Source organism: Eurosta solidaginis, chromosome 4 (assembly GCF_040869045.1).
Source record: "Eurosta solidaginis isolate ZX-2024a chromosome 4, ASM4086904v1, whole genome shotgun sequence".
Lineage (NCBI taxonomy): Eukaryota > Metazoa > Arthropoda > Insecta > Diptera > Tephritidae > Eurosta > Eurosta solidaginis.
Window position 1 is genome coordinate 247,285,535 of NC_090322.1, and position 1,123,888 is coordinate 248,409,422.

General features: G+C 37.9%; 18 protein-coding genes, 3 long non-coding RNA genes and 1 pseudogene across 41 annotated transcripts; 11 read left to right on the forward strand and 11 right to left on the reverse strand.

The window, feature by feature from the left end:
* Nucleotides 1-28,596: 28,596 nt before the first annotated feature.
* On the forward strand, nt 28,597-115,750 carry LOC137248818 (uncharacterized). The gene is made up of 9 exons (XM_067779716.1): nt 28,597-35,706; nt 81,605-82,001; nt 96,024-96,194; nt 104,636-104,934; nt 107,323-107,705; nt 107,788-108,139; nt 108,206-108,808; nt 110,280-110,984; nt 113,874-115,750. The coding sequence occupies exons 1-9, from the start codon at nt 28,597-28,599 to the stop codon at nt 114,471-114,473; spliced, it is 10,620 nt and encodes a 3,539-aa protein (XP_067635817.1). The 3' UTR covers nt 114,474-115,750.
* A 21,548-nt stretch (nt 115,751-137,298) lies between these two features.
* v (Tryptophan 2,3-dioxygenase vermilion) lies at nt 137,299-147,773 on the reverse strand. The gene is made up of 7 exons (XM_067785483.1): nt 147,648-147,773; nt 141,835-141,998; nt 139,757-139,890; nt 138,698-139,057; nt 138,187-138,436; nt 138,016-138,109; nt 137,299-137,951 (listed from the first exon to the last, which is right to left on the reverse strand). The coding sequence occupies exons 1-7, from the start codon at nt 147,671-147,673 to the stop codon at nt 137,843-137,845; spliced, it is 1,137 nt and encodes a 378-aa protein (XP_067641584.1). The 5' UTR covers nt 147,674-147,773; the 3' UTR covers nt 137,299-137,842.
* Nucleotides 147,774-218,455: 70,682 nt separating this feature from the next.
* On the forward strand, nt 218,456-219,406 carry LOC137248819 (collagenase-like). The gene is made up of 2 exons (XM_067779717.1): nt 218,456-218,724; nt 218,857-219,406. The coding sequence occupies exons 1-2, from the start codon at nt 218,456-218,458 to the stop codon at nt 219,404-219,406; spliced, it is 819 nt and encodes a 272-aa protein (XP_067635818.1).
* A 10,526-nt stretch (nt 219,407-229,932) lies between these two features.
* Nucleotides 229,933-231,337, forward strand: LOC137249329 (collagenase-like). The gene is made up of 2 exons (XM_067780691.1): nt 229,933-230,206; nt 230,339-231,337. The coding sequence occupies exons 1-2, from the start codon at nt 229,938-229,940 to the stop codon at nt 230,886-230,888; spliced, it is 819 nt and encodes a 272-aa protein (XP_067636792.1). The 5' UTR covers nt 229,933-229,937; the 3' UTR covers nt 230,889-231,337.
* An 11,923-nt stretch (nt 231,338-243,260) lies between these two features.
* On the forward strand, nt 243,261-244,568 carry LOC137249330 (collagenase-like). Its single transcript, XM_067780692.1, has 2 exons — nt 243,261-243,539; nt 243,672-244,568. The coding sequence occupies exons 1-2, from the start codon at nt 243,271-243,273 to the stop codon at nt 244,252-244,254; spliced, it is 852 nt and encodes a 283-aa protein (XP_067636793.1). The 5' UTR covers nt 243,261-243,270; the 3' UTR covers nt 244,255-244,568.
* A 14,877-nt stretch (nt 244,569-259,445) lies between these two features.
* On the forward strand, nt 259,446-314,057 carry LOC137251239 (integral membrane protein DGCR2/IDD-like). 9 transcript variants are annotated; one of them, XM_067785505.1, is made up of 6 exons: nt 259,446-260,121; nt 260,275-260,399; nt 265,571-267,039; nt 300,334-300,482; nt 300,552-300,632; nt 300,713-314,057. In XM_067785505.1, exons 3-6 carry the CDS (start codon nt 266,979-266,981, stop codon nt 300,836-300,838), a joined length of 417 nt encoding a protein of 138 aa, XP_067641606.1. In that variant the 5' UTR covers nt 259,446-260,121; nt 260,275-260,399; nt 265,571-266,978; the 3' UTR covers nt 300,839-314,057. The 9 variants fall into 9 exon arrangements, with proteins under 9 accessions (XP_067641606.1, XP_067641608.1, XP_067641610.1 ...); XM_067785507.1 differs by lacking the exon at nt 260,275-260,399 and having other exon boundaries at nt 265,571-265,822; nt 266,510-267,039; XM_067785509.1 differs by lacking the exon at nt 260,275-260,399 and having other exon boundaries at nt 265,677-267,039.
* Nucleotides 314,058-317,816: 3,759 nt separating this feature from the next.
* LOC137251240 (polyhomeotic-proximal chromatin protein-like) lies at nt 317,817-373,811 on the reverse strand. 3 transcript variants are annotated; one of them, XM_067785517.1, is made up of 7 exons: nt 373,245-373,811; nt 372,791-372,854; nt 331,474-332,617; nt 328,347-328,992; nt 324,518-326,854; nt 319,001-319,345; nt 317,817-318,932 (listed from the first exon to the last, which is right to left on the reverse strand). In XM_067785517.1, the coding sequence occupies exons 2-7, from the start codon at nt 372,823-372,825 to the stop codon at nt 318,091-318,093; spliced, it is 5,349 nt and encodes a 1,782-aa protein (XP_067641618.1). In that variant the 5' UTR covers nt 372,826-372,854; nt 373,245-373,811; the 3' UTR covers nt 317,817-318,090. The 3 variants fall into 3 exon arrangements, with proteins under 3 accessions (XP_067641618.1, XP_067641617.1, XP_067641616.1); XM_067785516.1 differs by having other exon boundaries at nt 372,791-372,980; XM_067785515.1 differs by having other exon boundaries at nt 372,791-373,811.
* On the forward strand, nt 372,508-458,918 carry LOC137251241 (D-2-hydroxyglutarate dehydrogenase, mitochondrial-like). Of its 4 annotated transcripts, none has more exons than XM_067785522.1 (8): nt 372,508-372,668; nt 451,049-451,144; nt 452,408-452,549; nt 455,642-456,033; nt 456,179-456,347; nt 456,469-456,598; nt 458,131-458,453; nt 458,538-458,918. In XM_067785522.1, exons 2-8 carry the CDS (start codon nt 451,052-451,054, stop codon nt 458,786-458,788), a joined length of 1,500 nt encoding a protein of 499 aa, XP_067641623.1. In that variant the 5' UTR covers nt 372,508-372,668; nt 451,049-451,051; the 3' UTR covers nt 458,789-458,918. The 4 variants fall into 4 exon arrangements, with proteins under 4 accessions (XP_067641623.1, XP_067641619.1, XP_067641620.1 ...); XM_067785518.1 differs by lacking the exon at nt 372,508-372,668 and adding an exon at nt 372,687-373,089; XM_067785519.1 differs by lacking the exon at nt 372,508-372,668 and adding an exon at nt 423,992-424,061.
* LOC137251244 (uncharacterized) lies at nt 424,903-444,306 on the reverse strand. Its single transcript, XR_010953192.1, has 4 exons — nt 444,262-444,306; nt 430,833-431,037; nt 425,625-425,974; nt 424,903-425,558 (listed from the first exon to the last, which is right to left on the reverse strand). It is a non-coding gene; the product is annotated as an uncharacterized lncRNA (long non-coding RNA).
* On the reverse strand, nt 455,923-487,419 carry LOC137251243 (uncharacterized). The gene is made up of 4 exons (XR_010953191.1): nt 486,980-487,419; nt 458,108-458,201; nt 456,475-456,670; nt 455,923-456,416 (listed from the first exon to the last, which is right to left on the reverse strand). It is a non-coding gene; the product is annotated as an uncharacterized lncRNA (long non-coding RNA).
* D2hgdh (D-2-hydroxyglutaric acid dehydrogenase) lies at nt 483,497-502,687 on the forward strand. Of its 3 annotated transcripts, none has more exons than XM_067785524.1 (8): nt 483,497-483,665; nt 489,473-489,568; nt 494,109-494,250; nt 494,321-494,712; nt 494,780-494,948; nt 497,558-497,687; nt 497,754-498,076; nt 498,157-502,687. In XM_067785524.1, exons 2-8 carry the CDS (start codon nt 489,476-489,478, stop codon nt 498,405-498,407), a joined length of 1,500 nt encoding a protein of 499 aa, XP_067641625.1. In that variant the 5' UTR covers nt 483,497-483,665; nt 489,473-489,475; the 3' UTR covers nt 498,408-502,687. The 3 variants fall into 3 exon arrangements, with proteins under 3 accessions (XP_067641625.1, XP_067641624.1, XP_067641626.1); XM_067785523.1 differs by having other exon boundaries at nt 483,497-483,639; XM_067785525.1 differs by lacking the exon at nt 489,473-489,568 and having other exon boundaries at nt 483,497-483,639.
* Nucleotides 502,688-506,425: 3,738 nt separating this feature from the next.
* Nucleotides 506,426-514,507, forward strand: Pgd (phosphogluconate dehydrogenase). Its single transcript, XM_067785526.1, has 5 exons — nt 506,426-506,674; nt 509,976-510,084; nt 510,178-510,292; nt 513,091-513,961; nt 514,030-514,507. Exons 1-5 carry the CDS (start codon nt 506,667-506,669, stop codon nt 514,370-514,372), a joined length of 1,446 nt encoding a protein of 481 aa, XP_067641627.1. The 5' UTR covers nt 506,426-506,666; the 3' UTR covers nt 514,373-514,507.
* bcn92 (LYR motif-containing protein bcn92) lies at nt 514,432-517,938 on the reverse strand. The gene is made up of 3 exons (XM_067785528.1): nt 517,749-517,938; nt 517,558-517,678; nt 514,432-514,786 (listed from the first exon to the last, which is right to left on the reverse strand). The coding sequence occupies exons 1-3, from the start codon at nt 517,826-517,828 to the stop codon at nt 514,709-514,711; spliced, it is 279 nt and encodes a 92-aa protein (XP_067641629.1). The 5' UTR covers nt 517,829-517,938; the 3' UTR covers nt 514,432-514,708.
* Nucleotides 517,939-519,627: 1,689 nt separating this feature from the next.
* LOC137251247 (RUN domain-containing protein 1) lies at nt 519,628-544,275 on the forward strand. The gene is made up of 4 exons (XM_067785529.1): nt 519,628-520,902; nt 535,459-536,219; nt 536,989-537,882; nt 541,490-544,275. The coding sequence occupies exons 1-4, from the start codon at nt 519,988-519,990 to the stop codon at nt 541,677-541,679; spliced, it is 2,760 nt and encodes a 919-aa protein (XP_067641630.1). The 5' UTR covers nt 519,628-519,987; the 3' UTR covers nt 541,680-544,275.
* Nucleotides 544,276-560,405: 16,130 nt separating this feature from the next.
* Nucleotides 560,406-561,348, reverse strand: LOC137251249 (uncharacterized oxidoreductase TM_0325-like). The gene has a single exon (XM_067785533.1). The coding sequence runs from the start codon at nt 561,301-561,303 to the stop codon at nt 560,536-560,538; it is 768 nt and encodes a 255-aa protein (XP_067641634.1). The 5' UTR covers nt 561,304-561,348; the 3' UTR covers nt 560,406-560,535.
* A 9,504-nt stretch (nt 561,349-570,852) lies between these two features.
* Nucleotides 570,853-584,556, reverse strand: LOC137251248 (putative inorganic phosphate cotransporter). Of its 3 annotated transcripts, XM_067785532.1 has the most exons (5): nt 584,482-584,533; nt 584,178-584,324; nt 583,956-584,120; nt 572,789-573,880; nt 570,853-572,712 (listed from the first exon to the last, which is right to left on the reverse strand). In XM_067785532.1, exons 4-5 carry the CDS (start codon nt 573,761-573,763, stop codon nt 572,479-572,481), a joined length of 1,209 nt encoding a protein of 402 aa, XP_067641633.1. In that variant the 5' UTR covers nt 573,764-573,880; nt 583,956-584,120; nt 584,178-584,324; nt 584,482-584,533; the 3' UTR covers nt 570,853-572,478. The 3 variants fall into 3 exon arrangements, with proteins under 3 accessions (XP_067641633.1, XP_067641632.1, XP_067641631.1); XM_067785531.1 differs by having other exon boundaries at nt 584,178-584,556; XM_067785530.1 differs by lacking the exons at nt 583,956-584,120; nt 584,178-584,324; nt 584,482-584,533 and adding an exon at nt 574,155-574,543 and having other exon boundaries at nt 570,857-572,712.
* Nucleotides 584,557-589,817: 5,261 nt separating this feature from the next.
* On the reverse strand, nt 589,818-758,239 carry Cyp4g15 (Cytochrome P450 4g15). The gene is made up of 6 exons (XM_067785534.1): nt 758,200-758,239; nt 682,633-683,244; nt 659,618-659,815; nt 618,999-619,181; nt 590,237-591,169; nt 589,818-590,159 (listed from the first exon to the last, which is right to left on the reverse strand). The coding sequence occupies exons 2-6, from the start codon at nt 682,832-682,834 to the stop codon at nt 589,966-589,968; spliced, it is 1,710 nt and encodes a 569-aa protein (XP_067641635.1). The 5' UTR covers nt 682,835-683,244; nt 758,200-758,239; the 3' UTR covers nt 589,818-589,965.
* On the forward strand, nt 598,854-686,052 carry LOC137251252 (uncharacterized). The gene is made up of 3 exons (XR_010953193.1): nt 598,854-598,993; nt 600,259-600,378; nt 685,934-686,052. It is a non-coding gene; the product is annotated as an uncharacterized lncRNA (long non-coding RNA).
* On the reverse strand, nt 699,890-895,026 carry LOC137251251 (cytochrome P450 4g15-like; annotated as a pseudogene).
* Nucleotides 768,888-770,674, forward strand: LOC137249343 (uncharacterized). Of its 2 annotated transcripts, none has more exons than XR_010952351.1 (4): nt 768,888-769,038; nt 769,103-769,289; nt 769,600-769,940; nt 770,023-770,674. XR_010952351.1 is itself a non-coding variant. In XM_067780722.1 (4 exons), the coding sequence occupies exons 1-4, from the start codon at nt 769,025-769,027 to the stop codon at nt 770,093-770,095; spliced, it is 432 nt and encodes a 143-aa protein (XP_067636823.1). In that variant the 5' UTR covers nt 768,888-769,024; the 3' UTR covers nt 770,096-770,674. The 2 variants fall into 2 exon arrangements, 1 of the variants encoding a protein (XP_067636823.1); XM_067780722.1 differs by having other exon boundaries at nt 769,600-769,757.
* Nucleotides 895,027-910,286: 15,260 nt separating the features above from the next.
* Nucleotides 910,287-945,062, reverse strand: LOC137249345 (cytochrome P450 4g15-like). 3 transcript variants are annotated; one of them, XM_067780725.1, is made up of 3 exons: nt 945,012-945,062; nt 928,530-928,712; nt 910,287-910,406 (listed from the first exon to the last, which is right to left on the reverse strand). In XM_067780725.1, exons 1-3 carry the CDS (start codon nt 945,040-945,042, stop codon nt 910,387-910,389), a joined length of 234 nt encoding a protein of 77 aa, XP_067636826.1. In that variant the 5' UTR covers nt 945,043-945,062; the 3' UTR covers nt 910,287-910,386. The 3 variants fall into 3 exon arrangements, with proteins under 3 accessions (XP_067636826.1, XP_067636824.1, XP_067636825.1); XM_067780723.1 differs by lacking the exon at nt 910,287-910,406 and adding an exon at nt 914,098-915,081; XM_067780724.1 differs by lacking the exon at nt 910,287-910,406 and adding an exon at nt 927,365-927,482.
* Nucleotides 945,063-1,004,400: 59,338 nt separating this feature from the next.
* Nucleotides 1,004,401-1,045,609, reverse strand: LOC137249346 (uncharacterized). Its single transcript, XM_067780726.1, has 5 exons — nt 1,045,497-1,045,609; nt 1,024,522-1,024,704; nt 1,021,701-1,021,816; nt 1,021,417-1,021,509; nt 1,004,401-1,005,418 (listed from the first exon to the last, which is right to left on the reverse strand). The coding sequence occupies exons 1-5, from the start codon at nt 1,045,525-1,045,527 to the stop codon at nt 1,005,260-1,005,262; spliced, it is 582 nt and encodes a 193-aa protein (XP_067636827.1). The 5' UTR covers nt 1,045,528-1,045,609; the 3' UTR covers nt 1,004,401-1,005,259.
* Between the last annotated feature and the right edge of the window lie 78,279 nt (nt 1,045,610-1,123,888).

Genomic DNA, 1,123,888 nt, shown 5'->3' on the forward strand with positions numbered 1-1,123,888 from the left:
GAACTGCGCACACAGAAATCTGAGTCGTCTTGTTTGCAGTATTCCTGGACATCGGCAGAGACGTCATGAGCCCACTTCTCTTCCTTCTCATCCTGACAGCTTCTACAGAAGGAGATTGTTGGCATGCACCACCGTCGAAGCTTCGTTGCAATGGCGCAATGAGCTGTGATGACACCTGTAAGTACTCCAACTGTAGATTACTTTAGCTTGAGAAGGAACCTACTTTCTATCCTATCTAAACATGACCATAGGGGTCTTGATACCTTGCAATCATTCCGGTTGGTCTACAGCAAGTCTGTCCGCCTCGCTTATGTTCATTTCGAAAACTGTCCTGGCCATCTAAACTGCAAATTCATTCCATTCAATATCGCTGTGGCCATGGACCGTGCAAAGGAGATTTTGTGATCCCTTATTTGCGACAGCGAGGCTATTTGTTTCAAGGCGGCTATCGACAAAGATGCATTGGTGTCTGAGACTGTACTGCCCTGGATCAATCTGGTTGCTCTCTATGTGGCATAGACAGCCGTCCTTCAGGCTGCATGAGTCAGCAAGTCGATATGACGGATAAACAAAGTTCGTCTTGCTATTCTTAGTTTTCGTTGTTGTTGTTATCGTTGCTGTTATAATAATGCTTCGCCCCATTTCGAAAGGGTTGGACCGTAAATTAGCCTTCTGTGGTGGATGTGGAACTACACTTCTTTGGAAGCAGAAAAAGGTGAAATTAGTCTTGATCTCACTTCATGCACCCAAGTGAGCTGGGAAATTGGTGCATAGGCCGTTAAGCTGATGATGTTAATATTTTCCGTTGATTAGACTTGTGCTCTCTGACAGCAGGTGCGCGAGTCGAGATACAAAATTATTGCTACGCTGCTGCGAAAGCAGCATGTCGATATCTGAGAACCCATTGGGCTTCATACTATGAACTACTATTTCATTTCTGGATCGTAACTATACACGAATGGTTCGTTACGCGTACTTTTCAATTTATATCTGAAATATAACCGGGATCTGGCAGAATATTGGCAACAGGATGGTGAAGGAATTGCTTGAAAGGGTGTCTGCAGGATACACGACATAGACCCAGGTTTAGAAAACAATCGCAAACGATCCTATTTCTAAAGAAAATTGTTTAAGAGCCTAAATTAAGAGAACTTTAGTGAGCACCCCCCGGATGCAACGCAATGCTTGTGAAAATTTGTTGCGTATTTGTTTATAAGTAAAAATAGCGCGCATTGCTGTTTTTATTTAATCTTTCTTTTTTTGTAGTTTTTGCAAGTTGTGTTTAGGTAAGACCGGCATTACTATAATTCTAAATTCGTGGTAGCAAAAAGACTCACTCAGCGCTGATTAACAATTGGCGAGCACCTAAGAGAGAACTGCAAGCTTTCTCATAGCCTCGTATAAAGTTAATAAGCTCCAATTAGTTTGCCTATTCTCAAGCGTTGGTTTAACAGAGTTGCATTTTAAGCGCATTTGAAGAAACGTGACACAAATACATCATTTGCACTATTTGCTTTGAGTGAGTGAAATTGAATTAAGCATTTGACGCGTAACTAGGACTAAAACAAAATTTTGTTAGTTATTACTTCATCCTACTGAGTTTGATTTTATAAGGGCGCTACTTATTAGAAGTTTTTATACTCAGCTGAGCAGAGCTCACAGAGTATATTAATTTTGTTCGCATAACGGTACCCCGTAAGGGCATAAACTAATCGAGATAGATATAGACTTCTATATATCAAAATGATCTGGGTGAAAAAAGAAATCCATTTAGCCATGTCCGTCCGTCCGTCTGTCTGTCCCTGAACACGATAACTTGAGTAAATTGTGAGGTATCTCAGATCGCTATTTAAAATTAACGAAATCGGACTATAATCACGCCCACTTTTTCGGTATCTAAAATTTCGAAATACCGAAAAAGTCCGATAATTCATTACCAAAGACGGATAAAGCGATGAAACTTGGTAGGTGGGTTGATCTTATGACGTAGAATAGAAAACTAGTAAAATTTTGGACAGTGGGCGTGGAACCGCCCACTTTTAAGAAACGGTAATTTAAAAGTTTTGCAAGCTGCAATTTGGCAGTCGTTGAACTATATGTGTGCTAAATAAAAATTAGCAAAATCGGATGACGAACACGCCCACTTTTTAAAAAAATAATTTTAAAAGTAAAATTTTAACACAAAATTGAATATCTTTACAGTATATAAGTAAATTATGTCAAAATTCAACTGCAGTAATGATATGGTGCAACAAAATACAAAAATAAAAGAAAATTTCAAAATGGGCGTGGCTTCGCCCTTTTTCATTTAATTTGTCTACAATACTTTTAATGCCATAAGTCGAACAAAAATTTAGCAATCTATGTGAAATTTGGTAAGGGTATTGCTTCTGCTTGTAACTCTTTTCTGTGAAAATGGCGAAATCGGTTGAAGCCACGCCCAGTTTTTATACACAGCCGGCCGTCTTTCCTTCCCCTCGACCGTTAAAACGATAACTTGAGCAAAAACCGATATATCTTTACTAAACTCAGTTCACGTACTTATCTGTACTCACTTTATCTTGGAATTAAAAGTGGGCTAAATCCGACTCTGACCACGCCCACTTTTTCGATATCGAAAATTTCGAAAAATGAAAAAAATTCCATAATTCTATATCAAATATGAAAAAAGGGATGACACATGGTAATCGGGTTGGTTTATTGACGCAAAATTTAACATTAGAAAAAACTTTGTAAAATGGGTGTGACACCTACCATATTAACTAGACGAAAATGAAAAAGTTCTGCAGGGCGAAATCAAAAGCCCTTGGAATCATGGCAGGAATACTGTTCGTGGTATTGCATATATATATTAGCGGTACCCGAAAGATGATGTTCTGGGTCACACTGGTCCACATTTTGGTCGATATCTCTAAAACACCTTCACATATACGACTAGGGGCCACTCCCTTTTAAAACCCCCATTAACACCTTGAATTTTATGCCCATATCGTACAAACACATTCTAGAGTCACCCCTGGCCCACCTTTATGGCGATATCTTGAAAATTATTTTGTCTCAAAAGATCTCAGCTGAGTATGTAATGTTCAGTTACACCCAAACTTAGCCTTCCTTACTTGTTTAATTATTAGTTTGAACAAGATAGCCACATATGTGTATCAAACGAAAGATACTTTATATATTTTCGTTATATTTAATTAAAAAAAAAAAACAAAGTGGAGTTGCCACTTAGGGCTACCACTCAATTCTATTATCTATATTTATTTTTATATATCAATTACTCTTCGGAAGCAGGTCTTTCAATTTCATTGAAATTTAGCATTTACTAAGTGTTGCGCATTACAAAATTTTCAATGTGGATATACCACGTAGGGCCATCACGTAATCATATAATCTATATCCATTTTTTATATATCAACTACTCTTCCCGATTTCCATTAAATTTGGCAGTTAGTGTAACTCAGTTTAAGACTTTTTATCTAGGTATTGTCACTGGAAATATATCTACAGGGTTGCCACCTATTTAAATTAAAAGACAATTTACTTAGATAAATAAATATAGGTATCAAACGATGGGAATATAACGCCGTATTTAAATCGAAACTTTTTAAAAAAAATTTAATAGGGCTGCCACCTAATTGTATTATGCAAACTTTTTTTTTGTTGCAAATTTACTACTATTTCCGACTGTACTGTTACTGTATCTTATGCTAAGTTTTTTTACTATAGGTTGCCACCTATTTGAAATAAAAAAAAAGTTATTAAGGAAAATGTTGGTATCAAACGATATTTATTTTACCCCGCACATGTAAAAAAAAAGATTTTTAAGGTGTTGCTTCCTAGAATATTAGCTGGAATGAAAAAATTAATAAAATTAAATTAGTTAAGCGAGTATGCTAATCAAAATCGATATTGTTCAATAAAAATATTTTTGAGTAGGGCTGCCACCATACCTTATTTGTTTGAATAATTATGTATTATGAAGTTATATAACACTGAATTAAATCTAGCCTAGATAAGCTCTGTCGCCGAAGTTATGAGGCGGCACATGGGTTTCCGAGAAAACAGAGCTTTTGGAAAGATTATATTGAGCTTGATCAGTGCCAAAAAGTTTTTCAATCCTCCACTGATTGCGCTACCAAAAATCCACAAGCCGGACACGCAAATGAGGCCCATCATTAATTTTAAATCGGCACCATGTTACAAACTGTCCAAATATTTAAAAACGATATTGAAAGATACTCTGGAGCTAAGGAACGAATATGCAATAGCTAACACAACAGAACTAATAGAGAAACTTAAGACCGTAGAGCTAACAAAGACCAGCAAATAGGTATCTTTTGACATAAAAGATTTATATCCATCAATACCACTATCGGAGACTTTGGACAAAGTTAGCTCAACAATAGTACATAATACAAAAAACAAAGTGAAAAGTATGCAAATCACAAATACGCTAAGAACCACTTTACGTCAAAACTATTTTTAATTCAACAATAAAATATATAGACAAACAAACGGATTTGGAATGGGAAGCCCCACATCGGCAATTCTTATGGAAGTGTTCATGCAAAATCTGGAAGAAAAGTACATACAGGAGATGAAGTCCAATTAGGCGTGTCATTATATGCTAGATACGTGGATATATTATGCGTTTTAACTACTAATAACGAAGAGCTTGTACTGGAGTACCTCAACAAGCAGCACGGAAATATAAAAATTGCAATGGAAACCGAAAAAGACGGAGGAATCAACTATCTAGACCTCACGATAAATATTGATAAAGAGGCTATTTGATTAGCTATTGTCGCTAATATACAGAAGATAATTTTAAGATTGTCAACGGCATTAGCTGTAATTCAATTATTCTTCCATTTGAACTAATAATAAAATAATAAAGAAAAAATTGGCTCATATTTGGAACACATAATACCTACATGAATAGAAAACGGCCTGTGAAAAAATCGCCAGTAGGTGGCTCAAGGATCGAGATATTCAAAAAAATCGTATTTGTGGTCTGATTTGGTTCATAATTGGAACACATAATACATACATGAATAGAAACCGACCTATTATGTCCGATTTGGCTCATATTTGGAACAAATATTACATACAGGCCGGTAGAAGTGACACCAAAATATTTTGGAGTTGGAGGAGGGACAAGCATACGTGGCGCAGAGCTGAGTAAAATCTTTGGATGGGTTATGTATTGAGGGCTTAGATTGTAAAAAATTGTCAGAAAAAAGTCCTTGTAATAATGAGTCAATAAATGAAACAAATAGAATAAGAAATAATAGGCAATTAAATAAAGACTTGTAAAAAAAAAACAATTAAAAAAAATTCAAGTTAAACGGTTTTATTGAAAACAATACTTACATGAAGTAATAATAATACTAAAAGATAGAAAATAATTAGGTAGGTCATAGATACTAGTCATCACATTCCTCATCAATCTAGGGCGTTGATCAGACAATTGAATAAAAGCATTGGGCGCCTGAAATTTCTAAAAAAGTGAAGCGTAGCATAACCTCATTAAGGTCCAGTTGGTCTTACTTATGACTATCAACAGAAATTTTACGCGTCCAACGCTTTTATTTAATTGTCTGATCAACGCCCTAGATTGACGAGGAGTGTGATGACTAGTACCTAAGACCTACCTAATTATTTTCTAGCTTTTAGTATTATTATTACTTCATGATGTATATTGGAAAAACTTGAGACCGGTGAGCTAACAAAGAACAGCAAATTGGTATCGTTTGGCGTAAACGATTTATACCCATCAATACCACTATCGGAGACTTTGGACATAGTTAGCTCAACAATATTACATAATACAAAAAGCAAAGTGAAAAGTATGCAAATCACAAATACGCTAAGAACCACTTTACGTCAAAACTATTTTCAATTCAACAATAAAATATATAGACAAACAAACGGATTTGGAATGGGAAGCCCCACATCGGCAATTCTTATGGAAGTGTTCATGCAAAATCTGGAAGAAAAGTACATACAGGAGCTGAAGTCCAAATTAGGCGTGTCATTTTATACTAGATACGTGGATGACATAATATGCGTTTTAACTACCACTAACGAAGAGCTTGTACTGGAGTACCTCAACAAGCAACACGGAAATATGAAATTTGCAATGGAAACCGAAAAAGGCGGAGGAATCAACTATATAGATCTCACGATAAATATTGGTAAAGAAGCCAAAAGATTTAACTATTACATATATAGAAAGCCAACGGCTACCGACACAATAATACATAATACCTCAAATCTCCTTCAACAGCATAAAAATGCAGCATTAAGGCACTTGGTACATAGACTTGAAAGAACACCTCTTACACAAGAGGCATATAAGAGAGAACTTGAGGTTATATATAACATCTCTGCTAACAACGGATATAAAAAAGCACTGGTAGATAAGCTCAGAAGGACAAATGGAGAGCCAAAAAGAAATAATGAAAAGGAAAATAATAGCGTCCAGCTATGACATATACTGGAAAAGCAACATAAAAATTGGCAAACTTCTTTAAAAAATACAGCATTGACACAGCATTCAAAACATCGAACAATCTAGGGCGAAAACTAAGAACTAACACTAACTCAGAGGATCCGTTTAGCAGCCACGGCGTATACAAGCTTACCTGCGGATGCCAACATAGTTACATAGGACAAATAGGACGGCAAATAAGAACGAGGTTCGGAGAACATATTAGAGATTACAACAAAAAATACGGAATCAAGACATTATACCCGAGTCTAACTTCGCGAACCACATGGTCGAGAATGAATGTTCACCAGCAAACATCAATAAAACAGTTAGGGTTCTTCACATACAAGCAAAAGGCCGACGTCTCAACGTACTCGAAAATATGGAAATCTACAAACAGAAAACATTCGACGGTAGAATAGTAAACGAACAGATAAATACAATTTCTGACACAATATTCGAGCCTTTAAAGCTTGTTTACAAGAAACAAAGTAATCACAGACAAACACACAACAACAAATTAACACAAAACAATTAACGCACCAAAACAAAACCCCACAAAAAAGGTCAAACGAATATAATTACGGATTTTTACCAGTCCCAGTCCGACATACAAATCGATCAGTAAAAACCACCCTCGGTACACAAAACTAAATATACACAAGCATCAATTTTGACAATACCTGCTCATGTACCTACGAACTATAAATACAGGACAAACGACAACAACAGATCACAACGAAAATCGACACTAATGATGGCACAACGACGAAACCGGTTTGTCTCAAAACCAAATTTCACAAGGGATGACGGAAAATCGTTCCAATATACATCATTTTTCAATAGGGTTTTTTTCTTGAAATTGATCAAAGTCATTTAAATCGTCAAGCGTAAATTAAGATGACGCATCCTGAATTACCCACTGCATGTTTGGTCACTAGAACACATAAAAAGAGAAAAGAGGTGAAGCTGCAGATCTGTTGTAATACAGGATTCTCAAGAACTGAGAGACGGGTTCTTTGACGATAAAGAGTAACATCGACTATTCAACCCTTCAGATCTGAAATAGTTAACAAGCGCTTTTCGTAGTGCAATAAACTTTTGGCGGGCGCCGTGTTATGGGGAAAGTGTTAGTACCATACCGAAAGTCCAAGGTTTATATCACTGCATAAACTTGAAAATGTTTCAAAAGTAAGTTTTTCAAAATTGGGTTACAATGGGTTAAGGGTGGTTTGCAATTATTATAAAGATTAGTTTCAATAGACTTTGAGAAGTCTTTCAATGCGAACAAGTAGGCTGCGTCCATTTTTCCTTCGATACTTTTCAATAGGCATGGAATACCAACGATATTCTCATAATCGATGCTTCTCGATATTTTAGAAAACTCCATCGCTATTATCGATTGACCTGTCGAATTCAAATAATGAACGAACCCAATAACAATCTAGAAGTAGAAAATATCGAAACTCGCACTATCGACAATTTTCGATATTTTGGACTAATCGATCACTACTCTCGATGGCGCTATCACATTACAAAAATAAACGAATACATCTACAATCTAGCTGTAGAAAGCATCGATATTCACACTATTGATAGTTTTCGATATTTAAGTAAAATCGATCGTTAAGAAATACTAAAGCACTATCGAGTTCCGATAATAAAAGAACACATCTACAATATAGAGATGGGAATACCGATATTCACACTATCGATAGTTACATCTTTTTTAGTTCTACTTTTCAGGCATCGATACGTTTCTTCCGCATATAAGTAAGTTCAGGTTAGAGCAAAAGGTGGTTTGGAGCAACACTGCTTGTCTTAGAATTTGAACAAAAAAGATGACTCTTCAGATTCGGTTGAATTATGACCTATCATAACATAAACCAAAAAGAAAGTTCGCTGAAATGAGCTAGGGTGGAACACTTGCTGGGATTGAGCATATTCGAACAAGCAGCCTAGACTAGGCAACGTTCACATCACACCAATACTGTTGGATACATATCTAGCTTAGCAAAGGTCTATTTCATATTTCCGCACGATATTGAGCAGCAGCGCTCTGGGTGTGACGTCACATTATTAAAACCCTCCCAGTCTCTACTCCCTCACATGCCTGTGATACTACAAAGCTTTGTGGATAAGGCAAGGATAAGTGTAATGTCCCAAGCACAGACGTAAAAATAACAAACACGCTCACCTGATTTTTAGATGTACTATTGTAGTCTCTTCATATCATTGAATGAAGAAAGCCAGCCGGATCCTCCACTATATTTGGAACCATTTTCAAAACACTGACACGCAAAAAACCCTCATCTTGAACATTCTGTCAAGCAATTGGACGGATAAGATATGACACTTGTTCTGTACAAAATTAGAATTGGCTATCCCGCTCTCTGGATATAAAATACTCTGATTAGTTTTACTCCAGACAAATTGTTTAACGTATTCAATTGTTGAATGCTATAACAAAAATTTGTTTATTCATTTATATCTCTTTGTGAATACCCCTACTAAATTCACACATGACTAATATAGTGTGCTTGACCTTTCCCGTAAAATGTACTAGTAAACGAAATAAATCTTTTTGCATTATTTAAACATAATAAACGCCTTTTTTGCGTAAAATTAAAACTAGTTCATCATGCGATCAAAATCTTAACCCATCATTGCGTTGAATTTGTAGTGAGATTTTATGATGCAGATCGGGCAAATTACTTTGACACGCACTTCTGCTAAAGTGGCTGATGACATAATATATTACATATGCATTAGTATATATGTACAAGTATATGAATGAAATTAAAAATTAAATAAAAAAAAATATAAAACAACACCAAAGGTTTTTGCTCAGTTAAAGACAAACGCGTTAAAGTACACGAAACAAAAGCTTTTGCTTGTCACGCCATCAAATGGATGGGTTCAGTTTTCTTCTGCACGCCACCAAAGTTGTATGGAATTGAGTTGTTTTGAAGAGTTTCTTTTGGCATGTCTCAGGTTGAGTTTGCTGTTGTTTTCTGTTCCTTTCCTTATAAAAGTAAGGTGGTTGATGCTGCAAATTGTTTTAATGGGTCTATTGTATGCTAAACCGACACGGGGCGCTACTTTCTCACGATACACGAAATTTTCCCATAATGTAATAGTCTATACTTACATACTAATTTACTTATGTCTCAATATACATACATACATTCGCATATACTTATTAACTTGCAAGCGTATTTGTGGATACAAGTGATGTGCGGAACCGAGAGCCGGAGAACCTGGTTATTAACTTGACATTACAGCTATTTCTACGTACAGGAAAGGACTCGGGTATTACACGACCAAAGGCTGTTATTTCAGCATAACAATTTTACATCCTTGCAAGTGATATTGATTCCGAAATTGTTCAACTTTTTAATCAATTTGTTGTTGATTATGAAAATTATCAATTTTCTGACAAAAATATTTTAACGAACGACTCATGCAACTAAAACTGATCGCACAAATTAGTGACAGTTTCAATAAAATTTTTGCTTGATTTGATGATTCTGAAAATGGTAAACTGGAAAAGAAGCGGTAAAAATGGGTTTGATGGTGAATGAGGACAAAACGAAGTACCTTCTGTCATCGAGCAAAGAGTCAGCGCATACGCGCCTTGGCAACCACGCTGCTGTTGGCAGCCATAATTTCGAAATAGTAAAAGACTTCGTTTATTTGGGAACCAGCATCAACACTAGCAACAACATCAGCACTGAAATCCAGCGAAGAATCAATCTTGCCAATAAATGCTACTTTGGACTAGGTAGGCAATTGAAAAGTAAAGTCCTCTCTCGGCGAACGAAAATCATACTCTACAAGTAAACTAGCGTACCCGTCCTGCTATATGGGGCAGAAGCATGGACCATGACAACAGCAGATGAAGCGGCTTTGGCAGTGTTCGAGAGAAAAGTTCTTCCAAAAATTTATGGACCTCTACGCGTTGGCGATGGCGAGTACCGAAGAAGATTTAATGATGAGCTGTACGAGCTATACGCAGACATCCACATAGTTCAGCGAATTAAAACGCAGCGGCTGCGCTGGCTAGGTCATGTTATGCGGTTGAAAGATGATGCTCCGGCCAAGAAAGTGTTTCTATCGGAACCCGCCTATGGAAGCAGAGGTAGAGGGCGGCCCCCACTCCGTTAGAAGGACCAGGTGGAAAACGATTTAAACTCCCTTGGTGTGACTAATTGGCTTCGGTTGGCGGAGCGACTGACGCGCCTTGTTGGTCATAACCGTTTAGATGGTTAAGCGCCAATTAAAAAAAAAAGGTAAACTTTTTGAAACAAGTTTTTAAACCAACTTCCAATGCAACTGAAATTTATTTCAAAATTAGTCAAATTTTTTTTATTTTCTGAGTTTCTGAAACAAAGTTTTAAAAAACTTTCCATCAACTTAAATTGATTCAAAAAGTGATCAACTTTTCATTCAATTTGTTATTAATTTTAAATTTGTAAACTTTCTGAACCAAAGTTTTATGCCACTGAAATTAATACCAAAATTGTTCAAATCTTTAATCAATTTAGATATTCTGAAAATTGTCTCATGCAGCTGAAACTGACGGCCGCCGTGGTGTGATGGTAGCGTGCTCCGCCTACAACACCGAAGATCCTGGGTTCACGCCCCGGGCAAAGCAACATCAAAATTTTAGAAATAAGGTTTTTCAATTTGAAGAAAATTTTTCTAAAGTGGGCTCGCCCCTCGGCAGTGTTTGGCAAGCACTCCGAGTGTATTTCTGCGATTAACAGCTCTCAGTGAAAACTCATCTGCCTTGCAGATGCCGTTCGGAGTCGGCATAAAACAAGTAGGTCCCGTCCCGCCAATTTGTGGGAAAAATTAAAAGGAGCAAGACGCAAATTGGAAGAGAAGCGCGGCCTAAGATCTCTTCGGAGGTTATCGCGACTTACATTTTTATTTTTTTATTTTTTAACTGAAACTATTGCCAAAATCAAACATACATTTTTAACCTCAGTTTTAGTTGATTCTAAAAATCGCCACTTTCTGAAAACCATTCTGAAACATCTTTTCATGCAACTGTAATATATTCGAAACTCGATTTGTAATCAATTTGTTTTTGAAACCGAAATTTATTGACTTTTAGAAATAAATTATTAAACCAATTTTAAATGCACCTAAAATTGATTACAAAATTGATCAACATTCTTCCGCTTCTTCCACACTCTTAATAATTGGGTCTGCTATCCTAATTGAATGTGGTTTAATGCCACGCAACCAGAATCGCGTCCCAAAAATACTGGAAACCTCACGTCACTAATATATGTAAGTGCAAACATGAGCACCAGATTTCAAGAGAAATCTTTTGCTGGCAAAATGTGTAGGAAAAAACCAATCGAAAATACTGACGTTTATCGTTATCTGATACTGTAATCTTAAACTTAAGTAACTACGTGCCAGAAGAATCATCTTTAAAATATTGCCAATTGCCGTTCTTCAGAGTTTCTAGTAGTCTAAGCCTTCTTACAGGGAAATTCAAAATTGGGGCACATGCGGCAAGGATTACAATGGAAACCAATTTCTTAGATCAACTGCTATGCCACCGGGCCCGAAGATATGGGGCAGTTTATTGGAAAATAATTTTTCGAAAGCCTCTCGCAGCTCTTTCCACCGATTTTTAAATACGATACATCAGAGCGCCAATAAGAGTCAGTAGAAACTAAAATTCACAGACCCAGAAATTCGAGTTGTGAAAACATCGCGGGAGTCGGGCTAGTACCAGAAGGTGCAAGAATCAGAACGGATCCAATTCATATCCGGGAAGTGACTGCTCGTATCATCATCACTCATTAACCTTGGGTAAATGTTTTCCCGGTTAAAACAATAATAAGTGGTGACCCGCGTTATCAACCAAATAAGTTACTCATGGAATCTCCTCAGTACACGTCCCAAGTCCAGATAGGCGCAGCGCTTTTCTGGCAAGTGAAACGTCAGATACCATCACCATTATAAAATTTGGTATGAGAACGAACCTTTAATGTGCCTTATTGAGCGTCTCTTTATCAGTGGCCATTACCACCTTAGCTAATATAGTTTCTTTGAAGTCGTTGGCTATAAAGGAAGAAGAGGGATACGGCTTATAAGTCTCAGCAAGTTAAGTGGCTTAGCATAATTTCGCGGGAAAGCATGTCTTTGGTAAGAGGCGCCAAAAATTTGCATACCCAAAAGTTCGAGGTGTCAAAAAATCATCGCAAGTCGACCTTGTACGAGAAGGCTGCCAACATTCGTAACACTCCTATAAACCTTCGGGGAGTTGCGCGATTTCAACAACAACAACAGGGATTCGACTTAAGGCTCTACGAAAATAACAACTACCTCTATGTGGGGAGGTGCACCTATAATCGGTCGACGTACTGTGCTGGATGATGCCAATTCGTAAATCGATCTAATACGCGACTGCAAGAAGTCGACTGCTTTGGAGAAGCAATACCTATTGTGCTTGTTTTACCTTCCCTTTGTACAAGAAACAAAAAACAATTTATTTCTAACCATTTTTGCGTGTAAAAATCTCCCTTAAAATACTGTTTTGCCCTTTTCGTTTGTTTACAAAGTGTGCCCTCAATGATCCCTTAAATGTTGTTTTTGTTACTGATTAACCCTTTTTCAACGAAAAGGTAATAGTTAGGCCTTCTTTTGTTGGTTAAACAGCAAAACGAACAAACTAGTTATAATATGATCTAAAAGAGTTATCACATTTACATAATTTTTGGACGTAGCTTAAGCGCTAAATTGTTGATGTGAGCGATAAATGCGATGAGATTTTAGTAAAGTAATATTTACATATGTATGAATGTGAGCTCCCATACATAAGAATTACATAATATCAGAAGAGGTAAGTATCATACTTAAATCTACATCCCATACAAGTAAGTCGACATCTTTTATTGTAATGAACCCATTCACATTTGTAATTTGAAAATGAAAACAAAAGCGTTTTGCTTCGAGCTTCTTAAAATGAATTGTTCCACAGTGGTCGGTCATAGCTACCTAGGAGTATCATTACACAGACTACGTAGTAGGAAAGTGGCGTAAATGAATACTCTTATTCGTATTAGGGATGTTACGAATGTATGTTTTATCGAAACTTAAATCGGATTTTACACAATTGGCTTACATCTTAAAAAAAGAGGCGGAATTTAAACCAAAGTCGAGAGTTCGTAAGTACCAAGCCCGATCAAACTTCAAAGAGTATGGAATTGTATCGTAAATTCTTGTAACATTTCGTGTCTTTTTCGGGATGACTTCAGGAAAACTTCAGGATTGTTTTACGGATCATTTCGTGTCTCTTTGGTTACCTTTAAGAACAGTTTCCAGAATCACCACGGGATTATTTTAGGTAACATTTCGATAATATTTTGAAACCAATTTAGAACTCTTATAGGATTATTTCGGGACTATTTTCGGAATCATTTTGGGAAAACTTTAGAATAAATTCGAGACTGTTTCGGGATAATTTTGGGACAGTGCATATATCTTTCTTTAGACCGTAATTCTGATATTGAACCGATTTGAGTTTCGGTTTTGGCTCTAGCTTCAGTTTCGGTGGCATTCTTCGTTTGGGAACGGTTTCGCTCTAGTTAGATTCCGTTTCGGCTTTGGCTCCGGCTTCGGGTACAGCATCAATCTAGATGTAAGATTTAGTTTTAGTTTTGTTTCCATATTCGGCGCTTTCTATAATTTGGTTTCGGTTTTTTTCGGGACAATTTTAGGACAGTCGATGTGGCCATCTTAAGACTTTGATTATGATTTTGGTTCAGATTTAAGTTTCGGATTCGGCGCCAGCATCAGTTTTAAGTCCGGTTTCAGTTCAGTTTTGGTACCGGTCTTAGTTTCAGTTTCAGTTTCAGTTTTGGCTCTGGTTTCGGACCTCCAGCATTAACTTTATTGTTCGAATCAGTTTCTGTTTCTGTTTCGTTTTCGTAATCCGTCTCGGTTTTGGTTGCAATTTGGTGTTGGCTCCAGTTTCGGGTGCAATTTCACTTTTGATATTAGACTTAGTCTCAGTTTCGATACAGGCTTCGGTCCTCTCTCGGTTCCAGTTCCGGTTCCTGTTTCGCTTTTAGTTCGTGTTGCGGTGCGATTATGGTCTGATCGGCTGAATCGGCTTTGATTCCGGTTTTAGTCCGGTTTTGCTTCCGAGTTTTTATTCATTTCCGATTTTAGTTCAGGTTTCGTTCAGAGTTTGGTTGCGGTATCAGTTCAGGTTCCTGCTTTGTTCGTGTTTCCCCCTCGGCTGCGGTTGCTGTTTCGGTTTAATTTTCTGTTCGTATCCGGTTTTTGTTCGGTGGTCCCAGTTTCAGTTTCTTTCCCGGTTTTGGTTTTTAGTCCAGCTTTAAGTCCTGCTTCAACTAAGTTTCCAATTTCGGTTCCTGTTTCGGTTTGGGTTCTAATTTCGGTTTCTTCTTCAGTTTGGTTCGGCTTTTGTGTGATTCTCCTGAGTTAGTTTCAGTGTTGTTCTGTTTAGTTTCTCTTTCGGGTCCATCTTGAGCTTTGATTAAGCACTTAGTTTTGGTATCCGTGTTTTTTCCGGTTTTGGTTTCGGGTCCATCTGTAGCTTTAATTGAAGACTTAATATCGGTTTATTTCTCAGTTTAGCTCCTGGTTTGTTTCCAGTTTCGGTTTTGGGCGGAGTTACTGGCCTAGTTTCGGATTCGGTTTCAGTTCTTGTTTCGATTGCGGTTAGCGATTTCAATTTGAGTTCAATTTACTTCCAGAGCCGGTTCCATTTCGGTTCGGTTTCGATCCGGTTCCGGCTTAAGTTCCGGTTACAGTTTCAGCTCGGCGCCAGGAATAGTTCCGGTTTGACTTCTGGTTTCGGCTTGAGTTAAATTTTCGTTCCGGGATCACTATGTATTCCGCTTCCGATTTCGCTTTGGTTCAGCTTCCATTCCTTCTTCCCTCTGGTTTCGGAATTGCTTCAGGTTCTGGTTGCAATTTATGTTCAGTTTCAAGGCTCGTTTCGGATATGTTCTGGGATGGTGTTTCCGTTTTGGTTTCTGACCCGACTTCAATCCAGTTTCGGCTTCGGTTTATGCCCAGTTTCGTGTCACGTTTCAGGTGAGGGTATCAGTTTTTGAATGGTTTTGGCTCTCGCTGAGGGACCGTTGTGAGCTACGTTTCGGTCACATTTCGAAAGCTACTTCGTTTCCGCTTTCAATTTTCAACTTCTTTCCGGATCGGAACTCCGTAGCATCCCTTACATACATAATTAGGGTTTGTATTCCAAATAAAATGTTTACCTTCTATTTGTATGTAAGTATTTTTATACAATTGAACAAACCGCTGCGGGTATCACATTCACTATTATGCTTAACAATGACAATTTTTATTGTCGCACAAGCACAAGGGCCTAAGCATAACGCAACAGTGGCGCATGCGCGACAATGACAAGGGAAAAAAATATAAACCTTAGCTAAACTTAAAATATATTTATACTAAATACATGAGAATGTGGGTATTAACTATGTAGTATGTCTAAGTTTTGAAGCCATCCAGATTTCCAACTAACTGCGATTACATATCAAATGATGTTGTGGATTTGTTGTATTTTTTATTGTTTCGCTGTTGTTGGGGTTTTTTGTTAATTTGTTTTGTTATTGTTTTGACCAACATTGATGCTTACTTTTATTAAGATATTAAATGAAAAGATTTGAGGTGATGAACCACCCTTGTCGTTCCTTAATGTAATTCATGCCACAATGTATGTATGTGTGAGGTGTGATCCGAAACAAATCAACGGGTTGTGACTGAATTTGGTAAGCGCTTATAATTTGGACCAATTTAGGTTACTGGATGTATCCCATCTCAATGATCAACTTTGTGTGGTGCTACGACCCTAAAGGAATCCATTACCTTAAATCGTTATGAATCTGAGTCCATTTCATTTAGATACAAATTTTTCTTGTGTATGAACGTCTCGTAGAGTAACTAGTTGGTAATACTTGAAATGAGATAGTGTCCCGCCTATTTCTAGTAACAGAAATATCCTTATTTAATTTCAGCTGATATGCAATAGTTTTGTGAGCCCATATATGATTGAGAAGAGAGAAAATGTTTTAAAACATAAGGCTTGATACTGGTCAGGATTTCATATATATCTTTTGGGAAAATAGGCGCTACAACGCCTCTTTCAGAAAAGTACTGAGGGAAATGGAGTGAATATGTTGCAGCTAGATAGAGAGAGAGAAGAAAATGAAGATTAGGAGAAAAATCGAGCGAAAGATATACAAGAAACAGAGCAAAAGAAAAGCCAGGGCGAAAGGAAAAACCAGAGAGAAAGTAGAAGGTAAAGGGGAAGGAAAGGGGAGATACAGGAAAAGGAAGGTAGGTAGAGAAAGGAAGACAGAGGCCTTGGAAAAAGAAAGAATAATGGTAAAGAAACTGGAAGGGGAGTGAAAACAGGCTAAGCATAAAAGTAGTAGAAGGCTAAATAAAAAATAAACTCTTGGCGTGATTTACCTCCTATTTACCGAGATTTAAGCCGATCTTCTCTTCCAATTTGCCTCATGCCTCTTTTTAATTCTCCCTATAAACTGGCGGGACGGGACCTATATATTTTAGGCCGACTCCGAACGGCATCTCATGGGAAAAATACACTCAGAGTGTTTGCCAAATAAATCACTGCCGAGAGGCGAACCCGCATAGAAAACTTTATTCTAATTGAAAAAATTTTTTCTAAATTTTTGATGTTACTTTGCTCGGGAGTGGAGCCCAATACCTTGGGTGTAGAAGGCGGAGCACACTACCATCAAACCACTGCTAACAGAACTGTAAAAGAGAAGGGGAAGATGGAACGGTATAAGAGGAAGACGGAGAACAAGAGGAAGTGAAAAGGAAAGGTGTGGAAAAGGAAAGGTTATTGAAAAGAAGAAATTACGAGGAAGCAAATAGGAACAGAGAAAGGTAAAGGGAAAGAGGAGAGGACTGGAAGGCGAGGAAGAGAAACCGAGGGAGCAAAAACGGATATTAGAAAGCCAGAATTAGTGGTAAGGAAATATGAAGAAAACAGCGCACGGCATACAAGAGGTTTCAAGGAGTAGTCAGCGCAATTAATATCTTATCCAAACCAAATATCAATTTCACCAATCCGTTGCGTATTCTGTTTATTCAGCGGGCGGGTATATGGAGAACCCAAGTTTCTCACGGAAGGAGGGGTTGGATGACCGAATAGGTCTAACGTGGTCACATGAAATCGCTCGCGCTATGGTCGGCCTAGTACTTTAATGGTGCCATTTTCCGAACCGTAGAGGATCAATATTCAGCAAACGACCACCAACGTCAATCAAACTCCACAACGCCTTAGTGGAGTCCGCTTACCTCTACAAGAAGAAGGAGGATGTGAAAGTGGAAAGAAAAGTAAAAGAAAAGTAAAAGAAGCAGCGTAGTGAAAGAACTGTGTAGTAGATGACTGGCCTTGTCAAAGCGATCGGAGGAATCAGTGGCTTCTACCCAAAAACGTTCATATATAAGTGAATGGTGAAGCGGTTTCCAGATACACAAAACGGCCCGTGAAATTGGTTTACGACGAATCGACGGTGAACACTTCACAGCAACAAATAAGCTACGATAACATCGGCACTAGATATCGCCGCAAACTATTACAAAACCGTATATGTAAACGTTCTTCAATCGCTGAACCAATGATAAGTGCTGCGTTCCACTGCTAGATGTTGCACTTAGCTTATTCAAAGCTTCAGACATCTGGCAAGTATTGCGGTACCTTGAAATATTAATCTTGTGCTAAACATGTCCTCCCAACTGTCTGAGTGAAATGCATTTTTTATATCCAGGCTGATCAGTAATACTATCAGTCCTGCTTGGTAGCGCGCTGTAATCGCATTCTTCACTGCTTCTATCATTTCTACTCAGACACTAATTGTGGAGTGCCGTCTCCGAGAACCATGCCGTCAGAGAGGCAATCTATTTCCATCCACTGTTGCTGCTGCGAGGCATTGCTTTAGAAGGTTCTTCATCATTCTTCCAGCAATGTCAGCGCGTACCATTGGGGGAAAGGCGTCTGTTAGTTGAGGTATACGTTGCCCTTCGGAAAGAGATCTTAACGTACTGTCTCACATTTAGCGGTGAACACTTTTGTTTCCAAAAAAAGCTCTGGGAAAATATTGACAACTAGCCTAATCGCCGCCGTTGGCATTACGTTAAACTCTGGTGCTTTTTTAAGTCCTATGCTGCGCAGGCCTATTTTGAGCTCTTCTTCTTGGAATGTGTCCACGGTACGGCCTCCTTGGATAATAGCGCCCGCCTTCGATGAGATCTATGAGTCTTGCCCGCGATATTACAATCATTCCAAGCAAAACTGAACGTCAAAAAGATTTGGCGGTTTAATGTTCACCAAAGACAATTACAAACGGGTTTTCTCTTAGAAATTGGCATTTAAAAACTAAATTAGTACCTGGTAAATTCTCAAAAACTGTTAAACGAAAGATATTGTTCAATGGCACCTCCTCATTGAGTTAAAGCAGTATTGTGTCTTTGTTAAATACTAACAAAACTCGGTCACACACTAAAGTGTATCATTAACTTTCTATTTACTTAGGGAAAAGTACATATATCCCGCTATATAACTTATTAAATTTACTGTGAAGATCACTTCTTAAAGAGTCGGGCGAGCAAAATCAACTAACTCAGAAAATGTTTTACAAACCAGATTCCCAAAGATGAGAATGCCGGGTTAAACAATGGTTATTAGTTGGTGTTGGTGTTGACGATGTGGATATGTGGATGAGCTACTGTATGTCTGCTTGATGAGTTTTTTCCCATGCACACAATTAAAGTTGGAGTTGGGCCTTGTAGGAAAATTAATTAAAAATGGATGAAGTGACAAAAAAGCAGGACGGTCAAGTCAACATCCACGCCTGGAGTGGAGTTTTCAAATTCTTTATAAATAGAAATGAAAGCTGAACTTAAGATTTTAGGTTGGGAGTTTGTGATTTAGTATTTAGCAATAAGCAATGAAGACCAAGGGCCAAGGGCTGTGGAAGGACGATTTTGAATCAGCGGATTGAGGGCTGTTAACTGCCGCTTGGAGATTGAGACTTCCGGGCTGTAAGATGGTTAAATATTTCTGACAATTAAAAATTTAGACCAAATTTGAGGACCGAAAACGGTGGATTAAGCTTGAAATTTTAGAACTGATATTTGAGAAGTAAATAGCAGAGCAGACTGAAGTTTTCAGACCCTTCTCTGGCCACAGCCAGACTACTTGGATTCCTTTAACGCCAACATATCAAATGAAAGGCAAAGTAATTCACCGCTGCCCGGCTAGGTGAGGAAGTCAACGCTGCTTTTATGACAAGATAGTGCTCTCCCCCAGCTTTGGCTCTAGACGTGGACAGATGCGTTAACAGCAGAGGCTATCATGGTGCTTTTATTGCGGACTTCATATCAGCCCACGGATCGGTCTTAGGGGTCCCGGTGAGTACAACCTCGTCTTCCAATCGAATTTTCGATATAGTGTGGAGGATGTAGAGGGTAGCGTTATCCAGCCACTGTGCCAGCAGAGTTAACCACCCCGCGGAAGCAAGCACCTACCGTCGAAAATCCTCTGAGGATCAAGTAGCACGACCACTAATAAAATCAGCCTCCACCTCGCTATCATCCGCCAGCTATCCTTCTGCCGATCAGTGTTGCCCAGTTTTGTATTACCAATATTACCACGACTCCTTACCCCCTCGATTTGTTCGGCTACACTGTTGGCGACCACCGATCATCCTACAGTAGAAGCAATCATCGACACCGTCCGCCATCAACTATTTCCTCAGTTGCATGCTCGCAAGGCCAGACCACCTCCGTCTTCCGTCCCCCAACTCTCTTTTGGTACGAAAAGCTGTGGTTTCAATCTTAGCACATTAATACTGTGTTTTTATTCCGTGGCGGGTTTTCCGCGTCCTCTACTTGACCCTGAATTGACTGAGTGCTACCTCAGCCATCGATAAAACATCTATTCTGTTTGTTCTGCTGTCACCGACTGGTATCGATAGCGGTTATGAAAACACATTGATAAGACTCAATCAGCTCACATGGCCTTCAGTCTTTCGTAAAATACTAGTTGGGTATTTTATTAATTATTAATTTATTTGCTATAAGCTTTCAGATAGGCTATTTCTTAAAGGGTATTAATACCCCCAGCCTTGTCAGCAGCTAAATAAGTATGTCCACACACAGTTGACGGTTCGCACACCCATACCTTCACACAGAAAACTCCCACAGTAGTTAAAGCTGGGAGTGGGCTTACGTTTACTAACACACCAGCTCGAACACGGTTAAGTCGACTTGAATTCGTCTGCTTTTTGTCTTTAACGCATGCGTGTCTCATGACAACATTTTTGTGTATGCGTAGCTATGCAAATACTACTTGCCGTCAAACTATACCCAAATTCATAGATATAACCTATGTTATGTTATTTATCTGCAAATTTATAAGAAAACTAAAAATAATACTTATACTTTGTTATTGGATAACTCAATGGGCTAGATGAGGTAAGTATTTAAAAAAAGAACAATTTTTTTTTAACAAAAAAAAAATTTTTTTTAAAAAAATTTAAGAAAAAAGCTAAAAATTTAATGCGACTCTTAAACGGCCTGGCCTGATACTTGCACTTTGTGAGCCTAAAATTCAACAACTGAAAAAAAGATTAAATTTTATTTTCTTTTTAAAAATTAGAAAACATTTTGACTTTTTCAAATTTTATTTCAATATAATTAAAGTTTATTAAAATAAGTGTTTATTCAAAAAAAAAAATCTAGGTAATTTTATTTAAGAATTTTCAAAATTTGCTTAAAAAAATAATGTATTATTGAAAGAAAAACTTATTTTTAAAATCGTTTAAAGTAAGTAATTATCTTGAATATTTTTTAATTTTTATCTAAATTACACCTAATTTTGTGATACAAACTTCAAAACAAATGTCTTATGTTTTAAGGAAAAAAAAAACTTTTTTTATAGAATAACAGAACGTTTTAGGTCAGTATATGAAGTCCCGTAATTATAAACAAAAATTTTTAAAAACAATAATACATTAAGCGGCGGAAAAACAGCATACAGAAAAATTTATCACAGCAGTGTAGTGTTGTTGTTGAGAGAGCTCAAGAGTGGCTTTTGTGCTTTAGTATTAGGTTGCGGTAGGCGTAGGCACAGTGTTCGGTGTCTGCCTTAAAATTTATACGTTTATTATTAGGTGTGTCCACTCTATGTAGCATTTCTAACGTGAAGCGTTTATTATAATTTTTCTCCTCTTCTAAAATGGTGACGTTCTCAAAATCCGGGTAGTGGCCTGTGTCTTTACAATGTGCTGTTAATGCCGTTTTATTATCAGGAAAATTATTCCTTAATTTTATGTTTGATTTATGAGCGGATATCCTTGTCTTGAGTTTAGATTTTGTAGTTTGTTTACAATTACGGGACTTCATTTATTTATGCACACTCTTTGTTTGAATCGTCGCTTTTTCTTAATTTTTTTTGTTTTTGCATTTTAGTCTTTAAAGCATTGACTAAAACGTAAGTTGTGCTGATGATTTATGTTATGTTATATGTTGTTTAAATGTGAAAATGACTTATGTCAAAAATGTTAATATTTGAAAAATTTATTAGGGTTTTTGTATTGTTTCTTGCAGTCCTGATGATGACCTTAGACTAAGGTCGAAACATCGATTAAATTAAATAATTAAACACTAAAATCAAGTGTTTCATTTATAAAAATAGGCCTCAAGCTCAAAGAAAATTAAAACTGATATAAAAAAAATAAAAGTAAAAAACGTTTCAACACGGTTTTTAAACGGCCTGCATTTTGGATTTTGTGAGACAAATATTCAGGAAGCTATAGAACTAAAAAAAATATTTATTGAAAAAAAAAAAAATTAATATTGTAATTTTTTAAAACATAAAAGAAAAATTCATCACGATTTATAGGCGACCTAATACCTAAACTGGCTAAAGACACTCGGTACTTTTTTTTAAGAAAAAATTATCTTATTGAAAAAAAAGTTTTGTATATTTTGAAAAAAAAAAAAATGTTTTTATAAAAAAAATGTAAGCAATTCAATTGGTCAAAAAAGCTCTGTGTATTTTGAAAAAGTAAAAAAAATTGTATTTTTTAAAACCAATTGTAGAAAAATTAATTCATTGAAAAAAAAATGTATTTTTCAAGATATTCTGTATTTGTTTTTTAAGAAAAAAATTATTTTATTAAAAAAAACAAAAATAAATCTTAATTGAGGACTGTAACATTTTTACAAACAAAAATTATATTTATATTTAATTAGCGAGACATGCACATATTGCTTTATACAATTGTTTTTGTTATTAATATTAGAGTAAAATTACAAAATTTACAAACAGCTAGATTTTCGGGAGCTGAGTATTGCAGATGCCTAACCATCGCCATTTGTAAACTTTTTAATTTAACGCTAGGTTTGGTTAGGTTGAGCTGGCCGGTCCATGAGGCCCTCACATAGACTGATTGAGTCCGTAGTGTTACCAGAAGTTTGTTTTAACGACCAAACTGAAAAACCCTATCAAAAACCAGGACCTATGTTATAAAATAACTCCGTCCTCTTGGCAAATACTAGAAGCTTCCTAGGACTTAAGCCACTTGCTGCTTCTAGATATGACAGCTGTATCACTCCTAATAGCTGGAGTCTTAGCCTGGCAAGTACAGGGCACGAGCACAGAACGTGCTCGATCGTTTCCTCCTCCAACTCGCACTTCTACATCTGCTATCACTGACCAAGCCTAATTTAAAGGCATGTGACGCCAGAAGGCAGTGTCCAGTCAGAAAACCCGTCATGAGTCTACAGTCCTCTCTTTTTAATGATAGAAGCAACTTTGTTAGTCTAAGGTTGTAAGACCTACACATAATCTTCGACACTTTACAGCCCCGCGCTTGAACCCACGCCTTTCCCGCTTGGTCGATCCCGTGCACCTCTCGCCTTCGCTTAATCTCGCCCAGTCTAATTGGGACATCTACGGAGCAAGCTTCAAGGGATGCGCCCTTTTTAGCTAGTTCGTCCGCTTTTTCATTCCCATATGCCCTGGGACCCAATATAGATGTATGTTTCTCCCTGTCCCGATTCTATCCAGAGACTGCTTTACTCTAACATGCATTTAGATGCTGTGATATGTGAGATTATTGCCTTAATTGCGCTTGACTGTCAATATAAACGTTAACACGGTTGCAGCTTAAGCTATTCTCTTCCAGGGTTTCTACTGCTTTGCTTACGGCTAATATTTCCACTTGGAAAACGCTACAGTAATCCGGCAGCCTGTAGGATCTGCTTATTTCCGGATCAGCACAGTATACCGCAGACCCTAATCCTTCCACTACTTTGGAACCATCTGTGTACACATGTATCGCCTTGTCCGCCATTTGCGCACTCTTGCGCCAACCGTCCACCTCTATTGTGGCCTTAATTTAACGCTAATATTAATAACAAAATTATATTTAATAAAACAAATTATTTTTATCGAGACACTACATATAAAATAAAAATTTTACTTAATAAATATTTGTTTTTAAAATTGTTGCAAAAATTGTTTAAAAAACTCAAAATTTTGTGTGACTTGAATTTAATATAAAGCTTAACATTTTTTTGAGGAAAAAAACGGTCTTTATAAAAAATAAAAAAAAAATATAATTGAAATCTTTAAAATTTTTTTAATAAAACTATTTTTTGATTTGTTAAAATTTAACGTAGCTTTATGTGGCATAATACCTACTTTTTGTGATACTAAATTTCAAATAAGAAAAAAAAAAACTATTTACTAAGAAAAATGTATTTTTCTTTTGAATTGTTGTAAAAAAAATTCCAAAAAGTCAAATCGGCGCTGAAGCGGGCACTTTGAGAGATTTTTAGTCTTTTTCGAAATATTTTTTTTGTATGTAGTTTTATAGAGAACAAAATTTAAGCGATTTTTCGAAAAAACTTTTTAAATTAAAGAAATTACATAAACGTTTCAAACATCTAAATTTTGATTGGGCTATATATATGAATTTGGGTTTATTAAGTTGCTGAAGATCGTGCAAGGGAAAGGCAAACGTGTTTAAGTGTGGGTACTCTTGTTTGCCATTATATACGACAATGGAAATTAAGTTTTACGTCTTTTTGTGTCTAGTTAAAATACATACAGACATATGTCCCTCTTTAACTTATTATTACACATTACATTTCTCAGCTCAAACAACCAACTTCGTAGTCGTATTGGCTTGGCCGGGTTCGAGTTTAGCGCAAGCAATTTAGTTTACTTCCGAAAACATTTGAGAACGGACGCGTTTTTCTTATTTATTTAGACTCGATAAATAATTTGTGAATTAAATTAAATTCTTGCGTACACGTTCTGGCACAGCAACGGAACGTTGACGAACTCAACCCAAAAAAAAAAAAAAGAACTAAGAAGAAAAAAAAACTACCACCATCATTACCTACGATCGTTTTTTAACCACCAACCGCGTGTGTAACTTTTTTTTTAATTTTTTACATTTTCGAATTCAGTATTTTATTGTGTCATTAATGTTTTGTTTTTGTGCCTTTTTGTTGTGTTCGCTTCTTCTGTGTAAGCGTCCCCTCGTTCTTACACACAGTCAGTCGCATATGCAAGGCACAAGATCGCCCCTGAACCGTGACATGAAATTTACTCGTACTACCTGCGCATGTATTGATATTCGTTAAGCACTGTGTGCGTGCGTGTGTGTGTTGGAATTTCGTCTGGTGGCTCAATATATTTATGTGGGAAAAGTGTGTATTGTTGTTGATATGCAGTGTGAGTGTCCTTCTGTAAGGATATTTTACATATGAGGTGGTTGGCGCGGGAAGGTGCATGCGCACCTGTCACTTGTAAACGAATAAATAAACTGCGATCATAATTCAAAATTTTTGTTTGAGCGCGAAATATTGAATAACGAAAACATTGACTGCAATAAATTGAATGAATAAACGAAGGTAACGAATTCATATCGAGATAAGAAAATTTTATATGAAAACTACTTAATTCGGTTTAAGCTCAGTGTTGGTTCCCACGCTGTTGAAGTTGATAAAAATAATTAATTCAAAATAGTAGGCACTTTCGTATTTGGAGTGAGTTCAGTGACTTGAGTGTTCGTGGAATTTTTAGATTTTTAAAGTTTTTCATTTGTTTTGCTCTCTCCAAAAACACAACCACTTACAAGTTGTTAAAGAAGGCTTTGACCGCACTTTATGCAGGTAAAAGAATGCTGTGGTGTACGTGGATTTTATCGCCTTCTCACTTTCAGTGGCTATTTACAGCGATGGTAAAGCCTATCCAATACTATGGAGTCCTTGTTTGGAGGAAAACCAAAAAAAATTGGAGGGGGTATGCAGGTCATTAATGCTTAACATTACAGGAGCCCTGAAAACAGCTCCGACAGCAGCTCTGTATGCGACTTTGCACAATCCACCTGTAGACCTGGTGGCAAAGAGCATAGCGTTAACAACTGCAACTATTGTCAGTGCCTCGAGGCAACTTGAGCGCATCAATTAATGGACGAACAGACTAGCTGATTCCGTATCTGCGGTTCGAAAATACGTGAATGGTTGGCACAAGGGTGCCCAAATGGCGGACGAGGCGTTACACGTGTACACCGATGGTTCGAAAGTAGTGCAAGCTGTAGGATCTGCGGTATACTGTGCTGATCCGGAAATAAACAGATTCTACAAGCTGCCAAATCACAGTGTTTTTCAGGCTAAAGTAGGAGACGTAACGAAAGCAGTAGAAACACTGGAAGAAAATAGCCTAAACTGTAGCCGCGCCAACTTTTATACTGACAGCCAAGCAACAATTCAGCCAATAATGTCATATAGCAAAACATCTAAATGTATGTAACAGTGTAAACAATCCCTGAAAAGCATCGGAAAAGGGAGTAGTATACATCAATATTGGGTCCCAGTGCATACGGAAATAGATGCGAATGAAAAAGCGGATGAACTAGCTAAAAAGGGCGTATCGCTCGAAGCCCGCTCTGTAGTTGTTCCAATTTGATTAGGCGAGATTGAGGGAAGGCTAGACTTTCACATGATCGACCAAGCGGGAAAGACGTGGACCCAAGCGCGGGGCTGCAAAGTGTCAAAGATCATGTGTAGGTCTTATAACCTTAGACTAACAAAGTTATTCCTATCATAAAAATGATATAACTATAGGCTCATGATGGGTATTCTGACTAAACACTGCTTTCTGGCGTCACATTCCTTCAAATTATGCTTGATCAGTCATAGCAGATGTAGGATGTGCGAGTTGGAGGAGGAGACGATCGAGCACGTTTTGAGTTGTGTCCTGCGCTTGTCAGGCTAAGACTCCAGCTATTAGGAGTGATAAAGCTGTCAGATCTAGGAGCAGCAAGTGGCATAGGCCATAGAAAGCTTTTTTAGGGGGTTTCTAGTTTGATCGTTAAACAAACTCTGGTAACACTACGAACTTATTCAGTCTACGTGAGGTCCTCTTGGACCGGCCAGTTAGAGCCTAACACTGGGACCCTTTACGGTTATGCCGAAAATTGGTACTGCAGATGCTCTTACTTTAGATATATTTCACTGTAAAGGCTAAATTTTGCGAACTTCCTCATCCTGGCGTGAACGTCACTAAGCAAGCTTTTAATATCATGGGGGTTTGGCAGCTCTGGTTCCTATGCCCTTTTTAAACCCACATTAAAGAAGAAGTACTTATTCACTCCTTAGGGAGTGTTTTTGTTTGGACCATCGATTTAATGATAAACGCTCAGTAGATCCCAGATTAAAAATGCGACTCAAGCAAGGTGTAATGTAGGATATTTGTATTTAAATAGCAATACTAGCAGGGAGGTTTATAGTGAAACTCGAGGCTAACATTATACGGGTTTGTACTTTAGAACTTTTTGGGCTTCACTCATTGGCTAGCATAGAGGTTCCAACATAAAGGTCATTTAAGACGAATATACATTGAATACGGTGTCCATCCCTTGCTCTAAACAAATGAGTCCAATGTATGCTTATGGTATGGTCATGCCAAACATATTTTGTGTAGCCTATTTTCCATTCCGACTATGGAGCGTGTGCGTTTCACAAGGTCATGGATTTGGCTTCGGTACTCTTTACTCCATCGGCCGTCTTTACCAGCTGAAGCGTAGTTCTAGCAAGACTTGCCAACAGACGGCAGATCGATCTGTATAAAAACGAATCGAATTGGAGGAGCATATTAAGAACTCCAAAAGCTCCGCTAGTGCTACTAAGTTGTAGTAAACCCTAAAGTCCCTGTCAAATCCAGCGAAATTCAACGATAAAGTATGCACTCGGTGATTAAGTTCTGTCGGATTCAAAGAAATTCGCGACCGCTTACTACCAGTAATATATAAAGTAACCTTCCTAAGCCGTCGAAAAGATCAAACCTGAAAAATCTGCAGGTCTAAACGGAATAGCCATGCCGATCCTAAAACACATTGGTACTTAGAGATTATCTTCAAAAATGCCACTAAAGTCTGGATTTTCGTACGAGCACAATGACATTCTGAACGGACAGTTTCCGCTTGATTCAACCCCGCCGTCTTAAAACATGAAAACATGGTCATTTAATTTGGAAATTAATGAAGACACCCTCAACCCCATGCGCATACAGCCCGTAAAGTCTTTGGACGTGTCACGCTCTTTATCAGAGTCAATAAAGAACTTATGCGGGGAGGTTTTTCAGGGAGTAACGCGTTACTCTGTATCAACTTCGATCTATTCTCTGGACAAAAACTATCTTCTCAATTTTTGGGCCGAGCAGCAACATCCCTATGACCCAACTCTGTTAAATCGACCAATGTACGCAAACTCGCGTTAGAGGTTTTCGATGAAATTCCATGAGTGGTTGTGCTTTTTTGATAGGCCAAAATACTGTTCATATCACAACGATTTTGGGGATGGTATTTTTTCTGCCTGCGCATTTCTACACTGGGCCACTTTAGCAGGGGATCTCTTTTTAAATTTAAATTTTTATATTCTCTCATTTCAGCTCTCATAAATGAGTGGAAATCGGAGTAAACAGACAATCAACTTCACAGATATAAAATGTACCAACAACAAACATGATGTTTCTCGACTTACTGATCTTCTCCACAAGTAATACACAACGATCAGTAAACGACGACGGCGACGACGAGAACGAAACACCAGCAGAGGAGGGTGTGGAAGTAGCAGAGGTGGTGGAGGTGGCTACAGCTAAACCAACAACAACAACCGCAACAAAAACCTCCATTAAAAAGATGACAACTGAGAGTAAACAAAGCGTTCAAACCGCAAATGAATTACAACAAAAGCAACAGCTAATTGTTGGCAACAAAGAACAACAACAACAACAACAACACCAGCCAGTAAGTAATCACAAAAGTGCAAACCAAACAAACTTGAGCGTCCCAGCGTCGATAAAAAAAGCTGAAAAGGGCAATGCAACTAAACGCTTTGTTGTTGTTGAGAATGATGATGACAATAAAAGTCAAAGCGACAACGATACTACTACCAACAAAAACAACAATGTGAGCAAAAGCGGAAATGATTGTGGTGCAAGCAAAAGCAAAATAACGGACGTGGCTGATAATAGCAGCTGTTGGACGAACAGTAGAGACAATGGAGATGGGGAAGCCGAGGTTGATTGTAGCAACAACACAGAAATGCTCGAATGCGCAGTAGCGGCAGCAAAAGTAGTGGTAACAGAAGCAGCCGTGATAAGAGCATTTAAACCAATTGAATGCAAAGGTGACGATGGAGAGAAGGGAGAAGGGGAAAACTGCAAAGCTGAAATTGCACTGCGGGCTATGGAGGCGCACTCACTAAGCGACAATAAAGCGGGAATAATAGAAACAAAAGATTTGAATATTGAGGCAGTAACAATGAATGTGACAAAAACCACAACAACAACAACTAATCACATAACGAACCCCCTTGATTTGGTATGCGCGCTCAACGCAGCGGAAACACTAGCAGCGAGCACATCGCCAGAAGTTTCAACATTTGGGTGGTTGAATGGGTCGTCGTCGCCATCTCCACTATCGTCATCTGCGCTACTGCTACCACTGTTGCACGGTGCTGATATGGAGAGTAAACAAAACACACCAGACACAGGTGGACAAGTACGAGCATGCGCTTTGCATGAAGAGACAAGTCAGGCAGCGAATATATGGTTGATGGATACCAAAACAAACGTTGATAGAGAGTTAGCGGCAGCAGACGCAGCGACTGTGACGACAACAACAACAGCAACATTACCAACATTACGCTGCTATGTCACTGACCAGCACGGAGACAATAGCGTGCACTCTATTGGCAATGTCACTTGTCAGAGCATACAGCCAGTAGTGAGTAACACAAATACGGCGGCATGGTATGCGACAAATTTAGCTCCGCCAACGCCATCGATTGATAGATGTCGTCATTCACCACAACGAGTAACGAATACGCGCACGAAGGACTCGGACACTGAGAGTAAGACGCCAACAACGAGCGCCATTATTTGCGAGCACGATGAGATTTGGTTGCAAAAGCAGCCTAGGGGGGATGTGAGTGTGGTCTTACAACAACAAACGTATGAGACCAGCGGGAGTCAGCAGAGTCAATGTGAAAGCAGCGACCACGGCGACACTGTGGTGAATGTGAAAGTTCTTGATGGAGCAACGAGCAGCCAGCGCTACTTGGTGAATGATACGTATTACGACGAGGATAACGACATACGAGTACGACGTGTGGCTGGAGCAGCAGCAGCTGAAAAAGCTGAAGCAGCTGAGAAGAAAATTTTTTTAAATTTAAACAAAAATTGCAAAAGTTTTTTGTATGAAAATTGTAGTAAAACAATTGAAAAGAAAACTAGCAAGCAGCTGGAATACAATGTACTAAATAACGGTAAATCGAGTGTTTGTGTAAGTGCCAAGTGTGAAAAAGAAATTTGTAGAAGAATAAGCAGCGAAGCTAATGAAAATTTATATAATTTCAATTATACGAATGAGGAGTGGTGTATCTGTGAAATAAATTCGTTGGGAGACCATAGCAATAGCGCGCGGGGTGGTGAGCAAGTTAATGCTGCAAACAGTTACAATAAGCTAAGCGCTTATGAAGCTAGCACCCAAGTGATAGATGAAAAGTTTCAAGAATTTGAAAATATAAATTGTAGAAAACAAAAAACTGTTCCCAGCGTGTACGGGAACTTTGACGTACAGCGCTTTCAGGCGTGCGATGAAAACGTAGACCAGCGTTTATTGAATTTTATTGAAAACGATAAAGCAAATAGTGAAGGTCTTGCCAGCTTTATTGAACAAATAGCAAAGACAGCTGAGGTGACAAGTAGGCACGACAACGCAAGTGACGACAAGGACGTTACAAAAGGAGACGGTACTGAATTGAGCTGCCCAACAGACAAACGAAACGAGCAAAAAAAGTTGAAAGTATACGAAACAAAAATTTCATGTAAATTATCTACACAAAAGAAAGTCAAAAAACAGCAACAAATAGCGAAAGTTGAATTAAAAGCGAATAAAAAAAACGACGAACAGACGAGCGATACGAAACAAACAAAAGATGAGCAAAGCGAACAAATCAAAGAAAATGTTAACTTTGACAAGGAATTGAGACAAACGTCAAACAAATCAGTGCAGCGCAACGCGACAAACACAACAAAAGGGGCTTTACACATAAACACCTACTCATTAAACACATCCCCATCAACGGTAGACACAGAACCTACGGTGCCCTATGAAGTAGACACTTATTTCCAATCAACGAATACGCAACGAGCGCAACGAATACATAATTCGCCACAAAAATATAATAACTTTATTACTACGAACGCTCATGTCCCGCACGACGCGAAGCAGCTGAAGCCTGAATACAAAGCGGCGGCGCCCAATGTTGCGCTCGTGCTACAGCAGCAAGAAAATGACAAAGAAATTGCAATTGAATATAAAAACTTTAAAGAAATTATAAATAACACACACGATTGGCGTATAATAAGAGACGACGAAACCTTAGCGAGGCCACAGTTCAAAGAAGGAGGTGGAAAAGCCGAGCAGGAGGAGAAGCGCACACAAGAAAAGGGGGCGCATATAAGACGACAACAACAAAATTGCAACCATGACTGTGAAGTTTTGAATGAAAAGCGTCAACTAGATTACAACAGCAACCCTGTCGAAAGTGTGGTGGTTTGGGAAGAGCACCCACAAGCGGCTAAGACCAAGGCACTGAGTGAATTGAAACAGCAGAAAGCTAAAGAAAAGGAGTGCAAAGTAAATTTAGAAGACGATAAATGCAAGGGTGGTAAACGAAACGAAAAAAACAGAGGCGCATTAAATGAGGAGCATGGTGAAGAAATTAGAGGCGAAGAAGTAAGCGACAAAGAAGTAAAAGTAGAAATACACGCACAGGCACCGGAAAGTGCAAGTAATGAACGAGATAAGTGGCCAAAAGGTGGCACTAATAATAGCAGCACTAATCACACTAACGACACCGCACAACAAGCGGTCTTAGTACAAGTGGAAAATGTCGTCATAGAGGATGCAATAGACGTCGTTAACGAGCACAATAGAACGACTAGCAGCGAAACGACACACGCACACAACTTAACTAAACGACGGTTATTAAGTGAAAGTGTTGTTGACGCTACAAACACAAACACAACAACGCGACACCAAGAGTGTAGGGGCAATTTAGTTCAAGATGGGCTAACAGCAAAGCAAACTATTGAAGAAGTAGAAAAAACTAACAGATTAGCCTATGAGAGCACTCGAGAAAGCAGTGGGAACAAAGCGATAAAAGGAGCCACTACTGAGTTGTTAGTAAGACGGGATAATGTGCTAGAGAAGCAAACTGAAGTTGAAAAATATTGGGAACATTTACAACAAAAGCATACAAAAGACAATATAAAGTTTAGTGAGGTAGATAAACTACTTGAAGAGCTTAGACAAAACATACACGAAAAGGGGATAGAAAACATACAGACTCGAAAAGGGGACGCAAGCGAGAAACCAAAGTTAGGACCGGTGCTAGCACAACAGTACGTGCAGGAGCAGAGTGGTGATGAATTTGCTGCTAGTCAAAGATTGCAACGTTTACAACAACATTTTCGTAGTTTGATATGCGTGACACGTAATCAAGCGAAAGACGAGAAGGGCGACTGCGACGAAGTGTTCATTGCTAACGAAGTGAAAGCCACGGGATTAGCAAAAGAACAATTGCAAAAAAGAAAAGAAGAGGTCGCAAATGACAAGGGCAACAACGACGTGGTGAAGGACGAAAATGATTTGATTTGTGTATGCCATAAATTTTTCAAAAGCACGAAACAGCAAATAGACGACGCGGAGAAAGACGACAAAGTAAGGGAGAGCATTGAAGAGCAAAACGAAAAAGAAGAAAAGAACGAATTCCAAGTGGAAGCCTTGAAACTTACTGAAAATAGCCAACAATTTGAAGGTGGTAAACACAAAACCTTGTTTGTTGCTGACAACACTGCCAGACAGGCGACAAAGGCGACGACGCAGGAAATTCCATTAAGCAAAAATAACAACTGCAGCAACAACAACGAAAAACAAACAACACACACATATGAAGAAGCCATTGCCAAAGCAGCAGTAGACAAGCATATAGCAAATCAAATATTAACTACAACAACAGCACTTGCGGTTGGACACATTGCAGCAGGTACAAGGCAACGTGGACTACAACAAAATAATTGTGACAACATAAGGTCGACGCCGTCACTATCGCCCATTATAGTTGCAAGCGTCAAAAAGCCAAGTGCAATCCAATTAACAATAACTGCTGAGCTATCAGACAACAACAATAACAGTGAAGCAAATCTAAAAAGTAATTTGCAACAACAATATAATAAAACACAAAACAATTTTCCGTCAGAGAGTAGCGGATGCGTAGTAAGGGTAACGCAACTAACGAGTAGCGAGTGCTTTAAGAGCCGCGAGTACGAAAAGCAAGAGAGAAAGTGCGCGCCAACGAGAGAGTGCGCAAAGAGTAGAGAGTGCTTAGCAGAAGGAGATTGTGAAAAGAGCAGCGAGTACAAAAATAGCAGCGCGCTTAGAAGAAGTAACGAGTTGCAAACGCCATCAGGCACAGAGCACATAGAAGATACAGTGCATTCGTCAGCTTTATGTGCTAATGCGGGTAAGCAACGAATAGACGCGCATAACTCGCTGCTAGTAGATAGTGGAAAACTAACGGTACACAATACAAACTCAGCTGAGTTAAGAAAAGTAGTAGTTGGCCAACAAGAAGGGTTGGCGAAGGTTTACGTGAAAGATTGTCAGAAAAAGTCGAAAAACGAGGTGGAGGAGGAAAAAGAGGAGTTAGTGAAACAAAAGAAAATAGCAACAGTCACCCCAGCTAGCACAAATAGCAGCAGTTTAATTACAACAACGCGCAGCACGCAGCACAAAAATAACAATAATCGCGTGGAAATATTCGAACAGTCTGCACGCAATAAGCAAAGTGATGTTGTGAACACACACGAAATTGCAGCACTGACCAACGCAACACAAAAAAATAAAACAACCACATCAACATTAGACAGCGTATCCCCTTTGAACACTTTGAAAACCACTAAAGGCGCATTTACTACTGAATATTGGGAACAACTTTTATTGACCAGACCACAAACGGAAGTTAAAGCGGCTGATAAGCGTCGCACGCCATCACCGGAAGCTTTAGCGATAGATAAGCGTCGAACGCCATCGCCGGAAGCTAAAGCGCCATATAAACCCCGAACGCCATCACCTACACCACCACCACGTCCACCACCGCCTAAATCCGCACTACAATTTGAGCGTTTCAGCGCTTTTGTTGCCACAAAACCAACATCAAATAAGCAGCGGCAGGAGCAGGAAACGATTTTCCAAAGCGCGCCCGCAGCGTTATGCTACTGCAACAGGAACAACTACGAAAACTTTAGTAACTTAAGTGCGCGCCATTTACTGCCTACAGCGCGTGCTATCTATCAGCTGCCACCCATATACGCCACCGCGAGCGCTTTTTATCCCTTTGTAGGCCACGACGGCGAAACGACGTCAGCTTATGAATTTGATGCTCGTCGTTTGAGTGATATCATCGCTGACGGATACGCAACAGTAATACCAACAACAAAAACATTAAAAAATACAATAGCAACAAATAAAGAGTCAACAAACACCCAGGCATCATTGTCCATTGGTAGTGTGGTGGACACAAATCAAAATAGTGTGCGCGACGACAACACAAAGAAGTGTGAACTCAATCGCGTCGCAGGCGTTCAAGCTGGTGATATTAGCCATTGTGTGCCATTTTTTGGTGCTTGCATACATAATATATTAGCGGCTCATAATAACGTTTACGAGTGTTACGACGAATTATTTGACGAGGTGTCATCAATCGGCATTGTCGACAAGGACGCGTGCGCGAGCGTTAAAGTGGACGCGAACGTGTTGAATGTGAATACCGCCGTTGAATTAGCGGACGGTGATACAAATTCGTCGTGTGACTGTGATTGTGTAAATTGTGTAAATGAGCAAAATGGTAATGATTTACTAATTAACAACACCACCAACAACGACGACGACGTTGAAAGTTTGAAAAACGCAATAAAAAATAGTGAAAACCGCCATTACGTGCAGCTAAATCAAAGTGAATCGTGCGCCTCTGACGCGCTACCAAAATGTACAGAGTCTAGTGTCGCCAAAGCCTATTTAAGCGTAATAACAAAATCTAATCAAAATCAAAACCAAATTCAAAACCACAACCAAAGCAAGTACCAACAAAGTTTAAACGTTGTCAGCGACAACAATAAACGCGCCACTGCTTACATTGCCGCTCCCTTTGTCGTAAACGCCACCGCCGCGACCGCCGCCATCAAAATGCGTGAAGTCAGTCAAAATAGTCAGTTGCGCGGTTTGTTGAAAAAACCAAATCGTCCGCCGCCGGCGCGTAAAAATCGTGTCGTTTTCGATGAGACACGCAATGAGTTTTTCGAAGCCGATTATATTATTTTGATACGTGAAGATTGCGCTTACGATGAAGAGGATGAGGAGCCATGTACATGCGGTGAGCACGAATTGGTGCGTTTGTGCTGTGAGGAGGGGTGTCAGTGTAATTATTCGGCTGTGGCTGCAAGCGTTGGCGTTGGAGGTGGGGGAGGTGTTGCTGGGTCAGGCGATGATACGCGCACGCCACAGGTAAGTCAAATTAACAGTTATATCATTACTTTATAACAACAAAACATAGTCGTGTACTTAGTTAAAAAATGGATGTATGTATGTATGTGTGTTTACGGACTGTATTTTAGGACGACGGTTGACATATTACACTGAGGAAAAAAAGTTGGTCTAAACATTAATCAAGCTGGCTCTATTTGCAATTATGAATATCCTTGTCCAATTTGGTTTAGATACATCTTGGTTCCGGATTTTACCATCTTCGTTTCATTGAAGATGGCCGAAAGCCGATTCCGGTTTGTCTCCAAGCTAATTTTGAACAAGAGATGACGGGTAATCGTTCCAATATGAATACATTAGAAGCACCTGATTCGGTTAAGCTAGGTTAAAAGGACTGGGCTTAGAAAATGCATCCCAGACCGACACTTAGGCCACCAATGGGTCCATTGTGATGCTGGCTCTATTTGCAATTATGAATATCCTTGCCCAATTCGGTTTAGATACATCTTGGTTCCGGATTTTACCATCTTCGTTTCATTGAAGATGGCCGAAAGCAAATTCCGGTTTGTCTCCAAGCTTATTTTGAACAAAAGATGACGGGTAATCGTTCCAATATGAATAAATTAGAAGCACCTGATTCGGTTAAGCTAGCTTAAAAGGACTGGGCTTAGGAAATGCATCCCAGACCGACACCTAGGCCACCAATGGGCCCATTGTGATGCTCTAAACAGTTTTTGACCATAATTGTCCCAACCACTGCGGATCGATCCACCTCATGTGGTCAATACATTACCTCTCGCCATTACCCGAGCCTTGAAACCGGTTGACTGAGCGCAGCCAACCTTCTACTTAGTGCCGGATTGTGGCAAAGAACAGGCCACCTCAACACATCTACAGCTTCGGTATTAATCGAAAGATTCAATATACATCCAAGCCGCGTGAGGGCTTTTAAAATAACAACCAGTGAGAACTCTTACCCGGCACGAAGGTTCTGAGTTATTCAGGACCATTTATTGTTGGTGTGTCCTATAGGAAGGCCAAACTAACCTTGATGATTCTCATATACGAAGCATATTTAAAACCGGCGGTCGCACTCGTTCCGGCCAGTTTATCAGCTATGCCCTGTATCCAGGTATCCATATAAGACTAATACTGATGTGCTGGGTCATCTTTTTGAGAGATCTGCGGCATTCAGTGATCGACTTTATGTGGTCCACACTTGAGTTCAAAGCCATTAGGGTGACCCGGATGTCCTAGACAATCACTGTTTTCTCGTCTTAAGGCAAAGTTTCATTTACATCACCGAGTTTTGCAAACATTTCCCTTAGATACACGCTACAATGGTCGAGCAGGCGGAAGGTGATCAGTTGTACCAACAAGTCCGTTGAAAAGATATCACCCCTCAACTTCCTGTCAGGTTTACGGCCATCAGTAAATATGTCGATGGCACCCTGAACAGCATGTTGCCCATTTGCCGTTTGGGAATACACTCTGTGTAGTTCTTAGAGAAAATGTTGCTGGGAGTGCCGTAATCAGTGAGTCTGGTATTAAAACGGGCTTTGGTGCTAAAGATAGGGCCGCGATAACGGCGAGTAGTCGGTAATAAGCACGGTTTGCTTGCGGATTGAGCACAGTACTCTTAAATTCAAATCAGTAGGTTTGTAATCATCCGACTCCCATAGGAATTGGAACACGCTCTTTACCATCTCTTCGCCTCCGTGTTTGAGGAGCCGAGTAGGTACTTAGTCTGTCGTTAACCGGCGCCTTGTAATTCCTTAGTCGGGATATTGTCATTCGCTCTTCGTCAAGGTCGGGTGGCGCATATTATAATTGTCAGGGAAATCGTAAATCGTCGTCAGTGGTATCGCGTTCGTCTTCTCCCTCGATATCTGGTAATGAGGATAAGTATTTCCTTTACGGTCTAAACGCACTCTGCTCATCGATTACGAGGTCATTTTTTTCTTACCAGCAGCCAGCAGGAACCAGCCAACATCTGAAGCTTCTCTCTTTCACGTCGTTCTGCCTAACGTTTCTTTCTTCCAAGCAGCCGTCGCTCTTATTTCTTCGTGTCACAACAGCGCACCCATGCACTACTTCGTTCTCGTGAACGAAGATACTTGACGGCGATGTCCCCTTTCTTTAACATGGTGCTTCGAGTCGCATTTCCCTTACCTTCCCCGCCCGTAGAGCTTCTTGAATGGCGGTGATGTTGGACTTAGGAGGACATCAATCACCCGGGGTTCAAACTTTTCCAAGGGTTCAGATATTCCAGGCCGTGAGTTGTAGTCCTTAAAACGTTTGCCGTCGTCGTTATTAGTAAAAAGAGATCTCTTCAGAGCCCTGCTATATGATTGTTTTCTGTCAATGGGGCGGGTGCCAAAACAGAGGTAGCTTTACCAGAAACGAAAAATTTGGGATTAGAGTTTCATCTGCTTCTTATCGGTAACAACTAGTGTTGTTCATATGCGAGTAACTATGAGTACATACTCGACTACTTTGCTCAAGTACCGAGCATTTTTCGTGGTCGATTATTCTCTTAAATTGCGAGCACCTAAACACAGTATTGAGATATCGAGTACTTTCCTCGATTATTTTTAATGAGTACAAGTATCGAGTACTTTCCTCGATTACTTGAAATGAGTACAAGTGTCGAGTTCAAGGTGGCATCGGAACAACACTATTAACAACCAATACCGACAACTTAATGTTTTATTATCGGATTATATTTTAGAAAGTGAATCATTGTCGTTGAGCTATCTGCTTACAGATGTATCATCAATTTTATGTTGAAATTTTTTCGGTAGCTGTTTTATAATAAACCGTTGAGTTGATAGCAGCACGATAAATTTTTGATGAGAAATAATTTTTGATAATTTTTTTGAAAAGAAATCGATGACTTCTCGATAAATTTTCAGCAACAAATCGATAACACGCCAACAACAAATTGGAAACACCGCGTTAACCAATCGAAAAATGTTGCTAACGTATCGATAACTTTTCGATAAAATGACCACTTTTCGAGAATAATGCATAACTTTTCGATTAAAAACCGACAAGTCATCGATAGCATGTTTATAACACGTCGGTAACAAAGTTGTCCATACCTCGTCGATAACACATGGATGACAAACCGATAACTCGTCGATAAGAAAAAAAGGGTAACATATTTCATTATTTCGCACGAGCGTCCTTTAAACAATATCTGAAATTCCAACAATTAATTCAGAAAATGATCGTGAACTTGTACGGTGTAACTTTTATAAACAACAAAAATGCATATCTCATTTTTTCCCTAAAATAAAATAAAATTAAGAGTATGTATTAAAATAGCTATCGCAAAACTCAGTAGGTACTGAACTGCGACCAATTAAGCTCCATACGTCCATTGTATGTAAATGAATAATTATTTCCGGTTTACTGTTATAACGCTGGCTATATTTGTGCGAATGACAGATTTTGCGCATTTGTTAAGCTATTGAAATTTAAGACTTGATTTTATATTTCAGACTTATACCCCAGCGGGTTAGGGGGTTAGAATATACCCGCGGTAGGTATGCCTGTCGTAAGAGGCGACTAAAATTCAAGGGGTTGTTGTAGCGCAACCCTTTCAGGTTGCCAGCGCAATATATAGCTCCTCCAAACCCAATTGTCAACATCGCCTATCCGTGGCGAATCCTGCTTCATTAACAGCCGAGGCTCCGGCGACCCCGAACTCCTCATAGTTCTAGGGGGCGGGATGGCGGTATGACCTAAAAGGTCGCATGTGGTCATAACAAATCGTTTCCGAGATGGTCGGGCTTGGTACCGGAACGTACCGGATCTGCATTCGGCAAAGGACCATCAACTCGATAACACTCCCCAAGGCCTTCGCGGGGTGTCCTTATAGCTACAACAACAACAATAACAACCTGATTTTATATGACGCCGTGACACTTTGGGTCGCAATCACTGTTATAACATTCACTAAAAGCACCCACGTTAACTGTAGCTCACCGAATTGAGTGAGTAAAAGTGACTCATTGCGTCGCTTGGCTGGATATTTGCGCTTTTTTCTGACTCTGAAGTCAGCGGCAATTGCCGGCATCAACACAATCTGTTAAGGCCATTGAGCAATGGATGCTCAAAACGAAACAATTTTCAGGCATGAATGAGCTGAACTATTTGCCAATTGAGGTTTTGCAAAAGATGATGGAAATGCTGGTAATGCAGCATTGGAACAATACAAACTCCTTTCTTTGCATCTTTAGCTAAGTGTTATGAAGCACACGTTTACTATCACACGTTTGCATCATTGAGTTAAAGTATAGCCAATTGATATTTGTCAAAGAAGAGCTTTTACTACTCCAGTGTTACTGGCGATAATGGCCTTTGCTTCACGGCATTACGAAACAGTGCATTAGCGCTCGCATCAGCAACTCATTATCGCGCAGAGTTACTCAGCTTTATCCCCGGTCTAGAGCAAACAAATGCTATCCACGGTTGTTGTTGTTGTTGTAGCAGTGCTTCGCCCCATCAAATAGGTGCGACCGATCCTAAATTGTCATCAATATCCTCTAACGGTAGTCCAAGGAAACGTGCTGTTTTAACAGGTGTGGAGTATAATGAGATGGGTGTTAGAGGCGTTGGTTCCATAATACAGTTGAAGAGATGGTTGGTGTCATGTGGGGACACGTTACAAGCAGGACATATGTTGATTCTGGATAGGTAAGGGTTTAACCTGTTACAGTATCCAGATCGAAGTTGAACTAGAGTGACTCGTGAGCCTAAGGAGTGTGCGTTCCTCTTCTGCAAGTTTTGGGTATTTTTCTTTGAGTACAGGATTCACCGGGCAATTCCTGGCATAGAGGCCCGACGCCTGTTTGTGGAGTTCAGTGAGGACTTGCTTGTGTTTTTTGGCTTCATACGGCTGTGTTCTCAGGTGTCATATTTCTTTATAATGCTTACGGAGATGACTTCTTCCAGTAAGTAGTCTTTAGGCTTGGCGACCATATCGGGGACACGTAACATGCAATCGGCTGGCCAATTGCTTTGTAAGTGGTAATGAGCGTTCCTTTATCTTTACCTCAAGTACTGCCAGCAAGAGAATTGAGGATTTTATTGCGGCTCTGGATCTTGCAGTAGCGTGTAATGGTTGACCGTACCAAAAGCTTTTGATAGGTCTACCGCAACGAGTACTGTTCTATGGTGGGTGTTTCGATTTAAACCGCAATTTATATGGGTGCTAACTAATGGCATTTAGCGCGGTGGTTGTGCGATGATGCCAGGCTAGTTGCAAATTTGCTTTGAAATAGTGGAGCAAAATGGCTTCAAGCGTCTTGGCTACTGGCGATAGGAGAGATATCGAGCGATATGAATCTCCTACGTTAGCTGGTTTCCCAGGCTTTAGTAGAGGGACCACCTTGGCCATTTTGTATTTTTCGGGAATGTCAAAGGTGGAAAGGGACAGGTTGAAGACATTTGCTAAATATTTGAAACCCTCTTTACCTAGCCTTTTAAGCATCGGTTTGGTTCTGCCGTCTGGGCCCACTGCTTTAGATGGTTTAGAATGACCGATGGCATCCTCAACCTGTTTGGCGGTGATGGTTATTGGGGACGCTCTGAATTTATGTTTATGTGCGCGTCTGTTGGCCCGCCATCTAACTTTGTCAACCGTAGAATGCATCATATATTGTCGGCAAAAAGCGCTCGCGCATTTTTTCGCATCCGGCAGCACTTTATCGCCAAAGGCGATAGACATTTTGTCATTGTGCTTAGACGGGTTCGATAGAGACTTTACGGTGTACCAAAGTTTACCCATACCGGCAGAGAAGTTACAACCGCTTAGGTGCTCCTCCCATTTCGCCCTCTTGTGTTCATCCACAAGCAATCTGATGCGTTGGTTTATATCTCTTATTTGGGGGTCGCCGGGATCGAGCTGTCTTATAAGGCCCCGTTCTCTCGCTAAATTTGCGGCCTCCGCCCGAAAATGAGGGCGAATTTCTGGAAAGCGAGCCGAGGCGGATTCAATGACCTTGCGGAAAGCACGTTCCACTTGGCGAGCATCAGTCGGGAAAGGGGGGGGGGGGGGCAGCAAAGCGGCGGTCGGGTGCCAATGTTACCATCGGCTGCCAGTTGACACAGTTTACGAGTCCTGTGCTCACGATTGATATATCTGGCGAACTGTGACAGCTTCCTACCATACGAGTGGGGGCGTCCCCGTTTATTGTCCAGAACTTCGTTTCTTCTATTTGATCCACCAACATCTTACCCCTGCGTTTTGCCTGCAGGTTTGAATGCCATAGATCGTGATGTGCATTGAAATCGCCTAAAATAATGCGATTATCGCCAGTGAGTAAGGCTCTGATTGTAGAGCGGTACCCACTGGGGTAACAGGTGGCAGAAGGGATGTAGATGTTGATGATTTCTAGATTTATCTACATTACCTGCCCGGAGAGATAAACCGTGACGCTCTAAGACACTGTCCCTGCGGCCGATGTGGGGATCAAATATATGATATTGCACTGAGTGATGTATGACAAACGCGAGACCGCCTCCATTTCCGCTCTCACGATCTTTTCTGCAGAGCAGACGTTGCTGTAAGTTTAGTGTCTTGAATCGCAGAGATGCGGATGTTGTACCGCTTCATGAAATCGACTATATCTTCCCAGTTAATCCATTACAGTTTAACTACAGAATTCTGAAGGGCAGCGGGGGAGACATCCTCACTCTAGGAGTAAGTGACGGGTTACTACGCCTGACTTGTGGGTGGTCAGGATGCAATTGCTGCGCACGTCCGTGGGTAAGCATTGGGGTACCCGGTGTGTTTGGGATTGCGGCCTGGCAACATGGCATGGGGGAAGAAGACGGGGCGGGCTGATGCTCGGCATTGCTATGTGCGCGGAGATTGTAGTTAAAAGTGGGAGCGGCCGTATGAGCTGGTGGCGACGTAGGGCGTGAGCAGCAGCGGGGACTTGTTGTGGCTTGCTGGGCAGCACCGCTGCTGGAAGGTAAGGGGGGAGGGGGATGAGGCGTAGACTATGGGACGCCCTTTGACGTGAACAGCAAGGAGCCACAAAAGATTTATAAAAGTTACGAGGACGTCGGGTTGTGGGATCTAGCCCAGAACAACATGTCCGATGCAACCATCCCTTGCACGTGACACACTGACAAGAGTATGACCGTCCTAAAAAGATTAATTTCTGGAAAACGCAGCAAAACCATTTCTCAGGACCGGGGTCAGGAGAAGGACCTGGATTGGGTTCGATACCTTCCCGGAGCTGGGGAGTATGGCGTAGTCTTGCTGCAAGGAGCTGTTGGGAGCATGACAATTTTGTGGAAGGGACGCAACAAATTAAATGGGGTTACACTGAAATACCAGCCCTTGGTCGGGAAAAATCCCGAGTAGCTCCAGTACATAGAACTGGCTGCCTTGGGAAGCACAGTCGCCGGTAGTAGGAAAGTAAAAATCGACTGCACAAGGACATCTAACTAGAAATAACTGTTCTTCTTTGTTGGTGTCGGCAAATATTACCCGCGTAGACCAATCAAAACTCACAAAAGATGACAGAAAATGGTTTCAAAATTTGGAGAAAAATTGATCTTGTTGCTCAAATGGATTGAAAAAATATAGTACACTTCAAAGTTGTATTTTTTTCAGTGCTTTGTTGTGACTTTGTTCCTTGTTGTAAATGCGGCTATTTTTTTACACAGCAGCGTGTTCGGGCGGCCACCGTGGTGTGATGGTAGCGTGCTCCGCCTACCACACCCTATGCCCTGGGTTCACACCCCGGGCCAAGCAACATCATAATTTTAGAAATAAGGTTTTTCAATTAGAAGAAAATTTTTCTAAGCGGCGTCGCCCCTCGGCAGTGTTTGGCAAGCGCTCCGGGTGTATTTCTGCCATGAAAAGCTCTCAGTGAAAACTCATCTGCCTTGCAGATGCCGTTCGGAGTCGGCATAAAACATGTAGGTCCCGTCCGGCCAATTTGTAGGGAAAAATCAAGAGGAGCACGACGCAAATTGGAAGAGAAGCTCGGCCTTAGATCTCTTCGGAGGTTATCGCGCCTTACATTTTTTTTTTTTTATACGTATACACTGCGCGTCACTTGTATAGCGTAGATTGTTTCTCGTGTGAATAAAAATTCGTATGATATGAGAGCATTAACTAATTTCAGTAAGTAACAGTAAACGTGAGTGCCTTTTTGAAATTTCGTGGTATGTGAGTGAATGCGGCGCAAAGTGGCACGGTGTTCTACAAAATCTGGTCCTTATCATTTAGCACGGAAATGCCACATAAACTCGAGGTCATGGCGTAACTTGAACCTATTTATACTAGATGAAGGAAGGCATTAAATTGGTTCTATTTAGTACGTAATTTTTTTAAGCATACAACTTGAGAGTTATACAGGGGAAAGCTATACGGGGAAATAAACTGGGTGAGATTAAGAGAAAGCAAGAGTTGCACGTGATCGATCAAGGGGGCCCAAGCGCGGGATTGTAATGTAGACTAACAAATCTACTCCTATCATTAAAAATAGAGGACTGTAGACACATGCCTCTAAATAAGGCGTGGTCAGTGATAGCAGATGTAGAAAGTGTGGGTTGGAAGAAGGAACGATCGAGCACGTTTTGCGTTCATGCCTTGCGCTTGCCAGGCTAAGACTCTAGCTATTAGGAGTGATACAGCTGTAAGATCTAGAAGCAGCAAGTGGCATAGGTTCTAGGAAGTTTATAGTGTTTGCCAAAGGGACGGAGTTATTTTATAACATATCTTTACTTCAATAGTGTCATAACTCAAAAAACACAATTTTCCAGGAGAGCCATTCAAAGATTTTAACTGCCTTATGTTGCCCATATAAAGGCATATTTTCATTTTTATAGCACGTGGTAAATTTTTAACTGATCACAAAGATTTTTTATACAACATAGATCAAGATATTGGGTATATTTATATGTTATTAACTCAAAAGTCATGTTTTTTGAGTTATGACACTATTGAAGTAAATGTAGGTTCTAGTTTTTGAAAGGGGTTTTTCAGTTTGGTCGTTAAACAAACATTCTGGTAACACTACGAACTCATTCAGTATATGTGAAGTCCTCACGGACCAGCCAGTTCAACCCAATATAACGGGGGAATAAAGAACGGAAGCACAAATGTAGTCACTACACCATAGCGTAATGTGGGAACAAAATCAATTTTATATGAGCGAAACTAGACAGCAGATCAGTTAACGGATACTAGCGAAGGCAGAAAAGCAAATCGATGATATATAAACGAAAAATCGGACAACGTGTTATCAATTTGCTAACGAAGTGTTAACGGTTTGCTATAGACGAAATATGGGCGTGTTATCGGTTTGTTATCGACGAAGTATAGATACGTTATCTAATTGTTATGGTGCTTTTATAAACATGCTAAAGATAAGAAAGGTTATCAATAAACTATAGCCTTTTTATCGAATATTTTTGCTGCTTGCCGATTACTTATGGAAAAGCTATCGACATGTTACAAATAAGTTATCGATTGGTTATCCAAAAAATTAAGGGTATTTTATCAAAACAGTAACACGTTGATAAAAAGATGGTGACTCGGCGATAATAAGCCGATAACAAACCTTAACATAATTATTTGAAAACGATTTGAAGTCTCAAAAGAACATTAGATGAGAATATAGACTTTCTCAAGACCAAATAAGGATGTGAAATTTTTTAGGAATTCTCATCGAAAGCAGAACAAAGTTTGAGCCTGGAAACTTTCTTAATGGCGTTTTCACAATCTTCAGTTTGTCACTTACCTATAAGTTTACGAAATTCTCGTTTTCTAAATGCTAACTTAAGCTTCGCGTCTCAGTTAAGTCCAAGAAAAACGTGTAAGTAAAAGACAACTGTTTGGCTAGTTTTCTGGTATTAAAAATACATTTTTTATGTATATTGGATTCAAACAAAGCGGTTTCGGCGCTCATTTCGTTCTGATCTGTTGTTGTCGTTTGTCCTGTGTTTATAGTTCGTAGGTACGTGAGCAGGTATTGTCAAAATTGATGCTTGTGTATATTTAGACATGTGTATGTGCTGTGTGCTCATTTACAACCGAGGGTAGGTTTACTGATCGATTTGTGTGGCTGACTGAGGCAGGTAAAAGTTCGTAATTTTAGTCGTTTGACCTTCAATGTGGGTTTGTTGTTTTGGTACGTTAATTATTTTGTGTTTATTTGTTGTTGTGTGTTTATCTGTTGTACCTGTGTGATTACTTTGTTTCTTGTAAACAAGTTTTTGCTTGTATGTGAAGAACCCTAACTGTTTCATTGATGTCTGATATAATGTTTGGTTTCCGTGTTTTTTTTTGTTGTAATCTCTAATGTGCTCTCTGAACTTCGTTCTTATTTGCGTTTTGTTATTTGATTTTGGATTTATTCTACAAAATATTTACAATTTTCAATTTAACCGGGGGTTGGTCACCCTGTGTTGTTGAAAACGAAAACATCAAATGTGAAATCTAACATAACTGGAGATTGTGAAAACGGTTAGGTACTTAACCATCACAGACAACCAGCGAGGCTCCAAGGTGGAAGGGGGGGGGGGGGAGGGACACTGTGGGAGAGTGCCCTTAAATTAAGAGGAGGGAGTCAGAGTTATCAAAATTGATAGAGTGCTTATTGAAATCCTGCCACATTCAGCGTAAAGGCTCGTGCATTTGCCAATTTGATCTACATGCTTTTAAAAAAAGTGTCTAGGATGGTTTAGACTGCCTGAAAGTGACGTTGGACATAATCTAGCTCAGCAAATCTGGGTTATTCAACAAGCCGCTGCTTAATTTTACAACGAAAAGAGTACACCCAACATTTCCCCTGGACATTGTAGAAAGGCTCGTTGTTTAAAAATTAAAAAGTGTACTTATTTATATGAGGCATAGTGTATGTAGATGTATGTTTATGTACATACTTGTAAGTTTAGTTAATTGGCTCAAGATATATACCATACAAAGAATTATTTGCAATGAATTGGTAATCGAATGATGGTAAATGAATCAATAATAAAGATAAGCCAAATCAAGCTAATCCTTAAAATCTTAAGAGAAATACATACCGGTTACAGGCCGGATAATCGAATATCTTCAACCACATGTGCTGCGAAATGAGTCCGTGAACATTAATGCACTCGAGAAATTTGTTTCTTACAGATTTTCAGGAGAGATATAATGCATATGTGTTGTAACTCATATTAAAGATTGATTTTTTTGTTGTTGCTGCTCTAGGACAAAAAATAAGAAGATGCATGTTTTAATAGAAAATAAATACTACCCTACCAGCTCTTTGATAAGAAATTCGGAGGATGTTTTTATGGATGGTATTTAAGTGATTCTCATGCATAACTTAACGCCATTTTTCTCACTCGACACCCATCACTGATTTTGGCAAAGAGTAGGCTAGCGAGTCATCGGCAATCTTCTGATGATTGACTGCAGAAAAACAAAAACCAAAAAAAGGCTTTTGTAATTGAAATCCAATAGTTTGTTTCAACTTAAAAGAAGATAGAACAAGTAAGAAAGTCTAAATTCAGGTGAAACAGAATATTACATACCCAGCTGCGCACTTGAAACACTGATGTTGTTTGCTTTGTGTGGTTAATAGTGTTATAAGGGCCGGGTCACGCCCTTTTCAAAATTTGTTTAAGTATTGTTCTTAGCTCAACCATACCACTACTGAGGTAGAATATCAGCCAAATAAAAATAAATACCATAGAGTTATTGCAAACTTTGTTAAGGTTAGACCTTTAGGAAAAGTGGGCGTGGTCTTTAACCGATTTTGATTATCTTTTCTCAGTCTACATAATTTGGCAAGGATAGCGTCTCTGCTAAATTTCAATGTAATATCTTTAACGGCTTGTTTAACTTCCAAATTTTCTTCTTCTAAATGTGGGTGGTGCCACGCCCATATTCCAAAATTTTTGCAATTTATCTTTTGCGTCATAAAACCAATCCACCTACAAAATTTCATTAGCTTAGCGGTATTCGTTTTTGAATTATCTAATTTTTTTCAATTTTAAAAATTTTCGATATCGAAAAAGTAGGCGTGATTATGTCCGATTTTGTTAATTTTCAATACCAATCTATTCTGGGTTCAGATAAGCCCACATATGCAATTTTTTGAAGATATCTCAATATTTGCTTTAGCTATCGTGTTAACGGACGGACAGACGGACGGACATGGCGTAATCAAATTTTTTTTCGATACTAATCATTTTGATATATGGAAGTTTATATCTATCTCGATTCCCTTATACCTGTACCATCAACCGTTATGCAATCAAGGTTATATTACCTTGTGTACAAGTACAGCTGGGTATAAAAATGAAACCTTGACAGAGTGCATAATATTAAAATGCTTGAAGTGTACACGGTAACATAGTGTGACGAATATTAGCAACACTAAGGGATACTATCATCTCTGAGCCGATACTAAGCAGTCAGTTGTATCTACATAAACAAATCTGAAATGCCCACAAAGTATGCAATCATCGGTGGAGGTGTCACTCACATATACACGCGCATATGAGAAGCTATAAACGTGCATCTGTAGTTTATAGCTAGTGAGTTTATAGCTGGTAAACAAGTAGTAAATTCTAGAAGAAGATACGCTTAGAAGTATGCGAACGAGGAAACCGAAGAGTATAAAAGCAGCACCAGCTGAGGCATAATCCATCAGTTTGATTTAAGCAAGCTATTGGTTGTAAAGTATCAGTGTTATTGTGAAGTACTTTAATAAAGGCCATTTTGGATTATTGAATATTGGATTTATTTATTCAACAGTTTAGCGATACGAACGTTAGTAGAAGGTTGTAAATAAGCGGAGTTCCCTGAAATTCGTTACAATAGCATGGGCTAGCGACTCAATGGGGAACGACGTTGCGTATACGTCATACTTCCTTCTTAAGGCTGATTTACATAAACACTTTGGTTGCTTTGCTTCACTTTGATGCTTTGACTATGCGTCTTTACGTTTTAGCTGCTGTAAAGCGACCGAAGCGTTGATGAATGTTCGCTTAGAGGCGAGTTAACTTTGATTGGATTACGGTTGGTTGTACAGGTATAAAGAATCGAGATAGATATAGACTTCCATACATGAAAATCATCAGTGTCGAAAAAAAATTTGATTGAACCATGTCCGTCCGTCTGTCCGTCTGTCCGTTAACACGATAACTTGAGTAAATATTGAGATATCTTCACCAAATTTGGTGCACGAGCTTATCTGGACTCAGAATAGATTGGTATTGAAAATGGATCCAGAATAAATAAATGAATAGATTGGTATTGAAAATGGGTGAAACCGGATGATAACCACGCCCACTTTTTATATATATAACATTTTGGAAAACACAAAAAACCTGATTATTTAGTAAATAATACACCTAGAATGTTGAAATTGGACGGTGTGGACTGATATTGAGACTCTTGATAAAAATTTGAAAAAATTTTTTAAAATAGGCGTGGCACCGCCCACTTGTGATAAAATCAATTTAACAAATATTATTAACCATAAATCAAAAATCGTTAAACTTATCGTAACAAAATTCGGCAGAGAGGTTGCCTTTACTATAGGGAATGCTTTGAAGAAACCCTAACGAAATCGGCTAAGGACCACGCCCACTTTTATACAGACGATTTTAAAAAGGGTCATGAACGAATAAAATAAGCTATATCTTTTCAAAAAAGAGCTTTATATCATTGGTATTTCATTTCCAGAGCGGATTTATAACAATTAAATTTGAAAAAATGGGCGTGGCACCGCCCCTTTTATGACTAAGGAATTTTCTATGTTTCGGGAGCCATAACTCGAAGAAAAATTAACGGATCGCTATAAAATTGGGTACACAAATTTTCCCTATAGTAGAAAATATTTCTAGTAAAAATGGACGACATCGGTTAAAGACCACGCCCACTTTTATATAAACGATTTTTAAAAGGGTCGTAGACTAGAATAATACGCTATAACTTAGAAAAAATTTATTTTTGAATCAATGATATTTCACTTATCAAGTTTTATTGTAAGAGGAAATGGGGAGAAATTTTTTTTAAGCGGGCGGTGCCACGTGTTATGTAGAAAAGAAATTTATCTGTAATGACATGTGCAATTGAAGCTCACGCTGAGTATATAATGTTCGGTTACACCCGAACTTAGACGCCTTTACTTGTTATTTATTCTCTTGTGTACATATTTCAATATCTGACATATATGTATAAATAACAGTATACCTGTGTATGTATGTATGTATATGTGTGTATTTTTAAATTTTTTAGCACTAAGTCATCAATCATTATGGAGATTTAAAATCAATTATGCTAATAATAAAAGGTAGCCAAATGAAGGTGAAATTCCGACGGGCTTCAATTTGATGATTGAATTTATTTGGTCTCAAAAAAGATTTGCAGAATCGTCGATAATTTGAATTAGTTTAAGGCAGGACTAATCCACAGTTTTTGCGGGATAAATCGCATGCATATTTGAAATTTTCGTTCTTAACTAAAGACAAATCATACCTTTTTTTGATGCGTTAACATTGTTTGGTACATGTCCAAACAAAAACAGGAGCAAGTTTTTGAAATATTTGTGGATATCCTATGGGCGTCCAATGTATTTAATCGATCTTCACAAAATTTCCATCATGAAGCTCACGTCGTTACCCGGTATTTGTTTGTTATAAAAAATATTGAATAAAAGAGCAATTTCATGCCCTCTATTAGGAAACATTTAAATTCGCTATACCTCCGCAGGTGGGCGCCGGGGTGTGTGCTCAGTTCCCGAGCAAAGCTTCTCAGTGAAACAGTGAAAATTCATCTGCCTTGCAGATGCCGTTTGGAGTCGGCGTAAAACATGTAGGACCCGTCCCGCCAGATTATAGGGAAATTTAAAAGGAGCAGGACGCAAAATGGAAGAGAAGCTCGTCTTAAAATCTCTTCGAAGGTTATCGCACTTTGCATTTATTCATTTATTTTGTATACCTCCGTATTATTTGAAGCAGGTATCCAATAATTGGTGTATAGATTTTATATATGAGGTAATTTAGGTGGTAGAGGTAGATGCAGTGGAAGTGAGAGTAGGAATGGGAGTGAGAGTGCAGTGCGAAAGGGTGTGGAAGTGGGAAGGGCTTTGGGAGTTGCATGGATAATTGGAATGGGAAAAGAATGCACATAAGGAGAATAGGAGAAGAGGGATGGGCGCTCCACTTTTCAAATCTAGGCTAACCAATTTTTGGGTAGGACAACGTCTGCCGGGTACGCTAGTTGTCTGTTTATTATAAATGTGCTAACGACGGGGTATAGACGCGTTATTTATTTGTTATCGAAGTGTTATAAAATTTGATATCGAAAATAAAGGTTATCAATGAGTTTGCAATTTTTTGTAGACAAGTTATCAGTTTGTAATCGAAAAGTTATTACTTATTCATCGAAAATGGTACAATAGTTATTATTTGCTATCGAAATGTTATCGATATGAAGCCACCTCTTTAACATAGAAAAGTTATCGATTTCTTATCGGAGTTCTACCCATTTATTATCGGCGTGATTTGCTATCGAAATATTATCGATATGAAGCCACCTATTTAATATCGAAAAGTTATCGATTTCTTATCGGCGTACTATCGATTTGTTATCGACGACTTATCGGTTTGCTATAAAAGATATACCGATAAATATTCAATATAAAATCTAATATACATTTGTAATCCGTCGATAACAATCCGATAAGAAGCCGATGATGACTCAGCGATTATAAGCCGACAACAAACCGATTATACGACGATAAAAAACCGCTGTCGGTATTAGCCGATAACAAAACCCAAATTGTCGGTATTGTTAGCGATAAGAAACCTACGACGCTTGTTCGTCTTAAATCGCCCGTAATTTTGGGTCTGGTAAAAATATCTCTGTTGTGGTTTATTTCAACACCCCGGTGGGCTCTAGTTAACTTACGAACATTAGTTTTCTAGAGTACACATCTTTGTTTACGCATCGCATGCCACCAGTGCTTGGTACTCACACCTTTTTATACTCAGTTGAGCAGAGCTCACAGAGTATATTAAGTTTGATTGGATAACGGTTGGTTGTACAGGTATAAAGGAATCGAGATAGATATAGACTTCCATATATCAAAATCATCAGGATCGAAAAAAAATTTGATTGAGCCATGTCTGTCCGTCCGTCCGTCCGCCCGTTAACACGATAACTTGAGTAAATTTTGAGGTATCTTGATGGTGATGATGGATTTGGTATGTAGGTTTCCGAGCACTCATCTCAGATCGCTATTTAAAATGAACGATATCGGTCTATAACCACGCCCACTTTTTCGATATCGAAAATTTCGAAAAACCGAAAAAGTGCAATAATTCATTACCAAAAACAGATAAAGCGATGGAACTTGGTAGGTGAGTTGAACTTATGACGCAGTCGTTGAAGATATCATGATGAAATTTGGCAAGAACGTTACTCCTATTACTATATGTACGCTTAATAAAAATTAGCAAAATCGGAGAAGGGCCACGGCCACTTTTAAAAAAAATTTTTTTTTAAAGTAAAATTTTAACAAAAAATTGAATATCTTTACAGTATATAAGTAAATTATGTCAACATTCAACCCTAGTAAAGATCTGGTGCAACAAAATACAAAAATAAAAGAAAATTTCAAAATGGACGTGGCTCCGCCCTTTTTCATTTAATTTGTCTAGGATACTTTTAATGCCATAAGTCGAATAAAAATTTACCAATCCTTTTGAAATTTGGTAGGGGCATAGATTTTATGACGTTAACTGTTTTCTGTGAAAATGGGCGAAATCGGTTGAAGCCACGCCCGGTTTTTATACACAGTCGTCCGTCTGTCCTTCCGCATGGCCGTTAACACGAAAACTTGAGCAAAATCGACATATCTTTACTAAACTTAGTTCACGTACTTATCTGAACTCACTTTATCTTGGCATAAAAAATGAACGAAATCCGACTATGACCACGCCCACTTTTTCGATATCGAAAATTACGAAAAATGAAAAAAATGCCATAATTCTATACCAAATACGAAAAAAGGGATGAAACATGGTAATTGGATTGGTTTATTGACGCGAAATATAACTTTAGAAAAAACTTTGTAAAATGGTTGTGACACCTACCATATTAAGTAGAAGAAAATGAAAAAGTTCTGCAGGGCGAAATAAAAAACCCTTGAAATCTTGGCAGGTATTGAAAAACGCCTTCACATATACAACTACCACCACTCCCTTTTAAAACTCTCATTAATACCTTTAATTTGATACCAATATCGTACAAACACATTCTAGAGTCACCCCTGGTCCACCTTTATGGCGATATCTCGAAAAGGCGTCCACCTAGAGATCTAAGCCCCACGCCCTTTTAAAATACTCATTAACACCTTTCATTTGATACACATTTCATACAAACACATTCCAGGGTTTCCCTCGGTTCATTTTCCTACATGGTTATTTTCCCTTGTGTTGTCACCATAGCTCTCAACTGAGTATGTCATGTTCGGTTACACCCAAACTTAACCTTCCTTACTTGTTTATTTTGTAATTTTTTAAATTTTAATTTTATATTAAGGGCACAACACGTCAAGCGTTCCTACTCGAAAAACGTGATATCTGCAATATCCACGAAAGTTGGTGAACATTTTTTTATTGCATGGTACATTAACTGTGAAAAAGGGAGACCGAAATATGAACCGGTTGAGGCATATATATATTTTGATTATTTTTCTTGTTGCCTTTTTTCAATACATTTTTTTTTTTCAAATTCCAACGTACAAGAAAAGCATACATGAGTTTTTAGCATTTTTTACGTACTTTTCCAAAAAAAATATTAAGGAAAACTTTTATAAATTTTTATATATGTTTTTGCAACTTTTTCAAATTTGCAATTTTTTTGCAGCGAACTTTTTTTCTCTACATATGGGTCACTTGGTGGGACAATGTCAATTTTTATTAGTTTTTTCGCTTTGAAGCTTTCAGTGACCAATACGGGTTTTGTAGGGGAATAAATAGGCTTTGTTTTTGAGCAACAAAAAAAAATATTGGATTTGTCTGTATGTCGCAATAGTCCAGCCGAAATTGGTTGATTTTTTGATGGAACTTTTCATCATAATTTTTTTGTTTAACAAGTTGTTCTGCTAAAGTAAATGGCACTAATATGTAACTCCTTTTTCTTTGATCTGATCCATGGCTCTTTGTAGATATCGTTCCTTAATCGCAGCAGTTTCAACTTTTTTATTAAAAAAAAAAAAAGTAGTTATTACAACCTCTAAGTGTAACCCTCACCCCTATCTATTAATACATATGCATATATGTATATTACTTAATTTAATTTTTGGCATATCCCCTTCAACATTGATGTTTACATGTGAGTTTCTCCCATACAGGGCAAATAATTTGAAAAGCCTCGCCCTCACAAAAGTTTAAACCACAAGGATTCTCATTTTAACTAAGCAACAAATTTTGTTGAATGCGTAGGTGTCAAAGTAGCAAAAATACAAACTGCATACATATGAATACCCACATGTATGTATGGATCTACTTATATATGTAAGTCGGAAACAAATAACTTTATTTAAACTTGTCTACCTAAAAATCTGTGGAGGAAAGTTGAAAGCGGCACGAGAAGTACATAAATCATCTGAAAACTTCCTTCCCGCTCTAAAAAAAAGTTTCACACACACACTGCTTTCATATGTATTAGTATCAACACCCAGGGTTTGATCAAACTAGGCAAAAAACAAGTAAGGAAGCCTAAATTCAGGTGAAACCGAACATTACATACCCAGCTGTACACTTGAAATACTGTCGTTTGTTTTGTGTGCTTAATAGTGTTAAAGCAGGGATGCACCTTAACGTTAAGCTAATCGTTTATCAAAAAATTTCCACCGTTTCCGTTGAAACACTTCGAAATATTATCGATAAAGAAATTATCAAGATAAATTGTATCTCGTTTTTAACCGAAACGAAAAGCTTTCGTTAACGTTAAAAACGTTAACAAAACCGTGATACTTTATGTTTGAATTATGCTGGCAATGCTATACCCATGGTGAAGCCGTAAGTTGGTAACAGCGAGCGGACATACACACACAAACTCCATGTAATTTGTTTGTGTAATTCGTTGGTGGTAATGTCAAAAATACTCTGAGAAATGTTCGTACTGTCAAAATTCATGAGAAAAGTTGCAATCAGCTTGGCTAATGCTTTCACCTTTAATGACTCCGCCATCAATCAGCTTTGCCAGCATAGTTTGAAATTAATAATCAACATAAACGATTTGATTTCGTTTTGATATGGCAGAAAACGAAAAAAAATCATTTCGTTAATTTGACGTTCTTAACGTTAATAAACGATACGAAATGACTTTGTTTCGTTTATTAACGTTAATTATCGTAACGAAGTGATATCGGTTCGTTGGTTAAGCATGCCTGGTTACAAGGCTGCGCAATAATACATATACATATGGTTCTATTCGGAACTAAGTTTTCTTCGAGTTATGGCTCCCGAAACATAGAAAATTGCTTAGTCATAAAAGGAGCGGTGCCACGCCCATTTTTTAAAATTTGAAGTTTTTCCCATTTAGTGTTATAAATCCACTTGCGAAATGAAATACCTTCTTTGCAAAGATATAGCTTATTTATTCGTCCACGACCCTTTTAAAATTTTTAATATAAAAGTGGGCGTGGTCCTTAACCGATTTCGTTAATTTTTCTTCAGAGCATTCCTTATAGTAAAAGCAACCTCTTTGCCGAATTTTGTTACGATAGGTTTAACGATTTTTGATTTATGATTAATAATATTTGTGAAATTGATTTTATCAAGAGTGAGCGGTGCCACGCCCATTCAAAATTTTTTTTATCAAGAGTCTCAATACCAGTCCACGCGTCAAATTTCAACAGTCTAGGTGTATTATTTACTAAATAATCAGGTTTTTTGTGTTTTCCAAAATGTTATACATATATATAAAGAGGGCGTCCACTGTAAAGCAAAAATCGTAAATTTACTACCAAAATGGTAGGCAACACTTTAACCACTAAAAATGTGTAATATTACACATCTTTATTTTTACACATCCCTTTTTGAATTTTACGCAAAAAACGTGTAATACTTTAGACTCTATATACTTAAAATTGTACGCACCAGTTGCTTAAATTTACACTAAAAGAGCGCGATTTTAAACACTAAATGTTTTTAAAATACATATGTGAATATGCTTGTAGCGTAAAAGTAGGAAGAAGCCATCGAACAATTGAATTTATGGTACACAGGGGCGTAGCCAGAAAATTGCCTTGGGGGGTTAAAAAAATTTTTTTTTTCAGTTAAATAAATTTAAAAAATGTTGTCCTTGGCTTTAACATTAAAGTACGTGTATTTAGAATATGATATGAAAAAGGTTACATTAAAAACTCAAGCGCATGCGTCGGCTTTTCTTTGCCATTTCATCTAAAACTTCATCAACGGTAACAATTTGATCACGGTGGATGCTTAGTGATGCACAGCCATTCAATCGATTTTCACTCATCGTGTTTCTCAAATAGTTTTTAATCAGCCTAAGAGTTGAAAAAGATCTCTCGTTCGTTGCCATTGTTAATGGAAGCGTACACAAGATTTTCAACAACATGTAAACATTAGGAAAAGCCACAGAATCGCATTCCTGTAATATTAATCATAGATAAATTGATAAAAAAAAAACCGAAGTACCTCCTTCAGGAATAAGTAGAATTCATGCTTTTTGAGCCTATGCATGAGATCTAACGTATACGTATATAAAATTCAAAAGAAAAAACTGAGCGAATAGAAAAAAATTTTATTTAAAAAAGTTATATCTACAAGGAAAAACACTAATGTGTTTTTTACATTTTAAAATGTGAAAAACACATTATTTTTACATTTATCAAATTATTTGAATTTATATTTATACCTTTCATGAAAATGAAATGGTATATTAATTTCGTCACGAAACTGAAAATTGTAAGTCCTTAAAGGAAAATAGATAGACCCACCATTAAGTATACCGAAATAATCAGGTTGAAGAGCTGAGTTGATTTAGCAATGTCCGTCTGTCCGTCTGTCTGTTTGTATGCAAACTAGTACCTCAATTTTTGAGATATCTTGATAAAATTTGGTGAGCGGGTGTATTTGGGTGTCCGATTAGACATTTGTCGGAACCGACCGGATCGGACCACTATAGCATATATCCTACATACAACCGATTTTTCAGAAAAAGAGGATTTTTGTAATATCTTACCCAATTTAACAGATTGAAGCTTCAAACTTCACCATATACTTTCGTATATTGCACATATTGTTGCCTGAAAAAATTTATGAGATCGGTCGTATATATAGTATATATCCCCCACAACCGATTGTTCAGATAAGGAACTTTTCGTAATTACTGCCCTATTTTAAGAGCTAGGGGCTTCAAATTTCAACGAATGCTTACGTATATAGCATATATTGTTGTCTGAAAAAATCATAAAGATCGGTGGTATATTTAGTATATATATGGTGGTATATATAGTATATATATATATATTTTCGCAAATTTTAGCCCCATTTTAACAGCTAGAAGCTTAAACTTTCACCGAATATTTACATATATAGCATATATTGTTGTCTGAAAAAATCATAGAGATCGGTTGTATATATAGTATATATCTCATACAACCGATTGTTCAGATAAGAAACTTTTCGCAATTTCTACCCCATTTTAACAGTTATAAGCTTCAAATTTCACCGATTGCTTACGTATATAGTATGTATTGTTGTGTCAAAAAATCATAGAGATCGGTGATATATATAATATATATATGATGGTATATATAGTATATATATATTTTTTTACGATTTCGGCCCCATTTTAACAGCTATAACCTTCAAATTTCACAAAATGCTTACGTATATAGCATATATTGTTGCCTGAAAAAATCATAGAGATCGGTGGTATATATATTATATACTTCATATAAACTTTCATTTTGACCCCTTTTTTACGGCTAGAAGCTTCAAAATTCATAAAATTTCATCAAATAGTTACGTTTACGTCATATATTTTTGAAATACGTGATTCTTAGTCATAGTTTTTACATGCAGACCACAAAAAACGTGAAGCTTTGCATCCTCACACAGATTACCTACCTATTTTTATACCTTTCATGAAAATGAAATGGTATATTAATTTCGTCACGAAACCGAAAATTGTAAGTCCTTAAAGGAAAATAGATAGACCCACCATTAAGTATACCGAAATAATCAGGTTGAAGAGCTGAGTTGATTTAGCCATGTCCGTCTGTCCGTCTGTCCGTCTGTCCGTCTGTCTGTTTATATGCAAACTAGTCCCTCAATTTTTGAGATATCTTGATAAAATTTGGTGAGCGGGTGTATTTGGGTGTCCGATTAGACATTTGTCGGAACCGACCGGATCGGACCACTATAGCATATATCCTCCATACAACCGATTTTTCAGAAAAAGAGGATTTTTGTAATATCTTACCCAATTTAACAGATTGAAGCTTCAAACTTCACCATATACTTTCGTATATTGCACATATTGTTGCCTGAAAAAATTTATGAGATCGGTCGTATATATAGTATATATCCCCCACAACCGATTGTTCAGATAAGGAACTTTTCGTAATTACTGCCCTATTTTAAGAGCTAGGGGCTTCAAATTTCAACGAATGCTTACGTATATAGCATATATTGTTGTCTGAAAAAATCATAAAGATCGGTGGTATATATAGTATATATACGGTGGTATATATAGTATATATATATATATATTTTCGCAAATTTTAGCCCCATTTTAACAGCTAGATGCTTCAAATTTCACCGAATATTTACATATATAGCATATATTGTTGTCTGAAAAAATCATAGAGATCGGTTGTATATATAGTATATATCTCATACAACCGATTCTTCAGATAAGAAACTTTTCGCAATTTCTACCCCATTTTAACAGCTATAAGCTTCAAATTTCACTGATTGCTTACGTATATAGCATATATTTTTGTCTGAAAAAATCATAGAGATCGGTTGTATATATAGTATATATCTCATACAATCGATTGTTCAGATAAGAAACTTTTCGCAATTTCTACCCCGTTTTAACAGCTAGAAGCTTCAAATTTCACAAAATGCTTACGTATATAGCATATATTGTTGTCTGAAAAAATCATAGAGATCGGTGGTATATATATTATATACTTCATATAAACTTTCATTTTGACCCCTTTTTACGGCTAGAAGCTTCAAAATTCATCAAATTTCATCAAATAGTTACGTTTACGTCATATATTTTTGAAATACGTGATTCTTAGTCATAGTTTTTACATGCAGACCACAAAAAACGTGAAGCTTTGCATCCTCACACAGATTACCTACCTATTTTTTATTTTATATTTATCGTAAAAATCGTTTAGATATGTTCAAATTTCACCATATGCTTACGTATATAGCATATATTGTTGTCCGAAAAAATCATAGAGATCGGTGGTATATATATTATATACCCCATATAAACTCTAATTTTTGCCCCCTTATTACGGCTAGAAGCTTCAAAATTCATCAAATTTCATCAAATAGTTACGTTTACGTCATATATTGTTGAAATACGTGATTCGTAGTCATAGTTTTTACACGCAGACCACAAAAAACCTGAAACTTCGCATCCTCACACAAAGTACCTACCTGTTTTTATACCTTTCATGAAAATGAAATGGTATATTAATTTCGTCACGAAACCGAAAATTGTAAGTCCTTAAAGGAAAATAGATAGACCCACCATTAAATATACCGAAATAATCAGGTTGAAGAGCTGAGTTGATTTAGCCATGTCCGTCTGTCCGTCTGTCTGTTTGTATGCAAACTAGTCCCTCAATTTTTGAGATATATTGATAAAATTTGGTGAGCGGGTGTATTTGGCTGTCCGATTAGACATTTGTCGGAACCGACCGGATCGGACCACTATAGCATATATCCTCCATACAACCGATTTTTCAGAAAAAGAGGATTTTTGTAATATCTTACCCAATTTAACAGATTGAAGCTTCAAACTTCACCATATACTTTCGTATATTGCACATATTGTTGCCTGAAAAAATTTATGAGATCGGTCGTATATATAGTATATATCCCCCACAACCGATTGTTCAGATAAGGAACTTTTCGCAATTTCTACCCCATTTTAACAGCTATAAGCTTCAAATTTCACCGATTGCTTACGTATATAGCATATATTGTTGTCTGAAAAAATCATAGAGATCGGTTGTATATATAGTATATATCTCATACAACCGCTTGTTCAGATAAGAAACTTTTCGCAATTTCTACCCCATTTTAACAGCTATAAGCTTCAAATTTCACTGATTGCTTACGTATATAGCATATATTGTTGTCTGAAAAAATCATAGAGATCGGTTGTATATATAGTATATATCTCATACAACCGATTGTTCAGATAAGAAACTTTTCGCAATTTCTACCCCATTTTAACAGTTATAAGCTTCAAATTTCACCGAGTGCTTACGCATATAGTATGTATTGTTGTGTCAAAAAATCATAGAGATCGGTGATATATATAATATATATATGATGGTATATATAGTATATATATAGTATATATATATTTTTTTTACGATTTCGGCCCCATTTTAACAGCTAGAAGCTTCAAATTTCACCAAATGCTTACGTGTATAGCATATATTGATGTCTGAAAAAATCATTGAGATCGGTGGTATACATAGTATATATCTCATACAACCGATTGTTCAGATAAGAAACTTTGCGCAATTTCTGCCCCGTTTTAACAGCTAGAAGCTTCAAATTTCACAAAATGCTTACGTATATAGCATATATTGTTGTCTGAAAAAATCATAGAGATCGGTGGTATATATATTACATACTTCATATAAACTTTCATTTTGACCCCTCTTTACGGCTAGAAGCTTCAAAATTCATCAAATTTCATCAAATAGTTACGTTTACGTCATATATTGTTGGAATACGTGATTCGTAGTCATAGTTTTTTACACGCAGACCACAAAAAACCTAAAACTTCGATTCCTCACACAAAGTACCTACCTGTTTTTTATTTTATATTTATCTTAAAAATCGTTAAGGTATGTAGATCTGTTCACTATATATTTCTTATCTTATACATCCGATTATTCAGAGATTACGAACGGGATAAGATTATTGTTCAGCCCCATTCATGAAAGGTATGAAGTCTTCGGCACAGCCGAAGACAGTCCCGTTCTTACTTGTTTTGAAATGCGTTTTTGCATGAAAAAAAATGTAGATATTACATTATAATAATGCAAATATTCAGACGCATGGAGTTTTCATATTTGCCTTTTCATTCCGATGAATGTAATCGCGGTTGAGGCAAACGAGCAAACGCCTGAATTAATTATATTCACGCATGCAATAAGTTGGTTGATTTTAAATCAATGTCGATTATGTTTGTTTAAGCAAGTTGGATCATTGAACACGATCATGTTGCCGACTGTAATGCAGAATTATTATGAAACAGAATATGATTAAAATATAAGTGTTCACTTCGTACATACATATGCTTGCATATTAAAAATATAATATCACCAACAAAGTAAATACGTAGCAGAATTATATAGAAATTTATTAACATAGACATAAAAACATCAAATATTTGGATTGTAACGACCTAAAAAATCAAATGATCCTGAGGCAAGGGGGGGGGGGGGGTTAAGTCCCAAACCCCACCCCCTCGCTACGCACCTGGTGGTACACAGTGGTGACACCTTCAACAATGGCGTCTTTAGCAGAATGTTTTTGTGAAAAATGGACTGCATAGACATTGTAGCTTGAAAGCTTTTTATTGCATTTTGGAAACAAACATTCAAACAAATTGGAACTCAGTTCCCTATGCGCATATAAATGCAAATGATAACTCCTTAACTTGCAGAACTGCTTTGCACACACTTATTTGTAAAGCTTATCACTTATTTATATTTACATATATATTATAGCTTATTCACCTATTTAAATAAATAAATAAATGAATGTAAGGCGCGATAACCTCCGAAGAGATCTAAGGCCGAGCTTCTCTTCCAATTTGCGTCGTGCTCCTCTTGATTTTCCCTACAAATTGGCCGGACGGGATCTACATGTTTTATGCCGACTCCGAACGGCATCTGCAAGACAGATGAGTTTCCACTGAGAGCTTTTCACGGCAGAAATACACCCGGAGCGCTTGCCAAACACTGCCGAGGGGCTACCCCGCTTAGACAAATTTTCTTCGAATTGAAAAACCTTATTTCTAAAATTTTGATGTTGCTTTGCCCGGGGTGTGAACCCAGGGCATACGGTGGGGTAGGCGGGGCACGCTGCCATCACACCACGGTGGCCGCCTATTTATAATTATATTTTAAAGCTTATTCACTTTTTTCCACCATGAAGCAACAAACGCGACGATTTCATAGAAAATGAAAATTTACAGCTACCTGAAGCAAAATACGATAATAAGTGACCGAAATTTACACATTGTTGTGTGAAATTACAAAACATGTATACTTTTGCACACTTATTGCGTAAAACTACTTACTTTTCGGGTGTAAATCAAAATATTACACGTTTTTTTATAGTAATAACATCCATCTTTTTATTTTCAACATGAATACGTAAAAAAAATGGGCATTTTACACCAAAAAATTATTTCAACAGGAATTTACCCCCATTTTAATCTTAATTTCATACAAACGTTTTAGAGTGTGGTTATCATCCGATTTCGCTGATTTTCAACACCAATCTATTCTGGGTCCAGATAAGCTCGTGTACCAAATTTGGTGAAGATATGTCAATATATACTCAAGTTATCGTGTTATGATGATTTTGATATATGGAAGTCTATATCTATCTCGATTCCTTTATACCTGTACAATCAACCGTTATTCAATCAAGGTTATACAAGTACAGCTGGGTATAACAATAGAGTTTTTCAATTATAATGTTCTCGTCGAAGTCGAACAATTTCGCGAAAGGTAAAGTTGTACAAATGCCAATAACTAGGATCAGAACAACATATGAGGGAACAACAAACCGCCAGCGGGTTAGGTGACTTAGAATAAACTCGCGGAAGGTAAGGCTGTAGTAAGAGGTGACTAAAATACCGAAATGATTCAAGGGTTTATGCAGCGCAACCCTTTCAAGGGGATGCCAGCTTCTTCAATCCAATTGTCAACCGCTCCTACCCGTGGCAAATCCTATTTATTTAGTAGCTGAGTCTCTGGTGGCCACTTGGAACTAGGGAATGAAGAGCGGGACGGCCTGAAAGGTTCAACGTGTTCATATTAAATCGTTCCTCAGATGTTGCGTTTGTAAATATAAAGGAACTTCAGACTTAGCAATCGAAACTTATTTGCCTTGTCTATTCACATACACAATTTCGAAGAACTGTTATAAACATTCTCGCTATACAAGAAAAATACTTGCTATCATATTTGTCTCCTATTCTTTTGTTGAAATGCAGTTTTTAACAGTGTAAAACTTTGAAAACGTACCAAAGTGTCGAAATCTTCTTACGATTTGCGTTCAGCAAAAGTTGAAGATTGCCAACTTTTGTATGTCAGATGGCGCTAGTGTTGCTCGATCTGCCGTTCTCCATAAAAATACTTGCAATCTATTTTCATGCATAAGACTGCTTTAAACGCACCTATACGGAAAATGCGATTGTGACAAGACCATTAGTGTCAAAAAACCAAAACTAAATGAACTATGCGATCAGCTTTGACAGATTGACGACGCTGTCGTCATTTTGACGATTTTCAACTAGAATGACGCTTGGACGATCTTGTAATGAAAAATAACGATTTAAGCCTGCCTTCTATGTAAGATTTATTTTAAATATTCAAACACGAAGAAATTACATACATATATTTAAAATTGAGATACAAGCTTTATTGAACATTGTATACCTTATACTAAAAATATGCTAGATTTTGCTGCAGATGGAGCCAGTAACATGACCGGCTCGAAGCATTCGGTCGCCCGAATTTTTAAAAAAGAAATTCCTAACTTAATTACTTTTAAATGTATATGTCATTATATGGCGCTTTGCTCTTCGTATGCCTGCTTAAAGCTACCCAGCAGTGTAGAAACATTGGTGCGCAATGTATATAATCACGTTTCCAATAGTTCTCAGAGAATTACCTACTCAATTGAGAAATATAATTGCGCTATTGGAATTGCAGCTAAAAAAGGTGCTACATCAATTTCAAACTCGCTGGCTATCCTTAGAGGTAGCAGTATACAGAGTTCTAGAACTTTATGAGGCATTAAAAATATTTTTTAACTTCGCTGTTAATAGCCGTGTTTTTCTTTACACGTGCATACGTTTCGTTTGCGCGTGAAAAAAAACGCTTATCCTCTCTTAGATAATGCTTGGGAGACCCATCTAGCGGCAGTGGTTAAACAACTAGCTGCAGCTACAGGGTGTACCGAAAACCGGAGACACAACCCTCTATTGTATTTCTGTGTATAACATATAGCTGAATCAGTTATGATAGATAGTGGACGCGCATAGAATACATGGAATTAGTGCAGACACATATTTCAGTTACATCTGAGTATAATGCGTATTGAAATTTAGTAGTACTTCTATACGTAGCAATTTCAGAGGTATATTTAAAGTTAGTCGCTTAGCAGTCCATATAAAGGTTAATCGTAAACATATATAGACGTGAAAAAAACACAGCTAATGTTGAAAAAAAAAAAGACAGTGCAAAAATGTTGTGAACAGAGCCTTAGATATCATATGTATTGATAGCGAGTATAGGGAATTATAGTTTTTATAACTTAAGACACATTTTGAAGACATTTCTAAGGTTCCTCCAGAAGTTTTTTGGAAAACTGTTTCTACTATCAAAAGAGCTGACTCTACATAGGCTTTTTCTAATTTATGTGCATTCTTTGCAGATCTAATGTGCTTGCCACACTCTTCAGCGAATGTAGAACGAATTTTTTCTAAAATAAATTTAAACAAAACTATCTGGAAACTGATACATTAAAAGGAATATTGCTAACCAAAGATAATTTAAAATTGAATAACTTTTCCTGTCATAATATTGAACCGCAAATAAATATGCAAAAAAAAAATGAACGCGAAAATATATAACTAAGAAACTAAAATGATATAGGAGTTTATGCGAGGTTCAATTTGAGCTCAAAGAAAACAAAAGCAAAATAATTGTTAAAATGACTGAAAACAAGTACCTTTTGTATGTAATACAAAATTTATCTTTTAAGACGTTTTTGTTATTTATAAAATAAAACGAAATTAATTAAAAACAAGTAAGGACGGGACTGTCTTCGGCTGTGCCGTAGACTTCATACCTTTCATGAATGGGGCTGAACAATAATCTTATCCCGTTTGTAATCTCCAAATAATCGGATGTATAAGATAAGAAATATGTAGTGAAAAGATCTACATACCTAAACGATTTTAAAGATAAATATAAAAAAAAAATGGCAAAAAACCCCCTTATCTGAACGATCGGTATGGGATATATATTATATATAGCTCCGATCAAAGTGATTTTTTAAGAAAATCTTCTATGATATATTAAAATATACATCACCAAGTTTCACGTTTATACTTTCTAAATTAAGGGAGAAATGGCCAAAAATCTTTCTATCTGAAAGATCGGTTGTATGGGATATATATTATATATAACTCCGATCGAAACAATTTTTTCATGAAATCTTCTATGATATATTAGAATAAATATCACCAAGTTTAACGTTTTTATATTGGAAATTAAGGGAGAAATTTCCAAAAATCTTTCTATCTGAACGATCGGTTGTATGGGATATATACTATATATAGCTCCGATCAAAGTGATTTTTTCAGCATATCTTCTAAGATGTATTAGAATATATATCACCGAGTTTCACGTTTATACTTTCTAAATTGCGGCAGGAATGACCAAAATCGTCTTATCGGAACGATCGGTTGTATGGGAGATATATGTTATAGTGGTCCGATCCTACCGGATCCGACAAATGTCTAATATAATACAAAAATACATCCTTGTGCCAAATTTCATTGAGATATCTCAAAATTTGAGGGACTAGTTTGCGTTCAAACAGACAGACGGACATGGCTATATCAACTCAGTTCGTCGCCCTGATCAATTCGGTATACTTAATGGTGAGTCTATCTTCTATATTTCTCAACGTTACAAACATCGGACCAAAGTTAATATACCATTTCATGTTCATGAAAGGTATAATGAATTTATATGTTGTATGTGGCAACAAAAAATAACAATCAAAGACAATTTTCAGAAAAGCGCTTTTAAAGTTAATATTGTTGAATGATATCCGGCGATCTCATTTTGATTTCCGGCGAATACAATCGTGCGCCCCCTGTTAATAACCCAACTTCGTCCCAATTCAACTTTGGTTGTTATTTGTTGTTGCCATAGATATGACGATTTTTGACGATTTTTTGGGCGGCGTATCACGACTTGGAAAAAAAATGTATGGCAACGCTGTATGCGATTGAAGCTCGGTTCCACCTTAATTTAGCCTTGCTTACTTTTCTTACTTACCATCCTTGAAATTTGTTTTGTCCATTTTGAGACAGTATAAGACTGGTATAGAAAACTATGAGGTGGTTTAAAGCTATTTAGTTGGTTTGACTGCAATATAACTACAACATTCACATATATATATACAGCTCTAGCATATGTATATGTAGAATATTCTTAAAATTCCTGCCAACTTTGCTTACCAACGAGCGCCACATCACTTAGAACTGACAAACAAAAAAAAAAACCCAATTATTTGTAGGTACTTAGCAAAAATTGTTGTTACTTTTCTTTTACACTTTATTGGCAACTATTATTGTTGCTGTTTTTGATGCTGTTGCTACAGTTTTGTTTTATTGTTCTATTTTGTTAGTTTGCACTATAAACAGTTTACTACTTCTGAAGGAATTTTTGTTTAGTTCATAACACAGTTAAGTTCTTTTCACTTGAACTGAGCTTTATGTTAAGTTTTTAACTGAACTCATATATCCTCTGCATATATATATATTGAAACATATTAACATACACAATTTAAGTTGAAGAATAAGTTAAAAGTATATTCACACATACATACGCGTACAAGTAAATACATTAAAATATGTGAGTTACTGCATAAACTCCAGAGGTTGGTCTACTTAATTATGCATGTGTGATATTTGCAGAGGAATGCAGAGCAGAGGGTTTACCAATTGTTTGGCTGAACAACTTCGGCACGTTTTGATATATACTTTAGGGTGGGTCGATTTGTACGGACGAAAGTTAACCGATATCGCGCCATTGATTTTTCGATAGAATTTGGGCTCAGGAAAAATGTTCCTCTACGCATACCCACTTTGATATTTAAGGTTTTTTTTCATGACCTACTAAAAAACTTTTCATATGTATACCCTCTCCGACCCAAAAAACTGTTATCGCCAACGTTTTTAGCGGATATTTTTGGGTCGCACAGGGTATACATGAAAACTTTACAATCAAATGAAAATTTTTTTAGTAGGTCCTGAAAAAAAACCTTAAAAATCAAAGTCGAAAAAAACTGAAAAAAATTTAATTTCGCAGGCAGGAAAATTATTTTTTTGGGTATGCGTAGTGGAACTTTTTTTCCTGAGCCCAAATCCCATCGAAAAATCGATGGCGCGATATCGGTCAATAAATCGACCCAGCCGAATATACATATTGTGTTAACAACTTTTGCATGCGAATAAATATTTACGTGATTTTTATGCCAAAGGCTTAACATGGAAACCTTTGTGTTATCAAATTGATATCGAAGTGTTATCGGTTTGTTATCGACGGGTTGTGAGAGTTTTATCCATCGACGAGTTATAGCTTTGTGATAGGTGTGTTTTCGCCAAGAAATATATTGGTTTGTTATTTGTTATCGAAAATATATTGGTAATTTAGCGTTATGTTATCAAGAATTAGCAAGTGTTAAAATTTGTTATCGATTATTTATTGAACCGATAGGATATTTAAAAGTAATCGAATTGTTATCGATTTGTTGTCGAAAATATATCGATTAATTATCGCTTTTTTATCGAACATGTATACATTTTTTATCGAAAGGTTGTCAATTTGTTATGAAAAAGTTATCGATTTGATATCGAAAAGTTATTTATGCACTGCCATCTTTATAAAGATTTATTGTGCTTGAGCTTTCAGCATATTAATGTATTAGGGAGCTTTTATAGTATTTAAGTACTTCTTCAAGCTTTTTACTGCATATCACGAGTGGATTACGAGTCCCGCCACCTATATGTGAGAGTGTCTGCCTTGCCAGAACGGCACAATCGCAAGGGAGGTGAACATCCGTTTTATTCTCACAAAAGCGACAGTTTTGTGTCTCCAATAGGTATTACTTACTTAAATGATATCGTAGACTATAGTGTCCTTTAAAGTACCCAGTAAGGGTTCATAGGTTCTCTTTACTTCATAGGTTCTCTCTAATTAGATTAATGAGTTATTAATGGATTCCTTAGTGTGTGCATTTGTGAGTCCAAGGAAGAAGGGGTCTGGGTCATAGCATGCTACTGCAGCACTCCGCTAGTTTAGGTAGTGTGCCTGTTCACAAACTTCATGTTCCTTATACCTGGGAAGCCATCCTAACAAAACCTTGTTATTGGATCCCAGATAATTTAGGACTCCCAAGCAGGGACGGAAAAAATAATACTTTTTTTTTCGGGGTCGAAAAAGTCCTGGTCAAAAAATTGTCCTAGGAGAAAATGTTTGAGTTCCCAGGTATGCCTATAGCAATATCATGTCGAATCATGCATCCTTTTTATTTTTCGAACTTTTTCCATAAAAAAAATTAATGAAAAAATTTTTTCGAACTTTTTCCATAAAAAAAATTTATTAAAAAATTTTTTTTTTTCGGATAAGCCGTTTCTTTATTATCAAGCTGGACTTTTATTTTGGCCTTAAAAAATTAAGGTCCGGATTTAACTTTTATTCCTGGACTTTTATTTTTAAAAGTCCGAGTTTAACTAGTTTTATCGGCCTCATATAATAAAAATTCGAAAATAATTTTTATCTTCGATCCAAATATATTAAAGTTCCAAAATTAATAGTTTTGCAAGGAATTATATTATAAAAGGATTAACACTTTCCGCCCCTGCTCCTAAGCATTCATCCACTACCTTAGAAGTAAATGTGGAAGACTGCAAGTCACGCAAGGCTGCCTGATATTATGAGGATACTCCTCAAGAATAAGCCTTTACTAGATGCGATTTGTTTTGTTGGCTTTCTGACAGGGTGGATAGTTGGAGTTTTGGTTTGAAGACGTTGCCCCATCATCAGTGTCATTTATCGCTCAAGATTGCGAAACCGGGGTTGTCTCCTAACCAATACGCAGGGCTGCCTGGCTACCTGATATAATGAGGATACTCCTCAAGAATAAGATTTTCCTAGATGCGATTTGTTTTGTTGGAATTTTGGTTTGAAGACGTTGCCCCATCCATCATCAGTGTCATTTATCGCTCGAGATGGCGAAATCGGTTTGTCTCCAAACCAAATATGACAAAGGAAATTGTTACAATAAATACAGTTAATTTCTATTGCATAGATTTCGGACAGAAACATTGTGGGGCAGCATCCCATTGCTATTAATTTCTTGAACCTCGGCCCATATATCCCAACTTCCGTTTTGCCGTCATCAAGTTTTGATCTATCCGTGAACAAGACTCCTGAGTCAGGGTCAGTATATGGATTTCCTGTTTTCCAAGCCAATGGCAAACCAATAACTCGGCGAAGAAATTCCAACATGAAAAATATCTAATTTTTTTTTTAATTTATGGTGGAGATTATTTTGGGTCGTTATACATACGTGAAATAGTTGCAAAGGCCGCCTTTAACTTTGAAGCTTATTTTAAGAGGGTATCCGAATTTTTATTATTATTTTGGCCTTGATAAGCTCTCTAAATCCATATGAAGTTCTTTTGAGATCCGCATCTTGGCTGCTAGGTATTTTTCTTTACTAAAAAGTTTTATTTCTTGTGCATTAAGGGAATAAAAGCTTGGAATTTCGTCCTAGTGTTAGGGGACCATTTTACTTCGTACATTCATTTTGTTTGAATTGGGTATGTGATTTGTTTCCTTTATTGGTGGCCAACCTCTGTGACATTTTTTAATTAGACCAGAACATAGTTTAAGGTGTGTGGTTGATTTCTATACAAATCAGCTTACAAAAGTCATGCTAAAGTTTTCTTGCGAAAACATAACCATATTTAGATAATACGTACATACGTGTGTAAGTGTGCATGTTTGTCATTACCAAATAAACAATTTTTTTCAATCTCAATTTGAAAAGTATTTCCGCATCAACCTTATGTTTTCTCAACAAAAATTTACATTTCCTTATTACTGGGTTGAAAATGTGTAGCTCTTAAATCTATCCTCATTCATATCCTTAAATCCCTATCAAACATGACTGCAATGTAATTGATTTGAAATGCTTTAAAAATAATTTATTATCTAATTACAAACAATTTTCCAATTTAAATTTAGAATTCTCATATTATCTTAACTTTGTAAAATTTTTTATGTTGCTTATTGGGTATTTATGTAAATCGTTTTGCTTAGTTCTCAGTATTCCATTTTGTGGGTTTTTTTGTTTATGTTCTTAATGAGATTAAAATGAGTTTTCGTTTGCTCCTGTTGGCTGAGATTTATTATGCTGAATTTTGAAATATTTTCCAAATAAATACTGAATTAAGAGTAAGTACCAGTTTTAACTGGGTGTCTCTATGTTGTTACGTAATGGCGCCTTAACTTCAAAGTCAGATGTTAACTCAACGTAAGCGTCAAAACGACGCAAAAGTCGAATGTATTTGGGCCTTTAGAAACGTATCTGCGTCTACGAGACGAGAAGAATAGAATTATAAACATTTACCTAAATATTTTTGTTGGATATGGCAGCATGCTATCTCTATGCCATGGGTGCTGGCTTTGATCATACAGCTGGTGAATTCAGTCTTCACGAAGTATCGTACTCCAACTGGAGGATAATGTTCAGCTGAGAGCGAGGTGAAGAAAGCCTTTATATCCCTTGGGCTCCAAATGACCAAATCCACTAGTTAGGCCGTTAAACGCGAATTAAAGAATTAATTAATGAATGAGTTCCTCCCGCGAAGAACAGGTCCAGAATATAAACCCGCAGATACCTTCAACCAAGATCATTACTATCAGCAGTAGCGAGTACTTTTTGAGCGTTAAAAACGTAGCAATCAAGTCATGACAGATTGAATCAAAAAGACCAACAAGGGCGGTCTCTAATCCCAATATTCGCTTCTCCATTAGAATAGGTTAAAAAGTAAGGTATTTTCCAAACATCCCGCGCCTCCACATTGAATTCGTAAAGTCACTTGTCTGCAGAAAAAGCTTCTCATCAAACATCTATTTTTACATAGGACCCTTACAGAAAGTGTTGCGACATCCACTATAGTGGAAACTCATTGCCATATACACAAATTCCGATTTTAAAACAATTCGACACAATTTTTAACTAATATCGTATTATTTAAGTGAAAAATTACAAACCAACAAATATTTTTAATGTTTTCTTTAGGTTGGCATTTCTACTAAGTTTTGGGGGAGTGATTTTAAAATTCTTTTTAAATCAAAAAGACCATTATGGCAGCCGAGAAGAGAGATTGTGTTTAGCTTCTAATACTTTTGTCATGCTATTCTCTAAGTGTACTACACTTATAGCGTTTTCCTTTCTGCAATAAATTGTGGCCAAAGTAAATGGTGAAGCCTTAATAGAGTTATTCCTACCCCAGAAAATGTTCAACATTTATAGTGCATGCAAAGAACATAAATGGCTACCCCGTGTATTAGCTGATTTTCACAAACGCGCTGTCAATTATAATAAAAATTCATTAGCAATTATTTCCTTCATTTCAATTTTCTTCGCTAAAAATTTGCGAAGTTACGAAAATAAATTATCACGATCAGCTGGCTTAGCAGAGTTGCACTGCCACACTGCCATTTTATGCAGGGTAATAGTGTAACGCTTTTGCGTTGCGAGCAGGCAACAATTTTCACAAAAGAACGAAATATCACGTAAAAGCGTTACCTGCTTTATAGAATAGAACAAAATATATTTACAACCCTTCAGCGATGGTTAATTTAGCTCAACACAAAAAATTTCGTACAAATTGTAGTGAGTATTTGAAAAGTTTCCAATTGACAAATCTTGCTTACACGACATAACCTAGACAAATTATAAACAACAATTAGTTCAGAATGCCAAAATTGTGTTAACCTGGTAAATACATAACTTGTGCAAAGAAATACGTGTTCAATTCCAAAGTTCTACCGACATTGCACTTGTAGGCGAATCAATACCCGTTTAGCTTTTTTATGTCACCAAAGAAAAACAAGTAAAATTGGGATTGTTATCACCAAAGCTCATATAACTATGTATACATCTAAGTAATTCTTAAATACCTACATACATGTTAATGTATACATACATATTCACACATGCATATACAAATATAGTCCTGATTTGCGAAGCAAATTTTACAAATTTTTACAGTGCTCGCTACGCTCGCCAACCCCCACCCCATCTTCCGATAGCTTCGCTATCTCCAGTGGGGCCCTTTTCATCCCTTTCCCTTCCTTTCCTTTCCTTTCCTTTCCTTTCCTTTCCTTTCCTTTCCTTTCCTTTCCTTTCCTTTCCTTTCCTTTCCTTTCCTTTCCCTTCCCTTCCCTTCCTTTCCTTTCCTTTCCTTTCTTTCCTTTCCTTTCTTTTCCTTTCCTTGCCATTCCTTTCCTTTCCATTCTTTTCCTTCCTTTCCTTTCCTTTCCTTTCTTTTCCTTTCCTTTCCTTTCCTTCCCTTTCCTTTCCTTTCTTTACCTTTCTTTTCCTTTCCTTTCCTTTCTTTTCTTTTCCTTTCCTTTCCTTACCTTTCTTTTCCTTTCTTTTCTTTTCCTTTGCTTTCCTTTCCTTTCCTTTCTTTTCTTTTCCTTTCCTTTACCCACTTCTTTCTATAAATTAAAAAAAAACAGTACATACTACAGAAAGATCATACCACTGAAATAAAATATTCCCGGAAGAAAAAAACTTTTTTATATAATAGGAGGATAAAATATCATTACCAGTGACATTGTGTGCATACATGCACACACACCACAATACTTATAATGTTGGTATGCAATTTATATTGTGATATCCCAGATAATATTTTGAATTTTGCTCGTCGGCTTTCGCAATTTTCATTCTCATGGAATGAAATCGAAATGGAGGATGGAGCTTTGTGTAGAAGGCCACGCATGTGTGGAAAGATTCTTATTGCCATTTTCCGGCCGATTGGTTAGCATGTGACTCCAGCTGCGGACTACTTTTGGACTTTTTTGTCCTTGTATCTTGTGGGTGGCCACTGAATATCACTTTGGTAGCGAGCTTATGTCATAAGGTGGCGACCTTGAAATAGCACTCCGAAACAATCAGTTTAAAGCCTAGTTCGGTTATTCTATCGGCACCATCTTATTGTCATAAGGTGCCGCTGCAAGCGGGCGTCAGTTTTAGACTAAACGGCTTGCTATAGATTAATGCAACGTTGCGCTAATGAAAATCAACACAAGGCCCGAAAAATGGGATATATTTTTTTATCACGACCATTATAAACCATTAAAGGTGTACTATTTGACGATTTGAACCTGCAATGTCCGATCCTAATATGTGGTGGTACCTCTGCTTTACAGAATGATGGTCTCCTGAAGGCAAAAAATGATGCGATGAACAAGACATGGTATTAAGACCGTAAAGACTTGTGATATTTGTTGCGGCGTAACTTCGTTGGCGGATTCATTATGCTATCGTTCACGAACATTGAGGAACGTCACCCCACTATCCGTTAAAAGACGATTTCTACGAGCTCCTGGAATACTGATAAGTGTGATGCCCCTTCAACGATATAAAATTTACGCTTTGCGACTTCAAAGACTGTGTTAGCAAAGAATGCATATGGACTCACAGGCCGAAATTTCAGCCTGTGTGATGAAACCCCAGCTAGTGGAATAATGTTGCATCGCCCGAAACATGTTCGTCCCCAATCCCAGGCTTAGTTGTGAAAAGATCTACTGAGCTATATGACCACCCTCCAATGGAAAAACAAAATAACTCATATTGCGATATGCGGTTGGCATGCCACCAGTATGGTAGCCATAATCCGAGCCGTCGTCCTTGCTGCTAAAACTGTGCAACAGAAACACACAAAGAAAAATAGACGTCAAAAGACTCTACGAAACTGCCAATGTATAAGTCTAGATAGGACCGAGAAGTTGATACATATTCTGTCAAGAACTCATGATCAGCCATAAATCCTTTTTAATTATAATTAATGGCGCGATAGCTTCCAAAGGGATTTTAGGCCGAGCTTCTCTTCCAATTTGCGTTGTTGTCCTTTTAATTTTTTCTACAACTTGGCGGCACGGGACCTACTTGATTTATGCTGACTCCCAACAGCATCTGCATAGCAGATGAGTTTTCACTGAGAGCTTTTCATGCCAGAAATACACTCGGAGTTGTTTTTAAAATTTGTATATCGCTTTGCCCGGGGTGTGATCCCACAAAGTAGGCTGTCAATAAAAACACAGACGTTCAGGACCCTGATTCTTTCTTATGTTCAAGAAAATGTGGGTTGTTGAACAACATACCCCTTTTTAAAGCCTTATACTTCATCTTAGCTGGTGCACAGAAAATGCTTAGCTCTTTCATTCCCTTAAAGGCAGGAGTAACCGCAAAGAGCCTGAACTTACTACCAGTTGAGTATTTGATAGCTCCGTACGAGATGACTGGGGGTTTAGCCGAATTTGTTAGAAGCAGTGTGCTGCTCTAACTAATGAAGGTTCCTGGGTCAAAGCGCGGACAAAAAAATGTACAACAAATATTAAAGTACTTTAGAAAATTTTTATAAAACGGATTCGGCAATTGGGAGTCCATTTTGGCATAAAAATTTTACTATAAACTGGCGGGACCTAGTTGTATTATGCCGACGTATGTACTAAAATAGTTGAATTTTGCTGAGAAATTTTGATTGTAGAAATACTTTCGAAGGCCTTCTTAAGCTGCTGCCTTTTTAGAAAAATGTTCCAGGGTATTTCGACGTAAGTTGTTCCCCCACACTTTAGTGCGAGTTAGTTAAGCCGTCTCACTTTCTCTACACTATGCCTATTATTTTACAAAATAATATATGTACATAATCACAAGCTTCAAAATGCTCACTGGGATATACTTTATTAAAATCTGTTGGGTACTATGTACATATGTGTATAAGCATGTAAGCTTTACCTCGGCACCGAAGTTCATTCGATTTGTGTAATAAATGAGCAAATCTGCCTTATCACATTTTGGCATGCAAAACATCTATCGACTTTTGACAAACCATCCTAACGATTAGTGTCAGTTTTTTTTTTTAATTTTTTCATATTGACGTAATTGGCAGGTTAACAAAGTATATTTGCATAGATAAGGATGTATGTACATATGTATGGAGCTGTGTATTAGCAATTGAGCTTGCATATTTGTCAAGGTTGCCATTGTGTCTTATAGGAAGAGAGATACAGCTATCGAACCTCGAATATCAATATAATACCCTCAAGTTACTTTTACATAAGTAAGACAAGAAGAGTTTGATGAAATGAACAGATGCCTACTTATTTGATTTTAAGATTGCTGCAATCACATGAAATACCATATCAAAGTTGGTCACCAATAGATTGGACTTACTGCAGACAGGCAGGGTGATCTGCTATGCGCAATAGCTCAACTAGGACCATATCCCTCACAAAGACGAGTTTATTCGCACTTAATGGGTGCCAATGATTTTGATGTACTCAAGGTGGACATCGCACTCTTATTGACATGTAAAATACCCAACAGAGGATATCTTGAAGGCCGCTCTGTAGATGGAAGTGTAAATACCTTACGGCCGCCGTGCTGTCATGGTAACGTGCTCCGGCATGCACACCGAAGATCCTGGGTTCATGCCCCGCAAAGCAACATCAAAATTTTAGTTTTTTCAATTTGAAGAAAATTTTTCTAAGCGGGGTGCCTCGGCAGTGTTTGACAAGCACTCCTAGTGTATTTCTGCATGGAAAGGTCTCAGTGAAAACTCATCTGCCTCGCAGATGTAGTTTGGAGTCGGCATAAAACAAGTTGGTCCCATCCCGCCAATTTGTAGGAAAAATCAAGAGGAGCACGACGCAAATTGGAAGAGGAGCTCGGCCTAAAATCTCTTCGGAGGTTATTGGGCCTTACATTTATTTTAATTTTTTGAAATACCTGGTAACATACGAGTAAAGGCTTCAAAGTACAAATGCTTTCGCTTGGGCTTTTGGGAAACTACTGCCGAGGGAAGACCTCATCTTGCGCAAGTTTGTCTGAGAAATCTCCGTTAAAGTAGGTGAGCATTAACAATTGTTTTTGTTTTATCGGCCTACTGATAAAGTATTCAAGGTTCGAAATGAGCTCAAGGCCAGAACAATAATTTTTTTTGTAATGATTAAACCACCGCTATATAGTTAAATGGTTAGTGCAGCGCGCCTAAAGCGTACTGATGATGAAGGTTGTCTGAAAAATTTTCTACTTACTATTCCAAAAACAAAATGAAAATTTTCAGTTATAGAAAAAAAAAACAATAAGCCAAAAACCGCCAGAGTACTATGCAGATCATGCCTTTTTGATTATGTGCAGCAAAGGGGTATATTCAGCTGTTTTTCAACGAAAACTCACCGATACCTGCAGCAGACAGGACCAAATCGTGGAGTCGTGTGTCAGGCCAGACGCTTCGGCAAGACATGTATATCTAAAGCTGTAGGACAGAGGGATTTCAATATCGAAGAAGCAACTTTCTGCTACTTTCTCGGGGACGCTAAGTGGGTAACGCAGTGATTACGGCTCTCGCCGAGAGCATGAATGAAATAGCGAAGCAGCTCCTGACTGACGTTAATTTATCGTAGAAAATTTTGTGGCAAGTGTCTACAAAAAGGAGACGATTTATAGAAATTGAGCTTTATGAGTACGATGTTATGGATGAGCTTGTGTGAGCCGGTTCTATCATTTAATTTAGCAGGGTGGTACTATGTAGTTATGATGCCCAGAGCCACGTTATGATGCCCAGAGGTAGGGGTTCCAGACCCCTTAAGGCAAAAACAAAGATATGACGCGAGGTGGTGGACAGAGGTGATGGTGGTAAAGTTGGAGGATACGCTGCTCTTCTGCGTGGCGACAATCTTTAATATACCAACATACGATTGCATATGACTTCGCCTACGTAGGAGGGTCAACACCACAAGCTCCAGTGTCCAGCGTCTCAGGAAGACCGATCCTCAATGCAATAATCAAGTACTCGAGGTGCAAAAGAACTCGAGAAACTTAAATAGGTAAAACAGAAAACGTAAATGTAACGACGAAGGTGTTAACTGGGACAAATAATTCAAAGATGCTGCAAATTATCCTTCAACACAGTAAATTAATATAGAGCGTACTCTTCCTAGTTCTTGTGAGTTTTCTGACATTTGGATTGACTTAGTGCGCTCATATTCGTTGTTTATTAGGTGCATTTGGGGGGGGGGGGGGGGGGGGGGGGGGGGTGGGGGTGGTGGTTGATTGCTTCAGTCGTAGTAAGGAAAACACCTGCATCCATTAATGTTGTCTCTTTTCAGCTCTGAGGGCCTAGCGGCTGTAGTCCTTGAACAGGAAAACGATAAGGCTCTTCTTTTGGCATCCTGCTCTATGACTCATAATTTGGGTAACCCATCAAATGAGGCTGGGGAATGTGCAACGTTGGGTTGCGCAGCACGAGCTCTATGTTCAAAGAGCAGAAAAGAACATAGCGTTTATATTGACTTAGATGATAGGAGAGGAGGAAAAGGTAGTTACTACATCAACCAGCGAGGTGGTTGTTGTAAGCCAGAAATGTTGACACCAAGTTCTCATTCTTTGATTTGATCCCCATTAGGATATTATGGAAGCAAGCAACGGACGTCTTGGCATTAAGTAATTATTTAATTAACCGAATAAAAACATAACGCACTCCTTTAACCCCATGAAGCTTGTAAACATAAATCCTACTAAATACAGTTATTATGTACATAGTGTGAATTTGAGTGATGGTTGTTAGGTTGATGTGACCGGAAAATTATGATTTTCTGTCAACCAATTATAGTCATATGAATTTTTGATGTTCTGCATTGTTAGTTGCTGTGCGGATGGTGAGAACGAGGGAGGTGAGCTGAAACATGCTGATGATGGATTGCAGCGACTTCCCGGCTTTAGCTGTTACATTGACGACGGAACGACGATAACGACAATGAAAGCAACAACTACATCAATGTCCGATCCGACTGAATCGTAGTGTAATTCAAAACGTGCTATGAAGTCATTGTACGACATTTCGTACAGCGAACGTGCGACAACACAAATGCTCCTGTGCATGAATATATCGAGAGTTGGAGGAGTAGCTGACGGACAGAGCTTAGAAAAAAGTCATGTACAAAACTATTATAGCAGGACACACATAAATCAGTGACAATCATACAAATCTTAGTCGTGTAGTCGTACAATAGCTTAAATGTGTTTGTACAAACTTTTTTTGTGTTCGCTGCTGCGCTTGCATTGTCGTCCAAATGTGGGAACATAAAAAAGTGCGAGGCTGGAATTAAAGATGACTTTAATGGCGTTTGCTTTTTTTTTTGAATTTTAGAGTATTTCGTATGAAAGCTCTGCATACATTTTTGTTATTAAGCATTAGTTGCAGGACTAAAAAGGATGGATGGTGATGGGGCTGTGTAATCCTAATATATTGCCTTACACGTCTCGAATAACTTTAACGAAGAGCTTACTTAAACTTGTGAGTAAATATTGCCTTAATTTCAATACCGCGCCCAATGTCAGGTAAGGTTGGGATGAACAGTCCGGTCCGTAAGGATGTCACATAAACTGGATATGTCCAAAGCGTTACCTGAATTTTCTCCATCCGAACTGAAAAACTCTATAAAGAACCAAGCCATATGTTATAATAATACGTTTCTTGCTGTTGTGGCAGTGCTTTGCCCCATCCAAAAGGCGCAACTACTCCTAAATTGTCATCAATATCCTCTAACGGGATTCAAAGGAAACTTGCAGTTTCAACAGGGGTGGACCCGAGAGAAAGGGGTGTTACAATATTATCCAGATCGAAGTTGAGCTAGAGTGACGCGCGTCTCCGAGGGAAGTTGCTTTCCTCAACTGCGAGTTCAGGGTATTTGACTTTAAGAACGGGGTTCGCCGGTTAATTCCTGGCATAGAGATGCGACGTGTTTTGGTAGATTTCTCTGAGGAATTTTTTGTGCTCTTTTTTCTCATAAGGCTGAGTTCTCAGATCCCATATTTTCTCATAATACTTGCGGAGTTGACATATTAAGTCTCTAGGAGACGCGGGCTCTTCAATCAGAGGCCTTTTCGGATGCCCAGGTTTCTGGGTATTCAGCAGAAACTGTTCAGCATTTCATTTCTCTCCCTTATGGGGAGTATTTTCGCCTCACTGTGTAAGCAGTGTGCTGGGACCATAAGAAGACAACCCGCAGCAGTTCTGAGAGCGGTGTTTTAAGGCCTGTAGTTTTCCCAGTGAGTAACCCTTAGCCTCTGCGACTATATCGGCGACGCGAAGAACGCAAGCGGCCGTCCAATTGCTTTGTAAATGGTAGTGAGCATCTCTTTATCTTTACCTCAACTGCTGCCGGCAGTCGGTGACAATATCAGGTTTCGTGGGGAGAAACAACTGGAGAAATCAGGGAGATAATCGTTTATTTTATAACAAAGCTCAACAACGGGTGGGCCAGCGGAGATAGAACACCACGCTGTGACACCCTTTGTTAAATTCTTCTGGGCTTAGATGTTACGTTCCTGAATTGCACCGATGCCTGCCCACCAGACAGATCATTTGCGGTACACCTTTTGAAACGAGTAGGAAGGGGGTCCCCCCAGCGGGTCAGGGGCTTAGAATATACCCGCGGAAGGTATGCCTGTCGTAAGAGACGGCTAAAATACCAAATTGATTCAAGGGGTTGCTAGCGCAAAATATAGATTCTCCAAACCAATTGTCAACCTCACATACCCGTGGCGATGTTCTAGTGCCTCCATGCTCCTCTCGGATCTAGGGGTTGGGAGGGCGTTATGGCCTTGAAGGTTTCATGTGTTCATACTCAATCGTTCACGAGATGGTCGGGCTGGTGTATTCATGGTGCTTGTTACCGGAACGTACCGGATCTGCATCCGATAAAGGACCATCAACATCGATAACACTCCCCAAGGCTTTCGGGGCGTTTAACGCGCTGGTAGTGCTATGTAGTTTTCGAATGCCAAGTCGCAGGTTTGCGGTGAAGTAGCGGGGCAGAATGGCTTCAAGTGACTTGGCTACTGGCGGTGAGAGAGATATCAGACGATATGATTCTCCTACGTTAGTTGGTTTCCCAGGCTTTGGTATAGGTACCACCCTTTCCAATTTTCGGGGACTATCCGTTTCTTCTTCCGAAATACTACACATTCTTGCAGACACACCCTACAAGATGCTTCTAGATTTGAAAATTGTGCGGGTCAACCCCCTCCATATCTTAAAATTTGCAAGCTGTTGCTGTGGCTGCTTTGACAAGGTTGTTAAATGTTTGTAGTTTAACATTTTTTATATATGGATATCAAACGAAAACACTTCACATAGTTTTTCAATAAACATATTTTCAAATAGGGTTGCTATCCAATTTTAATTATATACATATACTAGAAGACCGGGCAGACGTTGTTCTGCCCTAAATTTGGCCTATCTGCATACATTTTAATAAGCTTTTTCCGTCTGACTCTGCCCTACCCCCTCTTCACTTTTTCCTAATCCTTTATTCACTCCTCCCCCCGTCTTTTTCGCTTCATCTATCTCCGTCTTCGTCTCATTCTATCTCTTTCTCAATCTCCTTCTCCTTCTCTCTTTTCTCTTCTCTCATTTTCTTCTCATTCTTCTGCATCCCTTATTGCCTGTCCCAGAGAGTGGTATGTATTTTATTCCAGTCCCAGTCCCAGTCCCAGTCCCACTCCGAGTCTCAGTCCCAGTCCTAATCCCAGTCCCGGTCCGTCTCTGGATAATATATTACTCTGTACTAAAGCACTCATCAACAGCTTTCATTTGATATCCATATTCTATAAACACATTCTAGGCGTACCCGGGTCCACGTTTTGGACCCTAGTCACCCAGGGGTATAAAAATTACCCTCTGCTAAAGCACTCATCAACAGCTTTTCATTTGATATCTACATTCTATAAACACATTCTAGGGATACCCGGGCCCACGTTTTGACCTATATCTCGAGACCCTAGTCACTCAGCGGTATGAAAATTACCCTCTACTAAAGCACTTATCAACAGATTTCATTTGATATGCATATTCTATAAATACATTCTACGGGTGCCCGGGTTCACGTTTTGGCCTATATTTCGAGACCCTAGTCACCCAGTCACCTATCCTGTATTTCAAGCTATTGCAAACTACACACGGGGTGCAAAAGAAATTCAAAATCGGTTCAGTAGCTTAGGAGTCCATTGGTCTCAAACATAGTAACACGTGTTTTTTATTTATTAAGATGAAGATGATTAATGGTAAAGCTTAAAACTGTAAAATATCTGAGGCAAATTTAACCCCGCTGCGTTTGGTGCGGTTACCCAGGTACTGATGCCATTATACGACTAACTAAATACCTGACACACCACGTATAAAACATACAAACACACATACATAAACGAAAATAGTATAAGGAAATACAATATTCCGTAAATAAGTTTTTAACTTCTTTCTTTTCTCTTCTCTTCCACACAGAGTCCCAAATTCGCGCCACCCATTGAGTTCGTTGATGAGGCTGCTCTAAGTCCTCCCGACGGCTACAAGGACAATGGTTTGAAGAACTCCTTAGGCGGTGCCTTGAGTGGTCACATTTTCGGCGCACAACACATCCAACAATTGCAGGTTATACAAAGGTTACAACAACAACGTGCTGCTATGCTGGCTGCACGTAATAATAATCAAATTCCGCCACCACCGCCACCAGTTGGTAGTGCAGCTCAGCAGCAGCAACAACAACAACAGCAACAAACAGGACAACAAGCACCTGTACAGCAGCAACAACAGCAGCATTCACCAGATGATGATTCGCTTGGCGTTTGCACTGAGTGCGCCGAATGTGCTGAGTGTGCAGCTAAACAACTCCAGGATGCAGGTATGTATGAAAGCACACACATACACTCACATACATATTACACTTTTATCCAAAATAATTTATGCTTATCGTATTTCGTGCTATTTTTTTTGTATTGTTTTTGTTATTGTTGTTGCACAAACACCTGTAAACTCAGCAAACGTGTCTAAATTTGTGTCGTTTGAAAATTACCGGATATTGTGCTGGCAAATGTCTGTATGTGGAATGGGGGATAAAGTAGTGGGAAATGCAAAAGCAAAGGGAGCGCGAGGCGAGGAGTGACCGGCACCTTGCGGAACCAGCTTTGCCATAGGTGACGAATTTAATTCAGAAAAGGAAATTTAAAAAATTTCCAAACATTGCACTGAAGTTTTCGAATTGAGGAATTAAAGTTTTTACCGATCCTTCCCCGCTTCTAAGCATAATAATTTCCCTCTGCCCATTTATATCTATCGGCCTCTTCCTTTTTCGTAACTTTATTTCTTCTTCTGGCTTTGCCTAGTTCTTCTCCGGTAACTTCTTTCTTCCTTTCCCAGTCCTTTTCCCGTTACTCTCCATCTCCCATCTTCCTTCTTATTCTTCGCGTTCTAATCTTCCATTCCTTTTACTATCGCACTTTCTTCCTAGCACTCTTTTCCCCAGTTTCGTTCCTCTCCCCTTTTTCTTCCTCTTAATCATCCGTTTCCTCTTCCTAGTCCTCTTATTTTTCCTTTTGCTCTTTTCCTTCCTTTTCCTCTCCCTTTTCCTCCCGGTTTCGGTCTCCCTTTCCCGATTTCTCCCTTTCCTCATCACTCCTTCCCAATTTTCCATCCCTACCCAATATTCTGCCTGTTCTTTGTCCTTTCCTCTCCCTCCGCTAATTCTTATGCCTCTGACTTTTCCTCTATCTTCGTGAGACTACGCAGATCCATTTCCAAACCTTTCCTGAGCATCATATAGCAAATTCATTTCCTCAATAATGCTGTGCCCAGCTACCCAAAAAGGGGGCCTTAAGAGGCCATTATGCCTTTAAGGAAACCTGGCTATCAACAAAGATCCTACATTCGCCTCCGTACTGTCTTGGAGCAGTTTAGTTTAGACCTGCGTCTGTAAGGTACTGCAAGAGTTAGTCGGTCGGTACGAATGATTAGCTTGCGTATGTTTGCATTTTTGTGCCGTTTTCAATAGTATTGTAAATACCGGCAACAGCTTCTCCCGAAGGCCCTTTTTATCTCCCGCCAACATGCGTTTTTAAACTTAATTATAAGCCGAGAATTATGCCGAAATATTAAACTTCACAAGGGACATTTAAAGTTGTGCTGTTCAGTTTCGGCAACTTGAAGGTGTGACAATTTATTTTTCTAGTAAAAAGGACAGACTCCGCTTTTGTGGGATTCGCCAGGCTCATCGCGAAATGTCGCAGAATGCTGCTTTTATGATAGGATCCCTATTTAAGGGATTCATTTGCTTTCTTCTTTCTTTCTTTCTACTCCTGAGCATAGAGCCAATCCATGCAACTATACACACCTGCGCTCCATGCCCTTTCACATTCAATTTTCAAGAAACTCTGTAGTTCAGAGACCAACGATCTCGCGAAGGGCGCTTTCGATCTATTTGCCTGTCCGGTATGTTCTGAGTCCATTGTACGGTAATCCTATATTTGTAGATCAATAGGTCCCTCTAGACTGTTAAGGATAAAGGTGGAGATTCTTCTTGACCTTTGCATTCTGAGTAGCTAAGTTTTGCAGGTTGGCATCTGTCACATTTGCGTAACAGGGTAAGTGGTCTCCCGCAAGGCCTTCATTGTTCCGAGACAGGAGACGACCTATGAGTCATCAGACTTTATTATGCTACTTGGAGTCAGATTAAGCCCAAACAGTATTTGGCGAAGTTTTGTTGTCCCGTTCGTTTGATATTCAAATCTTCAACTAGAAAAAGGGAGGTTTAGCCCACTCATCTGGCAACACTGCTCATAAAAGTAGTGGCAGTACCATGTGCTTAATTTAGAATACTGCGGTGACAATGCAATTAGTTTGGTCTAGCTTCTCGTCGACTCTTTTGGCAACTTATGATGTGACACTGGCAGGTTGAGCTTTGTAGTTCTGGGCGCGACGTTAACACAGTTAACACGGATTCACACACACCAGCCTAGTATCTATGATGATTAGTATACATGTTGGCTGGCTGGCAGGCAATGTCTACTGATTCACCCACACCTGCCTGTCATTATTGCGCTTAGATGAGCTCCTACTGCTGTTACTACACTTAATCCAACTGTGGCGCCGCTACTCGAGTAGCTCAGTAGCTCGTGTCGCCTAGCAGAGGTGAATGTACACAACAAAGTGAGTTGGTCGGTTGGTATTTCAATTAATCACGAATTATGTGGTTGGTTTTTCGAGAGCAAAAAAACAAAAAAAAAAAAGAGGAAAATTGGCTCAGCGGTGCCATTAAATTTACACACATTTTAGTTTGGGAGTAGAGCAGGGACACTTTTTTCGATAGGGGAATAATTTATTTAAAGTCAGTTATGTTTTCGTTTTTGTATGATGTGAGTAGGCACCATGAATTTTAAATATTTTTTAGTTCGAATATTTTAATTAAACTCAGATAAAATACCTGCAAGTTATCATTGGCTGTAATAACATTACGGTCTAAGGCTTTGATTGATTTAAAATTTGGATTGCGCATTTCTCTTCTCCATCTCTCTTCTCCCTTTTATTGTAGCGATAAAGAGCCTGCCGAAGTTTTGGGGAGTTTTATCCGTGCTCCCGACTACGGTTGAGTTTCTGTCTTCTCTTTCCTTTCTCTCTTCTCCTCCTCTTCGAATCCCTTTTCACTTTCCCCATTCGGTTTCCACACCCCTTCCGCTTTTCTCCCATTTCTTTCCACTTTCCTTTTGAACTGTTCTTCTTACTGATCTCCGTTCTCCCCTCACTGTCGTCCTACCTCCTCCCTTTCAGTCTAGCTTGTTCCTTGCTCTCAGTCTTCTCTTCTCTAACTCTCTGCCTCTCTTTTTACGATCTCTTCTTCTCTCCGTTTGAATTACTTTTCTCCGCTTTTTCGTTTCTTCCCTTTTGCATTTTCTTTTCGCTTCGCCTCTCCATATCATACCCTCTGTTCATCTGCTTCTACTCCTCTCACTACATCTCTCTTACATGGGTATCAAATAGAAGGTATTAAAGAGTATTTTAAAAGGGAGTGGGCCATAGTTATATAGGTGGACACCATTTCGGGATATCGCCTTAAAGGTGCACCAGGGGTGACTCTAGAATGTGCTTGTACGATGTGGGTATCAAATTAATGGTATTAATGAGGGGTTTAAAAGGGAGTGGACCTTAGTTGTATTTGTGAAGGTGTTTTCGAGATATCGACCAAAATGTGGGCCAGGGTGACCCAGATCATCATCTGTCGGGTACCGCTAATTTATTTATATATGTAATACCACGAACAGTATTCCTGCCAAGATTCCAAGGGCTTTTGATTTCGCCCTGCATAACTTTTTCATTTTATTCTACTTAATATGGTAGGTGTCACAACCATTTTACAAAGTTTTTTCTAAAGTAATATTTTGCGTCAAAAAACCAATCCAATTACAATGTTTCATCCCTTTTTTCATATTTGGTATAGAATTATGGCATTTTTTCATTTATCGTAATTTTCGATATAGAAAAAGTGGGCGTGGTCATAGTCGGATTTCGGCCATTTTCTATACCAAGATAAAGCGAGTTCAGATAAGTACGTGAACTAAGTTTAGCAAAGAAGAATCTTTGCTCAAGTTATCGTGTTAATGGCCGAGCGGAAGGACAGACGTTCGGTCGACTGTGTATAAAAACTGGGCGTGGCTTCAACCGATTTCTCCCATTTTCACAGAAAACAGTTATCGTCGCAGAATCTATGCCCCTACCAAATTTCACAAGAATAGGTAAATTTTTGTTCGACTTATGGCATTTAAAGTATTCTAGACAAATCAAATTAAAAAGGGCGGAGCCATGCTCATTTCGAAATTTTCTTTTATATTTGTATTTTGTTGTACCATATCATTACTGGAGTTGAATGTTGACACAATTTACTTATATACTGTAAAGATATTAAATTTTTTGTTAAAATTTGACTTTTAAAAAATTTTTTTTTAAAAAAGTGGGCCTGTTCGTCATCCGATTTTGCTAATTTTTATTTAGCTCACATATAGCAATAGGAGTAACGCTCTTGCCAAATTTCATCGTGATATCTTCAACGGCTACCAATTACAGGTGCCACGCCCATTGTCCAAAATTTTACTAATTTTCTATTCTACGTCATAAGGTCAACCATTACCAAGTTTCATCGCTTTATCCGTCTTTGGTAATGAATTATCGAATTTTTTCGGTTTTTCGAAATTTTCGATATCGAAAAAGTGGGCGTGGTTGTAGTCCGATATCATTCATTTTAAATAGCGATCTGAGATGAGTGTCCAGAAACCTACATGCCAAATTTCATCAAGATATCTCAAAATTTACTCAAGTTATCGTGTTTACGGACGGGCGGACGGAGGGACATAGCTAAATAAATTTCTTTTTTCACCCAGATCATTTTGATATATAGAAGTCATTTATCTATCTCGATTAGTTTATGCCGTTACGGATTACCGTTATGCGAACGAAGTTAATATACTCTGTGAGCTCTGCTCAGCTGAGTATAAAAACAACAAACAGACCCACACATACTTTTTTATACAGTTGTTTTTGTTACATTGTTTTGTTGTTACATTTCCGTTATTGTTATTTTACTTTGTTTTAGTTGTATGGCTTGTGCAACGTTGTTGTTGTTTCGCTTCGATTATTAAAGAAACAAATCGACATTCGTTAATTGATTGATTTATGTTTTGCGCATAGCGGCAAAGGCTTGTAACAATGACGGAAAAAACAACAACGACAAAAAAGCTGGCATGTACAGCAACAGGAACGTCAGCTGGCCAATTTTTTGTATTTTGGTTGTCAAAACATTATAAAAAAATTGTTTATTTGAAAAAATTTAATTCCGAGTGATATATCAGTGGACTTTTGTTCTGCAGCGTCGCCATCATAAATTATCTACATAAATACTGTTTCTGTACGTTTTTTTTTTATACTCAGCTGAGCAGAGCTCACAGAGCATATTAATTTTGTTCGCATAACGGTACCCCGTAATGGCATACACTAATCGAGATAGATATAAGACTTCTATATTTCAACATGATCTGGGCGAAAAAAGAAATACATTTAGCCATGTCCCTCCGTCCGTCTGTCTGTTAACACGATAACTTTTGAGTAAATTTTTAGGTACCTTAATGAAATTTGGTATGTAAGTTCCTAGGCACTCATCTCAGATCGCTAATTAAAATGAACGAAATCGGAAGATAACCACGCCCACTTTTTCGATATCGAAAATTTCGAAAAACTGAAAAAGTGCGATAATTCATTACCAAAGACGAATAAAGCGATGAAACTTGGTAGGTCGGTTGACCTTATCACACAGAATAGAAAATTACGCCCGAACTTAGCCTTTCTTACTTGTTTAATTTTAATTTTGTAGAAATTTGCTGATTCCTTTCAAATAAAAAGTTGTTTTCTAAAATGAATATCATATACAGTCGATCTTTTTAAAAAGATGTATAAAATCAAAATAAATGTTTCATCAACATCTTTAATTGTCCTTATAGTATGTCCGAGTACATATTCTGGGCAAAATATCTTATCTTTCCATATTCTGCAGTTCCCGATATCAGCAAGTTACTAAGAAAAGTTGGTAAAAAGCAATTTTATCACTAAGGCACTTCTATTCTCATTAGATCTTACCAGGCGAGTTGCTGTCGCAGGAAAGCCATTTTCAGAATTTTTTTCTTTTTAAACCGGTTTCATTAAAACTACTATTACAAAATACTCCTATGAACGTTTGGGGCAGACATATTGTCGTTTTAAAGTTTGTAGTAGGAAAATCTGCCCAGTAGATCGGCTCTTTTGTTTGCCGCTTAAATTTTTATATTGACAGCCAACGACCGCACGCTGTCAAAGCTCTGCTTTTTTATAATTTAGACAACTCCAGTTGTATGGGATAACCTGATCACGAGCACCCTTCGAGCACATCCGAGACAATTCGTTTGTTGCAAATACGGACATCTGATTTCTACTGAGTCTGGGGTTTCTGCTAACGAGTCATGGTCCTCTCAATACAATTTCCATTAGAGCATCTGAGCGAAACAGAGGGATGTGTGTGTGTGGTGTTGCGTGAGGAGTGGTTGCATGCTTTGTGTGTATGTCCAGGTTACTTGGACATTAGGGATTGAAATAGTTGTAAAATAATTGTCGGGGATAGTGAGTTTAATGTAAGTTGGGCTCTATCCACTAGACGGACGGTTGAATTATTAGAAATGAATGTTTCAGATGCATTTAGTTAGAAGAGGCGGAGGATGGCCAATGGTGATCAGAGTCGTTAGTGTGTTATGTGTTTGGGGTTTTAATTTTTATTTTTCATTTTAAATATTCTAGGTATGTATCAGGTGGATACTCAATCGAAAGAAGCTTCGGCTCCAAAAGTCTGACCAAAGACTTTAAAGTTAGTATCACGGGAGCAGATAAGCCCTCGGAGCTTACTTCTTTTCTGCTCATTTTGACATAGGTCTTGCGGGAGCATCGTGAGGTTAGGGCGACGTCGCAATTATTTTCATGATACCGACATCTAGGTACCCTGCAAAAAGTCCACCAGTGTATTAAGAAATTTCCTCTTGACAAAGCTTGCCGGATCATCGACAAAAGCCATAACTTTGCCGCCGTTACCCTCGACGTCCTGAATAAGTACGTTCACAAACTCTACTTAAAACAGGAAAGACAAAACACCTGCCTTTTCACCTTTTCTGAGCCATCACTCCCCTACTCAGCAATCTGCTGATGAATTCTCCAGAGTAAACACGATTGCCAGTGCTAGCAGCGCTCTGTCCAGAAATGCAGTCAGCACAATTATTTATCTGTCGAGGGAACACTCAATTAGCTTGAAAGCGGAATGAAGCGCCGTTCCTATATATAATATAGAATACAATAATTACAAAAATGGCATTGAGAAGCAGAAAACATACAAGAGTTTGCGCGTTTTTAAAAAGAGAGAGGACAAGCTGGTTGGCCTAAGATCTTTGGGTGAGACCAGTGAGATTTTCCCCGCATTTGGGATTATGACGATTTAGTGATTCTTCTGTAAGTATCTGAGCTGTTCCAAGTGAGATGGTAGGAATTAACATCGGTTTCCACGATAGTTTGCATCCTCCTCAGCATCTTACTTCAATGGTAACTTTGCATACAATTGCTGGCGGTGTAACCCACGTAGGTCATAACCAGCCACAACTTCTTTTCGTCATTACTGAAATTGCGCAGAGGATAAATTTGATCTCTCTTTTTATAAGTACACAGGATCTCGGCCTACCCCCTATCTGTGTGTCATAATATTGCAATTTTCCGTCATTTGTTCAACGGTCCAATTTAGCTTCCTAGATTTTGGCCTAGGAATATCTATGAGAAAACTGATTCATCACTAGAGTTTCTGAATCCCTAAAGCTGCCGTCACACGGCATAAAGGTGAAAGTGGAATATTTTTTTGAAGCTCCACGAAGCTCTTGGGGACAGCTCTGCTTGATATACACACCTATAAGCCTTTCAAAGGTTTGGAGCGAGATGATGTTAAGCTAATACTTTTGCCAGTCTTCGGGATACTTACGGCTGATCTTTTCTGCCTTTGATGAAATGCCATCCCGACCAGCTCTCCAAAAGTGCGGCACATGATTCAGGCTTTCGCACCCATCGCCTATACGGGACAAACTTCATTTTGTAAAGCAATTACTTGTATAACTCACCAATTTGAAATATGTTTATTTAAGCTTTATTGGGTTTTTTCGCTCGCTCATGCCACGCGCATAAATTTTCACACTTTACAGATTTGAGGATTAATTATTGTCTAAATTTTTTTAAAGCTGAAAAGGGTTAAAGAGTTGCTCTGCTGCTGCTTTTGTGATAAATGCAGGATGGGAAAATATATTCTAAGCTCGCCACAGGGGTATTAGAAAGAGGCAGCTGTCCTTAATGTAGATACCTTCTTCCTGCTTTATTAAAATAAAATAAAAAGAAGACAACATTTTTAAATACTTCCTTTATATAAATGGACCAGAAGAAACGAAAAGTGTATCTTTAGACAAAGACAGATTCTTGTTGAGCTTTGGTATCCTAATTTTAACATAAACACTGTAAACAATTTTGTGAGGAACAAAATTATATAAATGGAGCGCAGATTGCCGGACTTAGGTAAAGGTTATATCGAAAGTATATTTCTTGCACTCCACCTTCATATTTTTGTTCGCCATAAAAAATTTTACAGAGTTTATATTAAAATTCGAATATTAGAGACATGTTTCGTTTCTTTTGGTCCATTTATATAAAGGAAGTATTTAAAAATTGTTTGTCTTCTTTTTATGTCTTGTATGCAACAAAGCATGTCAAGGTGACCTGAACTATGTGTAACGTTTCATGTTTCTAGCTCAGTAGCGGTGGCAGGATTCCACATGTTGTGAATGGACTTTCTAATTATCTCGATCCCTGTCCAATCTAGAAAAATCTTCTCCTTTATATATTAAAACCTAATGAATTCCGAAGTTTCATTCAAAGTTTCATGACTCTGGGTTATCGGGAAGTTCCTTAAAACTCGAAAGCAAAATTTACAAGTTCGGACGGATTTTTTAATTTTAACGATCCCTGTACCACCTAGCGAAAACTGTTTTCCCTGATACTGTATTGTCATAGGGTTCTGAAGTATGTTCTTTATTTCAAGAATCTAGCTCTGCGACAAGTGACTCGAATAGCGGTCGCAAGATTCCACATGTTGTAAAAGGACTTTCAAAATATCTCGATCCCTGTCCCATCTAGAAAAATCTTATATCCTAAATATTATAACCTAATTAATTAAGTTTTTAAGTTCGAAGGGATTTTTAATTTTCAGGATCCCTGGAGCACCTAGCGAAAACTTTTTTCCCTGATGTTGCATTGTCATGGCGTTCTGAAGTATGTTTTTAGTTTCAAGAATCTAGTTCTACGAAAAAAAAAACTTATTGCAGTCGCAGGATTACACACTTTGTAAAAAGACTTTCTGAATATCTTTGAATATCGCGACCCCTGTCCCAGCTAGAAAACTCTTTTCCCCAAATATTACAACCTAATAGAGTTTAAATCTTCATTCAAAGTTGCAGATCTCTTGAGTTACCGTGAATTTCCTTAAAACTTGAAAACAAAATTCTCAAGTTCGGAAGTTTTCTTAAAATTTGTCCGATCCCTGGGCCACTTAAATAAGTTTTGTTACACTCGTGGTAAATTGTCATCGCATTACGATATCTGTTCCAAATTTCAAGACTCTACCGCTGCGGGAAGTTTTTCAAAACCGGATTGCAAGAATTCCAATTTTCTATGGAAATTGGCGGAAAAACATTAAAACAAACTAATATAAAGGAAGTAAAAAATGCATAACTGTACTTTAAACTAACCCTATTTTGTGTTTACAAAACTAAAAATTCTTTTACTTAATAATTCAAAACACCGTAGATGTTCTACTCTCTCAACATTTCAAAAGCGTTTCATAAAAAAATTTTACACAAATTTCAGCCACTTTTTATCCGATTTTGGATACGTCAAATTTGTTAAAATACACAAAAATTGAAAAAAAAGAGCAGAACGTTTCATGAATACTGATTAGGTTTGAGTGCAGCTTGCACACGCACACATTCACCGCGAATTCATGAAGTGCAGTTTACTTTTAACCCAACGCGCGCTAACAATACATACATACATACTTATGTATGTAGCTACATTTAAATACATATTCACATATATAATTTCAAAAGATATTTTTTTTAGAAGATTAAAAATGAGTTGTTGCTTCACTGAACAAAAGCCAACTCTCTGGCTCGAGCTATTGTGGCCAATCCCAGAAAATCAGATGTCGATGTTACATTAATGGCGAGTCAACCCACCCCAGCCTGCCACGCCTAATTGCCTGACATCATAGCCAACCCTTCCAAGCAGACATCCGCTCTACAATGCATTATACAAATATTTTTGTATATTTTTTGTTTTGGTATGATTTATTAAAATCTGTTATTAGGTAGGGGGAAGAGTAGCCAAGAGCAACAATGCGTATTCACTAAATCGCTCATTCATTCAAGCGTTTATTTTCATTTATTACTGGGGTGATTACCTGGCGCACGTGTGCATAAGAAATATTTGTATGTATGTGTGTATGTATGCATATGTATGCTTATATGCAGGAAAAGGTTAATATTGTAACGCATAATGTTGCGCTATGTTATGCTATGTAAAGGCGTTCAGTCATATAATATGCACCTGCATAGATATTTTGGGTTTCTAAAAACTAATGCCCAAGATATTCATCTATCGGTTTGCATTTGCATATCTCGCATTTCGGGTTTGTTTTCATTATCGATGTTACTGTTTTTGTTGCTAAAAGGAAATAAGTAACAACAACAAAGCTAATTCGTTGTTAGCCTAATTTTCCACTTCGAACTAATTTTAGATTACACATTTACCATGATTATAACACATTTGCTTTTGCACTTTTGTCATTTCCTTTTAGATTTACATACAAATGAGTACATTAGGGTGGGCCTTTTTTTGTTTTGTGGTAACATTTTATATTTGGCGATCAATTGCTAAACGAATCCTGGAAGATCAAGTATTTCCTCCACCCTCCTGTCCCTTCTAGCACAGTCGACGTCCCCCATCCTTTGCCTCCATATTTGGGTCTCAATAGAAATACTTTTTTTTATCCATTCCCTGGCTATCGAAGCGTAATGATTATTGGTAGTACCAGGTAAAGTTAAAATGAACTGGCCGGTCAATAAAAATCTCACACAAAACCCCCAATTAGTTACCAGAACTTATGTAATATAATAACTCCGTCCTTTTGGCGAATATTAAAAGTTTTCTAGGGGCAAGCTTAATAGCTGCCTCGAGATATGGCAAGTCTGCCGCTCCTGATAGCTAGATCCTTGGCCTGGCATGCGCAGGACATGAACACAGAGCGTGATCAACCTTTTCTTCCTGCAGCTTGCACTTCCTACATCTGCTGTTAATGACGAGGCCTAATTTAGAAGTATGTGACGCCAAAATGCAGTGTCCAAGTTAATATGTCCATCGTGAGCCTTAAATCTTCTTTCCCTTTAGAGATATAAGCCACTTTGGCAGTCTAGCGTCGTAGGATTTGCATATGATCTTAGAAATTTTGCAACCCCGCGCTTCTGTCTACGCCTTTCCTGCTTGATGGATCATATGCAACTCATGTCTCCTTTTGATTTCTCCCAAACGGATTACCAGACTCCCACATAAAAAACTACACCAAGCTATTTGGCTGTCTATTTATCACAGTGCAGTGAATGTGAGCACACTAGGAAGTCTGAAGCCAGCCATGTTGAGCACGTGCCTCAGTACGGTGAAGAGAGTTAGATTAAGTTAGGTTTAGTTAAGTTAGGTTAGGTTGGAAGGGCACGCTTATGAATGCTCTAGGTAAGTGTTGAATCGCGGTTCCTCCTCATCCTGACAGCTTCTGCAGAGGAAGCTTGTTGGTATGCGCTTTCATCGAATTTCATCGAAGCGCAGTAGCAGAGTTGCCTGTGATGATGCAGGTAAATAAAAAACAGGTTTTTGTAATTGATATTAGAGAAAAATTGTAAGTTTACAAACGGCGATGGTTACTAGGACATGTTTCTGAATTTCACTTCTTCATCAGCTAGCTTTTCGGGAGCTGAGCGTTGAACTCGAGTCTCCAACATTCATATCAGTGCAAGCCTTTTAGCTGCTACGCCATATGAATGTTCCGTTGTTCGCTGTACAATTGGTCTCTAAGAGTTGCCTTTTTTGTTTATATTCCTTTTGATCACCATGTAGGCACATACACTCTGTATGTAGTTTATTCCTAATGGTGTGGATATGATTTTTAGGCGTGCTTTTTAAAGCTTAGTAACATTTGTTCGGATATTTACAGTATTTGTTTTTAATACTTCCGCTGTTACTATTATATCAATATGATCATATATATTTAATTAGCGAGCTTTGCTCATATTGCTTTATACAATATTTTTACATTCATATCCACACCATTAGGAATAAACTACATACAGAGTGTATGTGCCTATATGGTGATCAAAAGGAATATAAACAAAAAAGGCAACTCTTAGAGACCAATTGTACAGCGAACAACGGAACATTCATATGGCGTAGCAGCTAAAAGGCTTGCACTGATATGAATGTTGGAGACTCGAGTTCAACGCTCAGCTCCCGAAAAGCTAGCTGATGAAGAAGTGAAATTCAGAAACATGTCCTAGTAACCATCGCCGTTTGTAAACTTACAATTTTTCTCTAATATCAATTACAAAAACCATTGTATAAAGCAATATGAGCAAAGCTCGCTAATTAAATACAAAAAACAGGTTTATTGAAAGTAAGCTCATTTGATTCCTATCAAAGCACGAATAAAAGTATCTGCAGACCTCATAATCATCACGGTTGGTCTACAGAAAGATTGTTACATTATTACCCCCTTAGCGTTGTCCCTTATGTGCGAATCAATAAGTCTCTATGTTGTTTTAAGGATAAATGAAGATGTTAATACGGGAAATATTGGAAAATCTGGCTAAGAACCATTAAAAGTCGCACTTTCGGCTTACATTTCTTGCGGTAAACTGATACCTAAATTCTTTGAAAGGATACATCTGCCATTAAGGTACTGAAAAATTTGGCATAAGCAACAAACCAAATTAGTTACTGTGCATGAGACCCGGTACTTGTTTGGCTGCATAAAAATGGGCGGTGATACGTCCTAGGCAACATAAATTTCATTTTGTCAAAAATTCATGTCTATTTGGCTCAAACTATTGATAATTGAGTATGGTTCATATTTTAATCTGTATAGAATTTTGGAAAAATCGCCTCTCTTAAGAAAAATTGTAATTTGCTATATCTCCGTCATGATTTGACGAGGTATCCAAAAAATGATACAGAGATTCCATTTATGAGGAGGAAATGTGATCAATGTTTGGAGTGCGAGGGGAAGAGGGTGTCAAAGTGGCAGTGAGTGAGAGAGTGGGAGTAGGAGTGGGGGTGGGAGTGGAAGTGAGCGGGAGATGGAGAATAAGAAGGGAATACGGATAAAAAAATCTCTGTTTTTGCAGGATGTATTCACTATTTAGTATGTAGATTACCTTATGCGGTAATTTAGGTAAGAAAGGGAATGAAAGTGTGAGTAATAGTAGGGGCGGAAATTGGTTTGGGAGTGGGAAGTAGACTGAAGAGGAAATGGCAAGACGGGAAAGCTTGCGGGACAGCGACCACCGGGTTCGCTTCTAATTTTTTCTTCTCGCTTAGAAAAAAATTATAATTTATAAGCAACAACAAATTAAGCAACATACTCCTGGAGGTATATTCAGTAAGTGGGAGTTTTCAAATGTACACTTTCTCTTCATATAATTTGTATGAAAGTAAAATGTATATATCAAAACTCACCGAATACAGTCCCTGCTCGTTTAATTTGTTTTCGTTTTTCAAATGAGATTTTTTCTAAGCAAACAGAAAAAATTTATAAGAGATATAAAATCAGGCCTTATTTGGGAGATTCGTGTTTTTGATCTTTGTTTTATAGCGACATTGCATTATTGTAACTTTGTTGTTTAACATGCTGTTTTAGAATTGGCTTGTCTTAATTTTGGTCATAAAAAATCTATAACTTCATTAGATTTCATTTGAAGCTCTGCAGCGTTTTACATTCTTCGGTTAAACGAGAAGCATACTTTAAGGGGCGGAAACAGGTTTTTGCAACTTCTTTATTTTTCGACCCAGCTTATTCTGCATATGTATATATTAGTTTCAAAGCTCGACCCACCCTATTATATACATACCTACTTTTATATATAGTTTTTAGTTATTAACTACAAGTACATATTAGCCCAGCGATTGTGTCACAGCTTTTGATTTCATCTATTCATCTGTTTTTGTTCATATCGCAACATAGAATGCACTTCACCACAATGCCAAGAGGAGCTAACACCAATCGGTGTATCGGCCGTTGCACTATTGCCATTACACACCAGTTCACCTGAACGTCGCATCACACAGAAAGAAATCATTGCAGGCGAAGAGCGTCCTAAATACGTTCTACAATCGCAGTATAAACCATCACCAGGTATGAATTATATTGACTCATGTGCTTTACTATATACATAAAATTTAGCTAGACATATGTACATATGCACATATATTTATATATTTTTTTACTATATTTATGTATAGTAGTAGATCATCAATATTTATTTAGATGTATTTAATTAACGAGACATGCTCATATTGCTTTATACAATTTTATTTGTTATTAAAATTAGAAAAAAATTACAAAATTTTCATACGGCGATTGTTACTTGGACATATTTCTGATTATAACTTGTAAATCTCTTCAAGGGGTTTCTCCCGGAAGTGGGGTTCGAAACCGCACTCGTACTATGGTTAAACTGTTACGAACACATGCGGGTTAGGGGGGGGGGGGGGGGGTGACTTAGAATAAAACCGCGGCAAGTATGCCTGTCGTAAGAGGCGACTAAAATAACCAAATGATTCAAGGGACTGTGTAGCGCAATTTATAGCTTCTCCAACCCAATTGTGAACCTCACCTACCCGTGGTGAATCCTGTTTCTTCAGCAGCCGAGGCTCTGGCGAAACCAATTTCCTCATGGATGTAGAGGGTGGGGGCGGGATGGCTTAGAATATTCAATGTGGTCATATTAATTCGTTCGCGAGATGGTCGGGCTTGTATCTTAACCCAGATAACCCTGATGTACTATATGTAGTACACCAATTTCATGTCGATTCACGCACGCGCCCGATGGCTAGGAAATAACGGGGATATATTTTTGCATGCAGTAGAAATTGCGCAACACCGTTAGTAAGTGTCTACAGTCCCTCAGTGGGAGAAGTGCTCGTTGTCTTATTCAGAAAATTACTAATTTTGAAAAATGCAAAAGTATAACATACGATTTCAAAAGTGAATCAAAATTTATATGATAAAATTTAACAAATATATTGTTTTTGTTAAAAAATTATAGAGAAATAAACGAGTTTTTAAATGTGTAAAATTATAGTAAAATACATTGTAAATTAATTAGTAGTAAAAATTAGCAAATATTGGTGTACTACATATAGTACATTAGGAAGATAGGCGTCATCGATGAAGTGGTGTTATTTCCTCCAGTTAATGCAAACGACGAAGATTCTGGTCCTGAGGAAGCTTTTGGCGTAAATAATTTTCCATCTGCACCAGCAAGTTGCACCAGTAGCTTCTTCTCTCCGCCAACTGGCGCCAATTGGTCACACCAAGGGAGTTTAAATCGTTTTTCACCTGGTCCTTCCAGCGCAGTGGGGACCGCCCTCTTCCTCTGCTTCCATAGGCGGGTTCCGATACACTTTCTTAGCCGGAGCGTCATCTCTCATTCGCATAACATGGCCTAGCCAGCGCAGCCGCTACGTTTTAATTCGCTGAACTATGTTGATGTATGCGTAAAGCTCGTACAGCTCATAATTAAATCATCTTCGGGACTCGCCATCGCCAACGCATAGAGGTCCATAAATCTTTCGAAGAAATTTTCTCTCGAACACTCCCCGAGCCGCTTCATCTAATGTTGTCATGCATGGTCCATGCTTCTGCACCATATAGCAGGACGGGTACGATAAGTGACTTGTAGAGTATGATTTTCGTTCGCCGAGAGAGGACTTTACTTTTCAATTGCCTACCTAGTCCAAAGTAGCATTTATTGGCAAGATTGATTCTTCGCTGGATTTCAGTGATGATGTTGTTGCTAGTGTTGATGCTGGTTCCCAAATAAACGAAGTATTTTACTATTTCGAAATTATGGCTGCCAACAGTAGCGTGGTTGCCAAGGCGCATATACGCTAACTCTCTGCTCGATGACAGCAGGTGCTATGTATAATATATCAATATTGTAATGTGTATTTAAGAAGCTCCCGAAAAGCTAGCTGTCGAAGACGTGAAATTCAGAAACATGTTCTACATAGTAAAAAAACACCCAGCGGGTCAGGGGGTTAGAATATACCCGCGTTAGGCATGCCTGTCGTAAGAGGCGACTAAAATACTAGATTCAAGGGGTTGTGTAGCGCAACCTTTTCTGGTTACCAGCGCAATATATAGCTTCTCCAAACCCAATTGTCAACCGCACCTATCCGTGGCGAATCCTGTTTCATTAACAGCCGAGGCTCTGGCGACCCCAAGCTCCTCATGTAATTAGTGGGTGGAGAGGGAGGGATGGCCTGAAGGTTTAATGTGGCAATATAAATCGTTCACGAGATGGTCGGGTTAGTACCTTAATGGTGCCGTATTACCGGATCTGTATCCGGCAAAGGACCATCACATCGATAACACTCCCCAAAGCCTTCGTGGAATAACCCCAGAGGGTAAGGGGGTCAGAATATTCCCGCGGTAGGTATGCCTGTCGTAAGAGGTGACTAAAATACCAGATTCAAGGGGCTGTGTAGCGCAACCCCTCAGGTTGCCAGCGCAATATATAGCTTCTCCAAACCCAATTGTCAAACTCACCTATCCGCGGCGAATCCTGTTTCACTAACAGACGAGGCGCTGGCGACCCCAAGCTCCTCATGGAACTTGGGGGTAGGGAGGGAGGGAATGGCCTGAAGGTTTAATGTGGCCACATAAATCGTTCCCGAGATGGTCGGGCTAGCACCTTAATGGTGCCGTGTTACCGGAGCGTACCGGATCTGTATCCAGCAAAGGACCATTACATCGATAACACTCCCCAAAGCCTTCGGGGAGCAACCTTATCGCTACAACAACAAAAACAATAATAACCTTATCGCTACAACAACAACAACAACAACATAGTAACAAACGCCATATTAAAATTTTGTAATTTTTTGCTAATATCAAATACCTATTTATTTATGTTGTTGTAAACTCGTTTACTGAAAGAGAGTCACAATTCAAAGATAATACAGTTTAAGCTAGAAAACTTTGATATGAACTCCAATTTGTGAGTAAATATTCGCAAATGCATCGCTTTATAATATTCCCTTCATGGATTATATGTACGCTTAACTTTGTTTTAATTATATTAACTTTTGGTTTTTTCCTTATATTCTTATATTCTAATTTAAAACAATATTTTAGTAAACGAATGATGTGTAGTCCTTATGTGCATACGTAAATTTACCTGTGTATATGAATATGAATTTTTCATTTTTCAATTTCTATATGCTTTTATCTAAATTATGCTTCTATATAACCAAGCTCTATCATTTGAATTCATATTTTGCATATTTTGGTTTTGCTGGTTGAGCTTCAATGGCATGATTTTGCATACAAAAACGAAATGAGATCCAAATCAAAATTCAATGCTTTTCTACGATTTACATACATGCATTCAAAAAAGGTTTAAACCTATAAGTCAGCAGTGATAAAACTCTGAAATATGCAATTTATATACAGCAGCGCACTGAAAAATCGCAATGGCAATTTTTATCAAAATGTGACGAGTAAATTATTATTTTTTTCTTACTATTGATATTTTAAGAAAAAACTGCCATACATTTTTTAACTGAAACAATGCAAACCAGTTTTAAAAACGTTTTCAAAAAAAATCCCAGAATGAAAGAAAGTTTTACGCACTTTTTTGGAGTTTTCAGAAATTTTTTGAGTATGCAGTTTTGTAGCCCAATCAATTTTAGTCTAATTCTCTCAAAGTTTGCGTTGTTTTTTGACAATTTTTTTTCGAAGGCTGTTTTAGATTTTCTTCCATATAAAGAGTGGATGTATTTTTATACTCAGCTGAGCAGAGCTCACAGAGTATATTAATTTTGTTCGCATAACGGTAATCCGTAACGGCATAAACTAATCGAGATATATATAGGCTTCTATATATCAAAATGATCTGGACGAAAAATAAAATTCATTTAGCCATGTCCGTCCGTCCGTCCGTCTGCCCGTTGACACGATAACTTGAGTAAATTTTGAGGTATCTTGATGAAATTTGGTATGTATGTTCCTGGGCACTCATCTCAGATTCGCTATTTAAAATTAACGAAATCGGACTATAACCACGCCCACTTTTTCGATATCGAAAATTTATAAAAACAGAAAAAGTGCGATAATTCATTGCCAAAGACGGATAAAGCGATGCAACTTGGTAGACGGGTTGACCTTATGACGCAAAATAAAAAATTAGTAAAATTTTAGGCAACGGGCGTGGCGCCGCCCCTTCAGTTTCAGGATCGTCAATTCACTCAACTTTGTCATGTCCAAGTTGTATTCGAAGTCTTCGGAATTTATTCAACAATTCCTCTTCTGACACCAATTGTAACGAATTTACTGCAATTCCGCTTATTTCAAATCTTCTACTAAGGTTCGAATCACTAAACTGTTGAATAAATAACTCCACTTTTCAATAATGCAAACTGGCCTTTATTAAAGTACAATAACACTACTATTGCCCGACAGATAGCGTACTTAATTCAAACTGACTATCGCGCCTCTACTGTTGCTGCTTTTATACTGTGTGATTTCCTCGTTGCATCTTTTAGGCGCTTCCAGAAATTGCTTAGTTACTGGTATGTAATTATAACTACAGATGCACGGGTGTAGCTCTCATATGCGCGTGGATTTGTGAGCGACACTTCCCCAATTACAATTGCATACTTTTGGGAGCATCTCAGAAAAGATATCTGCATGTGTTTGTGCGTTGCTTCTCCGCTGCGCGTACGTACATATGTGTAGACATAATGATTGATTCGTTTATGTAGATACATAATGATTTGATTTTTAATTGAAGAAATCTGGTATATATCGACACTGCTATTTTTCTATTCGCTGCTGCATAGTATTACAATAAGAATATAGAGTTTGATAACCTTAATGAAGGTCAGTAAAATTTTGATACTTTTGTTGCAATTTCTTTTGAGTAAAAAATTGATTTGCACAACGTTCACTCGACAGATCTTGCGTCGTTTGGGGCTTTCTAAATTTAAAACAAGTAAGGAAGGTTAAGTTCGGGTGTAACCGAACATTACATACTCAGTTGAGAACTATGATAACAACATAAGGGAAAATAACCATGTAGGAAAATGAACCGAGGGTAACCCTGGAATGTGTTTGTATGACATGTGTATCAAATGAAAGGCATTAAAGAGTATTTTATGAGGGAGTGGGCCATAGTTCTATGGTGGACGCCTTTTCGAGGTATCGCAATAAAGGTGAACCAGGGGTGACTCTAGACTTTGTTTGTACGATATGGGTATCAAACGAAAGGTGCTAATGAGTATTTTAAAAGGGAGTGGGCTTTAGTTCTATAGGTGGACGCCTTTTCGAGGTATCGCAATAAAGGGGAACCAGGGGTGACTCTAGACTTTGTTTGTACGATATGGGTATCAAACGAAAGGTGCTAATGAGTATTTTAAAAGGGAGTGGGCTTTAGTTCTATAGGTGGACGCCTTTTCGAGATATCGCCATAAGGGTGGGCCAAGGGTGACACTAGAATGTTTTTGTACGATATTGGTATCAAAGTAAAGGTGTTAATGAGAGTCTTAAAAGGGAGTGGTGGTAGTTGCATATGTGAAGGCGTTTTCCAGATATCGACCAAAATGTGGACCAGGGTGAACCAGAACATCATCTGTTGGATACCGCTAATTTATTTATATATGTAATACCTGCCAATTTTTCAAGGGTTTTTTATTTCGTCCTGCAGAACTTTTTCATTTTCTTCTACTTAATATGGTAGGTGTCACAACCATTTTACAAAGTTTTTTCTAAAGTTATATTTCGCGTCAATAAAACAATCCAATTACCTTAACATGTTTCATCCCTTTTTTCGTATTTGGTATAGAATTATGCCATTTTTTTCATTTTTCGTAATTTTCGATATCGAAAAAGTGGGCGTGGTCATAGTCGGATTTCGTTTATTTTTTATACCAAGATAAAGTGAGTTCAGATAAGTACGTGAACTAAGCTTGGTAAAGATATATCGATTTTTGCTCAAGTTGTCGTGTCAATGGCCATGCGGAAGGTCAGACGATCGACTGTGTATAAAAACTGGGCGTGGCTTCAACCTATTTCGCCCATTTTCACAGAAAACAGTTAACGTCATAAAATCTATGCCCTACCAAGTTTCAAAAGGATTGGTAAATTTTTGTTCGACTTATGGCATTAAAAGTATCCTAGACAAATTAAATGAAAAAGGGCGGAGCCACGCCCATTTTGAAATTTTCTTTTATTTTTGTATTTTGTTGCACCATATCATTACTGAAGTTGAATGTTGACATAATTTACTTATGTATATACTGTAAAGATATTAAATTTTTTGTTAAAATTTTACTTAAAAAAATTTTTTTTAAAAGTGGGCGGGGTCCTTCTCCGTTTTTGCTAATTTTTATTTAGCGTACATATAGTAAAAGGAGTAACGTTCCTGCCAAATTTCATCATGATATCTTCAACGACTGCCAAATTACAGCTTGCAAAATTTTAAATTGCCTTCATTAAAAAGTGGGCGGTGCCACGCCCATTGTCCAAATATTACTAATTTTTTATTCAGCGTCATCAGTTCAACGCACCTACCAAATTTCATCGCTTTATCCGTCTTTGGTAATGAATTATCGCACTTTTTCGGTTTTTCGAAATTTTCGATATCGAAAAAGTGGGCGTGGTTATAGTCCGATATTGTTCATTTTAAATAGCGATCTGAGATGAGTTCTCAGGAACCTACATACCAAATTTCATCAAGATGCCTCAAAATTTACTCAAGTTATCGTGTTAACGGACAGACGCGATGTTTCGTTTTTCTCCTCCAATTTTGTTGTCTCATCGCCATCAAGATGAACGACATACTCTTCCGCGTCAATTCCTTCTAATTCCATTGCCTCTCGTAGTCGTGCCTGAAGTTCGAGTTTAATGCCGGTTGTATTCAATCCACGGCTCTCAAACTCCTTCTTCAGCTGCGGGATCTTCAATTCACTTAACTTTGCCATGTCCAAGTTATATTCACAATCTCCGGAATTTATTCAACAATTCCTCTTCTGACACCAATTGTAACGAATTTACCGCAATTCCTCTTATTTGCAATCTTCTGCTAATGTTCGTATCGCTAAACTGTTGAATAAATAACTCCAATATTGAGTAATGGAAAAATGGCCTTTATTAAATTACTTCACAATAACACTTATACTTTGCAACTAGCTTGCTTAATAACCAAACTGACTGGTAGCTTAAATGAAACTGTTCTATTGCCCGACAGATAGCGTGCTTAACTGAAAACTGCCCAAAGCGCCTCTACCGCTGATGCTTTTATGCTCTGTGATTTCCTCGTGGCATCTTCTAGGCGCTTCCAGAATTTTACTTAGTTAGTTATAAATTTCTCAGCTACAACGACAGATGTATAATTTTTATAGCTTCTCTCATACCCCATGCGCTTGTATGTGTGAGCAACACTTCCACAATCACAATTGCATACCTTTAGGAGCATTTCAGATAAGATATCTGCATGTGCTTGTGCGTTGCCCTCAGCTGCGTGTACCTACATATGTATGTGTAGACATAATGATTGATTCGTTTATGTAGATACATAATGATTGATCTATGGATGTGCATGCAAGGCGCTGCTTACCATCGGCTTAGAGATGGCAGCACCCCTTAGTTTTGCTAATATTCGTAACAATATTTTATTTATTGTTTTGGGACACGTTTTGACTTATTGTTTGTGGAATATGTTCGTATTTTTTTTGCGTTTTCTTAATTTTTATGAAAATTTTACGATTTCTAGGTTAAGGCACTAGTAATTGATGCCAACTTGATATGGATAAGTAAAAATATGGTTATGACTATGGCGTTATGACCCCTTTAAGAGGTATCTAAGATTGGAGTCCAGTACTATAAAACATGTCTTCAGGGCTTCACTTAAGTTTAATGTATTTCATGCTGTAAATAAGCATTAACTTTTATGTACTTGCATACATATATATGTAATCACTCACATACATATGCATTTATACATATATATACCCATTCACAAAATATCAGTGTAACGATCAGCTATATCAAAGTTGCATATCACAATTCACAATCAACGCGCTTCTCCTCATGTCATGTAATGTAGTATTTACCTACAATATATATTTATTTAGATAGATAGTCGTAATGTTTGTTTGTATGCAATTTTCATAATGCTGCCAAATCACATTTTAAATGGGGGTGATCTACAACAAATAAATAAATGCATTTGCTCAACGTGATATGAAATTGCGTTCTCTTCTGTGCCTCACAACGTTTCAATGCGCTTCTAAAACTAAATCAACCCTCGTTACTAACAAATTTTTAAATAATTTACTAACAACAATACAACAAATACTTACGCATTGAACTTGAAACTCATACATGTAATTGTGCTGTAATTATGTTGTCGCAAATGTATTGGTAATCGTAATCGTTATCGTAAACGTATGTATTTATGTAATTGACTTGTATCGCCAATGTATGTTTTTGTAATGAAAAAGTCAAAGAAAGAAAAGATCGTACGAAAAATAAACGTTTTGTTGTTGAAACTATTACCACTATGACCACAGTTACGGAAAGACGGATTGTACGTGAAGCTAGCGAAGATATTACAACGCGCAATGATCTCTTACCACCGGCATTACCGATTAAGCCAACTGCAATTGGTAACTCGGGCACAGCTGCACAACAAGGGACACAACTGCAGCAACAACAACAGCAACCAGCACAACAAGCGGCAATTGGTGCAGGTAGTGAAGTTTATGATGAGGAGAAACCACCACCCATACCACCAAAGGAATCGTCACCAACGCAAATAAGCGGCATATTGAAAGGTGGCAAATTATGGAAGCAAGACTCAATATCGCAGGTAAGGAAGTGATTTTAAAAATATTTCTAGTGTTTTTCTTATTTGTACCATTTTAAATTGACCCAAGGTCGACAAAACAGCCTTGCTTAGAACTTCCTTTTTTTCGAAAAGTCCAAAACAAAATTCGAAATTCCCAAAATAATCCATAAGCAATCTCAATACAATCCTTAAATGATCGTTAAAATAATCACAAAATCAACAAAAAATGGTCCACGAATTATTCAAAAACTGTTCGAAAATTTTTCCAAAAACATCACGAAACAAATCCGAAATTATCTCTCCACTACCCAGAAAACAACTGCAAGAAATAGTTCGGATATGCTGTTGAAAAACATCCCAAAATTGTCCCGAAACAACTGAAAGATTGTCCTAAACTACAAACTAGTCCCGAAATCGCTCTAAAATAATCCCAAACTCATTCGAAAATGATCCCGAAACAGTTTAAAAACGAATACTTAAAATAATAATAAGAAAGTCTAGATATGGCTCCGAAATTTTACCTAAAAAAACCCCCAAATGTTCCGAAGAAAGACGTCAAATTATTCAGAAATAGTCACGAAATAATTCCTGCGCGATTCCGAAAACAGCACTTAAATAATCCAGAGATTGTCCGGAAATAAATCAAAAGTTATACGGAGGTAGTCCTGAAATGATTCTGAAACAATCCCAATATAGCCGGAAATTACGTCGAAAACAATTTTGAATATATCTATAGATAGTCCACGAAACTCTTTGAAGATTGTAGCGAAATTATGCCCCGAAATGGTTCCAAATTAGACCAGAAATGATATGAAGATAGTTCCGAAAATAACTCCCAAATACAACATAATAATCCTCGAAGTTAAAAAAAAAAAAAATAGAACCCAAAATTATCCCAAAGAAAATCCCGAAACAAACTTAAAAATTGTTTAGATCGCGACTAATAAGGCGGCGTGGGATCCATCCCTCTTTTCAAAAAACACAGACAGTAAATCTTTCCAGACTATCTGCGTTCCGAATCTCGCCCCAATCCATTAAGAAGGTCTGGCGTGGTTGAACCACAGAGACAAACGACAGTAGCTGACGCGAATTGTAAACACTAAGAGTTCATATTGCTTTGAGTGAGTGGACCAACGAAAATTCGAAAGGAGAACCCCGACTGTGATGCCAAAATAGAGTCTATAACATGAATATCCTGCACTGATTGCCGTTCGAGCTCTACTCACATTTCTTCTGAGCATTAATACTAACATCAAGGTTCAGTAGAGGTCGCTATTTTCTGTTTCTTCTTTCTGGTCAAATTCGTATGCCAACAGAAATACATTATGGCTCGGAAGTTTGGATGTTGAGAGGTTTATTTTTGTCTCTCATCGGCTTTACGGACGCCTTACGGACTCCTTGGCAAACTCATCACTCCTCCTGCTGGACTTTTACCCTGATTTTCTTCCATTTGTTCGGAATATGCTTGTTACGAATGCATACAATGAGGACTTTTTGGGTTCGTTAACAAAGTATTTCTGGGTCTATGGCCTCAATCCACTCTCAATGTTCTTGGCAAGATTTTGTCTTTGCAGTTTTATATTCCCTCTGGGAGGTATTTGCTCCTGTAAGTCCTTACTCGAGTCACCAATGTTTTTTTTTTCACCATGGATGGAAGTTCTCCTTGGTCGTGAAGATTGGACACGCAACTTTTTGCGCTACCTGAACATTTTTCTCTAGAGGCCCAACCAGTTTGTCTGTCGATTGGATGGAAGTCTTGTTTCTACATCCCCTATCACTGACTCTTCTGTCGAATAGGCTCATTTGGTGGTATATTGGGATTTCTGTGCTATAGATTTACCTCCCTCTAACATGGCGAGTTTTATCGAAACCTTGCAGTTCATTACTGAATTCATTACTGGCTAGGTTTATTTTTGGAAAAGCGTTGATCTCATGTCCCATGTGGACAGTCAAATTCTAATATTTTTTAATTTTTGGAAAGTTTTGAAATCCAAATAATCCTTCGGAAGCTCATATCTTAAGCTTTTTTAACAACTTAACGATGACGTCCGCTTAAAAAATGGACCATTATAATTATTATTGAGCATTCTGTGTTTCACTGTGGTTTCACAAATTACGTTATTGCGCAATAGGAAGTCAAGCAACTACAAATTAGCCATAGCCTCTTATGTTAGCAATGAGGCTTTTGATTATATATATCTAAGCTTCATAAAATAATATTAAGTACAATTTTGGACCAGCTCTACTAAAGCCGTCAAGAATACCTGAGAAGCTGAATGTATTTCTTATCTTATTAAATTTGTTGACTATAAACCTCCTTTCGCTTAGGTAGAACCGCCCGGCCTCTTTTCGTTTGCTTTATAAGAAAAGCTTATCCAAATTTCTTACTTTATATCTCTTCACTTTTAGTCTGACGATCAAAACAATACTACATCCGAAGATGAAGGCGGCCCCACAAAACGTTCAGTACGTTTCGTCACCGAAGATGTGGCTGCTGATGGCGAGGGGCAAACCACTGGGGAGGGTGACCAAGGCGAGAATCAGATAAACGAACTCATACCCATCAAGAAACATTCCACATTATTTAATAATGCATTACGTCCCAATTCTGCGGTACGCCAGTTGTTCCCCAGTGTTGCACATCAAACACCGGTGCTAACATCGGAAGCGTTGCGAGCTTTTGATGAGTCTAAGCGTGCTGGTTGTTTGGTGCCAAATTTGCCAGGCAGTGGTGATACGGACACGTTAAGGCGTAGTATTGAGCGAAACATATTGCGAAGATCGCTAATTAAGTAAGTAGAATGCTTGATATTATCATTATGCAAATTCAAACCCCCCATAAACGTATTTCTCTTCTTCTTTCCTTTGCAACAGAAAAAAGGCCGTCAAATCGGATATTTCACTTGAAGAGCGCATCAAACAGCTAACTTGCGACATTGACGAAACTAATGAGGATAGCTCCGGGGAGAATGGAGATGAGGAGAGCTCGAAATTGGCGGCTGAAGCTAACTGTGAATTAATGCATCGCGGCAGTCCTATGGGTGAAGAGAATCCGCAAAAATTCGGCAATGGCAATAGCGACAAAAGTTTCTCACCAAGCTCGTCGGTGTCGAGCTCATCTAGCGGTTCATCGGCTTACAAAAAGATTTCCGACATATTTAATCGTGATAAGAAGCAGGAGAAGATACTAGAAATGGAGGAGAATCCCATAGTAATAATACCTCAGGTAGTTTAAACGCACAAACTCACCAACTCTTACAAAGCCACTTAAACAATTTTCTCTTTTTTACAGGAATGTCGTTGTCCAGCTGCACCCGATCTTGGTATGGGCATACAAGTGCCAGTCGTACACACCCAAATTCATCGCACACCACCACGTCAAGTGGAGCCGAAACGTCAATTCCTCTCCACCCTAGCACCCCTAACCGCATGTGTGGCTGGCAATAAGGATGATTTATCTTCGTATTATACATTGGCTGCGGCTCATCATAGTGGTCATGCGGCGGCTAATAATGCACACTTCGCTGAATTTCATTTGGGTAGTGGCGTCAATTTGTGTGAGCACCAAAGTCTTACGGCTGGTGGTGGTGGTGTCGCTACGGACGAGGTGCGTAAGGTGGCGCCAGATGTCATTGCTGGTACGCCCGGTCAAGAGCAACAAGACGAATTGGCTGCATTTGCACAGCAGGAAGCCAATCGTACCGAAAAGATAAAGAAACGTTACACTAACGATAATTCTAATAATAGCTCTGATGATGATGAGCAAAATGATTATGGCTTTAATAAACGTCCATCGGTACGTGGAATCAAACCGAAATTTAGTTCGACCAATGAGATTTTACAACAAATGCAAGAACAATTGAATCAACAAATGCCAAGCGTTGCTGTAGGACAGGTGAGTCAGTCAAGAGGGGGGTGTGTGGGGAAACAGTGATGGCATTTCCTTGGGAGGTTATAAAATATCAATTATGAACTTGCCAATGTTTCTGGTTTTCCTCAACGATAAATTATTTATATTTGGGCTGTGGAAGCTGGATTGATAGAATGTAGATAATATCAAGGTCAGCATCCAATTTTTTTTCAATCATAAGCAGCTGCAGCAGATATCTCCACCAACCAATCTATCACTTCCGACTCCGTAGTTTCTCCTGAGTTTCTTTACGTTGGGTGGCACGTTCAAGTCTCTCGAGTACATATAAGCAAGGCGAGGGTCTCCCTAAACCTAAGTGGAGTGCTTTTGCGCTCAATGCATCAAAAAAACATTATTGGCTAGTCCTTAGCAGAAAAATGTCCAAAAGTGGTCTCCGAAATAATCTCAAAGTGAATCGGAATTGATCGAAAAACAGTCCCGAAGGGATTCTAATTGTTCCATTATAAATGCTCTTGGATGCGAAGAGGCTCTGTTATGGGCTTCCCTTGATATTGAATGAGGTTTCGACAAAACAAATAACGCAATTATATTTCGGGCATTAAACCCGTAGAGGAGCTCAAGAGCCTATCAGTTAGTGGGCGGAATCTCTACTTTGACAAACGTTGCCACGCTGCAATTAAGAACTATGAAGGGATGACCGAAAGTAAGAATGTAGTCATCCTACAAATACTATCCCACAATGGAATTTGCTCTGCGGACTATGCTGCTGATACAGTCATAATTGCTGGAAGAAAGTTTCGGAGTACACTGTGCGCCATAGTATTTAGAGGAATACGTCTAACTAAGTGGTGCAAGTTTGGGCTTTGACAAGAAGGAGAATCTTTGCATAGACCACTAGGTTTCGATGAAGTGAAGCTTTCGATAAGATGGATCTTGGATGAATCTCAGAACGACTCTAGAGTACACTTATATGGTCACCGAAGACTAGTGAGAGAATGTGTGTATAAGCTGAACTGTCCGTCTGCAACTTTGCCCTACTTGCCTGGGTATGAGGCCATGTTGACAGGTATTATACAGGACATTGCGGACTAAGGAACCACATGACAGACTGAGCAAACTATGGAGAAGCATCAGACAATTCTGTAAAATCGCACGGAAAACATGGACTTACACTCTCTTAGCTCGAAGAAAATCATCGATTTTTTGTAGGATCTACGCCTATGAGGAAAAGGGGACGCAATACACCTAAAGACGTAGTGCAATCCTCAAACTCAATTCTATTTTATTTAACCTTTTCAACACTCAATATCGCGACGCTATATATGAAAAAGTTAGGGCTCCTAGAAGATAATATACGGGAAACCTCTTTTAAGCGTGGTAATTCGTTTCTCTCAGGGCCTCTTTTAAACTTTATATCAGCCGTAGCTAATTTCTAAATTCCATAAATTCATATTACAGTTTCATTTTCCCTAAACTTTTTTAATTACTCTTATAGCCTGCCAACCAAGCTATCAAAAGCTACACGCTGCCAAAACAAGCATCAACAAGTTCCATGACAAAACAAATCTCACAGAATCCTTCTCCACAAAATGTGCCACATCCAGTTGTACAACAGCAACAGCAACAACACCAAACTACCCAACAACCACAGCCACCATCTCAGGTAATGGTAGGTCAGCAACAACAGCAACAGCAAGCACATCAACACCAACATCAACATCCACAGCAACAACAACAACAAACACAAACTCAAGCAATTCAAGTAACTGGCGGCAATACAATCGCCCAACAACAAACCGAACAGCGCACGTGGAGTTTTTACACAGCAGACGGCGGCGAGCAGCAGCGCCTACCAATCGAAGGTGCTGGCCTACAGCAGGCATACTATCAAACATTGCCAGGTGGCGCTATGTTCCGTCAAACTATCATGCAACACGGACAAGACGAAACGGCTATGATGTATGCAGCAGCAGCGCAAAATTGTCAGAACGTCACAGCCGTCGAGCATCAGCAACATTACGGTCATTATGCACGTAGTCCGACACGGCGTCCCGAATCGCCTCCACCATTGCGCAACTATCATCAGACAATGGTTTTGATACCATACAACGCACAGACCTATTCCCAATTTGCCACTGCTACGAATATGGATCCAAAGTTGGCGCATTTACAACGTCAAAATATACTGGAATATCAGCAGGTGAGCGAAAAAGATATGCTTCAACGTGATTTTATTTGCACAAAAAAAAATTATTAAAATTATACAAATATGATCCGTAAAATAATCTCGGAACAATCCAGAAAATATTCCGGATATAGTCCCTGAAAAATCCATAGATAAAACTGAAGATATCTCGAAATAGCACGAACTCAATCCCACAATGAACCGGATATATTCCCGAAATCATGGAAGCCAATCCTTAATTTTTCCCGAAATAGTCCCGAACACAATACCGGAATAACCCAGAAAGAAGCCTAAAATAGCCGCTTAATAGTGCTGCAATGATTCCGGCAACAAAATTATCCCAAAAACTGCGCCGAAATTATGGGGATATAGTCCCCGAAACAGCCTCGAAGATGTCCCGAACACAATAAGGTCTCTTATAAGAATTGCCTTTTAAAAATATTTTCTTCAGTTTTATTTTGCGCTTGGATGAGCCTCCCCATTTTAATTTTTCCTACAAATTGGCGGGACGAGGCCCTCGTGTTTTAAATCGACTCCAAACGGCATCTGATGATGAGTTTTCACTGAGAGGCTTTTCATGGCAGAAATACGCTCAAAGTGCTTGCAATATCACTGCCAATAGGCGACCGCGCTTACAAAATTTTTTTTTTTCCATTTGAAAAAACTTGTTTCTAAATTTTTGATGTTGCTTTTCCCGGGGCTTGAACCCACGATCGTCGGTGTGGTAGGCAGAACACGCTACCACAACACCACGGCAAACGCGATAATAATCATGTGCAATCCTGAAAATACCTGCCACCTTGGAGAGAAATTTCTACTAAGGGCATGATGAATGAAGCATCAAAAGCCTCAAACTCAGTGTGTGACTACTTTCAAGTATTTCGTCGGGGGATCGTTTGAACAGAAGGTTTTAGGACTATTGGGGTTACATTGTATTACTTTCAAAAATGTAGGGCTTTCGATAGGCTTGGAGCTAGAGCTTCTCAAAGCAGAGATGAATAAAGCGGGGTGTTATTCCTCCTTTGCAAACTAAATATGTGTGTCAGTATTTTAGTAATCTATGTTTCAGTACATCGATAACAAACAAAGGTCCGACTCCCACCTAAATTTGGTAAAGGATGACGGAAAACTTAAACATATTAATCGAATTCTTAACCCTCTCCGAGGCATTAACTTAAGGAGGAATCTTCCTTCAACTCGATCGTTTCGGTTTGAAAGGTGCAAATTGTGCTCCGAACTCCGGTTGACGTGGCCTAGTATCAACACAACGGCTTCAATTAGTCACGCATACCCACTCAAAACACCTACTTCTTGTATTGTTTATATATATTTGTGTTTTATTATAGTTTTTTTAATACTTGTTTTTTGTTATATTTTTTTTATAATTTGTTTCATTCCGTGTTTTCTTATTATTATGTTTTTTTTTTGTTATCTCTTCGAACACTATGGGCTCACTCAGTCAATTCTCAGTCTTCTTTATTCTATCTGTTTTGTCATTTATTTTGTATTTTTTATAATATTTGTATATTTTTCCTTAAATGTGCATTTTTTTTTTATATCATTACTAATAATTATTGTTTTTTGTTTGTTTGTTATCTGCTTTTTGTTATCTTTCTTTAGAATTTTTTTTGTACTTTTTTTGTTTACATGCTTATGCTGCATCTTTTAAATATTGCTGTTGTTTTATTCTATTTTACTATTATATTTTTATTCGCTGTTTTTTATTATCATTAATACATTCTTTTATTTTTGATTTTATAATAGTTTTTGTTAATTGTTTTATTATCCTTTTTGAACTTTTATTGTTTTTTTATATTTTACAGATGTTTTTTATAATTTTCAAGTTTTTTTGTTGCTGTTGAATTGTTCTGTTTTGTGGTTTGGTTTTTTTTTTTACTATCTATTTTATATTTTTTTTTTTTATTTTTTTTATTATTTTTTTTATAATTTTCTTTATTGTGTGTTTTTATTATCTTTGTTTTCTTTGTTTTAATAAATTTTTTGTTTTTATTATTTATTATTATTATCTGTTTTTTAATAATTTTTTTTATTGTATATTTATTGTTTTTTAGTATTTTTTATGATAATTAGTTTTTGTTCTTTTTGTATTTTTATTGCTTTATAAGATTTTTTTTTTATCTTTTTTATAATGGTTTTAAACATTTTAACATTATTCGTTTTTACTAGCCCATTTAACGTATTATTTCCCTTTTTTTTATACGTTATAAAACAGAATTTTACGTTTTTTAAAATAATATTTTGGCTTGATAACTTTTTTTATAATTATTGTTCGTTATTATCCTTTAATTAATTTCTTCTTTATATCTTTTTATTCTAGTTTTTATTTTTGCATATTATTTTTTAATTTTTGTTTTTCGCTTTGTCTTTTTATAATTTTTTTGCTATCTTTTATTTAAACTGTTTAAAAGGACGCTGAGATATCGTGAGGCGCTTAGTACCAAAATTATACAAATAGATTTTGGGCATATCTAGGTCTGAGCAATATCAACAAATTCATTGTTTTGCTTTGAACGCGTATTGTACAAACAGATTAATACCCCATATGTATCCTCATTTATTTCTACAACTTTTTAAAAAATCGCGATACTTTGTGTACTTTGCGATTTCTAAAATGTGATTTACGATTTCTAATATTGTATGGCATATCTGGGTCACATTCGCATCTATATTTCCTAAACCATATGTGATATTATATTGGCATGTAAAAAATATCCTTTTATGGGTCCCTGCAATTAAATGTGCCAAACTTTAGGAAGATTGGTCGAGTAGTTTAAGCGTGAAAGCGTTACACACATACTCACTCACTAATTTTCGATTTTATAATATACATAAGTAAGCACAGACATACTAAATTTCATTAACCCTTGTTACTTAACTTAACAGGTCACACAACAGACGATACGCGTTCCCATCGGTTATGCGCTGCCCGGCATGCAGCTTCATGTGATGGCTGGCCGCGGTAATGCCGCACACTATGCCCAACATGCTCAGGCAGCGGTGGGAGTTGAGGCTGCAGCTATTGCTGCCGCTGGTCATCAACATCAACATGCCCACGTTCAACATACACCACATCAGCGTATAATGGCACAGCGATATCATTTCGCACACGAAGGTAATATACCAGGTTTCAGTGAGCGTGGAGTGCCAGAAGGTGAGGATGCGGTATCACAAACTGATTGCCATAGTATGGTATCGCCTACCGCCGTTAGTCAGGCAGCCAGTGTACAACAACAAATGCAACAGCAATTGCAACAGCAACAGCAATTGCAACAGCAACAGCAGCAACAACAACAACAGCAGCAGGCATGTATTGCTCAACTACAACAAAAACAACAAGCATGCATTGCTCAGCAGCAACAACAACAACAACAGCAAACAGCACCACCGAATGCCGGACAAGGAGGTGGCGGTAGCGGAAGTGGCCCTAATAGCGTACAGCAGGCAACCGCACAAGGTTCCGTCTATTATGCCATGAATGTATGACCCGCAGCCGATTAGTCAGCGCCAACTGCGGCGGTCATTGTAGAGCGCCGTCAGTGTCAACGCGTCGAAATGTCATCGGTACAGCTAAGCACACGGTAAACTGCAATGAGAGATATGTATGTGTGAGGGAGGGAGAGGCGAATCGAAGATTAAGCTAATTAAAGCTAGTTTAATGATTTTGCTAATTAAGATGAAGTATGGAAGTGAGCAGAGATTTTATTAGAAAAACATGCAAACCGCATGCGAATAACAGCAATGAGGGAATTTAAGTAGAAATGATTTAGAATTACATACATACGTACATAATTAATTAGTAGTCATAAAACAAGGAAAGAAAAAAAAAACGTACTTTTATGAATGGATTAAAAAAAATAAAAATAAAATAGATACATACTAAAATATAATTATATACCATATAGCGTATAATATTAGTATGTAACTTTAGGAAGAAATCTGTAACAAAAACTACTGGATCAGCTGGCAAAAAGGTGTCATACTCCATTAGAGAGAAAAGAAAAGCTTCCATTCAATTCCAAGATGGCGGCTAATTTGTTAAAAAGTTGAATTATTGTAATAAACTTAAAAAAAGTGTTGGGGAATTTGCAAATATACATAACTAGAATAATATTTAAATATCTACGCAATACTATGCAACAAAGAAATTGTGATGAAGTACGCTCGGGTGGTAGACTGCGAAATAAAAAAGTTGCAGAAGACCTTGATAAATTTAAAGCTTATCTTGAGAGGGTGTCGAATTTTTTAATCTCTTTTTGATGCAGCCGAAATTGTTCTTTTTTTGTAGTTTAGTCATAAGACATTCGATTTCCCTCCTCATGTAGCTCGACCGCACGCTCGTTAGAACATGAAACTAATCTCATCCGCCTTTTATCCAACCCGGAATCGGGGTTAAAGGGATAAGGGACCACAAATATCCCCGTAAATTATTTACAGACCGATTTCCGGTTTAAAGGAAGGCATGTTAATAATAATTCCCAACGGTTTTACCCAACAATGCCCGTCCAACCGAGACAAGGGGCGCATCCGCATGACGCTCGGATTTGTTGCCATATGAGTGCCCTTTAGCACAATGACAAAGTTTCCATCGTCTTTGGCGATAAACTGCTGTCGGATGCGAAAAAATGCGCGAACCCTTTCTGCTGACAATATATAATGCATTCTACGGTCGACAAAGATAGACGGAGGGCCAACAGACACGCACATAAACATAAATTCAGCGCGTCACCAATTACCATCACCGCCAAAGAGGTTGAGGATACCATCGGTCCTGCTAAACCATCCAAAGCAGTGAGCCCAGACGGCATAGCTATACCGATGCTTAAAAGCCTAGAGAAAGAGGGTTTCAAATTTTTAGCACATGTCTTCAACCTTCCTCTTTCCACTTTTGTCATTCCCGATAAATGGAAAATGGCCAAGGTGGACCCGCTACTAATGCCTGGGAAACCAGCTAACATACGAGAGTCATATCGCCCGATATCTCTCCTTTCGCCAGTGGCCAAGACGCTTGAAGCCATTTTGCAAATTTGCAGCTAGCCTGTCATCAGCATGGCTTCAGAAAACTTCATATTACCACCACCGAGCTAAATGCTTTAGCACCCAGATAGATTGCGGTTTAAAACAAAACCCCCACCATAGAACAGTACTCGTTGCGCTAGACCTATCAAAAGCTTTTGATACGGTCAACCATGGCACGTTACTGCAAGACCTGGAAGGATCTACCCTTCCACCATGTCTTAAAAGGTGGACCACAAATTATCTGGGTGGTCGGCAGGCATCGGTGCAATTTAGAAACGAAACATCAAAACCAAGAAAAATTAGACAAGGGGTGCCACAGGGTGGTGTCCTATCCGCACTTTTGTTTAATTTCCACATATGTAAACTACCTTCGCCACCAGAAGGAGTTACTATCGTTTCCTACGCCGATGACTGCACAATAATGGCCACAGGCCCAGGCCCACAGATCGATGAGCTTTGCAACAGAATAAACTGCTACCTCCCTGATCTCTCCAGTTTTTTTGCCTCGCGATACCTGGCATTATCAACGACTAAATCCTCCGCGACCTTATTTACAACATGGACGTCCCCAATGTCGACCATTTTCAACATTCACGTCGATGGCACTACGCTACCGACTGTCCTACACCCCAAAATCGTGGGTGTGACGTTCGATCAGGATCTACATTTTGGTGAGCATGCAGCCGCAATTGTACCTAAAATCCAGAGCCGTAATAAAATCCTCAAATCCCTTGCTGGCAATACTTGGAGAAAAGACAAAATAAACGCTCATTACCACATACAAAGCAATTGCCCAGCCGATTGCATGCTACGCGTCCCCTATATTGTCGCTAAGCCTAAAAACTACTCACTGGAAGAAGCTACAGGCCTGCTAAAATACTGCTCTCAGAACCGCCACGGGTTCCTGTTGAATACCCAGAAACTTGGGCATCCCAACAGACATCTGATTGATGAGCCAACACCGCCTAGGGGCTTAAGGAGTCATCTCCGTAAGCATTATGAGGAAATACGGCACCTGAGAACTCAGCCGTATGAAGTAAAAAAGACCAAACAGGTCCTCAGTGAACTCCACAAACAGGTTTCGGACCTTTATGCCACGAATTGTCCGCTGAATCCAGTACTCAAAGAACAGTACCCAAAACTTGCGGAAGAGGAACGCATACTCCCCAGGGAAACGCGAGTCACTCTAGCTCAACTTCGATCTGGACATTGTAACAGGTTAAAGTCTTACCTATCCAGAATCCACCCCGACATACAAAATGTATGCCCCGCTTGCAATGTGTCGCCACATGACACCAACCATCTTTTTAATTGTAATGTGGAACCAACGCCTCTAACACCCCTTTCATAATGGTCCATCCCTGTTGAAACAGCAAGTTTCCTTGGTCTCCCGTTAGAGGATATTGATGACAATTTGTGAGCGTTCGCATCTATTAGGTAGGGCGAGCACTTTTACAACAACAACAACATACCACGTATGATATCCAAGCCAAGAACCCTATTCCCCAGAAAGAATCTTAAATCAAACACAAATTTCAATATTTGAAAAAATATATAAGGTGAAGAGATTTAGGCCAAGCTTCTCTTTAAATTTGCGTCGTGCTCCTTTTAAGTACTCCTACAAATGCAAGGCAGATGAGCTTTCACAGGGAAGCTTGTTTCGAAGTATTTGATGTTGCTTTGCTTGGAAATTTTAAGATTATTTGTTTTTAGTTTCAATATTTAGCTCTCGAATATATCATACGCCATATATGTAACAAATTTGTTTACTACTTTATTATTATCCATCTGGAGACGTTTTTAAGTACGGAAATACTATGGTTGATTATCAAAAACTTTAATGTTTCTCTGAATACCTCAATATGAACCCATCTTAAGAAGTAAGGCTTGCAACCACTTAAAAAGCTCGTGCGTACTAGATCATACGTGTTGCAGAAGTACTTAGTAGAAACAAATTTAGAATTGTGAAAATTATTTAAACGAAATTGAAATTAATTGGTTGATTTACTACAAAACGCACACACACATACTCATTAAGTGAGCTAAAAATAGCAAAAGTGCAATTCCAAACAATAAATGGCAACGTTTTTTATACCAAAAATTTAAATGGTTAAAAGAAAAAAAATCAGAAAAAGTTAAGCACTAATACATACAGGTTCATTATATACATAAAAACATTTGTAAATATGCATGTAGGTACCTATGTATGTATGTATAAAAAACACATAACTAAATGTATGTATAACAAATTGAAATATGTGTTTATATGGGCTTTAATCAATATGTATTACATATAAGTAAATATTAATTATGTAACTAGAAGTACATATGTAGTGCATAGATCAGTGGTGCACAAGGTCAACAGAGCTTCGATTTTTTGTAGTAGTATGACTATATAAGAAGGATGGTGAACAAATTTTAGCATAAACTTTACACATGACATGTTCACTGCTTGAAGTAGCAGTGAAAACTAATTCACTGCTTGTTCTACTGAGTCTCAGTAGCAGCGTTGCCGTATATTTTTTTTCCAAATCGTCAGACACCGCCCAAAAAATCGTCAAAAATCGTCATATCTATGGCAACAACCAATAACAACCAAAGTTGAATTGGGACGAAGTTGGGTTATTAACAGGGGACGCACGATTGTATTCGCCGGAAACCAAAATGAGATCGCCGGATTTCATTCAACAAAATTAGCTTTAAAAACGCTTTTCTGAAAATTGTCTTTTATTGTTATTTTTTGTTGCCACATACAACATATAAAATCGTTTTTAATTAATTTCATTTTATCTTATAAATAACAAAAACGTCTTAAAAGATAAATTTTGTATGACATACAAAAGGTACTTGTTTTCAATAATTTTAAAATTTATTTTTTATTTGTTTTCTTAAAATAGGAATAGTTTTCCAAAAAACTTCAGGAGGAACCTTGGAAATGTCCTATGTATATGTCTTAAATTCTAAAAACTTTAATTCCCTATACTCGTTATCAATATCACGCACAATTTTCTGATTGATTGTGTGCGAAAAATGTTGCAAGATCGTATGCAAAGAATACATTTTTTTCCAGTAACTTCTTTGGGATCCATGAAACTCAAGTTATGTAGAACAACGTCGTTAAAATCAAAACGCTTTCTCATTTGATCACACAGTTCAATATAAAAAGTAATACAATCTTGTTTAAATTTGACTTCTTCGTGCTCGGAAATGTTATAAGTGATAAGCTTATCCATTGCATAAAAAAAAAAATGTAAGGCGCGATAACCCGGAGCGCTTGCCAAACACTGCCGAGGGACGACCCCGCTTAGAAAAATTTTCTTCTAATTGAAAAACCTTATTTCTAAAAGCGATACTTCAGTGTCACATACATTCCCAGGCTGACAGAAAGTCTTGCACATGATCATAATAATAAGAGAACATCCCACACAACATTGGCATTCAAATCGAATTGCACTCTAGCGACGTGTTTCACTAAAACAAAAAGCCCTATAGATATCCAACAACAAAGTAATGTAGTATATGAAATACAGTGCAAAGGTAACGACAGCGAAGACTGCAACAAAGTGTACATTGGCACAACAAAAAGAACACTAGGTACGCGATTAGCTGAACACGAAGCCGACATACGCAAACAAAAACAAAGCACAGCTTTATCTCAACACGCGGTAACAAACAACCACACAGCTGACTTTGCAAATACAAGAATATTGGACAAAGAGAAAAGAGAAAAAACGAGATACACCATAGAGAGCCTTCGAATACTTCAAAAAAGAGAACATACGATTAACAGAAGAGAAGACACTGACAATATTGCCGCTTCATATTTATTATGTTTATAGCATTTATAGTGACAAGTTTACCACAAAAAACGATGGTATCGATTTTTGATTTAGTTTTAATAGTTTAATGGTTTTAACATATTTGAATATTTAAAGCAACACATTTTTATGTAAGTAAGTGCAAAATTAACATTATTGTCAAGTGTAATTTTTGTTTGATGTGTAATCATGTTCACCGTCTCCTTACATATCTCTATATATATGGATGTAAAAAAATAAAAACTTATTGTAATGTTCGCTTTCTTATATTAAATAAATATAGATATCTCAGCTCCTGATGATGCCAAGGAAATTTGGCGAAACGTTGAGTTATAAGGTGGAATAAGTCTCTTTTATTCGCACTATCAACAATTAGATCAGAAAAGCTTATAAAAATTAAAAAAATCTGCATGCCAAACAAACTGATCGGTAACAAAAATCTTGCTTATTTCTAAAATTTTGATGTTGCTTTGCCCGGGGTGCGAACCCAGGGCATACGGTGTGATAGGCGGAGCACGCTACCATCACACCACGGTGGCCGCCAATGCATAAACTCCTATATAAATCTGATCACTTCGCAATATATTTGAAATGTTTTTATAATCTATAATTTCTATGTTGCCTAATGTAAACATTCCGTCTCTACAAAATTATACAATATACATAAATAAAGTATATTTATTTCAGAATACATATTATGTACTTGAAGCCCCTCACTCTGGAAAATTTTATTAACTTTATTAATATTTTGAAGGATATACTTCAGTTTGGAGAGATAAATTTTATTCATATCATCAAGTTATCAAGAATGGTTTTTGCACTATCTATTTTGTCAACATTAACAGCGAAGTTAAAAAATGTTTTTAATGGCTCATAAGGTTCTAATACTCTGTATACTACTGCCTCTAAGGATAGCCAGCGCGTTTGACATGGATGTAGCTGCAATTTCAATAGCGCAATTATATTTTTCTACACTACTGGGTAACTTTAAGCAGGCATACTAGAGGTTTACGCCGCTCACTTAATCGGCGGCGGCGGCGTAGACTCCATTATATACCGGCGGCGCGGCCGGTGCGCCGACAAAGTGATCGGCGTAAACATCTGAATTGAATGGCTGGATTTCAGAGTATTATATTGTCCACAACTAATGAACATGGAAACATACTACTGACGCCAATGGTATTTTTGATGATCTGGAACAATATCATTAACTTGCGGATGAGTATCTGGGAGTCTTGTAAAGCAAAATTAAATAACAATAATATTTAGAAAGGTTTTGTTTATATGTATTTAAGGAAGTCAACGTTTCGGCCATTTCGGAAAGATCCGCGATGTTTGCCTCAAAATATCGTGGATCGTTCAAAAAATTTCGGTAGGGAGAAATACTTAAAATGGTCACACTTTTGTAGCGTAGTTTCACTGAAGGAAATGTTCTGGACTAACTCTAATAATCGACGTCGCCACGATTTCTTTAAACCATTTATGGCTACATCCTGGTCACGCACAAAAGCGACTTACGGTTGCTATCAATTGTCTACTAGTAATCATGACTCTCGTGGCACAGTTTTACGATTAGCATCAATACTGGCTTATTGTTGATCGTGGCAAAGGGCGCCTTCAGTTTTTTCGGCTGTTTTTAAGAGCTACAATTCTCGACGTGCGAACAGTAGTAATCCCGACCACCAGTCACTACCACGCATCCTGGCCCTTACACCATATGACAGGACAGAAGCCATAGGACTGCGACGTCGAACCCATACCTTCGTCGACGTCACTTTCCTCGAAGCTCTAGGTGTAACTCCGAAGACATTCTGACGGATGTTTTTGCCGCGCTATGCTTCCGAGTTACACAAAAAAAAAAACATCTTGAGACGTTAGGGAGTAACTATTCGGTCAAGGATGCCGCCCTCGAAATCATAAGCAGTCTAAGTGGATATCATTACGAAACTCATGGGTGAAAATCTTATAATCCTTGGCGCATCTATATAAAAAAAAGTTTAGTAATTTAGACCAAAATTGGCAGACGTTTGTGTTCGATACATTGACCTCAATAGTCTTCGTTTCCGGCCTTATGATATAAGAGCTCATTATTCAGTTTTCAGACAAGTTCGAGTATCCCCTACGTTAGGGTAGTAGAACACCCGGTAATTTGGTCGACTGTCTTGAGAAAGCTTTTGCTTAACCACTTTGAGTGTTCTTGCGAAATACAACGCCTAACATGGTTAAAAAATGTGCCTACGTATTCACATTTGTAACTGAAGTCGTCACGTGTAGGTCGTATTTAAACATGTTTGATAGGCTATATCCAATGTTATTCACTCCAAGGGACTACTTTAGGAAATGTCAAACCGGGAGACTTGGGTGTTGAATGATGAAGTGTGAAAATCAAAATTAAGATTTCAGACGCTATTTTATTGTTAACCAAATAAAGTGATTTTTCAATCTCTTCTCATACGTCTTGAAAATATATGTATGCAACTTAAGTGTGAGCTGAGAATAATTTCAAAGGAGAATTTAAACCACTGGAGCCTACTAAAGGATTTTGCATCACTGATTTCGCTTATTCTTTCAGCCAATCGGGATATAACATTCGGCACCTTTTTCGCGCAACTTGCTTTTTTAACAACTTGAGGACAATTTGAAAATATGTTCGACGTGGGACATTTTATTTAAATTTATTGTATTTTATAAATTTTTTGAAAAAAATTATGTGAAGTGAGGATTTAAATTTATTACATAACTTTTCTTTAAGTGTTTTGTTTTAATAACTTGGTGAATTCGTTGATATGAAATCCGTGTTAAGCTGGCATTGAAAACGCCTGTTTTCTCAAATAAAATTTGAACGGTTAGAAAGTGTTAAATTTCGCAATTGGATTTTTATAACTGGCAGTGATGCGCATCCCTTGATACCCCTTTCGACCATATCGGACCAATTTTCGAGATGAACAATAAATGGCCCAGACAGTCTTAAAAGAGTATAAAATATAGTAACGCGCCGAACGCCGCCGTCGCCGCCGCCGCGCCTATATTTTTGACATTCGGCGGCGGCGTGCGAAAAACATCTACAATCGGCGGCGGCGGCGGCTATGTATCGGCGGCGTATATCTCTAAGGCATACGAAGAGCAAAGTGCCAAGAGTGGCATATACATTTAAAAGTAATTAAGTTAGGAATTTCTTGTTCAAAAATTCGAGCGACCGATCATGTTATTGGCTCCGTCTGCAGCAAAAGCTAGCATATTTTTAGTAAAAGGTATACAATGGTCAATAAAGCTTGTATCTCAATTTTAAATATATGTTTGTAATTTCTTCGTGTTTGAATATTTAAAATAAATCTTACATAGAAGGCAGGCTTAAATCGTAATTTTTCATTACAAAATCGTCCAAGCGTCATTCTAGCTCAAAATCGTCAAAATGACGACGGCGTCGTCAATCTGTCAGCGCTGCTCAGTAGCTGCGCTCCCACGACATATAGGTAAATGCTGAACAAATTTCCGCTGCTACACGAAGCTCTTGAGTGCATCTCTGGTATAGATCATAGAATTGTGCATTTTTTAAGTTAAGATATTAATTTTATTTTAGTGAAATTGGAGCAAAACGTTACATTATTATAAACGGTATATGTAAAAAGAAAAACTCGACGGATGATTGCAATCAGTTTAAGTTTTACGAATCACAACAATGTCTTTAAAACATATTCATATTTATTTGATATATAGTTAATTAAATAATTTAGTGCAGTACTTAATATTTGTATGCAGTATTTGTGTTTCTCCATAACATCTAACCAGTTCTAGTATTATTGTATTTAAGTATCAGAAAATTAATATTTTAAGCAATAAGTTATATAAGAAATAGATTTCAAATATCGAAATAATATTTATGACAGAGTATTAATGACCGCGTCAGAATGAACTTTTGCATAAAGTTGCGTTCAACGCAATCTTACGCATGACAGTAAAATCGCAATCATGCAAGATGTTGTTTTTGTAAATATAAAGGAACTTCAGACTTAGCAACTGAAACTTGTTTCACCTTACCTATTCATATATAAAATTTAGTGAAGCACTGACATTCTCACTATACAAAAAAAAATACTTTCTAACATATTTGTCTCCTATTCTTTTGTTAAAATGCAGTTTTTAATTGTGAAAAACCTGGGAAAAGTACCAAAGCGTGGAAAAAATAATTTCACTTGCAGAGTGTGAAAGCACTCTTAGCCAAAGCAAATGTCGAATTCTTCTTCTTATGCTTTATATGTAGCAATAGTTGAAGATTCATGTAATCTAATCATCATGCATAAGATTGTGTTGAACTTATCTACATATATGAAAAAGTTGATTGTGGCACGGTATCTATCGTCGTGTTACTCTGTAAAGAATCACACTTCTTAGTGCAATGAAATATCGTTAGACTAGAAGAAAAATGCAAAACACAAAGTTCTGAGAACATGGTAAACGTCGCATTGAGGATGAATTTTTGGCAGACTCAATCTCAATGTGCCCAAACTTTGTTCTTGATATATTCGAAATTCAATTCAATATTTTTCTATCCTTAAACAACCAAATATGTGCTTCCCAGAAAAACACTTTCCAAAGATTGAACCAATGATTTTTTTTTTAATACAAAATTAATAATTATAAATTTGTTACTCAAAAAGGGACATTATTTAATTAAGTTGAATTGCATGATTCATATAATTTTATTTTTTATAAGATTACTCTAATTATTTCATTATTTTAATATTTCTTATTAATTGAAGTTATTTTCCCGAATGAAAATAATTGAAGACGTTGACGCAAAGTAAGCGCTAAAACGACAAAAACGACGAATGTGTTTGGATCTTTATTCGGCGGACAATGAAGAAGCGGTGGCAATTTGGTCAATTAAATCCTTCTTATTTTATTTTCGTTGGTTTTTGATAAAACTTCTATGAAATTTGTAACTGCAACTATACAAAGCAATCTCAAAAAGGTTTTCGAAAATTCGAGAATGCTTTACGCTTGTTTCGCTTTTTGATAGAAAAAAAAATGATTGGGCTACAAGACGGCGTACTCAAAAACAGTCTGAATTTTCTCGAATTATTTCCATATTGTTTTTGAGTTCGGTTTCAATAGTTTCAGTTGTTTCTAAAACTAGCGAAAATAAAATAACGGGATTCAATTAACGAAGTTTGATAACAATCTCAGTGCTATTATATTAATCGCTACCGTAAATCTTCATATCAGAAGAATAATCAGTTTTACTTCTTCGTAGGGACGATTTATAATTTTCTAAATCTATTTGTTAAATATAACCATTCCACTCACTGTGTTGAAGAAAAGCGGTCGTTTTTATTGTGCTGGCGCATTAACACTGGTGCCATTTATGGAATTAGCGCCAAACTCCAGCGCAATGACGCCACGTCTTCTGAAAACTCTCACGGCATTCAGTTGTATTTGTTTCATCTTCTTAGGTGTGTCATTTTGTGACTCAAGATGATTTTGCACCGTCTTTTTTTATGTACAACATTAGCAGCTCTTGCAAAGAAAGCTTTTTTAACTTTTGCGGCGAGTGGTTTGAGTAACATCAAACTTTCAATGCGGAGACGACTGATGATAAATTGTGATGAGCTCTATTAAAGCTGCTTTGACGTCTATCAGCTTTTATTTTTCTTAAATTTCTTTATTGGTTGCCATGCTGCCCCGTCTGTGTTATTGTTATTTATACTTAGGAGACTCTTATATAAGACCGATTTTGATTTTGTAGCTATAGAAGTGAGAGATGAAGAAGAAAATTATTTTAACTGGACAGAAAAATGAAAAATTAGATATATATTTCCCGGGTTCATAGAAATATCTCAAAAACTTACAGATAATAATGGCTAAATCGACTGAGCGCGTTCTCCTTCTTCTAATATGTACAATTTTAGGGCAGCGGAATAAATTTAGTAAACCATTACAAGTTCTTGGACAGTATCTCAACTAAATGACTGTTATAATAATTTTCAATTATTTCTTTTTTATTCATTGGATTATTGTTAATCATTTGAAAAAATTGAATAGGTTTTTAAACTAGGACAGCTTTGTAGATTATACTTAAACATAGTCCTTAATATGACCAAGCTACGGGTATCGGCGCAGTCCTACAGTTTCAAACGTGAGACTTTGTGCCGGAGGCTGGGGCCGTATCATAACATACTATAACGGATCAAATACGATACGGAAGAAAATTACGTGATACGTCAGTCGTTTAAGTTGAATCGGACTATAACGTACGATAGCAAATAACATGGACGTCACAAATGTCGACCATTTTGAACATCCACGTCGATGGCACTACGCTACCGACTGTCCTACATCCCAAAATCTTGGGTGTGACGTTTGATCAGGATCTACATTTTGATGAGCATGCAGCTGCAATTGTACCGAAAATCCAGAGCCGTAATAAAATCCTCAAATCTCTTGCTGCCAGTACTTGGGGAAAAGATAAAGAAATGCTCATTACCATTAAAAAAGCAATTGGCCAGACGATTGCATGCTACGCGTCTCCGATATGGTCGCCAAGCCTATAGACCACTCACTGGAAGAAGCTACAGGCCTGCCAAAAACTGCCTTCAGAACGGCCACGGGTTGTCTTCTTATGCCCCCAGAGCACCATCTACATACTGCCCATCAGGGAGAGAAATGAGATGCTAACCAAGCAGTTCCTGTTGAATACCCAGAAACCTGGGCATCCCAACAGACATCTGATTGATGAGCCAACACCGCCCAGGGGCTTAAGGAGTCATCTCCGTAAGCATTATGAGGAAACACGGCACCTGAGAACTCAGCCGTATGAAGCCAAAAAACACAAGCAGTTCCTCAGCGAACTCTACAAACAGGCGTCGGACCTTTATGCCAGGAATTTCCCGGTGAATCTAGTACTCAAAGAACAGTACCCAAAACTTTCGGAAGAGGAACGCATACTCCCCAGGGAAACTTGAGTCACTCTAGCTCAACTTCGATCTGGATACTGTAACAGGTTAAACTCTTACCTCTCCAGAATCAACCCCGACATAGCAAATAAATCTTGATTCATTTTTAGCGAATAAGCTCTTTTAAGGACCGAAAGTATGTTGGAACATATATTAAAGCCATAATAAATATCAAAATGTCGAATTGATCGTAAAAGTACCAAAAAATAATTGATTCAGCGATTACATTCAATTGCTCGTTCACGTATATCATCATGCCGAATACGAAAGAAGTAGTACGATCATTGTTATAATACGAAAAACAATTTTTTTACGTGACTAGTTATACGATTTCGAATCTTACGATACCAAAGCTAAACTTCCCGCCAACAGTTTCTTCGCACATTCTGCCGTTGAAGTCGCTAGCATTTCATTGTCATGCAGCTAACGCAATATAGGGCATCATCGCAATAGGGCAATGCAACGCGGCATTAGCCAGGCCTATCGGTTTGCTTTAGTATTTACTTACCAAATATTAATTGATAAATATTAACGTTAAAAACAGATTTGTTGCAAATCAAAAATTCTCAAACAATTGGAGGGTGCTATATAGTTCTTTAAAGAATATTAGTGCAGAATTCTTTTGCTCAAAAAGTATTAAATTTAACTAATTTAATTTTGAATATAAAAATTATTTATAAATAGTTTTTTATATTAGTGATAATTATTATGTTTAAAAAATAAATGATATTATTATGATTAAAAAATAAGTAACTAAAATTAGTAGACTTTATTTGTTGTATTTAATTAAAAATATATATGCATGCTTTGTAAATGTAAAATTATAAATGAATTAAGTGCTAGCTTTGGAAAAAAATTATGCATATATTTTAAAGAAATATTACAAATATGCAAATAATAATTAAAATGTCAAATATGATAATTATATAAAATTTTAAATTGGAATTTTAAATATTGGACAGTTTATTATCAATTATAATCAAAAAAATGTGCTTAGCAAAATTTTTACACAATTTAGAAAGAAGTTATTTGTTTGCGTTGAGTAATTTAAGCACTTAAAACAAATTTAAAAATCTTAAAAAGGTGTAATAATTAATTGTTTCAATAATGTTGATATTATTTGTATAAAACAGGTGACTTCCCTTGAACTTTACTGAGTATTGATGTTTAATGGAAAGATTGGTTTGTCAACAATCGACACACTTTAGCCGGTTTCGGTGTTGTGCCATCTTTAGTGCTATTTGTTTTGCGCTGACACTGAAGATGGATCAACGTCGAAACTTGTTTAGCTTCAAAATAAATTGAGCGAGGCGTGTTGCAAAATCATTTCAATATACATGAACGCTTCTAAAGGATTCCAGGTTCGAATTCTAGCTAACATCTATAACAATAATTTTTATGATAATTACTAGCTTTACCCGACGTACGTTGTAACACCCGAGATCGAATGAATATTGCGTTATTTTTTCTGTTTTGTTTGCTGATGATTTAGTTTATTGTTCTGTAAATTAAATTGAATTATGTACGCATATTTGGTGTATCTTATTGTAATGCAAGTGGGTACACAATCAGCCCAATTCTAAACAAAAAATCCGTGCGAGTTTTTCTCTTCGCCCATTCCTCGTATTCTAAATAAAAACGCCTTGTAAGTTTTTTCACTTCTCCCTTTCTTCCTATTCTGAACAATGTTCGAAAAAGCGGAACCCGGTTATGGGAGAAAAGTAGGTATTATGAATGTGAGTGAGAGGGAGATTTCTCTGCCATTTCTTAGGAGTTTTTTCACTTGTTAAATTAAAAGGAATGCATCAAAATAGTTAAAGTAAACTGATTCTTTTAAGAAATAACACTTATTTGTACAAATATGTGTAAAATATGTACATTCTACCAAAATATTCTTTATTTTAAGTCGAAAAGTATATCATAAGCAACGGAAGAGCTCTTGGTATATTTGATGCAGCCATCCAGAAATTGTGCAAGGATTTTTTAAGAACGCTTAAATAGATTTTGGCATATGACGAAGGACGAATTCAACTCGACTTCGTCGCCAGAAAATTGCTTTGATAAATGGAAGCAAGCAACTCCGGCGGATTTGTGTTATCCCGCCGCCTTCTTCTTCTTATGCTCCTCTGTTGATGTTGCTGTGGCATCAATTCATTACTCATTTCAGTGAATACCATATGAAATGCAATACTGTGCATTGTCTATATTTTATTTCTTAGTTTCAAATTCGCAACAATAATTAAACTTTTAAATTTTTAAACAAAATAAGAAATGCGCAACCAAATTTCAATTGGCAAAACAGCTGACTTCGAAAATTCGAAATTCCTATTCTCCAATTATTGTTCTCCCTAGGAGAAAAGAATTGAAGGAATTTTTCCGCGGGAATTAAAAAAACCCGTGAGAACAAAATTTCCAGGGAATATTTATAACTGGGCTGAATATTTTTGGTTTTTTCGTTCTGTGCAAAGATAAACAAATTTTTTGGCGTTCCAACTCTAGAGCAAGCAACATATAGCTGGCCATGCAACAGTAAGCGATTGTCCTTGTGCTTTGTTGATTGTAATTGCAAAAGCAAGACGTACAGACGTACAGGAAACTGTAAGAGCTTAAAATTAAATGGCAAATCTGTAGGAATCATTGGGATCCGTGGTATGAGCACATCTTCACCTTTGCTTTTACCGCTGATGATTGTTGCTTCGATTACATTCGGCATTAATTTCTTAACGCAAAGTTTGGTTCCATTGCACAATATTGGTGAGCCAATTTTCAAAGTTAATATATGTGCAGGCAGTCCAGGTGGTTCTAAAGAGTTTAGAAATTCAATTGGATAATTCGCAATTTGATCTTCATCTGTAACTGTGTCGATCGATTTATATTTCGTCACTTCACCATTAATTTGGTTTTGAATGCGATCAGTGATTTTGTTATCATTTTTGGGAGCAAAGATTGCTCGTTCGCATAGCCAAAAAAAAATTTTTTATTTAAAATTCTTAATTCTGAAATATGAAGAACCTTCGTCTGGATCGGAGGAACCTATAGCCAAAATTTGGTGATGATTGAAGTGTGGGAAATATGTTTCCATAGGGAACACACACACAGAATTTGATTTTTATAGAAGATGTAGATAAGCTAACAAATTTTTTTAACGCCAGCACATTACTAAACGTCCAAAAGGAATAACAGCCAAATTCAACAATGCAGTCAAAGTTTAGGTGTTAAAATAACATAAGTTTGTACGGCAGCCATAGTTCTGAAAAATCACATTTGTAGGGAAGGTGCCACGCCCCTTTTTTCCCAATTCCACATTTTATTGGATGTGTTAGGAATTAACGTCATATAGCTCCTTACCAATTTTAATTATCCTACCATTACTACATCCAGAGATATGCAGTATGATATATTCCATTTGTATGGGAAGTGCCACGCCCCCTTTTTGCCAATTCCACATTTTCTAGGTGGTGTTAGGGATTGGACTCATATAACTTCTTACTGAATTTCAATGTTCTGGCATGTATACCTTCAGAGTTATGCAGTACCAAAGATTCCATTTGTATGGGAGGTGCCACGCCCATTTTATATATCGAAATTATTTTTAGCCTAGAACCTTCGTGTTGATCGAAGGAACCTATAGCCAAAATTTGGTGTTGATTGAAGTGTGGGAAATACATTTCCATGGCGAACACACACACAGAGTTTAATTTTTATATATATAGATTGTTTTTTTTTTTTTCTATAATTTAAAAATGATGATGAAAGATCTATTTGAGCAGCTTTGACAGGTGTCTGAAAATTTTTCTATCTTTTATTTCAAATGAAAAAAAATTCTTTTACAGAAAAATAAAAATAAAAAAAAATTTATAAAAAAAATAAAAATAAAATAGATTTTTTAAAGCACTTAAGCTCGAATGCGAACCAGGAACCCTTTATCAATTGGCCGATAAAGCAAAATTAATTGTCAAATATTATAAAATTAAAGTTCATAAAACTTAAATATATATAATTTTATAAAATTAAGTATGTAATTATAATGTAATGCATGCATGTATGTATAAGTAAGCAAACAAAATTGCTAAATATTTCAATGACAGTGCCAAAAGTGGGGCTCTACCGTACAAAGCGCTCGCATAAGAACCACAATGAAATAAAAAAGTTTTTATAAAAAACAAAAAAAAAAAAAAATTCAAAAATATGCTAGACTTACAAAAATAGCTGGAATATTAAAAATTTTTAAAACATTTAAGAAAGGTTAGCTAACGTTTTATGAAGGAAAACAAGTATTGCAATGAAAGTTTTGAAGTGCTAAGGCTTATAAGAAAAAAAAAATAGAAGCTCTAGGGTTAATTGTTTAGTAAGTAACAAGTTTTAGGCCACTGTGCGGGAATAGAATTCCATAGAAATACATACGAATATTCATATTAAACAAAAAATACTCATGTTTAAAGTACTTAAGTGAATATAAGAATAAGTTCTGGCAACTCTTTTATATTTTAGTTTTTTTTCTTTCTTTTTTTAATTCATTTATTGGTTAAGTTTTCTACTTATTTAAGATGGTCTATGTATCTATTTAGGTATGTATATGGAAAAGTAAATAACCAAACAAATATAAATATTACAATATGTGCAGATTAGATCGTTTACAAATTTTGCTAGTTTTTTTCCAAGCGGGATCAACGCAGATGTTCTTTATTTACAACACTACTATGGTACAATTAATTTACTCGCTATTCACTTCACTTTTGGCGTAAAGCTCGTAGAGTTCATCATTAAATCTTCTTCGGCACTCGACGTCGCCAACGCCGAGAAGTCTGTAAATTTTTTGAAATACTTTCCTCTCGATCACTTCCAGAGCCGCCTCATCCGATGTTGTCATGGTCTGTGCTGATGCAGCGGAAGAGCATGAGCTTCCTTTGCCGAGAAAGTATTTTACTTTTGAAGTGCTCACTGAAGTTGGGGTTTGTGTTAATGCTGGTTCCCAAATAAAGGAAGTCCTTTATTATTTCGTAATTGTGCCTGCCAACAGTGACGGGGTCGCCAAGACGCAAACGCGTTGACTCTTTCCTTGATAACGAATTTGAATAGCTCCCAGGCACTCATTGAGCGCCCGCAGCTGGTTATTTTTGAATCTGGTTATTGCTATTCTGACTTCGTCATAGTCGTGTGGGGGGAACATTAGTTCCATCATTGTTTGCTAGTTATGGTTTATCATCTTCCCTGCACGTTCAGCCAGAGAAGTAAAATAAAAATAAATGCAAGGTGAGACAACTTCCGGGGAAATTTAATGCCGAGCTGTCTGATATCGCTCATATCAACTCTACGACTTACATACAATGTTCCAATATTGCCCTACGGTATTAGTATAGTGTATACACTTACGCTTACATTATGTATTCCTTCTTATTGCATACCACTTCTGAATACTACAATTATGCTTAAACTATACTCACCATACCGTGAGCAAAGATGTTTACACTTAAAAAATGTGTAAAATATCCCATAGCGAAGTTTTGCTCAAAATTTATAAATGGCACTTACAACTTTTGCTTTTTAAATGCCAAATCTGTAGGGAAAATGTTATTCATTATTTACAATACATCCTTTATAAAAATTTTTACCTATAAGCACATACGAATTGAGTGTGAGATAGATTGCGTGGGTCTATATAAGAAATAAAGGAATTGAAAAATACCGCCTCTAAATTTTAAGCTTTTGTTGAGAGAGTCCCGAAACAAAATTTGTTCCAAGACTCTCTCAGTATAAGCTGCCAATTTAAGCGCGATCTCTTGCAACTTATTCTTTCGAACCAGTCTAGCGTGAGTATAACTTCGCTCACAAAAAATCTCCGAAATCTCAACAGTTGAAAAAAAAATATGGATACAAGAATTTGTCGAAAAGAGTTACCAGATATGAAAAAAAATATAAATGAAATCAAAGTCAACGCAAATTTTCAAAATAGAATTTAAATATAGAAATTCTATATAGAATTAAGTAATATTGAAATAAAAATGCATACAAACGAATATTTAACAATATGTGTACATACATATATATTTGTTATGAACATTATTGATGGTCACTGTTACAGTCACCTCAAAAAAATACATCAACAACTTTTAAAATGACATTTGTGTAAAAAAAATTAGTATCTAAATACGAGATTATGGCCATGTTAGTAATATTTAGAAGTCATCTACGCATATTTATATAAACTTTACGCAAAAGAGATTTGCAATAATTTTCATAAAATATAAGTAAAACAAAAAATTATGCAGTGAAAATTTAGAGTTGTATTTTTCTGTACTAGCTTAAAGATAACAAAAAGGAATGTAAGCAAATTTAATACTACACGATTAAAAAATAATAATAATAATACAAAAACAAATATGCAACTAAAAGTAAAAAAAAAAACAATTTGCCAGCGTTTTCACACAATTTATGTTCCAACAAAAATCTTTTAAAAGAAAAAAACAAAAAGCACGAACTCTTAATGTTACGAATTGGTTGTGTGAACTTCCAGAAGTTTTTGAGTTTGGATTTTCCATTTACGAAGCTGTATGTATAGCAAATAAATGTATGTATTCTAGAGTTTAATATGTATTGCAAAATTAAAAAAAAAAAAAATTTATATATATATATAACAAAAAAAAAAAAAAAAAAATTAAAAAAAATTATGAAATAAAATAAAAACAAAAAATAGAATTGAATTATGATATGGATATGTGAATTAAAATTGTATATTATTAATAGCTATGTATATGCATATATAGTATATATAAATAAATATATAATATGACTGAGTACGTAACTCTTGAAAATTTAATATAATTGCGTTTTTTTATTGTAGAAAATATTTTTTCATTATTTAATCAGAAAATACAACAAAAAAACACACTTACAAAAAAGGCGAGAGTACCAAATACTCGTGAAGTTCGATGTTGCAGGGTTACATCTTTTCTAGACTAATGTATTTAAATTAACTAGAGCACACCCTGTGGTTGAAGTTAAACCATTTCAGGAAATTTGAAAAGAGCCGCGTCGGCTTCTTATCAGTAACCACCGATTTTTTATGTGTTATAAGTGGCAAAACATGAGAAATTAAGAAAGAAACAAAATAGCATACTTACTAACAACAACCACGAAGATTGGTTTGTAAACAAAACGACAATCGACTTCCCACAAGATATCAAAGCGCTTCTCGCAAAGGGACCGAAGTTCGCGTTACCGGTAAAAAATCAACGTTTCCCACTTTTCCAGTATATTGCTGACGGAGAGGAACTTATACAGAGTAATAAAGAAAAAGAGACGCAAGAAGAAGCCCGCACTAAACTCACGCTTTTAATAAAAAATCATACAACAACTAATAAGGAAAGTGCAATAGACCGTGCAATATTAGACACAGTGGAACAGACGCAGAAATTTCTAAGCAAAAATGACAACATTAGAATTTTAACATCGGACAAGGGAAACAAAACCGTAGCTATGGACATAAATGACTATAACAGCAAAATGGGTGATATTTTAAATGACTTGACTACTTATCGTATTCAAAGACAGGATCCTACATCAAGGTTGCAAAATAAAAATAACAGTCTCGTAGAGAAACTTTTTAAAACCGGGTGTATCTCAAAAGCTGAAAATTACAAATTAACTGCGACCACCGCGCTAGCACCCAGGATTTATGGACTTCCCAAGATACAAAAAGAAGGAACGCCACTCCGACCTATTTCTTCTGCCATTGGTTCACCATCATACGGTTTGTGCAAATATATCGTGAATATTTTAAAAACGGCGAACTGCACTTACAACATAAAGAACACATACGAATTTAAAGAAAGAATTAATAACACATTTATTTATGATGATGAAAAACTCATCTCATTTGACGTGGTGTCATTGTTCCCCAGCATACCAACAAATTTAGCATTAGACATAATTCGAGAAAAATGGGCGGTTATAAAAGAACACACTAATATACCCAAACAAATTTTCATGGAAATACTTAAATTTTGCATTGAAGAAACTAGATACTTCAAATTTAATGATACGGTATATACACAATTGAAAGGAATGCCAATGGGATCCCCTGCATCGCCAGTCATAGCGGATATCATAATGGAAGAATTGCTCAACAAAACGATGGAAAAGCTGAGCCGTAAACCAAGAATATTAACCAAATATGTCGATGATTTATTTGCCATCATACGGGAGGATGAAGTACAAAATACGCTAAACATATTAAATTCGTTTGACAGAAATATTACATTCACGATAGAACTTGAAGAAGAAAACTCATTGCCGTACCTTGACTCTATTATAATCCGCAGAGGAAATCAGCTAAAACTAAAGTGGTATAGAAAAGCAACAGCATCCAGACGAATCATCAACTTTCATTCGAAACATCCCAAAACGATGATAATAAATACAGCAATGGGCTGTATACGACGTATGTTGCAGATAACAGACGAAGTTTATCACAATGAGATTAAAAAAGAAGCAAAATTACTGTTAAAAGACAACGAATTTCCGGAAAACATGATAAAAACACTATTAAAAAGAGCCAAATTTAAAATAAATCAACAAGACCGTGAAACCCCTAAAAAATTTTTCAAATCCGTCACTTATGTACCTCATTTATCAGAACGACTAGCGAAGTCAGATTGTTATGATAAAGAAAAAGTAAGAATAGCCCATAAGCCTACCAACACTCTGAAAACCATGTTCAACAAAACTAAGTCAAAAATACCTCAATTAGAAAAAAGTAATGTAATTTATAAAATTCCATGTAACGGCAATAACCAAGAACCTTGCAAAAGTATGTATATTGGCACAACGAAATCAAAGTTAAAAACCAGACTAGCACAACACAAGTGCGACGTTAAACAGTGCCATCATTCAAATACACAAAAAACTGCACTTATGGCACACTGTGCAAGTAGCGGCCACTCCCCCAACTTCGAAAAAGTAACAATATTACAACAAGAACAACACTACAACAAACGATTTACACTAGAAATGTTACATATAATTAACACTCCACCAGACATTCGGCTAAAGCCGGAGTCATTGGTGCCGTATGTCGTATCGCTGTATTCGTATCCCTAACGTAATCAGCTGTTTATCGTTACGACGGTAAACCAAAACCCAATTGGTTCGCTACGATACGGTTACGACATTAGCGGCACCAATAATCGATTGCATTGATTCTCATAAGGTTGGTCGAATCAGCTGTTATAAGGTTACCGATACGGTTACCGATAAAGCACCAATGTCTCCAGCTTAAACTACAAAACGGATACCGATGGCGTTGCTCACTTGTTTCGTCATTTACTAACGATCAAATAGACAGTGTTAAGCCCCCATTACTGATACTTAGCATAGACTTGACTTGACTTGGCGTAAACTTGGCAACTTAGCCACGATTATACTCCACTTGGCGCATAAAATCTGGCATCATAATCAGCGTTGAAATTTATTTTTAAATAAATGTCAATTTGTATGACAAAATGTCAAAATGAAATGGAAACAAACAAATGGCATCTCAAAATGTAAACGTCACTTAGAACTTACATAGAAAATCAAAATTCAACAGACTTCTAAGTCAAGTTAAGTTTTGAGTAATCAGTAACATGCAATGTTCATTTAACAGAACTATAAGTGACAGTTCGCAAGCCAAGTCAAGTCTATGCTAAGTATCCGTAATGGAGCCTTTAAGCTCCGCGTCAAGTTATAAAGACGTGCAAAGAAATGTATGTATATACAAATATTGTTTATGTTTTGACTTTGTTTTTGGTATTAAGAAAATTGTTTATATCACATTTATACACAGATCCTTGAGAACGGTTATCGCGGAATAACCGAAATATATTGGAATAAATTAGTTAAAAAACCTGTGGTTTTATTCAACGTATTTTTATTGACCTCGAGCCAGCTAAAGTTTAACATATTTAAATTTTTTTATTTATTATTAAATCAGTGAATTTATAAAATTTCTTATTAAAATATTATAAATTTTTATTTTTTTCCTTAACTACTTCACTCTAATTCGGCAGTATTGTGGATTAACCGTCCCACCACACCTTTTTCAGTTTTAGTTCAGAAAGTTAAAATTGAAGTTCAGAATTTCGGATTCAAGTTCAGAAAATTACAATTGAAATTGAAGTTGAAGAGTTTTCCATAGAACTTAATTATAATTTTCTGAACTTCAATTCTAGTTTTCTTAGCTACAAATAGAAATTCGAACTACAATTGTAATTTTCAGAATTTAAATTGAAAATTCTGAATTTCAATTATAACTTTCTAAACTAAAACTGAAAAAGGTGTTTTAATGCTCAATACTGCTTAATTAATCTTAAAATATATATACAGCAGTGAACAGAAAAATAGCAGTGACAATTGGTATCAAATTTCGTCAATTTAAACCATCTTATCCTTATCTTTGTTATTTTATGAAAATATTTATATAAATTTTGCAACTGAAATTTTACAAACCAATATTAAAAATATTTTCGAAAATTAGAAAATTCAAGAAAACTTTACGAAAATTTCGAATTTTGTTATTTGGAGCTTTCCGAATTTTTTTTAATAAGCAAATTTGTATCCCAATCAATTTTGAACTAACATAGTACGGCTAAAGACTCTCAAAACTTGCTCTGTGTTTTTATAAAAAAAAATTTCCGAAAAGTGCTTCAGCTTTGCTTCCAACTAAAACGGAAAAACTAAAACACTCTCGGGAAAAAATTTTGAAAAATCAATGCGAATTTTGAAAGACAATTTAAAGAACTCCAAATGAAAAGTTCGGAGTTTTCGTAAAATTTTTTCGAATTTACTATTTTTGGCAGTCTGTTTGAGATTGGTTTGCATAGTTTCAATAACAAAATTTATAGAAAATTTTTCTTAAAATATCGAGAATAATGAAAGAAGAATTTTAAGACGGAATTTGATAAAAATTGCCAGCGAAATTTTTCTGTTCGCTGCTGTATTAATTTGGAAATAAAAAAAACCTTTCCAAACAAAAAAAAAAAAGTTTTTTTATAAATAGCTTAATGGACAAAATAGTAGTATTTCACTTTTAATGAACTAATGCCGATTTGATGGAAGCATCAAGAGGTGGAATAGCATCGCGCGGAATAAGAAAAGTAGATAAATTGAATAAATCTAAAAATACTTTATAGCGATCACTGCGAAAAAAATAATACGAATTAGCCTTCAACATTTCAAGAGAGAAAACTGTTATTAAATTACCTCAAAGTGGAACGCAAATAATGATAACCAGAAGAACCGCCTGTACCCAGCTGTTGTGAACCGATCATGCGTTGCACCATAATCACGTGATTATCTGAAACATAAAAATGAAAAATAAAACCAAATTACCGTTATTTATTTTTGTATATTATAACTCGATAATATTCTTACATCTCCATTTAGTTATAAGCGAATCAATGTCCATCAACAATGTCAACATCTGATGCGGTTGACTGAAGCGTGGCTCATCGCGGTAGAAGTTAATCATGATGGCACCCTGTAAAGCTTTATAACTAAGTCGACGATCCCCACGCGCTACAAACGCCTCGTGCACCTCACAATCGAATATGCTGCGATAGACCTCACGACGTTTTTCAATATCCATTAGGCGATAAGTACGTGTAGTTTCATTGGGTTCTTGCTGCAATATTGAGATGTTGTTGTAGAAATTCATATGCAAAAACATAAGTCATAATCTTTTGTAGACTAGATGCAAAAATTCACTCGGTAGAATATTGAACTTCAAGTAATATAATATAGCGAACTATTAAAATTGAGCGTTCCCCAACCGAATTCCGAGAAACGAATTCTGAGGCAAAAGTTGTTTGCAACTCATTTACATAAGATTACAGCTCAAAATAAAAAAATCTTTTTTCTCTTCACTGCTACAGATCGAACTCACCATTGCCGTTTTTACTTGATCTGCTAAAAATTTGTCAACACTTTCCTCGAATTTGGCCCAAAAATTAAAACCATCTTTTTCAAGTCCAGGTGTACGCTCTAACCACTTCTCTATCAAAGCGAACAATGATGGTTCTTTTTCTGATTTCTCAATAGCTTGCAATGCAGCCGGTTCATCCTCAAAGACCTCTGTGTAGGCCTGATTATATCTGACGCGATTTGCAGTTTTGAGGCCGAGTTTATTTTCGAGTAATCGAAATTGTAAACTTTGAAAACCAGACGCTGGTGCGAGAAAATTACGAAATTCCATAAAATCTAGAGGTGTCATTGTTTCTAGGATGGGCACTTGATCGACTAGTAGCTGAAAAAAAATTTATTAAGTTACATATATGTATTTCTTGGTTGGAAATCTGTATATGAAGAGGTTCAGGTTTTGAAATTAACGTTTTCGAGATTTTTATTTTACGGATTTTTAAATCTAATTATCGCGAATTTTTTTTCGTTGTTTATTTTATTTGTAAATAATTTTGCCATGTGACTAATTGTTTAACCAAAATTTTTATTCATCAAATATTAAACTATTCAATTAATCGTTCAATTCCAATTTTTTTTTAACAAAAAAGAAAGTTTCGGCGAGTAAAAATTTTTTTGATTAGTCAAAGTACTGTCCGGTTTAGATTAAACAAAAGGTTAAATAATCGATTAATCGACTTACTATACAGTTGGTTACTCACTTGACTCGTTAGTTTAATGAAGACACGACGCGAATAAAAAAATATTATACCTTGATTATAAGAACTACGCAAATAGTTGATTAACTTAAATTTACATTAATTAAAATTTAAATTATTCAATTAATCGATTAATTCTAATTGTTGGCGAAATAAAAAATCGAATTTACTCGAATAATCTGTATTTATCAATAAGCAAAGAGATTTTTAAATTGCTCTTGATTAATCAGAACTTTTTTAATCAAGTAATCCATTTAATGAATTGCTGATTATTTCACTAACTCGATTAATGCAATACAGATACGGCCATAATAAATGAAATACCTTACCTTGAGTATAAGCACTATGCGATTAAGTCTTTTTAGTATTTCCAATGATTTTGATTCCTGCAAATCCTCCATGTCTAACATTTTTCGTATGGAGTCGAGCTCGAAAATAATTTGTTTGAACCATAGCTCGTATGCTTTAAAATTAAAATAAAATTTATTTTATATTGAGCTGAAATTTAAGCTTAATTGATATACTCAAAATGATTGAAAAAAAAAATTTGGGCTAAATGCTCTTAATCGAAAAATCAAGTGATCGATACTAATATGACATACAACACTGCTGTTTTTGGTGCCGTTCGAAGCTACCTAAGGGATCATCCATATCTTGTATATAGATTAAAGCGAATATCTGTTTGTTGTTCGCCAATAACTTCGAGTCGACCATGGGTATCTTACGCCGGGTTAACCACCAACGCCGAAAACGCGTATTAAATTTGTTAATACTTTTGCCAGCAAACTACAGTTCGGGTAGGCCAAGATCTGCCTGATAGTTATACATGAATAGGGACAAGAAGAATTACTTGGGAAGAATTGAGATCAAGAAATTTGAACATTTCTAATGATACCAAAGAAATTCCACTAGAAAGTCAGGACAGGATATGACTATGGTCTAAAAGGTATCCTCAGTTGTCCGTTGGGCTGCTGTAGTCTAAGCCTTCTAGGCGCACACCCGCGACTTTAAGTAATAGGGTGGCTGATTGTAATCAGTTCCAGATCGAAAATTAGATGACGACGCCACGATATTCCTGAAAAATGAAAACTTTCAAGTGCTGTACCGCTACCAAAAACCAGCTGTTCATCACTGGGGGAGAGTAGGTAGCAAATCCCCTTGCTATTGAGACCTACTTTGAAATCATTGATGAGGTGATGTGGGCCATTTCTTTGTACATTCTTTTTTCAACTTGTGGTATATTCAGCCACAAATCCCTCTGAATCCGCCCTTGCGTACGGGCGCAGCAATTATGAAAACTTCCGACAGCATGATTAATTTTGGGTCTGAACATGCAACATATGGATTGCGAAGCCACTAAGACAAGTTTGTTAAAATTTTTAAATTTGTACGATAGTTGCGCAGAAAGCCGGAAGAGAAGTTTTTCCGGAAATTGGACCTGAGGCCGATCTGCTCGATTTGCTTCAAATTTGGTAAGTATCTACATAAGTAAGTAGTTTTTATTTCCTTGAGCAATATTTTTTCGCTTAACTTCACGAATCTTCTGAATTTGAAAAATTTTGCTTTCGAGTTTTAAGTAACTTCCGTAACGAGATTGGAGAAAGAAATAAAGAAGAGGGAAATGAAGCAATCGGTTTTAAATAACCTTCCGGAACTAGAGACCTGATATGTAAAACGTGGTTCAGAGTTCAATGACAGTTCAAATGAACTTATTTACTTTCAAATTAGGCCAATACTTAAGGCGATTTGGTAATTGTGTAGTCTGATAGGTGGATCAATGACATGTACATTTATCTTATAGATAAAAATTTATTGTGTGATAATCATCACTGGCAGCGGAGCTGGTTGCTACGTATATAGATCGGGTGGAATCTTGCTATCAATTTTGGAGAGACTTCCCTTAATAAAAACTCAATACATGGGAAAATTTCGCATAGGTGTCGCCTCGGGGAAATTTCGTACCAAACGGGCAGTTCTAAGGACCTAGACCAAGGCAATACAACATAAGGTGAAACAATTTCTACTAGGTGGCACACAGGTTGAGACAATAAAAAATCTTACGATATTTGGAATATTTAAATTTTTAAGTAATTTCCAGCAAATATAGAGGCTTGAAATTATGTGTCAAAGACCTAAAAAGAATAAAACATCGTTCCTCCAGAATAATTTCTTTTTAAAGTGGATTAGTAAATAATTCACATAATGTCAAAAAGCCTTTGTATACATTATGTATATTGGAACGATTTTCCATCATCCCTTGTCAAATTTGGTTTGGAGACAAACCAGTTTCGGCGTTGTGCCATCATCAGTGTCGATTTTCGTTCGAACGAATCGTTCCAGTATACATCATTTATCCACCCTGTCGGAAAATCAACAAAACAAAATAAGTCTTTGCATAGATTCTTACTTTGATGTGTTACAATGAAAAGGTGTTCGTCATGCACTGGTGTTTGACCGTCCAAAACAGATAACATTCGTTGCGCTTCCAAAATCTTATCCAACATTAAATATTCACCATACAGCATACCAAAATTTTTTCCCAAGGGACGAGAGTTATCATCGTGCTCTGATCTGCAACCACAAATAGTTAAAAAATATCGGTTATTCAGACGTCTATTATCATTATCTATGTTTTGCGATAAGATGTCACGCAAAAACTGTATTAAAAATTTAAAAATACGTTGGGTACCACCGTTAATATTTGGGGCTCATATTTCTAGAAGAATATTTTTTACATCTAAGCAAAACTTTTGTGAGTAGTTCCGAAGCAAAACAAAAGTAGCTTATTTTTTAAACGATCGACACCTATTCCAACTGTATTTCAGACAAGCTTAAATTAGGATTAGAAAAGTAAGAACCTATTACAGCGTATGAACCTATTAAAATGCAAATATATTTCAGATCTTATAATTATCTATCAGAAAATATCAATTTTATTTCGAAAAAAAGTCAACAAAAAAAGTTAAATGACTTTCAGAAAACCTCAAATGTATTTGTGAAAGTTATAGATAATATCATGATTCAATTATATGGTTGGCTCAACTGTAAAGCAACAAAATATGTCCGTTCAAATTGTCAAAATCTGTGTATTGGTGTTGGTGCGAATTATATGGAATGCAAACATAAAACTTAGCAGTTTTTATATGTGTAAGAAAATGTTGCCAATGTTTGGTTTCATTTTGAGTTTGCCATCTCCTTTTGACAATCCCTTCGGCCATGCAATGAAATAAATAAAATCAGCTGATGAGATGAGATGGTTGATTGAACCATGGATAATATACAATCAGCTGTTGCAGGTATGCTTTTTCTATATATAACTAGCTTTACCAGGCGCACGTTGAAACGCCCGAGATCGAATGGATATTGCGTTATTTTTTCTGTTTTGTTTGTTGATAATTTATTTTCCTGTAAATTGAATTGAATTTTGTATGCATATTTGGTGAAATTTTCTATTAAAATATTTTATTCTTGTATCTTATTGTATCTTATTTTATATTATTGTATTGCTTTTACCGCTGATGATTGTTGCTTTAATTACATTCCGAAGAAGCATGACTGGTGAGCCAATTTTCAAAGTTGATATATGCGCAGGCATTCCTTTTGGTTCTAAGGAGTATAGAAATTCATTTGGATAATTCACAATTTTGTCTTCATCTGTAACTGTGTCGATCGATTTATATTTTGTCACTTCACCAGGAAATTGATTTTGAAAGCGATCATTGATTTTGTTAACATGATCATTTTTGGGAGCTAAGATAGTTCTTTCGCATAGCCAAAAAACAAAAACATTTAAATTTAAAATTCTTAATTCTGAAATATGAAAAACTTTCGTCTTGATCGAAGGAACCTCGAGCCAAAATTTGGTGATCATCGAAATATAGCAAACACGTTTTCATAGGGAACACACACACACAGAATTTGATTTTTATAGAAAATGTAGATAGACTGAAGCTAAAAAAATTTTTTAACAGCGGCAGATTACTAAACGTCCAAAAGGCATAAGAGCTAAACTCAACAATGCAGTCAAACTTTAGGTGTTAAAATAACTTTGTTTGTACGGCAGCCATAGTTCTGAAAAATCACATTTGTAGGAAAGGTGCCACGCCCCTTTTTTCCCAATTCCACATTTTACTGGATGTGTTAGGAATTAACGTCATATAGCTCCTTACCAATTTTAATTATCCTACCATTACTACATCTAGAGATATGCAGTATGATATATTCCATTTGTATGGGAAGTGCCACGCCCCCTTTTTCCCAATTCAATATTTTCTTGGTGGTGTTAAGGATTGACCTGAAATAATTCCTTACTGAATTTCAATGTTCTGGCATGTATACCTTCAAAGTTATGCAGTACCAAAGATTCCATTTGAATGGGAGGTTCCACGCCCCCTTTTTCCCAATTCCGCCTTTTCTTGGTGGTGTTAGGGATTGACCTCATATAACTCCTTACTGAATTTCAATGTTCTGGCATGTATACCTTCAAAGTTATGCATTACTAAAGATTCCATTTGTATGGAAGGTGCCAAGCCCCCTTTCTCCAAATTCCGCATTTTCTTGGTGGTGTTAGGGATTGACCTCATATAACTCCTCATTGAATTTCAATGTTCTGGCATGTATACCTTCAAAGTTATGCAGTACCAAAGATTCCATTTGAATGGGAGGTTCCACGCCCCCTTTTTCCCAATTCCGCCTTTTCTTGGTGGTGTTAGGGATTGACCTCATATAACTCCTTACTGAATTTCAATGTTCTGGCATGTATACCTTCAAAGTTATGCATTACTAAAGATTCCATTTGTATGGAAGGTGCCAAGCCCCCTTTCTCCAAATTCCGCATTTTCTTGGTGGTGTTAGGGATTGACCTCATATAACTCCTCATTGAATTTCAATGTTCTGGCATGTATACCTTCAAAGGTATGCAGTACCAAAGATTCCATTTGTATGGGAGGTGCCACGCCCCTTTTATATATCGAAATTATTTTTAGCCTAAAACCTTCCCGTTGATCGAAGGAACCCATAACCAAAATTTGGTGATGATTGATGTGTGGGAAATACGTTTCCATAGCGAACACACACACACACACACACACAGAATTTGATTTTTATATATATATGGCTAAACCGATTTGGGATCTCAAATTCAACTAACCATCATCTCTCTTTCCTGTATCTTAAAAATTTCATGGCAATCTGTCGAGCCGTTCTCGAGTTATGGAGTGACAATCAAAATGTACACTTCTTTTTATATATATAGAAGAAGATACAAACGTTATTCAATTAGGTTAGGTAAGTTCTCAATACTTCCACTCGGAGACAATTTTGTCCATTGTAAGTGCCCTTAGTAAGTGGCGGGTGGCGATATATTCATCCAACCAGATTACTTCCTAGTGGTCCTCAACAAATCACTTGCTTTTTCTGATGAAATTAGGTAGGAGAGAAAGTTCCACCTTCCCATACTGTCGCATAACCGTGCGCCTAGAATTCTGAGTAATCTTATTTGCAGTCCTGGTCATCGGCAGAGAAAGTGATGAATCGACTCCTCTTACTCTCCCTGCAGGTTTGTATAGCTTGAGAAGAAGCTAGTTTTCTTCTTATCCAATAGGAATAGCCATAAGGTATTTTTCTTAGGAGATAACCCAGTGGTGATTGTACGCAACTGTCCGCCTCGCTTATGTCCATTCCGGAACTTTTCTGGTCATCTCCTCTGCAAATTCATTCTCTTCAATATCTCTGTGAGCCGCGACCTTTCAATTACTGCTGGTCTGTTCTGGAAGTGCCATATTCAACTATGCGAACGATTTTGCTTTTTTAAAGTCGTTCACTTTACCCATTCTGCAGCGCTCTTCTTTTTGAATTGGTCAAGGGCCCAATTGATGTGCTTATAACACCCATCTCTTGTTCGAGGCCCAAGCTCCAGAATGCTTAAATTTTGTAAAAATTATTAAATTTTTCACAGTACAAATCATGATCACGCCCTATTTCAGAATTTGTTTCAAAGACGCCCTATCTTAGAATTGGGTTGAAGAACGCCATATTTTTTTTCTTAAATACCCAAGCTAATGTCAAAATGTATTGAATTTCCGCTCATAAGACTGAATCATGTACCGCAGTCTTGGAGAACTTCTCGTGTAGCTTTTCTACCAAAGGCGGGGAAGATCGGTCACGTGTATCCCAAAGACTATAGACCCATTAGCTTAACATCATTTCTGCTCAAAACCTTTGAGAGGCTGATAGATGTGTACATAAAGTCCAACGTGGATGAAAAGCTGCTCTCCACAACACAGCATGCGTACACCAAAGGCAAGTCGGTAGACACCGCATTGCATAGGGTGGTAATAAGCATAGAGAAATCCCTGGAATAGAAGGAGTATGCTCTAGGAGTCTTCTTGGACTTTGCCGGGGCTTTCAATAATGTTGCAAAATGGGCGATTATGGATGGTTTTAATTACAAAGTACATCCTGCCTTAATCAGATGGATCGGCTGCATGTTAAATTGCAGAAAGATTACATCAAAATGGGGATTGTACGAGGCCACGAAATCAGTGGACAGGGGCACGCCGCAGGGAGGGGTGCTATCAGCTCTGCTGTGGACGCTGGTCATCAACCAACTACTCAGGCAATTCGATGAGGGACCGTAAAACTTACGGCTTACGCAGATGACGTTGCAATTGTCATAAGAGGAAAGTGTCTTCCAACGATTAGTTCTTTGATGGATCGGGCGCTTCGGGATATTCATACCTGGGCATCTAATGTCGGGTTGAAAGTCAATGCGGAGAAGACGGATATGGTCGTGTTTACAAAGAGGTACAAGGTCCCAAATTGGACCAGGCCTAAGTTAGGAGGGGTGACCTTACAGGAGAAACCTTGCACAAAATATCTGGGAATCATCCTAGACAGTGAGCTGTCATGGAAGCTCAACCTGGAGGAGAGGGTCAAGAAGGCCTCAAAGCCTTATCGACCGCAACCAGTCTGCCGGATTACTGTAGCGTTTTCCAAGCGGAAATATTAGCCGTAACCAAAGCAGTAGAAACCCTGCAAGAGAATAGCTTAAGCTGCAACCGTGTTAACTTTTATATTGACAGTCAAGCAGCAGTTAAGGCAATAATCTCGCATAGCACAGCATCTAAATGCGTGTTGGAGTTTAAGCAGTCTCCTGAGAGAATCGGGACAGGGCGAAGCCTACATCTATATTGGGTCCCAGGGCACATGGGAATAGATGGGAATGAAAAAGCGGACGAACTAGCTAAAAAGGGCGCATCCCTTGAAGCTTGCTCCGTAGATGTCCCAATTAGATTGGGCGAGATTAAGCGAAGGCGAGAGGTGCACGTGATCGACCAAGCGGGAAAGGCGTGGGTTCAAGCGCGGGGCTGTAAAGTGTCGAAGATTATGTGTAGGTCTTACAACCTTAGACTAACACAGTTGCTTCTATCATTAAAAAGAGAGGACTGTAGACTCATGACGGCTATTCTGACTGGACACTGCCTTCTGGCGTCACATGCCTTTAAATTAGGCTTGGTCAGTGATAGCAGATGTAGGAAGTGCGGGTTGGAGGAGGAAACGATCGAGCACGTTCTGTGCTCGTGCCCTGCACTTGCCAGGCTAAGACTCCAGCTATTAGGAGTGATACAGCTGTCAGATCTAGAAGCAGCAAGTGGCTTAAGTCCTAGGAAGCTTCTAGTATTTGCCAAGAGGACGGAGTTATTTTATAACATAGGTCCTGGTTTTTGATAGGGTTTTTCAGTTTGGTCGTTAAAACAAACTTCTGGTAACACTACGGACTCAATCAGTCTATGTGAGGTCCTCATGGACCGGCCAGTTCAACCTACCTACCTCCGCTCAGATAGGGCGTTTTTTAAATAAAATCGGCAGCCGAGATAGGGTCATATTGGACTCAGCAGGCGCTTTGTACTTTTCTGATATGCATTTAAGGTTTTCTGAAACACGGTTGGAAATATGTAAAGTATGAAAAGGGCGCATCTAACTTTTTACGAAACTGTGCTCTGCATGTTGTTTACGCTTTTACAATCTCCTACAAAGATTGTATATCCCACGAACGAAAGTATCAAATTTGTTTTCTTATTAGTTTTTTCGAGTTTCTTTAAATACTTTTAATCTATAAAACAATATTTGTGTAGTTTTGTTCCTCATGTACTATATACATATACGTGAATGCAATTATTAACGTCAAAATAAACCGTGATTTATAAGTGATGTACATACCCATTGACTTCATAGGGACAAGCCATCCTCTTGTCAGTTTTGGTATATTTTTTATATTTTTTTAATAAAATATTTTTGCTTTTTTCGCAAGCCACGAGCACAAGAAAACTACACCGTTTTAGATGAATGCTTAACTAAAACTGAAAAGTCAATCACTTTTACCGGTTGTACGCAGCATTTTATGACAAATCAATCTCAATCTTGTTTAACTAAAAGCCTGAACAGACGGCAGCACTTATCCCAATTAACTAACTGCATCGATACTTAATTCTAGGTATACTTCGTAATATCGTTCACATGGATCAAAACAGTGATCAACGCAAAACATCACAACATTCAATGCAATTTTTAGTTCCCACCAAACCCTCTCAGGGGTGAATTTTTAGATTTTTGACTTAGCTCCCTGTTGATCTAGGTGTGCGATATAGCTAACAGTAGTGGGATTTAAGGGTTCGGCTCACCAAAAAAAAAGTTTTTGGAAAATGTTTTCAACATTGTGGATAAGACAAGCAGAGACGTCAAAATAACGAACAGACACACTCACATGCTTTTTTCATTATCTTGCGTCTCCTTCTATCACTCGCTGATGATAGCCGGCTTGACTCGCCGCCACATTGAACAGCCTATCAAAACGAGGTAAAAAAACCTCCATCTTGAAAATCCTATCAGTACGTTGGAGGCATAAGGTGTCGCAATTGTTTTGTAAACAAAAGTTATAAAAACTTACCTATTTAGGTGAAGAGTTGTAAAATTGTTTGTTGCTGATTTGGGCCAGTATACAATTAATAATTAGTGGTTTTTCTTGTTTTGTTCTTTTTGGCGTTTCCATGTTTTTCTTACATCTGCATAAGGGAGTCTGTAGTGTTGCTTGATGGTAATTATTGATACTTTTTATACTCAGTTGAGCAGAGCTCACAGAGTATATTAAGTTTGATTGGATAACGGTTGATTGTACATATATAAAGGAATCGAGATAGATATAGACTTCCATATATCAAAATAATCAGGATCGAAAAAAAATTTGATTGAGCCATGTCCGTCCGTCCGTCCGTCCGTCCGTTAACACGATAACTTGAGTAAATTTAGAGGTATCTTGATGAAATTTGGTATGTAGGTTCCTGAGCACTCATCTCAGATCGCTATTTAAAATGAACGATATCGGAATATAACCACGCCCACTTTTTCGATATCGAAAATTTCGAAAAACCGAAAAAGTGCGATAATTCATTACAAAAGACCGATAAAGCGACGAAACTTGGTAGATGAGTTGAACTTATGACGCAAAATAGAAAATTAGTAAAATTTTGGACAACGGGCGTGGCACCGCCCACTTTTAAAAGAAGGTAATTTAAAAATTTTGCAAGCTGTAATTTGGCAGTCGTTGAAGATATCATGATGAAATTTGGCAGGAACGTTACTCTTATTACTATATGTACGCTTAATAAAAATTAGCAAAATCCGAGAAGGACCACGCCCACTTTTAAAAAAATTTTTTTTTAAAGTAAAATTTTAACAAAAAATTTAATATCTTTACAGTATATAAGTAAATTATGTCAAGATTCAACTCCAGTAATGATATGGTGCAACAAAATGCAAAAATAAAAGAAAATTTAAAAATGGGCGTGGCTCCGCCCTTTTTCATTTAATTTGTCTAGGATACTTTTAACGCCATAAGTCGAACAAAAATTAAGCAATCCTTTGGTAGGGGCATAGATTTTATGGCGTTAACTATTTTCTGTGAAAATGGGCGAAATCGGTTGATGCCACGCCCAGTTTTTATACACAGTCGTCCGTCTGTCCTTCCGCATGGCCGTTAACACGATAACTTGAGCAAAAATCGATATATCTTTACTAAACTCAGTTCACGTACTTATCTGAACTCACTTTATCTTGGTATGAAAAATGAACGAAATCCGACTATGACCACGCCCACTTTTTCGATATCGAAAATTACGAAAAATGAAAAAATGCCATAATTCTATACCAAATACGAAAAAAGGGATGAAACATGGTATTTGGATTGGTTTATTGACGCAAAATATAACTTTGGAAAAAACTTTGTAAAATGGGTGTGACACCTACCATATTAAGTAGAAGAAAATGAAAAAGTTCTACAAGGCGAAATAAAAAACCCTTAAAATCTTGGCAGGTATTGCATATATAAATAAATTAGCGGTATCCAACAGATGACGTTCTGGGTCACCCTGGTCCACATTTTGGTCGATATCTGGAAAACGCCTTCACATATACAACTACCACCACTCCCTTTTAAAACTCTCATTAATACCTTTAATTTGATACCCATATCGTACAAACTCATTCTAGAGTCACCCCTGGTCCACCTTTATGGCGATATCTCGAAAAGGGGTCCACCTATAGAACTATGGCCCACTCCCTCATAAAATACTCATTAACACCTTTCGTTTGATACCCATATTGCACAAACGAATTCTAGAGTCACCCCTGATCCAGAAAGGCCCACTCCCTCTTAAAATACTCATTAACACCTTTCATTTGATACCCATATCGTACAAACAAAGTCTAGAGTCACCCCTGGTCCACCTTTATTGCGATACCTCGAAACGGCGTCCACCTATAGAACTAAGGCCCACTCCCTCTTAAAATACTCATTAACTCCTTTCGTTTGATACCCATATTGCACAAACGAATTCTAGAGTCACCCCTGGCCCACCTTTATGGCGATATCTCGAAACGGCGTCCACCTATAGAACTAAGGCCTACTCCCTTTTAAAATACTCATTAACACCTTTCATTTGATACCCATATTGCACAAACGAATTCTAGAGTCACCCCTGGTCCATCTTTACGGCGATATCTCGAAAAGGCGTCCACCTATAGAACTAAGGCCTACTCCCTTTTAAAATACTCATTAACACCTTTCGTTTGATGCCCATATTGCACAAACGAATTCTAGAGTCACCCCTGGTCCAGAAAGGCCCACTCCCTCTTAAAATACTCATTAACAACTTTCATTTGATACCCATATCGTACAAACAAAGTCTAGAGTCACCCCTGGTCCAGAAAGGCTCACTCCCTCTTAAAATACTCATTAACACCTTTCATTTGATGCCCATATCGTACAAACAAAGTCTAGAGTCACCCCTGGTCCACCTTTATTGCGATACCTCGAAACGGCGTCCACCTATAGAACTAAGGCCCACTCCCTCTTAAAATACTCATTAACTCCTTTCGTTTGATACCCATATTGCACAAACGAATTCTAGAGTCACCCCTGGCCCACCTTTATGGCGATATCTCGAAACGGCGTCCACCTATAGAACTAAGGCCTACTCCCTTTTAAAATACTCATTAACACCTTTCATTTGATACCCATATTGCACAAACGAATTCTAGAGTCACCCCTGGTCCACCTTTATGGCGATATCTCGAAAAGAGGTCCACCTATAGAACTAAGTCCCACGCCCTTTTAAAATAATCATTAACACCTTTCATTTGATACCCATATCATACAAACAAATTCTAAAGTCACCCCTGGTCCACCTTTATGGCGATATCTCGAAAAGGCGAACACCTATAAAACGAAGGCCCACTCCCTTTTAAAAATACTCATTAACACCTTTCATTTGATACCCATATTGCACAAACGAATTCTAGAGTCACCCCTGGTCCATCTTTACGGCGATATCTCGAAAAGGCGTCCACCTATAGAACTAAGGCCTACTCCCTTTTAAAATACTCATTAACACCTTTCGTTTGATGCCCATATTGCACAAACGAATTCTAGAGTCACCCCTGGTCCAGAAAGGCCCACTCCCTCTTAAAATACTCATTAACAACTTTCATTTGATACCCATATCGTACAAACAAAGTCTAGAGCCACCCCTGGTCCAGAAAGGCTCACTCCCTCTTAAAATACTCATTAACACCTTTCATTTGATGCCCATATCGTACAAACAAAGTCTAGAGTCACCCCTGGTCCACCTTTATTGCGATACCTCGAAACGGCGTCCACCTATAGAACTAAGGCCCACTCCCTCTTAAAATACTCATTAACTCCTTTCGTTTGATACCCATATTGCACAAACGAATTCTAGAGTCACCCCTGGCCCACCTTTATGGCGATATCTCGAAACGGCGTCCACCTATAGAACTAAGGCCTACTCCCTTTTAAAATACTCATTAACACCTTTCATTTGATACCCATATTGCACAAACGAATTCTAGAGTCACCCCTGGTCCATCTTTACGGCGATATCTCGAAAAGGCGTCCATCTATAGAACTTAGGTCCACGCCCTTTTAAAATACTCGTTAATACCTTTCATTTGATACCCATATCGTACAAACGCATTCTAGAGTCAACCCTGATCCACCTTTATGGCTATATCCCTAAATGGCGTCCACCTATAGAACTATGGCCCACTCCCTCATAAAATACTCTTTAATGCCTTTCATTTGATACACATGTCATACAAACACATTCCAGGGTTTCCCTCGGTTCATTTTCCTACATGGTGATTTCCCTTATGTTGTCACCATAGCTCTCAACTGAGTATGTAATGTTCGGTTACACCCGAACTTAACCTTCCTTACTTGTTTATACTCAGTTGAGCAGAGCTCACAGAGTACACTAACTTTGATTGAATAACCGTTGGTTGTACAGGTAGAAAGGAATCGAGATAGATATAGACTTCCATATATCAAAATCATCAGTGTCGAAAAAAAATTTTATTGAGCCATGTCCGTCCGACCGTCCGTCGGTCGTCCGTCTGTTCGTTAACACGATAACTTGAGTAAATATTGAGATATATTTACCAAATTTGGTACACGAGCTTATCTGGACCCAGAATAGATTGGTATTGAAAATGAGCGAAATCGATACCACGCCCACTTTTCATATATATAAAATTTTGGAAAACACAAAAAACCTGATTATTTAGTAAATAATACACCTAAAATATTGAAATTTGACATGTGGACTGATATTGAGCCTCTTGATACAAATTTGAAAAAATTTGCTTTAATGGGCGTGGCACCGCCCACTTGTGATAAAATCAATTTTACAAATATTATTAATCATAAATCAAAAATGGTTAAACCTACCGTAACAAAATTCGGCAGAGATGTTTCCTTTACTATAAGGAATGCTTTGAAGAAAAACTAGCGAAATCGGTTAAGGACCACGCCCACTTTTATATAAAAGATTTTTAAAAGGATCGTGGACGAATAAAATAAGCTATATCTTTGCAAAAAAGAGCTTTATATCAATGGTATTTCATTTCCCAAGTGGATTTATAACAATAAATAAAAATCAAATTTTAAAAAATGGGTGTGGCACCGCCCCTTTTATGACTAAGCAATTTTCTATATTTCGGGAGCCATAACTTAAAGAAAAATTAGCATATCGTAATGAAAATATTTCTAGTAAAAATGGACGGGATCGGTTAAAGACCACGGCAACTTCGATAGAAAACAAGTTTAAAAGGGTCGTAGACTAGAATAGCTATAACTTAGCAAAAAATTGTTTTGAATCAATGATATTTCACTTATTAAGTTTTACTGTAAGAGGAAATGGGGAGACATTTTTCTTTTAAACGGGCGGTGCCACGTGTTATGTGGAAAAGTAATTTATCTGAAATGAAATCTACAATTATATATTTCATTGGAGTATGGTTTTACGTCGCGGGTCCCAAGCCCAGCGCACAACCCGCTCAGCGGGGATGAAAATATTACTTGCACGTTTATGTAACGAGCCGCTTGCTCCAAGACAGACGCCCGCTTGCAGCCGCACCTAGAGGTGTACAGACGCTGCCGATGAGATCTCCCCCGGCTAGCCCTTAAACCGATTATGTCAGAGTGGCCTAGCCAGGTTGTCGCCTTCTCACATTAGCTTACCGCTAAACGGATGCTTAGCGGCTACCCAGAGGATACTTGGCCGCAAGCGACCGGCAGTAGTGAGCTGCTTGAACCGCATGCAAACGAATGGCTCTGGCCATTCCCAGGTGAATGGCGGTCAAAAGCTGTCCCCACTTTCGTGGACTTCTACACACGACTCCACCCTCCGAAACACGATGAAGAATGCCGCGTTGCAACCGAAAGAAAAGACGCTGCCTATAGGGCTACGTTAAAAGCGAGCTCGACAAGAGGAGTGTGTGAACGCTATCGTGAGTTGAAAAAGGAAGCGAGACGCCTTTTCAGGAAGAAAAAAGCAGAAGCACAAAGGCGTGAGTGCGAGGAGCTTGAGCTGCTAGCCACCAGGAATAACGCCCGAAAATTTTACCAAAAAATACTGCGACAAACGGAAGGTTTTAAGGCCGGGGCAAACTCCTGTACGAACGAAAACAGCGACCTTGTAATTGATGTCCAGAGAGTTCTTAGATTATGAAGGGAACACTTCTCTGCTCTCCTAAATGGAGGCAGCAATTCAATGCGCAGAGATGAAGAACCCGATCTCGCAATCGAGGATGATGGAATATATGTCCCCCGCCCGATTATGACGAGGTTAGAATAGCAATAAACACAAGAAAAACAACAAGGCCGTGGGCGCTGATGGATTGCCTGCGGAGCTATTCAAGTACGGCGGCGAGGAGTTGGTAAAGCGCATGCAGCATCTTCTTAGCAAAATATGGGCGGAAGAGTGCATGCCTGACGGTTGGAATCTAAGTGTTCTTTGCCCAGTCCACAAGAAGGGGGATACTGCAAAATGCACCAACTATCGTGGAATCAGCCTTCTTAATATCGCATATAAGGTCCTTTCAAGTGTATTGTGCGAAAGATTGAAGCCCACCTTGAACCGGCTGATTGGACCTTATCAGTGCGGCTGTAGACCTGTAAATCTACCATCGACCAGATTTTCGCAATGCGCCAAATCTTGGAAAAAACCTGTGAAAAGAGAATCGACACACATCACCTCTTCGTCGACTTTAAAGCCGCCTTCGACAGCACGAAAAGGAGCTGCCTATATGCCACTATGTCTGAATTTGGTTTCCCCGCAAAACGTATAAGGCTGTGCAAAATGACGTTGAGCAACACCATCAGCTCAGTCAGAATTGGGAAGGACCTCTCCGAGCCGTTCGAAACTAAACGAGGTTTCAGACAGGGTGACCCCCTATCGTGCGATTTCTTTAATTTGATGCTGGAGAAAATTATACTAGCTCCAGAACTTAACCGCACTGGAACAATATACTATAAAAGCGTGCAATTACTGGCATATGCTGATGACATTGATATCATCGGCCTAAACACCCGCGCTGTTAGTTCTGCTTACTGCACACTGGAAAAGCAAGCGGTAAATATTGGTTTGATGGTGAATGAGGACAAAACGAAGTACCTGCCGTCATCGAGCAAAGAGTCAGCGCATATGCGCCTTGGCAACCACGCTACTGTTGGCAGCCATAATTTCGAAATAGTAAAAGACTTCCTTTATTTGGGAACCAGCATCAACACTAGCAACAACATCAGCACTGAAATCCAGCGAAGAATCAATCTTGCCAATAAATGCTACTTTGGACTAGGTAGGCAATTGAAAAGTAAAGTCCTCTCTCGGCGAACGAAAATCATACTCTACAAGTCACTTATCGTACTCGTCCTGCTATATGGGGCAGAAGCATGGACCATGACAACAGCAGATGAAGCGGCTTTGGGAGTGTTCGAGAGAAAAGTTCTTCGAAAGATTTATGGACCTCTACGTGTTGGCGATGGTGAGTACCGAAGAAGATTTAATGATGAGCTGTTCGAGCTATACGCAGACATCAACATAGTCCTGCGAATTAAAACGCAGTGGCTGCGCTGGCTAGGCCATGTTATGCGAATGAAAGATGATGCTCCGGTCAAGAGGATGTTTCTATCGGAACCCGCCTATGGAAGCAGAGGTAGAGGGCGGCCCCCACTCCGTTGGAAGGACCAGGTGGAAAACGATTTAAACTCCCTTGGTGTGACCAATTGGCGCCGGTTGGCGGAGCGAAGGAGCGACTGGTGCGCCTTGTTGGACGGCCATAACCGTTTAGACGGTTAAGCGCCAATTAAGTAAGTAATTAAGAAATGGACAGTTGAAGGTCACGCTGAGTATATAATGTTCGGTTACACCCGAACTTAGACACCTTTACTTGCTTCTTATATTTTTTCTAACCTAGCTTCTTTGGTTCAGCTAGCAAAATTTGGAAATTTTTGACTTTCCGCTATGTCGCTCAATAAAAAGTCCCCAATTCCTTAAATCTTAGCATTTACATTATTATAGAACCTTATACAAGTATTATAGAACTTCAATTGTCGAATCAGTTCCTAGTTAGCTAGTTAGTTTCTTTCAAAGCGGCAGCTGTCTAGGCCTTTATGAATTGCACACAGTTACTCGCATTGGATTTAAAAAGATTAAATTTCATTGAATGTCGAAAGATAAGCAGTGCATTGTCTTTTATGAATTCATATACACACATTTCATATACATGTACATTAGACTGGGTCGATTTATTAACCAAAATCGCGCCATCGATTTTTTTTTAACTGTTACCGCCAACGTTTTTATCGGCATTTTTGGGTGGGACTGGGTATACATATGAAAATTTTTTTAGTAGGTCATAAAAAAAAACCTTCAAATCAAAGTCGAAAAAAAGTCGAAAAAATTAGATTTCGCAGGCTCGAAAATTATTTTTTAGGTATGCGTAGTGGAACTTTTTTTTCTGAGCCCAAATCCTATCGAAAAATCGATGACGCGATATCGGTTAACTTTCGTCCATACAAATCGACCCACCCTAATGTACATATATACATCTTTGGTCACAAGTCATAACAGTCTAAAATCACCCAATACTCAATAGTGCAATGTTGTGAATTATTGAAATCTAAAATCGTTAGTGTTTATATATGTAGGTATAACATGCTCTGAAAAATTTATTTTGCAAATCATCCTATCTCGATTTAGGCGCTTATGACTTGTGACCACAGAAATATGGATTAACATTAGGGCGTTAAATTTTTTTCTTTTTTTTCTCGGAACCACACTAACTGCATAGATGCAAAAATGTTAATATAAAGTTTATCCGCATGGCACTTGATAAATATTTAGATCGCTTTTGCGTGGAATTTCGTGTCACATCCTCTGTTACGTGAAACCATCTTCCGACATTCTGTAGAACAAAACTTTAGACATATTTTTGTTTTCAAGAATTTTTTTTTTTCAAGGCGTAACTTTAACTTATTAAATATTTTGGGAAACACTGGAGTTATGCGATATCAGAATGAATAAAGGGACAGCTCTTTTCATTATATCTTGTAAATCTATTCAATACCTTTTCTCCCGAGAATCGGACTTGAACACGCACTCCGCGATGATCGATCTGACAGACTCGAAAGAAGCAACGTCTTGTTGTTGTAAAACTTTTTACCAAACGCTTACGACTGCACATGTTTAAACTCTCGTACCCATAATGCTTCTTTATGAACAGGTTTTTAAGAAGCACAATAACTAACCATGAATGTTATTTATTGTTTTTGCCAAGCCAGCATGGGTATTTGTGTATTGATTAATATCTGAAAAAGCTTTTAAAGAAGTTTATTAATATAAATCTGGACGAACAACGCGACAAATCTTATTCCCGAGAAAAAGAGTCATTGAAGAGATTTACAAGGCATAATCAAATTAGGTGATATATAAAAGAGAAATGTTTCTAGCTTAGAATAAATTTCGATTTTATATTTCAAAACTCAAAAACCAATGGTCAGACGGCATTTTGTAAGAGTACATTTTACCGAAAAATCAAATAGAAGCAAAACTCGAATCGCTTCAATGCAATTTGTATTAAAAGTATGAGCTGAGAACTTCATTTTTTTTTTCTACAGGGAATCACATATTAAGGGTAAAATAAAAATTCGCCTGAATATTAAATACACTACTGCATACATAATTATAAAAAGAAGAATCGAAAAATTCGATGCAAACTTGAAAGCTTTAAGATCTTAAGCCTTTCAGCTTTTTTTAAACGGTCTAATGCTCTACAGAATGTACTTTACATAAATAAATGAAACTCTTGGTTAAAAACGCCGGTATTATGTTGGTTCAATTTGAAAAATGAAAAGTATTTGTCCGGGTTTCTGTTAAATTTCTTTTCTCATGTATATATATTTTGAAGGGACTTAAATTTCGGCTCCAGAATGTCTGCTATATTTGGCGTTTGACATTTAACCAGAAAGGATGTCAACAGCGGAGAGCGATAAGAAAAATATTTACTTTGCTGCTTCTGTTTTTAATTATTTATAATTATGTATATTAGACTGGGTCGATTTATTAACCGATATCGCGCCATCAATTTTACGATAAGATTTGGGGTCAGGAAAAAAAGTTCTACTACGCATACCCAAAAAAATAATTTTCGAGCCTGCGAAATTAAATTTTTTTGATTTTTTTCGACTTTGATTTTTAAGGTTTTTTTCATGACCTACTAAAAAAATTTTCATTTGATTGTAAAATTAAAAAAAAAAAAATATGTTTTTTCAAAAAAACTGTTATCGACAACGTTTTTGGAGGACATTTTTGGGTCGGACAGGATATACATATTGTGACGAATATTACCATCTCTAAGTGTTTACTAAGTAAATAATCATGCAACAACAGAAAAAGAAACATTGAAGCGAGCCACACATGTACATGTACATAAACACATTAATCCTCATGTACACACTTACATACAAGCAGCAGAGAGATACTCACAAACGCATGTCATCATCAGCTACTACTTCGCTCACATATACACACGCATATGGTTACACACTACAAATGCACACGCGTATTGCTGTTGACCAGGTAGAGGATTCTAGATGAAGAAACGTCTAGACATTTGGGCAGAGAGCATAAAAGCAGCAGAAGCTGAGTAGTCCGTAATCAGTTTGATTTAAGCACGCTATCAGTTGCGAAGTATAAGTGTTATTGTGAAGTATTTTCGAAGTAGTCTAATAAAGACCATTTTGCATTATTGAATTTTGGAGTTATTTATTCAACAGTTTAGCGATACGGACGTTAGTAGAAGGTTGCAAATAAGCGGAATTTCCCTAAATTCGTTACAATTGGTGTCAGAAGAGGAATTGTTGAATAAATTTTGAAGATTTCGAATACAACTTGGACATGGCAAAGTTAAGTGAATTAAGAATCCAACAACTGAAAAAGGAGTTGGAGAACCGTGGATTGAATACAACCGGCAATAAGGTCGAACTTCAAGCACGGCTACGAAATGTTATGGAGTCGGAAGGAATTAATGTGGACGATGATGTCTTTCATTCTGATGGGGACGAGACAACAACAACAATTGAAGAGAAAAACTAAACATCGCAGACAGTTACGAGCACAGACTTGAACATGATTTTGGCTGCAATATCTGCTCAAACATCGAAAATGTCATCTCAACTGGAATCACAGGAGACACGCATAACATCGAAGATTGAAGCACAATTAGAGGAACAGAAGACATATATGGCATCTCAGCTGGAAGCGCAAGAGGCACGTATATCTAAAATGTCGGCACAAATTTCGGAACAGGTATCACCGCAGCTCTTTGCGAAACTGGAAGAGCAAAAATTTTACAACTCGAGGACAAAATAGATGCCGAAACAGAAGCGTTGAAAGGTCATGTGGAGCAGTTGCAACTAAATCTCCCAACTGTTCCAGGGAGTAATCCAAAGGTAAAAACACCATCCTTTGACGGTTCTGTTCTTTTCCAGGTATTTAAGATTCAGTTTGAGAAGACCGCAGCAGTGAACAACTGGAGTGCTAAAGATAAAGTTGCTACACTATTCGTGGCATTGAAAGGATCGGCTGCTGAAATCCTACAGACTATTCCCGAGGGACAGCGGAACAACTACGAAACATTGATGAGCGCTCTAGAGAGGCGATACGGAAGCGAAAACAGAAAGCAGATATACCAAATAGAGTTGCAAAACCGCTACCAAAAAACGAATTAGACTTTGCAGGAGTTTGCGTCGGATATCGAAAGGCTGGCCCATCTAGCAAATGCGAACGCACCCGTGGAATATACCAAGAGGGTAAAAAGCGAGAGCTTTATAAATGGCATACGGGACGTGGAAAGAAGAGAGCTACATACGCAAACCCATAGCTGATATTTGCTGAAACGCCTCCCTATTGAGTAAACCAGCATACAAGGCTCATCGTGTGGAAGTACTAAGACCAGAGTGGGTAGACACAATTTTGGAAGCATTGAAGGGTACGCAGCAGATGATGCAGTCAAATGCTTTAAGTGTGGAAAGCGAGGGCACATTGCGCGTTATTTTAACACCAACCCTAACAGTTCCAACAATGTTGGGTGGTCGCAAACGCAGAGCAGAAGGAGATGAGAAAATCTCCAAGACCACTCAATCGTTAAACAAAAGCGAGTCAGCCACAAGGGGCGACAGCTGGCTTCCGCAATTGAATGCCCCATAATCTCGCTTATCTCGCAGATTGGAAGAAGGTCGAGCAATCTTACTGTCGGAGGACATGTGGATGGAAAGGAACGTTTACTGACTGCAGATGTGGGTGTATCTCATTCCATCATTCGAGCGGATTTAGTCAACAAGAAGATAAGGGCATTGCATGGAGCAAGATTGTGAATAGCCACTGGAGAAGACACCACGGTTCTTCCAGAAATAGCATGTGAAGTCGCAATTGGGAACGTCACGGTACTACACAATTGTATAGTGGCAGAGATTGTTGATGAAATCATAATTGGAGTGGACTTCTTAATCGCCCAAGGCATCAAGATCGATATGCAACGCAAGACGATGCGATATAAGAACATGGATGTACAACTTAATTTAGGCTACGAGAGAGGCTACAGCAGTAAACGAGTGCTGGTGGAAGAGAAGCAGTCATCTGGGCAAAGGTTAATGGAGATTGTGGGACAAACAAATTGTGGGTTGTCGAAGTAGCAAACAAATCAGCACCGAACATACTTGTAGGAAAAACCCTGGCTATGACAAAACAAGATGGATGTATTCCGGTAAGAGTACTCAATGAGTTCAAGTCACCACTCAACCTGACCAAAGGAGCTATTTTGCGAAGATGCCAAGAGGCTGAAGTAGTTATTAACTGGAACACGTTTCATCTAGTAATACTGATCTTTCAAATGACATCACGGCATGGACGGAGGGGCTAGAGGAAGCCTATCAGAGTAAGGCAAAACGACTGCTCCTAGAGTACGCGAAAATATTTGACCAGGATGGTTCCAAACCAGGCCGCACCAAAGTTGTGAAACATCAAATTGGCACTGGAGACGCGAGGCCGATACGTCAAGCTCCTCTTAGTGTTCCACTGCCGAAACGGGAAGTTGTGAGTCGAATCGTACAAGAAATAAGCGACAGCAGCGCACAGTGTTTCGTGTAGAACAAGCTAGCTGGACAAAATTATTTTATGAGATTTTCCGTTTCATATGCAGTCATTTATTACAACTAAGTCATTTTTTTCAGCCATATGTTCTTTTTTTTTATTTTTTTCCAAAATTTTACTTCATATGCATACATTTGCTTATTTCATATACAGTAAATCATGTGAATAAGTCACATAGATCCAAAAAAATTTAAAGGACTTAAGAATATTACTTTATTGTACTTAAATTGAATGGACTACAATACTCAATACTCTAAAAAATTCTAAAAATTCCGAAAAAATTTTTTTATGAAAATTCGTCGAATTTTTCAAATTTTTTTTTAAATATAATTTAGTTTTTGTTATAGATCGTGACAAATTTTCTTATGGGAAATTAGGTATAATAAATTTGCGAAAGCGAAAATTGTAAGAATTGGCCAAAAAGGGGTGTCTACTTATTTATGTGAGTGACTGTACATATGTACATACATATTTTGTATTAATTTGAGTATTTATCCTGGCACTACAAATTTTACAAAATTATTTTATAATACCAGTCAGGAATGTAAAAGTGAATTACAATAATAATAATAACAATGTAAATAATTAAATTAATTATGTGAAAATTACTTATTGCAAAAACTTAAAAGTAAAGTATCATGCAAAGTAGAAAAGACAATAGATTTAAATAAAATAAAACTGATCCAACAAAAAGTTATAGGGTAGGTTATCTTTTATAATTATGTTATTATTCGCTATCATCACTTTCATTCGATGACTCACTTGTGGAATAGTCATGAACATCAGCAACACTACTGTGAAAGCTTGAAATAACTGGGGTATTTATTGACTCTTCATCATTATCGGGGGACAGTAAATTTAAGACTTCTGAAGTCAGACTTTTAAATTTTTTCTTAGGTATCTCCCTAAAACTGTTAACAAAATGATCCGATGTTATAAGCAACATATTCATAAAATCTCTATTTGTGGCTTCACGCGACTGCTTTTGTGTGTTATCATCCCTGAATCGTCTCAAATCTTTGTTACGGGCTTCCTGTGCTTCCTCAGAAAGTTGAACAATAGGTAAAATTGCTGCTTTTATAATATCAGTACAATGCACTAAGATTTTATGAACTGTAATAGGCATATTAAACCATGGATAGAGATCTATGTATAGTGTTTTAGTCTCGACCGCAAATTTTCTTTGGATATTTATATTGTACCCCTAATGCGCGAAGGAGAGTGTCGAATGTTTTGATGAGCGTTACATCCAATCCCGTAATCTCAGCACTAGCCTCAGAATTTTCGAAAAACCTACGAGCAGTTTTGCCGTCATTGGTATTGCCGAAACCTGGTTTTGGTTTATCTACTATTAATCCAAGTACACTTTTAAATTTATTCTGGATTTCGTTGGAACGTAGCTTTACACTCTCTTTATCTGCCTCATTCTTAAGCAGCCATTTTTTTTACTTCGAGGCGATAACTTATGTGAAGCAAGCATTTAAAACATCTTGCATGGAGCATGGAGAGTAGACAAACCAAAACCAAGATTATCTCGGTTAGGCGTAAAGTCCCGTAACTCGTTATATATAGAAAAAATAAATTTAATTGGACGACAATACATGGTAGAAGAAGGTCGAGGATTCTGACAAACAATGTTACCTTTTTCATCCTGTAATTGAAGAGGAACGAAAGAAAATATAAACAAAATCTCATCAGTGTCAGAACTGCATGTAAACTTTTGCTTATATGTGCTATGGCCAGAGCTTCCATCGCAACCCCACTTGCTGATTAAAGTATACGTCAAGTTTGTAGGTAATAAACTAACAAAAACTTCTTGATTTGCTAAAACTAAACGCTCAACAGTTTTATCTAATACGGACTGGACTTTAATTTCCGCACGTGTTTCACCCTCATCAATTTCATTTGGATAGCATTCTGCCTTAACTATTCTTAGACTATAAAATGATGGATAAACCTTATGGCCTGCCTTGATGCTCCACTTCCGAGTCGCTTTGTACCCATGAGTCGTCCACTTGCTATCTACGTAGTATGCTAAAGCTTCTACATTGCTCAAGCATCTTGCGTCTAGCTCACATGTCATCTTTTTCCGGATATTTGAGTGGTTTCCTGGGATTTTTTTATAATGTTAGCAACATTTCTGTTGCCGGACATACGCGTTGATACTTCTGCCGCATAAATTAACTCACCAGGACTTCTAGATAGCAAGAGGTCATCCACTCGACGCCGTTTGGTTTTTTCACTACAGCTAACAAAGTCCTTATTTCGTCTTCCGGGGCGAACCACCTGAAGAAGTGGTTGGTTGGCCTGATGGCAACTTTGAATCCACCGTTATTGTAAATGTGAAGTCTGGACCCGAAAGCCACTACGAGTTTTTATTCAAAAATCGCTCCTTATGTCTTTCAGAAGTGTTCTACTTTTGATCCAGCTTCGACGAATATGCCGATATTTGTATGCTTAAACTTTTTATCGAATACTCAGCTGCTTCGCTTAAATCGTACTTAAGTAAAACAAAACTCAATAATTCTTTATATCTGGTTTCCTTCGAATGTTGAACTCAAATGTCAAAAAACTCCGTTCTTGGTACGGTTATAACTAAACTGCTTTGTGTTGTTGATTTTCCGACAGGGTGAATAGTTGATGATTGTTGTGCTGCCATCTTAAGTGTCGTTGATCGTTCTGATTTTTTATCAGTTGTGTAGCGTTGTGGGTTGTTTTGTGTAGCGTTCCTGTGTGGTTATACCTGCATTAGGATTGCTCTGTATATACCTGTTTTTATGCCTTGGTGACTGGTGCGGTAGGTAGTGGCAGGTTGAAGTCAGTGATCTTCGCCTTTTTGCTTTTGGTGTCCTCTTGTTGACCTTGCGCGTTTATTTTTGTGTATTTTATGGCTACGTGTTTGTTCCCTGTACCTGGGAATTGGTTTTGCCGTTTGTAGATCAGCTTTAAAGGTTCAAATATCTCGTCAGAGCTGGTACGTACATACATCCTATTTTATATGTAGAGATAACTAAATCTACAAAAAATATTAAAAATAGGTGTGCAAAGAATTCGCAATGGTTTTTTCTTTCGACTATTAGAGAATACGTGCGACTATAACATATGTAAAATTTAGCCCGGATGTCCGCGGATGTATGTAATTTTTTGTCCCTAAAGTTAAAAATATAGAGAAAAAATACCTTTTCTTCTTAATAACGGAATGTTAAATATATTGAAAATACTCTAATTGCGAAAGAATTACTATTTAAAAATTTTTCCTACCTTCGAGTTTAGAATCCATCAAAAAAATTATATAAAAGTGTTCACTTAAAAGAAATATGAAGCTTAATATTCAACAAGAATTTTGCAAAATAATCAATGCATTTTACGGCCACTCCTGCCTTCTTACTTCAATTTCTCAATATATATGAGCAAAAATATCAAAAGAAAATCAAAAATCCCATTATTTTGTTTGTTTTCTTTCGTTTCTCATTACACTTTTCTTGGAATAAGAACTTTGTTTTTGTCCAGCTAGGTTGTTTTACACGAAACACTGTGCAGCGTCATCGTACCATCAGCTAGTCCATGGAGCTCACCTGAGGTACTTGTGAAGAAGAAGGATGGGAAAATGAGGTTTTGCGTGGACTACCGCAAGTTGAACAACGTCACGAAAAAGGATAGCTACCCATTGCCAAGAATTGACGATACTCTGGACGAAATGGCTTTCTGGTACGAAATAGTTTTCCACACTGGAATTGAAAAGCGGCTACTGGCAAGTGGAGGTGAAGGAGGAAGACAAAGAGAAAACAGCCTTCAGCGTCGGTGATGGTCTTTGGCAATTTACAGTGATGCCTTTTGGACTTTGTAATGCACCAGCTACTTTTGAGAGACTCATGGATCAGGTATTGAAAGGACTACATTGGAAAACATGCTTGGTATACCTGGACGACATCATCGTATTGGGCAAGAACTTTGATGAACATCTTAAAAACTTAGAGGAAGTTTTCCAGGGAATAGCTGGCGCTGGTCTGAAACTAAGTCCCAAAAAGTGTTTGCTGTTTAAAAAGGAAGTAAATTATTTGGGTCACAAGGTAACGACAGAAGGCATCTGTACTGCGAATGAAAAGATAGAGGCAGTAAAGGTTTGGCCAAGACCACCGAACCTGCATGAATTGAGAAGTTTCCTTCGGCTGTGCACATATTACCGCCGATTTGTGCCAAACTTTTCCAGCGTAGCCCATAGCCTCCATGAGCTTACAAGAAAAAATAAAGCTTTTGAATGGAAGAAGGAGCAAGAAGTGGCTTTCCAAATATTGAAGGAGCGTTTGTGCACTGCCCCAATGTTGGCATATCCGATTCCAGGAGCAATATTTATTCTAGATACAGATGCGAGTGGATATGCTATAGGAGGCGTTTTATAACAACTGGTCGATGGACAGGAGAAGATAGTTGCATATTACAGCCGTTCGATTGGAAAACCAGAGAGGACCTATTGCGTTACACGGAGAGAACTGCTGGCATTGGTAGAGTGCATTAAACATTTTCACAAATACCTCTACGGCCAGCGATTCCGCGTCAGGACAGACCACGCAGCGTTGTAATGGCTTCTGCAGTTCCGTAATCCGAAAGAACAATTGACACGGTGGATCGAGCGACTACAAAGCTATGACTTTTCCATTGAACATCGAAAAGGTAGTACACATGGAAATGCTGATGCAATGTCACGAAGACCCTGTAGCTTGGAATGCAAGCATTGATCAAAGGCCGAGGCTAAAGAAGACATTATAGATGTCCGGCTAATGACTATAACGTGTACGGATGAATGGGACAAGGAACAACTAAGAAAGTGTCAGCTAGAAGATACAGATCTGTCACATGTTATGCAAGGGCTCGAACGAAATGAAAGACCAAACAGAGAAGAGATGTCAGCAGAGAGTCCCATTGCGAAGTCATATTAGGCACAGTGGAACAGTATAGAATTGATATCCGGTTGCCTTCATCGAGTATCGGAGAGTGAGGATGGTCAATGCGAGAAGAAACTGATAGTTGTTCCCAGAAAGAGGATTCCTGACGTGCTCAGCGAGCTGCATAATGGTCCAAGTGGAGGTCATCTTGAAACCACGAAGACGCTCGAGAAAACTAAGCAGATATTCTATAGGGTTGGTTGCCGTCAGTCGGTCACGGAGTGGATTGCCAACTGCGAGGTTTGCAGCAGAGCGAAAGGGCCCAAAACAAGAAGTCATGGCCAGATGAAGCAGTATATTTCAGGTGCACAATTTGAAAGGATCGCTATGGAACTCGCAGGTCCATTTCCTACTAGCAACCGCGGAAACAAATACGTACTGGTGGTTATGGATTATTTCAGTAAATGGCCAGAGGTATACCTAATCCAAAACCATCGGAAACAGTAGCAGAAGTCGTTACAAACGATTGGGTTGCAAGGTATGGTGTACCAATGGGGTTACATTCTGACCAGGGCAGGAATTTTGAATCAGCTGTGTTCCAAGAAATGTGCAAGAAGTTGGGCATTTGAAAAACACGGACAACTGCATTGCATCCTCAGTCCGATGGTATGGTGGAACGTTTCAATAGGCATTTAAGGAAAGTAGTAGGCAAGTACCATAAGGAGTGGGATACACACATATCAATATTCTTGATGGCTTACCGATCGGCAGTACATGAGACAACGGGCCAAACTCCCGCAAAGGTAATTTTTGGCAATGAGCTTCGACTGCCAGCTGATTTGAAGTATGGGATAGATGCCGATGCGGAGAGAAATGTAAAGAAATCCACTGTTGTTTTGGAAGAAGAGCTGAGAGAGATACACGATCTTGTAAGGCAACGAACGAAGATTATGAGTGACAAGATGAAAGCCAGATACGATAAAGCAATTAATTTGGTAGGTTTTCGGGAAGGAGATTTGGTGCTGTTATACAATCCACAACGGAAAAAAGTTTGTCTCCGAAATTGCAGTGTATTTGGGAAGGCCCATACAAAGTTGTAAAACGGATCAATTATGTAGTTTACCGCATACAAACCATTGGCAAACCACGAACTAAAATGAAAGTGGTTTATTTGGAAAGGCTGGCAGCGTGTAGATCGGAAAATTTTTCTGATCGGGACGATCAGACTTAGGTGGAGGGCAGTGTGACGAATATTACCATCTCTAAGTGTTTACTATGTAAATAATCACGCAACAACAAACAAAAAACATTGAAACGAGCCACACATGTACATGTACATAAAGACATTAATCATCATGCATACACATACATACAAGCAGCAGAGAGATACTCAAAAGCGCATGTCATCATCAGATACTATTTCGCTCACATATACACACGCATATGGTTACACACTACAAATACACGCGCGTATTGCTGTTGACCGGGTAGAGGATTCTAGAAGAAGAAACGTCTAGACATTTGGGCATAGAGTATAAAAGCAGCAGAAGCTGAGTAGTCCGTAATCAGTTTGATTTAAGCACGCTATCAGGTGCGAAGTATAAGTGTTATTGTGAAGTATTTTCAAAGTAGTCTAATAAAGACCATTTTGCATTATTGAATATTGGAGTTATTTATTCAACAGTTTAGCGATACGAATGTTAGTAGAAGGTTACAGATGGTGCAGAATTTCCTTAAATTCGTTACAATATGAAAATTTTTTTAGTAGTTCATGAAAAAAACCTTAAAAATCAAAGTCGAGAAAAGTCAAAAAAATTAAATTTCGCAGGCTCGAAAATTATTTTTTTGGGTATGCGTAGTGGAACTTTTTTCCTGAGCCCAAATCCTCTCGAAAAATCGATGGCGCGATATCGGTTAACTTTCGTCCATACAAATCGACCCAGGTTAATGTATATGCAGAAACATACGTAAATCAAAAACAGTAAGTATTTTATTAATTCGGTTCTTTTACAAAAATAGAATACACAGCTTTAAATTAATTTTCCAACGAACAATGTTCTTATAAATCATGCAATATTCGTATTAACATATAAAAATAAAGCAAACAACTCAAGAAACAAGCTTAGGGTTAAGGCCAATTAGTTATACCCAACTGTGTGTCTAATATAAATAAAATTTAAATTAGGGTTAAAAAGAACTGCCGTTAAGTTGTGGTAAACTTAGCTTTGAGCTTTGGCTGTCGATTAATGGCTAATCAAAGACGTATTTGATATTAGAATAAGTAAATATTAAAAAAAAAAAAACACAGTAAGACGTTTCCACAATAAAATTTCACTTAACACGTTACCTGCCATAGTATCACATCTGAAAATAACTAGCGTAATGGCTCTTTATGGCTCTCTTTGGCTCCAAAATACAAACAAATCCATTACGGTATAGTAAAACAAAAAATTATAACATTATGCGGGGGAAAAAATAGATCGATATCCATTCGCACTTGCTAACGCCAATTGTTTCCGTATATAGCCGCAAACTTGTGGCTATTTTCAAAATTTTCAGTTGCTACTTGTGTGTTTTATATTTTCTTCCATACGAAAATGAATTCAAATATATTCCTTTATATGAAAAACAAGTAAGGAAGGTTAAGTTCGGGTGTAACCGAACATTACATACTCAGTTGAGAGCTATGGTGGCAACATAAGGGAGAATAACCATGGAGGAAAATGAACCGAGGGAAAACCTGGAATATGTTTGTATGACATGTGTATCAAACGAAAGGCATTAAAGAGTATTTTATGAGGGAGTGGGCCATAGTTCTATAGGTGGACGCCATTTAGGGATATAGCCATAAAGGTGGATCAGGGTTGACTCTAGAATGCGTTTGTACGATATGGGTATCAAATGAAAGGTGTTAATGAGTATTTTAAAAGGGAGTAATCCTTAGTTCCATAGGTGGACGCCGTTTCGAGATATCGCTATAAAGGTGGACCAGGGGTGACCCTAGAATTTGTTTGTTCAATATGGGCATCAAACGAATGGTGTTAATGAGTATTTTAAAAGGGAGTGGGCCTTAGTTCTATAGGTGGATGCCGTTTCGAAATATCGCCAAAAAGGTGGACCAGGGGTGACTCTAGAATGTGTTTGTACGATATGGGTATCAAATTAAAGGTATTAATGAGGGTTTTAAAAGGGAGTGGTGGTTGTTGTATAGGTGGTCGCCTTTTCGAGATATCGCCATAAAGGTGGACCAGGGGTGACTCTAGAATGCGTTTGTACGATATGGGTATCAAATGAAAGGTGTTAATGAGTATTTTAAAAGGGAGTAATCCTTAGTTCCATAGGTGGACGCCGTTTCGAGATATCGCTATAAAGGTGGACCAGGGGTGACCCTAGAATTTGTTTGTTCAATATGGGCATCAAACGAATGGTGTTAATGAGTATTTTAAAAGGGAGTGGGCCTTAGTTCTATAGGTGGATGCCGTTTCGAAATATCGCCAAAAAGGTGGACCAGGGGTGACTCTAGAATGTGTTTGTACGATATGGGTATCAAATTAAAGGTATTAATGAGGGTTTTAAAAGGGAGTGGTGGTTGTTGTATAGGTGGTCGCCTTTTCGAGATATCGCCATAAAGGTGGACCAGGGGTGACCCTAGTTTTTGTTTGTACAATATGGGTATCAAAAGAAAGGTGTTTATGAGTATTTTAAAAGGGAGTAATCCTTAGTTCCATAGGTGGACGCCGTTTCGTGATATCGCCATAAAGAAGGACCAGGGGTGACCCTATTTTTTGTTTGTACAATATGGGTATCAAAAGAAAGGTGTTAATGAGTATTTTAAAAGGGAGTGGGCCTTAGTTCTATAGGTGTACGCCTTTTCGAGGTATCGCAATAAAGGTGGACCAGGGGTGACTCTAGACTTTGTTTGTACGATATGGGTATCAAATGAAAGGTGTTAATGAGTATTTTTAAAAGGGAGTGGCGTTCGTTCTATAGGTGTTCGCCTTTTCGAGATATCGCCATAAAGGTGGACCAGGGGTGACTCTAGAATGCGTTTGTACGATATGGGTATCAAATGAAAGGTGTTAATGAGTATTTTAAAAGGGAGTAATCCTTAGTTCCATAGGTGGACGCCGTTTCGAGATATCGCTATAAAGGTGGACCAGGGGTGACCCTAGAATTTGTTTGTTCAATATGGGCATCAAACGAATGGTGTTAATGAGTATTTTAAAAGGGAGTGGGCCTTAGTTCTATAGGTGGATGCCGTTTCGAAATATCGCCAAAAAGGTGGACCAGGGGTGACTCTAGAATGCGTTTGTACGATATGGGTATCAAATGAAAGGTGTTAATGAGTATTTTAAAAGGGAGTAATCCTTAGTTCCATAGGTGGACGCCGTTTCGAGATATCGCTATAAAGGTGGACCAGGGGTGACCCTAGAATTTGTTTGTTCAATATGGGCATCAAACGAATGGTGTTAATGAGTATTTTAAAAGGGAGTGGGCCTTAGTTCTATAGGTGGATGCCGTTTCGAAATATCGCCAAAAAGGTGGACCAGGGGTGACTCTAGAATGTGTTTGTACGATATGGGTATCAAATTATAGGTATTAATGAGGGTTTTAAAAGGGAGTGGTGGTTGTTGTATAGGTGGTCGCCTTTTCGAGATATCGCCATAAAGGTGGACCAGGGGTGACTCTAGAATGCGTTTGTACGATATGGGTATCAAATGAAAGGTGTTAATGAGTATTTTAAAAGGGAGTAATCCTTAGTTCCATAGGTGGACGCCGTTTCGAGATATCGCTATAAAGGTGGACCAGGGGTGACCCTAGAATTTGTTTGTTCAATATGGGCATCAAACGAATGGTGTTAATGAGTATTTTAAAAGGGAGTGGGCCTTAGTTCTATAGGTGGATGCCGTTTCGAAATATCGCCAAAAAGGTGGACCAGGGGTGACTCTAGAATGTGTTTGTACGATATGGGTATCAAATTAAAGGTATTAATGAGGGTTTTAAAAGGGAGTGGTGGTTGTTGTATAGGTGGTCGCCTTTTCGAGATATCGCCATAAAGGTGGACCAGGGGTGACCCTAGTTTTTGTTTGTACAATATGGGTATCAAAAGAAAGGTGTTTATGAGTATTTTAAAAGGGAGTAATCCTTAGTTCCATAGGTGGACGCCGTTTCGTGATATCGCCATAAAGAAGGACCAGGGGTGACCCTATTTTTTGTTTGTACAATATGGGTATCAAAAGAAAGGTGTTAATGAGTATTTTAAAAGGGAGTGGGCCTTAGTTCTATAGGTGTACGCCTTTTCGAGGTATCGCAATAAAGGTGGACCAGGGGTGACTCTAGACTTTGTTTGTACGATATGGGTATCAAATGAAAGGTGTTAATGAGTATTTTTAAAAGGGAGTGGCGTTCGTTCTATAGGTGTTCGCCTTTTCGAGATATCGCCATAAAGGTGGACCAGGGGTGACTTTAGAATATGTTTGTACGATATGGGTATCAAATGAAAGGTTTTAATGAGTATTTTAAAAGGGCGTGGGACTTAGTTCTATAGGTGGACGCCTTTTCGAGATATCGCCATAAACGTGGACGTGGAGAGGTGACTCTAGAATAAGTTTGTACGATATGGGTATCAAATTAAAGGTATTATTGAGAGTTTTAAAAGTGAGTGGTGGTAGTTGTATATGTGAAGGCATTTTCCAGATATCGACCAAAATGTGGACCAGGGTGACCCAGAACATCATCTGTTGGATACCACTAATTTATTTATATATGTAGTACCTGCCAAGATTTTAAGGGTTTTTTATTTCGCCCTGCAGAACTTTTTTAATTTTCTTTTACTTAATATGGTAGGTGTCACAACCATTTTATAAAGTTTTTTCTAAAGTTATATTTCGCGTCAATAAAACAATCCAATTACCTTACCATGTTTCATCCCTTTTTTCGTATTTGGTATAAAATTATGGCATTTTTTTCATTTTTCGTAATTTTCGATATCGAAAAAGTGGGCGTGGTCATAGTCGGATTTCGTTCATTTTTCATACCAAGATAAAGTGAGTTCAAGTAAGCACGTGAACTAAGTTCATTAAAGATATGCCGATTTTTGCTCAAGTTATCGTGTTAACGGCCATGCGGAAGGACAGACGGACGACTGTGTATAAAAACTGGGCGTGGCATCAACCGATTTCGCCCATTTTCACAGAAAACAGTTAAAGTTATAAAATCTATGCCCATACCAAATTTCAAAAGGATTGGTTAGTTTTTGTTCGAATTATGGCGTTAAAAGTATCCTAGACAAATTAAATGAAAAAGGGCGGAGCCACGCCCATTTTGAAATTTTCTTTTAGTTTTGTATTTTGTTGCACCATATCATTACTGGAGTTGAATGTTGACATAATTTACTTATATACTGTAAAGATATTAAATTTTTTGTTAAAATTTTACTTTAAAAAAATTTTTTTTTAAAAGTAGGCGTGGTCCTTCTCCGATTTTGCTAATTTTATTGAGCGCACATACAGTAATAGCAGTAACGTTCCTGTCTAAGTTCATCATGATATCTTCAACGACTGCCAAATTACAGCTTGCAAAACTTCTAAATTACCTTCTTTTAAAAGTGGGCGGTGCCACGCCCATTGTCCAAAATTTTACTAATTTTCTATTCTGCGTCATAAGTTCAACTCATCTACCAAGTTTCGTCGCTTTATCTGTCTTTTGTAATGAATTATCGCACTTTTTCGGTTTTTCGAATTTTTCGATATCGAAAAAGTGGGCGTGGTTATAGTCCGATATCGTTCATTTTAAATAGGGATCTGAGATAAGTGCTCAGGAATCTACATACCAAATTTCATCAAGATACCTCAAAATTTACTCAAGTTTCATCCACTTCTAAGGCCGCGGAAAAAACCTTAGAGTCTCAAACTGTAACTTCTGAAACTGTAACTTCTCAATCTTGACTTCTTATTCAGAATCACCGGCTAAGAAGCTGGTTGTAGTCCCGCTCAAAAAATCGATTTTTATACTCAGTTGAGCAGAGCTCACAGAGTATATTAAGTTTGATTGGATAACGGTTGGTTGTACATATATAAAGGAATCGAGATAGATATAGACTTCCATATATCAAAATAATCAGGATCGAAAAAAAATTTGATTGAGCCATGTCCGTCCGTCCGCCCGTCCGTCCGTCCGTCCGTCCGTTAACACGATAACTTGAGTAAATTTTGAGGTATCTTGATGAAATTTGGTATGTAGGTTCCTGAGCACTCATCTCAGATCGCTATTTAAAATGAACGATATCGGACTATAACCACGCCCACTTTTTCGATATCGAAAATTTCGAAAAACCGAAAAAGTGCGATAACTCATTACAAAAGACACATAAAGCGACGAAACTTGGTAGATGGGTTAACGTTATGACGCAGAATAGAAAATTAGTAAGATTTTGGACAATGGGCGTGGCACCGCCCACTTTTACAAGAAGGTAATTTAAAAGTTTTGCAAGCTGTAATTTGGCAGTCGTTGAAGATATCATGATGAAATTTGGCAGGAACGTTACCACTATTACTCTATATGCGCTAAATAAAAATTAACAAAATTGGATGAAGAACACGCCCACTTTTAAAAAAAAAATTTTTTTAAATTCAAATTTTAACAAAAAATTTAATATCTTTACTGTATATAAGTAAATTAAGTCAAAATTCAACTCCAGTAATGATATGATGCAACAAAATACAAAAATAAAAGAAAATTTCAAAATGGGCGTGGCTCCGCCCATTTTCATTTAGTTTGTCTAGAATACTTTTATTGCCATAAGTCGAACAAAAATTTACCAATCCTTCTCAAATTTGGTAGGAGCATAGATTCTATGACGGTAACTGTTCTCTGTGAAAATGGGCGAAATCGGTGGAAGCCACGCCCAGTTTTTATACACAGTCCACCGTCTGTCCTTCCGCTCGGCCATTAACACAATAACTTGAGCAAAATCCGATATATCTTCACTAAACTTAGCCCACGTACTTACCTGAGCTCACTTTTTCTTGGTATAAAAAATGGGCGAAATCTGACCATAACCACGCCCACTTTATCGATATCGAAAATTACGAAAAATGAAAAAAATGCCATAATTCTATACCAAATACGAAAAAAGTGATGAAACATGGTAACTGGATTGGTTTATTGACGCAAAATATAACTTTGGAAAAAACTTTGTAAAATGGGTGTGACACCTACCATATTAAGTAGAAGAAAATGAAAAAGTTCTACAAGGCGAAATCAACAGCCCTTGGAATCTTGGCAGGAATACTGTTAGTGGTATTGCATGTATAAATAAATTAGCAGTACCCGACAGATGATTTTCTGGATCACCTGGTCCACATTTTGGTCGATATCGCGAGAACGCCTTCACATATACATCTAAGGGCCACTCGCTTTTAAAACCCTCATTAATACCTTTAATTTGATATCCATATCGTACAAAAACATACCAGAGTCACCCCTGTCCCACCCTAATGGCGATATCTCGAAAAGGCGTCCACCTATAGACCTAGTGTCCACTCCCTCTTAAAATGCTCAGTAACACCTTTCGTTTGATACCCATATCGTACAAACATTCTAGAGTCACCCCTGGCCCACCCTAATGGCGATATCTCGAAAAGGCGTCCACCTATAGACATAATGTCCACTCCCTCTTAAAATGCTCAGTAACACCTTTCGTTTGATACCCATATCGTACAAACATTCTAGAGTCACCCCTGGCCCACCCTAATGGCGATATCTCGAAAAGGCGTCCACCTAAAGACCTAATGTCCACTCCCTCTTAAAATGCTCAGTAACACTTCGTTTGATACCCATATCGTACAAACATTCTAGAGTCACCCCTGTCCCACCCTAATGGCGATATCTCGAAAAGGCGTCCACCTATAGACCTAATGCCCACTCCCTCTTAAAATGCTCAGTAACACCTTTCGTTTGATACCCATATCGTACAAACATTCTAGAGTCACACCTGGCCCACCCTAATGGCGATATCTCGAAAAGGCGTCCACCTATAGAACTAAGGATTACTCCCTTTTAAAATACTCATTACCACCTTTCATTTGATACCCATATCGTACAAACACATTCTAGAGTCACCCTGGCCCACCCTAATGGCGATATCTCGAAAAGGCGTCCACCTATAGACCTAATGCCCACTCCCTCTTAAAATGCTCAGTAACACCTTTCGTTTGATACCCATACCGTACAAACATTCTAAAGTCACCCTTGGTCCAGCTTTATGGCGATATCTCGAAAAGGCGTCCACCTATAGAACTAAGGATTACTCCCTTTTAAAATACTCTTTACCACCTTTCATTTGATACCCATATCGTACAAACACATTCTAGAGTCACCCTGGCCCACCCTAATGGCGATATCTCGAAAAGGCGTCCACCTATAGACCTAATGCCCACTCCCTCTTAAAATGCTCAGTAACACCTTTCGTTTGATACCCATATCGTACAAACATTCTAGAGTCACCCTTGGTCCACCTTTATGGCGATATCTCGAAAAGGCGTCCACCTATAGAACTAAGGATTACTCCCTTTTAAAATACTCCTTACCACCTTTCATTTGATACCCATATCGTACAAACACATTCTAGAGTTACCCCTGGCCCACCCTAATGGCGATATCTCGAAAAGGCGTCCACCTATAGACCTAATGCCCACTCCCTCTTAAAATGCTCAGTAACACCTTTCGTTTGATACCCATATCGTACAAACATTCTAGAGTCACCCCTGGCCCACCCTAATGGCGATATCTCGAAAGGGCGTCCACCTATAGACCTAATGCCCACTCCCTCTTAAAATGCTCAGTAACACCTTTCGTTTGATGCACATATCGTACAAACACATTCTAGAGTCACCCCTGGCCCACCCTAATGACGATATCTCGAAAAGGCGTCCACCTATAGACCTCATGCACACTCCCTCTTAAAATGCTCAGTAACACCTTTCGTTTGATACCCATACCGTACAAACATTCTAGAGTCACCCCTGGCCCACCCTAATGGCGATATCTCGAAAAGGCGTCCACCTATAGACCTAATGCCCACTCCCTCTTAAAATGCTCAGTAACACCTTTCATTTGATTCCCATATCGTACAAACACATTCTAGAGACACCCCTGGTCCACCTTTATGGCGATATCTCGAAACGGCGTCCACCTATGGAACTAAGGATCACTCCTTTTCAAAATACTCATTAACAGCTTTCATTTGATACCCATATCGTACAAACACATTATAGAATCACCCCTGGTCCACCTTAATGGGGACATCTCGAAAAGGCGTCCACCGATAGACCTAAGGCCCACTCCCTCTTAAAATGCTCAGTAACACCTTTCATTTGATACCCATATCGTACAAACAAATTCTAGAGTCAGCCCTGGTCTACCTTTATGGCGATATCCCTAAATGGCGTTCATCCATAGAACTATGGCCTACTCTCTCTTAAAATACTCATTTGATACACATGTTATACAACCACATTCCAGGGTTACCCCAGATTGATTTTCCTTATTTTGTCTCCATAGCTCTCAACTGAGTATGTTATGTTCGGTTACACCCGAACTTAGCCTTCCTTACTTGTTGTATCTCGCTTTTACAAAGACACTTCCGTTGAGGATATCAAGTCTTATGTCACTTCGAAAATTAAGGCTGACGGCATGACTTTAAGAAAATTTAGAAACATTTCTTCATTTAGAATTGATGTCTACTCAAAAGATTTTGATAAACTTTTGGACAGCGCATTTTGGCCGCCAGGCGCTTTTGTTCGCGAATTTGTGCATAAGACTATTGAGATTACGCAAAATGTAGCAAAAATTCCTCCTCAAATTTCCGATCCAAAAAACTTAATTTAACATCTTGTATAAGCATATACTATCAAAACGTTAGAGGCTTAAATACTAAATTAACTGACTTATATCTGAAAACCATTCACTGTAACTATAGCTTTTACTGAAACATGGCTGAAGCCTAATGTTTTAAATTCCGAAATTTTTTGCGGTGAGTATCAGACCTATGGAAATGACCGCTTAAATAGGACCGGAGGTGGTGTCTTGCTGGCTGTACATTCTTCAATTCCATCTGAAGATGTTAATTTACCCGAAGTTGATTCCATTGGGTCAGTGTATAGCACCATATTTCACTGTTACAGTCAGTAAATTCGATGATAAAGCCCACGGACTGAATGATTGTTTTAGGTAACTTTAACCTGCCACATATATCTTGGAATACCGTTGATCACAATATTGTCCCCGTATCATCCAAAATGCATAACAATGACTTTTTGGATGGAATTACTGATCTTTGCCTTAATAAGATCAACTTCTTTCCGAATAAGTATGGAAAATTCTTAGACTTAGCATTTTTTGACGACATATCTAAATTCTCTATAAATCGGTGTGAACCCTTGTTTTGCCAGAAGACGTTTACCATCCTTCTCTTGAGATAACTTACGAAATCATAAGCAACGAAGTCGGCTGCACTAACAAAACACGTGTCTCTACCAGGTGCTTTAATTTTTCCAAAACTAATTTCAACAATTTAAATAAAGAGCTTTCTGAGATAACCTGGCCTCGATATAAAGGGGATGTAGAGCAAAACGTTTTACATTTTAATAAAACCATTTATACTTCATTTGAAAAGCATGTGCCCAAACGCACATGCTCGTACATTGAACCAGCGCAAGCTTGGTTTACTAAAGATTTAAAAGCTTTAAAAAATAAGAAATCACGTTTATTCAAAGTATATAAGAGAACCGGTTTACATTCTCATTATGCACAGTACGCTATTTTTCGTCATAAGTATTTTGAACTTAATAAAAAGTGTTATAAAGCTTACATATGTAAAATTAAAAGAAACATTATTTGCCACCCAAAGTCTTTTTATGATTTCGTAAATTCTAAACGCAGAACTAACGGGTTTCCTTCTGCCATGAAGTTTAGAAATAGCATTTCCAGCGACGATCAGGAGATTGCAAACTTCTTCGCTCAATTTTTTCACTCTAATTACTCTGCTGTGGTTGATTCATCACCTACAAATTATTCGTATGAGCTCCATTCTAGTAACTCGATATATGCCCCACATTTGCTGCCTGAATATGTTCTACTACATCTAAAGACCCTAAAAGAATCCTTCAAATACGGTCCCGATTTGATCCCAACATGTTTTCTTAAAAAATGTGCGGAATACATTTACCAGCCCCTTACTGATCTGTTTAACCTCTCTTTAGAAAATGGCATTTTCCCGACGGCTTGGAAGGAATCTTTTCTTATCCCACTCCATAAAAAAGGAAGCAAGTCGTCTATTGAAAACTATCGTGGAATAGCAAAGCTCTCCGCTATCCCTAAGCTTTTCGAAGCAATCGTTACTAATCACCTTACATTTTCGATTTCTACATGGATAGATAGTTCTCAGCATGGCTTGTGTAGATCCAAATCAACCACAACCAATTTGCTTGAATTTACGAGTCACGTCTTTAATAAGTTTAGAAACAATCATCATACCGACGTTATATACACTGATTTCAGCAAAACATTCGACAAAGTACGCCACTCATTACTTGTTTATAAACTCGAATTGCTTGGTTTTCAACCTGGCCTAACTCGCTGGATATCCTCCTATATGCGGTAGAACTCAGAGAGTAATTTTTAAAAACATTTGTTCGAATGTCATCGATGTTCTCTCCGGTGTGCCTCAGGGCAGCCACCTCGGTCCTATTATGTTTTTGATCTTTATAAACGATGTTTCCACAACTATAAAATATTCAAAAATTTTAATGTATGCCGACGACGTAAAACTTTTTAAGTCATCCGCGTAGGTTGAAGAACATTCTGTACTCCAGGTGGATTTAAATCGTTTAGTTACTTGGTGTAATGTGAATTTTATGCCGCTCAACATAGAAAAATGTAAATCCATGTGTTTTTCACGTGGGAATATACAGCCAGCTTCCTACACAATTAATGGCCAAACTCTGGAAAGCGTTGATGTTTTTGTCGACTTGGGAGTTACAATGAAATGCAAACTTAGTTTCAACCCTCATATTAATGCCACAGTCAATAAAGCGAGAGGAATTTTAGCATGGAGGGTGGGGCCGTGTGTAGAAGTCCACGAAAGTGGGGAAAGCTTCTGACCGCCATTCACCTGGGAATGGCCAGAGCGATTCTTTTGCATGCGGTTCAAGCAGCTCACTACTGCCGGTCGCTTGCGGCCAAGTATCCTCTGGGTAGCTAATGTGAGAAGGCGACAACCTGGCTAGGCCACTCTGACATAATCGGTTTAAGGGCTAGCCGGGGGAGATTTCATCGGCAGCGTCTGTACACCTCTAGGTGCGGCTGCAAGCGGGCGTCTGTCTTGGAGCAAGCGGGTCGCTATATAAACGTGCCAAGTAATATTTTCACCCCCGCTGAGAGGGTTGTGCGCTGGGCTTGGGACCCGCCACGTAAAACCATACTCCAATGAAATATAACAACAAGCCTCGGATAAATACACTCTCTATTGATGACGACCATGGCAAACGTTTGAAGGACAATGAATTGAGGGCATGCACCTGGAACGTCCGCTCCCTGAATGGGATTGGTGCAGATGCCCGGCTGGTTGATGTCCTCGTCAAAGCAAAATCTGACATCACCGCCAACCAAGAAATGCGTTGGACGAAGCAAGGAAGAAAGAAGATCAAAAATTGTGACATATATTGGAGTGGCCATGCGAATAAGCGCAGTTTCGGCTTCGGATTCGTGGTGGGAGAGAGACTTTGTCGCCAAGTGCTGGCGTTCACGCCTGTGGACGAGCGTCTCGCCGCTATTCGAATAAAAAAAAAAATTTTTAATATATCATTCATCTGCGCCCATGCGCCGACAGAGGAGAAAGACGATGAGGTGAAAGACACTTTTTATGAACAATTAGAACGCACATACGAGCGCTGCCCCCGTCATGATATAAAAGTCGTGCTTGGCGACTTTAACGCCAGGGTGGGCAAAGAAGGTGTTTTTGGCCCTACAGTCGGAAAGTTCAGCCTACACAATGAAACTTCTCCTAACGGACTGAGGCTGATTGACTTTGCCGGTGCTCGAAACATGGTCATATAAAGCACGAGGTTCATGCATAAAAAGATACATCAAGCTACATGGCTGTCTCCTGATCGAAATACTCGCAATCAGATCGATCACGTTGTGATAGACGGACGGCATGCCTCCAGTGTTTTAGATGTGCGAACGATCCGAGGACCTAACATCGATTCGGACCATTATCTCGTTGCAGCCAAAATACTCACCCGCCTCAACGCGGCTAAAAACAAGGAACAAAAAACACAAGGAAAGCTAGACGTCGAAAAGCTTCAATCACAACAGACTGCCAATGATTTCGCAACTCGACTCTCACACCTGCTCTCTGAGGGCACAACTCATCCTGAAGGAATACAGGAGCAGTGGGAGCATATCTCCAAAGCACTTCATACTGCCGCCGAGGAAAAAATTGGTTACCGGCGGCCACGAAAAACCAACTGGTATGATGAAGAATGCCGCGTTGCAACCGAAAGAAAAGACGCTGCCTACAGGGCTACGTTAAAAGCGAGCGCGACAAGAGGAGTGTGTGAACGCTATCGTGAGTTGAAAAGGGAAGCGAGACGCCTTTTCAGGAAGAAAAAGCAGAAGCAGAAAGGCGTGAGTGCGAGGAGCTTGAGCTGCTAGCCACCAGGAATAACACCCGAAAATTTTACCAAAAAATACGGCGACAGACGGAAGGTTTTAAGACCGGGGCAAACTCCTGTAGGAATGAAAACGGCGACCTTGTAACTGATGTTCAGAGAGTGCTTAGATTATGGAGGGAACACTTCTCTGCTCTCCTAAATGGAGGCAGCAATTCACCGCGCAGAGATGAAGAAAACGATCCCGCAATCGATGATGATGGAGTATATGTCCCCCCGCCCGATTATGACGAAGTTAGAATAGCAATAACCAGATTGAAAAACAACAAGGCCGTGGGCGCTGATGGATTGTCTGCGGAGCTATTCAAGTTCGGCGGCGAGGAGTTGGTAAGGCGCATGCAGCAGCTTCTTAGCAAAATATGGGCGGACGAAAGCATGCCCGACGGTTGGAATCTAAGTGTTCTTTGCCCATTCCACAAGAAGGGGGATACTGCAAAATGCACCAACTATCGTGGAATCAGCCTTCTTAATATCGCATATAAGGTCCTTTCAAGTGTATTGTGCGAAAGATTGAAGCCCACCGTGAACCGGCTGATTGGACTTTATCAGTGCGGCTTCAGACCTGGTAAATCTACCATCGACCAGATTTTCACAATGCGCCAAATCTTGGAAAAAACCCGTGAAAAGAGAATCGACACACATCACCTCTTCGTCGACTTTAAAGCCGCCTTCGACAGCACGAAAAGGAGCTGCCTATATGCCGCTATGTCTGAATTTGGTTTCCCCGCAAAACTTATACGGCTGTGCAAAATGACGTTGAGCAACACCATCAACTCAGTCAGAATTGGGAAATACCTCTCCGAGCCGTTCGAAACTAAACGAGGTTTCAGACAGGGTGACCTCCTATCGTGCGATTTCTTTAATTTGATGCTGGAGAAAATTATACTAGCTGCAGAACTTAACCGCACTGGAACAATATACTATAAAAGCGTGCAATTACTGGCATATGCTGATGACATTGATATCATCGGCCTAAACACCCGCGCTGTTAGTTCTACTTACTCCAAGCTGGAAAAAGAAGCGGTAAAGATGGGTTTGATGGTGAATGAGGACAAAACGAAGTACCTGCTGTCATCGAGCAAAGAGTCAGCGCATATGCGCCTTGGCAACCACGCTACTGTTGGCAGCCATAATTTCGAAATAGTAAAAGACTTCGTTTATTTGGGAACCAGCATCAACACTAGCAACAACATCAGCACTGAAATCCAGCGAAGAATCAATCTTGCCAATAAATGCTACTTTGGACTAGGTAGGCAATTGAAAAGTAAAGTCCTCTCTCGGCGAACGAAAATCATACTCTACAAGTCACTTATCGTACCCGTCCTGCTATATGGGGCAGAAGCATGGACCATGACAACAGCAGATGAATCGGCTTTGGGAGTGTTCGAGAGAAAAGTTCTTCGAAAGATCTATGGACCTCTACGCGTTGGCGATGGCGAGTACCGAAAAATATTTAATGATGAGCTGTACGAGCTATACGCAGACATCAACATAGTCCAGCGAATTAAAACGCAGCGGCTGCGCTGGCTAGGCCATGTTATGCGAATGAAAGATGATGCTCCGGCCAAGAAAGTGTTTCTATCGGAACCCGCCTATGGAAGCAGGGGTAGAGGGCGGCCCCCACTCCGTTGGAAGGACCAGGTGGAAAACGATTTAAACTCCCTTGGTGTGACCAATTGGCGCCGGTTGGCGGAGCGAAGGAGCGACTGGCGCGCCTTGTTGGACGGCCATAACCGTTTAGACGGTTAAGCGCCAATTAAGTAAGTAAGTAAGTAATTTTAGCATTTGTGAAAATATGGGCAAAAGAGTTTAGTGATCCTTACGTTACAAAAACCCTTTCTACATCATTGGTGAGGCCGATATTAGAATATGGATCGATAATTTGGAATCCGCGTTATCAAGTTCATGTATATACACTAGAATCAATTCAAATCCGGCCTGCTAAATTTCCATTAACATTAATAATCATTAATTTCGTTTCCCTTTTTAATTTTAATGATTAATTAATTTTTTACACAGCACCTAGCAATTAATAATTAATTAATTAAAAAAATAATTAAAAATAATCATGATTGTTGGCTATTAAAAAAATAATCAAAAATAATTAAAAAATGTACCCATTGTTTTAAATTAAAAACAATCATATGATTAAGAACAATTAAATAATTAAAAATAATCAAACAATTAAAATTAATCAAAAAATTAAAATTAATCAAACAATTAATAATTAAATTTAATTATTTGATTAATTTCAATTACTTAATTATTTTTAATTATCTAATTATTTTGAATTATTAACATGAAAAAGAAAATGTTGTAAGTAAGAAATAAGTGGCTGAAACCAAATGTACTATTGCATGTACATACTTGTGCTAACTCAAGAAATATAAGATAAATATTTATTCTTACTGATATTATCAAGTGTCGCTGCTTTTTGTGAAAACTTTTAAACACCAAATTAGAGAGCGTAAATTTTGCCTTATTACACCACTGACTTAAGTATATATCTGTACAAATTTGTTGACCATTCAATAAGCCTACACATTATGAATTAATTGCAGAAAAAATTTATCTCAAAAACATGGTTGGAGAAGAAAACATGGCGGATTTCTCTGCGGACGACGTTGTTCGTGATCCAACTTATTTACCAAAACGGATCAAAAGAAAAAGCCAGCTGGAAAGCTCCGCATCATCTTCAAACAAATCTTCCTGTAATTTGATATTCGGGTATTCACACTTAATATCTGTATAATGCAGTCCATAGCAGAAGCTCTTAATTTTTTGCAAGGGGAAAAAAACGTTGTGTACGGATATTTGCTTCCAGTGCGCATGACACTAAGCAAAAAACTAAAGAAACTTAGTTGAAGAAACGATAAACTTGTAAGCTTTATTTCGAAAAAATTAGAAGCGCAGTTAAGGCAACGTTTCAATATTTTCTTTTCTTTAGCACCCGAAGCAAATATTACAATATCTGCTTCTGTTTTAACACCAGATGTTAAAGTCAACTGGCTCAAGGTGTTGCAGAAGACAAGCAGTTGTATCAACCATATGATTGTATCATCAACAAGGCAAACTTTCTTTTAAGTCGACGATACGAACACTAACCAAACGTCATCGCTATCGAAATAATTCCATTTCGAGAATGATGGTAAATAACTTTGTTCACATTCATAAATTATTCAAAAAATATTCAAAGTTAATTGTAGATAATGAAAATGACCCAAGCGCAGCGTAATTTTCACCTTCTAAAGAAATTTTGAGGATCCTTGTTCAAAGTCAACTTTACAACTACCTATGCGATTGTTTCATAGATGCGGAAATTAAAAAAAAACACCAAATACTGAAAGAAGCGCCAATATTATTTAACACTCTACTGACATCGTCTGCCCCAGTTGAGAGGCTTTTCCATTTGGCAGGCATTATAAATTCTCTAAGGCGTCAATGTTTGATGGATTTTTCATTTGAAAAACTCGTTTCATTTAAAGCAAATGCAAACAGCTCTTAATCTTTTTAACACGCTTATATACTTATTTGTGTATATGTAATCTCCTTCCTTGTACCTAATAATAAATAAAAAATAGAACCCGTATGTCGTGTAATATCGTGTAATTAGTTGGTATTTAATAAAACAATGTACTTTTTCCCTTGTTACTCTTATGTATCTATGTATTTTTTTTACGTTACTATACTGCCCGTTCAAAGATAAATATCCTTGGAATATTTTCTTTACTTTGATGAATATATTGCGATGCTTGAAAAACACAGAAATAATTAAAATTAATCAAAAATAATCATTTAATTGTATTAATTATGTATTTTAAATAATCAAAATTAATTGACATTAATCAAATAATTATATTAATTATGTAATTAAAAATAATCAAAAATAATTAAAACAATCAAATAATTATGTTTATCATTCCATAAGACAAACGAAAAAATAATTAAAAATAATCAACATTGTTTGTATTAATTATGCAATTAAAAATAATTAATTAATTAATTAAAATTTTTTATGAAAATAATTAATTAATAATCATTAAAAGGGCATACCTACTGGTACTTAATCATTAAACAATTGGCTGAGGAAAACTCATTATAATTAATAATCATTAAAATTTTTAATCATTATTTAACAGGTCTGATTCAAATACAGTTTTTACTTTTCGCCTTGAGAAATCTTCAATGGGACTCTCTGTATAATCTTCCTCCTCACACTAATCGATTAAAACTAATTAATCTTCCTACCCTTTCAAGTCGTAGAGAAATGCTAGGTGTACTATTTATGGCTACACTTCTTTTGAACGAAGTAAACTTGAATGTTCCATGCCGAGTTTCAAGGCATTATAAACCTATAATTCTTAAACAATGCAGAAGCAATTTCCAGCTACACGAACCTTTTCTATGTTTGTGTGAAGATTATAACTCTCAGTCGAGAATAATTGATGTTTCGCACTCGCTCTTTGCCATAAAAAAGACGGTTCTATCTTCTCTTAATAATTAAAAATTATATTTATACTTTTAATTTATTGTATTTTGTGAATCTATATTTCTCAGCTGACGAGTTTCTCAAAAAAAAAAAAAAATAAATAAAAAAGTATGTATGAATTAAAAAAACAACAAAAACAGGATTAGCCTGGTTTCATCGGGGCACTTGAGGGCAGTGCGCTGCCACAACGTCCGAGAAAAAAAAATATATTGGGGCATATTCATAATCGAAATAAAATGAGACTAAGTGAGTTGAAGCATTTTTGACAGAGAGCACATTTAAAATTGTGTCAAACAGTGTCAACTAATAGCTCCGACACATAAGCACTTTTTCATATAGATGAGTTTAACACAAGCTTATGCATTATGAGTCTCCCAAATTTTGTTCCAAGCTAATCATAAGAAGAAGAATTTGACATCTGCTTTGGCTAAGGGTGTTGGCACACTTTGCAAGTGAAATTATTTTTCCCACGGGTTGGTAAATTTTCTAACATTTTTCGCAAATAAAAACTCCAATATAACAATCGATTACGACACAAAATATGTTAGCAAGTATTTTTGTTGTTTAGGGAGAATGTTTATAATAGTGCTTTGTGAAATTTTGTATGTGAATAGGCAAGGCTTAATAAACTTCAATTGCCAAGTCTGAAGTTCCTTCATATTTACAAACGCAACATCTTGGTTGATTGTGGCGATGTTATTGGAATGCATAAGCTTGTGTTAAACGCATCTGTATGAAAAATGTCATTGTGCCGCGGCCGTAACTTAAAATCACATTTTATTGTGACTTTGCCTATGCCCCTTACTAGGATAGGCACCTTTTCGTTGGTATGAGAGCTTAGCCGAACTCCATAGCGCCCGACTATGAGGCGGAGCTGTTTAGGACTGACATCTACGCCGTTTCGCCTCATAGGAGGGCGGCGGGATGTCGGTGACCAAGAACTGCCAACCCCCTAATCCAGGGTGTTATGCGGACCGTGCCTATTGAACGATTTGCAGCCAGGGGATAAATTCGGCTGTATTCGAACGGAGCCTTCCCGATACCGGGCCACCTCGCAAAGTATTTATGGCCTTACCACAGTAAAGGGCGCTGCTGTGGCTGACGGATCTTTCCCCGTATGTAATACTGGACCGCTGATCCCGCCTTGTCTGGCAGGTGGTCGTACGACAAAGATGAACGACTCATTACGTGATTGTAATTAGGACGATGATAAGAGGAGGACTGAGTCGCAAGCCAAGGACGACAAATACGCATTAAGCGATGCGTCGGACTCGGGGAGCGAGAGTAGTGCTGATTCAATGAACTCCGTGCTGGAGAAGCACACAAATGAAAACGGAGTAGAAGAGTGGAGAAGGGTACGGAATAGAGGAAGTAAAAGAGCTATATCGCAGTACCGTGCAGCACTAAGAATTCTGCACGCTTGGGAGCAGTGGTAGGCCCAACAGAAGTGGAGATCGAGCGCTTGGAATGGGCCCATGAGGCGGTAGAAGTAGGTCGAAGGCAGTTCACCCTCGGTTCTGGAACTGGTACGAGGACGAAGAAGCGTCGAATGGCAGAATGAAGAGGCAACGTTCGTGGCGGAAGGCGACAATCCTGCTTTCAAGAGGCAGAAAGGACCCAGTCCCAGAGCCGCGAGGTAAGGCAGTCGCATAGTTAGGCCCAACGCTGTAAGCCAGATGGGCCCCAATAGCGAGGTAGCAACTACCTTGAAAGCTGCGAGTCAGAGGGAAGTTCCAACTACGGAAGTAGGAGATAAGCCAAAGGGAGATAACGCTAAGACTTCGGTTTTCTCGGAGGTGCTAAAGGGAGATAACACTAAGACTCCGGCTTTTCCCGAGAAGATGAGTGACGTGGCAAAGCAGTAACTGACTATGGTGCTGGTTGAACACAGCAGTCCTTTCAAATGACTACTGAAAGGTGGAGATCTGTAAAAAGGGAGCTTATTAGTCTAATGCTTAAGATGATGCGGGAACAACCAAGTAAGCCCCTTCCAACCTTTGATTCGGGAGATGGTATAATGGTGTGGAGATGATAGATTGCAACAACATCGCGAGCTTGAAGTAGCTGAAGGAAATGGTTCCAAACCTCCAAAAGGCAAGGTACCAACGCACGGTTTGAGGTGGTGGATAAAGCGCAAATCCCCACGGTACCAAAAGTTAAGGTATGGATACCATGCGTGTTGAAGTCGGAGGATACACTGCGACTTCTGCAGAATCAGAATACGAACATACCGACACAGGGTTGGAAGGTACTTACTGTATCTCGGCCTACCAAGGATGGTCAGTTCTACATCTTCCAAATAAACAAGCAGGCGGAGGATATATTGTACACGCAGCTTGGCAAAATGTTCTTTGGCACAGGCAAAATTTACATGCGACTCAGGAAAAGAAGTCCCGTGGATAAAAATCCTAACACGATAGAGGTGGGCGAAGGCGAAAAGGACCTAAAAAGCCTAAGAGAAAAAAGACAGGTGGAGGTAGCCGACGTCACCACCAAGGTGTTAGGAGAGGAGCAACCGCCAAATGGTGCTGTGACTCGCACAGAGGAACACCTGGCACAACAGTTACGAGAGGCTGAAGGGGGCCTCGAATACTCTAAACTAAAAGGGCAATGCGAGGACGACGACGTCACGATGAAGGTGCTGGAGGGAGACAAACAGCCCAATGGTGCTGCGAGTCCTACAGATAAACCTCCAAAGTGGCGTCGAGGAGGGTTCGTTTGACGTGGCGCTGATCCAGGAGCCGTGGCTCTCATCGGGAGGAAAGGTTTCTGGACATAGCGTGCGCGGGTTTGGCGTTTACTACGCGCAAACGGAAGGACGGGTGCGAGCTATAGTAATGGTAAGGAAACAGCTGCATTCATATATGCTGCCTAATTACACTACTGAGGACCTCGTAGTGGTGGCCGTTGAGCAAAAGAATAAGCAGACATTTATCCTGGCATCCTGCTACATGGCCCATGCTGCGGAGGTTCCACCGATGGAGTGCAAAAGGCTAGTACAGGAGGAAGGCGCAAAGGGCGGTTGGTCATAGGCGCAGATGCAAATGCGCACCACAATGCGTGGGGAGGAGCAGATAAGAACGAGAGGGGCGAATATCTATTTTGTTACATCCTGCAAACCAATTTTCAGATAGCCAACAGGGGAATGTCCCTACTTACATTGGCCCAACATCCAGCAATATTCTGGATATTACATTGGGCTCCGAGCGTGATATATCAAGGTATCATTGGATGGTTTTTTATAGACCATCCTTCTCCGACCATGCGTATATCAGCTTCAGTATCCCCCTAAAGAGGGTAGAGAAGGGACGAAACTTTAGAAACCCTAGGTCAACGAACTGGACTTAATTCCAAAAACAGGTAGAAACAAAACTGGGACAACCCAAATAGGTTGCCAATGTGGACGAACTGGAGGAGTCGAATGAATTCCCAACAAGGATGCTTATGACTGCGTATAACAAAGCTTGCCCACTAAAAAGATTCAGAGAAAAAGCAAAGCCGCCATGGTGGAGCAATGAGCTGTGTAATCTAAGAAGACAGGTAAAAGAAATGTTTAAGTTTGCAAAGACCGCGGAAAGCGAAGCGTGTCGGGACGAGTACAGGGATCTACTGAGTATCTGCAAGCGTGAAATTTCCAGGGCGAAGAGAATCTCATGGAAAAGTTTCTGTACGGACATAGAGTGCTACAGCGAAACAGCACGGTTTAAAAAAGTCCTAGCAAGGAGAAACATAGTCCAGGGACTAATAAAGAATGGGAACGGGGAATGGTTACGTAATAGTGAGGAATCCCTTGGGGTGCTTTTCGAATCACACTTCGATCACGGACCGTGCAGTGCCGGGCTTGGTGACCGATACTGTAATAACCTACCAATTCAATAAATTATAAGTCAAAGGTTATTAGTATATTTGGTACTTTATTCATCCACGAGATGTTCACTGTTTGAATGTCTACAACCAACTAACTACTCTCTCATTCGGCCTGAATGGTATGGCTCTCGTTCTCATTGTCAGTTCTCCACATCCCTCCTTTATTAACAAGCTTCAAGCGCAACTTGGAGTTACCAGCTGGAGCACTACTTCCGGGTCGATCGGGATCAAGTTCCCTAGGTGTGTATATACAGATGTCGGTGCGGCTGAAAATAAAGATGGGACGATGGCTTTAGGTGAATTAGTCTGTCCAGGAATAGCAGTTGTATCTTTCGATTGGGCTAAGGTTTCAGATGGCACTTTTTTTATATGGCTAATATTTCGACGTATTCGTTTCCCATCTGCCGTGACTACAACTTCATTTCCATACCGTTCCAAGACTATGAACTCCGTTGGATCAAACGTTGGTGTCAGCTTATGCGAGAAAACGACATTTCGAAGTAGTACCCTATCTCCAGGAACTATATCAGATGTTTTGGCTCTTCTTGCCGTATCGCCTTTCTCTTTCCCTCTTTGCTTATTTATCAAATCTAAATCCATCGCTTCCGAATCCAGCATGTCATTCGTTATACCCTGTATTCCAGGAATTTTATCCCGAGTAATGCGATTGAACATGTGTTCTGTTGGGGCTGATCGCGTGGTGCCATGTGGGGTGACGTTATGCATTAAGATAAATTTCTGAATTTCCTCCTTGTAGTTATTTCTGTTGGTATGAGCAATTTTCAAGCGTTTCACTAAGGATCTATTCATATTTTCGACCTCACCATTCGCTTGGGGCCAATAAGGTGGCGTGGTGATTATCGTAATGTTGTTGTTTTTGCAATACTCTCTGAACTTATTACTTACAAACTGCCTACCGTTATCTGCTCTAATAACTTTGGGTATTCCCAGACGACAAAATATTTCATCTAAAATTTTGATTATAACTTCAGGTGTAATTTTCCGTAGAAAATTTATTTCCTGATAACGAGAATAATAATCTATCATGACGAGTACGTATTCATTATTGGGTATATGCCCCAATAAATCTGTAGCAACACTTTTCCAGGGACCATTAGGAAAAATGTGCCTCTGCATGGGTGCTGGGTTATTTGGTCTGGAAACTACCAAACAATCTCTACAGTTTGTTACATATGCCTCCACCTCTCTGTCAACAAGAGGCCACAAAACTTTGGCCCGAACCCTTCGCTTCATGGCGGACTCACCCGGGTGTCCCTCATGTGCCAGTTCTAGAATTTTTCTTCGTAAAGCTGTTGGTACGACAATGCGAGTACCTCGTAAGGCGATATAACCCACTGTGACAATTCATGTCGAAACGGATAATATTTGTTCCGGCCGTCAGAAGGCCACGAATCGTTCTTAATATATTCGATGGTGTCAACGATCTCTTCCTCCTGAGAACTTTTTTTAGAAATCTCGGTGATGGTCACCGCAGATGGGGTTGAACTGCAAACTATATGGAAAATTAATTGTTCTCCCTTCTCGTCAAAGGATTTCGTTTGCTCGATTTTGCATAATCTCGAAATAGAATCGGCAATATTTTCTTTTCCCGGACGGTAAATAACTTTAAATTTATACGGTTGAAGTCTTAACAGCTACCGTTCAATCCTGGCGGGTGGTTTCGAAGTCGGTTTAAAAATAGCTTCAAGGGGCTTATGGTCAGTGACCAGTTCAAAATCCAAACCAAGTATATAATAACAAAATCTCTCTGCAGCCCAAACTAATGTCAAACTTTCCTTTTCGGTTTGGGAATACCTTTTCTCAACTTCCGAGAGACGTTTACTGGCGAACGAAATGATATGTGCTTCGTTATTAGCGTCAAATTGAATAAGAACCGCACCGAGAGCTACTGGACTCGCATCTGCTATTACTCTAGTTCTATTTGCTGGATTAAAATACGCTAGGCTGGGTATGTTTGATAAACGCCTTTTTAGTTCCTCAAACCCTTTTTCCTGTGAGGCGCCCCACTCAAATTTAGAATGTGACTTTAGTAAGCTTCTCAGTGGTTCCGTGATATGAGCCATATCTGGAATACATTTTCCTACGTAAGTAATCAGACCGAGAAAACTCCTCGTTTCCTCTTTTGTTTGTGGTGCTCTAAAATCTAAAATTGTTTTCATTTTGGATGAGTCTGGAAATATGCCTGCGTCTGACAGCACGTGCCCCAAAAACTTAAGCTTTTTAACACCCCAAAGGCATTTCTCTTGATTAAGTAAAATATTATTGTTCTTAAAAACTTCGGGTACCTTTTTAACAGATGTATTGTGTTCTTCTTCCGTGTTACGGTATATAATTACGTCATCAATGTAGTTTAAACAATTTTTACAAGGGGATAATAGTTCCTCCATAACCCGTTGAAAGATCTCGGGGGCAGAGCTAATGCCAAACATAAGTCTTTTGTAGCGGAATAATCCCTTATGCGTTATAAACGTGGTAATTTCACGACTAGATTCTTCAAGCTCCAGTTGATGGTAGGCCCATTTGAGATCCAAGCGGTAGAAGAACTTAGCTTCCTTTAATTTTGTCATAAAACGATCAAAGGTCGGAAGTGGATAATTTTCACGCAATACTGCTTGGTTGGCCCTACGTATATCCACACACAAACGCATTTCTCTCCCCTCTTTAAAAACAGTAACAATTGGCGATATCCATGAACACGGTCCGATGACCGGCTCAACGATATCTTTGGCAAGGGCTTCATTCAACTTGTCTTCGACCTTTTTCTCAAGAGCAATTGGTATACGGCGCATCGTTGCTTAACTGGTTTTACGGACTGATCAATAATAATACTTTAATATAATAAATAATTTTACTTTAATATAGGGTATTTTAGGAAAAGGCTTTACTTCTTCAACGCTGTTCACACTCATACCCAACTTCAACACTTTAAGCTGGATGGCAGTATCGCGGCCAAGAAGTGATTGCTTGCCATCTTTAATAACGTAAAAAGACGCTATACTTTCTGAATGCTTTTTCACCGCTATTGGTGCCTCGAAAACAAAAACAACTTCTAAAAGCTGACTCGCTGCATATGCTTTGAACCGGTTAACTGATTCTGTGCGAATGTTCCACATTACTGCTTTTCTACAATTAAGTTCGTCCCAGGCTTGCTGACTAAGCAAATTGAAACGAGACCCTGAGTCGATAATCAAAGCGATTTCGCAACCTCCGATATGACATTTAATCATTTCGTTTACTGACTCCGAATTGTCTACCTGAAGGCAGTCATGCTCGTACGAGCTATCCGATAAATTTTCTCTATTTTCCTCAATGCATCTTACTTTTGACGGCTGAAATCGACGTGGTTTTGATTTGCTAACCCCTGACTCATGTTTTCGTTTCAAACTTTTTGTTTTGAATTTGCGAGCAAAATGTCCCAATAGTCCACATTTATTACATTTTGATTTCTTTGCCGGACAGTCAATATTAAAACTTGCATGACCAACCCTGCCACATCTAGAACATTCAGCCATACTACTTCCAGCCTTGAGAGATGTCGAAGATACCTTGTCAACTGTTTCGTTCTCTTGCTTGGGAAACATACCTTGCGATTGCTTCTGGATTTGTTCATGAATTTGGCACGCCTCAATGATTTCGTTCAAGCTTTGCTCTTTTTCAAGAAGGCGTTTTTTTAATTCTACACTAGCCCAAGAGTCAATAATTTTATCCTTTAATGAGATATCTTCAACTTCTCTTTTAGTTTCTCCGAAAGAACATTTGGATGCTTGGTGTCGTAAACGCAACACAAATTTTTTAAAATATTCGCCTACTTGTGGTTTAATGATTCTAAACAGGTGCCTTTCGAATGTCGAGTTTCGCTTGGGTGAAAAAAAATCGTTGAGTTTTCCTATCAACACATTAAAAACATCACTTTGGTTTTCCGTGTCAACTTCTATTAGTGCTCCAGGAATATTAAAAATAACTTCCTGTAGTTGGGACCCGCCCAAATGAAGTAACTTACTTCTTTGCTTCACTGTATCTTTGATATCTTCTGATTGAAGATATAAAGTAAATGATCTCACCCATTTCTCCCACTCACTCCGCAATATCGACTTGTCAATGCTATCGCAAAGGAATGGCCTCATTTCAGTCATATTGTCTAGTCAAATTTTCCAATCCGATTTTCGCCAATTTAATGGACTGCACACTTGCTACTTATTAAACCAATTGAATGGACACCAAACTCGCTACTTATTGGACCAATTGAATGGATCGTACTCTTTTACTTACAAACCCAATTGAATGGGCTGCGCACTTGCTTTGTAATTTGCAATTTTTCCTATAAGTAAGAAAGTGCCGAACATAACCTTTATTTCACCAATATCGATTTCCAATTAAATGGAATGAAACTTTACCTTTATTTTCGTTCTGCTTGCTTCCAATTCAATGGGACGAAATTTTACCAATTAAATGGTGGAAGTGGATAATTTTTATTTCTTCCACTTTGTTTTCGTTCTGTTTGCTCGGTATACACACTTGCATATATGCACCATCTTCGCTATTCAAATCGAGTTACTGTGTTTGCCTTTGTTTTATTATTGTTGTCGGCAACTAAAAGCAAAGGCAAACCCAAAATCAAAATCGGCTGATGTCAAAGTATTCGCTGTGCGGTATATTTCTATTCACTGTCTTCGCTTTTCGATTCGTATGCTTGTGCTTGCTTGCATTACTCGTTACTTGATTTTGGCAACCAAAAGCAAAAACAAAATTGCGTGATGTAATCGTGTTCGCTGCGCAATAAAGAAAAATTCCACATGTTATTTTACTTTCTTTGCACTACATGTAACTAAAATATTTATTCGTATTATTATTAAATTTTCTGTTGATGATCCCATCCTCGTCGCCACTGTAATAACCTACCAATTCAATAAATTATAAGTCAAAGGTTATTAGTATATTTGGTGCTTTATTCATCAACGAGATGTTCACTGTTTGAATGTCTACAACCAACTAACTACTCTCTCATTCGGCCTGAATGGTATGGCTCTCGTTCTCATTGTCAGTTCTCCACAGATACCAAGATCGAATGGGCAGTGAAGACGTTTTCTAGATTTAAATCGCCAGGCATGAGGCTGATGGGTGCATAAGGCTGAATCATGTACCGCACTCTTGGAGAACTGCTCGTGTAGCTTTCCTACCAAAGGCGGGGAAGATCCGTCACGTGTATCCCAAATACTATAGACCCATCAGCTTAACATCATTTCTGCTCAGAACCTTGGAGAGGCTGATACATGTGTACATAAAGTTCAACGTGAATGAAAAGCTGCTCTCCACAACACAGCACGCGTACACCAAAGGTAAGTCGGTAGACACAGCATTGCATAGGGTGGTATTAAGCATAGAGAACTCCCTGGGATATAAGGAATATGCTCTAGGAGTCTTCTTAGACATTGCCGAGGCTATCAATAATGTTTCTAAATGGGCGATTATGGATGGTCTTAATTACATTAAAGTAACTTCAGCCTTAACCAGATGGATCGGCTGCATGTTAAATTGCAGGAAGATTACATCACAATGGGGATTGTACGAGGCCACAAAATCAGTGGACAGGGGCACGCCGCAGGGAGGGGTGCTATCACCTCTGCTGTGGACGCTGGTCATCAACCAACTGCTCAGGCGATTCGATGAGGGACCCGTAAAACTTACGGCTTACGCAGATGACGTTGCAATTGTCATAAGTGGAGAGTGCCTTCCAACGATTAGTTCTTTGGTCGATCGGGCGCTTCGGGATATTCATACCTGGGCATCTAATGTCGTGTTGAAAGACAATGCGGAGAAGACGGATATGGTCTTATTTACAAAGGGGTACAAGGTGCAAAATTGGACCAGGCCTAAGTTAGGAGGGGTGAACTTACAGGAGAAACCTTGCACAAAATATCTAGGAATCATCCTAGACAGTAAGCTGTAATGGAAGCTCAACGTGGAGGAGAGGGTGAAGAAGGCCTCAACTGCACTTTATGTATGTAAACGAATGCTGGAATGTACGTGGGGCTTATCGCCCTCCCTTTCTCATTGGGTATTTAGAGCGAATCTATACTATGGAGTTATTGTTTGGTGGACAGGTCACACAAAAAGCAACCTGCCTCAAAAAATTTGAGGGGGTATGCAGACTATCGATGCTTAGCATTACGGGAGCCCTGAAAACAACCCCAACGGCTGCACTGTATGCCATTCTGCACATTCCACCTGTACACCTGTTAGCAAAGAACATAGCATTAACAACTGCAACCAGGCTCGGTGCCTCGGGCAGCTTGAGCGCCGACCATTTGGCCATAGTAGTATAGCGTCATCAATCACAAGACGAACACTGCAATTCAAGGGAGATCTTAAGGCCACAATAGAGCTGGACGGTTGGCGCAAGGGTGCGCAAATGGCGGACGAGGCAATATATGTGTACACAGATGATTCCAAAGTAGTGGAGGCGTAGGGTCTGCGGTATATTGTGCTGATCCGGAAAAAAGCAGATCCTGCAAGCTGCCGGATTACTGTAGCGTTTTCCAAGCCGAAATATTAGCCGTAACCAAAGCAGTAGAAACCCTGGAAGAGAATAGCTTATGCTGCAACCGTGTCAGTCAAGCAGCAATTAAGGCAATAATCTTGCATAGCACAGCATCTAAATGCGTGTGAGAGTGTAAGCAGTCTCTGGAGAGATTCGGGACAGGGAGAAGCATACATCTATATTGGGTACCAGGGCATATGGGAGTAGATGGGAATAAAAAATCGGATGAGCTAGCTAAAAAGGGCGCATCCCTTGAAGCTTGCTCCGTAGACGTCCCAATCCGACTGGGCGAGATTAAGCGAAGGCGAGAGGTGCACATGATCGACCAAGCAGGAAAGGCGTGGGTTCAAGCGCGAGCTGTAAAGTGTCGAAGATTATGTGTAGGTCCTACAACCTTAGACTAACAAAGTTGCTTCTATCTTTAAAAAGAGAGGACTGTAGACTCATGACGGGTATTCTGACTGGACACTGCCTTCTGGCGTCACATGCCTTTAAGTTAGGCTTGGTCAGTGATAGCAGATGTAGGAAGTGTGGACTGGAGGAGGAAACGATCGAGCACATTCTTTGCTCGTGCCCCGCACTTGCCAGGCTAAGACTCCAGCTATTAGGAGTGATACAGCTGTCAGATCTAGAAGCATGTGAGGTTCTCATGGACCGGCGAGTTCAACCTTACCTAACCTTGCCTATGTCGCGTTCAGTTTACAACTACTCATTGTAGATTTCTGCTCTATGGGTTAGATCTGCTTTAAAATAAAATTCCAACTTTCGCTTAGCTAAAATACCATCGCCAAAAATCTGTAAAACAAAATCAAGTGCGCAGAAAAGTATGCAACATTTAGCGATAACAGTCTAACTTCTACGTTCGTTGTATACCCAAAAAAAGCGAAGTTACCTGCGTTCTTGAGCCGCTGTAGGTTATTCACCATCACTCGAAACAAAGAACATGGAAGTAAGAGTGGGATTCATCACGTGGTAAGAAAATTATCTCATATAAAATGGCATGGTGAATCCCATACCCGCGTAGTAATGGCATGGAATTGCTACAGCGGGTCGTGTCCGTGGTTCTCGCAGTTCGTTAATATGCAATATAAATAGGTACCCCTGTAGCTAGGCCGGGTTTGCCTGGGACTTAGGCTTTTATTGCTTGTGAGCAAAATCTTTACCGATAACTCTGTTATCGATTAATTTATCAAATTCTCGCAAAGTAATATTACATTGTCATCGGAGTTATACATGCGTGCAAAATTTCAGCTCAATCGGACACCGGGAAGTGTATCAAATTTAACTTGCAAGATTTGATTACAGACAACAGCGAAACTAAATAAAAGCTTAAACAAATATTAGGTATATGCACCGGTACCCGAACTTTCAGGAGGTACGGATGTACTTACTTACTTAATTGGCGCTTAACCGTCGTTCATCTCTGTGCCAACCGGCGCCAATTGGTCACACCAAGGGAGTTTAAATCGTTTTCCACCTGGTCCTTCCAACGGAGTGGGGGCCGCCCTCTACCTCTGTTTCCATCGTCGGGTTCCGATAGAAACACTTTCTTGGCCGGAGCATCATCTTTCATTCGCATAACATGGCCTAGCCAGCGCAGCCGCTGCGTTTTAATTCGCTGGACTATATTGATGTCTGCTCGTACAGCTTATAGTTAAATCTACTTCGGTACTCGCCATCGCCAACGCGTAGATGTCCATAAATCTTTCTTTTCTCCCGAACACTCCCAGAGCCGCTTCATCTACTGTTGTGATGGTCCATGCTTCTGCACCATGTAGCAGGACGGGTACGATAAGTGACTTGTAGAGTATGATTTTCGTTCGCCAAGAGAGGACTTTACTTTTCAATTGCCTACCTAGTCCACAGTAGCATTTATTGGCAAGAGTGATTCTTCGCTGGATTTCAGAGCTGATGTTGTTGCTAGTGTTCATGCTGGTTCCCAGATAAAAGAAGCCTTTTCCGAATATATTTGCGTGTAATTGATTGGTTTTTAATAAAACAACGTGGAGGAGTGGAGCTAACAAATTTAGTTTTGAAGAAGAAGAAGGCTGCACCTGAAGCAAATTTATTTAATCCTCATATGTATAGCCTTTTTAATTTGACAACCGATTCTTAAAATCGAAATGTTGTTATTTTAACCTTGAGGAGATCAAAACAAGGAAAGAAATTTTTACTGAAACACTCTCAACAGAAGCATCGGTTTAAGGGGCGATCTGTTGCAACTTTTTTCGACCCATCCTAAAGTACATGGCATAGCCAACGAAGATCTTGTTTTCGCTCCACAAAGTACACTGAAAGAAAAAACTGCTAAAACCAACCGTGTTGCGAGTCAATTCAATCGATATTTCTGTCAGCTTTTATCCAATCAGCTGCTGAATCAATCGTTTTAACTGTCAAATAAAAACAAACAAAAAATAACAAGTGGTTAAGTTCGGGTGTAACCGAACATTACATACTCAGTTGAGAGCTTTGGAGACAAAATAAGGGAAAATTAACCTAGGGTAACCCTGGAATGTGTTTGTATGACATGGGTTTCAAATGAAAGGTACTAAAGAGTATTTTAAAAGGGAGTGGGCCATAGTTTTATAGGTGGACGCCATTTAGGGATATCGCCATAAAGGTGGATCAGCGTTGACTCTAAAATTTGTTTCCACGATATGGGTATCAAATGAAAGGTGTTAATGAGTATTTTAAAAGGGAGTAATCCTTAGTTCCATAGGTGGACGCCGTTTCGAGATATCGCCATAAAGGTGGACCAGGGGTGACCCTAGAATTTGTTTGTACGATATGGGTATCAAATTAAAGGTATTAATGAGGGTTTTAAAAGGGAGTGGTGGTAGTTGTATAGGTGGTCGCCTTTTCAGAGATATCGCCATAAAGGTGGACCAGGGGTGACTCTAGAATGCGTTTGTACAATATGGGTATCAGACGAAAGGTGTTAATGAGTATTTTTAAAAGGGAGTTGGTCTTCGGTCTATAGGTGGTCGCTTTTTCGAGATATCGCCATAAAGGTGGACCAGGGGTGACTCTAGAATATGTTTGTACGATATGGGTATAAAATGAAAGATGTTAATGAGTATTTTAAAAGGGCGTGGGGCTTAGTTTTATAGGTGGACGCCTTTTCGAGATATCGCCATAAAGGTGGACCAGGGGTGATTCTAGAATGTGTTTGTAAGATATTGGTATCAAATTAAAGGTATTAATGAGAGTTTTAAAAGGGAGTGGTGGTGGTTGTATATGTGAAGGCGTTTTCCAGATATCGGCCAAAATGTGTACCAGGGTGACCCAGAACATCATCTGTTGGATACCGCTAATTAATTTATATATGTAATACCTGCCAAGATTTCAAGGGTTTTCTATATTTCGCACTGCAGAACTTTTTCATTTTCTTCTACTTAATATGGTAGGTGTCACAACCATTTTACAAAGTTTTTTCTAAAGTTATATTTCGCGTCAATAAGCCAATCCAATTACCATGTTTCATCCCTTTTTTTGTATTTGGTATAGAATTATGGCATTTTTCGTAATTTTCGATATCGAAAAAGTGGGTGTGGTCATAGTCGGATTTCGTTCATTTTGTATACCAAGATGAAGTGAGTTCAGATAAGTACGTGAACTAAGTTCAGTAAATATATGCTGATTTTTGCTCAAGTTATCGTGTTAAGGGCCATGCGGGAGGACAGACGGTCGACTGTGTATAAAAACTGGGCGTGGCTTCAACCGATTTCGCCCATTTTCACAGAAAAGAGTTAACGTCATAAAATCTATGCCCCTACCAAATTTCAAAAGGATTGGTAGATTTCTGTTCGACTTATGGTATTAAAAGTATCCTAGACAAATTAAATGAAAAAGGGCGGAGCCACGCCCATTTTGAAATTTACTTTTATTTTTGTACTTTGTTGCACCATATCATTAATGGAGTTGAATGTGGCCATAATTTACTTATATACTGTAAAAGTATTAAATTTTTTGTTAAAATTTTACTTTAAAAAAATTTTTTTTTAAAGTGGGCGTGGTCCTTCTCCGATTTTGCCAATTTTTATTAAGCGTAGATATAGTAATAGGAGTAACGTTCCTGCCAAATTTCATCATGATATCTTCAACGACTGCCAAATTACAGCTTGCAAAATTTTAAATTACCTTCTTTTAAAAGTAGGCGGTGCCACGCCCATTGTCCAAAATTTTACTAATTTTCTATTTTGCGTCATAAGTTCAACCCACCTACCAAGTTTCATCGCTTTATCTGTCTTTGGTAATGAATTATCGCACTTTTTCGGTTTTTCGAAATTTTCGATATCGAAAAAGTGGGCGTGGTTATAGTCCGATATCGTTCATTTTAAATAGCGATCTGAGATGAGTATTCAGGAACTTACATACCAAATTTCATCAAGATACCTCAAAACTTACTCAAGTTATCGTGTTAACGGACGGACGGACGGACGGAAATGGCTCAATCAAATTTTTTTTCGATCCTGATGATTTTGATATATGGAAGTCTATATCTATCTCGATTCCTTTATACCTGTACAACCAACCGTTATCCAATCAAACTTAATATACTCTGTGAGCTCTGCTCAACTGAGTATAAAAATAAATGCAAATAAAAAACTCATTAGCTTAGTTGATTTTCCGACAGGGTGGATAACACAGGCCGACAGCATCTCAGATCCAGAAACCGGACTATATATTTTCGAAAGATTTTGATGCGATGAATCGAAATCTGGCCTCAAAATTGCTCTATCAGCTGTCGTTTTCGAGATACCCTAACCTAAAAGTGCAAAAAACACCGTTTTTGCCCATATTTGAGGTTATGTAGCCTTGCAGATGTTTTCTTTCAGCAAAATTAAAGGATCGCTGGCATCTTTAAACACAAGTCTTCTTCTTTCAAATGGCGTTGAGTTTGCTCAAATATATATTTTTTTGCTGAGATATCGCATTTTGAAATTTTAAAATTTTGGTAGGGGTGTTTCTAGGGGTTATATGATATGGGAGTTGATGGGTTAACAGTTAAGTTGGTTAGCCCACTTGTGGTGTGATATATCTATTAAAATAAAACTTGTTTTAAGTAAAATATGCGAGTAAACGCTGTCCCCAGGGTTATGTGGGTTAGCCTCTTTGCGGTATGATAGGGGTGATTCTAGGGGTTAGTGATGTGTGTGACTTGGTACCCGAGGGTTAGATAGTGTAGGGATGTGGTGAGTTAGCACACTTATTGTGTGAGACAAAATTTTAAGAAAATTAAGACTCAATTCAAGAAAATTAATAATCGACTATATCATGTCTATTTTATCTCAATCGATTTTGAGGTGTGGGAGAATTTAGAAACATGGAAATTTCAAAATGCGTTATCTCAGCGAAACAAAATTACAATTGAGGAAACTCAACGCCATTCGAAAGAATAAGGCTTGTGTTTAAAGATTTCATCCTTTAATTTTGGTGAAGGAAAATATCTGCAAGGCTACATAACCTCAAATATGGGCAAAAACGGTGTTTTTTGCACTTTTAGGTTAGGATATCCAAAAACCGGAGCTGATAGATCAATTTTGAGGCCAGATTTCGATTCACCGCATCAAAATCCTTCGAAAATATTTAGTCCGGTTTCTGAGTCTGAATGTTGATTAAATTTTGTTGGCCTGTGTAATTGATGTATATTGTAACGATTTTCCGTTATTCCCTATTAAATTTGATTTCGAGACAAAACAGTTTCGGCGTTGTGCGATCATCAGTGTCATTCTTCGTTCTTGAAAAAATGAAAATTGACACTGATGATGGCACAACGCCGAAACCGGTTTGTCTTGAAACCAAATTTGACAAGCGATGACGGAAAATCGTTCCAATATGCACATATAAAAAACTGTTTTCGAAAGGTTTTAATGTTGCTTTTTCCATGCCTGAATCCCAGTATTTTCGGTGTGGTAGGCGCAGCACGCTAATGAAATCATTTCTTTTAATTGAGGAATCAGTTAGATTGATTGAAAATCTGTAATTTCTTCACAAAAAATTGCGTTGAACCAACCATATAAATTTTACAAAATAACTGTAAATTGAAGCACCACAAAACTGATTTGTGCATTTTACTAGCCTCATTTCTTTCGGTGTGCATATCTGCGTTAAGGTCATATAGGTTATCATTAAATTTGCTTCAATATACGCCGTTGGTATCACGGGAAGATCCTTAAAAAGCTTTGCTCCAAGGGCCATCTCGTCTTATATCGACAGCATGATGGGAGTGTTATAGCGCGTGATTAAACAGTTTTAGCCACACAACCAATCACTCTTTGTTTTCGCTTTGTTCTTCTTCAGAAGCCACTCTTCTTTCTCTGCTCCCAAAAGTAATGCTGTTTTTTATCCCTTATATAACTATTTTTATCTGGTGTTATATTTCTGCCCATCTCTGTTATAACATACAAATCCAGGGCTGATGATAGAATGGAAGAGTGGCTATAACATAAAACCAGAAAGCTGTAAATAATATTTCTTATGAAGACCTATAAAAAAATGTATATCGCTTTCGCTAAGCATAGTTTATAGCGGTGAAGGTTTTTAGAGCTTCTAAGTTACAAAGAAGCTTAATGTCTCATAAAATATTACTGTAGATAACAGCGGTTGCTTACACTCAGAGAAAAACGCCGTTCTAAAATCCAGCAATACCGGCCTCAATTCAAGCTTTTCATGTTCTTACTTTTTTGTTCTTGAAAAACGAACGACCTGTTCTCAAAACAATAACCCTTTTCTTGAACTGACAATCATGTTCTTGAAAAGAGATCGGCTGGTCATAAAATATGAACGAATGTTCTATTAATGAAAACAATATTCTTAAATTAAGAACAATGTTCTTAAATTAAGTTCAAGAAAAAAGAAACGGTATAATTCGCGTGCACAACAATGTTAAATACCACATTTGGCACAAGCTATCAAGCAGTGTTATAGTGGCCCAGCGGCTATGATTTGCGGTTGCGATCGTGAGTTGCGAGTTCGATCACCGTCAAAATCTGAAGTTTTTTAAAACATTTTTTTATATTCTATTTTTGTAACACTTATTTTTCGTTCAGTTCCATTCAAATATGCAGAGGTAATTCTCAAACTTGTTATGAAATGTTTTAAATATATATTCAGATTGCATCAACAAATAAGAAAATTTTCTCGATAAGAGAAATATATGAAAAAATACATATTATGCGTTTTTTCAAACCTTTTCTAATGATATCAAGCGCAAACCGTTCTTGGATTGAGACCGAAAACTGTTAAATCGACCACAAAACGTTCTTGAAGCGTGAGAACGAAAAATCTTAAAATCAAGCCCAAGTAGTGCTTGAAATGAGCACAGAAGGTTCACACATCAATACCAAACTGGTCATAAAATACGAACGGTGTGCTTGGAAAACCCGTTCTTAAAACAAGCCCATCGATAACGAGTTACGACAAAACGTACTTAACAGACTTTTGTCAACGAAGGTTCTTAATTTTGAACTTGTTTCGTTCGTTTTAGAACGATTTTTTCTCTGAGTGTAGGTGGTACAATCTACATACATACGAGGGTGGATCCAATTTTTGTTAAGAGCTAAATGTAAGCCGCATGTTTAAGTTGGCTGATCACTGCAGCATCTTCCAAGCGCAAATTGCCGCGATTAAGGATGCGGTGAATGAAATGATATCCAGTGCTACTACGCTTAGCAAATTTAACATCTACTTGGATATCCAAGCGGCTATCAAGGCCTTGAGTTCAACTATAGTGCGAACAAAGCTAGTCTGAGGGTTCCTGGCGTCGCTTGCGATTACATCGAACTATTTTATGATTAAGATTATCTGGGTTCTGGGCCATAGGCGCATCTCTTAGGCTACATCGGTACAACCGAACCGGATGAAGATTGCTGTAGGGATTTCGGAATTCTATTCTATATTCAATAGCGATCACAAATTCGAAAAGTTTTGGTGGTAAGTAAGAATGCAGGAATTGCTGCTAGAAATATTTCATAGCTCATGAAATAATCGAAACACACAGCAGAAATAATCTGCACATAAAATGTTGCGAGCAAAATAATGATACTTAGTTAATAAAATTTGTATATATCAAAAACATCCGATCGAAAAATCTAGACTAGTACCGATCTATACTAGTATCGAAAAATCTAGACTAGTACAAAACGTATGTGATATAGTAGCCACGAGTAGTCATTAGATCCGTAATTTATTATTAATATTACTAATAGTTTGACATATCTATTGTTTGGATGAAATTGTTTTACCGTACGCGATTGTATAATACTGTGACGAATATTAGCAACACTAAGGGATACTATCATCTCTAAGCCGATACTAAGCAGTCACTGGTATGTACATAAACAAATCAATCATTATGTCTACAAATATGTACATACAAGCAGCGGAGAGATACGCGCAAACACATGCATATATCTGAGATACTCACAAAAGTATGCAATCATCGGTGGAAGTATTACTCACATATACACGCGCATATTGCTATGCGAGAGGCTATAAACGTGCATCTGTAGTTTATAGCTGGTAAGTTTATAGCTGGTAACTAAGTAGTAAAGTCTAGAAGAAGAAACGGCTAGAAGTATGCGAACGAGACAGCAGGGAGTATAAAAGGAGCGAAAGCTGAGTAAGCAGCAATCAGTTTGATTTAAGCACGCTATTGGTTGCAAAGTATAAGTGTTATTGTACTTTCAAAGTAGTCTAGTTGTAAAATAAGCGGAGTTCCACTAAATTCGTTACAATTGGTGTCAGAAGAGGAATTGTTGATTAAATTGCAGAGGACAACAAGGACATGGCAAAGTTAAGTGAATTAAGGATCCAGCAACTGAAAAAGGAGTTGGAGAACCCTGGATTGAATACAACTGGCAATATGATCTAATTTCAAGCACGGCTACGAGAGGTAATGGAGTTGGAAGGAACTAGTGTGGACGAGTATGTCTTTTATCCTCATGTAGAAGGGCCAGCGACTAAAATGGAGGAGAAGATAGAGACTCCGAATCCATTTGCTGGTGTGGACACTAACGCGATACTAGCAGTTTTGAAGCAAATATCAACCGAAATGTCATCTCAACTGGCAGAACAGAAGACAAGTATAGCATTCCAACTGGAATCGCAAGAGAACCGTATAACAGCCAAGATTGAAGCACAGGAAACACAAATTTCATCACAGCTGGAAGAACAAAAGACATATATGGCAACTCAACTGAAAAAAAAGAGACACGCATAACAGTACAACTAGGAGCACAAGAGGCGCGTATATCCTCAAAACTCGAAACGCGCATGGACGAAAATTAATACAGTTTGAAGAAAAATTCGAGGCAGAGGTGGATATTTTGAGAGGTCGTATTCAGCAATTGCAACTTAATCGCCCGGCTGATTCAGCGAGTAATACGAAGGTAAAAACTCCATCTTTTGACGGTTCTGTTCCTTTCCAGGTCTTTAAGCTACAGTTCGAGAATACTGCAGCGACATAAGAACATGGATGTACCACTTAATTTCGGCTTGAGAGACGCTACAGCAGTAAACGATTGCTGGTGGAAGAGAGTCAGCAAATACCACCAAAATCAGAAGCAGTCATCTGGGCAAAGGTTGATGGAGATTGTGGGACAAACAAATTGTGGGTTGTCGAAACAGCAAACAAATCAGCACCGAACATACTTGTAGGAAACCCCTGGCTATGACAAAACAAGATGGACGTATTCCGGTAAGAGTACTCAATGCGTTCAAGCCACCACTCAAACTGACCAAAGGAGCTATTTTGGAAAGATGCCAAGAGGCTGAAATAGTTATTAAATGTGAACAGATCCAGGAACACGTTTCATCTAGTAATACTGATCTTTCAAATGACATCACGGCATGGACGGAGGGGCTAGAGGAAGCCTATCAGAGTAAGACAAAACGACTGCTCCTAAAGTACGCGAACATATTTGACCAGGATGGTTCCAAACCAGGCCGCACCAATGTTGTGAAACATCAAATTGACACTGGAGACGCGAGGCCGATACGTCAAGCTCCTCGTAGTGTTCCACTGGTGAAGCGGGAAGTTGTGAGTCAAATCGTTTAAGAAATGAGCGACAGCGGCGTCATCGAACCATCAGCTAGTCCATGGAGCTCACCGGTGGTACTTGTGAAGAAGAAGGATGGGGACATGAGGTTTTGCGTGGACTACCGCAAGTTGAACGACGTCACGAAAAAGGATAGCTACCATTGCCAAGAATTGACGACACTCTGGACTCGCTCTCTGGTACGAAATGATTTTCCACACTGGATTAGAAAAGTGGCTACTGGCAAGTGGAGGTGAAGGAGGAAGACAAAGAGAAAACAGCCTTCAGCGTCGGTGATGGTCTTTGGCAATTTACAGTGATGCCTTTTGGACTTTGTAATGCACCAGCTACTTTTGAGAGACTCATGGATCAGGTATTGAAAGGACTACATTGGAAAACATGCTTGGTGTACCTGTACGACATCATCGTATTGGGCAAGAACTTTGATGAACATCTTAAAAACTTGGAGGAAGTTTTCCAGAGAATAGCTGGCGCTGGTCTGAAACTAAGTCCAAAAAAGTGTTCGCTGTTTAAAAAGGAAGTAAATTATTTGGGTCACAAGGTAACGACAGAGGGCATCTGCACTGCCAATGAAACGATAGAGGCTGTAAAGGATTGGCCAAGACCACAGAACCTACATGAATTGAGAAGTTTCCTTGGGCTGTGCACATATTACCGGCGATTTGTAGGAAATTTTACCAGCGTAGTCCATAGCCTCCATGAGCTTACAAGAACAAATAAAGCTTTTGACTGGAAGAAGGAGCAAGAAGTGGCTTTCCAAACATTGAAATAGCGTTTGTGCACTGCCCCAATGTTGGCAAATCCGATTCCAGGAGCAACATTTATTCTAGATACAGATGCGAGTGGATGTGCTATAGGAGGCGTTTTATCACGACTGGTCGATGGACGGGAGAAGGTAGTTGCATATTACAGCTGATCAATTGGAAAACCAGAGAGGAACTATTGCGTTACACGGAGGGAGCTGTTGGCATTGGTAGAGTGCATTAAACATTTTCACAAGTACCTCTACGGACAGCGATTCAGCGTCAGGACAGATCACGCAGCGTTAAAATGGCTCCTGCAGTTCCGTAATCCAGAAGGTCAATTGGCACTGTAGATCTAGCGACTACAAAGCTGTGACTTTTCCATTGAGCATCGAAAAGGTAGTACCCATGGAAATGCTAATGCAATGTCACGAAGACCATGTAGTTTGGAGTGCAAACACTGTTCAAAGGCTGAGGCTAAAATAGACATTATAGATGTCCTGCCAATGACTATAACGTGTACGGATGAATGGGACAAGGAACAACTAATGATGTGTCAGCTAGAAGATACAGATCTGTCACATGTTATGCAAGGGCTCGAACGAAATGAAATACCAAATAGAGAGGAGATGTCAGCAGAGAGTCCTATTGCGAAGTAATATTGGAACAGTTTAGAGTTGATATCCGAGTATGGGAGAGTGAAGATGGTCAAGGTAAGAGGAAACTGATAGTTGTTCCCAGGAAAATGATTCCTGACGTTCTCAACGAGCTACATAATGGTCCAAGCAGAGGTCATCTGGGAATCACGAAGACGCTCGAGTAGATTAAACAGAGATTCTATTGGGTTGGTTGCCGTAAGTCGGTCACTGAGTGGATTGCGAACTGCGAGGTTTGCAGCAGAGCGAAAGGCCCAAAACCCGAAGTCATGGCCAGATGAATCAATATAACTCAGGTGCGCCATTTGAAAGGATCGCTACGGATGTCGCAGGTCCATTTCCTACTAGCAACTGCGGAAACAAATATGTACTGGTGGTTATGGCTTATTTAAGCAAATGGCCAGAGGTATACCCAATCCCAAATCAAGAAGCGGAAACAGTAGCAGAAGTGTTTATAAACAATTTGGTTGCAAGGTATGGTGTACCAATGGAGTTACATTCTGACCAAAGCAGGAATTTCGAATCAGCTGTGTTCCAGGAAATGTGTAAATCATTGGGCATTCGAAAAACACGGACAACTGCATTGTATCCCCAGTCCGATGGTATGGTGGAACAATTCAATAGAACATTGGAGGAGCACTTAAGGAAAGTAGTGAACAAGTTCCATAAAGAGTGGGATACCGGCATACCATTATTCTTGATGGCTTACCGATCAGCAGTGCATGAGACAACGGGCCAAACCCCTGCAAAAGTAATTTTTGGCAATGACCTTCGACTGCCAACTGATTTGAAGTTTGGAATGGATGCGGATGCGGAGAGAAATGCCAAGAAATCTACTGGTGTTTTGGAAGAAGAGCTGAGAGAAATACACAATCTGATAAGGCAACGAACAAAGATTATGAGTGACAAGATGAAAGCGAGGTACGATAAGGCAATTAATTTGAAAGGTTTTCAGGAAGGAGGTTTGGTGCTGTTATACAACCCACAACGAAAAAAAGTTTGACCCCGAAATTGCAGTGTAATAGGGAAGGCCCATACAAAGTTGTAAAACGGATCAACGAAGTAGTGTACCGCATACAAACCATTGGAAAACCACGAACCAAAATGAAAGTGGTTCATTTGGAAAGGCTGGCAGCGTTTAGATCGAGAGATTTGGTGGGCAGTGTAACGAATATTAGCAACTCTAAGGGATACTATCATCTCTAAGCCAATACAAAGCAGTGACTTGTATGCACATCAACAAGTCAACCATTAATATCTATACATACGTCCATACAAGCAGCGGAGAGCACAAACACATGCATCCCAGCCAGCATTTTTCGAAAATTTTGATCAAAAAATATTTAAATATCATACCCCAAGATGATTAAAAATGTTCAAATTTAAAAGCATTTTCTGTTCGAAAATTAACGTATCGTCGGGAAAAAAATGTACCATAAATGTGAGTATTCTTGAATAATCATTTATGATTCCTATTTCGAAACGCTTTTTATTCATATTTGATATCATTGTAAAATTGAGCTTTAATAGTTTTACAGTAATATTTGACTGCTTTTCACAGTCATTTTCTGATAATATTCGTGAATATATTTCAATCGTTTTGGTTGAGATTTTTGAATGCCTTTATAATGCATTTATTCTTCATATCTCATTCAAAATATGATACTACATAATAATCTTATTTCATCAGGGGAAGAAAGCATGCGGAAGTGAGCTATTCGAACCACAGCTAACTCGCAAACAAACTTGACCTACACCTGCGACTACAACATTCAACATCAGCATTATCGTCTGCATCTTAGAATACGGATACCATACGGGATGCTGAACAACAAAAATTGTTAAAAAAATAAAATTTTTAATGAAAAGTAAAATTTCAACAATTATAAAATTCTTTATTCAGTCAACAAATATATTTATAAAAGATTCAGAAAGCTGAATGAAAAATTATTATAAATTTTTGATCACCTAAAGTAAACACATTTGATTCAAATATGATTCCAAAATGTAATTGAAAAACTAGATTCATTTTTTGATCATCAAAGGTAAGCATATTTGATTATTCTTTTTGTTGGTTTTTATGAAATATTAAAGTTTAGTCATTAAAGGACTTCAAACATGATTCCAAAAAGTGGTCGCAAAATGCTTTTTAGTTTTTCATCATCAAAAGTATTCATATTTGATTATTTCTTTTGTTCAATTATATGATAACTCATTATTTAGTCAGAAAGAGTAATCAAATTGTATTGATATGTAGGGAAATTCAAAATTGAATCACATAAATGCTGAGTGGGATATATATCTGAGATACTCCCAAAAGTAGGCAATCATCTGTGGAAGTATCACTCACATATACACGCGCATATGAGAAGCTATAACGTGCATCTGAGTTATAGCTGGTGAGTTTATAGCTGGTAAACAAATAGTAAATTCTAGAAACGCCTGGAAATATGCAAACGAGGAAACCGAATAGTATAAAAGCAGCGCCAGCTGAGTTTGATTTAAGCACGCTATCTGTTGAGAAGTAGTTGCGAAAGTAGTCTAATAAAGACCATTTTGCATTATTGAATATTGGAGTTATTTATTCAACAAATTAGTGATTCGAACGTTAGCAGAAGGTTGTAAAAAAGCGGAATTTCTCAAAATACGTTACAATATCGATATTGCAAACTATCAATATACTAGCACAGTAGCAAAAGGTGTTGACACACTATCAATCATCCTTAAAACTAAATGCTTCACATATGAAAAAGCGTGACATAGACATTTATTTTGAGAAACTAGTTAGTAATCAAAAGTAAATGCTATAAATGCTTGGAAATATACATATTAGACATTGTTTTAGAAAACATTTTCTGTTAATATTTGGTTTGGCGTTGTTTCTGTCTTGGGGGTCCGAGGGTATCATTTGATAAACAAATGAATATGAATTATATGACATCGTATGTTTATATATCGCATACTTTACTCTGCTTCCATCAACAACCCCTTATAAGGTGAAGTTCACATTTACCTTATCAGAATTGCTCGCCAACCAAATACGCTCGCTACGTCGATAAAATTAGAACAAATTATTTTCCTTTTCAGAAAAATTACGCGTTTTACTACAATCCGGAAAACAGCTGAGGCAAGGGGGTTATCTTTGGCCTGTCGATTGTGCGACAAGAGGCACCCACTCAGGGTGTGCCCTGTCTTCCGCGATAGCACACCGGAAAAAAGGTGGTATTTTGTAATTTAAAAAAAGCTATTGCACCAATTGTCTGTCCCCTCTGCATAGTGCAGCACACTGCACACACGCGGGGCGGTGCAATAAGTGTAAGGAGGACCACCACACCCATACCATGCTGCATATCAAGGAAGCTCAGGATACAACGCGACGGCAACGAAGCACGTGGCATCGCAGGCCACTGAGAATCACCGTTGAGGAAAGCGACACCTCTCCTTAAATGCATCCGAGTTGGAAACAGAGTCCTCTGGAGCGGAAAATTTCGCTTTCTGCCCGGGGGTCTCAAGGGGAGTGGAATCGTCTGCATTCCACCAACCCTCTACGAGCGGATTGGAAATGGAAACTTTCCAACTGCGCCCATTTGGACCTATGCTTCGACATGAGGTGATCGCAAGCGGATGGAAATTTTTCAACCGCAGAAGAATAGCTACAAAGGAAAAAGCAAGAATAATCGACGCAAGCAGCAAGTGCATCATAGTCGCGCCGCAAGGAGAGTGGAATCACCTGCATTCCACCTCCATCCAACGAGTGCCTTCCGTGCTGGGACGGTTGTCAGCCCACGTTCACCGCCGCAGCTGATCCAGTGCCTCACGTCGGTTGCACCCACGGCCGTTGTTAAGATCGAGTCGGGTGGGCGCTTGCACCTGGTTCGAGCTCTACTCGATCCATGCGCTGCAACGTCCATCATCGCGGATGAGCTCATCCGCCGATTCCGCCTTGAGGTGACGATTCTGGGGATCAGCGTGGGTGCTTCATCAAGCTGCGGGCAAGCATGGGCAGACGGCAACCGTCACCACTTATGCCGTGGCGTTGTCTCATTTCCAGAGGTAAACCCCCCTAACAAGCCCTGACGCAACGGTAGCCACGCCATATGCAAACATTAGTCTCGCAGACCCGCGGTTCTACGTCGCCGCCCCAGTCCAATTGGTGCTCGGTGCCGACGTGGTCCCAAAGGTTCTGCTGGGTGCCATACCAGCCGGAACTTTGGGGCCCCTGTTGGCACAGAATACCATCTTTGGCTGGGTGTTGTCTGGCGCCTGCTAAGTTGCATCAATACTTGCATTATACATATACTTTTTTCTAACATAAAAACATAATTGAATTTAAAGTAAATTTGAATACTTTTTTATATACATAAATATTTTTCACAAAAAAAATTTTAATACTTTTTAATATATAAATATTTTTTACAAAAACATTATGAATTGTAAATACTCTTTTATACATATATAATTTTAATACATATTTTGTTTACAAAAAAAGAGATGAATTTTACATATTTTTTATACATACATACATTTTACAAAAAAATGATGAAGTGTAAATACTTTTTATACATATATATACATATTTAAAAAAAAAATGATTTTTTAAATACTGCTTATGCATAAACTACGTACATAAGATATGAAATATTCTGTACATACTTACATGAAATAAAAAAGGATGTGCCACTGAGATTGAACCATGTACATCTATTATTTATTTTTCTTCAATTTTCGACTTTAGCTAATTCAAGCGGAACCTGAGCTGAAAATAGTTTTAAGCTTAATTTAACCAAATTCTGCGAACCAGCGGCGGAATATGTCCAAATAGATCTTGCGTGTCGCATGGGGGCCGGCATGTTTAGGCAGACAGCCCAAACTCAAAACATAAAAGGTCGCCCTCGCATTTTTCTTATATTGGTTAACAGTGCCAGTAAAACTATTTATGTTAACTATACAAATGAACATCGCTGGAATAAATAAACGTTTTGACTGGCACGCGGTATTGACCTATTATGTTATTTTACTTCACTTGTTTTCTCACCTCAAGTACAAAGGACGTATCCCACCGCAGTTTCCAGTTTCAACCAAAAGGTAACCTGAAATTATATATTTATATTCATTTTTGTGCACAATCTTTATTTCAAATAAAGATATTTATATTTAAATTAAAATTCTAATACCAACCTTCCCTTCTTTTCTGCACTATATCTTGACCGGCACCATCCCTGAGCTGTGGTCCGGTCAAGACGCTATTAGTGAGATATAATTGTGAAGTACTACTCCAATGTAGTCTAAATAAAGACCATTTTGCAATACTGAAAATTGGAGTTATTTATTCGAACGTTAGCAGAAGGTGTATAATTATCAGGAATTTCCTAAAATTCGTTACAATACATATAGATATACATATTGTAATGAATTTACTTGCAAATCCTCTTATTTGCAATCCTCTGCTAAGTTCGAATCACTAAACTGTTGAATAAATAACTCCAATATTGAATAATGGAAAAATGGCCTTTATTAAAGTACTTCACAATAACACTTATACTTTGCTACTCGCTGGCTTAATAACCAAACTGATTGAGAACTCAAATTAAACTCTACTATTGGCCGCCAGATCGCGTGCTAATCAAATACTGATGGATAGCTCAACTCAAACTGAATTACTTCTTACTCGCCTACCCCGCTTTTATAGTTTACGCTGCATACTTCTAGGCTCTTCGATTTCCAGAACTTACTAGTTTGTTTCGGCTACAAAATCGCCAGCCACAACTACGTGCACAAATTATTGCTCTCTCTTGTGACAACTCATATAAGATATATGCATGTGTTTGTGCATTGCCGCTCCGCTGCTCGTATACGTACATATGTGTAGACGCAATTATTTATTCGTTTATGTAGATACATAATGATTGAATTATTGATGTGAATGTTTGTAGTTTACAGTCTCTCGCGCATACATAGGCGTACAAGTAAATGCATCTGTGTGTGACATCTCTTTCGGCTGCCTTATATATGTGTATACATGATTTGATTATTGACGTAAATACTGCTTGGCATGGCCTTAGCATCGCCTTAGTGATGGGATAACTTAGTGATGCTAATATCCGTGACACTGCCCTCCACCTAAGTCTGATCGTCCCGATCAGACAAATCTCCCGATCTAACTGCCGCTAGCATCTCCAAATGTACCACTCTTCTAATCCGTGGTTTCCCAGTGGTTTGTATGCGGTAGATGACATCACTGATCGTCTTCACAACTCTGTACCGGCCTTCCCAACTGCACCGATATTTGGATGGAACACCTTTCCGCCGATGAGGGTTGTATAGCAGTACCAAATCTCCCTCCCGGAAACCTTCCGAATTATTTTCCTTGTCGAACCTGTGTTCCATCTTACTACTCATTATTCTGGATCGTTCTCTCGCATTCTGTTGCTTGGCCAATGAAGAACTACTTTGTAGAGCTTGTTCTTGACGGATTGGCTTCACATACTCAGTATCGTTCCTACGTTTCCCAACAGTATGCGCGCTGGCTTGAAACCACCCTTGCATTCTTTCTGGAAGATTCTTTCAGTCGTTTTAGTGCGTCCATTAGGGTTTGTCAATGCCAGTGTTTTTCTCGCAGGTACTTTTGATTTCGCTTTATTTGGCCCATTCAATCCATCAACCTTTGCTCGATCTACTTTCCTTGACTTTCGTGGTCTCTGTCGAATCTCCTCCAGCAGCACTCGCTTACTGCTGAACCCTTTTTCCAAACTGAAGTTAAGTGGCACATCTTGGTTCTCATAATGCGTCGCCCTTCTCTGCATATCGATCTTGATGTCATGGTCAACCAAGAAATCCAATCCCAATATAACTTCATCAACAATCTCCGCCACAACGAATTTGTGTAAAACCATGACCTTCCCAATTAAGACTTCACATATTACTTCTCCCTGGACTTGATTATACTCGCCAGTGACCGTACGCAACCTTGCTCCAGGTAACCGCTTTACTTTCCTGTTAACCAAATCAGATCGGATCAAGGAATGAGATGCGCCCGTATCTACAGTCAGTACACGCTCCTTGCCATCCACATTCCCTCTTTACATCCGACACGCTCTTGCTCATTTCCGCCAGCTTTGCGTTTACGGCCACCAACATTGTTGGAACTGTTAGGGTTGGTGTTGCAATCACGCGCAATATGCCCTGGCTTTCCACACTTAAAGCATTTGACTGCATCATTATTCTTCTGCTGCGTACCCTTCAATGCTTCCAAAATTGCGTCTACCCAGTCTGGCTTTTCCACTCCCACGCGATGAGCTTTGTACGCTGGCTTTCTCAAAAGTGAGGCTGTTTCCTGAGTCAGTGCATGCGATACCGTTTCAGCAAACGTTAGTTTTGGATTCGCATATGTAGCCCGCTTCGTTTCCACGTCCCGTATACCATTTATGAAACTCTGGATTTTTACCCTTTCAGTGTATTCCACGGGTGCGTCCGCATTTGCAAGATGAGCCAATCTTTCAATATCTGAAGCAAACTCCTGCAACGTCTCATTTGCTTTTTGGTAGCGGTTTGCAATTCTATTTGAAATATCTGTTTCCTGTGTTCGCTTCCGTATCGCCGTTCTACAGCAGCCATCAATGCGTCATAACTGTTCCGTTCGTACTCTGGAATAGTCTGTAAGATTTCGGCAGCTGGTCCTTTCAATGCTACGAAGAGTGCGGCAACTTTATCTTCCACATTCCAGTTGTTCACTGCTGCGGTCTTCTCAAACTGTAGCTTAAAGACCTGGAAAGGAACAGAACCGTCAAAGAATGGTGTTTTTACCTTTGGATTACTCGCTGAAACTGTTGGACGATTTAATTGTAACTGCTCCATACGACCCTTCAAATCATCGACTTCTGCCTGAAATTGAGCGATTTTTGCATCCTGCGCTTCCAGCTTTGATGTTACCCTTGCCTCCTGTGCTTCTAACTGTGAAGACATTTGTGCCACCTGCAATGATAAGCGCTCCTCTTGTTCTTCCATCTTTGATGTTATGCGTGTCTCCTGCGATTCCAGTTGGGATGCCATATATGTCTTCTGTTCTTCCAATTTCGTTTCAATCTTGGATGTAATCTGTGTCGACATTTCTGACATTCGCGTTTCTTGTGCTTCAATCTTTGATGTTATACGTGTCTCTTGGGATTCCATCTGTGATGACAGTTGAGATGTTATTTCTGTCTTTTGCGATTCCAGTTGGGATGCCAATTGTGACGACATGTTGGTAGATATTTGTGATGACATTTCGGACATTTGTGCCGATATTGCAGCCAACATCATGTTCAGGTCTGTGTTCGCCATTGTCTGCGGTGTTTCATTTTTCTCTTCAATTTTTGCTGTTGTCTCGTCCTCATCAGGATAAAAGACATACTCGTTCACATCAATTCCTTCTGCTTCCATTGCCTCTCGTAGCCGTGCCTGAAGTTCGAGTTTAACGCCTCTTGTATTCAAACACGGCTCTCCAACTCCTTCTTTAGTTGCTGGATCTTCAATTCACTGAACTTTGCCATGTCCAAGTTGAATTCCCAATCTTCGGAATTTATTCAACAATTCCTCTTCTGACACCAATTGTAACGAATTTGCTGCAAATCCTCTTATTTGCAATCCTCTGCTAAGTTCGAATCACTAAACTGTTGAATAAATAACTCCAATATTGAATAATGGAAAAATGGCCTTTATTAAAGTACTTCACAATAACACTTATACTTTGCTACTCGCTGGCTTAATAACCAAACTGATTGATAACTCAAATTAAACTCTACTATTGGCCGCCAGATCGCGTGCTTAATCAAATACTGATGGATAGCTCAACTCAAACTGAATTACTTCTTACTCGCCTGCCCCGCTTTTATAGTTTACGCTGCATACTTCTAGGCTCTTCGATTTCCAGAACTTACTAGTTTGTTTCGGCTACAAAATCGCCAGCCACAACTACGTGCACAAATTATTGCTCTCTCTTGTGACAACTCAGATAAGATATATGCATGTGTTTGTGCATTGCCGCTCCGCTGCTCGTATACGTACATATGTGTAGACGCAATTATTTATTCGTTTATGTAGATACATAATGATTGAATTATTGATGTGAATGTTTGTAGTTTACAGTCTCTCGCGCATACATAGGCGTACAAGTAAATGCATCTGTGTGTGACATCTCTTTCGGCTGCCTTATATATGTGTATACATGATTTGATTATTGACGTAAATACTGCTTGGCATGGCCTTAGCATCGCCTTAGTGATGGGATAACTTAGTGATGCTAATATCCATGACAATATGCATGTACTACATACACGTAAGAGTAGCAAAAAGTACAGAGAGAATAGTGAAACTCTAACATTTTTCAACTCAACTCCGCTCCTTAAATTGATGGTTTCGAAATTACATATATATTATAGGAGAATCATATACATATATCTATATTGGGTCCCATAGCATATGAGAATAGATAGGAATGAAAAAGCCCCAAAGCTTGTTCCGTAGTCGTCCCACTTATATTGAGCGAGATTACAACATTAGACTCTTACAACATTAGACCAACAAAGTTATTCCTATCATTAAAAGGAGAGGACTGTGTCTCATGACGGGTATTACGACCGGACACTGCCTTTTGGCGTCACATGCCTTTCAATTAGGCTAGCAGATGTAGGAAGTGCGGGTTGTAGGAGTAAACGATCAAGCACGTTTTGTTCTCGTGCCCTGCGCTTGCCAGGCTAAGACTCCAGCTATTAGGAGTGAAACAGCTGTCAGATCTTGAAGCAGCAAGTGGCATAAATCCTAGAAAGCTTCTAGTATTTCCCAAAGGGGACAAAGTTAATTTATAACATAGGACCTGGTTTTTGATAGGCTTTTTCAGTTTGGTCGTAAAATAAACCACTAGCAACACCACGGAATCATACAGTCTATGTGACGTGCTCATGGACCGGTCAGTACAATCTAATCTAACCTCTATCCCACTATCTCCTCCTTTTTTTCATCCTTTATTCGCTCCCCTCTCTGCGTCTCTTTATTCCTTTCCATCTTTTTCATCCATTTGTTCTTTCTAGCTCCCTGCCCTTCTTCTTCCCCTCGCTCCATCTATCACCATCTTTCTAACTTTATCTAGGTCTACCTATTTCTCCTTCCACCGTTTTTCTTCTCTCTGTCTCTCTTTATGCTTCTCCATCCCTTATTCCCTCTCCCAATCCGAGTACTAGTCCCAGCCTCGGTCTCAGTCCCAGCACAAGTCCCAGTGTTAGTTTCAGTCCCAGTCCCAGAGGATGGCAGGTATAAAAAGTTTTGTCAAAAAAAAAATTAAGAGTTCGTTGTTCACAAAAATTCATGTGAATCGGTCGAGCCGTTTCGAAGGAATTATATCACAAACATTAAAAAAAATAAATGTAAGGCGCGATAACCTCCGAAGAGATCTAAGGCCGAGCTTCTCTTCCAATTTGCGTCGTGCTCCTCTTGATTTTTCCCTACAAATTGGCCGGACGGGACCTACATGTTTTATGCCGACTCCGAACGGCATCTGCAAGGCAGATGAGTTTTCACTGAGAGCTTTTCATGGCAGAAATACAATCGGAGCGCTTGCCAGACACTGCCGAGGGGCGACCCCGCTTAGAAAAATTTTCTTCTAATTGAAAAATCTTATTTCTAAAATGTTGATGTTGCTTTGCCCGGGAGTTGAACCCAGGGCATACGGTGTGATAGGCGGAGCACGCTACCATCACACCACGGTGGCGGCCAAACATTGTGACACGAAAATTTTACATATAAGATCACTGTTCTGTTCTTTCTTGACCGATTGAAACTTTGGAGTTAAGGTGAATAGTTCTATCCGAAGTATACATCGATAGAAAATAAAAATCTCGCTTTTTACGCAACCAAATACCCATATACTGTGAATTGCCGAAATATATGCATTTATGACAAAATAATGCAAACTAACCCATAGTACGCTTTTGAACTATATACTACAAATAAACCAAAATAGCCTATGCTTTACTTACTTACTTACTTACTTAATTGGCGCTTAACCGTCTAAACGGTTATGGCCGTCCAACAAGGCGCGCCAGTCGCTCCTTCGCTCCGCCAACCGGCGCCAATTGGTCACACCAAGGGAGTTTAAATCGTTTTCCACCTGGTCCTTCCAACGGAGTGGGGGCCGCCCTCTACCTCTGCTTCCATAGGCGGGTTCCGATAGAAACACTTTCTTGGCCGGAGCATCATCTTTCATTCGCATAACATGGCCTAGCCAGCGCAGCCGCTGCGTTTTAATTCGCTGGACTATGTTGATGTCTGCGTATAGCTCGTACAGCTCATCATTAAATCTTCTTCGGTACTCGCCATCGCCAACGCGTAGAGGTCCATAAATCTTTCGAAGAACTTTTCTCTCGAACACTCCCAAAGCCGCTTCATCTGCTGTTGCCTATGCTTTAGTTAGTCTAAATTTGCTTGAACAGAAGGAACATGAAATTGTTGATAGCTTTGTCGCTCATACTATGCATCGCCTCGGCGTTTGAAAATCGGGGACCTAGAAATATACAACGTGAACGGTTGGTGTCTATGGAGCAAAATGTAGCTGTAAGTCCACGTATAGCAAATGGTAAAACGGCTGCTGCTAATGACTTTCCTTATCAAGCTGGTTTGATGTTAATTGACGGTGAAAAATGGGGCTTTTGTGGTGGATCTCTAATAAGCAAAGAATGGGTGCTGACGGCTGCTCATTGTACTTTAAAGTAATTTTTGAATTATATGTACTGTATGTTTTAGGGTGTGAGAAAATTGGCTAAAAGAAAAATCAATAAGTTAATCACCCAATAACGTACTGTCTATACGTAATTAGATCTAGACAATTCTTTTAATTTCAGTGCTGTTCGTGCGATCGTATTCTTAGGCAGCATCAATCATTTAGATGCCCTTGAACGCCTGGAGGTGGACAAATGTGACATTAAAGTTCATCCCGAATTCGATAGGGAAACTCTTATAAATGATATAGCTTTGATCAAAATTCCAAAAGTAAAATATTCAGCTGCCATTCAACCGGTGTCCCTACCAAAATGTGCTTCAAGCTATTCCACTTACGTTGATGAAACTGTAGTGGCTTCTGGATGGGGTGAGACCTCTGACACATCAACATCGTTTTCACCTGTTTTACAGTTTGCCAATTTGAAAGTGATCTCGAACGAAGTATGTGCTGAAGAATATCCTAATGTCGTTACCCGAATGTTGTGTACTTCCAGTGTCAATCGTATTGGAATTTGTGTTGGTGATTCTGGTGGTCCATTGATGTTGGCATCTTCAAAGCTTCAAATTGGTATTGTGTCTTTTTATTCACCCAAAGGATGTGGAAGTGATTCACCAGCTGGACATACTCGTGTCACTTCCTACTTGGATTGGATTCTAGAAAATACGACTTAATCTTAATAATAAAAGTGCTTATGTTTGTAAAAAATATTGAACTCAAAATTATTAACTATAAGTATAAATTATAAAAAATAATTAATCTGACAGGGTTCAGTCACCACGGCACCCTTGCATACATATCTGGCTTCTCGGCATAACCGAAAAAGTCACGTTTTTCTCGAAAATAAAATACTTAGTGCGCGATAGCTTCTAAAATAACTTAAAGTCATGTTACTTCAAATTATATACGAAGATTGATTTACATCCGCATTACGTTCGTTATGCTTAACTGTTTCATAAGTATTTTGAACTTAATAAAAAGTGCTATAAAGCTTACTTCTATAAAATGCGAAAGAAAATTATTTGCAACACGTTTTATGGTTTGTAAATTCTAAAGGGGGATAAAGGGTTTTCCTTACGCTATGAGCTTTAAAGATAACATTTCTTACTATTCCGTTTAGGCTGCTTCGTCTAGTAAATATTCTTATAAACTGCATTCAAACAACTCAATCTTCAGTCTCTCAATAATCAGTTGTATAAGATGTGTAATATATAGAGAAGAGATGTACGTAAGCGTTATTTTCGATAAATATAAAATAAACAAGTAAGGAAGGTTAAGTTCGGGTGTAACCGAACATTACATACTCAGTTGAGAGCTATGGTGGCAACATAAGGGAGAATAACCATGTAGGAAAATGAACCGAGGGTAACCCTGGAATGTGTTTGTATGACATGTGTATCAAATGGAAGGTATTAAAGAGTATTTTAAGAGGGAGTGGGCCATAGTTCTATAGGTGGACGCCATTCAGGGATATAGCCATAAAGGTGGATCAGGGTTGACTCTAGAATGCGTTTGTACGTTATGGGTATCAAATTAAAGGTATTAATGAGGGTTTTGAAAGGGAGTGGTGGTTGTTGTATAGGTGAACGCCATTTCGAGATATCGCCATAAAGGTGGACCAGGGGTGACCCTAGAATTTGTTTGTACAATATGGATATCAAAAGAAAGGTGTTAATGAGTATTTTAAAAGTGAGTAATCCTTAGTTCCATAGGCGGACGCCGTTTCGAGATATCGCCATAAAGGTGGACCAGGGGTGACCCTAGAATTTGTTTGTACAATATGGGCATCAAACGAAAGGTGTTAATGAGTATTTTAAAAGGGAGTGGGCCTTAGTTCTATAGGTGGACGCCGTTTCGAAATATCGCCATAAAGGTGGACCAGGGGTGACTCTAGAATGTGTTTGTACGATATGGGTATCAAAAGAAAGGTGTTAATGAGTATTTTAAAAGGGAGTAATCCTTAGTTCCATATGTGGACGCCGTTTCGAGATATCGCCATAAAGGTGGGCCAGGGGTGACTGTAGAATTCGTTTGTGCAATATGGGTATCAAACGAAAGGAGTGCGCCTTAGTTCTATATGTGGACGCCTTTTCGAGGTATCGTAATAAAGGTGGACCAGGGGGACTCTAGACTTTGTTTGTACGATATGGGTATCAAATGAAAGGTGCTAATGAGTATTTTTAAAAGGGAGTGGGCCTTCGTTTTATAGGTGTTCGCCTTTTCGAGATATCGCCATAAAGGTGGACCAGGGGTGACTCTAGACTTTGTTTGTACAATATGGGCATCAAACGAAAGGTGTTAATGAGTATTTTAAAAGGGAGTGGGCCTTAGTTTCATAGGTGGACGCCGTTTCGAGACATCGCCATAAAGGTGGACCAGGGGTGACTCTAGACTTTGTTTGTACAATATGGGCATCAAACGAAAGGTGTTAATGAGTATTTTAAAAGGGAGTGGGCCTTAGTTCTATAGGTGGACGCCGTTTCGAAATATCGCCATAAAGGTGGACCAGGGGTGACTCTAGACTTTGTTTGTACAATATGGGCATCAAACGAAAGGTGTTAATGAGTATTTTAAAAGGGAGTGGGCCTTAGTTCCATAGGTGGACGCCGTTTCGAGATATCGCCATAAAGGTGGACCAGGGGTGACTCTAGACTTTGTTTGTACAATATGGGCATCAAAAGAAAGGTGTTAATGAGTATTTTAAAAGGGAGTGGGCCTTAGTTCTACAGGTGGACGCCGTTTCGAAATATCGCCATAAAGGTGGACCAGGGGTGACTCTAGACTTTGTTTGTACAATATGGGCATCAACCGAAAGGTGTTAATAAGTATTTTAAAAGGGAGTGCGCCTTAGTTCTATATGTGGACGCCTTTTCGAGGTATCGTAATAAAGGTGGACCAGGGGGACTCCAGACTTTGTTTGTACGATATGGGTATCAAATGAAAGGTGCTAATGAGTATTTTTAAAAGGGAGTGGGCCTTCGTTCTATAGGTGTTCGCCTTTTCGAGATATCGCCATAAAGGTGGACCAGGGGTGACTCTAGACTTTGTTTGTACAATATGGGCATCAAACGAAAGGTGTTAATGAGTATTTTAAAAGGGAGTGGACCTTAGTTTCATAGGTGGACGCCGTTTCGAGATATCGCCATAAAGGTGGACCAGGGGTGACTCTAGACTTTGTTTGTACAATATGGGCATCAAACGAAAGGTGTTAATGAGTATTTTAAAAGGGAGTGATCCTTAGTTCTATAGGTGGACGCCGTTTCGAAATATCGCCATAAAGGTGGACCAGGGGTGACTCTAGACTTTGTTTGTACAATATGGGCATCAAACGAAAGGTGTTAATGAGTATTTTAAAAGGGAGTGGGCCTTAGTTCCATAGGTGGACGCCGTTTCGAGATATCGCCATAAAGGTGGACCAGGGGTGACTCTAGACTTTGTTTGTACAATATGGGCATCAAAAGAAAGGTGCTAATGAGTATTTTAAAAGGGAGTGGGCCTTAGTTCTACAGGTGGACGCCGTTTCGAAATATCGCCATAAAGGTGGACCAGGGGTGACTCTAGACTTTGTTTGTACAATATGGGCATCAAACGAAAGGTGTTAATGAGTATTTTAAAAGGGAGTGGGCCTTAGTTCTATAGGTGGACGCCGTTTCGAAATATCGCCATAAAGGTGGACCAGGGGTGACTCTAGAATGTGTTTGTACGATATGGGTATCAAATTAAAGGTATTAATGAGAGTTTTAAAAGGGAGTGGTGTGAAGGCGTTTTCCAGATATCGACCAAAATGTGGACCAGGGTGACCCAGAACATCATCTGTTGGATACCGCTAATTTATTTATATATGTAATACCTGCCAAGATTTTAAGGGTTTTTTATTTCGCCCTGCAGAACTTTTTCATTTTCTTCTACTTAATATCAAGTGCTGGCGTTCACGCCTGTGGACGAGCGTCTCGCCGCTATTCGAATAAAAGCAAAATTTTTTAATATATCATTCATCTGCGCCCATGCGCCGACAGAGGAGAAAGACGATGAGGTGAAAGACACTTTTTATGAACAATTAGAACGCACATACGAGCGCTGCCCCCGTCATGATATAAAAGTCGTGCTTGGCGACTTTAACGCCAGGGTGGGCAAAGAAGGTGTTTTTGGCCCTACAGTCGGAAAGTGCAGCCTACACAATGAAACTTCTCCAAACGGACTGAGGCTGATTGACTTTGCCGGTACTCGAAACATGGTCATATCAAGCACGAGGTTCATGCATAAAAAGATACATCAAGCTACATGGCTATCTCCTGATCGAAATACTCGCAATCAGATCGATCACGTTGTGATAGACGGACGGCATGCCTCCAGTGTTTTAGATGTGCGAACGATCCGAGGACCTAACATCGATTCGGACCATTATCTCGTTGCAGCCAAAATACGCACCCGCCTCAACGCGGCTAAAAACAAGGAACAAAAAACACAAGGAAAGCTAGACGTCGAAAAGCTTCAATCACAACAGACTGCCAATGATTTCGCAACTCGACTCTCACACCTGCTCTCTGAGGGCACAACTCATCCTGAAGGAATACAGGAGCAGTGGGAGCATATCTCCAAAGCACTTCATACTGCCGCCGAGGAAAAAATTGGTTACCGGCGGCCACGAAAAAACAACTGGTATGATGAAGAATGCCGCGTTGCAACCGAAAGAAAAGACGCTGCCTACAGGGCTACGTTAAAAGCGAGCGCGACAAGAGGAGTGTGTGAACGCTATCGTGAGTTGAAAAGGGAAGCGAGACGCCTTTTCAGGAAGAAAAAAGCAGAAGCAGAAAGGCGTGAGTGCGAGGAGCTTGAGCTGCTAGCCACCAGGAATAACGCCCGAAAATTCTACCAAAAAATACGGCGACAGACGGAAGGTTTTAAGACCGCGGCAAACTCCTGTAGGAATGAAAACGGCGACCTTGTAACTGATGTGCAGAGAGTGCTTAGATTATGGAGGGAACACTTCTCTGCTCTCCTAAATGGAGGCAGAAATTCACCGCGCAGAGATGAAGAACCCGATCCCGCAATCGATGATGATGGAATATATGTCCCCCCGCCCGATTGTGACGAAGTTAGAATAGCAATAACCAGATTGAAAAACAACAAGGCCGTGGGCGCTGATGGATTGCCTGCGGAGCTATTCAAGTTCGGCGGCGAGGAGTTGGTAAGGCGCATGCAGCAGCTTCTTAGCAAAATATGGGCGGACGAAATCATGCCCGACGGTTGGAATCTAAGTGTTCTTTGCCCAGTCCACAAGAAGGGGGATACTGCAAAATGCACCAACTATCGTGGAATCAGCCTTCTTAATATCGCATATAAGGTCCTTTCAAGTGTATTGTGCGAAAGATTGAAGCCCACCGTGAACCGGCTGATTGGACCTTATCAGTGCGGCTTCAGACCTGGTAAATCTACCATCGACCAGATTTTCACAATGCGCCAAATCTTGGAAAAAACCCGTGAAAAGAGAATCGACACACATCACCTCTTCGTCGACTTTAAAGCCGCCTTCGACAGCACGAAAAGGAGCTGCCTATATGCCGCTATGTCTGAATTTGGTTTCCCCGCAAAACTTATACGGCTGTGCAAAATGACGTTGAGCAACACCATCAGCTCAGTCAGAATTGGGAAGGACCTCTCCGAGCCGTTCGAAACTAAACGAGGTTTCAGACAGGGTGACCCCCTATCGTGCGATTTCTTTAATTTGATGCTGGAGAAAATTATACTAGCTGCAGAACTTAACCGCACTGGAACAATATACTATAAAAGCGTGCAATTACTGGCATATGCTGATGACATTGATATCATCGGCCTAAACACCCGCGCTGTTAGTTCTGCTTACTCCAAGCTGGAAAAAGAAGCGGTAAAGATGGGTTTGATGGTGAATGAGGACAAAACGAAGTACCTGCTGTCATCGAGCAAAGAGTCAGCGCATATGCGCCTTGGCAACCACGCTACTGTTGGCAGCCATAATTTCGAAATAGTAAAAGACTTCGTTTATTTGGGAACCAGCATCAACACTAGCAACAACATCAGCACTGAAATCCAGCGAAGAATCAATCTTGCCAATAAATGCTACTTTGGACTAGGTAGGCAATTGAAAAGTAAAGTCCTCTCTCGGCGAACGAAAATCATACTCTACAAGTCACTTATCGTACCCGTCCTGCTATATGGGGCAGAAGCATGGACCATGACAACAGCAGATGAAGCGGCTTTGGGAGTGTTCGAGAGAAAAGTTCTTCGAAAGATTTATGGACCTCTACGCGTTGGCGATGGCGAGTACCGAAGAAGATTTAATGATGAGCTGTACGAGCTATACGCAGACATCAACATAGTCCAGCGAATTAAAACGCAGCGGCTGCGCTGGCTAGGCCATGTTATGCGAATGAAAGATGATGCTCCGGCCAAGAAAGTGTTTCTATCGGAACCCGCCTATGGAAGCAGGGGTAGAGGGCGGCCCCCACTCCGTTGGAGGGACCAGGTGGAAAACGATTTAAACTCCCTTGGTGTGACCAATTTCCGCCGGTTGGCGGAGCGAAGGAGCGACTGGCGCGCCTTGTTGGACGGCCATAACCGTTTAGACGGTTAAGCGCCAATTAAGTAAGTAAGTAAGTAATATGGTAGGTGTCACAACCATTTTATAAAGTTTTTTCTAAAGTTATATTTCGCTTCAATAAAACAATCCAATTACCTTACCATATTTCATCCCTTTTTTCGTATTTGGTATAGAATTATGGCATTTTTTCATTTTTCGTAATTTTCGATATCGAAAAAGTGGGCGTGGTCATAGTCGGATTTCGTTCATTTTTCATGCCAAGATAAAGTGAGTTTAGATAAGTACGGGAACTGAGTTTAGTAGAGATATATCGATTTTTGCTCAAGTTATCGTGTTAACGGCCATGCGGAAGGACAGACGGACGACTGTGTATAAAAACTGGGCGTGACATCAACCGATTTCGCCCATTTTCACAGAAAACAGTTAGCGCCATAAAATCTATGCCCCTACCAAATTTCAAAAGGATTGGTTAATTTTTGTTCGACTTATGGCGTTAAAAGTATCCTAGACAAATTAAATGAAAAAGGGCGGAGCCACGCCCATTTTTAAATTTTCTTTTATTTTTGTATTTTGTTGCACCATATCATTACTGGAGTTGAATCTTGACATAATTTACTTATATACTGTAAAGATATTAACTTTTCTTTTAAAATTTTACTTTAAACAAATTTTTTTTTAAAAAGTGGGCGTGGTCGTTCTCCGATTTTGCTAATTTTTATTAAGCATACATATAGTAATAAGAGTAACGTTCCTGCCAAATTTCATCATGATATCTTCAACGACTGCCAAATTACAGCTTGCAAAACTTCTAAATTTCCTTCTTTTAAAAGTGGGCGGTGCCACGCCCATTGTCTATAAGTTCAAATCACCTAACAAGTTTCATCGCTTTATCCGTATTTGATAATGAATTATCGCACTTTTTCGATTTTTCGAAATTTTCGATATCGAAAAAGTGGGCGTGGTTATAGTCCGATATCGTTCATTTTAAACAGCAATCTGGATGAGTGCCCAGGAATCTACATACCAAATTTCATCAAGATACCTCAAAATTTACTCAAGTTATCGTGTTAACGGACGGACGGACATGGCTCAATCGATTTTTTTTCGATACTGATGATTTTGATATATGGAAGTCTATATCTATCTCGATTCCTTTATGCCCGTACAACCAACCGTTATCCAATCAAAAGTAATATACTCTGTGAGGTCTGCTCAACTGAGTGTAAAAAGAATGTGCCACTGAGTTTGAACCATGTACATCTAATATTTATTTTTCTTCAATTTTCGACTTTAGGTAATTCAAACGGAACCTGAGCTAAAAATATTTTTAAGCTTAATTTAAACAAATTCTCCGAACCAGCGGCGGAATATGTCCAAAAAGATCTTGCGTGTCGCAAGGGAGCCGGCATGTTTAGGCCGACAGCCCAAACTCAAAACATAAAAGGTCGCCCTATTATATTGGTTAACAGTGCCAGTCAAACTGTTTATGTTAACCATACAAATGAACATCGCTAGAATAAATAAACGTTTTGACTGGCAAGCGGTATTGATCTATTATGTTATTTTACTTCAATTGTTTTCTAATCTCAAGTACAATGGACGTATCCCACCGCAGTTTCCAGCTTCAACCAAAAGGTAACCTGAAATTATATATATACTAGCAGACCCGTCAGACGTTGTTCTGCCCTAAATTTGGTCTATCTTCATACATTTTAATAAACTTTTTCCGTCTAACTCTGCCCCCCCTCCTCCTCCACACCTTTTCTTAATCCTTGTATTCACTCCTCCCTCCGTCTTTTCGCTTCATCTATCTCTATTTTCGTCTCACTCTATCTCTTTCTCAGTCGCCTTCTCCTTCCGTCTTTTCTCTTCTCCAAAGTTTTTCCCATTCTTCTTCATCCCTTATTACCAGGCAAATCGAATAGGATGTATGTAAATAGTTATGTGGGTATTATTAATTCATTTCTTTATTTCGGCTTCGCATGCACATTTATCAGTATCCGGGGTCCAGCGGTATAAAAATTACTCTGTACTAAAGCACTCATCAACAGCTTTCATTTGTTATCCATATTGTATAAACACATTCTAGGGGTACCCGCGTCCCCGTTTTCGCGTATATCTCGAGACCCTAGTTACACGCGGGTACGAAAAATACCCCGTATCAAAGTACTCATAAAAAGCTCCCATTTGATACCCATATTGTACAAACATATCCCAGGATTACCCAGGTCCACGTTTTGATCTCAAGACCCTATCCAGAACGGGATAAAAATTAGCCTATGTCTGTCTCCTGGTTCTAAGCTCCCCCTCCACCAATTTTCAGCCAAATATGTTCATCCGTTACTTCCTCTTCAATCACTCTTTATCTAATAAAAAAAAGCGCATCAAAATCCGTTGCGTATTTTTAAAGGTTTAAGCATTCAAAGGGACATAGGGACAGAAAAAGCAACTTTGTTTTATACTATGTAGTGATGTACATCCATACATACCTATAAACCTACGCCCAAAGTTAAATAACGCAGCGAATGCTATATATGTACGTATGTATGTGTCGCATCAAGCCTCACTCAAAAGCAATTAGCGCGGACAGTTCACAGCGAACAAACACACATACGCATTTTTTGATAAAAATGTTACTTTTATTTAAACAATTTGGCTGATATAAGAAAGGAATGAAGTATTTTTTTTGAAGCAGATCGAAGGTAAATATTTCAAAGTTTTACTGAAAAGTACAATTTTTTAAATCCATCCATCCGTTTATGAGTTATAGCTGTGTAAACAAAAATTTTATGATTTTTTACTACATTTTGGCAATTTGCCACGCCCCTATTATATATATCTTAGAATTATATTAACTGTACCATGTCACGTAGTTAAGCTTTCAAATGCAAAAAACCGTTTTAAAATCGGAGCATTCTGTGTGAAGTTATGTGCATACATGGCATTTAGCGACTTTCTTTTATAAAATTTATAGAAGATATATTAATTTTTGTGCACAATATTTATTTCAAATAAAGATATTTATATCTAAATTAAAATTCTAATACCACACTTTTCTTCTTTTCTGCACTATATCTTGACCGGCACCATCCCTGAGCTGTGGCCCGGCCAAGACACTATTAGTGAAATATAATTGTGAAGTGCTACTCCCAATGTAGTCTAAATAAAGACCATTTTGCAATACTGAAAATTGGAGTTATTTATTCGAACGTTAGCAGAAGGTGTATAATTATCAGGAATTTCCTAAATAGATATATATATGCGTGTACTACATACACGTAAGAGTAGCAAAAAGGACAGAGAGAATAGTGAAACTCTAACATTTTTCAACTCAACTCCGCTCCTTAAATCGATGGTTTCGATATTACATATATATTATAGGAGAATCATATACATATATCTATATTGGGTCCCATAGCATATGAGAATAGATAGGAATGAAAAAGCCCTGAAGCTTGTTCCGTAGTCGTCCCACTTAGATTGAGCGAGATTACAACATTAGACTCTTACAACATTTGACTAACAAAGTTATTCCTATCATTAAAAGGAGAGGACTGTGTCTCATGACGGTTATTACGACCGGACATTGCCTTTTGGCGTCACATGCCTTTAAATTAAGCTAGCAGATGTAGGAAGTGCGGGTTGGAGGAGGAAACGATCAAACACGTTTTGTTCTCGTGCCCTGCGCTTGCCAGGCTAAGACTCCAGCTATTAGGAGTGAAACAGCTGTCAGATCTTGAAGCAGCAAGTGGCATGAGTCCTAGAAAGCTTCTAGTATTTGCCAAGGGGACAAAGTTAATTTATAACATAGGTCCTGGTTTTTGATAGGCTTTTTCAGTTTGGTCGTAAAATAAACCTCTAGCAACACCACGGAATCATTCAGCCTATGTGAGGTCCTCATAGACCCCCCAGTACAATCTAATCTAACCTCTATCCCACTCTCTCCTCCTTTTCTTTATCCTTTATTCGCTCCCCTCTCTGCGTCTCTTTCTTCCTTTCCGTATTTTTCATCCCTTTATTCTTTCTAGCTTCCAGCCCTTCTTCCCTCGCTCCATCTATCACCACCTTTCTAACTTTATCTAGGTCTACCTATTTCTCCTTCCACTGCTTTTCTTCTCTCTGTCTCTCTTTATGCTTCTCCATTCCTTATTTCCGCTCCCAATCCGAGTACTAGTCCCAGCCTCGGTCTCAGTCCCAGCCCAAGTCCCAGTGTTAGTTTCAGTCTCAGTCCCAGAGGATGGCAGGTATAAAAAGTTTTGTCAAAAAAAATTAAGAGTTCGTTGTTCACAAAAATTCATGAGAATCGGTCGACCCATTTTGAAGGAATTAAACCACAAACACTGTGACACGAGAATTTTATATATAAGATCACTGTTCTGTTCTCTCTTGACCGATTGAAACTTTGGAGTTAAGGTGAAAAGTTAAAATCTATCCGAAGTATCCATCGATAGAAAATAAAAATCTCGCTTTTTACGCAACCAAATACCCATATACTTTGAATTGCCGAAATATATGCATTTATGACAAAATATTGCAAACTATCCCATAGTACGCTATTGAACTATACTACAAATAAACCAAAACAGCCTATGCTTTAGTTAGTCTAAATTTGCTTCAACAGCAGGAACATGAAATTGTTGATAGCTTTGTCGCTCATACTATGCATCGCCTCGGCGTTTGAAAATCGGGGACCTAGAAATATACAACGTGAACGGTTGGTGTCTATGGAGCAAAATGTAGCTGTAAGTCCACGTATAGCAAATGGTAAAACGGCTGCTGCTAATGACTTTCCTTATCAAGCTGGTTTGATGTTAATTGACGGTGAAAAATGGGGCTTTTGTGGTGGATCTCTAATAAGCAAAGAATGGGTGCTGACGGCTGCTCATTGTACTTTAAAGTAAGTTTTGAATTATATGTACTGTATGTTTTAGGGTGTGAGAAAATTGGCTAAAAGAAAAATCAATAAGTTAATCACCCAATAACGTACTGTCTATACGTAATTAGATCTAGACAATTCTTTTAATTTCAGTGCTGTTCGTGCGATCGTATTCTTAGGCAGCATCCATCATTTAGATGCCCTTGAACGCCTGGAGGTGGACAAATGTGACATTAAAGTTCATCCCGAATTCGATAGGGAAACTCTTATAAATGATATAGCTTTGATCAAAATTCCAAAAGTAAAATATTCAGCTGCCATTCAACCGGTGTCCCTACCAAAATGTGCTTCAAGCTATTCCACTTACGTTGATGAAACTGTAGTGGCTTCTGGATGGGGTGAGACCTCTGACACATCCACATCGTTTTCACCTGTTTTACAGTTTGCCAATTTGAAAGTGATCTCGAACGAAGTATGCGCTGAACAATATCCTGATTTCGTTACCCGAATGTTGTGTACTTCCAGTGTCAATCGTATTGGAATTTGTGCTGGTGATTCTGGTGGTCCATTGATGTTGGTATCTTCAAAGCTTCAAATTGGTATTGTGTCTTTTTATGCACACAAAGGATGTGGAAGTGATTCACCAGCTGGACATACTCGTGTCACTTCCTACTTGGATTGGATTCTAGAAAATACGACTTAATCTTAATAAAAAAAGTGCTTATGTTTGTAAAAAATATTGAACTCAAAATTATTAACTATAAGTATAAATTATAAAAAATAATTAATCTGACAGGGTTGAGTCACCACGGCACCCTTGCATACATATCTGGCTTCTCGGCATAACCGAAAAAGTCACGTGTTTCTCGAAATTGAAATACTTAGTGCGCGATAGCTTCTAAAATAACTTAAAGTCATGTTACTTCAAATTATATACGAAGATTGGTTTACATCCGCATTACGTTCGTTATGCTTAACTGTTTCATAAATATTTTGAACTTAATAAAAAGTGCTATAAAGCTTACTTCTGTAAAATGAGAAAGAAAATTATTTGCAGCACGTTTTATGGTTTGTAAATTCTAAAGGGGGATAAAGGGTTTTCCTTACGCTATGAGCTTTAAAGATAACATTTCTTACTATTCCGTTTAGGCTGCTTCGTCTAGGAAATATTCTTATAAACTGCATTCAAACAACTCAATCTTCAGTCTCTCAATAATCAGTTGTATAAGATGTGTAATATATAGAGAAGAGATGTACGTAAGCGTTATTTTCGATAAATATAAAATAAAAAAACGCAAATCTACGTTTTTTTGTTGTGCTCATACGATAGCTATGACCATGAATCACTGATCTGTACAATATATGACGCATACGTAAGTATTTGATTAAATTTGAAGCTTCTTAAGTGGAACAGAATTTACGAAAAGCTTCTCATTTGAAGAATCAGTTGTATTGGATATATACTATATATATATACGACCGGTCTCTACGATTTCTTCAGAAAATAGTATGTCCCATATATAAAAGGATCTAGTAAATTTTGAGCTTCTATCTGATAAATTTGGGAAGATATCACAAAAAACCTCTTTTCTGAAAAATCGGTTATATGGAGGATATATGCTTTAGTGGTCCGACCGGATCGGTTCCGACAAATGTCTGATCGGAATGAAATGCATACCCGCTCACTAAATTTCATCAAGATATCTCTTATCAACTTAGATCATCACCCTGATTACTTCGGCATGCTTACTCTTCTCCTTTGTGGACTTACAATTTTGAGATTCGTGACAAACTAAATATACCATTTCATGTAAGCTAGAACATTCGTTGTGAAAGGCGGATAATGCTACCACCACACCACTGCGACTTGCTGCTCACATCTACCCTTACTCAATTCAACGAATACAAATAAGTTTTGATAATTCTCCGAAAAGTGTTAGCACGTCATTACATTTTTGTGTGTGCATATATGTAGTCGTATATGTTACGAAAATAATTGTCTGCTATATTCAAATCTGACATAAATATTTACAAAAAACCCTTAAAAGTTAGTTTATGATCAGATCTTATAAATTGGACGCAGAATTGAAAAAATTTCAATTTTAAAAGTTTTATTTTTTATTAGAGGCAAATTTGTACAAGGTACCATTGTCTAATTTTCAGCTGTGCTTAAATAAATATTTTCCTTAGTTCAAGTGACTATTATTGATTGTTGAAATTATGTCCACATTGCAAGTTTCGTGAGTTAATATATTATAAACCTTATATTTGACGTTTTTATACCTTTCATGAAAATGAACTGATATGTTTAATTTGTCACGAATCTCAACATTGTAAGTCTTTAAAAAAGACGTGATAGAACCGAAGTATACCGAAATGATCAGGATGACGAGCTGAGTTCATTTAGTCATGCCCGCCTGTCTCTATGTCTCTCTGTTTGAACGCAAACTAGGCCCTCTCAATTTTGGAGATATTTCGATGAAGTTTGGTGAGCTGGTATATTTGGGTGCCCAATTAATCATTTGTCGGAACTGACCAGATCGAACCACTTAGCATATATCCCACATACAGCCGATTTTTCAAATAATGGGGTTTTTGTCATTTATTTCTCTTTTTAACTGTTAGAAGAATGAAACTTCACAGGCTGTTTACATATAATGCATATATTGTTTTTTTTTAATGTGTTAGATCGGTCATATACATATAATATATATCTCGTACAACCGATTGTTCAGACAGGAGGTTTAACAAAATTTCTTGCTCATTTTAACAGCTAGAAGCTTGAAATTTCCCAGCAAGTTTACAATAAAGCATACATTGTTGTCTGAAAAAATCGTTAAGATCGGCCGTAGATATCCCATACAACTGATTGTTCAGATTTTCTGAAATTTTTAAAATTCAACACATTAGTGTTCATCTCCATTCATTAAAGTTATGGCACAGCCGAAGACAGTCCCGTCCTTACGTGTTTTTTTATTAATATAGAAAGAAATATAAAGTAAGACCACGTCACCAGTTTGAACTTTTTATAAATTTTTTAAACAAAAAGTTTCGAAAGAAACACGCTTCACAAAGCAAAAACATTTCCCAGTCGTGTGAACACTGGCAAGATACCCAGTAAGGCAAGCATTTTTTCATGATCTTTTTACCACGCCACCTATGAAGTCTTTCGGGCGACTTGTCTCGAGGCATTTAGTTTATAATGTTGGGGATATTGAGAAAAAGTGTACCCTAAAGTCTGCACTGTGTGACTGGATGCCCTTGTTGTGAGCGCAAAGGCGTGATATTTCTCAAGGTCTTTAGTTTGGAATGTGTGGATGGACGCCAATAACAGACCAATATAGAAAGGGTATATAATGTGTATAGACCGTGATCGCCCTGCTATATCGGATATCAGAATTCTCATCCATAACGGCAGGACTGCAAGGCTACGAGGTTCAGAATAGCCTTTTTTGATTATTTTTATTCTCAGTAGAGAAAAGCTTTCAGAGTATAAAATTTTTTTCTCCATAATGGTAGCTTCTGATGGCAGTAACTTATCGAGATAATTGAGCGATGAGCTCACATATACATTTACAAAATGAGAATGTGGTAAAATCTTCGAGATACCTTGAAAAATTTGAATTCTTAATATGAAGTGTTTTGGGATTTGCGATAACGACTTTAGCTTTACCATCTAACACTGAAAAGGTAAGTTCAAAACAAGAATAACAAAAACATCCCTAGGCGGACACATAAACAACTATCCAGCGATTAAAGCAGCAACAACAACAACGTAATTTATGACTTAGATGCTGGTTGGATTAGGTTGAACTGGCCGGTCAGTAAAGACCCCTCATAGTTTGAAAGTGTCCATAGTGTTACAAGAATTTGTTTGACGACCAAACGGAAAACCCCCAAGTAGGCAACAGGACTTATGCTAAGGAATAACTCCATCCCTTTAGCAAATACTCAAAGTTTCTACAACCCAGCTTAATTGCTGCTTTGAGATCTGGCAACTCTGTCGCCTCTAGTAGCTGGAGTCTTGATCTCTCGAGCGTATGACACACAGATCGTGCTCAATTGTTTCTTCCTGCAGTTCGCCCTTCCTACATCTACATTTTACTGACGAGGCCTAACTTATATGCTTAGTATGCCAATCGTGAGCCTTAAATATTTCAGTCCTCGCTTTCATGCTTGCTTAGATGCTGAACGTGAAACAAATTATTGTTCGAGCAAGCGAAATTTGCTTACGTGTAAACGAGCTTTTTAAACGGTTTTATTTATCTTGAGTTGACAGGCAGGCCGCATGCACGGCCGCACGGCCGTTGTGAACGAATGTTGTAATTGAAATTTAAGTAACTTCCCGATAACCTACAAGCTTGAAACTTGGAATATAGTTCAGAACCCGATGACAATGCAATAATAAGACAAAAAATCGCCGCTAGGTGGCGCAATGATCGAGATATTCGCAAAATTCGCATTTGCGGTCCGATTTGGCTCATATTTGGAACACATAATACATGCAAGAATAGAAATCGACCTGTGAAAAAAAATCGCCGCTGGGTGGCGCATGGATCGAGATATTCGCAAAATTCGTATTTGTGGTCCGATTTGATTTGGTCCATATTTGGAATACATAATACATACATGAATAGAAAGCGACCTATGATGCCCGATTTGGCACATATCTGGAACAAATATTGCATACAGTCCAGTAGAAGTGACATCAAAATATTTTGGAGTTGGAGGAGGGACAAGCATACGTGGCGCAGAGTCGAGTAAAGTCTTTGGAAGAATTATGTATTGAGGACTTAGGTTGTAACAAATTGTCAGGAATGAGTCCTTGTAATAATTAGTCACTAAATGAACTAAATAGAATGAGAAATAATAGGCAATTAAATAAAGACTAAAAAGTTGAAAATAAAATAATTAAAAAAAATTTTAAGTTAAACGGTTTTATTGAAAACAATACTTACATGAAATAATAATAATACGAAAAGCTAGAAAATAATTAGGTAGGTCCTAGGTACTAGTCATCACACTCCTTATCAATCTAGGGCGTTGATCAGACAATTAAATAAAAGCGTTGGCAAAATCTACATGCGATCCAGGAAAAGAAGTCCTGATGATAAAAACCCTAACACGCTAGAGGTGGGCGAAGTCGAAAAGAACTTCAAAGCCTAAGGGAAAAAAGACAGGTGGAGGTCCCCGACGTACCACGATCGTGCTAGAAGAGGGCCAACCGCTAAATGGTGCTGTGACTCGCACAGAGGAACACCCGGCACAACAGTCACGAGAGGCTGAAGGGGGCCTCGAATACTCTAAACCAAAAGGGCAAGGGGAGGACGACGACGTCAAGACGAAGGTACTGGAGGGGGACAAACAGCCCAATGGTGCTGCGAGTCCTACAGATAAACCTCCAACACAGTAAAGTGGCGTCGAGCGAACTCCTCCTAACCCTTGAGGAGGGTTCGTTTGACGTGGCGCTGATCCAGGAGCCGTGGCTCCCATCGGGAGGAAAGGTTTCTGGACTTAGCGCGTGCGGGTTTGGCGTATACTACGCGCAAACAGAAGGACGGGTGCGAGCTGTAGTAATGGTAAGGAAACAGCTGCATTCATATATGCTGCCTAATTACACCACTGAGGATCTCGTAGCGGTGGCTGTTTAGCAAAAGAATAAGCAGGCATTTATCCTGGCGTCCTGCTACATGGCCCATGCTGCGGAGGTTCCACCGATGGAGTGCAAAAGGCTAGTACAGGAGGAAGGGCGCAAAGGGCGGTTGGTCATAGGCGCAGATGCAAATGCGAACCACAATGCGTGGGAAGGAGCAGATACGAACGAGAGAGGCGAATCTCTGTTTTGTTACATCCTGCAAACCAATTTGCAGATAGGCAACAGGGGAATGTCCCTACATACATTGGTCCAACATCCAGCAATGTTCTGGATATTACATTGAGCTCCGAGCGTGATATATCAAGGTATGATTGGATGGTTCTTGATAGACCATCCTTCTCCGACCATGCGTATATCAGCTTCAGCATCCCCCTAAAGAGGGTAGAGAAGGGAGGAACCTTTAGAAACCCTAGGTCAACGAACTGGACTAAATTCCAGAAACATGTGGAAAAAAACTGGGACAACCCAAAGAGTTGCTAATGTAGAGGAACTGGAGGAGTCGCTTCCGAAGGCAGTCGGTTCTATGTACCGGAGCGACTCGGGATTTTTCCCGACCAAGGACTGTCATTTCAGTGTGACCCCATTTAATTTGTTTCGTCCCTCCCACAAATTGTCATCCTCCCAGCAGCTCCTTGCAGCAGGACTGCTACATATTCTCTTACTCCGGGAAGGTATCGAACCCAATCCGGGTCCGTCTCCTGACCCCGGTCCTGAGAAATGGTTTTGCTGCATTTGCCAGAAAAGAATCTTTTTAGGACGGTCATACTCTGTTCAGTGTGTCTCGTGCAAGGGATGGTTGCATCGGACAGGTTGTTCTGGGCTCGATCCCAAAACCCGACGTCCACGTAACTTTTATAAATCTTTTGTGGCTCCTTGCTGCTCACGCCCAAGGGCGTCCCGTAGTCTACGCCTAAGCGTATCCCCACCACCTTCCAGCGGCCTCGCTGCTCAGCAAGCCGCAACAAGTACCCGCTGCTGCTCGTGCCCCACGGCGCCAACAACTCAAACAGCTGATACCACTCATAACTACTACCTTCGTAGTAGAGCTGGTAGCAATGCTGAGCATCAGCCCCTGCCCCCGTCTTCTTCTTTCCCCCCCCCCCCCCCCCCCCCTCCCTCTTTTCTGGCAGCAATCGTGCAGGTCAGGGAAACAGACTCTTAGTCCCTGCCTCCGTTTGCACCGCCTGCCAGCACAGAATATATAGGTTTGCGACATCCGCTCAATGCAGATCCTGCCTAGGCTGGTGCCACTTTTCTAGATGTTCTGGTCTCCGTGACGGCAACCCCTCGACGGGTTTCATCGCGCCATGTTGCCAGGTCACAAACCCAAATCATCCGGGTACCTCAATGCTTGCCCAAGGGCGCCCAGTCCCAAGGCCACAACAGCAATTGCGTCCTGGCCTTCCACAACCTAGGCGTAGTCACCCGTCACTTACCCCTAGAGTGGCGGCGTCACCCCTCATGCACTTCAGAATTCTGCAGTTAAACTGTAATGGACTAACTGGGAAGATTACGGAGATAGTCGATTTCATGAAGCGGCACAACATCCGCATTGCTGCGATTCAAGAGACTAAACTCACAGCAAGATCTGCATTGCAGACCTGCACAATAAACGGAGGCGCCCCCACACGTATGGTAGGAAGCTGTCATAGCTCGCCAGATATCTCAATCGTGAGCGCAGAACTCGTAAACTGCGTCAACTGGCAGCCGATGGTAACATTGGCATCCGACCACCTGCCCATACTTATTTTGTTCGAGCGTACCGCCGACTTCATCGTCACCGAAAAACGCACTTTCATAAACTTCAAAAAAGGAAAGTGGGAAGAATATAAATCTGCAACAGACAGCAGCTTTGCTGCCCTCCCTATCCCGACTGATGCCCGCCAAGGGGAGCGTGCCTTCCGTAAGGTCATTGAATCCGCCTCGGCACATTTCATTCCCGCCGGGAGAATTCCCGAAATCCGGCCCCACTTCCCGGCGGAGGCCGCGAGTTTAGCTAGGGAACGCGACCTTATAAGACAGCTTGATCCAGGCGACCCCCAAATAAGGGATATAAACCAACGCATCAGATTGCTTGTGGACGAACACAAGCGGGCGAAATGGGAAGAGCACCTAAGAGGTTGTAACCTCTCTACCGGTGTAGGTAAACTTTGGTCCACCGTAAAGTCCCTATCGAATCCGACTAAGCACAAAGACAAAGTTTCCATCGCCTTTGGCGATAAGGTGCTGTCGGATGCGAAAAAATGCGCGAGCGCTTTCTACCGACAATATATAATGCATCCTACGGTCGACAAAGATAGACGGAGAGCCAATAGACACGCGCATAAACACAAATTCAGCGCGTCACCAATCACCATCACCGCTAGAGAGGTTGAGGACGCCATTGGTCGCGCTAAACCATCCAAAGCAGTGGGCCCAGACGGCATAGCCATGCCGATGCTTAAAAACCTAGGGAAAGAGGGTTTCAAATATTTAGCGCATGTCTTCAACCTGTCTCTTTCCACCTTTGTCATACCCGAGAAATGGAAAATGGCCAAGGTGGTCCCGCTACTAAAGCCTGGGAAACCAGCTAACGTAGGTGAGTCATATCGTCCGATATCTCTCCTATCGCCAGTGGCAAAGACGCTTGAAGCCATTTTGCTCCCTTATTTCCAAGCACATTTGCAGCTAGCCCCTCATCAGCATGGCTTCAGAAAACTCCATAGCACTACCTCCGCGCTAAATGTCATTAGCACCCAGATAAATTGCGGTTTGAATCGATACCCCCACCATAGAGCAGTACTCATAGCGCTAGACCTATCAAAAGCATTTGATACGGTCAACCATGGCTCGTTACTGCAAGACCTGGAAGGGTCTACCCTTCCCCCATGTCTTAAAAGGTGGACCGCAAATTATCTGGGTGGTCGGCAGGCATCGGTGCAATTCAGAAACGAAACATCAAAACAAAGCTGGTAAACAAATAGTAAATTCTAGAAACGCCTAGAAATATGCAAACGAGGAAACCGAATAGTATAAAAGCAGCGCCAGCTGAGGCATGGCAATCAGTTTGATTTAAGCACGCTATCTCTTGAGAAGTAGTTGCGAAAGTAGTCTAATAAAGAACATTTTGCATTATTGAATATTGGAGTTATTTATTCAACAAATTAGTGATTCTAACGTTAGCAGAAGGTTGCAAAAAAGCGAAATTTCCCAAAATGCGTTACAATATCGATATTGCAAACTATCAATATACTAGCACAGTAGCATAAGGGTGTTGACACACTATCAATCATCCTTAAAACTAAATGCTTCACATATGAAAAAGCATGGCATAGACATTTATTTTGAGAAACTAGTTAGTAATCAACAGTAAATGATATAAATGCTTGGAAATATATATATTAGACATTGTTTTAGAAAACATTTTCTGTTAATGTTTGGTTTGGCGTTGTTTATGTCTTGGGGGTTCGAGGGTATCATTTGAAAAACAAATGAATATGAATTATATGACAAAACAACACATCCATCGTATGTTTATATATCGCATACGCTTTACCCTGCTTCCACCAACAACCCCTTATAAGGTGAAGTTCACATTTACCTTATCAGAATTGCTCACCAACCGAAATACGCTCGCTACGTCGATAAAATTAGAATAAATTATTTTCATTTTCAGAAAAATGACGCGTTTTACTACAATCCGGAAAACAGATGAGGCAAAGGGGTTATCTTTGGCCTGTCGATTGTGCGACAAGAGGCACCCACTCAGGAGGACCACCACACCTACACCATGCTGCATATCAAGGAAGCTCAGGATACAACGCGACGGCAACGAAGCACGGGGCACCGCAGGCCACTGAGAATCGCCGTTGAGGAAAGCGACACCTCTCCTTAAATGCATCTGAGTTGGAAACAGAGTCCTCTGGAGCGGAAACGTCCGCTTTCTTCCCGGGGGTCTCAAGGGGAGTGGAATCGTCTGCATTCCACTAACCCTCTACAAGCGGATTGGAAATGAAAACTTTCCAAACGCACCCATTTGGACCTATGCTTCGACATGAGGTGATCGCAAGCGGATGCAAATTTTTCAACCGCAGAAGAATAGCTACAAAGGAAAAAGCAAGAATAATCGACGCAAGCAGCAAGTGCATCATAGTCGCGCCGCAAGGAGAGGGGAATCACCTGCATTCCACCTCCATCCAACGAGTGCCTTCCGGGCTGGGACGGTTGTCAGCCCACGTTCACCGCCGCAGCTGATCCAGTGCCTCACGTCGGTTGCACCCACGGCCGTTGTTAAGGTCGAGTCGGGTGGGCGCTTGCACCTGGTTCGAGCTCTACTCGATCCATGCGCTGCAACGTCCATCATCGCGCATGAGCTCATCCGCCGATTCCGCCTTGAGGTGACGATTCTGGGGGATCAGCGTGGGTGCTTCATCAAACTGCGGGCAAGCATGGGCAGACGGCAACCGTCACCGCTTATGCCGTGGCGTTGCCTCATTTCCAGAGGCAAACCCCCTAACAAGCCTTGATGCAACGGTAGCCACGCCGTATGCAAACATTAGTCTCGCAGACCCGCGGTTCTACGTCGCCGCCCCAGTCCAATTGGTGCTCGGTGCCGACGTGGTCCCAAAGGTTCTGCTGGGTGCCATACCAGCCGGAACTTTGGGGCCCCTGTTGGCACAGAATACCATCTTTGGCTGGGTGTTGTCTGGCGCCTGCTAAGTTGCATCAATACTTGCATTATACATATACTTTTTTCTAACATAAGAACATAATTGAATTTAAAGTAAATTTGAATACTTTTTTATATACATTAATATTTTTGACAAAAAAAATTTTAATACTTTTTATATACATAAATATTTTTTACAAAATTATTATGAATTGTAAATACTCTTTTATACATATATATTAGGGCGGGTCGATTTAAAATCGCTCATTGCTCTGTGAAAATCGTATTCTAGGGATCAAAATAAGAAACTTTGCCGAAGGAAACATACCTCTAAAACGAATCCTGATGTCCCCCCCAGGGGGTTCCAGGGGGTGTGCCACTGGCATCGGTGGGTCGGGCCTCCAAAATTAGTGGGGGTCGGTCATACATTTGGACTCGATTGGAGCACTCTAAATGGGTCAAAGTGGGATTTTTCAAAATTTGCCCCTACCCAAAAGTTCGACCCAAATTGGGGGGGGGGGGGGGGGGGGGGGGGGGCATCAGAATTCGTTTTAGAGGTATGGTTCCTTCGGCAAAGTTTCTTATTTTGATTCCTAGAATATGATTTTCACAGAGCAATGGGCGATTTTTTGGCCTCCTCACAAATCGACCCGCCCTAATATATGTATATACATATTTAAAAAAAAATGATTTTTTAAATACTGCTTATGCATAAACTACGTACATAAGCTATGAAATATTCTGTACATACCTGAGCTGAAAATAGTTTTAAGCTTAATTTAAACAAATTCTGCGAACTAGCGGCAGAATATGTCCAAATAGATCTTGCGTGTCGCAAGGGGGCCGGCATGTTTAGGCAGACAGCCCAAACTCAAAACATAAAAGGTCGCCCTCGCATTTTTCTTATATTGGTTAACAGTGCCAGTAAAACTGTTTATGTTAACTATACAAATGAACATCGCTGGAATAAATAAACGTTTTGACTGGCAACCGTTTTGACCTGACCTATTATGTTATTTTACTTCACTTGTTTTCTAACCTCAAGTACAATGGACGAATCCCGCCGCAGTTGCCAGCTTCAACCTAAAGGTAACCTGAAATTATACATATATATTAATTTTTATGGACAATCTTTATTTCAATTAAAGATATTTATATCTAAATTAAAATTCTAATACCTCACTTTTCTTCTATCTATATCTTAAGCGGAACCATCCCTGAGCTGTGGCCCCGCCAAGACACTATTAGTGAAATATAATTGTGAAGTGCTACTCCCAATGTAGTCTAAATAAAGACCATTTTGCAATACTGAAAATTGGAGTTATTTATTCGACAGTTCAGCGATTCGAACGTTAGCAGAAGGTGTATAATTATAAGGAATTTCCTAAAATTCGTTACAATACATATAGATATACATATGCATGTACTACATACACGAAAGAGTAGCAAAAAGTACAGAGAGAATAGTGAAACTTTAACATTTTTCAACTCTACTCCGCTCCTTAAATTGATGGTTTCGATATTACATATATATTATATGAGAATCATATAACATATATCTATATTGGGTCCCAGAGCATATGAGAATAGGTAGGAATGAAAAAGCTCCGAAGCTTGTTCCGTAGTCGTCCCACTTAGATTGAGCGAGATTACAACATTAGAATTTTACAACATTAGACTAACAAAGTTATTCCTATCATTAAAAGTAGAGGACTGTGTCTCATGACGGTTATTACGACCGGACACTGCCTTTTGGCGTCACATGCCTTTAAATTAGGCTAGCAGATGTAGGAAGTGCGGTTTGGAGGAGGAAACGATCGAGCACGTTTTGTGCTCTTGCCAGGCTAAGACTCCAGCTATTAGGAGTGAAACAGCTGTCAGATCTTGAAGCAGCAAGTAGCATGAGTCCTAGAAAGCTCCTAGTATTTGCCAAGGGGACAAAGTTAATTTATAACATAGGTCCTGGTTTTTGATAGGCTTTTTCGGTTTGGTCGTGAGATAAACCTCTAGCAACACCACGGAATCATACAGTCTATGTGACGTGCTCATGCACCGGTCAGTACAATCTAATCTAACCTCTATCCCACTATCTCCTCCTTTTTTATCCTTTATTCGCTCCCCTCTCCGCGTCCCTTTCTTCCTTTCCGTCTTTTTCATCCCTTTATTCTTTCTAGCTCTCTGCCCTTCTTCTTCCCTCGGTCCATCGATCACCATCTTTCTAACTTTATCTAGCTCTACCTATTTCTCCTTCCACCGTTTTTCTTCTCTCTGGCTCTCTTTATGCTTCTCCATCCCTTATTCCCTCTCCCAATCCGAGTACTAGTCCCAGCCTCGGTCTCAGTCCCAGCCCAAGTCCCAGTGCTAGTTTCAGTCCCAGTCCCAGAGGATGGCAGGTAAAAAAAGTTTTGTCAAAAAAAAAAAATTAAGAGTTCGCTGTTCACAAAAATTCATGTGAATCGGTCGAGCCGTTCCGAAGGAATTAAATCACAAACATTGTGACACGAGAATTTTACATATAAGATCACTGTTCTGTTCTTTCTTGACCGATTGAAACTTTGGAGTTAAGGTGAATAGTTAAAATCTATCCAAAGTATCCATCGATAGAAAATGAAAATCTCGCATTTTACGCAACCAAATACCCATATACTGTGAATTGCGGAAATATATGCATTTATGACAAAATATTGCAAACTATCCCACAGTACGCTATTGAACTATACTACAAATAAACCAAAACAGCCTATGCTTTAGTTAGTCTAAATTTGCTTCAACAGCAGGAACATGAAATTGTTGATAGCTTTGTCGCTCATACTATGCATCGCCTCGGCGTTTGAAAATCGGGGACCTAGAAATATACAACGTGAAAGGTTGGTGTCTATGGAGCAAAATGTAGCTGTAAGTCCACGTATAGCAAATGGTAAAACGGCTGCTGCTAATGATTTTCCTTATCAAGCTGGTTTGATGTTACTTCATGGTGAAAAGTGGGGCTTTTGTGGTGGATCGCTAATAAGCAAAGAATGGGTGCTGACGGCTGCTCATTGTACTTTAAAGTAAGTTTTGAATTATATGTACTGTATGTTTTAGGATGTGAGAAAATTGGCTAAAAGAAAAATCAATAAGTTATTCACCCAATAACGCACTGTATATACGTAATTAGATCTAGACAATCCTTTTAATTTCAGTGCTGTTCGTGCGATCGTATTCTTAGGCAGCATCAATCATTTAGATGCCCTTGAACGCCTGGAGGTGGACAAATGTGACATTAAAGTTCATCCCGAATTCGATAGCGAAACTCTTATAAATGATATAGCTTTGATTAAAATTCCAAAAGTAAAATATTCAGATGCCATTCAACCGGTGTTCCTACCAACATGTGCTTCAAGCTATTCCACTTACGTTTATGAAACTGTAGTGGCTCCTGGATGGGGTGAGACCTCTGACACATCCAAATCGTTTTCACCTGTTTTACAGTTTGCCAATTTGAAAGTGATCTCGAACGAAGTATGTGCTGAACAATATCCTAATGTCGTTTCCCGAATGTTGTGTACTTCCAGTGTCAATCATATTGGAATTTGTGCTGGTGATTCTGGTGGTCCATTGATATTGGCATCTTCAAAGCTTCAAATTGGTATTGTGTCTTTTTATTCACACAAAGGATGTGGAACTGATTCACCAGCTGGACATACTCGCGTCACTTCCTACTTGGATTGGATTCAAAAAAATACGGGGCTTGATCTTAATAAAAAAAAGTGTTTATGTTTGTAAAAAATATTGAACTCAAAATTATTAACTATAAGTATAAATTATAAAAAATAATTAATCTGACAGGGTTCAGTCATCACGGCACCCTTGCATACATATCTGGCTTCTCGGCATAACCGAAATAGTCACGTTTTTCTCGAAATTGAAATACTTAGTGCGCGATAGCTTCTAAAATAACTTAAAGTTATGTTACTTCAAATTATATACGAAGATTGGTTTACATTCGGATTACGTCCGTTATGCTTAACTGTTTCATAAGTATTTTGAACTTAATAAAAAGTGCTATAAAGCTTACTTCTATAAAATGCGAAAGAAAATTATTTGCAACACGTTTTATGGTTTGTAAATTCTAAAGGGGGATAAAGGGTTTTCCTTACGCTATGAGGTTTAAAGATAACATTTCTTACTATTCCGTTTAGGCTGCTTCGTCTAGTAAATATTCTTATAAACTGCATTCAAACAACTCAATCTTCAGTCTCTCAATAATCAGTTGTATAAGATGTGTAATATATAGAGAAGAGATGTACGTAAGCGTTATTTTCGATAAATATAAAATCAAAAAACGCAAATCTACGTTTTTTTGTTGTGCTCATACGATAGCTATGACCATGAATCACTTATCTGTACAATATATGACGCATACGTAAGTATTTGATTAAATTTGAAGCTTCTTAAGTGGGACGGAATTTACGAAAAGCTTCTCATTTGAAGAAAATAGTATGTCCCATATGTAAAAGGATCTAGTAAATTTTGAGCTTCTATCTGATAAATTTGGGAAGATATCACAAAAAACCTCGTTTCTGAAAAATCGGTTATATGGAGGATATATGTTATAGTGGTCCGACCGGATCGGGTCCGACAAATGTCTGATCGGAATGAAATACATACCCGCTCACCAAATTTCATCAAGATATCTCTTATCAACTTAGATCGTCACCCTGATCATTTCGGTATACTTATTGGTAGGTCCATCTCTTCTCCTTTGTGGACTTACAATTTTGAGATTCGTGACAAACTAAATATACCATTTAATGTAAGCTAGAACATTCGGTGCAAAAGGCGGATAACGCTACCACCACACCACTGCGACTTGCTGTTCACATCTACCCTTACTCAATACAACGAATACAACGAATACAAATAAGTTTTGATAATTCTCCGAAAAGTGTTAGCACGGCATTACATTTTTGTGTGTGCATATATGTAGTCGTATATGTTACGAAAATAATTGTCTGCTATATTCAAATCTGACATAAATATTTACAAAAAACCCTTAAAAGTTAGTTTATGATCAGATCTTATAAATTGGACGCAGAATTGAAAAAATTTCAATTTTAAAAGTTTTATTTTTTATTAGAGGCAAATTTGTACAAGGTACCATTGTCTAATTTTCAGCTGTGCTTAAATAAATATTTTCCTTAGTTCAAGTGACTATTATTGATTGTCGAAATTATGTCCACATTGCAAGTTTCGTGAGTTAATATATTATAAACCTTATATTTGACGTTTTTATACCTTTCATGAAAATGAACTGATATATTTAATTTGTCACGAATCTCAACATTGTAAGTCTTTAAAAAAGACGTGATAGAACCGAAGCATACCGAAATGATCAGGATGACGAGCTGAGTTCATTTAGTCATGCCCACCTGTCTCTATGTCTCTCTGTTTGAACGCAAACTAGGCCCTCAATTTTTGAGATATTTCGATGAAGTTTGGTGAGCTGGTATATTTGGGTGCCCAATTAATCATTTGTCGGAACTGACCAGATCGAACCACTTAGCATATATCCCACATGCAGCCGATTTTTCAAATAATAGGGGTTTTTGTCATTTATTTCTCTTTTTAACTGTTAGAAGAATGAAACTTCACAGGCTGTTTACATATAATGCATATATTGTTTTTTTTTAATGTGTTAGATCGGTCATATACATATAATATATATCTCGTACAACCGATTGTTCAGACAGGAGGTTTAACAAAATTTCTTGCTCATTTTAACAGCTAGAAGCTTGAAATTTCCCAGCAAGTTTACAATAAAGCATACATTGTTGTCTGAAAAAATCGTTAAGATCGGCCGTAGATATCCCATACAACTGATTGTTCAGATTTTCTGAAATTTTTAAAATTCAACACATTAGTGTTCATCTCCATTCATTAAAGTTATGGCACAGCCGAAGACAGTCCCGTCCTTACGTGTTTTTTTATTAATATAGAAAGAAATATAAAGTAAGACCACGTCACCAGTTTGAACTTTTTATAAATTTTTTAAACAAAAAGTTTCGAAAGAAACACGCTTCACAAAGCAAAAACATTTCCCAGTCGTGTGAACACTGGCAAGATACCCAGTAAGGCAAGCATTTTTTTATGATCTTTTTACCACGCCACCTATGAAGTCTTTCGGGCGACTTGTCTCGAGGCATTTAGTTTATAATGTTGGGGATATTGAGAAAAAGTGTACCCTAAAGTCTGCACTGTGTGACTGGATGCCCTTGTTGTGAGCGCAAAGGCGTGATATTTCTCAAGGTCTTTAGTTTGGAATGTGTGGATGGACGCCAATAACAGACCAATATAGAAAGGGCATATAATGTGTATAGACCGTGATCGCCCTGCTATATCGGATATCAGAATTCTCATCCATAACGGCAGAACTGCAAGGCTACGGGGTTCTGAATAGCCTTTTTTGATTATTTTTATTCTCAGTAGAGAAAAGCTTTCAGAGTATAAAAATTGTTTCTCCATAATGGTAGATTCTGATGGCAGTAACTTATCGAGATAATTGAGCGATGAGCACACATATACATTTACAAAATGAGAATGTGGTAAAATCTTCGAGATACCTGAAAAAATTTGAATTCTTAATATGAAGTGTTTTGGGATTTGCGATAACGACTTTAGCTTTACCATCTAACACTGAAAAGGTAAGTTCAAAACAAGAATAACAACAACATCCCTAGGCGGACACATAAACAACTATCCAGCGATTAAAGCAGCAATAACAACAACGTAATTTCTGACTTAGATGCTGGTTGGATTAGGTTGAACTGGCCGGTCAGTAAAGACCCCTCATAGTTTGAAAGTGTCCATAGTGTTACAAGAATTTGTTTGACGACCAAACGGAAAACCCCCAAGTAGGCAACAGGACTTATGCTAAGGAATAACTCCATCCCTTTAGCAAATACTCAAAGTTTCTACAACCCAGCCTAATTGCTGTTAGTAGCTGGAGCCTTGACCTCTCGAACGTATGACTCACAGAACGTGCTCAATTGTTTCTTCCTGCAGTTCGCCCTTCTTACATCTACAATTTACTGCCGAGACCCTGGGCCGAGGAGAGAGGGGGGGGGGGGGGGGGGGGGGCATCCAGGCAATTGCCCAGGGGCCCGGAAGGTTTTTGGGGGCCCGGCAAGGCAAAGCAGTATTGACAGTACTTTAACTAGGATTTCATAGATACATACATATTTTGTTGCTACAAAAAATTGTTTTAAAATTGAAAATCGTTAAACTAAAATCATAAGCATCCAATCAATTACTATGGGGCATAGTCATAGTCGAAATAAAATGTGATTTATTTATAAGCGCTATCTATCAAAAATGCTTCAACTAACTTAAAATCACATTTTATTTCGACTATAACTTTGCCCCTATCGGTTTGGTCGTATTGCTTTTTCATTTTTGTAAAAGCCAGCGACATCTGTAAATACTGGCTGATACTAAACTAGAGCGTAAATTTGAAAAAATTAGTACACTTGACTTGTTTTGCGAAACGAAATTTGTGCAAACGTATGAGTATGCCGTGGATAAGCTTACATCAAAGCCATCTACTTAGCAACTTTGGGATGTGATTCGCTGCCACCATTTCAACATCTGAACAAATTTCATGACTTGAAGATGGAAGTATTATTTCCTAACATCTGCATAGCATTAAGAATATTTTGCACACTTCAAATCAGTGTGGCTGAAGGGGAGCGTTCTTTTAGTCTATTGTCTCGCGTGAAAAATTTTTTACGTTCTACTATGAGCCAAAATCGCTTGACAAGCCTTGGAACATTGGCGTTGTAGTCCAGCCTTGCTCGCAGCATTAGTTTTGAATCGGTAATTTCCATATTCGCAGACCAAAAAGCACGGAAGGGTTTCCTTGGCTGATTCAAGCTCTTAAAATGTACATATTTAGAAAAAGTTAATGTAAGCAAATCAAACAACGAAATCTAACATTTCATTTATGTAAGTGCTCCAGTAAATCTTATTTTATATGAAATAAAACTGACAATGTGAATTGGAAAAATTTATGTGTGTTATGTTATTTTTTTTACTGGATTAAGTTTATTTTTTAGGGGGGCCCGTAAACGCGAACTGTCCCAGTGGCCCGGCTCGGCACTCTGCGGCCCTGACGAGGCCTCAGTTATATGCTGGGGAATGGGGGACATTTGAAAAATTTATGTACGATGTGTGTCACGAATGCAAGCGCCGAAAGGTCTTTTTCAACATTACGTTGGTTGAAAACGTGGCTCAGAACGACTATGCTACAGCAAAGATTGGTCGGCCTGGCGTTGCTGAATATACATTCTGACATTGAAGTGAAACCAGAAGATATCGTCGAAGGATTCGCGAATCAAGGAGGACATAGCATGGTTTTATAGTGCATGTTTCATTTTAAGTAAAAATTTCTGAAACGGATCACTTAAAGACGTAATAATTTATATCTGAGCAACAGAAGTATTATTTAATAGCTGCCGACAATACAAAAAAATGCTTACCTTCGATTTTTCCAAAAAAAATTGTGTCCTTCAAAATTTTGGCATTTCACGATGCATTGCAATTTATACATGAATAGCGCTTTTATAAAAATAAAACAAAATTTATGAAACTTTTGGAAAACATTCCCTCCCCCCTCATTAAAAACGCCAAGCCCTCTGAATATATAAGCCAAAATGGTATAGCCATGCCAGTGCTGAAACGCCTTAGCGATAACGGAGTAAGCTATCTAACGCACGTTTCGAACATTCCGTTGAAGACCTTTATCATTCCCGAACAATGAAAAATAGCAAAGATAGTTCCTCTAGTGAAGCCTGGAAAACCATCTAACGAAGGTGAGTCACATCAACCAATAGCACTCCTATCTCCAGTAACAAAGGCGAAACCGTCCTGTTCCACCATTATATTGCGAATCTTCGCTTAGCGGCCCATCAGCATGGCTTCGGCAAAATTCATAGCGCTACCACCGAGCTAAACGCCATAAACACTCAGACAAACTACGGGCTGAACCAGGAAAAAGCCCATCATAAGAAATGCAAGTTCGTCTGCACAGTTTTTGTTCATAAAAAAATTTAGATTTCATAAAAACTGAAAATTAGGAATAAAAAAGAAATTAAAATTTGAGTGATTGGCGCTTTTGTTCATATAAAATTAAAATTGCCAATAAATAAGTTGTAAAATTAATTTTGTACTTTTTTATTTACAAATATTTTACCACCTGGTGGAAAAATTTTTGTTAACTTCATGTAAATTTTCACACATTTTATAAACAATTTTTATATTAAATTCTAAGCAAACTATAAGCCTCTGGTGGGTGGGGTGGTATTTTTGGAAAGAGGAGCCCCCACCCCACTCGCCACAGTGTGATATTTTGAATATTTCGGGTTTAATCGATATTTTGAATATTTCGTAGCACAAATCGGAAAAATCCATTGGCATAAAAATAGCCAAAATGTCAATAACTTACAGATAAGAAGCTAGTTGGAGATGGTGAACACGGATGCCTGTGAAGTTGGCATACACAATATCGCAAAACAAAAAAGCAAAGACTGTGCTGAGTAGGCTTCAGATAGTTCTGGAGTTCCTGAAAAGGAGAAAAAAAATTCTGGCTTTTTAGATAGAAAAAAACATTTTTGAAATTTGTGTATGCCAACTTCACGCAGCATACAAAGTGTCGAAAATCGATTAAAAAAAACTGTTGTGAGTAGCTTTTCAATAGTTCTGGAGTTCCTGAAAAGGAGAAAAAAGTTCTGCAGAATTTCGCCAAATCTTCACATTTTTCAAAAATTTTAAAAATTCGAAAATTTGGAAAAAAGTTGTTCTGAGTAGGTTTTTAAAAGTTCTGGAGTTCCTGAAAAGGAGAAAAAGTTTTCTGCAAAATTACGCCCAATATTCACATTTTTTCAAAAGTAAAATTTTTTAAAAAATGTTCAAAATCAAAAAAAAAATTGGTGTTCTGAATAGCTTTTAAAAAGTTCTGGAGTTCCTGTAAGGGAGAAAAAAGTTCTGCAAATTTACGCCCAATTTTCACATTTTCCAAAACTTAAATTTTTTAAAAAATGTTCAAAATCAAAAAAAAAAAAATTGGTGTTTTGAGTACTTTTAAAAAGTTCTGGAGTTCCTGAAAAGGAGAAAAAACTTCTGCAAATTTATGCCCAATGTTCACATTTTTCCAAAAGTCAATTTGTTTTAAAAATATTCAAAATCAAAGAAAAAATGGTGTTCTGAGTAGCTTTTAAAAAGTTCTGGAGTTCCTGAAAAGGAGAAAAACAGTTCTGCAAATTTACGCCCAATATTCACTATTCACATTTTTCCAAAAGTCAAATTTTTTTAGAAATGTGCAAATTCAAAAAAAAAAAAATTGGTGTTCTGAGTAGCTTTTAAAAAGTTCTGGAGTTCCTGAAAAGGAGAAAAAAAGTTCTGCAAATTTACGCGCAATATTCACTATTCACATTTTTCCAAAAGTCAAATTTTAAAAAGCTACTCAGAACACCAATTTTTTTTTTTTGATTTTGAGCATTTTTTAAAAAAACTTACTTTTAGAAAAATGCTAATATGGGCGTAATTTGCAGAAATTGTTTTGTCCTTTTCAGGAAATCCAGAACTTTTTAAAAGCTACTCAGAACACAATTTTTTCTTTTTTTTTTGATTTTGAAAATTTTTTAAAAATTTGGCTTTTGGAAAAATGTGAATAGAGAATATTGGGCGTAAATTTGCAGAACTTTTTTCTCCTTTTCAAGAACTCCAGATCTTTTTAAAAGCTACTCAGAACATCTATTTTTTTTTGATTCTGAACATTTTTTTTTTAATTTTACTTTTGGAAAAATATGAATATTGGGCGTAAATTTGCAGAACTTCTTTGTCCTTTTCAGAAACTGCAGAATTTTTTAAAAGCTATTCAGAACACCAATTTTTTTTTGATTTTGAACATTTTTAAAAAAATTTAACTTTTGGAAAAATGTGAATATTGGTCGTAAATTTGCAGAACTTTTTTTCTCCTTTTCAGGAACTCCACAGTTTTTTAAAAGCTACTCAGAACATCTATTTTTTTTTTTTTTGATTTTTAACATTTTTTAAAAATTTGACTTTTGGAAAAATGTGAATATTGGGCGTAAATTTGCAGAACTTTTTTTCTCCTTTTCAGGAACTCCAGAACTTTTTAAAAGCTGCTCAGAACACCAATTTTTTTTTTTTTTTTTTGATTTTGAACATTTTTCAAAAATTTGACTTTTGGAAAAATGTGAATTGTGAATATTGGGCGTAAATTTGCAGAACTTTTTTTCTCCTTTTCAGGAACTCCAGAACTATTTAAAAGCTACTGAGAACAGTTTTTTTAATCGATTTTCGACACTTTGTATGCTGTGTGAAGTTGGCATATACAAATTTTAAAAACGTTTTTTTTTTCTATCTAAAAATTCAGAACTTTTTTCTGCTTTTCAGAAACTCCAGAACTATCTGAAACCTACTCAGAACAGTTTTTGTTTTTTTGTTTTGCGATATTGTGTATGCCAACTTCACAGGCATAAAATATCGTTGGGGTAAGGTACTCACCATTTCCCGACTACAGTGCAAAGTCAACTACTTGATCACATGCCTTGTGTAGTGTAAACAGCCAAAAATTTAAGGCCAAATATTTAAATCAGCTACCCTGTAACAAAAATAGTCTAGATGTTCATCAACACATAAAAAAGCATTTTCAATTCTTGCTGACATAGCCATTCACACGATTTAATCCAGGTGTGTGTACAACACACAACCAAACATATTTGCATTCAAGCAAATTTGCGAACGTTGCATTTCCCACAGAAGTCACAACTCAACACAGGTGTGTAGGTACATATTTGAATCAAGTTGTATGTAGGTATGTAAGTATGTATAAATAAATAAAAAAAAGTATGTATGCTTAAATGTAAATATGTATGTAAGAATATGTTAGAATAATTTTGTATAAATAAGCTGACAACATTTGAACAAAAGAGCAATTAAGCATTGAGCTTTGATCACTCACAACGCAGTCTATTTTATTTCAAACCTTTTACATGGCGATCCTGCCTATGATTCTTCTGGCTGACTTTTCAGCCTAATTTCATAGCTGGCAAGGGCTTTACTGGCTGATTACAGCCTAAGCTTTATAAAAGGAACAAAGAGTGAAGCTATAAAACGTGTTTTTTACTCTAAATTTTATCCTGGAAGAAGAAAGGCAAAAAGAAGCTGATCAAACGAAATCTACTGAAAGCTAATTTGAATAAATTTGGAGCACTCAAACATTACGCCATTTAGCAATTTTTATGATAATTTACGGGCTTTATAATCGAAATAATGCAGGAGCAGTGGATTTGACTAGTAAAAATATTGATATTACCTTGGAAGGAACAAAAAAACCACATTCAGAATAAACAACAAGACTGGCAGCATAATAAGTATAAATATAATTACCTTAATTTTGAAATAGTTTTAACATTTTAGACACAATTTCTAAGCAAAAATTCAAATTTCTGCTGTAAAAACCTTTTTTTTTTGCTAAATTTTGAGATATGTTCCAAGAAGAAGACATACAAAGTCAAAGCCAACTTGATCAAATTTTTGGAACTAAATCTGAAGTTCCAAGAAGGTGAAAAAAAAAACACCTGAAATACCCAAGCAAGGCCCTAAGCCAATAACAATCGAGGAATATAGACAGAGAAATAAGATTCAAAAAATTTAGGAACCTAAAGTTCCAAAACCGATAAAATTGAAAAGAAAAAGGGGAAGAAAGCAATTTGCCATTCGAAAAACAATAGCCAAGATTTATGAAAAAATTAATTTAAGCACAAATCAGGCAGAAAAATTAAACTAAAACAAGAAATAAAGGAATTGAGGAAAAATAATTATCAAAATAAAAACCAAACCCAGCAATGTAAACAGTAGGGTGTTGAAAAATAAAAAATAAAAATAAAATAAAATTTTGTAAAACTATTGATTTTAAAGTTATGGAAAGATCAAGAAAAATTAAAAGTTATGTAAAAGGCCCACTTGAGGACCTTAAAAATGAAATTAAAATTGTAGATGAGGAAAAAACTCTAGTACGGTTGAAAAAATGGTGGAAACTTATTGATATGCCTGGGGAACCAACAATATGTAATGTAAGAAACCCACCAGCAACATCCGAAGAATTATATAGGTACGAAGTCAAATTTATGGGAAGAACAGATTAATATATTGAAAAAAACAGAAAATTTTTTTTTAATAAAAAAAAAAACAACAAAAAAATTTTTTTTGTCTTCATATTTTTTACGATGGGAATCCAAGAATCAAAAATAGAATAACCAACGGCAAACGTTGTAAACTCAGTCCAAGGAGTAGATCAAACTGAGGCACTAGATACTATCAAAATCATGCTTCTAATAATCTGCGTAGTCAGTTGCATCAGTTTGTTTCTGAAACTCTACTCAACCACAATAAATTCCTAAAAAAGCGATATACCAGCTGCGGACGCGGTTTATCTAAATTTTAACTACCATCCCCAATGGGCAAATGGGAAGATATCGTTAAACTACTTATAGAAGAAAAAACGATAGGAGAAAAATCTTTAAATTGTATTAATAAAAATACAAAAGTAAAGGCAGAAACAGTAGTAAAGCATCTTAAAATAATAGTTCAAGTATTTAACAAAATACAACAGTTGAATGGTAAACTAGGACAAGCATATCAAATTTTTTCCATCGTTAGAGATAAATTGGTGTCCTCACTGGCAAGATATGATATAGAATTCAAAGTACCAACAAGTTTCAAGAAGGAAATAGAAATAGACTTTAGCATATTCCTTCTGGAGTCAGCCTCCGATTTAGAAGAGGAACCAGAAATAGAACAAAAAGTAGAAGAAGAAAAACAGGAAATTTTAACAGATACATCAAACTCACAAACTGAAATCAACAAAATGTCACAAAAAATAGCCGAATTTTTAAAGATTGCTTCATCAGTTTTGCTAGAATTCGATGGTAAAGCTGAAAACTTGAATAGCTTTCTGGATGCTTTAGATATCTTAGAACAAATTAAGGATACCCATGAAGCTATACCGGTTTCAATGATAAAAACCAAGCTGAAAGGAACAGCCAGAAACCTAATAAACACTGAACGCACAATCGAAGCAATAAGACAAAAATTAAAAACAGCAATTAAAGGTGAATCAGTTGAAGTTTTGACAGCAAAACTCCTGAATATCCAACAGCGCATTAAAACTGCAAATCAATACACTGCTGAAATTGAAAAGCTCACAAAATCGTTGGAAGGAGCATACATATCCGACGGACTAACACCAGAGTTAGCAACCAAGTATGCTACACAATCAGCTGTGAAAGCTATGTGTAAAAACTGCTCCAAAGATAAAGTAAAAACAATTATGCAAGCTGGAACGTTCACAACAATGAACAAATCCATATCAAAATTTACTAACAGTTGCACAGAAGTAACTGGAAATACAAATTCACTACTACATATTCGCCAACAAAATTCCAATTTCCGAGGAAACTTCCGCAGAAGTTACCAAAACAATAATTATAGAGAAAATTATAGACGTTCTTTCAATAATAATAATAATAATAATAACAGACAAAATAACCAAAGACCTGGTCGAAATTTCGGATCGCGAGGAAATACCCGCAATAACACCAGAAATGTCCGAAATGTTACACAACAGAAAACCAACAAACTCCACCTCAATAAATAACAAATTATATGTTTTCAATTTACATCTTAATAGCTACATATCTTCCAGAACAACTCTGAATGATTCCATATCAACCCTCCTTATCGATACGGGAGCGGATATTTCAATAATAAAAAAGGGGTAGATTGACAGTAATGTCACGATAAATAATTCTCAAAAAACAGATCTAAGAGGAATTGGTCAAGGAATAACAAGCACTATTGGCACGGTTAAAGCAGATTTAAAAGATGATTACCTATTAATTAGACACAAATTTCACGTAGTAGAAGACACTTTCCCAATTCCATGTGAAGGAATATTAGGATTAGATTTCATTAAAAAATATAATTGTATTTTGGATTATCAAAATACTGAGACCATATGACTTCCCGATGAATAACAAACCAACAATCAATAGTATTGCAATTCCCGCACGATCAGAAGTAGTTCGACAAATTCACATAGAAAATAAAAATTCTGATTTATTAATCCTACAACAAGAATTGTCTGAAGGAACTTTTATTGCAAATACACTAGCAAATTCACAACAAACATTTGTTAGAATTATAAATACAACAAATAAAAATGCAACACTGCAAGATTTTAATATACATACGTACAGAAAACTTGAATGATTATACAATAATTGAAAATAAAAAACTCGAAAATGAGGCCAACAATAAGGAAAAATTAGAAAGATTAAATAAAAATTTTCCAAAATTTGGAAATAAATCACTTAATGCATTATGTGCAGAATTCAATAACATTTTTCATTGGAAACAGAACCTATTACTACTAATAATTTTTACAAACAAAAACTTCATATGAAAGACAACAACACAGTCTACGTAAAAAATTATAGAATACCAGAAGCTCATAAGAGTGAAATTAATAAACAAGTAAACAAATTAGTTAAAGATAACATAATAGAACCTTCAATTTCAGAATTCAGTAGTCCAATTTTATTAGTACCGAAAAAATCACTACCAAATAACCAAGGAAAAAGATGGAGAATGGTTGTAGATTACAGACAGGTAAATAAAAAATTAACCGCAGATAAATTCCCTTTACCAAGAATTGATAACATAGTAGATCAATTAGGAAGAGCTAAATATTTTTCATGCTTAGATTTATTGTCTGGATTTCACCAGATTAAAATCAGCGAAGAGTCAAGAAATATAACATCCTTTACAGCGGATAATGGTATTTATCGTTTTAAAAGACTACCGTATGGCCTTAAAGTAGCACCGAACTCATTCCGAAAAATGATGACATTGGCATTTGCAGGCTTAAAACCTTCACAAGCATTCCAATACATGGACGATTTAGTCGTATTAGGATGCTCTGAAAATCATATGATTAAAAATTTACGAGATGTTTTTGCAACTTGTAGAAAATATAATTTAAAATTACATCCGGATAAATGCTTATTTTTCAACCAAGAAGTAACTTACCTTGGTCATAAATGCACAAGCAAAGGAATTTTGCCGGACCCCAATAAATTCGAAATTGTTAAAAATTACCCAACACCTAAAAATGCGGATGAGGCGAAAAGATTCGTCGCATTTTGCAAATTAACTCGAATCAGATTAGATCTGGAAAAATATGATTTCGAGGTGGAGTATATCGCAGGTAAAGAAAATTATGTAGCCGACGCATTATCACGCATAGATATTAAAGACCTAAAATATATATATCGGTAGAAGCATGTAAAATATTAAAAGTTCCGACTAGATCGGAAACTAAGAAAAATTATAACAATAAAGATTCCAGTAGTAAAAATGAAGAAATAAAAAGTCACAAAGAGAACCCAATAATATTTGAAGCGCTAAATAAATGTGAAGTAAATAGACTAGTCTAGCTCGTTTTCGATCCTCCGAAATTACGTTTCAAAAAAAGAAACGAAAATTTGTAGCGAAATTAATATAAAAAATCTAATTGTTGAGGCGAAGATTGATTTAGGTCAATTCTTTGCCAAGCTTATAAAAGAAGCCGCCAATTTGGGAATTAGAAAAATACAGTTGTCCTTAGGAGACAAATTGTTTAAAGATAATTATGACCGGGTAGACACATTTAAAGAAATTGGTACCAAAGTTCTCAAAAATCTAATTATAGCAATAACTCCCGAAGTTATGCACGTGACAAATAGTGAAAAAATTAAAGAAGTCCTTCACAAATTTCATGACGATTCTGTTTTTGGTCGCCACCCAGGAATAAATCGCATGACAAATAAAATAAAACAAAATTACTATTGGAAAGGAATGAAAAACGGCATCAGAAAATATATCAAAAAATGCACTCATTGCAATAAAAATAAAATAATAAAAAACTTGAAAGAACCTTTGATTATAACCGGAACGCCAACAAAAGCGTTCGACACAGTACAAATAGATACGCCCTCTTCCCAGGTCGGAAAATGAAAATAAATATGCAGTTACTATAGTATGTGACGTAACTAAGTATTTAGTTGCAATACCAATAACCAGCAAACACGCAAAAACAATAGCCAAAGCGATATTCGAAAATTGTATCCTAGTTTATGGTTGCATGAAGACAATTATAATAGATATGGGAAGCGAATATAAAAATAGCTTATTTGAAGAATTATGCAAACTTCTAAAAATAAAGCATAAAACGTCAACACCTTACCACCATCAAACTTTAGGCACAGTTGAACGTAGTCATAGAACATTCAATGAATACGTACGTTCCTGCATATCCATGGACAAAAATGATTGGGATGAATATCTTAAATATTTTGCGTATTGTTACAATACTACCCCATCTACGGTTCATAATTATTGTCCATACGAATTAGTATTTGCTAAAAAACCCCAGACTTACGAATTTTTAAGATAAAACACAGTAAGCCCATTATACAATTATGAGGCTTACGACAAAGAAATTAAGTATAGGTTACAAATGGCGCAAGATAGAGCATACAAATTAGTAAAACAGGCTAAAGAAAAACAAAAGATTAGTTATGATAAAAATATTCACTATAAGGAAATAAATATAGGAGATGTAGTGTTAGTAAAAAATGAATCCGGACATAAGTTAGATAATAGATATAAAGGGCCCTTTAGAGTAGAAAAGAGTGACAGAAACAATAATTTTACTCTAATTCCATATAAAGTAGAAAATATCGATAGTAAAAATAATGACACTTTAATCCCACTAGAATAGAAAATGAGGATAAGCAAAAATTTCCCAGTAACATAGAGAATAGCAATATTATAAATAATAAGAAAATAATAATTCAAAAAAATGGACTTAAATTAATAGAATAAGTAAATTTTCAACCTACAAACATAAAATACAAAATATAGAATTAATTAATATTAGAATGCTCATACATTCTCCAAATGCATAAGCATTCTAAAAAAAAAACGGGAGATGTAGTGTAAACAGCCAACAATTGAAGGCCAAATATTTAAATCAGCTACCCTGTAACAAAAATAGTCTAGATGTTCATGAACACATAAAAAAGCATTTCCAATTCTTGCTGACATAGCAATTCACACGATTTAATACAGGTGTGTGTACAACACAAAAAAGATACCAATTTTTAAGGGTGAAGGGTGCGCGACTACGAAATCATAGCCTATGTAAGTGAATGACTTCACGTGCCAATTTCAGACGAACTATACATAAAAACCACTTCAAAATTGCTTTTATCATATGTTCTAATGAGATACTAAAATCCTATTCGAATTTTTACGTGAAGCTTTTTTAAGCTTGTAACAGGTGGGATAAGTTGGCAATCATTTATATAATTTTTTTGTTGTCAGTGGTGTCTTTATAGACGGAATGGCCCATTTAAAATAATGTCATATTTTAACTATAATTTTTGACATCACCAGTTACATATTATCATCAATTTTTATAAAAAGTCAAAATTTACTAATTCGCACTCTCCAAAGAGTATAAAAACTCTGAACTTGTTCCTTTCGTTTTGAATAGTTTTATAAAAATGTATATGTATTTATTAAATTTGATTCACTAAACCCTACTTCCTACATTGGGTGCACCAATGGATGCATCCGCCCACCCCAAAACGCTTATTCAAACTGCTTAGCTTTGGTCTGATTGCAACCCGCACACGACATGTTGCGTACAACGAAATGTTTTTTGCACTTTTCTTTTGTTCGATTATGCTTCGGAACTTTTGTGCTCACTATTAATATCGGTTGTGCTGTAATATAACGGTATCTCAATGTAACGAGCTCAACAATAGCAACATAAACGGTCAGTTTCTTTCTAAGCTTCGTCCCAATTAGACGTAATCGTAAGGACTTGATACATCAACTAAATATCAAAGGCGCGCGTTACAATAACAAATACAAAAACAACAAAGAAGAAAAACATTTTAAAGCAATAAAAATCCTTTAAAAACTCATAAAAAAATAAAAGTGGAAACTACTAATTTTGATTGTGCATGTGTTTGTGTGTGTGCTGCTATGGATAAATTTTACCTTTCTTAAAATTTTCGCAGATTCTCAAGCAAATCTTGAGTTATGCGTTTGCTGTTGGAAACATCCATTAGTTTGTTTGTATGTGTAGGTAGCGCGTATATGTAAGTGTGCGCTTCTTCGAAACGTTACATGTTACTCAATGCAATCGTTGTTGTTGTTAAGGTTTTTATTGCCTATGGAACGCACCTTTTTTTGAACATTACAGCGTAATTTCGTGCACGTAGCAAGTATTTTGGTGAAAGCAAAAAAATTTAACGCAACTCAAACCATTCTCACTGTAAATAAATATGTCAGAACAATAAATAGCAACAACTATATACAATAAAAAAAAAATAACCATAAAGGTAGTTTTAATGCGGGTTGCGACAAGTCAAACAAAAATCAGGGTCACACACTTGTGAAAAAATAATTGAGCGTAGCAAGGAGGTCCTTAAAGCGGAGTGTTGCAAGTGCTTGTGTGTATGTATTAGTGTATATTTACAAATACATTTATGTTTATGTATGTTAATATGTTCTGCTACAATTTGTTTGGTGCTAGCGAAAGTAGACTAATACTATCGTAAAAACAAAATATTTATACACTATTAAATATATTTTTGTAAATTACTACAGTGGCATAGGAAAAAAAATCAATTAAATATTTATAATATATCGCAAGTGACACGCATTGTTGTTGTTGCAACCACTGCAGCTGTACGCAACGTTGATTTAAGTAACAAAAACAGGGAGCGTAACCGGTAAAAGTTTCATTATAAAAATTGTTTTTTACATTTTTTTAATTTTTTTATTATTTTTGGAAATAACAGTTATTTTTTAAGTATTTTTATCGACCACAAAATAATTACTTTTCGAGTTTTTTAATTCGCTCCGAAAATAATGGTTGTTTTTTGTGTTTTTTATTTTGCTTAGAAAATAAGAATTATTTTTTTGAGTTTTTTGTCTCACTTGCATAATAAAAGTTATTATTTGAGTTTTAATTGTGCTTAAAAAATAACAGTCATTTTTGCATTTTTTATTGCACTCCAAAAATAAGCGTTGTTTTTGAGATTTTATTTGGCTCGGAAAATGACGGCAACTTTTTGAGTTTTTTTTATTTCGCTCCGGAATCGACAGTTTTTTTTTTTTTTGGATTTTTTCATTTCGTTAAGGGAATGACAGTCACTCTTGGAGTTTTTTCATTTCGCTAAGGGAATGACATTAATTCTTGCATTTTTTATTTCATTCCCAAATTTTCTCGAGTTCTTTATTTTACCTATTTTGCCAGGTTTTTTTTCAGTTTTTTATTTGGCTTGAAAAATAACAGTTAATTTTCGAATAACGGTAACTTTTTGAGTTTTTTATTTCGCTCCGGAAATGACAGTTTTTTTGGATTTTTTCATTTCGTTAAGGGAATGACAGTCACTTTTGGAGTTTTCTCATTTCGCTAAGGGAATGACATTTATTCTTGCATTTTTTATTTCATTCCCAAAATAAAAGTTATGTGTTGAGTTTTTTATTTCGTCCCGAAAATAACAAACTTTTTCGATTTTTTACTTTACTGGCAAAATAAACGTTTTTTGTCAGTTATTTATTTGGCTTGATAAATAACAGTTAATTTTTGAGTTTTTTATTTCACTCCCACAATAAAAGATATTGTTAAAGTTTTTTATTTCCTTTGGAAAATAACTGTTATTTTTGGAAATTTTTATTTTAATCGCAAAATAAATGTTTTTTTTTCAGTTTTTATTTGGCTCGGAAAAGAACAGTTACTTTTCGAGTTTTTTGGAAATTATATTTTAAGTTTCTTATTTCGGTCGGTAAATTACAGTTATTTTTTGAGTTTCTCCCTTTGCTCGGATAATGACAGTTAATTTTCGAGTTTCTTCCTTTTGCTCGGATAATGACAGTTATTTTTTGATTATTTTATTTTATTCGCAAATTAAAAGTTTTTTTTTCGTTTTTTATTTTGCTCGTGAATCGACAATTACGTTTCGATTTTTTTATTTCGCTCAGGAAATGACATATTTATTCAGTTTTTATTTCACTCCCAAAATAAAAATATTTCTATAAGTTTTTTATATTGTTCCGAAAATAAATATTAGTTTGGAGTTTTTTATATCGTTCTAAAATAAAATTTCCTTAAAAAAAATTGGAAAATTACTGCTATTTGCCGAGCGAAATCAAAAACCTCACATTTTTTCAGCAAAATAAAAAAATTTTAAGTAATAATTATTTTAGATTTTAATGGCTAACTAAAAAAAATTTAATCAATCCATTTCACGATAGTCTGTCTAATAAGGAACGTATCGATGAATTTCCTATATAGGTGGCATTACCCCTTCAACTTGAATTTTTTAGTTAAAGTTTTAAATTCTAACGGTTAATTGCAAACCGTGAACAAAAAAACAAAAACTATCATCACTCCCATGTGATTGACAGTAATAGTAAAATTTTGTGACAGCGCAATCAATGTAATGCAACGACGACAGGCTGGAAAAAGTGAAGGACTTTCAATTACCATTAATCAAGTGAGCAGCTGTGGCTGCCAAATTTTGAAACAGTAGAAAGTAAAATATTAACTGCAAACGTAATATATCGATTTGCAGTTCAGTAAGCACGCTATATAAATGTCTTGTCTGAAAATCAATTGAAAGTTTATGCTTTACTACTGGGCGTTGTTGTTTACAGTGAAAACGCATTATAAAAGCGCACTCATTGTCGCACAGTGGTCAATTTGTCTTTGTTGGCGGTACTAAAATTAATAATTCTAAAGTGGAATTATATAAAAATTTGAAGATATTTTTTAAAAAACATTTTAATAATTCTAAAATTTTTTTTTCGAATTTCAAAATAAGCCCTTGAACTTGAAATGTTTTTTTCGAAGTTCGAAAAAAACCTGAGCGTTAATTTAATGAATGCAAATAAATCTTTTTTTTGAAAATCTAAAAATTAATAAAGCAATTGAAGATAAATCGTTTTTTCGAAAATCGAAGAAAAATTTAATAGTTAGTGAAATGATTTCGGAGCTCGAACAAAATCTAAAAGTTGGTAACGTCAATAAATAACATGTTAATTCGTAAAAAACCCATAAATAATAAGATGTTAAGAGATAAATTTTACTTTTAAATTCTTGAAGATAATAAAATTAATGCCGATATAATCAAAAACTTTATTAGAACAACGAAATAATTAAAGAAAAAAATCTTCTTGAAAATTTGAAAAAATATAAGAATAAAGAAAATAAATAACATTTTATTAATTCAAAATTTTAGTTCTTTCAAAATTGCGAAACAATCTTGAATATGAAACGTAATTTTTTCGAAGTTGGAAAAAAAATTAACCCCATTTAATTGATTGCAGATAAAACCTTTTTTTCGAAAAGTTTAGAACTAACAAATAAATTGAAAATATGTCACTTTTTCAAAATTCGAAGAAAAATTTAACGACCATTAAAACGATTTTGGAATTCGAAAAAAAATTAAGAGCATGTAACGCAATTGCAGATAAATCTTCTGATTTTATCTGAAAAAACCTTAGAAAGGCTTACACAAAAATTGTTTGAAGATTAAATGCATTCCAAATTCGAAAAATTCTGAGAGCTAATAAAATGATTGGAGATAGCTTCGAAAACAATTTTCGGAGTTAATATAATGATTGCAGATAAATAGGTTTTTTTGGAAATCCAAAAAAATCTGGGAATTACAAAAACAACTGACATATTATTCTAAAATTTTTAATTCAAACTTCAAAAAAACCCTTTAATATAAACTTTTTTTTTTCGAAGTTCGAAAACACCTGTGTGTTATTTTAATGATTGCCAATAAATTGAATTTGCTTGCATATAAAATTTTTGATTTGATATTAATCTTTTTTTCTAAATTCGAAAGAAAATTTAAGTTCAAAAAAATCTGAAGGTTTATTTAATGATTAAAAAAAATTATAGTTTTTGTTTTAAAAATATAAGAATTAATAAAAAACTTAAATAAAAATCGTTTTTTCGAAATTCGAAGGAAATTTTCAGAATCGGTAAAATGATTTCGGAATCCGAAAAAATCTAAGAGCTAGTGACGTGATTGCAGATGTATCGCGTTATTTTTATTCCAAAAAAAAAAAAAATAACTAACAGTAAAATGTTTAGAAATTCGTCGTAAAAATTCTTAGATTTAATAAAATTATTGTAGCTAACTTCGAAAAAATGTTAATAATTAACGAGAATATTAAAGCTGAATAGGTTTTTGTGGAAACTCGAACTTAGAATTACCAAAATAATTGAGGATCAGGTGGTTATTTCTTCGAAATTCTAAAAAATTTAAGAACTAATAAAACATACTAAGCGTTTTTTTTAAAGAATTCGAAAAACTTAAAATATTAATAAAATTATTAAGATGAATCGGTTTTTTTTGGTTTTCGAATAAAATCTAAGAATGAACCAAATAATATAAATCGGGTTTGTAGCGATTCGATCAAATTCAAAGAAATAGTGAAATAACTGAAATTATATATATTGTTTCTTTTTTTTTTTGAGTTTCGGGAAACTCGAAGAATTTTTAAAGTTATTTAGGGTGAGTCGGGGTTTTTTAGTTCGAAAAACCCTAAGAATAAAAACGATAACTAAAGGTACATAAACCGCTTTTTTCGAAAATCGAAAAAATTAAGAATAAATGAGGTTTTCTATCACTTCATTAAATCCAAGTAAAAGTGCGTTTTTTTCGCAATTCGAAGAAATCTTTAATTTAGTTATTGATTGAATATAAACAGATTTTTTTGAAGCTCGGAAATACTTCGGAAATTATAAAATGAATGATTATAAATTAAAAAATATATTTTTTGTTTTTTTTTTTTTTAATTAAAAAAAATTCTAAGCAATAATAACTCTATTTGAGGTAACTTCGTTTCGTCGGTATTTTCGAAAATAGTTTTTAGTTGAAGTAAAAAAATAGAAAATTGATGAAATGTCGGATTTTTTTTATCCTCTACACCATTTCAGTGTCATCGGAAAAATGTGAATGACTTTTCTAGAATTTCTGCTTATAACCAAACAAAATACACGAATTTTTTAAAACATCGGCATTTTTCTTTAATAAGTTCATAAAAAATTAGCCGACTTAGGTCTTTCCATTGGCTTCGATACGTTTTCTGAAAAAATTAAACCAATAAGAAGCAAGTTGTTGTAATAAAAACCCACCAATTACACGCAAATATATTTGTACCACGACGGGTACCAGTGCGTACACGTAACATTTTTTATTTGACATAGAAGAGAGTTAAATACATACAAACATATAAGTTAAGCGTAAATAAGCATCTTAAATAATCAATTGAAAATTCACTTTTTTATTTTAAAATATAAGTTCGAGGGGGAGGGGCTGCAAATATTAAGGACTCGCATGGCAGAACCATACAAGGTGGCAGCATGGTGACATACCTACAATCATAAATAAAATGTTTCATGTACTTTGTTTTTGTAAATCGATGGACTAATGCCAAAATCGTACGGCGCCGGAAGTTGATTTATCAATCATATTAAAAAAGTACAAATCAGCTCTCGCCGTGCTGCCAACTTGTATAGTTCTGCCATGAGAACTCGAAATCAGGGGGTGATTTTTAAATAACGATTTATAAAGACTATTGGATGTTAAAACTGGCTAAGGGCAATCTTTTGAATTTTTCTTAAGTTTATGTTTGCCTGTTTTTGTTTTTGTTTTACTATAATTATCTTTACAAAATCTATGTTTAAAAATTGGTATGCCTCCTTCAGTTTTTCTATAGTTATATCACAAATAACCGTGACTAGAATGACCTTGATTAAATCACAAGGCAAAAACTGAAAGTCATTTGTTACCATTCACACACTGCATTGCAACCACAAATTGTACGGATATAATAAAAAAAACTTTCTCCAAATCTATCTTTTTTATACACTTCAAAGGTTATACAGCAAAGGCCTGCGAATGAGTAGTGGCACCACTAAATTTGAACAACAATCAAAATACAAATAACACAACAACGCTTTTTAAAACTAAAAACAACAACAGCAACAAAACTTAAAAAAAAACTATATTAAAAAGTAGACAAAAAGCCCAGAACTAAAACTAGCAACTCGACAAAATAAAAAAATGCATAATAAAAAAAAATTCAAAACATCTTAACGAGCAGTGAATAGTTTGAATGCCAATAAAAAGTAAGCAAAAAACACTAAATGATAAGTAGTAACGAATAAACAACAATCTCTGTAAATTGACTGTCGTCTTCAATGAGCGCATTGTTGTTACTTATGAATTATATGGAAGAAAATTGATAGAAATTGTATAATTCAATGTGTGTAAATATATAATAAAGTGGGTGGTGGAAATATCTAAAGGCAACGTAATCACAAATACAGCAGCAATAACAAAAACGAATGTAATAACAACAGCATCCTGTAGAAACTACGCCCAGTGGTCACACCTCAATACAATTCCGAGAAATCACTTCAGTGCTTAATGCGATCAACGAAATTTCACAAACAAATGTGCATATTATGTGTGCATGTGTGTGTGATTTAATGAGATTAACTGTATTCAAATTGTCATTTATATAGTCATATAAAATATATATTTATGTCTCAACAACATATGTCCAGAATGTATATATATAATGTATATAAAACTTCTTAAGCGTGCCAGTAAGACATCAAAGTTATGTAGAAGAAAATGCATACAAAATTAGAAATAAAAAATTTAACAAGAAATAAAATATAGCAAAAAAATATATATTACACTGCAGTATAAAAAAAGTAATAAAATAAAGAATAGGGAATAAACAAATAAAAAAAAGTATAGCAAAATATTGTTTTAATTTTATGCCACATCACTGTGATATAATTAAGATGCGTGAAGAATAAAGAAATAAACAAAAATTAAACAAAAAACTATAAAAAAAAAAACAAAACAGCTTTTAGTACCTTTTAAAACATTAAAAACCTATAAAATAATTATTCTACTATTAAAAAAAATAAATAAATAAAAGAAATTTCAAGTCAACCTAACAACAAACCATCTCAAGTTTCAGCGTAATTTATTCATGATTATATCTCACAAACCACTCACACACACATAAGCATACTTTGTTCAAACTTCAAGTGAGACACCTCCATTTAGGATTGGCAACAAACAGAGCCTACATTTATGCAAACATAGAGAAGTCATTTGCATATTGAACGCCTTCAATGAAGTAGCTTGACGTCCACAACCCAACAAACTAAAATCGAACGTAAAAAGCTAGCATAAAAACCACTTCACTTCACAAAGCGATAATCAAAACTTGTTGCTGGAAATATAAAAATATATTGCTGAAAAATGGAGTCCTTACAAAGGACCTTATTCACCTGGCTCTTCACTTTATGCCTTACATTAAGCGGTAATTATATGTCTTATTTTTTTTTCCTGTTACTTATCACTACTGAACTAATTAATGGTTGTCTATATCTAATTAAGTATGTAAGTATACACTATGCAACAGAAGTAGGGTTATTGGTTGGTGAGCGAAATTATTCCAGCTCATAATGACAAAGTAGAACTCATTTTGTCAAAAACTTTAACTCTTTTCACATTTTAAGACTTCGTGACGTTTGATGTTTGTAATTGGTAGAACAAAAGGGTTAATTTAGTTAGGTAGGGAAATATATTTTAGAGTGTTATGTAGAGTAAAATTTTATAAGGAATAATTTTACGAGCATTTTAGAATATTTCACGTTTCGCCAAAAAAAAATGCATCAGAAGGGAATTCAGACCTCAAATCTAGAGAAGGGGGGCAATCGCTAAGCAATGCAAGACTACTTTATTTCAAGTGTACTGCAGTGGTATAACTATGTAAAACTGCAAGGCAAGTGAAGGTCTGAAAATAAGTAAACAGAAAAGATGGGTTTGTTTAAGAAAACTTATTGCTTCTGCCCGAAAACTAGGAGTGAGACCCTTTCAAGTTCAAGTGATGGTTATACATTCAATTCTCTCTATAAGGTGACAATAAGAAGCGTAAATGTGGAAACGGGACTTATTTTAGGAGTCAATTAAACAAATCCGTAAAAGTGCGGTACAGGGAAAAGGCGCCACCTTTGTCCATTCGAAAACAAATTTACGGACCTCGCACAAATTTTGAAGGAGATGGGGAATCGTATAATCTTGCACCATTTTGGGACGACTTCAGAAACACTTAAAGATTATTTTATTTTAAGGAGCATTTGGAAACAATTTCGGTGCAATTTTGGAGCAAATCCATATCACTTCTGGATTATTTTCGAAATAATTTCGAGACTATTCCAGGAGCAATTTGGAAATGTTCGGATCACTATTTTGAGTATAAAATAAATAAATTAATAAAATAAATGTAAGGAGCGATAACCTCCGAAGAGATTTAAGGCCGAGCTTCTCTTCCAATTTGCGTCGTGCTCCTTTTTAATTTTTCCTACAAATTGGCGGGACGGGACCTACTTGTTTTATGCCGACTCCGAACGGCATCTGCGAGGCAGATGAGTTTTCACTGAGAGCTTTTAATGGAAGAAATACACTCGGAGTGCTTGCCAAACACTGCGTAGGGGCGACCCCGCTTAGAAAAATTTTCTTCTAATTGAAAAACCTTGTTTCTAAAATTTTGATGTTGCTTTGCCCAGGACGTGAACCCAGGATCTTCGGTGTGATACGCGGAGCACGCTACCATCACACCACGGGGGCCGCCTATGGCGGAGACTATTTTAGGTGTAGGCAGGGCTAGGTTAAACAAATAGTTGGACCTTTTTGAAGATACCTCGATAACAAATTGGTAACACTTCGATTAAAAATCGATAAGTTCTCGGTTACTTTTTGATAAGAACTCGATATTATTTCGATAGCAAATCGATAATACGCCGTAACAAACTGATATCATTTCGATAACTTTTTAATAACATATCGACATCTTTTTGATCGCAAATCGAAAAATTTTGTATAGACAATTGGTAATAAATCGATATCACTTCGATAATATTTCAATGATAACTTTTATATTGTTTTTGGACAACAACCCGATAAATCGTCGATAAAAAGTCGGTCACTTCTTGAAAACGTCCATATTGATAATCTGTTCCTTTAATTTTCTTCTTCATTTCACTTCAATTTTTTTCTTTACCTCAACTTGCTTTGGCTTGCCATGCTTTAATTTCCTATCTGATTTCGCTGATATCAACAACATAGTGACTACACTACACTTCCATATAGCATATCACTACCAAAGTCCACGCCTACACTTATACTTGTCTTTCTCTTACGTTCTAGATTCCACCAAAATACTCTCAGCACGATTGATACAACTTCGATTGCTGAGTGAAATATCACCCTATCTCGTCTGCCGTTTCGAAAACGACCTATCTTAGAAAACTTTTGAAGAACGCCGCATTTCAGAACTTGTTCGAAAAACGCTCTACCTGAGAAAAATGTGCATCTGAGCGTAAATTCAATACGTTTTTACGTAAGATGGAGCGTTTAGAGGGAGATTCTAAGATAGCGTATCGTTCAAACGTGTTCTGATATAGGGCGGTTTCGAAGAAAGAGGATTATGGTGATTTTGCAGTCAGTAGGGGTTTGTAGGAAGAATGAACTATCGTCAACGTTCACAAAAAAGGTGTTGTTCTTCTTTTACCTACACATTAATTATGTTTAGTTTAAAATAACAAAAGAAAACTTTTATGAATTATAGTTTACATATTTTTTTTAGATTTTATCACAAAGGTCCTAGCAGAAAAGACTTTTCGAAACTGCGTACCTCGCAGATTCTGGTATGGCATATTAAAATACACCCTCCGTAAAAATTTTAATTTGAGTAAGCCAATAACAACAGAGATATGGCACTTTCAAAAAGCCATATTTGCATATAATGAATATAAAATAAAATTTTTTTTTCCTTCTCTTTTAAAATAAATTTTTTTTTTATTAGAGCCTTTGTGAATTAAGCAATCGGTATTGTAAAAAAAAAAATACCCAAACTGCATGAGCTGATTTCCATAAGATATTTTCAATAAAACTTCGTCATTACTTTAACTTTGCCTTCAAGAAATGTTACATTTGTGAGCATTTACACTGAAAGAAATGGTGATAGTAAAATCAACAAATCGGTTCTGTTGTCCTTGACTTAACGGAGATTCGGTGAAATTTATCGAATTACGGTTAATTCGACCGAGTTCTTTGTCAAACGAACAAATTAGTTTAGTCATTTCAACAGAAGAGAAATTGTCGCTCTTAAATTAAAAAATTCTGTAAAATTTACAGATTCCTGGTCAATCTAACTGATTTTTCTGTTAACACAACTGAACTCACTGGTCATTTCAACAGCGATCAACAGTAAATACATGAGCAAATTTCAAAGAGAATTTTACGCTCACTTCGCTCTCTACTTTGTACTTATGACGATGGTGCCACTTGTTTAAAAAAATACCAAAATAAAAAAATTTAAAAAAAATAAATAAAAAAACACCCAAATGGGAAAACAACAAAAAACTAGTTTTTCAGTTATCAATACAAAACGAAAAACCCTTTTTTGGATTTACTGTGCAAAAAATTATGAGATACCGTGACACCTATTTATCGGGTACAATTTTGCAACATCTCCTCCAAGGTAAATGCAAAATTGCGCCCTCTCATTGCAAAAGTTTTGTTTGAACGAACAGGATTTTCCCAAAGTTAGTAACATTTTGATCAAGTTTTTACGAATTTTCACTCACGCGAACGTATCTGATAAGATAATAAAAAACATCCTTTTTAATGTTGATGTTGCCGACAACATAAAAGTTTGAGTTGTTTTGGAATCGTTTCAACTTAAAGTGGGACGAAAATTAAACTTGCCGAATTACATGTAAAGTTACTCCAGTTGTGAATTACCTTCTAGCGATTTGATTCTTTACTTTTCTATAACTTACAAGTTCTCTATTTGAAATGTTATGTCAAACATTTATACAAGTTTTGTTCGAAACAATCAAGTGTGGCAACTACATGCGAGAGAAGAAATTGAGAATGAGCTGAGCTGCAACCGAAAGAATTGAGAATCAGTTTTGTGACTGCTATTTTCATTTCTATTTGCAAAGCGAAGTTCAAAACTATAAATTAAATAAATTTAAAAAAAAAAAATTTGGTGAAAGTGTGTTTAATAAAACAAAATAATAAAGTGTATAATATTTAATGTGTGCCAGCATATTTGATGTAAGCCCAATTGACGTTCGGTTAGTAAGTGCCACCGTGGTGTGATGGTAGCGTGCTCCGCCTGCCACACCGTATGTCCTGGGTTCGCACCCCGAGCAAAGCAACATCGCACCTCAGGCAAAGCACCATTAGAAATAAGGTTTTTCAATTAGAAGAAACTTTTTGTAAGCGGGGTCGCTCCTCGGCAGTGTTTGGCAAGCGCCCCGAGTGTATTTCTGCCATGAAAAGCTCTCAGTGAAAACTCGTATGGCGTTCGGAGTCGGCATAAAGCACGTAGGTCCCGTCCGGCCAATTTGTAAGGAAAATCAAGAGGAGCACGACGCAAATTGGAAGAGAAGCCCGGCCTTAGATCTCTTCGGAGGTTATCGCGCCTCACATTTATTTATTTATATGACAACATATGTACTTTTGTACAAAGCTGTCGCAACAACTTTTTTTCTTCATTTGACTACCAAAACGGTCAATTACGAATCAACGATTTGTGCGCAGTTGATTCAACATCTTGTTGCGATGAATAAAAATTAACAGAAATTTCGGTTGAATTGACCCGTATTTCGGTTGATTTTACTAGTCTTTTTCTTTCAGTGTATGCACGTCTGCTGCAAGTAATAAATACTTATTTGCTATTAGAAAGTAAATTGTATACATATTAATTATATAAGAGGTATTTCGCACATAAATCAAGTTTTACTTTTATTGTTCAACTAGGCGTATGAGTGACCTTGTACAATGGCAGTAAAATTACAAAAGAGGACATTCCATGATAACTTATCCTATCAATGGATTTTGCTCCGATTATTTTTGTTTTAATTTTTTCCATCAGTCAATCTGGTGTTTGAAATTTTTTTAAATTTGATGTTTTCCTTTAACTTTTTTGTTTGAAGGCAAAATTTGGGGTAAAATTGTTCAGCTTGAATAATTTTTTATTTTTAGTTTCCTGCACCTTCTCCAAATATAATTTGGAAACGTGAAATTGTATTTGAGACTAGTTAAAACAATTATTGAAATTCTTTACCCAAATATGCATATTTGCCCCTTTGTCGAGTAAATTTATCCGTTTCTAAGTTACATTTACCTGTTTGGAATTGGAAAGTGATATTTTTTATATATGAAAAATAGAAAAACAAGCAAAAAAATTAATACAATTTAATTCAAACTTAAAACATAGCTTTTAAGAATGCTTATATACCTCGCTGTTTTATAAAACTTCTCAGTAATACTACAAATTTCGTCAATAAAGTTCTTCTTTCGATAATATACTACGCCTTTTCCAGTTTTAGTTCAGAAATTTACAACTCAAGTTCAGAACATTGCAATTCAAGTCCAGAAAATTACAATTCAAGTTCAGAATTTCCAATTCAAATTCAGAAATTCCAATTCAAGTTAAAAAATTCCACTTCAAATTCAGAAATTCAATTTTAATTTAGAAAATTACAATTCTTGTTCAAAAAATTACAACTCAAGTTTAGAAAATTCCACTCAAGTTCAAAAACTAAATTTTAATTTACAAAATTACAATTCATGTTCAAAAAATTACAATTCAAGTTTAGAAAATTCCACTCAAGTTCAAAAATTCAATTTTAATTTACAAAATTACAATTCATGTTCAAAAAATTACAATTCAAGTTCAGATTTTCCAACTCAAGTTCAGAAAATTCCACTTCAAGTTCAGAAATTCAATTTAAATTCAGAAAATTACAATTCATGTTCAAAAAATTACGATCCAAGTTCAAAATTTTAATTTCAAGTTCAGAAAATTACAATTCAAGTTCAGAAAATTACAATTCAAATTCAGAAAATTATAAGTAGGGTGTTACTTTTCACAAGTTATTCTAATTTATACTACGTAATGTAATACTTATATGTTATTCGCGGAAGTGTTGATGCTTCGTTGACAATGGTGGCTTGGATATACTGTACTCCAAGTTTTCTCCAAGGCGTATACATCCGGAGCTATGGAGCAGTGGAAGGGGGAGACCTCCACAGAGTTGCCAGAGGCAGGTGGAGTAAGATTTGACCTGTGCACACAGTACTTATACGTTACTTGCGACGCTTCATTGATTTCGTCATCACTGCTGTCATACTCAATGCCGATCAAGGTTTGTGACCCTAAGAATATATGTAGCCGGATGTCTTTGTAACTGACCTCTTATGAGAGGAGGCGAGAGAAGAGAGGAACCGTTTTTTTTCACTATCTCCTTCATGTGAGTAAAATTGATTTAAATGAGTTAAGAATTAAAATGCTTCCTTAACACATAATAGGCCTTCATATCCTTGTATCAACTTATAAGCGCTAACATTTATCATGGTATATACTTTTATTTCCATTGCATGAAAGAAAAAATTCCTGACAAACTTTCTGAACTTGAATTGTAATTTTCTGAACTTGAAATGTAATTTTTTGAACTTGAAATGTAGTTTTCTGAACTTAAATTGGAATTTCTGAATTTGAACTGTAACTTTCTGAATTTGAATTGTAAATTTCTAAATTTAAATCGGAATTTCTGAACTTAAATTGTATTTTTCTGAACTTGAATTGGAAACTCTGAACTTGAATTGTAAATTTCTAAACTTGAATTGTAGTTTTCTGAACTTAAACTGGAAAAGGGGTAGAGAAATTCTAAGAATTTTATAACTGAAACTATGCAAATCTTCAATGCTGGCGGTAGAGTGCTCGCTATAAGCTATGCTAAGCGAGAAGCAATTTTTATTTTCATATATTTTACATTAAAAGCTATTACAGAAAACAAGTAAGGAAGGCTAAGTTAGGGTGTAACCGAACATTACATACTCAGCTGAGAGCTTTGGATACAAAATAAGGGAAAATCACCATTTAGCAAAATGAACCTAGGGGAACCCTGGAATGTGTTTGTATGACATGTGTATCAAATGAAAGGTGTTAATGATTATTTAAAACGTAGTGGGCTTTAGTTCTATAGGTGGACGCCGTTTCGAGTTAACGCAATAGGGGTGGACCAGGGGTAACTCTAGAATGTGTTTGTACGATATGGGTATCAAATTAAAAGTATTAATGAGGGTTTTGAAAGGGAGTAGCCCTTAGTTGTATATGAGAAGGCGTTTTCGAGATATCGACCAAAATTTGGACCAGGGTGACCCAGAACATCTTCTGTCGGGTACCGCTAATTTATTTATATATGTCATACCACGAACAGTATTCCTGCCAAGATTCCAAGGGCTTTTGATTTCGCACTGCAGAACTTTTTCATTTTCTTCTACTTAATATGGTAGATGTCACACCCATTTTACAAAGTTTTGTCTAAAGTTATATTTCGCGTCAATAAACCAATCCAATTACCATGTTTCATCTCTTTTTTCATATTTGGTACAGAATTATGGCATTTTTTTCATTTTTCGTAATTTTCGATATCGGAAAAGTGGGCGTGGTCATAGTCGGATTTCGGCCATATTTTATACCAAGATAAAGTGACTTCAGATAAGTACGTGAAGTAAGTTTAGTAAAGATATATCGATCTTTGCTCAAGTTATCGTGTTAACGGCCGAGCGGAAGGACAGACGGTCGACTGTGTATAAAAACTGGGCGTGGCTTCAACCGATTTCGCCCATTTTCACAGAAAACAGTTATCGTCATAGAATCTATGTCTCTGCCAAATTTCACAAGGATTGGTAAATTTTTGTTCGACTTATGGCATTAAAAGTATTCTAGATGAATTAAATGAAAAAGGGCCGAGTTACGCCCATTTTGAAATTTTCTTTTTTTTTGTATTTTGTTGCACCATATCATTACTATCTTGGCGGCCACCGTGGTGTGATGGTAGCGTGCTCCGCCTACCACACTGTATGCCCTGGGTTCACACCCCAGGCAAAGCAACATCAAAATTTTAGAAATAAGGTTTTTCAATTAGAAGACAATTTTTCTAAGCGGGATCGCCCCTCGGCAGTGTTTGGCAAGCGCTCCGGGTGTATTTCTGCCATGAAAAGCTCTCAGTGAAAACTCATCTGCCACGCAAATGCCGTTCGGAGTCGGCATAAAACATGTAGGTCCCGTCCGGCCAATTTGTAGGGAAAATCAAGAAGAGCACGACGCAAATTGGAAGAAAAGCTCGGCCTTACATCTTTTCGCACCTTACATTTATTTTTTTATATCATTACTGGAGTCGAATGTTGACATAATTTACATTTATACTGTAAAGATATTAAATTTTTTGTTGAAATTTGACTTAAAAAAATTTTTTTTTTCGTCATCCGATTTCGCAAATTTTTATTTAGCACACATATAGTAATAGGAGTAACGTGCGTACCAAATTTCATCATGATATCTTCAACGAATGCCAAATTACAGCTTGCAAAACTTTTAAATTACCTTCTTTTAAAAGTGGGCGGTGCCACGCCCATTGTCCAAAATTTTTCTAATTTTCTATTTTGCGTCATAAAGTCAACACACCTACCAAGTTTCATCGCTTTATCCGTCTTTGGAAATGAATTATCGTACTTTTTGTGTTTTTCGAAATTTTCGATATCGAAAAAGTGGGAGTGGTTGTAGTCCGATTTCGTTCATTTTAAATAGCGATCTGAGATGAGCGCCCAGGAACCTACACCCCAAATTTCATCAAGATACCTCAAAATTTACTCAAGTTATCGTGTTTACAGACGGACGGACAGACGGACGGACGGACATGGCTAAATGAATTTCTTTTTTCACCCAGATCATTTTGATATATAGAAGTCTATATCTATCTCGATTAGTTTATGCCGTTACGGATTACCGTTATGCAAACAAAGTTAATATACTCTGTGAGCTCTGCTCAGCTGAGTATAAAAATATTTTTAACTATATTGAAATTTTCCAAATTCTGATTTTCTCTTTTTCCTATTAAATTCGAGGCGAATCGATACCAGGTGGTGACAAAGCGAATTCAACCAATTCCCCGTGCTGAAAATTTTTATAGATTTCGATTAACTGACATATTGTTGTACAAGGCGTTGTATGGAAAATTATCAAGAAGAAGCAATCAGCTGTTGGGATAACAACACCTGATACAGAATTTGCATTGATTAAATTCAAGAATAAGTTTTAAAAATGTTATAAATCCCTTTGAAAGAGTTGCCCTAGTTTCAGCGGAATTCATGATCAAAATTTCATCGGTAGAATGACTAGGCATGTAATGCCCCATTTGCATTCATACACATATATATGAGTACATATGCAGATATACTTACTATTTCTGAAGTTATGGACCGCTGTTACCATTGCCAAAGTGTGTTTGCCATATAATAATAAAATGTATAAGCAATAGATAATAATAATTTGGCACAAATTTACGTCAGGACAGTTTTATACCGTGCATCTTCTGAGTAAAAGTACATACATGCACTTTAAAATATATATTGCACACCGACATCAATACGGAGTTAACTAAAAAATCTTAAATTTTGAGGTTATTGGTCCCACCGGCTTCTCAATTCAGTACCGGTCGGTAATATACCGTTTAATTTTCAAGAAAGGTATAAAAATTGCATTGGCACATATGGTGCATGTAGTGACTTTTTATTAAAAAAGCAAACACGCACGTGGAAGAAAAAAAATACGTGGCGGCAAATGAAAATGTGAAAATATAACCGAAAAAATCCAAAGTACTAGAATTACTGATTTCTACCTACCTCAATTTATCATACAGACCGCCGAACGCTTAAACCAACCCCGCAAACTATAAACATTCATAGCGCGTACATACCATTCAGCAAATGGCTAAAATTTCCGCAAAAGTTGTGCTAAGCTCTTGGGAACGGGCTCACTACCATAACACCACATTGTGATCCAAAAGTGAGCGATACCACTCTCTGCATCACTAATGGTCTTACTAGCAGCAAGTTCGATGCACCAGTCCAATCCATTGTGACGCAATTATCATAAACTTCATTTTTGCTTCGTTCTCCGGTTTCATCGTGGTGTCTGCTCTTACCCTTTCCGAATAATGAAAGCTAACAATATAATAAGAAAGCAAAAATAGAGCACAGCAATAATAAAAAGTTATAGTAACGGTGTATGAAAGCATTATTCTTTAAAGTAACGATGATTTTTTCTGAAAAGTGACATCGCACGTTTTTCTGAATGAACTTATAGTCCCGGTCGTCTGGTTTACTTTGAATTTGCATTAAAAGGTTAAATTGGTCATGTGTGCATAATCCTGAAGTTTTTGGGCTTTTGCTGATAAGGTATATCGGTGCTTATAAAATAAGTACCATTTCACACTTTAAAACTCCATCATTTCGCCTTCCACCACAATTCCGCTTTTCCACATGGCAGCAAGGTAGTTGCTTCATGTTGATACAACATGTTGCTAAAGACTTACTCGGCATTTTAATTTTCATTAAAAAACTATGAAACTAGTATCGATGGAGAGTTAAAGTGTTAGTATGAAATGTTAAGCTCTGTACGGGAAGAAATACTTTCTAGATTTGTTGCAACTTGACAAAAGGCTGCTTGTGACTCCTTAATCGTTAAGTGCAAATAAAAAATAACGCTGGTGCAAAAAAGGTTATAATATGGTTGGGCTGTGTAGTGTACATTATAAAAGCTAAGCTAACCAAATTGACCGCGAAACAGTCATGCAAGTATCCCGGAACCATCCCTTACTGGACCATTCCTTACTTATCTGGAAAAATCCCGATTCAATCGCAACAAAAGACTACAATGATCCCTAAAATAATTCTGAAATGGTTTAAAAAAAAAATACAAACCCTGAAACACTCCAAAAATTTTACACAAATGACCTCCGAATAGTCCTGCGTTGAACCCAAAACAGTCTTGAAATGATTCCACAACAGTCCTGTAATTATAAGGAAAAGAATTCAAATTAATTCCAGAATATTCCCAAATTTATCTTGAAACAGTTTTGAAATGTCCAGAATAGCTATCCTATTGTGCCAAAAAAGTACCAAATTGATTCCGAAGTAATACTTAAATGCTTCCGATAACAACACATAAGCAGTCTTGAAACAAATTTGAAATGATCCTGAAGGCACTTCCGAAACAGTTCAGAAATAACATGGAAAATTATACCGCAATGTTCCTGAAGTTGTCCTGAATTGATCCAAAGCAATTTTGCATATAGCAGAAACATTCACAAATAATATTGAAGTTACACACATAACATTGCGAAATTATCCCAAACTCAACCATATACAAAATTCAGTTACTGATTTCAAAATTCACAAGCGAAGTTCTGGATATCTGCCACCCGTAACCGATCTCAGGTCTGCCACCAGTGTCTTTTTAAAGGAAAAGTTCTTATAGCACTCACAGGCCTGCCGTAATTTTCACTCCCAATGATAACCATATATGATAGTTGCCGATATATCATAGAATAAATACATAAAAACATATTTTATTTCTTATCGAGGAGCTTTGCTATTCATAATCATCACTAATTAACGCTTAACCGCCTAAGCGGTTTCTTGACCCGTTTCGTAACAAGTCACGCCAGTTTTTCGATAACCTACGCCAATTGGGAGCACCAAGCCAAGTTGTGGCCAAGTTTTCCTCAACCTGCCTCTCCCAGCTCAGTGAAGGTCTCCCCTTCTCCTTTGCTTTCAAATTTTGGTGTCGATTGAAGTACTTTCTTGACTCGAGCGTCTTCGTACATACGAATAATTATCATACGTACGTGTTATTACACCTCCTCGATACTCGCCGTCGGCATCACGGGCAGGACCATAAATCTTCCCGAAAACTTTTCTCCCGAACACTAGAAGAGCCATTTCATCTTCCTTGGGCGCCGTTCATGATACCGATCCGTACATTAGAGACATTACATTAGACTTTTAGAGCGTCATTTTTGTTCGTCGAAAGAGGATTTTACTTTTCAAAAACTTAATCAATCCTAAGTAGCACTTCTCTGCAAGAGTTATTATCCGTTTGATTTCTAAGCTGGCATTATTTTTGCTGTTAATGCTGTTTCCCAAATAGACGAAATCCTTCATGGTCTCCAATTTATACCCATCAACGTGGCTGCCAAAGCGCGAACGCGCCGATTCTTCTTGGATAGCAGCAAGTACTTCGTCTTGTCCTGATTTACCTTTCATATTCAATATCTCATTTAATCTTCAACTTGAATGACAATTTTGAAGATAATTAACCTATTGACACGGCATTCGTTGCCAAGATCACCCTGAAACAATAAATCTCGGTTCAACTTGTTTCAAGAGCTTATGATCGGAGCGTCATCAAACGATCGAGAAGTGCCACTAGGCGTATACGTAATATTAAATGCACAACGGCCCTGCAAAAATCGCGAGTACTCCATGCATGCATATATGGAGTACTCGCTATGGACCAACCGAGTGCTCCAAAATTAACCACAATTCATACAAAAAATATGGTCCAATTAACATTGCGATGTCCTAGGACGGGACCATATACTCCAGCTCCGCATTACATCAGAGTAATCCATGGAGTACCCACAGTCCAATAAACATCGTGTAGTGATTACAATCGTTAAAAACGAGCAATTATCGGCTTACAATATGTTCGTGTAGAAATACCCTGCAAAAATTGTTGGGTCATGTGGTCCACTGGAGTACTTACCAGTATACTCCACTGTAATGCAGCAATGGACCAACTCATGTTTCTACACGAACATATTGTAAGCCGATCATTGCTCGTTTTTAACGATTGTAATCACTATCATGCAAAAATCGCGAGTACTCCATGCATGCATATATGGAGTACTCGCTATGGACCAACCGAGTACTCCAAAATTAACCACAATTCATACAAAAAATATGGTCCAATTAACATTGCGATGTCCTAGGACTGGACCATATACTCCAGCTCCGCATTACATCAGAGTAATCCATGGAGTACGCACGGTCCCATGAACATCGTCTAGTGATTACAATCGTTAAAAAGGAGCAATGATCGGCTTACAATATGTTCGTGTAGAAACATGATTTGGTTCATTGCTGCATTACAGTGGAGTATAATTGTAAGTACTCCAGTGGACCACATGATCCAAAGATTTTTGCAGGGGGGTGAACTTTTGCAAGTTTATGATTGAACAATTGGAGCAAGTTTAAGTGTCATAGGAAAATAAAAAAAAGGTCGATTGTAAGCAATTTGCTTTCATATTCTAGCCAAATGAGCTCATTTAATATTTAATATCCACTTTCTATTTAATTTAAGATGTTGTGTTTGAGCCAATTTTTATAACTCCATAAGGACACGTCTTCTTCTTTTCAACCGGCGGCACTGCATTCATATATCATTTATGCCGGCATTGCACTTTTTGCAATGTTTTTTTTTTTGTTTTTTACATCAGTATCTGGTTTTATTAGTAACATTGAAAAATATGGGAAATCTATAAAAAAAAATAAAGAATAAAACCAGCCTAAATACTTACTTAGTTCATGTGTTTATGCACAATGGCCATGACTCTCGTGCAACATCGTGCGCTGCTAACATGCAATGGGAAATTCGATTGAAGTACAAGTGCCAGCAAAGGTAACACCATGATGATGATGATTGTTTTTGCAAAAGTCTGTAGAAGGAAGTTGTGTTTGTAAGTTCCTTCTTTTTGTTTTGAGTACGGGAAGTGATGGAATTTGCACGTTTTTAGGCTGTCAAAATTTAGCCTTCATAATTTGTTTTACTCCTGCATTAGTAAATATGTTAGTGTTAATGTTAGTTTTTTATATTAGTAACGTAACTATGTCAAGACTACCATAATTTTCCGGTTTTCTCGTAGATGGGCAATTTGAGCATGTTTCGCTAATTAAATACAGATTATAAAAATTATTTATTAAAACCTTTTTTTATCATAAAACTTTTAAACGCTGAGATTTGCAAAGATGGGCTTAAAATATTCTCCAAAGTTCAAAGAGATTTTCGAATTAAAATTATACGTGCTACAAAACTGCTCTTTCGATTTCATTATTAAAGTTAACAAAAAGGATATGGTGTTGTATGCGATCTCATACCCTTAAAAATAAAAATAAAATTTTGCTTTATAAATTTATTGTATTTAAATTTTGTCTACTATTAATTTGCTCTATTGTTGTCAATTTCATAAATTCTCGTCGTTCCTTCCGGGAAAACAGCGCCATCATGAGTAATATGTGTGAGGCCTTTTTGAGATACTTACAAGAATTCATTTACTAGGTTCTAACTTCTGCTTACTTCTAAGATTTGAATTTGAAATTGTCAAGCGTTTAATTAAATAGCGTTTAAATATTATTTTAAAATATTGCATATGTTATTTATACTGTACATTATATCTTTAAATTAAGTTTCTGTATACTTTGGACTGTTATACAAAATTAAATTAAATTAAAAAAATGTATGTAAGTACCGGCCGTAAAACTCTAACTCTATACATTAAACTTGCCCAAGAAATGTACATTTTGTTTTAATTTGTATAGAGAAAATATAATTACAAAATTACACATTATTGTTGTTCTCTAGCAGACATTTTAAATAAATTTGCTTTGGCATGGAAACAATCTTTCTTTACACAAACTAATTTATTATGTAGATAGAATATACTAAGAAGTATATTTACGCTTGATGACATGTATACAGTATGTATGTATATAACCCAATAAACAACTCAAAAAACAGTTTTTTTACTTCGCTCTCATGTAGGTGGAAACACAGATATTCCCTCAGCCAGCTATGTAATATTTTTCACAAAAAAATCTTAACTCCATAAATCTACAATCCGATCTTTGTTCGTTTTTTTAAAAAGTTTAAAAATCTTCACGTTGTTTTATTACAAACCAACCAATTACACGCAAACATATCCATACCACCTAAAAAGACGGGTACCGGCGCGTATGCGCAACGTTTTGTTTTTTATTACTTTGTTTTAAAGGGCTATGTTCATACACTTCATGAAGCTAATAAAAGCGTGTTAAAAATCAAATTAATTTTTATATGGAAGCAAATGGTTGATGCCTTCAGGAAAAAAAGTTGTATCCTGATGTCAAGTTGTTTCAATTTTTCCCAAACTATTAAATAAAATGTATCACTTTCTATTTGTTTAAGCTTTGGTGCTTCGACGGGCGAATAGTTTTTATACCTTTCATGAACATGAAATGGTATATTAACTTTGGTTCGATGTTTGTAACGTTGAGAAATATAGAAGATAGATTCACGATAAGGTATACCGAATTGATCAGGGCGACGAACTGAGTTGATATAGCCATGTCCGTCTGTCCGTCCGTCCTTCCGTCTGTCTGTTTGAACGCAAACTAGTCCCTCAAATTTTGCGATATGTCAATGAAATTTGGCAGACGGATGTATTTTTGTATTATATTAGACATTTGTCGCATCCGGTAGGATCGGACCACTATAACATACATATATCTCCCATACAACCGATCGTTCAGATAAGACGATTTTGGTCATTCCTGCCGCAATTTAGAAAGTATAAACGTGAAACTCGGTGATATATATTTTAATATATCATAGAAGATTTTCTGAAAAAATCACCGATCGTTCAAATAGAAAGATTTTTGGCATTTTCTCCCTTAGTTTCCAAAATAAAAACGTGAAACTTGGTGATATATAATAATGCGGTTTTTTGCCATTTTTTATTGTATATTTATCTTTAAAATTGTTTAGGTATGTACATCTGTTCACTATACATTTCTTATCTTATACGTCCGATTATTTGGAGATTACGAACGGGATAAGATTATTGTTCAGCCCCATTCATGAAAGGTATGAAGTCTTCGGCACAGCGGAAGATAGTCCCGTCCTTACTTGTATTTTGTTATTATATATATTTTGTTAGTTTTAGTGGGCTGTATATTATTTTATTTAGAGAGAGGTCGCTATGCGCCTGTTACACCTTGAATGTATTCATTGGGGGCGAGCACTGTGGGCTCCAAGTATTGGCTGCGGGTTGAGCCACCTTGTTTTGCTTTGAAAACCCCCCCTTTGGGATAAAAACTTTAAACTATGTCTTTAGAATATTTCACTAACCAGTTGAGAATTACAAGCACACTCAATGGCTATTGAAACAAACGAACGAAAAACGTTCATAGTTTAAGTCACTTAAACACTATTTTCAACTTTTTCTCAAAATGTTTCTTGGGTTTACACACACACAACCATGCACGTGAATTTGTATGTTCATTCATATATAACGACTAATCTATTTACCTTTCAACTTGGAAATCGTAAAATTTATTTTATATACTTGACTTTGGTGCACTTATGGCCGTAGGAGATGGTTCAGAGATATGAAAAAGTTTGCCTTGTGTGCATATTGTCATTGTAGATGAATTTTCCAAAAAATAGATAGCTTTTTAGATACATATCGGCATATGCCTACTTATAAAAAGATCTAACTCAAATATATAGAATATCGAAGCAATGCACACGTTTATTATAATTGAATATTTTGTACCAAAAACGTTCCATTTTTACCGATGGTACTCAGTTTTATTAAAATTTTCTATACATGCAGCAGCGAAGAAAGAAATAGCAGTAGAAATTTCATTAAATTTCCCCAGTTAAATTTCTTCTTTTTTATTTACGATATTTTATGAACAAACTCTCATGAGATATGCAAACCAATATCGAAAACTTTTTTCTTTGAAATTCTTTAATTTTTTTGGGTATGGAATTTTGTAGCAAAATTCTACTGCTTTTCTTATTTTCGACAAAAATTGGGGAAACGTTCATGATTTTTGTTATTAAAACTATATAAACCAATCCCAAAAAATTCGAGACAATTTTGAGAAAACTCAGATGTTGAGCAAAGTACAAATTTGAGTAAGTCTCTCAAAATTCACATTAATTTTTGAAAAATTTGCTTCCGACGGGTGTTTTTTATTTTTCTCCCATCAAGTGTGAACAATTTTCGTTTTATGTGGAATAAAATCTATAACACCTTTCTAAAAAAAAAAACTTTTAAAATCAATGTAAATTTTGATAAACCAATAAATTGTTCTTTGCTCGGCTCAAAATAAAATCTCTAAATTTTCTCAAAATTTTCGCGAATATTTTGAAAACGCTTTTGGGATCGGTTTGCATAGTTCCAATAACAAAATTCATGAACGTTTTTCCTTAACTATCGAAAATATAAAAAGAATAATTCAATTGACAAAATTTTATAAAACTTGTCACTGCTATTTTCTTATTCGCTGCTGTATAAAGCCCATAGAGCATAAGCATGCTTCAAATACCAGTAAGATTTTTAAATTTAAAAACTGTTTTTTATACTCAGAATGCTTTGCACACAGAGTATATTAAGTTTGATTGGATAACGGTTGGTTGTACAGGTATAAAGGAATCGAGATAGATATAGACTTCCATATATCAAAATCATCAGTATCGAAAAAAAATTCAATTGAGCCATGTCCGTCCGACCGTCCGTCTGCCGTTAACACGATAACTTGAGTAAATATTGAGATATCTTCACCAAATTTGGTACACCAGCTTCTCTGGACCCAGAATAGATTGGTATTGAAAATGAGCGAAATCGGATGATAACCACGCTCACTTTTTATATATCAAACATTTTGGAAAACAAATCAAACCTGATTATTTAGTAATTATTACACCTAGAATGTTGAAATTTGATGTGTGGACAAAAAATTTGGAAGTTTTTTTTTTAAATGGGCGTGGCACCGCCCACTTGTGATAAAATCAATTTTACAAATATTATTAATCATAAATCAAAAATCGTGAAACCTATTGTAACAAAATTCGGCAGAGAGGCCTTTACTAAAAAGAATGCTTTGGAGAAAAATTTACGAAATCGGTTAAGGACCACGCCCACATTTATATAAAAGACTTTTAAAAGGTCGTGGACGAAAATAATAAGCTATACTTAGCGAAAAAGAACTTTGTATCAATAGAATTTTAATTTTTAAATTTAATTATAACATTAAATTGGAAAACACTAAAATTTTTGAAAATGGGTGTGGCACCGCCCCTTTTATGACTAAGCAATTTTCTATGTTTCGGGAGCCATAACTCGAAGAAAAATTAACGGATCGTAATAAAATTGGGTACGCAGATTTTTCATATAATAGAAAATATTTCTAGTAAAAAGGGGCGAGATCGGTTAAAGACCACGGCAACTTAGATATAAAACAAGTTTAAAAGGGTCGTAGACTAGAATAATAAGCTATAACTTAGCAAAAAATAGTTTTGAATCAATGATATTTCACTTATCAAGTTTTATTGTAAGAGGAAATTGGGAGAAATTTTTTTAAACGAGCTATGCCATGTGTTATGTAGAAAAGTAATTTATCTGAAATGAAATGTGCAATTGAAGCTCACGCTGAGTATATAATGCTCGGTTACACCCGAACTTAGATACCTTTACTTGTTTATAAACGGTTTTGAAAAGTTTAGACACGTTTCTGAAATACATTTTCTATCAAATCAAACAAACAAATCAAACAAATCAAAGTGCCGTTGAATCTAAAATTTCGAATTCACAAAATTTGGCCAACCTAATGTCAATAATTATGAATGACTAAAGTTCAAGTGTCTTCGTTGATTGTTATTTGTCGATTGTCATTTCGATGTCAATTATTTGTGTGTCTAAATAAAGCTCTTTGCTTCCCTATTGTTTGCGGTCAATCAATGGTTAAATATGCAGTGACATCCGATGTTGGCGCTGGTTTGATTGCTTCAAGAGTGCATCAAGTGGGAAAAACAATGGAAAAGCTCATAAAGTGTGTGAATTTTGAAAGGTTTTTAAATACACAAATAAATACATAAATGAATACGATTTCATGTATTTTAATATGTTGTACATGTATTGGGTTTCCTGTTAGAGCAATTAAAGGTGCAGACTAGATATTAAATGCTTTAATGTTATTGATATTGGAGAAAAGTTACGGAACTGCATACGATGACTACTGCCTGTAAAAGTGAAATATCCCCCTATCTCGGCTGCCGTTTCGAAAATGCCCTATCTTAGAAAACTTTTGAATAACGCCCTATATCAGAATGTGTTTCAAAAACGCCTTATTTTCTTAACTTCAAAAATAATAGCTCCTTACTAAAGAAAATATAGTTTGAAAGAAAACTCCATCAATATCTTTACGTTTTATGGCTCCTAAATCAGTACGTTCCCCTTTTTTTGGTAGGGTGGATCATTATGGAATTACTTGTTCATTACTCCTTACAGGACTTTTTATTAAAATTGTGTGAGATAATCCTTAAAGGTTAGTTACGGTTAAAACTTCGGGGAAGTTCCTGCTCGGGCGCCAATCAAAAGTTAGTAGTTTTAAAATATTTAAAAATTTAAACAAACTATCTTGTGCAGTTAGATTTAAATTTAAAAGGATTGAAAAAACTACGATTAGCCTTTCTACAAAGTGACGATATATTAGTCTTACAAAAAGAAAGTGATCTCTAAAACGAAATCAACACTAGATAACATACTAACTGGAGACTGCCTCCTGGCGTCACATGCTTATAAGTGAGGTCTCGTCAGTAACAGCAGGTGTAGGAAGTGCGAGCTGTAAGAAGAAGCGGTTGAGCAGTTTCTGTGTTCGTGTCCTGCGTTCGCCAATTCAAGGCTCCAGCTATTAGGAGTGCCAGAGTTGCCAGACCTCGAGGCAGCAGCAATTAAACTAGGTCCTAGAAAACTTGTAGTATTTGCTAAGAGAACGGAGTTATTCTATAACATAAGTCCTGGCACGTGATTGTGGTTCTTCCGTTTGGTTGTAAAATAAATTCTGGTAACACTATGGACACATTCAGTTAAACCTAACCTAATTTTTAAAGTTCATTCTACGTCAAGAAATCTAATGTTTTTTAATTATCTAGGGCTGGCCCAGGGGTTCAAATTAAATTTCAAAAGCGATAACTTTGCCAAAAACAAATAATTTCGGGCTTTTTCAGAAGAGCTTCGTTGGCTTCTTACCGGTAACAACCGATACCAAGCAGTTATTTCATAACAACCCGATGAGTCACATAACAAGTTCGTAATACTCCGATAAGCCGTTAACTTTCTGCTGGCAACTCGATAATTTTTCGAAAAAAAAATCGATAATTTCTCGATATTAGTTTGATTACACGCCGATAACAAATTGGTAGCCCTCTGATAACAAACCAATAACTTTTCGTTAGCAAATCAATAACTTTTCAATAAATATTCGATAATCTTTCGTTAATAAATTGGTAACAAATAATTGGCTTTTGTAAATTTTTTGATAACAAATCGATAAGTTTTTGATAACAAATCGACAGCTTTTCGATCACAAGTCGATACATTTTTTATATCAAATCGATAACACCGCAGTAATAAACCTATAACTTTTTAAAACATATTTATAACTTTTATAACATATCGATAACCTTTCGATAACTTTCGATTGTTAATCGACAATTTTTCGATAATAAATCGATAACTATTTCATATAAAATCGATAAATTTTCGATAACAAACAATTTCCTTTCCTTTATTTTTCTTTACTTGAGATTTCTTTACTTTTCTTTTCTTCCTTACCACGTACATTGTTCCCACATTGTACTACATTCTAGTAACTACGCCTGCGACTACATTCTGTATTCCCCCATAACGTTAGCAGAAATGTTTACACCTCAGAAATTTTAGCATCTTTTTATTCCTAAAATTGTAACTAATTAAAAATTTCCATCCATATACCCGAATGTATGGCTTACTCGAAAGTGACGCACTCGGCAATTAATTGACCCACATTACATACATTCTCTGTTTATTAAAAATAATATTTTCTCTGCAGTTTCTTGTATTTTTTTCGTTCAACTAGGAATTCGTGTTTAATAAGTAAGTTTAATACTTCAACTACCGCTTGAAAATGCACTGCAGTGTTTTCACTTTTGTTTAACTCAACCTTTCTTTCGCTCTCTCTCTGCCCATACTTCACCCAGTCGCACCATCTGATGGATATAGTGCATACCCAACAACCAAATTTGTAAACTATTATTATTTCTATCGATGAATATAGTGACTTATTATTATTCTTATTTTTGTACCGATACTCTCCGCAGCTTGCCGCTTGCCGGTTATTGATCTCGTATATTCTGGAATTTCGCACCATTAAGTTACTAGTCCGATCATCTTGAGAACGATTTGATATGACCACCTTGAACCTTTTAAATCTTTTGATTTAAGTCGCCTTCTACGACAGACATGCCTATCGCGGGAATATTCTAAGCCTCCTAGCCCCCTGGTTGCCTATCAGCCTCATACTTGATGCTGAGGTCTGTACAAAAGCCTTATATAACTGTTTGTTTTCTAAAAGTGATCCTTATAACTGCCAGAGTTTAAGTATGTTTTAAACGCACATTTTTTGTGGCGGCCACTTCCATGTGAGTGAGTAAACACAATGTACATTTGCATATCAAATGCACATGCTTTATTTCAACATTTTCCATTCATCTCATTCTTTAGAAAAAACAAGTAGCTGCAGCTGACACAGTCACAGTAGCCACTAATTCCGTCGGACTAGCATTTTCTTTGCCGCGCCTATATAAACAGCCACAGCGCTAAAGGCAATGTAACAAATGTCTACTTTTAGGGCAATGCGTGACTTTTTTCGAATGCACGACATCGTACATCAGCCAAAACCAACCTACGTCAGCTTGTCGCTCAAATATATGGGAATTTTCCAAAAAAAAAAAAAAAATAAGAAATTTGAAAACCAAGCTAGTATCTATTTACATATGTATGTATACCCGACAGGCAAACAAACTGGTAGTAAATTACCTCGTAGCTAATTTGAAACCTAGGCTGCACTAGCCAGTCAATTTTTTTCGTTAAGTGTCATTATCAATATCATGTGAACGCCATTATGAAATTATGGAGGTCCTGAGGTGGCACCCTTCGGGGTACCCAGGTGCGACAAATGTCACTATGCTAGAAAGTCTCGTGGCTCTACAGAAAGTGACGTAATACAAATCGTAGATCCCTAAAGATGAGCTATCAAACCATTCGAGCATTTCAAATGCTCCAAAACGCTAGTGACAGTTTTGTACCCCACCTACTAAACATCTTTCCGCGAATTATTTTTGTTATGTACCACCAGCCTGAGGGATCAACAAGGTATAAAACCCCCTTAGAACACATTTTTATTAAGTAATATGTTGCAATTTTTCCCGCAATTAAACCTAAAAGCTTCAGTATGATTGGCGAGTATACTACCTCCATTCCACTTTGGCTTTATTGGGCAACTTCGGCCCTTTTAAGACTTATTCTACTTAACAGGGCCCATTTTCGTACAGTTTATTCGACGACGTGCAGTGAAAGGTGATAATTGGAACCACGCCGCTGACTACACATTTGTGTAGACATCGCAAACAGATCTGCCGCAGCCTGCGCCACACCCAGACTTAGGAAAACAGTTTAGCTGTTCATACATTTTTCTCAGATCGAAAACACTTAAAAGTCTAAAGGAAGTCTAGCGAAACGTTGGGTTGGAAAAGTGGAATAAATTATTTTATTTGCACTGCACAGTTAATGGTCAAAAGAGCCTAACTCAAAAAATTTAAATTAATATAAAATTGACCGGAAAACCTCTAAAAAATTAAAAGTTTTTGGTTTGTTGTTTTTACTTGTCGACTCTTTGGGGAATAGTTTGATTTGAGTATGAAATTCTAGTTTAAACTTAGTCTTGTTTTCTTTCTATTTAATTGTTTCCCTGCTGGTTTATAATTCATGTCTTAATTTGTGTGCATGTGAGCATGTGTCAAGTCAAGCAGCTAAAAATTTTGCTGTGCTGTCGCTCAATTGATAAACACTGCGCGGCTTTAATTATTCAAGGGTCTTAAGAAGGAGACGAAGAAAGTAGGTAACGCAAACAAAAAAACACCAAACACCTACCAGCAGCCATCAACGATAAGCGCACTAAATTTTTCTGCACTGAGTGCATATCTTTATTTTTCGCAGAAATTGAAAGAAAAACAAGTAAGGAAGGCTAAGTTCGTGTGTAACCGAACATTACATACTCAGCTGACAAATTACAGCTTGGAAAAGTTTTAAATTAACTTCTTTTAAAAGTGGGCGGTGCCACGCCTATTGTCCAAAATTTTACAAATTTTCTATTCTGCGTCATAAGGTCAACCCACCTACTAAGTTTCATAGCTTTATCCGTCTATGGTAATGTATTATCGCACTTTTTCGGTTTTTCGAAGTTATCGATATCGTGGTTATAGTTCGATTTCGTTCATTTTAATTAGCGATCTGAGATGAGTGCCCAGGAACTTACATACCAAATTTCATTAACATACCTAAACATTTACTCAAGTTATCGTGTTTACGGACAGTCGGACGGACGGACATGGCTAAATGAATTTATTTTTTCGCCCACATCATTTGATATATAGAAGTCTATATCTATCTCGATTAGTTTATGCCGTTACGGGGTACCGTTATGCGCACAAAATTAATATGCTCTGTGAGCTCTGCTCAGCTGAGTATAAAAATCCTAAAATTGCTCGCATTTGAAAAGAAAAATCCACGAGCGGTAACAGACAAAGAGGGGAAGATAAGGCTTTGAAACAAAAGCGGAAAATACGAAATATTGCTAAAAAGGATGAAAATGCACGCGAACGTTGCACCAAAAATTTTGTCGTGAGAGGGGTTACACCCAACGTGTAAGGCAGTTGGAAGTCCCACATATTTATTTTTAAGTTGCTGGCAGCTATTTTATTCCGGGTTTAAAACCTCTAGCGGATTTATTAGTAGTCTGGTGAGGAGCTTCAACTCATGAAAACCTAACTGCGAAAGGGAAACCCTTGTAGTGGACGGAGTCTCATGACGACCTTAAAGTTTTAAATAGGTGGCTCTTCAAAAGAACCAGGGGAAGCAAGCTGAACTCGGTTTCGGAGCTCTTCGCGATGAGTACCTGAGAGATGCGAATAATGGAATGCCTTTCATCTCCCTGAGGGAAGTCCAAGTATTGCAAGCGTTACAGGTTTCCGAGGCCGGCTGGAATAGTTTCCGCCCAATTTTAAATATCTTTGGATAGCTCCTGCCGCTGGTTGCCTCAAGCTAGGCTACAAATTGAAGTCTTGGAGCATAGTAAATATAACCATAATTTAAATGGCTGTTAGAAGATCTTTCGTATACTTAAGGACTTCAGATTAACCACTACCTTGTTTTATCTCTTAAAAATGTTAAAAGGGGGCTACTATCCGCACTGCAGCAAGCCTATCTTAGATTACGAAACGCGATAACCTTCTTCCCGGAAGTAGATAGTATGCAGTCTGTAGAAGTTAAGCTGGCAGGCGGGTATCTATGAACTCCGATAAACATTTAGATCTAATCGAAATAATATTTATAATTCGGGCTTCTAGATATTTGAAGAGGCAGATAAAAATGTAGGGAGAGCGAGATTAACAGCAAAAAGGAGAGCGAAAGAGAGGGTATAGGGGCAGAAAAAGAAGAGGAGAGGGAGAAGGAAGAGTGAAAGAGGTACTCAAATCAAAAAGAAACAAAGAGAGGGAGAGAGGGAAGGAAGGAGATAGAAATGGAGGCGAACAAGAAGAGAGAGAGTGAGAGCCAGACATGAACAGAGACGGAGAAGTAGAAGGAGAAGGAGAAACAGAAACAGAAAAAGCATGAAGAATAGGAGAAAGAGGGTCAAAGGGGGCGAGAGAGATGGATAAAGTAAGATGGAGGGAGAGGAAAAGGCGACGGAGACTAAGATGGAGAAGGAGAGGAAGAGAAAAATAGAGATAGAGTGTGAGAGAAATGGTGAAGGAGAAAGAAAATTAGACGGAGAGGGAGAAAGTGATTAAGGGCGTGGGAGAAGGAGAAGTAGAGCGGGAGGGAGAGGGAGGAGATAGGAAGAATAAGTCCCTTGGTCGCTTGCATTCCTTTGTTGTGGTTGTTGTGTTAACAATGCTTTGTTATTTTCTTTAATATATTACACTGGCGCGTTGCGTTTAACAATTTAAAAGTCTTAAATTTGCGCGCAACAACTAAATATTTAACCAACCAAGAGGAATCGCAACCTATGCGCTTTCCAATTTGGCACACAATAGAAAATTGTAAAAACGGTGGGGATGATTAACGATGTGAGCGACAAACAGACGCCACCATCAGTAGCACAGAGTCAACGTTATACGACAAACTTCCAGCGTAAAGATGCAGTCAACACAACAAAATATTTCAATAGGCCAAAAAATAACAAAAGCAATAAAAATAACAATAACAATACTCATAACAACAACTAACGCGACACCAGCACCAACACATACCCAGTGCAGCAGCAACAAGACAAGAAGCATGCCGAGCGACTACGTAAAACATTACCTTCACCGCGGGCAAATAATTGTACGAGAGGGCAGGCTAACGCGCGGATAGCGACGGAGTACACAGCGGTTGGCCTCCATATTTATTTCACCCATAAGAAAAAGCGGGGTGCAATATCTTGCCCCACTTAATTTTTTTCGCCACTTTCTTGCCTGTAATCCGACCATTAAGCTTAACGCTTTAGACGTGCCAGCACACGGATGCAAGCGAACGTTTAACATCTGCTCGGAATGACGGCTCATGTGGCTATTTTTTAACTGATGGCAAACAAGTAAAAAGTTAAACCTAAGACAAAAAAGTATGAAAACAACCCAGAACAGCTTGCAACGCAACTTGGTTCGATGCCAAATTGCCGAGAGTGAAAGTTTTGTACTCCTCGCATTTGCGCAGAGCATACACAGTTTAGAAACTCATACTATTTGAGTGAGAGAATATGGCAAGCCATACCATAAAAATTTCCCTGCCACTACCGCAACGATGGCTACCCACAAGACAAAAGTAAACACGTGCAAGGCGTCTAATTCGCAACGGAAATACATTTACCTCCCATAAACAAGCAAATATAATGGGATTTAACTGGGTGCTTGTATGTGTGTGTGTGTGAGTGTGTATGTGTGTGTGTGTTTGCGTTTAAGTGTGCATGCTTGTTTGAGATGAACTTTCTTTGAACATACTCCTAAGGACGCTTATTCCGAGTTCGGCTTGTTCACCAAAAATTTTTAAATTGACATTTGTTGTTGTTGTTTTCGTGTTTGTATTATTGTCAGCACCAGATGTGTGTCGAGCCCCGCCCCCTGCGCACCACTCCTTACCTCAGTACTCACACATGGCAGCACCGCACAGTGAGGTTTTCTAAGAATTTGGTTCTTAAAATTTAGTTGGGCAGATTGGCGTACCTCATTGTGATACCACTGGATGAGCTAGAGCCCTTCTTCCACTAGGACAGGGATCGCCAAGAGCTTCTTATGGAAGCGTGACCATACCTACTTTGAAATCCAAAAATAAAAAAATGGCGACGGAGCTTGTAAAAAGTACAATGTAAAAACTTTGAAAATTAATAAGATTTTTTTTTTAATATCTCGATCCTTGCGCCACCTGGCGGCGATTTTGTTCCATATGTCGCTTACTATTCATGTACATATGTAATATGTGTTCCAAGTATGAACCTAATCGGAGCACAAATAGGATTTTTTTAAATATTTTGTCCCATGCGCCACTTATCGGAATTTTTTTCTTATTATTGCATTGTCATCGGGTTCTGAACTATTTTCCAAGTTTCAAGCTTGTAGCTTATCGGGAAGTTACTTAAATTTTGATTACAAAATTCTGTTCGCTACACAGAGTCAAGCTAAATAAAACCGACTACCTATCAGCGAGCAGGGCTGGCACGTACACAAACCCAGTCGGACTTGGTAGCTTTTAAAATTACCATATCGCATTGTTTTCTTAAATGCTTTCAAAAATACTTCAGCATGTGTTCAATTAAAGTTTCATTTAATTTAAAATTGAATTATCAAATAAATCAAACAAAGCTTCATTGTTTTCGTAGAGGTGAAGCAAAAATATACCCAAAAATATTACTTAAAAAGTCATTTTACAAGAAATTATAGCAGTTTAGTTCCTAATGGGCACAGCAGAATTCATTAGGTTGTAGGCGAGAGGATATAATGCGTGCGCGCGGGGGTGTGCGGTGCGCTTGCGTGAAAGCGCTTATGGAGTGAAGACCCCTGCACTAGAAAGATTTCAGGAAACATTCAATTAAATGCCTGTTTTGACATTACATAGGTTTCCTGGTCAAATCAGCGCATTTGCAAGGGAAGGGTTTAACACTTTATATCACCCTTTGTCTTTACAGCTCCGACAGTGATAATTCGTTGAGACTACCATACTTTCACCGTGTACTTCCAACAGATAGCGGAAAGTGCTCTGGCATTGGCTTTCAGGTGAATACCAATATTTGCACACAGCTAGATAAGGAGCAATGTCACCAAGTTGACTTGTGTGTCAGCAGGACAGTTTCCAGGTACAGCATTGTGGCCTAGGATCCATATCACATCTGTAAGGCATTGAGAGGCCTGTTCATTAAGCGATGTAGCTGGGTGCCGTTGAACTTTTGAGAATAGACTTTGTCTTCGTTGGCCTCCCAGTGTCATCAAATTTGTTTCCAAGAGTTTGTTTGGGCCTTCTGACCTGTTTTTTGAAGTCAAGCTAAAGTCAATTTGGCTTGATTTAAAAGCCTACTGCTGTGTTTTCTGAACACCTGAAATTTCAGAGCTACACTATGGTGGTTTCCGCTCTTTCCTTGATCGTGAAATAGGTCAGGAGGCGATAAAAGCAGTGTTACTGAATCTTTAGTGCATCAAGTGCTTCGCCCTACGTACAGTCAGTTTTCTAGTAACTTAAAGGGTAATTTTGGAATTATTCCGGAACCATTGCCGGATTATTTCGACCATATATGCGGATAATTTGACGGTTTTCTCCGTCTTGTTTCGCTTTCGTTTTGGAGCTATATCTGGATCACAACGGTTGGTTAGTAGGTTGCTGTGCTGCTAGGCTATGGAGCCGGGCCCAAGTAGCGATCTAGGCGCCATTTTGATGCACTTTCCCCTGGAACCAATTATACTTTGTCTGATGTACCCTGCGTATTGTTTTACTCAAACCACTTGGTTAAAAGAATAAACTTACTGATGCCTATGATGCGGCAGTTTGACACCGCCCTTAAGTCCGGAACCATATAGTTGCCTACAGTTCGGAACAGAAAATCCGCGAGGGCTGGGCAATCGTAGAGGAAGTGAGTAACCGATTCTTCGGCACCCTACTGTCTACAGCTCCTACGCCTCTCAATGTAGGGGATCACAACAGAACTATTTGGCATAATTTTTGAATCATTTCGGTACAATTTTTGGATTGTTTTTGGAATCCTATCGCTAGCGTTTCGAGATTATTTCGGGACTATTCGGTGTGATTTTCAGAATAATTTCGGGAGTTTTTAGGCCAGTTCGTGACTATGTTGGGAATAGTTTTGGAACTGTTTCAAGATTATTTAAGGATTATTTCTGAATCGTTTCGGGTTTATATCTAGTATCTAGTATCAGTATTTTTATGGACCGTTCCACATATTCGGAACTGTTTCGGTACTATTTCTATATTACTTATAGGCTGATTAGGTACAGTTTCGGGGTCATTGTAAGAACCTTTTCGGGCCAATTTAAAACATTTTTTTTACTTCGGGCCCATTTAGGAATTGTGATCGATATCTCCTTGGGAATGTTTCGGATCAATTTTTTGGTTGTTTTCGTAATAATATTGCCTACCCTATTATCCCCTCATAGTTTCTAGATTGTTTCGGGAAAACTTCGGATAGTTTCCAAAATATTTACGGAGTCATTTAGAGGCTGTTCGAGAATTATATTGGAAGGATTGCTACGGGATATATTTGAGCTTAAAAAGTGTTTCAGCAAATCTTTCCTTCCGTGGATCTTTGTGGGTTTATCTTGGGACTATTTCGCGATTGTGTGCGCTATAATTTCCAGACTGATTCACAAATATTTTCAGTACTGTCTCGGAATTGTCAACATATCCCGTACCAATTCTTAACACAAAACCCACAAGGTTTAAAAATATAGAAATAGAAACTTGTATAAATTTCTGGTTTTAAAACAAACCTGAAAAGTTTAAATTTCATGCTGAAAATTTAAAAACAAGAATTTATAGATTATTTTTCATGACATTTTTTTATACAAATGAAATAAAAAACTGTGATCCAGAGCTCTGCAACTTAAATCCTGCCCACGACCAGTATATGATTTTGTATTTTTCTAAATACAAGTGTATACTTCTCTAGTTTAAAAGTGAAACCGGACTCTGTGGACTAATTTTCACTAAAACCCGATATAATCTTAACTTTAAGTTTCGTCATATATTTAGAACAAAAAAATTTCAGATTCAGGCTCAAACTTTTAATCAAGAACTAAGCAACGTTTAGAAATTATATTTTTAAGCTAAAATGAGAATAATTCTACGAGTTAAAGCTAAAAAGTCATAAAACCTCAAAACCTGTTCCATTCATTGCTGAGATATTTTTGAGTCCAGTTTAATCAAAAAACTCCACTGTGTGCCGAAACGGTTGCTGTTTCACAAATTTAAATTGACTTAAAGCTTATTAATGCAGCGCTTAGCAAAGTTATTATACAATTGCAATAAAAATTTAATGATACAAATATACGTTCGTCTTTAGTTTAAACTCCGCATGGTTTAAAATGCCAAAGCACTCCCAAAACAAAGATAAGAGAAGGCAAAATATTGGCGCAAAAAAATTAATAACGAAACGAAAATACAAAAACAAAAACTGAATTACATTTTGTTGACCTTGACCTTTGTTAATATTTTACTATCTCCTATGCGCCCATATAATCAACATTTTCCGTAAAATTCCACTAAAAACAAAAGGGAAGTATTTTTTAAAGTCGTTTATAAGAATATTTTGTTGCTGCAATCTATTTTTAATTATAAAATAAAAATTCATTAAAAAAAGTTCTACATACTTATGCACCAACAATGCACCAGCTCGAATTAGTTTCGTGCGCAATTTCAAAAATCTTTAACCGGAACATATGCGAACTAAAGGCGATAAGCCAGTCAGACCTCTTGTAACCCTTGATAGGCGTTATTCAGTAATTAACAATATTTTTAATATGCTGTAATGCTTTTAAACTAGTTTTAATAAGACTTATATATATATATATTTATATATATATATGTATGTTAGACCGACCAAGAAGGTACTATGTTGTCATGTGCTTGTTACCGAAACCTACCGGATTTCAATCCGATAAAGGACCAATAACATCGAAAACACTTCTCAAAACCTTCGGGGAGTGTCTTTGTTCAGGGTCTGGACTCAATCAAGTCGCAACGTTTTGTAATGCGTGTGGAGGTCCTTTATTCATGAAAGTCACCCGTTAAATTTCAGCCTTCCTAAGGTTTGACCTGAGAATAAAAAAAATAAATGTAAGGCGCGATAGCTTTCGAAGAGATTTTAGGCCGAGCGAATCCAATTTGCGTGGTGCTCCTTTTAATTTTTCCTACAAATTGGCGGGACGGAACCTGCTTGTTTTAGGCTGACGCCGAACGTCATCTATAAGGCATATGAGTTTTCACTGAGAAGCTTTTCATGGCAGAAATACACTCGGAGTGCTTGCCAAACATTGCCGAGGGGCGACCCCGCTTAGAAAAATTGTCTTCTAATTGAAAAACCTTATTTCTAAGATTTTGATGTTGCTTTGCCCGGGGCGTGAACCCAGGACATTCGGTGTGGTAGGCGGAGCACGCTACCATCACACCACGGCGACCGCCTGAGAATAGCTAAAGTTTGTATCCCACCATGTAGAGAAAGTCTTCTTTCTTCTTGAAATCGGTTAGGCAACTTTATGCCCAATCTAAAAGCAAGGTACTTACCCCAGTCGTCCAGATTATTTAAAGATTAAATTGGTGTCTTTTTTATTTGTCGGTGAAAACATCGATACTGATCGATACTACACTGGTTTGCCAAACATGGCACTAACAAGCTCCAGGTTTAACTATAAAAAGATCCATCAAGCTACATGACCGATCGAAAACCCCAACGTACAGCATGCCTATTGCAATTTTAGATATGCGCGCGCCTCGAGATCAAAGGAGAATGCATCACTCGCTAAATAGACGATAGACGTCCCAATGCGTTTGGACAAGGAAACAGGAGTTGCATATGATCCATCAAACAGGAAAAGCCTATTAAGACGCAGCCAAAATCTGCTCATATCTGTTCTACATAAGAAAAAGCAGGCTAGGCGGATTTCCTGAGCATTGGATTCATATCTCTAAAGCAGTTCTAATCGCCTGCAGAGGAAAAAATTCTTATACTGACAGAACGCTTTTTACGGGGCACCTAGAAATCGAATGCAATGACTGCCCAGTTATGCAGAGGGACCTCCAGATTCAGTTACTCCGATACTTGATTTGCCTCAATCCATATAATTTCATTTCTGCTGGGAAGCCAAGATGATCCTCAGTAAAAGACCGTCAAATGCGTTGCTGATGTTAGCAATACGTAGCTCGCGAAATTCCCGTGAGAAAACGTATGTGTACTTGATTACGCTCCAGACACGGAATGTATTCTCATAGTTAACAACTGTAATTTTTTTTTTTGGAACAACAATTTCAGATAACATTTCTTACGCTAATGTGGAGTACATTGCCAGATTTTGCCTTCCATTATTGCTCTTAGCGTCTACCAGAGCAACCTGGGGTTCGTCAGTTACAATGACGGATCAAAAACTATTCTCACTCAAACGATATATATGAGACTCTCAAACTATTTATGAAAAAAAAAAATTATATATTAAGGATCTACCGAGTTCGCGTTGTCCATGCCTCACACATTTCGTTAATCCGATTCATTTCGGAGCTATTGTGATTTAAAAAATGGCATTCTCAGGGCCGATTTAACCCTCAACGGGGCCCTAGGCAACCATCAATTAGGGGGCCCTTTTTTCACGTCCGTTCCCTTCTTTTTTCGATTAAAAAATTCAAACTTATATCTTTCATAAACATTTTATTGTCACAATGTAATAATATCAATAAAATTCTATCTTCATTTTAAACATGTCGTTTTCTACATTTATTTTCGGCAAATTCATCAATTCTATCATCAATATCGATTTTGTTCAATAAATCTGTTGCAGCTCTTTCAGCAGCTTTGATTCTTTTTAATTGCGAGAAAGATCGTTCAGCAGAAAAATTTGTAATCATTAATATTGAAAAAATCCGAAGAGCTAGTTCTGTGTTAGGAAATACATCGGCTAATTGATCTTCCATTAGATTCTTATACAAATGACTATAAGTTTTTTGTGCATCAGTGTATCTGGAGTTCACGTAACTTTGGAATTGTTTCATTTCAATGAAAAATGCTTCCAAATCTCTAGAATGAAAACGAACTAAGTTATTTATACCTTCGTGGAGGTTTCCATCACTTCGAAAAAAGTTGATGAGAAATGCAAATCTCTCTGAAACTTCCATATACACTTTCGCACGTCGTTTAATTTCACTGTGAAGATTGTCGATGATTTCGAGGAAACCTTTTGTCCTAAAATCATCGCGAGGCGTTTCCGTCATTAGGTTTTTTTTTCTACGAAGAGTACATATACGATTTCTGTATAACCTACACCAGATAATAATTGTTTTGTATTTTCCTCAAAATCATTGAACTTTTCACGGAATGAAACTAAACTCTCTTCTAACGATCCGTACAAAAAAGCACACATTTGCTAACGAGTATCAGTACTTTGTGATTCATTATCAGCAATGATTTCTAGAGCCTCTAATATGATATCAAATGAATCGTAAACTTCATTCATCGCATTCGAATGTGCTTCCCAGAAATTTTAGGTCTTTTTCATTTTTCGGGGGCCCCCTAAAATGGGAGGCCCCAGGCAACTACCTATGCTGCCTACTTGTTAATGCGGCCCTGGGCATTCCTATCACGGATCGTATAACACGGTGTGGTCCCTGAACGTGGTCTGTGTTTACTTCACTTATGGTGTGCTTTGCCAACATTGAATCACCAGTTGAAGGGCTCTCGTTCTGCTTATTGAACAGTCCATTCTTTGCGCTATGTTCGCTCTCTTCCTGTGTTGCTGCCACGGCTTGTTAGCAAGTGTAGTCTCATACTCCATGACGACCGCCATTCTTTGCGAAATGATCGTTCTGTTGTTGCTGCCACAACTTGTTGGCGAGTGCAGTCTCGTAGTCCATAAAGGCCGCTTCGCACCAAAACCTGTCCTCGGCCTCACTCGTATAACCCACACCACTCTTCTAATTCTTTGCGGGTTCCTGAATACTTTTAAAAATTTTTGAAAGCCACAAAGATCCATTCCAGCCTTTTTATTGAGGCCTCTCGGACTGGTCTTCAGTAAATCGTTCCCCAAAAGCATTCTTATGAGCTCTCCTTGTGATTTTCGTTGACTTAATTTTTTTTCATTATTTGTAGGGTTAGTCCAACACGGAAGAACCAGCATACTGAAATAGGGCACTCATTACCACCAACCGACCTTACCCTGTCGACTGTGGAATTTGGTTGTATGAAGATATAAGATTCTGGTCATATGACCAGAACACTTTTTAATTTTTTTTTGCCTGTATAATTTGTTTCAAAAAAAAACCATTGATAGACAATCTTTAACATTTCTTCTCTTTTTCAGCTGCTCTCGAAGAGGATTGTATCGATTTCCAAGGAAACTCAGTGAACCATGGTATGCTGTATGTACCAGGACCGGGAGTTTGCAGCTTATGCGTCTGCTATCACTCAGAGCCTTTGTGGTGCAAGGCCATCTACTGTGATCCACCCTATGTAAGTTTGAATGCACACAACTAAAAGGATTATACAATTAAGAAATATAACTTTTTTTTCAAATTACAGTTCTGTAAAAATTTTCGCGTTGGCGAACGTTGTTGTGAATTCGAATGTTTAGATCCGCCTGGGGAGGATAATAAATATCAGGTAAAATTTATTGAAACTCAAAACATTATAAAATTGCTTTGTTTATAAAAAAATGTGTTGTATACATTTCACCTTTTTAGGAGCGCATGCGTAAACGCGCTGAAATATTAGCTGGCAACGCCACCGCAACGGTACATCATATTTCACCACTCGCCGTATCCACCATAGTATTGACCGTTTTATCAAATAGCTATATGAATTTATAACTTGAAGCAAATTTATAAAATCAAACAATTCGTGGTGATCGTGCTGATTGTTGAGCTAAAGCAATTCATACAAAATATAAAATATTGCAATTATGAAAGTTGAAGAAATGGAAAGCGCCTTATACGAAAAGAATAACGAGGAGAACTTTTGCAGTTGACGTTGTAGTAAATAAAATTTTGCCATTTATGCGCGTAATTATGTTTTAATAATATTAAATAATATAATTGGAATATCGTTTAGGAGATATGCAAATGAATTTAGCACATCTTTTATATACTTCAATAAACAATAATAATATTTAACGCGCAAGTCAATAAAAACTAAATTAAAAAAATATATATTTAATGAATTGAAAATTGTTAATATTTAATAATTATAATTAATAGGTATTTAAACAAAATTGGTATAAAAACAAGCCTTTAAAATGTGTATTTATATAGTGACAGAAACTAAAAAAAAACAAAAACAAAAAAAAAAAAAAACAATTGTAAAAAAATCAAAAACTAAAAGAACTTCTAATATAAAATCTGATAATAATTTTGAAAACTAACGATGTGTCATAAAAAATTTGCTATTTAACTTGCTTGCTACATAGAGCAGGTATTTATAAATCAATAAACAATACAAGCTGGGTTCTCACTTAGAAATTAATATTAGTTTTTGTTTATTTGAACGACTGCTAAATTTCGTTGCGACCGAACAAAAAACTGATAACTTTTTCTATATTTTTTGAAATAAATCGTTAACGAAATTTTATTTTCATATTTTAGCTATTTAAGTATGATAAAAATGTAATAATAGCAGGGACCGAAAATTAAATTTTTTATTTAAAATAAAAAGTAGCAAACTTTTTGTTTTTAAATATCATATATAAGACAATTTTTCGAAATTTGATTTTGTTTTCGAAGTTATAGCAATTTTGGTTTTGCCGAACGATTTAAACTTTTCTTTATAACTCGTGATCACGAATACAAGATGATCACTTTGACTTTCTCTTTATGTTTTTAAAAATTAAAAAATAATTTTTTTTTTGTGAAAGTTATGAGGAAAATAATTATATATAACTACTCCATGATTTGATGGCGTTTTGACATTTGCGTATTTTTAATTGTTTCGTAAGATGTATGTTGCTGTCAAAAATAAAACCATGAAAACTTTCTAACGGACACCAACTATTTCAACTCTTTTTACAAAGCGCAAGAGTTTTCTATAAAATTTCAACTGTTCGGAAATACGAAGCACTCGACAAGGCATGATTGACTGTGTTTGTGACAGTTCAACTACCGCAGTGGTGCGGGTTCAAATTCCACTCCCGCGAGAAAAAGCTTTGAAGAGATGTACAAGGTATAATCGAAACAGCTGCCGCCTTGTTCGTCCTGGTTTCGCGTTTTTTAAATTTTTCTCAAATTATTTAATAAAAAAAATTCTTCACAAAAATGATTTTGGTACATTGGAGCAATAAATACAAATTAACAATACAAAGATTTAGATCCTTTAAAGAATTTTGATTTCCGAATTAAATTTATTTCCGTATGGCAAGATTGCATATTACGAGGCACCGATAAATCAGAAAATAAAAAAAATCTATTTTTTGGATATATTTATGCACAATCATAATATTTATTTAAAATAATTTTTCTATTTTTTACATAAAAAAAATATATATTACTCCTAAATTTGAACTTTAATTTTTTAGGCAGATAAAAGGTAAAAGTAATTTTCTACTAATTTTTTTCTAAGACGGAGGCTGTGCTGTGGTGGTAGCGTGCTCCGCCTACCGCACCGAAGGTTCTGGGTTCAAGTCCCGTGCAAAACAACATCGAAAATTTAGAACATTTTTTTTTCAATTAGAAAAAAGGGTTTGGAAAACTGAAAACGAATACAACGGAAATTGGAAGAGAAGCTCTGGCTAAATCGGAGGTAAATCTCGCCATGTGTTTATTGATTTATTTTATTATATAAATATGGGTGAATTGGTATTCAAGTTGAGCTTAAAAGTCGATTGAAACTTTAAGAAATGCAATTCTTATTTTGCTAAAAAAAAATTAAAAATTGTTCCATTAATTTTTTTTTTAAATAATTTGATACAATGATACAAAAAAAGTTCCAAATTTTTTCTTTCGCTTAAAAAGTTAAAATTAAAGCTTAAACTTTTACTTTTAAAATAAAGTACTAACCCTTTACCTAGGAAATTGAATTAAAATTTAATTCCTTTACTTTTGCAGTAAATTTTATTCTTTGCAACACTTTTTTCATTATTTTTGTATTGAAAAAAATTTAAAAAGGTCCAAAATTTTGTAGCTTAACTCAAAAAAATTCTAATTTTTCTTTTATTTTTATTTTAAATTTTTTTTTACCTATGCAATAAATTTTGATTTGCAATTTTTTATAAAAAAACAAATAAGTAAAATAAAAAAAAAAATGTATAAGAAAGGTCCAAATTAACATTTTTTAAATTCAATTTCTTCAATTTTATTTGATGCAGATAAAAATTAATCCTAATGAAGAAACGGTTAATTGTCATGAACGATGAATCGACGAATGGCATAATAATAAGTAAAATTTTAACTATTATTTTCGACTAATAAAATAAACTAAAACTGTAACTGTTGTTTTTACGTCTATTTTCAATTTTGTCACTAATTTTTCGGTCCCTGCATGATACAACTAATGAGGCATTTAATCTCGATTTGTATACTTTTCGTTTGATTTTTGTTAGCTTAAAATAAACTTCAAAATTTTACTAAGACTTTTAGATACAATTTTATAAAATAAAAATTTCAACTGTTTTCAACAGACGTATTATACTCGTTCTTTTCGTGGTCTTGTTTTGTACAGTCTAAGTCCGAAGTGATATCTTGTGGTTTGAGAGCTCCCTTGCAGCATTGATCGAGGAGGAGCCTTTCCATTTCCAAAGCGATATATACCTAGAGCTAACTCAATTCTTCTTGATTTGAATAAAAACCTACCTATTCCACTCGCTGTTCGAGAGGGGGTTGCCAAATATCGGTGGGCTATATACCGTCTATATTTATTTTGTTTTTTTGTATTACCTTGAAATATACGCAAATGAAGGTCAGCATTCATACTCTTCAAATAGCCAAATATTAGTCTTAACGATACAATGCCTTGTTTATGGCACTACAGAATGTTTCTGAAAAAAAAAAAATCATTTTGATTCTGAAATGTTCTATACGTTTACACTGTACTGAGGTAATTTTTCCTTGTCCCGTGATTAACCAGAATATACTTTTATAGTTTGCGATTAAAACATAAAACGATATTCGAGATTAAATGCTTAGCCTAGTTCTTAGATGAAAAAAATCATAACAAAAAACCACTTCAATTTCTTACATATAAAATTAACTTAGATATTTTCGTAGACGAATTTATTTCGTCTTCTTAAGTAGTAGTCTAGAACAACATATCTACTTCAATGACTAAAAAAAATAAAATATAACAAATCATTTATGTACTAACGTAATACAACATAAGTAGATATCATTTTCAACGTAAAACCATTTCTGATTGGTGCTAGATAAAATTGAGATGAAGAGATGTTGAAATAAGATGGAAATACATACATAAATTGTATATATTTGGTAGATCGCTTAAGTTAGTTAAATTTTTATAATTTTTATATGAAGGTGGTAATACAAGTAGAGATCGTTTTCTTTTTTTTCTTAAAGAAAATAAAAAAGGCTTTAGAGATATGCAAAATATTATAAAAAACTGCAGTTTAAGCTCTGAGCCACTGGATGTACAAGCTTATTTGTGCCTAAGTGGAAGATCGCTCTATCTCGACAGAAAATATTCTCCGAACAAGAGCGCACTATCCCAGAAATTGGATCTAAAGCGCTTTATTTCAGAGTATCTCAGCTGCCTATATATAAAGCGCTTTAGAAAACGAAATTCTGATATAGATTGTGTTCTCCAAAACCAAATTCAGATGTATGTATGTACACACATATGTATATGGTGTTCTCCAAATATTTTCTCAAATAGCGCGTCTTCGAAAAGATTCTTTGAGTGAAACTCTGATGTACAGAGCCTGCTTAAAGCAATTTCTGAGAAAAGGGTTTTGAATAAGCAGACGAGAAGATAAGAAACCACTTCTTTTCACCCATTCGTCTATAGCTAAACGTATAGATCATGCATTTCAATACATACACAGATATCGCACTTTTATTTAGTACATACTCTGTAAACACTATTTTATTATCTACGTACATATTTACATGCATTGTTACATAAGCATTTATAGCAGTGACGGAAAATAATAATTTTTTTTTTTCGGAGTCGAAAAAGTCCTGGTCAAAAAATTGTCCTAGGTGAAAATGTTTGAGTTCCCAGGTATCCCTATAGCAATATCATGTCGAACGGCGGTTGAACCCCCAAACCCCCCTTGCGCACGACCCTGAATTATATTATAAAAGGAATAACAGTTTCCGCCCTGATATATAAATTTTGTATATAAATCCAATTTGCATATATTTGTACATATGTACTTCAAATGCACAGTTTCGAAATAAATAGATGAATGCAATACAGCATTAAAAACTCCAATATTTACATGCATTTTACATACATACATACATACATATTAAGATAAATACAAACATATATCATTAGAAAATATATAATTTCAAATTCAAGAAATGGAATGGCTTTGAAATACATAGTAGTTTCGATTTTAATTATAATAGGTACGTAATGCAAATAAACAAAAATATATAACGAACGTTAAAAACAGTTTAACATAAAAAATATTTTTTTAAAAATAATAATAATTGTACGAACAAAAATTAGATAATAATCGGTGCGATATTAAGGCTAACAAATATACTTTAAAAAGCGATAAAATTGAGACTTATATAAATACTTTTAACCTTTGAAAAATTTAGTTTTCAATTTATATCTGAAATAGTGGTAAATTATCGTGAAATTGTCTCAAAGTAATTCCAAAATGATTTTAAAATAGTGTCAATCTTTCTTTCCCGAAATGAGCGCAAATTAATTCCGGAAACATCCTTAAGCAATTTCAAAATTGTTGCGAAAGGACTTCGAAAGCGTTCTAAAATAATCCCTAAATGCTTCCAAAAAAAAACTGCGGAATAGTTTCGAAATGATCTTGAAAACACCGCAGAAATGATCACTGGATAGTACCGAAAAAATCTGAAAAAAGAATAGCGAAACTTTCTCGAAATTTTTCCTTAATAACTCTGAAGTGCTGAACCCGAAACTATCTAGAAAACAACCAGAAATGGTTCGAAGGTAATGCTAAAATTATATAGAAATGGTAAGAAATAGTCACGCGACAATTTCGAAACCATCCCAAAATAATTCCGAAGTTATTCAAAAATATTTCCCAAAATCCCAAATGATTCACAAAAAGAATACCGTATCTTCTTCTATATATTCTTGAAGAGATCCAAAAAGTCTGAAACTTTTCCTTAATAACCCTGAGATAGTGCCGTAACCGAAGTAGCTCACAAATGATGATGAAAACAACCGCAAATGGTCCGAAGGTTAACCCAAAACACTCTTGGAAATGGTTACGAAACAGTCACACAACAATTCTGTGATTACCCCAAAATAGTTCCGAAGTTATTCTGAAATATTTCCCAAAAAGAATCCTGAAACTTTTTCCAGATAGTGCCGAAAATATCTCGGAAATTCTAAAATGCCTTAGGTTCCTTAGTAGCCGAGAGATAGTGCCGAAACCAAAACAATCCCGAAACTATCCCGCAAACAACCAATGATGCCAAGGTAATCCCACAACACGAAATTATCCCGAAATAGTCCGGAAATCATTCTGAAATATTGCCGAAATAATGCTTAAAGCAAGAAAATCTAAAGATAGTTCCGAAACGATCATGAAAAAGCTTCTCCCGGTGAGATTATGGACACATTCAGTCTATGTGAGGTCTTTAGTGCCCGTCCAGTACAACCTAAAATTTTCACAAGATCGTACCGAAATAGTTCAGAAAATTTTCATGGTAATTCGGAAATGATCTACAAATGGTTACTTAATACTCACGCAACAATTTCAAAATTATACCAAAATAGGCCTGAAACTACTCTTAAATATTCTCGAAATCATCACTTAAACAAAATCCGAAGATAGTCACAAAACGATCATGAAATAGGACCAAACTTTTTAGAGGATACTTTCCGCATCTCGTTTAATTTTATATAAGAAAGAGAAAACTTTACAGTTTTTATGAAACGCAGACATCTCAGCCTTAAAACCCTATCAATCAGCGAAGTAGCAGTCGTTAAAGGCCGCTACGCTCCGACGTGATGATTTTATAATCGGAGCTGGATTTATAGTAGGCACATTTTAGCATTCGTTAGAGTTTGAAAAATCAGCATCAGATTTCCAAACCCTTTTATCATACTTTAACAATCCATCGGGCTGAAATTAAATGTATTACAAGATCTGTGGAGTCAGACAGGAAGTTCAGTCTTATTAGGATACACCTCTGTCACCAGACTATAAACCCCATAAAGAGAAAACTACCTTCACTATTACTATGTAAATATAAAATAATTTCTAGCTAAACAATAAAATTAAGATATAGAAGAAATAATAGACACAATTCATTTGCAATTATTTCCTTCATTTCAATTTTCTTCGCTAAAAATCTGTGAAGTTACGAAAATAAATTGTCACGATCAGCTGCTTTAGCAGAGTTGCACTGCCACACCGCCTTTTTATGCAGGGTAAAAGTGTAACGCTTTTGCGTTGCGAGCAGGCAACAATTTTCACAAAAGAACGAAATACCCCATAATGTCGTTACCTGCTTTTTAGAATAGAACAGAATATATTTACAATCCTTGCGCGGCGTACAAAAAGCGTAACACTTTTGCCAGAAAATAAAACGCTATTAGTTTCCTCCCCATGCCCTCTTGAGCTGCTCCTTACGTGTGTCTATGAAAATAGATAATATTAGCATACTTACAAAAACTCATAGCTGTGGTCTTTTCGAACAAAAAATATATTTAAGTGATAAATTACTAAAATAAGTAAAATATGATAATAGTGAATAAAAAAAATTTACATACATATATACGCACATTCAGCTACAAGTAATCAACAAAAAAAATATATTGAAAAAAAAACTAAAATTGATGAAAACAACAAATTCACAATTCGTTCAAATTGAAAATGTATATCAAGGTGAACCTATACAAGGTAATGGCAAAGCGAATTTAACCCAATTCGCCGTGCGGAAGAATGTCAAGTCAAAATAGAGCTTGCATTGATTTCGATTAACTGACATATTAGCTTCGTTCGGGTACTCCAGTTTTCTGTTGATTTTGCGAATTTTGCAAATTTTACAGGTTTTTCTGTTCGCGTACCCGGCTCGCCAACAAAAAATGAAGAAAGAGAGTAACGCTGCAGACATTGGTGCGTTATCGGTAACCGTATCGGTAACCTTATAACAGCTGATTCGACCAACCTTATGGGAATCAATGCAATCGATTATTGGTGCCGCTAAAGTCGTAACCGTATCGTAGCCAACCAATTGGTTTTTGGTTTTCCGCCGTTACGATAAACAGCTGATTACTTTAGGGATACGACTACAGCGATGCAACAAACGGCACCAATGGCCCCGCTTTAAAGTGATATTTCATTTTGCAGAGAGCTGAAATTTTCTGTTGGTAAAACTTTTTCCAACAGTAATTTACAAACAGAAAATAGTTGATCGAAAAACTGCTGGTTGTACGAAAATTGCGAAATTTAATTCATAATGATTTAATTAATAATGATTTTTACATATTTTTCTCTATGAGAGGAAACAGCTGAAAGTTGAGAGGATTTTGGTTGTTTGTAAGTTTCTGTTCGAAAAATACGCGAACAAAGCTATTGTTGTATTAAGGCGTTGTATGGAAAATAATCAAGAAGAAGAAACCCGCTGGTGTGATAACAACACCTGGTACTGAATGCGCCTCGATGTATATATAGCAGCAAGGCGAATTCAGACCCAGGTGTTGTTATTCCAACAGATGATCGCTTCTTCTTGATTGCCTGCGGGAAGTTATTATTATTATTAGACCTCGACGCACTGCTATCTTCATTTAGTTCTATTGCACTTGAACTTTCAGACTATTACTATATGTGGGTTTTTTTAATGCATTCAAGTACTTCTTTAGGCTTAATGCGCCATATCACAAAGGTAATAAAAGTCACGCAACCGATATGAGAGAGTTTCTGCCTTGACAGCGCGACGCATTCGCAGAAAATTTGAATCGACGTTTCATTCTCCAGCTCACAAAAGCGACAGACTTGTGTATCGGATATATTTAACCTTCTTAGGTGATATCGTAGGCTACAATGTTCTGGGTAGTACCCAGTGAGAGTTCGTATGTCGTAGGTAGTTTTTAGGCCCGAGGCCTAAATTTCTGTCAGTTCATGCCGCCCTAACATCGCGACCGTTTAGACCATTTACTACCACCATTCCGCCAACATGTATGTGTGTTCTTTTGCATATCCGCACATATGTGTGGTTAGATTGTCTGTACACATATACATGCATGTCGGTGTGAATGCATGGGTAGGCCTTCCCTTAAAACCGGATAATTTTGCCTCGGTTCATCGGTTGTCTACGACTGGACAACCGTTTACTTTTTCAGCGATCACTGAGCGAGCCACAACCGCCACGAGGATCTCTACTGTTCAGGCTGATACTCTCGTTGCTAGAAGTATAAACAATTTGGCCTGTCATTGTCTTTGGCACTCAATCCACTGTCGTCTGAACGACTATGTTTCCCAATTACTTACGGTTCCCTACAGTTTGCCTTTGTGAATTCACAGAAGGGCTCTGAATCATAGAATGCTGCTATATCACCATGCTTGGCTAAGTAGTCAGCCTGTTCAGTACCTTCATTTCCCTGAAGGCTGGGAACCCATCCTAACAAAACTTTGATTTTGGCTTCCAGCTTTTATAGAATCCCATGCATTCATCCACTAGCTTAGAATTACAATTGTGTTGGACTGCAAATATAAGCCTTCTCGTAGAAAGTCTCTACCGCAAACTTATATTGCATGTATTTCTGCCTGAAAAATGGTGGGATAGCATCCTATTGGTATCGCTTACTTGAAGTTCTGCCCATAGATATCAGCTCTCGTTATTCCGTCATCAAACTTCGATAAAGCCGTCGCCTAGACCTCTGAATAAGGCCCAGTAAATGGATTTCCTGTTTCCCAAACACTTCTGTCTACAATGGACACCTTAAAGTTACGTTAGACTCTGAGTATAGGGGACATTGCATCACGTAGTTGCTATATGGGATTTCAAATGAATTTTGCTTTAACCATCATATTTCCCGTTACGTATCCTATCTTCTCTTTCTTACTCGAATGTCTTTAATAGAATAGGCAAAGGACTAAGTGCATTAGCAGGGGACTTTCCCGTCGCACTCGCTTATGCCAATACAAACTTGTCGATGCAATTTTCTTAATTTTGCCATAGCTGGTTTCTGCGTGGTCTTCGGCCACTAAACTAGGGGAATAGGAAGATATAGCTGACTATTGAATGTGCTGATGAAGAATTTTATCCATGCCCTGTTAGGAGAAACGATCTGATAAGATACGACCAGGGCAGTTGCTCGGGTTATCTTAATCGAAAAATTTTATCTTTTAAGTCTTTTTTATAGATTGCATAATTTTATTTAACAAATTTTTCCCCACAAAGGTCACTCAAGTTGTATACTGTCTCATTTTGCCTGCAACTTACTGTACATATCTGTTGTACTTTTGTGATTTTCGTAAAATTGAGTGTTCAAGAGCGATTGGTTGATTGCGCCGAATGATTTTGAGTAAGATTCTTTTACAAAAAGAATATCAAGATAAGGCTGTGATTAAAATTTGCTTTAAAAGTAAAAGAAAAAATTTAAAAATAAAAAAAAATTTATAATTCAATTTAAAGGAAATAATTATAATAAAGCTATGAAAAGCTATTGAATAAAAAAAATTTATTCTTAAAAAGAAAATTCGAAAATTACATAACAAATTTTCGGAAGATTTCGCAACAGCCTTATTAAATTTCAAAACAATTTTAAAAAGTAATTTTTTTCACAGCTAGATAACAAAAAACTTCCAATAAACATGGAACTGGAGTTCGAAATATTTTTCATTTTAAAAATTTATTAATTTTTACTGCACGAACGAGTGAAACTTTTTTTTTAAACTACCCATAAGGGACGAATTTTTTTAATTGGTTACAGTTTTTTTTTAATATGATCGACAAAAAATAATAATGATAAAAAACAAATATTCTAACTGCTTCAAAAATTATTTCACAACTAAAAGAGATGTATGTATTTAAAAAATAAAACGTAAAAGCAAAATGTATATAAAAATAATAATTTAGTTATTGAAAATTGGCATAGGGTGCATAGAGAGGCGGACAAATAAAATGTATAAACATGATAATAAAAAAGTATTTATATACAGGATTCTTAAGAAAAATAATACAATCAAGTAAAAATCCACTAAAAACAAATAAAAAAAGAAACTTTGGACTGGTACAGAAAGTTCTGCAAATTTAGAACTCCCTATAAGTTTTTTAGTAAAGACTTTCAATTAGGTATTTCTGAATTGATGTTTCATAACATTTTAAAAAATATTGTGGCGATACATCACTATGCTGCAACTAAATAAATGCACAACAATAATAAAGCAAGCAGCCACACATATGTGCATGTATACATCGAGGCAAGCAGTCACACATATATGCAAACAGCGAAGCTAATAGCGAAGAGATTATTTCACATACACATATGTAGTCATCACCTAAGAGCAGAAGTTATTACTCACACATACACACGCATATTACTAGAAAACAAAAGTGAATACCAGATACATAAAGGAGAAATAAATAAGCAGATGTTCGAGAAAACTGTTCGCGAAAAGTCTGGACCTTAGGAGAAACATGCGAACGAGTCAAAAGAGAGTATAAACGCAGCGCAATCTGTGAAATAAGGGTTCAGTTTGATTTTAACACGCTATTAGTGAATAAGCGGGTTTTGTAATTGTGAATATTTGAGTTATTTATTCGCCAGTGCAGAGATTCGAACGTTAACAAAAGCTGCAAAATAATCCAGAATATCCCAAAAATTCGTTAGAATATTGTTACGAATATTAGCAACACTAAGGGGTACAGTAATCCTAAGCCGATGCTAAGAGTGACTTGTATGCACATCAATAAATCAATCATTATGTATCTACATGAACGAATCAATCATTAGGTCTACACATATGTACGTACATGCAGCGGAGAAGCAGCGCACAAACACATGCAGATATCTTATCTAAAGTATTTGCAATTATAATTGTGGAAGTGTCGCTCACAAACACACGCGCATATGAGAGCTATACACGTACATTTGTAGTTATAATTATAACAGATAACCAACTGGTAGATTCCAGAACAGAAGCGCCTAGAAGATACAACGAGGAAATCAAAAAGGCAGCAACAGTAGAGACGCTACAATCAGTTTTGATTAAGCACGCTACCTGTCGAGCAATAGTAGAGTTATTTATTGAGAAGTACTTTAATAAAGACCATTTTGCATTACTGAATAGTGGTGTTATTTATTCAACAGTTAAGCGATTCGAACCTAGCAGAAGGTTGCAAACAAGAGGATTTGCAGTAAATTCGTTACAATATATTAGCTTTCGAAGTCAAGCCTTCAATGGACGAATAATCCCAATGTTAGTTACAAAACTTAAACGATTATCCTATAACATTGCCCCGAGAACGGTTTTACACTTCAAGGAAGTTGGCTTAGTTAAGGACAAGCCTAGAAATGGCCGCCCAAAGAAATCGTTAGACGCCCAGTTGGAGAATAATGTTCTATCTCTAATTAGGAAAACCGATCCATGTCAAAGAGAGATGTTGCCAGAATAGCCAAAGCCACACTTGTGCCAGTCGCACAAATCAAGCCAAAACGAAGCGAAAAATAGATGTCAAAAGGCAATTCCCTTGCACGTCAACTCTATGAGACCAAATTGGCAAACAAAAATTGTTCTGTTATTATGGACGACAAAACGTCCTTTATAGAAAATTTTGACAGACAGGTCCGATTCGCCAAGCTATTTTTGAATGTGGGCATAAATCCAAGCCATTCTGCCGATGACTGCAAAATAATGGCCACAGGCCCACAGATCGATGAGCTTTGCAACAATATAAACGGCTACCTCTCTGATATCTCCAATTTTCTCACCTCGCGAAACCTGATATTATCACCGACTAAATCATCGGCGACCTTATTTACAACATGGACGTCCCAAATGTCGACCATGTTGAACATCCACGTCAATGGCACTACGCTACCGACTCCCTTACACCCCAAAATCTTCGATCAGGATCTACATTTTGGTGAGCATGCAGCCGCAATTATACCGAAAATCCAGAGCTGTAATAAAATCCTCAAATCTCTTACTGGCAGTACCTGGGGAAAATATAAAGAAACGCTGATTACCACTTACAAAGCAGCCGATTGCATGCTACGCATCCCCGATATGGCCGCCAAGCCTAAAGACAACTCACTGAAAGAAGCTACAGGCCTGCCAAAATACCCCTCTCATTATGGTCCGCCCCTGTTGAAACAACAAGTTTCCTCGGACTCCCGTTAGAGGATATTGATGACAATTTGTGATCGGTCGCACCCTTTGGATGGCGCGAAGCTCTGCTACAACAACAACATGGGAACCATCAACGCAGAAATATACGTGAAAGGCTGTCTACGAAAACGTCTTCTGCCATTCTTACGTCGCCATAATGGTTAATCTATATTTTGGACGGACTTGGCTCCAGAACACTATGCTAGTGTCGCCAAAAAGTGGTTCGAAGATAACAATGTACATTATAAGCCTTAGTTACGGCGAATTAAGGGAGATTGGGCTGAATTTTTCAATTTGCAGAACTTTTTGTACCACTCCTTAAAGCGATGATTATTTAAAAAGTAACAAATAAAATAAAATTCAAAATTGTAATATATAATAAATAAATAACAAAAATTTATAACGCAAAAAAACATGCATTAAAAGAAAACTAAATCAACTAATCAAATTATGGAAAACTTTTGTCAATTTAAAATAAAAAAGTGAAAACGGAATATTAAATTAATTGTAGTGAAAAAAGCAGTCGAATTTTTAAACTAAATTTAAAAAAATATAAAAATCAAAAACAAAAGTTATAAATAGTTCTTGTTTAAAAAAATCTGCATGGGCAGAAAAAAAATAAAACTGTTTGCCCAAAAATTTATAATTTTTTTTTTTTTTTTAATTTGCTTTCAAGCATCTAAAACTGAAAAAAAAACTGGAAATTTAACAAATATTTCAAAAACATCAAAACATTTTTTTAAACTGCAATAAAAATTAAAGGTTACAAGCTTATTAGAATACTACACCTAACTTATTTGCCATGAATAATAGTAAGTAAAATTTAATATTTGTAAAATAAATTATGGCCGCACTTATTACAATATTATTATTATTATAATTAAACATTAACGACGTTTTAAATTTAAGAATCTCATGTAAAACGAATAGTTAATAAAAAATAATACAAATTTTCACACCAAATAAACAGTCTCAATGCAAAACAAAAAATTGGATAATTTTTTTTTTAATGGCATAAAGTGTGGTAAGTATTTACAATAGGGATATTCACTAGTGACAATTTCTCTTTAACTATTAATTATAGAAGTTTTGAAATTGTATCGCTCATTTATTTATTTATTATTAGTCTACAAATTTAACAATAAATCAGACTAAATATAGTACGGATTACAGATAAATTACAGAAGCATACAAATTGAACAAAATTATATTATAAAATATATATACACATTATTAAATCAGTTGTCGGGATGGACTGTGATGCCGAGCAACGGGATTTGATTACTGGTGCTGTCGGAATGTACGTAATTTCGAGCAGCTGATGTATATTTGACACACAACAAGTAGGGCTGCGAGTGTGGGAGGTTGGAAACGACGTGATTCCAAGCCACCCGCCCAAAGTTACTGGAGCTGATAATAAGAGTGGGAGGTTGGAAAGGACGTGATTCCAAGCAGATATTTTTTTATTACGTAGAGTGTGTCACACGTATCAATGTTTTTGCAGTGCTTATTGAAGTCAGTACACAGACAACGAAGAAGTTCGGGCATTTCAAAATTCGAACTGCATGTGCTTATATGAAGCGGTTGAAAATGTCTAGATGGTCGAAAGGGAACATTAAATAAAATTTCACCGAGCAGAAAAGGGCTATTTACCTAATACTCATGTATTATAAGACTTAGATTAATAATTTAGACGAAATATTACCATTTTCTAAGAGTGACGGTTGGGACCTTGAAATCACCAGCCCATGTAAGTGGTTGACTTAACTGTCCAGTTTCCGACGATCTACAGCCATCTTTTCAAAATTTTCTGTTCCCTATGTTTTAATGAGAACTATTATCCAATGTTTACGTTAACGTAACCTGCAAATTCCAACTTAAAGTTCTCCTCAATGGTCAATTGGAAATCTGCTAAGAATATCATTATGAACATACTACTTGACATTCAGACATTTAGACTCTCTTCGTATAACGACTAAGTGCACAGTTGTTAGAAGTACCAAGGTTTAGACCAATTTGCTTCCAAATATGAGCCATCAATTTGTCTAATAAAACACTTTTATTTTTTACGAATTCAGCACATAAACTTTATTTTCTGTGAATGCCATTTATTTTATATTTATTTATATGTAATACGAAAATGCTTTTTTAGCAAAATTATATCAGTATTCAATTGAATTTACATTACTTACATACTAACATTTAGTATTACGATGTTATCAAAAAACAAAAAAATAACAACAAAAGATGTGATCTAATATTAGATTGGTTTTTTTTTTTTTTGGAGTTTTTCGCATAAGCGATTTTTTATTAAATTTTACGCGCGCTTTAAACGCTAACGAAACTTCTTCAGTAACTACTTATGTTAATCGCTAATTATATTTATAATATAAAATACTCAGGAAAAGAAATTTACTAAATTTTAGGAAACAAAACATAAAAGAAATGTATAGAGGAAATTGATTTCTTTAACAATTCAAAAAATATAACAAAAGAAAAAATTAATTAAAATATAAAACGTGGTAAGCCATACACTTATTGTAATAATTTTTAATAGCGAAAAAATTTGAACCTACGCCTACTTGGTCTATTTAAGAAGTTTGTAAATTATACGGGGTCTTTTAACGGTGAAGTGTGTGGTAACAGCAGAGTATTTCATAAGGAAGGAATTTGCGCCAAATACGAACTGTGCCCGTTCGTTAATGGAAAGAGCTCCTGTTGACTTTGGAATTAATTTTTTTTATATTCGAAAACAACAGTTGAATCTTTACTTTTTAGTCTCAAATATAACTGTTAAATTTGGACTTTTGTTTTTTATGTACAAAAATAACTGTTAAATTTTGAGTTTAATTTTTAGAGGTCCAAAATCAACGGTTAAGTATTGACACTATATTTCAAGTCAAAAAGAAAAAAACTGTAAAGTGAAGACTTTGATTTTTTGAGTAAAAAAATAACTTTTATGTCCCAAAATAACTGTTAAATCTTGACTTAGCTTTTCTAAGTCTAAAAAACTGTTAATATTTGACTGCGTATGCTGCTTTGGAACTGTTATTACTTGACTTTTATTTTGAATATCCAAAAATAACTGTAAAATATTGACCTTTATTTTTTCAATTAAGCATATATGACACTACTTTATTTTTGCTCGTATTCCAAGCTAAAAAACTGACGAAACTTTATCGGAACTTCAAGACACAAAAAAAATTTCTAACATGAAAAAGCGAGACCACTATTCCCCCAAAATTAGTGAGCTTGACATGTTTTTGTTTATGTTTTATATTTTATTTTCACATTAACACTTTTAACAATAAAAACAATGCAAATAACACGCGAAAATTACTTCGGTCTCTAATGGTTCACTTTTTTGACAAGAAAGTTGATTTTAATTGTGTTTTTATGCACCAAATTTTAAAACTAAAAACAAAATTTTCATGTTTCAGAAAAAAATAAAGAAAAAACCGCCGAATGTCGAAAAAACCTATCGAAATACAAACTGGCTCGTTTGTTGAACTATATTGTATTTTCCTTGTATTTCGTTAGTTTTTTTCAACTATAGTTTACACACTTACACCAGTACTGAAGCCGTATTAGGAGGGAGTGCAACAAAAAATTTAAGATAAAATACAAGAAAAATTACACGAAAATAAGGTAGTGTCATATAGGTATTAGAAGAAAACTTTTCAAAGAGAGGTCGCCCCTCGGCAGTGTTTGGCACTCCGAGTGTATTTGTGTCATGAAAAGCTCTCAATTAAAACGCATCTGCCTTGCAGATGCCGTTTGGAGTCGGCATAAAACAAGTAGGTCCCGCCCCACCAATTTGTAGGAAAAATCTCTTCGGAGATTATCGCGCCTTGAATTTATTTATTTAATTTAGAGTTTTTCGATTTTTCATTTCATTTTCGGACATCAAAATATACGCTGTTTGAAGTCAACCCCTAAATAAGCAATTTCTTCTTCAAATATCTTGAAAACTAGAAGTCATATAACAGAAATAACTCTTAGCACTTGAAAATTATTTTTTAAATCGTAAGATTTAACTTCATGTTCAAAACTAACTGCAAATTAAGATATATCTGTGGTCATAACCGTGTAAGTCCCGTGTAAAAAGATTGGACTTGGGGGATTATTGCTTGTGACCACAGTCAGACGCGTACGAAAATTTCTCTTTTAGAAATTATCACTCCCAAAAATATTTTCCATACTAGATACATGTATTGTTGATCTCATGCTTCCAAGACCCTGCATAATTCCCTCTTTTCTTAATCCAAAATTCCTAAATAATAAAATAGTTTTATAAATTTTTTTTTTTTTTTAATGAATTATACAAACACATTATAAATCCATTTTATTTCTTATAAATTATGTGCTTGGTACTTAGTTCAGACTACTCATAGTGGATTTTAATGTCCTTAGTGGTGGTAATATTACTAGTATAAAGTTTAAAATGTCTTCAACTTTACTATTAATTTATTATGTACAAAGCCTACTTAAAGTATTTAATATTATTTTTTATTTACTTAAAAACTCCACTTAAGCATATTTAGTTAGTACCTATTTACGAATTTAACGCCCAAAAAAAAAATAGTTTAATATTTACATACACCTTAAAGTACGCTTCTACTGTTGCGCTGCCTCTTTTTCACTACCACTAGGCGCTGCTGGTGGCGCTTGCTCTTTCATCGATTCAACTTTAGCAACAATTTTTAATGCTGGCCCCAATTTCATGCCCATCGCATTTACCAAATGATTCTCTTTGAGCAACATTAACGCTTGACCATCGATTTCTTGTTGCTCAAAATCATCTACGTAATCATTACAACCCGGAAGATTACGTATAAATTCACAAACTTCTGCTACAGTCCAATCAGCCATTGCAGGACGTTCGGCACATGTGGCCGTTTGTGCTGTAGTAGCATTGCCGGAGGTTGCTGAAGGAGCACCTGCCGCTGCAGCAGCAGCAGCAGCAGCTACAGCATTGGCGGCAGCAACATTTGCTGTTTGTTGAGCATCTGCTGCTATGGTGGCGGCTACCACAGCAGCATTTTCTAATTTCGCTGCATTATGGGCATTAAAGTTGCCGCCACTGTTGTTGCTTGTTGCAGTTGATTCGGTTTGCATTTTTTCCGGTGCGCCAGCATTTGCATTCCCATTACTACAGATATCAGCCTTATTGTTGGTCATTGTGTTATCATGATGGTTGGTGTTGTTGTTTTGATTTCCTAACGTATTAGCATTAGTGCTTTGTGTTGGTGTTTCAATTTGTTGTTCATTCATAGAGGCAGATGCTTTCGACTGACGTGCACAAATCAATGAGCAGAAACGCTTCTTTTTCAATTTTGTTTTATGTTCAGGTTTACCACATTGTTCACAAGCTATCATATCGGGCGGTAATGTTGTGGGACCATTTGTCTGATTGTGGGCAGTATTGTGGCTATCTTCGTCCAAAGCGGATTTTTTCTCTGCAAAAGAAGTAAAAAGTTATAACTGAAATAAAGAAATGTTAAGCATACAAAATGCTGATACTCACTAGGTGGCTCATCATCGGCATCTTTATCTGTATAGCGTTGTCGTGTCACTGGGAACGGTTCGTTAGCTTCTTGTATAATGAAACCATCAATGACGTGCGTGAGTACATTTGGTTTGATCATAGCCTTAGGCAGTTCCTTTTCTACTTTGACGCTGGACATGCTCGATGTGCTCTTCGGCATGGTGTTGTTGGGCATGCTAGTTGACACAGCATTTGTTGTTGTTGATTTAACAGGTGACGAAGCATTATTTTCATTATCATTTGTAGAAGATGCGGCAGCTGCAGATTTCTCTGGCTCTGCCGATGCTGTTTTGGTTGTGTCTAGTGCGCGATTTCCAGTAGTAACTACGGATGAATAAATTAAATTTACTTAGTAAAAAATCTAGTAAAAAAATGATAAAGAAGCAGCTGAACAGCGTGGGGAGTTTATTCATCGGGGTACAGCAACTCAAGTACCCATTCTACTTGGGTTATGGTTGTAAACGAGCTTCTGCAGGAACTTGTTTGTCACCGGAACGTACCGAATCTATATCCGGCAAAGGACAAAACCTCCCTAAAATCTTCGGGATATATGTATAGCTACAGCAACAACATTGGAATGAAGTATCGTTAATATACCGGACACGATGCTGGTTTTACTGTATATATGTATGTAAATTGTAACTATTAAATCTTGACCCACTTAGCATTTAGATGATTAAATTTTCAATTTCCCTACATATAAATACAATTTGATTACTCTTTCTGACTAAATAATGAGTTATCATACAATTGAACAAAAGAAATAATCAAATATGAATACTTTTCATGATCAAAAACTGAAAAGAAATTTTCGATCACTTTCTGGAATCATTTTTGAAGTCCTTTGGTGATTAAATTTTAATATTTAATAAAAACCAACAAATAATAATCAAATATGCTTACTTTTGATGATCAAAAACTCAATATAGTTTTTCAATCACATTTTGGAATCATATTTGAATCAAATGTGTTTACTTTAGGTGATCAAAAATTTATAATCATTTTTAATTCAGCTTTCTGAACATCTATATAAATCTTATAAAATAAAGTCGCTAAATGGCATGTATGCACATAACTTCACACAGAATGCTCCGATTTTAAAACGGTTTTTTGCATTTGAAAGCTTAACTACGTGACATGGTACAGTTAATATAATTCTAAGATATATATAATAGGGGCGTGGAAAATTGCCAAAATGTAGTAAAAAATCATAAAATTTTTGTTTACACAGCTATCTCATAAACGGATGGATGGATTCAAAAAATTCTACTTTTCAGTAAAACTTTGAAATATTTACCTTCAATCTGCATAAAAAAAATACTTGATTCCTTTCTTATATCAGCCAAATTGTTTAAACAAAAGTAACATTTTTACCAAAAAATGTGTTTGTGTGGTTGTTCGCTGTGAACTGTTCGCGCTAATTGCTTTTGAGTGAGGCATGATGCGACACACACATACGTACATATATAGCATTCGCTGCGTTATTTAACTCGGGTGTAGGTTTATAGGTATGAATGGATGTACATCACTAAATAGTATAAAACAACTTATTCTGTCCATATGTCCCTTTGAATGCTTAAACCTTTAAATATACGCAACGGATTTTTATGCGCTTTTTTTTAATAGATAAAGAGTGATTGAAGAGGAAGGAATGGATGAACCTATCTCGCTGAAAATTGGTGGAGGGGTAGCTTAGAACCAGGAGACAGACATATGATAATTTTTATCCCGTTCTGGTTAGGGTCTTGAGATCAGAATGTGGACCTGTGTAATCCTGGGATATGTTTGTACAATATGGGTATCAAATGGGAGCTTTTTATGAGTACTTTGATACGGAGTATTTTTCGTACCCGCGGGTAACTAGGTTCTCAAGATATAAGCGAAAACGTGGACGCGGGTACCCCTAGAATGTGTTTATAGAATATGGATAACAAATGAAAGCTGTTGATGAGTGCTTTAGTACAGAGCAGAGTTAGACGGAAAAAGCTTTAAAATTTATGTAGATAGACCAAATTTAGGGCAGAACAACACCTGACGGGTCTGCTAGTTTTATATATAAATAGACAAGATGAAAAAATGTGGAACCGTTTTCTGCTAAACTATAATTCTAAGGTATACAAATTATATATGTATTGATAGGAAATTCTGAGCTGCACTGCTATCCATAAATAAAAAAATTTGAAAAATCTTTTTAATATAAACAATTTAACATAAAAGTCACACCACTACACATGCACTTACTCATACTAAAGACACGCTATGTGTGTATACTTGCTTTTTGTGTACTATGCTGAATCGTGAGCATTGCCGAGGAGTTGCTTTGTACACAATAAAAATTAAACAAAAATACATAGCTGATCATGCATCGTCTATTTCTTTTCTTTCCTTTCGTTTCATTTTATTCTTCTATTTTCCTTCCTTTGTTTTCTTTCTTTGCTTTCCTTTCCCTTCCTTTCTTTTTCTTTCCTTTCCTTTCCTTCCTTTCTTTTCTTTTCTTTTCCTTTCCATTCCTATCATTTCTTTTTTGTTCCTTTCCTTTCCATTCCTTTCCTTTCCTGTCCTTTCGTCTCCTTTCCTTTCCTGTTCTTTATTTTCCTTTCCTTCCCTTTCTTTTAATTTTATTTTTTTCCTTTCTTTTCTTTTCTTTTCCTTTCCTTTCCTTTTCCTTTCATTTCCTTTCCTCTCCTGTCCTTTTTTTCTTTTTCTTTCCTTTTCTTTATTTTCCTTTCCTTTCTTTTAATTTTCTTTTTATTTCCTTTCTTTTACTTTCATTTATCTTCCATTTCTAATCCATCCTTTCCTTTCCTTCCTTTCTTTTCCTTTCCTTTCTATTCCTCTACTTTTCTTTTTCCTTTCTTTTCCCTTCCTTTCCTTCCCTTTCCTTTCCTTTCCATATCTTTCCTTTCCTTTTCTTTCCATTCGTGTCCTTTGCTTTCCTTTCCTTTCCATTTCTTTCCTTTCCTTTCCTTTCCTGTCCTTTGCTTTGCTTTCCTTTTCTTTTCTTTTCTTTTCTTTTCTTTTCTTTCCTGTCCTGTCCTTTGCTTTCCTTTCCTTTCCTTTTCTTTATTTTCCTTTGCTTTCCTTTCTTTAAATTTTCTTTTTATATCCTTTCTTTTACTTTCATTTCCCTTCCATTCATATTCCTTCCCTTCCTTTCCTTCCTTTCTTTTCCTTTCCTTTTCTTTCCTTTACTTTCCTTTCCTTGCCTTTCCTTTCCATTCCTCTACTTTTCTTTTCTTTCATTTCTTTTATTTTCATTTCCCTTCCATTGATTTTCCTTCCTTTCCTTTCCTTTCCTTTCCTTTCCCTTCCCTACCTTTCCTTTTCCTACATTTTGTTTATGAGAAGCAGATTGATTAAATCATACCCTTCCTGCCAGAGCAATATAAAATTTCCCTATTTTGAGCTTACTTATTCATTATATTACCCATCGAATGTTCCTATTATTATATTAAAATGACAAATTACTTTTACTTCAGTATTGAAATTGTTAAATTTAGCAATATATTAATATTAATAAAAATTTTAACGTTTTTAAAAAACTCTTTTTCTTACTAAGGTAAATATCGTTAAGTATGAACAATAAAAATTTTAACTGCTTATGTGGTTGAATTTCAACCCCTGGGCGAACTCTAGTTTATGTAATACTCCTATATTACTACAAAAACCAGGTACATTCCCAAACATCAGAGTGCCGATATATTGCTGTTTAAACGTTTTTGTTTTTGTATTCAATAATCGAATGTACCTAAATTTCAATTTTTTCTTGTCACACTTATGCTGCTACAATCACAAACATTTTATAGGCTGTCCTGTTTTAATTTCGAATTCAAAACACATTGCGAGCATTTTCTATTAGCAATATAGGAGTATTACATATATGTTTCTGAATCTTTTCTGACTATATTTGTTGACTGAATAATGAGTTTTATACTTGTTAAAATTTTACTTTTCATTGAAAATCTTATTTTTTCACATACACACATTTTTTCAATCATGAAGTTCAGAAAAAATATATACATATGTACATATATAAAATTTTTATTATCAAGACATTCTTCAAGACAATGTAATGCAAATGCTGATCTTGCCCGAAGATTTCCCCAACCATTTCTCCACCTTCGGCTTCCCAGAAAATACGTAATAGTTGGACAATACAAAAGTTGTGAGCTATTTGACCAGGTAATTGAAACTCTCTTGACATATGTACCTGGATATGTCTTCAACATCCCGTACCGTATCGTATTTTAAGATATTGTTATATTATTATTAAGTACAGAAGTGTTGAAATAAATGTGTTGAAATAAACATTGCGACCTCAATTTATATATATTTTGCTCGATTTCTTGACTATATCTTTTTGAGGCATTATGTAATACGAGTAACGGCGATGCACTATAGCTCCAATTTACCCCTCAATGTTCCTAACAAAAAGATATTTGCGTGATACCATGTTTCAAAAAAAAAAAAATTGTTTCTCCAAAAAAACCAAAGTTTGGCGGATTTCCCCATATAGGACAAACAAGACGGAAAATAAGACTGAGGTTCAGAAAACACATTATAGATTACAACAAAAAAATACGGAATCCAAACAATATACCAGAGTCTAACTTCGCGAACACAATAAAACAGTTAGGGTCCTTCACATACAAGCAAAAGGCCGACGTCTCAACGTACTCGAAAACGTGGAAATCTACAAACAGAAAAAAATGTTGACAATACCAACACATTTACCTACGAACTATAAATACAAGACAAATGACAACAACAGATCAAAACGAAAATCGACACTGATGATGGCACAACGCCGAAACCGGTTTGTCCCGAAACCAAATTTGACAAGGGATGACGGAAAATCGTTCCAATAAACATCATATAAGTTTGTATTTTTTAATTGAAAAAAGAAAGGAACGGACGTAAAAAAGGGCCCCCAAATTGATAGTTGCCTAGGACCCCGTTGATGGTTAATACGGCCCTGTGATTAGCACAAATATTACTGTTACATTTTGGCTTCTAATTTTCATGTCCGGAAATAACTGTTAGATCTTGACTTTAATTTTTGTTTTTCAGGCCCAAAGGAACCTAATAAACTTCCTTGTGGGAAAATTTTCGCGCTCATTGCTACCTAGATATGGTGCAAGTTATTCGAACTGGACATCAAAACAACCAAAATGAAACTTAGGCTTTTCGGTCAGTGAAAGTAGTCGCTATCATGGATACAATAGACGCGCTGCTAACGAGTGCGTCATGAATTAAGGGGTTTAGCATCTATTCGTCCATTGATGCATGTTTTTTTTTATTTCAGGGAAGGTAAAGGGGAGAAAAAAGAGAGTATGGAAAATGCGGAACAAACTAATCTAGTAAAAACAGTCAGACAAATAATAAGATATCGTATTCGTCGTATATGCTATGCTTTACTCAAAATTTTACAACGAATACGACACTTGTGAATCCGCAAAATATGTTTGCCCTCAATAAAATTCAAAATGAACTTACCTTTAGTTGGCGAAACCGAATTGGACTGGCTAAGCGATGTGACATTAGCTACGCTTTTTGTAGGCGATGCAGCAGCTGTCGATTGAGCTGAGGTGGGTGTACTTGGTGTTGCTGGTGCTGGTGTGGTATCCATTGGTTCCGCATTTGGCAAATTAGCAGATTTACCTGTTGAACTGCCACCAGTCGAACCACTTATATTTGTGGTAGTAGCTGGTGATTGTTGTTGTTGCTGCTGCGTGGAGGCAACAGTTCCAACAGCGGATGTTGATGACGATGAGGATGGTGAGGCTGATGTAGCAGCAGTTGGTGGATGTTGAGCCGTTTGAGCTTTTGGCGATTCCATTGTCAGCTTAGCTGCTGCTGCAGACTCTTTCGTTTCGTTGACCGTAGTTGTAGCTGCTGCTGACGTATTCGATGCTGTAGAGCTATTTACATTAAGCATTTGATTTACATTTGCTGATGATGTGGCTGATGAAACTTGTACCGAGCGATTTGCTTCAGATGCAATGCTGCCCATAAGCGTCATTTGCTGTGAGGCCGTATTCATGGCGTTCAAAGCGTTTTTATATTGTTGTTGCAGTTGCTGTTGTTGCTGCTGCTGCTGCTGAGCCTGCTGTTGTTGTTGCTGTTGCTGCTGCTGCTGTTGTTGCTGCTGCTGTTGTTGGGGATCATTTACAATTCCTTTCAGCGGAGTGTTAGGCAGCGAAGAAACCGAGGTCACACTACCAGCAGCGCTTACATTTAAAGGCGACGACATTGCAGCTGCTGCATTTGCTGTTGTTGTGATCGGTGATGCCTGTACGCTGCCACCTATAGGGGCATTCATCATTGATGTGAGACCAAGCAGCGGACTTTGAGTAGGTGCTGAGGCAATACCGGTTTGTAGTACTGGTTGTGCAGCGGGAGGCGCCATTTGAGATTGCTGCGCTTGCTGTTGTTGTTGTTGATGTGCCTGTTGAACTTGTTGTTGTTGTTGTTGTTGTTGTTGTTGCTGCTGCTGCTGCTGCTGCGAAGCGGCCAATGTTGCTGCCAGCAAACTTTGTTGTTGCTGTTGTGCTGCCTGTTGTTGCTGCTGCTGCTGTTGCAATTGTGCTGTCTGATTTATGCCAATGGTGCTGGTGACAAGCGGTCCACCCTGATTTGTAATCGTCACGACTGACGTTGTCGGCAGTGTGGATGCTTTCGACTGATAGACAGCATGTTGTTGTAATGCTGCATTAGCAGAGGACGCGATACTCGATGGTGTTGATGAAGATGATACCGAAAATGGTACACCACTGAGTTGCTGTGCTAAGTGCGTTTGTTGTTGCTGCGTTGCATGTGACTGTGCCTGCTGTGGCTGTGATTGTGCTTGTTGTTGTACAACAATTTGATGTATTATATTTTGTTGTTGCTGCTGTTGTTCGCGCTGTTGCTGTTGTTGTTGCGCCGCCTGTTGTTGTTGCTGCTGTTGCACCAATTGTTGCTGTAGCAGCTGAGTTTGAAGCTGTTGTTGTTGTGCTTGCGCTTGCTGCTGCTGTGCAATAAAAGTTTGTGGCGTCACTTGCAATTGTATTTGTTGCGGCTGCTGCTGCTGCTGTTGTTGCTGTTGCTGCTGCAATTGTTGCTGCGCCTGTTGTTGTTGCTGCTGCTGCTGTTGCATTTGTATAGCTGAAGCAAATTGTTGTTGAAATAAATGTTGTTGCAATAATGCCTGTTGTTGTTGCTGCTGTTGTTTTTGTATCTGTTGTATTTGTATTTGTTGCTGTTGTACTTGCTGTGTTTGTTGCTGCTGCTTATCCACATGCGCCACAGCTGCGGTCGCCTGTTGCAATGCTTGTCCATTTTGTATTTGTATTTGTGGTCCAGTGCTCATCACCACCATTTTTCCACCTTGCGTCATCACCTGATGCATGGTCGCGCCTTGCTGTTGCAGTCCAGCTGCTGTGGCCACCGTTTGAGGTTTCAATTGTTGGGGTTGGCCATTTTCAGTCTTCATTGTGGGCAGTGCTGGGCGCACTGGCTGCTGCTTCGTACGCATCTTCTTCAATAAACTTTGATTTTGGGCAGTTTGTGTTGATACCGAGCTGGCTGGACGTATTTGTGCGCCGTTCTGTGGCATTATTTGTGGAATACGCGCTACTTGCTGCAATTGGCTAGCGCTGACAGCCTGCTGTTGCAATTGTGCGGCTGCAGCGACGACGGCCTGCGCCGTTTGTTGTTGTTGTTGTTGTTGCTGCTGCTGTTGTTGTTGTACCTGCTGTTGATGAGTTTGCTGCTGTTTGGGTGCGAGTGCTTCGATTTGTTGACGTGGTTTTGCAGCGGGCGGTGGGGCCACATTGCATTGCAAAGTTATGGCTGCAAATTAAAAAAAAAAATTCGAATCAGTGAAAAATTCGAAATGCATATGTGATTGTTTTAAATGAGGTTGGACAATTTTAATATTACTACGATTTCGGCATTAATCTAGGATAAGCTCGGGATTTTTATTTTTAGCAACTTTGCGAAATATTTTCAGAATTGGGGAACTTAAAAAACTTTTCGGAATATTTTTAGTGCAATTTCGGTATTGGTAGAAGGTTGCAGTTTGGGCTAATTTCAGTATGATTTCCGTATTAGTAGAACTTTTCCAAGATCAGCTCGGAATAATTTCCGTATTTAAAAAAAAAAATCGGAGGTGTTTTTAAAATTGGTGGAAGTTTGTTAAGATCTGTTGAAGATAATTTCTGTATTATTTTTAAAAGCTTTTGTTCGCTTCCAGATTATAATAATCGTAGAAAACTGTTGTAGAATTATTTCGGGATAATTTCAGGATTATTTTCAAATACTTTTGGATACGTTTTCAATCTGATTTCAGGATTGGTGAAGCTTTTCTATAATCATATTATGTTTAATATATTCCCCGGATGTTTTCAGTATGATTTCAGGCTTTGGAGACTGTACCGGAATTAGTTCGGGATAACTTCAATATTATTTTTAAGAACTTTTCGGAATGCGTTCAGTATGATTTCAAGATTGGTGAAACTTTTACAGGATCAGTTCTGGTTAATATCAATATAATTTTAGAGAACTTTTTGGGATGATTTTAGTGTTAGTGGAAATGTTTTAAGATCATAGTTCGGAAAAGTTTCAGTATTGTTTGTAAGAACTTTTTGGATGTTCTCAATATGATTTAAGGTTTGGTGGAAATTTTCTGGATATCGCTTTATATCGCTTTGGTAGTTCGGTATTTTTCTTGGAGCTTTTCTAGGAAAAGTTAGGTGTAGTTGCGGTTATACTGTTTGGTCTTTTTCGAGATGTTTCAAGACAGTTTTAAAGCGGGTTTCAGTATGATCTCGCTATCTTCTTACGCCTTTTTAAAGGTAAGTTAGTGGTATTTCGATATAATTATTTCTAAAACCTACAATCGTATGCCGTAGAAACCATCAACGTATTCTAGAAACATCGAACATATTGTTATCCAACATAAAAAAATCGAATGTTTATCCAATCTTTGAGAAATGCACAGTTATCAAGTCGATATCCAACTTCATTCTTTAATTATTCTCCCACCTTTGATCAATTTCAAGAAATAAATTATCGAATTGTATTATTGAAATGATACCGATTCTATCCAGAAAATATTCCGAACACATTAAGACAAATTTCTGAAAATAATCAGAAATGGTGTTGAACGACTTAATAAGGGTCCCATAAATAGTCACTAAAATAACCCCATTATCGAACCGGAGTCAGAGCTAGATTTGGGAATTTCCTAACTCTAATTTAGCATTAAGTTCGAATATAAAACTTAGAGCGAAAAATGTAAAACCTTGATTTTTTCTAAAAACAAAAAAAAAAAAAAACTTACGATTCTGTTGCTGCGCTTGTATGGTCTGATGTTGTGTTGGCTGTTGTATGAACATGCTTTGTGTACCATCCGCTTGTGTGCCACGTATTATAATTGGATTCTGTAATTGTTGCAAACCATTCGACCAAAATGGCACCCATGGCCCAATTTGCATTTGTTGCGTTCCCGTAGCACCCTGCAGCGGACTTATAATTTGTGTTGGCATTGTCGTTTGTGACACTTGTACGCATTGCTGTGCTGACTGTTGTTGTTGTTGATGTTGTTGTGCAACCGCACCTGCTGCACCCGTAGCCGATTGCACTGTATTTGTGGTGGTTGTCACCTTTTGTACAACTTTTTGTTGTAAACCTTTTTGCACGTCATTGGTAGCTTTGACATTTTGCTGCTGCTGTTGTTGCTGCTGCTGTTGTTGTTGTTGTTGCTGTGCATTTGCGGCAGCCGCAGCCATCGAATTAAATATATTCTGTTGTTGTTGTGGTGATTGTGCCAACACCGGCGTGAAAAGTAACGCCTGCGGTGACTGACTGGACGGGATCGCATACGTATTAGGGAAGCCAGCATTGCCACCGATCATTTGTTTGGCATTCTGTGTGGTGGTGGTAATCATTTGGGGTGCACCTCCTTGAAAAGGTTTGCTGGCGATTACCTGAATTTGAAATGTGAAAAATTAAAAATTAGGTTATTAAAATAAAAAAAATGCATTTTTTTTCTGGGTGCTGTAGTTCCGATTGGGTATAATTGTTTACGAGAAGTGTCATTCACTTTAGCTTCGAGTAGATGAGTAGGAGAAGAGGCAGAAGGAAATGGAGAACACATGCCAAGTCAGGGGGAGAAAGTGAGGATGAGGTGGGGAAAAGTGATTAAACGGAAAAAGGCAGAAAAAAGAGAGGGAAAATAGAAAAACGATAAGGAAAAATGATTGTACGAAGGTAGAAGAGAGAGTGGGGAAGAAGACGAAGGGAAATATGAAGCGAGGGAGGGTAATGGAAGGAAAGTGGAAAGAAATGGTAGCAGGGAAAAGGAATTGCACACTAGGAGCACATACAGAGTGATGCGGGAAGAAGATTGCGAGAGGGCGAAAGGGATCGCGGGGAGAACGTAAAGAAAAAAGAGGAAGGGGAAGATTATCGAAAAGGAAACGCATGAAGTAGTGGCTGAGCAAGAGGAAAGGAAGAAGTTCGGGAAAAGAAAAGGAAGGGGTGGAAGGCAGTTAGGCGAAAATCGAGAGAGAGTGACAGGGAAAGGAAGAAAAGAAAAAATTGGAACCGAAAAGAAAAGTAAAAAAATAAAACAAAAAAGTGGGAGGAAGAAACGGAGTAAAGCTACAAAAAAAGAGATGGATTTGCTTTATAGTGGACTAAACCACAGTGAGGCAAAGGAGAGTTTCCTAGTATCTTTCTTGCAAAAAAACCCACAGGCCTTCTCCCTTTTTTTTTTTTGTGAAAATCTATATAAAGAGGTCATTGGAGGGTAAAACAGTCTCACCCTTTGTTTCTATTTGGAAGGCCCGAGCATAGTAGTAAAACAGTCAAAGGAAGGCAGGTTTATGTAAACGCAAGTAAATATGAGGAAGTTTTTTACAGGGAAATTCAGGCGCCGGGATGTTTGGTTTCCCGGTTTTTGGATGGACTTCTCTCATTTCAGCAGGTGAGATGAAGCATTTGAATTCACGAAGGAAAGTTGGCTTTAGCAACGTTGCACCGCAAGGACGTAACCCTCTTTAAGCACTTGATAATTTAGGAAGAAACTGAGCACCGTGGACACATTCAGTCTATGTGAGGTCGTTATTAACCGACCAGTTCAATGTAGAGTGATGCTGCAATTGATGGACTTACTGAAAGCTTTGGATATCAAAACCTACCGGCATCAGCTTTCATTGGAACTCCAAACTTTGAATTACAAAAAATGATGTAGCAGAGGTATCTAGGTCTGCTTCGGACCTGACCAAAGTTTTTATTTATACCTCACAGTATAGATTATTGCGGTGAAATTGTGGTACCATAGTCATCCCACGACAATACAACTTTTTCGTTCGTTGAATGAACGTACGGCGAAATCGGAAACCATGTACCAAAGGGTCTGCTTACGCATGGAATCTATAGATGGCTAGTAGAGCGCGCTTTGCGTTAAGAATTGTCAATATGAAAAAAATGTTGGCGAAACTACACCATGAGTTCTTTGACTAAGCTAGCAAAGCAACAAATGTGGTATGGCGCCGCTGATGTTCCCTTATGTGAAAACGACATAAAGGATAATGTGGTGAAGCCATATCATCGTTTCTTGCTTTGGCCATATGGATTTTTATGAAATAGTGTGTTGTGTACTTTCCCGGGCCCCTCTGATTACAAAGACAAAAGACTAAAGCTTTTGGGAATTGTTATCGATGTTCATGGTCTTTTGCCGGAAATAAACTCAGTACGTTCCGGTACCAGCACCATTAAGGTACAAGCCCTACCATCTCGGGCATACCTGCCGCGGGTATATTCTAGGTGGAGGTTTAAATGTTGTTGTTGTTGTTGTTGTAGCAATAAGGACACTCCCCGATGGCCTTGGGGAGTGTTATCGATGTTGATAGTCTTTTGCCGGATGCAGATCCGGTACGTTCGGTATCAAGCCCAACCATCTCGGGAACGATTTGTTATGACCACATGCGACCTGGGCCGTCCCGCCCTCCTACTATCCCCTAGATCCATGAGCAGCTCGGGATCGCCAAAGCCTCGGCTGTTAATGAAACAGGATTCGCCACGGATAGGTGAGGTTGACAATTGGGTTTAGAGAAGCTATATATTATGCTGGAAACCTGAAAGGGTTGCGCTACACAACCCCTTGAATTTATTTGGTATTTTAGTCGCCTTTTACGACAGGCATACCTACCGCGGCTATATTCTAACCCCCAACCGACTGGGGGAGGGGAGTTTAAATGTCTCCCCCCCCCCCCCCCCCCCTAACGTAGTCACATCTATCTAACCTTAACCTAAGTAAAAATATAAAAATCAACAAATAAGTGCAAGTGCCCAACTACAACAAAAGAATTAAAACATCCACCATGTTTCGCCGAAATTCCATGACTAGACAACACCTTCGTATACTTATGTATATATGCGTGTGCCAACCCACATTCACTCACCTGTATAGGCTGCTGTCCTAAATTCGAATGTATCAAATTTCCCGATACCAATTGCGGATAAATAAAACCCGAATTTAGTGCCGTCTGTTGTGGCATCAATTGCACAGTACGCCCTTGAGCCCAATCACCCAACACTTGACCGGTTAGCTGCATTGGTGACATCGTACTTATTGTAGTCGAATGTTGTTGCATAGCAGCCACAGCCGCCGCCGCGCTACTAGGCGTTTGCTGATTAGCCGGACTACCAGGCCCACCACCAGTTGGATCGGCTAATTGCATTTGCATTTGTTGCAATTGACTGGCTTGTGTGGGATCCAATAAACCAGCATGTTTTAGCTCGCCACCCGGACCACCGGCGCTCAATTGATGTGTGGTGGCAGTGTGCGTGGGAAACTCTTGTTTCACCTGAATGGCAGTAAATGGTGAGCCATGTTGCAATTGCAATTGTTGCAATTGCTGTAATTGTTCGGGTGATATTTGTAGTGGCACCGATGAAGGCGCCACCTGTTGAGCTGGACTCTGTGATTTCTCCAGCGTGAAGTTTTTATGTGGCGTTAAAGTGATTTGCGTTTGTATATTCGATGATGTGTTTGCTGGTGTAGATGAGCTAACAAGCGTTGATGATGTGGACGAGGCTGATGATGATGAGGACGAACACGACGAAGAGGATGATGATGAAGAAACGCCGCTACTACCACCAAATGAATAACGATAGCTAAGGTTGATATTGTTGTTACTATTATTATTATTATTATTGTTATTGCTAGCGCTGCTAATGTGTGTATCGGGATATGGTGGACTGGCAAAATCGTATTTTTCGTCAAATGTAATTCCCGCCTTTTGTGCGAGCGTCTCGAGACACTTCAATGGGCGTTCGTTTTTATTTGAATTACTGTTGTTATTGTTATTTAAATGGGTGTTAACGCTGCTGCTTGTTGTTGTTGTATTATTGGTTGTAGTGCTCGCTTGTGACTGTTGATTTTGTTGCTGTTGTTGTTTTAATGCAGCTGTTGTGCTATCCACTGACTGCAAATACTCAGAATTGACTCTAATGATCCTTATATTCGAGTTGTCCTTCAGAGGCTGAGTTGGTAAGTAAAGGTTGTTTGGCGTTGGATGTGTGACGTCGCTTTCAATATCCGTTCTGAAAATTTTAGAGAGTAAAAGTTAAATTTAATTATTTGAAGTCATGTTTGAGGGAAGGACATATGGTGAGGACATTTTGAAATAATAAATAATAATTAAAAAAATTTCTATAAGCATGCACCCAAAAACAACAAATAAAGCAATAACTGTGTATTTAAATGAACATATGTATACACAACAGTGAAGTTGTGGAAAAAGACATAAACAAAAACAAATATGAAAAACAAGGATGAAGATTAAAAAAGATAAAGATAAAGACAAATATAAAGAGAAAGGTAAAGATTAAGCTAAAGATAAAAATAAAGATAAAGGTAAATATAAAGATAAGATAAAGATAAACTTAAAGATGAAGATAAAGGTAAAGAGGGATAAAGATAAATGTAGCGAGAGGGATAAAGATGAAGATGAAGGTAAAGAAAGACATAAAGATAAAAACATATATAAAGACAAGATAAAAATTAAGAGAATTATGATAATAAATATAGAGATAAAGATAAAGGCGATAATAAAGATAAAGATGAAGAACGTATAGAAAAAGATAAGAATAGAAATAAAGATGCACATAAATATAAAGATATAAAAAGGTAGTTATGAAGTTTAAAATAAATGTATAAGGATGAAGATTGAAATTAAATTAAAACAAATAATAAAACAAAGATTAACATAGATATACGATTAAAACATATCTAGATTAGGATAAAGATAATGTAAGGGTTACGATAACGATAGAAAAATCAGCTCAAAGCACCGAAAGGATCTCTAATATAAATCGCCCAAGTACTTTCTCCTGGAACAAGTAATGCTTCTCATGAAGACAAAGATAAAAAGTTTAAAATTAAAAAAAAAGTTAAAAAAATGGTTAAAAATAAGGAGTTGGGAACCTGGCAAATGTAAGGCAGAAAATATGAAATTAAAATAGGCAAAAATAAAAATGTGTGAGAAAAAGCTGTGCGAGGTTAAGGTGAAATCAGGGGCGTAGCCAGAAAATTGCCTTGGGGGGTTCAAAAAAAAAATTTTTTTTTAGTTAAATAAATAAAAAAAAATGTTGTCTTTAGCTTTAACATTAAAGTACGTGTATTTAAAATATGATATGAAAAAGGTTACATTAAAAACTCAAGCGCATGCGTCGGCTTTTCTTTGCCATTTCATCTAAAACTTCATCGACGGTAACAATTTGATCACGATGGATGCTTAGTGATGCATAGCCATTCAATCGATTTTCACTCATCGTGTTTCTCAAATGGTTTTTAATCAGCCTAAGAGTTGAAAAAGATCTCTCGTTCGTTGCCGTTGTTACTGGAAGCGTACACAAGATTTTCAACAACATGTGAACATTAGTAAAAGCCACATTCCTGTAATATTGATCATAGATAAATTGATAAAAAAAAAACCGAAGTACCTCCTTCAGGAATAAGTAGAATTCATGCTTTTTGAGGCTATGTATGAGATCTAACGTATACGTATGTATATAAAATTCAAAAGAAAGAAACTGATCGAAAAGAAAAAAATTTAATTTAAAAAAGTCATATCTACAAGGAAAAAACACGAATGTATTTTTTACATTAATGTGAAAAACACATTATTTTTCATTTATCAAATAATTTGAATTTTACATTTTTGAAATGTGTGTTTGACATTATAATAATGTGTTTTCCACATGGAAAATAATATCAAATTTGCATTATATTTCAAAATAGGAAATGTGTTGTTCAAAAAAATGCCGTAAATATAACATTATTTAAATGTTAAAATTATTTGCCTTTTCATTCCGATGAATGTAATCGCTGTTGAGGCAAACGAGCAAACGCCTGAATTGATTATATTCACGCATGCAATAAGTTGGTTGATTTCAAATCAACGTCGATTATGTTTGTTTAAGCAAGTTGGATCATTGAACACGATCATGTTGCCGAATGTAATTGAACTTTGTTGTGTTCGATTTTTGCTGTTCTCGGATATGTATGTATGTAGATGGTCGTTAGGCAAATTTACAAGGAATATTCTTTATGAAATTATAGTAAAAGTTAACATGTACATTTGTATATTTAATAAATTGCAGAATTATTATGAAACAGAATATGATTAAAATATATAAGTGTTCACTTCGTGCATACATATACTTGCATATTAAAAATATAATATCACCAACAAAGTAAATACGTGCAGAATTATAAAGAAATGTATTAACATAGACACAAAAACATCAAATATTTGAATTGTAACGACCTAAAACATCAAATGATCCTGGGGCAAGGGGAAAGAAGGGGGGGGGGGAGGGGGTTAAACCGCCAAAATCCCCCCGTCGCTACGCCCCTGGCTAAAATACGTACAGATATCTAGAAACGCGAAGAAGTCGTACATTTTTTCATATTGTATGACGCCGTGACACTTTGCGTTCATTCACAGTCACCACTATATGATACCAAAATTTTCATAAGGGAATTCAGGGCCCGTATCGTGTTATACGATCCGTGATTGAAATCAATTTGAGAATTGTTAGGGAAATATGTCAAATGGTGGCTACCAGTATTCATTTCTTTTTATTTATTATTATTTTTACGAATCTTCTGACAGTTTTTAATTTATCAATTTAGTGAAATTGCTTTTCGAAACGTGATCGTATAACACGATACCGGCCCAGGTTAACTGTCACTCACAGAAGTGAGTGAAAGCTCCAATATGATAGGAATTTCGGTTCACACGAGAAAAAATTACTCGTTGTGTTATGCATAATTTGCCTATAGCTATCTACATCAAATACAAGAAGTTAACAAACTACAAGTTGGAAACCGGGACTTTAACTGATCTATCGATGTAGAATTAGAAATCGATGTTAAACATCTAAATTTTTGTATTTGATTTACTCCTAAATCCTATTTCAAAACATATTGAAGAGAGGCTAAACTAAGAATAAAAATTTATCTATCTCATCATAAATATTTCTTAATTTAATCTTAATTTTTAGTTAATATTTGATATTTTTGAACACGAATGTGATATATCGAGGGTTGGGTGGAAAATCACTCCAACTCTGCTGCCAGTTTGAAAACGCCCTTTAACAGAATATTTTTCAAAACGCCCTATCTAAGAGTTTGTTTCAAAAACGTCTTATCTCAGAATTCAGATGAGGAACACCCATCTTAAAAGCTGTCTCATAAACGCTATATCTAACGTCGAAATCTATTTCATTTATGCTCAGATGGGACGTTTTTAAAACAAATTCTTAAAAATGGTGTCCTGCAAACTAGTTCTGAGAAAGGGCATTTGTTAAACCAACTCTGAAATATGGCGTTTATTTAAAGGTTTTCTGAGTTAGGGTGTTTATGAAACGACAGCAGAGATAGGGTGATATTCCACTCAGCATTTGTATATTCAATATATTTTCAGTTAAGACAGGATCTTTTTGAAACGATTCTAGTATAAGCGATTTTGAAAAATATATGTTTTTTTTTTTGCTAAGATCGTAAAAATTTTGAAGTTATACGAATTATAAACCAAATTAAATTCTACTTCTGTAGCGTCTCTAGATCTTTCTTAAGCACTTCTCTTCTTGGTTCAATTTAAAATGAAACTTAATCACAGAGACCGCCAAAAAATACTTAACTAGCATAGCGAGCAATACAACTCTCTAGAACCGCCTACGCTGTGTTATATTCTAGGAGAAATTGAATTGGAAATTGGACTAACTCTTCCCTAAAGCCTCGTAGATCTAAATTTCTGAAAAATATGCAAATACAGCGATTCCCCGGATGTAGCATATAGTAATGATTTGCAGTTTGGATGAGATTTGCAACACTGGTAACCAATAGTCTTGAAGGATGTACTGGAAATATTTTTTTTGAAAAAGTGCAAGCGATTCCACCCCTCCAAGAAAGAGGAGTTTTTAATTTTTAAATAGTTGAACTTAGTTATAAGTCTTTTGATCTACATCAATGATATTGAGTACATGGGGTTAATATGAATTTGCGGTCTAGGCAATTTTGCAAAAGTGCGCAGTGCCAGCTGTTCGCCCCTGGGATCAAGTTTTTTTATCGCTTTAAATTTGAACTTTGGGAACTGGGAACAGTTTTATTTTAAATCGTTGAACACTGAGCATCTTTGACTTGGGCCAATGACTTTGGCAAACGGGCAATATACATACATATGGGGTATTCCATCCCATTTCGACCAATTTTGAACCCGACCCCTTTAGAATCAGCTGAAAGTTTTTCTTCTTTTTCTAGCTTACGAGAGACGTTTTTCAGAATTTTTTAAAATTTTTTCATTCAACTCAAAAAAAGTTATGAATTTAAAAAAAAAAACGGTGTTTTTTTTTCAAAATGCTATAACTTTTTCAAAAATTGACCGTTTGGGATCTTTTTTTTTTAAATTTATTTTTAAATGTACTTTTTGGAAAAAATACAAAAAAAATTTTTAAGTTTTTTTTGTAATTTTTCAGTTTTTCGAGATTTTTCGAATTTCGCCATTTTTTTTTCTCATAAAAAACTTCAATCAATTCTGCAATCATTCCCACTAATCCCGGAGTGGGCCGATAATTTTTTTTTTTTTTTATTTAATTGAAAAAAAACGTTAAGCTTTTTTTTGTATTTTTTCCGAAAAGTACATTTAAAAACAAATTTAAAAAAAAAAGATCCCAAACGGTCAATTTTTGAAAAAGTTATAGCATTTTGAAAAAAACACCGTTTTTTTTTTTAAATTCATAACTTTTTTTGAGTTTGTTGAAAAAATTTGGAAAAAATTCTGAAAAACGTCTTTCGTAAGCTAGAAAAAGAAGAAAAACTTTCAGCCAATTCTAAAGGGGTCGGGTTCAAAATTGGTCGAAATGGGATGGAATACCCCATATGTGGATTGAAGTTTAAACAAGTTGGAAAAGTGAACAGTGTTGACACCCCTCCACAGTGGAAACAGCTCATTTTAGATCGTTATAACTCTAAGCCTGTTTGATTTAGGCAAATAATTTTCAGTGTATGAACGATTCAGTTCTAAAGCAAAAATATTTCAGGTACAGCAAAAAAGGAAGTCCTCCTGGGAACAGTTTTTTTTTATGTCGTTATAACTCGAAGTCTATTTGACCAAGTCGTATAGATCGAGGTCTAAAAAATTGTGAGAAATTGACCAATGAAGCCCTCCCACAATTTTAAAATCGGTGTCATTTCGGCATGATTTCAGAGCTATATCCAGATAATTTTTTGCATAATCTACGGGTTAATTTCGGTTCATTTTGGAACCATCTATGGACAATTTCTATTAGGAAGTATCTTCCTATAAGAAAACATACAAATAAATTTTGTCTATGTTAAATTTTTTGACTTTGACTTTGAAGTTTATATTAGTTTTTAAGAGCAAAAAAGTCTACATTAATGTGTTTTTCTTTCGCTATTCCCATACGTAGCGCTGTATTGGTCATAAATTTTGCTGTTTTTTCTGCTACTTTATTAATCTTCCAGAGTTCCTTCCACAAGGCTGTCCGCCCTTCGTGCGCATGTCTCATTAGTGCTGCCACATAGACCTACGGACATACACACAAACATACGTATATCTCAACAGCAGTTTGTTGCATGCCACTAATTTGATCTACGTAAAATTCGAAGTGCACACAATCATCGACAGCGGACGAGGGAGAGAATTCTTTGAACTTTTTTTCACTGCTCTACGCGTAAGGGATGTTTTTTCTTTTCTTTACCAGCACATACAAGTAATAGAAAGGAGCAGAATAATAAAAGTCCCATAAGGGGATGATGATGAACCCTTTTTTATAACTTCTACAATTTATATTATTTAAAGTTTTTTTTTTTTGTTTTTGTTTTTGTTTTTTTTTTTTTGCTACGCGCCTTTTTTGAGCGACGAAAAGGGACCGGAAGGAATTGACACAGAAGCCTCTTAAGAGGAACAAGCTTAAACGAGTGCGCAGAAGAACAAAAAAAAAACAGAAACGATAAAATTATATGACAGATAAACAAAAATGATAAAAACATGCAATTTGATTCGAATTGACAGGGTATGACTGAAAAATAATTATTTAAATTTGCGTTGCTTTAAGCGAGTATTTTTGAGGGAAGTCGCAACAATTTTTGTGTTGTTACATATATTTATATTTATATGCAAAATTGTATTCTTGTTGAGTAATTATTAAGTAATGAATATGCTTATAATGATCAAAAATATTGTAGGAATAGTAAAAGTGAAAAGAAGTAAAAGAACTTAAAGTCAGAAAGCAGCTGGCTTCCGATGAACTCGAAATTTGAAGAAGGACTCACGCAACCTCAAATATATAGAAGGCGATTACTTTTTGTGGTTTGTCATTACTTGATCTAATATAGGGCTTATTGAGCTAGTTACGCCCAGGTAATAACTATATGAGCTTACTATTATTAATTTTTAACTCCTAATATGATAATTATTATATTGGTTTCCAAACCGCAAAAAAAAAACGCAATACTAGAATTTCAACGTTGAGATATATATATTACCATATTCGATAGAGTTTCATATTAATTGAACCGCAGAGTTGGCGCCAGGGTGCAGAAATGACGGAACATACTACTCACATGTATACCGATGGCTCCAAGTTAACGAAAGGGGTCGGGTCGGCTGTTTACTGTGTCGATCCAGATATAAGTAGATCATACAGGCTACCAGATTACTGCAGCATCTTTCAGGCGGAAATCATGGCCGTGAAGAAAGCAGCAGAAATCTTGGAGGAAGCGTGCTTAAGCTGCAGTCACGTCAATATACATATATATTGATAGTCAGGCGGCGATTAAGGCCATAATCTCACACAGTACTTCATCAAGAAGTGTTCTGGAATGCAAAGAAGCATTGGAAAAACTTCGCTCAGGCCGGACCATACACCTATACTGGGTAACCGGTAATTAAGGAATAGAAGGTAACGAAAAGCCCGATGAGTTGACAAAGGAAGGTGCAAGACTCGCTGAATCGACGATAGACGTCCCAATCTGTTTGGGAGAAATCAAAACGAGACAGGAGCTACATATGATCCATCAAGCAGTAAAGACATGGACAAAAGCGCCGGGCTGCAAAATTTCAAAGATCATGTGCAAAGCGTACGATATTAGATTCGCGTAGTGGCTCGTATCTCTAAAGAGAGAAGACTTAAGGCGCACGATGGGACACTGCCTTCTGGCGTCACATACTTAAAAGTAAGGCCTGGTCAGTAACAGCAGATGTAGGAAGTGCGAGATGTAGGAAGAAACGGCTGAGCACGTTTATTGTACGTGTCCTACGCTCGCCAGGTCAAGGCTCAAGCTATTAGGGGCGGCAGAGTTACCAGATCTCGAGGCAGCAATTAGGGTAGGTCCTAGAAAACTTCTAGGATTGGACAAGAGGGCGAGTTATTCTATAACATAAGTCTTCGCACTTCATTGAGGTTCTTCCTTTTGGTCGTCAAACAAATTCTGGTAACACTATGGATTCAGTGAGGGAGCTTTTAATAACGTTACGCCCTCTGCGATAACTGATGCACTAACCGGCTTGGGGGCCGATTCGGGACTAGTGAAACTTGTTCAGCAGTTGCTGTTGCGAAGAAAGATTCATGCCGGCCTAGCTGGTTCAACGGTGGTCATATGCAGATGACCTCGCGCTGTTAGTTAGCAGGAGGTTTCCGCAGACACTATGCGGAGACTGATGGAGGACTGGACCAGGAGTAAAGGTCTATCGGTCAATTCAGCGAAAACTGAACTGGTTTTGTTCACTAGGAAATATAAGATTCCTGTGTTACAGCTGCCGGTGCTAGCGGGTACGACCCTGACGCTTAGGGACCTGTCAAATACCTAGGAGTAATTTTGGATAGGAAAATATCCTGGGGGGAAACGCTCAGGAGCGTGTGAGGAAAGCTACGGTGGCACTGTACAGCTGTAGCGGAGCTGTTGCGCGAAGATGGGGACTATCGCCGGATATTACCCTGTGGCTCTACACTGCTGTGGTTATACCAATCCTTCTATACGGGGCTTTGGTCTGGTTGACGAGTTTAGATACAAAATAGAACCTACGAGTATTCCAGAAGGTACAAAGAAGTGTTCTAGCCTGCGTGGCGGGTGCTCTACGCACCCCCCTGCGGAGGCGTTAGATACTCTTTTTTAATGTGTTGCCAATAGATGTAATGGCCAAGCAATGTGCGGCCTTTTCTGCTCTACGGCTGCGGTGGGCAGCGGGGTCTTTGCACCTCAACTAGGGTGGAACATATCATTTAGCCTACCCGATCATTGCAGCGTCTTCCAGGCGGATGTGGCTGCTATAAATGAGGCCGTTGATCACCTAAGGAATGCTGTTCACGGCTATAATAAAATTTGTGTTAACTCTGACAGCCAGACTGCACTAAAAGCGCTTGGATCGGTCACATACATATAAGTCCAGGACAGAGGAGAAGTGCCGCAAATCTCTTAACGCGGACGCTGAGCAAACTTCCCTCAATCTGGTATGGGTGCCTGGACACTCGGAAATACCGGGCAATGAGATGGCTGACGAACTTGCAAGAGGGGCACATCCTTTCCGCTTTCGTCGTCCTGGAAGGGATTGAGCATGCCGCTCGCTACCTGTAATGTAAGTTCACTTTGAGTGGAATTTTCCTTAGGGAAGCGGGTGTGAGATAGAGCAATCTCGTATTCTGCTACCACATTAAGCTCGTGTGGCCTGAATTGGACGCGAGACGTACAAGAAGTCTCCTTCTTCTTAGAAGGGGGGACATATCTCTGGTGGTTGGACTTATAACCGGCCATATAGTAATCGGGAAGCATGCACAACGGCTGGGTGCTCCTTATAATGATTACTGCAAGAGCTGCAAAGACGAACAGGAGATAGAAACAGTCAAGCATTTTCTGTGCGACTATCCTGCGCTTTGGCGCAAGAGGAGGGAATCTCTGGGGTCTCCCTTCTTTGACGATCTTTGTGATCTGACTAAGTTGGAACCTAAGAAATTCCTGACATTTGCTGAATCGACCTGTGGGTTTGAGTAGGGGAGAAATCCACGTGGTATCACAATGGGACCTTTTGGGCCGAAGTGCACTGGTGCTCGCAAAGGTGGCCACTCTAACCTAACCTAACCATGGACTCACATTCAGTCTATGTGAGCTCTTTATTTACCGGCCAGTTCAACCTAACCTATACCTTAATAAATACATACTATGAGCAGGAAGCTCTAAATTTGACCCTGTCTTACGTAAATGCACCTCCTTCCTATCTGTGGTATAACTCCGGAAAAGCAATAATCGCCTAAGTCCCATATAAAACATATAGCATATATAATTTCGTTCTAATTCTAATAACTTTCTAATATATATCAAATTTCAAAGCTGTACAAATCTGATTTCTAAAATTTCTTCATATATATTGTGACGATTATGAGTGACACTAAGTGATACTCACATCCCTAGTCTGATGCTAAGTAAATGAAGTCACAACAACAATAAAGCAGACAGTCACTTGTATCTACATAAACGAATCAATCATTATGTCTACACATATGTAGGAACACGCAGCTGAGAAGCAAGGCATAACTACATGCATATATGTATCTAAGATACTCCTGAAAGTATGCAATGAGAGAAGCTATTAAATCGTGCAATTGTAGTTACAGCTGAGAAATTTGAGAGCTCATGGACAACTAGTAGATTCTAGAAATGGAAGCGCCTAGAAGATGCGAACGAGGAAATCAGAGTGTATAAAAGGCAGTAAGTGTAGAGGTTTACAAGTATGATATGTATGAGAAGGAAACAATTCCTTCTCTTTCTAACACACTGCCGTTTGACATTTCGGTCAGTGTCAAACTAGTGTGGAACTCAGTGGAACCTGCGTGGAACATGCGTTTGACACTGAACGAAGTGTCAAAATTACCAGGGTTGCTGTCGTGGAAAGCGACGCAGGGAAACAAAAATAGGAGCGGAATATCAGATATGGGTTTATGAATTTAGTATGAAAATGAATTGCACCTATATGCGTCCTAAAGAAAATTATACAAAAGTCTTGAATTGGAGTATCTGAGGACGCGTAGTTATTTCAGCATTAAGAATACAAACACGAGTGCTAAGTTTTTGTACCAGTTCAAAAGTTTTCCGCGAAAAACAGTTTGAAACCAAGGTCGACTGCAATAATCCGTCCAAAAATGTGGAAAGAGAAATGAAAAGACGCGTTTTGTCCTGTTATCAATAGTTCAAAGGCGAAAACGTATTCGAATTATTGGGAGCGAGGCAAAATCGCGTCTATTAATACCTCCCCCGACGGTTTTGGTCGTGTTTTAGCAATCGTCCCCGTTAATAAAGTATCACAATTTGTTAATTAAAATTGTCCAAAACATATGGATTTTAAAGAGGGATGTAATTAAGTGCCCGTTTGAAAGTAAATAAAGGCATTTCTTTGTAATTTTACGATACAAATTTTACGCAGTTTTCGTTAGCAGCTACTACCCTTTTCTTGTACCTAAGAAGTACAACAGTGCCAAATAGCATCCACAAAAAAAACGAACAAGAACAAGCATTTTATCAGGTGAGCGTGGCTGTGTATGTGCGTGCTGCTACATATTCTACTTGTAGACCTGTACTATGGCGCTGGGATTCAGTTTCATTTGAGCTATCAATCAGTTTGGTTATTAAGCAAGCTATTCGTTGCAAAATATAAGTGTATTGAGAAGTACTTTAATAAAGGCCATTTGTCCATTATTCAATATTGGAGTTATTTATTCAACAGTTCGAACTTAGCAGAAGATTGCACATAAGGGGAATTGCAGTAAATTCGTAACAATATTATAAAATCCAGAGCTGCTCAACCCCTATACACTTATAGCACTTTTTTTTGTTTTGCCCTGAAGAATATGCACAGATACAAATTCACACTTTGAATAAAAAAAAAATTTTCATAGCACTCCCCTATGCCCTCTCATATAAATCCGATTCATATGAAAGTGCCTAAATTTCAAATTAATGTGCAAAGAAAAAGCACTTCCATATGAAGCCAAGGGACTTCGGTATGATATTCAAATTTGCACTAAAAAATTTATAGCAAAAAATGTTTCAAAAACATTGTAGCACTGAGAAGAATTTGAATTCAAAATTTATTCATTAAGGGGACCATCAAAATTCTTTTAACATTAAACATTTTTTATTATTTTTTTTTTTTTCAATCTAAAAAAGTTTCAGTGTACATAAAATTTTGTACATGTATTGTGATTTGCACTTCAATATAAAACAGATCTGATAAAATCAAAAAAGTTTCGAAAATTAAAAAAAATTATTTTAAGTTTCAAAGAACTTTTACAACCTATTGAATTCAAAACCTTTTCCAGATATATTTCAGAAAACGTAAATTTTACTTCAGAATAGTCAGTTGTACTTCCGAAAACGTAAATTGTACTTCAGAATAAACAATTATACTTCAGAATCCGTATAATGTAATTCAGAATAAGAAGTTGTACTTCAGAAACCAGAATTTAACAAGATTTGGAGAAAATACGTAATCCTTGCTGACAACAAATTAAACATAATAAAATCTTGTTAAAAATAGTGGTATAGTTAGCTTGAATCACAACTAAGTAGACAGTTAAGAAAAAATTCAAATTTTGTATAAAAAAATTATTTTATTTTTTTAGTAAATATTACATTACAATTTTTTGCTAGTAGCAATTTCTATGCAATTTTTCTAACTGTTTGTTTAAATGAAAGCTTTTGAGGTTAAGAGATTTTTTAATTTCATAACATTTATAAAATTAAAAAAATAATTATTTATTTCATTTAAAAAATGTAAATTTTAACATTGTATAGACACATATTTATAATTTTTAAGATATAAAATATATATATGGGGTATTATTCCATCCCATTTCGACCAATTTTGAACCCGACCCCTTTAGAATTGGCTGAAAGTTTTTCTTCTTTTTCTAGCTTACGAAAGACGTTTTTCAGAATTTTTTCAAATTTTTTCATACAACTCAAAAAAAGTTATGAATTAAAAACAAAAAACGGTGTTTTTTTCAAAATGCTATAACTTTTTCAAAAATTGACCGTTTGGGATCTTTTTTTTTTAATTGTTTTTAAATGTACTTTTAGGAAAAAATACAAACAAATTTTTAAAGTTTTTTTTTGTAATTTTTCATTTTTTCAAGATTTTTCGAATTTCGCCATTTTTTTTTCTTTTTTCTCATAACAAACTTCAATCAATTCTGCAATCATCCCCACTAATCCCGGAGTGGGCCGATAATTTTTTTTTTATTATTTAATTGAAAAAAAAACTTTAAAAATTTCTTTGTTTTTCCGAAAAGTACATTTAGAAACAAATTTTTTAAAAAAGAAAGATCTCAAACGGTCAATTTTTGAAAGAGTTATAGCATTTTGAAAAAAACACCGTTTTTTTTTTAAATTCATAACTTATTTTGAGTTGGACACCGTTTTTGTTTTCAAAATCCTATAACTTTTTCAAAAATTGACCGTTTGAGATCTTTCTTTTTTAAAAAATTTGTTTTTAAATGTACTTTTCGGAAAAAATACAAAAAAATTTTTAAAGTTTTTTTTCCAATTAAATAAAAAAAAAAGAAATTATCGGCCCACTCCGGGATTAGTGGGGATGATTGCAGAATTGATTGAAGTTTTTTATGAGAAAAAAAAAAAATGGCAAAATTCCAAAAAACTCGAAAAACTGAAAAATTACAAAAAAAACTTTAAACCCTTTTTTTTTTTTTAAATTCATAACCTTTTTTGAGTTGGATGAAAAAATTCTGAAAAACGTCTTTCGTAAGCTACAAAAACAAGAAAAACTTTCAGCCAATTCTAAAGGGGTCGGGTTCAAAATTGGTCGAAATGGGATGGAATACCCCATATACAGTAGTCGCTCACAAATTAGAACCTTCAGTATTTAGAATGTCCAGAAATTAGAATCTAATTTTTCAATACATTACACGATCTGAAATTAGAATCGAAAATTCTAATTTCTGAGCGTAATTTTTATTTATTTTTGTTGCAAAATAGATATAAAAAGGAAATCCCCAATTTATTCATGTTACGCTCGGTAGTCGTTGGATTTTCGTCGCGGTTCTGTACAGTTTTTGTTAGTTTTTTGGCATTGTTTGGTTAAAAGTAAAAGTAATTCGCTGAAATGCCAAATAAACGTAAGAAAAATACTTTGTCCTTGGAAACCAAAGTTCAGATCTTAGAAAAGTTTGACGAAGGTGTTCAAGGGAAACGGTTAGCCTTACAAGTTGAGGTGGTGCCATCTGCAATCAGCCATAACAAATCGAATAAATCATCAATTTTAAACGCTGTTTCTAATACATATCATGAGGCTAACAAAAAATCATTGCACATCGCTGAATATTAATTATGAAGTTTTTGATTCATTTTTGGTTTTTTTAATGTATTTCTATCGATCTCTTATGTATTTTTAATGAAAAAATATAATTATTGCAATTGTAGTTTTTGTTTTTTTTTTTTTTGATCTTTTTTTGATTTAGCGTATATATACATATATGTATATTTAAAAAAAATATGTGATATTTATTGTACTGGATTGTGATCTTATGTTTTCTCTTTTTATGAATAAAATTTAATTAGACAAAATTTCATTGTAGTTTTTTAATGCAAATTGATTTAATTTTTAAGGTTTTATACAAATAAAAAAACGCCCAGGAATTAGAATTTTTCAGAAATTAGAATAACCCTAAAAACTAAAAACAAAGTGGTTCTAATTTGTGAGCATCTACTGTATTTTTTTTTTTTTGGAGAAAATACCTTTATATTAAATAAAATATAATAAAATGTAGTAAAAAGGAGAATATAAAAGAATGTTTTTCTAAAACTTTGACGAAATAAATATTTTTCATTTCTTCATAACAATTCTTGCCAGATTGTATACCTATCATCGATGAAAATAAAATAATAAAAATATACTTTTTCCCGATTTTTTTTTTTTTATTTTTAGTGTTTTTCTTAAGTACTTATTTTAGACGAGCTTACCCTACATTTATTAAATTTTACTTTAATATTAATTAAAAACAAGTAAGGACGGTACTGTCTTCGGCTGTGCCGAAGACTTCATACCTTTCATGAATGGGTCTGAACAATAATCTTATCCCATTCGTAATCTCCAAATAATGCGCTGTATAAGATAAGAAATGTATAGTGAACAGATGTATGTACATACCTAAACGATTTTAAGATAAATATAAAAAAATGGCAAAAACCCCCCTTATCTGAACGATCGGTTGTATGGGATATATATTATATATAGCTCCGATCGAAATGATTTTTACAGGAAATCTTCTATGATATATTAGAATAAATATCACCAAGTTTAACGTTTTTATATTGGAAATTAAGGGAGAAATTGCCAAAAATCTTTCTATCTGAACGATCGGTTGTATGGGATAGGTATATACTATATATATATAGCTCCGTCAAAGTGATTTTTTCAGGAAATCTTCTATGATATATTAAAATATATATCACGAAGTTTCACGTTTTTATATTGGAAACTAAGGGAGAAATGGCCAAAAATCTTTCTATCTGAAAGATCGGTTGTATGGGATAGGTATATACTATATATATATAGCTCCGTCAAAGTGATTTTTTCAGGAAATCTTCTATGATATATTAAAATATATATCACGAAGTTTCACGTTTTTATATTGGAAACTAAGGGAGAAATAACTAAAAATCTTTCTATCTGAACGATCGGTTGTATGGGATATATATTATATATAGCTCCGATCGAGATGATTTTTACAGGAAATCTTCTATGATATATTAGAATATATATCACGAAGTTTCACGTTTTTATATTGGAAACTAAGGGAGAAATGGCCAAAAATCTTTCTATCTGAAAGATCGGTTGTATGGGATAGGTATATACTATATACATATAGCTCCGATCAAAGTGATTTTTTCAGGAAATCTTCTATGATATATTAAAATATATATCACGAAGTTTCACGTTTTTATATTGGAAACTAAGGGAGAAATGACCAAAAATATTTCTATCTGAACGATCGGTTGTATGGGATATATATTATATATAGCTCCGATCGAGATGATTTTTACAGGAAATCTTCTATGATATATTAGAATATATATCACGAAGTTTCACGTTTTTATATTGGAAACTAAGGGAGAAATTACCAAAAAATCTTTCTATCTGAAAGATCGGTTGTATGGGATAGGTATATACTATATACATATATGTATGTAGCTCCGCCAAAGTGATTTTTTCAGGAAATCTTCTATGATATATTAGAATATATATCACGAAGTTTCACGTTTTTATATTGGAAACTAAGGGAGAAATGGCCAAACATCTTTCTATCTGAAAGATCGGTTGTATGGGATAGGTATATACTATATACATATAGCTCCGATCAAAGTGATTTTTTCAGGAAATCTTCTATGATATATTAAAATATATATCACGAAGTTTCACGTTTTTATATTGGAAACTAAGGGAGAAATGACCAAAAATCTTTCTATCTGAACGATCGGTTGTATGGGATATATATTATATAGCTCCGATCGAAATGATTTTTTCATGAAATCTTCTATGATTTATTAGAATAAATATCACCAAGTTTCACGTTTTTATATTCGAAATTAAGGGAAAAATTGCAAAAAATCTTACTATCTTTACGATCGGTTGTATGGGATATAACTATATATAGCTCCGATCAAAGTGATTTTATCAGGATATCTTCTATGATATATTAGAATATGTATCACCGAGTTTCACGTTTATACTTTCTAAATTGCGGCAGCAATGACCAAAATGGTCTTATCTGAACGATCGGTTGTATGTTATAGTGGTCCGATCCTACCGGGTACGACAAATGTCTAATATAATACAAAAATACATCCTTGTGCCAAATTTCATTGAGATAGCTCAAAATTTGAGGGACTACTTTACGTTCAAACAGACAGACGGACGGACAGACGGACATGGCTATATCAACTCAGTTCGTCACCCTGATCAATTCGGTATACTTAATAGTGAGTCTATCTTCTATATTTCTCAACGTTACAAACATCGGACCAAAGTTAATATACGATTTCATGTTCATGAACGGTATAAAAATAACAACAATCGCGCAACAACAAACAAAGTATAAAAAAAAAATTACCGTCGGCAAACAGACGACCTCACAGCAGAGATGTATTTATTGCCAAATAAAATAAACGAATTATAATGTGATACAACAAAAACTAATATAAAACCAATTTATGAAATTCTAACGTTTCAGTTAGCTTAAATTGCCCCGATTACTTATTATAAGCATTAGTTATAATTTTAGATAAATTTTAAATATGCATTTCAACAGGCACAAATATGATGAAAAGCCGACGGCAAATGGTTAAGATACATTTCAACTTTTACTAGCTAAGGGGGGAAAGTTTCTGTGCTTATTTCTTTTGTTTGAGTTCTCTGAGTGTTTGTGGTAAGAAATGAAAGGTGGCATACCGACATGCTTGTGGTTAAAGTTAGCTCATCGGCTGGGGTGGTCCCCTTTTCCACTGATCTCGCCTGCAGCTACAATGAACAAAAATTTAATTCATGACTATTTGTTTGAAGAATGAATACGAAAGGGGGAAGGGTAGATGGTATGTAGTAAGAAAATGTGCATGTCAAGTGGTGTCGTGTTCTGCTTTGGCTGCCTTAAATTAAAAAAAAAAGAAAAATTTACTGAAGGAAAAATCGCTTGAGTATGAACTTGCCCTCCACCTATCTAAACAATCTCACTATAAATCTATGAAAATTTTAGCAAATCGAGCAATAATTGATGCAGATTTATTGAGATCGAAGCCTGTCTTGATTCTGCTTTTGTGATCAAATCCTATAAATGTGCAAATGGCTGTGTGTGTGCGGAGGAATCGGAGCAGAATAGGGATATGAACAAGATCAGGGCAGGGAAAATCAAAATGATGGGGATAGGGATGGGAATATAGATAGGGATAGTCATAGTGATTAGCATAGGGAGAGGGTTAGTGATAATGACAGTCATATGGATAGCGGTAGTGATTGAGATAGGGATATGAATGAAGATAGTGATAGGGTTATTAACAGATACAGAGAGAAGGATAAAGCTCGCAGTAGAGATAGGAGGTGGGAGAAGATGTGAAGCAGATATTTAGTAAATGGCAGGGGACTTTATATTTAAGTAAAACTTTGAACTGATAGGGATTGTATTAAGATATAGAAAGTGATTAAAATAAATATGCAGATCAAGTTGAAAATAGGGACAAAGGTAAAGGTAAGGATAGAAAGGAAGACAAAGATAAAGACGATAATAATAATGTAGATAAAGGAAATGTTAAGATAATGATAATGATATAGATAAAAATAAAGTTAGGATACCAATGAAGGCAAAGATAAAGACGATGATAATAATATAGATAAAGTCAAAGATAGAGATTAAAATATAGATAAAGGTAAATGCAAAGACAAAGATAAAGACAAATATGGAGAATGGAATAGGGATAGTTATATATATATTGATCACACGTAGGCATAAATACGCGCATAGAGATAGCAATGGGGAGAGAAAAATAAATAGGGAGTATGGATGAAGATAAATATAGCTTCACAGCCTCCTTAGGACAATTGAAGGGATGTGTGAAACAACGGTATAACTCAAGAATCAACCTTTTGAGAAAAGTGAAAAAAACTTAACAATGCAGGTAAAAATAAATTTATAATAATCCTACTTAGTAGGATTTTAGATAGTATGATTCTTTGATAAGAAAAAGTAATAAATTTTATACATACATAATTTTATTAGAAAATGGATGATTTCTTTTTTTTGAGTTATACCGTTATTCCATAGATCGAATAACAAATATTTTGATTGAGATACTTTATTAAACAAAATAGTAGATACATTAATAACCATTGTTAAATACATTATAGTCTATTATATAGATGTGCTTATAACTATTTGTTATTTCCGTTTGTTATTTTTAGCAATTTTTTTTTTACTACTTTTATCCTTTTTAAACTTTTTCTATTTTTAACAATGGAGTTCTCTGTCTGCTTAGTCGTTTTTGAAACCACTTCAATTCTTTTATTTTTCAGTTCTTTCTGGTTTACGACATTGAATATATTTTCATACCATTTCAATGCTTCACTACTGCAAAATTTTATTAGAGAGTTATACCGTTTTTCTATAAATGATGCTAATAAAAATAGAATAAATGTAAGGCGCGATAACCTCCGAAGAGATCTAAAGCCGAGCTTCTCTTCCAATTTACGTCGTGCTCCTCTTGAGTTTCCCTACAAATTGGCCGGACGGGACCTACATGTTTTATGCCGACTCCGAACGGCATCTGCAAGGCAGATGAGTTTTCACTGAGAGCTTTTCATGGCAGAAATACACCCGGAGCGCTTGCCAAACACTGCCGAGGGGCGACCCCGCTTAGAAAAATTTTCTTCTAATTGAAAAACCTTATTTCTAAAATTTTGATGTTGCTTTGCCCGGGGTGCGAACCCAGGGCATACGGTGTGGCAGGCGGAGCACGCTACCATCACACCACGGTGGTCGGATGATGCTAATATCTTTGTTAAATATCACTACTATTTTCTAAGATTAATATGGTATGTGTATGTAATCGTGCTCTTTTTATTTAGTTGATTTATGGAAAAACGGTGTAACTCGACTTATACCATTATTCCACACATCCCCTCAATTGTAGACCTCACCTACTGGAGGCGAAATCCGTTAGATACATATGTAGCGAGCTAGGCTGAGGCGAGGTCAAGTTACTCACGGAGCTGGGGGCGTGGGGTGGGATGTCCTGGTAGTTTCAACATGATCACATCAATGGTGCTAGTTGGTGAAATGTAATGGAGATATGTATGTATCAGGGAAAGGACTTTCAAAATCTATATCACTTCTTAAAACCTTCGGGGAGTGCCTTTATTTTGACAACAACAACAACACCAACAACAACAACAATAACATGAAAGGCGGAAGGAACATATTTCTAAGCGAATGGCATGCGTTAAAAGAAGATTTATAAGAAGAAAATGGAAGGCATTGAAGTTAATGAAAAGATAAGACTAAACAAAAATTATACGCTGAATTTCAAGGCTTTTAATTTTCTCTAACAAGGACGTACATAACTATCTGGCACGTGCACTGTAAAAAATTAAAATAAAAAAAAAAAAATTTATAAAAAAAAAATTTTAATTAAAAAAAAAAATAAAAATAAAAAATACTTCCCCAACTCAGATTTTCACACAATGTCACTTCCTCAATTTGTGTTGCTTACAATTTTAGAGAAAAAAAAAGAATCCTCTAACTTTACATTTATGCCCAAATCTCGTTTTAAGCAAATCATCAAAGAGCATGAGAGATTAGTCAATTTCAAGGTAGGCCTGTACTCTGGAAATTTAAACATTTGTCAACTAAGAGCAGCAACAACAACAAAATAATATTTGCAAAATAACAACAATAGAAATGAATACAAAAGAAATCAACATGAGAACTCAAAAAGTACTTATTTAGGTATGTATTTACCAATTTCGTTAAACCATTGACCCGACGGGTCACCTGCCTGCTGTTTCTCCTTCTTTTATATCGCATATGCGATTCGCAATGCAAAGTAATTTGAAAATGAAAATAACAAAACGAAAGATATACAATAATAGGAATGGATGCCTTAGAATAAAGAAAATAAAATTACAACCAGGAAAAAAAATTCGCAAACCGTCGCAGCGTAGTTTTATGCGGAAAGTGGGCAGGGTAAGTAAGAGCCCTGTAGGAAAAAATTTAATGAATGAGCGGAGGAATGTAAACTTCTTTGGGTGTGTGAATTGTGAATATTTGGAATAAAGGTTTTGCGCTTCCATACAATTTTGTATACATCCAATTTGTAAGCTTCAGTTTGACGATATGACATAGTTACATAACGTTTGATATGCATGTTTTCGATCCATACAGTCAAGTCATATTCGAATTTGAGTATATAAAATTCCTTGTGTGAGTTTATAATACAAAAAGACTGTGCAGGATGACAAGTGTCAGTCAAAAGATTGTTTTACCTTTTTTGTCTCGAATTTTCCACAGCAGAATCTGACAGCACTCAGGATTAAAAAAAGGTGGGTGCTGTAATTCCCGAAATTCTCCCACCAATTATCCACGAAATTCACCATACAATTTTTGTTAGACCACGATTTTGTTAACAATTTGCCCTCGAATTCTCTCTGATATTCCTTTTTCTTTAATTAATTTTTCATCCAACCAAAAGTATAACATAAATTCGACACTGAATTATTGGTCGCCAAGTAATTTTTTAAAAAAACTGACATCAAGTTCAAATTAGCCTAAAAGTTTGGCAGCTAATTGGAATTTTTTCTAATTTACTTAAAATTGATCTGCATCAAACAATTTTTATTCAATCATAAACGAATTCACTACTTAAACATAACTAGCAAATAATTTCACAAAAATTAGCTTAAAATTCACATTCGCCCTGAATTTCGGCAGCGACTTCACATTTGCCGAAATCTCTTTAAATTCTTTTATGAAAATCAACAAAAAATAAGGCGTAAATTCGCCAGTAATTCATTATGTGCCAGTTAATTTTTTTTTTAAATTGGCATCACGTTTATGTTCGCCGAATTTGATAAAGAATTTGCATTTGCCCAGATTTCTTTAAAATTAATTCATTCGCCGGTAAATTTTTCGACAATTCTGCGCAAGTTCGCATTCCTATTTGCCCAAATTTCTTTCGAATTCGTTTGAAAAAGTCGCCAAACAATTTTTTTGTTCAACTGAAAATGTCATAAATAATTATTTGCAAAGTTTTTTGTTGAAAAGTGTGTATTCTTTAGAATTCAATTGCAAAAATCGCCTAAAAACTGTCATTGAACCAAAAATATATCATAAGTTTGCCATTAAATAACAGCGAATTCGAATTTGTTCAAAATTGGCCTTTCCTGTGATTTTCGTCCTGAATGCAATGGCGAATTTTCATACTTTCATTCAAATTTGCGTTTATATTTACCTACATTCGTATTCGCTTGCGATTTCCGTTTAAATCATCACTATCGGCGTCATCGCCAGCCTCATGAGTATAATAATCTTTAGGAAACTATTTATATTTCTTTTTCTTCTTATGCGTCTTGTTCCTTTCCATCTGTCTTTTCCTTCTATTTTCTTCAATATTCTACCTTTCCTGGGAAGATAATTGGCTTGGATATCATACGTGATTCCAAGCTCTGGATCAGGTCAGTTATCAGTCTTGAACAGGCCATAAGTAGTAACGAACTGTCACGCATGATTAGTTATCACGTCCTGCACGAGGTGCCCCTGCTTCTACAGATAAAGGCGATCGAGGGTGGTCTGGGAGTGCCTGACCTCGCTTGCGATTGCATCGAATTATTTTACAATTAAGATTATCTGGGTTCCGGGCCATAATGACATCTCGGGTAACTGTCAAGCGGATCTCTTAGCATTGGTACAACTGAACCGGATGAAGATGGCTGTAGGGATTTCGGGATTCCGCTGGCCACCTGTGGATTGCTCCTCCATAGCTGGGTCTCGAGTTAGCTCAGCAAACGTTGAGCGGACACCAAGTCTTGCAGGGTAGCAAGATCTTTCTGGCCGAAAGTGGATGGCAGGAGGTCTGCTGAAATAATTGGGTTCACTAAGACGCACCTATCAATGGCCATTGGGGTTTTGACAGGGCACTGTCCCATGGGTATCCATGCGCAATGTCTCAATATAACTACTGGAAACTCCATCCTGCTGCAGCTGTATAGAGGATGATGAGGTGGAATCACCAAATCACTTTATGATTTATTGCCCAGCTTTTGCCAGAACTAGGCGAAAGTACTTCGGTCGCGACTCACTTGGATCTCTTGAGGATTTATCCAAAGTTGAGATCGGTATCATTCGGAGCTTTATCATTGCTACCCAACGTTTCTCTAAGTAGCTAGATTTAAGTCACCGTTATTTTTGGTGTATGTGGTATCACAACGGACCTTCGTGTTGTCCAAGTGAGCTATCCTTATCAGGGCAGCTACCACCTAACCTAACCTAACCTAACACTCATTGACTATTTCTTTCTTATAAAGTGAACTATGTATTCGATCTAACGACTCGGTTTTCACTAATTCAAATTTGACCATAGGCTTGGCCATATCATGGAAACGGCTTGCTATACAACGTTAAATGCGTTCTCCGTCTTTTATGACTACAAAGGACAATTAAATTGACCAATAAGTGAAAACGACAATTGCCCAACGGCATGATAAATTTGATATTAAAATTTCTTTTTGAGCCAATAAAAACCAAGCATTATAATTCACAAATTACTTGTTGGATTTACCCTACCACGAGTAACTAATGCTTTGGTTTACGAAAAGTCAAGTATCGAATTTGCAATAAAAAATTTATAAATTTCCAGTTGGATTTCTGCCCAATGTTGCTTACAGATAATCATATTTAGGTATAATTTCCCTAAACGTGTGCCTAAATTATGACTGGTACCCAAATTACGCTAATGTAAACATGCTGTAAGTTACATATGTACATTCTATGGAATGCTTACCAATTTTTTCCTACTGGTACACCCATAAGACGATAGTTCCTAGTCATAGTTGTTTTTGTAAGACGATACAATAAGTTCGAACATTCTATCGTTTTTGTTGTAGGTATTACGAGAAGCACCGTCATGGTCACCCTTCATATTTTATATTTGGCATGAAGATTACCGTAGCGCAATCAGCACCAAGCATCCATACTTTTTCCAAAATGCTATTAGATGACGAGGACAAGAACAACAACAAATGCTTCTATGTGTAAGTGTATGAATGAAATTGCTTATTGTTGGCATTTACTTGAAATCCTACGCATGGATAAGAGCAAAGCAACAAAGCTCTTAACACACTAAGTAAAAATATGGAACGATTAGCAGCAGCACCACCACCACCACCATCAACATCATCCGCAGCTCCAGCAAAAGGCAACACTCGATATGTTATTTATTTTCAGTATGGAGCTCTATAGCTTTGTGTGTGCGTTTGTGGGTGTGTTTGTATGAGAGCATTGCTAGAGGCAGCATCCGGAAAAAAATCACCACCTTTTTTTCATAACATTAACATACATACTTATTACTGCGCGCTAAAATACCCTGTGTGGATGTATGTATGTGGTGCATGATGTATAGGCGCAAATTTGACTATCAACGCTATTAGCGTCCACGTACCCAAGCAACCCCCTGCAACTTTGCGCATTACTGTTCATGCCTATAGCTGTGTATAACCAACACATACAATTGCCAAAACAAAAAAAAAAGAGAATGCAAAAAAACAACAAAAAAAAAGTGAAATCACACGAAAGAAGAAACAACAGCAGCACCACAATCAAGAAGGATCGCAGCAGCAGCAGTTGCAGATGACATACGCAGGCAGACCAAAGTTCAGTGAGTGAGTGCGTTGTCACGGGAACCCTTTCAACTGCCATTATGCTTTTGTCATGCTATTAGATATACTATGTATGTATGTATTTGGGAGTGCGTGTGTGCCAAAAAAGCGTGGATAAGCGATCAGAGTGGGGTGAAATTTCTACAAAAGGCTGACACCAACTAACCAAGAGCCATACACACACCTAAACTCCTTAATATATTTGTACCAATAAAGCGTAACCAAGGGCAGCGCACACGAGCGAAAAAAATACCAAGTTCCCAAAAAAAGTCAAATACCCAACAAACCAAATTAGTGAAAGTAAGCATTACGATACTCACTATGTGCGTGGACTTTACTGAAAGTGTTTTGCGCTGAGCTTAGTAATTTATTAGTCGACTCAGAGGCAATATCTATCAACTACCCTCCCAAGGAGTTATGTTAGACACTTTCGGGCGTAACTTGGTGTGCATTAGGGCGGGTCGATTTCCCCCTATATCATATGCTTAAGACACCATTGACCCTCTCTACTGTATATCTACAATTTTTCTTAGAAGTGTCCTCAAAAAGCAAAGTTAATAAGGCTCTGCCAAATGACGTTGAGCAACAACATCAGCTCCATAAGGATTTGGATGGAATTCTCCCAGCCATTGGAAATCAAATGAGGCTTCATGCAAGGCAGATCCCTTTTGAGCGATGTCTTTAACATAATGTTGGAGAAGATAGTTCTAGCAGCAGAACTAAACTGTGGAGAAGCTGATATTATTAGCCTTTACAAACGCGCCATGTGCTCTGCCTTCTCCGGATTAGACAACACGACAAAAAAAGTGTGTCCTGCGTTAAATGAAAAAGGCGAACTACTGACTGTGGACGGATATAAATTCAAGACTGTGAAAGACTTTCACCTATCTGGGAACCAGCATTAACAGCGAAAACAATGTCAGCTTAGAAATTAAAAGTAGAATAGCTCTTGGCAACAAGTGCTGCTTTGGACTGAGTAAGCGATTGCAAAGTTAAGTCATCTGTCAACGAACGAAAGTCACTCTTTACAAGTCGCACGTCATACCTGCCCTGATGTATGTTTCAGACTCATGGGCGGTGCTAAAAGAAGACGATATGGCTCTTGGAGTGTTCGATAGAAAAGATGTATGTCTCTGTTCGTAATGCCATTTGTAAGTATCGATGATGAGCTGTATGCTTTTTCTAGCATACCTTCGTTGTGGTAGGCGGAGCACCACCACACAACGGTAGAGCAACGAATTAAAAGTCCAAATACTTCGCTGGCTAGGTCATATAATGCAAGTGAAAGAAGATGCTCCGGCCAAGATTGTATTAACAGCCCTAAAATGGTTTCGAAATAATCTCGAAATGATCCAGTATCTGGTTGTCCCGAAATGATACCAAAAATAATCCCGAAGTGACCGAAAACTATTCTAAATTAGGTCTCGAAATGAACCTAAAATAATCCAGGAAGTGATTTTGGAGTTGCATCGAAATTGTTTCGAAATGAACCTTATCCAGAAGTTTTGCTCAAGCCATCATGAAACAGTCCCAAAGCAGACCCAAAACCATTTCATCTCCCTCAAAATTTTATTAAAGTCTGTCAATCCGGTATCCACTTAGTTCCATTCTATTTGATGTGCAACTTAATTTACTGGCAGATCATTCTTCATCTTCCTTTTATGGACAGGTCCAAGTTTCAATGTGCCCTCATTTTTAGTTCACAAGTCAAATTTGACAAGGGATGACGGAAAATCGTTTGAATTAATCACCCTGTCCAAAAATCAACAAAGCAAAATGAAATTAGGCTATTCAGTACCAAAAGTAAATTTGGTTTGCTGGGTAGTACCTAAGCAAAGTTCACGCATAAGAATAACTGGAAGAAGACATAAAAGAGAAATATGTAGACTGGTTTTCGTAGATTTACTACGACGTGAAGCACATTAAAGTAAAGCGAATGCGTTTGATGGCCTAAAGTCAAAGCAAACCCGTGCTATGTCTACCTTTTTGGGTATTCACCGTCTATCTTTCTTCTTATGATCTTATCCTGCCCATTTTCAGTATACCGTTCATGCAAATGAAGAAGTAGCTACATATATCAACTGCGACCTGATTCTGTTATTTAAAAGTGCAAGAGGGTGTAGAGACCGATCTTTGAGGGTTTAACGCTGCTATAACGATAACGGCATAAGACCATATGAATAAGTAGATAGATACCAAAAATATAGAGGACAAGGTGCTGAGTCAATTTAGACCTGTCCACGTGACGATACCTCCGTCTCGTCCATCGTAACCAGTGAGATCGGATCAATATAGTTCCCATGCATACAGTTTTCGGACATAACCCTTCGACTTTATATGTAAAAGGTATACAACCTATAGGTTAAGGCGAAGACAACATTGCCTTTACTTATTTATTTTTTCAGCTCCTTTTTTATACCTTTCATGAAAATGAAATGGTATATTAATTTCGTCACGAAACCGAAAATTGTAAGTCCTTAAAGGAAAATAGATAGACCCACCATTAAGTATGCCGAAATAATCAGGTTGAAGAGCTGAGTTGATTTAGCCATGTCCGTCTGTCCGTCTGTCTGTTTGTATGCAAACTAGTCCCTCAATTTTTGAGATATCTTGATAAAATTTGGTGAGCGGGTGTATTTGGGTGTCCGATTAGACATTTGTCGGAACCGACCGGATCGGACCACTATAGCATATATCCTCCATACAACCGATTTTTCAGAAAAAGAGGATTTTTGTAATATCTTACCCAATTTAACAGATTGAAGCTTCAAACTTCACCATATAATTTCGTATATTGCACATATTGTTGCCTGAAAAAATTGATGAGATCGGTCGTATATATAGTATATATCCCCCACAACCGATTGTTCAGATAAGGAACTTTTCGTAATTACTGCCCCATTTTAAGAGCTAGAGGCTTCCAATTTCAACGAATGCTTAGGTATATAGCATATATTGTTGTCTGAAAAAATCATAAAGATCGGTGGTATATATAGTATATATATGGTGGTATATATAGTATACTTATATAGTATATATATATATATATATTTTCGCAAATTTTAGCCCCATTTTAACAGCAAGAAGCTTCAAATTTCACCGAATACTTACGTATATAGCATATATTGTTGTCTGAAAAAATCATAGAGATCGGTTGTATATATAGTATATATCTCATACAACCGATTGTTCAGATAAGAAACTTTTCGCAATTTCTACCCCATTTTAACAGCTATAAGCTTCAAATTTCACCGCTTGCTTACGTATATAGCATATATTGTTGTCTGAAAAAATCATATAGTTCGGTTGTATATATAGTATATATCTCATACAACCGATTGTTCAGATAAGAAACTTTTCGCAATTTCTACCCCATTTTAACAGCTATAAGCTTCAAATTTCACCGATTGCTTACGTATATAGCATATATTGTTGTCTGAAAAAATCATAGAGATCGGTTGTATATATAGTATATATCTCATACAACCGATTGTTCAGATAAGAAACTTTGCGCAATTTCTGCCCCGTTTTAACAGCTAGAAGCTTCAAATTTCACAAAATGCTTACGTATATAGCATATATTGTTGTCTGAAAAAATCATAGAGATCGGTGGTATATATATTATATACTTCATATAAACTCAATTTTTGCCCCCTTTTTACGGCTAGAAGCTTCAAAATTCATCAAATTTCATCAAATAGTTACGTTTACGTCATATATCGTTGAAAGTAAATCACACAAAGTACCTACCTGTTTTTTATTTTATATTTATCTTAAAAATCGTTAAGGTATGCAGATCTGTTCACTATATATTTCTTATCTTATACATCCGATTATTCGGAGATTACGAACGGGATAAGACTATTGTTCAGCCCCATTCATGAAAGGTATGAAGTCTTCGGCACAGCCGAAGACAGTCCCGTTCTTACTTGTTTAATTTTGTTTTTATTTAAAAACTGCAATCCATTACACAATGCTATTAATTCTTTTACAGATCTCTTGTTCAAAATGAAAGATCAGCAACATCATCATTAATGAGAGTGTAGGTACAAGGAACAAAAAAAACAGTAATAAAAAACTAAAACTCATCGACTGACAACATTAACTTTGTGGTTGGCGACGTTTGCGTGCCTGCCTGCCCGGACGTTCAATGTCGTTCATCGATGCACTAATGCCGTCGACGCTACTGCTTTATGCTACATTAGTAAAATATATATGTATGTGTGAGTATGTGCATTTATAATTACTTGCATACACTGCACCGCAGCGAAATGCAGTAAATGTGTACTTAGGTTTTTGTTGCTGACTAGCAAAACATTTGTCGCCACCAGGCACGTATGCACAGTGGGACGGAGTTGACAGAAAATTACCAAAATATCGTATTTGAGACTGATTCAAATTACATATACATATTTTTGACGTCGAGGAACTTGAAGGTAACAGCATGTAAAACTTCCAAGACTACGGGCACCAGTCATAAAACCGCAATGAATAAAGCGCCCGTTACTCATACTTTGCATTGGCTTGACTTCAGAACTGTTACTTAGGCTTCTGCTTAGTGAGCTTTCCATGTAACTGATTACGCAGCACTTAGAAATACTTGGCTTGATTTAGAAGGCTGTTAATTTTTGATTGTCTTTTAAACTAATTTTGATATTTCTTTGAGAAGGTTGGCATTTATTTGAGAGCAATTATTTTTATTTGCGTTTTTCTTTTAATTTTGTGACAAATTAAGTACAATGCAGATCATGCATGCTAAATGAAGTATAATCAAGGCTAAGTTTCCAAGTCAAGTCTATGCTAAGTATGAGTAATGGAAGCTTAAGTATGCTAGAATTGCCGGCAGCCCAAAAAGTACGAAGAGTTAAAGGTGGACAAAAAAAATTTAAAAAGTGTGATATGAAATCTTATAAAATAAATGTTTTCCTAAACTCCTTAACTAGCCATAAAAAAAAAAAAAAATAGAAATATAAACATTCAGCACAAAAGCTAAAAGGGATATGTATAATTAATTTTTTTTTTAATTCTTATAACATTATTTAAAAATTAATAAAAGCACACAAAACTTTCAAAAAAAAAAAAAAACAAAATAAATATATGAAAAAAATTAATGTTATCATAAAAATAAAAGTATTAATTTTAGCAATTTTTTAGGGAAGAATAACATTATAGTAGTTGGAGTTTACTAGCTCAACCCACAGTTAATTCAAACACCCTCTTAAAAAAGTAAAAACTTGTTGCGATTCACTTCTGAGGAGACTTAGGCCAAGCTTCTCTTCCAATTTGAGTCGTGCTCCTTAATTTTTTCTACAAATTGACGGGGCGGGACCTTTTTCTAAATTTTTAATGTTGTATATGGCAGCTGCCAGACACCTATTTTCCGAGCCTGAGCTGAGCAGAGCTCACCGAGTATATTAATTTTGTTCGCATAACGGTACCCCGCAACGGCATAAACTAATCGAGATAGATATAGACTTCTATGATCTGGGCGAAAAAAGAAATTCATTTAGCCATGTCCGTCCGTTCGTCTGTGCGTGAACACGATAACTTGAGTAAATTTTGAGGTATCCTAATGCACTTTGGTATGTAAGTTCCTGGGTCCTCATCTCAGATCGCTATTTAAAATGAACGTAATCGCACTATAATCACGCCCACTTTTTCGATAACGAAAATTTCTAAAAACCGAAAAAGTGGGATAATTCATTACCAAAGACGGATAAAGCGATGAAACTTGGTAGATGAGTTGACCTTGTGACGCAGAATAGAAAATTAATAAAATGTTGGGCAATGGGTGTGAAACCGCCCACTTTTAAAGAAGGTAGTTTAAAAGTTTTGAAAGCTGTAATTTGGCAGCTGATATAATGTTCGGTCACACCTGAACCTAGCCTTCCTTACTTTTTTTAATATACTTTCTGCTTCATTATTTTCATCAAATCATTGATTTCCTCATAGAAACCATTGAAGCTCCAAACTCTGTATCTACCAATGTTTTAAAAATTTAAAAATGTTTAGAAACATTTTTAAATCTTTTAATTGAAAAGCTCGATAAGATTACAAGAGCCATGAATTTTAGGAATATTTTTTATAAAGGTTTAACGTTTTTAATGAATCTAAAAAATGACTGCCCGCGTCCGCCTAAAAGAGGGTAATTTTGTGGCTCCCCGATATAGCCGGAAAAGGCACTTTTCTCTCGAAATTGAGCTAGTGCGCAATGCGATATCCGTAAATGCTAATCTTTCCAGAAAATAACAATTTACACTGTAATAAACAAACACTCAGCTCAACCCAAACTTCAGATTTGTTTCGCCTTGCCCATTCACATACAAAATTTCGCGAAACACTGTTATAAACATTCTCATTATACGAGAAAAATACTTTGCTAACATATTTTGTTTGCTATTTCTTTGTTAAAATGCATTCTTTAATTCTGAAAAACGTTGGAAATGTACGAAAGAGTAGGAAAATAATTTCACTTGCAAAGTCTGAAAGCACTCAAAGCCAAAGCAAATGTCGTTTGCTTTTTCTTATGCTTTGCTTGCAACCAAAGTTAGAAGTTGGCTACTTTTTCCGGTCAGATGGCGCTAGCGTCGCTCGATTTGCCGTTCTACATAAAAAGATGTGCAACCTGCTCACCATGCATAAGATTGCATTGAACGTATCTATATGAATAACTGAGCCAAAAAAAAATTTTTTTTTTCAATATGCCACTTCATCCTTAGCCCAGCACACTGTATAAGCGCTCATGTGATGTTGATTGCTGATCGCGCTGTTAACAGCAAGAAAAGCAATCCCAATAGCAATATTGTAAACAAGAACAAAAAACCTACTAGGAACATATACAAAAAAAACAACAATCAAAGCCAGTCAAACCAATATACTTCACACCAACAACAGCAAAAAAGCATAAACCGCAAAAAATCCAAAGACTTTGTGAAACAGCATAAAAGAAGAAAAAAAACAAAAGCAACAAACAAAATAATAGCCACAGTCAATAGAAGTAAGCATAAAAGAAACTAAGCAAAGCATTAATATACAAGGCAAACAAAAAAACTCGCGCCACATACAGCAACAATAAACATATTTAGGTAAGTGTGGCTATGATTGTGAATACACTCAGAAAAGCGCATGCCCAAAACAAGAACAACACACAAATGTTCTTCCAATCAAGCAGAAGATGTGCATTCTTCGATATTTTGGTAATAATTTATAACAGGGATCGACTGCTAATACGCGTCCAAAAATATCGGGAGAGGTGTCAAGCGACTTGACCTCAATATTAATAAACCGACATCTCTCCCGGTGTTTTTGGACGCGTAGTAGCAGTCGACCCTCATGTAAATGAATACCAATTTTTTTAAAGTATTGTTTTTGATGACTGTTTTGAGAAAAATCCAAAAGCTAATTCAATCAAAACTTTATTTTAAAAAGTTAAAACATGAATTTTAAGATTTTAATTTAATTTAAATTCCCTAAATGCTAACTCTTAGTCTTCTGTTTGAAGCGTGCTTAAGCTGCAGTCGCATGAATACTTATAGCCAGGCGACTACTAAGGCAATAACATACAACACTTTATCAAAAAATTCGCTGCAATGTAAACAAGCATTAGAGATACATTTATAGTGGCCTCTTAGACATAAAAGGATATAAGGTAACAAAAAGGCCGGTAGACGACTCAATCCGCTTGGGAGAAAACAGAAGGAGACAGGAGTTTCATATGATGAATCAAGCAGAGAAGTACAGAAGAACGGGGCTGCAAAATGTCTTAAATCATTAGCTTATCCTACAATAGGTATTAGACTTACAAAGTTACTTATATCCCAAAAGAGAGAAAACTTAGACACATGATGGTCGCACCATGCATATATATATTGTAATTAGTATTTGACAAGAAGACGAAGTTATTTTACAATATATGTCCTGATACCTTACTTGTACTTGTAAAACTTCTCGGATAACGGTGACATATAATAGCATAACGGAATCGAGAATTCATTTATTTAAATAATTAGCATGGAAAAGATTAAGAATTCACCCGCACAAAAAAAAAGCATTGTAAAGCCCTCAGAGATATCCATGAAAAGGCGTCGGACTACTATGCCAGGAATTTCCCGGTGAACCCCATTCTTAAAGACAAATGCCCTAAACTCGCAGTACAGGAAAAGAACCTTCCCAGGGTGACTCGCGGCACTCTAGCTCAACTTCGATCTGTGTACTGTACTAGGTTTAACTCTTACTTATCCAGAATCAATGTATGTCCCGCACAAGAACCATCTTTTCAATTGCAATATGGAGACAGCGCCTCTAATACCCTTATCTTTCTGGCCAACCCTGTTAAAACTGCAAGTTTTCTCTGATACTAATGACAATTAGTGAGTGGTCGCACCTATGGGATGGGACCCAACACTGCTTCAGCAACAAATTTTTGAGCTATGTCCGTACGTTAGCTCGATAGGCACCTACCTATACCTACTTAGCAAGAATGGATTGGTATTGAAGAGGGGCGAAATCGAACGATAACCACGCACACTTAAACGATATTGAAAGTAATTTGCTATGCAAAAACAAATTCAACTGAGAACAGTTATGATATAACTCTTATTTAACGAACAAAAATTGAATTAATTTTATTAAAAATTTTAATAATAATTAATAATAAATAATAGGGACAAAATTTTTAAATCGGGTCACAAAAAAAAACGTTTATTTAAATAAATAAATGTAAGGCGCTATAACCTTCGAAGAGATTTTATGCCGAGCTTCTCTTTCTTCGTGCTCCTTTTTTAATTTTCCCTACAAATTGGTGGGATGGACCTACTTGTTTTTAGGCCGACTCCGAACGGCATCTGCAAGGCAGATGAATCTTCACTGAGAAGCTTTTGAAAGCAGAAATACACTCGAATACTCGAAATGCTTGCCAGTAGCGAACCTGCTTAGAAAAATTTTCGTCTAATTGAAAAGCTTTTCTTCTAAAATGTTTATGTTGCTTTACAAGGGGCATAAACCCAGAATCTTCGGTGTGGTAGGCGGAGCACGCTACCATCACACCACGGTGGATGCCAAGTTTTACTTAAAAAAAATAAATAAATGTAAGGCGCGATAACCTCCGAAGAGATCTAAGGCCGAGCTTCTCTTCCAATTTGCGTCGTGCTCCTCTTGATTTTCCCTACAAATTGGCCGGACGGGACCTACATGTTTTATGCCGACTCCGAACGGCATCTGCACGGCAGATGAGTTTTCACTGAGATCTTTTCATGGCAGAAATACACCCGGAGCGCTTGCCAAACACTGCCGAGGGGCGACCCCGCTTAGAAAAATTTTCTTCTAATTTAAAAACCTTATTTCTAAAATTTTGATGTTGCTTTGCCCGGGGTGCGATCCCAGAGTTTTACTTGGATAACTATAATTGCTACTTTGTATGATAGAGTGTCAAGTATAAGTATTTTTCCTATATTTTGTTAAAAAAAATTCTTAAGTTCTTTACGAAAAATTGCGAATTTAAAGTGGAATTATAATTTTTTCTATTGGTCATAACATCCAGGGGTAAATATAATTTTTCCATTTTTGTTTGGACAAATTGTAAAACTCCATATTTTAAGTAAAAGCTTTTAAATTTTTGGTAGATACTATTTCTAGTATTTAGGAGCTTTTAACTCGCGAAAAAAAATCAACTTTTCCCAAAATTAACATTGCTCATTTTATGCAAAAACCTTTTTCACATCGATTGAAAGAATAGAAAATTTAGTAACCTCTTACACACAGTGAGTCGGATTCAAGAGCCAGTTTCGATGTGTTAGTGAAAATATTTTAGTATTAGTCATACAGACATGACTCGTGAGTTTGATTTTGACGGTGAATCAACACGTACACAGCTGACTCGCGAGTCAGACTCACTGTGTGTAGTAGAGATATGTATACGCCGCCGCCACCGCCGATTTTGGTCGTTTTTCGCACGCCGCCGCCTAATGTCAAAAATATCAGCGCGGCGGCGTCCGCCGCGTTACTATATTTTCTACTCGTTTAGGCCATTTATTGCTTATATCGAAAATTGGTCGGATATGGTCGAAAGTGGTATCAACGGATACGCATCACTGCCAGTTATAAGAAACTAATTGCGAAATTTAACCCTTTCTAACTGTTCTAAAGTTATTTAAAAAACAGACGCTTTCGATGTCAGCTTAACACGGACTTTGCATCATCCAATTCACCTAGTTATTAGCACAAAACACTAAAAGAAAAGTTATATAATAAATGTATATGCTCACTTTGCATATTTTTCAAAAAATTAATAATGAACAATGAATTCAAATAAAATGACCCAAGGCGAACATGTTTTCAAACTGTCCTCAAGTTGGTAAAAAAAAGCAAATTACCCAAAAAAGGTGCCGATTTTTAAAAAAAATTTATATTGCAATTGGCTGAAAGAATAAGCGAAATCAGTGATGCAAAATCCTTCATTAGGTTCCAGTAGTTTAAACACTCCTTTGAAATGATTCTCACCTCATACTTAAGTTGAAGATATATGTAAGTATGAGAAGGGTTTGAAAAATCACTTGGACTTACATTCAAACATCTGTTGTTTATTTGCGAAACTATAAAATAGCGTCTGAAATGTTAATTTTGATTTTCACACTTCATCCTTCAACACACAAGTCTCCCGGTTTGACATTTCCTAAAGTTGGCGGCCCTATCCAAAACTAGTCCCTTGGAGTGAATTACATTAATTATAGCCTATCAACCAAGTTTAAATATCACCTACTCGTAGGCAAATATATTTAACAGGTGTGCTTTGTCCTTCGTCCTATATAATAGAGCCTACGCCGCCGCCGCCGATAAAGTTATTGGCGTAAACCTCTAGTGTGTAGATCATATTAGAAATAACAAAGGATTTTCCAATGCCACCTAGATCAATTTCATGTACATATGTATGTATTACATACATAGATTTTCTTAATAGCTATTTTTTTGGGTGTACCGCTTACAAAAGAGGCAGACGGTTCGCAATTCACATTGGAATGAAAATTAATCGTGCACTGTGCCGCCTCGGTACCTATTTCGGCGTTTCTATGCTCTTCCTCACATATATGCATACACAAAATCCCACTGTAGTGCTCTCAGCATACAAACAATGCTCTGTGCGCACAATATACACTGTTACTGCCAGATACCTAGGGAGTTCTTGTTGTTGCTGCCGCTAATGGTATGAGTTGGATTTCTTTTGTAGCTCTTTTCTTGTTCTTACGAATTTATGGCGTCCATTCTTTTAATACTTGATTATAATGGACGCAACAACGGAGTTAACGACGACAACGGTAACGGCACCAACAACAACTCAATATCTTTGAATGCAAGGGTACACACCAAAAAAAATGTAGCACTTAACATGTGCTTCGGTAAAGAAAGAGAGCGGTAGGCAGCTGTTCGAAGTGCTAACGGTGGTGGAGTTCGTTTCATTTTACTGATTTTGCTACTGCCACACTACTTGATATATCTATCGTCGTGCGACAGATAGAAAGAGAAGCAAAGCATAATCAAGTTGTGCCAGCATACAAAATTCGTCCTCGCACTGTCAGTCGTTTTTACTTTAATTACAGTTTTTGTTGTTTTCATGTGGTGGTTGATAAAGCTAAAAAAAAACATAAAAAAAGTAAGGCGAAAACGTTGTTCACGTACTTACCCGAGCGAACATAAAATCGTACACACACACCGACTGAAAACTTGTAGCAAACAACAACAATTTATTGATTATTCTGCATCTTTTTTTGTTGCTTGTGTGGACTGCTGGCAAATATGGTGTATTCTGGCAACCAGTTTGTGAAACAAGAGCAAATACAGCAACAACAACTACAAAGATGAAAACCCAAAAACCGGTCCGCCATCGTAAGATAACTGTGTGCCAAAAAGAGATGGCGGTCGTTGGTCGGTTAATGGCGACTCGTGCGAAGGAAACAAGAAGTACGGATTTGATGTTGTAAGTATATCTACACAAATATAAAAAGCAAGCGCAAATATAGAGAATTCGTAACTAAGCAAAGAATTTCTGTGAATCGTTTTGAGGGTTGCCAGCAGAAATCAGAATTTTTAATGTAACGTAATGAGCAAGAGTAAAGTAGAAACGCGCCAGAGAGCAAACAAAATGTGATTGTGTGCATTAGGGTGGGTTTTTGTTGAAGTATGCGGGATGGTATGTCATTTTTTTTTTTAATTTTTTAAGGAACGCAGCTACCCTGAAACAAGAAAATTTGTGTGCCATTAATGGAGTTCGCAGTCTGCTACATTTTTTTTCGAATTCAACGATTCCACCAAATATGTGTGGTCGAGGTATTCTTGGCATTTTTTTACCGTAAAAAGTGTTGTTCAATATCAATCTTATTACTAAACGTAAAAACCCATCTAGGAACCTGAACTCATGTTATAAAAGACCTCCGTCCTCTTTCCAAATACTAGAAGTTTTCTAGGACCCAGCTTAATTGTTGCCTCGGAATCTGCCAACTCTTTCGATCCTAATAGCTGGAACCTCGACCACACCAGCGCATTAAACAAACACAGACCGTGCTCAACCGTTTCCTCCTTCAGCCCGCAGTTCCTATATTAGCTGTTACTGACGACAATTTACACGCATGTTACGATAGATCATCATGAGCTTTATGTCTTCTCTCGTTGGAGATATGAACAACTTGTAAGGCTATTATCGTAGGATTTGCACATGGTCTTAGGCATTTTGCAGACCTGCGCTTTGAGCTACACCTTTCATGCTTCATGGATCATATGCAACTCCTGTCTCTTTTTGATTTCCCCACAATCTGATTTGGACGTCTAGGGGCGATTCATAAAGTGCTGCACCCAACTTTGCTAACTCATCGGCCTTTTCGTTACCTGATATCCCTTTTTGACCGGGAACTTAGTATAGAGTATTGTCCGGTCTGAGCCCGAGACTCTTTCTGTGTGGAAGAAAACAATAATTGTTCGAGTGTTTTATATAGCTTGCCTGAAAGCAACAGCTATTTTCCTTTTTTCGCTCAGAAACTTTTATTTTCATACGTAAATATTATCCTATTTAGAAACTGGTATTGCTCATCTACTATTTTTCAAGAGTAATAAGAAACTTGGAAAACAACTATTATTTTGCGAGCGAATTAAAAACCTAAGTTCAACTGGCGTTGTAGGAGGAAGTCTCGAAACTACTTTTTTCCGGAAATATTCGTTTTTTTACCATACCTCGTAAATACCTTGGGAAACAGAAAACTTCAAAGGGCAAATTTGTGCGAAATTCTTTTTTTTTCAAAAGGTTACATTAAATTTTATATTTCTCGACATATTTTTTTTTAATCGGGTGTTAAGATGTATAGTAGTATGTTTTCATATGGGACCTTCATAGATGCTTGTGCTTAATTATAGAAATTGTACCACAACAAAAGATTCCATATTCTGAAGGAAGAGTGCTGTTATCAATTTGGTTTAGCGGCAACCGTAGCGCTGTCCCACCATACTTAAGGCCCGAGAAAAGTAATATGAATCCCGAGGAAAGTAATAAGAATAAAAATACTTAACAGAGAATTCGGGGTCGTTCCTGGGCCGTGCTTTGACAAAGAAGTTCTATAAGTTTGTGTTGCCCTGATATAAATTACAAAAACCGGTCTATGCAACACTAAACATACTTTTCAAAACCACCCTAATGTGCTTAAGCATAACAAGATTTGAAGTTATTTGTTTGAGTTGGAGTTAGTGGTGGTGGTGGAGTGTGTTTTAAGCAAGCAAACCCTACTCAATAATTATTAAAATCTCATCAAAAAATGCTAATGCATACCATTGAACAAAGTGACAACTTATTATTGCTATTATTTTCCCCCTTATTTGCTAGCTGAACAGAAGCAAACTTTTATATTTTCACATTAAACATTCGTATTTTTAGTGGTGGTTGTACATATATGGTTACCCTCGTGGGACTTATAATATTTCATACCACCATCAAATAAAACTTATTTTATTTTCGATTTTCTATACTCCCGCTTACACGTAATCTGATATTTTTTACCCAAAATCTGTCTGAGTATGCTTAATGTTTATACATTTTCCTTTTAGGTTTTACTTCCTTTGGGCGATCAACTGAACCGCCATTGCCAGACAACATTGAACGACAATTGCTATACTACATACAAACATAACCAGACTAGCCAAACGTCTTTAATATAACAAACAAACATAAAAAAGAAATACTTCATGGTGCATTCGCAAAACTGTGCACCCTCTCATCAGAACGCAAGGTATAGTAGACAGTACAAAGTAACAAGCAGAAGCAGCAGCAAGAGCTACTCAACAAAAAAAACTGGTTTTTTTAGATGAATGTCCATGTTGGGTGAGCAAATAAGGTGAAAAAACGTAATCAAAGTTATCAAGTAAGGGCAATGTGAGCAAATAAGTAGTAAATTTAAATAGAAGAAAACCTTAGCTTATGCTAAGGGTCTAAGGTTTTTGTTAGAATATTTTAGGAAGCCCCCTCATTTCCACAGTTTAGGAACTATAACAAGCAGTTCTGATTGGCAGAAGTAGTACAAAGAAATCATATATCTACATACGAAGTTTTCAATAGTACTCTATAAAACAGCTCTGCCAAATGATATAAATTTAATCACATTTTTATTTATTTTGTATTTTTCAATAATTTTTTTTTAAACAAATGCTTGTTTAGAGTCGATATGCTTAGGCGACTTACAAGGTAATAATATTATAGCATTTCAATTAAAATACTCAGTTAAAAGTTTGTTAATTAAATTTTTGCTTGTCACTAACAAATCAACTCTAAAAATATTACCCAACTTCTCGAATCGCAACTTTTATTAGATCTGCTGAAATGTTCCAACTAACCAACAATAGAACTCAATTAAAAGTTAGTTTTCAATCATCTTTCAGTGTGAGTATTGTGCTGGATAAAGTCTGCCGGCTGCTGCCGTAAACGAAACATTAAGTATGAGTTCTACCTGGCTGCATACTTAAGACGGACAAAGCAAATGAAAAATTGCTACAGCACAGCAAGAAGAAGTAAAATGTGCGGCGGATGAAAAAAGGGCGCATAAATTCCTGTTAGAATATTTCATCATGAAAACAGTGTATAGCATGTGAGCGCATAAGAAGGCACACAGACAGGAACGTAACCCAATACTAATCATGCATATTTTATTGTTTCTTTTCAGATTTACTTTGATTTATAGCAAAAATTGGGTACAAATGTTTTCTTAGCAAATATATAACACGTTAGTATAATTAGTACCTACCTATGCGTTTATTTATTCGTAGCTAAGATAAAATGGTATTAATATTGCATTTGAAGATTTTTTTTCTTCGACGCACAATTTCAGATCAGGCATAAAACCAAGAATTCACTTTCAGTTCATTTGTTTTCCATAAAAAGTAAAATAAACTAAAGAAATGTTGAGTGGCAGCATTACTCAATTCCTCTTTTGTGCAATAGAGTGTAAAATGTAGCCGTTTGAAATGCAATCGATGAGAGAGATGCCAGACTATAATGTTACACATTTTTAATTTATGTGTAATAAGTTATTCCGTTTTTTTTTGTGTATTCATCTATGTATAACGTTAATTGTCGTCATCCAGTGAGTTTTACAGCTCAGGCTCACGCTTAATTCTCACGGGAATGCTCTGGATCATTGAGAGACTTCAGAAGCAGATTTCGTGAATTTTCGCACACGTGAAATATAATAGGCAGATTTCGCCGCTGTTTTTCATTTAACTCATACGGCGAAAGGCTAAGCAGCGACATCTATTTTTAAAAAAGGAGGTTTATTAAAGGCAGTGTTGCCATTTACATGTAAAATTATTTATCTGGCTCATGCTTTTGCCACCGAATATTGGCTAATATGTATTAAGAATACAATTTTTTATATAAAATAATAAACTTTTAAAAGACGTCAATACTTTTATATATTATTTCATTCGTCATTATTTAACCGAAAATGCTACTTGTAAAATATTGGAGGATGAAAAAGCTTTTCTAATCTATTCAATCTTATTTCTGTTTTCTTAGTTTCTCTTGTGATTTTTGCTGATTTTATTACGGTTCTATTGGTGTTGCGAAGGATTTAACAACAAATCTTCCGGACAAATAAGAAAAACAAAATAAATTAAAAAAATAGGCTGTTTTAGTACCAGCTGATATCAGCAACCTTCGCGAATTTAGCACTAACAGTCCAAATTAAAAGAGCCAAACTGAACAGAGGTGATCAAATCATTTGATCATAGTTTCTGACTGCTTTTTTAAATATAATAAAATCAACTTCTTTTGTTTCTTAGTTCAGTTAGTGTTTTTTGGCATGGAATATTAAAATTATTTATTTTACTGCCGTTAATTCATAAGGTTCCAAATATTGTAAACGATGATTCCAAAGTTCACTTTTAAATTAATAATTCTTGAATTCATTGCTGTTGGCATTCCATTTTATGTTTTCCCGTCGCAGTTTTATTTGACAAAGCAAATATGATACTAAAAAACGCCAAATTTTTACTCCAATTAAAAATTTACCATCCGTAAATCACTCTGGCAGCACCCACGCTCTCGCGTACTCAATCACACTTCTGATTTTTTCCCAAACTCATGGGGGATACATTTTACCAACTAGCCATATAATAAAGTAAGAAAAGCGGGTGAGAATGAAAAATTACACAAATTTTACTAAATCAAGCTACAAAATTGAAATCAAACTACAAAATTGTGTGTTCTAAGTTAAAATATGGGAAAAATCAAATAAAATACCTTTTCGAAATAAACTTCAATCCACGACGATCCATCGTTCAACGAAAAATTCGAATTGAAATAACTTAAAAGTTTGCATGCAGCATAGTCAATCAGTTGTGTGTGCATTCGGATTTTTTTTAATAAATTTTTTAAATTTTTTTCCAATCAACTTATAAATATACTTCACTTCATACACACACACGTACACCTCGAATTGAGCAACAAATTTTGAAGAAAAACGTAATGAGTAAATGTGGGGTAACAGAGAGCGAAAAAGAGAGTGTGTGAGAAACAACAAAAATATATGTTACTCAAATGTACGAACAGAGATGCAAAAATTAACACTGTGATTGGAAACAAAATTTTTTGTACAATTTATTATTTTGAGTTTATGTATTTTAGTTAGTGCAATTTAGTATCTATTTTCGAAGTGTTGAATGTATGTATGTTGTTTTATAAATAGGTCAAGCACCTGTATGCCGCAGCTTATGGTTGTACCGCTGCTGTATGCACATGTATATGTGTGTATGTGGAAATCCACGCCAATGCACAATGAACTTTCCGAAAAATATTTTTTTGTTGGCTGGGTTTACCACACATTTTTATGTGGAGTTCCGACCATTTATCGATATTAGAAAGTGCACAACACGTTTCATTTTTTTTCGTTATTTGTATGCGTTTAATTATTGCTTTAAAAAATTAGTAACCTTTTTTTTTTTTGACTTTTACTTGATTTGTACTCAAATAATTCACTTTTTTATTATAAAACTCTCCCCGGCCTTATTGCTCCAGCACTGCATGGGGGTTTCTGCTATTTTTATTGAGCAACTCATATTGTTGCAACATATTGACGCTTATTTCAATATGTGAGTTACGCTTTTACTCTCTCTCGTTTTTAGTGTGCGCAGAGAGCGCACTTTATACAGCAGCAAAACTGTAATCTGATTGAAATTTAGGCATGAAATATTTCCATTTTTTTAAATCTCTTTATTAGCGCACAAGAGGCAAATTAACGCGAACAAAACCAAAATGCGACTAAACTCAACGACGAACACTTTTATACTAAGCAAAATTTTACACGGCAACTCTGCGCTGGTGCTGCTTGAAAAGCAACATATGCACACACTCACACTCCACAACACACCAACAAAATACACAATCAAGCATGAAATAACAACAACTACCTCCGCTAAGCCAACAACAACTGCATAGCGGGCAAAGGCGATGGCAGCCAGACAATAAAGCAACAACAATGCACTTCATAAGGCAGCAAAATCTAGGGAAAGTGCAAGCAGCACAGCTATAAGCATATTGCAAGAACACGATACATATGTATCTCTCACTCTAACTTATTGCGCGGCATAGCCATTTACTGTGTTTTTTGGGGTGATTGTTATCTAAGCATACATGTATGGTATGTGCATATGTGTGTTTGCTCATTCTAAACCCAAGCAGAATGCCAGCGAAAGAAAAAATGCCATAAAATACATCTGGTGAATTTGCTATGCGTGCCTGCCTGCCCTGCCCTTTGTTCATTCATTCATTTTATTTTTTGTTGCCTCTTGAACAATACCAACCGTCGTCATTTGCTTTGTTGTTGGTTTGCGATCGCTGTGTCACCCTCGTCTTTGTTCAATATTATTTTCAATTAAACACAATGACAACCAAAGCAGGCAGGCAAACAAATCAGCAAGTAAGCCAACAACACGCACCCAAGATATGCACAGTGGGACTTTTTAGATTTTTAGTTTGCCAAAGTTATTTTTCCAATATACATAATAGAAATTGTAACAGGTCGATTATAGAAGACATTAAGGAAAAATTGGTTCGAGGGTTTATTTGTGAATATAAATCAGCAGTTTTTATAGACTTGACTTGACTTGAGAACTGTCACTTAGGTACAGTTCTATTAAATGAAAATTGCATGTTACTGATTACTCAAAACTTGGCAATACTTAACTTGACTTCGAAAGTCTGTTGAATTTTGATTTTCTATGAAAGTTCTAAGTGACGTTTACATTTTGAGATGCCATTTGTTTGTTTCCATTTCATTTTGTCATACAAATTGACATTTATTTAAAAATAAATTTCAAAGCTGATTATGATGCCAAATTGTATGCGCTAAGTGAAGTATAATCGTGGCTAAGTTGCTAACTTTACGCCAAGTCAAGTCGATGCTAAGTATCAGTAATGGGCCCTTTAGTCTTTCTATGTTTGTTTGAATACATGTTATGATATATTTTAAAACGCTAGACTACTAGGGTCTGGATACATTCAAAAATTATGAACCGGATAACTTTCAAAAATGTCGTAATGTACCAAATGAAAGCTGCTGAAGAGAATTTCAACAGCAAGATTACGAAAATAGCGCAAAATATGGACTTTGGCTATCCCGAAAGGTGTTTTGAGCGGGGTTATAAGCATATGGTGATTTATATCAAAATCTTACTTTATTTCGAAGCAATGGAACTAAATGTGGACCAGGGTGACCCTGAATCGGGCTTGTGAGACTTCACGGACGATAATGTTGGCGGGCTAGCCCTATAATTTAGAGAGTCTAATTAGCTGCTTAAACGTGATATCCACATCAACGTAAAATATCTTACGGTCAACCAGGTCCTCTCTATTGTCAATGTCTCGAAACAGAAAATTTACATAGGAAAATGATTGATATCACCCAGCGGGTTAGGGGGTTAGAAAATACCCGCGGTAGGTATGCCTGTCGTAAGAGGCGACTAAAATATCAAATAGATTCAAGGGGTTGTGTAACGCAACCCTTTCAAGGGGTTGCCAGCGCAATATACAACTTCTCCAACCCAATTTTCAACCTCATATATCCGTGGCGAATCCTGTTTCATTAACAGCCGAGCATCTGGCGACCCCGAACTCCTCTTGGATGTAGGGGGTGGGAGCGCGGTATGGCCTAGAAGGTCGCATATGGTCATACCAAATCGTTGCCGAGATGGTCGGGCTTGGTACCGGAACGTATTGGATCTGCATCCGGCAAAGGAGCATCAACATCGAGAACACTCCCCAAGGCTTTCGGAGAGTGTCCTTATCGCTACAACAACAACAACTCAGTTCACTGGACTTGAAATAGTAGTATCTGTCCCGTGTCTGTCTTGACTAAAAAAAATTTCCGATTGAATGATAGTGCCTTCTGAATTAAATAAAATATTCCAAATGAAACGGGCGCGAAAATATTTATATGTGTGCAAGGATTTCAATTTGCCAAAATAATAATTCCCTTTCCATAAAATGTTTCCCTTTCTTTCTAAAACGGTTGTGATACCATTTCCTTTCAAGTTGTTAAGATGTTCACTGTACGACGTACATACTTCGAAATATGTATCTTGAAATTTTTTTCGAGATAGGGATAAATATGTTAAATAGCTCAACTTGTGTGGTGTGCTTTTAGCGTGATCCGCCTACCAAGCCGAGGGTCCTGGTTCAACTCCCGGACAAAGTAACTTAGAAAAAAGGTTTTCTAATGAGGTCGCCCCTCGAAAGTTATTTGGCAAACACTCCGAATGTATTTCTGTCATGAAAAGCTTCCCGGTGAAATTTCATCTGCCATGCAGATGCCGTTCGGAGTTTCGATGAAATGTTTGGCCATTGCTAATTTAGTCGATCGAACATATTTATATGAGTAAGTCGCTTATTATATGTATATACGTAAACATTATGGTGAATACGTTTTAATGGTTTGTTTTTTTTTATACCCCTAGTCCCGAAGATGGCTTTAGAATAAAGCCGAAATATCGACAAGAATAAATTATACAACTATAATACAAAAAGTTGTGTTTTTATTTAAATTGGCCTTCAGCTCAAAAATTTAAAAATATATTATTTAATATAAAGGCTATTAATTCTTATCAAAATGTTGTTCTTTGGTCAAAATAATAATAACTTTGTCAAAAAATTAACCGATTCTCATGATTTTTTCTTTGAAATGTTCGTTATTACTTTTAATAATTTATTTAATAATTTGGGAAAAATTTAAACAACGTGACATCAGGACGGAAAAGGCGACAGCTGTTTCGATTATACCTTGTAAATCTCTTCAAAGCCTTTTCTCCCGGGTGTGGGATTCGAACCAGCACTCCTACAATAGTTGAAATGGTTACAAACGCATTCAGCTACGTCATGCCTTAGTTGTTGTAAAGTTTTTCCCAATTGCCTTCTTTTGCATATATTAATCTTCTACATATCACATACTTCGTATGTAATTATGTGTTGAAGTTATGCATGTTTGTAAGGCGGTTTCAGAGAAACTTGGTATTGTTGCTGTTTTTATTCCATTTATAGAACTACAACGAATTAACCAAATGTTGTCTGTTTGTATGAGTTAATCGGGGATTGCACATATTGCTTTAAATGTATGAAAACATTTATTTCAAGCAATTTTTAATTTTATAATTTATTTAGTAATTTGGGGAAAAATTATTTATTAAAATAATAACAAATGAATTTATTAAATAATAAATGTGATATTTTAATTAATTTTAAGCATTTGGCATTGATCGCCTTGTATGCTGATTTGCATTGCATCAATATATGGTGAAAAAAAAAGTTGAATATTCAAAAATTCATATTTCGAAAACAACGAGCTTTGGGTAATGGATATTTACCCAACTTGAAATATAAACTGCTCACTCGATATAGAAAAAGTTTAAACAAAAAACAATAACCGTTTTTTTGAAATATTAATTTAAAAAAAAAAGTCATAAATTTTTACTAAATACTAAAAAAATAATTTTTTTTTAACTATATGCAATTGTTTATAAATTTACTAGAAGACGCGGCAGACGTTGTCCTGCCCTAAATTTGGCCTATCTGCATATACGCTTTTTCCTAATCCTTTTATTCACTCCTCCCTCCGTCTTTTTCGCTTCATCTATGTCCATCTTCGTCTCATTCTATCTCTTTCTCAATCTCCTTCTCTTTTTCTCTTCTCTCAATTTCTTCTGCATCCCTTATTGCCTGTCCCAGAGGGTGGTATCTATTTTATTCCAGTCCCAGTCCCAGTTCTAATCCCAGTCCCAGTCCGTCTCTGGATAATATATTACTCTGTACCAAAGCACTCATCAACAGCTTTTATTTGATATCCATATTATATAAACACTGTCTAGGCATTCACTGGCCCACGTTTTGGCCTATTTCTCGAGACCCTGTACCTGTAGTAACCACCGCGTGAGGTCTACGCAACTTGTGTGAAAGTTTGAACAAAATCTACCGACGCATCTCTTTAAACACCGGCGACCAACTAACACACATTTTAGCCTTTCTTTTTATATATATAGATTTTTATTTTTCGTTGCTTTTGAAATTCGGCTTAAAAATTGCACATGGAACAACTAAAGACTCTCCTGTATTAAAAAAAAATGTCATAGTACCTCTAAATCGCGGGCCCCCTCAGAAACCCCTCCCCCTCTCCTCGGGCCTGGTGATGTGCTATACTTGATATCATTCGCTATAATATTTTTTATTGATAAGCAGGTTTTTAATTAAAAACCAAGCAATTACACCGAAGTATATCCGCACCACCTGAAAATATGAGTACCACTGCGTATACGTAACATTTTAATATTACGTATAAACAAATAAAAAATATTGCAATAAAATAATATTGCGACTATAAACTGAGATATAAACTATCCTATATTTCAAGTTAGATCAAACTACACACGGGGTGCAAAACAAATTCAAAATCGGTTCAGTAGTTTAGGAGTCCGTTGGCCTCAAACCTGTGACACGTGTTTTTTATATATTAAGATATAAAACTAAAAGCAATAGCGAACATTTCGAAGAAAAAAGCATGAGAATCGGTTAATTTTTGACAAACTTATTTTATGCTGTAATGCATTGCATCAATAAATGGGGGAAACAAATTTTTAATATTCAAAAATGCATATCTCGAAAACAACAATTTTTGGCGAATAGGCATTTAGCCAAGTTGAAATATGAACTGTTCACTCAATATAGAAAAAGTTTAAGCAAAAAAAGATAACGTTTTTTGAGCAATTAATTTTTGAAAAAAAAGACAAATTTTTACTAAATACTAATCAATAATTTTTTTAAACTATATGCTATTGTTTATAAAGTTATATAAAAGTAAATATAATAACGAACATTTCAAAGAAAAAATCATGAGAATCGGTTAATTAATTCATCGAAATCAAAAATCATGTCCTGCGCGGGCCGGGTGTCTTGAAATGGAATGAGCCAATACCAATTTCACAGAGTAGGTAGCTGCGCTTGTATTTTATTTTGATTGTCTTTATAGTTAAGCAACTTAAGTATTTCTTGTAAAAGCGTAAAATTTTGTTTGGGGCTGCTGACAGATGTTCGATTAATGGAGCAAGTGGGCCTGTGTGAAAAGAAAAACTTAATTATTTCATTAAATGAAATTGTGATACCATTCAGTTTCTGTGTGAAATTGGTATACCTACATACTCGATTTTAAATTCACATCGAGCGACATGTGTCGCATTGCCTCGAAAATTTTAAACTACATATGTACATTTAAATCGATATAAGAACAGCTATGGAATCGTAACATACGATCACGAATCGAAAACTATTTTCATTCGAGCGCTAAGAAGTAGGCTATCCAACTATTTAAAAAAAACTAATAGGTAGGTACATACATATATTATGGATCTAGTGAGTACGTATTGTCTCTAGTCCACATATTTCATTAATCCGATACACCATTGCGGAGCTATTGTGATTTAAACAACTTTATTCGATCAAGGATCCTATGATCGATAGATTTGCTTGAGCCGAAACATGTCTTATAAATTTTGACACCCTACAATATAGAAAAGTTACACTGTGCGACTGTGCGACGACCGCACGGCATTCTTCATTTTTTACTTCCTCTTATCTACTGCGCCTGCTTGCTTGCTATGCCTACCAACCGTGTGTGATATTTCAGTATACGTTTAAGTTAATGTGAAGTGCATATGTATGTGAGTGTTGTTGTAGCTGTATACTGTCGAAGTTATTTATTTATGTAGGTAGGTACACATTTTTGTTATTTTGTTTTCCCCAACAACAGCAACAAGCGCTCTGTACGTTGTTGTATCATAAAATAATTTCATCCATGCGCACAGCGCATTTCAATCTGGGAATCAAAAAAAAAAAAAATATACCTAATATGAAAAATGTTTTTTTAAATAGGCAGTAAAAACAACAAATAATGCGATTTTATAGCAGGCATTTCTCATCTCTTGTTTGTTCATTGCTGTTGCGTGTTTTATTTTCCTCTCCTTTTTATGCCTCTTTAACGTTTTGAGCAAACTTATTCAAATATATGGATTTGTGTAGATATATCTTATACGACATCAGCGCCATTGTTGTTGTATTTGTTGTGCCGCTGAACAACTGGTTTTTATTGAAACAAAGAAAAAATTACGCTGTATAATTTTTGTTGCGTTTGCAAGCGAAAAAAAATTTTAATATTCCCATTGAATTGTTACGATCGCAAAAATTTCAAAATGATGATGGCAACAACCCCATTCCTTTTGTGGATGTTACATTTTGAATGGTTGTTTGTTGTTGTTGCTGCCACTCCGCGCGGCAGATGTGTTGTATCTATTCAGTATTCATTTATTTGTACTTCATTTTAAATTTTTGTTGTACCGCACATTGACTTTGACTGGCATGCATATTCACATACACCTCATTGTTGTTGGTAGCTCTTTCGACCACTGCGAACGCGCTCGACACGATCCTCCTTCTCACCGTCATCGCCTTTCCTTGGTCATCGCTGTTTTGGTCGCCATATTATTTTTTCATTTTTTTTGTCAACTCTACGCTTAATTGCTTGTTGCTATTTGTTGTTGCTTTTGTCTCTTTTATTACAAACGTTTGTGTATATATTTGCTATTACGTGTGTAGTTACCGTTAGGATTTCTTCATTTTTATTTTAATCTTTCCCACCCTTTTTCGTTATAATAGTGGCTATTGGCGTTGACGTCGGCGCTTTGCCTATTAGCAGCGCTTTAGATTTTTTTAAATGATTTTTGTGTGTGTAGGTACTAGAATACATATTTTCATACATATATACATACAAATATATGCGATATTTACTGTTGCTGTCATTTTCATTCCCAACTGTACATTGTTCGCAGTTGTCGTTCGTTTATAAATCTTAAAACAATATGAGCGATGGAGATGGCACTCGTCTCAGACTTTCACCCAGCACGCACCTCTCTTGCGCCTCTTTAAATCACACTTCTTTAAGCGCATGCGTCGATTTTAATTAACCTTTTCTACTTCACCTCTCTTGAGAATTTTGACAAAGTGCCGCTCTCGCACCTTTACCTCTTCGCCCATGCTTTTCCTCTATGAACTTGTGCTGTGGAAGTCCCAATAAAGTATCGGTAATACTACAATTAGTGCTGTTTTTTGTTGTTGTTGAGAGTATACATATGTGAGTCTATTAGATTATAATTGTATTAGTTAATATGTTTGTAATCTAATAACCAAACGGCGTAGAACGTGACGAAAATTGTGTTTAGGGTGTAGATATTCACCTCGCTTTGTTTTTCTATTAAGATTTAGAATTTCAGAAAACAAGTTTTTTATACCTTTTATGAAAATGTATGTATATTAACTTTGTCACGAATCTCAAAATTGTAAGTCGTTAAAGGAAAATAGATAGACCCACCAATAAGTATACCGAAATGATCAGGACGAAGAGCTGAGTTGATTTAGCCATGTCCGTCTGCCTGTTTGTATGCAAACTAGTCCCTCAATTTTTGAGATATCTTGATACAATTTGGTGAGCGGGTATATTTAGGTGTCCGATTAGACATTTGTCGGAACCGGTCGGATCGGACCACTATAGCATATATCCCCCTATTGCCTGCGGGTTTGATGGGGTCGACCCCATCTAGCCTCCGCTAGGCTGCGTTGGACTTATCGCGGAATTCGGGTATGCTTGCCTTTCAGCACGAACTAGCTCGCCGGATATGGGTGGGTTTCGTTTACCACAGTCCACGCAGCAGCCGCAATAGAGAAAAAAAATCATACCATTAAGTGACACCGAAGTAATCACTCCACCATCGTAGCATCTGATCAGCCACGGCCAATTAGAATCATCAACCCTTCTAATTTTCAAAACCCATAACTGCCCTTGTCCGTCTCCTTCGTACCCCCCCTTGTCCAAGTCTCGGTTCGCCTCCTTTGCATGAGGCCGGCTAATCCGCCCCTCCTCAACCTTTTGCCAACCTAGGCCCTTGTGGCTGGCCCCTAAAATTCCCCACACCCCATATTCATGAGTTACTCTCCACACTCATGCCCCCTTACCACTTCCCCATGTCATCCTGTCCTCGTCCGTCATGACCACGTCAAGGAAATTACTCACCCCAACTTCACTTTAATTTTAACAATTCCTCATACACTTTATTTCAATTATTCAATGAAACATGATAACTTTAGTTAATAATGCACATCGGTGCAACCCTCGTGCATGGACACAGTTGAGCCGAGTTCCAAAACCGCCTTTCCAAAAACCAAAATCCAAAAAAACCATAAGCCTACCCCAGGACGTCCAAGTTTACAACCCTGGCCTTCAGACTAATGCATCTGTTTACATTTAATTTCGAACCTTTGTGCGGCCCCCTATGGATAGCAGCACCTGCCTGCACCGATCTGCATCTCCTATTGGGCATCCACGTCCCACTTATGCGTAGGTCACGGTGTGCCTGAAGCAAGTTTAATTGAAGGGTCAAAGCACAACCGATTTTCTCGTGGATTCTTATTTTATGGACCAAATTAAGTCAGAATCCAAAATTTAAGCTTTTTCTACAGAGCCGTTTTTGAGAAAATTCGATTTAAATTTTGAAAATAGAAAAAAATCAGTACTAATTTTTTTGATCTTTTTTGATTTGTGGTCCGATTTGGCTCATATTTGGAACACATAATACATACAAGAATAGAAATCGACCTATACAAAAAAATTGCCGCTAGGTGGCGCATGGATCGAGATATTCACAAAAATCGTATTTGTGGTCCGATTTGGCTCATATTTGGAACAAAATCGACTTATGAAAAAAAATCACCGCTAGGTGGCAAGGATCGATATATTCCAAAAATCGTATCGAAAATTTTAAATATCTGGATCTTTGCGCTACCTAGCGGCAATTTTTTTCGCAGGCCGTTTTCTATTCATGTATGTATAATATCTTCCAAATAGGAGCCAAATCGGACCACAAATACGATTTTTGTGAATATCTCGATCCATGCGCCACCTAGCGGCAATTTTTTTGCATAGGTCGATTTCTATTCTTGTATGTATAATATCTTCCAAATATGAGCCAAATCGGACCACAAATCAAAAAAGATCAAAAAAATTAGTACTGATTTTTTTCTATTTTCAAAATTTAAATCGAATTTTCTCAAAAACGGCTAGGTAGAAAAAGCTTAAATTTTGGATTCTGACTTAATTTGGTCCATAAAATAAGAATCCACGAGAAAATCGGTTGTGCTTTGACCCTTCAATTAAACTTGCTTCAGGCACACTGTGAGGTATAAACTAAATTGGTTTAAATTGGTATTTCTAAAAGTATAAAGATTCCTACAGGGAATTCCTTTCCCGTTTATATATATGTATATATATATGTAAATTAGATTGTATGTATGTATGTCTAAATATATGCAGGCTCCTACTGGGCATTCATGCCCCACTTATGTGTGGGTATAAACTAAATCGGTTTAAATTGGTATTTCTATAAGTATAAAGATTCCTGCAGGGAATTCCTTTCCCGTTTATATATATGTATATATATGTAGATTAGGTTGTATATCTAAATGTATGCAGTCTGCTACTGGGCGTTCATACCCCACTTGCACATGCACATAAAAAAACTCCTAACTTCGATACATCCCTAAAGGTGGGAGAGGGCTGACCAAAACAACCTGAGGTGGCTCAAGGCTATGACCCTTGACGAAAGGTCACCTTGTCACGACTCAGTCAGAGTGTATGCGCGCTTGTTGACTTAAGTTGACTCACCTCAGATTGCTGTAGGCGCCCCTACCTCACCTTGTTAACTCAAATTCAAATTATCCAAATATATAGAGTTTATGTTTCTTGTGTCAAATTAATATATACGAGGTTTATACGTAGCCTGTAGATCTAGTTTTGTCAATTCGGAGCAAGGCATAGTCCACCATAACAACTATCTTCACTAGCACAAATTCACTTGTGGGCTAGGTGTTTTTGACACCCCCTAATGATACGTATGGGGATGTTAGGCTGCACCGAATTCACACAGCTGACCTCATATGTAATATAAATATAATTGTTCCAATAACTCGGGGCCGGGATTGTTCCTCCGTTTGAAAATGGACCCTTCTGGGGCTTGATCCTTATTGCCTTGGTTAGCAAGGTAGGGCGTGCAGCTATCCTTGTAGGCCTCCTTGGCGGATGGACTGAAGCGTGAGATTTTCCGGAAGATTAATTGAACAATGATTGTGGAAGTCCGCAGCCACCACCCACTATTTATTGACGTCATTCAGGTGTCTATGGAGGACCACCGCGTTATATCCCTTTATTTCCCCCAACAAAAACTTCAGGAACAAGAGGGTGTTGCCTTAACGTTCGCCTTACAAACTCGTTTTATGGCATTCAACTCTATCTCCGGCTGCTTGTTCACCGAATTCCTCCGGCGCACCACTCTTACGTTCCGGGCTCAATTATTCTGCGGTATTTTGTGGAACTGCCCCTCCCAGCCATCTATCAGGGATCAACCGCCATAATAAGGAATATTAACTAACATTCTTACCTTTTGACGTGGTCCTCCGATGCCGTCAATTCCGAAACTTTACAATATTTTCCGACATTAATCTTTGTTCTTTCAGGCGCCGGGTTGTGTCTGCCTCAGTTCTTGCGATCCCACATTTTGAGTGCAAATAACATGCCTCAAATTTGTCGGCTTGAAGGAGGTTTTCCGGCGGCTAGTTAACTTGACTGCGGTTTAACGCTGTAGCTTAATGACACATTTTACCTTTTGTTCGCTAGCGTCTTGGTGTGTTCGACTACCCGTTTAGATCCAACTACTGTTTGCGATGCAACTGATTTGATACAACTTTTTTCTCGCATTACCGGTCGATCGCAACTAGTCGGTCGTAACACCCCATACAACCGATTTTTCAGAAAAGAGGATTTTTGTCATATCTTCCTCAATTCATTAGATTGAAGCTTCAAAATTCACGGAATGCTTACGTGTAGAGCATTCAATGTTTTATCAAAAAATTGTAGATCGGTGGTATACATATATGGTATGTATCCCCTACAACGGATTGTTAAGATAAAAAACTTTTCGCAATTTCTACACAATTTGAACAGCTAGAAGCTTCAAATTTCGCCAAAGTTTTACGTATATAGCATATATTGTTGTGTGAAAAAATCATAAAGATCGATGGTATATATATTATATACCCCATATAAACTGTCATTTCTGCCCCCTTTTTACCGGCTAGAAGCTTCAAATTTCATCAAATACTTACGTTTACGTCATATACAGTTGAGATATGTGATTCATGGTCATAGCTATTTCATGCAGACCACAAAACAAACGTGAAACTTTGCATCCTCACACAAACTACTTAGCTATTTTTTTTATATTTATATTAAACATCTGTTCGCTATATATTTCATATCTTATACAGCCGATTATTTGGAGATTACGAATGGGATAAGATTATCGTTCAGCCCCATTCATGAATGGTATGAAGTCTTCGGCACAGCCGAAGACAGTCCTGTCCTTACTTGTTTTAAACTAACTTGAGCTCGTCCAGCGCTTGAAGTTTAAACTCAATAGAGTTAACCTTATTTTATATTGAAGTTTTATTGGTATGCATCTGTTTCCTAACAAACCGATTGGTGTTCGATAACAAATCGATACTACGCAGATAGTAAATCGATAATCCTTTAATAAAAAGTCTATAACTTTGCGATAGAAAATCGATAAAACAAGCATAACAAATCGATAATTCTTTTAAAACAGATCGATAGCTTTCCGATAGCAAATAATTAAATTTTCTATAAAACCCTGATAACAAAAACCACAACCTTTCGATAACATATCGATAAATTTTTCAAAATCAATCGATAACGTTTCGATATCAAATATATACAATTCCGACAACAAATCGATAATACGCAGATAACAAGAACAATAACTTTTCGATAACAAACCGGTAATTTTTTGATAACACGGCGATAATTTTTCGAAAGATAATCCATACATTTCCAATAGTTTATAGATAACAAATTGATAACTTTTCGATAACAACTCAGTAAGACGCCAAAAACAAATTGGTTAAACTCCTATTATAAACCGACGACTATTGATAACATTTTTGATAAATAGTAAAAGTAGTCGATTACTTTTCGAAAATAAGTCTATAAACACATCGCTAACTTTTGTTAATCGATGTCAAATTTATAGCAATTCGATAACAATATAGGACGTCTATACCTCGTCGGTCGGGTGAAACCGAACATTACATACCCAGCTGTACACTTAAAATTCTGTTGTTTGTTTTGTGTGCTTAATAGTGATACAAGGCTGCGCAATAAATACATATACATACATATGGTTCTATTCTGAACCAATTTTCTTTTAAAAGAAGCAAAAAGGATACAGCATAAAAATACGATTGGTACAAAACTATTTTTCGCTAAGATTTATTATTTTTTCCTACGATCCTTTTTGAAGTCATTTATATAAAAGTAGGCGTGGTCCTTAACCAATCTTATCCATTTTTACTAGAAATATTTCCGGCTATAAGGAAAATATGTGTAGATTTTTCTTCGAGTTATGGCTCCCGAAACATTGAAAATTGCTTAGACAAAAAAGGGGCGGTGCACCACCCATTTTCAAAAATTTTAGTGTTTTCCAATTTAATGTTATAATTCAATTTAGAAAGTAAAATGCTATTGGTACAAAGTTCTTTTTCACTAAGATATAGCTTATTATTTTCTTCTACGACGCTTTTAAAAATATTGTATATAAAATTGGGCGTGGTCTTTAACCGATCTCGTCCATTTTTTCTAGAAATATTTCCTGCTATATAATAAAATTTGTGTACCCAATTTTATTACGATCCGTTAATTTTTCTTCGAGTTATGGAACCCGAAACATAGAAAATTGCTTAGTAATAAAAGGGGCGGTGCCACGCCCATTTGTTTAAAATTTGAAATTTTCCTATTTATTGTTATAAATCCACTTTGGAAATGAAATACCATTGATATAAAGCTCTTTTTCAGCTCTTTATAGCTTATTTTATTCGTCCACGACCCTTTTAAAAATCTTTTATATAAAAGTGGGCGCGGTCCTTAACCGATTTCGTTAATTTTTCTTCAAAGCATTCCTTATAGTAAAGGAAACCTCTCTGCCGAATTTTGTTACGAGTGGTTTAACGATTTTTATTTATGATTAATAATATTTGTAAAATTGATTTTATCACAAGTGGGCGGTGCCACGCCCATTTTAAAAATTAAAATTTTTATCAAGAGTTTCAATATCAGTCCACATGTCAAATGTCAACATTCTAGGTGTACTATTTACTAAATAATCAGGTTTTTTGTGTTTTCCAAAATGTTAAATATATAAAAAGTAGGCGTGATTATCATTCGATTTCGCTCATTTTCAATACCAATCTATTCTGGGTCCAGATAAGCTCGTGTACCAAGTTTGGTATCTAAATATCTCAATATTTACTCAAGTCATCGTGTTAACGGGCAGACGGACGGACATGGCTCAAAATTTTTTTTGTTCGATACTAATGATTTTGATTCTATAATTCTATATCTATCTCGATTCCTTTATACCTGTACAACCAACCGTTATCCAATCAAAGTTATAATACCCTGTGTACAAGTACAGCGGGTATAAAAAACCGATAACATGGCGCTTCAAATGCCTCTTGTTGTTCATCAGTTCTTTTCCAGCGTGTACACTTTTAAGTCAATGGAAACGTCAACCTGGCGAAATTCGGGATGGATATTTTGTCATGTGATCTTCAATTTCTTCTCAGGCGACGGTACGAGCTACTCGTGCATTCCGTCTTTACGACTTGCGGTCTCAAATAGCAAGTTTGAGAGGCAAGTTACGACGTGATTTGCGCACGGTTTCGATTACAGTTTTTTCGACCTCTAGCATTCCTTGCGTTTTGTTGCAGGACACCTCGAAATGTTATGTCTAAACTTCCACCGGGGAATTCGATCAGCCAAATTCATAAATAATGTTTCACCGACGCATAACCAGGTCCAAGGCCCATATCTGCACATACCAAGCAGACTTGGTGTTATCGGTACGCATAAGATGGCTACCCTGTTATTATTTGTACCTAATAATGCTTTAAATAACTTCTCGACTATATGTCGGATTGAAACTCGTTGAGTTGTGAGGGAGACGAACAGATATGGCTGGGGAAGAGAGCGTTGCAAATACATGTTACCGCCGCTAACAACAAAGGCCATTTTAAATACTTAGATATCAAATTACTGAGCGAGCTTCACATCTTTCGAAACCTCACCGGTATGAAAGGGAATCCTATATTAATAATAATTCGGCCGGATATACATACCTCCCAGAAGATTGAGGACGAGTTTCTCTTTCAATTTGCAGTATATTGTTTTTTAATTTTCCTCACAAACAGACGGCGCTACAAGTCCGAACAGACTTGTCAGACCACTATCGAGCGACTACTCCGTTTAAAGAACATTTGGGACATTAATGTAAGGTGTACTGTCAATCTCTACCACGACTGTCTATAGTATAGACCATCGAATACTGTCAAGGCGTAAATGCAGTCCGTTTTAGTAGTCGTTTGGTGGGAGGAGTCCCCAACGCTGTGCAAAATGTGTCCTTGCCTGTATGTAGACTCCTCAAGAAATCTTAACTTTGGAGGGCGGGATGTCGTTTCGTTGATAAGTTGATCCATCGGTGGCATTTTGCAATTGACAGTCAAAAACTCTGTAGGGCTTGATCGAATAGCCTCTGTGAGCTCAACCCGTCAGCTTTCTACCACATCAGAACTGCGCATGCTCGGATCGGTCGAAAAATTGCTTCCAACGTCCATGTCGTGAGCTCTGGTCGCTAACTCCACTATCTACGGGGAACTATTTTGCAGCCATACATACCCCCAATAGGTTCGTTATGCCCTGTATTTAGCCTTCAATTCATCTTCGGAACGCAGAACTGACTATCCAGATCACTCAAGGGCATGAATGCATCTTCTATTACTTCTGCTCAAACATTATTGAAGGCATCTCTATGTCCAAGAATGCAGGCAGGGTAAACTGTTTGTTTCAACTTGTGGAGCGCTTTAATTACACAGCACAGAATCGGCGGAGACTGCGGGACTCTATTCTGAGCCAGAAAATACTGGAATTCTACTAGTTCGGTTATACCTTTTTGTTAAAATGCGTTGGGCAAGCTATACATAGAGCAAAATTTAAGGCCTTTCCAAGCTTACGAAAAAAAAGCGGGATATACATACCTAAGAAGAGATTCAGGACAAGCCCAGGACGATCCTGTTTTTTGAAAAGGTATCTGAAGTAATATATTTATATACATATATATCTGTCCCGGAAATCTATGTGATAGGCAGAGTACACAGAGTAGGTATAACCATGGCATATGTTTACACCAGTCTACTGGGGTAAGAAGAAATATTGATCGCTGAAGCACTCCTTGGTTCGGAAAAGGATACGTCAAGTACATTGGGTAAAATATATACATAGAACAACTTAGGAACATCAAGACCGATCCTATAGCTATGAAGCGCACCACTCTGGCGATTGGGGGCTCTTGTAGAGGCACGCGGAGAATGCACAGCACAGCCGCAACCAGAGCGAGCTTGCGGTAGGCAGTCCGATATATCAACAAACTCTTCCCATTAGAAGATTTGTAATTGATCGAACATATTTCTTGAATACCCTGGACTGGTAGTTTTGTTCCAAGTGTGTGTTGGAACTATTGCGAACAGCAGCCGTGGTTTCCGGAGACGGAGTGGGTTGTTAGCCCTAAAACATTGTTGTACCCATCGTTTTTATTTATGTACGTCACGATTTTTGGAACCGATCCAAAAGAAAACCGGGGCGCATACTTTTAACATTATTTAACACATGCATTGAGCTAAACATCTTTTCAAAAGCCTATGCGAGTGTTCCATCCTGTCTTCGCAGATTGCGCTAACACAGATTACAGACATCAAGCAAAGACAACGAATATTTCCCCTCCCAGCATGCCCCTTAGAAAAAGTCGAGCATCTGCATCCGTTCGCATATACCACGCTGTATAACAAAACAAATGAAAATATCACAAAACAGCCCTTGCACTCTTTTGATACAAAGAGATTACGCAGCAAATTTGGGGTAGCTCTCTCTGCCACCCTTAAATTCAATGCAACTTCATCGATCACTGCTCGAAATCTACCCTATTTATCTACAATTTTTGATCATTTTATCATAAAATGTTTGAGGAAAAAAGAATGTAAATTAGGCAAATGTGAATGATGTATGCATACATGCAAGTACAGTCACGCACAGTCAAAATGGGGTAGTCTTTTTAAATTGATGGGTATGACCTTTTAAACAGAGCTTTGGTATGTTGGATAACTGAGCCTTTGTAATTAACTTAAAGTGAGTTAACTTTGTTTTGTATAGGGTAGCAATTGGTCGCATCAACGGGTTGCAGCTGTATGATGAGTCCGAGTTTTCGGTTTGGGGATTGGTTCCCGCACAGTTGGCACTGAAAAATAAAGTTAAGAGGTACATAGAGTTTGGCCCTTTTGACAAACAATTTTTGTTATGAAAAAACAATAAATAAATAAACACAAGGCGGGGTATACCACCGAGGATATTAAGGCCGAGCTTAACTTCCAATTTGCGTCGTGCTAATTTTTAATTTTTCCTAGAAAATGGCGGGTCGGGACTTACTTTTTTCATGCCTACTCCGAACGTCATCAGTAAGCAGATGAGTTTTCGCTGGGAAGCTTTTCATGCCAGAAATACACTCGCGAGTGTTTGCCAAGCCATAGAGCTCAATGGCAAGTCACATAAAAACTGATCGCGAGATGAGAAATTTTCTCCCCTTTCGTATTATTTCCTCAAATACCTCGAACCGTGCAGTCACAGTCCCTTTGGCCTCTGAAAGTTTACTATCTCAACCCTCTAGCTTTCCAGGTAGCTACATAAAAATATATGGAAGGATTCCAAATTTAGTGTGATTTTTTAGCTCGGTGCATAGTTCAGATTTTATTCTCTATTAGTTCCATTGTGTTGGTCCTGAAACTATGTATGAGGTTGTAATTTTGTAGCTCAACGGAAAGTTTCCGAAAATTTGATAGCGAAATGTCCCCACTTGCTTCGAAGTTTCTAAATAACCCGTGCGGTAGCTACCTTTCGCATTGCCATCGGGTTCTCAACTACGTATCAGGTATTAAGTTTGTAGCACAATGGAAGTCTCTCAAAAGTTGATCGTAAGATTCCATCCGATTCGAAATATGTATATAGTATGTGCGATATCTAGTGCAAAATTTTGTCACATGCGTTAAACTGTTATTGAACTCTGACTCACATAGACTCAATAAGTCCATAGTGCTTAGCTCACCGGGTAGTATTTTAATAACCAATCCCAAAATTTCAAATCGTGCACGAAAATTTTATTACCTCGATTTGTGCGCCACCTAGTGGCATCTTCAACGAAGGTTAAAAATTTCTTGCTCAATGAGAAGTTACTTAAAAACCGATCATAAGATTCCCCATGGTCTATATAGATTTTCTGAAGATCTCTAAAAGTCTCGATCCATGCCCCATCTAGAAGAATTTGATTTCCTGAATATTGCATTTTTATATAACTCTAAGCTACGGTCTCTAGGTTATCTGGAGGTCACTTAAAACTCGAAAGCAAAATTTCGAACGTAGTTTTTAAATTTCACGATACTTTGAAATTTTGTAAACTTATTTTCCTCGGTTGCATTGTCATGTTCCAAGTTTCAAGACTCGTATCTCCACAAGAATCCTCCAGAAAAGATGGCAGACAATCACGCAAAGCCACAGTTTCGTCCTACAGGCAGTTAAATGACACCAACAAAACTGGTGCTAATCGGATCCAGAGCGGAAGAGTCGGTGGCCACACTTGAACAGCGCTTAGGTCTGAGCTATATCATATATATTATTTCTAATTGCTGTTTTTATGTACGGGTCCCTTTTTCGCTCTTATTTGGAATCCAAATCTATAAATAAAGTCTGGTTGTAAAGATGAGAGATTCGGACTATTAGCGAGCTTTGGGCATATTTGGTCGTAGTGCTTTTGTTTAGCTATATTTTATTAAAATAAATTGTTAAAAATAAATGATTGTGAGCACACAAAGAAATCTATTTGTACTATGGCACTATTGTGAATACTTGCACTGCATTACCGGCAGTTGCTACCATACGCCAGATGGCAGCGCAAGCTACAGCTGATTTCCGTTGATATTTGATAAGAGACTTTTATATTGGTTGCGTAAGATGCGCACGCGTCCCGCTCGTATATTTAAGTTAATTAATCCAGGACAGCGACTATTTCATAACCACCTACGACTGAACCAACAATAACAACAACAACTAAACCAGTTACGAACGCGTGCTGAAGGTAGGCAAAGGCGGGTAATTGCCATTTGGTAGGTGTCAGTTGAACGCACTCCGGGGGTCAGAATTACAATTAGTACCGTCTTTAGCCTGTATCGCCCGACCAGATTTTACATAAGAGCATATAATTGCTCTTTATCGACATTTAGCCTACACTCCCCCAATGGTCCGCCCTTTCCCATCGATTTGTCGTTCTTTACCTGAGATATTGCCATTTTCTCTTCCTCATAGTCGGATGGCGGTAATGCAAAAAAGGAGTATAATAAAAAGGGAGTAATTTATTGATTCAGATGATGGCAAACGAATGATACCTGAATGTAAGGTTGCTACTCTTTCTATTTCTTTTTAAACGGAGCTCGTATAAAGAGTGTCCGTTTCAGAACAACTTCGATACAAATTTTAGTTTGCAAGAATATTGACTTTTACAGGGGACATACTTTGAAGAAATATATCAGTCATTGAAAATAATTCGGGAAGTTATTTTAAGGGAACGGTTATTAAGGAAAAAAGAATTTCGAATTTCTGATGGTTATGAAAACATTTTCCAACATTTTCTATGATACAAAGGTTTTAAATTTTCACTACTTTTCGACTTTCGTCTTATTAAAAAATATCTTAGTTTTAAAACTGCTTTTGAGCACTTTCTCGAGCTCAAACCGTTGTCGAGAATTTTTTTTTTTTTTTTGTTAAGACAAATTTCTTATAAAAACCCCTTACTTTGCGATTTAGGTTCGGACACCTGTTTTGCGGGAGTGCGCTCATTTTCAAAAAAATGTTGTTGGCAGTCTCAATTTTAGTCTAAACGCCAAATTTGACCGAATTCGATTTATTTATCATTAGTCTGAGACGATACAAAGTTTCAGAGACGCCTTGTGTTTATCACGCTGAAACTAAGAATCGGCTGAGCCCACGAAATAAAATTTCAGGCAAGACTTCTTCAGGAAGATTGCATGGTCTACAACTTTGTACCGAACGCAAAACGCGACTAAGCCATAGGAAAATAAGTATTACGAACTAAATTTTGCGACCTTCAGACATCGAATATCTTAAAACGCTCACACGTGCTTTAATGTGACATTTAATGCCATCTTTAAAATGACAACAATTAGGCATATGCTAGTTTCCAGGGTCTTATCTCAAATTCAGAGATTAGCTTTGCTTTTACTTAAAATGAGTGGACATAAATTTAATATCATCTTTCACCAATAAGTTGGAACTCTGTTCGAGAACAGCAACTATACATAGGTACATGCATAAGTAATTAAGTTACAATTTCGAAATCGGATGTATTTCTTAAAAATAAAAAAAATACAAGGCCCGATAAGCCCCGAAGAGATTTAAGGCTGAGCTTCTCTCATCATTTGCGTTGTTGTTGTTGTTGTTGTTGTAGCGATAAGGTTGCTCCCCGAAGGCTTTGGGAAGTGTTATCGATGTGATGGTCCTTTGCCGGATACAGATCCGGTAGGCTCCGGTACCACAGCACCATTAAGGTGCTAGCCCGACCATCTCTGGAACGATTTATGTGGCCCCATTAAACCTTCAGGCCATTCCCTCCCTCCCCACCCCCAAGTTAGATGAGGAGCTTGGGGTCACCAGAGCCTCGTCTGTTAGTGAAACAGGATTCGCCACGGATAGGTGAGGTTGACAATTGGGTTTGGAGAAGCTATATATTGCGCTGGCAACCTGAAGGGTTGCGCTACACAGCCCCTTGAATCTGCTATTTTAGTCGCCTCTTACGACAGGCATACCTACCGTGGGTATATTCTGATCCCCTAACCCGCTGGGGGCATCATTTGCGTCGTTCCCCTTTGCATTTTTTCGACAAATTGGCGGAACGGGACCTACATGTTTTATGCCGACTCCTAACGGCATCTGCAGGGCAGATTAATTTTCACTGATAAGGATCTTCGGTGTGGTGGGAGGAGCACGCTATTACCACACCACGGCGGTTGCTGTATTCCTTAGTTTAGATAATTAATAGATTTTTCATTTTTTATGAACGGGTTTGTTAGTATTAAACAAGCAACCCTAATTTATGTCCCAAACAAATCGTATGAAACGCTTGCTTAATTTCATCCCTTATGGTTTTCAAAAATTTATCACGGATTACCACACTTTTCAAAGTAATTATTTTTTAGATATGGGATCGATGATGCATTACTCTTAATAATGAATGACATGTGGAATAGTGTTGTACGCAGGGCCGGATTAAGAAGTAGACAGAATAGGCAGTTGCCTGGAGCCCCCGTGTTCAGGGGGCCCCCGAAAAATGAAAAAGCCCAGAACTGAAAATAAATTTTAGTCAAATAAATAATACTCAATTGACCGCATTCAAAAGGCGACGACCGACGAACTAGACAAGGTTCCTAAAAAAAACATCTCCGACTCATTTGACATATAATAAAAAAGAATTATCTCAAAATTTACACTTTTATTTTGAAAAATTTCGGTTATTTTTGGAACAGAAGGGGTAGAAGCCTTCAAGGGGAAATTTCAACTAGAATGATGAATGAGTGTATGATAAATGATGGATGACAAATAAATGAATGTATTGTAACGAATTTGGGGATTTTCTGATATTTTGCACCTTCTGCTAACGTTCGTATCGCTGAACTGTCGAATAAATTACTCCAATATTCAGTATTGTAATATTGTCGTTATTCAGTCTACATTGGGGCTAGTACAATTATACTTCAATATCGCGTACTTCACAAAAGCGTGGTTAAACCCATTACTGATTCCTCAGCTTTCGCTGCTTTTATACTCTCGGTTTTCTCGTTCACCTGTCTCTCTTAAGGTATAGTAATTTCGCAAACAGTTGTAAGTCATGCTTGGTTACCAGCTATATACATGCATGTATATTTGTAGTTTATGCGTGTGCATGTGTGAGTAACTACTTCGGTTGATGACATGGGTGTACGTTAGATATCTCTTCACTTCGAGCTGCTGGTTATATTTGTGGGATGTTCTTCGTTGACTTGTACATAAATGTCGCTGCTTGCGGTTTTTTTTTTTAGTCAGATTTATTGAACAAAATCGATATTGATGAATTTGCCGAAAACAAATGTAGAAAACGACATGTTAAAAATGTAGCTAGTAATTTAATTGATATTATTACATTGTGACAATAAAATGTTTATGAAAGATATAAGTTGTTATTTTTTAATCGACAAAAGAAGGGAACGGACGTGAAAAACAAGGCCCCCAAATTGATGGTTGCCTGGGCTTGACGGTTAATCCGGCCCTGGTTGTACGGTTCGATTACAAGTTTTTACAAGTACCGAGTACTTATTGATATTGCCTTCCCCCTAATAAAAATGTAGCAATTGCGAATTTATACGTTACCGTGCAGCGGGGCTCTGGCGACACCAAGTTCCATGGAACTAGAGGGTGGAGGCGGGATGGTCTAGATAATTCAATCTGATCACATTAAATCGTTCCCGAGATGGTTGGCCTTGCACTTCAATGGTGCTTGTTACCGGAATATACCGGATCTATATCCGGCAGAGGACCATCAATATCGATAACACTCCCCAAAACATTCGACTCCGAACGGCTGCTGCAAAGTAGATAAATTTTCGCTGAGAAGCGTATAATTGCAGAAATACACTCGAAGCGTTTGCCAAACCACTGCCCAGGGACAACCGCGCTTAGACAAAATTATTTCTAAATTTTTTGATGCTGCTTTGCCCGGACTTGAACCCATGACCTTCAGCATTGTAGGCATAGCAAGCTACCACAACATCACGGCGACGACCGCCGTGTATATTTACTATTATTACTTATGACACCAACAATAAGACTTCCTAAGAAATAAATGCGTTGATTATATACGATATGTTTCCTTAATATTTACAGAACTTGTTATCGCAATTTATTCGGAGATTTTATACCGCTCACGATAATTAAGTTTGGCTCGATTCTCTTAAAGCCCTGAAAGGAGAAGAGATACACCCATCAATCGGTATATAAAAATGATCAGGATGACAAAGTCCGTCCGTCTGTTTGAACACAATCTAGTCCCTTAATTATTGAGATATTTTGATGAAATTTGGTGAGCAGCCAAAAAAATATTCCCAGTACATACTACATGTACCGCGTATCACCAGACAAATTTGCACTTATGCTATTTCAACTGTTTATTTTTTATAAAATGTAGTATTCTCTAATCTCCCTGCCAAAGTATTAAAACCTCCCCCCCCTTTGTCAAAATCAATGATCCGTCACTTCACTGACACAAAATTGGCGGAAATCTGAAAAGAAAACATTAAAAATACAACCGCTCTCTGCTCAAATAAGCAAACACAATGCCGGCGTCCTTTAACAAAAGCATACCAGGATTTGTCCAATGATAACTTACTATATTTTAATTATTTTTTCTTTGGCTCAAAGTAGAATAACTCTTACCAAAAAAGTGCTACTGGGATGTTCCATCGTCACGGGTGGGACAATCGTACGCAGTTTTTCATCTTTGTTGAAACATTCTGGCAAAACCAGCTGCGGCTTTCTGGTTCTAGTTGAGGCTCTTAACGTTCAACCATTACTGTTATGCAAAAAAGAGTAACAATATTGTAACGAATTTAGTGAAACTCTGCTTATTTCACACCTTAAAATAACTCCAATATTCAATCATGCAAAATGGTCTTTACCTTTACTTCACAATAACACTTATACTTCGCAACTGATAGCGTGCTTAAATCAAACTGATTGCTCATGCCTCAGCTGGTGCTGCTTTTATACTCTTCGGTTTCTTCGTTTGCATATTTCTAGGGGTTTCTCATTCTAGAATTTACTAGTTCGCTGAAGATTGCATACTTTTGTGAGTATCTCAGAAATATGCATGTGTATGTGTGAGAACTACTTTGCTGATGATTTCATACTTTTGTGAGTATGTAGGTACAAGTGACTGCTTAGTATCGGCTTAGGGATGATAGTATCCCTTATTGTTGCTAATATTCGTCACACTGCCCTCCACCTAAGTCTGATCGTCCCGATCAGACAAATTTCCTGATCTAAACGCCACCAGCCTTTTCACATAAACCACTTTCATTTTGGTTCGTGGTTTACCAATTATGCGGTAAGCTACATCGTTTACAACGTTGTATGGGCCTTCCCCGTTACACTGCAATTTCGGGGACAAACCTTTTTTCCGTTGTGGGTTGTATAACAGCACCAAATCTCCTTCCTGAAAACCTTCCGAATTAATTGCTTTATCGTATCTGGCTTTCATCTTGTCACTCATAATCTTTGTTCGTTGCCTTATCAGATCGTACATTTCTCTCAGCTCTTCTTCCAAAACACCAGTTGATTTCTTGACATTTCTCTCCGCATCGGCATCTATCCCAAACTTCAAATCAGCTGGCAGTCGAAGGTCATTGCCAAAAATTACTTTTGCAGGGGTTTGGCCCATTGTCTCATGCACTACTGATCGGTAAGCCATCAAGAATAATGGTATGCGGGTATCCCACTCTTTATTGAACTTGCCCACTACTTTCCTTAAGTGCTCCTCCAATGTTCTATTGAATCGTTCCACCATACCATCGGACTGAGGATGCAACGCAGTTGTTCGTGTTTTTCGAATGCCCAATGATTTACACATTTCCTGGAACACAGCTGATTCAAAATTCCTTCCTTGGTCATAATGTAACTCCATTGGTACACCATACCTTGCAACCCAATTATTTATAAACACTTCTGCTACTGTTTGCGCTTCTTCATTTGGGATTGGGTATACCTCTGACCATTTGCTGAAATAATCCATAACCACCAGTACATATTTGTTTCCGCAGTTGCTAGTAGGAAATGGACCTGCGACATCCATAGCGATCCTTTCAAATGGCACACCTGAGTTATATTGCTTCATCTGGCCATGACTTCGGGTTTTGGGCCCTTTCGCTCTGCTGCAAATCTCGCAGTTCGCAATCCACTCAGTGACCGACTGACGGCAACCAACCCAATAGAATCTCTGTTTAATCTTCTCCCGCGTCTTCGTGATTCCAAGATGACCTCCGCTTAGACCATTAGGCAGCTCGCTGAGCACGTCAGGAATCGTCTTTCTGGGAACAACTATCAGTTTCCTCTTACTTTGACCATCCTCACTCTCCCATACTCGATGCAAGCTACCGGATATCAACTTTAAACTGTTCCACTGTGCCCAATATGACTTCGAAATGGGACTCTCTGCTAACATCTCTCTATTTGGTCTTTCGTTTCGTTCGAACCCTTGCATAACGTGTGACAGATCTGTATCTTCTAGCTGACACTTCCTTAGTTGTTCCTTGTCCCATTAATTCTGTACATGTTATAGTCATTAGCCGGACATCTATAATGTCTTCTTTAGCCTCGGCCTTTGAACAGTCTTGCATTCCAAACTACATGGTCTTCGTGACCTTGTATCAGCATTTCCATGGGTACTACCTTTTCGATGCTCAATGGAAAAGTCATAGCTTTGTAGTCGCTCGATCCACCGTGCCAATTGTCCTTCCGGATTACGGAACTGCAGAAGCCATTTCAACGCTGCGTGATCTGTCCTGATGCGGAATCGCTGGCCGTAGAGGTACTTGTGAAAATGTGTAATGCACTCTACCAATGCCAACAGCTCTCTCCGTGTAACGCAATAGTTCCTCTCTAGTTTTCCAACAGCTGTAATATGCAACTACCTTCTCCTGTCCCTTGACCAGTTGTGATAAAACGTCTCCTATAGCATATCGACTCGCATCTATATCTAGAATAAATGTTGCTCCTAGAATCGGATATGCTAACATTGGGGCAGTGCACAAACGCTCCTTCAATGTTTGGAAAGCCACTTCTTGCTCTTCTTCCATTCAAAAGCTTTATTTTTTCTTGTAAGCTCATGGAGGCTATGGGTTACGCTGGAAAAGTTTGGTAAAAATCGGCGGTAATATGTGCACAGCCCAAGGAAACTCCTTAATTCATGCAAGTTCTGTGGTCTTGGCCAATCCTTTACTGCTCTATCTTTTCATTCGCTGTACAGATGCCTTCTGTCGTTACCTTGTGACCCAAATAATTTACTTCCTTTTTAAACAGCGAACACTTTTTTGGACTTAGTTTCAGACCAGCGCCAGCTATTCTCTGGAAAACTTCCTCCAAGTTCTTAAGATGTTCATCAAAATTCTTGCCCAATACGATGATGTCGTCCAGGTACACCAAGATTGTTTTCCAATGTAGTCCTTTCAGTGCCTGGTCCATGAATCTCTCAAAAGTAGCTAGTGCATTACAAAGTCCAAAAGGCATCACTGTAAATTGCCAAAGACCATCTCCTACGCTGAAGGCTGTTTTCTGTTTGTCTTCCGCCATCACCTCCACTTGTCAGTAGCCGCTTTTCAAGTCCAGTGTGGAAAACCAACAATCTCTGCCACTATAAAATTGTGTTCTACCGTGACGTTCCCAATTGCGACTTCACATGATACTTCTCCAATTACCTGGGTGTCCTCTCGCGTGGCTGTACTTATACTTGCTCCAACAATGGTCTTATCTTCTTGTTGACTAAATCTGATCGAATGATGGAATGGGATGCACCCGTATCTACAGTCAGTAAACGTTCCTTTCCATCCACATGTCCTCCGACAGTAAGATTGCTTGACCTTCTTCCAATTTGCGTGATAGAGATTATGGGGCATTCAATTGAGGGAGCCAGCTGTCGCCCCTTGCGGCTGACTCGCTTTAGTTTAACGATTGAGTGGATTTGGAGATTTGCTCATCTCCTTCAGCTCTGCGTTTACGGCCACCCACATTGCTGGAACTATTAGAACCGGTGATGCAATGACGTGCAATGTGACCTGGCACTTGAAACATTTCATAACTCCAGCATTTTTCTGTTGTGACCCCTTCAGTGCTTCCAAAATTGTGTCTACCCAGTCTGGCCTTACCACTTCCACGCGATGAGCTTTGTACGCTGCCTTACTCAAAAGTGAGGCTGTTTCCTGGGTCAATGCATGGGATACCGTTTCAGCAAATGTTTGCTTTGGGTTCGCGTATGTGGCTCGCTTCGTTTCGACGTTCCGTATGCCATTTATAAAGCTCTGAATCTTTACCCCTTCAGTGTATTCCACGGGTGTGTCCGCATTTGCGAGATGAGCCAATCTCTCAACATCCGAGGCAAACTCCTGCAAAGTCTCATTCGCTCTTTGGTGACGGTTTTGCAACTCAATTTGGTATATCTGTTCTCTATGCTCGCTTCCGTATCGCCTCTCTAGAGCGCTCATCAATGTTTCATAGTTTTTCCGTTCGTACTCTGGAATTGTCTGCAAGATTTCAGTTGCAGGCCCTTTCAATGCCACGAACAGTGCAGCAACTTTATCTTCAGCATTCCAGTTGTTCACTGCTGCGGTCTTCTCGAACTGTAGCTTAAAGACTTGGAAAGGAACAGAACCGTCAAACGATGGAGTTTTTACCTTCGTATTACTCGCTGAAACTGCTGGGCGATTCATTTGCAACTCCTGTATACGACCTCCCAAAGCTTCTATCTCGGCATCAATTTTGTTCTCGAGCTGCACAATTTTTGTATCCTGTGCTTCCAGCTTTGATGTTACCCTTGCTGGCTGTGCTTCCAACTGCGAAGACATTTGTGCCACCTGCAATGATAAGCGCTCCTCTTGTGCTTCCATCTTAGATGTAATCTGTGTCGACTGTGATTCCAGTTGCGATGACATGTTGGTGGATATTTTTGATGACATTTCGGACATTTTTGCCGATATTGCAGCCAATATCATGTTCAGGTCTGTGTTCGCCATTGTCTGCGGTGTTTCATTTTTCTCCTCCAATTTTGTTGTCTCATCGCCATCAAGATGAAAGACATACTCTTCCACGTCAATTCCTTCTAATTCCATTGCCTCTCGTAGTCGTGCCTGAAGTTCGAGTTTAATGCCGGTTGTATTCAATCCACGGCTCTCCAACTCCTTCTTCAGTTGCTGGATCTTCAATTCACTTAACTTTGTCATGTCCTTGTTGTTCTCTGAAATTTATTGAGCAATTCCTCTTCTGACACCAATTGTAACGAATTTAGTGCAATTCCTCTTATTTGCAAACTTCTACTAACGTTCGAATCACTAAACTGTTGGATAAATAACTCCACTATTCAATAATGCAAAATGGCCTTTATTAAAGTACTTCACAATTAACACCATAATACTTCGCAACTGATAGCTTGCTTAAATCAAACTGATTGTCGTGCCTCAACTGTTGCTGCTTTTTAAACTGTTTGGTTTCCTCGGTGACATATTTCTAGGCGCTTCTATTTATAGAATCTACTAGTTAGTTATCAGCTATAAATTTCTCTGCTATAACTACAGCTGCACGATTTTATAGCTTCTCTCATAGCCCATGCGCGTGTATATGTGAGTGATACTTGCACAAATGATTGCATACTTTTGGGAGTATCTCAGATATATGCATGTGTTTGTGCGTTACTCTCCGCTGCTCGTATGGGCATATGGGTAGACATGATGATTGATTTGTTGATGTGCATACGAGTCACTGCTTAGTATCGGCTTAGAGATGATAGTATCCCTTAGTGTTGCTAATATTCGTCACAATATAACATTTTGGAAAACACAAAAACCTGATTATTTAGTAAATAATACACCTAAAATGTTAAAATTTGTCGTGTGGGCTGGTATTGAGACTCTTGATAAAAAATTCTTTAAATGGGCGTGGCACCGCCCACTTCTGATAAAATCAATTTCACAAATATTATTAGTCATAAATCAAAAATCAATAAACCGATCGTAACAAAATTCGGCAGATAGGTGGCTTTTACTATAAGGAATGCTTTGAAGAAAAATTAACGAAATCAGTTAAGGACCACGCCCACTTTTATATAAAAGAATTAGAACGCAGCGGCCGCGCTTGCTAGGCCATGTTATGCGAATTAAAGATGACGCTCTGGCTAGGTTAGGTTAAGTTAAGAGGGCGTGCGTGGGTATTACCCACACTTCCACACCAAGATATTTTTGTCCATTGTGAGTGCCCCCAATAAGTGCAAGGTGGCGGCACATTCGTTTACACCCATTACCTCCTAGTGGTCCTCAACGAACCACACACTTGTCCTGATGAACCCAAGAGGAAGCGAAACGTCCCCCTTCCCAACCTCTGCCAGGCTGTCGAAGAACCGTGAGCCCAGAAATCTGAGCCTTCCTCTTTGAAGCGACGGACATCGGCAGAGAAAGTGGTAGATCGACTCTCCTTCCTCCTCATCCTGACAGCTTTTCCAGAGGGAGCTTGTTGGTATTTGCCACCGTCGGAGCATTGGTGCGATGGCACAATGACCTGTGATGATACTCGTAAGTACCCTCACCGCAGTTTTTGTTCAGTTTGAGAAGGAAGCTGGTGCCTTTCATATCCAAGCAAGGACTTGAGACTTCGCAGTCAAACTTTTTGGTCCATAGCAAGTTCGATGCCCTGTTCTCATATTCCTCGATTCTCCTCAGGAGATAACTCAGCGGTGGTCGGACGGAGCTGTCCACCTCACTTATGTCCAAATCAGAACCTTTGCTAGCCATCTCATCCGCGAGTTCATCCCCTTTAATAATGCTGTGCACAGGGACCCAGCAAAGGGAGACATTGAGATGTCTTAGGGAAGCCAGAGAGGCTCTACACCTCCGCACTGTCCGATTTTATCATGTTGGATTGTAATGCCCTTAAGGCGGCTTGGCTGTCAACAAAGATTGCTACGTCGGTGTCGGAGACCACACTATCTTGAAGCAGCTTTGCTGCTCTGTCTATGGCATAGACCTCGGCCTAGAATACACTGCATGCGTCAGGAAGTCGGAATAATTGGATTAACTGTAGATGTGTTGAGTACATCCCAGCTGCAGTACTCTTTTCCATTTTCGAGCCGTCGGTGTAGATTGTAATGCCCCTGCCATTGTCTAGGCCTACTTCCCATTCCTCCCTTGAAGGATACCGTATGTTTTGAACCTGGCAGTCCAAAGCCGCTGTGATGTGGTAGGTTTTGGATGTTAGGTCGGTTATTATTCCGTTTATTTGTCCCTTCGTCATATCGTCCACATGATGGATTCTCTTAGTCGTAGAGCTCCCCTTGCGGCACGAAGACTTGCAGAGGTATCAAGTGAAAGATTACATTTAGCGCTTCCTGAGATGCGCCGCTCACGGCGCCTGACATTCCCAGGCATGCCAGCCTTTGTACCTTCCCGATCCTCTGCTGATTACTCTATTTGTCTAGCTCCTTCCACCAGACCAGAGCTCCATATGTTGGTATCGGTCGAATGACTGTGCTGTGCATGCCATGAATGACATGTGATGCCAGTCCCCAGTTCCGTCCAAAAGCCCTTTTGCAGGTGTAGTATGCTGCTAGCGCTTTCTTTGATCTCATCTCGACGTTCCTTCTCCAGCTTAATTTGGAATCGAGTATAATTCCAATATATTTGGCTTCCGAAGATAGGTTTAACGTTGTGCCGTTTAGCCCCGGTAAGTTAAAGCAGGGTGCCCTTGTGTTTGTCGTGAACAGTACAAGTTCGGTTTTGGTTGGGTGTACCCCCAGCCCATTTTGGCCTGTCCATCGCGAAACGTCACAAAGTGCCATTTCCACGAGATCTCTGATCGATGGCAAGAATTTGACTGTGATCAGAATCACTAAGTCGTCGGCGTACGCAACTACCTTACTTCCTCTTCTTCCACAGATTTCTATAATTTCGTTGACCACCAGTATCCAGAGAAGAGGCGATAGCACCCCGCCTTGGGGGTGCCTCTGGCGGTTCTTTTGCCAATAAAACCAGTAAGTAAAGTAAAAGGTGCGTTGACAACCCTACTCCTAAGCATAGAATCGATCCATACAACTATAGAGCTCATGGTTCCACATCATGTAAGAGCCTTGCAGATGGCCTCCATCTGCACGTTGTTGGAAGCGCCCTCAATGTCGAGGAAAGCTGCTAACGTGTACTCCTTGCAGTTCAGTGAGTTCTCGATGGCACTGACTGTCTCATGGAGGGCACTTTCAACTGATTTGCCTTTTTGGGATGCGTGCTGAGCTGCATCCGTCTGCCAGAGATTGACACTGCTTCTAATATGTAGATCTATAAGTCTCTCCAGTGTTTTAAGGATAAATGAGGAGAGGCTTATTGGTCTATAGTCTTTGGCTTCCGATTGGTTAAGTTCTCCTGCTTCGGGTACATAACCATCTTGTAGGCATCTTGACAAGATGCCGTGTAGATGTGGTATCAATTCATCACAAGCGGCTTGTAACATAGCCGGTATTACACCATCCGGTCCCGCCGATTTGTAGGGTTCGGATGATTTTATAGCCCATGATATTTTAACCCGGTCAACAATGTCTGTGACGTCGGTTTTCGGAGGGTGTGCGCGGTTTTCTCCAGCTAAGAAATAATTTTTATCGGAACCACCCGCCTATGAAAGCAGAGGACGAGGGCGGTCCCCACTTCGCTGGAAGGACCAGGTGGAAAACGATTTAAACTCCCTCGGTATGGCCAATTGGCGCCAGTTGGCAAACCGAAGAAGCGACTGGCGCGTCTTGTTGGATGGTCATAACCGTTTAAACGGTTAAGCGGCAATTAAGTAAGATGACATCGAATTTAAATGCATTCAAATCCTGCTAGACAGAGGACAGATTTACTTAGTGGTGTGCTACATTCCTCCCTCATCTGATCAATCAGTGTATAAGCAGCATATTTGACTGATAAAATCTGCTTATTCGATGATGGAGCCATGTGACCCAATGCTAGTCTTGGGCGATTTTAACCTGCCGCATATATCACGAAACGCCTATGATCACAATATTATACCAGTCTCATCTGAGATTTTTTTGAAATGTTCGAGCTTGTTTTCGAGTATCATTAATGTCAGCTCTGGCGTGCCTCAGAGCAGCCATCTTGGCCCGATTCTGTTTTTGGTATTTATAAACGATATCTCTGCAACTATAAAATATTGTGACGAATATTAGCATCACTAAGCCGATATTAAGCAGCCACTCGTATGTACGTAAAAAAAGAGAGATACAAACGCATGTCATCATCAGCCGACGTAGTACTCACATATACAAACGCATATAGCTACAAACTACAAATATACATGTATATGGTTGGTAACCAAGCATGAAGTTCACGAAATTAGTAGACCGAGAGTATAAAAGCAGCGCAAGGTGAGGCATGACCAAGCAGTTTTGATTTAAGCACGCTATTGGATATGATATTGAAGTATTATTGTACTACTCCCAAGTAGACTAAATAAAGGCCATTTTGCATTATTGAATATTAAAAAAAAAATTTATTCAACAATATAGCGATTCGAACGTTAGCAGAAGGTTTGGAATAAGCGGAATTTCCCTAAATTCGTTACAAAATTCTAAAATCTTGATGTATGCTAATGATGTAAAACTTTTTAGGACTTACGCTTTGATTGAAGAACGTTCTTTACTTCAGGGGGATATAAAATGTTTAGTTACTTGGTGCAGTGTTAACCACATGCCGCTTAATCTTCAAAAATGTAAATTGATGTGTTTTTTCGCATAAGAATTTACATTTAGATTTAGGAGTTATAATAAAATGCAAACTTAGTTTCAGATCTCATATAAATGCTACTGTCAAAATTGGTTAGACCGGTATTAGAGAATGGCTCAATAGTCAATAGTCATCAATATAAAACCAATTTTTACTATGTATTTACCTTAAAGAATTTTTTTTATGGGATTCCTTATTTAATCCTCCGCCTTACACTAATCGATTAAAGCTTATCAATCTTCTAGCTCTTGCTAGTCGAAGGGAAATGATTGACGTAATATTTATAACAAAACTACTGAATGGATCGATTTCAAGCCCATTTCTTCTGAACGAAGTGAACTTTAGTGTTCCCTCTCGAACCACTTCTTTTAAAACAATGTACGAATTTCGAACTTAACGAGCCTTTTCGGTGTTTGTCTTACAACTCTCACTCAAAGACATTTGATAGGTCGGAATCCCTTTTTTCAATAAAAAAGACTATTCTTATCCCTCTTATAATATCCCTTTTATAATAAAATTCCTTGCAAAGCTATTAATTTTGGACTTTAAATATATTTGGATCGAGATAACTAGTTAAACTCGGACTTTTAAAAATAAAAGTCCGGAAATAAAAGTTAAATCCGGACTTTTATTTTTTAAGGCCAAAATAAAAGTCCCACTTGATAACAAAGAAACGGCTGATCCGAAATAAAAAAAATTTTTAATAAAAATAAAACAAAAAATTTTTATTTCGGATAGGCAGGTTCTTTGCTATCAATCGGGACTTTTATTTTGGCCTTAAAAAATAAAAGTCCGGATTTAACTTTTATTTCCGTACTTTTATTTTTAAAAGTCTGAGTTTAACTAGTTCTATCGAACTCAAAAAATAAAAATACAGATTTTACTTTTATATGTGTACTTTTATGGAAAAAGTTCGCAAAATAAAAAGGATGCATGATTCGACGTGATATTGCTTTAGGGATACCTGGGAAATCAAACATTTTTCACATAGGACAATTTTTTGACCAGGACTTTTTCGACTCCGAAAAAAAAATAATAGATAATTATTTTCCGTCCCTGCTCTTAATAGTTAATGCTGTATATGTTTGTTTCTATTCTATGGATTTAGTTTTACACTCAGCTGATAATATTTCTTCTGTAGCTGAGCAGTTTTATATTTGGACGCTTGACAAACCACTGCCCATCATGACGCAGCAAAAAAAATTTAATAAATAAATAAAAAAATACTGAACAGGATTAGTCTAGTTCCATTGGGCCACTTGAAGGCAGTGCGCTGCCATAACTTTCAATTATTATTATTATTTTTAAATCAGCATTTCACCTTAAGAGAAAAAAAAGGTATAGAAAATTCGTTTAAAGATAAAATTTAATATTTTTCAGTTTATTGAAGGTTTTTACTACATTTGTATCCACACTTTTTCCAGTTTTATAAGAAAAACTATTTCCGTGCAAGGTTAACTTTTTCATGGAACATCCCTACTATGGACCGAGCAGGGGCGGAGTGGGGGAGGAGGCTTCATCTTGCCCCGTGCGCTACTCACAGGGGTCGCCAAATGGTCCGCAAAGCAGACCTTCCTGGATAATTTGTATTTTTAATATGACTGATTTCTGGAAAAAAATGTCTATAGTAACAAGTAAGGAAGGCTAAGTTCGGGTGTAACCGAACATTACATACTCAGTTGAAAGCTATGGAGACAAAATAAGGAAAATCACCATGTAGGAAAATGAACCTAGGGTAACCCTGGAATGTGGTTGTATGACATGTGTATCAAATGGAAGGTATTAAGGAGTATTTTAAGAGAGAGTAGGCCATAGTTCTATGGATGGACGCCATTTAGGGATATCGCCATAAAGGTGGACCAGGGGTGACTCTAGAATTTGTTTGTACGATATGGGTATCAAAAGAAAGGTGGTAATGAGTATTTTAAAAGGGAGTAATCCTTAGTTCTATAGGTGGACGCCTTTTCGAGATATCGCCATAAAGGTGGACCAAGGGTGACTCTAGAATGTTTGTACGATATGGGTATCAAACGAAAGGTGTTACTGAGCATTTTAAGAGGGAGTGGGCATTAGGTCTATAGGTGGACGCCTTTTCGAGATATCGCCATAAGGGTGGGCCATGGTGACTCTAGAATGTGTTTGTACGATATGGGTATCAAATGAAAGGTGGTAATTAGTATTTTAAAAGGGAGTAATCCTTAGTTCTATAGGTGAACGCCTTTTCGAGAAATCGCCATTAGGGTGGACCAAGGGTGACTCAGGAATGTTTGTACGATATGGGTATCAAACGAAAGGTGTTACTGAGCATTTTAAGAGGGAGTGGGCATTAGGTCTATAGGTGGACGCCTTTCCGAGATATCGCTATTAGGGTGGGCCAGGGGTTAGTCTAGAATGGTTGTACGATATGGGTATCAAACGAAAGGTGTTACTGAGCATTTTAAGAGGGAGTGGGCATTAGGTCTATAGGTGGACGCCTTTTCGAGATATCGCCATTAGGGTGGGCCAGGGGTGACTCTAGAATGTTTGTACGATATGGGTATCAAACGAAAGGTGTTACTGAGCATTTTAAGAGGGAGTGGGCATTAGGTCTATAGGTGGACGCCTTTTCGAGATATCGCCATTAGGGTAGGCCAGGGGTGACTCTAGAATGTTTGTACGATATGGGTATCAAACGAAAGGTGTTACTGAGCATTTTAAGAGGGAGTGGACATTAGGTCTATAGTTGGACGCCTTTTCGAGATATCGCCATTAGGGTGGGCCAGGGGTGACTCTAGAATGTGTTTGTACGATATGGATATCAAATTAAAGGTATTAATGAGGGTTTTAAAAGCGAGTGGCCCTTAGATGTATATGTGAAGGCGTTTTCGCGATATCGACCAAAATGTGGACCAGGTGATCCAGAAAATCATCTGTCGGGTACTGCTAATTTATTTATATATGCAATACCACTAACAGTATTCCTGCCAAGATTCCAAGGGCTGTTGATTTCGCCTTGTAGAACTTTTTCATTTTCTTCTACTTAATATGGTAGGTGTCACACCCATTTTACAAAGTTTTTTCCAAAGTTATATTTTGCGTCAATAAACTAATCCAAATACCATGTTTCATCTCTTTTTTCTTATTTGGTATAGAATTATGGCATTTTTTTCATTTTTCGTAATTTTCGATATCGATAAAGTGGGCGTGGTTATGGTCGGATTTCGGTCATTTTTTATACTAAGATAAAGTGAGTTCAGATAAGTACGTGGACTAAGTTTAGTAAAAATATATCGGTTTTTGCTCAAGTTATTGTGTTAACGGCCGAGCGGAAGGACAGACGGTGGACTGTGTATAAAAACTGGGAGTGGCTTCCACCGATTTCGCCCATTTTCACAGAAAACAGTTACCGTCATAGAATCTATGCCCCTACCAAATTTAAGAAGGATTGGTAAATTTGTGTTCGACTTATGGCATTAAAAGTATTCTAGACAAACTAAATGAAAAGGGGCGGAGCCACGCCCATTTTGAAATTTTCTTTAATTTTTGTATTTTGTTGCATCATATCATTACTGAAGTTGAATTTTGACTTAATTTACTTATATACAGTAAAGATATTAAATTTTTTGTTAAAATTTGAATTAAAAAAATTTTTTTTTTAAAAAGTGGGCGTGTTCTTCATCCAATTTTGCTAATTTTATTTAGCACATATATAGTAATAGTAGTAACGTTCCTGCCAAATTTCATCATGATATCTTCAACGACTGCCAAATTACAGCTTGCAAAACTTTTAAATTACCTTCTTGTAAAAGTGGGCGGTGCCACGCCCAATGTCCAAAATCTTACTAATTTTCTATTCTGCGTCATAACGTCAACCCATCTACCAAGTTTCATCGCTTTATCCGCCTTTGGCAATGAATTATCGCATTTTTTCGGTTTTTCGAAATTTTCGATATCGAAAAAGTGGGCGTGGTTATAGTCCGATATCGTTCATTTTAAATAGCGATCTGAGATGAGTGCCCAGGAATCTACATACCAAATTTCATCAAGATACCTCAAAATTTACTCAAGTTATCGTGTTAACGGACAGACGGACGGACGGACGGACGGGCATGGCTCAATCAAATTGTTTTTCGATACTGATGATTTTGATATATGGAAGTCTATATCTATCTCGATTCCTTTATACCTGTACAACCAACCGTTATCCAATCAAAGTTAACATACTCTGTGAGATCTGCTCAACTGAGTATAATAAATGCGTGCATACATCCGGAACACTTGCGACAGGTTGTGGAATAATTGAAAGCATATACATATATTTTTTCTCACGTAAAACGTTACGATGGGAATTATTAATAAATGATGTAACAAAAACTGTCAAACGTGAATCTGAAACACGATGGAGCGCCAGGATACAAGCGGTTAGCGTTATCGTCGATGGGCTAGAGAATGTAGTAGAACACTTAGAACAATCAGCAGATTACACTAGCACCACAAGTGACACCAGAAGCAAAGAGCAAGTATGTTGCAAAATATACTAAATTTTAGTTTCATAACATTAGTTAATTTCTGGTATGAAATCTTAAGGAGGATTGATCGTGTGCAGCTCAGATTACAAGATCCGGGGATGAATTTTAGAGAAGCGTATCATGATCTTAAATCATTAGCGACTGAACTGTTCGAAATTCGAACCACTCTCTGTGAAACGGCAATAGAAAAAGCGTGTAAGAAGGGGCCGCATAATGCCCGGAGAATGCCCTAAAGATGTTGGTCTTTCCAAGAATGTGAAATTTCTCGAGTTATGAAAAGTGTTCTCGATCGTCTCCAACAAGAAATACGTACAAGACTTACATGACTAAATGACCTTAATTTAAAATTTGGATTTCCTTAGACATTGCAAATTTGTTAAACAAGGATAATAACGACTTAGAAAGAAATTGTAAGAACTTCGGTGATTTTTACTGGTCATCAACCAACTGCTCAGGCGATTCGATGAAGGACCCGTAAAATTTACGGCTTACGCAGATGACGTTGCAATTGTCATAAGTGGAAAGTGCAATCCAACGACTAGTTCTTTGATGGATCGGGCGCTTCGGGATATTCATACCTGGGCATCAAATGTCGGGTTGAAAATCAACGCGGATAAGACGGATATGGTCTTGTTTATAAAGAGGTACAAGGTCCCAAATTGGAACAGGCCTAAGTTAGGAGGGGTGACCTTACAGGAGAAACCTTGCACAAAATATCTAGGAATCATCCTAGACAGTGGAAGCTCAACGTGGAGGAGAGGGTGAAGAAGGCCTCAACGCACTTTATGCATGTAAACGAATGCTGGGATGTACGTGGGGCTTATCGGCCTCCCTTTCTCATTGGGTTTTTACAGCGATTGTAAGCCCTATTCTATACTATGGAGTTCTTGTTTGGTGGAAAGCCACACAAAAAACAACATACCTCAAAAAATTAGAGGGGTTATGCAGACTATCGATGCTTAGCATTACGGGAGCCCTGAAAACAACCCCGACGGCTGCACTGTATGCCATTTTGCACATCCCACCTGTAGACCTGGTAGCAAAGAACGACCGCAACCAGGCTCGGTCCTTCGGGGCAGCTTGACCATAGTAGTATAGCGTCATCAATCACAAGACGGACAGACTACCTGATTCCCTATCTGCGCTTCGAGGGAGATCTTAAGGCCACAATAGAGGTGGACGGTTGGCGCAAGGGTGCGCAAAAGGCGGACAAGCGATACATGTGTACACAGATGGTTCCAAAGTGGAATGACTAGGGTCTGAGGTATACTGTGCTGATCCGGAAATAAGCAGATCCTACACGCTGCCGGATTACTGTAGCGTTTTCCAAGCGGAAATATTAGCCGTAACCAAAGCAGTAGAAACCCTGGAAGAGAATAGCTTAAGCTGCAACGGTGTTAACTTTTATATTGACAGTCAAGGAGCAATTAAGACAATAATCTCGCAAAGCACAGCATCTAAATGCGTGTTATAGTGCAAGCTGTTTCTGGAGTCCCAGGGCATATGGGAATAGATGGGAATGAAAAAGCGGACGAACTACCTAAAAAGGGCGCATCCCTTGAAGCTTGCTCCGTAGACGTGAGTGAAGGCGAGAGGTGCACATGATCGATCAAGCGGGGAAAGGAGTGGGTTCAAGCGCGGGGCAGTAAAGTGTCGAAGATTATGTGTAGGTTTTACAACCTTAGACTAACAAAGTTGCTTCTATCATTAAAAAGAGAGGACTGTAGAAACATGACGGGTATTCTGACTGGACACTGCCTTCTGGCGTCACATGCCTTTAAATTAGGCTTGGTTAGTGATAGCAGATGTAGGAAGTGCGGGTTGGAGGAGGAAACGATCGAGCACGTTCTGTGCTCGTGCCCTGCACTTGCCAGGCTAAGACTCCAGCTATTAGGAGTGATACAGCTGTCAGATCTAGAAGCAGCAAGTGGCTTAAGTCCTAGGAAGCTTCTAGTATTTGCCAAGAGGACGGAGTTATTTTATAACATGGTTTTCGATATGGTTTTTCAGTTTGGTCGTTGAAACAAACTTCTGGTAACACTACGGATTCAATCAGTCTATGTGAGGTCCTCATGGACCGGCCAGTTGAACCTTAACTAACCTTCGGTGAATTTTATAATACAGATTTCGATGGAACAGAACTTTTTATTGAGATATGTGACTGCAAAATATTACTTCGAAGCAGAAAGGAAATTGAACCTAAAACTTCGTGAGAATTACTTACATACTTTTATAATCTCGTATGGAGAAGAAAAAAAAATATTTTTCTCCAACTAATTAGTTCCAGTAGAAATTTTGATCAAAATACGACATCCATGAATTTGGTTTTTTCATGGCCCTTAAATCAGAGACAAAGCTTTAGCAAGTAAAATTTTTTAGAATTTTCCGTAAATTTATTTAGGCCTTGAACGGATTCCATAACGTAAACTATATTCGAAACCTTTGGAATACACTATGTTCTACTAACAAGTTCATTTAATGCTTTTAATTCGAACCTGCCCTACACTGACACTAATATTTTGGATTTTAGCAATGAAACCGTTTAAGAAAAATATATTATTTTTACGATTTTTTCCCCAAATGTTCGCTTATTTAACGGTATTTAAACAAAGGTTGTTTACTTTCATATATTCGCAAAAGATTTTATAATATATAACTACACTAATGGATTGCGTCTATTTTTTGTTCCACCCATGACAGTTATAAAAGTTATTGTAATTTGTATATATACAAAGATGTTGTGACTTTTGTACATAAGAGTAATGGTTGAATGTTAGGTGTTTTAACCTATCTATTAGAACCAGAAATATCCAGGTAGTTTTATCAGAATGCTTCAACAAAGGTGACATATTTCATACGACTGTCCCACCTGTGACGATGGGACATACCTATTAGAGGCTTACGCCTATCACTTTATCGGCGGCGGCGACGGCGTAGTCTCTATTATATACCGGCGGCCTGGGCGGCGCGCCGGCCTACTTTAAAAAGCTTGATTTTTCTATTTAAAAAAATAATATTTAGGAAAGGTTTTGTTTGTATGTATTTAAGGAAATCAACGTGTTGGCCATTTCGGAAAGATCCGGGGTTTTTGCCTCAAGATCTCGCAGACCGTTCAAAAACTTTCAGGAGTAGCTCCTTGCTGAGGGATTGTCCCTCGTTCGCATACTCCAGAGCGGCTTCGAACCTAACCCCGGTCTTTGGAATTGGTACTGCTGCGTCTGCTGAAAAGAAATAGAGATACATAAAATAGTCACACTTTTGTCTGTATATCTCGTGCAAAGCGTAGTTTCACCTAGGGTTGACTCCTAATAATCGTCGCGAACACAATTCCTTTAAATCATTTGTGGCTCCTTGGCGGCCACGCACAAAGGCGACTTACGGTTGCTATTAATGGCCTTTTAACACACATGACTCCCGTGGTACAGGGCGCCTCCAGTGATTTCGGCTGTTTTTAAGAGATATTCCCGATGTGCGAACAGTAGCAATCCCGACGACCAGTCGCTACCACACCTCCTGACTCCCACACCATATGCCAGCACAGAAGCTATAGGACTGCGACTTCGAACTCATACTTTTGTCGACGTCACTTTACTAGAAGCTCTAGGTGTTGCTCCGAAGACTTTCTAACGGTTTTTTTTGTCGCGCTATGCTGCCGAGCTACACCAGAGAACCACCTTGAAACGTTAGGGAGTGACTATTCGGCCAAAGATGCCGCCCTCGAAATCATAAGCAGTCTAAGTGGATGTCATTGCGTAATGGGTGAAAATCGTATAATCTTCGGCGCATCTACATAATTAAAATTTACAAGGACCCTGGATAAAATTTTTAAAATGTAAACCAAAGTTTGCAGACGTTTGTGTTCACAATATTGATTTCAATAGTCTTCGTTAAATCAAAAGGATATTTTAGAATGAAAGTCGACCGATTTTAAGTTGAAAGATGAAAAATTCTGTTTTCCGGCCTTATGATATAAGAGCTCATTATGGATGACCGCGTAGCTTCAGTTTTCAGACTAGTTCGACTGTCCACTACGTTAGGGTAGTAGAACACACGGTCCTTAGTTCGACTGTCTTGGGAAAGCTTTTGCTTCACCACTTTGAGTGTTCTTGCGAAGGACAAAGCCGCACCTGGTAAATACATATATGTGCCTACATATTCACATTTGTAAAAGGAGCCGTAACGTGTAGGTGATATTTAAACTTGGTTGATAGGCTATAATCAATGTGATTCACTCCAAGGCACTAGTTTTGGATAGGGCCGCCACCTTTAGGAAATGTTAAACCGGGCGACTTGGGTGTTGAAGGATGAAGTGTGAAAATCAAAATTAACATTTCAGACGCTATTGTATAGTTTCGCAAATAAACAAAAGATGTTTGAGTGTAAGCCCGTGATTTTTCGAACCCTTCTCATAAGTACATATATCCTTAACTTAAGTATAAGGGGGAAGGATCATTTGAAAGGAGTGTGTATGCCTCTAGAACCTACTAAAGGATTTTGCGTCACTGATTTCGCTTATTCTTTCAGCCAGTCGCAATATGAAATTTAAAAAAAATCGGTAGCTTTTTTGCTTTTTTTTAACAACTTGAGGACAATTTGAAACGCCTTGGGTAATTTTATTTGAATTCATTGTTCATTATTAATTTTTTGAAAAAAATATGCAATGTGAGCATATACATTTATTAGATATATAACTTTTCTATTAGTGTTTTGTTTTAATAACTCCGTTGACGCCACTTTCGACCATATCCGACCAATTTTCGACATGAAAAATAATTGGCCTAAACAGTCTTAAACGAGTAGAAAATATATTAACCCGCTGGACGCCGCCGCCGCCGCGCCGATATTTTTGACATTCGGCGGCGGCGTGCGAAAAACGACCCTATCTCTAATACCTATGGTGCTGTCCGTTTTGCCGACGGCAAATATTGAAGGAGGTATAATGATGAGCTGTATAAGCTTTACGCAGATATGACTATAGTACAGCAAATAAAACCCATAGGCTTCCTTGGCTAGGTCATTTTAAGCGATTGAACGAAGGCTTACTTGGTGCTCCCGAATTGCGCCAGTTATCGCGAGACAGGGATAGCTGTCGTGACTTGTTACAAAACGCTAAATCACTTAGGCGACTAAGCGACAAATATCTAATGAATGATGATGACTCAAAGGTGTATCCACGACACTCTAAGAGAATTGCCAAAAAATCAATTGTTAAAATCAAAGATAAAATAGAGAAATTATAGGGGAAAAGAATTTCACTGCTTCTACAGGGGGTGAAAATTTGTTTCCCCATTATTATTGTCTCCACGTCTTGAAAACATTTTAAACTGTTTTGTTCACGATACGCTGTAGTAAACATACATATATGTTAAGCCGCAGATATCCAGTCCAATCAAAACGTTTTTACGCTAGAATTAAATGCAAATGAAGTTACCCCTAAAGCATACACACATATGTACATATCTATATGCTTATATTAGTATGTATCTTTCATATTCATATGTACATATGTATAATGAAACGCAAACCTGTATCTACATATAAATGCAATAGTAAAAACACTACAAAAAATCAAATATCGCATACCTCAGTATTGTGTTTGTGGTATCGAGATAATTACATCCATACATATATACATATCTACATACATATATATATATATATATATATTATTTATATATATATATATATACAAACGACGTGTAGCGAAGAAAACAAAATGAATAACGCTTCATTGTTAACGCTTTCCCGTTTCTTATAACATCACGCCATCACCACCATTTTCTAGGTTTTTTTCGCTTTTCTTTTCAGCAATCGTGAGCCACAGTGGGCTTCGTGTCAACGCATTACAATGGACGACGTACATGCAGACGCACATACGTAAGCTTGCTCTTACGATACTTTCATTGTTTTAAGTAGTGAATGGCGAATGACTGCATGGCAGATGAGACGAACTAGCACACTCTTTCATGTTTAGCTAGAGATGCCTACCGAGATCAAGATGCCGGCTAGCGTACACATGCATAAATACGTATGCCTGCCTACATATGCAGAGGCATCAGTTTTAAATGCTGGCCGCCTTAATTTTGCGAAAGAGATAGCAATACTTCAGTAGGTGTGGTTTCTACGTATAGCGGAATCTCTTCCATTTGCTTGGTTCACTCCCTCTTTCTCTTTCTCAAACAATTATATTGTATTAATAAACTCTCTTCTTATGACCTTAAAAAAAGTAGAATAGAGAAATGGTGAAATATTTGTAATGAAATGGTGAATTTTAAGCGTGCCATGTCCGGGTACCACACCATCCCTGCAAAAATCGCGAGTACTCCATGCATGCATGTATGGAGTACTCGCTATGGACCAAGCGAGTGCTCCAAAGTTAACCACAATTCATACAAAAAATATGGTCCAATTAATATTGCGATGTCCTAGGACCGGACCATATACTCCAGCTCCGCATTACATCAGAGTAATCCATGGAGTACCCACAGTCCAATAAACATCGTGTTGATTACAATCGTTAAAAACGAGCAATGACCGGCTTACAACATGTTCGTGTAGAAACATGAGTCGGTCCATCGCTGCATTACAGTGGAGTAGAATGGTAAGTACTCCAGTGGACCACATGGTCCATCGATTTTTGCAGGGATGTTTTCATTTGGGACCAAAATTCATGGAAAAAGGGCCAAATCTGCACCCGGTAAAACCGGTGAGGCAAATGACGTTTAAAAAAATTTTTAAATTCTGACATTTTTATTTTGTGTTTTGGTTTTGTTTTCATTAAAAACAACTAATTCTTTAGATATTTATTTCTCTGAAAAGATCAATGCCAAGCTTTCCTTGGAATTTACAGTATTCGTTTTTCTACGAATTGACACACCTAAATATGTAGGGTAGATGTACCAGTAACCGGACACTTAACTTTTTTTTTTTTTGCTTTTGAATTCTTCTTGGTTACATTTTATAAGTGATATTAAAAAACTTTGATTTTCCAAATGACTATTGCTTAATTTTAAATCTAATAAATTCAGCCACTTCGATAGAAAACCCTCTATTTTTTTGTAAAAATTATTGTTTTGATACAAGTCAGAATTTGCCAGTAACCGGACAGTTTTTTCAGAAACCGGACAGCAAAATTCCAGTTACCGGGCGCTTATGATATAAAACAAAAATAATTGTTTTACAACATTTTATAACGTTCTTTATATTTTTATTTAATATTTAAACCAAATAAATAAGTAAATGCAACAACAAAAAATAAACTTTTGCACATTATTCATTAATCAGTAGGCCGATATAACAACAAAAATTGTTAATACATCCCAGAGCACGGGGAAAAAAGTGTCAATAAAATATGACACTATGGCAGCATTGCCATCAAACAAGTCCAATTTTCACATTCATTCTGCAACAGATGTCGCAGTGTTGTGAATATCAATTGGCACGAACCAGAATAGAAGTAGGATTAATGAAGACAAACAAAAAACCGCTGTGATGGCTGCGGCGCCTAAACGTTGCCGATGAAGGAATTTAGCAGTTCCCGAAATGGATCTATACAACGAGCTTTGGCAGTTGTCTAAATTTTTTTCTTTCTTCTATTCTAATTTACAAATTTTTTCAATTAAGAAAAAATTTATCATAACAATAATAATGATAAAAAATTATTGTTAGGCCTTGAGCTCGATTCGAACCCGCGATCTTACAAATCAGTAGGCAGATATAACAACAAAAATTATTATTCATTAATCTCATTGATCTTGCATAGGTACTTATTATTTAAACATTAAGAAAAACAAAGGAAAACATTCTTTCATTTTCAGTTAAAATATACTTAGGTAAAAAAGAAACACACAAAACTCCAATAGGTAAATAAAAAATTTAAATATAAATATTTCATTAATTTCAATACATTTTAGCTGAAAAAATACCTACGTAGTAAAATTAAACATTATACAAATGCCACATTCAGAGACTGCTTCGCAACTTCGCTCATCTTCTTTTCCGTGAAAACCGGAGTCTCAGCGTTAGCTCCCTTTAGTATCATCAATTAAGCTGGAGTCTGATAGTTATCTCCCTTGTGCCTTAGCTTCTCAAGCCATTATTGTCTTCCTCTTCCTGTATTACAGCTCTTGAGGTACATGGCTTTCCAGTACTTATATTTCCCTCTTCCATCAGCTTTGCAGATTTTGCCTCTTATGCCTCTTAATGGCATGCTTGTCAGGTTCAGCTGATCGCTGCCTCTTGACTCTAGGGGCTTCTTCGTTTTCGATGCGGTTGCAAAATTGAGGGTTCTTCGCAGCAAAGCTTTCGTCTGTGAATTGTCTTCGCCATTCTTCCACTGTCTCACAGGCCCATGCCAAGCTATCGCTCTCATCGTTGGTTGGGTGAACCACTGGGCCCAAGCGCTGCATAATTCTTAATGCAGTCCGATATTTTGAGAGGGTTCTCTTAAGCTCCCTATCTCGTTGTTCCCGTTATAACTTTAATTCTTTGTCCGGGCTAGTATCCGGCTCCTTTACCGAGCGCACTCACCGCACACCATCATCGCTATCTGCGCCCGAGTCATCGCTGATAGCGATTTTCTCTTTTCCGGCTTGCGACGCCATCGCCTTTTCCTTCGTATCGTTACTTTCTCCTACAGTTTTTGAGTTCATCTTGGTCGTACGACCACCTGCCCACAATCGTCCAATAGGCACGGTCCGCATAACATCCTGGATATAGGCTAGGTTAGGTTGAACTGGCCGATCCATGAGGACCTCACATAGACTGAATGAGTCCGTAGTGTTACCAGAAGTTTGTTTTAACGACCAAACTGAAAAACCCTATCAAAACCAGGACCTATGTTATAAAATAACTCCGTCCTCTTGGCAAATACTAGAAGCTTCCTAGGACTTAAGCCACTTGCTGCTTCTAGATCTGACAGCTGTACCACTCCTAATAGCTGGAGTCTTAGCCTGGTAAACGCAGGGCACGAGCACAAAACGTGTTCGATCGTTTCCTCCTCCAACCCGCACTTCCTACATCTGCTATCACTGACCAAGCCCAATTTAAAGGCATGTGACGCCAGAAGGCAGTGTCCAGTCAGAATACCCGTCATGAGTCTACAGTCTTATCTTTTTAATGATAGAAGCAACTTTGTTAGTCTAAGGTTGTAAGACCTACACTTCGACACTTCACAGCTACGCGCTTGAACCCACGCCTTTCCTTTCGATCATGTGCACCTCTCGCCTTCGCTTAATCTCGCCCAGTCTAATTGGGATTATCACACATACTACAATTAATTTTATTATAAACAAATATTATTAAAAAAAGGGCTAAAGAAACAGCATGTCCGGATACTAGAATTGTGCGGTTGTTAACTATTTCTAGTAACCGGACACTTTGTCGGGATTCTGGAAAACACATTTACAAAAATATATACATATTTTCACTAATTTTAAACGGTTATCACGTATTTTTATCAATTATTTATAGAATAACAGTCATTTGAAACACTTTTGTCACCAAATTATTAGTAAAAACTCGCCTGATAGAATTGAAGTACAGCTAGCAAAAAAATTGAAAAGTAGCACGTCTTAACAAAGTGAAACATCAAAGCTTCTTTTGAAAATAAATCAAAAGGCAAATTGTCAAACCGTTATAAATGAGTGGCTTCTTCCAATGAATTTTTCGAATTTTAAAATAAGTCTGTTTTTTCAAACGATTAAAGTGAAAAATGTCTAGTTACCGGGGGTGTCCGGTTACTGGTACATCTACCCTACTACATGTTTTATGCTCACCCAAAACTTTTTCTGCTAATGCGGACAAATTTTTGGTGTCAACACAATGCTGACGGACAATCGATATCAGTACCTCTATAACACTGCGACGGTATTTGGCCGCACATCACTCAGCCTCCACGAACTAACATATTCCAACTGGACGATACTGTTCATCTAAGCTGCAAGGAGCTACAGCGTCTGTGGGCAGGTTATGGGAGATCATCACTGAGTTTGGGATGGCAGGTGGAAGAAGACTTGATCTTCTTGGTGCTCCCAATGTGCGTCAGTTATCGCCATGAACCAATAAACAGATCCCGCATAAAAAAGGAGAGAGCACAAAATCATAGTTAGCTGTGAAATAAATTTTCTCGTCGTGACGTCACGCTTTTGACAACATGTTTCATTGCTGACCCAGTGTTCAGACTTTATTCCAATCGGAGTATTTTGCTCCGCTCTTGCCTCCTACTACATTTTTTATCTCAAAGGTTTATTTGGGTCGAGTTGAAAACTAAATAGTATTACTACCTAATATCTTTTGGTTGAAGTTTTTATTATATACGTATGAAAAGCTGATTTTTTACAAGTGATGATTGGATGAAATGACGTGAATTCATTTTTCGTGTCTTAAGACATGTTTCTTCACATTCTACTCACAGTTTTTGTACTTTTTTCGTACGGAATGAGAACAGAAGGAGTAAAATGTAAGCAAAAAATGTGTCCGGGCGCAATCTGTAAATCCTGCCAAAATTCAACGTGTTGTATGTTCTTGAAGTTTTATATAAAAATTAAGTACGTTGAGTCAGTGAGGCCAGCTAACCCAGTTATGCGATAACAGTCGCCAATTGGGGGAACCAAGCGAGGTCAAATCTTCCTCCAACTATCTCTCCCAACTCAGTGAAGGTCTTCTCTTTCCTCTGTTTACAAACTGCCGGAGCGTATTCGTTCATCCGCATAACATGTCCCACCTAGCGAAGCCTTTGGATTTTCAATCGCTGCACTATCGCCATGTCTGCGTAAAGATCATACAGCTCATCATTAGACCTCCTTCGATACTCGCCGTCGACATCACGCATAGAACTATAAGCCTTCAGGAGAACTTTTCTCTCGAGTACTCCAAAAGCCATCTCATCTTCTCTCGACACCTTCCATGATTCCGAGCCATACATCAGGACAGGTATGATGAGTGACTTGTAGAGCGAGAATTTTGTTCGTCGAGAGAGGACTTTTCTTTTCAATTGCCTTAAGAAGCACTTGTTGGCAAGAGTTATTCTCCGTTTGATTTCTAGGCCGACATTGTTTCTGCTTTTAATGCTGCTTCCCAAATGAACGAAATCCTCCACAGTCTCGAATTTATATCCGTCAACAGTGAGCTACAAAGGCCGCGATGACTGCATGTACTTCATCTTATCCAAATTTACTGCAAGATCCACTTTTTTTTTATTCTTTATCTTATACCAACTCTTCGCCTCCCTGTTTGAACAGCCATTACTTGGCACTTTGTGATTTTTTAGCCGTGATATTGGATGCCGGGGAGTGTTTTTCATCATCGGCGATCGGGGTATCGGTTTCGTCTTCCCCCACACTCTGTACGTCAGTTACCATTGTCGTTCCTACAGGAATCTGCCCCGGTCTTCAAACCATAGGTCATTAAAAGAGCATGAAATATGTATGGTAAACCAAAAGTATATTATTATTATATTTTTTCGCGATAAATATCCGGGGGATAGAATGTGGTGTGTTAATGGGAGCATTAATTGGTCATCCTACACGTTTTAGGCCGACTCCATGTGCATCTGATAAGGCAGATAACTTTTTTGCTGAGATACATTTCTTGGCAAAAACACAATCGAAAGGTTGGCCAATCCACCAAATCAATTTGATGTTAGTTGTTCGTCCGCTTTCAAAAAGGACGAAAAAATATACTCCGAAAATATAATTTTTACTCCGGCGTAGTCGTTTACTCAGGTAAAAGTTTTAAATACTCCGAACACTGGTAGCGAAACATGAGAGAAATGTAATAAATCGAAAAATTTCAAAAGCGCTACGTCATCAAACTTTTTTTCAAATTCGATTACAAATACAACAATTCCGGAATGCGGGATCTTAGCTCATTCGATTATGAGTTATCGCGAAACACAAAAATCGAATTGAAAACCATTCGTTAAAATGTTTCACTAATATCACATATTTTTATTTATTTGGCATTTTAAGAATGTGAAATGTGAAAAATGACAAACCAGCACATTTTTTGATTGTGTTTCCTTGGTTTAGCATTTCCACTAGGTTCAAGAGAGCGATTTTAAAATTTTTTTTAAAAATCAAAAAACCATTATGGCCATCGAGAAGAGAGACGGGTTTTACCATCTTATAGTTTTATTATGCCAATAACTACGGAGGTATGCCACTTTGAAAATGACATATCTGCTTTCAGTGAATGTGAAAATACAATGTTGTCTGCTGTTGTTCTTGATCTTGTATTAACGATAAAGACACTCCCCGAAGGCGTCGGAGAGTGTTATCGATGTTGATGGTCCTTTGTCGGATATAGATCCGGTACGTTTCGGGAACAAAGCACCATTAAGGTACTAGCCGACCATCTCGGGAATAATTTATATGACCACATTAAACCTTCTAGGCCATCACGCCCTCCCCACCCCCTAGTTCCATGAGGAACTTGTGGTCGCCAGAACCTCTTCTGTTAAAGAAACAGGATTCGCCGCGGGTAGGTGAAGTTGACAATTGGGTTGGAGAAGATATACATATGTATATTGCGCTGGCAACCCCTTGAGAGGGTTGCGCTACACAACCCCTTGAATCAATTTGGTATTTTAGTCGCCTCTTACGGCAGGCATAGGGTATATTTTAAGCCTCCTAACCCGCTGGGGTATTTTTTGGTTCTCCTGTAGAGTTTCAAATTTGTTGGCCAGGGCTTTTGTGAATTAAGCCTATGATATGTTTGTTACCATGTGATAAATTGTGATCTTTTTCCAGTGCACTTAAACACGGTTGCTTTTTTGTTTAATCTGGCAATCATTTTTGAGAAATTAAAGCTCTAAGAACAATTCTCTGCCACTTATCTTGGACGTGAATTTCACTATCTGTACAAAGTACTCATGTTGATAACCTTATAGGATGTGTATTAGGGCGGGTCGATTTAAAAATCGCTCATTGCTCTGTGAAAATCGCATTTTAGGGATCAAAATAAGAAACTTTGCCGAAGGAACCATACCTCTAAAACGAATTCTGATGTCCCCCCCTTTGGGTCGAACTTTTGGGTAGGGGCAATTTCAATTCTACCTGCTGTGTCTTGTGGTGGCTTAAAAAAACAACACAAGCAATTTTACGATCTGCAATTGTGTCACAGTGATACCTTCATTTTTTAAAACGGTTGAATGAAAAACCCACACAACTATGTTTACGACATGCAAATGCATCACAGTGATGCCTTGGTTTTAAAAGGGGGTTGTAAAAACGCTAATTTCTAATAATTTTTTTTAAATTTCTTTTCTATTACTAAGTTAAATTCATTTTTTCATTTACATATGTTCTCACTAAAGAAATTTCTAAAGAGAAAAATAAACTCCAAAAAGAAAAAGGATAGGCATTTCAAAGTGGGATTTTTCAAAATTACCCCTACGACCCAAAGGGGAGGACATGAGAATTCGTTTTAGAGGTATGGTTCCTTCGGCAAAGTTTCTTATTTTGATCCCTAGAATATGATTTTCACAGAGCAATGGGCGATTGTATTGCCTCCCCACAAATCGACCCGGCCTAATGTGTATAGAGCTATTAATCAAAGAGTCAGTATTAAATAATTGTTCATAGCATCAGCAGTGCGGTCAATCGATTTGTTTTGCCTTAAAAGTTTTTGAGGTAGATATTATCAACGCAATCAACTAAATTGCTTACAAATAAATTAATTAAATAATGATTTTGCATTAAGAAAATGATTAATAAATGAATGAATGAATAAGAGTTATCATATCATACTACTGAGGCTATAAAACTAACAGAATTTCATATTGATGATTCACGACCTTATACCGAATGTGACCCACAAATTTGTTACCGCAGTGTTGTGTAACCGAAAATTGTTACCAGTTCATGTAATCGCGATATGGGCCTACAGGCTTATATTGTAAACAAAACAAAGATGCTGATAAAAAAGATAAAAATAAAATAAAATAGGAACGAAATTTTGTGTTAAAAAGTAATAGGCCCGGATTTTCAGTACAAGTTCAACTCAGTTTGTCAGTTAAACTACGCTTACACTTTTTTTGTAGTTTTTCAGTCTACTTTAAGTGAAGTTTAAGCTGAGATTAAGCGGCATCCGATCTGGCAGGGTGAAACTGTAGTTAACCTATCAGTTATTTGCGTTCGTTCGCAATGGTCGAATATACCCAACAAGCATTTGGGCTTGAGTACCATCAGAGCTCATGTTGATAAATAGCATACTTCTCTAAAATCTTAATCGTTGTTTCGAAACAGTCACTGTACTTGAAAACAACAACGTTCGTAGCAAAAATAATGGATTTTTATAAGGCAAAAATGCTGTTACTGAAGTTGGAAAAAAATAGTTCCCAGCTTGTACAGAAATGTGGTTCTCTAATTGGACTCAAATGTAAGATCGTAATACTAAATTTTATTAAATAAAATAAGTATAATATTATTAAAAAAAAAGTTTTATTATAAAAATTATTGTACTGGCCTTGAGCTCGAATTCGCGATAAAACTAAAACAAACTTTGCAAGGGTGATTTTATTATTAATAGCAAAATGCATATAGCTTAGATTTATTTTGCAACGACGAAAATGTTGATCGACAAAATTGAGATGTCGCGAATACGGAAAAAATTCGCGTGATCACTCCAATCCCTTGGAACTACCAATCACAAAGTAAGAAAATGTTTAAGTGACAAATGATGAGCTTCTAGTGAAGTTATTTCGCTGATTTATAGGTTATTTTCGGTTAAGTAAGGAAGCATTTTGCTCTTCACTAAATAAAATGAAGGACCATTTCCGCAAACACGTTCGAGGGACGGCTGTCCCTATTCTAAAATTGCGCGCAGCACTCCAATTCCGGCTGTGGAGATGATTTAAGTGTTGGACTGGACAACATATACAATTTTTAAAGAGGTTTTAGGTATTATTGACGTGCATATTAAACCCAAATGACTACAGAGGAGCAAAGCGCTTCAAAAATCGCATTTTACTCTAAAACAGGAGTAGTGGGCAGTATCGATGGGACTCCCGTTCGAATAATTTCACCTATTTTGCCTGCATCGGAACTGCAGCTTGTCCAACTTCGGGATGTCGCTCCATAAGGTTGATAAGTTTTTCAAAGCAATCCGTCGTTGAAACCTTGTTTTTTCTATAAATGTGTATAAAATTGCTGATTATAAAATTTGTTTAAATAAGTTTTAAAAGGTTTAATTACCTGCTTTCCATTTGTTTTACAATATTTTTTCCAAACAACTTCAACATTTTCTGAGACAACTGCTAAACATTTTTTTTGACAGGTTGATTTGTAATCTGTAATACCAAATTGCAAAATTTCAACTGAAAGAGAGTTGAGTTGCAAACCGTAATAGAGGCATTAATTTATAACGCTTCATTACTGCTGCCAACCAGGTGTTTATTTCTCACAATAAACAGCTGCTGGCTTTGATGGTACCACCTTGGAAAATATTTTTTTTCAACTGCGCCTCATTTCGTTATCCAATGTAGGATATCAACTGGAGAAATTTGCTGGATATTCATTCGATTTCTGTACATTTCTCCAAATCTCTGTAAGGTTGGAGAATAATTTGAGAATGACAATGGAGATCAACTCGAGAACTATAAATTTTACAAAATTTCTCAAAGGTTTGATAGTGATTGAGGAATGATGTTGAATTTCAACTTGAAAACTATTAGGTTTAAGAATAATTAGAAAATGATGTTGGACATGAACTCCAGAATTAAATCGTGCGCGGTTCCATAAAATATTTTAATTTCTCTTAAAAATCTTAAAATATTAATTTATCCAAAAGTGTGCAGTATTTCATTGTAGTTTGAAATTGAGGCTGTGAGGCTAGAAGCTAAATAAATAAAGTTTTCCGAAAATAGGACCACATCGTATTGTTTTATGATTTTATTTTTTTCAAAAATTGCATCATGTACAGAGTAAATATTGACTGTAATGAAATATATAATACTAATATACATATTAGTTTCTTATCACAAAACGGATTTTTACTAATTTTTAATTTTTCTTGCTTGGTCTACTATTTTACGTTATCACTATATGTATATATTAAAAAAAAATGTTCCCCCCCTAGAAGTGCTGCTGGAACCGCGCCTGACTAAATATACATATATATATATTATTCTAAGGCTGGAGAAATATTTTTTCCATGTTTGTTGGGTAAACAAAATCCAGTTGTTGTCGTATCTACAAATTATCTAGACAATAATAGACCAATGTCAACTTTTGTCCAAACAAATATTTATCAAACACGTGCAACTTTACTGGTAACGCCATTATTCGCAATCAGAATACGAAAAGTTGTTTGTCATTCTCGTAACCGGTTAGAATAATTTTGTTACCAGCTTGGAATAAAAGGGTTAGTGAAGCTTTTTGCTGCCACTATTTTATTCGTTTGTTTAATATGCGGTGTCGATCTTTCCATATTTGTTTTTGATGCATTTTTAGAAAAAATTTATTGAAATTTGATTGTTGTTTGCATTTTATTGCGAAATTAAAAAAAAAGTTTAGACTAGGATTTTAAAACTGTTTTGCGGAAATTCGTAAAAACTTCCATTCCCGAAACCACAAATTTTAAGTCTAGTCTCTTAATAGATTTAAACCTGCTATCATTTATTTAGAATTTTTAAATTAGCCCCCTTTTTTTATAGCTTAATAAAAAATTTTCTGATTTGAGCCATATTTTTTGATAATAATTTTTTTTTTTTTAAATTATGGAAAAACTTATTCATTACAAATTTGATTCTTGCTTTGTTTTTTTTTAATTCAATTAAAGTAAAAGACATGGATTATAATTCCCGAAAAAAAACTCCCGGAAACAAAAATGAAACAATTTAGTACCTATACTTTTAGGAGATTAGGCTAAACATTTCGTGTTCAAAATCCCGACGCTTTTTCATAATTCCGGGATTTCAGTATCCACTTATGTAATTAAAATCCTACCATGTCGGCATATTTCAAGATATATGGGAGTCATAGTAAAACTAAATACCGAGTGGTTTTTATCAAGCAGCGTACAGTAGCGAAAATAAAAATTGCAGGGATCGCTTATCAAATTTCGTCAAATTGAAATCATTTTGGTTATTTTCGATATCTTAAGAAAAAACTTTTATGACATTTTTGACTGTAGCTATGAAAACCAATACCAAAAAAATTTTCGAAAATATTAGAAAATTCGAGAAAATTTTACGAAAATTTCGAACTATTTATTTAAATTTTTTTAAGTATGCTGTTTTGTAGCCCGATCAATTTTAGGATCACAATATAAAATTTAGGTCTTTCAAGATTCGTTTTTATTTTTGGCAATTTCGGAAAAAGCACTGTCAAAAACTAATACGAATTTTGTGACACCTAAAGTTTTTGTACTTTGTTGGCCTAAAATTGATTGGGCTGCATAATAAAAAACATCCAAGCCCTCCAAATAAAAAGATCGACATTTTCGTAAAATTTCTTCGAATTTGTTTTCCTAGCTTCATTTACAAAATTCATAGAAGTTTTCTCTTAAAATAAATAGACAAATTTAATTGACGAAATTTAATATAAATTACCACTGCTATTCTTCTGTTCAATACTGTATATCAAATGTAATTTTTTAAATATTTTGAAAAAGTTTTAATATGACAGATTTTTCTAAATTATTTGCAATTTATATAACTATAAACGGAGTAATATCAGAACTAATTTTGGATTCAACGTTGTTGCTAGCTGTATTATAGATGTAAACAAGCCACGGTGGTATGGTGGTAGCGTGATGTGCCTTTCACATCGAACGTTCTGTGTTTAAGGCCCGCCCGAAGAAGGTTAGGTTAGGTTAGAGTGGCCACCGGTGCGAGCACCAGTATACTTAGGCCCAAAAAGGTCCCATCGTGATACCACGTGGATCTCTCCCCTACTCAAACCAACAGCTCGATACAGCAAACGTCAGGAATTTCTTAGGTTCCAACTTAGCCAGATCACAAAGATCGTGAAAGAAGGGAGATCCCAGAGATTTCTTCCTCTTCTGCCAAAGCGCGAGACAATCGCACAGAAAATGTTAGGCTGTTTCTATCTTCTCTTCGTCTTTGCAGCTCCTGCAGTAATCATTATAGGGAGCACCCAGCTGTTGTGAGTGCCTCCCGATTGCTATGTGGTCGGTTATAAGTCCAACCACCAGAGATATGCCCTCCGCGCGATATGCGAGCGGCATGCTCAATCCCATCCAGGACGACGAGAGCGGAACGGATGTACCCCCTCTTGCAAGTTCGTCTTCCATCTCAATTCCCGGTATATTCGAGTGTCCAGGCACCCATACCCGACTGAGGGAAGTTTGCTCAGCGATCTCGTTAAGAGATTTGTGGCATTTCTCTACTGTCCTGGGCTTACATGTGACCGATCCAAGTGCTTTTAGCACAGCCTAGCTGTCAGAGTAAATACAAATTTCGTTATAGCCGTAAGCAGCCCTTCCCAGGTGGTCAGCGGCCTCATCTATAGCAGCCACCTCCGCCTGAAAGACGCTGCAATGATCGGGCAGGCTAAATTATGATTCCACCGTAGTTGAGGTGCAAAGACACCGCTACCCACCTTATAATCCAGTTTGGAACCGTCAGTATATATCTGCAGCCTATCGCTCAGGTCCGGCGGCTCCTTCAACCAATAATCCCTATCCGGGATAATAACCTCGTACTTCATATTGAAAAATACAGTCGGAGCGCAATAGTCCGACGAAGGCGAATCCAGATACTAAAGGATAGCTGCATGGCCATCCACATTGTCTCTCCATCCGGATAACTCTCGCAGCCGCAGAGCAGAAAAGGCCGCACATTGCTTGGCCATTAAAAATAGTGTCCAGCGCCTCCGCAGGGGTGGTGCGCAGGGCACCCCCACCCAGATTACAGCACTTCTTTGTACCTTCTGGAATACCCGTAGGTTTGATTTAGTATCTAAGCTTGTCCACCAGACCACTGCCCCGTATAAGAGAATTGGTCTAGCCACAACGGTGTAAAGCCACAGGGTAATATCCGGTGATAATCCCCATCTTCGCGCAACAGCTCCCCTACAGCTGCACAGTACTACCGTTGCTTTTTTCACACGCGTTTTCCCTCTAGGATAGTTTCCTATCCAAAATTACTCCTAGGTATTTGGCAGAGTCCCTCAGCATCAGGGTCATACCCGCTAGCACCGGCAACTGCAGCGCAGGTATCTTATATTTCCTGGTGAACAGCACCAGTTCAGTTTTGGCTGAATTGACCGATAGACGTTTACTCCTGGTCCAGTTCTCCACCAGTCTTAGCTTTGTTTGCATTATATCGCATAGTGTCTGCGGAAACTTCCCGCTAACTAACAGCGCAACCCTCTCGAGTGTCTTCAGCTGAAAGGATGTCAGACATATCGGTCTGAAATCTTTAGGGGTGGCGTGGCCAGTCCTTCCAGCTTTTGGTATAAAGGTGACCCTTGAATCCTTCCAACCCCGTGGAATATAGTTAAGAGCACAGACTCCTTTGAAGATGTTATACAACCACAAAGAACTTAGCTCGATTGTTTGCTGGAATTGTACCGGGGCCAATCCATCCGGCCCTGGTTCTTTGAAGGGCTTGAACGACATTAAAGCCCATTTAATTTTACCCATAGTAATGAACATCCCCTCATTGGGCTCATCAGTGTGAGTCTCCCTCCAGTTCATTACTTCATCGCCAGCTCCCGGAAAGTACGTACTCAGGAGCAGGCAAAGGGTACTCTCTGCCGAATCCGTCCATGTGCCATCAGATCCTGGCAGGCATTCCGGGACACATTTTGGAGCACCAGAGAGCACCTTTCTGAGCCTAGCTTCCTCAGACACCGTCTCCATTTCGCTACAAAACTTCCGCCAGGAGGTCCTCTTCGACGACCTTAGCAGTTTCTTGTAATCCCATAGGATCATCTTATATGCATCCCATTTTTCAGCCTCCCTGGAGGCTTTAGCAAGATTGAATGCTTTCCGACATGCCTTGCGTAGATTATCTATGTCCCTGTTCCACCATGGCGGTTTAGTCTTACCCCTATATTTCTTCCTAGGACAGGCCTTATCAAGAGCCTCCTCGAGTGAACCATATTATCCAGCTCCGCAAGATTCTTGGGTATATGAACACTAAATCCTGAGAGCCTCTTTTGAAGCTCCTCAATGTAGATAAGCCAGTTGACGTTTTTAAGGTTCCTATGCCAGACCGTTTTGAGCGCCACCCCAACGAGGTCGAAGCGGACAAATCTATGATCCGAAAAGAGTGGTTATCAAGCACCGTCCAATTTTTTATCATAGATTCCCCACTGCCGGAATCAGGGTGACGTCCAGAACCTCCTGTCTGCTCTTACTGACAAACTTGGGCACCGAACCCCTATTACAAATCTTAAAGTTATGATAAATAACAAAATCAAAGAGTGACTCACCCCTCTCGTTCGTGTCTCCACTGCCCCAAGCCTCGTGGTGCGCATGGGCATCTCCTGCTAGTAGTAGTGGCCCCTTTGAATCCCGAGTTATCTTACAGACTAGCTCCGTCGGAGCTGACTCCTCATGAGGAAAGTAAAACGACGTCAGTGTAATATCCGTACCACCGACCGTCAACGTCGTAGTTGTAGCATCCTCGTCGCTAACCTGGGGGAGAAAAATAAAATTTGGTTCAGATCTTACCAAGATGCAAGCTCTCGGTTTCCCATGTGTGGCACCACTCATCAAGGTTAATCCTGCGGCTTTCAGCCCGCAAATCTTATGCCCTACTACCCAAGACTCTTGGATAAGGACTATATCAGCTGCTCCAATGGTGGAGGTTGATTTGTAGGACCCGTACTAGGCTGAGCACCGACCACCCCCACCACTTTCAAGTCGCCGTCTTCATCAGACATTGGCTCCTCTCCAGTGTAACCACTAAGCCTGTCCAGCGTTAGCGAGGAGATCGAAGACGCATCCCCTTCCAACGTGTCATCCACCGGACTAACCGTGTTTGGTTCTGCGTCCTCCTCCTCCTCGCTCTCCGCTTTCTCTGGTTCTATTCCCAGCGCCGGATCATAGGCCGCTTCAGGTCGATCGCGTAAACTTTAATCCTCACGGTGTCGAAACCGTATTTAATAGCGCCATCCGCGCACTCCATGGAAGGCAGTGACTCCTTGTTGAGCAACATTATCGCCTGACGCATCGCCCTGGTGCTATGCTCCAGCTTCAGAACTCTCCAACTAGAGCAAGGAAGTTCTGGGTTGAAGGTCCTTATGACCTCAAGGACTCCCTCTGGATCGTCCGGCTTGGATGGGATTCAGACTCTAGCTCTCGGCCCAGATGGTATGTCCTTGAAGTCGACAGCCCTGAGCATCGCACCAGAACTCACCCAACCTACCCACCGCCTTTTTGTACAAGTCGGCTGACCTCTGGTCGTCGCAGGCCACCAACTTGACTTGCCCCTGATACCAACCCACCTCTTTGCAAGCAGGTGGAGGTCCAGGGTTCTCTCTTACCAAGGCGACTGAAAAACTGGCCATTTCGGTCCTTATCCAGTCCCATTTATCCCCATTTATCCTTGATTCAGCACCTAACTCCTCAGCGTCCCCAGGCAACGCCATGGAGAGCAAGATAGGGACGTTCGCCAACCTTTTCAGGATGCGTATAGCCACCTGCCTATGCCTACTGCGTATCTGCGAGGGAGGTGGCCTAGAAACTCCAAACAATTTTTTTTAATGTTATTATAATTTAAATTTTGAGAATAGTTTTTTCGGCACTTATGAAATTCACAAAGGGGGGGGGGGGGGGCTGTATTTTGTATTGACTGTAATGAACATAGTAGTTTCTTATCACAAAACGGATTTTTACTAATTTTTAAATTTTCTTGCTTTTTTACGTTCTAGGGGGGAAACATTTTTTTTAAATGTATATAGTGATAACGTAAAAAAAACAAGAAAAATTTAAAATTAGTAAAAATATATTTCATTACAGTCAATACAAAAGAGAGTCCCCCCTGGAACCGCGGATGCAATTATCAAACATCAGCAATACAATTTTTTAAAGCTTTTAAGATGTGATATTTTAGCTGATCAAATTAAAAACGAATCAAAATCAAAATAATCTCATGATAGGTTTTTAATACCGTCCCATCTTTCAAGTAAGACTGTAGGTAAAATACTCGCAGGATTTACATTTTTACACAATTCTCACCAAATTGTAGAACAAGGACAGTAAAAATCCCAAGATTTTACATCTGTTTTTTCGGCATGGAAGTGCCAGGGATTTCGGAATTTTAAGATTCGGTGTTAAATGGCGTTTTAAGTACATAAATACATTTTCCCGTTTAATCTTATTTATAAATATATCTTAATATATAAAAAACACGTGTCACAACATTTTCGGCCGCGATGGACTCCTAAACTACTGAACCGATTTTGAAATTGTTTTGCACCTCGTGTGTACTTTGATCCAACTTGAGAGATAGGATAGGTTATATCTCGGTTTATAGTCGCAATATTATTTTATTGCAAATTTTTTTATTTGTTTATACGTAATAATAAAATGTTACGTATACGCAGTGGAATTCATATTTTCAGGTGGTGCGGATATACTTCCGTGTAATTGCTTGGTGTTTAATTAAACAACCTGCTTATCAATAAAAAATATTATAGCGAATGATATCAAGTATAGCACATGACCAGGTCCGCCGAGAGGGAGGGGGAGAGAGGGGGTTTCTGAAGGGCCCGCGATTTAGAGGTACTATGACATTTTTTTTTAATTCAGGAGAGTCTTTAGTTGTGTAGATGGTAATTTCCATACCCCTGGGTGACTAGGGTCTCGAGATATAGGCCAAAACGTGGGCAGTGAATGCCTAGACAGTGTTTATACAATATGGATATCAAATGAAAGCAGTTGATGGGTGCTTTAGTACAGTGTAATATATTATCCAGAGACGGACTGGGACTGGGATTAGGACTAGGACTGAGACTCGGAGTGGGACTGGGACTGGAATAAAATACATACCACCCTCTGGGGCAGGCAATAAGGGATGCAGAAGAATGAGAAGAAATTGAGAGAAGAGAAAAGAGAGAAGGAGATTGAGAAAGAGATAGAATGAGACGAAGATGGACATAGATGAAGCGAAAGACGGAGGGAGGAGTGAATAAAAGGATTAGGAAAAAGTGAAGAGGGGGGAAGGGCAGTCAGACAGAAAAAGCTTATTAAAATGTATGCAAATAGGCCAAATTTAGGGCAGGACAACGTTTGCCGGGTCTTCTACTGTACATATATAAATAAAGAGCAGATTTTAGAATGATTATATTGTTTTTACATTACAGTTAAGCTACTTATTAGAATTATCTACTTCAAAACATGCAAATAATGTTTATTTGATGAGTATTCGCATTAAAAAATGTCGCAACTGATTTATACTACATATGATCAAACAGAAAAAAAAATTTAGACAATTTCGATTTAAATTGAGTGGTATTCATACAACTCTATTTAGTTTACACAATAGTATTTTGACAGGTGGTGGTGTTTTGAATTTAAAATTTATTTGTAAAAAAAAAATAATAATTTTAAAAATATTGAAAATTCTAAACGTGTGTTGTTATTTAAAGCCACAGAATAAAGTTTCAATTCATGATTGCCTTTTAAAATTTCAAATTTACTCACCATCTACATAGTTCGCCGTCATAATCTACTCAATAAACACATTTTACAAGGTTGCATTTGCAGTTTGAAACAATTTATTACGCGATTTTTTTTAAATTGGCAATTTATTATATGATAAATTGCGTAAAAAATTGCGCAAATGGTATAAATTACCAATTTGGTGTGTGTTTGTACATAGTATTATGCCAATTTCACACAGAGGCTTAATGAAATAATTAGTCAAGTTTTCTACATTAAAGCCCTAATTGAACTCAATCTTCCATACACAATACAAATTCTTAATTATCTCATTATTGCTTTATTGAATGCCTAATCGAGGGAAAAATCCAGTCGGTTTTGCTTGGTGCTTCGAATTTTATTGTCATTGTAACAAATGACAATCAAAAATACATTATTTTCAATAATTTAAGAAAAATAGAAAAAAAAGAAAAAATTCAAAATTTAATTTTCGCTGCATATGCTGCAAATGCTGCAAAAGATAATCAGCCCTATTCTTGAATCCATCGTATACTCGATTTTCGTAAATTCTACGAAAGTACGTTTACTGAATCCATCGTAAGTTCGAAATTCGTAGAAAGCCTTCACTGAACACACTCGAACTGTGAAATCGTAGAGTTTCGTACAAATTTTCTACGACGCGTATCAGTTTGCGGGAAAAAGTAAAATCATTAAAAATTCAGAATAAAAAGGGATATTAAACCAATAAAACATAAGTATATTATTAAAAGTGATATGTATACTAATTTAATTACAATCTATTGTTATAATAGGTCAAAAATTGTCACAACTCGCCAACAATGTTCCTGCTTACTTGACCTATTGCAGCAACACCCTGAAATGGCGCTAGGCTTTACAAAGTGCCCAACGGAGGAGGTTAACAAATTTTGGGAAAACATTGCAAATAGTATTGCGCCACCAACAAAAGATGCAACTATCTGGAAAAAAGTAATGCTTTTGTAATACGTATGCATATCGGCAACTTAGCTTCACAGATTTGGAAGAAGGCTTAAAAGTATTAAATTAAAATTAAATTACTAAAATATTTATTTTAATTTTTAAGGGTCTTATAATAATCATAATTATTGCAAAAACTATAAAACATGATCACACCCTGAAACCCATATTTTTCGTAGAACTCCCTTTTTACGCTACGTTTCTCTTCGTTGGTCATATCTAAGTATATCAATTGTGGACATAGCTGCGTTTGGAAAACTAGTAAGGCATCTTTCAAAACTTTGGAAAATGTGGTCTGACACATCGGAACGTCAAAATATTTTCCAACTCCGTGCTGATAGCTACCTTCCGCAAAAAAAAAAAGTTTTACCGATGCTAAGCGAATTATAGGGCTCATTGAACATGACACACCGAACGGTGTACTTCCTTCATTTATAACACCGAGCACGTAGGTAAACGCAGCCTTGTTTAGGCGGAAAGTTTTAATAACACAATTTTTTAAAACCTTTATAAGTTCATTAAAACACGGATCCTTTCACATACATGGCCTCTTCTAATTTCAAAACTCCTCGCAATTTTTAAATCACGCCTTTCTTGCTCATTTTCTTCTAACAAAGCTGCAAATGATATAGAATCCATTTTAAGCACTAAACTTTTTTTTAAATGATATAATGCAATTTTAAACTAAAATTTAAATTGAAATTTTTTATTTACAATCGCTCAGCTGACTTCGAATAACCAAAATTTGACATTATATGTTGGCAGCACTTTTTTCGGTTTCACATGAGTTCAGTGATAGCAAATTCTTCGTATTCGTAGCGGAGGGTTGTATTCGTAGATTTTCTACGATGGATTCAAGAATAGGGCTGAATATGGTTTTTTCGAAAATAGGTACATATTTGGTTTATGCTCCTAACTCCTCATCAATCTGGGGCGTTGATCAGACAATTAAATAAAAGCGTTGGGCCCGTGATATTTCTAAAAATGTGAGGCGTAGCATAACCTGATTAAGCTTCAGTTGGTCTTATATATGTATGTATGACTATCAATAGAAATTTTACGCGTCCAACGGTTTTATTTAATTGTCTGATCAACGCCCTAGATTGATGAGGAGTGTGATGACTAGTACCTACTAGAGGTTTACGCCGATCACTATATCGGCGGCGGCGGCGTGGGCGGCGCGCCGGTGTACGCCGGTGTACGCCGGTTTTCTTGCTTTAATACGCTTTTTTTCTATTTAAAAAAAATAATATTTAGGATAGGTTTTGTTTGTATGTATTTAAGGGAATCAACGTATTGGCGATTTCGGAAAGATCCGGGGTTTTTGCCTCAAAGTCTCGCGGATCGTTCAAAAAATTTCAAGAGCAGCTCCTTGCGGAGGGACTGCCCTTCATTCACTTCCTCCAGGGAGGCTTCGAACCTAGCCACGGTCTAAGGGACTGGTAATGCTGCGTCTGCCGAAAAAATTGAGGTGCTTAAAATGGTCAGACTTTTGTCTGTATATCTCGTACAAAGCGTAGTTTCACCGAAGGAGATGTTCTGGTCTAACTTTTAATACTCGTTATCGACACGATTCTTTAAATTATTTGTGACCCCTTGCTGGTCACGCACAAAGGCGACTTACGGTTGCTATTAATGGTCTTTTAATACTCATGGCACAGTTTTAACAATGAGCACCAACGCTGGCCTATTGTTAATCGCGCCAAAGGGAGCATATAGTTTTTTCGGCTCTTTTAAGAGCTATAATTCCCGAAGTGCGAACAGTAGCAATCCTGTCCACCAGTCGCTACCACACATCCCGGCCCTCATACAACATGCCAGCACAGAAGCTATAGGACTGCGACTTCGAACTCATATCTTCGTGAACGTCACTAGAAGCTCTATGTATAGCTCCGAAGACTTTCTAATGGATTTTTTTTTTTTCGCGTTATACTGCCGAGCACTACCAGAGAAACACCTTTAAACGTTGGGGAGTGACTATTCGGCCAAGGATGCCGCCCCAGAAATCATAAGCAGTCCAAGTGTATATTATTTCATAACTCATCGGTGAAAATAGTATAATCCTATATAATTTAAATTTTACAAGGACCCTGTATACCTTTTTTTAAATTCAGACCAAAATGTGCAGAAGTTTGTGTCGAAACATTGATTTCAATAGTCTTCGCTTAACTAAAACGATATTTTAAAATGAAAGTCGACCGATTTTAAGTTGAAAGATGTTAAGGTTCAAACTGTTGTTTTCCGGACTTTTGATACAAGAATTCATTATGAATAACCGCGTAGCTTCAGTTTTCAAACTAGTTCGACTGTCCACTATGTTAGAGTAGTAGCACACCCAGTCATTTGTTCGACTGTATGGGGAAAACTTTTGCTTCACCACTTTTAGTGTTCTTGCGAAGGACAAAGCCTCACCTTGTAAATATATGTGCCTACGTATTCACATTTGTAAAAGGAGCCGAAACGTGTAAGTGATATTTAAACTTGACTGATAGGCTAGAATCACTGTGATTCACTCCAAGGGACTAGTTGGGATAGGACCGCCAACTTTAGGAAATGTCAAAACGGGAGACTTGGGTGTTGAATGATGAAGTGTGAAAATCTAAATTAACACATCGGACGCTATAAACAACAGATATTTGAATATAAGGCCAAGTGATTTTTCAAACCCTTCTATCTTCAACTTAAGTATGAAGTGAGAATCATTTCAAAGGGGAGTTTAAACCACTGGGACCTACTGAAGGATTTTGCATAATTGATTTCGCTTATTATTCCCAATAGGAATATAGAATTTTTGAAAAATCAGCATTTTTTTCGGGTAACTTGCTTTTTTAACAACTGAAGGACAATTTGAAAACATGTTCGACTTGGATCATTTTATTTGAATTCATTGTTCCTTCTTAATTTTTTTTTTTTTAAATTATGCAAAGTGTGCATTTAAATTTTTTATTTAATTTTTCTTTTAGTGTTTTGTTTTAATAAATTGGTGAATTGGTAATGCAAAATCCGTGTTAAGCTGGCATTGAAAGCGCCTGTTTTTTTTAAATTACTTTTGAACGGGTAGAAAGAGTAACATTACGCAATTGTATTCTTACAACTGGCAGTGATGCGCATCCGTTGATAACCATTTCGACCATATCCGTCCAATTTTCGACATGAACAATAAATGGCCTAGACAGTCTTAAATGAGTAGAAAATATAGTACCGCGCCGGACGCCGCCGCGCCGATATTTTTGACATTCGGCGGCGGCGTGCAAAAAAGGACGAAAATCGGCGGCGGCGGCTGCGTTTATCGGCGGCGTATATCTCTAGTACCTAGGACCTACCTAATTATTTTCTAGCTTTTAGTATTATTATTATTTCATGTAAGTATTCTTTTCAATAAAACCGTTTAACTTAAAAAATTTTTATACTCAGTTGAGCAGAGCTCACAGAGTACATTAAGTTTGATTGGATAACGGTTGGTTGTACATATATAAAGGAATCGAGATAGATCTAGACTTCCATATATCAAAATAATCAGGATCGCAAAAAAATTTGATTGAGCCATGTCCGTCCGTCCGTCCGTTAACACGATAATTTGAGTAAATTTTGAGGTATCTTGATGAAATTTGGTATGTAGGTTCCTGAGCACTCATCTCAGATCGCTATTTAAAATGAACGATATCGGACTATAACCACGCCCACTTTTTCGATATCGAAAATTTCGAAAAACCGAAAAATTGCGATAATTCATTACAAAAGACCGATAAAGCGACGAAACGAAATGAGTTGAACTTATGACGCAAAATACAAAATTAGTAAAATCTTGGACAATGGGCGTGGCACCGCCCACTTTTAAAAGAAGGTAATTTAAAACTTTTGCAAGCTGTAATTTGGCAGTCGTTGAAGATATCATGATGAAATTTGGCAGGAACGTTACTCTTATTACTACATGTACGCTTAATAAAAATTAGCAAAATCGGAGAAGGACCACGCCCACTTTTAAAAAAAAATTTTTTTTAAAGTAAAATTTTAACAAAAAATTTAATATCTTTACAGTATATAAGTAAATTATGTCAAGATTCAACTCCAGTAATGATATGGTGCAACAAAATACAAAAATAAAAGAAAATTTAAAAATGGGCGTGGCTCCGCCCTTTTTCATTTAATTTTTCTAGGATACTTTTAACGCCATAAGTCGAACAAAAATTAACGAATCCTTTTGAAATTTGGCAGGGGCATAGATTTTATGGCGTTAACTGTTTTCTGTGAAAATGGGCGAAATCGGTTGATGTCACGCCCAGTTTTTATACACAGTCGTTCGTCTGTCCTTCCGCATGGCCGTTAACACGATAACTTGAGCAAAAATCGATATATCTTTACTAAACTCAGTTCACGTACTTATCTGAACTCACTTTATCTTGGCATGAAAAATGAACGAAATCCGACTATGACCACGCCCACTTTTTCGATATCGAAAATTACGAAAAATGAAAAAAATGCCATAATTCTATACCAAATACGAAAAAAGGGATGAAATATGGTAAGGTAATTGGATTGGCGGCCACCGTGGTGTGATGGTAGCGTGCTCCGCCTATCACACCGTATGCCCTGGGTTCAACTCCCGGGCAAAGCAACAACAAAATTTTAGAAATAAGATTTTTCAATTAGAAGAAAATTTTTCTAAGCGGGGTCGCCCCTCGGCAGTGTCTGGCAAGCGCTCCGATTGTATTTCTGCCATGAAAAGCTCTCAGTGAAAACTCATCTGCCTTGCAGATGCCGTTCGGAGTCGGCATAAAACATGTAGGTCCCGTCCGGCCAATTTGTAGGGAAAAATCAAGAGGAGCACGACGCAAATTGGAAGAGAAGCTCGGCCTTAGATCTCTTCGGAGGTTATCGCGCCTTACATTTATTTTATATTAATTGGATTGCTTTATTGACGCGAAATATAACTTTAGAAAAAACTTTATAAAATGGTTGTGACACCTACCATATTAAGTAGAAGAAAATGAAAAAGTTCTGCAGGGCGAAATAAAAAACCCTTAAAATCTTGGCAGGTATTACATATATAAATAAATTAGCGGTATCCAACAGATGATGTTCTGGGTCACCCTGGTCCACATTTTGGTCGATATCTGGAAAACGCCTTCACATATACAACTACCACCACTCCCTTTTAAAACTCTCATTAATACTTTTAATTTGATACCCATATCGTACAAACTAATTCTAGAGTCACCCCTGGTCCACCTTTATGGCGATATTTCAAAAAGGCGAACACCTATAGAACGAAGGCCCACTCCCTTTTAAAATGCTCATTAACACCTTTCATTTGATACCCATATCGTACAAACGCATTCTAGAGTCACCCCTGGTCCATCTTTACGGCGATATCTCGAAAAGGCGTCCACCTATAGAACTAAGGCCCACTCCCTCTTAAAATACTCATTAACTCCTTTCGTTTGATACCCATATTGCACAAACGAATTCTAGAGTCACCCCTGGTCCACCTTTATGGCGATATCTCGAAAAGGGGTCCACCTATAGAACTAAGCCCCACGCCCTTTTAAAATAATCATTAACACCTTTCATTTGATACCCATATCATACAAACAAATTCTAAAGTCACCCCTGGTCCACCTTTATGGCGATATCTAGAAAAGGCGAACACCTATAAAACGAAGGCACACTCCCTTTTAAAAATACTCATTAACACCTTTCATTTGATACCCATATCGTACAAACAAAGTCTAGAGTCACCCCTGGTCCACCTTTATTGCGATACCTCGAAAATGCGTCCACCTATAGAACTAAGGCCCACTCCCTCTTAAAATACTCATTAACTCTTTTCGTTTGATACCCATATTGCACAAACGAATTCTAGATTCACCCCTGGCCCACCTTTATGGCGATATCTCGAAAAGGGGTCCACCTATAGAACTAAGCCCCACGCCCTTTTAAAATAATCATTAACACCTTTCATTTGATACCCATATCATACAAACAAATTCTAAAGTCACCCCTGGTCCACCTTTATGGCGATATCTAGAAAAGGCGAACACCTATAAAACGAAGGCACACTCCCTTTTAAAAATACTCATTAACACCTTTCATTTGATACCCATATCGTACAAACGCATTCTAGAGTCACCCCTGGTCCATCTTTACGGCGATATCTCGAAAAGGCGTCCATCTATAGATCTTAGGTCCACGCCCTTTTAAAATTATCATTAATACCTTTCATTTGATACCCATATCGTACAAACGCATTCTAGAGTCAACCCTGATCCACCTTTATGGCGATATCTCGAAAAGGCGTCCATCTATAGATCTTAGGTCCACGCCCTTTTAAAATACTCATTAATATCTTTCATTTGATACCCATATCGTACAAACGCATTCTAGAGTCAACCCTGATCCACCTTTATGGCGATATCTCGAAAAGGCGTCCATCTATAGATCTTAGGTCCACGCCCTTTTAAAATTATCATTAATATCTTTCATTTGATACCCATATCGTACAAACGCATTCTAGAGTCAACCCTGATCCACCTTTATGGCGATATCTCGAAAAGGCGTCCATCTATAGATCTTAGGTCCACGCCCTTTTAAAATACTCATTAATATCTTTCATTTGATACCCATATCGTACAAACGCATTCTAGAGTCAACCCTGATCCACCTTTATGGCGATATCTCGAAACGGCGTCCACCTATGGAACTAAAGATTACTCCCCTTTAAAATACTCATTAACACCTTTCTTTTGATACCCATATTGTACAAACAAATTCTAGGGTCACCCCTGGTCCACCTTTATGGCGATATCTCGAAACGGCGTCCACCTATGGAACTAAAGATTACTCCCTTTTAAAATACTCATTAACACCTTTCATTTGATACCCATATCGTGGAAACAAATTCTAGAGTCAACCCTGATCCACCTTTATGGCGATATCCCTAAATGGCGTCCACCTATAGAACTATGGCCCACTCCCTCATAAAATACTCTTTAGTGCCTTTCATTTGATACACATGTCATACAAACACATTCCAGGGTTTCCCTCGGTTCATTTTCCTACATGGTTATTTTCCCTTATGTTGTCACCATAGCTCTCAACTGAGTATGTAATGTTCGGTTACAACCGAACTTAACCTTCCTTACTTGTTTTTAATTATTTTATTTTCAAGTTTTTAGTCTTTTTTTAATTGCCTATTATTTCTCATTCTATTTAGTTCATTTAGTGATTCATTATTACAAGGACTCTTTCCCGACAATTTGTTACAATCTAAGTTCTCAATACATAATCCTTCCAAAGACTTTATTCGACTCTGCGCCACGTATGCTTGTTCCTTCTCCAACTCCAAAATATTTTGATGTCACTTCTACCGGACTGTATGTAATATTTGTTCCAAATATGAGCCAAATCGGACATCATAGGTCGCTTTCTATTCATGTATGTATTATGTGTTCCAAATATGCACCAAATCGGACCACAAATACGATTTTTTTGAAATATCTCGATCTTTGCGCTACCTAGCGGCGATTATTTTTTCATAGGTCGCTTTCTATTCTTGTATGTATTGTGTTCCAAATATGAGCCAAATCGGACCACAAATAAGATTTTTGTGAATATCTCAATCCTTGCGCCACCTAGCGACGATTTTTTTTTAATATGTCGCTTTCTATTCTTGTATGTATTATGTGTTCCAAATATGAGCCAAATCGGACCAAAAATACGATTTTTGTGAATATCTAGATCCTTGCGCCACCTAGCGGCGAATTTTTCATAGGTCGCTTTCAATTCTTGTATGTATTATGAGTTCCAAATATGAGCCAAATTGGACCACAAATACGATTTTTGTGAATATCTCGATCCTTGCGCTACCTAGCGACGATTTTTTTCTTATTATTGCATTGTCATCGGATTCTGAACTATATTCCAAGTTTCAAGCTTGTAGCTTATTGGGAAGTTAAGTTAATTACAAAATTCGTTCACAACGGCCGTGCAGGCGTGCAGCCTGTCAAGTCAACCTAACTAAACCGTTTAAAAAGGAAACGGCTGCTTTCCATTTTAAATATTTTTTTGTAAAAACGAAATATTTTTTTTTTTTGGGGCTGCTGGCGGATGTTCACTTAATGAAGGAAAAGGCTCTGTATGAAGAGGGGAACTTAATTATTTCATTAAATAGAATTGTGATTCGATTAAGTTTCTGATTGAAAACGGTATTAGACTGAATAAATAAAGCATACTAAAAATATTAACTCAACGAAACGCAAAACATTGGAAAATACAGTCCCTTAAATCGAAACTTATGTCGAACAGTCAAAATTGTTTTTTATTATAAATGGGTATTTGAAATCAGATTTTCAAAAACGACTGATATAAGATCACTTCGATAGTATTTTCAGAATCAATTCGAGACTGTTTCGGAACCAATTCAGAAGAATTTCAGGGTTACAGCAGGATTGCTTTAAGTATCATTTCGGACCCACTTTCAAATCATTTCGAGACTATTTTGAACTCATTTCGGATCACTTTGTCCTAAAATTATACCTAAAGCTGTACCGAAACGGTCTCGAAATGATTCTGAAGTTTTCCAAAAAATTATACCTAAATAATACTGAAATGCTCACAAAATTGTTCCGAATTGGTCCCGAAATAGTTCCAAAATTATTCTGAAAATAATCCCGAAGTGATCCTTTAAGCCTTGAAATGGTTTCGAAATAGCATGGAAATGATCCAAAATAGTCCCGAAGTGATACTGATTGGTTCCGAAAATATCTCGAAATGGCCGTAGAGTTATCCCGAAGTGATGCTGAAATTATTCCAAATGAATCCTATAACAGTCCTAAAATAGTTTCGAAACAGCCCCGAAGTGATCCTGATATTGTTCCAAATTGGTCCCGAAATTATCTCGAAATGATTCCAAAAATAATCCCGAATTGATCCTATAATAGCCCTAAAATAACCGACAACTATTCTGAAATTATTCCAAATGAATCCTATAACAGTTCTAAAATGGTTTCGACATGAGCCTTAAAATAATCTCGAAGTGTGACTGGAGACATCCCGAAATGTTCACGAAACAGTCCGGAAAGAGTTCCAATATGGTCCAAGAATGTACTATACATTTCCATCCCCTTTAAATTTGAATGAAGTCCTTGAATCCGTTAACACTAACTACACATTAAGTCAATCCGTTCCGTATACGTTGATATGCAATTTGAAAAAAAAAAATTTTTAAGAAATTATTTCTTGTTTAAGCTGTTTACTTACTGAATGATTCTTTTGATGAAATTATAAGTTGAGAAGCTTTGGTTTCCTAGAAATAAAGAAAAGTTCCCTATTATTTAAGAAAAACTTTGTATTTATAAGAATCCTATACTTAAATACAAAAATTTACTCGATAGATTACCAAAAACTTGACAAGCACTTTTCGAAAAAAATGCTTAAAATTTTAAAATGAGAATTGGCCGTCGTAGTGCATTTTAAACCAAGCGAATGAAGCATATGTATATGTACATATGTGTAACGTTTTCTCACCAATATTCCAGAGCGGTTGGCATTAAAAAGATTATAGCCGCTATTATGATTTTCTAGCTTTGAGAGGTTATACACAGACGTACTAAATAACATGGTAAGGACCGGCATGGGTATGGTGGGTAGGACTACCCACCCTAGAACTAGAAATAGTCGATAAAAATTATGTCAAATAGTCGATAAAAAACTTCATTGCTTTATTACTTGTCGATTGATTACTGATCATACCTAAATCACCGATCCAAAGCATCCACCCAGATTTTGGGCGATTCGCTTGCCCTGAACATGGTACATACTGGGCTATCCAATCACGAGACATTTTTGCAATCGTGGGATTTTGGTATGAAAAAAGTATTATCCAGAGATCCCAACATTACCTTCGACCGCGCTTATAAAAAACAACTGTAGGTGGGTCCAACAACGGTTTGGAGATGAAAATTATATCCGAGCAAAACACCCTTCCACACAAATTTTTTTCCGTGTACTACAAATACAATCACTTGAAAATTTTCAGATTTTCAAATATCTCTCGACAGACTTCAAATTTTTCTTTTCTGGTTTTGGATTGTTGTTACCGAACACACACATGTTTGGACATGTATTAGCAGGCGACTCCTGTGGCAAATTATTAACTTATTAAACTTCAGCGAGTGTGCTAGGGTAAAATGCTTGCCCACCATACCCATTGTCAACGGTTCATATTTTTATACTCAGCGCGTTTTGCAAAGAGAGTATATTAACTAGGGCAATATAACGGTTGGTTGTACAGGTACAAAGGAATCGAGATAGATATAGACTTTCCATATATCAAAATCAGATATAGAAAAAAAATTAATTTAACCATGTTCGGCCATCCGTCCGTCTGTCCGTCCGCCTGTTTCCTCCGATAACACGATAAATTGAGCAAATATTGTGATATCTTCACCAAAATCGGTATACGAGCTTATCTGGACCCATAATAGATTGGTATTGAAAATGAAAATTGGAAAGCACAAAAAACTAGATTATTTAGTAAATAGTACACCTAGAAAGTTGAAATGTTATGTGTGGACTGATATTAAGACTCTTGATAAAAAATTTAAAAACTTGTTTAAAATGGGCGTGGCACCGCCCACTTGTGCTAAATAAATTTTACAAATATTATTAATCATAAATCAAAAACCATTTGACCATTTGATTACAAAATTCGGCAGAGAGCTTGCTTTTACAAGTAACATCAAACCTGAAAATACTTTAGAAGTTTTTCGGCATTTTGTTTTGGTCTGTCCGGATTGTGCCTTGTAGGAATTTTTGAAAATTTTCGGAGTGTACCAATGTTTTGAAGGTTATCTTCGAAAAACCGAGAAATAACTATATATCGACTGTTAAGTGGCATATCACCATATATTGGTTTTCCCAAAGTTTTCTGATAGGTTTTTTCGAAAAGGCAGCAAAAGATAGAGTGATATTCCACCCAGCAGTCGGTATGCAAACTTATTTCAAAAATATTTTTGATAGAATCAGAAACTTCCAGAAGTAATTAAAGTTTTTATACAAATTTTGTAACTTTTTCTTTGGATTTACAGATACTTTTGGAGTTCCACTTCACAAGTTTGAAACTTCTATTTAGTACTGAAAAATTAAGCATACTTAGAAAAAAATGTTCAAAAATCAATGCGAAATTCAAGCTGTTTGGAGAACAAAACTGGATACTCCAAAATTTTAAATAAACAAGTAAAGGTGTCTAAGTTCGGGTGTAACCGAACATTATATACTCATCGTGAGCTTGTACATTTCGTTTCTGATAAATCACTTTTCTACATAACACGTGGCACCGCCCGTTTAAAAAAATGTCTCCCCATTTCCTCTTACAATAAAACTTGATAAGTGAAATATCATTGATTCAAAACTATTTTTTGCTAAGTTATAGCTTATTATTCTAGTCTACGACCCTTTTAAACTTGTTTTATATCTAAGTTGCCGTGGTTTTTAACTTTTACTATAAATATTTTCTGCTATAAGGAAAATATGTGCACAATTTTATTACGATCCGTTAATTTTTCTTCGAGTTATGGCTCCCGAAGCAAAGAAAATTGCTTAGTCATAAAAGGGGCGGTGCCACGCCCATTTTTTTAAATTTGAAGTTTTTCCTCTTTATTGTTATAAATCCACTTGGGAAATGAAATACAATTGATATAAAGCTCTTTTATTCAAAGATATAGCTTATTTTATTCGTCCACGACCCTTTTAAAAATCTTTTATATAAAAGTGGGCGCAGTCCTTAACTGATTTCGTTAATTTGTCTTCATAGCATTCCTTATAGTAAAGGCAACCTCTCTGCCGAATTTTGTTACGATAGGTTTGACGATTTTTGATTTATGATTAATAATATTTGTAAAATTGATTTTATCAGAAGTGGGCGGTGTCACGCCCATTTTAAAAATTTAAAATTTTTATCCAGAGTTTCAATATCAGTCCACACGTCAAATTTCAACATTCTAGGTGCATTATTTACTAAATAATCAGGTTTTTGTGTTTTCCAAAATGTTATATATATAAAAAGTGGGCGTGGTTATCATTCGATTTCGCTCATTTTCAATAACAATCTATTCTGTGTCCAGATAAGCTCGTGTGCCAAATTTGTTGAAGATATCTCAATATTTACTCAAGTTATCGTGTTAACGGACGAACATGGCTCAGTCAAATTTTTTTTCGATATTGATGATTTTGATATATGGAAGTCTATATCTATCTCGATTTCTTTATACCTGTACAACCAACCGTTATCCAATCAAAATTAATATACTCTGTGTGCAAAGCGCGCTGAGTATAAAAATGCTCAATTTTCGTTTGAATTTTTTAACATTTTTCGAAATTTTGCGAAATTTTTTTTCAAACATTAATAAAAAAATTTACCGATCAAATTTAGTTATAATTTTAACTGCTATTTTTTTGTCCATATCGTTAACTTAAAGGGAGTTGGCTGCTCTCTACCATGACAAATAAGTACGTTTGGTTTGTGTTTGTTTACGAAGCTTAGGGAACGTACCTAAACTACGTGATCCATTTTCTACAACTTTTTATCCCCCTCCCCCCTCGGTGACCACCTCGTCGATCTGCTTGACAACTGCACCTTTCCAAGTGACGCAACTATTGTTTGTGATATATAAGAAATCTGTGAAGGAATGAGCCGACAAGTGCTAACTATTACAATAAAAAGACTCCAAAAAATATTAGAAAATAATACTTTTACTTCAAATAAAATGCCCGTAAACATACTTAAACCATAGTACAGGTTTACAAGTATGATATGTATGAGAAGGAAACAATTCCTTTCTCTTTCTAACACACTGCCGTTTGACACTTTGTTCAGTGTCAAACTATTGTGGAACTCAGTGGAACCTGCGTAGAACATGCGTTTGACACTGAACGAAGTATCAAAATTACCGGGGTTGCTGTAGTGGAAAGCGACGCAGGGAAACAAAAAAAGGAGCGGAATATCAGATATGGGTTGCTGTGATGGTAAATTTTTTTGGACTAATTTAGTATGAAAATGTAGTGCACTTATATGGGTCCTACAGAAAATTATACAAAAGTCTTGAATTGGGGTATCTGAGGACGCGTAGTTATTCCAGTATTAAGAATACAAACACGGCTGCTAAGTTTTTCTACCCGCTCAAAAGTTCTCCGCGAAAAACAGTTTGAAACCGAGGTCGACTGCAATAACCCGTCCAAAAAAGTGGAAATAGATATGAAAATACGCGTTTTGTCCTGTTATCAATAGTCCAAAGGTGAAACAGTATTCGAATTATTGGAAGCGAGGCAAAAACGCGTCTATTAATACCTCCCTCGATGGTTTTGGTCGTGTTTTAGCAATCGTCCCCGGTAATAAAGTATCACAATTTGTTAATTAAAATTTTTCAAAACATATGGATTTTAAGGAGAGATGTAATAAAGTGCTCGTATGTAAGTAAATAAGGATATTTCTTTTTAATTTTACAATAAAAATTTTACGCAGTTTTCGTTAGCAGCTACTACATTTTCTTAGACCGAAGAAGTACAACAGTGCCAAATAGCATCCACAAAAAAAAAAGAACGAGAACAAGCATTTTATCAGGTGAGCGTGGCTGTGTATGTGCGTGCTGCTACATATCCTACTTCTTTAAGCTGAGTTGCATTTGATAGTTTAATAAAACTTTTGTAGTTTTTACAGATGAAATAGTTGCATATGTTTCCGCGGAAATATAAATAATATAAGATTTGTAGCCTCCAACAATGTGGAAACATACCGAAAGCAAAACTTATTTAAATTAGAATCAAAAAGGTCTAGAGAAACTTAACAAAATATAAAGCGCCACATGTGAAACATTGTTGTTTTTTCGTTTAAAAATGCTGTTACCAGATTCTTTTCTTACACAAATATAATGATGAAAATGGGGACCGAAATTCAAAAATCCTAGAAAATATTTTACCGATATACTTTGTTGTTGAGTTTAAAAAGTTTTTCACAATAATTTGAAAAACTCTACGTTTTCTATGCTTTTTACACTTGGAGAAGTAACCTTGTATAATAAATTAAATTTTTAATGAAAGTCAATAACTCTGAACTGAACAATTTTCCCCATGAAGAAAATTAAAATGCTGTGGAACAGGAGCAACACTTTTGTGACTGACCATAAAAACCCTGTTTCAATCTTTTACGTCCTTGCACAGTACCCTAAATTACCGTCTTCAACCGAAACAACAATGGCAACCCAGATTTTCCCGTTATGATTACTTAAGCGAGTGCCTGTCAGAAAGAAGTCAACACACTTGTACTTATCCACAATGAAGTATACTACTTTCACACAGACGGCTTATTGAATAATAAAGGCAGTTTTCTACATTAAGACGCTTATTGAGCTCAATCTTCCCTACAAAATTCGAATCTATAATTATTTCATTAGTAGCTAATCGAATGCCTAATGAAGTCAAAAGCACAATGCAACTCTGTTGGCAGCGTTCCGCTTCCGTTTCCGCTTCTTAGTTTTTTGTGTGGCTTAAAAATGTCATTTGTCAAAGTAAATGTCATTGTCTACATGGCGGAACGATACAAGGTGGCCGCATCGAACAGCTGATTATAACCTTTTTTATTTGATTTGATACATCAACTACCGGCGCAGTACGATTTTGACATTTGTCCATCGAATTTACAAGTACATGGAATTTTTTTTGTTTGTAGGTATGTCACCATGCTCTCACCTTGTATCGTTCCGCCATGATTGTCTGTCTAATCCTGCATACTAATCGAGCAGTTACTTCTGTGTGAAAGCAAAAAATTTACGATTTCATTAGCAGGTGAAATGAGATCATTAAGTTTCTGTGTGAAAACAGTATTAAACTGATTGAGTACAAAACCTGTCAGCTTTAAATCAGCTGATATCACCACATATGTGCCGTCATTATTGGCACCTGTGAGTTAGAATCGCAGAACGCCGCGCGTGATAATTTAAATATTATTCGAAAAATTGCGAGATTTTCAGGAGATTATTAAATACGCGACAAAGCCTCAATCCCTCCCCTCCCCCCTGTGACCAGGTGCAATACCTAAAGAAACTCCCCCTCCCCCCTAAAGGGGTCACGTAATTTGGGTATGTTCCCTTACCTTGACAATATGGCGCTTTCGACAATGACAAGCTTAAGCCTAACTCCTCACAACCAGTTAGCTGCTCGCGGTTTTGATAATTTTCCGCCATTTTTATATGGTGGTTCTTGTCAAACATGTATGTATGTATGTAAATAAATTTGTTTTGTACTTAGGTGCATGCTTCGCAGATCGAGGGATGGAATTACATATTTGACTTTGTCTTTATAATTACACACATGCACTTGTACATACATTTAAATTTGTTTTTTTTTTACCTGGCATTGTGTCAGAGCGGGTTAGTGTCAGACATTTAAGATTAACGGTGTCCAAACATCCACTGTGGACAGTACATCCACCGTGGACAGTTTCATAAGTTTTTTTTTTTTTAAATCAGGGATGATTTACATATGGAATGTTGATTTGGCTATTCTTTAATTGTTTTCACATCCCTTAAAATATATTTCATAACCGATTTAGGCTGCGCTGGGGTTGGACCTATAGTGCTTTGCTTTGAAATCGCTGGAAACTTTAAAACTCAGCTAACCCTTAAAGGCAATTTCGAAAAGAAATTATTTTAATAAATTCTAGGTTTATATTCTAAGACCTAGTTTCCTCCTTCTCCTTAATTATATAACTAGATTTCCCATATGATTTTGTTCCTTCGATACTCGGTAATTATGATCAAATTTTAGAGATGCGAGTTTTTTTTTTTTTTTTTGATAGAAAAAGCGCGACCTCTAGAGTGTAATCTCTAATTAGAACCACAAAATAAAAGAGAAACGTGTAAATTTGACAGAAAATTATCTAGTTCCTAGGGATGGAACATATGTATGTAAACAAGTAGATTATCTATTGACGATTTATTGTAGATTAGGACATGTGTAAACGTGATCCAACTCATAACAAATTTATTTTCAGAACATGTTGGTAGGAAGAATAATAAAACAACAAGCGGTCCTAACAAAGCAGATTTGTAGGGCATACTCGGCTGTTGGAATACCAGAATTAACACAAGTGAGTAACAAAACCTAAAGATTCTCGTTTCTAAAGAAAAACGAGATTGGTTATTTCTTTAATAATTTTTGAGCCTGCATACTACACTCAGAAAAAACACTTACCTAGAATGAAGAAAACATGTATTAAACAAATTTCTTTAAACTGCTTAAAAGTTCAATGTTATGAGTAAGAATTTCTAAATTTTTAAATTTTCACTAATTTGAGGTAACTTTTTTCTTTCCTTTTTTCGGTCAATATTTCTCACAATATTTACCTGTACGAGTTAGCTCAGTGAATAAGACTACTGTAAAGTTTCGGACCTCGACCATGGTATAAAAAAGAAGGTAGCCACTCAAAATTGTTTGACATTTTTGGGGATTTTTTAAGTTTCATAATGTTTGTTGTTTTGCTAGAAACGTTGCCATACCGCTACTGTTTAAGACGAAATTGTGGTTTTTCAGGATGGAAATTTCTTTCAGAATGAAAACGCAATGGTCATCTGAGGCAATAATAATATGCTTTAGCATGATTTACGTGCATACATATCTATTGAGAATACAGCAAAACATGCAATTTAATTGAAAAATAGTGGATAATGACTCATACATTGGTTATTGACTCATATCTATATGGCAGCTTTACCCCTAAGCAGAAAAAATACACGAAAAAACCTGTTGTTCTAGTATGGCTCCATTATCATGCATCTACAGTTCTTTGTTTAGAGGTAAAAATTCCTATCGCGAAAAATCATTCCCATTAAAAAAAAAAAAAAAGTTTTTTGATTATATATGTTTAACCTAACTTCTACTGCGTTAAAGACTTGGAACATGGAGCATAATTTACAACCCGTTTCCAAAACAATAAATGTAACTCTCCGCGATAAAATGCAGCTAACTCGAATGCCGTTGATTTTATGGTGCGTCGCGTGCGCTAGCTCTCCTATGATGAAAGGACACATTTTCAAACGGAATATAACTCGAAAATGCTAGGGTTTGCGACTAATATCAAAATCGAGCAGCCGGTAAGAACTTCATCCACGTTTAAATCCAGGCACCGATTGAATACTCCTCCGAGTATAGATGGAATATTCCCTGCAACAAATGAAGGGTATTAGCGAAATACGTTGTAAGCGCTTCATATAATTTTACAGGAAGCAAAACAAAAAAAAAGAAACCTCTATTATAGACCAGATTTACTAATTTTAACACAAACTATGACTACAATCTAAATACTACCGTACATTTCTATTTAAAATTTTAATTTTCTTGTTCTATTTCCAAGGACAGACTTAATGTGAAACGTGATGACTACGCAACTTTGAAAGACGGCGACATTACTTTCTTCCAATCCATTGTGGGCAGCCGTTACACATTACAAGAAGATTTACAAGCTTACAATTTGGACTTCTATTACACCGTAAGGGGTATGCTTACATATCTTTATATACATATATAATAAGAGAATTCACTTTACCTCGCTGTAGCCGCGTAACTATGGAAAAATCACAAAAGATATATATATATATATATATATATTTTTTTTTCAAATACCAGGGTTGATTATGAAGCGACAAAATTAGAGGATTGTAACACCCCATAAGAGAGATGCAGGAATTATGGAACTTGGGGGTGGGGAGGGAGGATGGCCTGAAGGTTTAATGTGGCCATATAAATCGTTCCCGAGATGGTCGGGCTAGCACCTTAATAGGGCTGTTACCGGAGCGTGCCGAATCTGTATCCGGCAAAGGACCATCACATCGATAACACTCCCCAAAGCCTTCGGGGAGCAACCTTATCGCTACAACAACAACAACAAGAGATGCAGGCAGTGAAATGAGCTGTATACATGTTTGTACTGATGAAAAAAGGGAAAACCCTGTCAAGCCCTTCAATGTTTTCTAATCCTAAATCGACTCGGATGCATACTGAAGCAAATTTGAATGGTCTATTATATGTACATATATGGAAGGATCGACGTGAACCATGGAAACAATCACATTCTTCAATATTTCCGAGATTTTCATTTACTCGACAGATTTAAAGAAATCATTCTTTAGTATTCCTTAAGATGCCTGTAGCTATCCATTTTATCTTAATACATAAACTCTTCATATTCCCTTCAAATTGGTCTAACTTCTTAGAAAGTGCGACATATCCATCAAGAGATATAATCATTATAAGGTACACCCTCGCTGTCAGGCGGAAAGCAATAACAAGAATGGCTGCCATTCCCAAACGTTTTTCGTCATATAAACTTTAAACTTTAAATCTTATACTCCGTAACAAAACACCCTGTATATTAGAACACCCACAGAATGTTAGGGATTTGCAAAAGTATCAAATTATTCCGCTTCCCACGCATTTTCTGAAAGAATGGGTATAAAAAATAAGATCTTAAAAAAATCTGGCCATCTGTAGTAAAAAAATTCCATGGAAATTTAACCTAAAGGCTAAAAATGCACTAAAAAATTGTATAAGGACTTTTATTTAGATTGGAGGCAGGAGTAAATTGCCCATATAAATGTTGTACCTGCGAGTGTCCTTTCAAGGACTTTTAATAAGTTAATTTTAAATTTTTTATTTTTTTTTGTAATGGTCAAATAAAATATATGCAAAATAATGGATTAGATAAGCTATATACCGTTTGGTAGGATATTAACCACAGTTTCATTTTAACATTGCATTTTAATTTTATTAACATTTTTGCAATGGTGGGATGGAGTAAAACTAAGTAAAAACGGTTTTTAAATTTCTAAAAACACACAGAACGAGATAATTCAGGGGCACAGTTCTAATTTTATATGCTATGTTAAAGTAAAATGGTAAATATTTAGCAAAGAATCAAATTAAATAATAATATGAAACGTTCTGAAGTCTATAATATTAAACATTTTCTTTTGGACAGTTTTTGTTTAAATGATCTATACATTTTTTCTTTGATGTGTTTTGTGACGGCAAGTTTTTGTAATGTTGCTCCACTGCATGCAATATAAATTGCTTTTGTTCTTCCTGATGAGTAAGAACTGTATTAAAACGGGTTATTAGTGCTATACCACGTTCTGCTATATCACTTACTACTAATAATTTCGAAATTAAAGTTTTTGCTAATATGTAGTTTTCATTTTCACGCCAATTGCTTGGATCTGTTCTTAAGTAATCCGTGTTGATATTAGTCACGCTTTTGTCAAGTAAAGTATCAAAAAAGAAATATGTTTGGCTCGTAACGAAATCGCATAGTTCTGAAATATTGAGTACATCTACAGGAAGATCGATTCTTTTTGGAATATCAGGATGGCCGTTTCTGTTTAAGTTTGACAGCATTTTTCTTTTCAAAACTAACCTGTCAAAACTAACCTCGTCACCAAAAAAAGCCAATGCAATCTTGGACTCATTTAAGTACCACAATTTGTTTATTTATTTTCTTATATTTACTTAGTTTCAAAGACTTACCAATTAAGAACACGCTTCTAGATTTGTTTTCCATCATGCTGCCTTATCAGAATTATTTTTATTATAAATTTCTTGGCCTAGAGCTCACAATTACAATGCACGTTTATTATAAATATATTTCCAAGCCCTTTGTGACAATTTAGTACCGGTTTGCTGACAAAAATAGCTTACTTAATATATCATTTTTTTAGAATTCGTAAAAAAAGATCTTTGACTTATGAAAAGTCCTTAAAAGGACACTCACTGGTAAAAAATTTATATGGGCAATTTACTCCTAATACCATTCTAAATAAAAGTCTTTCTCCATAAAATACTTGTTTACGAGATGTTACCCAATAAAGACATATATGTACAATTTTTAGTGCATTTTAAGCCTTTAGGTCAAAAGTGCATGGAACATTTTCACTACAGATTTTTTTACAGATCTTGTCTTTTATGTGGAGCGAAGAAGATTAGAACTTTACCCCTGAATTATCTCATTCTGTATATTTTTAAAAATTTAAAAACTGTTTTTACTTAGTTTTACGCCATCCCACCATTGCAACAATGTTAATAAAATTAAAATGCAATGTTAAAATGAAACTGTGGTTAATATCCTACCAAACGGTATATAGCTTATGCAATCCATTATTTTGCATGTATTTTATTTGACCATTACAAAAAAATAAAAAATGAACTTCGACTTATTAAAAAGTCCTTGAAAGGGCACTCGCAGTTACAACATTTATATGGGCAATTTACTCCTGACTCCAATCTAAATAAAAGTCCTTATGTCATTATTTCTCCTAAAATTACTGGTTTACGAGATAATAGCCAATAAAGATACATACAACTTTTTAGTGCATTTTTAGCCTTTAGGTCAAATTTCCATGGAATTTTTTCACTACAGATGGCCAGATTTTTTTACAGATTTTATTTTTTATCCCTATTCTTTTAGAAAATGCGTGGGGAGCGAAGAAAATTTGCACTTTATTTCTGTGGGTGTTCTACTGTATATATACACATATCCTGTTGTTATAAAGAGTTGGATACAACTTCGTATTAAACATTTTTTATTTCAATACAGGCAACAGCAAATTAGTGCTTAAACCCGGTTCTACGCAGGAAGTATCAGCTATATTGAAATATTGCAATGAACGTAAATTGGCGGTTTGCCCACAAGGTGGCAACACTTCTGTAGTGGGTGCTTCGGTTCCGGTCTTCGATGAAATTGTATTATCATTGGCACGATTAAACAAAATAATAAATATCGATGAAATGACTGGCATAGCCACCTGTGAGGCTGGATGTATTTTAGAGAATTTGGATAATAAAGCACGCGAATTAGATTTAATTATACCCCTGGATTTGGGTGGCAGATCAAGCTGTCACTTAGGCGGGAATATTTCGACAAATGCTGGGGGATTGAGAGTGGTGCGATATGGCAATTTACATGGCAATGTGCTGGGATTAGAAGTGGTAAGTTCCTTTTTTCAATTTCTCTATATGCAAGACGATTTTAGTCCTTTGATTTTTCGTTATTTCGCCACTATTCAGCCTAAAAATTTAAACTAAGGAGAAAATAATCTACGAAAATTGTTTTTATTAATTAAATCCTCTTTAGGTGCTCGCCAATGGTGAAGTTATGGATTTAATGTCTGACTTCAAAAAAGACAATACTGGATACCATTTGAAACATCTTTTCATTGGCGCAGAGGGTACGTTGGGTATAGTCACAAAGTTGTCAATTTTATGTGCACCACTGCCACAAGCACAACATTTGGCATTTATAGGTAATTGAATATCACATGTCGACGTGTGCGTGGAAAACGATCACCATACCACGGTGATATTACGCTCGGCTGTAATAATAGTAAATATCTGAATTCTTTAATATTTCTAATTATTTTCAAGGCTTACCCAGTTTCAATGATGTACTGAAAACATTTAAGAGCGCCAGATCCAATTTGGGTGAGATACTTTCAGCATGTGAAATGATTGATGCGCCAACACTGCAGGCTAGCTTGGACCATTTCGAAGTGAGGTATTTATTTTGACATCTAATCCGCATACACAATATTTTTTGACTGGATTGAAACGACTCAAAATGATATTCCTAAAAACAGTCCAATGAGTCCAAAACAATGATCCCAAACAGTTACCTAAATAATCCGAAGATAGTCTCGGAAACAATCTAGAATTAGGCCCAGCCTCATCTCGAAAATAATCCCAAAATGGACTCCAAAACATCTAAAACTGTTCCCAAAAGAGTCCCGTTATAATACGGAAAGCAACCCCGAATATGCTCAAAATGATCCCGAACGAAATCCCGAGTTTTTTTCCGAAATTCCGAAACACTCTTCATACTTGTCAGGAATCCATGCCGAAATGATTCCGCAACTATTCTTGAATTAGTTCCGTAATGATCCCAAAACGGGTTCGAAAAACTTCCAAAAAAATTATTAAATAGCGCTTTAATTATCCCAAAACGATCTCTGAGCTCAGTCCCAAAAAAGTGGCGAAAACTCAATGCAATGGTCCCGAAAACATTCTTAGAACCATATCTAAATGATCTCGAAAATAATGTGAAAAAATTCCGTAATAATTCCAGAACAATTCCGAAACAGCACTAATATGATTCCAAAAATAGTACCGAAATGATCTTGAAATAGTTTAAATGATCCCGATAATAATTCCGAAATTATCTCAGTCTCAAAAACAAGAAAGCCCCAAAATCCATAAGATATCCGGAAGTCGCCTAGAAATTGTCCGTATAAGTGAATAAATATTCCAAAAACTAATAGTCCCGAAATAGTTCTGAACGAAAAATAGCAGTGGTATTTTTTTTTATCAAATTTCGTCAGTTAAATTTTTATTTTCTATGTTTTAAGAAAAAATTTCTATGAATTTTGTAACTGAAAATATGCATCTGAAAACTGTTTTCGAATATTTCAGAAAATTTTACGAAAATTTCGAACTTTTTATTTGGAATTTTTTTTCATTTCTTTGAGTATGCACGTATGCAGTCTCTTCAATAAGTACAAGTTCTTCACAAAGTACAAGTAAAATTCGCTTTGATTCGGAAAATAATTTTTTTCGAAAACACCTGGAATTTCTTCCATACAAAAAAAGTTTTTCACACAAATCGAAAACACATTTCCTTAAAATTTTTTCAAAATTTAATGCGATTTTTGAGAGACCTATTACGTGTCTTTGTGAGACTTGACTTGAATTGGCTTCAAAACTGCATACTCGAAAAAAAATTCGAAGAAATCCAAAAAAAAAAAATATCGAAATTTTCGTTGAATTCGAAAACGTTTTCGAGATTGGTTTGCATAGTTTTATATACAAAATTCATAGAAGCTTTTTCTTAAAATATTAGAAAAAAAAAAGAGATGAATTTAGTTACTGTATTTTTTTTAAAACAATCCCGAAATAACTCCGAAATGCTCCTTCTTAGTAGAAATCTCCACATCCCAAGATACAAATATCTAAACATCCAAACTTGCACATTCATATTATCAAATAAGTTTTTCTTACTTTTCCACTTTACCTTTTTTTATTTTTCCATGACAGCTCACCCATTAACGGTTTCCCATTCTACATGCTTATCGAGACTTCCGGCAGTAATTGGCAACACGACTTGGCTAAAATAAATAATTTTATTGAGATTGGAATGGAAAAGGGTGAAATTGTCGATGGCACTATAGCCAGTGAGCTGGGCAAAATGCAAGAAATTTGGAAGCTGCGTGAATTGGCGGCAATGTCTTTTGGAAAGGATGGTTATTGCTTTTACTACGATCTTTCGCTGCCGCTTCGCAAATTTTATGATATAGTCGATGTGGTGAAAGATCGCGTTGGTTCGCTGGCAACTCGAGTAGGCGGGTTTGGTCATTTAGGTTAGCTGAAATCTATTAAAATCAAATTCTTTGAAGTCGTTTTTGTAAATCTAAAACTTTTACTTTTACGTTTGTACCTCACAGGCGACTCCAATCTACATTTAAATGTATCGTGCCCAAAGTATTCACCGGAACTCTATCAAAAACTTGAACCCTTCGTCTATGAATACATTCACAAGCTAAAGGGCAGCGTAAGCGCTGAACATGGTATAGGTTTTCTTAAAAAGAATTATTTAAAATTCAGTAAATCACCACAAGCGATTCAAATGATGAAAGACATAAAGATGCAGCTAGATCCTAAAGGCATATTAAATCCATACAAGGTGCTGCAGTAAACCTGAAGGTGGAAACGTGTGTGAGCCATTATCTATTTTGGGATGAAGGAGGTGGCGGTTGTATACATTCCCATAGTTAAGTTAAAACTTTGTATGACAAATAAAATGAATTAAATCTTATAACTTTAAACGAGCAATTCTTGTTTGTTTGTATAGCCGAACGATCTCGGCAACGGCTCAACCGATTTAAATGAAATTTGGCACAGAGATAATGTATCACCTTCTAAGACTTTCTACCTAGGTGTTGCCACTAAGAATGTTTCACAAGGTTGCCACCTATTCGAAATTTAAAAAAAAATTGCATGAGATATGCCGATATGGGTATCAAACGAAAGGTATTTCACTCCGCATTACAATAAGGCCATTTTTGAGTAGGGTTGGCATTTAGGGTTGGGGTAGTTAGACGAAATAGTACTCTACTTACTCATATTCTATTAAAGCTTTAAAGGAGAACATTAAAGTTAAAAATGTTCGTAAAAAATCTTACACATGATTCTACTTAATTTTAAGTAATTTTCGCGTCGAAACGCGTTGATTGAAATAAAAAAGTAGATTTTATTGAGATAAGCCGGCCGAAAAGCTCCAAATAAAACAAGAAGTTTAAATAATTTTCTTTTAAATGAATAATTGCAATTTCTCACAGATTGCTATTAGAGAGATTTTTCAGCACAACGAAATGTTGCCGAGCAAAGCTCGGTCGCCCAGGTACTAAAGTAATTATACATTTAAAGTATATCCATAACTTATTCGACTCGAGAGTCAGTGATAGACACAGTAGGAGCTCTCTTTAAAGATTTGGACGACTGTGTTATTTTACACAAATTAAATGGGTTTACACTCTGAAAGTAAATGCTATCGACTGCTAAATACTGGTTGTGACGTTTGATCTGGATCTACAATTTGGCGAGTATCGCACCTAAAGTCCAGAGCCGCAACAACATCTTCAATTCTCTTGCGTGCAGCACTTGGAGCAAAGATAAAGAAACGCGCATAGCCACTTATAAAGCAATCGGCTGGCCGCTTGTATGCTACGCATTCCCAATATGGTTGCCGAGCCTTAAAGAAACACACTGGAGGAAACTGCAGGCCTATCAAAACACCGCTGACAGAATTGCCACGGAATGCCTTCTTATGTCTCCAAAACATTATTTACACAGTGAGGCGAGAATACTTCCCATAAAAGAGAGAAATGAAATGTTGCACAAACAGTTTTTGCTGAATACCCAGAGACCTGGCCATGCCAACAGACATCTTATTGAAGAGGCCCCGCCTCCCAAGAACTTAAGAAGTCATATCCGTAAGTACTATAAACAAATCCAGCACTTAAGAACTCAGCCGTATGAAAAAGAGTAGCATGACAAGACCTGCAGAAACATCCAAAAAAGTCGCCGGACCACCTCTACCAAGGATTGCTCGGTGAACCCCGTTCTCAGAGATAAATACCCTAAACTGGCAATCGGGGAAAGCAACCTTCCCAGGGAAACGCACAAGCTCAACTTTGATTTGGATACTGTAATATGGTAAGCTATTACTTATCCCGAAACAACCTCGAAATCCCCAATGTTTATCCTGCTTGAAACCTGTCCCCATATGACAGCAACCATCTTTTTAATTGCAATGTGCAACCAACACCTCAAACACCCCTATCTCTCTGGCCCAAGTTTCCTCAGACTCCCGTTAGAGGACATTGATGACAATTAGCGAGTGGTCGCACCTATGAGATGGGAAGAAGCACTGATACCATCATAAACAGCAACAACTAAGTTAACGAGCTTAAAAAGTAGCGCGTTGCCTGCATTCAAATAGCTTAGATGGTTTCCTTTATATTGGCGGGAGTATACATTAATAAATATAACAAGATTGGGTGGTAACCTCAGACGGAAACCCCATCTGGAAATACTTTTGTTAAAATACTACGTGAAGTACATTTTTATAAATATATATGTGACGCGGTCTATGAAAAGGTGGCTTATGACTAAAAAAAAAATAAGAGCACAAACGTCCTGAAGAAATGCATTGTTTATCTTTAACAGCTGTTACTCGCAATTTCTTTTTTGAGTCATAAGCCACCTTTTTATAGACCGGGTCACATATAGTGATAACGTAAAAAAGCAAGCAAAATTAAAAATTAGTAAAAATCCGCTGTGTGATAAGAAACTAATATGTAGATTAGTATTATATACTTCATTACAGTCAATACAAAAAAAGTTCTTTTAATTCCACTATTTTCTCAAAGACAAAAGTGCGAGACTGCAAAGATTCTAAGATCTTGTGCAAGTCCTACGACGTTAGACTCGCAAAATTATTTACATCTCTAAAGAGAGACAACTTAAGGCTCACGATTGGCATACTAACTAGACACTGCTTTCTGGCGTCACATACTAGAGGTTTACGCCGATCGCTTTATCGGCGGCGCGCCGGCGTACGCCGGTGTTCTTACTTTAAAAAGCTTGATTTTTCTATTTAAAAAAATAATATTTAGGAAAGGTTTTGTTTGTATGTATTTAAGGAAATCAACGTGTTAGCCATTTCGAAAAGATCTCGCAGACCGTTCAAAAATTTTGCGAAGGGATTGTCCCTCGTTCACTTACTCCAGAGAGGCTTCGAACCTAACCCCGGTCGTTGGAATTGGTACTGCTGCGTCTGATGAAAAGAAATAGAGATACATAAAATAGCCACACTTTTGTCTGCATATCTCGTGCAAAGCGTAGTTTCACCTAGGGTTAACTCCTAATAATCGTCGCGAACACAATTTCTTTAAATCATTTGTGGCTCCTTGGCGGTCACGCACAAAGGCGACTTACGGATGCTATTAATGGTCTATTAATACACATGACTCTCGTAGCACAGGGCCCCTCAGTGTTTTCGGCTGTTTTTAAGAGCTACAATTCCCGATGTGGGAACAGTAGCAATCCCTACAACCAGTCGCTACCACGCCTCCTGACCCTCATGCCATATGCCAGTACAGAAGCTATAGGACTGCGACTTCGAACTCATACCTTCGACGACTTCACTTTCCTAGAGGCTCTAGGTGTAGCCCCGAGGACTTTCCAACAGATGCTTTTTCATTTTTCATTGCGTAATGGGTGAAAATCGTATAGTCCTCGGCGCATCTGCATGATTAAAATTTTACAAGGACCCTGGATAAAATTTTTAAAATGTAGACCAAAGTTTGCAGACGCTTGTGTTCACAACATTGATTTCAATAGTCTTCCTTAAATCAAAACGATATTTTAGAATGAGAGTCGACCGATTTTAAGTTGAAAATGTTTACTGCTGTTTTCCGGCCTTATAATATAAGGAAAGCTTTTGCTTCACCACTTTGAGTGTTCTTGCGAAGGACAAAGCCTCACCTGGTAAATATATGTGCCTACGTATTCACATTTGTAAAAGGAGCCGTAACGTGTAGGTGATATTTAAACTTGGTTGATAGGCTATAATCAATGTAATTCACTCCAAATGACTAGTTTTGGATAGGACCGCCAACTTTAGGAAATGTCAAACCGGGAGACTTGGGTGTTGAAGGATGAAGTGTGAAAATTAAAATTAAAATTTCAGACGCTATTGTATAATTTCGCAAATAAACAACAGATGTTTGAATGTAAGCCCAAGCGATTTTTCAAACCCTTCATATACTTACATATATCTTCAATTTAAGTTTGAGGTAAGAATCATTTCAATGGACTGTTTATGCCCCTAGAACCTGACAAAAGATTTTGCATCACTGATTTCGATTATTCTTTCAGCAAATCGCAATATAATATTTAAAAAAAATCGGCACCTTTTTTTGGGTATTTTGGTTTTTTTGCATTTTGAGGACAATTTGAAAACAATTTGAAACGCCTTGGGTCATTTTATTTGACTTCATTGTTCATTATTAATTTTTTGAAAAAAATTAGCAAAGTGAGCATATAAATTTATTATATAAATTTTCTTTTAGTGTTTTGTTTTAATAACTTGGTGAATTGGGTGATGGAAAGTCCGTATTAAGCTGACATCGAAAACGCCTGTTTTTTTAAATAACTTTTGAACATTTAGAACGAGTTAAATTTCGCAATTAGTTTCTTATAACTGGCAGTTATGCGCATCCGTTGATACCACTTTAGACCATATCCGACCAATTTTCGACATGAACAATAAATGGCATGAACAGTCTTAAACGAGTAGAAAATATAGTAACGCGCCGAACGCCGCCGCCGCCGCCGCCGCGCCGATATTTTTGACTTTCGGCGGCGGCGTGCGAAAAACGACCCTAATCGGCAGCGGCGGTGGCGGTTTTCGGCGGCGTATATCTCTATCACATACTTACACTCAGAAAAAACACCGTTCTAAAATCCAGCACCACCGGAATAAATTCAAGCTTCCCATGGTTTTTCTTTTTTTGTTCTTGAAAAACGAACGACCTGTTCTTAAAACAACAACCTTGTTCTTGAACTGACACCATTTTCTTGAAAAGAGAACGGCTGGTCTTAAAATATGAACAGATGCTCTATTAATGAGAACGAATATTCTTAAATTAAGTACAATGTTCTTAAATTAAGTTCAAGAAAAAAGAAACGGTACAATTCGTTTGCACTACAATGTTAAATACTACATTTGGTGTACTTAGTTTGGCAGCTACGTACTTAGTTTGGAACTTGTTTCGTTCGTTTTAGAACGATTGTTTATCTGAGTGTATAAGTTAGGCTTCGCCAGTTACAGCAGATGTAGGAAGTGCGAGCTGCAGGAAGAAACAGTTGAGCACGTTCTATGTTCGTGTACTGCGCTCGGGAGGTAAACGCTACAGCTACTAGGGGCAGCAGAGGCAACTATTGACCTAGGTCCTAGAAAACTTCCAGTATCTGCCAAAAGTATGCAGTTATTTTAAAACGTCAGGTCTGGTACCCAATTGGGGGTTTTCCATTTGGTCGCCAAACAAACTCTGGTAACACTTTGGAAACATCTGAGGTGTTTATTGACCGGCAAGTTTAACCCAACATAGGTACCCACAATCTGGACACTAATAACTACATACATATGTATGTCATTCTATCAAACTCTAATACTTACTCATTATATAATACACGATAATGGTATATTAATAACAACCACCATTTCCCCTGCAATCATAATGACCAATGAAAGGAATTAATAATATACAACCAGTTCACAATTATAGCAGATTGGGGTTTCGCTTGTCAGCGAATAGAATGTTTCATGACCTGCTAATAGCATATACATATGTACATATATGTAAAGATTTACCAAATCCTACACATCGTCAAGAATACAAACCCTGCCCTATGGGACGCTATGCTTTCAAATGTCTCCCTTAAAACCTTGTTTACTCTACTTAGTAGAGTCTACTAGCAAAGGACGCGTTTAGTAGAGGCTCTCGCTCTTGACTTTTCGAAATTTATTTACATTTTCTCTTAAATTGTCGTAACTCAACATACTGAGGTGAGTATTGTGTTGTATGTGGTTGTTTAACCATAGAGTATATGTATATGTATAATTATATAGATACTAAAATGTGAAAAGCAATTTTGACGTTGGCAAATACTCCATTTGTTTGTTTGTATGCAAAACCACAGCTGATTGTCAAATAAGTTTAGTTGAGATTGGAATGCAATGCTACCAAATAGTTTAAGAAACCGAGGTAAATTTTTTAAAGATCAGGGAGATCCAGTGACTTTAATAAGCATAGAAAGCGTAGATAATTTTCCATATTACAGTCACACTGAAAGAAATGGTGCTAGTAAAATCAACACATCTGTTCTGTTGTTCTTGACTTAACGGAGATTCGGTAAAATTTATAATTTTATTATAATTCGACCGAGTTCTTTGTCAAGCGAACAAATTAGTTTAGTCATTTCAACAGAAGAGAAATTGGCGCTCTTAAGTTAACAAAATTCTGTGAAATTGACAGATTCCTAATCAACCTAACTGATTTTTTTGTTAACACAACTGATCTCACTGGTCATTTCATTTTTATTGTTAAGAGCCGTTACTCGACGGCGGCTAAAGGGGACTAACTTGAGTACACTGAAAGAAATGGTGCTAGTAAAATCAACAAATCAGTTCTGTTGTTATTGACTTAACGGAGATTCGGTGAAATTGATCGAATTATGGTCAATTCGACCGAGTTCTTTGTCAAACGAACAAATTAGTTTAGTCATTTCAACAGAAGAGAAATTGTTACTTTAAGTAAAAAATTCTGTAAAATTTACAGATTCCTGGGTAATCTAACTGATTTTTCTGTTAACACAACTGATCTTACAGGTCATTTCAACGGGGATCAACAGTCAATACATGAGCAAATTTCAAAGAGAATTTTACGCTCACTCCGCTCTCTACTTTGTACTTATGACGATGGTCCCACTTGGTAAAAAAAACACCCAAACAAGAAAATCACCAAATCGAAAAAAAAAACACAAAATGGGAAAACAATAAAAAACTAGTTTTTCAGTTATCAATACAAAACGAAAAACCCTTTTTTGAATTTACTGTGTGTTTACTGCAACTTCTCCTCCAAGCGAAATGCAAAATTGCGCCCTCTTGTTGCAAAAGTTTTGTTTGAACGAACAGGATTTTTCCAAAGTTAGTAACATTTTGTTCAAGTTTTTACGAATTTCCACTCACGCGAACGTATCTAATAAGATAATAAAAAACATCCTTTTTTAATGTTTATGTTTCCGACAACATAAAAGTTTGAGTTCTTTTGGAATCGTTTCAACTTAAAGTGTTACCAAAATTAAACTTGCCGAATTACATGCTAAGTTACTCCAGTGGTGAATTACGTTCCTGCGATTTGATTCTTTAGTTTTCTATAACCTGCAAGTTCTATATTAAAAATCTTATGTCAAACATTTATACTACAAGTTTTGTTCGGAACAATCAAGTGTGGCAACTACATACATGCGAGAGAAGAAATTGAGAATGAGCTGAGCTGCAACTGAAAGAATTGAGAATCAGTTTTGTGACTGCTATTTTCATTTCTATTTGCAAAGCGAAGTTCAAAACTATTAATCAAATAAATTATAAAATATAAAATTTGGCGAAAGTGTGTTTAATAAAACAAAATAATAAAGTGTATATTGTTTAATGCAGGGATGCACCTTAACGTTAAGCTAATCGTTTATCAAAAAATTTCCACCGTTTCCGTTGAAACACTTCGAAATATTATCGATAAAGAAATTATCAAGATAAATTGTATCTCGTTTTTAACCGAAACGAAAAGCTTTCGTTAACTTTAAAAACGTTAAAAAAAACGTGATACTTTATGTTTGAATTGTGCTGGCAATGCTATAGCCATGGTGAAGCCGTAAGGTGGTAACAGCGAGCGGACATACACACACAAACTCCATGTAATTTGTTTGTGTAATTCGTTGGTGGTAATGTCAAAAATACTCTGAGAAATGTTCGTACTGTTAAAATTCATGAGCAAAGTTGCAATCAGCTTGGCTAATGCTCTCACCTTTAATGACTCCGCCATCAATCAGCTTTGCCAGCATAGTTTGAAATTAATAATCAACATAAACGATTTGATTTCGTTTTGATATGGCAGAAAACGAAACAAAATCATTTAGTTAATTTGACGTTCTTAACGTTAATAAACGAAACGAAATGACTTTGTTTCGTTTATTAACGTTAATTATCGTAACGAAGTGATATCGGTTCGTTGGTTAAGCATGCCTGGTTTAATGTGTGCCAGCATATTTGATGTGCGCCCAATTGAAGTTCGGTTAGTAAGTGCCACCGTGGTGTGATGGTAGCGTGCTCCGCCTACCACACCGAATGCCCTGGGTTCACACCCCGGGTAAAGCAACATAAAAATTTTAGAAATAAGGTTTTTCAATTAGAAGACAATTTTTCTAAGCGGAGTCGCCCCTCGGCAGTGTTTGAGTGTATTTCTGCCATGAAAAGCTCTCAGTGAAAATTCATCTGCCTCGCAGATGCCGTTCGGAGTCGGCATAAAACAAGTAGGTCCCGTCACGCCAATTTGTAGGAAAAATTAAAAAGGAGCAAGACGCAAATTGGAAGAGAAGCTCGGCCTTAGATCTCTTCGGAGGTTATCGCGCCTTACAGTTATTTTTTTGTTTTAGTAAGTGCGTACATATGTATGTATATGTAGCAAGCATGCGTATTTATGTATTCACATATTTACGTATGTATGTATATGGCAACATAGGTACTTTCGTACAAAGCTTTCGCAACAACTTTTTTTGTTCATTTGACTACTAAAACGGTCAATTACGAACCAACGATTTGTGCGCAGTTGATTCAACATCTTGTTGCGATGGATAAAAATTGACAGACATTTCGGTTGAATTGACCCGTATTTCGGTTGATTTTACTAGTATTTTTCTTTCAGTGCATGTGTGAAATATTTTCAACGGTTTCTATCTTTTGGATACACACAATTTGGCGGCCGCAGTGGTGTGGTACCAGCGTGCTCCGCCTACCACACTGAAGATCCTGGGCTCAAGTACCGGGCATAACGACATCAAACAATCCGAAACAAGTGTTTTCAATTAGGAAAAAGCTTTTCTAAGCTGGGTCGCCCCTCCGCAGTGATTTGACAAACATTCCCAGTGTATATATGTCATAAAAAGTTTCTCAGTGAAAACTCATCTGCCTTGCAGATGCCGTTAGGAGTCGGCATAAAACATGTAGATCCCGTCCGGCCAATGTGTAGGAAAAATTAAAAGGAGCACGGCGCAAATTGAAGGAGAAGCTCGGCCTTAAATTTCTTCGGAGGTTATTGCGCCTTGCATTTACTTATTTATTTTTTTTAGTACCAACAATTTTTCCAGCAACCAAACGAAATATTTTCTTTGTTTGAGTAAGTTTGTTTAAGAAAACCTGTCTAAATATGTTTCTTTATCATTAAATTTAACACTATGGAAACGTGTGAGGTAATTCCTGGTATAGTTTTATCCGCTTATTCGTCAATATTTGAATTGGAATGAATTATTGACATTGTTTACTTTTGATTTTTTAATTATAAATTATAAGAAAACGACTTCAAAGCTCAAAAGGACATGAGAAGGAATTATAAAGGTTCTCAAGACAAAAACTATGACACATCGAATTTTAAAATCAAGCGTTAAAATTTCGGCACGGATAAAAAAAGTTCCCGATGCCCTTTCAACATGAGCTTCAAATTTAGGTTAGATTCGGTTGAACTAACATAAACTGGATGAGTCTGTAGTGTTACCAGAAGTTTGCTTAACGACCAAACTGAAAAATCCTACCAAAAACAAGGGCCTGTGTTAAAAAATAGCTCCGTTCTTTGGCAAATACTAGAAGCTTCCTAGAACTTAAGCCACTTGCTGCTTCTAGATCTCATAGCTGTGCCACTCCTAATAGCTGGAGTCGTGACCTGGCGAGCGCAGAGCATGAGCACAAACGTGCTCGATCGTTTTTCCTCCAGCCCACACTTTCTATATCTGCTATAACTGGCAAGGCCTATTTTAAAAGCATGTGACGCCCTCATTTCAATTATAAGTGTAACTTTGTTAGTCTTCTTTTAATTTTTCCTAAACTTTGAAGGATGCGCGCTGTTTAGCTAGTTCATCCGTTTTTCCATATCCACCTGTCCCGAATTTTTCCAAGTATTGCTCACACTATAACACACTTTTAGATGTTGTGATATGAGATTTTATAGCCTTAATTGCTGCTTGGCGCAGGTAGGAAACAAGGTAATCTGTTCGTCCTGTATTTGATGACGTTATACTACTATGGCCGTATCGCCTGCATACGCCATGTAATATTTTGAGGAAGGTTGTATTCTATGTGTGGCCGTACACCAACAAAAACTCCATAACATAGGAGGGGCTTTACAATCGCTGTAAATATTCAATGAGAGAGAGAAGTCGATAGACCCCATGTACACCTCAACATTCTTTTACATACAGAAAGGCCCGCCGAGGCCTTCTTCACTCTCTTCTCCACGTTGTGCAAGGTTTCTCCTGTAGGGTTACTCCCCAAAGCGCATGTATTAAAGTACAATTCCGTAGTCTCTCTGAGGTAGCGTTTCCGTTGTCGGGTATATTCTATAGACCAACAGATCACACGAGGTTGTGAACGTGTGGATAAGTCAAATCTTTCTTTCCGTTTAATACTTTCCACTTAGTATTTTCCGTACTGTGCTTGTGACGGATATCATAAAACGACATTAAAATGAAACAAAGCCCGGGGTAAATCCACTCTTTTTTGTGCTGTCCACAGTAAATGTATTAAAGCCTACGATTTGAGGGCGTACACTCAAAATATCCGGAGCATTATCGGGTATTTTGTCAGAGCCTGGTTGGTAAATGTTATCGGGAAGGAAACCGCTGAGACCATCGCCATTCAACTGTAAAGTGCAGATTTGATGTCAGATTTGTGGTATGATACTTCACCACCATATACTGAAAATTACGCTTGTGAAGCGAAGGTATCGCCCTGATTTTAATAAGGTTAAGAGTGGGAACGCACAAGCACTGCCCACTCATAATATAAGTCATGCTTGGCGAAAAAGCCAAAATTGCCAAATATGTATATGAATTTTGCTCCGAGTTGAGAACATCCAGCCTACACGAAGAGGCCTCACATGTTGCATTGAGGCCGATTGTTTTTCCCCAAAGATGACTGTTATTGTTGTTTTAGCTGTGCTTCGCCCCATACTATGGGTGCGACCACTCACATATTGTCATCAAAGTCCTCTAACAGGTGTTTGAGGAAACTAGCAGTTTCAACAGGGGTGGCACATAGGGACGTTGCTGTTAGAGGCGTAGGTTCCATATTACAATTGAAAAGATGGTTAGTGTCATGTGGAGACACATCGTATACCTATAGGACATACATTACGTATGTCTGAGTACAAGTAAGAGTTTAACCTGTTAAAGTAACCAGAACGAAGTTCTTGGTAGACTGCTTTCTTCTTCTGCAAGGGTAAGATAGTCACTGAGCGCGATCTAGCAAAGGTTTTTGCCGTGTGTCAATATGATACCCAAATACAAAAGGGAAGTTGTTAATAAAAAGTTTCGTAACTGTTTGTGTGTAAACAAAGTCTTGACATTTTCAGTATTTATTTAAAATAAAACTATTTTTGAAAGAAATTTTTTGCCACGGAATTGGGGACAAAGGCGGTAGTCGAAAATTTTTCGAATTTTTTTTTTTTGTTTTTTGCAATTATAAATTGTTTTTTGCAATGCCAAACAGTGCCGATGGCGACTCCGCTTCCCCTGCGGTAGGTATACCTGTCGTAAGAGGCGACTAAAATACAAGATTCAGGGGGTTGTGTAGCGCAACCCTTTCAGGTTGCCAGAGCACTATATAGCTTCTTCAAACCCAATTGTCAACCCCGAACTCCTCATGGCGACCCCGAACTCCTCATGGCGACTCCGAACTCCTCATGGATCTAGGGGGTGAGAGGGCGGGATGCCCAAGAAGGTCGCATGTGGTCATAACAAATCGTTCCGGAGATGGTCGAGCTTGGTACCGGAACGTACCGGATCTGCATCCGGCAAAGGATCATCAACATCGATAAGACTCCCCAAGGTCTTCGGGGAGTGTCCTTATCGCTACACCAACAACAACAACAACAACAACCACGCTTAGAAACATGTTATGTTATTTAACAAGTTTTTATACAACTACTACCAAATGCTTTTTTGTTTTTTTTTTTAAATAAGTTTTACAAGTCTTGCTGAAATTTCACCTGACTCATTGTAACCACAAAATCTGTTGAATTTTTTCTGACCCTTAAAAACGCATGCTTATTTTGGAATTTTCACACACCCCACTCAGCATTTAGATGATAAAATTTTGAATTCCCCTACATATAAATACAATTTGAATACTCTTTCTGACTAAATAATGAGTTATGATACAATTGAACAAAAGAAATCACCAAATATGAAGACTTTTGATGATCAAAAACTGAAAAGCATTTTTCGATCAATTTTTGGAATAATTTTTGAAGTCCTTTGATGATTAAATTTTAATATTTCATAAAAGCCAACAAAAAGAATAATCAAATATGCTTACCTTTGATGATCAAAAACTGAATATAGTTTTTCAATCACATTTTGGAATCATATATGAATCAAATGTGTTTACTTTAGGTGATCAAAAATTTATAATAATTTTTAATTCAGCTTTCTGAATCTTTTCTGACTATATTTGTTGACTGAATAATGAATTTTATACTTGTTAAAATTTTACTTTTCATTGAAAATCTTATTTTTTCACATACACACATTTTTTCAATCATGAAGTTCAGAAAAAATACGTATATAAAATTTTTATTATTAAGATATTCTTCAAGACAATGTAATACAAATGCTGCTCGGGCCCGAATATTTCCCCAACAATTTCTCCACTTTCGGCTTCGCAGAAAATACATAATAGTTGGACAATACAAAAGTTGTGAGCTATTTGACCAGGGAAGTAAAACTCTCTTGACATATGTACCTGGATATGTCTTCAACATCCCGTACCGTATCATATTTTAAGATATTGACGATCATAGCTGATGTTGGATGTTGTAGTCGCAGGTGTATATCGGTCAAGTTTGTTTGCGAGTGACCTGTGGTTCAAATAGCTCACTTCCGCATGCTTTCTTCCCCTGATTTTTTCTTCTCCTGATAAGATTATTATGTCTTATTTTGAATTCGAAATGAAGAATAAATGCATCGTAATCGCATTCAAAAATGATTCAAAAATCTCAACCAAAACGATTGAAATATGTTCACGACTATGATCAGAAAATGATTGTGAAAAGCAGTCAAATATTGCTCTAAAACAATTAAAGCTCAATTTTACAATGATATCAAATATGAATAAAAAGCGTTTCGAAATATGAATCATAAATGATTTTTCAAGAATAATCACATTTATGGTACATTTTTCTCCCGACGATATATTAATTTTCGAACAGAAAATGCTTTTAAATTTGAACGTTTTTAATCATCTTGGGGTATGATATTTAAATATTTTTTGATCAAAATTTTCAAAAAATGCTGGCTGGGACGTTACAAATATTTCAAAAGCATGTTTCTGTTTTTTATTTAAACCTGTACTCCACCATATTGATGCACTAAGTAATTGGGCTGAAAAAGTTATAATGCTATAAATACAAAGCGCGATATATTAAACTTTTTGTACTACATATGGAGTTCCACCAAATCAGAACCTTGTGAGCATATTCCATGTTACACTATCGAAAAACGTTAAGTAGGGCTACTTTATTATAACTTAAAATTTTTTTTTGCATTTGAATATTGTCACGAAGACGTGAACTCAGCTCAAAGTTGATAGCAAGATAATTTGAATCTTTAAAATCGTAATCGTAAACCGTAACAATGGAAACTCCCATATATGACCAGACCAAATTTGCTTTAAAATATAGATTACACAGGTCTTCACAAAACTGTGTTTCAATTTGAAACTAGAAACTGCTATACAAAAAATCTAGTGGGCGGTGGCCTGATTTCAATCCGACTTCGCACGGATACTCAAACTCAGCAAACATTTTTCCTCAAATTAATGAAAAATTGTAAGCAAAAATAAAATATAGTTTAAAAAACTAAACACGCCGTAGCACAGAGGTTCGTGTCTCCGCTATTAAGCACAACTCGTTTTTTAGCGAATTTTTTAACCACTGCCTTCTTTAATAATTGCAAATATACAAGTTACAAATATACAAGTGACGTGTATACAAGTTTCTATTTTTAAAATTTTCAAACACTTGGTTCTTTTTTTTAAATATGTGGTTCACAATTTTTGTTTGATGTGGCAACCGTGCTGGCGCCAGCATGGAATGTATTCCCACCAAAAAACGCAGCTAGTGCGGGACTGAATCCGAGACAAGTTTATAAAAGTTTATGCAAACAAGTTAAGGAGTCAAGTTCAGGTGTAATCAAACATTATATACTCAGCTGTGCGCTTCTATGATAGTCCATTTAGCTTCAGTTTCCATCAAAAGTGGGTGTGGTTATAAACTGATTGCGCATTTTTTATAAACATCGATTCTTTACATTACTTATTTTTTGAGGAATGGCTTCAGAAACTCTGCAAAATGCTTGGTAAAAAGAGGCTTTCCTGCGCCCAATTTCGAAAACTCAAATTTATTCGCATTTTTTCAGGCACTTTCCTTGCTATCCTTTGTAATAAAAGGTTCCATAGATGAGTGTCAACACGGGTTTGTCAGTGGTCGCTCCACAGTTACGAACCTAGCCTCATTTTCTCATTTTTGTATTTCGTCGTTCAAAATGGACATCAAGTTGATGTTGTATATACTGACTTCGCGAAGGCATTTGATACTGTCACCCACAGCATACTATTAGGCAAGCTTGAACTATTGGGTTTCCATTCTACCTTTTTACGTTGGATTGGGTCCTATCTCACTAATAGAACCTCGTTCGTCGAAATTGAGAATACCAAGTCTTATTCATTCATTGCCACATCTGGGGTACCTCAGGGTAGTATTCTCGCGCCAATTTTATTTCTTTTTTTTATAAATGATATAGGAACCTGTTTTAGGAGTTCAAAATACCTGCTCTACGCAGATGATCTAAAAGTTTTTAGAACAATTTCAAGCGTGTCAGATGTGTGTCTTTTACAAGATGATCTAAATAGATTAACTAATTGGAGCATTATAAATAATCTACGCCTTAATATAAAGAAATGTTTCTTTATGACGCTTTCGAGAAACCTCAATACGATTAATACCGCGTATTCAATTGCTGATGATAATCTCTCTAGCGTCAGGGAATTCGTTGATCTTGGAGTAATGTTTGACTCTGGTTTTACCTCCGCGAATTATATTTGCTCCATTCTTCCTAAAGCCTATTCCAATTTGGCTTTCCTGCGGCGATATGGGCGAGCTTTCAAAGATCCATACACCAGAAAAATTTTATATAATGCTTTAGTTCTCTCAAAGCTGGAATATGCTTCCATAATTTGGAACCCAATTTATTCCTCTCATTCCCAAAGACTGGAAAGAGTACAGAAAAGTTTCACTCGATTCGCACTCCAACCGCTTAATTTTTTAGAACCAATACCTTCTTACCGCGCCCGCTGTGCCGTCATAAACATGAAGTCGCTTGCGGCCAGACGTTATATTCAATCTCTGCTGTTTGTGTATGATCTTATATGTGGTTGGGTTGCCTGCCCGGAACTACTAGCGCAAATTGGCTTCAATGTCCCGAGCAGAACCCTTCGTGCCCAATATCCGTTCCACGTGAAACTTATCGGAGCTAACTATCACAATTTTGATCCAATCTCTAGGGCCCTCAGTGAATATAACAGGATATTTTTTAGCCTTGAGCTTGACTTCGCACTCCCGAGAGCGTCCTTTAGCGCTAAGCTTTACTCGTATTATGTATAAAATAAATTTATTAGCATTTAAGTTGAATGAATGTAAATCTAGGAGGTACGATTAATGAAATCTAAGACTAAAAAATAAATGAAATGAAAAAGCCAGTCCGGTAGCCGAATTTTGTGGTGGCAGATTAAAAGGGTTTCGATGCATGACCAATTATATTTGTAAACATGAATTTAACAGAAATTGGCGTTTTCACGCCTCTTTAATAAATGTTCAAATATTCTAATACTGTACGTGCATTATTTGCGCAACAATTAAATTTTTTTTTTTATATTTTATATATATTGTAGCGAATATTAGCAGTTCTATATATCACTATGCTGCAAGTAAATAAATGCACAACAACAGCAAAGTAAGCTGCCACACATACATGTAAACCGCTAAGCTAACAGCAAAGAGAATATTTCACATACATACATACATATATATATGCAGTCGGCAGCTAAGAGCAGAAGTTGTTACTCACACATACACACGCATATAGAAGAGAAACGTAAATATCAGATACATTAAGGAGACATAAATAAGCAGCTGTTCGCGAAGTCTATGTAGATCTTAGGCTAAGTTTATGATCGAGCGTAATCGCATCGCGCTATGCTACGAGAATCGCTGTTAGCGATAAATTATATTAATGCATATGGAGATGTTTATGAAAACCCGATTTAGCGTAAAGCGAATTGAGCGATTACAAGCAACAAAAGCGACGAAATTTTGCAACCAAAATATTTTAATTCAGCTGAGCGAAATTAGCGAAACAATATGAATGTTTTTATTGAAAAGGTATGTGACAAACAGTGTTTGTGGAATTTGCGTCATGCAGATTACCACAATCGCGATTGGATGCACTTGATATTTTTTTTCTTATGTATACTTTTTAAATATTTTTTTCGTAACAAATAGCTATTTTCTAATAATAAAATTTTACGAGTTAATGTACGCATGTTGCTTTCTCTACACTGCCACAACGTGAAGAAAAAGATGTTAAGTTATATTGTTGAGCATTCCATCGCTTGCTATTTCGCCCTACTATAAACACTCAATCGCCAGCGATAACGCTAGCGAAAATGTAACAAGCGATGGAGCGTTTCTCGTCGCATCGCGCGATGCGATTACGCTCGATCGTAAACTTAGCCTTAGGAGAAATGGGTGAACGAAGTATCCGAGATTATAAAAGCTGCGCAAGCTGAGGAATAAGGAATCAGTTTCCAATATGTATCAAAAAAAACAGGAATCAGTTTGATTTAAACACGCTATTAGTGAAGAATTGTAATTGTGAAGTGCTACTGTCACAATAAAGTTGTCAATAAAGATCATTTTGCCATACTGAATATTGGAGTTATTTATTCGGCAGTTCACCGATTTGAACGTTAGCAGAAGGTGCATCAGGAATTCCCCAAGATTCGTTACAATATGTAAATTACGTGGGAATATTGCCTGATTTCGCAAATTCTAAAGAGCGATCTGAGTTGAGTGACAGGACACTCACATACCAAATTTCAATAAAATTTACACTGAAAGAAAAATACTGGTAAAATAAACCGAAATACGGGTCAATTTTTATCCATCTCAACGAGATGTTGAATCAACTACGCACAAATCGTTGATTCGTAATTGACCGTTTTACAAAAAAAGTTGTAAATAAATGTAAGGCGCGATAACCTCCGAGGAGATTTCAGGCCGAGCTTCTCTTCCAATTTGCGTCGTAAGGGACCTACATGTTGTACATGTTGTACGAACGGCATTTGCAAGGAAGATGAGTTTTCACTGAGAGCTTTTCATGGCAGAAATACACTCGGAACGCTTGTCAAACACTGCCGAGGGGCGACCCCGCTTAGAAAAATTTTCTTCTAATTGAAAAACCTTATTTCTAAACTTTTGATGTTGCTTTGCCCGGGGTGCGAACCCAGGGCATACGGTGTGGTAGGCAGAGAACGCTACCATCACACCACGGTGGCACTTACTAACCGAACGTCAATTGGGCTACATCAAATATGCTGGCACACATTAAACATTATACACTTTATTATTTTGTTTTATTAAACGTACTTTCACATTTTATATTTTACTAGAAGACCCGGCAGACGTTGTCCTGCCCTAAATTTGGCCTATCTGCATACATTTTAATAAGCTTTTTCCGTCTGACTCTGCCTTCCCCCTCTTCACTTTTTCCTAATCCTTTTTTCACTCCTCCCTCCGTCTTTTTCGCTTCATCTATCTCCATCTTCGTCTCATTCTATCTCTTTCTTAATCTCCTTCTCTCTTTTCTCAATTTCTTCTCATTCTTCCCCACCACTGAGTGCCACTGCGTATACGTAACCTTTTAGTATTACGTATAAACAAATAAAACATTTTGCAATAAAATAATATTGCGACTATAAACTGAGATATAACCTATCCTATCTCTCAAGTTAGATCAAACTACACACGGGGTGCAAAACAAATTCAAAATCGGTTCCGTAGTTTAGGCGTCCATCGCGGCCAAAAATGTTGTGACACGTGTTTTTTATATATTAAGATAATTTATTTTATTTATAGTTTTGAACTTCGCTTTGCAAATAGAAATGAAAATAGCAGTCACAAAACTGATTCTCAATTCTTTCAGTTGCAGCTCAGCTCATTCTCAATTTCTTCCCTTGCATGTAGTTGCCACACTTGATTGTTCCGAACAAAACTTGTAGTATAAATGTTTGACATAAGATGTTTAATAGAGAACTTGCAGGTTATAGAAAAGTAAAGAAGCGTAAAATTCTCTTTGAAATTTGCTCATGTATTGACAGTTGATCGCCGTTGAAATTACCTATAAGATCAGTTGTGTTAACAGAAAAATCAGTTATATTGACCAGGAATCTGTCAATTTTACAGAATTTTGTTTACTTAAAGTGACAATTTCTCTTCTGTTGAAATGACTAAGCTAATTTTTTCGTTTGACAAAGAACTCAGTCGAATTAACCATAATTCGATCAATTTCACCGAATCTCCGTTAAGTCAAGAACAAGAGAACTGATTTGTTGATTTTACTAGCACCATTTCTTTCAGTGTACTCAGGTTAGTCCCCTTTAGCCGCCGTCGAGTAACGCTGAAACTTTGTAAAACAATCTCAAGATCAAAAATCCGCAAACTAGAGAGACTTTTTCGAACAGAATGCGCAGTTTTGTAGACCAATCAATTTTATACCAATCTCACACAGAGAGTTATGGAAGTTTTCTATATTGAAGTCAATCTTCCATACAAAATAGAAATTCTTAATTATCTCTTTTTTTGCTTTTTCAATGCCTAATGGAGTCAAAAAACTAGTACGTTTTGCTTGATGGGTCGGTTTTATTGTCCATGTAACAAATCATAATCAAAAATAATTTATTTTCAATAATTTACGAAAAATAGAAAAACACCAAAACAAAATTATTTTCGTAAACATGCATTTACAGCAAAATATTATAAGGCTTTTTAAGAAATAGGCACTCATCTGGCTAAGTAGTTTAACATGCATTTTGTTTTGATTGCCTTTTTTGCTATCCAGTTTAATTATTTTTCGCTTAATGAATGTTGTTGTTGTTGTTGTAGCAACGCTCTCCCCACCTAATAGCCGCGACCGATCACAAATTGTCATCAATATCCTCTAATGGGAGTCCAAGGAAACTTGCCGTTTCAACAGGGGTGGACCATAAGGAAAGGGGTGTTAGAGGCGTTGGTTCCACATTACAATTAAAGAGATGGTTGGTGTCATGTGGGGACACATTGCAAGCGGGGCATACATTTTGTATGTCGGGGTTGATTCTGGATAGGTAAGAGTTTAACCTGTTACAGTATCCAGAACGAAGTTGAGCAAGAGTGACACGCGTTTCCCTGGGGAGTATGCGTTCCTCTTCTGCGAGTTCTGGATATTTTTCTTCAAGTACTGGATTCACCGGGCAATTCCCGACATAAAGGTCCGACGCCTGTCTATGGAGTTCACCAAGGACCTGCTTGTGTTTTTTCGCTTCATACGGCTGGGTTCTCAGGTGCCGTATTTCCTCAAAATGCTTACGGAGATGACTCCTTAGGCCCCTAGGCGGTGCTGGTTCGTCAATCAGATGTCTGTTGGGATGCCCAGGTTTCTGGGTATTCAACAGAAACTGTTTGGTCAGCATCTCATTTCTCTGCCTGATGGGGAGTATTCTCGCCTCATTATGCAGATGGTGTTCTGGGGACATAAGAAGACAGCCCGTGGCGATTCTGAGAGCAGTATCTCTCTCAGTTTCTTCCAGTGGGTGGTTTTTAGGCTTGGCGACCATATGGGTGACGCGTAGCACGTAATCGGCTGGCTAATTGCTTTGTATGTGGTCAAGAGCGTTTCTTTATCTTTTCCCCAGGTACTGCCAGCAAGGGATTTGAGGATTTTATTACGGCTCTGAATTCTTGGAACAATTGCGGTTGCGTGCGCACCAAAATGTAGATCCTGATCAAACGTCACGCCCAAGATTTTGAGGTGTAGGACAGTCGGTAGCGTAGCGCCATCGACGTGGATGTTCAATATGGTCGACATTTGGGGCGTCCATGTTGTAAATAAGGTCGCGGAAGATTTAGTCGGTGACAATGCCAGGTTTCGCGAGGCGAAAAAACTGGAGAGATCAGGGAGATAGCCGTTTATTTTATTGCATAGCTCATCGATCTCTGGGCCTGGGCCTGTGGCCATTATTGTGCAGTCATCGGCGTAGGAAACGATTGTGACTCCTTCCGGTGGTGAAGGTAGCTTAGATATGTAGAAATTAAACAAAAGCGGGGATAGGACACCTCCCTGTGGCACCCCTTGTTTAATTCTCCTTTGTTTTGATGTTTCGTTTCTGAATTGCACCGATGCCTGCCGACCACCCAGATAATTTGCGGTCCACCTTTTAAGACATGGGGGAAGGGTAGACCCTTCCAGGTCTTGCAGTAACGAGCCATGGTTGACCGTATCAAAAGCTTTTGATAGGTCTAACGCTACGAGTACTGTTCTATGGTGGGGATATTGATTCAAACCGCAATTTATCTGGGTGCTAATGACATTTAGCGCGGAGGTAGTGCTATGGAGTTTTATGAAGCCATGCTGATGAGGGGCTAGCTGCAAATGTGCTTGGAAATAAGGGAGCAAAATGGCTTCAAGCGTCTTTGCCACTGGCGATAGGAGAGATATCGGACGATATGACTCACCTACGTTAGCTGGTTTCCCAGGCTTTAGTAGCGGGACCACCTTGACCATTTTCCATTTCTCGGGTATGACAAAGATGGAAAGAGACAGGTTGAAGACATGCGCTAAATATTTGAAACCCTCTTTCTTTCCCTAGGTTTTTGAGCATCGGCATGGCTATGCCGTCTGGGCCCACTGCTTTGGATGGTTTAGCGCGACCAATGGCGTCCTCAACCTCTCTAGCGGTGATGGTAACTGGTGACGCGCTGAGTTTGTGTTTATGTGCGTGTCTATTGGCTCTCCGTCTATCTTTGTCGACCGTAGGATGCATTATATATTGTCGGCAGAAAGCGCTCGCGCATTTTTTCGCATCCGACAGCACCTTATCGCCAAAGGCGATGGAAACTTTGTCTTTGTGCTTAGTCGGATTCGATAGGGACTTTACGGTGGACCAAAGTTTACCTACACCGGTAGAGAGGTTACAACCTCTTAGGTGCTCTACCCATTTCGCCCGCTTGTGTTCGTCCACAAGCAATCTGATGCGTTGGTTTATATCCCTTATTTGGGGGTCGCCTGGATCAAGCTGTCTTATAAGGTCGCGTTCCCTCGCTAAGCTCGCGGCCTCCACCGGGAAGTGGGGCCTGATTTCGGGAATTCTCCCGGCGGGAATGAAATGTGCCAAGGCGGATTCAATGACCTTACGTAAGGCACGCTCCCCTTGGCGGGCATCAGTCGGGATAGGGAGGGCAGCAAAGCTGCTGTCTGTTGCAGATTTATATTCTTCCCACTTTCCTTTTTTGAAGTTTATGAAAGTGCGTTTTTCGGTGACGATGAAGTCGGCGGTACGCTCGAACGAAATAAGTATGGGCAGGTGGTCGGATGCCAATGTTACCATCGGCTGCCAGTTAACGCAGTTTACGAGTACTGCGCTCACGATTGAGATATCTGGCGAGCTATGACAGCTTCCTACCATACGTGTGGGGGCGTCTCCGTTTATTGTGCAGAACGTCGTTTCGTCTATTTGATCCGCCAACATCTCACCCCTACTGTCCGCCCGCAAGTTTGAATGCCATAGGTCGTGATGGGCATTGAAATCGCCTAAGATAATGCGATTGTTGGCAGTGAGTAAGGCCTCGATATTAGGGCGGTATCCACTGGGGCAACAGGTGACAGGAGGGATGTAGATGTTGATGATTTCTAGATTTGCATCGCCTGACCGGACAGATAGGCCTTGACGTTCTAAGACATTGTCCCTGCGGTCGATGCCAGGATCAAATATATAATATTGCACAGAGTGGTGTATTATAAACGCGAGGCCGCCTCCATTTCCGCTCTCGCGGTCTTTCCTGTGGACATTATAACCAGAGCAGGTCTGCAATGCAGATCTTGCTGTGAGTTTAGTCTCTTGAATCGCAGCAATGCGGATGTTGTGCCGCTTCATGAAATCGACTATCTCCGTAATCTTCCCAGTTAGTCCATTACAGTTGAACTGCAGAATTCTGAAGTGCATGAGGGGTGACGCCGCCACTCTAGGGGTAAGTGACGGGTGACTACGCCTAGGATGTGGAAGGCCAGGACGCAATTGCTGTTGTGGCCTTGGGACTGGGCGCCCTTGGGCAAGCATTTGGGTACCCGGATGATTTGGGTTTGCGACCTGGCAACATGGCGCGATGAAACCCGTCGAGGGGTTGCCGTCGCGGAGACCAGAACATCTATGAAAGTGGCACCACCCAAGGCAGGAGCTGCATTGAGCGGATGTCGCAAACCTATATATTCTGTGCTGACAGACGGTGCAAACAGAGGCAGGGACTAAGAGTCTGTTTCCCTGACCTGCACGATTGCTGCCAGAAAAGAGGGGGGGAGAAGAAGACGGGGGCAGGGGCTGATGCTCAGCATTGCTACCAGCTCTACTACAAAGGTAGTAGTTATGAGTGGGATCAGCTGTTTGAGTTGTTGGCGCCGTGCCCAGAACAACCTGTCCGATGCAACCATCCCTTGCACGAGACACACTGAACAGAGTATGACCGTCCTAAAAAGATTCTTTTCTGGCAAATGCAGCAAAACCATTTCTCAGGACCGGGGTCAGGAGACGGACCCGGATTGGGTTCGATACCTTCCCGGAGTAAGAGAATATGTAGCAGTCCTGCTGCAAGGAGCTGCTGGGAGGATGACAATTTGTGGGAGGGACGAAACAAATTAAATGGGGTCACACTGAAATGACAGTCCTTGGTCGGGAAAAATCCCGAGTCGCTCCGGTACATAGAACCGACTGCCTTGGGAAGCGTCGCTTAATGAATCAAGGGGCTCTGTGTGAAAAAGAAAACGAATAGCGTTTTCTTTTCTGGAAAACGTGTTACGCTTTTAATACGCTGCACAAGGGTTGTAAAATTATTTTGTTCTATTCTAAAAAGCAGGCAGCGCTTTTACGGGGTATTTCGTTCTTTTGTGAAAATTGTTGGCTGCAGGCAACGCAAAAGCGTTACGACGGTGTGGCAGTGGAACCCTGCTAAACCAGTGATCGGGACAATTTATTTTCGTAACTTCACAAATTTTTAGCGAAGAAAATTGAAATAGAGGCAATAAGTGCTAATGAAATTTTATTATTATTGACATCGCGTTTGTGTAAATCAGCTGATACACGGGTTAGCCATTTATGTTCTTTTCATGCACTATAAAAGTTGACAATTACTTAGGCCGACAAAATTTAACCAACATTCAGACTCAGAACCCAGACTATATATTTCCGAAGGTTTATGATGCGCTGAATCCAACTCAGGCCTCAGAATTGCTCTGGTTTTCGAGATATCCTAACCTAAAAGATGCCATCCTTTATTTTTGGTTAAAGAAAACATCTGCAAGGCTACATAACCTCAAATATGGGCAAAAACTGTGTTTTTTGCACTTTTAGGTGAGGAAATCTCGAAAACCAGAGCTGATAGAGCAATTTTCAGGCCAGACTTCGATTCATCGCATCAAAATTCTTCGAAAATATATAGTTCGGTTTCTGGGTCTGAGATGCTGTCGGCCTGTGTTATCTGAGGTAGGAGTACCCCTATTAAGGTTTTAACATTTATTTAGGTTTCAGAAAATAAAACGCTATACATTATTTCATTAAACAAAATTGTGATTCGATTAAGTTTCTGTGTGAAATTGGTATTAGCCCATCAAATTACAAGTTATAGGCATAGATGTTAAGTAATGATTAGATAATGCTAATGTTTGCTAATTAACCTTCATTTGCGAAATTCTCTAATTCATTAAATAATTAGAATTAGTTCAGCTAATTCCCATTAGATAATTGAAATTTTTATTCCTATGGTATATCTAATTGCAATTAGTTGCCATTAGCACAAAAATTGGTTTACCTTCACAATTAGAAATCTAATTGACTTCTGCTAAAGCAATTAGATATTCAATTAGCTCGAATTAGAATTAATTATTTTCAAAGAATTATTGAAGTGACCGAATAATGATGTAAATAAATATAGATAAATGATGCTAATTCGAGCTAATTGAATATCTAATTGCCATAGCAGAAGTCAATTAGATTTCTAATTGTAAAGGTAACCCAATTTTTTTTTGCTAATGGCAACTAATTGCAATTAGATTTACCATTAGAATAAAAATCTCAATTATCTAATGGGAATTAGTTGAACTATTTCTAATTGTTTAATGAATTAGAGAATATAAACCAATTGCATCAATTGCTAATTCTAATTGGAATTTAACATGTATGGTTATATGTCTCTCAAATTTCGTAATGATTTCTTTCCTGAAGGGTGTTTCAGATTCTCTTACGTACAAAAAAAATACTTTCATACTTTGTATGGAGGAAAAACTACTACGGAAAAAATTTGTCGAAAAACAATGCGAATTTTGACCTTGAACTTATACTTTGTTGGGCTACAAAATTGCATATTAAAAATTGAGAGAACTTCAGATAAAAAGTTCGAAATTTTCGTAGAATTTTTTCGAAAACGTTTTTGCGACTGGTTTGCATAGTTTTAGTAACAAAATTCATATACGGGTTTTCTTAAAATACCGAAAATGAATAAATTGATAAAATCTGATTTAAAAAAGGCACTACTATTTTTGTGCTTGCTACTGTAATTTTTTGCTGCCTTCCATTATCTCCAATTCATATGCATATAAAGATGGGTAGGAGCTCACAAACACGTCCATTCGAACATTCAGTTGATGACTTAGCAAAAGGCGAATACAAACACTGCGGCTGGTAGTGCAAAGTATCTTCAATTTCTGTAGTTTGGCATAAAGACGTTGACGCGGTCAGACTTGTGTGTTTGATTAGAAGAAAAATTAAAAATTTTAATTTTGCTGCTAAATCTTATAGTAAGTAAACATTTTCGAAATAAAAGGTAATTTTAATCAATGAAAGCATTTAAACTACTTAAATCAAAAGAATTTTCTGTGTGACAAATTGATTTTCCTTTGTTTGGTTTTTACGTACTACATACAGCGAGGGAAAGTGCTAAATTAATTTAATCGTAATTGGTGACGTTGTTTGTGCGGTTTTATTGCAAAGAAAAACATGCAAAAGTGTAAACACAAATTTTTTTTGAATTTTTTATATGAAATACAGTGCCGTAAATTTTTGTCAAGTATTTACAAATCAGCGTTGATACCGAAAATACCTAGAGGCATGCGATAAATCCAATCAAGAATGACACTTGCCCATAAGTGCTTCTTTGGCTTGTGAATTCAGAAGTAGATTCTTCTCTCGACAAAACAAGCAATCGTTCTCTTATCATTTCCGTCCTATGATATATGTAAGTATGTCTCGCGAATTATGAACAATGGTCGCAAGAGATGAGATGGCCTTTAGAGTATTGGATAGATATATTCTTGTGGAGATATAGAAATCTGACGGTGATGCGGTGATGATGATGAGTATTGAAGGAAATTTAATTATGACATGCAATCATATGTGTATATTAGGGTGGTCCTTGTTTCCGTTTTTTTTTTTTCAATCCAACCACTTTAAATTGTAATGCCAAGATTAAAAATATCAATGATATTTATTTTGTCCCGATTCCTCTATGAATACTTATTTAGTGAAAATAAAGTTTTTGTTATATAATGCCCAATGTCGATAATAATATAATTGGCGATATCACATATTTGTATTTGTATTTGTATAAATTCGTATCCTGATTGGAATCGATAAAGGAGTATAGTACAGTGATTAAATTTCATATTTTAACACTCAATCTTCATAGCGTAATCTGAACTGTAACGTCTGTTAAATTAAATTTAAATTTGTTTGGGACTCCATAGACAAATTTTAACTTTGACCCCTGTGCGACACTCCGTAATTGTCTCCAATCGAGGACTGAAATTTATATATGATCTTTTTGTCGTTGGTATAACCGTCTGAAGGGGTGAGACGGAAAAGAATCGGAAATTGTATTTATCAGGAACACCTTAATATGCATATACACATACGCAGTTTTGAAAATACAAATCCATCTGCTCCGCTGACATCTTATAAATATTTAAATAGTTAAAGTTTGGATATTCGCATGTGGTGATGGCCAGGTGTTTATCTTTGTGACTCAATCACGCCAGAATGCCTAAACGGATTATGATTAAATTTGAAGATTAATAAACCCCCGATAAAAGTTGTTTGACCTATATCACTGATAGGTTGTGAACGGATCTAGAAGTTCGACGTAAGTTGTGGAAAAGTAAGCAGTTGTACCTGAACCTCATCTTCCCTTAGAAATAGTTTTATCAATCATTATAACTCTATTTGAACTGGTCGGGATCTTTTCCTGAATATCACGCTTCGTGGCTACTTGGGGACCTTTTTGGACTATTTTTTAAACTCTTTGGAATAATTGGATATTATTTCGCGAACGTTTTCGGGACTATTTCTATACCATTTCGGAATTGTTGAAGTCGTACATAATACAAGTGAGGCCAATATAAATGAGTTCAAAAAATGTTCAAAAAAAATGACTCCCACCGAAACTGAGCCAGAGCATACCGAATTCATATCATTAAAATTTTCGGGAGAGTTTTAGCGGGTACAAAAACAATAGCAAGAATCCAGCGAGGATTAGCTGCGTCCTGTTTCGAGTTTCTAATAGGCAAGAGCTACTCAAATGAAAAGTAAAATAAAAATACTCTTATCTCGAAGTACATATGCAAAGATTTCGTTATTCTTGCACTTCAGATTTGTTGTTATCTGTAGAATATGCTAAATGAATTTGCGATACACATTTATAAGACATACCCGAATAATATGATTTTCACATTAGGGTATACCACAAAAAGACAAATCACACTATGACATGCTGAATAGTCAACCCTACGTAGTAAAAAACCGTTTCACTGAGAGGTCGCGCCGCATCAAGCAGTATCTGTAGTGTAAAGTTTGCGACGTAGTAGAAAAATAAAAAAGTTTCAAGTGATTGGAACCGGTCGATACTACGAGTTGGCTGTGTGATTCTTAGATGTCATACTAAACTATTGATCGACAGCCCTTTATATAAGGAAAGTGAAAGATCCCTGAAGCATATGGGAACGATTTTCCAATATATCCATCGATATCCACCATATCGAAAATCAGCAAAATAAATTAATAAAAGATCCCTCTTTTTGTAGTGGTAAAGGCACTATCCAAAAGTTTTGAGGGAGTATTCTTCGCCCTAGCAGGTTAGGGGGCTTAGATTGTACCCGCGGTAGGTATGCCTGTCGTAAGAGGTAACTAAAATACCAGATTCAAGGGGATGTGTAGCGCAACCCTTTCAGGTTGTCAGTGCAATATATAGCTTCTCCAAACCCAATTGTCAAACTCACCTAGCCGTGGCGAATCCTGTTTCACTAACAGACGAGGCTCTGGCGACCCCAAGCTCCTCATGGAACTAGGGGATGGGGAGGGATGGATGGCCTGAAGGTTTAATGTGGCCATATATATCGTTCCCGAGATTGTCGGGCTAGCTCCTTAATGGTACTGTGTTACCGGAGCCTACCGGATCTGTATCCGGCAAAGGATCATCACATCGATAACACTCCCCAAAGCCTTCGTGGAGAAATCTTATCACTACAACAACAACAACACTGCACTCAGCTCCCAAGATGGTCGCTGCTTTAGCCATAATTGATACTGAGTACAATATCAACTGAATGGGGCAAGAAACATGTACAGCATCAGAAACCGCCGGCATAACTGTTTACACCCACTATCCGCCGGTCTTTTCCACTACTAAATACTGAACACTGTTCGATTTTTTGTCCACCAAACCGGCATAAAAGGGTTTTAATAATTCATCAAACTACTACAAAGGGCAGATTTTTTTTTCAGCATTGTAACAGCAATACTTGAGTTATTCCAAAAACTTCTAAATAAGGGTAGGTCAGTAGCATCAACGCTGCAGCCCAAAATATTGTTTCCAGTTTAGCTAAGGGTAATAACCACCTTACAGCTACATTGCACATGCCTTAATTAATTTAAACTTAAAATGCCTTGTACGCAATGACGTACATTCAAACGTATATATCTCCTCTTGACAACCACCACCACTCCAGCTCTTCGATCAACTGTTGCTTGTGTTTACACGGCTTTTACAATTTAATTGCCCAACGCTCGGTCATACAACCGAAATACATAAAGTAATACTTTAGAAGGTTTATTTATGGAAAGACAAAGTGTGTTGCATTTACTTACCGTGTTGCTATTGTTCAGTGGTGCGAATTCATAGACCATCCTGGAATTTAAAGAATTTATGTATGCACATATTTATGTGCGTGAAACGAATTAATTCGAAAAGAGGATAAAGACGAAATATTCAACTATTCAAGGGAACCTCGAGTTACATTAATTGGACGGCACGAAACACACGCACGCACACGAATTGTACACAAACGCAAGCGCGTCCCCTTTCCAGAGTTAACTTGTGTTCATTTCCAATTGCACTACACCAAATTCTATGAATAAATAACATTTTTGAGGGTAGCTAAGCTTTTTGCAAAAAGGTTTCACAATTTAAATACACATTATTGGCTTTATTAGAATTTTGTTAAACAAATAAAGCAAAACAAATTTACAATTAGAAGAGCGTATAAAAGAAAAAGCAAAATGTCAACAAATACACAAATCGCACGAAGTTGGCTGCAGTTGCGTGGTCTTGTATTGACAGCAGTATTAATAGCCATCATCCGGTGGCAAAGAGCCTGAGCCAGATAAATAATTTGCATGTAAATGCAACAACAACGATTTGAACCAGATAAATCCAGATAGAAGTCTGGCTCAATTTGTGATCCAGATAATTTGTTAATTACTTGTAATTAGTTTGGCAACGCTGCCTTCAATAAACCTACTTTTTGAATGAAAATAGCGGTGACATCTGCCTATCACAATTTACGTGTGCGAAAATATCGACATCTGCTTCTCAAGTCTAAATTCTCCGTGAGAATTGGGCGTGAGCCGGAGCTGTAAAACTGACTGGATGACGGCAAATGTTATTTCAACAGAGCCGTTGTATTGAAAGTTTCTCGCCGTGTGGCAGCACTGCGTTTTCCAACTGTCAAATTTGACGGATGTTGGACAGTCATGAAAATGATAAAATAAATAAATTGCTGCTGCTGGTCATTAGGGGGACTCATTAAAGCATATAAACTTATAAGGTGTAAAATTGTATCCATTTACACACACTGTTGTATGAACGCACCTAGTAATATTCTTGATAAACTTAATTCTTTATCAGCTGTATTATTACAAAAAAAAAAATTTAACTAATTAAAAAATGCCAAGATTAAGTGAAAAATCCAAACTAAAACGTCTTTACTAAGATTTACTTGTAAATGACTTGCTGATGTTGGAGATTTCTGATGAAAATGCCTGCTGTAATGTCTGCAAGGTTGCATTCCTTTAAGTTTACAGCGTTTACACAATGAAATATGCGCGGAAATTTATACAAATTGTGGAAATGATTTTTCATACAAAATTTGACAGCTCGTTTACGCACTAGATAAATTTATACGTTTACACACTGTATAAGCCATTTTTAAGGTTACATGAATCCCCCTATTGTTTACTATATAGTTTGACAGGTTAAATTGAGGTTATGTTGCAAATAGTGGAAGACAGTGAACTAGGCAGTCGAATGACATATAATGAAAGAATGATGTACCGGAGTTTTTTCAAAATATGCCCAAAATCCTGATTCACAAAAGGGAGTGTAGTTAAGTACGAAAATGAAAAAAATGTAGTTAGGTTTTGTTCCTTTTTTAGCACGAGATTTTCATTTTAAAAATGTAATATATAAACCAATGTTCATTTTATTAATCATTTTATCTATGGGGCTTCGCATATACTTTATAATAACATAATTTTTATTTTTACGATTTATTCCTAAATGAAAATGAATGAAACACGTATAAATGTAGCAATTAATCATGTTTTTTACTTCTTACTTTATGTTAAAAAATAACTCTGTGTTAAAAATAGCAGAACTAAAATCTCAATGTCATACTACTTTTATATAATAAAAAGGATTATGCATGCAAACATTTTATACCTATGCATTATATCTTAACTTTCTCGCTATATAAGGTAACAATTTCAGGGGCCGTTTTCACCATCTTCGGTTAACGCTAACAAGCACTTTATTTGAAAGAAACCGTTCAGTGATTTGTCAAATAAAGTGTCACTTTGAAATAAAGCACGTTAAAAGTATCCCTGCCAGAGATATTCTCTTTTATTTTGTGCTTCCAATTAAAGATTACACTCCACAGGTGGAACTATTTCTTTGAAAAAAAAAAAATTTAAAATAATAATAAATGCGCATTTCTAAAGCTTGTTCCTTGTTCATAATTACCGATTATCGAGGGGAAAATTTATATAGGAAATCTAGTTATTAATTAACGATTAGGAGTTAAGTACGAAAGTGCAGATAATCTCGTTATATGTAAACAAGGTCTAAGTTTCAAGGAGTAAATAACAAACCGTTCTCCACGCAGTAGTGCCAGTACCATAAGGTGCCAGTTTGGGTTAATCCTTATTCAAAACTAGTAAATGGCTGCCCATGTCACTTACATACCCTAAACCATAGGGAAGCGTTTTTGCGCTATCAAAAACAACTACAATATACACATGGTTCTTCTTCGAAGTCTTATTGTTCCTTATAAAATATTTACTCTAAATTTCTCCTTTTTTTAGAGAATGTCAGCAAATGGATTTCTTAAACCGTGTTCAAATGTTGTTAAATCTTTTTGCAGAGCATACAAAGCTTCCGGCATTCCGGAATTGACACAGGTTCGTATATACATCGATTTGTATGTAGAAAAATGATATAAAATAAATAATTAATGTATTTAATTTATAAAACAAATTAATTAATGCATTCTAATTAAAAAAAAAAATAAAATAAAATAATTGAAAAATTAAGTTGCGAATTGTATATTATATTTTATAATTGTCTGGAATAATTTTTGATTTACCAAAAAAAAAAATGACAAAGAGAGATATAAAATGAAATAAATGAAATGCAGCATAAAGTTCACTTAAATAAAAAAAACTTATACTAAACTAAAATTAAACGGAAGAAAATAGCATAAAATACAATAAAAATTGTTTTTTGTCAGTTTTATTTTGTTTTTATTTGATTTAGCATTAAATTAAAAATTTTTTGTTTTGTGAATTTTGTTGTTTATATTTGAACTGGTGCTGCCATTATGGGAGAAAAGTTACAAATGTGTGAAAAGGAAAGACTTGGCGATTTTTCTTCGACCAACGGCTATCATTTCAATGACCCGAAGTCTAGTTATCCCCGTATCGCTCGAAAAATGTCATACGCGGAGCAACTCTTGCTCCGTAACAGGACTGCTCCTCATTCTCTTACTCCAAAAAAACGTTGAACCTACTCCCGAAACTAAAGCCTTGTACTGCTGGGACTGTCCTCATTCTTTCACTCCCAAAAACAGTTGAACCTTATCCCGAACTTGGAGTCTTGTACTGCAGGGGCTATGCGAAAAAAAATATATATTTGAATGAACCCGCCTTTGTCAGTGTAAATGTGGCATCGGTCCAATGTACCAGATGCCCTTATCGGTGCCATATTCTTTGGGCTAGGAAAACCGATTACAAGTTTTTGTACCCAACCATTGTGAACTCTTCCGTTGCCATACCTAACTGTCAAGTAAGGCTGATACGGAGAATGGCTGTAATGAATGGCCAGAGAATGGAAGAAAGGTTTGTTTCTTTGTTCGCCATAAATATATTGAATTTCCATGAATTGCTCATTTGTGTTTCAAACCAACTTCACTTTTAAATGTGTCTAAAGAAAATCAAACTACATATTAATGTTCATTAATAAAATTTTTTAATAGTGAAAATATGAGCAAATATTTTTAAATATGCCAATAATGCCACATACCAGTCGTTTACGAAAATGTTTGATATGGATAAATAAAAATATGGTTATAACTGTGGCGTTATGACTATGTAAACTTTGCCAGGCCCTTAAGGCCAGTTCCAAACTTGCCATATCCATATCCGTATAAAACATCTGATCCAACCAACCTATGGAAGTCAATGTACATAGTAAAGGGTCAGTTAATGCTGACTTAACAGAAACCAGATAAAACAGCTGATCGAACCAACCTTATGGAAATCAATGTAATCGATTAATGGTGCCATACCATAATGCTAAAGCCATAATCATATCATAGCCAACCAATTGGTTTTTGGGTTTCGCCATATCCATAACCTAAAAATATTTCAGTTGGAGAATTTAATTAATAATAAATGCAATTTTTTGCGTTTTCTTCATTTTTAAGAAATTTTCACAATTTTTAGGTTAGGGCACCGATAACTGATGTCATTTAAGGGCTAATTAAACTTCCTTAACCCTAACGCCATAGTCGTAACCATACCCATATCCATAACCATCTCCAATGTGATCGATTAATGGTGATTTAACCTAAAAATCGTAAAAATTTCATAAAAATGAAGAAAACGCAAAAAATTACAAACATATTCCACAAACAATAAGTCTATTAGTCATAACGTATCCAAAACAATGAATAAAATCTACAAAAAGTTATTAAATTTATAAACTCAAATATTTTTAGGTTATGGATATGCCGAGAAACCAAAAACCAATTGGTTGGCTATGGTATGGTTATGGCGTTAGCGTTATGGTATAGCAGCATTAATCGATTACATTGATTTCCATAAGGTAGGTTCGATCAGCTGTTTTATCTGTTTATGGTGTTATGGTTATAAGTCGCCATTAATTGGCCCTTTAGTCAATGGTGCCATACCATAACGCCCTGGCCATAACAATACCCATAGCCAACCAATGGGGATTAGGTTTTTCGCCATATCCATAACCTATAAATATTTCATTTCGTTACGACTAGGTGACTTTTTAATTGTGCAATTTGTCATTAATTTTTTGCATGTTATTCTTTTTTATGAAATTATCACATTTTTTAGGTTAAGGCACCTATAACCGATGCCAATCTATATGATTAAGTAAAAATGTGGTTATGAATGTGGTGTTATGTCTATGTCAACTTTTCCAGGCCCTTAAGCGCACTTGTCCCTGATTCTCCAGAGTACTGACCTTCCCCCTGTCGAATTTCAAAAACTTACATTTGAATTGAAACGTTTTAATTGTGACGATAACGGGAAAAACTGGTTTTATGAAAAGGCATAACACATCGTGGCGATACAAGAGACCAAGCTTAACGCCAGGTCGGACTTCCGAATTTGCGATAGCTTCAATGTCAATAGAACACGATCCTGAGACACTTGTTTTACGGAAGGTATCCAAGCCCCAAAATCAGTGCGTTACTCACGTATGAAAATTGTATAATCCTCGTCAATTTAAACGCAGACAGGACTCTGCATTTGCTCTTCAATACAAATTCAGTCGTAGAAAATCTTATAAGTAAGTTTCCAGGCGAGAGATGCTAACACTTCTGCATACAGATGCTAACACTTGCATCTGGCTACCCACATATACTCCTCATTCTTAATCGGACAAATTTTAAAATGAAGCTAAGCTCGGAGGTGCATCGCTTGAAGCTTGCTCCGTAGACGTCCCAATTAGACTGAGCGAGATTAAGCGAAGGCGAGAGGTGCACATGATCGACCAAGCGGGAAAGGTGTGGGTTCAAGCGCGGGGCTGTAAAGTGTCGAAGATTATGTGTTGGTCTTACAACCCTATACTAACAAAGTTGCTTCTATCATTAAAAAGAGAGGACTATAGACTCATGACGGGTATTCTGACTGGGCACTGCCTTCTGGCGTCACATACCTTTAAATTAGGCTTGGTCAGTGATAGCATATGTAGGAAGGGCGGGTTGGAGGAGGAAACGATCGGGTACGTTCTGTGCTCGTGCCCTGCACTTTCCAGGCTAAGACTCCAGCTATTAGGAGTGATACAGCTGTCAGATCTAGAAGCAGCAATTGGCTTAAGTCCTAGGAAGATTCGAGTATTTGCCAAGAGGACGGATTTTTTTTATAACATAGATCCTGGTTTTTGATATGGTTTTTCAGTTTGGTCGTCAAAACAAACTTCTGGTAACACTACGGACTCATTCAGTCTATGTGAGGTCCTCTTGGACCGTCCAGTTCAACCTAACCTAACCTAGGCTCGGAGGTCAAAACGTTTGTTTCACCAACCAGCAACCCAAATGGAAGCAGACATCATAGCGTTAGCTACTGTCTAATACCCTAAACTCCTGGGTGTGACGTTCGGTCATGTTTTCTGCTTCAACGTCCATGCATATGCAACCGTCCCCAAAGTATAGAGTCGCAATTAAATCCTTAAATCGTAAGGTTACAGCACACAGGGAAAGGACAAAGAAACTCTGACGGCGCATAAAATAATTGTTCGTCAGCGAAACGAAATGCTGAAAGTTTCTATTAAGTTCCCAGTAACGTTGCCTCCCAAACAGACAATTGATTGTTGCGACCCCACTTCGGTAAGTTATTATGCCGAGTTATGCCCGGTGAAACCCCCCTCAGAGTTCAATACCCAGTTCTTGCAGTAGAAGAAAATATACTTCCTAGGGATTGGCACATTCTTTAGGTGCAACTTCGATCTAGATATTATAATAGGTTAAATCTTACTTATCAACACGGCATACGTATGCATGTCCTACATACAATGTGTCTCCACATCACACCAATCATCTTTTCCATGTACAGTGCACTTACCCTCCTAGGAATATTCAGTAAGTGATCCAAAAGGAGCGTATCCGAAGGTGTATAGTAATTTTTTGCTTGGGGGAGCTACATATGCGTATCAAGAAACAGTACAGTATCGCATCGAAGTACGAGTATGCGATTCGCTGTTAAGAATAAGTTTTAGTACCTTTGCTATTTTATGTACGAATAGCAACAAGAGCTAGGTCATTCACTCAGCAGGCCACCTGCATCAATTCAAATTCGAGTTCCTAGTCCTGCAGGTTGTTAACCTAGACTTAAAGTTCGAAGAACTAACCAAGTGCTAAGTTGTGTCCGTAGAACAACCCCTAGAGTAGTAATGTTTTTGAATTCAATATGTTTCGGCAATAATTTCGTTACATTAGTTCAACAACACCAACGTACCAGCTACGCCTTTCTAACGCTTCATCTATATGATTGATGTAAGTAACACGCATGCACTCCTTGTTTTAGGCTGAAAGCAAAAACAAAGTCACTTCGAGCTCATACAAAGATAAAACTCATTAGGGTAGGTTTTTGGCTTCTCAGCGCTATTTTCTTCTTTTAGTTGGCTTACTGGAAACGGGTGGAACATACAAACGTACATATATCGCTGCCACTCTAATTTTCATTGCAGGTGCGACATAATGTGAAGCGTGGCAATTATGGCACTTTAGATGGTAAAGATGTGGCTTTTTTCGAATCCATTGTTGGTAGGAATCATATGTTACAGGAAGACTTACAGGGCTACAATGTTGACTTCCTACGTGCTGTGCGCGGTGAGTCGAAAGAGGTTTAAGGGTTAGTTCTATAGGTTCGAGTTATTCATAACAACAAATCTTTTTTTAGGTAATAGTCAACTGGTATTGAAACCCAATTCATCCGAGCAAGTATCCGCCATACTGAAATATTGTAATGAACGTAAATTGGCCATTTGTCCGCAGGGAGGCAACACTGGTTTGGTCGGCGGTTCAGTGCCAGTTTGTGATGAGATTGTCTTGTCTTTGACACATCTAGACAAAATTCTACACATTGATGAGATTACCGGCATCGCGTCGTGTGAGGCGGGCTGTATATTGGAGAACTTGGATTTGAAGGCAAGAGAATCGGGGTTGGTGGTGCCACTCGATTTGGGTGCTAAGTCAAGCTGTCACATTGGGGGAAATGTATCCACAAATGCCGGTGGTCTGCGCGTGTTGCGTTATGGTAATTTACATGGCAGCGTGCTGGGTGTGGAAGCGGTGTGTTTTGTCTGTAGTTTTTGGTTTGGGTGCAGCTCACTGAAACTTGCTCTATTTGCATTTCCAGATATTGGCCAACGGCGAGATTCTTGATTTGATGTCTGACTTCAAAAAGGACAACACTGGCTATCATTTGAAGCATTTATTTATTGGTTCAGAGGGTACGCTGGGAGTTGTGACCAAGGTATCCATATTGTGTGCACCACAGCCGCAAGCACAGCATGTGGCGTTTTTGGGTAAGTATGCAGTTGATGACAGAGGAGTATTTGGTAGAGCCACCGAAATAATCCCTAAATAGTTTTGATATAGCCCCCATAAAAAAACATAAGATCCGACTTATCGCCGAGATTCTCTACCAATTTTTTTTTTATTTTTTCCCACAAATTGACGGGGCGGACAGGACATACATGTTTTATACTGACTCAAAGCGGCAGCTGCAGGGCAGTTGAATTTTCACTGAGCAAGTTTTCATGGAAGAAACACACTGGGCGTTTGCCAAACCCCTCTCAGAAAAACTTTTTGAACCCAAGACCTTCTGTATTGTAGGCGGAGCATGGCTACCACCACACCATGGCGGCAACCGGATAGGCATTATATGTATCTTAAAACAATCCAGAAATGGTCCCGATTTTATCCCAAAATGATTCCCAAGTTCTGGTAAAATAATGCGAAAACAACACCGTTATCTTGACAACAACCCTGAAACATTCTCAAAAAAATCTTTCAACTGACCATGAAGACAATCCAAAAATAGTACCGAAATGATCCGTGAGGTAAAACAGTCTCTAAATTATCGCGATTCCGAAAGTATGGGGTCTAGTACCAATACAGTCTTGCAATAGTCCGAACTGATCCTGCAACTATCTTGAAATATTTCCGAAACATAGTTTCCCAACATAGTTCGGAAATGAGCTGGAGGGATCCAAAGAGTTATCCTAAAAAGTTTCAACATGTTCCCAAAACTACCCGATCTGAACCCAAAATAAAATTTATGGTGTCTCGCGAGTGGCACCACCCACATTTCCAAAATTTCAAAGACCTCTATCTATACGACCCATATACAAAAAATGATTGTTCTATATAAAACATATTCAGAGTTATTAAGATGTATAAAAATGGCGGATAACTGTTCCAACGGGTGCGTATCCCTTGACCAACAAAAAAAAGAAAACATCAATGCAGCGATCCTAGTCTTCCTTTCTGTGTTTCAAATCCGTCTAACTTTTCAGGCATTATTAAGTCAAGCGTCTGATTAAAATGTAACTATTTCCAGCGGGCGTGGGACCTCTACTCATCTCGTTTTGAAATGCTCAGCCGCCTTGTCCTGAGACTGTTTTGTCCTTTAGCCGAGATAATGGAATCTCACTTTGTCATAGTCGGCTTGCGGAAAATATATCGAGTCTTTAAAAATGCGCTAATAACTGCTGGCGCCAAATATACTTTGCTCCGGCATGATAAACAAATAAAATTGGCTCGTCAGCCCTTTCAAGGGGCTGCAAGCACAATTTATAAGCCCAATGATCAACCTTACCTAATTGGCGAAGGTCCAAACTCCTCACAGCAGGAGAGGGCTGGATTACCTAGAGTATTCAACGTGTTCATATCACTTAGTTCCCGCCATGGTCGGGCTAGTACCTTGCTGGTGCTATTTTCCGGAGCGGACCGGGTCAATATCCGCAAAGAACCATCAACATGGATAATACTTCCCCAAAGCATTCGGGGAGTCTTCTTACCTCTACAAGAAGAAGACGAAGGAAATAATCGAAAAATTTACGCCAATCTATCAGCCTGCCATAATCGCTGGGAAACGGGGTCAGAGAGGTTTGATACTTCAGAAAACTCGCGCAGACCATCGATCTTGCTTTATGGCTTTTCCGGCCTGCTATGCCATCTATTGTTCAGTGCTTTCTCCGAAAAGCATGCTGTGGGTGTGGGCAAAGACTAACCCATCCTCTGTTGCTGGTATCGCGTCAGAAATTACGGTTTTACGTCTGGTGGGGATGATTCTTGTTTCGAGACTTATGTTGTATATTTGCATCAAAAGCTCTGGACAGTTATTTGCAGTTAGCCTTATTGACACCGCAGATATTTCGTCCTGCCCTGGGGCTTTTCTAGGTTTCATGCTATGGCTAGTTTGTTTCAGCCCTTCTTTGTGATATGGTTGCGGTCTTTCGTGGGCGACGTGCTAATTTTCTCTGGGTGGTTGGGATGGCAACAGAACATTCACAATGTTTCTTATACTGTTATCGTCTATAACTTTGTTAAGTGGATGGCATTTATCATTACCATTACTTATGCTTGTTCCCAGGGACTTAGATCCCTGCTTCCCAAAGCGCTGTCCAGTCCGTTTGCTTTACTTAATAGTAGCGCCAGGAGCTTTCTTCGCTCTCTTGATTGCTTCCGACTTGATCAGAGCTTCAGGTTTGGTATGCGGGCGGCTTGTTAGTTTTCACATCTTGTGAGATATTTTCAATAAACCCCCGCTTCTGCTGTTCTTGTGTCTTTAACCTCCACGTTTCTCTCTGTGCCATAGAAATTGTCAGCGTCCTGCCTTTCAACCGTCTTCCATTGGGCATTCACCAGTACCGATATCAGTCTCTGACTGGGATTGTTCATATGAAAAATGAATTTCTGTCGCTTCATCCAGCAGCGTTGAGCGGTAAACTTTCTGAGCACAATGTTACATATATCGGAAATAGAGTATTCAAAGCCCAGCCGTCGATATGTTGGGGTGTTGCCAGTGTTGAATATAGTAAAATTGAACCCGTTATCTCATTGTATACCTTTACTTTGCCGTTACTCTGTTCATACATTTTTAATTATATATCCTTTTCTCTATTCCAAGGTGTACCTAGCTTCGATGACGTTTTGAAGAACTTCCGCAATGCCAGACAATTTTTGGGTGAAATTCTCTCCTCCTGCGAACTAGTAGATGCTGGATCACTGGATTGCAGCGTTTCTCACTTCAAACTCAAGTAAGCTTAAACACTTCCAAATTTCCTTACTGCCCAACTTGACAATCTCCAACCTCCTCTTTCTAGCTCACCAATTGAAGGTTATCCGTTTTACATGTTAATTGAGACGTCGGGCAGCAATGCCGAACATGATATGGAAAAGTTTAATCGTTTCTTGGAAAATGGTATAGAAAAAGGACAAATTCTTGATGGCACCATTACCGGCGAAGTGAGTAAAATGAGGGAGATTTGGAAATTGCGTGAACTGGTATCCGTCGCGCTGGCCGAGGATGGGTTTTGCTTTAAGTATGATATATCATTGCCGTTGCGTGAGTTCTACCACATTGTTGAAGTGATGAAGGAACGTGTCGGTCATTTGGCTAACCGCGTTTGTGGTTATGGGCATTTGGGTGAGTGCAGTTTTTTTTTTGTAACAATTCGAAGGTGAAATCGTTATTAACTAAATTTTTCTTTGTAAATACTTTTGCAGGCGATTCCAATTTGCACTTGAACATCACATGTCCGGAGTTCACACCAGAGATCTACAAATGCGTTGAACCCTTCGTCTATGAATTTACGTCGCAGTTAAAGGGTAGCATTAGCGCTGAACATGGCATTGGTTTTTTGAAACGAAATTACTTAAAATATAGTAAAAGTCCTGCGGCGATTGAGAAAATGCGTGAAATGAAACAACTTTTGGATCCCAATGGCATCTTGAATCCTTATAAGGTTCTGAACTGAAAGGTTATACTACCTTAAGGAAATAGCTGCTGGACGGTTGTAGTATAAAGTTCTAATTGAAATTATGTGAATGGGATGTGAACAACATGTCTGAGTAAAATAATCTGTGCCATGTAGAAAAGTACTTCCAGAAGTGCCCAATCTGATTAAGGAAATGCTAATAAATAAAACCTTGAAAGCCCAACAACCACGCACGGTGAGCACACAGCTCGGATGACGGTGGGTTTACTACGTAATAAATTCCGCTGCTTTTTGGGTTAGATAGAGGTCAGAGGGCTTAAATAGGATCGCCCAAAAAGTTTAAGTTCACAGGGCGTGTAAGGAACCACACTTCCAATCGTAATCGCTTTTGTCCACTATTAATGCTGTCAGTGAGAGTCGGGTGACGGCTTTAACAAACAGCTTGTTTTTACATATGAGCTTAAGTAGGAGCGAAAGTTCCACCTTTCCTATCTCTGTAAGACTATTCAAAAACCGTGTGTCCAAAAATCTGAGCAGTTTTTCCTACAATCCTGGAGATCGGCAAAGAAAGTGTTAAATCAACTCTTGCTATTTCACATCATGACAATATAGAAAAGTTATTTATCGATTCCATCTTTCATACTGTTTTTTGTCCTAATAATGTTTTCCTCGAATTTCCTCAGAAGATAGTGGTGGTTGTACGAAGCTTTCCAGCGCGCCAGAAAATGGCGAAAAGGAGTTGTTTGTCTGCTATGTCTTAATTGGAGTTTTCTGTAAAGTTTATAATGCTTTGCCAAATGATCCCGAGCAACATGAACAGCTCCGTAAGGATTCGGGAGGACCTCTCCGAAGGCTCCAAACAGGGCGTATACCTGCCCTGCAATTTTTGAAGTGATGTTGGGGAAGATAAATGTAAGCGGACATCGACACCGCGATGGTACAATTATTATATATGGCTGGAAATTATAGACCGGTTCGTAAGAGGTTGGGATAGCCCTTGAAGTGTTCGAGAGAAAAGTTTTTCGGAAAATTTACAGCCCTTCCCGTGACGCCAAAGTAGTGTATAGAAGGCTTTACGCTGATATCAACAAATAAAAGCCCAAAGGTTTCCCGAGCGGATATCGATTCAATCTCCAGGGCCTCCTCAGGTGGTGGATAGAGGAGCTCTTTCTATAAGAGGGAAGGTACCGAGGAGATAATGTACTCAGGGCGAACGAGCATGCTCACTGGACAAATGAGACAGTATTTCTCAAAGAGCAACAAAAAACGCTGCCTAATATACCCCATCAAGGATCCTCAGTATCGAGACCAGTAAGATCTTACTGACGGTTCCTCCCATAAATGCAGAAAACAAAAATTCAGAAACACATTTTTTCACAAAACATTAGTCAGGACCCTTTTTTCAGAAAGCCAAAATTCAGAAGTCAAAATTCAGAAACAAAATTTCAGAAACCAAAATTCAGAACTCAAAATCCAGAAGACAAATTTCAGAAGTCAAAATTCAGAAGTCAGCCCCCATAAATTCAGAGAACAAAAACTCAGAAACAAATTTTTTCAGAAAACATTAGTCAGAACCCTTTATTCAGAAACACAAAATTCAGAGGTCAAAACTCAGAAGCCAAATCTCAGAAGTCTAATTTCAGAAGTCAAATTTCAGAAGTGAAATTGCAGAAGTCAAAATTCAGAAGTGAAAATTCAGAAGTCAAATTTCAGAAAGCAAAATTCAGAAGTCAAAATTCAGAAAATAATCACGCGACAGAAAAAACATTAAATTTTTCTCAAAATTTTAAATTGTGTGCAATAGCAAGCATGTAATTAAATAAATCTTTTCGCGTTTATCATTTTCAAATGAAGTTACAATATTAAAAATACGAAGTCTTTATATTTTATCTTGCGTTTCCGATATGGCTCGCCTCCAGCAGAAAATTGCTGCAGTTTTGTTTCTGTTATTGCCTGTTCGTTTTTAAACGGTTTTATTTAGCTTGACTTGACAGCCTGGCTCGCACGTTTTTGTAGTTGAAATTTAAGTAACTTCCCGATAAGCTACAAGCTTTAAACTTGGAATATTGTTCAGAACCCGATGACAATGCAGTAATAAAAAAAATCGCCGCTAGGTGGCGCATGGATCGAAATATTTCAAAAAATCGTATTTGTGGTCCGATTTGGCTCATATTTGGAACAAATATTACATACAGTCCGGTAGAAGTGACATCAAAATATTTTGGAGTTCGAGCATACGTGGTGCAGAGTCGGGTCAAGTCTTTGGAAGGATTATGTATTGAGGATTCAGATTGTAACAAATTGTCAGCAAGTCCTTGCAATAATAAGTCACTAAATGAACTAAATAGAATGAGAAATAATAGGCAATAAATAAAGACTAAAAACTTGAAAATAAAATAATTAAAAACAAGTAAGGAAGGCTAAGTTCCGGTGTAACTGAACATTACATACTCAGCTGAGAAATCACCATTTAGCAAAATGAACCTAGGGTAACCCTGGAATGTGTTTGTATGACATGGGTTTCAAATGGAAGGTATTAAAGAGTATTTTAAAAGAGAGTGGGCCATAGTTCCATAGGTGGACGCTATTTCGGGATATCGCCATAAGGGTGGACCAGAGGTCACTCTAGAATGTGTTTGTACGATATGGGTATCAAATGAAAGGTGTTAATGAGTATTTTAAAAGGGAGTAGGCCTTAGTTCTATAGGTGGACGCCTTTTCGAGATATCGCCAAAGAGGTGAACCAGGGGTGACCCTTGAATGTGTTTGTACGATATGGGTATCAAATATGGATAAGCTTCTGTACACCAACTATATTCATACAATCGAGTCTAATATTAAATTGAATCCGAAAACATTTTGGAGCTATATCAAGTCCAAAAAAGGTTGCTCCACCCGGGTGATACAGCCAACTTATTTGCGAAGTTTTTTAAATCAAATTTTTCTGCCGACGATAGTTATCAATCGTTTGATGCCTCCTCGAATCTTAACACTGCTCTAAACTTTGGTGCCCTCTATCTCTCTTCTGATGATATTAGTAATGCTATTCTCAAACTTAAATCTTCGTCTCAAACAGACGTTGATGGGTTTTCTTCAGTCCTGTTAAAAAACTGCCCGACTCTAGTTCTTCCTTTAAGAATATTTTTTAATAAATCTCTATCGTCCGGTACGTTCACTGACGAGTGGAAGCTCACCTCCATTACCCCCGTCTTTAAAAGTGGTAACAAAAATGATGTGCGTAATTACAGACCTATTTCAAAACTTTCTACCATTTCCAAAATTTTTGAGCATGATGTTAATGCCAAGTTGAGTTTTGCGGTTAAGTCTTTAACATCTCCCTTCCAGCATGGTTTTGTCGCTGGTAGATCAACAGTTTCTAATCTTGCTGTTTTTAGTGAATATTGTGTTGAATCTTTTTCTGCAGGTTATCAGGCTGATTGCATTTATACTGACTTTTCAAAAGCTTTTGACAAAATCCACCATGTTTTAATTAAAAAATTTGGTTGCCTTGGTTTCCACTCTTCGTTTCTTTTATGGATAAAGTCTTATTTAAGTAACAGACAGTGTGTTGTTTCCATTGATGGACAATCGTTTAGTCCGTTTGTAGCCACTTCTGGGGTTCCCCAAGGGAGTATTAGGTCCACTTTTATTTATATTATTTATTAATGACGTAAGTAGTTGCTTTTCATTCGCGAAGTGTTTGCTATACGCCGATGACTTAAAGCTATTTTCTGCCATTAAGACGCCAGATGATGCCTTAATGTTGCAGAATGATATTAATAAGTTGCACCAATGGTGCCTGAACTCCGGTATCTCTTTGAATCCGTCCAAATGCTTTCAAATGACCTACTCGAAGTCAATTAATCTTCTAACTACAAATTATAGTATTTCTAATTGTGAGCTTCAATGTGTGTAATACCACGAACAGTATTCCGGCCAAGATTCCAAGGGCCCTGCAGAACTTTTACATTTTCTTCTACTTAATATGGAAGGTGTCACACCCATTTTACAAAGTTTTTTTATATTTTGCGTCAATAAACCAATCAAATTAGTCATCACACTCCTCGTTAATCTAGGGCGTTGATAAGACAATTAAATAAAAGCGTTGGATGCGTCAAATTTCTATTGATAGTCATATATAAGACCAACTGAACCTGAATAAGAGTATGATATGCCTCACATTTTTAGAAATTTCACGCGCCCAAGTTTGACGAGGAGCGTGATGACTAATACCTAGGACCTACCTAATTATTTCCCAGCTTTAAATATTATTATTACTTAATGTAAGTATTGTTCTCAATAAAACCGTTTAACTTAAATTTTTTTTTAATTATTTTATTTATCTTTATTTATTGCCTATTATTTCTCATTCTATTTAGTTCATTTAGTGACTTATTATTGCAAGGACTTGCTGACAATTTGTTACAATCTGAATCCTCAATACATAATCCTTCCAAAAACTTGACCCGACTCTGCACCACGTATGCTCGAACTCCAAAATATTTTGATGTCACTTCTACCGGACTGTATGTAATATTTGTTCCAAATATGAGCCAAATCGGACCACAAATACGATTTTTTGAAATATTTCGATCCATGCGCCACCTAGCGGCGATTTTTTGTTATATTGCATTGTCATCGGGTTCTGAACAATATTCCAAGTTTCAAGCTTGTAGCTTATCGGGAAGTTACTTAAATTTCAACTACAAAATTCGTGCCAGCCAGACTGTCAAGTCAAGCTAAATAAAACCGTTTAAAAACGAACAGGCAATAACAGAAACAAAACTGCAGCAATTTTCTGCTGGAGGCGAGCCATATCGGAAACGCAAGATAAAATATAAAGACTTCGTATTTTTAATATTGTAACTTCATTTGAAAATGATAAACGCGAAAAGATTTATTTAATTACATGCTTGCTATTGCACACAATTTAAAATTTTAGATTGTACTACTTTTTCTTTATACATAATTCCTTCGAAATAAATAAACTTTTCTGAATTTTGAAAAAAATTTAATGTTTTTTGTCGCGTGATTATTTTCTGAATTTTGACTTCTGAATTTTGCGTTCTGAAATTTGACTTCTGAATTTTCACTTCTGAATTTTGACTTCTGAAATTTGACTTCTGAGATTTGACTTCTGAGATTTGACTTCTGAGTTTTGACCTCTGAATTTTGTCTTTCTGAAAAAAGGGTTCTGACTAATGCTTTCTGAAAAAATGTGTTTCTCAATTTTTGTTTTCTGAATTTATGGGGGCACCCTTACTGACCAAAACTAGAAACATGGTTTTGAAAAGTATGGTTTCGGCTGGCGATGATCGTTGTCTGCCATCTTAGTAGACAAGGGCTGGTATGTTAATATCGCCACCGTCTAATTAAAAACCTGGAAATTTCCCAAGAACATTCGAAGCACGTCGCCATGAACTGGGGATACCCCCACCGGGTTAGGGGGTTAGAATATACCCGCGGTAGGTATGCCTGTCGTAAGAGGCGACTAAAATACCAAATAGATTCAAGGGGTTGTGTAGCGCAACCCTTTAAGTTCCCAGTGCAATATATAGCTTCTGCAAACCCAATTGTTAACCTCACCTATCCGTAGCGAATCCTGTTTCATTAACTGCCGAGGCTCTGGCGACCCCGAACTCCTCATGGATCTAGCGGGTATGAGGGCGCTATGGCCTAAAAGGTCGCATGTGGTCATAACAAATCGTTCCCGAGATGGTCGCGCTTGGTACCGGAACGTACCGGATCTGCATCCGGCAAAGGACCATCAACATCGATAACACTCCCCAAGGCCTTCGGGGAGTATCCTTATCGCTACAACAACAACAACAACATGAACTGGGGATACGCGATTGAGATAACACGACCGATACTCTTCCTGGTTTAGCTGGTGCTTTCAACTCAGCCAGTTGGGATGACATAATGGCTAAAATGCTCTTTCAAAATAGCGCAATAACTGCTCAATACCTTGAGGGACTACCTGTGAGACCGGTATCCAACTTACGAAACGACTCACGGTCAAAGCAAGGTGAATATCAGGCAAAGCATCCCAGTATTCGGTGCTAGGTGCTAATCACTGGAATGTTAGATTAGTTTAGGTTAAGAGGGCGTACGTGGTGATTTCCCATACTGCCATTCGGAGGCATTTGCGCCCATTGCGAGTGCTCTGTTTGTGGCGGCACATTCGTCCATCCAGATTTCTTCCTAGTGGTCCTCAACGAACCATTTGATTTCATGAAACTAAGTAGGAATGAAAGATCAATTTTCCCACTCCCTTCCACACTGTCGAAAAACCGTGCGCCCGGAAATCTGAGTCATCTTGTTTGCAGTCCTGGACATCGGCAGAGAAAATGATGTGCCGAATCCTCTTCGTTCTCATTCCGAAATCTATTGCAGGGGGAGATTATTGGTATGCGCCACCGTCGGAGCATTGGTGCAATAGCGCAATGGCCTGTGATGACACCCGTTATTATTCTCAATGCAGATTTGTTTAGCTTGTGATGGAAACTAGTTACTTTCATGGCCATGAGGACCTTGAGCCCTCCCAATTATCCCAGTTCGTCCACAGCAAGTACTCAGGAGATAACCCAGAGGTGGTCGCGCGGAGCTGTTCGCCTCGCTTATACCCATTTCGGAACATTTCATTCTTATGCCCTTAAGCCTACCTGGCTGTCGACAAAGGAATATGACCCTTTACAGTGTTAAAGTGAAACCTATCATGTACAATGTAAGCGGATGGATCGCTCATCACGGTCTTCAGATGGCAATATAAAATAGAAGATTGTTATCCTTACTAAGAGACAGATCCCCCTACTATTATTATGACGCTTGGGGACCAAGGAGAAGATATATGCAATTCTACGAAATAGACAGCTAGACAGCAAACTCACCTTTCCGTAGCACATTCCAGGAGCCCGCAAAAGGGCTGCTTACCCTATAGTCGATCTGAGTATTTTTAAGGCAAACATATGTATGTGTTCCAAACCATGTATGTACATAGAAACTTTTCTCATCAGCCTCGGACATCATACCTTATATGATGCCGGAATTTTGGCGGAAGCAATAAAGTACTGGAAGCACACCTAAACGCTCTCACCTCGGTCGAACGGAGAGGAGCCCTCCGAATTGCTTCAGCTTACGACACAGTTTCAACACAAGCTATCCTAGTCATTAAGGGAGTAATACAAATATATCTTCCCACTGTGGAAAGGGTGTTTGACTTCTGCCTGACCAATTTTTTAACGGGATACGGTTACTTTCGTAAATATCTACATGGATTGAGAAAGGTTGAAACCTTGAGCTGCCTATGCTGCAGAAATATAAAATACTTTCTCAGAATGCGAATTCTTCGCTCATCATCAAAGGAGGGTAAAAAAGATACTTGGCGATCTATCCCCGGGAAGTGACATCAATTACATGACCTCCGGATGTGGCAGGTGGGATACGGTCAATAGATTCGCATATAGTTCTCACTAAACGAAAAGATTGTTGCCCAGCCCATTAACATGAGAGTAGCCACATATGTAGCTTACGAAGTGCGCTTCTGAAGGCGAAGTAATTCTAAACGAGAAAGGGAGTCATACACTCGGAGAGGCTCGAAGTAACGAATTGGACGCTTCGGCACAGAATGCATTCCTATCGACATCCGAGCTTGGTAGCAGAGGAAGGTGAGACCTCCACTGAGGTGAAAGAGATATTGGTTCGTTACTCAACTGCCAAAATTTCACATGCGACTGAGCGCTTTTTAATAGTGGGAATGGAGACGATTTCTTATAATTGCTAATTAAATCAAATCCCACTAAATAAAAAACTTTCATATGTCCATTTGAAAGAGATAATAAAACTTAATTATCGCATATAGCATGTGTCCACTTGGGTCCAAAAGCTCAGTCAAAAGTTAAAGCACAACCTGGCTAACACATGCACATCGTAAAGTTCAACAACAAACTAATGGCCCCACTCGGCCCCACCATACGTTTCCATGTTTTCGACACTACTTTTGCCGGCTGTTCGCTAATCAGCTGCACAAACCGAACTCGTCGAAGACATTCAACCACCTTTGAACAGATTCAGTAATCGCGCGATTGCCAACAAGTTCGGTACGTAAACGAAAGTGGAAATTAATGGAAATCTGAATTTTGCTAAATTAGCGGTGTCAAAGCGGGTGAATAAACTTGGTGAAATAGGAAAAAAGAACGGTGCAGTGATCGACGGTAAAAGAAAGTGCGAAAGAAAGACGAACGTGCAGTACGAGATTGCATATTTGGAAAAAAGTAAAACAACAGCAAACTATAAAACATGTCAGCGTAAGTATATAAACGATTTTACACAATTAGGTTGCTTTATGAATCGGATATACGTATGCCTGTATGTACATTAGAGTGTGCCTTTTTGAGGAGTTAATTTCTTAGTTCCACCAATCTAAAAAATATACCAGTTTGCGCCGATGTGACGTCACGCTCTTGCGGTGCAAGTATTAGAAAAAGTGAAACCTTTTTTTCTTGAAATTTTTTGCCACAAAAAATATCTACAATACTATGACGTCACGACTGTCAAATACTCTTTTATTTAAGCAATGTCCTAACCAGACCTACAAAGGGCTATAAAAAATATTTTGATTTGCTAAAAAAACGAAAATTTGCTAATAATTAATAAAACTATTTTTACTAATTTAGGCTTGGTAAAAACAAAGAAAGATATTTCGATTTCCTTTTATCAAAAAAAAAATTTTTATTTTATATTTTCACTCTTTTTATGATATCACGATATACAAGCATACTTTTTAAGAAAAGAAAAAAACTTCAACAGAGAAAAAGTTTTTTTTTCCATATTCAGGCATCTTTCAAAAAATTTCTCGAAATTTATTTGAATGTTCTTCAAAACTTCTAAAAAATTTATTTTTCAATTTCAAAACCAAATTAAAATATTTCGTTTTGCTAATAAGAGTATTTCGCCTTGTCTGGTACAAAACCAAAATCGCTTTGCTTATAACAAAACAAATATATATACATATATATATATATATACATATATATACATATATCCAAGCATATTTTTTCTAAAAAAAATTCTTCCACAGAGAAAAACTATCGTTTCATTGATATTAAGCCATGTTTCGGAAAAATTTTTCAAACTTTATTTTGAAAAGAAAAGAGAACATTTTTCGATTTCAATTTTAATAGCATAGAAAAAAATATGTTAATGTAATCGATATTTGGAATACCCGAATTCGATTAGAAAAGTTTTACTGCTTCCTTCAAATCGATAAGGGGTTTTCGATTTCAATTTTGGCAGTTTTGAAAGTATGATAATGATTTGCTAACATCGATAAAGTTTTTCGATTTTGATTCTCGTATATAGCTTTGAAAAAAATTCAATTACTGTTTGGAATGTGATTTGAAATACGCCAATTTGATTTGAAAAAATTATTGAACTCAGTTCTAGCAGTTTTGAATTTTGATTTTTTTAAATCTATACAAGTTTTCGACCTCAATTCTAGTACTTGGCTTTGAAAAAAATGAAATTAATTTAGTTGAAAATTTGGAATGCGCGAGTCAAATAAAAAAACTTGTCTCATTTCTGAAAAGAAAAATTACAAATGACACTGAATATGGCGCAACGCAGAAACCGGTTTGTCCACTAACCAATGTGGACAAAGGATGACGGAAAATCGTTCCACCCTGCCCGAGTATCAACAAAACAAAATTAATCATTTTAAAAACCTATAAAATTTAAAATCGTTAAATTTAACGATTTTAATTCTACAACTTTTTCAGATTCAATTCAAAAAATGCCGAAAATTACAATTTTAGTTCTGAATTTTCATTTTTGAGCTACAAAAAACTGAAAATTTCTGAACATATTTCTGATTTTATAAAAGATGAATTACCAAAGAAGGTAAAATTAAATGAAAGTAATTGAAAAATTGGAACATGGGAACTTAGTTTTTAAAGCTTTCTTAGTTTTCCAAAATGATTAAAAATTGTTCTATATTAATTTCAGCAGCTTTAAAAAAGTGCCGGTGGTATAGTTGAAAATTTGGAATACGTGAAGTCAGCTCGAAATATTCTTCTAACTCTCTAAATTCGATAAAAATGTTCGATTCCAGTTCTAATAATTTTAATAAAGTAAAATAAATGTACGTACGCGTTAAACAATTGTAAATTTGGAAAAGTTCAGGAATGTTTTGAGTAGCTGTTCAATTTCCCTAGAATTCCTGAAAAGGATACAAAAACGATGCCAAGTCACGTCAAATTTTCAGACTTTTCTACGGATTCGAAAGTTTTCAAAATTATAACCAACTTATTACGAGAAGCCTTTAAATTATTTTTGTCTTGTCCCTTTTTTAATATTTCTTACAAATTTGAGTGTACTTAAATGAGCTGGAATTTGGTTTTCGGGTGGCGAAAAAAGTTTTCCTGAAAGAACACATCCTAGTGCGTACAGTAGGCTATGTATGTACTTACGATACTCTTATAACACTACGTTTTGAATTAGATGGTGTTCCAAATGTCGACCATTTTGAACATCCATGTCGATGGCACTACGCTAACGACTGTCCTACACCCCAAAATCTTAGGTGTGACGTTTGATCAGGATCTACATTTGGGTGAGCATGCAGCCGCAATTGTACCGAAAATCCAGAGCCGTAATAAAATCCTCAAATCCCCTGCTGGCAGTACTTGGGGAAAAGACAAAGAAACGCCCATTACCACATACAAAGCAACTGGCCAGCCGATTCGATGCTACGCGTCCCCTGTATGGTCGCCAAGCCTAAAAACTACTCACTGGAAGAAGCTGCAGCCCTGCCAAAATACTGCTCTCAGAACCGCCACGGGCTGTCTCCCTATGTCCCCAGAACACCATCTACATAATGAGCGAGAATACTCCCCATCAGGGAGAGAAATGAGATGCTAACCAAACAGTTCCTGTCGAATACCCAGAAACCTGGGCATACCAACAGACATTTGATTGATGAGCCAACACCGCCTAGGGGCTTAAGGAGTCATCTCCGTAAGCATTATGACGGCACCTGAGAACTCAGCCGTATGAAGCAAAAAAACACAAGCAGGTCCTCAGTGAACTCCACAAACAGGCGTCGGACCTTTATGCCAGGAATTGCCCGGTGAATCCAGTACTCAAATAACAGTACCCAAAACTTGCGGAAGAGGAACGCATACTCCCCAGGGAAACGCGAGTCACTCCAGCTCAACTTCGTTCTGGATACTGTAACAGGCTAAACTCTTACCTATCCAGAATCAACCCCGACATACAAAATGTATGCCCGCTTGCAATGTGTCCCCACATGACACCAACCATCTCTTTAATTGTAATGTGGAACCAACGCCTCTAACACCCCTTTCATTATAGTCCACCTCTGTTGAAACAGCAAGTTTCCTTGGACTCCCGTTAGAGGATATTGATGACAATTTGTGATCGGTCGCCCCTATTGGATGGGGCGGAAACAATTAAAACACTTCTTTGAAGAGATTTTCATTTAAATTTGGACATTTTATACATCAGCATGGTAAACTTATCACTTTATCGCCTTTCTAAAGCCTGTTTTAGGTTAGTTACAAATAATTTTTAAGTACTTTCTTATTACAGGAAAGCAGATATTGCATTAATTGGCTTAGCCGTTATGGGCCAAAATATCATATTGAATATGAATGATAATGGATTTGTTGTTTGCGCCTACAATCGCACCGTCGAGAAGGTGAGTGAGTGATCTTGACGCGATTGCGTTGCTGAACTAAGATTTGACTTTGCTTTCACATTCACTTTTTTTTTTTTGCATTTGTTTGTTTAGGTCAATCAGTTTTTGAAAAATGAGGCCAAGGGTACAAATGTGATTGGTGCTACTTCGCTACAGGATATGGTTAATAAATTGAAAGTCCCGCGCAAAGTCATGCTTCTGGTCAAGGGTAAGTGCACAGAGAGAGGCCCAGAGGGCTCACAAAGCCAATGTCACTGTCAATGTCGTTCAGCATAAATACAAACAGCCATGATTGTTGATAAATACATGCATACATACATACATAGATATGTACATGTGCATAAACCGTTTATATAAAGAATACTAAATTCTATACAAATAATTATTTCTATTTACTCGAGTACTTATCCATTATCACTTTTCTGACTTTGTAAGATTCTTCAGTGTTTTTGCAAATTGACTCAATCTCGGCTCTATAATCTACTTACGTACTCACACATACGTCATGTTTTCGTCACGAATAGAGAGCATGGCGACAACAGGGCCAAGTGAATGTGAGGTGATCCGCAAATATTTACACACACAAATTGTTAGGTACAGTGAAAGCTGCTTAAATTGCACAGCAACGTTGCAACTTAGGTATTTTCATAGTTTTCATTAAACCTTCCATGCCGGTCAAATCCAAGATAATATCGTTGGCTGAGTGAAGATCACAGAATTTCGGCTACTGAGCTGCCTGAATACTTAGAAAGTATTTTAAGATTGAACACCCAAATGAGTGTTTTCCAATCGGTTTAAGGCTCACCCCAGTGTGTTAAGGAACATAAAGAATCCCCTCTGTAAGGCATGCCTGTCGTAAGAGGCGTCCAACCGATGGTTTGAGGATAAAAAAAATCGTTCTCGCGGCAGCCAAACTAGTACCGCAGTCATATCCGGCAAAGGACTAGCTATCAATTTTTGCAGTTTCAGTAACAACGACATTTTTCAAAACTACCATCTTCATTTAAAATATTTTATTGTTCGCCTGCAGTTAAGCCGACATCCTGTCTAGTCAGTTGGGAGGCTATGGTTTCGAATCCACACCGGTGAGTATGTGATGGAGCCACAATCGTTTGACCAGACAATTCCTAATTAATTAGGGAGAAAGGGGGCCGTTTAGATATCATGTGTACACCAGCGGGGCTGGAAACTTTACCGCGATTTTCGTTTTAATCAAAGGCAGTTAGACACTGCAGTCGTATCATTCTGGAGCAATATAACGGCTCTTTCGATGGCATGAACCCCGCCTTAGACGACACTGCAGACAAATCACCAGGATTTTCTCCTTGGATACACTACGAACCGTAGATCATTACCATAAACTCCAGTTTATCTGGTAGAAAAAAGCTTTGCTTTTAAAGCTCCTCTTCAGCTTATGAAGTACCAAAAAAAACAAGTACAACCTTGGCGAAACTTCTCTAAGATTTGTTAGAGCGGTAAAATTCTGTAAAACAATAAGTATGTACATACATACGTGTCTATATTATTATAAGTGGATGATCTGAAATAAAACTCTGTAATAGGGTGTTCGTTAAGCTAATTCTACTTAAAGGGCTTCCAAAAGTTCATTGAGATAGGACTCAGTAGTCGATATATGTATGGCTGTATATATGTTTCCACTTTTGAAATATACGAAGAATCTGGCAGCCACGGTATAAAGGCAGTGTGCTATCCTAACTAATCGAAGACCCCCGGCTCAAGTGACGAGGCAACTAACTAACCATAACATCAAAATAAAAAAAAACAGGTTCTGAAAGTGGTTTTTGTTGTATTAACAAAAAAAACAAAAAAAAAAAAAAAACGATAACGATAACGATAAAGACACTCCCCGAAGGCCCAGCGGGTCAGGGGGTTAGAATATACCCGCGGTAGGTATGCCTGTCGTAAGAGGCGACTAAAATACCGGATTGGCCTGAAGGTTTAATGTGGCCATATAAATCGTTCCCGAGATGGTCGGGCCAGCACCTTAATGATGCTGTGTTACCGGAGCGTACCGGATCTGTAAACGGCAAAGGACCATCACATCGATCACTCCCTAAACCTTCGGGGAGCAACCGTATCGCTACAACAACAACAACAACACTCCCCGAATGTTTTGGGTAGTGTTATCGATGTTGATGGTCCTTTGCCGGGATTCAAGGGGTTGTGTAGCGCAATATATAGCTTATCCAACCCAATTGTCAACCTCACCTTCGAGCGGCGAATCCCGTTTCACTAACAGACGAGGCTCTGGCGACCCCAAGCTCCTCATGGTGGGGAGGGAGGGATGGCCTGAAGGTTTAATGTGGCCATATAAATCGTTCCCGAGATGGTCGGGCCAGCACCTTAATGGTGCTGTGTTACCGGAGCGTATCGGATCTGTATCCGACAAAGGACCATCACATCGATAACACTCCCCAAAGCCTTCGGGGAGTAACCTAATCGCTACAACAACAACAACAACATGGTCCTTTGCCGGATATAGATACGGTACGTTCCGGTAACAAGCACCATTAAGGTACTAGCCCGACCATCCCGGGAACGATTAATATTGCCACATTAAACTTTCTAAGCCATCCCGCCCCTCATTCTCTGGTTCCATGAGGAACTTGGGGTCGCCAGAGCTTCGCCTGCTTAATATGTGTATGATACATTCATATTTGTAACAGGATTACCCTCGCGTAGGTGAAGTTGACAATTAGGTTGCATAAGCTCTGAAGCTATAAAGCTTTGTATTGCACTTATCAACCCATTGAATTCCTTCTGAAAGTGTTCGCCTTCGATAGTTGTTTGCCAAGCCTCCAACTGTATTTCTGTCTGGAAAGCTTTTCAACCAAAATCTACTCGTAGGTCTATCGCACTAAGTTATAATTACTATTATATCTAGAATAACGACACAAAATGTCTCACGTACATACCAAGCTGCCTGAGCTTAACAATTTATTCAAGTTTTGAACGAACAAAATTTTGTATCTTCAAACTTAATAGCTGGCGATGCCGTAGATGATTTCATCAAGCAATTGGTGCCACTACTTTCGCCTGGTGATGTAATCATCGATGGTGGCAACTCCGAATATCAAGATACCGCACGCCGCTGTGATGAGCTGAAAGCCAAAAAAATACTATACGTTGGTTCGGGTGTAAGTGGTGGCGAAGAGGGAGCACGTCACGGTCCATCACTCATGCCTGGTGGCCACCCTGAAGCATGGCCCCTCATTCAACCAATTTTCCAAGCTATTTGCGCTAAAGCTGATAAAGAGCCCTGCTGTGAGTGGGTAGGTGAAGGTGGTGCTGGTCACTTTGTTAAAATGGTACACAATGGTATTGAATATGGTGATATGCAATTGATTTGTGAAGCTTATCATATTATGAAAGCTCTCGGCCTGTCACAAACGCAAATGGCTGCAGAATTCGATAAATGGAATAAGGCCGAGTTGGATTCATTCCTTATTGAAATTACACGTGATATACTCAAATATAAAGATGATAAAGGTTTTCTGTTGGAACGTATACGCGATGCAGCTGGTCAAAAGGGTACAGGCAAGTGGACAGCAATTGCTGCGTTACAATATGGTGTTCCAGTAACGCTAATTGGTGAGGCAGTATTCTCGCGTTGTCTCTCGGCATTGAAGGATGAACGTTTGGCGGCGAGTAAACAATTGAAAGGACCCAGCGTACAACCTAAATTGGACGATTTACCCAAATTCTTGAATCATATTAAACATGCATTGTATTGCGCCAAAATTGTTTCATATGCACAGGGATTTATGTTGATGCGTGAAGCTGCTAAGGAGAATAAATGGAATTTGAATTATGGTGGTATTGCTTTAATGTGGCGTGGCGGTTGTATTATACGAAGGTACATCATTCGATTATTCTTTCCATTTAGTTGTTGTAACCCATATTTCCTTTTTCCTTTTTATGTAGTGTCTTCTTAGGCAACATTACGGATGCCTACACCCGCAATCCACAGCTCTCAAACTTATTGTTAGATGACTTTTTCAAAAAGGCCATTGAAGTGGGACAAAATTCTTGGCGTCAAGTAGTGGCAAACGCTTTTCTGTGGGGTATTGCCGTGCCAGCTCTATCCACGGCGCTCTCTTTCTATGATGGCTATCGTGCAGAGAAACTGCCCGCAAACTTGCTGCAAGCGCAACGTGATTACTTCGGCGCTCATACCTATGAATTGTTGGGTGCTGAGGGTAAATTTGTGCATACCAATTGGACCGGCACAGGTGGCAACGTCTCGGCAAGCACATATCAAGCGTAAATGCTATGGCCCCGCCCGTGTACTGCATTTTGTCGTAACTCCGCTAAATGGCATTCCACTTGTTAAGGTTTAATTAGAACTTAATTTTGTATAAAGCTTTTTATGCATAGAATTGGTGTAAAAAAAAAAAACAAATACTGGTTTAAGCGAAAACATACTTAGCTTTAAAGTTACTTTATTTTATGTTCTTTTTTTCGAAAAAATTAAAAATCCTAAACCTTAATGCAATAACGTCTCTCGATATAAACAAGGTCACTATCAATGTAATACCAACGATATATAACAGTAATGTGCAATAGTAATCAGGGCCCCTTTAAAACATACTAAACTTTTAATTTATTTTGAACGACGCAGCGCCTTTTTGGGTTGCTCAATGACAAGTTTATCGGCTGAGTATAAGTGGCCAATGATCACCTAAAAGATGTAGAGAGAGATACATATATGTCAATTGCTGATAAGGTAACATAAGATGAAAATACGTAATAAATATATCGAATGCAATCGTATGTATACGCAACTAGCATTTACCGCCAGTACACACAATTACTTTGAATAAAAAAGTAAAGTTTTTTTTTTGAGAGTTGTGCATTGCCCCTTATTAAAAATCGCTTTGGCCTCAATTTATGTTTATGACCCCGGCACCAAAAAATCAAAAAATCCCGAAATGATCACGAAATTATGCATATTTAGCCCCAAAATGGGATTCAAGGGGTTGATAAGGAAAACAAACTAGCTTCCGCAACCCAATTGTCAACCCCACCTACACGAGGGGAATCCTGTTATATACATATATGAATGTATCATACACATATTTAGCAGGCGAGGCTCTGGGGCCCCAACTTCCCCACGAAAAGTTTAATGTGGTCATATCAATCGTTCCGGAGATGTTCGGGCTAGTACCTTAATGGTGAATTGTTACCGGAACTTACCTGAACTGCATCAGGCGAAGGACCATTAACATTGATAACAATCCCTAAAACCTTCGGGGAGTGTATTTATCGTAAATACAATAAAAACAAGAAGTCCCAAAATGATTCTGGGATAGTCCCGAAATAGTTCCGAATCGATTCTGATGGTCCCCAAATGTTCCTAAGCAGATTCAGAATACAATCTCGAAAATGCCTAAATAATCACGAAAAATCCCGAAAACAAAGTCAACTAAATAATCCGGAATATTAATAGCCCCGAAATTGTTACAATAATAGTCTCGAAAAGCTAGGGAAAAATCATAAAATTGTTCGGAAATAACCCCGAAAACAATCCCACAATGATTGCAACCGATCCCAAAACGACATCGGAAACAGTTTAGAAATTATCCCGAAATATTTCCTCAATAGTCATGAATTTAGGCGGCCGCTTTGGTGTGGTAGTAGCGTGCAACATCGAAAATTTAGAAAATTAATTTTGTTCAAACACTCCGCGTGTATTTCTGCCATTGGAAGTTTCTCAGTGAAAATTTATCTGCCTTGCAGATGCCGTTCGGAGTCGACATAAAACATGTTGGCGCCCCTCTCCGAATGTACTTCTGGTTGGATACCATTAATCATGTAAGTCCTTCCCGGAGATTTCTAAATAAAATTTAGCACCCCTCTTTTTGGAAGGGAAGCACGGCCTAAATCTCCTTGGGGGTATATCGTGCTAAGTTTTAATTTTTTTATCATCAAATTATCCCAAGTATTCCAGTGTATTCCGGTACACAATTAATACCACATAGAAGAGTGAATATTACCTCATAAAACTAGTGTACGACCGAGAGGCTCTAGCTGCTGTCGATTGCCTCCCAAAAGCAGTACAAGGCAATCGAAACCAATGACGAAACAATCGCAGACTACTGAGGAAACTATTTTACGACATGCATACCTTACCGCGTGAATTTTCTAAACCCCTATAACTTGTCAGAGCTCCGATTTAAAAAAATCCTTTACCAATTCTTTAGGAACAAACGGCACTGATTGTCGGATATCATCTTAGTGCTTTTGTACATGTTTGATTTATCGCCTGTGACATTGGTCCATGGGATTCAAGGGGTTTTGTAGCGCAACCCTGTCAAGGGGTTGCCAGCGCAATATATAGCTTCTCCAACCCAATTGTCAACCTCATCTACCCGCGGCGAATCCTGTTTCATTAACAGACGAGGCTCTGGCGACCCCAAGCTCCTCATGGAACTAGGGGGTGGGGAGGGCGGGTTGGGCTTGAAGGTTTAATACGGCCATATAAATCGTTACCGAGATGGTAGGGCTAGTACCTTAATGGTGCTTTGTTGCCGGAACGTACTGGATATATATCCGGCAAAGTACCATCAACATCGATAACACTCCCCAAAGCCTTCGGGGAGTGTATTTATCGTTAATACAACAACAACGTTGGTCCACGTTAAGCAGTTGTCTGCTGGGTTATGCCGTGTGAACGAGACAAGCCGCAGCAGTCGTAAGTGCGGTGTTCTGACAGGCCAACAACATACTTCAATCTATGGGACATGAAGTGTATAGGTATATCGCTAGAACAACCACAACCAAAATATGAAAGAATGTTTGGACTGTCGTCAGGACCGTGCATTCAGCAGAAGCCATATTATGGGTGTTAATGTAAGTCCACTTCGTCCTAAAATAACAGCTCTTGGTTGGTAAAGAGAGAGTCGTTCCGGCACATAAACCTAGCTGTTGGGAGAGTGTAGCTTAAACTATGGATGGGAATGACAAACCGAATTTCCGCAGAGTAGTGATGGAGCAGAACAATTTGGTGTTTTGATCAGTATACATGCAGGAAAAGTTGTGGCTCTTTTTTGCAGCAGGCTGATAAAACACTGGGGGCGCTGTTTTTTCTACATGTACTAGACTTACTGAAAACGCGCATTTTCTCTTTTGGGCCGTTTTAATCCTTCCAGCGAAGTTAGAGTACAGTGAGACCTGTGTGATGACGTAGAGGCTGCAAAGGTGCAAGTCGATGAATAATTTACTAATACGGGGCAGTCTCGAGGAGGCAAATCTCGATCTGACAACAGCTTTACACAGCTCAGTCGCCCACGCAAATATGAGACATCTCGGAAGGCTCTATGACGACATCGGAAGTTAAAATCTGCTGTTCTTTTTTTTAAAAGCCTTAAGTAAATTTATCTGCCTTTCCTATTCATTCAACCTACCTCAATCCATGTAGCTCATATTAATAATCAAGAGATAATTTCTCACCTGCCGTCTTATGAGTTCCAAATTTTTATTTGCTTCCGCCACCTTTGCATCGATGACCCCAAAGTCGCTTATACTCTTGTTTTCGCGAAATGTGTCGCGTATTTTCCGCACCGCAAACATTCTTTAAAATAAATGCAAATTCAATAATTAGATGGCTAATTAAATAATTCAATAAAATCTTGAAATTAAACCTGAAATTGTAGGCTGGTATTTTCTCTGCTTCCCTCAAAAGGTTGCGATAAATCGTTATTACTTGCCGTCTTGTGGACATTTTTAACAATTTATTTTGGTTCTGTGCAATCTATTTGCCGGCTAAACTGTAGATGTATTATGAAATTAAAATAAATAAACGAATTGACGCAAACGCATTAAAATAATGAAATAGAAAATAGTCAAAAAGAAGCAAATGTCAAAAACATATGGGAGGCGACGTCTGATACTAAATCTACTACTACAATCCAGGGCCAAATCAACTTCCTTAACCCTAACGCCATAGTCGTAACCATACCCATATCCATAACCATCTCCAATGTGATCGATTAATGGTGCCTTATCCTAAAAACCGTGAAAATTTCAAAAACATGAAGAAAACGCAAAAAATTACAAACATATTCCACAAAAAATAAGTTTATTAGTCATAATGTATCCAAAACTTACTTACTTAATTGGCGCTTAACCGTCTAAACGGTTATGGCCGTCCAACAAGGCGCGCCAGTCGCTCCTTCGCTCCGCCAACCGGCGCCAATTGGTCACACCAAGGGAGTTTAAATCGGTTTCCACCTGGTCCTTCCAACGGAGTGGGGGCCGCCCTCTACCTCTGCTTCCATAGGCGGGTTCCGATAGAAACACTTTCTTGGCCGGAGCATCATCTTTCATTCGCATAACATGGCCTAGCCAGCGCAGCCGCTGCGTTTTAATTCGCTAGACTATGTTGATGTCTGCGTATAGCTCGTACAGCTCATCATTAAATCTTCGGTACTCGCCATCGCCAACGCGTAGTGGTTCATAAATCTTTCGAAGAACTTTTCTCTCGAACACTCCCAAAGCCGCTTCATCTGCTGTTGTCATGGTCCATGCTTCTGCCCCATATAGCAGGACGGGTACGATAAGTGACTTGTAGAGTATGATTTTCGTTCGCCGAGAGAGGACTTTACTTTTCAATTGCCTACCTAGCATTTATTGGCAAGATTGATTCTTCGCTGGATTTCAGTGCTGATGTTGTTGCTAGTGTTGATGCTGGTTCCCAAATAAACGAAGTCTTTTACTATTTCGAAATTATGGCTGCCAACAGTAGCGTGGTTGCCAAGGCGCATATGCGCTGACTCTTTGCTCGATGACAGCAGGTACTTCGTTTTGTCCTCATTCACCATCAAACCCATCTTTACCGCTTCTTTTTCCAGCTTGGAGTAAGCAGAACTAACAGCGCGGATGTTTAGGCCGATAATGTATCCAAAACAATGAATAAAATATACAGAAAGTTATTAAATTCACCAACTCAAATATTTTTAGATTATGGATATGGCGAGAAACCAAAAACCAATTGGTTGGCTATGGTATGGTTATGGCATTAGCGTTATGGTATGGCACCATTAATCGATTACATTGATTTCCATAAGGTTGGTTCGATCAGCTGTTTTATCTGGTTATGGTTTTATGGTTATAAGTCACCATTAATTGGCCCTTAAATCAGAAAGGGACGTCATTTAACCTTATAAATGCCTTATAAAGTGTGTAAACGTATACATTTATCTGGTGCGTAAACGAACTGTAAAATTTTTTATCATTCACACAATTTGATAAATTTACGCGCACATTTCATGGTGTAAACGTGGTAAACTCAAAGCAATGCAACCTTGCAAACATAACAGCCGTCATTTATATCAGAAATCTCCAACATCAGAAAGTCATTAACAAGAATATCTTAGTAAAGACGTTTCAGTTTTGCCTTTTCACTTAATCTTGGCATTTTTTTATTTGTATAACAATCAAACAAATTTATTTGCAATAATACAGCTGATCGACAATTAAGTTTATCAAGAATATTACTACTAGCGTTTATTTAACAGCGTGTGTAAATGGATATAATTTTACACCTCAAAAATTTATATGCTTTAATGTTTTCCCCTAGAGAATTTTTTGTGTAAAAATTGATTGCACGCCTAAAAGTAGGCAGCACTGTTTCATTTCCGCTATTCTATTACAATATACCGTAATCTTTGCTACTAAATTCCACCATATGTCCTCGTAGTTCATTCGCAGTTTTTCACCGAATACTTGTTGTACGGGATCGTTGTTCTAATTGAATAAAATTGATTTTTTTCACTAAAACTTTACTGTATTAGAAAAGTGGAAGAATGTTTATAAAGATACACAAAAATAACTTTAAGCGTGAATAATACAGGTGGAATATAAAACCGAATAAAAGTAAATATGAATAGCCAACATTGTGAACAGATGGAAGAAAAATTCGATAAGGATTTCAATTCACTTGCATACAATATGAACAAAGACAATACTATTTGTGCAATTTCATTAGCGGAGGTGGCAAAAAAGCTTAAAGACGTGGAGGAGAATGAATGCGGGGATGAAGGTCAACAACTTGACGAGGATGAAACGATTTTTCTTCAACGTCATTGCAACAATCAATCGAGTGTAAGCAAAAGTGCAGCTGAAACAAAAATGGAGGAGACAACACCCACCCAATCATCAACCTCCACACCTTCAACTAATTCTGCACAATTAACACCACGCACATACAAACCAAAGGCTCATGCAAGTAAGCAAAATGAAATGGAAAGCAGGAGGAAAGAGCAAAATGAAGACGACGACAACGAAGATGGCGAGGCGGAAGAAGAAGAATTCAAAGTAAAAAATAGTAATGTGAATTCAACGCTCAACAATATTGAAAATACAGAGCACAATTTCTTTGCTAATGCATTTAAAGACACTCATCCTATTTATGGTGATGATGAATTAATAACTCCTGAGAATTTTGGTGATCATGCATCACCACATCCGCTGAGTGAACGTTGGTCACCGTTGGGGGCAAATTATGACGATGCCATGAGTCCTAATTCTGAATTGTTAAGTCCTGCATCTGAATTGGAGCTTTTGAGTTCAGATAGTCAGGACAAGCAGGAATTACTGCGTAACGACGCCAAGGAATTGGTACGCTTGAGGAGTATGGAAGATGAGCAGGAATTGTTAACGAGTTCTTTGATGGCATTGACTTCACACTTCGCTCATGTGCAGCTGCGTGTGCGACAAATTGTGGAAGCTCCATCACATGAACGTGATCAATTACTTAAGGACTTGGAGGAATTCGCATTTCGTGGCATACCGGAGGTAAGTATTCGAGAAAGTATTAGATTCATATATTTACTAAACTGGATGGGTTTTCACCAAAAAGATTCGACAATCCATGGCACTGTGAGCTTAGACACTATTTTACTAAAAGCATCTTAATAAGAGGGTCGCCACGTGTAAAGTTAGTTTGTGGATCTACCATACCTAGCGTTCATTGCCGAGCACTTCACTCCGGTACTAGCCAGTAGAGGTGGAAAACTATCGATAGTACGGACTATCGATATACGCCATAGAATCGAAGGGCACTATCGATTTATCGATACTATCGAGAAATTATCGTAGCGGCAGAGAATCTCTTATGGAGCACACCTGAGTTCTACAAAAAGACAAAAGTGAAGATATTTGGGAATTGATGCTGTTATTTTTGTAGTTATCGTCGACTAAAACAAGAATTCTAATTTTCAAAACAATTCCAAAGTTTCGAGTTACCTGTAAAAATAGGTTTTTATATTCAAAAAGATTGACGCAAAGCAATGCGGCGGTTGCAAAAAAAATGGCGTATAGTTGTGTGGACACAAATGTACATACTGTAACCAAAGAGGATAAATACAATAAGAGCTGCCACTCGTTATTTTGTGGCGAGTATCTCGCTGGAAATTGAAAAAATTGGTTCCGAATGTTTTCTGAGAGGAACATTTTTAATTGTCTTGCATTTATCCATGCCGTGTAGGCCCCTTGTGCAACTGTGATTTTTGGAAAGAGAATTAAATTAGTTAATTAAATACGAAAAATAAACACAAATACCCTACGAAAATGTATAGAAGACATTTATAAACATCTCGCCCAACCTCTCAGTATACATCGAGTAAATGGCAAAAAAAATAACGAGTGACGGCTCTTATTGTATTTATCCTCTTTGCTGTAACGAACTTACTGCAATTCCGCTTATATGCAACCTTCCGCTAACGTTCGAATCACTAAACTGTTGAATAAATAACTCCAATATTCGATAATGCAAAATGATCTTTATTAGACTACTTTCAAAATAACACTTCAATTGCTCGACAGATAGCGTGCTTAAATCAAACTGACTTGTCATGCCTCAACTGTTGCCACTTTTATACTGTCCGGTTTCCTCACCGACATATTTCTAGGCGCTTCTATTTCCAGAATTTACTAGTTAGTTATCAGCTATAAATTTCTCAGCTATAACTACAGATGCACGATATTATAGCTTCTCTCATACCCCATTCGCGTGTATATGTGAGTGATACTTGCACAATTATTGCATACTTTTGGGAGTATCTCAGATATATGCATGTGGTTGTGCGTTGCTTCTCCGCTGCGTGTACGTACATATGTGTAGACATAATGACTGATTGGTTTGTGTAGATACAAGTGACTGTCTGCTTTATTGTTGTTGTGGCTTCATTTACTCAGCATCAGACTAGTGATATGAGTATCACTTAGTGTCACTAATATTCGTCACAATACGTATTAATTCTTTTAAATATGAAATTCAAGTCATTGCAGGTGTGTAAATATTTTGGAGGAGTTTGGAAAATTAAGGTTCCTGTTCTAGTCGACGATGCCTTCAGAGAAAGCAGTATCATCTTCCAAAACCGAAAAATAACCATGCACCCCTCCGAAACCGAGGGTGGGATCCAGAACATTTTCTGCATTAGCGGTTTTTGTTAGCGCTTATAAAAAATCACACTGGGTTGGATAAACAAATCAAAGATCAAATTGAATCTGAGCAAAATACCTAAGTATTAATAATCCGAAAGCGGAAAAAAGCTTTATGTCTATCAAATAATGTTCACGAAAAACCGGAAAATGACCCCGGACCACTCCGAAACCGGGGGTAGGATCCATAGTATTAGTATAAAAATTACACTTGCCGCTCCTACACCTTTATTGGATTTAAATTAAATACATGCAAAACCTTTTTCTACACCAATTTTCTTTCTATGTACAACAACCACATGAAAACTGTTAAATTCAACTATAAAAATATCTCCACACAGAGCTTACATCTTGGTGTCAAGACGCGTCGTTTGATACCCATCCCGATATTTTCGGACGCGTATTAGCATTCGACCACTGTTCTAGATTTTTACTACATTTTTTTGGACGTCTATTAGCACACTTGCTAACGAAGCCAGCCCAGCTTTTGAGGCAGAAGCTTCTTTTTCGCCATCATGTTTCTCTTTTGAGGTCGAGTACAAAGCACAACGTGGAGATGATCCCACAAATTGCTTGTGTTGCCGCTTGATTTGAATTCCTTTTTTCAATAAGAACAAATAGCGGTGGGTATATTTTTATTCGATTTGGAAAAATTATTCGAAATAGCAGACATCTTTACTTTCTCTTTTGGGGACACGCTATCCATTTTTTTGACGATGTATATAAAGAATCGTGAACTTCTTCTATATAACATTAAATTTATAAGAGTACTAGAAGACCCGGCAGACGTTGTCCTGCCCTAAATTTGGCCAATCTGCATACATTTTAATAAGCTTTTTCCGTCTGACTCTGCCCTCCCCCCTCTCCACTTTTTCCTAATCCTTTTATTCACTCCTCCCTCCGTCTTTTTCGCTTCATCTATCTCCATCTTCGTCTCATTATATCTCTTTCTCAATATCCTTTTCTCTTTTCTCTTCTTTCAATTTCTTCTCATTCTTCTGCATCCCTTATTGCCTGTCACAGAGGATGGTATATATTTTATTCCAGTCCCAGTCCCAGTCCCACTCCGATTCTCAGTCCCAGTCCTAGTCCTAATCCCAGTCCCAGTCCGTCTCTGGATAATATATTACTCTGTACTAAAGCACTCATCAACAGATTTCGTTTGATATCCATATTGTATAAACACTGTCTAGGCATTCACTGGCCCACGTTTTGGCCTATATCTCGAAACCCTAGTCACCCAGGGGTATGAAAATTACCCTCTGCTAAAGCACTCATCCACAGCTTTCATTTGATATCCATATTCTATAAACACATTCTAGGGGTACCCGGGTCCATGTTTTGGCCTATATCTCGAAACCCTAGTTACCCAGGGGTATTAAAATTACCCTCCAATAAAGCACTCATCAACAGCTTTCATTTGATATCCATATTCTATAAACATATTCTACGGGTACTCGGGTCCACGTTTTGGCCTATATATCGAGATCCAAGCTCCCAGTCACCTATCCTATATTTCAAGTTAGATCAAACTACACCCGGGGTGTAAAAAAAAATTCGAAATCGGTTTAGTAGTTTAGGAGTCCATTGGCCTCAAACATAGTGACAAGTGTTTTTTATATATTAAGCTAACAATGCGAAAACTCGTTCCAATTTATACGCGTGTTTTACACACTTCTATCGCTTCTGAAATTTCCGCTCATTTGAAAAAGTTAAAATAAGTGCTACCAACATGCCAGCATAACATAAGTTACCAATGCGTTTTTATATTATATATAAACTTACAATTCCTCCACTACAATACTTTAAACGATAGTTTCGATAGTCATAAAACATCTATAGTACCATCGATAGGTAAAGACTATCGATATATCGATACTATCGTCGATAGTTTTCCACCTCTACTAGCCAGACTGACTTGAGCTTGGGGTTAGCGGATGTTAATGCCTCTTACGAAATATTTCAAGCCCCATATGGTCTGGGGTTTTAACAAGAGATCTTCAAACTAAACCTCCTCTGAGGAATAACGTGCCTTGTGCTTACTTATTTTTGGCGCTCTCCTAGCAAAAGTTTGGTTCAGGGATGATAAATGGATTTTTTCATTTTGTACCAAACGAGGAAAAAATTGTACCAAATCATCCAAGAATGTACCAAAAGTCTTCGGATGTAAATTTGAACCAAACTAGAGCCATATTCTGCTTCTTTATCCAAAAATTGTTTTTAGTCAGGAAATATTTCATAAAAACATTTTAGTCACAAAAGATTTAGATTCAGGTATAAAAGTTGACAAATTGTCGCCTACATCTATACTAATAACCAGGGTCGTGCGAAAGGGCGACGTTTTGTGGGTTCAACACCCATGGGCTTACAACGACTGAATTTTTTTCATAAAAAGTGGTAGATGGAAGAGTGCATTTGTTGACTGATAGCCAATAAATATGGTAAATGTTTCTCTTTACTCCCGTTTATATTAATTTTTATCGCAAAAATAGTCTTGACAATAACGGATGCCTACTATGAGCGATCTTGTATAGTTGGTTGCTAATAAGCGAATGCACTACGCAAACCGATGCATCAAGTGATGTGCGCGATTATCGCGCTCTCACTAACACATCTGCATTTCTAATTTGCCGATGCCTGCATTGCATTAACAGTTCTTCTTCTTTGAGTTCTTTAAATACCTCAGTTGACAAAAAGCTTTTTTCGTATCTATATTATGACAGCTAAGTTAGTTGATTTCATCAAGTCTTTAGTTTTTATTAAATTCGAAACTTTGTTTATTTGAGGTCTATTTCTACACTTAGTTTTAATTAAATTTTGTATAGAAATATCCTCTGTACGTTTGTGGATGAATGTGGAATCGACAATATGTCTTGAACTATTCCCTAAATATTGGAAAACATTTCCGCATTTAATTTATTTTGAACTGATCTTAATTCTTCCCAAAAGCTGCATATATTTAAATTTTTTAAGGCTCTCACGCTCTGCTAAATCCATATATGTAATACTCCTATATTGCTAATAGAAAATGCTCGCAATGTGTTTTGAATTCGAAATCAAAACAAGACAGCCTATAAATTTTTTTTGATTGTAGCAGCATAAGTGTGACAAGAAAAAATTAAAATTTAGGTACATTCGATTATTGAATACAAAAACAAAAACGTTTAAAAAGCAATATATCGGCACTCTGATGTTTGGGAATGTACCTAGCCTTTTGTAGCAATATAGGAGTATTACATATATGGCTAAATCTCGAAATTCAGAATTAATTTTCTCTATTTTATCAAATGCAAATTTCGGAAACAAGTCCATAACTAAAGGCACAATACTATTTGTTTCACCGCTTAAAATAGTTTCTGGTGAAAGCTTTGCAGCCCACAACAAAGTTTTATTATTCAAATTTACTTTCTTTAATAAAGTACTACAAAATTGTATATAAAATTGTTTAGCACAGCTCTTAAATATGTGTACGGCGTCTTTTTCGAAAAGGTTGTTTGATACAATAATATCCACATTAACACCGCAGTAAACTTCATCTGGGGTTAAGTGATTTTCGTCTGAATCAATATTTAACATCCAAATAGGACTGGAATCTACATAAAATTTTTTTATAAAATTTTTAATTTGGTAATAAGTAAATGTATCCAAATATTTTCGGACTGCATTTCTATATTCACATTATTTATTTCATTTAAAATATAAGAAAGAAATGTAAAATATACTTTATAAATAGGACTTTGAAAAATTTCATATATAAAATTAATATTTTGATTACTGCTTTTATTTTCATATACGTAAAGATTTAGATAATACTTGAGGGCATCCCATTGCTCAAAAGTTCTATCTATGACTGCTTGTCTAGAAAGCCACCTTGTGGGGGCGTACCTTAGTATAACATACATATCTGTACCGAAATATTCTTGAAAACTCTGAAAGTCTGCCCTCGTGTGGGGGAGGCTGTTACAAAAACGATAGTTTACGCCTTTTAAAAATGTATAAATTTTGTTGGGAAATACATCACAAGCGGCAATTGAAGCTAAATTTAAAATGTGACAAACACATCCATTAACATGCAGATTTGGAACAACTTGCTTCAGCCTTGCTTGCACTCCGCTTTTTGCTCCCATCATAACCGAGCAATTGTCGGCAGTGAAACCAATTATTTTTCAAGTGGTATTGAATGGTCTTTCAAAGATTCAATAATGACATTAAAAATACCCTTCGTGCTACTATCGGTCAAAGGTATCAAATCTAAAAATCTATCAATGCACTTTTTATCAAAAATTCGAATCGAAACTGCCAAATTTTTTGATATACATACATACATATTGTAACGAATGTTAGCAGCACTGAGCGATGCTATCGTCTCTAAGCCGATGCTAAGCAGTGACGTGATGCACATCAATAATTCAATCATTATGTATCTACATAAACGAAACAATAACTGCGTCAACATATATGTACCATGTACGTATACGAGCAGCGGAGAGTCAAGGCACTAACACATGCATATATCTGAGAAGTTTGAGAGCTACTGCACTAGTAGATTCTGGAAGCGCCTAAAAGATGTATAAAATTGTGCAATTTTAGTTATAGCTGAGAAGTTTGAGAGCTCATGGACAATGCTAGTAGATTCTAGAAAAATGCGAACGAGGAAACCAAAGAGTATAAAAGGCAACAGATGTAGAGGCGCTGCAATTCAGTTTGATTTGAGTTGATCAGCAGTTACGACTAAGACGATATCTAGCGAGCAATAGCAGTATTATTTTGAATAGTAGAGTTTCATTTGAGCTATCAGTTTGGTTATTAAGCTATTCGTTGCACAGTTACTGTTGTGAAGTATTTTAATAAAGGCCATTTTTCCATTATTCAATATTGGAGTTATTTATTCAACAGTTTAGTGATTCGAACTTAGCAGAGGATTGCAAATAAGAGGATTTGCAGCAAATTCGTTACAATTGGTGTCAGGAGAGGAATTGTTGAATAAATTCCAGAGGACAACAAGGACATGGCAAAGTTCAGTGAATTAAAGATCCAGCAACTAAAGAAGGAGTTGGAGAGCCGTGGATTGAATACAAGCGGCGTTAAACTCGAACTTCAGGCACGGCTACGAGAGGCAATGGAAGCAGAAGGAATTGATGTGGACGAGTATGTCTTTTATCCTGATGAGGACGAGACAACAGCAAAAATTGAAGAGAAAAATGAAACACCGCAGACAATGGCGAACACAGACCTGAACATGATGTTGGCTGCAATATCGGCACAAATGTCCGAAATGTCATCACAAATTTCTACACAGCTCGAAGAACAGAAGACATATATGGCATCCCAACTGGAGTCGCAAGAGACACGTATAACATCTAAGATGGAAGCACAAGAGGAGCGCTTATCATTGCAGGTGGCGCAAATGTCTTCGCTGTTGGAAGCACAGGAAGCAAGGGTAACATCAAAGCTGGATGCACAGGATACAAAAATTGTGCAGCTCGAGGACAAAATTGATGCTGAGATAGAAGCTTTGAGAGGTCGTATACAGGAGTTGAATTAAATCGCCCAACAGTCTCAGCGAGTAATCCAAAGGTAAAGACTCCATCTTTTGACGGCTCTGTTCCTTTCCAGGTCTTTAAGCTACAGTTTGAGAAGACCGCAGCAGTGAACAACTGGAATGTGGAAGATAAAGTTGCCGCACTCTTCGTAGCATTGAAAGGACCAGCTGCCGAAATCTTACAGACTATTCCAGAGTACGAACGGGACAGTTATGACTGCTGTAGAACGGAGATACGGAAGCGAACACAGGAAACAGATATTTCAAATAGAATTGCAAAACCGCTACCAAAAAGCTAACGAGACTTTGCAGGAGTTTGCTTCGGACATTGAAAGATTGGCTCATCTTGCAAATGCGGATGCACCCGTGGAATACATGGAAAGAGTGAAGATTCAGAGCTTTATAAATGGCATACGGGACGTCGAAACGAAGCGAGCCACATACGCGAACCCAAAGCAAACATTTTCTGAAACGGTATCCCATGCATTGACTCAGGAAACGGCGTCATTATTGAGTAAACCAGCATACAAAGCTCATCGTGTGGAAGTAGAAAGGCCAGAGTGGGTAGATACAACTTTGGAAGTTCTGAAGGGATCACAACAGAAAAATGCCGGAGTTATGAAATGTTTCAAGTGCGGTAACCCAGGTCACATTGCACGTCATTGCAGTAGCAATTCCAATAGTTCCAACAATGTGGGTGACCGTAAACGCAGAGCTGAAGGAGACGAGCATATCTCCAAATCCACTCAATCGTTAAACTAAAGCGAGTCAGCCACAAGGGGCGACAGCTGGCTCCCTCAATTGAATGCCCCATAATCTCTATCTCGCAAATTGGAAGAAGGTCAAGCAATCTTACTGTCGGAGGACATGTGGATGGAAAGGAACGTTTACTGACTGTAGATACGGGTGCATCCCATTCCATCATTCGATCAGATTTAGTTAACAAGAAGATAAGACCATTGCTTGGAGCAAGATTACGTACAGCCACGGGAGAGGACACCCAGGTAATTGGAGAAGTAGAATGTGAAGTAGCAATTGGGAACGTCACGGTACTTCACAATTGTATAGTGGCAGGCATTGTTGATGAAATTATAATTGGAGTGGACTTCTTAATCAACCAACGCATCAAGATCGATATGCAAAGCAAGACGATGCGATATAAGAACATGGATGTGCCACTTAATTTCGGCTACGAGAGAGGCTACAGCAGTAAACGAGTGCTGGTGGAAGAGAGTCAGCAAATACCACAAAAATCAGAAGCAGTCATCTGGGCAAAGGTTGATGGAGATTGTGGGACAAACAAATTGTGGGTTGTCGAAGCAGCAAATAAATCAGCACTGAACATACTTGTAGGAAAAACCCTGGCTATGACAAAACAAGATGGGCGTATTCCGGTAAGAGTACTTAATGAGTTCAAGTTACCATTCAATTTGACCAAAGGAGCTATTTTGGGAAGATGCCAAGAGGCCGAAGTAGTTATTAACTGTGAACAGCTCCAGGAACACGTTTCATCTAGTAATACTGATCTTTCAAATGATATCACGACATGGACGCATGGGCTAGAGGAAGCCTATCAGAGTAAGGCAAAACAACTGCTCATAAAATACGCGAACATATTTGACCAGGATGGTTCCAAACCAGGCCGCACCAAGGTTGTGAAACATCAAATTGACACTGGAGATGCGAGGCCGATCCGTCAACCTCCACGTAGTGTTCCACTGGCGAAGCGGGAAGTTGTGAGTCAAATCATACAAGAAATGAGTGACAGCGGTGTCATCGAACCATCAGCTAGTCCATGGAGCTCACCGGTAGTACTTGTAAAGAAGAAGGATGGGAAAATGAGGTTTTGCGTGGACTACCGAAAGTTGAATGACGTTACGAAAAAGGATAGCTACCCGTTGCCAAGAATTGACGACACTCTGGACTCGCTATCTGGTACGAAATGGTTTTCCACACTGGACTTGAAAAGCGGCTACTGGCAAGTTGAGGTGGAGGAAGATAAAGAGAAAACAGCCTTCAGTGTCGGTGATGGTCTTTGGCAATTTACAGTGATGCCTTTTGGGCTTTGTAATGCACCAGCTACTTTTGAGAGACTCATGGACCAGGTACTGAAAGGACTACATTGGAAAATTTGCTTGGTGTACCTGGACGACATCATCGTATTGGGCAAGAGTTTTGATGAACATCTTAAGAACTTGGAGGAAGTTTTCCAGGGAATAGCTGGCGCTGGTCTGAAGTTAAGTCCCAAAAAGTGTACGCTGTTTAAAAAGGAAGTAAATTATTTGGGCCACAAGGTAACGACAGAAGGTGTCTGTACAGCGAATGAAAAGATAGAGGCAGTAAAGGATTGGCCAAGACCAAAGAATCTGCATGAATTGAGAAGTTTCCTTGGGCTGTGCACATATTACCGCCGATTTGTACCAAATTTTGCCAGCGTAGCCCATAGTCTCCACGAGCTAACAAGGAAAAATAAAGCTTTTGAATGGAAGAAGGAGCAAGAAGTAGCTTTCCAAACATTGAAAGAGCGGTTGTGCACTGCCCCAATGTTGGCATACCCGATTCCAGGAGCAACATTTATTCTAGATACAGATGCGAGCGGATATGCTATAGGAGGCGTTTTATCACAACTGGTCGATGGACAAGAGAAGGTAGTTGCATATTACAGCCGTTCAATTGGAAAACCAGAGAGGAACTATTGCGTTACACGGAGAGAGCTGTTGGCATTGGTAGAGTGCATTAAACATTTTCACAAACACCTCTACGGCCAGCGATTCCGTGCCAGGACAGATGACGTAGCGTTGAAATGGCTTCTGCAGTTCCGTAATCCAGAAGGACAATTGGCACGGTGGATCGAGCGACTACAAAGCTATGACTTTTCCATTGAGCATCGAAAATGTAGTACCCATGGAAATGCTGATGCAATGTCACGAAGACCATGTAGTCTGGAATGCAAGCACTGCTCAAAGGCCGAGGCTAAAGAAGACATTATAGATGTCCGGCTAATGACTATAACGTGTACGGATGAGTGGGACAAGGAACAACTAAGAAAGTGTCAGCTAGAAGATACAGATCTGTCACATGTTATGCAAGGGCTCGAACGAAACGAAATACCAAGCAGAGAGGAGATGTCAGCAGAGAGTCCCATTGCGAAGTCATATTGGGCACAGTGGAACAGTTTAGAATTGATATCCGGTTGCTTGCATCGAGTATGGGAGAGTGAGAATGGTCAATGCAAGAAGAAACTGATAGTTGTTCCCAGGAAGAGGATTCCTGACGTGCTCAGCGAGCTGCACAATGGTCCAAGTGGAGGTCATCTTGTAATCACGAAGACACTCGAGAAAATTAAGCAGAGATTCTATTGGGTTGGTTGCCGTCAGTCGGTCACCGAGTGGATTGCCAACTGCGAGGTATGCAACAGAGCGAAAGGGCCCAAAACCCGAAGTCATGGCCAGTTGAAGCAGTATATTTCAGGTGCACCATTTGAAAGGATCGCCATGGATGTCGCAGGTCCATTTCCTACTAGCAACCGCGGAAACAAATACGTACTGGTGGTTATGGATTATTTCAGTAAATGGCCAGAGGTATACCCAATCCCAAACCAAGAAGCAGAAACAGTAGGAGAAGTGGTTAAAAACCAATGGGCTGCAAGGTATGGTGTACCAATGGAGTTACATTCTGACCAAGGCAGGAATTTTGAATCAGCTGTGTTCCAAGAAATGTGCAAGAAGTTGGGCATTCGAAAAACACGGACAACTGCATTGCATCCTCAGTCAGATGGTATGGTGGAACGCTTCAATAGAACATTGGAGGAGCATTTAAGGAAAGTAGTAGACAAGTACCATAAGGACTGGGATACACACATATCATTATTCTTGATGGCCTACCGATCGGCAGTACATGACACAACGGGCCAAACTCCCGCAAAGTTAATTTTTGGCAATGACCTTCGACTGCCAGCTGATTTGAAGTATGGGATAGATGCCGATGCGGAGAGGAATGTTAAAAAATCCACTGGTGTCTTGGAAGAAGAGCTGAGAGAGATACACGATCTGGTAAGGCAACGAGCAAAGATTATGAGTGACAAGATGAAAGCAAGGTACGATAAAGCAATTAATTCGGAAGGGTTTCAGGAAGGAGATTTGGTGCTGCTATACAACCCACAACGAAAAAAAGGTTTGTCCCCGAAATTGCAGTGTAACTGGGAAGGCCCATACAAAGTTGTAAAGCGGATCAACGATGTAGTGTACCGCATACAAACAATTGGAAAACCACGAACCAAAATGAAAGTGGTTCATTTGGAGAGGCTAGCGGCTTTTAGATCGAGACGATCAGACTTAGGTGGAGGGCAGTGTAACGAATGTTAGTAGCACTGAGCGATGCTATCGTCTCTAAGCCGATGCTAAGCAGTGACGTGAATGCACATCAATAATTCAATCATTATGTATCTACATAAACGAAACAATAACTGCGTCAACATATATGTACCATGTACGTATACGAGCAGCGGAGAGTCAAGGCACTAACACATGCATATATCTGAGAAGTTTGAGAGCTACTGCACTAGTAGATTCTGGAAGCGCCTAAAAGATGTATAAAATTGTGCAATTTTAGTTATAGCTGAGAAGTTCGAGAGCTCATGGACAATGCTAGTAGATTCTAGAAAAATGCGAACGAGGAAACCAAAGAGTATAAAAGGCAACAGATGTAGAGGCGCTGCAATTCAGTTTGATTTGAGTTGATCAGCAGTTACGACTAAGACGATATCTAGCGAGCAATAGCAGTATTATTTTGAATAGTAGATTTTCATTTGAGCTATCAGTTTGGTTATTAAGCTATTCGTTGCACAGTTACTGTTGTGAAGTATTTTTCCATTATTCAATATTGGAGTTATTTATTCAACAGTTTAGTGATTCGAACTTAGCAGAGGATTGCAAATAAGAGGATTTGCAGCAAATTCGTTACAATATGTATATCACTCGTTTCATCTATTACACTGGTCGACGGCCAAAATTTACCAGAGACGCCGTTATGAAATTCGTATGTAAAACCACGCCCTGATTTCGAAAATCGAGTTCATTTTTGATTCTATGGTACCGTTTTTGAGATATTTGCAATTTACCGTTATTCGAAAAAACCAAAAAGATGGCTCCCTTTAATTACGTATATCTCACGAACGGGTCAAGCAATTGCAAATAAGTTTACAGAATCGGAAAGACTATAAAATTTGCTATAAATGCATCATACATTGTTTTTTGCTCAACCATATAGTTTTCGAGATATTAGCTCATCATTTCAGATTTTTGTTGTTTTTTTTATGAAAAAATATGAATAAAATTACTTTTTGCGAGGGCAGCATTCCAAAACCACGACTTTTTTTCCAAATATTTTTTATTTACGTAAAGCTCTGTTTAATTAAAAAAAAGATAGGCTATCATCGAAGAAAATCGATGCAAAACTACGTAAGTTATAAGCGATCAAATAAAAATGAACTCAACTTACATACGAATTTCATAACGGCGTTTCTGGTAAAGAAAAAAAAGTTGAAATTCGTGGTCCAGTGTTATTAGAGCGTAATAATTCTTCCGACAAAATGCAGTTATGTATTGATAATTTTCTGGCCCTGTTATTTGAGTTATTATTTTCTGTGCTTTAAGTCTATTGATGCAACATTTTTTCACAATTTTAGTATCAGCTATGCTATTTTTAAACGGTTTTATTTAGCTTGAGTTGACAGGCAGGCCGCATGCACGGCCGCACGGCCGTTGTGAACGAATCTTGTAATTGAAATTTAAGTAACTTCCCGATAAGCTACAAGCTTGAAACTTGGAATATAGTTCAGAACCTGATGACAATGCAATAATAAGAAAAAAATCGCCGCTAGGTGGCGCAAGGATCGAGATATTCACAAAAATCGTATTTGTGGTCCGATTTGATTTGGTCCATATTTGGAACACATAATACATACATGAATAGAAAGCGACCTATGATGCCCGATTTGGCACATATCTGGAACAAATATTGCATACAGTCCAGTAGAAGTGACATCAAAATATTTTGGAGTTGGAGGAGGGACAAGCATACGTGGCGCAGAGTCGAGTAAAGTCTTTGGAAGTATTATGTATTGAGGACTTAGGTTGTAACAAATTGTCAGGAAAGAGTCCTTGTAATAATGAGTCAATAAATGAAATAAATAGAATGAGAAATAATAGGCAATTAAATAAAGACTAAAAACTTGAAAATAAAATAATTAAAAAAAAATTTTAAGTTAAACGGTTTTATTGAAAACAATACTTACATGAAATAATAATAATACGAAAAGCTAGAAAATAATTAGGTAGGTCCTAGGTACTAGTCATCACAATCCTTATCAATCTAGGGCGTTGATCAGACAATTAAATAAAAGCGTTGGACGCGTCATATTTCTATTGATAGGCATAAGTAAAACCAACTGAAACTTAATCAGGTTATGCTACGCCTCACATTTTTAGAAATTTCACGCGCCCAATGCTTTTATTTAATTGTCTGATAAACGCCCTAGATTGATAAGGAGTGTGATGACTAGTACCTAGGACCTACCTAATTATTTTCTAGCTTTTCGTATTATTATTATTTCATGTAAGTATTGTTTTCAATAAAACCGTTTAACTTAAAATTTTTTTTAAATTATTTTATTCATAAGCACATTTAAATGATCCATAATTGGCAATGGCAAATTGTGCTCGGCAACAAAACAACTTAACTATATATTTTCTTCGAAAAATTTAAAATTTTTTTGTACACTCAGAGCTGCTTTGCAAATGACTTGAAGTGTAGTGCTGTATTTTACAAAAATGTACCAAATATGTCAATGTAGTACCAACGTACTTTGAGGAAGCAAAATGTACCAAAAAAAGTACAAATGTACATGATTATCATCACTGGTTTGGTTATTGCAGTCCTATGGCACGCCGCCAATGTGCCTCTCAGAATACTGAGCTTAACTCTGATATAATGCGAATATCTTGCAAAAAATGGTTTAGGCCCGATGAGTTCTGCAGCCGCTGCTCCTCTCTTCTTGCTCATTTCCGGCCATACCTGCACGATAATCTATATAAACGCATTCCAGGACTATTGAGTCTTCAAATATCAGATGAAGATTGTGCTTTGAGTAAAAGTCCAAATCTACGTGTTTTCTTGTATTTTTATATGGCTATCGTCAACATATGCGTCTGAATTTTCCGGGCGTCAGTTTAAGTTTTCCTTGGATCTCCCCGTCTTTAGTCCATACACGACTAGACTAAACAACTGGCATACTGAATAGATAACATAGAATGTATCCAGGAAACTATCTCTACAAACTAGTAAAAATTGCTCTTCCCTTTTTTCAGCCCATTGTACCCGGAGCAGGGGGAACTTCGAATAGCCAATCATCAGCCACCCACTCACAGGCAGACGATGAAGCGGTGCGTAAAAGACAATTCGAACTCATCGAACATCTAAAATGTCAGCTTAGTGAGCTAGAAAAATTGGCCTACGAATCAGGAGCACCTGTCCTCCCACAACACATCTTACTTGAAAAACAAAAAATCATTATTGACGAGCTTAAAAACAAACTAAATTTACAAGTTGATGAATGTGATCTGCCCGAGCTAAGTTCCGAAGAGCTGAAGAATCATGTCGACAATGCTATCGGCGAATTTGTCGGACCGCTGCGTATGAAGGAGCAATTGGTGGCCCAGCTGAAAACACAAATAACCGATTTGGAACGTTTTATTGCTTTTCTGCAATGCGACACAGATGATACGCAATTGAATGCTCTTAGCAGTAATGAGAAGCTCAATGAACACTATAATAGCTATGTGGCCAAGAAGAAAGGTGAACGAGAACGGAAGCGGCATGCTTTGCTTCCACAGCAAGAAAGCACAGCGGCGGAAGATACAATGAATGCATTGCAACCAAATACTAGTTGTGACGCAGCACAACAACAGCAGCAACAAATTCCTGGAGAGACTTTAAATAGTAAAGCGCATAGTTTGTTGGATAAAGCTTCATTGTTAATGCAAATGTTCGCCAGCACACATTTTGGCGCTAAAGCTGATCAATTTCAAAAGAATACACTGAAGAAGACTTCAAAGGGCAATCATTGGGGGTGAGTATACATTTGCGAGGTGTTTGTGTTCCGCTGAGAGACGCATAGAAGTGAACATTTTCAAAGTTTTTCAAAGATGCGCGCTCCTACTTCAAAGGCCATTTTGTGTCCATACGTGGAGACTGAGGTGTCGGATATCTGCGTGGCGACGTAGTCGGGTTATGTTATATTAAGACACTTCCCGAAGGTTTTGGGAAGTGTTATCGATGGTGATGGTCCTGTGCCGGATATAGATCCGGTACGTTCCGGTAACAAAGCAACTTCAAGGTGCTAGCCCGACCATCTCGGGAACGATGTAGGAGTTATCAACTTGTATGCTCTTTCCACAGCTACCCAGCCTAAGGCACCCTTGGAAGTGATAAATTAATAATACTTCTCCTTCTTCTTCTTGAATCGATAAGAAGACTCCTCGAAGGTTTGTGTAGCCTAATACTTGATAGAAGCCTAATATCCCGGGGAAATACACTACATCATTGGGAAGTGCGTTCCGAGCACTCGAAGAAGCCATGCCTACAATTCGTGTCTTCGGGTCCCTTGCGGTTGAGCAACTCTTAATAAAACATTTTTTAAGTCTGAGTTGGAGTGAGAGCAGGAAGGAGAGATGATAGGGCGGAAGGAGCGTAAGTGGGAATGGATGAAAAAAAAGAAGGGAGGAGGTGGGCAGAGTAAGGGGAGTGTGGAAATTTTTGGGGAATGTGCGAAAATGCCTAAGTTTGGCTAGATGATAACTGATGATAAATTTCCTAATCAAAACTTTTATTTTTTGCAGTGACTTGCGTGCCCAACTCGAAGTCGATATTCAAGAGGTTGCCTCTCTCGCAGCTACGCTAAGTTTTGATCGTGAAAAGTTGGCTAATATGAAACGAGCATTGAAGAGTTCAAATCGTAATGTCAACACGAGCCAAGCATTAAGTACACACAAAGGCATCGTCACAATCCCACCACGAGCACGCAAACAAGCCCCTGCAACAACTCACCGCAATGAACTCAAAACATACACCGTCTCATCTGATTCAGACGACGATGACACTTTCGATTGTTATGCCTGGGAACAGCGGAATTATAGCCGCAAATCACATGGGTTACGTTTCAAAGGTGGTGATTCAATAGCAACGATATGCCGAGAGCTAACAGCAGCGGTGCGTAAAAATTTCGCCATGACTCTGTTACGACTCATACAACACGGATTGCGTGTGGAAAATGAATCGGCTACATCTAGTTTGATTATACCATTTATGCGCTGCCTCAATCCGTCCCCAATTTTCGCTGCCGAACAGGATTATCGGGCACCTGATGCTAACAGCAGCAGCTCCTCATCATTTCTATCTTCAGCCACTTTCACTTCCACATACAATGCAAATTATACGGGTACGGACTGTGATACCGACGAAAACCCAAGTGGGTTCCTTGGCACCGGTGGTTGTCGTCCAATGCATGCTTGGGAGTTAATATTGGAATATTATTATTTGAAGAATGGTGATGAATTTAATAATACACCAGCACGAAGGTTATCACAAAGTTTCAATTTGGATATTGTCGATGCAGAAACGGTAACGGCCAAGCAGAGTTTTTTGAGCGCTGTCGGCATGATTGTTGCAATGCATCGCCCGTATAAACGCAGCTACAATGCACATTTTAAGGCGTTTATTTGCGCGGGTCTCAAGTGAGTACATATTTAAATTATAGACTTTTTTCGAGTTGGTTTACGGGATAAAATTTTGTGATCGTTTTGGGACCTTTTCCGGGTAGTTTCGGGATTGTTCACGGATAATTTCGGGTATATTTCCGGGCGTAATAGTTTTGAAATTGCTTCGGCTCATTTTAATAACCAAAAAGTATTTCGGTACAATCTTCGGATAATTTCGGATTTGGTGTCGGAACTAAAAAACAAATATAAGTACTTAGTGCGACTTACTTACGAGGAGACTTGAACCGAGCTTCTCTTCCAATTTGCGTCGTGCTCCTTTTTATTTTCCCCGAACGGCAGCTGCATGATAGATGCCTTTTCACTGCAGAGGGGCGGCCGCGCTTTGACTTCGGCTTGAGCCCAGGACCTCCGGTGTGGTTGGCGGAGCACGCTCGTACCCCACCACGGTGGTCGGGACAACTTTCGGATTGTTTCGGTACTATTTTAGGATACTTTCGGAACTCTTTTAGGCCTAATTCAGGGGCTATTTCGTCGCCATCTTGGACTATTTCGGGATTGCTTTCGGGATTATTAAAACCTATTTTTGTACGTTTAGGAACTTTTAGGAATAGACTTCTTCGAATTTTCGGAACTATTTAGGGGTTATTTAGAACCATTTAGAATCGTGTTCAGGGTCCTTTCAGGATATATTAGGACTGTTTTAAGGATGATTGGGACTGCTTTGGCATAGTTGTGAGTTGATTTTTGGGAACAATTTAGGACTGTTTTTGGAACGATTTCATGATAATTTGGGACCTTTGTCGAGTTAGTTTCGGAATTGGTTTTGGAACTATTTCGAAGCCAATTCATGATCATTTAAGAGATCATTTCGAGTCTTTTTCAAGATATCATCAGGATGGTTTTCGGGAAAATGCATGGAATATTTGGGATTGTTTTAAGAATCGGAGCGCGACTATTTCAAAACCATACGAGCTTGTTTTCAACTTCATTTCCTATTTCGGAATCACTTTCGGAGCGTTTATAGAGTATCTCCGACACAGTTGGAGGTTTCAGTAGCAAGTCTCAGGGCCGTTGGGATAAAAAGCCCAATTCGAGATTCACGTTCGAGTATATTCGGGACGTTTCCTTTGTGACAGAGAATCCGGACATCAGATTTTTTCTGAGCTTGGATTTCTGCGTAAGTTAAAGTTCTCGTAATTCTTTCAGCAGGAGAGGAGCCTAAGCTAAACAGAGGGATAAGCACGTGGGATTTTGTGTGAGAATTGATTGATTGTGATGTGTCGATGTCCGTAGTATTCGGGTATTAGGTATTTACTAAGTTGAAGGTAAACTAGTCGAAGTGTGGATCTATTGAATATATATGCTATGGAAGCCAGATTACCAATGTGCATGATTCAGTAACCCGACCCCATCAACACAACCGCACCCTAGGCCGCTGATTAGAAGTATAAGGATACAGATACTGCACTAGAAGTAGCTACGGCTGTCATCACGATGCGGAGGTAGACCCTGGAGCTTGCGGTAATCTTCCATAGTGGCTCAAGTTAATATACGAATGCAAACGATTTTTTAAATTAAATGTGGAGTTGTGCAACCAGGTGCCATGACCGAGGCGGTGATTGTGTTCACTTCCACGATCAATTGTGCCCAACGGCATGTAACAAAAGTTTCTTTAACCAGTGTGCAGGTAGGGCCAATACACAGAGAAACTCACGTAAAACCCGTCATAGCTCTTTTACTAACGTATTGCGTCTCTTATTTCCTTGTTTTGTTAAAAAGTTAGTGCATATTATAACGACCTTCAATTAAGTGCGTTTTTCTTCGAATATCGCTTGATGTACTTATTATTATTTGACGATTTCTCAACTTATTATTATCTGTTAGTTTTACTGACTCCTTAAATAAATACGCGCAAATACTACCTAAGACCTAGTTTACATATAACGCGATTATCTTCATTTTCGTACCTAACTCCTAATCGTTAATTATATTGTGGCGAATTTTAGCATCACTAAGCTGTTAGTAAATAAAGGCACAACAACAAAAACATTCAGCACGCTGCCACTCTTGTGTACATGAACACATCAATTTAATCATCATTTACACACATATATGGAAGACGATGAGAAATGCATGCACACGCATAACCAGCAGATCGAAGTGAAGAGATATCTCACACAAACACACATGTAGTCATCAGACGAAGTTTTTACTCACACATACACTCGCATAACACTAAAATTACCAAGCAGAAGATACAACAATTCGTGAAGGTGAAAGTCTAGACCTTTGGAGAAATATGCGGCCGAGGCAACAGAGAGTATAAAAGCAGCGCAAGCTGAGGAATGACTAATCAGTTTGGTTTAAACACGCTATTGGTTGCGAAGTGCAGTATAATTGTGAAGTATAATTGTACTACTCCCAAAGTAATCTAAAGAAACTCCCAAAGTAATCTAAAATTGCAAAGTTAGAAGAAGTGCATAAATAATCAGAAATTCCCTAAATTCGTTACAATATAACTAAATTTCCCATATACATTTTTCCGCCGATAATTGGTAATTATGAACATATTTTAGATGCGAATTTTTGTTTCACCTCTAGAGTGTAATCTCTAATTGGAAGCACAAAATAAAAGAGAAAAGTGAAAATTTGACAGAAATATATTATTTCCCAGGATGTAACATATGTAAGCGCGTAGATTATCTATTGACGATTTAGTGTAGATTAAGCCATGTGTAAAAGTAAACTATTAATAATATTATATAATCATATTTCCCCGTAAATCACTAACAACGAGTTAAATCAAACTGATTAATTCTCTGTACGTACGCCGCCTTATATAGGCTGCCAGTATGCTGCGATTCCCTACTTGCTTGCTTTCACGACCATCTGGATTATTCATCTTTTCACATCCCCGGAAGAGCCCTAATTTTTTTTCAGGTTAGATTAGGTCAGGTTTAACTATTGGGACTGTATGAACCTCACATTGACTGATATATGTACATTAGGGTGGAGTGAATTTATTTTTTTTTTCGAAATCGCTTTTGGCTGACCTCCAGAAAGTTGCCTTTCTAGACCGGAAATAAGGTTGAAAATTGTTATTTCACTCATCGTAGTGCCCCAACCCAACTAAACTTTGAAAAAGACGGTAGATATAATTTTTTTTTTGTCATTGATTTACTTTCGCTTGTTGTTATTGTGCTCATTGATTTGAAAGCCTACTGATTTTCATGCCTGTAATACTCTTACTTATACACTTGGTTAGAAACATACAATTATCAACAAAAAGCTGTAAAACGCCATTTAAAATTTGTCGTTTTTAGTTATAATATGTAATTTTACTAAAGTTATGTATATTAAAAAAGAAATAAAATAAATATATTAATAATGAGCTTTGTAAAATCGAGATTATTTTGCTCAACTTCTTGGGGCTGGGGGCACCTCAAAACGCCATCCTACGAAAATAATATTTGGTGCTTTTGCTTAACTCTTATAAAGACAACTTTTCATTGCTAGGTCATTACAAAAAACAAAAAAACAAAAATCCATAGGGTATCACTCCACCCTAATGTACATATTTTCAATTCTGCCTTTAAAACTTATAAATAATTTTTCGTTTCAGCTGCCATCAACTAGTGGAATGGTTAAATTTGATATTCAGTTGTAACGATTTGGTGGACACATATTATAGCACAAATAGTTACGTCGCACGCACTGGCTTTCGTGATTCGCTGCGCTCCATTGACACTCTAACAAAATACGATTTTGATTTGCCTGTAGATTTGGCAGTAAGACATTTTAGAAATCTTTAATTAACATTTACACATTTACTTAGTGTGAGCTAATAGAATATTAAGTAAAAAAAAAGCAAACAAAGAGGGTGCTGGAAAAAATGTCTTAAGCATCGTTCCACTCATGTCAACTATTTTCATATCCTAATAATAATATAATGTTAATATAATATAATAATAATAATATGTCTGCGTATATGTATGGAAGTAAAGTAAACAGCAAGCCATATACTACATACATAAATATATAATTATAAACGAATATTGTATGATATCTATTATGCAAACCAATCAAATTTCTTCCAAATTAGTATGAGCATTTATTGATGTGTTGTTATTGGCCAAGTGTTTCGATGAAATCGTCAAATAGGTATTTGAGAAGCTCTGTGTGTTTATTTTAAGATTTGATATGAGTAATTTATATAAAATACAAGAGGGAAGAACAATTAAGTCCATTTTCTATGCTACATACACTAGTTTAATATTGTATCTCAATACTGTAAAATAAAAATATATTTAATAAATAACTATTGCCTAAGTAGCCATATTAACATAACTGTAATAAAATTTTAAATAAAATTTAATAAATTAATTTTAGTTAGCTTATCACAATTGTGCTGTAAAAGAATGTTTGTTTTACTGTTTATAGCTATGATTATTTATAAATCACCCTTTAGACTAGATTTACATAAAAAAAGTATTTTTCATAAAATGTAATACAACGTCCTTACGTGATATTTATTTAATATCGTTCTCATTTCAATACTTTGTTCATGAAAATCTTGGTGCAAATCGACGTGCCACACAAAAATAAATTCTATTCTAGAATATTCCCTTATATATATAGCTTTTAAACGTTTAAACGGTTAAGCGCCTATTAAGTAAGTAGTAGTGAACAGCGGGGGCATTGTTAAATAAAGCGCTGCTGAAAATCCAATGTAACTAGGCTCTATTGATGCGCGCCTGTAAATATACTACACAATTTGGATCGCAAAACATGATTTGTGTACCTATTGCATTCCAAAAGCAATAGATATTTAGCATTGGATTCTCCAAAAAATTATATACGGCTTTGCATTTGCTACGTCACCGCAAATACGCAACCTCAAAAACCGTAGTTTATTTTTGCTGATGCGTTGCAAACTTGTGATATAAGTTATATATGACCGATCTCTACGATTTTTTTAGACAACATATTTTGTAATATATGTAAGCATTGTTTGAAATTCGAAGCTTCTATCTGTTAAAATGGGGCAGAAATTACGAAAAGTGCCAAAAAGTACTCTTATACTCCCTACCTTTATAATCATCCCGGAATATCCCCCAATTGACCCCGAGAGAGTCCCCAAAGTCATGCCGAAATGACATCCAAAAGACCCCGAGGGAGTCCGCAAAACCATCCCGGAATGACCTGGAGCACAGGATCTTCGCTGTGGTAGGCGGAGCATGTTACCACAACACCACGGTGGCCGCCAAATTAAATACATAACTTGACGTTTGCAAGTGGGCCTTATATAGCCATCTGGATCGAGGGGATATTCATTTAATTCAGTTAAATCATGATCGGCCAGCTGCGATAGCAGACAATAAGTGGAACGCAAAATAATCGGAATTTTGCCAATAAATGTTTTTTGATTTTGTGTGCAATTGTTAACCTCACCTACCCGTGGCGAATCCTGTTTCATTAACAGGCGAGGCTCTGGTGACCCCGAACTCCTTATGGATCTAGGGGGTTGGAAGGGGGTATGGCCTGGAAGGTTTCATGTGGTCATACCAAATCGTTCCCGAAATGGTTGGGCTAGTAGCTTTATGGTGCTTTTTACCGGAACGTACCGAATCTGCATTCGGCAAAGGACCATCAACATCGATAACACTTCCCAAGGCCTTCAGCGAGTGTCCCTATCGCTACAACAACAACAGGCGTGAGTACCCAGTATTCGTGAAGTTCGATGTGAAAACATAAAGGACTACCTACATACGTCTAGACTATTGTTTTAAAGCTCATTCAGGGGTTGAAATTAAACCACACTAGAGTTTACTTTATTAGAAACAAACAATTGCAGGCTTTTTGAAAAGAGCTTCGTCGGCTTCTTATCGGTAACAACATAAACCGATAAGTTATAGTTCTATTATCGGCTTATAATAGATAGCGATTTATTATTGCTAGTTATCGATTGGTTATCAGCTTGTTATCGCCAAGTCATCGGCCTCTTATTGAGCTCTTATCGGCTAGTTAAGAATGCTTGTTAAAAATTGTGAAAGTGTTACTTTACGTATCGCACGTCGATTTGTATGATTTGTATTGCTAAATAAAACTTCATTATTCCACGATCGCTTAATAAAGGCTATCGTGAATAAGACAAGTGTGATATCTTCGGAATAGACGTCACCTGACTTTTAAAGTGACTATCGTGGTCTCATCCTGTATTTATTTATCACCCGCCGAAGATAGCCGACCCTTTGCGCCGCCGTATTCAACATCCTGTCAAAACGAGAAAAAATTACTTTCCTGAACATCCTGTCACGCAGTTGACGGATAAGACATCACACTTGTTTTGTCCACAATTATAAAACCTATAACTAAAATAAAAACATATATAATATAACCATATACAAATACATATGCGTATGTAATATATACATAGTTATGTAAATGCAATATGTATTATATGTATTATATTATTATATTGTAAATATTTAATAAAGTAGCTTATGCAAAATGTAAACTTACATCTCAAATGCAATTGACTAAACTCATTTCTAAACTACTCCAATGCCCGAAGGATTGGGCTTAGAACTATATTTTACTAAAATTAATACGAGCATTAGGCCACTTTCTTGATTGCCCACTGATTTTCCATAAAAATGTGTGGATTCGATTAAAGATTTGAAGCTTGGCATATGTTTCAAAACCCGATGCCATGCAACGTATGTGAAAAATGCCGCTGGGTGGCGCACGAATCGAGATATTAGTAAGTTCAAACGAAATTTGAAACCTTGCTGCTTACTTGTGCTTACTTTCTAGTTTTAGCGATACAAGGATCCTTAGTCTTCTCGTGACGGCATCACATTCGATAAAGATGTATTCTGCATTCTCATCCTCACTGTCGCAGAACCAAACGAGATTGTTAGACCATATGCCTACTTTGAGTATGTGGCAATTTAATCTGCAGTGATTTGTGAGTACGCCTGCTAAAATTCTTAAGCTCCTTTTTAGGAGGCTAGTTATGGCTTTATATTGCTTTGTATTATATCCTTTTAACAGTGCTACCTCCTGCCTGAATTCTTTTCTTATTGTGTGAGCCCTTTTTGCCATGATAGGCTCCGACCCTATACGTCTTTCGTCCGCTGCCTTTCTGGTCAGTCCATCCGCTTTCTCGCTTCCATCCATTCTTCAAACTCTACATGCACTCAAGGAATGTTGATGTTCTAGTCTCAACTGACTACATATAGTGCCTTGAGCGCAGCCTGACTGTCGTTGAGTATAACGTTTCTTTTATTTGTGTAGCCTTGTTGCAGGTTGCTCTCCGCACTTCGGCTTATGGCAACCTCGGCTAGTGTCCGAATGATATGGATATATTAGTTCTGGATATCGTAGATTCCCGCTGCTATGCCCTCTGGTGTCTTCGAGCCATCCGTGTATCATATGAGAGTGTGTGATTTCATACACTTCTTCAGTTTATTCTCTGAAGCGTCCTTTTCGTTTCTGACGGTGCTACCATGTGGTTCAAAATCCCAAGAACAAGAGCAGGTTACAGTTTTGGCAAACAAAATTTAAGGGTTACAATATAACTGCATTAAGGGCGTCGAAAGCTTTTAACTGCTCTCCATAATTTCAATGGCTCATGGTAAAATTTCAAAATCAAAATGCATCAAGAATCTCTTTGTTTGAGGACATATTTTCTCGAACTTCCAATTATAGAAAGGTAGTCTTTAGCATTTTTTTTAATCAAATTTGTATGTGAACATTTTTCGGGGACCCTTGTCTACTTAAAATCGTGTATTAAATACATTAGGGTGTTTATTGTCAGGTAAGTGTCATTCTTTTTGTGGGAAAGCAAAATGGATAAATTCAGAAATGGAATACCTTTTGAGAGAACAAAACGAAAAAAAATGAGTAAATAAAAGGAAAAGTCATAAATATATCCGTAAAACGAGGTACAAATAGAAGGTTCAATAAAAGTGGGCCTCCCCTTATGAAATTTTTACCCAATTTTTTATTTTTGTAGAAATCTATTATTATTGTTGGCTCTTTCGAATAGCATTTGGAAAAGAATTTGCATGCGAATTGAACTCCGGGCTAAGAGCCTTGGATTAAACATTAAAAAATAATTTGTAATATGACATTTTCTAGTTTAAGTTCAGAAATTTACAATTCAAGTTCAGAAAATTGCAATTCAAGTTCAGAAAATTACAATTCAAGTTCAGAAATTCCAATTTAAATTCAGAAAATTACAATTCAAGTTCAGAAAATTACAATTAAAGTTCCGAATTTTCATTTCAAGTTCAGAAAATTACAATTCAAGTTCAGAAAATTACAATTCAAATTCAGAAAATTATAAGTTATTCCAATTCATACTACGAAATGTAATACTTATATGTTACTTGCGGAAGTGTTGATGCTTCGTTGACAATGGCGGCTTGGATATACTGTACTCCAAGTTTTCTCCAAGGCGGGTACATCCCGAGCTAAGAAAACGAAGGATAACTCTGCGCAGCAAGTGTAAGAGGACGCTCCGGCCATGAAAGTACTTCAGTCGACATCGCAGTTTGTAAGCAGTGGAAGAGTTGCGAGAGGCAGGTGGAGGAAGACTTGATCTGTGCACACAGTACTTATACGTTACTTGCGGGATTGTGTACGCTCCGTTGATTTCGTCATCACTGCTGTCACACTCAATGCAGATCAATGCTTATGACCTTCAGAATATAGCTGGGTGTCCTTGTAACTGACCTCTTATGAGAGGAGGAGAGAGAAGAGAGAAAACAGTTTTTTTCGCTATCTCCTTCATGTGAGCAAAATTGATTTAAGTGAGTTACAAAGTCCAATCCTTCCTTAACAGATTGTAGGCTTTCATATCCTTGTATCAAATTAGCGATAACATTTACCATCTTACATAGTTTTATTTCTATTGCATGAAAAAAAGAATTCCTAACAAACCTTCTGAACTTGAATTGTAATTTTCTGAACTTGAAATGTAGTTTTCTGAGCTTGAATTGTAACTTTATGAACTTAAATTGGAATTTCTGAACTTGAATTGAAACTTTCTGAATTTGAATTGTAAATTTCCTGAATTTAAATTGGAATTTCTGAACATGAATTGGAAACCCTGAACTAGAGTTGTAAATTTCTGAATTTGAATTGTAAATTTCTGAATTTAAATTGAAAATTCCGAACTTGAATTGTAATTTTCTGAATTTAAACTGAAAAAGGTGTAGTAAAGTAAGATGCTTGGCTTAAACAATGCCGTGGATCGAACAAGTTATTTCGATTGTGCATAACCTGCGCCTACTTAGTGCCGGACGCTGGCATAACATATGCTGCAGATTTTGCTCTCCCTTGATACGTATTCAGTACGACAAGATTTGATGTCCGTTCTAATAGCATGAGAGACCATTAAACAATTTTGAATGAGAATCCCTATCAGAGACGATATTCCCGTCTTATTTAACGTGTGCGTTTGAACGGCCTTTTTCATCAACTTCTAACAAACATAGAATCAATCTCACTACAAAAATTTAGTCAAGAAGCCCGCTTAGCATTACAGAATATTTTTTTTGGCACGACTTTAGATTACTTTTGTTAAGTGCCCTCAATGCTGCGTTGTCGTTTCGTTTAATTTAGTTTGATCATCTCCTACATGTTTTCCTAAGTTTATACAGATCAGACGAACCCCAAAGTAGTTTATATTATTCCTGTATCTTCTTAATCGGGGGACCTTATCTGATTCAATCTTGCATTACTGTTCAGAAACCCATTCTATTGTCAGCGATCCGTAGCTCCTGAACGACCTGAATGATAAGCAACGTATTGCCACTAAAACGCTTATCCGCCTCCTTAAGAAAAGCCAAGTTGGCTAGGACTTCCGCATTCGCTTTTTATATGTTCAGTTAAACATTTTTGCAAACTAATTTTGCTATGAATTACTCTTGGCTAGGTACAAAAGGCTACCGTTATATAAGATCACGGCCAACTATGGATCGTTGCTCATTCCATCTTATCGGATTCGACATACCTCCAACAGACAAGACAAAACTAATAAAAAAACAAGCTAAAAATGAGGCACCCTAATGTAAAGCCTTTTTTTTCTTGACCGTTATAACTTTAGGAGAAAGCCAGCTAAAAGACAAAATTTGTCACTGAAATAATTACTAATTTACTTGCAACAATGAGTTTGCAATAAAAATAGTTAACTTATATTATGTGGAAAGAACTCACTGACTTACAAATAACTGTCAACATTGTGCATTATTTAAAAGAAAACCATTGAACTAGTCAAATCATACAAACTTGCAATAATTCCAGCTCTGACTTGCACAAATCATCACTTCTTTTACTGCTGCAATGAAACCAATTTTAATGAAAAAGTAATGAAAATAAGAAATGCAAAAATTAGTTTCTTGGAAGTCTTCAGATTTTGTAGATGCTAAAAATTCAAAGAAATGTGTTTGTCCTATAATAAAACTTTCTTGTGCACCTTTGCTGTGGTAAAAGTCGAAACATATTTTGAATTAATTCTTTTTTAAAACAATCGTTCCAATTTTTATAGTCCCTACTCTGCAGCGTTGCCGCAAGCCCAGCTATTCGCCATAAACGCAGCATCTACGGGTTGGACTCGAATGGCCCCTATCTGCCTGCACCTTTTGGTCCTGTACCATTTGCCCCCTTCGGCTTGGGTTCGCCATTTGCACAACCACCCTTCGCTTTACCCTATCATCCATATGCCCCACCTCCTTACGCTGCACCAAATTCTTATCCACTACCACCATGGTTTCCTCCACATCCCTATCAAAATCCTATATTCGGTCAACCACCTTTACCACCACCGGGCTTTTATCGTCCACCATATTTTCCACCTGTGGTTGCACCTGCGGCACCAGCTGGTCCACCGCCCGCACCTATTGTTGTTCCAGCCAAAACACCAGCAGCTTTAAGTATTGCTTCAATCATACATGCCTTCATCGCGCGAAAGTTTTATCCGCCTGTGTTGCCAGTTCCGATTGCTAGACCCGTGCCGGTACCGCTCCCAGTGCCAGAGAGAGTGAGTATTTGCAGTGTTTGAACTATACGTGTTACGGGGATCATGGGGATAATGTGGGTTAAGAGACCAAAGTTAAACAAATTGACACACCTATAACTTTTCAGGCTCGTCCATCATCAGCAAATCAACGCGAGAGGACTGCGACAATTATAAGACCGATTCAAGACGGGGCACCGTTTGTTAAAAACTAATGTAAACAAAATATTTCAAACGATTTCTCAAATACAATTTATGAAAACTCGTTTACCGGTAATGAGTTCACGACTTCGACTGAGATACCTTGGCAGCCCAGTATTATTCCTATTCAGGATAAAGTAGGAGTATAATAATTACCAAATAAAAAAAATTATCTCGGTGACGTTTAAATAAAGTGTATTTAAATCTAATATATAAAATTCTTCTGTCACGGTTTTAGAGGCTGAACTCCTCCGAAACGGCTGAACCGATTCTCATGAAATTTTGTGAGCATATTGGGTAGGTCTGAGAATCGGCCAACGTCTACCTTTTTTTCGCTACGTGTCTAGGGTCTTGAGATCAAAACGTGGACCCGGGTACCCCTAGAATGTGTTTATACAATATGGATATCAAATGAAAGCTGTTGATGAGTGCTATAGTACAGGATAATTTTCATACAACTGGGAGGCTAGGGACTCGAGATATAGCCCAAAACGTGGACCCGGGTACCCCTAGAATGTGTTTATACAATATGGATATCAAATGAAAGTTGTTGATGAGTGCTGTAGTACAGGATAATTTTCATACAACTGGGAGGCTAGGGTCTCGAGATATAGCCCAAAACTTGGACCCGGGTACCCCGAGAATGTGTTATACAATATGGATATCAAATGAAACCTGTTGATGAGTGCTATAGTACAGGATAATTTTCGTACAACTGGGAGGCTAGGGTCTCGAGATATAGCCCAAAACGTGGACCCGGGTACCCCTAGAATGTGTATACAATATGGATATCAAATGAAAGTTGTTAATGAGTGCTATGGTACAGGATAATTTTCATACAACTGGGAGGCTAAGGTCTCGAGATATAGCCCAAAACGTGGACCCGGATACACGTAGAATGTGTTTTTACATTATGGGTATCAAATTGAAGCTGTTGATGTGTGCTTTAGTACAGAGTAAGTTTTACACAGCTGGGTGACTACGGTCTCGAGATATAGGCCAAAACATGGACCCGGATACACCTAGAATGTGCTTTATATTATGGGTATCAAATTGAAGCTGTTGATGTGTGCTATAATGCAGAGTAAGTTTTACACCGCAGAGTGACTAGGGCCTCGATATATAGGCCAAAACATGGACCCGGATACCCCTAAAATGTGTGTGTATTATGGATATCAAATGAAAGCTGTTGCTGAGAGCTCTAAAGTTCATTGTGATATTCGATTTAGTCGCATCAACCTGGCAAAACTGATAAATATGCATGCGAAGCTGAAATAAAGACAAGAATTAATAATACCCACATACCTATTTACATACGTCCTATTCGATTTGCCTGAAATTTCGTATATAAATTTGCCTATATTAGTATTTACAATGCTTTTTTCCGGGAAGCATACCAGAGACGGACTGGGACTGGGATTAGGACTAGGACTGGGACTGAGACTGAGACTCGGAATGGGACTGGAACAAAATACATACCACCCTCTGGGACTGGCAATAAGAGATGAAGAAGAAGGAGAAAAACTTGAGAGAAGAGAAAATAGAGAAGGAGACTGAGAAAGAAATAGAATGAGACGAAGATGGAGGTGAAGCGAAAAAGACGGAGGGAGGAGTGAATAAAAAGATTAGGAAGCTTATTAAAATGTATGCTGATATTCCAAATTTAGGGCAGAACAACGTCTGCCGGGTCCGCTAGTATTTATAAAAAAATAAATTTGAAAAATATTTGTGTATTTATGTTTTTTTTTTTTAATAAATATGTAGCATCCCTGAAGAAAACACAACAATGTGTCGAAACGCTTAGGAGAAAAAATTTAAGGACCACAAATGCTCTACCTTGTTTTTCCAATAATGGCAAGATACCTACGCATTTTCTCATACCCCATTACCAAGTCCCGGCCAAAGCAACGTCAAAAACTTAGAAACAAGTTAGAAATAAGTTTTTCAAAGCGTGGTCGCCACTCGGCAGTGGTTTGACAAACACTTCGAGCGTATTTCTGCCATGAAAATGTCATCAGTAAAATTTTATCAGGATCTTCTTCAGTCGGAGGCTAGGGGGACCTTGCTGGGGGGCCAACATTTATGAAGGTGACCTTACCAAATTTGGGCCATGAAAAAATTGTTTGTATCCCGTATAGCCAGGATCGGTGAGCGATGACCGTCACGTGCTCGATAGGACTGAAGAGAAGGGGCTTTTAGCTTCTTTTGCCTTCAGAGCGAAAACTTCAGTGGAAGGATGCAGGAGGAATGTGATGATGTATATTTGTAATCCCATTTAAACCGCCTTTGAAAATCTTTTGCTCTGCCTGGAACAAGGTGGAATTGACATAGTACTGGTACAGGATCCGTGGATAAGTAGTAACCGTAATAAAATGTATGGACTAAGGACGACATAGTAACATGGCGTATAGACTGGTGGCCGCCGTGGTGTTGTGGTAGTGTGCTCGTCTAATCCATCCTGGGTTTAAGGCCAGGGAAAAGCAACACCAAAATTTTTAGAACAAAATTTTTTCAAAATTATCGCTGAAGCAAGTCGGAGAAGCTGCTGTGGATGCCGGGGTGGTTAGGCTCTCTCTGGCTTTTAATAGTGATTTTTATTGCTCCTGTCTATTGAAAACTCACAAGGGGCTGAAGAAAAAATTTCTGGTGAAAGTAGATACTTCCAGTCTAGAGAGAAGTGGATGGCGGCTGGGTAATGAGCGGAGAGAAAACCATTTATTATTTTGCGCCCGCAATTAATTTCGATGTGATATGAATATAATTCATTATATGTATAAAATTGAAATGAATCTCATTATATACTTGGTATGTATGTAGGTATTGTACACTCCAGCTAAGTCAAAACGACGATCCTTTGTTTTCTTTGGTGCGTAATGAACCAAAGATACATTTCGTACATAATCGTTTTCCTTCTAGGTAGTTAGATTGTGTAAAGGTAATCAAAATAAGTAGAGTTCGACCGGTAGTTGAAATTCAACCATTTTAACGGCACTATCTTTTGCTTCTTTCACTTTTTTCCCCTCCTTTTCTTTCGTTTCCTTTAACCTCCTTCTCTTTCCTTAGCTTTTTTCCTTCCATTTTTTATTTCCTCTCCTTCCCTTTCTTTTATTTTACTCTCTTTTCATTTCTTTTGCATTCCTTTACTAACCATTTTTTATTTTATTTTATTTTATGATCGCTGTTCGAATCGAGTTAAAGGCCTAAACAATATTTTTTTTTTACATAATTTTTATGATATTGTAACGAATTTACTGCAAATCCTCTTAGTTGCAACCTTCTGCTAAGTTCGAACCGCTGTTGAATCGTGTTGAATAAATAACTCCACTATTTAATAATGTAAAATGGCCTTTATTAAAGTTCTTTACAATAATACTACAACTGATTTTCAAAATGATACTACTATTGCTCGCTAGATAGCGTCTTAAATCCAACTGATTGTAGCGTCTTTACTGTTGCTGCCTTTTTATACTCTTTGATTTCCTCGTTGCATCTTCTAGGCGCTTCTGTCTCTAGAATCTACTAGTTGGTTATCTGCTATAATTATAACTACAGATGTACGTGTATAGCTCTCATATGCGCGTGTGTTTGTGAGCGACACTTCCACAATTATAATTGCATATCTCATATAAGATATCTGCATGTGTTTGTGCGTTGCTTCTCCGCTGCGTGTACATACATATGTGTAGACATAATGATTGATTCGTTTATGTAGATACATACTGATTGATTTATGGATCATCTTAGCATCGGCTTAGAGATGACAGTACCCCCTAGTGTTGCTAATATTCGTAACAATATATTTTTTTTAATTGAAAATTTTTTTATATTAGAATAAAAGAAAAAATTTTAGTCAACTGCCATAGTTCGTTGTATGGAGCTGCTAAACTTCTTCATTTTATTATATTTTTTTTATTTTTTATTTTATTTCATTTTATTTAATACTTTCATATTTTATTTTACTTTAGTTTATTTCATTTTTTATTTTTTTGTATATTTCTTTTTTTTTAATTAATTTAATTTTACTTTATTTATTTCAATTTAGTTTTATTTTATATTTTTTTAAATTTAACTTTATTTTATTAAATTTCAAAGTTTTAAGAAAATGTTTTCATACCAACAGAACGAATTAATACTTAAACTTGAATATTTTAGCTTGCTTTTGTAAATAATTTGAATATCAGAAAAGAAAATTATACATTTACTCATATTTGCTGACTCTCCCGCTATACTTCCAACAAAACAACTACATATGTACACACTCTTTGTTCCTTTGCTCGCGAGATAAAATCCGAGTTCGTTTACAGGTAGTGATAGAACTTTTAGAAAAAGTATCGATACCGGTACTCGTCTCAAATACTCGGATCAAAGTATCGATGCTAGTACTCATACTCAGTAAAAGGTATCCAGTATACTGGATCCAAATGAGTACTTCGAAATTTTTGGTTAATTCGGTACGTCTTGCGATTCACCATGTTTCCCAACGAAAGGCCAAGCAGCGACATCTATTCATGAAAAAGTAAGTTTATTAAAGGCGCTGCCAAACTACAGACAAGAAGATTTTTTTTTATGAAATCGTATATTTCGAATTTAATAGAAAACAAATAAGGAAGTTTAAATTTGGACGAAACCGAACGTTATATACAGATTTGTGTGCTCTTACATATATTTTAAGGATACATTTATAGAGAAACGCCACGAACATGAAATGAATTAAAAGATTTTTTACCGACTTATGGCGTTTAGAGAAGCTGGGTCTAAATCTCCTAAAACGTTTTATGAAGAGATTAACTAAATATAACTTTAAATAGAACGTATTTACTTTGCACTGCATATCTCTACGGGTTGTTGTTGTTGCAACAGTGCTTCGCCCCACCCAATAGGTGCGACCACTCACAAAGTGTTATCAATATCCTCTAAGGGGGGTCTAAAGAAAATTGCAGTTTCAACAGGGGTGAACCACAGAGGAAGGGGTGTTAGAGGTGTTCGTTCCACATTTCAATTGAAAAGATGGTTGGTGTCTTGTGGTTGATTCTGGATATGTAAGAGTTTAGCCTGTTACAGTATCCTGATCAAATTTGAGCTAGCGTAATGCTCATCTTCCTAGGGAGATTGCTTTCCTCTTCTGCGAGCTCATGGTGTTTAACTTTAAGAACGGTGTTCTCGGGGAAATTCCTCGCAAAGGGGTTCGCCGCCTTTTTGTGGATATCACTGAGGACCTTTTTGGGTTCTTCTACATCCGGCTATTCTTAGGTGGCGTATTTCCTCATAACGTTTTCGGAGATGACTCCCTAAGACCCTGGGGACGGGATCCTTTAATTAGATCTAAGTTGGAATGCCCAGGTTTTTGTTAGTTCAGCATTTCATTTCTCGCCCTAATGGGTAGTACTATCGCCTCACTGTATAGGTTGTGATCCGGGGACATAAGAATACAACCCGTATTGGTTCTGAGTGCGTTGTTTTGACAGTCCTGTATTTTCTTCCAATGAGTAATCTTTAGGTTCGGCGACCATATCGGAGACGCGGCCGGCTAATTGCATTTTAAGTGGTAATGAGCGTCTTTTTCTATTTACCCCAAGTGATGCCGGAGAGAGATTTGAGGATTTTGTTACAGCTCTGGATTCTCTGTAGGATTGCAGATGCCTGCCAGCCAAAATGTAGCTCCTCATCGAACGTCACACCCAGTATTTTTGGTAGTCGGTAGCGTAATGCCATCGACGTGGATGTCCAATATGGTCGACATTTGTTTCATGTATGCTGTAAATAAGGCCGCCTTTAAATCATAAGTGTGAAAAACCGGAGAAATCAGGAATATAGTTGTTTATTTTATTAGATAGCTCATCGATGAATCGGATCTGTAGCCATTATTGTGCAGTCATCAGCGTACGAAACAATGGTAACTCCTATTGATGGCGAAGTTAGCTTCGATATGTAGAAATTACACAAAAGTGGGGATAAAACACAACCCTGTGGCACCCGTTATTTAATTCTACTGGGTTTTGATGTCACGTTCCTGAATTGCACCGATGCCTGCCGACCTGACAGATATTTTGCGGTCCACCTTTTGAGACTAGGAGGAAGAGGGGACCCTTACAAGTCTACTATCTTCTGTTAGTGTTGTTACGTACCATATATATATTGGAAATTTTTTTAAGATTAAAACTGTAAGCTCCTCTTCTTTAAAGTAGGCGTGGTCCTTATCCGCTTTTGATCGGATTTTTATATGATACCAAGGGCCATATTTCCGCCACATTACAAAGTGATATCAACGGCGTTTGATTAACGGTTTGCAAAACTTTTAAGTGTTCTTCTGCCTAACATAGGCGGTCCCACGCCAATTTTACAAAATTGTAATAAATTGATATTGTACATCGCAACTTTTTTTATCCATTCGTCAAATCTCACCACTTCATCAGTATTTGTTAAAGCACTGTTCCTTTTTCCCATTTTCAAAAGTAGATAATCTGATTCCGACCATTTTCGATACCAATATATCGTCGACGATGCTGTAAAAGCTTCTAAATTCATCCACCAAAATTTGACAACGAAAAAGCTTCATTGCATGACAAGTTTTTCATAATTTTGTTGAAACTAGTGATTCTGGACAATAAATACATAATGTTCTTTTACCACCAGTAGCAGAAATCGTCTCGCAATCCACCATTATCAAAAAGTCGGTTTAAGTTGAATGCGGATCTTTTACCGCATCGTCGACGATCTAAATTTATGCTCAAGTTATGGTGTTAATAGACTGAACTTTCTTAATCTTAAACATGTCGACAGACCATCGGCACTAGGAAACGTATCGTGGCAAAATATCGAGGTAAAAAGGCATCGAGTACGAAATACGCGAGTATTTTTTGGGAAAGTATCGATACTACTCACTCAGTACTCGTATCGTTCTATCACTGGTTTTCTCAACACAACAACATCAAACACAGGTAGCGTTCGTAGTGCGCGTGACAACAGTTGCCGTCTTCCTGTGAGTTTTACAGCTCCGGCTCACGCTCAATTCTCACGGGGATGCCCTGGATCATTGAGAGATTTGAGAAGCTGATGTCGTGAAATTTTTGCACACGTGAAATGTGATAGGCAGATGCCGCCGCTGTTTTTCATTTAACTCATACGGCGAAAGGCTAAGCAGCGACATCTATTTTTGAAAAAGTAGGTTTATTAAAGGCAGCATTGCCAAACTAAAAAGAAGTAATTAAAAAATTATCTGGTCACAAACGGAACCAGACTTCTATCTGGATATATCTGGCTCAAATCGTTGTTGTTGCATTTACATGCAAAATTATTTATCTGGCTCAGGATTTTGCCACCGGATGATGGCAATTCTCATTGATTAAATACGTGTTTGGCATCTGTATTAGTATTATTTTTGAGTTGATATTTAAGCGCAGTATTTAACTTTTTTGAAAAGTTTTTAATGAAATGCACTGCTCCTTGAGAAAACCTATCGATACATATACAATTGTTTAAACCTTAAAATTATAGTTTGGCCATAAAAGGGCCACGAAAGTTTCAACTTGCCTATTTATATCTTATCTATCTATTATAAGTTTTGCGTCACCTTGTTAATGCTCAGTTGAGTAGGGCTATTTCACAAGATAATTAAATACTCAAAACGATAAGATAAGTCACAATTAAAATTTTGCATTAAATAAATAAATACTTGGCGCGATTGAGCTGCGAGGTGATTCAGGCCGAGCTCTTCCTCCAATTTTGGTCGTTCCCCTTTTTACAATTTTCCCTTCGAATTGAGGGACGGAAAATGCAAGTTTTATGCGGTCTCATGTACATGTATGTACATATGTACATATATGGGACATTCCGTGCCAACTCATTTTATCGATGGATTTCGCATCATCGACTTCGCTGAAATTTTGCACATCTCTTTGTCTTTATTTAAAACGGTTTCTTTGATATTTTCGTTAATTGTTTATTTAAGCTAATCGATATGATTTTCAAAAATTTCGGCTGTGTAAAGGAAGAAACTAAGACTAAAGAAAACTAAGGATAAAGAGAGAGACGGAGAAAGAGATAGTGTTATACGAGATAGAGAGAGCCAGCGAGTTTGGTGGAGACAGCGAAAGAGAGGAGGAGAGAGAAAACTACGCAGAGGGAGACAGACAAGTAGAGTAAAATGGAGAGGGACAGCGGTTAAAAGGAGGACCAAAAGTAAGGGGCCCGGTCGAAGCGCAGCGTGTGGGAAGAGGAGAACAAGACAAGAGAGTGAGGGGAGTAAAGGATAAAAAACTCTTTTAAGTAAAAGAGATAAATAGTCAAAGTAAGGCGAGAACAACGTCTGAGGGTTTTTTAGTTTGTTATCAAAAAAAATTCATGTCGAACAATTTCGCCAAGTTTAAAACAAAATATCCTTTTTCATCTAGAAAATGCAATCCAAAAATATCCTAACTATTTTTACAAATGATAGTAAAAAAAAATGCCAAAATGATTAAAGGTTCATATCTGTTATTGAAAAATACTACAACAGTTGGCAAATACAATGATGCTAGATCATTTGCTCAAAATCCTGAACTCCCCTATTACATAATAAACCATTTCCAAGGTTTTTAAAGTTTGGCAATTGAAAATTAAAAAAAAACTATAGGGAAAGTAGAAAATTTTAAAAACAATATTTTCAAATTTAAATGTAAAAATAAAGTAAAATTATGAGTGAATTATTTTTTTTTCCAAATTTTTTTGTTCAGAAAATTCACCGAATATAAGCACCTTAAACAAAAATTACAAATTTAAGCAAGTTATTTTTCAGAAGAATTGAGAGTACAAAATTATAAACAAAAAAAAAAAAAAACAACAGGAAATAACATTTTATCAAAATCGACGGCAGTATGAATTGATATGGAATGTCCCCGTGTAGGTACGTTTAAATCATATACACATTTAATACTTCATTTATAATATTTCATTCGATTTATAAAAAAAAAATAAAAATATTCCGTCATGAAATCTGTTTTGTTCTCCGAGCAACACGAGCGAGGCTTGCGTGACGAGGTAATGAAGGAGTATCCCCATGGCGCAACGATACAAGGTGGCAGCATGGGACAGCTGATTATAAACTTTTTTTTATTTGATTTGATACGTCAACATCCGGCGCAGTACGATTTTGACATTTGTCCATCGAATTTACAAAAGCAAAGTACATGAAATTTTTATACTCAGCTGAGCAGAGCTCACAGAGTATATTAACTTTGTTCGCATAACGGTAATCCGTAACGGCATAAACTAATCGAGATAGATATATACTTCTATATATCAAAATGATTTGAGCGAAAAAAGAAATTCATTTAGCCATGTCCGTCCGTCCGCCCGTAAACACGATAACTTGAGTAAATTTTGAGGCCTCTTGATAAAATTTGGTAGGTAGGTTGCTGGGCACCCATCTCAGATCGCTATTTAAAATGAACGAAATCGGACTATAACCACGCCCACTTTTTCGATATCGAAAATTTCGAAAAACCGAAAAAGTGCGATAATTCATTACCAAAGACGGCTAAAGCGATGAAACTTGCTAGGTGGGTTGACCTTATGACACAGAATAGAAAATTAGTAAAATTTTGAACAATAGGCGTGGCACCGCCCACTTTTAAAAGAAGGTAATTTCAAAGTTTTGCAAGCTGTAATTTGGCATTCGTTGAAGATTTCATGATGAAATTTGGCAGGAACGTTACTCCTATTACTATATGTGTGCTAAGGAAAAATTAGCCAAATCGGATTACGACACGCCCACTTTAAAAAAAAAATTTTTAAAAGTCGAATTTTAACAAAAAATTGAATATCTTTACAGTATATAAGTAAATTATGTCAAAATTCAACTCCAGTAATTATATGGTGCAACAAAATACAAAACTAAAAGAAAATTTGGGAGTGGCTCCGCCCCTTTTCATTTAACTCGTCTAGAATACTTTTCATGCCATATATCGAACAAAAATTTACCAATCCTTGTGAAATTTGGTAGGGGCATAGATTTTATGATGTTAACTGTTTTCTGTGAAAATGGGCGAAATCGGTTGAAGCCACGCCCAGTTTTTATACACAGTCCTCCGTCTGTCCTTCCGTTCGGCCGTTAACGCGATAACTTGAGCAAAAATCAACATATCTTTACTAAACTCAGTTCACGTACTTATCTGAACTCACTTTATCTTGGTATAAAAAATGGCCGAAATCCGACTATGACCACACCCACTTTTTCGATATCGAAAATTACGAAAAATGAAAAAAATGCCATAATTATATACCAAATATGAAAAAAGAGATGAAACATGGTAATTGTATTGTTTTATTGACGCAAAATATAACTTTAGAAAAAACTTTGTAAAATGGGTGACACCTACCATATTAAGTAGAAGAAAACACAAAAGTTCTGCAGGGCGAAATCAAAAGCCCTTGGAATCTTGTTCCTGGTATTACATATATAAATAAATTAGCGGTACCCGACAGATGATGTTCTGGGTCACCCTGGTCCACATTTTGGTCGATATCTCGAAAAAGCCTTCACATATACAACTAAGGGCCATTCCCTTTTAAACCCCTCATTAATATCTTTAATTTGATACCCATATCGTACAAACACATTCTAGAGTCACCCCTGGTCCACCCTTATTGCGATGTCTCAAAAAGGCGTCCACCTATAGAACTAAGGCCCACTGCCTTTTAAAATACTCATTAACACCTTTCATTTGATACCCATATCGTACAAACACATTCTAGAGTCACCTCTGGTCCACCTTTATGGCGATATCTCGAAAGGGGTCCACCTTTATGGCGATATCTCGAAAGGGGTCCACCTATAGAACTAAGGCCCACTCCCTTTTAAAATACTCACTAACACCTTTCATTTGATACCCATATCGTACAACACATTTTCTAGAGTCACCCCTGGTCCACCTTTATGGCGATATCCTGAAATAGCGTCCACCTAAAGAACTATGGCCCACTCCCTTTTAAAATACTCTTTAATACCTTCCATTTGAAACCCATGTCATACAAACACATTCCAGGGTTACCCTAGGTTAATTTTGCTAAATGGTGATTTTCCCTTATTTTGTCTCCAAAGCTCTCAGCTGAGTATGTAATGTTCGGTTACACCCGAACTTAACCTTACTTGTTATTTATGTTTTTAGTTATGTCACCATGCTGCCACCGTGTATCGTTCCGCCATGAGTAGCCCTATTTTTAAACGCTTAGTTGTAGATGCGAGATAAAATTGAATTTTTGTAGCAACATCAAAGTAATTTGGTTTTGAGTTTTCTAATCATCTCGTAAACAGGGAGACATCCAGCACACGCAATTACGTTAAATATTATCCATTTTTTATTGTTACGTCATAACGATTGATAACGGAATATAATAATGATAAAAATAGAGTAGATGATAATACATTTTAAAATTATTTTTTTTTCATTTCAATACCTAACAAGTTAACGTGGACACATTACATGTTTGCCCCCATCGATGGGTAAAGTTGCGCCCGTTATAAAACTGGCTTTATCACTAGCCAAAAAGATTATAGCATCCGCTACTTCTTTTGGTTCTCCTACGCGTCCCAGCGCATGTGTTTCCTTACAACGTACCAAATAAGCTGCATATTCTTCCTCTGACATTCCATTTCGTCTATGAATGTCTGTTATAATCACACCAGGATTTACAGCATTAACGCGCACATTTTTATCTGCCAAATCAAGTGCTATGCATTTTGTTAACTGATCGAGAGCTGCCTTTGATATGCAATAAGTAGAAACGTTAGGAAATGAACGTAAACCCGCAATGCTTGAAACATTCACAATGTTGCCTTGGGTTTTGATAAGATGCGGTGCAGCCAATTTGGTTAGAAGGAAAACCGAACGCAAATTAGTATTTAAAACCCGATCCAGCTGTTCGACATCAACATCGAGTATATGACCAGATTCTAGCACACCAGCATTATTAACCAGCACATCGAGCTGTCCAAATTTATCAATTGTTGTTTTTATAATACGTTCTGCATCTACGGTGACATCGGCGATGATGGGCAATATTTCGGCTTTGTTGTTAGCTGCTTTACAGGCTGATTCAGTGGCTTTCAAATTTGCTTCATTTCTTCCGACGATTACGACTTTGGCTCCATGTTTAGCAAAAGATTCGGCTGTTGTGGCACCAATACCTGAACTTGCTCCAGTTATAATTACAACTTTGCCGGCTAAACTCATTTCGATCTGATTCAGTGTAACACGGTAAGACAACTAAACTTATTTAAAAGAGGGTGCACATTTAAGTGTATATGTAGCTGCAATATAATTAAGTGAATTGACGAACCGTTGCACAGTGGGCTGTGTTCTTCGAAAATTTTGCAAAATGTTATTTTTAAAGCTTTGTTTTGATGACCAGTTGTGACCAATTTGTATGCCTAGTAGTGCTTAACAAACGAGCTATTATAACTTTGATTGCCAAATATGGTCTGTAAAGGCGATCCGAAGATCCAAAATGATTTAAAGTTTTAAATATCAAAACGCTCAGGGTGAAAAAGATGGAGTCAAGATCGTTATCTGAAAAACCTCAATGGGCCAACCAAATCAAGGAATCTGATGGGAACTGTAAGGAATAGGAATACTAAAATAAAGTCAAAAGAAGATGCAGTAACTATAATAATATTGAATTGGCGTGAAATACCCCCTCAGAGATTTCCGCCGAGCTTCGTTTTCAATTCGCTTCGTGCTACGCTACTTTCTAATTCTTCCTACAAATAGGTTGGGGCGGGACCTACGTAATAGGAATTATATTGCTGATGCTAAATCAAAGACGAAAATTTTGAGTAGGGGTAGCTTCTCTTTACGCAATCCCATTGTCAGCTACAGTTGCTCGAGGCAAAAGTGCTAAGCAAAATTTTTTCTAGGCTGGCCGCAGTCGGAAAATTTTTGGTAGAAACTTGATAATTTATTAGTGATTTGTTGTTACAGCGCCCTATCATAAGTCTAATTTTTTTCAAACAAAGCAAAGAGTGTATTGACTTTGGAAAGAAGAAGTTCCTCTACCATCAACTTTCACGCTGTTGTACATTGTTTACTATATAGTTTGGCAGCTTATTTTGAGGTTATGTTGTGAATAGAGTGGAAGGCAGTGGACTAGGCAGTCGAATGACATATAATGAAGGAATGGTGTTCAGAGTTTTTTCAAAGTTAAAAATATGAATGATAAAAGCTTTAATATAAATAAAAATATTGTTTTAATAACAAAAAAAAACGCCTTATATATCCTACATACATAAATTCGTAAGGATTATCTCACTTTAAAATTTGAGCTCAATAATCTAAAGTTTTTTTTTTGAAACTGAGCCGAGAACTGTGCGTGCGAATGTGCGAATTTTCACCGATCAGCTGTTAGTTGCGCTACTTGGTAAAATGTACAACGCTGTTGTATGTGTGCTTCACAACGCGGCCACAGTAAATTGTTTATACAGAAGGCACTGTTCGCACCACTTCATGTAGCCCTGACTTAATGGATTTCCACTTGAGGTATGGATGTTGTGCTCTAGAAAGGGGAACTCATTGAAAGGCTCCCTTATGGGTTTGTCAAGTAATCTCTCGATGCCTCTTTTTAAGAAAGATGACAGATGATAGAATTATTCGCGTGAAATTATTGCCTACACATACCTTCTTCTGATTGTCTTTTTGTTAAAAAAAACACGCTTGTTTTCCTACAAGATTTCCTTAACTAACGATTTTTAGGCCTTCTGGCACATCTGACATTTTTTTCCGATAATAATCACAAAGTTTGAGAAGGAAAAATTTATTTCTCCGAATCTAGCGATTATCGTTTGCTAGAAATAATCAAAGTTTGTTAACGCAACAAAGTTGATCATTTTTCATTTCTTGAATAATTTGTATATTTAAATTTTTTTCCATTTGTTCGCATGTCAGTATCAAGGATTAGCCGCCTGAATTGATATAAATTGTCCAAATACCTCTTTTAAAAATCCTTGCACTCTTTGAGTACAAAAATATCTGTTTTGCACCACTGTAAGAACAAGAGTGTACGAGTTTATTTAACTCAGTGGGAGGGTATTTCAAACCAAGAGCATTCAGGTCAGTAAATATCTACTTATTTATGTGTATGTGTGAATGCACTTGGCATTGATATATTTACACTACAGACGATCGATAATGTAAATATTTATAAATATGTTTCAATAATAATGATGTTTATTATTTTTCATTTTCTGTTATCGTTGCGTGAAGCACTAAAGGCCCATGTTGTGGGAGGCTATTACGGTTGCCAAATTGGTGCAATCGATCGAAATATGGAACATTTTGTACAAATTTGTTATGCTGATCGTTTTTCTTTTGGTGTGGTAATTTTTATCAGCTTAATGTACTAAGATAGTCGATCTCGAATAAGATATAATTTTTCTTCACGAATATCCTTCGTTGTTCCCGTAGAGCCCCAACATCCGGAAAGATGTCCAACTTCTATTGAGATTTCTAAATAATTCCCTGTATCTCGTGACTCATGTACTTAAGGTGTATATGGTTAATGTTTTGAAAAGATGGACGCTAGTTTAGTGTAAAATCAATGTTTAATGATAAAACCCGAAAGATTCGATTACCGCTTGGCTGTCGTTAAAAGTAAAGATTTACTTGCCGATAGTATGTTTTCCTAACTGAACAGAGTATTATAAATTTGTTATCGATATAAAATGTTATCGGCAAGTTATCAGTTTTTATAGGCGGGTTTTCGATTTTTACAGATGAGGTATAAGTTAGGTTGAACTGGCCGGTCCATGAGGACCTCACATAGACTGAATAAGTCCGTAGTGTTACCAGAATTTTGTTTTAACGACCAAACTGAAAAAACCTATCAAAAACCAGGACCTATGTTATAAAATAGCTCCGTCCTCTTGGCAAATTCTAGAAGCTTACTAGGACTTAAGCCACTTGCTGCTTCTAGATCTTCTAGACAGCTGTTATTCAAAATCGTCGATTTACTATCGAAGATTTATCGATTTGTGATCGGAGTGTTATTGATTTGTTATTGACGAGTTATCGGATTGTTTCCGATGGGGTTATGGCCGCGTTAATGATGGGTTTTACTTTTATTATCAGTTTGCTGCTGGACGTGACTAAATGAGTTGTTGGTTTTTCATCGTAGTGCTATGAATTTGTTTTCTATAGCAAATGTAATCGATAAGTTTTCTGTTTTTTGTAGACGGGTTATTGGTTTTTATTGATGGGTTACCGAAAAGTTGTTATTGAAAATTTTTCCATTTATAATGGTAAAACGCTGTTTATTTATCAAAAAATATATGGGTGTGTTATGCATTTGTTAAATAAAGATTTCTTATGGAGGTAATATCGACGAGTTATCGATTTTTCATCGAAGTGTTACACATTTGTTACAGATAAAAATCGTAAACTATAAGTTATCAGTCTTTAACCGACGAGCTTTCGTATTTTTGCAAAATGCCGGCGAAAATTTGGTATTGAAAATTTGTTTATTTGTTATCGAAGGCTAAGGACTTCTTATCCGAGTGTTAACGGTTTGTTATCAATTAGTTATCGGACTGGTAGTAGATTTTTGTCCTTGATGTTGCATTGTCACCGAGTTCTGATTTTTGTTCTAATCTTCATATATATATATAACTTAAATATTTTTAGTTTATGGATATGGTGGAAAACCAAAAACCATTTGATTCGCTATGGTATGATTATGGCGTTAGCGTTATGGTATGGCACCACTAATCGATTACATTGATTTCCATAAGGTAGGTTCGATCAGCTGTTTTATCTGGTTATGGTTTTATGGTTATAAGCAGACCTGTTAAATTCGAATTAGCATTAGTAATCAATTAATTATATGCCTATTTTAATGGTCAATGATTATTTCAATTGTTTTGCGAAAAAAGCAATTACTAATTCATTACCATTAGAAAAAAATCAAAAAAAAAAAAAAATCACGATTTTTTCCGATTGTTAAAAAAAATCAAAAAAAAAAAAATTTTAAATAATCAAAATGATTACTTTTGATTATTTTAGATTTTTTCAATTATTTTTGATTTTTTTGATTATTTTTGATTGTTTTTGATTCTTTTTCTACTTTGTTGAAAGAAAAATTTTCGTTTGTTGCATGCACGGGATAATTTCTACATACAAGTTCATTTTAGGATGCAATATTAAATCGTAACCGCTTATCGAGGCGAATATATACATGCAACATATAGGGCGAATAATATATGAGCGTTGACTCAATCATATTCTCCAGTAAGTATACACACATCTGCATATTTTACTACACTTATTTTATAAAATAATGTGGGATCGAAAACGGCGGTTTTTCTAATTACCCGGACAATATGTAAAAAAATGTTGGATTCATAGGTTGGCGTCCAAAAGCTTTCATTTAGCAACGATCCTTTATGGTTTCATCTGTAAGTCTAGCCAATTTTGTATATCCAAAATATATATATATCCACTATTTTGGATTACGTTTTGGCTATGCTAGGCTATGCTGACAAGTGCATCGGTGGATGTAACGGTACAACTACAAATTATCGTGTCTATAGATGTAATCGCGTATTGTTTTACGGCAAAACAATATGCTCAAAAAATATGTATGAGTAATACTACTTAGTCATCATGATCAGTTGTCTAACCAAAGTTGTTATGTCCATGTACAACAGGTTGAAACTTGATTTTTGCTAAGTGCATAACATTATCCGCATTTACGAAATTGTTGTGCATAAAATAAGTACTAAGAAGTATGTGTTTGCATTACTCTCCACTTTCCGTTTTGGAATGCGTTACACACCATGACCGAAAAAGTGCCTGCGTCAACTGTTTCATAATACACTACTAACTACTTATGTGTAATTTTCGATGCTCGTTTTTTTAGTTGCAAACGCAGATGTATATGCAAGAAAGGCAAAAACACAGCCAAAAATAAGTCTGAGACCCTCTCAACATTGCTTCAAATTTAGGAGCCGTCATTCGCAGCTTTTTTTCGACCCAGTCTAATGTACACTAGGGTAAAAGAAGAAATAACCAAAGAAAAGCTTGTTGCTAGGCAACTTTATAATAAATAAAAAGAACAAAATCCGAGGAGATCCTAATTAGCGCCGTGCTACTTTACTATTTTTTTGAATTTGATATTGCTTTACCGTGCCTTGCACCCAGGTTCATGTTCAGAGTGCTCTCTCACCACACCACGATGGCCGCTCCAGAACACACTAAATGTGGGTTCTGAATATTAACGGAAAAGAAAGAATTGGAATGATCTACAAAAGTTAACATGAATGTATAAAAAAGTCCGGAAATTTTCCAGAAAGCTAATAGGATTTAGACATAACCTCGAAATTACCCCTATTGATTTCGAAAAAATACCTCAATGATCTTGATTTAATTAGCGAGACATGCTCATATTGCTTTATACAATTAATTTTGTAATTGATATTAGAGAAAAATTACAAAGTTTACAAACGGCGATGGTTACTAGGACAGGTTTCTGAATTACACTTTTTCATCAGTTAGCTTCTCGGGAGCTGAGTATTGAACTCGAAATCTCCAAACTTCATACTTTAAACTAGTGCAAAGGCAGATGCCTTTATCCACTCAGCCATATGAAAGCCCCACTGCTCACTTTGCAATTGGTCTCTAAGTGTTGTATTTTTGTTGCTGTTTCTTTATTCACCATTTAGGTACATACTTATTCTATATGCTCTTTAATCCCAATTGTGTGGAATAATTATAGGCGCGCTCCAAGAGCTTAGTAACATTGGGTGTATAGCATTGTTTTTATAAGCAGTCGCTGTTCACTATTATAGCAATATTATTATCTGTATTTGAGATACTTAAACAATTTATCAACAATCCTGAATTTATACTAGATCTAGAATTTATACTAAAAAATTCCAAAATAGTCTCGAAACTATCTCAATAATCATACCGGAATATTACGCAAATAATTCCGAAGTGATGCCGAAAGAGTTGCAAAATTATCCAAAAACAATCCAAAATGTATCCAGAAATATTCTTAGAATTATCCCCGAAACAGTTGCTCATAAAACAAATGATCCCGAGAACAATACCAAAAATATCATCTGTATTTAATTAGCGAGACATGCTCATATTGCGTTGCACAATTGTTTTTGTTATTAATATTAGAGTAAAATTATAAAGTTTACAAACGGTGATGATTACTAGGACATCGCTTTCCAAGGCAGTCGGTTCTATGTACCGGAGCGACTCGGGATTTTTCCCGACCAAGGACTGTCAGTTCAGTGTAACCCCATTTAATTTGTTGCGTCCCTCCCACAAATTGTCATCCTCCCAGCAGCTCCTTGCAGCGGTACTGCTCCATATTCTCTTGCTCCGGGAAGGTATCGAACCCAATCCGGGTCCGTCTCCTGACCCCGGTCCTGAGAAATGGTTTTGCTGCGTCTGCCGGAAAAGAATATTTTTAGGACAGCCATACTCTTGTCAGTGTGTCTCGTGCAAGGGATTGTTGAATCGGATAGGTTGTTCTTGGCTAGATGCCAAAACCCGACGTCCTCGTAAATTTTATAAATCTTTTGTGGCTCCTTGCTGTTCACGCACAAGGGCGTCCCGTAGTCTACGCCTCAGCGCCCCCACAACCTTCCAGCCGCCCCGCTGCTGAGCAAGCCACAACAAGTACCCGCTGCTGCTCGCGCCCCACGACGCCACCAACTCATACGGCCGCTCCCACTCATAACTACAATCTCCGTAGTAGAGTCGGTAGCAATGCCGAGCATCTGCCCCTGCCCCCGTTTTCTCCCCCACTCTTTTCCGGCAGCAATCGTGTAGGTCGGGGAAACAGACTCTTAGTCCCTACCACCTTTTGCACCGTTTGCCAGCACAGAATATATATATTTGCGACATCCTCCCAATGCAGCTCCTGCTTTGGACGGTGCCACTTTCGTAGATGTTCTGGTCTCCGCGACGGCAACCCCCGACGGGTTTCATTGCGCCATGTGGCCAGGCCGCAAACCCAAATACACCGGGTACCTCAATGCTTACCCAAGGACGTTCAGTCCCAGGGCCACAACAGCGGTTGCGTCGTAGCCTTTCACAACCCAGGCGTAGTAACCCGTCACTTATTCCCAGAATGACGACGTCTCCCCCCTTGCACTTCAGAATGCTGCAGTTAAACAGTAATGGATTAGCTGGCAAGATCACGGAGATAGTCGATTTCATGAAGCGGCACAACATCCGCATTGCTGCGATTCAAGAGACTAAACTCACAGCAATATCTACTCTGCAGACCTGTTCTGGGTATAATATCCACAGAAAAGATCGCAAGAGCGGAAATGGAGGCGGCCTCGCGTTTATCATACACCACTCAGTGCAATATCATATATTTGATTTCGACATCGGCTGCAGGGACAGTGTCTTAGAACGTCAAGGCTTATCTGTCCGGTCAGGTGATGCAAACCTAGAAATCATCAACATCTACATACATCCCTCCTGCCACTGTTGCCCCAGTGGATACCGGCCTAATATCAGCGTCTTACTCACTGGCAATAATCACATTATCTTTGGCGGATCAAATAGAAGAAACGACGTTCTGCACAATAAACGGAGACGCCCCCACACGGGGATTCAAGGGGTTGTGTAGCGCAATATATATCTTCTCCAACCCAATTGTCAACCTCACCTTCGAACGGCGAATCCCGTTTCACTAACAGACGAGGCTCTGGCGACCCCAAGCTCCTCATGGAACTTGGGGGTGGGGAGGGAGGGATGGCCTGAAGGTTTAATGTGGCCATATAAATCGTTCCCCAGATGGTCGGGCCAGCACCTTAATGGTGCTGTTACCGGAGCGTATCGGATCTGTATCCGACAAAGAACCATCACATCGATAACACTCCCCAAAGCCTTCGGGGAGTAACCTAATCGCTACAACAACAACAACAACAACACGCCCCCACACGTATGGTAGGAAGCTGTCACAGTTCGCCGGATATATCAGTCGTGAGCGCAGGACTCGTAAACTGCGTCAACTGGCAGCCGATGGTAACATTGGCATCCGACCACCTGCCTGTACTTATTTCGCTCGAAGCGTAACGCCGACTTCATCGTCACAGAAAAACGCACTTTCATGAATTTTAACAAAGGTAAGTGGGGTGAATACAAATCCTTTACAGACAACCGCTTTGCTGCCCTCCCTATCCCGACTGATGCTCGCCAAGGGGAGCGTGCTTTCCGCGGGGTCATTGAATCCGCCTCGGCTCACTTTATTCCCGCCGGTAGAATTCCCAAAATTCGGCCTCACTTTTCGGTGGAGGCCGCAAATTTAGCGAGAGAACGTGACCTTATAAGACAGCTCGATCCCGGCGACCCCCAAATGAGGGATATAAACCAACGCATCAGATTGCTTGTGGATAAACACAAGCGGGCGAAATGGGAGGAGCATCTAAGCTCAACCATAACGAGCAGATTCACGGTGGGCTTCAATCTTTCGCACAATACGCATGAAAGGACCTTATATGCGATATTAAGGTTTATTCCACAATAGTTGGCGCAGTTAGCATGATCCCCCCTCTGGTGGACTGTGCAAAGGACACTTAAGATTCCAATCGAAAGGCATGCACTCACTCGTTCGACCATATTTTGCAATGCAGCTGATAGATGCACCTTACCTACTCCTCACCGCCGTATTTGAACAATGTATCAGCGCCCGCAGCTTTGTTGTTTTTTAGTCTGGTTATTGCTATTCTGACATCGTCATAATCGGGTGTGGGACATAAGTTCCATCATTATCGATTGCGGAATCAGATGAATCATCCCTGGGCGTTACATCGCTGCCTCAATTTTCTCCATTTAGGAGAGCGGAGTTAAAAATTTGGCTAATATTTTTACCTTTCCAATGATGTATCAGTTTATTTTTATTTTTTGATTAATATTGATGTTAGAGAAATATTACAAAATTTGCACAAGGCGAGGATTACATGGATATAAAAAAAAAAAAAAAAATAAATGTAAGGCGCGATAACCTCCGAAGAGATCTAAGGCCGAGCTTCTCTTCCAATTTGCGTCGTGCTCCTTTTGATTTTCCCTACAAATTGGCCGGACGGGACCTACATGTTTTATGCCGACTCCGAACGGCATCTGCAAAGCAGATGAGTTTTCACTGAGAGCTTTTCATGGCAGAAATACACCCGGAGTGCTTGCCAAACACTGCCGAGGGGCGACCCCGCTTAGAAAAATTTTCTTCTAATTGAAAAATCTTATTTCTAAAATTTTGATGTTGCTTTGCCCGGGAGTTGAACCCAGGGCATACGGTGTGATAGGCGGAGCACGCTACCCATCACACCACGGTGGCCGCCAACATGGATATGCTTCTGAATTTTTCTTCTTCATCATCTCTAAGTAATGCCTTTTGGTACGTATATGCTATATGCTTTTAACCCGGTAGTTCCCATAACTTTTTTGCCTTGTATTTAGTTGGAAAGAAGCTGTCTTATAGATTTTGACCTCCTGAACACGAAAATGATGTCCATTTTTTAATCCACTGTTACGCTTTTCCGGAAAATCCGGAAAACTAGCGTTACCATATGGTAATCCTGGGTCGTCTAGGGTACAGGTTTTTGATGAAAGAAAAAATTATTTTGGACATGGTTTTTTAAATTTTATTTCGCAAATAATAGACGTTTTTGAACATTTTTTTAAACCGTAAATAAGGAACGAATAAGTTTATACAAATATAATAGAAATACATTTTCTGAACTAAAATATAGGTGGTTGAAATCGATGTTTGGTATGGTAACTTGCAAAACACTTCAAACAAAGTCTTACGATGCATTTCATACATGCTGTTCGTCCGTTAACTATGAATCTTTCACAGGAACAACGGCTACGATATGATGGTACTACAATATATCCACTCTGATCAAAACGAAGAGTGTGTTCCACTCGACCTGGTTGTAGAGCATATCTGTGGGATGGAATCGGGCCATCTAATTGAGACATTGTCGGTTGCACTTTCCGATAAAGCTGCTAAGCATTTTTAGTACAGGCATCTAACAGCCAGGTAAAAATGCTTAACCACCATTTTTGTCCCCTGTTTGTGGTGCGATATTGCGCCAAGATTTGATCGCATCCGTCTACTCTACACATATATTTGTTGTATTCCGTGATCGCACAAGGACAGGGTACATTTATTTGGCTCCACTTACCTGCGAGTAACGATGTGCCATTGAATTCGGATTTTCACCGAGGCTGGTAGATAACATGCACACAACATTGTTATCTTTCCATTTCACCAAACATATCTCGGTGCTTTTCATCTCAATTGATTGCGAGTAACCTCATTCCATTGACTTAAAGTCTTTTTTATGCACCAGTGGACAGCTTGCTGAAATTCTATTTTCACGAACTGTTCCCATAGCATTATAACAATATAAATTGAGAAAAGTCAAGAGCGGATAAGCGAGACGCCGTCCACTAGCAATTATTACTTCACAGCCGCCTTTTAGCTGAGCGGGTCATACATTGTCAGGGATTCCAGCACAACCATCTTCAGCATCATCTTCGCCAGATATCTTTCCGTCTACAGGAGGCTCTTTATAAAGAGTGGTTGGTATATCTTGAATGTAATCAAGTATTTGTTGCAACGATAAACCTTTGAAAGTCGTAGTATTTAAAAAATTCTGCAGATTATATCAGATAAATTTACAAAAAGGCACAGAAAAGCTATTGAAACGCGTAGGAAACTGTACCCTAGCATAGAAAATTCCATGAAATACGAAAAAAAACCTGTACCCCAGCCGACCCACGGTTACCATATGTAAAAAAGAACTAGAAATTAAATAATTCCAGCAAATAATTAACTTAAATTAAATAACTTATTTCATTAGTTACCGACTTTTATAGTTTTTATTTAAATGTTCTTAAAAATTATTACTATAATCGCGAACTTACAGACGTGCCATATTGAAAAACGGGAATTTTCAACTTTTCCTTTCTCACTTAAATTTGACGTACGAAAGCTTCACTATTTGAACCCAGACTGACCAAAGATTTCTTTCGTGGAAAGTCACGGATATTCTGTATAAAATAGCGTTATTCCTTTGTAAATTTGTTGTGCGGTTTAGATTTAATGCGTGGAAATATAGCGACACCTTTTGCGTTACCATATGGTAATCGTGGGTTATTTCGGGTTAACCACAAATTGGGAGGAGGAATACTTTTGAGGCCCGCTCAACAGAGCTTGATGAGTGATATTGGTTTTTTTCTATAATTTTCAATGAACATAAAGAATTATAGAAGAAAGGTTCAACGGTTATTTTTTTCTCGAAATGATATACATATGTATGTAAAAAATAAAATGGAATGATATATGTATGTTTATATTTTGATGGAACGGAAGCATCGGAATCATGGTAGACTTGGGAAATTATATTTTTTGTAGGTTGTGACATTCGGGATGATTACTTTACTATTAGTCTCGAACAATTGTTCCATTTGCTCTGATTCACTGAGTGTACGTGTGCGTGGTGCTTCATTCCACGACTGCACCTTTGCTGTGCCAAACAATAAAAACAGCAAATTACCAACAAATGCAATTGCACTGGAAAGAAAGAATACCGTGCGCCATTGATAGATATTTGACTAAATGCGAAAAATAGAAAGAAAAAACAAAAATAATATGTATATATTTAGGAAAATTAAATATTTTACTGCGAACCGTATCTGTTACAATAAAGCCCACAACCAGCGGCGCAACGATGCCCATCGTACTGGACAAACAATTCACAATGCCGATTAGAGTTCCAGCATGATTTGGCGCCAAATCCAAATGATTTAAAGCATAACCGAAATAGATAGCCGTGCTAAGACCAACAGTGGCCGTTAGCAAACCAATTGCCAAATCTGCTTCATCGCGTTGTAAATAGCCCAATGAGATGAGTGATATAGCAGGGATCCAAAAACCAATTGTATTGTATATTTTACGACTAACTGTTGCATGTAATAATTTCGAACGCTCCAACCAATTTGCGAAAGGACAAAGTAACAGAGATAAACTTAGCAAACAAAGGTAGGGTAGCGCTGATATAAGCGCATTGCTTTCGATATCCTTGCCCAACACATTCTTAATATAGGTGGGCATTTGTGTGAGTAGCATCCAAAAAAACCAATCATATGCGTAATGATTTGCTAAGAGCACTAGGAACGGTATCGACGTACAAATACTGCGCCACGGCACTGTCATCGGTGTGCTTTCAGCTTCTTTTTGCTTCTTTTTCTCCTTCTCAATTTGAATCAATGACTCTTCGTTCATTGCACCTCGCGCTGAAATATGTTTGCAATCTGGTGCTGTATTCGTACCATATACAAACCAAAGTGCGGACAATAGCAAGCCCAAAGCTCCGGGCAAATAGAATGTGCTTGGCCAACCCCAACTCGAAGAACAAAGTTTGCCACTGACAGCCAACATTACCACTAAACCCAGTTTTGAACCACAGTAAATGAATGTTTGTATTGCACTACGCTCTTCAATTGGTTCCCATTTGGACATTATTGTCGCAATGGCGGGCAGCACAACACTTTGCGCCAGACCCTGACCAAAACGTAACGTGCATAATAAAGGCCAATCACCCAGGCCTACACTTAGCGGTATTAAAAGTGAAAGTAAGCTATTGATGGCAATGCTGTATAACATCAGTAGGCGAGCTCCAAAACGTCTTGACCAACCACCGGCAGGAATTTGCAATAAAATGTAACCACAAAAGAAACTGCTGAATATATACGATTTGGTTCGCTCAGACCAGGCATATTCCTGTAAGAATATTGGAAATATTAAAAATAATTTGTGCGAGATTCAGGGATCGTTACAGTTATAAATTTTATTATGAAAATAGCTTTTTAAAAAAATAAAATCAATCCATTTATCAATATTCAGTGTAATAAGGGACGTATTGTTGTCCTTCCAATACCAGTGGAGTTACCCCTTTAATATAATTAGTTTGGTAAACATTTTAAGGCATAATAATTTCTTGCAATCCCTGATTACTTTAGAAAATTTTGCACCTTCTTCTTCTTCCCCTGCTTACAGGAAAGTTCGAATTAGCTGTCTTCTTATCCATCATAGCCACAATGGCTATGGAAATATTCACACGCGTCGCAAACATTAGACCAAATGCCAGGAAAAGTAAGAGACATTGCAGATGCCGATAACCTAAAATGCCGCGCGTGCTTTCGCTATTAACTTCCATATCCGTTCGGTCCTAGCAATGTAAAGCAACTCAGCATCTCAACGAGTTTGTTTGCAGCTTCTGCGCTCATAAATGACGGGAAAGCAATGTGACTAGACTTAAGATTATAAAGACAAATGATTTATTTGTACTTTCTTAAAAAAACAATATGTATAAAAAAGCAAGGAAGTCTAGTGAAAGCGAATATTATATACTCAGTTGGGGATTTTTTACTTAGATCTACATATTGTGCTTGCCCTTTCAGCCTATTACTGTATGTGGAGGCTTTTAATTATTTAAGTATTTTTTCAGGCTTTTTACACCATATCACCAAAGGTTTAATAGTCACGCCACCTAGATGGGAGTCTCTACCTGGTCAGAGTTACGGATTCGCAGAGAATGTGAACCTCTAGCTCATAAAAGCGACAGAATTGCGTATCGGATAGATTTAGCTTACTTATGTAGGTGTCATCATAGACTACAGTATCTTCTATAGTAACTAGTAAGAGTTCGTAGATAAATCAGCTTGGTGATACTTACGTTGCTGGGAGTATAAATAATTTGGCCTGTGATTGCCCTAGGCATTTAATCTAGGATTGTCTAAACTGCCTTGTTTCCCAGTTACATACTTAAGGTTTCCCTAGTATGTGCCTTTGTGAGTCCACCGAGGGGCTATGAACTATATAATGCTGCCCAGAAACTCATCCTAACAGAACCTGGTTTTGGGCTTTTAGATCATTTAGGACTCGAATGCATTAATCCTGCCTGGTTGTGTGACAAAATGAGAATACTTCTCGAGATAAGCCTCTTCGTAGACAATCTCTATCGGAAACTTATATTGCATGGATTTCTGCCTTAAAAATAGTGGGATGGTATCCAGTAGGCATCGCTTTCTTCAAACTCGGCCTACAGATGCCAGTTCCAGTATTTTTCGCTGTCAAATGTTTTTCAATCCTTGTGTCAGACACAGAGACACAGAGTGAGTTTGTTGAGGTTGACCTCCCTAATATGCTGATCCAAAAATTTCCCGATACCCTTCAAGCGAAACAAACTGAGGCTTATTGGTCAATACGATGAGGCCAGTTGCTGGGAAGTTTTAATAAAAATAAATGGATATTTCACTTTTTTACAACACGTCTTATTAATGAAATTTAGATTACCTTTCAGCGAAAGTTTGAGCTCACTAATTTTTTTGAATCGTAACGCATTAAGCATGCAGTTGTGGATTTCTCCGATTTTAACATTCATATCTGTTTGGACATTTATGGACTGATTGTTTCAACATTGATTGTTTAAGACTTCTAGAGCTAAAGTCGTAAATAAGACCCAAACGGAGAATGAACTTCCACGGGATAAATGTTTTTTTTTTTTTAATTTGGTCATGTACACCCCGTTTCCACTTGTACTCTCACTCTCACTCCAAGTCCCTCTCCTACTCCCACTCCAACTTTCAGTTCCTCTCTCACTCTCACTCCCACTGCACCCGCACACATATATGGAGTCTCTATAATAAATTTTTGATAGCTTCTCCAAATTATTTCCAAAAATTTGTATCTAAACCATCCTTGAACAACAACTAAGGAAGCAAAGAAATAAAGTTATACAGCAAAGGGGCCGAAAACATCACCTCCTTGCTGCATTACTTTTAAACTTGATAAGAAAAAAATTAGATAATGATAAGAAAAAAAATTAGATAACAGTAGAACACCAAGTTCTGTACTTATCGGTCAAATTGTGGCTTGAACATAACAAAATATATGTACTTATACACTGAAAGAAAAAGACTGGTAAAATCAACCGAAATACGGATCAATTCAACCGAAATTTCTGTAAATTTTTATCCATCGCAGCAAGATGTTGAATCAACTGCGCACAAATCGTTGATTCGTAATTGACCGTTTAAGTAGTCAAATGAACAAAAAAAGTTGTTGCGACAGCTTTGTACGAAAGTACCTATGTTGCGGCATTTGCAAGGCAGATGAGTTTTCACTGAGATCTTTGCATCGCAGAAATACACTCGGAGTGCTTGCCGAACAGTGCCGAGGGGCGGCCCCGCTTAGAAAATTTTTCTCCTAATTGAAAAACCTCATTTCTAAAATTTTTATGTTGCTTTGCCCGGGGTGGGAACCCAGGGTCTTCGGTGTGATAGGCGGAGCACGCTACCATCACACAACGGCGGCCGCCATATACATACGTAAATATGTGCATACATATAGTACACAGCATACATAAGTACAAAGTAGAGAGCGCAGTGAACGTAAAATTCTCTTTAAAATTTACTTATGTATTGACTGTTGATCGCTGTTGAAATGACCAGTGAGATCAGTTGTGTTAACAAAAAAATCAGTTAGATTGATTAGGAATCTGTCAATTTTACAAAATTTTGTTAACTTAAGAGCGACAATTTCTCTTCTTGTTCGCTTGACAAAGAACTCGGTCGAGTTAACCATAATTCGATCAATTTCACCGAATCTTCTTTAAGTCAAGAACAACAGAACCGCTTTGTTGATTTTACTAGCACCATTTCTTTGAGTGTATGTGTTAAGGGCGTAATTATCTAAAACTTCGTAAAATAGTGATGAACATTGACATTCGTACAGAAGTTCTAACCTTATTGAGTAAAAATGAAAATGTTGTACTATTATTTTATGTGCGTGGCCTGCATTCGCCAGATTAGAGCATTAGAGATACGAGTGGGACAATTTTCCGATCTAGAATAATGAAAAAAAAACTGGTGAAATTAGCAGAATTTCGGATCAATTCAAAAGAAATTTGCAAATTTGCAAATTGCTGGGTCTGGGTTGGCGGTTGCAACAGTCAAATTAACAAAAAAAAAAAAAAACTTAGCATACATAAGCTCTGTTAACTTTACAATTATTGCAGTCACCCTAAGATTACCAATGAAAATTGTTAAAATAACAGATTTTTCTCAACATTGAAAGAAGATTGAAGGCATAACCACGATCATAAGAACGAAGTTGTGAGCGCCATAAGCGGAAGTTTTCTTTAAAACTAGCTGTTGTTTTTGCATAATATTGATCGATGTGAAATGTCGTTTTTACAGAAAAATCAGCAAGATTTTTTAAGAATTTGTAATTTTTACAGAAAATTGTTAACATGAGCCAGTGGAAATGACTAAACAAATTTGTCCCCTTGACAAAAAATTGGGTTGAACTAACCATAATGCGATTCATTTTACCGAAAGGTTTTGGATTCAAGAACAACGAACCAGACTTGTTGATTTCACTAGCGTCATTTTTTTCGGTGGATCTGTTAGAAAAGCAAGTTTAAGAAAACTTGTACTATTTGCCAGGTTCTTGGCAGGGGTTTTTAGGTTGGTCGTCAAACAAGCTTCTGGCAACACTATAGACACATACAATCTGTATGACGCCCTTACGGATCGGCCAGTTCAACCAAGCCATACATACTCCCATAAGCGATGTGTAATAATTGTTTTCGCTTCTACATCGGCAGAAAATTAAAATAAATAAAAATACTTTTTTTTCTCTAAAAGATTTTTTTTTTCGTAAAAGTAGTTATGAATTCGAAATCGTTTACGCTATGACAATATTTTATTAGCAATAAGACAGTTGTTTTATCAAAAACGAACCGATTGCACGCAAACCAGCTGAAAAGACGGGTACCGGTGCGTATGCGCAACATTTTTACTTAAGGTTGTATTACCTAGATTGTCGGGCTGGCCGCCAGAGGACCATCAACATCGATAAAACTGCCTAAAGCCTTCAAAGAGTCTTCTTATCGCTATAAGAAGAAGACAAATTGGCTTCTTTCGCTAATTTTTCTGAAGCACAGTTCTCTTTTTTGGAGAAAGGTTCCATGTAGCATAATAAATGGCTAGAGTTTACCATATAGGTCTATCAGGGGGAGGTTGAGCACAACTTCGAGTTTTTGTGTGTTGACATATGTATTGCGGCAGACCGCTGCATTCTAATCATGCTGCATAATATGCATATCCTAACGATAACCGAAAAATGTTGAAGCTATTGTTGTTGTGTTAAAACACAATCGCATTTCACTTTGTGGCTTCACGGAACTTGAAACAATCACCGACTAAAGGAAGTGCGTAACTTTTTGGCAAATTATTTCTGGATAATGTAGTAAATTAGACGCTGACGTGTTTTGCACGCGCTGTATGTTAAGTTTGTGTCAAATCCCCTCACGATATGTGCTCCTTTTCCTATGTCCGGTGACAACAAAACATCCAACACGTATGATGATGTGGTCCGACCTAATTGAAACACTACGTTTCAAAGGACTAGCGTTAAAGGATTAAGACTACGATTTTTGTGTTGTTACACTTTTATTCGACTTTCCAGATCCCTGAACACTAACATCTTATAAATACTTTTTATCATTGATTGCTTGGTGTATAGATAATTTTATCCTTTCTTAACGAGGACACATCAAATTCGCGCCACCATCGACGGGAAAGTTTTTCGTATGCTTGATTTCTTAATTCTACAATTTCTTTGACTCTCTCATACCATTCTCTTTTTCAATTAAAACAAATAAGGACGGGACTGTCTTTGGCTGTGCCGAAGACTTCATACCTTTCATGAATGGGACTGAACAATAACACAGGCCGACAAGGCCATAAACCAGACCATACTTTCCTAAAGGTCTTCGATGCGCTGAATTCAAATCTGGACGCAGAATTATAATAAGCCATTGAGAAACTTAGATAAATCATGGGTACCCCAATCTATTTGTAATGCTTGTAGAACAAATATGGGGAGAATGGGGAATTAGCAAATTTATAAACTTTAAATTGCTCTATCTTAGCGAAAAAAAAGATATTTGAGCAAACTCAACGCCATTCGTAAGAGAAATACTTCTTCTTTAAGATGCTATGTGTGCTTTTTAAAAAAAAAAATCTGTCGTTTATATATAACCTCAAAAATAGGCCAAAACGGTGTTTTTTGCACATTTAGGTTAGGATATCTCAAAATCCTGACGTGATAGAGCAATTCTGCGTCCAGATTTGAATTCAGCGCATCGAAAACCTTTAGGAAAGTATGGTCTGGTTTATGGTCAAAAAAATCGGTCTCATTTTGTCGGCCTGTGTAATCTTATCCCATTCGTAATCTCCAAATAATCGGCTGTATACGATAAGAAATATATAGTGAACAGATGTACATACCTAAACGATTTTAAAGATAAATATAAAATAAAAAATAGGTAGGTACTTTGTGTGAGGATGCAAAGTTTCACTTTTTTTGTGATCTGCATGTAAAAACTATGACTACGAATCACGTATTTTAACAATATATGGAGTTAACGTAAGTATTTGATGAAATCTGAACTTTCTACCCGCAGGAAAGGGGCAAAAATTACAGTTTATATGGGGTATATAATATATATACCACCGATCTCTATGATTTCTTAACACAACAATATATCCTATATACGTAAGCATTTGGTGAAATTTGAAATGGGGCTGTGGGGGATATATGCTATATATACGACCGATCTCATCCATTTTTTCAGACAACAATGTGTGGAATATACGAAAGCATATGGTAAAGTTTGAAGCTTCAATCTGATAAATGGAGGAAGATATGACAAAAATCCTCTTTTTCTGAAAAATCGGTTGTATGGAGGATATATGCTATAGTGGTCACCTAAATACACCCGCTCATTAAATTTTATCAAGATATCTCAAAAATTGAGGGACTAGTTTGCTTACAAACAGACAGACGGACATGGCTAAATCAACTCAACTTTTCATCCTGATTATTTCGGTATACTTAATGGTGGGTCTATCTATTTTCCTTTAAGGACTTACAATTTTGGGATTCGTTCGAAATTAATATACCATTTCATTCTCATGAAAGATATAAAAACTGAGCGCGAAATTATAGTCATAGGTATTGCATACAAAGTTGTACAATGTACATGCATTTATCATATATGATATATGTATATACATATAGTATATATCTTAATATATAAAAAACACGTGTCACACAATTTTTGGCCGCGATGGCCTCCTAAACTACTAACCGATTTTGAATTTGTTTTGCACACCGTGTGTAGTTTGATCTAACTTGAAAGATAGGATAAGTTATATCTCAGTTTATAGTCGCAATATTATTTTATTGGAATTTTTTTTATTTGTTTATACGTAATAATAAAATGTTACATATACGCAATGGCACTCATATTTTCAGGTGGTGCGGATATACTTCCGTGTAATTGCTTGGTGTTTAAATAAACAACCTGCTTATCAATAAAAAATATTATAGTGAATGGTATCAAGTATAGCACATCACCAGGCCCGCCGAGAGGGTGAGGGGGCCCGCGATTTAGAGGTACTGTGACATTTTTTTTAATTCAGGAGAGTCATTAGTTGTTCCATGTGCAATTTTTAAGCCGAATTTCAAAAGCAACGAAAATCTACATTTCGTTTCAATATTATAGTAAAGTGTGAAAAATATATATATAAAAAGAAAGGCTAAAATGTGTGTTAGTTGGTCGCCGGTGTTTGGAGAGATGCGTCAGTGGATTTTGTTCAAACTTTCACACAAGTTGCGTAAACCTAACGCGGTGGTTAGTACATAGGTGATCGACGTACAGGGTCTCGAGATATAGGCCGAAACGTTGACCCGAGTACCCCTAGGATGTGTTTATACAATATGGATATCAAATGAAAGCTGTTGATGAGTGCTTTAGTACAGAGTAATATATTATCCAGAGACGGACTGGGACTGGGATTGGGACTAGGACTGGGACTGAGACTCGGAGTGGGACTGGGACTGGGACTGGAATATAATACATACCACCCTCTGGGACAGGCAATAAGGGATGCAGAAGAATGAGAAGGAATTGAGAGAAGAGAAAAGAGAGGATTGAGAAAGAGATAGAATGAGACGAAGATGGAGATAGATGAAGCGAAAAAGGCGGAGGGAGGAGTGAATAAAAGGATTAGGAAAAAGTGAAGAGGGGGGAAGGGCAGAGTCAGACGGAAAAAGCTTATTAAAATGTTTGCAGATAGGCCAAATTTAGGGCAGGACAACGTATGCCGGGTCTTTCAGTATTCTATAGAATACATTAGCGTCGTTCAAATTGTAATCGGCATTGCTTTTTTTCGAATTCGCCAAAAGGGCGTTCGTGATATGGCTCATTAGCAGAAGTTACATTTAACGGTACACCAGAAAAAGAAATTCGGTTTATAACGAATAATATACAAAAACCAAAAAGGGCTTTAGCAGGGAAATATGTTTAATTTTGAATGTTTCGGTCCTTCACAGTATTTAATTTTTATTTTCAAATATTTCTCACTATCACTAAGATGGTTAAGTGTTATTTACTGGCTAACGTTTTTTCAAACTGTTATTTTGCGACGGAATTAGGTTTCGGGAATGCAAAATCTCTTGTTTGCCCTATTAAAACTAACATAATGTAAACTTTGTAGAAATGTTGGGATCATTTCGGGATTATTTTGAGATCATTTCCGAATTTTGTTAGATTGCTTTAGTTAATATTTCGAGATCAATTTGCGAGTGTGTTAGGTAACATTTTATTGGCACGACTATTTTGGACTCATTTCGAGATTCACTCAAAACAACTTTGAGATCGTTATGTTGTTGTTGTTGTCGCAGTGCAGTGAGATCGTTATCATTATCATCTTTATTTCGGAGCTCGGTTCAGGAAGAGCCCATCTCACAATTTGTATCAAAAACGCCATATCTCATGAGGAGTTCAATATGTCTTGTACTAGGATAAGAAGGTGTATTTTAATTCGAAAACACCTTTTTGTAAAATTTTCGAGCTCTTCCGCCAAAGGCGAAGAGGTTTCGTTGCCTATATCGTGTTATGCGAATGAAGAAAGATGATTCAGATCATAGAGAAATTCTATCCAAACCCGTATTTGATGGGAGACCTCCACTGGGAGAGACAGACTCAGGAAGCGGACAGGCTTGATACTATAGTTTACGTTGAACAAGCACGATGATAATTATATATATTTTTAATTAAACACTAAATGGTGGCTTAGTGCCAGAAAAGGGAGCAATGCATTTGTAATGTGTAGAGTGTATCCATTTTGTATGCATTTGGCAAATCAAAGTCGTCGAGTGCATTGTGAATGATAACCATTGTAAATTTTACCAAGTAGTGCAACTAACAGCTGATCGGTGAAAATTCGCACATTCACACCCACAGTTCTCGACTCAGTTTCAAAAAAAAAATTTAGATTATTTAATTCAAATTTTAAGGTGAGATAATCCTTGCCAATTTATGTATACAGAATATATATGGCGTTTTTGTTGTTATTAAAACAATAGTTTTATTTATATTAAAGCTTTTATCATTTTTTTTTTAACTTTGAAAAAACTCCGAACACCATTCCTTCATTATATGACATTCGACTGCCTAGTCCACTGCCTTCCACTCTATTCGCAACATCATAACCTCTACTTAAGCTGCCAAACTATATAGTAAACAATGATGATAACTAAGTGTGATATCTTATCCATGGTTCAACTATATGCAGGTTGGCTCATCTGTAAAGCAACAAAATATGTCTGTTCAAATTGTCAAAATCTGTGTATTGGTGTTGGTGCGAATGGTATGGAATGGAAACATAAAACTTAGCAGTTTTTGTATGTGTAAGTAAAATGTTGCCAATGTGTTGGTTTCGTTTTGAGTTTGCCATCTCCTTTTGACAATCCTTTCGACCATGCAATGACATAAATAAAATCAGCTGATGATATGAGCCAACCTGTACATAATTGAACCATGATCTTATCTGTCAAATGCCTGACAGGATGTTCAATATGGCTACTTTTTAGCGTTTTGACAGAGTGTTCAATATGGCGGCGCCTATCTTCAGCGGGTGATAGAAAGAGATACAGATTGAGACAGCGATAGTCAAATACAAATCAGGTGATCCAATCACTTTCGAATTTTGACGTCTATGCAGAAGATATCACACTAAGTTATCATTCACAATGGTCGAGTGCTTTCAAACAAAAAAGGGGAACATTTTAGAATAGCACCCCCTTCCAAATTTTCAATTTTTTATTAAATAAACGTAAATTATTAAAAAAAAAATAAAAAGCGCCGTAGGCATATATGTTATACATATATGACCGTAGGCGAAAATTTCGAATAAAAAATCTTTTTTTTTTGTGAAATAAATATACGGAGTTGAATGAAAAAGGTCCGTTTTCCTCGTTGGTACTATTTATAACATTTTTCATTCGTTGGTACTATTTAAAGCATCTGGCACCACCAAGCAAACAGTAAATTAGATAAAATGGCTGTATGCTTGGGTTTGCGGAAAGTAAACAACGTAAATTTAAACAAAATAAATAGTTGATTGTTGTTTTATAAACATTACAGAGTGTACTTATATATAAAATTCTTGTGAAAGTGTTCGTATGTATGTAGATAGAAAGTGATAGTTATACCATGGTAACTTTAAACCCATTTGCAAACTTGTAACAACAAATAAATTTTAAACTATAAGTTTGCGCACTTTAAAATAAATATATTTGTGAGCAGTACAACTCCCTCTTTCATTTGATTTTAAGTCCCACCACGAACTCGGGGGGTGCTAAACTAAATCGCTGCCCAAAAAAGCACATACAGCATTTTCAAGTGAATTTCATCGGATAAACCAGCGGAATATTTTACCTTATTTTATTTATGTTTGAATCTAAGGGGACTGAAAACGTGCATGATTTCTTCATCGGATTAGCTCTGAAGTGTGAGCCTCTAAGCCTTGTTGTCAGACTTTTCCTTAATAACATTTGCCCTCGGCGACATCTGCCTAGAACATCGATCTAGGTACCAGGTAACCTAAAGAAGTAAAAAATGGTTTGTTCATACTTCCAATATAGTTAAATTTAGAATTACCTTTTACTTCAATCTTCTGCTGATTCACATGCAGTTTTACCGCTCCCATAGATTCCAGGCGTGCACCGAGTCATGGCCATTTTATTCCATTGCTGCGGAGTGGACTTGGTGTTTAATTCAAGTTTTTTTCTTACATGCAATGATACGCTGTAAAGTATTATACATCCATTACATCCATGATCATTGTACACAATGTTCATGTTCATGCTCATAGTGTACCTATACACTATGTGTACATTATGTTCATGCTGAACACATTTTTTTGTTTTAATGTTTTGTTTACTCTTGCAGTTGACATATGTACATTTTTCTTACAGTTCCCTACAAAAAATTTGGTCAGAAAACCTAATCACGTCCATGCAAATGTGACTATGAATATAACCTCTGACCGTAAAATGACTAGGCAAATGACGTGGAATGACGAGAGCGTTTTTGCAGGGTTGTTATTCACAAATCACCTACCCAGATTGCGCATTCACGAGTTCAAAATTGCTTCGTTCTGCGCGTCTACGTCACAGCTGACCTAAGCGAATAGCTGATATGCTGCTTTTATTGCAAAATACAAGAGCATGTTTTTGTGTAAACTTATTTTATTTTAATTAATAATTTAATTGTTTAACTAAAATGTTTTTAACCGTAAATATATCGGAGAAATGTATCGTCCTTCTCGGTCAATTTTAACATATCTAATCAAATATCGCCGAAACTTCGCTCACAATTGACAACATTATATATATGACAGATCCTGGTTTTGCCAAGCAAAATAATTTTAATTCTCATACTGGTATAGAATCATTAATGGTTGTACCGATTTATAAAGCATCATCAAATCAGCGTGCAGGACGTGCTGGACGCACTGAGCCAGGCAAATGTTTTCGTCTCTATACTGCTTGGGCTTACAAACATGAATCAGAAGATAATACTGTACCAGAGATACAGGGAATACATCTTGGGAATGCTGTGCTTATGCTTAAAGCACTTGGTATAAATGATATAATTCACTTTGAGTTTTTAGATCCACCGCCACATGAAATGCTTGTCTTACCTTCAGAACAATTATACGCTTTGGGTGCTCTCAACCATCATGGTGATATTGGGTAGACGTATGACCGAATTTCCAGTCCAATGATGGGTAAAATGCTGTTGGCTAGTGAAAAGTAATTTGGAAAAATTGCATTCCGAGTTTGAAATGTAACTAACCAGTTTAGTTTGATTTCATACTCGGAATTCTATACTTTGTAGACAGGATTATTAAATTTGAATTCCGTAATTTTAGATACAATTGTTCCGAAGAATTGGTATCAATTGCTGCGATGCTTTCTGTGAATAGCGCAATATTCTATCGTCCAAAAGATAAAATGATACATGCCGATACAGCTCGTAAGAACTTCAATCATATGCATGATGATCATTTGAGTTTGTTGCAAGTCTATAATCAATGGCTTGATACAGATTATAGCTACTTATAAAACTTTGAAGCTACTTATAAAACTTTGTATTGCGCTTTTTAACACCTCAAATCACACGAATGATGGTACACAGAGAATTTTGTACGGAGCCTGATCTAGCGTCTTCTAGTATTATGATATTGTGTGGGCATGTGAAAAATGTAAATAATAAATAAATTGACGTGTAATTCATGTAGAACTTCCTTTTTTCTTCTGTTTATTACTAATTTAAGTATTTCAAATTCAAGTTTAATTAAATAGTAATATAAACTTCGTTCACTTTGTTTACTTCTGTATTCGAAATTATGTATAGTCTAATTAATTATTAAATTCGTAGACTTATAAATAAATAAATGGATGATAGTGTTAAGACCTTTTAATATCTTATATTACGTACATATCTAAGCTTACAAAACGTTAATTTTACAAACGATGATTTGTGCCTCAGCGATACCCTCAGTTTGGCTTACATCCATTGAGCCAGCTTAATCATTCAACAACTTTTCTACCAGCTTCTTTGAATGAGACTTAACTCTCTTTTTGCGTTTGTCTCTTCTGCGTTGGTTGAATATCTCGCTGGAAACGCGCTGGGTAGCAGCTTTGTGGGATTTTTGGTACATAAGCCTAAAATTTTAAATATTTATTGTAATTAAATGAATTATTTATCAGAAATTTTATATACTCACCCGTTTCATATTGCATATTTCTTTCGAAATCTTCGGGAGTGAAATGCACCTCTCATATGCATGCTGTTTTGAGATTCACTACGTCCTTTCGGCGGCAAAATGAAGACATTTCATAGCCACTACTGCATTCTTCGGAAAATGGAAAAATCTCCATTTGTTTTCACTGGTTTTCCTGTTGTTGTTATTACACCCAAGCACAGAACAATGCATTATTAATAGAATTATTTAATTAAAACTCTCACAAATAACACCAAATATACTTATATCAAAGCGCGGCTAAATGAAAATGAGCAATTCTTACGTCATCAAGAACAGCTGATCTAATGTTTACATGCGCAATGCGCAATCTCCTTATGTGATTTGTGGTCACACACAAATCACACACATAAGATTGCGCATCTAAACAAAAGATCAGCTGTTTTTTATGGGCAATTTTTACGTCATTTTCCTTTAGCTCTTGTTTTTTTCTCTCTTTCTTTCATTCGCTTAAGCAGTCAAGTGTGAAGTAGATGCGCAGAACGAAGCAATTTTGAACTCGTGAAGATTGCGCATACACGTGTTCAAAATTGCTTCGTTCTGCGCATCCACGTCACACTTGACTGCTTAAGCGAATGAAAGAAAGAGAGAAAAAAACAAGAGCTAAAGGAAAATGACGTAAAAGTTGCCCATAAAAACAGCTGATATTTTTTTTAGATGCGCAATGCGCAATCTTGTGTGTGTGATTTGTGGTTGTTATTTAAGAGCTGCCAGACGCATGAAAACGGTTGTACACAACGATGCAGTTTATAGTGTGGACGTAACATTACGCACCGGAACGTGTGTAGTGGAGGGATTCAAGGGGTTGATAAGCGTATTACAAAGTTTTAAAGCTCCCAAGCTTCTGAAACCCAATTGTCAACCTCACCTACGCGAGGGGAATTCTGTTAAAAGTATGGGTAATAGTATAGAACAGGGGTCGACTGCTAATACGCGTCCAAATCGTGTAGGGCCAAAGAGGATAAATACAATAAGAGCCGTCACTCGTTATTTTTTAGGCATTTACTCGATGTATACTGAGAGGTAGTCGCTACTTTTTTTTTGGGCGAGATGTTTATAAATGTCTTCTATACATTTTCGTGGGGTATTTGTGTTTATTTTTCCGACTGTATTTAATTAATTTATTTAATTCTCTTTCCAAAAATCGCAATTGCACAAGGGGCCTACGCGGCATGTATAAATGCGAGACAATTAAAAATGTCCCTCTCAGAAAACATTCGGCATAAATTTTTTCAATTTCCAGCGAAATACTCGCCACAAAATAACGAGTGACGGCTCTTATTGTATTTATCCTCTTTGGTAGGGCCAAAGAGGATAAATATAATAAGAGCCACCAGTCTGCTACGAGTGGCGAGTAACTCGCTGGAAATAAAAAAAATTGATGCCTAATATTTTCCATGAGGGACATTTTCAATTGTGTCACATTTATCCATGTCGTGTAGGCATCTTATGCAAATGTGATTTTTGGAAAGAGAATTAATTAAATACAGTCGGAAAAATAAACACAAATACCCCACGAAAAGGTATAAAGACATTTATGGACATCCCGCAAAAAAAAAAAAAATCTGCGATTACCCTAACCAAAAACATTAAGCAAAATAACGAGTGACGTCTCTTATTATATTTATCCTCTTTGGTAGGGTTCTCAAGACGCGTATTGACCTCGACAACAATAATCCGAAGGCGGAAAATAAACATTTTAGCAATAGCATTTTTGCGCAGAACACCTTTCTGCGTTGGCGGCCTTCGGCCATGCTTATAAAAATTACCCTGGCCGGTCCACCAAGGGGTGGAATCAAAATTAAATGCGTGCAAGATCCCTTTGTACACACACTTTTTTTTAGTGCACAACAACATTACAACAACCACATGAAAATTGCCAACTTCAGCTGCAAATATCTCTGGACAAAAATACAATTCATCTTTTCCGCCTTTAGATTATTGTTGTCGAAGTCAATAAGCGTCTTGTGACACCTATCACGATATTTTTGGACGCGTATTAGCAGTCGACCCCTTTTCTAGACTTTTACCCAAATATAAATGTATCATACACATATTTAGCAGACGAGGCTCTGGCGACCTCTAGTTCCTCATGTGGGTGGGAAAGGTGGTTTGGCCTAGAAGGTTTAATATGGGCATGTTAATCTTTCCCGAGATGGCCGGGCTATTACCTTAATTGTGCTTTGTTACCGGAACCGTCCGGATCTATATCCAGCAAAGGACAATCAACGTGTAGCAGACGACATAATTTCGTTGCAATTAGCGTTTGCAGTTAGTAGAGGCTACACCTACTGAGCCATGTCGCTTTGCAAGACTGCTTGTTTAGATTTGAATTGCAGAAATTATTCACTATCCTTATGTTTTGTTGCTCAGTTTCATTTGACATAGCCTTGAAAGCTACCTTCAAAACTCAAGTTCAGACATATCAGCATGAAGACAACTCCCTTCCCAGCTGTCGATTTTCTTATCGCGTAACTTCAGTAGTTGGCGTACTTTGAAAAACTGGCCGAAGATGACAGATTTACTAGGAAATAAATCGCAGCCGATAAAATTCACGCTAAGATTGGGTAGTTCACCCTTAAATTCCGATTTGGAAGCATTCGTTCGTTAGACAATATTTTGCATAGGAGCTGATACATGCGCCTCCGTGTTTGAACAGCTTTGCGGATAGTCCGCGGTCATAGTTTGGTGGCGGAACATATATGTCCTCGTCAGGCATTTGGGTTTCGGGTTCACCACGGTCATGGTGCCACACATGCTGAGAGTGTACAAACGCGGACATAAGATGCAGGATGGAGCCTGGCCGGGATACTGGGATAGCTTGCTTATTGAGTCTCCATAGGGTGGTTCCAATCTTTGACCCGCTGTGTGACATGCCTGAACCCTCTCCAGTCGATATAAACGATTTATAGGGTGACTGTGATCCCCCAGCGGGTTAGAGGGTTAGAATATACCCGCGGTAGATATTCCTGTCGTAAGAGGGCGACTAAAATACCAAATAGATTCAAGGAGTTGTGGAGCGCAACCCTTTCAAGGGGTTGCCAGCGCAATATATAGCTCCTCCAACCCAATTGTCAACCTCACCTATCCGTGGCGAATCCTGTTTCATTAACAGCCGAGTCTCTGGCGACCCCGAAGTCCTCATGTATGTAGGGCGTGGGAGGGCGGGATGGCCTAGAAGGTCGCTTGTGGTCATAACAAATCGTTCCAAAGATGATTGGGCTTGGTAGCGGAACGTACCGGATCTGCATCCGGCGAAGGACCATCAACATCGATAGCACTCCCCAAGACCTTCGGGGAGTATCCTTATCGCTACAACAGCAACAACAACAACATCGATAACACTCAATAACCAAGGCCTTCGGTGTCCTTTCGCTACAACAACAAAAACAACAATGGTGACTGACAAAAGATCCACCCACATACTTACTTATCCATTCTTAATTAATGTGAGTAAACTTATTTTCACAAAAAAAAAGATATATTTAATTTCAATTATGTAGGTATGTGTGAAAAAATGTATGTATGTATGTATGATTGAATGTATGCAAATTGTATATGTATGTATGTTAATCCAAACCCTAGAAATATTATAAAAGAAATCTACGATTTAGTCTTTTATGTTGCGACGGCTGCCTTCGCCTTTGGTTTGGGTTGTCTTGGCTGTAAACGTACACGGAACCCCTCTTCGCGTTTCAATATAATATCGGCTTGCAGCTTAAAGTCAGCTTCAGTCAAATCCGAAAAGACGCGATAATTTCTCAAAATCGTAGACAAGAGTATCTTCAGCTTGAGCATGGCATACTTGCGACCTGTAAAGGATAATAAAAAAGTACTTATTATATAATGAATTAATAAGGGCATTCAAGTGCCCAAGTGCTCCACTTACCAACACAACTTCGCGGACCAGCCGAGAATGGCACAAAAGCATAATAATGTCTGTTAGCTTGACGTTCGGGCAAAAAGTTATCGGGATCAAATACATTCGGATTTGTATACACTTTCGGATTACGATGTAGCTTGACTGTGGCCACAGTAACAGTAGCGCCACGCGGTATAATATATGGACCCGATGCCAATTTTAAGTCTTCCTGCAGTTCGCGTGCTATCAATGGCACCGGTGGGTACATGCGCAAAGTTTCCATCAAACACCGTTCCATATATTTCATTTCTAAAGTATCTTGAAATGTGGCCGGTCTATCTGAGTCACCAAATATTTCATCCAATTCGGCTATGACACGATCTTGTATTTGTTGATGTATGCCCATTAAGGAGAGGAAGAATGACGAGCCAGCAGCAGTGGTATCGTGACCCTCAAACATTATCGTATCGACTTGTTCTTTAATTTCGGTATCCGACAGTAGTGCGCCATTTTGTGCGCTCTCCAGCAATAAATCGAGAAAGGCTAAACGCCTTTTCTCACCCACATCATTATCCTCTACATCCAAATCGTCTTTCAATCCAGCCGATTGTCCAAAGGATAAACCTTCAACTGATATTTCCTTTGTCGAAGTTTGTGGTGTTGGTGTGCTTGGCGGTGTAATTTTTTTTTGGGCTGCCACTTCATGTTGCGCCAATGAGCCGCGTGTTCCTTTGGCAAAAGCAGCTTTTTTGTATTTGATCACTTTAGTTGTAAGCCCATGTATGATACTCAAAAGCTTTCCTTGTTCCTGGTAGTATTTGGAAAGTGTGAAGATGAACTCACTGCGTAGGAATATACTTCTTGATCGTAAATGTAGAATATCGCACATTTTCATGACGGCCATTGCGTACTCATAACCCGATTTATCTTGCGCCTTTTTGGAAACACCCATGGCCGTCTCTGTAATGAGTAGGGAAAACGAAAAGTTATTTTTTTTATTCTGAAAGAGCTTAAGATGTATTATAGGAATTCTTATTAATTAACTTAAAGTTTCTTATATTTAAGCTGAACTGGAAGCTAAACAAAGAATATAAAGTCAAACCGTTATGTATGGAGGAAGGATCACCTTATCAAGAAAACGGCATCTTAAGGCGCCCTTATGATTTGAGAGTAAAGAGCGTACTTATGGGTACATCCGCTCCAGCTCAATGTTAATGACTCCCATATTACATCAGAAACAGCCTACATACACATCCCTTGACTGCCTTGGATATAAACTACATGATCCTATTTTCTGCAAAGAGCAATTGGAAATATTGCGAGCTCATTTAGATATTCGGCATCTAAGTTTTCATGTACGGCTATACAATTTTTTGCGGGGTAGGAGAGGGAATCTTTTCAATACTTGCATGCAATGTCATGCATGTACCGGACTCAGCGAACTTCTTTCAATCCGATAAATTCTTTATACAGGAGCCATTAAGGCATTAATGAATACATAGCGGGAGCATAGCAGCAATAAGGGCAAATATATACATGAATTCAACGTGGTAAATGAATTGGAACGGGATTCCTACTGGTGCTTTTGAACATTCGTCAGTATTCTTTCAATGTTTTTGGTGCTTAGCTGTGGTATCAAGACAGCTCATTTGCGCTAACTGATGCATACTAGCCATGGCAACTAGCCAAAGCTTAATTTCTTATGCAAAATTATTATCACTGTGTTGATTCTCACTCTCCCGATCCCTGTAGGTATCAAAGCGAACTTTGCCAACAAAGAAAACTTGTACTACGTCTGACGGATAAGATGTGTCTGAAGAAAATGCCTGCCAAGCTTCGGATGGTACAAACGGAGGGCTTAGAATATAGCAACTTTCACAGAAGCAATAATTCTACTCTGTCATTAGTTATTATTGGATCCCGATAAACGCAGTTCTATATGTCCACGTAGTTAAAACTTGCCAGGTGTTAGCCTGATGCCCGAAAGTACCTCTGGATCTACTTCACTCTAAATTGTATCTCAGACTCAATTCTTTTAATTTAATTGAACTCAGAAATGTGCGGCATGTAAATAGTTCAGTTTTAGCTCTTCCAATGGTTATCTCGTCGAATCAACGCGTTTTTTCTTGAAAGTGCGTGCAAAACTAGCGGATGTTGTCTTCGTAGATAGAATTTTATTTCTATTGCTCACTCTTCTCCTCTATTTTGTTCGTCTTCAACGTCCTCTTCCAGGACCAAGTCTCCATTCCCCCCACTTTCAAAGGGGATCACGTCGTTGGACAATGTCCGTTAAGCACTTTCTATTCGTATATCAGTAATTCGGTAGGCTGCTGTTAGCCGTGTTTTTTTTACACGTGTATACGTTTACGTTTGCGCGTGAAAAAAACGCCTATCCGCGCTTAGATAATGCTTAGGAGACCCATCTAGCGGCAGTGGTTAAACAACTAGCTACAGCTACAGGGTGTACCGAAAAGCGGAGACTCAACCCTCTGTTGTATTTCTGTGTATAAAATATAGCTGAATCAATTGTGATAGATAGTGGACGCGCATAGAATACATGGAATTAGTGCAGAGGGTGAAACATGGACACATATTTCAGTTACATCTGAGTATAATGCGTATTGAAATTTAGTAGTACTAATTTTATGCGCAGCAATTTCAGAGGTGTATTTAAAGTTTGTCGCTTAGCAGTCCATATAAAGTTTAAACGTAAACGTATATAGACGTGAAATAAACACAGCTATTATATCTTTTTGGTGGGTCATTTTATATCCGTGCCACACTGGTGCATCATAGAATACAATATAGCTGATAGCTTCACCTGGTCCTCCGATGCTGGGCATTACTCGCACTATGGCTTTACAAACTTAAGCAACTTTCCCTCTCATTGCCCTGAAGTGCTCCTTAAAAGTCATTTTCGAGTAAATATTAACCGTTTTTTTTTATACACGCATATACGTTTACGTTTGCGCGTGAAAAAAAACGCCTATCCTCGCTTAGACAATGCTTCGGAGACCCATCTAGCGGCAGTGGTTAAATAACTAGCTACAGCCACAGGGTGTACTGAAAAGCGGAGACACAACCCTCTGATGGCCATAGGGTATAACATATAGCTAAATCAGTTGCGATGAATTGTGGACACACATAGAATATATAGAATTAGTGTGAGTGAAACAAAAACACATATTTCAGTTACATCTGAGTATAATGCGTATTGAAATTTAGTAGTACCCATTTTATGCGCAGCAATTTCAGAGGTGTATTTAAAGTTTAACGCTTAGCAGTCCATATAAAGTTTAACCGTATAGACGTTTACGTTTAAAAAAAACACGGCTATTTAATCCTAAATATTACAAGTAAGGCTTTGAATTTATTTCATAGGGTTAATTGTAACTCATCCACAGTCCGCTTTGAGCTGACCAAAATCACTTCTGTCTTATTGCCACACATCACGAGCCCCATGTTCGTCAGCATTTCCTTTATTTTTCCTACGGCGTCTTTACATAATGCTTGGAGCTGATCCAGTTTCCTGGTCACTGCTACTATGACAGTATCGGCATAGCCGACAATTTGCGCGCCTCCGGGAAGGTCGATTTGTAGCACACGTTCATACATCCCGTTCCATAGCTTCAACCCTAGAACAAATCCCTGTGGGACGCCGCCCGTGATATTGTGCTTGGAGTACTCTGTCGCTAAAATAGCTACCAATTATTCTGCAGGTAAGCAGGTGTGTCAAAGCTGCGTAACGTTGTCTATATATACATCCAGTTCGTACTACATCTATCGCTACATCAATCTTCACCTCTACCTCTATCAGTAGCATTCTATACATAAGCATATACTTAAATAACTGCCCATTCACTTGTTACATTATTCAAAATTTGTCCCATTCAGCCTTCCCACTTTACCCTGATCCTCAATTCATAAATGCAAACATACGTACATATGTATATCGGGTATATATATTTCCATATACTTCCTTCCTTGTACAAAACATCTAAACAAACATACTTGCACCAATTTCAATGTCTTTCTGACCTCGTGTACACTAATTACCTTTTAAATGATTCGCGACGTAGACATTACAAGAATTGTTACATTCATATTTAACTCTTCTATACATAAACACATTTGCCCCCATCATAACCCTCAAAGTTTTGTCAACAAAAGGCTTCGCATGAGCTTATGACGGTCGTTTTGAGTAAATTTTAATTAGGTACAACAAATACTGACATGCTTCCATTTGTACGGACAGACAAACTTAACATGGAAAAATTTCACAACAAAGTTGTTTTAATACTAAATAATAGCACAGGCACATCCATTTATATAATTTAAATAAAAACAAACTGTGCGAAACCGGTCATCAAACCGCAAAGTCGATTATTCAATTCGCGACGAGCCAGAGGAAAGCCCGAAAGATATGGTGGAAAATATATCGCTACAAAGATCAGCAGTGCTCCAGGGTCAGATTAACCTTCAACGGGGATCTAGGCACGTCCGTTCCCTTCTTTTTTCGATTAAAATATACAAAGTTATATCTTTCATTAAAATTTTATTGTCACAATGTAATAATATCAATAAAATTACTATCTACATTTTAAACATGTCTAGAATAACAAGTAAGAACGGGACTGTCTTCGGCTGTGCCGAAGACTTCATACCTTTCATGAATGGGGCTGAACAATAATCTTATCCCGTTCGTAATCTCCGAATAATCGGATGTATAAGATAAGAAATATATAGTGAACAGATCTACATACCTTAACGATTTTTAAGATAAATATAAAATAAAAAACAGGTAGGTAATTCGTGTGAGGATGCAAAGTTTCAGGTTTTTTGTGGTCTGCGTGTAAAAACTATGACTACGAATCACGTATTTCAAAAATATATGACGAAAACGTAACTATTTGATGAAATTTGATGAATTTTGAAGATTCTAGCCGTAAAAAAGGGGTCAAAATGACAGTTTATATGAAGTATATAATATATATACGACCGATCTCTATGATTTTTTCAGACAACAATGTATGCTATATACGTAAGCATTTTGTGAAATTTGAAGCTTCTAACTGTTAAAACGGGGCAGAAATTGCGTAAAGTTTCTTATCTGAACAATCGGTTGTATGAGATATATGCTATGTGTACCACCGATCTCAATGATTTTTTCAGACATCAATATATGCTATACACGTAAGCAGTTGGTGAAATTTGAAGCTTCTAGCTGTTAAAATGGGGCCGAAATCGTAAAAAAATATATATATACTATATATATATACTATATATACCATCATATATATATTATATATATCACCGATCTCCATGATTTTTTGACACAACAATACATACTATATACGTAAGCAATCGGTGAAATTTGAAGCTTATAACTGTTAAAATGGGGAAGAAATTGCGCAAAGTTTCTTATCTGAACAATCGGTTGTATGGGATATATACTTTATATACCACCGGTATCTATGATTTTCTCAGACAACAATATATGCTATACACGTAAGCATTTGGTGAAATTTGAACATATCTAAACGATTTTTAAGATAAATATAAAATAAAAAATAGGTAGGTAATCTGTGTGAGGATGCAAAGCTTCACGTTTTTTGTGGTCTGCATGTAAAAACTATGGCTACGAATCACGTATTTCAAAAATATATGACGTAAACGTAACTATTTGATGAAATTTGATGAATCTTGAAGCTTCTAGCCGTAAAAAAGGGTCCAATATGACAGTTTATATGAAGTATATAATATATATACCACCGATCTCTATGATTTTTTCAGACAACAATATATGCTATATACGAAAGCATTTTGTGAAATTTGAAGCTTCTAACTGTTAAAACGGGGCAGAAATTGCGCAAAGTTTCTTATCTGAACAATCGGTTGTATGAGATATATACTATGTATACCACCGATCTCAACGATTTTTTCAGACATCAATATATGCTATACACGTAAGCAGTTGGTGAAATTTGAAGCTTCTAACTGTTAAAATGGGGTAGAAATTGCGAAAATTTTCTTATCTGAACAATCGGTTGTATGAGATATATACTATATATACAACCGATCTCTATGATTTTTTCAGACGACAATATATGTTATATACGTAAGCAATCAGTGAAATTTGAAGCTTATAGCTGTTAAAATGGGGTAGAAATTGCGAAAAGTTTCTTATCTGAACAATCGGTTGTATGAGATATATACTATATATACAACCGATCTCTATGATTTTTTCAGACAACAATATATGCTATATACATAACCAATCGGTGAAATTTGAAGCTTATAGCTGTTAAAATGGGGTAGAAATTGCGAAAAGTTTCTTATCTGAACAATCGGTTGTATGAGATATATACTATATATACAACCGATCTCTATAATTTTTTCAGACAACAATATATGCTATATAAGTAAATATTCGGTGAAATTTGAAGCTTCTAGCTGTTAAAATGGGGCTAAAATTTGCGAAATTATATATATATATACTATATATATATACTATATATACCACCATATATATACTATATATACCACCGATCTTTATGATTTTTTCAGACAACAATTTATGCTATATACGTAAGCATTCGCTGAAATTTGAAGCCTCTAGCTCTTAAAATAGGGCAGTAATTACGAAAAGTTCCTTATCTGAACAATCGGTTGTGGGGGATATATACTATATATACGACCGATCTCATAAATTTTTTCAGGCAACAATATGTGCAATATACGAAAGTATATGGTGAAGTTTGAAGCTTCAATCTGTTAAATTGGGTAAGATATTACAAAAATCCTCTTTTTCTGAAAAATCGGTTGTATGGAGGATATATGCTATAGTGGTCCGATCCGGTCGGTTCCAACAAATGTCTAATCGGACACCCAAATACACCTGCTCACCAAATTTTATCAAGATATCTCAAAAATTGAGGGACTAGTTTGCATACAAACAGACAGACGGACAGACGGACAGACGGACAGACGGACATGGCTAAATCAACTCAGCTCTTCAACCTGATTATTTCGGTATACTTAATGGTGGGTCTATCTATTTTCCTTTAAGGACTTACAATTTTCGGTTTCGTGACGAAATTAATATACCATTTCATTTTCATGAAAGGTATAAAAACGAACTAAGTTATTTATAGCTTCGTGAAGGTCTCCATCACTTAGAGAAAAGTTGATGAGAAATGCAAATCTCTCTGAAACTTCCATATACACTTTCGCACGTCGTTTGATTTCACTGTGAAGATTGTCGATGATTTCGAGGAAACCTTTTGTCCTAAAATCATCCTAGAGGTGTACAGACGCTTCCGATGAGATCTCCCCGGCTAGCCCTTAAACCGATTATGTCAGAGTGGCCTAGCCAGGTTGTCGCCTTCTCACATCCGTTTAGCGGCTACCCAGAGGATACTTGGCCGCAAGCGACCGGCAGTAGTGAGCTGCTTGAACAGCGTGCAAAAGAATAGCTCTGGCCATTCCCAAGTGAATGGCGGTCAGAAGCTTTCCCCACTTTCGTGGACTTCTACTCACGGCTGCGTCCTCATCGCGAGGCGAAGATTATACTTCTGGAGCATTTCCGTCATTAGGTTGGTTTTTTATACGACGAGTACGTTTTGTACGATTTCTGTATAACCTACACCAGGTAATAATTGTTTTGTTTTTTCCTCGAAATCATTGAACTTTTCACGGAATGAAACTAAACTCTTCTAACAATCCGTACAAAAAACCACACGTTTGCAAATCTGCTTTTTCACTTTGCAATGATTTACTCACTGAACGCATAGCAGTCAAAATAGAGTTCCATAAAATCAACATGAAACCAAATTCGAATTTTTCCATTTTATTCGCGATACACGTCGCCTCATAACGAGTATAAGTATTTTGTGATCCATCATCAGCAATGATTTCTAGAGCCTCTAATATGATGTCAAATTAATCGTAAACTGCATTCGTCGCATTCGAATGTGCTTCCCAGCGTATAGTTGAAAATGTCTTCAAAGTTTTCTCACTGTTTTTTATTTTATTTTTTAATACGCCCCAACGATAGGTGGAAGCGAAAAAAAATTATATAATGTGTGCATAATTGCGAAAAAATCTACTGCATAGAAACAGCACTTCACAGTATGCTCTCAATTGAGTTTTATTTATTTGAGTAAAATTTATTTTCAGTTGTGATTATATTTTTCTTTCGCTCTCTAGAATTTTATGTTTGCAAGGAAATTTTAGAAGTCTTTTTCATTTTTCGGTGGTCCCCTAAAATCTGTGGCCCCAGGCAACTGCCTATTCTACCTATCTGTTAATCCGACCCTGAGTGCCCCTAAACTTACATCATCGCAAAAGAAAAGTGGCAAACTAATCTCAACATCGGTTCAATCGTACGTCCATTTCTCCTCCCATCTCCAAATTCGTTGCCCAAGCTCTTTATTGCCATACCAACTCAATTCAAGCCAAAGCAAAAAGTGGCAGCAAATAAGTCTTTACACGTGATGGCATGTGCCAGAAGAAACGAGATCTCATCTTCACAGTCTTAGCACTGCAGATTTTTTACTTATGGTTTATCCCGTTGCCTAGTTGAATCAACTGACACACAAACCATCTGTCTGTTATTTGTGCAGGAAATGCAATGAGGTAGAAAATTTGTGGACTGGAAGTTGAGCAAAAACCATGGCAATGGAAATACCTGAAGGAGTTTCTAGTTATATTGCTCACGCTTTTTAAGCAGTAAATCAAGAAAATTAGCTGAATCAAATGTAACGTTATAAATAAGCAGTGAAGGTGAGTCATACCGAATAGAAAGTGAGAAATTGAAAACGTTTTAATTTGCAACTTGAGCTTGTCGTTAATTGTTGCAGTTAGAAGTGAGTTGCACGTGATGTGTTAATTGCTACTAAAAGTTTGTAGATTAAATGGATTGATTGTCGGAATCTCAATGGCGATTTTATGTCTGTAGCTGAGTGTTGAAGGCTTAGCTTGAGTTCCTGAATAAGTCTATTGTCGATGTTGTTGTAGCGATAGGACCCTCCCCGAAGGGTTTGGAAAGTGTTATCGACGTTGATGGTTCTTTGCCGGATATAACTCCGGTACGATCCAGAAGTCAGAGCTTCGGCTAGTAAAGAAAATTGGGTTGGAGAAGCTAACAAGCTCTGGCAACCCCTTGATAAGGGTTGCGCTACACCGCCCCTGGAATCAAGTCCTCTCACCCATGTATCGAACTTCAAACATATAAGGGATTTTTTGTCCTTAAGCTAATCTCGGAGGAGCGTCACCAATATTTCATATACTAGAACTAGATTCTGATTTCCGAACTTTCCGGACAGGTAACATCTATAACGAAAGAGCTTTAAAGAAGTTCTTACAAAGTAATAGCTCAGTTCGGCAATGATACCAAAACCATATCAGTGGATTTATGTTACGAAGTCATTAGTTTTAGACAGAAAATGACCGGCACCTCCATAAAGTCAATGAAACTACTGGGTCATTGGCACCAGATTTAGAATGACTTAAGGTAACTCAACGGTAAAATACATAGATAAAATATGCACAGAGAGAGAGAGACGCATATTGGGTGAACTGGAGTTTAACACAAGGTTTCTGGCATCGATATGTGAAAGCGGAGACGGTCCACATCATCAAGCACTGGGATTCAAGTGATTGTGTAGCGCAATATATAGCTTCTCCAACCCAATTGTCAAACTCACCTTCGAGCGGCGAATCCTGTTTCACTAACAGACGAGGGTCTGCCGACCCCAAGCTCCTCATGAAACTTGGGGGTGGGGAGGGAGGGATGGCCTGAAGGTTTAATGTGGCCATATAAATCGTTCCCGAGATGGTCGGGCTAGTACCATAATGGTGCTGTGTTACCGGATCGTACCGCATCTGTATCCGGCAAAGGACCATCACATCGATAACACTCCCTAAAGCCTTCGGGGAGTAACCTTATCGCTACAACAACAACAACAATATCATCAAGCACTGATAGTTTTTCATAAGCATCTGGATGATTCATGTATCACATTCTCGAATACTTCTCATTACTTCAGATTCATCGTTTCCAGCGGGTTAAGGGGCTTAGAATATGCTACCAGAAGATGCTTGTACAGGACCGGATTCATATGAGACACAGGACATTCCAGATCCATAACACTCGCCCTAAATTACAGGTAGTGTTTTAGCGTTAACAACAACATCGAAAACTTAGTTTCTGCGTGCATGTGTATTGTTAACTTTTGTTATATTGTATTTATGTTGTCGTTGCTGTTGTAGCATCCTTGTTTACTGTTCTCCCAGTGCTGGGGTTTTTGATTAAATAAGTATCAATGACAGGTGGTTTCGACCTCTGCCTCATATTTCGTCCGCTGTAACTAGTCAACCATGCAATGAAAAATTTTCAACTCAATTCCGTTCTCATTCGGCTTTGGTTGCTTTTGCTTGTTGGCACAAAATTGTGGTTGAGATTTAAAAAATTTTTTTCTTGATCTGCCTAACAGGCTGTAGGTTCTCTTCTTATCGTATGTGTTGGGTAAGACTCTCTAAGTGAACGTGATGACAATGGTAATATCTAGCAATGTTCGCATCGATATTCATGAGGTCAGGTGCCTCGATGAACGTGATGGTAGCTGAGTTAGCCGCTTTATGTAATAGCTGCTTACGATTCAAGAATGTTAATGGGGAATATGTACACTGCCCCGAGTTCTGCTGGGCGCTGTGAATATACACACCTTGAACTGAGTTATTGAGGAGCCACAGGTCATTTTGATCCCTAGTACTTCCGATTGGTTTATACTAAATGAGTTGGGAAAATAGATTAAAGGTCGATTTTTTGTTAAATGGTGAAGGCCCCTGTTCGGATATAGTATAAGATGGCCTTATCCTCAGATCCCTTCTACCCTCTCCGGTCACTTCCTGATGACAGTCTCCGATTAAACTAATTTTCAAATTTACGAATTGTCACTTCTAAACCCACAAAACCTGCTAAGGACATCACTAATTCCATTCTCATTCCAGTATCAAAACACTCGAGTTCGTGTGGATGAATTATGTATTACAGTTACACTTAAATGATAGTTTACTTGTTCATAGTTCAGACCTACATTAAGAGCTTTTGTCGGACACGACGTAAGTGTTCAGTTACGCCACCACACGCTAGAATGGAACTTATTACAGCTTTGTATAGCCACATCATAAGATTTCAAGGTCAGTTTCTGTCGACTACTCTTTGCAGGAGTAGTAAGTTAGTTGTCCCTCGTTGGAAGCGAGAGTAAATCGAAGGCAGTCAAACTTACCAACCTACTGTATAGATATTGATGAGGTGAAATATGGTCATCAGGTTTTTTAAATCTTTAGTTCCCAATAGAAACGAAACTAAAATACTTTGTCTCAAGTTCAATTAACTCTCCAATCAATTATTCGGGGTAATCATCATTTATTAATGTCTACTAGATATTAAATTTCGATTGGTGAAGAAGGGGTTATTCTTTTAGTAAGTTTCAAGTTAAGTTGTGTGCTGCCAAAAACAGGATCAACAGCAAATTTATGGGATGAAAAAATGGAAAGGAAACGGAGAATATCTGAGAACTCCTTAACGCTACTATAAAAAGGCAAGACCACCGGGGGTTAAAACTCCCACATGGGCAAATTTGTGCAACTCAGCTCAGAGATGACATGATTGAAACTCTCACCCTACAAGCCGCAAAAGTTTTTGCCTCGAGTTGTTAATTTAATTAGCACTGCAACACCTTTTCTATTTATGCTTACTGGTTTTGGGCGGTGGAAAGCTATCTGTGCCATGGGTAAAGTTATTTATTCATTGTCCATCTTCACAACTCACATGCTCTTGAAATCAAATGAAACTGTTTGGTCATGTAATCGCAGATCAACTCACTTCAATTTCCTCATACTCACCAAACTTTGTGTTAAGCCTTCCAGAGGATAACATTATAACGACAAACTTTTAAATATCTCAAATCAAGCGAAATGAAAATTTCAATTTTCAAACACTCTGCTTCTTCTACCTTCTATGTACATACTAGGTTGCCTGTCTTTGCTCTTATCAGAAGAGTTGAATAGCCTGATTTAACCTCACATTATCAGTTGGCATTTCTATTTTAATACTTCCTTGTAAGGCGCATGAATGGCACACCCAAAGACCGACCTAATCAATATGCAAAAGAAGTATTTTAAAAGTTAATAGACATTCTGTGCATATTTCTATTTTACTATGCAAACTTTGCATTTCTTCAACTTGTATCCTGCACACGCATTCTTGCATGGTAGAATCAAACCATTCAAGTCTAACTTTGAAAATAAAGACAAATTCTGAATATTAGCAAGAATTATGTTGACTTGCGATGGTGATTTTGATTGACAACGCCAATATGACGCCATCGATGATGTCGTTGTTGTAGTATTTGTTAGTGGCGTTTTTACCATGCTACTTACTATGCTTAGCTACGATGTGCAATGTTTACAGTGGACAAATTTGGCTTCTTTATGGTTACAAAGTGAATATAGCACTTGAGAGGAAAATCGATATAGATAAGGAGACTCACTCTGAGCAAAAAAGGGTGATGGCGGGGACTATTAAGATGGTGATAAGGTCGAACGAATTTCCATCTAACTTCGACCCATACATGAACCTTTTAGGTTAGGTAAAACTTCCAGTCGTAGACATTTTTGTTCATTTTGATTACAGAGGTGCAGTCCAACAAGATTACTACTTCCTAGTAGTCCTCAGTGAACCACTTGCTTTCAATGATGAACTTAAGTAGGAGTAAAGTATTCACCTTTCCAACCTTCGCCCGAATAATCTAAAACCGTACGCCCAGGAATCTGAGTCATATTGTTTGTAGTCCTGGACATGGGCATCCTCATTCTGATAGTTTCTTAAGAGGGAGCTTTTTGTTATTCGCCACTGTCAGAGCATCGGTGATCTGGGAAAACACCCGTAAGTACTCTAACTTCAGATTTGTTTAGCTTGAGGAGGAGCTAGTTCCTTTCCTATACAAACATGGCTTTAAGAACCTTGAAACCTCGCGATCATCCCGGTTTAACACACAGCAAATCCGTTGCGCTAATCTTATATTCCTCGATTTTCATCAGGAGATAGCAAACCGTGGTCTTATGGAGCTATTGCTTATTTCGGAACCTTTCCTGACCACATCATTTGCAAATTCATCCCCTTCAATACCACTGTGCCCAGGAACACAGAAAAGGAGGACATCGAAATGTCTTATTAACGCCAGCGAGGCTCGACACCGTCGATATTCGAATTTACCATGCTGGATTCTAATCGCTTCTTGGATTAAAGCTAAGATCAAAAGTGAACCTTTTAACTAATAAACTTTCTCAGATAAGTCACTCTCCCCAAAACTCAAAACTCTTATTAGAAAGCCTAATCAATGACCATCCCGCAGCCTGCGCGAAATTCCCAGCACGACATTCAATGTCACAACCTGTAGCTCTAAGAGCGCTGCTAACATCAATTAACACCTTCCGTTGAACTGATCCCAGAGAGCAGAATCGCCTTGCCTTCCTTTTCATAAACTCAGGATAAAATCCTTACCGATAACGTGGAACAAATGAATTCAAATTCTATAAAAATTTTGTGTGTAGACCGAAATTCGGGCAGCCCAACGTCTGTCAGGCCTGCCAGTCTATTATATACATATTGCTGTTGTAGCAATAGAGACACTCCCCGAAGGTTTTGGGAAGTGTTATCAAAGTGCATGGTCCTTTGTCGGACATAAATCCGGTACGTTCCGGTAACAAGCGTCATTAAGGTATAAGCCCGGCCATCTCGGAAATGATTTAATATGACCAGATTGAACCTTCTAGGCCATCGCTTTCGCCATCCCGTCGCAAGAGCCTCAGCAAGAATAAGGATTCGCCACGGGTAGATGTGGTTGTAAATTGTGTTGGAGAAGCTATGAATATAGCTGGTAACCCCTTGAATCGCTTGGGTATTTTAGTCGCCTCTTACGGCAGGCATACCTCCCGTGGGAATATTATAAGCCCACCAAACCCGCTGGGGTATTATATATGTACATTATCGTATCCCGTTGTTGTCCTCAACGGACACCGACTATAACCATTTGGTTTGCTTGAAATTTGGTACGCGGGTAGCTTATTACCTTAGTCATGTCAAAGAATACTATTTTGCCGTGATGTGTAACCGGGACCTATGTACCTCTTTGAAAAAGGCTGATTTATGGAGCAATTTGCTGGGAACTTTTATCCTGTGTAATATTTAGGAAATTTATGCGGAAACTGTACTAAGAACTGTCATATAAGAAAAACTAGTATTTATGATTCAGAAGAGAGAGAAAAAAGGTGACCGTGAGGATGAAAACGGGAATGAGGACAAGGATGGGGATGAGTTTGAGGTTGACGATGAGGATGAGTTTGACGACGAGGATGAGGAGGGGATGACAGGTACTCAATAATTTGAGTTATGAAACAAAAGTTTACAGTTTAGTTTCCATTCCAACTTTTTTCAATTTTAAACCACTGTGCAACACTAAGACAACTTTTGTGGGAAAGAAATCAAAACGCTTTGGTAGAAGCAAATGTTTTCTATTTTGCTGGTGGCACGTCCATGAGATTCACCGGCAGTGGTTGTTTGCATGCAAAACCATGTGCTGCCGTTTGAAAAGAAATTATCATAGACTCGGTTTAAGTAACATAGCTAACTAATGCAACGTTATGTAATTCACTTACTTGTACGTATGTACATAGTTTCCCAAATAGCAACACGCGTATGAAATCTAATAGCCGATATGTAAGTATTTATGTAGATACATATGTACACTAGGTTGGGTCGGTTTGTATGGACGAAAGTTAACCGATATCGCGCCAACGATTTGTCGATAGGATTTGGGTTCAGAAAAAAAGTTCCACTACGCATACCCAAAAAAAAGGTTTTTTTTCATGACCTACTAAACAAATTTTCATCATTTTTTTCCAAGAAACTGTTACCGCCAAAGTTTTTAGCGGACATTTTTGAGTTCGGACAGGGTATACATGAAAATTTTACAATCAAATGAAAGTAGTGGAACTTTTTTTCCTGAGCCCAAATCCTATCGAAATATAAATTATTTGTTTTTTAATTTTTGATAGTCAGGAGCACCTTTAAAGAAGAAAGGAACCCTAAATATACCGTAACCTGGTCCTAGGCGAAGGCAAAATTTCAATTTCGGTTATTGTGACGTCATAACAGACTAAATATGAGAATTTCATTCTGGAAAAGATTAACATCAAAATCTAAATAAGGAAGCTAAAATGCAGTCACATGTCTGTTAATAATTTGTACCTACGCAAGTAAATTTTTTCTGGAAAATTAATCAAATACTCAGTAGAAATAAAATATTTAAAAAAGAAAATGTTCAGTTAAACGGTTTTATTTGAAACAATACTTACATGAATTAAAAATAATACTAAAAGCCAAAAAATAATTAGTTAGGTCCTAGGTACTAGTCATCACACTCCTCATCAATCTAGGGCGTTGATCAGACAATTAAATAAAAGCGTTGGGCGCGTAAAATTTCTAAAAATGTAATGCGTAGCATAACCTGATTACGTTTCAGTTGGTCTTCTTGTCCAAAATCGGACATCATAGGTCGCTTTCTATTCATGTATGTATGTATTATGTGTTCCAAATATGAGTCAAATCGGACCACACATACGATTTTTGAGAATATCTCGATCCTTGCGCCACCTAGCGGCGATTTTTTTCCTATTATTGCATTGTCATCGGGTTCTGAACTATATTCCAAGTTTCAAGCTTGTAGCTTATCGGGAAGTTACTTAAATTACAATTACAAAATTCGTTCACAATGGCCGTGAAAGCTAAATAAAACCGTTTAAAAACGCCACGGCTCACATCAACGACCATTGCCCATTAAACACTTTCGTTTGATCAAGTTATAAACGCCTTTCAATTTATTATGTAATACTATTTTCACACAGACGGCTTATTGAATAATAAAGGCAGTTTTCTACATTAAGACGTTTATTGAGCTCAATCTTCCCTAAAAAATTCGAATCTATAATTATTTCATTAGTAGCTAATCGAATGCCTAATGAAGTCAAAAGCACAATGCAACTCTGTTGCCGCGTTCCGCTTCTTAGTTTTTGGTGTGTTCAGTGCTTAAAAATGTCATTTGTCAAAGTAAATGTCATTATCTGCATGGCGGAACGATACAAGGTGGCCGCATCGAACAGCTGATTATAACCTTTTTTATTTGATTTGATACATCAACTACCGGCGCAGTACGATTTTGACATTTGTCCATCGAATTTACAAGTACATGGAATTTTGTTTGTTTGTAGGTATGTCACCATGCTGCCACCTTGTATCGTTCCGCCATGATTGTCTGTCATATAGCATTGTCATTTTATTCGCTTGACATGTCGTCCTTCATACTAATCGAGCAGTTACTTCTGTGTGAAAGCAAAAAATTTACGATTTCATTAGTAGGTGAAATGAGATCATTAAGTTTCTGTGTGAAAACAGTATAACATTGGCATATTGACAATTTTATTTCAGTTATATGAAGGCAAACGCATTATCAATAGCGTTACGGCAATGTCATTAACACATTTTTTAATGATACAATTTTTTTTTTAATTTTGTGTTTTTGCAATACACTAAATAAGGCAATAATAGGCAATTTTTGAATATTTGAATTAGTGATAAGTCACCCCTTCGTGAGTATGTGTGACGTTGGTCTATGCGTAATAGAACAGCTAAATACACAGATACATACATATATGTGACGGCTACAATAGAGGATGGTGATGAGCACTGTCTCATCGGTAGTATGGTTTCCGCAGTGAGCACTTCACCAAAGACACCATAGCAGTAGTGATGGACGTAGTCAGAAGATCCGAGGCAGTCAAGAGGGATGACTAGCTTGAGGATTAGAACGCTCGTTCAAGTTAACTCAATATCTGCTATAAATGTCGAAGTACTAGCTGAGGGGCCGGTCTCTCAGGTCACGAGCGCGTCTAAAGGAAACGAAAGTAATGCGATATTTGCGTTGAGATTTAATGACACGCTCACCTGCCAAGATTTATTGCATACGCCACACCTTCCTCGAATGCGAACACTTAGCTAAACAACGAAGTAGTGTAGAGGGCATCTTTGACTTTCTGTACAAGGCCAAAAACAGTTCCAAAATGATTGGAAGATAGCCTCAAATGGAGGAAAAAAACGAGGAGTCTTGTTTTATTGTGTTAGTCGATATAAATTAGTTTGAGTTTATTGCCCCTGTTTCTTTACACCACAGTTTTACGGATATTTTTATACTCAGCTGAGCAGAGCTCACAGAGTATATTAATTTTGTTGGCATAACGGTACTCCGTAACGGCATAAACTAATTCGACATAGATATAGACTTCTATATATCAAAATGATCTGGGCGAATGAAGAAATTCATTTAGCCATGTCCGTCCGTCCGTCTGTCCGTAAACACGATAACTTGAGTAAATTTTGAGGTATCTTAATGAATTTTGGTATGTAGGTTCCTTGGCACTCATGTTGTTGTTGTTGTTGTAGCAATGCTCGCCCCACCTAATAGCCGCGACCGATCACAAATTGTCATCAATGTCCTCTAACGGGAGTCCAAGGAAACTTGCCGTTTCAACAGGGGTGGACCATAAGGAAAGGGGTGTTAGAGGCGTTGGTTCCACATTACAATTAAAGAGATGGTTGGTGTCATGTGGGGACACATTGCAAGCAGGGCATACATTTTGTATGTCGGGGTTGATTCTGGATAGGTAAGAGTTTAACCTGTTACAGTATCCAGAACGAAGTTGAGCAAGAGTGACACGCGTTTCCCTGGGGAGTATGCGTTCCTCTTCTGCGAGTTCTGGATATTTTTCTTCAAGTACTGGATTCACCGGGCAATTCCCGACATAAAGGTCCGACGCCTGTCTATGGAGTTCACTAAGGACCTGCTTGTGTTTTTTCGCTTCATACGGCTGGGTTCTCAGGTGCCGTATTTCCTCAAAATGCTTACGGAGATGACTCCTTAGGCCCCTAGGCGGTGCTGGTTCGTCAATCAGATGTCTGTTGGGATGCCCAGGTTTCTGGGTATTCAACAGAAACTGTTTGGTCAGCATCTCATTTCTCTCCCTGATGGGGAGTATTCTCGCCTCATTATGCAGATGGTGTTCTGGGGACATAAGAAGACAGCCCGTGGCGATTCTGAGAGCAGTATTTTGGCAGGCCTGTAGTTTCTTCCAGTGGGTGGTTTTTAGGCTTGGCGACCATATGGGTGACGCGTAGCACGTAATCGGCTGGCTAATTGCTTTGTATGTGGTCAAGAGCGTTTCTTTATCTTTTCCCCAGGTACTGCCAGCAAGGGATTTGAGGATTTTATTACGGCTCTGAATTCTTGGAACAATTGCGGTTGCGTGCGCACCAAAATGTAGATCCTGATCAAACGTCACACCCAAGATTTTGGGGTGTAGGACAGTCGGTAGCGTAGTGCCATCGACGTGGATGTTCAATATGGTCGACATTTGGGGCATCCATGTTGTAAATAAGGTCGCGGAAGATTTAGTCGGTGACAATGCCAGGTTTCGCGAGGCGAAAAAACTGGAGAGATCAGGGAGATAGCCGTTTATTTTATTGCATAGCTCATCGATCTCTGGGCCTGGGCCTGTGGCCATTATTGTGCAGTCATCGGCGTAGGAAACGATTGTGACTCCTTCCGGTGGTGAAGGTAGCTTAGATATGTAGAAATTAAACAAAAGCGGGGATAGGGCACCACCCTGTGGCACCCCTTGTTTAATTCTCCTTTGTTTTGATGTTTCGTTTCTGAATTGCACCGATGCCTGCCGACCACCCAGATAATTTGCGGTCCACCTTTTAAGACATGGGGGAAGGGTAGACCCTTCCAGGTCTTGCAGTAACGAGCCATGGTTGACCGTATCAAAAGCTTTTGATAGGTCTAACGCTACGAGTACTGTTCTATGGTGGGGATATTGATTCAAACCGCAATTTATCTGGGTGCTAATGACATTTAGCGCGGAGGTAGTGCTATGGAGTTTTCTGAAGCCATGCTGATGAGGGGCTAGCTGCAAATGTGCTTGGAAATAAGGGAGCAAAATGGCTTCAAGCGTCTTTGCCACTGACGATAGGAGAGATATCGGACGATATGACTCACCTACGTTAGCTGGTTTCCCAGGCTTTAGTAGCGGGACCACCTTGGCCATTTTCCATTTCTCGGGTATGACAAAGGTGGAAAGAGACAGGTTGAAGACATGCGCTAAATATTTGAAAACCTCTTTCCCTAGGTTTTTAAGCATCGGCATGGCTATGCCGTCTGGGCCCACTGCTTTGGATGGTTTAGCGCGACCAATGGCGTCCTCAACCTCTCTAGCGGTGATGGTAATTGGTGACGCGCTGAGTTTGTGTTTATGTGCGTGTCTGTTGGCTCTCCGTCTATCTTTGTCGACCGTAGGATGCATTATATATTGTCGGCAGAAAGCGCTCGCGCATTTTTTCGCATCCGACAGCACCTTATCGCCAAAGGCGATGGAAACTTTGTCTTTGTGCTTAGTCGGATTCGATAGGGACTTTACCGTGGACCAAAGTTTACCTACACCGGTAGAGAGGTTACAACCTCTTAGGTGCTCTTCCCATTTCGCCCGCTTGTGTTCGTCCACAAGCAATCTGATGCGTTGGTTTATATCCCTTATTTGGGGGTCGCCTGGATCAAGCTGTCTTATAAGGTCGCGTTCCCTCGCTAAGCTCGCGGCCTCCGCCGGGAAGTGGGGCCGGATTTCTGGAATTCTCCCGGCGGGAATGAAATGTGCCGAGGCGGATTCAATGACCTTACCGAAGGCACGCTACCCTTGGCGGGCATCAGTCGGGATAGGGAGGGCAGCAAAGCTGCTGTCTGTTGCAGATTTATATTCTTCCCACTTTCCTTTTTTGAAGTTTATGAAAGTGCGTTTTTCGGTGACGATGAAGTCGGCGGTACGCTCGAACGAAATAAGTATGGGCAGGTGGTCGGATGCCAATGTTACCATCGGCTGCCAGTTGACGCAGTTTACGAGTTCTGCGCTCACGATTGAGATATCTGGCGAGCTATGACAGCTTCCTACCATACGTGTGGGGGCGTCTCCGTTTATTGTGCAGAACGTCGTTTCGTCTATTTGATCCGCCAACATCTCACCCCTACTTTCCGCCCGCAAGTTTGAATGCCATAGGTCGTGATGGGCATTGAAATCGCCTAAGATAATGCGATTGTTGCCAGTGAGTAAGGCCTCGATATTAGGGCGGTATCCACTGGGGCAACAGGTGACAGGAGGGATGTAGATGTTGATGATTTCTAGATTTGCATCGCCTGACCGGACAGATAGGCCTTGACGTTCTAAGACATTGTCCCTGCGGTCGATGCCAGGATCAAATATATGATATTGCACAGAGTGGTGTATAATAAACGCGAGGCCGCCTCCATTTCCGCTCTCGCGGTCTTTCCTGTGGACATTATAACCAGAGCAGGTCTGCAATGCAGATCTTGCTGTGAGTTTAGTCTCTTGAATCGCAGCAATGCGGATGTTGTGCCGCTTCATGAAATCGACTATCTCCGTAATCTTCCCAGTTAGTCCATTACAGTTGAACTGCAGAATTCTGAAGTGCATGAGGGGTGACGCCGCCACTCTAGGGGTAAGTGACGGGTGACTACGCCTAGGTTGTGGAAGGCCAGGACGCAATTGCTGTTGTGGCCTTGGGACTGGGCGCCCTTGGGCAAGCATTGGGGTACCCGGATGATTTGGGTTTGCGACCTGGCAACATGGCGCGATGAAACCCGTCGAGGGGTTGCCGTCGCGGAGACCAGAACATCTAGGAACGTGGCACCACCCAAGGCAGGAGCTGCATTGTGCGGATGTCGCAAACCTATATATTCTGTGCTGGCAGACGGTGCAAACAGAGGTAGGGACTAAGAGTCGGTTTCCCTGACCTGCACGATTGCTGCCAGAAAAGAGGGGGGGGGGAGAAGAAGACGGGGGCAGGGGCTGATGCTCAGCATTGCTACCAGCTCTACTACGAAGGTAGTAGTTATGAGTGGTATCAGCTGTTTGAGTTGTTGGCGCCGTGGGGCGCGAGCAGCAGCGGGTACTTGTTGTCGCTTGCTGAGCAGCGAAGCTGCTGGAAGGTAGTGGGGATACGCTTAGGCGTAGACTACGGGACGCCCTTGGGCGTGAGCAGCAAGGAGCCACAAAAGATTTATAAAAGTTACGTGGACGTCGGGTTTTGGGATCAAGCCCAGAACAACCTGTCCGATGCAACCATCCCTTGCACGAGACACACTGAACAGAGTATGACCGTCCTAAAAAGATTCTTTTCTGGCAAATGCAGCAAAACCATTTCTCAGGACCGGGGTCAGGAGACGGATCCGGATTGGGTTCGATACCTTCCCGGAGTAAGAGAATATGTATCAGTCCTGCTGCAAGGAGCTGCTGGGAGGATGACAATTTGTGGGAGGGCCGAAACAAATTAAATGGGGTCACACTGAAATGACAGTCCTTGGCCGGGAAAAATCCCGAGTCGCTCCGGTACATAGAACCGACTGCCTTGGCACTCATCTCAGATCGTTGTCGAAAATGAACGAAATCGGACTATAACCACGCCCACTTTTTCGATATCGAAAATATCGAAAAACCGAAAAAGTGCGATAATTCATTACCAGAGACGGATAAAGCTATAAAACTTGATAGGTGGGTTGAGCTTATGATGCAGAATAGAAAATTAGTAAAATTTTGGACAATGGGCGTGGCACCGCCCACTTTTAAAAGAAGCTAATTTAAAAGTTTTGCTAGCTGTAATTTGGCAGCTGAGTATGTAATGTTCGGTTACACTCTACTCGAACTTAGCCTTCCTTACTTGTTATAAATTTAGCTTGTATTCACCTTTAATATAAAACCTCTTTTTAAGCTGTTTGAAGCTCGATGGCCCATTGTTTTATACTGTGGTTCGCTTGGCAAAGGTTAGCCGATCTTGGAAAAAAATTATCAATTGGAAAAGTACTCAAAATACAAAAAATGTGAAATGTGGCTCGTTAACCCAGGATAATCCTATCCCATTCATGGATAAAAAAATTTCCCTAAAAAAATGTTTAAGTTAAAAACCCCCTAAATGAAAAAAGAATAATTATTATTTTGGTCAAATAAAAGTCCATCAACTTTTTTTAGTACTTCATTTCCATTTATGTATGTATATTTAAGGGGATTTGCATTTTAAGGCAGGCGGTCGGCCTAGGACATGATTTTAGATTTCAGTAAGCCTAAACAAAGTGTTTAAGTCTCAGGAAAAGGAGCAGGTTAGCACTTAGATACCAAATTTAATTGGTCCAGGTGAAATAGACTCAAATCATAGGAACCAGCTTTAAAAGAGGTTTAATATCTAATAAAAAAGTTTACTAGGTAGCATGAATTTATCAAGGCCAACAGTAGTTGTGTGATGAAATACGAACAAGCGAATAAGCCAGTACGGTATTTTTGGGGGAAAGCTAGAGTATGTGTATAAGAGGCGGAGACAGTTGAGTAGTGATAGCGTTTTCGCCTACCACGCCGAAGGTCCTGGGTTCAAATATTGGGAGAAGCAACGGCCTCGGCTACAGTTTGTAAACACTGCGAATGTATTTCTACCATTCGGAGTGGACATTAAATATATAGGTCCCGCCCCGCTAATTTGTAGGTAAAATTAAAAAGTAGGACGCCAATCGGAAGGGAAGCTCGGCGTAAATCTTCTAGGATATATATCGCAATTTTAGATGCGTAAACATCATTTGTTTAGTCAGTTTGTTAATGAGAGAGGGCCTAAACGAATGATATCCAGATGATGTTTTTTTCATTAAAACTTCACTATTCCGATATCGATGTTTCGCATTTACGATTGGCAATTCTCGTTCCCATACACAGAATTCGCATTAACGTCCGACGATTTCTCATTTCCATGTTACGACTTATAATCGCGTATTCTGAGATGGCACTTTGGTATTTTCAATGAATTGCCTTTTATCATTTAATTTGATACTTTCTCATTTAAAAATTACTCTTCTTATATCCAAGTGAGGAGTTCGCATTTACAGTTAACTTTTCTTATTTGCATATTGTAACAAAGTTTGAGAATTTCTTATTATTATACAGCTTCTATTAACGTTCGAATCTCTACACTGGCGAATAAATAACTCAAATATTCAGTTTAGCAAAATGTTCTATATTAAGACTACTTTGGGAGTAGTACTTCACAATTATCGCGTACTTCACTAATAGCGTGTTAAAATCAAAACTGATCCCTGAATCATACTCTCGGTGACCTCGTTTGTCCATTTCTCCTAAGATCTAGACGTTTCCCGAATATGCCTTCTAGAGCAGTTGTATCTCATGCTTGGTTATTTAGCTATATACATACATGTATTTCGGTAATTTATGTTTTTCTCCTAGCTAGATGCGCGTGTATATGGCGGCCACCGTGGTGTGATGGTAGCGTGCTCCGCCTACCACACCGTATGCCCTGGGTTCACACCCCGGGCAAAGCAACATCAAAATTTTAGAAATAAGGTTTTTCAATTAGAAGAAAAGTTTTCTAAGCGGGGTCGCCCCTCGGCAGTGTTTGGCAAGCGCTGCGAGTATATTTCTGCCATGAAAAAGCTCTCAGTGAAAACTCATCTGCCTTGCAGATGCCGTTCGGAGTCGGCATGAAACATGTAGGTCACGTCCGGCCATTTGGTAAGGAAAATCAAGAGGAGCACGACGCTAATTGGAAGAGAAGCTCGACCTAAAATCTCTTCGGAGGTTATCGCGCCTTACATTTTTATATGCGCGTGAGTAACAACTTCTGGGGGCCAATTCACGTGAAGTGATAAAATTAAACAAATTTTCACACATTGCACAAACTTTTGTATGAGCTTTTTTCATTTTATAACTTCACAGAAAGTGAATTGGCCCCCTGCTCTTAGCTGCCGGCTACATACATATGTATATGTATGTGAAATATTCTCTCCACTGTCAGCTTTGATGTTTACATGTACAAATGTGTGGCTGTTTGCTTTATTGTTGTTGTGCATTTATTTAGTAGCAGCATAGTGATGAACCGAAATGCTAATATTCGCCACAATATGATGCTGTCCCTTTTACAAACTTATTTCAAAATGACGCTTTCTTCATTAGAAGTAACTATTCCAATTTCCATTTGACGTTTCTCATTAACAACTGGAGATAGTTTATATATACATGTATACTCCAGTTATGCACTTCTTTTCTAAAAACGCTTTGATAAAAAAAATTAAAAGCTTACTAGATGCTGACAACACTTGTCACGTTTTTTCAATCAGGATTTTCAAACTCATGATGACTCCACGATGATTGATTTTCACGAGTCAGCCAGAGTCATGCCTGTATGACTAATACTAAAATATTTTCACGAACACATCGAAACTCACTCTTCACTCTGACTCACTGCGTGTAGGTCCTATAAAAATCCAGCGCTGTCAGCTCGTTAGAATAAGGCAGTTAATGTGGCTATAAGGAACAAATGCGATCTAATATTCCAAAAGTAAGTATTTGCGAGTTTTACTTTTTCGGACTTTAATTTTAAATTAATATAATTCCCAGCCATAGTTGGACACAGTGCACTAAATTTATATTTACTACTACTAAACTAAACAGTTTTAGCCGCGTCACAATGAAATTTCTCAGGCTCATGAGTTTTGATGCAAAAGCGAACATCTTCACAACGGCTCTAGGTGTTGCGTTTGTAAATATAAAACTTCAGACTTAGCAGTTAAAACTTTTTTCGGCTTGCACATTCACTAAATAAAATTTCGCGAAGCACTGTTATAAACATTCTCACTATAAAAGAAAAATACTTACTAACATATTTTGTCTGCTCTTCATTTGTTAAAACGCGGATATTAATTGTAAAAAATGTTATAAAAGCACCAACGAGTGGGAACAATAATTACACCTGGAAAGTCTGAAAGCACCAGTAGCCAAAACACATTTCGATCTTCTTGTTGTTGTTGTAGCGATAAGAACAATCCTCGAAGGTCTTGGGGCTTGTTATCGATGTTGATGGTCCTTTGCCGGATGCAGATCCGGTACGTTCCGGTACCAAGGCCGACCATCTCGGGAACGATTTGGCATGACCACATGCGACCATCTAGGCAATCCCGTCCTCCCATGCCCTAGAACCATGAGGAGTTCGGGGTCGCCAGATCCCCGGCTGTTAATGAAACAGGATTCGCCAGGGATAGGTGAGGTTGACAATTGGGTTGGAGAAGCTATATATTGCGCTGGCAACCCCTTGAAAGGGTTGCGCTACACAACCCCTTGAATCTATTTGGTATTTTAGTCGCCTCTTACGACAGGCATACCTACCGCGGGTATATTCTAACGCTTAACCCGCTTTGCTTGCAACAAAAGTTGAGAGTCGACAACTTTTGCGTGTCAGATGGCGCTGGTGATGCGCTATTTCTCGCTCTCTATGCATATACATGCAATCTACTCATCTGTCAGCACACGATGCTGCATCAAAAATCGATTGTGACGGCAATATCATATAGAAAATCGGTTAACACTTTACAATGAGAATTTTAATACCAGAATATTTAGTAAGATTTTGCTTTAAATCCAATTACAGAAATATTTCTTAGCTTGAATTGATATACAACTGACGAATCTTTATAAAAAAAAAAACAAATGATAAACATGGTTAAACACTGCCTGATTTCTCGTTCACCTGAATTAATATGAATAAAGACATACAATGTGTAATTGGTGTAAATATGTACTTATCGCTCATGAACATACTTAATTGGGCGGGTCGATTTAAAAATCGCTCATTGCTCTGTGAAAATCGTATTCTAGGGATCAAAATAAGAAACTTTGCCGAAGGAACCATACCTCTAAAACGAATTCTGATGTCCCCCCCTTTCGAACTTTTCGATAGGGGCAATTTCAATTCTACATGCTGTGTCTTGTGGTGGCTTAAAAAAAAACAACACATGCAATTTTACGATCTGCAATTGTGTCACAGTGATACCTTCAATTTTTAAAACGGTTGAATAAAAAACCCACACAACCATGTTTACGACATGCAAATGCATCACAGTGATGCCTTGGTTTTAAAAGGGGGTTGTAAAAACGCTAATTTCTAATAATTTTTTTTAATTTCTTTTCTATTACTAAGTTAAATTCATTTTTTCATTTACATATGTTCTGACTAAATAAATTTCTAAAGAGAAAAATAAACTCCAAAAAGAAAAAACATAGGCATTTCAAAGTGGGATTTTTCAAAATTTGCCCCTACGACCCAAAGGGGGGGGGGGGGCATCAGAATTCGTTTTAGAGGTATGGTTCCTCCGGCAAAGTTTCTTATTTTGATCCCTAGAATATGATTTTCACAGAGCAATGGGCGATTTTTTTGCCTCCCCACAAATCGACCCGGCCTAATACTTATGTATATACATATATACCAACATGTATGAATGTATGTCTACAATTTGTGCTATTTTTAACACAATCCCCCACTTATGAATGAATTAAATAAATATATTTAACGGTATATATAAATATGATGCGGTTGACGCGGTACTTTCAATAGGTACTATGCTCGATTTACATGTCACAGATCTTTGGTTCGAGACCCACTATGACTTACTATGATTACTGCATATTAGACAATCATTAAAGAGGATCATAAAGGTTTGCCTAGACGTGATCGTCTTTTTGCAATGATCGGTTAGCTCTCAGGCCCGGTTTTTCAGTGCAAGATTTAACTCTAGTTAAAGATGACCAGAGTTAAACTTTGCCACTTTGTGCGATAATATACAATTTTGCTACTCATCTCAGCCAGCTTAAGCGGCCGAATTTATTCTATTGAACTTTGATTGGAGTTTAAACTCGCACTGCAAAACCGGACATTAGCTTGCGTTTAGACTACGTGTGCTGTACAAATTTCTATTTTATTTATCGGAGTCCGTCAAATTATAAAAAAATATGCGAAGTTTGGCCTAAAACTAGTTAGCGTTAAATTAGCTCAAAATTTGAATTATTCGTATGAGTATGACATTTGTAAACTTATTAAAATGGTTTAGCAAAATGTTTACTAATCTAAATTTGCGAATAAAGTGTGTGTGTCTGATGACCTTTGACCTTTGTTGCAATATCCGCATAGAGAATATAGCTATTTATGTTGGTATGTTAAGCGAATGTGCATATGGATTTTGAAGTACAGTGGTGGTAAAAAGAAAAGCACCAAAATTCACTAACGGGTCAAAAAACAAGTCGATGTAAATTTTTTCCCTGTTACGGCGTTCCTACGGGCGCTACATCTACGCAACGAAATTTTATAGTTAATGTGGTTAACATCGATAATTCCTCAACTCTTTAGGTGGTATATTGCGGCTAAAAAATAAGAAAGTCCCTAGCAGCAGATTCGGGCCGAAATATGTTGAATAAGTGACTTTATCCACCCGTTATCCAAGTGGACGACCACGAAAGGCCACTGAACGCGTTGATAAGAATATTGTCATGATAGCTCTTCTGAGCCAAAAACTTCCGCGGAATTGAAGTATAGTATGAACATAAAAACTATAATCTCATTGGTCCACCGTCACTTGAGGAAAATAATTAGATGGTCCCTGGCTGAAAGAAAACCAGCTTCTTAACAAAAAAAAAAAAAAAAAACTTCGCCCCACTAAGCTGGTTCTGGTTTCATAACACCTAGGGACGTGTCATATTCTCTGGTTACTGCAAAATAAATGAATTCAATTAAGATTTTTAATGCGTAGTTAAACCCAAAAGTACAAAAATATGGATATCACAACTGTGTTCAGATTACTGTGCTCGATTAGCCCCCCACCCAATTCTTGATGAAAGGCCGCCTTTAATGCAGCCAATGTGCTATTAACAAGCAACTCCCATGGATTTTATTGCGTATCAAATCATTACATACCGATAATCCTTCACAGTTACCTTAAAGCAGTTCTGCCCCAATCTTTCTGTGTTTTTGGGACTTAGTACGCATCGCGTACCTTTACGAAAAAAAAAACTTATTTTGCCCTCATAAATGGATATAAATCATAGCAAATCGTTCCCTACCCAATGTAGGTTGTCGTAATACCAGCTAGCGTGCTGGGTCCCGTTCTTGTGGTGAGAAGCGGGTTTTTTCTAGCCATGGGCCATCAAATTAATTTTCATATTTATACTATCCGTCAGCTCCGTGACAATTTCTGTAGCTGTTTTAAATGTGTTCAGAAGAACTTTCTTAATAATATGCATATCATCGCGTTCAGTCGCTTTTCGTGTCAGCGAATTCTATAAATTCCATCCAAAATCTTCTTAGGGATGCATCATTGCTATGTACATCGCCGACTTGCGGTTTGTAGACAATCATGTTAATTTTTTCCTTAAGGATAACACTTTTATGAAATACCAATCGTTTTACGAAAACTGGGACTTACTAACTTTTTCGTCTTGACATATCACCTAATACATATAAAATTATAAATGTTCACCACAACAACAAAATCTTCGGTTGCGTAGCTGTAGTGACCGCAAAAATGCTGTAATGGGGAAAACATTTTCGTCGGTTCTTTTTGACCGTAAGTGTATTTTTCGCGCAGGTATTTCCGTCATGGATCATTCCATGTAAATGGTAAACTACAATCGCGGGACCAATTTCAGTAGATCTCGCAATTTTGTTCGCATTAGTACGCGTTCACCAACTCAACAAAAATTCCTAAAGTTTTCTTTGTAAACTTACCCAATAAAATCTCCACCGTAGCTTCGCTCATATAATCATGACAATCAAATGTTTTACCACCTTCAGATCGCAATTTATGTACAACATTTCGCGAGTTCTCATTAAATAGATCAATGAAGCTTTTCAAAACATTCAAATGAAATGTTGGAGCTATTAGTTTTCGATGAGCACGCCATTTTGCACCTAAAATGTTAAATGGAAAAATAAACATTAAAAATTTGGGGCATTTGTTAAAATTTATAGAGTAATAAAAATAAAATAAAAATTTTTTTAGCACTTCCTTTATATAAATGGGAAAAAATCAGCGAAAAATGTCTCCTTATATAAAGATATATTCTTGCTAAACTTTGATTTTTAAATATTGACATAGAAATTGCAAAAATATTTATGAGAAGTAAGAATATAAAAGTGGAGCACACATTACTTGGATTGGAATGTTGGTAGGAAAGGAGATATTATTAGTCAATCAATTGCGCTCCACCTTTACATTTTTACTTCTCATAAATTGTTTCTCTTTTTCTTAAATTTTCTCCGCGTCTTGTCCTACCAGTGAAGTTTTACGCTTGCAGCTCAATGAGAACTTACATAAAAATTCCCTCCGTTTCGTAAGATTTTTCTAAATATCTCATCCCGTGAAATTTCAAGTCTCTAGCTCATCGAGAAGTTACTTAAAAGCTGGTTGAAAATTTTTAAAATCTTATCTAATTATTTCGATCCGTGCGCCACCTAACGGATTTTTTTTCGTTTGTTGCATTGTCACGTTGTTCTAACCACGGTTGCCACACCATGCTTTCATTTGGAACCAAAATTCATCGAAAGACAGGACCAAATCTCAAAGAAATGGACCAAACTTTTGTATTCTTTAATTTGTTTGCAAACAATTCGGCAAATAACAAATGTGTTGAATTTTTTGTTGTAATATCATAGATTTCAGGTTGCTTCCATGGTTTCCTACAAAAAATGTTTATTAAACGAAAAGAAAACTTTGTGAATTGCCTAAATATCCATATGTAAAAAATAACAAAAGGTCGCACAAACAAAAATAAAGTGAATTTTTAGGTAGTAGGTACGTTTCTACATTTCTAGTATTATTCTGCTTTGGTAAAGTACAATGTCACACACATTTTAGTTTTAACAAAAAGGCTTATATAAATATTTGTTTTAACAAAAAACCTTAGACGACAACACGTGACGCAAACCAAATTAGTTCAACTTTATTTACATACAATTCTGATTAAACGGTTTTGTTATACTCAGCGTGCTTTGCACACAGAGTATATTAACTTTGATTGGATAACGGTTGGTTGTACAGGTATAAAGGAATCGAAATAGATATAGACTTCCATATATCAAAATCATCAGTAACATCATCGATAACTTGAGTAAATATTGAGATATCTTCACGAAATTTGTTACACTAGCTTATCTGGAGCCAGAATAGATTGGTATTGAAAATGAGCCAAATCGGATGACAACCACGCCCACTTTTTTTATATATAACATTTTGGAAAACACAAAACCTGATAATTTAGTAAACAATACACCTAGAATGTTGAAATTTAACATGTGGACTGATATTGAGACTCTTGATTTTTTTAAAATGGGCGTGGCACCGTCCACTTGTGATAAAATCAATTTTAAAATATTATTAATCATAAATCAAAAATCGTTAAACCTATCGTAACAAAATTCGGCACAGAGGTTGCCTTTACCATAAGGAATGCTTTGAGGAAAAATGAACGAAATCGGTTAAGCACTACGCCCACTTTTATATAAAAGATTTTTAAAAGGGTCGTGGACGAATAAAATAAGCTATATCTTTGAATAAAAGAGCTTCATAGCAATTGTATTTCATTTCCCAAGTGGATTTATAACAATAAATAGGAAAAACTTCAAATTTAAAAAATTGGCACGGCACCGCCCCTTTTATGACTAAGCGATTTTCTATGTGTCGGGAGCCATAACTCGAAGGAAAATTAACGGATCGTAATAAAATTGGGTACAGAAATTTTCCCTATAGCAGGAAATATTTCTAGGAAAAATACACGAGATCGGGTAAAGACCGCACCCACTTTTATATAAAAGATTTTTAAAAGAATCGTAGATGAAAATAATAAGCTAAAAATTAGCAAAAAATAGTTTTGAATCAATGATATTTCACTTATCAAGTTTTATTGTAAGAGGAAATGGGGAGACATTTTTTTTAAACGGGCGGTGCCACGTGTTATGTAGAAAATTAATTTAGCTCAAATGAAATGTACAATTGAAGCTCACGCTGGGTATATAATGTTCGGTTACACTCGAACTTAGACACCTTTACTTGTTTTTAAACTAAATGTCTCCAGAGCTCGGTTGCATCAACTTTATTATAAAATCAGTCCTAAAAGCTAAAAAAAAAACAAGTAAGGAAGGCTAAGTTCGGGTGTAACCGAACATTACATACTCAGCTGAGAGCTATGGAGACAAAATAAGGGAAAATCACCATGTAGGAAAATGAACCTAGGGTAACCCTAGAATGTGTTTGTACGATATGGGTATCAAATGAAAGGTGTTAATGAGTATTTTAAAAGGGACTGGTGGTAGTTGTATGTGTGAAAGCGTTTTCGAGATATTGACCAAAATGTGGACCAGGTTGACCCAGAACATCATCTGTCGGGTACCGCTAATTTATTTATATATGTAATACCACGAACAGTATTCCTGCCAAGATTCCAAGGGCTTTTGATTTCGCCCTGCAGAACTTTTTCATTTTCTTCTACTTAATATGGTAGGTGTCACACCCATTTTACAAAGTTTTTTCTAAAGTTATATTTTGCGTCAATAAACCAATCCAATTACCATGTTTCATCCGTTTTTCCGTATTTGGTATAGAATTCTGACATTTTTTTCATTTTTCGTAAATTTCGATATCGAAAAAGTGGGCGTGGTCATAGTGGGATTTCGGCCATTTTTATACCAATACAAAGTGAGTTCAGATAAGTACGTGAACTGAGTTTAGTAATGATATATCGATTTTTGCTCAAGTTATCGTGTTAACGGCCGAGTGGAAGGACAGACGGTCGACTGTGTATAAAAACTGGGCGTGGTTTCAACAGATTTCGCCCTTTTTCACAGAAATAAGTTATCGTCCTAGACTCTAAGCCCCTACCAAATTTCACAAGGATTGGTAAATTTTTGTTCGACCTATGGCATTAAAAGTATATAGACAAATTAAATGAAAAAGGGCGGAGCCACGCCCATTTTGAAATTTTCTTTTATTTTTGTATTTTGTTGCACCATATCATTACTGGAGTTGAATTTTGACATAATTTACTTATATACTGTAAAGATATTAACTTTTCTTTTAAAATTTGAATTTAAAAAACAATTTTTTAAAAAGGGGGCGTGGTCGTTCTCCGATTTTGCTAATTTTTATTAAGCAGACATATAGTAATAAGAGTAACGTTCCTGCCAAATTACAGCTTGCAAAACTTCTAAATTACCTTCTTTTAAAAGTGGGCGGTGCCACGCCCATTGTCCAAAAGTTTACTAATTTTCTATTTTGCGTCATAAGTTCAACTCACCTGCCAAGTTTCATCGCTTTATCCGTCTTTGGTAATGAATTATCGCACTTTTTCGGTTTTTCGAAATTTTCGATATCGAAAAAGTGGCGTGGTTATAGCCCGATATCGTTCATTTTAAATAGCGATCTGAGATGAGTGCCCAGGAACCTGCATACCAAATTTCATCAAGAGACCTCAAAATTTACTCAAGTTATCGTGTTAACGGACAGACGGACGGACGGACATGGTTGAATCAATTTTTTTTTCGATCAATTTTGATATATGGAAGTGTATATCTATCTCGATTGCTTTATACCTGTACAACCAACCGTTATCCAATCAAAGTTAATATACTCTGTGAGCTCTGCTCAACTGAGTATAATAATTGTCTCCAACACCTGGGTGTTCCAATTTTTTAATGATACGCAAATTTAATTATTTGCTCTCCCGTTTACCAATACACATGACGCAAAAGCCATGTGCAAACGAAACGAATGACGAAATTTTTGCAAATGAGTAAATATCAAAATCGTTTTGATTTTACCGCAGTTCTCTACGCTGTTCTCTGCGCAACCAGTGCACACAGCGGGCAAATCCTTGGTAATTGGCAGAAGGAGACTTTAGCCGTGTAATTTGCGTATTACGCTTCTATTTTCCCATCTATTGCCTACATTCAGTAAATGCAAGTTTGGAAAGGTACACTTTTTTCATATAATTTGTTTTAGAGAACCATGAACAATTGGAAACTCACATTTATTGAATCTAGCCACAGCTATTAGTTTAACCATTGAAAAGTCTTAAAAGTTTTAACTGTATAGTAATGGAATTTTGATGAAATTTAACTACGTAAGTACGAGAAATTATTTAACAATGTTATTATTAAAGGTTTTGGGGTTCTCCTCTTCAACGGGAATTGTTTGACACAAAATGTTCTACGTTGAATATATGTAAAGTTAACGCTTTCAAAAAATATTTCTGCCTTACTTCCAATAAAAATATTCCTTGGGTCAAGATACTTAGTATTTTAAATTAAGCACACTGAAATTTTTTAAATATCCAATATTTTGATATAATCATTGTACCTAAAATGTTTCAAATTGTACTTTATATTGATCGTATAATATCGGCAGACAAAATTTTTCTGATTGAACTCTTTCGTGCAGTTGTATAGCAGAAACGCCATCCACACCGAAGATCCTGGGTTCACGCCCCGGGCAAAGCAACATCAAAATTTTAGAAACAAGTTTTTTCAATTAGAAGAAAATTTTTCTAAGCGGGGTTGCCCTCGGCATTTTTTGGCAAGCTCTCCGAGTATATTTCTGCCATAAAAAGCTTCTCAGTGAAAACTCATCTGCCTTGCAGATGCCGTTCGGAGTTGCCATAGAACAAATTGTAAGCAAAACTAAAAGAAGCACGATGCAAATTGGAAGAGAAAAATAAAAAAAATAAAATGTAAGGCGCGATAACCTTCTCTTGGAAGAGCAGCTCGGCCTAAAATCCCTTCGGAGGTTATCTATTTTATTTATTTATTTATAGCAGAAGCGCCATTAACTTCCAGACACAAGGATATAAAATATAGCCGCATCAGAGTGTGAGGCGTACGCAAGATGATACTTTCCAGAGTGAGCCAACAAATAAAATAAATTCCTAGTATCCTGCGCGGCTTAACACCACAATAGTCTTTGAATTCCTTAAACTCATTAATTTGGTTTGGGATGTGTGAGAAAAATTTAAATATCGACATCCCAAACGAAATATAAGACTGTTTGTATGAGTTAATCGGGAATTGCCCGTATTCCTTTAAATGTATGAAAACATTTATTTCAAGCAATTTTTATTAATTTTTATAATTTATTTAATAATTTGGGAAAATTTCAACAACGTGACATCAGGATGGACAAGGCGACAGCTGTTTCGATTATACCTTGTAAATCTCTTCAAAGCCCTTCTCCCGGGAGTGGAATTCGCATTCTTACGATAGTTGAAATGGTTACAAACGCATTCAGCTACATCATACCTTAGTTGTTGTAAAGTTTTCCCAATTGCCTTCTTTTGCATATACATATATTAATCTTCTACACATCACATACTTCGTATGTAATTATGTGTTGAAGTTATGCATGTTTGTAAGGTAAGGCGGTTTATAGAAACTTGGTATTGTTGCTGTTTTTGTTCTATTTATAGAACTACAACGAATTAACCAAATGTTGTCTGTTTGTATGAGTTAATCGGGGATTGCCCGTATTGCTTTAAATGTATGAAAACATTTATTTCAAGCAATTTTTAATTTTTATAATTTATTTAATAATTTGGGAAAAATTTAACCGGCTTACCTTACAAACTTTAAACTTTATATGGATCGCAAAGCGTTAAACTTTATCTAAAAAAAAAATAAATGTAAGGCGCGATAACCTCCGAAGAGATCTAAGGCCGAGCTTCTCTTCCAATTTGCGTCGTGCTCCTCTTGATTTTCCCTACAAATTGGCCGGAGGGGACCTACATGTTTTATGCCGACTCCGAACGGCATCTGCAAGGCAGATGAGTTTTCACTGAGAGCTTTTCATGGCAGAAATACACCCGGAGCGCTTGCCAAACACTGCCGAGGGGCGACCCCGCTTAGAAAAATTTTGTTCTAATTGAAAAACCTTATTTCTAAAATTTTGATGTTGCTTTGCCCGGGAGTTGAACCCAGGGCATACGGTGTGATAGGCGGAGCACGCTCCCATCACATCACGGTGGCCGCATCTATGCTTCTGAAATTGCAGCGCAGAAAATTAGTACTCCTAAATTTCAATACGCATTATACGCGGATGCAACTGAAATATGTGTTTATGTTTCACCTCTACACTAATTCTATGTATTTTGCACACATGTATAACTCCGATGACAATGCAATATTACTTTGCGAGAATTCGATAAATTAATCGATAACAGACTTATCGGTAAAGATTTGTGTTCAGAAGGGAATAAAATCCTAAGTCCTTTGTTTAGGGGGCAGCTGCTCAAGAACGAGGTAACTTCGCTTTGTTTGTGTATACAGCGAACGTAGAAGTTAGGCTGTTATCGCTCAATGCTGCATACTTTTCTGCGCACATGATTTTATTTTACAAGTTTAACCCACAGATCAGAGATCTGCAACGAGTAGTTGAAAACTGAACGCGACAGGCAAAGTAACAATAAAATATGGTTTTAAGTTAGCTAGCACTATTTGACTCAATTTTATATGTGCTCTCTGTCAAAAATGCTTCAACTAACTTAGTCACATTTTATTTCGATTATGAATATGCTCCAATATATTCGCATCATGATATAAAAAATCGTGTACTCATACTCAGTCAGGGTTATTTAAACGTAGCGATTCGTATCAGTAATTTGGTTGAGAGTCTTTTTCATCCTGACACCGCGTTGGCGTTGAACGCGAAAGATCTGACAAGCGAAGATGCTGATATCCGAAGTGAAGCCACTTTTGGCAAACAAATACGATATGTTTTCTCGAAAATCTGTATATTCATATGGATGTATGTATGTATTAAAAGTTTTGTTGTTGCAAGAACACGTGAACATGTGTATGCACATATACATAAATTCATTTGAATGAGCTGAACAAAGCATGGGCGCATTCAAAAAGCACAACTGCTGGCGAAGTTGATTAGTGATAACTTCTTGGAACGCACAGTTGCAACTTTACGACAAATTAGTGAGCATAAAAATGTTCCGCTCTATTCAGTCAACGTTTTTATCGATTGGTTGTTGACAGTTGGCTCAACATATCGTTTCAAAAGCACAATTTCTTTCACTCAGCTGATAACTGATTATTAGCAAGATCAATTAATTGATGGAACAAAAAACAATGATCAGATTGATGTTAATAATATAATACACTCAGACATTAAAAAAAACAGGTGGTCTTCCAAAAGAACTAGAAATATTTGTTGGTGCTAGAGTTATGTCGAGATCTAACGTTGACGTTGCTAAGGGACTTGTAAAGGGAGCAATAGGTCACATCACTGAAATTATATGGCCATATTACAGACGTGCTCAACTATAACATAACGATATACCATCGGTTCGCGTAGACTTTGGTAACGATGGCGTTCACATAATACAGCCTAAATCAGTTCAATTTCCTTCTAAATTTAATCACGGCACAGCTGAAAGCAGAATGCTCCCGATTGTCTTGTCGTAGGCTTCAACTGTGCACAACATGCAGAGAACTACTGTAGATCGTGCTGTTATTTATCTAGGCTGCAAATTATTTGCTGCTGGTCAAGCTTATGTGGCTTTAAGCCGAGTTAGGTCTTTAGCAGGTCTTCGAATCGAAGAACTTGACTGTTCAAAGTTGCCTTCGAAGAAACCTTGTAATGATGATGCATTAAAAGAAATGGATAGAACGATAAACGTTACAAATAACTAAGTAAAGATTGTATAACTAATTTAAACAATATTTTACCCTACTATAAATTAAAAAAAATTGATATTTAAATTAAATTTAAGAAAAAAGCTTTTCTCAGAACAAGCTTTTATTATTGGTTAATAAAATTAACTAAAAAGTAAAAAATAAATTTACTGTAAAGAAATATAACACTTTATAAATTCATTGTAACCTTTAACGATAATTAGGCTTCTCCGTCTGCGACAAAAAAAAATATTATTTTACAGTTTATATCACAGTCATAATTGTTCTAATAAAAGCGTGTTAAATTTTGATGGTATAATTAAAAACATTTACGACCTCCTTTTCTTGCTATCACATCGTAACACGCTTTTATTAGAACAATTAGGACTGTGATATAAAGTGTAAGATTTAATAATTTAGGTGTAAAGTTTTAATGTTAAAAATATATAATTATATACAATATGGATTTTTTTTGTCGCAGACGAAGAAGCCTAATTATCGTTAATGGTTACAATGAACTTATAAAGTGTTATATTTCTTTACAGTAAATTTATTTTTTACTTTTTAGTTAATTTTATTAACCAATAATAAAAGCTTATTTTTAAAAGTTTTTTTCTTAAATTTTTTTTTATTGTTTTCGTCCAGTTTTTATTTCTTTATCCTATCACATTATCTGGTGAAATGGATAACTATTGTGCCAGGTGTGACAAGCATTTTTCGCGTTCGGATACCCTTATTGTGTCTACCATCGTTCTTGCTATGAAGGCATCATTTCAGAGCATGACGTGAACTTGCTTATAAAGAACCACCACATAAGTTATTTGTGTACGGATTGCCTAAATGCCTAAGGAAAGCTTTGTAAGTCGTATGACGCTGTGTTGGCATCATTCTGTTGATTTTGCTATCGTTACTGGTAATACTGCTGTTGCTTTAAATTCTGATGCTCTGAAAATGCTGTTAACTCTCAGTATACTGAGAATATTATTAATATTGAGTTTCATAATATTGGGGCTGCAAACAGTAATAGGAGGACAATAGCTCATAGCTGCAACACGAGTACTGAGCTCGTGGCTGTAGTCAAAAGGAAGTGGGTACAGGTATCCTCCTTTAAAGCGACTGTCTCGGAGAAAAATATCGTTCATATTTTTTTTCGAAATATGCGGGCATCCACATCGACAGTAGTCATCTTTTGTGCCGTAAGCTGGTGAAAACCGGTGTTCCGCTCGATATCCTAGAAAGTGTGAATTTTATGCTTGGCTTTACCTCCGCTTTTTATAACCACATTTTAAATCCCAACGTATGGCCTGCTGACGTCAATGTTCGGTCCTTTCAATTCTTTGAAAAGCGAAATAGCGATAGATAGTTTAGGAGGTTTAAGTAATAAGCACATAAGTATCTACTTCCAGAATGTCTCTGGTATGCGAACTAAATTTGCTCTTTTATATGAGTTCGCATACCGCCTACGACGTATTTGTTCTTATCGAAACCTGGCTCAACCCAGAATTCCTTGATGGCGAGTTCTTTGAGTCGAATCTATATCACGTATATCGTAAGGATCGGAACTCTTCCCAAACTGGTATCTCCAGGGGTGGTGGAGTTTCAATAGCTATTCATCGTCAATTTAAATCATCGCTTGTGGAGCCAAGTGGGAATGACTCACTATTGGATCAACTTTGTGTCTCAATTCAAGGCACTTCTAAAATGTTCATCTGCGCGTCATGCATTCCGCCTTCTAGTGAGAACTCCCTCTACAAATCACATGTAGATAATATCGCTGATTTAGTTTATAATTATGAAAATAGAAACTTTTGCGTACTAGGGGAATTTAATCTGCCTAACATTGAGTGGCCCCATGTTGACAATAGCATTTATTTGGTTCCCAAAAATGTTAATTCCACTTCTGGATTGACCTTATTGACAAGATCTTAAGTGTTAACTTTTCCCAGATAAATAGCTTCTCCGATCAGTTATCTAGAACCCTTGATCTTGTCTTCATTAACGATAATGTCAATTCTACTATAACTGAATGTCTTGACCCGCTGTCATTCTCCGGTCTACATCATATCCCGCTCGTTTTGTATATTGAATTTTATTCGTTTACTAGAAGACCCGGCAGACGTTGTCCTGCCCTAAATTTGGCCTATCTGCATACATTTTAATAAGCTTTTTCCGTCTGACTCTGCCCTCCCCCCCTCTTCGCTTTTTCCTAATCCTTTTATTCACTCCTCCCTCCGTCTTTTTCGCTTAATCTCTCTCCATCTTCGTCTCATTCTATCTCTTTCTCACTCTCTTTCTCCTTCTCTCTTTTCTCTTCTCTCAATTTCCTCTCATTCTTCTGCATCTCTTATTGCCTGTCCCAGAGGGTGGTATGTATTTTATTCCAGTCCCAGTCCCAGTCCCACTCCTAGTCTCAGTCCCAGTCGCACCGAGTCTCAGTCCCTGTCCTAGTCCTAATCCCAGTCCCAGTCCGTTTCTGGATAATATATTACTCTGTACTAAAGCACTCACCAACAGCTTTCATTTGATATCCATATTGTATAAACACTGTCTAGGCATTCACTGGCCCACGTTTTGGCCTGTATCTCGAGACCCTAGTCACCCAGGGGCATGAAAATTACCCTTTACACAACTAACGACTCTCCTGAATTAAAAAAAATGTCATAGTACCTCTAAATCGCGGCCCCCTCAGAAGACCCCCCACCCTCTCGGCGGACCTGGTGATGTGCTATACTTGATATCATTCGCTATAATCTTTTTTATTGATAAGCAGGTTGTTTAATTAAACACCAAGCAATTATACGGAAGTATATCCGCACCACCTGAAAATAAGAGTATATACAAATAAAAAAATTTGCAATAAAATAATATTGCGACTATAAACTGAAATATAACCTATCCTATGTCTCAAGTTAGATCAAACTACACACGGGGTGCAAAACAAATTCAAAATCGGTTCAGTAGTTTAGAAGTCCATCGCGGTCAAAAATGTTGTGACACGTGTTTTTTATATATTAAGAAGATAGTATACAAATATGTATTGAAGCTCCTAGTTTCTCGTTTAGGCGTGCCACTTTTGATTTGATCTGTCAGGAAATCTCATCCACTGACTGGGAAGCTCTTTTTCTGGGAAACGGCCTTACTAATTGTTTCCAACTTTTTAAAGATACTGTCAAACAAATTTGTTCCAATGATATACCTCGAAGAGAAAACGCTGTTACGAAAAAAAAATTAAAGCGGCTGAAGAATTTGAGAAATAAATTTTTCAAGAAATTTAAAGTGGTAAGTAAGAGGCTCTACAGAAATTTTCTATGAAACTTTGAATTGGATATTAAAGAAAATCCCAAGGCTTTTTGGAATTACGTAAAATCAAAAAAGCTTTGCTCGTGTATCCCATCATCAGTTTACTACGATACTGAGCATGCATCTTCACCTGCTGAGGCAGCTAACCTCTTAGCAGTTTTTTTCCGCTCAAATTTTGTCACGCATTCAGATGTCCCGCAGGTTTTCCCCTATATGCCTGACTTTCCTATTAACTTCGGAGCATTGAATCTTTCCATTGATGATGTTGTGGATGAAATTCAAAACTTAAAATCATGAACTCATACTGATATTGACGGCTTATCTATTGAAAAATTCCTTGGCTCTAACGTCCCCCCTCTTAATTTTCAACAAATCCCTCGAATGTGGTCAATGTATTGATGATTGGAAGATAACCTATATTACCGCAACTTTCAAGAATGGCAATAAAAATAACGTCGCCAATTACAGGCCCATTGCAAAGTTGTCAACGGTATCAAAATTATTTGAGTATATCGTTAAACAGAAAATGTATTTTTCTGTTAGGCGTCTAAGCTATTAAAATCAGCACGCCTTCATGTCCGGCAGATCCACTGTGACTAACCTTTCAATTTTCTCTAATTTCTGCGTATCCGCTTTCAACAGCCGTCTTCAAGTTGATGTTATATGCAAGGATTTCTCAAAAGCGTTTGATAAGATTAGTCACTCAAATTGATCTTTAAGCTAGCCTGTCTGGGTTTTCACTCAATATTCTTATCTTGGTTAAGATCATACATTAACCAAAGGAGCTGTGTGGTTGCGATTGACAACACTTACTGAAATTCTTTTAAAGGTCACCTCCGGCGTGCCACAAGGCAGTATTCTGGGGCCATTGCTGTTCATCATTTTTAAAAACGACATTTCGGCCTGCTTTGAGTACTCTAACTTTCTCCTATACGCTGACGACTTAAAGATTTCCAATACCATATCAAATTCTTCTGATGTGTAATTGATTAAGTCACACTTGGACAATGTTGTAGTATGGTGTAGAACAAATAACCTACCGCTGAATGTCAAGAAATACTTTCATGTAACCTTCGCTAAATCGCGTAGCCACATTTCCACCTCGTATTCCATTGAAAGTGCTCGTCTCTCAACTCTTGGAGAGGTTAAGTATTTAGGGGTAGTTTTCGATTCGAAATTCTCATATACGACTCATTTAAATACTACTATCGCTAAATCATATTCAGCCTTGGCTTTCATTCGGCGTTGTAGTTCAGATTTTACTGATCCTTATACTCTTAAATTACTGTTCACGTCGCTCGTTAGTTATAAGCTGGAATATGCTTGTTTCATTTGGCGACCGTATCATGAGTGCCATATTATGAGGCTCGAACGGGTGCAAAGAACTTTTCTTTGCCTTGCGTTGTGGTCGCTGAATTTTTCTGAGCCGATTCTCTCATATGAAGCCAGATGTGCACTTATAAACCTTCAGTCACTTCAATGCAGAAGAATCATCCTTGCTATTACTTTTGTTTTTGACATTATTAGTGGTGCGATTGATGCCCCATATCTACTTGAGAGCATCCGCTTCCATGTCCCTAACAGGTTTCTTTGTAGTAGAGATATCTTCTATACGGATTTTGCGAGGATCCTCTTTGCCTCTAATGCACCTATGTTTAGGGCAATGAACGAATTTAATAGTATCTCAAGTTTTTCAGCCATTGATTTTTCTTTGCCAAAACCCAAGTTCAAAACACTTTTAACCGATATATTTCCATAGTGCGTTAAGTTTTTGGTATACTTGTTATCTATGCAGTTTGTAAATTTATTGTTACTAGAGCAGTTAATGTTTTAATCAATTTATAAGGAAACCAAATCATTGTAAGTCTACATTTGTTATCTAGTCTGTAAGGTTTGTAATACCATACACTGAACTAAATAAATAAATAAACATACAACTAGGCTTACATAGGACTCAAATAAGACACCATCTGACTTTGAGTTCCATCAATCAGCTGTTTCAAAACATTACTTATGTATAAATTGGCCAGCTCTGGCATTATCTTATAATAACGTTCTATTTTAGGCACATTTATAACATGTTATAAGCATTATATAACATGTACTAATATAGGCCTTATATAAGTTTTATTTTGGTCCATAAGCCTTATAGTAAGGTTATTATGTTTTACCTAATGGCTTGTAATAATTCCTTATATAAGCCTTGTTTTATATAAACACTAGCAGAACCGGCAGACGTTGTTCTGCCCTAAATTTTTGGTCTATCTACATACATTTTAATAAGCTTTTTCCGTCTAACTCTGCCCTCTACACTTTTTCCTAATCTTTGTATTCACTCCTCCCTCCGTAATTTTCACTTCATCTATCACCATCTTCGTCTCATTCTATCTCTTTCTCAGTCTTTTCCTTCTCCCTTTTCTCTTCTCTGAAGTTTTTCTCATTCTTGGTGGTATGTATTTTGTTCCAGTCCCATTCCGAGTGCCAGTCCCAGTCCCACTCCGAGTCTCAGTCTCAGCCTCAGTCCCAGTCCTAGTTCTAATCACAGTCCCAGTCCGTCTCTGGTATACTTCCCGGAAAAAAGCATCGTAAATACTAATATAGGCAAATTTATATACCAAATTTCAGCCAAATCAAATAGGACGTATGTAAATAGGTACGTTGGTATTATTAATTCATGTCTTTATTTCGGCTTCGCATGCATATTTATCAGTTTTGCCAGGTTGATGCGACTAAATCGAATATCACAATAAAAATTACTTTAAAGCTTTCAGCAAACAGCTTTCATTCGATATCCATAATACACACACATTCTAGGGGTATCCGGGTTCATGTTTTGGCCTATATCTCGAGACCCTAGTCACCCAGCGGTGTAAAACTCACTCTGTACTAAAGCACACATCAACAGCTTCAATTTGATACCCATAATGTAAAAACACATTCTAGGTGTATCCGGGTCCACGTTTTGGCCTATATCTCGAGACCCTAGTCACCCAGCGGCATAAAACTTACTCTGTACTAAAGCGCACATCAACGGCTTCAATTTGATATCCATAATTTAAAAACACATCTTAGTGTTACCCTTGTCCACGTTTCTGCCTATATCTCGAGACCCTAGTCACCAATAGGTATGAAAACTACCCTGTACTAAAGCACTCATCAACAGATTTCATTTGATATCCATATTGTATAAACACATTCTAGGGGTGCCCGATCCACGTTTTGGCCTATATCTCGAGACCCTAGCCACCCAGGGGTACGAAAAATACCCAGTATCAAAGTACTCATAAACAGCTTCCATTTGACACCCATACCCTACAAACATATCCCAGGATTACCCAGGTCCACGTTTTGATCTCAAGACCCTAGCCAGAATGGGATAAAAAGTTTCCCATGTCCGTTCCCTGGTTCTGAGCTACCTCTCCACCAATTTTCAGCCAAATCGGTTCATCCGCTCTTGAGTTATGCGTAGTGCAACTAACACCACTTTCTTTTATATACATATTTGAATTTTTTCTAAAAAAAATCATAACTCAAGCATGGCTAAACCTATTTGGGATTTCAAAATCAACTAACCATCATCTCTCCTTCCTGTATCTTTCCTAAAAATTTCATGGCAATCTTTCTATCCGTTCTGGAGTTATGGAGTGACAATCAAAATGAACACTTCTTTTTATATATATAGATAAGTTTATCTTTCAGATAAACCTTATGCCTGGTGACGTAAGCAATACGGATTATTATAAGGAATACGCCATACCCCATCTTTACAGAATTAAGGCCTGATGCTTTAAGCCTTTTGGCAATATCAAATTGTTATGGTTACGCATCTACGATGGAAGCAGTAAGGAAGGCGGTCGGCATGATATGTTGGTGCACAGTGGCTAGTCATTGTCGGCTGGGGCGGGTCCTTGCCAACCCTACTGTTCCTGCGCCATAAACAGAAAAATGTTCCTATCATGCCTATCAAAACTAGCAGCTGTCAAATTCAAAACAAAACCGACAGAAGCGCAGAGACCGACTCAAAACGCTTAAAATTCAATTTAAAACAACATCCGGTCGAACCGGATGCCACGGACAGACCGTTAAACATTCAAAATTTAAATTCAAAAAAAACTGTCAAAAAAAAAGTAACTAACTAACGATCAAAAAACTAATCGAACCGGAAACGACCGGTTACTAAATCTGAAAAATCAAAGAGAGAAAAAAAAATAAGCTGAAAAATAAAAATACAAATAAAAGGGCCGAATATACAGAGGGGCGCCGCGGGTGTTGTTGCGACGCCCGGTGCTTGTCCCACCCTCAAGATCCATGGCCACCGACGCACCTAAAATTTCGGTGGCCCCTTACCTGTATACCTTAGGTGCCCTCTAAAAGAAAGGAGACCTCAGCATTCCCATTTACAATTTAGATTTATTGACAATTCATACTAATTAATAACTTATGCATTAAATTTTTAGGATTCTATCGAGAATTTCTAAGTTTCACATGTGATGCTAGAGTTTACGTTTATTCCGAATTACATTTACATCGCATACAATTATTCGGATTCAACTCCTTATATGTCTTACAGCCTAGTGGTTTCGTATATAGTGTAGAAAATATTTTGAATGTACTAAATATCTTTTGGTTTTTAATTACTAGTGCAATTACATTAAATTCATTTTTATGTATTTCATTTAATTTGGGGAATTCTTCCTCTTCTTCCTTTTTTTTTGTGCAAGGGTTCATTCGCGACGTTATTTGAAAATACAAAAAAAAAAAAAACGTCTGAAACGAGTTTATTGTTCCGGGTTCAAAAGGACATCGCTCCCCAACCCCTGTTGCATCTAGGTTATAACTCTCGCAGAAAGGCCTGTGTCGCTAATGTGTAATGCATTACCCATTTACATGGCTTTCGCAGGTAAGTATAAAAAAATTTATGGTTCCGAGTGACACATTCAAATATGTAAGGTATTATATATATACTAGTGACACTATTCTGTAACTCGACTGGAATAATATTATCTGCAGAACTCACACTTTCATAATTTTGGTTTTCTATTTCTTGACTGTATTGACCTTTCACAAGCTTTACAGAACAATGGTTCTTATTCGCAAGATTGCAGAACGGGTTTTACATTGCACTTATCCGACGGGTCAACAGAGTTAAGAGCACCAAAGTGTCCGAATGCATATACCGTACGTTCGAATCGAGTTACAGAAAGGGGTCTTTAGATTCATTAAGCGTGCTTGGAATGAATTACAAAAATTTGAAACGATAATCTGTAAGTGACGAATTTTATCACTTCACATAGATACATAATACAATTTCACCGAGTTGGAACGGACTCACCCAGTTTCAAACGTTGTTGTTGTAGTTGGTGTTGGTACTGTTGTTGTTGCTGTTGCTGCTGCTGAACCTGCTGCTGCTGAGTGTGCGTATGTTGCTCAGATGTTGCTGGCTGGCGTTAATGAGGTGTGATTATCGTGCCATTAGGTAGAATGTTATAGGGCAATGCTTGACCATTGGACACCACCCAATATTTGCTCAGCTCGTTTAGATGATGGTTTTGCGTTTGTTGTTGCAATTGCAATTGTTGCAATTGTTGTGTATCATTAATATGTTGCTGTGGTGAATGGCGCTGTGTTTGTTGATATGTCACTCTAGGAGTGGTACGTCTGGCGTCTTGGCATATGACGGTGCCGGGGTCACTGGATATGGTTGGTGCTATTGCAGTTGGTGTGGATGGAAATGACACCGCTAAGCCAACACCACTATTGCTAAGTTGAGGAACCGTGTATATTACGTGGCAATCGTTGGGAATATTCCAACATTCCCGCGCTCCTCGCATACGCGGAGAAGGCAACGCCGATGCCTTCCAATTACTATTTATTAGTATTCACGATGTTCGGGAATTTAGCACGTCCTGAGAGTAGGTTAAAACGGTCTCAACGTGGCCACCGGCTAGCTTACTTCGTTTTTAATTGAATTCACTCATTTCGGAGACAATTTTCGGGTTAAAACGTTAAAATGTAAACTTCCCGTATGTAGCTCCTTAGCCTTTCAAAATTTGGCTATGTATATAAGCACGGCTTTGAGGAATTCCGAAAATACGATGAACATATGTAGAGGAGTGTTTTACGATTGCTATAAACCGCCCAAATTTTGATGGTGAACTATCTGTATTTGAGAACGCGCTCGTCAGTTCCACCAACTATATGTGGATGCACTTAAGTATCCTGTAATTTTTCACTTGACCACTTTTTGGTCACGAGGGTTGTGTGCTCTACCGCTTCAGACCGCCAGCAAAAAGGAAAAGAAAGCTTTTTTCTTCCTCGGAAACTCGTGGTGGTTTTTTTTTTCTTTTTTTCTTTTTTTTCCGTCTTCTAGTGATGGCCGGTCTGTCTGTTCCCTTCTTTTCCGATATTTTTCATCGCAACCTTTTCCACATCGCTAGGTGTGTTCCCGTGAACACGCTCCCAAGTGGGTCGTAGCCGTAGACCGTAGCAGCAGACCGTAACAAACCTGCTTCGCTTTGAAGACCTGACGATGAAGCGAACAGGAAACCGGATCCTCTGTGGGAAGCCACTGCCAGGGATCTCCGACGACAAGCAACGTGGGGCACGACTCACCCCTGAGATAAGAGTCTCAAAGTCTTACTACGGAGCTAGCCGGGCAACATAGGTCTGTCAAAAAAATTAAGTCAAGTTGGGAATAATTTCTGTTTCCTAGTTATAAGGGCTTTGCGGCAATTAGACATTTGTTATGGAGAACTCGTCAAAACTCCGAAAGGTTTTAGTGGTTATCGCCCCCACAAAAGGCAAGACAAAAAAAAAATAGACATTTTGATATGGAGAACTCGTCCAAACTCCGAAAGGCTAGTCCGACCTAAGCGGGACTGCCAGGGTGTTCACGGTCCTCGGTGAGTACGCGCGTGAACATCCTATGAGGTCAGTGCTCGGGGAGAATACTGGACGAGATGTCCCCGACCGCCAAAACGCCCAGACAAAAAAAGTCCAATAGGTGGATATATAACCAAAAAAAAATCAAATTGTAAATTGGCAAAAGAAACGCCCTTGTTGGTTCATTGCGGACGAATATCCGAAGCATGGAAGCGACCTATCAATTTCCCGTTTAGGTCCTCGAGATCATACAATGCGTTACCTATTTTTCGAAGCACGCGACACTTCAGGTATTTGGGTAGGAATTTGGCGTTAATGCCCTGTTTGTAGTTACTTAAGGCAAAGTTTCTTCTGAAAACTTCCTGACCTTCCTTGTAGTTGACTTGCCTAGAGCGCTTGTTATAGGTGATTGCTCCCTTATCCTTGGCCTGATCTAAATTTTTACGGATCTGCTCACGGATATTAGTCAACTTGTCAGCTCTGCTTACTATCGTAACTTGATCTTCCCGAAGGCTGCCGAGCTTCTCTAAAATTTTGTACGTGGAGGCATGTTGGACCATGTTTTGGCCATATAATGCAAAGTATGGGGAACACTGGATCGCCGTATGGAAATCACTTCTTACAACTGATAAAATTTCGGGTATATGCTTATCCCAATTAGTGTGGTCAGGTTTATCCTTCAGGAAAATCCTAATCTTAGAAACAATTTCTCTGTTGACGCGTTCGGATGCGTTCGCTTGGGGAGAATATAGCCCCGTCCTCACGTGCGTCACCCCGTAGTTTGCAAAAAATTGGTTCATTTCCTTAGAGATAAACTGTTTACCATTGTCACTGTGAATAAACTCAGGGACCCCTACAGCCGGAAAAATTTCTGAAGCGAAGTAATTTATAACGTTAACAGTGGTAGCTCTCTGCATGGGCTTTAGCCAAACGTATTTTGAAAAATGGTCTAGTACTATGAAAAGAAATTGGTTTCGCCGCTTAGATCTCGGATACGGCCCTAGAAAGTCGCAATACAACCGCTGAAATGGCCTTTCGGATTCAAAGGCACTCCCTATAGGTGGTCTCGACTGCTGATTGGTGGGTTTTACCGTTTTGCAGGTGTCACAACGCTGGACGTAGTCCCTGACGTCCTTAGCCTGCTGCGGCCAGAAGTACTTCTGCCTAACACGTTCTAAGGTTTTCAGCCATCCGCCATGGTAACTCCGGTTAGCGTCATGTGCTAATCTCACTGCTTCCTCAGTCAACCCTTTTGGCAACCATAAACGCCACAGCGAGTCTTCTTCCCCTTCCATCCCCTTACGAAACTTAACTCTTTTGAAAATTACACCATCCACCAGTCGTAAATCCGGAAGTGATTCCTCGTTTTCGGTGACGGTCCGAATTAAGTCTAAATACTCCTTGCTGGCGAATTCGGGAGAGACTAAGTCTATTTCTCCGGGTGTGGTAGTGAAAGTTAACTCGTCAACGTCAAAACGCGACAGCGCGTCTGGTACTACATTCAGGGTGCCCTTACGATGTTCCATTCTAAAATCGTATCTTTGCAGTAAGAGTGACCATCTCGCCAACCTCCCGCTCAAGTCCTTTTGTGTCATCAACCACTTGAGACTGGAGTGGTCCGTAATAATCCGAAAAGGTAATCCTTCGACATAGGGTCGGAAACGCTTCACGCTAATTATGGCTGCAAGACATTCCAGCTCGGTTACTGTATAATTGCGTTGAGCATTATTCAGCTTTTTCGACACGAATGCGATTGGATGCTCAGCGCCATCATCATCGACCTGAAACAATACTCCGCCAACACCTATTTTGGAAGCGTCACATTGTATCACGAATTCCCTTGAAAAGTCTGGTTGGGCCAAGACAGGCGCCGAACTCAAGGCTACTTTTAGTTTTTCGAACGCCTCTATAGCTTCAGGAGTGAGTTTAAACGGGCCTGCTGACTTGCGGAGACAGTCGGTCAAGGGACCTGCCAAGTCCGCAAAATTGGTAATAAATGCTCGGTACCAATTCGCCATGCCCACAAACCTACGCACTTGCCGAGGGGATTTAGGGATCGGGAAGTTTTGTATTGCTTCTACTTTTCCCGGATCCACTTTCAGACACCCGCTGCCTATCAAATACCCTAAGTAGCGTATTTCCTTCTGACAAAATTTACTTTTTTCCACATTTATTGTCAGACCTGCGTCTCTCAAACAGTTCGCCACTTCCGCTAGCAATTTTAGATGATCCTCAAAATTAGTGCTACATACCATCAGATCGTCCAGGTAGACAAAGACGTTCTCTCGCAGACGCGAAGGGATCGCCTTGTCCATCAGCCTACTCATAGTCTGCGGTCCATTGCACAGACCAAATGGCATCACCTTGAAGTGGTACAGAGGCCTCCCCGGAACTGCGAATGCTGTTTTTTCCTTCGAGGACTCTGTCAATTTGATCTGGAAGAACGCGTCTTTCAGATCAATGCCACTAATAAAATGCGTATCTTTCAGTCTGCTCAATAAGCCGTTGATATGAGGCAGGGGGTACGAATCCTTCTTAGTCACCGCGTTGACCTTTCTCGAATCTATGCACAGCCTGACTTTGCCTGGTTTCCGGACCAGTACTACAGGACTACACCACGGGGAGTTGGATTCTTCTATAACTCCTAACTGTAGTAACCTGTCTAGTTCTCTAAAAGCTTCGGCTTGCCTCGGCGGCGAAAGAGGAAAATGCTTGCTTTTTATAGGCACAGCATCACCGGTGTCGATGTGATGCTCCACTAATTTAGTTTGCCCTAGGCCTAACTTCTCGTACGAAGGAAACGTCTCGATGACTTTTCGCAATTCTGATTTCTGTTCTGGTGACAATTCATGGAGGTTAAGTTCCTCTTCCTTTTCAAGCCTAGTCTCTAAACACTCTACGCTCGGGAATATTTCGGGAGCTAACGCAAATGCTCTCCAAAAATCTACCCCGAAGTATGCTTCTTGGAGCAATGAGGGAACAAGGTAAAAACGAATAATCTTTGTGGTATTTTTAAAAGTGACCGGTAGAGATACTGAGCCTAAAATTTTTTGCTTGTTGCCGCCTGCGGTATATACGAACGCATGTAAGGGCTGATATTCGAAGCCGTTACCCTTTAGGAATTCTAATCCATTCTTCCCTAAGATGGAGACGTTGGCTCCCGAGTCCAACAACCCTACAAGAAAACTATTTTTAATTTTAGCCTTTACTAAAGGCCTTTCGTCCTCTGTAAGCGTTAACGTGGTGGCTTGCAGCAGTCTACGCTCCTGTACTCTCCGGTGGTATCTCTTCCTACACTTCAAAATATTGTCCGATACCGGATATTGGTCAAAAATGGTATGTCTCATTTGTTCATACCTATCCTCCCTTTCTTTTAGGGTTGGGAAAAGTTGCGTTTGGCACGCGACATCCCTATGCTGGCGTCGCAGGATTTTGATTTGCTCGCCCATCGTGGAAGAGGACGTTCGACTCTCGGATTCAGAACTATTCGAATCGTCAGTACTATCGGGGAAGGTTATTATTACAGTCGAGGGTTCTTCTGCCAGGGTACTACTGCACCTCGGAAGCTCACCACCTCCATGCAGAGATTCGCCCTCTGGTTCAGCGCACGGGACGACGCCTCGAGCACTGGCTGATGTGGGAGCTATGAAGCCGAACGAGGTTCCCCCATCTTCTCGCTCGGGTACTGGTTTCCCTGCCTGCGATGGTCCCTAGGGCATTTAGGAGTGAATACACCCTTATACCCACATTTAAAACAAAAAGGACTTTTTATGGGTTCCTCGCAATATATATAGGAGTGCCCCATTCCCTGGCAATTCCAGCACTGGATTCCCGAGTAGTCCGGTCTTCTGCTGCGTCTATATTCCAGCGCCTCTATCTGCGGATCTATCTCGCCGTTCTCGCCTTCCATCGTCATGTCCGGGGTTGTCACGCGTGCCTCGCTTACATGCCGTCCTGGGTAATTGGCTCCCAGCAGCTTGCTCTCTTTCAGCACTTGTTCACCTCGGCGTGCTACATCGCGCAGATCATGGAGGTTCCTTACGTCCGCATTAAAAAGCATTAGCTTAAGGCTACTGTTGACGTTCCTTTTTATTATGTCAATCAGTAGAAGCTCTGACATCGGCTCCCTTAAGCGCGCGTTCAAGGAGATTATGTCCGCGTGAAACACGTCATAACACTCACTTGCCTTTTGCTTGCGCATGGAGATCTCCATCATGATCTCGTGGTCCGTTTTCAAGGTGCCAAACTCTCTTTTTAAGGAGTAGCACAAAAAGGCATATGTCGCATTTGGGTTTTGTTTTGTGAACAGCCAGTACCATTCTTCGGCTCGTCCCGAAAGGAATAAGTGGAAACTGGCCATTATTTGTTCGTCAGGGCATTGTGTGCGCTCACACAAGGTGTTTAATTTGAAGAGGAAATCGCTTACACTCCCAGTGCCGTCGAATGCGATTTTCCACTCCTGCGGTTTTACTGTTATGCTGCTTGGAGTCGGGTACATTGGCGGTACTACCGATGGCAATGGGTTACGGTCCATCCTGCTTGCGTTCCTGTGTTGCTGGTGTGCTTGCTGCGTGGATTCGAGAGCGGCGTTGAGCTGGGCCATGTTGGCTCTAATTGAGCCCATCTCTCTCCGCATTTCCTCCTGCGAAGCCTGGAACAGTTGGTGTAGCACGTCCACCCACGAGCCTCCACGAGTGGCTTCGTCCTGCATTCCTAGGAGGTTCGCCTGATCGCTGGTAGCGTTCCCAAAATTTCCAACCTCTTGATTTGGTGGTAAGGCACCCGCTCCATCTGGTGCATAGTTCGACACATTGGTCATTATCCCCGAGATGTTGTGTGTGTTTAGCAGCGATGCATTTAAATTGCTGGTGCTTACAGGTATGTCCAGTTTGTCGCGGTCGTCGTTCGGGCCCGAGCCTATATGAGTCCCCGCGGGATTTCCGTAGGATCCTCCTACTGGGGTATGCACCACCAAAGGACGCCTTGCTTTCGAAAAAGCCCCCCTATTAGCACCGCCCCGGTTTTGGTTTCCCCGGAACCCTCCCGCACTCCCGAACGGAGTATTTCGCCCCGGTTGGCCGAACGATTGCTCGCGTGACATAATCAAAAATAATTATATAAAAAAAATGTAGCTCGTTACGTAGTAGTTAGAAAAAACTTTTGCCGCGTAGCGCAGTTAGGGGTCAACAAAAAAAAATCAGAATTCCCCCTTTTACCTTATATTTTAGGCGATGCCTTGAGAAAAAAAAATGTGCATATAAAAATTACGCGAGGAGTTGAGAAAACTTGGTAGCAATTGTAATGGGAACGCTGACATCCCATTCCCAGAAGGCACCTGGGCTACCGGTCGAGAAAAAATTTACTACAAACACATTCATGCTTGGCCCTAGTGCTCCCAACCGCAGTGCGAGGGGGTCTTAAGGCCCCCCTCCGAGACTGGTTTGAGGCCACTAGGGTCACTCCAGGCACACACGGGTTGGTCTCAACACGCCCAGCCGCAACGCAGGGGCAGTCTCCAGGGGCTTGCCCCTGGGACTGGTTGGGGGTGTTGAGGCCTCCCGTTCATTTTTACTGGACACCCCTCCTGCCTCCGCCGCAATGGGTGGAGCGGTTTCGGAACCGCTCCCCCAGTCTGGTGGGACAGGAAGGAGTGCCACTCTGAATCCCAGCTCAACCCTCCACAGTCCAGGTGGTATTCTAAACTACCACCTGGGGCGTGGGATGAGCCGGGGTTCTTTTTCCACATACATACACGCACTCACACTGACGACACAAAATTCGGCAAATAAAAGGAAAAAATTTAACATTACAAAAAAAAACCCAATTAGCGGACAAAATTATTCCAAAGCCGACTAACGGACAACTTCCGGTAACTAAAATCCCACTTACAAAAAAAATCAAGTGCGTTTAGCACTGCCTCATCGGGTGGAAAAAAAAAATCCGGAGACTTGACGTAAAGTCCGTGGCTCCTTCGGCCACTGCCCCCGATGACCAGCCCGGACAACCTGATCTGTCCAACCATCCCACCGCAACGTAGGTGGCAGCTCTGTGGCTGCTCACTCGGACTGGTGGGATGGTCAACCTCACAGGTTGACCCGACTGACCCTCGCGGTCAGCGCTTCAGGCGCCACGTTGGGCGCCATCTGTTATGGTTACGCATCTACGATGGAAGCAGTAAGGAAGGCGGTCGGCATGATATGTTGGTGCACAGTGGCTAGTCATTGTCGGCTGGGGCGGGTCCTTGCCAACCCTACTGTTCCTGCGCCATAAACAGAAAAATGTTCCTATCATGCCTATCAAAACTAGCAGCTGTCAAATTCAAAACAAAACCGACAGAAGCGCAGAGACCGACTCAAAACGCTTAAAATTCAATTTAAAACAACATCCGGTCGAACCGGATGCCACGGACAGACCGTTAAACATTCAAAATTTAAATTCAAAAAAAACTGTCAAAAAAAAAGTAACTAACTAACGATCAAAAAACTAATCGAACCGGAAACGACCGGTTACTAAATCTGAAAAATCAAAGAGAGAAAAAAAAATAAGCTGAAAAATAAAAATACAAATAAAAGGGCCGAATATACAGAGGGGCGCCGCGGGTGTTGTTGCGACGCCCGGTGCTTGTCCCACCCTCAAAATCCATGGCCACCGACGCACCTAAAATTTCGGTGGCCCCTTACCTGTATACCTTAGGTGCCCTCTAAAAGAAAGGAGACCTCAGCATTCCCATTTACAATTTAGATTTATTGACAATTCATACTAATTAATAACTTATGCATTAAATTTTTAGGATTCTATCGAGAATTTCTAAGTTTCACATGTGATGCTAGAGTTTACGTTTATTCCGAATTACATTTACATCGCATACAATTATTCGGATTCAACTCCTTATATGTCTTACAGCCTAGTGGTTTCGTATATAGTGTAGAAAATATTTTGAATGTACTAAATATCTTTTGGTTTTTAATTACTAGTGCAATTACATTAAATTCATTTTTATGTATTTCATTTAATTTGGGGAATTCTTCCTCTTCTTCCTTTTTTTTTGTGCAAGGGTTCATTCGCGACGTTATTTGAAAATACAAAAAAAAAAAAAACGTCTGAAACGAGTTTATTGTTCCGGGTTCAAAAGGACATCGCTCCCCAACCCCTGTTGCATCTAGGTTATAACTCTCGCAGAAAGGCCTGTGTCGCTAATGTGTAATGCATTACCCATTTACATGGCTTTCGCAGGTAAGTATAAAAAAATTTATGGTTCCGAGTGACACATTCAAATATGTAAGGTATTATATATATACTAGTGACACTATTCTGTAACTCGACTGGAATAATATTATCTGCAGAACTCACACTTTCATAATTTTGGTTTTCTATTTCTTGACTGTATTGACCTTTCACAAGCTTTACAGAACAATGGTTCTTATTCGCAAGATTGCAGAACGGGTTTTACATTGCACTTATCCGACGGGTCAACAGAGTTAAGAGCACCAAAGTGTCCGAATGCATATACCGTACGTTCGAATCGAGTTACAGAAAGGGGTCTTTAGATTCATTAAGCGTGCTTGGAATGAATTACAAAAATTTGAAACGATAATCTGTAAGTGACGAATTTTATCACTTCACATAGATACATAATACAATTTCACCGAGTTGGAACGGACTCACCCAGTTTCAAACGTTGTTGTTGTAGTTGGTGTTGGTACTGTTGTTGTTGCTGTTGCTGCTGCTGAACCTGCTGCTGCTGAGTGTGCGTATGTTGCTCAGATGTTGCTGGCTGGCGTTAATGAGGTGTGATTATCGTGCCATTAGGTAGAATGTTATAGGGCAATGCTTGACCATTGGACACCACCCAATATTTGCTCAGCTCGTTTAGATGATGGTTTTGCGTTTGTTGTTGCAATTGTAATTGTTGCAATTGTTGTGTATCATTAATATGTTGCTGTGGTGAATGGCGCTGTGTTTGTTGATATGTCACTCTAGGAGTGGTACGTCTGGCGTCTTGGCATATGACGGTGCCGGGGTCACTGGATATGGTTGGTGCTATTGCAGTTGGTGTGGATGGAAATGACACCGCTAAGCCAACACCACTATTGCTAAGTTGAGGAACCGTGTATATTACGTGGCAATCGTTGGGAATATTCCAACATTCCCGCGCTCCTCGCATACGCGGAGAAGGCAACGCCGATGCCTTCCAATTACTATTTATTAGTATTCACGATGTTCGGGAATTTAGCACGTCCTGAGAGTAGGTTAAAACGGTCTCAACGTGGCCACCGGCTAGCTTACTTCGTTTTTAATTGAATTCACTCATTTCGGAGACAATTTTCGGGTTAAAACGTTAAAATGTAAACTTCCCGTATGTAGCTCCTTAGCCTTTCAAAATTTGGCTATGTATATAAGCACGGCTTTGAGGAATTCCGAAAATACGATGAACATATGTAGAGGAGTGTTTTACGATTGCTATAAACCGCCCAAATTTTGATGGTGAACTATCTGTATTTGAGAACGCGCTCGTCAGTTCCACCAACTATATGTGGATGCACTTAAGTATCCTGTAATTTTTCACTTGACCACTTTTTGGTCACGAGGGTTGTGTGCTCTACCGCTTCAGACCGCCAGCAAAAAGGAAAAGAAAGCTTTTTTCTTCCTCGGAAACTCGTGGTGGTTTTTTTTTTCTTTTTTTCTTTTTTTTCCGTCTTCTAGTGATGGCCGGTCTGTCTGTTCCCTTCTTTTCCGATATTTTTCATCGCAACCTTTTCCACATCGCTAGGTGTGTTCCCGTGAACACGCTCCCAAGTGGGTCGTAGCCGTAGACCGTAGCAGCAGACCGTAACAAAATAGGTCTTGTATACGGTTCAAGTTTTTTGCTGGGCTTTCTCTATCGCTACCATCAGGGTGCCGTTTGGATACATTTGACACACCGGTGTCCCATATGCGTGAAAGAGTTAAAATTACGGTCATATTGTACACGCATGTATCACTTAACCTATTTGACCTTAATAGCACAATTCAACTGTGCAAATAAGGAAACGAGCAATTAAGTACAATTAAAATTTCCGCTGAAAAAGAATAGCAAAATATTTTACTAACTACGCACTAATTTAATTTCTCTGGAATAAACATAATAACCTTGAAAGATCAAAAGCTGATTTATAATTTGTATTGCGCTTGACGCATTAACCATAAAAAAATGAACAAGAAACAAAAAAAAAATTTGTGCTTGGCGCGATTTATCTCCGATAAAAATTAGGCCGAACTTCTCTTCGAATTTGCGTCTTACTCCCTTTTGATCTTCCCTACAAATTGGCAGACGGGACCTACATGTTTTATGCCGATTCCAAAAGGAAGCTGATGTAAGGAAGATGCATTTTTACTGAAAATCTTTTCATAGTAGAAATATGCTTGGAGTGTATGCCAAATCAATGCAGAGGTGTGCGATCGCGCTTGGACATATTTTTTTGAAATTGAAAAACTTTTTCTGAATTTTTTATGTTGCTTTGACCACACTTGAACTTAGAACCTTCGGTGTGGTATGCGAAGCACGCTCCCACCAAACCACGGCGGCCACTTTTTATCGATAAGTGGTTTGATATTTTGGCTGGCACACGGTAAAAAGTTTTGGTCTAAATCTGAAATATTTTGGACATATGATCAAACCAAATTTTTTTTTAAATATAGATTATAACGGTCTTCCTGAAAATGAGTGCAACTGGAGAAGTCTACACTTAAAGCTATAAAAAAAAATAGTGGACGGTTCTCTGAGATCCTTTCAGTTAGTACCTAGGGATACATATTTCTGGTTCGAAACTAGACCTAAATTGCCAAATAAGTACAAGTTTGGTACTAACAAGATTTTACCCAGTTATAAAATCGACAGCTTGGGCTCTTATTTTTTTACTCAAAGTGCTTTGCACACAGAATCTATTAACTTTGATTGGATAACGGTTGGTTGTACAGGTATAAAGGAATCGAGATAGATATAGACTTCCATATATCAAAATTATCAGTATCGAAATAAAATTTTGATTGAGCCATGTCCGTCCGTCTGTCCGTTAACACGATAACTTCAGTAAATATTAAAATATCTTCACCAACTTTGGTACAGGAGCTTATCTGGACCAAGGAAAGATTGGTATTGAAAATGACCGAAATAGGATGATAACCACGTCCACTTTTTATATATATAAAATTTTGGAAAACACAAAAAACCTGATTATTTAGTAAATAATACACCTAGAATGTTGAAATTTGACGGGTGGACTGATATTGAGACTCTTGATAAAAATATAAAAAAATGTTTTAAAATGGGCGTGGCACCGCCCACACATTTTACAAATATTATTAATCATAAATCAAAAATCTTTAAACCTATCGTAACAAAATTCGGCACAGAGGTTGCCTTTACTATAAGGAATGCTTTGAAGAAAAATTAACGAAATCCTTTAAGGACCACGCCCAATTTTATATAAAAGATTTTTAAAAGGGTCGTAGACGAAAATAATAAGCTATATCTTAGCGAAAAAGAGCTTTGTATAAATAGAATTTTACTTTCTAAATTGAATTGTAATATTAAATCCGAAAACACAAAAATTTTTGAAAATGGGTGTGGCACCGCCCCTTTTATGACTAAGCGATTTTCTATGTTTCGGGAGCCATAACTCGAAGAAAAATTAACGCATCGTAATAAAATTGTGTACACATATTTTCCTTATAGCAGAAAATATTTCTAGTAAAAGTTAAAAACCACGGCAACTTAGATATAAAACAAGTTTAAAAGGGTCGTAGACTAGAATAATAAGCAATAAATTAGCAAAAAATAGTTTTGAATCAATGATATTTCACTTATCAAGTTTTATTGTAAGAGGAAATGGGGAGACATTTTTTTAAACGGGCGGTGCCAAGTGTTATGTAGAAAAGTGATTTATCTGAAATGAAATGCACAATTGAAGCTCACTCTGAGTATATAAAGTTCGGTTACACCCGAACTTAGACACCTTTACTTGACCATATTTAATTTGAGATATATGTTAGCTACAAAAAAACGCTAACAGCTTTAAGTAACTTCGACTATGAGTATGATTTCTTTTCCCAAACTTTCCCACTGGCTCGGAGGTATCGATAAATGCTTTAATGTCATACGGGATAGAGGTTTACGCCGGTCACTTAATCGGCGGCGGCGGCGTAGCCTCTATTATATACCGGCGGCGGCGGCGTGTTCGGCGCGCCGACAAAGTGATCGGCGTAAACCTCTGAATTGAATGGCTGGACTTCAGAGTATCACATTGTCCACAACTAATGAATATGGAAACATACTACTGACGTCAATGGTATGTTTGACGATCTGGAACAACATCATTAACTTGCGGATGGCTTGTAAAGCGAAAATTTAAAAGAAAAATATTTGGAAAAGTTTTGTTTATATGTATTTAAGGAAATCGACGTTTCGACCATTTCGAAAAGATCCGCGGTTTTTGTTTCTCGCGGATCGTTCAGAAAATTTTCTTGCAGAGAGAGGGAGAAATACTTAATATGGTAACACTTTTATAATGTAGTTTCACTGAAGAAGATGTTCTGGGCTAACTATAATACCCGTCGTCGGCACGATTTCTTTAAATCATTTGTGGCTCCTTGTTGGTTACGCACAAAGGCGACTTACGGTTGCTATTGATAGTCTATTAAAAGTCATGACTCTCGTTGCACAGTTTTAACGATTAGCATCAATGCTTCAATTGGCTCTTTCTAAGAGCTACAATTCCCGACGTGCGAACAGTGGCAATCCCGACCACCAGTCGCTACCACGCATCCTGGCCCTTATACAATATGCCAGCACAGAAGCTATAGAACTACGACTTCGAACTAATACCTTCGGCGACTTCACTTTTCCAGGAGCCCTAGGTGTAGCTCCGAAGACTTTCTGACGGATGTTTCTGTCGTGCTATGCTTCCGAGCTACACCAAAAAAACACCTTGAAACATTAGGAAGTAACTATTCATAAGCAGTCTAAGTGGATATCATTGCATAACTCATGGGCGAAAATCGTATAATCCTTGGCGCATCTACATAATTTAAACTTGCAAGGACCGTGGATAAAAGTTGTAAAATGTAGACCAAAATTTGCATACGTTTGTGTTCGATAAATTTACTTAATAGTCTTCATTTCCGGCGTTATGATATAAGAGCTCATTATGGATAACCGCCTTCAGTTTTCAGACTAGCTCGACTATCCCCTACATTAGGGTAGCAGAACACAAGGTCATCTGTTCGACTGTCCTGAGAAAGCTTTTGCTTCACCACTTTGAGTGTTCTTGCGAAGGACAATGCCTCACCTGGTAAATATATGTGCTTACGTATCCAAATTTGTAACAGCAGCCGTAACGTGTAGGTGATATTTAAACTTGGTTGATAGGCTATAATCAATAAGATTCACTCCAAGGACTGGTTGGGGATAGGGCCACCAACTTTAGGAAATGTCAAACCGGGAGACTTGGGTGTCGAATGATGAAGTGTGAAAATCAAAATTAAGATTTGAAACGCTATTTTATAGTTAAGCAAATAAAGTGATTTTTCCAACCCTTCTGTTACATGTTGAAGATATATACAACTTAAGTATGAGCCAAGAATCATTTCAAAGGAGAATTTAAACCACTGGAGCATACTAAAGAATTGTGCATCACTGATTTCCCTTATTCTTTCGGCCACTCGGGATACAAAATTGACTTGAGGACATTTTGAAAATGTGTTCTATATTTTGAGACATTTTATTTAAATTCATTGTTGTTTTTTAATTTATTGAAAAAAATTATGCGAAGTGAGCTTTTAAATTTATTATATATAACTTTTCTTTAAGTGTTTTCTTTTAATAACTTGGTGAATTCGGTAATGCGAAATCCGGGATGGAAAGCGCCTGTTTTGTCAAATAACTTTTGACCGGTTAGAAAGTATTAAATTTCGCAATAGGATTTTTATAACTGGCAGTGATACGCATCCCTTGATACCCCTTTCGACCATATCGGACCAATTTTCGAGATGAACAATAAATGGCCTAGACAGTCTTAAATGAGTATAAAATATAGTAACGCGCCGAACGCCGCCGCCGCCGCGCCGATAATTTTGACAACCGGCGGCGGCGTGCAAAAAAGCACGCTAATCGGCGGCGGCGGCGGCGTTTATCGGCGGCGTATATCTCTAATACGAGAAGCAGCATTTAGAATTTCTCTTCGGTTCGGAACCAAAGAAATAGTACCAAGAAAACCAGTAAGCTGTCATTTTAACACTAGTTTGGAACTACCGAAATAGTTCCAAAACAACTACTTCCAAAGTGGAAATATGCACATATCTTGTTCGGAACTATAGAAAAGTTAATGCAACTAAAACAAACTAGGATATCGCCATGTTAGATTCGCCAGTTGGAAGCATGTAAAAGATATAGAGGGCGAACTAGTAGAGGTTCCGAATGTACTAGAAACGCACCAGGCTTGAACTAGAGACTTTTCCTACTGCGTCGCTCTACCTACTGTATAAGAAATCATTTCATAACACCTTTTATGTATAACACAATTTTTTGAAAAAGATTCGATAACTTGCAGTACTTTTCACAAATAAAATTTGTTATTTTTGAATTTTCAGCACCAAATTTAAACTCTTAGTATAAGTTTTAAAGTCAGACATTTCTATTCCAGTTTCTATTTTTAAATTTTTGAAACCTTTTGCTTTTGTTTCAAACCCAGAAGTAACTACAAGTTTATGTTTTTGGATTTTTTCAAACTTTTTCGGTTTTGTTTTAAAACCATTTTAATATTTTAAACTTATTGTTTAAACAAGTTTTAAATTGAAATCGAATAAAATTAAAAAAAGACAATAGTAAATTGAGAGGTTTCCAATTTAGTAGCGAAATGTTTCAAAAAGTGTTTAAACCGATTAATGGCTACAAATTTAGGCTCAAATTTCTAACCGTGCACTTGCACTCGAAAATTTGATAAAGCTTCACAACTGTGTATAAATAGCACCCACAAAACTTTTCTTGCTTTAGTTACTTTATACTTCTTTAAACTTAACAAGCAGCGGTAATAGTCTGGAAAAAAAAATGAATCTAAACAAACATCTCGTGATCCAGGTTGTCCTGCTTAGCTTTCTATTCACCCGTATAAATTCGCAACCTGGCGATGACGATCAGCGTTATTTGGTAGCATTAATTAAAAATGACCAATGTTATTGCGCTGGTTCATTAGTCTCTTGGCATATAGTGATCACAGCTGCGAAATGCCTGAAGGAAAAAACAGATTTAATCAACGTTGTACCTAATTCAGTAAATTTCCGCGGAGAATGTCGCAAAGTGAAGGATGTATTTTATCAAAACGATGACAGAAAAGGCAAAATGGATATAGCTGGATTTGAACTGACTATACCCTTTACTAAGGAGGATGGAGTGGTGCCAATACCACTTTGCAAAAATCAACTTCCGGTGGGCAAAGAGATGCGAATTAGTCAATGGACGGGATTAAAAAATCACCGATTTTGTTTTACACATGACGTAACTATAGTAGAAACACAGAAATGTGCGAATTACCCACAAGAAAGAAATATGTATTGTGTTAAAGGTGACGCTGGTATGATTGTTGGATATCCTGGAGCACCGGGCGTCGCTAATAAAGAACTTTGTGCGGTGGTAATAGATACCGATGTTGGGAACTCCCAATTTACGAAACTTTATGCAAATGTAGCTGATTCAGAAATTCGGGGTTTCATAAAAGGATTGATTCCTAATAATTAATCTGGAAGGTGTTTTTGTGTATAACTGCCGAGTGAATTATTACTCTATCTTTGCTGAACGCTCCATTTTAGATTTATTTCATAAAAGCCTCACCTCACGTCAAAATATATTGAATTTAAACTAATATAGGGCGTTTTGGAATAAAATACTGAAGAGACGTTCCACGAGAAAGTGAAAATTTATCTTGTAAAACTGGGTATAGTATGTATACAATAAAATTAAATTTAAACTTTAAACAATTTTCTAATTCCTTTATTCTTTTTAAAATAAAGTGCTGTGTTAACTTTTTCAATAAAGTTGAAATAAAATGTTCTATCATACAATTTGTGATTTAGTAAATTATTTTATATCAGCGAAGTCTACAGTTGCACTAAAAAAAAAAGAAGAAGGCCGTGACTGTTTTCGGCTGTTCCGAACACTTCATACCTTTCATGAATGTAGCCGAGCAATAATCTTATTCTATTCGTAATATCCGAGTAATCGGCTACATAAAATATTTTATATATATATATATTTTAAGCGACATTTTCGATAAATCTATAAATCTTATAAAATAAAGTCGCTAAATGCCATGTATGCACATAACTTCACACAGAATGCTCCGATTTTAAAACGGTTTTTTGCATTTGAAAGCTTAGCTACGTGAGATGGTACAGTTAATATAATTTGAAGATATAAATTATAGGGGCGTGGCAAATTGCGAAAATGTAGTAAAAAATCATAAAATTTTCGTTTACACAGCTATAACTCATAAACGGATGGATGGATTTAAAAAATTCTACTTTTCAGTAAAACTTTGAAATATTTACCTTCGATCTGCATCAAAAAAAAAATATTTGATTCCTTTCTTATATCAGCCAAATTGTTTAAACAAAAGTAACATTTTTATCAAAAAATGCGTATATGTGTTTGTTCGCTGTGAACTGTCCGCGCTAATTGCTTTTGAGTGAGGCTTGATGCGACACATTCATACGTACATATGTATATAGCATTCGCTGCGTTATTTAACTTCAGGCGTAGGTTTATAGGTATGTATGGATGTACATATGTATGTATTTTCATATCATATCAGCTTGACATAGGTATGTACATACATATTTATACAACATAAATGGTTAAGAATGCATACATCTATTGAAAAATAATCTTTCGTTAAAAATATTAAACATTTCCTTAAAATTCTGCAAAAACCTTTTATTTTTTGGTATTTTTGCATGTATCACTAGCACTACATATTATAAAACAAAGTCGCTTTTGCTGTCCCATGTCCCTTTGAATGCTTAAACCTTTAAAACTACGCAACGGCTTTTGATGCGCTTTTTTAAATAGATAAAGAGTGATTGAAGAGGAAGGAACGGATGAACATATTTGGCTGAAAGTTGGTGGAGGGGTAGCCTAGAACCAGGAGATTTTTATCCCGTTCTGGATAGGGTATTGAGATCAAACCGTGGACCTGGGTAATCCTGGGATATGTTTGTACAATATGGGTATCGAATGTAAGCTGTTTATGAGTGCTTTGATACGGGGTATTTTTCGTACCCGCGGGTAACTAGGGTCTCGAGATATAAGCGAAAACGTGGACGCGGGTACCCCTAGAATGTGTTTATAGAATATGGATAACGAATGAAAGCTGTTGATGAGTGCTTTAGTACAGGATAATTTTCATACAACTGGTAGGCTAGTGTCTCGAGATAAAGCCCAAAACGTGGACCCGGGTACCCCTAGAACGTGTTTATACAATATGGATATCAAATGAAAGCTGTTGATGAGTGCTATAGTACAGGATAATTTTCATACAACTGGGAGGCTAGGGTCTCGAGATATAGCCCAAAACGTGGACCCGGGTACCCTTAGAATGTGTTTATACAATATGGATATCAAATGCAAGCTGTTGATGAGTGCTATAGTACAGGATAATTTTCATACCCCGGGGTGACTGGGGTCTGGAGATATAGGCCAAACGTGGGCCCGTGACCGCCTATACAATGTTTTTACATTGTGGGTATCAAATTGAAGCTGTTGAGGAGTGCTTTAGTACAGGGTAGTTTTCATACCTATTGGTGACTAGGGTCTCGATATATAGGCCAAAACATGGACCCTGATACCCCTAGAATGTGTGTGTATTATGGATATCAAATCAAAGCTGTTGCTGAGAGCTCTAAAGTTCATTGCGATACAGGGGCGGATACAGGTCTCCAGATGAGGGGGGGCGATCATGGCCGAAAGCTCAAAATCCATTTTTGCCATGGAAGTCAGTAATATAAATTAATGATTAACTTCAGAACACCATTTTGACATAATTACAAATAAACGTATCGAATTTATCTTTAAGCACTCAAATTAGCTCAACTAATTGAAAGAATTCGAACAAAAAACAATCAAGAAATGATTTTATACAGCTCAAAGGTAGAAACTAGTTCTTTCTGATAAGAGAGTTTCACTTGTGGCTTTAACTAAGTGGAGTTATTTTGAATCTATATCTATTGCAGCAATCAAAAAAGGAAAAAAAGAGATGAATAATTTGACTTCAGACCCCATTCTTGGAAACGAATGAACTTTTGTTTACAACGAATGAACTTTTGTTTACAATTGAATGAACAGACAGCTGATTTCGAGCCCCATTCCTGGAAACGAATTGAGAGAGAATAAAAGTTTCGTATCAGGTCATCAGTGGCTCTGATATTGCATAAATGAAACGACATATTAGGTGTGTTCCGGAACTTTTATAAAAAAAAAATGAAGTTGGTTGGTGATATGAAGAATTTTTTTATGTTTTGCAAGGTCACCATGTTTCAACTATTTTATTCACAAACCATGGCATATCTGCGGCAATAAGCGGAAAAAGCAAAACTCACTTATTTATTATTTACCTTTTTTCGCTAGACAAGCAGACAAAAGAAGATAAGAAATATTTCATTCAATCTCAATTTTACGGAAATCTAAAAAATTCATTTCAATTTCTGGCAAATTAAGCACGCCCAATATTTATTCAGGTAGGTCTGGGGGGGGGGGGGGGGAGGCCGATCGCCCCCCCCCCCCCCCCCCCCCCTTTATCCGCCATTGTTGCGATATTCGATTCAGTCGCATCAAGCTGGCAAAACTGATAAATATGCATGCGAAGCCGAAATAAAGACAAGAACTAATAATACCCACATACCTATTTACATACGTCCTATTCGATTTGTCTGGGACTGGGACTGAGACTCGGAATGGGACTTGAACAAAATACATACCACCCTCTGGGACTGGCAATAAGAGATGAAGAAGAATGAGAAAAAATTGTGACAAGAGAAAACAGAGAAGGAGACTGGGAAAGGGATAGAATGAGACGAAGATGGAGATAGATGAAGCGATAAATACGGAGGGAGGAGTGAATAAAAAGATTAGGAAAAAGTGTAGAGGGGTAGGGCAGAGTTAGACGGAAAAAAATTATTAAAATGTATGCAGATAGACCAAAGTTAGGGCAGAACAACGTCTGCCGGGTCTTCTAGTATAAAATAAAAATAGATCGGTACTTTTTAAGAGGAAACAAAGTTTCACGTTTTTTTGTGGTCTGCATGAGAAAGCTATGACCATGAATCACTTATCTGAAAAACTTAATAAATTGCAACAGGCTCCATTTTATGTCACAGTTACATTATATTACTCTTATGAAGGTTTTACTCTCGGCATTAGGGCTTAATCCTTATGTTTCGAATCAACACATCAATGTTCATCTCATAAACGAACCTAGTAGCCTAGCCTATCTATTCTTCTCTTTTAAATAATTTTGAAAGTGTCTGGCTCCATTTCATAGGATATCTCTGCATGCATACCTACAATAACAATAAAAAAAAGTGTGTGTAAACTATTGTACGCGCATGAGAAGTTATAATTCTTAAGCATAATTTAAAATGGCAGCTGTAAACCATTTATATACATAATATTCTAAATGTAATATGCAGAAAAGAACAGATTGCGATGGGAACTAAATATGGCATAATGATAACATGGCCCCGGGAGGATCCGACAAGTCCCCGAAATTACCGCCAAATTAACCCGGGTGAACCACGAAGAAGAGAGCTCCAGAAATGACCACATAAAGAACCCGCAGTGATCACCAAATGACCCTGGGAGTATTCTGACATAGTTTCTAAAGTTATCCTGGAGAAACTCCCTAAACTCATCACGAAATTACCCCCAAATGACCCCATTAGGACCACGAAAACATCCATGGACCGGATCATAGGGAGATTGGTGTTCGAAGCGTAGGTTCCACATTACAATTGAAATGATTACAGGTCTCATATGAGGACACATCGCACGCAGAACATACACTACGTACGTCCGAAGGTTTTGGAGAGAGTTATCGATGTTGATATTCCTTTGTCGGATGCAGATCCGGCTGCTCGAAATCACGTCCATTCCGACAGCACTAATAATCAATTCCGTTGCTCGGCATCACAGTCCATCCCGACAACGGATTTAATAATATATATACATATTTTATATGATAATTTTGCTCACTATGTATGCTTCTGTAATTTATTCTGTAATCCGTAATTATACTTAGTCTGATTAATTGTTAAATTTGTAGATAAATAAATAAATAATTAAATAAATAAATAAAAATAAATTAAGGTACTAACCCGACCATCTCTGGAACGATTTTGTATGACTCGCACCCGATAGATCCGTAAGGAACTTTGCGTCGTCAGAGCCTCGGCCATTAAAGAAACAAGGCTCGCCACGTTTAGGTGTGGTTGACAATTGTGTTGGAGAAGCTATAAATTGCGCTGCAACCCATTGAAGGGTTGCGCTGCACAAAGTCTTGAATCAATCTGGTATTTTAGTCGCCTCTTACGGCAAGCATACCAGCCGCAGGTATATTCTTAGCCTCCTAACCCGCTGGGGAATACATTCTTAACCATTAACGACATTAATACACAAGCTGATATGAAATGAAAATACGTACATACATATGTACATCCATACTTACCTATAAATGTACACCCGATGTTAAAAGCCCCGACTCATAAGCAGTTTTTACGTTTTACTCAATCGTATGCATTGTGAGTAGATTGCACGTTTTTTTTAGATTGAGCGACACTGGCGCCATCTGACGTGAAAAAGTAGCCAACTTGCAACTTTTGTTGCAAGCAAAACATAAGAATAAGAATTTATCATTTGTTTTGGCTAAGGGTGTTGGTACACTTTGCAAGTCAAATTATTTTTCTCACTCGTTGGTAACTTTTTCAACACTTTTCGCAATTAAAAACTGCAATATAACAATCGAATACGACACAAAATATGTTAGCAAGTATTTTTGTTGTATAGGGAGAATGTATAAACAGTGCTTGGGGAAATTTTATATATGAATGGTCAAGGCGTAATAAACTTCAATTGCCAAGTCTGAAGTTCCTTCATATTTACAAATGCAACATCTTGGTTGATTGTGGCGCTGTTATTGGAATGCATAAGCTTGTGTTAAACGCATCTATATGAAAAATGTCATTGTGCCGCGGACTTAAGATTGAGTTAAAGTCATCTACATATATGAAAAACTACTTATGTGACGGGGCTTTTAAGTACATGGAAATACTCGCACTTCAACTTAAACTGCGTGAACAGCTTAACGCTACAATGCACGATTGTTCAAAGTTTGCTGAATTATTTGTACAAGTTTCGAACAACATTAAATTACCTCGGGTGAGGGTCATAGAGAGACTTGAATAACAAATAATCATATTTTTTGACTTTTCGCAGGCTTTGCAGTGAATCTTTGAAGCAGTAACACAGTGTAGTGTTTGTTGAATAATATGTGTATTATTTGCAAATATTGTCATTACTTTATGTGAAAACTGTAACATTACCTTTAGCCCATACTCGATTGTAGCATTTTATGCAACTGATTTTTTCGTTTAATTTGGTAGTTTACTTTATTTGCCTTGCGTATTGGAAAGATTTTCATAGCCGTTTGAATTAAGACTAACCGAAAAAAGCTTCACTAATATATGGGCAGCTAAGCTGGACTAAACTGCAAACTCTACACTCAGAGAAAAAATCGTTCTAAAACGAACGAAACAAGTTCAAAATTAAGAGTATTCGTTGACAAAGGTCTGTTAAGTACGTTTTTTCTTAATTCGTGACCATGGTTGCATTCTTGCAGCGGCACTGCGCCATATTCTCCTGGGTTTGCTGCGTTTGCCGGAAAAGGATCTTTTTAGGACGGTCATACTTTTGTCAGTGTGTCACGTTTAAGGGATGGTTGCATCGGACGGGATGTTCTGGGTTAGACCCTAAAACCCGATGTCCTCGTAACTTTTATAAATCTGTTGAAGCTCCTTGCTGTTCGCATCCTAGGGCGTCGCGTAATCTGCGACTTAGCGCCTCCCCCACTACCCTCTAGCAGCCTTGCTGCTCAGCAAGCCACAAAAAGTACCCGCTGCTGCTCGCGCCCCATGGCGCCGCCAGCTCATACGGCCGCTCCTACCCATAACTACAATCTCTGTAGTAGAGTCGGTAGCAATGCCGAGCACCAGCCCCTGCCCCCATCTTCTTCTCTCCCTTTTTCCGGCACTAGCATTCGAGTAGATCAGGTAAACATACTCTTAGTCCCTACCACCTTTTGCAACGTTTACCAGCACAGAATATATATGTTTGCGACATCTGCCCAATGCAGTTTCTGCCTGGACGGAGCGACTTTCTGAGATGTTCTGGTCTCAACGACGGGAAACCCCCGACGGCGTTCATCGCGCCATGCTGCCAGGCCGCAAACCCAAGTACAAAGAGTACCCCAATGATTACCCAGGGACGTCCAGTCTCAGGGCCACAACATCACTTACCCCCAGAGTGACGACGTCTCCCCCGTTGCACTTCAGAATACTGCAGTTAAACTGTAATGGGTTAACTGGGAAGATCACGGAGATACTTGATTTCATGAAGCAGCATAACATCCGCATTACAGCGATCCAAGAGACCAAACTCACAGCAAGATCTGTTTTGCTATGGGTATAACGTCCACAGAAAAGATCGCGAGAGCGGATTGGGAGGCGGTCTCGCGTTTATCACCCTGACATCAGCGCACTACTCACTGGCGATAATTGCATTATCTTAGGCGATTTCAATGCCCACCACGATCTATGGCATTCTAACCTACAAGCGGACTGCAGGTGTGAGTTATTGGCGGACCAAATAGAAGAAACGACGTTCCGCACGGTAAACGGAGATTGCCCCACTCGTAAGGTAGGAAGCAGTCACAGTTCGCAGATTTATCCATCTGGCCACCTACCCATACTCCTTTCACTCGGTACAATGATACAAAAAATCTGAAATGGATGCATTTTTAGGATGGAAGTTCAATCAAACTTTGGAAACTACAAATTTTTAGTTAGAATTTCTATAAAAGTTATAAATATGAAATTTTATGACACATTAAATTTTAGAATGCTATCTAGTTGGAAGTACTCAAAAATGTCTCGCTAATTCAGAGAGGGTATTGAGGCCGCCGTGGTGTAGTGATACCGTACTTCGCCTACCACACCGAAGATCCTTGGTTCAGGCCCCGGGCAAAGCAACATCAAAATTTTCATACTTTATTTAAAACTCAGGCGAAATGACTCAAAAACTATCAATCTATAAATTAAAAAAAAAATGCATACATTTTTTTCAATTTGGATACAAAAAATTTAGCAAGTGGCAACGCTGGCTGCCATCATCTCACGCTTGTACTTTGTACTCAATTCCTTACCTGTACTAATCAGTAAGCCTTCGCCAAGCCATGGCTTGAAGAATTTATATTCCGATGATTTGTCAATATAAACATGGCTGCTCAATAATATTTCGACATCACGTGGATCATAAATGAAAACAACCAATTGTGGACCAATCCACATTTTTGCAATATTCTCGAACTCAGCACTCTTCCTGATGACAGTCTTAAAAACCGCTATGAAAGAAAAAAAAAGTTTATGTATTTTAATGAATGTATGTATGACTGTCATTTCTTAATTTATAATATTTACTAGAAGACCCGGCAGACGTTGTTCTGCCCTAAATTTGGCCTATCTGCATACATTTTAATGAGCTTTTTCCGTCTAACTCTGCCCTACCGCCCTCTTCACCTTTTCCTAATCCTTTTATTCACTACCCCTCCGTCTTTTTCGCTTCATCTATCTCCATCTTCGTTTCGTTCTATATCTTTCTCAGTCTCCTTCTCCTTCTCTCTTTTCTCTTCTCTCAAGTTCTTCTCATTCTTCTTCATCCCTTATTGCCTGTCCCAGAGGGTTGTATGTATTTTGTTCCAGTCCCAGTCCCAGTCCCACTCCGAGTCTCAGCCCCAGTCCGTCTCTGGTCTACTTCCCGGAAAAAAGGATCGTGAATACTAATATTACTAATATAGGCAAATTTATATACCAAATTTCAGGCAAATCAAATAGGACGTACATATGTAAATAGGTATGTTTGAACAAAATCGACCGACGCATCTCTTCAAACACCGGCGACCAATTAACACACATTTTAGCCTTTCTTTTAATATATATAGATTTTTATTTTTCACACTTCACTATAATATTAAAACGAAATGCAGACATTCGTTGCTTTTGAAATTCGGCTTAAAAATTGCACATGGAATCACTAAAGACTCTCCTGAATTAAAAAAAAATGCCTTAGTACCTGAAATCGCGTGCCCCTCAGAAACCGCGCCCCCCCCCCCCCCCCTCTCGCTGGCCCTGGTGATGTGCATATATATATATATGTATGTAAAGTTAAATAAGCACGTACACAAACTTATCCATACTTACTGAATTATTATTACGTATAAACAAATAAGAAAATTTGCAATAAAACAATATTGCGACTATAAACTGAGATATAACAAATCCTATCTCTCAAGTTAGATCAAACTACACGCGGGGTGCAAAACAAATTCAAAATCAGTTCAGTAATTTAGGATTCCATCGCGCCCAAAAAGTTTGTGACAAGTGTTTTTTATATATAAAGATAATTATAGATAGATAGATAAAAATAATGATTAACTGTGTTTTTGGATATACTATTTCCTTCAATTCCCCAAAGTATTTACTAAATTAAAATTTAAAATTAGGGGTTATTCCCTGCTAAGGAGTAATTGTTCTTTGGTTAGTTATTAAGCTACTAAAAAGAGCACGTTGCAAAAAACCTGTTCACAAAGGAACTGCCGAAATAAAAAGCGTAGCTTCAGAACGAGAAAATATAAAAAAGTATTAATGTGCGAAAGTATAAGTTTTTTGCAGCAGAAGGCAATTGGGTAAAATTTGTACTAAAACAAGCGTGGCTTTGGTCAAATCTAATCACTGTCATCATTTGGAATCCCACTGCCCGAAGCAGGCCCGCTCCCCGCCGGCACAGTACAGGAGATTCGTGGGTACTGTGGTTTCATCTAGCACAGTGGTTTTTCTTAATGTGGGGGAGTTCACTTTTGGTGAAGTTGACAATAAAGCATACTTAACTAAGTTATGCAGTCTCTTCTCCACTAAAGTTGGCAATAAAGCATTCTCTTTGGAGTAATGCGATCCCTTCAGCCTCCGAAGTAAACAATAAAGGAATCTCTTCGGAGAAATGCGGCATTCTTCATTGGAAAGTTGGTAATAAAGTTTTCCTTTGGTTCGCCCCCAGGGGTAAAGCAGCCTCATTACTTATTCTAACCTAAGTATACATTTTTCATTGATTCTTCTGTGGAAGGTCGAAGAAAAGGTGAAAACATCCTTAAGTTGAATGTAAATGGCGCACAAGTAGATGCTTTTCGTTTGTCGATAACAATTGATAACTGTAAAATAGGGTTTGTGCTCATTGTTCTTTTTCAAATGTTTTGAAACTGCGCTAGGTTATGCTGAATGGTTTGCATCGGAACTAAAGTTAATGTGATTAGTAGCTTTGGGATTGGTTTAATAGCGGTCAGTTCTACAGCGAAGGGTTGTAATCAAATCCCTTAATTGTGGATCAAGATTTCCTGGTGCCCGTAAAAGGTTGTTCAATTCCTTTAATACTTGTATTAAAACTGTTTTATGTATCTGATGAGCTAAAGCCTTAGAACATGATGCAGATAAATATTTATGCTAAGAAGAGAATAAAAATGGAACTCAAATTGCAACCGGATCCTATTATCCTTAAAATGGTAAGGAGTTTTGATAGACTCTGTATTTTACCATGCTATGACATTGTGATTGTACACCCGATTACAATCAAATTTGGTACGAATAATTCGGCTAGGGAGTATTTGAGCAGGGAACATGGACCTGATAATTGGGCATGATTAGCGATCCAATAAGATCGTCTCGTTTTGACACCGTGAGGTTGAGCCATACAGCAGGTACTCACGATTTAAAAGCAATGTACTAATTTCCGGAAGCAGGAAGGCTTTGAAGAACTTTACAAAGTATTACCGAAAGAGCTGTCGTCTGTTTCTCTCTGTTGGCGCATTGCTTAAATTTTTTCCAAAATATTTATTAAAATAGTTTTCACATTTCACCCTGTTGCGAAGATATGCCTCAAATAGCGCAAGGCGGAGAAAATGGTTCATGGTAGTCACAGGAAACGTGGCAAAGAGTGCTCAAGGCAGCACCGTTGCTGGGATATTTTTTGTAGTCTGATACCTAACTTATAGCTCTATCTCTTTTAAAACATATAACGCAAAGAAGGTTAGCTTTATATACTTCCGGGTTTTGTAAAACAGCCTCTACATCTGCGTCGCTAAAGTTATGGTACAGCATCTTTTGCAGTTGTCCGACTCTTTGCGTGGGGCGAAAGGGAGCATGGAATGCATGACCTAATATTTAAGCTAGAAAGGAATATATACTGTAAGTTGGTAATAAGCTCAACTGATTGAGTCTGAATGTTTGGCCGACTTCTTTGATGACTGGTGGTGATTCTGATTACTGCACCCATTTCATTTTTGATGGCCTCAGCCTGATTGATTTAATGTACTAAATTAAATTGTAGAAAGTATGTATAGTGCGGTTCTTAAAATTTTCAGTGAATATTACCAAGTTTATGAGAAATTCGGACGAGGTTCTTGATTGCAGCAACGAAAATGGAGATCTTTTCCTTGATTTTTATTGTGTCTCAATCCATTTGGGTCCTTTGGCAGCGGTGAGATTGCATTTTTCCTCTGAAGAGTTCAAGCTATTTATGAATTTGCTGTCCAATTTGTATGCGCTATGCATAGCATTCGACTAGCAATTCTATGAAGTTTTCGCTTATATAATTTGCAAAGACATGGGTTTTAGGTTTTTCGTGAAAAGTTATTGTTCTAATTACGATTTTTTGTTCACGAATTCAGTAACTCAAAATCTATCAGAAATAGAATTTTAAACGCACATTTAAGTGTATGCTTAGAAGTAAAGAGGGGCTAAATTTGAAAACTAATATATTCGACTTTTTTCTTACTAGAAGAAATCTGAAATTTATACGCGCCGTATAGCGTATGAAAAAAATTTTGAGATAGGGCATTTTTGAATTATCTCCTAAAAAGACGTTTCTGAAAAATATTATGAAAATGTGCCCCAGCTTAAAATATTTACTTCGTTGAGATTTCAAAAATTCTATCATTGATTTGAATGAGTGATACATACATATGAAAAAACAATGAAAAATTTAAACAAAGCCGTTTTAACGCTGGGCTTAAGCGCGTTTGAAATAAACCGTATAGACTTAGTTGGTTTTGAAGGAAAATTTATCTAGACTTAAGTAATTTTGAAAAGCGTATTATTAATTATTTAATATTCTCTTCATTTTTGTTTTATTCGATGGCTATTTTCATCCATTTTTCTTTAAACACTCTATTCAAGTGTTCAGCCATTGTGAATAAGACAAGTGAGATATCTTCGGCATAGACGTCAAAATTACAAATAGAACCGATCAACTGATTTTTAAAGTCACTATCGTGGCGTCATCCTGTATCTCATTCTATCACCCGCTGAAGATAGCTGGCCCTTTGCGCCGCCATATTGAACATCTTCTGATAGATTAGATATCACAATTATTTTGTCTACAATGCGTTCAGCTGCAGTGAGAGCGGTTAGAGCTGATTTGTACTTTTTTAATATTGTAACGAATTCTGTGGATTCCTGATTATTTTGCACCTTCTAATAACGTTCGAATCGCTGAACTGTCGAATAAATAACTCCAATATTCATGCATACGCAAAATGGTCTTTATTAGACTTCTTTGGGATTACTCCATAATTACACTAATACTTCACAACTAATACCGTGTTTAAATCAAACTGATTTCTGATTCCGCTGCTTGCGCTGCTTTTATACTCTCGGTTTTCTCGTTCACCCATTTCTCCTAAGGCCTATTAATTTCGCGAACAGTTGTATCTCATGCTTGATAACCAGCTATATACATGTATATTTGTATTTTGTGCTTTTCTACTAGCCATATGCGTGTGTATGTGTGAGTATCAACTTCTGCTCTTAGCTGATGACTACATATGTGTATGTGAGATATCCCTTCACTGCGAGCTACTGGTTATGTGTGTGGAATGTTCTTCGTTGCCTTGTACATATGTCAGTGTCGCTGCTTGATATGTATTGTTGTTACTAACGGCATAGTGATGTCAACATTCTTACTTACTTACTTACTTAATTGGCGCTTAACCGTCTAAACGGTTATGGCCGTCCAACAAGGCGCGCCAGTCGCTCCTTCGCTCCGCCAACCGACGCCAATTGGTCACACCAAGGGAGTTTAAATCGTTTTCCACCTGGTCCTTCCAACGGAGTGGGGGCCGCCCTCTACCTCTGCTTCCATAGGCGGGTTCCGATAGAAACACTTTCTTGGCCGGAGCATCATCTTTCATTCGCATAACATGGCCAAGCCAGCGCAGCCGCTGCGTTTTAATTCGCTGGACTATGTTGATGTCTGCGTATAGCTCGTACAGCTCATCATTAAATCTTCTTCGGTACTCGCCATCGCCAACGCGTAGAGGTCCATAAATCTTTCGAAGAACTTTTCTCTCGAACACTCCCAAAGCCGCTTCATCTGCTGTTGTCATGGTCCATGCTTCTGCCCCATATAGCAGGACGGGTACGATAAGTGACTTGTAGAGTATGATTTTCGTTCGCCGAGAGAGGACTTTACTTTTCAATTGCCTACCTAGTCCAAAGTAGCATTTATTGGCAAGATTGATTCTTCGCTGGATTTCAGTGCTGATGTTGTTGCTAGTGTTGATGCTGGTTCCCAAATAAACGAAGTCTTTTACTATTTCGAAATTATGGCTGCCAACAGTAGCGTGGTTGCCAAGGCGCATATGCGCTGACTCTTTGCTCGATGACAGCAGGTACTTAGTTTTGTCCTCATTCACCATCAAACCCATCTTTACCGCTTCTTTTTCCAGCTTGGAGTAAGCAGAACTAACAGCGCGGGTGTTTAGGCCGATGATATCAATGTCATCAGCATATGCCAGTAATTGCACGCTTTTATAGTATATTGTTCCAGTGCGGTTAAGTTCTGCAGCTAGTATAATTTTCTCCAGCTTCAAATTAAAGAAATCGCACGATAGGGGGTCACCCTGTCTGAAACCTCGTTTAGTTTCGAACGGCTCGGAGAGGTCCTTCCCAATTCTGACTGAGCTGATGGTGTTGCTCAACGTCATTTTGCACAGCCGTATAAGTTTTGCGGGGAAACCAAATTCAGGCATAGCGGCATATAGGCAGCTCCTTTTCGTGCTGTCGAAGGCGGCTTTAAAGTCGACGAAGAGGTGATGTGTGTCGATTCTCTTTTCACGGGTTTTTTCCAAGATTTGGCGCATTGTGAAAATCTGGTCGATGGTAGATTTACCAGGTCTGAAGCCGCACTGATAAGGTCCAATCAGCCGGTTCACGGTGGGCTTCAATCTTTCGCACAATACACTTGAAAGGACCTTATATGCGATATTAAGAAGGCTGATTCCACGATAGTTGGTGCATTTTGCAGTATCCCCCTTCTTGTGGACTGGGCAAAGAACACTTAGATTCCAACCGTCGGGCATGCTTTCGTCCGCCCATATTTTGCTAAGAAGCTGCTGCATGCGCCTTACGAACTCCTCGCCGCCTAACTTGAATAGCTCCGCAGGCAATCCATCAGCGCCCACGGCCTTGTTGTTTTTCAATCTGGTTATTGCTATTCTAACTTCGTCATAATCGGGCGGGGGGACATATATTCCATCATCATCGATTGCGGTATCGGGTTCTTCATCTCTGCGCGGTGAATTGCTGCCTCCATTTAGGAGAGCAGAGAAGTGTTCCCTCCATAATCTAAGCACTCTCTGGACATCAGTTACAAGGTCGCCGTTTTCATTCCTACAGGAGTTTGCCCCGGTCTTAAAACCTTCCGTCTGTCGCCGTATTTTTTGGTAGAATTTTCGGGCGTTATTCCTGGTGGCTAGCAGCTCAAGCTCCTCGCACTCACGCCTTTCTGCTTCTGCTTTTTTCTTCCTGAAAAGGCGTCTCGCTTCCCTTTTCAACTCACGATAGCGTTCACACTCCTCTTGTCGCGCTCGCTTTTAACGTAGCCCTGTAGGCAGCGTCTTTTCTTTCGGTTGCAACGCGGCATTCTTCATCATACCAGTTGTTTTTTCGTGGCCGCCGGTAACCAATTTTTTCCTCGGCGGCAGTATGAAGTGCTTTGGAGATATGCTCCCACTGCTCCTGTATTCCTTCAGGATGAGTTGTGCCCTCAGAGAGCAGGTGTGAGAGTCGAGTTGCGAAATCATTGGCAGTCTGTTGTGATTGAAGCTTTTCGACGTCTAGCTTTCCTTGTGTTTTTTGTTCCTTGTTTTTAGCCGCGTTGAGGCGGGTGCGGATTTTGGCTGCAACGAGATAATGGTCCGAATCGATGTTAGGTCCTCGGATCGTTCGCACATCTGAAACACTGGAGGCATGCCGTCCGTCTATCACAACGTGATCGATCTGATTGCGAGTATTTCGATCAGGAGACAGCCATGTAGCTTGATGTATCTTTTTATGCATGAACCTCGTGCTTGATATGACCATGTTTCGAGCACCGGCAAAGTCAATCAGCCTCAGTCCGTTAGGAGAAGTTTCATTGTGTAGGCTGAACTTTCCGACTGTAGGGCCAAAAACACCTTCTTTGCCCACCCTGGCGTTAAAGTCGCCAAGCACGACTTTTATATCATGACGGGGGCAGCGCTCGTATGTGCGTTCTAATTGTTCATAAAAAGTGTCTTTCACCTCATCGTCTTTCTCCTCTGTCGGCGCATGGGCGCAGATGAATGATATATTAAAAAATTTTGCTTTTATTTGAATAGCGGCGAGACGCTCGTCCACAGGCGTGAACGCCAGCACTTGGCGACAAAGTCTCTCTCCCACCACGAATCCGACGCCGAAACTGCGCTTATTCGCATGGCCACTCCAATATATGTCACAATTTTTGATCTTCTTTCTTCCTTGCTTCGTCCAACGCATTTCTTGGATGGCGGTGATGTCAGATTTTGCTTTGACGAGGACATCAACCAGCCGGGCATCTGCACCAATCCCATTCAGGGAGCGGACGTTCCAGGTGCATGCCCTCAATTCATTGTCCTTCAAACGTTTGCCATGGTCGTCATCAATAGAAGGTGTATTTATCCGAGGCTTGTTGTTATATTTCATTGGAGTATGGTTTTACGTGGCGGGTCCCAAGCCCAGCGCACAACCCGCTCAGCGGGGGTGAAAATATTACTTGGCACGTTTATATAGCGAGCCGCTTGCTCCAAGACAGACGCCCGCTTGCAGCCGCACCTAGAGGTGTACAGACGCTGCCGATGAAATCTCCCCCGGCTAGCCCTTAAACCGATTATGTCAGAGTGGCCTAGCCAGGTTGTCGCCTTCTCACATTAGCTCACCGCTAAACGGGTGTTTAGCGGCTACCCAGAGGATACTTGGCCGCAAGCGACCGGCAGTAGTGAGCTGCTTGAACCGCATGCAAAAGAATCGCTCTGGCCATTCCCAGGTGAATGGCGGTCAGAAGCTTTCCCCACTTTCGTGGACTTCTACACACGGCCCCACCCTCCGATGTCAACATTCGCCACAATATAATTTGATACATCAACTTCCGGCGCATTACGATTTTGACATTAGTCCATCGATTTACAAAAACAAAGTACATGGAACTTTTATTTATGTTTGTGGGTATGTCACCGTGCTGCCACCTTATATGGTTCCGCCATGGTTCAGCTCTAAAAAATTCGTAAGTTATTTCACAAAATACAATAACAGAGCTCACTGCGATTGTCTGAAATGGACTTAAGTAATTTTGATAGACAGGTACGGTAGGACTTATTAAGCTTTGAAATTAAGCTTTGAAAAAAATGGCTAATCTAGAATGCATTTTTTAGTCTAATCATTATGACTTCCTCGTATTTATTTATTTCAATATAAATATTTGTCCGGTCAGTATATACCGCAATAGCAATCTCGAAAAATGTCATATGTATACTTAGGCAGTTTTGATATGTATCTACTCATATATTGTTATAAAGGTATTCACTTAGAGCACAATTTGCCTGAGGAAGTCATTAACCTAGTTGGCCACGTCCAGCTTTAATCGAGGATTCTCTAGAACCGACACCATTTATTCGAGTCATGTTTAAAAAGTTGTGTGTCATCATCCGAGTAAGTATTATTCCGAAAAGAAAGTGCAAACTTTTAATTAACTATTTTTCGAAGTGTATTTGTCTGATCATTATGGGTAAAGCCCTATTAGAGAGTGTTGTGTATTCTGGTTTTTCTGTTAGCTTTTTCTCCCAAAGAGTTTTCATAGGTTTCGTTGTGTTGCGAATTGGAGAACAAGAGCACGATTAAAAAGGAAAGTAAATATTTGTTTCTAAAATCAGTTCAGATTCCACAAAATGATTATAGAAGTGGTAAATAATAATAAATTATGATACTTTTTTCTAACACTTTCTAACAATTAACATGAAACTGACACATCATACAAATTTTTTATTTACTTACATTAATTGTTTTATAATAAATTAACTATTGCACTTTATTTTAATGAATACAACAACAATTACACAACACACTAAATTTCAACGAAGACTTCGACAATATCAGCAGCGTCTACTCAGCTGTTATTAAGAGATGTAAATCAAAGTCATAGTGTACAAGTACAAGTGTGTTGACTTATCTGTCAAGCATTCTGACAGGCACTCGCTGGATTCGGCAGACCGAAAATGACAGCGAATTCAAAATGGATACCATTACCGAATGCGCCGAATGATTGAAAAAGTCGAGACGATTGGTGGACTTCGGAAAAACATAACGGGAACTTCTGAGTTGTCGTCGTTGGTTTGGTTGAAAACGGTAAAAAAGTGTTTTTTGCAAAAACGCAAAACAATGAAACAGGGTTTATGTAGGCGCAAAAGTGTTGCTGTGGTGCAAAATTTTTTCACATTATTTCGTGGCGGAAAAATTTCACATGGAATTATTCACTCTTGTTCCTGAGGGTTTTTTTTACTTTTCCTGACATGGCTCAATTATATGGTTGGCTGCCGTGGTCGTAAAAAAAAATTTTTTGTTAAATAATAATTTCACATCACTTTCAGGTATATGTTCAGTAAATGAATCTAGTTTAGCGCATTATTTCGCCACAACAACCAAGAATTTCGCTCCATTTCATTCGCCTAATACCGTTTTCCCACAGAACCTTAATCGAATCACAATTCTGTTTAATGAAATAATTAAGTTTCCCTTTTCATACAGGGCCTTTTGTTTCATTAAGCGAACATCTGTCAACAGCCCCAAAAAAATAATTCGTTTTTACAAAAAATGGTTAAAATTGAAAGCAGCCGTTTCCTTACCTATAAATACAGTCAAAATAAAATGCATGCGGAACTACCCATAGATGTTGCTCCTAACCAACTATGTGACTAATTTCGAAAAAGCCATATTATATTTTGCAGCAAATGCAGCGAAAATTAAATTTTGAATTTTTTCGTGTTTTTATATTTTTCGTAAATTATTGAAAATAATTTATTTTTAATTGTCATTTGTTACACTGACAATAAAAATCGACGTACCAAGCAAAGCCGACTTAATTTTTCACTCGACTAGGGATTCAATAAAGCAATAATGAGATAATTAAGAATTTGGAATTTGTATGGAAGATTGAGTTCAATTAGGGCTTTAATGTAGAAAACTTGACTAATTATTTCATTAAGCCTCTGTGTGAAATTGGAATTAGATTGTCAAATGTACTCGAAAAGTTTTGACAGCTTTGTACCTTAGTTGTATTAGTGCCGGAAATTTTCATTGGAATATTAGTTAAAAAAAAAAAAAAACAAAAAATAAATGTAAGGCGCGATAACCTCCGAGAGATTCAAGTTGCTTTTATACACATTGTTGCATTTTCAAGTATTTTTGAAAATCTTTAAAACGTTAGTGAAAGTTTTGCAAAAATAAATTGTAACCCGGGTAAAACTTAAGTTAAACTTTAAAAAATGTATTTATAATTATATAATTTATATTATAGACCTTTATTTACTTGCTATTTTTAAAGTCAGTTTCATGTTAATTGTTAGAAAGTGTTAGAAAAAAGTATCAAAATTTTAATATGTATATTATTTCTGCATATTTATCATTAAAGAAATCCCCAGAAGATGACGTGAAAAAATAACGTCGAAACGCGTCGGGAAAAAGCAACAACAACTGTTTTTAATTTTTGACCATATATGCTCAACCCAGCAAACACAAATATTATAAATTGGTCCATCTATAAACATAAAAAATAAAAAATTATACTAGCTGCAGAACTTAACCACTCTGGAACAATATACTATAAAAGCGTGCAATTACTGGCACATACTGATGACATTGATATTATGGACCTAAACACCCGCGCCGTTAGTTCTGCTTACTCCAAACTGGAAAAAGAAGCGGTAAAGATGGGTTTGATGGTGAATGCGGACAAAACGAAGTACCTGCTGCCATCGAGCAAAGAGTCAGCGCATATGCGCCTTGGCAACCACGCCACTGTTGGCAGCCGTAATTTCGAAATCGTAAAAGACTTCGTTTATTTGAGAACCCGCATCAACACTAACAACAACATCAGCTCTGTAGTCCAGCGAAGAATCAGTCTTGCCTATAAATGCTACTTTGGACTGGGTAGGCAATTGAAAAGTAAAGTCTTCTCTCGGCAAACAAAAATCATACTCTACAAGTCACTTATCGTTCCCGTCCTCCTATATGATGCAGACGCATGGACCATGACAAAATCAGATAAAGCGGCGCTGAGAGTGTTCGAGAGAAAAGTTCTTCGAAGAAGATTTAACGATGAGCTGTAGCATCTCTACACAGACATCAACATAGTCCAGCGAAATAAAACGCAGCGGCTGCGCTGGCTAATCCATGTTATGCGAATGAAAGATGACGCTCCGGCTAAGAAAGTGTTTCTATCGGAACCCGCTTATGGAAGCAGAGGTAGAGGGCGGCCCCACTACGCTGGAAGGACCAGGTGGAAAATGATTTAAACTCCCTTGGTGTGACCAATTGGCGCCGGTTGGCGGAAAGAAGAAGCGACTGGCGCGCCTTGTTGGACGGCCATAACCGTTTAAACGGTGAAGCGCCAATTAAGTAAGTAAGTAAATAATAATGTACTCTTATATATAGGAAGACTAGTAAACGTAAGGTTTTTCCAAAAAATGTTTATTATTTGTTTCGATGATAAAAACAGTGAAGGACGAAAGCGATATAAATGTTTAGAAAGTATCCATCTTCAGTGCAAAATTTAGCGAAGTAGTGAGTTACGCTGACACAATGATAAAATTAGCTAATCAAAAACATCATTTGAAACTACTCTCAACAGGTTATTCGGTTAGATATGCCTGTCGTAAAAGGCGGCTAAAGTACCGAAATGATTCAAGGGATTGCGAGCGCAATTTCTAGCTTCACCAACCCATTTGCCAACCTCACCTACCCGCTAGTCTTGTTTCTTTAGCAGCCTATGCTCTGGCGACCCCAAGCTCTCAAGCAGGATGGCCTAGAAGGTTTAATGTGGTCATATTAAATCGTTCCCGAGATGGTTGCACTTGTACCTTAATGGTGGAACGCACCCTATCTAAACTGACTGAAATTTCTTCCTAGCCAGCGGAGCCTTTGAGTTTTTATTCGCTGCACTATCGTCAAATCTGCGTCAATCTCATGCAGCTCATCATTATACCTCCTTCAATACCTACCGTTGATTACTCTTCAATGGCCTACTTAGCAGTAAGTAGCAAGAATTATTCTTGCTTTGGTTTCTAAGCTGACATTGTTTTTGCTGTAGTTGCTGGACCCCAAATAGACGAAATCCTTCACAATCAATAGAGACGTGGCTGCAAGGCGATTCTTTCTTGGTTGGCAGCCAGTACTTTGTTTTGTCCTCATTTTCCGAGATACCCACGTTTTTAGCTTCTTTATCTAATCCCGAGAAGGCAAAGCTCAGAGCGTTTGTTCAGGCCAATTAATATGAATATTACCAGCATAATCTAGAACTGTACAACGTAGGGCTGGCGTTGGTCATATGGTTTTTTTTTTTTTTTTTTTTGAATTTCAAATTCGGGTAGCGATCAAAATATGCCACAAATTGATGCCAAAAATGATGTAGCAAATTTTCAACCAGGGCCATAATGAAGTCAAAGGTCAACATTTTTGAAAAACACCTAAATACATTTTTTCAGTAAATTTTGTTATTTAATTAGATACACCATATGTAGTATTATTGTTGCTATTATTTTTATTACTTTAAATCAATGAATATTTTGTATTTCAATAATTTTTTTGCCATGACGCCCACGATATTTTTTACACTGTTCACGCAAACTTGTACAATTGAGAACAAGATCCTCTATATTGTGACCCAACGCCTTAACAGTTGCACTGATAAAATCTATAGCGAATGGAGATGCCATATTGCCAACATCCATACAAGTTATCATTCTGTCGTCTATAAAATGATTTTTTTTTACGTTTTTGAATCGGCCTATTAAAGCAACATGGGATGTTATCAGTTTCTTCGAAATCCATCGCCTGCACATCATTTTCCGATAAATCACTCTCAAATTCAACGCGTTCCATAGTGAAGTCTACACAAAATTTTTTGCACAAAAAAATTTGCCTCTGTGTGTGCAAACACTATATAATAATTAACTCAAGTGCTTGTTTTCTTTTGTTGTTGTTGTTGTTGTAGCAGTGCTTCACCCCACCTAACAGACGCGACCGATCACAAACTGTCATCAATATCCTCTAACGGGAGTCCAAGGAAACTTGCTGTTTCAACAGGGGTGGACCATAGGGAAAGGGGTGTTAGAGGCGTTGGTTCCACATTACAATTAAAGAGATGGTTGGTGTCATGTGGGGACACATTGCAAGCGGGGCATACATTTTGTATGTCGGGGTTGATTCTGGATAGGTAAGAGTTTAACCTGTTACAGTATCCAGAACGAAGTTGAGCCAGAGTGACACGCGTTTCCCTGGGGAGTATGCGTTCCTCTTCCGCAAGTTTTGGATACTTTACTTTGAGTACTGGGTTCACCGGGCAATTCCCGGCATAAAGGACCGACGCCTGTTTGTGGAGTTCACCAAGGACCTGCTTATGTTTTTTCGCTTCATACGGCTGTGTTCTCAGATGCCGTATATCCTCAAAATGCTTACGGAGATGACTCCTTAAGCCCCTAGGCGGTGCTGGCTCGTCAATCAGATGTCTGTTGGGATGCCCAGGTTTCTGGGTATTCAACAGGAACTGTTTGGTCAGCATCTCGTTTCTTTCCCTGATGGGGAGTATTCTCGCCTCATTATGTAGATGGTGTTCTGGGGACATAAGAAGACAGCCCGTGGCAATTCTGAGAGCAATATTTTGGCAGGCCTGTAGCTTCTTCCAGTGGGTAATTTTTAGGCTTGGCGACCATATGGGTGACGCGTAGCACGTAATCGGCTGGCTAATTGCTTTGTATGTAGTCATGAGCGTTTCTTTATCTTTTCCCCAGGTACTGCCAGCAAGGGATTTGAGGATTTTGTTACGGCTCTGAATTCTCGGAACAATTGCGGCTGCGTGCTCACCAAAATGTAGATCCTGATCAAACGTCACACCCAAGATTTTGGGGTGTAGGACAGTCGGTAGCGTAGAGCCATCGACTTGGATGTTCAAAATGGTCGACATTTGGGACGTCCATGTTGTAAATAAGGTCGCGGAAGATTTAGTCGGTGATAATGCCAGGTTTCGCGAGGCGAAAAAACTGGAGAGATCAGGGAGGTAGCCGTTTATTTTATTGCATAGCTCATCGATCTGTGGGCCTGGGCCTGTGGCCATTACTGTGCAGTCATCGGAGTAGGAAACGATTGTGACTCCTTCCGGTGGTGAAGGTAGCTCAGATATGTAGAAATTAAACAAAAGTGGGGATAGGACACCACCCTGTGGCACCCCTTGTTTAATTCTCCTTGGCTTTGATGTTTCGTTTCTAAATAGCACCGATGCCTGCCGACCACCCAGATAATTTGCGGTCCACCTTTTAAGACATGGGGGAAGGGTAGACCCTTCCAGGTCTTGCAGTAACGAGCCATGGTTGACCGTATCAAAAGCTTTTGATAGGTCTAGCGCTACGAGTACTGTTCTATGGTGGGGGTTTTGATTTAAACCGCAATTTATCTGGGTGCTGATGGCATTTAGCGCGGAGGTAGTGCTATGGAGTTTTCTGAAGCCATGCTGATGGGAGGCTAGTTGCAAATTTGCTTGGAAATAAGGGAGCAAAATGGCTTCGAGCGTCTTTGCTACTGGCGATAGGAGAGATATCGGACGATACGACTCTCCTATGTTAGCTGGTTTACCAGGCTTTAGTAGCGGGACCACCTTGGCCATTCTCCATTTCTCGGGTATGACAAAGGTGGAAAGAGACAGGTTGAAGACCTGCGCTAAATATTTGAAACCCTCTTTCCCTAGGCTTTTAAGCATCGGCATGGCTATGCCGTCTGGGCCCACTGCTTTGGATGGTTTAGCGCGACCAATGGCGTCCTCAACCTCTTTAGCGGTGATGGTGATTGGTGACGCGCTGAATTTGTGTTTATGTGCGTGTCTGTTGGCCCTCCGTCTAACTTTGTCGACCGTAGAATGCATTATATATTGTCGGCAGAAAGCGCTCGCGCATTTTTTCGCATCCGACAGCACTTTGTCGCCAAAGGCGATGGAAACTTTGTCTTTGTGCTTAGTCGGATTCGATAGGGACTTTACGGTGGACCAAAGTTTACCCACACCGGTAGAGAGGTTACAACCTCTTAGGTGCTCCTCCCATTTCGCCCGCTTGTGTTCATCCACAAGCAATCTGATGCGTTGGTTTATATCCCTTATTTGGGGGTCGCCTGGATCAAGCTGCCTTATAAGGTCACGTTCTCTCGCTAAGTTTGCGGCCTCCGCCGGGAAGTGGGGCCGGATTTCGGGAATTCTCCCGGCGGGAATGAAACGTGCCGAGGCGGATTCAATGACCTTGCGGAAGGCACGCTCCCCTTGGCGGGCATCAGTCGGGATAGGGAGGGCAGTAAAGAGATTGTCTGTAAAGGATTTATATTCTTCCCACTTTCCTTTTTTAAAGTTTATGAAAGTGCGTTTTTCGGTGACGATGAAGTCGGCGGTACGCTCGAGCGAAACAAGTATAGGCAGGTGGTCGGATGCCAATGATACCATCGGCTGCCAGTTGACGCAGTTTACGAGTTCTGCGCTCACGATTGAGATATCTGGCGAACTGTGACAGCTTCCTACCATACGTGTGGGGGCGTCTCCGTTTATTGTGCAGAACGTCGTTTCTTCTATTTGATCCGCCAACATCTCGCCCCTACTGTCCGCCCGCAAATTTGAATGCCATAGATCATGATGGGCATTGAAGTCGCCTAAAATAATGCGATTGTTTCCAGTGAGTAAGGCTCTGATATTAGGGCGGTATCCACCGGGGCAACAGGTGGCAGGGGGGATGTAGATGTTGATGATTTCTAGGTTTGCATCGCCTGACCGGACAGATAGGCCTTGACGTTCTAAGACGTTGTCCCTGCGGTCGATGCCAGGATCAAATATGTGATACTGCACAGAGTGGTGTATTATAAACGCGAGGCCGCCTCCATTTCCGCTCTCGCGATCTTTTCTGTGGACATTATACCCAGAGCAGGTCTGCAATGCAGATCGTGCTGTGAGTTTAGTCTCTTGAATCGCAGCAATGCGGATGTTGTGCCGCTTCATGAAATTGACTATCTCCGTAATCTTCCCAGTTAGTCCATTACAGTTTAACTGCAGAATTCTGAAGTGCATGAGGGGAGACGTCGCCACTCTGGGGGTAAGTGACGGGTGACTACGCCTGGGTTGAGGAAGGCCAGGACGCAATTGCTGTTGTGGCCCTGGGACTGGGCGTCCTTGGGCAAGCATTGGGGTACCCGGATGATTTGGGTTTGCGACCTGGCAACATGGCGCGATGAAACCCGTCGAGGGGTTGCCGTCGCGGAGACCAGAACATCTAGGAAAGTGGCACCACCCAAGGCAGGAGCTGCATTGGGCGGATGTCGCAAACATATATATTCTGTGCTGGCAAACGGTGCAAACGGAGGTAGGGACTAAGAGTCTGGTTCCCTGACCTACACGATTGCTGGCGGAAAAGAGGGGGGGAGAAGACGGGGGCAGGGGCTGTTGCTCAGCATTGCTTCCGACTCTACTACGAAGATTGTAGTTATGAGTGGTAGCAGCTGTTTGAGTTGTTGGCGCCGTAAGGCGCGAGCAGCAGCGGGTACTTGTTGTGGCTTGCTGAGCAGCGGGGCTGCTGGAAGGTAATGGGGGGGCGCTTAGACGTAGACTGCGAGGCGCCCTTGGGCGTGAACAGCAAGGAGCCACAAAAGATTTATAAAAGTTACGTGGACGTCGGGTTTTGGGATCAAGCCCAGAACAACCTGTCCGATGCAACCATCCCTTACACGAGACACACTGAACAGAGTATGACCGTCCTAAAAAGATTCTTTTCCGGCAGATGCAGCAAAACCATTTCTCAGGACCGGGGTCAGGAGACGGACCCGGATTGGATTCGATACCTTCCCGGAGCAAGAGAATATGGAGCAGTCCTGCTGCAAGGAGCTGCTGGGAGGATGACAATTTATGGGAGGGACGAAACAAATTAAATGGGGTTACACTGAAATGACAGTCCTTGGTCGGGAAAAATCCCGAGTCGCTCCGGTACATATAACCGACTGCCTTGGGAAGCGCTTGTTTTCTTTTCATAACGTTCTTTTCGACGTTTTTCATCTTCCAATCTCTGTGCGCCCCTCTTTTCTTTATTTGTGACATTTCCATCGACGCAAGTCATGCCAGCAATACGCCCATTTGCTCGCTGCTTTATTAAAAAGTCTATATATTCCTGTATACTTATAAGCTTCAGAGCGTCAACGTGGGCAATGTCAAATAAATTGTTTAAATGTTCCTTAAAGTCATTTTCCTTTTTGCGATGACTCGGAAACTGAGATTTAGATACCTTTTGCACTGTTCTCCACTCTTGATAAAGTTTAATCGCTTTTGCAGCACATGTTCTTTGATCTGGCGTTGGGATTCTAGCTTTTTCCCAAAAAGGCCAACACCAACATTGAGCTTTCATCTACTGTTTTGTTTTCACAGCTTACATTATAAAAAAACACTGAAGTACTTGCTGTTTTGATGGTAATTTTACACCAACTATTTTGGGTTCACATTTACCAATTAAGTATATATTTGTGTCAGCAGACCGTAGCCGTTTCAAACATGGTATAAAAAAGAAGGTAGTTCCACTCAAAATTTTTTTAAATATTTGGGGATTTTTGAAGTTTCACAATGTTTGTTGTTTTGCTAGAAGCGTTGTCATACCGTTACTGTTTAATGCGAAATTGTGGTTTTTCGTAATGAATATTTCCTTCAGGATGAAAACGCAATGGTCATCTGAGACAATAATAATATAATTTAGCATGATTTATCGTTAGCTTAATGTGAAAATATGCTAAGTCACTGTAAATTTACAGGAGACGAAAAAACTGAATAATTTTTGAAATAACTTTTTTTTCAAAACTGCGAATGAGGATACCTTACTTGCAATACTTTTGAGTGTAGAAGCTTTGAAAAAGATAAATAAAAATCATGTATGCCAACCGAGCAGCTAGCTATTTTATGACTTAGCACAATTTCCGCACTCAACATAAATTTTTTCTCCTCACTTAGCACTTTTTACTCATATGTTTCCCCATCACTACTCACCTTTAATGATTGAAATAAAGCACTAAAAATATATACTTCACAAAAAATACTACTTATTTGTGAAACTATTTCTAACGGCTCTGATCTGGATGGTGCGCAGACAATAATTTATATTTAAATTCAAACAAATGCTGTGTTGTGTCTTATTGCAAAAACACAACTGCCACATACTTTATCTACAAACTAAATGCTAAATCTCTTAATCGTGTTGTCAAGAGAGTAAAGACTTGGGTGTAATTTTTGACTCCAAACTCTCTTTTTCTAGTCACATTGACTTCATTGTTTCAAAATTTGTTGCAATGGTTGGGTTCAGTAGACCTAACATCAGTGACTTTAAGGACCCTATGCCGTTGAAGCACTTTATATCTCGTTGGCTAGAAGTGGCCTTGAATATAGCTCAATAATATGGAATCCTTTCTATCTTTTATCTCACTCATGCTTGCCTATAATGTAATAAACTTTAGCACGAATTGGTCTGATTTATCTAATTTGTTCATTCCATATATTCCACTGCATTTCGGCATAATAGATTATTTATCGAAATAACTCACAAAACGAATTATGCTATGAATGAACCTATAGCTAGGACTATACACCTAGCAAATCAATTCAGTAGTGTTATTAATTGTGTAGGCAACCCTCTCAAGGGGTTCCCAGCGCAATATATAGCTTATCCAAACCAATTGCCAAACTCACCTACCCGTGGCGAATTCTGTTTCATTGACAGACGAGGCTCTGGCGACCCAAAGTTCCCCATGGAACTAGGGGGTGGGGAGGACGGAATGGCCTAGAAGGTTTAATGTGGTCATATAAATCATTCCCGAGAAGGTCGGACTAGTACCTTAATAGTGCTTTGTTACCGGAACTTACCGGATCTATATGCGGCATAGGACCGTCAACCCAAAGCCTTCGGGGAGTGTCTTTATCGTTAATACAACTGTATTTTGAATTTGGTTTTAAAACTGCATTAAAATACAGTTTTTCAAAAAAAGTGACTTAGCACATTTTCACATTAAACTAACATTATGTGCCTACATATCGATTGAGAATACAGTAAAACATGCAATTTTATTGAAAAATAGTGGATAATTACTCATAGATTGGTTAATAACTCATATCTTTATGGCGGCTTGACCCTTAGACAAAAAAAAAAAAAAATACAAAATCCTGTTGTCCTATTATCATGCCTCTACAGTGGATATTTCTCAAAGCATGGTATTTAATTTGTTACGTTTGTGAAACGCCACATCCATGTCAATGCTAAAAGGGCACAGAATGTGTATAGGCGGTGCTTGCCCTAAGGTGACCCCTGGTACAACGGGCAAACGAGCTCTCATAACTAGTGGCTAACATGCAGAGCTACAGGGTAATGTTCCCGTCCCACCTCAAGCGCTACGCTTGAATTATAGAATAAATTAAAAATGTGGACTTGTAGCCAATTTATCATCATTCAATTTCATAGAAATTGCGTTTAAGTATGCTAACTCTTTATAAATTGCGGTGTCGGTTTATAAGAACCTCGTTTGGGCAATCAATTGAAAAACGTGTATGTTTTGTCAACATGTTCGGACACGTACGAACACTTAGTTAGGCTATATTCCCTTGCTTTGTATCCTCGATCCATGTTTCCTCAACCAAAGCAATTTTCGGGAGCTCGAAAAACTTACTAAAAACCATCTTTTCTACGCTGATATTTCATATTAAAATATTTCTAACGCATGTGGTTAATTTTAATTTTTTTTTAAATAACTGATTCAAGGTTCGATTCGAGCTCAAGGCCAGAACAATAATTTTTTTCTAATGATAATTATTGTTATTTTTTTTTTAATTTCTCTAAATTTGAAAAATTGTATTTTGTTTTTGGAATAGTAAGTAGAAAATTTTTCAGACAACCTGCCATAGCTGCGCAGATAGGTCCATTTCGAAGGGTGCTAAGCCTTCATCATCAGTACGCTTTAGGCATGCTGCGCTAACCATTTAGCTATACAGCGGTGGTTTGTTTGACTGGCAAATTTGCTACTTCTATTCCTTTTTACCAACTATATTTATTTAAAATAACTGTGAAAGTAATTTAGTCGTATCTCTTAATATGAAATCCATAAAAGTTAGAAAAATGTGTAACATTTTTCAATCTGGTAGCTTGTTTTCGGTGAAATTGTCATTGTCCCCGAAAAAGTCAATTGGCTAGTGACACACCAAATGGAACTACCTCCATTTTTTGTATCATGGTTTCAACGATAAATTTGTCTTCTGAGCCATTATTCAAATTTGAAAATTAATCTCTCCAGTCAGAGAGTTGCAAGTTTTATTCAGAAGATTTTTTGCTGACTACTGCTGACTACTTCTGGTAAAACTGTTAAACGATCAGCTGTTTGGCAATTTACTTCCCTGCAGGAACAGTGACGCTCATTTCAGGCAACATTTGTATCAGCACGCTAAGACGGCCCATACATGACACAAAAGCCATGCGCAAATATAAAACGACGGAATTTGTGCAAATGAAAATTTTGACATACACGGCTCAAAAACACTGCGCAATATTCATTTTTAATGTAGCGCAACAAATGAAACATGTGTTTTAATTGTATAAAAAAAGGCACTAATTGTATAAAAAAACACTATTTATTTTCCACAGTGCTGGTAATTCACAGTATAAGTGGAAAAACTCGCACCAGAAGCGTTTATTTTCCATTGTATTAATAATATATATTTTTTAGTTGCAAGACCAGCTCAACTTATTGCAGCACTGCGCAATATTCATTTTTCAACTAGCGCAACAAATGAAACGTTTTCTAATTGTATAAAAAATTATTATGTATTATTGAATTTGTGTGAATTCCTGTTGCAAGGTAAGATGGTCCTTATGCCTTCGATATTAACATTTTTAAGCAACAATTACTGATGTTATATTATCAGAAACAACGGGTAAACTGTGTAACATTCACCACACACGAAGAAAAAAGCATGTGCAATATTTGCAGACATGCGTAAATATCAAAATCGTTTTGATTTTAGCGCAGTTCTCTGCGCAAATAGCACAACCTGTGCACACACCGGGCAAATCCTTGTGCAAATTGGTAATTGGCACAAGGATACTTGAGCCGTGTAACTGGCGTATAAGAGCAGTGTGAAAAAAATGATGCAAGCGTTCATTAATTTCTTGTAGGGATGTGAATGGGTGAATGTGTGTGTGGGGAAATTAACAGATTTCCAATTTTTTACTGGAAGGCAATCCCGCACCTCTTGGTGTTGCTCTCTCATAGAGCGAATTTTTATATTTTGACAGTTGTACTAAAAATAGTCAGAAAAGTAAAGGATCACAGCTAATGTTAAGAAAAATTATAGAGCAGAAATAAGATTCATGCAAAAAGTAGCAGCACTACGTATAGTATACCTAATTAAATAAAAAAAAAATATTGAAAAAATATATTTGGATGTTTTTCAAAAATGTTGACTTTTGACCTCATTATGGCACTGGTTGGCACCATCCAATCAGCCTGAAAATTTGCTACATCATTTTTGGCATTGTATCATTCAATAAAACAATTGATTTGATATTTAAAGATTTAATTTAATTTCCACTTGGCGTGTGTGCACAGCTAGATTGTTCAAAACGGAAGTCTATGTCTTACAATTGGTGTACTAAAGTTATCGAACTATCGAACTGCAAACTAATAATACATTGGTAATATTATACAGATGCGTTCATTTTAAAGATGTAACATAATAGGAATATCTTATAGTATGTGGCTTACACCTAGTTCACACACTCAATACAGGCATCAAATCGCATATTTTGATCGCTACCCGAATTTGCAATTCCGAAAAAAAAAAATTACGCCAGGTCTACTGTACATTCTAATAATGGATGCTATCATCACGGTTTAGTTTTGCTGCTGGAGTACATCATTCATTCCAGGATACATCAAATGCAACCTTCGCTGGGATAGCTGAACAATCCAAAGAGCCAGCGATAAGATCATATGAAAAACATTAGCAGATGTACAAACCTCCCCGATTCAAGGCGTTGAAGGTTTATGAGCGAGTAATAGGAAAGTATCGGGTCGTAAAAGTTAGGAGAAACAAAAGCGAATAAATTTTCTTCAACCCTTTCAATTCTGGCAGCATGACCGCTATAGAGAAATTCCCTTTCAATTCTGGCAGCATGCCCACTATAGGTAGATCCTATTGGCATTACACAAATCGATAAGACTATTAAGGTCATTTTGCAGGAGTAGGGAATCCGACGGGCAGTTAATTCTACGAAATATCTCAAGATCATCTGCATATAAAAGGAAATATGATGATTTAAAGCAGGAATCAATATCATTTATAAAAAGCACAAACAAAATAGGTCCGTGAATGCTACCCTGAGGAGCTCCGCACATTGCAAAAAATGGGTGGGACTTTATGCGATTAAGCGCAAAGCTTTACTATAAACTTAGGCAATAAGTATAAGAGAAAAGTTGCATACATATATAATTATCTATATAAATAAAAAGTTTGCGAAAATATCTCACTTACATGATGCCGGTCCGAAAACATCCAATAGATGCCCAATAATGGGTAAGCCTTTTGGTCCAGGCAATCGGTCGGCCAACTTGTATAAATGACGTCGCGATAGACGCCAATAAGTCAGCCATAACAAAAAGGTGGGAAGTAAAAGAAAATAAAAAACGCTGCTTGGCGATATGAAAACATGATCTTTTAAAATTTCCAGCGACATAATTGCTGGTTATAATTATAATCTTGATTAATGAAAATATATTTAACTGTATTGATGTGCAAATTTGTTGTTGTTTTTTTTATTAAAAAGTATATTTATTTTTGTAATATTGTTATATAATAATAATAATAATCTTCGCAGAAAAATATCAATTAAGTCCTTTGGCCATTAAATAATGCACAATTAATTAAAATACACAGACACACACACACACATGCACGATTTTAAATATTGTTGTATATTATACTACACAAATATGTACTTGCACTAGTTTTTGCCTTTATTAAATATATACAGCGAATATTGTATGTTTGTATGTATGCCACTTAATTAGTTGTATGAAGCGCCTGAAGCTTAAATTCGCCCGTACACAATCACTGTTTATTTACTATATGTTTTTTTTTTGCTTCCTCTTCAGTTGCTTATATTGTTGCTGTTGTTGTTGAATTTGTTATATTTTTGGTTGCCATTCAATGTCCGTCCACGTTTATCACCAAATGCCCGTTCGCGTTCAACTGCTAATCTACGCCCGCATTGAATGCGCTTTTATAGCCTAGAGCTACCTTAGAGAGTGTCATTCAACAACCCGACATTGGACTAGAAGAGTCAACACAAATTGCAAGTTGCAAAGTGCAAAATCAAAATCGTGAATTGCATGCCACAAGCTTAAATCGAATGCTCCAGGTGTAGTTGTGTTGTACATTGAGGATGAGGTGGCGAGCTTGCAATCGAGGAAATACCTCATTGATTACGCTCCATAAATGCATACCAACTAAACGTAAGCTAAGCTTGAGCAAAGTTAAATTGAGCATAAACACGCAGAATTTCTTAGTTCGTTGGCTATCGGCAGTGATATTTTCTAAGCTAGATAAGAGCGTGGCTTAGTTCAAAATATTTGTGTGCGTCAATCAGTATTCTCCAGAAGACTCAGTTTATTTGCAAAATGAGTGTAGCTGAGTGAAAGTGAGTACAATGTTTTGACACTTAAATACTCTCTATCGGTATTGCTGCGGTGCGCTCTTATGTGTTGTATTGAAAGTAAAAGTAAGTGCATTAAAACGATGAAAGTCAAGAGCTATGAGGCCTCTAAAGCCGTGCCTTACTATTTATATACAAACGAAAATGAGCTAATATGGGCTGCAGGAAGAAACGGTTGAGCAGGTTCTGCGTTCGTGTCCTGCGCTCGTAAGTTCAAGGTGCCAGTTATAGAAGTGGCACATTTACCAGATATCGATCAGAATTTAACTAGATCCTAGAACACTTCTAGTACTTGCCAAGATGACGGAGTTATATTATGACATAAACCCTGCTTCCTAATTGGGGTTTTTCTGTTTGGTCGTCAAACAATTTCTGGGAAAACGGACGCATTCAGTTTATGCGAGGTCTTTATTGACCGGCCAGTTTAACGTAACCAAGCTAAATAATTCAAGCCCGTCCCCTTCTATGGATTGTTGGAACGCGCTACACTCTGCCTCTTTTACATATCCAATCGTTGGAAACCATTAAGGGATAGCACGGATTGTAGTCAGCGCGGTTGTGATTTGGCTTCGAGCCATGGGGTATTGCTCGATTGGAAAAAGAAGAGTTCCAGTTCCGTTATGGAAACTATGGTGGCGCACCTGTAATGTGTTGTAGTTTGGGGAAAGATTTGTGACCATAAAGTCAGTTGATCTTTTGATCACTTTTAATGGTCTAGAACTCAATTGCAGTTATGTCCGACCATATGAAATGGTCACAACGTCTAAAATTAAATGGTCATAATGTCAACGATATTGGTATTATTAGCTGCTTTTTCGAAGTGGTCAAAGAGCCAACTATTTTTCTCAAATGAGCATAAGGTAAACTATTTTGTTTCTCACATAGTCAATAGACCTTATGTCCACTTTAAATCGTCACAAAGTCAATTGAAGTTATGACGGACCATACTAAATGGTCACACCACCAAATTTCAAATAGTCACAATGTCAACGATATTGACGATCCTGATTTTCAGAAATGATCATAAAGTCAACTCAAGTGGCCATAAGGACAAATAGTTTGTTTCGCATATCCACGTATTAAAGTGCTAACGACTGTTAATTTATTTTATTGTTTTAGAGATAGCTTTTGATGATGTCTTGTAGTTAACATGGGATTTGGAATTGTTGCTCTAAGGCAGTCATCATATCTGCCTATCCCGCTCTATTGAAATGGCAACTAACGTTGATTTGGTATTACCTTATTGTACTCTAATAAGGTCATCTTTCATTATGCCTAACATGAATTTCCAGGCCTGAAGACATGTTGCTGTTGTTGAGGTGTTGTCCTCCAGCCTTTTCTATATCGTCTGCGACATGTGGGTTTAGGATCCTTTAAAAAAGTTTTCCGGATGTGTCGAGCTAGCATAACGGTGATGGTTAATTCGGATCCCCTTTGCTCTTTCCAATTAACACTATCTGCTGCTTTTTCCTCATTTCCTTTCCTTTCCTTTCCTTTCCTTTCCTTTCCTTTCCTTTCCTTTCCATTCCCCTACTTTTCTTTTCTTTCATTTCTTTTATTTTCATTTCACTTCCATTGATTTTCCTTCCTTTCCTTGCCTTTCCTTTTCCTACCTTTTGTTTACGAGAAGCAGATTGATTCAATCATACCATTCCTGCCAGAGCAATATAAATTTTCCTTATTTTGAGCTTACTTATTCATTATATTACCCATCGAATGTTCCTATTATTATATTAAAATAACAAATTATATTTCTTTTATTTTCATTTCCCTTCCATTGGTTTTCCTTCCTTTCCTTTCGTTTCCTTTCCTTTCCTTTCATTTCCTTTCCTTTCCTTTCCATTCCCCTACTTTTCTTTTCTTTCATTTCTTTTATTTTCATTTCCCTTCCATTGATTTTCCTTCCTTTCCTTTCCTTGCCTTTCCTTTTCCTACCTTTTGTTTACGAGAAGCAGATTGATTCCTGCCAGAGCAATATAAATTTTCCTTATTTTGAGCTTACTTATTCATTATATTACCCATCGAATGTTCCTATTATTATATTAAAATGACAAATCATATTTCTTTTATTTTCATTTCCCTTCCATTGATTTTGCTTCCTTTCTTTTCTTTCCCTTCCAGACAAGGAAGCTTACTTAATGACAACAGAGTGTTTACAAAAATATTGTATATAAAGAAGTTCGACGTAGGCATTAAGCATTTTATTAGTAACAACAAACTTGGAATATGTTTTTTTTTTTTCCCAGAGTAGACGTAGTATTTTTGAGAATTTTGGTTTGCAATGTTACTTTTTTATAAGAACAAATGGCTTCTTAGGTATCAATAGCTGTAGTTTCTTATATTTTTAAACATTACGTCCAAAAAGTACTTTATCCCATCTTAGAATAAATAAATAAATATAAATTAAAATTTTAGTTAGTTTTGAACTACGAAATAGTTTTTTAAGTTTTGTTCAGTATTGAAATTGTTCAATTTAGCAATATATTAATATTAATAAAAATTTTAACGTTTTTAAATAACTCTTTTTCTTACCAAGGTAAATATCGTTACGTATGAACAATAAACATTGTATATATTATTTTAACTGCTTATGTGGTTGAATTTCAACCACTGGGCGAACTCTAGTAAATTTTAATTATTCAATATAGAAAGTTCGGATATCAGGTAGTGGCTTTACTTGCTTTTGCCGCTGCAAAATTTTTATAATAATATCAAAATTTAACTGTCCTGCCAAAACGGATTCAACAAAAAGCGTGGAAAGTCCTGAAACTCGCTCTTGAGATGAACACGATCTATGAAAGTTTTTGATTCTTGAAAGGACGCTGAAGGAACGTTCTGCACTAGCTACAGTGACAGGTTTAGTGCAAAGATACGTAAAGTAACACAAATGTTGGGGAAAATCGTATACATATTTTGAACATATGTAGATGGCAGCCACCGGCCACCGTGGTGTGATGGTAGCGTGCTCCGCCTACCACACCGTATGCCCTGGGTTCACACCCCGGGCAAAGCAACATCAAAATTTTAGAAATAAGTTTTTCAATTAGAAGAAAATTATTCTAAGTGGGGTCGCCCCTCGGCATTGTTTGGCAAGCGCTCCGGGTGTATTTGTGCCATGAAAAGCTCTCTGTGTAAACTCATCTGCCTTGCAGATGCCGTTCGGAGTCGGCATGAAACATGTAGGTCCCGTCCGACCAATTTGTACGAAAAATCAAGAGGAGCACGACGCAAATTGAAGAGATGCTCCGCCTAAGATCCCTTCGGAGGTTATTGCGCCTTACATTTATTTTTATTTATTTAGATGGCATTTAGAGATTCCAGTTGTGACAGACCTTTATCAAAATTTGCTTCGTAAATGTATTTCAAGTGAATTATTTCGTATTCTAAGCTTTGAGAAATGTCCGGCTTGTATTTCTCGACAAATTTTGCTGCGCTCGCCTGAACCGTAGTTTCATCCATGTCTTCAAATTGCCACAAAAAGGAAAACGTCTCGCTCAAATTTCTCATATCCGCGCAAATTGTTCAGTAATGCCAGTGATTACCGAATCAACGATCACCAGGAATGTATTGTTTTTAAAATCAGACTCTAAATCATCCGTAATCATCTCATTTTAATTATCTTAAGAACGTCTTTTGGGTTTTCTCTTCGAATGTCCGGAAACTTTGGCGAGATGTTCATTTGAATAGCAACTGTTTTGCATTCCTTTAAAATTGTTTCCCATTGGTTCCTGATCAACTTCAAAAGCTAATAAGGCATCTAGATGTCGAACCTCAACATCTATGGTGGCTTGGAGGACCAAGTGTCTTTCCTTAATGGTAGTCAGTATTTTGAACCAAGTTGAGATCCCCCCCACACACACTTGCACTTTTGTAGCAAAAATATAAAAAACAAGTTTTTTCATTGCTACCTGTCCCGTATATATAAAATCGCATATGAACGGAGCACTATTTGCTACAGGACCACATGCTTACACAAAAAGCACGTCAGTCGATATTGGATTGTATAGGGTGGTCGTGAATATAGAGAAAGCCCTAGAACTTACTTACTTACTTAATTGGCGCTTAACTGTTTAAACGGTTATGGCCGTCCAACAAGCCGCGCCAGTCGCTCTCTCTGCCGGCGCCAATTGGTCACACCAGGGGAGTAAGGGGGCTTAGAATAGACCCGCGGCAAGTGTGCCTGCCATAAAAGGCGACAAAAATACCAAACTGATTCAAGGGGTTGTGTAGCGTAATCCTTTCAAGGGGTTGGCAGCGCAATATATAGCTGCTCCAACCCAATTGTCAACCTCACCTACCCGAATCTTGCTGTTTTAAAAGCCGAGGCTCTGGCGATTCCAAGTTCCTTATGGATCTAGGAGGTGGGAGGGCGTATGACCTGGAAGGTTTCATGTGGTCATACCAAATCATACCCGAGATGGTCGAGCTAGTACCTTTATTGTGCATGTTACCGGAACATACAACCATATACATAGATCGGAGTTAGAATTTTCCATGGGACCGGTCTAATTAGAGAAAATGATGATGAAATGATAACCGTTTAAGAGCATCCGGGTTCAGTACCAGTATTAAGAGCAGAGCCCCCAGCTGCTTAGGGGCCTTAGAAAATGTCCGCCACAGTTATGCCTGTCGTAAGAGGCGACTAAAATACTGTAACGAATTTACTTGCAATTTCCCTTATTTGCAATCTTCTTCTAAGTTCGAATCATTAAACTGTTGAATAATAACTCCAATATTGAATAATGGAAAAATGGTTTATTCGTTTATGTAGATACAAGTGACTGTCTGCTTTATTGTTGTTGTGACTTCATTTACTTAGCATCAGACTAGGGATGTGAGTATCACTTAGTGTCACCATTTTCGTCACAATACCCAATTTATTCAAGGGGATGCCAGCGTAACTTACACAATTGTCAACCTCACCTACTCGTGGTAAATCTGTCTTCATTAGCAGCTAAGGCTCTGGCGACCCCAAGTTCCTCATGGAACTAGGCCCCACCCCCAGTTCCATGAGCCTAGAAAGTTTAATGTGGTCATAAAAAATCGTTTCCGAGATGGTCGGACTTATACCTGAATGCTGCATGTTCCCGACAAGTACCGGATCTATATACAGCAAAGGATCATCAGCATCGATAACACTCCCCAAAACCTTCGAGGATAAGTAAAGTTGAGTTGTGTAAGGGGGCTCCGCTTCCTTTATGGATGTGTTAATAACTTCACTGTGAATTTTGCTCAAGGCCTATATGTACCAGGTGGCGTTAAAAGTTTATGATGCAGGGTTCTAGTTAGTCTATACGGCCGTAAATATGCTCTTTAAAAAAATCGAGAGAAAGTTCAGCCCTTAGCATGTATCTGCAAATATGATTAATATGACTTAACAACGATTGCTTAACTTGACGGTATGATCTATTATTAGCTTCGCTATAAAGATGATGAGACACAAGATCCAACACTTGATGGTCATAACTGAATTCTTGTGAAGATCGTGACATTGTCGATTGCAGCAAATCAAACGCTAACAGCCCTGCCGCATCCCTGTAAAAAAGAGTGAGATCGTTGGGTGGTGGCGTGACAGCGTCTTTACGTTGAAGAAGCAGCGTAGTAGTATTGGCATTCATTGCTTGTAATTAATGCGCATCATGCATAAGAAGAAAGCTTCTGAGTAATAGTTCGGGATTTCGTTTGTGTAGCAAAGGCCAACCGACTGGAATTTGTTTTAAAAACGCCTCATGTCAGAAGTCTATTGAAGAAGTTTAAATTCAATACATTTTAACATTGACTGGGGCGGTTATAAAAACAATTTCTATATAAGCGTTATTCAACCGAATTTTGAGATAGGACGTTTTTGAAACAAATGCTGAAATGGGGTGTTTCAAGCTGTTTAGTTCCTCAAACATGCTGGTCTGGCCTTCACTATTTCTCTAATTTCGTGAGTAGGAAAAGAAGGATTTACTATGTTTTTGATGACGGTATTTAACTCCGTGGTTGGCATCCTAAACGAAATCTATTTAAGTACTATTTTTTAGCCTAGGCCCCAAGGATCCCTGCGGACATCTTCCCGAAGCCCCGTCCATTTCCGCTTCTTGCTGTTAGTAATAACGGCCTTCAGGTGCTTTTTCTATTTCTTGTATGACCCTGCTTCTACGTTAGCTTTTTCCAAGCGTTTGCCACTTAAATATACTCACCTTGAGCTTAGGCGGTTTTACCTTAACTCTGCTATTTCTTCTGTCCAGCAGTAAACGCACTTTTTGCGCCATTTGCTTAGTAGCATTCGCATAGATTTGTTGCATACCTGCTAGACGCCCAGCTCAAACAAACTCTCCAGCGCTTGATGCTGCGAGATTCCTTAGCGGGTTTATGTCAGCGGCAGCAATTGACGTTTCAGTGTTATGTTTTGACATGTTCCATATGTGTGTGCTCTTTCCGACCTATGTTCTTCTTGTGACCCTTCTGGAAGTGGAATGTATTTGTGATCGCTGCCAGTAAAGCCTTCGATCTCTATCCACCCTCGTGTGGCTCTAGAGATACTTACAAATGCAAGCGTGATGTGTGGTAATCTGAAGGTGACCGATGAGCTGGAGTCCAGCACTCGTCTTCCTCTTGGGTTAGTGGTAACATTTCCCCCTCACAAACTGAGTTTGGTTGGCATGCATTTGGCATTTTTTTGTTTATCACGACATTTATGGTAATAATATGCTAAATGTCTGATATTGATGGTTAATATAGAAATTATATTTTGTTTATTAGTCAAGCAGTTAGTGACAGCAAAATCTTGTAGAGTATGTTATGTAAATATTAGCGCTGCGTCGAAAAAAACACAATTTTTCACAGAACTGAGGTTAATAACTCGAAACTTCGTAGACAAGTAAATACAAAACACAAATTTCTTGGGCACAAATATTAGTTAGAATGTTTTTTTATGTTATGCTTTTTTCTAAAAAAAATGTATCTAATTTTTTGGTTAACCATGCCTTTTCATATCACACAATATCAAACCATATCACAATATATTAAAACATGACATATTACAGCATATTCTCTAATAAATATCAGGAATTTACGAATGAAAGTGATATGATGTCATGTGTTAACCTCTATTTAATATAAAATGCAAAGTTAAAACGGAAAAATATATACAAATGTACCTGCATTAACACGTTCAACATGCAAGTACTTTTTTAATTAACATTTCTTATCACGTTGTTGTTGTTATTGTTGTTGTAGTTGTCATCTTATAACATATACTGTTAGATCATACAACACTCAACCAAACTCTTTGCCCATCCTTACATATGATACCATACCTTTTCACATCATATCACATAATGTCATTTTATATCATGTCATACCATACATATGATATTTCATACCATCATGTCACGTTATATCAAACACATAACAATAGGCCACATCTCATTATATTATATCTTACGAAGGAGTAGATGGAAGTCATATCATATGTGTTGTCGTATGATATCATACCATATCAGATCAGATGCCATTAGGGAATTACACTATTTCCGGACTAGCGCAGAACTAACGCATTAAGAGGCGATACTAGTGCTTTCAACTGACACTTTCAGCATTGTGATGTTCTTCGAAATAGCGATTGCTCTCCTTCGCACCTCTTTTGAAATTTGAAAGCTTTTTTAATTGGTTCAGACTTAGCTTGTTCTGAAGTAGTCGCAGTAGTTGGTTATGTAATTTAAATATACATATATAACTCCGACTTCAGTGCTGCTGGTGCAAGTGTGACTACCAACTGTCACGCTCTGCATCCGGTTAGCACCAGTTCGAATGTCTTTATTAAACGTGCAGTCTCCCATATTCGCTGCAGTGATCATATTATATCTTATGATACCACATTATATATCATATTAGGTCATGTCCCATTAAAACATATCATGTGATATCAGCTCTTACGTATCGTATGGTGTCAGAACATTTCATTTTACACGTATCAGGTAATGTCATATGGCATTGCATAATATGATATCTGGTAATTTCATAAAACATTGCATAATATGATATCAGGTAATGTCATATAACATTGCATAATATGATATCAGGTCACGTCATATCTTACACATCATATCATATGATATCAGGTCATATCTATCACATCATATCATTTGATATCAGGTCATATCTATCACATCATATCATATGATATCAGGTCATATCATATCACATCATATCATATGATATCAGGCCATGTCACACATCATATTATATGATAGCAGATTATGTCATAAAACATCACGCCATACCAGGTCATGTGGTACCGCATTAGGTCATGTGATATCACATCACACGATATGATATCAAATGATGCCATAAAATATTATGACATATATAATCGCACTCTTGCAGAAATATGCCTACATACTTTCTTTTGATACTCGGCATTTTAATAAAAGCGTGGGAAATACCGGCTATGACATCACATTATATCAAACCACAACATATCTTTATGTTGTCACATCCAATCATATCATACAATATTCCCTCACGTCATATCGTACAAACTCATAGCCTTTTCTATTATATCAAGTCTGATCATATAGTATCATATTTTATAATCTTTTAGCATATCACATCAAGTTGTATCATATTAAATCTTATCATATCACAATCATACTGAATTATATACTATGATTTTGTTTGATATCCTATGATATCAAACCTTAACTTTATTTCATAACATATCATGCCATATCATACCACGTAATAGCATATCATGTCGTATCATATCAACAGATATAAAAATGTGTTAAAATAAAAAAAAGTTTACAATTTTCGACAGAAATGCATCGGTAGGTAAAACAAAATTTTGTGTATATAATATGAAACGTAATTCTTCTGCAGCATGGTTTTCTATTATGCGTGTCATTCGTGCAAGGGATTATTGCAACAACAGCATGCCCTCAAATGTTTGCGACTTTCAGGCTAGATTTCCGTGAAATGATTTTGATTTGATTTTCTTTATGGTTTGAAGAAAAATTAGACTGAGCTAATTCTTAAATTTACAAAATGAGTAAAATTTTGTTTTATAATTAAGTCTTTTTTTTTTAATAATTTTTTTATTTAATAAATACAATATAATACTTTAACAAACACTAAAACATAATTATATAATATATATTAATAGTAATCAAGAATCTAAAAATTAATTTTTGGCTGCCACTGCGTATGAGTAAAAACTTAAAGTACAAACAAATTTTATGTCACTTCGGAAGTTCTCTAATTATAATAATTGTTCGGTAAAAAGCTTTTTTCTTATTATTTTAAAATATTTAAGGGCGAGTGCAAAGAACATATTACCAAATTTATAAAAAAGGTTATGTATCCAAGAATGGTGGAAAGAAAAAAATGAGCCCGAGAGTTTATTATTCAGATCTTTTTATACAAAATGTAGAGAGCTTAATTAACAGCTAACTTAGTTAAAACAGAGGTGTAATGAAATTCAGTAGAAATTGAGCAACTATGCTAATGCTAAGTTCACACTAATCTATAGTATTACAAAATTCAAATAAAGATAATCAAGAAATTTAACATTGTATGTACATATGTATCTGTAAGGATAACAATGAAAGTAAATATATCTCAACTTAAGTATCTGACTGAACATCCTGGCCGCCTTGAAAGATCCCTTTCAAGATAGTAATAGTGCAAGTTTGTGTATGGGCCGACGGATGAGACCCCTTGCAGTTTTTGCGTTGACGACTCGTACACGTTGATTCTTTCCTGGAATTGCTTCAGTTACTCGTCCCATTACCCAACGTTGAGGAGGGACATTTTCTTTATGTACTAAGACAAGTGCGCCTTTAACGATATTATCGCTTGCGGTGGTCCACTTATTGCGCCTCTGTAGCTCATTTAAATAGTCGGTTGACCATTGCTGTCAAAATCGCTGTTTAATGGCACAGATTCGAACATAATGGTCTAGTTGGCTGATTTCTTTGCTTGTTGTTTGACGCTCTGGAAGAGACTTAAGTGAGCTACCAATCAAGAAGTGATCAGGCGTGAGTGCTTCCATGTCGCTAGGATCGGAAGAGAGTTGCGATATGGGTCGCGAATTGAGTATGGCTTCTATTTCAATCATGGCTGTTGTCAACTCCTCAAAGGTTAGACGTGCATTCCTAACAGTGCGAATTAAACGGCCCTTAGCAGACTTTATTGCGGCCTCCCACAAGCCGCCAAAATGAGGTGCCCGCGGTGGTATGAAACGAAAGTTGATGAATTCATTGGAACAAAATTGAGTTATGAAGTCCTTATTCTTCGGATTGAAAAGAAAAAGACTTTAGTTCTGCCAACTGGTTACAAGCACCAACGAAATTAGTGGCATTGTCGCAAAAAATGTCAGTTGGTAGACCTCTTCTACCGATAAGGCGTTCCAACGATGCAATAAAAGCTTCAGTGGTCAAGTCCGAGACGACCTCAATATGTACAGCCTTGGATGATAGACACACGAAAATCGCAACATAAGTTTTGTAGGGTATCTTGCCACGAATTCGCAAATAGGTATTAATTGGTCCACAAAAATCAACTGCGCATCGAGAGAATGGGCGAGCAGGGTTGAGACGTTCGACCGGAAAGTTGCCCATCACCTGTTGCAACAGGCAGGGTTTGTAGCGAACGCAATGAGTGCATGATCTTACGATACGGCGTGTGAGATTTCTTGCGTTGACAATCCAAAATCGCAGTCGAATAAGTGCCACTAAAGCCTTTGCACCGGCATGGTAATTCGTAATGTGCAAATGACGAACATATCCTTCAACAAACTCGCTAGTGCTAGGTAAGAGTATTGGATGTTTTTGATCATACCTGACTCCTGCAAGTTCAAGGCGACCACCCACCCGTAATAAATCAAAGCCGTCAGTAGGCTCCAAAAATGGGTTTATAAATTTAAATGAGCTTTGGAGATCTAACTTCTTTTGTATTCGTCGGATATCCTCTTCAAAATAATGTTGCTGCAAATTCCACACAATGCATAAAAGCGCCGTTTCCAATTCCTGAGGGGCGAGAGAGTGCATGTCAAAATCATTTAGTTTACGTAAGCCCCTTCTATGTACCCTTGAATAAAATCGAAACATCCACGCAACGATGCGTAGAATTTTCATATGCGAGCTATATCTTTTTATAACCTCCAGGATGTAGTTGAACCTTGTCGCTATTTGGAACACCGACTTTCTTTTTTCTTTATCTACTTCTGCGTAGTCAACTTTATCGATTTTATTTTAGGGCCAGTGCTCCTTACTATGGGAAAAAATGGCGGACCCTGATACCATATTGAATTAGCGAGCTCTGAGCAAGTTGAGTCTCTCGAAACAATGTCAGCCGGGTTGCTACTTGTTGGAACATGCCTCCAGTGGCATGCCGCTGTGAGATCTTGAATTTCTGATATCCTATTACCAACAAATGCCGATAATGTAGACGAATGTTGCTTTAACCAGTAGAGAACTATTTGGGAATCTGTCCATAAGTACACTTCTGTCGTATATTTACCCGAGCAGGATTTGATTTTATTGTAAAGTTGCAATAGCAGATGTGCTCCACAAAGTTCAAGCTTTGGCAATGACTTCTTTTTAGTAGGGGCAACTCTGGATTTTGCTGTGAGAAGTTTAACGCAAGTGACGTTATGAGAATTGACTACTCGTAGGTAAAGACAACAGCCGTATGCCCGTATGGAGGCATCACAGAATTCGTGTACCTGTACGGAAACTGCATTCGCTGCCAAACAGTATTGAGGGACTTTCAATGACGGAAGTAGTGCTAAATTCTGTACACATTTTTTCCATGCGCTATGCAAGTTTTGGGGAATAGATTCATCCCAATCAATCTTTAATAGCCAAAGTTCTTGCAGAATAGTTTTTGCTACGATAACGAGAGGGGATAACAAACCAAGAGGGTCAAAAAGTGACGATGCTAGCGATAAGATTTTTCGTTTCGTACATTTGTTATCCACAGTCGATTTCGCTTTGAACGAAAACATAAACAAATCAGTGCCTTGATCCCATTGTATACCTAGGGCGCTTGTTACCTCTATGTTTAAATCCTTGACGGTTTTTTCCTCTCTGAAGCTTTGATGATTGGAATGCCATTTCGCTAATTCCATACAACCGCCTTTTAGAATTGCAGTAACTTCCTTCTTAATTTGAGCTAGTTGCTTCGGGGTTTCCGCCCCACCCAGAAAATCATCGACATAAAACGAAGATTTTATAACCTTCGACCCAAGACCGAACTCCGATTCATATTGATCAGCTAGGTACTGAAGACTTCCCACTGCAAGGAAAGGTGCAGCTGCTGTACCATACGTCACAGTATTTAACTTAAAGGTTTTAACTGGTTCATCCTCAGAATTTCTCCAAAGAATATATTGAAAACAATGATCGCGTGGATCTACAAGCACTTGGCGGTACATTTTGACAATGTCATCTGTGATAGCGTAGCGAAAAAGGCGAAACTGAACGAGTAACATGTATAACTCGGTTTGAATAGTTGGCCCTACCAACAATAAGTCATTTAGAGATTTTTGAGATGTTGTTGGACACGATGCGTCAAAAACAACTCTTAATTTTGTTGACGTGCTTGTAGGTTTTAGCACACAATGATGAGGAATGTAATAATGTGGTTCATCAAGCTTCGGTGACTTCACTATGTTCATATGTCCTAACTCTTCGTATTCCTTCAAAAATGACGCATATTGGTATTTAATTTGCAAATCGTTAGATAAACGGCGCTCCATTGCTTTCAATCTCCTCAATGCAGTATCATATGAGAAGCCGAGAGAAGAAGGGTTATCCTTAAAGGGTAATCTTACAATAACTCTACCATTGGTGTCTCGAGAAACTGTTTCCAAATAAATTTTTTCACAGACTGTCTGCTCATCTGTCATTCTTTTTGATTTATCATCTGTCTCTTCAATTTTCCAAAGATACTCCAAGTTACGGTCAACTCTTTCTTCATATGTGAGTAAGCATGTTGGCGTAGATGATTTGCGTGGAATTGAAGGTTCGTATCGGCCAGAAACGACCCACCCTAACAGAGTCTTTTGTAAGGACGGCAAATTTTCTCCGAGCTTAATTTGGCCAACTGACATGATTTCAATGAAGCTTTCTGTTCCTAGCAAAAGATTAATGCGTTTTGACTTGAAAAATTCTTCATCGGCCAGTTGGGTATTTGGAGGCAAATTCCACGTAGAAATGTCAATTTGAGATTCTGGCTGATACGAGATATGGGAAGTAACGCAAAAGGAAAGTTGTAGTTGTAACTGATTGAAACGAGATTTGACTGAAGTAGATATTTTATGCTTAATGTTTGTCCGTGACTCCCCTATGCTACTAATTTGTATGTAGTATTTTTCTCTTGGCAAGCGCAACTTATGTGCAAATTCCTCAGTAATGAGATTAATTTGTGAACAAGAATCGAGTAATGCCCTGCCTAATTGATAAACACCAGCTGAATCTCTCACGAGTACAAGTGCTGTTGCGAGAATCACTTGTTCCGCCGAGAACTGCCCACAATGAGTGTGAACTGTAGCGGCGGTACTGGCACTGACTTCATTTGACGCGACAAACGGTGATGACGATGACAACGAAGAGGGTGGTGCAGCAACAAGTGATTGATTGCGATGTAAGAGTGTATGGTGAGCCTGAGCGCACAGCTTGCACTTGAATGTGGAAGTGCAGTTTGTTACCTTATGATTTTTCGATAGGCAGTTTATGCATAGAGCGACGCGCTTAGCAAATGCAAAACGTTCAGCGACATCCATTTGTTTAAAACGGGGACATTGGTTTAGAGCAGGCATCGGCAAATAATGGCACAATTGTGCACACTCAATTAACACGTTTTCATATTCTCTTAAGTTTAGTTGACGCTGAGCATTTGGCGCAGTAACATCGATTGTGTTCGTCGCTAGCAATGTTGACGAATGTTATTAGCAAGCAACAAGCAAAGATCGTTATTTAGTTTTTTTCAATGCGCACAAGCGAAAAATATTTAATGTTGACCAACCCTTTTGCGCAAATACAATGTATTTAATTGTATAAAACTTTTGCTTGCCATTGTGCGCATTAAAAATATAATAACAAACGATCCTGTTTTGTTGCTGGCTAATAGGAGAATGAACTACGCAAACCGATGCATCAAGTGACGTGCGCGAGTTTCGCGCTCTAATTAACACATAGGCATTTCCAATTTGCCGATGCCTGGTTTAGAGTGTGCTCAGCCTTAGAGCAGAGAGAGCATACACGCTTTGAGCAAGAAATTGAAAAGCTATGTTTTTGCATTTTGATTTTGCTGCTACCTTTTTTATTATCAGTTTTACGATTTTCGAAGCAAAGAGAATGAGATGTGTCAACTGACAGCGCCTTTCTAACACCTTTGCGCAGCTTTCCCAGGAGGGTAGTTTTTGGAAATCCAAAGACTCCTTCCATTTGCTTTGAGACTCTTCATCTACCTTTTCCATAGCTAAGTAGATGAGCTTTGCATTGCATATATCTGTATGATTTCCCAAAGATAATAGTGAACTATAGAGCGCAGAGACATTGTCGAGAAGACTTCGTAGTTCACTGGCATTTGGCTTTGACATTGAACTGAGTTGAAATAATGAAGTGATATTTTCCATGAAAATTAAAGTATTGTTGTCATATCGAACCCTTAGTCTTTCAAGAGCCTTTGGATAATTTTCATTAGTTACTTGGAAAGCTTTGATAGTCTCTAAAGCTGCACCTTTGAGGCACTTGCGCAAGTGGTTGAATTTCTCAACATTTGACAAACTAATCTCGCGATAGATAATTTGCTTGAATGAAGTGATGAAATTTTTGTAATTGGAGTATTTTCCGTCGAAAGTCGGTAATTCTAAGGCAGGTAACTTGTTTGCATGTGGCACAGGATATGAAAAGGTTGTATCTGATACAGTGATGTTGTGCACATCTTCCCCTAACTGCGATTGAATTTCGAGTTTAATTGACACATAGAGATCTTCAATTTCACCCGGTGCATTATCCTCTGGCTCTAGTTTTTCAATATTCGATTGAATAGCTAGGATTTGTTTAAAATACGACTCTAATATTCCTAGGCGGCATTTCAACTCCGCTGTTGAAAGAGTCTTCCCTTCTCCTCTGCCATTTGCATCAATAATGGTTTTATACGCGAAATATTTCTCTTGGTTGTTGTGCGTAGACTTTTGTATTCTTCCAGACTTGCAGCCATAATGGCTTAGTACCGCGAGTAATGAAATCAGGGATCAGGAATATAAGCGACAGAGATAAATGAATGATCCTACTATCAATGTGATGCAGGTGGCAGATCTTAACCCCTTGAATGCAGTGCAATGCTCCGATGAGCTTTCCGCTAATATAATGTATAATTTGTTTCGATAAGAACTTACTTGTATAAATAGTCCTGGACCTTTGCACGAAAATGTTGCGATGTGTATACTGCGATGGAAATGTTACGATGAAATCTTGCGATGCAAAGGTTGTGCCTGTTGTCGAAGGTTAACTCTGCGCAGGATTTGATTGTTGGTATCGATTGGTTTGTAGATGTCCAAAGTTGATTCCTTTGTATCGTTGATGTTGCGAAAAAACGTAAGGTGTTTTGTTCAAATAGTGCCTATTTATGCTGTCTCATTTTTCGTCGTGACCTTCAATCGACTTCTGCGAATCTGGACAATTTATTATTTTGCACTGCTCCACGTTTGGGCGCCAATGTTCGGTAAAAAGCTTTTTTCTTATTATTTTAAAATATTTAAGGGCGAGTGCAAAGAATGTATTACCAAATTTATAAAAAAGGTTATGTATCCAAGAATGGTGGAAAGAAAAAAATGAGCCCGAGAGTTTATTATTCAAATCTTTTTATACAAAATGTAGAGAGCTTAATTAACAGCTAACTTAGTTATACAGAGGTGTAATGAAATTCAGTAGAAATTGAGCAACTATGCTAATGCTAAGTTCACACTAATCTATAGTATTACAAAATTCAAATATAGATAATCAAGAAATTTAACATTGTATGTACATATGTATCTGTAAGGATAACAATGAAAGTAAATATATCTCAACTTAAGTATCTGACTGAACAATAATATTTGTCTAATTATCTAACTGATTCTAATAAACGCTTACAAAAACAATTTGGTAAGTAAAATTACATATGTACAAAAAGATCTGCCTTAACTATATACAAAACTTACTAAATATGTATGTTTGTATTTATGTATGTCTACTATGGATATGCCTAAGTATATATATTTTAAAGCTTTACCCCTAAGCTCACTTACGTATGTATATTTGTTAGTTTTATTTTTTAAGAAAGTTTACGTAGGTACCTACTAATACAGTTAACTATAGCAGCGTCAGCCTAAAAGTATGCTTCAAAAATGTAAATTTTATTGTTAATAGCTACTTAAGTTTTTATTAGCGAATTTTATTTAACTTTTTTGTTCTTTGTGCGTTTTAAGCATACCTTAAACGTATGTTTTAAAATTTATGATTATGCTTACTATGTATTATTTATATATACATACGCTTAACTTATACAGATGATTCGTAGATAACAAGTTTTAAGACTTTTGGTTGATTCTCTTACGCTTCCTAGACTTCTCTGAGCAGTGCATTTGTGATGGCTTCCAGAGCGGCAATATCAGCGTTGGGATCGTTTTTCGAGCCAGTATTCCACTTGGGCATGGAAACCTTTGTGACAAGATGGAAGAAAATAAATTTATAAATCTAGTAAATGTTGTATAGTACATGTGCAAAGGTATGCCCGAAGACGGGGTCTTAGTGAGTCATATCTTCAATTAAGACATAAAATTTGATAAAGATATATTTTAAAATGTAATAGAATAAACAAGTTAGGAAGGCTAAGTTCGGGTGTAACCGAACATTACATACTCAGCTGAGAGCTTTGGAAACAAAATAAGGGGAAATCACCATGTAGGAAAATTAACCCTAGGGTAACCCTGGAATGTGTTTGTACGATATGAGTATCAAATGAAAGGTGTTAATGAATATTTTAAAAGGGAGTGGGCCTTAGTTCTATAGGTGGACGCCATTTCGGGATACCGCCATAAAGGTGGACCAGGGGTGACTCTAGAATGCGTTTGTACGATATGGGTATCAACTGAAGGGTGTTAATGAGTATTTTAAAAGGGAGTGGGCCGTAGTTTTATAGGTGGACGCCATTTCGGGATATCGCCATAAAGGTGGACCAGGGGTGACTCTAGAATGTGTTTGTACGATATGGGTATCAAATGAATGGTATTAATGAGGGTTTTAAAAGGGAGTGACCCTTAGTTTTATATGTGAAAGCGTTTTCGAGATATCGACCAAAATGTGGACCAGGGTGACCCAGAACATCATCTGTCGGGTTTCGCTAATTTATATATATATATGTAATACCACGAACAGTATTCCTGCCAAGATTCCAAGGGCTTTTGATTTCGCCCTGCAGAACTTTTTCATTTTCTTCTACTTAATATGGTAGGTGTCATACCCATTTTGCAAAGGTTTTTTCTAAAGTTATATTTTGCGTCAATAAACCAATTCAATTACCATGTTTCATCCCCTTTTTCATACTTGGTATACAATTATGGCATTTTTGTTCATTTTTCGTACCTATCGAAAAAGTGGGCTTGGTTATAGTCCGATATCGTTCATTTTAAATAGTGATCTGAGATGAGTGCTCAGGAACCTACATATCAAATTTCATCAAGATACCTCAAAATTTACTCAAGTTATCGTGTTAACGGACGGACGGACGGACGGACATGGCTCAATCAAATTTTTTTTCGATCCTGATTATTTTGATATATGGAAGTCTATATCTATCTCGATTCCTTTATATATGTACAACCAACCGTTATCCAATCAAACTTAATATACTCTGTGAGCTCTGCTCAACTGAGTATAAAAAACATATACATACAATGAAGAAATAGAGAGAGAGGTATACAAATCATTTGGCAAAGTGTTGCATATCTTCGTGTTTGAAACGGGTTGTGTGTTTTCAAACCTCTAATCGCTATTGGTAGATTATTCCAAAGGCGAACTATGAAAACAAAAAACTGTCGCTCGGTAACCGAGCAAGTATATTTCATGCTACAGATAGCGAGTGATCGAGAGGATCTCATGAAACTAAAACGCTCCTTCAAATAATCTGGCTCATGTGTAACTATGACTTTATGTAAAAATGTTAAGCTTCTGAGTTTTAAGAGATTTTCAAATGAGATGGAAAATATTTTTAGAGCAAAAGTTGAAATGTGATCATAACGTTTAACAGTGTAAATATACCTAGCCACGTTGTTGTATAGGATATTAAGTTTCCTCCTACCCATGCTATCACAACCGGCATATTGTTCACAGCCATATAGCAATGTCGGTTAAGGTACGCTTTAGCTAGAAGTAGGCGAATTTTAGGTGGTGTGAACTGCTGGACACTCCATAGGGATCTCAGCATTCCATACACGTGGCCTACATTAGTGATTATTTGGTTGTTCCATGTTAGCGGTCTATTGAAAATTACACCCAGATTTTTACAGTGTCTACATATTTTATAACAGTGTTATTCAACTTTATCTCGTGAAAATTTGCGAGGTCAAATCGTTTTTTATATATTGCGATACATTGGGACTTGTTTGGGTTCAAGATTAGGCCATTATAGAAGCCCAAGTGTAGATCTGATCTAGGTGGATGTTTATGTTCCCAATGCAAGCATTTATGGAATCCAATTTATTTGAGTTTTATGCATAAAAGTGTGTGATCTACAGAGTCGAAAGCTTTGGAGTGATCAAGTAGAGTTAGAAATGTTACGTTAATTTTGTCTATATTTCACCTTATATTATCGGGACCTTTAGAAGAGCAGATTAATACTGGCTAAGCAGTGAGTTATTATAAATGAAGTATTTGATTGTGCATTAGGTGTTTAAGAACCTTATAACCTATAGATAAGAATGGTAAAATGGCAATTGGCCTAAAGTCGCCATTGGGTTTCTTAACCGGAATGATTTTAGATTTTTTCCAGCAGTTTGGAAAGCTCGCCGTAAATAAAACTGTATTGAAAGGGTAAGTAAGGTATGGTAAGATCTTTGGGAGTAAGCGCTTCAAAAACTTCGGGTGAATCCCGTCGAAACCCGTGGCGTCAGATTTTATGCTAAGTATAGCTTGAACAACATCGCACTCATCACCACTCTTAAAACTGAAATTAGGCGCAGCTAAGCTACCTTTATCATTGTAACGGTCATAGCATATATTACTATTACATACCGACAAATCGACAAATTTTTCGTTTAAATCGTTGATGTCCAGGGATTCATCATTAAAATTATTTTTAGCACCAATGCCTATTTCACGAATACGTTTCCATATTTGACTGGAGCCTATGGCCGAGTTGAATTGGCTTTCATAAAACGCCATATACGACCGATCTAATCCGTTTTTTCAGGCAACAATGTGTGCCATATACGAAAGAATATGGTGAAGTTTGAAGTTTCAATCTGATAAATTGAGGAAGATATGACAAAAATTCTCTTTTTCTGAAAATTCGGTTGTATGGAGGATATATGCTATAGTGGTCCGATCCGACAAATGTCTAATCGGACACCTAAATACACCCGATCACCAAATTTTATCAAGATATCTCAAAAATTGAGAGACTAGTTTGCATACAAACAGACAGACGGACATACAGATAGACGGACAGACGGACATGGCTAAATCAACTCAGCTTTTCATCCTGATCATTTCGGTATACTTATGGTGGGTCTATCTATTTTCCTTTAAGGACTTTCAATTTTGAGATTCGTGCCAAAGTTAATATACCCTTTCATTTTCATGAAAGGTATAAAAAATTGATAAACATGGTTAAACACTGCCTGATTTCTCATTCACCTGATATAATATGAATAAAGATATACAATGTGTAATTGGTGTAAATATGTACTTATCGCACATGAACATACTTATGTATATACATATGTACCAACATGTATGAATGTATATCTACAATGGAATTTGTGCTATTTTTAACACAATCCTCCACTTATGAATGAATTAAATAAATATATTTAACGGTATATATGAATATGATGCGGTTGACGCGATACTTTCAATAGGTACTATGCTCGATTTACATGTCACAGATCTTGGGTTCGAGACCCACTATAACTTGCTATGATTACTGCATATTAGACTCTCATTAAAGGTTTGTCTAGACGTGATCGTCTTTCGGCAATGATCGGTTAGCTCTCAGGCCCGGGTTTTCAGTGCAAGTTTTAACTTCAGTTAAAGTTGCTAGAGTTAAACTTTGCCAATTTGTGCGATAACATACAATTTTGCTACTCATCTCAGCCAGCTTAAGCGGCCGAACCTATTCTAGTGAACTTTAATTGGAGCTTAAACTCGCACTGCAAAGCCGGACATGCGTTTATACTACGTGTGCTCTACAAACAAATTCCTATTATATTTATCGGAGTCCATCAAATTATAAAAAAAAAATTGCGAAGTTTGGACTAAAACGAGTTAGCGTTAAATTAGCTCAAAATTGATATTATTCGTATGAGTATGACATTTGCAAACTTATTAAAATGATCTAGTAAAATGCCTACTAATCTAAATGTGCGAATAGATTGTGCGTGTGTCTGATAACCTTTGGCCTTTGTTGCATTATCCTCATAGAGAATAAACCTATTTATGATGGTATGTTAGCGAAGGTGCATATGTATTTTCAAGTACAGTGGTGGTAAAAAGAAAATCACCAAAATGCACTTACGGTCAAAAAACAAGTCGATGAAATTTTTTTCCCTGTTACGGCGTTCCTACGGTCACTACATCTACGCAACGAAAATGTATAGTTAATGTGGTTAACATCGATAATTCCTCAACTCATTAAGTGATATATTGAGGCTAAAAAATTGCAAAGTCCCTAGCAGGAGATTCGGGCCGCAATATGTTGAATAAATGACTTTATCCACCCGTTATCAAAGTGGACGATCACGAAAGGCCACTGAACGCGTTGATAAGAATATTGTCATGATAGTTCTTCTGAGCCAGAAACTTCCGCGGATTTGAAGTATAGTATGAACATAAAAACTATAATCGCATTGGTCCACAGTCACATGAGGCAAAATAATTAATCGATCCCTGGCTAAAAGAAAACCAGCTTCTTACCACAAAAAAAACTTCTCCCGACTAAGCTGGTTCTGCGTGAAAAGAAACGGGTTTTATTATACCTGCGGACGAGTCGTATTCTCTGTTTAATGCAAAATAAATATATTCAATTAAGATTTGTAATGCGCAGTTAAGCGCAAAAGTACAAAAATATGGATATCACAACTGTGTTCACATTACTGTGCCCGATTAGCCCCCCCAATTCTTGATGAAAAGGCGTCGTTAATGCAACCAATGTATTATTAGCCATCATCCGGTGGCAAAATCCTGAGCCAGATAAATAGTTTTGCATGTAAATGCAACAACAACGATTTAAGCCAGATAAATCCAAATAGAAGTCTGTTTCAATTTGTGAGCCAGATAATTTGTTAATTACTTCTTTTTAGTTTGGCAACGCTGCCTTTAATAAACCTACTTTTTCAAAAATAGATGTCGCTGCTTGGCCTTTCGCGTATGAGTTAAATTAAAAACAGCGGCGACATCTGCCTATCACATTTCACGTGTGCGAAAATTTCACGACATCTGCTTCTCAAGTCTCTCAATGATCCAGAGCATTCCCGTGAGAATTGAACGTGAGCCGGAGCTGTAAAACTCACTGGAAGACGGCAATTAACAAGCAACTCCAGTGGCGTAGTGAGAGGCTGCATCTTTCCCCGGGCGCTACTCACAGGGGCACCAAATGGTCCGCAAAGCAGAGCTTCCTGGATAATTTGTATTTTTATTATAACTGATTTCTGAAAAAAAAAATTTTGTTCTATACTAAAAATTGCATGCATATATGCGGAACCCTTGCGACAGGTTGTGAAATAATTGAAAGCATATATCTTTTTTTATCTCGTTCAACGTTACGATGCTTTAACAAAAACTGTCAAACGTGAATCTGAAACACAATGGAGCTCCAGAGTACAAACGGTTAGCGTTATCGTCGATGGGCTAGAGATTGTAGTATAACACTTCGAACAATTAGCAGAGTACACTAGGGGTATTCCATCCCATTTCGACCAATTTTGAACCCGACCCCTTTAGAATTGGCTGAAAGTTTTTCTTCTTTTTCTAGCTTACGAAAGACGTTTTTCAGAAGTTTTTCAAATTTTTTCATCCAACTCAAAAAAAGTTATGATTTTTTTAAAAAAACACCGTTTTTGTTTTCAAAATGCTATAACTTTTTCAAAAATTGACCGTTTGGTATCTTTTTGTTTTTAAATGTACTTTTCGGAAAAAATTCAAAAAAATTTTTAAAGTTTTTGTTTTTGTAATTTTTCAGTTTTTCGAGATTTTTCGAATTTCGCCCTTTTTTTCTCATAAAAAACTTCAATCAATTCTGCAATCATCCCCACTAATACCGGAGTGGGCCGAGCATTTTTTTTGTTTTTATTTAATTGAAAAAAAACTTTAAAATTTTTTTGTATTTTTTCCGAAAGTGCATTTAAAAACATATTAAAAAAAATAAAAAATGATCCCAAACGGCCAATTTATGAAAAAGTTATATCATTTTGAAAACAAAAACGGTTTTTTTTTTTAAATTCATAACTTTTTTTGAGTTGGATGAAAAAATTTGAAAAACTTCTGAAAAATGTCTTTCGTAAGCTAGAAAAAGGAGAAAAACTTTCTGCCAATTCTAAAGGGGTCGGGTTCAAAATTGGTCGAAATGGGATGGAATACCCCACTAACACCACATGTGACACCAGTAGCGAAGGTACAGTTCTGTTGCAAAATATACTAAATGTTAGTTTCACAACATTAGTTCATTTCTGGTATGATATCTTAAGTAGGATTCATCGTGTGCAGCTCAGATTACAAGATTCAGGGATGAATTTTAAAGAAGCGTATCATGATCTTAAATCCTTAGCGACTGAACTATGCGAAATTCCAGACACTCTCTGTGAAGAAGCAATAAAAAAAGCGAAGCGTGTAAGAAGGCGCTGCAAAATGCCCGGAGAATCTGAAATTTCTAGCGTTATGAATAGTATTCTGGATCGTCTCCAACAAGAAATACGTACAAGATTTACACGACTAAATGACCTTAATTTTGGATTTGGATTTCTCTTAGACGTTGTAAATCAGGATATTAACAAACATCTTAACGACTTGGAAAGAAATTGTAAGAACTTTGGTGAATTTTATAATACAGATTCCGATGGAACAGAATTTTTATTGAAATATGTGACTGCAAGACATAACTTTGCAGTAGAAAAGTAATTGAACCTAAAACTCAAAAAGGAAAAAAAATATTTTGCCCAGGGCGCAAGAAAACCTCACTACGCAACTGAGCCACTCCCATGGTTTGTATTGCGTTCCACATCATTACATAGGAATAGTCATTCACAGTTACCTTAAAGCAGTTGTGACTCAATCTTTCTGTGTTTTTGGGACTTAGTACGCATCGCGAACCTTTACTGAAAAAATTTTATTTTACACTCATAAATGAACATAAATCATAGTCAATAGTTCCTTACCCAATTTATGTTTCGTAATACCAGCTAGCGTGCTGGGTCGCTTTTTTGTGGTGAGAAGCGGGTTTTTTTTTAGCCATAGGCCATTAAGGGACCCCACACCCTTGCCATTTTATTTTCACGTTTATACTATCCGTCAGCTGCGTGACAATTTCTGTGCCAGTTTTAAATGTGTTCAGAAGAACTATCTTGATAATATCCCTATCATAGCGTTAAGTGGCCTTTCGTAGTCATCCGCTTCCAGAACGAGGGGATAAAGTCAGCGATTCTATATATTTCACCTATAATCTCCTTAGGGATGAATCATTGCTATGTACATCGTCTACGGTATTTTTATTTCGGGTGATTTGCGGTTTGTAGACAATGGTATGATCGATCATTCCATGAAAATGGTAAACTACAATCGCGGGACCAATTTCAGTAGAGCTTTTTTCGCATTAGTACGCGCACACCATCTCAACAAAAATTCCTAAAGTTTTCTCTGTAAACTTACCCAATAAAATCTCCACGGTAGCTTCGCTCATATAATCATGACAATCAAATGTTTTACCACCTTCAGATCGCAATTTATGTACAACATTTCGCGAGTTCTCATTAAATAGATCAATGAAGCTTTTCAAAACATTCAAATGAAATGTTGGAGCTATTGGTTTTCGATGAACTCGCCATTTTGCACCTAAGATGTTAAATGGAAAAATAAACATTAAAAATTTGGGGTATTTGTTCAAATTTCTAGAGTAACAAGTAAGGAAGGTTAAGTTCGGGTGTAACCGAACATTACATACTTAGTTGAGAGCTATGGTGACAACATAAGGGAAAATAACCATGTAGGAAAATGAACCGAGGGAAACCCTGGAATGTGTTTGTATGACATGTGTATCAAATGAAAGGCATTAAAGAGTATTTTATGAGGGAGTGGGCCATAGTTCTATACGTGGACGCCATTTAGAGATATAGCCATAAAGGTGGATCAGGGTTGACTCTAGAATGCGTTTGTACGATATGGGTATCAAATGAAAGATGTTAATGAGTATTTTAAAAGGGAGTAATCCTTAGTTCCATAGGTGGACGCATTTTCGAGGTATCGCAATAAAGGTGGACCAGGGGTGACTCTAGACTTTGTTTGTACGATATGGGTATCAAATCAAAGGTGTTAATGAGTATTTTTAAAAGGGAGTGGGCCTTCGTTTTATAGGTGTTCGCCTTTTCGAGATATCGCCATAAAGGTGGACCAGGGGTGACTTTAGAATTTGTTTGTATGATATGGGTATCAAATGAAAGGTGTTAATGATTATTTTAAAAGGGCGTGGGGCTTAGTTCTATAGGTGGACGCCTTTTCGAGATATCGCAATAAAGGTGGACCAGGGGTGACTCTAGAATTCGTTTGTGCAATATGGGTATCAAACGAAAGGAGTTAATGAGTATTTTAAGAGGGAGTGGGCCTTAGTTCTATAGGTGGACGCATTTTCGAGGTATCGCAATAAAGGTGGACCAGGGGGACTCTAGACTTTGTTTGTACGATATGGGTATCAAATGAAAGGTGTTAATGATTATTTTAAAAGGGCGTGGGGCTTAGTTCTATAGGTGGACGCATTTTCGAGGTATCGCAATAAAGGTGGACCAGGGGTGACTCTAGACTTTGTTTGTGCAATATGGGTATCAAATGAAAGGAGTTAATGAGTATTTTAAGAGGGAGTGGGCCTTAGTTCCATAGGTGGACGCATTTTCGAGGTATCGCAATAAAGGTGGACCAGGGGTGACTCTAGAATTCGTTTGTGCAATATGGGTATCAAACGAAAGGAGTTAATGAGTATTTTAAGAGGGAGTGGGCTTTAGTTCTATAGGTGGACGCATTTTCGAGGTATCGCAATAAAGGTGGACCAGGGGGACTCTAGACTTTGTTTGTACGATATTAGTATCAAATGAAAGGTGTTAATGATTATTTTAAAAGGGCGTGGGGCTTAGTTCTATAGGTGGACGCATTTTCGAGGTATCGCAATAAAGGTGGACCAGGGGTGACTCTAGACTTTGTTTGTACGATATGGGTATCAAATCAAAGGTGTTAATGAGTATTTTTAAAAGGAAGTGGGCCTTCGTTTTATAGGTGTTCGCCTTTTCGAGATATCGCCATAAAGGTGGACCAGGGGTGACTTTAGAATTTGTTTGTATGATATGGGTATCAAATGAAAGGTGTTAATGATTATTTTAAAAGGGCGTGGGGCTTAGTTCTATAGGTGGACCCCTTTTCGAGATATCGCCATAAAGGTGGACCAGGGGTGACTCTAGAATTCGTTTGTGCAATATGGGTATCAAATGAAAGGTGTTAATGAGTATTTTAAAAGGGAGTAATCCTTAGTTCCATAGGTGGACGCCGTTTCGAGATATCGCCATAAAGGTGGGCCAGGGGTGACTCTAGAATTCGTTTGTGCAATATGGGCATCAAACGAAAGAAGTTAATGAATATTTTAAGAGGGAGTGGGCCTTTCTGGACCAGGGGTGACTCTAGACTTTGTTTGTACGATATGGGTATCAAATGAAAGGTGTTAATGAGTATTTTTAAAAGGGAGTGGGCCTTCGTTCTATAGGTGTTCGCCTTTTCGAAATATCGCCATAAAGGTGGACCAGGGGTGACTCTAGAATGAGTTTGTACGATATGGGTATCAAATTAAAGGTATTAATGAGAGTTTTAAAAGGGAGTGGTGGTAGTTGTATATGTGAAGGCGTTTTCCAGATATCGACCAAAATGTGGACCAGGGTGACCCAGAACATCATCTGTTGGATACCGCTACTTTATTTATATATGTAATACCTGCCAAGATTTTAAGGGTTTTTTATTTCGTCCTGCAGAACTTTTCATTTTCTTCTACTTAATATGGTAGGTGTCACAACCATTTTATAAAGTTTTTTCTAAAGTTATATTTCGCGTCAATAAAACAATCCAATTACCTTACCATATTTCATCCCTTTTTTCGTATTTGGTATAGAATTATGGCATTTTTTTCATTTTTCGTAATTTTCGATATCGAAAAAGTGGGCGTGGTCATAGTCGGATTTCGTTCATTTTTCATACCAAGATAAAGTGAGTTCAGATAAGTACGTGAACTGAGTTTAGTAAAGATATATCGATTTTTGCTCAAGTTATCGTGTTAACGGCCATGCGGAAGGACAGACGGACGACTGTGTATAAAAACTGGGCGTGACATCAACCGATTTCGCCCATTTTCACAGAAAACAGTTAACGCCATAAAATCTATGCCCCTACCAAATTTCAAAAGGATTGGTTAATTTTTGTTCGACTTATGGCGTTAAAAGTATCCTAGACAAATTAAATGAAAAAGGGCGGAGCCACGCCCATTTTTAAATTTTCTTTTATTTTTGTATTTTGTTGCACCATATCATTACTGGAGTTGAATCTTGACATAATTTACTTATATACTGTAAAGATCTTAAATTTTTTGTTAAAAGTTTACTTTAAAAAAAAAAATTTTTTAAAAGTGGGCGTGGTCCTTCTCCGATTTTGCTAATTTTTATTAAACGTACATATAGTAATAAGAGTAACGTTCCTGCCAAATTTTATCATGATATCTCCAACGACTGCCAAATTACAGCTTGCAAAAGTTTTAAATTACCTTCTTTTAAAAGTGGGCGGTGCCACGCCCATTGTCCAAAATTTTACTAATTTTCTATTTTGCGTCATAAGTTCAACTCATCTACCAAGTTTCGTCGCTTTATCGGTCTTTTGTAATGAATTATTGCACTTTTTCGGTTTTTCGAAATTTTCGATATCGGAAAAGTGGGCGTGGTTATAGTCCGATATCGTTCATTTTAAATAGCGATCTGAGATGAGTGCTCAGGAACCTACATACCAAATTTCATCAAGATACCTCAAAATTTACTCAAGTTATCGTGTTAACGGGCGGACGGACGGACGGACGGACGGACATGGCTCAATCAAATTTTTTTTCGATCCTGATTATTTTGATATATGGAAGTCTATATCTATCTCGATTCCTTTATATATGTACAACCAACAGTTATCCAATCAAACTTAATATACTCTGTGAGCTCTGCTCAACTGAGTATAAAAATAGAGAAAGTAGCAGCAATATACACGTATACGGGTCGTTCCGTCTCAACTTACCACCTTTATTCGAATTTTCTTGCGAATTTTTCGCGATTTTTTTCCATTTTTCTAATCTTTTCTCTGTTCTAATAATCTTATTAAAATAATAAATGTGTGATATTCAAATTTTTGGATGGCCAAACAAACCAGAACTGCTGCAGAGATTTGGATGAAATTTGAGACACAGATAGCTTAGGATCAGGGCGTTACACTGATATGTGAACAATTATTTTTTATTATCTTTTTAATTACTTCATCTTAGCCAATGATATCTAGTGCATCAAACATATAGATCGAGGTGTAATGAGTTTTGGAAAAGTTAGTAATGCAGCAAAAACGGCTTAATATGTATATTTGGGTCAGACCAATAACTTTTATTATATTTGTCATACAGATCTGCATCTATCTAGGCAATTTTGGTAAATAAAGTAGTTCGGCTTACTCTAGCTAAAGACATAGAAGCATCTTTACCGCTTTTGTTTTTACCAAGTTTGTTTTTATCTCGGGCAAAACAGAAAACTGTGAGTAGGTAACCGCCGTCATTACAAGCTTCAGTATCGGCATACCTCCGATAAATGAATGGACGCCATACCGGGAAGTGGGGGATGAACTTGGTCAGGAATGGATGAAAATGTGGGGGACATTCTGTCACGTTCTCGATAAAAGCCACATATTCGAATTACGCTGCTGATCTTCACTGTGACTTTTTACTAGTTTAGTATGGCAAAATTAAAAAAATAAAAATATTAAAATTCTCCTAAATCTTTATTTTTTAGTATGCTATGTAAAAGTGTTCAAATTAATGTGAGAGATTTCGAGATACCGATCCCTGATATGCTCGAATTATTTTATATTTGTTTCTCCGATCTCTTAGCTAGAATAGGCACCTGTGAGCTGAACGTGACAGACGGTAAAGGCTTTAGAGCTGAGCACTTTTGGTCAGCTCCTGGAAAGATGGGCATTGACTAAGCTGTGAAAAATGCTGGTCAGATGCTTCATCTGCATGTTCTAGATATTTTTCTGCCCATATAACAACGGTGCCCGCTCAGCTGATCTAATTGGGCTCACTAAAGTACTTTCAATAGAAATCCGCGTGATACAACTTAGTTATCACCTTTTGCTGACACTATATACAGAATTGATATCGAAGTACACCTTTTGCTCAAACGGAATAAAGACAGGCGAGCTTGGTTCAGACATGCGGAGTTCTCAGATCGCCGATAAAACCGTGACTAAGAGTAGGTGAAGGAGGGATTTAAGGGTTTTTTTGAGGAAAATTGTGAAACCCACCACAACTAGGCGAATCTTGTTGCAAATTAAAAAGTGTGCGTACCTTTATACAGGAGAAAGAAGAGACCGCGCACGGTGGGATATTTGATCAATCTAGCTGGCCAAAAGGCGATTTTTCAAAATAAAAAAATTTTTTTTTTTAATATACTCTCTGGCGTTTCTAGATGTCCACTGAATAGTATATATACAACAAGAGCCGTCTGCAAATTCAACGGAGCTAACCACGCACATCTAAAGTTGTATAAAAATTGTGTGCAGTTCGATGTATTTTTGGATAAAATAGCAATGTACCCTTCTAACCCAAATACTTGTACACTTATTTAGCATTAATCAAATCGAATGTGTTATAAATTCATTTGTTAGATTTTTTATACCGCATGTTTTAACTGAGTTATTCTACTTGTATTACTACCACTTTTCAATATTAATTTTTTTAAAAACCCTGCACACAAAATGACATATCATGTCAGTAATTTTTTGGCGGTTCATAAGCTTGCGTTTGTTTCAAAGTTTAATAACAAAAACGGCTGCGCACACCCGCGATTTTTTGAGTGGTGATCAATTTTGAAAGAGATTGATACCCTTATTGGCATATCTCAATTTTTTTAACTTAAAAAAGGTGGCAACCTTGTGAAAACATCCTCAAACTGTAATACTATATCGATGTACCAAATTTCCTTCAAATCGGTTAGCCGTTTCCGAGATGATAGTGGCTATACAAAGAAATATAAAAAAGAATGTGAGATGGCAACCCTAAGTGGCTGCCCTACTTAAAAATGTCAGTAGAACAGCGGAGTAAAATACCTTTCGTTTGATACCCATATTGATATAGATATCTCATGTAATGCCAAAAAATTAGCCCGGGTCCATCCGAAACCGGTGGTCTGATCTATAGTAATTCTGCGCGGAACACCGTGAGTTTACTGTCAAATATTTCCCTTCATAACAATGAAGTGAGGCAACTACTTTTTGAACAGAAATAACGGCTGTTTTAATTTAAATACCCCACCGTGCGTGGGGGGTTGACGAACTGGAAGGTTAGACCTTGTCGTATCAACTGGAAGGTTACACCTTGTCGATATCAGCCGCTACTCTATCTAAGGCAACTTAATCTTCCAGCGAGTAAGAGTTTATCGCAGGTGGGGGACTGATGAACTTATTTACTTATTTGTGCTAAATGGTTGGATATTGGAGTTATATTTTGTCAAAAAATCTGTTATTTCTGCTCGATCAGTGTCTAGTGTACGAAGCTCAGGTTAGGGCCATTAAGTACATGGAAATAGTTGGCTATCAGGCACCCCTTTTATTGTTATGGAGCTTCCTCTTCTGGAAAAAATGTTACCTTTATGTTCTAAATTTGGAGTGGGGACATTGCACTAACCCAACAAACCCTGAAGTCAGTTAAGGAAGAAGAATAGGTAACCACCCCTGTTCTCGAAAATCTAACTTTAGAGGACGATTGGTGAAACTGAGCGTTCTCAAATAAAATGGGACCTAAATATCAAATCGAAGAATGTTATTGTTCTCCAATCCAACTTTAACGTATTTCTTCAATGACTTCCTAATATAAATTTAATGTGCAATATTCCTATAATCATTCTCGACTCGATTACTAGTTCTCTAGAGATAACACGTATTATCCAGCGTGTCAATATAAAAATTCTCAAACGTTAGAGACTGTGCATGCTGCGAAGGGAGCCCATGCATTGCTTCAGTATTCGGTTTCATTTCTTACGGCAAAGTGCGAAAAAATTTTATAAAATTTCCTACAGGGTACGCTTTATATCTCACTCAATCCATACAGTATTAAAATGAAAACCCTCATCTTATGTAGCTCCTATGTGTAGGTAACTCATATAAAGGCACGAGCAAACCCACGCACGTTACTTTTAATATTAGCTGTGTTTGTTTTTTTACATTTATATACATATACGCTTAAACTTTATATGGACTGCTAAGCGTTAAACTTTATCTACGCTTCTGAAATTTCTGCGCAGAAAATTAGTACTCCTAAATTTCACTACGCATTATACTCTGATGCAACTGAAATATGTGTCTATGTATGTTTCACCTCAACACTTATTCTATGTATTACCTCTAAAAATGGTGTGTGTCCACTATTCACCGCAACCGATTCAGCTATATGTTAAACAGTATGGCTGGCCAAGAGAGGTTTGTGACAGCGCTTTTCGGTACAACAGGTTCTGTTGCAAGTTATTTACCACTGCCGCTAGATAGGTCTCCTAAACATTATCTAAGTGACCCGCAAACGTAGACGAATATACGTGTAAAAAAAACACGGCTACTTGTGATGTAACGTTTTTCAAGAAATCTCTACATTCGTTCACAAATTTACCGCCAGTACATTTCCACATACTTACAAGGAGTTATGTTTGCGTAAACCTTGCACGTTTATTATACAAAAACAAATTAATAATATTTATTTTTATGCAATCGACTACATTTTTATGAATTAACACTAATGCATGCCAAAAACATTTGTATGTATGGCTGTATGCATTTTATGACTATGAATTAGGCAAACACATAACACATACATACATAGATACGTACGTCCATATAACACCTCCCCCACTTTCTCATTAGAAATGTTGCACTTTTAATTTGTTTTGCCGCTTTTGCTTATTTATTGGGTTTCTATGTTGTCATAAGTATGTCTGTATGTATATACATGTACATATGTACATAATTATTTAAGTTGACGGGGAGCTAGACAAATTTGCTATAAATTATTTGAATTTTAATTTGTTTATCTTACTGTGTAGCCATAAAAAGTGTAAACAATACATATACAAATTTTAAACAAAATAAATGATTAATCCATTAAATTTTTTAAAATATTTCGGCGCACAAATGTAGCGGCTAAAAATTTCACACTACCCAGCGAAAATCTGAGCCCTATATATAGTGCTTATTTCATATGGCCAAAAGGCTTAAGGTCTTTATTTTTCTGTACTTATGTCATCAGGCATACGGTTTATGTGAATATAACGTTATGTATAAAGGATTACATAAGGGATTATTTTAAGCCATTAGGAGGAATTTAACCACCCTATTATAAGGCTTATTTCACATTTAAAACAAGGCTTGCATAGGACTTAAATAAGACACCATCTGACTTTGAGTTCCTTAAGTCAGCTATTACAAAACATCATTTATGTATAGAGTGGTCATCTCTGGCAGTCTAAGCTTTGGTGATTCGACGGGCGAATAGTTTTTTTTGGTATAATTATATTATTTGTTATTTATGTGGACTGTGTGTTATTTTAGAGAGAGGTCGCTATTATAGGCTTACGCCAATCGCTAATGCGGCGTAGGCACTATTATATACCGGCGGCGGCGGCGTGAGCAGCGCGCCGATGTACGCTGGTGTTCTTGTTTTAAATAAGTTTTTTCTATTTAAAAAAATAATATTTAGGAAAGGTTTTCTTTGTATGTATTTAAGGGAAGCAACGTATGGGCGATTTCGGATAGATCCGGGGGTTTTTCCTCAAAATCTCGCGGATCGTTCAAAAAATTTCAAGAGCAGCTCCTTGCGGAGGGAATTTCCTTCATTCACTTACTCCAGGGAGGCTTCGAAGCTAGCCCCGGTCTAAGGGACTGGTACTGCTGAGTTTGCCGAAAAAAATTTAAGTACCTTAAATGGTCACACTTTTGTCTGTATGTCTCGTACAAAGCGTAGTTTCACCGAAGGATATGTTCTGGTCTAACTTCTAATACTCGTTATCGACGCGATTTCTTTAAATTATTTGTGACCCCTTGCTGGTTACGCACAAAGGCGAATTACGGTTGCTATTAATGGTCTTTTAATATTCATGGCACAGTTTTAAGGATGAGCACCAACGCTGACCTATTGTTAACCGCGCCAAAGGGGGCATCTAGTCTTTTCGGCTGTTTTAAGGGATATAATTCCCGAAGTGCGAACAGTAGCAATCCTGTCCACCAACAGTCGCTATCACGCCTCCTGGACCTCATACAACATGCCAGCACAGAAGCTATAGGACTGCGACTTCGAACTCATACCGTCGTGAACGTCACTAGAATCTCTATGTATAGCTCCGAAAACTTTCTAACGGATTTTTTTTTGGCGCGCTATACTGCCGAGCACTACCAGAGAAACACCTTGAAACGTTAAGGCGTAACTATTCGGCCAAGGATGCCGACCTCGAAATCATAAGCAGTCCAAGTGGATATTATTACGTAACTCCTCATTGGTAAAAATAGTATAATCCTACATAATTTAAAGTTAATAAAATAAAAGGACCCTGGATACCTTTTTGTTTTTAATGCAGACCAAAATTTGCAGACGTTTGTGTTCGAAACATTGATTTCAATAGTCTTCGCTAAACCAAAATGATAATTTAAAATGAAAGTCAACAGATTTTAAATTGAAAGATGTTAAGGTTATACGCTCAGCTCGGACTGTTGTTTTCCGGACTTTTGCTACAAGAATTCATTATGAATAACCGCGTAGCTTCAGTTTTCAAACTAGTTCGACTGTCGACTATGTTAGAGTAGTAGCACACCCGGTCATTTGTTCGACTGTATGGGAAAACTTTTGCTTCACCACTTTGAGTATTAACATATGTAACAGGAGCCTAAACGTGTATGTGATATTTAAACTTGGTTGATAGGCTAGAATCACTGTGATTCACTCCAAGGGACTAGTTGGGATAGGGCCGCCAACTTTAAGAAATGTCAAAACGGGAGACTTGGGTGTTGAATGATGAAGTGTGAAAAACAAAATTAACACATCGGACGCTATAAACAACAGATGTTTGAATATAAGGCCAAGTGATTTTTCAAACCCTTCTATCTTCAACTTAAGTATGAAGTGAGACCTACTAAAGGATTTTGCATAATTGATTTCGCTTATTATTCCCAATCGGAATAAGAATTTTTGAAAAATCAGCATTTTTTTCGGGTAACTTGCTTTTTTAACAACATAAGGACAATTTGAAAGCATTTTCGACTTGGGTCATTTTATTTGAATTGCTTGTGCCTTCTTAATTTTTTTTAAAAATTATGCAAAGTGAGCATTAAATTTTTTATATAATTTTTCTTTTAGTGTTTTGTTTTAATAAATTGGTGAATTGGGTGATGCAAAATCTGTGTTAAGCTGGCATTGAAAGCGCCTGTTTTTATACTCAGTTGAGCAGAGCTCACAGAGTATATTCAGTTTGATTGGATAACGGTTGGTTGTACATATATAAAGGAATCGAGATAGATATAGACTTCCATATATCAAAATAATCAGGATCAAAAAAAATTTGATTGAGCCATGTCCGTCCGTCCTTCCGTCCGTCCGTCCGTCCGTTAACACGATAACTTGAGTAAATTTTGAGGTATCTTGATGAAATTTGGTATGTAGGTTCCTGAGCACTCATCTCAGATCGCTATTTAAAATGAACGATATCGGACTATAACCACGCCTACTTTTTCGATATCGAAAATTTCGAAAAACCGAAAAAGTGCGATAATTCATTATAAAAGACAGATAAAGCGACGAAACTTGGTAGATGAGTTGAACTTATGACGCAGAATAGAAAATTAGTAAAATTTTGGACAATGGGCGTGGCACCGCCCACTTTTAAAAGAAGGTAATTTAAAAATTTTGCAAGCTGTAATTTGGTAGTCGTTGAAGATATCATGATGAAATTTGGCAGGAACGTTGCTCCTATTACTATATGTACGCTTAATAAAAATTAGCAAAATCGGAGAAGGACCACGCCCACTTTTAAAAAAAAATTTTTTTAAAGTAAAATTTTAACAAAAAATTTAATATCTTTACATTATATAAGTAAATTATGTCAACATTCAACTCCAGTAATGACGTGGTGCAACACAATACAAAAATAAAAGAAAATTTCAAAATGGGCGTGGCTCCGCCCTTTTTCATTTAATTTGTCTAGGATACTTTTAACGCCATAAGTCGAACAAAAATCAACCAATCCTTTTGAAATTTGGTAGGGGCATAGATTTTATGACGTTAAATGTTTTCTGTGAAAATGGGCGGAATCGGTTGATGCCACGCCCAGTTTTTATACACAGTCGTCCGTCTGTCCTTCCGCATGGCCGTTAACACGATAACTTGAGCAAAAATCGACATATCTTTAATGAACTTAGTTCACGTGCTTACTTGAACTCACTTTATCTTGGTATGAAAAATGAACGAAATCCGACTATGACCACGCCCACTTTTTCGATATCGAAAATTACGAAAAATGAAAAAAATGCCATAATTCTATACCAAATACGAAAAAAGGGATGAAACATGGTAAGGTAATTGGACTGTTTTATTGAAGTGAAATATAACTTTAGAAAAAACTTTATAAAATGGTTGTGACACCTATCATATTATGTAGAAGAAAATGAAAAAGTTCTGCAGGGCGAAATAAAAAACCCTTAAAATCTTGGTAGGTATTAGATATATAAATAAATTAGCGGTATCCCACAGATAATGTTCTGGGTCACCCTGGTCCACATTTTGGTCGATATCTGGAAAACGCCTTCATATATACAAATACCACCACTCTCTTTTAAAACCCTCATTAATACCTTTAATTTGATACCCATATCGTACAAACACATTCTAGAGTCACCCCTGGTCCACCTTTGTGGCGATATTTCGAAACGGCGTCCACCTATAGAACTAAGGCCCACTCCCTTTTAAAATACACATTAACACCTTTCGTTTGATGCCCATATTGTACAAACAAATTCTAGGGTCACCCCTGGTCCACCTTTATGGCGATATCTCGAAACGGCGTCCACCTATGGAACTAAGGATTACTCCCTTTTAAAATACTCATTAACGCCTTTCTTTTGATACCCATATTGTACAAACAAATTCTAGGGTCACCCCTGGTCCACCTTTATGGCGATATCTCGAAACGGCGTCCACCTATGGAACTAAGGATTACTCCCTTTTAAAATACTCATTAACACCTTTCATTTGATACCCATATCGTACAAACGCATTCTAGAGTCACCCCTGGTCCACCTTTATGGCGATATCTTGAAAAGGCGACCACCTATACAACAACCACCACTCCCTTTTAAAACCATCATTAATACCTTTAATTTGATACCCATATCGTACAAACACATTTTAGAGTCACCCCTGGTCCACCTTTATGGCTATATCCCTAAATGGCGTCCACCTATAGAACTATGGCCCACTCCCTCATAAAATACTCTTTAACACCATTCGTTTGATGCCCATATTGTACAAACAAATTCTAGGGTCACCCCTGGTCCACCTTTTTGGCGATATCTCGAAACGGCGTCCACCTATGGAACTAAGGATTACTCCCTTTTAAAATACTCATTAACACCTTTCGTTTGATACCCATATTGTACAAACAAATTCTAGGGTCACCCCTGGTCCACCTTTATGGCGATATCTCGAAACGGCGTCCACCTATGGAACTAAGGATTACTCCCTTTTAAAGTACTCATTAACACCTTTCTTTTGATACCCATATTGTACAAACAAATTCTAGGGTCACCCCTGGTCCACCTTTATGGCGATATCTCGAAACCGCGTCCACCTATGGAACTAAGGATTACTCCCTTTTAAAATACTCATTAACTTCTTTCATTTGATACCCATATCGTACAAACGCATTCTAGAGTCAACCCTGATCCACCTTTATGGCTATATCCCTAAATGGCGTCCACCTATAGAACTATGGCCCACTCCCTCATAAAATACTCTTTAATGCCTTTCATTTGATACCCATGCCATACAAACACATTCCACGGTTTCCCTCGGTTCATTTTCCTACATGGTTATTTTCCCTTATGTTGTCACCATAGCTCTCAACTGAGTATGTAATGTTCGGTTACACCCGAACTTAACCTTCCTTACTTGTTTTAAATTACTTTTGAACGGGTAGAAAGAGTTACATTACGCAATTGAATTCTTATAAATGGCAGTGATGCGCATCCGTTGATAACCATTTCGACCATATCCGTCCAATTTTCGAAATGAACAATAAATGGTCTAGACAGTCTTAAATGAGTAGAAAATATAGTACCGCGCCTGACGCCGACACCGCAGCCGCCTCGCCGATATTTTTGACAGTTGGTGGCGGCGTGCAAAAACCGCGAAAATCGGCGGCGTATATCTCTAGTCGCTATGCATCTGTTACACCTTGTATGTATTCATTGGGGGCGATCACCGGGGGCTGTAAGGTGTTGGCTGCGGGTTGAGCCACTTAATTTTGCTCTGAAACTGTCATTTCGTTTAGTCCATACGCCTTATAGGAAGGTTATTATATTTTTCCTAATCGCTTGTAATAATTCTTTATATAAGTCTTGTTTTATATAAACATAACTTTATCTCTCAAATGAACCTTATGCGTAATGACATAAGTACAGAAAATAAGGAGAATTATAAGAATACTCCATACCCTATCCCTACAGAATTAAGGCCTGGCTTTAAGCCTTTTGCATATATGAAATTAGTCTTATATACTTACTTACTGAATTGGCGCTTAACCGTCTAAATGGTTATGGCCGTCCAACAAGGCGCACCAGTCGCTCCTTCGCTCCGCCAACCGGCGCCAATTGGTCACACCAAGGGAGTTTAAATCGTTTTCCACCTGATCCTTCCAACGGAGTGGGGGCCGCCCTCTACCTCTGCTTCCATAGGAGGGTTCCGATAGAAACACTTTCTTGGCCGGAGCATCATCTTTCATTCGCATAACATGGCCTAGCCAGCGCAGCCGCTGCGTTTTAATTCGCTGGACTATGTTGATGTCTGTGGATAGCTCGTACAGCTCATCATTAAATCTTCCTCGGTACTCGCCATCGCCAACGCGTAGAGGTCCATAAATCTTTCGAAGAACTTTTCTCTCGAACACTCCCAAAGCCGCTTCATCTACTGTTGTCATGGTCCATGCTTCTGCCCCATATAGCAGGACTGGTACGATAACTGACTTGTAGAGTATGATTTTCGTTCGCCGAGAGAGGACTTTACTTTTCAATTGCCTACCTAGTCCAAAGTAGCATTTATTGACAAGATTGATTCTTCGTCTAGTCTTATATACGGTTGACATTTTTTGCTGGGGTTTCTCTAGCGCTACCATCAAGGTTGCCGTTTGGATACATTTGGGACACCGGTGTCCCATATGGGTTAAAAATACGGTCATATTGTGCACGTATCACTTAACTTATGTAAACTTAATACCACAATTCAACTGTGCAAATAAGGAAACGAGCAACTAAATACATTTAAATTTTCCATTGAAAAAGAATAACAAAATAATTTACCAAATACGCACTTATTTCATTTCTCTAGAATAAACATAATAACCTTGAATTTGTTATTTTGGTAGATCAAAAGCTGATTAAGAATTTGTATTACGTTTGACGCATTAACCATAAAAAATAAATAATTAGTGCTTTGCTCGATTTATCCCCGAGAAGATATAGGCCGAACTCCTCTTCGAATTTGCGTCTTAGGTTAGGTTAGGTTAGGTTTAAGTGGCTGCCGTCCACATCGGAGCGGCGAATTTAGGGCTTTATAGGCGCATTGTGAAACCACACGGATTTGTTCCTACTCTCCTAATCAAACCACTTCGTTGAGTTTGTGAAGCTAACTAAGCGTCGTGTATTGACCTCAGCTATATCAGTCAGCTCTACGAGAGACATCTTTCCCATAAAACATTGCCTTCTTCTACCGAGCGCTGGGCATTCACAGAGTCCTAAGAGTTTCAGGCTCTTCTTCGTTGACGCAGCTTCTACCATAATCATTAAATGGAGCGCCAATCCTTTGCAGAAATCTGTCCATTCTGGTACGCAGAATCTGTCGAAAATTTCAGTATGGTTGCAGTGAGATCATGTGGTCAGTTTCCTCAGACTAATAGCTGCACATGCTGCATATTTTATGCCTACTATATCTATGGGTAGTAGGTTCAGTATAACATTCATAGACTCCGTTGGCGTTGTGCAGATGGCTGCGCTTATGCATAGTAGTGCAGATCTTTGCATCTTTTGAAGAGCAAGAACCGTCGAGGATTTATTCATGGCGGGCCACCATATCGCCACCCCAATGCAATATCATAAGAAACATACCCCATTTCCGTCCAATTGCCCCTTTACATGTGTGAGGGCACACGTGGCCTTACGGAAACGTTACATGGTGTTTTGTGTCCAGTTCAATTTCTTATGAAGTGTGAGCCCTAGATAGTTGGCGGACTAACTTAACTTAAGCACTGTGTTTGCCAGCACTGGAGTTGAGAGAGGTGGTATCTTATACCTCCTCGTAAAGAGCACCAGCTCCGTTTTATTTGGGTTCACGCCCAGACCATTATCAAGGGCCCATGCTTCGACCCTTCCTAATTCCACCTGCATCATATCGCAGAGAGTTTGTGGAAACTTCCCGCTTATCACCAAGGCAAGGTCGTCAGCATGTGCTATAACTTTACAGCCCCTCTCCTCCTCCATGTCCCTTAGCAGCTGATTCACCGACAACACCCACGGCAGAGGGGATAGGGCTCCACCTTTGGGAGTTCCCCTACTGACGAACCTGCTCACCGATACCCCTGCAAGTTCTGCCTGTACTAACCTGCTAAGCAGAAATTGGTGCACAAGACCCACACAGCTGAGATCTGATGCCCAGATCAGTCAGTACCTTAACGATTGAGTCGGGTTGATGTTATTGAACGCTCCTTCTATATTTAGGAAGGCTGCCAGGCAGTATTCCTTGAACGAGAGTGATGTCCCTATGCACGATGTAATTTCGTACAGTGCCTTTTTCATTGATTTACCCTTCATATAGGCGTGTTGTGCTTCAGAGAGTTGGTCATTCACTGCCTCCATGATATATGTTTCCATCAGCCTCTCCATCACCTATAGTTGAAACGAAGATAGACTGATGGGCCCGAAGTCCCTAGGCACGCTTTGCATGCCTTGGGAATAAATACCACTTTAGATATTTTCCATATACGTGGGATGTGGTTAAGTACCACGACACCTCCTACTATAGCGTATAGCCAGTTAGTGCTGCACTCCACTGATGGTTGCAGTTGTATATGTGTAACTCCTCCCGGCCCTGGAGTTTTGAATGGTTCTAAAGATTGGATGGACCAAGATATCTTATCTCTTGTAATTAGGTTGCGTAGTAAAGGTTGCACTGTTGCTTGTGTCAAGCTTTGTGTATGCCCTGGTTCGTTCCTAGTTGCACCTGGAAAATGTGTATACAGCAGTAAATCCAGGGTTTCTCCCCAGTTGCGGTCCACGAACCATCAGGCCTTTGCAAGCGTCCTGGGGCCGTATTAGCCGATCTGGAAAGTACTTCCCTGAGTCTCCCCCCTTCAGACACTGTTTCCATGCTGCTACAGAAATCTCGCCAAGACGATCTTTCGGCTTTCCTTAGCTCAAACTTATAATTTCTAAGATGTTCTTTGTATACTTCCCAATGCTGCTCATCGCCAGAGGCTTTAGCTGCATTGAAAGCGTTCCTTCTTAACCTGCGAAGGTTTTCGATTTGTGAATTACACCATGGTGGCTTCTTTTTACCCCTCGAATTCTCTTGGGACAGACTTTATCTAGTGCCTTGCGGCATGCCCCCGTGAAGTTATTTGCCAGCCTTTACAGTTCTGGTATGCTACCTGGCGTTTCGGGTACGCTCTCAAGTGGCAATATCTTAACTATTTCCGTATTTTATTCTTCCCAGTTTGTATTTTTAATATTTCTGGTGGCAGCGCTCTGCTTTTTCACCAAGTCTAAGTCGAATTCGATGTAACGATGGCATTGACGGCATTACTATAGATCTTTATAGTAACGGTGTTTAAGCCATAGTTAATCTCGCCTCCGGTTTTCTTCAATACCGATAGCGATTCCTCATTCATTAGGAGGACAGACTGACGTGTGGCTCTGTCCCCTTTCTCCACGTTGACAATCCTCCAGTTGGCGGCTGGCAGCGTCGAGGTGAGGATCCTTATCATATGCAGTATCCTCTCTGGTTCAGCTGGTTTTGCCGGTAGCCACACCCTAGCTCGTGGCCCTGACGGTATATTCTTGAAGTCAACCGTCATGAGCTTCGCTCCAGGGTAGACTTCGCCCAAGGATTCTATCGCCTTTTTGTAGATAGATGCGGACATCTTGTCTCCGCATGCCACAACCTTGATGGTGCCCTGGAACCACCCGGCGTCCTTGCATACCGATGGCGGCCCAAGATTGCGCATAAGCACGTCCAGGGTAATGTTTGAGAGCTCGCTCTTCACCCATTGCCATTTGTATATCTTGACTGCGTCGTCTTCCTGATTGTCGTCAAGGACCCCTAGCAGGATTTTTTCCTTGACCACTTCTGCAAAATAGAGCCCATGCACCTCTTTGATTTGGCAGGCACTACTTCCACCGACCTTGTCCTTTTGGTTGCCGCCTGTAGCTCCCTCCCTTCTGCAAGACGAAAGTCCGGTATCACGTCTTTCGCCCACTTGATGTCTTATAGCATTTCTCCCACGTTATCGCTTCCCGGTCTACTCACGAGGTCTGACATTCGTGCGGATCTTGCTAGAATCCTTGCAGCCGCTCTCCTGTGTTTGTATCCAACTTCACTGGAGTGTGGCCGCTCATTTGGCTTTGTGAAGGTGGTGGTTTTCGGGGGCGGAGCATGCGGGGCTTGCGGACCAGCTTCAACTGAGGCTGCATTCTGCACACCTAATGTGTCTCTGCTCATGCGAAGAGTATCCCGGAGAATACCCCTTTGCCACAAGTTTAGTTGAGGAGAGGGTTCAGACCCGGAATTGCCACTGGTCCTGAACCATCCCCTTTTTTAGCCATAATTTGTGTCTTACTCCCTTAAGATATTTCCTACGAATATGGAGACGGGACCTACACGTTTTATGCCGATTCCAAACGGAAGCTGATGCAAGTAAGATGCATTTTCACTGAAAAGCTTTTCACAATAGAAATATGCTTGGAGCTCAGGACCTTCGGTGTGGTATGCGCAGCACGCTCCCACCACACCACGGCTTCCACTTTTTATCAATAAGTGGTTTGAGATTTTGGCTGGAGTATTATAAGGAATACGCCATACCCCATCCTTACAGAATTAAGGCCTGATGCTTTAAGCCTTTTGGAAATAAGAAATAAGTCTTATATAGGGTTCAAATTTTTCGCTGGGCTTTCTTTAGCGCTACCATCAGGGTGGCCGTTTGGATACATTTGGGACACCGGTGTCCCATATGGGTTAAAAATACCGTCACATTGTACAGGTATCACTTAATTTATGTAAACTTAATACCACAATTCAACTGTACAAATAAGGAAACGAGCAATTAAGTACAATTAAAGTATTCGTTGAATAAGAATAACAAAATAATTTACCAAATATGCACTAATTTCATTTCTCTAGAATAAACATAATAACCTTGAATTTGTTATTTTGGTAGATCAAAAGCTGGTTTAGAATTTGTATTACGTTTAAAGCATTAACCATAAAAAATAAATAATTAGTGCTTTGCGCGATTTATGCCCGAGAAGATTTAGGCCGAACTTCTCGTCAAATTTACGTGTTACTCCCTTTCGATATTCCCTACGAATTTGCAGATGGGACCTACACGTTTTATGCCGATTCCAAACGGAAGCTGATGCAAGTAAGATGCATTTTCACTGAAAAGCTTTTCATAGTAGAAATACGCTTGGAGTGTATGCCAAATCACTGCCTCGGGGCGACCGCGCTTGGACATATTTTTTTTCAATTGAAAAACTTTTTTATGTTTCTTTGGCCAGCACGTGAACTCAAAACCTTCGGTGTGGTATGCGAAGCACGCTCTCCGACCACACCACGGCTGCCACTTTTTACCAATAAGTGGTTTGAAATTTTGGCTGGCACACGGTAAAAAATGTGAGCCCAAATCTGAAACATTTTGGAGATATGATCAAACCAAATTTTGTTTAAATATAGATTATAACGGTCTTCCTGAAAATGAGGGCAACTGCAGAAGTCTACACTTAAAGTTATAAAAAAAAAAATTGTGGGCGGTTCTCTGAAATCCTTTCAGTCAGTAACTAGTGATGCACATTTCTGATTCGAAACAAGACTTAGATTGTCAAATAAGAAGTACAAGTTCGGTATTAGCAAGATTTTACCCAGTTGTAAAATCGACAGCTTGGGCTCTTATTTTTCATATTTAATATGAGAAATATGTTAGCTACAAAAAAACTGCTTTAAGTAACTTCGACTATGAGTATGATTTCTTTCTTTCCCACTGGCTCGGAGGTATCGATAAATACTTTAATATCGTACGAAGAGCAGCATTTAGAATTTCTCTTCGGCCCGGAACCAACGAAATAGTACCAAGAGAACCAGTAAGCTGTTATTTTAACACTAGTTTGGAACTACCGAAATAGTTCCAAAAAACCAACTACTTCCAAAGTGGAAATATGCACATATCTAGTTCATAACTATAGAAAAGTTAATGCAGCTAAAACAAACTAGGACATCGCCATATTAAATTCGCCAGTTGGAAGCATGTAAAAGATATACAGGGCAAACTAGTAGAGGTTCCGAATGTACTAGAAACGCAACAGTTTTGAACTAGAGACTTTTCCTACAGCGTCGCTCTACCTACTGTATAAGAAATCATTTCATAACACCTTTTATGTATAACACAATTTTTTGAAAAAGATTCGATAACTTACAGTACTTTTCACAAATAAAATTTGTTATTTTTGAATTTTCAGCACCAAATTTAAACTCTTAGTATAAGTTTTAAAATCAGACATTTCTATTCCAATTTCTATTTTTAGATTTTTGAAACCTTTTGCTTTTGTTTCAAACCCAGAAGTAACTACAAGTTTATGTTTTTGGATTTTTTGAAACTTTTTCGGTTTTGTTTTAAAACCATTTTAATATTTTAAACTTATTGTTTAAACAAGTTTTAAATTGAAATCGAATAAAATTAAAAAAAAGACAATAGTAAATTAAGAGGTTTCCAATTTAGTTGCAAAATGTTTCAAAAAGTGTTTAAACCGATTAATGGCTACAAATTTAGGCTCAAATTTCTAACTGTGCACTTGCACTCGAAAATTTGATCAAGCTTCACAACTGTGTATAAATAGCACCCGCAAAACTTTTCTTGCTTTAGTTACTTTATACTTCTTTAAACTTAACAAGCAGCGTCAAAAGTGTGGAAAAAAATGAATTTATACAATCATCTTGCGATCCAGGTTGTCCTGCTTAGCTTTCTATTCACCCGTATAAATTCGCAACCTGGCGATGACGATCAGCGTTATTTGGTAGCATTAATTAAAAAGGACCAATGTTATTGCGCTGGTTCATTAGTCTCTTGGCATATAGTGATCACAGCTGCGAAATGCCTGAAGGAAAAAACAGATTTAATCAACGTTGTACCTAATTCAGTAAATTTCCGCGGAGAATGTCGCAAAGTGAAGGATGTATTTTATCAAAACGATGACAGAAAAGGCAAAATGGATATAGCTGGATTTGAACTGACTATACCCTTTACTAAGGAGGATGGAGTGGTGCCAATACCACTTTGCAAAAATCAACTTCCGGTGGGCAAAGAGATGCGAATTAGTCAATGGACGGGATTAAAAAATCACCGATTTTGTTTTACACATGACGTAACTATAGTAGAAACACAGAAATGTGCGAATTACCCACAAGAAAGAAATATGTATTGTGTTAAAGGTGACCCTGGTATGATTGCTGGATATCCTGGAGCACCGGGCGTCGCTAATAAAGAACTTTGTGCGGTGGTAATAGATACCGATGTTGGGAACTCCCAATTTACGAAACTTTATGCAAATGTAGCTGATTCAGAAATTCGGGGTTTCATAAAAGGATTGATTCCTAATAATTAATCTGGAAGGTGTTTTTGTGTATAACTGCCGAGTGAATTATTACTCTATCTTTGCTGAACGCTCCATTTCAGATTTATGTCATAAACGCCTCAGCTCACATCAAAATATATTGAATTTAAACTAATATAGGGCGTTTTGGAATAAAATACTGAAGAGACGTTCCACGAGAAAGTGAAAATTTATCTTGTAAAACTGGGTATAGTATGTATACAATAAAATTAAATTTAAACTTTAAACAATTTTCTAATTCCTTTATTCTTTTTAAAATAAAGTGCTGTGTTAACTTTTTCAATAAAGTTGAAATAAAATGTTCTATCATACAATTTGTGATTTAGTAAATTATTTTATATCAGCGAAGTCTACAGTTGCACTAAAAAAAAAAAAGAAGAAGAAGGCCGTGACTGTTTTCGGCTGTTCCGAACACTTCATACCTTCTTTGAATGTAGCCGAGCAATAATCTTATTCTATTCGTAATATCCGAGTAATCGGCTACATAAAATACTTTATATATGGAGAACACACATATATACAAACTTAAGCGACATTTTCGATAAATATAAAATAAAAATAGATCGATACTTTTTAAGCGGAATCAAAGTTTAACGGTTTTTTGTGTTATGCATGAGAAAGCTATGACCATGAATCACTTATCTGAAAAACGTGATAAATTGCAACAGGCTCAATTTTATGTCACAGTTACTATATATTACTCTTATGAAGGTTTTACTCTCGGCATTAGGGCTTAATCCTTTTGTTTCGAATCAACACATCAATGTTCATCCCATAAACGAACCTAGCCTATCCATTATAAACACTTCTCTTTTAAATAATTTTGAAAGTGCCTGGCTCCATTCCAATGCTGATAAAGTGATCGGCGTAAACCTCTAATCACGTGTAAAGGATGGTTGCATTGGACGAGATGTTCTGGGCTAGACCCCAAAACCCGACGTTCTCGTAACTTTTATAAATCTTTTGAGGCTCCTTGCTGTTCGCACCCAAGGGCGTCCCGTAGTCTGCGCCTTAGCGCCCACCCCACTATCCTTTAGCAGCCTCGCTGCTCAGCAAGCCGCAACAAGTACCCGATGCTGCTCGCGCCCCATGACGCCACTAGCTCATGCGGCCGCTCATACTCATAACTACAATCTCCGTAGTAGAGTCGGTAGCAATGCCGAGCATCAGCCCCTGTCCCCGTCTTTTTTCCGGCGCTAGCATTCGACTAGGTCAGGTAAACAGATTTTTATAGCGTTTTATTTTCTGGCTAAAGTGTAACGCTTTTTGTACGCCGCGCAAGGGTTGTTGTTCTATTCTAAAAAACAGGCAAAGCCTTTACGGGGTATTTCGTTCTTTTGTGAAAATTGCTGCCTGCTCGCAACGCAAAAGCGTTACACTTTTACCCTGTATAAAATGGCGGTGTAGCAGTGCATCTCTGTGAAACCCTAAATTCGTTCTTAAGTTAAACATAAATAAAAAAATAAATGTAAGGCGCGATAACCTCCGAAGAGATGTAAGGCCGAGCTTCTCTTCCAATTTGCGTCGTGCTCCTCTTGATTTTTCCCTACAAATTGGCCGGACGGGACCTACATGTTTTATGCCGACTCCGAACGGCATCTGCAAGGCAGATGAGTTTTCACTGAGAGCTTTTCATGGCAGAAATACAATCGGAGCGCTTGCCAGACACTGCCGAGGGGCGACCCCGCTTAGAAAAATTTTCTTCTAATTGAAAAATCTTATTTCTAAAATTTTGATGTTGCTTTGCCCGGGAGTTGAACCCAGGGCATACGGTGTGATAGGCGGAGCACGCTACCATCACACCACGGTGGCCGTGGTAAGTTAATATGAGTGAATATGGTGAGTTGAAATGTTCTTTGTATGCACTATAAATGTTGACAATTTTCTGGGGTAGGAGTAACTCTATTAAGGCTTTACCATTTAATTAGGCAACAATTTATTTCAGAAAAGAAAACGCTATTAGTCCCTACCACCGTTTGCCAGCACAGAATATACATATATGTTTGCGACATCTGCCCAATGCAGCTCATGCCTTGGATGGAACCACTTTCCTAAATGTGCTGGTCTCAGCGACGGCAACCCACGGCGGGGTTCATCGCGCCATGCTGCCAGGCCGAAAACCCAAGTACACTGAGTACCCTAATGATTACCCAGGGACGTCCAGTCCCAGGACCACAACATCACTTACCCCCAGAGTGACGACATCTCTCTCGCTTTTATCACCCACTTCTGAGTGCAATATAATATATTTGATCCCGACAACGGCCTCAGGGGCAGTGTTCTGGAACACCAAAGCATATCTGTCCGGCCAGGCGATGTAAATTTAGAAATCATGAATATCTGCATCCCTCCTGTCACCTGTTGCCCCAGTGGATACTGCCCTCACATCAGCTCCCTACTCACTGGCGATAATCGTATTATCTTAGGGATTTCAATACCCACCACGATCTATGGCATTCTAACCTACAGGCGGACTGCATGGGGTGGGATGTTGGCGGACCAAGTTCAATCAAAGTTTGGAAACTACAAATTTTTAGTTAGAATTTCTAAAAAAATTATAAATATGAAATTTTATGACACATTAAATTTTAGAATGCTATCTAGTTGGAAGCACTCAAAAATTTCTCGCTATTTTCAGAGAAGGTATTGAGGCCGCCGTGGTGTAGTGATACCGTACTTCGCCTACCACACCGAATATCCTGGCTTCAGGCCGCGGGCAAAGCAACATCAAAATTTTAGAAACACGTTTTTTCAATTAGAATAAAGTTTTCCTTAGCGGGGTCGCCCCCCGGCAATGATTTGGAAAGCACTCCGAATGTATTTCAGCGTAAAACATGGAACCTACATCCCGCCAATTTGTAGGAAAAATTAAAAAGGCGCACGGCTCAAATAGAAGAGAAGCTCGGCCTAAAATCTCTTCGGAGATTAAAGCGCCTTTAACTTATCAATATATGTACATATATCATGTGTGCTAAGTTATTGTCAAAGAAAATATTTATTTATTTAAAAAAATTTTAAAGAATTTTGCTAAAAAAATGCAAAAAACCACGAAAAAATGGTAAGTTGTGTTGAGTAGATCAGCGATTGCATAAATTTAGATTCTTATATGCTTTTTACTGAGAGCTCTTCTTATGGATGTAGTTGAATACGACATACAATTCATTGCTGTGTTCAAAAGGGCCGTGTTAAGAAAAAAAAAAAAAAATGATGCATAAGACAATAAGAGACCTTGTGAATTTCTTTATTATTAATTTAAGAATGTTCTTCATACTTTATTTAAAACTCAGGCGAATTGACTCAAAAACTATCAATCTATAAATTAAAAAAAAAAAATGCATACATTTTTTTCAATTTTGGATACAAAAAAATTTAGCAAGTGGCAACGCTGGCTGCCATCATCTCACGCTTGTACTTTGTACTCAATTGCTTACCTGTACTAATCAGTAAGCCTTCGCCAAGCCATGGCTTGAAGAATTTATGTATATTCCGATGATTTGTCAATATAAACATGGCAGCTCAATAATATTTCGACATCACGTGGATGATAAATGAAAACAACCAATTGTGGACCAATCCACATTTTTGCAATATTATCGAACTTAGCACTCTTCCTGATGACAGTCTTAAAAACCGCTATGAAAGAAAAAAAAAGTTTATGTATTTTAATGAATGTATGTATGACTGTTATTTCTTAATTTATAATATTTACTAGAAGACCCGGCATACGTTGTTCTGCCCTAAATTTGGCCTATCTGCATACATTTTAATGACCTTTTTCCGTCTAACTCTGCCCTCCCGCCCTCTTCACTTTTTCCTAATCCTTTTATTCACTCCCCCCCTCCGTCTTTTTCGCTTCATCTATCTCCATCTTCGTCTCATTCTATCTCTTTCTCAGTCTCCTTCTCCTTCTCTCTTTTCTCTTCTCTCAAGTTCTTCTCATCCTTCTTCATCCCTTATTGCCTGTCCCAGAGGGTGGTATGTATTTGGTTCCAGCCCCAGTCCGTCTCTGGTATACTTTCCGGAAAAAAGGATCGTGAATACTAATATAGGCAAATTTATATACCAAATTTCAGGCAAATCGAATAGGACGTATATAAATAGGTATGTTTGAACAAAATCGACCGACGCATCTCTTCAAACACCGGCGACCAACTAACATACATTTTAGCCTTTCTTTTAATATATATAAATTTTTATTTTTCACACTTCACTATAATATTAAAACGAAATGCAGACATTCGTTGCTTTTGAAATTCGGCTTAAAAATTGCACATGGAACAACTAAAGACTCTCCTGAATTAAAAAAAAAATGCTTTAGTACCTCAAATCGCGGGCCCCCTCAGAAACCGCCCCCCTCTCGCTGGCCCTGGTGATGTGCATATTCATATATATGTATGTAAAGTTAAATAAGCACGTGCACAAACATATCCATTCCAACTGAAAAGAGGTGCACCACTGCGTATACGTAACATTTTATTATTACGTATAAACAAATAAAAGATTTGCAATAAAACAATATTGCGACTATAAACTGAGATATAACATATCCTATCTCTCAAGTTAGATCAAACTACACGCGGGGTGTAAAACAAATTCAAAATCGGTTCAGTACTTTAGGATTCCATCGCGCCCAAAAAGTTTGTGACACGTGTTTTTTATATATTAAGATTGTTTAAAAATAGTGATTAACTGAGTTCTTAGATATACAACTTTCTTCAATTCTCCAAAGTATTTACTAAATTAAAATTTAAAATTAGGGGTTATTCCCTGCTAAAGAGTAATTGTTTTTGGTTAGTTATTAAGCTTCTAAAAAGAGCACGTTGCAAAAAACCTGTTCACAAAGGAACTGCCAAAAACAAAAAGCGTAGCTTCAGAACGAGAAAATATAAAAAAGTATGTACTGTGCGAAAGTATAAGTTTTTTGCAGCAGAAGGCAATTGGGTAAAATTTGTACTACAACAAGCGTGGCTTTGGTCGAATCTAATACCACTGTCATCATTTGGAATTCCACTGCCCGAAGCATCTCCGCTCCCTGCCGGAATCGTCCCTCTAGTAGGAGATTCGGGGGTACTGTGGTTTCATCTAGCACAGTGGTTTTTCTTAATGTGGGGGAGTTCACTTTTGGTGAAGTTGACAATAAAGCATACTTAACTAAGTTATGTAGTCTCTTCTCCACTAAAGTTGGCAATAAAGCATTCTCTTTGGAGTAATGCGATCCCTTCAGCCTCCGAAGTAAACAATAAAGTAATCTCTTCGGAGTAATGCGGCATTCTTCATTGGAAAGTTGGTAATAAAGTTTTCCTTTGGTTCGCCCCAAGGGGTAAAGCAGCCTCATTACTTATTCTAACTTAAGTATACATTTTTCATTGATTCTTCTGTGGAAGGTCGAAGAAAAGGTGAAAACATCCTTAAGTTGAATGTAAATGGTGCACAAGTAGATGCTTTTCGTTTGTCGATAACAATTGATAACTGTAAAATAGGGTTTGTGCTCATTGTTCTTTTTCAAATGTTTTGAAACTACGCTAGGTTATGCTGAACGGTTTGCATCGGAACTAAAGTTAATGTGATTAGTAGCTTTGGGATTGGCTTAATAGCGGTCAGTTCTTCAGCGGAGGGTTGTAATCAAATCCCTTAATTGTGGATCAAGATATCCTGGTGCCCGTAAAAGGTTGTTCAATTCCTTTAATACTTGTATTAAAATTGTTTTATGTATCTGATGAGCTAAAGCCTTAGAACATGATGCAGATAAATATTTATGCTAAGAAGAGAATAAAAATGGAACTCAAATTGCAACCGGATCCCATTATCCTTAAAATGGTAAGGAGTTTTGATAGACTCTGTATTTTACCATGCTAAGACGTTGTGATTGTACACCCGATTACAATCAAATTTGGTACGAATAATTCGGCTAGGGAGTATTTTAGCAGGGAACATGGACCTGATAATTGGGCATGATTAGCGATCCAATAAGATCCGTTGCGTTTTGACACCGTGAGGTTGAACCATACGGCAGGTACTCACGATTTAAAAGCATGCTACTAATTGCCGGAAGCAGGAAGGCTTTGAAGAACTTTACAAAGTATTACCGAAAGAGCTGTCGTCTGTTTCTCTCTGTTGGCGCGTTGCTTAAATTTTTTCCAAAATATTTATTAAAATAGTTTTCATATCTCACCCTGTTGCGAAGATATGACCTCAAATAGCGCAAGATGGAGAAAATGGCTCATGGTAGTCACAGGAAACGTGGCAAAGAGTGCTCATGGCAGCACCGATGCCGGGATATTTTTTGTAGTCTGATACCTAACTTATAGCTCTATCTCTTTTAAAACATATAACGCAAAGAAGGTTAGCTTTATATACTTCCGGGTTTTGTAAAACAGCCTCTACATCTGCGTCGCTAAAGTTATGGTACAGCATCTTTTGCAGTTGTCCGACTCTTTGCGTGGGGCGAAAGGGAGCATGGAATGCATGACCTAACATTTAAGCTAGAAAGGAATATATACTGTAAGTTGGTAATAAGCTCAACTGATTGAGTCTGAATGTTTGGCCGACTTCTTTGATGACTGGTGGTGATTCTGATTACTGCACCCATTTTATTTTTGATGGCCTCAGCCTGATTGCTTTAATGTACTAAACTAAATTGTAGAAAGTATGTATAGTGTGGTTCTTAAAATTTTCAGTGAATATTACCAAGCGTATGAGAAATTTGGACGAGGTTATTGATTGCAGCAACGAAAATGGAGATCTTTTCCTTGATTTTTATTGTGTCTCAATCCATTTGGGTCCTTTGGCAGCGGTGAGATTGCATTCTTCCTCTGAAGACTTCAAGCTATTTATTAATTTGCTGTCCAATTTGTATGCGCTATGCATAGCAATCGACAACAATTCCTTGAAGTTTTCGCTTATATAATTTGCAGATACATGAATTTTAGGTTTTTCGTGAAAAGTTATTGTTCAAATAACGATTTTTTGTTCACGAATCCAGTAACTCAAAATCTATCAGAAATAGAATTTTAAACGCACATTTAAGTGTATGCTTAGAAGTAAAGAGGGGCTAAATTTGAAAACTAATATATTCGACTATTTTCTTACTAGAAGATATCTGAAATTTATACGCGCCGTATAGCGTATGAAACAAATTTTGAGATAGGACATTTTTGAAATAGCTCCTAAAAAGACGTTTCTGAAAAATATTATAAAAATGTGCCCCAGCTTAAAATATTTACTTCGTTGAGATTTCAAAAATTCTATCATTAATTTGAATGAGTGATACATACATATGAAAAAACAATGAAAATTTTAAATAAAGCCGTTTTAATGCTGGGCTTAAGCGCGTTTGAAATAAACCGTATAGACTTAGTTGGTTTTGAAAGAAAATTTATCTAGACTTAAGCAATTTTGAAAAGCGTATTATTAATTATTTAATGTTCTCTTCATTTTTGTTTTATTCGATGGCTATTTTCATCAATTTTTCTTTAAACACACTATTCAACTGTTCAGCCATTGTGGATAAGATAAGTGTGATATCTTCGGCATAGACGTCAAAATTACAAATATAACCGATCACCTGATTTTTAAAGTCACTATCGTGGCGTCATCCTGTAATCATTCTATCACCCGCGGAAGATAGCTGGCCCTTTGCGCCGCCATATTGAACATCCTGTCAGGCAGTTGATAGATTAGATATCACACTTGTTTTGTCTACAATGCGTTCAGCTATATGGCGGAACTATACAATGTGGCAGCACGGTGAGAGCTGATTTGTACTTTTTTAATATTGTAACGAATTCTGTGGGTTCCTGATTATTTTGCACCTTCTGATAACGTTCGAATCGCTGAACTGTCGAATAAATAACTCCAATATTCATGCATACGCAAAATGGTCTTTATTAGACTTCTTTGGGATTACTTCATAATTACACTCATACTTCACAACTAATACCGTGTTTAAATCAAACTGATTACTGATTCCGCAGCTTGCGCTGCTTTTATACTCTCGGTTTTCTCGTTCACCCATTTCTCCTAAGGTCTATTAATTTCGCGAACAGTTGTATCTCTTGCTTGATAACCAGCTATATACATGTATATTTGTATTTTGTGCTTTTCTACTAGCCATATGCGTGTGTATGTGTGAGTATCAACTTCTGCTCTTAGCTGATGGTTACATATGTGTATGTGAGATATCTCTTCACTGCGAGCTACTGGTTATGTGTGTGGAATATTCTTCGTTGCCTTGTACATATGTAAGTGTCGCTGCTTGCTATGTATTGTTGTTACTAACAGCATAGTGATGTGAACATTCGCCACAATATGATTTGATACATCAACTTCCGGCGCATTACGATTTTGACATTAGTCCATCGATTTACAAAAACAAAGTACATGGAACTTTTATTTATGTTTGTGGGTATGTCACCGTGCTGCCAACTTATATGGTTCCGCCATGGTTCAGCTCTAAAAAATTCGTAAGTTATTTCACAAAATACAATAACAGAGCTCACTACGATTGTCTGAAATGGACTTAAGTAATTTTGATTTACAGGTACGGTAGGACTTATTAAGCTTTGAAAAAAATGGCTAACTAGAATGCATTTTTTAGTCTAATCATTTTGGCTTCGTCGTATTTATTTATTTCAATATAGAGATTTGTCCGGTCAGTATATACCGCAATAGCAATTTCGAAAAATTTCATATGTGTACTTAGGCAGTTTTGATATGTATCGACTCATATATTGTTATAAAGGTATTCACTTAGAGCACAATTTGCCTGAGGAAGTCATTAACCTATTTGGACACGTCCAGCTTTAATCGAGGATTCTCTAGAACCGACACCATTTATTCGAGTCATATTTAAAAAGTTGTGTGTCATCATCCGAGTAAGGATTATTCCGAAAAGAAGGTGCAAAGTTTTAATTAACTATTTTTCGAAGTGTATTTGTCGGATCATTATGGGTAAAGCCCTATTAGAGAGTGTTGCCTATTCTGGCTTTTCTGTTAGCTTTTTCACCCAAAGAGTTTTCATAGTTTTCGTTGTGTTGCGAATTGGAGAACAGGAGCACGCTTAAAAAGGAAAGTAAATATTCGTTTTTAAAATCCGTTCAAATTACACAAAATGATTATAGAAGTGGTAAATAATAATAAATTATACTAGCTGCAGAACTTAACCGCTGTGGAACAATATGCCATAAAAGCGTGCAATTACTGGCATATACTGATGACATTGATATTAAGGACCTAAACACCCGCGCCGTTAGCTCTGCTTACTCCAAACTGGAAAAAGAAGCGGTAAAGATGAGTTTGATGGTGAATGCGGACAAAACGAAGTACCTGCTGCCATCGAGCAAAGAGTCAGCGCCTTGGCAACCACGCCACTGTTGGCAGCCATAATTTCGAAATAGTAAAATACTTCGTTTATTTGAAAACCAGCATCAACACTAGCAACAACATCAGTTCTGACATCCAGCGAAGAATCACTCTTGCCAATAAATGCTACTTTGGACTATGTTGGCAATCGAAACGTAAAGTCCTCTCTTAGAAAACGAAAATCATACAATACAAGTCACTTATCGTACCCGGCCTGCTATATGGTGCAGAAGCATGGACCATGACAACATCAGATGAAGCCGCTCTGTGAGTGTTCGAGAGAAAAATTCTTCGAAAGATTTATAGACCTCTACGCGTTGGCGATGACGAGTACCGAAGAAGATTTCACGATGAGCTGTACGAGCTCTACGCTGACATCAACATAGTCCAGCGAAATAAAACGCAGCGGTTGCGCTGGCTAGGCCATGTTATGCGAATGAAAGATGACGCTCCGGAACCCGCCTATGGAAGCAGAGGTAGAGGGCGGCCCCCACTCCGCTAGAAAGACCATGTGGAAAACGATTTAAACTCCCTTGGCCAATAGGCGCCGGTTGGCGGAGAAAAGAAGCGACTGGCGCGCCTTGTTGGACGGCCATAACCGTTTAAACGGTTAAGCGCCAATTAAGTAAGTAAGTAAATAATAATGTACTTTTATATATATGAAGACTTGCAAACGTAAGGTTTTTCCAAAAAAATGTTAAAAAAGTTGTTTCGATGATAAAAACCGTGAAGGACGAAAGCGACATAAATGTTTAGAAAGTATCCATCTTCAGTGCAAAATTTAGCGAAATATTGAGTTCCACTGACACAATGATAAAATTAGGTAATCATTAACATCATTTGGAATCATCCTCAACAGGTTAGTCGGCTTAGGCTATACCCACATCAGACATGCCTGTCGTAAAAGGCGGCTAAAGTACCGAAATGAATCAAGGGGTTGTGTAGCGCAACCCTTAAAAGGGGTTGCGAGCGCAATTTATAGCTTCACCAACCCAATTGTTAACCTCACCTATCCGGTAGTCTTGTTTCCTTAGCAGCCTATGCTCTTGCGACTCCAAGCTCTCACGAAACTAGGGGGTGAGAGCAGGATGGACTAGAAGGTTCAATGTGGTCATATTAATCGTTCCCCGAAATGGTTGCGCTTGTAACTTAATGTTGGAACGTACCGGATCTAAACTGTGTTGCAGACTGAAATTTCTTGTTCGGAGCGTCTTCATCTATTCGCTTCCTAGCCAGCGGAGCCTTTGAGTTTTTATTCGCTGCACCATCGTCAAATGTGCGTCAATCTCATAGAGCTCATCATTATACCTCCTTCGATACCCACCGTTGGTTACTTTTCAATGGCATACTCGGTAGTAAGTAGCAAGAATTATTCTTCCTTTGATTTCTAAGCTGACATTGTTTTTGCTGTAATTGCTGGACCCCAAATAGACGAAATCCTTCACAATCAATAGAGACGTGGCTGCAAGGCGATTCTTTCTTGGTTGACAGCCAGTATTTTGTCTTGTCCTCATTTTCCGATATACCCATATTTTTAGCTTCTTTATCTAATCCCGAGAAGGCAGAGCTCAGAGCGTTTGTTCAGGCCAATTAATATGAATATTACTATAAACTAGAACTGTACAATGTAGGGCTGGCGTTGGTCATATGATTTTTATTTCTTTTTTAGAGTTTCAAATTCGGGTAACGATCAAAATATGCGATTTGATACCAAAAATGATGTAGCAAATTTTCAGGCTGATTGGATGGTGCCAACCAGTGCCATAATGAAGTCAAAGGTCAACATTTTTGAAAAACACCTAAATACATTTTTTCAGTAAATTTTGTTATTTAATTAGATACACCATATGTAGTATTATTATTGTTATTATTTTTATTACTTTAAATCAATGAAGATTTTGTATTTCAATAATTTCTTTGCCATGAGGCCGACGATATTTTTTACACTGTTCACGCAAACTTGTACAATTCAGAACAAGATCCTTTATATTGATACTACTTATTTGTCAAACTATTTCTAACGGCCCTGATCTTGATGGTGCGCAGACAATAATTTATATTTAAATTCAAAAAAATGCTGTGTTGTGTCTTATTGCAAAAAGACAACTGCCACATACTTTATCTACAAACTAAATGCTAAATCTCTTAATCGCGTTGTCAAGAGAGTAAAGACTTGGGTATAATTTTTGACTCCAAACTCTCTTTTTCTACTCACATTGACTTCATTGTTTCAAAAGTTGTTGCAATGGTTGGGTTCAGTAGACCTAACATCAGTGACTTTAAGGACCCTATGACGTTGAAAGCACTTTATATGTCGTTGGCTAGAAGTGGTCTTGAATATAGCTCAATAATATGGAATCCTTTCTATGAAACTAACTCCTATAAAATTGAGAAAGTTCAAAACATTTTTACAAAAATTGCTTTACGTATGCTTCACTGGCCAGACGGCCTCCCATCATATACCAGCTAGCACAAATTGCTTGGTCTTCAAGATTTGCAGACAGAAGAACTTTCATCTCACTCATGCTTGCCTATAATGTAATAAACTTTAACACGAATTGGTCTGATTTATCTAATTTGTTCATTCCATATATTCCACAGCATGATAGATTATTTACCGAAATAACTCACAAAACGAATTATGCTATGAATGAACCTATAGCTAGGACTATACATCTAGCAAATCAATTCAGTAGTGTTATTAATTTTAATAACAGCTTATATAAGTTTAAGCTTGAATTATTTTCTATTTTTAACTAGTCTGTAACAAAGTATGTAGTTATCGACATGTAAGAATTAAAGTAGATTATGGTCAGCGCAAAACATTTATTAAACACCAAAGGTGTGTCTAAATTGGGTTAATCCAATTTCAAGGGGTTGTGTAGGCAACCCTCTCAAGGGGTTCCCAGCGCAATATATAGCTTATCCAAACCAATTGCCAAACTCACCTACCCGTGGCGAATTCTGTTTCATTGACAGACGAGGCTCTGGCGACCAAAAGTTCCTCATGGAGGACGGAATGGCCTAGAAGGTTTAATGTGGCCATATAAATCATTCCCGAGAAGGTCGGACTAGTACCTTAATAGTGCTTTGTTACCGGAACATACCGGATCTATATGCGGCATAGGACCATCAACCCAAAGCCTTCGGGGAGTGTCTGTATCGTTAATACAACAACAAAAACAAAGCATGTACTTTTAGACTGAATGAATTAAATACGTAAATAAAATGCGCGCACAAAGAAATGACTAGTAATTCAGATTGATATTATTGACTGGTCGACTTAGCACATTTTTTGAACAGTTGACGACTTAGCACATTTACAGATCATTGCAAACATCACGTAAAAATTAAAAATATTTTTTTCTTGTGATCGATGTATTTTGAATTCAGTTTTAAAACTGCATTAAAATACAGTTTTTCAAAAAAAGTGACTTAGCACATTTTCACATTAAACTAACGTTATGTGCCTACATATCGATTGAGAATACAGTAAAACATTCAATTTTATTGAAAAATAGTAGATAATTACTCATAGATTAGTTAATAAGTCATATCTTTATGGCAGGTTGACCCCTAGACAAAAAAACAAAAAAAAAAAAATACAAAAGCCTGTTGTTCTATCATGGCCCTATTATCATGCCTCTACAGTGGATATTTCTCAAGGCATGGTGTTTAATTTGTTACGTTTGTGAAACGCCACATCCATGTCCATGCTAAAAGGGCACAGAATGTGTATAGGCGGTGCTTGCCCTAAGGTGACCCCTGGTACAACGGGCAAACGATCACACATAACTAGTGGCTAACATGCAGAACTACAGGGTAATGTTCTCCCTCCCACCTCAAGCGCTACGCTTGAATTATACAATAAATAAAAAATGTGGACTTGTAGCCAATTTATCATCATTCAGTTTCATAGAAATTGCGTTTAAGTATGCTAACTCTATAGAAATTGCGGTGTCGGTTTATAAGGACCCCGTTTGGGCAATCCATTGAAAAACGCGTATGTTTTGTCAACATGTTCGGACACGTACGAACACTTAGTTAGGCTATATTCCTTTGCTTTGTATCTTCGATCCATGTTTCCTCAACCAAAGCAATTTTCGGGAGCTCGAAAAACTTACTAAAAACCATCTTTTCTACGCTGATATTTCATATTAAAATATTTCCAACGCATGTGGTTAATTTTTTTTTTTATATAAAATAACTGTGAAAGTAATTTAGTCGTATCTCTTAATATGAAATCCATAAAAGTTAGAAAAATTTGTAACATTTTTCAATCTGGTAGCTTGTTTTTGGTGAAATTGTCATTGTCCCTGCAAAAGTCAATGGGCTAGTGTCACACCAAATGGATGACAAATTTGTCTTCTGAGCCATTATTCAAATTTGAAAATTAATCTCTCCAGTCAGAGAGTTGCAAGTTTTAGTCAGAAGATTTTTTGCTGACTACTGCTGACTACTTCTGGTAAAACTGTCAAACGATCAGCTGTGGCAATTTACTTCCCTGCAGAAACAGTGACGCTCATTTCAGGCAACATTTGTATCAGCACGCTAAGAGCAGTGTGAAAAAAATGATGCAAGCGTTCATTAATTTCTTGTAGGGATGTGAATGTGTGTGTGGGGAAATTAACAGATTTCACATTTTTTACTGGAAGGCAATCCCGCACCTTTTGGTGTTGCTCTCACTGAGAGCGCATTTTTATATTTTGACAGTTGTACTAGAAATGGTCAGAAAAGTAAAGGATCACAGCTAATGTTAAGAAAAATTATAGAGCAGAAATAAGATCCATGCAAAAAGTAGCAGTACTACGTATAGTATACCTTATTAAATAAAAAAAATTATTGAAAAAATATATTTGGATGTTTTTCAAAAATGTTGACTTTTGACCTCATTATGGCACTGGTTGGCACCATCCAATTAGCCTGAAAATTTGCTACATCATTTTTGGCATTGTATCATTCAATAAAATAATTGATGGGATATTTAAAGATTTAATTTAATTTCCACTTAGCGTGTGTGCACAGCTAGATTGTTCAAAACGGAAGTCTATGTCTTACAATTGGTGTACTAAAGTTATCGAACTTTCGAACTGCACACTAATAATACATTGGTAATATTATACAGATGCGTTCATTTTAAAGATGTAACATAATAGGAATATCTTATAGTATGTGACTTACACCTAGTTCACACACTCAATACAGGCATCAAATCGCATATTTTGATCGCTACCCGAATTTGCAATTCCGAAAAAAAAAAAAATTACGCCAGGTCTACTGTACATTCTAATAATGGATGTTATCATCACGGTTTAGTTTTGCTGCTGGAGTACATCATTCATTGCAGGATACATCAAATGCAACCTTCGCTGGGATAGCTGAACAATCCGAAGAGCCAGCGATAAGATCATAGGAAAAACATTTGCAGATGTACAAACCTCCCCGATTCAAGGCGTTGAAGATTTATGAGCGAGTAATAGGATAAGATTGGGTCGTAAAAGTTAGGAGAAACAAAAGCGAATAAATTTTCGTGAACCCTTTCAATTCTGGCAGCATGACCGCTATAGAGAAATTCCCTTTCAATTCTGGCAGCATGCCCAATATAGGTAGATCCTATTGGCATTACACCAATCGATAATACTATTAAGGTCAGTTTGCACGAGTAGGGAATCCGACGGGCAGTTAATTCTACGAAATATCTCAAGATCATCTGCATGGTGCCTCCCATAAATTCAGAAAACAGAAATTCAGAAACACACATTTTCAGAAAACTTTAGTCAGAACCCTTTTTTCAGAAAGACAAAATTCTGAAGTCAAAACTCAGAAGTCAAATTTCAGAAGTCAAATTTCGGAAGCCAAATTTCATAAGTCAAAATTCAGAAGTCAAAATTCAGAAAGTAATCAGAATACAGAAAAACCATTAAATTTTTCTCAAAATTCAGAAACGTTTTTTATTTGGAAGGTATTATGTATAAAGAAAAAGTAGTACAATCTAAAATTTTAAATTGTGTGCAATGGCAAGCATGTAATTAATTAAATCATTTTCGCGTTCATCTTTTTCAAGTGAATTTACAATACTAAACGAACGCTGGTCTTTGTATTTTTTTCTTGGGTTTTCGATATGGCTCACCTCCAGCTGAAAATTGCTGTAGTTTTGTTTCTGTTATTGCCTGTTCGTTTTTTATTTAATTTATGAAATTAAATATGTTAGGGAGTGTCCCAAATGCATTTCGAATGGCGTTGTGCCACCCTTCGATAGAATTATTTGTTTGGGCTTCACCCAAACGACTTCTTCCGACGTTGCTGTGTTCCAGGAAGTGGCAATCCAATATAAGTTACCTCGAAATAATTTAATAAGTTTTGTATTTCGGAATTGTATTCCTTTTCTTCGTTATCCACTTAAAATTCCAGTTCAGATATCAATCCGAATGCATCGATCACCATTTCCTCTGGAACAAATGCAAGTGCTAATAAATATTTCAAATTCATCGCGAAAATTGAAAACATTTTTATAACTCTTTTGCAGCCCTAATGATTGGATATGTCTCGAAATGTTTTTGGAAAAGTAGAAAAAACATCTATGAACCAATGCTTCGGGAAACGAGTTTTTTACTGAATTAATTGCCGCCTTCTCGAAATCCAACATCACATATTTAGGTTAAAATGAGTTTCTTTGTTCTAATAGTCTTCATTATGATATTATACGTTTCTTGTTATACCTTTCATGAAAATGAAATGGTATATTAATTTCGCCACGAAACCGAAAATTGTAAGTCCTTAAAGGAAAATAGATAGACCCACCATTAAGTATACCGAAATAATCAGGTTGAAGAGCTGAGTTGATTTAGCCATGTCCGTCTGTCCGTCTGTCCGTCTGTCTGTTTGTATGCAAACTAGTCCCTCAATTTTTGAGATATCTTGATAAAATTTGGTGAGCGGGTGTATTTGGGTGTCCGATTAGACATTTGTCGGAACCGACCGGATCGGACCACTATAGCATATATCCTCCATACAACCGATTTTTCAGAAAAAGAGGAGTTTTGTAATATCTTACCCAATTTAACAGATTGAAGCTTCAAACTTCACCATATACTTTCGTATATTGCACATATTGTTGCCTGAAAAAATTGATGAGATCGGTCGTATATATAGTATATATCCCCCACAACCGATTGTTCAGATAAGGAACTTTTCGTAATTACTGCCCCATTTTAAGAGCTAGAGGCTTCAAATTTCAACGAATGCTTAGGTATATAGCATATATTGTTGTCTGAAAAAATCATAAAGATCAGTGGTTTATATAGTATATATATGGTGGTATATATAGTATATATATATAGTATATATATATAGTATATATATATATATATATTTTCGCAAATTTTAGCCCCATTTTAACAGCTAGAAGCTTCAAATTTCACGGAATACTTACGTATATAGCATATATTGTTGTCTGAAAAAATCATAGAGATCGGTTGTATATATAGTATATATCTCATACAACCGATTGTTCAGATAAGAAACTTTTCGCAATTTCTACCCCATTTTAACAGCTATAAGCTTCAAATTTCACCGATTGCTTACTTATATAGCATATATTGTTGTCTGAAAAAATCATAGAGATCGGTTGTATATATAGTATATATCTCATACAACTGATTGTTCAGATAAGAAACTTTTCGCAATTTCTACCCCATTTTAACAGCTATAAGCTTCAAATTTCACCGATTGCTTACTTATATAGCATATATTGTTGTCTGAAAAAATCATAGAGATCGGTGGTATATATATTATATACTTCATATAAACTCTCATTTTTGCCCCTTTTTTACGGCTAGAAGCTTCAAAATTCATCAAATTTCATCAAATAGTTACGTTTACGTCATATATTTTTGAAATACGTGATTCGTAGTCATAGTTTTTACATGCAGACCACAAAAAACGTGAAGCTTTGCATCCTCACACAGATTACCTACCTATTTTTTATTTTATATTTATCTTAAAAATCGTTTAGATATGTTCAAATTTCACTAAATGCTTACGTATATAGCATATATTGTTGTCTGAGAAAATCATAGATACCGGTGGTATATATAGTATATATCCCATACAACCGATTGTTCAGATAAGAAACTTTGCGCAATTTCTTCCCCATTTTAACAGCTAGAAGCTTCAACTTTCACCAAATGCTTACGTATATAGCATATATTGTTGTCTGAAAAAATCATAGAGATCGGTGGTATATATATTATATACCCCATATAAACTCAATTTTTGCCCCCTTTTTACGGCTAGAAGCTTCAAAATTCATCAAATTTCATCAAATAGTTACGTTTACGTCATATATTGTTGAAATACGTGATTCGCAGTCATAGTTTTTACACGCAGACTACAAAAAACCAGAAACTTTGCATCCTCACACAGATTACCTACCTGTTTTTATACCTTTCATGAAAATGAAATGGTATATTAATTTCGTCACGAAACCGAAAATTGTAAGTCTTAAAGGAAAATAGATAGACCCACCATTAAGTATACCGAAATAATCAGGTTGAAGAGCTGAGTTGATTTAGCCATGTCCGTCTGTCCGTCTGTCCGTCTGTCTGTTTGTATGCAAACTAGTCCCTCAATTTTTGAGATATCTTGATAAAATTTGGTGAGCGGGTGTATTTGGGTGTCCGATTAGACATTTGTCGGAACCGACCGGATCGGACCACTATAGCATATATCCTCCATACAACCGATTTTTCAGAAAAAGAGGATTTTTGTAATATCTTACCCAATTTAACAGATTGAAGCTTCAAACTTCACCATATACTTTCGTATATTGCACATATTGTTGCCTGAAAAAATTGATGAGATCGGTCGTATATATAGTATATATCCCCCACAACCGATTGTTCAGATAAGGAACTTTTCGTAATTACTGCCCCATTTTAAGAGCTAGAGGCTTCAAATTTCAACGAATGCTTAGGTATATAGCATATATTGTTGTCTGAAAAAATCATAACCATCGGTGGTATATATAGTATATATATATATATATATTTTCGCAAATTTTAGCCCCATTTTAACAGCTAGAAGCTTCAAATTTCACCGAATACTTACGTATATAGCATATATTATTGTCTGAAAAAACATAGAGATCGGTTGTATATATAGTATATATCTCACACAACCGATTGTTCAGATAAGAAACTTTTCGCAATTTCTACCCCATTTTAACAGCTATAAGCTTCAAATTTCACCGATTGCTTACTTATATAGCATATATTGTTGTCTGAAAAAATAATAGAGATCGGTTGTATATATAGTATATATCTCATACAACCGATTGTTCAGATAAGAAACTTTTCGCAATTTCTACCCCATTTTAACAGCTATAAGCTTCAAATTTCACCGATTGCTTACGTATATAGCATATATTGTTGTCTGAAAAAATCATAGAGATCGGTTGTATATATAGTATATATCTCATACAACCGATTGTTCAGATAAGAAACTTTTCGCAATTTCTACCCCATTTTAACAGCTAGAAGCTTCAAATTTCACCAAATGCTTAAGTATATACCATATATTGTTGTCTGAAAAAATCATAGAGATCGGTTGTATATATAGTATATATCTCATACAACCGATTGTTCAGATAAGAAACTTTGTGCAATTTCTGCCCCGTTTTAACAGCTAGAAGCTTCAAATTTCACAAAATGCTTACGTATATAGCATATATTGTTGTCTGAAAAAATCATAGAGATCGGTGGTATATATATTATATACTTTTTACGGCTAGAAGCTTCAAAATTCATCAAATTTCATCAAATAGTTACGTTTACGTCATATATTTTTGAAATACGTGATTCGTAGTCATAGTTTTTACATGCAGACCACAAAAAACGTGAAGCTTTGCATCCTCACACAGATTACCTACCTATTTTTTATTTTTTATTTATCTTAAAAATCGTTTAGATATGTTCAAATTTCACTAAATGCTTACGTGTATAGCATATATTGCTGTCTGAAAAAATCATAGAGATCGGTTGTATATATAGTATATATCTCATACAACCGATTGTTCAGATAAGAAACTTTTCGCAATTTCTACCCCATTTTAACAGCTAGAAGCTTCAAATTTCACCAAATGCTTAAGTATATACCATATATTGTTGTCTGAAAAAATCATAGAGATCGGTTGTATATATAGTATATATCTCATACAACCGATTGTTCAGATAAGAAACTTTGCGCAATTCTGCCCCTTTTTAACAGCTAGACGCTTCAAATTTCACCATATGCTTACGTATATAGGATATATTGTTGTCTGAAAAAATCATAGAGATCGGTGGTATATATATTATATACTTCATATAAACTGTCATTTTTGCCCCTTTTTTACGGCTAGAAGCTTCAAAATTCATCAAATTTCATCAAATAGTTACGTTTACGTCATATATTTTTGAAATACGTGATTCGTAGTCATAGTTTTTACATGCAGACCACAAAAAACGTGAAGCTTTGAATCCTCACACAGATTACCTACCTATTTTTATACCTTTCATGAAAATGAAATGGTATATTAATTTCGTCACGAAACCGAAAATTGTAAGTCCTTAAAGGAAAATAGATAGACCCACCATTAAGTATACCGAAATAATCAGGTTGAAGAGCTGAGTTGATTTAGCCATGTCCGTCTGTCCGTCTGTCTGTTTGTATGCAAACTAGTCCCTCAATTTTTGCGATATCTTGATAAAATTTGGTGAGCGGGTGTATTTGGGTGTCCGATTAGACATTTATCGGAACCGACCGGATCGGACCACTATAGCATATATCCTCCATACAACCGATTTTTCAGAAAAAGAGGATTTTTGTAATATCTTACCCAATTTAACAGATTGAAGTTTCAAACTTCACCATATACTTTCGTATATTGCACGTATTGTTGCCTAAAAAAATTGATGAGATCGGTCGTATATATAGTATATATCCCCCACAACCGATTGTTCAGATAAGGAACTTTTCGTAATTACTGCCCCATTTTAAGAGCTAGAGGCTTCAAATTTCAATGAATGCTTAGGTATATAGCATATATTGTTGTCTGAAAAAATCATAAAGATCGGTGGTATATATAGTATATATATGGTGGTATATATAGTATATATATATAGTATATATATATATATATTCTCGCAAATTTTAGCCCCATTTTAACAGCTAGAAGCTTCAAATTTCACCGAATACTTACGTATATAGCATATATTGTTGTCTGAAAAAATCATAGAGATCGGTTGTATATATAGTATATATCTCATACAACCGATTGTTCAGATAAGAAACTTTTCGCAATTTCTACCCCATTTTAACAGCTATAAGCTTCAAATTTCACCGATTGCTTACTTATATAGCATATATTGTTATCTGAAAAAATCATAGAGATCGGTTGTATATATAGTATATATCTCATACAACCGATTGTTCAGATAAGAAACTTTTCGCAATTTCTACCCCATTTTAACAGCTATAAGCTTCAAATTTCACCGATTGCTTACGTATATAGCATATATTGTTGTCTGAAAAAATCATAGAGATCGGTTGTATATATAGTATATATCTCATACAACCGATTGTTCAGATAAGAAACTTTTCGCAATTTCTACCCCATTTTAACAGCTAGAAGCTTCAAATTTCACGAAATGCTTAAGTATATACCATATATTGTTGTCTGAAAAAATCATAGAGATCGGTTGTATATATAGTATATATCTCATACAACCGATTGTTCAGATAAGAAACTTTGTACAATTTCTGCCCCGTTTTAACAGCTAGAAGCTTCAAATTTCACAAAATGCTTTCGTATATAGCATATATTGTTGTCTGAAAAAATCATAGAGATCGGTGGTATATATATTATATACTTCATATAAACTCTCATTTTTTCCCCTTTTTTACGGCTAGAAGCTTCAAAATTCATCAAATAGTTACGTTTACGTCATATATTTTTGAAATACGTGATTCGTAGTCATAGTTTTTACATGCAGACCACAAAAAACGTGAAGCTTTGCATCCTCACACAGATTACCTACCTATTTTTTATTTTATATTTATCTTAAAAATCGTTTAGATATGTTCAAATTTCACTAAATGCTTACGTGTATAGCATATATTGTTGTCTGAGAAAATCATAGATACCGGTGGTATATATAGTATATATCCCCTACAACCGATTGTTCAGATAAGAAACTTTGCGCAATTTCTTCCCCATTTTAACAGCTAGAAGCTTCAAATTTCACCAAATGCTTACGTGTATAGCATATATTGTTGTCTGAAAAAATCATAGAGATCGGTGGTATATATATTATATACCCCATATAAACTCAATTTTTGCCCCCTTTTTACGGCTAGAAGCTTCAAAATTCATCAAATTTCATCAAATAGTTACGTTTACGTCATATATTGTTGAAATACGTGATTCGCAGTCATAGTTTTTACACGCAGACTACAAAAAACCAGAAACTTTGCATCCTCACACAAAGTACCTACCTGTTTTTTATTTTATATTTATCTTAAAAATCGTTAAGGTATGCAGATCTGTTCACTATATATTTCTTATCTTATACATCCGATTATTCGGAGATTACGAACGGGATAAGATTATTGTTCAGCCCCATTCATGAAAGGTATGAAGTCTTCGGCATAGCCGAAGACAGTCCCGTTCTTCTTGTTTATTTTATATTTATCTTAAAAATCGTTAAGGTATGCAGATCTGTTCACTATATATTTCTTATCTTATACATCCGATTATTCGGAGATTACGAACGGGATAAGATTATTGTTCAGCCCCATTCATGAAAGGTATGAAGTCTTCGGCACAGCCGAAGACAGTCCCGTTCTTACTTGTTTTTTGTTACATTCTAGTACATATACCAAGGGAACTATTAAACCATTTAAACCTCCTGCAAATAATAGAATTTCAATATAATCGAGAACTGTATTCAAATATCTAATCTAATATATATTATAAATGGGAAAGTTTGGATGTTTGTCCAAACGTTTGTCTTTGTGACTCGCAAGAGCGGCTGGACCGATTTGGATGAAATTTTGCACACATATAGCCAATAGTCTAGAAGGATCTACTAGCTATATATTTTTCAAAAGGAGAGAGGTCCTCGCCTCCTAGGAACAGTTATAATTTAATTATTATATTTTTTAGTCTTTGCGACTGAATTACGCCAGAACGGCTACACGGATTTTGATGAAATTTGGGACACAGACAGTAGTCTAGTAGCGAAATTTTTTTCGAACATGGAAAGAGGGGTGGGAGTCCCACGACCCCTTCGAGCAATTACTTTTTAATAATTTTTACACATTATAACTTTACGTATACTGGCCTTCACCAATATCACAGAATCAAGGGGTCAAATAAGTCGAGGGCTTACAAAGTGAGCAGTGACACCCTCCGCCCCCCCCCCCCCCTTTATCTCCCCTCTGGTGTAAAATCTATAAATTGTTATAACTCAATATAAATTGTCTCCTAAATCAATAGTTTTTGGTATCTGGCACATACAGATCGAGACAATTTTGGAAAAAAGAGCAGCGGTCCTTCTCCTCCCGCCATCCGCCGGATTGTTTTTATTAGCACGCTTTTATTAGCTTTACCTGTATGTTTCTTTGTAACTCTTCATTCGCTCCAACGCGCCTGCTGCCTTATTAAAATGGTTCTACAATTAGCTTCGCCTTATTTGTAATCCCGTTGGGTTCATATCGAGGCCCTCCCGGGATCATTTTTTGATGGTTTTCGGGATCATTTCTGCATAGTTTTCGTGATCCGTCTGGGATCCCGTCGGGGTTATTTTGGGATATTTTCGGGACTATTCCGGGATCATTTCGGGACTATTTCGCGATCATTTATGGACCTTTCCGGCATCATTTCTGTATGGGTTTCGGGATCCATTCGGCATCCCGTCGGGGTATTTTCGGGATCATTTGCGTACCTTTGAGAGATAAATTATTGAAGGTTTCCGGGATCATTACGGGACTTTTTCGGGGTCATTTTGGATCCCTTCCGCCATCATTTCTGGATGGTTGTCGGGATACGTCCGGGATCCCGTCGGGGTCATTTCGTGACTTTTTCGGGATCATTTGGGGTCCCTTCCGGCATCATTTCTGGATGGTTTTCGGGATCCGTCCGGCATCATTTCGGGACTATTAGGGGATCATTTGAAGACCTTTCCGGTATCATTTTTGCATAGTTTCCGGGATCCGGCGGGGATCTCGACGGAGTCATTCCGGGACTTTTTCTCAACTAATGCGGGATCATTTGGGACACCCTTTCGGCATTATTTCTGGATGGTTTTCGGGATCCGTCCGGGATCCTGTCAGGCTCATTTCGGGACCTTTTCTCGACTAATACGGGATTATTTGGCGACCCTTTCGGCATCATTTCTGGATGGTTTTCGGGATCCGTCCGGGATCATTTCGGGACTATTAGGGGATCATTTGAAGACCTTTCCGGCATCATTTCTGCATATTTTCCGTGATCCGTCGGGGATCTCGACGGGGTCATTTCGGGACTATTTCGGGATCATTTGGGGTACCTACCGGGATCACACCTGGATGGTTTTCGGGATCATTTCGGGACTATTAGGGGATAATTTGAGGACCTTTCCGGCATCGTTTCTGCATAGTTTCCGGGATCCGTCGGGGATCTCGACGGGGTCAATTCGGGACTTTTCGGGATCATTTGGGGTCCCTTCCGGCTTCATTTCTGGATGGTTTTTCGGGATCCGTCCGGGATCCGCCCGTGATCATATCGGGCTTATTAGGGGATCATTTGAGGACCTCTCCGGCATAGCTTCTGCATAGTTTCCGTGATCCGTCGGGGATCTCGACGGGGTCATTTCGGGACTATTTCGGGATCATTTGGGGTCCCTTCCGGCATCATTTCTGAATGGTTTTCGGGATCCGTCCGGGATCCCGTGGGGGTCATTTTGGGACTTTTTCGGGATCATTTGGAGTCCCTTGCGGCATCATTTCTGGATGGTTTTCGGGATTCGTCCGGGATCCCGTCGGGGTCATTTCGGTACTTTTTCTCGACTAATACGGGATCATTTGGGGACCCTTTCGGCATCACTTCTGGATGGTTTTCGCGATCCGTCCGGGATCCCGTCAGGGTCATTTCGGGACTATTAGGGGATCAATTGAGGACCTTTCCGGCATCATTTCTGGATAGCTTTCGGGATCCGTCCGGGATCCCGTCGGGATCATTTCGGACTTTTTCGGGATCATTTGGGGTCCCTTCCGGCATCATTTCTGAATGGTTTTCGGTATCCGTCCGGGATCCCGTCGGGATCATTTCGGGACTTTTTCGGGATCATTTGGGGTCCCTTCCGGCATCATTTCTGAAAGGTTTTCGGGATCCGTCCGGGATCCCGTGGGGGTAATTTTGGGACTTTTTCGGGATCATTTGGGGTCCATTCCGGCATCATTTCTGGATGGTTTTCGGGATTCGTCCGGGATCCCGTCGGGGTCATTTCAGTACTTTTTCTCGACTAATACGGGATCATTTGGGGACCCTTTCGGCATTATTTCTGGATGGTTTTCGGGATCCGTCCGGGATCCTGTCAGGGTCATTTCGGGACTTTTTCTCGACTAATACGGGATTATTTGGGGACCCTTTCGGCATCATTTCTGGATGGTTTTCGGGATCCGTACGGGATCATTTCGGGACTATTAGGGGATCATTTGAAGACCTTTCCGGCATCATTTCTGCATAGTTTCCGTGATCCGTCGGTGATCTCGACGGAGTCATTTCGGAACTATTTCGGGATCATTTGGGGTACCTACCGGGATCACATCTGAATGGTTTTCGGTATCCGTCCGGTATCCCGTCGGGGTTATTTCGGGACTTTTTCGGGTTCACTTGGGGTCCCTTCCGGATCATTTCTGGATGGTTTTAGGACTTTTTCGGGATCATTTGGAGACCCTTTCGGCATTATTTCTGGATGGTTTTCGGGATCGCTTAGGGATCCCAGCAATGTAATTTCGGGACTATTAGGGGATCATTTGGGGACCTTTCCGGCATCATTTCTGGATAGTTTTCGCAATCCGTTCGGGATCATTTGGTGTACCCTCCATCATCATCTCTAGATAGTTTTCGGGTTCCCGTCGGGGTCACTTCGGGACTTTTTCTCGACTGATACGGACTCATTTGAGGACCCTTTCGGCATCATTTCTAGATAGTTTTCGGGATCCGTCCGGGATCCCATCAGGGGCATTTCGGGATTATTAGGGGATCATTTGAGGACCTTTCCGGCATCATTTCTGGATAGCTTTCGGGATCATTTGGGGTATTTTCCGACATCATTTCTGTATGGTTTTCGGGATCCATCCGGGATCCCATCGAGGTCTTTTCGTGACTTTTTCGGGATCATTTGGTGTCCCTTCCGGCATAATTTCTGAATGGTTTTCGGGGTCCGTCAGGAATCCCGTCGGGGCCGTTCCTGAACTTTTTCGGGACTAATACGGGATCATTTTGGGAGCCTTTCGGTATCACTTCTGGATGGTTTTCGGGATCCGTTTGGGAACCCGTCGGGGCATTTCGGGAATTTTTCGGGACTAATACGGGATCGTTTAGCGACCCTTCCGGCATCATTTCCGGATGGATTTCGGTATTTGTACGGGAACCCATCAGGGTAATTTCGGGACTTTTTCGGAACTATTTCGGGATCATTTGGGGACCCTTTAGGGGTTTGGGACCATTGCGGCATAATTTCTGAATGATTTTCGGGATTCGTACGGGATCCCATCGGAGTTATTTCTGGGCTTTTCCGGGATCATTTGGGTATCCCTCCAGATTCATGGATGGTTTTCGTGATACCGTCAGGGTCAAATGGGGACTCTTCGGGACTATTTCGAGATCATTTAGAGACTCTTCCGGCATTATTTCGGGATGTTTTTCGGGATGCATACGGAATCCCGTCGGCGTACTTTCGGAACTTTTTCAGGGCTATATCGGGTTCCGTCAAAAATATTTCGGGACTTTTTTGGGAGTATTTCGGGATCATTTCAGGATAGATACTTCAGGGATAATTTCTGGATGATTTTCGGAATCCCTGCAGGATCCCGTCAGGATCATTTTGGGACCCCTCCGGGATAATTTATGGATTATTTTCGGGAACTGTCCGGGATCCCGTCGGAGTTATTTCGGGACTTTTTGGGGCTTTTTTCCGGATTATTTCGGGATCATTTTGGTACCCTTGCGGGATAATTTCTGTATGCTTTTCGGTATCTGTCCGGGATTCCGTCGGAGTTTTTTCGGGAATTTTTCCGGACCATTTCGGAATCATTTGCGGACCCTTCAGAGATCAATTCTGGATGGTTTTCGGGATTCCGTCAGGAATTTTCGGGACTATTTCGGAATCATTTTGGGACCCCTCCTGGTTAATTTCTGGATGATTTTCGGGATGTGTCCGGAAATTTTAGTATCATCTTGGGACCCTTCAGGGATCATTTTAGGTCTCTTCGCAACCGGTAGTTCAGCACACATGCCTTTTTAAATTATGAGCTTTTATGGCCGTGGATTTGCTGCTAATTATTCGTAATTAAAATTCGGTATGTTTAATCTTCAATCTAACAGAGATTTTTCGTTCTATTTTTGAATTTTTTAAACGAATCGTGTAACGAACTGTTATAACTATAATTACACTTTTTGTAATATTTTAACCAACTAAATACGCGAAAAATCAACACTATTTTCATCTAAAAAATTCTCTTTGGTTTTAGCAAATTGTAGTTTCACTCTTTTGTTCTATGAGTAGTAATTATTTCACCCCTCTCATATCAATTAATTTAATTTAAAAACAAAATGTATTTTTTTTTAATTCGAGAAAACTGTATTGTACTATTCATGAAAGCGTACCTTTCGGCTTATCTTCTCATTTAGTTCTTTTTTTTTTTTACTAAATTACAAAAATAAAATACATTAGACAAAAATAATTTTTAAACAGATAACGTGAATAGCACATATATTTTATTTTCTCCTTGCGGACGGGGCCGCGGGTAAAGGCTAGTATACATATAAAGAAAACACTTGCCATGTAATGTATATAATTGGGAAAAAAGTGCCGTCCATATGAATCGAGGAGCAACTTGCTAAAAATTTCAAATTTTATTTTGGTGAAAAAATTATTAGCCTTTGATAATTTGGCCCACTATCATATAGCAAAAATTGTTTTCCATCTATTGTTTTGATAAATTCATTTTCAAGAACGAGTTCTTTGAGATTATTAGGATTTTTCGGAACGAAATTTAGAGCACGTGTTCGCCTGACGATGCGCATCATTTGATCGACTGAAGTGAGAATCGGTCTAACAGCTATACTTGCATTTGATATAATCTGTCATACAATATCTCTCGGGTACGACACTCTTCAGTAGCCTTTCGTTTTAAGTCTTTTGCCAATCGATAACATTCCACTTTCCTAGCATCTGGTGCATGTAAATGTATGCCCGTTATCTTCATGTTGTCATTATTTTCACCTGGTTCCACGTTGTTATATCGAATTAATCTGGCACCACAATTCGATTCACTTTTTTTACTAAAACATATTCACGAAAGTGAAAAAACTTCCAATTTTGTGAATTAGAATTAAGTTCTTACTTTCTACAGAAAAAATAATCTGTTTCATTATACGACCTATCGAATGTATATTCAAATCCATCTAAGAAAATTTACAATAACACGAAAAAGTGATGATAAAAAATAAAGACAGTGATCATACATTAAAAATGGATTAGTAGTTTATACTTAAAATATATTAAAACTGAAAAACCAAACATTTAAGTAGTCAGAAGGCAGAAAGACATTTATAACTGAAAATTTGGAAAATAACCAGATGGCTGAAAAAAAATTCAGAAGTCAAATTTCAGAAGTCAAAATTCAGAAAGTAATCAGACAGCAAAAAAACATTAAATTTTGCGCAAAATTTAATGTTTTTTGCTGTCTGATTACTTTCTGAATTTTGACTTCGAAAGTTTGACTTCTGAATATTGACTTCTGAATTTTGACTTCTGAAATTTGACTTCTGAAATTTGACTTCTGAAAATTGACTTCTGCAATTTTGATTTCTGAATTTTTGTTTCTGAGTTTTGACTTCTGAATTTTTGCTTTCTGAAAAAAGACTTCTGATTAATGTTTTCTGAAAAAATGTGTTTCTGAATTTTTGTTTTCTGAATTAATGGCGGGAACCCATATGCATATAAAAGGAAATATGATGATTTAAAGCAGGAACCAATATTATTTATAAAAAGCACAAACAAAATAGGTCCGTGAATGCCACCCTGAGGAGCTCCGCACATTGCAAAAAATGGGTGGGACTTTATGCGATTAAGCGCAAATCTTTACTATAAACTTAGGCAATATGTATTAGAGGAAAGTTGCATACATATATAATTATCTATATAAATAAAAAGTTTGCGAAAATATCTCACTTACTTGATGCCGGTCCGAAAACATCCAATAGATGCCCAATAATGGGTAAGCCTTTTGGTCCAGGCAATCGGTCGGCCAACTTGTATAAATGACGTCGCGATAGACGCCAATAAGTCAGCCATAACAAAAAGGTGGGAAGTAAAAGAAAATAAAAAACGCTGCTTGGCGATATGAAAACATGATCTTTTAAAATTTCCAACGACATAATTGCTGGTTATAATTATAATCTTGATTAATGCAAATATATTTAACTGTATTGATGCGCAAATTTGTTGTTGTTTTTTTTTATTAAAAAGTATATTTATTTTTGTAATATTGTTATATAATAATAATAATAATAATAATAATAATCTTCGCAGACAAATATCAATTAAGTCCTTTGGCCATTAAATAATGCACAATTAATTAAAATACACAGACACACACACACACATGAACGATTTTAAATATTGTTGTATATTATACTACACAAATATGTACTTGCACTAGTTTTTGCCTTTATTAAATATATACAGCGATTATTGTATGTTTGTATGTATGCCACTTAATTAGTTGTATGAAGCGCCTGAAGCTTAAATTCGCCCGTACACAATCACTGTTTATTTACTAAATGTTTTTTTTTTTTTTTTTTGCAACTTTGCTTAGTCAATTCACAAGGCAACCACTTCCTCTTCAGTTGCTTATATTGTTGTTGAATTTGTTATATTTTTGGTTGCCATTCAATGTCCACGTTTATCACCAAATGCCCGTTAGCGTTCAACTGCTAATCTACGCCCGCATTGAGTGCGCTTTTATAGCCTAGAGCTACCTTAGAGAGTGTCATTCAACAACCCGACATTGGACTAGGAGAGTCAACACAAATTGCAAGTTACAAAGTGCAAAATCAAAATCGTGAATTGCATGCCACAAGCTTAAATCGAATTCTCCAGGTGTGGTTGTGTTGTACATTGAGGATGAGGTGGCGAGCTTGCAATCGAGGAAATACCTCATTGGTTACGCTCCATAAATGCATACCAACTAAACGTAAGCTAAGCTTGAGCAAAGTTAAATTGAGCATAAACACGCAGAAGTAAAAGAAAATAAAAAACGCTGCTTGGCGATATGAAAACATGATCTTTTAAAATTTCCAGCGACATAATTGCTGGTTATAATTATAATCTTGATTAATGAAAATATATTTAACTGTATTGATGCGCAAATTTGTTGTTGTTTTTTTTTATTAAAAAGTATATTTATTTTTTTAATATTGTTATATAATAATAATAATAATAATAATAATAATCTTCGCAGACAAATATCAATTAAGTCCTTTGGCCATTAAATAATGCACAATTAATTAAAATACACAGACACACACACACATATGCACGATTTTAAATATTGTTGTATATTATACTACACAAATATGTACCTGCACTAGTTTTTGCCTTTATTAAATATATACAGCGATTATAGTATGTTTGTATGTATGCCACTTTCTTAGTTCGTTGGCTATCGGCAGTGATATTTTCTAATCTAGATAAGAGCGTGGCTTAGTTCAAAATATTTGTGTGCGTCAATCAGTATTCTCCTGAAGACTCAGTTTGTTTGCAAAATGAGTGTAGCTGAGTGAAAGTGAGTACAATGTTTTGACACTTAAATACTCTCTATCGGTATTGCTGCGGTGCGCTCTTATGTGTTGTATTGAAAGTAAAAGTGCATTAAAACGATGAAAGTCAAGAGCTATGAGGCCTCTAAAGCCGTGCCTTACTATTTATATACAAACGAAAATGAGCTAATACGGGCTGCAGGAAGAAACGGTTGAGCAGGTTCTGCGTTCGTGTCCTGCGCTCGTAAGTTCAAGGTGCCAGTTATAGAAGTGGCACATTTACCAGATATCGATCAGAATTTAACTAGATCCTAGAACACTTCTAGTACTTGCCAAGATGACGGAGTTATATTATAACATAAATCCTGCTTCTTAATTGGGGTTTTTCTGTTTGGTCGTCAAACAATTTCTGGGAAAACGGACGCATTCAGTTTATGCGAGGTCTTTATTGACCGGCCAGTTTAACGTAACCAAGCTAAATAATTCAAGCCTGTCCCCTTCTATGGATTGTTGGAACGCGCTACACACTGCCTCTTATACATATTCAATCGTTGGAAACCATTAAGGGATAGCACGGATTGTAGTCAGCGCGGTTGTGATTAGGCTTCGAGCCATGGGGTATTGCTCGATTGGAAAAAGAAGAGTTCCAGTTCCGTTATGGAAACTATGGTGGCACACCAGTAATGTGTTGTGATTTGGGGAAAGATATGTGACCATAAAGTCAATTCATCTTTTGACCACTTCTAATGGTCTAGAACTCAATTTCAGTTATGTACGACCATATGAAATGGTCACAACGTCAAAAATTAAATAGCCATAATGTCAACGATATTGGTATTATGAGCATGCTGCTTTTTCGAAGTGGTCAAAGAGCCAACTATTTTTCTCAAATGACCATAAGGTAAACTATTTTGTTTCTCACATAGACAATTGACCTTATGTCCACTTTAAATCGTCACAAAGTCAGTTGAAGTTATGACGGACCATATTAAATGGTCACACCACCAAATTTCAAATAGGCACAATGTCAACGATATTGACGATCCTGCTTTTCCGAAATGATCATTGTCTAAGCTTTGGGCAATTGAGGGCGAGCAGTTTAATAAGAGTTATAAATGAGTAATTTTATGTGCTTGTAAGCGTATGAGTCGTGGCACAGTGGCTGACGTACCCGACCAAACGCCCGGGGTTGCGGGTTCAACTCCCACCAAGCATTCCTTTTTTTAAATTTATAAATTATTATTATTAATGGACTGTATTGAGTTTATGGGGTTTTTGATTTAATGTATTCCATTTATTGAGTTGGGTAGTTTTAGTGTTATTGGTGTATTTAAGTCATGAGAGGATGCATAGCATCAGTACACCTTTGATTTATTTAATATGGGGGCGAGCACTGGGGGGCTCTGAGGCTTCGCTCTACTGAGCCACCTCATCCTCTATTTGAAGAACCCTTTAAAATGTGATATGGAGGCGAGCACGGGACGGCTCTGAGGTATTGGCACCCCATTTTCTACAAGAAAAACCTCTATTTATTTAATTTGGGGCGAGAGTTGGGCACTCTGAGGTTTCGCTCTAATGAGCCACCTCATCTTCTATTTGAAGAACCCCTTCAAAGTGTGATATGGAGGCGAGCACTGGGCTCTGATGTATTAGCACACCATCCGAAGAACCTCGATTTTAATTAAAAAACTCAAACTATGTCTTTAGAATATTTCACTAACCAGTTGAGAATTACAAGCACACTCAATGGCTACTGAAACAAACGAACGAAAAATGTTCATAGTTTAAGTCGCTTAAACATACTCCCCCCTTAGACGGCTTAGTCGTCTAATGAAACTTCCATACGAGCCAGTGATCCGGCTCGAAGGACCATGTCTAAGCTTTGGGCAATTGAGGGCGAGCAGTTTAATAAGAGTTATAAATGAGTAATTTTATGTGCTTGTAAGCGTATGAGTCGTGGCACAGTGGCTGACGTACCCGACCAAACGCCCGGGGTTGCGGGTTCAACTCCCACCAAGCATTCCTTTTTTTAAATTTATAAATTATTATTATTAATGGACTGTATTGAGTTTATGGGGTTTTTGATTTAATGTATTCCATTTATTGAGTTGGGTAGTTTTAGTGTTATTGGTGTATTTAAGTCATGAGAGGATGCATAGCATCAATACACCTTTGATTTATTTAATATGGGGGCGAGCACTGGGGGGCTCTGAGGCTTCGCTCTACTGAGCCACCTCATCCTCTATTTGAAGAACCCTTTAAAATGTGATATGGAGGCGAGCACGGGACGGCTCTGAGGTATTGGCACCCCATTTTCTACAAGAAAAACCTCTATTTATTTAATTTGGGGCGAGAGTTGGGCACTCTGAGGTTTCGCTCTAATGAGCCACCTCATCTTCTATTTGAAGAACCCCTTCAAAGTGTGATATGGAGGCGAGCACTGGGCTCTGATGTATTAGCACACCATCCGAAGAACCTCGATTTTAATTAAAAAACTCAAACTATGTCTTTAGAATATTTCACTAACCAGTTGAGAATTACAAGCACACTCAATGGCTACTGAAACAAACGAACGAAAAATGTTCATAGTTTAAGTCGCTTAAACAATCATAAAGTCAACTCAAGTGGCCATAAGGACAAATAGTTTGTTTCGCATATCCACGTATTAAAGTGCTAACGACTGTTAATTTATTTTATTGTTTTAGAGATAGCTTTTGATGATGTGTTGTAGTTAACATGGGATTTGGAATTGTTGCTCTAAGGCAGCCAGCATATCTGCCCATCCCGCTCTATTGAAATGGCAACTAACTTTGATTTGGTATTACCTTACTATGCTTATTGTACTCTAATAAGGTCATCTTTCATTATGCCTAACATGAATTTCCGGGCCTGAAGACATGTTGCTGTTGTTGAGGTGTTGTCCTCCAGCCTTTTCTATATCGTCTGCGACATGTGGGTTTAGGATCCTTTAAACAAGTTTTCCGGATGTGCCGAGCAAGCATAACGGTGATGGTTAATTCGGATCCCCTTTGCTCTTTCCAATTAACACTAACTGCTGCTTTTTCCATGTATTGGAGAATAATCGGGGCCCGGGACTAAACAATTTACGTTACTAATTACTAATGACGTCTCATTCATAAATCATTTTTGATGGATTACATAAAAAAATGTTTGCCACATCAACTGATTTTTGGACTTAGAACTGACAATAAAATTAACACAGAATATTTACTATTTATATCGTTTCATTGTAACGTACAAATAAAATTCTCTTTTAACAGCCACATATGGTTTCAAATAACCTTTTCTAGTTATTTGGTAACATTATAATACATTTCTGATAAATTTAATGATGATTGTAAATTTTAATTATTCAATATAGAAAGTTCGGATATCAGGGAGTGGCTTTACTTGCTTTTGTCGCTGCAAAATTTTTATAATAATATCAAAATTTAACTGTCCTGCCAAAACGGATTCAACACAAAGCGTGGATTCAACACAAAGTCCTGAAACTCGCTCTTGAGATGAACACGATCTATGAAAGTTTTTGATTCTTGAAAGGACGCTGAAGGAACGTTCTGCACTAGCTACAGTGACAGGTTTAGTGCAAAAGATACGTAAAGCAACACAAATGTTGGGGAAAATCGTAAACATATTTTGAACATATGTAGATGGCAGCCACCGACCACCGTGGTGTGACGGGTAGCGTGCTCCGTCTACCACACCGTATGCCCTGGGTTCACACCCCGGGCAAAGCAACATCAAAATTTTAGAAATAAGTTTTTCACTTAGAAGAAAATTATTCTAAGTGGGGTCGCCGCTCGGCAGTGTTTGGCAAGCGCTACGGGTGTATTTCTGCCATTAAAAACCTCTCTTTGAAAATTCATCTGCCTTGCAGATGCCGTTCGGAGTCGGCATAAAACATGTCGGTCCCGTCCGGCCAATTTGTAGGGAAAATCAGGAGGAGCACGACGCAAATTGGAGAGAAGCTCCGCCTAAGATCCCTTCGGAGGTTATTGTGCTTTACATTTATTTTTATTTATTTAAATGGCACCCACTCCGTTGGAAGGACCAGGTGGAAAACGATTTAAACTACCTTGGTGTGACCAATTGGCGCCGGTTGGCGGAGCGAAGGAGCGACTGGCGCGCCTTGTTGGACGGCCATAACCGTTTAGACGGTTAAGCGCCAATTAAGTAAGTAAGCTTCGAGAAATGTCTGACTTGTATTTCTCGACAAATTTTGCTGCGCTCGCTCGAAGCGTAGTTTCATCCATGTCTTCAAATTGCCACAAAAAGGAAAACGTTTCGCTCAAATTTTTCATATCTGCAAATTGTTCAGTAATGCCAGTGATTACCGAATCAACGATCACCAGGAATGTATTGTTTTTAAAATCAGAATCTAAATCATCCGTAATCATCTCATTTAAATTATCTTCAGAACGTCTTTTGGGTTTTCTCTTTCGAATGTCCGGAAACTTTGGCGAGATGTTCAATTGAACAGCAACTGTTTTGCATTCGTTTAAAATTGTTTCCCATTGGTTCCTGATCAACTTCAAATCAGCTAATAAGGCATCTAGATATCGGACATCAACATCTATGGTGGCGTCTCTAGCTTAGAGGACCACGTGTCTAGGTGTAAGCCACATACTATAAGATATTCCTATTATGTTACATATTTAAAATGAACGCATCTGTATAATATTACCAATGTATTATTAGTGTGCAGTTCGATAGTTCGATAACTTTAGTACACCAATTGTAAGACATGGTCTTCCGTTTTGAACAATCTCGCTGTGCACACACGCCAAGTTGAAATTAAATTAAATCTTTAAAAATCAAATCAATTGTTATATTGAATGATACATGGTGTCAGAAGTGGACCAAACCACATCAAGCTTTATACTTTTATTATATAATTACCATTGATAATTGTCATAATGGTTGAAAATCGACTACCGCCTGAATTGGACTGCAGCAATCTCGCTAAAGACTGGCCCACATGGAAAGGAACTTTTTGCATGTACCTACATGCCAATGGAAAACTAAAAGAAAAAGAAGACGTCAAAATTGTAACATTTTTATGGCTTATAGGACCGAAAGCAATGGAAATGTATAACACGCTGTTCCCAAACGATGTGTCAACTGACCAATTGCTTGGCATACCTGCAAATACTAGCAATGGCGGTGAGGGCGCACGGTCATTAGCAAATGTGCTGGATGCTTTTGACAATTACTGCATTCCAAAAAAGAACGTGGCAATGGAATCATTCAAATTTAATACGCTAACGCAAAAATAAAAACATCCTTTTTCTGAGTTTGAAACGGAACTGCGCACTCAAATACGTTATTGCGAATACAACTGTAGTTGTGGGCACTCATTCGGCGATCGTATTTTACGAAACCGATTCATTTTGGGTGTATATGACAAAATGGAGATGATCCACTACAAAAGATAATTGAGAAGTGTAAGGTATACGAAGCTGCAAATTCTCACAAAATGCTATTGGAACAGGGAAATTCCAAAACCATCAACACAATCGAAGAATCTGTGCATGCAATTACACGTTTTTGCTACAATTGCGGGCAACAATTTACAACTGGTCATTTAAATACGTGCAAAGCAAAGGAAGTAACCTGCCGAGGTTGTAGAAAAATGGGTCATTTTGTGAAAATGTGTCGCGGAAAGAAAAACCAGCAATTAACGGATAAGAAGACAACAAACAACGGACAGAGAGCAAATCCCGGATTAAGCAAGCAGCATGGACAGGTACACTCAGTAGGAGATCACTATAATTGGAACGATGAAGGTAAAGCTTGTAATAAAACAAATATATCAACCAGGTTAGTAGGTAATGTTCATATTTATAGAATAAATACCAGTAATAATGGAACATACAAGTGGACCAAGAAATATTATATACAAAACACCCCAATTTCATTCAAAATATACTCCGGATCCGATGTCAATTGCATTCCTGACAAAAATATCTTTCAAAATTTAAAACTAAATAATAAAAACTCTTGGCACAGTAATATTAAAATGCACTGATCCTGACTTGAATACGGAACAAGAGGCAGAGTTTGTTGTTGTAGATAATGCGAGCGTACCAATTTTAGGGTTGGAGACTAGCGTGAACTTTAAGATCATAAAACGGATGGATATCAATACTATACAGTCTAAAACGACACCGTTTCCAAAAAGTAAGAGTAATTTTATTAAGCAATATAGTACTATTTTCAGTGGATTAGGTCAATTTCCAGAAACTGTTTCAATAACACTAAAGGAGGGGTCTATACCTTGTCTGCATTATAAGAAAAGAATACCATTAAGTTTGCTAGAGCGTTTTAAATGCAAAATTGAGGAGATGGTGGGGAATAAAGTTATCACTCCAGTCAATCACCCTACGGACTGGGTACATAATGTACAGTTAGTGGAAAAGAAAAATGACATTCGAGTGTGTCTGGATCCAAAGCTATTAAACAAGTGTACAAAACGATAGCATTTTCTGATCCCGACTTTCGATGATGTAACTAGTCAATTAGCAAATTAATGTATATTTACTGTACTCGATCTCAGTAGTGGGTTTTGGCAAATGGAGTTGGATGAACCAAGCTCAAGTTTAACAACGTTTATGACACCGTTTGGTGGCTATAAGTTCAATCGCGTACCCTTTGGCTTAAATTGTGCGCCAGGAATGTTTCAGAAAGAAATGGTCAAACATTTCGGCGATATTCCCGGTGTCATAATATACTTTGATGATATGGCAATCGTGGCGGAAACTCTGGATCAGCATGACGAGATTCTCGCAACAGTCTTGAAGCGAGCAATTGACAAAGGTATAAGATTCAATCCAGATAAAATTCAATATCGTCAAACGGAAATGAAATTCATGGGTCGTATAGTGTCAAAAGGTACAATTAAACCAATTGACAAATATCGTGAAGCGATAATCAAGCTGAAAAAGCCAGAAAATAAAAGCGATGTTATCCGATTTTTGGGTATGCTTAAGTTTCTGGCCGCATATATTCCGCACTTATCAAAACAATCGGCAAAGTTACGTGAACTAACGCATAACAACGCTAAGTGTCAGTGGACTGATGCTCATGAAGATGAATTTCAAAATCTCATTACTATCATTACATCCGACCCAGTACTAGTTCTATATGACAAGGAAAAACCGGTAGTGGTGCAGACAGATGCATCAAAAGATGGTTTAAGTTGCGTTTTACTTCAAGAGGGACATCCTGTAGCTTATGCGTCCTGAACTCTCAGTAAATAAGGACAGAAATGGCCACAAATTGAGAAAGAGTTGCTAGCTATAGTATTTTCCTGCATAAAATTTCATTATTATCTCTACGGTCGTGAATTTTTAGTACAGAGTGATCATAAGCCGCTCGAATCCCTTCTGAAGAAAGAAATTGATGAGGTCACGCCTAGGCTGCAGGCTATGTTCATGTTTTTACTCAAATATCCAAAGATGGAGGTAGTTTATACTCCCGGTAAGCAAATGTTGGTTGCTGATTGCCTTTCTCGGGCTCCTTTAGGTGAAACGGTTGAAATTGCCGAGCTTAAGGGAGTTATTCATACGCTGTCAAGGAAAGTTTGCATATCGAAATCTAATTATGATTTATATTGCAAGCATATAGAGCAGGATGAGGATTACAAGAAAACATGTCAATACGTGGAACAGGGATGGCCCAGTTATCACCAATTGAATGAGCTAAGCAAACATTTTCACAAATACAAGTCTGAAATCCCCTACGAAAATAGAATGTTGCTTAAAAATCATAGAGTAATAATTCCAACCTCGTTACAACCAGTTGTATGCAGGTGGTTGCACAGGCCACACCTCGGAATAGAAAAAACGTTAGCAAAAGCCAGATCATTGTATTTTTGGCCAAACATGACTGAACAGATTAAAGAAATAATCCTGGGATGTGTTTTGTGTGAAACTTTCAGACGTAATAATGCAAAAGAGCCATTGAGACAAGACGATGTCCCTGAATATCCTTTTCAAATAATAGGAATTGATATTTTTGAATATGCGGGCAGATATTATATCTCTCTGATCGACGCATACTCTAACCTTGTGTTGTCGGAAAATCTTGCACATAAAACCGCTGGCTGTGTAATCGACACGTTGAAAAAAATTTTCACGAAAGTAGGATATCCCACAACAATCCGCTGCGACAACAACCCATTTAATTCGTTAGAAATGGAAAACTTCTTTAATGATGCTAATATTGTGGTAAAGTTTTCAAATCCTAGATACCCACAAAGCAATGGATTAGCGGAGAAGGGGGTAGCAATTGATAAGGGTTTATTTAAACGGTGTTTTGAAATCAATGAAAAGGACAACGTTCAATATCATATTCTAGAATATAATAACACCCTAGTGGCAGATTTGCAGTTAGCTCCAACTCAGTTATTCTTCGGGAGATTGATAAAAACAAAACTCCCAACAGCAGAACTACTTTTGTTCCGAAACTCAATAGATGAATCAGAGATAGGGGAAAGGATTAAAAAAAAAGGAAAAAGCAGAAAGATTATTTTGATCGCAATGCAAAGACATTACCGGAATTACAGCTAGGCGATAGAATTATATTTAAGAAAACTGACAAAAAATGGAACTATGGCAAGATAGTGCAAAACATTAATGGAAGATCGTATGTAATAAAAGATAATAATAATTATTATTTTTATAAAATTTTTTTCGAGCTCTAGGCCATGTATATGTAAATTAAAACACCAAAAATGCTTGTTTTACATATAAATTTTATATTTGTCAAACTTATTTTTATCAATTTATTTTAATCGATATTTCGATTTCAAACTGAAATCATCTTCAGGACTGAAAGGCATGTAAAAACAAAAACATACTAACACATAAAACATAACAACATTCCATTCGACTCGATCAGGTACACTCAAGAGTGTAAGTTAAAAATTATGGGATGTTGTTGTGTTTTATGTGTTAGTATGTTTTTGTTTTTACATGCCTTTCAGTCCTGAAGATGATTTCAGTTTGAAATCGAAATATCGATTAAAATAAATTGATAAAAATAAGTTTGACAAATATAAAATTTATATGTAAAACAAGCATTTTTGGTGTTTTAATTTACATATACATGGCCTAGAGCTCGAAAAAATTTTTATAAAAATTTACAAAATAAAGGCCGAAATAGAATAAAAGTAATAATTATTATTTTAGACGTAATCGAAGATTTACAACAAAAAGTAAGAATAGTGTAAGTAATCCTGAAACGTTATTTGAAGAAGGCATGAGTCAGTGTAATGAAAATTTGCCAATATGTACACCGCGGCTTGAGCGGTATGATGAGAGAGAATCAGTAGCGCCGCCCTGCTCGTTAAATGAAAATATTATGCCTGTGACTCACGAGGTAAAAGTAACGATGAGTCAGTTACAATAACTGAAAATAATAGTAATACTGTTGAAAGAGATGAGGCCATGGATGCAGGCACAAGCAGTTCACATCCATACTATCAAACACGAAGTGGACGTCTAGTTATTCCTCCCAAGCTGTATGGTTTTCATGATGATTTAAAATTAAAAAAAAAAAGAGCATGTATTGAGTGTGTGAACTAGGTGTAAGCCACATACTATAAGATATTCCTATTATGTTACATCTTTAAGACGAACGCATCTGTATAATATTACCAATTTACTTTAGTACACCAATTGTAAGACATGGGCCTCCGTTTTGAACAATCTAGCTGTGCATACACGCCAAATGGAAATTAAATTAAACCTTTAAATATCAAATCAATTCTTTTATTGAATGATACAAGTATTTTGAACTAAGTTGAGATCAGCGATTATATGTGTGTAAACAAAGAATAAAAGCAGTAAAATGGAGATCAACAAGTAAGTAAATTCTGTGAATATTTTTGAAAGTTCTCCGTAATTTAATAAATACATATAATTATAGGAAGTATGCACGCACTACACAAGCCCAGCTGCGATGGTATATCGCATTTTGCAAGGACCACCCCGAACTAATGCAGGGAAAAAACTGCCCCAAATCGCCGAACCAAATTCAAGATTCGTGGAAAGAGATTTCCACAAATTTGAATTCAATGGTCGGCCCAGCAAGGACTCCTGACGCTTGGCGAGAAGTAAATAAATTTAAATAATATATGTATACCTATTCCGCTAATTTGTGTTAAATAGTATTTATGCGAGTTCAAAATCTGTGCGAACTACTATTTCCGGAGTTCCGTAGTTTTTTCCGAGTGATTTAATATTGCTTGCGGCATTTGTATTATGTTTGGGGAGGGTGTGAAATTGAACAACAAACTATTATACGCCTTGTTTTAAATAAATCATATGTATCAAGGCTTGTTTGTTGTTAAAATTGTGCACTGACCACAAAAGCAGTACTTGGATCGTAGATACATATATATATCAAACGTTGTATATTTTCAGAGTTTGCGAAACTGGCGGAAGCAGTTGCGTGCTCGGGCTCGTAAGCTCATTAGTGAGCGACGACGAATTGGCGGAGGAGTAAATCCTGTGGATGAGCTGACGGATTTCGAGCAGCAAGTGTTGGAGACTTTTGGAATTGCTGCTGTAGAAGGTCACTCGTATGTAAATAAAGTGCTTTCAACATGTGTAATATTTCTATTATTGATGCATTGCATTGCCTCCCATGAAATGCATATGTACACATATACATCGGTACATTGTAATTTATTTTGAGAAGGTACATGATGTAAGCAAATACATATGTACAGCAAGGGCAACGCATGTCTACCAATTTGTAATAGGTATGTAGAAATATTGCATTGGTATAGATAGTACTATTATTACCAAAAATATTTATGAAATTAATTTAATTGTTTATTACAGAACGAGAGTAATGCCGAAAACATTTCGCCAGCACCGGAGGTGGGGCCGAGTTGTACTCATCACGATGAGTTGATTGGTGATGAAGATGCGGAAGACATTTCTAACTTCTGGATAGTGATGTGTGAGTCACCTAGTCATGCTCCCCTAAGTCCTGCTCCTACAAATCCTGTGCCCAGTAGCTGTACCTCCTTATTTCCTGTCACTCCCAATCCTGTGCGCACCAACAGTATTTTCAAAAGTCGCGCCTCCTTATTCCCTACTACTCCCAATGATGTGCCCACCAACCGTGCTGCCTCATCCCCTGCCACTACCAATCCAGTGCCCAACAGCGAAGCTTCCTTAGAGTCGGGAACTTCTAATCTTGCTTCCTCCAGCCGTGCTGCCTCAGGCAATGCTACTCCCTACTCTACTTTTCCCAGACAAGTTTCGCAGCCGAGAGAACGCAACAGGAAGAGAGATGTACGGGATGAAATTTTAAACACTGTGCAACAGGACATGAGAGAGAGACGACTAGAGCAGGCACGACTAGCACAATCCCTTGACAATTTAGGGAATGCGCTAACATCGTTGGCTGGGGCTATCCAAGAGCTGATTGCAATGCAACGACGAGATTAATTTACACAAACGTGCTTAAGTATTCATACAAGAACCTTTTTGCTGTTTTAACCTAGTTTTGTTAAATAAATTTTGTTTCGTTATTTTTTATAAAACATGTCTAAATATGTATTAAAATTAATATAAACCAAAGCTCAAAATTTTATCCGAAATTCACGAAATTTGGAATTAAAAAATTTGTGTCCTCAGAAAAAAATTGAAAAGTTTCCACCAAATCTTTTTAAAATTTGTCTGAGTATGCAGTGTAGCTCATTGAAATGTAGTACAATGAAGTTTTAATCTTTACCCTCTAAAACAATTTCGAGTTTTTTTAGCATTTTTTCTCAGATGAGTTGAGCAGTTCTACTCATCTGAGAAAAAAAAAATACTAAAATATCACGAAATTGTTTTAGAGGATAAATATTGAAACTTCATTGTACTACATTTCAATGAGCTACAAAACTGCATACTCAGACAAATTTTAAAAAGTTTTGGTGGAAATTTTTCAATTTTTTTCTGAGGACACGAATTTTTTAATTCCAAATTTCGTGAATTTCGGATAAAATTTTGAGCTTTGGTTTATATTAATTTTAATATATATTTTATAAAAAAATTGCGAAAAAAAATTCATTAAACAAAACTAGGTTAAAACTGCAAAAAGATTGTTGTGTGAATAATTTTTTTTTTAAATATAGTACAAATATGAATTATTTTTTATTTTATTTCCATGAATTTAGTTTAGCTTCTAATAAGCAATATGGAATGTGATGAAATTTAAGTAATACCAATGTTAAAATATGAAATATTTTTTATTTTCTTTTCGCATATTAGTTTTAAGTAACCAAAACTGAATGTGATGACTTACATATAATTAGATAACTGTTTCTTTGTATGCCTTGAAATTCTTGTTTATTAAAAGCTTTTTATTCGAGCTCTAGGCCACACAAATATTGGTATAAAAATTCAAATATTGTATAACATCAAAGCCATTCTTTGAATATTTATACCAATATTTGTGTAGTCTAGAGCTAGAATAAAAAGTTTTTAATAAACATTATTAGATAACTTAAACAAAAATAGGAATTGTTTTATTATTATTTATTTTAGCTTATTTTAGTTTCTAAGCAAGCATTTCGGAAAGTAGCAGTTGCAATGTTTGGCAAATTTCATCAATGAAATTTTGTCTTGTTTTATTTTTGATATCTAATTTAAGAAAAAAATGCAGGAATTGTGCAACTGAAACTATACATTTCAATTCCAAAAACGTTTTTGAAAAAATTCTAATTTCGTGAAAATTTTGAATTTTTTATTCAGAGTTCTCTTTTGAGCAAGCAGTTTTAAAGTCAAATCAGGTTCGGTATAACAAGCTGGAAGTTTTATGTCTCTTAAAATTTGCATTGATTTTTGAAAGTTTTTTGAGCCTATAATTTGTTCTTTATTATAAGCTCAAAAAAATTTCAAAAATCAATGCAAATTTTAAGAGACCTATAACTTGCAGCTTGTTATACCAAAACTGATTTGACTTTAAAACTGCTTGCTCAAAAGAGAACTCTGAATAAAAAAATCTAAATTTGCACGAAATTTCCTAGAATTTTTTAAAAACGTTTTTGAAATTGAAATGTATAGTTTCAGTAGCACAATTCATGCATTTTTTCTTAAATTAGATATCAAAAATAAAACAAGACAAAATTTCATTGATGAAATTTGCCAAACATTGCCACTGCTACTTTCGTTTTTGCAGCTGTGTTACATAGTAGTAAACATAAATAATTATAACAAATTAATAAATAATAAATAGTTGAATGAACTTAAATTTTTGTCTATATTTTTTATTAATCCATTTTATTTATAGGAAAACAAATGTACACCTACGAACCACCAGGAAATTTTCTGAAAATTGTTAGTGAAAGAATTGAAAAAAATTGGAAAATTCGAGAAAATTTTACCGAAATTTTTATTTAGAGTTCTTTGAATCTCCTGAGTTTGTAGTTTTGAAGACCAATAAATTTAAGTAAGGCCTGAAACACCATTCAGAAAAAAAATTATGAAAAATCAATGCGAATTTTGAGAAACCTAAAACTTATTTTTTTATTTTTTGTCATTCCTATAATTTTGTGGGCTATAGAACTACGAACTCAGAAAATGCAAAGTACTCCAAATAAAAAGTTCCGTGACAATTTATAGTAAATTTCATGAATGAAATTATTTTTATTTAAGATAATTTGAGAAAAAACTTTTCTAAAAACTTTTTGTGAGTCTTGTCAATCTTGAAACCGTTTTCGAAAAAAATGCTAAATTCGAGAAATATTTACGAAAATTTCGAATGCAGTTTTGTTGCCACAAGTAGACGTTATAGTTCTCAAAAATTTTATAATAATTGCGACTGCCATTTTGATCAAATTTTCGAGAGTTATAACGTGTACTTGGGCAACAAAACAGCATTCGAAATTTTCGTAAAAATTTCTCGAATTTGGCATTTTTTTCGAAAACGGTTTCAGGATTGACAAAACTCACAAAAAGTTTTTTCTTAAATTAAATTTTATTTAAAAAAATGCCACTGCTATTTTCGTGGTCGTTACTGAATTCAAACAGAAAATATGACTTCATTATAAAGTTTTTTAAATATTTAAAAAAAAATACACATGGAAAATAGTCATAGTCACTCAGATTTTTTACTAAGTTTGGCTGGACCTAAATTATTTTCGCTAAATTTAAAAAAAAATGTATCATAACACCCACAATCCAGATGGAAACTTAAAAATTTTTAGGAAATTCGGGAAAATTTGCGAATTTTTATGCAAATTTTCAACTCTTCAGTAAGATTGTTTAGAATTTTTCTCAGTATGCAGTTTTGTAGCCTATTGAATTTTAGGATAATAATGTGTTAATCTCAATACTCTAAAATAACTTCCTTTTGATAATTATTTTTATTATTTCAGACCGTATTTCCATAAAAAATTTTATATTAAAGAAACGTCCAAACACTATAAAAAATTTCTCAAATATCAGGAATTCCTTCTACCGCATTAAGATTAACACATTACTATCCTAAATTTCAATAGACTACAAAACTGCATACTGAGAAAAATTCTAAACATTTTTACTGAAGAGTTGAAAATTTGCATAAAAATTCGCACGCCAAATGGAAGCGAAGTGGCTTGGTCATCCTTTGGCATCAAATCTTCTATGAGCAACTTACACGCTTCCTTGGGCAAACGAAAATGATGCTTGAATGTACCAGAGGGAAGGTTCATGGGATCACTATTGTCCCGAAGGCTCCTCAAATTGTGCCTTCTCTCCAAAATTGCATCATCTTCGTCTTCAATGAGTAGCAATAATAATAAACTCGACATTTTGTTATAAATATATATATTTTATTGTTTACGTTCAATTTTCACAATTCTGTTTTGCGCTTTCAACAGCTGTTTTGTGTGGTTACATCTATGTTACCATCTATTTTAGTGGGTAAACAATTATCCGGCTACTTTCGTGGGCAGAATACCAAAAGGGTACAAAAGTTGCCCAATGAAGAAAGTTGCCTTGGTGAAGAAAGTTGTTACCACATTAGAACCAGGCTGTTAATGTGATCTTGAGTATATTCGTGTGATGGCAGTTTATCGTATAGCTTCTTCCATACCTGGAATTTCGAATATCCGCACAACAAATTTTAGGTCTATTTAAAGTATTGGTGCTTAACAGACGACATAGTAGGCAATAAAAGGCATTGCTACTGACACTAACCAGTCACGCTCAACTTTCTCTCCATTTGGCAAGATTCTGTTTAACAACGAGGTAGGAAATGCCTCGTCATGACAATCACATGGAAAAATAACAGGATATTTTTTATGACCTCGATGAATTATTTCGTTGACTTCTTCAGATCGCAAAAACTCATTATTCACGGTACCGATATCAAAGTCGTTTAAATAATCTGGACTTTGATATAGAGTTGGTGGTATTGTTGGAAGACTTTTTGAAGATAAACTTTCACCAGTGTCACCACGAAAACTACGATTTCGGATTCATGTAAACATACATTTTTGTTTGATGTTTTTCTTGTCTCCTCAGGCCCAGGCAAAAATCATTATCAATATTCGGTGCATTTGAAATTCGGCTTAAAATTTGCACATGGAACAACTAAAGACTCTCCTGAATTAAAAAAAAATGCCTTAGTACCTCTAAATCGCAGGCCCCCTGAGAAACGCCGGGCCTGGGGGAATCATACCCGAGATGGTCGGGCTAGTACCTTTATGGTGCATGTTACCGGAACATACAACCATATACATAGGTCGGAGTTAGAATTTTCCATGGGACCGGTCTAATTAGAGAAAATGATGGTGAAATGATAACCGGTTAAGAGCATCCGGGTTCAGTACCATTTTTATAAGCAGAGCCCCTCAGCTGCTTAGGGTTCTTAGTATATATCCGCCGCAGGTATGCCTGTTTACAGAGGCGACTAAAATACCCAATATTTTAAAGGGGATGCCAGCGTGACTTCTAGGTTCTCTTACACAATTGTCAACCTCACATACCCGTCGTAAATCTGTCCTCATTAGCAGCTGAGGCTCTGGCGACCCCAAGTTCCTCATGGAACTAGCCCCACCCCCTAGTTCCATGAGACTAGAAGGTTCAATGTGGCCATAATAAATCGTTCCCGAGATGATCGAGCTTATACCTGAATGGTGCTTGTTCCCGGTAAGTACCGGATCTATATCCGGCAAAGGATCATCAGCATCGATAACACTCCCCAAAACCTTCGAGGATAAGTAAAGTTGAGTTGTGTAAGGGGGCTCCGCTTCCTTTATGGATGTGTCAATACCTTCACTGTGAATTTTGCTCAAGGCCTATATGTACCAGGTGGCGTTAAAAGTTTATTGATGCAGGGTTCTAGTTAGTCTATACGGCCGTAAAGATGCTCTTTAAATAAAATCGAGAGAAAGTTGAGCCCTTAGCATGTATCTGCAAATATGACTAAATTTGACTTAACAACGATTGCTTAACTTGACGGTATGATCTATTATTAGCTTCGCTATAAAGATGATGAGACACAAGATCCGACACTTGATGGTCATAACTGAATTCTTGTGAGGATCGTGATATTGTCGATTGCAGCAAATCAAACGCTAACAGCCCTGCTTCATCCCTGTAATAAAGAGTGAAATCGTTGGGTGGTGTCGTGACAGCGTCTTTACGTTGAAGGAGTAGCGTAGTTGTATTGGCATTCATTGCTTGTAATTAATGCGCCTCATGCATAAGAAGAAAGCTTCTGAGTAATAGTTGGGGATTTCGTTTGTGTAGCAAAGACCAACCGACTGGAATTTGTTTTAAAAACGCCTCATGTCAGAAGTCTATTGAAGAAGTTTAAATTCAATACATTTTAACATGACTGTGGCGGTTATAAAAACAATTTCGATTTAAAACGTTATTCAACCGAATTTTGAGATAGGACGTTTTTCAAACAAATGCTGAAATAGGGTGTTTTAAGCTGTTTAGTTCCTGTTGTTGTTGTTGTTGTAGCGATTAGTTACTCCCCGAAGGCTTTGGGGAGTGTTATCGATGTGATGGTCCTTTGTCGGATACAGATCCGATACGCTCCGGTAACACAGCACCATTAAGGTGCTGGCCCGACCATCTCGGGAACGATTTATATGGCCACATTAAACCTTCAGGCCATCCCTCCCTCCCCACCCCCAAGTTCCATGAGGAGCTTGGGGTCGCCAGAGCCTCGTCTGTTAGTGAAACGGGATTCGCCGCTCGAAGGTGAGGTTGACAATTGGGTTGGAGAAGCTATATATTGCGCTACACAGCCCCTTGAATCCCTGTTTAGTTCCTCAAACGTGCTAGTCTGGCCTTCACTATTTCTCTAATTTCGTGAGTAGGAAAAGGAGGGTTTACTATGTTTTCGATGACGGTTGTATCTAACTCCGTGGTCGGCATCCTAAACGAAATCTATTTAAGTACTATTTTTTAGCCTAGGCCCAAGGGTGCCTGTGGACATCTTCCCGAAGCTCCGTGCATTTCCGCTTCTTGCTGTTAGTAATAACGGCCTTCAGGTGCTTTTTCTATTTCTTGCATGACTCTGCTTCTACGTTAGCTTTTTCCAAGCGTTTGGCACTTAAATATACCCACCTTGAGCTTAGACGGTTTTACCTTAACTCTGCTATTTCTTCTGTCCAGCAGTAAACTCACTTTTTGCGCCGTTTGCTTAGTAGCATACGCATAGATTTGTTGCATACCTGCTGGAGGCCAAGCTCAAAAAAAATTCTCCAGCGCTTGATGCTGCGAGATTCCTTAGCGGGTTTATGTCAGCAGCAGCAATTGACGCTTCAGTGTTATGTTTTGACATGTTCCATATGTGTGTGCTCTTTCCGACCTATGTGCTTCTTGCGGCCCTACTGGAAGTGGGATGTATTGGTGATCGCTGCAAGTAAAGCCTTCGGTCTCTCTCCACCCTCGCGTGGCTCTAGAGATACTTATAAATACAAGCGTGATGTGTGGTAATCTGAAGGTGACCGATGAGCCAGAGTCCAGCACTCGTCTTCCTCTTGGGTTAGTGGTTAGCATTTCCCCCTCACAAACTGAGTTTGGTTGACATGCATTTGGCATTTTTTTGTTTATCACGACATTTATGGCAATAATGTGCTAAATGCCTGATATTAATGGTTAATATAGAAATTATATTTTGTTTATTAGTCAAGCAGTTAGTGACAGCAAAATCTTGTAGAGTATGTTATGTAAATATTAGCGCTGCGTCGAAAAAAACACAATTTTTCACAGACCTGAGGTTAATAACTCGAAACTTCGCAGACAAGTAAATACAAAATACAAATTTCTTGAGCACAAATATTAGTTAGAATGTTTTTTATGTTCTGCTTTTTTCTAAAAAAAATGTATCTAATTTTTTGGTTAACCATGCCTTTTCATATCACACAATATCAAACCATATCACAATATATTAAAACATGACATATTACAGCATATTCTCTAATAAATATCAGGAATTTACGAAAGAAAGTGATATGATGTCAAATTTTAACCTCTATTTAATAAAATGAAAAGTTAAAACGGAAAAATATATACAAATGTACCTACATTAACACGTTCAACATGCAAGTACTTTTTTAATTAACATTTCTTAGCACGTTGTTGTTGTTATTGTTGTTGTAGTTGTCATCTTATAACATATACTGTTAGATCATACAACACTCAACCAAACTCTTTGCCCATCCTTACATATGATACCATACCTTTTCACATCATATCACATAATGTCATTTTATATCATGTCATACCATACATATGATATTTCATACCATCATGTCACGTTATATCAAACACATAACAATAGGCCACATCGCATTATATTGCATCTTACGAAGGAATAGATGGAAGTCATATCATATGTGTTGTCATATGATATCATACCATATCAGATCAGACGCCATTAGGGAATTACACTATTTCCGGACTAGCGCAGAACTAACGCATTAAGAGACGATACTAATGCTTTCAACTGACACTTTCAGCATTGTGATGTTCTTCCAAATAGCGATTGCTCTCCTTCGCACTTCTTTTGAAATTTGAAAGCTTTTTTAATTGGTTCAGACTTAGCTTGTTCTGAAGTAGTCGCAATAGTTGGTTAATTAATTTAAATATACATATATAACTCCGACTTCAGTGCTGCTGGTGCAAGATGACTACCAACTGTCACGCTCTGCATCCGGTTAGCACCAGTTCGAATGTCTTCATTAAACGTGCAGTCTCCCATATTCGCTGCAGTGATCATATCATACGACTCCATATCTTATGATACCACATTATATATCATATTAGGTCCTGTCCCATTAAAACATATCATATGATATCAGCTCTTACGTATCGCATGGTATCAGAACATTTCATTTTACACGTATCAGGTAATGCCATATGGCATTGCATAATAAAATATCTGGTAATTTCATATAACATTGCATAGTATGATATCAGGTAATGTCATATAACATTGCATAATATGATATCAGGTCACGTCATACCTATCACATCATATCAAATGATATCACATCATATCTATCACATCATATGACATCAGGACATATCTATCACATCATATCATATGATATCAGGTCATATCATATCACATCATATCATATGATATCAGGTCATGTCACACATCATATTATATGTCATAAAACATCATGCCATACCAGGTCATGTGGTACCGCATTAGGTCATGTGATATCAAATCACACCATATGATATCAAATGATGCCATAAAATATTATGACATACATATAATCGCACTCTTGCAGAAATATGCCTACATACTTTCTTTTGATACTCGGCATTTTAATAAAAGCGGGGGAAATCCCGGCTATGACATCACATTATATCAAACCACAACATATCTTTATGTTGTCATATCCAATCATATCATAGAATATTCCCTCACGTCATATCGTACAAACTCATAGCCTTTTCTATTATATCAAGTCTGATCATATAGTATCATATGTTATAATCTTATAGCATATCACATCAAGTTGTATCATATTAAATCTTATTATATCACAATCATACTGAATTATATACTATGATTTTGTTTGATATCCTATGATATCAAACCTTAACTTTATTTCATAACATATCATGTCATATCATACCACATAATAGCATATAATGTCGTATCATATCAACAGATATAAAAATGTGTTAAAATAAAAAAAATTTACAATTTTCGACAGAAATGCATCGGTAGGTAAAACAAAACTTTGTATATATAATATGAAACGTAATTCTTCTGTAGCATGGTTTTCTATAATGCGTGTCATTCGTGCAAGGGATTATTGCAACAGCAGCATGCCCTCAAATGTTTGCGACTTTCAGGCTAGATTTCCGTGAAATGATTTTGATTTGATTTTCTTTACGGTTTGAAGAAAAATTAGACTGAGCTAATTCTTAAATTTACAAAATGAGTAAAATTTTTTTTATAATTAAGTCTTTTATTTTTAATAATTTTTTTATTTAATAAATACATTATAATACTTTAACTAACACTAAAACATAATTATATAATAGTAATCAAGAATCTTAAAATTAATTTTTGGCTGCCACTGCGTATGAGTAAAAACTTAAAGTACAAACAAATTTTATGTCACTTCGGAAGTTCTCTAAATTATAATAATATTTGTCTAATTATCTAACTGATTCTAATAAACGCTTACAAAAACAATTTGGTAAGTAAAATTACATATGTACAAAAAGATCTGCCTTAACTATATACAAAACTTACTAAATATGTATGTTTGTATTTATGTATGTCTACTATGGATATGCCTAAGTATATATATTTTCAAGCTTTACCCCTAAGCTCACTTACGTATGTATATTTGTTAGTTTTATTTTAAGAAAGTTTACGTAGATACTTTCTAATTCAGTTAACTATAGTAGCGTCAGCCTAAATATATGCTTCAAAAATGTTACTTTTATTGTTAATAGCTACTTAAGTTTTTATTAGCGAATTTTATTTAACTTTTTTGTTCTTTGTGCGTTTTAAGCATACCTTAAACGTATGTTTTAAAATTTATGATTATGCTTACTATGTATTATTTATACATACATACGCTTAACTTATACAGATGATTCCTAGATAAAAAGTTTTAAGACTTTTGGTTGATTCTCTTACGCTTCCTAGACTTCTCTGAGCAGTTCATTTGTGATGGCTTCCAGAGCGGCAATATCAGCGTTGGGATCCTTTTTCGAGCCAGTATTCCACTTGGGCATGGAAACTTTTGTGACAAGATGGAAGAAAATAAATTTATAAATGTAGTAAATGTTGTATAGTACATGTGCAAAGGTATGCCCGAAGACGGGGTCTTAGTGAGTCATATCTTCAATTAAGACATAAAATTTGATACAAAAAATATATTTTAAAATGTAATAGAATAAACAAGTAAGGAAGGCTAAGTTCGGGTGTAACCGAACATTACATACTCAGCTGAGAGCTTTGGAAACAAAATAAGGGGAAATCACCATGTAGGAAAATTAACCTAGGGTAACCCTGAAATGTGTTTGTACGATATGAGTATCAAATGAAAGGTGTTAATGAGTATTTTAAAAGGGAGTGGGCCTTAGTTCTATAGGTGGACACCATTTCGGGATACCGCCATAAAGGTGGACCAGGGGTGACTCTAGAATGCGTTTGTACGATATGGGTATCAACTGAAAAGTGTTAATGAGTATTTTAAAAGGGAGTGGGCCGTAGTTCTATAGGTGGACGCCATTTCGGGATATCGCCATAAAGGTGGACCACGGGTGACTCTAGAATGTGTTTGTACGATATGGGTATCAAATGAAAGGTATTAATGAGGGTTTTAAAAGGGAGTGGCCCTTAGTTTTATATGTGAAGGCGTTTTCGATATATCGAACAAAATGTGGACCAGGGTGACCCAGAACATCATCTGTCGGGGTTCCGCTAATTTATTTATATATGCAATACCACGAACATTATTCCTGCCAAGATGCCAAGGGCTTTTGATTTCGCCCTGCAGAACTTTTTCATTTTATTCTACTTAATATGGTAGGTGTCACACCCATTTTACAAAGTTTTCTCTAAAGTTATATTTTGCGTTATAAACCAATCCAGTTACCATGTTTCATCCCTTTTTCCATATTTGGTATAGAATTATGTCATTTTTTTTCATTTTTCGTAATTTTCGATATCGAAAAAGTGGGCGTGGTCATAGTCGGATTTCGGCTATTTTTTATACCAAGATAAAGTGAGTTCAGATAAGTATGTGAACTAAGTTTAGTAAATATATATCGATTTTTACTAAGGTTATCGTGTTAAAGGCCGAACAGAAGGACATACGGTCGACTGTGTATAAAAACTGGGCGTGGCTTCAACCGAATTCGCCCATTTTTACAGAAAACAGTTATTCTCATAGAATCTATGCCCCTACCAAATTTCACGAGGATTGGTAGATTTTTGTTCGATTTATGGCATTAAAAGTATTCTAGACAAATTAAATGAAAAAGGGCGAGCCACGCCCATTTTGAAAATTTCTTTTATTTTTGTATTTTGTTGCACCATATTGAATGTTGACATAATTTACTTATATACTGTAAAGATATTAAATTTTTTGTTAAAATTTGGCTTTTAAAAAATTCTTTTTTAAAAAGTGGGCGTGTTCGTCATCCGATGTTGCTAATTTTTATTTACCTCACACATAGTAATAGGAGTAACGTTCCTGTTAAATTTCATCATGATATCTTTAACAACTGCCAAATTACAGCTTGCAAAACTTTCAAATTACCTTCTTTTAAAAGTGGCCGTGCCACGCCCATTGTCCAAAATTTTACTATACTAATTTTCTATTTTGCGTCATAAGGTGAACCCACCTACCAAGTTTCATCGCTTTATCCGTCTTTGGTAATTAATTATCACACTTTTTCGATTTTTCGAAATTTTCGATATCGAAAAAGTGGGCGTGGTTGTAGTCCGATTTCGTTCATTTTGAATAGCGATCTGAGATGAGTGCCCAGGAATCTACATACCAAATTTCATCAAGATACCTCATAATTTACTCAAGTTATCGTGTTAACGGACAGACGGACGGACTGACATGGCTCAATAAAATTTTTTTTTTGATACTGATGATTTTGATATATGGAGGTCTATATCTATCTCGACTCCTTTATACCTGTACAACCAACCGTTATCCAATCAAAGTTAATATACTCTGTGAGCCCTGCTCAACTGAGTATAAAATAAAAAGATGATAAACAAATTTTAAGGACTAACTTTATATAAATGGACCAAAAAATAGCAGGCAATTTTTCTTTTAATACAGATATAATCTTGTTGAATTTTGACTAAAAAACTTTAACAATAGCTCTTGTAAAAGAATTTTGGGATTTAAAATTATAAAGGTGGTGCGCAATCTTCCAATTTAAGGCAAACCATGAACTTGGGATTAACTAATTGATTAAATTTAAGCACGCGCTCTACCTTTATAATTTTAAATTCCAGAATTCTTTTACAAGAGCTATTGTTAAAGTTTTTTAGTCAAAATTCAACAAGATTATGTCTGTATTAAAACAAAAATTGCCTTCTATTTTTTGGTCCATTTATATAGAGGTAGAACTAAAATTTTTTTTCATCTTTTTATTTTCACTTTTTTAGTGCTGCCTAACAAAAAGGCATTTGGAATTTTGGCTTCTGACTCACTACCCAACTTTCAAGTCTCTAGCTCAACGGGAAGTTACTTAAAAATCGATTACAAGATTCCACTCGTTTTTCAAGGATTTGCAGTTATCTTGACTAGCGCGCCACCTAGCGGAACTTTGTTTTCTGTAAATTGTATTGTCGCCAAGCCTCGTACTGTGTGCCAAGCTTCAAGCCTCTAGGTAACCGGGAAGTAAGTTAAAAATGGATTGATAGATTCCCAAATCAAATTTAATTTTCTTAATATCTCGATCAATGCGCCACCTAGCGAAATTTTTTTGATCAAATATTGCATTGTCACCGGGTTCTGACTCACGGCCCAAGTTTCATATCTCCAGCTCACCGGGAAGTTACTAAAAATTGATTACAAGATTCCCCTCGTTTTTCGCGGATTTGTAGTTATCTCTCTTAGCGCCACCTAGCGGAATTATGTTTTATGTAAATTGTATTGTCGCCAAGCCCCGTACTGTGTGCGAAGTTTCAAGTCTCTGGATCACCGAGAAGTTAGTTAAAAGTCGATCGCAAAATTTCCATTTTAAAATTAATTTTCTGTATATATCGATCCGTGCGCCAACTAGCGGTTTTTTTTTCACTTGAATTGTAATGTCTCCCAGATTTGAACTATGCTCTAAGTATCAAGTGTCTAGCTCAACGGAAAGTTACCGAACTCAATGAGAGAAAATAATTTTAAAAATCTTATATTTGACTATTTTAGTGATCAAACTGCATAACACGGTTTTTATAAATTTGTGTATCTTATATTTTTAATTTTTATACTCAGTTGTGCAGAGCTCGCAGAGTATATTAACTTTGATTGGATAACGGTTGGTTGTACAGGTATAAAGGAATCGAGATAGATATAGACTTGCATATATCAAAATCATCAGTATCGAAAAAAAATTTGATTGAGCCATGTCCGTCCGTCCGTCCGTCCGTCCGTCTGTCCGTTAACACGATAACTTGAGTAAATTTTGAGGTATCTTGATGAAATTTGGTATGTAGATTCCTGGGCACTCATCTCAGATCGCTATTTAAGATGAACGATATCGGCTCCGCCCATTTTCATTTAGTTTGTCTAGAATACTTTTAATGCCATAAGTCGAACAAAAATTTACCAATCCTTCTCAAATTTGGTAGGGGCATAGATTCTATGACATTAACTGTTCTCTGTGAAAATGGGCGAAATCGGTGGAAGCCACGCCCAGTTTTTATACGCAGTCCACCGTCTGTCCTTCCGCTCGGCCGTTAACACAATAACTTGAGCAAAAACCGATGTATCTTTACTAAACTTAGCCCACGTACTTATCTGAACTCACTTTATCTTGGTATAAAAAATGGCCGAAATCCGATCATAACCACGCCCAGTTTATCGATATCGAAAATTACGAAAAATGAAAAAAATTCCATAATTCTATACCAAATACGAAAAAAGGGATGAAACATGGTAACTGGATTGGTTTATTGACGCAAAATATAACTTTGGAAAAAACTTTGTAAAATGGGTGTGACACCTACCATATTAAGTAGAAGAAAATGAAAAAGTTCTACAAGGCGAAATCAACAGCCCTTGGAATTTTGGCAGGAATACTGTTAGTGGTATTGCATATATAAATAAATTAGCAGTACCCCACAGATGATTTTCTGGATCACCTGGTCCACATTTTGGTCGATATAGCGAGAACGCCTTCACATATACATCTAAGGGCCACTCTCTTTTAAAACCCTCATTAATACCTTTAATTTGATATCCATATCGTACAAACACATTCTACACACACCCCTGGTCCACCTTTATGGCGATTTCTCGAAAAGGCGTTCACCTATAGAACTAAAGCCCATTCCCTTTTAAAATACTCATTACCACCTTTTATTTGATACCCATATCGTACAAACACATTCTAGAGTCACCCCTGGTCCACCTTAGTGGCGATATCTCGAAAAGGCGTCCACCGATAGACCTAAGGCCCACTCCCTCTTAAAATGCTCAGTAACACCTTTCATTTGATACCCATATCGTACAAACAAATTCTAGAGTCAGCCCTGGTCCACCTTTATGGCGATATTCCTAAATGGCGTCCATCCATAGAACTATGGCCTACTCTCTCTTAAAATACTTTTTAATACCTTCCATTTGATACACATGTCATACAACCACATTCCAGGGTTACCCTAGGTTCATTTTCCTACATGGTGATTTTCCGTATTTTGTCTCCATAGCTCTCAACTGAGTATGTAATGTTCGGTTACACCCGAACTTAGCCTTCCTTACTTGTTATATAAGTATTTTCATATACATAAGTTTTATGTTTGTATTGCGCAATAAAAGATTTTAATCTTAATGTGCTAATGTATTAAAACTAATAACTAATAAATGATGATGATGATGATGATGAAAAGACTTTTCCGTGGGTCAAAAATTCGTATGGAAATGAGGGGACAAACATGGAATCGACTTAATATAATGGTATAAATATAAATAGGTAGGTACTTTGTGTGAGGATGCAAAGTTTCACCTTTTTTGTGGTCTCTATGTAAAAACTATGACTACGAATCACGTATTTTAACAATATATGTGACCCGGTCTATGAAAAGGTGGCTTATGACTCAAATTGCGAGAAACATCTGTTTTTTTGCGAGATACAGCTGTAAACAGCTGTTTTGTTTTTATGCGTCATAAGCCACCTTTTCATAAACCGGGTCACATATGACGTAAACGTAAATATTTGATGAAATTTGAAGCTTCTAGCCGTAAAAAAGGGGCAAAAATGACAGTTTATATGGGGTATATAATATATACACCACCGATCTCTATGATTTTTTCACACAACAATATATGCTATATACGTAAACATATGGCGAAATCTGAAGCTTCTAGCTGTTAAAATGCGGAAAAAATTGCGAAAAGTTTCTTATCTGGACAATCGGTTGTGGGGGATATATGCTATATTCTTTATTCTTTAATCACACACAACAACCAATGGTTATATTTAAAGTGCATGATATCTTACACACTAACATTTTCAATAAAAACTTATAATATTGAAACCTATTCATGTAGGCCTTCATATCGGTTTACCTGGTTAATAAGTGATAATATTACACAACATATACAAATACCCAAGAACAATATAATCCTTAACCAGTTAAGTAGATAACTAAGCTGAAGTTTACAACCAGAGAATATTTGAAGAAAAACAATATTCCGAGTAATTAGAATAGATAAAAAAACATATACATACAATGAAGAAATAGAGAGAGAGGTATACAAATCATTTGGCAAAGTGTTGCATAACTTCGTGTTTGAAACGGGTTGTGTGTTGTCAAACCTCTAATCGCTATTGGTAGATTATTCCAAAGGAGAACTGTGAAAACAAAAAACTGTCGCTCGGTAACCGAGCAAGTATATTTCATGCTACAGATAGCGAGTGATCGAGAGGATATCATGAAACTAAAACGCTCCTTCAAATAATCTGGCTCATGTGTAACTATGGCTTTATGTAATAATGTTAAGCATCTGAGTTTTAAGAGATTTTCAAATGAGATGGAAACTATTTTTAGAGCAAAAGTTGAAATGTGATCATAACGTTTAACAGTGTAAATATACCTAGCCACGTTGTTGTATAGAATATTAAGTTTCCTCCTACCCATGCTATCACAACCGGCATATTGTTCACAGCCATATAGCAATGTCGGTTAAGATACGCTTTAGCTAGAAGTAGGCGAATTGTAGGTGGTGTGAACTGCTGAACACTCCATAGGGATCTCAGCATTCCATACACGTGGCCTACATTAGTGATTATTTGGTTGTTCCATGTTAGCGATCTATTGAAAATCACGCCCAGATTTTTACAGTGTCTACATATTTTATTACAGTGTTATTCAACTTTATATCGTAAAAATTTGCGAGGTCAAATTGTTTTTTATATATTGCGATACATTGGAACTTATTTGGGTTCAATATTAGGCCATTATAGAAGCCCAAGTGTAGATATGATCTAGGTGGATGTTTATGTTTCCAATGCAAGCATTTATGGAATCCAAGGGACAACCAAGGTATAGTTGAACGTCATCTGCATAGATATGAATGTTACAGTGCTTTATAATATCCGTTATATAATTTATATAAAGCACAAATAAAAGTGGACCGAGAATTGATCCTTGAGGGACACCTTTTGTAACATTCAAAAGTTTCGATGTTGAGTCTCCCATACTTACGGCTTGTGAACGACCGAAAAGGTAATTTTGAACTAGGCTCAGTGACGATGAAGAGAATTTGTACAATTTATTGAGTTTTATGCATAAAAGTGTGTGATCTACAGAGTCGAAAGCTTTGGAGTGATCAATTAGAGTTAGAAATGTTACGTTATTTTTGTCAATATTTCACCTTATATCATCGGGACCTTTAGAAGAGCTGTAGTACAGCTCTTGTTAGATATTAATCCAGATTGATAATGGCTAAGCAGTGAGTTATTATGAATGAAGTAACAGATTTGATTGTGCATTAGGCATTCAAGAACCTTATAACCTATAGATAAGAATGGTAAAATGGCAATTGGCATAAAGTCGCCATTGGGTTTCTTAACCGGAATGATTTTAGATTTTTTCCAGCAGTTTGGAAAGCTCGCCGTAAATAAAACTGTATTGAAAGGGTAAGTAAGGTATGGTAAGATCTTTGGGAGTAAGCGCTTCAAAAACTTCGGGTGAATCCCGTCGAAACCCGTGGCGTCAGATTTTATGCTAAGTATAGCTTGAACAACATCGCACTCATCACCACTCTTAAAACTGAAATTAGGCGCAGCTAAGCTACTTTATCATTGTAACGGTCATAGCATATATTACTATTACATACCGACAAATCGACAAATTTTTCGTTTAAATCGTTGATGTCCAGGGATTCATCATTAAAATTATTTTTAGCACCAATGCCTATTTCACGAATACGTTTCCATATTTGACTGGAGCCTATGGCCGAATTGAATTGGCTTTCATAAAACGCCATATACGACCGGTCTAATCCGTTTTTTCAGGCAACAATGTGTGCAATATACGAAAGAATATGGTGAAGTTTGAAGCTTCAATCTGATAAATTGAGGAAGATATGACAAAAATTCTCTTTTTCTGAAAAATCGGTTGTATGGAGGATATATGCTATAGTGGTCCGATCCGACAAATGTCTAATCGGACACCTAAATACACCCGATCACCAAATTTTATCAAGATATCTCAAAAATTGAGTCTAGTTTGCATACAAACAGACAGACGGACATACAGACAGACGGACAGACGGACATGGCTAAATCAAATCAGCTATTCATCCTGATCATTTCGGTATGCATATGGTGGATCTATCTATTTTCCTTTAAGGACTTTAAATTTTGAGATTCGTGCCAAAGTTAATATACCCTTTCATTTTCATGAAAGGTATAAAAAATTGATAAACATGGTTAAACACTGCCTGATTTCTCATTCACCTGATATAATATGAATAAAGACATACAATGTGTAATTGGTGTAAATATGTACTTATCGCACATGAACATACTTATGTATATACATATGTACCAACATGTATGAATGTATCTCTACAATGGAATTTGTGCTATTTTTAACACAATCCTCCACTTATGAATGAATTAAATAAATATATTTAACGGTATATATAAATATGATGCGGTTGACGCGATACTTTCAATAGGTACTATTCTCAATTTACAAGTCACAGATCTTGGGTTCGAGACCCACTATGACTTGCTATGATTACTGCATATTAGACTCGCATTAAAGAGGATCGTAAAGGTTTGCCCTGACGTGATCGTCCTTCGGCAGTGAACGATTAGCTCTCAGGTCCGGGTTTTCAGTGCAAGTTTTAACTCCAGTTAAAGTTGACTAGAGTTAAACTTTGCCACTTTGTGCGATAACATACAATTTTGCTACTCATCTCAGCCAGCTTAAGCGGCCGAATTTCTTCTAGTCAACTTTAATTGGAGTTTAAACTCGCACTGCCGAACCGGACATTAGTTTGCGTTTAGACTACGTGTGCTCTACAAATATCTATTTTATTTATTGGCGTCTGTCAAATTATAAAAAAAAATTTGCGAAGTTTGGCCTAAAACTAGTTAGCGTTAAATTAGCTCAAAATTTGTATTATTCGTATGAGTATGGCATTTGTAAACTTATTAAAATGATCTAGTAAAATGCTTACTAATCTAAATTTGCGAATAAAGTGTGTGTGTGTCTCATGACCTTTGACCTTTATTGCATTATACGCATATAGAATATACCTATTTATGTTGGTACGTTAGCGAATGTGCATACGTATTTTCAAGTACAGTGGTGGTAAAAAGAAAAGCACCAAAATGCACTTACGGTCAAAAAACAAGTCGATGAAATTTTGTTCCCTGTTACGGCGTTCCTACGGTCACTATATCTACACAAGGAAACTTTATAGTTAATGTGGTTAACATCAATAATTCTTCAACTCATTAGGTGGTACATTGAGGCTAAAAAATTAAAAAGTCCCTAGTAGGAGATTCGGGCCGAAATATGTTCAATAAGTGAGTTTATCCACCCATTATCGAAGTGGACCACCACGAAAGGCCACTGAACGCCTTGATAGGAATATTGTCATGAAACCTCTTCTTAGCCAGAAACTTCCGCGGAATTGAAGTATAGCATGAACATACAAACTATAATTGGTCCACCGTCACTTGAGGTAAAATAATTAATTGGTCCCCGGCTAAAAGAAAACCAGCTTCTTACCACAAGAAAAACTTCCCCCCACTAAGCTGGTTCTGCGTGAAAAGAAACTGGTTTCATAACACCTGGCGACGAGTCATATTCTCTGGTTAGCGCAAAATAAATATATTCAATTAAGATTTTAATGCGCAGTTAAGCCCAAAAGTACAAAAATATGGACATCAGAACTGTGTTCAGATTACTGTGCTCGATTAGCCCCCCAATTCTTGATGAAAAGCCATCTTTAATGCAGCCAATGTGTTATTAACAAGCAACGTCAGTGGCATAGTGAGAGGGGGCATCTTGCCCCGGGCGCTACTCACAGGGGGCGCCAAATTGTCCGCAAAGCAGAGCTTCCTGGATAATTTGTATTATTATTATAACTGATTTCTGGAAAAAAAATTTCTATACCACAGGTTGTGGAATAATTGAAAGCATATATCTTTTTTCCTCACGTTCAACGTTACGATGCTTTAACAAAAACTGTCAAACGTGAATCTGAAACACGATGGAGCGCGAGAAAACAAGCGGTTTGCGTTATCGTCGATGGGCTAGAGAATGTAGTATAGCACTTCGAACAATCAGCTGAGTATACTAACACGACAAATGACACCAGTAGCGCAGCTACAGTTCTGTTGCAAAATATACTAAATGTTAGTTTAACAACATTAGTTCATTTCTGGTATGATATTTTAAGTAGGATTGATCGTGTGCAGCTCAGATTACAATATCCGGGGATGAATTTTAAAGAAGCGTATCATGATCTTAAATCCTTAGCGACTGAACTATGCGAAATTCCACACACTCTCTGTGAAGAAGCAATAGTAAAAGCGAAGCCTATAGTAAAACGTGTAAGAAGGCGCCGCAAAATGCCCGGAGAATCGGCTAGAGTTTTTCCGCAGAATGTGAAATTTCTCGCGTTATGAAAAGTGTTCTCGATCATCTCCAACAAGAAATACGTACAAGCAGGACCGGATTAACCCTCAACGGGGCCATAGGCAACCATCAATTTGGGGGCCCCCTTTTCACGTCGTGCTCTTCTTTTTTCGATTAAAAAATACAACTTAAATCTTTCATAAAAATTTTATTGTCACAATGTAATAATATCAATAAAATTACTATCTACACTTTAATCATGTCGTTTTCGGCAAATCCATCATTTACATATATCATCAATATCGATTTTGTTCAATATATCTATTGTAGCTCTTTCAGCATCTTTGATTCTTTTTAATTGCGAGAAGGATCGTTCGGCAGAACAATTTGTGATCATTAATGTTAAAAAAATCCGAAGAGCTATTTCTGTGTTAGGAAATACATCGGCTAATTGGTCTTCCATTAGAATCTTATACAAATGACTATGAATTTTTTGTGCATCAGTGTATTTGGAGTTCACGTAACTTTGGAATTTTTTTAATTTCACTGAAAAATTCTTCCAAATCTCTAGAATAAAAACGAACTAAGCTATTTAGAGCTTCGTGGAGGTCTCCATCACTTAGAGAGAAGTTGATGAGAAATGCAAATCCCTCTGAAACTTCCATATATACTTTCGCAAGTCATTTGATTTCACTGTGAAGATTTGTTGATGATTTCGAGGGAAACTTTTGTCCTAAAATCATCGCGAGGCGAAAATTTTGCTTCTGGAGCATTTCCGTCATTCGGCTGTTTTTTTCTACGACGAGTACGTTTTACGATTTCTGTATAACATACACTAGGTAATAATTGTTTAGTTTTTTCCTCAGTAATCAGTTTGATTTAACCACACTTTTGTGAAGTACGCGATATTGAAGTATACATAATTGTACTAGTCCCAAAGTCGACTAAATATAGACCATATTACAATACTGAATATTGGAGTTATTTATTCGACACTTCAACGATACGAACGTTAGCAGAAGGTGTAAAATATCAGGAAATACCCAAATTCGTTACAATACATTCATTTATTTGTCATCCATCATTAATCATTCAGTCTTTCATCATTCTAGTTGAAATTTCCGCTTGAAGGCTTCTACACATTCTGTTCCAAAAATAGCCGAAATTTTTCAAAATAAAAACAACCAGTGTACATTTTGAGATAATTCGTTTTTATTATTCAATATTCGCTCATACAATTTGTCAAATGAGAAGGAAATGTCCTTTTTAGAAACCTTGTCTAATTCGTCGGTCGTCGCCTTTTGAACGCGGTCAATTGAGTATTATTTATTTGAGTAAAATTTATTTTCAGTTCTGATTATATTTTTCTTTCACTCTCTAGAATTGTATGTTTGTGGGAAAATTTTAAAAGTCTTTTTAATTTTTCGGGGGCCACCGATTTTAGGGGCAACTGCCTATTCTGCATAATTGTTAATCCGGCCCTGCGTACAAGATTTACACGACCAAATGACCTTAATTTTAGGTTTGGATTCCTCTTAGACGTTGGAAATCTGTTAAAATTTTATAATACAGATTTCGATGGAACAGAATTTTTATCGAAATATGTGACTGCAAAATATAACTTTATGTTAGGCCATGTTATTCGAATGAAAGATGACGCTCCGGCCAACAAAGTGTTTCTATCGGAACCCGCCTATGGAAGCAGAGGTAGAGGGCGGCGCCCACTCCGTTGGAAGGATCAGGTGGAAAACGACTTAAACTCCCTTGGTGTGACCAATTGGCGCCGGTTGGCAGAGAGAAGAAGCGACTGGCGCTCCTTGTTGGACGGCCATGACCGTTTAAGCGCCAATTAAGTAAGTAAGTAAGTATAAAAGCAATTGAACCAGGGCGCAAGAAAACCTCACTGCACCACTGAGCCACTTCCATGGTTTTTATTGCGTACCACATCATTACATACCGATAATACTGCACAGTTACCTTAAAGCGGTTGTGGCTCAATATCTGTGTTGAAAAAAAATTATTTTGCACTCATTAATGAATATAAATCATAGTCAGTCGTTGCCTATCCAATTTATGTTTCGTAATACCAGCTAGCGTGCTGGTGAGAAGCGGGTTTTTTTTAGCCATGTGCCATCAAATTACTTTTCCTTGAAATTCCAATTTTCACGTTTATACTATCCGTCAGCTGCGTGACAATTTCTGTGCCAGTTTTAAATGTGTTCAGAAGAACTTTCCTGATAATATCCCTATCATAGCGTTCAGTGGCCTTTCGTGGTCATCCGCTTCCAAAACGAGTGGACAAAGTCAGGGATTCTATATATTTCACCTATAATCTCCTTAGGGATGAATCATTGCTATGTACATCGTCTACGGTATTTTTATTTCGGGTGATTTGCGGTTTGTAGACAATGGTATGATCGATCATTCCATGAAAATGGTAAACTACAATCGCGGGACCAATTTCAGTAGAGTTTTTTTCGCATTAGTACGCGCACACCATCTCAACAAACATTCCTAAAGTTTTCTCTGTAAACTTACCCAATAAAATCTCCACGGTAGCTTCGCTCATATAATCATGACAATCAAATGTTTTACCACCTTCAGATCGCAATTTATGTACAACATTTCGCAAGTTCTCATTAAATAGATCAATGAAGCTTTTCAAAACATTCAAATGAAATGTTGGAGCTATTGGTTTTCGATGAACTCGCCATTTTGCACCTAAGATGTTAAATGGAAAAATAAACATTAATTTTTTTCAATTTATTTTTTATTAAGTAAGATATTTAAAACTACAGAGTTATCACATATTTTCTTAAGAGATACAGTTTCAATGAACTTTACAACTATAACATTGCGATTACATATTTATAAGTTTGGAAATGAATAAAAAGTTAACAAAAAGCCTTTATATACTTATTTACATAGTTATTATTATAGGTATATTTGTATGTAATCACCTAAAATAATTATTAATTTAAGCTATCGGCTAACGAGTTTATAAGGGGATTGTTTGAATATTGACAGTGTCTATTGAATTTTTCAATAATCTTAAGTATTTGGCCCGAAACCAGTTCACATTTGTTATCAAGCGTTTTGTGGAGTGGTGCCATGGTAAATTAAGCATAATTTTTAAAATTTTGTTTTGACGCACTTGTAATTTCATAATGTGGGTTTTAGCACAGATTCCCCAAATGGGACATCCATATAACATCATAGATTCGAAAATTACTTTCGCTATTATAATGTTGGCATTGCTAAGTTTTGATTTCATATTTATTAGAGGATATAACATTTTAATTCCTAAATCAATTTTCTGCAAAACACTCTGAATATGATAGTTTAATATCAAGCGTTTGACTTTGTTGGGCCAGGTGAACCGTAAATTATTTACTTGAAGAGTTGAAATTGGAAGGTAAGAAGGTTTTCTTCTTCTCGTGAAGAAGATTGCTTGTGTTTTTCCAGAGTTAATTTTGATTTTCCATGTGAAGAAATAATCAACTAATATATCTAAGGCACATTGTAATTCGATCGCCGTTTGCTGACCGAATTTGTGCGAAGACCACACAGCAACATCGTCTGCGTAAAAAGAATATTTTCAACTGCTAACTTTTTCTATATCAGAACAGAAGATAATATACAGAAGGGGGCCGAGCACTGAGCCCTGAGGTACCCCTGCTGGTAGTTGTACGAGATCTGAGAAGGTATCTCCAATTTGTACGCAGAAATAACGATTGGTTAGATAATTCTGAATAATCTTAATTAAATGAGGTGGAAACCGAAAATTTATAAGTTTGTAAATTAGCCCATTATGCCATACTGAGCCAAATGCTTACTCAATATATAGTAAGACGAGAGATGTTGACTTCCCTTTGCCAAATTCATTTTTTACATCATTGCAGAGTCGTTTGATGGTATGAGCAGTGGAATGAAATTTACGAAATCCAAACTGTTCATGAGGGATGATGTCAGTGGATTCTAAAAACTCCCAGATTTTTTCTTTTAATATCTTCTCGAGTACTTTGCCAAGACTGCTGAGTAGACTTATGAGGCGATAACTCGACTTGAGATTATTTGGCTTACCTTCTTTATGTATTGGAATGACGGTGGGTACTTTCCAAGTGTCAGGAAAATATTGGAGTTTAAGACAACAGTTAAAGATAAAGGTTAGATATGCAATGGCATTTTGACTATTTTTGACTTCATCTAAGCCGGAAGCTTTTTTAGAATTTAGAAAAGAAATAGTAGTAGATACGCTATTCTGTGTGACATAGAAAGATTGAGGGGATTCAACTACCTGAGTATCAAATTGAGCCACAAAGGTGTTAACTCTGGTGGTGTGGGAAGGACAACCAAGGTTTTCGGATACTATGTGATATTCCAGAAAATTTTCAGAAAAAGATTCTGCCTTTTCTTCATTTTTATATAATGTAATGTTGTTTGATACAATGGAAGGAATAACGTCATTTTTCTTTTTCAGTATTTTGGTTATATTACAGAAAGGCTTGACCTTTCTTCAAGGGAGCTCAGTCTGTTGTTCCATTTTTCGTTCCTAAACCTAAAAATCTCATTCTTAATCAGAGCATTGTAGTATTTCAACAACTCATAGTCTGTTTGTTGTCGATATCGTACCCATTCTCTGCGATATGAATTTCTTAATTGTATTATGTTCAAAATGGATGCAGGTAATTTGCAATGATATATATCATAGGCTACTTTAGGAACAGAGAGTCTCACAGCGTCCAAAATCTTACCTGTAAAGAGCTCAATTTCTTTATCTACACTAATTTTGCTAGTAGCTTCACTTATGTCCATAGACATGTTATTGAATTCCCGTTTTAGAAACTGGTTGTATCTGTACCAATTGGCACGCTTGTAGTCAAAGCGTAGGGGCTGATTAAATGAAATATCGAGTTTCATTTTGAACTCGACTGGCAAGTGATCGGAGCTGGGCGCGTCTACTGCGATTGGTTGAGAGATGAATTCAGGTATATTTGATAAAATTAGGTCAATTGTAGAAGGTCTACTCCTGGCAGCAGGGGGAATGTAAGTAGGAGTTTGGGAATGTGACATTGATACAGGATGTAAAATATTTCCCCACGAATTTGCTGGCAAGCAGCCCCATATCCTGTGCCTGCTGTTAAAATCACCACATAGAGCGAATTTGCAGTTTTGATTAAAAAGTTTTCTCAAGTCTGCTTTAAACTTACTTTGGATGCCATTAGAACGTGACCCACCTGGGAAATAAATACTAAACAATTTTATTTTTGTACCATTTTTGGAACACAATTTAATACCAATATTTTCAATTACTTCTGTTACAATGCTTGGGATAACACTAAATTGAATCGATTTTCGGATGAGCATAGCCACACCACCACCATTTCTATGTAAGCGATCTTTTCTTATGACAAAGTAGTCTGAGAGAGATAATTTTTTATTTATAATTTATTATTTAGCCATGTTTCCGAAAGCATGCATATATCTGTTTTGTTGGTTTCTAGGTAATGAAATAACTAATTTTTTTTATTTAGGATACTACGAGAGTTCCACATAGTTAGTCTTAGTGTACCCGTTATGAGTTATTTTGATATAAATATTTAATTGCCAGTTGCGTGATAACATTGAACTAATCTATTTTGGTTTTACATTCTTTTAATTTAATTAAAATATCTAACGTCTATGAATAACTCATTATTTTGATGATTTGTGTTATGTGAACTGCTGTGTAGCCAGGCAGGGCTGGGAGGCAGAGTTGGTGGAAGTACTCTCGAAGTATTGTGTAATGAAGGAAATGAAGAAGAGTTGTAGTTAAACGACTTATACTGTTTTCACACAGAAACTTAATGATCTCATTTTACCTTCTAATGAAATCGTAAATTTTTTGCTTTCACACAGAAGTAACTGCTCGATTAGTATGAAGGACGACATGTCAAGCGAATAAAATGACAATGCTATATGACAGACAATCATGGCGGAACGATACAAGGTGACAGCATGGTGACATACCTACAAACATAAAAAATTCCATGTACTTGTAAATTCGATGGACAAATGTCAAAATCGTACTGCGCCGTTAGTTGATATATCAAATCAAATAAAAAAGGTTATAATCAGCTGTTCGATGCGGCCACCTTGTATCGTTCCGACATGATTGTCTTCTTCACTAAATGCAATTCCTCGTTTAGTGCATAATTATTTGAGTTGACGGGGTGCTGGACAAATTTGCTATAAATTATTTGAATTTTAATTTGTTTATCTTACTGTGTAGCCATAAAAAGTGTAAACAATACCATACTATACAAATTTTAAACAAAATAAAAAATTATTAATCCATTAAAATTTTCAAAATATTTTGGCGCACATATGTAAAGGCTAAAAATGTCACACTGCCCAGTAAAAATCTGAGCCTTATATAATTATTACTTCATATGGCCCAAAGGCTTAAGGTCTTTATTTTGTGTACTTATATCATTAGGCATACAGTTTATGTGAAGATAACGTTATGTATAAAGCTGATGTATAAAGGATTACATAAGGAACTATTTTAAGCCATTAGGAAGAATTTAACCACCCTATTATAAGGCTTATTTCACATTTAAAACAAGGCTTGCATAGAACATAAATACGACACCATCTGACTTTGAGTTCTTTTAATCAGCTATTACAAAACATTATTTATGTATAGATTGGTCATCTCTGGCTGTCGAAGCTTTGGTGATTCCACGGGCGAATCGTTTTTTTGATATGGAATACGCCATACCCCATCCTTACAGAATTAAGGCCTGATGCTCTAAGCCTTTTGGAAATTAAAATAAGTCTTATAAACGGTTCAAATTCTTTGCTGGGTTTTCTCTAGCGCTACCGCCAGGGTTGCCGTTTGGATACAGTTGGGACACCGGTGTCCCATATGGGTTAAAAATGCGGTCATATTGTACACGTATCTCTTAACTTATGTAAACTTAATACCACAAATCAACTGTACAAATATAAAAACCAGCAATTAAGTACAATTAAATTTTCCGTTGAAAAAGAATAACAAAATATTTTACCAAATACGCACTAATTTCATTTCTCTAGAATAAACATAACAACCTTGAATTCGTTATTTTGGTAGATCAAAAGCTGATTTAGAATTTGTATTACCCTTGACGCATTAACCACAAAAAATAAAAAATAAATAATTATTGCTTGGCTCGATTTATCTCCGAGAAGATTTAGGCCGAACTTCTCTTCGAATTTGAGTCTTACTCCCTTTTGATATTCATTTCATTTATTTATTTGAGTCTATGGTTATAACAACCTTACAGACTAGATAGCAATATTGACTTAGAACTAAAGACTTACTATCTTAAAATACATTTACAAACTAATGGCAATGAGATATGAGCTTTGATAAAAATAAGGATCTAGGCATCGCAAAGTCTAAATCAAGATTATTAAAGATTTTGTTACACTCAATTAAAGCCCTCATTATGGGCGCAAAATTATAATAGTTGTATTTAGTGATTTTTATATGGAAGGGTAAGTTAGATCTTAACATCCTACTAGGTACATTGAAGTATAGGAACCCGAGAAGATCCGGAGAATCAATGAAGTCACTATGAATGTCAAAAATGAACATAAGAGAATGAATACTCCTTCTGTAAGCTAGAGATTTTACATCAATAAGCATACACCGACGGCCACCGTGGTGTGATGGTAGCGTGCTCCGCCTACCGCACCGTATGCCCTGGGTTCACACCCTGGAAAAAGCAATATCAAAATTTTAGAAATAAGGTTTTTCAATTAGAAAAAAATTATTCTAAGCGGGGTCGCCCCTCGCAAGTGTTGGGCAAGCGCTCCGAGTGTATTTCTGCCATGAAAAGCTCTCAGTGAAAACTCATCTGCCTTCCAGATGCCGTTCGGAGTCGGCATAAAAAATGCAGGTCCCGTCCGGCCAATTTGTAGGGAAAACAAGAGGAGCACGACGCAAATTGGAAGAGAAGCTTGGTCTTACATCTCTTCGGAGGTTATCGCGCCTTACATTTATTTATTTTTTATTTAAGCATACACCGGTCTAGGTAGTCAAAGCCAACCTAATGAAACACCTCTGTACTCTTTCCAATCTGAGGGAGTGTGAGGCATAGGTCGGGTTCCAGAATATGGAAGCATACTCCAATTTAGACCGCACTTAATAATTATAGAGCATCTTCCTTGTATAAGGTTCTTTAAAATATTTGGCATATCGCTTTACAAAAGCTAAGTTAGAGTAGGCCTTAGGGATAATGTAGTTGACATGGTTAACGAAAGAATAACCTGAGTCAAAAAGTACACCGAGATCCAGAAATTCAGTTACTGCACTGAGTACTTAAGAGTGAGTATGTAGAGGGAGATCGAATTATTGATTTAACATTTGTAGATGTTAAGAACCATTTTGTTTCTTATACTCCACTCAGCAAGCTCATTTAGGTCGCATTGAAGAGCAAGAATATTGCACTAAAAAGCTTAAGATCATCAGCACATAATAGATATGTATTTTGAATGACTAAAACATTCGCCAATATTATTTATAAATAAAAAATAAACAATATAGGACCAAGAATACTACACTGAGGCACACCAGAAGTGGCCACGAAGGGGTAAGATCTGGTACCTTCGATTTCTACAAAGGAAATTCATACAACATCATTTTTATTTCCCGATTTAAAGATTGGCGTGATAGAGGCAATTTTCCACCGATCAATAAAAACACCGGTGGAAAGAGAAAGATTAAAAATAAAACATAAAGACGCCGATAAAGACCAGCTGCATTTCTTTAGTAAGAAAGAAGATTACCCATCTAAATCACGTTTGAATGATGATTTCAAGGCGGAGATGTCATTAATAACGTCAAGTTCAGTAACTGCAACTCCACCAAAGGCCACAAAATTAGCGGGGTTACAAATTGAATGAATATCACTTTCGTTATCAATAACATAATTCGATTTAAAGAAATCGGCAAAAATATTAACTGAGTCTACCAAACTGACAAAAGACTTCTCGTTATAGCTCAAACAAAATGGAATATTTGAGGACCCTTTTTTTGATCGAATGAAATTCCAGAATGCTTTAGGGTTTGACTTGATATCATATTCCTAGCGATTGATATAGTTATTGTATAAAAGCTTGTCAAGTTCATTAAACTGACGCATGAAATTTAGGTATTACTCCCTATGAATGATTAAGTTAGTGGCTTTAAATAATTTAAAATATTTATTCCTTTTATTTTTCAACCGCTTGAGTCCTTTTGTGTACCAGGGAAGCTCATGTACATGTGCCGGCAGAAGGGGAAGATTATTGTACAGTACTACAAGAATGCTATCTGATAAGACATCAAAGCACTCCGAGATATTTTTAGCAAGAAAAAGCGAATTTCAATCTATTTTCGATATAACTAAATTCAATACTTCGACATTCGCGTTTCGATAGTCAAAAGGTCGACTATCATCATCAGAAGTATATACGAAATCTATAAATTTGAGCGATAACTGTAAAGTTATATGATGCATGTCCGACCTACAGATGGGAAAATTACATTCATCTAACTGAAAATTCAAATTTTCATTAACAAAAATAAGATCAAGAATATTCCCTACGAATTTACACACGGTACCTACATATTTTATGCCGATTCCAAACGGAAGCTGATGCAAGTAATATGCATTTTCAATGAAAAGCTTTTCATAGTAGAAATACGCTAGGAGCTCAGGACCTTCGCTGTGGTATGTGAAGCACGCTCCCACCACACCTGGGCTGCCCTTTTTATGTTATTGTAGCAGTGCTTCGCCCCATCCAATAGGTGCGACCGATCACAAATTGTCATCAATATCCTCTAGCGGGAGTCCAAGGAAACTTGCTGTTTCAACACGGGTGGACCATAATTAGAGGGGTGTTAGAGGCGTTGGTTCCACAATACAATTGAGATGGTTGGTGTCATGTGGGGACACGTTACAAGCAGGACATATATTTTGTATGTCGGGGTTGATTCTGGATAGGTAAGAGTTTAACCTGTTACAGTATCCAGATCGAAGTTGAGCTAGAGTGACTCGCGTTTCCCTGGCGAGTGTGCTTTCCTCTTCTGCAAGTTTTGGGTATTGTTCTTTGAGTACTGGATTAATCGGGCAATTCTTGGAATAAAGGTCCGACGCCTGTTTGTGGAGTTCGCTGAGGACCTGCTTATGTTTTTTGGCTTCATACGGCTGAGTTCTCAGGTGCCGTATTTCCTCATAGTTCTTACGGAGATGACTCCTTAAGCCCCTGGGCCGTCTTGGCTCATCAATCAGATGTCTGTTGGGATGCCCAGGTTTCTGGGTATTCAACAGGAACTGTTTGGTTAGCATCACATTTCTCTCCCTGATGGGGAGTATTCTCGCCTCATTATGTAGATGGTGTTCTGGGGACATAAGAAGACAACCCGTGGCGGTTCTGAGAGCAGTATTTTGGCAGGCATGTAGCTCCTTCCACTTTTTATCAATAGGTAGTTTGAGATTTTGACTGGAGTATTATAAGGAATACGCCATACCCCATCCTTACAGAATTAAGGCCTGATGCTTTAAGCCTTTTGGAAATAAGAAATAAGTCTTATATAGGGTTCAAATTTTTTGCTGGGCTTTCTTTAGCGCTACCATCAGGGTTGCCGTTTGGATACATTTGGGACACCGGTGTCCCATATGGGTTAAAATACCGTCACGTTGTACAGGTATCACTTAACTTATGTAAACTTAATACCACAATTCAACTGTTCAAATAAGGAAACGAGCAATTAAGTACAACTCAATTTTCCGTTGAAAAAGAATAACAAAATATTTTACCAAATACGCACTAATTTCATTTTTCTAGAATAAACATAATAACCTTGAATTTGTTATTTTGGTAGATCAAAAGCTGATTTAGGATTTGTATTACGTTTGACGCATTAACCATAAAAAATAAATAAATAAATAATTAGTGCTTGGCGCTATTTATCCCCGAGAAGATTCGGGCCGAACTTCTCTTCGAATTTGCGTCTTACTCCCTTTTAATTTTCCCTGCTAATTTGCAGACAGAACCTACATGTTTTATGCCGATTCCAAACGGAAGCTGGTGCAAGTAAAGCTGTAGTTAACCACCGACGTGTGTAACGTACGTTACGCATGCCGTACGAAATTTATGCCCGTAGTGGCAACGAAAAAAATGTTGCCATCGACCTGTTTGAATGCATGCATATGGAACCATCAACTTTTTCTATTTTAATTTCTGACGTTGTAAAAGGCTGCAATTAATATTAACCAGGTATAAATAGACTAAAAAAATTATAATCTGCACTTTTACATAATTATTTCGAATTATTTCCACAATTTTTCAAACTTTAATTAGGTGTTTTTGCATAAAACTGCAAACGGCCAAAAATTAGCGCACAAACGTTTACTAGGCAACTCTGTCTAGTGAAGGGCGATCAGCTGACACATTCTTACGGAAAAAATCAAAATTGTTTTGATTTCTACGCTCCGGGATATAGTACTAAAAAAACCAGTAAGCTGACATTTTAACAACAGTTTGGAACTACCGAAATAGTTCCAGTTAAACACCTACTTCCAAGGTGTAAATATGTACATACATATCTAGTTCGGAACTATAGAAGAGTTAATGCAACTAAAACAAACTAGGACATCGCCATGTTAAATTCGCCAGTTGGAAGCATGTTAATAATTACACTTGTAAAGTCTGAAAGCACCCGTAGTCAAAACAAATTTCAAATTCTTCTTCTTATGCATTGCTTGAAACAAAAGTTGAGAGTCGGCTACTTTTGGGCATGTCAGATGGCGCTGGTGATGCGCTACTTGTCGCTCTCTATGCATATACATGCAATCTGCTCATCTGTCAGAGCACGATGCTGCATCAAAAATCGTATGTGATGGGGATTTTAGTGGAATAGTTAGTGCGCTGCGCCCAAGTATGTTCCCAACAACCCAGAAAATATTACACATTGTTTCTTACACGTGTTAAATTCGAAAAGATTAGTCGAACACTTATTGTAAGCACGCTTCCCTGTTCCTTCTGCTGGGCATGTATGCCAGCTTTCGTATTTTCATGCTTTCTAACGCACCTTCTCTCATATTGACAATCAGAACTACGTCGAATATTCATTAGCCCTCATATATCGCGGCAATATCATATAGAAAATCGGTTAACACTTTACAATGAGTATTTGAATACCAGAAAATTTTAATAAGATTTTGCCTTAAATCCAATAACAGAAATATTTCTAAGCATGAATTGATATACAACTAACGTATCCTTATAAAAAATAAGTAAGGACTGGACTGTCTGTCTTCGGCTGTGCCGAAGACTTCATACCTTTCATGAATGGGGCTGAACAATAACCTTATCCCATTCGAAATATCCAAATAATCGGCTGTATAAGATAGGAAAGATATAGTGAACAGATGTACATACCTAAGCGATTTTTTAGCGGGTCAGTTTACGTCTCCTGTGACTGTAGGCGATGGGAGGATTGCCGCACCAGCACCACCACAATCCAAGGTGTTGAGGTACCCGTGCCGATGGATGAATGGTCAGCGGGTGGGTTAATACAATTGCTGATCTCGAACATTTCCCTCTTACGCCAGGGCAAAGTGGTCGGTTGTATAAGTGCCTTTTCAACGCATACCGGCTCTGCGGACGAGTGGCCAACCTTTTCCGGCTTACTCGTGGGACCAATATGAACCAAAACGCAAATTATCAAACAAACGAAAAAAAAAAACAAAAACTCGGACGAAACGACAATGGACACAAAAGACTCTACAACGGATATTACGCTGACGAAGACGGAGACGGCGACGACGATAAGGACAACGACTACGGACATTATTTCTCACAGGGCCCCGTTGCCACATGCGACGGGGTCTGAAGAGGAGCGCTAGCGGTAGTACCATCCACAGTACACCAAAGGCTCAAACAGTACCAACAATAACAGTAAAAAGGGTCCAGATGGGTACCACCCACAGCACCCAGGGACCAACTTCCAACCCTAAAGAGGCTGGTGGTACCAACCACAGTACACAGGCCTCCAAAGGAAAGAAGAGGAAAAAAGTCAAGGACAGATTAGGCGTAACAGGTACCAGCGAGCGCTGTATACTCTACGGAGAATACAAAATGGCGAGATCGCAAGCGGTTCTGTTGACGTTGCATCTCTCACATCGGTTGTGGAGAAGTACGAACGCTTCCAAAGGGAGCATCCGACTCCTCAACAACCTAGACAAACAAGCTCGGCTGGGGACGTTTCTCACAAGAGAAACAGATCCGGCCATGAAAATAGCAGGGAGGGTGTTTCAAAAAGCCCAAAGGGGCGGACACGGGACAGACTTCCAGGAGACACTTCAGTGAAGTCGCCAGAGACCACCTGTAAGTGGCCATAGTGGATGCTGACAGTCGATCGCCAGCAACAATTCAGCAGAACTGGGTGGAGATCGAGGTCGGGCTGTCAAAACTTGGCATGCGGCACGTTCGCGACGACCCGACTGGACCGCTCCCAGTCTTTGACTCCTCCGAGACCCTGAGAGAATACAGGATAATCAGGTACGCGGACCAGGTCTCGTTGGAATTTCTGACAAGGTGTGTAACACAAATTAGCGGAGAGGTAAACAATCTGCAGCTAAGGCTAATACCTGCCTCAGAGGTTCCGAAAAGACCTCGTGCGCGCATTTGGCTTCCCCCCCTGGAGGACTCGGAAGAGGAGTTGCTGCACTGCATCAAGCTTTACAACAGCAACATTCCGGCCATAGCAGATTGGCAGCTAATAAAAGAGGAAACGCCGTCGAAAACCAGCAAACCAATCCTGGTGGCCATTTGCGAGGAGTCCCTAGAGGCTCTGGCCAAGGCGGACTACAAAATCGCCTTTGCTTTTCGCATGGCCAAGATGAACAACAGCGGCCACAAGCCCACTTTTATATTCCCTAGTTCAGACAGGTTTCAGGGCTGGGATGAAGTCCTAGATCTAATTTTGACAACCGACGATGAACCGGCGCTAGTGGAAAACTGGAGAGTCTCAGACAAAGCCTCTCTCTCGGACCACCGCTGGGTCTTCTTCGACATCAAATTTGGATCTGGCCAACTGACTCTGACTCACCGCTACAGAAACCCAAGAAGAACAAAGTGGGATAAATTTGTAAGGCTTAGAAATAACCGAACCGCAAAAGCTCGATGAGCTAGTCGGCAAGGTAGAACTCGCGTTAACTACCTCTTACAACAAGTGCACTCCAGTATTAGTATTCGTAAGAAGAAGTTCCCACCCTGGCGGAGCGGGGACCTTAGGAAACTTAGAACGAGAGTAGGGAAGGCATTTAATAAGTGCCTCATAACCAAGGAGTGGCAGCCATATAGGGAGGCGCTCAAAGCATACAAAAAAGCTATAAGGGTAGCGAACGCTGTGTCCTGGCAATCCTTCTGCTCCTCAATAGAAAACACTCGTGAGTCATACAGACTGAGTAAAATTCTGTCCAAAGAACACCACAACAATCACTTCGTAAGAAGTGAGGCAGGCCTATGGACAAACTCAGCAGAGGACTCCCTGGGCACACTCATCAATACTCACTTCCCTAGATGCGATCTAGCACCAGTAAAAGAATCTCTCTGCAGGGACTCTCAGCCCTCAGAAAGCTTACTGGACAGGATAATAGACAGCGAAAAGATCAGGTTTGCCATAAATGGCTTCTCTCCATTCAAATCGCCCGGTCTGGATGGCATTATCCCGGCCCTGACCTATATCCCACAAAGCTGGAGAAAAACAAAATTTATATTTTTGCCAGAAGCGGGCAGACGCACACGAAAATGCCAAAGACTACAGGGCAATGAGTTGACAACCACATTTGTGGATGGACTCAATCAATGCTGGAAAACAGAACCATACAAGCGGATATGGGCTCAGTGACAATGACCCGTAAAGTGGGTAGAGGTACACCCCAGGGCGGGGCCCTCTCGCCACTGCTCTGGGTCATTGCACTGAACGAGATACTACTCGAACTCGACAAGAATGATGTTAGGGCAGTAGCATACGCAAACGACGTGGTCATTGCAGTCTCGGGGCTTTTCCCTCCACGCTAAGCGACATCCTTCAGGGTACGCTAAGCCGGCTACACACCTGGGCGGCATCGTGCGGCCTCAACATCAACTCTAGCAAAACAGAACTGATACTGTTCAGTAACAGAACGAAAATACCAACATTTCGACTGCCCTAACTAGATGGTATGGAACTCTCGCTCTCAACTAGAGTTAAGTATCACGACGTCGTAATAGAAAACAAGTTAAATTGGAAAACCAATATCGAAAAAAGAGTAGAGAAGGCGTATATCGCATACTACTCGTGCATGAGAATAGTCAGCAGAAATTGGGGGCTAAAGCCAAAACTCATGATGTGGCTCTATACGATGGTCATAAGGCCCATCCTGGCGTACGGAGCCATAGCATGGTGGCCTGCCCTGAACAAGCAATACAACACTAAAAAACTAGACAAAATACAAAGGGCAGCATGCGCAGGGGTAACAGGTGCACTTCGATCGTGCTCCACGGGCGCACTAAATGTTATACTTAACCTCCTGCCATTGGCCCTCCACATCAGATATACAGCGATCAGTACAGCCATCAGGCTAAGGGAGTCTAGATGCTGGATAGAAAAACGATATGGCCACACTGACATCCTAACAAGGCTCGCCCATGTGGATTCGACAACAGATTACCTCTCAAAAACACTGATCTTCGACAGAAATTACAAGGTGCAGAAGGTCTAGAACGGATTGGTCGGCCGACAAAGTTGGCAGGGAGGGGGTCACCTCACTCTACACTGACGGATCCAAAATGGACTGTGGCGTCGGCGCAGGTGTCTTCTCCAACCAACTAAATGTCGCAATCCCCATCCGCCTTCCAAACACAGCTAGCATCTTCCAAGCAGAGCTGCAAGGAATAGAGAGGGCCTGCATCTTCCTGCTGTTCACATCCTCAAAAGCCGTCGATAACTGTAAGAGGGTGCTACGTGAAGCAGCTAACCAGGCAGCTATCACATTCAGCTGGGTACCCGGCCACAGGAACACAAAAAAGCGGAAGAAATAGCAAGGGCAGGAGCGTCGTTAGACATCACGGAAGCAGTCGCGGTGCATCGACCACTCAAATTAATTAAAAGAGACATGCTCACTTATCTTAGGAAAATAGCAATCCGTGATTGGTACTCTACGGACACCTGTAGAATCACCAAACTAATCTGGCCAGAGTACAACCAGAAAAGAACCGATGATCTACTAAATAGGTCTAGGCAGGAAATACACAGAATCACGGCCACTATTACAGGGCACTGGCCGTTTTGCCCGCACGCGAGTAGAATGGGTATCCCCTACAATGAGAGGTGTAGGGTTTGTAGACAGAAGATGCCGAGGAATCGGTTAGTCACTTCCGTTGCGAGTGCCCAGCCCTCGTGAACTTTCGGTCCCGAACTCTAGGAAACTATGTGTTTCCCGACTTAAGGGCGGTGTCAAACTCCAGCATCAAGGACATCAGTAGGTTTATTGTTTTACCAAGTGGTTTGAGCAAAGCAATACGCAAGATACATCAGCCAACATATAATTGGTTCCAGGGAAAAGTGCATCAAAATGGCACCTAGAGCGCTACTTGGGCCCGGCTCCATAGCCGGGCAGAACAGCAACCAACCTGCAACAGCATAAACGGCTACCTCCCTGATCTCTCCAGTTTTTTCGAAATCTAGCATTATCACCGACTAAATCCTCCGCGACCTTATTTACAACATGGACGTCCCAAATCTCGACCATTTTGAACATCCACGTCGATGGCACTACGCTACCGACAGTCCTACACAACAAATTCTTGGGTGTGACGTTTGATCAGGATCTACATTTTGGTGAGCACGCAGCCAATTGTACTGAAAATCCAGAGCCGTAATAAAATCCTCAAATCCCTTGCTAGCAGTACTTGGGGAAAAGACAAAGAAACGCTCATTACCACTTATTACTCAACTTCGTTCTGGATACTGAAACAGGTCTAACTCTTACATATCCAAAATCAACCCCGACATACAAAATGTATGCCGGCTTGCAATGTGTCCCCACATGACACCAACCATCTCTTTAATTGTAATGTGGAACCAACGCCTCTAACACCCTTTTCGAGGATATTGATGACAATTTGTGATCGGTCGCGGCTATTAGGTGGGGCGAAACATTGCTACAACAACAACAACAACAGCAACCAATGGAATTGAAGTATAGCATGATCATTAAAACTATAATCTCATTGGTCCACCGTCACTTGAGGTAAAATAATTAATTGGTCCCTGACTAAAAGAAAACCAGATTCTTACCACAAAAAAAACTTCCCTCCACTAAGCTGGTTCTGCATGAAAAGAAACTGGTTTCATAACACCTGGCGACGAGTCACATTCTATGGTTAGTGCGAAATAAATACATATATTCAATTAAGATTTGTAATGCGCAGTTAAGCCCAAAAGTACAAAAATATGGACATCACAACTGTGTTCACATTACTGTGCTCGATTAGACGACCCCCAATTCTTCATGAAAAGCCGTCTTTAATGCGGCCAATGTATTATTAACAAGCAACTCCAGTGGCGCAGTGAGAGGGGGACATCTTGCCCCGGGCGCTACTCACTCGGGGGCGCCAAATGGTCCGCAAAGCAGAGCTTCCTGGATAATTTGTATTTTTATTATAACTGATTTGTGGAAAAAAATTTGTCTACACTAAAAATTGCATGCATATATCCAGAACACTTGCGACAGGTTGTGGAATAATTGAAAGCATATATCTTTTTTTCTCACGTTCAACGTTACGATGCTTTAACAAAAACTTTCAAACGAGCGGTTAGCGTTATCGTCGATGGGCTAGAGAATGTAGTATAACACTTCGAACAATTAGCAGAGTACACTAACACCACAAGTAACATCAGTAGCGAGCTGCAGTTCTGTTGCAAAATATACTATATTTTAGTTTCACAACATTAGTTAATTTCTGGTACGATATCTTAAGTAGGATTGATCGTGTGCAGCTCAGATTACAAGATCCAGGGATGAATTTTAAAGAAGCGTTTTAAGATCATGTTAAACCCTTAGCGACTGAACTATGCGAAATTCCAGACACTCTCTGTGAAGAAGCAATAGGAAAAGCGAAGCCTATTGTAAAACTTGTAAGAAGGCGCTGCAAAACTCTCGGAGAATCGGCTAGAGTCTTTCGGCAGAATGCGAAATTTCTCGCGTTATGAAAAGTGTTCTCGATCGTCTCCAACAAGAAATACGTACAAGATTTACACGAGTAAATGACCTGAATTTTGGATTTGGATTTCTCTTAGACGTTGGTAATCAATTAAAAAAGGATATTAACGACATGGAAAGAAACTGTAAGAACTTTGGTGAATTGTATAATACAGATTTCGATGGAACAGAATTTTTATCGAAATATGTGACAGCAAAATATAACTTTGCAGTAGAAAAGAAATTGAACCTAAAACTCCAAAAAAAATATTTTGCACAGGGCGCAAGAAAACCTCACTACGCCACTGAGCCACTCCCATGGTTTGTATTGCGTACCACATCATTACATACCGATAATCCTTCACAGTTACCTTAAAGCAGTTGGGACTCAATATTTCTGTGTTTTTGGGACTTAATACGCATCGCGAACCTTTACTGAAAAAATTTTATTTTGCACTCATAAATTAATATAAATCATAGCCAATCGTTCCCTACCCAATGTATGTTTCGTAATACCAGCTAGCGTGCTGGGTCGCTTTTTTGTGGTGAGAAGCGGGTTTTTTTAGCCATGGGCCATCAAATTACTTTTCCTCAATAGACGCCGCACCCTTGCAATTCTAATTTTCACGTTTATACTATCCGTCAGCTCCGTGATAATTTCTGTGGCAGTTTTAAATGTGTTCAGAAGAACTATCTTGATAATATCCCTATCATCGCGAGGCCTTTCATGGTCATCCGCTTCCAGAACGAGGGGATAAAGTCAGCGATTCAATATATTTCACCCATAATCTCCTTATTTTTATTTCGGGTGATTTGCGGTTTGTAGACAATGGTATGATCGATCATTCCATGGAAATGGTAAACTACAATCGCGGGACCAATTTCAGTAGAGCTCGCAATTTTGTTCGCATTAGTACGCGCACACCATCTCAACAAAAATTCTTAAAGTTTTCTTTGTAAACTTACCCAATAAAATCTCCACGGTAGCTTCACTCATATAATCATGACAATCAAATGTTTTACCACCTTCAGATCGCAATTTATGTACAACATTTCGCGAGTTCTCATTAAATAGATCAATGAAGCTTTTCAAAACATTCAAATGAAATGTTGGAGCTATTGGTTTCCGATGAGCTCGTCATTTTGCACCTAAGATGTTAAATGGAAAAATAAACATTAAAAATTTGGGGTATTTGTTAAAATTAATAGAGTAAAAATAGAGAAAGTACCAACAATATACACTTATACGGGTCGTTCCGTGTCAACTTATCACCTTTATTCGAATTTTCTTGCGAATTTTTTCCATTTTTGTAATCTTTTCTCTGTTTTATTAACCTTCTTAAAATAATGGACTCCTAAGTGAAAATCAATCTGGTTACAGAGCATTCCATAGTTGCAATACCGCCTCGCTTAAAATTATTGAAGACCGAGGTGATTTAACCGTTCTGGCGCTTTTAGATTTTTCCAAAGCTTTTGATACAGTGGATCATTCTATTCTTTTAATAAAACTAAGTAAATACTTCGGTTTCTCATGTAGTGCTGTGAGGTTGCTAGAAAATTATCTACGTGATCTTTGGCAGAAAGTAGTGGTCGGCAACAGTTGCTCGGAAATGAAGCGTCTTTATTCGGGGGTGCCACAAGGATCAATACTTGGTCCGATCTTATTTACGATGTTTATTAATGATATGACTTATTGCTGCAGGAGTGTATCGAAACACTTATAAGCTGATGACGCTCAGGTATATTTATCCTGCCCCATTGGTTTATCATAGGACTTAGTGTTCAGGATGAATGAAGACCTTGAAAGTCTCTCTTCCTGGGCAAATGATAACAAACTAAATCTTAACGCGTCCAAGACAAAGGCCATGTTTTACCTATTCCTGGCAATTGGTTGAAGCATTGCCATCACTTTCCTTTCAAGGCACGTCAATCAGTTATGAGCCTGTTGTTACTAGCCTTGGGTTTAAATTAAATTCTTATCTTGGGTGCAAGGACCATATAAACTATATTTTGAGCAAAATATACTTTGCATTAAGAAAGTTGTGGTACACTGCGGACTTTGCGCCAATCAATGTTAAATTAAAGCTGGTGAAAACTCTTATAGTTCCACTGATATCATTTGGGGCGACCGTATTCAGCAATATTGATTGTGAGTCACAGAGAAAGTTGCAACTTGCTTTAAATAACTGTGCTAGATATATTTTTTCGAAACGCAAATTTGACCATAAATCGGAGTTCTCCATCAAAATCCTTAATTGCAGCCTTGTAAATTTGTTAAATTACCGCAATTTAGTCTTCCTAAATGAACTAATTCATAGAAGGCAGCCTGATTATCTTTTTAGAAATCTAAGTTTCTCTCGATCAGACAGAACTTGCAATCTTATTTTTCCATGGTATAGATATCTCACATCATCCAGAACATTCTTTGTTAGTGCTATAAAACTTTGGAACTCATTACCAAATAAAATTACAAATGAACGCAATAGTAGACGCTTTAAATTGGTATTATTTGAATATTTGCAATAGCAGGAAAAAAGTACATAACTGTCCCCCACAATTTCATTTTATTAATATTGTAGAACTGAATTATCTATATAGTCAATATATGCACACAGTACATAAATACATGTTTAGTGTGATTTATATAATGTTTCTTCTCCTTCCTTTTGCTGTCATAGCTCACTTTAAAAAAAAAAAAAATACTTGTATAGTTAAGTAATTTATTATTATTATTATTATTTTGTAATCGTATTTTAACATAAATATACGTACTATTTTTATTTCCAAATGTTGATGTACTTTACTTGTACAAATTATTAAATACATTGGATTAAATTGAATTGAATAAATGTGTGATATTAAAATTTTTGTATGGCCAAACAGACCAGAACTGCTGCAGGGCTTTGGATGAAATTTGAGACATAGATAGCTTAGAATCAGGGCGTTACACTGATATGTGTACAATTATTATGCATTATTTTTTTAATTACTTCATCTTAGCCAATGATATCTAGTGCATCAAACATATAGATCGAGGTCTAATGAGTTTTGGAAACGTTAGTAATGCAGCAAAAATGGCTTAATATGTATATTTGGGCCAGACCAATAACTTTTATTATATTTGTCATACAGATCTGCATCTATCTAGGCAATTTTGGTAAATAAAGCGTTTCCACTTACGCTAGCTAAAGACATAGAAGCATCTTTACCGCTTTTGTTTTTACCACTTTTGACTTTATCTCGGGCAAAACAGAAAACTGTGAGTAGGTAACCGCCGTCATTACAGGCTTCGGTATCGGCATACCTCCGATAAATGAATGGACGGCATACCGGGAAGTGGGGGATGAACTTTGTCAGGAATGGATGGAAAAGTGGGGGACATTCTGTCACGTTCTCGATAAAAGCCACATATTCAAATTACGCTGCTGCTCTTCACTGTGACTTTTTACTATTTTAATATGGCAAAATTAAAAATTAAAAATATTCAAATTCTCCTAAATCTTTATTTTTTAGTATGCTATGTAAAAGTGTTCAAATCCGATCCCTGATAGGCTCGAATTATTTTACGATAAATATTTGTCTCTCCGATCTCTTAGCTAGAATAGGCACCTGTGAGCTGAACGTGACAGACAGGTAAAGGCTTTAGAGCTGAGCACTTTTGGTCAGCTCCTGGAAAGATGGGCATTGACTAAGCTGTGAAAAATGCTGGTCAGATGCTTCATCTGCATGTTCTAGATATTTTTCTGCCCACATAACGACGGTACCCGCTCAGCTGATCTAATTGGGCTCACTAAAGTACTTTCAATAGAAATCCGCGTGATACAACTTAGTTATCACCTTTTGCTGACACTATATAAAGAATTGATAGCGAAGTACACCTTTTGCTCAAACGGAATAAAGACAGGCGAGCTTGGTTCAGACATGCGGAGTTCCCAGATCGCCGATAAAGCCGTGACTAAGACTAGGTGAAGGGGGGATTTAAGGGATTTTTTGAGGAAAATTGTGAAACCCATCACAACTAGGCGAATATTGTTGCAAATTAAAAAGTGTGCGTACCTTTATGAGTATTTTAAAAAGGAGTGGGCCTTAGTTCTATATGTGGACGCCTTTTCGAGATACCACCATAAACGTGGGCCAGGGGTGACTCTAGAATGTGTTTGTACGATATGGGTATCAAATTAAAGGTATTAATGAGGGTTTTAAAAGGGATGTGACGGCGTTTTCGAGATATCGACCAAAATGTGGACCAGGGTGGTCCAGAACATCATCTGTCGGGTACCGCTAATTTATTTATATATGTAATACCACGAACAGTATTCCTTCCAAGATTCCAAGGGCTTTTGATTTCGCCCTGCAGAACTTTTTCATTTTCTTCTACTTAATATGGTAGGTGTCACACCCAATTTACCAAATTTTTTTCTAAAGTTATATTTTGCGTCAATATACCAATACAATTACCATGTTTCATCCCTTTTTTCGTATTTTGTATATAATTATGGCATTTTTTTCATTTTTAACAATTTTCGATATCGAAAAAGTGAGCGTGGTCATAGTCGGATTTCGGCCATTTTTTACACCAATACAAAGTGAGTTCAGATAAGTACGTGAACTGAGTTTAGTAAAGATATATCGATTTTTGCTCAAGTTATTGTGTTAAAGGCCGGGCGGAAGGACAGACGGTCGACTGTGTATAAAAACTGGGCGCGGCTTCAACCGATTTCGCCCTTTTTCACAGAAAACAGTTATCGTCCTAGAATCTAAGCCTCTACCAAATTTCACAAGGATTGGTAAATTTTTGTTCGACTTATGGCATTAAAAGTATTCTAGACAAATTAATGGAAAAAGGGCGGAGCCACACCCATTTTGAAATTTTTTTTTATTTTTGTATTTTGTTGCACCATATCATTACTGGAGTTCAATGTTGACATAATTTACTTATATACTGTAAAGATATTAACTTTTCTTTTAAAATTTGAATTTAAAGCAAAATTTTTTTAAAAAGTGGGGGTGGTCGGTCTCCGATTTTGCTAATTTTTATTAAGCAGATATATAGTAATAAGAGTAACGCTCCTGCCAAATCTCATCATGATATCTTCAACGACTGCCAAATTACAGCTTGCAAAACTTCTAAATTACCTTCTTTTAAAAATGGGCGGTGCCACGCCCATTGTCTAAAATTTTACTATTTTTCTATTCTTTGTCATAAGTTCAACTCACCTACCAAGTTTCATCGCTTAATCCGTATTTGGTAATGAATTCCCGCACTTTTTCGATTTTTCGAAATTTTCGATATCGAAAAAGTGGGCGTGGTTATTGTCCGATATCGCTCATTTTAAATAGCGATCTGAGATGATTTTCCAGGAATACACATACCAAATTTCATCAAGATACCCCAAAATTTACTCAAGTTATCGTGTTAACGGACAGACGGACGGACGGACATGGCTCAATCGAATTTTTTTTCGATACTGATGATTTTGATATATGGAAGTCTATATCTATCTCGATTCCTTTATACCTGTACAACCAACCGTTATCCAATCAAAGTTAATATACTCTGTGAGCTCTGCTCAACTGAGTATAAAAAATTGGGTTCATGTTCCGAACATGCAAGCACGTCAGCAAATATTATAAAATTATTGTTTATAGGTCCATTATAGAACCTCATTTCATATACTGCCCTACGATTTTATTCATGTAAGCCGACTCGAACATTGCAACGCTACTAGTGAAACAAAATAAAGCAATGCGGTTTATTCTTAGAAAACGATACGAAACCCCAATACATTAAATGCTAGAAAGTTTAAATTGGCTGAATGTAAAGCAACTCATTGTTATACTATACTCTAAAATTTATACACAACATGAAACTAGGCAACCTGCCGAAATATTTAAATGACAGAGTAACATATAACAACGAGGTTCACGAGTACCTTACAAGAAACAGAAATAACTTTCGTCTGCCAACTGTTCGATCGGAATTCGACAAGAACAATATATACTACGAGGGATTGAGAAAATACAATGAACTACCACGTGAAATAAAACAATGTCAAAACATTAATAAATTTAAGAAATTATTATATAACTATTTCAAAGCTCTACCATTTAGATAATGATCTCATACATTCGTATACAAGCTTTTTGTTCCACCAAGGCACATCGCGTTGTGTATGTATTGTAACGAATTTACTGGAAATCCTCTTATTTGCAATCTACAAAATAACAGCCACAACTACGTTTATAGCTTCTCATATGAACGTGAGTAATACTTGCACAAATTATTGCCCTCTCTTGTGAGCACCTCAGATAAGATATATTCATGTGTTTGTGCGTTGCTTCTCTGCTGCTCGTATGGACGTGTGTGTAGACATATTGATTGAATTATTGATGTGCATACAAATCACTGTTTAGCATCGGCTTAGAGATGGCAATACCTCTTAGTGTTGCTAGTATTCGTAACACTGCCCTCCACCTACGTATGGTCGTCCCGATCAGACAAATCTCTTGATCTAAATGCCGCTAGCATCACCAAATGTACCACTCTTCTACTTCGTGGTTTCCCAATGGTTTGTATGCGGTAGATGGTGTCACTGATATTCACAACTTTGTACAAGCCTTCCCAACTGCACCGAAATTTGTATGGAATACCTTTCCGCCGGTGAGAGTTGTATAACAGTACCAAATCTCCCTGTAAGAAACCTTCCGAAATATTGTTCTCATCGTACCTGCGTTTCATCTTCCTACTCATTATCCTTGATCGTTCCCTCGCACTCTGTTGTTTGGCCAGTGAACTACTTCGTAGAGCTTGCGCTGGACGGATTTGCTTTGCATAATCAGTATCGTTCCAACGCTTCACAACAGTAGTGTGCCCTGGCTTGAAACCACCCTTGCATTCTTTCTGCGAAATTCTTTCCTTCGCTTTAGTGCGTCCGTTAGGGTTTTCAATGTCAGAGTTTCTCACACAGGTACCTTCGGTTTTGATTTGTTTGGCCCATTTGTTCCATCAACCTTTGCTCGATCTATTTTCCTTGACTTTCGTGGTCTCTGTCGAATCTCCTCCACCAGCACTCGCTTACTGCTGAACCCTTTTTCCAAACTGAAGTTAAGTGGCACATCCTGGTTCTCATAACGCATCACCCTTCTCTGCATATCGATCTTGATGTCATGGTCAACCAAGAAGTCCACTCCCAATATGACTTCATCAACGTTCTCCGCCACAACGAATTTGTGGAGAACCATGACCTTCCCAATTAAGACTCCACAGATCACTTCTCCCTGGACTTGGTTATACTCGCCAGTGACCATACGCAACCTTGCTCCAGGTAATGGCTTTACTCTCCTGTTGACCAAGTCAGTTCGAATCAAGGAATGAGATGCGTCCGTATCTACAGTCAGTACACGCTCCTTGCCATCGACATTCCCTCTGACGGTAAGACTGCTCGATTTTCTACCAATTTGCGACACAGATATCACAGGGCATTCAATATCTGAATCTAGCTCTCGATCTCTACATCTTACTCGCTCTTGCTCATCCCCTCCATCTTTGTTATTAAAACCAGTCATGCTGTTGCACCCACTAGGATCAAGGTCGCAATGTCGTGCAATGTGACCAGGCTTCCCGCATTTGAAGCATTTGATAACTCTCTCACTCCGCTTTTGCGATCCTTTCAGCGCCTCCAATATTGCGTCTACCCACTCTGGCCTTTCTACTTCCACACGGCGTGCTTTGAAAACTGGCTTACACAGAAGCAACGCTGTTTCCTGAACCAATGCATGTAATACCGTTTCAGCAAATGTCAGCTTTGGGTTTGCGTATTTAGCTCGCTTCGTTTCCACGTCCCGTATGCCATTTATAAAACTGGATTTTTACCCTCTCGGTGTATTCCTCGGGTGCGTCCGCATTTGCGGTCTTTCAACATCCGAGACAAACTCCTGCAAAGTCTCATTCGCTCTTTGGTGACGGTTTTGCAACTCAATTTGGAATATCCGTTTTCTATGCACGCTTCCATAACGTCTCTCGACAGCGGCCATCAATGCTTCATAGTTGTTCCGCTCTCTTTCGGGAATCGTCTGTAGGATTTCGGCTGCTAGCCCCTTCAATGCTACGAATAGAGCTGCAACTTTATCTTTAGCATTCCAGTTGTTCACTGCTGCGGTCTTCTCAAACTGTAGCTTGAAGAACTGGAGAGGAACAGAACCGTCAAAGGATGGTGTTTTTACCTTTGGATTGCTTGCTGAAACAGCTGCGCGATTTAATTGAAACTCTTGTATACGACCTCTCAAAGCATCCACGTCAGCTTCGATTTTTTCCTCAAACTGCGTTATTTTCTCGTCCATACGCGCTTCGAGTTTTGATGATATATGCGCCTGTTGCGCATCGAGTTGTACTGTTATGCGTGCCTCTTGGTCTTTCAGTTGTGTTTCCATCTTTGATGTTACTCGTGTTTCTTGGGATTCCATCTGTGATGACATATACGTTTTCTGTTCTTCCAGTTGAGTTTCCATCTTGGATGTTATCTATGCCGACATTTCTGACATACGCGTTTCTTGTGCTTCAATCTTAGATGTTATGCGTGTCTCTTGCGATTCCAGTTGGGATGCCATATTTGTGGATATTTGTGATGACATTTCTGTTATGCGTGTTTCCTGGGTTTCAATTTTTGCCGATATCTGTGATAACAAAGCCAATATCGCATTATTCTCGCCGCTTGCGACTGGACTCGGACTTCCGTTCTTCTCTTCAATTTTTGTTGTTGTCTCGTCTCCATCAGGATAAAAGACATACTCGTCCACACCAATTCCTTGCGACTCCATTACCTCTCGTAGCCGTGCTTGAAGTTTGATCTTATTGCCGATTGTATTCAATCCACGGCTCTCCAACTCCTTCTTCAGTTGCTGGATCCTCAACTCACTCAACTGTGCCATGTCCAAGTTGTATTCACAATCTTCGGACAACAATTCCTCCTGACACCATGTGTAACGAATTTACTGGAAATTCTCTTATTTGCAATCTTCTCCTAAGGTTCAATCACTAAACTGTTGAATAAATAACACCACTATTCAATAATGCAAAATGGCCTTTATTCAAGTACTTCAAAATAACACTTCTATTGCTCGACAGATAACGTGCTTAATCGAAACTGAATGATAGCTTAAATGAAACTGATTTTTGCGCCTCTACTGTCGCGGCCTTTTATACTTTTTGATTTCTCGTTGCATACTTCTAGGCTTTTCCATTCCAGAACTTCCTAGTTAGTTATCAGCTACAAAATTACCAGCCACAACTACGTTTATACCTTCTCATATGCGCGTGAGTAATACTTGCACAAATTATTGCCCTCTCTTGTGAGCACCTCAGACAAGATATATGCATGTGTTTGTGCGTTGCTTCTCTGCTGCTCGTATGGACATGTGTGTAGACCAGAAACGATACAATATAGAGACATTGCATAGACGAAAAATCGTGTGAGACAAGCTTCACAAAATTCTAGTAGGTCACATTCACCACTTACCACAGCAGAATTTGTTAAACTACCACTGTCTGTATTTGTTATTTAACAATTATTTGTACACTTTTTATTCATCTAATGTGTTCAGAATTCACATTTTTACTCTCTAAAACTCCAATCAGTGTATTTCTGTGCTTAAATAATGTTAAAAATTGTGTTAAAGTTTTTCGTGTGGTGAAAGTGACCTACTAGAATTTTGTTACGCTCCGCTGCTTTCCACCGAAGTTCGCGCATGCAATATCTTTATATTCCAAAATTTTTGGTGTAGACATAACGATTGAATTATTGATGTGCATACAAATCACTGTTTAGCATAGGCTTAGAGATGGCAATATCCCTTAGTATTACTACTATTCGTAACAGTATCTTTCCTTGGGGGAACTCTCATGCTTTGATGTCTGTGTGGAGCTGTTAAGCTTCCTTCTCAAGCTCCTGCACGGTGATTATGGGTCGCTGTAACATGTTTCCAGCTTCTCCAATAATAAAACGGAAAAGCTCCCAGTTCCTTTTTTTGTGATTTCTAAAAGCTGGCATGTGTTCCGGAAAGTTACCAATGTCGAATACAATGTGTTTGTGGTTCCATATTGACTCCTCCCCTGCAACATGCCAGTTAGTGACGGTACTGGCCATATTATGGCTTCACAGAGTAAGATCAACAATTTCCCCTCTAATAGCATTTACAAAGGTAGGTTCATTGCCCCGGTTGATAATACTTAAAACGTTACTACTAATAAACTCAAGGAGGTACTCATCCCTGTTTTTGATGTTCGTCCTGCTCCACGTTGTGTGAAGGGAATTTGCATCACAGCAGAGGAATCATGGTATACCACTCTGCTGACAGTATTTGATGAAGGCTATTGCTTCGATTGTTGGGGTCATTCCTTTTTCCACCGGAAAATAGGCAGAGGCCAAAATTGCCCCTTGTTCGCCTCTTGGGGTTGGAATCTTTGCTCATACTGCTACCAAATCAGCCGTCATTAACTGTAAAAGTGGAAGAAACATTAGGTTGTTGCTTAAAAGCATCGCAGCTCGTGGTCGAGAACTAGTGGCATAGGTTAACTTACCATCAGTACTGTTCAGGCCCTTTACGGCACCGTGTTGAATCCAGGGCTCCTGGTTGAAAGCTATTCCCAGACCTTCCTCGGCAATTTTTTTAATTAGGACGTCTAAGGCTGCCTTGGTCGGTGAAAATTCACCTGAAGGCATTTCAGACGTCTTGACTTTTGGGCTTTGATAGGGAGGGGAGACACTGGTTACGGTCTTTGCGGCTACGTGTAGCCATCTTCCTCCTTTCCCTATTGCTAAGCGACATTACGGCTTCATCAGCCGTTCGTCCTCGTGCCTTCTTGTTCCCTCTGCTGTCGTTGGGGCTCCCACGAGTTGGTTGCCTGGCTCCCGCTGCCTCGGTTGGCCTTTGTGGGTCAACATAGACACAGAATACCTGGGAGGGTTTTTTTGTGGCTGTCCGATTGACTCCGCGAATCCTGCTGTTCAGTAGGTGAATGCCTACCAGATACTTTCGAGGTCTTCGAACGAGGTCATCGCTAACCGTGTCATCCCCTCAGCCTTATTTTCACTGCCGCTGGTATTTATATTTACCAGGGGCAGGGCTGGCTTGTTTTTGGGCCTTAACCTGACTCTGTGAAACCCGCAGAAAATCAAGTAGTTGCGTTGCTTTATTAGCTCGGCAGACAGCGGATCGACGGCTACTGAACTTCCGCCACCGTGGACTTTCGTATCCAGTTGAGGATTCTCCAGTTCCTGGTATTCAAACCGACGAGATATCGTAGTTTGAGGGGCATTCCTCTTCCTTAAAGTACCCCATGCGACTTGGCATTTCTGCATCAGGTACCATCTTCAGCTTGGCACCCTGCCATGGAGTGAGCCTTGGGGCGATAGCCCTTAGCAACTCTGTATCATAGTAAAAAAACATTACGTTGGTCAAATAAATATGTATGTATATGAATTTTTTCTTAGAAATCGAAGTAAACTATCCAATTATAAATCTTTACTCCATTGTTTTCTTAATCACCGGTATATACTTCATGTTTTGTATAACTTTGCCTATTCTATTGGGCATGGATTTATAAAAAGGATGCCAATTTTTTATTATGGTGACTAGACAACTTACGCGCCCGCGTCTGCGCGGCTAAAACCAAGGAAGAAAGAACACAAGGACACAACTTAACCCGACGGAATTCAGGAGCAGTGGGAGCATATCTTCAAAGCAAAAAAATGACTACAGGCGAACACGGTACAAAAGACGCTGCCCACAGGGCCACGTTAAAAGCGAGCGCAACAAGAGAAGTGTGTAAATGCTATCGCGAGATGAAAAGGGAAGCGAGGCGCCTTTTCAGACAATTGAGCTGCTAGACAACATAATATCGCCCGATAATTTTACCCAAAAATTCGGCGACAGACGGAAGGTTTTAAGTCCGGGAAAACTCTTGTAAGAACGAAAACGGCGACATTGTAACCGATGCCCAGAGAGTACTTAGATTATGCAACAATTCTCTGCTCTCCTCAATGGAGACGGCGATTTACCGCACAGGGATGACGAACACGGTCCCACAATCGATGATGATGGAATATATGTCACCCACCCGATTATGACGAAGTCAGAATAGCAATAACCAGATTGAAAAACAACAAGGCCGCGGGCGCTGTGGGGTGCCTACGGAGCTATTCAAATACGGCGGCGAGGAGCTGGTAAGGCGAATGCATCAGCTTCTTCGAAAAATATGGGCCGACGGATGCCCGACGATTGGAAAATAAGTGTTTTTTGCCCAGTCCAAGAGAAAGAGGATACTACAAACTGCGCCAACTATCGCGGAATCAGCCTTCTTAATATCGCATTAAGGTCCGGTAAAGTGTATTGTGCGAATGATTTAAGCCCACCATGAATCGGCTGATTGGACCTTATCAGTACGGCTTCAGACCTGGTAAATCTACCTTCGACCAGATTTTTACAAATTGCCAAAGCTTGGAAAAAAAACTGCGAAAAAAAAAAAATCAACAAAACAAGATAAGTTATTACATAAGCCTTGGTTTATATAAACATAAGTTTATCTTTCAAATAAACCGTATGACATAACTACAGAAGATAAGGAGTATTATAAGGAATACGCCATACCCCATCCTTACATAATTAAGGCCTGATGCTTTAAGCCTTTTGAAAATATGAAATAAGTCTTATATACAGTTCAAATTTTTTGCTGGGTTTTCTCTTTTGGATACATTTGGGACACCGGTGTCCCATGTGGGTTAAAAATACGGTCATATTATTCACGTATCACTTAACTTATGTAAACTTAATACCACAATTCAACTGTACAAACATAGAAACGAGCAATTAAGTACAATTAAATTTTCCGTTGAAAAAGAATAACAAAATATTTTACCAAATACGCACTAATTTCATTTCTCTAGAATAAACATAATAACCTTGAATTTGTTATTTTGGTAGATCAAAAGCAGATTTAGAATTTGTATTACGCTTGACGCATTACCCATAAAAAATAAAAATAAATAATTAGTGATTGGTGCGATTTATCTCCGAGAAGATTTAGGCCGTACTTCTCTTCGAATTTGCGTCTTACTCCCTTTTGATATTCCCTACTAATTTTCAGACGGGACCTACATATTTTATGCCGATTCCAAACGGAAGCTGATGCAAATAAGATGCATTTTCACTGAAAAGCTTTTCATAGTAGAAATACGCTTGGAGCTCCGGACCTTCGGTCCGGTATGCGAAGCACGCTCCCACCACACCACGTATGCCCCTTTTTATCAATAAGTGGTTTGACATCTTGGCTGGAGTATTTAGGAATACGACATACCCCATCCTTACAGAATTAAGGCCTGATGCTTTAAGCCTTTTGAAAATATAGTTACGAATGGGTACTGCCATCTCTATACCGATACTAAGCAGTGACGTGAATGCACATCAATAATTTAATCGTTTTGTCTACACTTATATACGTACATGCAGCGGAGAAGAGATGCACAAACACATGCAGATATCTTATCTGATATGCTCCTAAAGGTATGCAATTGTGATTGTGGAAGTGCCGTTCACACATGCAAGCGCATGGGGTATGAGAGAAGCTATAAAAATTATACATCTGTAGTTGTAGCTGAGAAATTTATAACTAGTAAGTTCTGGAATTAGAAAATCCTAGAAATATGCAACGAGGAGGTCGGACAGTATAAAATAGCGACAACAGTGGAGGCGAGAGATCAGTTTCATTTAAGCTATCAGTCAGTTTGGTTATTAAGCAGGCTAGTTGCAAAGTATAAGTGTTATTGTGAAGTACTTTAATAAAGACCATTTTTCCATTATTCAATATTGGAGTTATTTATTCAACAGTTTAGTGATTCGAACTTAGCAGAAGGTTGCAAATAAGAGGATTTGCAGTAAATTCGTTACAATATGAAATAAGTCTTATATACGGTTAAAATTTTTTGCTTTGTGTTTAATTCCACAATTCAGCTGTACAAATATAGAAACGCGTAATCAGGTTAGGTTAGGTTAGAATGGCCACGGGTGCGAGCACCAGTGCACTTAGGCCCAAAAAGGTCCCATTGTGATACCACGTGGATCTCTCCTCTAATAAAACCAACAGGTCGATACAGCAAACGTCAGGAATTTCTTAGGATACAATTTAGCCAGATCACAAAGATGATCAAAGAAGAGAGATCTCAGAGATTTCTTCCTCTTGTGTCAAAGCGCGGGACAATCGCACAGAAAATGCTTGACTGTTTCTATATCCTCTTCGTCTTTGCAGCTCCTGCAGTAATCATAATAAGGAGCACCCATCCGTTGTGCATGCTTCCCGATTAATCTGTGGCCGGTTATAAGTCCACCCACCAGCGATATGTCCCCCCTTCCGTGAAGAAGGATACTTCTTGTACGTCTCACGTCTCATTCAGGCCACACGAGCTTAATGTGGTAGCAGGAATCGATATTGCTCCATCTCACACCCGCTTCCTCCACACACCCGCTTCACAAATTCCTTTCAAAGTCGGCTTACAGTTAGCGAGTGGCATGCTCAATCCCTTCCAGGACGACGAAAGCGGAACGGATTGCCCCCTCTTGCAAGTTCATCAGCCATCTCATTGCCCGTATTTCCGAGTGTACAGGCACCCATACCAGACTGAGTGAAGTTTGCGCCACGATCTCGTAAGAGATTTGCAGCACTTCTCTACTGTCATGGGAAGGACCTCTCCGAGCCGTTCGAAACTAAACGAGGTTTCAGATAGGGTGACCCCCTATCGTGCGATTTCTTTAATTTGATGCTGGAGAAAATTATACTAGCTGCAGAACTTAACCGCACTGGAACAATATACTATAAAAGCGTGCAATTACTGGCATATGCTGATGACTTTGATATCATCGGCCTAAACACCCGCGCTGTTAGTTCTGCTTACTCCAAACGGGAAAAAGAAGCGGTAAAGATGGGTTTGATGGTGAATGAGGACAAAGCGAAGTACCTGCAGTCATCCAGCAAAGAGTCAGCGCATACGCGCCTTGGCAACCACGCTACTGTTGGCAGCCATAATTTCGAAATAGTAAAAGACTTCGTTTATTTGGGAACCAGCATCAACACTAGCAACAACATCAGCACTGAAATCCAGCGAAGTATCAATCTTGCCAATAAATGCTACTTTGGAATAGGTAGGCAATTGAAAAGTAAAGTCCTCTCTCGGCGAACGAATATCATACTCTACAAGTCACTTATCGTACCCATCCTGCTATATGGGGCAGAAGCATGGACCATGACAACGTCAGATGAAGCGGCTTTGGGAGTGTTCGAGAGAAAAGTTCTTCGAAAGATTTATGGACCTCCACGCGTTGGCGATGGCGAGTCCCGGAGAAGATTTAATAATAAACTGTACGAGCTATACGCAGACATAAACATAGTCCAGCGAATTAAAACGCAGCGGGTGCGCTGGCTAGGCCATGTTATGCGAATGAAAGATGATGCTCCGGCCAAGAAAGTGTTTCTATCCGAACCCGCCTATGGAAGCACGATTTAAACTCCCTTAGTGTGAGCAATTGGCGCCGGTTGGCGGAGCGAAGGAGCGACTGGCGCGCCTTGTTGGACGACCATAATCGTTTAGACGGCTAAGCGCCAATTAAGTAAGTAAGTAAGTGAAAGACACCACCCTTGTTGAGGTGCAAAAACACCGCTACCCACCTTATTGTCCAGTTTTGGGGTCGTCGGTATATACCTGCAGCCTATCGCTCAGGTCCGGCGGCTCCTTCAACCAATAATCCCTATCCGGGATAATACTCGTATTTCATATTGAAAAATACAGTCGGAGCGCAATAGTCCGATGAAGGCGAATCCAGATACTTAAGGATAGCTGCATGACCATCCACGTCCACGAGACCACTGCCAAACAGTTTTGGCTGGATTAACCGATAGACCTTTACTCCTGGTCCAGTTCTCCACCAGTCTCAGCTTACTTTGCATTATATCGCATAGTGTCTGCGGAAACTTCCCGCTAACTAACAGCGCAAGGTCATCAGCATATGCGATTACCTTGCTGCAACCGTCCTTCTCAAGAAGAACCAAGGGCTCATTAAGTGTGGCAACCTATATAAATGGAGAAAGTACCCCACCCTGTGGGGTGCCTCTCCGCATGTGTTTGATCACCGTAGAACCTGCCAGGTTAGCATGAACCTTTCTTCGCAACAGTAACTTCTGAACAAGTTTCACTAGCCCCCGATCGGCCCAAGCCGATTAGTGCATCAGTTATCGCGGAGGGCGTAATGATGTTGAAAGCTCCATCAATGTCGAGAAAATGTATCAGTGTGAAGTCCTTGTACACCAAGCATTTCCCGATCTGGGAGACAACTGCATGCGAGGCCATCTGCGCGGATTTCCCTATCATATACGCGTACTGGAATGTCCATAACTTTTCCTACAAGGACTCCCTTAGTGTAGAGTACATTAACCTATCGAGTGTCTTCAGCTGGAAGGATGTCAGACAAATCGGTCTAAAGTCTTTAGGGGTGACGTGACACGTCCTTCCAGCTTTTGGTATAAAGGTAACCCTTGAATCGTTCCAACCCTATGGAATATGGTTAAGAGCACAAACTCCTTTGAAAATGTCATACAACCACAAAGAACACAGCTCAATTGTTTGCTGGAGTTGTGCCGGAGCCAACCCATCCGGCCCTGGTGCTTTGAAGGGCTTGAATCTAACGCCCATTTAATTTTACCCATAGTAATGAACTGCCCCTCATACGGCTCGTCAGTGTGAGCCTTCCTCCAGTTCATTACTTCATCACTAGCGCCCGGAAAGTGAGTACTTAGGAGCAGGCAAAGGGTGCTCTCTACCGAATCCATCCATGCCCCGTCAGATCCTTGCAGGCATCACGGGAGACATTTTGGAGCACCAGAGAGCACCTTTCTGAGCCTATATCCCTCAGACACCGTCCCCATTTCGTTACAAAACTTCCGCCAGGAGATTCTCTTCGACGACCTTAGCAGTTTCTTATAATCCCCTAGAATACATATAATTTATCTACAAATGATAAATGCAAAAATAACTAATATTTGTTTATCATTAAATTTTTTACTATGCCGTGTGTGTGTGGTCAAAAGGTTGATCGTGGTCAGCCGAAAGTATGTTGTGCGAAGTGCAATGACCTCTTCCACTTAAAGTGTGTGAACATATCATCGACTGATCTCGAATTTCTTCTCACATCAAACAGACATTTTTTCTGTAAATCTTGTACGGCAGAGCGGCGCGCCTCTATACGTAGCCCGCCACCAAACTCTCTTTCTAGTGCCGTAAACAGTATCGGTAACAATATGAGTGCAAGTGAAAATATAAGTAACCAACAACTCTTTTTGCTTGACTTTTCTAAAAATATTGAGGCGTTACGCGCTGAAAATGCTCTCATTCTCACTACAATGAATGCGTTAAAAGACGATAACATTAAACTTTCGCAAAAGCAAGATGCTCTATTTGCCGAAGTTCGCTCTCTAAAATCTTCGATTGTTGATAAAAACTCAGAAATCTCTACTTTATTATTGGAACGAAAGAATGTGCATACGTTGTTGCTGCTTTTGCCAATGGGCAAAAATCAACACGTGCTGGTTCTTTACAAAAAGAATAAAGAATTGACTGAAAAAACAAAGAAGTCAACCAAAAACAACAAAGACAATAAATCTGATGCGAGTGCAAAATCAATTCCAAAAAAACAAAGCATCCAAGCACTAAAAACAAAGACAATGACATGCTCTCGGGTGCAGAAACAACGCAGCCTGTAAATAAATCGGCGACTAACAATGTCTCGGCCTCTAAAGCTAAACAATTAGCTAATATAGCTAAACAAAATGCAAATACCAGTTCGGCTGCAACAACAAATCAGCCTCCTCTAATTGATTTATCTTTGACAAACACAACCAGTAATGACTCTCAATCGCCTGCCATGCAAAGCAATAACACTATGACTGCAAAGAATGTGATGCCTTTGAAGTCTGCCAGTGAAACTGTGCCTGCTTGTGCTGACGTCACTGTTATGGATAAAGGCAACAATAAGCAATCTGCATCTGATGACGTAACTTCTGGAATTAAGACAAACAAATCCAAGAAGGCTGCTACTATCGTTGTATGCAGTAATGTAAATGCTGATCTTAATCTAGCTGTTCGCCTAAAATGGTTACATTTATGGTACATACCAGGTTAAAAAAGCTTAAAAATCTTAGAAATAAGTATTTTAAGTTGTACAAAGCAACCAATGACTTTTCATTTAGAGATCGATACTTATTATACATGAAGCAGTTCAATGTGCTTGATAATTTTTTATATAATAAATACATCTCCCGTTTCGAAGAAGAGTTAAAGCAAAATCCCAAGGCCTTTTGGAACTTTGTCCGTACAAAAAAAGGTTGCTCCAATATTATTACCTCTGTCAATTTTAATGGCATTAGCTCAAACAGTTTAGGGGAAACAGTGAACCTTTTTGCTGATTTTTTCAAATCTAATTTTGTTGTTGACTCTAATATTTCTGATGTTAGGGTTGGTTCTGATACAGCTAATTCCTTGGACTTTGGCTCATTATTGGTATCGGAATCAGATATTATTATTGGCATCTCGTCCCTACAATCTTCTTTAAAAAAAGATATTGATGGGCTGTCTTCTTTTTTGGTTAAAAAATGTAGTAGTTCGCTGTGCATGCCGTTGTGCCATATCTTTAATGTGTCATTGTCCACTGGCGTTTTCATTGATCGATGGAAATTGGCTTCTATTACTCCAATCTTCAAGTCTGGAAATAAGAGCGAGGTAGCAAACTACAGCCCAATCTCTAAACGATCAACCTATTAAAAACTGTTTGAGAAAGTAGTAAAGGAGAACTTGGCTTTTGCTATTAAAGGAATAATCGATCCATCTCAGCATGGGTTTGTTGCGTGTCGTTCAACAGTGACAAATTTAGCTGTTTTTTCGCAATACTGTGTTTCTGCTTTTAAGGATGGGTATCAAGTTGATACTATATATACAGATTTCTCTAAGGCGTTTGATACAGCGTCCCACAAAATACTTTTTCAGAAACTTGAGTACATTGGTCCATTCAGCTTTTCTGTCATGGTTAAAATCATACCTGACAAACCGAATTTTATTTGTTGAAATCGAGAATATGAGGTCGTATGAGTTCTTGCCAACCTCTGGGGTGCCACAAGGTAGTATTCTCGGTCCAATCGTATTTGTTATCTTCATTAATGACGTCGGCTTATATTTAAAGCATTCAAATTATTTACTTTATGCTGATGATTTAAAACTGTTTAGGCGTATCACCTCTGTATCTGATGCATTGCTCCTACAGAGAAATTTGGATGCTCTTAATATGTGGGCTTTTAATAATCATCTGAGACTTAACAGTAGCAAATGTTGGCATATCACGTTTTCTAGATCTACAAATGCGCTTACGTCAACATACCATATCGCTAATACATATATTGCCTCGGTGAAAGAATTTCGTGATCTTGGTGTCATTTTCGACTCTTTGTTCACTTTCGTTAACCATGTTAACTATCTTATACCAAAAGCGTATTCTAATTTAGCTTTCTTACGGCGTTATGCGAAGGATTTTAAGGACCCATATTGTATAATTCATTAGTGCGATCTAAATTAGAGTACGCCTCTATCATACGGAATCCCATTTACAGCATATTGAAAGGATTCAACGTAAATTCATTCGATTCGTCCTCCTACCCCTTCATTTTGTTAATCCCCTACAACCTTATATAAACAGGTGCATGCTTATAAATGTTATGCCACTGCATGTCAGACGTTCGGTACAACATTTAATGTTTATTTACGATATTATCTCTGGTACTATTGATTGCTCAGCTCTGTTGGGGCAGTTAAATTTTCTAGTTCCTAGTAGATCTCTACGCTCTCATAATATATTCTACGGTGAAGTTCTGAGAACAAATTACCTTAGCTTTGCCCCTCTCACAAGAGGTCTCGAAGACCTTAATAAAATTTCTAGAATGCTAAGTCTTGACTTTGCAATGCCCAGGCCTTTGTTTAAGTTACGGATTGAGTCTTACTATCGAAAAAATTTATCTCATTCTTGAATTAGTTTTAGTTATTTAGTTTTAAGTTAATTTGCAAACTTGTAAATCTAGTCAGTAAGGTTTCTGCCATTGACTCAATAAATATGAATATGAATCATCTTGTATGCATCCCATTTTTCAGCCTCCCTGGAGGCTTTAGCAAGATTGAATCCACCATGGTGGTTTGGTCTTACCCCTAGATTTCTTCATATTGTACAGGTATCACTTAACTTATGTAAACTTAATACCACAATGCAAGTGTTCAAATAAGGAAACGAGCAACTAAGTACAATTAAATTTTCCATTGAAAAAGAATAACAAAATATTTTACCAAATACGCACTAATTTCATTTCTCTAGAATAAACATAATAACCTTGAATTTGTTATTTTGGTAGATCAAAAGCAGATTTAGAATTTGTATTACGCTTGACGCATTAACCATAAAAACTAAAAATAAATAATTAGTGCTTGGTGCGATTTATCTCCGAGTAGATTTAGGCCGTACTTCTCTTCGAATTTGCGTCTTACTCCCTTTTGATATTCCCTACTAATTTGCAGACGGGACCTACATGTTTTATGCCGATTCCAAACGGAAGCAAGGAAAATGCATTTTACTGAAAACTTTTCACAATAGAAATACGCTTGCAACTCTAGACCTTCGGTGTGGTATGCGAAGCATGCTCCCACCACACCACGGCTGCCACTTTTTATCAATAAGTGGTTTGAGATTTGGGCTGGAGTATTATTAGGAATATGCCATACCTCATCCTTACAGAATTAAGGCCAGATGCTATAAGCCTTTTGGCAATGTGAAACAAGTCTTATATAGGGTTAAAATGTTTTGCTGGGTTTTCTCTAGCTCACCAGGGTTGCCGTTTGGATGCATCTTTACTATATATTTGTGAAAGTATGTCTGTATGTATGTTTGGACTTGCAGCCTAAACCGCAGAATGGAATCGAACGAAATTTTGCCATGACATACTCTGAGTGCGTCAATCTATGGTAGGCTATATAAAAAAGTTTTCGACAAGCGAGCGGGGCTCCTCCCATACAACTGGAATTTTTCGTAGTCAATATATCTGAAAGTATTAAGGCTAGACGACTGAAATTAGGTGAGTAGTTATACGAGACCAATCCCTACCCCCTCCATAAAAACTGGGTATAACGAAAAAGGGGGCGTGGAACCTCCCATACAACTGGAATTTTTCGTAGTCAATATATCTGAAAGTATTAAAGCTAGACGACTGAAATTAGGTGAGGAGGTATATAAGACTAATCCCTACCCTTCGGGGAAATTGGGGATAGGGAAAAAGAGGCGTGGCATCTCCCATACAAATGGGGGTTGGGATTAGTCTAATATATTAGTCTATATAGTACTGCTTTTATTTATACCCGAACGACGTCGGATACTCTGCTAATTTGGGATACAAATACGGTCATATTGTACACGTATAACTTAACTTATGCAAACTTAATACCACAATTCAACTGTACAAACATAGAAACGAGCAACCAAGTACAATTAAAGTATCCGTTGAAAAACAGTAACAAAATATTTTACCAAATACGCACTAATTTCAATTCACTAGAATAAACATAACAACCTTGAATTTGTTATTTTGGTAGATCAAAAGCTGATTTATAATTTGTATTGCGCTTGACGCATTAACCATAAAAAATAAATAACACGGGTCAACATCATAATTACCCTCAACACTATGATCACTGTAACAGTGGCGGATCTCAATCGCGGGATCTGCAACTGGCCCGGAGTCTATGCCGTCACGCCCCTGACAACTAACCACCGTTCTTCCAGCGTTGTCTCTGTGCATGCGCGTAATATCGCCTCCTACTTGCTCAGACTGTCTGTTTAATATTATATCTCCTGGGTAAAATTCTTGATTGTTTTTTTAACTATCAGACGTCGATTGCGACGAAATTGATTATCAAAGTCATCCGCAACAATGTAGGGCCTATCATTTACTTTCTTAATAACCTGACCATAACACCACTTCCCATTCTTTTTAAACAAGATTTTCTCACTGACTCCTAAAACTGGTATATAGTTGGCAGGTCGATCATAATATCGCTTTTAATTATTTTTTTTATTTTCCAATCTGCCCTGTACTTCCACCTCTTTCAGTTCTTTTCGGTGCAGTAGCGCTCCTAAAATAGGTAGCCGACTCTTCACTAGCCGACCAAAAAATAAATGAGACGGGATCAAGCGCATACTTGCTACTGGGGTAGTATTGTATTCAAGAATTCTGCACTGAAACGTTTCTTGTCCTGATGCTTCACAGCGGCGTTTGAAAATATTTTTCGCTATCGCGACACCCTTTTCAGCGAGACCATTGTTCTGGGAATACCCGGGACTTGAGGGCAATATTTGAGGCATCTGAGTATTGCTCGAACTCACGTGAGTTAAATCATTATCACTTTTCATTTTAGTTGGGTATCCATAACAATTAAATATATGATCTAATGTGTCGATCACATGTCTAGCTGTTTTCTCCTTTAATCTACGCACTATAATGCATCCGGAGTTGGCATCGATTAATGCTAAAAAGTCACAGCCAGCATGTTCGAAAATATCAGTCGCTAGTATATGAAAGGGATGCTGAGACGTTTTCTCCAGCAACATCGTCTCTTTCTATTTATTTCGATTACATTTTTCGCAAACTTTGCAGTTATTTACTACTTCCGTAATATCATATGTCGTTTCTGGTCAGAAAAATGGTTGTCGGGCACGAGCTAATGTCTTTTTTATGCCTAAATGTGGTTCATGAACTAAGATACAAATACTACTTTGTAACTGGGTAGGAATAACCAAACGATGGTTCTTAAAGAGAAGTTGGTTTTCATAATGAAGCTCGTCTTTGTATCTATCAAACGATTGGCTTAATTCTTCGACCTGATGATATCCAGGCCACCCTGAAACTACATATCTAGTAATGCGGTTGTAGCCTTCGTCGTTCTTCAATATCCGTGTGTATAAATTGTAGTTATCCTTCCTGTCGAGTTAACAAGTGAACCATAATTGAAATATCCTGATCAAATTCTTTAAACTCAGACAATGACGCTCTGGATAGACAATCAGCAATTAACATTTCTTTTCCCGGCTTGTTCTCAATTATCATGCCTGGATATTTCAATAATCGCAAAAACATCCTTTGCAGCCGAGGAGTAACATCGTTAATGTCTCTCTTTACTAACGTTTTTAATGGCTTGTGATCAGAATGTACAACAAACTGTCTTCCATACAAAAAATAATGAAAACGTTCACAGGCAAAAACTATAGCCAGTAACTCCTTTTCAATTTGAGCCCATTTTTGCTCGCATTTTGAAAGTGTGCGTAATGCATAGGCAACTGATCTTCCTTCCTGAAGCAATACACTTCCTAGCCCTCTTTTGAACTGTCTGTTTGAACAATTAATGACTTATTATGATCATATAGAGCTAGCACAGGAGAGCTGGAAATTAATTCAAGAGGGCTATTAAGTTCAGTCGAGTGTGCATCAGTCCAGTTCCACTCAACATTATTTTTTGTTAAACTTCGCAAGGAAGCTGATCTTTGAGATAAATTTGGAATGAATCTTGCAAGAAATTTGAATAAGCCTAGCAAGCGTAAGACATCAGTTTTGTTCCTAAGTACTGGCATTTCTTTTATATCCCTAAACTATATTTGTCAGTGGGCTTCACATGACCGACTACGATAATGTATATAATTAAAAAATATAAAAGTAATTTTAATTTGAACTTTTAAATTTCACATCATTGTCCCGCGCGCCCGCGAGAACTACTGATAGCGTTCCATCGTGCTCTTCCAATGTTTCACCATATATACAGATATCGTCAAAATAAACTTCAACACCTGGTGTATCACCGAACAGCTGAACCGCTCGTTTCTGAAACATTTCAGGCGCGTTATTTAATCCAAATGGTACACGATTTCACCAGTGCTGTGAGATCGGAACTTTCTCTATCTAGATCCATATGCCAGAACCCATTACACAAATCTAATACCGTAAAAACGCGCTTATTCCACGGGCGAGTTATTATGTCGTCAAAAGTTGGAATAAGATAATGTTCCCGTTTTATGCACGCGTTCAAAAGTTTAGGGTCAAGACAAATGCGAAGGTCGCCGTTTGCCTTTTCTACTAATTGCAAATTGTTGATCCAGTCGGTTGGATAGTCTACAAAACTAATCACTCCTTCTTTTTGCATTAACTCTAGTTTACCTTTCAATTTACTATGAAGGCTTAATGGAATACGCTTCTTACAGTGTAGCGACGGAACAGAATTTTCCTTCAATACAATTGAGCATTTACCTGGTAATACGCCCAAACCATCAAATAGTTGCTTGTTTCTTTGAACGGATTCCTTGACATCGACGGGAAACGCATCGATCCTTTGAACTAACCCCATTGCAACACAAGAACCTAGCCCTAGTATGGGCTCGAAAGCTTCATAAATAATCAAGAAGTTGCATTTATGATTTATTTTATTTTCCTTATCAACAAATGTTAATTTAACTTGGCCAAAAACTTTTATTTTATTTGAGCTGTAATCAACAACATCAAAGTTTTTATGACATGAAAAGGGAACGTTAATTTTTCGAATGAAACTAAGTGGAATGCAATTAGCATCAGAAGCGGTGTCAATTTTAAAGTCTATAGGCCATTTTCCAATAACAAGTTTCTTCCTCCATCTGATAAGATCCATGGTTATTCTATTTAAATGAAAACAGCTACTTAAAGAACTTGCATTGCCAATCTGGTTTACATAACCTACAAAACTGTTACGTTCGTCACACCAATTGACTGTGTGAATTGCTTTCCCATCACTTTTGGCGACCCCTTTTACGACCGATTAACATCTTCCCTCTCTTTCGACTTTGACTTGCAACATTTTTCAAATTGGCCTACTTTTTGGCACGACCGACATTAAATGTTGAGTGCTGGGCAAAAACGCCGATGTTAACCGCTGAAAACCTGTCCACAATTATATCAATTCTGTTTAATTGCAGCAACCATCTCACGCTTCTCTTCCACAGATTTAATTTCAACTGGTATTGATGCACCTCGATCCAACATTTGCTTGTTTTCTGCTGCAGCTTCAAAAATTTTGCATGTCTCTTTAACTGATGACAACGATTCTTATTTTGCGTCAAGCAATTTTAGTTGTAACGTGAGTGCCGATGACGATTCGATCTATCAGCTTAAGACGTTTTACAATTTTGACATTCAAATTCACAAAATTGCATTTGTGTGCGAAGAGCAGTTTCATATTCAGCAATTGGTTGTTTTTCCTTTTGCGATATTAAATTGAACTTGAGTGCTTCAATCGTGGTATTTTTTTTTTTTTTGGCAAACAAAATTCGTCAAAAGCTTTTATGGCACTACCCTGCAAAATTGTTGGATTACGTGTTCCATTTTCTTCATGTTGGAGTACTCTAACAATACTCCTTTGCAAAGCGTTTGCGAACCACCATCAGCCGATCGTTGCTCGTTTTTTACGACAGTGATCACGACACGATGACGATCGAACAGAGTTGCCAGAAGTAAAATATTGCATGCAAATAACTAATAATAAAATTTTACTTTGGCAACTCTGATAAAATGCAACAGCGCACTGGTATGTACTAAAGTATGTGTAGAAAAATATTAGTTTCTTTATTTACGCAAATGCTAAATAACATAAGAATATTCGTAGTATAAAATATAAAAAATGTATTGCCCCTCTTCATTTACTTTCATTTTAAATTAAATTCACTTCGATAATTCTTTCCGACACAATTCCTCTTTAGTACTTTGGCATATGATCCTCTGTGGGTGCTCCATGGAGTACTACAGTGAAAGTACTTTGGAAAGTACTCTCACGTATGTACTCTATGGAATACTCACAAACAAAGCGAGAGTGGGATCACCTACTCCTCTCCTAGGACATCGCAATGTTAATTGGAGCACATTTTTTGTATGAATACAGATTAGAGTTAGAGCAGTCCTATACTCCCAAAGGAGTATTCCTTACATTATTTATAGCAGGCATGCTTAACCAACGAACCGATATCATTTCGTTACGATAATTAACGTTAGTAAACGAAACAAAGTCATTTCGTTTCGTTTATTAACGTTAAAAACGTCAAATTAACGAAATGATTTCGTTTCGTTTTCTGCCATATCAAAACGAAATCAAATCGTTTATGTTGATTATTAATTTCAAACTATGCTGGCAAAGCTGATTGATGGCGGAGTCATTAAAGGTGAAAGCATTAGCCAAGCTGATTGCAACTTTTCTCATGAATTTTGACAGTACGAACATTTCTCAGAGTATTTTTGACATTACCACCAACGAATTACACAAACAAATTACATGGAGTTTGTGTGTGTATGTGCGCTCGTTGTTACCATCTTACGGCTTCACCATGGCTATAGTATTGCCAGCACAATTCAAACATAAAGTATCACGTTTTTGTTAACGTTTTTAACGTTAACGAAAGCTTTTCGTTTCGCTTAAAAACGAGATACAATTTATCTTGGTAATTTCTTTATCGATAATATTTCGAAGTGTTTCAACGGAAACGGTGGAAATTTTTTGATAAACGATTAGCTTAACGTTAAGGTGCATCCCTGATTTATAGAGTACTCGCGTTTTTTGAAGGGTATCCATTGTACGAATGATTTGATTTGTAGGTGGCGTGTTTCCTTCACCGCCGCCATTTTGAATTTCTGCCTGTTCAGCAATGCTGCCGAACATGCTGTCGCAGCTCCCATTATTAGGGAATAATGTGTTAAATATTTCCACTCCGCGCTGGCCAACCAACCACAGAAATATAGCTATTTTGTTTTGCTCAGATTCGAATATTTTGTGGTTTGCTATTAAGTATATCATGAATGCTACGAATACGAAGTGGAGAAAACAAAAAATAAAAGTGAAATAAAAAAGATAGTTAAGATAGTTGGCATAACTCAAAAAATTAGCAATTGACGGTTAATAGAGTGTTTAACGAAGCAAAACGATTCATGTGCAGGAAAAGAGTGTGTAGTTAGAAAGGTGTATGAAAATACGAATCGAAGGGAGGAAAGTTATATTGCATTAGTAGAAACGGATGCAATAATATTTGAGAATATTTTGCAGCTAAAGAGACTATATATAGAGTGGGATACCTGTGTCGCTTACAAACACGTAAGTGTTTTGAGATGCTTTAAATGCGCGGGATATAAGCACAAAGCGAGCGATTGTACTAATAAAGTGGCTTGTAGCAAATGTGCTGGATCCCACGACAACAAGGAATGTACATCAAATACGATTAAATGTATTAACTGTTGTGAACTGGTGAAAAAGAAAGTGATTGAAGTAGATGTCAATCATCACGCTTTCAGTAAAGACTACCCAGCGTATAAAAACACGCACAGTTAAAAAATAAAGTGCGCGTTTAGCAACGAGCATTAAATGAGCTGATCGGGAGTGCAACGAAATCCCAAAAAAAAAAAAAAATACCCCAACACATAATCCCCAAATTCAAAATCCCCAAAATCATAATCCCCAAAATCAAAATCCCCAAACACAAAATCCCAGTGCTATGATAAACATTATAACCGTGTAAACAATAGCAATATCTCTGTCCTCTTTCATTCATATTTATGTATGTATAACTATATATTCACGTTTTGGCAATACATATTTTTACTTATCCATATATAGGACTGCTAGTCGCTCTAATTCGAACAAGCTAACAGAAGCGTGTACTACGCAGAAGGACATCACCGTGGCGGTAGCCACGGTTATACCACACACCGGGACTTGGCATGGCGTAGCCCAGGGTTACTTTTTACAAGCGCGGCGGAAGGCCGCCTATGCAGAAAGTTGGTATGGATTATTAGCCTTTCTTGGTCGCTGCGATTTTAAACCTAATTTGAATTTATTTCCCACATAAAATGTGGATTTTGATTTTGGGGATTTTGTTTTGGGGATTTTCATTTTGGGGATAACGTGGTAGACCCGAGCTGAACTTATATATTTAAATATAATCAGTATTATTTCTAATAAAGGTGAGCTAGAACGCCTTACCGAACTTCGGAAACCTCATCCAATTCTTTGTTCAGAAAGCTGTTGCACAGATGAAATAACAAACCTATCATCTTTCCCCAGTATCAAATAGGATTGATTTATCATTCGCCTAGCGCGAGTGATGCTGACTTTATTTCATATCTAAACGAAATTCTAAACAACAACTGTCTTATACATGACAAAGTCGTCTTCATTGGAGATTACAACATAAATCGTAACAGAAGCACGACATATAGCAAGCAGTTAGTTGACATATTTAGGTCTTTTGCTATGGAACAAAAAATAGATTTTTACACCCGAAAGACCGATAATACCGAAACAATGATTGATCTGCTCTTTACGAACAGTGAATCCATTTCATGTGAAAAATTGGAAGAGAATCGGATTTCTGATCACGAAACCATATAGTTCAATATCAAGTTAGACAGAGAGTTTCAAATGAGAGAACCATAACTTCTTGGGAATATTATGCATGTGATAGTCTTGTCAACCTATTACGACAGGTTAGCTACTCTGGCTTTGAGAATCTCAGTGTCGAAAACAAGGGCTCATTCCTAAACAATACATTATCGAATGCAATGACTACATTAACATACTCAAAAGAAATCTCCGTGAAACTTATGAACAAATGGTACGACTCTGAACTAGCGAATCTGCACAAATATGAATTCAATCTATACAAAATAGCTCAAAGAACAGGTGAATGGAATGAATACAACCTTACAAAGCGTAGGTACAAACGTCTTATAAAGATTAAAAAGGCCAAGTATATGGAACAAAAAATCACACATAATGTTGGGAATAGTAAGGCAATGTGGAAGCATTTGAAGAAAAGCATATGTATGTCCAAAAAAAATAATGGAATCAACAAAATATTGATAAACGACCAACTATATACTCAGGAGAATAAAATAGCCCAGTCCCTCAATAACTATTTCATTGACAGCATAGTCGAAATCAGCTCGAATATTCCAGATTCCAGTTAATAACAATAACGTAGCATTTTCGGCTGTTGAAAGTAGCACCCTTACTTTCAAATTTCAGAAGGTATCTGCAAGCGATATACTAGAAATAGTAAATTGAAAAATAAAATAGGAGGGAAAAGACTTATAACTGAAGGAGTCATAAGGGACTCTATAACATACACGGGATACTTGTATTATCAAATTGTAAATGAAAGTCTAGACAAAGGGGTAGTTCCTAACCTATGGAAAACTTCAATTGTGGTACCAATAGAGAAAGTCAAGAATACTATAAGAGCTGATGAGATAAAACCTATTAACACGTTAGCGTGTGACGAAAAGATACTGGAAACTGTATTTAAAAACCAGCTAGTGAAGTACCTAGTTATTATACCGCAGCAATCAGGCTTTCGGAAAAAACATTCTTGTGAAAGTGCCTTGAACCTTGTTTTAGCTAAGTGGAAAGAAGATCTGAGCAGAAATAAACATATAATAGCTGTATTCCTAGACTTTAAACGTGCTTTTGAGACTATTGATCCAAATTTATTGCTAAAAAAACTTTATAGCATAGGTGTTACTGAAACGGAGCTAAAACCAAGACTTTATCATGAAGAGAAGTCAAAGAACTGTAATTTGATCATCCCTGTCAGAAAAAAGAGAGGTGCCTGCTGGACTTCCGCAAGGGTCTGTCCTGGCACCTATATAGTTTAATATCTATATTAATGATATAACAAATTCTCTAAAGTACTGTGATATTAAGCTGTTTGCTGACGATACATTGTTGATGCTTATTGGAGATAATATCACTGAAATATATATAAAATTACAAGAAGACTTAAATAGAATATATAATTTGTTATACTCGAATAGATTGAGACTTAATATAAGCAAAACAAAATTTATGGTTATATCAAGAAGGATTTTTCAAAACAATGAGTTACCACTTCAAAATATAAACAGCGAAGCTATTGACAAAGTCAGTACTATCAAGTACTTAAAATTAAAACCGATGATAAACTCAACTTTACTGAGCGCATCGATTACACGGTTGGGAAAATAGCCAAAAAGATATATTTCATGCAAAGAAACTGCAAGTACTTAAGTAGACGGTATGAGATAATGGTTTACAGATCGATAATCGAACCTTACTTCATATATTGTCCAACATTATTCTTCATTATGAGAGATAACCAAATTTACAAATACCAAATAGCAACAGAACCGAGCTATGCGATTTATTCTTAGGAAACGCTATGACACACCTATCAGAGATATTCTTGCCACTCTAAATTGTCTAAGCATTAAACAGGTACTGTTTTATCATACGATGAATTTTATTAGAAACATAATAGAAGGCAACTTGCCTGATTATTTGAAAAGTAACATAAAATATGTAAGAAACGTTCATTCCATAAATACAAGAAGAAGAAATGATTTTATTCTACCTGCTTATAGAACAGAAGCAGACAAATGTAATTTGTACTATAAAGTATTAAAATTCTACAATGAATTACCAAATGATGTTATATCTAGTAACATAAGGGAATTTAAATCCAAATTGTACAATTACTGTAGAACACTGCCATTCTAGTGCAAGATGGGCAAACTTTCGAATCATCAATAGCATTGCATACATCCCGATTACTCTACGCTGGCACTAGGAAGCTTTCCTACGTACGAAAAAAGTAGCCGAAGCTCATACTGTAATACTATTTTCACACAGACGGCTTATTGAATAATAAAGGTAATTTTCTACATTAAGACGCTTATTGAGCTCAATCTTCCCTACAAAATTCGAATCTATTATTATTTCATTAGTAGCTAATCGAATGCCTAATGAAGTCAAAAGCACAATGCAACTCTGTTGGCAGCGTTCCGCTTCCGTTTCCGCTTCTTAGTTTTTGGTGTGTTCAGTCAGGTTCAGTGCTTAAAAATGTCATTGTCTGCATGGCGGAACGATACAAGGTGGCCGCATCGAACAGCTGATTATAACCTTTTTTACTTGATTTGATACATCAACTACCGGCGCAGTACGATTTTGACATTTGTACATCGAATTTACAAGTACATGGAATTTTGTTTGTTTGTAGGTATGTCACGATGCTCACACCTTGTATCGTTCCGCCATGATTGTCTGTCTCATCCTTCATACTAATCGAGCAGTTACTTCTGTGTGAAAGCAAAAAATTTACGATTTCATTAGCAGGTGAAATGAGATCATTAAGTTTCTGTGTGAAAACAGTATAACGCATTACTTATCATAGTAAGTGCATCGCCGTTCAGATGTTGCCTTCGCACTTTAAATACGTTAACAGCGTCAGATACAACTGGCAAAATTCTTGCATTGGTGTCATTCGTCTGCTACCCATCTCTCACTCCATTTGGGCAATCAATAGCTGCATATAAATTAATTTAATTAGATTATATATTAGCTACTATATATATGTATAAGCTAGGCTTAGTATAATTGTAAGAAATAAATAAATAAAATAAAACAGATAAAAAAAAAATAAAAATAATGCTTGTTTCCATTTTGGCCACTCTCTAGCTAAATCGGAGCAATCCAACGGTTGTGGTAAACGCAAATTTAAAGTGGATGTCATTCTTTCACTTCTGACACTATGTTTTAAGTCCACGTGTAAGTTATAATTTGTTTTATAAGCGACAACTTTATTTAGACAACTTTCTTACATAGGTGTGCTTGTGGTAACGAATAAAATTTTAATGTTCTTTTTTAGGGATGATAACATGCATCAGCGATAACGCTAGTTAATATGAAGCAATTGGCTTAGGGCTAAGCTAAGTAATACTTCAACATATAGTTGGCTTAGGACTAAGTTACATTTGGTATTTGAACGTAGCTATAAATTACATGTAATCATATTTATTAGACTGGTGTCGGTAAAAACTCCTTATCGGCATTGCTTTTATAAGAACTAAGAGATGATCCACTTCTCTGCGATAATTTTTTCGGTGGCTCTGGTACTGGTCATATCAGATCGTGTGCGACTGGATCAGAAGAAGATTCAAGATCAGGATATTCTTTCCTCACCTCGATACCAACCTAAAATATAGAAAGAGAAATCAATATGTCTACTTTATTTAATTTACTATTTAAATAAAGTTTGCTTACCTTCCAAACATCTTTTACAATAATTACAAGCAACATGTGGAGCCCATGTCTTGTATTGATTCCAAACAGGATAGCTAAAATATGCTTCGTACGCTTCACAGAGGATGAGAGATATACTTAATTCATATTTTAAGTCTCGAACTTCATATTTACACTTTCGCGACGACATTTTAGGTTATTCGAGATTTGTACAAAACAGCTGATCGTTGTTAAGTTATCACTCTAGCGCCATGAGTATTGTTATTTTGTTTATACTAACGCAGAAAATCTTGAAATAAACTTTTGGACAAAGAACAAAACTTTTTTTGTAGAGTCGTGTAATGAGTGCTTGGCGCGATTTATTTATTTGCGTCTTACTTCATTTTGATATTCCCTACGAATTTGCAAATGGGACCTACATGTTTTATGCCGATTCCAAACGGAAGCTGATGCAAGTAAGATGCATTTTCACTGAACAGCTTTTCATAGTAGAAATACGCTTGGAGCTCAGGACCTTCGGTGTGGTATGCGAAGCACCCTCCCACCACACCACGTATGCCCTTTTTATCAATTAATGGTTTGAGATCTTGGCTGCAGTATTATTAGGGATACGCCATACCCCATCCTTACAGAATTAAAGCCTGATGCTTTAAGCCTTTTGAAAATATGAAATAAGTCTTATATACGGTTAAAATTTTTTGCTGGGTTTTCTCTAGCGCTACCTCCAGGGTTGCCGTTTGGATACATTTGGGACACCGGTGTCCCATATGGGTTAAAAATACTGTCATATTGTACACGTATCACTTAACTTATGTAAACTTAATTCCACAATTCAACTGTACAAATATAGAAACGAGCAATTAAGTACAATTAAATTTTCCGTTGAAAAAGAATAACAAAATATTTTACCAAATACGCACTAATTTCATTTCTCTAAAATAAACATAATAACTTTGAATTTGTTATTTTGGTAGATCAAAAGCTGATTTAGAATTTGTATTACGTTTGACGCATTAACCATAAAAAATAAAAAATAAATAATTAGTGCTTGGAGCGATTTATCTCCGAGAAGATTTAGGACGTACTTCTCTTTGAATTTGCGTCTTACTCCCTTTTGATATTCCCTACGAATTTGCAGACGGGACCTACATGTTTTATGCCGATTCCAAATGGAAGCTGATGCAAATAAGATGCATTTTCACTGAACAGCTTTTCATAGTAGAAATACGCTTGGAGCTCAGGACCTTCGGTGTGGTATGCGAAGCACGCTCCCACCACACCACGTATGCCCCTTTTTATCAATAAGTGGTTTGAGATCTTGGCTGCAGTATTATTAGGAATACGCCATACCCCATCCTTACAGAATTAAAGCCTGATGCTTTAAGCCTTTTGAAAATATGAAATAAGTCTTATATACAGTTGAAATTTTTTGCTTTGTGCTTAATTCCACAATTCAACTTTACAAATATAGAAACGAGCAATTAGGTTAGGTTAGGTTAGAATGGGTACCGGTGCGAGCACCAGTGCACTTAGGCCCAAAAAGGTCCCATTGTGATACCACGTGGATCGCTCCCCTAATAAAACCAACAGGTCGATACAGCAAACGTCAGGAATTTCTTAGGTTCCAACTTAGCCAGATCACAAAGATGATCAAAGAAGGGAGATCTCAGAGATTTCTTCCTCTTGTGTCAACGCGCGGGCCATTCGCACAGAAAATGCTTGACTGTTTCTATATCCTCTTCGTCTTTGCAGCTCCTGCAGTAATCATAATAAGGAGCACCTATCCGTTGTGCATGCTTCCCGATTACTATGTGGCCGGTTATATGTCCAACCACCAGAGATATGTCCCCCCTTCCAAGAAGAAGGAGACTTCTTGTGCGTCTCGCGTCGCGTTCAGGCCACACGAGCTTAATGTGGTAGCAGGATTCGAGATTGCTCCATCTCAAACCCGCTTCCTTAAGGAAAATTCCTTTCAAAGTGAGCTTACGGTTAGCGAATGTCATGCCCAATCCATTCCAGGACGACGAAAGCTGAACGGATTGCCCCCTCTTGCAAGTTCGTCAGCCATCTCATTGCCCGGTATTTCCGAGTGTACAGGCACCCATACCAGACTGGGGGACGTTTTCTCAGCGTTAAGAGATTTGCAACACTTCTCTACTGTCCTGGACTTACATAGGTTCGTGCTCTTAGTGCAGCCTGGCTGTCAGAGTAAATACAAATTTGGTTATAGCCGTAAGCAGCCTTCCCCAGGTGAACAGCGGCCTCATTTATAGCAGCAACCTCCTCTTGGAAGACGCTGAAAAGATCGGGTAGGCTAAGTGATAGACTCCACCCTTGTTGAGGTGCAAATACACCGCTACCCACCTTATTATCCATTTTGGAGACGTCGGTATATACCTGCAGCCTATCGCTTAGGTCCGGCGGCTGCTTCAAGCAATAATCCCTCTCCGGGATAATACTCGTACTTCATATTGAAAAATACAGTCGGAGCGCAATAGTCCGACGAAGGCTAATCCAGATACTTAAGGACGGCTGCATGATCATTCACATTGTCTCTCCATCCGGGTAACTCTCGCAGCCGCAGCCTTCTAGAATGCCCGTAGGTTTGATTTAGTATCTAAACTCGTCCACCAGACCACTGCCCCGTGTAAAAGGATTGGTCTAACCACAGCAGTGTAGAGCCACAGGGAAATATCCGGTGATAGTCCCCATCTTCGCGCGACAGCTCCCCTAGAGCTGTACAGTACCACCGTTGATTTTTGCACACGCTCCTGTGCGTTTTCCCTCCAGGATAGTTTCCTTTCCAAGATTACTCCTAGGTATTTGGCAGAGTCCCTCAGCGTCAGGGCCATTCCCGCTAGCACCGGCAGCTTCAACGCCGGTATCTTATATTTCCTGGTGAACAGAACCAGATCAGTTTTGGCTGAACTGACCGATAGACCTTTACTCCTGGTTTAGTTCTCGACCAGTCTCAGCATAGTGTCTGCGTAAACTTCCCTCTAACTAACAGCACGAGGTCATCTGTATATACGATTTCCTTGCCGCCACCGTCCTTCTCAAGAAGAACCAAGAGCGCATTAAGTGTGGAAACCCATAGAAGTAGAGAAAACACCCCACCCTGTGGGGTGCCTCTCCGTATGTGTTTCACTAGAGCCTGCCAGGTTAGCATGAACCTTTCTTCGCAACAGTAACTGCTGAACAGGTTTCACTAGCCCCCGATCGGCCCCAAGCCGATTAGTGCATCAGTTATCGCAGAGGGCGTAACGTTGTTGAAAGCTCTCTCAATGTCGAGAAAATACATGAGTATAAAGGCCTTTTACACCAAAGATTTCCCGATCTGGGAGACAACTGCATGCAAGGCCATCTGAGTGGACTTCCCTTTCATATACGCATCCTGGGATGTCCATAACTTCCCCTCCAAGGACTTCCTTAGTGTAGAGTCCATTAACGCCACCACTGTCTTCAGCTGGAAGGATGTCAGACAAATCGGTCTGAAGTCGTTAGGGGTCACGTGACAAGTCCTTCCAGCTTTTGGTATAAAAGTGACCCTTGAATCGTTCCAACCCCATGGAATATGGTTAAGAGCACAAACTCCTTTGAGAATGTTATACAACCATAAAGAAGTCAGCTCAATTGTTTACTGGAGTTGTGCCGGAGCCAACCCATTCGGCCCTGGTGCTTTGAAGGGCTTGAACGACGTTACAGGCAATTTAATTTTAACCATAGTAATGAACTTCCCTTCATACGGCTCGTCAGTGTGAGTCTCCCTCCAGTTCATTACTTCATCACTAGCGCCCGGAAAGTGCGTACTCAGGAGCAGGCAAAGGGTGCTATCTGCCGAATCCGTCCATGTCTCATCAGATCCTTGCAGGCATCCCGGGAGACATTTTGGAGCACCAGAGAGCACCTTTCTGAGCCTATATCCCTCAGACACCCTCCCCATTTCGCTACAAAACTTCCGGCACGAAGTCCTCTTCAACGACTTTAGCAGCTTCTTATAATCCCCTAGAATCATCTTGTATGCATCCCATTTTTCAGCCTCCCTGGAGGCTTTAGCAAGATTGAATCCACCATGGTGATTTGGTCTTACCCCTAGATTTCTTCATATTGTACATGTATCACTTAACTTATGTAAACTTAATACCACAATTCAACTGTTTAAATAAGGAAACGAGCAACTAAGTACAATAAAATTTTCCGTTGAAAAGAATAACAAAATATTTTACCAAATACGCACTAATTTCATTTCTCTAGAATAAACATAACAATCTTGAATTTGTTATTTTGGTAGATCAAAAGCTGATTTAGAATTTGTATTACGCTTGACGCATTAACCATAAAAAATAAATAAATAGTGCTTGGCGCGATTTATCTCGGTGAAGATTTAGGCCGAACTTCTCTTCGAATTAGCGTCTCCCTCCCTTTTGATATTCCATACGAAGTTGCAGACGGGACCTACATTTTTTATGCCGATTCCAAACGGAAGCTGATCCAAGTAAGATGCATTTTAACTGAAAAGCTTTTCATAGTAGAAATACGCTTGGAGTGTATGCCAAATCACTGCCGAGGGGCGACCGCGCTTGGACATATTTGTTTTCCAATTGAAAAACTATTTTATGTTGCTTTGGCCGGCACTTGAACTTAGAACCTTCGGTGTGGTATGAGAAGCACGCTCCCACCACACCACGGCGTCCACTTTTTATCAATAAGTGGTTTGAGATTTTGGCTGGCACACGGTAAAAAGAAGCATTTTGGATATATGATCAAACCAAATTTTGTTTAAATATATAATATAGCGGTCTTCCTGTAGATGAGTGCAACTTAATGTTATAAAAAAATAGTGGGCGGTTCTCTGAAATCCTTTCAGTCAGTAACTAGTGATACACATTTCTGGTTCGAAACTAGACCTAAATTGCCAAATAAGTACAAGTTCGGTACTAACAAGATTTTACCCAGTTATAAAATCGACAGCTTGGGCTCTTATTTTTCATATTTAATTTGAGAAATATGTTAGCGACAAAAAAACTGCTAACAGCTTTAAGTAACTTCGACTATGAGTATGATTTCTTTTCCAAAACTTTCCCACTGGCTCGGAGGTATCGATAAATGCTCTAATATCGTACGAGGAGCAGCATTTAGAATTTCTCTTCGGTTCGGAACCAACGAAATAGTACCAAAAAAACCAGTAAGCTGTCATTTTAACACTAGTTTGGAACTACCGAAACAGTTCCAATAAACCAACTACTTGCAAAGTGGAAATATGCACATATCTAGTTCGGAACTATAGAAAAGTTAATGCAACTAAAACAAACTAGGACATCGCCATATCAAATTCACCAATTGGAAGCATGTAAAAGATATAGAGGGCGAACTAGTAGAGGTTCCGAATTTACTTGAAATGCACCAGGTTTGAACTAGAGACTTTTCCTACAGAATCGCTCTAACTACTGTGCAAGAAATCATTTCATAACACCTTTTATGGATAACAAAATTGTTTGAAAAAGATTTGATAAATTGCAGCACTTTTCACAAATAAAATTTGTTATTTTTGAATTTCCAGCACCAAATTTAAACTCTTAGGATAAGTTTTAAAATCAGACGTTTCCATTCCAGTTGCTATTTTTAGATTTTTGAAACCTTTTGCCTTTGTTTCAAACCCAGAAGTGACTACAAGTTTGTATTTTTGGATTTTTTGAAACTTTTTCGGTTTTGTTTTAAAACCATTTTAATATTTTAAACTTAATGTTTAAACAAGTTTTAAATTTAAATCGAATAAAATTAAAAAAGACAATAGTAAATTGAAAGGTTTCCAATTTAGTAGCAAAATGTTTAAAAAAATTTTTTATACCGATTAATGGTTAAAAATTTATTCTCAAATTTCTAACCGTGCACTTGCACGCGAAAATTTCATCAAGCTTCACAACTGTGTATAAATAGCACCCACAAAACTTTTCTTGCTTTAGTTACTTTATACTTCTTTAAACTTAACAAGCAGCGTCAAAAAAATGAATTTATACAATCATCTTGCTATCCTGGTTGTTCTGGTCAGCTATATTTTTACCCCTGTAAATTCGCATCCTGACGAACAGCCTTATTTGGTAAAAATACTTAAGTTGGGCGAAACTTTTTGTGCTGGTTCATTAATCTCATGGCAAATAGGGATCACAGCTGCGACATGCCTGAAGAGAAAAAAAAAATTAATCAAAGTTGTGCCTCATTCAATAAATTTCTGCGGAGAAAGTCGCAATGTGAAGAATGTATTTCATCAAAATGAGGACAGAAAAGGCATAATGGATATAGCTGGATTTGAACTGTCTAAAGCCTTTACTGATGCGGATGGAGTGGAGCCAATATCACTTTGTGAAAATCAACTTACGGTGGGCACACCGATGCTAGTTGGTAAATTGTGGTATGATCCACCCCTAACTAGTTGTTTAGTTTCAGTAACTATAGTAGAACCAAACGAATGTGTGACTTACTCGACTTACTCCGAAGAAAGAAATATATATTGTGCTACAGGTGAACTTATTATTCACTATCCTGGAGGACCGGGCATTGTGGAGGGAAAACTTTGTGCGGTGGGAGTATTTAAGGACTTTGATATATATAAGCACTACCAATTTTGTAAACCTTATGCTAATGTAGCTGATCCAGATATTCTGCGTTTCATAAAAGGATTGATTCCTAATAATTAATCTGGAAGGTGTTTTTGTATATAACTGCCGAGTGAATTATTACTCTATCTTTGCTGAACGCTCCATTTCAGATTTATGTCATAAACGCCTCACCTCACGTCAAAATATATTGAATTTAAACTGATATAGGGCGTTTTGGAATAAAATACTGAAGAGACGTTCCATGAGAAAGTGAAAATGTATATTGTAAAACTGGGTATAGTATGTATACAATAAAATTCAATTTAAACTTTAAACAATTTTCTATTTATTTTATTCTTTTGAAAATGAAGTGCTGTGTTAACTTTTTCAAAAAGGTTGAAATAAAATGTTCTATCATACAATTTGTGATTTAGTAAATTATTTTATGTCAGCGAAGTCTATATTTGCACTAAAAAAAAAAGGAGAAGAAAGGCCGGGACTGTCTTCGACTGTTCCGAATACTTCATACCTTCTTTGAATGTAGCCGAGCAATAATCTTATTCTATTCGTAATATCCGAGTAATCGGCTACATAAAATACTTTATATATGGAGAACACACATATATACAAAACTTAAAATAGATCGGTACTTTTTAAGCGGAATCAAAGTTTAACGGTTTTTTGTGTTATGCATGAGAAAGCTATGGCCATGAATCACTTATCTGAAAAACGTGATAAATTGCAACGGGCTCCATTTTATGTCACAGTTACAATATATTACTCTTATGTAGGTTTTGCACTCGGCATTAGGGCTTAATCTTTATGTTTCGAATCCACACATCATTGTTCATCCCATAAACGAACATAGCCTATCCATTATAAAGACTTCTCTTTTAAATAATTTGAAAGTGCCTGGCTCTATTCCAATGCCGATAAAGTGATCGGCGTAAACCTCTAATCACGTGTAAAGGATGGTTGCATCGGACGAGATATTATGGGCTAGACCCCAAAACCGACGTCCTCGTAACTTTTATAAATCTTTTGCGGCTCCTTGCTGCTCGCACCCAAGGGCGTCGCGTAGTCTGCGCCTTACCACCTCCCCACTACCCTCTAGCAGCCTCGCTGCTCAGCAAGCCACAACAAGTACCCGCTGCTGTTCGCGCCCCATGACCCACCAGCTCATACTGCCCCTCATACTCATAACTACAATCTCCGTAGTAGAGTCGGTAGCAATGGGCCCCTGCTCCCGTCTTCTTTCCGGCACTAGCATTCGAATAGCTCAGGTAAACAGATTCTTATAGCGTTTTCTTTTCTGGCTAAAGTGTTACGCTTCTTGTACGCCGCGCAAGGGTTGTTGTTCTATTCTAAAAAACAGGCATCGCCTTTACGGAGTATTTCGTTCTTTTGTGAAAATTGTTGCCTGCTCGCAACGCAAAAGCGTTACACTTTTCCCGTGTATAAAATGGCGGTGTGGCAGTGCAACTCTGTGAAACTCTCAATTCGGTCTTAAGTTCACATATACCATGTTAATATGAGTGAATATGGTGAGTTGAAATGTTCTTTGTATGCACTATAAATGTTGAACATTTTGTGGGGTAGGAGTAGCTCTATTAAGGATTTACCATTTACTTAGGCAACAATTTATTTCAGAAAAGAAAACGCTATTAGTTCCTACCACCGTTTCCGAGCACAGAATATATATGTTTGCGATATCTGCCCAATGCAGCTCATGCATTGGATGGAGCCACTTTCCTGGTTCTGGTTCTCAGCGACGGCAACCCCCGACGGGTTTCATCCCGCCATGCTGCCAGTCCGAAAACCCAAGTACACCGAGTACCCCAATGATTACCCAGGGACGTCCAGTTCCAGGACCACAACATCACTTACCACCAGAGTGACGACATCTCCCCCGTTGCACTTCAGAATACTGCAGTTAAACTGTAATGGGTTAACTGGGAAGATCTCACAATTGGTGAAGCCTGTGAATAACGCACAATCGATGAACGCAGTCAATTTTCTTTGTTAGTGGATGTGATCAACATTTGTTTGCCTTATACTAATTTCACACAGACGGCTTATTGAATAATAAAGGCAATTTTCTACATTAAGACGCTTATTGAGCTCAATCTTCCCTACAAAATTCGAATCTATTATTATTTCATTAGTAGCTAATCGAATGCCTAATGAAGTCAAAAGCACAATGCAACTCTGTTGGCAGGGTTCCGTTTCCGTTTCTTAGTTTTCAAAGCAAATGTCATTGTCTGCATGGCGGAACGATACAAGGTGGCCGCATCGAACAGCTGATTATAACCTTTTTTATTTGATTTGATACATCAACTACCGGCGCATTACGATTTTGACATTTGTCCATCGAATTTACAAGTACATGGAATTTTGTTTGTTTGTAGGTATGCCACCATGCTGCCACCTCGTATCGTTCCGCCATGATTTTCTGTCTCATCCTTCATACTAATCGAGCAGTTACTTCTGTGTGAAAGCAAAAAATTTACGATTTCATTAGCAGGTGAAATGAGATCATTAAGTTTCTGTGTGAAAACAATATTACACTAAACAAATTATGTTTTTACCAGCCTTTATAATTTTCTAGAGTCTCCGTCATAAAATTGTTATTCTTATTGAGTTTCAAAGCTGTGAAACTAACCATAGCAATACACAATGCAAATACAAGACACAAACCTTCTGGTTATATGTATATGACCATTATATCCAGCAGATGTTGCCGTATTCTCTTGGCTATGATGCATCACACAGCGACATCTGTTGGATATAATGGCATTTAACCAGAAGTGTTTGTGGCTTGTATTTGCATTGTCTATTGCTATGGTTAGTTTCACAGCTTTCAGCTATTCAATTTACACATCTAAAAATCGTGCACTGAGGGAAATGCTTGGGCTGCTATATCATTTTTGCTATTGATAGCGACGTATTTCGTGCAATATCTTGATTTCTTACGCACACTTTGTTTGGATACCAGTTCAATACTGATTCATCATTCGTACAGTGATAGCATATCCATATTTATTGATGGGACAGGATTAACAATTTTTATTTAATGTAGTATCAATAGTTGTGGGTGATCGAGCCATAGATTTCCCTCCGTGTGGTGAAAGTTGCGAACGCCTGAAAGGACTTGCGCCTTGAAGGCCCTGCATTGAGTTGGGCCCTCAGCGAGGTGGAATTCTATAACGCCTGCAACACTCAGGAGGCTAGCCATAAAGGTGTGGCCTAATCTTCTAAATAGTTCGACTTGTGCGTTATGTAGCTCAAATTTTTTGGTCAAACATTGCACTGTCACCGAGTTTTAAACTATATTTCAGGTTTCAAATCTCTAGATATCCAGGAACTTAGTTAAAAATCGATTGAAAGATTCCCAATTTAAAATTAGTTTTCTCAATATCTCGATCCATGCGCCACTTAACGGAATTTTTTTGATAAAATATTGCATTGTCACCGGGTTCTGACTCACGGCCCAAGTTTCAAGTCTCTAGCTCACCCGGAAGTTACTTAAAAATCGATCGCAAGATTCCCTGCGTTTTTTCAGGGATTTTCGTTTATCTCGATTCGTCTGCCACCTGACGGCATTTTGTTTTCCACGAATTGTAGTGCCATCGACTCGCAAACTATGCGCTAAGTTCTGGATCACCAAGAAGTTGGTTAAAAGTCGATCGCAAAATTTCCATTTTAAAATTAATTTTCTGTATGTCTCGATCCGTGCGCCACCTATCGCATTTTTTTCACTTGCATTGTAATGTCCCCAGATCTGAACTATGTTCTAACGCCTCGATTCTGAGCGTTACCGGTAAAATAGTTCCCAGAACATTATGTAAACGAATATCGTTACCAGTTCTATTATTCGCGATTCTGGCCCAAGTGGTAACGCTGTCATCACCAAGAAACTCACCAGTGTCTGGAGAAATTTGAATGGTAGTTTTCTTCGCTTTCACGGTTGCCACTTTGGTCCATTTGGACCAAAAATGGTTCCTTTCAACCCCATTTGTTCCGCTGGTCCCTTTTCTTCAATTTTGGTCCTTTTTAGGCAGTAGCCACGATTGGTACTTTTCTTTCTTTTTCACTCAGGTAAAAATTCACAATATTGGCCAAAAATTCGCCACACTTTCGTTAGCCCCCATATAATTTTGGATTTACTTCAAACTCTGGTTTTATAATAATATTAATAACAGCTAGATATTTCGATCGGTTATACAACACTATGTAAAATATATGAAATCGAATTTGCGTCTTCCTCCCTTTTGATATTCCCTACGAATTTGCAGACGTGTCCCATATGGGTTAAAAATCGTATCGCTTAACGTATCACTTAACTTATGTAAACTTAATACCACAATTCAACTGTACAAATAAGCAACTACGTACAATTAAATTTTCCGTTAAAAAGAATTACAAAATAATTTACCAAATACGCACTTATTTCATTTCTCTAGAATAAACATAACAACCTTGAATTTGTTATTTTGGTAGAACAAAAGCTGATTTAGAATTTGTATTACGTTTGACGCATTAACCATAAAAAATAAAAAATTAATAATTAGTGCTTGGCGCGATTTAACCCCGAGAAGATTTAAGCCGAACTTCTCTTCTCTGAAATTTTGGCTGGCACACGGTAAAAAATTAGAGCCTAAATCTGAAATATTTTGGACATATGATCAAACCAAATTTTGTTTAAATATAGATTATAACGGTCTTCCTGAAAATGAGTGCAACTGGAGAAGAATAAGAAGTTAAAGTTATAAAAAAAAATAGTGGGCGGCTCTCTGAAATCCTTTCAGTCAGTACCTACCTAGTGATACACATTTCTGGTTCGAAACTAGACCTAAATTGCCAAATAATTTTCTCTTCGGTTCGGAACCAACGAAATAGTACCCAAAAACCAACTACTTACAAAGTGGAAATATGCACATATGTATGTAGTTCGGAAATATAGAAAAGTTAATGCAACTAAAACAAACTAGGACATCGCCATATTTACATCATTATTTTATTTCGTAAATTTGATTGTAACATGACATAGGCAGGGTGCATTTATTTTGATTTTTACCAATGGCCAAAAAGGCAAAACATTCTCCAGAAAAAAGATTTCGATTATGCAACAAGTAAGGAATTCTAATTTCGGGTGAAACCGAACATTACATACCTAGCTGTACACTTGAAATGCTGTTGTTGTTTGTTTGTTTGTTTTGTGGGCTTAATAGCGTTACAAGGCTGCGCAATAATACATATACATATGGTTCTATTCTGAACCAGTTTTTCTTCTAGTTATGGCTCCCGAAACATAGAAAATTGCTTAGTCATAAAAGGGGCGGTACCAGGACCATTTTTTTAAATTTGAAGTTTTTCCTATTTATTGTTATAAATCTACTTGGGAAATGAAATTCCATTGATATAAAGCTCCTGCTTGCAAAGATATGGCTGATTTTATTCTCCCACGACCCTTTTAAAAATCTCCGAGTTTTGTTACGATAGGTTTAACGATTTTTGATTTATGATTAATAATATTTTTAAAATTGATTTTATCACAAATGGGCCACGCCCATTTTAAAAAGATTTTTCAAATTTTTGTCAAGAGTCTCAATATCAGTCCACACGTCAAATTTCAACATTCTAGGTGTATTATTTACTAAATAATCAGGTTTTTTGTGTTTTCCAAATTGTTATATATATAAAAGTGGGCGTGGTTATCATTGGATTTCGCTCATTTTCAATACCAATATATTGTGGGTCCAGATAAGCTCGTATACCAAATTTGGTGAAGATATCTAAATATTTACTCAAGTTATCATGTTAACGGGAGGACGGACGGACGGACGGACACGGCTCAATCAAATTTTTTTTCGATACTGATGATTTTGATATATGGAAGTCTATATCTATCTAGATTCCTTTATACCTGTACAACCAACCGTTATCCAATCAAATGTGTACAAGTACAGCTGGGTATAAAAAGAAAGTGGAAGACAAAAATTGCAAAGCGTCTGCCCAACAAGATGGGCCAATGTCATGAAGCGGTATCCACTTACATTGAACTTCAGTCAGCAATATTCGAAGCCTTTGAAAAGATAGTTGAAGGGAAAAACGACAAAACTTCAGCACAAGCTTCTCAGTTTCAAGTTGTTATTTCGAACGTGCAATTCCAAATGTTGCTGTTATTGTTGCAGTGATAAGGACACTCCCCGAAGGCCTTGGGGAGTATTATCGATGTTGATGGTCCTTTGCCGGATGCAGATCCGGTACGTTCCGGTAACAAGCACAATAAAGACACCAGCCCGACCATCTCGGGAAACGATTTGTTATGGCCACATGAAACCTTCTAGGCCACACCGCTCTCCCAACCCCTTAATCCATCAGGAGTTCGGGGTCGGCAGGGACTCGGCTGTAAATGAAACAGGATTCGCCACGGGTAGGTTGGATAAGCTATATAATGCGCTGGCAAACCCTTGATAGAGTTGCGCTACACAAGAAAACATGCATCAGTAAACATCAATTAAATAAACGCAACGTTGATACTGAGACCGTCGAAGATTATTATAGAATCGCATTCATAACTCATATCAAGAACCATTACCTAAAACACCAACTAACTTTCGAAAATTTCGGTGTTTTGTTCCCCAAAAATGAATACAACGCTGAAAAATGCAATAAACTGCATGAATTTTATGAAAGTGTAGGGCCAGAAGAAGCACAAAGGTCAGAAGAAGCACACACAGCTGGAACATGTCAAAACTTAACACTGAAGCGCTAATTACTACCCACTAAGAAATATCGCAGCATTAAGCGCTGCAGAGCTTGTTGGAGCTGGGCGTCAAACAGGTATGCAAAAAATCTATGCGAATGCTACTAAATAAACGGCGCAAAAAGTGCGTTTACTGGTGGACAGAAGAAATAGCAGAGTCAAGGTGGAACTGTCTAAGCTGAAGGCGAGTATGTTTAAGTGCCAAACGCTAAAGCTAATGTGGAAGCAGAGTCATACAGAAATAGAAAAAGCACCTGAAGGCTTTTATTACTTACTAACAGCCAAAAGCAGAAACGAGATGAACTTCGGAAAGATGTGAACAGGGACCCTTGAGGCCTCGGCTACAAAATAGTACTTAAATAGATTTGGTTTACATAGTAGATTTGGAAAACATAGTAAACCCTCTTTTTCCTACTCACGAAATAAGGGAAATAGTGAAGGCCAGACCAGCACGTTTGAGTAACTAAACAGCTTAAAACACCCTATTTCAGCATTTGTTTCAAAAACGTCCTATCTCCAAATTCGGTTGAATAACGCTTTATATCGAAATTGTTTTCATAACCGCCCCAGTCAATGTTAAAATGTTTTGAATTTAAACTTCTTCTATAGAGTTCTGACATGAGGCATTTTTAAAACAAATTCCAGTCGGTTGGTCTTTGCTACACAAACGAAATTCCCAACTATTACTCAGAAGCTTTCTTCTTATGCATGAGGCGCATTAATTACAAGCAATGAATGCCAATACAACTACGCTACTCCTTCAACGTAAAGACGCTGATACGACACCACCCACCGACCTCATTCTTTATTAGAGGGATGAGGTAGGGTTGTTAACGTTTGATTTGCCGCAATCGGCAATATCACGATATTCACAAGAATTCACTTGTGACCATCAAGTGTTGGATCTTGTGTCTCATCATCTTTATAACGAAGCAATCATTGTCAAGTCATATTAGTCATATTTGCAGATAATGCTAAGGGCTCACTCCACTGGAAGGACCAGGTGGAAAACGATTTAAACTCCCTTGGTGTGACCAATTGGCGCCGGTTGGCAGAGAAAAGGAGCTACTGGCGCGCTTTGTTGGACGGCCATAACCGTTTAAACGGCTAAGCGCCAATTAAGTAAGTAAGTAAGCTAATGGTTTAACTTTCTCCCGAGTTTATTTAAAGAGCATCTTTACGGCCGTAAAGACTAACTAGAACCCTGCATCAATAAACCATTAACCCCACATGGTACACATAAGCCTTGAGCAAAATTCACAGTGAAGGTTTTGACACCTCCATAACTCGTCGATTGCCGAAAGGAAGCGGACCGCCCTTAGACAACTCACCTTTACTTACCCTCGAAGGTTTTGGGTAGTGTTATGGATGCTGATGATCCTTTGCCCGATATAGATCCGGTACGTGCCGGTAACAAGCACCATTCAGATATAATCCCGACCATCTCAGGAACGGTTTATTATGACCAAATTGAGACTTCTAGGCTATCACGCCTCCCACCCTCTAGTTTTATTAAGAACTGGAGGTCGCCAAAGCCTCAGCTGCTAATGAAGACGGATTCACCACGGGTATCTGAGTTTGACAGCTGTGAAAGAGAAGCTAGAAGTTGCGCTGGCATCCCCTTGAAAGGGTTGCTCTACACAATCCCTTGAATAAATTGGGTATTTTAGTAGCCTCCTACGACAGGCATACCATGCCCCTAAGCAGCTGGGGACTCTGCTCTGAATACTGATACTGATACCGGATGCTCTTAACCGGTTATCATTTCACCATCATTTTCTCTAAGTAAACCGGTCCCATCGAAAAACTCCGACCTATGTTTGTGGTTGAATGAATGTACTACCATAACCACAAAACGCCAGCCTCACATAAAGATTAGCAGGGCGTCAAATTTAAAAAGCTCATTTTGATGGCATTATGTTAAATGTCTGCATCGGTGTGCTGCTGCAATGTCCTGCATGGTAAGTTTTTCTGCCCGTCTTCGTTCGATTGATCTTTGTATTCAGGTCAAATTGCTAGACTGCCGTCGACTTATTTGAGGAGTGCACATACAATTTAGGAAAGGCTTGCCCTTTGCGAAGTTATTTTCCTTGACGGCATATCTACCGCATACGAAAAAAAGAGATGAAATACCTTACACGGCAGTCTACATGCTTCTTGTTCATATACACAGGTATACACGTCTCCGTTCGATCTACTAATCTGTGATCGCATATGTATCCGTAGCAAATATGTGTGAATGCGTATTGAATTGCCGCTGCTCAATTTACATATTTGGCTCGTGTAATTCGTAGGTTTTATGTGCGCCTGGACGAGCGAACTGATTTGCGAACAAATGGGTCAACTAAAAACAGAATAGAAGACAGAGAAGGAGTATGCCAATGTGTGCGTGTGTGTGTGTTTGAAGGATCAGCAACAGTTGCCTGATTGCTTCCCGGACAAAAATTGTTTGTCGTATTTATTTGGCTGCATTACAACTGGCTTATGCCCAGGCGCACAGCGAAATTTAGCTGGTGCTCCCCACAGCGCCTTGCTCACTGCAAACAACTCTCACAACTGCCTGCTTATCGTTAATACACACATTTTCTTAATTCTGCCTTCTCTCGATATACCCAGGAGAGAAAAATTGTCACACATTGACAACGTATATATTAGCTTCAACTATATTTTTCGCGTTTCTATGAAAGAGGTGTCTTTTACCTTATCCGAAGGTTTAGGTTCAAGTAGCAGAACAAGTGACGACCATTTAAGCTCAAACTTTGATCGCAATGATTGCAAATATTCTGGGGAAAGATAGTATAACTGCGAAATGGAACCTATCGACCTTAGGCTATTTGCAATTGACGTTAGGCAAGGTTCAGCTGGCCAGTCAGTAAATACCTCATGTAAAGACCGAATGTGTCCAGTGTCAGTAAAGACTGAATGTGTCCATGGTGTTACCAGAGTTTGTTTATAAGCATGTGACGCCTGAAGGCAGAGCCCAGTAATATGCCCATCGTGGGCCCTAAGTCTCCTCTCTTTAGAGATATAAGAAACATTGTCAGCCTAACGTCGTAGGATGCACCTGCGCTTCTGTCCACGCTTTCCTACTTGATGTATCATATGCAACTTCTGTCTCCTCTTGATTTCTCCCAAACGGATTGGAACGTGTACCGTCGATTCTTAGAGTACTCATTGGCGGGTTCGTTACCTTCTATCCCTTTATGACCGGGAAACCACTATAGATGTATGGTCCGGTGCTTCTCTGCATTCAAGGGACTTCTTGATGAAGTACTGTGTGGGATCATTGCCTTGATCGCCGTCTGACTATCAGTATATACATTGACACGACTGCAGCTTAAGCACGCTTCCTCCAGAATTTCCGCTGTGTTCTGCATGGCTACAATTTCCGGCTGGAAACACTGCTGTAATCTGGCATCCTGTAGGATCTATTCATTTCTGGATCCACACAGTAAAGAGCTTGTAACCATCGGTATACACGTGCATAGAATATTATGCCTTTTCCGCTTCCTTGCGCTAACCGTCCGGCTCCATTGTTGCCCCAAGATATCCTTCGAAGCTTCAACACGGGACGTACCTTCTTCTGTGGCTGTTCGCCAAATAAGGACTTCATAGTAAAGTTCAGGAGATAGACCCCACGTGCCACGGAGGCTTTCTTCGCTCTCTCTTCCACATGAAGTTTCCACAAAAACTTAATACCTAGTAAAATTGCTAGATATTTTATGCTGTATTTTTCTTGTAGGCTTACGCATACAACCTCGGGCTTAGTCTAATTAGGGACTTTATGTCTTCTAGTAAATCATAATAGATAGGTGTTTTTGAGTTGGCGGTTAACATGACTCCACTTGCCCAGGCATGTACATCTCCAAGCGCAGGCTGACTGTTGGTAGACATCCACCGCTTATTATGACTGAAACGTCATCTGCATTCGCCGTGAGCTAACTGGTCCTCTGTCAAACAGCCTAAGCAATTTGTTGATGACCAGCGCCCATAGCGTTCCTGATAATACCCCAGCCTGCGGCTTTCTTTTGTTAACAGATTTTGTGGCCTCGCGCGTATTTTATTGCGTCGTGCTCATTCTGCAGCTTAGCATGAAGCTAATCCAATTTGTTGATGCCGGATAATTGCTCGTTTAGAGATAGTGTTCAAATCCCCGGCAATGGCCACATGTGCATAATCCTGGTGTTCCAGGGCTTTCTCTATTATTATTAATGTACGCCCTATGGAATGCATTATCGACTGACTTGCTTTTGGTGTAAGCATGTTGTGCTGTAGAGAATAATGCTTCGTTAATAATAGATTTTATATATACGGAAACATGGAAAACCAGTACGGAAGGCTAAGTTCGGGTGTGGCAGAACATTACATACTCAGCTGCCAAATTACAGCTTGCAAAACTTTTAAATTACCTTCTTTTAAAAGTGGGCGGCGCCAAGCCCGTTGTCCAAAATTTTACTAATTTTATATTCTGCGTCATAACGTCAACCCACCTACCACCGGTGGGCTACGGAGCACGTACCAGGGCCATGGTGAGAGGGGAAGTAGGCTGGCGATGCGGTTTACCTGGACAGCGGCGGCTCGTTCCGGGCGGGGTCGGTTGACGATATCGGTTGCGGTCCTGAGACTGGACTTCCCTGGGTAATCTTTGGGGTACTCGGTGTACTTGGGTTTTGCGGCCTGGGAGCATGGCGCGATGAAAGCCGTCTGGGAGTTGCCGTCGCTGAGACCAGAACATCTAAGAAAAGGGGCTCCGTCCAAGGCAGAAGCTCCTTTGGACAGATGTCGCAAACATATATATTCTATGCTGGCAAACGGTGCAAAAGGTGGTAGGGACTAAGAGTCTGTTTGCCTGACCTACTCGAATGCTAGTGTCGAAAAGAGGGAGAGAAGAAGACGGGGGCAGGGGCTGATGCTCGGCATTGCTACCGACTCTACTACGGAGATTCTAGTTATTAGTAGGAGCGGCCATATGAGCTGGTGGCGTCATGGGGCGCGAGCAGCAGCGGATACTTTTTGTGGCTTGCAGAGCAGCGAGGCTGCTAGAGGGTAGTGTGGGAAGCGCTAAGGCGCAGACTACGGGACGCCCTAAGATGCGAACAGCAAGGAGCCGCAAAAGAATTATAAAAGTTACGAGGACGTCGGGTTTTGGGGTCTAGCCCAGAACATCTCGTCCGATGCAACTATCCCCTACGCGTGATAAGAGGTTTACGCCGGATGACGGCGTTCTTACTTTAAAAGGCTTGATTTTTCTATTTAAAAAAATAGAAAAATTGAAAGTTTCGTTTTTTGTATTTAAGGAAATCAACGTTTTGGCAATTTCGGAAAGATCCGGAGTTTGGCCTCAAAATCTTGCGGATCGGACTGTCCTTCGTTCACTTATTCCACGGAGGTTTCGAACCTAACCCCGGTCTATGGGATTGGTACTGCTGCGTCTGCCGAAAATAATTTAAGTACGTAAAATGGTTACGCTTTTGTGTGTATGTCTCCTGCAAAGCGCAGTTTCACCGAAGGAGATGTTCTGGGCGTACTACTAATACTCGATGTAGGCAAAATTTCTTTAAATCATTCGTGGCTGCTTGCTGGTCACACACAAAGGCGTCTTACGGTTGCTATTAATGGTCTTTTAATACTCACGAGTCTTGTAGCACAGTTTAAACGATTTCCACCAACGCTGGCCTGTTGATCGCGCCAAAGTTGCTCAGTTGTTTTATAAATCCCGATGTGCGAATAGTAGCAATCCTGTCCACCATCAGTCGCTACCACGCCTCCTGGCCTTCACACCACATCCCAGCACAGAATCTATAGTGCTACCACTTAAAACTCATACCTTCGTCGACGTCAGGAATTATTATTTTTTTGCGCTATGCTGCGGATCACTACCAGAAAAACACCTTTAAACGTTAGGGAGTAAATATTCGGCCAAGTGTGACGCCCTCGGAATCATAAGCAGTCCAAGTGGGTATTATTGCGTAATCCATGGGTGAAAATAATATAATCCTACATAATTTAAATTTTACAAGGACTCTGGATAGTTTTTTTAAATGTAGACCAAAATTTGCGGACGCCTGTGTTTGAAACACTGATTTCAATAGTCTTCGGTAAACCAAAAAGATATTTTAGAATGAAAGTCGACCGATTTTATGTTGAAAGATGTTAAATTTATATGCTCAGTCCATTGACATTCGGCGGCGGCGTGCGAAAAACGACGAAAATCGACGGTGGCGGCGTTTATCGGCTGCGTATATCTCTACAAGTGACACACTGACAAGAGTGTGACCGTCCTAAAAATATCCTTTTGCGGCCAACGCAGCAAACCCATTTCTTTGGACTGGGTTCAGGTAGGGGTCCCGGATTGGGTTCGATTCCTTCCCGGGCCAGGAGAATATGGCGCTGTCCCGCTGCAATAATGCAACCATGGTCACGAATTAAGAAAAAAATTACTTAACAGACCTTCAACGAATGTTCTTAATTTTGAACTTGTTTCGTGCGTTTTAGAACGGGGGGTTCGGGTTCAAAACTCTTCTAATACTTCGTTTAGAGAAAGTGGTATATCAATATGGATATTCAATGAAGCGAGTCCATTCAAATGTTCTTGACTGATTGTACTCCGCAAGTATGATTTTAACCTTTTGAGGGCAGAAAATGTGCGTTCTGGTATTGCTGTCGAAACTGGAAGAACGGCTGATATGCGCAATATCTTATTTACTTGTTCGAAAGCATTTGGATTCCCCATCTGGAAAAATAAGATAAATGGGAAATATAGCATACGAATTTTGTATGTAATCATCAAAATTGTACCCACCTCAAGTGCATCAAACACGTCTTTAAAATTCTGACCATCGACTCGGCTTCTCCACATTTTGACTTCCACTGCAAACTCAGTTTTGGAACAATTCACAACAATTTCATAAAATTCATGCAGTTCATTGCATTTTCAGATTTGTATTCATTTTTGGGGAACAAAACACCGAAAATTTCCAAAATTAGTTGGTGTTTCATGTAACGGCTCTTGATATGAGTTATGAATGCATAAAGGAATGGAATATAGAATGCGATTCTATAATAATCTTCAACACTGTCAGTATCAATGTTGCATCTATTTAATTGATGTTTACTGGTGCGTGTTTTCTTATGCAGCGCATCTCTCTCAAGGGGTTGCCAGCGCATTATATAGCTTATCCAACCCAATTGTCAACCTCACCTATCCGTGGCGAATCCTGTTTCATTAACAGTCGAAGCTCTGGCGACCCCGAACTTCTGATGGATCAAGGGGGTGGGAGGGCGGTATGACCTAGAAGGTGTCATGTGATCATAAAAAATCCTTTCCCGAGATGGTCGGGCTGGTACCTTTATTGTGCTTGTTACCGGAAGGTATCGGTTGTGCATTCGGCAAAGGACCATCAACATCGATGACACTCCCCAAGGCCTTCAGGGAGTGTCCTTATCGCTACAACAACAACAACAACAACGTTTGGAATTGCACGCTAGAAATAGCAGCTTGGAACTGAGAAGCTTGTGCTAAAGTTTTGTCGTTTTTCCCTTCTGCTATCTCTTCAAAGCTTCGAATATTGCTGGCTCAATGTAAATGCATACCGTTAAATGACATTGGCCCATCTTGTTGGGCAGACGCTTTGCAATTTTTTTCTTCGAGATTCTTTTTGTATAATCGAATTTTTTTCTGGAGAACGTGTTGGCTTTTTGGCCATCCGTAAAAATCAAAATAAATGCACTCTGCCTGCATTATGTTACAATCAAATATACGACATAAAATAATGAAGTAAAAACCCCCCGGAAGTACAATCCTAGATCCGCCACTGTGGTTGGCTCATCTCTACAAAAACAACATACCTTTGTTTAGATTGTCATTGTATCTTCAAAGTTTCAATAGGAGGTATTAAAATGATAATTAATTGTGCGTTTCAAATCAGCCCAAAACTAACTATAGCAGTTTTATCCATTATGCTTTATTTTTTCGGGGCCCCACCAAACGTCTGCGCCTGTCATTCTTTTTTTAAGAGGCAAACACTAACTGGGTCCACAGTTTTTACTTAATTTAAAATTCAAATAAGAACTTTAACCAACACATTTAAAGTAAACTGCCCAGGCAAACCAAGCAAATCGCAATTCTTTCGTATACTAATTAATAACTGTAAATAAGAGGAAAAACTAGATGTTATCTAAAGAAGAATGAGCATTTGACGCAACGGTGCAGTGATTCGGCCTGACACAGCCAGGTGAACTAAAACATGTGTTTATATACACAAACAAACAAATAAGACCACCTGAAGGTGCACTTCCTACCTCAAATGTCGATAGCAACAATTGTAAAAACATACGGAAAACTGGTACAAGTAGACGCACAGGTAAATGTCAAGAAAATTGCTGAGTAGTCTGAACTAAATGAAAATAATTATTTGAGTTTTGTTTACCTTTTTCATTAGACTCGGAATAGGTCATGCGTGAATTTATCAGACCAACGATTTATAAAAAACATCACCGTTTTCTTTTTAACTACAGCAATAATGATTACAAACGTTGATGGAGCTTAGGGTGACAGCTTCTATTAAGTACCGCCTACCACTCACCAAGTCATTCAACTAGTCAACTAGTCGCCTCACTTGGTGCTTGCTGGCGTTGGTTCAGAAAAACCTTTTCTAAATCAATTGAGTTCTTCTCATATTCTCGTGTTTTCTTTTTTCACAGTTCCCTTAAAACTTACCCTAATTTGTATACACTACTATGATTGAATGAACAGACGCGGTCATAAAAATATTAGCAGTTGATGACGACTCACAAGAAAAAGAAAACCAATTAGATATACATACTTAGCCTATAGGGTAGACTTCACCCACGGATTCTATCGCCTTTTTGTAGATAGATGCGGACATCTTGTCTCCTCATGCCACAACCTTGATGGTGCCCTGGAACCACCCGGCGTCCTTGCATACCGATGGCGGCCCAAGATTGCGCATAAGCACGTCCAGGGTAATGTTTGAAAGCTCGCTCTTCACCCATTTCCATTTGTATTTCTTGACTGGGCCGTCTTCCTGATTGTCGTCAAGGACCCCTAACAGGATTTTTTCCTTGACCACTTCTGCAAAAGAGAGCCCATGCACCTTCGGCCTCTTTGATTTGGCAGGCACTACTTCCACCGACCTTGTCCTTTTGGTTGCCGCTTGTAGCTCCCTCCCTTCTGCAAGACGAAAGTCTGGTATCACGTCTTTCGCCCACTTGATGTCTTCTAGCATTTCTCCCACGTTATCGCTTTCCGCTCTACTCACGAGGTCTGACATTCATGCGGATCTTGCTAGAATCCTTGCAGCCGCTCTCCTGTGTTTGTATCCAACTTCACTGGAGTGTGGCCGCTCATTTGGCTTTGTGAAGGCGGTGGTTTTCGGGGGCGGACCATGCGGGGCCTGCGCACCAGCTTCAACTGAGGCTGCATTCTGCACACCTACTGTGTCTCTGCTCGTGCCAAGAGTATCCCGGAGAATACCCCTTTGCCACAAGTTTAGCTGAGGAGAGTGTTCTGACCCGGAATTGCCACTGGTCCTGAACCATCCCCTTTTTTAACCATAATTTGCGTCTTACTCCCTTTAGATATTCCCTACGAATTTGCAGACGGGACCTACACGTTTTATGCCGATTCCAAACGGAAGCTGATGCAAGTAAGATGAATTTTCACTGAAAAGCTTTTCACAAGAGGGATACGCTTGGAGCTCAGGACCTTCGGTGTGGTATGCGAAGCACGCTCCCACCACAATAAGTGGTTTGAGATTTTGGCTGGAGCATTATAAGGAATACGCCATACCCCATCCTTACAGAATTAAGGCCTGATGCTTTAAGCCTTTTGGAAATAAGAAATAAGTCTTATATAGGGTTCAAATTTTTTGCTGGGCTTTCTTTAGCGCTACCATCAGGGTTGCCGTTTGGATACATTTGGGACACCGGTGTCACATATGGGTTAAAAATACCGTCACATTGTACAGGTATCACTTAACTTATGTAAACTTAATACCACAATTCAACTGTACAAATAAGGAAACGAGCAATTAAGTACAATTAAAGTATTCGTTGAATAAGAATAACAAAATAATTTACCAAATACGCACTAATTTCATTTCTCTAGAATAAACATAATAACCTTGAATTTGTTATTTTGGTAGATCAAAAGCTGGTTTAGAATTTGTATTACGTTTAAAGCATTAACCATAAAAAATAAATAATTGCGCGATTTATGCCCGAGAAGATTTAGGCCGAACTTCTCGTCAAATTTACGTGTTACTCCCTTTCGATATTCCCTACGAATTTGCAGACGGGACCTACACGTTTTATGCCGATTCCAAACGGAAGCTGATGCAAGTAAGATGCATTTTCACTGAAAAGCTTTTCATAGTAGAAATACGCTTGGAGTGTATGCCAAATCACTGCCTCGGGGCGACCGCGCTTGGACATATTTTTTTCAAATTGAAAAACTTTTTAATGTTTCTTTGGCCGGCACTAGAACTTAGAACCTTCGGTGTGGTATGCGAAGCACGCTCTCCCACCACACCACGGCTGCCACTTTTTACCAATAAGTGGTTTGAAATTTTGGCTGGCACACGGTAAAAAATGTGAGCCCAAATCTGAAACATTTTGGAGATATGATCAAACCAAATTTTGTTTAAATATAGATTATAACGGTCTTCCTGAAAATGAGGGCAACTGCAGAAGTCTACACTTAAAGTTATAAAAAAAAATTGTGGCGGTTCTCTGAAATCCTTTAAGTCAGTAACTAGTGATGCACATTTCTGATTCGAAACAAGACCTATATTGCCAAATAAGAAGTACAAGTTCGGTATTAGCAAGATTTTACCCAGTTGTAAAATCGACAACTTGGGCTCTTATTTTTCATATTTAATTTGAGAAATATGTTAGCTACAAAAAAACTGCTTTAATTAACTTCGACTATGAGTATGATTTCCTTCTTTCCCACTGGCTCGGAGGTATAGATAAATGCTCTAATATCGTACGAGGAGCAGCATTTAGAATTTCTCTTCGGTTCGGAACCAACGAAATAGTACCAAGCGAACCAGTAAGCTGTCATTTTAACACTAGTTTGGAACTACCGAAATAGTTCCAAAAAACCAACTACTTCCAAAGTGGAAATATGCACATATCTAGTTCGGAACTATAGAAAAGTTAATGCAACTAAAACAAACTAGGATATCGCCATGTTAGATTCGACAGTTGGAAGCATGTAAAAGATATAGAGGGCGAACTAGTAGAGGTTCCGAATGTACTAGAAACGCACCAGGCTTGAACTAGAGACTTTTCCTACTGCGTCGCTCTACCTACTGTATAAGAAATCATTTCATAACACCTTTTAGGTATAACACAATTTTTTGAAAAAGATTCGATAACTTGCAGTACTTTTCACAAATAAAATTTGTTATTTTTGAATTTTCAGCACCAAATTTAAACTCTTAGTATAAGTTTTAAAATCAGACATTTCTATTCCAGTTTCTATTTTTAGATTTTTGAAACCTTTTGCTTTTGTTTCAAACCCAGAAGTAACTACAAGGTATGTTTTTGGATTTTTTCAAACTTTTTCGGTTTTGTTTTAAAACCATTTTAATATTTTAAACTTATTGTTTAAACAAGTTTTAAATTGAAATCGAATAAAATTAAAAAAAGACAATAGTAAATTGAGAGGTTTCCAATTTAGTAGCGAAATGTTTCAAAAAGTGTTTAAACCGATTAATGGCTACAAATTTAGGCTCAAATTTCTAACTGTGCACTTGCACTCGAAAATTTGATCAAGCTTCACAACTGTGTATAAATAGCACCCACAAAACTTTTCTTGCTTTAGTTACTTTAAACTTCTTTAAACTTAACAAGCAGCGTCAAAAGTGTGGAAAAAAATGAATTTATACAATCATCTCGTGATCCTGGTTGTCCTGTTTAGCTTTCTATTCACCCGTATAAATTCGCAACCTGGCGACGACGATCAGCTTTATTTGGTAGCATTAATTGAGAACGGCGAAATTCAGTGCACTGGCGCATTAGTCTCTTTGCGAATAGTGATCACAGCTGCGATATGCCTGAACGGAAATAAAGATCTAATCAAAGTTGTACCTAATGCAATAAGTTTGCGCGATAATAGTCGCAAAGTGCACACTGTATTTCGTCATGGTGACAGAAGAACCTTTAGGGATATAGCAGGATTTAATCTGACTATATCCTTTACTCCAGAGGATGGAGTGCGGCCAATAACACTTTGCGAAAATACACATACGGAGGGCACAGAGATGCTAGTTAGTAAATTGCTGGAAGGTCTACCCCTAGCTAGTTGTTTAGTCTACGTAATTATAGAAGAATCGAACCAATGTAGGGATCCCACCGAAGAAAGAAGTATGTATTGTGCTGGAGGTAATCTTAAACTTTACTATCCTGGAGCACCGGGCGTCGTGGATAGAAAACTTTGTGCAGTGGGAATAGATACGGATGTTGATGAATTCCAGTTTTGTAAACTTTATGCAGATGTAGCTGATCCAAATATTCTGTGTTTCATAAAAGGATTGATTCGTAATAATTAATCTGGAACGTGTTTTGTATATAACTTCCGAGTGAATTATTACTCTATCTCGGCTGAACGCTCCATTTCAGATTTATTTCATAAACGTCTCAGCTCACATCAAAATATATTGAATTTAAACTGAGACAGGGCGTTTTGGAATAAAATACAGAAGAGACGTTCCACGAGAAAGTGAAAATTTATATTGTAAAACTGGGTATAGTATGTATACAATAAAATTAAATTTAAACTTTAAACAATTTTCTAATTCCTTTATTCTTTTTAAAATAAAGTGCTGTGTTAACTTTTTCAATAAAGTTGAAATAAAATGTTCTATCATACAAATTGTGATTAAAAAATTATTTTATATCAGAGAAGTCTACAGTTGCACTAAAAAAAAGAAGAAGAAGGCCGTGACTGTTTTCGGCTGTTCCGAACACTTTATACCTTCTTTGAATGTAGCCGAGCAATAATCTTATTCTATTCGTAATATCCGAGTAATCGGCTACATAAAATACTTTATATATGGAGAACATACATACATATATACAAACTTGAGCGACATTTTCGATAAATATAAAATAAAAATAGATCGGCACTTTTTAAGCGGAAACAAAGTTTAACGGTTTTTTGTGTTATGCATGAGAAAGCTGTGACCATGAATCACTTATCTGAAAAACGTGATAAATTGCAACATGCTCCATTTTATGTCACAGTTACTATATATTACTCTTATGAAGGTTTTACTCTCGGCATTAGGGCTTAATCCTTTTGTTTCGAATCAACACATCAATGTTCAGGCCGCGGGCAAAGCAACATCAAAATTTTAGAAACACGTTTTTTCAATTAGAATAAAGTTTTCCTTAGCGGGGTCGCCCCCCGGCAATGATTTGGAAAGCACTCCGAATGTATTTCAGCGTAAAACATGGAACCTACATCCCGCCAATTTGTAGGAAAAATTAAAAAGGCGCACGGCTCAAGTAGAAGAGAAGCTCTGCCTAAAATCTCTTCGGAGATTAAAGCGCCTTTAACTTATCAATATATGTACATATATCATGTGTGCTAAGTTATTGTCAAAGAAAATATTTATTTATTTAAAAAAATTTTAAAGAATTTTGCTAAAAAAATGCAAAAAACCACGAAAAAATGGTAAGTTGTGTTGAGTAGATCAGCGATTGCATAAATTTAGATTCTTATATGCTTTTTACTGAGAGCTCTTCTTATGGATGTAGTTGAATACGACATACAATTCATTGCTGTGTTCAAAAGGGCCGTGTTAAGAAAAAAAAAAAAAATGATGCATAAGACAATAAGAGACCTTGTGAATTTCTTTATTATTAATTTAAGAATGTTCTTCATACTTTATTTAAAACTCAGGCGAATTGACTCAAAAACTATCAATCTATAAATTAAAAAAAAAAAAAAATGCATACATTTTTTTCAATTTTGGATACAAAAAAATTTAGCAAGTGGCACCGCTGGGTGCTATCATCTCACGCTTGTACTTTGTACTCAATTCCTTACCTGTACTAATCAGTAAGCCTTCGCCAAGCCATGGCTTGAAGAATTTATATTCCGATGATTTGTCAATATAAACATGGCTGCTCAATAATATTTCGACATCACGTGGATCATAAATGAAAACAACCAATTGTGGACCAATCCACATTTTTGCAATATTCTCGAACTCAGCACTCTTCCTGATGACAGTCTTAAAAACCGCTATTAAAAAAAAAAAAAAGTTTATGTATTTTAATGAATGTGTGTATGAATGCCATTTCTTAATTTATAATATTTACTAGAAGACCCGGCATACGTTGTTCTGCCCTCAATTTGGCCTATCTGCATACATTTTAATGAGCTTTTTCCGTCTAACTCTGCCCTCCCGCCCTCTTCACCTTTTCCTAATCCTTTTATTCACTCCCCCCTCCGTCTTTTTCGCTTCATCTATCTCCATCTTCGTCTCATTCTATCTCTTTCTCAGTCTCCTTCTCCTTCTCTCTTTTCTCTTCTCTTAAGTTCTTCTCATCCTTCTTCATCCCTTATTGCCTGTTCCAGAGGGTGGTATGTATTTTGTTCCAGCCCCAGTCCGTCTCTGGTATACTTTCCGGAAAAAAGGATCGTGAATACTAATATAGGCAAATTTATATACCAAATTTCAAGCAAATCGAATAGGACGTATATAAATAGGTATGTTTGAACAAAATCGACCGACGCATCTCTTCAAACACCGGCGAACAACTAACATACATTTTAGCCTTTCTTTTAATATATATAAATTTTTATTTTTCACACTTCACTATAATATTAAAACGAAATGCAGACATTCGTTGCTTTTGAAATTCGGCTTAAAAATTGCACATGGAACAACTAAAGACTCTCCTGAATTAAAAAAAAATGCCTTAGTACCTCAAATCGCGGGCCCCCTCAGAAACCGCCCCCCCCCCCCCTCTCGCTGGTCATGGTGATGTGCATATACATATATATGTATGTAAAGTTAAATAAGCACGTGCACCAACATATCCATTCCAACTGAAAAGAGGTGCACCACTGCGTATACGTAGCATTTTACTATTACGTATAAACAAATAAAAGATTTGCAATAAAACAATATTGCGACTATAAGCTGAGATATAAAATATCCTATCTCTCAAGTTAGATCAAACTACACGCGGGGTGCAAAAAAAATTCAAAATCGGTTCAGTAGTTTAGGATTCCATCGCGCCCAAAAAGTTTGTGACACGTGTTTTTTATATATTAAGATCGCTTAAAAATAGTGATAAACTGAGTTCTTAGATATACAACTTTCTTCAATTCCCCAAAGTATTTACTAAATTAAAATTTAAAATTAGGGGTTATTCCCTGCTAAAGAGTAATTGTTTTTGGTTAGTTATTAAGCTTCTAAAAAGAGCACGTTGCAAAAAACCTGTTCACAAAGGAACTGCCAAAAACAAAAAGCGTAGCTTCAGAACGAGAAAATATAAAAAAGTATGTACTGTGCGAAAGTATAAGTTTTTTGCAGCAGAAGGCAATTGGGTAAAATTTGTACTACAACAAGCGTGGCTTTGGTCGAATCTAATACCACTGTCATCATTTGGAATTCCACTGCCCGAAGCAGCTCCGCTCCCTGCCGGAATCGTCCCTCTAGTAGGAGATTCGGGGACACTGTGGTTTCATCTAGCACAGTGGTTTTTCTTAATGTGGGGGAGTTCACTTTTGGTGAAGTTGACAATAAGGCATACTTAACTAAGTTATGCAGTCTATTCTCCACTAAAGTTTGCAATAAAGCATTCTCTTTGAAGTAATGCGATCCCTTCAGCCTCCGAAGTAAACAATAAAGTAATCTCTTCGGAGTAATGCGGAATTCTTCATTGGAAAGTTGGTAATAAAGTTTTCCCTTGGTTCGCCCCCAGGGGTAAAGCAGCCTCATTACTTATTCTAACCTAAGTATACATTTTTCATTGATTCTTCTGTGGAAGGTCGAAGAAAAGGTGAAAACATCCTTAAGTTGAATGCAGGGATGCACCTTAACGTTAAGCTAATCGTTTATCAAAAAATTTCCACCGTTTCCGTTGAAACACTTCGAAATATTATCGATAAAGAAATTATCAAGATAAATTGTATCTCGTTTTTAACCGAAACGAAAAGTTTTCGTTAACGTTAAAAACGTTAACGAAAACGTGATACTTTATGTTTGAATTGTGCTGGCAATGCTATAGCCATGGTGAAGCCGTAAGGTGGCAACAACGAGCGCACATACACACACAAACTCTATGTAATTTGTTTGTGTAATTCGTTGGTGGTAATGTCAAAAATACTCTGAGAAATGTTTCGTTTATTAACGTTGATTATCGTAACGAAATGATATCGTTTCGTTGGTTAAGCATGCCTGGTTGAATGTAAATGGTGCACAAGTAGATGCTTTTCGTTTGTTGATAACGATTGATAACTGTAAAATAGGGTTTGTGCTCATTGTTCTTTTTCAAATGTTTTGAAACTGCGCTAGGTTATGCTGAACGGTTTGCATCGGAACTAAAGTTAATGTGATTAGTAGCTTTGGGATTGGCTTAATAGCGGTCAGTTCTACAGCGAAGGGTTGTAATCAAATCCCTTAATTGTGGATCAAGATATCCTGGTGCCCGTAAAATGTTGTTCAATTCCTTTAATACTTGTATTAAAATTGTTTTATGTATCTGATGAGCTAAAGCCTTAGAACATGATGCAGATAAATATTTATGCTAAGAAGAGAATAAAAATGGAACTCAAATTGCAACCGGATCCCATTATCCTTAAAATGGTAAGGAGTTTTGATAGACTCTGTATTTTACCATGCTAAGACGTTGTGATTGTACACCCGATTACAATCAAATTTGGTACGAATAATTCGGCTAGGGAGTATTTGAGCAGGGAAGATGGACCTGATAATTGGGCATGATTAGCGATCCAATAAGATCCGTTGCGTTTTGACACCGTGAGGTTGAGCCATACGGCAGGTACTCACGATTTAAAAGCATGCTACTAATTGCCGGAAGCAGGAAGGCTTTGAAGAACTTTACAAAGTATTACCGAAAGAGCTGTCGTCTGTTTCTCTCTGTTGGCGCGCTGCTTAAATTTTTTCCAAAATATTTATTAAAATAGTTTTCATATCTCACCCTGTTGCGAAGATATGACCTCAAATAGCGCAAGACGGAGAAAATGGCTCATGGTAGTCACAGGAAACGTGGCAAAGAGTGCTCATGGAAGCACCGATGCCGGGATATTTTTTGTAGTCTGATACCTAACTTATAGCTCTATCTCTTTTAAAACATATAACGCAAAGAAGGTTAGCTTTATATACTTCCGGGTTTTGTAAAACAGCCTCTACATCTGCGTCGCTAAAGTTATGGTACAGCATCTTTTGCAGTTGTCCGACTCTTTGCGTGGGGCGAAAGGGAGCATGGAATGCATGACCTAACATTTAAGCTAGAAAGGAATATATACTGTAAGTTGGTAATAAGCTCAACTGATTGAGTCCTTGATTTTTATTGTGTCTCAATCCATTTGGGTCCTTTGGCAGCGGTGAGATTGCATTCTTCCTCTGAAGACTTCAAGCTATTTATTAATTTGCTGTCCAATTTGTATGCGCTATGCATAGCAATCGACAATAATTCCTTGAAGTTTTCGCTTATATAATTTGCAGAGACATGAAATTTAGGTTTTTCGTGAAAAGTTATTGTTCAAATAACGATTTTTTGTTCACGAATCCAGTAACTCAAAATCTATCAGAAATAGAATTTTAAACGCACATTTAAGTGTATGCTTAGAAGTAAAGAGGGGCTAAATTTGAAAACTAATATATTCGACTTTTTTCTTACTAGAAGATATCTGAAATTTATACGCGCCGTATAGCGTATGAAACAAATTTTGAGATAGGACATTTTTGAAATAGCTTCTAAAAAGACGTTTCTGAAAAATATTATAAAAATGTGCCCCAGCTTAAAATATTTACTTCGTTGAGATTTCAAAAATTCTATCATTAATTTGAATGAGTGATACATACATATGAAAAAACAATGAAAATTTTAAATAAAGCCGTTTTAATGCTGGGCTTAAGCGCGTTTGAAATAAACCGTATAGACTTAGTTGGTTTTGAAAGAAAATTTATCTAGACTTAAGCAATTTTGAAAAGCGTATTATTAATTATTTAATATTCTCTTCATTTTTGTTTTATTCGATGGCTATTTTCATCAATTTTTCTTTAAACACACTATTCAACTGTTCAGCCATTGTGGATAAGACAAGTGAGATATCTTCGGCATAGACGTCAATATTACAAATATAACCGATCACCTGATTTTTAAAGTCACTATCGTGGCGTCATCCTGTATCTCATTCTATCACCCGCGGAAGATAGCTGGCCCTTTGCGCCGCCATATTGAACATCCTGTCAGGCAGTTGATAGATTAGATATCACACTTGTTTTGTCTACAATGCTTTCAGCTATATGGCGGGACTATACAATGTGGCAGCACGGTGAGAGCTGATTTGTACTTTTTTAATAAAAAAAAAAAAAAAAAAAATAAATAAATGACTCCAATATTCATGCATACGCAAAATGGTCTTTATTAGACTTCTTTGGGATTACTTCATAATTACACTCATACTTCACAACTAATACCGTGTTTAAATCAAACTGATTACTGATTCCGCCGCTTGCGCTGCTTTTATACTCTCGGTTTTCTAGTTCACCCATTTCTCCTAAGGTCTATTAATTTCGCGAACAGTTGTATCTCATGCTTGATAACCAGCTATATATATGTATATTTGTATTTTGTGCCTTTCTACTAGCCATATGCGTGTGTATGTGTGAGTATCAACTTCTGCTCTTAGCTGATGATTACATATGTGTATGTGAGATATCTCTTCACTGCGAGCTACTGGTTATGTGTGTGGAATGTTCTTCGTTGCCTTGTACATATGTAAGTGTCGCTGCTTGCTATGTATTGTTGTTACTAACAGCATAGTGATGTCAACATTCGCCACAATATGATTTGATACATCAACTTCCGGCGCATTACGATTTTGACATTAGTCCATCGATTTACAAAAACAAAGTACATGGAACTTTTATTTATGTTTGTGGGTATGTCACCGTGCTGCCACCTTATATGGTTCCGCCATGGTTCAGCTCTAAAAAATTCGTAAGTTATTTCACAAAATACAATAACAGAGCTCACTACGATTGTCTGAAATGGACTTAAGTAATTTTGATTTACAGGTACGGTAGGACTTATTAAGCTTTGAAAAAAATGGCTAACTAGAATGCATTTTTTAGTCTAATCATTTTGGCTTCGTCGTATTTATTTATTTCAATATAGAGATTTGTCCGGTCAGTATATACCGCAATAGCAATTTCGAAAAATTTCATATGTGTACTTAGGCAGTTTTGATATGTATCGACTCATATATTGTTATAAAGATATTCACTTAGAGCACAATTTGCCTGAGGAAGTCATCAACCTATTTGGACACGTCCAGCTTTAATCGAGGATTCTCTAGAACCGACACCATTTATTCGACTCATATTTAAAAAGTTGTGTGTCATCATCCGAGTAAGGATTATTCCGAAAAGAAGGTGCAAAGTTTTAATTAACTATTTTTCGAAGTGTATTTGTCGGATCATTATGGGTAAAGCCCTATTAGAGAGTGTTGCCTATTCTGGCTTTTCTGTTAGCTTTTTCACCCAAAGAGTTTTCATAGTTTTCGTTGTGTTGCGAATTGGAGAACAAGAGCACGATTAAAAAGGAAAGTAAATATTCGTTTTTAAAATCCGTTCAAATTACACAAAATGATTATAGAAGTGGTAAATAATAATAAATTATACTAGCTGCAGAACTTAACCGCTGTGGAACAATATGCCATAAAAGCGTGCAATTACTGGCATATACTGATGACATTGATATTAAGGACCTAAACACCCGCGCAGTTAGCTCTGCTTACTCCAAACTGGAAAAAGAAGCGGTAAAGATGGGTTTGATGGTGAATGCGGACAAAACGAAGTACCTGCTGCCATCGAGCAAAGAGTCAGCGCATATGCGCCTTGGCAACCACGCCACTGTTGGCAGCCATAATTTCGAAATAGTAAAAGACTTCGTTTATTTGAGAACCAGCATCAACACTAGCAACAACATCAGCTCTGACATCCAGCGAAGAATCACTCTTGCCAATAAATGCTACTTTGGACTATGTTGGCAATCGAAACGTAAAGTCCTCTCTTAGAAAACGAAAATCATACTATACAAGTCATTTATCGTACCCGGCCTGCTATATGGTGCAGAAGCATGGACCATGACAACATCAGATGAAGCCGCTCTGTGAGTGTTCGAGAGAAAAATTCTTCGAAAGATTTATAGACCTCTACGCGTTGGCGATGACGAGTACCGAAGAAGATTTCACGATGAGCTGTACGAGCTCTACGCTGACATCAACATAGTCCAGCGAAATAAAACGCAGCGGTTGCGCTGGCTAGGCCATCTTATGCGAATGAAAGATGACGCTCCGGAACCCGCCTATGGAAGCAGAGGTAGAGGGCGGCCCCCACTCCGCTGGAAAGACCATGTGGAAAACGATTTAAACTCCCTTGGCCAATAGGCGCCGGTTGGCGGAGAGAAGAAGCGACTGGCGCTCCTTGTTGGACGGCCATAACCATTTAAACGGTTAAGCGCAAATTAAGTAAGTAAGTAAATAATAATGTACTTTTATATTAATGAAGACTTGCAAACGTAAGGTTTTTCCAAAAAAATGTTAAAAAAGTTGTTTCGATGATAAAAACCGTGAAGGACGAAAGCGACATAAATGTTTAGAAAGTATCCATCTTCAGTGCAAAATTTAGCGAAATATTGAGTTCCACTGACACAATGATAAAATTAGCTAATCATTAACATCATTTGGAATCATCCTCAACAGGTTAGTCGGCTTAGGCTATACCCACATCAGATATGCCTGTCGTAAAAGGCGGCTAAAGTACCGAAATGAATCAAGGGGTTGTGTAGCGCAACCCTTAAAAGGGTTGCGAGCGCAATTTATAGCTCCACCAACCCAATTGTTAACCTCACCTATCCGCTAGTCTTGTTTCCTTAGCAGCCTATGCTCTTGCGACTCCAAGCTCTCACGAAACTAGGGGGTGAGAGCAGGATGGACTAGAAGGTTCAATGTGGTCATATTAATCGTTCCCCGAAATGGTTGCGCTTGTACCTTAATGTTGGAACGTACCGGATCTAAACTGGGGTGCAGACTGAAATTTCTTGTTCGGAGCGTCTTCATCCATTCGCTTGCTAGCCAGCGGAGCCTTTGAGTTTTTATTCGCTGCACCATCGTCAAATGTGCGTCAATCTCATAGAGCTCATCATTATACCTCCTTCGATACCCACCGTTGGTTACTTTTCAATGGCCTACTCAGTAGAATTATTCTTCCTTTGATTTCTAAGCTGACATTGTTTTTGCTGTAATTGCTGGACCCCAAATAGACGAAATCCTTCACAATCAATAGAGACGTGGCTGCAAGGCGATTCTTTCTTGGTTGACAGCCAGTATTTTGTCTTGTCCTCATTTTCCGATATACCCACATTTTTAGCTTCTTTATCTAATCCCGAGAAGGCAGAGCTCAGAGCGTTTGTTCAGACCAATTAATATGAATATTACCAGCATAATCTAGAACTGTACAATGTAGGGCTGGCGTTGGTCATATGGTTTTTATTTTTTTTTTTAGAATTGCAAATTCGGGTAGCGATCAAAATATTTTTATTTAATTAGATATACCATATGTAGTATTATTATTGTTATTATTTTTATTACTTTAAATCAATGAAGATTTTGTATTTCAATAATTTCTTTGCCATGAGGCCGACGATATTTTTTACACTGTTCACGCAAACTTGTACAATTGAGAACAAGATCCTTTATATTGATACTACTTATTTGTCAAACTATTTCTAACGGCCCTGATCTTGATGGTGCGCAGACAATAATTTATATTTAAATTCAAAAAAATGCTGTGTTGTGTCTTATTGCAAAAAGACAACTGCCACATACTTTATCTACAAACTAAATGCTAAATCTCTTAATCGCGTTGTCAAGAGAGTAAAGACTTGGGTATAATTTTTGACTCCAAACTCTCTTTTTCTACTCACATTGACTTCATTGTTTCAAAAGTTGTTGCAATGGTTGGGTTCAGTAGACCTAACATCAGTGACTTTAAGGACCCTATGACGTTGAAAGCACTTTATATGTCGTTGGCTAGAAGTGGTCTTGAATATAGCTCAATAATATGGAATCCTTTCTATGAAACTAACTCCTATAAAATTGAGAAAGTTCAAAACATTTTTACAAAAATTGCTTTACGTATGCTTCACTGGCCAGACGGCCTCCCATCATATACCAGCTAGCACAAATTGCTTGGTCTTCAAGATTTGCAGACAGAAGAACTTTCATCTCACTCATGCTTGCCTATAATGTAATAAACTTTAACACGAATTGGTCTGATTTATCTAATTTGTTCATTCCATATATTCCACAGCATGATAGATTATTTACCGAAATAACTCACAAAACGAATTATGCTATGAATGAACCTATAGCTAGGACTATACATCTAGCAAATCAATTCAGTAGTGTTATTAATTTTAATAACAGCTTATATAAGTTTAAGCTTGAATTATTTTCTATTTTTAACTAGTCTGTAACAAAGTATGTAGTTATCGACATGTAAGAATTAAAGTAGATTATGGTCAGCGCAAAACATTTATTAAACACCAAAGGTGTGTCTAAATTGGGTTAATCCAATTTCAAGGGGTTGTGTAGGCAACCCTCTCAAGGGGTTCCCAGCGCAATTTATAGCTTATCCAAACCAATTGCCAAACTCACCTACCCGTGGCGAATTCTGTTTCATTGACAGACGAGGCTCTGGCGACCAAAAGTTCCTCACGGAGGACGGAATGGCCTAGAAGGTTTAATGTGGCCATATAAATCATTCCCGAGAAGGTCGGACTAGTACCTTAATAGTGCTTTGTTACCGGAACATACCGGATCTATATGCGGCATAGGACCATCAACCCAAAGCCTTCGGGGAGTGTCTGTATCGTTAATACAACAACAAAAACAAAGCATGTACTTTTAGACTGAATGAATTAAATACGTAAATAAAATGCGCGCACAAAGAAATGACTAGTAATTCAGATTGATATTATTGACTGGTCGACTTAGCACATTTTTTGAACAGTTGACGACTTAGCACATTTACAGATCATTGCAAACATCACGTAAAAATTAAAAATATTTTTTTCTTGTGATCGATGTATTTTGAATTCAGTTTTAAAACTGCATTAAAATACAGTTTTTCAAAAAAAGTGACTTAGCACATTTTCACATTAAACTAACGTTATGTGCCTACATATCGATTGAGAATACAGTAAAACATTCAATTTTATTGAAAAATAGTAGATAATTACTCATAGATTAGTTAATAAGTCATATCTTTATGGCAGGTTGACCCCTAGACAAAAAAACAAAAAAAAAAAAAATACAAAAGCCTGTTGTTCTATCATGGCCCTATTATCATGCCTCTACAGTGGATATTTCTCAAGGCATGGTGTTTAATTTGTTACGTTTGTGAAACGCCACATCCATGTCCATGCTAAAAGGGCACAGAATGTGTATAGGCGGTGCTTGCCCTAAGGTGACCCCTGGTACAACGGGCAAACGATCACACATAACTAGTGGCTAACATGCAGAACTACAGGGTAATGTTCTCCCTCCCACCTCAAGCGCTACGCTTGAATTATACAATAAATAAAAAATGTGGACTTGTAGCCAATTTATCATCATTCAGTTTCATAGAAATTGCGTTTAAGTATGCTAACTCTATAGAAATTGCGGTGTCGGTTTATAAGGACCCCGTTTGGGCAATCAATTGAAAAACGCGTATGTTTTGTCAACATGTTCGGACACGTACGAACACTTAGTTAGGCTATATTCCTTTGCTTTGTATCTTCGATCCATGTTTCCTCAACCAAAGCAATTTTCGGGAGCTCGAAAAACTTACTAAAAACCATCTTTTCTACGCTGATATTTCATATTAAAATATTTCTAACGCATGTGGTTAATTTTTTTTTTTATATAAAATAACTGTGAAAGTAATTTAGTCGTATCTCTTAATATGAAATCCATAAAAGTTAGAAAAATTTGTAACATTTTTCAATCTGGTAGCTTGTTTTTGGTGAAATTGTCATTGTCCCTGCAAAAGTCTATGGGCTAGTGTCACACCAAATGGATGACAAATTTGTCTTCTGAGCCATTATTCAAATTTGAAAATTAATCTCTCCAGTCAGAGAGTTGCAAGTTTTAGTCAGAAGATTTTTTGCTGACTACTGCTGACTACTTCTGGTAAAACTGTCAAACGATCAGCTGTGGCAATTTACTTCCCTGCAGGAACAGTGACGCTCATTTCAGGCAACATTTGTATCAGCACGCTAAGAGCAGTGTGAAAAAAATGATGCAAGCGTTCATTAATTTCTTGTAGGGATGTGAATGTGTGAATGTGTGTGTGGGGAAATTAACAGATTTCACATTTTTTACTGGAAGGCAATCCCGCACCTTTTGGTCTTGCTCTCACTGAGAGCGCATTTTTATATTTTGACAGTTGTACTAGAAATGGTCAGAAAAGTAAAGGATCACAGCTAATGTTAAGAAAAATTATAGAGCAGAAATAAGATCCATGCAAAAAGTAGCAGTACTACGTATAGTATACCTAATTAAATAAAAAAAATTATTGAAAAAATATATTTGGATGTTTTTCAAAAATGTTGACTTTTGACCTCATTATGGCACTGGTTGGCACCATCCAATTAGCCTGAAAATTTGCTACATCATTTTTGGCATTGTATCATTCAATAAAATAATTGATGGGATATTTAAAGATTTAATTTAATTTCCACTTAGCGTGTGCACAGATTGTTCAAAACGGAAGTCTATGTCTTACAATTGGTGTACTAAAGTTATCGAACTTTCGAACTGCACACTAATAATACATTGGTAATATTATACAGATGCGTTCATTTTAAAGATGTAACATAATAGGAATATCTTATAGTATGTGACTTACACCTAGTTCAAAGCATCAAATCGCATATTTTGATCACTACCCGAATTTGCAATTCCGAAAAAAAAAAAATTACGCCAGGTCTACTGTACATTCTAATAATGGATGTTATCATCACGGTTTAGTTTTGCTGCTGGAGTACATCATTCATTGCAGGATACATCAAATGCAACCTTCGCTGGGATAGCTGAACAATCCGAAGAGCCAGCGATAAGATCATAGGAAAAACATTTGCAGATGTACAAACCTCCCCGATTCAAGGCGTTGAAGATTTATGAGCGAGTAATAGGATAAGATTGGGTCGTAAAAGTTAGGAGAAACAAAAGCGAATAAATTTTCGTGAACCCTTTCAGTTCTGGCAGCATGACCGCTATAGAGAAATTCCCTTTCAATTCTGGCAGCATGCCCAATATAGGTAGATCCTATTGGCATTACACCAATCGATAATACTATTAAGGTCAGTTTGCACGAGTAGGGAATCCGACGGGCAGTTAATTCTACGAAATATCTCAAGATCATCTGCATGGTGCCTCCCATAAATTCAGAAAACAGAAATTCAGAAACACACATTTTCAGAAAACTTTAGTTAGAACCCTTTTTTCAGAAAGACAAAATTCTGAAGTCAATACTCAGAAGTCAAATTTCAGAAGCCAAATTTCATAAGTCAAAATTCAGAAGTCAAAATTCAGAAAGTAATCAGAATACAGAAAAACCATTAAATTTTTCTCAAAATTCAGAAACGTTTTTTATTTGGAAGGTATTATGTATAAAGAAAAAGTAGTACAATCTAAAATTTTAAATTGTGTGCAATGGCAAGCATGTAATTAATTAAATCATTTTCGCGTTCATCTTTTTCAAGTGAATTTACAATACTAAACAAACGCTGGTCTTTGTATTTTTTTCTTGCGTTTTCGATATGGCTCACCTCCAGCTGAAAATTGCTGTAGTTTTGTTTCTGTTATTGCCTGTTCGTTTTTTATTTAATTTATGAAATTAAATATGTTAGGGAGTGTCCCAAATGCATTTCGAATGGCGTTGTGCCACCCTTCGATAGAATTATTTGTTTGGGCTTCACCCAAACAACTTCTTCCGACGTTGCTGTGTTCCAGGAAGTGGCAATCCAATATAAGTTACCTCGAAATAATTTAATAAGTTTTGTATTTCGGAATTGTATTCCTTTTCTTCGTTATCCACTTAAAATTCCAGTTCAGATATCAATCCGAATGCATCGATCACCATTTCCTCTGGAACAAATGCAAGTGCTAATAAATATTTCAAATTCATCGCGAAAATTGAAAACATTTTTATAACTCTTTTGCAGCCCTAATGATTGGATATGTCTCGAAATGTTTTTGGAAAAGTAGAAAAAACATCTATGAACCAATGCTTCGGGAAACGAGTTTTTTACTGAATTAATTGCCGCCTTCTCGAAATCCAACATCACATATTTAGGTTAAAATGAGTTTCTTTGTTCTAATAAAGTCTTCATTATGATATTATATGTTTCTTGTTATACCTTTCATGAAAATGAAATGGTATATTAATTTCGCCACGAAACCGAAAATTGTAAGTCCTTAAAGGAAAATAGATAGACCCACCATTAAGTATACCGAAATAATCAGGTTGAAGAGCTGAGTTGATTTAGCCATGTCCGTCTGTCCGTCTGTCCGTCTGTCTGTTTGTATGCAAACTAGTCCCTCAATTTTTGAGATATCTTGATAAAATTTGGTGAGCGGGTGTATTTGGGTGTCCGATTAGACATTTGTCGGAACCGACCGGATCGGACCACTATAGCATATATCCTCCATACAACCGATTTTTCAGAAAAAGAGGATTTTTGTAATATCTTACCCAATTTAACAGATTGAAGCTTCAAACTTCACCATATACTTTCGTATATTGCACATATTGTTGCCTGAAAAAATTGATGAGATCGGTCGTATATATAGTATATATCCCCACAACCGATTGTTCAGATAAGGAACTTTTCGTAATTACTGCCCCATTTTAAGAGCTAGAGGCTTCAAATTTCAACGAATGCTTAGGTATATAGCATATATTGTTGTCTGAAAAAATCATAAAGATCAGTGGTTTATATAGTATATATATGGTGGTATATATAGTATATATATATAGTATATATATATATATATATATTTTCGCAAATTTTAGCCCCATTTTAACAGCTAGAAGCTTCAAATTTCACCGAATACTTACGTATATAGCATATACTGTTGTCTGAAAAAATCATAGAGATCGGTTGTATATATAGTATATATCTCATACAACCGATTGTTCAGATAAGAAACTTTTCGCAATTTCTACCCCATTTTAACAGCTATAAGCTTCAAATTTCACCGATTGCTTACTTATATAGCATATATTGTTGTCTGAAAAAATCATAGAGATCGGTTGTATATATAGTATATATCTCATACAACCGATTGTTCAGATAAGAAAATTTTCGAAATTTCTGCCCCATTTTAACAGCTAGAAGCTTCAAATTTCACCAAATGCTTAAGTATATACCATATATTGTTGTCTGAGAAAATCATAGATACCGGTGGTATATATAGTATATATCCCATACAACCGATTGTTCAGATAAGAAACTTTGCGCAATTTCTTCCCCATTTTAACAGCTAGAAGCTTCAAATTTCACCAAATGCTTACGTGTATAGCATATATTGTTGTCTGAAAAAATCATAGAGATCGGTGGTATATATATTATATACTTCATATAATCTGTCATTTTTGCCCCTTTTTTACGGCTAGAAGCTTCAAAATTCATCAAATTTCATCAAATAGTTACGTTTACGTCATATATTTTTGAAATACGTGATTCGTAGTCATAGTTTTTACATGCAGACAACAAAAAACGTGAAGCTTTGAATCCTCACACAGATTACCTACCTATTTTTTATTTTATATTTATCTTAAAAATTGTTTAGATATGTTCAAATTTCACTAAATGCTTACGTGTATTGCATATATTGTTGTCTGAGAAAATCATAGATACCGGTGGTATATATAGTATATATCCCCTACAACCGATTGTTCAGATAAGAAACTTTGCGCAATTTCTTCCCCATTTTAACAGCTAGAAGCTTCAAATTTCACCAAATGCTTACGTGTATAGCATATATTGTTGTCTGAAAAAATCATAGAGATCGGTGGTATATATATTATATACCCCATATAAACTCAATTTTTGCCCCCTTTTTACGGCTAGAAGCTTCAAAATTCATCAAATTTCATCAAAGAGTTACGTTTACGTCATATATTGTTGAAATACGTGATTCGCAGTCATAGTTTTTACACGCAGACTACAAAAAAACAGAAACTTTGCATCCTCACACAAAGTACCTACCTGTTTTTATACCTTTCATGAAAATGAAATGGTATATTAATTTCGTCACGAAACCGAAAATTGTAAGTCTTAAAGGAAAATAGATAGACCCACCATTAAGTATACCGAAATAATCAGGTTGAAGAGCTGAGTTGATTTAGCCATGTCCGTCTGTCCGTCTGTCCGTCTGTCTGTTTGTATGCAAACTAGTCCCTCAATTTTTGAGATATCTTGATAAAATTTGGTGAGCGGGTGTATTTGGGTGTCCGATTAGACATTTATCGGAACCGACCGGATCGGACCACTATAGCATATATCCTCCATACAACCGATTTTTCAGAAAAAGAGGATTTTTGTAATATCTTACCCAATTTAACAGATTGAAGCTTCAAACTTCACCATATACTTTCGTATATTGCACGTATTGTTGCCTGAAAAAATTGATGAGATCGGTCGTATATATAGTATATATCACCCACAACCGATTGTTCAGATAAGGAACTTTTCGTAATTACTGCCCCATTTTAAGAGCTAGAGGCTTCAAATTTCAACGAATGCTTGTCTGAAAAAATCATAACGATAGGTGGTATATATAGTATATATATATAGTATATATACATAGTATATATATATATATATATTTTCGCAAATTTTAGCCCCATTTTAACAGCTAGAAGCTTCAAATTTCACCGAATACTTACGTATATAGCATATATTGTTGTCTGAAAAAATCATAGAGATCGGTTGTATATATAGTATATATCTCAAACAACCGATTGTTCAGATAAGAAACTTTTCGCAATTTCTACCCCATTTTAATAGCTATAAGCTTCAAATTTCACCGATTGCTTACTTATATAGCATATATTGTTGTCTAAAAAAATAATAGAGATCGGTTGTATATATAGTATATATCTCATACAACCGATTGTTCAGATAAGAAACTTTTCGCAATTTCTACCCCATTTTAACAGCTATAAGCTTCAAATTTCACCGATTGCTTACGTATATAGCATATATTGTTGTCTGAAAAAATCATAGAGATCGGTTGTATATATAGTATATATCTCATACAACCGATTGTTCAGATAAGAAACTTTTCGCAATTTCTACCCCATTTTAACAGCTAGAAGCTTCAAATTTCACCAAATGCCTAAGTATATACCACATATTGTTGTCTGAAAAAATCATAGAGATCGGTTGTATATATAGTATATATCTCATACAACCGATTGTTCAGATAAGAAACTTTGTGCAATTTCTGCCCCGTTTTAACAGCTAGAAGCTTCAAATTTCACAAAATGCTTACGTATATAGCATATATTGTTGTATGAAAAAATCATAGAGATCGGTGGTATATATATTATATACTTTTTACGGCTAGAAGCTTCAAAATTCATCAAATTCCATCAAATAGTTACGTTTACGTCATATATTTTTGAAATACGTGATTCGTAGTCATAGTTTTTACATGCAGACCACAAAAAACGTGAGGCTTTGCATCCTCACACAGATTACCTACCTATTTTTTATTTTATATTTATCTTAAAAATCGTTTAGATATGTTCAAATTTCACTAAATGCTTACGTGTATTGCATATATTGTTGTCTGAGAAAATCATAGATACCGGTGGTATATATAGTATATATCCCATACAACCGATTGTTCAGATAAGAAACTTTGCGCAATTTCTTCCCCATTTTAACAGCTAGAAGCTTCAACTTTCACCAAATGCTTACGTATATAGCATATATTGTTGTCTGAAAAAATCATAGAGATCGGTGGTATATATATTATATACTTCATATAAACTCTCATTTTTTCCCCTTTTTTACGGCTAGAAGCTTCAAAATTCATCAAATAGTTAGGTTTACGTCATATATTTTTGAAATACGTGATTCGTAGTCATAGTTTTTACATGCAGACAACAAAAAACGTGAAGCTTTGAATCCTCACACAGATTACCTACCTATTTTTTATTTTATATTTATCTTAAAAATTGTTTAGATATGTTCAAATTTCACTAAATGCTTACGTGTATTGCATATATTGTTGTCTGAGAAAATCATAGATACCGGTGGTATATATAGTATATATCCCCTACAACCGATTGTTCAGATAAGAAACTTTGCGCAATTTCTTCCCCATTTTAACAGCTAGAAGCTTCAAATTTCACCAAATGCTTACGTGTATAGCATATATTGTTGTCTGAAAAAATCATTGAGATCGATGGTATATATAGTATATATCTCATACAACCGATTGTTCAGTTAAGAAACTTTGCGCAATTCTGCCCCTTTTTAACAGCTAGACGCTTCAAATTTCACCATATGCTTACGTATATAGGATATATTGTTGTCTGAAAAAATCATAGAGATCGGTGGTATATATATTATATACTTCATATAAACTGTCATTTTTGCCCCTTTTTTACGGCTAGAAGCTTCAAAATTCATCAAATTTCATCAAATAGTTACGTTTACGTCATATATTTTTGAAATACGTGATTCGTAGTCATAGTTTTTACATGCAGACCACAAAAAACGTGAAGCTTTGCATCCTCACACAGATTACCTACCTATTTTTTATTTTTTATTTATCTTAAAAATCGTTTAGATATGTTCAAATTTCACTAAATGCTTACGTGTATAGCATATATTGCTGTCTGAGAAAATCATAGATACCGGTTGTATATATAGTATATATCTCATACAACCGATTGTTCAGATAAGAAACTTTGTGCAATTTCTGCCCCGTTTTAACAGCTAGAAGCTTCAAATTTCACAAAATGCTTACGTATATAGCATATATTGTTGTCTGAAAAAATCATTGAGATCGATGGTATATATAGTATATATCTCATACAACCGATTGTTCAGTTAAGAAACTTTGCGCAATTCTGCCCCTTTTTAACAGCTAGACGCTTCAAATTTCACCATATGCTTACGTATATAGCATATATTGTTGTCTGAAAAAATCATAGAGATCGATGGTATATATAGTATATATCTCATACAACCGATTGTTCAGATAAGAAACTTTGCGCAATTTCTTCCCCATTTTAACAGCTAGAAGCTTCAACTTTCACCAAATGCTTACGTATATAGCATATATTGTTGTCTGAAAAAATCATAGAGATCGGTGGTATATATATTATATACTTCATATAAACTCTCATTTTTTCCCCTTTTTTACGGCTAGAAGCTTCAAAAATTCATCAAATAGTTACGTTTACGTCATATATTTTTGAAATACGTGATTCGTAGTCATAGTTTTTACATGCAGACAACAAAAAACGTGAAGCTTTGAATCCTCACACAGATTACCTACCTATTTTTTATTTTTTATTTATCTTAAAAATCGTTTAGATATGTTCAAATTTCACTAAATGCTTACGTGTATAGCATATATTGCTGTCTGAGAAAATCATAGATACCGGTTGTATATATAGTATATATCTCATACAACCGATTGTTCAGATAAGAAACTTTGTGCAATTTCTGCCCCGTTTTAACAGCTAGAAGCTTCAAATTTCACAAAATGCTTACGTATATAGCATATATTGTTGTCTGAAAAAATCATTGAGATCGATGGTATATATAGTATATATCTCATACAACCGATTGTTCAGTTAAGAAACTTTGCGCAATTCTGCCCCTTTTTAACAGCTAGACGCTTCAAATTTCACCATATGCTTACGTATATAGGATATATTGTTGTCTGAAAAAATCATAGAGATCGGTGGTATATATATTATATACTTCATATAAACTGTCATTTTTGCCCCTTTTTTACGGCTAGAAGCTTCAAAATTCATCAAATTTCATCAAATAGTTACGTTTACGTCATATATTTTTGAAATACGTGATTCGTAGTCATAGTTTTTACATGCAGACCACAAAAAACGTGAAGCTTTGCATCCTCACACAGATTACCTACCTATTTTTTATTTTATATTTATCTTAAAAATCGTTTAGATATGTTCAAATTTCACTAAATGCTTACGTGTATTGCATATATTGTTGTCTGAGAAAATCATAGATACCGGTGGTATATATAGTATATATCCCATACAACCGATTGTTCAGATAAGAAACTTTGCGCAATTTCTTCCCCATTTTAACAGCTAGAAGCTTCAACTTTCACCAAATGCTTACGTATATAGCATATATTGTTGTCTGAAAAAATCATAGAGATCGGTGGTATATATATTATATACTTCATATAATCTGTCATTTTTGCCCCTTTTTTACGGCTAGAAGCTTCAAAATTCATCAAATTTCATCAAATAGTTACGTTTACGTCATATATTTTTGAAATACGTGATTCGTAGTCATAGTTTTTACATGCAGACAACAAAAAACGTGAAGCTTTGAATCCTCACACAGATTACCTACCTATTTTTTATTTTATATTTATCTTAAAAATTGTTTAGATATGTTCAAATTTCACTAAATGCTTACGTGTATTGCATATATTGTTGTCTGAGAAAATCATAGATACCGGTGGTATATATAGTATACATATATCCCCTACAACCGATTGTTCAGATAAGAAACTTTGCGCAATTTCTTCCCCATTTTAACAGCTAGAAGCTTCAAATTTCACCAAATGCTTACGTGTATAGCATATATTGTTGTCTGAAAAAATCATAGAGATCGGTGGTATATATATTATATACCCCATATAAACTCAATTTTTGCCCCCTTTTTACGGCTAGAAGCTTCAAAATTCATCAAATTTCATCAAATAGTTACGTTTACGTCATATATTGTTGAAATACGTGATTCGCAGTCATAGTTTTTACACGCAGACTACAAAAAACCAGAAACTTTGCATCCTCACACAAAGTACCTACCTGTTTTTTATTTTATATTTATCTTAAAAATCGTTAAGGTATGCAGATCTGTTCACTATATATTTCTTATCTTATACATCCGATTATTCGGAGATTACGAACGGGATAAGATTATTGTTCAGCCCCATTCATGAAAGGTATGAAGTCTTCGGCACAGCCGAAGACAGTCCCGTTCTTCTTGTTTATTTTATATTTATCTTAAAAATCGTTAAGGTATGCAGATCTGTTCGCTATATATTTCTTATCTTATACATCCGATTATTCGGAGATTACGAACGGGATAAGATTATTGTTCAGCCCCATTCATGAAAGGTATGAAGTCTTCGGCACAGCCGAAGACAGTCCCGTTCTTCTTGTTTATTTTATATTTATCTTAAAAATCGTTAAGGTATGCAGATCTGTTCACTATATATTTCTTATCTTATACATCCGATTATTCGGAGATTACGAACGGGATAAGATTATTGTTCAGCCCCATTCATGAAAGGTATGAAGTCTTCGGCACAGCCGAAGACAGTCCCGTTCTTACTTGTTTTTTGTTACATTCTAGTACATATACCAAGGGAACTATTAAACCATTTAAACCTCCTGCAAATAATAGAATTTCAATAAAATCGAGAACTGTATTCAAATATCTAATCTAATATATATTATAAATGGGAAAGTTTGGATGTTTGTCCAAACGTTTGTCTTTGTGACTCGCAAGAGCGGCTGGACCGATTTGGATGAAATTTTGCACACATATAGCCAATAGTCTAGAAGGATCTACTAGCTATATATTTTTCAAAAGGAGAGAGGTCCTCCCCTCCTAGGAACAGTTATAATTTAATTATTATATTTTTTAGTCTTTGCGACTGAATTACGCCAGAACGGCTACACGGATTTTGATGAAATTTGGGACACAGACAGTAGTCTAGTAGCGAAATTTTTTTCGAACATGGAAAGAGGGGTGGGAGTCCCACGACCCCTTCGAGCAATTACTTTTTAATAATTTTTACACATTATAACTTTACGTATACTGGCCTTCACCAATATCACAGAATCAAGGGGTCAAATAAGTCGAGGGCTTACAAAGTGAGCAGTGACACCCTCCGGCCCCCCCCTTTATCTCCCCTCTGGTGTAAAATCTATAAATTGTTATAACTCAATATAAATTGTCTCCTAAATCAATAGTTTTTGGTATCTGGCACATACAGATCGAGACAATTTTGGAAAAAAGAGCAGCGGTCCTTCTCCTCCCGCCATTGTTTTTATTAGCACGCTTTTATTAGCTTTACCTGTATGTTTCTTTGTAACTCTTCATTCGCTCCAACGCGCCTGCTGCCTTGTTAAAATGGTTCTACAATTAGCTTCGCTTTATTTGTAATCCCGTTGGGTTCATATCGAGGCCCTCCCGGGATCATTTTTTGATGGTTTTCGGGATCATTTCTGCGTAGTTTTCGTGATCCGTCTGGGATCCCGTCGGGGTTATTTTGGGATATTTTCGGGACTATTCCGGGATCATTTCGGGACTATTTCGCGATCATTTATGGACCTTTCCGGCATCATTTCTGGATGGGTTTCGGGATCCATTCGGCATCCCGTCGGGGTATTTTCGGGATCATTTGCGTACCTTTGAGAGATAAATTATTGAAGGTTTCCGGGATCATTACGGGACTTTTTCGGGGTCATTTTGGATCCCTTCCGCCATCATTTCTGGATGGTTGTCGGGATACGTCCGGGATCCCGTCGGGGTCATTTCGTGACTTTTTCGGGATCATTTGGGGTCCCTTCCGGCATCATTTCTGGATGGTTTTCGGGATCCGTCCGGGATCATTTCGGGACTATTAGGGGATCATTTGAAGACCTTTCCGGTATCATTTTTGCATAGTTTCCGGGATCCGGCGGGGATCTCGACGGGGTCATTCCGGGACTTTTTCTCAACTAATGCGGGATCATTTGGGACACCCTTTCGGCATTATTTCTGGATGGTTTTCGGGATCCGTCCGGGATCCTGTCAGGCTCATTTCGGGACCTTTTCTCGACTAATACGGGATTATTTGGCGACCCTTTCGGCATCATTTCTGGATGGTTTTCGGGATCCGTCCGGGATCATTTCGGGACTATTTCGGGATCATTTGGGGTCCCTTCCGGCATCATTTCTGAATGGTTTTCGGGATCCGTCCGGGATCCCGTGGGGGTCATTTTGGGACTTTTTCGGGATCATTTGGAGTCCCTTGCAGCATCATTTCTGGATGGTTTTCGGGATTCGTCCTGGATCCCGTCGGGGTCATTTCGGTACATTTTCTCGACTAATACGGGATCATTTGGGGACCCTTTCGGCATCATTTCTGGATGGTTTTCGCGATCCGTCCGGGATCCCGTCAGGGTCATTTCGGGACTATTAGGGGATCAATTGAGGACCTTTCCGGCATCATTTCTGGATAGCTTTCGGGATCCGTCCGGGATCCCGTCGGGATCATTTCGGACTTTTTCGGGATCATTTGTGGTCCCTTCCGGCATCATTTCTGAATGGTTTTCGGTATCCGTCCGGGATCCCGTCGGGATCATTTCGGGACTTTTTCGGGATCATTTGGGGTCCCTTCCGGCATCATTTCTGAAAGGTTTTCGGGATCCGTCCGGGATCCCGTGGGGGTCATTTTGGGACTTTTTCGGGATCATTTGGGGTCCATTCCGGCATCATTTCTGGATGGTTTTCCGGATTCGTCCGGGATCCCGTCGGGGTCATTTCGGTACTTTTTCTCGACTAATACGGGATCATTTGGGGACCCTTTCGGCATTATTTCTGGATGGTTTTCGGGATCCGTCCGGGATCCTGTCAGGGTCATTTCGGGACTTTTTCTCGACTAATACGGGATAATTTGGGGACCCTTTCGGCATCATTTCTGGATGGTTTTCGGGATCCGTACGGGATCATTTCGGGACTATTAGGGGATCATTTGAAGACCTTTCCGGCATCATTTCTGCATAGTTTCCGTGATCCGTCGGTGATATCGACGGAGTCATTTCGGAACTATTTCGGGATCATTTGGGGTACCTACCGGGATCACATCTGAATGGTTTTCGGTATCCGTCCGGTATCCCGTCGGGGTTATTTCGGGACTTTTTCGGGTTCACTTGGGGTCCCTTCCGGATCATTTCTGGATGGTTTTAGGACTTTTTCGGGATCATTTGGAGACCTTTTCGGCATTATTTCTGGATGGTTTTCGGGATCGCTTAGGGATCCCAGCAGGGTAATTTCGGGACTATTAGGGGATCATTTGGGGACCTTTCCGGCATCATTTCTGGATAGTTTTCGCAATCCGTTCGGGATCATTTGGTACACCATCATCATCTCAAGATAGTTTTCGGGTTCCCGTCGGGGTCACTTCGGGACTTTTTCTCGACTGATACGTACTCATTTGAGGACCCTTTCGGCATCATTTCTAGATAGTTTTCGGGATCCGTCCGGGATCCCATCAGGGGCATTTCGGGATTATTAGGGGATCATTTGAGGACCTTTCCGGCATCATTTCTGGATAGCTTTCGGGATCATTTGCGGTATTTTCCGACATCATTTCTGTATGGTTTTCGGGATCCATCCGGGATCCCATCGAGGTCTTTTCGTGACTTTTTCGGGATCATTTGGTGTCTCTTCCGGCATAATTTCTGAATGGTTTTCGGGGTCCGTCAGGAATCCCGTCGGGGCCGTTCCTGAACTTTTTCGGGACTAATACGGGATCATTTTGGGAGCCTTTCGGTATCACTTCTGGATGGTTTTCGGGATCCGTTTGGGAACCCGTCGGGGCATTTCGGGAATTTTTCGGGACTAATACGGGATCGTTTAGCGACCCTTCCGGCATCATTTCCGGATGGATTTCGGTATTTGTACGGGAACCCATCAGGGTATTTTCGGGACTTTTTCGGAACTATTTCGGGATCATTTGGGGACCCTTTAGGGGTCATTTCGGGACCTTTTTTGAATTATTACGGGATCATATGGGGACCCTCTCGACATCATTTCTGGATGGGTTTCGGGATCCGTCCGGGATCCCATCAGGGTTATTTCGCGACTTTTCGGGAATATTTCGGGATTATTTTGGGACCATTTCGGGATAATTTGTGGATGGGTTTCGGGATCCGTCCAGGATCCCGTCGGAATTTTTTCGGGACATTTTCGGGACTATTTCGGGATCATTTTGGGACCATTGCGGCATAATTTCTGAATGATTTTCGGGATTCGTACGGGATCCCATCGGAGTTATTTCTGGGCTTTTCCGGGATCATTTGGGTATCCCTCCAGATTCATGGATGGTTTTCGTGATACCGTCAGGGTCAAATGGGGACTCTTCGGGACTATTTCGAGATCATTTAGAGACTCTTCCGGCATTATTTCGGGATGTTTTTCGGGATGCATACGGAATCCCGTCGGCGTACTTTCGGAACTTTTTCAGGGCTATATCGGGTTCCGTCAAAAATATTTCGGGACTTTTTTGGGAGTATTTCGGGATCATTTCAGGATAGATACTTCAGGGATAATTTCTGGATGATTTTCGGAATCCCTGCAGGATCCCGTCAGGATCATTTTGGGACCCCTCCGGGATAATTTATGGATTATTTTCGGGAACTGTCCGGGATCCCGTCGGAGTTATTTCGGGACTTTTTGGGGCTTTTTTCCGGATTATTTCGGGATCATTTTGGTACCCTTGCGGGATAATTTCTGTATGCTTTTCGGGATCTGTCCGGGATTCCGTCGGAGTTTTTTCGGGAATTTTTCCGGACCATTTCGGAATCATTTGCGGACCCTTCAGAGATCAATTCTGGATGGTTTTCGGGATTCCGTCAGGAATTTTCGGGACTATTTCGGAATCATTTTGGGACCCCTCCTGGTTAATTTCTGGATGATTTTCGGGATGTGTCCGGAAATTTTAGTATCATCTTGGGACCCTTCAGGGATTATTTTAGGTCTCTTCGCAACCGGTAGTTCAGCACACATGCCTTTTTAAATTATGAGCTTTTATGGCCGTGGATTTGCTGCTAATTATTCGTAATTAAAATTCGGTATGTTTAATCTTCAATCTAACAGAGATTTTTCGTTCTATTTTTGAATTTTTTAAACGAATCGTGTAACGAACTGTTATAACTATAATTACACTTTTTGTAATATTTTAACCAACTAAATACCCGAAAAATCAACACTATTTTCATCTAAAAAATTCTCTTTGGTTTTAGCAAATTGTAGTTTCACTCTTTTGTTCTATGAGTAGTAATTATTTCACCCCTCTCATATCAATTAATTTAATTTAAAAACAAAATGTATTTTTTTTTAATTCGAGAAAACTGTATTGTACTATTCATGAAAGCGTACCTTTCGGCTTATCTTCTCATTTAGTTCTTTTTTTTTTTTACTAAATTACAAAAATAAAATACATTAGACAAAAATAATTTTTAAACAGATAACGTGAATAGCACATATATTTTATTTTCTCCTTGCGGACGGGGCCGCGGGTAAAGGCTAGTATACATATAAAGAAAACACTTGCCATGTAATGTATATAATTGGGAAAAAAGTGCCGTCCATATGAATCGAGGAGCAACTTGCTAAAAATTTCAAATTTTATTTTGGTGAAAAAATGATTAGCTTTTGATAATTTGGCCCACTATCATATAGCAAAAATTGTTTTCCATCTATTGTTTTGATAAATTCATTTTCAAGAACGAGTTCTTTGAGATTATTAGGATTTTTCGGAACGAAATTTAGAGCACGTGTTCGCCTGACGATGCGCATCATTTGATCGACTGAAGTGAGAATCGGTCTAACAGCTATACTTGCATTTGATATAATCTGTCCTACAATATCTCTCGGGTACGACACTCTTCAGTAGCCTTTCGTTTTAAGTCTTTTGCCAATCGATAACATTCCACTTTCCTAGCATCTGGTGCATGTAAATGTATGCCCGTTATCTTCATGTTGTCATTATTTTCACCTGGTTCCACGTTGTTATATCGAATTAATCTGGCACCACAATTCGATTCACTTTTTTTACTAAAACATATTCACGAAAGTGAAAAAACTTCCAATTTTGTGAATTAGAATTAAGTTCTTACTTTCTACAGAAAAAATAATCTGTTTCATTATACGACCTATCGAATGTATATTCAAATCCATCTAAGAAAATTTACAATAACACGAAAAAGTGATGATAAAAAATAAAGACAGTGATCATACATTAAAAATGGATTAGTAGTTTATACTTAAAATATATTAAAACTGAAAAACCAAACATTTAAGTAGTCAGAAGGCAGAAAGACATTTATAACTGAAAATTTGGAAAATAACCAGATGGCTGAAAAAAAATTCAGAAGTCAAATTTCAGAAGTCAAAATTCAGAAAGTAATCAGACAGCAAAAAAACATTAAATTTTGCGCAAAATTTAATGTTTTTTGCTGTCTGATTACTTTCTGAATTTTGACTTCGAAAGTTTGACTTCTGAATATTGACTTCTGAATTTTGACTTCTGAAATTTGACTTCTGAAATTTGACTTCTGAAAATTGACTTCTGCAATTTTGATTTCTGAATTTTTGTTTCTGAGTTTTGACTTCTGAATTTTTGCTTTCTGAAAAAAGACTTCTGATTAATGTTTTCTGAAAAAATGTGTTTCTGAATTTTTGTTTTCTGAATTAATGGCGGGAACCCATATGCATATAAAAGGAAATATGATGATTTAAAGCAGGAACCAATATTATTTATAAAAAGCACAAACAAAATAGGTCCGTGAATGCCACCCTGAGGAGCTCCGCACATTGCAAAAAATGGGTGGGACTTTATGCGATTAAGCGCAAATCTTTACTATAAACTTAGGCAATATGTATTAGAGGAAAGTTGCATACATATATAATTATCTATATAAATAAAAAGTTTGCGAAAATATCTCACTTACTTGATGCCGGTCCGAAAACATCCAATAGATGCCCAATAATGGGTAAGCCTTTTGGTCCAGGCAATCGGTCGGCCAACTTGTATAAATGACGTCGCGATAGACGCCAATAAGTCAGCCATAACAAAAAGGTGGGAAGTAAAAGAAAATAAAAAACGCTGCTTGGCGATATGAAAACATGATCTTTTAAAATTTCCAGCGACATAATTGCTGGTTATAATTATAATCTTGATTAATGAAAATATATTTAACTGTATTGATGCGCAAATTTGTTGTTGTTTTTTTTTATTAAAAAGTATATTTATTTTTGTAATATTGTTATATAATAATAATAATAATAATAATCTTCGCAGACAAATATCAATTAAGTCCTTTGGCCATTAAATAATGCACAATTAATTAAAATACACAGACACACACACACATATGCACGATTTTAAATATTGTTGTATATTATACTACACAAATATGTACCTGCACTAGTTTTTGCCTTTATTAAATATATACAGCGATTATAGTATGTTTGTATGTATGCCACTTTCTTAGTTCGTTGGCTATCGGCAGTGATATTTTCTAATCTAGATAAGAGCGTGGCTTAGTTCAAAATATTTGTGTGCGTCAATCAGTATTCTCCTGAAGACTCAGTTTGTTTGCAAAATGAGTGTAGCTGAGTGAAAGTGAGTACAATGTTTTGACACTTAAATACTCTCTATCGGTATTGCTGCGGTGCGCTCTTATGTGTTGTATTGAAAGTAAAAGTGCATTAAAACGATGAAAGTCAAGAGCTATGAGGCCTCTAAAGCCGTGCCTTACTATTTATATACAAACGAAAATGAGCTAATACGGGCTGCAGGAAGAAACGGTTGAGCAGGTTCTGCGTTCGTGTCCTGCGCTCGTAAGTTCAAGGTGCCAGTTATAGAAGTGGCACATTTACCAGATATCGATCAGAATTTAACTAGATCCTAGAACACTTCTAGTACTTGCCAAGATGACGGAGTTATATTATAACATAAATCCTGCTTCTTAATTGGGGTTTTTCTGTTTGGTCGTCAAACAATTTCTGGGAAAACGGACGCATTCAGTTTATGCGAGGTCTTTATTGACCGGCCAGTTTAACGTAACCAAGCTAAATAATTCAAGCCTGTCCCCTTCTATGGATTGTTGGAACGCGCTACACACTGCCTCTTATACATATCCAATCGTTGGAAACCATTAAGGGATAGCACGGATTGTAGTCAGCGCGGTTGTGATTAGGCTTCGAGCCATGGGGTATTGCTCGATTGGAAAAAGAAGAGTTCCAGTTCCGTTATGGAAACTATGGTGGCACACCAGTAATGTGTTGTGATTTGGGGAAAGATATGTGACCATAAAGTCAATTGATCTTTTGACCACTTCTAATGGTCTAGAACTCAATTTCAGTTATGTACGACCATATGAAATGGTCACAACGTCAAAAATTAAATAGCCATAATGTCAACGATATTGGTATTATGAGCATGCTGCTTTTTCGAAGTGGTCAAAGAGCCAACTATTTTTCTCAAATGACCATAAGGTAAACTATTTTGTTTCTCACATAGACAATTGACCTTATGTCCACTTTAAATCGTCACAAAGTCAATTGAAGTTATGACGGACCATATTAAATGGTCACACCACCAAATTTCAAATAGGCACAATGTCAACGATATTGACGATCCTGCTTTTCCGAAATGATCATAAAGTCAACTCAAGTGGCCATAAGGACAAATAGTTTGTTTCGCATATCCACGTATTAAAGTGCTAACGACTGTTAATTTATTTTATTGTTTTAGAGATAGCTTTTGATGATGTGTTGTAGTTAACATGGGATTTGGAATTGTTGCTCTAAGGCAGCCAGCATATCTGCCCATCCCGCTCTATTGAAATGGCAACTAACTTTGATTTGGTATTACCTTACTATACTTATTGTACTCTAATAAGGTCATCTTTCATTATGCCTAACATGAATTTCCAGGCCTGAAGACATGTTGCTGTTGTTGAGGTGTTGTCCTCCAGCCTTTTCTATATCGTCTGCGACATGTGGGTTTAGGATCCTTTAAACAAGTTTTCCGGATGTGTCGAGCAAGCATAACGGTGATGGTTAATTCGGATCCCCTTTGCTCTTTCCAATTAACACTAACTGCTGCTTTTTCCATGTATTGGAGAATAATCGGGGCCCGGGACTAAACAATTTACGTGCCCCCTATAAAAAATCAACTAATACATTTGATTAACTTGAACTAATGACGTCTCATTCATGAATCATTTTTGATGGATTACATAAAAAAAATGTTTGCCACATCAACTAAATGATTTTTGGACTTAGAACTGACAATAAAATTAACACAGAATATTTACTATTTATATCGTTTCATTGTAACGTACAAATAAAATTCTCTTTTAACAGCCACATATGGTTTCAAATAACCTTTTCTAGTTATTTGGTAACATTATAATACATTTCTGATAAATTTAATGATGATTGTAAATTTTAATTATTCAATATAGAAAGTTCGGATATCAGGGAGTGGCTTTACTTGCTTTTGTCGCTGCAAAATTTTTATAATAATATCAAAATTTAACTGCCTTGCCAAAACGGATTCAACACAAAGCGTGGATTCAACACAAAGTCCTGAAACTCGCTCTTGAGATGAACACGATCTATGAAAGTTTTTGATTCTTGAAAGGACGCTGAAGGAACGTTCTGCACTAGCTACAGTGAGGTTTAGTGCAAAAGATACGTAAAGCAACACAAATGTTGGGGAAAATCGTAAACATATTTTGAACATATGTAGATGGCAGCCACCGACCACCGTGGTGTGACGGGTAGCGTGCTCCGTCTACCACACCGTATGCCCTGGGTTCACACCCCGGGCAAAGCAACATCAAAATTTTAGAAATAAGTTTTTCACTTAGAAGAAAATTATTCTAAGTGGGGTCGCCGCTCGGCAGTGTTTGGCAAGCGCTACGGGTGTATTTCTGCCATTAAAAACCTCTCTTTGAAAATTCATCTGCCTTGCAGATGCCGTTCGGAGTCGGCATAAAACATGTCGGTCCCGTCCGGCCAATTTGTAGGGAAAATCAGGAGGAGCACGACGCAAATTGGAGAGAAGCTCCGCCTAAGATCCCTTCGGAGGTTATTGTGCTTTACATTTATTTTTATTTATTTAAATGGCACCCACTCCGTTGGAAGGACCAGGTGGAAAACGATTTAAACTCCCTTGGTGTGACCAATTGGCGCCGGTTGGCGGAGCGAAGGAGCGACTGGCGCGCCTTGTTGGACGGCCATAACCGTTTAGACGGTTAAGCGCCAATTAAGTAAGTAAGCTTCGAGAAATGTCTGACTTGTATTTCTCGACAAATTTTGCTGCGCTCGCTCGAAGCGTAGTTTCATCCATGTCTTCAAATTGCCACAAAAAGGAAAACGTTTCGCTCAAATTTTTCATATCTGCAAATTGTTCAGTAATGCCAGTGATTACCGAATCAACGATCACCAGGAATGTATTGTTTTTAAAATCAGACTCTAAATCATCCGTAATCATCTCATTGAAATTATCTTCAGAACGTCTTTTGGGTTTTCTCTTTCGAATGTCCGGAAACTTTCGCGAGATGTTCAATTGAACAGCAACTGTTTTGCATTCGTTTAAAATTGTTTCTCATTGGTTCCTGATCAACTTCAAATCAGCTAATAAGGCATCTAGATATCGGACATCAACATCTATGGTGGCGTCTCTAGCTTAGAGGACCACGTGTCTAGGTGTAAGCCACATACTATAAGATATTCCTATTATGTTACATATTTAAAATGAACGCATCTGTATAATATTACCAATGTATTATTAGTGTGCAGTTCGATAGTTCGATAACTTTAGTACACCAGTTGTAAGACATGGTCTTCCGTTTTGAACAATCTAGCTGTGCACACACGCCAAGTTGAAATTAAATTAAATCTTTAAAAATGAAATCAATTGTTTTATTGAATGATACATGGTGTCAGAAGTGGATCAAACCACATCAAGCTTTATACTTTTATTATATAATTACCATTGATAATTGTCATAATGGCTGAAAATCGACTACCGTCTGAATTGGACTGCAGCAATCTCGCTAAAGACTGGCCCACATGGAAAGGAAGTTTTTGCATGTACCTACATGCCAATGGAAAACTAAAAGAAAAAGAAGACGTCAAAATTGTAACATTTTTATGGCTTATAGGACCGAAAGCAATGGAAATGTATAACACGCTGTTCCCAAACGATGTGTCAACTGACCAATTGCTTGGCATACCTGCAAATACTAGCAATGGCGGTGAGGGTGCACGGTCATTAGCAAATGTGCTGGATGCTTTTGACAATTACTGCATTCCAAAAAAGAACGTGGCAATGGAATCATTCAAATTTAATACGCTAACGCAATAATAAAAACATCCTTTTTCTGAGTTTGAAACGGAACTGCGCACTCAAATACGTTATTGCGAATACAACTGTAGTTGTGGTCAGTCATTCGGCGATCGTATTTTACGAAACCGATTCATTTTGGGTGTATATGACAAAATGGAGATGATCCACTACAAAAGATAATTGAGAAGTGTAAGGTATACGAAGCTGCAAATTCTCACAAAATGCTATTGGAACAGGGAAATTCCAAAACCATCAACACAATCGAAGAATCTGTGCATGCAATTACACGTTTTTGCTACAATTGCGGGCAACAATTTACAACTGGTCATTTAAATACGTGCAAAGCAAAAGAAGTAACCTGCCGAGGTTGTAGAAAAATGGGTCATTTTGTGAAAATGTGTCGCGGAAAGAAAAACCAGCAATTAACGGATAAGAAGACAACAAACAACGGACAGAGAGCAAATCCCGGATTAAGCAAGCAGCATGGACAGGTACACTCAGTAGGAGATCACTATAATTGGAACGATGAAGGTAAAGCTTGTAATAAAACAAATATATCAACCAGGTTAGTAGGTAATGTTCATATTTATAGAATAAATACCAGTAATAATGGAACATACAAGTGGACCAAGAAATATTATATACAAAACACCCCAATTTCATTCAAAATATACTCCGGATCCGATGTCAATTGCATTCCTGTCAAATATCTTTCAAAATTTAAAACTAAATAATAAAAACTCTTGGCACAGTAATATTAAAATGCACTGATCCTGACTTGAATACGGAACAAGAGGCAGAGTTTGTTGTTGTAGATAATGCGAGCGTACCAATTTTAGGGTTGGAGACTAGCGTGAACTTTAAGATCATAAAACGGATGGATATCAATACTATACAGTCTAAAACGACACCGTTTCCAAAAAGTAAGAGTAATTTTATTAAGCAATATAGTACTGTTTTCAGTGGATTAGGTCAATTTCCAGAAACTGTTTCAATAACACTAAAGGAGGGGTCTATACCTTGTCTGCATTATAAGAAAAGAATACCATTAAGTTTGCTAGAGCGTTTTAAATGCAAAATTGAGGAGATGGTGGGGAATAAAGTTATCACTCCAGTCAATCACCCTACGGACTGGGTACATAATGTACAGTTAGTGGAAAAGAAAAATGACATTCGAGTGTGTCTGGATCCAAAGCTATTAAACAAGTGTACAAAACGATAGCATTTTCTGATCCCGACTTTCGATGATGTAACTAGTCAATTAGCAAACTAATGTATATTTACTGTACTCGATTTCAGTAGTGGGTTTTGGCAAATGGAGTTGGATGAACCAAGCTCAAGTTTAACAACGTTTATGACACCGTTTGGTGGCTATAAGTTCAATCGCGTACCCTTTGGCTTAAATTGTGCGCCAGGAATGTTTCAGAAAGAAATGGTCAAACATTTCGGCGATATTCCCGGTGTCATAATATACTTTGATGATATGGCAATCGTGGCGGAAACTCTGGATCAGCATGACGAGATTCTCGCAACAGTCTTGAAGCGAGCAATTGACAAAGGTATAAGATTCAATCCAGATAAAATTCAATATCGTCAAAAGGAAATGAAATTCATGGGTCGTATAGTGTAAAAAGGTACAATTAAACCAATTGACAAATATCGTGAAGCGATAATCAAGCTGAAAAAGCCAGAAAATAAAAGCGATGTTATCCGATTTTTGGGTATGCTTAAGTTTCTGGCGGCATATATTACGCACTTATCAAAACAATCGGCAAAGTTACGTGAACTAACGCATAACAACGCTAAGTGTCAGTGGACTGATGCTCATGAAGATGAATTTCAAAATCTCATTACCATCATTACATCTGACCCAGTACTAGTTCTATATGACAAGGAAAAACCGGTAGTGGTGCAGACAGATGCATAAAAGGATGGTTTAAGTTGCGTTTTACTTCAAGAGGGACATCCTGTAGCTTATGCGTCCTGAACTCTCAGTAAATAAGGACAGAAATGGCCACAAATTGAGAAAGAGTTGCTAGCTATAGTATTTTCCTGCATAAAATTTCATTATTATCTCTACGGTCGTGAATTTTTAGTACAGAGTGATCATAAGCCGCTCGAATCCCTTCTAAAGAAAGAAATTGATGAGGTCATGCCTAGGCTGCAGGCTATGTTCATGTTTTTACTCAAATATCCAAAGATGGAGGTAGTTTATACTCCCGGTAAGCAAATGTTGGTTGCTGATTGCCTTTCTCGGGCTCCTTTAGGTGAAACGGTTGAAATTGCCGAGCTTAAGGGAGTTATTCATACGCTGTCAAGGAAAGTTTGCATATCGAAATCTAATTATGATTTATATTGCAAGCATATAGAGCAGGATGAGGATTACAAGAAAACATGTCAATACGTGGAACAGGGATGGCCCAGTTATCACCAATTGAATGAGCTAAGCAAAAATTTTCACAAATACAAGTCTGAAATCCCCTACGAAAATAGAATGTTGCTTAAAAATCATAGAGTAATAATTCCAACCTCGTTACAACCAGTTGTATGCAGGTGGTTGCACAGGCCACACCTCGGAATAGAAAAAACGTTAGCAAAAGCCAGATCATTGTATTTTTGGCCAAACATGACTGAACAGATTAAAGAAATAATCCTGGGATGTGTTTTGTGTGAAACTTTCAGACGTAATAATGCAAAAGAGCCATTGAGACAAGACGATGTCCCTGAATATCCTTTTCAAATAATAGGAATTGATATTTTTGAATATGCGGGCAGATATTATATCTCTCTGATCGACGCATACTCTAACCTTGTGTTGTCGGAAAATCTTGCACATAAAACCGCTGGCTGTGTAATCGACACGTTGAAAAAAATTTTCACGAAAGTAGGATATCCCACAACAATCCGCTGCGACAACAACCCATTTAATTCGTTAGAAATGGAAAACTTCTTTAATGATGCTAATATTGTGGTAAAGTTTTCAAATCCTAGATACCCACAAAGCAATGGATTAGCGGAGAAGGGGGTAGCAATTGATAAGGGTTTATTTAAACGGTGTTTTGAAATCAATGAAAAGGACAACGTTCAATATCATATTCTAGAATATAATAACACCCTAGTGGCAGATTTGCAGTTAGCTCCAACTCAGTTATTCTTCGGGAGATTGATAAAAACAAAACTCCCAACAGCAGAACTACTTTTGTTCCGAAACTCAATAGATGAATCAGAGATAGGGGAAAGGATTAAAAAAAAAGGAAAAAGCAGAAAGATTATTTTGATCGAAATGCAAAGACATTACCGGAATTACAGCTAGGCGATAGAATTATATTTAAGAAAACTGACAAAAAATGGTACTATGGCAAGATAGTGCAAAACATTAATGGAAGATCGTATGTAATAAAAGATAATAATAATTATTATTTTTATAAAATTTTTTTCGAGCTCTAGGCCATGTATATGTAAATTAAAACACCAAAAATGCTTGTTTTACATATAAATTTTATATTTGTCAAACTTATTTTTATCAATTTATTTTAATCGATATTTCGATTTCAAACAAAAACATACTAACACATAAAACATAACAACATTCCATTCGACTCGATCAGGTACACTCAAGAGTGTAAGTTAAAAATTATGGAATGTTGTTATGTTTTATGTGTTAGTATCTTTTTGTTTTTACATGCCTTTCAGTCCTGAAGATGATTTCAGTTTGAAATCGAAATATCGATTAAAATAAATTGATAAAAATAAGTTTGACAAATATAAAATTTATATGTAAAACAAGCATTTTTGGTGTTTTAATTTACATATACATGGCCTAGAGCTCGAAAAATTTTTTATAAAAATTTACAAAATAAAGGCCGAAATAGAATAAAAGTAAAATTATTATTTTAGACGTAATCGAAGATTTACAACAAAAAGTAAGAATAGTGTAAGTAATCCTGAAACGTTATTTGAAGAAGGCATGAGTCAGTGTAATGAAAATTTGCCAATATGTACACCGCGGCTTGAGCGGTATGATGAGAGAGAATCAGTAGCGCCGCCCTGCTCGTTAAATGAAAATATTATGCCTGTGACTCACGAGGTAAAAGTAACGATGAGTCAGTTAAAATATGTAACTGAAAATAATAGTAATACTGTTGAAAGAGATGAGGCCATGGATGCAGGCACAAGCAGTTCACATCCATACTATCAAACACGAAGTGGACGTCTAGTTATTCCTCCCAAGCTGTATGGTTTTCATGATGATTTAAAATTAAAAAAAAAGAGCATGTATTGAGTGTGTGAACTAGGTGTAAGCCACATACTATAAGATATTCCTATTATGTTACATCTTTAAGATGAACGCATCTGTATAATATTACCAATTTACTTTAGTACACCAACTGTAAGACATGGACCTCCGTTTTGAACAATCTAGCTGTGCATACACGCCAAATGGAAATTAAATTAAACCTTTAAATATCAAATCAATTCTTTTATTGAATGATACAAGTATTTTGAACTAAGTTGAGATCAGCGATTATATGTGTGTAAACAAAGAATAAAAGCAGTAAAATGGAGATGAACAAGCAAGTAAATTCTGTGAATATTTTTGAAAGTTCTCCGTAATTTAATAAATACATATAATTATAGGAAGTATGCACGCACTACACAAGCCCAGCTGCGATGGTATATCGCATTTTGCAAGGACCACCCCGAACTAATGCAGGGAAAAAACTGCCCCAAATCGCCGAACCAAATTCAAGATTCGTGGAAAGAGATTTCCACAAATTTGAATTCAATGGTCGGCCCAGCAAGGACTCCTGACGCTTGGCGAGAAGTAAATAAATTTAAATAATATATGTATACCTATTCCGCTAATTTGTGTTAAATAGTATTTATGCGAGTTCAAAATCTGTGCGAACTACTATTTCCGGAGTTCCGTAGTTTTTTCCGAGTGATTTAATATTGCTTGCGGCATTTGTATTATGTTTGGGGAGGGTGCGAAATTGAACAACAAACTATTATACGCCTTGTTTTAAATAAATCATATGTATCAAGGCTTGTTTGTTGTTAAAATTATGCACTGACCACAAAAGCAGTACTTGGATCGTAGATACATATATATATCAAACGTTGTATATTTTCAGAGTTTGCGAAACTGGCGGAAGCAGTTGCGTCCTCGGGCTCGTAAGCTCATTAGTGAGCGACGACGAACTGGCGGAGGAGTAAATCCTGTGGCTGAGCTGACGGATTTCGAGCAGCAAGCGTTGGAGACTTTTGGAATTGCTGCTGTAGAAGGTCACTCAAACTCGAGGCTTGTATTTAACGTATGTAAATAAAGTGCTTTCAACATGTGTAATATTTCTATTATTGATGCATTGCATTGCCTCCCATGAAATGCATATGTACACATATAAATCGGTACATTGTAATTTATTTTGAGAAGGTACATGATGTAAGCAAATACATATGTACAGCAAGGGCAACGCATGTCTACCAATTTGTAATAGGTATATAGAAATATTGCATTGGTATAGATAGTACTATTATTACCAAAAATATTTATGAAATTAATTTAATTGTTTATTACAGAACGAGAGTAATGCCGAAAACATTTCGCCAGCACCGGAGGTGGGGCCGAGTTGTACTCATCACGATGAGTTGATTGGTGATGAAGATGCGGAAGACATTTCTAATTTCTGCATAGTGATGTGTGAGTCACCTAGCCATGCTCCCCTAAGTCCTGCTCCTACAAATCCTGTGCCCAGTAGCTGTACCTCCTTATTTCCTGTCACTCCAAATCCTGTGAGCACCAACAGTATTTTCAAAAGTCGCGCCTACTTATTCGCTACTACTCCCAATGATGTGCCCACCAACCGTGCTGCCTCATCCCCTGCCACTACCAATCCAGTGCCCAACAGCGAAGCTTCCTTAGAGTCGGGAACTTCTAATCTTGCTTCCTCCAGCCGTGCTGCCTCAGGCAATGCTACTCCCTACTCTGCTTTTCCCAGACAAGTTTTGCAGCCGAGAGAACGCAACAGGAAGAGAGATGTACGGGATGAAATTTTAAACACTGTGCAACAGGACATGAGAGAGAGACGACAAGAGCAGGCACGACTAGCACAATCCCTTGACAATTTAGGGAATGGGCTAACATCGTTGGCTGGGGCTATCCAAGAGCTGATTGCAATGCAACGACGAGATTAATTTACACAAACGTGCTTAAGTATTCATACAAGAACCTTTTTGCTGTTTTAACCTAGTTTTGTTAAATAAATTTTGTTTCGTTATTTTTTTATAAAACATGTCTAAATATGTATTAAAATTAATATAAACCAAAGCTCAAAATTTTATCCGAAATTCACGAAATTTGGAATTAAAAAATTTGTGTCCTCAGAAAAAAATTGAAAAGTTTCCACCAAATCTTTTTAAAATTTGTCTGAGTATGCAGTGTAGCTCATTGAAATGTAGTACAATGAAGTTTTAATCTTTACCCTCTAAAACAATTTCGAGTTTTTTTAGCATTTTTTCTCAGATGAGTTGAGCAGTTCTACTCATCTGAGAAAAAAAAATACTAAAATATCACGAAATTGTTTTAGAGGATAAATATTGAAACTTCATTGTACTACATTTCAATGAGCTACAAAACTGCATACTCAGACAAATTTTAAAAAGTTTTGGTGGAAATTTTTCAATTTTTTTCTGAGGACACGAATTTTTTAATTCCAAATTTCGTGAATTTCGGATAAAATTTTGAGCTTTGGTTTATATTAATTTTAATATATATTTTATAAAAAAATTGCGAAAAAAAATTCATTAAACAAAACTAGGTTAAAACTGCAAAAAGATTGTTGTGTGAATAATTTTTTTTTTAAATATAGTACAAATATGAATTATTTTTTATTTTATTTCCATGAATTTAGTTTAGCTTCTAATAAGCAATATGGAATGTGATGAAATTTAAGTAATACCAATGTTAAAATATGAAATATTTTTTATTTTCTTTTCGCATATTAGTTTTAAGTAACCAAAACTGAATGTGATGACTTACATATAATTAGATAACTGTTTCTTTGTATGCCTTGAAATTCTTGTTTATTAAAAGCTTTTTATTCGAGCTCTAGGCCACACAAATATTGGTATAAAAATTCAAATATTGTATAACATCAAAGCCATTCTTTGAATATTTATACCAATATTTGTGTAGTCTAGAGCTAGAATAAAAAGTTTTTAATAAACATTATTAGATAACTTAAACAAAAATAGGAATTGTTTTATTATTATTTATTTTAGCTTATTTTAGTTTCTAAGCAAGCATTTCGGAAAGTAGCAGTTGCAATGTTTGGCAAATTTCATCAATGAAATTTTGTCTTGTTTTATTTTTGATATCTAATTTAAGAAAAAAATGCAGGAATTGTGCAACTGAAACTATACATTTCAATTCCAAAAACGTTTTTGAAAAAATTCTAATTTCGTGAAAATTTTGAATTTTTTATTCAGAGTTCTCTTTTGAGCAAGCAGTTTTAAAGTCAAATCAGGTTCGGTATAACAAGCTGGAAGTTTTATGTCTCTTAAAATTTGCATTGATTTTTGAAAGTTTTTTGAGCCTATAATTTGTTCTTTATTATAAGCTCAAAAAAATTTCAAAAATCAATGCAAATTTTAAGAGACCTATAACTTGCAGCTTGTTATACCAAAACTGATTTGACTTTAAAACTGCTTGCTCAAAAGAGAACTCTGAATAAAAAAATCTAAATTTGCACGAAATTTCCTAGAATTTTTTAAAAACGTTTTTGAAATTGAAATGTATAGTTTCAGTAGCACAATTCATGCATTTTTTCTTAAATTAGATATCAAAAATAAAACAAGACAAAATTTCATTGATGAAATTTGCCAAACATTGCCACTGCTACTTTCGTTTTTGCAGCTGTGTTACATAGTAGTAAACATAAATAATTATAACAAATTAATAAATAATAAATAGTTGAATGAACTTAAATTTTTGTCTATATTTTTTATTAATCCATTTTATTTATAGGAAAACAAATGTACACCTACGAACCACCAGGAAATTTTCTGAAAATTGTTAGTGAAAGAATTGAAAAAAATTGGAAAATTCGAGAAAATTTTACCGAAATTTTTATTTAGAGTTCTTTGAATCTCCTGAGTTTGTAGTTTTGAAGACCAATAAATTTAAGTAAGGCCTGAAACACCATTCAGAAAAAAAATTATGAAAAATCAATGCGAATTTTGAGAAACCTAAAACTTATTTTTTTATTTTTTGTCATTCCTATAATTTTGTGGGCTATAGAACTACGAACTCAGAAAATGCAAAGTACTCCAAATAAAAAGTTCCGTGACAATTTATAGTAAATTTCATGAATGAAATTATTTTTATTTAAGATAATTTGAGAAAAAACTTTTCTAAAAACTTTTTGTGAGTCTTGTCAATCTTGAAACCGTTTTCGAAAAAAATGCTAAATTCGAGAAATATTTACGAAAATTTCGAATGCAGTTTTGTTGCCACAAGTAGACGTTATAGCTCTCAAAAATTTTATAATAATTGCGACTGCCATTTTTATCAAATTTTCGAGAGTTATAACGTGTACTTGGGGCAACAAAACTGCATTCGAAATTTTCGTAAACATTTCTCGAATTTGGCATTTTTTTCGAAAACGGTTTCAGGATCGACAAAACTCACAAAAAGTTTTTTCTTACATTAAATTTTATTTAAAAAAATGCCACTGCTATATTCGTTGTCGTTACTGAATTCAAACAGAAAATATGACTTCATTATAAAGTTTTTTAAATATTTAAAAAAAAAATACACATTGAAAATAGTCATAGTCACTCAGATTTTTTACTAAGTTTGGCTGGACCTAAATTATTTTCGCTAAATTTAAAAAAAAAATGTATCATACCACCCACAATCCAGATGGGAACTTAAAAATTTTTAGGAAATTCGGGAAATTCGCGAATTTTTATGCAAATTTTCAACTCTTCAGTAAGAATGTTTAGAATTTTTCACAGTATGCAGTTTTGTAGCCTATTGAATTTTAGGATAATAATGTGTTAATCTCAATACTCTAAAATAACTTCCTTTTGATAATTATTTTTATTATTTCAGACCGTATTTCCATAAAAATTTTTATATTAAAGAAACGTCCAAACACTATAAAAAATTTCTCAAATATCAGGAATTCCTTCTACCGCATTAAGATTAACACATTACTATCCTAAATTTCAATAGACTACAAAACTGCATACTGAGAAAAATTCTAAACATTTTTACTGAAGAGTTGAAAATTTGCATAAAAATTCGCACGCCAAATGGAAGCGAAGTGGCTTGGTCATCCTTTGGCATCAAATCTTCTATGAGCAACTTACACGCTTCTTTGGGCAAACGAAAATGATGCTTGAATGTACCAGAGGGAAGGTTCATGGGATCACTATTGTCCCGAAGGCTCCTCAAATTGTGCCTTCTCTCCAAAATTGCATCATCTTCGTCTTCAATGAGTAGCAATATTAATAAACTCGACATTTTGTTATAAATATATATATTTTATTGTTTACGTTCAATTTTCACAATTCTGTTTTGCGCTTTCAACAGCTGTTTTGTGTGGTTACATCTATGTTACCATCTATTTTAGTGGGTAAACAATTATCCGGCTACTTTCGTGGGCATAATACCAAAAGGGTACAAAAGTTGCCACATGAAGAAAGTTGCCGTGGTGAAGAAAGTTTTTACCACATTAGAACCAGGCTGTTAGTGTGATCTTGAGTATATTCGTGTGATGGCAGTTTATCGTATAGCTTCTTCCATACCTGGAATTTCGAATATCCGCACAACAAATTTTAGGTCTATTTAAAGTATTGGTGCTTAACAGACGACATAGTAGGCAATAAAAAGCATTGCTACTGGCACTAACTTTTTTTTTTTTTTTTTTTTTTTTACTGGCACTAACCAGTCACGCTCAACTTTCTCTCCATTTGGCAAGATTCTGTTTAACAACGAGGTAGGAAATGCCTCGTCATGACAATCACGTGGAAAAATAACAGGACATTTTTTATGATCTCGATGAATTATTTCGTTGACTTCTTCAGATCGCTAAAACTCATTATTCACGGTACCGATATCGAAGTCGTTTAAATAATCTGGACTTTGATACAGAGTTGGTGGTATTGTTGGAAGACTTTTTGAAGATGAACTTTCACCAGTGTCACCACGAAAACTTTACGATTTCGGATTCATGTAAACATATATTTTTGTTTGATGTTTTTCTTGTCTCCTCAGGCCCAGGAAAAAAATCATTGTCAATATTCGATGCATTTGAAATTCGGCTTAAAATTTGCACATGGAACAACTAAAGACTCTCCTGAATTAAAAAAAAATGCCTTAGTACCTCTAAATCGCGGGCCCCCTGAGAAACGCCGGGCCTGGGGGAATCATACCCGAGATGGTCGGGCTAGTACCTTTATGGTGCATGTTACCGGAACATACAACCATATACATAGGTCGGAGTTAGAATTTTCCATGGGACCGGTCTAATTAGAGAAAATGATGGTGAAATGATAACCGGTTAAGAGCATCCGGGTTCAGTACTATTTTTATAAGCAGAGCCCCTCAGCTGCTTAAGGGTCTTAGTATATATCCGCCGCAGGTATGCCTGTTTACAGAGGCGACTAAAATACCCAATTTTTTAAAGGGGATGCCAGCGTGACTTCTAGGTTCTCTTACACAATTGTCAACCTCACATACCCGTTGTAAATCTGTCTTCATTAGCAGCTGAGGCTCTGGCGACCCCAAGTTCCTCATGGAACTAGCCCCACCCCCTAGTTCCATGAGCCTAGAAGGTTCAATGTGGCCATAATAAATCGTTCCCGAGATGATCGGGCTTATACCTGAATGGTGCTTGTTCCCGGTAAGTACCGGATCTATATCCGGCAAAGGATCATCAGCATCGATAACACTCCCCAAAACCTTCGAGGATAAGTAAAGTTGAGTTGTGTAAGGGGGCTCCGCTTCCTTTATGGATGTGTCAATACCTTCACTGTGAATCTTGCTCAAGGCCTATATGTACCAGGTGGCGTTAAAAGTTTATTGATGCAGGGTTCTAGTTAGTCTATACGGCCGTAAAGATGCTCTTTAAATAAAATCGAGAGAAAGTTGAGCCCTTAGCATGTATCTGCAAATATGACTAATATGACTTAACAACGATTGCTTAACTTGACGGTATGATCTATTATTAGCTTCGCTATAAAGATGATGAGACGCAAGATCCAACACTTGATGGTCATAACTGAATTCTTGTGGAGATCGTGACATTGTCGATTGCAGCAAATCAAACGCTAACAGCCCTGCAGCATCCCTGTAAAAAAGAGTGAGATCGTTGGGTGGTGGCGTGACAGCGTCTTTACGTTGAAGGAGTAGCGTAGTAGTATTGGCATTCATTGCTTGTAATTAATGCGCCTCATGCATAAGAAGAAAGCTTCTGAGTAATAGTTGGGGATTTCGTTTGTGTAGCAAAGACCAACCGACTGGAATTTGTTTTAAAAACGCCTCATGTCAGAAGTCTATTGAAGAAGTTTAAATTCAATACATTTTAACATGACTGCGGCGGTTATAAAAACAATTTCGATTTAAAGCGTTATTCAACCGAATTTTGAGATAGGACGTTTTTCAAACAAATGCTTAAATAGGGTGTTTTAAGCTGTTTAGTTCCTCAAACGTGCTAGTCTGGCCTTCACTATTTCTCTAATTTCGTGAGTAGGAAAAGGAGGGTTTACTATGTTTTCGATGACGGTTGTATCTAACTCCGTGGTCGGCATCCTAAACGAAATCTATTTAAGTACTATTTTTTAGCCTAGGCCCCAAGGGTGCCTGTGGACATCTTCCCGAAGCTCCGTGCATTTCCGCTTCTTGCTGTTAGTAATAACGGCCTTCAGGTGCTTTTTCTATTTCTTGCATGACTCTGCTTCTACGTTAGCTTTTTCCAAGCGTTTGGCACTTAAATATACTCACCTTGAGCTTAGACGGTTTTACCTTAACTCTGCTATTTCTTCTGTCCAGCAGTAAACTCACTTTTTGCGCCGTTTGCTTAGTAGCATACGCATAGATTTGTTGCATACCTGCTGGAGGCCAAGCTCAAAAAAAATTCTCCAGCGCTTGATGCTGCGAGATTCCTTAGCGGATTTATGTCAGCAGCAGCAATTGACGCTTCAGTGTTATGTTTTGACATGTTCCATATGTGTGTGCTCTTTCCGACCTATGTGCTTCTTGCGGCTCTACTGGAAGTGGGATGTATTGGTGATCGCTGCAAGTAAAGCATTCGGTCTCTCTCCACCCTCGCGTGGCTCTAGAGATACTTACAAATACAAGCGTGATGTGTGGTAATCTGAAGGTGACCGATGAGCCAGAGTCCAGCACTCGTCTTCCTCTTGGGTTAGTGGTTAGCATTTCCCCCTCACAAACTGAGTTTGGTTGACATGCATTTGGCATTTTTTTGTTTATCACGACATTTATGGCAATAATGTGCTAAATGCCTGATATTAATGGTTAATATAGAAATTATATTTTGTTTATTAGTCAAGCAGTTAGTGACAGCAAAATCTTGTAGAGTATGTTATGTAAATATTAGCGCTGCGTCGAAAAAAACACAATTTTTCACAGACCTGAGGTTAATAACTCGAAACTTCGCAGACAAGTAAATACAAAATACAAATTTCTTGAGCACAAATATTAGTTAGAATGTTTTTTGTGTTCTGCTTTTTTCTAAAAAAAATGTATCTAATTTTTTGGTTAACCATGCCTTTTCATATCACACAATATCGAACCATATCACAATATATTAAAACATGACATATTACAGCATATTCTCTAACAAATATCAGGAATTTACGAAAGAAAGCGATATGATGTCAAATTTTAACCTCTATTTAATAAAATGAAAAGTTAAAACGGAAAAATATATACAAATGTACCTACATTAACACGTTCAACATGCAAGTACTTTTTTAATTAACATTTCTTAGCACGTTGTTGTTGTTATTGTTGTTGTTATTGTTGTTGTAGTTGTCATCTTATAACATATACTGTTAGATCATACAACACTCAACCAAACTCTTTGCCCATCCTTACATATGATACCATACCTTTTCACATCATATCACATAATGTCATTTTATATCATGTCATACCATACATATGATATTTCATACCATCATGTCACGTTATATCAAACACATAACAATAGGCCACATCGCATTATATTGCATCTTACGAAGGAATAGATGGAAGTCATATCATATGTGTTGTCATATGATATCATACCATATCAGATCAGATGCCATTAGGGAATTACACTATTTCCGGACTAGCGCAGAACTAACGCATTAAGAGACGATACTAATGCTTTCAACTGACACTTTCAGCATTGTGATGTTCTTCCAAATAGCGATTGCTCTCCTTCGCACCTCTTTTGAAATTTTAAAGCTTTTTTAATTGGTTCAGACTTAGCTTGTTCTGAAGTTGGTTAATTAATTTAAATATACATATATAACTCCGACTTCAGTGCTGCTGGTGCAAGTATGACTACCAACTGTCACGCTCTGCATCCGGTTAGCACCAGTTCGAATGTCTTCATTAAACGTGCAGTCTCCCATATTCGCTGCAGTGATCATATCATACGACTCCATATCTTATGATACCACATTATATATCATATTAGGTCCTGTCCCATTAAAACATATCATATGATATCAGCTCTTACGTATCGCATGGTGTCAGAACATTTCATTTTACACGTATCAGGTAATGTCATATGGCATTGCATAATAAAATATCTGGTAATTTCATATAACATTGCATAGTATGATATCAGGTAATGTCATATAACATTGCATAATATGATATCAGGTCACGTCATACCTATCACATCATATCAAATGATATCACATCATATGACATCAGGACATATCTATCACATCATATCATATGATATCAGGTCATATCATATCACATCATATCATATGATATCAGGTCATGTCACACATCATATTATATGTCATAAAACATCATGCCATACCAGGTCATGTGGTACCGCATTAGGTCATGTGATATCACATCACACCATATGATATCAAATGATGCCATAAATATTATGACATACATATAATCGCACTCTTGCAGAAATATGCCTACATACTTTCTTTTGATACTCGGCATTTTAATAAAAGAGTGGGAAATCCCGGCTATGACATCACATTATATCAAACCACAACATATCTTTATGTTGTCATATCCAATCATATCATACAATATTCCCTCACGTCATATCGTAAAAACTCATAGCCTTTTCTATTATATCAAGTCTGATAATATAGTATCATATGTTATAATCTTATAGCATATCACATCAAGTTGTATCATATTAAATCTTATTATATCACAATCATATTGAATTATATACTATGATTTTGTTTGATATCCTATGATATCAAACCTTAACTTTATTTCATAACATATCATGCCATATCATACCACATAATAGCATATCATGTCGTATCATATCAACAGATATAAAAATGTGTTAAAATAAAAAAAAATTACAATTTTCGACAGAAATGCATCGGTAGGTAAAACAAAACTTTGTATATATAATATGAAACGTAATTCTTCTGTAGCATGGTTTTCTATAATGCGTGTCATTCGTGCAAGGGATTATTGCAACAGCAGCATGCCCTCAAATGTTTGCGACTTTCAGGCTAGATTTCCGTGAAATGATTTTGATTTGATTTTCTTTACGGTTTGAAGAAAAATTAGACTGAGCTAATTCTTAAATTTACAAAATGAGTAAAATTTTTTTTATAATTAAGTCTTTTATTTTTAATAATTTTTTTATTTAATAAATACATTATAATACTTTAACTAACACTAAAACATAATTATATAATAGTAATCAAGAATCTTAAAATTAATTTTTGGCTGCCACTGCGTATGAGTAAAAACTTAAAGTACAAACAAATTTTATGTCACTTCGGAAGTTCTCTAATTATAATAATTGTTCGGTAAAAAGCTTTTTTCTTATTATTTTAAAAGATATAAGGGCGAGTGCAAAGAACATATTACCAAAGTTATAAAAAAGTTTATGTATCCAAGAATGGTGGAAAGAAAAAAATGAGCCCGAGAGTTTATTATTCAAATCTTTTTATACAAAATGTAGAGAGCTTAATTAACAGCTAACTTAGTTAATACAGAGGTGTAATGAAATTCAGTAGAAATTGAGCAACTATGCTAATGCTAAGTTCACACTAATCTATAGTATTACAAAATTCAAATAAAGATAATCAAGAAATTTAACATTGTATGTACATATGTATGTATCTGTAAGGATAACAGTGAAAGTAAATATATCTCAACTTAAGTATCTGACTGAACAATAATATTTGTCTAATTATCTAACTGATTCTAATAAACGCTTACAAAAACAATTTGGTAAGTAAAATTACATATGTACAAAAAGATCTGCCTTAACTATATACAAAATTTACTAAATATGTATGTTTGTATTTATGTATGTCTACTATGGATATGCCTAAGTATATATATCTTCAAGCTTTACCCCTAAGCTCACTTACGTATGTATATTTGTTAGTTTTATTTTAAGAAAGTTTACGTAGATACTTTCTAATTCAGTTAACTATAGTAGCGTCAGCCTAAATATATGCTTCAAAAATGTTACTTTTATTGTTAATAGCTACTTAAGTTTTTATTAGCGAATTTTATTTAACTTTTTTGTTCTTTGTGCGTTTTAAGCATACCTTAAACGTATGTTTTAAAATTTATGATTATGCTTACTATGTATTATTTATACATACATACGCTTAACTTATACAGATGATGCGTAGATAAAAAGTTTTAAGACTTTGGTTGATTCTCTTAAGCTTCCTAGACTTCTCTGAGCAGTGCATTTGTGATGGCTTCCAGAGCGGCAATATCAGCGTTGGGATCCTTTTTCGAGCCAGTATTCCACTTGGGCATGGAAACTTTTGTGACAAGATGGAAGAAAATAAATTTATAAATGTAGTAAATGTTGTATAGTACATGTGCAAAGGTATGCCCGAAGACGGGGTCTTAGTGAGTCAAATCTTCAATTAAGACATAAAATTTGATACAAAAAATATATTTTAAAATGTAATAGAATAAACAAGTAAGGAAGGCTAAGTTCGGGTGTAACCGAACATTACATACTCAGCTGAGAGCTTTGGAAACAAAATAAGGGGAAATCACCATGTAGGAAAATTAACCTAGGGTAACCCTGGAATGTGTTTGTACGATATGAGTATCAAATGAAAGGTGTTAATGAGTATTTTAAAAGGGAGTGGGCCTTAGTTCTATAGGTGGACACCATTTCGGGATATCGCCATAAAGGTGGACCACGGGTGACTCTAGAATGTGTTTGTACGATATGGGTATCAAATGAAAGGTATTAATGAGGGTTTTAAAAGGGAGTGGCCCTTAGTTTTATATGTGAAGGCGTTTTCGAGATATCGAACAAAATGTGGACCAGGGTGACCCAGAACATCATCTGTCGGGGTTCCGCTAATTTATTTATATATGCAATACCACGAACATTATTCCTGCCAAGATGCCAAGGGCTTTTGATTTCGCCCTGCAGAAATTTTTCATTTTCTTCTACTTAATATGGTAGGTGTCACACCCATTTTACAAAGTTTTCTCTAAAGTTATATTTTGCGTTATAAACCAATCCAGTTACCATGTTTCATCCCTTTTTCCATATTTGGTATAGAATTATGGCATTTTTTTTCATTTTTCGTAATTTTCGATATCGAAAAAGTGGGCGTGGTCATAGTCGGATTTCGGCTATTTTTTATACCAAGATAAAGTGAGTTCAGATAAGTATGTGAACTAAGTTTAGTAAAGATATATCGATTTTTCCTAAGATTATCGTGTTAAAGGCCGAACAGAAGGACATACGGTCGACTGTGTATAAAAACTGGGCGTGGCTTCAACCGAATTCGCCCATTTTTACAGAAAACAGTTATCCTCATAGAATCTATGCCCCTACCAAATTTCACGAGGATTGGTAGATTTTTGTTCGATTTATGGCATTAAAAGTATTCTAGACAAATTAAATAAAAAAGGGCGGAGCCACGCCCATTTTGAAAATTTCTTTTATTTTTGTATTTTGTTGCACCATATTGAATGTTGACATAATTTACTTATATACTGTAAAGATATTAAATTTTTTGTTAAAATTTGACTTTTAAAAAATTCTTTTTTAAAAAGTGGGCGTGTTCGTCATCCGATGTTGCTAATTTTTATTTACCTCACACATAGTAATAGGAGTAACGTTCCTGTTAAATTTCATCATGATTTTAAAAGTGGCCGTGCCACGCCCATTGTCCAAAATTTTACTAATTTTCTATTTTGCGTCATAAGGTGAACCCACCTACCAAGTTTCATCGCTTTATCCGTCTTTGGTAATTAATTATCACACTTTTTCGATTTTTCGAAATTTTCGATATCGAAAAAGTGGGCGTGGTTGTAGTCCGATTTCGTTCATTTTGAATAGCGATCTGAGATGAGTGCCCAGGAATCTACATACCAAATTTCATCAAGATACCTCATAATTTACTCAAGTTATCGTGTTAACGGACAGACGGACGGACTGACATGGCTCAATAAAATTTTTTTTTGATACTGATGATTTTGATATATGGAGGTCTATATCTATCTCGACTCCTTTATACCTGCACAACCAACCGTTATCCAATCAAAGTTAATATACACTGTGAGCTCTGCTCAACTGAGTATAAAATAAAAAGATGATAAACAAATTTTAAGGACTACCTTTATATAAATGGACCAAAAAATAGCAGGCAATTTTTCTTTTAATACAGATATAATCTTGTTGAATTTTGACTAAAAAACTTTAACAATAGCTTTTGTAAAAGAATTTTGGGATTGAAAATTATAAAGGTGGTGCGCAATCTTCCAATTTAAGGCAAACTATGAACTTGGGATTAATTAATTGATTAAATTTGAGCACGCGCTCTACCTTTATAATTTTAAATCCCAGAATTCTTTTACAAGAGCTATTGTTAAAGTTTTTTAGTCAAAATTCAACAAGATTATGTCTGTATTAAAACAAAAATTGCCTTCTATTTTTTGGTCCATTTATATAGAGGTAGAACTAAAATTTTTTTTTCATCTTTTTATTTTCACTTTTTTAGTGCTGCCTAACAAAAAAGCATTTGGAATTTTGGCTTCTGACTTACTACCCAACTTTCAAGTCTCTAGCTCAACGGGAAGTTATTTAAAAATCGATTACAAGATTCCACTCGTTTTTCAAGGATTTGCAGTTATCTTGACTAGCGCGCCACCTAGCGGAACTTTGTTTTCTGTAAATTGTATTGTCGCCAAGCCTCGTACTGTGTGCCAAGCTTCAAGCCTCTAGGTAACCGGGAAGTAAGTTAAAAATGGATTGATAGATTCCCAAATCAAATTTAATTTTCTTAATATCTCGATCCATGCGCCACCTAGCGAAATTTTTTTGATCAAATATTGCATTGTCACCGGGTTCTGACTCACGGCCCAAGTTTCATATCTCCAGCTCACCGGGAAGTTACTAAAAATCGATTACAAGATTCCCCTCGTTTTTCGCGGATTTGTAGTTATCTCTCTTAGCGCCACCTAGCGGAATTATGTTTTATGTAAATTGTATTGTCGCCAAGCCCCGTACTGTGTGCGAAGTTTCAAGTCTCTAGCTCACCGGGAAGTTACTTAAAAATCGATCGCAAGATTCCCTGCGTTTTTTCAGATATTTTCAGGGATTTTCGTTTATCTCGATTCGTCTGCCAGCTTGCGGCATTTTGTTTTCCACGAGTTGTAGTGCCATCGACTCGCAAACTATGTGCAAAGTTTCAAGTCTCTGGATCACCGAGAAGTTAGTTAAAAGTCGATCGCAAAATTTCCATTTTAAAATTAATTTTCTGTATATATCGATCCGTGCGCCAACTAGCGGTTTTTTTTTCACTTGCATTGTAATGTCTCCCAGATCTGAACTATGCTCTAAGTATCAAGTGTCTAGCTCAACGGAAAGTTACCGAACTCAATGAGAGAAAATAATTTTAAAAATCTTATATTTGACTATTTTAGTGATCAAACTGCATAACACGGTTTTTATAAATTTGTGTATCTTATATTTTTAATTTTTATACTCAATTGTGCAGAGCTCGCAGAGTATATTAACTTTGATTGGATAACGGTTGGTTGTACAGGTATAAAGGAATCGAGATAGATATAGACTTGCATATATCAAAATCATCAGTATCGAAAAAAAATTTGATTGAGCCATGTCCGTCCGTCCGTCCGTCTGTCCGTTAACACGATAACTTGAGTAAATTTTGAGGTATCTTGATGAAATTTGGTATGTAGATTCCTGGGCACTCATCTCAGATCGCTATTTAAAATGAACGATATCGGCTCCGCCCATTTTCATTTAGTTTGTCTAGAATACTTTTAATGCCATAAGTCGAACAAAAATTTACCAATCCTTCTCAAATTTGGTAGGGGCATAGATTCTATGACATTAATTGTTCTCTGTGAAAATGGGCGAAATCGGTGGAAGCCACGCCCAGTTTTTATACGCAGTCCACCGTCTGTCCTTCCGCTCGGCCCTTAGCACAATAACTTGAGCAAAAACCGATATATCTTTACTAAACTTAGCCCACGTACTTATCTGAACTCACTTTATCTTGGTATTAAAAATGGCCGAAATCCGACCATAACCACGCCCAGTTTATCGATATCGAAAATTACGAAAAATGAAAAAAATTCCATAATTCTATACCAAATACGAAAAAAGGGATGAAACATGGTAACTGGATTGGTTTATTGACGCAAAATATAACTTTGGAAAAAACTTTGTAAAATGGGTGTGACACCTACCATATTAAGTAGAAGAAAATGAAAAAGTTCTGCAAGGCGAAATCAACAGCCCTTGGAATTTTGGCAGGAATACTGTTAGTGGTATTGCATATATAAATAAATTAGCAGTACCCCACAGATGATTTTCTGGATCACCTGGTCCACATTTTGGTCGATATCGCGAGAACGCCTTCACATATACATCTAAGGGCCACTCGCTTTTAAAACCCTCATTAATACCTTTAATTTGATATCCATATCGTACAAACACATTCTAGACACACCCCTGGTCCACCTTTATGGCGATTTCTCGAAAAGGCGTTCACCTATAGAACTAAAGCCCATTCCCTTTTAAAATACTCATTACCACCTTTTATTTGATACCCATATCGTACAAACACATTCTAGAGTCACCCCTGGTCCACCTTAGTGGCGATATCTCGAAAAGGCGTCCACCGATAGACCTAAGGCCCACTACCTCTTAAAATGCTCAGTAACACCTTTCATTTGATACCCATATCGTACAAACAAATTCTAGAGTCAGCCCTGGTCCACCTTTATGGCGATATCCCTAAATGGCGTCCATCCATAGAACTATGGCCTACTCTCTCTTAAAATACTCTTTAATACCTTCCATTTGATACATATGTCATACAACCACATTCCAGGGTTACCCTAGGTTCATTTTCCTACATGGTGATTTTCCTTATTTTGTCTCCATAGCTCTCAACTGAGTATGTAATGTTCGGTTACACCCGAACTTAGCCTTCCTTACTTGTTATATAAGTATTTTCATATACATAAGTTTTATGTTTGTATTGCGCAATAAAAGATTTTAATCTTAATGTGCTAATGTATTAAAACTAATAACTAATAAATGATGAAATGATGATGATGATGATGATGAAAAGACTTTTCCGTGGGTCAAAAATTCGTATGGAAATGAGGGGACAAACATGGAATCGACTTAATATAATGGTATAAATATAAATAGGTAGGTACTTTGTGTGAGGATGCAAAGTTTCACCTTTTTTGTGGTCTCTATGTAAAAACTATGACTACGAATCACGTATTTTAACAATATATGTGACCCGGTCTATGAAAAGGTGGCTTATGACTCAAATTGCGAGAAACATCTGTTTTTTTGCGAGATACAGCTGTAAACAGCTGTTTTGTTTTTATGCGTCATAAGCCACCTTTTCATAAACCGGGTCACATATGACGTAAACGTAAATATTTGATGAAATTTGAAGCTTCTAGCCGTAAAAAAGGGGCAAAAATGACAGTTTATATGTATGTATATATGTTTTTATGGGGTATATAATATATACACCACCGATCTCTATGATTTTTTCACACAACAATATATGCTATATACGTAAACATATGGCGAAATCTGAAGCTTCTAGCTGTTAAAATGGGGAAAAAATTGCGAAAAGTTTCTTATCTGGACAATCGGTTGTGGGGGATATATGCTATATTCTTTATTCTTTAATCACACACAACAACCAATGGTTATATTTAAAGTGCATGATATCTTACACACTAACATTTTAAATAAAAACTTATAATATTGAAACCTATTCATGTAGGCCTTCATATCGGGTTACCTGGTTAATAAGTGATAATATTACACAACATATACAAATACCCAAGAACAATATAATCCTTAACCAGTTAAGTAGATAACTAAGCTGAAGTTTACAACCAGAGAATATTTGAAGAAAAACAATATTCCGAGTAATTAGAATAGATAAAAAACATATACATACAATGAAGAAATAGAGAGAGAGGTATACAAATCATTTGGCAAAGTGTTGCATAACTTCGTGTTTGAAACGGGTTGTGTGTTGTCAAACCTCTAATCGCTATTGGTAGATTATTCCAAAGGCGAACTTTGAAAACAAAAAACTGTCGCTCGGTAACCGAGCAAGTATATTTCATGCTACAGATAGCGAGTGATCGAGAGGATCTCATGAAACTAAAACGCTCCTTCAAATAATCTGGCTCATGTGTAACTATGACTTTATGTAATAATGTTAAGCATCTGAGTTTTAAGAGATTTTCAAATGAGATGGAAACTATTTTTAGAGCAAAAGTTGAAATGCGATCATAACGTTTAACAGTGTAAATATACCTAGCCACGTTGTTGTATAGGATATTAAGTTTCCTCCTACCCATGCTATCACAACCGGCATATTGTTCACAGCCATATAGCAATGTCGGTTAAGATACGCTTTAGCTAGAAGTAGGCGAATTTTAGGTGGTGTGAACTGCTGAACACTCCATAGGGATCTCAGCATTCCATACACGTGGCCTACATTAGTGATTATTTGGTTGTTCCATGTTAGCGATCTATTGAAAATCACGCCCAGATTTTTACAGTGTCTACATATTTTATTACAGTGTTATTCAACTTTATATCGTGAAAATTTGCGAGGTCAAATTGTTTTTTATATATTGCGATACATTGGGACTTGTTTGGGTTCAATATTAGGCCATTATAGAAGCCCAAGTGTAGATCTGATCTAGGTGGATGTTTATGTTCCCAATGCAAGCATTTATGGAATCCAAGGGACAACCAAGGTATAGTTGAACGTCATCTGCATAGATATGAATGTTACAGTGCTTTATAATATCCGTTATATAATTTATATAAAGCACAAATAAAAGTGGACCGAGAATTGATCCTTGAGGGACACCTTTTGTAACATTCAAAAGTTTCGATGTTGAGTCTCCCATACTTACGGCTTGTGAACGACCGAAAAGGTAATTTTGAACTAGGCTCAGTGACGATGAAGAGAATTTGTACAATTTATTGAGTTTTATGCATAAAAGTGTGTGATCTACAGAGTCGAAAGCTTTGGAGTGATCAATTAGAGTTAGAAATGTTACGTTATTTTTGTCAATATTTCACCTTATATCATCGGGACCTTTAGAAGAGCTGTAGTACAGCTCCTGTTAGATATTAATCCAGATTGATAATGGCTAAGCAGTGAGTTATTATGAATGAAGTAACAGATTTGATTGTGCATTAGGCATTCAAGAACCTTATAACCTATAGATAAGAATGGTAAAATGGCAATTGGCATAAAGTCGCCATTGGGTTTCTTAACCGGAATGATTTTAGATTTTTTCCAGCAGTTTGGAAAGCTCGCCGTAAATAAAACTGTATTGAAAGGGTAAGTAAGGTATGGTAAGATCTTTGGGAGTAAGCGCTTCAAAAACTTCGGGTGAATCCCGTCGAAACCCGTGGCGTCAGATTTTATGCTAAGTATAGCTTGAACAACATCGCACTCATCACCACTCTTAAAACTGAAATTAGACGCAGCTAAGCTACTTTATCATTGTAACGGTCATAGCATATATTACTATTACATACCGACAAATCGACAAATTTTTCGTTTAAGTCGTTGATGTCCAGGGATTCATCATTAAAATTATTTTTAGCACCAATGCCTATTTCGCGAATACGTTTCCATATTTGAATGGAGCCTATGGCAGAGTAGAATTGGCTTTCATAAAACGCCGTATACGACCGATCTAATCCGTTTTTTCAGGCAACAATGTGTGCAATATACGAAAGAATATGGTGAAGTTTGAAGCTTCAATCTGATAAATTGAAGAAGATATGACAAAAATACTCTTTTTCTGAAAAATCGGTTGTATGGAGGATATACGCTATAGTGGTCTGATCCGACAAATGTCTAATCGGACACCTAAATACACCCGATCACCAAATTTTATCAAGATATCTCAAAAATTGAGGGACTAGTTTGCATACAAACAGACAGACGGACATACAGACAGACGGACAGACGGACATGGCTAAATCAAATCAGCTCTTCATCCTGATCATTTCGGTATGCATATGGTGGATCTATCTATTTTCCTTTAAGGACTTTAAATTTTGAGATTCGTGCCAAAGTTAATATACCCTTTCATTTTCATGAAAGGTATAAAAAATTGATAAACATGGTTAAACACTGCCTAATTTCTCATTCACCTGATATAATATGAATAAAGACATACAATGTGTAATTGGTGTCAATATGTACTTATCGCACATGAACATACTGATGTATATACATATGTACCAACATGTATGAATGTATCTCTACAATGGAATTTGTGCTATTTTTAACACAATCCTCCACTTATGAATGAATTAAATAAATACTTTCAATATGTACTATGCCCGATTTACAAGTCACAGATCTTGGGTTCGAGACCCACTATGACTTGCTATGATTACTGCATATTAGACTCACATTAAAGAGGATCATCACGGTTTGCCTAGACGTGATCGTCTTTCGGCAATGAACGATTAGCTCTCAGGTCCGGGTTTTCAGTGCAAGTTTTAACTCCAGTTAAAGTTGACTAGAGTTAAACTTTGCCACTTTGTGCGATAACATACAATTTTGCTACTCATCTCAGCCAGCTTAAGCGGCCGAATTTCTTCTAGTCAACTTTAATTGGAGTTTAAACTCGCACTGCCGAACCGGACATTAGTTTGCGTTTAGAATACGTGTGCTCTACAAATATCTATTTTATTTATTGGCGTCTGTCAAATTATAAAAAAAAATTAGCGAAGTTTGGCCTAAAACTAGTTAGCGTTAAATTAGCTCAAAATTTGAATTATTCGTATGAGTATGGCATTTGTAAACTTATTAAAATGGTCTGGCAAAATGCCTACTAATCCAAATTTGCGAATAAAGTGTGTGTGTGTCTGATGACCTTTGACCTTTATTGCATTATCCGCATATAGAATATACCTATTTATGTTGGTACGTTAGCGAATGTGCATACGTATTTTCAAGTACAGTGGTGGTAAAAAGAAAAGCACCAAAATGCACTTACGGTTAAAAAACAAGTCGATGAAAAATTTTTCCCTGTTACGGCGTTCCCACGGTCACTATATCTACACAAGGAAACTTTATAATTAATGTGGTTAACATCAATAATTCTTCAACTCATTAGGTGGTACATTGAGGCTAAAAAATTAGAAAGTCCCTAGAAGGAGATTCGTGCCGAAATATGTTCAATAAGTGAGTTTATCCACCCATTATCGAAGTGGACCACCACGAAAGGCCACTGAACGCCTTGATAGGAATATTGCCATGAAACCTCTTCTTAGCCAGAAACTTCCGCGGAATTGAAGTATAGCATGAACATACAAACTATAATTGGTCCACCGTCACTTGAGGTAAAATAATTAATTGGTCTCCGGCTAAAAGAAAACCAGCTTCTTACCACAAGAAAAACTTCCCCCCACTAAGCTGGTTCTGCGTGAAAAGAAACTGGTTTCATAACACCTGGCGACGAGTCATATTCTCTGGTTAGCGCAAAATAAATATATTCAATTAAGATTTTAATGCGCAGTTAAGCCCAAAAGTACAAAAATATGGACATCAGAACTGTGTTCAGATTACTGTGCTCGATTAGCCCCCCAATTCTTGATGCAAAGCCATCTTTAATGCAGCCAATGTATTATTAACAAGCAACGCCAGTGGCATAGTGAGAGGGGGCATCTTGCCCCGGGCGCTACTCACAGGGGGCGCCAAATTGTCCGCAAAGCAGAGCTTCCTGGATAATTTGTATTATTATTATAACTGATTTCTGGAAAAAAAATTTCTATACCACAGGTTGTGGAATAATTGAAAGCATATATCTTTTTTCCTCACGTTCAACGTTACGATGCTTTAACAAAAACTGTCAAACGTGAATCTGAAACACGATGGAGCGCGAGAAAACAAGCGGTTTGCGTTATCGTCGATGGGCTAGAGAATGTAGTATAGCACTTCGAACAATCAGCTGAGTACACTAACACGACAAATGACACCAGTAGCGCAGCTACAGTTCTGTTGCAAAATATACTAAATGTTAGTTTAACAACATTAGTTCATTTCTGGTATGATATTTTAAGTAGGATTGATCGTGTGCAGCTCAGATTACAATATCCGGGGATGAATTTTAAAGAAGCGTTTTAAGATCATGTTAAACCCTTAGCGACTGAACTATGCGAAATTCCAGACACTCTCTGTGAAGAAGCAATAGGAAAAGCGAAGCCTATTGTAAAACTTGTAAGAAGGCGCTGCAAAACTCTCGGAGAATCGGCTAGAGTTTTTCCGCAGAATGTGAAATTTCCCGCGTTATGAAAAGTGTTCTCGATCATCTCCAACAAGAAATACGTACAAGCAGGACCGGATTAACCCTCAACGGGGCCATAGGCAACCATCAATTTGGGGGCCCCCTTTTCACGTCGTGCTCTTCTTTTTTCGATTAAAAAATACAACTTAAATCTTTCATAAAAATTTTATTGTCACAAAGTAATAATATCAATAAAATTACTATCTACACTTTAATCATGTCGTTTTCGGCAAATCCATCATTTACATACATATATCATCAATATCGATTTTGTTCAATATATCTGTTGTAGCTCTTTCAGCATCTTTGATTCTTTTTAATTGCGAGAAGGATCGTTCGGCAGAACAATTTGTGATCATTAATGTTAAAAAAATCCGAAGAGCTATTTCTGTGTTAGGAAATACATCGGCTAATTGATCTTCCATTAGAATCTTATACAAGTGACTATGAATTTTTTGTGCATCAGTGTATTTGGAGTTCACGTAACTTTGGAATTTTTTTAATTTCACTGAAAAATTCTTCCAAATATCTAGAATAAAAACGAACTAAGCTATTTAGAGCTTCGTGGAGGTCTTCATCACTTAGAGAGAAGTTGATGAGAAATGCAAATCCCTCTGAAACTTCCATATATACTTTCGCAAGTCATTTGATTTCACTGTGAAGATTTGTTGATGATTTCGAGGGAAACTTTTGTCCTAAAATCATCGCGAGGCGAAAATTTTGCTTCTGGAGCATTTCCGTCATTCGGCTGTTTTTTTCTACGACGAGTACGTTTTACGATTTCTGTATAACATACACTAGGTAATAATTGTTTAGTTTTTTCCTCAGTAATCAGTTTGATTAGGCCGATTGATATCATCGGCCTAAACACCCGCGCTGTTAGTTCTGCTTACTCCAAGCTGGAAAAAGAAGCGGTAAAGATGGGTTTGATGGTGAATGAGGACAAAACGAAGTACCTGCTGTCATCGAGCAAAGAGTCAGCGCATATGCGCATTGGCAACCACGCTACTGTTGGCAGCCATAATTTCGAAATAGTAAAAGACTTCGTTTATTTGGGAACCAGCATCAACATTAGCAACAACATCAGCACTGAAATCCAGCGAAGAATCAATCTTGCCAATAAATGCTACTTTGGACTAGGTAGGCAATTGAAAAGTAAAGTCCTCTCTCGGCGAACGAAAATCATACTCTACAAGTCACTTATCGTACCCGTCCTGCAATATGGGGCAGAAGCATGGACCATGACAACAGCAGATGAAGCGGCTTTGGGAGTGTTCGAGAGAAAAGTTCTTCGAAAGATTTATGGACCTCTACGCGTTGGCGATGGCGAGTACCGAAGAAGATTTAATGATGAGCTGTACGAGCTGTACGCAGACATCAACATAGTCCAGCGAATTAAAACGCAGCGGCTGCGCTGGCTAGGCCATGTTATGCGAATGAAAGATGATGCTCCGGCCAAGAAAGTGTTTCTATCGGAACCCGCCTATGGAAGCAGAGGTAGAGGGCGGCCCCCACTCCGTTGGAAGGACCAGGTGGAAAACGATTTAAACTCCCTTGGTGTGACCAATTGGCGCCGGTTGGCGGAGCGAAGGAGCGACTGGCGCGCCTTGTTGGACGGCCATAACCGTTTAGACGGTTAAGCGCCAATTAAGTAAGTAAGTAATCAGTTTGATTTAACCACACTTTTGTGAAGTACGCGATATTGAAGTATACATAATTGTACTAGTCCCAAAGTCGACTAAATATAGACCATATTACAATACTGAATATTGGAGTTATTTATTCGACACTTCAACGATACGAACGTTAGCAGAAGGTGTAAAATATCAGGAAATACCCAAATTCGTTACAATACATTCATTTATTTGTCATCCATCATTAATCATTCAGTCTTTCATCATTCTAGTTGAAATTTCCGCTTGAAGGCTTCTACACACTCTGTTCCAAAAATAGCCGAAATTTTTCAAAATAAAAACAACCAGTGTACATTTTGAGATAATTCGTTTTTATTATTCAATATTCGCTCATACAATTTGTCAAATGAGAAGGAAATGTCCTTTTTAGAAACCTTGTCTAATTCGTCGGTCGTCGCCTTTTGAACGCGGTCAATTGAGTATTATTTATTTGAGTAAAATTTATTTTCAGTTCTGATTATATTTTTCTTTCACTCTCTAGAATTGTATGTTTGTAAGAAAATTTTAAAAGTCTTTTTAATTTTTCGGGGGCCACCGATTTTAGGGGCAACTGCCTATTCTGCCTAATTGTTAATCCGGCCCTGCGTACAAGATTTACACGACCAAATGACCTTAATTTTAGGTTTGGATTCCTCTTAGACGTTGGAAATCTGTTAAACAAGAATAATAACGACTTAGAAAGAAATTGTAAGAACTTTGGTGAATTTTATAATACAGATTTCGATGGAACAGAATTTTTATCGAAATATGTGACTGCAAAATATAACTTTATGTTAGGCCATGTTATTCGAATGAAAGATGACGCTCCGGCTACAAAGTGTTTCTATCGGAACCCGCCTATGGAAGCAGAGGTAGAGGGCGGCGCCCACTCCGTTGGAAGGATCAGGTGGAAAACGACTTAAACTCCCTTGGTGTGACCAATTGGCGCCGGTTGGCAGAGAGAAGAAGCGACTGGCGCTCCTTGTTGGACGGCCATGACCGTTTAAGCGCCAATTAAGTAAGTAAGTAAGTATAAAAGCAATTGAACCAGGGCGCAAGAAAACCTCACTGCACCACTGAGCCACATCCATGGTTTTTATTGCGTACCACATCATTACATACCGATAATACTGCACAGTTACCTTAAAGCGGTTGTGGCTCAATATTTGTGTTGAAAAAAATTTATTTTGCACTCATTAATGAATATAAATCATAGTCAGTCGTTGCCTATCCAATTTATGTTTCGTAATACCAGCTAGCGTGCTGGGTCGCTTTTTTGTGGTGAGAAGCGGGTTTTTTTTAGCCATGGGCCATCAAATTACTTTTCCTTGAAATTCCAAATTTCACGTTTATGCTATCCGTCAGCTGCGTGACAATTTCTGTACCAGTTTTAAATGTGTTCAGAAGAACTTTCCTGATAATATCCCTATCATAGCGTTCAGTGGCCTTTCGTGGACATCCGCTTCCAGAACGAGTGGACAAAGTCAGGGATTCTATATATTTCACCTATAATCTCCTTAGGGATGAATCATTGCTTTGTACATCGTCTACGGTATTTTTATTTCGGGTGATTTGCGGTTTGTAGACAATGGTATGATCGATCATTCCATGAAAATGGTAAACTACAATCGCGGGACCAATTTCAGTAGAGCTTTTTTCGCATCAGTACGCGCACACCATCTCAACAAACATTCCTAAAGTTTTCTCTGTAAACTTACCCAATAAAATCTCCACGGTAGCTTCACTCATGTAATCATGACAATCAAATGTTTTACCACCTTCAGATCGCAATTTATGTACAACATTTCGCGAGTTCTCATTAAATAGATCAATGAAGCTTTTTAAAACATTCAAATCAAATGTTGGAGCTATTAGTTTTCGATAAACACGCCATTTTGCACCTAAAATGTTAAATGGAAAAATAAACATTAATTTTTTTCAATTTATTTTTTATTAAGTAAGATATTTAAAACTACAGAGTTATCACATATTTTCTTAAGAGATACAGTTTCAATGAACTTTACAACTATAACATTGCGATTACATATTTATAAGTTTGGAAATGAATAAAAAGTTAACAAAAAGCCTTTATATACTTATTTACATAGTTATTATTATAGGTATATTTGTATGTAATCACCTAAAATAATTATTAATTTAAGCTATCGGCTAACGAGTTTATAAGGGGATTGTTTGAATATTGACAGTGTCTATTGAATTTTTCAATAATCTTAAGTATTTGGCCCGAAACCAGTTCACATTTGTTATCAAGCGTTTTGTGGAGTGGTGCCATGGTAAATTAAGCATAATTTTTAAAATTTTGTTTTGACGCACTTGTAATTTCATAATGTGGGTTTTAGCACAGATTCCCCAAATGGGACATCCATATAACATCATAGATTCGAAAATTACTTTCGCTATTATAATTTTGTTGGCATTGCTAAGTTTTGATTTCATATTTATTAGAGGATATAACATTTTAATTCCTAAATCAATTTTCTGCAAAACACTCTGAATATGATCTTTGAAAACTAGTTTAATATCAAGCGTTACGCCTAAATATTTGACTTTGTTGGGCCAGGTGAACCCGAAATTATATACTTGAAGAGTTGAATTTGGAAGATAAGAAGGTTTTCTTCTTATCGTGAAGAAGATTGCTTGTGTTTTTCCAGGGTTAATTTTGATTTTCCATGTGAAGAAATAATCAACTAATATATCTAAGGCACATTGTAATTCGATCGCAGTTTGCTGACCGAATTTGTGCGAAGACTACACAGCAACATCGTCTGCGTAAAAAGAATATTTTCAACTGCTAACTTTTTCTATATCAGAACAGAAGATAATATACAGAAGGGGGCCGAGCACTGAGCCCTGAGGTACCCCTGCTGGTAGTTGTACGAGATCTGAGGAGGTATCTCCAATTTGTACGCAGAAATAACGATTGGTTACATAATTCTGAATAATCTTAATTAAATGAGGTGGAAACCGAAAATTTATAAGTTTGTAAATTAGCCCATTATCCCATACTGAGTCAAATTCTTTCTCAATATCTAGTAAGACGAGAGATGTTGACTTCCTTTTGCCAAATTCATTTTTTACATCATTGCAGAGTCGTTTGATGGCATGAGCAGTGGAATGAAATTTACGAAATCCAAACTGTTCATGAGGGATGATGTCAGTGGATTCTAAAAACTCCCAGATTTGTTCTTTTAATATCTTCTCGAGTACTTTGCCAAGACTGCTGAGTAGACTTATGAGGCGATAACTCGACTTGAGATTATTTGGCTTACCTTTTTTATGTATTGGAATGACGGTGGCTACTTTCCAAGTGTCAGGAAAATATTGGAGTTTAAGACAACAGTTAAAGATAAAGGTTAGATATGCAATGGCATTTTGACTATTTTTGACTTCATCTAAGCCGGAAGCTTTTTTGGAATTTAGAAAAGAAATAGTAGTAGATACGCTATTCTGTGTGACATAGAAAGATTGAGGGGATTCAACTACCTGAGTATCAAATTGAGCCACAAAGGTGTTAACTCTGGTGGTGTGGGAAGGACAACCAAGGTTTTCGGATACTATGTGATATTCCAGAAAATTTTCAGAAAAAGATTCTGCCTTTTCTTCATTTTTATATAATGTAATGTTGTTTGATACAATGGAAGGAATAACGTCATTTTTCTTTTTCAGTATTTTGGTTATATTACAGAAAGGCGTTGACCTTTCTTCAAGGGAGCTCAGTCTGTTGTTCCATTTTTCGTTCCTATTTCAACAACTCATAGTCTGTTTGTTGTCGATATCGTACCCATTCTCTGCGATATGAATTTCTTAATTGTATTATGTTCAAAATGGATGCAGGTAATTTGCAATGATATTTATCATAGGCAACTTTAGGAACAGAAAGTCTCACAGCGTCCAAAATCTTACCTGTAAAGAGCTCAATTTCTTTATCTACAATAACTTTGCTAGTAGCTTCACTTATGTCCATAGACATGTTATTGAATTCCCGTTTTAGAAACTGGTTGTATCTGTACTAATTGGCACGCTTGTAGTCAAAGCGTAGGGGCTGATTAAATGAAATATCGAGTTTCATTTTGAACTCGACTGGCAGGTGATCGGAGCTGAGTGCGTTTACTGCGATTAGTTGAGAGATGAATTCAGGTATATTTGATAAAATGAGATCAATTGTAGAAGGTCTACTCCTGGCAGCAGGGGGAATGTAAGTAGGAGTTTGGGAATGTGACATTGATACAGGATGCAAGGTAGTGACCTCTTGTAAAATATTTCCCCACGAATTTGCTGGCAAGCAGCCCCATATCCTGTGCCTGCTGTTAAAATCACCATATAGAGCGAATTTGCAGTTTTGATTAAAAAGTTTTCTCAAGTTTGCTTTAAACTTACTTTGGATGCCATTAGAACGTGACCCACCTGGGAAATAAATACTAACTAAAATACTACTTTGGAACACAATTCAATACCAATATTTTCAAATACTTCTGTTACAATGCTTGGGATAACACTAAATTGAATCGATTTTCGGATGAGCATAGCCACACCACCACCATTTCTATGTAAGCGATCTTTTCTTATGACAAAGTAGTCTGAGAGAGATAATTTTTTATTTATAATTTATTATTTAGCCATGTTTCCGAAAGCATGCATATATCTGTTTTGTTGGTTTCTAGGTAATGAAATAACTCATTTTTTTTATTTAGGATACTACGAGAGTTCCACATAGTTAGTCTTAGTGTACAATCACCCGTTATGAGTTATTTTGATATAAATATTTAATTGCCAGTTGCGTGATAACATTGAACTGATCTATTTTGGTTTTACATTCTTTTAATTTAATTAAAATATCTAACGTTAACTTGGTTATTTCACTTTCTATGAATAACTCATTATTTTGATGATTTGTGTTATGTGAACTGCTGTGCAGCCAGGCAGGGCTGGGAGGCAGAGTTGGTGGAAGTACTCTCGAAGTATTGTGTAATGAAGGAAATGAAGAAGAGTTGTAGTTAAACGACTTATACTGTTTTCACACAGAAACTTAATGATCTCATTTTACCTTCTAATGAAATCGTAAATTTTTTGCTTTCACACAGAAGTAACTGCTCGATTAGTATGAAGGACGACATGTCAAGCGAATAAAATGACAATGCTATATGACAGACAATCATGGCGGAACGATACAAGGTGACAGCATGGTGACATACCTACAAACATAAAAAATTCCATGTACTTGTAAATTCGATGGACAAATGTCAAAATCGTACTGCGCCGTTAGTTGATATATCAAATCAAATAAAAAAGGTTATAATCAGCTGTTCGATGCGGCCACCTTGTATCGTTCCGACATGATTGTCTTCTTCACTAAATGCAATTCCTCGTTTAGTGCATAATTATTTGAGTTGACGGGGTGCTGGACAAATTTGCTATAAATTATTTGAATTTTAATTTGTTTATCTTACTGTGTAGCCATAAAAAGTGTAAACAATACCATACTATACAAATTTTAAACAAAATAAAAAATTATTAATCCATTAAAATTTTCAAAATATTTTGGCGCACATATGTAAAGGCTAAAAATGTCACACTGCCCAGTAAAAATCTGAGCCTTATATAATTATTACTTCATATGGCCCAAAGGCTTAAGGTCTTTATTTTGTGTACTTATATCATTAGGCATACAGTTTATGTGAAGATAACGTTATGTATAAAGCTGATGTATAAAGGATTACATAAGGAACTATTTTAAGCCATTAGGAAGAATTTAACCACCCTATTATAAGGCTTATTTCACATTTAAAACAAGGCTTGCATAGAACATAAATACGACACCTTCTGACTTTGAGTTCTTTTAATCAGCTATTACAAAACATTATTTATGTATAGATTGGTCATCTCTTGCTGTCGAAGCTTTGGTGATTCCACGGGCGAATCGTTTTTTTGATATGGAATACGCCATACCCCATCCTTACAGAATTAAGGCCTGATGCTCTAAGCCTTTTAGAAATTAAAATAAGTCTTATAAACGGTTCAAATTCTTTGCTGGGTTTTCTCTAGCGCTACCGCCAGGGTTGCCGTTTGGATACAGTTGGGACACCGGTGTCCCATATGGGTTAAAAATGCGGTCATATTGTACACGTATCTCTTAACTTATGTAAACTTAATACCACAAATCAACTGTACAAATATAAAAACCAGCAATTAAGTACAATTAAATTTTCCGTTGAAAAAGAATAACAAAATATTTTACCAAATACGCACTAATTTCATTTCTCTAGAATAAACATAACAACCTTGAATTTGTTATTTTGGTAGATCAAAAGCTGATTTAGAATTTGTATTACCCTTGACGCATTAACCACAAAAAATAAAAAATAAATAATTATTGCTTGGCTCGATTTATCTCCGAGAAGATTTAGGCCGAACTTCTCTTCGAATTTGAGTCTTACTCCCTTTTGATATTCATTTCATTTATTTATTTGAGTCTATGGTTATAACAACCTTACAGACTAGATAGCAATATTGACTTAGAACTAAAGACTTACTGTCTTAAAATACATTTACAAACTAATGGTAATGAGATATGAGCTTTGATAAAAATAAGGATCTAGGCATCGCAAAGTCTAAATCAAGATTATTAAAGATTTTGTTACACTCAATTAAAGCCCTCATTATGGGCGCAAAATTACAATAGTTGTATTTAGTGATTTTTATATGGAAGGGTAAGTTAGATCTTAACATCCTACTAGGTACATTGAAGTATAGGAACCCGAGAAGATCCGGAGAATCAATGAAGTCACTATGAATGTCAAAAATGAACATAAGAGAATGAATACTCCTTCTGTAAGCTAGAGATTTTACATCAATAAGCATACACCGACGGCCACCGTGGTGTGATGGTAGCGTGCTCCGCCTACCGCACCGTATGCCCTGGGTTCACACCCTGGAAAAAGCAATATCAAAATTTTAGAAATAAGGTTTTTCAATTAGAAAAAAATTATTCTAAGCGGGGTCGCCCCTCGGCAGTGTTGGGCAAGCGCTCCGAGTGTATTTCTGCCATGAAAAGCTCTCAGTGAAAACTCATCTGCCTTCCAGATGCCGTTCGGAGTCGGCATAAAAAATGTAGGTCCCGTCCGGCCAATTTGTAGGGAAAACAAGAGGAGCACGACGCAAATTGGAAGAGAAGCTTAGCCTTACATCTCTTTGGAGGTTATCGCGCCTTACATTTATTTATTTTTTATTTAAGCATACACCGGTCTAGGTAGTCAAAGCCAACCTAATGAAACACCTCTGTACTCTTTCCAATCTGAGGGAGTGTGAGGCATAGGTCGGGTTCCAGAATATGGAAGCATACTCCAATTTAGACCGCACTTAATAATTATAGAGCATCTTCCTTGTATAAGGTTCTTTAAAATATTTGGCATATCGCTTTACAAAAGCTAAGTTAGAGTAGGCCTTAGGGATAATGTAGTTGACATGGTTAACGAAAGAATAACCTGAGTCAAAAAGTACACCGAGATCCAGAAATTCAGTTACTGCACTGAGTACTTAAGAGTGAGTATGTAGAGGGAGATCGAATTATTGATTTAACATTTGTTGATGTTAAGAACCATTTTGTTTCTTGTACTCCACTCAGCAAGCTCATTTAGGTCGCATTGAAGAGCAAGAATATTGCACTAAAAAGCTTAAGATCATCAGCACATAATAGATATGTATTTTGAATGACTAAAATATTCGCCAATATTATTTATAAATAAAAAATAAACAATATAGGACCAAGAATACTACACTGAGGCACACCAGAAGTGGCCACGAAGGGGTAAGATCTGGTACCTTCGATTTCTACAAAGGAAATTCATACAACATCATTTTTATTTCCCGATTTAAAGATTGGCGTGATAGAGGCAATTTTCCACCGATCAATAAAAACACCGGTGGAAAGAGAAAGATTAAAAATAAAACATAAAGACGCCGATAAAGACCAGCTGCATTTCTTTAGTAAGAAAGAAGATTACCCATCTAAATCACGTTTGAATGATGATTTCAAGGCGGAGATGTCATTAATAACGTCAAGTTCAGTAACTGCAACTCCACCAAAGGCCACAAAATTAGCGGGGTTACAAATTGAATGAATATCACTTTCGTTATCAATAACATAATTCGATTTAAAGAAATCGGCAAAAATATTAACTGAGTCTACCAAACTGACAAAAAACTTCTCGTTATAGCTCAAACAAAATGGAATATTTGAGGACCCTTTTTTTGATCGAATGAAATTCCAGAATGCTTTAGGGTTTGACTTGATATCATATTCCTAGCGATTGATATAGTTATAGTCCGAGATATTTTTAGCAAGAAAAAGCGAATTTCAATCTATTTTCGATATAACTAAATTCAATACTTCGACATTCACGTTTCGATAGTCAAAAGGTCGACTATCATCATCATAAGTATATACGAAATCTATAAATTTAAGCGATAACTGTAAAGTTATATAATGCATGTCCGACTTAAAATAAAATAAATGTAAGGCGCGATAACCTCCGAAGAGATCTAAGGCCGAGCTTCTCTTCCAATTTGCGTTGTGTTCCTCTTGATTTTTCCCTACAAATTGGCCGGACGGGACCTACATGTTTTATGCCGACTCCGAACGGCATCTGCAAGGCAGATGAGTTTTCACTGAGAGCTTTTCATGGCAGAAATACAATCGGAGCGCTTGCCAGACACTGCCGAGGGGCGACCCCGCTTAGAAAAATTTTCTTCTAATTGAAAAATCTTATTTCTAAAATTTTGATGTTGCTTTGCCCGGGAGTTGAACCCAGGGCATACGGTGTGATAGGCGGAGCACGCTACCATCACACCACGGTGGCCGCCATGTCCGACTTACAGATGGGAAAATTACATTCATCTAACTGAAAATTCAAATTTTCATTAACAAAAATAAGATCAAGAATATTCCCTACGAATTTACAGACGGTACCTACATATTTTATGCCGATTCCAGACGGAAGCTGATGCAAGTAATATGCATTTTCAATGAAAAGCTTTTCATAGTAGAAATACGCTAGGAGCTCAGGACCTTCGCTGTGGTATGTGAAGCACGCTCCCACCACACCTGGGCTGCCCTTTTTATGTTATTGTAGCAGTGCTTCGCCCCATCCAATAGGTGCGACCGATCACAAATTGTCATCAATATCCTCTAGCGGGAGTCCAAGGAAACTTGATGTTTCAACACGGGTGGACCATAATTAGAGGGGTGTTAGAGGCGTTGGTTCCACAATACAATTGAAGAGATGGTTGGTGTCATGTGGGGACACGTTACAAGCAGGACATATATTTTGTATGTCGGGGTTGATTCTGGATAGGTAAGAGTTTAACCTGTTACAGTATCCAGATCGAAGTTGAGCTAGAGTGACTCGCGTTTCCCTGGCGAGTGTGCTTTCCTCTTCTGCAAGTTTTGGGTATTGTTCTTTGAGTACTGGATTAATCGGGCAATTCTTGGAATAAAGGTCCGACGCCTGTTTGTGGAGTTCGCTGAGGACCTGCTTATGTTTTTTGGCTTCATACGGCTGAGTTCTCAGGTGCCGTATTTCCTCATAGTTCTTACGGAGATGACTCCTTAACCCCTGGGCCGTGTTGGCTCATCAATCAGATGTCTGTTGGGATGCCCAGGTTTCTGGGTATTCAACAGGAACTGTTTGGTTAGCATCACATTTCTCTCCCTGATGGGGAGTATTCTCGCCTCATTATGTAGATGGTGTTCTGGGGACATAAGAAGACAACCCGTGGCGGTTCTGAGAGCAGTATTTTGGCAGGCATGTAGCTCCTTCCACTTTTTATCAATAAGTGGTTTGAGATTTTGACTGGAGTATTATAAGGAATACGCCATACCCCATCCTTACAGAATTAAGGCCTGGCTTTAAGCCTTTTGCAAATATGAAACAAGTCTTATATAGGGTTCAAATTTTTTGCTGGGGTTTCTCTAGCGCTACCAGCAGGGTTGCCGTTTGGATGCATTTGGGACACCGGTGTCCCATGTGGGTTAAAAATACGGTCATATTGTACATGTATCACTTAACTTATGTAAACTTAATACCACAATTCAACTGTACAAATAAGGAAACGATCAATTAAGTACAATTAAAGTATTCGTTGAATAAGAATAACAAAATATTTTACCAAATACGCACTAATTTCATTTTTCTAGAATAAACATAATAACCTTGAATTTGTTATTTTGGTAGATCAAAAGCTGATTTAGGATTTGTATTACGTTTGACGCATTAACCATAAAAAATAAAAAAATAAATAATTAGTGCTTGGCGCTATTTATCCCCGAGAAGATTCGGGCCGAACTTCTCTTCGAATTTGCGTCTTACTCCCTTTTAATTTTCCCTGCTAATTTGCAGACAGAACCTACATGTTTTATGCCGATTCCAAACGGAAGCTGGTGCAAGTAAAGCTGTAGTTAACCACCGACGTGTGTAACGTACGTTACGCATGCCGTACGAAATTTATGCCCGTAGTGGCAACGAAAAAAATGTTGCCATCGACCTGTTTGAATGCATGTATATGGAACCATCAATTTTTTCTATTTTAATTTCTGACGTTGTAAAAGGCTGCAATTAATATTAACCAGGTATAAATAGACTAAAAAAATTATAATCTGCACTTTTACATAATTATTTCGAATTATTTCCACAATTTTTCAAACTTTAATTAGGTGTTTTTGCATAAAACTGCAAACGGCCAAAAATTAGCGCACAAACGTTTACTAGGCAACTCTGTCTAGTGAAGGGCGATCAGCTGACACATTCTTACGGAAAAAATCAAAATTGTTTTGATTTCTACGCTCCGGGATATAGTACTAAAAAAACCAGTAAGCTGACATTTTAACAACAGTTTGGAACTACCGAAATAGTTCCAGTTAAACACCTACTTCCAAGGTGTAAATATGTACATACATATCTAGTTCGGAACTATAGAAGAGTTAATGCAACTAAAACAAACTAGGACATCGCCATGTTAAATTCGCCAGTTGGAAGCATGTTAATAATTACACTTGTAAAGTCTGAAAGCACCCGTAGTCAAAACAAATTTCAAATTCTTCTTCTTATGCATTGCTTGAAACAAAGTTGAGAGTCGGCTACTTTTGGCAATGTCAGATGGCGCTGGTGATGCGCTACTTGTCGCTCTCTATGCATATACATGCAATCTGCTCATCTGTCAGAGCACGATGCTGCATCAAAAATCGTATGTGATGGGGATTTTAGTGGAATAGTTAGTGCACTGCGCCCAAGTATGTTCCCAACAACCCAGAAAATATTACACATTGTTTCTTACACGTGTTAAATTCGAAAAGATTAGTCGAACACTTATTGTAAGCACGCTTCCCTGTTCCTTCTGCTGGGCATGTATGCCAGCTTTCGTATTTTCATGCTTTCTAACGCACCTTCTGTCATATTGACAATCAGAACTACGTCGAATATTCATTAGCCCTCATATATCGCGGCAATATCATATAGAAAATCGGTTAACACTTTACAATGAGTATTTGAATACCAGAAAATTTTAATAAGATTTTGCCTTAAATCCAATAACAGAAATATTTCTAAGCATGAATTGATATACAACTAACGTATCCTTATAAAAAATAAGTAAGGACTGGACTGTCTGTCTTCGGCTGTGCCGAAGACTTCATACCTTTCATGAATGGGGCTGAATAATAACCTTATCCCATTCGAAATATCCAAATAATCGGCTGTATAAGATAGGAAAGATATAGTGAACAGATGTACATACCTAAGCGATTTTTTAGCGGGTCAGTTTACGTCTCCTGTGACTGTAGGCGATGGGAGGATTGCCGCACCAGCACCACCACAATCCAAGGTGTTGAGGTACCCGTGCCGATGGATGAATGGTCAGCGGGTGGGTTAATACAATTGCTGATCTCGAACATTTCCCTCTTACGCCAGGGCAAAGTGGTCGGTTGTATAAGAGGAAAAAAGTCAAGGACAGATTAGGCGTAACAGGTACCAGCGAGCGCTGTATACTCTACGGAGAATACAAAATGGCGAGATCGCAAGCGGTTCTGTTGACGTCGCATCTCTCACATCGGTTGTGGAGAAGTACGAACGCTTCCAAAGGGAGCATCCGACTCCTCAACAACCTAGACAAACAAGCTCGGCTGGGGACGTTTCTCAAAAGAGAAACAGATCCGGCCATGAAAATAGCAGGGAGGGTGTTTCAAAAAGCCCAAAGGGGCGGACACGGGACAGACTTCCAGGAGACACTTCAGTGAAGTCGCCAGAGACCACCTGTAAGTGGCCATAGTGGATGCTGACAGTCGATCGCCAGCAACAATTCAGCAGAACTGGGTGGAGATCGAGGTCGGGCTGTCGAAACTTGGCATGCGGCACCTTCGCGACGACCCGACTGGACCGCTCCCAGTCTTTGAATCCTCCGAGACCCTGAGAGGATACAGGATAATCAGGTACGCGGACCAGGTCTCGTTGGAATTTCTGACAAGGTGTGTAACACAAATTAGCGGAGAGGTAAACAATCTGCAGCTAAGGCTAATACCTGCCTCAGAGGTTCCGAAAAGACCTCGTGCGCGCATTTGGCTTCCCCCCCTGGAGGACTCGGAAGAGGAGTTGCTGCACTGCATCAAGCTTTACAACAGCAACATTCCGGCCATAGCAGATTGGCAGCTAATAAAAGAGGAAACGCCGTCGAAAACCAGCAAACCAATCCTGGTGGCCATTTGCGAGGAGTCCCTAGAGGCTCTGGCCAAGGCGGACTACAAAATCGCCTTTGCTTTTCGCATGGCCAAGATGAACAACAGCGGCCACAAGCCCACTTTTATATTCCCTAGTTCAGACAGGTTTCAGGGCTGGGATGAAGTCCTAGATCTAATTTTGACAACCGACGATGAACCGGCGCTAGTGGAAAACTGGAGAGTCTCAGACAAAGCCTCTCTCTCGGACCACCGCTGGGTCTTCTTCGACATCAAATTTGGATCTGGCCAACTGACTCTGACTCACCGCTACAGAAACCCAAGAAGAACAAAGTGGGATAAATTTGTAAGGCTTAGAAATAACCGAACCTAAAATAAACTGACCGCAAAAGCTCGATGAGCTAGTCGGCAAGGTAGAACTCGCGTTAAATACCTCTTACAACAAGTGCACTCCAGTATTAGTATTCGTAAGAAGAAGTTCCCACCCTGGCGGAGCGGGGACCTTAGGAAACTTAGAACGAGAGTAGGGAAGGCATTTAATGAGTGCCTCATAACCAAAGAGTGGCAGCCATATAGGGAGGCGCTCAAAGCATACAAAAAAGCTATAAGGGTAGCGAACGCTGTGTCCTGGCAATCCTTCTGCTCCTCAATAGAAAACACTCGTGAGTCATACAGACTGAGTAAAATTCTGTCCAAAGAACACCACAACAATCACTTCGTAAGAAGTGAGGCAGGCCTATGGACAAACTCAGCAGAGGACTCCCTGGGCACACTCATCAATACTCACTTCCCTGGATGCGATCTAGCACCAGTAAAAGAATCTCTCTGCAGGGACTCTCAGCCCTCAGAAAGCTTATTGGACAGGATAATAGACAGCGAAAAGATCAGGTTTGCCATAAATGGCTTCTCTCCATTCAAATCGCCCGGTCTGGATGGCATTATCCCGGCCCTGACCTATATCGCACAAAGCTGGAGAAAAACAAAATTTATATTTTTGCCAGAAGCGGGCAGACGCACACGAAAATGCCAAAGACTACAGGGCAATGAGTTGACAACCACATTTGTGGATGGACTCAATCAATGCTGGAAAACAGAACCATACAAGCGGATATGGGCTCAGTGACAATGACCCGTAAAGTGGGTAGAGGTACACCCCAGGGCGGGGCCCTCTCGCCACTGCTCTGGGTCATTGCACTGAACGAGATACTACTCGAACTCGACAAGAATGATGTTAGGGCAGTAGCATACGCAAACGACGTGGTCATTGCAGTCTCGGGGCTTTTCCCTCCACGCTAAGCGACATCCTTCAGGGTACGCTAAGCATGCTACACACCTGGGCGGCATCGTGCGGCCTCAACATCAACTCTAGCAAAACAGAACTGATACTGTTCAGTAACAGAACGAAAATACCAACATTTCGACTGCCCTAACTAGATGGTATGGAACTCTCGCTCTCAACTAGAGTTAAGTATCACGACGTCGTAATAGAAAACAAGTTAAATTGGAAAACCAATATCGAAAAAAGAGTAGAGAAGGCGTATATCGCATACTACTCGTGCATGAGAATAGTCAGCAGAAATTGGGGGCTAAAGCCAAAACTCATGATGTGGCTCTATACGATGGTCATAAGGCCCATCCTGGCGTACGGAGCCATAGCATGGTGGCCTGCCCTGAACAAGCAATACAACACTAAAAAACTAGACAAAATACAAAGGGCAGCATGCGCAGGGGTAACAGGTGCACTTCGATCGTGCTCCACGGGCGCACTAAATGTTATACTTAACCTCCTGCCATTGGCCCTCCACATCAGATATACAGCGATCAGCACAGCCATCAGGCTAAGGGAGTCTAGATGCTGGATAGAAAAACGATATGGCCACACTGACATCCTAACAAGGCTCGCCCATGTGGATTCGACAACAGATTACCTCTCAAAAACACTGATCTTCGACAGAAATTACAAGGTGCAGAAGGTCTAGAACGGATTGGTCGGCCGACAAAGTTGGAAGTTGACTCTACACTGACGGATCCAAAATGGACTGTGGCGTCGGCGCAGGTGTCTTCTCCAACCAACTAAATGTCGCAATCCCCATCCGCCTTCCAAACACAGCTAGCATCTTCCAAGCAGAGCTGCAAGGAATAGAGAGGGCCTGCATCTTCCTGCTGTTCACATCCTCAAAAGCCGTCGATAACTGTAAGAGGGTGCTACATGAAGCAGCTAACCAGGCAGCTATCACATTCAGCTGGGTACCCGGCTACAGGAACACAAAAAAGCGGAAGAAATAGCAAGGGCAGGAGCGTCGTTAGACATCACGGAAGCAGTCGCGGTGCATCGACCACTCAAATTAATTAAAAGAGACATGCTCACTTATCTTAGGAAAATAGCAATCCGTGATTGGTACTCTACGGACACCTGTAGAATCACCAAACTAATCTGGCCAGAGTACAACCAGAAAAGAACCGATGATCTACTAAATAGGTCTAGGCAGGAAATACACAGAATCACGGCCACTATTACAGGGCACTGGCCGTTTTGCCCGCACGCGAGTAGAATGGGTATCCCCTACAATGAGAGGTGTAGGGTTTGTAGACAGAAGATGCCGAGGAATCGGTTAGTCACTTCCGTTGCGAGTGCCCAGCCCTCGTGAACTTTCGGTCCCGAACTCTAGGAAACTATGTGTTTCCCGACTTAAGGGCGGTGTCAAACTGCAGCATTAAGGACATCAGTAGGTTTATTGTTTTACCAAGTGGTTTGAGCAAAGCAATACGCAAGATACATCAGCCAACATATAATTGGTTCCAGGGAAAAGTGCATCAAAATGGCACCTAGAGCGCTACTTGGGCCCGGCTCCATAGCCGGGCAGAACAGCAACCAACCTGCAACAGCATAAACGGCTACCTCCCTGATCTCTCCAGTTTTTTCGAAATCTAGCATTATCACCGACTAAATCCTCCGCGACCTTATTTACAACATGGACGTCCCAAATCTCGACCATTTTGAACATCCACGTCGATGGCACTACGCTACCGACAGTCCTACACAACAAAATCTTGGGTGTGACGTTTGATCAGGATCTACATTTTGGTGAGCACGCAGCCAATTGTACTGAAAATCCAGAGCCGTAATAAAATCCTCAAATCCCTTGCTGGCAGTATTTGGGGAAAAGACAAAGAAACGCTCATTACCAATTATTACTCAACTTCGTTCTGGATACTGAAACAGGTCTAACTCTTACATATCCAAAATCAACCCCGACATACAAAATGTATGCCCGCTTGCAATGTGTCCCCACATGACACCAACCATCTCTTTAATTGTAATGTGGAACCAACGCCTCTAACACCCCTTTCGAGGATATTGATGACAATTTGTGATCGGTCGCGGCTATTAGGTGGGGCGAAACATTGCTACAACAACAACAACAGCAGCAACCAACCAACCAACCATTGTCATGATACTTCTTCTGAGCCAGTAACTTCGGCGGAATTGAAGTATAGCATGAACACTAAAACTATAATCTCATTGGTCCACCGTCACTTGAGGTAAAATAATTAATTGGTCCCTGACTAAAAGAAAACCAGATTCTTACCACGAAAAAAAACTTCCCCCCACTAAGCTGGTTCTGCATGAAAAGAAACTGGTTTCATAACACCTGGCGACGAGTCACATTCTATGGTTAGTGCGAAATAAATACATATATTCAATTAAGATTTGTAATGCGCAGTTAAGCCCAAAAGTACAAAAATATGGACATCACAACTGTGTTCACATTACTGTGCTCGATTAGACCCCCAATTCTTGATGAAAAGCCGTCTTTAATGCGGCCAATGTATTATTAACAAGCAACTCCAGTGGCGCAGTGAGAGGGGGACATCTTGCCCCGGGCGCTACTCACTCGGGGGCGCTAAATGGTCCGCAAAGCAGAGCTTCCTGGATAATTTGTATTTTTATTATAACTGATTTGTGGAAAAAAATTTGTCTACACTAAAAATTGCATGCATATATCCAGAACACTTGCGACAGGTTGTGGAATAATTGAAAGCATATATCTTTTTTTCTCACGTTCAACGTTACGATGCTTTAACAAAAACTTTCAAACGAGCGGTTAGCGTTATCGTCGATGGGCTAGAGAATGTAGTATAACACTTCGAACAATTAGCAGAGTACACTAACACCACAAGTAACATCAGTAGCGAGCTGCAGTTCTGTTGCAAAATATACTATATTTTAGTTTCACAACATTAGTTAATTTCTGGTACGATATCTTAAGTAGGATTGATCGTGTGCAGCTCAGATTACAAGATCCAGGGATGAATTTTAAAGAAGCGTTTTAAGATCATGTTAAACCCTTAGCGACTGAACTATGCGAAATTCCAGACACTCTCTGTGAAGAAGCAATAGGAAAAGCGAAGCCTATTGTAAAACTTGTAAGAAGGCGCTGCAAAACTCTCGGAGAATCGGCTAGAGTCTTTCGGCAGAATGCGAAATTTCTCGCGTTATGAAAAGTGTTCTCGATCGTCTCCAACAAGAAATACGTACAAGATTTACACGAGTAAATGACCTGAATTTTGGATTTGGATTTCTCTTAGACGTTGGTAATCAATTAAAAAAGGATATTAACGACTTGGAAAGAAATTGTAAGAACTTTGGTGAATTGTATAATACAGATTTCGATGGAACAGAATTTTTATCGAAATATGTGACAGCAAAATATAACTTTGCAGTAGAAAAGAAATTGAACCTAAAACTCCAAAAAAAATATTTTGCACAGGGCGCAAGAAAACCTCACTACGCCACTGAGCCACTCCCATGGTTTGTATTGCGTACCACATCATTACATACCGATAATCCTTCACAGTTACCTTAAAGCAGTTGGGACTCAATATTTCTGTGTTTTTGGGACTTAATACGCATCGCGAACCTTTACTGAAAAAATTTTATTTTGCACTCATAAATTAATATAAATCATAGCCAATCGTTCCCTACCCAATGTATGTTTCGTAATACCAGCTAGCGTGCTGGGTCGCTTTTTTGTGGTGAGAAGCGGGTTTTTTTAGCCATGGGCCATCAAATTACTTTTCCTCAATAGACGCCGCACCCTTGCAATTCTAATTTTCACGTTTATACTATCCGTCAGCTCCGTGATAATTTCTGTGGCAGTTTTAAATGTGTTCAGAAGAACTATCTTGATAATATCCCTATCATCGCGAGGCCTTTCATGGTCATCCGCTTCCAGAACGAGGGGATAAAGTCAGCGATTCTATATATTTCACCCATAATCTCCTTATTTTTATTTCGGGTGATTTGCGGTTTGTAGACAATGGTATGATCGATCATTCCATGGAAATGGTAAACTACAATCGCGGGACCAATTTCAGTAGAGCTCGCAATTTTGTTCGCATTAGTACGCGCACACCATCTCAACAAAAATTCTTAAAGTTTTCTTTGTAAACTTACCCAATAAAATCTCCACGGTAGCTTCACTCATATAATCATGACAATCAAATGTTTTACCACCTTCAGATCGCAATTTATGTACAACATTTCGCGAGTTCTCATTAAATAGATCAATGAAGCTTTTCAAAACATTCAAATGAAATGTTGGAGCTATTGGTTTCCGATGAGCTCGTCATTTTGCACCTAAGATGTTAAATGGAAAAATAAACATTAAAAATTTGGGGTATTTTTTAAAATTAATAGAGTAAAAATAGAGAAAGTACCAACAATATACACTTATACGGGTCGTTCCGTGTCAACTTATCACCTTTATTCGAATTTTCTTGCGAATTTTTTCCATTTTTGTAATCTTTTCTCTGTTTTATTAACCTTCTTAAAATAATGGACTCCTAAGTGAAAATCAATCTGGTTACAGAGCATTCCATAGTTGCAATACCGCCTCGCTTAAAATTATTGAAGACCGAGGTGATTTAACCGTTCTGGCGCTTTTAGATTTTTCCAAAGCTTTTGATACAGTGGATCATTCTATTCTTTTAATAAAACTAAGTAAATACTTCGGTTTCTCATGTAGTGCTGTGAGGTTGCTAGAAAATTATCTACGTGATCGTTGGCAGAAAGTAGTAGTCGGCAACAGTTGCTCGGAAATGAAGCGTCTTGATTCGGGGGTGCCACAAGGATCAATACTTGGTCCGATCTTATTTACGATGTTTATTAATGATATGACTTATTGCTGCAGGAGTGTATCGAAACACTTATAAGCTGATGACGCTCAGGTATATTTATCCTGCCCCATTGGTTTATCATAGAACTTAGTGTTCAGGATGAATGAAGACCTTGAAAGTCTCTCTTCCTGGGCAAATGATAACAAACTAAATCTTAACGCGTCCAAGACAAAGGCCATGTTTTACCTATTCCTGGCAATTGGTTGAAGCATTGCCATCACTTTCCTTTCAAGGCACGTCAATCAGTTATGAGCCTGTTGTTACTAGCCTTGGGTTTAAATTAAATTCTTATCTTGGGTGCAAGGACCATATAAACTACATTTTGAGCAAAATATACTTTGCATTAAGAAAGTTGTGGTACACTGCGGACTTTGTGCCAATCAATGTTAAATTAAAGCTGGTGAAAACTCTTATAGTTCCACTGATATCATTTGGGGCGACCGTATTCAGCAATATTGATTGTGAGTCACAGAAAAAGTTGCAACTTGCTTTAAATAACTGTGCTAGATATTTTTTTTCCAAACGCAAATTTGACCATAAATCGGAGTTCTCCATCAAAATCCTTAATTGCAGCCTTGTAAATTTGTTAAATTACCGCAATTTAGTCTTCCTAAATGAACTAATTCATAGAAGGCAGCCTGATTATCTTTTTAGAAATCTAAGTTTCTCTCGATCAGACAGAACTTGCAATCTTATTGTTCCATGGTATAGATATCTCACATCATCCAGAACATTCTTTGTTAGTGCTATAAAACTTTGGAACTCATTACCAAATAAAATTACAAATGAACGCAATAGTAGACGCTTTAAATTGGTATTATTTGAATATTTGTAATAGCAGGAAAAAAGTACATAACTGTCCCCCACAATTTCATTTTATTAATATTGTAGAACTGAATTATCTATATAGTCAATATATGCACACAGTACATAAATACATGTTTAGTATGATTTATATAATGTTTCTTCTCCTTCCTTTTGCTGTCATAGCTCACTTTAAAAAAAAAAAATACTTGTATAGTTAAGTAATTTATTATTATTATTATTATTTTGTAATCGTATTTTAACATAAATATACTTACTATTTTTATTTCCAAATGTTGATGTACTTTACTTGTACAAATTATTAAATAAATTGGATTAAATTGAATTGAATAAATGTGTGATATTAAAATTTTTGTATGGCCAAACAGACCAGAACTGCTGCAGGGCTTTGGATGAAATTTGAGACATAGATAGCTTAGAATCAGGGCGTTACACTGATATGTGTACAATTATTATGCATTATTTTTTTAATTACTTCATCTTAGCCAATGATATCTAGTGCATCAAACATATAGATCGAGGTCTAATGAGTTTTGGAAACGTTAGTAATGCAGCAAAAATGGCTTAATATGTATATTTGGGCCAGACCAATAACTTTTATTATATATGTCATACAGATCTGCATCTATCTAGGCAATTTTGGTAAATAAAGCGTTTCCACTTACGCTAGCTAAAGACATAGAAGCATCTTTACCGCTTTTGTTTTTACCACTTTTGACTTTATCTCGGGCAAAACAGAAAACTGTGAGTAGGTAACCGCCGTCATTACAAGCTTCAGTATCGGCATACCTCCGATAAATGAATGGACGGCATACCGGGAAGTGGGGGATGAACTTTGTCAGGAATGGATGGAAAAGTGGGGGACATTCTGTCACGTTCTCGATAAAAGCCACATATTCAAATTACGCTGCTGCTCTTCACTGTGACTTTTTACTATTTTAATATGGCAAAATTGAAAATTAAAAATATTCAAATTCTCCTAAATCTTTATTTTTTAGTATGCTATGTAAAAGTGTTCAAATCCGATCCCTGATAGGCTCGAATTATTTTACGATAAATATTTGTCTCTCCGATCTCTTAGCTAGAATAGGCACCTGTGAGCTGAACGTGACAGACAGGTAAAGGCTTTAGAGCTGAGCACTTTTGGTCAGCTCCTGGAAAGATGGGCATTGACTAAGCTGTGAAAAATGCTGGTCAGATGCTTCACCTGCATGTTCTAGATATTTTTCTGCCCATATAACGACGGTACCCGCTCAGCTGATCTAATTGGGCTCACTAAAGTACTTTCAATAGAAATCCGCGTGATACAACTTAGTTATCACCTTTTGCTGACACTATATAAAGAATTGATAGCGAAGTACACCTTTTGCTCAAACGGAATAAAGACAGGCGAGCTTGGTTCAGATATGCGGAGTTCTCAGATCGCCGATAAAGCCGTGACTAAGACTAGGTGAAGGGGGGATTTAAGGGATTTTTTGAGGAAAATTGTGAAACCCATCACAACTAGGCGAATATTGTTGCAAATTAAAAAGTGTGCGTACCTTTATGAGTATTTTAAAAAGGAGTGGGCCTTAGTTCTATATGTGGACGCCTTTTCGAGATACCACCATAAACGTGGGCCAGGGGTGACTCTAGAATGTGTTTGTACGATATGGGTATCAAATTAAAGGTATTAATGAGGGTTTTAAAAGGGATGTGACGGCGTTTTCGAGATATCGACCAAAATGTGGACCAGGGTGGTCCAGAACATCATCTGTCGGGTACCGCTAATTTATTTATATATGTAATACCACGAACAGTATTCCTTCCAAGATTCCAAGGGCTTTTGATTTCGCCCTGCAGAACTTTTTCATTTTCTTCTACTTAATATGGTAGGTGTCACACCCAATTTACCAAATTTTTTTCTAAAGTTATATTTTGCGTCAATATACCAATACAATTACCATGTTTCATCCCTTTTTTCGTATTTTGTATATAATTATGGCATTTTTTTCATTTTTAACAATTTTCGATATCGAAAAAGTGAGCGTGGTCATAGTCGGATTTCGGCCATTTTTTACACCAATACAAAGTGAGTTCAGATAAGTACGTGAACTGAGTTTAGTAAAGATATATCGATTTTTGCTCAAGTTATTGTGTTAAAGGCCGGGCGGAAGGACAGACGGTCGACTGTGTATAAAAACTGGGCGCGGCTTCAACCGATTTCGCCCTTTTTCACAGAAAACAGTTACCGTCCTAGAATCTAAGCCTCTACCAAATTTCACAAGGATTGGTAAATTTTTGTTCGACTTATGGCATTAAAAGTATTCTAGACAAATTAATGGAAAAAGGGCGGAGCCACACCCATTTTGAAATTTTTTTTTATTTTTGTATTTTGTTGCACCATATCATTACTGGAGTTCAATGTTGACATAATTTACTTATATACTGTAAAGATATTAACTTTTCTTTTAAAATTTGAATTTAAAGCAAAATTTTTTTAAAAAGTGGGCGTGGTGGGTCTCCGATTTTGCTAATTTTTATTAAGCAGATATATAGTAATAAGAGTAACGCTCCTGCCAAATCTCATCATGATATCTTCAACGACTGCCAAATTACAGCTTGCAAAACTTCTAAATTACCTTCTTTTAAAAATGGGCGGTGCCACGCCCATTGTCTAAAATTTTACTATTTTTCTATTCTTTGTCATAAGTTCAACTCACCTACCAAGTTTCATCGCTTAATCCGTATTTGGTAATGAATTCCCGCACTTTTTCGATTTTTCGAAATTTTCGATATCGAAAAAGTGGGCGTGGTTATTGTCCGATATCGCTCATTTTAAATAGCGATCTGAGATGATTTTCCAGGAATACACATACCAAATTTCATCAAGATACCCCAAAATTTACTCAAGTTATCGTGTTAACGGACAGACGGACGGACGGACATGGCTCAATCGAATTTTTTTTCGATACTGATGATTTTGATATATGGAAGTCTATATCTATCTCGATTCCTTTATACCTGTACAACCAACCGTTATCCAATCAAAGTTAATATACTCTGTGAGCTCTGCTCAACTGAGTATAAAAAATTGGGTTCATGTTCCGAACATGCAAGCACGTCAGCAAATATTATAAAATTATTGTTTATAGGTCCATTATAGAACCTCATTTCATATACTGCCCTACGATTTTATTCATGTTAGCCGACTCGAACATTGCAACGCTACAAGTGAAACAAAATAAAGCAATGCGGTTTATTCTTAGAAAACGATACGAAACCCCAATACATTAAATGCTAGAAAGTTTAAATTGGCTGAATGTAAAGTAACTCATTGTTATACTATACTCTAAAATTTATACACAACATGAAACTAGGCAACCTGCCGAAATATTTAAATGACAGAGTAACATATAACAACGAGGTTCACGAGTACCTTACAAGAAACAGAAATAACTTTCGTCTGCCAACTGTTCGATCGGAATTCGACAAGAACAATATATACTACGAGGGATTGAGAAAATACAATGAACTACCACGTGAAATAAAACAATGTCAAAACATTAATAAATTTAAGAAATTATTATATAACTATTTCAAAGCTCTACCATTTAGATAATGATCTCATACATTCGTATACAAGCTTTTTGTTCCACCAAGGCACATCGCGTTGTGTATGTATTGTAACGAATTTACTGGAAATCCTCTTATTTGCAATCTACAAAATAACAGCCACAACTACGTTTATAGCTTCTCATATGAGCGTGAGTAATACTTGCACAAATTATTGCCCTCTCTTGTGAGCACCTCAGATAAGATATATTCATGTGTTTGTGCGTTGCTTCTCTGCTGCTCGTATGGACGTGTGTGTAGACATATTGATTGAATTATTGATGTGCATACAAATCACTGTTTAGCATCGGCTTAGAGATGGCAATACCTCTTAGTGTTGCTAGTATTCGTAACACTGCCCTCCACCTAAGTATGGTCGTCCCGATCAGACAAATCTCTCGATCTAAATGCCGCTAGCATCACCAAATGTACCACTCTTCTACTTCGTGGTTTCCCAATGGTTTGTATGCGGTAGATGGTGTCACTGATATTCACAACTTTGTACAAGCCTTCCCAACTGCACCGAAATTTGGATGGAATACCTTTCCGCCGGTGAGAGTTGTATAACAGTACCAAATCTCCCTGTAAGAAACCTTCCGAAATATTGTTCTCATCGTACCTGCGTTTCATCTTCCTACTCATTATCCTTGATCGTTCCCTCGCACTCTGTTGTTTGGCCAGTGAACTACTTCGTAGAGCTTGCGCTGGACGGATTTGCTTTGCATAATCAGTATCGTTCCAACGCTTCACAACAGTAGTGTGCCCTGGCTTGAAACCACCCTTGCATTCTTTCTGCGAAATTCTTTCCTTCGCTTTAGTGCGTCCGTTAGGGTTTTCAATGTCAGAGTTTCTCACACAGGTACCTTCGGTTTTGATTTGTTTGGCCCATTTGTTCCATCAACCTTTGCTCGATCTATTTTCCTTGACTTTCGTGGTCTCTGTCGAATCTCCTCCACCAGCACTCGCTTACTGCTGAACCCTTTTTCCAAACTGAAGTTAAGTGGCACATCCTGGTTCTCATAACGCATCACCCTTCTCTGCATATCGATCTTGATGTCATGGTCAACCAAGAAGTCCACTCCCAATATGACTTCATCAACGTTCTCCGCCACAACGAATTTGTGGAGAACCATGACCTTCCCAATTAAGACTCCACAGATCACTTCTCCCTGGACTTGGTTATACTCGCCAGTGACCATACGCAACCTTGCTCCAGGTAATGGCTTTACTCTCCTGTTGACCAAGTCAGTTCGAATCAAGGAATGAGATGCGTCCGTATCTACAGTCAGTACACGCTCCTTGCCATCGACATTCCCTCTGACGGTAAGACTGCTCGATTTTCTACCAATTTGCGACACAGATATCACAGGGCATTCAATATCTGAATCTAGCTCTCGATCTCTACATCTTACTCGCTCTTGCTCATCCCCTCCATCTTTGTTATTAAAACCAGTCATGCTGTTGCACCCACTAGGATCAAGGTCGCAATGTCGTGCAATGTGACCAGGCTTCCCGCATTTGAAGCATTTGATAACTCTCTCACTCCGCTTTTGCGATCCTTTCAGCGCCTCCAATATTGCGTCTACCCACTCTGGCCTTTCTACTTCCACACGGCGTGCTTTGAAAACTGACTTACACAGAAGCAACGCTGTTTCCTGAACCAATGCATGTAATACCGTTTCAGCAAATGTCAGCTTTGGGTTTGCGTATTTAGCTCGCTTCGTTTCCACGTCCCGTATGCCATTTATAAAACTGGATTTTTACCCTCTCGGTGTATTCCTCGGGTGCGTCCGCATTTGCGGTCTTTCAACATCCGAGGCAAACTCCTGCAAAGTCTCATTCGCTCTTTGGTGACGGTTTTGCAACTCAATTTGGAATATCCGTTTTCTATGCACGCTTCCATAACGTCTCTCGACAGCGGCCATCAATGCTTCATAGTTGTTCCGCTCTCTTTCGGGAATCGTCTGTAGGATTTCGGCTGCTAGCCCCTTCAATGCTACGAATAGAGCTGCAACTTTATCTTTAGCATTCCAGTTGTTCACTGCTGCGGTCTTCTCAAACTGTAGCTTAAAGACCTGGAGAGGAACAGAACCGTCAAAGGATGGTGTTTTTACCTTTGGATTGCTTGCTGAAACAGCTGCGCGATTTAATTGAAACTCTTGTATACGACCTCTCAAAGCATCCACGTCAGCTTCGATTTTTTCCTCAAACTGCGTTATTTTCTCGTCCATACGCGCTTCGAGTTTTGATGATATATGCGCCTGTTGCGCATCGAGTTGTACTGTTATGCGTGCCTCTTGGTCTTTCAGTTGTGTTTCCATCTTTGATGTTACTCGTGTTTCTTGGGATTCCATCTGTGATGACATATACGTTTTCTGTTCTTCCAGTTGAGTTTCCATCTTGGATGTTATCTATGCCGACATTTCTGACATACGCGTTTCTTGTGCTTCAATCTTAGATGTTATGCGTGTCTCTTGCGATTCCAGTTGGGATGCCATATTTGTGGATATTTGTGATGACATTTCTGTTATGCGTGTTTCCTGGGTTTCAATTTTTGCCGATATCTGTGATAACAAAGCCAATATCGCATTATTCTCGCCGCTTGCGACTGGACTCGGACTTCCGTTCTTCTCTTCAATTTTTGTTGTTGTCTCGTCTCCATCAGGATAAAAGACATACTCGTCCACACCAATTCCTTGCGACTCCATTACCTCTCGTAGCCGTGCTTGAAGTTTGATCTTATTGCCGATTGTATTCAATCCACGGCTCTCCAACTCCTTCTTCAGTTGCTGGATCCTCAACTCACTCAACTGTGCCATGTCCAAGTTGTATTCACAATCTTCGGACAACAATTCCTCCTGACACCATGTGTAACGAATTTACTGGAAATTCTCTTATTTGCAATCTTCTCCTAAGGTTCAATCACTAAACTGTTGAATAAATAACACCACTATTCAATAATGCAAAATGGCCTTTATTCAAGTACTTCAAAATAACACTTCTATTGCTCGACAGATAACGTGCTTAATCGAAACTGAATGATAGCTTAAATGAAACTGATTTTTGCGCCTCTACTGTCGCGGCCTTTTATACTTTTTGATTTCTCGTTGCATACTTCTAGGCTTTTCCATTCCAGAACTTCCTAGTTAGTTATCAGCTACAAAATAACCAGCCACAACTACGTTTATACCTTCTCATATGCGCGTGAGTAATACTTGCACAAATTATTGCCCTCTCTTGTGAGCACCTCAGACAAGATATATGCATGTGTTTGTGCGTTGCTTCTCTGCTGCTCGTATGGACATGTGTGTAGACCAGAAACGATACAATATAGAGACATTGCATAGACGAAAAATCGTGTGAGACAAGCTTCACAAAATTCTAGTAGGTCACATTCACCACTTACCACAGCAGAATTTGTTAAACTACCACTGTCTGTATTTGTTATTTAACAATTATTTGTACACTTTTTATTCATCTAATGTGTTCAGAATTCACATTTTTACTCTCTAAAACTCCAATCAGTGTATTTCTGTGCTTAAATAATGTTAAAAATTGTGTTAAAGTTTTTCGTGTGGTGAAAGTGACCCACTAGAATTTTGTTACGCTCCGCTGCTTTCCACCGAAGTTCGCGCATGCAATATCTTTATATTCCAAAATTTTTGGTGTAGACATAACGATTGAATTATTGATGTGCATACAAATCACTGTTTAGCATAGGCTTAGAGATGGCAATATCCCTTAGTATTACTACTATTCGTAACAGTATCTTTCCTTGGGGGAACTCTCATGCTTTGATGTCTGTGTGGAGCTGTTAAGCTTCCTTCTCAAACTCCTGCACGGTGATTATGGGTCGCTGTAACATGTTTCCAGCTTCTCCAATAATAAAACGGAAAAGCTCCCAGTTCCTTTTTTTGTGATTTCTAAAAGCTGGCATGTGTTCCGGAAAGTTACCAATGTCGAATACAATGTGTTTGTGGTTCCATATTGACTCCTCCCCTGCAACATGCCAGTTAGTGACGGTACTGGCCATATTATGGCTTCACAGAGTAAGATCAACAATTTCCCCTCTAATAGCATTTACAAAGGTAGGTTCATTGCCCCGGTTGATAATACTTAAAACGTTACTACTAATAAACTCAAGGAGGTACTCATCCCTGTTTTTGATGTTCGTCCTGCTCCACGTTGTGTGAAGGGAATTTGCATCACAGCAGAGGAATCATGGTATACCACTCTGCTGACAGTATTTGATGAAGGCTATTGCTTCGATTGTTGGGGTCATTCCTTTTTCCACCGGAAAATAGGCAGAGGCCAAAATTGCCCCTTGTTCGCCTCTTGGGGTTGGAATCTTTGCTCATACTGCTACCAAATCAGCCGTCGTTAACTGTAAAAGTGGAAGAAACATTAGGTTGTTGCTTAAAAGCATCGCAGCTCGTGGTCGAGAACTAGTGGCATAGGTTAACTTACCATCAGTACTGTTCAGGCCCTTTACGGCACCGTGTTGAATCCAGGGCTCCTGGTTGAAAGCTATTCCCAGACCTTCCTCGGCAATTTTTTTAATTAGGACGTCTAAGGCTGCCTTGGTCGGTGAAAATTCACCTGAAGGCATTTCAGACGTCTTGACTTTTGGGCTTTGATAGGGAGGGGAGACACTGGTTACGGTCTTTGCGGCTACGTGTAGCCATCTTCCTCCTTTCCCTATTGCTAAGCGACATTACGGCTTCATCAGCCGTTCGTCCTCGTGCCTTCTTGTTCCCTCTGCTGTCGTTGGGGCTCCCACGAGTTGGTTGCCTGGCTCCCGCTGCCTCGGTTGGCCTTTGTGGGTCAACATAGACACAGAATACCTGGGAGGGTTTTTTTGTGGCTGTCCGATTGACTCCGCGAATCCTGCTGTTCAGTAGGTGAATGCCTACCAGATACCTTCGAGGTCTTCGAACGAGGTCATCGCTAACCGTGTCATCCCCTCAGCCTTATTTTCACTGCCGCTGGTATTTATATTTACCAGGGGCAGGGCTGGCTTGTTTTTGGGCCTTAACCTGACTCTGTGAAACCCGCAGAAAATCAAGTAGTTGCGTTGCTTTATTAGCTCGGCAGACAGCGGATCGACGGCTACTGAACTTCCGCCACCGTGGACTTTCGTATCCAGTTGAGGATTCTCCAGTTCCTGGTATTCAAACCGACGAGATATCGTAGTTTGAGGGGCATTCCTCTTCCTTAAAGTACCCCATGCGACTTGGCATTTCTGCATCAGATACCATCTTCAGCTTGGCACCCTGCCATGGAGTGAGCCTTGGGGCGATAGCCCTTAGCAACTCTGTATCATAGTAAAAAAACATTACGTTGGTCAAATAAATATGTATGTATATGAATTTTTTCTTAGAAATCGAAGTAAACTATCCAATTATAAATCTTTACTCCATTGTTTTCTTAATCACCGGTATATACTTCATGTTTTGTATAACTTTACCTATTCTATTGGGCATGGATTTATAAAAAGGATGCCAATTTTTTATTATGGTGACTAGACAACTTACGCGCCCGCGTCTGCGCGGCTAAAACCAAGGAAGAAAGAACACAAGGACACAACTTAACCCGACGGAATTCAGGAGCAGTGGGAGCATATCTTCAAAGCAAAAAAATGACTACAGGCGAACACGGTACAAAAGACGCTGCCTACAGGGCCACGTTAAAAGCGAGCGCAACAAGAGAAGTGTGTAAATGCTATCGCGAGATGAAAAGGGAAGCGAGGCGCCTTTTCAGACAAAAAAGCAAAGGCAGAAAGGCGTGAGTGCGAGAAAGTTGAGCTGCTAGACAACATAATATCGCCCGATAATTTTACCCAAAAATTCGGCGACAGACGGAAGGTTTTAAGTCCGGGAAAACTCTTGTAAGAACGAAAACGGCGACATTGTACCCGATGCCCAGAGAGTACTTAGATTATGCAACAATTCTCTGCTCTCCTCAATGGAGACGGCGATTTACCGCACAGGGATGACGAACACGGTCCCACAATCGATGATGATGGAATATATGTCACCCACCCGATTATGACGAAGTCAGAATAGCAATAACCAGATTGAAAAACAACAAGGCCGCGGGCGCTGATGGGTTGCCTACGGAGCTATTCAAATACGGCGGCGAGGAGCTGGTAAGGCGAATGCATCAGCTTCTTCGAAAAATATCGGCCGACGGATGCCCGACGATTGGAAAATAAGTTTTTTTTGCCCAGTCCAAGAGAAAGAGGATACTACAAACTGCGCCAACTATCGCGGAATCAGCCTTCTTAATATCGCATTAAGGTCCGGTAAAGTGTATTGTGCGAATGATTTAAGCCCACCATGAATCGGCTGATTGGACCTTATCAGTACGGCTTCAGACCTGGTAAATCTACCTTCGACCAGATTTTTACAAATTGCCAAAGCTTGGAAAAAAAACTGCAAAAAAAAAAATCAACAAAACAAGATAAGTTATTACATAAGCCTTGGTTTATATAAACATAAGTTTATCTTTCAAATAAACCGTATGCCTGATGACATAACTACAGAAGATAAGGAGTATTATAAGGAATACGCCATACCCCATCCTTACATAATTAAGGCCTGATGCTTTAAGCCTTTTGAAAATATGAAATAAGTCTTATATACAGTTCAAATTTTTTGCTGGGTTTCCTCTTTTGGATACATTTGGGACACCGGTGTCCCATGTGGGTTAAAAATACGGTCATATTATTCACGTATCACTTAACTTATGTAAACTTAATACCACAATTCAACTGTACAAACATAGAAACGAGCAATTAAGTACAATTAAATTTTCCGTTGAAAAAGAATAACAAAATATTTTACCAAATACGCACTAATTTCATTTCTCTAGAATAAACATAATAACCTTGAATTTGTTAGTTTGGTAGATCAAAAGCAGATTTAGAATTTGTATTACGCTTGACGCATTACCCATAAAAAATAAAAATAAATAATTAGTGCTTGGTGCGATTTATCTCCGAGAAGATTTAGGCCGTACTTCTCTTGGAATTTGCGTCTTACTCCCTTTTGATATTCCCTACTAATTTTCAGACGGGACCTACATATTTTATGCCGATTCCAAACGGAAGCTGATGCAAATAAGATGCATTTTCACTGAAAAGCTTTTCATAGTAGAAATACGCTTGGAGCTCCGGACCTTCGGTCCGGTATGCGAAGCACGCTCCCACCACACCACGTATGCCCCTTTTTATCAATAAGTGGTTTGACATCTTGGCTGGAGTATTTAGGAATACGACATACCCCATCCTTACAGAATTAAGGCCTGATGCTTTAAGCCTTTTGAAAATATAGTTACGAATGGGTACTGCCATCTCTATACCGATACTAAGCAGTGACGTGAATGCACATCAATAATTTAATCAATTTGTCTACACTTATATACGTACATGCAGCGGAGAAGAGATGCACAAACACATGCAGATATCTTATCTGATATGCTCCTAAAGGTATGCAATTGTGATTGTGGAAGTGCCGTTCACACATGCAAGCGCATGGGGTATGAGAGAAGCTATAAAAATTATACATCTGTAGTTGTAGCTGAGAAATTTATAACTAGTAAGTTCTGGAATTAGAAAATCCTAGAAATATGCAACGAGGAGGTCGGACAGTATAAAATAGCGACAACAGTGGAGGCGAGAGATCAGTTTCATTTAAGCTATCAGTCAGTTTGGTTATTAAGCAGGCTAGTTGCAAAGTATAAGTGTTATTGTGAAGTACTTTAATAAAGACCATTTTTCCATTATTCAATATTGGAGTTATTTATTCAACAGTTTAGTGATTCGAACTTAGCAGAAGGTTGCAAATAAGAGGATTTGCAGTAAATTCGTTACAATATGAAATAAGTCTTATATACGGTTAAAATTTTTTGCTTTGTGGTTAATTCCACAATTCAGCTGTACAAATATAGAAACGCGTAATCAGGTTAGGTTAGGTTAGAATGGCCACGGGTGCGAGCACCAGTGCACTTAGGCCCAAAAAGGTCCCATTGTGATACCACGTGGATCTCTCCTCTAATAAAACCAACAGGTCGATACAGCAAACGTCAGGAATTTCTTAGGATACAATTTAGCCAGATCACAAAGATGATCAAAGAAGAGAGATCTCAGAGATTTCTTCCTCTTGTGTCAAAGCGCGGGACAATCGCACAGAAAATGCTTGACTGTTTCTATATCCTCTTCGTCTTTGCAGCTCCTGCAGTAATCATAATAAGGAGCACCCATCCGTTGTGCATGCTTCCCGATTAATCTGTGGCCGGTTATAAGTCCACCCACCAGCGATATGTCCCCCCTTCCGTGAAGAAGGATACTTCTTGTACGTCTCACGTCTCATTCAGGCCACACGAGCTTAATGTGGTAGCAGGAATCGATATTGCTCCATCTCACACCCGCTTCCTCCACACACCCGCTTCACAAATTCCTTTCAAAGTCGGCTTACAGTTAGCGAGTGGCATGCTCAATCCCTTCCAGGACGACGAAAGCGGAACGGATTGCCCCCTCTTGCAAGTTCATCAGCCATCTCATTGCCCGTATTTCCGAGTGTACAGGCATCCATACCAGACTGAGTGAAGTTTGCGCCACGATCTCGTAAGAGATTTGCAGCACTTCTCTACTGTCATGGGAAGGACCTCTCCGAGCCGTTCGAAACTAAACGAGGTTTCAGATAGGGTGACCCCCTATCGTGCGATTTCTTTAATTTGATGCTGGAGAAAATTATACTAGCTGCAGAACTTAACCGCACTGGAACAATATACTATAAAAGCGTGCAATTACTGGCATATGCTGATGACTTTGATATCATCGGCCTAAACACCAGCGCTGTTAGTTCTGCTTACTCCAAACGGGAAAAAGAAGCGGTAAAGATGGGTTTGATGGTGAATGAGGACAAAGCGAAGTACCTGCAGTCATCCAGCAAAGAGTCAGCGCATACGCGCCTTGGCAACCACGCTACTGTTGGCAGCCATAATTTCGAAATAGTAAAAGACTTCGTTTATTTGGGAACCAGCATCAACACTAGCAACAACATCAGCACTGAAATCCAGCGAAGTATCAATCTTGGCAATAAATGCTACTTTGGAATAGGTAGGCAATTGAAAAGTAAAGTCCTATCTCGGCGAACGAATATCATACTCTTCAAGTCACTTATCGTACCCATCCTGCTATATGGGGCAGAAGCATGGACCATGACAACATCAGATGAAGCGGCTTTGGGAGTGTTCGAGAGAAAAGTTCTTCGAAAGATTTATGGACCTCTACGCGTTGGCGATGGCGAGTCCCGGAGAAGATTTAATAATAAGCTGTACGAGCTATACGCAGACATAAACATAGTCCAGCGAATTAAAACGCAGCGGGTGCGCTGGCTAGGCCATGTTATGCGAATGAAAGATGATGCTCCGGCCAAGAAAGTGTTTCTATCCGAACCCGCCTATGGAAGCACGATTTAAACTCCCTTAGCGTGAGCAATTGGCGCCGGTTGGCGGAGCGAAGGAGCGACTGGCGCGCCTTGTTGGACGGCCATAATCGTTTAGACGGCTAAGCGCCAATTAAGTAAGTAAGTAAGTGAAAGACTCCACCCTTGTTGAGGTGCAAAAACACCGCTACCCACCTTATTGTCCAGTTTGGGGTCGTCGGTATATACCTGCAGCCTATCGCTCAGGTCCGGCGGCTCCTTCAACCAATAATCCCTATCCGGGATAATACTCGTATTTCATATTGAAAAATACAGTCGGAGCGCAATAGTCCGATGAAGGCGAATCCAGATACTTAAGGATAGCTGCATGACCATCCACGTCCACGAGACCACTGCCAGACAGTTTTGGCTGGATTAACCGATAGACCTTTACTCCTGGTCCAGTTCTCCACCAGTCTCAGCTTACTTTGCATTATATCGCATAGTGTCTGCGGAAACTTCCCGCTAACTAACAGCGCAAGGTCATCAGCATATGCGATTACCTTGCTGCAACCGTCCTTCTCAAGAAGAACCAAGGGCTCATTAAGTGTGGCAACCTATATAAATGGAGAAAGTACCCCACCCTGTGGGGTGCCTCTCCGCATGTGTTTGATCACCGTAGAACCTGCCAGGTTAGCATGAACCTTTCTTCGCAACAGTAACTTCTGAACAAGTTTCACTAGCCCCCGATCGGCCCAAGCCGATTAGTGCATCAGTTATCGCGGAGGGCGTAATGATGTTGAAAGCTCCATCAATGTCGAGAAAATGTATCAGTGTGAAGTCCTTGTACACCAAGCATTTCCCGATCTGGGAGACAACTGCATGCGAGGCCATCTGCGCGGATTTCCCTATCATATACGCGTACTGGAATGTCCATAACTTTTCCTACAAGGACTCCCTTAGTGTAGAGTACATTAACCTATCGAGTGTCTTCAGCTGGAAGGATGTCAGACAAATCGGTCTAAAGTCTTTAGGGGTGACGTGACACGTCCTTCCAGCTTTTGGTATAAAGGTAACCCTTGAATCGTTCCAACCCTATGGAATATGGTTAAGAGCACAAACTCCTTTGAAAATGTCATACAACCACAAAGAACACAGCTCAATTGTTTGCTGGAGTTGTGCCGGAGCCAACCCATCCGGCCCTGGTGCTTTGAAGGGCTTGAATCTAACGCCCATTTAATTTTACCCATAGTAATGAACTGCCCCTCATACGGCTCGTCAGTGTGAGCCTTCCTCCAGTTCATTACTTCATCACTAGCGCCCGGAAAGTGAGTACTTAGGAGCAGGCAAAGGGTGCTCTCTACCGAATCCATCCATGCCCCGTCAGATCCTTGCAGGCATCACGGGAGACATTTTGGAGCACCAGAGAGCACCTTTCTGAGCCTATATCCCTCAGACACCGTCCCCATTTCGTTACAAAACTTCCGCCAGGAGATTCTCTTCGACGACCTTAGCAGTTTCTTATAATCCCCTAGAATACATATAATTTATCTACAAATGATAAATGCAAAAATAACTAATATTTGTTTATCATTCAATTTTTTACTATGCCGTGTGTGTGTGGTCAAAAGATTGATCGTGGTCAGCCGAAAGTATGTTGTGCGAAGTGCAATGACCTCTTCCACTTAAAGTGTGTGAACATATCATCGACTGATCTCGAATTTCTTCTCACATCAAACAGACATTTTTTCTGTAAATCTTGTACGGCAGAGCGGCGCGCCTCTATACGTAGCCCGCCACCAAACTCTCTTTCTAGTGCCGTAAACAGTATCGGTAACAATATGAGTGCAAGTAAAAATATAAGTAACCAACAACTACTTTTGCTTGACTTTTCTAAAAATATTGAGGCGTTACGCGCTGAAAATGCTCTCATTCTCACTACAATGAATGCGTTAAAAGACGATAACATTAAACTTTCGCAAAAGCAAGATGCTCTATTTGCCGAAGTTCGCTCTCTAAAATCTTCGATTGTTGATAAAAACTCAGAAATCTCTACTTTATTATTGGAACGAAAGAATGTGCATACGTTGTTGCTGCTTTTGCCAATGGGCAAAAATCAGCACGTGCTGGTTCTTTACAAAAAGAATAAAGAATTGACTGAAAAAACAAAGAAGTCAACCAAAAACAACAAAGACAATAAATCTGATGCGAGTGCAAAATCAATTCCAAAAAAACAAAGCATCCAAGCACTAAAAACAAAGACAATGACATGCTCTCGGGTGCAGAAACAACGCAGCCTGTAAATAAATCGGCGACTAACAATGTCTCGGCCTCTAAAGCTAAACAATTAGCTAATATAGCTAAACAAAATGCAAATACCAGTTCGGCTGCAACAACAAATCAGCCTCCTCTAATTGATTTATCTTTGACAAACACAACCAGTAATGACTCTCAATCGCCTGCCATGCAAAGCAATAACACTATGACTGCAAAGAATGTGATGCCTTTGAAGTCTGCCAGTGAAACTGTGCCTGCTTGTGCTGACGTCACTGTTATGGATAAAGGCAACAATAAGCAATCTGCATCTGATGACGTAACTTCTGGAATTAAGACAAACAAATCCAAGAAGGCTGCTACTATCGTTGTATGCAGTAATGTAAATGCTGATCTTAATCTAGCTGTTCGCCTAAAATGGTTACATTTATGGTACATACCAGGTTAAAAAAGCTTAAAAATCCTAGAAATAAGTATTTTAAGTTGTACAAAGCAACCAATGACTTTTCATTTAGAGATCGATACTTATTATACATGAAGCAGTTCAATGTGCTTGATAATTTTTTATATAATAAATACATCTCCCGTTTCGAAGAAGAGTTAAAGCAAAATCCCAAGGCCTTTTGGAACTTTGTCCGTACAAAAAAAGGTTGCTCCAATATTATTACCTCTGTCAATTTTAATGGCATTAGCTCAAACAGTTTAGGGGAAACAGTGAACCTTTTTGCTGATTTTTTCAAATCTAATTTTGTTGTTGACTCTAATATTTCTGATGTTAGGGTTGGTTCTGATACAGCTAATTCCTTGGACTTTGGCTCATTATTGGTATCGGAATCAGATATTATTATTGGCATCTCGTCCCTACAATCTTCTGTAAAAAAAGATATTGATGGGCTGTCTTCTTTTTTGGTTAAAAAATGTAGTAGTTCGCTGTGCGTGCCGTTGTGCCATATCTTTAATGTGTCATTGTCCACTGGCGTTTTCATTGATCGATGGAAATTGGCTTCTATTACTCCAATCTTCAAGTCTGGAAATAAGAGCGAGGTAGCAAACTACAGGCCAATCTCTAAACTATCAACCTGTTCAAAACTGTTTGAGAAAGTAGTAAAGGAGAACTTGGCTTTTGCTATTAAAGGAATAATCGATCCATCTCAGCATGGGTTTGTGGCGTGTCGTTCAACAGTGACAAATTTAGCTGTTTTTTCGCAATACTGTGTTTCTGCTTTTAAGGATGGGTATCAAGTTGATACTATATATACAGATTTCTCTAAGGCGTTTGATACAGCGTCCCACAAAATACTTTTTCAGAAACTTGAGTACATTGGTCCATTCAGCTTTTCTGTCATGGTTAAAATCATACCTGACAAACCGAATTTTATTTGTTGAAATCGAGAATATGAGGTCGTATGAGTTCTTGGCAACCTCTGGGGTGCCACAAGGTAGTATTCTCGGTCCAATCTTATTTGTTATCTTCATTAATGACGTCGGCTTATATTTAAAGCATTCAAATTATTTACTTTATGCTGATGATTTAAAACTGTTTAGGCGTATCACCTCTGTATCTGATGCATTGCTCCTACAGAGAGATTTGGATGCTCTTAATATGTGGGCTTTTAATAATCATCTGAGACTTAACAGTAGCAAATGTTGGCATATCACGTTTTCTAGATCTACAAATGCGCTTACGTCAACATACCATATCGCTAATACATATATTGCCTCGGTGAAAGAATTTCGTGATCTTGGTGTCATTTTCGACTCTTCGTTCACTTTCGTTAACCATGTTAACTATCTTATACCAAAAGCGTATTCTAATTTAGCTTTCTTACGGCGTTATGCGAAGGATTTTAAGGACCCATACACTAGGAGTATATTGTATAATTCATTAGTGCGATCTAAATTAGAGTACGCCTCTATCATATGGAATCCCATTTACAGCATATTGAAAGGGTTCAACGTAAATTCATTCGATTCGTCCTCCTACCCCTTCATTTTGTTAATCCCCTACAACCTTATATAAACAGGTGCATGCTTATAAATGTTATGCCACTGCATGTCAGACGTTCAGTACAACATTTAATGTTTATTTACGATATTATCTCTGGTACTATTGATTGCTCAGCTCTGTTGGGGCAGTTAAATTTTCTAGTTCCTAGTAGATCTCTACGCTCTCATAATATATTCTACGGTGAAGTTCTGAGAACCAATTACTTTAGCTTTGCCCCTCTCACAATAAAAATAATTTCTAGAATGCTAAGTCTTTACTTTGCAATGCCCAGGCCTTTGTTTAAGTTACGGATTGAGTCTTACTATCGAAAAAATTTATCTCATTCTTGAATTAGTTTTAGTTATTTAGTTTTAAGTTAATTTGCAAACTTGAAAATCTAGTCAGTAAGGTTTCTGCCATTGACTCAATAAATATGAATATGAATATGAATCATCTTGTATGCATCCCATTTTTCAGCCTCCCTGGAGGCTTTAGCAAGATTGAATCCACCATGGTGGTTTGGTCTTACCCCTAGATTTCTTCATATTGTACAGGTATCACTTAACTTATGTAAACTTAATACCACAATGCAAGTGTTCAAATAAGGAAACGAGCAACTAAGTACAATTAAATTTTCCGTTGAAAAAGAATAACAAAATATTTTACCAAATACGCACTAATTTCATTTCTCTAGAATAAACATAATAACCTTGAATTTGTTATTTTGGTAGATCAAAAGCAGATTTAGAATTTGTATTACGCTTGACGCATTAACCATAAAAACTAAAAATAAATAATTAGTGCTTGGTGCGATTTATCTCCGAGAAGATTTAGGCCGTACTTCTCTTCGAATTTGCGTCTTACTCCCTTTTGATATTCCCTACTAATTTGCAGACGGGACCTACATGTTTTATGCCGATTCCAAACGGAAGCAAGGAAAATGCATTTTACTGAAAACTTTTCACAATAGAAATACGCTTGCAACTCTAGACCTTCGGTGTGGTATGCGAAGCATGCTCCCACCACACCACGGCTGCCACTTTTTATCAATAAGTGGTTTGAGATTTGGGCTGGAGTATTATTAGGAATATGCCATACCTCATCCTTACAGAATTAAGGCCAGATGCTATAAGCCTTTTGGCAATGTGAAACAAGTCTTATATAGGGTTAAAATGTTTTGCTGGGTTTTCTCTAGCTCACCAGGGTTGCCGTTTGGATGCATCTTTACTATATATTTGTGAAAGTATGTCTGTATGTATGTTTGGACTTGCAGCCTAAACCGCAGAATGGAATCGAACGAAATTTTGCCATGACATACTCTGAGTGCGTCAATCTATGGTAGGCTATATAAAAAAGTTTTCGACAAGCGAGCGGGGCTCCTCCCATACAACTGGAATTTTTCGTAGTCAATATATCTGAAAGTATTAAGGCTAGACGACTGAAATTAGGTGAGTAGTTATACGAGACCAATCCCTACCCCCTCCATAAAAACTGGGTATAACGAAAAAGGGGGCGTGGAACCTCCCATACAACTGGAATTTTTCGTAGTCAATATATCTGAAAGTATTAAAGCTAGACGACTGAAATTAGGTGAGGAGGTATATAAGACTAATCCCTACCCTTCGGGGAAATTGGGGATAGGGAAAAAGAGGCGTGGCATCTCCCATACAAATGGGGGTTGGGATTAGTCTAATATATTAGTCTATATAGTACTGCTTTTATTTATACCCGAACGACGTCGGATACTCTGCTAATTTGGGATACAAATACGGTCATATTGTACACGTATAACTTAACTTATGTAAACTTAATACCACAATTCAACTGTACAAACATAGAAACGAGCAACCAAGTACAATTAAAGTATCCGTTGAAAAACAATAACAAAATATTTTACCAAATACGCACTAATTTCAATTCACTAGAATAAACATAACAACCTTGAATTTGTTATTTTGGTAGATCAAAAGCTGATTTATAATTTGTATTGCGCTTGACGCATTAACCATAAAAAATAAATAACACGGGTCAACATCATAATTACCCTCAACACTATGATCACTGTAACAGTGGCGGATCTCAATCGCGGGATCTGCAACTGGCCCGGAGTCTATGCCGTCACGCCCCTGACAACTAACCACCGTTCTTCCAGCGTTGTCTCTGTGCATGCGCGTAATATCGCCTCCTACTTGCTCAGACTGTCTGTTTAATATTATATCTCCTGGGTAAAATTCTTGATTGTTTTTTTAACTATCAGACGTCGATTGCGACGAAATTGATTATCAAAGTCATCCGCAACAATGTAGGGCCTATCATTTACTTTCTTAATAACCTGACCATAACACCACTTCCCATTCTTTTTAAACAAGATTTTCTCACTGACTCCTAAAACTGGTATATAGTTGGCAGGTCGATCATAATATCGCTTTTAATTATTTTTTTTATTTTCCAATCTGCCCTGTACTTCCACCTCTTTCAGTTCTTTTCGGTGCAGTAGCGCTCCTAAAATAGGTAGCCGACTCTTCACTAGCCGACCAAAAAATAAATGAGACGGGATCAAGCGCATACTTGCTACTGGGGTAGTATTGTATTCAAGAATTCTGCACTGAAACGTTTCTTGTCCTGATGCTTCACAGCGGCGTTTGAAAATATTTTTCGCTATCGCGACACCCTTTTCAGCGAGACCATTGTTCTGGGAATACCCGGGACTTGAAAACTTGAGGGCAATATTTGAGGCATCTGAGTATTGCTCGAACTCACGTGAGTTAAATCATTATCACTTTTCATTTTAGTTGGGTATCCATAACAATTAAATATATGATCTAATGTGTCGATCACATGTCTAGCTGTTTTCTCCTTTAATCTACGCACTATAATGCATCCGGAGTTGGCATCGATTAATGCTAAAAAGTCACAGCCAGCATGTTCGAAAATATCAGTCGCTAGTATATGAAAGGGATGCTGAGACGTTTTCTCCAGCAACATCGTCTCTTTCTATTTATTTCGATTACATTTTTCGCAAACTTTGCAGTTATTTACTACTTCCGTAATATCATATGTCGTTTCTGGTCAGAAAAATGGTTGTCGGGCACGAGCTAATGTCTTTTTTATGCCTAAATGTGGTTCATGAACTAAGATACAAATACTACTTTGTAACTGGGTAGGAATAACCAAACGATGGTTCTTAAAGAGAAGTTGGTTTTCATAATGAAGCTCGTCTTTGTATCTATCAAACGATTGGCTTAATTCTTCGACCTGATGATATCCAGGCCACCCTGAAACTACATATCTAGTAATGCGGTTGTAGCCTTCGTCGTTCTTCAATATCCGTGTGTATAAATTGTAGTTATCCTTCCTGTCGAGTTAACGAGTGAACCATAATTGAAATATCCTGATCAAATTCTTTAAACTCAGACAATGACGCTCTGGATAGACAATCAGCAATTAACATTTCTTTTCCCGGCTTGTTCTCAATTATCATGCCTGGATATTTCAATAATCGCAAAAACATCCTTTGCAGCCGAGGAGTAACATCGTTAATGTCTCTCTTTACTAACGTTTTTAATGGCTTGTGATCAGAATGTACAACAAACTGTCTTCCATACAAAAAATAATGAAAACGTTCACAGGCAAAAACTATAGCCAGTAACTCCTTTTCAATTTGAGCCCATTTTTGCTCGCATTTTGAAAGTGTGCGTAATGCATAGGCAACTGATCTTCCTTCCTGAAGCAATACACTTCCTAGCCCTCTTTTGAACTGTCTGTTTGAACAATTAATGACTTATTATGATCATATAGAGCTAGCACAGGAGAGCTGGAAATTAATTCAAGAGGGCTATTAAGTTCAGTCGAGTGTGCATCAGTCCAGTTCCACTCAACATTATTTTTTGTTAAACTTCGCAAGGAAGCTGATCTTTGAGATAAATTTGGAATGAATCTTGCAAGAAATTTGAATAAGCCTAGCAAGCGTAAGACATCAGTTTTGTTCCTAAGTACTGGCATTTCTTTTATATCCCTAAACTATATTTGTCAGTGGGCTTCACATGACCGACTACGATAATGTATATAATTAAAAAATATAAAAGTAATTTTAATTTGAACTTTTAAATTTCACATCATTGTCCCGCGCGCCCGCGAGAACTACTGATAGCGTTCCATCGTGCTCTTCCAATGTTTCACCATATATACAGATATCGTCAAAATAAACTTCAACACCTGGTGTATCACCGAACAGCTGAACCGCTCGTTTCTGAAACATTTCAGGCGCGTTATTTAATCCAAATGGTACACGATTTCACCAGTGCTGTGAGATCGGAACTTTCTCTATCTAGATCCATATGCCAGAACCCATTACACAAATCTAATACCGTAAAAACGCGCTTATTCCACGGGCGAGTTATTATGTCGTCAAAAGTTGGAATAAGATAATGTTCCCGTTTTATGCACGCGTTCAAAAGTTTAGGGTCAAGACAAATGCGAAGGTCGCCGTTTGCCTTTTCTACTAATTGCAAATTGTTGATCCAGTCGGTTGGATAGTCTACAAAACTAATCACTCCTTCTTTTTGCATTAACTCTAGTTTACCTTTCAATTTACTATGAAGGCTTAATGGAATACGCTTCTTACAGTGTAGCGACGGAACAGAATTTTCCTTCAATACAATTGAGCATTTACCTGGTAATACGCCCAAACCATCAAATAGTTGCTTGTTTCTTTGAACGGATTCCTTGACATCGACGGGAAACGCATCGATCCTTTGAACTAACCCCATTGCAACACAAGAACCTAGCCCTAGTATGGGCTCGAAAGCTTCATAAATAATCAAGAAGTTGCATTTATGATTTATTTTATTTTCCTTATCAACAAATGTTAATTTAACTTGGCCAAAAACTTTTATTTTATTTGAGCTGTAATCAACAACATCAAAGTTTTTATGACATGAAAAGGGAACGTTAATTTTTCGAATGAAACTAAGTGGAATGCAATTAGCATCAGAAGCGGTGTCAATTTTAAAGTCTATAGGCCATTTTCCAATAACAAGTTTCTTCCTCCATCTGATAAGATCCATGGTTATTCTATTTAAATGAAAACAGCTACTTAAAGAACTTGCATTGCCAATCTGGTTTACATAACCTACAAAACTGTTACGTTCGTCACACCAATTGACTGTGTGAATTGCTTTCCCATCACTTTTGGCGACCCCTTTTACGACCGATTAACATCTTCCCTCTCTTTCGACTTTGACTTGCAACATTTTTCAAATTGGCCTACTTTTTGGCACGACCGACATTAAATGTTGAGTGCTGGGCAAAAACGCCGATGTTAACCGCTGAAAACCTGTCCACAATTATATCAATTCTGTTTAATTGCAGCAACCATCTCACGCTTCTCTTCCACAGATTTAATTTCAACTGGTATTGATGCACCTCGATCCAACATTTGCTTGTTTTCTGCTGCAGCTTCAAAAATTTTGCATGTCTCTTTAACTGATGACAACGATTCTTATTTTGCGTCAAGCAATTTTAGTTGTAACGTGAGTGCCGATGACGATTCGATCTATCAGCTTAAGACGTTTTACAATTTTGACATTCAAATTCACAAAATTGCATTTGTGTGCGAAGAGCAGTTTCATATTCAGCAATTGGTTGTTTTTCCTTTTGCGATATTAAATTGAACTTGAGTGCTTCAATCGTGGTATTTTTTTTTTTTTTGGCAAACAAAATTCGTCAAAAGCTTTTATGGCACTACCCTGCAAAATTGTTGGATTACGTGTTCCATTTTCTTCATGTTGGAGTACTCTAACAATACTCCTTTGCAAAGCGTTTGCGAACCACCATCAGCCGATCGTTGCTCGTTTTTTACGACAGTGATCACGACACGATGACGATCGAACAGAGTTGCCAGAAGTAAAATATTGCATGCAAATAACTAATAATAAAATTTTACTTTGGCAACTCTGATAAAATGCAACAGCGCACTGGTATGTACTAAAGTATGTGTAGAAAAATATTAGTTTCTTTATTTACGCAAATGCTAAATAACATAAGAATATTCGTAGTATAAAATATAAAAAATGTATTGCCCCTCTTCATTTACTTTCATTTTAAATTAAATTCACTTCGATAATTCTTTCCGACACAATTCCTCTTTAGTACTTTGGCATATGATCCTCTGTGGGTGCTCCATGGAGTACTACAGTGAAAGTACTTTGGAAAGTACTCTCACGTATGTACTCTATGGAATACTCACAAACAAAGCGAGAGTGGGATCACCTACTCCTCTCCTAGGACATCGCAATGTTAATTGGAGCACATTTTTTGTATGAATACAGATTAGAGTTAGAGCAGTCCTATACTCCCAAAGGAGTATTCCTTACATTATTTATAGCAGGCATGCTTAACCAACGAACCGATATCATTTCGTTACGATAATTAACGTTAGTAAACGAAACAAAGTCATTTCGTTTCGTTTATTAACGTTAAAAACGTCAAATTAACGAAATGATTTCGTTTCGTTTTCTGCCATATCAAAACGAAATCAAATCGTTTATGTTGATTATTAATTTCAAACTATGCTGGCAAAGCTGATTGATGGCGGAGTCATTAAAGGTGAAAGCATTAGCCAAGCTGATTGCAACTTTTCTCATGAATTTTGACAGTACGAACATTTCTCAGAGTATTTTTGACATTACCACCAACGAATTACACAAACAAATTACATGGAGTTTGTGTGTGTATGTGCGCTCGTTGTTACCATCTTACGGCTTCACCATGGCTATAGCATTGCCAGCACAATTCAAACATAAAGTATCACGTTTTTGTTAACGTTTTTAACGTTAACGAAAGCTTTTCGTTTCGCTTAAAAACGAGATACAATTTATCTTGGTAATTTCTTTATCGATAATATTTCGAAGTGTTTCAACGGAAACGGTGGAAATTTTTTGATAAACGATTAGCTTAACGTTAAGGTGCATCCCTGATTTATAGAGTACTCGCGTTTTTTGAAGGGTATCCATTGTACGAATGATTTGATTTGTAGGTGGCGTGTTTCCTTCACCGCCGCCATTTTGAATTTCTGCCTGTTCAGCAATGCTGCCGAACATGCTGTCGCAGCTCCCATTATTAGGGAATAATGTGTTAAATATTTCCACTCCGCGCTGGCCAACCAACCACAGAAATATAGCTATTTTGTTTTGCTCAGATTCGAATATTTTGTGGTTTGCTATTAAGTATATCATGAATGCTACGAATACGAAGTGGAGAAAACAAAAAATAAAAGTGAAATAAAAAAGATAGTTAAGATAGTTGGCATAACTCAAAAAATTAGCAATTGACGGTTAATAGAGTGTTTAACGAAGCAAAACGATTCATGTGCAGGAAAAGAGTGTGTAGTTAGAAAGGTGTATGAAAATGCGAATCGAAGGGAGGAAAGTTATATTGCATTAGTAGAAACGGATGCAATAATATTTGAGAATATTTTGCAGCTAAAGAGACTATATATAGAGTGGGATACCTGTGTCGCTTACAAACACGTAAGTGTTTTGAGATGCTTTAAATGCGCGGGATATAAGCACAAAGCGAGCGATTGTACTAATAAAGTGGCTTGTAGCAAATGTGCTGGATCCCACGACAACAAGGAATGTACATCAAATACGATTAAATGTATTAACTGTTGTGAACTGGTGAAAAAGAAAGTGATTGAAGTAGATGTCAATCATCACGCTTTCAGTAAAGACTACCCAGCGTATAAAAACACGCACAGTTAAAAAATAAAGTGCGCGTTTAGCAACGAGCATTAAATGAGCTGATCGGGAGTGCAACGAAATCCCAAAAAAAAAAAAAAAATACCCCAACACATAATCCCCAAATTCAAAATCCCCAAAATCATAATCCCCAAAATCAAAATCCCCAAACACAAAATCCCAGTGCTATGATAAACATTATAACCGTGTAAACAATAGCAATATCTCTGTCCTCTTTCATTCATATTTATGTATGTATAACTATATATTCACGTTTTGGCAATACATATTTTTACTTATCCATATATAGGACTGCTAGTCGCTCTAATTCGAACAAGCTAACAGAAGCGTGTACTACGCAGAAGGACATCACCGTGGCGGTAGCCACGGTTATACCACACACCGGGACTTGGCATGGCGTAGCCCAGGGTTACTTTTTACAAGCGCGGCGGAAGGCCGCCTATGCAGAAAGTTGGTATGGATTATTAGCCTTTCTTGGTCGCTGCGATTTTAAACCTAATTTGAATTTATTTCCCACATAAAATGTGGATTTTGATTTTGGGGATTTTGTTTTGGGGATTTTCATTTTGGGGATAACGTGGTAGACCCGAGCTGAACTTATATATTTAAATATAATCAGTATTATTTCTAATAAAGGTGAGCTAGAACGCCTTACCGAACTTCGGAAACCTCATCCAATTCTTTGTTCAGAAAGCTGTTGCACAGATGAAGTAACAAACCTATCATCTTTCCCCAGTATCAAATAGGATTGATTTATCATTCGCCTAGCGCGAGTGATGCTGACTTTATTTCATATCTAAACGAAATTCTAAACAACAACTGTCTTATACATGACAAAGTCGTCTTCATTGGAGATTACAACATAAATCGTAACAGAAGCACGACATATAGCAAGCAGTTAGTTGACATATTTAGGTCTTTTGCTATGGAACAAAAAATAGATTTTTACACCCGAAAGACCGATAATACCGAAACAATGATTGATCTGCTCTTTACGAACAGTGAATCCATTTCATGTGAAAAATTGGAAGAGAATCGGATTTCTGATCACGAAACCATATAGTTCAATATCAAGTTAGACAGAGAGTTTCAAATGAGAGAACCATAACTTCTTGGGAATATTATGCATGTGATAGTCTTGTCAACCTATTACGACAGGTTAGCTACTCTGGCTTTGAGAATCTCAGTGTCGAAAACAAGGGCTCATTCCTAAACAATACATTATCGAATGCAATGACTACATTAACATACTCAAAAGAAATCTCCGTGAAACTTATGAACAAATGGTACGACTCTGAACTAGCGAATCTGCACAAATATGAATTCAATCTATACAAAATAGCTCAAAGAACAGGTGAATGGAACGAATACAACCTTACAAAGCGTAGGTACAAACGTCTTATAAAGATTAAAAAGGCCAAGTATATGGAACAAAAAATCACACATAATGTTGGGAATAGTAAGGCAATGTGGAAGCATTTGAAGAAAAGCATATGTATGTCCAAAAAAAATAATGGAATCAACAAAATATTGATAAACGACCAACTATATACTCAGGAGAATAAAATAGCCCAGTCCCTCAATAACTATTTCATTGACAGCATAGTCGAAATCAGCTCGAATATTCCAGATTCCAGTTAATAACAATAACGTAGCATTTTCGGCTGTTGAAAGTAGCACTCTTACTTTCAAATTTCAGAAGGTATCTGCAAGCGATATACTAGAAATAGTAAATTGAAAAATAAAATAGGAGGGAAAAGACTTATAACTGAAGGAGTCATAAGGGACTCTATAACATACACGGGATACTTGTATTATCAAATTGTAAATGAAAGTCTAGACAAAGGGGTAGTTCCTAACCTATGGAAAACTTCAATTGTGGTACCAATAGAGAAAGTCAAGAATACTATAAGAGCTGATGAGATAAAACCTATTAACACGTTAGCGTGTGACGAAAAGATACTGGAAACTGTATTTAAAAACCAGCTAGTGAAGTACCTAGTTATTATACCGCAGCAATCAGGCTTTCGGAAAAAACATTCTTGTGAAAGTGCCTTGAACCTTGTTTTAGCTAAGTGGAAAGAAGATCTGAGCAGAAATAAACATATAATAGCTGTATTCCTAGACTTTAAACGTGCTTTTGAGACTATTGATCCAAATTTATTGCTAAAAAAACTTTATAGCATAGGTGTTACTGAAACGGAGCTAAAACCAAGACTTTATCATGAAGAGAAGTCAAAGAACTGTAATTTGATCATCCCTGTCAGAAAAAAGAGAGGTGCCTGCTGGACTTCCGCAAGGGTCTGTCCTGGCACCTATATAGTTTAATATCTATATTAATGATATAACAAATTCTCTAAAGTACTGTGATATTAAGCTGTTTGCTGACGATACATTGTTGATGCTTATTGGAGATAATATCACTGAAATATATATAAAATTACAAGAAGACTTAAATAGAATATATAATTTGTTATACTCGAATAGATTGAGACTTAATATAAGCAAAACAAAATTTATGGTTATATCAAGAAGGATTTTTCAAAACAATGAGTTACCACTTCAAAATATAAACAGCGAAGCTATTGACAAAGTCAGTACTATCAAGTACTTAAAATTAAAACCGATGATAAACTCAACTTTACTGAGCGCATCGATTACACGGTTGGGAAAATAGCCAAAAAGATATATTTCATGCAAAGAAACTGCAAGTACTTAAGTAGACGGTATGAGATAATGGTTTACAGATCGATAATCGAACCTTACTTCATATATTGTCCAACATTATTCTTCATTATGAGAGATAACCAAATTTACAAATACCAAATAGCAACAGAACCGAGCTATGCGATTTATTCTTAGGAAACGCTATGACACACCTATCAGAGATATTCTTGCCACTCTAAATTGTCTAAGCATTAAACAGGTACTGTTTTATCATACGATGAATTTTATTAGAAACATAATAGAAGGCAACTTGCCTGATTATTTGAAAAGTAACATAAAATATGTAAGAAACGTTCATTCCATAAATACAAGAAGAAGAAATGATTTTATTCTACCTGCTTATAGAACAGAAGCAGACAAATGTAATTTGTACTATAAAGTATTAAAATTCTACAATGAATTACCAAATGATGTTATATCTAGTAACATAAGGGAATTTAAATCCAAATTGTACAATTACTGTAGAACACTGCCATTCTAGTGCAAGATGGGCAAACTTTCGAATCATCAATAGCATTGCATACATCCCGATTACTCTACGCTGGCACTAGGAAGCTTTCCTACGTACGAAAAAAGTAGCCGAAGCTCATACTGTAATACTATTTTCACACAGACGGCTTATTGAATAATAAAGGTAATTTTCTACATTAAGACGCTTATTGAGCTCAATCTTCCCTACAAAATTCGAATCTATTATTATTTCATTAGTAGCTAATCGAATGCCTAATGAAGTCAAAAGCACAATGCAACTCTGTTGGCAGCGTTCCGCTTCCGTTTCCGCTTCTTAGTTTTTGGTGTGTTCAGTCAGGTTCAGTGCTTAAAAATGTCATTGTCTGCATGGCGGAACGATACAAGGTGGCCGCATCGAACAGCTGATTATAACCTTTTTTACTTGATTTGATACATCAACTACCGGCGCAGTACGATTTTGACATTTGTACATCGAATTTACAAGTACATGGAATTTTGTTTGTTTGTAGGTATGTCACGATGCTCACACCTTGTATCGTTCCGCCATGATTGTCTGTCTCATCCTTCATACTAATCGAGCAGTTACTTCTGTGTGAAAGCAAAAAATTTACGATTTCATTAGCAGGTGAAATGAGATCATTAAGTTTCTGTGTGAAAACAGTATAACGCATTACTTATCATAGTAAGTGCATCGCCGTTCAGATGTTGCCTTCGCACTTTAAATACGTTAACAGCGTCAGATACAACTGGCAAAATCCTTGCATTGGTGTCATTCGTCTGCTACCCATCTCTCACTCCATTTGGGCAGTCAATAGCTGCATATAAATTAATTTAATTAGATTATATATTAGCTACTATATATATGTATAAGCTAGGCTTAGTATAATTGTAAGAAATAAATAAATAAAATAAAACAGATAAAAAAAAAATAAAAATAATGCTTGTTTCCATTTTGGCCACTCTCTAGCTAAATCGGAGCAATCCAACGGTTGTGGTAAACGCAAATTTAAAGTGGATGTCATTCTTTCACTTCTGACACTATGTTTTAAGTCCACGTGTAAGTTATAATTTGTTTTATAAGCGACAACTTTATTTAGACAACTTTCTTACATAGGTGTGCTTGTGGTAACGAATAAAATTTTAATGTTCTTTTTTAGGGATGATAACATGCATCAGCGATAACGCTAGTTAATATGAAGCAATTGGCTTAGGGCTAAGCTAAGTAATACTTCAACATATAGTTGGCTTAGGACTAAGTTACATTTGGTATTTGAACGTAGCTATAAATTACATGTAATCATATTTATTAGACTGGTGTCGGTAAAAACTCCTTATCGGCATTGCTTTTATAAGAACTAAGAGATGATCCACTTCTCTGCGATAATTTTTTCGGTGGCTCTGGTACTGGTCATATCAGATCGTGTGCGACTGGATCAGAAGAAGATTCAAGATCAGGATATTCTTTCCTCACCTCGATACCAACCTAAAATATAGAAAGAGAAATCAATATGTCTACTTTATTTAATTTACTATTTAAATAAAGTTTGCTTACCTTCCAAACATCTTTTACAATAATTACAAGCAACATGTGGAGCCCATGTCTTGTATTGATTCCAAACAGGATAGCTAAAATATGCTTCGTACGCTTCACAGAGGATGAGAGATATACTTAATTCATATTTTAAGTCTCGAACTTCATACTTACACTTTCGCGACGACATTTTAGGTTATTCGAGATTTGTACAAAACAGCTGATCGTTGTTAAGTTATCACTCTAGCGCCATGAGTATTGTTATTTTGTTTATACTAACGCAGAAAATCTTGAAATAAACTTTTGGACAAAGAACAAAACTTTTTTTGTAGAGTCGTGTAATGAGTGCTTGGCGCGATTTATTTATTTGCGTCTTACTTCATTTTGATATTCCCTACGAATTTGCAAATGGGACCTACATGTTTTATGCCGATTCCAAACGGAAGCTGATGCAAGTAAGATGCATTTTCACTGAACAGCTTTTCATAGTAGAAATACGCTTGGAGCTCAGGACCTTCGGTGTGGTATGCGAAGCACCCTCCCACCACACCACGTATGCCCTTTTTATCAATTAATGGTTTGAGATCTTGGCTGCAGTATTATTAGGGATACGCCATACCCCATCCTTACAGAATTAAAGCCTGATGCTTTAAGCCTTTTGAAAATATGAAATAAGTCTTATATACGGTTAAAATTTTTTGCTGGGTTTTCTCTAGCGCTACCTCCAGGGTTGCCGTTTGGATACATTTGGGACACCGGTGTCCCATATGGGTTAAAAATACTGTCATATTGTACACGTATCACTTAACTTATGTAAACTTAATTCCACAATTCAACTGTACAAATATAGAAACGAGCAATTAAGTACAATTAAATTTTCCGTTGAAAAAGAATAACAAAATATTTTACCAAATACGCACTAATTTCATTTCTCTAAAATAAACATAATAACTTTGAATTTGTTATTTTGGTAGATCAAAAGCTGATTTAGAATTTGTATTACGTTTGACGCATTAACCATAAAAAATAAAAAATAAATAATTAGTGCTTGGAGCGATTTATCTCCGAGAAGATTTAGGACGTACTTCTCTTTGAATTTGCGTCTTACTCCCTTTTGATATTCCCTACGAATTTGCAGACGGGACCTACATGTTTTATGCCGATTCCAAATGGAAGCTGATGCAAATAAGATGCATTTTCACTGAACAGCTTTTCATAGTAGAAATACGCTTGGAGCTCAGGACCTTCGGTGTGGTATGCGAAGCACGCTCCCACCACACCACGTATGCCCCTTTTTATCAATAAGTGGTTTGAGATCTTGGCTGCAGTATTATTAGGAATACGCCATACCCCATCCTTACAGAATTAAAGCCTGATGCTTTAAGCCTTTTGAAAATATGAAATAAGTCTTATATACAGTTGAAATTTTTTGCTTTGTGCTTAATTCCACAATTCAACTTTACAAATATAGAAACGAGCAATTAGGTTAGGTTAGGTTAGAATGGGTACCGGTGCGAGCACCAGTGCACTTAGGCCCAAAAAGGTCCCATTGTGATACCACGTGGATCGCTCCCCTAATAAAACCAACAGGTCGATACAGCAAACGTCAGGAATTTCTTAGGTTCCAACTTAGCCAGATCACAAAGATGATCAAAGAAGGGAGATCTCAGAGATTTCTTCCTCTTGTGTCAACGCGCGGGCCATTCGCACAGAAAATGCTTGACTGTTTCTATATCCTCTTCGTCTTTGCAGCTCCTGCAGTAATCATAATAAGGAGCACCTATCCGTTGTGCATGCTTCCCGATTACTATGTGGCCGGTTATATGTCCAACCACCAGAGATATGTCCCCCCTTCCAAGAAGAAGGAGACTTCTTGTGCGTCTCGCGTCGCGTTCAGGCCACACGAGCTTAATGTGGTAGCAGGATTCGAGATTGCTCCATCTCAAACCCGCTTCCTTAAGGAAAATTCCTTTCAAAGTGAGCTTACGGTTAGCGAATGTCATGCCCAATCCATTCCAGGACGACGAAAGCTGAACGGATTGCCCCCTCTTGCAAGTTCGTCAGCCATCTCATTGCCCGGTATTTCCGAGTGTACAGGCACCCATACCAGACTGGGGGACGTTTTCTCAGCGTTAAGAGATTTGCAACACTTCTCTACTGTCCTGGACTTACATAGGTTCGTGCTCTTAGTGCAGCCTGGCTGTCAGAGTAAATACAAATTTGGTTATAGCCGTAAGCAGCCTTCCCCAGGTGAACAGCGGCCTCATTTATAGCAGCAACCTCCTCTTGGAAGACGCTGAAAAGATCGGGTAGGCTAAGTGATAGACTCCACCCTTGTTGAGGTGCAAATACACCGCTACCCACCTTATTATCCATTTTGGAGACGTCGGTATATACCTGCAGCCTATCGCTTAGGTCCGGCGGCTGCTTCAAGCAATAATCCCTCTCCGGGATAATACTCGTACTTCATATTGAAAAATACAGTCGGAGCGCAATAGTCCGACGAAGGCTAATCCAGATACTTAAGGACGGCTGCATGATCATTCACATTGTCTCTCCATCCGGGTAACTCTCGCAGCCGCAGCCTTCTAGAATGCCCGTAGGTTTGATTTAGTATCTAAACTCGTCCACCAGACCACTGCCCCGTGTAAAAGGATTGGTCTAACCACAGCAGTGTAGAGCCACAGGGAAATATCCGGTGATAGTCCCCATCTTCGCGCGACAGCTCCCCTAGAGCTGTACAGTACCACCGTTGATTTTTGCACACGCTCCTGTGCGTTTTCCCTCCAGGATAGTTTCCTTTCCAAGATTACTCCTAGGTATTTGGCAGAGTCCCTCAGCGTCAGGGCCATTCCCGCTAGCACCGGCAGCTTCAACGCCGGTATCTTATATTTCCTGGTGAACAGAACCAGATCAGTTTTGGCTGAACTGACCGATAGACCTTTACTCCTGGTTTAGTTCTCGACCAGTCTCAGCATAGTGTCTGCGTAAACTTCCCTCTAACTAACAGCACGAGGTCATCTGTATATACGATTTCCTTGCCGCCACCGTCCTTCTCAAGAAGAACCAAGAGCGCATTAAGTGTGGAAACCCATAGAAGTAGAGAAAACACCCCACCCTGTGGGGTGCCTCTCCGTATGTGTTTCACTAGAGCCTGCCAGGTTAGCATGAACCTTTCTTCGCAACAGTAACTGCTGAACAGGTTTCACTAGCCCCCGATCGGCCCCAAGCCGATTAGTGCATCAGTTATCGCAGAGGGCGTAACGTTGTTGAAAGCTCTCTCAATGTCGAGAAAATACATGAGTATAAAGGCCTTTTACACCAAAGATTTCCCGATCTGGGAGACAACTGCATGCAAGGCCATCTGAGTGGACTTCCCTTTCATATACGCATCCTGGGATGTCCATAACTTCCCCTCCAAGGACTTCCTTAGTGTAGAGTCCATTAACGCCACCACTGTCTTCAGCTGGAAGGATGTCAGACAAATCGGTCTGAAGTCGTTAGGGGTCACGTGACAAGTCCTTCCAGCTTTTGGTATAAAAGTGACCCTTGAATCGTTCCAACCCCATGGAATATGGTTAAGAGCACAAACTCCTTTGAGAATGTTATACAACCATAAAGAAGTCAGCTCAATTGTTTACTGGAGTTGTGCCGGAGCCAACCCATTCGGCCCTGGTGCTTTGAAGGGCTTGAACGACGTTACAGGCAATTTAATTTTAACCATAGTAATGAACTTCCCTTCATACGGCTCGTCAGTGTGAGTCTCCCTCCAGTTCATTACTTCATCACTAGCGCCCGGAAAGTGCGTACTCAGGAGCAGGCAAAGGGTGCTATCTGCCGAATCCGTCCATGTCTCATCAGATCCTTGCAGGCATCCCGGGAGACATTTTGGAGCACCAGAGAGCACCTTTCTGAGCCTATATCCCTCAGACACCCTCCCCATTTCGCTACAAAACTTCCGGCACGAAGTCCTCTTCAACGACTTTAGCAGCTTCTTATAATCCCCTAGAATCATCTTGTATGCATCCCATTTTTCAGCCTCCCTGGAGGCTTTAGCAAGATTGAATCCACCATGGTGATTTGGTCTTACCCCTAGATTTCTTCATATTGTACATGTATCACTTAACTTATGTAAACTTAATACCACAATTCAACTGTTTAAATAAGGAAACGAGCAACTAAGTACAATAAAATTTTCCGTTGAAAAGAATAACAAAATATTTTACCAAATACGCACTAATTTCATTTCTCTAGAATAAACATAACAATCTTGAATTTGTTATTTTGGTAGATCAAAAGCTGATTTAGAATTTGTATTACGCTTGACGCATTAACCATAAAAAATAAATAAATAGTGCTTGGCGCGATTTATCTCGGTGAAGATTTAGGCCGAACTTCTCTTCGAATTAGCGTCTCCCTCCCTTTTGATATTCCATACGAAGTTGCAGACGGGACCTACATTTTTTATGCCGATTCCAAACGGAAGCTGATCCAAGTAAGATGCATTTTAACTGAAAAGCTTTTCATAGTAGAAATACGCTTGGAGTGTATGCCAAATCACTGCCGAGGGGCGACCGCGCTTGGACATATTTGTTTTCCAATTGAAAAACTATTTTATGTTGCTTTGGCCGGCACTTGAACTTAGAACCTTCGGTGTGGTATGAGAAGCACGCTCCCACCACACCACGGCGTCCACTTTTTATCAATAAGTGGTTTGAGATTTTGGCTGGCACACGGTAAAAAGAAGCATTTTGGATATATGATCAAACCAAATTTTGTTTAAATATATAATATAGCGGTCTTCCTGTAGATGAGTGCAACTTAATGTTATAAAAAAATAGTGGGCGGTTCTCTGAAATCCTTTCAGTCAGTAACTAGTGATACACATTTCTGGTTCGAAACTAGACCTAAATTGCCAAATAAGTACAAGTTCGGTACTAACAAGATTTTACCCAGTTATAAAATCGACAGCTTGGGCTCTTATTTTTCATATTTAATTTGAGAAATATGTTAGCGACAAAAAAACTGCTAACAGCTTTAAGTAACTTCGACTATGAGTATGATTTCTTTTCCAAAACTTTCCCACTGGCTCGGAGGTATCGATAAATGCTCTAATATCGTACGAGGAGCAGCATTTAGAATTTCTCTTCGGTTCGGAACCAACGAAATAGTACCAAAAAAACCAGTAAGCTGTCATTTTAACACTAGTTTGGAACTACCGAAACAGTTCCAATAAACCAACTACTTGCAAAGTGGAAATATGCACATATCTAGTTCGGAACTATAGAAAAGTTAATGCAACTAAAACAAACTAGGACATCGCCATATCAAATTCACCAATTGGAAGCATGTAAAAGATATAGAGGGCGAACTAGTAGAGGTTCCGAATTTACTTGAAATGCACCAGGTTTGAACTAGAGACTTTTCCTACAGAATCGCTCTAACTACTGTGCAAGAAATCATTTCATAACACCTTTTATGGATAACAAAATTGTTTGAAAAAGATTTGATAAATTGCAGCACTTTTCACAAATAAAATTTGTTATTTTTGAATTTCCAGCACCAAATTTAAACTCTTAGGATAAGTTTTAAAATCAGACGTTTCCATTCCAGTTGCTATTTTTAGATTTTTGAAACCTTTTGCCTTTGTTTCAAACCCAGAAGTGACTACAAGTTTGTATTTTTGGATTTTTTGAAACTTTTTCGGTTTTGTTTTAAAACCATTTTAATATTTTAAACTTAATGTTTAAACAAGTTTTAAATTTAAATCGAATAAAATTAAAAAAGACAATAGTAAATTGAAAGGTTTCCAATTTAGTAGCAAAATGTTTAAAAAAATTTTTTATACCGATTAATGGTTAAAAATTTATTCTCAAATTTCTAACCGTGCACTTGCACGCGAAAATTTCATCAAGCTTCACAACTGTGTATAAATAGCACCCACAAAACTTTTCTTGCTTTAGTTACTTTATACTTCTTTAAACTTAACAAGCAGCGTCAAAAAAATGAATTTATACAATCATCTTGCTATCCTGGTTGTTCTGGTCAGCTATATTTTTACCCCTGTAAATTCGCATCCTGACGAACAGCCTTATTTGGTAAAAATACTTAAGTTGGGCGAAACTTTTTGTGCTGGTTCATTAATCTCATGGCAAATAGGGATCACAGCTGCGACATGCCTGAAGAGAAAAAAAAAATTAATCAAAGTTGTGCCTCATTCAATAAATTTCTGCGGAGAAAGTCGCAATGTGAAGAATGTATTTCATCAAAATGAGGACAGAAAAGGCATAATGGATATAGCTGGATTTGAACTGTCTAAAGCCTTTACTGATGCGGATGGAGTGGAGCCAATATCACTTTGTGAAAATCAACTTACGGTGGGCACACCGATGCTAGTTGGTAAATTGTGGTATGATCCACCCCTAACTAGTTGTTTAGTTTCAGTAACTATAGTAGAACCAAACGAATGTGTGACTTACTCGACTTACTCCGAAGAAAGAAATATATATTGTGCTACAGGTGAACTTATTATTCACTATCCTGGAGGACCGGGCATTGTGGAGGGAAAACTTTGTGCGGTGGGAGTATTTAAGGACTTTGATATATATAAGCACTACCAATTTTGTAAACCTTATGCTAATGTAGCTGATCCAGATATTCTGCGTTTCATAAAAGGATTGATTCCTAATAATTAATCTGGAAGGTGTTTTTGTATATAACTGCCGAGTGAATTATTACTCTATCTTTGCTGAACGCTCCATTTCAGATTTATGTCATAAACGCCTCACCTCACGTCAAAATATATTGAATTTAAACTGATATAGGGCGTTTTGGAATAAAATACTGAAGAGACGTTCCATGAGAAAGTGAAAATGTATATTGTAAAACTGGGTATAGTATGTATACAATAAAATTCAATTTAAACTTTAAACAATTTTCTATTTATTTTATTCTTTTGAAAATGAAGTGCTGTGTTAACTTTTTCAAAAAGGTTGAAATAAAATGTTCTATCATACAATTTGTGATTTAGTAAATTATTTTATGTCAGCGAAGTCTATATTTGCACTAAAAAAAAAAGGAGAAGAAAGGCCGGGACTGTCTTCGACTGTTCCGAATACTTCATACCTTCTTTGAATGTAGCCGAGCAATAATCTTATTCTATTCGTAATATCCGAGTAATCGGCTACATAAAATACTTTATATATGGAGAACACACATATATACAAAACTTAAAATAGATCGGTACTTTTTAAGCGGAATCAAAGTTTAACGGTTTTTTGTGTTATGCATGAGAAAGCTATGGCCATGAATCACTTATCTGAAAAACGTGATAAATTGCAACGGGCTCCATTTTATGTCACAGTTACAATATATTACTCTTATGTAGGTTTTGCACTCGGCATTAGGGCTTAATCTTTATGTTTCGAATCCACACATCATTGTTCATCCCATAAACGAACATAGCCTATCCATTATAAAGACTTCTCTTTTAAATAATTTGAAAGTGCCTGGCTCTATTCCAATGCCGATAAAGTGATCGGCGTAAACCTCTAATCACGTGTAAAGGATGGTTGCATCGGACGAGATATTATGGGCTAGACCCCAAAACCGACGTCCTCGTAACTTTTATAAATCTTTTGCGGCTCCTTGCTGCTCGCACCCAAGGGCGTCGCGTAGTCTGCGCCTTACCACCTCCCCACTACCCTCTAGCAGCCTCGCTGCTCAGCAAGCCACAACAAGTACCCGCTGCTGTTCGCGCCCCATGACCCACCAGCTCATACTGCCCCTCATACTCATAACTACAATCTCCGTAGTAGAGTCGGTAGCAATGGGCCCCTGCTCCCGTCTTCTTTCCGGCACTAGCATTCGAATAGCTCAGGTAAACAGATTCTTATAGCGTTTTCTTTTCTGGCTAAAGTGTTACGCTTCTTGTACGCCGCGCAAGGGTTGTTGTTCTATTCTAAAAAACAGGCATCACCTTTACGGAGTATTTCGTTCTTTTGTGAAAATTGTTGCCTGCTCGCAACGCAAAAGCGTTACACTTTTCCCGTGTATAAAATGGCGGTGTGGCAGTGCAACTCTGTGAAACTCTCAATTCGGTCTTAAGTTCACATATACCCTGTTAATATGAGTGAATATGGTGAGTTGAAATGTTCTTTGTATGCACTATAAATGTTGAACATTTTGTGGGGTAGGAGTAGCTCTATTAAGGATTTACCATTTACTTAGGCAACAATTTATTTCAGAAAAGAAAACGCTATTAGTTCCTACCACCGTTTCCGAGCACAGAATATATATGTTTGCGATATCTGCCCAATGCAGCTCATGCATTGGATGGAGCCACTTTCCTGGTTCTGGTTCTCAGCGACGGCAACCCCCGACGGGTTTCATCCCGCCATGCTGCCAGTCCGAAAACCCAAGTACACCGAGTACCCCAATGATTACCCAGGGACGTCCAGTTCCAGGACCACAACATCACTTACCACCAGAGTAACGACATCTCCCCCGTTGCACTTCAGAATACTGCAGTTAAACTGTAATGGGTTAACTGGGAAGATCTCACAATTGGTGAAGCCTGTGAATAACGCACAATCGATGAACGCAGTCAATTTTCTTTGTTAGTGGATGTGATCAACATTTGTTTGCCTTATACTAATTTCACACAGACGGCTTATTGAATAATAAAGGCAATTTTCTACATTAAGACGCTTATTGAGCTCAATCTTCCCTACAAAATTCGAATCTATTATTATTTCATTAGTAGCTAATCGAATGCCTAATGAAGTCAAAAGCACAATGCAACTCTGTTGGCAGGGTTCCGTTTCCGTTTCTTAGTTTTCAAAGCAAATGTCATTGTCTGCATGGCGGAACGATACAAGGTGGCCGCATCGAACAGCTGATTATAACCTTTTTTATTTGATTTGATACATCAACTACCGGCGCATTACGATTTTGACATTTGTCCATCGAATTTACAAGTACATGGAATTTTGTTTGTTTGTAGGTATGCCACCATGCTGCCACCTCGTATCGTTCCGCCATGATTTTCTGTCTCATCCTTCATACTAATCGAGCAGTTACTTCTGTGTGAAAGCAAAAAATTTACGATTTCATTAGCAGGTGAAATGAGATCATTAAGTTTCTGTGTGAAAACAATATTACACTAAACAAATTATGTTTTTACCAGCCTTTATAATTTTCTAGAGTCTCCGTCATAAAATTGTTATTCTTATTGAGTTTCAAAGCTGTGAAACTAACCATAGCAATACACAATGCAAATACAAGACACAAACCTTCTGGTTATATGTATATGACCATTATATCCAGCAGATGTTGCCGTATTCTCTTGGCTATGATGCATCACACAGCGACATCTGTTGGATATAATGGCATTTAACCAGAAGTGTTTGTGGCTTGTATTTGCATTGTCTATTGCTATGGTTAGTTTCACAGCTTTCAGCTATTCAATTTACACATCTAAAAATCGTGCACTGAGGGAAATGCTTGGGCTGCTATATCATTTTTGCTATTGATAGCGACGTATTTCGTGCAATATCTTGATTTCTTACGCACACTTTGTTTGGATACCAGTTCAATACTGATTCATCATTCGTACAGTGATAGCATATCCATATTTATTGATGGGACAGGATTAACAATTTTTATTTAATGTAGTATCAATAGTTGTGGGTGATCGAGCCATAGATTTCCCTCCGTGTGGTGAAAGTTGCGAACGCCTGAAAGGACTTGCGCCTTGAAGGCCCTGCATTGAGTTGGGCCCTCAGCGAGGTGGAATTCTATAACGCCTGCAACACTCAGGAGGCTAGCCATAAAGGTGTGGCCTAATCTTCTAAATAGTTCGACTTGTGCGTTATGTAGCTCAAATTTTTTGGTCAAACATTGCACTGTCACCGAGTTTTAAACTATATTTCAGGTTTCAAATCTCTAGATATCCAGGAACTTAGTTAAAAATCGATTGAAAGATTCCCAATTTAAAATTAGTTTTCTCAATATCTCGATCCATGCGCCACTTAACGGAATTTTTTTGATAAAATATTGCATTGTCACCGGGTTCTGACTCACGGCCCAAGTTTCAAGTCTCTAGCTCACCCGGAAGTTACTTAAAAATCGATCGCAAGATTCCCTGCGTTTTTTCAGGGATTTTCGTTTATCTCGATTCGTCTGCCACCTGACGGCATTTTGTTTTCCACGAATTGTAGTGCCATCGACTCGCAAACTATGCGCTAAGTTCTGGATCACCAAGAAGTTGGTTAAAAGTCGATCGCAAAATTTCCATTTTAAAATTAATTTTCTGTATGTCTCGATCCGTGCGCCACCTATCGCATTTTTTTCACTTGCATTGTAATGTCCCCAGATCTGAACTATGTTCTAACGCCTCGATTCTGAGCGTTACCGGTAAAATAGTTCCCAGAACATTATGTAAACGAATATCGTTACCAGTTCTATTATTCGCGATTCTGGCCCAAGTGGTAACGCTGTCATCACCAAGAAACTCACCAGTGTCTGGAGAAATTTGAATGGTAGTTTTCTTCGCTTTCACGGTTGCCACTTTGGTCCATTTGGACCAAAAATGGTTCCTTTCAACCCCATTTGTTCCGCTGGTCCCTTTTCTTCAATTTTGGTCCTTTTTAGGCAGTAGCCACGATTGGTACTTTTCTTTCTTTTTCACTCAGGTAAAAATTCACAATATTGGCCAAAAATTCGCCACACTTTCGTTAGCCCCCATATAATTTTGGATTTACTTCAAACTCTGGTTTTATAATAATATTAATAACAGCTAGATATTTCGATCGGTTATACAACACTATGTAAAATATATGAAATCGAATTTGCGTCTTCCTCCCTTTTGATATTCCCTACGAATTTGCAGACGTGTCCCATATGGGTTAAAAATCGTATCGCTTAACGTATCACTTAACTTATGTAAACTTAATACCACAATTCAACTGTACAAATAAGCAACTACGTACAATTAAATTTTCCGTTAAAAAGAATTACAAAATAATTTACCAAATACGCACTTATTTCATTTCTCTAGAATAAACATAACAACCTTGAATTTGTTATTTTGGTAGAACAAAAGCTGATTTAGAATTTGTATTACGTTTGACGCATTAACCATAAAAAATAAAAAATTAATAATTAGTGCTTGGCGCGATTTAACCCCGAGAAGATTTAAGCCGAACTTCTCTTCTCTGAAATTTTGGCTGGCACACGGTAAAAAATTAGAGCCTAAATCTGAAATATTTTGGACATATGATCAAACCAAATTTTGTTTAAATATAGATTATAACGGTCTTCCTGAAAATGAGTGCAACTGGAGAAGAATAAGAAGTTAAAGTTATAAAAAAAAATAGTGGGCGGCTCTCTGAAATCCTTTCAGTCAGTACCTACCTAGTGATACACATTTCTGGTTCGAAACTAGACCTAAATTGCCAAATAATTTTCTCTTCGGTTCGGAACCAACGAAATAGTACCCAAAAACCAACTACTTACAAAGTGGAAATATGCACATATGTATGTAGTTCGGAAATATAGAAAAGTTAATGCAACTAAAACAAACTAGGACATCGCCATATTTACATCATTATTTTATTTCGTAAATTTGATTGTAACATGACATAGGCAGGGTGCATTTATTTTGATTTTTACCAATGGCCAAAAAGGCAAAACATTCTCCAGAAAAAAGATTTCGATTATGCAACAAGTAAGGAATTCTAATTTCGGGTGAAACCGAACATTACATACCTAGCTGTACACTTGAAATGCTGTTGTTGTTTGTTTGTTTGTTTTGTGGGCTTAATAGCGTTACAAGGCTGCGCAATAATACATATACATATGGTTCTATTCTGAACCAGTTTTTCTTCTAGTTATGGCTCCCGAAACATAGAAAATTGCTTAGTCATAAAAGGGGCGGTACCAGGACCATTTTTTTAAATTTGAAGTTTTTCCTATTTATTGTTATAAATCTACTTGGGAAATTAAATTCCATTGATATAAAGCTCCTGCTTGCAATGATATGGCTGATTTTATTCTCCCACGACCCTTTTAAAAATCTCCGAGTTTTGTTACGATAGGTTTAACGATTTTTGATTTATGATTAATAATATTTTTAAAATTGATTTTATCACAAATGGGCCACGCCCATTTTAAAAAGATTTTTCAAATTTTTGTCAAGAGTCTCAATATCAGTCCACACGTCAAATTTCAACATTCTAGGTGTATTATTTACTAAATAATCAGGTTTTTTGTGTTTTCCAAATTGTTATATATATAAAAGTGGGCGTGGTTATCATTGGATTTCGCTCATTTTCAATACCAATATATTGTGGGTCCAGATAAGCTCGTATACCAAATTTGGTGAAGATATCTAAATATTTACTCAAGTTATCATGTTAACGGGAGGACGGACGGACGGACGGACACGGCTCAATCAAATTTTTTTTCGATACTGATGATTTTGATATATGGAAGTCTATATCTATCTAGATTCCTTTATACCTGTACAACCAACCGTTATCCAATCAAATGTGTACAAGTACAGCTGGGTATAAAAAGAAAGTGGAAGACAAAAATTGCAAAGCGTCTGCCCAACAAGATGGGCCAATGTCATGAAGCGGTATCCACTTACATTGAACTTCAGTCAGCAATATTCGAAGCCTTTGAAAAGATAGTTGAAGGGAAAAACGACAAAACTTCAGCACAAGCTTCTCAGTTTCAAGTTGTTATTTCGAACGTGCAATTCCAAATGTTGCTGTTATTGTTGCAGTGATAAGGACACTCCCCGAAGGCCTTGGGGAGTATTATCGATGTTGATGGTCCTTTGCCGGATGCAGATCCGGTACGTTCCGGTAACAAGCACAATAAAGACACCAGCCCGACCATCTCGGGAAACGATTTGTTATGGCCACATGAAACCTTCTAGGCCACACCGCTCTCCCAACCCCTTAATCCATCAGGAGTTCGGGGTCGGCAGGGACTCGGCTGTAAATGAAACAGGATTCGCCACGGGTAGGTTAGGTTGACAATTGGGTTGGATAAGCTATATAATGCGCTGGCAAACCCTTGAGAGAGTTGCGCTATACAAGAAACCACGCATCAGTAAACATCAATTAAATAAACGCAACGTTGATTCTGAGAACGTCGAAGATTATTATAGAATCGCATTCTATATTCCATTCCTTGCTGCATTCATAACTCATATCAAGAGCCATAACATAAAACACCAACTAATTTTGGAAAATTTCGGTGTTTTGTTCCCCAAAAATGAATACAACGCTGAAAAATGCAATAAACTGCATGAATTTTATGAAAGTGTTGTGAATTGTTCCAAAACTGAGTTTGCAATGGAAGTCAAAATGTGGAGAAGCCGAGTCGATGGTCAGAATTATAAAAACGTGTTTGATGCACTTGAGGTGGGTACAATTTTAATGATTACCTACAAAATGTATGTTTTTTCTTAATTCGTGACCATGGTTGCATTATTGTAGCGGGACAGCGCCATATTCTCCTGGTCCGGGAAGGAATCGAACCCAATCCGGGACCCCTACCTGATCCCGGTCCAGAGAAATGGTTTTGCTGCGTTGGCCGCAAAAGGATCTTTTTAGGACGGTCACACTCTTGTCAGTTTGTCAAGTGTAGAGATATACGCAGCCGATAAACGCCGCCACCGTAGATTTTCGTCGTCTTTCGCACGCCGCCGCCGAATGTCAATGGACTGAGCATATACCCTTAACATCTTTCAACATAAAATCGGTCGACTTTCATTCTAAAATATCTTTTTGGTTTTCCGAAGACTATTGAAATCAGTGTTTCAAACACAGGCGTCTGCAAATTTTGGTCTACATTTAAAAAAACTATCCAGAGTTCTTTTAAAATTTAAATTATGTAGGATTATACTATTTTCACCTATGGATTACGCAATAATACCGACTTGGACTGCTTATGATTCCGAGGGCGTCATCCTTGGCCGAATAGTTACTCCCTAACGTTTAAAGGTGTTTTTCTGGTAGTGATCCGCAGCATAGCGCAAAAAAATAATAATTCTTAGAAAGTCTTCGGGGCTACACCTAGAGCTTCTAGGAAAGTGACGTCGACGATGGTATGAGTTCTAAGTGGTAGCACTATAGCTTCTGTGCTGGGATGTGGTGTGAGGGCCAGGAGGCATGGTAGCGACTGGTGGTGGACAGGACGGCTACTGTTCGCACATCGGGATTTATATCTCTTAAAACAGCCGAACAACTTTGGCGCGATCAACAGACCAGCATTGGTGGAAATCGTTTAAACTGTGCCACGAGACTCGTGAGTATTAAAAGACCATTAATAGCAACCGTAAGTCGCCTTTGTGCGTGACCAGCAAGCAGCCACGAATGATTTAAAGAAATTTTGCCTACATCGAGTATTAGGAGTAAGCCCAGAACATCTCCTTCGGTGAAACTGCGCTTTGCAGGAGACATACACACAAAAGCGTGACCATTTTACGTACTTGAATTATTTTCGGCAGACGCAGCAGTACCGATCCCATAGACCGGGGTTAGGTTCGAAACCTCCTTGGAATAAGTGAACGACAGTCCGATCCGCGAGACTTTGAGGCCAAACTCCGGATCTTTCCGAATTTGCCAAAACGTTGATTTCCTTAAATACAAAAAACGAAACTTTCAATTTTTCTATTTTTTTAAATAGAAAAATCAAGCCTTTTAAAGTAAGAACGCCGTCATCCGGCGTAAACCTCTAATCACGCGTAGAGGATAGTTGCATCGGACGAGATGTTCTGGGCTAGACCCCAAAACCCGACGTCCTCGTAACTTTTATAATTCTTTTGTGGCTCCTTGCTGTTCGCATCTTAGGGCGTCCCGTAGTCTGCGCCTTAGCGCTTCCCACACTACCCTCTAGCAGCCTCGCTGCTCTGCAAGCCACAAAAAGTATCCGCTGCTGCTCGCGCCCCATGACTCCACCAGCTCGTATGGCCGCTCCTACTAAAAACTAGAATCTCCGTAGTAGAGTCGGTAGCAATGCCGAGCATCAGCCCCTGCCCCCGTCTTCTTCTCTCCCTCTTTTCGACACTAGCATTCGAGTAGGTCAGGCAAACAGACTCTTAGTCCCTACCAACTTTTGCACCGTTTGCCAGCATAGAATATATATGTTTGCGACATCTGTCCAAAGGAGCTTCTGCCTTGGACGGAGACCGTTTTCTTAGATGTTCTGGTCTCAGCGACGGCAACTCCCAGACGGCTTTCATCGCGCCATGCACCCAGGCCGCAAAACCCAAGTACACCGAGTACCCCAAAGATTACCCAGGGAAGTCCAGTCTCAGGACCGCAACCGATATCGTCAACCGACCCCGCCCGGAACGAGCCGCCGCTGTCCAGGTAAACCGCATCGCCAGCCTACTTCCCCTCTCACCATGGCCCTGGTACGTGCTCCGTAGCCCACCGGTGGTAGGTGGGTTGACGTTATGACGCAGAATATAAAATTAGTAAAATTTTGGACAACGGGCGTGGCGCCGCCCACTTTTAAAAGAAGGTAATTTAAAAGTTTTGCAAGCTGTAATTTGGCAGCTGAGTATGTAATGTTCGGTCACACCCGAACTTAGCCTTCCTTACTTGTTTTCCATGTTTCCGTATATATAAAATCTATTACTAACGAAGCATTATTCTCTACAGCACAACATGCTTACACCAAAAGCAAGTCAGTCGATAATGCATTCCATAGGGCGTACATTAATAACAATAGAGAAAGCCCTGGAACACCCGGATTATGCACATGTGGCCATTGCCGGTGATTTGAACACAGAATGAGCACGACGCAATATAATACGCGCGAGGCCACAAGATCTGTTAACAAAAGAACGCCGCAGGCTGGGGTATTATCAGGAAAGCTATGGGCGCTGGTCATCAACAAATTGCTTAGGCTGTTCGACAGAGGACCAGTTAGCTCACGGCGAATGCAGATGACGTTTCAGTCATAATAAGCGGTAGATGTCTACCAACAGTCAGCCTGCGCTTGGAGATGTACATGCCTGGGCACCTGGAGTCAGGTTAACCGCCAACTCGAAAACACCTATCTATTATGATTTACTAGAAGACATAAAGTCCCTAATTAGACTAAGCCTGAGGTTGTATGCGTAAACCTACAAGAAAAATACAGCATACAATATCTAGCAATTTTACTAGATATTAAGTTTTTGTGGAAACTTCATGTGGAAGAGAGAGCGAAGAAAGCCTCCGTGGCACTGTATAAATGCACGTGGGGTCTATCTCCTGAACTTTACTATGGAGTCCTTATTTGGCTAACAGCCACACAACAAGGTACGTCCCGTGTTGAAGCTTCGAAGGATATCTTGGGGCCCCAATGGAGCCGGACGGTTAGCGCAAGGAAGCGGAAAAGGCATAATATTCTATGCACGTGTATACCGATGGTTACAAGCTCTTTACTGTGTGGATCCAGAAATGAATAGATCCTACAGGATGCCAGATCACAGCAGTGTTTACATCCGGAAATTGTAGTCTTGCAGAACGCAGCGGAAATTCTGGAGGAAGCGTGCTTAAGCTGCAGTCGTGTCATTGTATATACTGATAGTCAGACGGCGATCAAGGCAATGATCCAACACAGTACTTCATCAAGAAGTCCCTTGAATGCAGAGTAGCACCGGACCATACATCTATAGTGGGTTCCCGGTCATAAAGGGATAGAAGGTAACGAACCCGCCAATGAATACTCTAAGAATCGACGGTACACGTTCCAATCCGTTTGGGAGAAATCAAGAGGGGACAGAAGTTGCATATGATACATCAAGTAGGAAAGGCGTGGACAGAAGCGCAGGTGCATCCTACGACGTTAGGCTGACAATGTTTCTTATATCTCTAAAGAGAGCAGACTTAGGGCCCACGATGGACATATTACCGCGCTCTGCCTTCAGGCGTCACATGCTTATGAACAAACTCTGGTAACACCATGGACACATTCAGTCTTTACTGACCGGCTCAACCTTTCCTAACGTCAATTGCAAATAGCCTAAGGTCGATACGTTCCATTTCTCAGTTATACTATCTTTCCCCCAGAATATTTGCAATCATTGCGATCAAAGCTTGAGCTTAAATGGTCGTCACTTGTTCTGCTACTTGAACCTGAAACCTTCGATAAGTTAAAAGACACCTCTTTCATACAACCGCGAAAAATATAGTTGAAGCTAATATATACGTTGTCATTGTGTGACAATTAACACGATAACTTGAGTAAATTTAGAGGTATCTTGATGAAATTTGGTATGTAGGTTCCTGAGCACTCATCTCAGATCGCTATTTAAAATGAACAATATCGGACAATAACCACGCCCACTTTTTCGATATCGAAAATTTCGAAAAACGGAAAAAGTGCGATAATTCATTACCAAAGGTGGATAAAGCGATGAAACTTAGTAGGTGAGTTGAACTGATGACGCAAAATAGAAAATTAGTAAAATTTTGGACAATGGGCGTGGCACCGCTCACTTTTAAAAGAAGGTAATTTAAAATTTTGCAAGCTGTAATTTGGCAGTCGTTGAAGATATCATGATGAAATTTGGCAGGAACGTTACTCCTATTACTATATGTATGCTTAATAAAAATTAGCAAAATCGGAGAGCGACCACGCCCACTTTAAAAAAAAAAAATTTTTAAGTCAAATTTTAACAAAAAATTTAATATCTTTACAGTATATAAGTAAATTACGTCAACATTCAACTCCAGTAATGATATGGTGCCACAAAATACAAAAATAAAAGAAAATTTCAAAACGGGCGTGGCTCCGCCCTTTTTCATTTAATTTGCCTAGGATACTTTTAATGCCATAAGTCAAAGAAACGTTTACCAATCCTTGTGAAATTTGGTAGGGGATTAGACTCTGGGACGATAACTTATTTCTGTGAAAAAGGGCGAAATCGGTTGAAGCCACGCCCAGTTTTTATACACAGTCGACCGTCTGTCCTTCCGCTCGGCCGTTAACACGATAACTTGAGCAAAAATCGATATATCTTTACTAAACTCAGATCACGTACTTATCTGAACTCACTTTGTGTTGGTATAAAAAATGGCCGAAATCCGACTATGACCACGCCCACTTTTTCGATATCTAAAATTAACAAAAACGAAAAAAATGCCATAATTCTATACCAAATACGAAAAAGCGATGAAACATGGTAACTAGATTGGTTTATTGACGCAAAATATAACTTTAGAAAAAACTTTGTAAAATGGGTGTGACACCTACCATGTTAAGTAGAATGAAATGAAAAAGTTCTGCAGGGCGAAATAAAAAAACCCTTGAAATCTTGGCAGGAATACTGTTCGTGGTATTATATATATAAATAAATTAGCGGTATCCAACAGATGATGTTCTGGATCACCCTGGTCCACACTTTGGTCAATATCTGTAAAACGCCTTCACATATACAACTACCACTACTCCCTTTCAAAAGCCTCATTAATACCTTTAATTTGATACCGATATCGTACAAACAAATTCTAGAGTCAACCCTGATCAACCTTTATGGCGATATCCCTAAATGGCGTCCACCTATAGAACTATGGCCCACTCCATCATAAAATACTCTTTAATACCTTTCATTTGATACACATGTCATACAAACACATTCAAGGGTTACCCTCGGTTCATTTTCCTACATGGTTATTTTCCCTTATGCTGTCACCATAGCTCTCAACTGAGTATGTAATGTTCGGTTACACCCGAACTTAACCTTCCTTACTTGTTCTTACTGGGTATATTGAGAGAAGACAGAATTAAGAGAAGGTGTGTATTAACGATAAGCAGGTAGTTGTAGGAGTTGTTTGCAGTGAGCAAGGCGCTGTGGCGAGCACCAGCTAAATTTCGCTGTGCGCCTGGGCATAAACCAGTTGTAATGCCGCCAAATAAATACAAACATTTTTTGTCCGGGAAGTAACCAGGGTCGTCGCGTCAACCTATCCTTACAAACTTATCATTTATTTTGCTTACATTAAAACTTTTGGCCAGGAGCCCATAGAGGTTAGGAAGTGCGCTAAATTGGAATATCCATTGATTTCTGCTGCTGATCCTTCAAACGCACGCACATACATTGGCATACTCCTTCATCTCTCTCTTCTATTCTGTTTTTAGTTGACCCATTTCTTCGCAAATCAGTTCGCTTGCCCAGGCGCACATAAAACCTACAAAGTGCACGAGCCAAATATGTAAATTGAGCAACTGCCATACAATACGCATTCATACATATTTGCTACATATACATACGATCACTGATTAGTAGGTCGTGTATACCTGCGTATATGAATAACAAGCATGTAGTTGTGATATGCACTATACCGCCGTGTGAGGTTTTTCATCTCTTTTTTTTCGTATGCGGTAGATATGCCGACAAGGAAAATAACTTCGCAAAGGGCAAGCCTATCCTAAATTGGATGTGCGTCTGGTCATATGACTGTTCAAAGGCATCTAAATAAGTCGACGACATTCGTAGCAATGTGACCTGACTCCAAAGATCAATCGAACGGAAATGGGCTGAAAAACTTACCTTGAAGGCCATTGCAGGAACACACCGATGCAGAAATTTAACATAATGCCACCAAAATGAGCGTTTTAAAGGGTCAGTTATACTTGCATAGCATAGCAGGGCACAGCAACATTGCTCTCACAAACAAAATCTGTTCAATGAGATTTGCGTGTACTTGATTAGACTATGCAGTGCATTGCATGGAAGTCTGTTGAATTTTGATTTTCATGTATGTGCTATGCGCGCGACTCTCTCAATACCCGTGCTACATGCATGCATGGTACTCGCGATTTTTGCAGGGATATTGCTTGCTTGTGGTTGTGTATATTTTACATACAAACTTTATTTGTGTTTGTGCTTGCCCTTCTCGGCGATAGTCTATGTACGCTACGTAAAGTATAATCACGTTTATGTTTCACATGCTATGTACTGTTTTGTCATGCAATGCACTGTAAGTATAACTGACCCTTAAATTTGTATCCCTGCTAATCTTTATGTGTGGCTGGCGTTTTGTTGTTATGGTAGTACATTCATCCAACCACATACGTAGATCGGAGTAAGAATTTTCCATGGGACCGGCATAATTAGAGAAAATTAGTAGCTCTCCATAACCGGTTAAGAGCATCCGGACTCAGTTCCAGTATTCAGAGCAGAGTCCCCAGCTGCTTAGTGGTCTTAGAATATATCCGCGGCAGGTATGCCTGTCGTAGAAGGCTACTAAAATACCCAATTTATTTAAGGGGTTGTGTAGCGCAACCCTTTCAAGGGGATCCCAGCGCGACTTCTAGCTTCTCTTACACAATTGTCAACCTCACCTACCCGTGGTGAATCCGTCTTCATTATCAGCTGAGGCTTTGGCGACCCCAAGTTCCTCATGGAACTAGGGTGTGGGAGGCGGGATAGCCTAGAAGGTTCAATGTGGTCATAATAAATCGTTGCCTAGATGGTCAGGATTATACCTGCATGGTCTTGTTACCGGTATCTACCAGATCTATACGCGGCAAAGGATCATCAGCATCGATAACACTCCCCAAAACCTTCGAGGATAAGTAAAGGTGAGTTGTCTAAGGGCGGTCCGCTTCCTTTCGGCAATAGACGAGTTATGGAGGTGTCAAAACCTTCACTGTCAATTTTGCTCAAGGCTTATGTGTACCAGGTGGGGTTAACGGTTTATTGATGCAGGGTTATAGTTAGTCCAACAAAGCGCGCCAGTCGCTCCTTCTCTCTGCCAACCGGCGCCAATTGGTCACACCAAGGAAGTTTAAATCTTTTTCCACCTGGTCCTTCCAGCGGAGTGAGCCCTTATCATGCATCTGCAAATATGACTTGACAACGATTGCTTAGCTTGACGGTATGATCTAGCTTCGCTATAAAGATGATGAGACACAATATCCAACACTTGACGGTCATAAGTGAATTGTTGTGAAGATCGTGATGTTGTCGATTGCGGCAAATCAAACGTTAACAGCCCTACCTCATCCCTCTAATAAAGAGTGAGATCGGTGGGTGGTGTCGTATCAACGTCTTTACGTTGAAGGAGTAGCGTAGTAGTATTGGCATTCATTGCTTGTAATTAATGCGTCTCATACATAAGAAGAAAGCTTCTGAGTAACAGTTGGAGAATTCGTTTGTTTAGCAAAGACCAACTGACTGGAATTTGTTTTAAAAACGCCTCATGTCAGAACTCTATTGAAGAAGTTTAAATTCAAGACATTTTAACATTGACTGGGGCGGTTATGAAAACAATTTCGATATAAAGCGTTATTCAACCGAATTTTGAGGTAGGACGTTTTGAAACAAATTCTGAAATAGGATATTTTAAGCTGTTTAGTTACTCAAATGTGCTGGTCTGGCTTTCACTATTTCCCTTATTTCGTGAGTAGGAAAAAGAGCGTTTACTATGTTTTCGATGACGGTTGTATCTCCGTGGTCGGCATCCTAAACCAAATCTATTTAAGTACTATTTTGTAGCCGCGGCCTCAAGGGTCCCTGTTCACATCTTTCCGAAGTTCATCTTTTGGCTGTTAGTAATAAAAGCCTTCAGGTGCTTTATCTATTTCTGTATGACTCTGCTTCCACATTAGCTTTAGCTTTTGGCACTTAAACATACTCGCCTTAAGCTTAGACAGTTCCACCTTAACTCTGCTATTTCTTCTGTCCACCAGTAAACGCACTTTTTGCGCCGTTTATTTAGTAGCATTCGCACAGATTTTTTGCATACCTGTTTGACGCCCAACTCAAACAAGCTCTCCAGCGCGTAATGCTGTGAGATTTCTTAGCGGGTAGTAATTAGCGCTTCAGTGTTAAGTTTTGTCACGTTCCATATGTCTGTGCTTCTTCCAACCTTTGCGCTTTTCTGGCCCTACTGGAAATGGTATGTATTGGTGAACGCTGCCAGTTAAGTCTTCTTTCCACTCTCGTATGGCTCCAGAGATGCTTTCAGATGCAAACGTGATGTGTGGTAAACTGAAGGTGGCCCTTGACCGAGATTGTATCACTGTATCCCAGCCTAGCCCCTATGTCCAATACTCGTCTACCTCTTGGGTTAGTAGTTAGCATTTTCCACTCACAAACTGAAACTACGTAACTTGAATAAGCCAACTTTATTAATTTTACTGCAAAGGCAGCCACGTGATTTTCTTAAGGGAAATCGACAACTCACTACAAGCCACGAAAAATATTAGCAGAAAATAAATATTCTAGGATCAGGCAAATATCTAAATTATATACAACATTTCGCAATAAATATTTATCATACATATGTATTCTTATACCTTTCATGAACATGAAATGGTATATTAACTTTGGTTCGATGTTTGTAACGTTGAGAAAAATAGAAGATAGGCTCACCATTAAGTATGCCGAATTGATCAGGGCAACGAACTGAGTTGATATAGCCATGTCCGCCTGTCCGTCCGTCTGTCCGTCCGTCCGTCTGTCTGTTTGAACGCAAACTAGTCCCTCAAATTTTGAGATATCTCAATGAAATTTTTCACAAGGACGTATTTTTGTATTATACTAGACATTTGTCGGATCCGGTAGGATCGGACCACTATAACATATACATCCCATACAACCGATCGTTCTGATGGAAAGATTTTTGGCCATTTCTCCCTTAATTTAGAAAGTATAAACGTGATACTCCGTGATATATATTTTAATATATCAAAGAAGATTTTCTGAAAAAAATCACTTTGATCGGAGCTATATATAGTATATATCCCATACAACCGATCGTTCAGATAGAAAGATTTTTGGCCATTTCTCCCTTAGTTTCCAATAGAAAAACGTGAAACTTGGTGATATATATTCTAATATAACATAGAAGATTTCCTGTAGAAATAATTTGTAGCGGAGCTATATATAATATATATCCCATACAACCGACCGTTCAAATAAAGGGGTTTTTGCCTTATTTTGTTTTGTTGATTTTCTTTGCCATTTTTTTATATTTATCTTAAAATCGTTTAGGTATGTACATCTGTTCACTATATACTTCTTATCTTATACAGCGCATTGTTTGGAGATTACGAATGGGATAAGATTATTGTTCAGCCCCATTCATCAAAGGTATGAAGTCTTCGACACAGCCGAAGATAGTCCCGTCCTTACTTTTTTTTTATTATCACGCACATTTTATGGCAATAATGTGCTAAATGCCTCATATTAATGGTTGATGTAGAAATTATTGTTTATTAGTCAAGCAGTTAGTGACAGAAAAATTTGGTAGGTATGTCTGAATATAGATATTAGCGTTGCGTGTTAAAAACACATTTTTTTTTTGAGTTTCCGTTTGGAAAGAACACAACTTTTGACAGACCTGGAGTTATTAGCTCGAAACGTCGTGGACATGTAGATACAAAATAAAAATGTGTTGAGCATAAATTTAGTTACCATTTTTTGTATTATGTTCTGTTATTTTCTAAAGTTTTGTTTATCTAATTTTATAATATTACTTACTATTATATTACTTTATATTATATTGCTTACCTATTCATCATATCATGGCTTGTCATATCATAACATATCACAATATTACAACACGAGCATATCCTCTCATAGATATCAGGAATTTATGAATGAAGGTGATATAATGTGATGTATGAATCTCTAGAAAATTGAATGCAAAGTTGAAAAAGTAAATATATACAAATGTACCTACGCTAAGGCATTTTTATGTACTGACTTTTATAGGTATGTATATTATTATATCGAATTATATCACGTTGTTAATGTTGCTTCATCAGTAACGGTATAACATATATCACTGTAAATCTTACCCATAATAATATGTCACATCGCATTTTCTATATCTCACGAAGGAGTAGATGAGAGTCATGTAATATATGTTGTAATATGATATCATACCATAGTCTTACTTATCAGATCAGATGCCAGAAGCATCTGAGCTATCGTATCAAGGGACGGTACTCTCATAATGATTTCAAGTGACACTTTCAGCATTGTGATGTTCTTCGAAATAGAAATTGCTCTTCATTTGCACACCTTTTGAACGCGTTTTAAATTGTTCTGAAATAGTGGCAGTAGTTGATTAATTAGTTTAAATATATGTAAGTCATTTTCAGTGCGTTTGGTGCAAATGTGGATACCAACTGTCCCACTCTGCATTCGGTTAGCACCAGTGGATGTTGTCAATAAACCTGTACATCATATTAGGCCATATCACATTACAACGTACATATCATGTGATATCAGGTCATGCCGTACGTGTGGTATCGGAAAGTTATATACCAGGTCATACCGCCAAAAAGGATAAATTAACAAGAGACATCACTTAACATGTTTGCTTCGAACTCAAACTACTCGCTGATTGAGATTGGGTTACTGACATTTCTTTTTATAGCTGTTCGCAAAAACACGGCGAAAACCACGGTAGCCACTTCGGACTCTGTTTGGTGCGCTGGTGCCTTTTTGTAAATTTTGGTGCTTTTTAAGCAAGTAGCCACGATTTTGATATTTTTGTCTTTTTCACTACTGCACAGATTCAAAAATCGTTCAATAATTTAATTGTAGCAGAAGAAAGACGATTCCGGCACATAAAGGAGTACTGTCGGATTTTACAAAAAACAAATTTTGTTGATAGTTGATGAAACAACGGACTTGTCAGAACGAAAAGTTTTGTTTTGGTGGTTAGATATTACGATCGATTAACAGACAATTTTCGTCATAGATTTTAGTCACTATCTCGTAGATTAACGGACGCGACAATGTTAACTCAAGTAACAACACTATATGACATTGAAAATATATTCTTTTCGAGTTATACTTCAAGTTTTAGGTCTAGTCCAGTATACAAAATCTGCATATTTGGATTTTCAAATACGCCATCAAAGTCCGGAGTTGGGGTCCAAAAACTACTTTGAATAAGCGGAGGCATCTACTGTCATATAACTTCCCATCTGTTTATTCTTCCATGTATTTTTATGTCTTTGAAATTAGTAAATTTTTATGCTTGCAACGATGCACAAATCTAGGTTTAGTTGACAGAAATATAGGAGAAACAGTATAAAATAAACCCAAAATTTAAATTTTTGCATTTTGAGTAACCGATTCCTACGATACTATTTTGCTTGGCAGTAATCGACAAATATTTTCACTGCATTCATACACTACAATCAAGAGAAAAATGCTACGTAGTTTGACTGCTTCCTTTTGTTTGTGCATATGCAATCGTTGAATACGCCACCCTCAATTAATCTGTAAAACATTCGTCCTAGACTAATCGCATTTTTTGCAGAGCTTTATGGTTTTAATGAAAAAAATTAGTAAAACTCTTGAAATGTTGCCTTTAAATTTTAGCTTTTATTCCTAGCTTTAAAAAATTCTACTTCGCTTCTTTTAGCCTTTAATTTTTGTCCATATAGCCTTTTTCTGCAAAGAAATTCTGGCAACACTGCTTTAGTGTTTTGACATACGGCGAAAATTAAAATGAAAAGTGGGAAGCAACTGTTAAACATACGAACTGACGTCTCTTGTTATGTATGCTCTTTGGTCATACTCTTTTTCTATGATATAACGTGTGATCATATAGTATCACATGTTATAATCGTATGGCATATCACATCAAGTTATATGATTATATCAAACCGTTACTACATTTCATATCATATCATGCCATATCATAACACATTATAGCATATCATGTCCCCAGCGGGTTAGGGGGTTATAATATACCCGCGGTAGGTGAGCCTGTCGTAAGAGGCGACAAAAATACCAGATTCAAGGGGCTGTGTAGCGCAACCTTTTCAGGTTGCCAGCGCAATATACAGCTTCTCCGAACACAATTGTCAACCTCACCTATCCGCGGCGAATCCTCTTTCACTAACAGATGAGGCTCTGGCGAGCCCAAGCTCCTCATGGAAGGGGTGGGAAGGAGGGTTGGCCTGAAGGTTTAGTGTGGCCATATAAATCGTTCCCGAGATGGTCGGGCTAGCACTTTAATGGTGCTGTGTTACCGGAGCGTACCGGATCTGTATCCGGCAAAGGACCATCACCAACACTCTCCAAAGATTTCGGGGAGCAATCTTATCGCTACAACAACAACAACATAGCATATCATGTCGTATCATATCACTGGAAATACAAATGTGTCAAAAAAAAATTTTAGAAATAAGGTTTATATTTTTGCAACTTTCGGTAGGTTATACAAAATTTTGTATATATAATATGAAACGTAATTCGGCTGCAGCATGGTTTTCTATAATGCGTGTCATTCGTGCAAGGGATTGTCGCATCAGCAGCAGGACCTCAAATGTTTGCGACATCTAACAAGGCAAGATTTTCGTGAAATGATTTTGTTTTGGCGTAAATAACTTCAACTAAATTTGATTTGATTTTCTTTAAGATTCGAAGAAAAATTAGCCTGAGCTAATTCATAAATTTTCAAAATGAGTAAAACTTTGTTTTATAATTAAGTCTTTTTTGTTTTAATAAAAACATTTTTACCTTAATTAACACTAAAACATAATTATATAATATATATAAATAGTAATCAAGAATCTTTAAATTCATTTTTGGCTGCCACTGCGTATGGGTACAACTTAACGTACAAACAAATTTTATGTCACTTCGGAAGATCTCTAATTATCATATTTGTCTAATTATCTAACTGATTCTAATAAACGCTTACAAAAACAATTTAGCAAGTAAATTTACATATTTACAAAAAGATCTGCCTTAACTATATACAAAACTTACTAAAATAATTGTTTATGGAAGCCTTATGCTAAAACCTACTTATGTTTGTAAAAGTACTTCATATGTATGTATTTATATGCATCTTCATATATATGCAAATATATATATCTTCAAGCCTATATATTAAGCTGGGTCGATTTACTAACCTATATCGCGCCATCGATTTTTCGATAGGTTTTGGGATCAGGAAAAAAAGTTCCACTAATCCTACCCAAAAAAATAATTTTCGAGCCTGCAAAATTTGAGTTTTTGACTTTTTTTCTTTGATTTTTAAGGTTTTTTTCTTGACCTACTTAAAAAATTTTCATTTGATTTTGAAATTTTCATGTATACCCTGTCCGACTCAAAATTGTCCGCTAAAAACTTTGGCGATAACAGTTTTTTGAAAAAAAAAAAATATTTTTGGGTTTTGAGGAGTGTTTTGGTGAAAAATTTAATTTTTCACCATTTTTTTAAGGGTTTCTTCAGAAACGTGCAAAAGTGTTGCCGATGAAAACGAATTTGTCTCATAGTTCCTATCCCACTTAAAATTATACGATAAAAATGTTGGCATTAACAGTTTTTAAAAAAAATTTTTTTTTTTTGGTTTTTGGGACTTGTTTTGATTGAAATCGATTTTTTTAATTTTCAAGGCTCCAAATCATTTTTTATGTATATGTTTCCGTAGACCCACCAATAAGTATACCAAAATGATCAGGGGACGAGCTAAGTTATACAAAATTGCCATGTCCGTCTGTCCGTCAGTCCGACCGTCTGTCCGTTTGTTTGAACGCAAACTAGTCCCTCAATTTTTTAGATATCTTGATGAAATTTGGTAAGCAGGCATATTTTGATGGGGAATTTGACATTTGTCGGAATCGACCGGATCGGACCACTATAGCATATACCTCCCATACAATCGATTGTTCAATAAGAGGGTTTTCGCCATTTCTGCCCCGTTTCTGCCTCATTTTAACAGCTAGCAACATCAAATTTTACCACAAGCTTACGTATTGGGCATAGATGGTTGTATGAAATCGTCAAGGACGGACATATTTATAATTAAAATCGATTACAACCGACTGTTCAGGTAAGAGGATTTTCATCATTTTTTTCGAAATCGATTTTTAGTCCGATTTAGACGATTTTTTCAGACAACCATCTATGCCCAATACGTAGGCTTGTGGTAAAATTTGATGTTGCTAGCTGTTAAAATGAGGCAGAAACGGGGCAGAAATGGCGAAAACCCTCTTATTGAAAATCGGTTGAAGGGGGGGACGGACGGAAAGACGGACATGGCTAAATCAACTCAGCTCGTCTCCTGATCATTTTGGTATACTTATTGGTGGGTCTACGGAAACATATACATAAAAAATGATTTGGAGCCTTGAAAATGAAAAAAATCCATTTCGACCAAAAGAAGTCCCAAAAACCAAAAAAACAATTTTTTTTTAAAAACTGTTAATGCCAACATTTTTATCGCATAATTTTAATTGGGATAGGAGCTATGAGACAAATTCCTTTTCATCGGCAACACTTTTGCACGTTCCTGAAGAAACCCTTAAGAAAAAAAATGGCGAAAAATAAATGTTTTCACCAAAACTCTCCTCAAAACTCAAAATATATATATATATATATTTTTTTTTTTTTCAAAAAACTGTTATCGCCAAAGTTTTTAGCGGACAATTTTGAGTCGGACAGGGTATACATGAAAATTTTTAAGTAGGTCATGAAAAAACCTTAAAAATCAAAGAAAAAAAAGTCAAAAAACTCAAATTTTGCAGGCTCGAAAATTATTTTTTTGGGTATGCTTAGTGGAACTTTTTTTCCTGAGCCCAAAACCTATCGAAAAATCGATGGTGCGATATGGATTAACTTTCGTCCATGCAAATCAACCCAGCTTACTATATATATCTTCAAGTTTTCCTAAGCTCACTTACATATGTATGTACATTTGTTAGTTTGAGTTTGATCAAACATGTTTGATAAGTGTTGCTGTGTGATTTTATTAAGAAAATATACGTAGATGCCTACTAATATTAACTATAGTAGCGTAAGCCTAAAAGTATGCTTCAAAAATTTTACTTTTATTTTTTTGTTATTTGTGCGTTTTAAGCATACCTTAAACGTATGTTTTAAAATTGATGATTATACTTACTTTATATTATTTATACATACATACGCTTAACTTATACAGATGATTCGTAGATAACAATTTTTAAGACTTTTGGTTGATTCTCTTGCGCTTCCTTGACTTCTCTGAGCAGTGCATTTGTGATGGCTTCCAGAGCGGCAATATCGGCATTGGGATCCTTTTTCGAGCCAGTATTCCACTTGGGCATGGAAACCTTTGTGACGTGATCGAAGAAAATAAATTTATTTGAAGTAAATATTGTATAGTACATGAGCAAAGGTATGCCCGAAGACCGGGTCTTAAGTGAGTCAGAGCTTCAATTAAGATATAAAATTTGATAAAGATGTATTTTGAAATATAATATAATAAACAATATATAAAAAAGCTAAGAACATAAAAATTGAATTGCCTTAAAAAGCAGGCTTTGCGAAATGATTGAAGCAAAAGCAAGAACAATCGCCTTAAAAAGAATAAAAAGAATTGCTTTTACTAATAATCAAGATATTATCATTGTTTTAGCAAGAGGCTTATCAGATGCTATAACTTTCGTTAGCAAAAAATCGACTACTGAGTGTGTTATCACCCTATTTCGGCTGCTGTTGTCAAAATGCCATCCCCCAGGAAACTTTTAAAAAGCGTCCTACATCAGAATTTGTTTCAGGAGCGCCTCTTGTGGGATTTTCTTTTTACAAAAACGTTCTTTCTCAGCATGATTTTAATAAATTTTAGGCTGAGGTAGTTCTTTAACCAAATTTCGATATAGAAGACTTTCAAATTACCAGCCGAGATAGGGTATTACTTCACTCAGATGCACTAATGGTATTTTTATTTGTAAGTCTAACAAATTTTTTGGGATATCGCAGTAAAACTTGAAATGTGGGTGTAATTTTCCCGCTTTTACCGCCTTAAGTTCAGCTAGATTAATGAATTTGTCCAGTGCACAAAGTTGAGAATGGGATAAAAATAATGTAAAAAAGTAGACGTGGTTATCGTGCGAAACCAACCTGTAGAAGGTAAGCAGACTAAAACCACTGACCTCTATCTAACAAATCGCACATAGCCATAAACCAAACACCCACTTAACGCGCGTATTTCACGAATACGCACGAGCTGTTTAGCTGCTCTATGCAAACAAGATGTGCCTTAAGGAACTGCTAACTACAATGAAAGATTATAAAAGCTTACAACTAAGCACAATCATGATAGAACGGAATTGAACAATGAAGACTTTTATATTTGTTGCGCAAGATGCGCACGGCTCCGGCTCGTAAGCTGTACTAGGCGAGAAGCAGTTTTTATCATCAGGTAGTTTGCAACTTTGAGACGTTTCTGACACTTTGACAACTTTAATAAGAGATAATTTGCACAGCTTTCTATCTTTATAGCACTTATCGCTTACACTCTGTCGTAAGCATTAAACATTCTCCACGCATACTCATAAAAAATATAAAAGGTTTGATTAAAATGTTTTTCATTTCCATAAAAAAATTATTTTTAATAAATATGGGGGGTTATTTGCAGCTTGGGAAAAATAAAAACTTAATTTTATGTACAAACAAGGCCTACAGGTAGTATTTTTTTAATTTCACATCATCTATAGAAAGATAAAGTATCAAAGAATTGAAAAGAATGTCAAAGAGAATTGTTAGTAAAAAATTTTTATTTACAGCAACAATTGAAATTGAGCTTAACAAGTAAGGAAGGCTAAGTTCGGGTGTAACCGAACATTACATACTCAACTGAGAGCTTTGGAGACAAAATAAGGGAAAATAACCATTTAGCAAAATGAACCTAGGGTAACCCTGGAATGTGTTTGTATGACATTGGTTTCAAATGGAAGGTACTAAAGAGTATTTTAAAAGGGAGTGCGCCATAGTTCTATAGGTGGACGCAATTTCAGGATATCGCTATAAAGGTGGACCAGAGGTTGTTGTTGTTGTTGTTGTTGTAGCAATGCTCGCCCCACCTAATAGGCGCGACCGATCACAAATTGTCATCAATATCCTCTAACGGGAGTCCAAGGAAACTTGCCGTTTCAACAGGGGTGGACCATAAGGAAAGGGGTGTTAGAGGCGTTGGTTCCACATTACAATTAAAGAGATGGTTGGTGTCATGTGGGGACACATTGCAAGCAGGGCATACATTTTGTATGTCGGGGTTGATTCTGGATAGGTAAGAGTTTAACCTGTTACAGTATCCAGAACGAAGTTGAGCAAGAGTGACACGCGTTTCCCTGGGGAGTATGCGTTCCTCTTCTGCGAGTTCTGGATATTTTTCTTCAAGTACTGGATTCACCGGGCAATTCCCGACATAAAGGTCCGACGCCTGTCTATGGAGTTCACCAAGGACCTGCTTGTGTTTTTCCGCTTCATACGGCTGGGTTCTCAGGTGCCGTATTTCCTCAAAATGCTTACGGAGATGACTCCTTAGGCCCCTAGGCGGTGCTGGTTCGTCAATCAGATGTCTGTTGGGATGCCCAGGTTTCTGGGTATTCAACAGAAACTGTTTGGTCAGCATCTCATTTCTCTCCCTGATGGGGAGTATTCTCGCCTCATTATGCAGATGGTGTTCTGGGGACATAAGAAGACAGCCCGTGGCGATTCTGAGAGCAGTATTTTGGCAGGCCTGTAGTTTCTTCCAGTGGGTGGTTTTTAGGCTTGGCGACAATATGGGTGACGCGTAGCACGTAATCGGCTGGCTAATTGCTTTGTATGTGGTCAAGAGCGTTTCTTTATCTTTTCCCCAGGTACTGCCAGCAAGGGATTTGAGGATTTTATTACGGCTCTGAATTCTTGGAACAATTGCGGTTGCGTGCGTACCAAAATGTAGATCCTGATCAAACGTCACACCCAAGATTTTGGGGTGTAGGACAGTCGGTGGCGTAGTGCCATCGACGTGGATGTTCAATATGGTCGACATTTGGGGCGTCCATGTTGTAAATAAGGTCGCGGAAGATTTAGTCGGTGACAATGCCAGGTTTCGCGAGGCGAAAAAACTGGAGAGATCAGGGTGATAGCCGTTTATTTTATTGCATAGCTCATCGATCTTTGGGCCTGGGCCTGTGGCCATTATTGTGCAGTCATCGGCGTAGGAAACGATTGTGACTCCTTCCGGTGGTGAAGGTAGCTTAGATATGTAGAAATTAAACAAAAGCGGGGATAGGACACCACCCTGTGGCACCCCTTGTTTAATTCTCCTTTGTTTTGATGTTTCGTTTCTGAATTGCACCGATGCCTGCCGACCACCCACTGAGTTTGTGTTTATGTGCGTGTCTATTGGCTCTCCGTCTATCTTTGTCGACCGTAGGATGCATTATATATTGTCGGCAGAAAGCGCTCGCGCATTTTTTCGCATCCGACAGCACCTTATCGCCAAAGGCGATGGAAACTTTGTCTTTGTGCTTAGTCGGATTCGATAGGGACTTTACGGTGGACCAAAGTTTACCTACACCGGTAGAGAGGTTACAACCTCTTAGGTGCTCTTCCGATTTCGCCCGCTTGTGTTCGTCCACAAGCAATCTGATGCGTTGGTTTATATCCCTTATTTGGGGGTCGCCTGGATCAAGCTGTCTTATAAGGTCGCGTTCCCTCGCTAAGCTCGCGGCCTCCGCCGGGTAGTGGGGCCGGATTTCGGGAATTCTCCCGGCGGGAATGAAATGTGCCGAGGCGGATTCAATGACCTTACGGAAGGCACGCTCCCCTTGGCGGGCATCAGTCGGGATAGGGAGGGCAGCAAAGCTGCTGTCTGTTGCAGATTTATATTCTTCCCACTTTCCTTTTTTGAAGTTTATGAAAGTGCGTTTTTCGGTGACGATGAAGTCGGCAGTACGCTCGAACGAAATAAGTATGGGCAGGTGGTCGGATGCCAATGTTACCATCGGCTGCCAGTTGACGCAGTTTACGAGTTCTGCGCTCACGATTGAGATATCTGGTGAGCTATGACAGCTTCCTACCATACGTGTGGGGGCGTCTCCGTTTATTGTGCAGAACGTCGTTTCGTCTATTTGATCCGCCAACATCTCACCCCTACTGTCCGCCCGCAAGTTTGAATGCCATAGGTCGTGATGAGCATTGAAATCGCCTAAGATAATGCGATTGTTGCCAGTGCCTCGATATTAGGGCGGTATCCACTGGGGCAACAGGTGACAGGAGGGATGTAGATGTTGATGATTTCTAGATTTGCATCGCCTGACCGGACAGATAGGCCTTGACGTTCTAAGACATTGTCACTGCGGTCGATGCCAGGATCAAATATATGATATTGCACAGAGTGGTGTATAATAAACGCGAGGCCGCCTCCATTTCCGCTCTCGCGGTCTTTCCTGTGGACATTATAACCAGAGCAGGTCTGCAATGCAGATCCTGCTGTGAGTTTAGTCTCTTGAATCGCAGCAATGCGGATGTTGTGCCGCTTCATGAAATCGACTATCTCCGTAATCTTCCCAGTTAGTCCATTACAGTTGAACTGCAGAATTCTGAAGTACATGAGGGGTGACGCCGCCACTCTAGGGGTAAGCGAGGGGTGACTACGCCTAGGTTGTGGAAGGCCAGGACGCAATTGCTGTTGTGGCCTTGGGACTGGGCGCCCTTGGGCAAGCATTGGGGTACCCGGATGATTTGGGTTTGCGACCTGGCAACATGGCGCGATGAAACCCGTCGGGGGGTTGCCGTCGCGGAGACCAGAACATCTAGGAAAGTGGCACCACCCAAGGCAGGAGCTGCATTGAGCGGATGTCGCAAACCTATATATTCTGTGCTGGCAGACGGTGCAAACGGAGGCAGGGACTAAGAGTCTGTTTCCCTGACGTGCACGATTGCTGCCAGAAAAGAGGGGGGGGGGGGGGGGGGGGGGGGAGAAGAAGACGGGGGCAGGGGCTGATGCTCAGCATTGCTACCAGCTCTACTACGAAGGTAGTAGTTATGAGTGGTATCAGCTGTTTGAGTTGTTGGCGCCGTGGGGCGCGAGCAGCAGCGGGTACTTGTTGTGGCTTGCTGAGCAGCGAAGCTGCTGGAAGGTAGTGGGGATACGCTTAGGCGTAGACTACGGGACGCCCTTGGGCGTGAGCAGCAAGGAGCCACAAAAGATTTATAAAAGTTACGTGGACGTCGGGTTTTGGGATCAAGCCCAGAACAACCTGTCCGATGCAACCATCCCTTGCACGAGACACACTGAACAGAGTATGACCGTCCTAAAAAGATTCTTTTCTGGCAAATGCAGCAAAACCATTTCTCATGACCGGGGTCAGGAGACGGACCCGGATTGGGTTCGATACCTTCCCGGAGTAAGAGAATATGTAGCAGTCCTGCTGCAAGGAGCTGCTGGGAGGATGACAATTTGTGGGAGGGACGAAACAAATTAAATGGGGTCACACTGAAATGACAGTCCTTGGTCGGGAAAAATCCCGAGTCGCTCCGGTACATAGAACCGACTGCCTTGGGAAGCGTGGACCAGAGGTGACTAGAATGTGTTTGGACGATATGGGTATAAAATGAAAGGTGTTAATGAGTATTTTAAGAGGGAGTGGGCCTTAGCTCTATAGGTGGACGCCTTTTCGAGATATCGCCATAAAGTTGGAACAGGGGTGACTCTAGAATGCGTTTGTACGATATGGGTATCAAATGAAAGGTGCTAATGATTATTTAAAAGGCAGTGGGCCTTAGTTCTATAGGTGGACGACTTTTCGAGATAACGCCATAAAGGTGGACCAGAGGTGACTTTATAATGTGTGTGTACGTTATGGGTATCAAATTAAAAGTATTAATGAGGATTTTAAAAGAGAGTGGCCCTTAGTTGTATATGTGAAGGCGTTTTCGAGATATCGACCAAAATGTGGACCAGGTTGACCCAGACCATCATCTGTCGGGTACCGCTAATTTATTTATATATGTAATACCACGAACAGTACTCCTGCCAAGATTCCAAGGGCTTTTGATTTCGCCCTGTAGAACTTTTTCATTTTCTTCTACTTGATATGGTAGGTGTCAAACCCATTTTACAAATTTGTTTCTAAAGTTACATTTTGCGTCAATAAACCAATCCAATTACCATTTTTCATCTCTTTTTTCATATTTGGTACAGAATTATGGCATTTTTTTTTTCATTTTTCGCAATTTTCGATATCGCAAAAGTGGGCGTGGTCATAGTCGGATTTCGGCCATATTTTAAACCATGATAAAGTGAGTTCAGATAAGTACGTGAACTAAATTTAGTTAAGATATATCGATTTTTGCTCAAGTTATCGTGTTAAGGGCCGAGCGGAAGGACAGACGGTCGACTGTGTATAAAAACTGGGCCTGGCTTCGCCCATTTTCACAGAAAACAGTTACCGTCATAGAATCTATACACACACCAAATTTCACAAGGATTGGTAAAATTTAGTTCGACTTATGGCCTTAAAAGTATTCTAGACGAATTAAATGAAAAAGGGCGGAGCCACGCCCATTTTGAAATTTTGTATTTGGTTGCACCATATCATTACTGGAGTTGAATGTTGGCATAATTTACCTATATACTGTAAAGATTTTAAATTTTTTGTTAAAATTAGACTTTAAAAATTTTTTTTTTTTAAAGTGGGCGTGTTCTTCATCCGATTTTGCTAATTTTTATTGAGCGCACATATAGTAATAGGAGCAACATGCCTGCCAAATTTCATCATGATATCTTCAACGACTGCGAAATTACAGCTTGCAAAACTTTTAAATTACATTCAATATACATATTTGAAAAGGTATAAATTTATTTTTATACGATTTGGAATGAAAATCGGTTTATAGCTAACAGAGTTATAGGCTCGCAAGAGCCCAAAGGTACAAAAAACGTTTTTTTTTTCCCCCGTAACTCACGGTTTTTGGTGGTGTCAGAGAATTTTTTGTATGCAGTCATTCTTCGATCTTCGAGATCTTAAAAAAAATGGTATGACTTCCCAAGTATTTTCACTTTTGTCTTTTTTGTTAGACTGTGTTATCAGAGGATATTCAAAATTTAAAATGAAAATGTAGAAGCTACGTAGGGCTTTATTTCGAAACTGTCACAAAGGTAAGAAATATAAATCAAAGTTTGAAGAACTGTCACAAAAATTTTAAAAGTTTTAGTCAGAAATTCTATAATACACTCGATAAATTAAAATCTGAAAATTCCGAAACATTTTTGAGTGCTTCCAACTTGCATGGACATAAAATTGCATATTCATAATTTTTTTTAGAAATTCTAGCTGAAAGTTTGTAGTTTTCATTACAGTTCTTGAAGGAAAGTTAGTAACTTGTGATACAAATTTCTGGTTCGAAACTAGACCTAAAGTGACAAATAAGTACTACATAGTTCGTTGGTAACTAGATTTTCTCCTGTTATAAAATCGACAGTTTGGGTTTTTATATTTCATATATAGCATATATTTGAGAAATACGCCACCAATAAAAAAACTGCTATCAGCTTTAAGGAGTTTCGACTTCTCACCGGTTCGGAACTATCGAAAAAGGGGATAATATCCTAAATTCGCAACCAACAAAATAGTATCAAAAAAAATCAAGATCTTAGCTATAAATTTGTACACTATTTCAGGATTATCGAAAAAGCGCCAATAAACAACTAGTTCTAAAGTGGAAATTTGTATATAGTACGGAACTAGAAAAAAGGTATGCATCGGGGACAATTCTCACCGCCTAGGCAGTGGCGTAGTGAGGTTTTCTTGCGACCGGTGCAAAACATTTTTTTGGCGAAATATGTATTAGAAAATTCACCCAAATTCTTACAACTTCTTTCTAAGTCGTTATTATTCTTGTTTAACATATTGTAACGATTTAACTGAAATTTCGCTTCTTCCAAATCTTCTACTAACGTTCGAATCACTAAACTGTTGAATAAATAACACCACTATTCAGTAAGGCAAAATGGTCTTTATTAAAGTACTTCACAATAAATAACTCTAATATTGCTGGACAGATAGCGTGCTTAATTAAAACTGACTCTCGCGCCTCTACTGTTGGCGCTTTTATACTCTGTGATTTCATTGTTGCAGCTTCTAGGCGCTTCCAGAATTTACTTAGTTACTGCCATATAATTATAACTACAAATGCACGTGTATAGCTTCTAATATACGCGTGTATTTGTGAGCGATACTTCCACAATCACAATTGCATACTTTTGGGAGCATCTCAGATAAGATGTCTACATGTATTTGTGCGTTGCTTCTCCGCTGCGTGTACGTACATATGTGTAGACATAATGATTGATTCGTTTATGTATATACATAAGGATTTATTTATGGGTGTGCATACAAGTCACTCTTAGCATCGGCTTAGAGATGACAGTACCCCTTATTGTTGCTAATATTCGTAACAATATGTTTACAATTTAGTCGTGTAAATCTGGTACGTTTTTTTTTTATTGGAGACGATCGAGAACACTCTGCGGAAAGACTAACATGCGGCACCTTCTTACACGTTTTACTATATCAATATCCCATTTTTCACAAAGAGGCTTCGCTTTTTCTATTGCTTCTTCACAGAGAGTGTCTCGAATTTCGGATAGTTCAGTCGCTAATGATTTAAGATCATGATACGTTTCTCTAAAATTCATCCCCGGATCTTGTAATCTGAGCTGCACACGATCAATCCTCCTTAAGATTTCATACCAGAAATGAACTAATGTTATGGAACTAAAATCTAGTATATTTAGCAACAGAACTGTAGCTTCGCTTCTGGTGTCACTTGTGGTGTTAGTGTCCTCTGGTTATTGTTTATCCATTTGAAATTTTTTATATCTTTGTATCCACTCATTAAAAATGTATCCAAATGGCTACAATTGTATCAAAACGGCAACCCTGATCGTAGTCCTATTTATAGATTTAAACGATTTTGAAGATCTGCCTTTTGAGCCTTTGTACTTGTTATCTTATCAATTTAAATAGAAAAAGGAATGCAGACTACAACTACATTTTTGCTTTTTTAAAGCTCAATAAATTAAAACAAGTAAGGAAGGCTAAGTTCGGTTATAACCGAACATTACATTCTCAGCTGAGAGCTTTGGAGACAAAATAAGGGAAAATCACCATTTAACAAAATTAACCTAGGGTAACCCTGGAATGTGTTTGTATGACATGGGTATCAAATGAAAGGTGTTAATGAGTATTTTAAATGGGAGTAGGCCTTAGTTCTATAAGTGGACGCCTTTTCCAATTCAATCACCATGTTTCATACCTTTTTTCGTATTTGGTATAGAATGTGGCATTTTTTTTTTTTCATTTTTCGAAATTTTATATATCGAAAAAATGGTCGTGGTCATAGTCGGATTTCGTCCATTTTTAATACCAAGACAAAGTAAGTTCAGATAAGTACGTGAACTAAGTTTAGTAAAGATATATCGATTTTTGCTCAAGTTATCGTGTCTACAGACAGACGGACGGACGGACGGACGGACGGACATGGCTAAATGAATTTCTTTTTTCGCACAGATCATTTTGATATATAGAAGTCTATATCTATCTCGATAACTTTATGCCGTTACGGATTACCGTTATGCGAACATAATTAATATACTCTGTGAGCTCTGCTCAGCTAAGTATAAAAATACGTTCGGATTGATCCCATTTCGAACATCGTTACCCAATACCTATGTTTATTAAAGGCAAAAATCGAAAATAGGAAAAATTGCTTTTTTGCTTTAAGATTAATCTCTACCAAGAAAATGGCTTGCTCTAGTACCCAGGAATTTGTCGTATAGTGTTATTTGTATTATTATTATTATACTCAGTTGAGCAGAGCTCACAGAGTATATTAACTTTGATTGTATAACGGTTGGTTTTACAGGTATAAAGGAATCGAGATAGATATAGACTTCCATATATCAGACTTCCAGGATCGAAAAAAAATTTGATTGAGCCATGTCCGTCCGTCCGTCTGTCCGTTAACACGATAACTTGAGCAAATTTTGAGGTATCTTGATGAAATTTGGTATGTAGGTTCCCGGGCACTCATCTCAGATCGCTATTTAAAATGAACGACATCGGACTATAACCACGCCCACTTTTTCGATATCGAAAATTTCGAAAAACAGAAAAACTTCGATAATTCATTGCCAAAGACAGACAAGGCGATGAAATTTGGTAGGTGTGTTGACCCTATGACGCAGAATAGAAAATTAGTAAAATTTTGGACAATGGGCGTGGCACCGCCCACTTTTAAAAGAAGGTAATTTAAAAGTTTTCAAGCTGTAATTTGGCAGTCGTTGAAGATATCATGATTTAATTTGGAAGGAACGTTACTCCTATTACTATATGTATACTTAATAAAAATTTGCAAAATCGGAGAACGACCACGCCTACTTTAAAAAAAAATTTTTTTTAAGTAAAATTTTAACAAAAAATTCAATATCTTTACATTATATAAGAAAATTATGTCAACATTCGACTCCAGTAATGATATTGTGCAATAAAATACAAAAATAAAAGAAAATGTCAAAATGGGCGTGGCTCCGCCCTTTTTCATTTAATTTGTCTAGGATACTTTCAATGCCATAAGTCGAACAAAAATTTACCAATCCTTGTGAAATTTGGTAGGAGCTTAGATTCTAGGACGATAACTGTTTTGTGAGAAAGGGCGAAATCGGTTGAAGCCACACCCAGTTTTTTTACACAGTCGTCCGTCTGTCCTTCCGCTCGGCCGTTAAAACGATAACTTGAGCAAAAATCGATATATCTTTACTAAACTCAGTTCTCGTACTTATCTGAACTCACTTTGTATTGGTGTAAAAAATGGACGAAATCCGACTATGACCACGCCCACTTTTTCGATATCGAAAGTTACGAAAAATTAAAAAAATGCCATAATTCTATACCAAATACGAAAAGGGGATGAAACATGGCAATTGGATTGGTTTATTGACGCAAAATATAACTTTAGAAAAAAACTTTGTAAAATGGGTGTGACACTGTTATGGTAACGCATTTACATTGAAAGCAGTAAGGAAGGCGGTCGGCATGATGTGTTGGTGCACAGTGGCTAGTCATTGTCGGCTGGGGCGGGTCCTTGCCAACCGTACTGTTCCTGCGCCATAAACAGAAAAAAGTTCCTATCATGCCTATCAAAACGAGCAGCTGTCAAATTCAAAAAAAAACCTGACAGAAGCGCAGAGACCGACTCAAAACGCTTATCAATTCAAAATAAAACAACATCCGGCCGAACCGGATGTCACGGACAGACCGTTGACATTCAAAGATTAAATTCAAATTCAAAAAAAGATACTCAAAAGAAACTAAACGCAACAAAAATTACCGAACCGGACATGACCGGTTACTAACTCTAAAATCAAAATTCAAAAAAAAAACTGCTGAAAAATAAAATTGCAAAAAAAAGCTGAAAGTTAAAATGAAAAAAAGAAAAGGGCCGAATATATATAGGGGGCGCCGCGGGTGGTGTTGCGACGCCCGGTGCTTTGCCCACCCTCAAAAAACCATGGCCACCGACGCACCTATAATTTCGGTGGCCCCTTACCTGTTTCCCTAAGTGCCTTCTAAATAAATGGCGACGCCAGCATTCCCATTTTAAATACTTATTTATTTATAGTTCATTTCAATGAAGACTTAGGCAATATATATATACTAAGACTAACTTTATAAAAAAAAAATTTTTTTTTCTATTATTTAGTGTAAGTTTTGACGTAGTCATATGAAGTGTATCTAGTTATAAATGAAAGTTTAATTATAAAACAAAAAGAGAAAAACGTGTGCTAATTTATAATTTTTAATTATAAAAATGTTTTCCTGTTAGGGTTTCAGCTTTTATAAACCAAAGTTGTCTTACAAAAAATTGTCGAAGTCTCAAAACAAACTATTCATGACTTTGCGAATTAGTCATTCAAAACGGTAATCGGTAAAAGTTAAAAATTTTGTTTTTCTCTTCTTCTTTGCTTCTCCTCCAACGCTTGCATTTACATTTTTCCCCTCAGCCAAAAATAGATAATAAAATTTGTATATATGCCGATATAAATGAAACTAAATATCTTACCCTATCAAATAATAGCTATATATAATAAGGATTAAAAGCGAAAAATATGTGCATCCTTTTTTTTGAAATTCTATGTGTGAGCTGTACCTAACTGGGCTGAAGCTAGAAAATTTCTGATTTCAATTTTAAGGTGAAGTATTTCTATTTTATTAATATTTTTAAACCTTTTCTTTGAAAAACCTCTCTTTTTTTTGTTTTATTTTTGTTTTTATTTTTATTTATTATTTTATTTTTATCATTATTTTATCGCATATTTCTTTCTAATAATGTTTTCAAGTTAACTTATGATCTCTCACCATAATTCAGTTTTTTTTTCTCTTAGTTATTTGTATTCCTTTCTTTTAATTAAGTTTAAACCTAATTTGGATCCACTTAAAACGTTAGGTAATAATATATATTCCCAAAAAAAACTAAAAGCTATCGATAACAAAAAAAAATGTACAAATTAATCTTCCATAATCAGTTTTGAATGTTGTAACATAACAGCTAAAGCAATATTTTTAGTTGAAGAATTACGCGGAAATATCCTGTCTTTGAATTGTATAATACGGTTTTTATGGATGAATGCATGTGAACAAAGGCAGTCTTATAGGTGCGTAATTTCATGTATGTATTCATATCGGTCTACATGCGTATAGCGCAAGTGCTATAGACTTTAAGCTCATCAACGTTCCTTACGCCTTTTACAGCATTAAGCTACTCCTTTTATTACTAAGTTACATTTAAAGTTCATGTATATTTACGTACTAATATAATTATCATGCTTCAGCGTTGGACATCCATTCTTTAAGTATATTTACTTTGGTTTAAAATTTGATAATCCGAGATTTTCAAATTCGGTATACCGTAAATATTTCCGCTTATATTTTCATAACTAGATAGCGGAAAAAGTTCAATACTTATTGGCCGTCAACGGCAATAGTGTTCGCCTTTCAAAAGCGCGCTTCCTTATAATTTAAGTATATTCAAATGAACACGCCCTAGGCGTCATATACATACGTAGTGTATGAAGAATAAATTCTTATGCAAAAAGATTAAATGCAGTTCATATAATTTGATGTACTTCCCTTTCTACGATTTTGCATATACATACATTTATGTATATTTTAAATGGATGTATATTTTAACTGGTGTTATTTCAAAAATTTGTCATAAATTCATTAAATTGAATAGAAAGAATGTTGAATTGTTTACAGCCGTGGTTACGAAAATAGCATTGAAAACTAATACCAAAGCTTCCGATTATCTCCCCTCATTTATTTTCGTTGGAAGTTCGACAGTGTTCAAAAAAAAAAACTTCATTAAATTCCAGAAAAGGAAAATCCTCAAACCATGTCGAAGCCATTACCGAAAATCTAATGCTTGGGAAAAAAATTTTACGGAAATCTCGCCTTAAGTATTACAATTCACACAAAAAAGAACAAATTTATTTAAATGCTTAAGTCCACTCATATATCATAGTGGTCTATTCCTGACTTCCTTTTTCGGCTTATTTTAATTTGCAAGATATATATATGCTACTAACTACTTGGCGGCGACTCACCCGGTGGCTGGTACTTACATAGCCGGCAAGAGTCCGTACCGTGGGCTTCTGCCGGCGTGGTTACTGGTGATGTTGTTTTTGCTGATGAAGTCGTCGCTGTTGGTGGTTATGGCGCGCGGCCTTGGCGCGCGGTGTTAACGCTGGTGGTGGTGCGCGCGGTATTGGCGCACTGGGTCGGTACTGTTGGTGGTTATGGCGCGCGGCCTTGGCGCGCGGTGTTGATAGCGGTGGCGTGCGGTATTGGCGCGCTTGGTTGGTACGGTTGGTGGTTATGGCGCGCGGCCTTGGCGCGCGGTGTTGATAGCGGTGGCGTGCGGTATTGGCGCGCTTGGTTGGTACGGTTGGTGGTTATGGCGCGCGGCCTTGGCGCGCGGTTTTGGCGCACTGGGTTGGTACTGTTGGTGGTTATGGCGCGCGGCCTTGCCGTGTTGACGTTATTGATGGTGGTGGCAAACTCAGCGTCGAATATAAGGTGTCTTGGCCACGTTACGATTTAGTGTTTGGCGCTTCTCAGCTTCACCATTAATTTTCCTCAATTATGTTTAATATTCCCCCACGCCTTCGACAGTATCTCTTTGTTTTGTGATTAGTTATATCTTTATGTAATCAGTTCCTCGGAGCCATTTTGGTTACACTATGAATGGAGTTTTCCCATGCAGTTAATATGCTAAACACCCAGAATTTTGTGTTGAATACACATCTCGAAGCATTCATTTAAAAAGCAATCATATAACTAGCGAGCACTGTTAAATTTCCAAAATTAAATTACACCTTAGTAATATAGCATTCACCAAATGATTTGCACAATTTATTTTGGATTATTAGCAATTATTTCTTTGGTGGTGAAGTATGCGGTCTAGGAATACCGCTTTATAGTGTCAGCGTGTTGCTCGCAACCACTCGCGACCACAATGCTTCAATCGTTGAAGCTCATGAAAATCCTTAATAATAGCTCCTCCTCAGGTGTATCAATTAAAGGCAGTGGTATATTTTGCACAGGTTCCACTTCACCAGAAACTCGTCGCGTTCAAATGGTTAAGTCGTGGGTGTATAATGTACAGCAGGTCCCCTACTATTGAATCGGTGTACTTTCGCCAGCCACGTAGCATTTGGTGACGCCTTTTATGAAATAGAAACATAATTATTACCTCAGTTTTTGCGATGTGGCGTGTGCCCTGCCAAATTACAATTTTCGTTCTAAGCCAAAATTATTACCTTATTACAACGATTGAAATAACCTTTCTACGAGAAATTTAGTTTCCTTCCAATCACTTGACGATGACCAAAATTGGCACAAGTTTCGTTTTTGTTATTCACTTCTTCTTTGAAAAGTTTTCTTTTTTTTTTTCAACCATCACCGACGCTTGCCATTAACTTTATAATCATTCAAAATGGCCTACCGAGCCGATAAAGAGAGAAAAAAAAAATTCCACTTCTTATTGCGGCTGCGCCATGGAAAGGCTCCGTTTTTATCTAACTGTGACTGCCATTATTTTATGGTTGGACCATATGGTTGGCCCATCTCTACCGCAACACATACTTTTTTTTCCCAGGCTGTCAAAATCTTCGCGTTGATGTTAGGCGAAAGGAATGTACAGAAAGCGTAAAATTTCTCAACTTTTGTGTGTTGTGGGAAATTTGTGCGCTTAATTAGCTAACAATTGATCACCACGCGTTAAATAATTGCCAATGTGTTGTTTAACTTTTGCGCTTTCCATCTCCTTTTGACAATCTCTAAGTCAGTACAACGAAACGAATCAAATCAGCTGATGAGATGAGCCACCTACACCATTGCGCCAAGTGTTATTGAAAATTCGTCAATGTCATGGGAATTTTTGGCGATGCCACCCGCACTAAACTAACAAAATTTTGTTTTAACCACCCAGGCAGACATGAGTGAGGGTGAATCCTATCTTTTCCCTAACACTAGCCAAATGGTACGGTCTAAGGTTGAATCTCCCAAGTGGACCATAACAACACCTACCATATTAAGTAGAAGAAAATCAAAAAGTTCTGCAGGACGAAATCAAGGGCTTTGAATCTTGGCAGGAATACCGTTCGTGGTATTACATATATAAATAAATTAGCGGTACCCGACAGATGATGTTCTGGGTCACCCTGGTCCACATTTTGGTCGATATCTCGAAACCACCTTCACATATACAATTACCCCCACTCCCTTTTAAAACCCTCATTAATACCTTTAATTTGATACCCATATCGTACAAACAAATTCTAGGGTCAAACCTGGTCCACCTTTATGGCGATATCCCTAAATGGCGTTCACCTATAGAACTATTACCCACTCCCTCTTAAAATAATCTATAATACCTTCCCTTTGATACATATGTCATACAAACACATTCCAGGGTTACCCAGGTTCATTTTCCTACATGGTGATTTTCCCTTATTTTGTCACCATAGCTCTCAACTGAGTATATAATGTTCGGTTACACCCGAACTTAGCTTTCCTTACTTGTTTTTATTATATTTTTCAAATTGATGTTTCGTAATCAAAATATCCAATTAAAAGCTCAAAACAAATTCGTAAACTTTTTTCATCATCTTAAGCAAATAATCCAACTATTTGCATAATTAAATAAATGTTCTCCGTAACTAAAGTTTGTAACAAAAATATGTGCACAGATTCATGCATATGTATTTACATACCGTTAACACTTTTTGCAATGCCATATAATCCAAGCCATAGCCAGCAGTTTCGCCCAGTCGCCGTAGAGACTCCGCCATTGGACCGGAAAGTTCCTATAAACAAAGAAAAAGAAAACAAAACAAATAAAACCAGACTGGTAAAAGTGCACCGAAAAATAAATAAAAATAAAAACCATTCCGAATAATTGATGAAAAAGTTTTTGTAATTGATTTAAGCGCAGCGTGTCGAGTCAGCCGCTAACGCAGCTAATAATATCCGTTACACACAGCATGCAGACACTCACTTGCAATTTAGCCCAACTGGTGGCATATTGTCGTCGCACTAACTCAATAATGGTGGAAGTCAGCGCCAGACCGACAAGAATGTACAAAGTGCAAAGTAACATATAATTTGGTTTTTCTGTAAGGAGAAAGAAGAGAGAAATGTATTTGTTGTCAAAACTTTTTGAAGGAAATCCGGATACAAAGCAAAATAATTCATATACATAAATTAGAGTTCTGTATAAATCCACTTTCCACATGGGACCAATACTACGGCTTCCTCTCGGAGACACTTTTGTTCATTGTGCATGCCATCGGTAAGTGTCGCGTGGAGGGCCATTTTTTCAACCAGAGGCTTCCTCATAAGTCTTCAATAAACGATTTACTTTAGCTTATAAGCTTAAGCAAGGAAAGATACACCTTCCTTCCTCTGCTAGACTGTCGAAAAACAGTGAGAGAAAGTGATGAAACGACTTATGTTGCTTCTGTCAGTATCTTCTGTAGAGAAAAAAGCTCGTCCTTTCCTATGCAAACATGGCCATCCAAAGCTAGTTCGTTACTCTAATGATAACTAATCAGGAGGCCTTACCGAGTTGTTCACCTAGTTTATACCTTTTTCGGTATCTTTATAGACCATCCTATCTTCAAATTTTATTTCGTTCAATATTGCTGTGCCCAGAGATATAACGTAGGAAGGCACAGAGGTGCCTAATAGTTGCCAACGAGGCTCCGTACCATATCCGATTTTACCAAGCTGGCATCTAATACCTTTAAGGCTGTTGAAAGGATGTCCATTCTCTAAGCGTGCAGGCCCAGCATCCAGTGTACCATGATTGCGGCAGTAATTCTATAAATGTTCTTAAACGAGGAGATTTAGGCCGATCTTCTTTTTAAATCTGCGCCGTGCTCATTTTTATTTGCCACGACAAATTGGCGGGACAAGACCAACATTTTTTATGTCGACTCTTACCGGTATCTGCAAGCAGATGGAGTATCCCTGAGAAGCTTTCAATGGCAGAAATACGCATGGAAAATCTTGGAGGCTTGAACCTATATTCTCATGTTCTCTATATACCCAGTACTTCCGCTTGGATGGAAAGAGAAACAATAAGCTGATCTGAGAAAACACCAGCTCCCATGGCGTAGACCATTTTGGACCCGTCGGTGAGGAGCAACCCCATCACTTTCCCCAAAGAATGATTCCTCCAGAGATTCAAGTTAACAGGAACGAAAAAATTTCGCCAAATTCTGACGAATACTGGACAGTGAATTATATAGTATATAAAGACATACCGCAGGGACTGCTATTAGACAGTGACCCTTCATAGCCCTAACCTTTACTGATAGATGAGCCTATGGGGACCCGTCGGACCACGTGCTATTCACTTCCAGCCCGAAATCTTCGCTATCCGAAAAGGGATAGTGTCCGCCAAGTGTTTTCCAAGCTGAATCGATACCGATTTATACCACATGTGAGCAGCAGAACCCCAAATTCCTTACATTTATCTATATTATTTTGTGTTGTACCCATACGAGCTAAGAGATCAGCGTGACAGGTGCACAGTATACTGATATTGTTTAGGATTTCTGATCCGATTGCGCCGCAGGCGAATTCTAAGCTTTAATAGCCGTTGCTATTTAATACCCATTCTCACCATAATAACATAGATATCACCAAACCCACGATTTTAGGGGCAACTGCCTATTCTGCCTAATTGTTAATCCGGCCCTGCGTACAAGATTTACACGACCAAATGACCTTAATTTTAGGTTTGGATTCCTCTTAGACGTTGGAAATCTGTTAAACAAGAATAATAACGACTTAGAAAGAAATTGTAAGAACTTTGGTGAATTTTATAATACAGATTTCGATGGAACAGAATTTTTATCGAAATATGTGACTGCAAAATATAACTTTATGTTAGGCCATGTTATTCGAATGAAAGATGACGCTCCGGCCAACAAAGTGTTTCTATCGGAACCCGCCTATGGAAGCAGAGGTAGAGGGCGGCGCCCACTCCGTTGGAAGGATCAGGTGGAAAACGACTTCAACTCCCTTGGTGTGACCAATTGGCGCCGGTTGGCAGAGAGAACAACCGACTGGCGCTCCTTGTTGGACGGCCATGACCGTTTAAGCGCCAATTAAGTAAGTAAGTAAGTATAAAAGCAATTGAGCCAGGGCGCAAGAAAACCTCACTGCACCACTGAGCCACTTCCATGGTTTTTATTGCGTACCACATCATTACATACCGATAATACTGCACAGTTACCTTAAAGCGGTTGTGGCTCAATATTTGTGTTGAAAAAAATTTATTTTGCACTCATTAATGAATATAAATCATAGTCAGTCGATGCCTATCCAATTTATTTCGTAATACCAGCTAGCGTGCTGGGTCGCTTTTTTGTGGTGAGAAGCGGGTTTTTTTTAGCCATGGGCCATCAAATTACTTTTCCTTGAAATTCCAATTTTCACGTTTATGCTATCCGTCAGCTGCGTGACAATTTCTGTACCAGTTTTAAATGTGTTCAGAAGAACTTTCCTGATAATATCCCTATCATAGCGTTCAGTGGCCTTTCGTGGACATCCGCTTCCAGAACGAGTGGACAAAGTCAGGGATTCTATATATTTCACCTATAATCTCCTTAGAGATGAATCATTGCTATGTACATCGTCTACGGTATTTTTATTTCGGGTGATTTGCGGTTTGTAGACAATGGTATGATCGATCATTCCATGAAAATGGTAAACTACAATCGCGGGACCAATTTCAGTAGAGCTTTTTTCGCATTAGTACGCGCACACCATCTCAACAAACATTCCTAAAGTTTTCTCTGTAAACTTACCCAATAAAATCTCCACGGTAGCTTCACTCATATAATCATGACAATCAAATGTTTTACCACCTTCAGATCGCAATTTATGTACAACATTTCGCGAGTTCTCATTAAATAGATCAATGAAGCTTTTTAAAACATTCAAATCAAATGTTGGAGCTATTAGTTTTCGATAAGCACGCCATTTTGCACCTAAAATGTTAAATGGAAAAATAAACATTAATTTTTTTCAATTTATTTTTTATTAAGTAAGATATTTAAAACTACAGAGTTATCACATATTTTCTTAAGAGATACAGTTTCAATGAACTTTACAACTATAACATTGCGATTACATATTTATAAGTTTGGAAATGAATAAAAAGTTAACAAAAAGCCTTTATATACTTATTTACATAGTTATTATTATAGGTATATTTGTATGTAATCACCTAAAATAATTATTAATTTAAGCTATCGGCTAACGAGTTTATAAGGGGATTGTTTGAATATTGACAGTGTCTATTGAATTTTTCAATAATCTTAAGTATTTGTCCCGAAACCAGTTCACATTTGTTATCAAGCGTTTTGTGGAGTGGTGCCATGGTAAATTAAGCATAATTTTTAAAATTTTGTTTTGACGCACTTGTAATTTCATAATGTGGGTTTTAGCACAGATTCCCCAAATGGGACATCCATATAACATCATAGATTCGAAAATTACTTTCGCTATTATAATTTTGTTGGCATTGCTAAGTTTTGATTTCATATTTATTAGAGGATATAACATTTTAATTCCTAAATCAATTTTCTGCAAAACACTCTGAATATGATAGTTTAATATCAAGCGTTTGACTTTGTTGGGCCAGGTGAACCGTAAATTATTTACTTGAAGAGTTGAAATTGGAAGGTAAGAAGGTTTTCTTCTTCTCGTGAAGAAGATTGCTTGTGTTTTTCCAGAGTTAATTTTGATTTTCCATGTGAAGAAATAATCAACTAATATATCTAAGGCACATTGTAATTCGATCGCCGTTTGCTGACCGAATTTGTGCGAAGACCACACAGCAACATCGTCTGCGTAAAAAGAATATTTTCAACTGCTAACTTTTTCTATATCAGAACAGAAGATAATATACAGAAGGGGGCCGAGCACTGAGCCCTGAGGTACCCCTACTGGTAGTTGTATGAGATCTGAGAAGGTATCTCCAATTTGTACGCAGAAATAACGATTGGTTAGATAATTCTGAATAATCTTAATTAAATGAGGTGGAAACCGAAAATTTATAAGTTTGTAAATTAGCCCATTACACCATACTAAGTCAAATGCTTTCTCAATATCTAGTAAGACGAGAGATGTTGACTTCCCTTTGCCAAATTCATTTTTTACATCATTGCAGAGTCGTTTGATGGCATGAGCAGTGGAATGAAATTTACGAAATCCAAACTGTTCATGAGGGATGATGTCAGTGGATTCTAAAAACTCCCAGATTTTTTCTTTTAATATCTTCTCGAGTACTTTGCCAAGACTGCTGAGTAGACTTATGAGGCGATAACTCGACTTGAGATTATTTGGCTTACCTTTTTTATGTATTGGAATGGCGGTGGCTACTTTCCAAGTGTCAGGAAAATATTGGAGTTTAAGACAACAGTTAAAGATAAAGGTTAGATATGCAATGGCATTTTGACTATTTTGGACTTCATCTAAGCCGGAAGCTTTTTTGGAATTTAGAAAAGAAATAGTAGTAGATACGCTATTCTGTGTGACATAGAAAGATTGAGGGGATTCAACTACCTGAGTATCAAATTGAGCCACAAAGGTGTTAACTCTGGTGGTGTGGGAAGGACAGCCAAGGTTTTCGGATACTATGTGATATTCCAGAAAATTTTCAGAAAAAGATTCTGCCTTTTCTTCATTTTTATATAATGTAATGTTGTTTGATACAATGGAAGGAATAACGTCATTTTTCTTTTTCAGTATTTTGGTTATATTACAGAAAGGCGTTGACCTTTCTTCAAGGGAGCTCAGTCTGTTGTTCCATTTTTCGTTCATATTTCAACAACTCATAGTCTGTTTGTTGTCGATATCGTACCCATTCTCTGCGATATGAATTTCTTAATTGTATTATGTTCAAAATGGATGCAGGTAATTTGCAATGATATTTATCATAGGCTACTTTAGGAACAGAAAGTCTCACAGCGTCCAAAATCTTACCTGTAAAGAGCTCAATTTCTTTATCTACAATAACTTTGCTAGTAGCTTCACTTATGTCCATAGACATGTTATTGAATTCCCGTTTTAGAAACTGGTTGTATCTGTACTAATTGGCACGCTTGTAGTCAAAGCGTAGGGGCTGATTAAATGAAATATCGAGTCTCATTTTGAACTCGACTGGCAGGTGATCGGAGCTGAGTGCGTTTACTGCGATTAGTTGAGAGATGAATTCAGGTATATTTGATAAAATGAGATCAATTGTAGAAGGTCTACTCCTGGCAGCAGGGGGAATGTAAGTAGGAGTTTGGGAATGTGACATTGATACAGGATGCAAGGTAGTGACCTCTTGTAAAATATTTCCCCACGAATTTGCTGGCAAGCAGCCCCATATCCTGTGCCTGCTGTTAAAATCACCATATAGAGCGAATTTGCAGTTTTGATTAAAAAGTTTTCTCAAGTTTGCTTTAAACTTACTTTGGATGCCATTAGAACGTGACCCACCTGGGAAATAAATACTAACTAAAATACTACTTTGGAACACAATTCAATACCAATATTTTCAAATACTTCTGTTACAATGCTTGGGATAACACTAAATTGAATCGATTTTCGGATGAGCATAGCCACACCACCACCATTTCTATGTAAGCGATCTTTTCTTATGACAAAGTAGTCTGAGAGAGATAATTTTTTATTTATAATTTATTATTTAGCCATGTTTCCGAAAGCATGCATATATCTGTTTTGTTGGTTTCTAGGTAATGAAATAACTCATTTTTTTTTATTTAGGATACTACGAGAGTTCCACATAGTTAGTCTTAGTGTACAATCACCCGTTATGAGTTATTTTGATATAAATATTTAATTGCCAATTGCGTGATAACATTGAACTGATCTATTTTGGTTTTACATTCTTTTAATTTCATTAAAATATCTAACGTTAGCTGGGTTATTTCACTTTCTATGAATAACTCATTATTTTGATGATTTGTGTTATGTGAACTGCTGTTTAGCCAGGCAGGGCTGGGAGGCAGAGTTGGTGGAAGTACTCACGAAGTATTGTGTAATGAAGGAAATGAAGAAGAGTTGTAGTTAAACGACTTATACTGTTTTCACACAGAAACTTAATGATCTCATTTCACCTTCTAATGAAATCGTAAATTTTTTGCTTTCACACAGAAGTAACTGCTCGATTAGTATGAAGGACGACATGTCAAGCGAATAAAATGACAATGCTATATGACACAGAATCATGGCGGAACGATAAAAGGTGGCAGCATGGTGGCATACCTACAAACATAAAAAAATTCCATGTACTTGTAAATTCGATGGACAAATGTCAAAATCGTACTGCGCCGGTAGTTGATGTATCAAATCAAATAAAAAAGGTTATAATCAGCTGTTCGATGCGGCCACCTTGTATCGTTCCGCCATGTAGACAATGACATTTACTTTGACAAATGACATTTTTAAGCACTGAACACACCAAAAACTAAGAAGCGGAAGGCTGCCAACAGAGTTGCATTGTGCTTTTGATTTCATTAGGCATTCGATTAGCTACTAATGAAATAATAATACATTCGAATTTTGTAGGGAAGATTGAGCTCAATAAGCGTCTTAATGTAGAAAATTGCCTTTATTATTCAATAAGCCGTCTGTGTGAAAATAGTATTAGGTTGTATGTTAATTTTTTTTGAAGAGTTTCGCTGGTTTCTCATGTTGATAGATTCTCTTACACGTAAAAAAGCTTCACGCTTTGAACAGCGTTGGTCAGTTGACTTATGCTCACCATTGCAGTTTGCGCAGCGCAGTTTATTTGGAGCTATGTACTCACTTGTTTTGTGTTTTCCGGCACAGTTTGAGTAGCTTGCTCCCACATGACAATTTTTTTCGCCATGACCGAACATTTGACAGTTATGACATTGCACAGGTTTGTTTTTTAGTTTTAATAATCGTACGAAACAAAGACTTGATGTTTGAGCGTAAATCACGTAACTTTATACTCCCATTCTCGAAACCAACAATGTAGAGCAGAGCCGGCCACATAAATACTAAAACAATTGCATAAGTGTGTGTAAAAATTGAGTGAGAACTCCCCACAGTGTGCTAAAAGAAAATGTGGACTGTGAAGTTCGAAATTAAAAAGGACTCTGGTTATTTGATTTCAAGCTAATCGTAACAATATTTACTTATATTCATATAACTAAGAACGCGGAGGGCGAGCTAGCCAGATAAAACTTTTTTATAAAAGAAGGTATGATGTTTCTTCAATGCAAAATTTACTTAAAAAAATCACTTTTTCATTAAGAAAGAACTATAAAACAAAGTAAATGTAAAGATAGAAATATATATTTTCAAAACATAAAGTTATTTAATAAAAAAAATGTATAAAAATTAATAAAACTAAGTAGAACGTAATAAAAGTTACTTATATTAAATTGTCAATATTTATTAATAATTAATTAGTTATTAATATTTAAATTGTCAATATTAATATGTATGTTCAAAGGAACTTAATAATACTAACTAAAACGTATTAAAAGCCACTTTAACCTTGCAGTATATTGTTTTTATTATGTGCCCAAAAAGTAGCATGGACTTTTCCTTTTGCATTCACTGTTGATTTTAGTGAGTGACAAGCGAAAGCAAACGATCGTGATCGCACATCGTTAGTGGCTGTGTGAAAATACGAACTCAAATTGCACAATGTGCAACTTTTGGCCGGCTCTGATGTAGAGAGTAGTCGTGTAGTTGTTGTATGTTTTTGTCACTACTTTTACTCCAAAGTACTTGAGACCGCGCGTTATTAGCTCACTTTTTACTTCGTTGGCATTTACACCTTCTAGCCCATGAATTACGACCTTGAAAGGTCGATCTTGTTTCATATCATGATGAAAGAATTGCAAGTTATTTTCCTTGAGAACAGTTATAGTTGCGTCAAACGTTTGTTTGTCTTCACAAACCAATTTAATACCAATCGAAATCTTTTTCACAAGAAAGTTTTTAACGTTTTTATCAAGATATTTTATAACTTGATTTCTGTTTTGAGTTAGCACTTTTATTGGTGAAATTGATTCTTTGATAATTTCTATTGGTTCATCAACATCAATATCTTCACTATCATCATCGTTTAACATTTGAAGGGGGCATACAAATTGTGCCGTGATGCACCACTTTTGCCTGATGAATCATTAAATTTAATTGTTTTAGATGAAGACATACATATTGTCTTCTTCACTAAATGCAATTCCTCGTTTAGTGCATAATTATTTGAGTTGACGGGGTGCTAGACAAATTTGCTATAAATTATTTGAATTTTAATTTGTTTATCTTACTGTATAGCCATAAAAAGTGTAAACAATGCCATACTATACAAATTTTAAACAAAATAAAAAATTATTAATCCATTAAAATTTTCAAAATATTTTGGCGTAAAGGCTAAAAATGTCACACTACACAGCAAAAATCTGAGCCTTATAGAATTTTTACTTCATATGGCCCAAAGGCTTAAGGTCTTTATTTTTTGTACTTATGTCATTAGGCATACAGTATATGTGAAGATAACGTTATGTATAAAGCTGATGTATAAAGGATTACATAAGGAACTATTTTAAGCCATTAGGAAGAATTTAACCACCCTATTATAAGGCTTATTTCACATTTAAAACAAGGCTTGCATAGAACATAAATAAGACACCATCTGACTTTGAGTTCCTTTAATCAGCTATTACAAAACATTATTTACGTATATATTGGTCATCTCTGCCTGTCTAAGCTTTGGTGATTCCACGGGCGAATAGTTTTTTTGATATAATTATATTGTTTGTTATTTAAGTGGAATGTGTGTTATTTTAGAGAGAGGTCGCTATGCATCTGTTACACCTTGTATGCATTCATTGGGGGCGAGCACTAGGGGCTCTGAGGTATTGGCTGCGCATTGAGCCACCTTATTTTGCTTAGAAAAACCCCCTTTGGGATATAAATTTTAAAATATGTCTTTAGAATATTTCACTAACCAGTTGAGGATTACAAGGCCACTCAATGGCTAATGAAAAAAACGAAGGAAAAATGCTCATAGTTTAAGTCACTTAAATACTGGCATTATCCTAATATAACGCCTTATGTTAGACTGATATATAACATGTTATAAGCCTTAGATAACATGTTCTAGAATAAGCCTTATATAACTATCATTTCATTTGGTCCATAAGCCTTATAGAAAGGTTATTATATTTTTCCTAATGGCTTGCAATAATTCCTTATATAAGCCTTGTTTTATATAAATATAAGTTTATCTTTCAAATAAACCTTATGCCTGATTACATAAGTACAGAAAATAAGGAGCATTATAAGGAATACGCCATACCCCATCCTTACAGAATTAAGGCCTGATGCTTTAAGCCTTTTGGAAATTGAAATAAGTCTTATAAACGGTTAAAATTCCTTGCTGGGTTTTCTCTAGCGCTACCGCCAGGGTTGCCGTTTGGATACATTTGGGACACCGGTGTCCCATATGGGTTAAAAATGCGGTCATATTGTACACGTATCTCTTAACTTATGTAAACTTAATACCACAAATCAACTGTACAAATATAGAAACCAGAAATTAAGTACAATTAAATTTTCCGTTGAAAAAGAATAACAAAATATTTTACCAAATACGCAATAATTTCATTTCTCTAGAAGAAACATAACAACCTTGAATTTGTTATTTTGGTAGATCAAAAGATGATTTAGAATTTGTATTACTCTTGACGCATTAACCATAAAAAATACAAAATAAATAATTAGTGCTTGGCGCGATTTATCTCCGAGAAGATTTAGGCCGAACTTCTCTTCGAACTTGCTTCTTACTCCCTTTTGATATTCATTTCATTTATTTATTTGAGTCTATGGTTATAACAACCTTACAGACTAGATAACAATATTGACTTAGATCTAAAGACTTACTATCTTAAAATACATTTACAAACTAATGGCAAGGAGTAAAAAAGAAGAAGCTTTGATAAAAATAAGGATCCAGGCATCGCAAAGTCTAAATCAAGATTATTAAAGATTTTGTTACACTCAGTTAAAGCCCTCATTATGGGCGCAAAATTATAATAGTTGTATTTAGTGATTTTTATATGGAAGGGTAAGTTAGATCTTAACATCCTACTAGGTACATTGAAGTTTAGCAACTACACAGTACTCTGAAAACGTTGCCAAATTAGTGACTGTTGATTGCCCAGAAACAAAACCATGTTGATATGGGCTTAAAGTTCTTTTAATGGCAAAACATAATTTTTCTTTGACCACCTTTTCTAGCAGTTTTGAGCATGTGGTTAATTTTGAAATAGGCCTGTAATTTTTAACATCATTTTTATTTCCCGATTTAAAGATTGGCGTGATAAAAACACCCGTGGAGAGAGAAGGATTAAGAATAAAACACAAAGACGCCGATAAAGACCAGCTGCATTTCTTTAGTAAGAAAGAAGATAACCCATCTAAATGTAGTTTGAATGATGATTTCAAGGCGGAGATGCCATTGATAATGTCAGGTTCAGTAACTGCAACTGCACCAAAAGCTACAAAATTAGCGGGGTTACAAATTAAATGAATGCCACTTTCGTTATCAATAACTTAATTCGATTTAAAGAAATCTGCAAAAAGATTAACTGAGTCTACCAAACTGACAGAAGACTTCTCGTTATAGCTCAAACAAGATGGAATATTTTAGCACCCTTTTTTTGACCGAATGAAATTCCAGAATGCTTTAGGGTTTGACTTGATATCATATTCGTAGCGATTGATATAGTTATTGTATAAAAGTTTGTCAAGTTCATTAAACTGACGCATGAAATTTAAGTATTACTCCTTATGAATGATTAAGTTAGTGGCTTTAAATAATTTAAAATATTTATTGTTTTTTTTTTTTTTCTACCGCTTGAATCCTTTTGTGTATCAGGGAAGCATTCGTCTAAATGAAAATTCAAATTTTCATTAACAAAAATAACATCAAGAATATTCCCTACGAATTTGCGGACGGGATCTACATATTTTATGCCCATTCCAAACGAAGCTGGTGCAAGTAATATGCATTTTCACTGAAAAGCTTTTCATAATAGAAATACCCTTGGAGCGGAGGACTTTCGGTGTGGTATGCGAAGCACGACCCCACCACACCGGGTATGCCCCTTTTTATCAATAAGTGGCTTGAAATTTTGGCTGAAGTATTATTAGGAATACGCTATACCCCATCTTTACAGAATTAGGGCCTGATGCTTTAAGCCTTTTGGAAATTGAAATAAGTCTTATAAACGGTTAAAATTCCTTGCTGGGTTTTCTCTAGCGCTACCGCCAGGGTTGCCGTTTGGATACATTTGGGACACCGGTGTCCCATATGGGTTAAAAATACGGTCATATTGTGCACGTATCTCTTAACTTATGTAAACTTAATACCACAAATCAACTGTACAAATATAGAAACCAGCAATTAAGTACAATTAAATTTTCCGTTGAAAAAGAATAACAAAATATTTTACCAAATACGCACTAATTTCATTTCTCTAGAAGAAACATAATAACCTTGAATTTGTTATTTTGGTAGATCAAAAGCTGATTTAAAATTTGTATTACTCTTGACGCATTAACCATAAAAAATACAAAATAAATAATTATTGCTTGGCTCGATTTATCTCCGAGAAGATTTAGGCCGAACTTCTCTTCGAATTTGAGTCTTACTCCCTTTTGATATTCATTTCATTTATTTATTTGAGTCTATGGTTATAACAACCTTACAGACTAGATAGCAATATTGACTTAGAACTAAAGACTTACTATCTTAAAATACATTTACAAACTAATGGTAATGAGATATGAGCTTTGATAAAAATAAGGATCTAGGCATCGCAAAGTCTAAATCAAGATTATTAAAGATTTTGTTACACTCAATTAAAGCCCTCATTATGGGCGCAAAATTATAATAGTTGTATTTAGTGATTTTTATATGGAAGGGTAAGTTAGATCTTAACATCCTACTAGGTACATTGAAGTTTAGGAACCCGAGAAGATCCGGAGAATCAATGAAGTCACTATGAATCTTACAAATGAACATAAGAGAATGAATACTCCTTCTGCAAGCTAGAGATTTACATCAATAAGCATACACCGGCGGCCACCGTGGTGTGATGGTAGCGTGCTCCGCCTATCGCACCGTATGCCCTGGGTTCACACCCTGGAAAAAGCAATATCAAAATTTTAGAAATAAGGTTTTTCAATTAGAAAAAAAATATTCTAAGCGGGGTCGCCTCTCGGCAGTGTTTGGCAAGCGCTCCGAGTGTATTTCTGCCATGAAAAGCTCTCAGTGAAAACTCATCTGCCTTCCAGATGCCGTTCGGAGTCGGCATAAAAAATGTAGGTCCCGTCCGGCCAATTTGTAGGAAAAACAAGAGGAGCACGACGCAAATTGGAAGATAAGCTTGGCCTTACATCTCTTCGGAGGTTATCGCGCCTTACATTTATTTATTTTTTATTTAAGCATACACCGGTCTAGGTAGTCAAAGCCAACCTAATGAAACACCTCTGTACTCTTTCCAATCTGAGGGAGTGTGAGGCATAGGTCGGGTTCCAGAATATGGAAGCATACTCCAATTTAGACCGCACTTAATAATTATAGAGCATCTTCCTTGTATAAGGTTCTTTAAAATATTTGGCATATCGCTTTACAAAAGCTAAGTTAGAGTAGGCCTTAGGGATAATGTAGTTGACATGGTTAACGAAAGAATAACCTGAGTCAAAAAGTACACCGAGATCCAGAAATTCAGTTACTGCACTGAGTACTTAAGAGTGAGTATGTAGAGGGAGATCGAATTATTGATTTAACATTTGTAGATGTTAAGAACCATTTTGTTTCTTATACTCCACTCAGCAAGCTCATTTAGGTCGCATTGAAGAGCAAGAAATTGCACTAAAAAGCTTAAGATCATCAGCACATAATAGATATGTATTTTGAATGACTAAAACATTCGCCAATATTATTTATAAATAAAAAATAAACAATATAGGACCAAGAATAGTACACTGAGGCACACCAGAAGTGGCCACGAAGGGGTAAGATCTGGTACCTTCGATTTCTACAAAGGAAATTCATACAACATCATTTTTATTTCACGATTTAAAGATTGGCGTGATAGAGGCAATTTTCCACCGATCAATAAAAACACCGGTGGAAAGAGAAAGATTAAAAATAAAGCATAAAGACGCCGATAAAGACCAGCTGCATTTCTTTAGTAAGAAAGAAGATTACCCATCTAAATCACGTTTGAATGATGATTTCAAGGCGGAGATGTCATTAATAACGTCAAGTTCAGTAACTGCAACTCCACCAAAGGCCACAAAATTAGCGGGGTTACAAATTGAATGAATATCACTTTCGTTATCAATAACATAATTCGATTTAAAGAAATCGGCAAAAATATTAACTGAGTCTACCAAATTGACAAAAGACTTCTCGTTATAGCTCAAACAAAATGGAATATTTGAGGACCCTTTTTTTGATCGAATGAAATTCCAGAATGCTTTAGGGTTTGACTTGATATCATATTCCTAGCGATTGATATAGTTATTGTATAAAAGCTTGTCAAGTTCATTAAACTGACGCATGAAATTTAGGTATTACTCCCTATGAATGATTAAGTTAGTGGCTTTAAATAATTTAAAATATTTATTCCTTTTATTTTTCAACCGCTTGAGTCCTTTTGTGTACCAGGGAAGCTCATGTACATGTGCCGGCAGAAGGGGAAGATTATTGTACAGTACTACAAGAATGCTATCTGATAAGACATCAAAGCACTCCGAGATATTTTTAGCAAGAAAAAGCGAATTTCAATCTATTTTCGATATAACTAAATTCAATACTTCGACATTCGCGTTTCGATAGTCAAAAGGTCGACTATCATCATCAGAAGTATATACGAAATCTATAAATTTGAGCGATAACTGTAAAGTTATATGATGCATGTCCGACTTACAGATGGGAAAATTACATTCATCTAACTGAAAATTCAAATTTTCATTAACAAAAATAAGATCAAGAATATTCCCTACGAATTTACACACGGTACCTACATATTTTATGCCGATTCCAAACGGAAGCTGATGCAAGTAATATGCATTTTCAATGAAAAGCTTTTCATAGTAGAAATACGCTAGGAGCTCAGGACCTTCGCTGTGGTATGTGAAGCACGCTCCCACCACACCTGGGCTGCCCTTTTTATGTTATTGTAGCAGTGCTTCGCCCCATCCAATAGGTGCGACCGATCACAAATTGTCATCAATATCCTCTAGCGGGAGTCCAAGGAAACTTGCTGTTTCAACACGGGTGGACCATAATTAGAGGGGTGTTAGAGGCGTTGGTTCCACAATACAATTGAGATGGTTGGTGTCATGTGGGGACACGTTACAAGCAGGACATATATTTTGTATGTCGGGGTTGATTCTGGATAGGTAAGAGTTTAACCTGTTACAGTATCCAGATCGAAGTTGAGCTAGAGTGACTCGCGTTTCCCTGGCGAGTGTGCTTTCCTCTTCTGCAAGTTTTGGGTATTGTTCTTTGAGTACTGGATTAATCGGGCAATTCTTGGAATAAAGGTCCGACGCCTGTTTGTGGAGTTCGCTGAGGACCTGCTTATGTTTTTTGGCTTCATACGGCTGAGTTCTCAGGTGCCGTATTTCCTCATAATTCTTACGGAGATGACTCCTTAAGCCCCTGGGCCGTCTTGGCTCATCAATCAGATGTCTGTTGGGATGCCCAGGTTTCTGGGTATTCAACAGTTACTGTTTGGTTAGCATCACATTTCTCTCCCTGATGGGGAGTATTCTCGCCTCATTATGTAGATGGTGTTCTGGGGACATAAGAAGACAACCCGTGGCGGTTCTGAGAGCAGTATTTTGGCAGGCATGTAGCTCCTTCCACTTTTTATCAATAAGTGGTTTGAGATTTTGACTGGAGTATTATAAGGAATACGCCATACCCCATCCTTACAGAATTAAGGCCTGGCTTTAAGCCTTTTGCAAATATGAAACAAGTCTTATATAGGGTTCACATTTTTTGCTGGGGTTTCTCTAGCGCTACCAGCAGGGTTGCCGTTTGGATGCATTTGGGACACCGGTGTCCCATGTGGGTTAAAAATACGGTCATATTGTACATGTATCACTTAACTTATGTAAACTTAATACCACAATTCAACTGTTCAAATAAGGAAACGAGCAATTAAGTACAACTCAATTTTCCGTTGAAAAAGAATAACAAAATATTTTACCAAATACGCACTAATTTCATTTTTCTAGAATAAACATAATAACCTTGAATTTGTTATTTTGGTAGATCAAAAGCTGATTTAGGATTTGTATTACGTTTGACGCATTAACCATAAAAAATAAAAAAATAAATAATTAGTGCTTGGCGCTATTTATCCCCGAGAAGATTCGGGCCGAACTTCTCTTCGAATTTGTGTCTTACTCCCTTTTAATTTTCCCTGCTAATTTGCAGACAGAACCTACATGTTTTATGCCGATTCCAAACGGAAGCTGGTGCAAGTAAAGCTGTAGTTAACCACCGACGTGTGTAACGAACGTTACGCATGCCGTACGAAATTTATGCCCGTAGTGGCAACGAAAAAAATGTTGCCATCGACCTGTTTGAATGCATGCATATGGAACCATCAACTTTTTCTATTTTAATTTCTGACGTTGTAAAAGGCTGCAATTAATATTAACCAGGTATAAATAGACTAAAAAAATTATAATCTGCACTTTTACATAATTATTTCGAATTATTTCCACAATTTTTCAAACTTTAATTAGGTGTTTTTGCATAAAACTGCAAACGGCCAAAAATTAGCGCACAAACGTTTACTAGGCAACTCTGTCTAGTGAAGGGCGATCAGCTGACACATTCTTACGGAAAAAATCAAAATTGTTTTGATTTCTACGCTCCGGGATATAGTACTAAAAAAACCAGTAAGCTGACATTTTAACAACAGTTTGGAACTACCAAAATAGTTCCAGTTAAACACCTACTTCCAAGGTGTAAATATGTACATACATATCTAGTTCGGAACTATAGAAGAGTTAATGCAACTAAAACAAACTAGGACATCGCCATGTTAAATTCGCCAGTTGGAAGCATGTTAATAATTACACTTGTAAAGTCTGAAAGCACCCGTAGTCAAAACAAATTTCAAATTCTTCTTCTTATGCATTGCTTGAAACAAAAGTTGAGAGTCGGCTACTTTTGGGCATGTCAGATGGCGCTGGTGATGCGCTACTTGTCGCTCTCTATGCATATACATGCAATCTGCTTATCTGTCAGAGCACGATGCTGCATCAAAAATCGTATGTGATGGGGATTTTAGTGGAATAGTTAGTGCACTGCGCCCAAGTATGTTCCCAACAACCCAGAAAATATTACACATTGTTTCTTACACGTGTTAAATTCGAAAAGATTAGTCGAACACTTATTGTAAGCACGCTTCCCTGTTCCTTCTGCTGGGCATGTATGCCAGCTTTCGTATTTTCATGCTTTCTAACGCACCTTCTGTCATATTGACAATCAGAACTACGTCGAATATTCATTAGCCCTCATATATCGCGGCAATATCATATAGAAAATCGGTTAACACTTTACAATGAGTATTTGAATACCAGAAAATTTTAATAAGATTTTGCCTTAAATCCAATAACAGAAATATTTCTAAGCATGAATTGATATACAACTAACGTATCCTTATAAAAAATAAGTAAGGACTGGACTGTCTGTCTTCGGCTGTGCCGAAGACTTCATACCTTTCATGAATGGGGCTGAACAATAACCTTATCCCATTCGAAATATCCAAATAATCGGCTGTATAAGATAGGAAAGATATAGTGAACAGATGTACATACCTAAGCGATTTTTTAGCGGGTCAGTTTACGTCTCCTGTGACTGTAGGCGATGGGAGGATTGCCGCACCAGCACCACCACAATCCAAGGTGTTGAGGTACCCGTGCCGATGGATGAATGGTCAGCGTGTGGGTTAATACAATTGCTGATCTCGAACATTTCCCTCTTACGCCAGGGCAAAGTGGTCGGTTGTATAAGTGCCTTTTCAACGCATACCGGCTCTGCGGACGAGTGGCCAACCTTTTCCGGCTTACTCGTGGGACCAATATGAACCAAAACGCAAATTATCAAACAAACGAAAAAAAAAACAAAAACTCGGACGAAACGACAATGGACACAAAAGACTCTACAACGGATATTACGCTGACGAAGACGGAGACGGCGACGACGATAAGGACAACGACTACGGACATTATTTCTCACAGGGCCCCGTTGCCACATGCGACGGGGTCTGAAGAGGAGACGCTTCGCGCCCCCAGTCAGGAGATGATTATCAGCGCTAGCGGTAGTACCATCCACAGTACACCAAAGGCTCAATCAGTACCAACAATAACAGTAAAAAGGGTCCAGATGGGTACCAACCACAGCACCCAGGGACCAACTTCCAACCCTAAAGAGGCTGGTGGTACCAACCACAGTACACAGGCCTCCAAAGGAAAGAAGAGGAAAAAAGTCAAGGACAGATTAGGCGTAACAGGTACCAGCGAGCGCTGTATACTCTACGGAGAATACAAAATGGCGAGATCGCAAGCGGTTCTGTTGACGTCGCATCTCTCACATCGGTTGTGGAGAAGTACGAACGCTTCCAAAGGGAGCATCCGACTCCTCAACAACCTAGACAAACAAGCTCGGCTGGGGACGTTTCTCAAAAGAGAAACAGATCCGGCCATGAAAATAGCAGGGAGGGTGTTTCAAAAAGCCCAAAGGGGCGGACACGGGACAGACTTCCAGGAGACACTTCAGTGAAGTCGCCAGAGACCACCTGTAAGTGGCCATAGTGGATGCTGACAGTCAATCGCCAGCAACAATTCAGCAGAACTGGGTGGAGATCGAGGTCGGGCTGTCGAAACTTGACATGCAGCACGTTCGCGACGACCCGACTGGACCGCTCCCAGTCTTTGACTCCTCCGAGACTCTGAGAGGATACAGGATAATCAGGTACGCGGACCAGGTCTCGTTGGAATTTCTGACAAGGTGTGTAACACAAATTAGCGGAGAGGTAAACAATCTGCAGCTAAGGCTAATACCTGCCTCAGAGGTTCCGAAAAGACCTCGTGCGCGCATTTGGCTTCCCCCCCTGGAGGACTCGGAAGAGGAGTTGCTGCACTGCATCAAGCTTTACAACAGCAACATTCCGGCCATAGCAGATTGGCAGCTAATAAAAGAGGAAACGCCGTCGAAAACCAGCAAACCAATCCTGGTGGCCATTTGCGAGGAGTCCCTAGAGGCTCTGGCCAAGGCGGACTACAAAATCGCCTTTGCTTTTCGCATGGCCAAGATGAACAACAGCGGCCACAAGCCCACTTTTATATTCCCTAGTTCAGACAGGTTTCAGGGCTGGGATGAAGTCCTAGATCTAATTTTGACAACCGACGATGAACCGGCGCTAGTGGAAAACTGGAGAGTCTCAGACAAAGCCTCTCTCTCGGACCACCGCTGGGTCTTCTTCGACATCAAATTTGGATCTGGCCAACTGACTCTGACTCACCGCTACAGAAACCCAAGAAGAACAAAGTGGGATAAATTTGTAAGGCTTAGAAATAACCGAACCTAAAATAAACTGACCGCAAAAGCTCGATGAGCTAGTCGGCAAGGTAGAACTCGCGTTAAATACCTCTTACAACAAGTGCACTCCAGTATTAGTATTCGTAAGAAGAAGTTCCCACCCTGGCGGAGCGGGGACCTTAGGAAACTTAGAACGAGAGTAGGGAAGGCATTTAATGAGTGCCTCATAACCAAGGAGTGGCAGCCATATAGGGAGGCGCTCAAAGCATACAAAAAAGCTATAAGGGTAGCGAACGCTGTGTCCTGGCAATCCTTCTGCTCCTCAATAGAAAACACTCGTGAGTCATACAGACTGAGTAAAATTCTGTCCAAAGAACACCACAACAATCACTTCGTAAGAAGTGAGGCAGGCCTATGGACAAACTCAGCAGAGGACTCCCTGGGCACACTCATCAATACTCACTTCCCTGGATGCGATCTAGCACCAGTAAAAGAATCTCTCTGCAGGGACTCTCAGCCCTCAGAAAGCTTACTGGACAGGATAATAGACAGCGAAAAGATCAGGTTTGCCATAAATGGCTTCTCTCCATTCAAATCGCCCGGTCTGGATGGCATTATCCCGGCCCTGACCTATATCCCACAAAGCTGGAGAAAAACAAAATTTATATTTTTGCCAGAAGCGGGCAGACGCACACGAAAATGCCAAAGACTACAGGGCAATGAGTTGACAACCACATTTGTGGATGGACTCAATCAATGCTGGAAAACAGAACCATACAAGCGGATATGGGCTCAGTGACAATGACCCGTAAAGTGGGTAGAGGTACACCCCAGGGCGGGGCCCTCTCGCCACTGCTCTGGGTCATTGCACTGAACGAGATACTACTCGAACTCGACAAGAATGATGTTAGGGCAGTAGCATACGCAAACGACGTGGTCATTGCAGTCTCGGGGCTTTTCCCTCCACGCTAAGCTACATCCTTCAGGGTACGCTAAGCAGGCTACACACCTGGGCGGCATCGTGCGGCCTCAACATCAACTCTAGCAAAACAGAACTGATACTGATCAGTAACAGAACGAAAATACCAACATTTCGACTGCCCTAACTAGATGGTATGGAACTCTCGCTCTCAACTAGAGTTAAGTATCACGACGTCGTAATAGAAAACAAGTTAAATTGGAAAACCAATATCGAAAAAAGAGTAGAGAAGGCGTATATCGCATACTACTCGTGCATGAGAATAGTCAGCAGAAATTGGGGGCTAAAGCCAAAACTCATGATGTGGCTCTATACGATGGTCATAAGGCCCATCCTGGCGTACGGAGCCATAGCATGGTGGCCTGCCCTGAACAAGCAATACAACACTAAAAAACTAGACAAAATACAAAGGGCAGCATGCGCAGGGGTAACAGGTGCACTTCGATCGTGCTCCACGGGCGCACTAAATGTTATACTTAACCTCCTGCCATTGGCCCTCCACATCAGATACACAGCGATCAGCACAGCCATCAGGCTAAGGGAGTCTAGATGCCGGATAGAAAAACGATATGGCCACACTGACATCCTAACAAGGCTCGCCCATGTGGATTCGACAACAGATTACCTCTCAAAAACACTGATCTTCGACAGAAATTACAAGGTGCAGAAGGTCTAGAACGGATTGGTCGGCCGACAAAGTTGGCAGGGAGGGGGTCACCTCACTCTACACTAACGGATCCAAAATGGACTGTGGCGTCGGCGCAGGTGTCTTCTCCAACCAACTAAATGTCGCAATCCCCATCCGCCTTCCAAACACAGCTAGCATCTTCCAAGCAGAGCTGCAAGGAATAGAGAGGGCCTGCATCTTCCTGCTGTTCACATCCTCAAAAGCCGTCGATAACTGTAAGAGGGTGCTACGTGAAGCAGCTAACCAGGCAGCTATCACATTCAGCTGGGTACCCGGCTACAGGAACACAAAAAAGCGGAAGAAATAGCAAGGGCAGGAGCGTCGTTAGACATCACGGAAGCAGTCGCGGTGCATCGACCACTCAAATTAATTAAAAGAGACATGCTCACTTATCTTAGGAAAATAGCAATCCGTGATTGGTACTCTACGGACACCTGTAGAATCACCAAACTAATCTGGCCAGAGTACAACCAGAAAAGAACCGATGATCTACTAAATAGGTCTAGGCAGGAAATACACAGAATCACGGCCACTATTACAGGGCACTGGCCGTTTTGCCCGCACGCGAGTAGAATGGGTATCCCCTACAATGAGAGGTGTAGGGTTTGTAGACAGAAGATGTCGAGGAATCGGTTAGTCACTTCCGTTGCGAGTGCCCAGCCCTCGTGAACTTTCGGTCCCGAACTCTAGGAAACTATGTGTTTCCCGACTTAAGGGCGGTGTCAAACTGCAGCATCAAGGACATCAGTAGGTTTATTGTTTTACCAAGTGGTTTGAGCAAAGCAATACGCAAGATACATCAGCCAACATATAATTGGTTCCAGGGAAAAGTGCATCAAAATGGCACCTAGAGCGCTACTTGGGCCCGGCTCCATAGCCGGGCAGAACAGCAACCAACCTGCAACAGCATAAACGGCTACCTCCCTGATCTCTCCAGTTTTTTCGAAATCTAGCATTATCACCGACTAAATCCTCCGCGACCTTATTTACAACATGGACGTCCCAAATCTCGACCATTTTGAACATCCACGTCGATGGCACTACGCTACCGACAGTCCTACACAACAAAATCTTGGGTGTGACGTTTGATCAGGATCTACATTTTGGTGAGCACGCAGCCAATTGTACTGAAAATCCAGAGCCGTAATAAAATCCTCAAATCCCTTGCTGGCAGTACTTGGGGAAAAGACAAAGAAACGCTCATTACCACTTATTACTCAACTTCGTTCTGGATACTGAAACAGGTCTAACTCTTACATATCCAAAATCAACCCCGACATACAAAATGTATGCCCGCTTGCAATGTGTCCCCACATGACACCAACCATCTCTTTAATTGTAATGTGGAACCAACGCCTCTAACACCCCTTTCGAGGATATTGATGACAATTTGTGATCGGTCGCGGCTATTAGGTGGGGCGAAACATTGCTACAACAACAACAACAACAGCAACCAACCAACCAACCATTGTCATGATACTTCTTCTGAGCCAGTAACTTCGGCGGAATTGAAGTATAGCATGATCATTAAAACTATAATCTCATTGGTCCACCGTCACTTGAGGTAAAATAATTAATTGGTCCCTGACTAAAAGAAAACCAGATTCTTACCACAAAAAAAAACTTCCCCCCACTAAGCTGGTTCTGCATGAAAAGAAACTGGTTTCATAACACCTGGCGACGAGTCACATTCTATGGTTAGTGCGAAATAAATACATATATTCAATTAAGATTTGTAATGCGCAGTTAAGCCCAAAAGTACAAAAATATGGACATCACAACTGTGTTCACATTACTGTGCTCGATTAGACCCCCAATTCTTGATGAAAAGCCGTCTTTAATGCGGCCAATGTATTATTAACAAGCAACTCCAGTGGCGCAGTGAGAGGGGGACATCTTGCCCCGGGCGCTACTCACTCGGGGGCGCCAAATGGCCCGCAAAGCAGAGCTTCCTGGATAATTTGTATTTTTATTATAACTGATTTGTGGAAAAAAATTTGTCTACACTAAAAATTGCATGCATATAGCCAGAACACTTGCGACAGGTTGTGGAATAATTGAAAGCATATATCTTTTTTTCTCACGTTCAACGTTACGATGCTTTAACAAAAACTTTCAAACGAGCGGTTAGCGTTATCGTCGATGGGCTAGAGAATGTAGTATAACACTTCGAACAATTAGCAGAGTACACTAACACCCCAAGTAACATCAGTAGCGAGCTGCAGTTCTGTTGCAAAATATACTATATTTTAGTTTCACAACATTAGTTAATTTCTGGTACGATATCTTAAGTAGGATTGATCGTGTGCAGCTCAGATTACAAGATCCAGGGATGAATTTTAAAGAAGCGTTTTAAGATCATGTTAAACCCTTAGCGACTGAACTATGCGAAATTCCAGACACTCTCTGTGAAGAAGCAATAGGAAAAGCGAAGCCTATTGTAAAACTTGTAAGAAGGCGCTGCAAAACTCTCGGAGAATCGGCTAGAGTCTTTCGGCAGAATGCGAAATTTCTCGCGTTATGAAAAGTGTTCTTGATCGTCTCCAACAAGAAATACGTACAAGATTTACACGAGTAAATGACCTGAATTTTGGATTTGGATTTCTCTTAGACGTTGGTAATCAATTAAAAAAGGATATTAACGACTTGGAAAGAAATTGTAAGAACTTTGGTGAATTGTATAATACAGATTTCGATGGAACAGAATTTTTATCGAAATATGTGACAGCAAAATATAACTTTGCAGTAGAAAAGAAATTGAACCTAAAACTCCAAAAAAAATATTTTGCACAGGGCGCAAGAAAACCTCACTACGCCACTGAGCCACTCCCATGGTTTTTATTGCGTACCACATCATTACATACCGATAATCCTTCACAGTTACCTTAAAGCAGTTGGGACTCAATATTTCTGTGTTTTTGGGACTTAATACGCATCGCGAACCTTTACTGAAAAATTTTATTTTGCACTCATAAATTAATATAAATCATAGCCAATCGTTCCCTACCCAATGTATGTTTCGTAATACCAGCTAGCGTGCTGGGTCGCTTTTTTGTGGTGAGAAGCGGGTTTTTTTAGCCATGGGCCATCAAATTACTTTTCCTCAATAGACGCCGCACCCTTGCAATTCTAATTTTCACGTTTATACTATCCGTCAGCTCCGTGATAATTTCTGTGGCAGTTTTAAATGTGTTCAGAAGAACTATCTTGATAATATCCCTATCATCGCGAGGCCTTTCATGGTCATCCGCTTCCAGAACGAGGGGATAAAGTCAGCGATTCTATATATTTCACCCATAATCTCCTTATTTTTATTTCGGGTGATTTGCGGTTTGTAGACAATGGTATGATCGATCATTCCATGGAAATGGTAAACTACAATCGCGGGACCAATTTCAGTAGAGCTCGCAATTTTGTTCGCATTAGTACGCGCACACCATCTCAACAAAAATTCTTAAAGTTTTCTTTGTAAACTTACCCAATAAAATCTCCACGGTAGCTTCACTCATATAATCATGACAATCAAATGTTTTACCACCTTCAGTTCGCAATTTATGTACAACATTTCGCGAGTTCTCATTAAATAGATCAATGAAGCTTTTCAAAACATTCAAATGAAATGTTGGAGCTATTGGTTTCCGATGAGCTCGTCATTTTGCACCTAAGATGTTAAATGGAAAAATAAACATTAAAAATTTGGGGTATTTGTTAAAATTAATAGAGTAAAAATAGAGAAAGTACCAACAATATACACTTATACGGGTCGTTCCGTGTCAACTTATCACCTTTATTCGAATTTTCTTGCGAATTTTTTCCATTTTTGTAATCTTTTCTCTGTTTTATTAACCTTCTTAAAATAATGGACTCCTAAGTGAAAATCAATCTGGTTACAGAGCATTCCATAGTTGCAATACCGCCTCGCTTAAAATTATTGAAGACCGAGGTGATTTAACCGTTCTGGCGCTTTTAGATTTTTCCAAAGCTTTTGATACAGTGGATCATTCTATTCTTTTAATAAAACTAAGTAAATACTTCGGTTTCTCATGTAGTGCTGTGAGGTTGCTAGAAAATTATCTACGTGATCGTTGGCAGAAAGTAGTAGTCGGCAACAGTTGCTCGGAAATGAAGCGTCTTGATTCGGGGGTGCCACAAGGATCAATACTTGGTCCGATCTTATTTACGATGTTTATTAATGATATGACTTATTGCTGCAGGAGTGTATCGAAACACTTATAAGCTGATGACGCTCAGGTATATTTATCCTGCCCCATTGGTTTATCATAGAACTTAGTGTTCAGGATGAATGAAGACCTTGAAAGTCTCTCTTCCTGGGCAAATGATAACAAACTAAATCTTAACGCGTCCAAGACAAAGGCCATGTTTTACCTATTCCTGGCAATTGGTTGAAGCATTGCCATCACTTTCCTTTCAAGGCACGTCAATCAGTTATGAGCCTGTTGTTACTAGCCTTGGGTTTAAATTAAATTCTTATCTTGGGTGCAAGGACCATATAAACTACATTTTGAGCAAAATATACTTTGCATTAAGAAAGTTGTGGTACACTGCGGACTTTGTGCCAATCAATGTTAAATTAAAGCTGGTGAAAACTCTTATAGTTCCACTGATATCATTTGGGGCGACCGTATTCAGCAATATTGATTGTGTGTCACAGAAAAAGTTGCAACTTGCTTTAAATAACTGTGCTAGATATTTTTTTTCCAAACGCAAATTTGACCATAAATCGGAGTTCTCCATCAAAATCCTTAATTGCAGCCTTGTAAATTTGTTAAATTACCGCAATTTAGTCTTCCTAAATGAACTAATTCATAGAAGGCAGCCTGATTATCTTTTTAGAAATCTAAGTTTCTCTCGATCAGACAGAACTTGCAATCTTATTGTTCCATGGTATAGATATCTCACATCATCCAGAACATTCTTTGTTAGTGCTATAAAACTTTGGAACTCATTACCAAATAAAATTACAAATGAACGCAATAGTAGACGCTTTAAATTGGTATTATTTGAATATTTGTAATAGCAGGAAAAAAGTACATAACTGTCCCCCACAATTTCATTTTATTAATATTGTAGAACTGAATTATCTATATAGTCAATATATGCACACAGTACATAAATACATGTTTAGTATGATTTATATAATGTTTCTTCTCCTTCCTTTTGCTGTCATAGCTCACTTTAAAAAAAAAAAATACTTGTATAGTTAAGTAATTTATTATTATTATTATTATTTTGTAATCGTATTTTAACATAAATATACTTACTATTTTTATTTCCAAATGTTGATGTACTTTACTTGTACAAATTATTAAATAAATTGGATTAAATTGAATTGAATAAATGTGTGATATTAAAATTTTTGTATGGCCAAACAGACCAGAACTGCTGCAGGGCTTTGGATGAAATTTGAGACATAGATAGCTTAGAATCAGGGCGTTACACTGATATGTGTACAATTATTATGCATTATTTTTTTAATTACTTCATCTTAGCCAATGATATCTAGTGCATCAAACATATAGATCGAGGTCTAATGAGTTTTGGAAACGTTAGTAATGCAGCAAAAATGGCTTAATATGTATATTTGGGCCAGACCAATAACTTTTATTATATATGTCATACAGATCTGCATCTATCTAGGCAATTTTGGTAAATAAAGCGTTTCCACTTACGCTAGCTAAAGACATAGAAGCATCTTTACCGCTTTTGTTTTTACCACTTTTGACTTTATCTCGGGCAAAACAGAAAACTGTGAGTAGGTAACCGCCGTCATTACAAGCTTCAGTATCGGCATACCTCCGATAAATGAATGGACGGCATACCGGGAAGTGGGGGATGAACTTTGTCAGGAATGGATGGAAAAGTGGGGGACATTCTGTCACGTTCTCGATAAAAGCCACATATTCAAATTACGCTGCTGCTCTTCACTGTGACTTTTTACTATTTTAATATGGCAAAATTGAAAATTAAAAATATTCAAATTCTCCTAAATCTTTATTTTTTAGTATGCTATGTAAAAGTGTTCAAATCCGATCCCTGATAGGCTCGAATTATTTTACGATAAATATTTGTCTCTCCGATCTCTTAGCTAGAATAGGCACCTGTGAGCTGAACGTGACAGACAGGTAAAGGCTTTAGAGCTGAGCACTTTTGGTCAGCTCCTGGAAAGATGGGCATTGACTAAGCTGTGAAAAATGCTGGTCAGATGCTTCACCTGCATGTTCTAGATATTTTTCTGCCCATATAACGACGGTACCCGCTCAGCTGATCTAATTGGGCTCACTAAAGTACTTTCAATAGAAATCCGCGTGATACAACTTAGTTATCACCTTTTGCTGACACTATATAAAGAATTGATAGCGAAGTACACCTTTTGCTCAAACGGAATAAAGACAGGCGAGCTTGGTTCAGATATGCGGAGTTCTCAGATCGCCGATAAAGCCGTGACTAAGACTAGGTGAAGGGGGGATTTAAGGGATTTTTTGAGGAAAATTGTGAAACCCATCACAACTAGGCGAATATTGTTGCAAATTAAAAAGTGTGCGTACCTTTATGAGTATTTTAAAAAGGAGTGGGCCTTAGTTCTATATGTGGACGCCTTTTCGAGATACCACCATAAACGTGGGCCAGGGGTGACTCTAGAATGTGTTTGTACGATATGGGTATCAAATTAAAGGTATTAATGAGGGTTTTAAAAGGGATGTGACGGCGTTTTCGAGATATCGACCAAAATGTGGACCAGGGTGGTCCAGAACATCATCTGTCGGGTACCGCTAATTTATTTATATATGTAATACCACGAACAGTATTCCTTCCAAGATTCCAAGGGCTTTTGATTTCGCCCTGCAGAACTTTTTCATTTTCTTCTACTTAATATGGTAGGTGTCACACCCAATTTACCAAATTTTTTTCTAAAGTTATATTTTGCGTCAATATACCAATACAATTACCATGTTTCATCCCTTTTTTCGTATTTTGTATATAATTATGGCATTTTTTTCATTTTTAACAATTTTCGATATCGAAAAAGTGAGCGTGGTCATAGTCGGATTTCGGCCATTTTTTACACCAATACAAAGTGAGTTCAGATAAGTACGTGAACTGAGTTTAGTAAAGATATATCGATTTTTGCTCAAGTTATTGTGTTAAAGGCCGGGCGGAAGGACAGACGGTCGACTGTGTATAAAAACTGGGCGCGGCTTCAACCGATTTCGCCCTTTTTCACAGAAAACAGTTACCGTCCTAGAATCTAAGCCTCTACCAAATTTCACAAGGATTGGTAAATTTTTGTTCGACTTATGGCATTAAAAGTATTCTAGACAAATTAATGGAAAAAGGGCGGAGCCACACCCATTTTGAAATTTTTTTTTATTTTTGTATTTTGTTGCACCATATCATTACTGGAGTTCAATGTTGACATAATTTACTTATATACTGTAAAGATATTAACTTTTCTTTTAAAATTTGAATTTAAAGCAAAATTTTTTTAAAAAGTGGGCGTGGTGGGTCTCCGATTTTGCTAATTTTTATTAAGCAGATATATAGTAATAAGAGTAACGCTCCTGCCAAATCTCATCATGATATCTTCAACGACTGCCAAATTACAGCTTGCAAAACTTCTAAATTAAAAATGGGCGGTGCCACGCCCATTGTCTAAAATTTTACTATTTTTCTATTCTTTGTCATAAGTTCAACTCACCTACCAAGTTTCATCGCTTAATCCGTATTTGGTAATGAATTCCCGCACTTTTTCGATTTTTCGAAATTTTCGATATCGAAAAAGTGGGCGTGGTTATCGTCCGATATCGCTCATTTTAAATAGCGATCTGAGATGATTTTCCAGGAATACACATACCAAATTTCATCAAGATACCCCAAAATTTACTCAAGTTATCGTGTTAACGGACAGACGGACGGACGGACATGGCTCAATCGAATTTTTTTTTGATACTGATGATTTTGATATATGGAAGTCTATATCTATCTCGATTCCTTTATACCTGTACAACCAACCGTTATCCAATCAAAGTTAATATACTCTGTGAGCTCTGCTCAACTGAGTATAAAAAATTGGGTTCATGTTCCGAACATGCAAGCACGTCAGCAAATATTATAAAATTATTGTTTATAGGATCATTATAGCACCTCATTTCATATACTGCCCTACGATTTTATTCATGTTAGCCGACTCGAACATTGCAACGCTACAAGTGAAACAAAATAAAGCCATGCGGTTTATTCTTAGAAAACGATACGAAACCCCAATACATTAAATGCTAGAAAGTTTAAATTGGCTGAATGTAAAGTAACTCATTGTTATACTATACTCTAAAATTTATACACAACATGAAACTAGGCAACCTGCCGAAATATTTAAATGACAGAGTAACATATAACAACGAGGTTCACGAGTACCTTACAAGAAACAGAAATAACTTTCGTCTGCCAACTGTTCGATCGGAATTCGACAAGAACAATATATACTACGAGGGATTGAGAAAATACAATGAACTACCACGTGAAATAAAACAATGTCAAAACATTAATAAATTTAAGAAATTATTATATAACTATTTCAAAGCTCTACCATTTAGATAATGATCTCATACATTCGTATACAAGCTTTTTGTTCCACCAAGGCACATCGCGTTGTGTATGTATTGTAACGAATTTACTGGAAATCCTCTTATTTGCAATCTACAAAATAACAGCCACAACTACGTTTATAGCTTCTCATATGAGCGTGAGTAATACTTGCACAAATTATTGCCCTCTCTTGTGAGCACCTCAGATAAGATATATTCATGTGTTTGTGCGTTGCTTCTCTGCTGCTCGTATGGACGTGTGTGTAGACATATTGATTGAATTATTGATGTGCATACAAATCACTGTTTAGCATCGGCTTAGAGATGGCAATACCTCTTAGTGTTGCTAGTATTCGTAACACTGCCCTCCACCTAAGTATGGTCGTCCCGATCAGACAAATCTCTCGATCTAAATGCCGCTAGCATCACCAAATGTACCACTCTTCTACTTCGTGGTTTCCCAATGGTTTGTATGCGGTAGATGGTGTCACTGATATTCACAACTTTGTACAAGCCTTCCCAACTGCACCGAAATTTGGATGGAATACCTTTCCGCCGGTGAGAGTTGTATAACAGTACCAAATCTCCCTGTAAGAAACCTTCCGAAATATTGTTCTCATCGTACCTGCGTTTCATCTTCCTACTCATTATCCTTGATCGTTCCCTCGCACTCTGTTGTTTGGCCAGTGAACTACTTCGTAGAGCTTGCGCTGGACGGATTTGCTTTGCATAATCAGTATCGTTCCAACGCTTCACAACAGTAGTGTGCCCTGGCTTGAAACCACCCTTGCATTCTTTCTGCGAAATTCTTTCCTTCGCTTTAGTGCGTCCGTTAGGGTTTTCAATGTCAGAGTTTCTCACACAGGTACCTTCGGTTTTGATTTGTTTGGCCCATTTGTTCCATCAACCTTTGCTCGATCTATTTTCCTTGACTTTCGTGGTCTCTGTCGAATCTCCTCCACCAGCACTCGCTTACTGCTGAACCCTTTTTCCAAACTGAAGTTAAGTGGCACATCCTGGTTCTCATAACGCATCACCCTTCTCTGCATATCGATCTTGATGTCATGGTCAACCAAGAAGTCCACTCCCAATATGACTTCATCAACGTTCTCCGCCACAACGAATTTGTGGAGAACCATGACCTTCCCAATTAAGACTCCACAGATCACTTCTCCCTGGACTTGGTTATACTCGCCAGTGACCATACGCAACCTTGCTCCAGGTAATGGCTTTACTCTCCTGTTGACCAAGTCAGTTCGAATCAAGGAATGAGATGCGTCCGTATCTACAGTCAGTACACGCTCCTTGCCATCGACATTCCCTCTGACGGTAAGACTGCTCGATTTTCTACCAATTTGCGACACAGATATCACAGGGCATTCAATATCTGAATCTAGCTCTCGATCTCTACATCTTACTCGCTCTTGCTCATCCCCTCCATCTTTGTTATTAAAACCAGTCATGCTGTTGCACCCACTAGGATCAAGGTCGCAATGTCGTGCAATGTGACCAGGCTTCCCGCATTTGAAGCATTTGATAACTCTCTCACTCCGCTTTTGCGATCCTTTCAGCGCCTCCAATATTGCGTCTACCCACTCTGGCCTTTCTACTTCCACACGGCGTGCTTTGAAAACTGGCTTACACAGAAGCAACGCTGTTTCCTGAACCAATGCATGTAATACCGTTTCAGCAAATGTCAGCTTTGGGTTTGCGTATTTAGCTCGCTTCGTTTCCACGTCCCGTATGCCATTTATAAAACTGGATTTTTACCCTCTCGGTGTATTCCTCGGGTGCGTCCGCATTTGCGGTCTTTCAACATCCGAGGCAAACTCCTGCAAAGTCTCATTCGCTCTTTGGTGACGGTTTTGCAACTCAATTTGGAATATCCGTTTTCTATGCACGCTTCCATAACGTCTCTCGACAGCGGCCATCAATGCTTCATAGTTGTTCCGCTCTCTTTCGGGAATCGTCTGTAGGATTTCGGCTGCTAGCCCCTTCAATGCTACGAATAGAGCTGCAACTTTATCTTTAGCATTCCAGTTGTTCACTGCTGCGGTCTTCTCAAACTGTAGCTTAAAGACCTGGAGAGGAACAGAACCGTCAAAGGATGGTGTTTTTACCTTTGGATTGCTTGCTGAAACAGCTGCGCGATTTAATTGAAACTCTTGTATACGACCTCTCAAAGCATCCACGTCAGCTTCGATTTTTTCCTCAAACTGCGTTATTTTCTCGTCCATACGCGCTTCGAGTTTTGATGATATATGCGCCTGTTGCGCATCGAGTTGTACTGTTATGCGTGCCTCTTGGTCTTTCAGTTGTGTTTCCATCTTTGATGTTACTCGTGTTTCTTGGGATTCCATCTGTGATGACATATACGTTTTCTGTTCTTCCAGTTGAGTTTCCATCTTGGATGTTATCTATGCCGACATTTCTGACATACGCGTTTCTTGTGCTTCAATCTTAGATGTTATGCGTGTCTCTTGCGATTCCAGTTGGGATGCCATATTTGTGGATATTTGTGATGACATTTCTGTTATGCGTGTTTCCTGGGTTTCAATTTTTGCCGATATCTGTGATAACAAAGCCAATATCGCATTATTCTCGCCGCTTGCGACTGGACTCGGACTTCCGTTCTTCTCTTCAATTTTTGTTGTTGTCTCGTCTCCATCAGGATAAAAGACATACTCGTCCACACCAATTCCTTGCGACTCCATTACCTCTCGTAGCCGTGCTTGAAGTTTGATCTTATTGCCGATTGTATTCAATCCACGGCTCTCCAACTCCTTCTTCAGTTGCTGGATCCTCAACTCACTCAACTGTGCCATGTCCAAGTTGTATTCACAATCTTCGGACAACAATTCCTCCTGACACCATGTGTAACGAATTTACTGGAAATTCTCTTATTTGCAATCTTCTCCTAAGGTTCAATCACTAAACTGTTGAATAAATAACACCACTATTCAATAATGCAAAATGGCCTTTATTCAAGTACTTCAAAATAACACTTCTATTGCTCGACAGATAACGTGCTTAATCGAAACTGAATGATAGCTTAAATGAAACTGATTTTTGCGCCTCTACTGTCGCGGCCTTTTATACTTTTTGATTTCTCGTTGCATACTTCTAGGCTTTTCCATTCCAGAACTTCCTAGTTAGTTATCAGCTACAAAATAACCAGCCACAACTACGTTTATACCTTCTCATATGCGCGTGAGTAATACTTGCACAAATTATTGCCCTCTCTTGTGAGCACCTCAGACAAGATATATGCATGTGTTTGTGCGTTGCTTCTCTGCTGCTCGTATGGACATGTGTGTAGACCAGAAACGATACAATATAGAGACATTGCATAGACGAAAAATCGTGTGAGACAAGCTTCACAAAATTCTAGTAGGTCACATTCACCACTTACCACAGCAGAATTTGTTAAACTACCACTGTCTGTATTTGTTATTTAACAATTATTTGTACACTTTTTATTCATCTAATGTGTTCAGAATTCACATTTTTACTCTCTAAAACTCCAATCAGTGTATTTCTGTGCTTAAATAATGTTAAAAATTGTGTTAAAGTTTTTCGTGTGGTGAAAGTGACCCACTAGAATTTTGTTACGCTCCGCTGCTTTCCACCGAAGTTCGCGCATGCAATATCTTTATATTCCAAAATTTTTGGTGTAGACATAACGATTGAATTATTGATGTGCATACAAATCACTGTTTAGCATAGGCTTAGAGATGGCAATATCCCTTAGTATTACTACTATTCGTAACAGTATCTTTCCTTGGGGGAACTCTCATGCTTTGATGTCTGTGTGGAGCTGTTAAGCTTCCTTCTCAAACTCCTGCACGGTGATTATGGGTCGCTGTAACATGTTTCCAGCTTCTCCAATAATAAAACGGAAAAGCTCCCAGTTCCTTTTTTTGTGATTTCTAAAAGCTGGCATGTGTTCCGGAAAGTTACCAATGTCGAATACAATGTGTTTGTGGTTCCATATTGACTCCTCCCCTGCAACATGCCAGTTAGTGACGGTACTGGCCATATTATGGCTTCACAGAGTAAGATCAACAATTTCCCCTCTAATAGCATTTACAAAGGTAGGTTCATTGCCCCGGTTGATAATACTTAAAACGTTACTACTAATAAACTCAAGGAGGTACTCATCCCTGTTTTTGATGTTCGTCCTGCTCCACGTTGTGTGAAGGGAATTTGCATCACAGCAGAGGAATCATGGTATACCACTCTGCTGACAGTATTTGATGAAGGCTATTGCTTCGATTGTTGGGGTCATTCCTTTTTCCACCGGAAAATAGGCAGAGGCCAAAATTGCCCCTTGTTCGCCTCTTGGGGTTGGAATCTTTGCTCATACTGCTACCAAATCAGCCGTCATTAACTGTAAAAGTGGAAGAAACATTAGGTTGTTGCTTAAAAGCATCGCAGCTCGTGGTCGAGAACTAGTGGCATAGGTTAACTTACCATCAGTACTGTTCAGGCCCTTTACGGCACCGTGTTGAATCCAGGGCTCCTGGTTGAAAGCTATTCCCAGACCTTCCTCGGCAATTTTTTTAATTAGGACGTCTAAGGCTGCCTTGGTCGGTGAAAATTCACCTGAAAGCATTTCAGACGTCTTGACTTTTGGGCTTTGATAGGGAGGGGAGACACTGGTTACGGTCTTTGCGGCTACGTGTAGCCATCTTCCTCCTTTCCCTATTGCTAAGCGACATTACGGCTTCATCAGCCGTTCGTCCTCGTGCCTTCTTGTTCCCTCTGCTGTCGTTGGGGCTCCCACGAGTTGGTTGCCTGGCTCCCGCTGCCTCGGTTGGCCTTTGTGGGTCAACATAGACACAGAATACCTGGGAGGGTTTTTTTGTGGCTGTCCGATTGACTCCGCGAATCCTGCTGTTCAGTAGGTGAATGCCTACCAGATACCTTCGAGGTCTTCGAACGAGGTCATCGCTAACCGTGTCATCCCCTCAGCCTTATTTTCACTGCCGCTGGTATTTATATTTACCAGGGGCAGGGCTGGCTTGTTTTTGGGCCTTAACCTGACTCTGTGAAACCCGCAGAAAATCAAGTAGTTGCGTTGCTTTATTAGCTCGGCAGACAGCGGATCGACGGCTACTGAACTTCCGCCACCGTGGACTTTCGTATCCAGTTGAGGATTCTCCAGTTCCTGGTATTCAAACCGACGAGATATCGTAGTTTGAGGGGCATTCCTCTTCCTTAAAGTACCCCATGCGACTTGGCATTTCTGCATCAGATACCATCTTCAGCTTGGCACCCTGCCATGGAGTGAGCCTTGGGGCGATAGCCCTTAGCAACTCTGTATCATAGTAAAAAAACATTACGTTGGTCAAATAAATATGTATGTATATGAATTTTTTCTTAGAAATCGAAGTAAACTATCCAATTATAAATCTTTACTCCATTGTTTTCTTAATCACCGGTATATACTTCATGTTTTGTATAACTTTACCTATTCTATTGGGCATGGATTTATAAAAAGGATGCCAATTTTTTATTATGGTGACTAGACAACTTACGCGCCCGCGTCTGCGCGGCTAAAACCAAGGAAGAAAGAACACAAGGACACAACTTAACCCGACGGAATTCAGGAGCAGTGGGAGCATATCTTCAAAGCAAAAAAATGACTACAGGCGAACACGGTACAAAAGACGCTGCCTACAGGGCCACGTTAAAAGCGAGCGCAACAAGAGAAGTGTGTAAATGCTATCGCGAGATGAAAAGGGAAGCGAGGCGCCTTTTCAGACAAAAAAGCAAAGGCAGAAAGGCGTGAGTGCGAGAAAGTTGAGCTGCTAGACAACATAATATCGCCCGATAATTTTACCCAAAAATTCGGCGACAGACGGAAGGTTTTAAGTCCGGGAAAACTCTTGTAAGAACGAAAACGGCGACATTGTACCCGATGCCCAGAGAGTACTTAGATTATGCAACAATTCTCTGCTCTCCTCAATGGAGACGGCGATTTACCGCACAGGGATGACGAACACGGTCCCACAATCGATGATGATGGAATATATGTCACCCACCCGATTATGACGAAGTCAGAATAGCAATAACCAGATTGAAAAACAACAAGGCCGCGGGCGCTGATGGGTTGCCTACGGAGCTATTCAAATACGGCGGCGAGGAGCTGGTAAGGCGAATGCATCAGCTTCTTCGAAAAATATCGGCCGACGGATGCCCGACGATTGGAAAATAAGTGTTTTTTGCCCAGTCCAAGAGAAAGAGGATACTACAAACTGCGCCAACTATCGCGGAATCAGCCTTCTTAATATCGCATTAAGGTCCGGTAAAGTGTATTGTGCGAATGATTTAAGCCCACCATGAATCGGCTGATTGGACCTTATCAGTACGGCTTCAGACCTGGTAAATCTACCTTCGACCAGATTTTTACAAATTGCCAAAGCTTGGAAAAAAAACTGCAAAAAAAAAAATCAACAAAACAAGATAAGTTATTACATAAGCCTTGGTTTATATAAACATAAGTTTATCTTTCAAATAAACCGTATGCCTGATGACATAACTACAGAAGATAAGGAGTATTATAAGGAATACGCCATACCCCATCCTTACATAATTAAGGCCTGATGCTTTAAGCCTTTTGAAAATATGAAATAAGTCTTATATACAGTTCAAATTTTTTGCTGGGTTTCCTCTTTTGGATACATTTGGGACACCGGTGTCCCATGTGGGTTAAAAATACGGTCATATTATTCACGTATCACTTAACTTATGTAAACTTAATACCACAATTCAACTGTACAAACATAGAAACGAGCAATTAAGTACAATTAAATTTTCCGTTGAAAAAGAATAACAAAATATTTTACCAAATACGCACTAATTTCATTTCTCTAGAATAAACATAATAACCTTGAATTTGTTATTTTGGTAGATCAAAAGCAGATTTAGAATTTGTATTACGCTTGACGCATTACCCATAAAAAATAAAAATAAATAATTAGTGCTTGGTGCGATTTATCTCCGAGAAGATTTAGGCCGTACTTCTCTTGGAATTTGCGTCTTACTCCCTTTTGATATTCCCTACTAATTTTCAGACGGGACCTACATATTTTATGCCGATTCCAAACGGAAGCTGATGCAAATAAGATGCATTTTCACTGAAAAGCTTTTCATAGTAGAAATACGCTTGGAGCTCCGGACCTTCGGTCCGGTATGCGAAGCACGCTCCCACCACACCACGTATGCCCCTTTTTATCAATAAGTGGTTTGACATCTTGGCTGGAGTATTTAGGAATACGACATACCCCATCCTTACAGAATTAAGGCCTGATGCTTTAAGCCTTTTGAAAATATAGTTACGAATGGGTACTGCCATCTCTATACCGATACTAAGCAGTGACGTGAATGCACATCAATAATTTAATCAATTTGTCTACACTTATATACGTACATGCAGCGGAGAAGAGATGCACAAACACATGCAGATATCTTATCTGATATGCTCCTAAAGGTATGCAATTGTGATTGTGGAAGTGCCGTTCACACATGCAAGCGCATGGGGTATGAGAGAAGCTATAAAAATTATACATCTGTAGTTGTAGCTGAGAAATTTATAACTAGTAAGTTCTAGAATTAGAAAATCCTAGAAATATGCAACGAGGAGGTCGGACAGTATAAAATAGCGACAACAGTGGAGGCGAGAGATCAGTTTCATTTAAGCTATCAGTCAGTTTGGTTATTAAGCAGGCTAGTTGCAAAGTATAAGTGTTATTGTGAAGTACTTTAATAAAGACCATTTTTCCATTATTCAATATTGGAGTTATTTATTCAACAGTTTAGTGATTCGAACTTAGCAGAAGGTTGCAAATAAGAGGATTTGCAGTAAATTCGTTACAATATGAAATAAGTCTTATATACGGTTAAAATTTTTTGCTTTGTGGTTAATTCCACAATTCAGCTGTACAAATATAGAAACGCGTAATCAGGTTAGGTTAGGTTAGAATGGCCACGGGTGCGAGCACCAGTGCACTTAGGCCCAAAAAGGTCCCATTGTGATACCACGTGGATCTCTCCTCTAATAAAACCAACAGGTCGATACAGCAAACGTCAGGAATTTCTTAGGATACAATTTAGCCAGATCACAAAGATGATCAAAGAAGAGAGATCTCAGAGATTTCTTCCTCTTGTGTCAAAGCGCGGGACAATCGCACAGAAAATGCTTGACTGTTTCTATATCCTCTTCGTCTTTGCAGCTCCTGCAGTAATCATAATAAGGAGCACCCATCCGTTGTGCATGCTTCCCGATTAATCTGTGGCCGGTTATAAGTCCACCCACCAGCGATATGTCCCCCCTTCCGTGAAGAAGGATACTTCTTGTACGTCTCACGTCTCATTCAGGCCACACGAGCTTAATGTGGTAGCAGGAATCGATATTGCTCCATCTCACACCCGCTTCCTCCACACACCCGCTTCACAAATTCCTTTCAAAGTCGGCTTACAGTTAGCGAGTGGCATGCTCAATCCCTTCCAGGACGACGAAAGCGGAACGGATTGCCCCCTCTTGCAAGTTCATCAGCCATCTCATTGCCCGTATTTCCGAGTGTACAGGCATCCATACCAGACTGAGTGAAGTTTGCGCCACGATCTCGTAAGAGATTTGCAGCACTTCTCTACTGTCATGGGAAGGACCTCTCCGAGCCGTTCGAAACTAAACGAGGTTTCAGATAGGGTGACCGCCTATCGTGCGATTTCTTTAATTTGATGCTGGAGAAAATTATACTAGCTGCAGAACTTAACCGCACTGGAACAATATACTATAAAAGCGTGCAATTACTGGCATATGCTGATGACTTTGATATCATCGGCCTAAACACCAGCGCTGTTAGTTCTGCTTACTCCAAACGGGAAAAAGAAGCGGTAAAGATGGGTTTGATGGTGAATGAGGACAAAGCGAAGTACCTGCAGTCATCCAGCAAAGAGTCAGCGCATACGCGCCTTGGCAACCACGCTACTGTTGGCAGCCATAATTTCGAAATAGTAAAAGACTTCGTTTATTTGGGAACCAGCATCAACACTAGCAACAACATCAGCACTGAAATCCAGCGAAGTATCAATCTTGCCAATAAATGCTACTTTGGAATAGGTAGGCAATTGAAAAGTAAAGTCCTCTCTCGGCGAACGAATATCATACTCTTCAAGTCACTTATCGTACCCATCCTGCTATATGGGGCAGAAGCATGGACCATGACAACATCAGATGAAGCGGCTTTGGGAGTGTTCGAGAGAAAAGTTCTTCGAAAGATTTATGGACCTCTACGCGTTGGCGATGGCGAGTCCCGGAGAAGATTTAATAATAAGCTGTACGAGCTATACGCAGACATAAACATAGTCCAGCGAATTAAAACGCAGCGGGTGCGCTGGCTAGGCCATGTTATGCGAATGAAAGATGATGCTCCGGCCAAGAAAGTGTTTCTATCCGAACCCGCCTATGGAAGCACGATTTAAACTCCCTTAGCGTGAGCAATTGGCGCCGGTTGGCGGAGCGAAGGAGCGACTGGCGCGCCTTGTTGGACGGCCATAATCGTTTAGACGGCTAAGCGCCAATTAAGTAAGTAAGTAAGTGAAAGACTCCACCCTTGTTGAGGTGCAAAAACACCGCTACCCACCTTATTGTCCAGTTTGGGGTCGTCGGTATATACCTGCAGCCTATCGCTCAGGTCCGGCGGCTCCTTCAACCAATAATCCCTATCCGGGATAATACTCGTATTTCATATTGAAAAATACAGTCGGAGCGCAATAGTCCGATGAAGGCGAATCCAGATACTTAAGGATAGCTGCATGACCATCCACGTCCACGAGACCACTGCCAGACAGTTTTGGCTGGATTAACCGATAGACCTTTACTCCTGGTCCAGTTCTCCACCAGTCTCAGCTTACTTTGCATTATATCGCATAGTGTCTGCGGAAACTTCCCGCTAACTAACAGCGCAAGGTCATCAGCATATGCGATTACCTTGCTGCAACCGTCCTTCTCAAGAAGAACCAAGGGCTCATTAAGTGTGGCAACCTATATAAATGGAGAAAGTACCCCACCCTGTGGGGTGCCTCTCCGCATGTGTTTGATCACCGTAGAACCTGCCAGGTTAGCATGAACCTTTCTTCGCAACAGTAACTTCTGAACAAGTTTCACTAGCCCCCGATCGGCCCAAGCCGATTAGTGCATCAGTTATCGCGGAGGGCGTAATGATGTTGAAAGCTCCATCAATGTCGAGAAAATGTATCAGTGTGAAGTCCTTGTACACCAAGCATTTCCCGATCTGGGAGACAACTGCATGCGAGGCCATCCGCGCGGATTTCCCTATCATATACGCGTACTGGAATGTCCATAACTTTTCCTACAAGGACTCCCTTAGTGTAGAGTACATTAACCTATCGAGTGTCTTCAGCTGGAAGGATGTCAGACAAATCGGTCTAAAGTCTTTAGGGGTGACGTGACACGTCCTTCCAGCTTTTGGTATAAAGGTAACCCTTGAATCGTTCCAACCCTATGGAATATGGTTAAGAGCACAAACTCCTTTGAAAATGTCATACAACCACAAAGAACACAGCTCAATTGTTTGCTGGAGTTGTGCCGGAGCCAACCCATCCGGCCCTGGTGCTTTGAAGGGCTTGAATCTAACGCCCATTTAATTTTACCCATAGTAATGAACTGCCCCTCATACGGCTCGTCAGTGTGAGCCTTCCTCCAGTTCATTACTTCATCACTAGCGCCCGGAAAGTGAGTACTTAGGAGCAGGCAAAGGGTGCTCTCTACCGAATCCATCCATGCCCCGTCAGATCCTTGCAGGCATCACGGGAGACATTTTGGAGCACCAGAGAGCACCTTTCTGAGCCTATATCCCTCAGACACCGTCCCCATTTCGTTACAAAACTTCCGCCAGGAGATTCTCTTCGACGACCTTAGCAGTTTCTTATAATCCCCTAGAATACATATAATTTATCTACAAATGATAAATGCAAAAATAACTAATATTTGTTTATCATTCAATTTTTTACTATGCCGTGTGTGTGTGGTCAAAAGGTTGATCGTGGTCAGCCGAAAGTATGTTGTGCGAAGTGCAATGACCTCTTCCACTTAAAGTGTGTGAACATATCATCGACTGATCTCGAATTTCTTCTCACATCAAACAGACATTTTTTCTGTAAATCTTGTACGGCAGAGCGGCGCGCCTCTATACGTAGCCCGCCACCAAACTCTCTTTCTAGTGCCGTAAACAGTATCGGTAACAATATGAGTGCAAGTAAAAATATAAGTAACCAACAACTACTTTTGCTTGACTTTTCTAAAAATATTGAGGCGTTACGCGCTGAAAATGCTCTCATTCTCACTACAATGAATGCGTTAAAAGACGATAACATTAAACTTTCGCAAAAGCAAGATGCTCTATTTGCCGAAGTTCGCTCTCTAAAATCTTCGATTGTTGATAAAAACTCAGAAATCTCTACTTTATTATTGGAACGAAAGAATGTGCATATGTTGTTGCTGCTTTTGCCAATGGGCAAAAATCAGCACGTGCTGGTTCTTTACAAAAAGAATAAAGAATTGACTGAAAAAACAAAGAAGTCAACCAAAAACAACAAAGACAATAAATCTGATGCGAGTGCAAAATCAATTCCAAAAAAACAAAGCATCCAAGCACTAAAAACAAAGACAATGACATGCTCTCGGGTGCAGAAACAACGCAGCCTGTAAATAAATCGGCGACTAACAATGTCTCGGCCTCTAAAGCTAAACAATTAGCTAATATAGCTAAACAAAATGCAAATACCAGTTCGGCTGCAACAACAAATCAGCCTCCTCTAATTGATTTATCTTTGACAAACACAACCAGTAATGACTCTCAATCGCCTGCCATGCAAAGCAATAACACTATGACTGCAAAGAATGTGATGCCTTTGAAGTCTGCCAGTGAAACTGTGCCTGCTTGTGCTGACGTCACTGTTATGGAGAAAGGTAATAATAAACAATCTGCATCTGATGACGTAACTTCTGGAATTAAGACAAACAAATCCAAGAAGGCTGCTACTATCGTTGTATGCAGTAATGTAAATGCTGATCTTAATCTAGCTGTTCGCCTAAAATGGTTACATTTATGGTACATACCAGGTTAAAAAAGCTTAAAAATCTTAGAAATAAGTATTTTAAGTTGTACAAAGCAACCAATGACTTTTCATTTAGAGATCGATACTTATTATACATGAAGCAGTTCAATGTGCTTGATAATTTTTTATATAATAAATACATCTCCCGTTTCGAAGAAGAGTTAAAGCAAAATCCCAAGGCCTTTTGGAACTTTGTCCGTACAAAAAAAGGTTGCTCCAATATTATTACCTCTGTCAATTTTAATGGCATTAGCTCAAACAGTTTAGGGGAAACAGTGAACCTTTTTGCTGATTTTTTCAAATCTAATTTTGTTGTTGACTCTAATATTTCTGATGTTAGGGTTGGTTCTGATACAGCTAATTCCTTGGACTTTGGCTCATTATTGGTATCGGAATCAGATATTATTATTGGCATCTCGTCCCTACAATCTTCTTTAAAAAAAGATATTGATGGGCTGTCTTCTTTTTTGGTTAAAAAATGTAGTAGTTCGCTGTGCATGCCGTTGTGCCATATCTTTAATGTGTCATTGTCCACTGGCGTTTTCATTGATCGATGGAAATTGGCTTCTATTACTCCAATCTTCAAGTCTGGAAATAAGAGCGAGGTAGCAAACTACAGGCCAATCTCTAAACTATCAACCTGTTCAAAACTGTTTGAGAAAGTAGTAAAGGAGAACTTGGCTTTTGCTATTAAAGGAATAATCGATCCATCTCAGCATGGGTTTGTTGCGTGTCGTTCAACAGTGACAAATTTAGCTGTTTTTTCGCAATACTGTGTTTCTGCTTTTAAGGATGGGTATCAAGTTGATACTATATATACAGATTTCTCTAAGGCGTTTGATACAGCGTCCCACAAAATACTTTTTCAGAAACTTGAGTACATTGGTCCATTCAGCTTTTCTGTCATGGTTAAAATCATACCTGACAAACCGAATTTTATTTGTTGAAATCGAGAATATGAGGTCGTATGAGTTCTTGGCAACCTCTGGGGTGCCACAAGGTAGTATTCTCGGTCCAATCTTATTTGTTATCTTCATTAATGACGTCGGCTTATATTTAAAGCATTCAAATTATTTACTTTATGCTGATGATTTAAAACTGTTTAGGCGTATCACCTCTGTATCTGATGCATTGCTCCTACAGAGAGATTTGGATGCTCTTAATATGTGGGCTTTTAATAATCATCTGAGACTTAACAGTAGCAAATGTTGGCATATCACGTTTTCTAGATCTACAAATGCGCTTACGTCAACATACCATATCGCTAATACATATATTGCCTCGGTGAAAGAATTTCGTGATCTTGGTGTCATTTTCGACTCTTCGTTCACTTTCGTTAACCATGTTAACTATCTTATACCAAAAGCGTATTCTAATTTAGCTTTCTTACGGCGTTATGCGAAGGATTTTAAGGACCCATACACTAGGAGTATATTGTATAATTCATTAGTGCGATCTAAATTAGAGTACGCCTCTATCATATGGAATCCCATTTACAGCATATTGAAAGGGTTCAACGTAAATTCATTCGATTCGTCCTCCTACCCCTTCATTTTGTTAATCCCCTACAACCTTATATAAACAGGTGCATGCTTATAAATGTTATGCCACTGCATGTCAGACGTTCAGTACAACATTTAATGTTTATTTACGATATTATCTCTGGTACTATTGATTGCTCAGCTCTGTTGGGGCAGTTAAATTTTCTAGTTCCTAGTAGATCTCTACGCTCTCATAATATATTCTACGGTGAAGTTCTGAGAACCAATTACCTTAGCTTTGCCCCTCTCACAAGAGGTCTCGAAGACTTTAATAAAATTTCTAGAATGCTAAGTCTTGACTTTGCAATGCCCAGGCCTTTGTTTAAGTTACGGATTGAGTCTTACTATCGAAAAAATTTATCTCATTCTTGAATTAGTTTTAGTTATTTAGTTTTAAGTTAATTTGCAAACTTGTAAATCTAGTCAGTAAGGTTTCTGCCATTGACTCAATAAATATGAATATGAATATGAATCATCTTGTATGCATCCCATTTTTCAGCCTCCCTGGAGGCTTTAGCAAGATTGAATCCACCATGGTGGTTTGGTCTTACCCCTAGATTTCTTCATATTGTACAGGTATCACTTAACTTATGTAAACTTAATACCACAATGCAAGTGTTCAAATAAGGAAACGAGCAATTAAGTACAATTAAATTTTCCGTTGAAAAAGAATAACAAAATATTTTACCAAATACGCACTAATTTCATTTCTCTAGAATAAACATAATAACCTTGAATTTGTTATTTTGGTAGATCAAAAGCAGATTTAGAATTTGTATTGCGCTTGACGCATTAACCATAAAAAATAAATAAATAGTGCTTGGTGCGATTTATCTCCGAGAAGATTTAGGCCGTACTTCTCTTCGAATTTGCGTCTTACTCCCTTTTGATATTCCCTACTAATTTGCAGACGGGACCTACATGTTTTATGCCGATTCCAAACGGAGGCAAGGAAAATGCATTTTACTGAAAACTTTTCACAATAGAAATACGCTTGCAACTCTAGACCTTCGGTGTGGTATGCGAAGCATGCTCCCACCACACCACGGCTGCCACTTTTTATCAATAAGTGGTTTGAGATTTGGGCTGGAGTATTATTAGGAATATGCCATACCTCATCCTTACAGAATTAAGGCCAGATGCTATAAGCCTTTTGGCAATGTGAAACAAGTCTTATATACGGTTAAAATGTTTTGCTGGGTTTTCTCTAGCTAACCAGGGTTGCCGTTTGGATGCATCTTTACTATATATTTGTGAAAGTATGTCTGTATGTATGTTTGGACTTGCAGCCTAAACCGCAGAATGGAATCGAACGAAATTTTGCCATGACATACTCTGAGTGCGTCAATCTATGGTAGGCTATATAAAAAAGTTTTCGACAAGCGGGCGGGGCTCCTCCCATACAACTGGAATTTTTCGTAGTCAATATATCTAAAAGTATTAAGGCTAGACGACTGAAATTAGGTGAGGAGGTATATAAGACTAATCCCCACCCCCTCGGGGAAATTGGGGATAGGGAAAAAGAGGCGTGGCATCTCCCATACAAATGGGGGTTGGGATTAGTCTAATATATTAGTCTATATAGTACTGCTTTTATTTATACCCGGACGACGTCGGATACTCTGCTAGTTTGGGATACAAATACGGTCATATTGTACACGTATAACTTAACTTATGTAAACTTAATACCACAATTCAACTGTACAAATATAGAAACGAGCAACCAAGTACAATTAAAGTATCCGTTGAAAAACAATAACAAAATATTTTACCAAATAAGCACTAATTTCATTTCTCTAGAATAAACATAACAACCTTGAATTTGTTATTTTGGTAGATCAAAAGCTGATTTATAATTTGTATTGCGCTTGACGCATTAACCATAAAAAATAAATAACACGGGTCAACATCATAATTACCCTCAACACTATGATCACTGTAACAGTGGCGGATCTCAATCGCGGGATCTGCAACTGGCCCGGAGTCTACGCCGTCACGCCCCTGACAACTAACCACCGTTCTTCCAGCGTTGTCTCTGTGCATGCGCGTAATATCGTCTCCTACTTGCTCAGACTGTCTGTTTAATATTATATCTCCTGGGTAAAATTCTTGATTGTTTTTTTTTAACTATCAGACGTCGATTGCGACGAAATTGATTATCAAAGTCATCCGCAACAATGTAGGGCCTATCATTTACTTTCTTAATAACCTGACCATAACACCACTTCCCATTCTTTTTAAACAAGATTTTCTCACTGACTCCTAAAACTGGTATTTAGTTGGCAGGTCGATCATAATATCGCTTTTAATTATTTTTTTTATTTTCCAATCTGCCCTGTACTTCCACCTCTTTCAGTTCTTTTCCGTGCAGTAGCACTCCTGAAATAGGTAGCCGACTCTTCACTAGCCGACCAAAAAATAAATGAGACGGGATCAAGCGCATACTTGCTACTGGGGTAGTATTGTATTCGAGAATTCTGCACTGAAACGTTTCTTGTCCTGATGCTTCACAGCGGCGTTTGAAAATATTTTTCGCTATCACGACACCCTTTTCAGCGAGACCATTGTTCTGGGAATACCCGGGACTTGAGCACTTGAGGGCAATATTTGAGGCATCTGAGTATTGCTCGAACTCACGTGAGTTAAGTGGAACATTATCACTTTTCATTTCCGTTGGGTATCCATAACAATTAAATATATGGTCTGTTGTGTGTCGATCACATGTCCAGCTGTTTTCTCCTTTAATCTACGCACTATAATGCATCCGGAGTTGGCATTGATTAATGCTAAAAAGTCACAGCCAGCATGTTCGAAAATATCAGTCGCTAGTATATGAAAGGGATGTTGAGGTGTTTTCTCCTGCAACAGCGTCTCTTTCTGTTTATTTCGATAACATTTTTCGCAAACTTTGCAGTTATTTACTACTTCCGTAATATCATATGTCATTTCTGGTCAGAAAAATGGTTGTCGGGCACGAGCTAATGTCTTTTTTATACCTAAATGTGGTTCATGAACTAACATACAAATATTACTTTGTAACTTGGTAGGAATAACCAAACGATGGTTCTTAAAAATAAGTTGGTTTTCATAATGAAGCTTGTCTTTGTATCTATAAAATGATTGGCTTAATTCGTCGACCTGATGATATCCAGGCCACCCTGAAACTACATATCTAGTAATGCGGTTGTAGCCTTCGTCGTTCTTCAATATCCGTGTGTATAAATCGTAGTTATCCTTCGATAGGCAGGCCTGTCGAGTTAATGAGTGAACCATAATTGAAATATTCTGATCAAATTCTTTAAAGTCAGACAATGACGCTCTGGATAGACAATCAGCAATTAACATTTCTTTTCCCGGCTTGTACTCAATTACCATGCCTGGATATTTCAATAATCGCAAAAACATCCTTTGCAGCCGAGGAGTAACATCGTTAATGTCGCTTTTTACTAACGTTTCTAATGGCTTGTGATCAGAATGTACAACAAACTGTCTTTCATACAAAAAATAATGAAAACGTTCACAGGCAAAAACTATGGCCAGTAACTCCTTTTCAATTTGAGCCCATTTTTGCTCGCATTTTGAAAGTGTGCGTGATGCATAGGCAACTGGTCTTCCTTCCTGAAGCAATACACTTCCTAGCCCGTCTTTTGAACTGTCTGTTTGAATAATTAATGACTTATTATGATCATATATAGCTAGCACAGGAGAGCCGGAAAGAGGGCTATTAAGTTCAGTCGAGTGTGCATCAGTCCAGTTCATCTCAACATTATTTTTTGTTAAACTTCGCAAGGAAGCTGATCTTTGAGATAAATTTGGAATGAATCTTGCAAGAAATTTTAATAAGCCTAGCAAGCGTAAGACATCAGTTTTGTTCCTAGGTACTGGCATTTCTTTTATATCCCTAAACTATATTTGTCAGTGGGCTTCACATGACCGACTACAATAATGAACCCCATAAAAGTAATTTTAATTTGAACTTTTAAATTTCACATCATTGTCCCGCGCGCCCGCGAGAACTACTGATAGCGTTCCATCGTGCTCTTCCAATGTTTCACCATATATACAGATATCGTCAAAATAAACTTCAACACCTGGTGTATCACCGAACAGCTGAACCGCTCGTTTCTGAAACATTTCAGGCGCGTTATTTAATCCAAATGGTACACGATTTCACCAGTGCTGTGAGATCGGAACTTTCTCTATCTAGATCCATATGCCAGAACCCATTACACAAATCTAATACCGTAAAAACGCGCTTATTCCACGGGCGAGTTATTATGTCGTCAAAAGTTGGAATAAGATAATGTTCCCGTTTTATGCACGCGTTCAAAAGTTTAGGGTCAAGACAAATGCGAAGGTCGCCGTTTGCCTTTTCTACTAATTGCAAATTGTTGATCCAGTCGGTTGGATAGTCTACAAAACTAATCACTCCTTCTTTTTGCATTAACTCTAGTTTACCTTTCAATTTACTATGAAGGCTTAATGGAATACGCTTCTTACAGTGTAGCGACGGAACAGAATTTTCCTTCAATACAATTGAGCATTTACCTGGTAATACGCCCAAACCATCAAATAGTTGCTTGTTTCTTTGAACGGATTCCTTGACATCGACGGGAAACGCATCGATCCTTTGAACTAACCCCATTGCAACACAAGAACCTAACCCTAGTATGGGCTCGAAAGCTTCATAAATAATCAAGAAGTTGCATTTATGATTTATTTTATTTTCCTTATCAACACATGTTAATTTAACTTGGCCAAAAACTTTTATTTTATTTGAGCTGTAATCAACAACATCAAAGTTTTTATGACATGAAAAGGGAACGTTAATTTTTCGAATGAAACTAAGTGGAATGCAATTAGCATCAGAACCGGTATCAATTTTAAAGTCTATAGGCCATTTTCCAATAACAAGTTTCTTCCTCCATCTGATAAGATCCATGGTTATTCTATTTAAATGAAAACAGCTACTTAAAGAACTTGCATTGCCAATCTGGTTTACATAACCTACAAAACTGTTACGTTCGTCACACCAATTGACTGTGTGAATTGCTTTCCCATCACTTTTGGCGACCCCTTTTACGACCGATTAACATTTTCCCTCTCTTTCGACTTTGACTTGCAACATTTTTCAAATTGGCCTACTTTTTGGCACGACCGACATTAAATGTTGAGTGCTGGGCAAAAACGCCGATGTTAACCGTTGAAAACCTGTCCACAATTATATTAATTCTGTTTAATTGCAGCAACCATCTCACGCTTCTCTTCCACAGATTTAATTTTAACTGGTATTGATGCACCTCGATCCAACATTTGCTTGTTTTCTGCTGCAGCTTCAAAAATTTTGCATGTCTCTATAACTGATGACAACGATTCATGTTTTGCGTCAAGCAATTTTAGTTGTAACTTTCTGTCACGAGTGCCGATGACGATTCGATCTAACAGCATGCGATCAGCTTAAGACGTTTTACAATTTTGACATTCAAATTCACAAAATTGCATTTGTGTGCGAAGAGCAGTTTCATATTCAGCAATTGGTTGTTTTTCCTTTTGCGATATTAAATTGAACTTGAATGCTTCAATCGTGGTTTTTTTTTTTTTGGCAAACAAAATTCGTCAAAAGCTTTTATGGCACTACCCTGCAAAAATTGTTGGATTACGTGTTCCATTTTCTTCATGTTGGAGTACTCTAACAATACTCCTTTGCAAAGCGTTTGCGAACCACCATCAGCCGATCGTTGCTCGTTTTTTACGACAGTGATCACGACACGATGACGATCGAACAGAGTTGCCAGAAGTAAAATATTGCATGCAAATAACTAATAATAAAATTTTACTTTGGCAACTCTGATAAAATGCAACAGCGCACTGGTATGTACTAAAGTATGTATAGAAAAATATTAGTTTCTTTATTCACGCAAATGCTAAATAACATAAGAATATTCGTAGTATAAAATATAAAAGTTGTATTGCCCCTCTTCATTTACTTTCATTTTAAATTAAATTCACTTCGATAATTCTTTCCGACACAATTCCTCTTTAGTACTTTGGCATATGATCCTCTGTGGGTGCTCCATGGAGTACTACAGTGAAAGTACTTTGGAAAGTACTCTCACGTATGTACTCTATGGAATACTCACAAACAAAGCGAGAGTGGGATCACCTACTCCTCTCCTAGGACATCGCAATGTTAATTGGAGCACATTTTTTGTATGAATACAGATTAGAGTTAGAGCAGTCCTATACTCCCAAAGGAGTATTCCTTACATTATTTATAGAGTACTCGCGTTTTTTGAAGGGTATCCATTGTACGAATGATTTGATTTGTAGGTGGCGTGTTTCCTTCACCGCCGCCATTTTGAATTTCTGCCTGTTCAGCAATGCTGCCGAACATGCTGTCGCAGCTCCCATTATTAGGGAATAATGTGTTAAATATTTCCACTCCGCGCTGGCCAACCAACCACAGAAATATAGCTATTTTGTTTTGCTCAGATTCGAATATTTTGTGGTTTGCTATTAAGTATATCATGAATGCTACGAATACGAAGTGGAGAAAACAAAAAGTGAAATAAAAAAGATAGTTAAGACAGTTGGCATAACTCAAAAAATTAGCAATGGACGGTTAATAGAGTGTTTAACGAAGCAAAACGATTCATGTGCAGGAAAAGAGTGTGTAGTTAGAAAGGTGTATGAAAATACGAATCGAAGGGAGGAAAGTTATATTGCATTAGTAGAAACGGGCTTGTAGCAGTGGCTTGTAGCAAATGTGCTGGATCCCACGACAACAAGGAATGTACTTCAAATACGATTAAATGTATTAACTGTTGTGAACTGGTGAAAAAGAAAGTGATTGAAGTAGATGTCAATCATCACGCTTTCAGTAAAGACTACCCAGCGTATAAAAACACGCACAGTTAAAAAATAAAGTGCGCGTTTAGCAACGAGCATTAAATGAGCTGATCGGAAGTGCAACGAAATCCCAAAAAAAAAAATACCCAAACACATAATCCCCAAATTCAAAATCCCCAAATTCAAAATCCCCAAATTCAAAATCCCCAAAATCAAAATCCCCAAACACAAAATCCCAGTGCTATGATAAACATTATAACCGTGTAAACAATAGCAATATCTCTGTCCTCTTTCATTCATATTTATGTATGTATAACTATATATTCACGTTTTGGCAATACATATTTTTACTTATCCATATATAGGACTGCTAGTCGCTCTAATTCGAACAAGCTAACAGAAGCGTGTACTACACAGAAGGACATCACCGTGGCGGTAGCCACGGTTATACCACACACCGGGACTTGGCATGGCGTAGCCCAGGGTTACTTTTTATAGCGCGGCCGAAGGCCGCCTATGCAGAAAGTTCGTATGGATTATTAGCCTTTCTTGGTCGCTGCGATTTTAAACCTAATTTGAATTTATTTCACACATAAAATGTGGATTTTGATTTTGGGGATTTTGATTTGGGGATTTTGTTTTGGGGATTTTGATTTTGGGGATAACGTGGTAGACCCGAGCTGAACTTATATATTTAAATATAATCAGTATTATTTCTAATAAAGGTGAGCTAGAACGCCTTACCGAACTTCGGAAACCTCATCCGATTCTTTGTTCAGAAAGCTGTTGCACAGATGAAATAACAAACCTATCATCTTTCCCCAGTATCAAATAGGATTGATTTATCATTCGCCTAGCGCGAGTGATGCTGACTTTATTTCATATCTAAACGAAATTCTAAACAACAACTGTCTTATACATGACAAAGTCGTCTTCATTGGAGATTACAACATAAATCGTAACAGAAGCACGACATATAGCAAGCAGTTAGTTGACATATTTAGGTCTTTTGCTATGGAACAAAAAATAGATTTTTACACCCGAAAGACCGATAATACCGAAACAATGATTGATCTGCTCTTTACGAACAGTGAATCCATTTCATGTGAAAAATTGGAAGAGAATCGGATTTCTGATCACGAAACCATATAGTTCAATATCAAGTTAGACAGAGAGTTTCAAATGAGAGAACCATAACTTCTTGGGAATATTATGCATGTGATAGTCTTGTCAACCTATTACGACAGGTTAGCTACTCTGGCTTTGAGAATCTCAGTGTCGAAAACAAGGGCTCATTCCTAAACAATACATTATCGAATGCAATGACTACATTAACATACTCAAAAGAAATCTCCGTGAAACTTATGAACAAATGGTACGACTCTGAACTAGCGAATCTGCACAAATATGAATTCAATCTATACAAAATAGCTCAAAGAACAGGTGAATGGAACGAATACAACCTTACAAAGCGTAGGTACAAACGTCTTATAAAGATTAAAAAGGCCAAGTATGTGGAACAAAAAATCACACATAATGTTGGGAATAGTAAGGCAATGTGGAAGCATTTGAAGAAAAGCATATGTATGTCCAAAAAAAATAATGGAATCAACAAAATATTGATAAACGACCAACTATATACTCAGGAGAATAAAATAGCCCAGTCCCTCAATAACTATTTCATTGACAGCATAGTCGAAATCAGCTCGAATATTCCAGATTCCAGTTAATAACAATAACGTAGCATTTTCGGCTGTTGAAAGTAGCACTCTTACTTTCAAATTTCAGAAGGTATCTGCAAGCGATATACTAGAAATAGTAAGTAAATTGAAAAATAAAATAGGAGGGAAAAGACTTATAACTGAAGGAGTCATAAGGGACTCTATAACATACACGGGATACTTGTATTATCAAATTGTAAATGAAAGTCTAGACAAAGGGGTAGTTCCTAACCTATGGAAAACTTCAATTGTGGTACCAATAGAGAAAGTCAAGAATACTATAAGAGCTGATGAGATAAAACCTATTAACACGTTAGCATGTGACGAAAAGATACTGGAAACTGTATTTAAAAACCAGCTAGTGAAGTACCTAGTTATTATACCGCAGCAATCAGGCTTTCGGAAAAAACATTCTTGTGAAAGTGCCTTGAACCTTGTTTTAGCTAAGTGGAAAGAAGATCTGAGCAGAAATAAACATATAATAGCTGTATTCCTAGACTTAAAACGTGCTTTTGAGACTATTGATCCAAATTTATTGCTAAAAAAACTTTATAGCATAGGTGTTACTGAAAGGGAGCTAAAACCAAGACTTTATCATGAAGAGAAGTCAAAGAACTGTAATTGGATCATCCCTGTCAGAAAAAAGAGAGGTGCCTGCTGGACTTCCGCAAGGGTCTGTCCTGGCACCTATATAGTTTAATATCTATATTAATGATATAACAAATTCTCTAAAGTACTGTGATATTAAACTGTTTGCTGACGATACATTGTTGATGCTTATTGGAGATAATATCACTGAAATATATATAAAATTACAAGAAGACTTAAATAGAATATATAATTTGTTATGCTCGAATAGATTGAGACTTAATATAAGCAAAACAAAATTTATGGTTATATCAAGAAGGATTTTTCAAAACAATGAGTTACCACTTCTAAATATAAACAGCGAAGCTATTGACAAAGTCAGTACTATCAAGTACTTAAAATTAAAACCGATGATAAACTCAACTTTAGTGAGCGCATCGATTACACGGTTGGGAAAATAGCCAAAAAGATATATTTGGTTTACAGATCGATAATCGAACCTTACTTCATATATTGTCCAACATTATTCTTCATTATGAGAGATAACCAAATTTACAAATTGCAAAAGCAACAGAACCGAGCTATGCGATTTATTCTTAGGAAACGCTATGACACACCTATGAGAGATATGCTCGCCACTCTAAATTGTCTAAGCATTAAACAGGTACTGTTTTATCATACGATGAATTTTATTAGAAACATAATAGAAGGCAACTTGCCTGATTATTTGAAAAGTAACATAAAATATGTAAGAAACGTTCATTCCATAAATACAAGAAGAAGAAATGATTTTATTCTACCTGCTTATAGAACAGAAGCAGACAAATTTAATTTGTACTAGAAAGTATTAAAATTCTACAATGAATTACCAAATGATGTTATATCTAGTAACATAAGGGAATTTAAGCCCAAATTGTACAATTACTGTAGAACACTGCCATTCTAGTGCAAGATGGGCAAACTTTCGAATCATCAATAGCATTGCATACATCCCGATTACTCTACGCTGGCACTAGGAAGCTTTCCCACGTACGAAAAAAGTAGCCGAAGCTCATACTGTAACACATCACTCATCATAGTAAGTGCATCGCCGTTCAGATGTTGCCTTCGCACTTCAAATACGTTAACAGCGTCAGATACAACTGGCAAAATTCTTGCATTGGTGTCATTCGTCTGCTACCCATCTCTCACTCCATTTGGGCAGTCAGTAGATGCATGTAACGCCTGAGACCCCCACTCTAACCCTTTTTCACCTACGCCTGAGAGTATACATACATAGTACATTAACAGATAGCCAACAGCAGCAGCTACATACCAATGCATACGAATAGCATTTGGCGATAACAATAATATGCACACGGCACGCCAACTCACAGTAAATGGCAAACTGAAGTACCCAATTAGCGGTTCATTTCTCACTCGCATCATAGCAGAAGCAGTATAAAAGAGAATGCCGCCTATGACCACCCGGCCCTTTTCCCCTCCGCTCCGGCTCCGGCCGTAGACCGGTCCAGCAGCTAAAGGGGCTACCGCTGTGACGTAAGGTGCACTTCCCCTCAGCCCACGGATCAGCCTACGGAGTTCCGGTTGGTACAACTCCGCGTCCATCCCTGCATTCGTACGGGAATGGAGGCGGTAGTGTCCAGCTGGCGGACCGGCATTAACCATAACTCTTTTTATTCATTCCTCGCAGGTTCCTCCGCCGCCGCAACTGTGACAGCGTCCTCGCAGGAAGCCGCCACCCGCAACCGCCGCTACTGGTAACCCCCCGAAAAGGTAATCAAGTAGGACGTTCGCACCGACACCCCGTCTTGACCACGCCACTGGTACGCGCTCCGTTGCCCGTTGTTGCCGTCACTATCCTACCGCCGTTGTGCCGCTGCTCCGACGACCGTTGGCCGCCCGCTATCCTACCGCCGTTGCGCCGCTGCTACGACGACCGTTAGCCGCTGCTACCTCACCACCCTCCAACCAGCTCCCTGGTACCGTCACTGCGTCCACACCACTACATCCACCCGTCCGCTAATACTGTCCGCCGTCCAGCCGCCGTGCTAATCCCGCCACTGCAAACCGCTGTACCAATCTGTCCGCTAATACTGTCCGCCGTCCGGCCGCCGTGCTGATCCCGCCGTTCGACCGCCGCACCGACCCCTCTGCTATTACAACGACCGTTAGCCGCCGCTCGCCTCCTTCCTCCGCCATCTTCGCACGGAAAGCTGCTGCCTTCACTACCCGTCAAGCCGTGTGCGTGTGTGTGTATTCGTCATTAACACATAACAACTGTGTTCTTATTAAGTGGGGGTTTGTGGGACCTCTACTTGACCCTGGATTGACTGAGTGCTACCTCAGCCTTCGACAAAACCCACCTCATATGTATATAAATTAATTTAATTAGATTATATATTAGTTACTATATATAGGTATAAGCTAGGCTTAGTATAATTGTAAGAAATAAATAAATAAAATAAAAAAAATAAAAATAAAATAATGCTTGTTTCCATTTTGGCCACTCTCTAGCTAAATCGGAGCAATCCAACAGTTGTGGTAAACGCAAATTTAAAGTGGATGTCATTCTTTCACTTCTGACACTATGTTTTAAGTCCACGTGTAAGTTATAATTTGTTTTATAAGCGACAACTTTATTTAGACAACTTTCTTACATAGGTGTGCTTGTGGTAACGAATAAAATTTTAATGTTCTTTTTTAGGGATGATAACATGTATCACCGATAACGCTAGTTAATATGAAGCAATTGGCTTAGGGCTAAGTTAAGTAATACTTCAACATATAGTTCGCTTAGGACTAAGTTACATTTGGTATTTGAACGTAGCTATAAATTACATGTAATCATATTTATTAGACTGGTGTCGGTAAAAACTCCTTATCGGCATTGCTTTTATAAGAACTAAGAGATGATCCACTTCTCTGCGATAATTTTTTCGGTGGCTCTGGTACTGGTCATATCAGATCGTGTGCGACTGGATCAGAAGAAGATTCAAGATCAGGATATTCGATAGGTTTTGCATTTTTACCTCTACATCTTTTACTTGGATTCACAATGCAAAGGTAGCAGTCTTTAACGTGGTATTTTGGTTCTCGCCAGATTCTTGGTGTTAAAAATTTCATAGATCTTTCCTCACCTCGATACCAACCTAAAATATAGAAAGAGAAATCAATATGCCTACTTTATTTAATTTACTATTTAAATAAATTTTGCTTACCTTCCAAACATCTTTTACAATAACTACAAGCAACATGTGGAGCCCATGTCTTGTATTGATTCCAAACAGGATAGCCAAAATATTGTAACGAATTTTCTTATTTGCCCTTTTGCTAGGTTCGTATCGCTAAACTGTTGAATAGATAACTCCAATATTGAATAATGGAAAAATGGCCTTTATTAAAATACATCACAATAACACTCAAACTGTGCAACGAATAGCTTAATAACCAAACTGATAGCTTAAATGAAACTGACTTTCAAAATAATACTGCTATTGCTCGCTAGATATCGCCTTAGTCGTAACTGCTTAACAACTCAAATCAAACTGAATTCCAGCGCCTCTAAATCTGCGGCCTTTTATACTCTCTGGTTTCCTTGTTCGCATCTTCTAGAATCTACTAGCATTGTCCATGAGCTTTCAAACTTCTCAGCTGTAACTACAATTGCACAATTTTATAGTTTTTCTCATTGCATACTTATAGGAGTATCTCAGATATATGCATGTGTTAGTGCATTGACTCTCCGCTGCTCGTAACCGTACATGGTACATATATGTAGACGCAGTTATTGTTTCGTTTATGTAGATACATAATGATTGAATTATTGATGTGCATTCACGTCACTGCTTAGCATCGGCTTAGAGACGGCAGAACTCCTTAGTTTTGCTAATATTCGTAACAATATGCTTCGTAGGCTTCACAGAGGATGAGGGGTGTACTTAATTCATATTTTATGTCTCGAACTTCATATTTACACCTTCGCGACGACATTTTAGGTTATTCGAGATTTGTACAAAACAGCTGATCGTTGTTAAGTTATCACTCTAGCGCCATGAGTATCTTTATTTTGTTTATACTAACGCAGAAAATCTTGAAATAAACTTTTGGACAAAGAACAAAACTTTTTTTGTAGAGTCGTGTAATTAGTGCTTGGCGCGATTTATTTATTTGCGTCTTACTCCATTTTGATATTCCCTACGAATTTGCAAATGGGACCTACATGTTTTATGCCGATTCCAAACCGAAGCTGATACAAATAAGATGCATTTTCACTGAAAAGCTTTTCATAGTAGAAATACGCTTAGAGCTCAGGACCTTCGGTGTGGTATGCGAAGCACCCTCCCACCACACCACGTATGCCCTTTTTATCAATTTTGGCTGCAGTATTATTATTAAAGATACGCCATACCCCATCCTTACCGAATTAAAGCCTGATGCTTTAAGCCTTTTGAAAATATGAAATAAGTCTTATATACGGTTGAAATTTTTTGCTTTGTGCTTAATTCCACAATTCAACTTTACAAATATAGAAACGAGCAATTAGGTTAGGTTAGGTTAGAATGGGCACCGGTGCGAGCACCAGTGCACTTAGGCCTAAAAAGGTCCCATTGTGATACCACGTGGATCTCTCCCCTAATAAAACCAACAGGTCGATACACCAAACGTCAGGAATTTCTTAGGTTCCAACTTAGCCAGATCACAAAGATGATCAAAGAAGGGAGATCTCAGAGATTTCATCCTCTTGTGTCAAAGCGCGGGCCATTCGCACAGAAAATGCTTGACTGATTCTATATCCTCTTCGTCTTTGCAGCTCCTGCAGTAATCATAATAAGGAGCACCTATCCGTTGTGCATGCTTCCCGATTACTATGTGGCCGGTTATAAGTCCAACCACCAGATATATGTCCCCCCTTCCAAGAAGGAGACTTCTTGTACGTCTCGCGTCCCGCTCAGGTCACACGAGCTTAATGTGGTAGCAGGATTCGAGATTGCTCCATCTCACGCCCGCTTCCTTAAGGAAAATTCCTTTCAAAGTGAGCTTACAGTGAGCGAGTGTCATGCTCAATCCCTTCCAGGACGACGAAAGCTGAACGGATTGCCCCCTCTTGCAAGTTCGTCAGCCATCTCATTGCCCGGTATTTCCGAGTGTACAGGCACCCATACCAGACTGGGGGAAGTTTTCTCAGCGTTAAGAGATTTGCAACACTTCTCTACTGTCCTGTACTTACATGTGACCGTACATGGGACCGTGCTCTTAGTGCAGCCTGACTGTCAGAGTAAATACAAATTTGGTTATAGCCGTGAGCAGCCTTCCCCAGATGAACAGCGGCTTCATTTATAGCAGCAACCTCCTCTTGAAAGACGCTGAAAAGATCGGGTAGGCTAAGTGATAGACTCCACCCTTGTTGAAGTGCGAAGACACCGCTATCCACCTTATTATCCAGTTTGGAGTCGTCGGTATATACCTGCAGCCTACCGCTTAGGTCCGGCGGCTCCTCCTTCAACCAATAATCCCTCTCCGGTGTAATACTCGTACTTCATATTGAAAAATACAGTCGGAGCGCAATAGTCCGACGAAGGCTAATCCAGATACTTAAGGCAATGTCTCTCCATCCGGGTAACTCTCGCAGCCGCAGCCTTCTGGAATGCCCGTAGGTTTGATTTAGTATCTAAGCTCGTCCACCAGACCACTGCATCGTATAAAAGGATTGGTCTAACCACAGCAGTGTAAAGCCACAGGGAAATATCCGGTGATAGTCCCCATCTTCGCGCGACAGCTCCCCTAGAGCTGTACAGTGCCACCGTTGAATTTGGCACACGCTCCTGGGCGTTTCCCTCCGGGATAGTTTCCTTTCCAAGATTACTCCTAGGTATTTGGCAGAGTCCCTCAGTGTCAGGGTTATTCCCGCTAGAACCGGCAGCTTCAACGCCGGCATTTTATATTTCCTGGTGAACAGAACCAGATCAGTTTTGGCTGAACTGACCAATAGACTCCTGGTCCAGTTCTCGACCAGTCTCAGCTTAGTTTGTATTAGATCGCATAGCGTCTGCGTAAACTTCCCGCTAACTAACAGCGCGAGGTCATCTGCATATGCGATTACCTTGCCGCCACCGTCCCTCTCAAGAAGAACCAAGAGCGCATTAAGTGTGGAAACCCATAGAAGTTGAGAAAGAACCCCACCCTGTGGGGGCCTCTCCGTATGTGTTTGACTAGAGCCTGCCAGGTTAGCATGAACCTTTCTTCGCAACAGTAACTACTGAACAAGTTTCACAAGCCCCCGATCGGCCCCAAGCCGATTAGTGCATCAGTTATCGCAGAGGGCGTAACGTTGTTGAAAGCTCTCTCAATGACGAGAAAATACATGAGTATAAAGGCCTTGTACACCAAGGATTTCCCGATCTGGGAGACAACTGCATGCAAGGCCATCTGAGTGGAATTCCCTTTCATATACGCATCCTGGGATGTCCATAACTTCCCCTCCAAGGACTCCCTTAGTGTAGAGTCCATTAACATCTCCACTATCTTCAGCTGGAAGGATGTAAGACAAATCGGTCTGAAGTCGTTAGGGGTCACGTGACAAGTCCTTCCAGCTTTTGGTATAAAAGTGACCCTTGAATCGTTCCAACCCCGTGGAATATGGTTAAGAGCACAAACTCCTTTGAAAATCTTATACAACCATAAAGAACTCAGCTCAATTGTTTGCTGGAGTTGTGCCTGAGCCAACCCATTCGGCCCTGGTGCTTTGAAGGGCTTGAACGACGTTACAGCCCATTTAATTTTAACCATAGTAATGAACTTCCCTTCATACGGCGCGTCAGTGTGAGTCTCCCTCCAGTTCATTACTTCATCACTAGCGCCCGGAAAGTGCGTAATCAGGAGCAGACAAAGGGTGCTCTCTGCCGAATCCGTCCATGTCTCATCAGATCCTTGCAGGCATCCCGGGAGGCATTTTGGAGCACCAGAGAGCACCTTTCTGAGCAAATATCCCTCAGACACCGTCCCCATTTTGCTACAAAACTTCCGGCACGAAGTCCTCTTCAACGACCTTAGCAGTTTCTTATAATCCCCTAGAATCATCTTGTATGCATCCCATTTTTCAGCCTCCCTGGAGGCTTTAGCAAGATTGAATCCACCATGTGGTTTAGTCTTAGCCCTATATTTCTTCATATTGTACACGTATCTCTTAACTTATGTAAACTTAATACCACAATTCAATTGTACAAATATAGAAACGAGCAACTAAGTGCAACTAAATTTTCCGTTAAAAAAGAATAACAAAACAATTTACCAAATAATATTTCATTTCTCTAGAATAAACATAACAACCTTGAATTTGTTATTTGGTAGATCAGAAGCTGATTTAGAATTTGTATTGCGCTTGACGCATTAACCATAAAAACTAAAAAATAAATAAATCGGGCTTGGTGCGATTTATCTCAGTGAAGATTTAGGCCGAACTTCTCTTCGAATTTGCGTCTTCCCCCCTTTTGATATTCAATACGAAGTTGCAGACGGGACCTACATGTTTTATGCCGATTCCAAACGGAAGCTGATGCAAGTAAGATGCATTTTCACTGAAAAGCTTTTCATAGTAGAAATACGCTTGGAGTGTATGCCAAATCACTGCCTCGGGGCGACCGCGCTTGGACATATTTTTTTCCAATTGAAAAACTTTTTTATGTTTCTTTGGCCGGCACTTGAACTCAAAACCTTCGGTGTGGTATGCGAAGCACGCTCTCCCACCACACCACGGCTGCCACTTTTTACCAATAAGTGGTTTGAAATTTTGGCTGGCACACGGTAAAAAATGTGAGCCCAAATCTGAAACATTTTGGAGATATGATCAAACCAAATTTTGTTTAAATATAGATTATAACGGTCTTCTTGAAAATGAGGGCAACTGCAGAAGTCTACACTTAAAGATATAAAAAAAAAAAAAATTGTGGGCGGTTCTCTGAAATCCTTTCAGTCAGTAACTAGTGATGCACATTTCTGATTCGAAACAAGACTTAGATTGTCAAATAAGAAGTACAAGTTCGGTATTAGCAAGATTTTACCCAGTTCTAAAATCGACAGCTTGGGCTCTTATTTTTCATATTTAATTTGAGAAATATGTTAGCTACAAAAAAACTGCTTTAAGTAACTTCGACTATGAGTATGATTTCTTTCTTTCCCACTGGCTCGGAGGTATCGATAAATACTTTAATATCGTACGAAGAGCAGCATTTAAAATTTCTCTTCGGCCCGGAACCAACGAAATAGTACCAAGAAAACCAGGAAGCTGTCATTTTAACACTAGTTCGGAACTACCGAAATAGTTCCAATAAACCAACTACTTGCAAAGTGGAAATATGCACATATCTAGTTCGGAACTATAGAAAAGTTAATGCAACTAAAACAAACTAGGACATCGCCATATCAAATTCACCAATTGGAAGCATGTAAAAGATATAGAGGGCGAACTAGTAGAGGTTCCGAATGTACTTGAAACGCACCAGTTTTGAACTAGAGACTTTTCCCACAGCATCGGTCTACCTACTGTGTCAGAAATCATTTCATAACACCTTTTATGTATAACAAAATTGTTTGAAAAAGATTCGATAAACTGCAGCGCTTTTCGCAAATAAAATTTGTTATTTTTGAATTTTCAGCACCAAATTTGAGCTCTTAGTATAAGTTTTAAAATCAGGCGTTTCAATTCCAGTTTCTATTTTTAGATTTTTGAAACGTTTTGCTTTTGTTTCAAACCCAGAAGTGACTACAAGTTTGTATTTTTGGATTTTTTGAAACTTTTTTTGTTTTGTTTTAAACAATTTTAATATTTTAAACTTATTGTTTAAACAAGTTTTAAATTGAAATCGAATAAAATTAAAAAAGACAATAGTAAATTTAGAGGTTTCCAATTTAGTAGCAAAATGTTTCAAAAAGTGTTTAAACCGATTAATGGTTAAAAATTTAGACTCAAATTTCTAACCGTGCACTTGCACGCGCAAATTTCATCAAGCTTCAAAAATATGTATAAATAGCACCCACAAAACTTTTCTTGCTTTAGTTACTTTATACTTCTTTAAACTTAACAATCAGCGTCAAAAGTGTGGAAAAAAATGAATTTATACAATCATCTCGTGATCCTGGTTGTCCTGTTTAGCTTTCTATTCACCCGTATAAATTCGCAACCTGGCGATGACGATCAGCGTTTTTTGGTAGCATTAATTGAGAAGGGCAAAATTTTTTGCTGTGGCTCATTAATCTCTTGGGAAACAGTGATCACAGCTGCGATATGCCTGGTTCGAAAAACAGATTTAGTCGACGTTGTACCTAATTCGATAAATTTCCGCGGAGAAAGTCGCAAAGTGAAGAAAGCATTTTGTAAAAGTCTTAGCAAAATAGGCATAAGGGGTATAGGTGGATTTCAATTGAATATACCCTTTATTCAAGAGGATGGAGTGCATCCAATACAAGTTAGCGAAAATCCACTTAAGGTGGGCACACCGATGCGAATTAGTCAATGGAATGAAGATGGTATACACCGAAATTGTTTTACACATGACGTAACTATTGTAGAACCACAAGAATGTGTGGATTACCCCCAAGAAATAAATATGTATTGTACTGAAGCTGACACTCAAGTTCGTTTTGGATATCCTGGAGGACCGGGCGTTGTGGATGGAAAACTTTTTGCGATGGGAATAGATACGAAGCGTAATTGGTTCTCCTCAAATTGGAAGGTACTTTATGTAAATGTATCTGATCCAGATATTCTGTGTTTCATAAAACGTTTGACTGATGTAGGGTCATCTACTTTGTAAAATATACTTTAATTTTGTAACTTATTTTTATGTTATTTTACTTTTAATGTTATTTCAAAATGAAAATTTTCAAATCAGTTATTTTAGAATTGTTAAAATGTGAAAATATTTAATTTGAATATAGAATAAATTTTTAATAAAAATATAGTTTAACACTATAACTGGTAATAATTAATCTGGAAGGTGTTTTTGTATATAAATGCCGAGTGAATTATTACTCAATCTTTGCTGAACGCTCCATTTCAGATTTATTTCATAAACGCCTCAGCTCACATCAAAATATGTATATTGAATTTAAACTGATATAGGGCGTTTTGGAATAAAATACTGAAGAGACGTTCCATGAGAAAGTGAAAATTTATCTTGTAAAACTGAGTATAGTATGTACAGTGTACTCTCTCTTAAACGGACACCTATGTTAGGGTAGGTTGAACTGGCCGGTCCATGAGGACCTCACATAGACTGATTGAGTCCGTAGTGTTACCAGAAATTTGTTTTAACGACCAAACTGAAAACCCCTATCAAAAACCATAAAAATAACTCCGTCCCTTTAAGCCACGTGCTGCTTCTACATCTGACAGCTGTATCACTCCTAATAGCTGGAGTCTTAGCCTGGCAAGTGCAGGGCACGAGCACAGAACGTGCTCGATCGTTTCCTCCTCCAACCCGCACTTCCTACATCTGCTATCACTGAGCAAGCCTAATTTAAAGGCATGTGACGCCAGAAGGCAGTGTCCAGTCAGAATACCCGTCATGAGTCTACAGTCCTCTCTTTTTAATGATAGAAGCAACTGTGTTAGTCTAAGGTTGTAAGACCTACACATAATCTTCGACACTTTACAGCCCCGCGCTTGAACCCACGCCTTTCCCGCTTAGTCGATCATGTGCACCTCTCGCTTTCGCTTAATCTCGCCCAATCTAATTGGGAAGTCTACGGAGCAAGCTTCAAGGGATGCGCCCTTTTTAGATAGTTTGTCCGCTTTCTCATTCCCATATGCCCTGGGACCCAATATAGATGTATACTTCTCCCTGTCCCGATTCTCTCCAAAGACTGCTTACACTCTAACACGCATTTAGATGCTGTGCTATGCGAGATTATTGCCTTAATTGCTACTTGACTGTCAATATAAAAGCTAACACGGTTGCAGCTTAAGCTATTCTCTTCCAGGGTTTCTACTGCTTTGGTTACGGCTAATATTTCCGCTTGGAAAACGCTACAGTAATCCAGCAGCCTGTAGGATCAGCGTAGTATACCGCAGACCCTACTCCTTCCACTACTTTGGAACCATCGGTGTACACATGTATCGCCTCGTCCGCCATTTGCGCACCCTTGCGCCAACCGTCCACCTCTATTGTGGGCTTAAGATCTCCCTCGAAGAGCAGATAGGGAATCAGGTAGTCTGTTCGTCTTGTGATTGATGACGCTATACTATTATGGCCATATGGTCGGTGCTCAAGCTGCCCGAAACACCGAGACTGGTTGCGGGCGTTAATGCTTTGTTCTTTGCTACCAGGTCTACAAGTGGAATGTGCAGAATGGCATACAGTGCAGCCGTCGGGATTGTTTTCAGGGCTCCCCTAATGCTAAGCATCGATAGTCTGCAGGTATGTTTTTGAGGTATGTTGTTTTTTGAGGTATGTTGTTTTTTGTGTGGCTTTGCACCAAACAAGAACTCCATAGTATAGAATAGGGCTTACAATCGCTGTAAGAACCCAATGATAAAGAGAGGGCGATAGGCCCCACGTACACCTCAGCATTCTTTTACATGCATAGAGTGCCGTTGAGGCCTTCTTGACCCTCTCCTCCACGTTGAGCTTCCATGACAGCTTACTGTCTAGGATAATTCCTAGCTATTTTGTGCAAGGTTTCTCCTGTAGGGTCACCCCTCTTAACTAAGGCCTGGTCCAATTTGGGACCTTGTACCTCTTTGTAAACAAGACCATATCGTCTTCTCCGCATTGACTTTCAACCCGACATTAGATGCCCAGGTATGAATATCCCGAAGCGCCCGATTCATCAAAGAACTATTCGTTGGAAGGCACTCTCCACTTATGACAATTGCAACGTTATCTGCGTAAGCCGTAAGTTTTACGGGTCCCTCATCGAATTTCCTGAGCAGTTGGTTGATGACCGGCGTCCACAGCAGAGGTGATAGCACCCCTTCCTGCGGCGTGCCCCTGTCCACTGATTTCGTGGCCTCGTACAATCCCCATTGTGATGTAATCTTTCTGCAATTTAACATGCAGCCGATCCATCTGATTAAGGCAGCATGTACTTTAATGTAATTAAGACCATCGATAATCGACCATTTCGGAACATTATTGAAAGCCCCGGCAATGTCCAAGAATACTCCTAGAGCATACCCGTTATATTCCAGGGATTTGTCTATGCGTATTACCACCCTATGCAATGCGGTGTCTACAGACTTGCCTTTGGTGTACGCATGCTGTGTTGTGGAGAGCAGCTTTTCATCTACGTTGGACTTTATGTACACATCTATCAGCCTCTCAAAGGTTTTGAGCAGAAATGATGTTAAGATGTTACACGTGACCGATCTTCCCCGCCTTTGGTAGAAAAGCTACAGGAGCAGTTCTCCAAGAATGCGGTACATGATTCAGTCTAATGCACCCATCGAATATTATTTTAAGCCATTCTACGACCGCCCTACTTGAGACTTGTAGCATGGCCGGGAATATACCATCTGGGCCCGGCGATTTAAACTTAGAAAACGTCTTCACTGCCCACTCGATCTTGGTATCGGTCACCAAGCCCGGCACTACTAGCTCCGTGATCGAAGTGTGAGTGATGTCTGCTGGCTCTTCTAAACCGTCTCCCGATGGGAAATGTGTATCGAGAAGCACCTCAAGGGATTCCTCACTATTACGCGACCATTCCCCGTTCTCTTTCTTTATTAGTCCCTGGACAATGTTTCCCTTTGCTAGGACTTTTTCAACCGTGCTGTTTCGCTGGAGCACTCTATGTCCATACAGAAACTTTTCCATTAGTTTCTCTTCGCCCTGGTAATTTCACGCTTGTAGATCCTCAGTAGATCCCTGTGCTCGTCCCGACACGCTTCGCTTTGCGCGGTCTATGCGAGCTTAAACATTTCTTTTACCTGTCTTCTTAGAAGACTCAGCTCATTGCTCCACCATGGCGGCTTTGCTTTTCCTCTGAATCTTCTTAGAGGGCAAGCTTTGTTATACGCAGTCATAAGCGTTCTTGTTAGGAATTCATTCGACTCATCCAGATCCTCTACATTAGCAACCTCTTTGGGTTGTCCCAGTTTTGTTTCTACATGTTTCTGGAATTTAGTCCAGTTCGTTGACCTAGGGTTTCTAAAGGTTCCTACCTTCTCTACCCTCTTTAGGGGGATGCTGAAGCTGATATACGCATGGTCGGAGAAGGATGGTCTATCAATAACCATCCAATCATACCTTGATATATCACGCTCTGAGCTCAATGTAATATCCAGAACATTGCTGGATGTTGGACCAATGTATGTAGGGACATTTCCCCTGTTGGCTATCTGCAAATTGGTTTGCAGGATGTAACAAAATAGAGATTCGCCTCTCTCGTTCTTATCTGCTCCTCCCCAGGCATTGTGGTGCGCATTTGCATCTGCGCCCATGACCAACCGCCCTTTGCGCCCTTCCTCCTGCACTTGCCTTTTGCACTCCATCGGTGGAACCTCCGCAGCATGGGCCATGTAGCAAGACGCCAGGATAAATGCCTTATTCTTCTTTTGCTCAACGGCCACCGCTACGAGATCCTCAGTGGTGTAATTAGGCAGCATATATGAATGCAGTTGTTTCCTTACCATTAATACAGCTCGCACCCGTCCTTCCGTTTGCGCGTAGTAAACGCCAAACCCGCGCGCGCTAAGTCCAGAAACCTTTCCTCCCGATGAGAGCCACGGCTCCTGGATCACCGCCACGTCAAACGAACCCTCCTCAAGAGTTAGGAGCAGATCGCTCGACGCCGCTTTACTGTGTTGAATGTTTATTTGTAGGACTCGCAGCACCATTGCGCTGTTTGTCCCCCTCCAGCACCTTCGTCTTGACGTAGTCGTCCTCCCCTTGCCCTTTTGGTTTAGAGTATTCGAGGCCCCCTTCAGCCTCTCGTGACTGTTGTGCCGGGTGTTCCTCTGTGGGAGTCACAGCACCATTTAGCGGTTGGTCCTCTTCTAGCACGTTCGTGTTGTCGTCGGCAACCTCCACCTGTCTTTTTTCCCTTAGGCTTTTGAGGTCCCTTTCGACTTCGCCCCCCTCTAGCGCGTTATTGTTTTTATCCTCGGGACTTCTTTTCGTGAGTCGCATGTAAATTTTGCCAGTGCCAAATGACATTTTGCAAAGCTGCATGTACAAAATATCCTCCGCCTGCTTGTTTATTTGGAAGATGTAGAACTGGCCATCCTCGGTCGGCCGCGATACAGTAAGTACCTTCCAATCCTGTGTCGGTATGTTCGGAATCTAATTCTGCAGAAGTCGCAGTGTATCCTCCGACTTCATCACGCATGGTATCCATACCTTAACTTTTGGTACCGTGGGAATTTGCGCTTTATACACCACCTCAAACCGCGCGTTCGTGCCTTGCCTTTGAAGGTTTGGAACCACTTCCTCCAGCCACCGCAAGCTCGCGATGTTGTCGCACGCTATCATCTTCACACCATTATACCATCCCCCGAATCAAAGGTTGTAAGGGGCTTGCTTGGTTATTCCCGCATCATCTTAAGCATTAAGCTACCTTTCAGTAGTCATTTGTCCGAAAGGACTGCTACGATCAACCAGCACCACAGTCAGTGACTGCTTTGCCACATCACTCATCTTCTCGGGAAAGGCAGGAGTCTTACTGTTATCTCCCTTTGGCACCTCCGAGAAAGCCGGAGTCTTAGCGTTAACTCCCTTTAGCGCCTGCGAGAAAGCCGGAGTCTTAGCGTTATCTCCCTTTGGCTTATCTCCTACTTCCGTAGTTGGAACTTCCCTCTGAATCGCAGCTTTCGAGGTAGTTGCTACCTCGCTATTGGAGCCCATCCGTCTTACAGCTTTGGGCCTACTTGTCTTGTCTATGCGACTGCCCTGCCACGCCGCTCTAGGACTGGGTCCTTTCTGCCTTTTGAAACCAAGCTTGTCACCTTCCGCCGAACGTTGCCTCTTCATTCTGCCATTCGACGCTTCTTCCTCCTCGTACCGGTTGCAGAACCGAGGGTTTCTCGCAGCAAACTTTTTGAACTGCCTTCGACCTACTTCTACTGCTTCATGGGCCCATTCCATGCGCTCGATCTTCACTTATGTTGGGTCGACCACTGCTTCCAAGCGTTGTACAATTCTTAGTGCTGCACGGTACTGCGAGATAGCTCTTTCATTTCCTCTGCTCCGTACCCTTCTCCACTCTTCTACTCCGTTTTCATTTGTGTGCTTCTCCAACACGGAGTTCATTGAATCAGCACTACTCTCGCTCTCCGAGTCCGACACATCGTTTAATTCGTATTTGTCGTCCTTGGATTGCGACTCAGTCCTCCTCTTTACATCGTCCTTATTACAATCAAGTAATCAGTCGTTCATCTTGGTCGTACGACCACCTGCCCGACAAGGCGGGCTCAGCGGTCCAGTATTATATACGGGGAAAGAACCGTCCGCCACAGCAGCGCCCCTTACTGTGGCAAGGCCATAAATACTTCCCGAGATGGCCCGTTATCGGGAAGGCTCCGTTCGAATACAGCCGAATTTATCCCCTGGCTGCAAATCGTCCAATAGGCACGGTCCGCATAACACCCTGGATTAGGGGGTTGGCAGTTCTTGGTCACCGACATCCCGCCGCCCTCCTATGCGGCGAAACGGCGTAGATGTCAGTCCTAAACAGCTCCGCCTCACAGTCGGGCGCTATGGAGTTCGGCTAAGCGTACACGCAGCGGAGAGAAAACGCACAAACACATGCATATATCTTATCTGAGATTCTCACAAAAGAATGCAATAATTTGTGCAAGTATCACTCACATATACACGCGCATCTGTAGTTATAGCTGGAAACTTATAGCTGGCGAACGAGTAAATTCTAGAAATAGAAGCGTCTAGAAGTATGCGAACGAGACATTACAGAGTATAAAACGAGGTAAAGCTGAGAATCAGCAATATCAAACTTAAGCACGCTATCTGTCGAGAAGTAGTAGTGTTATTGTGAAGTACTTGAATAAAGGCCATTTTGCGTTATTGAATAGTGGAGTTATTTATTCAACAGTTTAGTGATTCGAACGTTAGTAGAAGGTTGCAAATAAGCGGAATTGCAGTAAATTCGTAACAATTGGTGTCAGAAGAGGAATTGCTGAATAAATTCCAGGGTTGCAGAGCACAAAAAGGACATGGCGACGTTAAGCGAATTAAGGATTCAACAACTGAAAAAGGAGTTGGAAGCCCGTGGATTGAATACAACCGGCAATAAACTCGAACTTCAGGCACGATTCCGAGAGGCAATGGAATCGGAAGGAATTAATGTAGACGATGATGTCTTTCATCCTGATGGGGACGAGACAACAACAAAAATTTAAGAGAAAAACGAAACATCGCAGGCAGTTACCATCACAGACTTGAACGTGATATTGTCTGCAATATCTGCACAAACGTCGACATTAACATCGAAAATTGAAGCACAAGAAACACGTATTTCAGAAATATCGACACAGATAACATCCAAGATGGCAACTCAACTGAAAGAACAAGAGACACGCATAACAGCACAACTAGAAGCACAAGAGGCGCGTATATCAACAAAACTCGAAGCGCGCATGGATGAAAAAATAATGCAATTTGAAGATAAATTCGAGGCAGAGGTGGATGTTTTGAGAGGTCGTATACAGGAATTGCAACTTAATCGCCCGGCTGCTTCAACGAGTAATACGAAGGTAAAAACTCCATCTTTTGACGGTTCTGTTCCTTTCCAGGTCTTTAAGCTAAAGGTCGAGAAGACCGCAGCAGTGAACAACTGGAATGCTGAAGATAAAGTTGCTGCACTGTTCGTGGCATTGGAAGGGCCTGCAGTTGAAATCTTGCAGACAATTCCAGAGTACGAAACGGAGTAACTATGAAACATTAATGAGCGCCCTAGAGAGGCGATACGGAAGCAAACACAGAAAACAGATATCCCAAATTGAGTTGCAAAACCGTTACCAAAAATCGAATGAGACTTTGCAGGAGTTCGCATCGGATGTCGGAAGGCTGGCCAATCTAGCAAATGCCGACGCACCTGTGGAATACACCGAGAGGGTAAAAATCCAGAGTTTTATAAATGGAATACGGCATGTCGAAACATAGCGAGCTACATACGCAAGCCCAAAGCAAACATTTGCTGAAACAGTATCACTCAGGAAACTGCCTCACTTCTGTGTAAGCCAGTTTTCAAAGCCCGCCGTGTGGAAGTAGAAAGGCCAGAGTGGGTAGACGCAATTTTGGAAGCATTGAAGGGTACGCAGCAGAAGAATAATGATGCAGTCAAATGCTTTAAGTGTGGAAAGCTAGGGCACATTGCGCGTTATTACAACACCAACCTGAACAGTTCCAACTTGGCTGGTCGTAAACGCAAAGCTGGAGGAGATAAGCAAGAGCGAGTCAGATGTAAAGATCGAAAACTTGCTCCAGGTATTGAATGTACTGTGATATCTGTGTCGCAAATTGGAAGGAAATTAAGCAGTCTTACCGTCAGAGGGAATGTGGATGGCAAAGAACGTGTACTGACTGTAAATACGGGCGCATCTCATTCCTTAATCCGATCTGACTTGGTCAACAGGAGAGTAAAACCGTTACCTGGAGCAAGGCTGCGTACGGTCACTGGCGAGTATAACCAAGTCCAGGGAGAAGTGATATGCGAAGTCTTAATTGGAAAGGTCACGGTTCTACACAAATTCGTTGTGGCGGAGATGGTTGATAAAGTCATATTGGGAGTGGACTTATTAGTTGACGATGACATCAGGATCGATATGCGGAGAAGGATTATGCGCTATGAGAACCAGGATGTGCCACTTAACTTCAGTTTGGAAAAAGGGTTCAGCACTGGTGGAGAAGAGTCGGCAAAGACCACGAAAGTCAAAGGTAAAGGTTGATGGAACGAATGGGCCAAGCAAGGCAAAATCAAAGATACCTGCGAGAGAAACACTGGAATTGACAAACCCAAATGGACGCACCAAAACGAAAGGAATAATTTCGCAGAAAGAATGCAAGGGTCGTTTCAAGCCAGGGCACACTACTGTTGTGAAGCGTCGGAACGATACTGATTATGCAAAGCCAATCCGTCAAGCGCAAGCCCTACGAAATAGTTCATTGGCCAAACAACATAGTGTGAGGGAACGAAACAGGGTAATGAGTAGTACGATGAAACACAGGTACGAAGAGAACAAAAATTCGGAAGGTTTATTGGAGAGAGATTTGGTACTATTATACAACCCTCACCGGCCGAAAGGTGTTTCATCCAAAATTCGGTGCAGTTGGGAAAGCCCGTACAAAGTTGTGAAGGAGATCAGTGATACCATCTACCGCATACAAACCATTGGGAAACCACGAAATAGAAGGGTGGTTCATTTGGATATGCTAGCAGCGTTTAGATCGAGATATTTGTCTGATCGGGACGATCAGGAGGGCAGTGTGACGAATATTAGTGACACTAAGTGATACTCACATCACTAATCTTATACTAAGTAAATAAAGCCACAACAACAATAAAGCAAGCAATCACTTGTATTTACATAAACGAATCAATCATTATGTCTACACATATGTACGTACACGCAGCGGAGAGAAAACGCACAAACACATGCATATATCTTATCTGAGATGCTCACAAAAGTATGCAATAATTTGTGCAAGTATCACTCACATATACACGCGCATCTGTAGATATAGCTGGAAATTTATACCGGGTGAACGAGTAAATTCTAGAAATAGAAGCGCCTAGAAGTATTGCAACGAGACATTACAGATTATAAAAGAAGGTAAAGCTGAAAATCAGCAATGAAGTTTGATTTAAGCACGCTATCTGTCGAGAAGTAGTAGTGTTATTGTAAAGTACTTGAATAAAGGCCATTTTGTAATATTGAATAATGGAGTTATTTATTCAACAGTTTAGTGATTCAAACGCTAGTAGAAGGTTGCAAATAAGCGGAATTGCAGTAAATTCGTAACAGTATGTATGTTGTAGTTAAGTTGACCATGCATGCATACACAGGCAGGCGCTGGCTTTATATAATTTTAGCACGTACCTGCTGCAAGTAAATGTAAGCAAGTTGCTCGAGGACAGGTCAGAAATAAGTTAATATCTTTTGAACCACAAACCAAAAAAAAAACAAGTAAGGAAGGCTAAGTTCGGGGGTAACCGAACATAACATACTCAGTTGAGAGCTATGGAGACAAAATAAGGAAAATCAATCTGGGGTAACCCTGGAATGTGGTTGTATAACATGTGTATCAAATGAAAGGTATTAAAGAGTATTTTAAGAGAAAGTAGGCCATAGTTCTATGGATGAACGCCATTTAGGGATATCACCATAAAGGTAGACCAAGGCTGACTCTAGAATTTGTTTGTACGATATGGGTATCAAATGAAAGGTGTTACTGAGCATTTTAAGAGGGAGTGGGCCTTAGGTCTATCGGTGGACACCTTTTCGAGATGTCCCCATTAAGGTGGACCAGGGGTGATTCTACAATGTGTTTGTACGATATGGGTATCAAATGAAAGCTGTTAATGAGTATTTTGAAAAGGAGTGATCCTTAGTTCCATAGGTGGACGCCGTTTCGAGATATCGCCATAAAGGTGGACCAGGGGTGTCTCTAGAATGTGTTTGTACGATATGGGAATCAAATGAAAGGTGTTACTGAGCATTTTAAGAGGGAGTGGGCATTAGGTCTATAGGTGGACGCCTTTTCGAGATATCGCCATTAGGGTGGGCCAGGGGTGACTCTAGAATGTTTGTACGGTATGGGTATCAAACGAAAGGTGTTACTGAGCATTTTAAGAGGGAGTGGGCATGAGGTCTATAGGTGGACGCCTTTTCGAGATATCGCCATAAAGGTGGACCAAGGGTGACTCTAGAATGTTTGTACGATATGGGTATCAAACGAAAGGTGTTACTGAGCATTTTAAGAGGGAGTGGGCATTAGGTCTATAGGTGGACGCCTTTTCGAGATATCGCCATTAGGGTGGGCCAGGGTGACTCTAGAATGTGTTTGTACGATATGGGTATCAAATGAAAGGTGGTAAAGAGTATTTTAAAAGGGAGTAATCCTTAGTTCTATAGGTGGACGCCTTTTCGAGATATCGCCATAAAGCTGGACCAAGGGTGACTCTAGAATGTTTGTACGGTATGGGTATCAAACGAAAGGTGTTACTGAGCATTTTAAGAGGGAGTGGGCATTAGGTCTATAGGTGGACGCCTTTTCGAGATATCGCCATTAGGGTGGGCCAGGGTGACTCTAGAATGTGTTTGTACGATATGGGTATCAAATGAAAGGTGGTAATGAGTATTTTAAAAGGGAGTAATCCTTAGTTCTATAGGTGGACGCCTTTTCGAGATATCGCCATTAGGGTGGGCCAGGTGTGACTCTAGAATGTTTGTACGATATGGGTATCAAACGAAAGGTGTTACTGAGCATTTTAAGAGGGAGTGGGCATTAGGTCTATAGGTGGACGCCTTTTCGAGATATCGCCATTAGGGTGGGACAGGGGTGACTCTAGAATGTTTGTACGATATGGGTATCAAACGAAAGGTGTTACTGAGCATTTTAAGAGGGAGTGGACATTAGGTCTATAGGTGGACGCCTTTTCGAGATATCGCCATTAGGGTGGGCCAGGGTGACTCTAGAATGTGTTTGTACGATATGGGTATCAAATGAAAGGTGGTAATGAGTATTTTAAAAGGGAGTAATCCTTAGTTCTATAGGTGGACGCCTTTTCGAGATATCGCCATTAGGGTGGGCCAGGGGTGACTCTAGAATGTTTGTACGATATGGGTATCAAACGAAAGGTGTTACTGAGCATTTTAAGAGGGAGTGGACATTAGGTCTATAGGTGGACGCCTTTTCGAGATATCGCCATTAGGGTGGGCCAGGGTGACTCTAGAATGTGTTTGTACGATATGGGTATCAAATGAAAGGTGGTAATGAGTATTTTAAAAGGGAGTAATCCTTAGTTCTATAGGTGGACGCCTTTTCGAAATATCGCCATTAGGGTGGGCCAGGTGTGACTCTAGAATGTTTGTACGATATGGGTATCAAACGAAAGCTGTTACTGAGCATTTTAAGAGGGAGTGGGCATTAGGTCTCTAGGTGGACGCCTTTTCGAGATATCGCCATTAGGGTGGGACAGGGGTGACTCTAGAATGTTTGTACGATATGGGAACATAAGAGAAAGTAGGCCATAGTTCTATGGATGAACGCCATTTAGGGATATCGCCATAAAGGTAGACCAAGGCTGACTCTAGAATTTGTTTGTACGATATGGGTATCAAATGAAAGGTGTTACTGAGCATTTTAAGAGGGAGTGGGCCTTAGGTCTATCGGTGGACACCTTTTCGAGATGTCCCCATTAAGGTGGACCAGGGGTGATTCTATAATGTGTTTGTACGATATGGGTATCAAATGAAAGCTGTTAATGAGTATTTTAAGAGGGAGTAGACATTAGGTCTATAGGTGGACGCCTTTTCGAGATATCGCCATTAGGGTGGGCCAGGGTGACTCTAGAATGTGTTTGTACGATATGGGTATCAAATGAAAGGTGGTAATGAGTATTTTAAAAGGGAGTAATCCTTAGTTCTATAGGTGGACGCCTTTTCGAGATATCGCCATTAGGGTGGGCCAGGGGTGACTCTAGAATGTTTGTACGATATGGGTATCAAACGAAAGGTGTTACTGAGCATTTTAAGAGGGAGTGGACATTAGGTCTATAGGTGGACGCCTTTTCGAGATATCGCCATTAGGGTGGGCCAGGGTGACTCTAGAATGTGTTTGTACGATATGGGTATCAAATGAAAGGTGGTAATGAGTATTTTAAAAGGGAGTAATCCTTAGTTCTATAGGTGGACGCCTTTTCGAAATATCGCCATTAGGGTGGGCCAGGTGTGACTCTAGAATGTTTGTACGATATGGGTATCAAACGAAAGCTGTTACTGAGCATTTTAAGAGGGAGTGGGCATTAGGTCTCTAGGTGGACGCCTTTTCGAGATATCGCCATTAGGGTGGGCCAGGGGTGACTCTAGAATGTTTGTACGATATGGGTATCAAACGAAAGGTGTTCCTGAGCATTTTAAGAGGGAGTGGACACTAGGTCTATAGGTGGACGCCTTTTCGAGATATCGCCATTAGGGTGGGCCAGGGGTGACTCTAGAATGTTTGTACGATATGGGTATCAAACGAAAGGTGTTACTGAGCATTTTAAGAGGGAGGGGGCATTAGGTCTATAGGTGGACGTCTTTTCGAGATATCGCCATTAGGGTGGGACAGGGGTGACTCTGGTATGTTTTTGTACGATATGGATATCAAATTAAAGGTATTAATGAGGGTTTTAAAAGCGAGTGGCCCTTAGATGTATATGTGAAGGCGTTCTCGCGATATCGACCAAAATGTGGACCAGGTGATCCAGAAAATCATCTGTCGGGTACTGCTAATTTATTTATTCATGCAATACCACTAACAGTATTCCTGCCAAGATTCCAAGGGCTGTTGATTTCGCCTTGTAGAACTTTTTCATATTCTTCTACTTAATATGGTAGGTGTCACACCCATTTTACAAAGTTTTTTCCAAAGTTATATTTTGCGTCAATAAACCAATCCAGTTACCATGTTTTATCACTTTTTTCGTATTTGGTATAGAATTATGGCATTTTTTTCATTTTTCGTAATTTTCGATATCGATAAAGTGGGCGTGGTTATGGTCAGATTTCGCCCATTTTTTATACCAAGAAAAAGTGAGCTCAGGTAAGTACGTGGGCTAAGTTTAGTAAAGATATATCGGATTTTGCTCAAGTTATTGTGTTAATGGCCGAGCGGAAGGACAGACGGTGGACTGTCTATAAAAACTGGGCGTGGCTTCCACCGATTTCGCCCATTTTCACAGAGAACAGTTACCGACATAGAATCTATGCTCCTACCGAATTTGAGAAGGATTGGTAAATTTTTGTTCGACTTATGGCAATAAAAGTATTCTAGACAAACTAAATGAAAATGGGCGGAGCCACTCCCATTTTGAAATTTTCTTTTATTGTTGTATTTTGTTGCATCATATCATTACTGGAGTTGAATTTTGACTTAATTTACTTATATACAGTAAAGATATTAAATTTTTTGTTAAAATTTGAATTTAAAAAATTTTTTTTTTAAAAAGTGGGCGTGTTCTTCATCCAATTTTGCTAATTTTTATTTAGCACATATAGAGTAATAGTAGTAACGTTCCTGCCAAATTTCATCATGATATCTTCAACGACTGCCAAATTACAGCTTGCAAAACTTTTAAATTACCTTCTTGTAAAAGTGGGCGGTGCCACGCCCATTGTCCAAACTCTTACTAATTTTCTATTCTGCGTCATAACGTCAACCCATCTACCAAGTTTCGTCGCTTTATCTGTCTTTTGTAATGAGTTATCGCACTTTTTCGGTTTTTCGAAATTTTCGATATCGAAAAAGTGGGCGTGGTTATAGTCCGATATCGTTCATTTTAAATAGCGATCTGAGATGAGTGCTCAGGAACCTACATACCAAATTTCATCAAGATACCTCAAAATTTACTCAAGTTATCGTGTTAACGGACGGACGGACGGACGGACGGACATGGCTCAATCAAATTTTTTTTCGATCCTGATTATTTTGATATATGGAAGTCTATATCTATCTCGATTCCTTTATATATGTACAACCAACCATTATCCAATCAAACTTAATATACTCTGTGAGCTCTGCTCAACTGAGTATAATAAATTTGGTGTCTTTTAGAAAAGTGAAAATTTTTTTTTCTACAAATCCGTATGATTTGTAAAATAATGACCCATGTATGGCTGTATGCATGTGTGTATATAACACCTCTCCCACTTTCTCATAAGAAATGCTACACTTTTAATTTGTTTTGCCGCTTTTGCTTATTTATTGGGTTTATTATGTTGTCATAAGTATGTATGTATGTATATATGTATATACATGTACATATGTGCATAATTATTTGAGTTGACGGGGTGCTAGACAAATTTGCTACAAATTATTTGAATTTTAATTTGTTTATCTTACTTTTTTTTTGTTTATCTTACTCGCACAAATGTAGAGGCTAAAAATGTCACACTACCCAGCAAAAATCTGAGCCTTATATAATGCTTATTTCATATGGCCAAAAGGCTTAAGGTCTTTATTTTTCTGTACTTATGTCATCAGGCATACGGTTTATGTGAAGATAACGTTATAAAGGACATGAGGGATTATTTTAAGCCATTAGGAAGAATTTAACTACCCTATTATAAGGCTTATTTCACATTTAAAACAAGGCTTGCATAGGACTTAAATAAGACACCGTATGACTTTGAGTTCCATCAATCAGCTATTACAAAACATTATTTAGGTATAGATTGGTGATCTCTGGCTGTCTAAGCTTTGGTGATTCGACGGGCGAATATTTTTTTTGTTATAATCATATTATTTGTTGTGGACTGTGTGTTATTTTAGAGAGAGAGGTCACTATGCACCTGTTACACCTTGTATGCATTCATTGGGGGCGAGCACTGGGTGCTCTAAGGTATGGCTGCGGGTTGAGCCACCTTATTTTGCTTAGAAAACCCCCCTTTGGGATATAAATTTTAAACTATGTCTTTATTATATTTCACTAACCAGTTGAGAATTACAAGCGCACTCAATGGCTAATGAAACAAACGAAAGAAAAATGCTTATGGTTTAAGTCACTTAAATACTGGCATTACCTTACCATAACGCCTTACGTTAGACTGATTTATAACATGTTATAACCTTAGACAACATGTACTAGTATAGGCCTTATATAACTCTTATTTTATTTGGTCCATAAGCCTTATAGTAATATTATTATATTTTTCCTAATAAAAAAAAAAATAAATGTAAGGCGCGATAACCTCCGAAGAGATCTAAGGCCGAGCTTCTCTTCCAATTTGCGTCGTGCTCCTCTTGATTTTCCCTACAAATTGGCCGGACGGGACCTACATGTTTTATGCCGACTCCGAACGGCATCTGCAAGGCAGATGAGTTTTCACTGAGAGCTTTTTATGGCAGAAATACACTCGGAGCGCTTACCAGACACTGCCGAGGGGCGACCCCGCTTAGAAAAATTTTCTTCTAATTGAAAAGCCTTATTTCTAAAATTTTGATGTTGCTTTGCCCGGGGGTTGAACCCGGGGCATACGGTGTGGTTGGCGGAGCACGCTACCATCACACCACGGTGGCCGCCGGCAATATGAAATAAGTCTTATATATGATTCAAATTTTTTGCTGGGTTTTCTCTAGTGCTACCACCAGGGTTGCGGTTTGGATACATTTGGGACACCGACGTTCTATATGGGTTAAAAATACGGTCATATTGTACACGTATCACTTAAATTATGTAAACTTAATACCACAATTCAACTGTTTAAATAAGGAAACGAGCAATTAAGTACAATTAAATTTTCCGTTGAAAAAGAATAACAAAATATTTTACCAAATACGCACTAATTTCATTTCTCTAGAATAAATATAACAACCTTGATTTGTTATTTTGGTAGATCAAAAGCTGTGTGTAGTATTGTGGAAATACTATTGCAGTTCAAAATATTGCGTAGACAAAGATTTGTTTACAGCCGACGTTTCCGGTGGAGACAACAAGGCATCCCTTATTAAAAAATGTCCCGGAGTGAGCACCAAGAAGTCATCGTGATCTGAGGTTACTGGGCATAATGGCCTCGAATTGGGGCACGCCTCGATACGAATTAAAACGGTTGATAGCTGTTCATATGTCAATCGCGTTCCACCGACGGCTCTTTTTAAATGGTATTTGATGGATTTTACATTGGCCTCCCAAAGCCCGCCAAAGTTGGGGGAATGAGGTGGATTGAAATGCCATTGAATATGTTGCTCAGTTAATTTGGGAATTACTTCGCGTTCAAATTCATCTCGAAAATTTTGGTAATTGGTTTTGAAAATGGCTTGTGCACCAATGAAGTTAGTGCCACAGTCACTGTAAATGTCGTGACAAAGTCCACGTTGTCCAATAAATCGCTGTAAGGACCATAAACAATGTTCGGTAGACAGGCTGGTGACTGCTTCAAGATGCACCGCCTTCGTAGCCAGGCAGATGAATATGGCAATGTAGCCTTTCGATACAGTGTTCCTTCGATACTTCGACGATTTCAATTCAATGGCACCTGTGTAGTCGATTACAGTTGCTATAAACGCGCGTTGAGAGGGATTAACTCGTTGAGCGGGCAAGTCTCGCATTAATTGCGTCAATGACTACGGTTTATTACAAAAACACGTGATGCAATGTCGAAGTTGATTACGTACTGTTTTTTGGCCATGTATTATCCAAAACTTCCGTCGAATGTATGCTAGCGATAATTGCGTGCCACCATGTAAAGTGATATGATGAGCGAAGTTAATTCGTGAAATGATGATTATATGGTAAAATCATAGGATGCCCTTGATCATATGGCAATTGGCATGTCTTAAGTGGCCGCGAACGCGAAGAACTTTATTGGCGTCTATGAATGGTGTTAAACTTATTAGTGGACTATTGGTAGACAAGTTGGTATTCGATTTGATGCATCGCATTTCGGCTCCAAAGGCTTCCCACTGTACTAAGTAAACAATTCGATAGAGACTTTGTTGCAGTTCGTTAGCTGTGAGCCGTCCGTAATTTTTTTCGCCAACATTAGGTTTGCGGAGATTATGAAAAAATCTAAGAAGCCAAGCTGTTACACGTATAATTTGATTGTAAGAAGAATATCGAAGTATGAACGACGTGTGTATGACTACCGTATACGTTAATATCTTAGTCGGTTTTTCTTCTGTCATTTTGCTGTCGATTTCTTCGCGGTTCATGAAGGAAGCAGGCCAAGTCGATTTATCTTTCCACAACCAAGCAGGTCCTTGCCACCAAACTTCGTATTGTTGCAACTGGGTTGGGGTTAAACCCCTTGTTGCGCAGTCGGCCGGATTGTCCTGAGTTTTTGTATGTCGCCATTGACTTGGCAAGCTACTTGATACAATTTTAGAAACGCGATTCGCCACGTATATTTTCCATCTATTCACATCACCCGTGATCCAGTATAAAATAATAGTTGCATCAGTCCAATAATATGTAGGGATTTCACCACAGCACTGTTGTAAATGTTTTTGTGCCCACTTGGCAATGGTTGTGGCCAATACCGCTCCACATAGTTCGACTCTTGGAATTGTAAGTGGATTGTTGGGTGTGACTTTGGATTTGGAGGTAATCAGATGGGTATGAATCCCACCGTGCGGATATTGTATTCGTAAATATATGGCCGCTGCATAAGCACCGGATGAACCATCGCAGAAGGCACGTAATTCCAAGGAATGAATGTTTGAAGTGTACTTAAGCCATCGAGGTATGGCAATCTCCTCTATATGAGGAAGCTTCGCAACGAATTTGCGCCAAGCGATTGCAACTGAGGACGGTATCTCTTCGTCCCAGTCTAGACCCGACTGTTTTCCGTCGTGGCGCGTGAATTTTAATGTCCACATATCCTTTAAGATTATCTTTGCAGCAATAGTTATTGGACTTAAGAGTCCAAGTGGGTCGAATATTCGGGCTATTACCTAACACCGATCGTTTAGTCGCTAATTGTAAAATTGGGAAATTTAGGGAAAACGTAAGCAAGTCGTTATTGGGCTGCCAATGCAATCCAAGAGTTTTAACGGTTTGGTCTTCGTTGACAACTTGAACTAAATGATTGATGTTCCGTGGGAATGGATTGCAATAGATCAGTCGTATTGCTTGACCACTTCCGTAGTCCCATACCCGCATCGGAGAGCTGAAATAAGTTGGTTGCGCAGTTGTATTGCTGTAGCGACGGTGTCGCTGCCACTAAGTACATCGTTTACGTAAATATTCTTCAGTAAAATGTCCTCGGCGAGGGGGAAACACTCTTTCTCATCACGTGAGATTTGGTGAATAACCGTCATTGCAGTATATGGAGCTGAGGCCGTGTCGAAGGTAACCGTGGTGAAGCAGTATTCTTGCACTTGTCCGTCCTTAGCTCGCCAAAGAATTCGTTGGTAATGCACATTATCTGGATGCATGTCAATGCATCGGTACATCTTTTGGATGTCAGCTATAAAATCAAATTTGTGTAAACGCCAGTTAAGAGTAAGTGCAGGTAGGTCATTTTGTAATGGTAGACCAGTGCACAACAAATCATTTAACGAACGGCCATTTGACATTTTTGACGAAGCATCATAAACGATTCGAATTTTCGTGGTGGAGTTATCCATCTTGAGTACTGCATGATGTGGTAAGCCAAAGGAGCTAAACGTAGGCTTATTTGTTTCAATCAGCGGATAATGTTGTTCTTCGCTGGCCGTCGCTGGAATGATTTGGTTACAGTGAAAGTAGTCGTCTATACCCTCCGTGTATTGAGAACGAAATGTATCGTCGCGCTGAAATTTACGCTCCATTTGTAAAAAACGATTGAGTGCGATTTTTCTCGATCGGCCTAAAGTTTGATTAAGATCGTAAATAGTTTTAACGGAAATCGAACTAGGTACTTTTCATTAGCTTATCTCACATGAGTTTTGCAAAAAAACTCTTCGCACCATTTGTTTTGCTCTGACATTGTGTTTTCAGCAGGCACTTGTTCGCTGTCGTAGAATTTTTGCACAAGCGCTTCTAATTCAATGTTAGTATGATGATAGCGCACCTTGATAGCAGGAGGTGGGGAAGAATCGATTCAACCCAGCAAAATCCAGCCGAGATGGGTTTTTTGAGCAATCGGCTGATTGAACGCACCGATCCTCATTTCCGGTAGTAAGATTTGCGCAATTATGTCAGCGCCAAGAATGACGTCAATTTTCCTAGGCTGATAGTATAAAGGGTCTGCCAGAGTGAGATCTTGAATATGTTCCATTTCTTGTGGAACACAGCACCGACTTGGCAGTTCCGTAGTGAGATGCGTCAGCACGTAAGCGCTTTCGATGGGAACAGCAAATTTTTTATCGAGGCAAGAATGTATAGTGCAGCTAACTACAAATTTCGACTGGCCCAGGGCCCTGGGACCAACTCCACAGAAATCTGCGGAAGTAGGATGACGTTGAAGGCCTAAGCGTTGAACAGAAATAAGTGGTGCTTCCGAACCTTGATCGATAAGAGCATAAAATGTGGAGGATTGATTTGTGGCTTCGTTCCGTAGTGAAACTAGAGCCGTGGCCACAAGAACCTCTTTGGACAAATTACTAGTGGATGGGTTAGAGTCCGCATGTACAGAATCGGCTGCTAAAGTTGCATGTGCATGAGCACCACGTTTTGTATCTAATGGTGGTGTGGCTCTAAGCCCTTGGGTTGAAGCCGATGCTGGTGTGAAAGGCTGGGCGTATTGAGCTGTTGTTGTTGTCGCTGTATTGGTATGGGAAGTCGGTGGAAAATGTAATAGTGTGTGGTGACGCTGACCACATTATATGCAGTTTTTGCTGCTTGTGCATTGTGATAATGCATGAGACTTACTCAAACAGTTGAGACACAGCTTAGCTTTGTCGCCGATATTCTTTCTTTCAAAGCAATCTTCGGATAGAAAGGTTGGGCAACGGCAAATTATATGTGCTTGTCCACAAAGAGCACAAAGATCTGTGAAGATTGATGGACTTTATTGGCAGCGTGGTGTGATTTTAAAAAAGTTATTAAAAGTTAAAGTTCGATTTTCGATTGAATCAATCGTAAAGAGACGATTGTTGAAAAAGTCTTGTAGAAAAGGTCGGGATCTCGATTTTACTTCCTAGATGACGCTCCCATGCGGAGAATGTTTCAACTGGTAGTTTGGTTGTTAAGTTATGTGCAATCCAATGATCGCATTCCCCATTTTGGAATCTTAAGCCATTTAAATTCATTTACACACACATTCGGCACATTAAGCAAAGTCTTTATGTCGTCCGCCTTTTCTTTAACGAGAACTGGTAAATTATATAACGTATTCATATGATGGGAAAATATTATACGCGCATTATTATAACGTTTTATTAACAACTACCATGCCGTGGTATAATTTGCTTCCGTTAAAAGCATTTGATGTATATCCAGATCACGATCAATCACTAATGCCTGCTTCAAATAATCAAATTTTTGGATAGAATTTAATTCAAGGTTGTTATGAATAAGTCGATTGAATGAATCATGAAAGCTTGGCCAATCGGTGAACTTGCCAGAAAAAGAGGGTGCTGGTAAACGTGTGAATTGAGCAGGAGCGACAAATCGCACTTGAGAATCAGATGACTGGTTCTTAGTCTTTGACTCCTCACAATCCGGTGCAGGGGGGGACATATCTGTTTGCTGCTGTTTTACCAGACAGAAGAGTTCCAGTGAATTTCTTCAAATTGGGAGGCAACATCGTTAGTAAAATATTCATGGTCATCTTTAATGTATGATTGATTTGTGCGTGGAACAAAACTCCTCATTCAAAGCACTAATGCGTGTTTAGGGGCTGGCAATACAAAGTTACCTTCCTTTAGCGGCCACTGTTAGGGGGGTGTTTCCTTTTATGGGATGAGAATGCTGCGGATGCTGCGGTGGTGGCATGGCTGGGATGGCGAGGTTATGCTGGTGATGGCGAAGGTGGTGGTGCTTTGATGGTTCGACGAGTTGGTTGTGGTGTGGTTGGATATGGTGGTGACAATTGACTTCGTTAGCCAATTTGTGCACTGGTGGTTGCGTAGCGGCAGTGGCCAAATGAAGTGGCGATGGATCGCGGAATCAAGAAAACCTTAAGTCGAACTTACTTTAGGCCGACGTGTTAATGCGCAAATTTTACACACGGGTTTTTGATTAAAAAGTTCACAACTATAAATTAAACTTTATTGCTTATTTACAAATGTTAACAATACAGCATTTAAATTCACTTTAATAGTTCAGCAAAGGATTTTAAAATTTTCTTTGTAAATTTACTTAGGTCACAACCGCGAGGGATAAAAATTTCGAGTTATAATAACACAAGTTTACAAATTCAGGTAAACTTTTGGATCTGAGCAGATAAGAGCGATTCTTAACTATATTTGATATGCTGAATTCGAAACTGCATTCAGTTTTTCAAGATTGATTCTAGTTTCCGAGATCTCGCATGATAGCACCATTGTGCTGTTATAGCAGCTTTTAAATCGTGGCACTGCTTGATAAGTAAGTAAAAATGGCAGAATGTTCATAAAAGTATGAACATATAACTACGCCGCTCTAAAATAAGTAAATTTATACAGTCCACCAGAATTTAAGATAATATTGTCATACATACATACTTACAAAACAAACAGGATAAGGTACCTAAACCTATCACACATACACACACATATGTACACACATACAGTCCACTTGAGGAAAGATAAGTATAAACAACCCTCATACAAAACCGATGGTTTCTTAATATTCAAGCAATGCCCTTGAACAAACAAACAATAGAATCAATAGAACAATAGAAGCAAACAATAGAATAAACTAAGAAGACATTAAAATTAGTCCTTTGTCTAACATTAGATACACAAACGCACTTACAAGTATAGTTACGTTTAGGAACATAGTCTTAAGATTTAGTATATAAGCAAATGTAAAATAGTTTAAGACACAGAATTAAAATATATTCTAAACCATCAACACCATTATATAAAAATAACAAGTAAGGAAGGCTAAGTTCGGGTGTAACCGAACATTACATACTCAGTTGAGAGCTATGGAGACAAGATAAGGAAAATCACCATGTAGGAAAATGAACCTAGGGTAACCCTGGAATGTGGTTGTATGACATGTGTATCAAATGGAAGGTATTAAAGAGTATTTTAAGAGAGAGTAGGCCATAGTTCTATGGATGGACGCCATTTAGGGATATCGCCATAAAGGTGGACCAGGGCTGACTCTAGAATGTGTTTGTACGATATGGGTATCAAATGAAAGGTGATAATGAGTACTTTAAAAGGGAATGGGCTTTAGTTCTATAGGTGAACGCCTTTTCGAGAAATCGCCATAAAGGTGGACCAGGGGTGACTCTAGAATATGTTTGTACGATATGGGTATCAAATGAAAGCTGTTAATGAATATTTTGAAAAGCAGTGATCCTTAGTTCCATAGGTGGACGCCGTTTCGAGATATCGCCATAAAGGTGGAACAGGGGTGTCTCTAGTTGTACGATATGGGAATCAAATGAAAGGTGTTACTGAGAATTTTAAGAGGGAGTGGGCATTAGGTCTATAGGTGCACGCCTTTTCGAAATGTCGCCATTAGGGTGGGCCAGGGGTGACTCTAGAATGTGTTTGTATGATATGGGTATCAAATGAAAGATGGTAATGAGTATTTTAAAAGGGAGTAATCCTTAGTTCTATAGGTGGACGCCTTTTCGAGATATCGCCATAAAGGTGGACCAATGGTGACTCTAGAATGTTTGTACGATATGGGTATCAAACGAAAGGTGCTACTGAGCATTTTAAGAGGGAGTGGGCATTAGGTCTATAGGTGCACGCCTTTTCGAAATGTCGCCATTAGGGTGGGCCAGGGGTGACTCCAGAATGTGTTTGTATGATATGGGTATCAAATGAAAGATGGTAATGAGTATTTTAAAAGGGAGTAATCCTTAGTTCTATAGGTGGACGCCTTTTCGAGATATCGCCATAAAGGTGGACCAATGGTGACTCTAGAATGTTTGTACGATATGGGTATCAAACGAAAGGTGCTACTGAGCATTTTAAGAGGAAGTGGGCATGAGGTCTATAGGTGGACGCCTTTTCGAGGTATCGTCATTAGGGTGGGCCAGGGGTGACTCTAGATTGTGTTTGTACGATATGGGTATCAAACGAAAGGTGTTACTGATCATTTTAAGATGGAGTGGGCATTAGGTCTATAGGTGGACGCCTTTTCGAGATATCGCCATTAGGGTGAGCCAGGGGTGACTCTAGAATGTTTGTACGATATGGGTATCAAACGAAAGGTGTTACTGAGCATTTTAAGAGGGAGTGGGCATTAGGTCTATAGGTGGACGCCTTTTCGAGATATCGCCATTAGGGTGGGAAAGGGGTGACTCTAGAATGTTTTTGTACGATACGGGTATCAAATGAAAGGTGGTAATGAGTATTTTAAAAGGGAGTAATCCTTAGTTCTATAGGTGGACGCCTTTTCGAGATATCGCCATAAACGTGGACCAAGGGTGACTCTAGAATGTTTGTACGATATGGATATCAAACGAAAGGTGTTACTGAGCATTTTAAGAGGGAGTGGGCATTAGGTCTATAGGTGGACGCCTTTTTGAGATATCGCCATTAGGGTGGGCCAGGGGTGACTCTAGAATGTTTGTACGATATGGGTATCAAACGAAAGGTGTTACTGAGCATTTTAAGAGGGAGTGGGCATTAGGTCTATAGGTGGACGCCTTTTCGAGATATCGCCATTAGGGTGGGCCAGGGTGACTCTAGAATGTGTTTGTACGATATGGGTATCAAATGAAAGGTGGTAATGAGTATTTTAAAAGGGAGTAATCCTTAGTTCTATAGGTGGACGCCTTTTCGAGATATCGCCATAAAGGTGGACCAAGGGTGACTCTACAATGTTTGTACGATATGGGTATCAAACGAAAAGTGTTACTGAGCATTTTAAGAGGGAGTGGGCATTAGGTCTATATGTGGACGCCTTTTCGAGATATCGCCATTAGGGTGGGCCAGGGGTGACTCTAGAATGTTTGTATGATATGGGTATCAAACGAAAGGTGTTACTGAGCATTTTAAGAGGGAGTGGGCATTAGGTCTATAGGTGGACGCCTTTTCGAGATATCGCCATTAGGGTGGGCCAGGGGTGACTCTAGAATGTTTGTACGATATGGGTATCAAACGAAAGGTGTTACTGAGCATTTTAAGAGGGAGTGGACATTAGGTATATAGGTGGTCGCCTTTTCGAGATATCGCCATTAGGGTGGGCCAGGGGTGACTCTAGAATGTTTGTACGATATGGGTATCAAACGAAAGGTGTTACTGAGCATTTTAAGAGGGAGTGGGCATTAGGTCTATAGGTGGACGCCTTTCCGAGATATCGCCATTAGGGTGGGCCAGGGTGATTCTAGAATGTGTTTGTACGATATGGATATCAAATTAAAAGTATTAATGAGGGTTTTAAAAGCGAGTGGCCCTTAGATGTATATGTGAAGGCGTTCTCGCGATATCGACCAAAATGTGGACCAGGTGATCCAGAAAATCATCTGTCGGGTACTGCTAATTTATTTATATATGCAATACCACTAACAGTATTCCTGCCAAGATTCCAAGGGCTGTTGATTTCGCCTTGTAGAACTTTTTGATTTTCTTCTACTTAATATGGTAGGTGTCACACCCATTTTACAAAGTTTTTTCCAAAGTTATATTTTGCGTCAATAAACCAATCCAGTTACCATGTTTCATCCCTTTTTTCGTAGTTGGTATAGAATTATGGCATTTTTTTCATTTTTCGTAATTTTCGATATCGATAAAGTGGGCGTGGTTATGGTCGGATTTCGGCCATTTTTTATACCAAGATAAAGTGAGTTCAGATAAGTACGTGGGCTAAGTTTAGTAAAGATATATCGGTTTTTGCCCAAGTTATTGTGTTAACGGCCGAGCGGAAGGACAGACGGTGGACTGTGTATAAAAACTGGGCGTGGCTTCCACCGATTTCGCCCATTTTCACAGAGAACAGTTATCGTCACAGAATCTATGCTCCTACCAAATTTGAGAAGGATTGGTAAATTTTTGTTCGACTTATGGCATTAAAAGTATTCTAGACAAACTAAATGAAAATGGGCGGAGCCACGCCCATTTTGAAATTTTCTTTTATTTTTGGATTTTGTTGCATCATATCATTACTGGAGTTGAATTTTGACTTAATTTACTTATATACAGTAAAGATATTAACTTTTTTGTTAAAATTTGAATTTAAAAAAAATTTTTTTTAAAAAGTGGGCGTGTTCTTCATCCAATTTTGCTAATTTTTATTTAGCACATATATAGGTATAGTAGTAACGTTCCTGCCAAATTTCATCATGATATCTTCAACGACTGCCAAATTACAGCTTGCAAAACTTTTAAATTACCTTCTTGTAAAAGTGGGCGGTGCCACGCCCATTGTCCAAAATCTTACTAGTTTTCTATTCTGCGTCATAACTTCAACCCATCTACCAAGTTTCATCGCTTTAACCGCCTTTGGCAATGAATTATCGCATTTTTTCGGTTTTTCGAAATTTTCGATATCGAAAAAGTGGGCGTGGTTATAGTCCGATATCGTTCATTTTAAATAGCGATCTGAGATGAGTGCTCAGGAACCTACATACCAAATTTCATCAAGATACCTCAAAATTTACTCAAGTTATCGTGTTAACGGACGGACGGACGGACGGACGGACGGACGGACGGACATGGCTCAATCAAATTTTTTTTCGATCCTGATTATTTTGATATATGGAAGTCTATATCTATCTCGATTCCTTTATATATGTACAACCAACCGTTATCCAATCAAACTTAATATACTCTGTGAGCTCTGCTCAACTGAGTATAAAAATGCAGAGACAGTGTTGCAAAGTTGATCCAAAGTGTTTTTGTTACGTTTGTGGTGGTTATGTGATTAAAAAAAGTGGCAAAATAATAACAAATGCGCTCAAAGATGCGTATCTGCACTACTTTGGTTTCAGCGTAGTAGACGCTCGTAAAGCTGGAGACATTGGTGCTTTATCGGTAACCGTATCAGTAACCTTTTAACAGCTGATTTGACCAACCTTATGAGAATCAATGCAATCGATTATTGGTGCCGCTAAGGTCGTAACCGTATCGTAGCCAACCAATTGGGTTTTGGTTTACCGTCGTAACGATAAACAGCTGATTACGTTAGGGATACGGATACAGCGATACGACATACGGCACCAATGACTCCGGCTTAAGTCATGGAGATCGAAATTTATTTGTAACGCATGCAAAACAAAGCTGTATAAGTGGTCATCGGGAGAACGTGAGTACTTTTCCTTTTCAATGCCAGCGCTCTGGAGAGAACCTAAAAACCATAAAGATGATTGCTACTTTTGTTTGATGAAAGTTACGGGTATAAATGCAAAAAAATTAGCAAAATATAATTATCCTGATGTATCATCAGTATCCAAGCCAGTTCCACGTACTGCTAATGATCCATTGCCAGTTTATCGAAGTATAAGTGCAAACGTCCTGGAAACTTTAACTTCATCACCCACGAGCAGTGAAACCGACTTTGTCATGTAAGGGCCACATTTAATTTTGCAAGATGAACTAAGCGATTTGATTTGTGATTTGAATTTGTCCAAACAAAAAGCAGAGTTGCTAGGATCACGGCTGCAGCAATGGAAAAATCTAGACTCTCGAACAAAAGTTACTGTATACAGAAACAGAAATGAGGCACTTCGACCGTTCTTCAAAAAAGAAGACAACATAAGTTTCTGTAACGATATTAATGGTTTATTTAATGAAATGAATGCACCCTACGATCGAAACGAATGGCGTTTATTCATTGATGGTTCCAAATACAGCCTAAAAGCTGCTCTTCTCCACAACGGGAATAACAAACCATCTATTCCGATTGATCATGCAGTACAAACGAAGGAATGCTACGAAAGAATGCGGAAGATCCTGTGCTTCATCAAATACAATGATCATAAATGGAAAATATGTGGTGATCTAAAGGTATAAACATTAATTCCAATTAAATCGAAAACACTTATTTTTTATATTATTTCAACAGGTTATTGGCATCTTAACTAAAATGTAATCTGGATTCACCAAATTTTGTTGTTTCTTATGCTTGTGGGATAGCCGCGCAACTGAACATCATTATGTGAGGAAAGAATGGCAAAGTCGTACTCAATATGAGCCTGGACAGCAAAACGTCTCCGCTGAACCACTTGTAAATCCACAAGACATTTTCCTGCCACCTCTTCACTTTATACTTGGTCTTATAAAGAACTTCGTCAAGGAAGGAATATTTCTCGGACCTGATATTAGAAAACTAATGTCTGATAAAGAATTTACAAAATGTTTAACGCCCGATGAAGCAGCCGCGTGGGCATCTTTTCAAAATATCGTTCACCACTTTCTTGGTAATCACAAATCCCCTAATTTTGAGGAAATTATTGGCGATATGTTGGAAAATTATCGCAAGATTGGAGCTCGGATGTCTCTAAAGGTGCATTTTCTGCATTCCCATCTCGATTTTTTTCCCGAAAACTTGGGTGATACGAGCGACGAACAGGGAGAGCGGTTACACCAAGATCTAGCCAACATTGAAAGACGATACCAAGGATTTTGGGATGAAGGCATGATGAGCGACTATTGTTGGACTCTAATACGCGAAACAGATACTAAACAATACAAAAGGCAAAGTTCCACCAATCTTCATTTCTGATTTGTTACTTTTAAGTTAATAAAATGAATATTATTTGACAAAAATCTTATAAAATGAATTTATTGACTATATTAAAAACTAGAATCAATCTTAAAAAACGGAATGCAGATTCGGATTCAGCGTCATAAATTGACTTAAAACCCACTTTTAGTTGCCCAGATCCAAAACCGTGTATACTTGTGTAATTATTAAAATTTTCTGTATGTCTCGATCCGTGCGCCACCTAGCGCATTTTCTTCACTTGCATTCTAATGTCCCCAGATCTGAACTATGTTCTAAGTATCAAGTGTCTAGCTCAACGGGAAGTTACCGAAAAAGACTTTCCGTGGGTCAAAAATTCGTATGGAAATGAGGGGACAAACATGAAAGGGACTTAATATAAAGGTAGTAAAAATAAATAATTAGTGCTTGGCGCGATTTATCTCCGAGAAGATTTAGGCCGAACTTCTCTTCGAATTTGCGTCTTCCTCCCTTTTGATATTCCCTACGAATTTGCAGACGTGTCCCATATGGGTTAAAAAATACGGTCATATTATACACGTATCACTTAACTTATGTAAACTTAATACCACAATTCAACTGTACAAATAAAGAAACGAGCAACTAAGTACAATTAAATTTTCCGTTAAAAAGAATAACAAAATATTTTACCAAATACGCACTTATTTCATTTCTCTAGAATAAATATAACAACCTTGAATTTGTTATTTTGGTAGAACAAAAGCTGATTTAGAATTTGTATTACGTTTGACGCATTAATCATAAGAAATAAAAAAATTAATAATTAGTGCTTGGCGCGAATTATCCTCGAGAAGATTTAGGCCGAAATTCTCTTCTTTGAAATTTTGGCTGGCACACGGTAAAAAATTTGAGCCTAAACCTGAAATATTTTGGACATATGATCAAACCAAATTTTGTTTAAATATAGATTATAACGGTCTTCCTGAAAATGAGTGCAACTGGAGAAGATTAAGAAGTTAAAGTTATAAAAAAAATAGTGGGCGGTTCTCTGAAATCCTTTCAGTCAGTATCTAGTGATACACATTTCTGGTTCGAAACTAGACCTAAATTGCTAAATAAGTTTCTCTTCGGTTCGGAACCAACGAAATAGTACCCAAAAACCAACTACTTACAAAGTGGAAATATGCACATATGTATGTAGTTCGGAAATATAGAAAAGTTAATGCAACTAAAACAAACTAGGACATCGCCATATTTACATCATTATTCTATTTCGTAAATTTGATTGTAACATGACGTAGGCAGGGTGCATTTATTTTGATTTTTACCAATGGCCAAAAAGGCAAAACATTCTCCAGAAAAAAGATTTCGATTATGCAACAAGTAAGGAATTCTAATTTCGGGTGAAACCGAACATTACATACCTAGCTGTACACTTGAAATGCTGTTGTTGTTTGTTTGTTTGTTTTGTGGGCTTAATAGCGTTACAAGGCTGCGCAATAATACATATACATATGGTTCTATTCTGAACCAGTTTTTCTTCTAGTTATGGCTCCCGAAACATAGAAAATTGCTTAGTCATAAAAGGGGCGGTACCAGGACCATTTTTTTAAATTTGAAGTTTTTCCTATTTATTGTTATAAATCTACTTGGGAAATTAAATTCCATTGATATAAAGCTCCTTCTTCCAAAGGTATCGCTTATTTTATTCTCCCACGACCCTTTTAAAAATCTCCGAGTTTTGTTACGATAGGTTTAACGATTTTTGATTTATGATTAATAATATTTTTAAAATTGATTTTATCACAAATGGGCCACGCCTATTTTAAAAAGATTTTTCAAATTTTTGTCAAGAGTCTCAATATCAGTCCACATGTTAAATTTCAACATTCTAGGTGTATTATTTACTAAATAATCAGGTTTTTTGTGTTTTCCAAATTGTTATATATATAAAAAGTGGGCGTGGTTATCATTGGATTTCGCTCATTTTCAATACCAATATCTCAATATTTATATTTACTCAAGTTATCATATTAACGGGAGGACGGACGGACGGACGGACGGACATGGCTCAATAAAATTTTTTTACGATACTGATGATTTTGATATATGGAAGTCTATATCTATCTCGATTCCTTGATACCTGTACAACCAACCGTTATCCAATCAAATATGTACAAGTACAGCTGGGTATAAAAAGAAAGTGGAAGACAAAAATTACAAAGCGTCTGCGCAACAAGATGGGCCAATGTCATGAAGCGGTATCCACTTACATTGAACTTCAGTCAGCAATATTCGAAGCCTTTGAAAAGATAGCTGAAGGGAAAAACGACAAAACTTCAGCACAAGCTTTTCAGTTTCAAGCTGCTGTTTCGAATGTGCAATTCCAAACGTTGCTGTTGTTGTTGCAGTGATAAGGACACTCCCTGAAGGCCTTGGGAAGTGTTATCGATGTTGATGGTCCTTTGCCGGATGCAGATCCGGTAAGTTCCGGTAACAAGCACAATAAAGGCACAGCCCGACCATCTCGGGAAACGATTTGTTATGGCCACATGAAACCTTCTAGGCCACACCGCTCTCCCAACCCCTTAATCCATCAGGAGTTCGGGGTCGCCAGGGCCTCGGCTGTAAATGAAACAGGATTCGCCACGGGTAGGTGAGGTTGACAATTGGGTTGGATAAGCTATATAATGCGCTGGCAAACCCTTGAGAGAGTTGCGCTATACAAGAAACCACGCATCAGTAAACATCAATTAAATAAACGCAACGTTGATTCTGAGAACGTCGAAGATTATTATAGAATCGCATTCTATATTCCATTCCTTGCTGCATTCATAACTCATATCAAGAGCCATAACATAAAACACCAACTAATTTTGGAAAATTTCGGTGTTTTGTTCCCCAAAAATGAATACAACGCTGAAAAATGCAATAAACTGCATGAATTTTATGAAAGTGTTGTGAATTGTTCCAAAACTGAGTTTGCAATGGAAGTCAAAATGTGGAGAAGCCGAGTCGATGGTCAGAATTATAAAAACGTGTTTGATGCACTTGAGGTGGGTACAATTTTAATGATTACCTACAAAATTTTTATGCTATATTTCCCATTTATCTTATTTTTCCAGATGGTGAATCCAAATGCTTTCGAACATGTAAATAAGATATTGCGCATATCAGCCGTTCTACCAGTTTCGACAGCAACACCAGAACCCACATTTTCTGCCCTCAAAAGGTTAAAATCATATATAAACCAGATATACCACTTTCTCTAATCGAAGTATTAGAAGAGTTTTGAACCCGAACCCCCCGTTCTAAAACGAACGAAACAAGTTCAAAATTAAGAACATTCGTTGAAGGTCTGTTAAGTATGTTTTTTCTTAATTCGTGACCATGGTTGCATTATTGTAGCGGGACAGCGCCATATTCTCCTGGTCCGGGAAGGAATCGAACCCAATCCGGGACCCCTACCTGATCCCGGTCCAGAGTAATGGTTTTGCTGCGTTGGCCGCAAAAGGATCTTTTTAGGACGGTCACACTCTTGTCAGTTTGTCAAGTGTAGAGATATACGCAGCCGATAAACGCCGCCACCGTAGATTTTCGTCGTCTTTCGCACGCCGCCGCCGAATGTCAATGGACTGAGCATATACCCTTAACATCTTTCAACATAAAATCGGTCGAATTTCATTCTAAAATATCTTTATGGTTTACCGAAGACTTGAAATCAATGTTTCGAACACAGGCGTCTGCAAATTTTGGTCTACATTTAAAAAAACTATCCAGAGTTCTTGTAAAATTTAAATTATGTAGGATTATACTATTTTCACCTATGGATTACGCAATAATACCGACTTCGACTGCTTATGATTCCGAGGGCGTCATCCTTGGCCGAATAGTTACTCCCTAACGTTTAAAGGTGTTTTTCTGGTAGTGATCCGCAGCATAGCGCAAAAAAATAATAATTCTTAGAAAGTCTTCGGGGCTACACCTAGAGCTTCTAGGAAAGTGACGTCGACGACGGTATGAGTTCTAAGTGGTAGCACTATAGCTTCTGTGCTGGGATGTGGTGTGAGGGCCAGGAGGCATGGTAGCGACTGGTGGTGGACAGGACGGCTACTGTTCGCACATCGGGATTTATATCTCTTAAAACAGCCGAACAACTTTGGCGCGATCAACAGACCAGCATTGGTGGAAATCGTTTAAACTGTGCCACGAGACTCGTGAGTATTAAAAGACCATTAATAGCAACCGTAAGTCGCTTTTGTGCGTAACCAGCAAGCAGCCACGAATGATTTAAAGAAATTTTGCCTACATCGAGTATTAGGAGTAAGCCAAGAACATCTCCTTCGGTGAAACTGCGCTTTGCAGGAGACATACACACAAAAGCGTGACCATTTTACGTACTTAAATTATTTTCGGCAGACGCAGCAGTACCGATCCCATAGACCGGGGTTAGGTTCGAAACCTCCTTGGAATAAGTGAACGACAGTCCGATCCGCAAGACTTTGAGGCCAAACTCCGGATCTTTCCGAATTTGCCAAGACGTTGATTTCCTTAAATACAAAAAACGAAACTTTCAATTTTTCTATTTTTTTAAATAGAAAAATCAAGCCTTTTAAAGTAAGAACGCCGTCATCCGGCGTAAAACTCTAATCACGCGTAGGGGATAGTTGCATCGGACGAGATGTTCTGGGCTAGACCCCAAAACCCGACGTCCTCGTAACTTTTATAATTCTTTTGTGGCTCCTTGCTGTTCGCATCTTAGGGCGTCCCGTAGTCTGCGCCTTAGCGCTTCCCACACTACCCTCTAGCAGCCTCGCTGCTCTGCAAGCCACAAAAAGTATCCGCTGCTGCTCGCGCCTCATGACGCCATCAGCTCATATGGCCGCTCTTACTAATAACTAGAATCTCCGTAGTAGAGTCGGTAGCAATGCCGAGCATCAGCCCCTGCCCCCGTCTTCTTCTCTCCCTCTTTTCGACACTAGCATTCGAGTAGGTCAGGCAAACAGACTCTTAGTCCCTACCACCTTTTGCACCGTTTGCCAGCATAGAATATATATGTTTGCGACATCTGTCCAAAGGAGCTTCTGCCTTGGACGGAGCCCCTTTTCTTAGATGTTCTGGTCTCAGCGGCGGCAACTCCCAGACGGCTTTCATCGCGCCATGCACCCAGGCCGCAAAACCCAAGTACACCGAGTACCCCAGAGATTACCCAGGGAAGTCCAGTCTCAGGACCGCAACCGATATCGTCAAACGACCCCGCCCGGAACGAGCCGCCGCTGTCCAGGTAAACCGCATCGCCAGCCTATTTCCCCTCTCACCATGGCCCTGGTACGTGCTCCGTAGCCCACCGGTGGTAGGTGGGTTGACGTTATGACGCAGAATATAAAATTAGTAAAATTTTGGACAACGGGCGTGGCGCCGCCCACTTTTAAAAGAAGGTAATTTAAAAGTTTTGCAAGCTGTAATTTGGCAGCTGAGTATGTAATGTTCGGTCACACCCGAACTTAGCCTTCCTTACTTGTTTTCCATGTTTCCGTATATATAAAATCTATTACTAACGAAGCATTATTCTCTACAGCACAACATGCTTACACCAAAAGCAAGTCAGTCGATAGTGCATTCCATAGGGCGTACATTAATAATAATAGAGAAAGCCCTGGAACACCAGGATTATGCACATGTGGCCATTGCCGGGGATTTGAACACTGTCTCTAAACGAGCAATCATCCGGCATCAATAAATTGGATTAGCTTCATGCTAAGCTGCAGAATGAGCATGACGCAATATAATACGCGCGAGGCCACAAAATCTGTTAACAAAAGAACGCCGCAGGCTGGGGTATTATCAGGAAAGCTATGGGCGCTGGTCATCAACAAATTGCTTAGGTTGTTCGACAGAGGACCAGTTAGCTCACGGCGAATGCAGATGACGTTTCAGTCATAATAAGCGGTAGATGTCTACCAACAGTCAGCCTGCGCTTGGAGATGTACATGCCTGGGCACCTGGAGTCAGGTTAACCGCCAACTCGAAAAAACCTATCTATTATGATTTACTAGAAGACATAAAGTTCCTAATTATACTAAGCCTGAGGTTGTATGCGCAAGCCTACAAGAAAAATACAGCATAAAATATCTAGCAATTTTACTAGGTATTAAGTTTTTGTGGAAACTTCATGTGGAAGAGAGAGCGAAGAAAGCCTCCGTGGCACTGTATAAATGCAAGATGATCTTACGATGCACGTGGGGTCTATCTCCTGAACTTTACTATGGAGTCCTTATTTGGCGAACAGCCACACAAGAAGGTACGTCCCGTGTTGAAGCTTCGAAGGATATCTTGGGGCAACAATGGAGCCGGACGGTTAGCGCAAGGAAGCGGAAAAGGCATAATATTCTATGCACGTGTATACCGATGGTTACAAGCTCTTTACTGTGTGGATCCAGAAATGAATAGATCCTACAGGATGCCAGATCACAGCAGTGTTTCCAGCCGGAAATTGTAGCCATGCAGAACACAGCGGAAATTCTGGAGAAAGCGTGCTTAAGCTGCAGTCGTGTCAATGTATATACTGATAGTCAGACGGCGATCAAGGCAATGATCCCACACAGTACTTCATCAAGAAGTCCCTTGAATGCAGAGAAGCATCGGACCATACGTCTATAGTGGGATGGAAGGTAACGAACCCGCCAATGAGTTGGCAGTACTCTAAGAATCGACGGTACACGTTCCAATACGTTTGGGGGAAATCAAGAGGGGACAGAAGTTGCATATGATACATCAAGTAGGAAAGCGTGGACAGAAGCGCAGGTGCATCCTACGACGTTAGGCTGACAATGTTTCTTATATCTCTAAAGAGAGCAGACTTAGGGCCCACGATGGGCATATTATTGGGCTCTGCCTTCAGGCGTCACATACTTTTAAACAAACTCTGGTAACACCATGGACACATTCAGTCTTTACTGACACTGGACACATTCGGTCTTTACATGAGGTATTTACTGACTGACCGGCTCAACCTTTCCTAACGTCAATTGCAAATAGCCTAAGGTGGATACGTTCCATTTCTCAGTTATACTATCTTTCCCCCAGAATATTTGCCATCATTGCGATCAATGTTTGAGCTTAAATGGTCGTCAATTGTTCTGCTACTTGAACCTAAACCTTCGATAAGGTAAAAGACACCTCTTTCATAGAAACGCGAAAAATATAGTTGAAGCTAATATATACGTTGTCAATGTGTGACAATTTTTCTCTCCTGGGTATATCGAGAGAAGGCAGAATTAAGAAAATGTATGTATTAACGATAAGCAGATAGTTGTGAGAGTTGTTTGCAGGGAGCAAGGCGCTGTGGGGAGCACCAGCTAAATTTCGCTGTGCGCCTGGGCATAAGCCAGTTGTAATGCAGCCAAATAAATACAAACATTTTTTGTCCGGGAAGTAACCAGGGTCGTCGCGTCAACCTATCCTTAAAAACTCAACATTTATTTTGCTTACATTAAAACTTTTGGCCAGGAGCCCATAGAGGTTAGGAAGTGCGCTAAATTGGAATATCCATTGATTTCTGCTGCTGATCCTTCAAACGCACGCACACACATTGGCGTACTCCTTCATCTCTCTCTTCTATTCTGTTTTTAGTTGACCCATATGTTCGCAAATCAGTTCGCTTGCCCAGGCGCACATAAAACCTACAAAGTGCACGAGCCAAATATGTAAATTGAGCAACTGCCATACAATACGCATTCATACATATTTGCTACATATACATACGATCACTGATTAGTAGATCGTGTATACCTGCGTATATGAATAACAAGCATGTAGTTGTGATATACACTATACCGCCGTGTGAGGTTTTTCATCTCTTTTTTTTCGTATGCGGTAGATATGCCGACAAGGAAAATAACTTCGCAAAGGGCAAGCCCATCCTAAATTGGATATGACTGTTCAAAGGCAGCTAAATAAGTCGACGACATTCGTAGCAATTTGACCTGACTGCAAAGATCAATCGAACGGAAATGGGCTGAAAAACTTACCTTGAAGGCCATTGCAGGAACACACCGATGCAGAAATTTAACATAATGCCACCAAAATGAGCTTTTTAAAGGGTCAGTTATACTTGCATAGCATAGCAGGGCACAGCAACATTGCTCTCACAAACAAAATCTGTTCAATGGGATTTGCGTGTACTTGATTAGACTATGCAGTGCATTGCATGGAAGTCTGTTGAATTTTGATTTTCATGTATGTGCTATGCGCGCGACTCTCTCAATACCCGTGCTACATGCATGCATGGAGTACTCGCGATTTTTGCAGGGATATTGCTTGCTTGTGGTTGTGTATATTTTACATACAAACTTTGTGTTTTGGTTTGTGCTTGCCCTTCTCGGCGATAAGCTGGAGTCATTGGTGCCGTATGTCGTATCGCTGTATCCGTATCCTTAACGTAATCAGCTGTTTATCGTTACGACGGTAAACCAAAACCCAATTGGTTGGCTACGATACGGTTACGACTTTAGCGGCACCAATAATCGATTGCATTGATTCTCATAAGATTGGTCGAATCAGCTGTTATAAGGTTACCGATACGGTTACCGATAAAGCACCAATGTCTCCAGCTTTAGTCTATGTACGCTACGTAAAGTATAATCACGTTTATGTTTCACATGCTATGTACTGTTTTGTCATGCAATGCACTGTAAGTATAACTGACCCTTAAATTTGTATCCCTGCTAATCTTTATGTGTGGCTGGCGTTTTGTTGTTATGGTAGTACATTCATCCAACCACATACGTAGATCGGAGTAAGAATTTTCCATGGGACCGGCATAATTAGAGAAAATTAGTAGCTCTCCATAACCGGTTAAGAGCATCCGGACTCAGTTCCAGTATTCAGAGCAGAGTCCCCAGCTGCTTAGTGGTCTTAGAATATATCCGCGGCAGGTATGCCTGTCGTAGAAGGCTACTAAAATACCCAATTTATTTAAGGGGTTGTGTAGCGCAACCCTTTCAAGGGGATCCCAGCGCGACTTCTAGCTTCTCTTACACAATTGTCAACCTCACCTACCCGTGGTGAATCCGTCTTCATTATCAGCTGAGGCTTTGGCGACCCCAAGTTCCTCATGGAACTAGGGTGTGGGAGGCGGGATAGCCTAGAAGGTTCAATGTGGTCATAATAAATCGTTGCCTAGATGGTCAGGATTATACCTGCATGGTCTTGTTACCGGTATCTACCAGATCTATACACGGCAAAGGATCATCAGCATCGATAACACTCCCCAAAACCTTCGAGGATAAGTAAAGGTGAGTTGTCTAAGGGCGGTCCGCTTCCTTTCGGCAATAGACGAGTTATGGAGGTGTCAAAACCTTCACTGTCAATTTTGCTCAAGGCTTATGTGTACCAGGTGGGGTCAACGGTTTATTGATGCAGGGTTATAGTTAGTCCAACAAAGCGCGCCAGTCGCTCCTTCTCTCTGCCAACCGGCGCCAATTGGTCACACCAAGGAAGTTTAAATCTTTTTCCACCAGGTCCTTCCAGCGGAGTGAGCCCTTATCATGCATCTGCAAATATGACTTGGCAACGATTGCTTAGCTTGACGGTATGATCTAGCTTCGCTATAAAGATGATGAGACACAATATCCAACACTTGACGGTCATGAGTGAATTGTTGTGAAGATCGTGATGTTGTCGATTGCGGCAAATCAAACGTTAACAGCCCTACCTCATCCCTCTAATAAAGAGTGAGATCGGTGGGTGGTGGCGTATCAACGTCTTTATGTTGAAGGAGTAGCGTAGTAGTATTGGCATTCATTGCTTGTAATTAATGCGTCTCATACATAAGAAGAAAGCTTCTGAGTAACAGTTGGAGAATTCGTTTGTTTAGCAAAGACAAACTGACTGGAATTTGTTTTAAAAACGCCTCATGTCAGAACTCTATTGAAGAAGTTTAAATTCAAGACATTTTAACATTGACTGGGGCGGTTATGAAAACAATTTCGATATAAAGCGTTATTCAACCGAATTTTGAGGTAGGACGTTTTGAAACAAATTCTGAAATAGGATATTTTAAGCTGTTTAGTTACTCAAATGTGCTGGTCTGGCTTTCACTATTTCCCTTATTTCGTGAGTAGGAAAAAGAGCGTTTACTATGTTTTCGATGACGGTTGTATCTCCGTGGTCGGCATCCTAAACCAAATCTATTTAAGTACTATTTTGTAGCCGCGGCCTCAAGGGTCCCTGTTCACATCTTTCCGAAGTTCATCTTTTGGCTGTTAGTAATAAAAGCCTTCAGGTGCTTTATCTATTTCTGTATGACTCTGCTTCCACATTAGCTTTAGCTTTTGGCACTTAAACATACTCGCCTTAAGCTTAGACAGTTCCACCTTAACTCTGCTATTTCTTCTGTCCACCAGTAAACGCACTTTTTGCGCCGTTTATTTAGTAGCATTCGCACAGATTTTTTGCATTCCTGTTTGACGCCCAGCTCAAACAAGCTCTCCAGCGCGTAATGCTGTGAGATTTCTTAGCGGGTAGTAATTAGCGCTTCAGTGTTAAGTTTTGTCACGTTCCATATGTCTGTGCTTCTTCCAACCTTTGCGCTTTTCTGGCCCTACTGGAAATGGTATGTATTGGTGAACGCTGCCAGTTAAGTCTTCTTTCCACTCTCGTATGGCTCCAGAGATGCTTTCAGATGCAAACGTGATGTGTGGTAAACTGAAGGTGGCCCTTGACCGAGATTGTATCACTGTATCCCAGCCTAGCCCCTATGCCCAATACTCGTCTACCTCTTGGGTTAGTAGTTAGCATTTTCCACTCACAAACTGAAACTACGTAACTTGAATAAGCCAACTTTATTAATTTTACTGCAAAGGCAGCAACGTGATTTTCTTAAGGGAAATCGACAACTCACTACAAGCCACGAAAAATATTAGCAGAAAATAAATATTCTAGGATCAGGCAAATATCTAAATTATATACAACATTTCGCAATAAATATTTATCATACATATGTATTCTTATACCTTTCATGAACATGAAATGGTATATTAACTTTGGTTCGATGTTTGTAACGTTGAGAAAAATAGAAGATAGGCTCACCATTAAGTATGCCGAATTGATCAGGGCAACGAACTGAGTTGATATAGCCATGTCCGCCTGTCCGTCCGTCTGTCCGTCCGTCCGTCTGTCTGTTTGAACGCAAACTAGTCCCTCAAATTTTGAGATATCTCAATGAAATTTGTCACAAGGACGTATTTTTGTATTATACTAGACATTTGTCGGATCCGGTAGGATCGGACCACTATAACATATACATCCCATACAACCGATCGTTCAGATGGAAAGATTTCTGGCCATTTCTCCCTTAATTTAGAAAGTATAAACGTGATACTCGGTGATATATATTTTAATATATCAAAGAAGATTTTCTGAAAAAAATCACTTTGATCGGAGCTATATATAGTATATATCCCATACAACCGATCGTTCAGATAGAAAGATTTTTGGCCATTTCTCCCTTAGTTTCCAATAGAAAAACGTGAAACTTGGTGATATATATTCTAATATAACATAGAAGATTTCCTGTAGAAATAATTTGTAGCGGAGCTATATATAATATATATCCCATACAACCGACCGTTCAAATAAAGGGGTTTTTGCCTTATTTTGTTTTGTTGATTTTCTTTGCCATTTTTTTATATTTATCTTAAAATCGTTTAGGTATGTACATCTGTTCACTATATACTTCTTATCTTATACAGCGCATTGTTTGGAGATTACGAATGGGATAAGATTATTGTTCAGCCCCATTCATCAAAGGTATGAAGTCTTCGACACAGCCGAAGATAGTCCCGTCCTTACTTTTTTTTTTATTATCACGCACATTTTATGGCAATAATGTGCTAAATGCCTCATATTAATGGTTGATGTAGAAATTATTGTTTATTAGTCAAGCAGTTAGTGACAGAAAAATTTGGTAGGTATGTCTGAATATAGATATTAGCGTTGCGTGTTAAAAACACATTTTTTTTTGAGTTTCCGTTTGGAAAGAACACAACTTTTGACAGACCTGAAGTTATTAGCTCGAAACTTCGTGGACATGTAGATACAAAATAAAAATGTGTTGAGCATAAATTTAGTTACCATTTTTTGTATTATGTTCTGTTATTTTCTAAAGTTTTGTTTATCTAATTTTATAATATTACTTACTATTATATTACTTTATATTATATTGATTACCTATTCATCATATCATGGCTTGTCATATCATAACATATCACAATATTACAACACGAGCATATCCTCTCATACATATCAGGAATTTATGAATGAAGGTGATATAATGTGATGTATGAATCTCTAGAAAATTGAGTGCAAAGTTGAAAAAGTAAATATATACAAATGTACCTACGCTAAGGCATTTCTATGTACTGACTTTTATAGGTATGTATATTATTATATCGAATTATATCACGTTGTTAATGTTGCTTCATCAGTAACGGTATAACATATATCACTGTAAATCTTACCCATAATAATATGTCACATCGCATTTTCTATATCTCACGAAGGAGTAGATGAGAGTCATGTAATATATGTTGTAATATGATATCATACCATAGTCTTACTTATCAGATCAGATGCCAGAAGCATCTGAGCTATCGCATCAAGGGACGGTACTCTCATAATGATTTCAAGTGACACTTTCAGCATTGTGATGTTCTTCGAAATAGCAATTGCTCTTCATTTGCACACCTTTTGAACGCGTTTTAAATTGTTCTGAAATAGTGGCAGTAGTTGATTAATTAGTTTAAATATATGTAAGTCATTGTCAGTGCGTTTGGTGCAAATGTGGATACCAACTGTCCCACTCTGCATTCGGTTAGCACCAGTGGATGTTGTCAATAAACCTGTACATCATATTAGGCCATATCACATTACAACGTACATATCATGTGATATCAGGTCATGCCGTACGTGTGGTATCGGAAAGTTATATACCAGGTCATACCGCCAAAAAGGATAAATTAACAAGAGACATCACTTAACATG

Coding starts and splice junctions, on each gene's coding strand:
- LOC137248818 (XM_067779716.1), top strand. CDS start 28,597: ATGATGTTTCTCGACTTACTGATCTTCTCCACAAGTAATACACAACGA. Junction 35,707..81,604: donor ATGATACGCGCACGCCACAG/GTAAGTCAAATT, acceptor TCTTCCACACAG/AGTCCCAAATTCGCGCCACC. Junction 96,195..104,635: donor GCAGTATAAACCATCACCAG/GTATGAATTATA, acceptor CTATGACCACAG/TTACGGAAAGACGGATTGTA.
- v (XM_067785483.1), bottom strand. CDS start 147,673: ATGGCTTGTCCCTATGAAGTCAATGG. Junction 141,999..147,647: donor TGTCCCTATGAAGTCAATGG/GTATGTACATCA, acceptor TTGTGGTTGCAG/ATCAGAGCACGATGATAACT. Junction 139,891..141,834: donor TTTCATTGTAACACATCAAA/GTAAGAATCTAT, acceptor TTAATTTTAAAG/CATACGAGCTATGGTTCAAA.
- LOC137248819 (XM_067779717.1), top strand. CDS start 218,456: ATGAAATTGTTGATAGCTTTGTCGCTCATACTATGCATCGCCTCGGCG. Junction 218,725..218,856: donor GCTGCTCATTGTACTTTAAA/GTAATTTTTGAA, acceptor TTTTAATTTCAG/TGCTGTTCGTGCGATCGTAT.
- LOC137249329 (XM_067780691.1), top strand. CDS start 229,938: ATGAAATTGTTGATAGCTTTGTCGCTCATACTATGCATCGCCTCGGCG. Junction 230,207..230,338: donor GCTGCTCATTGTACTTTAAA/GTAAGTTTTGAA, acceptor TTTTAATTTCAG/TGCTGTTCGTGCGATCGTAT.
- LOC137249330 (XM_067780692.1), top strand. CDS start 243,271: ATGAAATTGTTGATAGCTTTGTCGCTCATACTATGCATCGCCTCGGCG. Junction 243,540..243,671: donor GCTGCTCATTGTACTTTAAA/GTAAGTTTTGAA, acceptor TTTTAATTTCAG/TGCTGTTCGTGCGATCGTAT.
- LOC137251239 (XM_067785505.1), top strand. CDS start 266,979: ATGGAGTCCTTACAAAGGACCTTATTCACCTGGCTCTTCACTTTATGC. Junction 300,483..300,551: donor TCTACTGTGATCCACCCTAT/GTAAGTTTGAAT, acceptor TTCAAATTACAG/TTCTGTAAAAATTTTCGCGT. Junction 300,633..300,712: donor GGGAGGATAATAAATATCAG/GTAAAATTTATT, acceptor TCACCTTTTTAG/GAGCGCATGCGTAAACGCGC.
- LOC137251240 (XM_067785517.1), bottom strand. CDS start 372,825: ATGGATCGTCGTGGATTGAAGTTTATTTCGAAAAG. Junction 319,346..324,517: donor TTCGGTTTCGCCAACTAAAG/GTAAGTTCATTT, acceptor ATTCATCCGTAG/TTACTACTGGAAATCGCGCA. Junction 318,933..319,000: donor TGCCGATGATGAGCCACCTA/GTGAGTATCAGC, acceptor CTTCTTTTGCAG/AGAAAAAATCCGCTTTGGAC.
- LOC137251241 (XM_067785518.1), top strand. CDS start 373,024: ATGTGGGGTAACAGAGAGCGAAAAAGAGAGTGTGTGAGAAACAACAAA. Junction 452,550..455,641: donor CTTCTATTACACCGTAAGGG/GTATGCTTACAT, acceptor ATTTCAATACAG/GCAACAGCAAATTAGTGCTT. Junction 456,348..456,468: donor ACAACATTTGGCATTTATAG/GTAATTGAATAT, acceptor ATTATTTTCAAG/GCTTACCCAGTTTCAATGAT.
- D2hgdh (XM_067785524.1), top strand. CDS start 489,476: ATGTCAGCAAATGGATTTCTTAAACCGTGTTCAAATGTTGTTAAATCT. Junction 489,569..494,108: donor GCATTCCGGAATTGACACAG/GTTCGTATATAC, acceptor TTTTCATTGCAG/GTGCGACATAATGTGAAGCG. Junction 494,251..494,320: donor CTTCCTACGTGCTGTGCGCG/GTGAGTCGAAAG, acceptor ATCTTTTTTTAG/GTAATAGTCAACTGGTATTG.
- Pgd (XM_067785526.1), top strand. Junction 510,085..510,177: donor ACAATCGCACCGTCGAGAAG/GTGAGTGAGTGA, acceptor TTGTTTGTTTAG/GTCAATCAGTTTTTGAAAAA. Junction 510,293..513,090: donor AGTCATGCTTCTGGTCAAGG/GTAAGTGCACAG, acceptor CAAACTTAATAG/CTGGCGATGCCGTAGATGAT.
- bcn92 (XM_067785528.1), bottom strand. CDS start 517,828: ATGTCCACAAGACGGCAAGTAATAACGATTTATCGCAACCTTTTGAGG. Junction 517,679..517,748: donor ATACCAGCCTACAATTTCAG/GTTTAATTTCAA, acceptor TTTATTTTAAAG/AATGTTTGCGGTGCGGAAAA. Junction 514,787..517,557: donor TGGAACTCATAAGACGGCAG/GTGAGAAATTAT, acceptor TACATCTTTTAG/GTGATCATTGGCCACTTATA.
- LOC137251247 (XM_067785529.1), top strand. CDS start 519,988: ATGAATAGCCAACATTGTGAACAGATGGAAGAAAAATTCGATAAGGAT. Junction 520,903..535,458: donor CATTTCGTGGCATACCGGAG/GTAAGTATTCGA, acceptor CCCTTTTTTCAG/CCCATTGTACCCGGAGCAGG. Junction 537,883..541,489: donor TTTATTTGCGCGGGTCTCAA/GTGAGTACATAT, acceptor TTTTCGTTTCAG/CTGCCATCAACTAGTGGAAT.
- LOC137251249 (XM_067785533.1), bottom strand. CDS start 561,303: ATGAGTTTAGCCGGCAAAGTTGTAATTATAACTGGAGCAAGTTCAGGT.
- LOC137251248 (XM_067785530.1), bottom strand. CDS start 574,316: ATGGAAGTTAATAGCGAAAGCACGCGCGGCATTTTAGGTTATCGGCAT. Junction 573,881..574,154: donor CAGCTAATTCGAACTTTCCT/GTAAGCAGGGGA, acceptor ATATTCTTACAG/GAATATGCCTGGTCTGAGCG. Junction 572,713..572,788: donor GCTTTATTGTAACAGATACG/GTTCGCAGTAAA, acceptor TTTCGCATTTAG/TCAAATATCTATCAATGGCG.
- Cyp4g15 (XM_067785534.1), bottom strand. CDS start 682,834: ATGTCGCTGGAAATTTTAAAAGATCATGTTTTCATATCGCCAAGCAGC. Junction 591,170..618,998: donor TACGGTGGAGATTTTATTGG/GTAAGTTTACAA, acceptor TACTCATTACAG/AGACGGCCATGGGTGTTTCC. Junction 590,160..590,236: donor TGGTCCGCGAAGTTGTGTTG/GTAAGTGGAGCA, acceptor TATCCTTTACAG/GTCGCAAGTATGCCATGCTC.
- LOC137249343 (XM_067780722.1), top strand. Junction 769,290..769,599: donor CTCCTGACGCTTGGCGAGAA/GTAAATAAATTT, acceptor GTATATTTTCAG/AGTTTGCGAAACTGGCGGAA. Junction 769,758..770,022: donor GCTGCTGTAGAAGGTCACTC/GTATGTAAATAA, acceptor TGTTTATTACAG/AACGAGAGTAATGCCGAAAA.
- LOC137249345 (XM_067780723.1), bottom strand. CDS start 945,042: ATGAGTGAAGCTACCGTGGAGATTTTATTGG. Junction 928,713..945,011: donor TACCGTGGAGATTTTATTGG/GTAAGTTTACAA, acceptor TTAACATTTTAG/GTGCAAAATGGCGTGTTTAT. Junction 915,082..928,529: donor TACCGTGGAGATTTTATTGG/GTAAGTTTACAG, acceptor TTGTCACAAAAG/TTTCCATGCCCAAGTGGAAT.
- LOC137249346 (XM_067780726.1), bottom strand. CDS start 1,045,527: ATGAGTGAAGCTACCGTGGAGATTTTATTGG. Junction 1,024,705..1,045,496: donor TACCGTGGAGATTTTATTGG/GTAAGTTTACAA, acceptor TTAACATTTTAG/GTGCAAAATGGCGTGCTTAT. Junction 1,021,510..1,021,700: donor CCAGTTGGGCTAAATTGCAA/GTGAGTGTCTGC, acceptor CTTTGTTTATAG/GAACTTTCCGGTCCAATGGC.